This window comes from Stegodyphus dumicola, chromosome 3 (assembly GCF_044657685.1).
Source record: "Stegodyphus dumicola isolate Sdum_Otavi_A_Nest chromosome 3, ASM4465768v1".
In the NCBI taxonomy this organism is placed as follows: Eukaryota; Metazoa; Arthropoda; class Arachnida; order Araneae; family Eresidae; genus Stegodyphus; species Stegodyphus dumicola.
Genome location: NC_140770.1, coordinates 104,437,145 through 105,590,577, shown reverse-complemented (window position 1 = coordinate 105,590,577; position 1,153,433 = coordinate 104,437,145). Strand labels below are relative to the sequence as shown.

The following is a 1,153,433-nucleotide window of genomic DNA, read 5'->3' as shown; positions in this document are numbered from 1 at the left end:
ATATTTTTAATAGTGAGTAAATCATCTAATGAGCTATATAGCTGTCTTTCCTTACTCTTACAATATTACAGCCCAAATGTGTTAATATGTGGAGTTTTTTTTTTACATTATTAAAATTTCTTTTAAATTAAGTAGATTCCTGTGCAGAACTAAGAACTAAGCTGTCATGGATTTGGCGTCATTGCAGTTCTAAGGAACCAAATAGCTGGAATGAAGTTATTACTATGTTAAAAGATAGGTTGACTAAGAGTATGAAAATTATAAAGGAAAAGTATGAGGTTCTTCTTGGAAAACAAAAAGGGAATATTTTCTTTATGTGTGTAATATTGACTCACAAGAGATGGCAGTGCCAGTCTTCTTTGTGTTATAACGTTGCGCGCCTCCAACTTGCACGCAACCAAGAGGTGACTGTGAAAACTTGTATAAAAGATAGAAGCTTGTGAAGGGTTTAAGTCCCTTTTTATTCAACGTAATAAATTACAATTGCGTTCTCTTGACGCTTACAGACGGTGCCAACTTGGCAGTCAAATAAAAATAATAACCTGAAAAGAAAATAAAGACAAGATTCTAACTACGAGGCTCTCTAAAATAACTAACTCACCGTGTTTTACAATACCGCTGCTAATTCAGCAGACTTGAAGCTCACTGGAACAATTTCCACTACTTCCCGCCAAGCGCATAGGCCGCAACGCGGGGTTCTTCAATTCTCGCTAACTACCTCCGAGCTCGCTAAGTAAGAATATCTCACACCGAACTTGTTTCCTTCTATTTAAATCAGAATACATCCGCTGATAATTTGAATCCTTGCGCTTTCTACTAAAATTTACATATTCTGGCATTGGCAGTTCCAGGGGAAAGTAAGGCTTGACAGGAAAGATAGTTTAAACTTAAAATAAATGTTAGTTAAAATAAATATAAACCCTACATTTGCCGCTGCCAGAATTTGGAAAACTTGGAAGCAGGTCCTACAAACGACCTGTTGTAAGTTTCTCTAATTCTGAACTAACTGGCGAAAGCCTCGTTTACACACAAAAAAAAAATCTTATGTAACAATTATATATTAAAATTCTGTTACTCGTTACAAAGCTTTCTTCTTACAGCAACTTTTCCTGGACTTCATCAATCAATCTTGGTCTTTCCTTCCAGCATCTGGAAGGAATAAGTATCAGTATCTTTCTACATACATTATAATTTACACTTTCTTGACACAATAAATTTTTGTTTTTAACGATTCGTTTTTCTTAGTTATTGCTTACTTCACATTCATTCAATTTTTCAAGCATTAATTTAACTTTACCCTGGCTCTCCACCGTGTGTGGTGTCAAACGGGAATATTCGTGTTTTAGTCTTACAACACTTTCCCTAACCACCATGATTTGTTAGAATTCAACAACCAAATAGACACACCTTACTCGACATTCTACAACTCAATGAGCTACTTTAATATTCTTAAAAATTCAAATGTAGGTGGAGAACCCTACAAAATACATTCATTCTAACTTCCCCCTCATTCATCTTTTAAACATGCAGGCTTTCGCTCTAAAGCATGACTTTATCTACAATTTACCATAAAATGAATAAGAGAAAATAAATTTTTACTTTACTCATTCTTCGCCAAGCTGGCGGCACTGAAAGTAAAATTCTTATTAATACAAGAATACGAAATTATTTTTATCTTCGGCCAAATTTTGGCTTTAACATAACAGAATTAGTCTTTCGACCAACAGAAAATGCTTGTTTTTAGCTTTTACACTTAAAGAAAATAATACTTTTGCCTTAGCTAAATAAAGTAAAACAAAACTAAGTCTCAACCGAGACATATTGACTTTCGTCAAAACATAGAACTTCGTACTTATGCATAACATTTCGGAACAAAAGAGAAAAAAATTTATAGAAGGTTTTAACTTATCTTTGAGTTTTCGATGCTTGAAACTCCGTCATCCGTTTTTGGCAAAATTGATCCCAAGTTAGAGGTTTCATGGATGTCAATCTTCTCCTTATTGATCTCCGAGTGTCGTCCACGTTGCTCTTTCTTTTGCGTCCTCTACATGCTGGCCTCTTGACGGAGTAATCGTCTGGTTGTTGGCCTTTGCGTTTCTGCCTGGGACGGCTGGTCTTGACGTCCTCCGGTCTGGAGTCCTTCTTGAATTTCTTCTGTTCCTCGTATTTTTGTGCCTCCTGTTGGCGTTTCAGTTTCCGGAACGGCGGCCTTGCTGGCACCTGACTCTGTGGCCGTGTGCGCGTTCTCCTTGATGTGTAATTTCTCCTGCCATCCTTTGTAGGTGGTGTTTTCGTCTTTACCACGGTTTCTTCACCCGGTTCATCTGTATTTTTGTTTTTCTTAAACGCCGGAGTTTGAAAATCATTTTTTCTTTTTGATACCGACGTCCGGGTTGTAGAAGTGCTAGGTCTCTCTTCAGTTCTCCGTTTCTTGGGTGGTGGAATAGTTATTGCAGTCTCTGGCCCTTCTATTTCGTTTAGACTTGAGTCCTGCAAGAAACTTTTAAGGATTTCAAAATCATTTGGATTATAGTATTTTTTCACCTGGTCGGGACTTGCTTTACAGATTTGCCCTCTGTCGTTCTTAAGATATAATACTACCCCTCTGATTTCCTGAATTACATAGGGGCCTTCAAACTTTGGAGCTAGCTTTGCCATAAAATTGTCTGGGGCACTTGATAAAGAAAATTTCCGCTTCAATACTTTATCCCCAACTTTAAAATCTGCTTCACGGCGTTTTCTATCATAATAAATTTTCTGTCTATTTCTTGCCGTATCCGAGGTTTTAAGCGCCTAATCAATTAGCTTTTGCACATCTTGTTGTTTAAACTCCTGCTCTCTTTGTTGCACAAAGAATAATTTATCTAAAGGCGTAATTAACTTTCTGCCCAAAAATAATTCTGCTGGAGTTTTTCCCGTAGTATCATGATGTGCCGTTCTTAAAGCATAAGCTAATTCATTTATGTAGCCATCCCAGCGCTTGTGATGTGTGCTCACGTAACTGCGAATTATTTTTACTATGTTTTTATTAACTCTTTCTGCTATGTTAGCCTGTGGTCTATACGGAACCATTTTGATATGGCGTATGCCAAGTCCATTGCATATGTTTTCAAATACTTGACTAATGAATTAGTTTTCCGTTATCGCTAATGACTTTTATCGGTGCACCGTATTTTAAAATGTATCTGTGTAAGAATGCATCTGCGACTGTTTTGGCTGACGCGCGTTTAAGTGGAACAATTTCTATCCATTTTGAAAAATGATCTACTATTACTAAAAGAAAACGATTTTTATTTAACTCGCTCTGGGGGAAGGGACCAAGGAGATCTATACCTAAAATTTCATTCGGAAATGTAGCGCGAATGCTATTTAAGTACCCGGCCGGGCTGTAATTAATATCATTTATTAACTGACATTGATTGCAGGACCTGACATACGCCGTTACTATTTTGTATAATTGCGGAAAATATACCGCCTCGCGTACCCTTTTTATAGTTTTTCTGACCCCGAGGTGGCCCGCTGTTTTTTTTTCGTGCAACTTCCTCAAAATGCTTAATCGAAGCGAGGCTGGGATGACTGGCTTATACTCAAGATTTTCGTTTGTTGTTTTCGTATAGAATAATAAATTATCTATTATTTCATAGTTTTTGCTCAATTTCTTATCGCATCGATATCTGTGTGCTCAAAGCTTTAGGGGTCTTTCAAATAAGCATAGATATTTCCAAATTCAGGAACAGCTTTCAGTTCAGTAATAACCGTATCTCTAGAATCTAAAATTCTTGAAGTCAACACAGCGCATTTAAGTTCATTTCCTTCGTCGTCCAGTTTTATACGAGAAAGTGCGTCAGCTACATTGTTTTCCTTACCCGGTTTATATTTTATTGTGATATTATATTCTTGGAGTTTTAAAGCCCATCTTATTAACCTGGGCGTTAGGTTTTTTCCCGAGTAAAGTCTACCAACAGCCGCATGATCCGTAAAGACTGTTACTGGCGATTTGCCGAAATAAACTCGAAATTTGTGTACAGCCATTAATACGGCTAATGTTTCTCTTTGTGTAGCTGTATAATTCCTTTGTGTCTGATTCAATGTTTTACTAAAAAATGCCTGCGGATGGTTATTTTGCATAAGAATCGCACCCACCGCATAGTCTGACGCATCTGCCGCAATTTCCAGGTTTTCGTCCCCCTCAGGGAATTTTAAAACAGGGGCATTAATAAGCGCTTCTTTTAATCTTTCAAAAGCTGTGTTAGCTTCCGCTGTCCACGTAAATTTACTCTTTTTTCTTTTGATTACTAAGAGTGGTTCAACAATATTAGCGAAATCTTTTATGAAAGATCGATAGTAAGAACATAATCCAAGGAAAGACGAAAGTTTCTTGGCGTTGTTGGGCGGTGGGAAATTCTTAATAGCTTTTATTTTTGAATCTTGCGTTTCTATACCCTTTTGCGAAATTTTATAACCGAGATATTTAAGTTCTTTAGTTGCAAACTTGCATTTTGAGGCGTTAATTGTAAGACCGGCCTCTTTTAATAATTTAAAAACTTGTTCGAGGTCATTAATGTGTTGTTCCAACGTACTACTCGTTATAATTATATCATCTAGATAAATTAAAGTTGATTTTCCTAGGACAGGCTTTAGAACAATGTCCATAGCTCTCTGGAATGTTGATGGGGCCCCACACAACCCAAAGGGCATGCGTAAAAATGCATAAGTGCCCGATTTTGTTATAAACGCGGTTTTGTGTATATCTTCGGGTCTCATAGCTATTTGATAGTAGCCAGACGTTAAGTCCAAAGTAGACATATATCTTGTCGATTTGATCTGTCTAATGATCTCGTCTATAACCGGCAAAGGGTAAACTGGAAATTTAGTGATACTATTTAGTTTTCTATAATCGATAGCAAACCTCCAAGCCCTTTTATCTGAAGGAGGAAACTCGTTCTTTTTCCTACATAGTACGATTGGACTCGCGTACTCACTATTAAGGGCGTTATAATTTTATTCTTTAACATCTCCTGAATATGTTCTTCGATGATTAAGTCTTTTTGTTTATCATAGCGATACGGTTTAGTCCTACAAGGTTTTTCGGCATTTAATTGAATCTTGTGAGTCACGATTTGACAGTTTCCTGGTTTTTCTGAAAACAAATGAGAAAAATTACTCACCACTTGCTGTATTGCTTTACTTTCCTGGTCATTCAAATGCCTAAGGTCCAATTCAGGTGTCTCCACAGGTTCCACCACCCTCTGGTCCATCTCCAGCATCACGGAACTATCTTGAAAATTTAATTTGGCCCTCGCGGCCCTTAAAAAGTCCATACCTAAAATAAGAGAGTGTTGCAGGTGTTTCACCACAAAAATTAATACTTTGAGATTTTCCTCTTTTACCTGTACGTTTAATGATACTTTCCCGATGCAGTGACATGTTTTTCCTTGCGCCGCTATAATTTCCGTATTTCTGGTTTTAAAGAGTCGTATCCTATAAAAATTCTTTTTGAAGAACTTTTCACTCATGAAATTTCCTTCTGCTCCTGTATCGATGAGGGCTTCTACTGGTACATCGCCAACCAGGACTTGTATAATTGGTAGCTGTGAGTTTTTTACGACGACTGTATTTAAATGTCTATTTGAGGGTTTTTTTAAAACTTCCGGGGTCTGGACCCTCCCTTTCACAGGCCCCTCTAGTCGTTTAAAGCTTTCCTTTCAATCTGTGTCTTCTGGGTACGCGGATGCTTATTTTCAAATTTTCTTTTTGGGCCTTGACCTTCGAGTTTCGATGCGTTAGCTTGATAGTTCTTTCCCCCATATGAGCGATTTCCATTTCTGGTTTCCTCCTTCCTTCGGGTATGTTGAGAATATGTTTCCCCTCTCGCTTTTTCCGCTATTCTGCGATTTTGAAACTTCACCGCCAATTCGAAAAGTTCCTGCAATGTGCTCGGGTTTCTAATTTCAAAGTAGTCTTGGACAGCGGGTAACAATCTTGGTAATATTATTTCAATTATCTCCGCATCGGGTTTTTTCCCATACAGCATATCCGTTAGCTTGATTTTTCGTAAAATAAAGTCCGTCAATTGTGCTGTATCCCGTCGATAGAAACTATATAGTTCGGCTTCCAGCCGTGCGCGATCTTTCACTATGGGGAAGGCCTTTACTAACGATTTTTTGAAATTTTCAAATGTATATGTCGGGCTTCCAAATTCACCTAGAAGAAATTTGCCTATATTTTTCCACCATAGCGCGGCCTGTCCTCTTAGTGCTGATGTGGCGATGGCAACTTTTTGTCTTTCAGGCACAGGGTAGAGCTGAAAGTGGTTTTCTATACCTTCTAAAAATACGGACACCGAATTTTTTCCGTCGAAATAGACGTTTGGCTTGATTGATGCTCTCAAAGTCTGGACCAGGTATCCAAATCTTTCTAACTGAGTTGTCATTTCTTGGTGTTGTCCAGCGGCTTCCATCCAATTTTCGGCCATTTCAGTTCGATAAGTGTTCGGGCGCCAATATAACGTTGCGCGCCTCCAACTTGCACGCTTTCAAGAAGTGACTGTGAAAACTTGTATAAAAGATAGAAGCTTGTGAAGGGTTTAAGTCCCTTTTTATTCAACGTAATAAATTACAATTGCGTTCTCTTGACGCTTACAGACGGTGCCAACTTGGCAGTCAAATAAAAATAATAACCTGAAAAGAAAATAAAGACAAGATTCTAACTACGAGGCTCTCTAAAATAACTAACTCACCGTGTTTTACAATACCGCTGCTAATTCAGCAGACTTGAAGCTCACTGGAACAATTTCCACTACTTCCCGCCAAGCACATAGGCCGCAACGCGGGGTTCTTCAATTCTCGCTAACTACCTCCGCGCTCGCTAAGTAAGAATATCTCACACCGAACTTGTTTCCTTCTATTTAAATCAGAATACATCCACTGATAATTTGAATCCTTGCGCGTTCTACTAAAATTTACATATTCTGGCATTGGCAGTTCCAGGGGAAAGTAAGGCTTGACAGGAAAGATAGTTTAAACTTAAAATAAATGTTAGTTAAAATAAATATAAACCCTACAGTGTAATAGGTAAACAAATTTGAACAAATGGAAGTATGAGATCGTCATTACTATTGTATCATTTAGAAACCGATTATAAGCAAAAATTAATAAACTTTTCCTTAAATTGTCCAAATTGTGATGTAAAGTCTTATCTATTATGTGCTAACGCATATGATGAAAATAAGATTAAAATATCTTGCAGAATAAGTTGTAACTAAAAACGAAAAAATTATGCAATACCTGAAAATTTAATGCTGCTTCCTTCATATTTAAAGAAGAACGGAATTCTCTACTCGAACAATACAATTTCTTGAAGAAATAAAGACTTCTGAGTCGACAATAACTGAGATTAGAGAGTAGTCTATTTTGTTTTTCCTGTACACGTTGATGAGAACATCAATTTGCCGAAACTTTCGAAATCATGTCTTAATTTTGTTTTCATATTTAGCATGCACGAAATTATCTGTTAATTTACTTTAAAATAATTATTAATATTTTACTGCGGAAGAATGCTAACGATTTTACTCTAGGCTTAAATATCATCAATAGACAATAAATTCATCAATTCAAATCATTTTTTTTTTTAATTTTAGTTTTAGAAAAACTGATATCTAGATTGTTTAAAATACATAAATAATAACGTTACATTTCGGTTTAAAACATATGTGTTATTAGTGTATTTATCTGAAATAAATAATGAAATAATCAGTTTTTGTTTCATGATACTTTACTGATCTTATTCATTGCAATCTATTAATTTTATGGTCTAAAAATAATACAGTATTATGATATATTACGGGAATATTGTAAAGAGGCCAGGGAGGGGTCACACGAGACAGAAAATGTTGATAACCACTGCATTACACGAAAAGCACACAAAAAGTGAAAGAGTGGCAATATTGAAATTTGGGAAAAACAGGTGTAGAGTTCCTCACTTTGTACTTCTAAGTTACTGTTGGAAGTGCTCACGAACTTCAACATCGCAAGGAGTGCAAGACTGCACCTGTCGTTGGCGAGAACCTTGAACACCATAAAGGTGACAGCACGACTTTGCTCAATTACGCCCCAATTTTATGGAAAGCATTCCGGTGGTACGACGTTCGAGGGTCTCCAACCTTTCTTCTCCTACCAGCAACGAGAGGACTTTAGACTCGCACCATACTTACAGCGTCTAGTCTAATAGAAACTATATATTTACAAACATCCGTGCCTTCTCCGAGATTTGAGCCCGGGCCCGTAGTTACGGTAGTCAGCGTCGCTAACCACTATCCGATTGGTCGGCTTGTTAGTATCAGTATTGCAGTATATAGGATGATTTTAATTAAAGTTCCGAATTCAAAGTCATAAAGTATTGATCAGAAATTTCACAAAACAGCTATATTCCCAATCCTAGTTCAATGTCTATGTACAAAAACTGTTTAAGATCGAAGAAATGTCGGATATAGAGAATCGCTCCGGTGTACTGCCACAGTTCGAAGTTAAGGTACCGGTCAGGGATTTAAAAAATGTTGCTATAAAACGCATGTGTCAACAAAATTGCATTTGCTTCAGAAATAATGTTCTATGCAAATCCAAAGGTTATATCAGCAATTCCTGTTGTAACAAGCGATTTTATTGTGTGTTTGTGTAGACAACATTTTTAACCCACTATAAAGTATTATACAATAATAATGATATTAACTTTTATATTTAAGAAATCGAAAACATTAATTTCATTTACATGCAATACTTTTGTAACTAACAGTAAATTGCTGTACTTAATGTTTGTGTGTACCAAACATCATCTCACATAATAATAAAGGTGCCGGGTAATGGTTTGGTTTGGTTTATTTGATTACGGAAAAGCACTCGAAGGCTATCTGCCTAAGAGGAGAAAAGCCTTCATGGAAGACTTCCTAAAGGAAACTGGCTGGTTACATGCTACACATGGGGAAAACCACGAAAACGCTCATGCAACCAGCCCGTTTCCCGGGATTCGAGCCCGAACGGAACTACCAGTGTTCAGCGATTTTACCACTCGGCCACTGGTGGGCGAAGTGACGGTTGAAGAAACAAGGATAAATGATGCCATTAATAAAGTATGCATTGTTTGCTCGCAAGAATGCAGTGACGTAATGAGCCTATCGACATATCGTGTTTAAAAGGCTATGTTTTAGAAGAAAAAGTTGTAGAAAATCTGCGAATTGTGTTTTAATAAACTGAATTTCCATAGGGAAAAAGAAACGCTAACAGTATTTCGGAGCTCTAGTCAAGGAGATAAAATTAATATAAGATAAATCTCATTCTCTAGCCTCTGTGGGGCTTGCAATCCGTATCTCAGTATTAGAAAAAGGTGACGCCAAATCTATTTTAGCTATTATTATTTTTAGATTTAGCTTATGAAAATAACCGAAGCAGAATGTTTTCAATTGGGAACAAGAAACGCCAGTATAAAAAGCTATATTACCAATCCTAGTTCAATGTCTATGAACAAAAACTGTCTAAGATCGAAGACATGTCGGATATAGAGAATCGCTCCGGTCTACTGCCAAAGTTCGAAGTTTAAGGTATCGGTTAGGGATTTAAAAATGTTGCTATAAAACGCACGTGTCAACAAAACTGCATTTGCTTCAGAAAAAAATGTTCTATGCAAACCCAAAGGTTATTTCAGTAATTCTTGTTGTAACAAGCGATTTTCTTGTGTTGTTTGTGTAGACAACATTTTGCACGCTGTGTTATTCAATTAAGTTGACTGTCTATAATTAGATAATTTACAGAATAACTATTTATTATATAAAAAACCTACTGAAAGCGTGAAATTATTACACAGTTATTATCTGGGATGCTGTCTATTGTAAACGCTAAAGTGTCTAATTCAGTTTTTTCATAGAATACCTATTTATTTCATGAAATATTTGATTCAGTTACAATAGAGAGCGTTTCAGATAATAAATAAATAAATTTGATATTTTTCAAATTAATACTGAAATTCAATTTAAATTAAAACTTACATTAGAATATGACTCAGTCAGTTATAATACAAGATGACTCGATTAATTCCCCCATCTTTTCCTACGTGCACATTTAAATTATTGCGTAAGTTCGTCTTTGACCTGCCTCAAGTGAAATTTACACTTGCTTTCCTCGTTGTTTACACTCTTTTGCTATTTCTTTAAAAACTTAATAAAAATAGTCAAAGGTAAATTCTTTCGAAAGGAATCCAGCTTTTAGACTTGCGTTTCCTTCCATTGAAGTATTTGATTTTAATGATGTCCCCAAATCTTTTGATACCTCCAGCTTGGGGTAGTTGGGGGATATTATTCAGTTTAGGCACAAAATTAGCTATTCTGGTTTTAAAATATCCTCCGTAATATCGGTTAAATCTATTCAAGACTGAACGTCTTCATTTCGAGGAAGATGTTTAGTGAAAAAAAATAAACCTTTTTTTTTTTTTTTTTAATCCACTGATTATTTAAATAAACGAACCATCTACCATTCCCTAAAATGAGACTGTTTAAGAAACATAACACTACTCGTTCATGACGTGTCATAACGCAGTTTATTTCTGTTTAAGATTTATCCTGAAGCGTACAAGGATACATCAAGAAATGTCGAATGGTAATACTTATAGCCACCACTGGGTTAAGGATGAAAAATAAATTATGATTCATTTTCTATGATGGTTCTCGTCCATTTCTGGATGGAAATAACTACGTTGTAGAGACATAGGTATTTTGGAAGCAGGGAAGATGAAAAATGAGCAACCGCCTTCTCCGGGAATCGAACCGCAAACCTCTGGAATACGCGGCAGACCACCACACCACGAAAGAATGCCAAGAAGACGGGAGAAATACCTTATATACTCCCGCTTTTAAAGGGCGACTGGGGGTTTTAGGAAACCCAATCGTCAAATCCTGGGTGAGGAGAATCATCATTCAACACCCTTTTAGTTCGGACGCCACTGTAGAGACCTTAGGTAACTTTTGGAAGCAGAAGAGATGAAAAATGAGCAAACGCCTTCGCCAAGAATCGAACCGCTGACCTCTGGAATACGCGCCCAGCGTGCAGACTACCCACCACGAAGGCTCGCTAAGAAGGCGGAGAAGTACATTATAAGTTAATCAAAAATTCATTAAAGTTTTACAAAATATGAAACAGATAATAAAAAAATTCCAAATTTGGGCTTCAAGATGCCCATATTCGAATGGAGGACTACGTTATTCAAAATTTGATGTCTCTACATACTGTTTAAGATTCACGCAGATTTTTCATTATTCATTTTTGTTAAATATAATGCAGGGCTTTAATATGAGGTGGCAACAATTTGGAAAAAGTGAAACGTTTTATACTGGACGACGCAAAATACCAAAACTTAATTAATAGTTCTTCTGAGCAAATTGGGGGGGGGGAACCCACCTTTTAGCCCTTTGGGCTACAAACTAAGGGCAGCAAATAAAAGAGGATTTTTCAATATACTATTATTATAAAGGAAATTTATTTCTATTAAAAATTAAATAACTTAATGACCAACAATGAAACGAATGAGGTTAATCTTTCACCATTTTTTAACTTCTTGTAATTGAGCATTTGTGATACTTGATCAAAAGACACTTTATTTACATTCTTTATAGCTGATACTGTTGTTAGTTATCGAAATGTCCTTATAATTGAAGAGGATGCAAGAACTTTTATATTATTGTGTTATAAAGTTTAACAGTCTTAGGTAACATCCACTGTTAAACGTTTTTGTAGGTGATAAGCGACTTTCGGTAAGTCCTAAGTAAAACGGAAACTCGGGACAGGTGTGGAAGACCCTTTATTTAAAACAAAATAAGATGAACCGAAGGCAGTCCTGGTACTGACACTTCCGCAAACATTTATGGCGGAAATCAGTAAGCGAAGTGTAAAGCTTAAATTTAAATAGGCTAATAACCGAAGGCTACAGAGAGCAATTTATGCGAAGTTAGCTCAGAACTTCACCGGCATGAATTTCAACTATCGGCAATTATAATGCAAGACAGAAGACAGGAATGTTTATGTAGAATAGCAAACTTAGTAACTTGGCCAACGAGTTGCAGAACCCACTATTAACATTCTCAAACCTCCCTATTTTGGTAAGAAAACGGAACGAGAGAAGTGGCAGTACAGATTCAAAACATAAAATAACGGATTATTGAAATTAAAGGAACCTCACAGTGTAAAACGAACTTATGAGGAAGCTCCTAGTTACTGTAAATTTCTTTATGCTATATTTACATAATGAAAGGTAATTGACTAAATACAATACAAAGGTATCGAATTTCTTTCTATGAATATATCTGTGTTGAAAGAGAATCACAAATTCGAATTTATTTACATCAGAGACCACGCGGTTTGTAAGTTTGAAATAAGACACACCGGTTCACGATGTATTGACTCATTATCAAAGTGCGTTGACACGTTACCTAATTCTTACTTTTTACGATAGTAACGATGATTTTTTTATCGATATCCAAAACGAACGCATCCACTTTTTTTGGTTCCTCTGCTTGGAATATACATACGTATATATTTTTACGTTCAGAAAAACATTTTCCTTCTAAACGAGGATGGATGCTTCTGCCAGTATTATCAGGGACGCAGTACATAAAACAATAAACATTGAGTTTAATAGTTCACTAGAATGAGTATAACATATAGATTGCTTCATTTATATTAAGAAAAAGAGACATCTGTGAGAGCGACGACTCAAGCAGAGGCAATCGCCATCAGGTTGGCGTCGCTGGTATCTTAGATTGAGAAGCTTACATCCCTTTCCCAGCGAATGGCCACTTTGGGATTCCTGATTGAAAAGCGGTTTCTTTGAAGTCCAGGCAAATGAACACTAATTACAGAAGCAGATTGCTCAGGCGGCGCTTTTGATCTCTTCCTTGCCCACGGAGTACCCCTGTGCATGGAAAGGATCACCTTTCTACACCTGTCCGAATATCTCCCTCCCAACCTTTCCGACACGCTTCCACATTGAATGCTATTTGTTTTTTCCCAATTTCCGCCTTTACATTGGCGAAGCAAATCTGTAATAACTGGCTTTAAGTCTTTTTGGGATTTTATAATAGTTGGGCCTGGTCAAATTAATTCAATTTGTTGCTTAAGGTTGCACTGAGAGCATCTGAAATAATTGAAACGTCTGATTGTAAACGATAGTTTACCTTTTATTTGTGTTTATCATTATTCTAATTTTTGACCCCAGGCGGCCTAGAGTGATGACCCGAAACTAAAACAGCATTTCTCAGAAATAGTTTTTTATTCTACAGGCTATGATTTATACCTTCCGATTGGACTTTAATAATATGACAATTTTGCGTAACATGTAAACAAGATTGATGTGAAAAATAATCTGTTTAATAAATACAGGTCATGAACTTCAATGAATTATAAAATTATGTGTATTTAAATTTAGTTTTAATGTTCAGTTCATTAATAGAAGAAGCTCCACGCTTTTCAAATGAAAGCGTGGGAAATTTCCTAAGGATTAGAATTCTCAATAAATTTTGAGAGTTTGGGAGTTCTTTTACTTTTTTAATAAATAATCACAGATTTACCACGATTAGTAAATAATAACAGAATCTATTTTGTTGAGCTGTAGTATATAAAAAATAATCGTTTTAGATTAACCAAGTAAAATAATAATTGTTATTTGATTATTTAAAGTATTTTTAAATTCACCTAAGCAGTAAATCTTTTAATAAGAGCATTTTTAGCAGCAGCAAAAGTGAGAACTGTCTGAGCCGAAAATTTTGAAATCAAAGCAAATATCCGTAACCATTAGTCAAATAATAAAAATAAATAAATAAAAAAACATTCACAGTTTAATTAACTCCTCGATACATTAAAAAATATTCATCTTGACGATGTTATTAATTTCAGACAGAAATTTACCTGACATACTTCATTAGCCCAAAAGAGCGCTAGCCGAGAAAGGCTTAGTCTCGAAAGAGCCTTTTTCGTCGAATCACTAAACGGGTTGAATCTAATTGTCACTACTAAATACCGTCGGCCTGTATTATATCTACAGAATTTAAGTAATGAAAATTCTGCATGAATGCATGTATGTTTTTCGTATTGTGGAAAAACAACGGTACTTAGAGCCATCAAATTTTGAATAATGTAGCCCTCTAACCGAATATGTGCATCTGGAAGCCCGAATTTTGAATTCTGAATTTGTTTAATTATCCATTTCATATTTTGTAAAATTTTAACGAATTTTTATTAAATAACTCAACGATTTTAAATAGAAAAATGGCAGCACTGTTAAAAAAAACACTTTTATCTCCAGCGCACGACTGCTTATCGGAAACTCTTTGGGCGTAATATAAATCTGATATATATAATATATAATAATATAGATCACTGATGATTTTATCATTTAATTTAAAGCTTTTATACGTTAGGATTGGAACATCCAAAGGGTAAATTAAAATCTCAGTTTTATATCAAAAGGACGAAAGAAAAGACAATTTTAGAAATGCATTTCTACTTGGTGTGAGTATTTTGGGGGAGAGAGCTCATAGGAATTTAAAAAATAAGAGATATTTATAAAATCGTTTAAGATATATAATCTTATAAATAATATATATCTTAAATTATATATATTCTTAAATTATATATATCTTTATAAATCTTATGTGTTAGATGATACTGACGAAGATTTAGTTTTTGAAAAGAATAAGAATACATGCAATATTAGTAAAATCACAGTAACGAGATTAAGAATAATGCCGAACATATGATGAAGGTCATAAAAGCTGCTGGTAAAAGTTATTGTAATAAAAATTACAAATTGAGAATATGTAAATATCTTTATACGATAAAATACCTTTTCCCCCTAAATATTACACAAATTTTTTATTTAATTTATAGTCTTTCCTGTACCGCCTGAAAATATAAAATAAGAGTTAAGAAGCAATAATATTTAATGGTTTTTCATGAAACGCTTTTCAAAGCTTAATTATGAATTGAAAATATAAACCTATATTAAAATTTTCTGTAAAAACGTTTTCTAAAATAATTAAAACTGAAAAAATTTGGGAAACTAATTATTTGGTTGAAACAGTAGTTAATACTTCAAACTCCATTCAAATTTATATATTTTCCCTCTTATTTAACAAACCAAAAGCAAAATAATATAGTTCCAGACACTATTCCACGTTCTAATATATATATATATCTATATATACGCACGTAACCTGAATTTTGTTACCAGTAATCAGTATCTACAAACTCACGAGTACAAGCTGAATGCTGTCTGCTACCTGCACATTTAAAATAATAAATCTTAAACCTAATTCAAAAACAGCGCCTTACCCTAGATAGGCTTTTCGTAAACGTGAATACTATTTACACGCCGCGCTGCTTAATTAAAGTTAAAACCTTCTTCACGATGTATATTTCGTGCTTTCGAAGACAAAGCACACACCTTTGACTGTTTTGTTCGGCTTCTTTGATGAGCCGAGCTTTCCAGCGAATTTTACCCAGATCATGTTAGGAACAATATTTTAAAAACAGCGTATGGGAGTTAATGGCGTGTTTCAAATTACTCAACAAGAGTGTCTAAAACGCACATATAATTTTTCTTAAGGAAATCAGACTTTATTTTACCATAAAGTTATTACTCGCAGCAGTTATTTTAATGAACAGACAGGGATTAGTTCCTAAGAAATACAGAATCTCTAAGGAAAAGCCGCTAGCAACGCTGATTAAAAAAGTAACGGTGAAACTGCGGGCATAAAAATAAATACAAATTTAAATATATATATATATATAATTCAAAGATGAACTTCTAACTTGAGGAAAGTAAATGAAAATAAAAAGAAATAATAACAGATGATGGAAAAATAAAGTGCAAACGCAGAGGGAATATTAATATTTTTTTTTTTTTGCTGCACCTTCTTTTAATTGTAAGTACTATGCATATTTTTTACTTGAATGCAAAATTGTGTTTCACATTTTTTGAAAAGATTAAATTTAATATTGGTTTTTGAATAAAACTGCTGAATACGATAACAGTATCTTTGATAGAAATTAATTTCCTTTCAAATATATCTTGAGTTATGCTTTAGATTTTACAGCTTTTCTCTATTCTTTATATTCCTTCAACTCTATTTCTCTATTCCTATTATTGTTTTAAGAAATTTATGAGCTTTTTCTTTTATTTCTTTTGGAACAAACTTGTCTCATTCATATACTCAGGAGGTAGCTACGTCACAGCCTTGTTGTACGACATTCACTATCTTGATACATACATAAATAATACTTTATTTTCATAACTAATGCACAGTTTTCAATAATATGAATTATTATGCATACGTCTTCAGATTCTTAGACTTAATACCTCCTTTACTGTATTCTTTTGCGCAGAAATCAAAAGTCTAAATCATCTAATTCTATTTTTACAGGAATTTGATTCAATACGAACTCAAAATAAATATTTCTTTCTCTTTTTACGCGTACCATTTTTGATTTAGCAGGAACACAATAACAACTAGATAAACAACTAGAAAAACACCTTTTATTTGCTTCATATTAGTACACGCACTATACATACATAATACGTAAAACTTACGTAATATAATTATTACGTAAAACGACTATGTCAACACCTTTTCAACGAACTGAATGATGAAACATCGTCCTTGACGTGTGGAAGAAATTCTCAATTATTGATTATGTATCAAGTTTGGCTAGCGTTGAATGGATTAAATCCAAAAGCGTATCGGAAAGCTTGGCCCACAGTTTGAAAAGCGAAGATCCCATTACGACCAAATGTCCCAGCAACATTACAACGGTACCCACAACTGGTGGAGAAGAATTTGTTGATCTACGTGCTGGAAGAAGCTGATGGATTGTTAGTGGACGAAGCGAAGATTAAATTTCAGAGCTTGTCCTTAAATTTTCGTTCCTACTATGGTTTAAAAATCATAACAGGTGTAAGCCAAGCGCCATTGCTGAGCAACCATACCTCACTACGCCACAATAACTAGTTTAGGGAGTTTACCCAGAAGTTTTAATTTTTCAAATTTATGCAGACTTGGTATAAAAACCGACGAATCACAACGAAGCAAACATCGGTCGACAGTTTTGCTAAGTCAGCTACATATTTACACATGCGCAACTTTCCCTTCCCTGATTGGCTGAACCTTAAACTCTGTTCATTAGGTGTGAATCATGGACCTTATAAGAGATAGACTAACTATAACTATAACTATACAAGCGCACACAGTGGGCAGGGCGCGCGTCACCGACATGTCGGCAAGAAACAGTAGGGACGATCTGGTTTACTTTAACACTGAAACCTATGGCGCTTGTATCACATAACTCGTTTTAATTATTAAATGTGATACGTTGTATGGTGATGAGATTATGAAAGCCACAGTTTTTTCCAAATAGGATTTAATATATCTCATTAAAGCGCTTTTTACTGCATTTCGCGCATTTTTTTCACGCGAAATTCTTGTACAAACATCTTTACTTTGGTTAAACGGTAAAAACTCTAAGAAAAAAATTTATGAACTTAATTTTACGTAAAAATAAAGTAAAATTAAATAAGATTGATAGTACGTGATGCTTTGAAATAAATAAGGTAAAATTAAACAAAATCTGATATTTTTTTAAAAAAAATTAATGAACATTTTCAGGCAGTGATTTTCTAAACTATAATAACATTACAAAACGATCATATTTATTTAATTATATGATCATTAAATTATTAACATTAAAGTGGATTAATTATTTTAATAATTCATAAAATTCGGAGCATAAAATTTTCTGAGCGTAATGAAGGGGGGGGGGAGGAAAGATAAAATAAAATCTAGAAGCACTCAAATTTTATATTACGCCCAAAAGGAACCTTTTTTTAAAGTTTTGTGTTTTACCTATATTTATTGAATATCATGTTCTTCGCCCGTAAACCACATACATTTGAAAACAGCATATCTTTAGAATTTCCACACTGGAGATAAAACTGTTATTTTCCGTACAGTGATCTCTTTGAACTCGTTGAGTTTGTTAATCAAAAATTCGTTAAAGTTTTACAAAATATGAAATAGATTAAATGGATTAAAACAAATTCGAAATTCGGCCGTCCAGATGCCCATGTTCGGGTGGAGGATTACATTATTCAAAATTTGATGGCACTAGATACTGTCGTTTTTGTCACAGTGCGAGAAACATACATGTATTCATGCAGATTCTTCATTATTTAATTTCTTTACACATAATACAGGGCGATAATATTTGGTAACAACAATTTGCAAGGAGACACGGACATTTATAGTAAAACAGCGCAAAATGCCGCTTCGAAACTAACAGCCTTTCTAGGCTACTGCCGCTTTAGGCTAATAAATTAAATTAACAGTAAATAAAAAAAATTTATGCAGAACTAAAAATAAATTATTAAAAAAAATAATCACTATAAAATACATCAAAATTAATTATTACGGTTAAATAAAATTTTAATATTAGAGTTAAATGTATAAACATTTTTAAGGAGTCAAAAGTGTTTATTACTATGATGTATTATGAAATATAATTGAAATAAAATTTCTTTATAGAAATTGTGCTATAATACTCATCTATAATTTTAAAAAAGCAGCACAATTTAGAATTCTAAACACAACTTTCAAAAATTCGTTTTTAAATATTTTAGTATTTTTTACTTATTTACACCAATAAAATGCATAAAAATTGCAAGAGAAAATTGCTTCTTTGAAATTTTCTATTAGTTCAGATTTAAAATATTATTTTCTAAAAGAAGTAGTTACAAATTTCCTTACAGCATAGGAAAAGCTAAAAAAATATCCAGTCCTGAAAGCATGCAATAGTTTTATAATTATTTGGAACGTTAATTATGCTTGATAAATATGCTAAATTCTGAAAATCAATCTCAATTTCAAAAATAAAACTATGTAGAAATTCTAATTTGTGAAATGAGGCGCTACAACCAGCTTTTTCTTGACAATTATATACGTTGCAATAGGCAACCACTGTTAAATTTCTGCAAGTCGTCCCTACTCCTTCGGATGTAATCAAGGTGACAGCCGGCAACGCCTCAGACGAGGGAGAAAACCCGTTTGGGTTAGTCTATTTCTTATAAGGTCCATGGTGTGAATGGATTTAATGACTTTTATCCCTTAAACCACAAAGCCTTAATGACGAAAAACCCTTCATCTGAACGCCTAAGACAATGGATCCCACAGAACGTTACGATGATGAAGAAAATGATCCAGTTCTAAATCTATATAAAATGCAGATTAAACAAAAGAAGTTTTGGCTCTGGTAAGAGAATTGGGTAATAATTTGTCAAATGTCACACGCTTAAAAGATTCAGTGTGAACTGAAGTTGTTGACAGCCTCTTGAAACGGCCTAATCAAAAAACGACTACCTGAATTCGTTCGTAAAACATGTTAAGCACCAGCCTTGTTTGGTTACGGTTTTGATGACTCCTGGGCAATGTCTGAAAAGATTAGAAGAATTAAAATAGATCATTCGGTTGTTAACATTACGAGCCATTACATTCTTCATGTATTTCATTGTAAGTTTCAATCATATTAAGAAGTGTTTGCTAGTTAAAATTTGAGATGTGAAGCTCACATTTATAACACATATTATTACCAGCAATAAAAACATAACACTGCATAGCATTTTCAGTGCATTATTTTGTGATTTCCAGTCATTCGAAGAAGAGAAAAGTACTAAGAAAACTGTACTTGGTATTTTCAAGGAACAGGAACACTTTAAAACGAGTTATGTTTCTAATACTGATATCACAGTTGATTAGAAATATGCAATACGGATTTGTATTAAGAATATGCAATATGGATTTGTATTAGGAATATGCAATACAGATTTGTATTAGGAATATGCAATATGGATTTGTATTAGGAATATGCAAATATAGTTGACTCAGAATTTGGAAAATCGATTTTTTTCAAGATTTTATCAGAAACTCGGTATGTAAACCCACAATCTCTCTGGTCTCTATATTTAGAATTTCTCAATATTTAGAATTCGGCATACCTGTATAAATTAATTTTTTACTATGTCCTAGTTACAATATTAGACCGATAGGAGATCGAAGAGTGAAAAGGAAATCAGTCAAGTGTGAGAAGAAATAAACTTGATATCTAAAAATTCAGGCTTTCATCGACCGCGATACATACTCTTTGTTTATGCGTTTGTGGAAAGGAGATTAAGTCCTCAACTTCCTTTCCAGTAATGCTTTTGCGAGAATTCTTTCATTTTTCACGCGGTTATCGCAGGCGTTGCGAAATTTAAGAGTTACGTAAATAATTAAACATTATATTTCTCGCAATGCTGAAGGAAAAAAAAAAAACACAAGTGCTTTTCAAGGCGAGGGCAAAAAATGGGAAAGTATTTATCTTTGTGTTATACTGGCACAATGTTTTGTTATTCTACTACGCTCTTAAGGATTTTTTTGCTTCGCGTGTTTATTTCTATAGATTTTAAAGTAGAATAGTAATGGGAAGTGCGTTTGTGATTCTCAATTGCTTGATAAACGTAATATTTTTTTCGCAGGGGAAATACTAAACAAATCTCTCTCGTCTGTCTCGTTAGTCTATACTTTCAAATTTAATACCAGAATAATTTCGTGTATTGTATATGTTGTTGTTGTTAATACAAAAATATGAAACATTTTTATAAAATAAGCTTTTGTTTAACCCTTTGACTACGAATTTAAAAGAAAAATTACCCAATTTTCTATCCAAATGAACAAAATATGTCATACATAAGGTAAATTTAGCAAGTGGAATTTTTTGACAAACGGATTTCAAGCCAAAGGCGTGTCCCAGCCGTAGTTAACGGTGGGATAGATATGTCACACACGTAGCGATCGATTTATTAAAAGCACACCTACTTTTCTAGAAAACTTTGTTATATGAAATATATTTACATCATATGGTACAGGTTAAAGCATTCTTTGCATAACACAACATTACACATTATGCAACTCGTATTTGTTCTTTTCTCTATGTTCATTTGTGCACAACCAAGACACCGGCGTCTTGATTTTCCAACTATTGGAAGATGATCCCGAAAATTCAGGAGATTCTCCTTACTCTCCTTATCCTCCTTATCCTTTTTAAACTTTTAGTGGCAATATATGTTCCGTTAATAGTCAAAGGGTTAAAACAGATAAAATAATTGATGAATGTGAATTCTTAGTATATTTTTACCATAAGAGAAGCTACTTCATAGTACAATGACGTATCCGCAACTCAGACTGATTTATACGCGAAATAGGATGGATGGATATGAATCATGTAATTGGCTTCTCTTTTCTAAATCGCATGGCTTTGAAACTAGATTGCATCTGATTTCGCCACCTATCATACATTATTGGCATTACTCTCGCTAATCCAGGCTATCCTGTCGAATCTCCCATTTTGCTCTCTTTCAGCCACCTACTAAGCTTTCTCACGGACCAACGGTAACTCTCCATCCACTGTTGTCACTTGCTACGCCGTCGAATATTCATTCACTTTTCTGTGCAGCACCGCAGATTAGTAGTTTCTCTGATGTTTCAACTGAGATCGTCCCACAGCTTTCAAAAGAATCCTGCGAGGCAATTCTGCCGGTCAGAACCACCAAAAAGCCTCAAAGTCTGAGCTGGTGGACAAGCGACCTTAAAGTACAGCAAAAAAAGTGCCGTGCACTGCGACGCCGGCTTAAGCGAGATCTCCAAAGGAACGACACCGCTGACTCAACTCTCTTGATAGCTTTCCAGCGAGAAAGGGCCCATTATAAAAGAATGGTCCTACAGGCAAAGCTCACCTCCTGGAGGGCTTTCTGCACAGAAAACACAGCTCCCTTTGACATACATCACAAGCTGGCAACCGGGAAGATGTATGCACCTACTAAGTTTCATCTCCTCTATGCAATGACAGAAGATGAAAGCCCCACGGTCAGCACACTGAATGCGATACTAGATGCAGTGTTCCCGCAGGATGACATGACAGGAGATACAGCTGAGCAACAACAACAAAGGACTACGGCAACAGATACTTCCATCCCAGATGACAAAGATATCACAGCACAGGAATTGATACAAATACTACGCTGCCTCCCCAAGAAAAAAGCTCCGGGGCCGGACGGAGTAAATTATAACATCGTCAAGGCCGTCTTAAGTGCAAACATTGAATTCTTCACTTCACTCCTGAGCAGGCTTTATAACACGGGTACATTCCCGCGGTGTTTCAAAGTAGGGCAAGCAGTGTTCTTTCTAAAGAAAAATAGAGACCCCCTCCAATCCAGACTCGTACAGACCCATCTGCCTCATCTGCCCATCTGCCCCATCTGCCGTTGGGGAAGGTGTACAAAAAGATCATTATGAATCGGCTGAGGCATCACTTGCACCTCACCAATTACTTAAGCCCTAACCAGTATGGCTTCAGAACCGGTACATCAACTGTTCACGCACTGGCAGAAATCAAAAACGAAATTTATAAAAATCAAGGGAACGGTCACCACACTGCGTTTATCAGCTTCGATCTAAAAAGTGCCTTCGACACGCTGTGGTGGCCAGCCATACTCAATGCGCTGGCAGAAGCTAAATGCCCATCGAACATGTACAGAACAATCCAGCACTACCTGTCAGACCGAAGCGTCATAGTCGTCCACAACGGAGGTATACTCCAGAGGAGGCAGTCCCGCGGATGCCCACAAGGGTCATGCGCGGGCCCCCACCTCTGGAACTTAACTTTCAACAGTATTCTCTCTGCACAGTGGCCGGAGCATACAAGGGTTATAGCTTACGCGGACGACGCGGCCTTTATAGTAAACGGTCGCACGAGAGAGGAACTACAAGCGAATAGCAATCAGACCTGCTCCCTGTTCAGCGAAAGATGCCAGCGAAAGATAAAATTAATAATAGCGGAAAGCAAGTCACAAATTCTGCTTTTCCCCAAAAAAGGAGGAACGCTGGTCAGACAGCCTCGCATTACCATCAATGGCCAGCGGATAAAAATAGTTAAGCAATTAAAATATCTGGGTCTACTGTTTGATAATAAATTGAACTGGATCCCACATGTCATTGACCTCAAAAAACGTACCGCGATCATTGCTAAGAACATGCGGTTAATGCAGGGTCGCAGTTGGGGCCTCAATCCGCATATTCATAAGATCATCTATCAGACAGTTGCAGAAAAGATTGTAACGTATGCGGCAGCTGTATGGGCCCAGCCGATGCAAAGCCGTAAAGTGTGGCATATTTCAAGTATACAAAGGCAATTTATGTTAAACATCACGAGGGCCTACCGCACGACAGCAACTAGCGCACTGAACATTTTAGCAGGTCTCGTTTCCCTTCACATCAGAGCCGAAAGGGAGGCAATCCTGCAACAAGTTAAGCAACTGCGGCAACCATCCACTTTATATGAAGAAACTTACTGGCATAGAGATTATGAAATTCCAGCCAATCCACTTGAGTTCCACCCAGCACAGCAGAGCGTAGGAGTACGAATCAACCTCAAAGGGCGACCTGAAGATATGAACAGGTACAATACCCGTATCTTTACTGATGGGTCAAAAATGGATGACAACGTCGGATGTGCGTACGTAATGTTTCAAGGCCAAGAACAGGTCGCGCAATGGAAGGGCCATCTGAACAAAAACAACAGCGTCTTTCAAGGGGAGGCACTGGCAATTCAAAAGGCAGTACAACATATTGCTTACCATAACATCAGGAATGCAGCAATAGTTTCCGACAGCATGTCAGCCCTACAAGCCATCCAAAACCCGGCACACACGTCCACAATTATCAAAGAAATTCAATACCATCTAAGGCAGACAGAGCATCTGCATGTTCGCCTGGCATGGACGAAAGCCCACGCAGGAAACACCTGTAACGAGGCAGCCGACCTTCTCACGAAAGACGCAGCCCTCAACATAGAAGCGGAGAAATTGGAAATTCCATGGCCACACTCTACTTTGAAACGACATCTCCATCTGCAGGCTCTCGCTAAGTGGCAGGAAGAATGGGACACTGCACAAATAGTCAGACGTACACACTACCATCTAATGTACGTAAACCCTGCCCGGCTATGTTCTAATACGCACTTGGTGAGGTATATCAAGGGCCATGGGCCTTTCTCGAGTACTTTGCCAGGCATGGCGTGACTGACACAGATCAGTGCAGTTGTGGCCACCTGGGTACTCCGGAGCATTATGTCACAATCTGCCCACTTACCAGCGAACTGCCCATACGTATTCCAACTGTCAATACGCAGGCCTTCTGTAAATTCATGATTAAGCAGAAGCATCTGTGTCGACAGATCATTAAAATTATGAATTTACTTGCCAGACACGGCAGTGACCTTTGCGCAGTCGAATAATTAATGCAAGGCCTGCATGGCTTTTGAGAAATGTCGCCTCAGATAACGCACATATAGCGCTGAACAAGCAAACTCTACCAACAGTAAGTCAAACATGCCAAGTATACCACGTATGGTTACATGTATTGTTTATCCGAAGCGTACCGCAACATCTCAGCAGTACTAATCAAAATTCAAGCAATGTAAATAACTTAAGAAACTATCATATAAAATTGATCATATAAAAACTATCATATAAAATTAAGAAACTATCATATAAAATTCATGCACATCAGCAAGTATGCGCGAACATCTCCACTAATTTAACAGTGAATATTAATATAGATGACGTGTCAGAAAAAGAAAGTACACTGCTGACTTCAGGCTCTGTCTAGACCTGAATTGCAAGTGTAATGCTACCCAATGCACATCCCCATAAGTGGCTGCACAACCTAACTGCTTTAAATACGTATATTTAAATGTAAATGTCGCATCAGATGTACTGAACAGTCAAAGGACAATATCTTAGAATATGTATGCAAAAGCATATGTACAGTACAATCCTGAGCATACCGCAGTGACATAGCAAGATGCTCCTGTGAACAGTAGAAATGTATACTTACATGCCCCGGCATGTCAGACATCCTAAGCTCATTTGCATAACTGCCAGAGCAATTATATTGCTCAATATGTATCAAAATCTAATGTCACATTGGACATAATAAAAACACTGCTGAATTCGAACACTGCACAAATTGTAGATGTAATACCACGTAACGCAAGTGTAACGTCATTTCTGGATAGTAATGTAAAGTCATATGTAATGTTGTATCGAATTACGTAACGTAATATAGAAAATACTTACAGTACCGCATTATATGCAAACACTGTCATAAATAAGTATCTATGTGTCTGTACAAAAATCTCACAGGTACAGCAGGACCTCAGATGTAGCTGCCTTGAGCACTTATAATGTCTATATATCAGGTCTGCCTGTACGCCATCCTAAAGCTCAATCACATAAAAGCAAGAGCAAATATAGTGTTATAAATATGTTCTATATGCAATGTTGCTCCTGACAATGTATTTACAGAGTTGAATCTGCATAATATAATTCGTAAATGTAATGTCAATAATGGTAATGTAATACCACTATTATCTCATATCTCATATATAATGTCAATGCCGTATCGCATAGTGTATATATAAGACATGCAATGTCATAATTATGTAAATATGTATATGCACAGCACTATTTATACGTGCACTGAAGTAATTTAGTTGCAACCGCCTTCTGCACACATGTAGTGCATATGTACTAGCCCTGCATGAAAGCTCCCCCAAGTTCATTTGCGTTATTACAGGAATAATTATTATGTTCTATACGTAGCTATATGCAATCTCTAGCCAACTTTAGATAAGGGTGGACGTGGTGCTGTACTGATTAATCTTTACGGCAAAGGGACAGTGCCCACGTCCACCGTCATTTATCACTTATCACTTATCACATACAAGAATGGCTTATTTTTGTTCTTCGCTTTCAGTCTTACTATGTTAGTCACAGAAAATACATTTGTTAACTTCAACCTGTTCCCCACAAGATAGGGCATGTCCAGAAGCCTGCATCACGCGACTGCGTTGCATAAGCCACCACGGCCTGAGGGTCTCCAAACATCCACGCCGTCTCCGGGACTCGAACCCGCGTCTATCCGTACGGAAGTCAGCGTCACTAATCACTCTGCAGGCTAGGAGGTTTAGTACATACCACAGTAAAGTTAAGAAAATCAACTGAAATGCTGAGAAAAATATATGTAAACCTACGAAATAAAAAATAAATTAAAAATGGGGCACTAGATTTCATTATGGCGCAGTAACATCACAATTTTGAAACTATGTAGCTCGGCAGTGCCGTAGGAAGAAGCCCTTCTAGACTCCACTGTAATCATATTTTTAAATGTAGAAAATCGTGCAATTAATACTATTTTATCGTTCTTATTTTAAAGAGAGCGGAGAGTTGGTTTTGTAATCTTTAAATTTTGTAACGTATTCGTTCTAAATTTCGTAACATTTTTATGTGTTGAAATTTTGAAACATCAAACAGTAGAAAAATTGAGCGATTTCAGAAAATTCGCCACAAAATTAGAAATGATGTTCAAAATTTTCATGTAAACACACATTTCATGTAAAAAATTCTTTACGCTCAATCCGACGATACATACAATAAATTTACGGAAGTTTTAGTTTGCTCTTTAAACGAAGATACGTACTAAAAATCGTTCAAACATTAAATTAAAAAATACCTAAATCGAATATTGGAAAAAAAAATCGCTTCACCACATCGCACTGTAATCTACAAACGGTGTGTGTACCGAATCTGAATTCGATATGTCATCAGGAAGTATCAGTGGCAAACTTTTGACTATAGCAAAATATACCAAAAATGAATTAAATAAAACCTTTTAAGAATGAAGGATTGCTTCGTTAAATATGGAACTCAAATATATACATCCAATGAAATGTCCTGAAAATAAAATACAAAGCTTTATTAAAACTTTGAACACTATGAGTAGGATAAAAAGATCACATAATTCTAGAAATATGAAAATTTTAGTTTGTAAAAACTTCATTTAGTTACTTATAAGCGATCATTTCATACCTTTATTCATAAATTTCTCTGATATACTACACAATTATTTTAACCAAAAGTAATATACCCGCTATGATTTTATTGAAGTATGCTAATTTAGCAAAGACGTAGCTACGATTCTTCAAAAACGTATTTGCAGATGCTTTCTACATTTGTACTCAAAAGTCTTGAATTAACGAAAATTTTAACAGCTTACAGTTTAAGCAGTTAAAGTAGTTAAATTAAAATTGATAATGATAATTTTTAACATAGTGGCCTTAACTTCCTCTTATAATTATTGCTACTAGTATTTATTTCTTTCTCTCTCTGCGTATATTTTATTTTGTATCTATTTAATTAAAATTGGAAGTTGAGATGAATGTAGAAATTAAGGAAGTTAGACTGCGCATTACAGACAAATTTCTATTACCAATAGATTATTCATCTTTCTTTTTAAGGCATTTTTTTCACTCTTTGCATTTTTCAGCACAAATATCCTCATTTGCTTTATATTTTGACTGTTATTTTATTGTCGACATACATGTATATGTTTCCAGCAACGCAAAAGTCTTGTAGTTTGAATGACAGTTCAACGTTAATTCCTGTCGATTTCTTCCATATCAGAATCAAGAGATTCGAATCCCGGCGAACGGGTTGGATGCATAGGCGTTTTCGTGGTTTTCCCCATGTGTAACGTGTATCTAAAACAGTTTCCCTTAGAAATTCCTCCACGAAGGAGTACCTGAACTTAGGCAGATAGCTTTTGAATGCTTTGCCATAGTCAAATAATCAAAACTATATCAGAATCCGGATCATTTGGAGGCCAAGTCTCCGGATGTTTCTTCAAAAGTCCAGGTCCTGTTCACCACTGAGATTTTAGGAATCGCTCCTCTTGGCAATAAATCAACAAGGTTTGAAGTGTCTGGTGTATGTTTCCAACAGCCTATTTGTTGTAATCTTGAATCTCTTTAACTCTGTTTTTTGCAAACACAAACTAATTATTTCGTTTCTTTAACCAGGCCAACACCACCACACCACCGAAGAATATGGCCAGAAATAAGATTTTATATTTATACTGTTCAAGCTTCAAATAGCCAATTAATATAACCTCATATCCAGAAGTGCAACTATTAATTCCAACCGCAGTAAAGTGCTCTCTTTCAAAGGTACCAGTCGGGATTTTACCAGAAAGCAAAAGAAGCTTTAGTCTAAGATACTATTCGGCATCCCATGTGTAACGTGTATACGAGCCAGTTTCCCTTAGAAAGTGCTCCACGAAGGCATCCCTCCCCTTAGGCAGATAGCCCTAGTGTGCTTTGCCATAATTAAATACACACACACACTATTCGGCATCCCCCAATTCATCTGATAGATGGTATCTCTGAAGACGTACGGCATTTTCTGTGCCTCCGTCTAAGTCTAAATTTTTCTGCCAACCTCAGTCTGAATCCAGCTTAAGATTTTAGTTCTGTATTTTGACTAGCGTTGGATTCCATTCCTTCATTTTCAGCGACACCAGTAAGACAATTTTCCATGTAGAATGTGCTTCTTAACTTTTCTGCGATCTTGCTTAAATGTTTAGGAGCATTTTCTAACAAACTATTTCGGCATACCGAAAGAAAAATAGGGGAGAAACAAACGCCCAAAACTACTCTGCAGTGTCTAAATTCAACAATATTTTACTTTTCTCATCATAGGAAACGTAGAAAATCTCTATCTGCTGGATCAGTTTCAATTTGTAGAAAGGCGTTTTATGTATCAGAAGATAAAGCGACTGCATAAACTCTAAAATTAATTAAATCTATTAAATTTGACCCAACTTCAAGACAATACTTCTGAGAAAACCAGTTTTATCTTTGTTTGATACATGAAATACTAGCCTAAGTTTTGCAGTGCTAGATTCTTTAAAAACAGCTCAGCGTAATAAGAAATGAGCCCTTTCGTTAGCATTAGTTTTAGGTACAGTTTGAGCTATGCCCATTTTTGTACCAGCCTTTAATTACATCGTCTTGTTCTTGAAACGTATTTATTTTTTCTCAACCTCTTTGATGTATTGTGAAGTCTTTTTTTTCTTTTTTTCAGCAGCATTACAATTAGATTGCAAGGAAGAATAATCATTCACCGTGGAAAACGTATTATTTAACAACCCATACCTTCCTTTCGTTTAGTACCATTCTCAAAACATTTAATGACTTCTTTACCGTTTTCTTTTCGTGTAATTCTTTCAGCAGCATCTGAAATGCCCAGTCTTTCTAACTTCCAAAATTTCAATGTTTCTGTAGAGCGTGTCATCAAAATAAGCAGATTGGTAAAAAAAAAAAAAAAAAAAAAAAAAAAAAAAAACGGAAGTTGAGCCGTAACTACTATCTAAAAAGAATCTGTCTTAAAGTGGTTCTGATTGTCATTAAGTTCGTTTTCAACAGAAACCACATCAGGTGTTACAGTTTCCGCTCTAGCATCAGGGCGTAATAATGCCTGGATGAGTTCCCGAATAATCACTTATTTCACTGCCTTTACTTTTAATGATTTGATTTACGTCAGATGATTTGATTACGTCTTCTCATTTTTACGTCAGAGCAAAGCTGGTTAGATCTAATAACGTCAAATTAAAAAACAATATTTGAATAAATATCTGATAATTTATTTTTGTATACATCATGTGTCGAAAACGAAATCTTCTTACCACCGAACAACTTTTGCAACAAAGTTAACTTGCTCTATTTTATCAAATTACATCCTTTTGCACACGAATTCTTAATTTAACATCTCTGAGAGACTGATCACGTAATACTCTCATCGAATATGTGTTATTGTTAACAATAACATGTGCAACCAAAGTTTGTAAATGTAAACCTGAATAGGAAAACGTTTTGACCACTTTTCATTTATTTTCATTCCTTGATATTTTATTTTTTTCACAGTTTCTAATTTCGGAACATATTATTATTGGGTAATGGTAATAATACGAATAATAATACGAATTTTGCAAGAACTCGACGTTTGGAACTCAGATGACCTGTTCTAAGGACCTTTCTTCTTCAGCACTTTAGTATGTTCATCAATTGAAGAAACGGTAACTGCAACACACTGTTGTGAATTGTAAGTTTATCTATCGCAAAGAATGTGATACACAACTCTTTCTTTAATTCCTCAGTTTTAATATTTCCTAATTTTCTACTTCAGATCTTAAAAAGTCAAGTAATTCTGTCATACAGTCCGATTAATTTATGGTTGAAATATTCTTAGAAATGCCATAGCGATCCCAAGTTTTAAATGTTATTTCTGGAAACGACGATTCCAATAAGAGGAATTGCATAGCTGATTGTTCTGTGACGTCATGTTTGTTTATTATTGGCGTTAAATCTATTTGGCATTGTATGTTTTTGCTTGTCGAAACACGTTTTTTTTTTGTTGAAAATGGTCGCCATTAAACACACAAACACACCGGTTAAAGTATTTCTTGCAATAAATGGAATAAACGCTTCTACATTCCGGATGTTAACTACTGATGCAGATACATTATTCCTTACCAATGTGGTTTAATGTACGTTTATTAAACTATAAGAGCCTTACAGGGGCGTAGCTAGAGGGGGGCAAGGGGGCATCTGTCCCCGGGCGCAGAATCCAAGGGGCGCCAAACTGATGTTATGACATTTTAGAATGAAATGTTTTCCATCCTCGGCAAGCAGTAGGGGACGCGAAATCTTCAGTTGTCCCTGGGCGCTGAAAACCCTAGCTACGACTCTGGAGCCTTAAAATTTCCGTTTTGTAGAAATAAATACAAAAATCCTCTCGTGCCCCATTTGCCAATTAGAATTTGAATTTCTGGTAACTGAAATTGGTGACTGATCAAATATCAGGTATAGACATTACTCCTCCTAGATCAGAAAAAATTAGGAAAAATAAACTGTTATAACGTCTGATACTGTTTCATTTAATTAGAGCAGATTATTACTGCAATATAGTAATGGGACGCACCAGGTTAAAGAATTTGTTGCATTGTTTCCGGCTGGTGCCTATAAGGATGAAAAGGTGACGATAACTTCTCTCTAACTTTCATGTATTTATAAAAGAAAGATTTTATTTCCAAACAAAAAGCAAAATTTTCCGAACCTGGAAAATTCAGTTATTGATAAGAAGGAAAACTTCGATTCAACTGGAAATGAAGTTATCAGACACTTCGAATTGAATATAATGCATGAAAATTCTTGCTACAAAATTAGATTGTCTCGGAAACGTGACTCATTAAGTCTAAATGATAGTCAGGAAATTGCAGAACAAAGGTTCAATCAACTTAAAAACGACTTAAAAAAAATCCTAGTCTATTTTTTTAATACCGAAACGTGGTACAAGATCAATTACGTAAAATATTGTTATAAATTTTGTAGATAGATAACTTTAGTAGAATTATAAGTAAAATTGTTATCTTTTTTCTGTGTAATGTAGGGCGAGACAAATTTTAAGAGAAAGCTTTGCCAAAAAAGTAACAGTACAGGGGCAAGTGCATTTAACATTGAGTAAATGGGTATCTCGGTAATTTGGCAAGATATCGCCAAGCTGATGACAATTTTTGGCGATTAATTTTGTCATGAAATTTGGCGAAAGTTTGGTCTGGTCCCTGTATCACCGTAATATATATTGAAATTGAATAAATGTAATTGACCACTATATTAGCTACAACCGTAATTCCACTCTCGTATTGCTTTCCAGTAATTTCGAGAAGCAGAAAGTACTAGAAATATCTCGCGGTCGATTGAAAACTATTTAAAGCTGAAGATAGAGCATCTTCTCTCAGTTGTTCAGTCAGTCAGTTGGTTGCTGTTGTTGCTATTGTTGCGAGTTCAGCGTGAGATCCGATTAACCTTCGCTTTAGATGAGCTTTGCATTGTGTTGTGTTTAATGTTCTTAATAGTTTGAAGCACAGCTACTAATTGCCCACCAGCTGCCGAGCGGTAAAGACGCTGAACACTGGTAGTTCGGTTTGAGGTTTGAATCCCGCGAACGGGCTGGCTGCATGGGCGTTTTCGTGGTTTTCCGCATGTGTAACGTGTATACGAGCCAGTTTCCCTTAGAAAGTCCTCCACGAAGGCATCCCACCCTTTAGGCAGATAGCCCTCGTGTGCTTTGCCATAAATTAAATAATCCAATCCAATCCACAGCTACTGATTATACTGCGTGAGACTGTGACTACGTGTACGAATATTTCTGAGGAAAATTCCAGAATTCTGTTATATTTCTTTTGATAAGAATAAATTTTATTAACGTATTACCGGACTCGTGCATTCAATGTATTACAAATCTATACTTACGCAACAATATTATTCATTATAGCTACAGATGTTTCGAAGGAAGAGGTTGTCGTATTTTATTTACCACATGGGATAGCCGCAAGGCAAGATGGAACTATGAGTAAATTACGTATCGTGTATGATGCATCACGGCATGCCCTAGGCTACATTTCTTTAAATGACTGTATACATGCTGGGCTAAATTTACACCCAGACGTATTCTAAATATTGTTAAGATTCAGATATAATCCAGACGTAAAGCAAGCCTTCTTACAGATTCTCATACTTGACAAGCATCGAGACGCAAGAAAGTTTCTTTCTGTTTTCCGAATTCTCCACTGATGAAACCATTTCTCCTGATATATAGAGGTTCTCTAGAATTTATTACTTCCTTGTACGAAATAAAAAGGAAGTATTGTAATCGCGAAAAGTTTCAGGCAGCATATTTCAACGAAAATATCCATTTTGACCGCTATCGAATGCAATTTAACGATGTTTTTGCGTGATATCTGTACGTAAGGACAGAATAAAATACTCTTTTCCTTCAAAAAAATTATAAAACTGCTTTAAAATTAATTCTGAAGAGAATTTTTCGTGGCGTCTGTACGAACGTATGTACGTACGTGCGTACGTACGTATCTCGCATAACTCAAAAACGAGCAGCCTCAGAACGTTGAAATTTTGTATGTAGGACTGCTATAACATGTAGATGCGCATCTCGTATTTTTGGTTGCACTCGGCCGCACCAAACGTATATAAATATATTTATATATATATCCACTCTATTACCCGGCTCAGTGATCTCAGTTTCTTTACTCTTATATGTTTGTAAATTGTACATTTTTTGCTTTAAAAATGATTGAATTATGTTGTTTTTATCTTCCGGTTAAGGATTTTATGCCTTTAGTAAATCTGTGTGCAATATTTTTAGAATTATCAGCAATTTTAAAGTTGTTTAATTGCCCCTAAGCCTGTTTTTAATGGCGGCCATTGATGTTTACATTTGAAACAGGAGACTAGTGGATTTGTTGCCAATCTAGAGAAACTTAGCTTCGCAACAACAAAGATAACGCATTCATTTATTATTGCCAATTAAACCATGCTTAATTCTTTCTGGAATTTTTTCGAGGAAATAAGCGTTTGAGATTTACTTCGTAATTTTTAATATAGATATTTTGAGTTTGTATGTATTTCTGCCTTGTCGCGAAGTGAGAACTGAATTAATTAAATGAGAAATACTCAATCGTCTGTGAAAAACTGTTTCTTTTTTGTTTTGTTTTCTTAATTTCTTTTATACATAGTTCTAGCTTTATTATAGTATTAGAATAGAACATGTGGCAACGATTAGATAATTCTTTAAATGATATACATTTTGTGCATTCTGAGTTATGAATGAAATATAATACTGTTAAGTAAACCTAGCGCCAGAGTGTCGCTATGGTAAACAAAGGGAATTTTAAAGAATGCATTTATTCTATTGTGGTTTATGCGCTGTCGGCGAAGTAGTTTTAATTCAATCTAATAAGTTTAAATAAAATGCAAGAAAAAAATGCGTATAATTTTATATTCCGTACAAGGAAGTCATGTGGTGCACACATCAGATTTTTTTTTGAATAAATAATAGTCCATTTCTGTTAGTCTTTACCTTAAACATCATCTGAGAAAATATAATAAATTCTATGCCATAACGATTAACATTCCGAAAGAGAACTTATATGTAGATGATGTGGTTGGAAGTCAACTGACAATCAATGAAGCATTAACTAAGACTGTAAAATGAATCCATATTTTTGAGGAAGCAAGCATGTACTAATTCAGAAGTCAAACAAGCATGTAGTTTCACAATGGGACACTAAATCAAAACAACTACTTAATAAACAACTACTTACATAAAATTATAACTAAAAGTAGGCATCGTTTCAGAGGGAAATCCCGAAGATTTTAAGAGTGAAATTTTCCATTTCAGGTCTTGGGTATGATGTCGGATAATTCAAAGGATTTGCTGTGTTATAACTTTCGAAATTTATTGTTCTTCATTTCTAAATCAATAGAAACAAAAAGATTTCTCCTACAAGGGTTAGATTTGAGATTCGATCCGACTAGAATTTTAGGCCCTTTCATTGTTAGAAAAAGTACTTTTAATGAGAAATTTTTTTTATTAGAAAAAAAAAAAAAAAAAAAAAAAAAAAAAGCAAAAAAAGAATTTTATTGCTAAAGAAAGGATCAAACAAAGACTGAATCAGGGCAATTCAAGAATTTTATTGCTAATTTTATAATCGAGCTAGCCACAGGGTGGGAAGGGTTTTATGAGAAACTCGTTAGATCTGTTAGAGAATGTTTGAGAAAAATTGTAGGGAAAACATTGTTAGCTTTCGAAGAAATGTCTACACTACTTGTCGAGGTAGAGTCAGTTCTTAACTCATAACCTCTAAGTTACGTTTATAACAAAAATGACGAGCCCTTAAACTTCAATGCACTTCTTAAATACAAACCGATTCGAAGTATCCTTTGACTTTTGCAAAATCATCGGTAACGAAAAAACAACAGGAGGAAAAAAAAAAAAAAAAAAAAAAAAAAAAACACTCATGAAGGGAAAGCGTTATTAAGAACAGCTATTGAAACGGTTGAAGTGTTAATGGAAACAGCAACATTTATTAGAACTGCTTATTCCTTGAAGAATCTCAAATCTGAACCATAACTGATGTTATGCGAACTCGGAATACTCGCAAAAGCCATTCTTGAACGTGAAAGTAAAGTCTTATCATTTGAACTAAAAACTGGTAATGAAACTGTAAAACGTACTGCCTAACAATTATAGCCTCGTGAATTTTGATTTCAGACTGACTTTGAACTCTAACGATTTCGTGCATATATTTCTGTTTCTTAATAATTAGTGTTAATCTCTTTAGCTTAGTTTAGGAAGCATTTTAATACATTTTTTAATCATAATCGTAACATTTAATTAATTAGCCCACATTACGCATTACACGATTTTGAAATTTCAACTTTTGATTAATTAGAATTTTTGTATATTATAGAAGAGTGATTTATGTATATGACTGTACAATTCAGTTAGATGAACTCAGTCAGAGCCTAGGGAATGAGTATGTTGAGAAATATTTGTTGATATTTCCAAAAGGTGGCATTACAAGTCCATCTGTTTGATTATTTAACTGCTCCCTGCCTGGAATGTGAGAATATGAAAGTGATCAACAGTTCAGTTTTCTTTGTTTAGATATTCGAACTGCAACACGCAGTGCGATAGAATGTTAGAGATATTTATCGGGACCAATAAGCTCCTTCTTTTTAAGTTTTGTAATTGAATTTAGGCCAATAGTCTGACATGTATATGTGTGTAACATAATCGTTTAAGTTTTAATTAAAATATCATAAAAGCTCACCATGCACTTCAGTCACTTTACCTTCATTGTTTCGTTCTGATCCATTACGTTATAACATCTTATAATTTCAGAATTATGTGTTTCTTCTTATATGGTAAAAGGAAATTTTTTCAGAATAACCTTCAGAATCTATTGAAGAATCTTTTGCTGAAGTCAGGTGAACTCTTATTTTGTGAACACTTTGCATGTTACAACAGACTTCACATCTGCTTGTTACCGATAGTCGATAATTTGTGATTTTGTAAATAACGCATTTTCCACTATTGCGTTTATAGGAATTTTTTTGTTTCCCTTCAGTCACAGAAATTATTATTCGTTTGGCGAAGTTATTCTGGTGCATCCTGCACCGGGGAAAAGGAGGATTATTTCAATCATGGTAAATTCACCTCCGGAAAATTAAAAGTATCACACTTAGGGTTTACAAAAAGATGTCATTCTGATGATTCAGATCGACTGAAATTGCAACAGCCATATTCTCGTTCCGAGGAACACGTCTGTTAGATGTCAATAAAAGTGTTCTCTTCACATGTTCGAATTAAAATATGTAACGGGATCTCAGGTTAGTGGATTCAAAAACCCTGACAATGAGAAGAGCGTTTTGTTTTTCGATTATCAGACCTTATTCAAGATTTCTGTGATTGCAGATTTCGGAGGATTCGAACATTCTGCTTATGCTTTGTCCTTCCTGGGCAATGAACGACTCACAGATGCAGTTTGTATGTATTGTAACAGCTTTAAATAATATTAAAATCTTGTAGATTAAATAATTTAAATAGATGAACATTAAGGTATTTGTGAATGGCAATATTTGAAACCAGACTCGAGTGCCTCGTGCGACTCTCGCACGAAGAATGTAATTTATTTTTAAATGATAGAATATGTTTTCTCTTCTTGTTTGTATGTCGCCATTTTGAGTGTTAAATAAAAGTTATTGCTGTGTTCCATCATTGGAGTTGCTTCATTTCGCCAAAGAAGCATCACAGTCTTAATTATTTTGGAGGCACCGAGGAGATCGAATAATCGTGCGTATTTTTATTTTATTAGTTCATCATTGAACATAATATTAGTGATACCAGATTATTACCTCCTGTTAATATTGAATTGCTTTATTTTATTAGTTCATCATTGAACGCAATATTAGTGATACCAGATTATTACTTCCTGTTAATTTTGAATTGCTTTATGTTATTAGTTCATCACTGAACGCAATATTAGCGATACCAGATTATAACTTTCTGTTGATATTGAATTGCCTTATTTTATTAGTTCATCACTCAACGTAACTTCCTGTTGATATTGAATTGTCTTATTTTATTAGTTCATCACTGAACATAATATTAGTGATATCAGGTTATTACTTCCTGTTAACACTGAACTGCCTTATTTTATTAGTTTATCATTTGAACGTAAACTTAGTGATACCATTTTAATGCCGTCTCTAGTAGAGCTCAAAGGAAAAGAAAAATAGCTGAAGAGAAGATCTTGGAACCGATGAAGGAAGAAAATAAAGCATCCAAAGATATCTTTGAAGAAGAAGTTAAATCACCGGAATTAAACGTGGAAGATTTTTACGAAAATTTGAAAAACAATAAAGAAATTAATATTGAGAATCATTTTGCAATGCAACGTTATCATCATCTTTCGGCTTTCGATTTAATATCAATGCCGCTACTAATAGACGAAGAAAAAAATTGTCGAAAGCAAATGACAATTGAATATTATCCGAAAGGCACCGATGAACTGAGGAAAGGCTTTGCTGTGAATTATAGCCGAGGAACTGGTCCACTATGGAAGAGATCTAGGCGCCGTCAAGAAAAAAAAGGAAGACTGAATCATTCTCCATTTTTTTCTATTTAAATGTGGTGTAAAAGTATTTGTTGAAAACTTAAAATTTTGGTTTAAAGTTTAGAACTTATGGGAGAAATTACCTCTTCTTAAAATAATTCAGAATGCCGAGCTTATAAACTTTCGAAATTTACAGAACTTTTCCCTTCGGTAAAAGTCTCTCCGTTGGGGGAGAGGTTGTAACAGCTTTAAATAATATTAAAATCTTGTAGATTAAATAATTTAAATAGATGAACATTAAGGTATTTGTGAATGGCAATATTTGAAACCAGACTCGAGTGCCTCGTGCGACTCTCGCACGAAGAATGTAATTTATTTTTAAATGATAGAATATGTTTTCTCTTCTTGTTTGTATGTCGCCATTTTGAGTGTTAAATAAAAGTTATTGCTGTGTTCCATCACTGGAGTTGCTTCATTTCGCCAAAGAAGCATTATAGTATGTATATGCACATAACAAATATAGTACAAAGAGCAAGAACTCCGCCCACAATGCAACTCCGTCTCGAGTTCCGGCTTGCTATTAGGTGTGGATGTATGATGGATAGCAATATAATATCTTTGAAGATGTAAAACAGAGAGGATGTATACACTACCCGATATTGAAAATGCAACTCCGAGGAGGAAGAGCCCGAAAATTATGCAAATTTCAGCACGTTCAAGAAGATAAAAGAAAAGGCACATGCATATTGTTCAACTTTGAGAAATCATCGTAGAAAATTTGCTCTTGTGTCAGAGGACGCGTGTAATAGCAGAGAATGCCAGACCGTCGTTAACAGAGACAACTCCAGCAGATAGACAATTTTACGAGGTACATAGTGATCGAACTGAGAAGAGCAGGTTGGTTCAAACGCTAAATCTCGGATGAAACACACCTGAACGTGTCTACAGTGCGCCAGCTGTGGCGACGAGAGTTAGAACAATGAAATGTGGCAAGTTTGAGGGGTGCCGGTGCAACCAGTGTGACACCAGCACGCGTGGATCGACGCATCCGCCGAAAAGCGGTGGCGCACCCCAAACCACTTCTACCTCCATTCTGCAGCAGGTCCGAGACACCGTGGATGTTCACATATCGAATAGAACCATTTTTTCGTCGAAATGGCACAGAGTCGTGCTTTTAGATGAATCACGTCTCTGTTTCTCCAATGATGGTCGCCGCGTACGAGTGTGGCGCTGATATGGTGACAAGTCCAATCTGGTAGCAATTGTGGAACGCCCCCTCCGCGCGATAGCGCCGCATCATGGTTTATGGCGCAATTGCGTACGATTCCAGGTCACCTGTAATTCGTATTCAGGGCACTATAACGGCTCAACGATACGTAGATGAAGTGCTGCGGCCGATGACACTCCTTTACCTTCAAGAAGTACCCAGTGCCCTTCAAGAAGTGCCCAGTGCCCGATCACACACTGCTTGAATAAGGCAACGTGCTCTGCAGTGTGTACAGATGCTTCCGTGGCCACCGTTCTCTCCTGATCTCTCAACAATCGAACACATATGGAATATTACTGGACGCCATTTGCAGACCCTGTCATTTCCACGTTCCGAAGACGAACTGTAGCAAATGGTTGACAGGGAATTCACAGTTCCTCAGGACACCATCTGTGGTCTCACTGACTCTGTACCTAGACGTGCTGCTTCGTGTATCGCCCTTCAAAGTGGTCTTACAACCTACTGAGCCGGTGCTGTTCTCGTTCTGTATTATGCATATCATTTCGAAATAGAGATATATTATTGTTCATTGCCGTCTCTCTCTGTTTGCGGAGTTTCATCCCTTTCTGGCCACTCGTTCTTGGTGTTGTATTTTCAATGTCGTGCAGCGTATATGTGCCGGACCAAAAGCCGTCATCAGTATCCGGTATTTTTTAAATGTTGTGCCGGCATACCGGTATTAGCAATTTTTCCAAGAGGATACAAATAACAGTTGTTTCTTTGCCATATTTTTTAGTTTTATACAAAAATGCATTTACTATAAAAAATAAGCCATTACAGTACAATAAAGGAACCAACATGTAGCATTACTGTTATTAAGAAGAGTAAGTATCATATAAAAATCTTGATGCGTAGTCTATCATATAATATCTATTAATAGAAAAAAAAACTAATTATTACCTGCGTACGTTTTAAATGTAATGCGTAAAGGTAAAAAACGAAATGGATCTATCGAGTTGTCATTAAGCCTAGAGCGTATTTTTGTGCACAAACTACCTGCATTTGAAAATGCTCTTTTTGCATCCACGCTGGTTGGAATAATAAATAAGTTAATAAAAAAGCGATATACTTCCGCTAAATAAGTGCCTCGAAGTCTTTCTAACAACTCAGTCTCTTATTTGACGGTTTTAGATAAATCTGTTTCTTGCATTATTGTTTGCGGCAGTTTTTACTTCTTTGTAAGAAGTGAACGATCTATTGCAATGACGAAAATTTTCGGGTATCGTAGTTCAACGAAAACATACAAATTGACCGCTCTTGACGGTGAGAGATTCTTCTCTTGGGAAGAAATGTCCCAATTTGTGGGAATTTCTAGGTTAATGTTGCTCCGAAGAGATTACTTGGGAGATCAAACACCTTTTACATGAATGGCAAAATATTATACACAAAGAGATTATGTTTAACGGATACATGCAAATTCTATTCTATGGGTAAATATTCTGTTAGATATAAAAAATACTAACACTCTATAAGATGTTTAGAAAAGACTTGGGTCCAGTATAAGAAGGCTTCGAATCTAATTGAGGAGGATGAATTCAGTGTAAGAGGGTTCAATGTAATGGAACGCATGAATCTGTTGCAAGAGGTTTATCAAATAAAAAAGCTTTTAGAAACGGATATTTTGAACACATGACATAGCTTGAACTGTGCATAAGAAATTAAAAAATTTACATGGAATAAGTAAGAGAAATAATACTGTTAAGAATTTTATACATAGATAGATAATTTTTGTGAAATTATATGTTAAATTGGTGTTTTTTTCTGGATAATGTAACATGAACATCTAAAGAGACGATGCTCTGCCAGAACAATAAGAATACAATAAATTGAACTGGTTACAAGTAAATTGAATAACAAGCAAATTTAAGTAAAGTAAATTGAATTATCGATATATCGACAATGTGGCGATGGTTTCGGCGGCTAAATTTTGTAGCCAAATTTGGCGAGAGTTCGATAAAAGTTACCACACTTAGCGACATTTTGGTCCGGTTTCTGTGTCATCGTAATACGTAATAGGTATTGTAATTGAATACATGTTATTGATCACTATTTTAGTAGCTCTAACCGTATCTGGCCCTCATATGCCTTCCAGTAACTTCAAGAAGCAGAAAGCACTAGAAATAACTTGGCGGCTAGATGAAAACTTTAAAGGTGGAGAGAGCATCGGCCCTCAGTTGTTGTTGTAAGTTGTAAGTTCAGTGTGAGTTCGGAGTATTGAGATATCTCCGAGTTAGCTTCCTCTTTAAATACGTTTTGCATTGCGTTGTGTTTAACGTTCTTGGTAGTTTTGAAGCGTAAATACTGATTGTACTGTGTGATACTGTGAAGAGTTGTACGACTAGTTTCGTGGAAAGTTCCATAACTCTTCTGATAAAATAAATTTTACCAACCTATCATTGGACCTGTGTGCATTCAGTCTATTATCAACCCGTACGCACGCAACAATACCAAAAAGAAAAACATTTTTTTAGCTGAAATAATTTAAGAGTATTTTCATACTTGCATGGTCAAAATTACCGAAAATATCATCAATTAAAAATTTGGGGGAACCATACACAATTATTGCAAGTGAAAGTTTAACATGTTTAGTTTTCGAACATAACGCTAACTTTGAATCAAACAAGCAATAATATGTAGAAGTACGGACGACAGTCATATTTCAGTTCATATTAATACTAAAATTCAAAATTTATATTTTATGAAAAAAAAAAAAACTTTTATACACCTCTTAAATTTGATAATTTAACTTGAAATGGAAGTTATTTAGGTCATGAAGTTTCAAAACAATTTTTAGGGGCTAAGTTAATTTTTCTTCTTCCTAAATGATTTGTAGTAAGATTAGAAACAGCTTAGTAACTAGAATTTTCTTTGTCATCATTAAAAATTTTCATTTTTACTAAAATGAATCACCTGATCAAAATTATTATAATTTGAAATCGTAACTTATATGATTCATTACTTGAAGTGGAATCACTACGCTGGTTTTCGAACAGCAATGCAAGAGATATTAAATCCTGCTCGTATATCTAATCAAGTCAGTTTGATTATGGTAAAGAATTTTATGCTTTGAGTAAAGACGAAAATCTTTCGTATTTACGTATTTTTATCAATTATTGTTCATTGAACGGGAGTTGGTTTGTTCCCCTTGAAAAGTCAACTAATTTCCGATCAATGACAATGATTACATGTTTTTAATTTTTCCTTTTGCAATTGAAATTTTATTCTTCATGATGATTTAACTCCAGTTCCCATTAAAACATTATTTACATTTTGCTTTCAAATTACTTCAAAACAGCTTTCAAAATATAACTTACCATTATGGATTCACTCTTTTAAAATAATTCTACTTTAATTAAAATTAGGAGATAATATAATCAATTAATCAATACTGTTTAGGAAATATATATATATATATATATATATTCGTGAGGTCTAAATTTCCTTATTTTATACTTCAAAATCATGAAATTCGTTATTTTGAATTTCATAAAAGTTTTTTTTTTTTATAAAAACTAAAAAGTTAAAGACATTTTTATTACCATTCATATTAGCTATCAGTAGCAAGTGTCTTATAAATATTTTCTTACACAGACAACGAGGTAGCGAATTTATGATTTTTTATTTTAAAGAAAAAAAAATTGGCTTAATTTTAGTGAAATATGAGAAGTGTGAAGGTTAAAGAAATATCATAGTTAGATTTATAATTTAGGGGGCTACTAAGACTTCGGTAGGAGATTTGGTATTCCAACATTTAATATTTTAACAACTATACTATGTGTCACTCTGTGAAAGAGTACTTTCTTGTACGAAATAAGGGAATTATTATAACGGGAAAAAATTCGTGTATCATATCAAAGGAAAGACTCATTTTGACCACTCTCGAATCCATTTGAAGGATTTTTCGGCGCGATTCTCTCCATACGGACAGAATAAACTATTTTTTTTTTCAAACCGAATAGTAAAATGGACTGTTTAATATAAATGTTTCCGTCACGTCTGTACATGCCTACGTATGATGTATCTCACAGAACTCGAAAACGATTAATATTAGATCGTTGTAATTTTGTGTATGGGACTGCTATAACATCTAGTTATGCACCCACTCCTCTTTCTCTGCTTAAAATTCCTTACCCGGACATTATGTTGTCCATCGTTTGTCGCAGTCATTTAATTCCAATTACAGAAGTGTTTTAAATGACGAAAATATTCATGTTTTGGCAATTTCAAATTAAAAACAGTTTCGACAGATAACGAAATCTAACTTTTAATGCTGTCTTCCCTTCCTATACGGATATTTGGGAACTTTTTATACTTATTATGAAAAAATAACATTAAAGACACAAAACTGACCAGGATACTTAATTTCTGAATTAGCCATTTTTGATATCATTTTCATCTTGCCTGAAGGGAATTGTTAATTAAGTTAGAATAAGTGGAGGAAATGAGTTTAAAGGCAGTGCAGCAGAAAATGTGTATAATTTAATAATCCTTACAAGGAAGTCTAATTTATGATAAATACGATCAATATTTATAAAATTTGATACTATTTGAAATTTATATGAAGCAAAATTTAAGGGGAATTTACAAAGGGGAATTTTATTTATTATATATTATCAAAATTTAAGGGGAATTTTAAGGGGATTTTATAAAAGTAAGGCATCATTTACTGTTTCACAGAGTGACACATAGATGGCAGCACAAACGAATGTCTCTGCTATTTTTATTAAAGGATTTTATGAAAATTATTCAATGATGCTTATGTTTCCTACATAAAGTTTCCTGTAAGTTTTCCTGGAATTTTTTATGAATTCCCAAAATTTCGGAAAATGTTACATACATTTTGAAAACTGACAGTGTATGTACATAAATTTATGCGAAAATACAAATCACATTTAAAGAATTATACAAATAACAAAAATAGTGTGTTCACCATATCACATTGAATTAAATATTTTATAAAAGTTTTTCTATATTAAACTTTAATTCATTTAAAATTTCATTCCGAAGAACATTTTAACAATCCATATATATCTTTTCATAAACGTTGACTAATATTATTGTTTGACAAACGTATTGTAGATGGCAGCACTAATGACACTACTTCAATTTTTATGTTCTACCCTAATGGTATATTTAGTTGCTCAGTTTTTATTACTAAGATTCCTTGTAAAGTTTTCAGAAAATTCTTAGGATTCCGGGAATTGTTGCATGAATTTAGAAAATCAATAATGCATTTTTAAGTATTTAAAAATTAAACAATTTATAAGAAATTGTGACAGTATATCCCTATTTTTAGAGCAAAATTAAAAATATAAAATGTAAAAATTTTAACAATGCATAATAAATCTGTTCAATTTTTGAGTCATATATAATAAATATGTAATATTTTATAATTACGATCTGCAAGGAATTTTTTTTTACCCAAGCTTTATCATTGCACTGTAATAATAATAGTTCTTGTTAAAATACAAATAAACCGTAAAATAACTGGAGATAATGCTCAGGTTTTATTTTTTATGAAAGAAACTGCTAAAACGCTATTTCCGTTTCAAGCTTTTAGCGATTAGTGAATGCAAGAAATGAATGACTTGGAAATGCAGTTTGTAGATTAACTATGAGTTCTTGTTTTTAAACTAAATCTAAGCAATATGTTCATATTTTGTAAATAAATTTAAAAACTGCACTGTTTTGTTTATGAGTTACTGCATTTTAAACATCTCTTAATGTCGCAAAGGCATATTCAATAAATTAAATTATTATCCATTTATGATCTTTGCTTCCCCCCTTCCAGAGCTCTCTATGAAATGTTGCCAAGAATGAATGAATTTTTAAACAATCTAACGAATTCAAATTTAGGAGGTAATGTTGTAACTAGTGCAAAATTCAGTGAAGGAAAACGAATGATTAGACAAAGATGGAAGAATTATACACGATCAATATTAACTGCTAATTAATTTTAAATTTAATGATAAAAATATATTTTTGAAATTAGAGTAATTGCGATTTACTAATGAAAAATATTTTCCCTCTGTCGCCTCTGCAAAATTGTCGGCAGACTTTTTTAATTAGGGGCACATATTTCAAAAACGCGAGAGTTCGCCAAGCACTGTAGAGCGGCTACAATAAAACTGAAAATAAATATATAGTCGTAATAAAAATGAAAAATAAATATACACTTTTGTCCACAAAAGTTTTTATCCGGTCTTTTGTTTTTGCAACTATTGGTCGTAGACATATACTTCTAGATACAAAAATGTTTTAAAAGTCACAAAGATTAATCATTTCGCAGTTTAAATTTTAAAAATATACATTCTGCGAATGTTGCAAAATTGTTATACTGATTGTTATACTTCCCTTTGGTACCTCTACTTATATTCAGAAAAATTTTGTATTCATTTTAAAAAATAAAGTACCAAAGGTTTGACTTTCGTACAATAAAAATTGGTCGAGATATGTAATTCCCAAATCAGAGATTTTTGAAATCATATTTTGCATTGAGGGATCGGTTAATAAATAAATTAGAATAATTCAAGGTTGATTATTTTCCTTATTAAATATCACTGATATTTTGTGATATATTTTGTGATTTACTAGTGATTTTCAATTATAAGTTTATTGCAATCGGTACGCCAAAATATTTTTCTCACAAATAATTTATAAGTTTTCAAAATTAAAAAATGCGTGATTAATGGTCTTGTAAATTTTTATGACTTTATAATAGCAATCTGGTAATCGTACAAAAATACATTAAAGTAAAATTATTTTCTCTTTTAATTAATGCAAATAATACTCGAGTTTGTCTACGAGCCCATACTGGAGTCAGCCGCAGTATTCTGGAAAGCGAATTCTAAAAGATTTAGTAAATAAAATCTCCATTTCGGAGGGGGGGGGGAGTACACATAAAATCTGAAAGCTTTCACATTCTATATTACGCCCAAAGGAACACTTTTTTTGCGATGGTTCAGTATAAACAGCATATCACTTTTCAAATTGTTGCCACCAAATGTTATTGTACTGAATTATTTTTAAAATTAAATAATGAAGAATCTTCATGGATGTATAGCCATCAAATTTTGAATAATGCAGTCCTTCACCCAAACATGTGTACATGGAAGCCCGAATTTTGAACTGCGAATTTGTTTTACTATTTATTTCCCATTTTGTAAAACTTTAATGGATTTTTGATTAACAAACTTAACGATCTGAAAGTAAGCAGTGGCAACACTGTTCAAAATAAAACATTTTTATCTCCAGTGCGAAGGACTGTTGCCATTCGGAAAAATATAAGATGTTAAAAATGCAATCTTTGAGTTTTAATTAACAAACTCGACTCTATGAAAGCAATGCTTTGCTACGACCGTATATATATATATATATATATATATATATATATGTTGTATGAACTTAAATCCATTTAGTGCGAATACAAGTTATTATTACTTGCGCAATTTCTGCAAAGTTAGTTAATAATAATTTATTTCCTAAACAGTATTGATTAATTGATTATATTATCTCCTAAGTTTAATTAAAGTAGAATTATTTTAAAAGTGTGCATCCATACTGGTAAGTTATATTTTGAAAGATGTTTTGAAGTAATTTGAAAGCAAAATGTTAATAATGTTTTAACGGGGACTGGAGTTAAATCATCACGAAGAATAATATTTCAATTGTAAAAGGAAAAATTAAAACATGTAATTATTGTCATTGATCGGAAATTAGTTGACATTTCAAGGGGAACAAACCAACTCCCGTTCAATGAACAATAATTGATAAAAATACGTAAATATGAAAGTGTTTCGTCTTTACTCGAGTTATAAGTTAAAGCCAAACCGGCAATTCTAGTCAGGCCAAATATTTCCGCGAATAGTTGCTACTCAAAGAACTTATTCTCATGAAGCATTTTAGTCAATTCAATTTGGAGTAAAAATCAATTACTCTAGAGAAATCCTGTAAAACTCTAGTAACCGTCCCCGACACTATCATCTTTATGTATTTGAGTACTATATTATTTGTAGAAATTAAACATTGGAAATTGTCATTATGAAATCGAATTCAAAGTAAAGTTGAAATAAACATAGAAGATTACAAAATAAGATAAATAATGCAAACTTTGTAAAAACAAATCAAAGAAAACATAAAAATAATATAAAAATAATATAGAAAATAATATAAATAAGATCAGTGAATGTACATGAAGATATAAAGGCCAGAAATGGTATTAAGTAACTTACATTCTTTCTAGTGGGGGAGTTGCAAAGTGTTCTCTTCGTGTCTGACTCAGAAGTGTAGGGTGTCCGAAAATTCTTAGCGGCAGTAGGGGCTTTGAATAATATCAGTCGGTAAGACTTGGGTGAAGTAATTTATGGTAGTGGAATTCTTGAGGGATGTATTTTGTGGAGCTCTTATCTGAGAGAGACCGTCTGTTAAGATTTTTTTGAAAATACTAGTGAATGGAAATTAATTAATTTCTGGCTAATTGTCGTGTCGCAATGATTAAGAATTTAAGAAAGGAAAAAGGCATTTTCGCTGTCCAAGAGCTAATAGACAGTCTAAAGGCAGGAAATAGGCCCATTTTTTTAGTAACAGTATAGTAACTGTATATGTCTGAAGACAATTAGCTTTTTACAATATATACAATTGAGTAATTACACTATATACAAATCTTCCAACTGACAGTCATCCAACTTATACCGCCTTCTCAGGTTTAGGAATAAATTATCATATCCCTATCAGTTAAATGATTTAGAGTGAGTATTTAACGCCTGCTCTTTTAAGGCAATGGTTGATAAATTGAAAGGGAATTAGATTATTTTTGAGAATTTTGATAAGGATCAAAATTTCGCGTTGTAAATCTATTGTATCTGTGCATATAGTTTTAATTCGTTGTATTTGATTAATTATAGTATTGTTAATTACTTTTTTGGATATGTTGGAGTTCCAATTTATTAATTTGTTAGTATTGAAATTGAAGTTTCTTGTTTTGTCAAAAAGTAAAATTTTTTTGTAGTTAATGATTTGAGATCTAGAAAGTCTATGCTATTTACATTTAACTTCCACAAGCCAGCGTGTTGCAATTCAATAAAGCCTAAGATACTTTCGAATTTACCCTGTGTGGTTACTGAGTAACAAACTAAGTAATTTAAAAGCAGTAAACACAGTTCTTAATAATGTTTTTTTTTACGCTTCAATGTAATTCGTTTAAATAAAGATGTATTACAATCATGAGATGTATAATTGAAATATTCAATATTTTATATAAAATTGCACAGCTAGACTCATTAAAATCATTTTAAATTTTCTCCTTATTATGATAACTATTTTAGGCAGCTGGCTGCTCGAATGGCTAGTCTTTAAGTAAATAATATAACGAATATACTGGATACTGATATGATAAACTGAGAAAAAGACTATAAAATATGAAAATGAGTGCTAACACTTCATGTTACTATGCTGCTGTTTAAATGTTTGTAATTTTTTGTTGAATTGTGTATGGAATAAGTGCAAAGAAAACTATGCTTAATAATAAAGCTAAAAAGAATGGGCTAGCAGGAATGAGTGTAACACAATACTGGTAGAATACGAGCTTAGAAAGAACGTAAGAAAACTTTACAAACTTTTTCGGTTTGCCTTTCTTTTTCTAATATCTTTCAGACATTTTTTTTCTTTAATATTTTCTTTTTTTTTTAACCCATGACTTTTTTTAATACAAAACTGACTTCTTTAAATTAAAAAAAGCTGGAATAAAAAAATTCTTTGCGTCTTTAAAATAATTTATTGTTGGAAGTGTATGTCTACGACCAACGGTTTCGAAAATGAAGGACGTAGAAAGACTTTTGTGTATACTTACTGATTAGACGGAGTATGGTAATTTGTTGAATCAAGAAAGTTCAAGCAAGCACAATTAGATAATTAGTTTTAGCATCTTTACAACTAGGGTTATCATATTACGGTTAAACAAACTACATATTAATATCACTTGCGTGATTAATTACATACCATTGAAAAGCGAACGCAAAATGCTATGAAAAGAATCAAATATGTTAGATTTTCAAACTACGGAAACTTCCGTATTTGCCGGCGTATAAGACGCACTTTTTTTTCTTTGAAAATAAGTCTTAAAAACAGGGTGCGTCTTATACGTCGATACTCAGTTTTTGATTACATTCATTTTAGTTTGTGAACGGGTTAAAGCTTCATGGGATGCTGTGAAAACACAGACATTGGTTAAATCATTTAAAAAGTGTGGCATTAGTAATAACGCCCTGGATGATACGAGGGCAATTTGTTGCATGAGGATTCAGATGCTGATTTAGAAGAAGTTTGAAGGGACTCTGCATTTAGCTCTGGAGATGATTATCTGGATTGTGAAGAAAACGATTAAAAAATGTTCTTTCCCTGATAGATTGGGTATTTGCAGGAAGCATTACTGTAAATTCATTATAATGATCAGTAATAAAATTTTATGTATATGTAAATGTGTATGAAAAAGGGGGTGCGTCTTACACGTCGGCAAATACGGTAAGTAAGAACGTACGAAATTTTTTTTATCTGTACTTTTACACAGGACATTGCATAAGAGAAATCATTTCTTAACCTACTGAAGATTATTTTAAAAAATTCATCTCTGTAAACTGGAATTCTAGCTGTGGGGGAAAAAGACAAGGGGGAATTCTGAAAGCTTTCATATTTTATATTATGCTCCAAAGGGGCGTATTTTTAATGTTGTGTTACCTTTATTTTGTAGAGACATTGGAAAAGCCGGAGAGATGAAAAATTAGCAAACGACTTCGTCGGGAATCGAACCACGGACCTCTGGAATACCGGCCCTGCGTGCAGAACCACTACACCACGAAGGCACCTTAGGAAGGCGGAAGAAATACCTTACAATTTATTAATTTTGCGTGTCACCTTTATTTATTAAATATCATATTCTTCGCACTTAAACCATAAAATTCATTTCAACAGCAATATCACAAAATATTTATTAGAGCATATCTTTAGAATTTCCGATACACAATCTCGCGCGCTGGAGATCCCCGTACATTGTTGCTACTGCTCGCTTTGAAATCGTCGAGTTTCTTAATCAAAAACTCATAAATGCTTTACAAAATATGAAATAGGTAATAAAACAAATTCGAAATGCCAAATTTGGGCTTCCCGATGCCCATATTCGGCTGAAGACGAACGTTATTCAACATTTGATGGCTCTAGGTACCGTTGTTCTATCATAATGAGAGAAACATACATACATTTATGCAGATTCTTTATTATTTAATTTGTTTAAATATAATACAGGGCTCTAATATTTGGTGGCGACAATTCAAAAAGTAATTCGCCTTTTATAGTGAGTCGACGCAAAATGACAAAACGAAATTAATAGCCCTTCTGGGCAAATTTCTCCTATGGTCTAAAAAAAAAAAAAAAAAAAAAAAAAAAAAGAAAATTTAAATAACTTCTTTTGATGCATAAAAAGGAGAAAATCAGTATATTCAAACCCTTATAAAAACTGAATTACGGTTTGTAAAATTTCAGAATTTTAGCATTTTTGCAAATGGGGAATTTAAAGCCATACTTGTTCTGCAAATTAATATAAAGTAAAACATATCATTAAGATTCAGGAACCTGCATAGCGCTATATGCGCACGGTGACTCAACATTTTAATTAGTAATATTTCAATTTCTTTTGATCGTATAGAAATTGATTTTTTTTCAAAGTAATTAACATTATTCATATTAACATTTCTACTTTCTTTGACAGAGTTATTTAGATAGAAGGATATTTTCCCCAATTTTTGTATAGGAAGGCATTCTGATCCGAACAAGACTAAATATCTAATTTTACTAGCCCGAAAGGGCGTTAGGACGAAAGGGCTATTAGTCTCGAAACAGCATTTTGGGTTCAATCACTATAACCGACGCATCACTGTTTAAATTGTTGCCACCAAACGCTATACTCTGTAAAATATTTAAAGAAACTAAATAATGAACAATCTGCGTGGATGTATGTATGTTTCTCGCATTGTGAAAAAACGACAGTACCTAGAGCCATAAAATTTTGAATTACGTAACCCTCCACCCGAGTTTTGAATTCAAAGCATTTTTATCTCCAGAGCGCGGGAATATATATCGGAAATTCTAAAGATACGCTGTTTAGAAATATTTTGCGTAAGTGCGAAAAACGTGGTCTTTCATTAGTAAATTTAACACACACACACACACACACACAAAAAAAAAAAAAAAAAAAAAAAAAAATCTTATTCGCAACCCATCTGACTAAGAAACTTAACATATATGAGATGAACTGAGAAGACTGAAAAAAGTAGAAAAGTGCATGCGAACACTGCATCGGGGATTCCAAACATATGCTCCTATGCTGCTTTTAAAATTTTGGTAATTTTGTTGTTGAATTATGCATACTATTATAGTGCAAAGAAAATGATGCTCAGTAATAAATATAAAAAGCCTTAAAAGAAATGGGTTACAAGGAGTGAGTGTAACAGCAGACTGGTAAACTGCGAGCTCAGTGAGAGAGAAACCTTAATATACCCTTTTTGGGTGGCTGTTACAATTTTCTGAATTATTTGTATAGAGTTAAATTAACTTGAGTACACTGAGTGTACTAATTTAAGTTAAAATCCCAAAAGTCTGTAGAAAACTGTTCTTGTAACTGCTCTTATTTTTTATCCTTGTTGTTCAAATAATTTGTCAATATTATAAGTTGTTTCAATAAACAAGATAAAAAATGAAATATAAAAGGAAAACCCATTAAGGAACTGTCGTTTAAATTATATTTTTTCCCTTGCGCAGTCTTGCCGAAAAGAAGAATGCTTAACGAAAAGTTATCGTTAATATTGTAGTATCTATATAATTAAATTGATGAGAATATTCAGTGTTTTCACTTTAAGGATATATTTTAACTTCTTTCAAGTTTGATAGCAAAATTTAAAAAAAAAAAAAAAATTCCCAGTCGAGTATCGAAATGCTGAATATGATCATATAGATAAATGAAAAGTTCTCTTTAAAAATTAAACCTCTTTTTTATTATTCATGTTCACTGCATACAAAAAAAAAAAAAAAAAAAAAAAAAAAAAAAAACGAAAGGTTTTAGATTTTAAATTACATCCAAAGGGGCGTTTTTTTTAACGTTTTGTGTGTTTCCTTTATTTATTAAATATCACATTCTTTGCACTTAAATTATAAAATTCAATTCGATAGTAATATCGCAGAATAATTTTAAAATGAGCATATCTTTAGAATTTCCGATAGAGTCTCCGCGCTGGAGATTTTTTTTTTTTTTTTTTTTTTTTGTACAGTGTTGCTATTGCTCGTTTTGAAATCGTTTAGTTTTTTAACCAAAAATTCGTTGAAGTATTACAAAATCTGAAATCGATAATAAAACAAATTTCAAATTTAAATTAGGGCTTCCACATGCCCATATTCTATGAAAGATTACGTTATTCAAATTCTGATTTATCACAATGCGAGAAACATACATACATTTATGCAGATTCTTCCTGATTTAATTTCTTCAAATATAATAAATACAGCCCAATAATATCTGGTGGTAACAATTTGAAAAGCGAATTGGACATTTATAGTGAAAAAACGCAAAATACCAAAACGAAATTAATAATCCTTCACGGCAAATTGCCCCTTTGGACTAGAAAAAAAAAGGGGGGGCGTCAGTTCTGTACTCCCGGTTTTACTGGGTGGATTGACGAAATTCAAATTGCGTTTTCCATGTCTTGAAAGTGCGATTTAAGATATATATATATATATTAGATTTATACATAGCGTTGTTCTAATATATATATATATATATTGAAACAAAATCGGACTCTTTCTTAATGGCCTGTCAATTTTTTTTCCATATTTCGAATCTACTATTCAAATTATGCCTAAATATAGAATTTTGTATAATTTGGTGCAAAATTTACGGAGAAATACAAAAATTTATCATGGTAACTTTTTTTTTTTTCATTTTGTGACAAGAATAATTAATTTACTTGGCGAACTTCTTAATTTACAGCAACCTATTTACTTTTCCATTTTTTTTCATTGTACCTGAGCGGAAAAATGTCTTCGTTCATACTTTCAAATAATTTTAACAAAGTGCGTAAACCACATTTGGCATTTTTATCGCTTATAACAAATATGCCAAATTTCAAAACGCGCCAATATGTAAATTCAAGTATATCTTATCTTAGGAAATTTTAAATAAAAAACTCTAATTTTTGCAGGTATGCTTAGAAATACATCGAATTTAAAATGTTGGTAAAAATTTTATAGGTTAGAATTGAAAATGTTTTTCGGAAAAATTATTTAAAACTTCAAATTTAAAAAATTAATTCATAAAAATGGGTGAATTTTATTTGGAATGAACCTAAATTTCGAAATATGATAGGAGGAATTAAATAAGTTTAATAAAAAAAGCGATATTAATAAATATATACGAAATTCAACTAATATGGAGGACCTAAATTTTGAGAGCTGATTTTTTAAAAACTCAGCAGGCATAATTTAGCATACTCATACTTTTACAAAACTCAGCAGGCATAATTTGAGTCGTAGAATCGAAATATGGGGGGAAAATGGCATGTCACTTCAGAAAAAGCTCGATTTTGTGCTAAAATACCTATATTAGAACAATGCTATATATAAATCTCCTAAGTTGCGCTTTCGAGACATGAAAAACTCAAGTTGAATTTCGTCAATCGGTCCGAAAAAAGAACTTTGTCTCGAGATCAAAAGAATCCATTATACTCAACCTTCTTTTTAAAATTTTTTTGTATTATTCTAATATTTTGTTTATTACAATGAGTTAGTTTTATTACAATGAGTAATAGTTTACTGATTGTAATAAAATAAAATAACTGAATTTAAAAAAAAAACATTTCTTAGGTTAAACAGTGTGATATTTACACATGAATATTTCCCTGATAGTCTTTGTCGTAGCTGAAAAGCTATACTTTACTTTTACAAGCTACATTACCTTTTGTATGTGCGATTATTTATATCTTTTAAAGTTTATGTTATACAAGCCGCTGGCGTTGCCAGCAGCCTGATGTAAAAAAGTAAAAATATATAACGCTTTTAATAAATCAAACTAATCTAATCTCCCGTTTCCAGCTAGTAAATAATAATAAAAAAGGTAGAGGCTACATTTATTTCTTTTAAGTCACTTCGTTCATTAATAGATAAAGAACAGACTGAGTCTGAAAGACATATCCTAGAGTTTTGAAGTCATACTTAAAAGAAAGCTTTCGATAGACGTTCGTTGTTCTTTGTGAATTGAAGAAGAGTATAATGAAAGCTGTTTTAAAAGATTTCAGTGTAACTTCGAAAAAAGAGGAATTTTGGTTTTTTGCTGAGCTGAAATATAGGAGACATGAACCTTAGGGACGTGAACCAGTGATTCCGTGTGTATTTAATTATGGCAAAGCACACTAGGGCTATCTGCCTAAGGAAGGAATGCTTTCGTGGAGGACTTTCTAAGGGAAACTGGCTCGCATACACGTTACACATGGGGAAAGCCACGAAAACACCCATGCAGCCAGCCCGTTCGGGGGATTCGAATCTCGGACCGAACCAGGGTTCAGCGACTTTACCACTCGGCCGCTGGTGAGCCGACCAGTGATTCTGATCTTAATGTGAAAGCTGCCAATTCTCAAGGAGTCGTTTTGGATATTTCGTTATCAACGCTAAAAACTAAATACATTCATTACCCTGAAACGATTCTTATAGAACATGCAGGCAATTACGCAATCGTATTTAATTTTGTTTGTAATAATCTGCTCTGAATACGATTTTAATGATTTATGATAAAATGGAGGAATGAAACATTTCTTATTCATATTCCTCTACAGTAGGGGTCTTCAACCAGTGGCCCGAAGGCATTTTAGTGTCCCGCCCATTTCAATTTGAAGAAACATTGAAGAATTTTAACAATATTTGATTTCAAGAAAATTGCATTGTCAGATTTTTGTCGTAAAAAAATTCATTTTCTCTTAGTCTTGATATTTAAAACATTTTATTGACATACCTGATATTATTTGAGATAAAATTTTCTAAGAATGACGAGTTTTTCAAAAATTTTACTTTATCTTATGTAATTTTAAAAATTAAAATTTTGGCTACACATAAAATCTCAGTTCCATAAAAAGGGTAGATTCTTATCTCTGTTGTAAAAGTGGTTCATTTCATTCGGTCTACAGGGCTTAAACACAGGAAATTTCAATAGTTCTTGAGGGATTTGGAAGTTGAATATGGTTACGTTGTGTATATTCATTGACGAGAAATAGTTGAAAGACTTTGCATTTCTTGTCTATATTACAATTACGAAAAGATCTACTTGTTCATAATCTTTATTACTTTGTGAGAGCTTTTGTGACAAAATTAATCCTGTGGGAAAAGTCAGTTGCTAAATAAGAATTTCACTCGCTTTCCAAAATTGATGGAGTGTCTGAAGAACTCTACAACATGGAATTCAAATAATTATGTATAATGCATTTCAAAGTTGAAAGAGGAATTCAAAAGCAGATTTTCGGATTTCCATGAACATTTCATGTTCATGAGAATGTCGCCATTTTCAGTAGACGTTGGAAGTGATCCACCTGAACTTCAATTAGAATTTATAGATTTACAGTGTAACTCTGCAGTAAAATGCAAGTTTTTTGAAAATCCTTTGTTAATTGATTTTTTATTCGAAGTACATGACCGAAGACAAGTATCCAGGAATTCGTAAGCATGCACTCTTCATATTTCTAACTTATATATGTAATATCACATATGTGAACAACGTTTAAGTAAAATGAAAATCCTAATATCAAAAACAAGAACACAACGACAGACATACATTTGGAGGAAATTTTACGAATTGCAATCACAAAGATTAAACCGGATATTGAAGCTTTAATCAAGCAAAAGCAATGTCAAATTTCACGTTAAAACTAAAATAACTACTATCTACCGCCAGTAATGTAAATTTTTTTTTTTTTTTTACTGCAAAAGCATTTTGTAACATTGTTCTGTACAATTATCTTTATACTTTTTTTTCATAGCTAAAAATGTTGCAGGCAAAGCCTCGAGGGTTAAGAGTACGGATGCCTTCGTGGAGGACTTTAGAAGGGAAACTGGCTGCTATACACGTTATACATGGGGAAAACCACGAAAAAGCCCATGCAGCAGCGAGATTCGAACCTCGGACCGAACTACCAGTGCTCAGCGAAGTTAAAGCTCGGCCGCTGGTGGGCCTCTCATTTGACTTTTTATCAATATATATATCAATATATATATATGATCTTAAATACATTTAGTGTGAATACAAGTTATTACTACTTGCGCAATTGCTGCGAAGTTAGTTAATAATAATTTATTTCCTAAACAGTATTGATTAATTGATTATATTATCTCCTAAGTTTAATTAAAGTAGAATTATTTTAAAAGTGTGAATCCATACTGGTAAGTTATATTTAGAAAGATGTTTTGAAGTAATTTGAAAGTAAAATGTTAATAATGTTTTAACGGGGACTGGAGTTAAATCATCATGAAGAATAAAATTTCAAATGTAAAAGGAAAAATTAAAACATGTAATCATTGTCATTGATCGGAAATTAGTTGACTTTTCAAGGGGAACAAACCAACTCCCGTTCAATGAACAATATTTGATAAAAATACGTAAATACGAAAGTGTTTCGTCTTTACTCGAGTTATAAGTTAAAGCCAAACCGGCATTTCTAGTCAGGCCAAATATTTCCGCGAATAGAAGGAATTATGAACCAATGCTGATACTCAAAGGACTTATTCTTATGAAGCATTTTAGTCAATTCAATTTGGAGTAAAAATCAATTACTGTAGAGAAATCCTATTTAACTCGAGTAACCGTCCCCGACACTTTCATGTTTATGCATTTGAGTACAATATTATTTGTAGAAATTAAACATTGGAAATTGTCATTATGAAATCGAATTCAAAGTAAAGTTGAAATAAACATAGAAGATTACAAAATAAGATAAATAATGCAAACTTTGTAAAAACAAATCAAAGACAATATAAAAATAATATAGAAAATAATATAAATAAGATCAGTGAATGTACATGAAGATATAAAGGCCAGAAATGGTATTAAGTAACTTACATTCTTTCTAGTGGGGGAGTTGGCAAAGTGTTCTCTTCGTGTCTGACTCAGAAGTGTAGGGTGTCCGAAAATTCTTAGCGGCAGTAGGGGCTTTGAATAATATCAGTCGGTAAGACTTGGGTGAAGTAATTTATGGTAGTGGGTGGGACTTGGAATTCTTGAGGGATGTATTTTGTGGAGTTCTTATCTGAGAGAGACTGTCTGTTAAGATTTTTTTGAAAATACTAGTGAATGGAAATTAATTAATTTCTGGCTAATTGTCGTGTCGCAATGATTAAGAATTTAAGAAAGGAAAAAGGAATTTTCACTGTCCAAGAGCTGATAGACAGACTAAAGGCATGAAATTGGCCCATTTTTTTAGTAACAGTATAGTAACAGTATATGTCTGAAGACAATTAGCTTTTTACAATATATACAATTGAGTGATTACACTATATACAAATCTTCCAACTGACAGTCATCCAACTTATACCGCCTTCTCAGGTTTAGGAACAAATTATCATATCCTTATCAGTTAAATGATTTAGAGTGAGTATTTAACGCCTGCTCTTTTAAGGCAATGGTTGATAAATTGAATGGGAATTAGATTATTTTTGAGAATTTTGATAAGGATCAAAATTTCGCGTTGTAAATCTATTGTATCTGTGCATATAGTTTTAATTCGTTGTATTTGATTAATTATAGTATTGTTAATTACTTTTTTGGATATGTTGGAGTTCCAATTTATTAATTTATTAGTATTGAAATTGAAGTTTCTTCTTTTGTCAAAAAATAAAATTTTTTTGTAGTTAATGATTTGAAGATCTAGAAAGTCTATGCTATTTTGTGAATTATTAGTTTTATTAAGTGTAAGACAATTCGGATAAATCTCGGAGTGTTCAATTTTACCAAAATTATTAATTGTAATAAGGTCATCAATATATCTGTAGGTGTGTTTGTAGTAATTTAACTCTTGTGGTTGTAGATTTTTTTGGAAGTTAAATTCTTTGACAAATAAAAGGATATTACAGATCGAGGTGCTGGAATGTAAGCCCATTGGCAGTCCTCTGACTTGTTTAAAAAGTTGATTTTGAAACTTGATGTAGTTATGAAAAAGTGTGCATTTTAGGTAGGTTTTCCATTTGTCAAGAGTCATGATATTGAGTATATTAGGGAAAAGTTTTGGTAGATCAAGTAGACTGGTATAGATTTCTTCTAGAGGAAGTGAGGTATATAAGTTTTCAAAATCATAGCAGTTAATGTTTTGGATGTTAATGGTATGAATGGTATTAATTACAGGAGTGTTATTATGAATGATCCAGCAATAGTTATGATTAGTGTTACAATCATTGAAAATAAATTTACAGATTTTATTAAGTTGAATTGAAAAATAATAGTCTACATTTTTCTTGTAATTATTAGTTCCATTAGCAATAAATCTAAATTTTAATGGTGTTTTATGGAATTTGGGAATCGCATAAAGATTAGTAAATCTGTTGTAGTTTGCATTGAAAGTAATATTGAGTTTCTTATGAAAAGTTTTAATCCTGTTTATTATAGATGTTTCTGTAAGGTTGGCTAATTGATAATTGATAAGTAGTTGCGTTGAGAAGTTCTTTATGAATAATTTCAGCGTAGAATTGTTTTCATATAATGCTAAAGTTATTAGTTGCTTTATCTATTTTTGTAATAGTAAAAAGCTGTTTTAATTTATTAATATCTGATGTAAGTTGCGACCAATTCAGTGTACTTTTAAATTTGAGGTGACTGATTTCGGTGGATATGCGTTGAAGAATTTTAGCTTTCCATTTTAAGAAGGTATCTATGGGTAAATTCAGTTGATAGCTTGCTTTAAATTCGTTGATGTTGTTTTCGAAAGTCTTGTAACAGTAATTTGTAGTCGTGTTTCTGACTGGTCTAAATTTTGTACCATAACTCATTAGTGTTTTTAGTTGATGGTTTTGTACGATATTCAGGTTGACAGTAATTATGTGCTGGTGATGAGAATCTACGTAATTGCTGTAAATTGGTGTCTTACAATGTCATTCTGCAGTTTCATCTATTTCATGGTGGTTAGTGAGCAAGTTGCTTAAGGTCCTTTGATATTTAAATGCAATCATTGGTATTGTGTCAACTGCGGGGAAGTAATCTTTACAATCTTTGATGATTCTTGAGAAATGAATATTGTCAAACTGCGGATGCAGAAAATTGACTTTAAAATAAATTTTGCGTTGAGTGAGACTATTAGAGAGTCTGAAAAGACTAAAATCAAGAATCATGTCTTTAATGATCTGTATGTCGTCGTAGCTTTCTTGAATGAATTTTTTTAGTTTGATAAGGAATTTATTAGTACAGGAGTGTAACCAGTTGAGAAGTTTCTTGGGAAAGTAGTCTGAGTCAAAAAAACATTTCAATTGTTTTTTCAATGCAAGTGTTTCCAAAGTGGATAAAAATCTCGCATTATTTTTTATTTTGCTTCCTCTTTTTCCTCTCTGCGTTTTGTTGCTGTAGAGCTTAAATTGGCTGAATATAGACTTCTTAGAAGTATCTCTATGACTATGTATATAAGTGTTAAGTCCATATGGATAAAGTGAACGTTGTTTTAGTATATAGAGAGATTCCTGAAAAATTCGTGTTCTGTGATTGGGTATTATATCTAGTATCTGAAGTTGAATATAGTTGAAGTCATGGTGTTTAAAGTGTTCTAATTCTGCTGTATTAAGTTGTGATGGTGTACTTATTTTAATGTTATTTTTTTGTGCGTTGAATTTTTTGATTTGAGCTCTTTGGTTATTGATTCGAAAGTTAAGATTGTTTTTAGTCTGTCCTATATATTTAATATGTCAAGTACCGCATGTAATCATGTAAATACAGTTAAATGTTTTTCATAGAAATTGTTTTTTTTGGGTTTACCTGTAGCAGGCATGGCGTTAAATTTTAAAGTTTGTCATCTAGTGGAATGACATTTAATGATTTCAGTATGAGTTAAACTAGCAAGATATAAAAGTAAGGAGGCTGCTAACCTTCAATACAGTAAAGTTTTTGTATAAGAACTTTAAAACTTAAAAAAGAATGGAGATAATATATAAAGTGGGTACATTAGGTAAGAGATAAATAGCGCTAATAGCTGCTATTTAGCATATCAAATGTTGTATGATCTTAAATCCATTTAGTGTGGATACAAGTTATTACTACTTGCGCAATTGCTGCAAAGTTAGTTAATAATAATTTATTTCCTAAACAGTATTGATTAATTGATTATATTATATCCTAAGTTTAATTAAAGTAGAATTATTTTAAAAGTGTGAATCCATACTGGTAAGTTATATTTAGAAAGATGTTTTGAAGTAATTTGAAAGTAAAATGTTAATAATGTTTTAACGGGGACTGGAGTTAAATCATCATGAAGAATAAAATTTCAAATGTAAAAGGAAAAATTAAAACATGTAATCATTGTCATTGATCGGAAATTAGTTGACTTTTCAAGGGGAACAAACCAACTCCCGTTCAATGAACAATATTTGATAAAAATACGTAAATACGAAAGTGTTTCGTCTTTACTCGAGTTATAAGTTAAAGCCAAACCGGCATTTCTAGTCAGGCCAAATATTTCCGCGAATAGAAGGAATTATGAACCAATGCTGATACTCAAAGGACTTATTCTTATGAAGCATTTTAGTCAATTCAATTTGGAGTAAAAATCAATTACTGTAGAGAAATCCTATTTAACTCGAGTAACCGTCCCCGACACTTTCATGTTTATGCATTTGAGTACAATATTATTTGTAGAAATTAAACATTGGAAATTGTCATTATGAAATCGAATTCAAAGTAAAGTTGAAATAAACATAGAAGATTACAAAATAAGATAAATAATGCAAACTTTGTAAAAACAAATCAAAGACAATATAAAAATAATATAAAAATAATATAGAAAATAATATAAATAAGATCAGTGAATGTACATGAAGATATAAAGGCCAGAAATGGTATTAAGTAACTTACATTCTTTCTAATGGGGGAGTTGGCAAAGTGTTCTCTTCGTGTCTGACTCAGAAGTGTAGGGTGTCCGAAAATTCTTAGCGGCAGTAGGGGCTTTGAATAATATCAGTCGGTAAGACTTGGGTGAAGTAATTTATGGTAGTGGGTGGGACTTGGAATTCTTGAGGGATGTATTTTGTGGAGTTCTTATCTGAGAGAGACTGTCTGTTAAGATTTTTTTGAAAATACTAATGAATGGAAATTAATTAATTTCTGGCTAATTGTCGTGTCGCAATGATTAAGAATTTAAGAAAGGAAAAAGGAATTTTCACTGTCCAAGAGCTGATAGACAGACTAAAGGCATGAAATTGGCCCATTTTTTTAGTAACAGTATAGTAACAGTATATGTCTGAAGACAATTAGCTTTTTACAATATATACAATTGAGTAATTACACTATATACAAATCTTCCAACTGACAGTCATCCAACTTATACCGCCTTCTCAGGTTTAGGAACAAATTATCATATCCCTATCAGTTAAATGATTTAGAGTGAGTATTTAACGCCTGCTCTTTTAAGGCAATGGTTGATAAATTGAATGGGAATACACACACACACACACACACACACACAAATGTGTAACACTATCTTCTCGCTTGGAATCAGTTGTAGTCTTGCAAAACAAACCACTCTTTTTCATGTAAATTTTCTGACTACACTTTTTTTTGACAGACGTGTGGCCCACGGATCTTTGCGAATTTATTGATGTGGTTCTCGGGTGAGAAAGGTTGAAGACCCCTATCTACAGCATACAAAAATTGAAAGATATACCCATTTTCAGCCGTTATCTAGTATTTTACATAAGTTTTTATTATTTAAAAGTTAATATTTTAAAGTAAATAATTCTCAAATTAAATTATATATATTTCACAAAAAACTACTGTTGCTTAACAAACGGTTTGGTTCATGTGATTATGGAAAAGCATCGAGGGCTATCAGCCTAAGGGAGAGATGCCTTCGTGGAGGACTTTCCAAGGCAAACTGGCTCGTATAACGTTACACATGGGGAAAACTACGAAAGTCCTGATGCAGCTAGCCCGTTCGGGGAATTCGGAGCTCGGACCGAACTACCAGTGTTCAGCGACTTTACCGCTCGGCCGCTGGTGGGCTCGGTTTAACAAACGAAGATATTTAAGAGTTATAAGGTTTTTCTTTTTCTTTTTTTCACGTTTTCGTAGTGTAACTGGAAACACACTCGACTCGTTTTCGGAAGGTCCAGAATTCGAATTCTTGCTAGAGCATGGCAGATTTTTTCAGTTTCCTGCATTGATATAACCTAATAACTCTATAGTGGCACCCAAACTAAAAGGTGACTGACAATAATTCGTCACCTTTCAAAAGAGGGGGTATGTAAAGTATTTTCTCCCTCCTTCCCACAAGCCTTCGTGGTGCAACCGGAAGCGCACTCGTATTTGGGAGGTCTGGAGTTGGAATCTCGGCGAGGGCACTACGAATTTAATCAGTTTGCTGATTTCGAAAAATTCTAAAATTTTTTACAAATTAATAAACTGCATTTTAATTATTCATAGCTTATTTAACAACACGCGTGATTTATAATACATTTAAACCAATAGAAGTTAAAGTAATATACCCAACCTAATATTATTTTTATGAACATTTATTTACTTCATTTTTATTAAAGAAAATATATTTGAAACACTGTATATTAGATACCTCGATATATGTGCGCCGCTGAACAAAGAGTTTTAATGAGTTTAATAATTTTTATTAAATTCATTTAAATCATACACAAAATTTTTAATTAATAACTTACAATTGTAAGTAAACATACGAATTTAATAGTGAAACGCATGCGCATGCGTTTCACTATTAAATTCGTCATTGTCAAATGTAGTTAGTGACGGTAGAAAAATATTAATTTTTGCTATTTGAGTCTTAGATCACTTGATAACCAGCAATGCTTCCAGAAATATTTAAAATACGCGAATGTCTACCAATCCATACGATGTTAATTTTGCCTTCCAAAATGTATCCCTTATACAAGAGAGGAAATAAACAGAAGTATGCACCCACCACGCTGAAGTAGAAATTGGTTAGCAGTGTAGTTGTATTTATTTACTTATTCATGATTCTTTTTGTTGTGTTCTAATGCTGTCTTTGGCACAGGAGTTACTTCAAGAAAAAGAATCACGCTCTCAAGGGTAACGCTCGAAGGCTGAAGATTATTAACATGTGACGAGTCCCTCCACTGAGTCACTTCCTTTTAAAATACATAGACACATATTCTTTGAAAAAAAAAGGGGGGGGGGAGACTAAAAAAAAAAACGTCTTGACGAGCAATCTGCTTTTTAAGGATTAGGAATTAATTTGAATAGTTTATGTTGAAAGTACAGCAAAGTTCTGGTTAAATCGGTTTGTCCCTTTCGAATTTCCGTTTATTTTGCCGTCTTTACTTAGAAAAAAAAATTAGAAGTAACTATGAAGATGAAATATTTACAATCGCGAATTATATTATTAGTAAGCAAGTTTGTTCTAGTTACCATTCTAACCCTGTCTGTTTTCTTTTTTTCATTTCTGTCCTTCCCCCCCTTTTTTATAGTCTAAACGCGCATTTTGCCCAGAAGGGCTATTAATTTCGTTTTGGGATTTTGCGTTGGTTCACCATAAAGGGCGTTTCACTTTTCAAACTGTTGCCACCTAATAATAGAGCCTTGCATTATATTTAAAGAAATTAAATAATGAAGAATTTATATAAATGTATCTATGTTAAAAAATAACGGTACTTAGAGACATCAAATTTTGAATAACGTAGACTCGAATATGGGCGTCTGGGATCCCAAATTTGGAATTTATTTCTGTTTCATATTTTGTAAAACTTTAACGAATTTTTTATTAACAAACTCAACGATTTCAAAGCGAGCAATGGCAACACAGTACGGGGGAAAAATTATCTTCAGCGCGTGGGACTGTGTGTCGAAAATTATAAAGATATTAATATTATAGATAACTCTTTTAAAATTATTTTGTGATATTGCTGTTGAGTTGAATTTTATGGTTTAAGTGCGAAGAACATGGTATTTAATAAATAAAGGAAACACACAAAACGTTAAAAAAAAACACCCCTTTGGTTGTAATATAAAATCTGAAAGCTTTCAGATTTTTTATATTTTTTAAAATTAATTACATGAAGAATGTAAGAGCTCAATTCCTCAATGCATTTTAGAATATGCTTTTTCATACCAATAAAGATGTACTGGTGCTTTTGTTCTAATTAGCTTGCTAATTTCTTTTTTAAACATTCAATTGTGTTACCTTGTTCACGCAAATTCAAAAAATTCAAATTTGTTCACGCAAAATTCAAAAAGTCATTAAGCATGCAACTCTAAAGTTCATTATGACCACCAGCGGCCGAGCGGTAAAGTCACTGAACTCTGATAGTTCGGTCCGAGGCTCGAATCCCGCGAACGGACTGGCTGCATGGGGTTTTCGTGGTTTTCCCTATGTGTAACGTGTATGCAAGCCAGTTTCTTTTAGAAAGTCCTCCACGAAGGCATCTCTCCCCTTAGGCAGATAACCCTCGAAACTTTGCCGTAATTAAATAACCTAACCTAACCTAAAGTTCATTATAATAGAAACGCACAGCACAATCCGTAAGCTTTCAAAAATGGTGCATGAGTACAGAGATTTTTTACACATTAACTAATTTATAGCTCTATAAGTAGAAAAAATAGTCTGATTAATCAACTGAAAGTAATTTTCGAAATAATTTTTATAGAAGAAATATATAGTAAGACCAGTAATCACAGACAATGGAAAATTTATCATTCTCAAGTTACGTGTTAAATGAGTTCTGTAGCTATCAAAATTTCCAAACTTCTCAAGGCTAAAATAATTAAATAAATAAAATAATGAATTTTAAATAAATAAAAAAATACAATAAACAGATCCCTGAAATTTTTGCATACCAGCAGCCGAACATTGAAATTTTGTCTATGGGATTGCTATAACATCTAGTTGCGCAAAGCCCGTTTTTATTGCAATCGGCAGTGGAAAACGTACCCCTTACCATTCCTTTATTTTCATAACTGTTGATCGAACTCATGTACTTCACATTACAGAAATGTTTTAAATGACAAAAATATTCATGTTTGGCAATGCCAGATTTTTAAAGAACATTGATTTTTCACAAATAGCCAAATATAACTTTTAACGTGGTCTCCCGGTCTTCTCCAATTATATTTGAGAAAGTTTTAAACTCGCCGTGAAAAAAAAAATAAAATTATAAAAACTTGACTTCCGTACCATAAAAACTGACCGTGATTTATTTGCAGTTTTTGATATCATTTTCAACTTGCCTGGAGGGATTGGCTAATTAAGGTAGAATAATTAGGAGGAATAAGTTTTAGGGAAGTGCAGCAAAAAAGTGTATATAATGTAATAGACAGTACAAGGAAGTCATGTGGTGTCCCCATCAGATCCCCCCCCTTTAAAAGCGAAACTTTTTTTTGTTTTGTTGTTGTTGTCTTTCTCCAGCTGAAAAAGTACTAATTGACGACTCTCATTAAAGTAAACTTTCATAAAGCAAGGAATATCTGCATACTGCATAATAGCATCGAAGGAATAGATGTTCATTCGTAGAATTTCTTTATTTTTGGTATCTGTACAATTTTAGTACCTGATTCCACCGTCTTCAGCGTATAATTTATAGAAGAAAAGCTGGCTGTAGTTGAAGCTGGCAGAGCTAAGTATTTTAAATATCTTTGGGAAACTATGGAAGAAAAAGGAAATACAAGAAGAGAAACTTAACTGATTATTTATGTTTATACATAAAATGTTTAGAAACGTTATCGTTCGAAGCAGCTGCAACGTAATAAAATTCTGGCATTTAAAAAAATTGTAGTAAATGCAAGTAGTAGAGTTTATCAGGAGGGAAAGTCTGGATTTCTTCCGGTGAACTTTACATACGTTATTTTTAAATCCGTTTCACAATGAAGCACTGCCGAAGCTCTCGTCTGTAATCCGAATAAGTCAAGGACATATTCATACAACGTATTTTATATTCTCTTTCAAATTCCTTTTCAATGAAAGCATTAAATCACGTTCTCGACATTAGTTGCGTTCTCTCTGATGAAGATTACATTTTACGACTGAAATAAAATTTTCAAAATTTCTAGATCAAGAAAATTTATTTATATTAAAAATTAAAAATTTCAAGATTTACTAGGATTTATTCAATAATTGGAACTTAATTTTTCTAATTTCGAAATTAATATAATCCTAAAAGTAATTTTTATTGGAATAAGTTCTAAGTTCGCTGACTTATTGGACAGCCAATTTTGAAAATTTTTGAAATTTTTTAATGGTGTTAGTCGCTGAAATACAAACATAATAATATTTTTAGTTTTCAAATATATTTTGATAGACCAAAAACGCAAATAACGCACTATGTGTCACTTACAAAAGCGTTAAAAAGTTAAATATCGTACTTCAAAGACATGAGACCAAAAATTAAATACCTGTATAAATTTACCATGAACATGTAGTTACATCATCACGTACAGAAGTCACAACTGTAAACTTTACGCAAATTGGTCGTTTACATGAAGGTGTACTGACTTTTTTTGCAAGTGAAATGATTTCGCTTTAAAGGTGCTGAAGATTTAGTTCATTCTTTGCTAATTAATTTGCCAATAGACGCAATAGAAAACTGGACATGCATAGCACTTGTCCTACTTTATGTCTATACCTTATAAAAACTACATTTGTTTTTCACACCTTCTGAAGACTACAATAAAGTTGTCCACGCCTTATGAAAATTGCAACAAAGTTGTTCACACCTAATTGAAGAGTGCAATAAATTGTCACTACTTTACGAAGTTTACAATAAAGTTGTCCACACCGTATGAAGACTGAAATAAAGTTGTCCATACCTTATTTATAAAGATTCCTTTTTTTTTTTTTTAAGTTAGAAACTAATCTTCGTAAAGGTGCAGGCATTTTGATGTCGGGCATTCTTATGAAGGTTTCTGCGATTTCGAAAGATAGGCAACCTGCATAAAAGTTTAGACGACTTTATGATGGGCTACAGTTAGACGGCATCCTGTTGCAGAGGCGTTTTAACGATTGTCCAAGCTTACAATAAGATTGAGAGCCAGTTTTCCTTAGAAAGTCGAAAGTGAAGAGAATCCTTATTTTAGCAGATTAGTATCCTTTGACGACTGAACTAGTGATCGGCAAATCATGGCTCGCGAGCCACTTGAGTGCGGTTCTGCCACGAATCGATTTCGACTACGTGCGGGTGAGCGGTGTGTCGGATGAGTTGATGAAGAGCAGAGCCGTCTAGCCGGTCTAATAGTTAGTGACGTAAACCGCTGAATTGGCTCCTGACCCAAGTATATTTCTCATATCCGTACGGAATTGGTTACTAACGCAGGAGATGTCAACCACGATCTGCCAGACCACAGCCCCGTCGAAGATGGTTAGTGACGCTGATTGCCGTACTGATTGCCTGCGTTCGAATTCCTGAGAAGGAACAGATGCTTGTCAGCCTATGGTCTTTTTGGGGCAAGGTGACACTTAAAGTACACAGCGGCCGAAAGTTCTGTCAAGAGGTTGATAGTAGAGTGAAGAGGGGTGTGAAACCTCAGACCAGACCTCAGGAGTTCATCCTTGAAATTGGGACGGAACTACACAGTTTGTGTGGCCGGACTATACCTATGCGACCAATTAGTATATTATATCTACTTATCACAGCACTCATATTTTTCTTGCATTAGATATATTTTACTTAATTTGTCCCCTATGCCCTATTTTTCGCTTCTAAAAGCATGGGATCTGAAAATAGTCCCAGCCCACCCACCAATGCCTGAATTGCTGTGTTTTATGCACACTTTTCACATCCATTCCTAATTCTCTAGAATCCCATAGGTCCAGAGCCATGCCTTCTACTCAAAGAAACCGGGCGTCCAGCTCTGAAAGTTATTCATTTCAACGTTGACTGTAGAAGATGCTGCTCACCTCGCCGCTTCACTCTTCTGGCTACTTGCTATTAACTGCTTTATCATTACCCAAGTTTTCTGCTTAGAATTACTAGCCTCTTAACCATCTTCTCATCTCAGTATCCTCATTTGTTATTTACTTTTGAACTACTGAGCTGAGTTTCCCCCAAGATCGGATTTTTCGCGTCTATGTGCGCTAGAAAAAGTTATCTTCTTATGAATAAATATACCCTACTCAGGATATGGCTGAAAAGCCTAGGAGTGTGCGTCAGTGACCTCCAGTTTACCTGCCCCTGTACGACCAATGGTTAATATCTGGTGTCTTGCTCACTTCTACCTGTATCTAATCTAGCGGGGGCGGAAATGGCGACTCGAAAGAGGCATACGCAACTAAGGTCCCAATTACATTATGTTTCGGCTAAGCGGGACTTTACGTCGAAAGGGACAATTCTCACTTACTACAAAGACTTGAACGCCAAACAGTAATAAATTGTCGCTCAGATTGTGATCACGTGATCCTTCAGAAGCAGAACTTTCGTCTGATTGATCGATCTCTGCCCGGGACAGAGCTCCAGCAGAGACATTTTCGGTGAAATTTGAAGAAGGCCCGCGTAGCCGCTGCATAGTTTCCGTAGCTAGGCGGGACTTAGCTTCCAGCGGGGCTCTTTTTTCTAGAAATCCTCCTGTTTAAACCAATGCAACCAGAATCTCGGTTCTCAGTCCCGTCTAGCAGGTACTGTCGCCATATTTGATAACCTCTTTACGCGCTAGCTGAGCGAGAGAAAACTAGTCACAGCTTGTTCATCAGTGTCTACAGCAGTCAGTGTCTGGCATGCCAAAAATCTAACACAAAGGACTAGAGAACCTACTCGGAGCATTGAGCAACTTGTATCTTTCACACCGCTTCAGATCTCATTTCTTTCATTCTTCTGACCTCATTTCTTCAGATTTCATTATATTTTTAACATCAGTTTAATAAGTTGCAATAAGTACTGCTGCTTTTATTGTTATAAAATGAAACACATTTTCAGGTGCCACCTGTGTGACATGGCCACAAAGAAGAAGCAAAGAAAAGCAGAAGCCGAAAACCCAACTGAAATGGCCTGCCAACCTCTGTTATTTGTTAACAAAAATTGGCGCATGACAAGAAACAAAATTTGGAGAGACACTTTAAAACTAAAAATGCGTTATTTAGCAGCGAATATCTTTTCAGTGACACGCGGAAGAAAGCTGTTGAGGAACTTCAGGAGAGTCAAGAAAAATCACGTTCTGTATTTTATTATTGGGTGCGGTCTTTGAACAATGTTAATACTGTAAGCTTAATTGCTATTCAAGAGATGTCTCAGAGAGATAAATCATACATAGACGATGAATACATTAAAAATAGTTCTATAAATGTATCCGAAGAGCTGTTCCCTCATTTTAAGAACAAAGCAGAAATTCTTAAAAAAAAAAAAAAAATATAGAGTTACCACTGGAGAAAGAGTTATTAAAGAGTTACCACTGTCGGCTAAAATAGCAAAAGATAGAGTAGTCAAAATGTATTCGAATATAACTAATCAGCAAGTCAAAGATCTTAAATTGGTTTCAGCTTTATCAATAGTTGTTGCCTAATCTTGGCCCATAAATGATACAAACCAAGTTTGTTTTTGTTCGATTTATTTCGTCTACGGGTCCCAAAGAAGAATTTTTAGGATTTTTGCCACTGAAAGGTCCAGCATCTGGCGAGGATATTACAAATGATATCACTGAATGCGCGGAGAAACATCATATCCCACTCGATAGAATTGTATCAATTTCAACAAATGGGACAAAAAGTCTGAGGGTAGTGAGAAAAGGTTTTGTTTCTATTTTGAAAGAAAAAAATCACAAGATTCTTGTTTACCATTGCATCATTCATCAAGAACCGCCTTGTGTGCAGCCATTTTCAGAAGAAATTTGTAATGTTATGAAATTAGTGATCAATATTATGAACACAATTGTAGCAAAAGCTTTTTAACATTGCTAATTTAAAGAATTTTAACTGAAATGCAAAGTGAATGCTCAGATCTTCCGCTGCATAAGGTGCTCCCGCTTGCATAAAAGCTTTGTTGGCTTTCAAGAGGAAACGTTTTAAAACGTTTGGCTTCCTTGTTATTAGAAATTAAAGCTCTTCTCCTTGAGAAGCGTGTTGACTACTGAACTAACGAACGATCAATCGATCCCAAAATTTTGTTTCATGGTAAAGGTTTCATCTAAATAATCTAAAGCGCAAATTATGGAGAAAAGGAAACGCATTTATTTCGATATTGGAAGAAGTCATTTCAATCCCTTTTGGTTCAAAACTTTAAAAGAGAAACATTAGTTCTTTTTTCAAGAGTGCTGAAACATCGCAAAGAAAATAATTCGTTAACTGACATTTCCTTTTTAAAAAGCAATTTTAAATATGAGGGAAGTTTTTCTACGGAGGTTTCAAGAATTCAGAAATAGGACAGGACAAGAATAAGCATTCGAGACACTAGGAATTTACAATATAGTGATTCAGGTGCTATCCCGTGATGCTACTGATCCAGTCAAGCATCCTACAGAAGCTCTCCTTCAAAACTGTGGGGCGGAATTGAGCAAAGTCATACTGACACCTGTATGGTGTCCAAGGCTCTTGTTAACGACAGGCGCAATCTTGCCTCATTGCCAGGATGAAATTCGTAGGCTCTGATATTAGATAAGCGGGATTAATTACAACAGCAACAACAACAAACTAGCGTATGGCAGTTCTTTCACTCTTTGGCTCTACATATTCATGCGAACAATCTTTTTCAAGCATGAATCTTATCAAAAACTGAGAAAGCGTCAAATTGATGAGAGCCTTAAATCCTGCTTCAAATTAAAAACAACTTGATCTGACTTAACTAAACTTTCCAAGGAAATGCAAGGTCATTGCTCACATTAAATGCGCGTTTTATTGTACTTTTATTTTAATATCAAAATATTTTTTTCAATAAATAAAATTATTATTATTATGATATTTATTTGGTTTTATTTAATGTTAGTAGGTACTTTAAGACGATTTCTAAAAATATGGTTCTTGAAAAAAACTTTGGTTCTGAAAAGAAATCGTTGATCTTCGGCTCTTTTAACTAATGAGTGGACTAAGTAAACAAACCTTACCAAATTATTAAAAAAAATCAAAATGATAAGTTGCTCGTTATTCACTTTCAGTACAGAAAAAATGAATTAAATGAGCTTTTTGAAATTTATCTCTTCAAATCAAGGTCAATCTCTTAAAGTTAACTCTTAATGCTGATAATTATTCGATTAATTTTGTAAAATTCATTTACACGATAACTTTCAATTGAGAATTTGTATATTCTTTTGCTGTAGCTCCCTGAAGAAATAAATGAATAGAAAAAGTTATTTCAGTTTTATTGGAAGCTAATTAAAACTATTCTCAAAGAATTTTAAAATCAGCTACTCTGAATGAATGCACATATAACAGGTAAATCTAAATAACTATAAAATAACTTATTATGATTCCTATTAATGATTCTTTTTCTACCCTAAGATGATCTTGCTTTTAAGCGCCATGTAGATTTAATTTTATATGTTCAGTCTAATCCAATAATTAGTGAAATAATAGCGAGAATGCATGGAAGTATATTTATTCACGTAATTATGCACCTCTCATAATAATATCAACAAAATATCATAAGTACACTATTCAATCATCGTGATGATTTGCCTACCCATGTGTCGATGGTAAGTAAGAAGAAAACTAATTTTTATAATAAGTGTATTGAATGACAAAAATACCGAACTGATTTTTTATATCTATACTTTGTTGAAGTGTAATGATAAGCGATAAATGTAATTTTGAAGTAAAAACATCTGATGTGGACACTACATGATTTTCTTGTACTGCCTATTAAATTAGGCACATTTTTTTTGCTGCATTTAATTTAAACTTCTCCCCCCCCCCGAATTTCATTAGAGTTATATTTCTCATTCAATCAATTCAGTTTTCACTTCGCGGTAAGAAAACAATACATAAAAACTCAAAGCATCTTCATTATAATTTGTAAAATACCGAAAAACCTAAAACACCAAATAGAATTAAAAACCGCTAAAAAATCAATTTTCACAATTAAAATTAGAGTTTAAATTAATTAAAATTAAACAGAAAAACAGATTTTTTTCGGTGCACAACACTTTTGTCTCCACTGGGCAAAACGACCCTGAAATTGGTGAAGAAACTGACTTAATTCACTATGCTACTAAATTTCAAATACAAACAAAATGGCGGCGTCGTCGTTAGGCTAGTAGAACTTAAACAACATTTTAATTGTTGATAATTCTACAATTATTGCATGCAGATTAGCTAAAGGCATAAAAACCTTTACCGGAACATAAGAACAATCTAATTCAGTTACTGTAAAGCAAAAAATGTATAATTTATCAACATATAAGAATAAAAAACTTAGCTCACCGAACAGGGTACCAGAGTGGGTATATATATACATACATATGTTTATATACTTTTGGCACTGTCCGATTGCAAAAACGAAAAGGGAGGTGTAAATCTACATGTTATAGCAGTCCCGTATGCAAAATTTCAAAGTTTTGAGGCTACTCGTTTTTGACGTTAACGAGATACGTACATACGTAAGTACAGATGTCACGAAAAAATTTCTTCTGCATCCATTTCACAATCCGTTTTGGGGAAAAAAAAAAGAAAAAAAAAAAAAAAAAAAGAGTCCTTTATTCTGTCCGTATATACAGATATAACGCAAAAACATCGTTGAAATAGAATCCAGAGCAGTCAAAATGGATATCTTCGTTGAAATACGATATCCGAAATTTTTCGCGATTAAAATACTTCCTTTACTTCGTACAAGGAAGTAAAAGAGTACCGAGCGTATTTACTAAGGCGAGCTTTCTGTTACTATTCATAGAACTTTGAGCATTATTTTAGTTTTTCAGTAATCTTTTAAAAAACTACCGAGGAAAATTCCATGAATCCATTCTTAGATCATCGCCTTTACTATTGAAATAGCACTTGCCATATTTTAAATTGTTTCATTTGTTGCCTTCATCCAGACTCACCATCGAATTCCCTAAATGAGGTACCAAGCGTGAAGAATTATTTGGCTCGTTTCCTGTGCCACTTACCCTTTTGAGAACAAGTTCACTTCCTATTCTTAGCAATGAAAAGTAAAGGCCTCTTCCTCCCTAAGTTGAATCGTCAAATCATTTCCCTCATCTCCGAAACCTATTAATAAAGCAAAATATTTCATAAATTGGAATAAGAAAATCTATTATCCAAAATCTAATGTGTGCCGCCTTAATCCTTTTCTTTCTGAATCAAAGAAATTTTTACCCAAGAAAATAACATCATAACTTGCAAATAGCTTTGAAAATGAAGAAAATCATTTCAGTCGAAAAGTGAGCGTTGTTTGGAAGTACAGTTTTTCGAAATTCAGCGTTTTCAATTGAAAGCATGCTTTAATGTCGCTTCTTCTTATTCTTCTTCTTCTTCTTCTTCTTTTTTTTTTTTTTTTTTTTTGTAAATACATTTTTATTTATAATAATTTCACGAAAAGTTTCGATTTGGTCACAAATTGTGCAAAGTTTCGTGTATAAATTACCCTTTCATGTAGAAGTCATATCCACCAGAATGCTTTGCACAAATAGTTGTAGAAATAAAATGTAAAAATAAAATGTAAAAATGCAATTGTGATATTGCATTGTGTAAATTTATATATAAACACATATAATGTTTTCATTTCTTATTTATTTTATAAATGATGTATACTAAAGCACTTACGGAATTTTTATTAAAGTGTTTTATTTCAAATGAATTTGTTATTCCGTAAACAAAATTAATCAAATGTTCTTTAATGCGTTTTTGTGCTAATTATGACTGCAAGTTTTTGCCAATTATGCAAAAAAAGCTCTCCAGCGGCCAAGCGTAAAAGCAGTAGCGTGTACGGCCTGACTGCATGGGTGTTTTCGGGGTTTTTCTCATGTGGTAACGTGAATACGAGCCAGTTTCCTTTAAAAAGTCCTCTACAAGACATCACTCCCTTTCCGTGTAGTGCTTAATGGCGGAGCGCATAAAAAAATAATAATAAAAAAAGAAAAACTATACCAAAAATGTCTCAAAGCTTTTAGATTTTATATCACGTCCAAAAGGGGCATTTTTTCCCTTTACATGGAGATTCACGTTTCGACAGTATTTGGGCTAAAACTATTTAAAAACAGCATAGCTTTAGAATTTATGATAGGTAGTCTCGCGCGCTGGATACAAAAATATTTTACTCCGCACAGTGTCTTGAAACCGTTCGCTTTTTAATCCAAAACTAGTTAAAGTTTAAAAAATATGAAATTCGGGCTTCAAGTTTCCTATGTTCGGGTGGAGGACTGCGTTATTCAAAATTTAATGGCTCTAGGTACCGTTGTTTTTTCAAAATGCGAGAAATATACATACAGTCATGCATATTCTTCATTATTTAATTTTATTAATTTTATTAATGTTCGGGTGGAGGACTGCGTTATTCAAAAGTTAATGGCTCTAGGTACCGTTGTTTTTTCAAAATGCGAGAAATATACATACAGTCATGCATATTCTTCATTATTTAATTTCCTTAAATATAATCCAGGGCGATAATATTGGGTGGCAATAATTTGAAAAGTGATACAGCCGTTTATAGCGATTCAACGCAAAATGCCGTTTCGAGACTAATAGCCCTTCCTTTCGGCTAAAAACTATATATAAAAACGTTTGCTGTGCTGGGTAGCAGTTCTCTTGCTGGGAAATTTAAGATTTCACTTCGTTTGCTCAGATTTTTAACGATTCATAAAGGACAGAGCATTCATTACAAAAACCTGAAATCTGTAATAAAAGATGTAAATATAATTCGCGAAAATGCCGGTTTGTGGCATTCTGAAGATGCCCAAATTAGGAATGTCCGCAACTATTTCAGATATGGTAAACTCTTAATTTGCTTTAGTTAGTAAGCATGAAACAAAGTAAAAATGCTGTAATACATATTTTTAAGCACATATTTAGCGCGATGTAAATTTTTTAATAATAATTTAACATTCTGTGCATCATAAATTAAAATAAACAAAATGCATGCCTGACATTAAAATTCGTATATTAAAAAGAGTTCTCATATAAAAATTTATTGAAATCATTACATAAATTTCTCCTATATGTTAAAAACCATTAAAGAATTTTGAAATCATGCGACTGTTATAATAATGATTAAAGTAATTTAAATTTATTTAAAATATCAAGCTTAAATTTTTAATATCGTAGAATTATTATTATTAAAACATTAAAATTTTCTTGAAATAAATAGAATACAACGTTAAAATTATAGAAGGAGAAACAATAACAGATGTAAAATGCAAGAAATTTAATTGATAGTCTGAATATATAAAATTTTTGCAAGGTTTTTAGAATTCGTATAATATTCCTAAAAGTAATAAATGGAAAGTATTATGTCGGTAGTTTTTTCAGTACATTTCGATTCGTATAAATTTCATAAAAGTAACGAGTGGAAAATACGATGTGGACAATTAGCTTCAGATTTTTTATTCGTATACTTTTCGTAAAAATAAGATGCAAAAAATACCATATTCTTATTTTACTAAAATTATACGTTTGGAATTCAGGAGATGTAGATAACCCTAATATTTCACTAACAGAAAGACTGTTGTATGATCTTGCAGAATTGGAAACTCTTCTTTCTATACCGTATATAGCCACAAAAAAACTGCAATCTGAAGAATTGACAGGCGGCGAGAATAGGATGTTTGTTCTTTCTGAAATGGAGGGTTTATTGCAGAAGGAATCATTTCTCCAATGAAGAAAAGAGAAACTAGTTTGCTAGACAATGAGATCTTGGTGGGTTCAATATATGGAGATCCGAAACACCAAATTTTCTTGGATGACGAACAAATTAAAAAGGCAATGAAAGTCATCTATGAACTTTCATTAAGAATGAAATTATTCTCAGAACAATTGGAGAATTCGAATCAGGACAGTCAAACTGCAGACATTGCAATTGAGTATCTATCATCCTTTTCCATCGATGAATTAGATTTTGAGAAATATTTTTGGATAATATTAAAAAGGCTAAGGAAAAGCGAATGAAAATAAAAAACAAGAGCCTTTAGATATAAAAATGAAAAAATACAAACAAGATTTCTACACTGCCTTTGAAGAAATAGAGAAATATGATTGCGCTTGCACGACAGCTTTTTTAGAACTTATAAAAATCTATCCTGAAAAGTTAAAAGAAGTAGCCCTAACAGTAACAGCTCTTCCTGTTACTCAAGTTAGTGTGGAAAGACTCTTCTCAGCTCTGAAGTTTAAATAATTTGCTATGCCATCATTTTTTTTTGTCTGTAGCATCTGTTACTTCTTTTATATTAAAAAAATAAACTGTAACCCATGCGTATATGTTTACATACATACATATATATATATATGAAGGAGTCGGAGTCATTAAAATTTCAGGAGTCGGAGTCGACTCCCTATCGACTCCACAGCCCTACTATTATCATGGTTGCCTGAAGAATGGTTATGGACATGGTTGCCAATGTTTGATGTATTTTGAAAATTTGACCACTTCTACTAAGTTGTTTATGAAAATACAGAAGCTGTTCACACATTTTTTAGACTATTTTCATTGTTATTACAGAAAAGTTTTACCTACAGTTTTTATGTTTTGAGTGTTCTATTTGAAAACTCTTATTCTTCACTATCTTTGTACACCGTACACTCTATTTTTAATTTGCCGTTATATGAAAGCGCAGCTACAATCAGAAATACCTTAGAAAAATTTTCTTTAGTTTCCTTGAATCATGTTTTAAAGATTTTTTTCTCCTCTTTGATGTTAATAAATGGATCTCTTTTTATTGCTGTCATTTAAGTACACCCAAGATTCATCTACTGTGACAACATTTTTCCATTTTTGTCCCGACAGATGTTTCTCAAACAATTTTGTAGCACGTTCTATGCTCGGCGATATGTCGTGATGGAGAACGATGATGCACATAATGTTTTTCGCCTTTTCAAGATTCAAATTAGTCAGATTCATATTTTCAAGATGAGAAATTTAGCTGGTCAAGTCTGTCCGCGCCTGTATTTCCACAGAACAAAACTTCTTGTTATAAAAATGAACAACTATGTAGGGTTATGGGTATCAATTAAATACATTATTTTCCTCATTATATATATAAACAGTGCATCACAAACTCGACAGTATATTTTCTGCACAGCACACCTGATAAAAATATTATTCTGTATGAATTTTTTTACCATTATTAATTACGGTCATTTATGTAACATTGTAATGAAAATTAAATTTAACCCTTTTATAAGATATTGTTGCCATAATATATTTTGAATACACTTTATTGAGAAACACATAAATTGTAATATTAGGGTGAAAGGGAAAAAAAAAAAAAAAAAAAAGGCAAAAGAAAAGACCAATAGTTTTTATAAACTGTAACAAAATATATTTATTCTCTTTACACATGCATTTGGAAAGCACCATAATGGTTTATGATATGAAATTCAGGTGAATATGTACAGTTTTACAGTAAAACATCCAACAATTACAAAAACAGTTGAACAAGTAAATACAATTAGTTGTTCTATAAAATCGATCACGTTTATAAGAGGAACACATTATGAAATTTTTAAAAAAAAATTACAGGTTAGTCCATCAGCAGTCTTCACTAAATTTGTTCACTATATTAAATATCAAAATCTAAACAGAAATATCTTCTCCAAACATCAGTCATATTTAGTAATTAATATTGAATTGAATACCTTACAATTAATTTCTAATGCTATTTTAAATAACAGCAAAGTACAGGTAAATATTTTTTATTAAATAAATAAAATTAAATTTCAATAATATCATAGAGAAAGTTACTTAAAACAAGTTACATGTATCTAGAAAAGACAACTTTTAATCAGTACAACAGTAATTATTATTGATATGTTGTGATTATTGTACATTGCTATAAATACACATTACCCACTAACTCGTTTATTAAGATTAGGAGTTAAAATTGCAAATTCATATCATTATGAATTTAGTTTTAATATCATTCTTTTAAATGCACTTTCAATTGCACAATTTTTCAAAAAATACTACAGAATATTATGAAAACAATTTCATTGTAGTTACAAGGAAGGTTCTTTAAAGTAAAATCTAATGAATAATAAGGTTCTTGTGCAGCAACAGTTCCAGTTAACAAAATACTCAATAATTAAGTAAATATAGGAAAAGTAGTTAAATATAAGAAATTCCACACCTGAATGTGCAAAATTCATTTAGAGATTCAAGAACAAATTTATTGATTTAGATTATTTTTTAGTGCTCACTTGATTAAAATTTAAGATTCCTCAGCCAAATGAAGTAGCAACAATGAAACAAAAGTTGTTCCCTCTGAAAATTAATGGTTTCATATTTTATGAAACATTCTTCATTATTGTAACTGATTTCATAAAAATATTAAGTATGCATAAATTTATTTGATGTAGAACTTCATGTATTTAAAGCATTAAAGTATTAAGAATTGTTTACTAATTGATTTTGTTTTAAATTAAAGTTAGGTTTTATATTTACATGACCTTCACACAAACATACACATACAGTTAAAATTATTTTTAAAAAATTCATAATTTTGAGAAACTGTGAAAGAAGTACAGATGTAGTAACAATATTTAAAGAAACACAGCCTGTAGTCAATTAAACTGCATGCGAACTGCTTTATGACAAAAAAAAGTTTAATTGCATAATGAACTTGCAAAAGAGATTCACAACAGATAATAAAGTACATGAAATGAACTAGGTAAATTAATAACAAGAGTAATAATAACAAATAAATGTCAAGTAAAAATTTAAATACAACAATCGCTAAGAAGCACATTATTAGCTAAAGCTTGCATACATTTTTTTTGGCACACCATGAGATTCAATACAAAAAAACTCCTCCTCCAATCAGTTTGGGGAATTAATTTCAATACAAACATGAAAAATGCATAAATATTATCATTTACATAATTTTTGACTAATAATACAGTAAATGATAAAAGCTAATTTTAATCACAGCATAACAAATTAAAACACAAACTAAATCCATGCACACAAATACACACCCAAAAAAGCTGTAATCAGTTTTACTCAATACAGTAATTCTGCTAAATGTCTGGTGCAATAAATTAACACAAATATTTGTACATCATGAAAAGTGACAAACAGCCTGAACGGATTCTAAAATTCAATTAATTTAATTTTTAAAACAATATATTAAAATTACACTTTCAATGTTGTATCTCAATTTTCTATTCGTTTAAAAATTCAAACATTAATTAAAATTACACTCTTGATTTTATCTCAATTTTCTATTAGTTTATCTCAATTTTCTATTAGTTTAAAAATTTAAAAAATAAAATCCATAAAAATTTATTTGGATGTAAAAGTGTTAGAACTAGTGATGAAGTTCATGATATCATATCTTTTACTATCAACAGAACTGATTTCTATGAATAGTGTACATTTATGCCAACTGAAGACACTCTGATTTAAAGCTCAAAGGTACCAGTGTAATTTGTAGACCTGGTACAAATGTGCACGGAGTATTTTAATGAACAAACAGATTCAGTAACAACTAAGAACTGAATCCAACACATTGGTGGGAAAAATTAAAGGATCAACTATAAAAAAGTGCTTTGTGTTAATTCTATTGCATGAAGTCCACTGAAAGGTGGTCGGTAGCTCAATGTTACCACATTCTCCAATGAGATTCATCTTTGTAACAGAAAAATATGTAAATTTCTGCACCAGTTCTTTTGACACATACGAAAGGAGTTAAGGCGGTGCCCCAGATTCTAATTACAAGGAATGCATGTGGAGTTAAGATAAAATTTTCATAAATGGAAGATAGAACATGCCACTGAGAAAGTATCTGATGGATGGTGAGAAATAGCATATGACTGGGAGATTGAAAGCAGGATAGAGAATGACACAGATCCATACGACATAAAAGTAGTTAAAAGCATGACACCAGGAATCTGGAAATGATCTAAAGACACTGGTGATGTACGCAGAAAACTAAGTTAAGGTTCAAAACCATGCTACAACAGACTCTCAGATCTTTTATGTGGCAATGATTACTAGAGGAAATAGACCTGGTACAAGCCCAGTTTGCTGCAGCTTGGAATTTGGCTATCCAGATATACTGTGAGTGACAGTCTGCATAAAAAAAGGCTGTATGCAAAGAAACTGATGATTTGTGTCCCACTAACTCAAGCAGTAAAATAATCTCACTTACAGCAGAACTGAAATCATTGTGATTGGAGTATCATGAACTGAAGCACAACCCTCTTTACCAATAGATCTTATGCAACTATAAATGCTGAAATATACAGAAATAAAACCCTAGTTCTTACACGAAGCTGTTTAGGAGTGCAATCTGTAATAACTTCCTTGTAATGGATATTAATATTCATCCTCATCATAACTGATTAAGACGGAGTGGAACACATAATCTCCAGATTTAAATCTAATAAAGCATGTAGGATGCATTAGGAAGACAATTTGTATCATTGCAGCCCCACCTAGCAATCTCTAAGAACTCAAGATACTATTCATAGTGAATGCATTTTGTCACTTTGGGGTCTTGGATAATCTAATATACAGCATAGAAAATTTCTGTGAAGCTTGCATTTTGGTCATAGGTATTACATCTTCTTAATGCTTTCTACATACCTCTAAAACACATATTTGCCACATCAACTTTTTCTGATCTACTTCATATCATATTTCCTATATTCTTATTTTAATTAATTTTTGCAGAACTAGGCAATTCTGCATTTTGAATATTTGTTCGCCTTGACAATATACAGATCTTATAAGTTCTCTATTCTCAACAGCAAAATCATTTAAGTTACATGAGTTTTTATAGTTGTTCATTTAATTTTCCCTCTCAATGCAAAAAAGAATATTTACACAAATGACTGAACACTTTTAGGATATTATACTACCTTCCTACATGCTTTTTACTAGTAAATTTTACTGCTGAAACAGAAGGAACAGAGTATCACAATAAACTATGATAAGCAATAAGCTCTTACTATTGAAGATATATAAAGTTAAAAATTTGATTCAATGGGCTACAAAATAAATTCCCCACAGTATAAATGAAGAACAATTTTCTCAAAGCTACAACTACTAATCACCAATATATTTCTGATTTTTATTTTAAATAATGTATTCTATATTAATCTGGCCCATAGTTTTATCAAATAATTTTTTAAACAAGCAAAAACTGAATTTAATTTTTGTGAATGAATGACAAAATGCTACAGTTTAACAGAGAAATACTAGTATAAAATATCATCGAAACAAATCTGAATATGTTGATGCAAAATTTTTATTGTTGAATTCCCTATACACTTTTAATTAATGTTAATTTATAAAAAAGCTTCAGAATCTGGCATTTATTATAAGTTTTTCCAAAACTAGACGGCAGAAAGCATTAAGGAAGTTGAATTTATACAACAGAAAATAAAAATTCAAAGGAATTATTTTTAAATATCAGATATTACAAAATCACATATTACAAACATAATAAGCAAAATATATGATATAGAAAATATACACTGATGCCATTTGTTTTATCCATATAATGAAAACCATACACACGCTAATTTTATTTACCAAAAGTACATTCTTGTCACAACTTAGAATTAAGAAAAAGTATTTAATCGTACTTAAAATATGGCACAGATAATGTACTTGATTAACACTAAGAGGGAAAATAATTAGATAAAAAAAGATTTAAAATTTTTATAATTTTTAAAGCTTAATGCTCTTTTACTTTATGCATAAAATTAAAAAAAAATTAACATCAATTGAAACACATAAATTTTCTGTTAATCATGTAAGAAACTTATAAATTTATTAAATAATAAATAAGAGGTCATATGAAGGAATTCTTCATGCAGAATTAATTTCTAGACTAAACTTTTTGGCACAGCTAGGAAATGCAAAAGAGGTACAGGGGCTTTTCAAAGAATCTCAGAGCTTAAGAATAACTCAATATTTAGAAAAATAACGGCATAAATGGAAATATACCAATTTGGTATAAATAAATCCACCTATTTGAATTAACCACAATTTAATATATTATTTTTTGAAAGTTTAATATTCCAATGCATTTTCTGATTAAAGAATCCAATACAAATTACACTACTGATTAGTTGAATACAGAAAACTGCACACATAAGATTTTGCTAAATTTTTTGCCTCCTGAAGATGAGGGATCTGATTGCTCTCCAAATTTTCAGAGTTTTATTGAAAATCGAAGGTTGCCATTTTACGTAATTTTAAAGATTTTATAAGTTACGGAAAATAATAAACTGGATTTCAACAAACAATCTATCTTGCAACAACATCCAAACTATGAAATAATTTTCATTTTAAAACTAAAATTAACAAGCAGATATTTATCACATGAAGAAAAAAGTCATAAAAGTATAAAAACTATGCTAAATAAAGGCAAAGTTATCTTTGATAAATGCAAATAAATCCATTTCTTTGATTATACGACAATTCTTTGCTTACAGATTTCTACACAGGAAGGAAGTAACTTTATTGTGACACTACTATTTTTACTGTGAATATTATTAATAATTTATTTCATAAAACTAATCAAATAATAATATGCTTTAGCTTTTATGTAATACTAGAGGGTCTGAAAAGTAATGATTTTTTTTTCTATGTTGTTCAAAGGTTCTTTATTTGTATAAAGAACAACTAATTAGTTGATGGTATACTGTCCATTTCGTTTGATAACCTTTTCTTTTAATAAGCTTTGTTCTTACACATTCATAAAAGAACCTAGCTTTATCAGTGAGAAGCTGAACAAGGTGCTGATTTATGGCCTTTATTAGAATTGAATGTTATTACTATGAAAGAAATATTGAAGAGAGTGAAACAAGTGAAAATCTGAGGGAACAAGATCAGGCTAGCATGATATACATGGCAACACTTTTCATTCAAATTCCAATAATTTTTACCAGGTTATCAAACTTGTGTTTGGTCTTGTTTGCAATCTCCTACCAATGAGTCAACAAATCAGTTTGAATGGTGCTGTCGCCAACTGGACAGTTTCAACGAATCCATCTTCCAGAAACTTTCACAGCTCATTAATCATATAGGAACTACAATCCAACTCAATAACGTGAGACAGATTGAACAAAATGAACTGTGTTAGCATATGAATTTGTAGTCGTTAACAATTTTGATTTAACAAAAATTGAGGTACTAAGGGTCTACTGTATTTCTTTGGGTGATACTCTCTATATTTAAAATTTATTTTCCCTAATATTTTATGAATACCTTACATCTATCAAACAAAAATATAAAATTTTTATTTACAGCTAATTTTAGAATTAGTAAAAAAATCATTGTACATCAAAATAAAAATTGCTTTTCATTCCTGAATTGTTTCATTTTAAAAGAAAAATAAAATAAGTTATATGATTAGTTAGAACAACAAGAACTAACTTTTCTTAGCTAGTCAAATCTTATTGTATATTTGAAAACAAAGTTAGTAACAAAAAATTAATCCCCACATAATTTAACAATTAACTATGAAAATATAGTTAAAAAGCAAACAGACGTCTCACATTAAATTTTCTTCTTCCAATTTGCATTCCTAATTTTTCCTCCTTGGTGCTCCGTTAAGTTCTGAAATTTTCGATGCCCCCAAATTCTGACACCCAATGTGATCACACAGATTATACCTGCCCTGTGTGGAATTAGGATTTTTCTCTCTCATCTAAACAACAAGGGAAGCCTCAATGTTACTATGTCTGCATGGCATTTTAATAGATTTAAACTGATGATCTTAAATCTAAAATCGATGAAATTCTAGCAGTTCCAGATCTCAGACTTTGTACTACACTATGCTTTGAGAAAAACAATTCTGTTCTCTATCACTAGAGATTGTAAGTGATGATATTTTATACTAAAATAAAACTACCGCAAAATACTTCCTAATGTTGATATTGTACAAAATACATTTTGATAAAATAAAATGTAATTTTTATCATTTTTATGAGTGATGACAAAAACAGAACTAAATAAATAGATATTTAACTCATCTGTGTTAGGAGTCTAGTATTTTTCTTATAATTAATATAGCAAATAAATCTGTTTGATAAATAAATTATTTCTAGATCCACAGATCAGTGGAGGAAAAACAAATTAAAATTTATTAATTTTTATTTAATTGTATTAAATTAAAATTTTATAGCATAAAAAAAGGAAACTTTAAATACAGAAGTCTAAAAGATAAAATTTATGTGGTTAGATCTAAAAATAAATATTTAAGATATGAAACACACAATAAAAATTATATCTATGATTAAATTTTGCCTGCATACCTTTATCTTCGCATATATAAACTTCACTGTCTAACTTTACTGGGAAATCAGGGTTACATCAAGGTAAAAATTTTAACAATGCACATGTTTACAAATTTCTCTACTGTAGTACTTTTAAAAAGTTAAAGATTTATACAGTGCTATAGAATTCAGATATTCTGAATAAAGAATTATAAATATATTAAAAAATAAAGAATCATAAATATATTAAAAAACAATTTATGAAAATGGAAATTTTAAATATCACAGTAAATAATTTTATATTTGCTTAATTTTTAGTTTAAATACACCTCTTTTATATGCTTCCTCTCAGGTATTACTTATAAATAATGTATAATATATATTTTTAATACTACAAATAAATATACAACTTAAAATTTGAGTTTTTAAAATTGCAAGAAGTTTTCATTTTACAAATTACCAAATTTAAGTAAAATTCTGAAGTGCGTATTATTAAGAATAATGTATATTAATTGGTAATAATGAAGAATTAAGGTACACTATAAATAGTTATGCTTAGAATAATTTTATATACAGATGTGTTAATAAAAGTAAAATATGAAAATTTTATATTGAAAACTTATTTTTCATATGCACAGTATTTAGTGTAAAAAGATAACTATTAAAAATGATTCACATACACATTTCTATTAACAATGCATTTGAATAATAAAACAATTAGTAATATACATGAGAATCAAGTGTGATGATCAGATCTAATAACATAATTATACAAAAATAATGAACATGATTTAAACAAGGAATGCCAAACTTATAATTAATAGTTTTTAGGCAGTTCTAACACTTTCTTTACTGTGTTGGAACATTTTCAAGAAGAGGCAGACAAATTATCACAATTAATTTAAAGAAATCAATAAATAAAATAATGACGAAATTTAGCAGAGTAATTCTTCAGTATAACTAAGAAGAACAGAGGAGTGACACATATTACTTACTAACAATTAAAATGTTAAAATCAGTAAACTAAACAAGAATGCAAGAACTTAAGTAGAATTAATTTTTAAAGAATATTTCAAATAACCAACATTTGAAAAAAAAAATAACATACCATACTACATACACATGCATCAAATTACAATTTTCTTGGAATGATTAAATATTAAATTTTCTAAATTTTTACATTCAAAAATATTTCATGTCAAAAATTATAGATGCAAATTTTATTTCTTTCTTATCATACTGAAAGAGACCTCAAAACTATTTTATTTCAAAAAGGAGAATTTTTATGTATAAAAATTGCTTCACATAAATAATAACATTTAAAAAATAATAATTTCATTATGAATTAAATAAGAAGAAAATAGTAGGATAATAGCAAACACCAAAAAATAAATTAGAGGGCAAATTTCAAGTGAAAACATGTTTTTAAGTAATAAAATTTATGAATCATTATAACCTTTTATATTTCTATGATTTAAACTAATAAAAATATATATTTTTTAAAAATCTGTGAACTATTTTTTGCAGTGAAAAATGCCTTTTTTTTTTTTTTTTTTTTTTTTTACTGACTGCCCTTTAAATTAAAATTTACATCATCAAGAAGTTTGCATCCCAAGTTTAAATAACAACAAACTTCAAACAGTTTCAACAGAGATGAAATTTGTATCATATAATTAAAAAACAGAAAGAAAATCAAAAATACTTTGAGTGAATATTCCATAATGAAGGAACAAACATTGTTTTTTAAAAGTGGCACAACATAAATAGTGAATAAGACTAATAAGATAAAACCTGGATATTTTTGGCACAGTTCTGCAGAAAGAACATAAAATTATTCTTTTGGCAAGAATCAGACATGTAAAATTTTTAAAAAGAAAGGAAGCATAATATTTTGATAGAAACATTCCTATAAAATACCATTAAACTGGAAACCATCTTTAGTATCAAGTTCTGCATGGGACAGGATTGCTGCAGCCATTTGTGACTTCGTTCCCAAATTTTGTTCTCTATTATGTAAGCATTCTTGATATGTTAAAACATTTGATTCTAAATCACACATATCAAATTTAAACCTTATCCTTAAATCAGGTTCGACTGCTCGCATAACATGAAGTTTTGATTGCAGGAACATTTCAAATAAGTCAAAATGCAAGCTATAAAGATATTCATTTCTGAGATCTTTATCCAGTTTAATCAGTGAAATTTTACTCTCCATTTCCTTTCTTATGGCTAAATAATCAGCAAGATAGAAACTTGCATGTTCAAAACTTTGGACATCAAAATGACCCAAATCTTTCTTCACTTCAACATTATCTGGAAGGGTAATATGTTTATAGGCTAAAGCTGGATGGTACTGACGGAAAGGAACGGGAAAAAATACTTGTGTTTTAAGAATTGTGTTCATTCGCACTCTGTTTATATATTCTGGACGTATCTCCATGCCAACATGGCATAACAGTAATAATGATTCCGCTGACAATTTTCTTGATACTAAATCAATTATTGCAAAATAAGGTGGCATTTTCCCGATAGTTTTGACACTAAACCATGCAATTTTAGCACCGTTGGAACGGTACTTATTTACATATGTGTTGACTAAATCTTTTACAGGCCCAAATACATCTTCCTTTTCACCTTTACCAGGATCTTGAGGACCATACAGAAACACTAATAACATTACTGTGCTATCTTGCTTTTCTATACAGGCTTTGGCATAATCTTCTAGAAATCTAAGTGCTTCATTCCGCTCACTAGCTTTGACAGGTACTAAAAGAACAACTCTGGTGTGTTCAGTAACAAAAGGCACTGGAATAATTTCCACTTCATTCAGAGGCCTAACAGCGGCAATTCTTTTTAACATCTCTTGCCCAGTTGCATCTTCTAAGAAAAACATATCAAGGATGTACTCTGTGCCTCTTGTAGGATCAAATCGCTTATAACCATTTACCAACTTCTGGTAGATGTATTTATCATTATATTTTGCTTTTACCCAATGCACAGTACATTTAAGCAAATCCTGGATTTCTAACTTATTTAAGCCTTTAAGTTCAGACACAACTTGCAACTCATTTGGAAAGAAATTGTGCGTTGTATTAAAATATACCCAAGGTAAAACATCAAAACGACCATGGGGTTTGAAAGGAGGCTCTATTCCCACTGGCCAAGATGTCTTGCTAAAATTTACAGGAAGAAACGAACTAAGATTAGAGATTTTTAGTTGTATTTTTTGTAATTTATGTTGGTTGTCAATAAGCTCTTGTTGGCAAAAATAGTGATGTATCAGAAAATGTTCTTCTTGGTTTGAAACTGAATAAACAGTCAGTGCATACTTTAGATCTTTTGGCCAGGATGATTTTTGAATTGATGATTCCAAACTGTCAAATTTTGATACATGATGAGATATAAAACTTTGACCCTGAAAAATAAGCATAAAAACTGAGTATTTTTAAAAGGGAGGAAATAAAGCTAGATCATCTAAATACAGTACAAAGTCTTTAATCCGGACGCGTCGGGACTTCGGCGATTCCAAATAAGGGTTTTTTCCAGATTATAGATCATCCATTTAAATCTGGTAAGATGGTATGCAGAAATTAAAAATATGAATCCGTAATTTATGAAATAAAGAGCAATTATGATCTAAAAGGTATCAAAATTTAGAAAAAAAGGCTTAATATTTATTTGTTTACTTTATTAAACATTTCTTTTAGTGCAAGTTGTTTAAGTTGTTTCGTTTTATGTGCTAATACTTCCTCTTTAATTCTCTAAACAGACATAATTTCTTGTTCAGTTACAAAGTTCCGCTGTTCAAGTCCTGTAATTGCTGTGTCGAGAATACCGACTAACTTGTCTATTGAATTTTTTTTTGTTTTCACTAACCTCTCTGTCACTTTTTCATGCCTTTATCCATTTTTTGCAGCAATTCCACTTTTTGTTTGATGGACATCGAAACATGCTTTCGTTTTGTAGATCCTTTGGCAGCTCCAGAATCGAAAACTCTTTTTGACATAATCGAAAGTTCAAGCTTACTTTTTATAAGATTGCTCTAACAGTCTGCAAAAAATAATAAGCAGGATCCAACTAGAATATTAAGGAACATTACAATCTGCATCATTAACTGAAATAGATAATTAGATAATTTTAGCCTAGCTTATACCATCCATTATACATTAAACGCACATTTGTAAATGTATTATGTGTATGCATAAAAGCATATGCGCATGCATAAAGGTATTATATGCATGCGTAAATGCATATGCGCATGCGTAAACGCTAAGCATGGGCAAAAAGTTTGTAGCTTTGAGGTCCAGATTATAGATCATTCCGGATTATGGATGTCCGGATTAAAAACTTTGTACTGTATACAAAACAGTAAACATATAAAATATCATAAGTAACTATAATTTAAGAATTTATGATAGGATATCCCAGATTTTATTGATCTGATTGCAAAAATAGGATAATGATTTTAAAGAATTCAAATTCAAATGGACCAAGCATTTTATACAATTTTGAATTTAACCACCAACCTTTTATAATGCATTATGGGCACAGTGGAATGACACTACTGCATACAAAAACAAACAAACAAGCAAACAAAAAAAGAGGGGCAGTCAACACAAGACATTTAAAACAAATTATAATAGACAGGCCTGTTATGTAATGACAATGACATTAAATGTATGACTTCAGTCACATTAATAACATTAAATATTATCAGATGATCTCACCACACATTGACACACTTGATAATGGCAAGTAATAATGAATAATTATGTACAGGATTGAAAAAAAAAAAAAAATGGCCTTTCTATGCTGCTGTAATGTTTCCGTTCTCTGAAGACCACTTGGTTACCTGCCTTAAAAGAAGGGACAGAGAACCCTCTGCTTGCCTCGGCCGGAAGAGGGGAGTGAACTTCCCCCCTGGTCGCAGGTGGGAGTAAGAAGAGATTGAGATGTGAAAGAGAAAAGAGAGCGGACGGTGGTTTGCACGCTCTACTGTAGTGAAAATGTATTTTAAAATTTTTCTTAATTGTAATCTGTACATAGTTGTATATAAAGATAAATATTTAGCCTAGAACAGGTCTTGTTTCTTTGATGGAGATACGACTATGGTACAACTGGTGGCAGTGGTGGGATAAATTGCTCTAATAAAGACTGACCGAAGAACATTTAGTGACTCCCAGAAAAGGTGTGAAACGTTAAAAGTGATTTACGACTCTATTAACTCAAGAAATGGAAATCAATCATCGAAACATACCTACAGTATTGAGAACGATCTTTTGCTTCAAGTTCAAAGAGATCATTATGGAAATGAGAAAAAAATGCTGGTAGTGCTGATAGAATTTCGGAAGAAAATCCAAGCATTGTGCCACGAAGGAACTTTGGATCATTTGGGGGTTACAAAATCGAAGGATAGGCTTTTACGGTATTTTTTTTTGCCTGGTTGTTATAAGGAAATTGAAGATTACGTTCGTTCCTGTGACAAACGTCAACGAGCCGGGAGACCAAATGAAATTAAAAAAGCCTCTCAGAAACTAGTAACTGTCATTCAAGAAATTTTTTCTAAATTAAACATTGATGCAGTAGGCCCCTTGCTGGTCAGTTCAACGGAAAAACGTTACCTAATAACAGCCATATGCTTGTCGTCTAAATACCCTGACGCTATTCCAATGAGTGATGTGAGTTCATTTTCTGTGACGGATGCCCTGATTAATATTTTTAGTCATATGGGTTTTCCGAAACAAATTCAATGTGATCTCGGAACGTCTTTCGTAAGTGCACTTACTACGGAGTTTTTCGACAGGTTTGGGATTAAGGTTAGCCATAGTTCGGTTAGCCGCCCCAATCGAATCCGATCGAATGTTTCCAAACGGCTCTTACGAGCTCTATGTCTGGAGGCTGGAATGGATTGGGAAAAACACCTTCCCTTAGCGTTGTTTGCCTTAAGAACAGTAACCCATGAAGGCACTGGGTTTTCACCTGCCGAATTAGTGCATGGTAGGAATTTAAGGACACCCAAAACCTTATTATTTAAGCATTGGACGGAGAAGCAGAATAAAGAAAATCCAGTAACTGAATATGTTTTCGAATTGATTAATAAATTAAAACGGTGTCAGAAGATCACAGTGCAAAGAATGAAAGAACTGCAAATTAAATATAAACTATGGTATGACAAAAATGCTGTGAAGCATGAATTTAAAAAAGGGGATTTAGTGTTGGTTTTCGCTACATCGAAACCGAATAAGCTGGCAGTCCAATGGTTGGAGCCGGGAGTTATCGAAAACAAAATATCGGATACAAATTACATTGTAAAAATGTCTGGAAAGAAGTCTCATATTTATCATGTAAATATGTTAAAATCCTATTATAAAAGATCTGAGGAAATCAATGCCTTATCATCTGAAAGTAAGAATGAAGAAGGTGTGGATCAAGAGGTAGATTTTCTGTATCTAGATCCAAATCCTAACATTTACGATTTCGAAGACATCATCCAATCTAGCAGCTTAAATGATCAGTTGGAACCTTGCCAAATAACCTGCCAAAACTAAAAACGCCCTTATTTGAGTTTTTGTTTTCGGAGTGGGATAATCAGCTACTGCTTTAACCTTTACCTCAGCCGGTCATCTGATTCCCTGTCCTACATTGCTCTCCAGATACGTTACATGGTTTTGAACGACATTTTGATGGCTTAATGGTCAACTTTGCCACAGTTATTTTTCCCAAAACACAATTTAAATGCATCAAATGATCTTCCCAAGTATTGGAAAAATAGCAACATCGTCCAAATACAGGACAGCAAAGCCATCACACCCTTTTAATAGCTCAGCCATCAACTTACTGAAAAAGTAGGGAGCGTTTTTCAACCCTAATGGCATACGCAGTGGTTTATATATCCCAAATGTCATGACAAAAGCGACCAATCTTTGAGCCCTTGGACCTAGAGGAATTTGCCAGTATCCCTTTGCCAAATCTAGAATTGTTATATACCTGGCAGGTGAAACAAGCTCCACTCTTTCCTCTATATTTGGCAGGGGGAAGAACTCGGTGTGTATTACTTCATTTAGGCGCCGGTAATCTATACACGGTCTCAGGTCTTTCCTAGGCCCCTCCACTAGAATTATGGGCGAAGTGTAGTCCGATTCCCTTACCTCGATTATGTGCAAATCTAGCATCCTCTGAATCTCTGTTTTCAAAATTTCTGTTTGCCTTAGGTATGCTTTATAGGTTCTAGATCTAACTGGTTTGTCGCTTATTAATTCAATGTCATGCACTACTAATTCTGTTATTCCCGGCTCTTTGGAGAAATTCTTAGAAAATCTCTTTAGTAAATCTCGTAATTGATCTACATGGCAAGGTTCCAACTGATCTTCTAAGCTGCTAGATTGGATGATGTCTTCGAAATCGTAAATGTTAGGATTTGGATCTAGATACAGAAAATCTACCTCTTGATCCACACCTTCTTCATTCTTACTTTCAGATGATAAGGCATTGATTTCCTCAGGTCTTTTATAATAGGGTTTTAACATATTTACATGATAAATATGAGACTTCTTTCCAGACATTTTTACAATGTAATTTGTATCCGATATTTTGTTTTCGATAACTCCCGGCCCCAACCATTGGACTGCCAGCTTATTCGGTTTCGATGTAGCGAAAACCAACACTAAATCCCCTTTTTTAAATTCATGCTTCACAGCGTTTTTGTCATTCCATAGTTTATATTTAATTTGCAGTTCTTTCATTCTTTGCACTGTGATCTTCTGACACCGTTTTAATTTATTAATCAATTCGAAAACATATTCAGTTATCGGTTAGCAGGTATATTCCCATGTTTTTGGTTATAGCTTCTCCACTCACGATTGCATTAAAGGGGAAAGCAAAGAAGGGGGAAATTCTTTGGACAAAGGAATGCAAAGACGCATTTATTCAGTTCAAGGAAAAATTAACGAAGGAACCAGTGCTACACGCACCAGATTTTAATAGAGAGCTTATGGTGCAAACAGATGCTTCCGATTTAGGGATGGGAGTAGTATTAACACAAATGGATGAGAACAACACCGAACATCCCATCTTGTACTTAAGCAAGACGTTTTCAGTGACGGAAGTTTTCAGTACTGTTGTTTCAGTGTAGAGATACTGAGGAAGGAGTGCAGCAGTAAATAATATGCCAAAAACTTGTCAAGGTTATGTTGCCACTATAAAAGATCAGTCTACTAAGTCAATTTATTATGTCTCTTACATAAAATTACAATGATTTCATTTCTACAAGAACAAGATATGATTATTTCCTTTTCTTATTGTTAGTACAAATTGGGAAATGTAAGAGTTCAAAAGATTAAAGTAAAAGGACATTTTGAATTCTTTTTTTGTGTTAAAGACCTCTAATATATATATATATATATATATATATATATATATTATATATATATATATATATATATTTTATATATATATATTTTATATATATATATATATATATATATATAAAAAAAGTCTGGATAGCTTCTTAGGGAAACTAGCTAGAAATGGCACACTGAGAATTTTTCAGTAAAATCTTATGGGCTACAATGTAGCTACATGATATGGGCATATGGTATACTAGAATACACTGATTTACATCTGACAGAAAAGCAAATGCGAGGTCCCACCATATTATTTTGATGAATTAATATTATAATAAAACTTGTCTCCTACTTTCATTTCTTCTTAATATGGGATAGGTAGGCAGCACTATTAACAAACTGATTCACATGCCCATCACAGCAACAAATTTCCATAATTCTGTGGCACATTCTATATTTCCCAGAATTTTGCTTCTATAGCTAAATTATTAACGTCAAATCATATCTCAACCCAGGCATACCTTTTACTCAGACTTCAATTCAGCTGTGACAGAACATCATCAATATTTGTTCGATTCTCCAGATATGGCCTTATAAAATTTTTTATCCTAGAATAGCTTCAAGAGTTCAAACACAGCTATCAGGCATTAGTGAGAAAAGGAAATTTTGCTGTACCTAAAATAGAATATATTTCAAAAGCTTATACCTTGGATTAGTTATTCATATCAGAGCAGACATTTATGTGATGTGAAACATTGATGTGTATTCTTGATGTGAGACATTTACTGAAGAGTGAATGAGAGTCTTGATGTGCTGATCATCAGTTTGAATATGAACAATTTGTTACTGTTTGAGATTTCATTTTGTTGAAATAAAAAATATTGCCAATAGATGCACTGAAATGATAAGTATTGCTCTGTCATCACTATTTGATTGTTATCATTTAGTCCAAAACAGAGATGAGAAACTCACTGGAAAAACTCACCTGATTAGCATAGCTTTTAGGTGAAAAAAAAAAAAAAAAAAAAAAAAAAAACCTTTCTGATAATAATAACCCCCCCCCCTCCAAAAAAAAAAATCGAATGCCAGAAATTGGAATTAGGTTCAGAAAACATGCTACATCACAAATCCTGAGGGTAGGTCATGCAAAAGGCTGATGGAGGAAGCCTCCACAGCTTAAAGCTGCCAGTATTGCAACTAATGTTACCTTATGTAAGGACTTGTGGAAGTAGCAATTGCAGTGTTGGAAGGTACATCTCAAAAAATGTTTTGAAAAACTAAAATTAAAAAAAAAAAAAAAAAAAAAAAAAAAAACTGACAAAATAAATTATATATGTAATAAAATACATAATCATTGGTAGACTGATGGGTACCCTTTGTATTATCGCAAAGTTGTTGTTTCATTTATTGCCAAGTTGTTGTTTCATTTATGGTAACCTGAGTAGCTGAATGTTATGGAAACCCTATTATGATGTAATCGGTTGCATGACTGCGGTAAATTTTGAATTATGGGATGTTTTGTAAGGACTCATGGTGTGTGTTAGTTAGGAAGTACATTGCTTGTTTTGTTGTTTTAGACGGTAGAATGGCTTGAATGTAGTAAGATTAATTTGAATTTTCTGTACGATTTGGAACGAAAGGGAAAAATAGCATTAATTGACTGGTGTGTAAACAAGGGTTTACTTAGTAGCAATTTTCCAGACAGTCAGGAGCTACAGAGGATATTTTTGACTCTTATTTTTGTGAATTTATGTGGCGACACTGATATACAGATTCGAGTTCAGATAATTTTAGGAAGTTTTTGGATGCTCTTAAGGAATTTTGTGTGCCAGAGACTGAAGATGAAGAAATTTCTAAATAAGGTAAGTGGATATTTGCTTTGTGTAGTGCTTAGATGCATAAACGATTTTTCCTTTTTCAAGTTATTTTATTGTTGGGTTTAAAATGTAGTTTATTGACATTAAGTATTTTTTGTTTGCCTCTACTATAGAATTAGGTGCTCCTTTGACTTAAATATATCAATGTGTACATGGACAAAGTCAAGGGAGTGCACTATGTTAAGTTTGTGCAATTTTCTGATATTTTTTTAAAGTGAAAATAGGATGACACGTACATGGATAAAGTCAAGGGAGTGTGCAATGCCTAGTTTGTGCAATTCTGTGATTTTTTTAAAGTGAAAATGGGTCAATGTGTACATGGATACTGAGTTTGTGCAATTCTTCGACTTGTTACTTTGTATAGCGGCAATTCTTGACACTAAAAGAAGTAAAAGAATTGCACAAACTCGGTATCCAAGTGCCGCCAAAAATCGCCAATTTTCGCCAAAGAGGTACCCATAAATATACTTTTACCTAATCATTACAGAATTTACTAGAAAAAAATTACATATTCTGACTACAGGAGTAATTCAAGCAACAAGAATCGGCATAGTGTTCATAACTTTGCACGACTAGTTCTTGTTGCTTCAACACTTCCAATAATTGTCATTCAGAATATTATTTTAACTCAAATACATATTCTAATATTCCAAAATGAAATATACATTATTTACATCACATTAATGCTTTATATCAGCAGTTATCAACTGGAACTACATTCTCCCAAGGATGCTGATAATGCTGTGAGCAATGTAATGAAATACTATTGGAGCACCACAAGCAAATTTCAGTGGCTAGACTGATTTTACTTTGGATCTTAATCAATGTAATACTTACATCACATAGTCTGGTAAAACTTGCATATTTAAATCAGACACATGAATTTTAAGTAATTTTCAACATAGTTTTCATCCTTAGAGCAGACACAGCAATAATCCCAAGTATACACTTACGCGTTGTTCACATGCAATGTTCCTTCGCATAGCTGCTGTTAGCAAGAGGAGAAAAAGGAGACATGAAAGAGTTTCGTCTTTAGGACCCGTTCAGAAGATCACAGTCTTCCTTCCCTTTACACCTAAGCCTCTGTGAAAAATCACATCTCTGAATTGGCAGATTTCTAATACTGTTTACACATTTTTAATGTTGTTTACTGTTGTTAATTTTGTAATCTGTACTTTTGCAACTGGTACCTGAACTTTCGTAACGATTCCTAAAAAATATATGCTTTTTAATTATTATTATTTTATAAGCTGTTATTTAGTTCACTCTTGGTGCTTGTCGCTATGGTTAAAAGATGGTCATGGATTTTTAAACTGCTTCCTGATAAGATATAGAACTCAAACTTTGTACATACACTGCTTGTGGATGTGGTGTCATGCTTTTGATTTTTAGAGGATTAGATTTTTTTACAAATTTAAAGTTGAAATGATTTTTTGCAAATATTAACAAACTGAGAATCTCAGAATATTATAGCTTACACCATAACACACTGTGGATGAAAAAAAATTAAATGAAATTTTTAGCGTAATTTAAAAAAAAAAAAAAAATATTTTGGGAGAATTTCTGAAAACTCTTTCATATTTTTAGACTTTTTGACAACCATTAATTTTAAAATTTCATATCTAAAAATATATCGGTTATAAATTTCTGACATTTTCACAGCTTATGAAACAAACTTTTCACAGTTAAAAAAAATGATAAAGGAAATTAATTGGATGACTTTTTTGACTTTTTTTGAAAGATATGCAATGAAGCAGAATGGGAAATATTGGTTCTTCTTGGGCAACGTTCTTATTAGATTGAAGCCTAACTACTGATTATACTTAGTGATATTCTAAACACTTGTACGAGTATTTCTGCGGAAAATTCCAGAACTTATGTATTAAAATTATTTGTATTAAAATTGTTTTGAACGTGTTTTACAAAACAAAAACAGTTGAAGAAAAATTCTGCTTGTGTTTTATGAGGTTTTGCAATTTTTCTGGCCACATAAGGTTTTAAAAAAAGGTTTCTAATTTATGTTTATATTTACCAATTGAATAAAGAGCACTAGGTTTGATTTATATATACAGTATATATGTGTATTGAAATTCAGTAATAAAAAATTCAGTAAATAAATAATAATAAATTCAGTAATAAAATTTTAAAGATTTGAAATGATTAAATGTATATTTAGACAGTTTGTATTCTTTAAATTGCAAATGCAAACTGAGAAACCTTTTGTATTTTTTTGAATAAATCATTTTAAAGTCCTAAAATATATACAGGTATGGACTAAATTATTTATTATTTTTACTGCTTATTTAAAATTATATACATTAGAGAAACAAGGATGGGTTTTGCAAAATACTGAAAGGAAAAATGATTTGAAATGAAAATGTGACTGAGATTATATTTGTTTTAAAGATTTTAGATAAAAATATATTTTTATTTTTTTCTCAGAAACTAATTCATTAATTGCAAAATCATTCCTTGAAGTTATTAAAAACAGTCTAATAAATACAATAAAAAATGGGGGGAGACAATGAAAATTGTAGGAGAAAAAAAACATTTTAATTGTAAAATTTTTCTTCAAAAATTTAAATTAAAAAAAAATACTAGCAAAAACTTTTTTTCAGCTTAAAATTATTGGTACTTTTCCGTTTTGCCGGCGCAAGCGATAAAGTCGCCAATAATGGTACAACCGATGCCAAACGGAATATTCTCGCTCGTAACCTTTTACGCCTCATTTTGAAAACAAGTCGCAGCTTTTCTTATCAGATTGATTGTTTCTTTCAATACTGGCATATAATTACATAGAATTTTTATCAGCTAGTTCAGTTTTATGTCGAAGGCCATTCTCGGTAATTAAGTCAATTAGGATGCAATCACAGCGCTTACCCAAAGCTGAAAATATAGAAAAAGTAAAGTCAGGGGTTAAATTTATTAATTCTAATGAGAATGCATTAGCGAAGTAAAGCACTGCAGTTTTACATAATTTCTGAGTAAGCTATTCGTACGAATTGAAATATTTCTTGCATTTAAACTTGTGTTCCAAATTAAGATTTAACTTGAAATTAATGTAGATAATTACTGAGAGCATTAGATTTTTGTAGAGTAGTTTACGTGAGATGAGATCGCTTGAGGGTCACGTGATATGAACCGGCGAATCGGAATGTTGAACCATGAAAACATAGTAAATTCTTAAATTGATGTCTTTTTACAAATTTATTGTCTTTATTTATTGGCTTTTTATAAAATTTTAAGCGATATTAAAATGTTTATGCCTTCAAAAAAAAAAAAAAAAAAAAAGAATTCTTAGAACTAACATTTTTTTTAATATTTATTATGTGTATACTGTATGTTGTCGCCAATAAATTCTGCTTGGCGAGATTTGCGCCGGCGAAACGGAAAAGTACCAAATTATTTTGTCTCACAAAACCATTTAATAATATTCATAAAAAGTAGACAAAAGGCTTAAATTAAAAAAAAAAAAATCATTCAAAAGGTACCGAGTCCCTTGTCACGCTGAAGCCGATATGCACTAGTCTTAACTTTAGTTTTAATTTGAACGATATTTCTGGAATACCTAGCATCAGATAACTTCGTCTGTATTTGTCTATAATTTCCGTATCTTGTACAGTTCTATCTAATTTTTTGGGGGAAGCTATTACTAACTAAAGTCCTACAGTAACTAAAATTAAGTACTATAGTAACTATAGTAACTAAAATTAAGTGAACTGAGCAGTATAGTGCGGAAAATCTCCCCATTTGCCCTGCTCCCGAGAGGTTAGGAACATTCAACCAAGTTCGGCGAGGCAGTTAATGCTTATCCAATGTGAATGGGGCACGTTGGAAGAACCGGTTTTCGCTACCGGTCGAATCTGCTCTTGTGAACGGGGCTTTAGAGTATCACAAGGAGTATAGGTACTCTTCTGTTATCAGGAACAGATTAAGAAATATATGTATGTCTGCTTGTGGGGTTGTACGTATATATGTATGTGTATACACACATATACATGGCGCGGCAGCATTCATAGCGTAATTTGACTTGAGTAGTACAATGGCATACTGCATGAATGCATGTCAGCTTGTGTCGCATTCGTGCACTAATGAGCTGCCATTTCGAGTGTGACAGTCCATGATGGATTGGTGGAGTGCACAGCATCATGCCTTTGCTGTTGAAAGTTATTTCAAGAATAACTACTCTATTATTGCTACCAAGTGCCTATTTCAGCAATATTTCAACTTGGGACATCATGGTAAAGTTACAGATGGATGGACCATTGCAACAGACATTTCCAGGTAATTTCCCATTTTGGTGACATTTCCTAGCTGCCTCGCTCACCTGATCTTTCATGTGCAGACTTTTTCCTTTAGGGCCACCTGAAGCAAGTACTTTTTCAAACACATTATGCCACCATTCCTGAGATGAAGGATCGTATCAGAACTGCCGTCGGCAATAAATTCAAATATTTCTTAGAAAATTCTGAATAAAAATTATAATTTTTTGCAGGTGTGCTTAGAAATACATCTACTTTAAGGCAATGCTAAAAATTTTATAGGTATAAAGAACATGGAGTATGGAGTTTATAGGTAAAGAGAACAAAAAGTTGTTTTATTCCCCGATATTCACAAGAAATAATATTTGATGTTTATAAGATTTGTCCAAATGAACAATCACAACTGGAATATTTACATTATAATGACCATGAAGTAACTGCCATACATTTTAAGATTTCAAACATGTACTTTATTTTTATAGTAGCAATGTCTTCAGGAGTAAATTTGCCTCTTGTAAATGAAATCCATTCTCATTCCAGTGCACGTATCACAATTGTTGTTTATTAATTTGAACAACTGTTGCTAATATTAAACATTAGTTCTTTTAAATATCAGTGATTAAAATGACTTCTCATTTTTTAAGTTCTTTGCTATGGTCCTACACCAATATTTCACATTCCACCACATGTTGCATAATTAAAGTTACTACTTTTGCTCCTTAAAGTTGTGATCAATTCCTTAAGGCATTCTCAAAAGAAGAAAGATCTGTGATTAAGGTTTCCCTCTCCTGGAATTGGGCCCTGAAAATTAAAATCTCTCGGCTCCCGGAAGGAATTTAAAATAAATATTACTCTTCCAGAATATCAGGTTTCTCGAAAATAATGATACAATGTGTGTGGACGAAATGCTTGAGAGCATCGAAAATTACACGACTGCCCACAGCAGCCAAAGAACGTCTATGTCAATACATATTCTTTGCAACAGCAATCTACAGTGAGCGGTGAGTAAGCGCCTCACATTTCTGAAATAATACACTCCAGAAAGATTAATTATAACCAAACTGAAGATTCTGGAAGCTATTACAAATTAAAATGCTAAATGACATACTTATATTGCTCAAAATATAACTCAGACTACTATATTTGAATTCTAAAACTTTAAAAAATAAATTATTTTCATTAATAAATTACAACACAACAGTTTATAATTTGTTCAGATTATACTTTTATACTGCATAACAATTAAATTTTTTCATATTGAAAAACAATCATACATTTAAAAAGCAAGACATAAATAATGATCCATAAAATGATATAAACAATACTTACTTGTACAGATGAGACACATGGGTGATCAGTGCCATGCAAAATACATCTTCCAAAATTATTACTGTTGCTTTGTGAAAATGTATGTTGTATACACCATTCCAAGTTTCGGACAGTTCTGGATAACACTGAATGTGAAAGCAAGATACCCGCATCTAAAGTACAATACAATGAATCAACATCTAATGGTTCACCCAGATGAACGTTTTGTGTTATACTGATATGACTGACTAAATCAAAGAGATTCTTTCCTCTGATATGAGTCGTATCTTTAGTAAAAAAGAAAAAATCATATTCATCAAGAAAATTTTCTGCAATATATTGCAACATATTAAAAGGAGCAAGAATTTCTCTCTTATCTGGAAATCCTACTACTGAGCCAACATTTGATTCAGAAATTTCTAGTTCTGCACCTTCAAGGAAAAATACTATTTTATTCACATGTTTACTTAGGGTTCTATTTAATGCTGAACCAAAGGTTAATATAGAATCTGGCGTCGATAATATACCAACAAATAACTTTTCTCGGATGCCCAGTTCTGTTGAATAATATCTAGCGCGAGGAACTTGAATTTTTTCAGCTCGTAATGCTTTCTTCGGTTTGTTATTTAGATTAAGAACAGGTTCATATTCGTCAACTGTTACTGGCAGAATTTCTGAGGGCTCTGATCGCATAACTGAAATAATTTCGTTCGGGGAATGAGAGAAACAGTGTTCTTCTAATACAGGAATTAAAATTAATGACAATGTTATACCTATACAGCAACCAATTATTAAAGGTGTTTGATGAGAAAAATAAAATTTCACCCTGTTTAGGATTCTCATATTGTAACGGTAGTGGCATGTGGAACAATCAGTAAAAGAGGCAAATTTTGGCAGAAATGACACGGACACTAATCATGACAATCACACTAACACAAACATGAGTATTTGACACAATTAAAGGGGAGAGCGAAAAACGCTCCCTGAGATGACGGAAGGAAGGATGCATTCGATTACGATAAACCTATCGCGAAGGGTTTCATTCCGTAAATAACCTTTTTAAAGATCTGCTTACTGTTTCAAATTTCTAATGATAAATTATCCTGAATACATAATAATAATAGTAAAAAACAATAATATACTCTTTTTCATAATAAAGTTCCCACTGGTAGTATGTTTTGAGTTGATTTCATCCGTTTTTCAAATTTCTGTGGGACATCATTTCTGAGTAACTTTCGGGTTTTTAGATGACTGTTAAACATCAATTTGTAAAGAATAACTTCTTTCCATAAATCAAAATATTTACATAGCGTTAGAATAACATTAATCTCAGCAATGAACAGAGTATGAAAACGAACTTGTAAAATAGAGGGGAAGAGTTCGTATTGCTAATGTCTCGCGACCAATTTTAGACGCATAATTTTTTAATTTATTAATGCTTTATCGTAAATTTTAAATCCAAAACAATAATTGACAGCATCACTAAGCGTTGCTTCAGATGGCAAGACATCCCGAGATATCGTACCGAAAATCAGAGCACTCATGGTATTACACAGGCAATCAAAACTAAAGGTTCTTCAGTAGCAGCTAAGTACCTGATAAAGTGGCTGGCGCAAAATTAGAATATACTTGTCATCTGTAGCCCTTCAAAAAGCTTCTGGAGTAGTCCTCTGATGGTAAAAAATTTGGGTGGATCTTGAAGACCTTGCGGGAGAAATTTATGGCAGTAGAAATATCGAGTAAGTATAACTGATTGTTGCTCTACCGTTTTCTGTCAACTTCAGGAATGTAAATCTTAACTCCAACCAGGGTAAAGTGAACCAGGAAAAATTTATCACAGTCAACAAATATTTTTCCGATCGGTGAACTGAAGGATTTGTCTGGGCCCTGCGTAATACCATGCAAGCGATGAAATAGGTGGCAAGGCTGCAGTTCATTGACATGCAGCAGACGTATAGCCTTCTGCAGTGCTCTTCCAAACCATTATTCGATCTGATGAATAACGGTAAGTTTCCAAACAAGTATGAGTTACAGTTCCATCGTTCCCTATCACATTAAGTTCCTCAAAAGAAATCTCATGTCCACGCAAAACCTGCACCATAATAATGTCAAAAGTGTGAAACTGAATAAATTCATCATGTAAAAAATAACAATATCTATAATTCAGAATCACATTTTTATTTCGGCTCATTTAGCAAAATTTTAAACTCTATTTTTGTGGAAATTAAATAATATATATATCTTTATACACTTTGTAAAAGCATGCGCGCAAAGCAATCGCTGGCAAAAACAAGAAATCTCATGTATAACCTAATGGGAAGTTACAGTAAAAGCTATATCTATAACAAGTCCCATAGAAGGAGAAACATCACCGATATACAGTGGCGTAGCGAGGGGGGGCAAGGGGGCATAATGCCCAGGGCGCCGTTCGCAGAAGGGCGCTAAATGGTCTCCAAACAAGATTTTCATCATATTACTGTGTTCTTTTTCGGGGAAGGGGGACGCTAAAAAGGTATTTTGCCCCGGGCACCAGTTATGCTCCCTACTCCACTGCCGATATATTCTGATTTTGGTTCTTGTATGAGGAAATATGATGATGGTTTTCTTTTTCCGTTGTTTAAAAACGCTTTGGATTAATTTTTTTTTTACCATTGCGTAGTCTTTCTTCCCATAAAAGTAAAGGCGACGCAATGTTTCTTTAATAGACTGATTCTGCAAATAATTTCTGTCATTACGAGTTTTTATTCTTCTTTTTGTTTTTGTCTACGACGTGAGAAATGTCTGAATGAGTTATCGCATACATAGTTATATCATAATTAAGACACAATAACACGCCGAATAAATACTAATTCAGAAGTCAAACAACAAAAATCAGCGTTATACCTACAAAATTTTCACAGGACTAGTTTCGATGGTTTTACCGAACCATCATCTTCAGCTGCAAAACCGCAAATGAACAAGGTAGGAAATAATGATTAGATAAGATAAGAAAGCCTGAACAAGAATAAGCAAGTGGCGCCATCTGTTGGCGAAACCAGAACTAAAACATAATTTCTCTAAAAGCCGAAGGCATTCTGAATTAGTATTTATTCGGCGTGTTATTGTGTCTTAATTATAGAAGCCCCAAACAGGCTTAGATTTTGCTTTCTTTTTTGCACGTGGTGTGGCCGCCATTTTGTGATTGTAGGAGTTTCGGTGAGTACATTTTTGCAATTTTCAAGTTATGTTTATGTTTTGTACATTTGGATATTGTGCTTTTCTTGTCTGATTTCATGCATTTTACTTACAAACGTTTTGTTTTCTATTCATTTCACTAAGGGATTTTTCTGCTGTTTTGTGTGTACTTTATTATTGCTCAGTTAATTTAGTTTGGTTTTCTGCATTGTTTATCATGCCTTCATCCGTTAATCGTTTCACTAAATTACGCCTGAAACGGCAAAAATTCCTGAATCATCTTGATTTTTTACTTAAATGTAAATGTAAAAAATTGATCCCCAATTTTATTCAAATCAAATCTAATCAAAAACCTTCGAGTCGCGTTTCAAGAATTCTGTTAAATTGCAAGCTTGCCTTACTTCGGTCCGTGATAAGGGATACACGTCAACAATTGTCCAAAATTGAACATGAACTCTATAAGCTTCATCTGGAACTCGCTAAATCATATCCAAAATTCACTGCCCTTGAACAAAAGTCTTGGTCTAGAACGGAGAATGCAGTTAACCGTCATAAAAACACCCTTGCAGTTAAATTCGAAAAACTTCTTTTACAGTCTTCCAGTTCAAGTAGTTCAAAAAATCTTCCCATTGTAAACATCAAGCCAATAGTTAATATTTCTAATGTTAGTCTTTCAGAAGAACAAGAGAGAATTCTAAAATATAATTTTAACTTCTCACAAACCTGTAAACCCTCGATTCCAAAGATTTTGGCTCCTATCGAAAAAGCTTTCAAGTTCAGTAAAGTTTCAGATTCACAGAAAGAAATGATTAGGCATCTTATCGCTCATAATGTGAAATTCAATAATAAACCTTTGAAACCAAATCTAACTGCGAGAGAAAGAGCTACAATGCGCGAAATTCATTCTAACCCGGATATTATCATTTCAAAGGCCGACAAAGGTGGCGAGATAGTCCTCATGGATAAGAACACTTACATCGATGGTGTCACTAAACTCTTAAACGAAGGACCATATAATCCGATCCCTAAAGATCCTTCACCTTCGGACTTATCCAAAATAAAAACTGCGATCAAATCTTCGCAAATCATTTCAAGCAACTTAAAACATTCGCTTATCCCATCTGTTGCGAATTGTGCCAGATTATATGCTCTTCCCAAAATTCATAAAAGTGGTATTCCTTTCCGCCCTATTGTATCAAATTTAGGTACTACCTCGTATCCTTTAGCTAAATATTTAGTTTCTAGATTTTACACTCTATTAGACAATAACATTTACACCATAAAAAATTCAATAGAGTTTGTAAAAAAGGTTAAACACATTTCTCCTAGTAATTTACTCATGGTTTCTTTTGATGTAAAATCATTATTCACCAATGTCCCAGTGGAGGGTGCATTAAGATGTCTAGAAACCAGACTTCGTGAATTTCATTTCTCTTGCATCGAAATTGAGGAGCTAATTTCTCTCAAACTCTGTTTGAAACAAACACATTTTGTTTTCCAAAATAAATATTACAAGCAAACTGAGGGATTAGCCATGGGAAGCCCCCTCAGTCCCATCCTGGCTGATATCTACATGCATTATTATGAATCAAAATTGTTTGAAACTTTAAACTTCCCGGCATGGTTCCGCTACGTAGACGACACTTTTACCCTGTTTGAAGGTAATAAAGATGATTTAAATAAAGTTCTTTCAACAATGAATTCTATTGATCCTGCTATTCAGTTCACTTTTGAACTTGAGACTTGCAATTCTCTTCCGTTTCTCGACATTCTGCTCACATGTAACACATCCAGCTTCAGTACTACAGTTTACCGTTAACCTTCATCGGTTTGCCTTCCACCACACTTTAAATCATGTCATCCGACTAAACAAAAGTTAGCTTCATTTTATTCCTATGTTTTCCGTGCTCTTCAAGTTTGCTCCTCCAAACTAGCCCTTGATGAAGAACTAAATTATTTAAAAGCAATAGCTATTGACAGGGGCTTTTCACCCAACATTATTAATCAAGCAGTTAAAAAATTCTCATCTGAACACACTAAAAGCCACACTCTTACTTTAGGAGATTATAAAAATTCTGTTGTCATTCCCTTCTTTCCATCAATTAGCTATAAAGTTGCACATATTTTGCAGAAATTTAACTTTCGGGTTGTTTATTCTCCCATCAATAAAATTCCAACTTCTATACTCAAGGACCCCATTCCGGATATGAATTCCTGGGGTATTTATAGGATTCCTTGCCAGTGTGGTTTAATTTACATTGGCCAAACTAAGAGAGCCTTAAAATTTCGCGTCAAAGAACATGAGGCATATGTTAGAAAAAAGGAAGCACAGAAGTCTTCTGTTGCTCAACATTGCTGGTCCGAAAATCACACTTTTAATTTTTCTGCTGCCAAAATTATTCAAAAAACATCTTCCATTGGAGAACTGGATTTTCTAGAGGCATTTCACATTCTTAAAAATCTTTCTGTTCTAGTTAACGATCCTAATTCCAATCCAAATTTGCCTTCGGCTTTTAGAGAAATTATGTTTTAGTTCTGGTTTCGCCAACAGATGGCGCCACTTGCTTATTCTTGTTCAGGCTTTCTTATCTTATCTAATCATTATTTCCTACCTTGTTCATTTGCGGTTTTGCAGCTGAAGATGATGGTTCGGTAAAACCATCGAAACTAGTCCTGTGAAAATTTTGTAGGTATAACGCTGATTTTTGTTGTTTGACTTCTGAATTAATAGTTATATCATGTTCAGAATATAAACAATATTTATAATTGATGTACGTGTGAGTAACACGTGCATACGAAAATATCCCTAACATTAAGTAGGAAAGCCGAAATCTTAGTTAAGATAGACATGTTACGATTAATAATCAAATTTAATAAGGAAAAGTAACAGTTGCCGGGTACATTATAACGGCTTAAGAAATTCAGAGCACAGTACAGATGCGAGTACACAAGTTCACATATCTCGGCGAAGCAGAGACGCACACATTTGTTGAAGTAGTTCCACTTGACTGCCGGGGAAAATTCTTCTCTCCCCGTCAGCCTGTAGGTTTGCCAAACGGGTTTACTGTTTCGCCAATTGGCGCTTTTCTGTACAGTTTTTAAGTCCGTATCGCCTGTTTGGCGCTGCCGCTGCATACTCCCTCCGCAGTGTCAACGAAATGTGACATACCGATGCGGGGGTCGGATTAATCGTCCAGAACGGGTGATACAAATGTCCGAAGTTTTTTTCACACTCTTGGAAGCAACTTGAGAAGAGTCCATGGTTACAAAAGCGGGTTTCAGTCTATCTATGGAGATCGTTTGCTTAGTCCCTTTTATTTCGAGATCAAACGTTTTATCTTGTCTTTCTAGCACCTTAAATGGTCCATCATAAGGAGTTTGAAGTGGTTTTCTAACTCCGTCGTGTCGAACAAACACATATGTGGACTTGTGAAGGCGTGGATGAATGAAACATGTTCGCTGGCCGTGGCTAGAAGTCGTGGTCGGGCGGACACTGGCAAAGTGAGATTTTAAATCCTCCACAAACTGTTTGGGGGACGCATCCGGAGGTGTCGGATTGAAAAATTCTCCTGGGAGACGGATAGTCTTTCCATACACCAGTTCAGAAGTGGTTGCTCCTATGTCCTCTTTGAGAGCGGCGCGGAAACCCATCAGCAGCGTTGGAAGGTCAGCCACCCAGTCACTGGTATCGTGCGCTTTTAAGGTAGCTTTCAAAGGACGGTGGAATTCCTCGATCAGTCCATTCGCCTGTGGGTGGTACGGAGACGTCCTGATCCTCTTGATTCCCAATAATTGGGAAAGGGCTCGAAATAAGCCGCTTTCAAACTGTCGCCCTTGGTCGGTAGTAATAACAGTCGGACAACCAAATCGAGTAATCCAGTGGTCATAGAAAGCCTGTGCTACTGTGCGTGCTGTTATGTCTGGTATGGGTACTGCTTCGGGCCATCTAGTAAATCTATCTATCATAGTTAGACAGTAATAATTATTTTGAGAAGGAGGTAGGGGACCAACAAGGTCAAGGTGGACGTGATCAAACCTCTGTGATTGGTCTGGAAACTTCATTAACGGGGTTCTAGTATGCCTGCTTACTTTTGCTTTCTGGCACGGAATGCACTGCCGTGCCCATTTCGCGCAATCTTTGCGGATGGAAGACCAAACAAACCGAGAACATATTAACTTCGTTGATGCACGAATGCCGGGGTGAGACAAATTGTGCAATGTGGCAAAAACTTTCTCGCGGAATGTCGGGGGAATGTAAGGGCGGGTGGTACCTGTTGACAAATCACAATATATTGGTAAACTACAATTAGGTAAGGTAACTTTTTTGAGTTGTAAAACTTTTGAATCTTTAAGCAATGTTTGTAATTCTGGGTCGATATCTTGCATTTTAGCGATTTCCTCATAGTCGATAGGGTTAGGCATGCTTATTGTTTCTATACGCGAAAGTACGTCGGCAGCGATATTCTCCGAACCTTTTATATGGCGAATTTCAGTGGTGAATTGTGAGATAAAGTCCAACTGCCTAGCCTGACGAGGTGAACACTTATCCAAACGCTGTCGGAATGCATACGTGAGCGGTTTGTGATCGGTGATTAAAGAAAAGTTCCGTGCTTCCAACATATGCTTAAAATGCCTAATAGCAGCACAAGCTGCCAATAGCTCTCGATCATACGCACTATAGTTCCTTTCCGCCTGCGAAAGCTTTCGTGAGAAAAATGCGAGAGGCTGTAAATTTCTATCAACTATTTGTGATAGCGTTCCACCGATCGCGAAGTCTGACGCATCAACGTGTAAAACCAACTGGGCATCTTTCTTCGGGTGTGCCAAAAGAACAGCATTAGCGATTAGCTGTTTGCACTTTTGAAATTCACTCCGCGCTTCCTCAGACAAATTCAGGATTGTCTTATCATTTTTCTTAGCCCCTTTTAAATACGAAGTTAAATGTATCTGATTCTGGGCTACGTTGGGTAAAAATCGACGGTAAAAATTTAAAAATCCTAAAAATCTCTGCAAATCTTTTACCGTTTTAGGAAGTGGGTAGTTAAGTATCGGTTCCACTTTGTTCGTCAGAGGCTTGGTACCATCTTTATTGATTATATGGCCTAAAAAAGATATTTCCGGAACGCCGAAAACACATTTCGAAGCGTTAATTGTTAATCCATATGAAGTTAATCTTTCAAAAACAGTACGTAGGTGAGATTTATGCTCATCTTCCGTATCACTAAATATCAAAATATCATCTAAGTAGACGTAGGCGAATTTTAGATCTCCAAGAATTTCGTTCATAAACCTTTGAAAGGTTTGAGCTGCTCCGCACAGTCCGAAATTTAAAAACGGAAATTCGAAAAGACCAAATGGGGTGCAAACTGCAGTTTTCGGTATATGATCTGGATGGACTGGTATATGATGATATGCCCGAACGATATCAATTTTTGAAAAAATTGTCTTTCCGCTAAGTGTATTATTAAAGTCTTGTAAATGCGGGATAGGGTATCTGTCGGGTTCGGTGCACGCGTTTAGTTTTCGGTAGTCTCCTACTGGCCGTATGTCGCCCGAACTTTTAGAAACTACATGAAGAGGTGATGACCATGCTGATTTTGATGGTCTACAAATACCTTGATCTATCATAAATTGAAATTCTTTTTTTTACTGCTTCGTATAACTTAGGGCTTAACCTACGCGGTTTACTGTGCACAGGAGGACCGTTTGTTTCGATGTAATGAACCGTACTATGCTTTACTCTACCCGAATCGGATTTTAACTTCAGTACTTCCGGAAAGTCTTTCAAGATTCTGTGATATGGTGAATCACCAGATATTAACTTTACCGAAAAATAATTTTTAGAATCGGAAAGAGAACCAATACGAGTTAATTTCGTAGTATTATCGATAAGCCTACCTCGTTTTAAATCGATTAAAAGATCAAAATGCCTTAAAAAGTCGGCTCCTATTATAGGCACTGGTACATCGGCGATTAAAAACTTCCAAGAAAAGTTTCGTCTAAGTCCTAAATTCACAGTTAACAATTTTGTTCCATACGTAGAAATTCTGGAATTATTCGCGGCAAATAATTGAAGCGAATCAGGATGCATTTTCTTAAACTTAGAAGTCGGTGTCACACATGAAACATCCGAGCCCGAATCAATCAAAAAGTTTAAATTTAATCTGTTATCGTAAACATGTAAACGACATGAATGCGCGACTGCCGATGAATTTCGATCGACAGCCGCTACTACTAGTTTTCCTGGGCCGTAGTGTTCTGAGAAAAGGAACAAGGTGCTCGACATTTTCGTGCATTATTACCGAATCGCGAATGAAAATAACAATAATTGTTCACACGCTCTCGGGAATGCCCACGCGAAAAACTACGTGCTGTGTTATGTTGATCCCGGGGGAAATTATTCCTCGTTTTTCCGCGGGAGAGTCGCTCGACTTGTTTACTTAGGGCAGAGATTTCACTCCTTAAGGCCTTAAGCTCCTCGAGGGGGGCACCAGAATCGTTAGGGTTTCTGGGGGAACTCGCCGAAGCTGCCTGGACCGCGAACACGCTGTTGTTCGTTGGCGTGCGCACTTCAGCTATCTTATCAGCCATTTTTGCTAAATTGTCTAAGGATTCCGAACTTATTGATAAAATGGCATGCACCTCGGAAGGTAACCTTTGCAGCCATAATGATTTTAAAAATTCGTCAGTTATACAGTTTCCACCTAATTCTCTCATTTTTCTCAATAAGTGAGATGGTTTGTCGTCCCCTAAATGCAATTCAGAAATAAGTCTGCGTATTTGCTCGCTTTCCGAATCTGAGAATTCTACTATTAACCTAGCTTTAAGGGCATCATATTTAGCCGTCGCTGGGGGATTAAATAAAATATCTGATACTGAGGAAAGAGTTTCAGGGTCTATCGAAGAAACCACGTGGTTGTATTTTGTACTATCGCTACTAATCTTTGCTAAAGCAAAGTTACTTTCAACTTGAATAAACCAAAGTTTAACATTTTTTTTCCATAAAGGGGGAATTTTAACTGCCACGTGTGAGATTTGTGGCTCCTGAACCGCCATATTCGATTCCTCGTTGGTTCGGCCTTCCGATCCTGGCATGGTTGCCAATTATAAATATATCGTAAATCGTAAACTTAATGTTTTGCACTATACCTTATCAAAACAGCATCAATTTAGAATAAAATAATGAAGACATTCAATATCTCAATAAAAGTGTGAGCACAAATATTACCCAAAGATCAATTTTAAACAATCAATAATTAAATTAAAACTATAATTTTAGAGCAAAACATATCACAAAAACATAATTAAGACCAATCACAGATAATTAAAAAAATTTGACCACATACCTGTAAATCCTCCTTAAGTGTGATAAACCACGTGTAATCCGTACGATAAAATGAGGAGGAAATAAATAGAGTGGAGCCTTTATCAGTCATAAGGAAGAGCATTGGCATCAAAATAAGGCATATTTTAGGTTTTTAACAAAGATTGAGACAGATAGTCATTAGGGATCGAAACAGAAGGAGCGAGGGACAGGGTCACCAATGATGTACGTGTGAGTAACACGTGCATACGAAAATATCCCTAACATTAAGTAGGAAAGCCGAAATCTTAGATAAGATAGACATGTTACGATTAATAATCAAATTTAATAAGGAAAAGTAACAGTTGCCGGGTACATTATAACGGCTTAAGAAATTCAGAGCACAGTACAGATGCGAGTACACAAGTTCACATATCTCGGCGAAGCAGAGACGCACACATTTGTTGAAGTAGTTCCACTTGACTGCCGGGGAAAATTCTTCTCTCTCCCGTCAGCCTGTAGGTTTGCCAAACGGGTTTACTGTTTCGCCAATTGGCGCTTTTCTGTACAGTTTTTAAGCCCGTATCGCCTGTTTGGCGCTGCCGCTGCATAATTAACCAATATACAGGGTTGTCATAAATACTTGCCTGATATATGAACTCCTAACGGCCTATATTCTCAACCAATCGAAATTCAGATATTGTTATTTGAAGGTATGTGTTCGAAATTGTGATCAAGGAGGTTAGAATTGTAACCTCTACGACTGTGATGATTTAAAATAACAGCGTTCTTCCGATTATGGTTACAGTGAAAATATGACGAAATTTTCGAAGAGCAACACCCAGTATTACACTGCACAAACTGATCAGCGCATTTGAATATCATAAACTGTATGGGAACGATGCAGACATGACGAAAATCGCAGATTTAAAATATTTGCAAAGAAGAGTATTATAAAAGACCAATGACAATACAAGAGAGGAAAAGGAAAAAATTATTAGAAGTTTTCTGGATGCCCAACTTCGCAGACAATAACGCATTGCATGCAGAACATTGTTGATGATAATGATGAGTGTAACATCGCAGAAGGAAACTGTATAACTTTTATGACATCGTTTATTTCTGACAAATCTTGTGGATTTGATGCTTAGATTTCAGATAACCCCAGAACCAGAAATTCATCGAAGTGAGGTCGAGGAAGCGCAATGGACACAAAACTGCAAAGTTATGAGAGATGAGACTGTCATTAAAGTGCACTTCCGAACACATGTGGCGAAGTGTAGAGGAGCATATTTTGCATTCATACAATGCCATTAACAACAGTTCGCTGCTGCAATTCTGGAATTACGTAATTTCGAAATATTCATGTATACTGAGCATTTGTAATGGAGTGTGCTTTCATTGGTGTGGAAATAAACTTTTCGAAGAAGCACCGACCGAGAACGAATGTACTTGCGATGCCGCACCACTCAGTCACTTTAGCTTCGTGCAAAGGCGCTGGTGCAACATCTTGAGTATTTTGGTCAATCCAGTGAACGGAGTTCTTGGAGTTTACGCTCTAAGTTAAGGTGCAAGGGCTCTATCCGTCCATAACATCCTCAGCGGCGATCTGCTGTCTTTATCATATCTGAAGAGGAAAATAATTGACGTGCTGTTTCTCGTCTCCAGATTGCAATATCTTGACACACTGGAATCAATAAGGAAATATCCGCAGAACACAGTGCAGAAGCTTGAGAGCTGTGGTTTTCGGTACATCTGAACTGCAGTCAAAACTTCTTGCAATATTCAGTGGACCTGCAGTAGTCGTATTAAGGACTTCCGCAAAAACTTCAAGACGAACGCATGGTGGTCTGGATCGCGGTCTATCACATGTACAAGCAGTTTCTTAATATGTTTTTACGAAATCATGTACAGTTTGTATGGAGAATGAGCCTCGTATTAGTTTATGATTTCTCCAATAAACTAGTACTGCTTCCTCCGAATTTTCTCCATTCAGATAAAACAACTTTGTCAATTCGCCTCGTTATTTACCTGCAGTTATCATCTTATTAGTGAATCCCAAGACCTGATTGAAGAAACAATCTTCCCACGCTGTTAATAAATGTTTTCCGTATGCAATGCGGAAAATATAGGTATATATAAATATAGTATTCATAGGACATCTATCCCTATTAATTATGCAAAATTTGTCAACGCCCCACCACTTTGTGTTGTCACTCGTTCTTTGCAATGTTCTTCTTTGAAATATTTATGTCGGTAAACATGGTCATACGCGTATCGTTCCAGTGTCATTTATGGGTTTTCATTGCGCTGATCAGTTTATGCAGGAAAAAAAGTGGGTGTTGACTTTCGATAATTTCGAAATGTTTTCAATGCAGTCAAAACCGTGTGAGATTTACTGTTTTAAATCATCACAATCTTGAGCGCATACCTTCAAATAACAATATCTAAAATTTCAATTCAATTGATTGAGCGGGGAGGACTCTTGAGCTATATATATCGGAGAAGTTTATTTGTGATCACCTTGTAGTTACATAAAAAGGCAAACGTTTATTTTTCATGATCTTAGTTCTTTTACTTAATTTCTACAGAATTTCTAATTTCTTTCAGATGTTTAACAATATCTTCCTTCCACTGCCCAATATTTCTTTTTAAATTTAAGCAATTTAAGTCTGTAACTGTTAATTACTTTTCTTATGTTTACGATTTCCCTTTTGAGTTTATATTTCATAATTCTAGTTTAACTTATTTATTATAATGTATTTATTTGTGTCTTATCAATCATAATTCTAATATTTTACTCCATTTTAGACATTAACACAATTTTTAACAATATGGATTGTTTTAATATACTACGTATTCAGACATTTCCTTACAATTTTTAAAATACTTGTTATATTCTCCTATCATAATAGATCATCTACATGATTTGATTTGTCTTAGCTTTTACTCAGAAATTTCCATTCACAACTTTGCAGTTTAATACCATTTATATCTAAATGTGAGTATTTTTTTCTCACATAATTTTAAGATCTTCAAACGTTTCTAACATCATATTTAGTTTTAATCCCGATTACCTTCAATTGCCTTCATAATTTTCGTTTCTAATTTTACAACCACATACAGTGTTTCATCCACACATACCATAATATTTCTTACATCTTCTGATATTTAGTCTACGTCATATTTCAGTATTTCAAATGAAATACACTGTTCACACCATTATTTTTTCATGTTTTAGAGGCACTGACTATGCTAATTTTACCTTTTTCCTACACTAATTCCATATATGTCTACACTCATGGAAAACCTTTAGGGGAAACTAGCAATTTTTTACGTCACATGCATAAAGAAATTCTGAAAACCAACGTTTTCAGTATCGTATCCAAATTACCATTTTTCAAATGTGAATTGTTCATGTTCTGTGGTTTTACTCAGTTGCATCTTTTTAAATTTTAGCATCTTACTTTTAATTCCAGCATACCTTTTCAGAATTGCTTTTTCTTTTAATTCTAGCGTATAACTTTAACTTGTTTATTCAAATTCCATACAATACCAACTTAATTCACTATGCAATCGCAGTGTCTTTCACTTACACTCTATTTGATAATACTACAAGTTTCCTTAATTGACAAAGAGCGAAATATTACTCATTTCAAAATATAATTAGTATCTTTTTCACAAAAATTAGCTTCTTCTATTCGAAACACCTCTTAACCTATAACTGATTTAGAGATACAAAAGAGACTCTTATCATACGGTGCTCAATTGTAAACATCTTCCGACATTTCAGTCTTTTAGAACTTCTTTCGCAAGTATATCAATACCATCAGAAAATACACTTGACATTTTTACTCAGTTTAAAGGGGACATACTGTTATAAGAATGGTTTTAGTTAAATTTATAAGACAAATAAACACATTTTGTGCTAAATATGCATAAACACTTAGATTCAGAATATTTCTTTTTAATCCGATGCAAGACATGGATATCATTCATGATATGGATTTTCTCTTGATTTATTTGACCATGCACTAATAGAAAATTTTTATTTTAAAAGTTCAGCTTTTAACGAAATAGAAAAAAAAAGCACGATACACTTGGTGATTTTAAGGAAAGGAACTTTGATATACTTCTGGAAACGCAAAGGATTCTATACATTTTCATAACGTTGATTTTCATTATTTACTAATTTCAATAATTCTCTTATATTTTCTTTTGAAAGAAAGATTGTCAAAAACCTGACACAGTATAACTCTTACGAATATACGTACCCTTATCAGTATGCACACATTACCGATTGAACCGAAGAAAGACACATATATTTTCCCCCAATCTACATTAAATTAAAAAAAAAATATTTAAACTTTCATACATTCCCGAATACGAACGAAAACTAAATAGATATTGTTATATTTGCATATATCAGATAAAATAATAATAAAAAATTATGGATGATATTTGAAGTAATGCTTAGAATTTCATAAAAGTGAGTATTCACTATGTTAATACAAGTATCATCAGTTACTTACATTAATCAATGCAATATCATCGTTCAAATGTACTTATATGCATATATATTGAAAGTTTAATAGTCTTACTTTTATTACAGCTGAATAGTTAACTATTGAGAGAAAGAGGTCCATATCTTACAATATTTAGTTCACATTGATGAAATTTTCCCAAGACTCACCCTGAACCACGTTTACTAAATTCGTCAAAGCTGTTTTATTTCTCCATTTTCACACTCACGACTCGTTTTAAAGATACTGAATACTTTACTGAATACCATTTCAGACACCGATATATATCTACATCATAACTCAATTTTTTCTACTAATGACAATTTTATACATTCTAGAAGTACATTTAAGTCTTGATCATTTTCTGTGTTCTAGAAAATCGATTCAGTTGAGAACATACCATTAAGACTTGTAATTTTAGTAGACTTACATGCATTAACGATGTCAACATTTCTTCGTTTTTGCAAGGTTCGTATCAAACCATGTTGCATTTGAATGTTGCATGTTGCATTTGTGTAACAGATCACTTTTTCCTTTAAACACATATGAACGTTGGCTACAATATCTAAGAAAAGAAGCATCATGATGTTTCAAACATCATGATATATCAAACCAATATATCACTTGAAAAATGTAGCTACTACAATTGAAAGTATTATCAGATTATATGCATCTTTAAAACACTTTACAGACAAAACGGAATGCAGAATCATTTATCTTTTACAAATCTGAAGATATAAAATTGTCCGGATGCGAGGAGTACAAATGATCACGTAAAAGAAAGAAACAGTACTACGAAAATACATCGGAAGAAGTTGAATTTGATGCCAATAACAAATTTTGCATAAATACATTATTATGCTATTATTGATAAAGTTCTAGCAGAAGTACATAAGAAATGATGACATTTACTCAATATTTGGGTTTCTGATCAAACTAAAGAAATTAAAAGAAGACAGAGTTATAAAGACTGCCGCAGAATTTTGTAAAACGTATGTGGACGATTTAAATAATAATTTCATTTCAGTATGCCTTCATTTTAAACACGCGAAACATATATTTTGCGGAATTCAGTGTAAGGATAATAATTGAATCGAAAATTGAGTTTAGATTTCCTAACGTGGCACAACAATGCACAAGTATTGTCACTACAAACTGCAGCAGCGAAAGATTTTTCCAGCACTGAAAAGAATAAAAAAAATATTTACTGTCTTCTTTGGGCAGAGAAAATTAAATGATGTGAGTATTTTATGCAGAGTGACTTATTGAATAATATAATCAGGTGTAATATTATTAACTGATATGCCAAAAAGTAAAAGCTAGGAAATAAATGTATAATTTTTTTACATTGTTTTTGTTCACATAGGTTTTTTTTTTTAAATCTTTGCATGGATTTTATATTTTTATTGACATATTTATCTCTGAAACTTTTGTAAAACTTCAGCGGTAAACCCGTACCCCCTCTTCCTCCCGTTTATTTTGCTATGAAGAAGAGTGCATTACTGCAGTGATCCATGGGCGCCGAAAACCTTAGGGCGGTCCTGATTAGAGTATGCCAACACCGTAGAGCACAAGGGACTTATCCACCGAGGATCTTATGTTTGATCAGAAGTTCTTCTAGAAAAAGGAACAAGAGAATCTTCGGCGTTTTCGCTACCTAGTCGGTTTATACATAAAAATTCTGCAAAAAGTGAGTTCCAGTGTTACTAGCGCCCTTGCATTTTATAATGATGTTTTCTATAATGATTTGAAAAACAAAATTCTAAAAGTATTATTTTGATCAAAATTGTTTGCTCATTTGCTTTTACAATAAAAACTGCTTCTTTATTTCACTTCTTTAAAACTAACTTCTGTGATGAGTTGCCGTAGAATTTTAAGGTAGTATTTAAGTACATACATTATTATACATTATAAATAGCATACATTAATTTCTCTGTAATTTTCCTATTTTTAGCTTCTTTCTTTTCATTTCTTTTATTCTTTTTTTTTTTTTTTTAAAATCAGACTTCCACTTGGAAGTTAAGATGAACATTCAGAGTATGACTATTTGTCTTAAATTTCAACGTTTGCCTATACTTATCAAAGGGGTATTATTTTTATATAATTCTGATAATTTAATTCATTTAGTATTCAATACATTTAGTGCTCTTTAAATTCCAATAGAATCGTTGAATTAAAATAGCTTTGAATTCCAATAAGAAAAAATATTTATGTCACAGCTTTCAAATTTCCCTGAACACAACCCTTCAGATTACTATCTTCGCTATAACATGAACCATGAAACCAACTGTTCCAGTTTTTGAAACAAAAGGAAGTCAGAGGATGGGTTTGATGAATACAGTAGAAGCTAAAATCTATATTCCTGAAAAGCAATGTGGAAAGTCACTTGTATCTGAAAGCATTGTCTGCAAAAGTAATATTTTGTTGCTGTGTTTGCTCCAGAATTTTAGCCTCGTAGCTTGAAGGAATTGATTAGATGATTATCATTATAGTACGTGAGACTAAATACGTAAACGGAGGAGAGATGCTTTCTTCGAGGACGTTTTAGAAGAATCTGGCTTATATTCACTTTATACATGAGAAAAAACACAAGAACTCTCATACAGCGAGAATATTACTCGAAATTTGAACCCGGATCGAATTACCAATATTCAGCAACTTTCCGTACAGCTATTGGTGATCTTGTTGAAGTTGAGTCTACAAGTTAACATAATAAACAACTTTTATTATGATAATTGTGTGGCATATAATCAAGAAGCTGTGATCCTTCTCGGATGATGGCAAAAATAGACAGGAAAACAGGATAATATCTGCAGTGCACAGTGTGATCATTTTCAATATGGAATTACACTGTAACCAGGATTCAGGCAGATCCTGCTTCAGAATTTCTCAGGCTTTCCAGCCAAGCCCCAAATAAGGTAAGCTTCAGTATTTTAATTTATTATTCAACTATTTGTCACTGAATAATTTTAATTCATTAACTTTTATTTATATTTTTACATTTCATTTCATTTTATTATTTTATTTATTTAATTTTTCAAATTTTAGAAATTAAGTTTTGAGTGCAATTTTGTGCGAAACAAAACAGAACAGTCACCGGTTTAATCCCATGGCAAATATTCCATACTTGTTGGATATTGTATTTCATACCCAGGATCCTATGGTAACTGAGTCAACGCATGCTGAATTGGGGACATATTCATGGAGTAGGTAGGATATGAAAGTACCTGCAAATTTCGTAGGCAGTCTTTGTTTTTTGACGCCGGCGTTATCCTGCTAAAATATGGGCCTGGATTCTTTGTGAAGAATTCAAACACATTGTAGAGACATTAGGTTAATTGGAAGCAGGAAAGATGAAAAATAAGCAACCGCCTTCGCCTGGAATCGAATGCCGACACAGCGTGCAGAACCACTATACCACGATGGCACGCTAGGAAAGTGGGAGCAATACCTTATATACTCCCCTATTTAAAGGGCGACTGGGGTTTTTAGGGGACCCAATAGCCAAATCCTGGGTGTGAAGAGTCATCATCCACAACCTTTTTAGTTCGGGCGCCACTGTAGAGACATTAGGTTAATTGGAAGCAGGAAAGATGAAAAATAAGCAACCACCTTCCCTGGGAATCGAACCACGGATCTCTGGAATACCGACCCAGCGTGCAGAACCACTACACCACGAAGGCACGCTAGGAAAGTGGGAGAAATACCTTATAATATAAAGTAAAGACCGTAGACCTTTTCAGATGTAAAGTAGTACCACACTATTACATATTGGTATAAAGCATACCGTAATATCATAGAGATATAAGACTTTTGAAAAGAGGAATGACGCTGAATAAGAAAGGAATTAGAAAGATAAAAATACAGATTCCAAATATAGCTGGATAGAAGATGAACATGCATATAGTAGGTGGTGGATTATAGTTCTCACTAGGGGATATCACTATTATTTGCAATGTAAGACGTCTCTGTTTATTATCAGTACTAGAAACTTGATGAATTCTGGAGGCATCGTGCTCCCATAATATACCCCTCCCATAACAGAATGGTAATGAATGCCTATGTGGCAGTGCTATAAAACAATGAGCACTCAACATAAGGAGTGAATAAGAGGATAAGTTAATGAGATATTAATTATATTTGATAATTAATTCTTTTGAATGACTTTGATGGCGGCAACCATTTTGTAAACACTAATGCTAACAATCAGAGTTTAAAATACCATTAAGAAGCATTTTATATGCCTCTATTGTATTCGTGTAAAACGATATTTATTACAGTTTCAAAAATTACATTCGAATTGGCCTTTGTGTGGTAATGAATCACTTATTTCTGGTGCCAAAACTTTAATTTTTTTCTACCTTTATAGGAAAAGATCATCATGAAAATTTAAAAAATTATTTTAGAATGCAAAATGTAAAAATAAAGAATTATTTAATAAATGAAAAGTAACGTATAATTGGGTAACTAGACATTTGCAATGTTTAAATCTCCCCTTTTGTTTCATATAATCAAAAAAGGGTAAATGATTTAACATAACTAAAAAAAATCTGATGTGTACACCACATCACTTCCTTGCACGGAATATTAAATTATGCTAATTTTTTCTTGCATTTCATTTAAACTTATTGAATTGAATTAAATCTACTTCTAAATTTATATCATTTGAAGAATTATCTAATCGTTGCCACATGTTCTATTAAAATACTATAATAAATCTAAAACGACGTATAAAAGAAATTAAAAAAAAAAAAAAAAGACATAGTTTTTCACAGACGATTCAGTATTTCTCATTCATTAATTCAGTCCTCACTTCCCGACAAGGCAAAAATACAGAAAAACTCAAAATATCTATATTAAAAATTACGAAGTAAATCCTAAGCACTTATTTCCTCGAATAAATTCTAGAATGGATTAAGCATGATTTAATTCGCAATAATAAAAGAAGGTGTTATCTTTGTTGTTGCTAAGCGCAGTTTCTCTAGATTGGCAACAAATCCGCTATTTGGCTAAGTTTAAATTGTAAACAAACATGTCCGCCATCACAAAATTCATTAGGCTTAGCTGCACTTAAACAACTTTTAAATTGGTGATAACTCCACAAATATTGCATGCAGATTTACTAAAGGCAAAAAACCCTTAACCGGAAGATAAGAACAATATAATTCAAACATTTTTAAAGCAAAAAATGCACAAGCATATAAGAGTAAAGAAACTGAGATCATTGAGCCGATTAATAGACGAGGTATATATATATATATATATATATATCAAGCAAGGCAGTAATTACAATTTTGAAAAACTAATTTTGGTCTAGAAAACATCTTGCGCAATATGCTGCAAAATAAATAAAATATAAAAAATATAAAAAAATGAAATTTCCCTTGAAATTAAATGAAATTTCCCTTGAAAAGCCAGTTTGGAAGTAGAGTTGGGCTAATTTACCATTTTCCGCTTACCTTTTTATCTGATTCTGTTTTTTTAATGTTTTACATGTTTAATGGTTTGATTTTCATATGTATTAATTTTTTAAAACGTGTTGAACTTTTTGGAGCAACAGCTCTTGGTAACTTTTAAGCGAGCTTACTCCATTATATATATATATAATACGTTTGGTGCGGCCGATTGCAACCAAAATCCAAGCTGTACATTTACATCTTATAGCAGTCTCATATACAAAATTTCAACGTTCTGAGGCTACTCGTTTTTGAGTTATGTGAGATACGTACGTACGTACAGACACCACGAAAATTCCTCTTCAGAATTCATTTTAAATCAGTTTTATAATTTTTTGGGTCGAAATGAGTCTTTTATTCTGTCCTTACGTACAGATGTCACGTAAAAACATTGTTAATTCGCATCCGATATCGGTCAAAATGGATATTTTCGTTGAAATATGGTGCCTGAAAATTTTCGCGATTACAATACTTTCTTTTTACTTCGCACAAGGAAGTAAAAAAAGACTGTTTAAATTTTGGAAACTGCTTAAGTAATCAATACATTCTGACAAAGAGGGAAAAATCCGTCTTTTAACAAATCTGGCATATCTGATAATCATTGCATTTGCATGTAGTATGATGATGTAAAAATAACTATTATTTGTCTAAAAACATGAAATTTCTCTTCTTCATGAAGCCGTTTTAATTTACTTTTCTTTATATACGAGAAAGCTATTCAAGAGCGAAGCAATTTTTGTTTTCATTCTTTAAGCAAAAATTAATTGAAATCCCTCGACCATGGGTTTGCTTCAACCTCGTAAAATCTCATAAATTCTGAGAATTTATGAGACTTTTAAAAACTTCTGTTTATACCTTGGGATTTTCAAAAAAGAAAATGTTGAAGGTACTTTCTAAGCAAACGCGTTGATTCAAACTAACGATAGAGTTCCTACAAACGGCACTTTTGAAACGATTTATTCCTCGATTTAAAGAAAGAGGAAGTCTTTTTTTCTCTTTTTTAAATGATCAGCAGATTTAATCGTTTGGAATACAAAAATATACAGATTTTTTCGAATGCTTCCGTAATTGATTTTTCTTCTGAAACTCAGAACTGAGAAAAACAATGTAAGAGAACAAAAGCTTCTTCCACTTTTTTTTCCTTCCAAACCATGCAGGAATTAAATTAATCGTCTGCTGATACGACAAAAAGGAATTTGAGAAGGACTCAGATGAACAAAGAGTTAAAAATAAATATTTATTGTGTAACAGAAAAGGAAAATTAAGTTGTCTTTATAAGTAATATGCTGAAAAAGTATTTTTATTTTAATTCTTGAAGAGATTAAACAAATTAATTTACGATAGCTCAGATATTTATCATTCAGGATGATAAAAGTTTCATTATTCTTTTAGAAAACGTATAAACAAACTATAAAAGTATCAGCTATAAAAAAAAATATGTGCTCTTTTATTTCTGGAATTTTCACAAAGCAGTTCCATTTTTCAAAATAATTCCTTTATTTTTATATTTTCGTTTAAATATCAAGTCGGAATTTTTTCTAATTTAAAATTTTTAAGAACAGAAACTTAAAGACATGGGCTTATTTTAAAGTATTCGTACTGGAAGTAAGTCTATTTTAATTAGTTCTTCCATTTTCTACGTGAGAAATAATTTAATTCTGCATGGGTTTTCTAGTTGCTTACGCTAATTTTATTCTAAAATAGATGAAGTTTAATTTGAAGTGGTATTTTATTTAGTACGTTCAGCCAGGAGCATATTGGAAAAGGAATATAGTTGGTACGAATAATAACAGGAAATCTAAAGACATCTGACTACCTTAATAAGAGTTAAGCATAAAAATTTTGATTATAAAAAATACAAAAAATACAAAATAGGCTAAAATCCATACGAATCGAACCATGATATTCCGAGAAATCGTGCATAGCGCGACGTGTCCGGATCAATGTCAAATAATGCCATGAAGGCGCAAAACATAAGTGCTATTACGAAATGTAAATCGTATGAATATTTTGCTTTTCTCCTTAAACAATATCTATTCCTGACAACTCCAAAAGTGAATGTTTATTCTTGAATAGAATTAAAGGAAAAAAAAAAAAAAAAAGTTCAAAAGTATTACAAGCTTAAAAATTCTGATATTTGCTACCGTATTTATTTCTCAAATGCAAAATAGTAAAACGTGAAAATATTAAGCAAATATACTCAGTTCGTATATAATAAAATAAATTATAAATAAATAACAGCAATCTGTACAATTATATCCTCGTAGCTATTCTATTTTAATCTGGATGGAGTAGAAAGATGCATAGAAATGGTTTCAGAAATTTCGTAAATGACATGTTGCAGAACTATAACATTTACTTGATCATATTTACGGTATAAAAACACTTGAAACAGAACGTTACTGAAAAGGGTAGATAAAATAATATTTTAAACGATTGACTTTCTTAGGTTGATGAGCAAGATAATTTTGTAATATGGAAGATAAATGTAATATCTTATGCATAATCAACTGTCAACAACATTCATTTTTAAAGGACTAAATTTTATTGCTAAGCAAGGAACAATAGCCCTTCTTCGAGACATTGAAGCGACGGAGGTAAAATGATGGAAGATGGGCTTCTGTTTCAATTTGCTATATATATTCGTGGGCAAAATTAAGAGAATTTGCAAATTATGCTTATTTTTACGAAAAGTATTGAACATCTGGAGGCAGTCTGGAACACGATACCATTCTTCCTTCATCAGGGAAAAAGATCATTTCTGTGGTGGAGGTGTAATGGTTTGGGTCGGCATTATGTTAGGAGGCCATACATCCCTGAATATTTTTGAGAAAGACTCCCCGACTGCTGTAAGACATAGAGAGGATATCTTAAAACCCTTTGTTCGAATTTTCAGGAACGCAATTGGTTTTCAGTTCATGTTAGTTGACGACAACTTTCGTCCACATGAGACTCAGCTTATAGATAATTACCTGGGAAGTGAGATATTCGACACATGAATTCCATATCTCCCACTCTTAATCCTATAGAGCATATGTGCGGCGCTCTTGGGAGAGCAAGTTCATCTCGTCACCTCCTCCGAGAGCCACTATGAAGCTGAAAACTGCCTTGCTTCATGAGCTTCTTCATGCCTTGCTTCATGAATAGGATCGACTGCTACAAGGACTCCTCAACTTCCTTCTGGGACTCGAGGCAGCTGCTGGTTCTAGATAGTGTAAGGGCGTCGAACGTACACCTGTTTACCTTTGTTAGACACCAGGTGTCACCTTCCTCTGCTACCTGTCACATGTCCAGTATGCCGTTACACTGCGTTACCTGTCTGGCCGTAAGAAGGCCGCTACCTCGTACTAGATTCATTTTTATTTTGATAACACAACGTGAATTTTGGATATTCCTGCATAATGAGTTTTATTGATAATTACGCTTACATAAAATGATTTTTGAATGGCACACATCTTTCTCTGTTATTGTAGACTTATTTATGCGGAGAAATTTCCCTTTTGTAAATAGGGGAACGTATTTTCCCTCTTTATCCATAGCTTAAACAAACTGCTTCACGAAATACATTTTGTATGAAGTCGGGTTAGATAAATCCTTATTTTGTTCATTAAGACTTCATGTGTCACAATTGTTCTACCGACTGTTAAATTTTAACATATATTTCTAACGTATCATTTTTCTTAAGAGTTGGTATATGCTACGTGTTCTACTTGCAATAAAACACGAATATTCAGTAAAGATAATTTGCAATCCTATCATTAATAACGTAACCTTCAGATTCGTACGAAATTTTAATTAATGTTTCCTTTAATATATATGTTAAAGCATGCTGATGTATTGCTGCAAATATCTTCCTTGTTTACAACAAAAGCTGTAGGAAGAAGAAATTTATTCATGTTAGAAAGAAGAACTGCCTTAACTGAAATTGAAACCTTGGCATAACTTAGAACTAAATGAAGAAATTAGTTTAGATGAGTAAAGGAAAATATCTAGTTTTCCTAGTTGCGTTACAGCTTATCTTAGCTTATGTTCAATCTTAAATCCTTTATTATATAATAACTATATTATAATAATAACATTTTCCCTCAAAAACTGAAACTGCACTTTATGTTTCAATTGTATTGAATAATAATTAGATAAATAATTATGAGAATTATAGCAGATTTGCAGTTGAATTATGATAGAAAACTTTGCGGCAGGAACTGTGCAATTTTCTGTCCGAAAGTGTCATTTTTAGCACAGGAAACTTATAAGGTATTTATTTATCCCGTCTTTCGTAGCGTGCCTTTGTGGTGTAGTGATTCTGCATGCTGAGCCGGTATGCCAGAGGTTTGTGGTTCGATTCACGGCGAAGGCGTTTGCTCATCTTTCATCCTGCTTGCTTGTCAATTAACCTAATGTCTCCATAAACTATTCATGTCTCAGGAAAACCCTTGTAAGATAGTTTTGAGGCAAAAGAAATCTATATTATAGTCATCAGTTACGCTATTAGGCTTTTGATTCAGAATAGTGTTATAGTAAATAAGAAAGAAATGAATTAAATAATCTCTCTTCATTATTATTATTATTATTGCTAAAATAATTTATTTTGCTAAAATAATTTATTATTGCTAAAATAATTTTAAGTTATAAGTGTAGAAGAGTAAAATTATGTATTGATTCTACTGTAGAATAACTGTGACTGTCTTTTAAACTTCCATGTTTTATAATAAAATATTGTAATTTATTCAACTCATTCATTTTATTAAAAATAAAATTTTCCACGCTACTTGACATTCACGATTACATCATTACCATTCTATCCGAGATCTGGATTGTGTGTTGTATGCTCCAGTACATCAAATCGTTATCTTTGAAGCGTATCATCACCGGTAACTCTTTCAGGATTCGCCTCCAACAAACTTTACGAAACCCTACTTCATTACAAATTATCTCATATGCAGAGCTATGAGTAATTTATAATATTCCCCATATCGTCATCAGTAGTCATTTATCATTTGCTGAGAATAACAGTGCACGATCGTTCACTGCGGTCAATTGTAAGAGCTGCTCTTGGACGTCCAGATCTTGTTTGTGTATAACCCTTTCTGATTATAAAAGAAATAATAATAATAATAATAACAATAATAAGAGAAACAAATGAATGATGAAGATGAGTCACACACAAAGAATATAAACAAGTAACCAGTTTCTCAACATGCACACATATAAACCTAACATAAAAACATAACATGAAATAAAGCATAGAAATATTTGTGATATAAGTGCGGATAATTTCTAACTTAACTTCTTATCAGATGTTCAGCGTATTGCTCACCACATGAAATGCCATGGATTCCTCCTTTTCGCAAATAATCAGGTATTTCAAATTTGTGAACGTCTGAGTTCCCTGAGTATGGCTGATGACCATGGTATAGGAGGAATGTTTTATTTAATATCCTAAACTGTACATGCTAAAGGATAAACCTTTCCTTTTATCATTCTCTGAGAAATGATTTGAGGTCAAGAAGGTCTCAATACCTCAATACCCAATAAAATAAGTCAGTATTACTATAATCCATTTAGATGCTTCATAAGGTCTATGTATCTTGAAAAGACTCGCTAAAATATAGCACATAATGACTAATACAGTGCCAGCACAGATTTTTAATCAGTTGGATGATAATGCATAATAGTCTTTTTCCTTTCAAAACAAAAAGCAAATCTGCCACATCTCCAAAAGTTTTAAGACAGCTGTAACCAACATTTTAGAATATTACTATATATGCAGAGGATCATGGTGGTCGAGATATCTATGTCTGAAAAGAAGGCGTTAAAGGGAGAATAAAGGAAGTGGAAAGGAACGTTGCAGCTAATCCTACCAACGTCAGCTCATTCGTATATTATCAAACATGAAGCCTCAGTTGCCTTGACTCTGGGTCTAGAAGAGAGAAGAAATTATTATTTCAATATCTTTTGTAATTTTGTTCAGTGAATATATGGCAAAATGCCTATTATTAGAATGTCTGCTCAGGAATGGTTTAACATTCCTGAGCAGAAGCGCATTCCAGCTTGCATTTTCGCATAGTACAGTTGTAGCAGGGTGTAAACTTAAATTTGTCACTAAAATTTAGAAATGCTTTTGTACATATACTTTATACATTACGCATTCAAAAAAGCTGTACTAATGTTATAAAGTATTTCTCCCACTTTCCTAGCATGCTTTCGTGGTGTAGTGGTTCTGCACGATGGGCCGGTATTCCAGAGGTCCCCGGCTCGATTCCCGGTGAAGGCGTTGCTAAGTTTTCATCTCTCCAGCTTTTCCAATTAACCTAATGTCTTTACAGTGGCGCCCGAACTAAAAGGGTATGGGGTGATGATTCTCCTCATCCAGGATTTGGCAGCTGGGTCCCCAAAACCCCAGTCGCCCTTTAAAAAGGGGAGTATGTAAGGTATTTCTCCCTCCTTCTTGGCATGCCTTCGTAGTGTGGTGGTCTGCACGCTCAGCGCGTAATTGAGATGTCCGTGGTTCGATTCCCGGCGAAGGCGGTTGCTAATTTTTCAATCTCTCTTGCTTCCAAAAAATTACCTAATGTCTCTACAAGTGGTGCTCGAACTAAAAGGGTGTTGGATGAGGCTTTTCCACACCCATGATTTGGCGATTGGGTCCACTAAAAACCCCAGTCGCCCTTTAAAAAGGGGAGTATACAAGGTATTTTTCCCACTCTCTTAGCGTGCCTTCGTGGTGTTGTGGTTCTGCACGCTGGGCCGGTATTTAAGAGGTCCGCTATTCGATTCCCGGCGAAGGCATTTGCACATTTTTCCACTCTCCCGCTGTTCTAACTAACCTAATGGCTCTACAACGTAAACGTGTACCATATAGAAGAACGTGCACTTTGGTCTTAAACATACAAGCATGCTAAGAGATCTTAATGTATGCATGGCAACTATCTCTATAAAAAGACAAATATATTTGCATTTGCTTGGGTCAGTACATAATATATAGAAATAAATACTATTTAAAAAAAAAAGAACTATGCTTTCATTCACTTATAATCGTACGCATTTTGTTAATGTTATAAGAAGCGAGTTCATTCATTTAAAAATGTACATCTTCTTAAAAAAAAAAAAAAAATTGGGACAGTGGACGTCTCCCGTTCTTCTGGGGCGATTGACGAAATCTAACTCTAGTTTTTAATGTCTCAAAAACGCGACTTGGAATATATATTAGATTTATATATAGCATTGTTCTCTAATATTATTCTGACAAAATATCGGACTTTTTCTGATATTATATATTTAAGTTTTTCCATATTTCGATTCTACTACTCAAATTATGCCAAAGTACCAAGTTTTGTAAAAATCTCACGAGTAGTTTTTAAAAATTTAACTCCCCAAATTTTAGCTCTTCAATGTTAATTGAATTTGGCATATATTTACTATTATTTCTTTTTTTTTCTATTAAACTTACTTGACTATTTCTTTAAGAATTAGCAATTTAGGTTCAATTCAAATAAAATTCGTAGATATTTTCCGATTTATTTTTAAAATTTACATTTTTAAATAATTTTTAAAAATTTTTAGAAAATATTTTATTATTACGTATAAAATGTTTACCATCACCTTAATTTATTTGTATTTATAGCCATACCGTCCAAAAAATGAGAGTTTTTTATTCAAAATTTCAGATATACGTCAATATATATTGGCAAGTTTTGAAATTTGGCATATTTTCTATAAGCGATAATAACGCCAAATGTGCTTTACTCACTTTGTTAAATTTAATTGAAAGAATAAACGATGCACCTTTTTTTTTCCGTTCGTGCACAATGAAAAAAATCTGATGTGTGCATCACATGGCTTCCTTACACGGAATATTAAATTATACCCATTTTTTTTTTTTTTTTCAGTTCATTTAAAATTATTGGATTTAATTAAATCTACTTCGCCGACAGCGCATAAACCACAATAGAATAAATGTACTCTTTAAAATTCACTATATTTGTTTACCATAGCGACACTCTGGCCCTAGGTTCACTTAATAGCGTTACATTTCGTTCATTTTTTAACTATGTCTATGTCTTATCACTTACTAAGAGGCAATCGACCATTAACGGCCTTTACCAATATATTATAATTGACTTTTAAATGCGTGAAGAATCGAGTAAGTTGTATCCAATAATATGGAAGTATTTGTGCACATGCTGTGCTAGAACTCAGAGATTACTAGCGACGGAGGCTCCTGTGCCGCCGTCCGTAGAATAAGTAAACTTTGAACAAATAAGGCGCTTGTGTGGCGCCATCTATTAGTAGGGATGAAAAGCATTTTAGTTGACTGGAGCTCTGGTGGCGCAATCTCTTGCAGGATGTATTGTAAGGCATTTTTAAAATTTCATAAAAATTATTCTTCTGATAAGCAATATAATTGGTATGTAAAATGATGAAAAACTCAATTTACAGTACATTGAAACGTTTCACAAGAGTAAAAACTATTTACACACAAAGTCTACCTGCTTTGGCAGGAACAAAGTCCATAGCGCTTTGTAATTTGATAAGTAAAACTATAAGTAAAGAAAATGAAGTAAAATCTTGGCTAAATAAGAAGGAAACGAAAATATATACATTACCACCGACTATTATGGTGAATAGGGCGGGGCCTCTTGTGGCGTTGTTCAATTGTGAAATCATAATATCCTAGTTTTTTGATGATATTCTTAGGATGACGTTCACATTTCATAAAAAAGTTATAAGAAGCTTTTAGAATTTCAGAATCCGTGGGTTTAATTTTTCAGTCATTGTGAAGAGTGTTGTTTTGTACGAACCAAGGCGCATTTGTAATTATTCGGATGGCCTTGTTTTGAATTCTTTGTATTTTTTCGCGATGAGTTCTTGCAGTTGCAGCTCACGCTGGAGAAACATACTGTAAAATCGGGCGAATAAGCTTGTAGATAAATAACTGTTTTTGTAGCGAGACTAAGTTTAGAATTTCTTAATATGAGTGCATAGATACTGCCTATTGCTTGGTTGGCTTTTTTACAGATATTTTCGGTACGGTTTTTGAAGGTTAGTTTTTTGATCGAGATAAACGCCTGAATATTTAACACATTTTTCATTTGCGATGGAGATATAATTAATTGTAATATTGTTGAGATGTCGTCTGGAAAGGTTCTTTTGGATATATTGTAGTGGATTTGCTTTCATTGATTTTAATTTTCCAAACGTTAAGCCATGGGAAGATATAGTCTATTGCATTTTGTAGGTTTTGGATGGCTCTTTGCGGTTGATGGATTTGCTGAGAATTGCAGTATCATCTGCATAGCAGGCGATAATGGCATCTTTGTGGCTGGGAAGATCATTTATGTAGATGTTGAAAAGAAAAGGTGAAAAATTCGAGGCCTGAGAGACACCTGCTTTCATTACACTGATATTAGATAGCTCGTTCTTAATACGAACTTAAAAAGTTCTGTTTTCAAAAAAAAAAAAAAAAAAAAAAAAAAAAAAAAAACTTGAAATTAGGAGGATTAATCTAGGTGGAAATTTGTTTAAGTTTGATAAGGAGTTTGATATAATAATATAATAATAAGTTTTATAATAAGTTTGATAAGGAGGCCTGGGTGCCAAAGCTTATCAAACGCTTTTTCAATATCGATAACTATTGCTGGTATCGATGCCAGCAATAGTTTCTTTTTTATTAAAGGCTTCACCGATGATTTCAGTAATTCTTGTAACTTGTTGGGTGGTGCTAAATCCATGCCTAAATCCAAATTGATGTTACTTAGTAATATTATTGTCTTCAGCGAATTTAGTGAGCTTATTGATGAGTAATCTTTCAAACAGCTTGCCAACAGCTGAAAGTAAACTGATAGGTCTGTAATCTGAAGTTGAGTATCCATTTTCCCCAGGTTTCTTCAAGACAATGATTATCGCATGCTTCCATTATTTAGGAAGAAATCCTATACGGAGGCAAGCATTGAAGATATAATATAGTTGCAATTAGGCTTTTCTTGGTAAATTTTGCAGGGTTTTATTAGTAATTTTGACATACCCGGGAGCTTTTCTTGGTTTTAATTTTCGAATTAATTCTGTAATCTCTTTGAGTGTGGTAGGTGGGTTGGTCTGATTCTTGAGACTTTCTAACTGCTGAGACACGTGATCAATGACTGCCAAATCATTAGCTTTAACAAAATGATTGACAGTGAATTGATTTTCATATGATTTGGCAAAAACGTTTGCAATATTTTTTGGATTAATTAGAACTTTATTATTGTAATTAATAGGTTTTATTTCATCTTTATTTCTTGTAATAGCTTTAGCAATTTTCCACATGGATTGATTGATATATGATAGACTGTTAACGAAGTTGTTCTAGCTGTCGTCTTTATATTCTTTGAAGAGTTTTTTCTGTCCTTTTAGCTTGATTGAAATTTCGTTTATCGATGAGGTCTAAAGTTCTATGGTAAATTTTTCGAAGCCTGTTCTTTTCATGAATCTTGTTAAGGATGTACGCAGGGAAAGTGAATTTTTCTGGATGAATGGCCGATTTAGATTTATTGAGTGCTTCGTGCATGCTATGGGTGAATTTGTCAATGGTATCTTCGATATCTTGGGGGGAGTTTAGATTTCGATTAATAACTGTGTTCTCTTGCATAATATAACTGAAGTCTTCCCAGTTGATCTTGTTGTTTACGGGTGGTAGTCCGTAGCTTAACCCGTAAAGGGTAAAACGTACAGGAAAGTGATCAGAGGATAAAACATTATTGGTGAAAAGATACGGTTGCTGGTTAATATTGGCGGTAATAAGAATATCCAGTGTGTCTTTGCAGCCATAAGCTGAAGAGATAAAAGTAGGATCATCAGGTGCATGAATGTTCATATCCTTAAATTGGCAGTAATTATATAGAGTAATGCCGCCCGGGTTATTAGTTCTGGAGTTCCAGATGGTATTTTTTGCAGCTGAAGTCTCCAGCTATTAGTGTGGGTAATCCTAAGTTAACTATTGCATCCAGGTCTTGGGTATTGAGATGTGATTGCGGAGGTTTATATACAGAAACTAATAAATAATTGCAGTTATTGCAGGGTAAGATACAAGCACAAGCCTCTGTGCTATTAAAAGCAGGGAGAGGGTATGCGTAACTTTTTAGAGAGCTTTTTATGGCAATTGCGGTTCCACCGCCTCTGTTGTGAAGTCTGTGAGCTCTATAAATATTGTAATTAGGAATTTTTAGTTTATGTGTACAGCGTAGATGCGTTTCATTAAGCATAACTACGTCTAAATTATTATTAGAAATATAATCTCTGAGTTCTAGTAACTGGTGGTAAATTCCGTTGCAATTGTAGAACATACATTCTGCATAAGAAATCTGTTTTAAATTATTGGTATATTTATTTCAGTTGTAATTAATCATGTCCGCGATTAATGGAACCCATACATCCTCGAGGGCTATGTTCAATCTCCTTGAAGAATCTTTTGCTTTTTTACTTTGTAGATACATATCGTGTAAATTTATGATGAAATCTTTGAATTCGTCAAAACCTTTTTCTTTAACTTCATTATTCTTAAAATTATTAGTAGTGTTTTTAGTAAAAGTATTTTTTTTTTTTTTTTTTTTTTTTTTTTTTTGTTTTGAGAGGCTGCGGCAGCAGCGGCATACGAATGATTGGTTTGAGGAGTCGTACTATTTCCTGATTTCTTGTTAGTAACTGTAATGCGATTCTGGTCAATTTTTGGACTTAAATCTTGGTTTTTGTTGGTATTAGAATTTTTAAATTTATTATCATCGATCCCTGGCCTCTTGGGACATTCCTCGTTGCATGCAGGGTGAGGTTCATGACATAGGATACATGTAGAAACAAAATCTTTCTTATGTCTGTTTGGGCATTCTTTAGATTTGTCAGATTCAAGACATCTCACGCATCTTGGCGGGTTATGGCAGGCTCTTTGAGAGTGACCGTACCTCTGGCAATTAAAACACTGCGTAGGTCCCGGTCTACTCTTATAACCTCTTATTCTAATTTTTTAACTCAAAATGTACAAAATTTACTGCATTGAAAATTATGCAGTAAACCTTAAAGACTTATTTCCTCGAATAAATTCCAGAATGGATTAAACATGAGTTAATTCGCAATAATAAAAGAAGTCGTTATCTTTGTTATTGCGAAGCTTAATTTCTCTAGATCGGCAACAAGATACTATTCTGCTGTTTCAAATGTAAACAAACAATGGCCTTCATTGAAAAAATTATTAAGCTTAGCGGCACTTAAACAACTTTTAAATTGTTGATAATTCTAAAAATATTGCATACAGATTTACTAAAGGTATAAAAACCTTAACCGGAAGCTAAGAACAACATAATTCAATCATTTTTAAAGCAAAAAATGCACAATTCACAAACATATAAAAAAACTGAGAACACTGAGCCGAGTAACAGAGTGGATATATATATATATATATATATATATATATAAGATAAAAATGTATAAATCAGAATTATAATATAACTATAAAGATTAATTCTTCCTCTCTATTCTAAAATCGTAATAACTTATCTGCATTGCGTCATTCAAATTAATCATGCGATCTTACGTAACCGTTAATACCAGATGCCTCTTGACGACCAATCACCGAATTGTAAACCAAAACTTTTCTCTTCGCGTGCTTTCATCTTTCATAACTACGCACTTCAGCTTTTGCCCTCTACTCTGCTAAGATGTAATTTCGCTGGCTTGCTTTCTATCTTAACAATATATAAAAATGTAAATCTTGTGTGGAAAGGCACGACTAGTGCCAAGTGATTGTGGCCACAAATATGAATTGGAAATAAAAATGGAATTAAAACTGCCTTGACTGCCAAGTTCTTATACGCAATCAAAATTCTTCTTCAATATGGATCTAATCACGCATCTACACTGCTCCGTCTTTTTTCCTTGTGCTTTTAATATTACATATATATATATATACATATATTTATATACTTTTGGTGCGGCCGATTTCAACCAAAATACAAGATACACATCTACATGTTATAGCAGTCCTATATACAAATTTTCAACATTCTGAGGCTACTCGTTTTTGAGTTATGCGAGATACATACGTACGTACGCACAGACGCCACGAAACATTCTCTTGAGAATTCATTTGAAATTAGTTTTACAATTTTTTTTGGGAAAAGAGTCCTTTATCCTGTTCTTACGTACGGATGTCACGCAAAAACATAGTTAAATTGCATTCGATAGCTCTGAAAATGGATATTTACATTGAAATATGATGACTGAAACTTTTCGCAATTACAATACTTCCTTTTTACTTCGTATAAGGAAGTAAAAAGGGGAAAGGAAAATAGGTTACCATAAATTAAGAATTTCTCCAAGAGAATTACTATTGGCGCAAACTGAAAAAAGTGCGCCAAGATAAATTTTAAATTTCTCGGAAAGTTTTTCACCCGAAATTTTATGCTTTAGCATTATTTGAATCATATAATCAAAATATGAAAAAATAGTGGCTACTTTATTTCAGAAAAAGTCGAATTTTGCAACAAAATACCTATGTTAGAATAATTCTATATACAAATGTAATATATATCCTAAGTAGCGCATTCGAGACATGAAAAACTCAATTTAAATTTCGTCAATCGGCTCAGTAGAACGGGAGATATAACACTGTCCCATTTCTTTTTCGTGCAGAGTGTACATATTTTGTTAATGCTATTATAAGAAATGAATTTTTACCCACTTTCTCTGCTTCCTTGATTTCGATTAAACCAACCAAAGTTGCTATTCAATGCAATATTCAGCGCAAAGTTAAAAACAAAAGTATGCAAAGAAAAGTAAAAAGTCTCCTATGTTCACTAGAAGCTTAAAACATTTTCATAGTTAAAGAAAGGAAGCTTTAATGCCACATTTTGTAGTACTTCTCCCAAAGGACACTGAATTTTTTATCTGCTGTGACGAAATTTCTTTTTCATGCTAAATAAATTATTAATTTCAACGAAAATTTCCCGATAAAACTCTTGGATAAATTTGTTAGAGGTATCTCTTTATGTGAACATTTTATCCCTTAGTGTTTCTTATTTTCATCTAGCATGATTATTTTATCTGATTTCATCTTAGAAAATGAAGCGGACACTATTTTTCCGTTCCTTAATTGGATTATAAGAAACTGGCAGGCATTTTCACATTTCAAATTCTGCGTTCATTAATTTATTATATATTTTCAGCGGGAAATGCTATTTTTCCTCGAGCAAATGCTAATGGTAGAAAAAAATTTTTTTTTCTCTTACTATCCGGCTAAAGTTAAATCTTATTTGAATGGGACCCTTTTTTTAACTTCAAGTCAGCGCAGAAACGCTTTAATTAATCTTTATTATAATCTGCGTAGTTTTCTTTCTGTAGCTCATTTTAGAAATTAATCTGTTTTAAGCTGTTGTGTTCTAAAAAATTACTCGTAGTATTTGAATAGCATATAAAAGTAAAAAACAATGCTATTTTTTATATTTGAGTATGTACTGACGAGTTGGTTCTGAAATAAATTGAATTCTCAAATATTATTTAATTATTGCTGGAAATGTGATAATTTAGCTCGATAATCTGACGCACTTAATCCTAAGACTTTTTTGAAACCTTACAAATAAAGATTTTCATCTTCAATTTCACAGTTCCAGACTATACGACGCACAGCGATCAAACCTGCGTATTGGAAAAATGAAATGCAAATTCTTTCAAATTAAATTAAAAAAGAATCTATAAATTTGGAACTATATGTTTGATGCAGAGAAAGGATTCTAAACATTCCTAAACTTATCCAGAATTACCATATTTTTCGGAATATAATCTCATTTTCCCGTTAAAAGGATTTTTTTTTGTAAATCGTACCAGTTCTATATTTTGCAACTAAATATTTAAAAATATATAAAGTTAATTTATCAATTAATTCTTAAACGTTACTTTGAAAACTTAGCACATTTTATATGGATGTGATTTTAGTGGATCATCTGTAAGTTGAACAGATAGATAATGCAATTAATATTTTATGGAATAGCTTCAATGCATCAAGTTCCCGAATGCCGCTAGATGATACAGTAGTTAGTACAGCTGGCTAATGTACTGAATGTCCTGGGTTCGAATCTCGAAGAAGGCATGGATGTTTCAACAATGGCATGGATGTCACTTATATGGTACACAAGACTCAAGGCCAACTAGGCAATCTTGTGTGACACTTTGCAAGAAATGAATTTTTTTTGAAGTGTACCTGGTGCACGTGTAATTTAAAAACACTCTCACTTCTGTTTAAAAAACACTTTCTTTGTGCATGTGGGATACGATGAGAATTTTTTAAATAAATAAATAAAATCTCGTGCTCCTTACCAGGGCAAAATTCATGTGCTTGTTCTGATTCGAACAAACAAGTGCGATTAGAAACAACAAGCTCATGTAACTGGTATTGTTACCAGCTCATTTTGTTTTCTTGTAAAAGACTTTAATGAAGTAAAATGTCATTGCTCGAGTCAATTTGTATATTAGTTTTCCAGAGGTTTTTGGTATGTTTGTGCGCATATGTGCGAAGAGTTCCCGAGCATTGCTAACTATAATTTTGTACTTTAAAGACGGTGTTATTATTTTGAGACATTACAATTTATTATATACATATCAGTGCAAAGAATTAAAGTTAAAGACGAAACAGTCCTTTTAAATGTAAGACAGTCATATGTTCGGTCAATCCGATAATATTAAGTTTTACTCAGACTGATGACTTTATTAATTTAGAAGATAAACAACAAATGGCTCTATACCCACTGAATGTCACAATGAATATCCCGCATATTTTGGATAAAATTTGCAATACAATGGCATCTGATTGTTCAATTTCTCTTTGGAAATTAATGGCATTTACAAAAATGCTGATTGAATATTGTAGCAGTGTGATTCTACTCCTTTTCCAACGCAAATATAAAAAACACAAAATTAGAAATAATAAAACAAAATTACCAATACGTTCAGCTGCCCAAATGGGATAGCGCTTAGTGACACTGACTACACCGTACAGAAGGGCCTGGATTCGAGTACCGAAGAAGGTATGGATGTTTGTAAATGTATATTGTCTTTGCGGAATGGGGCACTCTAAATATATGGCGAGCCGAAAGCCCTCGCGTGTGGTTTGGTGGTAAGGAAAGATGGGTGCGAGAGCCCAGAACCCATTCTCAAAATCGTAATGTAACCGACATGGTGCTCAAGGCTTTTAACAAAGTTCAAGGCGAACAACAAAATTTTATAAGAATTTTTATATCAAAGTAATTAAAGAAGTATTAGCTAGCTTAAAAATTATGAACTAGCTACAATTTTATGTCAAGAAAAATCTGTGATGCAATAATTAATATTTTCTGTGCCGTTGTGTTATCTCTCATTTAGTCCAATACGCTGCGAAGGCGTGTAGAGAATATGCATATTTACGAGACGTAAGTGGCAAGCAGGGAGCTCTCAGAGTGTTGCCGTTCAGCCATGGCGTAAAATATTTAATAAATTTTTCAAGTGACAACCGTAGTTGCTTAACAAACTTAATGATTTAAAAGTAATAAATCTATTTCTTAATAATACAGAATGATATTTTATTTCTCAGTAATTTATTTAATTGATACAAATTTATGATATATTTGTCTACTACTTATGACATACTCGAATTATAATTTTTCTGAACCATCTGCATCATTGTTGTCATTCATGCATCTGCATTGGCATTTAGAACATTGAATGTTAACGTCTAATTCACTACGATCGAAAGTGCCATTAATAATACGTCAGTGAAGGAATTGTAACTATTTCCTTGGCAACGTTATATTGTTGGTACATCTTCTTGGTAATTCTGTATCGTCAGTACTTGTTATTTTTTCAGTCTTTTGTTATTTTCCTGTTAGTCAATAATGTTCATGAAGACACCCTAAAATTTCCTACCGACTGTTGTATTGAACATGAGATGGCTTGCTTAGTTTTAACTAATAAAAGGTAGTCCAAAGCCCGCCATTGTGAATCTCGGCACAAAATAATAATTTGGGCTTTATGAAGGATGAATTAGTTAATTAAAGCAACTGAGTTAATTAGCAGATACCCTTTCAGGATAATTCATCGTTAAGAGGATGGTTTATGATTTGGAATAAAATTGAAAAACATATTCTTAAATCAGGTAATCACGATTAATTATTATTCATAATACTAACAAATTAAATAATGAAAAATAGGCATAAATGTATGTATGTTTCTCGCATTGCGAAAAAACAACGACACCTAGAGCCATTAAATTTTGAATAACGTAATCTTCCACCGAATATTGGCATCTGGAAGCCCTAATTTGGAATATGGAATTTGTTTTATTATCGATTTCATATTTTGTAACATTTTAACAAATTTTTGATGAACAAACTCAATTTCAAAGCGAGCAAATTATTTTGCTGTTGAAATGAATTTTAGGGTTTAAGTGCAAAGAACATGATATTTAATAAATAAAGGTAACACAAAAAAGTTAAAAAAAAGTCCCTTTCGGCGTAATGTAAAATCTGAAAGCCTTCAGATTTTTGTTTTGTTTTTGTTTCTTGTTAACTCCTCGTGTTCAATATTTCACAAACTATACCACAAGGCTTATACAAGTAAGTTATAGCACTAACAAAATAAATAAATAAATACACTGTAAATATAGAAAAAAATTGTTAAAAATAAATAAAAAGATTAAAAATTGTGAAAGATTTCAGATTTTAAATTACGTCCAAAGAGGAGTTTTTTAACATTTTGTGTGTTACCTTTATTTATTAAATATCATGTTCTTGGCACTTAAACTATAAAATTCAGTTCAACAGTAATACCGCGAAGTAATTTTAAAATGAGCATATCTTTAAAATTTCAGATACACAGTCTCTCGCCCAGTTTTTAGTGTTGCCATTGCTTGCTTTGAAATCGTTTAGTGTGTTAATCAAAAATTCGTTGAAGTGTTAAAAAATATGAAATAGATAATAAAACAAATTTCAAATTCAAATTAGGGCTTCCACGTGTCCATATTCTATGGAAGATTACGTTATTCAAATTTTGATGGCTCTAGGTACCGTTGTTTTATCACAGTGGGAGAAACATGCATACATTCATGCAGATTCTTCATTATTTAATTTATATAAATATAATACAGGGCGATACTATTTGGTGGTAACAAGTTGAAAAGGGAAACCGCGCTTATCGTGAATCGACGCAAAATACCAAAACGAAATTAATAGTCTTTCTGGGCAAATTGTCCGTTTGGACTAATAAAAAGGTAATAAAATAAAGAGTGCTCAATAATCCAAATTGAGAATAAAATTTCGAAAAGCAGAAATCTTCTCTTTAGTCGGGGAAAAAAAAAAAAAAAAAGTTCAGAAAAATTGTTGTCCAAAATACAGACAGATGTTGCCTGAATTATCTTCCTCTGCTGGACAGGGTGAACGCACTTAAGAAGAATATGCTTAGCATCTCCAGCGTGTCTACCCCAGCTACACAAGAAGCAATTCCTAATCACTTTAAATAGCTTTTAACACTGCCGCGTCCAATCAAGTATTGAGTTACTTTAAAATTTGGTGAAAATAGATCAACTTTTATTCTGTGAAATATTGTAGAAAAGAAACCTGCTAGTTCATTGTGTTTTTTGTGAGGCTAGATAGGCTCTGTTCCAAATACATATCGCACCGTTTCTATAAAAGCGTTTCCAGTAAGAAACATGAACACGGAATTTTAAATTAATGCGAAGTTTCGTGGTTAGCTTTGCTAGAGTATCATCTCTCTCATTTCCAAAATTTCCGTAGTGTGCGCAAACGTAAGCAAAATGAATGTCTGAATTTCAGCAGCAACTTTCGGTGAATTACTTATTTTCTGTAATAATTGCAGCGATAAAAGAGAATCACTACATATCAAAACGCCCACTGATCTCTAACAATTCCAAGAATTTTGAATGCATTTCACATCAATGTTTAAGCATAAAAACTCAGCTTGAAAAACAGAGCATTTATTACTAATTTTGTACTGTTTGAAGTTTCTTTCTTGTTTATCTTCATAAACAACAAAAGCAAGGTCAACCTCATCGTTCATCTTACTTCCACCTGTAAAAGAAATTAATTTGTTGTCTTCAAGAATAACATCAGAATAGCCAAAAAACGGTATATGATTCCTGTCAAAAGGATGCGGCAATAGCACTAGAAAAAAAGATAAAAGTTTATAAAACGAAATAAAGTGGAGGGTAGTGGTACTGTAACTTTTCCCTTATTTTACATAACAAATTATATTAAGTTTTTAACGTTTCCTGAACCTCTCATTTTCCGCTCGCATTTTAAGTCAAACGAAGTGAGTATTTAAATGGACGAATCTTGTAGTTTATTCAGAGTGGGATTTCGCTAGCCAGCGTACGTTACTAGTTTGTCCTTGCTGTTACGCTGAGTTCTGATAAGCCTTTGTGGCCATTTAATTAGAACATTGCCGGGTAGGTTGTTGAGTCATTTGCCTATTTTAGCTTAAATGCAAAATAAAAATGTTACAAGATTAAATTTCAGTTTATTTTAACGAACCTAAGCTAATTTATAAGACTTCTACTACGAATATAGAATGTTGAACACAACAATAGTTTAAAATCAAAGGAATAATATCTATCGTTACCTTGAACTCGAAATACACACTAAAATTGATGAATACATATTTACATGCACTTTCCTCGGAAGTAACAAACTACACAAAGTTATGTACAATCACAAATTAAATCTTTCCTAGCACCTGGATCGTTAAATTTACGAACTAATTTGTCTGCTAATCAACAGTCAAATAAGAGAGTCGCCAGAATGCAAAACTACTACAACTAACGAAAAATAACTAAATAAATATTTTTTTGTTAGATCGGAATCTGCTTAACAGTTCCCATTTTCACCAGGGACTGTTAAAGGAATTTAAATGAATAAAAGAAAATTATAAATTTTCACTAAGTTCGAATACAAAACTGGGCTAACCAAAGTAACCAATTTTTATTACTCCTGCTCAAAACGTCAGAGTTTTTACAGTAACTAACTAACTTTACTATTGACAGACATGAGATAAAACTTTTTCATTTACTTTTGCTCCAATCTGATACCAAGTAATAGCCTCTAAGTTTAAAATTTAGAGCTTTTATAAGAGTTAAATCTCCTTAAACCTCTTATCTTCCAAAAGCATCGAAGAAAAAGCCGCCACCATCTTCTAATGATAAAACGCTTGATCACTTAGTCTTCCCAAAGTGCATCACTCGGTCTGAACTTCTTTATATCTTTATTTATACTTTTAAAAGTCTTTTCGGAGTGCGCCGGATGGTTCAGATGGCTGGAATTTTATTTCGGGAGCATCTTGGGCAAAGTTCTTAATGATAGTTTCGATTGCCATCCGTACCATTTGGATTCGTCGAAGAGGGAAAAAAAAGGTTAATGGAAGGTTTTATTCAGAAAGACCTCCTACTCCCTCCAGGTTAAGAACATGGTGACGAAGTTTAATCTGGTACGTATCTTTTATGGAGGGCAATTTTCGTTTTGTCTCCCTTTTGCCTCTCTTCCACCGGTGGTTATGCATAAATACTGCCTTTGTTTGCGGATAGAGATTGATATTTTATTCCAAAGCTTTGCGTGGTAAATTCTGTTTGTGTTTTAAGGGATTATTCTTCTCTTGAAGTTGGATATAAATGGTTGCACTCAAATTTGAAAAGTTCTAAAACAGGGATTATTCCTTTATCCGAATCGATATTTGGAAATAATTCGCATGTGGCATATGTGTTTGAATGCATACATTGAGTTTGAGTTTGGGTATTGTTTTCATTTTTCGTGTTATCTGAAATAAGATCAAATCAAATTTTATGCGAGTACTTGTTTTGTAGTCATATAATAGACAGAATTATAATGTATGCAGCTTTATTTATAAGAACGAGCCATTATAATACAGTGTGCAATAATTTAAAAAATCTACTGGTGGCTACTAAAGATCAGTTTACTCCGAATGGCATGCCTAGTTGTTAACGAAACTTCATTGGAAAAGAAATATTTGTGTTTTCAATTTCATAGTGGTTTGGTGACATTTTGTGAATTGATCTGATAACATTTAAATCTACCAAATATTACGACACATTTTAAGCTGTTTATATGAAAAATTTCTGGAAACGATCACTGAAGATATACTTTATTGAGAATAAAAGATATCAGCGAAAATAATATTGTTAAAAATGTTTTAGCTGTTGCCGAGAAGCCAAGGGTTGAGACATGATACTTTATAAAATTCGATTTTTCACAGATGAAATATCGTAGATTTCCATACTGCAGCGATTTGCTGTCGAAGTGAAGTATTCTAACTCAGACGCTTTTAATTGTTTTATGTTTTCTTGCTACCACACGTTCACTCTGCATATCCATACGAACAAACAACTTCTCTTTTTTATATATCTGTTTCCTCAGTAATTTATGTGTTCAATCTTTCCATTTTTAACAAAAGAAAAAATATTATTATTAAAAAAATTAAATACCACTACTCCCCTGGATAATAATTCTTTTCGTTAAAATTAATTCAGACCCCCATCCTTCATTTGTCTTTCCTAAACTAAGCCATTTACTTTGTAAATGTTTCAAATAGTATATTTCTCACTAAAAACATTTCAATCCTAAACTCAACCGTTTTCTCTAGAAATTCTTCAAGCAATATAGTTCTTACTAAGAAGACTTTTGTTCCAAGGTTCTTTTGTCTTTTTTTTCCCCCGAAATTCCCCCTTTTTCAATGTCCTTCAAGTATTATTGTTGCTGTTGATACTTATCTCACTTGTCTGACAGTAACATCAGAACAAGCCCACAAAATTCATCATGGCAACGAGTGTAAGACTGCGCATGTCGTTTGCAAGAGCTTTGAGCATCATACAGGTGACAGTACGACTTTGATCAGTTCCGACTCCAATTTTGATGGACAGCACCCCCGGGGAAGACGGGTCCGAAGGTCTTCCACCTCTTTTCACCTACCACAACCTCTCTAGAGGAATTCGCAGCATATTTAAATGCCTTCATGCCGCACAAGCACTATACATTTACAAACACCCATACCTTCTCCGGGAATCGAACACAGGACCTTAGGTATGGCAGTCAGCGTGATTAACTACTATCCCGGCTGGGCGGCTTCAAGTAGTATAGTGAGAACTATGCTACTTGAACCCTACCGCTCTTTTGTCTTTCTTTTTTGAAATTTGTGCCAGTGGTAGACCCTCTTTTGTCTTTCACCTCTTTAATCTACAGATTCCTCAAATGATAAAGTTCTCAATCAAGCTCTTTCTTCACAAATCTTTCAGCCTTTCCTTGATAAATTCTAAGGAGAGTAAAGTTCTCATTAAGAAAACTAACATCCCCAATATTCGTTTGTTTTTCATTCGAATACTTATATCTTACCCTTAAAAATCCTTTAAATAGAATAGCAATTTTCTTCTTCTTTAAGCTAGTCTGCAGATTAAAATTCTCATGAGTAAATGATTGAACTATCTGGATTTCATAGAGTTCATACAATTCCTTATAAAAGCTATTGTACCTGTACAAGACAAAGTATTAACAGATCTTTATAGCAGGAAGTAAAAGTCCACCGTACCATTGTTAGGATAAAAGTCACAGCATTCAATTTTTGAAAGTTGATTTATTGCTCTTATTATTTCCCGTTTTAATTTAAAATTTTTCTTGGAACTTCTGAAATGTTCGTCCTTAATAAAGCTCGGGAACGATGTAGTTTCGTGATTGTTGGAGGCACAGAAAATCCTATTACTTGTCTCAGTTGTTTTCTTTTAATCCATTACTACAGCTTCAGCGCATAACTCTATAACTTCTACTACTAAACTTCTACTTTCTTCTATAACTTGTGAGAAAAATATATTCTTCTATAACTAAATAACTCTATAACTTCTACCTTTTTCTATAATTTGTGAGAAAAACTTAATTAACGAAAATTCTTTATTTGTATGCTAATACCGAACTAAATTCTATAATAATAATTTTTCTCTATAACTAAATTTTTAACTTCTTCTATTATTCTATGAAGTCTAACTCTATAACTTCTACCTTCTTCTATAACTTGTGAGAAAAATTTATAAATATTTTAATGAACGAAAATTCTTTATTTGTATGTTAATAATACCGAATTAAATTCTAGGTTAGATTAACATACGTATCATAGATTAGGTTAAGTTAAATACAGCCTTCCTTAACTTGTAACTATACAGTTATTTAGAGTGTTCAAAGTATCAGACTGATGGTTATTAGGTGCTAAACATATAGTGCAATGGCGAGCGGTTGTTTGAGAAACGTTGGTTAATGTGACCGTGGGTATTGCTGCTATAATTTCTTGACGAAGACAGATTTCCTGAGCTAGACGAGGGCCTTCAAAGTCCTTAAAATCATTTTGATTCACTATCACAAGTCATACATCACATATTACTGTCATGTGAGTACCGACATATATTAAGGCAAACACTATATTAAATAGTGAATGAAATTCGAAACCAATACGCAGTTACAGGCTTTAAAATATGTATGCATGTTTCGGATGGACTTTCTGTAAGTGTTAACTGCTTGATAAAACTGGATTAAATTTCAGTGAAATACGTTTAGCAATAAATTTTATATTTATTTATCGAATTTGTTTGCAAAACACACAATCATTTTCTACGCAAAAAATCGTATTACTATTAACAAAGACACCAACAAAATTAATAAAAATAAATAAAATTTTGAACAAGTTCAGACTTTAATGGTCACCCGAAATGGCTTTTTTTGAGTTTAATATGGTTTATCAGTAAAGATTATCCATAGGGATGACCCAGGTGGAATAGCAAAACTTTTTATAGAATACAGACTTATATGTATTTAGACTAACATGGAGACGTTATGTGTATCTTCTGTATGTCTGAAAAGTGAAACAATATATAATGCTATTCTATTTAAATATTGAATGATTTTAATTAGCTATATAATGAATTAAATGCATTTTCATTTAAATCAATAGGATTAAAAAAATAACAGTATTAAGAGCTATATCCGTTGTTTTTAAATAGCTTAGTTCTTTAACTTATAACAGACAGATTTAATTTGACAGATGAATATCTAGATCGTGAAAAAGTTTGCAAAACGGCAATAGAATCGAATGAAAAGTGATAAATGTTTCTGGTATGAATTAGATTTTCATGGTATGTTGTATAAGCTACGGTTGCTTAATCGAGTTTCTGGTGTATTGGAATATATTGTCCCCAGAACACTAAAATCCCAAAACTCATTGCTTCGAGATAAGTACGTTTAAATATGATGTTTATAAAATAAAGTTGCAATTTCTAGACAATATTTCACATATATTCACATCATAGGATATTTATCTCATGGTTCAAAATTAAGTAAAATACTGAAAAATAATCCAGAAAAGAGATATAAATGAAAACAGCAAAATACACATATTCGTGACTTGACACACATTTGTGTAACATTCTCGACATATTTCGTAGATTACACGAATATATGACACATGTTCGTGTAATCTACGAAATGCTCCACGAATATCATATTGCTGAAACTGTTGCCAATTTTATTCGAGTTACACCTACAGGATTTATTACATTTATACAGTTTGACAAACAACAACTTACAAACAACGTTACAATATTTCAAGTTATTAAGCACTGCCAATTGATTTGAAAGCAAATGCTTTACAAACTTTGCGAACTCTAATTAAATTTGGGATTTATTTCGAACAGCTATGGAATCCGAGAAAACTTATTGAGCATCAGAAGATGAAGTTTTTATGTTTATGCAAATTTCAATAGTAACACGCCGTTTGCTTGCTGCTCCGCTTAATATTGTGATAAATAGCAACTTTTGAAAATAATTAATTACACTTGGTTACAAGTTTGCTGAAATAAATTTTAGAGAATAATTGAACTCAAACAACGAAAACAAATAAAGTATTCATCGAAAGACGTCTACTCATATTTCTCTGTTTCAAAATATGAGCTTTACTGTATTCTTTTCGTAAAGGAACGCTTAGTTTTGAATGTTGTGGATTAAATGTATGCTAAACAATGAACTAATATTAACACATATTGTTATAACTCTAGAATAATCTTTGTAAGTCTTTCAAAGCATATGCTTAAATTTTACGCGTTTTGACAGCTTGACAAATGCAGAAGTGCGATGAAAGAACTATTTATTAAGGATCGAAATATCAGATATCAAAGACTGTTATTGGGTTTCTTTTTGCGCTCTAACAAAGTCGTTCTTCAGATATAAAAGATCTTTAATAAAGAATGGTGTAGGGTGGTACAAAGATAACAATAAATGGAGTCGCACAAAATATTCAGGGATTTTGACTGCAATAGAGAATGTTTGAGATGTAGAGAACTGCCTTTAGCTACCTTCAGATTTTAAAAAAATATTTATAAGAATAATAGCCATTTCAATAAATAAGTTCATTGAAAAATGCTATATGATTAACTATGATTAAAGACTAAGACTCCTAGTGTTGTTCATAATGATATGCATTTCGTGTTTTGGATAGATAGCAATTGTTAATAAAGAGTCGTTTAGAGGTAGCTGATAAGTAAATTTTTTCTTTTAAATAGACAAAAACTATAATGATTTCAGCAATTCTAGTAAACAGTCAAAGCTTTAAAAATAATGAATGCACTAAATTTTGAAACATCCTCCTCAAATTCAGCTCGATGATTTAAAGTAATCAAATCGACAAAGCGTAGTCTATTCGTCTTTCAAATCTAATCAGGACATTGTATATAACTGAGTAAGGTTATATACAGTCATTTAAATACCAAAATTTAGGCCAATTCTCTGATAACTACAAACTTAAACCATGTTGCCAAAAATGTTCTGTCCCTCATCTATCAAACGGAATTTTATTGTGTTGAAAAACCAGTATGTTTTAACTGTTATGAACCACAAATATCCAGCTGTCGTGGTTGTCCAATATTCAAAGCAGTTAACTCCAAAAATTGCAATTGCATCCATCCCGAAGTTAGCGTACTAATGTGATTAACGTTGCTTATTTCGCTCCCACTACACAGTGTGAAACTACGACATCCAAATCAAAGCTGAAAGAGAAGCTAACCCACTCTCTGATCCCACTACTCTTTTCGAAACCCGAAAACGTTTAGATCGTGGGCCTGTGACAATGATCTAGACTCATCCAGATTTTCAAAGATTTGAGTTACTTGTACGGTGACATCAACAATACTAAATTTATTTAACTATACAAGAACTATAAGGCTGTGATTTCCCAAATATCTGTTTGCAAAATCACACGGAAGGATGGAAAGAATGCTCGCCCTTTTCACCAAATTTGAGCAGGTTTTTAAATTAGTCGAAGGAGTTTAACTTGCTTTAATTTACTACACTGGCATTAACTCTCCCCCCTCCTCCTGCAAGTTTCCAGGTATTCATTTTGAAAATTCTGGCTCTGAAAATCTCCTTATTTACTCCCATGGATCGTGTGTGTTACTAATTGCTCCCAAATCCAACTGATTGCTCGCTCCTTGGCTCAGATATCGTGACTACTTGCTTCACTGACGCATGCCAAAACCCTTCAAAATACTTTGCAAATTTTCTAGACTTAATATTTTGACTACGATATGTGATATACTAATGATATGTCATTCCTTTTGTAACTCAAAAATAGGTCTTCGGCCCAGAAACGCTTTCTCATGGCCAGATTTTATTATGTGCTTACGTTAACTGACAGGTCTGGATACATGTGAAAATTAGACAACCGAATGACGTTTAACCTCTTCGCTCTCAACGTCTAGTAAATGAAGCTCCCTTTACCTTGGAGCATTGAATGTCACTGTGTGGTCGAGGGTGTTTCGCAATTAAGCTGAACATGTAAAAATAATTCCTATAAAATCTGTTTTTATCAAAATTCTAGGATTCTTGCTTATGTTATTTAACTATTACTTCTTATAATAAAAACAGAAAAACCTAATACTTGAAATTAAAATAAAAGTTCAAAATAAGTGCAAAAAAATAAGTGTGATAAATAAAGAGCAAATAAAAGTGCCTGGCGATATCTCGCCAAATTACCGAGATACACACTTACTCAATGTTAAATGAACTTGCCCTCGTATTCTTACTTTTCCGGCATAGCTTCTCTTTTGTTGTTTGACTTCTTTTATGTTGTTTGACTTCTCAAATAGCTTTTCTCTTTCGATTTTTTGGATTACATTAGACAAAAAAATACAACAATTTCATATAACTGCATTAAAATCATCTATCTATGTACAAAATTCGTAACAGTAGGAATGCAGTACTCTCTTTCTAAAACAACATCAGAATCAGATTCATCTGAGCCTCCTTGTACTCCTAAATGAGTGCAATAGGGTTTCCGTAAAACTGTATCAGAACTTGTTAGAATAAAAATAGTTCACATAAGTTTCTGAGCATATCTGTAAATATCAATACAAATTCAAAGCGATTTTATGAAGAAAAATTTTTGTGCTCCTCTATTTCCCAAAATATAATACTGAGGAAAAAAATTAATTTTTTTATTTCGCATAGTAATAATGAGGTGTAGTTAATATAAATTAAATATTTCAGGTACGCAATGACTTTTTCTGAAAGAGGGATCAGGATATTGTTAAAGAGGAAATTTCCTCTTTTCTGCTGTCGAAATGTTCTTAATGCCGGTTTTACATGCGAAGATGTTAAAGTCTTTTGGCACTATTACAAGTGTAAGTCAAGGTTTACCTTTTATCTAATTTAGGTTATTAGATACTCCAGGTAAAATCCTAAATATTCTTTTCCTTTTAAGTTATTGCTTTACAACCGAATTCACGGCCGTAAAAATAATAACTTCTCAGTAAAGATTAAAGATTTTAAAAAAAAAAAAAAAAAAAAAAAAAAAAAACCTGAAAACGCTCAGATTTTAACTTTAACCAAAAGGATTTGTTAAGGTTTTTCACACTCTCGCTGAGCTCGCAGTCAACCAGTGTGCTGTTGCACTCACTACTGCTAACCCATTTCTTTTTATCTTTCTAGCATTATTATTAAGCATAATTTTTACGCCACACGCAATTCGGCATCAAAATTAAAGACATTTTTAAAAGCAGCATGGGGTTGGAACTCCTGATACAATGTTAAGTGTTGCCATACAGTTCTCTATTTTATTCAGTCCTTTCCCACTTTATCATATCAATGTACAGTTTTCTTAGTAAAAGGGCTTGCAAAATTAATTTTTGTATTTTTATAATGAAAGTGTTTTGTGTGTGAAACTTATTAATTAAATATCAAGTTTTTTGCACTTACGCAACATAAAGTTCAGGTGAGTAGAAAAATCCCAAAATATTTAAAAACAGCATATCTTCAGAATTTTCGATATACAATTTCACGCATTGGAGATAACAATGTTTTAAATCCGTACAGTGTTGCCACTACTCTCCTTCAAATCCTTGGGATTGGTAAAAATTCAGGTTTCCAGATGCACAAGTTTGGGTGGAGGACTACGTTATTCAAAATTAAATGGCTCTAGGTAATTTCACAATGCGAAGAACATAAATACATACATGCAGATTCTTCACTATTTAATTTCTTAAAAAATAATACTGGGCGATAATATTTTGTGGCAACAATTTGAGCCTTTTATAGTGAACGACGCAAAATCCCTTTTCGAGACTAATAGTCCATTCGGTCTAACGCCATTTTGGGTTAATAATCTTTCTTAATATTTTAATAATTCCCATCATTTCATATTTTCTTACTACAAGATGTAGAGAGAGAATCCTCATATGCTTTGTCTTAGTCAGTTGACCAAATTATTGAATGTTGGTGATTTATGATTCCTGTTAAGAAACCGTAATTCTAGTATTTAGTATAAGTTATTGATTTTCATAAACATTAACCTTTTTCTTGATTAATTATTAAAATAGTATTATTATCACTGGAATTATACTATATTACCGTTATTATTGCATCACATAGCGTATATGCCATTTTTATTTGAAAGAAATTAAAATATATTACTTATTACGCTGGTCTTCAAAAATTAAAAACTACTTATAAAAATAACAAGGCCCTTTTTTTCATTCCGTTAAATTTTTATTTTTAATAATTTTTTAAAAGAGAAAGTTTTTTTTTTTTTTTGAATTTGCAATTTGAAAAATGATTTGTGTGATATTAATTTCTTTTAACACGGAATAGTTTTAAATTCTCACTTAAAAAGTCCGGAATATTTGTAAAACAAAAAGGACATTTATCAAGTTTTAACTCGATAACAACAACAAACTTAAAAAAAAAGTCGAGTAACAGTAACTTATATAATTAACATAGGGTCTAAGCTGAAGATGTGTGTAAATGGATAAAAATGAAAAGCCTAGTAAAAAAAGCTCTTTCTTCGCTATGAACCTTCTTCAAAAATAAAATAAACTTGCCACTTCACTCATGTCTACTCGAAATGCGTCAGCAGAATCACAACAGCAATAGCGACTGTGCTAGTACCAAAAAATAAGCAATTAACGCTAAAAGAACAGGTACGAATGTAAAATGTCAGAAGGAGTATTAAAGCATATAATTTATATATGAAGTAGAGGCTACGTCGTCGAATACTAACAGGCAACCAAAATTAGCATAAACGCAATCCCGGAGTCACACGACAACTCCTTTAAAAGGGGCATGCCGGACCTATGCGTCAGTTCGCAGCAGCGATAATTCCGTATAATCCGAGAGAGCCAAGGCGAAAAGCATGAACCGAAGATATTTGCACGATGAAATACGTTAGAGGGCTGTTGGGATGTTGTAAGCTGGTGCAAGACAATCTGCTGTTGCGAGAGATATGAATGTGCTCTTAGTGTCATCAATAGGCTGTGGAATCGTTAACAAAGGGATCAAAATTCCTGTATAAGACCTAGGTCTGGATGCCGGAGTAGGCCCACAACGGCAGCTGATCGTTTCCTATTGCCATGTGCAAGACGCAGTAGATGTATTCGTTAGCAGTCAAAATGGATATTTTCGTTGAAGTATGTTACTTGAAACTTTTCGCGATTACAATACTTCCTTTTTACTTCGTACAAGGAAGTAAAAAAGGAGCAATGGAATCTGTTACAGGCCGTGCATATTTTGATATAATGATTTTTCTCTTGAGGAGATGACTGGGTTATTTTAAAATTATTTTAATAATTATTATGGTTTGTATTTTCCTTGTTATGAAACATTACTTAAGAATATTTTTGATGCAATATTTAGAATGTATAAAACAATGTTCGTTTATTCTGGAAGAAGTGGTTTATTCATAGCATAGCATATTTTCAAGTTTATTCAACAGAAAAAGGAAAATGAATTTTACCAAATATTAATGTTAAAGCAAGCGAGTATCTCATATATTTTTTAGCTATTTCTGAAGTTCGAATCATCCTTCTCTTATCCGCCAAGAACTTCAATTTTAATTTACTAATGCTCTACAGCACAATATGAGATAATAGTATGGGGAGCTGTAGAAAATTTTAGGTTAAATAAGCAATTTCGTTAATTTTTTTTTTAATGAGAAGCAGAACTTCGGTGAAAAGTTCCAGTACAAGTAGTTTTTCGCTCTAATAAGGTCTGGCGTTTAAAATTTCGAAAAGAAATTCAAAAAGCATACACAGAATTTTTTCTGGATATGAAGTTTCTGTCGAAGACAATTAAATCCCTGATAACAAGAGTTCGAAATTTTACGAAAGTTTCCGAGTTTAGGAAATTTTAGAGATATAAGTATAAGAATTTTATATTAAAAATTTTATTTCTTTTCAAGATGAAACCTAATTCAGCTTAAATCGATTGAAAGATGTCTTGTCATCAATTTATTGAGCAATCGATAAAATTCATTGCAGATTGTCATTGCAGATCCAAATAATCTGCAATGACATGATCAAAAGATAAAACTTCTCCACGAAATCACAGTGGTTTCAGTTGCTACAGCTGATACATCTTACACAGTAAATGTATATTAGTTAGTTAGAGAATAAAATTTATAAACATATAAATATGTTAGTATGTTTTAAAATCTACTAACTGCTGAATCCTATGCGCCAGAATATGGCTGGGAAACGAGTGAATTATGTTAAAAAGATGATTTTTTCTGAAATGAATTAAACCTACTAAAACTGAAAGCGTCAATTTGAGTAAGAAAATATTTTATAAGTCTCTCTTTGTAAACGTTTTTTTGTTTGTATGCTTTTCACTTTGTCCCCTTACTATTATTATTATTCTCCTAAGCATTCATACCTTGAAAAATTTAACAATGCACTATTGCATTTTAATCTCCCTTGTTTATAACGTATTCTATCAGAAAGAGGTAAATTAGCCAAACATTTCAACAGAAGATAAAAGAGCTAGAAGAAAATTAGGAGATATATCCGTTTTGCAGTTTGGACTTCTTTCTAGGTTCTGTACGAAGGGAGCTTTAAAAAAAAGTTATCAAATTTCCCAGTACCTATTCCAGTTGTGAAAATGGTGAACACGTACAGCAAGCACATTTCGAAGTTACTATTATTATTATTCTCCTAAGCATTCATACCTTGAAAAATTTAACAATGCACTATTGCATTTTAATCTCCCTTGTTTATAAAGTATTCTATCAGAAAGAGGTAAAAGAGCTAGAAGAAAATTAGGAGATATATCCGTTTTGCAGTTTGGACTTCTTTCTAGGTTCTGTACGAAGGGAGCTTTAAAAAAAAGCTATCAAATTTCCCAGTACCTATTCCAGTTGTGAAAATGGTGAACACGTACAGCAAGCACATTTCGAAGTTTCGAAGTTTGGATCCCGGGAAAGGCGCAGTTGATTTCGTCTAATTTCTGGCCTTGAAGAAACCCTAATAATCTCTTCCTTTTCCTTCAGTGTTGAACTTCTAGAGGAAATCAAGTCTAAATGATTAGGAGATAGTTTCAACTTAAAAATCCCTAAAGAGATTAATTATTATCCTAAAGGAGTGTTAGCCGAGAAGAACTAATAGTCCGGAACGGCATTTTGCATAGTCACTTATAGGGTATTTCTCCCTCCTTCCAGCAGGCCTTCGTGGTGTAACGGTTAGCATATTAGGCGCGTATTGAAGAAGTCCAGGTTCGAGTGCCGGTAAGGACATTGCTCACCTTTCCTGCTTATATATATATATATATATATATATATATATATATAAAGAGTCATTGTTTTTATATATATATATATAAACAATGATTCTACCTACACACTATAAACGGCGTATCAGGTTTTAAACTTTTACCATCAAATAGTATTATATCGCCCTGTATCATATTTAAACAAATTACATAATGAAGAATTTGCATCAATGTAGTATGTATGTTTCTCGCATTGTAGAAAAGCGACGGTACCTAGATCTATCAAATTTTGAATAACGTAATCCTCCAACCGAACATGGGTACGTCGAAGCCCGAATTTGGAATGTGTTTTATTGTATATTTAATGTTTTGAAAGCTTTAAAGAATTTTTGATTAACAAACTCAACGATTTCAAAGCGTGCAATGGCAATATTGCACGAAAAAAAACCCCACTTTTATCTCTAGCATGCGAGACTGTCTATCGGAAATTATAAAGATATGCTGTTTTAATATATTTTTAGCCTAAAGAGACATTAGCTCAAATCCTCTCTAGTTTATTCAAAGATCACTTACAAGTAGTTAGACTTAATACACTGCTGCTCAAAAAATAACCAACAAAGGCAAAACACGGAATAAAACAGAAACTATCTGATGGGTAGGCGTGAAATTGATTCAAGAGTTTGGTATGGCTTTTCTAGACCAGGTTACAAACAATGAAGGAAAGTCACTCTAAAACACATGTATTACAATCATCGCATAGCGAAAGACGAAATGGGTCGGAAGAAAATTCATTAGAAACATCGCAGTAATAACAGGTATGATACCCTGTAACTGAAATGCATGCTTGACAACGGCGAGGCTAGATAGCAATTGTGTCATTGTTCTCTTGCTGTAAAAGTACTTCCCTCCCCTGTAGTAATGCATACTGGAACTCGTGAAAAGTGCCTGGCGGCATGCTGCGACCCGCTAACCATCTTCCAACGTATCCACACATACTCCATGGGATTCGGATCCGGATATCTAGTTGGACACGGCAGATGTGGAGTGGTTTCAACTCTGCATCACTCGAGCTCTATGTGAGTGGGCGTTATCATCCATAAAGATCGCCGGTTGTAGAGGTATTAGGTTATTTTAATGCTGCAGACGGGATAAATGAGCAATGCGATCGCCGGGACTCGAACCTGGACCTCTCGAATACGCGCCGAGTGTGCTACCGTTACACCCTGCAGAAAGGAGGGAGAAAATACCTTATACAGTTCCTTTTTCAAAGGGCGACTGGGGATTAGAGGACTCAATTGCCAAATCCTGATGGTGAAGAATCATCATCCGGCACCTTTTGTATGTTTTCAAATGGGGGGAAAAAACTACCTTTTAGCTTCTCACGTGATGAGAAAAATTGTATTAGTTCTTTAATAAAATTTGGAAAAGAAAAACGGTGTTAAATCAGTAGCGAACACTATTGATGTAATATCGCTATAATCGGATGATAACTAGATAGTAATACTAATATAATAATCGATATTAACATAATAATCGAACTTTTATACAGACTGACCAGCCATGATTTTCATTATGTTTTTGGTATGTTTTACTGTATACATGTTTAAATATATGTGGAAATAAAATGATAAACAAATCCTCTTTGGAGTAATAAAATAATTCAGAACTTCAATTTAATGATATAGAGGTACTTAATGTTGGTGGCAGCTATAAGATGCAAATAATCTCTTAATTAAATTAATAGTTTAAATATTTGTGTTGTTAAATTTTAAGCTACTTTATTTTGTCCCTGCAAATCGCCAAGGACATTATAATACAAGTTATAATTGCAGCATTTTGTAGTTACAAATAAATAAGGTAGATTCATTCAAATTTTCTAACCCCAGGAATCTTGGAAAAGGTTTAATGGGAAATTTGAATCTTTGCACTCTTATCGTTATTCTACGCGTTCAAAACCTAATTAAAAAAGGTTTTAACTATTTTGACCCCAAACGGGGAAGGGTATTGACACCCAATAAAAGCATTCAATAGAAAAAACGTAACTATTGCAATTTCAGAGGTTTGAGTGTCATATTATTTTAATATGCTACAAAATGAAATATGTCGGAAATTTCCAATAAAAAGTCGTCTGCGTTTTCCCAAAAATTCTCAGACTCCAGAGAGACTCTCAGATTTAACAATGCACTATTGCATTTTAATCTCCCTTGTTTACTACGTATTCTATCAGATAGAGGTAAATTAGCCAAACATTTCAACAAAAGATAAAAGAGCTAGAAGAAAATTAGGGGATATATCCGTTTTGCAGTTTGGCAGTTCATTGTTTACTGAGAGTTCTGAAAATAATCTCTAGATATTTCTACCTACATTTTGCAATCTGTGCAACAAATATTAAAATATGAATGTTTCTAGCAACTTATCCCATGGTATGTAAACATTGTGTCATGAAGAAGATTCAATTTTGTCAATAATTGAATTCTCAGCCACGATGTTAAAAATGGAGGTGTTACTTAGGTACTTTTGTCAAATTATGTCAAGGAATGAACCTCAAGATTCAAAAGGATTAATTGCATACTTCATTTACTAAATTTCATTCACAAATATATTTTCAAAAACTGCATTCTTCAATTTGTTTTATACTAAATGATTGTTTCAAAATTTTCTTTAATATAGGGCTTTTAAGATTCCTCATTTTTTTTCTTTTTCTTATTCGAAGGATTTGAGAGATTCGTAAAATTCGTCAGATTAGAAAAACTTATAGGATTCGGATTCTCTCATACCTGTATAAAAATTCATTTAGTTGTCTTTTAAAGGTGACTTTTATTTTCATCCACAGTGAGCTTTCTAAGAAATCTAACTAGCTAATCTAATAGGATCTAATAGGAGAAATGTAACTGGACAGAAGGAAGTCTAGCCATCTGGAAGGATTTGAAATTTAAAGCTTAGCTAGATTAGAACTGCACTTGAAAATTGTGCAGGGTATTTTACTTAAAAACCTATTTTTGTTTTTTTGTTTTCTGGATTTCATTACGAATGTTTTTTAACTCGAGACAGGTAATTAGTGATTTTTAAATGCTACTCAGTTCATTTGATTACAAACTAAAAGTTCCTAATTTCGCTTTAACTCGGAAGTTAACAGACATTTGCCAACTTTAATCATGTACCTTTGACGGATCCAATAGAATATTCTTCTCAGCATCAAATATTTCAAATGAGAATTGTTGCAAGTTAAATTTAAGCATCAGGGGATACAAACTCATAAATTATGCATTCAACGACAAGGATTATTAAAATAAGCTCCAGCCATCAAATAAAGGATAACAGGCAATTATGTGTCCTGACGGATCTCAATTACCCTTTTGGCTTCCTCCTTCGAATACACTTAGAGCTCTTTCCTCTTTCGTTTGCGGGTACGCTCAAGAATGACTGCTTAATTGTCTGGTAGCAAAGCAGGGAAACCATCCTGTGGGACCCTGTAAGAAGAAAATCGAATCAATCGAGCTGAGTCATTCGATTAGCTTCAGAGAACGTCGGTGGTTGGATAATTGCTCACAGTCTTTTGTAGATCAATAATTCATCTAATGCAATTACAAACAAAGCGGAAATTTGAAAGCCAAACTCTTATTCAGAATTTCTGTGTATCTATGTAAATGGTTTTTTTCCCCATCGATTAAATGCTGAAATAAATGGATGAAAACACGCGGCCACTTTATTTACCCAAGTAATAGGGCATAAATGCTTCTAAAACGAGTATAGATTAAAGAAGTGCATTTTGTGTTAGAACAGCATTAAAGCAATAGTTACCAGTCGTTCAATTCAGGAGTAGTAATTTTTTTAAATATCAAAAGTGGACATTCTTTAAAACAAAGTTTATCTTCAGTTGATGTGGTAGTAAACCAGTCGTACCTAGAAATGCGGGCCTACGAATATGCTATTATTAATGGGCATAAGAATATGCTATTAGTAAGATTTACGTTTTTACTACGGCTTATGGAGTTTTCCTGTTTGCTTGTTTACTCTGGTTTGCAAATCAAAATCTCATTTAGTAAATGTAGTTAATACATTCAAAAGTGAAGTAAATGTTTTATTTAAAATCAAAACCGTTATTTTTGCTTGGCAAGTGCAGAGCTATTGAAGTATCTCTGGACTTGTTACAAGAGTTACAATTTGTTACAAGTCTTTCAGGAATTGCAGGAATGAAGAGCTTTTTAAAAGAAAAACAGTACCGAAATAAAAGAAACAAAATTCCTGTGAAATGTTCTGTTACCCATTGGATTAATCTGAACGATTGTGATGCCATCTGTTGGTAGACTCTGAAGATATTTGGTGAAATCAAAAAAATCAAAATTTACTAATTAATGTTTCGAAAGTTAATTTTACGTCTTTTATATTTGTAATTTAGTATTGGATCATAGTTTTCTATGGGGCTAGTTTCTTGATATGAAGAAGCAGCAAATGTTTCAAAGAAACTGTGAAAATTTTTGATTATGTGAATGAAATAAATTTTTTTAATTAAAATGGATTCATAAATTATGATATGCCATATAAGGCATTAAGGATAGTTAAAAATTTGATAAAATAAATTAATACAAATATATATACAATATTTATAAAAATACATATGCAAATAATCTATGATGCGTTAAGGGTAGCTAAAAAGTTTAGTTCTGAGCAACTTGAATCTTCTTTCTGTTACTACCAACTCCAGTAGCCACATGGGAAAAGCCTATAATAGAATAGGAAGAAGAACTGTTTGACAAATTTGATCTTTCAATTTTATTTATTGCTTTAAATTTCCTTCCAAATAAGACGTAAATAAATACATGCACTTTAAGAATTTTAATGCAGTGTAATTAAAGAATTTTAAACTTCTTGTTTGATTTACGATCTAGTATGAATCCTGTAAAATATAATAATTTTTTAATGGGTTGGTATTAATTTAAAATGGTTACGCAGATTTATACATACGTAAAGAAAAATTCATTATTTCCTACTCTATAGGAACTAACCAAATACAGCCCTCTATTACTTTCCACTCAAAGCAAGCATAAAAATTAATGTTTTTAATGTGTAGATTTTATTTGATAGCTTTATTTTTAATATTGTTCAAACCTTTAATTAAATTGCATATATCAGTTGCGAAATTTACTCTAAAATATAATTTGTACTTGATTTAATTTTAATTTACGGAATTTTGCAAGCCCGTTATTTTACATTTGATAAACAGAATCATTAAATTCAAATTATTTGCCAACACCTTTTTCAATACTTTCTTATTTAAAGAAATTGAAGTATTAGCCTTTGTTATGGTTTAAAACACTTTATAATTCATTAAGAAGCTTCAAGGTTAGTAAAATGAATGCTTTTAAAAATAATAATACATTACAAGCATTAACACTCGAGTTTATAGTGTCTCCGAAAAGTAATCAGACAGTTTTCTGAAAATAATGTCAAAATTTTAAGTTCATTAGATGGAAAATATAAAATGTGATCTTTTTTCTTTGGTAAGTAAGTGACTGCCTAATTTTCTTTTTATATTATCTATTTTTAAGGTAAAAATATTAGACTCAGATTTAATATTTTGTCTGCAGAGCGAGAAAATTCTGTCACAAAAGTCTTTGGATGCTATTTTCACTGTAAACAAAACATTACCTTTAATGAAAATAATATTATAGTTTTGACAGTATTTTGCATTGAAATATAACAGGTAGTATCTTAAAAATAAAATTTTGGAGCTTTTCTCTTGTCGTACATGTGCTAGCAGAAAAGAAAACGAAATATAATAAAAATATCGTTTAAATGATTCCTTTACAGAATAAGGTTTTGACATAATGTACTAATATGATTTAAAGTTGCCAGAAATAGAAATCGGGAAAGAATTGGGAAGTTTTCCATGTAACATGCAGCATAATACTGTCAAAAACAATAAAAGTAATAGAAGAATACGTGTTCGTAAATATAAAACATAAGATTATTAATCATACACGGTTTTTATTGATGAAACAAAAGAAAATGTCTCTAAGCATATTGTTATGATCGTACAATTCTGGTTGTTTTTAAAAACATTCCTGAAGTATTCAAGAAGTATCTTGAAGTATTTAAAAATATTCTTGAAGTACTCATGCTTTGGAACATATTTGGACACAGCTGTATATGAAATACGAATATAAAATATTTCTTTAAAATAACAATTGAAATTTATAACGGAAAGCGAGTGGAGAAAAATTAAGCTACTAATAAAAAATCTAGTTGAATTCATACAAAAAGATTTATTCGTGTTTTTGAAAAGAAATAATAATGACATAGATTCTAAAAAATGTTAAGAATTTTTATTTAATAAAAGAATAAGCAACCGATCACATTTATAACATGATATTTCTTAAAGAATATATTGTTTTTAATTTCGGTATTTTTTTCTGGGAAAAAATATTTAAAATTAAAAAAAAGGGAACGCTAAGAAAACGCATACTTCCCACCAACCCATTCTCCCCCTCTTAAACGTTTTTTCTAGTTCCATTTTAACACATTAAAAATTTTTATATTATTTTCAGAAATTAGAAGTTTTTAATCAGCTTATGAGAAACTATAAGTAATTATACTTTATTTATAAGAAGAAACGCTCTGTTTACGTTTCAAAAAAGATCAGCTTGTATGAAAAAAACGTTCTTCATCACAGATTCATTCTTCATCACAGAATTTCTTTATAGAACAGAGATAATTAAGTTAGATGGCGTCTTTCCTCTGTTTCTTTGCTATTTGTTGCTTTGTAAGTTTATTTTCAAGCATTTGTTGTTTTGTAAAATTAAAATGCTTTTTTCATCGATTGCTAAAACAATCAACAAAAGTAATTTAAGAAGAATTTTGGCAGCCTTATTTGGACTATCAGAATTTATTTAATACCAGCGAGCTGCGGCCAAAGTAATATTTATAAGTTCTATCTATTAAAAAACTGAAAATAAAATGAACTAATATTTTAATATACTGTATACAAAGTTAGTAGCTGTGACCAATGCAAAATTTATGAGTTCTATGAACACCTGAAAAGAAAGTACATAAAAGCTTTTCAGTATGAATGAAATCAGTTCATTCTTTCCAAGCAATAATCAATTCGTAAATATTTTGTTTGTTGCCAAACCACGAAGCAAAAACTTTGGACATTTCAGGTTAATGCGTATACGTATGACGTCATGATTTAAATTTAATATAATATAACAAAATTCTCTCAATATCAATAAAAGAATTAACATGGCAATAACATAGCTTGTCAGGTATCTTAATCTGAAACAAAAAAGCTGCCGGCACCAGCTATTTATTTAACATGCTGATATTAACGAAACATTTTCGACATACATTGATTTCACATGAAATCGCGTGCTTTCTTAAAAGTCAGAACACGACATAATACTCATATATTTTTTGTTTTGCAATGCTGCTTTTATTTCATATTTTGTAAAACTTATAATTTTTTTTATTAACTCTACGATTGGAAGCGAACAGGGGCAACATTTTTCAAAATAAAACAGACTTTTATCTCCAGCGTGCTAGACAGAAGGAAAAATGATGGCGACAATTAGCGTTTTTATAGGTTTTAATTAATATCTCGGCTACTTAAATGGTACGAAGATGAGAATAGTCGAAATTACTTCTCTCGAATCTTTGAAATCCGGGAGCACCTCTCTCGAAACTCAACTACTCGACGTTCCAAACGAGATACTCCCAAACAAACAGACAGGCACACACAGTTTTAATAGTATAGATTATTTTTAATAATTAATTTTTTTACTAATGGCGGGCCCTCAGCCGACTTCGGCTTCTCCATTACAAAGGCCAGAAGTGGCGGTCACTTTATTATGGAGGCACCTAATAGGTGGGCCACCTTTGCCTCCTATGAAAGGACGGGCAGTTACAACCATGCCTTTTCCGAAATTCAAGCCAGGGCCCTTTGGTATCGCAGTCGGCTACCCTAACCACTATATCGTCTGGGCAGCGATATTTATGAAATTCATTTCACTAAATACAAAGAATTCTTACAGTTAGCTTTCAGAAAGCAATCTGTCAGTTCAGACAAGAAAACGGCTTGTCTTTCATTAACTTTACCAGAAAGAAGATGATAACTATATACTATATGTTTTGTTGTTATTGACAAAAACCGTGTAAAACACAGGACAAAGGTAAATTCAGTACAATTGATAGTAGCATTACTTAAAAAATTAAATGAAACGTCTCTTTGTAAAGTGAGTTTTCTGCAACAAAACGTTATTAATACTCATAAAGTTAGGAAAAACAAACATGAAAGCAGTACCTTTAGTGCAAAGGTAGCTACAGAATGTTACCAAATCATGTGTACAGCTTGAGGTGCTAATGTTGCATCATATGACACTGTAAAGGTTTGCTACCGAAAGTTAAAAAACTAGGCTTATGACATTCAAGAAGCAGAGCTCTCTGGCCGCCCTACTGATGTTGATGAGGCCCGCCTGCGAAAACATGCAGAAGAAGATCAGTATGCAGCCACTCGAGAGCTTGCTAAGAAATTAGACGTTAGTACCATGTCCATTAGTCGCTCTATGCATCGCATAAACTTGATGTATAAGTTGAACCACTGGGTGCCGTATGAGCTGACTCAAGCAGATTAGGAGAGACGTGTTCGATCCTGCACTAATCTGCTCGAATATAAACCCAAAGTCAAAATTCTGGATTGGATCGTCACTTCTGATGAAGAATGGATTTACTTCAACAAATGCACAAAAGAAGGTTGGTCTGTGCCAGGCGAGCACGTCGACAGAGTCGGGAAGCGCAATCTGACTAACAAAAAGATCATGCTTTGTATTTGGTGGGATTACCGTAGTATTATCCTCAAAACGTATCTGGAAAAAGGTAGAACCTTCAAAAGTAACGTGTACAGTGAGATGCTAATCAGTGTTGACTTTGCTATTAAGAAAAAACTTCGAACTGAGTTTCGACGCAAAAAGGTAATGTTCCGCAAAGATATTGTAAGACCATATACCGGCTGGACTCTGTACGGACTCGAATGGGATCTTTTGCCACACACCATACAGGTCCGACATCGCTACTTTGGGCTTCTATTCTTTTTAACACCTGCAGTTACATCTTGATGGTGCTATCTTCCATTCTGCACAAGACATCCGAAATGAGGTTAATTGGATTTTGGACTCGCCGCCACCAAGTTTCTGGAGCGAAGGCTTTAAAATACTACCTAAACATCGGCAGATATGATTAGCGATTACTACTGCACTAAAGGTATTGCTTTCATATTTGTTTTTCCTTTCTTTATTAAGGATGTTTTTTGGCGGAAAACTTTCGTTAAAACCAGACATTTTGCTTAATTACATTGTTTTATCAACACTTTACTGTAAAAACATTTTGTAAAATTTTTGCAAGTTCTTTAACCCTTATTCATGCCTTTTTAAAATGTCTTGGAATATTCCGAGTGATTTCGCTATAAAGTTTTAAATTTATATATTACAAATGAATACAGAATTACTTCTTAAGAGAATTTTGTATAAGACGATTCTCTGAAAAGTAGTAGATTTCACCAACTTGGGATTGCAAGAAACTGTATTATACTATACTCTCCTCTTTCTGAATAAATACGAGTAAGCTGGAATTTTTGAAAGAAAGATTTGAATAAAAACGAAGAACAGATAATAGTTCTATGACAATACTAGATCTTATAATGTTTAACATAAATAACTAATAATTAATCATTCAAATAAGTAAAACTGTGAACATTAATAAATAATTATAGGTCGTAACGCAATGCTAGAAAGGATATTCCTTGCTAAACAATTAGTAAATAATACTCTGTTTGTACAAACACTGATTATTTCATAATCTAACTGCATAATTCCTTCTTTGTGAAAAGGTTATTTGCTAAATCGAACACATTATATGCGTAAGGACAGGGATGCTTTCATAGAGGACTTTCTAAGGTGAACTGGCTCATAATCATGTTACATTTGCAGGAAAACAGAAACGGCTACCCTTAAAGAATCCTTTTATCGGGGTTCTAATCCAAGTTAAACTACCGATTCTGAGCAACATATGCTTCACTGTTGGAGGAAGGCCTCTTAAATATCTTACTAAAGTTCTCTAAAATTATTATTTAGATTGTTTAATAATCAAATTCTATCAAAAATATTTTCCTACTGACATTTATAAAAATTTTTAAGCATCGTGTTCTTTTTAAAGAGATCTTCTATTACGCTTATATGGAATGTACAGGTACAAATGAAGAGATAAATTAAAGATGTTATATTCAGAAAATGGTAACAAATTCATAGAGTTAATTTTTACGAGTATGCATGAGTCATTACTTCTGTACTAGTATAACTTAAAAAAATGGTAATATAAAAGACTACAGGCGACTGTAATACTAAAATTTATAGCAATTTCAATACAATATGCAATTTCCAATTTTATACAATACGCAATTTCCTAGAAACAATAAAATAGATGAATAATTTTATTGAACAGAAAAAAGCATTTAGGTTACATTTGAAGGTTTAAATAACGTATGGTGGGTATCTGTAACGTTCAAAATGAAAGTCATAAATCACCAAAAGCTATAACCTCTTTTGCTTATTTCTGTTCCTTAAACGAAACTCATTTGAATTATATTCTTTTCAGTATTCTATATCTCATAGTCAGAATGAAAAATTCTAAGCTCATCTACCACATTTTTCGATCAGTTTAAATTTAAAGAAGGAAAAAGGAAAAGAATTAAAAGAAAGTCTCATGATTAATGTTTGAAACATTTACCTTAAAGTAATCTTTAATTTTTGTCTTTCCTCTAATTACGAAGTTTCCTTTTAATTGAAAGGAAAGACGTTCGTTCGAGTCTTTCAATTAATTTTTTCATTCTCTTTCTCGTCATTTTTGCTCTTTTTTAAAATTTCGAGGCAATTTAAGATTTATATTTCCTTTTTCTGGGTCTTTAGCTAAAACTGATAAAGGAATTGTTTCTAATCGAATGTTACGTGAGTTACATGCTTATTTAGCAGTTATTAAATATAGGAAATTTTCAAGTTCTTCAGTTGCGATTTCAGAGTTTACATTGCTGCGATGAGCGAAGTGTGATGGAATTGTAAGAACGTTTTATTTAAAGTAATATCTCATATCCTTCTTTTATTTTTGAACTTGCGAATTTACAAATTATAAAAGACTCAGAGAGAGATTCAGATTGGTATTAAAATAGAATTTTGAAATATCTCATAAAGATATCTAATAACAGATAAATTGTACCTTAAACTGTAACAGAGAAACACAAAATGGCAGTAGGAATTAACTCAGCCTAATCCAATATTTTCATTTTTATATATTTCTACCTATTCAGTAGAAGAAACAAACAAACAAAAAAAAAATAATGAACTGATAGACTATGGCAAATGCATAAAATCGAGAAGTTTTGATGAACAGAGCTTTCAGGTACAAAAGATGCATACCAGCTAACGAAAATAAATTGAAAAAGTCAGCCTTATTTTTAACATCAGTTTCGTTGAAAGACTATTTACGTTAGTTTATTGAGGAAAAATACATGGTGACCCAAATGTCCATTAACATTTGAAAATTCTATAATTCATTGAATAGGTAGGTATACTAGAAGGTAGGTATAGAGGTAAAATCTGGCACACATCCTTGAAATGCAATGGAGTTTTATTGAAAGCAAAAAAAAAAAAAAAAAAAAAAAAAAAAAGTGCTTAAAACAGCCGAAAGATGGCGTTTCATATGATAACAAAAGCAATAAGTAGCATAACAATTGAATTTTAGCAAAGCCTATGTTTATTGTGACAAATGTTTAATATGTCAGCCATCATTCATCAGCAATACTTGTAAGTCCAGACACAATATTGTGAACAACACTGTACAGCATATCTGTAGGCATGGTGAGAAATTGCCGTTGGGAAGTTGTCTTTTAACATCCCTATGATGTTGGACGATCGCGGTAGACTTTTGATTTCAGGTAACCTCACAACCAATAAGCACATGGATTGAGCTGGGGATCTGAGAGACCAAGCATGACGAAAGTGGCGGCTCAGCACGCGATTTCTCATCGAACTATGTGTGCAAGAGATTTTTCACTTGTGTAGCCATTTGTGGTGGAGCGCCATCCTGCATGAAAGATACCTTTTAACAAGTGTTTATCAGACCAACTAGGGATGATGAAATTCTGTAACATATCAGCTCACTTCACACCCTTCACACTGGCAGTTTGAATAGCAATACCACTCATTTTCTCGAAGAAAAAGAGTCCGATCGCGACTGATGTGGTAAATTCGCATCACACCGTGACCAACACCCGAAGGCGAGGATAGAAAAGTGACAAAGTCATGAAGGAACTGATTCCCTCTCCCACTATAGCTCATTTCATACACGATTCTCATGCGGCATCACTAGCATTTTGCTACCCAGCTCTATACGTTGGCCTTTCCTTGCACTTCTATTTTGCTTTCAATAAAACCACATGTCATTTCATGCATGTGTGTCAATTTTTACCTCTCTCTATATATTATTCCGTGAATTATTGAATTTTCAAATGTTAACGAACTTTTGGGTCACCCTGTGTTCTTAAACTTAATATGTTTCACAAACAATAATCAATCAACAAATGGACTCTATTCCTTTACTTTTATCTCATTACACTAATTATAAATAAAATGTCAGCGATGCGAAATAATTGATACAAAATAAGCGAGCCATTCTACATGGCTGTCACAAGCACAATTCTATCAATCAATTATCTTGTTGCCACACATAAAGCTCAAAACTAAAGGAAGAAAAACAAAAGAAATTTACGCTGTTTGCAACAATAAAATGAAGCAAACGATACTCACATAAACATCCTGGCCCTCGTTGAAATCCCAGGGGATTTCAACAGTTGGAGCATTTTGAAACTTCTTAGTCTGTAATAAAAGATAAACATAAGAAAAATAATACAGAATATTATATGCGAAGCAGTTCATAGTTTTTAGTCTGAATAGGAAGAGGACACAATTTCACGACTGGTCGTTTTATGACACCATGACCAGTTTTAATACTAGCAACTCCGACTCTTTGATCTGAGCCCGGATGAACAGCAATTATTCTCCTTAACCTCCATTTAAGAGGCGGAAGGTTGTCTTCTTTGATGAGTACTAAGTCATTGACTAAATTGTTTTGACTTTTTTGCCATTTAGGTCTTTGTTGAAGCTGAGACAGGTATTCTAGACTCCATCTTTTCCAAAAGTGTTGAAAAATAAACTGTCTCACATGCCATCTGTCAAGGTGATTGAAGGAACTATAATTTAGGTCTGGTTCAGGTATGGCAGTTAAAGACGTTCCTATTAGGAAATGACCAGGTGTTAATGCAGTTAAATCATTTGGATCAGCCGATGTTGGACACAATGGCCTAGAGTTGAGATAAGCCTCAACCTGCGCTATCAAGGTCTGAAATTCCGGATAGGTCAGCACAGTATCACCAACAGTCCTTTTTAGATGTAATTTCATTGTCTTTGCTGCCGATTCCCATAGTCCACCAAAATGGAGAGATGATGGCGGGTTAAATATCCATTTTATTTCCTCTAAAGACAAAAATTTGTGAATTTCTTGATTTTGCTTACATTGCAAAAAACATTTTCTGATTTCTTTTTCTGCACCTTTAAAGTTAGTACCGCAGTCACTATAAATCTCAAATGGTTTCCCTCTTCTTGCAATAAATCGTTTCAATGTACTTAAAAATGCCTTTGTTGACAAATCTTCTACCACTTCAAGATGTACTGCCTTGATTACAAAACACACAAATAAACATACGTAATATTTAAATGATTTTTGTCCACATCCTGCACGATGTTTAATCGTGAACGGTCCAGAAAAATCTATTCCAGTTCGATGAAATGGTCGCGACTGTGTTACTCTAGATTCCGGTAGATCAGCCATTATTTGATTTCCAGTTTTAGTTTTAAGTTTGCAACACGTGATACAAGATCTTACTACTTTTCGGATAGCAGATCTAGCAGCTATGATCCAAAATTGCTGTCTAATTAAAGATAGAAGAAGTTCCGGTGCTGCATGCAGATATTTGACATGAAAGTGTCTAATTATGATTTCTGTCAGATTGTGTTTTGAAGGTAATAAGATTGGATGTTTTTCATTTTCTGATAGTTGCGCATTTTTCAGTCTTCCTCCTACACGTAACACTTTGTTGTCATCTAAAATTGGACACAAACTAAGGAGGTTGCTGTTTGTAGGTAAGTCCTTTCCCAACTCCAAACATTGAATTTCTTTAAAAAAGTGAAATCGCTGTATTATTCGGACAATACAGAAAGTTGCAGCTCGAATTTCATTACTAGATAAAAAAGACGTATTTCTTTCTAGATATGCTACTTTAGAATTCGATATGAGTCTTAATATCCAAGCAAATATGCGTTGTAACTTTGGAAACGAAGATATATTTGATATAATAGCAAGTTCCTGTACAGGTTCAGAAACTACAAATGAGACTGTTTTACGTGCATCTGGTAATGCCTCTTAATCTATAAGAATATTTTTAGACAAGGCAATCTCACTGCACTTTAACCAAGAAGGACCATTCCACCACAATTGATGAGATAATAGTTCTTCAGGAAATAACCCACGTGAAGCACAATCAGCTGGATTTTCCTTTCCATCAACATCACTCCAGTTCTCAGGTGGTAAGATGGATTGTATTTCAGAAACTCTATTGGATACGAATACTTGCCATTTTTTGAGGATCTGACCTTAGCCATGACAACACGATTTGTGAATCACTCCAAGCTTGCACTAAATCAAAATTTATAACTAATGCAGCTTTTACAGACTGAATCAAGCGTGCCAATAACACTGCTGCACATAATTCCAGTCTTGGAATCGTAATAGATTTTAATGGTGCTACTCGAGTTTTAGCTGTTACGAGTTTAACATTAATGTCAGAGTTATTGCAAGTTTTGATATAAATAACTGCTGCATAACCTCTTTCAGACGCATTACAAAATCCGTGAAGTTCACATCGAAAATAATAAGGTAACAGAATTTTCCTAGGTATATTTATAGAATTCAAAAGTTTAACTTCTCTACATAGATTTCTCCAATTTCGATCAATCTCTTCTGTTACAGGATCATCCCATGATAATTGTAATTTCCGCAATTGCTGAGGATCGTTTTAGCGAGAATTACAAACGAAGCTATCCACCCCAATGGATAGAATAGTTTTGCTACGAATGACAAAATAATCCTTTTAGTCGGAACACTTTGATACTCTATTACACCGACATTACATTTGAATTCATCATTGTCCGGATGCCATTCCAATCCCAGAACTTTCAATGTTTTGTCTTCTATTACACGATGAATATTGTCACTATCTGTGTTTGTTAAGCCAGAGGTTTTTAACAATGACGGTTCACTTGTCGACCATTTGTGCAGCTCAAAGCCACCACTTTTTAGCAGTTGTTGCAATTCGTCTATCAATGCAATACCTTCCGAACTATCTTTTACACCAGTTAACATATCATCAACATAAAAATCTCTTAAAACTATATTCTTTGCCTTTGGAAAGTTCAATCCTTCATCAATCGCTAACTGACTCAAAACTTTGGTTGCAAGATATGGAGCAGCTGCAGTTCCATATGTAACTGTTTTCAAACGACAAACTTGTATTTGCTTATACGGGCTATCTCTCCATAATATTCTCTGAAAATCTCTATCTTTTTCATGAACCTTTATCTGTCTGTACATCATTTTAATATCAGCGGTTATTGCAATGTTATGAAGTCTAAATCTTAGTAAAATACAAATTAAGTCATCTTGTATTTTTGGGCCTATCATTAGCGTGTCATTTAAAGAAACACCTGTGGTTATTTTAGCGCTCGCATCGAAAACAACTCTCAATTTTGTTGTTAAGCTAGAGTCTTTCAACACGAAGTGATGTGGGATATAATAGTGTTTATTGTCTAATTCATAATCTGTGTCTGGCACTAATTCTACGTGTTCTAGTGAAAAGTCTTCTTTCATAAACTGAATATACTGGTTGTAAATTTCTTTCATAGATAACAGCCTCTTCTCCAAGTATTGAAATCTTCTGTACGCCACTTCACGGGAGTCACCTAGAATATCTCTATTATGTTTGAATGGTAATGCAACTGAATAACGACCTGATGTGTCTCTAAAATGCGAGTTTTTAAAATGTTCTTCACAAAGTTTTTCTTCATTTGTTAAAGGTTGTAAATTTGGAAACATTTCTAACTCCCAGAAAGAATTTACTAACTCATCTGTGTTTGTATTCAAATGATTTACATATACTGGCTCAAAATTTGTAGATTCAAAATTTGTAGTACCCGAAATTATCCATCCCAACCTCGAATTTAGAGCAAATGGTAGATCAGGACCACGTTTGACAATTTCTCCCGTCATTAAATGCAGAAATACATTTACTCCAAATAAAATGTCAACTGGTTGTGACTTGTAAAATAATGGATCAGCTAATTGTAAATCACTGAAGTTATCGAAGATGATTGATGGCAAAGATACATAGGGAATGTTATTTGTCACCTTGTCCAGTACAAACGCTGATGTTGATACACGAATATCACTTTTAAAATGAGAAGTGAATACTAAATCGACTTCCCCATTACTTATAGTATTAAATTCTCCTAGACATGATGCAGAAATGGAATTATCTTTCACTCGTAATCCTAATTTCTTCACACAATCCCTTGAAATAAATGATCTCTGAGATCCAGTGTCACATAAACATCTACACTTCACAAACTGTTGTTCAGAATTTTGAATTTTTATTAAAGCAGTACACAATAAAATGTGACTGGTTTGATTAACTTTTGCATTTGAATCATAATGAGAGGCACAAACTGTGGCTGAAACGTCCTTAGGACTCGTTAATTCATCTCTTTTAGGGATAGATTGCGTATGCGGTGATATACTGTTTAACTGAGTTTTATTCTTTGAATTATTTACAATGTGCAAAATACTGTGATGCTTCTTAAAGCAATGTATTTAAACTCTTGCATTGTTTGAGCAAGTGTATATTAGATAAACAATTAAAACAGTAACGATTAGATTTTACAAATTCTATCCTTTGCTGAACCGATAAATTTAGAAATTTCGAACATTTGGCTAAACTATGATCTTCTTTACAATAACCACAACCCAAAGTAGAAACCAGAACATTATTCTTATTTTGAAACACAGATTTAGGTACCTTATTACTTGTTGATTTGCTATTTTGAAGTGTTCTTGCATAGGTTTTTAGGAATTCAATTAAAGTCGTAAGTTTTGGAATCTCATTAGATTTTAACTGACGTTCCCACCATATTTTTTTAGAAGGGTCTAATTTTTGCAAAATTAAATAAGTCATTAAAGTGTCACCAAAATTATCAATGGTTTGATTCAATACTTCTAAAGAACCAATTACTTCATTAATATTGTCAACTAAATTTAAAATAGCAAATGCTGATTCATTTTGAATAGTTGGTAAGCTTAGAAAACGTTTAATATATGCAAAAATTTGTTCTCTCTTATTTGAATATCTTTCGTCTAACAGATTCCATGCTATTTCAAAATTACAATCCGAAATTTGAATGGTTTGAATAATGCGATATGCTTCACCTTTCAACGAAGCCTTCAAATACTGCAATTTTTGAGCATTAGATAAATTTGTATTATTTCTTACACAAGCACTGAAAAGATCTTTAAAAGCTATCCATTCTGTAATATTAACCACCAAAAGTCGGTAATGTTAACTTGGGTAATTTAATATTGTCAAGAACCTGTTATGAAATTACACCATTAGAATTATTTTTACTATTTTGATTTTTTAATATTTTTTTACCTTTAAATTTCCTCAAATAAAATTTATCTGTGTACTCCTGAACATTATCTATTTCGTTTTCTAATTCTTTAGCATCTGTAATTAAACCTTCGATTTCAGAATCAAGCTTCCTTAACTCAATTTCTTTTTTTTTTTCAATAATTCGACACATTCCTCTAGTTCTATTAAATTAATTTCATCTGCAGTTAAAATAGTTTCAATTTTCTTTACATAATTAGTAACGCTCCTGCGTAAAATCGTTCTTTTTGTTTTAAAAATTATAAGTTCACTCATAATTGATCAATTCAAAAACAGAAATTGTTCTTAACACTATTATTAAAATGAAATCGAATTCTATGTTGTATTACAACATTTTTTTTAAAATTTAACAACAAATTAAACGAATTTTTGTTCAAAATCCACTTACCTCACAAAGTGGAGTAATTTTTCACCAACCATATGCATATTTGCGTTGTTAGAATACGCTTAGAACAGTCACTATCTTCACTAGCGCTCCGGCTAGACTTTTGACCAACAATAATTGGTCTTTACATAATATGTTTCACAAACAATAATCAATCAACAAATGGACTGTATTCCTTTACTTTTATCTCATTACACTAATTATAAATAAAATGTCAGCGATGCGAAATAATTGATACAAAATAAGCGAGCCATTCTACATGGCTGTCACAAACACAATTCTATCAATCAATTATCTTGTTGCCACAAATAAAGCTCAAAACTAAAGGAAGAAAAACAAAAGAAATTTACGCTGTTTGCAACAATAAAATGAAGCAAACGATACTCACATAAACACCCTGTATGTTGATAAAGTAGAAGCTTGTAAAGTAGAAAGCTAGTTTTAATAAAGGAGTTTAAGTACCATATAAAGCAAAACGTATTAAGATATTAAATGTTGCAAAATATTTTGTGAAGAAAGCTCACAGTTTCATGCAATGTATCAGCAAGCTATTTGTAAAATACATACTACGCATGATTCGAACAGAGTAAGATGTCATAAGATATGCTTACATAGTTTATAATAAGTAGCTTCTAAGAGCCTGGAAAATGTATAAGTATAAAATCAAGATTTAAGAATAAACGAATGTAATAAATATAAATGAAATACAAGAATATAAACGAAGTTTTTGTTTCTTTAACCATTTAATTAAATTAAAATTGTTTTAAATAAATTACTAACAAGAGTCGTTAAATTTTTACTCAAGAAAAAAGACGACAGTAGACTATAAAGTAAAATTTTTTACTGTTTTTGTTTGAATTAACAAGGTATTGATATATCTAGAAATATTCCAGAGAGTTTAGAATATTTGGAACGTTTGTAGGGTTTATATTTATTTTAACTAACATATATTTTAAGTTTAAACTATCTTTCCTGTCAAGCCTTACTTTCCCCTGGAATTGCCAATGCAAGAGTATGTAAATTTTAGTAGAACGCGCAAGTATTCAAAATTGTCAGCGGAAGTAATCTGAGTTAAATAGAAGGGAAACTAGTTCGAAAGTGTGCTTTCTTGCTTCACGAGCGTGGAGGTGGCTAGGTAGAAATTGAAGAACCACGTGTTTCGGCCTGTGTGCTTGCCTCGGTAGATAGTTAAATCTTTCAACGTAATATTCAGAAGTTTCCTGAATTGTCAGCGGTACCTCAGAACGTGGTTAGGTTAGATACGTTTTAGAGAGCCTCGTAGGTAGTCACTTGTTATTATTCATTTTTAGTTTCTTATTTTTATTTTACTGCCGGGTCGGCGTAGTTTGTGAGCGTTAAGAGCACGCATCTGTAATTTCTAAAGTTGAATTAAAAGGGATTTAAACCCTTCTCAAGAATTTGTGTACTTTCCAGTTCATAGCAGTCACCACTATTGCTGTGCAGGTTGGGAGCGCGCAACATTACATTGGCGCCCGAACACTTGTCGAACTGAAATGGCCGAAAACTGGATGGAAGCTGCTGGACAACAACAAAAAATGGCAAGCCAATTGGAAGGATTTGTATACCTGGTCCAGACGATGAGAGCGTCAATCAAGCCAAACGTCAATTTCGACGGAAAAAATTCGGTGGCGATATTTCTAGAAAGCCTCGAAAATCACTTCCAGCTCTACCCTGTGCCTGAAAGACAAAAAGTTGCCATCGCCACATCTGCACTAAGAGGACAGGCCTCGCTATGGTGGAAGAATATAGGCAAATTTTTATTAGGGGAATTCGGAGGCCAGACATATACATTTGAAAATTTCAAAAAATCGTTATTAAAGGCCTTCCCCATAGTGAAACACCGAGCAAGGCTAGAAGCCGAACTATATAGTTTTTATCAACGGAATATAGAAGAGTTGACGGACTTTATTCTGCGAAAAATTAAGCTGACGGATATGCTGTATGGGAAGAAACCCGACGCGGAGATTATTGAAATAATCTTACCAAGATTGCTACCTGCTGTTCAAAATTACTTCGAAATTAGAAACCCAAGCATATTGCAGGAGCTCTTCGAATTGGCGGTCAAGTTCCAAAATCGCAGAATAGCGGAAAAAGCTAGAGGGGCATCGTATTCTCAAAGTATCCGAAGGCAATCTTCAAAGGAACAGACCAGAAATGCAAACCGCTCTTATGGGGAAAGAGCTATCAAGCTAACTCATCGAAGCTCGAAGGTCAAGGCCCAAAAAGGAAATTTGAAAACAACCGTCCGCGTACCCAGAAGGCAGAAGTTGAAAGGAAAGCTTTAAACGAGTAGAGGGGCCTGTGAAAGCGAGGGTCCAGACCCCGGAAGTTTTGAAAAAACCCTCAAGGAGATACTTAAATACGGTCATCGTAAAAAACTCACAATTACCAATTATAAAAGTCCTGGTTGGCGATGTACCAGTAGAAGCCCTCATCGATACAGGAGCAGAAGGTAATTTTATGAGTGATATTTTTTTAAGAAGAATTTTAATAGGTTACGATTATTTAAAAATAAAAACACAGAAATCATAGTAGCGCAAGGACAAACTTGTCACTGTATTGGAAAATTATCTTTAAAAATACAGGTTCAAAACGAAAGCCTTAAAGTATTAATTTTTGTAGTAAAAGACTTGCAAAGTCCACTTATTTTAGGTATGGAGTTTTTAAAAGCCGCGAAGGCCAAACTGAATTTTCAGGAAAGTTCTATTGTGCTGGAGATGGATCGGAGGGTGGTGGAACGTGGCCTTCGAGATAACATGGCCTGGTTAGCTACGAGTGACGTCACAAAAGGCGTCCGATCCTTCCCTTCAGTGACTTTCTTTGCTTCAGATTTGAATGCGAGCGTTTCGTTCGATGTTTAGAGTGTTTTGTTTTTAATAATGCATAATAATTAAATTTTCAGACACTTGAAAACGTATATAAAAGGTCGTATATTCATTTGCAGTTAAGATTAATAACTTAATAAATATTATTTTTTAAGGAATATTCACGAAATTTTCTATGCCATGTTTTAAGTTATCTTGTGCATTTTTTTTTACATTGTATTGTAATAATTTGTTAGGATACACTCAAAAAAGAAAGTTTTGAAATAAGTAAATAAAAAGGCTGTTATTTATTAACATAAAAATTAGTTTGAGAAGGAGAGGAATGAAAGGAATGAAAAGATTTAGAAATATAAATAATTCACTAACAAAAGTAAATATAATTTAGCAAATTAAAAGACATAAAAAATAATTTTTCCTTAAAACTATAAATATTTCAGAGCTTCCAAACATTATGCAAATGTATTTTTAATTCATTTAAATTACTATCTAATAAAATGAACAGAAAAGCCACAGAAAAAATTTAAATCTCAAAACTTTGTAAATTAAATAAAGTAAAATTTTGCTGCAACATTACAGAAAACGAATAATTTTCACATATTTATATGTTATCTATAGCAATAATTATAATAATATTTACATCATTTAATAATATTTACATTATTAGTTAGATGTAGATGCATAATAAATAATATATTTACAAATAAAAGCCATCCATATAATGTTTCACAAAAGCGTAAAATCAATAAATTTGCCAACGAAAACCTCAAAACAACTATACATAGAACAAACCATCATTTCTGTCTAATTAGCAAATACTGTGCAAGTTGTACTAGTATACTGAAGCAATAATTAATCGCAATTGATAATTTATTTTGAAAAATTATGAAGTATTATTAAATAATAAGGAAACAGCAAAAGGATTAACAAATTTAAATGTAAAAGATACATTATTGAAAATATATTTGAACTGCATCATATTTAGTACACTATTTTTAAAAAATAAAACAGTCATTTACATACTCATATCTTTTCATCACGTATTCTTGACTTTTTTAAGTTTCCTTTCATCGATTTTTGTATGCATATTATTTTCAAGAATTTTAGTATAATTGTTTAAACAAATATTTGAAATGGTGCTCATTATGTTTTTTAATCGGATAGAAAAGGGAATTCCACACATTAAACAAGTTTCATGAACATCAAACATGTTAATGTTTTGTATATATATCTCGGTAAGTTTGACCAGCAAAGAATGCTATTCAACTTACTGGTTCTTCTTTACTTTCAACTGGAACAACTTTATCTCCTAGATAAACTGCTATATTTATATGAAGCGATACAAAGACACTTTTCTCAATTTTAGGATATGGATGAAAACTGAGCAATAAAATATAAATACTAGCAACAGATTTATGTAAAATAATATTTGAAGTATCTGAAATATTTAATTTATTTGGTAACATAGAAGAAAAATCCTCAAATGATGCTATTTTGTCCTTTCTCAAAAATTCATTAAAAATATGCTTCTCCATCTTAGCTCTTTTTTCCTCCCTGCTCATCCTCTGAGGGGTTGGACTTTCAGATAAGTATTTTGGACAACCAGAAAAAAATGCATGGGTAAGCATCGTTATTTAATTTAGGATGCCCTCTACACATCTGAATAAAAGTACCTTCGTTTGTTGGTAAATAATCATAGCGAATATCATCTTTTCGAAATTTTTTTTACACACAACGCTGCGAACACTTGAAATAAAATTTTTCCTTGGAATTTTTTTGATCCATAAATCCCGTTTTACTGTATCTTTTGGAAATTTGAATACCGATACATATTCATTAGTGCCATCGTAATTGGATTTGCATGCTGGAACGCAACATCGTGCAGGCATGATGAAGACAGGTCTACGTAGACGTCGATCGTTATACTTGTTAACAAATAAGTTAACTAGTAATCACAATTTAAAAACGAAAATATCCTTAACAACATTACTTAAATGTAGCAATAAAAAACACACGAATAATAAAAATATACAGCACGCAATCAACGTAATAAGAAGTCTTCGCTTGCAGTGTCCACACAATGCAGTGCGAAGGGTGAAAGTTCAGACGCCTTACGTGACGTCAAATCACGTGATTCTGCAGCTGACCAGGCCATCTAATCTCGAAGGCCACGGGTGGAACCAGTGGAACAACCGCATGTCGACCTTAGCCATTTGAATGACCATGAAAGCCAAGCCATCCAGCAAGTGGTGAGTACTTTTTCAAACTTGTTTTCAGAACGACCTGGTAGTTGTCAAATAGTTACGCATGAGATACAGTTAACTGCCGACAAACCCTGTAGGACTAAACCTTACCGCTATGATAAACAGAAAGAGCAAATCATAGAAGAACACATTCAGGAAATGTTAAAGAACCAAATAATAACGCCCATAAATAGTGAATACGCGAGTCCAGTCGTACTATGTAGGAAAAAGAACGAGTTTCCTCCTTCGGATAAAAGGGCTTGGAGGTTTGCTATCGATTACAGAAAACTTAATAGTGTTACTAAATTCTCAGTTTACCCTTTGTCGGTTATAGAGGAAATAATTAGAAAGATTAAATCTACAAGATACATGACTACGTTGGACTTAACGTCTGGCTTCTATCAAATAGCTATGAGACCCTAAGACATACATAAAACCGCGTTTATAACAAAATTGGGCACTTATACATTTTTGCGCATGCCCTTTGGGTTGTGGGGGGCCCCGTCAACATTCCAGAGAGCTATGGACATTGTTCTAAAGCCTGTCCTAGGAAAATCGACTTTAATCTATCTAGATGATATAATTATAACGAGTAGTACGTTCGAACAACATATTAAAGACATAGAAGAAGTTTAAAATTATTAAAATAGGCCGGTCTTACAATTAACGCCTCAAAATGCAAGTTCGCAACTAAAGAACTTAAATATCTGGGTTATAAAATTTCGCAAAAGGGTATAGAAACTCAAGATTCAAAAATAAAAGCCATCAAGAGTTTCCCACCTCCCAACACCGCCAAGAAACTTTCTTCTTTCCTTGGGTTATGTTCTTATTATCGGTCATTCATAAAAAATTTTGCTAATATTGTTGAACCCTTGTTAGTAATTAAAAGAAAGAAAAGTAAACTCACGTGGACAGCAGAAGCAAATACCGCATTTGAAAGGTTAAAAGAAGCGCTCATCAATGCCCCTGTTTTGAAATTCCCGGAGGGGGACGAAAACCTGGAAATTGCAGCAGATGCGTTGGACTATGCTGTAGGTGCTGTTCTCATGCAAAATGGCCATCCTTTGGCATTTTTTAGTAAAACGTTGAACCCTACACAAAGGAATTATACAGCTACAGAGAGAGAAACATTAGCCGTATTAATGGCTGTACACAAATTTCGAGTTTATTTCGGCAAAGCGCCAGTAACAGTCTTTTCGGATCATGCGGCTGTTGGTAGACTTTACTCGGGAAAAAACCTAACGCCCAGGTTAATAAGATGGGCTTTAAAACTTCAAGAATATAATCTCATAATTAAATATAAACCGGGTAAGGAAAACAATGTAGCTGACGCACTTTCTCGTATAAAACTGGACGATGAAGGGAATAAACTCAAATGCGCTGTGTTGACTTCAAAAATTTTAGATTCTAGAGAAACAATTATTGCTGAATTGAAAGCTGATACTGAATTTGGAAGTATCTATGCATACTTGAAAGACCCCGAAAGCTTTGAGCACACAGATATCGATGCGATAAGAAATAGAGCAGAAAACTATGAAATAATAGATAATTTATTATTTTATACGAAAACAACAAACGAAAATCTCGAGTACAAATCAGTCATCCCAGCCTCACTTCGATTAAGCATTTTGAAGGAATTACACGACGCGAAAACAGCGGGTCATTTAGGGGTCAGAAAGAGTTTAAAAAGGGTACGCGAGGCGGTATATTTCCCGCAATTATACAAAATAGTAACTGCGTATGTCAGGTCCTGCAATCAATGTCAGTTAATAAATGATATTAATTACAGCCCGGCCGGTACTTAAATAGCATTCGCGCTACATTTCCGAATGAAATTTTAGGCATAGATCTTCTTGATCCTTTCCCCCAGAGTTAAATAAAAATCGTTTTCTTTTAGTAATTGTAGATCATTTTTTAAAATGAACAGAAATTGTTCCACTTAAACGCGCGTCAGCAAAAACAGTCGCAGATGCATTCTTACACAGATACATTTTAAAATACGGTGCGCCGATAAAAGTCATTAGCGATAACGGAAAACAATTCATTAGTCAAATATTTGAAAACATATGCACTGGACTTGGCATACGCCATATCAAAATGGTTCCGTATAGACCACAGGCAAACGTAGCAGAAAGAGTTAATAAAAACATTGTAAAAATAATTCGAAGTTTTGTTAGCACACATCACAAGCGCTGGGATGGCTACATAAATGAGTTAGCTTATGCTTTAAGAACGGCAAATCACGATACTACGGGAAAAACTCCAGCAGAATTATTTTTAGGACGGAAGTTAATTACGCCATTAGATAAATTATTCTTTGTGCAACAAAGAGAGCAAGAATTGAAACAAAAATATGTGCAAAAACTCATTGACCAGGCGGTTAAAAGTTCGGATACGGCAAGGAATAGACAAAAATTATACTATGATAGAAAACGCCGTGAAGCAGATTTTAAAGTTGGGGATAAAGTGTTGAAGCGTAAATTTTCTTTATCAAGTGCCCCAGACAATTTTGCTGCAAAGTTAGCTCCAAAATTTGAGGCCCCTATGTAATTCAGGAAGTCAAGGGAGTCGTATTGTACCTTAAGAACGAGAGAGGGGAAATCTGTAAAGCAAGTCCCGACCAGGTGAAAAAATATTATAATCAAAATGATTTTGAAATCCTTAAAAGTTTCTTGCAGGACTCAAGCGTAAAAGAAGTAGAAGGTCCAGAAGTAACGTCACCCGCTCCACCACCTAAGAAGCAGAGAACTGAAGAGAAACCTAGCCATGCTACAAGTCATGCGACGGTACCGTAAAGAAGAAATGAAAACGTTCAGACTCCAGCATTTAAGAAATACAAGAAAGCAACGCAAGCTTTGGTAAAGAGGGAAAGACCACTTACAACGTATCGCAGTAGAAATTCTGCATCGAGGAAGACGCTTCCAGGGCCAGAGTGTCAGTTGCAAACAAGGCCGCCGTTCCCGAGAACGAAAAGACAGCAGGAGGAACGAAAAGACCACCACCAACAGAAGAAATTCAAGCATAATTCCAGACCGGAAGACGCCAAGACCAGCCGTCCAGGGGCAAAACGGAAAAGACAGCAACCCGACGACTACCACTCTAAGAGGCCAGCATGCAGAGGGCGAAAAAGAAATATCAACATGGACGACACTCGAAGGACACAAAGGAGACGACTGTCGTCGATGAATTCCATATCGTGGGAGCAGTTCTGGCAGAAGAGGATGTCGGAGTTCCAATCATCGAAAACTCAAAGATAAGTTAAAATCTTCTATAAAATTTTTTTTCTTTTGTTCCAAAATGTTATGCGTAAATACGAAGTTCTATGTTTTGACGGAAGTCAATTCGTCTCGGTTGAGACTTAGTTTTGTTTTACTTTATTTAGCTAAGGCAAAAGTATTATTTTCTTTAAGTATAAAATCTAAGAACAAGCAGTTCCTGTTGGTCGAAAGACTAATTCTGTTATGTTAAAGCCAAAATTTGGCCGAAGATAAAAATAACTTCGTATTCTTGTATTAATAAGAAATTTAGTTTCAGTGCCGCCAGCTTGGTGAAGAATGCGTAAAGTAAAAATTTATTTTCTCTTATTCATTTTATGGTAAATTGTAAAAATCATATGTATTAGAATTTTGTAAATATACGTAAATACTTGAAAGTTATGTAAAAGTAGAATTTAGTCTAGAAGCATAAAATTTTAGATGCTAAAAGTAAATGCTCAATAGAAATGAATTCAAATTTAAGTATTAAACTGTAGATAAAATCATGCTTTAGAGCGAAAGCCTGCTTGTCTAAAGATGAATGAGGGGGAATTTAGAATGAATGTGTTTTGTAGGGTTCTCCACCTACACTTGAATTTTAAGAATGTTAAAATAGCTCATCGAGTTTTAGAATGTCGAGTAAGGTGTGTCTATTTGGTCGTTGAATTCTAACAAATCATTGTGGTTAGGGGAAGTGTTGCAATACTAAAACACGAATATTCCCGTTTGTCACCACACATGGTGGAGAGCCAGGGTAAAGTTAAATTCATGTTTGAATACTTGAATGAATGTGAATTAAGCAGTAACTAAGGAAAATAAATCGATCAAAAACAAAAACTTATTCAGTGTCAAGAAAGTGTAAATTATAATGTATTTAGAAAGATACTGATACTTATTCCTTCCAGATGCTGAAAGGAAGAAAACAGATTGATTGCTGAAGTCCAGGAAAGGTTGCTGTAAGAAGAGAGGGTTAAATAAGTATCTACAGAAATTTATTCTACCTTTTGTGAGAGAACAGTTTTTTATGTAAACGAGGCTCTTAAATTTTAGTTCAGAATTGTGGAAACTTTTCAACAGGTCGTTTCTAGGACCTGCTTCCAAGTTTACCAAATTCTGGCAGCGGCAAATGTAGGGTTTATATTTATTTTAACTAACATTTATTTTAAGTTTAAACTATCTTTCCTGTCAAGCCTTACTTTCCCCTGGAATTGCCAATGCCAGAGTATGTAAATTTTAGTAGAACGCGCAAGTATTCAGAATTGTCAGCGGAAGTAATCTGAGTTAAATAGAAGGGAAACTAGTTCGAAAGTGTGCTTTCTTGCTTCACGAGCGTGGAGGTGGCTAGGTAGAAATTGAAGAACCACGCGTTTCGGCCTGTGTGCTTGCCTCGGTAGATAGTTAAATCTTTCAACGTAATATTCAGAAGTTTGCTGAATTGTCAGCGGTATATTAGAACGTGGTTAGGTTAGTTACGTTTTAGACAGCCTCGTAGGTAGTCACTTGTTATTATTCATTTTTAGTTTCTTATTTTTATTTTACCGCCGGATCGGCGTAGTTTGTGAGCGTCAAGAGCACGCATCTGTAATTTCTAAAGTTGAATAAAAAGGGATTTAAACCCTTCTCAAGACTTTGTGTACTTTCCAGTTCATAGTAGTCACCACTATTGTTGAGTGCAGGTTGGGAGCGCGCAACATTACACGTTGAGTGCATTCAGTAGTATTAGTCGCAAATCATTTTGCAACTTGGCAACCTTCACCTCAATTTAATGAATTCTCTTGCAGTTTTTTATATATAACTTTTCAACTGTCCATTAATGGTGGATTCTCTTGCAGTTTTGACTGTCCATAAATTTCTTACAAGTATTCTGCAGAATGGAATCACCCCAAGCCCTTAGTACAATGATTCTCAACCGTTTTTGCCCCATGCACACCTTTCACTATTGCTAAGCTCATTTCCCCCCTCTTTCCAAAACTTGAATGCACATACATTCATTTAGATTTAAATTATTTTATAATGTGCTTTATAAATTAAAAAAATAGTATATAGAATGTTAGCAAATACTAAAACTTGAATAAAAGTAGTGTTTTTTATTCATAAACTAAAACTAAATGCTTAATAACTAAATAAGAGACTTAACCGCCTCTCCTTGAAGTATGAAATCTCCCGGAGAGGAATTTTCCCACTGGTAATGGACTCCGGTCCTAGTAACACGGACTGCATCCAACAACTGGTAAAATCAAAATTGAGAAACTGTAAAATATAACACAAGTTTCACTGATCAGTTTGGGAGTATTGCTTAGCACTACATTGGAATTAACAAACCCCACAGCAATCAGTTTAAAATATTTTTGATTACTGGTGAATTTTTTTACTTATCCATTTTCTTATTAAGAAACGAAAATTATTCCTTATGCAAACTTTTTATAGTATATTATAATGATGTATAAATCATTCTATTTACGTAAATTTCGAAACAATGTTGCTTGACAAACAACATACGTACAAAAGAGGAACATTACAGTTAAAAGATTTCCTAATTCTTTCGAAAGCTCTTTAAGTTTGATTAATTGAATTACTTTAATGGATCCCTCCAAAGGGATAGTTTTTAGTGACTCTGAAAACCGCATTTAGGGTTCCTGTTTCGAATCCCGGAGAAAGCATCGATGTCTATAAATGTATAGGGTCCTTGCGGCATGGGGCACTCTAAATATATGGTGAATCGAAAGTACTCTCACATGGTTTGGTTGTAGGGATAGAAGGGTGGTAGATCTTCTGACCTCCTACCCCGGGGGTGCCCTACACTCAAAATAAAATTGGAGTGGAACAGTAAAACCGTACTGTCACCTGTATAGACGTCAAGGTGGTGACGGTATGTTATTCCGGTGGTGACGGTAGGGTGCTCAAGGCTTTTGCCAATGACAAGCGTAACCTAGTGCTGCTTGCTACGATGAATTTTGTGGGCTTGCTGTGATATCAAACAAGCCGGATTAGTCCCAACAACATGTCTGCTCGTCTCTATTTTTAAAGCAACTCTTCACCTATCAAATTTCGTCTGACTATTGCAACTTGAGTTTGAAGGCAAGTTTCAATACATGAGCAAAGGCGAAATGGTTGCCGCAAGGACATTGCAGTTTCAAGAAATGCATGCAAACTTTATAACATTTCGAAAACAATGTTTTTAGAAATGTGTTAAATTATGGAATAGATAGCAGATAACAGTCATCTTTCTTAAGTTTCTTAATGTAAAAGAACTAATTTTATAACTGGCGAACAGACTGAAACGTTTTGAAAAGTAATTTTTATAAAAAATTTTCCCAGAATCGCTTAATTGATTTCACCGTTTTCATGCATAAATCACGCATTATTTTTAGTGCTCGCAAATTTAAATTGTCTCATGTAATATTATTTCTTACTGAGATGAAATTTACAGTCCTTAAAGTTAAACATTATTCTTCAGTTTGTTTCTTAGCGTTCATGTTTATGTTCATTCACGGGGATGCACTCTGAAGATGATTGCCAAACGTTTTCAAAGATAAGGCAAATGTTGCAGCAAATTTGGGTAGACCATCAAAAGGGAAGTTAATCAAACATAAGTTCTGTTACATAATCAAACATAAGTTAAACGTAAGATGCACACAATGTTTCAAATGCATTTTCTTGTGACACTTTCTCTTAAATTTAATTCCATTTTTCTTAAAACAGAATTCTGGCATTTGGTAACAATGTACCATTTTGCTGTTCTCTTTAGGTTTTAAAACAATAACAACAATAAAATATAATACAAATTCTCGGTACAAAAATCCTGAACAAAGACAAATAATTATTTAAGAAATACAACTCGCAAATCGTTATCTATCATCTTTCCACCCTTTTCGATCGAATGCGCAAGGATTAGGCCCTTCAAGGCTTTTCACTGGAACATGAAATTTCGTAAGAAACATAGGAAATAAAATGAAAGATGAAAGGATAGACTTAATACCATCACTCTATCTTTCATTCTTCCTAATCAACTATAAACAAGAAGCTATCGGAAGTTATTCTTTTATTTTCTTCTTTAGATTTCTCAGAAATGACGTCTAGGCGAAGCAACTGCAGAGAACAACGATTGTTGTTTCTGCTTAGAGAAACAGTGACCGATACAAAAATAAAACGAAGAGGATAAACTCTTCTTTCTTTCTATCCATCGGCGGCTGGGCATAAGATCTCGAGATAGCATTTTCCGACCAAAGCTCTCTTGCTGTCTTGCCAGTCGACATTTTATCGGTAAGTCTGTAGATTTTGGTGGCTTCCGCAAAATAGCGTTATGTATAAATGTAGTGAGCTAGTTTGTGTGGGCTAATGGCGTATGTCAGAGAGTCTCGAGTTTTCCAGACGACGTAGACTATCTGAAGAACTCATCATTTTGGTTTGGTCATATTTTTAAAAACGCTCTTTGAAGTTTTGCATGTATAAATGTCGATAGAAGTCTATGTGAGGCAAATAAAACATATCCTTAAAACAGTATATAAATAGGAGACAACCAAGTAATTACCGTTAACTGAAAATAAAAATTACCCTGGCACTTCTATGCAGATGGTTACAGGTTTCAAATTTTCAAAAACTGATCCGAGATTTGAACTCCAAATTAAAATTTTCTCAAAGTAAAGTATAGAATTTTATAAAATTCTTTCAACATCATGATTCAGACGGCTTTGTAGATGTAAAAATTAAACGTTTTACATGGTATTCGGAGAGCAAAAGATCTTGTTAGTAAAATGTTAATAATGTTATGATAAATATAAGATATCCATACCTTTACTTGATCAGTTTACGCAGATAATAGTAATTAATAGTTCTATGAAGTGTGATACGAATTTACTATTGAATATTATTTTATATAATATGGCAAAATTCTCAAAAAAGGGCAATTCTTTTTTTATAGCACAGATTTCAAATGGATGGTTGCGTTATGATTTTCCATGCTGTTTATGCATTACTTTTACATAAAATACCAATTTTTAGTCCAAAGCGGCTTTGTGCCTGAAGAACTATTGTTTTCGTTTTGCGATTTTGAATCGGAACCCTAATAAACGGCGTATCACTTTTCAAATCATTGCCACCAAACACTATCGCCCTGTATTATATTTGAAGAAATTAAATAATGAAGAATCTGCATAAATGTATGTATGTTTCTCGCATTGCGATAAAACAACGACACCTAGAGCCATACAATTTTGAATGACGTAAATTGTACTGCGAATATGGGCATTTGAAAGCCCAAATTTAAAACTTGAAATTTGTTTTACTATCGATTTCATGTTTTGTAAAACTTTAACGAATTTTTGATTAACAAATTGAACGATTTAAAAGCGAGCAATGGCAGCACTCTACGGGGGAAAAAACTTTTTATCTCCAGGGCGCGTGTATCAGAAATTCTAAAGATATGCTAATTTTAAAATTATTTTGCGACATTGCTGTTGAACTGAATTTTATGGTTTAAATGCAAAGAACATGATATTTAATAAATAAAAGTAACACAAAAAACGTTAAAAACACCCCTTTGAATGTAATTTAAAATCTGAAACCTTTCAGATTAAAAATTTTTTTATTTTGAATTTTTAAATTTTACACGAATTTTTGAAATGTAAGGAATGGAAAAATCCATCACAACATCGGCATTCTAGACTGAGTATATCTAAGACCTGGTGCTCTAATGTTAGGGCACTGATTATTTTGTATAAACTTTTAAAACTATGTATTGAGAGTTTGTGTTTCACGGAGTTTAAACAAATGAAATGGAAAATGTATTCTGAATTATAATTTTTTCATTAGTATTTCTGGCATAGACAAAATAATGTTTTGGAAAGACGCTAGCAGATTTTTTTTTTATTGAAAAAGCTTTCTTATGCAGTTTTCTTGAAGTTAAAATAAAGCCCGTGTATGAAATATTATAAAGAACTTTAGAAAACTGTTGTTAGTTTCTTTCATTTTTCAGTAAACTGTAAAATGAAAAGTGCTGATTTCTGTAATTGATTGCAAAATATCCAGTTTTGTAAAAAAATGTTTGTTATATATTTTAAAAGGAATGGAAAATGGCGTTTGTTGTTTACGTCTACAACGGTTTGAAATTGTGTAATATGCCAGTCGGAAATAAATTTTACATTTACAAGAAGTTTTACTAATACAAAAGGGATGGTTTACACAGTCGGGACTACGATAATAGGTTTATATAATCAGCTTTCTTCTATACGAAATTCTGAAGAGTAGGGAAAGCAGACGAAGGGGAGCAAAGAGAAGAACGATTTCTCCTATTTTTCTCTCACCTTCCAATAAAAATAAAAATAAAAAACCCCCTTAACTAAGTAAAAGATCTACTGCCAGAACAGGAAAAGAAAACAACAACAAAAATATCATGTGTTCTCCGAATTGGATTAAGAAATAATCTGATCAAAATAGATAAGAAGAAAGACACTTTTTGTAAACCGAAAATAGTTTGAAAGCTGAAAGCTTTGACTTCAGGTATTCAGGAGCGCTTCTTGAAATGAACAAATCTTTATCTTTTCCCTAGATACCTAGTAATTTACTTTATTAAAAAATTGGATTATTTTCCAAACGTTTACATAAATGAAGATTTAATAAATTTTAGCAGAATGTAGAAATAATTATTTTCACTTCAGATTGTTACAATATCCTTCCTCTTTCCATTATCCGAGCAATACTATACGAAACTTCTAAACGACGTCGTCTGTAATTTTCACAATGAAGCATCGAGAGAAAAAATGCTTCTCTGTAAAGAAGAGTATAGAACTGAAATGAAGATTCATCCTCCCCCCAAAAAATATTTCTGCAATAATAAGCGTCCGTTCTATTTCCTCAGACTTATTCTTTTGTTTTTCTTTACCTGATACAGCCAGGCGAAAAGCAGTTTAGTCATATGAACTGGTCATATCGGACATTGCTCAATTTTTGCTTGAAAAAAATGTCTCAGACATTTTTATTGAAAACCTAAAATATATTTTAATGTTTCACATATCTCTATGCATTCTACGAAGAAGGAGGACTTGACAGGGACTCAAGAGAAAACGACGGAACTGTTATATTTCACAAATTTTAAAGAACTAAAATGTGCCCATCTTTAAAAGATTTATAGATTTGAGCTCTGTCTGGGATACTGAGCTATAAGCCATTCTACTCTGTAAAGTAAGGCGAGGCTTCTATAAACCCCCAAACTACCTACCCGTACCTTCTTCCAGAAAACTTTTGCTTAATTTCGAGATTCGCAAGTTTGATTTTATTATAATACTTCATTACTCTTTAATAATGAAATCTAACTAATTAGAGATTCAGAAACAGAATAATAGTTAAAGCATTAACTGGTAGCTTTTTATTTGTTGTCACTGAAAGGACCTTGATTAAGCTTGTAATTCGAATATAGGACTCGAATAGAAATTGTCTCGAAACTGATAGACGGGAGTTGGCTTTGGATAATATCTATTTAAACATGGAAGCGGAAAATTAGATCCTCAATAAATAGCAACTTTATCTTAAAAAGAAATTTCCATAAATATTTTAAATAGCTTCAAGTCAGATCTGAAATACATGGGATGGCTCAAGAAGGTTTTGCAGCAAGACTTGTGAACGACCGAAGAATGTTCAAGAGGAGAAAAGGCATACTTTTCTTTTTCCTTTTTTTAAAGAAATGGAGAAAAATTTTAGAATACCTAATCACTGATACTGATAATGATAGCGATCAAGTTTAAAGGAATAATGCAACAGTACATTTAATTAATAAAAATAGTTTTAAACTAAATGCAGTCTATTTATAGTAAATATTCCTAACATCAAAAGTCAGTGAGCTGTGTTCTTCGTATTTTAAATTCAATATGTTATTTGATATAAATAAATTCGCTATTTGTACAGGTAAATTAAAGCATTGTTTGCGTTCCAGTCGTAGTTCAAAGATATAATGTTGAGAACGCCCCAAATTCAAACGATTCAAATATGATTCAAATTAAAGCATTAGATTATAAAACGCAAAATGAAATATTAATACATTCAAATATTCTCGAGGCGTAGTTTAATATCACAATAACAACTAAAATTAACTTGCAGATAGAAATGTCAATCAGGTGTCGTATTCAGTAACAGCGATTTGCTTTTGTTCTCAGAAGCAAATGAAATTTCGCTGTTTATATGATTGAATCGAACATTGTTTGTTTTAGCTGCTATTTTCTGCCAGTAGAGGGCGATGTAGCGAGTGGAAAAGTTCCAAGTTTCGGCATGCATACGTTTGATTTTATTCTTTTTTTTTTTTTTTTTTTGCAGATTATTAGCATTAAGTAAAAATTATCTTAAATTATGAAACTATTATGCATTGACTTATGTCAAATTAAATTGTCAGTGTATGCCCTTCACGTTTGTGAAATCTTTTCATTATTAAACTGAAAGTGTTAGATGTGTTTCTTGTTCATATATATCTGAAAGAACATTGGATTTAATGAAAGGTGGTTAAAATAAAAATAATAATAATAATATGGATATCTAAAATACTTTATGTAAAACTAATTATTAATATTTTTGCATAAGAGATTAATGCGTTTAAAATTTACACATATTTTATTAATAACTAAATTATTTTCATGCGCAAAGAAAAGTTAAAAGAAAATTTTATTACTATTACCTGCCGTGATCCCATTTGAGGATTATTCACTGGCATCCCTGTTTGTGAGGTTGTGTTTGTTTACAGTTGATGCACTGCAGTGCAAAATGTTTACTTGAATTTAGTTTAATTATGATGGTTTTAACGTATCGTCTTTTACTACTTAAGTGTAACTGACAGTTCATTTTAGATGTTTGAGAATTTTTAAGCCTTATGCAGGGAAGCAGAAATAATGAAATGTGGAAAACAAATGTTAGGCAACAATGATATAAACGCAGTGTTGGAGCCCATATAGAATATTTTGTACAGCGGAATAAAAAATAATTCGTATCAGCCCTGTTGCCCAAATGGGGATCTGTAAAAAATGCATGATTGCTAATTAATATTATTAATCCAAAGGCGCTTTGTCCCTGAAGGACTATTGTTTTCGTTTTGCGATTTTGCGTTGGTTCATTATATATGACCGTTTCACTTTTCAAACTGTTGCCACCAAATGTTGGAGTCCTGCATTATATGTGACGAAATTAAATAATGAAAAATCTGCATAAATATAGGTATATTTCTCGCACTGTGATAAAACAATGGTACATAGAGCCATCGAATTTTGAATGACGTAATCCTCCTACGAATATGGGCATGTGGAAGACTAAATTTGATATTTGCATTTGTTTTCTTATCGATTTCCTATTTTGTAAAACTTTAACGAATTTTTGATTAACAAACCCAAGGATTTCAAAGCGAGCAATAACAACTTTGTACAGAAAACATATTTTTATCTCCAGTGCGTGAGTCTCTATATCGGAAATTCTGAAGATATGCTCATTTTAAAACTATTTTGCGATATTGCTGAATTTTACGGTTTAAGTTCGAAGAACGTGATATTTAATAAATAAATGTAAGGCACAAAATGTTAAAAAAAAGTTCCTTTGGACGTAATTTAAAATCTGAAACATTTCAGATTTTTTTTATTTTTTTATTTCTTGTTTTGTTGTTTTATTGGTAATATTATCCTAGTTAGAAGTAAAAAAATATTATTTATAAGACACAATTTGATCTAAAAATTTGGTAGTTAACAGATGTTTCTAGTCTAGTAAAATTATCTTTTCTTTAATTTAGGGGGTTGTTGGAAATGGTGTGATTAACTCATAGTGAAATTTAGAGAATTTAAAATTTGATGTATTTTTTTATAAAATGAGAATGAAAGTCCGATTGTAATTCTAAGAGAAAGGACAAGAACAGTGAAAGTTTTGGTTTGGAGGGGGTATTAAAATATTTTATTAAGGTATATTAATCAATATAAAAATGCTCTTGTAATAACTGGAAAGTATACGAAACCTGTAAGCTTGATAAAATTTCATATGGATTTTGGCAGTCTCCTAATCACTACTATTAAAATCTGTCCGCATGTACTTGTTTGTGACATCAGAGTTGTTTGGAGAGAAGAACCATCGGATTCCAAAAATTCGTAGGAAGCCATTTTAACCATTGTCATCTTCGTACGACTTCTACGCTGGAGATAAAAATCAGCTTTATTTCGACAGTGTTGCCGCTCCTCCTTTAAATATTGTAGAGTTTGTTAATTTTACAAAATATGATATAAAAATAGCCTTGCCAAATATTAAATGTATTATTATTATACAATGTCATATTCTGACGTGATTACACGTGACGCCATTGTATATCCAAAATGTTTAGTTAATATCAGCATTTTAAATAAATATTAGCTGCTACTGGCAATTTTTTTTTGTTTCAGGTTAGGATAATTGAGACGGTATGTTATTGCTATGTTAATTTTTTTATTGATATTGAAAAAAATGTTGTTATATTACATTACACTTAAATCATGACGTCATAAGTATAGTGTTAACCTCAAATGTCAAAAATTTTTGTTTTCTGGTTTGGCAACAAAATATTATTTACAAATTGGTTGTTGCTTGAAAAAAATGAACTGATTTCATTTATATCGAAATGTTTTAATGCATTTTCTTTACAGATGTACATAGAACTTATAAATTTTGCCTTGGGACGCAGTCCGCTAGTTTACATATAAAATTTGGAAAATATTGCAATCCGAAATCTTCTGATCACAGAATAACCCTCAAAGAAGTCTACTCTATTAAAATAAAAAAAAATTAAAAAGTATAAAAATTATAAGATTAAAATAATTTACATTTTTATGTTGTTACGCTGTTTTCAGTTTAGTGCCTAAACCAGTTTAAAGATAATCACTAAAGACAGATCAGTTGAAGAATTTAAGAATGACTCCATCGGAAATTAAAGAAGTAGAACATAAAATCTTACGCTTAAAACGAATTATTCAAAAGAGTAATGAAAAATAAGAAAAATGATTTGCAATACTTTATCATACATTACTTTATTGCAAATTAAAGCCAGGTGGAGACTTGAGCACTTATTTAACAAAATTCATTATTCAAGACCTAACTGAGCATTTATTTCACTGGACTGCTTGCGCTCGAAACTTGCTCCAAATAAATTTGCCCAAGTAGCAATATTTTCTCTTTTAGTAGAATACGAAATCGCCGAATTGAATGCAATAAACATCTCGAAGAGATTTTCTTCGGTATACTAAGATATAAAGAATATTAAAATATAAAATTTCCAAATAAGATCAGAATTTCTTATACCCCAAAATATATTAAAGTTTGAAATTAAACACTGAACAATGAATCATTAATTCTAGAAAGTAGGAAATATTTTGTTGCTCTCCTAAATCTGGTGATCACACTTCTTCCCATAAAGCTCCAAATTCAACTGATCAGAAGTAAGAATCAAGAAACTGCACTCTCTGGGAATAAAAAACATCTATCATTTCAGAGATAGCTAGTGATAGATGCTTTTGATGTCCAATCAATATATCAACGTCGACTTCATACCCTGATGTTGCTCTAGTCAGAATGATTTCTGGAAAGTCAATTTTTCATCTCGTCGTTTGAAAAGCGTGTTATTGAAAAGTTCTCTTCACTACAGCATATTGATGTAAGTAGAGAATAAGCCATTAACCGATTAATAAAATATTTTGGATTATTTTTTTTGGCATGTTAAACGGAATTTACAATGCCGAAAAAAAATATCAAGAAACCGTAAAAGGCACATTTGACAAAAATTATAAGAAAAGTGATTTACATAAGTAACATGCTGTGAAATTTTGAAACCTAGATTAAAAATATTTTTTTTGAAAAAAGCGTATATAGGGGCGTATATTTAGCGCATATCGGGAATGGGTGTATAAGAAGTGCGTATGATATTTAACATAACAAATATCGTATTTAATCTTAATAATGGTTAAGGGATACAATAACACCAAAAATAATATTTTAGAAATAAAAAATGTTAAATACGTAATTATTTTTTAAATAAGTGCCTAGAAGGTTTATCTCATAGAAATATTTCATTCGTGTTATAATGTAAAATTCTAGTTAGTGGATTAAAAGTTGGCTTATATTACAATCGTTAATTGATACTATAATTACTTAATTATATAGAAAAATTTATGAATCTATGAGTATCATTCATAAACTTTTACAGTTACCATAATTTTTCCAAGGCGGAAAACTGAATAAATCTGCATTGCCTTCTCCGGAATTTGAACTCTGGACCTCCCGAATATGTGTCGAGCGTGTTTCCAGTAACACCACGAAGGCTTGTGGAAAGTAGGCAGAAAATACTTTATATACTTCCCCTTTTTAAAGAGCGACTAGGCACTAATAGATTGAATCACCAAATCCTGGAATTATCGTCCACCTCCTTTTTAGTTCTGGTGCCACTTGTAGAATTATTTACAATTTTATCGATGTCAGGCAACTGAAGAAATCCACAATGCCAAAATACCTTATACCTCTTCAGCGTAAAGATTTATTAGAAATATCTGTCAGTAATAATCAAATTAAATAATTAAATATCGCATTTCTCTAGAATTATTTGTTTGCTCGAAATTACTGATTTAATTATTTTTGAGCTCGGAATGATAAAATCTGATTGCCACATCAGTTAGAGAAATATTTGTTTCATCTTGGCCTTTTAAACCTTTCTCATTTGAGAAGAATAGGAATTTTTGAAATTTTACAGACAGGGATTGATTTCAAAATAATGTATTTCAGAAAGATTTTTATAAGCATTTTACTGACTTTAGGATAAAAATGAGAAATAATCAAATTAAAAAGAATAATGACTATTATAAATTAAAATTAGAATGTTATCATATACGTACATGCATGCACCACTAAAAAGAATAGAAAGTGCAGCCTTCGAGAACAAATCAGTACTTCGAAATGGAAAAGAATAATTTAAAACTCTTTGACAAAATATTTAAATTTAAAATATGTGCTTGCATACTTTTGTAATACTTATAAATAAAAATGATAATATTTTACGATCTGTGCAAAAGATTAAAAAAAAATGAGAAATTTTAAAATATGCGAATCCGCATGCTACTCCTAGCAACTTAAAATGATATATCCCTTTTGTAAAAATGAACATTATATTCTATTATAAATACCACGCTGATAACTGTAATAATATTGTTACGTTCTACAGATTCGTGGATTTGGAGTGATTGATGACAACACTTGATGAAGTATCAAAACACAATTTATTCGCCAGTATTACACAGGAGGCGTTCAAAGGCAGGTTTACAGTTGTCGAGGAACTACGATAAACACGCTGAAACATTCAGCAGCATAACCTTCAGGCTAAAACGGAGAAGACAGCTTCACGACAAAGCACTAAAAAACAGCTCCCGACTCGATTTGATCTCTCTCAAGCTAATCTCTAAACTCAATGCACTACTATTGAACTCAGCATACTCAAGATAAAGAACATTGAAGAGGGTACAAGCTGAAGTGTAAGCAAGATTTCTTTCAGCACGTTATGTGCACTATGACTCTCTCAGTTTAGTAATTATTGATGCATATCACATTAATGACATACGGTTTAAAAATGTAATTCTTTTACGAACACTCCAAAAAGTTCTATTTTGCAAATACATCAAATTTGTGTCCGTTTTACTAAAACATTATTTACTAAGTAATACATGTGAAACACCTTTAAATGGATTATATTTGTTGTAAAAAGCTATGCATGTAAAAGAAGAGATTTTAAACATTTGAAAAACAGAACCATAACTAACATTAATATATTCCACATTTATCATTATTAACATAACAAAATACAATTAAAAATTGTTTTTACTGAATAAGATTTTAAGATGAATGGGTGCTAATTAATGCACTGAAAGGAGAAAAACAATTTATTGTATAGTTTAATGGGAATAATAGATTAAACAATTTTATTTACAGAATTTATCTGCAGTTTTATGTAGCGAATAATAGAAGTCTAGAGCACCCATGATAAATTAAAAAAGATAACGGTTTTTTGATATTGAAAATAAATTAATAGATCTCGCTATTTACGCCCCCAAGGTCTTACTATTCTCTAAATTAAACTGTAGAAGAGTTCTGTAAATAAAAGTATTTAATATATTATTCCCATTAAGCTATATGATAAATGATGTTTCTTCTTTTATGCATTAATTATCTTAAATAAAAGCTTATTATATAAAAATCTTTTTAATCACAATTGTACGTTACCAATAATGAAATTTGCGCTTATTGAGACACAAGCAATAAATTATAAGAAAATTATGAAATAAAGAAATCTAACTGAATGTCATTCAAAGAATGAAAATTCGCTTTGAATATTCAGTTTCGGAAATCTGTAATAACAAAGTTACAAAAAAGCATTTTACATGAAACTAAAACGAAAAAATGAAAGTCTTTAATTCCATCATTAGACGAGCCAAGATCGAAATCTCAAAAACCATTTTTACCGCTAGTAACGTTTTTTTCTTTCGTATACTCCAGATAGCTAGTGGAACACATTAAAAAATACAGAAAATCATTGTGTTACTATATTTCTTTATCATTCTTGTTTTAAAGAAAGCGTAAAGTTTGTTTTATAATCTGCGAAATTTTAAAAGTCTATATCAGATATATTAATGCTGAAATTCTAAAATCATAAATATCAAATAATCTAAAAAAATTGAGCGATTTTCAAAAATTCAACATGAATTTAGAAATTAAGTTACAAATTTCATTCAAAAATTGTTTTTCACGCTGTATTCGATGGTGAAACAGTAAAGTTCTGGTATGCTTAATTCATTCGTCTGACCAAGATATACGTGAAAAATCATTTAAACACTAAATAAAAATTTCTCACGTGATTTTCTTATACGGGCTTATTGAATTATACATATTTTTTGCAGCATTTAATGTAAAAGTAACTATTTCCTCGAATTTCATTAGGGATACTTTTCTCATTCAAGTAATTCAGTTCTCACTTCGTGGCATGGGAGAAATACATACAAATTTAAAACATCTTCATCAAACACTGTAAAATACAAAAAAGCATAAAACACCAAATACAGTTAAAACAGTTTAAAAATATTTTTACAAATCAAATTAGACTTTATACACAAAACCAAGCAATTAGGTTAGTGGGCAAGATGACAGATGTTTAGGTTCTCAAAACAGAAAATTTACTTTTTGTCTCACTCGACAAAAGGACGCTACAGTTGGTGCAGAAATGGAATTAACTATTCTACTAAGAGTTTCAAATGTAAACAAGCGGCGGGTTTATTAGGCTTAGTACCACTTAAAAAAAATTAAATTGTTGATAATTCTACGACTATTGAATGAAGATTAACTAAAAGCATAAAAACCTTAATCGGAACAAAAGAACAATACTTTAAAGGCAAAGGTGAGCAATTTACCAAAACATAAAACTAAAAAAAAAAAAAAAAGCTTATCACACCGAGTCGGGTAACACAGTGGGTATATATATATATATACTTTTGGTGCAGTCAATTGCAAACCAAAAAGGGGGTGCACAATTGCATGTTAAAGCAGGTCCCATGTACAAAATTTCAACGCTCTGACGCTACTCGCTTTTGAGTTATGCCAGATACATACATACATCCCAAAAAATTCTCTTCTGAATCTATTTTAAATCCATTTTAAGAAAAAGAGTGTCCGTATGTACAGATGTCATGCAAAAACATCTTTCAAATGAATTCGAGAGCGATCAAAATGGATACCCGAAATTTTTTGCGATTAGAATGCTTCCTTTACTTCATAGTAGGAAGTAAACACTGAAAGCTGAATTTGAAAAAAAAGAAGAAAAAACGCTTCATTACATTACATTGTCATCGACAAAGAGTGTGTATATACGAAATTTGAAATGGATAGCTTATCAGGAAGTAATAGGTTAAAAATCGATGACAAAGTTCCTTCCACAGTGAAACATTCTAAATGAACTAAATGAAAGCTCATAATAATACAAATGTAATTGAATGAATGTCATGTCTTCTAATTAAATAACATGATATAATTTAAAATATGTGATTTTAGATTAAATTAAATTTTTAAATGTCAAAATCATAAATATGAAATATTGTGCAACTGTAGTTTTGACATTATGATATTGACTGCACTCCCTAAAATAAATACTAAAAGAACAACAAAAACATTGTCTGCTTTTATGCATTTTACACAATTTAAAGCAACGCTTAAAAGAAAGGCAGAAAGGAAATATAAAACAAAGCATGTCAGGACTTGTGTTTCTCTTTATTTGCGTTGGAAACATGAACGATCCTGAATAGGAACAGGGAGCTTACTCAAGCTATGTTCAAGAAGGTGTGAAGTAGACAACACAAGCAGGAAGGGTATACGAAACCCTTTATTTTCAATCTTTTACAGGCACTTCCAAACTTCGGAATACAGAGACCAACAACTTGTGGTCTGAACGTAAGAATATAAAAACTACTAACTAATACTCTAACTAAAAAGCTAACTTTGAATTACTATACAAATGCCTAGCACTAAGACTGGCCTTTATTTAAAAAAGGCACATATGTAATACGCCGAGCTGCTGAAACTACGATACGTCTGCAAACATCAAGAGGGCTGAACCTCTGGCCTTAAAGGCAACCAGCAGCCGAGTGAAAACTCGTAAAACTACAGTGGCGCCCGAACTAAAAGGGTTGTGGATGATGATTCTCCACACCCCAGGATTTGGCGACTAGGTTCCCTAAAACCCTAGCCGCCCTTTAAAAAGGGGAGTATATAAGTATTTCTCCCACTTTTCTAGCGCCCTTCGTGGTGTAACGGTAGCACGCTGGGCCGGTATTCCAGAGGTCCGTGGTTCGATTCCCGGCGAAGGCGTTGTTAATTTTTCATCTTGCCTGCTTCCAAAAAAATCCTAATGACTCTACAAGCAGTTTTAAAAATAAAATATCAGATAACTTATTTTTCCAGATGTAAAGAAATGCTTCCGTATAACTTTAGTATTTAAAAAATGCTGGTTTTCTTTGTATGTTTTACATTTTTAGCCCAAAGGGCCGTTAACCAAGAAGGGCTATTATTGTCAAAAAGCATTTTGCGTTGAATCGCTTTTCAAATTGTTGCCACCAGATATTATTGTCTGTATTATATTTAAAGAAAGTAAAGAATCTACACGTTATGTATGTATGTATGTTTCTAGCTCCGTAAAACCAACTGTACCTAGAGTCATCAAATTTTGAGTAACATAGTCCTCCACAAAAAAAACAGGAGTCTGGAAGCCTGAATTTGAAATTTGTTTTATTATCTATTTCATATTTTGTAAAACTTTAACTAATTTTTAATAAGTCTAAACAATTTCAAAGCGAGCAGTACCAACGCTGTAGGTAATAAAATATTTTTATCTCCTTCGCGCGAGATTGTCTATCCGAAATTCTAGATATATGATGTTTCCAAATATTTTTAGCCCAAAGTGTCGTTAACCCAAATGTTCTTAAATCGTGTATGTGTCTGTAAAAAACAAACAAACAAACAAAAAAAACCCGCCTTTTCCGGGGGGGGGGTTAATATAAAATCTGAAAGCTTTCAGATTTAAAAAAAAAAAAAAAAACATTTTCTGGCCTATTTAATATTAGTAAATAAAAAGTTTATGAATGCTGAAAAATAATTGTACGTTTTTATGGTTCAAAGTACTATTGTTTCAAAATTTGAATGAATATACAAAGTGTAACAAAAAAAAAAAAATGAGTGTGTGTGACTAAGTGTGTAGCTTTGAAAAAGAGAGGAGTTGACAACAACTATTTTAGAGACGTCATCCCACATACCTCCTCTATCCATGCGGGCAGTTTCAACTTGACCGATTACAGCAGTACTGCGTCATTGAGTGAATATGTGCAACTGCATTCTGCCGGAAAAAATGTCTAATGTAAAAATCGGACAGCGAATCAACATCAAGTCTCTTGTGAAACTTAAGAAATCAGCCTCGAAAGCACTTCAGATATTAGCTGAGGCTTATGTAAGTGAAACTTTGTCTTGTGCACGTGTGTTTGAATGACATAAGCTGTTTTCAAGGGGGAAGGGTTAGGTTATTTAATTACGGCAAAGCCTCGAGGGTTATCTGCCTAAGGGGAGGGATGCCTTCGTGGAGGACTTTTTAAGAAAAAGTGGCTCGTATACACGTTACACATGAGGAAAACCACGAAAACACCCATGCAGCCAGCCCGTTCATGGAATTCGAACCTCGGACCGAGCTACCAGTGTTCAGCGACTTTACCGCTTGGCCGCTGGTGGGCCCTCAAGGGGGAAGGGATAAAGCACGCATGTCAAAATCAAAATTCAAGGCAATGTTAACTGTCATTTTCGACATTAATGGAATTGTAATAACTGAGTGGGTTCCCAGTGGTTAGACTGTTAATCAGCACTACTACACCGAACTACTAAAAAGACTTCATGAAAAATTTAGGGGAAAAAGGCCGCAGTTGTGGAGTGATACATGGCTGTTGCACCAGGACAATGCATCCGCTCACATAGCCCCTATCTGTTAAGCAGGTTCTAGCCAGAAAAAACTTTACTGTGACGGGGGTATCCTCCTTATTCGTTTGATTTGGCTCCATGCAACTTTTTTTTTTATTCCCTAAAGTTAAATCTTGCTTAAAGGGAAGCCATTTTATCTCAGTTGAAGAAGTTCAATCAAAAACGGAGAATCTCCTGAACGGCCTTCGAAAAACCTCGTTCCAGAATTGTTACCTGCAATGGCAGCACCAAATACAGAAGTGTGTGAATGCTCAAGAGAAAGAACTTTGAAGGTGATAATGTCAAGGAGAACTAATTTTGTAAGTACAATGATTTTGTGTCACACCTCGTACATCTAAATACAAGTAATTTAAGTCATTTGACAACCAATTCCTGCAGCAAAAAATTAAAAAATTTACCGTTAGTCGAATTTTGGATAAGTCTACCAGAAAAGTGCCCGAACTAGTCAAAACGAGCTATTCACATTTTATTTCTTTTGCGACAACGTACTTGGGCGAGACAGATGTTTCACATTACGCTGCAACGAACTCGAAATAGAAAAATCGACGTGATACTGCATCTGATATAAGAATTCGGCTTTCCGACTTGACAGGAAAAAAAAAAAAAAAAATGTAATTCGAAGGATGTTTTGATTACACATATAAGTCCTTAAAAACTGAAAATGTTTTATTTTTTATATTATTTGTTTCACTTAAACAGTTTTATGGATCTTTTAATTTGTAAAATGCACATAAAATTGATTTAAAACCGAAAACAATTTCTTTAATACGTACGATGGAAAAAATGGAATAAATGCTCATTATGTTCATAACCCTCATCTTATTATCTGCGTTATCATTTTATTTACCTAAAAAGCATAACGTAACTCATATCTGTGTTATTATTTAACATGTTATTACTAATTTTTATTTGTTTTCTGTTAACATATAACTTGTATCCGTTTCATATTATTTAATTTATATATCTTTATTACTTGTTATAATTAAGAGGCCAAATTTACTCTGCTCCTTAAAACATTTCAAGTTTAAGTGATCCGAGTTGAGAAAAGTTTTGGAAACACTGGCCTGGACGTTGGGGGAAAATAATAGTGGGATGGCCAGCGGTCGCTGCCAAAACCCATCTACTAATTTAAAGAATTGTGTTCTTATGTAAATTACTAATTTGCATCCTGGTGTCACTTGTGTAACCGAAACGCTCAGTTTAAAGTGGAATTCTTCAAATATCTGATAAAGAGACACTTCTAGTGTTAAAATAATACGAATCTGGCTGACAGGTTAGAAAATGCATAGCTAAGAATATGCAATGAATTTTGAAATTTATTTTAATAGTTCATACAGAATAAGAGGATGAACTCATTTTGTTGAACTGCAAGGATTTAGGAAGAGGAACTTACTAAACAATTTGTGCAAAGATTGATGAGACGAAATAATGTTTTTTTTTTTTTTTTTTTTTTTTTTAATTCAATTAAACAAAGTAAAGCGATAATAGGAACTTTTGCAGTCTCTGGTCACCAATTTTAGAAAAATAGTGAAACAAATATTTTGCTTACAGATTTCTCTAGTAAGCGAAAATTCTTCTGGGATGTTTTACTCATCGTTGGTACGAGTTGGAGAGAAGGATAACAAATGAAAAGATAGGAAGATTTAGTTTATTTTTAAGTGAATATAAATGAGTTTATATTTTCACAAAATTCGGAAATAAAACATCCGAATAATATATAAGATGTAAGGAAATACGATATCTGCTTTACAAATAATTGACGAACTTAAAATTAGCGATTCTAGATTTCATGATCTCCCCCTAAATTTATCTATTCTCCCACATTCAAGAATCTTCTATGTTATGTAACAACCTCAAATTAACCAATCACAGACTTGCTGTACTTATAATTCAGATTTACTATAAATATCGCTGGCCAGTTAATTGCATCATTCTTCCCTTCCTTAACTGCTTCGCTGTCATCCACGCGCCGCTTCGCCTCTCAAATGCCTACATCTTATTAATAAAAAAACCAATGTACATAGAAATTTATAATATTTAATTATGATTGAATAAGTGTTTTCCAACTTAATTGGTTATGTGTGAGAGTAAAGATTAGTGATTTATCGAAATCCAAGACGTTTTCTTCATCTGTATGCCTTAACCACAGCCATGACGGAATATTGAAAGCTATTAAGAGCTCCAGTGTTCGACTGCGCATTCAAAATCATTATATATATATATATATATATATATACATTATATATATATATATATATATATATATCTACATGTATCTATATATATAAATTTCTGACAATATATATATATTTTAACAAACATGTATATACGTAAAAAGCAAATTTAAAGTATATATATATATACATGTTAGTAAACATGTTGTTAGTAAATGAATGTTAATTACGTAATTACATAAATAAATTATTGCAAATTTAGCAATTTTCTAATGTCAGAAGCATTTAAGTTTTAACATTTGTTTGTCTAACCCACGATGTTTTGCACGTTGAGAGAGGTACAGGTGCAAGTAACAAAAGTATAGAGACGCCAGCAAATGTACCATGGGTCAACTGGTAATGCAGTCCTGTACTAACTAACCATAAAAGATAAAACAAAAATTAAAAAAAAACAATTGCAAGCTTAATAAGAGTTTACAAAGATAGGTTGAGGAGAAGCGCATCTGAAGCTTTCCATTTACCTATTACGGTTCATCGCGCAATCCCACCGCACAGCTCGCATCCAGTATTTATTAAAAATAATGAGTTAGGACATAAAGAGATCACAGTATAATGTCAATACAATCTGAGATTCATAAATTAAACTGAGAAATTTTGTTTTGATTTAAAAACATAACGGATAAACATAATAAGTAAGAGATGAACCTTATGAGGTAAATTATATTAAGTACAGGGAACACGATGTTACAACGAACTGTACTAATAATATCAAAGAATTGTCCTCGGAGTCAAATAGTTTGAGAATAGCATACAAAATGACGACATTCTCCCCTTCCGTTGTTCCCTCTGCCAGGGTTTCGTCTTCGAAGTTGTATCCGAACAAAACTCCATCAATTTCGAGGGCGGTAAAAATTTTTTTTTGCTTCTAAGGAACGGGGAACCACGCAAGGGGTAAATTAATTCAATCCCCCTCGAAATCGATAGAGTTTTAATCAAAATCTAAGTTAAAGTAAAGTTGCTTAATATTAAATATTTCGTTACATTTTTTTCTTAAAACTGTCAATCTATTGGAAATCTTACCGATGAACTAAGTAAACTTCTCAGTATATCACTCTCCACGAATTGAATAAGAACACACCCTCATCGGTGTGCTTTCAGGGTTTGATAGTTAGAGGCTAGATGGGAACAGTATTCCGTAATTCTTTCCATTTTTAAAATAAATAAAGTCATCTTTCCTCAGAAGGCTTTCCAAGAAGACAACGTTCCTAAAGCAGCGATTTTTTGAGTGTTTCATCATAAGAAGGTATACGAAAATCATATCAAGCCTTTGCAAATTATTGGCGTTTACTATAACCTGCAGCTACACTTTGCTGACAAATAGGTGTCTGCGGCTTTACAAATGTTCACTTTACGCCATTTCGTTAAAATCTAAATTATTACCTTCTTTTGCCTACAGAAAAAGAAATTCGAAGTGAAATTTCGTTTTTACGAAGAAAAGGAAAATCCGAAATTATAGGTCATCATTTTTTTCATGTAAAAATTGTAAAGTGTATAATTTAATAAATAACATATATGTTTAATAAATAACATATATGTTTAAGATGTTTCGTTGCAGAACTGACCTGTTGACCTATTGAAGTGTTCCTTGCAGAACTGAGCTGTTATCACCTGTTGTTTTTGAAATTATCGGCTAGTATTTATTTTAAATGAAAATTGTAGGCCAACATTTATTTTATATAACAATTGTAAAATATATGTTAAATCAATAAATAATATACATTCCGGAAAGTTGTTTTGAATGTCTGTGCCCCCCCCGGGGGTCGACGTAGAGAACTCTGCGAAGCTACTGGCTAGGATCTGTACCTAGGCAGTCTCGGCCACGGGGGTATAAAATTTATGAACTTGGTGGTTCTGAAAGCTCTGGAAAAGGTCACTCATTGGCCGGCCTCGGAGTCTGACACGTCCTAGAGCGGCGTGGTACTGTTAAGTCGCGGCACCAATGTTGATTAGCTACGACACCAATGTTCTGTTGCGAGACCTATGTTCTGTTTCTATACTTTGCCGTAAAATCATGGGCCCCACTGCTGTGTTACAACTTCCTCTTAGGGAGGAAACTAATGTAGAAACAGACAGATGAAACCGCAACTAACTAAATATCAACTGAGAAACTAAACTCTTAAGAGTAGCTAATTACCACACTTTTAGTGATCGTATAGGTAAAAAGGTAATGCATTGCGTTGTGAAAATGCATCCGGGACCGCGCCGTGAGAGAATCGAATAAACAACATGTAAAATCAATATATATATAAGAAAAACACATAAAAGATATAAAGAAAACATAAGTAATAGGTTTCCAGATTAAATACCAGTTTATTCAAATTCCTCACAATTAAAATTAAATCTTATCCTAATCAGAGAGTCAAATTTCTTATTTTAGTTACAGTTTCAATTTACTTATTTTAGACACAGGTGAATTCTTCAATTTGTCATTTTCTTTTGTTACATTTAAATTCATGATTTGCAAATCTATTACATGACTCTTTTAATTTACTTGTTAAAGAAAAACAAATTATTTGCAATTCAACATCTGTTCTAAGGAAGATTACACAAACAAATTATACTATTACATCCTAATTCATAAGAGGACCTTAAGGTTTGTCTCGGTAAATTAAGGAGGGGAAAAGGGGAGGCAATTTAGTCCTTAAAGATTCGAAGTTGTTTTTTTTATTTTTTTAAATTCCAAGGAAGTTTCTGAAACCTTACTTAAAGTTCAAACACAGAAAATAAAGACTTATCTTTGGTGGACATCTTGAAGTGGAGAACTCGTATCCCTCGGTTACAAATGGAAGTTTCAGAGGACATCATCCTGTCCTGGCACTATTGGCGAAACACACACGGCCGGTAACTGGTTTTCCTAACGACGAAGCAGTTTCACTCTGGAAAACAAGAGCACTGCTGCCCAGCACGGCTGTCCGCCTGGTCTTCCCGCTTCGAAAATCGGGCCAAAAGTCTTAATCCTGAAAGTCTTAAATCCTTCAGTAAAACTCGTCCAACGTCGGGAAAAGTCTCCTTAAACATTTCAGTAAAACTCGCCCGGGTTCAATTTCGCCTTTTAGCCAAAACGCGGCCGGGGAGCATGTTTGCCGCTCCCTGTCGGAAAAACGTCTCTCTAGGCAATTACAGCTCACCTTCTATCGCTAAACCCAAGAGCAAGCTCGAAGTTACAGTCTTAGCCAAAGGTAAGTAAGTCTAGCCAGTAGGTGATTCCAAGAGTAAGTCTCGCACGAAAGTGATTCAAACTCGAATTTTCTTCGTCTCCTTCACAAATGCGGGCTCCCACAATGGCTTCAATTATCGCCCCCTTAATTTGGGCAAAATTTGCAAGCCCTGAATGCGGAAATAAAGGTGATCGCGCATGCGCGCCCTTCTTCAATTAGCCAACAACCGGACCCTCAATCGCCAAAACCTGAATGACTTACATCGAAGGTTAAGTGGCAACCTCTGACCCTTCTGTCACGTAGTTCTGTCCTAAGGTAAACTGCACAATGAAATTTCTTCTAGAACATTCTAAAGGACAAAGCGCGCGAAATCATGACTTAGCAGAATCGCCTCTTTTTCCCTGCTTCTTTTCACAATGAATCAAAGCTTGTACAAAAATTGCAAATAAAAGAAAAATAAATAATATTCTTTGAATTGAATAATATTCCCAGAAGCATCTGTTTTTCCCCAAAATTAAAGCATTAAAATAAATAATTCAGAATCAAATAAAATTAAGATTTTCTTAAATCAGAAAATCATTCACCTAGTTTTTATAACGCGATCAGACGATTCTCTACACAACAGTAATAGTAGCCCGGGGGTTTTCCCCCGGGTTCGCTGGGTAATGTCCCACTGCGACGGGTTCGCCGAAGCGACTGGTAGGAGCAACTTGACGACCGGTGCTGCCTGGTGTCTTATCCAGGTGGTGCGCTGCTCCCCCGGAAGGGTAACAGTGGAGGTTGAACCTTCACGAGGTCCCCAAAGGGGGAGTGGACCTGTAATGTGATTGAGTTCCACGAGGAAGGGAAGTCCTAATTGTTGTTGAATGTCTGTGCGGAGATGTACGGAAAAAAAAAAGCTCCAGGATTAACAATCAAACGTACTGTTTTACTTTCATTAAGTCACGTAAGACAAAGCAAACAATAAATTTCCTTACTCAAACAATGGACTGACGTAGATTTAATAAGCATCGTACTAGACCTTGTAGATATAAAACGCATGTTATCAAATCTTGTGAACTATAGAAGACACCATTGTTTGAGGACCACATTGAAGTTTTTCAGTGTACTTGCTGTCTTTTCAATTGTACTGCTGAAACTAGACCAAACGTACCTTATTTCTTTTTACATGAATAAAGTGCTTATCTTTAAAATTACTTCAATACTATCTAAGGGTTTTAAAAGCTATTTGATATGACTTGACAGGTTTCTTTGTAGATCTATGAAAAATTCGATTTTTCTCCATTTGAATAAATAATAACTGCTTCTTTGCTTTACTCCAGTTCTGTTTACGAAAGGTTTCAAAGGAATTTTCAGCTTTAGTAAAGGGGAAGATCACCATACTGCATATCACAGAAGTACTAATTGTATTGCTGTAATATATATACTACTTCAGAACTGTTTTGGTGCTGCTATGATAATAATGAGCATAAAATAAATCTATTACTTTATTATTTGCTTGTAAAATAACGTCTATATCAATATGAGAGAGTAAAAAGAGCATTTTATTTAGAAGAAGCTTATAAGGATGAATAACATTATTTCAAAAGCATTTCGAATTTCATCAAAATCTGAGAGAACAACAGAGTTTTTGAGAGTGAGAGTTTTTTCCTAACTTTGAAATATTGTATAACACATAATTAATTAACTATAGAAGATTCGCAGCAATGCAGATATTAGAGTTTGCAAATTTTGTTGAAAACAGTGATTTTTAATTCAGATTCGGTGTCACAGAAATAACTTAAAGAAAAAAATCATTTTACGGATAAAAATATTCTTGAAGTGCCAAGAAGATTTTATTTGATTTTATAGATGGAAAAAGTTTTAACATTATAAGCTATATATTTTTGATATTTTTGTGTTCAAAACAGAAGTATAAGGAAGTGATAGACTACAGCTGAAAAGAGAATTGTGAATGCAAGTATTTAACGTCGAAAGGACTTGTATATTCGATAATAAATTGACAGGTATCTGCAGATGATTTTTAAAATCATAAATACTGAGTTTTGAAGAAAACATTACCTCGTTTATTATTCACAGTTATAGAAAACAATGCGTAAAAGAATTATTTCGCCTTTTTTAGTCCAAAGAGGCTTTGTCTCTGAAGGACTATTGTTTTCGTTTTGCGATTTTGCGTTGACAAACTATAAACGGCAAATCACTTTTCAAACTGTTGCCACCAAATGTTAGAGTCCTGAATTATATTTGAAGAAATTAAATAATGAACGAGCTGATGTCGAGCTGTAAATTTGTATTTTGTTTCGCCGATTAACAGAGTCCCACAATGTTTTCACATTTAACCTACTGTTGAATGAAGAAAATTAAATGTGATTCAGAAGTAAAAAAAAAAGCCTTTTTCAGTAACCAGCCTTTTCAAATTCGTCAGTTTTATAGGCTCAGCAACAATCTGAATATACAGGTGCGCCAAAAAATGTATACACACTTGAACACACTGAACACTTTGAATTTATTTTTCAACCTAAATTTGTTGGAAAAGTAAGGGTATAGTTCAATATGAAAAATGTGTACTTTCTCATTAAATGGTATGTTCGAAGTGGTGTTTAAAATAATTGTTCAAAATGGTGACTTTCAGCACCGATATATCTGAGTCATGACTGATTCCATACTTCGCATCAAAGTGCTCAATGGAATTTTGCGCACACCGCTTAAATCTCATCCCAAAATGTGTCAAAGTTACGTGGTTTACGATAGCTTGCATGAAACTTAATTGATTTCATGCGTCCTATCTAATGGCCTCGTACATTTTGTTCCAGGTATGTTCACACATCCATATGATAGTACGGAGGTGTGCCATCATTTTTGCAATAAAACTTGCCATTATCGTACACTGCAAAATGGCAGGGAAAATGGAAGCATTGCTAAGTACTTTTCTCGAATTACAGTATCTTCAAAACGGAAAGGCCCACTGAGTAACTTAGGAGACAAATCACACCACACATTCACACCAGGCAAATTACAGGCTTTTCAACAGTAATGTGGGGATCATCGTCAACCCAGTACATACAATTATGCCTGTTGACAGCTCAATTAAGTTTAGATTGCGCTGCATCCGACCAAATCATGCTACCCTTAAATCCCGGTTTACGAGTAAACATCTTCTGAACCCATTCACAAAATTGTACCCGACCATCGCTCAAGATCTCACGCCACTCGACTTTTTTTTATGGGGCACAGTAAAAGAGGTGCACTTTTGTCATCCACGTAAACTTGACATACTTTGAGATGAGATTCAAGAAGTGTGCGCAGAAATCCCATTGTACACTTGGGTGCGGAGGAGGGAATCAGTCGTGATTCGTACTTAGCAATGTAGAAAGTCACTATTTTGAACTTTACTTTAAATACCATTTGTAACATTCAGTTTGACCAGAAAGAACTTTTATTTTTCAAACTAGACTATAGCCTTACTTTTCCTAGAAACTTAAGCTTGTAGCTCAAGTTAACTTAAGCTTGTAGTACGGTGCGTAATGTTCTACGAATCATCTTGCGCTGTTATTCGCTCAAGATAACCATTGTGCTGCAGTTGCTGCTTGCTGGCCTGGAAACGCGTGAATCGTTTGCACAACGATTTTTTGCCCGGATGGATGTGGGCAATGGATGACCAGGGAACATTCTGTGGTCTGGAAAAGACCATTTTTATTTGCAAGACTCTCTAAATACGCAAAATTGCGGGATATCGGTGATTGAGAATCCGTTCCCGCCGCAGCCATTACCTCTTCAGTCTAAAAAGGTCACTGTGTGGTGCGAAATAATGGCAGCGTTTGTCATTGGTTTGTTCTTCGAGATCACACTTGTGGGTCGCATTAACTGCACTGTTACTGTCAGGCAGTATGAAGCACTTTTGCTTAACTTTTGCAATTCAGCAGCGTCAGTGTATGGATCGCATAACAAGATGGCGCTCCTCCGGACATTGCTATTTGTGTGAAGTAGCTGCTGATCGCTCATAAAATCATAAGCCGCCGTTTTAAAACAAGGTGGCTGCCACTTTCCCCCGACTAAACCGGTGTGATTTTTGGCTTTGGGGTTACCTGAGGTTGATGTTGTTTATAATGGATGGATTGGGAATCTACACACAGCATTCATAGCATCAGCACAGAAATCCTCCGAAACTGTTGTGGAACACGACGTTTTGCGCTTCCAACTATTAGTGGAAAAAGGCGGAGGCCATATCGAACAACTTATGCGGTTATCATCCATCTAATCTATATGGCGTTTCTTTCATGAAGATCTCTTTTTCTCTTGTCACTATCATTGTTTTAGCTGTAAACACGTATTCTTTAAACTGTTCGCTGTTAACACGTCTTTTCGCTTATCGTAAACCCTTGGAGTCTAATCTTTCCTTTCGGCTAACAATATTCCTGTGTTTAATGAATCCATTTAGTTCTTACTCCTAATAGCGCCATCTATCAGCACATTTTGGAACTATATTTTTCTTTTGCCAAAGAAAATTCCATTGCCTCACGATTGTTCTGATGAAATATCAAGTCATTCTGATGGGTATAGTTACAGAGTTTTGAAATCGCAACTTTAATTATAATCACCGTGTACTTATCTCACGATGCGGTTATTCGTGTGGGCAAATCTATACGTCGACTTTTGACGGATCTTTTCATGAAGAAGGTCAGCTTTATATTAATGAATGTTTATTAGACTAAATATATATTCGAATATGTTTGAAGTGACTTAAAAGTTTCGGCAGAATGCAATCGCATTCACAGCCGATATAAAACAAGCATATCTATAAATTTTGATCGATCTTAGTGATAGAAATTTTACAGCAATCTTTTGGATTGATGATATCGGTTCTAATTTATATCTAGAAATGAAATTTATTAGAGTTAAATCCATATTTATTAGCTGCTTGTCAGAAATATCATTTTGTAAAATGTTAAAAAGGAATTTTTCTCTATTTGCAAGTAATTGTCAGAAAGTTTTTATGTAGACGATTTAATTAGAGGTGAAGAAGATATGTGAAGAAGATTGCAACTGAAAATGCGGAAATTATTATGACATTACGAAAATGCAAAAGCAATTCCATGAAATTCCGAGAATTCTGGAAAGATGATGAGTTCGATAGGAATGGGGCAAAGAGCTCGAATACAGGACTTGAATCACCAATCCAAGCTGTTAGGACTGGTTTGGGATTCAGCTGCAGATAGTATTTCTTTCAACGTAAAGGAAGTATCAAAGTTTGTCTTTTAAAAGATTTATTCTTCGAGTAGTAAGTCGTATTTATGATCCTATCCCATTTCTCGGACCTTTCAACATAAAACTGAAATGCATTCTACAAGAACTATGGAATATGGACTGAGAAGACAAACTTCCATCCTCACTGGATCACAAATAGTAGTTGTGCAGTGAAATTGAACACTTAGAAGATGTCCTGATTCCTAGCTGTTGTTTTTCAAATTTAAATTGTAGATTTGTTGCAGTTGAAATTCATTCCTTCTCAGATTGATCTTCTTTAGCCTGTGGATCAGGGCCGTATTTGAGAGTTTATATCAGCAGATGGGAGGATAAGTATTAGTTTTCTTTGTTCTAAAATTCGTGTAGTTCCTTTGAAAAATTTACATTACCAAGACTCGAATTAATGGGAGCTCTAATAAACCGAAAGATTAGCCTGTCAAATAAGTAGATGTCTTGAATTTAATACATCTAATTACTATGGGACAGATTCGATGATTAATTTATTTTGGATTAAGGGACAATATAGTAGATACAAAACTTTCGTAAAAATAGGATAGAAGAAATTCAATCTTTGTGGGACATCAATTATTGGGCTCATTTCTCAGAAATGATAATCCTGTGAACATCCTATCCAGATAACTGACCGCAGCTGCGGGTCAACTTGATGGCATGGTCCTCCGGATTTAAGCCAACTGCCTGAATTTCAGCCACCTAAAAAGGAGAACTCAAAACCTAAAGACGTAGACATCGAACTAAAAAAGGAATTTGCAAAATAAGTAAAATCTGCAAAATAAATAATAATCTGCAAAATAAATGCTTGGTAGAAAGTTTTGAAAATGTACTAAGAACATTAGTTAAACGGTTTGTTAATAAATTTTAAAAACGGCAAATGGTTGTATGCCCTCTCACAGTGGAAGAACTTCAAAGTGCAGAAGTAGACTGGATAAAACATGAGCAAAGCATTGAATTTAACTTCGAATTACAGAACATCAAAAATGGTAAGTAAATTCCAAAGGATTCTCCACTTTTGAATTTAGCCTTTTTTTTTCGACAATAGTGGGATGTTGCGCATAAAATGAAGATTAGAAGAAGGAGGGTTAACAAAGGAGGAGATTCACCATGTTCTTCTTTCTAAGCGGCCTAAATTTACAGACTTAATTCAGGACCATAATAAAAATTTTCATGGCGGATTGACATTTACGCTCGTGTAAACTAGGTGAGCAGAGATTCAGACGTGTTTCTTATGGCATTCAACCCTGACTCATAGAGACTTCTGGCTACTGTACACCGTGACAGATTGTTCAAAACAAAACTGAGAAATCTTTAGAATCCAAACTTATTCATTTCGTAAATAATTCCTACTGAAACCAAATAATAATGTATGGTCTCAGAATCAGTGCTTATTAGCGCTGCAAAAGCGGACTCGAGCTGGGTTAGAATCAGAATTCGAAAGTGTTAATTTTTAGCTGTTGTCTTATCTTTTAGTCAAAACACACATTCAGCCATTTTGGCATCTCTGTCCTACTTCCAGATTCCGAATGAATCCCCCCCCCCATATTCATTCCATAAAATGACGTCTGGAATTTATTTCAACAAGCTCACTATCTAAGATTTCTTGTTTCATTAAAACCTAGTTCTTCATGAGAAAAATTTATTGCGCAAACGATGTGTTTCCTTCATTTTTTGTAAACCATGCGTTTTTCATATTTTACGATGATAAATTAATTTTTGTACATTTTATAAATCTAGGCAACAATTATATCAAATATTTTCCCAGAGTAAAATATATAAAAAGTAAAGCAACAGCTAACGCAAGACTATGATTCTTTGAGAACTCAAAATTGTATTTGAAAAATAAATTCTCATTTTAATTACTTTTATCTCTCATAAAGAATAATTGTTCTACTAAATTGAATTTTGAGTCTCAAAATAGATCAATAAATGGAAGTTAAATTACTTTGCATTGATCACATCTCTGTGCTTTAATGCAAAGAATTATATTTATAGAAATGTTCTTTTGCCAAGAAATCTTTGCTCGAGAACTGAACAACCTTTTTTTTTTACTTTCAACGAAGTAACATTGTGCAGGGTTGAGAAAGAAGAAAGAGGTTTGCTTTCGAATTAAAGAAAATGAGCTCATTAAATGTGAAACTTAGATTGAAATCTGTGGCTGGATGTTCATTAGAATTGTGGTGATCTCTTAATGAGCAAGGTAATGATACGGAGATAGCTTAGGTAATGTTAAGAATTGAAATTACATCAGGCGGACAAGAATCGATGATTTTATTTAAAATACCTGAATTCTTTGTTGATACTTGAGTTGATGCCATTGTAGAAATTCTTTCTATATCGTTACATTCTCACAAAATTTATGCTAATTTTTAAATGAAAAGGACAAAAGAAGGAAAACTTGAAGTTATTGAAGTTTCGAGACTATTATAGACATTGCAGCCTCTCAAGAACGACAGAAATTCAACCTTGTTTAAAGTACTTTCGGTTAGCTACGTATTATCACAAATGTAAAACTTTCAGACTAATAATTTATCTTTTCAAAAGATCGTATATTGTTAAAGTATATAATTTTTTATGCTGCATGATTTTATAAATAAGAACTTTGTCAATCAATATGCTGAATAATCAATTTTCTTTCATAACTAGTTAAATATAATAAGCTCAGCTTGCTAATAATAAGCGCAGCCCTCAAGCTTGCTTTAGAATTTTATGAAGTTTTAGATTTATTACCTTTTCAAGTTAAAAATTAGGGAAAAAAGCACTGAGTTGAATAAACACTTTTTGAAAATTTGTTTCAAACTTATCTGCAGTGCACTTCGCTTACGTTTATTTAATGTATCTAAGATAAACCCATCAAAATGACTTTCGTTTAATTAAAACATGCATACATATTTGCATTATTTTTATGTAAAAATTACTAATAAGTTTTAGCATAAAGATATAAAACGCACTAAATGAACACTTGTATGTCTATTCCCCATCAACAGAGAAATATGTCTTCCTGGACACATAGAAATATGATTTTGACTACCATATTACAGCTGCTTCTAAAAACTCCATTAAACATAAATCCGTGACTAAAACGTGTTTCTTGACATCGTCTGATACTGGAAAAAAGTGAAAGACATTTAAATCCAAATCCTTAAACCTCTCATGCGAAAGAGCGTCCCTAACGATAGTTCAGTTGGCATCATAAGGTGTGTGCGAATTGGGTACTGAGACCCTTCATTCTCTTTCTTTTGTTGTTCTCTTTCGTTGTTGTTCCTGGAACAACTTGCCATTTACAGCCAAACATTTTGGAATGAATTTCACTTGAGCCGAGACATGGTTCCTTACAGTATCCAAGATTTAATGCAAACTGAAAATAGAAGTATGTACTAGGCTCACCATGAAACAGTGGGTTATGGTTCTTGCTGCTGAAGCCAAACCTATCTGGAATCAGAGAGGTATGCTTTTATTTAATTTTCTAGAAAAGAGAGAAGTAATTAATCAAGATGTTTACAATGCAATTTTCAAGAATTTGCGAGCTGTTATGAGATATCTTCTTCATGTAGACAGAAAGTATATTTTATCTTCCATGATTATGCTTATCACACACAAAGAAGCTAAGTTTCGTTCATACGCGGTCTCTTACGATTGAGAAAACTTGCAATACTTCGGTTATAAAAATTTTCCATTCATCATTAAGTTTTGAAACCCAATCTGTAATCAAATGATTTTCATCATATCGCAGCCCTCAAGCTTGCTAAAGCGTTCGGAGGTCTTGCTACCTAAAACTTCCAGAGTGATCCGACATTGTACCTATCTATAGTTCAGTTAAGAAAATAAGAGAAGCATAAAAAATACATTATAAGTTGTTCTATATCCAGTTACAATTTTTCTTTGTGAACGTTTGGAAGTACCACGTTGGCTTATGAGCATTATAAATGGCTTATGAGCATTAAACTTAAAATAAAATATTAGGCTACATATATAGTACAGAACTTCAAACACCATTTTCACAGATGTCTAAAGTAATTATTTTGACCATTTATTTATTTATTTATTTTATATTGTTCTTACGTGTGTACAGAATTGAATGCACACAGAACTGATGATAAAATTTATTTTCCCATGAGAAACATTTAATAGTTCTGGAGCTTTTCACAAAAGTACTTGTACAGCTTTTTTTCAATATAACAGAGCAAATGCAATAATTACCACTTCAAATTACTAAGAGCATTAAACACAAGACAACATAAAAAGCCTCAAATAATATAAAATCGCACAATGAATTCTCAGTACTCTTAACTAAACTCCGAACTAAATTGAAACCTGATACTATCTCTGGTATTATATCTCTAGTCTTAGCTCCACCCCAGCTGCTGAGAAATTTGCAGTACCTACGATTTCTCCAAATTACTGGAAGGCATTTGCAGTTATATGGGTACGGATACAGTTACAGTTATACAGCAATTGGCCCAAAATGTCGTTAAATTTGGCAAATTTTGGCGATTTCCAACCAAATTTGACGATAAAATGAAACGCCAAAGCTATCGCCACACAGCCCTATCTCGCCCCATTTATCACAGTGTTAAATAGACTTGCTCCTGTAATCTTATTTTTCCGGCGAAGCTTTGTTTCTGGAAGTTGTATTTCTCTAATTCTAAATTTCGAGTATGGATATATGTATTTAATTAATTTTTGGATAGATGCGTTCATTTTTAGATTTAAATGTAAATTACTACAAGTGTAGAGCAAATTAAATGAACTGTTGTTTGTGAATTATTGCTTCAGAATCGGGTTGCCTTTTTCACCAAACACCGAAATATCATTGCTCACGTTTAACGTTTTTTTTTAGAAGATTATTGTATTTTTGAATTCATCATATGGTTCAGATTTCTGTGCAAAAACCTTCCCATGTTTTTCAGCTGCAGAAAAATAAAACATTTCTCTAGCTAGCTGCAGCAAAATATCCATTTAACGTTCAGAAAATTCGATTTGAGTTAAAGATTTCTCTGCGACTTTGCAAAATAAATTCACCCATGTCATAAACGAGTAATAGAAGCGAACTTGAAAAATTGGCATCATTTGTTAAGAAACTTTCTTTTGGGTAAACAGAAATTTCGACCATGCATTCTAAATTGTGGAATAAATTCTAAGATGGAAAGATTTACGAAGCATTGGAAATGTTCCATAACTCTCAAGGGAAAAAATTCAAAATCTGAGAAATTGTACAATTTCATAAATTGCGTTATTAAGCAACATTTTTTTTTCCGCTGAAAAGTCGCATAAAACATTTTTGAAATTTTAGTTCTAAAATGTTAGTAAAGTTCAAAAAATCAATCGAGAACCATGATTTAGACCAAAAATTTTGTTCTGAATATATGAAAAATGAATCCTGGAAATTCAAAAGAAAATGCACAGTGAAAAGTTCATGTTTTTTTTAAAGAAGAAAAGAAATATTGTCACAGGCTGTATATGTTTAATACTTTAAAATAATGTTTAAGAATTTGAAATTTCCGAAAGAGTTTATAAGTTCATCTACTTTTTTGAAACATATTTTAATATGGAAGCTTTTTGCAAAATTTTAACTTGCAATAGAATTTCAAATATCCGAATATTCCCATTCTTATAGCTCCGTGACACAAATATCTGTTTATTATGTTTCAAATGTGTCTTGACTGTAAGTAACGGACTTTTTAGTTCAGATAATTCATCTCAGCAATTAAAAAGCTTTTCCATCGAGAAAATCCAACATTATCGACAGTGATAAAACAACATTAAATACTTTTTGATCGACAAAATCGAACAGCGAAATTATTTTTAACATGCCTAAAAATACGGCTCCAGTAGTGGGCGAGCAGTTAATGATAGCTAAATGCTGGTAGTTCGCCCTGGATACGAACCCAGGTGAACGGACTGATTGCGTTATTGATTTTCCTGATTTTTTCCATATGTGATGTGAATACGAGCAAGTTTCCTTCTGAAGGTCCCCCACGAAAGCATTTTCTCTCTCAGATACATAGGCCTTGCGTGCTTTGCCGTACAGAGTTAACCTAATCTAAATATACAATCCATTTCTAGCAAATATAATTTTGATATAAAATTTAAAGTCACCTTATAACGTTGCGCGCCTCCAACTTGCACGCAACCAAGAGGTGACTGTGAAAACTTGTATAAAAGATAGAAGCTTGTGAAGGGTTTAAGTCCCTTTTTATTCAACGTAATAAATTACAATTGCGTTCTCTTGACGCTTACAGATGGTGCCAACTTGGCAGTCAAATAAAAATAATAACCTGAAAAGAAAATAAAGACAAGATTCTAACTACGAGGCTCTCTAAAATAACTAACTCACCGCGTTTTATAATACCGCTGCTAATTCAGCAGACTTGAAGCTCACTGGAACAATTACCACTACTTCCCGCCAAGCACATAGGCCGCAACGCGGGGTTCTTCAATTCTCGTTAACTACCTCCGCGCTCGCTAAGTAAGAAAATCTCTCTCACACCGAACTTGTTTCCTTCTATTTAAATCAGAATACTTCCGCTGATAATTTGAATGCTTGCGCGTTCTACTCAAATTTACATATTCTGGCATTGGCAGTTCCAGGGGAAAGTAAGACTTGATAGGAAAGATAGTTTAAACTTAAAATAAATGTTGGTTAAAATAAATATAAACCCTACAACCTAATATCGTAATTTTTATTCGGTCTAATTTTGGTAAAGGAACACTTAATATTGCTAAGCATTGACTTGCAGAGTAAATAAGAAATACTAGATCTGTATGCACAGTGTCCTCAGGAATCCTTACCTCGCATTTAGTTTTTTCTCAACCGTTGGTTGTAGACATATACTTCCAGTTACAAAAATGTTTTAAATCACACAAAGAGTAAAGATTTAGTAATTTTTAGTTAAAAAATAATTTTGCATGAAATACGAAATCTACTTTTACACTTGCTTTATACTTACATATATAGGAAAATTTTGTACTCTTTATAAAAAATAAAACCTAAAATCTTTTTCTCCTGTACGACAAAAACTGACCTTGTTATTTGATAGTAAAATTGAAGAGTCATATTCATGTCTATGCACACTATTGTAAAAAGCAGTGATGATTGCACACCGCTGGCCATTAAAATTGCAACAACAGGCAGGAATAACCTGACGAACGTCAAAATTACACGAAAGGAAGAAGTTGGGATATGCAAATAGGATTAGTATTTCAGCGCATTAAGACGACGCAGAAGAGAGAAACGACACCTGAAGCACTGCATAAAAGGAAAGTTGTGTAGAGGATTTCCTGATTCTGAAAGTGCTGCATAAGGTTGGAGTATGCTCAGAATACCGTGTTATGCCTCGAATAACAAGAGGAAATACTTATAAGCAAGTTTCGAAATTCGACAGAGGCAGGATCCTTAGCTATCGAAAGTGTAGATTATCGTTCCATGATATCGCCGGTCGCACTGGTCGACCTGCAACCAATTTCATCCGAATATGGAATCAATGGATTGTTGACGGTCACACTGAGCGGTACGCCCTCCCATGATCTGAGGATCTCAACTCCCTCCAATGACTAACGCCCGAAAGCAGAGACATATTGTGAGGTCATTCCAGCAAGACCGTACAACCACATCACGGACCAATAGTCAGGAAACGGGCATCCCAGTATCCGTTCATACGATGCGTCGACGTTTGCAGCAACATGGACTATCAGCAAGGTGACCATTACTTCGGCTTCCCTTAACAATGTAGCATAGAGAGATACGGCGGAATCTGGTGCTCCGATATGGATATAGGAATGGCACAGTGTGGCACCGGTGGTCGATGGACCACTGGTGGTCCGTGAAAACCTTTTGATGGCCCGCAGAAAAATTGAGACATTATATTTTTATGAAGATTCAGTTTAAAAAGTGATGAGTAACAAAAACATATTATGGAATATGGATTATACTTTTTTTAAAATTTTAGCTACTACTTTTAGCAAAATTCCTTCTGAATCTAGCGACTTTTAGCTATTTTGCAGGTGTACCTAGCAACATTTGAAAGTGAGATTGGCATCCATGGATATGCTGCTGTTATCAATAATAGAGCGAACTGGAATTCTCTTTCCTTTTGAATTACAATCATATGCTATTGTAGTTGTTAATAACAGAGTTTTCTCGGTGTCAATAGGATTTTTATGAGAACCATCTGCATTCTTGTTTATACTAATTGCATCACTGGAAGCTTCCCTTTTTGTTTTGTCTAACTGTTGATCGATGGCGCCATTGCGGAATAAGCGGTGATTATTATGTTTACAGTAATCAAAAATTGGCGGCCCAACACTTTTCAGTTTATTGATATTGTTTTGCGTTTGCTGGTTTGTTCTTGTTTTTCGTGAAGTTCCTTTTCAATGATGTGGAAACGGGATACTTTCTGTACAAGAAGGTAAGATTTTTGTACCTTTCATATAATTTTTCAATGTGAACTAAATATGTGTATGTGAACTAAAATGTGAACTAAATATGTGTATCAGCGAGATGTTATTCGTGTTTTAATTATTACTCATAATCAGGGACTTAGCCTGAATTTCCATAAAGGCATGCTGCTGAACACCAAATGTTTCGAAAATTATAATAACAAATGAAAATTAGAATTGCATGTATTGGAAAGTTGAATATTGTTTTTGCGTATTAATATATTGTTTTTAAGGACTGATTTGATGTTTTTTTAAATAATTCATATTAGTGGTCTGCCAATCTAAAGTAAATGAGAATATGAATAACGTATTTTTAAAATCTCAAAACTTATGAGCTATTTGTGTAAAAATCCTGTCGTCATGCCAAATGTAATAAAATCTTAAATTAAAAACAACGCTAACGCTTAGCGTTGTCTTTAATTTAAAAACCAGTAAATCAAAAGTATTACAAATGAATGGCATTTAAGGGGGGAAAGATAAAAGCAGCTTCAATTTGTAAGATAAAGATTTTATGCCATTGCGAATAGCAGCATGTATCAGAACTGGCAGTTTGCCAGACTGAGCAAATGATAAATGGTTATGTAACGTACTATAAACTGAAAAATGGACTATTAAGCTGCGGTCAGTTCTAATGTCCTAATGTCAAATTGTTCAATGTCCGCTGTCGCTTCAAGGAACAGGACTTCGAAGAGATGGCTTTAAATTCTTTCCGGATATTTAGGTCTTAAGAAACAGTTATTAATATAGTTTGATATGAAGGATGGAAGTTAGTTTTAAATTCTCACCAAAGCAGCTTCTAAAATACACCACTTGAGAGAGAAAAGAAGTGCGCTTTTGAAGGAATGATTGGGATGGAATCTAATTTTTAATAAATTATAGGTACGTAAGTTAAGAATAACTGATTTTGATTTTTAGATTTCTTATCAAACTGTTGTCGCAAAATGCAGTTTAACTTAAACTGAGTCATTCGCTCACCAATATCGGGAGATACCTTTTGCAGCATCGAATAATATTGAAGTTATATGCCCTCGAAATTCATCCTGAAGAATTACCAACCTTTTAATTTATAGAGTATTTAAATAAGATATTATTTCGACAGCCAATTATGTTCATATATCGTTAAGTAGAGAGAAGCGTAGAGACTCAATTGACCAAGAAAGCACATGGATACCTTCTAAGGACCGATTGCTGATGCTACTGCAATGTTGCGAAATGCCCAGCGGTTGAGCGGCGAGTTAGTTTCTCTGCAAAACGGTGTTAAGATTGCCAGAAAGTTGTAGGGTAAGACAAGGGTACCAGATTTGGCGTGTAATCGCCCATTTGTCGATATTTGGCTACAACATTGATGTTATTTCATAGATGGAGCGAGAACATTTTAGAACACATTTTAGCGGTTTTCTCGAGAATATTCTCGAAGGATGATGAAAGCTATTTATACGCTGCCTGTCCTGTCATAGAGTAGTCGAATAGTGTTTCTTGAGTTTAACTTAAGAGTTAGTTTCAGAGATTAGCTTATGAGGTACTTTTCCGTTTCGCTGGCGCAAATCTCGCCAAGCAGACTTTATTGGCGACAACATATAGTATACACATAAAAAATGTTAACCAATGTTAGTTCTAAGAATTTTTTATTTTGAAGGCATAGGCATTTTAATATGGTTTAAAATTTTGTGAAAAACCAGTAAATAAAGACAATAAATTTGTAAAAAGACATTAATTTAAGAATTTACTATGCTTTCATCCTGTTTCGCCGGTGCATATCACGGGACACCAAGTGATCTTATCTCACGTAAACTGCGCTACAAAAATATAATTCTCTCAGTAATTATCTACATTAATTTCAAGTTAAATCTTAAATTAAATCTTATGGAATGTAAGTTTAAATGCAAGAATTATTTTAATTCGTACGAATAGCTTACTCAGAAATTATGTAAAACCGCAGTGCTTTACTTCGCTAGTGAATTCTCATTAGATTTGATGAATTTAACCCTTGATTTTGCCTTTTCTATATTTTCTCCTTCGGGTGAGTGGTGCGATTGCATCCTAATGTAAAAATTCTATGTAATTATATGTTAGTATTGAAAGAAACAATCAATCTGATAAGAAAGGGCTGCGAGTTGTTTTGAAAATGAAGGGTAAAAGGTTACCAGCGAAGATATTTCGTTTGGCATCAGTTGCACCATTATTGGCGACTTTATCGTTTGCGCCGGCAAAACGGAAAAGTACCGCTTAAGAGCGATCGACCGAGTAGGTAGCTGTACTTTAGTGATTTGCCATGACGCTGTATTCATTGTTATAGCCTGAAGGCTGTGTTGCTGAGTGTTTCTGCGAGACATAGATTTCGACCGAGTGTAAACGTGTCTTTCGAACTCTCTTGTGTAATAGAGTTTACTGGCGAATAAACTGTGTTTTGATTCTTCATCAAGTGTTGTCATCAATTACTCCAAATCCACGAACCCATAGTACTCAACAATTATCATCGTATCAAACAAACCATTTATCATCGTTCTGAAATATGTTATTTGACAAATTCCAATTGATCCCAGATAATGCGACTAATATGCTGTAGTGAAATAGGTCTTAGCACTTCACCAAAGAATAGAGGAACCTTCAGTTAACACCCATCATTATATTTAACAAATTTGATTGGCTGATGATAGCCATCAAGTTACTATTTAAAGCTAACAAAGTGTATTGACATATGAAAACTGCTATTAGAGCAAACTTAAAGGTCTCGTTTCTAGCTTCGTTGTCAATGATTATCAGTGCAGACGTTCTTCACAGTTTGGGACATTTACTATCAAGCAGTGCATAACAATGCATCAGCAAAATGCTAGATTCCATTATATTGAATAAAACAAATTTATTAGCCTTCTCCATTCCGCTTTTCTCTCACCATGACACATTTCTTATATTTTTAGACTTTTTGGATAGTTCTGGTAGAAAGCATTTGTGTCAAACCTTTTTTTTTTATTTTCTTTTTATGATTTCTGAATATTTCTGATTTCAAAATTGCGAGATTAACTATCAGATTTTACTTCACAGACAAGTAAGCATTTCGAAAAATGCTAAATTTAGTACGAAAGAGTATGTTTATTAAAAAGTCTGCTTTTCTTTACGATCAAAGGCTTAACGATATTTGCATTATGCGAAATAAGGAATAAAATCCGTTATGTGTTAAAGCTTTTTCCTTTATCTGATTCATAGTAAAACCTCATTTACATCAAAACTAGTCTTAAATGTTGTATTATTCTTATTTAGGAGAAATAAGTTTTAAAACAGGAAAATAGCACTTTAAAACTGAAAGGCTGATACTGAAGCAAACTTTCATTATCTCTGGCCAATTACAAAACTTCTATTATAGAAATTTACACAGACACCATACATTTTTTTAATGGGCGGGTACTTTATTTACTAGTCAACGTTGCCTTCTGTGAAGGGACGGACAGTTACAACCATGCTATCTCCGGGATTCGAACCCAGCTCATCGCTACAGCAGTTTAGGTCACTAACTATTATACCAGCTGGGCGGCAGACACCGTAAAATGATAGGCAAAAAGCTAAAAACAAAGTAAAGTTTTAGTAAACTGCGAGTAAAACTATTATGATGGCAACAGTCAGGGAAAGATTATACTGCTTTTGGAAAACGGAAGAATTTTCACAAATTCATGTAAATTAGGCAGAAATGTAGACATATTTTTACTGCGAGCATACGTCCTTTTATTTTCGTAGTATATAAAATAAATATGAAGGAGATCAATGATAAATATTATTATTATTTAAAAGTACATTCTGCCAAGTACAATAGTAGAATACTTGTGTTTGCCTAAAATCTTGGGTATTACTCTGATAGGATAACATAATGGATTTTACCGAATATTGTTGTTATTATTATTATTATTATTATTATTATTATTATTATTTTCAAATGGAAAATAATTGAAGGAAAATAGAATAACGAGGAGAAACCATAGTATCGCACTTCCCGTCCAGATAAAATTTATGTGAAATAATACCATGATTAATAAAACAGATATAGTACATGAAGTCTTACTGGACAAAAGAGTAAGAATTAGTTATATCAGCTTATATTACTAATCCCTTTAATCTGATTAATAATCCCTTCAAGGGATAAATTAAATTAGAAATACCATGGTGAAATAGGGAATTATGTATTTGGATTTAGCCACCCAGATGGTATAATGGTTAGGGAAGCCATCTTACGATACCAAAAAGCCCGAGTTCGAATCCCGGAAAAGCATGGTTGTAACTGCCCATTCCCTCATAGGGGGTAATCGTGGGCGCCTATTAGGTGCCTCCACAATAGAATGGCCCCCACATCCGACCTTAGGAGTGGCCAGTGTCGAGAAAAGGCAAAATAGTTCCCGCCATTCGGGGAAAAAATATATTGGAATTCAACAGCGTAAAATATAACGAAAGGCACATACGTGTACCCATAAAAATTAATAAGAGGAAAATATTTATACTCAGAACAATGGTTTCAAAGCAACACAACAGAAGCTCATTTTAAATACCTTTTATACTCTAAAATATACAGCATTGAGTGGAGTCTGTAACAAATTACGTGATATAAAATATTTACCACAAATTTACAACGAAAACACTATTTAAGAAATATTAAATATTGATTTTCGCTGCCAAACCATTTGTTCATAATCTTTGCTGGGCTCAGACCAGCAGAGCATACGGCATTGAGAGAATAAGCAATTATAACTAAATTATGAGGTTTAGATGTAATTGCGTATCCCTAAGACAGTACTCTTCTCTGTAGAGAAGTCAAGCTAAGATATTAAATTTCAGTTAATTAAAGATTTAGCAAACTTTAAATTAGCCAAATTGGACGGCTAAATTATTTCAAGTAGATGAATGAACGCTGAGTAAACGTTCTGTTTCGTAATCCACTTGCTAGAAAGTTATTAATTTGCACAGCGACTAGTCAGAAAAGTAATTGGAGCGAATATATTTCTCCCAAGTTGCAAATAAGAATTAGAAATGGTTTAGATGTGTAACAATATTGTAAATAATTTAAATTAATTAGTTAATATATAACTTGGCCGTCTGTATAGCATAATAGCAAATACTGACACATATAGATATATAAAATAAAATCAGATTGAAGGGATTAGTAATATATCTCTTCACTGCCATGAAGCTGATTTCCCTTTTTCTTCCTAAGGAATTTCTAAATTAAAATTAGGAAACAAGAATTAGAAAAAACATATTTCCAATAATGTTTGCCATTATAATAATGTATGCAAAGAAATAAAGTATTTTAGGTGATTTAAATGTATTGCAATTTACATCATTGCAATTTAATACAACATTTGGTTTATATTCTCTTGGCATTTCTATGAATTCTGCACATTTATTTAATAGTCTTTCAAAACTCAATAGTATTGTTTTGTATTTGTGTGTTGTAATATATTTGGATAAATATTCGCATAATTTTCCTTTCTTTTAATTTACCTATTGCACATATTTTTATTATTGTTTTCAGTTTAAGATATTTTAAGTATATAAATATCCACGGATTATTGAAAGTTTTGGTCGGACTGAAAATATTGCATTTCAAAATGCTCCGAAATTCGCAATGCTTGACGAAATAGTGCCAAACTCGTCGATTTTTGGAAGTATCTTAAATTTTTCTCTACAGTATCTCTACAATCTCTACAGATATTTTCCAGGAAAATGTATTTTCTAATAGAAATTAAAATTCTAGGAACTCCTCTGGTCAGATTATCTATATGGGAAAGCTCGGTCCATGTTTTCGTACAGTCAGTAATAATCCTCACTGATTTTATTACTGAAATGACTTGGGTCTTCGCAGTTACAGTGTAGTAAAAATTTTTCTTTGATTATCTTCAATGCATGCTTTTGACAGGTTTTTTCCTTAGAGTTATAGCCTCAAAGTGATTATCACCCTCAAAGTGCAGAAATACGGATTTTTCTCCTGTTTATAGGAGACTACTAAGCGTCCGATTCTCTAAAGAATCTGTTGCGCATCTCATTACTAGAGTCTGCGCAAGCGCCTTGAGCTCTTAGAGTGTGTGACATGAGATTGTGAGTTAAGAGTGAGTGAGAGAAGGCTTCACGTTGTGACTTCCAATGGCCATCAACGGTGTAAATTAATGAGAATAAAGTGTGATATAATTACAGTCCATGAGTGATAATTTATTATAGTGTAGTGCCTGTACAAAACATCGTGGTCCGTCGAGCCGGAGATCTATGGATTATGAGTTATTTACAAGTAACGAGTAAGTTAGCAGTTTCGATTTAAAAAAAAGTGCTGTTTTATTGTAGAAGTACTGTATAAGAATTTTGAGTAAATATTTATAGTATTTATATACTGTATTAAAATATTTTGAGAACAATTACCTTATTATCTTGTGTTATTTAATTAAGAGTATAATGTTGATGAAAGGGCACTGAAAGAAGATTTAAAGCTACTAGCTTTAGAACTGAATATATACTTAAGTGAAAAGATAACTGTTACAGATTTAAATCTAGCGATTAAAAGTAGTGAAGCTTTTAAATCTGATCCAAATTCGGTCATAGAGTTGGGTAATTCCATAGTAGAGAATCGTAAATCTAAAGAAGCTAAAGTATTACAGTTAGAACAAATTAAATTGGAGTGGTAAAACAGAACTGGAAATTGCACGATTGCGAACTGAAAGCAAAAGTGATGATAATGATCAAAACGAAACAAAAGGAGAAAAATTCGATTCCTTAGATTCCCTTATTAAAAGTATAAGAACACTAACATTGAAGGTTCCAAGTAAACCTGAAAACTGGAGCTATTTCTTCTCGTCTTTACAAAGAGGTTTTACGACAAAAAAATGTGCCTGGAAATCTAAAGCGGAAATATTGTTAAATTTGTTAGGAGGACGGGCTTCGAACAGTATCGTATATATTAGAGATGAGGATATAAGTGACTATGGAAAAGTAAAAGCTATTGTTATAAAAGAATTCCAAACTACATCACAAATTGTTTTAGAGAATTTAAAAAAGACTATGAAAAAAAGTAAAAGTAATGGACTTGTGACTATTAAATTGGAGTGGTATTTATATACTGTATTAAAATATTTTGAGAACAATTACCTTGTGTTATTTAATTAAGAGTATAATGTTGATGAAAGGGCACTGAAGGAAGATTTAAAGCTACTAGCTTTAGAACTGAGTATATAATTAAGTGAAAAGATAACTGTTACAGATTTAAATCTAGCGATTAAAAGTAGTGAAGCTTTCAAATCTGATCCAAATTCGGTCATAGAGTTGGGTAATTCCATAGTAGAGCATCGTAAATTTGAAGAAGCTAAAGTATTACAGTTAGAACAAATTAAATTGGAGTGGTAAAACAGAACTGGAAATTGAACGATTGCGAACTGAAAGCAAAAGTGATAATAATGTTCAAAACGAAACAAAAGGAGAAAGTTTCGATTCCTTAGATTCCCTTATTAAAAGTATAAGAACACTAACATTGAAGGTTCCAAGTAAACCTGAAAACTGGAGCTATTTCTTCTCGTCTTTAGAAAGAGGTTTTATTAGCTAATTAAAAGCTATTATTCTAAAAGAATTCCAACCTACACTACAAATTTAGAGAATTTCAAAACGGCTCAACGCCAAAATGAGTCCCATGTGCAGTTAGTGTCGCGATTAACGAAAAATTTTGAATATTACAATTGAGGAAAGTATCTGATTTTGAAACTTTGAAGCAATTAATAATATCAGACAAACAGTTTGAGACATTAGATCGAGAAACGTCAGCCCATATTTCTGTAAGGCGAGCTAAAAGTTGGTTTCCTCCTCAACAAATGGCAAAGGAAGCAGATCTATATTTCGCATCTCGCGGGAAGTCTATAAAATATGGACTTCCCGAAAGCATAAACAGCTTTCCAAAATCTTGCAACAATTACAAAACGTAGAAAAATGTTTCAAAGGCTTGCTGATGTAAAAGGCTTAAGGTGTGTTCTTTGCGAGAAAAATCATGTTTCGGCAAAATGCCCAAATTTCTTGAAAGAAACGGTGAATGATCGAATTTAAATAATCAAAAGTAATAAATTATGCTTTAGTTGCCTAGCATTATATCATTCTGTTGAAAACTGCAAATCAAAGTTTTCATGTTCCGTTTGTGGGAAAAGACACCACGTGACACTGCATTTTCCAATAGAAAATAAATCATCGAAGGTGAATAAAAAAATAAAAACGAGACAGCAAGTAGTTTCAATATGCTTTCCCTTAGCGCCAGACATCCTGTCTAACAGCGGTAATGCTCTGCTTTCAGCGACTAGTGTAAACAAAACCAAAAATATTCTTTTGTTTTATTAATTATGGTATGGGTAAGTTACATCCAGTCAAAACATTACTTGATTGCGGCAGTACTTCATCCTTTATAAGCAGAGACAGTGCCAATAAAATTTTTACTAAACTCTGAGAAGGTAAACATCACGATTTTCAGATTAAATGATTCCTTGTTTACAATTCGATCGAGGGTTTCGGCATGCATTAGCAATAAAGTTAAAAGTTACGTAAGACATTTAAACTTATTAGTAGTACCAAAAATCACGCAAGATTTGATTCCTTCTAGGAAAATGGATTTTTGTGAATTTTGCAATATAAAATTAGCCGATAAGAATTTTAATGTTCCAGAACGTATAGAGATGTTTTTAGGAGCTGAGGTTTTTTTTTGAAATATTAAAATCTAAACAGATTCGCTACGAAAACTCGAGTCTTATTTTACAAAACAGCGTATTTGGGTTTATGGTGTCGGGAAGCGTTACATTAGAAGAACAGAGCCGCGTACATTGTGGGTTAATGAAAACGTCGGATGACTTAGAACAAACAATTTGAAAATTTTGGGAAATAGAGAATGTTGAAACAGCCAATCCAAAAAATAAAAAAACAGCAATATGTGAAGAACACTATGTGCAAACTCATAAGAGGAATGAAGAAGGGAGATGCTTTGTAACAATGCCACTAAAGGGAGATCCTATTTGATTAAGAAATTCAAAAGATTTTACCCTTGAGAGATTAAATTCGCTATGGAAAAGATAAGACCCTGAATATTTAAGTCTGTATCAGGATTTTTTAAAGGAGTATGAAGAGCTAGGCATATCACTGAGGTTAAAGAGAAAAGTGAGTCTAGGGTAGTGTACTATATGGCCCAAAATGGGATACATCAACCTCAAAAAACAACAACTGAATGAAGAACAGTGTTTAATGTATCATGTTTGAAATCAAATGGAATTTCGCTAAATTCTTTACAACGTAATGGAGTAGTTATTCAAGATAACCTTTTTTCAATTATGCTTAGATTTAGAAAGTACCCGTTCGCATTTACGGCAGATATTAGAAAAATGTATAGAATGATTGAAATTAATCCTGAACAGAGGTGCTTGCACTGAATCTTGTGGAAAAAAGAAAGTGATGCAGCTGTGAAAATCTACGAGCTTAATACTGTACTGTGAACAACGGTACAGTTATTCCCTTTCCTGATGAAGAAGAATCTGCAACACTTGAAGTGTCCTGGAGATCTAGAAGAGACTGTTTTTGTTTTAGAGTGAAACTTGATAATGACATTGTTGTTACCAAACGGCAGATATTGTCCATAATTACGAGTTTGTTCGTCCCGATTGGTTTACTAGGGCCAATCATAAGTAAAGCCAAAATATTCCTCCAACGGTTGTTAAAGCTGAATTGGGATGAACCACTTCCGAAAAGGGAAGCTAATGAATCTAAAAAGTTCTATACTGAATTGCAAGTTATAAGTAAAATAGAAGTTGAAAGGTTTATCCTCAGTGCAGAAGTAGACCATGTGGAAATTCATGGATTTGCAGATGCCTCTGAGGTAGCATACTGGGCAGCCATATATTGCAAGTGCCGTTCGAAAGATGGAGAAATGAAGACAAGGCTGGTAACTAGTAAATCCAGAGTCTCGCCTATAAAACGAGTTACTATTCCGAGACTGGAGCTGTGTGCGGCAGTCCAACTTGCAAATTTAATTTTTAGAATAATATCTGCATTACAAGATTCCTGTGAACAAAGTGTATCTGTGGAGTGACTCCATGATCGTGCTTTCGTGGATACAAAGAGAGCCTTACCAGTTGAACACTTTTGTTGTAAATCGAGGGGCAACAATTCAAGAGTTGACTAATAGTCATCAGTGGCGTCATGTGTCATCAAAGGAGAATCTGAGTGATCTTATATCCCGAGGTTTGGACCCCAGTAAACTTCTACAAAATGATATATGGTGAAAAGGCCCTGAGAAACGACGAGTAACCAAATAAAGAGATTTCAGTGGAAGTCATTGTGAAGGACTTTCCAGATGAATTTAAAATCCTTACCGAATCTAATATTTTTCTGAATGTGAAAGCTAACCCTTTTATTGAGGATTTCTTAAATTTAAGTAATAATTACTTCAAAATTATCCGTGTTTTAAGTTTTAGTTTTAGGGTTGTAAACAACTGAAAAGGGAAGGAGATGGTTTCAGGTCCTCTTCAGAGCTCAGAATTAAAATGATCAGAACTTAAACTTATTAAGCTGATTCAAGATAGTAATTTAAAAGAGAAATCTCAAGCATTGAAAAGGAGGGTAAGGTACCTCCAGATAGCAAGGCAAGACGTATTTTTCCATTTTTAGATCAACAGGGAATTTGATGGAGGCAGATCAGCTAATTGTAAGTTGAATTTTGATAGAAAATTTCCAATAATCTTACCAAAGAATCATTAATTGACATCTAATTATTGGGATGTTTCATAAGAAATACATGCATGTTGGTCCACAAAACTTACTGTCTATTGTTTTACAAGGGTTTCCCTTAAACAGGCGCAACACTTGCAGAAAATAGTACATGAGTGTGTCGTATGCTTCAAAGCAAAACCAGTGCTCTGTCAATAACTTATGGGTCAACTCCCTCAAGAAAGAGTCAGCCGAATTTTCCGTTCAATTGCGTTGGATTTGATATTTCGCTCCTTATTTTATAAAATCCCACATCAGAGAAAAGGTCGCCTTAACAAAGTGTATGTGTGCATTTTCGTTGGTTTTGTTACCAAAGCTTGCCATCTTGAGTTGGCAACAGACCTGTCTAGTCAAGCATTTATTACAACCTTAAAGCGTTTTTTCAGCAGGAGAGGCAAGTGTGCACGCATATTTTCAGATAACGCAACTAATTTTGTTGGTAGCAACGCAGAATTAAAGAAATTAAATAAACTAGTCAGCAAACCAGATGATGAATTAGGTAATTATTTATCGAGTGAGAGTATTGATTGGTCTTTCATTCCCCCTAGAGCCCCCAATCATAGAGGTCTTTGGGAGGCAGGTGTCAAATCTGTTAAGTTTAATTTGAAACGCGTAGTAGGCAATTTGAAACTAACCTATGAGGAGTTTCTTACAGTAATTGCTCAAATTGAAGGCATTTTGAATTCTAGGCCCTTGTATTCTTTTTCATCTGAACCAGAGGACTTTGATATCTTGACACCAGGCCATTTCCTGATAGGCCTATCACTGCTATTGTAGAACCTAATATTTTAAACGCTAATGATAATAGATTAAAGAGCTGTCAAAAATTGACTAAAATAATGCACTAATCGAACGCATGAGACTCACTTCCGTTTGCATGGTAATGAGAATAGGAGAATTAAAAAGAAGAGAAAAAATCGAACTTTAAAGTTCTATATGGATTTTGAAATTTGGTGAAAAGATTAAACGAAGCTGAATAATAAATAAATCAATAATATTAGATAGAAATTAAGTGAAAAGTGAATAAATTATTTTGTAACGTTCCTTTACGTTAATTAACCAGTTATTAAACCACATTAAACCTTTAATGTTACTTTTTCTTTCCGTTTCCAAGCCAAAATGCAAATTAGCTCCCATGTATTTAAAGTGCGGTTCTCAGATTGTAAGACAAAGCGTGTTCTGCCTCTCGAGGCCACGTTAATAAGTAGCTGCTAACTCAGATAGGATTTGTATTCTTCGGTCTTCTAGGATAATTGCTGATATTTGAAAATCTAAGCCGGTTAAGCACTAGTATGCCTTCTATTCTTCATTAGTTTTAATAAAAGGGTCTTTTAAACTCTTCCCACTTCCCAAGGCTCAGCTGTTATTTTAGGTTAGCGATAATTCGCGGTCAGTCTATTTAAAATTTAGTTACAATTTATGATAGCTAAAAACACTAAAGTTTATACTTTTATTGGTTTATTTTACAAAATGACTCAAACTATGCTCCAGAATGAGCAGTAAAATTAAGAAGATAAGCATGAAATTAATCAAAACTTCACTGTGCACATTGTTTCGTGTTAAAAACATTATTAAACACTAATAAAGACTGCTGAGCTGAATTCGTCCAATCCGGACAAATTTCGTTTTCTTCGCCTTTCAAACATAAATTTATTTGGCGGCATCTTAAGCGGCGATGAAGATATTTAGTTTTTTTTTTTTACTTTTAATGATTTAATAAAGGACGGCTCTTCAAAATTATAATAAAGCTCAAGATTTCTATATGCTTGGATTACTCGATTTATTTAGATTTAGGAGATAAAATACAAGCCTCGTTAGAATATAGCAACCAAAGAGGTTAGAATAAATGGAGGAAGCCTCCTTGTGTATGTCCTGTGCAATGAAAATGAAGCCTCGAAGCATCAGGATATGACGTCACGACTTATCATGGCTGCTGCCGTACGCAGGTTTCTAGTTGGTTTTTGTTTACATTCTAAACGGCGTTTAAGTACATGAAAATGCGCAAACGGTAACACAAATGTATACATGGTAACACCTTGAAGATCGCAGGAAGTTTCAATGACATTTTATATAAATTATGTTTAAAATCACTTTTCAGACCCCAATGACATTGTTATTTGCTTTCAAATTCAGTGTAATGTTTAACAATATGTTTCTTAGTCTTACCCGTACGCTGTATGGCGGCCATGATAAGTCTTGACGTCACATTGTTGACACTTCCTGAGCTTCATTTTTGTGACGCGAGGCTTACTGCATCTATTCGAATCTCCTTAATAGCAACACATACTTCTAGAATTTTACTGGACGATTATTTTACAGTACGCATGATTCTTTAAAATGAACCAATTGAATATTCATTAGTTTTACTTTTCACTTCCTAACTATTAATTTTCATGCAAAAGGAAATAAGAAGCTTTATTGTATTATTTCAATCTTCCTGAAATTCTTTACCATAAGACTTTAAACTATTTAATAAGAAAAGCAGCTGATTTCCTCTTTCTGTTCACCTGTCTTTACATTGCTCTCTAAAGAATTTAACTTTGATATTTTTATGGCTGGCTTATTATTTTTGAAATGCGTATTAAAACACAATGCCAGTAAAAACTGAGTAATATATGATACTTACAAATCATATATCATGAATGGCTTGGAAAAGCACTGTCACTTGGAAGATTAATGTATAGGTGAAACTTTCTCAGAGCTTTCAACTAACGTCGTCGATATTTTCAGGCAAGATGATTAAGTGACATGGCAGAAAATGAATTTAAGCTTTGGTATCGGACTCCAAGTCCTTTCAACATAGCGATCTTCAACGATTTTGTGAGTAACATGTGTAAGATTTCCTAAAATATTATATTATGCACAACAAAAGTCATTAGTAGTCTTTTAATTTCGCTACTGTTGGTCACAGACACTTCCAGACAAAAAAAAAAAAAAGGTTTAAATGATGAAAATATTCATGTTTTGGAATTTTTAAATTTAAAGCAATCAATTTTGCGAAAATTTCGAAATCTAACTTGTTATACGTTTCTCCGCTCCCTACCTTACATTTAGGAAAATGTTTTGCTCATTATAACAAAAAAGCACACAAAATATAACTCCTGCAAGGCATTAATTAACCGTGATGTTTGATATGAAAATCGGAATTAAATTCAGGGGAAATTGAAGAGCGAAATGTTGATGTTCGTAACTAAAAATATAAAAAAAAGAGTTTAGAAAAATTTTTTAATATTAAGATATTGAGTTTTGAGTATTTCTACTCAGATTATTGTGAAATATATTGATCAATACAAGCCTTTTCAAAATAGAGATCTTATTTACAGAAGTTTAGAGAATTCGTCTGCTCTATTCTATTCTGAAAAATACTGACCGACTTCGATACTGGCTAGTAGCCAACGTGGAACATTATTTGCATAAGCTACAAAGGAAAAATATGTATACTTTAAATGAATTTTTTAAGAATTACTAGATTATGACTCTTAAGTAATAAAATTTCATGAGAATATTAACAGCGTATTGAACTTTGAAAACTTATAAGTTACATGCATGGAAATTCTTTTGGCATGCCGAATGAATGTTTGTTCAGCGACAAAGAAGGTGGACGACATTTAGACAGAAATTGGTATCAGAAATTAAAATCTCAAATAGCGAAATTTGGGGGGGGGGAGTACAAATCGGAGAATTTGGAAAAATGTCTAAAGCCTATTTTTATAAAGACGCAGATTAATGCATTACTGAATAAGAAGAAAAAAATCAGGTGGACTAGTGAAAATATTTCACGTTGCATCGTCATAAGAGCTTAAAGCTTGTCATCTTAAAGCTATGATTTTTGGAAAGAAAAAAATTAAGGAAAAAATTGGAATATCTTTACCTAGTATTATCAAATTAAAGAAATTGTGTTTATTTTATTTTTTAGTGTTTTCTAAATTTTAGTGTAGTCCAAGAATTCAAAGTAATGTTCTTACTCTAAAGAAGGAAAGAGGCGAATATTTGTATTCTGTAGAAAAAATATGCGTTCTCAGTTTCGACGAAATGCATATAGATTGAAAACTCTGCTATGACTCTAAACTGGACTAAGTTGGTTCTTTTCAAAATGTGCAGTTTGTTTTAATCAGATGTCTCATTTCGCGCTCTGCCTCAAATTACTGAGAAACCGCGTTTTAGATAGAGGATTTGTTTTAGAAGATGTAACTGTTTTAAATTTTGATATTATTAAAGAGGTTTTAAATAGAGATTGAGAAGAAATCAAATTGTGTCACAAACTAAAACCAAATTATTTAATGATCAAGGGAAGCGAGAGACAAAAAGTCGCTCCAGAGAAAGCATTATTTTCAAAAAGTACCGCAAAAGGTATACTCTACCCCACAGGAAATCAGAAAGCATCTGACTTCTATGAGTTAATCGATAATATCTTCGGTATTATGAATAGTACCAAAATAGTACCAACAATAATAAGTATTTAACAAACTAATTTTGTTAAGTACTTGTTAAAGTTATTCTTATTGTATCCTTTGTAACTAATTATTGATTAGATTTTGTGCTAGATTAGCATTCTAGATAAAATATAATAGTATAAAACATCAAATAAAGTAATTGGCATAAAAAGACCTGCTTCCTTTACTCACACTTTTGAAAAATTAAATAACTGTTTTAGGTACTCTGAATAAAGCTATTTCGTCAAAATTAAGGTAACAATCTTATATACATTTATTTAATTGTAATATAGATATAAGTATAAATTACAAAATTATTTTAAAAATATCTATTATATTGAATCGGAAGAGAATTATAACAATGTAAAATTTACAATTAGGCAAAAAATCAAACGTAGGTTAGCAGAAATGTTGCCATATATGTCATATATGTTTAAACCTATGTCAATGTAAAGTTGTTTTTTGAGTAAATTTAAATAGCTGCTATTATAGTTATCTTAGAAGCAGTATAAAAATTCTTTCAGTTAGCATGCAAATAAAGAAATGATTAGAAATAAACGTGCATGAAATAAAAAAACTTCAAATAAAAATAAAAAAAAACACGGAACTTTATGTTAAAAGAGTAGCACATTTTATCTATTATTTTAAAATTGAGTAAGCATTATTAAATTTTTTTATGGTTCAGTCTAAAATGAATAAAGCAGTAACATTGCCTCTTCCAAATTATAGCTATCTTTCACACACAGCTCATTTTAAACGCTGGTTCAAAAACGCTAATTTCCAAGCTGTGAATTATATTGGCGCGCTCAGTGTCATCATGGCTACGTCATCACTTCTCACTTTCTGCTTCAGGGGGAAAAGCTCTATGAGCTAGCCCTTCTCTTCTAAGTCCTGGTGTATACGAATTTTTGCTGGAATGAATTTCCTTCCCCCATGTCAAGTAGAATGCTACAGCGTTAACAATAACCTACTTAAGTGAAGTTGTTACTTCTCTCTTGGGGATCTTTGTGCGGTTTCACCCACTGTGTGCAATTTTCCCTTAGGACAGGATTGTAGCTGCAAGCATCAATAGCTAAACCTCGATACTAAAGAAAGGGGAGGGAAGGTGCGTTCAAATAAAAGAGCTACTTTTAGTCACATCAAAAGAATGATTGGCATACCATTTAAAAGCTCCTACAACCAACGAGCCATGCACTAACGTGACTGTGGAAAGCAACCTATAGAAAAGGGACTCAGGCGTTCGGGCTGCCTGCCGATGTCTAATGCACGGGTATTTCAGGCGACATCACTGTGAATGATAGAAAAAATTTAAAAATGTACCAAGAGTCATATACCAGCTTTTAGATAGAGCACGTCAAGGCAAGGCTAACAATGGGACCCATTTGCTAGACGTAATTTAAAAAACATAGTTCCTAAAGTTTTATTTAATGTTAAAAATGGTAAAAAAGTTAAAAATGTTAAAAAAAAAATCTGTTTTTTAAAATTATAACATTAATTATGCAGTACTCTTTAAACATTCAGGAAATATCTATTAAAGTCCTCCTTGGAATCTAAAATAATAGCAAATGCGTGGCATAAGTAATCACAACTAGGATTTATTATGTTGCAAGTTTCATCACACTATTCTCAGAAACCAAGAAGATATCAAGAAAAGCCAGAAAATGTGGGCCATGAAAACCAGCTCCAGTATTAATATGACAAGATGGACACTTTTTTTTATACCTTTTCGGTACAGGGAAACAGTTGATACATAAGGGATTTAGCTCATACACCAAAAAGCCCACTATTGTTACTATCAGGTGCATTGGCGGAATGCCTCTAAATACCTTCAGTCAAAATCGTCTCGAAGGAAATAATCTTGAAACCGTTGATTAAGTTATCAGGTTCAATGTTCCGTCTTACTTTCTTCGGGAACATGCAAGGACCTGACTCGGAACAGAGAGCTTACTAAAGCTATGTTCAATAACTGTGGGAAGTAGACAGGATACACAAGAAGGGTATACAAAACCCTTCATTCTCTATTTACAATAATTTCCGTACTTCGGAATAAAAAGACCCACTACTCGTGGTCTGAACGTAAGAATATAAAAATAAAACTAAATTCTAATTTAACTTTAAAATAATAAACGTGGAAGATTGGCCTTATATTAACAGGAAGCCGTATGTAGTACAGAGAACTGTGAACACTACAATACGTTTAAAGTTATCAAGAGGATTAAACCTCTGGCCTGGAAGGCAACCAGCAACTGAGTAAAACTTCTAAGGTAAGCGGCCTGCTTCGACTAACTGCTTCCTCTCCTTCGCTTGGCAAAAAGCCACAACTTAAGTACTTGACGTTCGCCAGACAAACTTTGCATAAATACTTTAACGCTTATAATTCTGGCCGGAAGTAGAAAATAAGAAGTGATAGTAAAGATTTAAAATAAAATAAACGTTAGTAAAACTTAAGATCCTTACATACTTCCCGCCAGAGTTAATTAGTTTGAAACTGAGGTCTAAAACGACCTTGTTGAAAACTTTTAGCTCTAGAATCTAACGCAAGGCCAATCTTTTACAAACATTTTTCGCTAGAAACTAGAAATTTAAAAGAAAGAAATTTGTTTTTACAATAGCAGCTCCCAGGACACACAATTTTTTCATCTGTACTGCATCTAAACAGGAGCTTTTATTCAAATCTGGTTCCTTCCAGAGATCTGGAAGGAAAACTAGTTTAATGACATGTTACACAATGAAATGGCAAGTAACATGTATAATTATCTTTCTCTTAACATTCTTATTTCATTCATGACTATTTTAATTATCTCTCCCCGTGCTCTCTGACATGTGTTGTAAAAGAACACCAAACACGAATGTGTTTCTGTCTACGTGTTCAACACTTCCTCCTACAATCAAAACACTAACGTGTTAAAATTCAACATACCAAGACCTCGTAACACACCCTAATTTCAACTCTAAACCCTGAGGTACTATTCTGAAAGTGGCTAACTCTGAAGTGTAGCGTCAGAGAGCCTAGCTACATTCATTCAAACTTTAACACATATTCACCATGATTTAGTCTTTTTACAGTCACACGAATAAGAAAACGTTTTAACATTACTTTCACTTTTACCATATCACGGTATTTCTTAACATTTGAAATAACAGTTCACATTGTATATAAGAACACATTAACATGCCGTTAATTCTACGCATTTGAAAACATACATTAGTAGTACATTGTTAACTTCTATTCTTTTCAAAGCAAGTGCCAATTTTTCTACATTGAAATACTACATTTCAAAAAGTCTTTCAAGACTAAAACTTCTTTCTTGCCAGAATGTTTTAAATAAAATGTATACACTAACTTTTACAATATTTAAGTCTTTACACATCGCTATTATACATCAACTTTAGTTTTACACGCGAGTAATTGAAAAACATAATACCAAAATCGGTAACAACTCATTTCTCGCCCTTTTGGCGATAAATGTAGACCTCGCATGAGGTAAAATTTCTTGAAATCTGCCACTTGCAGTAAGAATGAAAGATTAACTTAAGTTTGCAAAGTAACATAAAATTTTTACTTATCTTTGTGATATTGGGACATTCTTTTCTGAGCCCAGTCTTGGAAAGTAGCGTAGATTGTTGTTTGATTTATCCTTCTTCGTGTGCGGGCTCGCCCTTCAGTGCCTTCCTCTAGAAGCTTTCTTTTTTTTTCCAGTTCGGTCACCCTTGAATACCTTCTTTTTCGCTTCTGCCTGTGGTCTTGGCCGTTTGATGGCAGCTGGTCTTGGCGGAACCGGGAAACTTCTTTCGTGTTCCTGCTTGGACCTCGTTGCTGGCCGTTCAAATTTTCCTTGTAACTTTTCCTCCGCCGCTGGTGGCCCTTCCGCAGTTCAGCGACATTTGCTGCGGAGAGTCCTGTCCGATGAGTAGATCTTCCGTTTTAGAGCCGGGTTATAGTTGCCGTCCTTTCTCCTGGCTCTCTTTGCATACGTCGTCCTTCTCCCTTCTTCATTCTGGGAGTGTTCGTGAGCTCTCTTTTCTGGACGGTGTAACGGCTTTTTTTTCTTGCTACCTTCAATTTTCATGCGGGGAAACTTTCTTTTCACTTGTTCCTGCCTCTTAATGGCTTGCCCTTGTACTTGTCGTTGTTCTACGTCTGGAGCTTGTGCCTGCGGTGTCTGCCGTGCCGGATCCTTCAAAAGATCTGTAAATATTTGCATTTTATTACGGTCATAGTATGGTTTTATTTGATCAATGTTTGCGGAGCATGTTTCACCATTCCTGGCTTTTAACACTACTACAGCGTGAGTTATTTTTTCTACGACATATGGTCCTTCAAATCGTGGAAAAAATTTGGCAGTTTTATGTTCTGGTGCTGAAGAAAGTGAATGCTTAATTTTTAATACTTCATCCCCTACTTTATAAGTTACTCCCCGTCGTTTCAAGTCATAATATAGCTTTTGTTTTCTCTGTGCTACTTCAGTATTCTTTTTTGCTTCTTTAATTAGTTTTTCTATATCACCCATTTTAAATTCTGGGGCTCTTTGTTGCACATAAAATAATTTATCTAACGGCGTTATAATCTTTCTGCCTAAAAATAACTCAGCAGGAGTTTTGCCCGTTGTATCATGTTTTGCGGTCCTAAGGGCGAAAGCAAATTCATTGACATCGTTATCCCAGCTTTTATGAAAATTTTTAACATAACTACGGATAATTTTCACTATATTTCTATTGACCCGCTCCGCTATATTTGATTGCGGCCGATACGGGACCATTTTTAAATGACGTATGTCCAGTTTTTGGCACATGTCTTCAAATACATTACTTACAAATTGAGGACCATTATCCGATATAACTCCGATATAACTTTTTGGGGCGCCCCGTATTTTAAAATATATTTATTTAAAATAGAATCAGTAACTAATTTCGCGGAGGCTCGTTTTAAGGGAACAATTTCGGTCCACTTACTAAAATGATCAACCATAACAAGGAGATAGCGACTTTTATTTAACTGACTTTTTGGGAAAGGGCCCAATAAATTGATGCCAATTATTTCATTTGGAAATTCGGATTTAATACTATTTCGAAACCCGGCCGGGCGGAAATTAATATAATTAACTGCTTGACATGTTGGGCAGGACTGGACATACGCCCTTGTTAACTTTTGCAGTTCAGGAAAATAGACTGTCTCGCGTACGCGTTGGATAGTTTTTCGAATACCAACATGAGAAGCTAAAGGGCTGTCATGGAGCTCCTGCAGGATATTTAATCTAAGACTAGCTGGGATAACAGGTCGAAATTCGTTGTTGGAATTCGTAGTTTTTGTATAGAATAATAGATCATCTATTAGTTCGTAATGGGCCGCCTTATTTCTTATCGCCACAATATCTTGGTGGCTAAAATTTTCAGGATCCTTTAAATACTCATAAATGCTTCCAAACTCAGGATCCTTACCCAGTTCGGTTATTACAGTTTCTCGGGAATTTATTGTACATGCTGTGAGCATTGCCACCTTTACAGTATTACCTTCTTCATCTAGTTTAATTCTGGATAGGGCATCTGCTACGAAATTTTCCTTTCCGGGGGTATGCTTGATTACCAGATTATATTCTTGTAGCTTGAGTGCCCATCTTATTAACCTTGGGGATAAGTTTTTCCCTGAGTACAATCTAGTTACCGCCGCATGATCAGAGTACACTGTTATTGGCGCCTTTCCAAAATAGACTCGGAACTTTTGCACTGCTAACAGAACTGCAAGTGCCTCTCTCTCGGTCGCGGAATAGTTTCTTTGTGTTTGATTTAAAGTTCGGCTAAAAAATGCCACGGGCTGTTGATTTTGCGAAAGTACCGCTCCTACCGCATAATCCGAAGCATCCGCTGAAATTTCTAAATTCTCATCCTTTTCAGGAAATTTCAACACAAAGGCTTGCGTTAATGCTTGTTTTAATTTTTCAAAAGCACTATTGGCTTCGGCCGTCCACGAGAATCTTGCCTTTTTCCTTTTTAATTTTAACAATGGTTCAGCAATAGCTGCAAAGTCTTTTATAAAGGACCTATAATATGAACAAAGTCCTAGAAAAGAAGAGAGCTTCTTTGCCGTGTTCGGAGTCGGATACTTTTGTACAGCGATTATTTTTGATTCGTCTGTCTCGATTCCCTTCTGAGATATTTTGTAACCTAAATATTTTAATTCAGGGGCTGCAAATTTGCACTTTTCGACATTAAATTTTAGACCGGCCTCATTTAATAAAGCAAACACTTGTCTTAAATCCTGTACATGTTGGTCGAGATTGTCACTAGTAATAATGATATCGTCTAAATAGATAAATGTGGACTTTCCAAGAAGAGGTCTTAACACAATGTCCATACATCGCTGAAATGTTGCCGGCGCCCCTGAAAGGCCAAACGGCATACGCAAAAATGCATAAGTGCCAGACTTGGTTATAAAAGCAGTCTTAGGCACGTCCTCAGGCCTGACCCCTATTTGAAAATAACCAGTAGTTAAGTCTAAAGTCGTCATATATTTGGTGGATGTTATGTTCCTTAGAATTTCTTCAATAATAGGTAACGGATATTTAGTTATGGAGTTTAATTTACGGTAGTCAATTGCGAATCTCCACCTTTTTGGATGTGTCAAAGGATAGTCATTATTTTTCTTACATAAAACCACCGGGCTAGCATAACTATTTGAGATGGGCGTTATGATCTTTTTACGTAGCATATCGGTGATATGCCATTCTATAATTTTTTCCTAATTCTTATCATATCGGTTTGCTTTGTGGCGAACTGGCATTGAATCTCTGGTGTCAATACTATGGTTAGTAATCTGAGTAAATCCTGGAATATCACTAAATAACGAAGCAAATTCACTTACCACTTGTCGGATTCTTCGCTGTTCTTCATTAGGCAGGTGGTCAAGATTTAACATCGGCGGTTCAGCCTTTTCTCCACGAACTGGTTTCATTGTCAGCTTAAGGGACGCTTCATTAAAATCCAGCGTTGCTTGTGCCTCTGAAAGAAAAATCTATTCCTAAGATTATATGTGCCTGCAGATTCTTTACTATAAAAAACATAACCTTTACTTGCTCGACCTTGATACGGACATATAGCGGTAATTTACCTATGCACTTGCATTTTTCTCCTTGCGCCGCTAACACTGTCGTATTATCCGAATTATATATGCGGTATTTCCGAAAATACTTCCTAAAAAAATCTTCTGCCACACAGGAACACTGCGCGCCTGTATTCAGGAGTGCGGTAGCTGGGATATTATTCACCAACACTTCAATCTTCGGAAGAGTCAAATTTTTCACCATTACTGTATTTAACTTGAAGGAAGAAGGTTTTCTTGGCCTTCGGATTTCCGCACCCTCTCGTCAGCAGAAATCCGTTTTAGTTTAAATTATTTTTCATTTCCGTGCCTTCCTTCTTTTTCCACTGGTCTTCAGACTTTTTTCCTGGATTGCTATTGAACTGTCGACGTTCGCTGGCTGTTTTTGAATGCTCGGGTTTCCTTGCCCACTGATTCGCTTTGCTTCCGTAGCCGTGTGCTTGAGTTTGCTGTAGTCTTGGCGTACCAAATTGGTTTCGCTGTTGATATTGGCGTCTTCTTTCGACGTCCGCCGTTCTTCTACTTTCAAACTGGATTGCTAGCTCAAATAACGTTTCCAGTGTAGTCGGATTTCTTAATTCAATAAAGTCTTGCACTTGGGGTAGTAACCTCGTCAAAATCACTTGAATTATTTCAGGATCCGGGCGGTTTCCATACAAGAGCTTGAAAACGTGAATTTTTCTTAAAATAAAGCTCGAGAGGTTTTCGATTCTTTGGTGATATATACTAAAAAGTTCCGTTTCTAATTTCGCACGATCCCTTACAACAGGGAAGGCTTTTAGTAGGGCAGTCTTGAAATTTTCGTAAGTATAGGTGGGACTTCCTGCTTGACCCAAGAGACTTCTGCCGATACAATTGAACCAGTTAAGCGCTTGGCCCCTCAAAGCGCTGGTAGCTAAGGTAACTTTTTGAAACTCGTGCACGGGGTAGAGCATGAAGTGGTCATCCAATTTTTCCAAAAAACTGGTTACCGGTGAGTTTCCATTAAACGTTGCTTCTGGTTTCATCGAAGCGCGCATGGTCTGGACGGTGTAACCGAATCCTTCCAGGGCGGCAGCTGGCATTTCTGGATTCTGAGCCGTTTCTGCAGTCAGCACAGGTTCTTCTTGAAACTCGGCCATGGTTATTCTTCTTCGTTGGGCGCCACTATCAGGTTCAATTGTTCCTTCTAACCTTCTTCGGGAACATACAAGGACCTGACTAGGAACAGAGAGCTTACTAAAGCTATGTTCACTAATTGTAGTAAGTAGACAGGATACAGACGAAGGGTATACAAAACCCTTTATTTTTCTCTATATACAATAACTTCCGTACTTCGGAATACACTGACCCTCCACTCGGGGTCTAACGTAAAAAAGTATAAAAAATAAAACTAAACTCTAATTTAACTTTAGAATAATACACGTGGAAGATTGGCCTTATAATAACAGGAAGCGTATGTAGCACAGAGACTGTGAACACTACAATACGTTTAATATATCAAGAGGATTAAACCTCTGGCCTGGAAGGCAACCAGTAACTGAGTAAAACTTCTAAGGTAAGCGGCCTGCTTCGACTAACTGCTTCCTCTCCTTCGCTTGGCAAAAAGCCACAACTTAAGTACTTGGCGTTCGCCAGACAGACTTTGCATAAATACTTTAACGCTTATAATTCTGGCCGGAAGTAGAAAATAAGAAGTGATAGTAAAGATTGAAATTAAAATAAACGTTAGTAAAACTTAAGATCCTTACAAAGTACGCTGGAAAAAATTCCACCACTGCGCCTATCAGTACAATACGAAAGTACTATATTTTGTGTAATAAGATTAAGGGAAGATTCCATAGATAGATTAATTAATTTGTTCACATATAAGCTGTCTTTGCTCAGTCTTCCGTATCAGCCTATCAAACTCGACATGATGGGTACTATTTTTCTAACGTGATATGCACAGAAGGACTGAACTAGTAGAGAAAATGAAACTGAAAACCTGCTTTGTTTAAGAGGGCTCATACACTTTAAACCCCTAATGATCTTCGAATATGTGAGTGTTGCAAGAATTGGGATATTTTATTTATTTTAAAAGCAATTATTTCCAACTTTTTACAGCTGACTACATAATATAGCTGCTTTGGGAACTAGTAACCAGAAAGTTTCTGTTGCCACAAATATGTTTTGTAATTTAATCCACTTTGTGACAAAAGTTTTCCTCATGTTTCCACCTTGCGCGCAAGATATTTTAAAAAGGGCTAATGGTACATATTTGAAATTTGATGGAATTCTTTATACGGGCACTATCTTCTAATTGAACCAAAAATTTGATGGATATTTTAATATTAAAAATTTTATGCGCGAAAACATTACAGATTTTTTAAATAAAATACATTTTATAATCTGAACTCTAAATAAAATAAAAATTTAACATGAAATTCTTAGAAGTTTTGGTTTACAGTAGTTTCCAAATGGTATAAAAGCTACATATTAAATATGGAATTAAATTAAGCAACAGAATGTTTTAAACTGTGTGCGCAACCCTGCTAAAATGCCCCATAGAAACCAGTAAAACGTTTTATGGGTACCCATAAGATTTTATGGGTTTTTATTGACTTTTACTGGTTTCTATTGACCTCTGTGGGTTTTTCTTACAGATATCAATTGACACCCATACAACCAACATCAATGTCAGAACTTTCTACTGGTTTCTATTGGTTTATATTGACTTTTACTGGTTTTCTTACTGGTATCAATATAATAATAAATCTTCTGTTGGTTTATATGGGTTTATGCTATTTTTCTATCTGACGTTAATAGACTTCTTGTAAACAATAAATAAATAGTACTTCTTGTAAAAAATAATAAAATTAGCAGAATGAAAATATGATCTTTTTAAGACCATCAGAGTAACCTGGAAACGCAGGTGGTCGTTTAAGAGAGGATTTTTACTAAATATGCTTATTTATTTGATTAAAAATTTTTTTTCGGAAACTATAACAATAATCATGTACACCACAAACAACGAGGTCTCTCTAAGGCTGTAAGGATCTTAAGTTTCACTAACGTTTATTTTATTTTAAATCTTTACTATCACTTCTTATTTTCTACTTCCGGCCAGAATTAAAAGCTTTAACTTATTTATGCAAATTTGTCTGGCGAACGCCAAGTACTTAAGTTGTGGCTTTTTGCCAAGCAAGAGAGAGGAAGGAGTTAGTCGAAGCAGGCCGCTTGCCTTAGCAGTTTTATTCGGTTGCTGGTTGCCTTCCAGGCCAGAGGTTTAATCCTCTTGATAATTTTAAACGTATTGTAGTGTTCACAGTTCTCTGTACTACATACGGCTTCCTGTTAATATAAGGCCAATCTTCCACGTTTATTATTTTAAAGTTAAATTAGAGTTTAGTTTTATTTTTATATTCTTACGTTCAGACCACGAGTAGTGGGTCTTTGTATTCCGAAGTACGGAAATTATTGTAAAGGGTGAAAAATAAAGGGTTTCGTATACCCTTCTATGTATCTTGTATCTTGTCTACTTCCCACATTTATTGGACATAGCTTTAGTAAGCTCCCTGTTCCGAGTCAGGTTCTGGAATGTTCCCCAAGCAAGTAAGGCGGAACAGTGAACCTGATAGTGGCGCCCGACGAAGAAGAATAACCATGGCCGAGTTTCAAGAAGAACCTGTGCTGCCTGCAGAAGCGGCTCAGAATCCAGAAATGCCAGCTGCCGCCCTGGAAGGATTTGGTTACATTGTCCAGACCATGCGCGCTTCGATGAAACCAGAAGCAACATTTAATGGAAACTCACCGGTAACCAGTTTTTTGGAAAAATTGGAGGACCACTTCATGATGTATCCCGTGCACGAGTTCCAAAAAGTCACCTTAGCTACCAGCGCTTTGAGGGCCCAAGCGCTTAATTGGTTCAAATGTATAGGCAGAAGTCTCTTGGGTCAAGCAGGCAGTCCCACCTATACTTACCAAAATTTCAAGACTGCCCTAGTAAAAGCCTTCCCTGTCGTAAGGGATCGTGCGAAATTAGAAACGGAACTTTTCAGCATATATCAGCAAAGAATCGAAAATCTTTCCACCTTTATTTTCAGAAAAATTCACGTCTTCAAACTCTTATATGGAAACCGTCCGGATCCTGAGATAATTCAAGTTATTTTGCCGAGGTTACTTTCCGTAGTACAAGACTTTATTGAATTAAGGAATCCGACTACACTGGAAAACTTATTTGAGCTAGCAATCCAGGTTGAATGTAGAAGAACGGCGGACATTGAAAGAAGACGCCAATATCAACAACGAAACCAATTTGGTGCGCCAAGACCACAGCAAAGTCAAGCACACGGCTACGGAAGCAAAGCGAATCAGTGGGCAAGGAAACCAGAGCATCCAAAAACAGCCGGCGAACGTCGACAGTTCAATAGCAATCCAGGAAAAAAGTCTGAAGGCCAGTGGAAAAAGAAGGAAAGCATGGAAAGGAAAAAACAAGATTTAAACTAAAACGGATTTCTGCTGACGGGAAGGTGCGGAAATCCGAAGGCCAAGAAAACCCCTCTTCCTTCAAGTTAATTACAGTGATGGTGAAAAATTTGACTCTTCCAAAGATAGAAGTGTTTGTGAATAATATCCTAGCCACCGCACTCCTGGATACAGGCGCGCAGTGTTCCTGTGTGGCAGAAGATTTTTTTAGGAAGTATTTTCGTAAATATCGCATATATAATTCGGATAATACGACAGTGTTAGCTGCGCAAGGAGAAAGATGCAAGTGCATAGGTAAATTACCGCTATACGTCCGTATCAAGGTCGAACAAGTAAAGGTTATGTTTTTTATAGTAAAGAATCTGCAAGCACATATTATCTTAGGAATAGATTTTCTTTCAGAGGCAGAAGCAACGCTGGATTTTAATGAAGCGTCCCTTAAGCTGACGATGAAACCAGTTCGAGAAGAAAAATCGGAACCGCCAATGTTAAACCTGGATCACCTGCCTTAGGAAGAGCAACAAAGAATCCGACAAGTGGTAAGTGAATTTGCTTCGTTATTTAGTGATATTCCAGAATTTACTCAAGTTACTAACCATAGTATTGACACCGGAGATTCAATGCCAGTTAGCCACAAAGCATACCGGTATGATAAGAATAAAAAAAAATTATAGAATGGCATATTAGCGATATGCTACGTAAAAAGATCATAACGCCCATCTCAAGTAGTTATGCTAGCCCGGTGGTTTTATGTAAGAAAAATAATGACTATCCATTAACACATCCAAAAAGGTGGCGTTTCGCGATTGACTATAGTAAATTAAATTCCATAACTAAATATCCGGTATATCCGTTACCTATTATTGAAGAATTTCTAAGGAACATAACGTCTACCAAATATATGACGACTTTAGACTTAACGACTGGTTATTTTCAAATAGGGGTTAGACCGGAGGACGTGCCTAAGACTGCTTTTATAACCAAGTCTGGCACTTATGCATTCCTGCGTATGCCGTTTGGCCTTTCAGGGGCACCGTCAACATTTCAGCGACGTATGGACATTGTGTTAAGGCCTGTTTTTGGAAAGTCCACATTTATCTATTTAGATATCATTATTACTCGATATCATTATTTCTATAGTGTTATCGATATCATTATTACTAGTGATAATCTGGACCAACATGTACAGGATTTAAGACAGGTGTTTTCATTATTAAATGAAGCCGGTCTAAAAGTTAATGTGGAAAAGTGCAAATTTGCAGCCCCTGAATTAAAATATTTAGGTTACAAAATATCTCAGAAAGGAATCGAGACAGACGAATAAAAAAAAAAAAATCGCTGTGCAAAAGTATCCGCCGCCAAACACGGCGAAGAAGCTCTCTTCTTTTCTAGGACTTTGTTCATATTATAGGTCCTTTATAAAAGATTTTGCGGCTATCGCTGAACCATTGTTAAAATTAAAAAGGAAAAAAGCAAGATTCTCGTGGACGGCCGAAGCCAATAGTGCTTTCGAAAAATTAAAACAAGCATTAACGCAAGCCCCTGTGTTGAAATTTCCTGAAACGGATGAAAATTTAGAAATTTCAGCGGATGCTTCGGATTATGCGGTAGGAGCGGTACTTTCGCAAAATCAGCAGCCCGTGGCATTTTTTAGCCGAACTTCTGATCATGCGGCGGTAACTAGATTGTACTCAGGGAAAAACTTATCCCCAAGGTTAATAAGATGGGCACTCAAGCTACAAGAATATAATCTGGTAATCAAGCATACCCCCGGAAAGGAAAATATCGTAGCAGATGCCCTATCCAGAATAAAAATAGATGAAGAAGGTAATACTGTAAAGGTGGCAATGTTCACAGCATGTACAATAAATTCCCGAGAAACTGTAATAACCGAACTGGGTAAGGATCCTGAGTTTGGAAACATTTATGAGTATTTAAATGATCCTGAAAATTTTAGCCACCAAGATATTGTGGCGATAAGAAATAGGGCGGCCCATTACGAACTAATAGATGGTCTATTATTTTATACAAAAACTACAAATTCCAACAACGAATTTCGACCTGTTATCCCAGCTAGTCTTAGATTAAATATCCTGCAGGAGCTCCATGACATCCCTTTAGCTTCTCATGTTGGTATTCGAAAAACTATCCAACGCGTACGCGAGACAGTCTATTTTCCTGAACTACAAAAGTTAACAAGGGCGTATGTCCAGTCCTGCCCAACATGTCAAGCAGTTAATTATATTAATTTCCGCCCGGCCGATTTTCTAAATAGTATTAAATCCGAATTTCCGAATGAAATAATTGGCATCGATTTATTGGGCCCTTTCCGAAAAAGTCAGTTAAATAAAAGTCGGTATCTCCTTGTTATTGTTGATCATTTTAATAAGTGGACCGAAATTGTTCCCTTAAAACGAGCCTCCGCGAAATTAGTTACTGATTCTATTTTAAATAAATATATTTTAAAATACGGGGCGCCCCTAAAAGATATATCGGATAATGGACCTCAATTTTAAGTAATATATTTGAAGACATGTGCCAAAAACTGGGCATACGTCATTTAAAAATGGTCCCGTATCGGCCGCAATCAAATATAGCGGAACGGGTCAATAGAAATATAGTGAAAATTATCCGTAGTTATGTTAAAATTTCTCATAAAAGGTGGGATAACTATGTCAATGAATTAGCTTTCGCCCTTAGGACCGCAAAACATGATACAACGGGCAAAACTCCTACTGAGTTATTTTTAGGCAGAAAGATTATTACGCTGTTAGATAAATTATTTTATGTTCAACAAAGAGCCCCAGAATTTAAAATGGGTGATATAGAAAAATTAATTAAAGAAGCAAATAAAGAACACTGAATTAGCACAGAGAAAACAAAAGCTCTATTATGATTTGAAACGACGGGGAGTAACTTATAAAGTAGGAGATGAAGTATTAAAAATTAAGCATTCACTTTCTTCAGCACCAGAAGATAAAACCGCCAAATGTTTTCCACGATTTGAAGGACCATATGTCATAGAAAAAATAACTCACGCTGTAGTGGTGTTAAAAGCCAGGGATGGTGAAACATGCTCCGCAAACATTGATCAAATAAAACCGAACTATGACCGCAATAAAATGCAAATATTTAAAGATCTTTTGCAGGATCCGGCACGGCAGGCACGGCAGGCACAAGCTCCAGAGGTGGAACAACGTCAAGCACAAGGACAAGCCATTAGGAGGCAGGGGCATTTGAAAAGAAAGTTTCCCCGTTGGAAAATTGAAGGTAACAAGAAAAAGAAGCTGTTCCACCGACCAGAAAAGAGACCGCACGACCACCCCCAGAATGAAGAAGGGAGAAGTACGACGAATGCAAAGAGAGCCAGGAGAAATAACGGCAACTATAACCCGGCTCCCAAACGGAAGATCTACTCATCGGACAGGACGCTACGCAGCGAATGTCGCCGAATTACGGAAGGACCACCAGCGGCGGAGGAAAAGATACAAGGAAAATTTGAACGGCCAGCAACGAGGTCCAAGCAGGATCACGACAGAAGTTTCCCGGTTCCACCAAGACCAGCTGCCTTCAAACGGCCAAGACCACAAGCAGAGGACAAAAGGAAGGTGTTCAAGGGTGGCCGTACTGGTGAAAAACGGAAGCTTCCAGAGGAAAGCACTGAAGGGCGAGCCCGTACAAGAAGGAGGATCAACCAAGCTACTATCTGCTATACCTTTAAAGACTGGGCCCAGAAAAGGATGTCCGAATATTACAAAGATAAGTAAAATTTTATGTTACTTTGCAAACGTAAGTTAATCTTTCATTCTTACTGCAAGTGGCAGATTTCAAGACGTTTTACCTCATGTGAGGTCTACCTTTATCGCCAAAAAGGCGAGAAATGAGTTGTTACCTATTTTGGTATTATGTTTTTCAATTACTCGCGAGTAAAACTAAAGTTGATGTATAATAGGAATCTGTAAATACTTGTATATTGTAAAAGTTATTGTATAAATTTTATTTAAAACATTCTGGCAAGAAAGAAGTTTTAGTCTGAAAGACTTTTGAAATGTAGTATTTCAATGTAGAAGAATTGGCACTTGCTTGGAAAAGAATAGAAGTTAACAATGTACTACTAATGTATGTTTTAAAATGCGTAAAATTAACAGCATGTTAATATGTTCTTATATACAATGTGAACTGTTATTTTAAATGTTAAGAAATACTGTAATATGGTAAAAGTGAAAGTAATGCAAAAAAATTTAAACTTATTCGTGTGACAGGAAAAAAAAAAAAAGAGAAAAGTATTGTGAATATGTGGTAAAGGTTGAATGAATGTAGTTAGGCTCTCTGACGCTACACTTCAGAGTTAGCCACTTTCAGAATAGTACCTCAGGGTTTAGAGTTGAAGATAGGGTGTGTTACGAGGTCTTGTTATGCTGAATTTTAACACGTTAGTGTTTTTATTGTAGGCGGCAGTGTTGAACACGTATACATAAACACATTCGTGTTTGGTGTTTTCTTTTACAACACATGTCAGAGAGCACGGGGAGAGATAATTAAAATAAAGTCATGAATGAAATAAGAATGTTAAGAGAAAGATAATTATACATGTTACTTGCCATTTCATTGTGTAACATGTCATTAAACTAGTTTTCCTTCCAGATCTCTGGAAGGAACCAGATTTGAATAAAAGCTCCTGTTTAGATGCAGTACAGATGAAAAAATTGTGTGTCCTGGGAGCTGCTATTGTAAAAACAAATTTCTTTCTTTTAAATTTCTAGTTTCTAGCGAAAAATGTTTGTAAAAGATTGGCCTTGCATTAGATTCTAGAGCTAAAAGTTTTCAACAAGGTCGTTTTAGACCTCAGTTTCAAACTAATTAACTCTGGCGGGAAGTATGTAAGGATCTTAAGTTTTACTAACGTTTATTTTATTTTAAATCTTTACTATCACTTCTTATTTTCTACTTCCGGCCAGAATTAAAAGCTTTAACTTATTTATGCAAATTTGTCTGGCGAACGCCAAGTACTTAAGTTGTTGCTCTTTGCCAAGCAAGAGAGAGGACGTTCAGACCACAAGTAGTTGGTCTCTGTATTCCGAAGTACGGAAATTATTGTAAAGACTGAAAAATAAAGGGTTTCGTATACCCTTCCTGTGTATCTTGTCTACTTCCCACATTTATTGGACATAGCTTTAGTAAGCTCCCTGTTCCGAGTCAGGTTCTGGAATGTTCCCCAAGCAAGTAAGGCGGAACACTGAACCTGATAAGGCGACCAGCCGGAAATAAAAATTTATCTTTGCAAGTGGTCGCTTTAGAGAGGTGATGCTCAATGCAGTATATACTCACGTTCTCAGAAATACGTTTATCTTTTAGAGGTAGTCGTCTTAGGGAGATTGCATCTACGAAAATGAATCTTTCTAAGGCGACCAGCCCCACTTGCACAATTTTCTTTGTGAATTACAGAGGGAATGTTTAATACAAAAATATACTTATGTTTTCAGAAATACTGGTCTCTTTCAGAGGTGGTCGTCTAAAGGAGGGGGTTTTTTGCTACGAGTTGGTTCTCTGAATACACACACATAAGCACTTACATTTCTGATATTACAAATAAACACCGGTATCAACCAACATCTCTTTAACGCTACTAAGTTCATTCACAATCGCAAAACTTTTCTCCGTGTTAACGCTGACCTGAGGAAAAAAATTCCCCCTCCCTCCCCCACTCTCAAAAGATTCCCAAACAAGCAATATGGCGCCGTGCTAGTTATTGTTGTGCGATGGTGGTGTCTAATGTTTGAGAGAACCTTTGTGATAGCTGACTAGTTGTTAAATGGAGATGGAGTTTCTGTGCGTAAAATTGATTTTCCATCTTTACCTTTATCCTGAAAAACAATGTGCTTAAAGACTGAAAAGTGATAATTTCAGACTTGATAATTTGGTTCAGTGTGTTTAGATCAGATGCAGAAATATAGTTTTTGCATTCTACTGAAACTATATTTTGGAAATTTTGTTTTTTTGTTTGCAGTTTAGAAATACTTTTTAAAGCTTGTTCATGTAGATGCTTTATCATTTGAATATTATGTACTAATAAATTTGAGCATACCTTACTTAAAAATTATCTTGCATGATTCAATTTTCAAATTTTCGACTAATGTGATGTGGCCGAGCAAAAAGAATGTTTTTTATGTCTTAAAAAATGTACTAATTATATTTCGCGAGCAAAAAAGGTAAGTTTTATTATTAAATCTTACCTTATTTTAAAGGTAAGTTTATATTGAAATATTTAATGTGTTTATTGCTGATTGAATGGGGTATAAAAGACATACAAGCTTAAGGAATCTCTTTTCCACTACTAAAATTATGTGAAAATTTAGATGATCATAGTAGCTTATATTTTATTTTCTTTTTGGTCTATTTTTCTTTACAAGTATGAGACTAGAACCACATTTTTACATTAAATATTTTGTGTTATTTTGTTAAAACATATATAATAATTTTTATGCATACTTTAATTTTCATTATTATTAGTTTGAAGAAGAAAATTTCAAATGTGTTTTTCATAAATTGCTTTTGAGATAGAAATAGATTTGTGAATAAGATTTATGAAATATTAAATGTACTAGTCTTGGGAGTATAAAAAGTAAATTATTTATTTGAAAAAAAATTACATTAAGTGAAACCTCATATAGTGGTTAGTTTCTTAAATGACAGTGACACATTTGTCAGAAACATAATTAAATAGCAGTACTTAAAATCACTATAGTTTTGTTAGGCTACAGGAAACTGGCATTATCTGGAATTGTGGAGTTTATTGTTTTAGGAAAGTTTCACTGTATAATCAATTGATTTAAGTGTAGTAATTTTTTTGTGGGTATGAATTTTGCAGAAGTAATTGGAAGTTTTTAAAAGACAATTAAAACCAAAGCTTTTCGGATCATTAGTCTTGTAAGGGCACTGTTTTCAAATATAGTTAGAGTAATATTTAAACATAATTTTCTTTCATTAGTTATACTGCGGAAATGGTAATAACAATTTTATGCACTAAATTTATTTGTTTGTATAGATATTAACGTAAAACAAATGTAAACATGTGCTATATCTGCTTAATTGCAATGACAGTAATTTTAACTGCATTTGTATAAGGCTGTACAGAAGATTTATTTATATTGCTAAATACTGCACTATACAAATTTCATTTGGCATTGTAAGTACAGAAAATGCTCAGCATGAGGTATTTTTATATTATATAATCTACTGGCAAAAACAATAGCTACCTTTTCAGTACTTTAAATTTTACTATTTAGAATTTTTATGGTTCAAAATAGTATTTCTATACACTTTCTAAAGTATTCTTTCTACAATAGAAATCTAAATAACTTATACCTAAAACACTGACTTAAATTTATTCCAATAATGCATCGCTTTAATTAAATTTATGTTTCTTTGAGATGGTATATGAAAAGCCTTTTGTAATAATAAATTATTAATATATGTAGGTAAATGGTATTTTTATATATTTTTTCGAGTAAAGTGCAGAATCGCCCACTTATTTATTTGGCGTTTGTTTGGCGCTTTTTACAAGAGTAAAAAGAATTCGATTTTTGTCAATTTTCTTTTGACCTTTTTTTAAGTGAAAATAGGTTGAAGTGTACATGGATACCAAGTATGTGCAATTCTTAAAAACGCGCCAAGCAATGGGCGATTCTACACTTTCCCCATTTTTCTATAGGAATTTAGTTTCATTAAAGTAGTTATTTAATAAGTAGATACTTATAATTATGTGTATATGATATATTCATACTTATTCGCATAGATGGAATTTTTACAGTACGAAAGTTGATATTTTTATCAAGAACTACATATAGTATAAATACCCATTATGTTATAGATTTTATTTATATAAAATGTGTGGAAGATTATATAGCACTAAAAGTGAGATATAAAACATTATACGCTATGAGATATTTCCTTAATTCTCGAACTGTGCGTTGAGAATTGGTATTTGTTGAGACTTGTAAATTTTTTTAAATTCGTTTTGTTACAATACAATTTATTGTATTTTGGGTATTATTAAGTTTATTACATGCTATCTTCATGTTTCATTTATCTTCTGAGAGATACAGGTAACATTCAAAGTATTGTAATAAGGGTCGACATAGTGTTTGTATATTATTATTTCTTCACTACATTATATTCTAGGATTCATCCTTTCTTCCATGCAAAACATCTTATGTGTATGCGTGTCATAATAAGCTGCAGGGTGTTATTATCAGTGGTAAGCGAGCTTTAAGGGAATAGCAAGTATGCTAAATTTGAACTCTATTAAAGTTTCTAATGTGCAAGTCCCTTATTCTTTTTGCTTGCTTGTTAATAGTGTTTCTCTTCCTGAAAATTAGGGTTTTTTCTAGTTTTGTTTTTAAATTTGGTTTAGTGTATTGTAGGTAACTTAAAATTTAAGCAGATGCTAGAAAGTACCATCCCTTGGCAATACATTTCTCATTAGGTATCAAATTGTTAAACAAGCTGATGTGATTAAATACCATTGTTTAATTTCCCAATTAAAGAACTGATATACAAATATATGCAGTGAGATACAGTACTATATGTATATATTTATAATCAAATCAATAATAGTATATATACAGTCAAAGTAGTGATTCGCAACCATCAAATGATATATATATATATATATATATATATATAATAGATTCTGTAGTCGAATACAAGCAGCTGAATCCGTAATGAACCGCAAGAATTTTGATGGCTTAGAGATGTTGAAACCCCAATCCACAATGAATAAGAAATTTGGCAGTCGAGGTAGATTTAATTCAACTTTTCTTTCAGCAAATATGTTTCAACCACAAACAAGTTGGCACATTATTTATGCCTATTCCAAAAATTTACATTTTTGATAAATTTGTGGTAAAAAACAAGGAGCTGTCAGACTACAGTCCAGCTAGGCCAAAGCGTAGAAAGCAAATGCATTATGTTAAGGGTGAAATCTTAATTCAGACCGAGTTGATTTTGGTTCTCGATGCATTTTTATTTTATAATTAATACTGCTGTAAAATTACTATTGGCTGTTTGAGTTTTAGGTTCTTTTACAGCATCAAATTATGTAAGAGTCATATGACATGAATTAATCTCGAAATGATGCAGTGCAGAGATATTACTATTTTTAGAATAGAGAAGGAAAATTAATTTTACGCTGCTAATTTAATCTTTTGCATATTCTTTATTTTTCTTACATATATACATACGAGTATATCATTCGATGGTTGTGAATCATGACTTTGATTATTATCTTTCTATTCATTTTATTTTCAAAATTATATAAAGGGAGTTTAAAATTTTGTAAAGCGAATTTATACAAATATTTTTTAAGTGGTTTATAGATATTGACGTGCATTGAGAAGGACAGGGGCTTGTAGGCTTCTAGATATTTAAAAAATTTTATTTAAAATTACTCTACATGCTTTCTCCGCCATTTAGTTCTGTACATTTCATCAGTGATAATTACGTACTTCTGCTGGTTTATGTTTTTATGGAAATTTCATCTACAGTTCTATTTTTGTGTATTGTTTTTTATATTGATTCTGTACATAGATACCCGTTCTAGGTACGATTGATTCTATGTATGGATACTCTACTATAGTATAATTCTATGTTTGTTTATGGGTTTTTGTGTGCTGTTTTGTGCAGCGATTTTTCCAAGAGGTACCTTTATTGGTCTGTGGATTTTTGTGCTGTGGTTTTTACAGGATTTGGCCTATGGATGCCTGTATATGTGTACGTGCTTTTGTCTACTGTTTTTTACGACGCATAGACCTACGGAATATCCTTTTTTTAATGGAGATTTGGCCAATGGATATGCATACAGTTCTGATTTCTGGCTATGGGTTTTTATCGGATTTTGTTTATAGTGCCTACAGTTCTACAGGTTTCTACAGAGATTTGACCTACTCGTATCCGTACAGTCGTACGGGTTTCTGTTTACAGGTTTCTTACGGGTATTTGGCCTACGGGTACCTGTACAGGTGTGCAGGTTTCTTTGTATGGGTTTTTACGGGTATTTGGCTTACGGGTACTCGTACAGCAGTATGGGTTTCTTTCTATGGGCTTTTACGGGGATTTGGCCTACGGGTATCCGTACAATTGTACGGATTTCAGTCTGTGGGGTTTTACGGGTATTTGGCCTAAGGGTACCCGCAGAGCTGTATGGGTACCAGTAGGTCAATTCCCCGTAAAAATTTTTTATGGGTTTCTACGGGACATTTTTAGTAGGGAAGGTGGAAACGTAACGAAAAATTTTGTCACAAAGCGGATTAAATTATAAAAATATTTGTGGCAACACAGACTTTCTGATTACTATTTCAGAAAGCAGCTATATTATGTAATTAGCTGTAAAAAGTTGGAAGTAATTACTGTTAAAATAAATAAGTTATTCTAATTCTTGCAACCGTCACATGTTCGAAGATCTTATGGGTTTTAAGGTGTACGAATCCCCTTAATCACACCAAATCACTGGACTAATAGACAGTTGTCAGATACTGTATTCTCACGTAAGTGTATATTATTGTTTTTCTTTGTAAACATGGTAGTACTGTTGATTCAAGACTTGATATTATTAGTACTAGACCTTAACGTGGTGTGTAGTTTTCTGTTTATGATCCTGATGAGGTAAATGTTGGCACTGGCAAATGTCGTGTTGACAACAAAGATAAATGTAAATAATGGCTCACCATAGGTAGGATCTTGGTCGATGCCTGGCTAATAGTGACAAAAGAAGGAAACACACACACATACACACGCCCACACACCATAGTCCAAAGGATAAACTTACTTGTTTTTATTATACTAACTTCCTCATGACAATTTATGTTCTTGTTCACATAAAGTTATCAGAAAAGGAAAACGTTATCCGTATATGAGGGTATATGAGAAGGATGTCCGCTTAAGATGAATCCATTGCATATTTTCGTCTGTAACATGGCCAGCACCGGTTGAAAACCAAAGTCCAGGAAAATAGGCACTGTGCTCTCAGTTTAGGCATTTCAAGCCCCAAAGCAGCCAGAAAAATCAATCAGTCCTGTATAGTCACCTCCAAATGCATCTGCCGTAATCACGAGTCTAATAGTAATGCCGTATTTGCGTGCCTTTCGAGGTTCACAAGTTCCAGCATTTTGTATGCTCGTATAGTAAAGCAACAATTAAACATCTCAGCCAATGAAAAATTTCCACTGTGAGAAGAAAAATCAATCATAAAATTCCTCTTACTTGTTAGATGAGTTTGAATTGAAATGCTATCAAGGAATCTTGTTGGCAATAGAATCTGATGAAATCTCTTAGCTGTTCGTATATTAATCTGATGCAAAGTCTCATCTGTTTAATAATTCAGGAGTTTAATTTTAATGTTATCACAGACATTGCATTATTTTTTATTTCTCTCAAGGACTACGATTTTTTTTCAAAGAACATGTTATCCAGTATTAAAGACAAGCTACTTCTTCTTGCGACATATAATACGGGGCGATAATATTTGGTGGCAACAATTTGGAAAGTGATAGAGACTTTTAAAGTTTTCATTGTGAAATGCCAAAACGAAAACAATAGTCCCTCAAGGACAAAGTCCCTTTGAACTAATAAAAAAAAAATAAAAATAAAGTATAAAATAAAATTACATTACTCCCCAAATGAGCGTTTTTTTTAACGTTTTGTGTGTTACCTTTAATTATTAAATATCATGTTCTTCGCACTTAAACCATAAAATTCAATTCAACAGAAATATCGCAAATTAATTTTAAAATGACCATATCTTAAGAATTTTGGATACACAATCGCACGGGCTGGAGATAAAAAAGGCATTAAATATATTTAATTGAAATAATTTATAATAAATATATTTAATTGAAATATTTTATCAGATATTAAGCACATGAGTGAAAAAAATTGAATTTCTTTCAAGTTTTCTTTAAATGGGACTTTAAGAAATGTTATGACTTATTAACGCCCGAATTGTCGAATGGCTAGGGATGAAACTCAGAAAGAAATTTATTGCTACCCCCTAAAACGCAGAAAACTAAGCGTTAATGCGTCGTGTCGTTTCCGGTACTTAATATATCATCCGTCAGTTCTTAATTGGGTCGCACCATGTCTTCAGATCACTCGCAGCTCAAAACAGCGAAAAGATTTTCGAACAGAAATTGCACCATTTTTCTCCTCAGTATTTCTGTTATGACAGACACAGGTGGTATTGGGAAAAATGTAATAGGTTGCTTTCTCTGGAAGCGTATCTCTGGCAGTGTGCAAACGTTCTAGTGGAGGAAAGACCATTTCGAAAACGAAATCGAAGCTTCCCATCTTACCTATAATCGATTATTTTAACCCAAAGCCATTTTCGAAAATCTTTTCTAAAGAACACCAGTGGGAAAGATAAAATCTAATAAAAGTTTAAAAAGATTTAGAGGACTGTGATTATGATCTAATGCTTTTGTCCTGTATCACATGAAAAAAGAAAAAGATACATTCATGGAATATCAGGGAACATTAACGCAGCAGCTGTACTTTAACTGTGAGTACTACGTTTAGGAACGGAAGGAGAGAGAAAAAGGTTTCAAAAGAAGTTGAATGAGGATTTATGCACATGACGTCATGGATGGGGTAAATACTTTTTACGCTCATTTATTGAATTTTAAACTGACATAAAATCGATAATTTCAGAAACAATAAAACAGAACGTTGTTAGAATATTAATATTAAACGCAATTACATGAAAGAAATGGATTTCTTTCTATTTTCCAAATTTTGCATTTTTTTTCCAGATTTTGGTAGAGTACTATTAAAAAATGAAAGCTATATATATATATATATACTGAAATTTGATTCATCTAGAATCACATTAATTTTGAAATATATCTTTTATGTCGTAAAGTAATTTTACTCACATTTCTTTTTACGAACAGAACTCACTAAGTAATTGTGTTCGCAGTTATTTCTTGTGAGAGGATATTTAGGCCGTTGAAATATGAATTTAGAATAAATATCAGTCTTGATCATTTAGCAATCTTTGCAAATGAACATGGAAATTAGTACCACTAACTTCCTTTTATTACCAAAGATATTTTAGAGATTAACATTTTAAAAGAGCAAAGAAGGTAATATATTTAAGATTTAAGCAAAACTGAATATTTTAAACTGTACAAAATTTATCGGCAGGCTTGTAGAGACGTTTAGAATTTTCGAGGATGAAAAAAATCAGCTAGGCCTTCCTTGAGGGTTCGAACCATGGAATTTCTGGTCTACTAGCTAGACGTGCTATTACTTCCACTAAAAAGGAATGCATGGGGGATGAGATAGTTCCTTATAAATTGAGTTTGATTCCCTTTTTCATAAAGAGTCAAAACTTTCTGCAGTAATCCTATGCAAAGGTACTTCAGAAATTTTTTTGTTGCTTGAGAAAGAGGAATTCGTGCTGCATTTTCTGAACATGCCTACAGGGTTTACATAAAATTAATATCAATATAAAGTTGAATTGTGTTTAATTCACATTTTATTGAATAGGTTATTAAATGCATTTGATTACTGAAATTCGGTAGAAGTAGAATTGGTTTGGATTTTTCTGGTTAATAGATTCTCGTATTTTCGAGCAAACTGCACATTCATTTATAAAAAAATACATATAAATACAAAACTTCTCCTCTAAATATTAATTTGATGTATCCTCAGCTAAATATAAATTTGATGTATTTTGTTTCGACTTCAAACTATTTTTTTTATTATTATTAAAGCAAGTAGAGCCAATTTTTGTTTTTTCATTTCTGCTCAAATATTTTACATTTATTTAAAAATATATAATAGTACTTTGATCCAAAATATATAGCAGTCATAGAACAGATATGTTTCTGCACAGCAATCCTTTAAATCTCTTGAATTCCATCAGCAGAGTTCAGCTTAAGATATTGCAGCTTCAGAACCTTTTACGGTATAAAATTTCCCATAGCGGCCTAAGCGTCACTTTTGGTTTCATTCTGGTCACACTTTGGTTTCATCCTCTATAACAGCAAATAAAAACCCGAGTTAGATTCTTTCCTTACCATCCAGAAGTTAAAAATGTGACGCCCAACCGGGAGAGTGTTTAGTGATGCTAACTGCCTTACAGATGAGCCCGAGTTTGAATCCCGGAAATGGTATGGAGGTTTGTAAATGTATAGTGTCTGCAGCTTAGAAGCACTCTTAATATGCGGTGATTCGAAAGTCTTGCCAAGAGGTTGATGGCAGTTTAAGAAGAGTGCGAGCTCGCACTCGTCGCTTCGGGCTACTTTCTTTAAAAACCAGGCGCAGAACTGCGCTAAGGTCGGACTGTCACCTATATGGTGCTCATGGCTCTTTTCAATGACAGACAGCTCTTGCCATTTATTCATTCCCACGATGAATGTCGTGGGCTTGTTCTGACCTTTGTCAGATAAGTTGGATTGATAACAACAATAGCAACTTAAAAATGTGTTCATCACACATATTCAGAATTTTTCAGCTAATGCAACAAAAATAAGATCTGTTTCACTATTTCCAGCATACTATCAGGTTCAATGTTTCTTCTAACCTTCTTCGGAAACATAAAAGGACCTGACTAGGAACAGAGAGCTTACTAAAGCTATGTTCACTAATTGTAGTAAGTAGACAGGATACAGACGAAGGGTATACAAAACCCCTTTATTTTTCTTTATATACAATGACTTCCGTACTTCGGAATACAATGACCCTCCACTCGGGGTCTAACGTAAAAGATATCAAAATAAAACTAAACTCTAATTTAACTTTAGAATAAGATTGGCCTTATAATAACAGGAAGCGTATGTAGCACAGAGACTGTGAACACTACAATACGTTTAATTTATCAAGAGGATTAATACCTCTGGCCTGGAAGGCAAATAGCAACTGCGTAACTTCTAAGGTAAGCGGCCTGCTTCGAACTCACTGCTTCCTCTCTCTTTCGCTTGGCAAAAAGGCCACACTTAAATACGTGGCGTTCGCCAGACAAACTTTGCATAAAAACCTTCACGCTTATAATTCTGGACGGAAGTAGAAAATAAGAAGTGATAGTAAAGATTTAAAATCAAATAAACGTTAGTAAAACTTAAGATCCTTACATACTTCCCGCCAGAGTTAATTAGTTTGAAACTGAGGTCTAAAACGACCTTGTTGAAAACTTTTAGCTCTAGAATCTAACGCGAGGCCAACCTTTTACAACCATAACTTCTCTAGAAACTAGAAAATTTAAAAGAAAGAAATTTGTTACAATAGCAGCTCCCAGGATCTACAACAATCTTTTTTTTTTCATCTGTACTGCATCTAACCAGGAGCTTTATTCAATTCTGGTTCCTTCCAGAGATCTGGAAGGAAAACTAGTTTAATGAAATGTTACAGAATGACATTGCAAATAACATATACAATATACTTCTCTTAACATTCTTATTTCATTCATGACTATTTTAATTATCTCTCCCCGTGCTCTCTGACATGTGTTGTAAAAACACCAAACACGAATGTGTTTCTGTCTACGTGTGCCACACTTCCTCCTACAATCAAAACACTAACGTGTTAAAATTCAACATAAAGAGACCTCTTAACACACCCTACTTTCAACTCTAAACCCTGAGGTACTATTCTAAAAGTGGCTAACTCTAAAGTGTAGCGTCAGAGAGCCTAGCTACATTCATTCAAACTTTAACACATATTCACCATGATTTAGTCTTTTTACAGTCACACGAATAACAAATTTTTAACATTACTTTCACTTTTACCATATCACGGTATTTCTTAACATTTAAAATAACAGTTCACATGTATATAAGAACATATCAACATGCCGTTAATTTTACACATTTGAAAACATACATTAGTAGTACATTGTTAATTTCTATTCTTTTCAAAGCAAGTGCCAATTCTTTCTACATTGAAATAATACTACATTTCAAAAAGTCTTTCAGACTAAAACTTCTTTCTTGCTAGAATGTTTTAAATAAAATTTATACAATAACTTTTTACAATATTTAAGTCTTTACACAACGCTATTATACATCAACTTTAGTTTTACGCGCGAGTAATTGAAAAACATAATAAGAAAATCGGTCATAACTCATTTCTCGCCCTTTTGGCGATAAAGGTAGACCTCGCATGAGGTAAAACTTCTTGAAATCTGCCACTTGGAGTAAGAATGAAAGATTAATTTAAGTTTGCAAAGTAACATAAAATTTTACTTATCTTTGTAATATTCGGACATCCTTTTCTGGGCCCAGTCTTTAAAGGTATAGCAGATAGTAGCTTGGTTGATCCTCCTTCTTGTACGGGCTCGCCCTTCAGTGCTTTCCTCTGGAAGCTTCCGTTTTTCACCAGTACGGCCACCCTTGAACACCTTCCTTTTGTCCTCTGCTTGTGGTCTTGGCCGTTTGAAGGCAGCTGGTCTTGGTGGAACCGGGAAACTTCTGTCGTGATCCTGCTTGGACCTCGTTGCTGGCCGTTCAAATTTTCCTTGTATCTTTTCCTCCGCCGCTGGTGGTCCTTCCGTAATTCGGCGACATTCGCTGCGTAGCGTCCTGTCCGATGAGTAGATCTTCCGTTTGGGAGCCGGGTTATAGTTGCCGTTATTTCTCCTGGCTCTCTTTGCATTCGTCGTACTTCTCCCTTCTTCATTCTGGGGGTGGTCGTGCGGTCTCTTTTCTGGTCGGTGGAACAGCTTCTTTTTCTTGTTACCTTCAATTTTCCAACGGGGAAACTTTCTTTTCAATTGCCCCTGCCTCCTAATGGCTTGTCCTTGTGCTTGACGTTGTTCCACCTCTGGAGCTTGTGCCTGCCGTGCCTGCCGTGCCGGATCCTGCAAAAGATCTTTGAATATTTGCATTTTATTACGGTCATAGTTTGGTTTTATTTGATCAATGTTTGCGGAGCATGTTTCACCATCCCTGGCTTTTAACACCACTACAGCGTGAGTTATTTTTTCTATGACATATGGTCCTTCAAATCGTGGAAAACATTTGGCGGTTTTATTTTCTGGTGCTGAAGAAAGTGAATGCTTAATTTTTAATACTTCATCTCCTACTTTATAAGTTACTCCCCGTCGTTTCAAGTCATAATACAATTTTTGTTTTCTCTGTGCTAATTCAGTATTCTTCTTTGCCTCCTTAATTAGTTTTTCTATATCACCCATTTTAAATTCTGGGGCTCTTTGTTGCACATAAAATAATTTATCTAACGGTGTTATAATCTTTCTGCCTAGAAATAACTCAGCAGGAGTTTTTCCCGTTGTATCATGTTTTGCGGTCCTAAGGGCGAAAGCAAATTCATTGACATAGTTATCCCAGCTTTTATGAAAATTTTTAACATAAGTACGGATAATTTTCACTATATTTCTGTTGACCCGTTCCGCTATATTTGATTGCGGCCGATACGGGACCATTTTTAAATGACGTATGCCCAGTTTTTTGCACATGTCTTCAAATATATTACTTACAAATTGAGGACCATTATCCGATATAACTTTTAGGGGTGCCCCGTATTTTAAAATATATTTATTTAAAATAGAATCGGTAACTAATTTCGCGGAGGCTCGTTTTAAGGGAACAATTTCGGTCCATTTACTAAAATGATCAACCATAACAAGGAGATAGCGACATTTGTTTAACTGACTTTTTGGGAAAGGGCCCAATAAATCGATGCCGATTATTTCATTTGGAAATTCGGATTTAATACTATTTAGAAACCCGGCCGGGCGGAAATTAATATAATTAACGGCTTGACATGTTGGGCAGGACTGGACATACGCCCTTGTGAACTTTTGCAGTTCAGGAAAGTAGACTGCCTCGCGTACGCGTTGGATAGTTTTTCGAATACCAGCATGAGAAGCTAAAGGGCTGTCATGGAGCTCTTGCAGGATATTTAATCTAAGACTAGCTGGGATAACAGGTCGAAATTCGTTGTTGGAATTCGTAGTTTTTGTATAAAATAATAGACCATCTATTAGTTCGTAATGGGCCGCCCTATTTCTTATCGCCACAATATCTTGGTGGCTAAAATTTTCAGGATCCTTCAAATACTCATAAATACTTCCAAACTCAGGATCCTTACCCAGTTCGGTTATTACAGTTTCTCGGGAATTTATTGTACACGCTGTCAGCATTGCAACTTTTACGGTATTACCCTGTTCGTCTAATTTAATTCGTGATAGGGCATCTGCTACGATATTTTCCTTTCCGGGGGTATGCTTGATTACCAGATTATATTCTTGCAGCTTGAGTGCCCATCTTATTAACCTTGGGGATAAATTTTTCCCTGAGTACAATCTAGTTACCTCCGCATGATCAGAATATACTGTTATCGGCGCCTTTCCAAAATAGACTCGGAACCTTTGCACTGCTAACAGAACTGCAAGTGCCTCTCTCTCGGTCGCGGAACAATTTCTTTGTGTTTGATTTAAAGTTCGGCTAAAAAATGCCACGGGCTGCTGATTTTGCGAAAGTACCGCTCCTACCGCATAATCCGAAGCATCCGCTGAAATTTCTAAATTTTCATCCGTTTCAGGAAATTTCAACACAGGGGCTTGCGTTAATGCTTGTTTTAATTTTTCGAAAGCACTATTGGCTTCGGCCGTCCACGATAATCTTGCCTTTTTCCTTTTTAATTTTAACAATGGCTCAGCGATAGCCGCAAAATCTTTTATAAAGGACCTATAATATGAACAAAGTCCTAGAAAAGAAGAGAGCTTCTTTGCCGTGTTTGGAGTCGGATACTTTTGTACAGCGATTATTTTTGATTCATCTGTCTCGATCCCTTTTTGCGATATTTTGTAACCTAAATATTTTAATTCAGGGGCTGCAAATTTGCACTTTTCGACATTAACTTTTAGACCGGCCTCATTTAATAAAGAAAACACCTGTCTTAAATCCTGTATATGTTGGTCGAGATTATCACTAGTAATAATGATATCATCTAAATAGATAAATGTGAACTTTCCAAGAACAGGTCTTAACACAATGTCCATGCATCGCTGAAATGTTGCTGGGGCCCCAGAAAGGCCAAACGGCATACGCAAAAATGCATAAGTGCCAGACTTGGTTATAAAAGCAGTCTTAGGCACGTCCTCAGGCCTGACCCCTATTTGAAAATAACCATTCGTTAAGTCTAAAGTCGTCATAAATTTGGTTGATTTTAAGTTCCTTAAAATTTCTTCTATGATCGGTAACGGATATACCGTATATTTCGCTATGGAATTTAATTTACGGTAATCAATAGCGAATCTCCACCTTTTTGGATGCTCCAAAGGATAATCATTATTTTTCTTACATAAAACCACCGGGCTAGCATAACTACTTGAGATGGGCGTTATGATCTTTTTACGTAGCATATCGGTAATATGCCATTCTATAATTTTTTCCTTATTCTTATCATACCGGTATGGTTTTTGACGAACCGGCAATGCATCTCCGGTGTAAATACTATGGTTAGTAACCTGAGTAAATCCTGGAATATCACTAAATAAGGAAGCAAATTCACTTACCACTTGTCGGATTCTATCTTGCTCGTCATTAGGCAGGTGGTCAGGATTTAACCTTGGCGGTTCAACCTTTTCTACACGCACTGGTTTCATTGTCAGCCTAAGGGACGGTTCATTAAAATCCAGTGTAGCTTGTGCGTCTGAAAGAAAGTCTATTCCTAGGATTAAATGTGCTTGCAAATTCTTTACTATAAAAAACATCACCTTTACTTGTTCGTCCTTGATACGGATATATAAAGGTACTTTACCTACGCACTTACATTCTTCTCCTTGCGCCGCTAATACTGTCGTATTATCCGCATTATATATGCGGTATTTGCGAAAATACTTTCTAAAAAAGACTTCTGCCACACAGGAACACTGCGCGCCGGTATCCAGGAGTGCGGTGGCCGGGATATTATTTACCAAGACTTCAATCTTCGGAAGAGTTAAATTTTTCACCATTACTGTATTTAACTTGTAGGAAGAGGGATTTTCGTGGCCTTCGGATTTCCGCACCCTCTCGTCAGCAGAAATCCGTTTTAGTTTAAATTATTTTTCCTTTCCGTGCTTTCCTTCTTTCTCCACTGGCCTTGAGACTTTTTTCCTGGGTTGCTATTGAACTGTCGACGTTCGCCGAATGTTTTTGAATGCTCGGGTTTCCTTGCCCACTGATTCGCTTTTTCTCCGTAGCCATGTGCTTGAGTTTGCTGTAGTCTTGACGTACCAAATTGGTTTCGCTGTTGATATTGGCGTCTTCTTTCGACGTCCGCCGTTCTTCTACTTTCAAACTGGATTGCTAGCTCAAATAACTTTTCCAGTGTAGTCGGATTTCGTAATTCAATAAAGTCTTGCACTTGGGGTAGTAACCTCGGCAAAATCACTTGAATTATTTCAGGATCCGGACGGTTTCCATACAAGAGCTTGAAAACATAAATTTTCTTTAAAATAAAGCTCGAGAGGTTTTCCATTCTTTGTTGATATATACTGAAAAGTTCTGTTTCTAATTTCGCACGATCCCTTACAACAGGGAAGGCTTTTAGTAGGGCAGTCTTGAAATTTTCGTAGGTATAGGTGGGACTTCCTGCTTGACCCAAGAGACTTCTGCCGATACATTTGAACCAGTTAAGCGCTTGGCCCCTCAAAGCGCTGGTAGCTAAGGTAACTTTTTGAAACTCGTGCACGGGGTAGAGCATGAAGTGGTCATCCAATTTTTCCAAAAAACTGGTTACCGGTGAGTTTCCGTTAAATGTTGCTTCTGGTTTCATCGAAGCGCGCATGGTCTGGACGATGTACCCAAATCCTTCCAGGGCGGCAGCTGGCATTTCTGGATTCTGAGCCGTTTCTGCAGGCAGCACAGGTTCTTCTTGAAACTCGGCCATGGTTATTCTTCTACGTTGGGCGCCACTATCAGGTTCAATGTTTCTTCTAACCTTCTTCGGAAACATACAAGGACCTGACTAGGAACAGAGAGCTTACTAAAGCTATGATCACTAATTGTAGTAAGTAGACAGGATACAGACGAAGGGTATACAAAACCCCTTTATTTTTCTTTATATACAATGACTTCCGTACTTCGGAATACAATGACCCTCCACTCGGGGTCTCACGTAAAAGATATCAAAATAAAACTAAACTCTAATTTAACTTTAGAATAAGATTGGCCTTATAATAACAGGAAACGTATGTAGCACAGAGACTGTGAACACTACAATACGTTTAATTTATCAAGAGGATTAATACCTCTGGCCTGGAAGGCAAATAGCAACTGCGTAACTTCTAAGGTAAGCGGCCTGCTTCGAACTCACTGCTTCCTCTCTCTTTCGCTTGGCAAAAAGGCCTCACTTAAATACTTGGCGTTCGCCAGACAAACTTTGCATAAAAACCTTCACGCTCATAATTCTGGACGGAAGTAGAAAATAAGAAGTGATAGTAAAGATTTAAAATAAAATAAACGTTAGTAAAACTTAAGATCCTTAGAATACTTACTGTTATTTTCTGTTTATTTTGGTAGTACTGTTTATAAAGTATTTCTCCCGCCTTCTTAGCATGCCTTCGTGGTGTGGTGGTCTGTATGCTGGGCGCGTATTGCACAGGTCCGCGGTTCGATTCCCGGCGAAGGCGTTGCCAATACACTGTTTATCTTTTATTCATTTTATTACTTATTTAACTCCCATGTAATACAGTACTAAAGCAAGAACAATATTACCTACTCAAATAACAAGTGAATAATATTTTAACATCTGAATAGTTGGATAATTCTTTTACAAATAATGATTTGATAGTAAAATGACAGTGGCATGTTCATTAAAAACACTTCTTAATTCCTTCAGTTAAATGAAACGAATCTTAAGCTGGAATAATTTAAGAAGGTATTCAACACTAGATCTCAAGTTTATTTCCGTAGCCAACATCATTCTACTCCTAGAAATCTGCCTAGAATTATTTAACGAAAAATTCTGAAAACTATTCAGCATTTAGAATGCCTGCGAAAGAACTTTTAAGATCGTGCAATTTACATAGTTTCCTAATTAATTTCGTATTCATTTGTGAAAATTAAACCTTTTTAAACATTTTAAAGCACTCTTGAGTAACTCTATTATCTTCCTTTCCAGCAGAGATGTCAGATTATCAACATTTCCTAAATGCCAGTTTCAAAAGGGGACTTTACGATTACAGATGCTTTATTTCATCTGGGCGCCAATTAGTTCCAAAATCATTTCAGAACTTTTGTTTTGTGGTCTTTTAATGGCATTCGATTGATGCAAGCATTTTCCAAATGATGTACAATAATTTGGAGGAAGAATTATTACTAAGCATTAGTAGCAAACTTCAATTACCAGCATGACAAACATGTCAAGCACGAAACCACCTCTTGCTGCTTGTATTCTTTCGATGTGACGAATTGTGATATGTGCAGCAGTGAACAAGCATTCATCGTTTGTTTTTGAAAAGAATTAGCAAAGAATCGAGCATTCAGGAAAATCAAAATCTAAATTTTGAAGCTATAAGACATTTTGTTACTAAATAAAATGATAATAGATTTTTCTAAAAATATCCGTTTTATAATTTGAGCTATTAACGAATTCTCGCACTTTAAACTATTCTTGACAAAAAGCAAACTGGAAGATGTTTGGTTATTTTTTCAATTATTGCAAAGTACTTGAAATTATCCACCTAAAGATAGGGATGCTTTCGTGAAGAATTTTCTAAGGGAAGCTGATTTATATGAAAGGGAAAAAATTAGTAATTAGAGTTTTCTTTATATATTTGGTTGCATCACGAAAATGACGCAGACAAACAAGGAAATTGCTTCAAAGAGGCGAAAAACAAATCTGTGACGAGAATTCATGCATTACAAATCGTTTCAAAACGTAACGTACCTCAACACATAACATACATAGGACGCAAATCATTTTGCATTTTATAACCTTTTTGATTGTTATTTTCAATTTAGGCTATTATTTTGAGATAAAGGGCCTCAGTAAATAATCACTTCCAGTTATCTGCAAGGAGAAAATCGTATGGTTTCCCGATTGTCATTTTTCGAAATAACTTAACATCTCATGTAATAAATAACTTAACATTCGAAATAACTTAACATCTCATGCGCTCGTCTTTTTACAGCATCAAGAGAAGCCGTACCAGTGGTCGCCGTGCTGACAAACCATTTTGAAAAAAAGTTATATTGATTATAATTTCTAGAATAATTGAAAACTCGTCCAGATGGTCATAGACGTCAGAATCCATGTGACGACTCGACAGGAGGAACCCTTGGTGGATGCCGTAGAGAAACAAAGCTGTGAATCTATAAGGTTTTCATGTTTATTAACATATATTGTCACAATTTTCGCCTTCTACGTTCGTCGGCTACCATTAGGATGGAAATTACACTGCTGGCTATTAAAATGGCTACACCACGAAGGGAAGAAAATAGGAAAACCACATTTATTGTATACATACAATATTATAGGAGGAAGACAAGATTAAATTTATAAGTGGATTAGGCGTGTAGACTTCAGCATTCAGAGTTGCCATTTCTGGAAACAACAAAGGCTATAATCCGGCTGGGCATCGAGTCGAATGATGAGAGATATGGCAGATACTGGACTCGGATAACAGATGTGGATATTTTATTATATGTAACCTCAACTCTATGCTAGATTTCATCAATTTCAATGAGTGGCGAATGGTAGCGAACCAGTTTCTTGGCAACCCGTGATAAATGTTACCAGCGGGTGTGAGATATGAAGAACATGCTAGCCAGGGCCTCAGGATAGAACGGGGCAGCATACCGTTCTGCATTATCTTGTTGAAAAATCGCGTCACGTAAATAAGGCACAGCTCAAAGATAGGGCACAGCCATGGGCCTTTACTTGTCAAAAATGTATTAGCGGCTGTTCAGAGCAAGAGGTGATGGGAATGTTTGCCCAATGGCTGTAATAAGTGGCATACCAGCACGCTAGTATGTGATGACGAACGTAAGCTGGCAACATTCATTCTCATAGGTGCCTTCGTACACTAACAGGTTAATCATGATGGTGTACGCAGAACCGGAATTCATTTGAAAACATGACGTGGTGAGTCTCACTACTGTAGACTACAGAGTCGACGTTCGTCCCACTACTGTAGGCGCGCTCGTCTTTTTACAGCATCAAGAGAAGCCGTACCAGTGGTCGCCGTGCTGACAAACCATTTTGAAAAAAAGTTATATTGATTATAATTTCTAGAATAATATGCATAGAAATCCTCGTCACATAATCTGTTAACAACAGAATTTTTTTCTAAACTGATGTTTTACGTTTAATTATATACAAGAACAAATATTTTGCTCTTCAATTTGTGTATGGTGCCTGAATATATTATCTTCGAATTTAATATTAAATTTCTTGGTTTGTTATCGTACGAAAGGTCCCATTTTTGTGTTTTATTTTTTAAAACGAGTACAAAAATTTTCATAGTTGTTAGTTTAAGAAGCGGAGGAATGCATAAAATGTTAGATTTTATAGTTTTTACAAAAGTAATTTCTTGAACTTTAAAAATACAAAACATGAATCCTTTCGTCATTTAAAATATTTTTGTACTTTGAAGTACGTGTCCACCGCTGATTTGCAACTTTTCATGGAAAGAGGGTGCTGTTGCGCCGAAAGAAAATATTCTATCTTTTTACGTTATGTAACTTTTGATGCGCTTTTGCGTTGTTGCTATATTACTGTGATATATCTTATAGGTGTTTTTCATTAAAATATAAAAAAACAATATATTCTTCAATTTTACCTAACAAATCCTGATAAAATAACCTCCGATGACATATCGTCGAAACCAGGGTAGCTTTTGTATTCGAATAATCAGGTGTTGCATTCGCTTTTCTAAATTCGTAATATCAAGTCACGAATATAAATGCCAGCAATGGAATTTGTGGGATACTGTGTATACCCATATAATTTTACATATATATAATATACGAATATATATATATTCAAATATAAGCAGGAGTTTCCATATTATGTTCTTATAAAAAGTTCAACATAATCATTCTTAATTAAAGGAAGAATACATCAATTAAATGATTAATCAACACACACGTGTTTGAACTAATCAATATAATACGTTTTCTGTTCGTCGATCCCATTAGTTGTATTCAACATATCGGACAGAAAGTTCGGTATATAAGGTAGTTTCTTCCTCTTTCCCAGCATGCCTTGGTGGTGTAACGGTTGTACACTCGGCGCGTATTCGAGAGGTCCAGGTTCCAGTAATCACTGATAATTTTTCATGCTTACTGCTTTAAAATAAACCCAATGCTCTATATAACGGCGTAGCATTTTCATCTCTTCTATCCCCTTGAGAAAATTTTAGGATGAATGGAATTCAGTTTAACTAAATGACGCTGCTCAAGAATGGGTGAACATGCATTCAAAGGACTTTGATTTTTCTAGAATTAAAAAATGGCACCGGAGCAAATGTATTCCAGTGGCAGGGGATTAAAAAGAAAAATAAGTCTGTAAATCCTTACACTGAATTAAATAAATAAAATTTAATTGATAAATGCTTATTTACATTTGAATGCCCCTCACAACTAGTCTGTAACACTGAGACACAGCTGTGCGCCTCAAAAATGTGTGGCATCTCCGAATGCTTCTACCAGCTTGTTTTTGAAACTGTAAAAGAACGCAAAATCAAATAACGTATATCAAGGAGAAAAAAATCCCAGAGCTCTTTAAATGCTTTTAACATAAAACCATTATGCAGAATTTTAAAAATTATTGATTTTTCCCCCGTCGCGTACTTCCTGTAAACAACTTTTATCGGTTTTGCGACTTCAAAATCAGAGCTTTCGCTCACTAGAGGTTAATGATTAGTAAATTACGCACTTTCTAGGAGTATATTATTTAGGAAATTCTGCGAGATTTCCATTACCTTCTTATCGCTCAATACTGGAAGTAAGTAAAGAAGCTTTTTCATTTCCGAAAATAAACCAGGTTTGCCGAGTTTACAGCCACACGCTTCGTAAACATGTTCCAAGCGAAATTCTCCAGCCAAGAAAATCTAATCGCTTAGCATAAAATTTCAATTTCTATCGTAAAAAAATGAGAAAGAGGGAGAGTATATGTAAGCAATTACAAGTCATTAAAGCTAGGAGGAGATATTTTTTTCCCTGCTTTTTTAGTCGTTTAACCGAATGTTGGGTAAGCTTTGTTGTCTTTTACCATTAAAAGTTTTACCTATTCTTAGGTAAGAACTGGAGGAAAACAAAGAAATTATAATAAAATAAATAGCGGCGTCGCACAGAAGAAGCAAAAAGCATTTCAAGATCATCTAGGGTTATAACAGGAAATAAAGTTTAGCTTTTTCTACTAAATCTAGTATTAAAGTAGAACACACTTTATATATTATAAGATGTTAGTTAAATTGCGTTCTAAATATGCAAGTAACTAACTTGTGTTTTTGTTATGAGGAAAATGATTTATAACTTTTGTTTAGTATTCTTGTATCACTTGCATTTAATATTAAAATCTAAATAAATTATAAAAGTTTTTATAAAATAAGCTTTTATTTACAACTAAAAAATAATTAATACATTTAAAGAATAAACATAATTTATCATGTAGTTGCCGTTGTCTTGTCCATGAATTTCATGGAAGAATGGTTATCAGAGCCTCAAGGAGGTTGGACTTCTACTTCCACCCTAATTTTGAGGGAAAGCACACCGGGTAGTGGACCGAGGGTCTTCTACCCCTCTCCCCTTCTAGCAAACCACCCGAAAGGACTTTCGCTATATATTTAGAGTGCACTCATGCTGCAAAGACATTATACATTTACAAACATTCATATCTACTCCGGGATTCAAACCGAGGCCCATCAGTACCACAGTAATCTCCCGTAACCACTATACCGTCTGGGTGGCTATTGTATAGTTAACAGAAGCAAGAGGTTGAATAAAATTCTTTACAAAATTCTAACCCGCTCAGACGGTATAGTGATTGTCATACAGTTAACAGGAGAAAGAGACTGAATAAATTTCTTCACAAAATTCTGAGCCGCTCAGACAGTATAGTAGTTAAGGGAGCCTACTGAGGTACCAAAGGGACCAGTTTCGAATCCCGGAGAAGGCATGGACTCTTTCCAAGAGTTGGCTACGCCAAATGATGGAAAACATTCAGAGGTTTTGCCAGAAAGACAGAAAATTACGTTAAAATCTCTTACGAGCTTCATTTAATTTTTTTTTAACTCAAAGGAATGTTAACCCAGAAGGGCTATTATTCTGAAAACAGGATTTTGCACTGAAACATTATAAAAGTTTGAATCACTTTTCAAATTATTACCACCAAATTATTATATTTAAAGAAATTAAATAATAAAGTATATGCATGCCTTTTGCAGTGTTAAAAAACAACGGTACCTAGAGACATCAAATTTTGAATAACGTAATCCTTTACCCACATATGGACACCTGGAAGCTCGAATTTTGAATTTCGAATTTGTTTTATAGTGCATTTCATATTTTGTTAAAACTTTAACGAATGTTTGACTGACAAACTCAGCGATTTCAAAGCAAGCAGTGTCAACACCTGTACTGGACAAAACACTTTTATCTCCACGAGGACTGTCTATTGGAAATTCTAAAGATATGTTGTTTTTAAATATTTTATTGTGTATTTCAAATTTTGTAAAACTTTAACGAAGTTTTGATTAACAAACTCAAGAATTTTAAAGCGAGCAATGGCAACACTGTAAGGAAAAAAACATTTTTATCTCCAGCGTGCGAGACTGCCTATCTGAAATTTTAAAGATAGGCAGTTTTTAAATATTTTTAACTCAAATGCTCTTGAAACGTGTTTATGTATGTAAATGAAAACTAAACTTCCCATTTGGGCGTAATATAAAACCTGAAAGCCTTCAGATTTTTTTTTTATGTGTATGCTCTAACAATAGTGGAAACAGTAAAGTACTGAGACTTTTACTTCGCTCGTTAGACGAGGTTCAAAAAACCGTTTCAACATTAAATTGAAAAATATTCTGAATCGAATTTTTAAAAAATCTGTACCCCGCATTTAGTTATCCATAAATAGTTGTGCATACTGCATTTTTCACTAATTCAAGATCACTTTTAAAAAGAGTACTAATCCTTACCAGATTCTATAGGCCAGGAGTTTTCGCGCCTTGCAAAGTGTTAAATCGAACTCTTTCTTTAAGTTGGCAACTACAGACATGTTTTCGCCTTAAATCACTGGGATCACTCATTTATATTCTCTATCGACTTACTTGAAATTGAAACTGAAACCTACTCGAAATCCAAACATCCCTGATTAGTGTGACGTAACGAAATAATAATGTTGAAATTATGAAAGGAAGAATCAATATTTCCATTTCTACTTTATAAATATTTTTTAAACGTAGAAAATATACCAATTAATGTGTGTTTATACCAATTAATGTGTGTTTATCATTCTTGTTTTTATCATTCTTATTTTTACAATCAGTAAAAATTTCAAAACTTCGTAAACGATACGTTTTTAATGAAGTTGAAATGTTAAAATAATTACCTTCAAATAATCTAAAAAAAAAGAAAACCGATTGATTTTCGAAAATCTGAAAAAAGGTCAGAAATTAAGTTAAAAATATCACACAAAATTAATTGAAAAGACTTTTTTTCGCACTATCCGATGATGTAAACAATAAGTTTCTGCGATTTTTAATTTTTTTGTTAAATGAAGATTTGAGCGAAAAATTTGTTTCAGCATTCAATTAAAAATACCTGATATGGACATCACACGACTTCTTATAATGCCTATTAAATTATATACATTTTTTTTGCTGCATTTAATTTAAACTTATTTCTTCGAATTTCATTCAAGATATATTTCTCATACAATGAATGCAGTTCTCACTTCGCGGCAAGGCATAAAAACTTAAAGAACTTCATTAAAAATTGTAAAATGCTGGAAAACCTAAAACGTCAAATCCAGTTAAAAAAAAAAACAAATTTTACAATTAAAATTAAATTTTGTACTCAACTAGTAATTTGGTTAACTGGCGGAAAGACAAAATTTTCGGTGCATAACATCTAAAGTTATATTATGGTTCCAGTGGGCAAAAAGACACCGAAGTTCGTGCACCAATTGACTTAATTCACTATGCTATTAAGAGCTTCAAACGTAAACTTACAGCAGTCACATTAGGCCTAGTAGCACTTAGACTTTTAAATTGTTGATAATTCTAAAACTATAGAATGCAAATTAGCTAAAGGCATAAAAGGAACTCAATTCTATCACTTTTAAAGCAAAAAATTCACAATTTACTAGTGATGGGCAACTTCGGTACTTTCTTGTACCCGGTACGAGAGTAACGGGTACAGACAAGAACCCGGTACAAAATACCCGTTACTCAAGTAACCGTTACTTTGAAAAGTACCGAAAACCGATTTCAAGTACCGAGTATCCAAGTAACGAAATACCGGAGTAACGGTTTGCTTTACTGGAGTACCCTAGTAACGGTTTGCTGTACCGGAGTACCCTAGTAACGATTTGGAGTACCGAAGTACCCTAGTAATGATTTGGAGTACCGAAATATGCAGCTAACGATTTTGCGAATAGCGTCTTTCAGTTCAAGGAAACGTTTTACCATATAAAACGTGTTGTTCTAACGAGTCTTCACATCTAAGATGACTTTTAAGTCTTTTCTCTCCTCGCTAGAGCACAGATATTTTCGAAGATTTTTTGCAGCGATATTACTTCTCCTGTAAACTATCACAATATCCCTAATTTTCGTTAGAAGGTCGTTAACCTCGTTTAGAGAATTTGTGGCAGCCAAATTGAGAGCGTGTGCAATGCATCCTAAATGTTTTAACTTTAGTTTGCTGTCGACAGCGTTAATCATATTTTTGGCATTGTCAGTCACTATTAAAGACACTTTTTCCATCGGAAAATATGGTTGGCAAATGTGTATGATATTTTCTGCAATATTTTTGGCTGAATGACGTTCATCAAAAATTGAGAAGTCAGTCAGTATCGTTTTCCTTTGCATGTGTTCGTCAATTAAATGGCCTGTCACGGCCATGTAACTTTCAGCCTTTTGGTTGCTCCAACAGTCTACAGTCAAAGAGATATTTTGTTCAGCACTAAGAACGTTTTTTAAACTTCTCTTTTTTCTTCATAAGCAGCAGGAAGCAAGGATTTAGAAACCGTTTTCTGTGAAGGTAAGGAATAGGTTGGATTCAAAGCCTTTGAGCATTCTCGGAATCCCTCATTTTCTACGATACTTATTGGTTGTAAATCCTTATATACCATTTTGATCAGTGCGCGATCGATTACCTTTTTTTTTTTATGTACATCCATCGTATTTCTCTGGACAAACTGCATTATGCTGGACTGAGATTTTTGTGAAAATACACCAACAATATCACAAGCACTGTTGTCTACCGTAAGTTGTGTAGTCTGCCGGGATGTGCATGGTTGTCCACCATCTGCAGGGCTAGTGACGACAGAACGGGCTGGAGCGGCATCAACATCTTGATTCGGAGAACCGCGTTTCTCGTGCAAATTGACACAAGGATGCTTCCTTTGCAAATGTTTTTTTTAAATTTCCTGTTGAACCACCTTTGATGGATAAAAAGTCTTTACAAATGTCACACATAACTTTTTCGTCTTCATTAGTATAGGAAAAGTGCTGCCAAACCAAGCTGAATTTCCTTTTCTTACTAGACATTTTGTAATTTGATTTTTTTTCTGAGGCGTAAGAAACTGATAGAGACTAAGCAATTCTATAACGTACTAGATTCTATAACGTAATAGAGACTAACCGATACTCACCAGTACGAGACAAGAATGAATCTTATTGGAAAAGTGAAGTTGGGAGATGGTCATCAGCATCATCAGATAAGCATAAGAAAAATTCTATTAACGACTTCCGCTGTTCACACCAGCTGCAAATTCTAAAATCAGCACTACGCTGTGAAAAGGGTAAGTGCAATATCGCCTAATGATTCTATTAATCAGGCATGAAAGAGCAAAAAATGCAAAGAAAAAAAAGGGAGGGACATGTATGTTTACATAAACATGTCCGGATAATTTGCGGTGTTTCATTCGATAGTTTTTCCTCCCTCAAATAAGCTCCAGAGGAAAAAAAAAAAAAAAAAAAAAAAGAAGAAGAAGATTCGGACTGCCAGGTCAAAGTTCACCTCTCTTCCTATCGGAGGAGCGTCGTCACGTCCTTGGGGGTAAAGCAGGCGTTGACAATCCTGCGTTAGGCACGTGACCTGGGTTTAGTTTTTGGCGAGATGAAAATCTGTTTTTAGAAGGGGGAAGAATTATCATAAGTGGGTCAGTTATCTTTGTTCTTTCATTAGAAAAGTTTAAAATTGCACCTGTATTTTATGTTGATTGGCTTAGTGATCCACTAGATGCTGTGTCATTTTCTGAAGTAGGTACAGCGGGATAAAAAAGGATCATATTTATTTAAAAAAGATCATATGATTTACGTTGCCCTATTAAGCAAGCAAACGAAAAATTTTTTTCATGATTTATGCTAAAAATATGTTGAGGAAAAGGAAGTAATCTAGTTGGTAGTTGATTCCATTCACCAATCCAACAACAGCAACTTACCAAATCAATCATTTCAGATCCACGCAGTTTTTCTCCTACAAACGATGAAAAAGCACAATTCGGATTGCAAATCATCTAGCGCTCCCCTCCCTTTCCCTCCTGACTATACCGACTCCAATCACAAGCGAGCAATGCCGGCGACAGTGACTCCAACTGCTACTATTCTCCCCCACGCACACACAACGAACGGCCTTTCGAAAAATTTCCACAATTTCACACTCGTCCTTCCGCGCACACAAAGGCAATTAATTATACTACTTCAAACTCTAGTCTCCGTGACGAACGGAATGGAAGTTCGCCCCCTTTCACGTTTGCCATTCCATGTCCTATTTCAAGGTCATTCATGGACACAAGGAGCGCATATCACCATTTCGCAAATGCAACCAGATGCTACTGTCCTCGTACCAAAAACCGAAGTGAGCTGAACCCTCATCGATCCTCAGGTAACGAATACCGAAATACCCAGAGGAGACGCATATTTTCGTTACAAAGCAGCGAATACCGAAAAGCACCCGTTTCGGTACCGAAGTAACGAATACCGAAAAGTACCGATTTCGGTACTTAAGTAACGGGTACTTGGATGTACCGATTTTCAGTACCCGTTACAACTAAGTACCCGTTACAAAATACCCGGTTCGGTAGTACCGACTCATCACTACAATTTACGAACATATAAGAATAAAAATCTGAGCTCACCGACCCGGGTAACAGGTTAGGAATATGTATATATATATACTTGTATTTTTTATGCACAAATTTTTGCGATTATAATACTTCCTTCACTTCGTACATGAAAATAAAGTAAAAAGAGTTAAATATCATCAATACATCTTTATCGAGGATTCATTCGCATCTAAAAATGGTAAAACGACCATTTTTCTTAAAAAATATAAAAAGAACTCAAACATTTACATTACCTTTAAATACAACGTAATGTATAAATAATGAAGGAATAGTGAAATTCTGTTTCATAATTAATTGCTACGCATTATGCATAATGGAAAGGTATTCGACGAAATCGCTTTTAGAAATTTATTTTTCAAACGCATGAATGCCATAAGAGTCGCTAATAAGTTTTTATTATCTATTCATATATTTTTAAGAAACAGATATTGCAAATAATAATTTCAAATGCCAAATCATGATAATTAAATTACTTAAAACTTTAAAAACCTTATTCAGATAATTTTACATCATGTCGAATGTTTTACTTATGAGAGGTGCTTAAAATTCCGAGATAAATTAATGAACGAAGCTCGTAAGGCGATTCGGCATTTTAATTAATGTAACTAAAGTAAAATTAAAGATAATATTTATCTTATTAAACTAACACTAAAGGTAATGCAATTAAATGTACTCGGAAAAGGTATCTCTGGAAATCAACTGGAATTCCCATTTCCGTTTGATTTCTATTTTAAAAAGATAACTTGAAATTTTAATAAATTATTGGCGTGTTTAACAGTTTTCGGTAATTTTGTATATTCTTATACCTAACGGCATTCGAACATTTTTATTTTTAACGGATGTTACTTTAGAAATGCTTTTAACTATCTTTTTTGAATTAAAATTAACTCGGATGAAATGAGCTTCAAGAAAACTGTTAATTTACATTTCGATAAATTCTGTCTTATTAAAAATTCTGCATCAAGTTTTTAGTTCTTACATTGAATGCATTTATCTATTAGAAATAATTATTAGGTACGATCTGAATACGTAGAAGATAAAATTCTTTTTTTTTTAAGAAGATATAAATTATGAGGCAAATGGAGCCCGTTACCTTTTCTGCCTAGAATTTAAAATCTTCGAATCTTCCGGTTTGGTATTTATCTTGAATGAAAAGTGAATCCAATTCTTGGAAGCTGTTTCTATTTTCAAACATTATTGTTGTATAATGAACTAAGGATAAACAAAAATTCCCCTAACAATTTGCATAGATAAGAATTGTGCAAGAATTTATGCCAAACAAAGATTATTTTTATTATAAACTTTTATTTAGTCCACTCGCGGTATTTGTCGCTATTATCGGAAGTTTTGTCATCGACTTTTAAGCCGCTTGCTGATAAGCTTGTGGCACCTTACTGTTGGATCTGAAAATGTTTGAGTTATTGCAACCACTGCAGCTATCTCTATGGTTCTAATTATAAGCTACTACTGAATTCATTTCACGAGTTATGGTGACGAAAATGATATTTCTAGGTTTATGCAGACAAGAACTGAATAACATTTAACTTCAAACTTTAATTAAACTTTACTTTGAGAATTAACATAAAAATGCGGATAACAGTCTATTTTGACTATGCTAAAATTCACACTTCAGTTTTGTTTCTATGAAGAACCAGAAATTCTGTTTATTTGATGATATGCTAACTATTTCATGATATGCTATGAAGCTCAATTTTTGCACACGCACCCTTTGTGGACAATAATACAAAGTGTTGCATTTTATAAAATTTAGCATTAAAAAATTATTCATGTATATTTTCGTTTAATGAACTGAAACCTGATTAAACTAATTTTATTGTTTAAACTTTCATAACTTTATTGTTTGCATCATTGGACAGAGTGGAAAAAATCTTTTAAATGAACTTTATAGAAAAGTTTTAATATAATTTCTCATTTTTGGCAAAATTTCTGTATTTTTAAGACAATTTCACTTAATAGAATTGTTGAAAAAGTAAAAGAGCTGAATCATGTGGAGAAACGATTTTGCAGTTGAATTATTTTATTAATAACGAGTCGCTGAGACTAAAAAGATAAAAACAAAAATATTAAAAAGGGATTTTTGAAAAACGAGCTTTTATTTAAAACTCATAAAATGATTAATGAAATGAAAGGAGAAAATCAATTTATTGTATTGTTTAACAGGAACAATAGATAAAAAATGCTCTTTACAAGATTAATCTAGAATGTGTTATAACGAATAATAAAAGCGTAGGTTCCTAAATAATGAAATATATTAATTTATTACATTGCCAAAGGTATAATTCATTCCTTTGTAAATTTGTCGAGGGAGCCCTGGTTCATATTTTACTCACCTTTGAGTTGTAACGTTTTCTAGAAAAGCAATATCTTTTACTTATTTGAGAAATTCAGAATTAATGCTGAAATCAAATGTTTCATGTCGGTTCAATTTTATTACCTATATAAGCAGCAAAAATACCATGGGTAGTATAAGAAGTGGATATTACATCGGCAGGATCAAATATCTTAAAGGCCATTGTCAAAATACTTGCTTTCAAAATACAGCTTTATCGAATTCGTAACATTTATTTGAAACGCATCATTTCGCTTCTCCCAGAGAAAAACCTAACAATTTGTAACACTTTCTATCTCTGAATCAGGATTTGTATATTCCCTTCTCCTCGAATCCAATTTGTAGCTCGGCCATAACACTCGTAAGCACTCGTATGAAGCGCTATAATTCAACTTTAATTCTGAAACTACTTAAACAACTATCAACTTAAAAACTGTTCACTAATTTAATAATGATGCCAGATACTTTGGTTCCGCGTCACTTATTTGATTATGACAGTAGACTCAGTATATAGAATAGAATTATCTACTTAAGAGGAATGATGCATTTGTGAAGAACTTTGTAAGAGAAATTGGTTGGTATCTATGTTATACAAGAAGAAAAATATGAAAACACATACGCAACTAGCTTGTTCAGCTGAAATCGAACCCAAGTCGAACTACCATTGTTCAACGACTGCTAGCCTCTGGTGGGAAGATGTCAAAAGAATATTCTACAATTTTTTTATTGTCTCTAAAATGGATTGAAAAGAATATTAATTTATTGCTCCAAGTAAAAATGGACTACATGTTACATCAAATACAAGTCGGCACTATTTGTAATGCTTAAAGATATCTTCCTTGTTAATACGTGGAAATCTGAGAATGTTACTATCACTTGTAAACAGTCCAATTTGTAAAAACTCCTTACAGATATCAGAAGTCATTCATTGGTACCTCCTCTATTACGCCCACGTCTAGCCATTCTTAAGGCAAGTTTTGATACTGTTGGTGAAGATTACCCAGTTGAAGTTTTCTAGTTGTACTGTGTAACCGTTCAAGCGATACCTCAGAATCATCAAGAAGACCTGGGTGTCCTTTTATATGTTTTTCTACTAGTGTTGTCTTTGTAATATGTATTATTGTAAGTGTAATGTTCTGCTGTAAAATAATTTGAGTACCTGAAATGACGTAATAATTATGTCCTGAGCCACAACGGTTGCATTATCATACAATGTTGTTTGATGTATCTCCTAATGAAAGATATGCGGGGACGCAAGACAATACCGACTAACCTCTTGGTGCCCAACGTGATTTTAAAATTAAGTGGTCATATGTATGAGGCATGATCGGTGAGCAAAAAGAGTTTCTGGCGGTAGTTACAATGATAGGAATGTTCTTCTCGTTTTATAATGTCTAACAGTTCTCTTTTGGTGACACAGAAATTTAGTCGAAGGTTCGACAGGGTTTTACTAAAATAGAATATAACGTGCTGGTGTTAAAGAACAGCAGTTCCATTCTCTTCATTGCTAGCCTCTGTATCGAGAATGTATTGTGGATGTAATAGCAGGTTCCGCATTTAATACTATACTTCGTTATTTCTGTTGATAAAGCAAAATGTAAAACATGTGTAGCCCCTTTCTAGGTCTGCAGACTTTTTTGAAACTGAAACTGATTGCTATATATCGGCAAGCTCCAGATATATTTCTTTCATTCTTACTTATATATATATATATATATACTATATATGTGATGTATCAGCTTTAGTCGTAGCTTAAATAATCAGACGATAAGTTTAAAAAACAGGATCCATTTATTATTATTCAGGAAAAATAGCATTACAAAATTCATTTCTCCGGATTGAATAAAAAATAATTACTAATAAAAAGCCCCGATATTCCTTTTGCGAATCCTTTTATAGTCTCTGGAAAGGTGGAGCTTCCAAGAAATGAGGTCAGCTTCGTCAGCCAATCCAGTTCGCTTTAAATACTTCCAGAACATTCTATAACTGTACGTGTAGAAAAGGCGGGAAAAGCAACTTGACTACGGCGCTGTGGATTTAATTCCACGTACTTTCAAATAAGAGAGCGTCGCCATTAAAAATGAAAAGAACATACAGTTAGAAATTTAAGTGTATTCTTGATTATGGAATTTTATTATTACACACATATATATATATATATATTTCGTTATCTCTCTCTCTCTCTCTCTCTATATATATATATATATTTCGTTATCTCTCTCTCTCTCTATATATATATATATATACCTATCTATCTGTATATATAAGTAAGGACGCAGTTAGTTCTAGTGAAATAATCTTGGTAATTATTTTAGTAGAAGTAATTGCTGTTGGATGCATTTATTGCACAGTAATTTTAGTGTTATTCAGTTCCTTCTTTTCGTATCTTGTCCATATACATTTTGTTAGTTTACATGTTTGTATACATTTTGTAATTAGGATTTTGTTGAAGCAGGAAACATGAAAAATGAGCAATGCCTCCACGGGACTCGATCCTGGACCTCTCGAATACTCGCCGAATGTGCTACCGCTACATTACGAAGGCATGCTGAAAGGAGGGGGAAATAATTTATATACTCCTCCCGTTTGAAGGGCGACTGGATATTAGAGGATCCAGTCTCCAAATCCTGACTGTGACGAATTATTGTCTACCACCCTTTTAGTTCAGGCATCACTGTAGAGCTATTAGGTTATTTTAAGCAAGAGACATGAAAAATAAGCAATGCTCTCTCTAGGACTCGAGCCTGATCTCTCGAATACACGTCGAGTGTGCTGCTGTTACATCACAAAGCCATGCTGGAAGAAGGGAGAAATACCTTACTACCCCTTTTAAATGGCGATTGGAGATTAGGGGACTCAGTCGCCAAATCCTGGTTGTGACAAATTATCGTCCACCTCCTTTCAGCATGAGCGCCGTTGTAGAGTCATTAAGAATTTTTTCGATGCCAGGAAAGTGAAAAAATATGCAATGCTGTATCTAGACCTCTCAAATACACGTCGAGTGTGTTACCGTTATACCACGAAGGCATGCTGGAAGAAGGGAGAAAATGCCTTATAATTTAAATTAAATTTATCTGATTCAAATGAGGAAACTGTGATTTATCCCTTTTATGCTCACAGATTATTACGTGAAATTTCATTTTAGATTTTTTTGTAGTCAGAAAACATATGCCTGAGATGTACGCAATAATTTATAGATGCACTGTTTTTTACCTCGATAGTGCACCACGATGTTTTAAAACTGAGAAACTTTTGGTCCACTTAATTTTCTATCACTATGTTTTAGAACTGCGATGATTTCTCCTTGTTTTCTCTTATTAGGCATTTTAAACTTTAAGAAAATTCCGAAATGTATAAATAAATTTTAAGACCTTAAAACAATTATTACATTTTAGTATCTTTTAAATAACGTTTCGCAGATTTCAGTTGAATTAGAGAGTTATTATCAACGAGCAAAGAAAAGCTCTGTCTACAGAGCATATATAATTGCGATAGCAAATAAAGAGAATTTTTTGGAGTAAACATCGTGACCTCATAAAATTCAATTCAACAGCAGTATCACAAGATATTTAAAAACAGCATATCTTTAAAATTTCCGATAGGCAGTCTCGCGCAGAAAAATATTTTTTTTTTTTTTTCCGTACAGTGTTGCCATTGCTCGCTTTGAAATCGTTGAGTTTCTTAATCAAAAATTCTTTAAAGTTTAGATTATAGTCTTTAAAGTTAGAAATAGATAATAAAAAAAATTCGTAATTCAAAATTCGGACGTCCAAGTGCCCATGTTTGGTTGGAGGACTACGTTATTCAAAACTGCATGGCTCTCGATACCGTCGTTTTTCACAAGGCAAGAAACATTCATACATTCATGTAGATTCTTCATTATTTATTTTTAAAATATAGTACAGGGAGATAATATTTGGTAGCAACAATTTAAAAAGTGACACGTCGTTTATAGTGAACCGATGCAAAATGCCGTTTCGAGACTAATAGCCCTTCTGGGCTAACACTTGTTTGGGCTAAAGATAATAGTAATGATAATAGTAAGATTGACAGAAGACTATTAAAACGAACATAAAGCTATCTATTTGTGCAAAACAAATTAGTTTTTTGAAAAACAGAGATGAAATTTTCTATTGTTTTTTAATACTGATAGAGCTAAGCAAATTCTTAGAGAACAACAATTTTCTATAATCAAAACACTGAGGAAAAAATGTACCTTTCACTCTCAAGAATGAACTCAATTTTCACGCATCCCTAAACTTATATTTAGCTGTAAAAATGAAAAGAGAAGCATTATTAAGCAATAATCGATATTTGAGTACCATCATTATTTTATACACGCCTTAAGTTGCAAATTAGATTTCACTTGATAAGGGTGAAAAATAACTGAAATTATTCGAAGCGTATAAAAATATTTTCCAGTAAAAAGTAGTTAAAAAGTGGAGAAGATTTTTCACGTTACCTTTCCATTTAATTACTGTCATTATGTTACTAAAATGCTTTAACAACTGTTTGTAAATGTTCAAAGTTTATACAGAGCACATATGCTTTGCATATTTACGATACAGTAAGAAGTAAAGAATCATGGCAGACTTATTTTTCTTTTTCAAAGTTTAAAAAACTGCACATGTATTTATCACCCGTTGACAGCTTATATATCATTTTAAAGAGCTATTGTAGTTTTTCCTAGTTCCCGGAGCTACGTTTCAAAAAAGAAAATAATAGTTTTTTTTTTTTTTTTAACGAAACAATGTATCAAAATAGTGTTAAAAACTTTCCTTTTTTTAACAGTTTTATTGCATTATTTTTTGTCTGAATTTGTTGAATTAAAAAAAGTCTTTGGAGTATGTTAAGCGATAGTAAAAACTGATATAAATTCTAATATATACTCGCAAATTATACAAGACTTTTGAAAAAATAAAATTGGATTTTCTTTTTTAGTCCAAAGGGGCTTTATCCCTGAAGGACTACAGTTTTCGATTTGCGATTTTGCGTTGAATCACAATAAATGTCCGCTTCACTTTTCAGACTGTTGCCACGAAACGTTAGAGTCCTGTATTATATTTGAAGAAATTAAATAATGAAAAATTCGCATAAATTTATGTCTATTTCTCGCATTGTGATAAAACAATGGTACCTAGAGCCATCGAATTTTGAATGACGTAATCCTCCTACGAATATGGGCATGTGGAAGACCAAATTTGAAATTTGGAACTTGTTTTATTATCGATTTCATATTTTCTAAAACTTGAACGAATTTTTGATTAACAAACTCAAGGATTTAAAAGCGAGCAATGGCAACACTTTACGGAAGGGGGGAACCTTTTTATCTCCAGCGAGCGGAACTGTGTATCGGAAATTCTAAAGAAGTGCTCATTTTAAAATTATTTTGCGCAATTGCTATTGAACTGAATTTTATGGTTTAAGTGCAAAGAACGTGATATTTAATAAATAAAGGTAGCACAAAAAACGTTAAAAAACGCCCCTATAAACGTAATTTAAAATCTGAAACCTTCCAGATTTTTTTTTTTTTTTTTTTTTAATTTTTGAAAGTATGAACGATGACCTTTTTTTGGATGTAGAAACGCAGTGACTTTTTTCCTGTTTTATGCACAATGTAAAAAGGTGGGAAGAAAGGGCTAGTAGAATCGAAATATAGGAAAAAATGGTATGTTAGTTTGTGCTTAAATTTAAATAAAAAGGTCCATTTCTTCACGAAAAATTTCGCTGAGATTTCGGAAACGAAGTTTCTTAATTAAATCTCATTTTATTGCATATTAGCTAACAAAATTGTACATTTTCCTATAAAATATAAAATAGTTGAAAGTTTTGTACTTGTTTGAGCGTAAGAAAATTTAACGAATTGGAAGTTTTCGGTTTAAAAGATCAAACAAAAATTCAATTTCTTTAATATTTTCTTACACACCTTGAAACGTTTTATAAAATCCTGCACTTTATTCTGAGGGACATTAATTAAACATATGCTAAGAATCAATATTATTGAAAATGAAAGACTTTATCTACTACTTTACCCTCTAACATGCATACCCTATATTAATACCCTATACATGCAGGGGCACACAATAATAATAATATAATATCTAAAGTTCAATATTCGGATATTTATAATAATATACATTATATTCTATGCAGTCCTACGCTCAAGACTTCAGAAAATTATATGCTTTCTTAAGATATTCTAAGTTTCATTATATATTTTAGCTCATTTTTATGTATTTAATATTTCAGTACCATTGGGTCTAAGTTTATTAATTTATAAATGTAAAGTTTTCAGCTTTGGTGCGATTTGACCTGATGCTGTTAATCATAAACAGTATTTCGAATACTAATTTTGGGAACTGTTGAAACGTCCATTCGTATAGAGAAACGAAATGACACAACGCATGATTTTAAACAACGGTATTTAAAGTGGAAATACATGCCTTCCTGAGTGTCCCTCAAATTTCCTCTCTATAATTAGAAGACCTAACGAAAACCTAACATGGTTCGCTTGAACGTCGCGGAAGCCTTCTGCACTGAATAACGGGAGGATACAATTCAACCAGTCAAGCAGAAGTAATGAAGATTCTAAATATAAAGAAACAGTGCTAGATAAGAGTATTAAAAGGTACTCAATGCATGAAAACGCTTGTATCTACCTATATCTAAGACACATACTTTTATAGTGAACATTTACTGTAACTTGATGCAGATTTAAAATCATTAGACATTTAACGTAAAGAATAAACTTTATTTTTTACTTTTATATTCTTATGATATATATATATCTATTCTTCTGATAGATATATATTCTCTTTCTATTCTTCTGATATATATCTATATATATATAATTTATTTCCTAAACAATATTAATTATTGATTATATTATCTCCTAAGTTTAATTAAAGTAGAATTATTTTAAAAGAGTGAATCCACACTGGTAAGTTATATTTTGAAAGATGTTTTGAAGTAATTTGAAAGCAAAATGTTAATAATGTTTTAACGGGGACTGGAGTTAAATCATCATGAAGAATAAAATTTCAATTGTAAAAGGAAAAATTAAAAACATGTAATCACTGTCATTGATCGGAAATTAGTTATATATATACATAAATTTTAGTCAAAAAGAAATTATTTTTTAAAAGATCATCCTATCCGAGGAAGAAGTGTGTAGGGCAAGTAGCTAGAGTCTGTAAATTAAAAGTGAAAAATTACTTAATTACTTTATACCTAAGATGTAAACCAAATTTTGGTTATGAAAGCGAAAAAAATGTAAGAAGTGGTGTAAACAGTTAAATTGAAATATAAAAATAGAAAAAAAAATATTTATTCCTCTTTGTTTTATGTTTCAAACAGGACTTTTCGACGAGTTAGTATTTAAAGCATTAAACCGGAAAGATTTATGAGTGCGGAACAACGTGTATCGTTCTTATCGACATCATATGACTCAAACCATTGTAAATTAATTTTCTTGTTTGTAAAATTATTTTTCTAATCTTATAATGTCAAATAACTACACCTACATGCTGTCCCTAGCTCTTGAATTACAAGTTCCTTATTTAGTGCTGTTTGGAATTGAAATTCTGTACTAAAGAAGTACAGGTTATATATTGCAGAAGATAAGTTTGAGCCCTTATGGTGCCGTTAACATGCTTATGAACAGCATTATTAAATTGCATGTAGTTGTGAAATAACACACTTTTAAGGTAAATAGACCAATTTTCTTGTGTCACCACTTAAAAATCTCTGGAAAAATAATAGGTATTATTAAGACTGTTAAAAATGTCGGTCAAGGGGAGTGAAGTATACACATTTCTGAAATCGTAGCAATTAATATTTTTAATCAAAAACGTTGAAACTTGGTATATACATTACATTGACCAAGCGAAGAAAATTCTGAAATAAAAATTAATAGCTCAAATTTCGACTGACAGATGGCGCATTTCACACTATAGAGAAAGGATGTTATGCATATTTGAAGCGTTTAAAAAATAGTCGAAGCCGTAGAGAATCAATACTGAGGTTTTATAGGTCATTTTTTTTTATCAGAACGGCAGTAATTTTTCAACTGTATTGCGAGAATATCGACGGCTTACGAAATGGACCTATGTGAAGGCTGGGGTTGAAAATATGAATTACAAAATTTGAAGAAACTGGGAAGTTGTGAGCGAGAAAAAAGATGGAAACTGATTTTGAATGAAACTATGGAATAAGTCAATCTGGCGTCGTTGAAAGAGAGTCCAGTTGCCAATACTCTTCGAGGGATGTCGCATTCTTTGGTAGCATATACTGGTATCAATTTCCTAACAGACGTGGAGCGAATTATCTCTGCTCATAAATACACGATTCCTGTTTACAAATCAACCACCCCCTTGTGATAGCGAGACTTAATGTAACAGCCAGTTTTAAGATTTAAAAGTTCATAGCTAAAGGTTACGTAATTGCTTTAACGCGAAGTTGGCTCACTTCTCACCGGCGTAACAATTTAAATGTCAGCAACTATAATGCAAAGCTCAAGAATTATAATTTTATCAGAGCTAGCGAACTATAGTTAACGCGGCTTCGAGAGACAGAAACACTCTCTGTTTACATTGCGAAAATTTTGCCTTAAATACTCTCAAACCTGATTTGCTTTCTGGTAGGGTAACGGAAAGGAAAAGTGACAGTAACAATCTAAATCAAAATAATTGTTTAGATTAGCATAATATAACTTTACAACATGATTTGTTTCTCACTTGATCGACAGTACGAAAGGTTCTACGATACATTGTAAAGTGGTACCCATGCAAGACCTACTGCATGCAGGTCCAGTTCTGCCAGCCGGTCCAGTTCTGCAACAGCTGCATGGTGTAGACCTTACAAACGCACTAATTTTACTAACCTACTTTTGGACAGAATAGCCGTTACTAATGCATGGCCTTGGAACACTTTGTGGTCGTTTGAAGTCGGGAACCGCTTCTTCCAGCTGAGGGAACAATCACTCTGATAGCGTATCATGGTAAATGCACTCGTTAATCAATTTTACACCAGATGGAGCAGTGAATACTCAAAACTGTCCCATATGTTGTATTTCAAGTCCTAATGTTGAACATGAACGGTCACTGCATTCTGATTACATTACCGTATAGTGTGCATTTACTGCTGATTTCATTCTTAGTGTCTTTTTCTTGGAAGAGAACACTCCTCGAGGTTCTCGAAGGTGTTCCAATACGGGTCCCATTATTTCAAACTCCTTCAGCAAAAAGCCCACCAGCGGCCGAGCGGTAAGACGCTGAACACTGGTAGTTCGGTCCGCGGTTCGAATCCCGCGAACAGCCTGGCTGCATGGGCGTTTTCGTGGTTTACCCCATGTGTAACGTGTATACGAGCCACTTTCCCTTAGAAAGTCCTCCACGAAGGCATCCCTCCCTTTAGGCAGATAGCCCTCGAGTGCTTTGCCATAATTAATCAATCCAATCCAATCCAATCCTTCAGCAAAAAGTCATTCCTGCCGTATAAGAACAAGAATGCCTAGACACTACAGTCTTCATAGATGGCACCACCTTACATTTCTAGACCAGTGAAAACACTGCTTCTTGCCCACTTTGGAAATGATCAGGTAAATTTGAGAAATTTTTCAACAGCCTGGCCTCCTTGTTTTCTTGATCTGAGTACTTGTTATTTCTGGTTGTGAAAATTTCTGAAACATCGTGTCTACAGAGTAACATATGGGCTATGTCTGAGCATAATGCGTAATGCTGCTAAAATGGATCAAGAAATCCTTCGCGCTACTGCTAAACACGCTATAACACGCATTTGCATGTGATTGATGCAAATACAATGCGCAAGGAACAAATGCTATGATTAAGCAAAGTTTTGTGTTTCCAATTTGCGTTTTTCGTTCTTCATTTGTTTCCTTCTCACCTGGTGGTCGAAATTTAAACTATTATTTTTATTGCAGTTTTCGTTTCCGTATGACGAAGTTTCAACAAAATGAATCTACCAGAGGGGAGTAGATAGAAAATGGGGGTTCACCTGCACGCGGTGTGGGGTGTGGGCGTGGCCAACGACGTCACACAGAGGGCGGGACCAAAGGCAACGTCATCACACTAGGAGGCGTGGTCACGAGTGGAGTTGAGGTGTTGGTAGATTGCTGATTGAGTTGTAGACCTCCTGCTTTTCATTTAAAGTTAGTTTTTTATATTGGCAACGGGAAATATTTTCTGCATCTTAATTTTGATGATATAGCGATGCTGCCCTCTATTAATGAAAAAGTGAATGATATGTTTTAGAAATATATTTTTACGTCTGGTGTTAAAATTATTCAATGCGCGACTCTGAAAACAATGTAAAAGAAACAAATATAAAAAAGACTTTCCTTTAATAATAGTTCATCATGTCATGAAAATGAAATTACAAGATAATTTGTTTTTATTACTCAATTTTATTCTGATACTTTTATCCTTTCTAGTTTTTCATGAAACTTTAACTTATTTCTCAGGTTTTCTGTTTCATAATAACATATTCATTTACTGTCATATTTTTTTAATACTTAACACGTTTCTAATTTGTAATATTTTATTTAATTTCCACATACTATTTTTTTCATACCTTTCATAAATTTCAGAATACCTGATTTTTAACTTATACGTTATATTTCACAAACGTTCCCGCACGTGCTGTTTATTTGTTACATTACTTAATTTTAGATGCAATTTCACACTTTTTTTAACGTTATAATGTTCAATATATTCTGAATTTTAACTTCATTTACTTTTCATTTTATTTCATTTTAACTTCATTTCTTTCATTTTTTTTAAACCATTCTAGTATTCTATACACACTTTAACTTAGTGGTATGAAATTGTATTTAAAAAGAAACGTTTATTTTTCATGATCTTAGTTCTTTTACTAAATTTTCTACAGAATTTCTAATTTCTTTCACGTGTTTAACAATATCTTCCTTACATTACCGAATATTTTTAAAAAAAAAAAAACTTAAGTCTATAACTGTTAATTGCTTTTCTTACGTTCATGATTTCCCTTCTGTGTTTATATTTCTTAATTCTAGCTTAACTTATTTATTATAATGTTTTTATTTCTGTCTCATCACTCGTAATTCCAACATTTTATCACTTTTTATTCATTTTAACGATATGGATTGTTTTCATTTACTCCATATTCAAATATTTCCTTACAATTTTTATAATACTTGTTTTATTCCTCGATCATAATAGATCATCTACAGGTTTTACTCAGAAATTTCCATTCACAACTTTACAGTTTAATACCATTTATATCTAAATGTATTTCTTTCTCATATAGTTTTATGTTCTTCAAAGTTTCTAACATCATATTTAGTTTTAAATCCCGATTACCTTTAAGTGTGTTGATAATTTTCATTTCTAATTTTACAACCACGTTCAGTGTTTCATCCACACATACCAAAATATTTCTTACATTTTCTGATATTTAGTCTATGTCATATTTCAGTACTTCAAATGAATTTACACTGCTCACACTATTATTTTTTCATGTTTTAGAGACACTAACTATACTAATTTTACTATTTTTCCTGCACTAATTGCATCTATGTCAGCACTCATGATAAATTAGCAATTGTTTTGCATCACATGCATAAAGAAATTCTTAAAACCAACATTTTCAATATCGTACTCAAATTACTGTTTTCCAGATAGGAATTACCAGTATTCTTTGGTTTTACTCTGTTACATCTTTTTAAATTTTAACATCTTACTTTTAATTCTAACATACATCTTTTAAACAGTTTTTTCTTTTAATGATAGCCTTACCTTATTTGTTCAAATTAATTCTTTCATTCACCTTCTTTACTACCTTTCAGTACCTTCATAATTCACTATGCAAACGCAATGTCTTTCACTAACATTCTGTTTAATAATACCACAAGTTTCCTTAATTGACAAAAAGTGAATTATTTCTCATTTCAAAATAGAACTACTATATTTTTGCACAAACATTTCCTTTATCCATTCAAGCCACCCCTTAACCTGTAACTGATGTAGCGATAGGAAAGGAGATTCTTATCATATGCTCTTTCGACATTTGAGGTTTCTAGAACTTCTTTGACATGTATATCAATAGCATCAGAAAATATACTTAACACTTTTACCCAGTTTAAAGGCAACATACTGTTATAAGAATGGTTTTAGTTAAATTTATAACACAAATAAACGCATTTTGTGCTAAATAGGCATAAACATTTAGATTCAGAGTATTTCTTTTTAATCCGATGTAAGACTTAAATTTCATTCATGATACGGATCGTCTCTTGATTTTCTTTTTGTTTACCTTACACTAATAGAAAATTTTTATTTTACAAGTTCAGCTTTTAATGAAATAGAAATAAAAACTACGATACACCTGCTGATTTTAAGAAAAGGAACTTTGATATATTTCTGGAAATGTAAATGCTTTTAGAGTTTTCTTTCAATAGCGTTGATTTTCATTACTTTACTAACTTCAATAATTCTCTTATTAGCTAATATGAATGAAAGAAGATTGTCAAAAATGTGACACAGTATAATTCTTACGAACATATGTACCTTTACCAGCATACAGATATTACCGATTGAAATGAAGAAAGATACAGATATTTTACTCCAATCTACATTAAATTAAAAAAAAATATTTAAACTTTCATACATTCCAAAGAATAAACGAAAACTCAATAGATATTGTCATGTTTGTATATATGAGATAAAAGTTTTATGAATGGTATTTAAAGTAATGCTTAGAACTTCATAAAAGCGAACATTCACTATGTTAATACACATATCATCAATTATTTACATTAATCAATGTAATATTAATCATTACATGTACTATATGCATATATATTTAAAGTTTAATTGTCTTACAATTGAATAATTAACTATTGAGAGAAAGAGGTTCATATCTTACACTATTTAATTCACATGGAACAAATTTTTCCATCAACCACATTGAACCAAGTTTATTAAATTCACCAAAGCTCTTTTATTTCTGCATTTTCACACTCACGACACATTTTAAATGTGACTATTGATTACCATTTCAAACACCGATATCATAACTCAGTGTTAACTCAGTGTAACTACATCATAACTCATTTTTTCCCTACTAACTACAATTTTATATATTCAAGAAGTACATCTAAGACATGATCATTTTCTATGTTCTAGCAAATCGATTCAATTGCGAACATACTATTAAGACTTGCGATTTTAGAAGACTTGCATGTATTAACGATGTCAACGTTTCTTCGTTTTTATAAGATTCACATCAAATCATGTCGCATTCGAATGTGGTGTAAGAGATCACTTTTTCTTTTAAACACTTGTAAACAATGGATGCAATTTATAAGAAAAGAAGTATCATCCTGTTTCAAAACATCATCATCAGCATATTTCTGTTTCTTTTGACACCGGCAAAATTTAAAAAAAAAAAAGGTTCGTGAGGATTTTCTTCAAATTCTGTTTTACTTGAAAAAATGTCCGAACATTCAATACGATGTAAAGATTCATATTGTTTTAAATTCTTATGCTCACTAAATATTTTTTATCACGATTTACTCTTAAAAGTAACTTTATAAGTTTTCATATCCTTTTTACATGAAAAGAACTTGTGATTATTCACTACAAAATTCTAAGACGAGAAGCTTCGCGACTTTTCAAACTACAAACTTAAATTTCTTAGGACATACACTACATCTGATGTTTCTTTCATGAGATTTCAAATATCTCTTCAGATTACTCGTATTCAAGAAACCCTACAAATATATCACATAAGTTCAGCGAACAATCGCTTCATAAACTCTTAAATTTTCAACACGAGTGAATCACTTGAAGCATATACTGCACTGTAAACATACAATACTTAAAAAAATTGTTATAAAAAATAAAAATACATTCATTTCACCAAGAAGCTTTTCTATTTAAATACATTTATTTATTTCCAAAGAACAAGTTTCTGTATTATACATAAAATATACTTAGAATTTTCTTTCATTAGTTAATATCAAATTAACAACAATATCCATTTACTGATATTTGATATACATGTTTGCTTTAAAATTAAAACTAAAATTTCTATATATTTCTATTAAAAAAAACATAAGGAAAAAAAAATACTCATAACATCAACCAAAGACAGAAATTTAAATACAATAGCTGTACTCATATTAGTGCATTTTTATAATCTTCATAACATTTCGATTCAAAAAACCTATTAAAAAATAAATTAAACATTTTTTTCTGCCTTAAAGAATCTCTTATATTTTTAAAATTAATACATAAAAATATATCTTCCCCAATATATTTAATTCTATCCTCAACACTTATTATAATGCAATCATGTCTTGTTTGTGAAGGATGATTTACAATACAACCTTCGCATTTAAATAGTTTTTTAATCACTGAATTTAATTCAGTTTTGATAGAGTTTATGAGTTCTTTAAAAAGTTCATCATCATCACTTACCATATCCAAACAACTGTTTTTACATTTGATTTGCAACGGTAAAATAATTTCAAAAATACTTTTATATAAAGTATTAGATACATCAGGAATAATTTCTTTTAATTTTTTTTAAAATATCACAGTTTACTTTTAGGTATGTAGGTTTTAGTTTAAAAGAATTTTCATCTTGTTTAAAAACATGTTGAAAAATACACTCACCTTCTTTGTTGAAAACTACCAACTCATTATTGCAAATGATGCTGGCAGTCGTATAGACAAGATTAAATTCATATATTTTTGAGGAAAATTCTTGCCATGTTGCAGGAGTTATAACAACACCGCGTGTAGTAGGGTATAATATTTTATTTTGTTCCACACATTCACGTAGATGAATGTTCATTCTGTTTTCAAACTGATTTATGGACACAAAATATCCCCAACCAAGAGTCCACTGTGCAATCAACTTCGAACTTTCTTTTTTCTGTTCTCGATTATTCGGCATGAAGATATTTTCAGGAACAGACTTCATATATTGGGCAAACCAGTCATCCTCTGGAAGTTCATCCTCATTATCTTCCAAGCGTCGTTTTTTAATTTTCGAAATTTTTATGTTTCGGAATGTGATACTAATTCTAGGATCTTTAACGTCAGGTTGAGAGGGTATTCCGTGCATCCAAAATTGATTCGTTGGGGTTTCATTACAAGGAGAGTTCCATGAGTTAAGTCCACGCTTCGAGATGTGAAATTTCGCCTGGTAAATACCATTTCACGTTTTGCACCTAAACTGATGATAGGTATATCACTTTCAGGTTCGAGACAAGTTTCATTGTCTTTATGCGTTGAAATTTTCGCCACTCCGTCAGGATAATAGTTCAATAAAGCAAAATTATATTTTTTGCCAGTTATCCTTTCAACATAATCTTTTACATTTAGAAGAGTTTGAGTCCATGGTTCTGCACAAATGCTCGTTCCAGAGAATTCGTAACTAAGTCCTTCATCACCAAAACCGAGTACTTTTCTTCGTGGAACATACTGAGTCCCATTAATTTCAAAACTAATATTTTTAAAATCATAATTTGATTGTTCATCTAGCAAAATATCAGCTTCATTTCGTGAATAAAATTCTTCGTATAATTCCACATTTAACTCTGTATCACATATATTCCTCATATTCGCTTCTGAATCTAACGACAATTCTGAATGATATAGAAATACGTAGCATTCTTAAATAGCAAAAATTATCTAAAACATACATTAACGAAATGATTTCATCAACACTTATCGTAATACATTCTTGTCATGTCTTGTTTGTGAAGCCAGTCTTTCCGGCGTCATATGTGTAAAAATAATCATGATAGGATAGTGGGAAAGAGTTATAGTGTCCTAATGTTGTTATACTGAACCTCGATATTACATATATGCATAAGGAGAATCTTAAAAGCATCATCCACTTATCATGATAGAGTAATGGAAAATTTCTAAAACTCTGATAATCATACGCGAAAGAATGTATTATCTTAAGGTTATTGTTGCTATTCCAAATTTGACAGTACATACAGAAGTGAAGGAAGATCCTTGATAAGCGCTGTAGACTTCACGTTATCATGATAACGTGCAGCACTTATCAAGGGTCTTCCTTCACTTCTGTATGTATTGTCAAACTTGGAATAGCAACAACAACCTTAAGATAATACATTCTTTCGCGTATGATTATCAGAGTTTTAGAAATTTTCCATTACTCTATCATGATAAGTGGATGATGCTTTTAAGATTCTCCTTATGCATATATGTAATATCGAGGTTCAGTATAACAACATTAGGACACTATAACTCTTTCCCACTATCCTATCATGATTATTTTTACACATATGACGCCGGAAAGACTGGCTTCACAAACAAGACATGACAAGAATGTATTACGATAAGTGTTGATGAAATCATTTCGTTAATGTATGTTTTAGATAATTTTTGCTATTTAAGAATGCTACGTATTTCTATATCATTCAGAATTGTCGTTAGATTCAGAAGCGAATATGAGGAATATATGTGATACAGAGTTAAATGTGGAATTATACGAAGAATTTTATTCACGAAATGAAGCTGATATTTTGCTAGATGAACAATCAAATTATGATTTTAAAAATATTAGTTTTGAAATTAATGGGACTCAGTATGTTCCACGAAGAAAAGTACTCGGTTTTGGTGATGAAGGACTTAGTTACGAATTCTCTGGAACGAGCATTTGTGCAGAACCATGGACTCAAACTCTTCTAAATGTAAAAGATTATGTTGAAAGGATAACTGGCAAAAAATATAATTTTGCTTTATTGAACTATTATCCTGACGGAGTGGCGAAAATTTCAACGCATAAAGACAATGAAACTTGTCTCGAACCTGAAAGTGATATACCTATCATCAGTTTAGGTGCAAAACGTGAAATGGTATTTACCAGGCGAAATTTCACATCTCGAAGCGTGGACTTAACTCATGGAACTCTCCTTGTAATGAAACCCCAACGAATCAATTTTGGATGCACGGAATACCCTCTCAACCTGACGTTAAAGATCCTAGAATTAGTATCACATTCCGAAACATAAAAATTTCGAAAATTAAAAAACGACGCTTGGAAGATAATGAGGATGAACTTCCAGAGGATGACTGGTTTGCCCAATATATGAAGTCTGTTCCTGAAAATATCTTCATGCCGAATAATCGAGAACAGAAAAAAGAAAGTTCGAAGTTGATTGCACAGTGGACTCTTGGTTGGGGATATTTTGTGTCCATAAATCAGTTTGAAAACAGAATGAACATTCATCTACGTGAATGTGTGGAACAAAATAAAATATTATACCCTACTACACGCGGTGTTGTTATAACTCCTGCAACATGGCAAGAATTTTCCTCAAAAATATATGAATTTAATCTTGTCTATACGACTGCCAGCATCATTTGCAATAATGAGTTGGTAGTTTTCAACAAAGAAGGTGAGTGTATTTTTCAACATGTTTTTAAACAAGATGAAAATTCTTTTAAACTAAAACCTACATACCTAAAAGTAAACTGTGATATTTTAAAAAAAATTAAAAGAAATTATTCCTGATGTATCTAATACTTTATATAAAAGTATTTTTGAAATTATTTTACCGTTGCAAATCAAATGTAAAAACAGTTGTTTGGATATGGTAAGTGATGATGATGAACTTTTTAAAGAACTCATAAACTCTATCAAAACTGAATTAAATTCAGTGATTAAAAAACTATTTAAATGCGAAGGTTGTATTGTAAATCATCCTTCACAAACAAGACATGATTGCATTATAATAAGTGTTGAGGATAGAATTAAATATATTGGGGAAGATATATTTTTATGTATTAATTTTAAAAATATAAGAGATTCTTTAAGGCAGAAAAAAATGTTTAATTTATTTTTTAATAGGTTTTTTGAATCGAAATGTTATGAAGATTATAAAAATGCACTAATATAAGTACAGCTATTCTATTTAAATTTCTGTCTTTGGTTGATGTTATGAGTATTTTTTTTTTCCTTATGTTTTTTTTAATAGAAATATATAGAAATTTTAGTTTTAATTTTAAAGCAAACATGTATATCAAATATCAGTAAATGGATATTGTTGTTAATTTGATATTAACTAATGAAAGAAAATTCTAAGTATATTTTATGTATAATACAGAAACTTGTTCTTTGGAAATAAATAAATGTATTTAAATAGAAAAGCTTCTTGGTGAAATGAATGTATTTTTATTTTTTATAACAATTTTTTTAAGTATTGTATGTTTACAGTGCAGTATATGCTTCAAGTGATTCACTCGTGTTGAAAATTTAAGAGTTTATGAAGCGATTGTTCGCTGAACTTATGTGATATATTTGTAAGGTTTCTTGAATACGAGTAATCTGAAGAGATATTTGAAATCTCATGAAAGAAACATCAGATGTAGTGTATGTCCTAAGAAATTTAAGTTTGTAGTTTGAAAAGTCGCGAAGCTTCTCGTCTTAGAATTTTGTAGTGAATAATCACAAGTTCTTTTCATGTAAAAAGGATATGAAAACTTATAAAGTTACTTTTAAGAGTAAATCGTGATAAAAAATATTTAGTGAGCATAAGAATTTAAAACAATATGAATCTTTACATCGTATTGAATGTTCGGACATTTTTTCAAGTAAAACAGAATTTGAAGAAAATCCTCACGAACCTTTTTTTTTTTTTTTTTTTTTTTTTTTAATTTTGCCGGTGTCAAAAGAAACAGAAATATGCTGATGATGATGTTTTGAAACAGGATGATACTTCTCTTCTTATAAATTGCATCCATTGTTTACAAGTGTTTAAAAGAAAAAGTGATCTCTTACACCACATTCGAATGCGACATGATTTGATGTGAATCTTATAAAAACGAAGAAACGTTGACATCGTTAATACATGCAAGTCTTCTAAAATCGCAAGTCTTAATAGTATGTTCGCAATTGAATCGATTTGCTAGAACATAGAAAATGATCATGTCTTAGATGTACTTCTTGAATATATAAAATTGTAGTTAGTAGGGAAAAAATGAGTTATGATGTAGTTACACTGAGTTAACACTGAGTTATGATATCGGTGTTTGAAATGGTAATCAATAGTCACATTTAAAATGTGTCGTGAGTGTGAAAATGCAGAAATAAAAGAGCTTTGGTGAATTTAATAAACTTGGTTCAATGTGGTTGATGGAAAAATTTGTTCCATGTGAATTAAATAGTGTAAGATATGAACCTCTTTCTCTCAATAGTTAATTATTCAATTGTAAGACAATTAAACTTTAAATATATATGCATATAGTACATGTAATGATTAATATTACATTGATTAATGTAAATAACTGATGATATGTGTATTAACATAGTGAATGTTCGCTTTTATGAAGTTCTAAGCATTACTTTAAATACCATTCATAAAACTTTTATCTCATATATACAAACATGACAATATCTATTGAGTTTTCGTTTATTCTTTGGAATGTATGAAAGTTTAAATATTTTTTTTAATTTAATGTAGATTGGAGTAAAATATCTGTATCTTTCTTCATTTCAATCGGTAATATCTGTACGCTGGTAAAGGTACATATGTTCGTAAGAATTATACTGTGTCACATTTTTGACAATATTCTTTCATTCATATTAGCTAATAAGAGAATTATTGAAGTTAGTAAAGTAATGAAAATCAACGCTATTGAAAGAAAACTCTAAAAGCATTTACATTTCCAGAAATATATCAAAGTTCCTTTTCTTAAAATCAGCAGGTGTATCGTAGTTTTTATTTCTATTTCATTAAAAGCTGAACTTGTAAAATAAAAATTTTCTATTAGTGTAAGGTAAACAAAAAGAAAATCAAGAGACGATCCGTATCATGAATGAAATTTAAGTCTTACATCGGATTAAAAAGAAATACTCTGAATCTAAGTGTTTATGCCTATTTAGCACAAAATGCGTTTATTTGTGTTATAAATTTAACTAAAACCATTCTTATAACAGTATGTTGCCTTTAAACTGGGTAAAAGTGTTAAGTATATTTTCTGATGGTATTGATATACATGTCAAAGAAGTTCTAGAAACCTCAAATGTCGAAAGAGCATATGATAAGAATCTCCTTTCCTATCGCTACATCAGTTACAGGTTAAGGGGTGGCTTGAATGGATAAAGGAAATGTTTGTGCAAAAATATAGTAGTTCTATTTTGAAATGAGAAATAATTCACTTTTTGTCAATTAAGGAAACTTGTGGTATTATTAAACAGAATGTTAGTGAAAGACATTGCGTTTGCATAGTGAATTATGAAGGTACTGAAAGGTAGTAAAGAAGGTGAATGAAAGAATTAATTTGAACAAATAAGGTAAGGCTATCATTAAAAGAAAAAACTGTTTAAAAGATGTATGTTAGAATTAAAAGTAAGATGTTAAAATTTAAAAAGATGTAACAGAGTAAAACCAAAGAATACTGGTAATTCCTATCTGGAAAACAGTAATTTGAGTACGATATTGAAAATGTTGGTTTTAAGAATTTCTTTATGCATGTGATGCAAAACAATTGCTAATTTATCATGAGTGCTGACATAGATGCAATTAGTGCAGGAAAAATAGTAAAATTAGTAGAGTCAGTGTCTCTAAAACATGAAAAAATAATAGTGTGAGCAGTGTAAATTCATTTGAAGTACTGAAATATGACATAGACTAAATATCAGAAAATGTAAGAAATATTTTGGTATGTGTGGATGAAACACTGAACGTGGTTGTAAAATTAGAAATGAAAATTATCAACACACTTAAAGGTAATCGGGATTTAAAACTAAATATGATGTTAGAAACTTTGAAGACCATAAAACTATATGAGAAAGAAATACATTTAGATATAAATGGTATTAAACTGTAAAGTTGTGAATGGAAATTTCTGAGTAAAACCTGTAGATGATCTATTATGATCGAGGAATAAAACAAGTATTATAAAAATTGTAAGGAAATATTTGAATATGGAGTAAATGAAAACAATCCATATCGTTAAAATGAATAAAAAGGGATAAAATGTTGGAATTACGAGTGATGAGACAGAAATAAAAACATTATAATAAATAAGTTAAGCTAGAATTAAGAAATATAAACACAGAAGGGAAATCATGAACGTAAGAAAAGCAATTAACAGTTATAGACTTAAGTTTTTTTTTTTTAAAAATATTCGGTAATGTAAGGAAGATATTGTTAAACACGTGAAAGAAATTAGAAATTCTGTAGAAAATTTAGTAAAAGAACTAAGATCATGAAAAATAAACGTTTCTTTTTAAATACAATTTCATACCACTAAGTTAAAGTGTGTATAGAATACTAGAATGGTTTAAAAAAAATGAAAGAAATGAAGTTAAAATGAAATAAAATGAAAAGTAAATGAAGTTAAAATTCAGAATATATTGAACATTATAACGTTAAAAAAAGTGTGAAATTGCATCTAAAATTAAGTAATGTAACAAATAAACAGCACGTGCGGGAACGTTTGTGAAATATAACGTATAAGTTAAAAATCAGGTATTCTGAAATTTATGAAAGGTATGAAAAAAAATAGTATGTGGAAATTAAATAAAATATTACAAATTAGAAACGTGTTAAGTATTAAAAAAATATGACAGTAAATGAATATGTTATTATGAAACAGAAAACCTGAGAAATAAGTTAAAGTTTCATGAAAAACTAGAAAGGATAAAAGTATCAGAATAAAATTGAGTAATAAAAACAAATTATCTTGTAATTTCATTTTCATGACATGATGAACTATTATTAAAGGAAAGTCTTTTTTATATTTGTTTCTTTTACATTGTTTTCAGAGTCGCGCATTGAATAATTTTAACACCAGACGTAAAAATATATTTCTAAAACATATCATTCACTTTTTCATTAATAGAGGGCAGCATCGCTATATCATCAAAATTAAGATGCAGAAAATATTTCCCGTTGCCAATATAAAAAACTAACTTTAAATGAAAAGCAGGAGGTCTACAACTCAATCAGCAATCTACCAACACCTCAACTCCACTCGTGACCACGCCTCCTAGTGTGATGACGTTGCCTTTGGTCCCGCCCCCTGTGTGACGTCGTTGGCCACGCCCACACCCCACACCGCGTGCAGGTGGACCCCCATTTTCTATCTACTGAGGGGGCTGTACATAGGTCTAAATACGGCAACTTTAATCTGCACCACTCTGTATGTCCATTTTCTAGCAACAGATTCCGCCCAGATTAATGAAAGAAGGATGTAGGGTTTCATCTGTAAAAGAAAGTAACACATGCACATTTACTGTTATGTAATCTTGTTATCTTGTAAAATGTAACTAATTGCGTAAGAATTTGAGGAGTAAGGGAGTGCTATGTTTCAAGAAGGTTCTAAGTCCTTACGCTTGAAAGATTGAAAACATAATTGCTGTAGCATTGTACACATATGAATACATGGCTAATATAGGGTGTTTCATATTGAATGGAACCTAAAGAAAACATACCCGTGAAAGCTGTATACTTTATCATACCCGTGAAAGCTGTATACTTTATTATACCCGTGAAAGCTGTATACTTTATTTTGATAAGTCAAACTTACAGTGAAACTGCATGTTCTAAGTGTGCCTTCCGGCGACACGGCTATGTGGTGCTCCAATGCATGCCGCACTTGTGATAGAATATCCTTTGTTCAAGATTCGAGCACTGCAATTACCTGTTGCTTAGGTTTCTAGGGAAATGAAGGTACGGAGATTTGTCTTTAATAGAAACCCCATAAAATCGCAAGGGGTTAGATCTGGGGATCTCGGTGGTCAACAAACAATGGCATATCGTTTCACGCAGTACGGCCAGTTATGCCATAGAATAGATTATCTTTCAGGTACTAGGGCACATTTTCACGCTGGGTGCTGATGCACCAACTTGCTGTAGAATGAAGTCGGGAACCGCTTCTTCCAGCTGACGGAACAATCACTCTGATAGCGTATCATGGTAAATGCACTCGTTAATCAATTCTCCCAAGGAAAAAAAAGGACAAAACCCAAAACTGTTGGTAATGGTGTAGAAAGTGTTTACCTTTGGAGAAGCACGCTCGTGCTTCATCAAATTAATAGATTTTTCGTGCTCCAAAATCGTAAATTACGGCAATAAACTTTGCCAAAAATGGGAAAATTCACTACAAATGAGACACTATATTCATGTGAATGAGACGATTTGAAAATCATCCGGCTGAAATATCTGTTTTCTATGTTTGTCTCTAATGAAATTACCTGATATGAGAATAAAATTATTTGCAACTTAGTGTATTCTAAACATCTGAAATAAACTGTAACCATTTTCTTTGCGTGAGGTAGCAAACTCATTTCTTTGAAGCTGTTTGACATACAGTAATTACATTTTGCATGCGACAAAATCATGAACTTTATTACATAAAGATAATAAACTACCTGACCTTTTAAAAAATAGCAAGAAAATGGAAAAAAAAAAATTAAAAAAAAAAAAAAAAAAATCTGAAATGTTTCAGATTTTAAATTACGTCCAAAGGGGCGTTTTTTAACATTTTGTGTGTTACCTTTCTTTATTAAATATCATGTTCCTCGCACTGAAATCATAAGATCCAATGCAACAGCAATATCGCAAAATAGTTTTAAAACGAGCATATCTTTAGAATTTCCGATACAGAGACTCACGCGCTGGAGATAAAAATGTTTTTTCTGCACAACGTTGCCATTGCTCGCTTTGAAATCCTTGAGTTTGTTAATCAAAAATTCGTCAAAGTTTTAAAAAATAGGAAATCGATCATAAAACAAATTTCAAATTTCAAATTTGGTCTTTCACATGCTCATATTCGTTGGAGGATTACGTTATTCAAAATTCGATGACTCTATGTACCGTTATTTTATGACAATGTGAGAAATATACATACATTTACGCAGATTTTCATTATTTAATTTCTTCAAATATAATGCAGGACTCTAAAATTTTATGGCAACAGTTTGAAAAGTTTTACATTTATCCGTCCGACGCAAAATGCCAAAACGAAACTAATAGTCCTTCGGGATTCAAATCCCTTTGGACTAAAAAAATTAAATATTCATTTGGTACATTGCCTCCGAAACATTAAGCACAAAATACAAATATTCAGACAATAAGCCTATTAGTGTATTTTATAGAGTAAAAATTGTTGTTGTAACCAGTGAAAATATGCAAACATAAAATTATATGTCCAGAAAACTATACGGAAATATGAAAATTAGATACGAAAATAAAAGAGCTCTTTCGCTGCTAAAATGTTCAAAGGAAATGTTCGCAGAATATTAACATTGATTTTGGGCAAGATTAGGCTTTTTGTGACGCAAAGAATTCTTCGGAAGTTTATCAAAGATGGTGTCTCATAGGGAGGCTTTTTGTGTGTCAAAGTCACTATCGCGTTCTTAACTTTTGGCATATAGCGTGTACAAAAGGAAATTTAGCTAAGCCCTCAAAAATTCATATTTAATTTCTAGCCTTTACAGAAAATGCTGGAAATGGGTACCGTTGACGCGGAACTGCGCTCAATTTATCAAACTGTGACATAGACTTAGTAACTCTGCCTGAGGGATGGTAAAAACAACGTTTTTACGTAATCTGAGAGATGATAGCAGTATAGGTTTTTCTCGAATTGTCCTTCACATAATACTCAACACATTGTTTTAACGTTAGCATCATTTTGTGTTGCATTCAACTGAACACTAAAGACGTCTGCACCTCGTACATTGATCCCAACAAATTTGATCCCTGATTGAGCCAATAGCGAAATTTTGCTTTTAATGAAAAAAACAGCTTTTGATACACTGAATTGTTATTAATTGGAAATGGTTTTTGATTAGAAAGGGCTGATTCTGGATTTTAAGTGGATTAAATAACGCTTAGAAATTGTCTATGCAGGAGTACTAAATTTAACTTAACCATAAAAACCTCAAAAGAAAAATTCATCTTATTTTATACTGTGTTTGAGAATTATATTATTAGTAGTACTTTGTTATAGGAGAATTTTATTTCTTACTAAATTGCAAAACAGCATGTAATTATGTCTCCTGTAAACGGTTTTCCACCAAATGTTTTCTCTGTAAAAGGTTTTCCATTAAAGTACGTTTAATATACAGGAATTAAATAGTAAAAACTCATTTAAATTTCTTTCTTGGAATATTTGTGTTGTTCATAATAAATGTTAAATATTCGTAAAAATCATAAAATTATATTTCACAGGCGAACTTCTTATGCTAGGATCACTACTTATATTGTCTTAAAATTGTCAAATATATATTCTACACAACTGGACTCACTTCTTTCAACCAGCGTAAATATTTTGTATTCTTTATCTAATTAAGGCAAAGGTACTTACTTCATTGCTGTCTTCTAAAAAACAGAGATAAATTCATACAGGGTTTTCTCGAGAGCCTGACGATTTATTGAAGATTACAAATTAACTATTTCTATATATATTACTAAATTTTATTACTTTCAATAAATATTGATTTAGCCTTGCACTGTTTGTGATTAAAAGAAATTACATTTAAAACTGCGTTTTACTTATTTGTTCTATAGAAACACTGTTTAAAAATATATATCTGTGTGAATAAATGAAATTTAAAATCCAGTGCACAGATGATTAACAAAAGAATTAATTTTACTGAATTTCCTTTTCCTTCATTCTCCTGTTTCAGTGTTCTTAGGGCTGACCATTTGGCTAAGCAAGTGACTTATCGTGATATTGATTTAATGTTGTCTGCTTTTAAGTCTTATTGCAAGCATGTGACCTGGGAGAAAACTGTGGTTGCTTCGGAATGCATAATATCTTGTTTCTTTGAAGGCCCATTGGACAAAAAGATTTTCCCAAGTGCTTTTCAACTACTTAAATGTAACCATTTTCAACCGAATTATCAACTTACTCAGATTTTGACCGATCATGGGAATTTTCGAATACACTTACTTCATTTTCAGTATTGCGACTAGTGCAATTGTGCTTGCAGCAATGCTGTGGAAGATATGGAACATATTTTATTGTATTGTAAGTTGCATGCGAGTGCCAGAAGTACTATTAAAGTGAGTTTAGGGCAACTCTTTATTTAACGGCCTCCTGTGTTTTATGATCTTGTTAGGAGTTCCGAAGCCTTTGCAGCCTTGCGCGACCGGTCGCGGACACTTAGCCGACGAGACACTTAACCAACACCAGGTAATCGACAGGACATTTAGCCGACACGGACACTTAGTCGATATGGACACTTAGCCGGCAGGTCATTTAGCCGACACGGACAGTTAGACGACAAAGACACTTAGCCACAGGACATTTTGCCGACACGGACAGTTAGCTGACAGGCCATTAAGCTGACAATGAGTCTCGCTCTTCCCAGTGATTTTAAATTTCTAATACTTTCACATCTCATTACTACTTTGCTCAACACATCATTCTACATTCATTCCTATACAAAGTTGTTTCGCTCTTCCCACTAATTGAATTTCCTTTCCCTGTGAGGAAGTAGAGTGATTCGCCCTACTCCTCACCACACCGGAACTACGAGTACTTTTTTCTGAAATACTATTTACACACACAGAATGCTATTTAAACTTTAGGCATCATATATTTATTAATTTGGGATACGGATCCGGCCCAGGAATTCGTAACTCGTGGCCTACGGCCACCTATCAGAAATAGGTTTAATTTCGATTGGCTTATGTAATAACGGCAAAGCCAGAGGACTATCTGCCTAAGGGGAGGGATACCTTCGTGGGGATTTTCTAAGAAAAACTGGCTCGTATACTCGTTACACATGGTAAAACCACGAAAACACCCATGCAGCCAGTCCGTTCGCGGGATTCAAAATTCGAATCGAACTAATAGTGCTCAGAAACTTTACCGCTCGGCCGCTGCTGGGCCTAACCGAAATAGAGTGACCTTTTTACTTAATATATAACCAGTCTCTTCCAATGAAAATTACTTTTTCAGGCTAGACACTTATAAATGCATTGCTAGAAAATGAGAAGAATGTTCCAAATCTGAATACCGAAGTTAAATTACTATTATTTTAGAATTCATCTTTTAAAGGAAATATTAATTAAAATTAATATCATTAAGCAAACAGGAAAAATTATTAATGATTTGAAAGGGTTCAAAGGAACCCAGTTGATTTGATGAAGAAGCTATCCGCATAGTTTTTACAGATCCGATATTAAGTGTAACTAAGTGACCGTCGTACTTGGCTAAAAAAAATATTTATTTCCTTTCGAAAATTAATTCATGTTCTCTGACAAGAAATTTTAATTCTTTTTCAATTCGGCCAATATACCCCAAACAGCACGATATGTATCAAACTATGCTAAATTACACAAGAATTAAAAGCACATATGGGATCTTAAAGAATCGAAAAATGAATTTTACTGATAGGTGAAAAAATGAATTAAATATTGAACTTATGGTCGAGAAATTTGGTAATTGATAGTAAGTTTAAATAATTATTGGGTATGTGTCAGCTAAACGTCACAGTCAGCTTAATGTCCTGCTAACTAAATGTTTTGACAGTTAAATGTCCTGATGGCTTAACTTTCTGTGTCGGCTAAATGTCCTGTCTGCTAAGTGTCCTTGTCGGCTAAATGTCCTGTCGTCTAACTGTCCGTGTCCTCTAAGTATACTAGTTGGCTAAATGTCTTGTCGGCTAACTGTTCGTGTCGGCTAAATGCCCTGTCAGTTAAGTGTCTGTTTTTATGCGTCATTGTATTATTTTGCGTATTTTCTATATGCATGATTACTTTATGTATTGATGTATTGTATTGCTGATGTATCATTTTTCCATTGTATAAATATTACTTTTAAGTAGTATTTCATTATTATTATTATTATTAATTTGGTTTATTTTCTTTTATAGCAGTATTAACATAGCTTAATTATTCGTGATATATTTTAGTATTTTTATTATAGTAATATTTGTATTTTATATGTATTTTATTCTTTGTTCTCTCCAAACCTAGATATTATATTTTTATTGCTGAATTACATATCCTTGTATTATGACTTATTTACTTATATGTAAGCCTCGCGGAATAATTCGTGGAACAAGAGGAGTTTACATGGTTTCTTAATTAAATAAATAAAACGATGTATCAAAATTTTAATTCGTTAGCATTAAAAATATGTAAACTTTCTATACTTAGAACAGTATTAAATTCTACAAATCCCGAATAATTTTTCTTTTAAATGAGACCAAATAAAACGGATTTTTAATAAGCTATTGAAATATATTTTATTGTGGTGTTAAAATTTATTTACATTTATTTCCGAAAGCTGCAAGGAAGAAAAACAAATTATATGAGAAAATGCGATGAAAGTTTTGTACGATTTTTAGTTAGTCTAATCAATCTTCTTGTTTGCCACTTTTTTTTCCTGTTGGTGAGGCTTATTTATGTTTCCTGTAAATTGCGGAAGGAAGAGGAAAGGAACAAACTGCAGACTAAAAAAAAAAAGTTAAGGCTTGAAAATGGTAATCCCAGAGATTACACATATAGGCTTTTGCATTTTTAAATTTAAAACGTTTTTTCGGGAATAGTCCTTTCTAATTGCGTTTAAAGGTAAGTGACACTTAGTACATTTGGCAAAGGTAACATTTATTACAATAAATCAAAACGTCTATTTATTGGTTAAAAAAAGTTTTTTTAATCCAGAGAAAGTGGAGAAAAATCTTAGTTCCGCAGTTTTACTAATAATATCTTCTATATAAATTGTATTCCCCTTATAAGAAATAAAAGAAAATGTAATTATAATACTGTTAAAAATAAATAACCTTCAAAGTATCTGAGATAAAAGAAGTTATTAACTGTAAATAAACAAGCTTCCTTTTGCTGCATTTCATACTGGATCTCAGAAATATTCCTGCGATAAGGCTAAGCCCAAGAAATATCGTAACTTTATAACATGTAGCCTTATCCAACACCTCCTGTATTTGAATTTCATAGAAAATTATATTAGGCGATATGATTTATAGCACGTAGGTCAGACTACAAGAGCTTTAAAATTCAATGTTCTTCATCAAGGATTTTATATTCGAGAGGAAGTATAGCTTCTGTATTGATTCATCTGTGAATCTTATTTTTATTTTCCTCTGCCATATTTTTCAAGTTGTGTTTCTATGTAGGGAGTTAGATGTTCTACAAACTTTGATATTTAAAGTTTTATCTAACAGGCACCTTTATATATGTTTCCTTTGGAACTTATTTTATTTCCTACTTACTTTTTTCGTATAATGCTGAAGACAAGCGATCTGCTTTCCTGCTTCTGAACATTCGTTTGGCCTCTTCGTAATTATATTTCACGGTACAATTTATTCTAATTGCACATTTATCTTAATATTTCATTAATAACTGTGAAGAGAATATAGCTGGGACTAACTATATTAAAAAATGTTGACTGTTCACAAATTTTGCTGTGGAACTATGTTTCCTTTTTTGTGTATTATTTTCCTCACTGATGTGTCATAGAATTATATAAATAACCACTGTTCTTATTATTGCACAAAATACAATTCAGAATTAGTCATCTGAATGACACGTACAACATAAAAGTCCCTCTCTCACAATTAAGCAAGCATCATTTTCCTGCCAGAATATAAGTTCCTGCACTTCATTCTTCTTCTCGATTTTATATTCAGTGAAATTATTATTACAAAAAATTAAATACTAATTTAATATCTTTATTCGCTACGTATCTCATTATGCAAACATTTAACACACAAGTTTTACTAAAAAAATTTAAATAAAAAGAAATACTGTGAACCTCTCTGAACAAACAGAAGCATACAGCATCGCAGACAAATCAAACTTATACACCCACTCTTAAGGATACCTAAAATGGAAACACTAAACTGAGGTTAAAATGACTGACACAACTTGTTGCATACTAAGTTTTGAATAAATGTGCCTTAATTATAAAAAAAATATGCTTAGCTCATACGTTTAAATCTTTCTAACTTGAGCTAATAGCTGAATACGTACTACGCAATTACGGTAAAATGATCTTGTAAAATACAGAAAGTTGGAAGTAAAAATATTCCTTTGCAGTTCAATCAATAATCTAATCAGTTAATTGATGAAACTGGTGCTTTTTTTCTTTAAAACTTTTCTATTATGTATTTTTGACTGGAAGACTTGATTATTTAGATTACAGGAAAGTATGCGAAGAAGACTAAGGAGAGGGATAAGGGATACTTTCTTGGAGATCTTCTAAAGGGGTACTTGCTCATATTCGAAATGCACCTGGGGAAATTGGAGAGGGTTTGAGCGTGGCTTGAATTATAAGTGTTCAGTAGTTTTACCGTTCGGCTTATAGTGCGTTCTTTTATGAAAGGATGAGTATAAATTGATACATATGAATGGAAAGGCCCAGCAGCTGCCGATCGGTAAAGTCCCTGAACACTGGTATTTCGGCCCGAGGTTCGAATCCCGCGAACGGGCTGGCTGTAAGAGCGTTTTCGTGGTTTTCATCATATGTTAATACGATCCAGTTTCCCTTAGAAAGTCCTCCCCGAAGGCATCCCTCCCTTCCGTGTTGGGCCATAGGACGGAACACCTTTATGATAATAATAATGCGAATAGAAAAGCGATAAGAAAACGAAGGAGAACTGGCCACCAGGAGTTAAAATAAATCTTACTATCTTCTTTAAGTATCGAATGAATTTGGACAGTAGCAGAAGCATAGATTTTCATTTTTAACAGAGGTAAAAAGTAAGCAGCAAAATAATCAAATAATCAAAATAAGTGTGTTTAACTTTTACTGGGCAATCAGTCTTCCTTTCCTGTTGGGTGTGTTCAGTTCGCTCAATATCTGTCTATTACTGGTGGCCTGTCAAATTCTTTTCAACTCCAATACATCAAATGTTGGTGAACTTTTGAGATAAATGATGCGATTATTTTTCTCATTCTCTCTCTTCTCTGTCTTTGACAACTTTCCGAACAATAGAGGTCTCGAGTGAAAAATTAAACACAAAACTTGAGGATGTTTAATTAGTGATGTGCAGCGACATGTCAGGACTAATGAGGTACTTCCTGGGGTTGTAAACAAGTAATAATATTTTAGTGCCTTTTTGAGATTAGAAAGGAAAGAAGGAGATTTCTGACAGGAAATTAGTACCATTACAACGGAAGATATGATATGAATAAAATTACCCTTTGGATTTTTTATTTAAGTCTTATTCATTTCGAAAGAGAAACTGGGTTATGCATCCTTATTTAACACGAGACTTTCTATCAGTAATGTGTGTAATCAAAAGTCTTATGAAGGATTCAACCATTTCTGGAAATACTGGAAAAAAAACCTAGAAGCTGAATATCTTCAGCTTTAGGAATTATTATATTTACTAGATCAAGTTTCACTTATTTCTTTGTTCAGAGTTTAATGAGTTGCAAGCAATTGTTAAATGCTTAGATTTATATTTTTACTCATTGATAATAATTCACTAAATATGCCAAACGTTAAATTAAAAGCTTTAAAATACAGCAATGTTTTAAAGTCTTGAAATGTATAAAGAATAAATGAATGAATAAAGAGGGTACTTACACAGTTTAAGATCGATTTTGATAAAGAATTTAAAAAAAAGAAAATGTCTTGGAAAAAAATTTCTGAAAGCAGCTTATTATCTGAAATGAGAAATATAGTCTGGTATTCTACTTTGGTATTCTTCTTTCAAAATGTCTCATGTAAACAAGCTGTGGATTGAAGGATATAGTATTGCGCTTTCCGAAGAGAAAACTTCCAGTCCTTTAATTAAAAAGTGTTGCGAAATGTATGGTCTTAAATTATCTAAGTGCAAAATAAACAACATTATTAATCGGGAAAGGGAAAAACCATCAATAATTTCTTCTTCATGGTAAGAAGACTCCAAACAAACATCCGAAAGAGTTAAGTACTGTTTCTAATCTTAAATCTTTGGTAACAAGAGAAAATCCACCGACGAAGAAAACAATTGCAAAGCCTTTAAATATAAATGCATCAACAATAAATAAAATAATAAACTAGGAGTTAGAGCTTAAAGCTAAAAGAAATATGTTCATCAGCGGAAGGACAAATATGTCCCTGCTAATGTCTCCTGCTAAATAATAATAATAATTTGAAATAATAATAATTTGAAAATTATTATATTTAGCAGGAGATAAAGGGAACTAAACTGCTAATCATCTCGAATGTAACGCCAAGAGAAAAGCATTCGGAGCGCATGAAACTTGCAACATGTGTACACCGCAATGGAATGTGCAAATGATTATGATTTCTGCTCTGGCGCACATCATAGGCGACTGCAGCGCTCCCTACAATGAAGGAAAGATTTCCGTTTCCAATAATAACGTGTTTTTTTCGCGTTATTGGAAACGGTAATCTTTCCTCCATTGTAAAGAGGTTTTTTTTAATTGTGTGTAGTTTCAGTAGAATTCTTAGAAAATCTTGAGCATCATTCTAGAACGTTTCTGAGTTCTATCGAGGCAGAACTGTTGCATACAGAGATTGCGAATTATTCGTCAGGAAAAGAGGTTATTGGGCCAGGCATGACTGGTTCAAAAGTCACGCGAATATGAAATCGGTGGATCTAGAAGGAACGACTAACGAATATGAGCAATTGCAACCGCCTCGTCGCACACTGCATTGGGAAGACAGGCACATTGTGCTCATGACGCTGATGGAACACACTTCCACATCCGCAACCATATCACAACAAATGCAGTCTGTAACAAAATAATCGGACAATCCGGCTTCATTTACAGTACAATGGACTGTCCGCTTGACGTCCATTGTTTCTTTTCCTTTAAACTACATGCGTTTGAAATAGAACACTGAACGGCGGAGATGGACATCCGAAAGGCATGACATTGTATTTTTGGACGAATCTCGCCTCTACCTGGAGTGCTACGATGGTCAGATTCGAGTCTGGAAACACCATGGAGAGGAGTTGCTCGTCAGCTATGCTATCCATCGTCATACTGGTGCTGCACCCGGTATTATTGTGTAGGGTGATATTAGATTCCACTCCCGTACCCTCTACCACGCATTATGGGTACACTTACCAACCAACATATCTATGAGGTTTTGCAGTGTGATCTCCTTTCTTACATTCAGAGCTTGTCAGCGGCCACATTTCAAAAAGGAAATGCACGTCCACATGCTGCACGCAATGTTCAAGCTTTCTTGCATCATAGCCGTTGCCTGCTCGTTCTCCAGGTCTATCAAACATGACTGGAGAACGTCCTGCCCGGCATGCTGCACCGGCAGCTGAACCACATTGGCTACGTGTGGAGGCAGCATTGGAGAACGACGGGCATGCACCTGCTTACCCCCGGTACACGCCAGGTTCTCCCGTCCTCCGCCAGCTATTACCTGTAAAGGCAGCACAGCATGGACTGCCATTTCCTTACAACACACATAAGCCTCTTTCACTCGCGGCGTGTAGCACAGGTTATTGACAAACGTGGAGGCAATACTTGTTACTGATTTTATTGTCTCCTTCATCTCAAAAAAGGCTGCATTTTAAATCAATTAACACTAATACTCTATGTAATCTCTGAAAATTAATCTGGCTTTTATACATCTTGTCATTCTTTGTGTGTTGTATTTTCGATGTCCAGCAGTGTACATTGTGGCACTTGATGAAGCATCGGTTTACCTAAATGCCTGTAACTAAAAACGGTCTATTTATTATTGAAAACGAAGAGAAAAAATGTACGAAACTGATTCCGTCAATGCGAAGAAGGTTTCAGTAAGGGGTTTGCGATAGTCGTAGGTTTCTCTTACAAGGGGAAATAAAAAATAAGAAGAGTGGAAAAAAATGTTAAAAAGAGCTAAACGTCCGATATTTAAAAAGAAATTCAATTTCTTTAACCTAGTATTTTATAATCCTTATACTATAATAATATTATAATAATTAGACATAATATCCTAATATTATAATAATAATTAGGAAACCTACATCAAGACAAAACAAGAAGTCCTACTTCCAAAAGTCGACACCTGCATTTCTTGAAAAAATGAAGACTGATGGAGTCATTGCATATATACCTTTTCAATATGTATCTGTGAAGTCTCCTGACGCTTCATCTTAGGCTTTGGCCTCTTGAAAAGATGACTTTCTAAGAGCAAACCTACTACTATTGAAAGACTCTGGAAATTGGTGGAAGAGGAATGAAGATCATTATTTCTAGGAATTTTATGAAAAGCGCTTTTATTATGAAAATCGCAAAGCAGAATTACTAGACATATCACGAAGCACACAAGAAAACAGCTAGCAGATCGACTATTTAAAAAAAGTACTCTTTATATTTTAAATATTAATTAAACGGCCCGAAAATTGCTATAAATATGTGTAAACACCTACTATAATTCTGAATCATCATGGAAAGTGTAAATTGTCTATTAAGAACATGACAGCAATTTGAAATAATGAAAGTTAATATAAATAATTCTGAAATTAAGCTAACAAACATAATGCTGTTTAACAAAGAAATGAAAGTTCGGAAAAAATTGTCCTTCGTAGCTTACAATCACTTGTTTCTCATTCAGGAAGTGAGAACAGTGCATCAACAGCAGAGGCAAATGTGAGACACGTCATTATCGAAAGTTACAAAATTTGAGCAGGTACAATTTAGCGAACGAGTTTTGAAAATAAAATTAAATCAAGTATTTTTGTTGTTAGAAGCATCTTCAATAAGCATTCAAAATTCTTGAATCATTATGTGTCGTAAAGTTACTTTAAATTACGACATTACGTTATTATACATTAAATTATTATCCCCTTATGTGACTCGTAAAATGTTGCTTCTGCGTGAAACTTAGGATTTCTAATTTACTTTATAAGCAACTTTCAAATAGTCAGTTGTTAAAAAACAACAATTCGATGAGATTTAAAATTTTTAATTTATGTTTAAAATTTTGATTATATTGCATTACAAACTTAGCAATAAAAGAATTATTTGATGTTTCAAGACTTTGTGTTACATAATTTGAATATTTATTTTATTTTATTATTATGTCTCATTTATTCTATATTTTAGTTTATCGAACTAATAGATTTTATGAAAATTTGCAATATTATTGAAATAAAAAGATGTTTCAAATGCTATATATAATACTATGTAATATAACTTTTATGCAGATATACACACATATATTCCCGAAGGATGCATTTTCATAAAATGCTGTGCTTCGACGTTTGATAATCAACTTTGATCCCGTCATTTTCTTTTCCTGAAAAATGATCCCGTACAGATAATTATCAGCAACGTGAAGATGTAAACAATTCTAACTTCTGTAAGTAAAGCATTCAAATAAAATATCGGAATGCTTAATTAATTCATATTTTAAATAAAAACTCTGTAGACCAGTTGTAAGCATTTTCGATTAGTAAGACACTGCGATTCGACCCCTAATTTCATGTAACATGAATGCATATTTTAATGTATTTCAGGGGAAAATTTTTAATACAAAAACTATCACACTGGGTTTTACAAAGCGCCACTTTTGAGATCCGTTTTCTTTCCTGAAAGGCTCGTTTTTAAGATTTAAGTGAAATGCTAGTTATTCCTTACAGATTAATCATATTTTTAATCGGAAACCTGTTTGGGCTATAAGAGTCAGTAAAATATTTTAAGGTGCAGTAGATCCTGTCTTGTTATTTAAACTCACTTTGTTTGCATTTTATGATGGAACAGATGAAACAATAAAAGTACAGAAAAAGTTCAAAATTAAAAAAAACGGGCTAATTTAAATAAACCTTACAATCTTGTGATAGGTTAAAAACTACAGTTTTCGTACTTTCAGATGCTACATCTATCGTTATTTTTCTAATTTTGTATAAAATATATAGAATGAATACATATATATGTTTCGTCTAATTACCAGTTCGCTTTACATTTTCTTTTTTAATTATTATATATATATATATATGTATAATATATATATATGTATAATATATATATATATATGTAGTGCCGATCGCTTGGAGCTGTGATGAAAACCAGATGCCGTGACGTCATTCTCTCTACGAACTGCGAAGGCGCCAAGCAAAAATTAGGGAAATTACCGTTTTGAGATTATAGACGATTGACGTGAAAGCAGAGACGCTGCTTCTGTTCGAAAAGAACTTTGACGAATCATTACTTGTTTAATTCTCTTAAATGTTAAATTTATGTAATAATCGTTTGTCTAATTAAAATGTCTTTCGTTAATTAATTTGTTCATCGTTTAAAATCCCCACAAAAATTTTCTCAGAAGTGGGATAGCACTTCAGCACTCAAATGAACTCTAGTTTTACCTGCTTTCCTGGATTACTACCGGTTTTGAAGAATAACTGTTGCTATGCTGGACTGTTTTACGATGTATAATCAACTATGTTTCGAACAAAAACCTCATCAAACTCCTAGGAATGTATGCTGATTTACCTGAACTGAAACTGCGTAATAGTGAGTAAATAGTGTGCGGCTCTATTAAAGACTGGAATTAATTTTAATAATACTGGATGTCAAGTGTCAAGACGTGAATTGTGGCCAAAAATCCATCGGACATAATCTGTTTGTACTCGCCTCTTGTCGACACCATTTGTGATCCATTGGATGGTATGGAAGTAAATTGTTTCGTTTCTGTTTCCGGATTATAGAGCCAGGAACATCGTGGATTACCATTATATGAAGTGAGTGATTTTCTCAATTTTATTAACTATGTTTCTAATTGATGTGCCGGGAATGGAAGATGTCCTGAAAAGTGAAAAAGCGCATAATATAAAATTATTACACAAAATAATATTTAACGATGTGGGCGACAGAAATAATCGAAAAAGGTTAAGACAATTTAGTGGTTTCTCTTTAGAAGAGAATAGTAAAGAACTTAATGAAAAACTCGAAAAAATCAAACAAGATTTTCAGGCTTATGAATTAATTTCCATTGCCAATGTTTTATGCATTGATAGCTCTGGCACACAAGATGACTTAGCAACCCGAATTGTTTCTTATCTGAATAATTTAGAATTGCTTAAAAATAATGTAATTTTAGAAGAAAGTGAAAACGAAAGTGATTTAGAGGGTGTGGATGGTGGGGATAAAAATGAAGTAGATGATAATGTTCGAGATGAAACGAAACTAAGAAACAATTCTGGTGCCACAGTGAGACAACTTCCTTCCCAATGTGCTAATGATAATATTCTTAGTACAATTGAAAACAAGTCGAATGTATTTCATAACTGTAGTATAAATGTTACTATTGAAGACATCAAATCTTTTGTTGCTCAATTTGATGGCCAAAGCCACGAAAATGTCAGTAGTTGGGTCGAAAGTTTTGAAGATGCAGCTACCATTCTTCAGTTAAATGATTTACAAAAACTGATTTTTGCTAAACGTCTGATGACAGGCAAAGCAAAACTATTTGTTCTTAGTGAACCAAAGTTGAACTCATGGCAAGGTTTTAAGAATGCCATTCTTGATGAATTCCGGTCCAGCTGCAATTCGGCCGAACTGCATGAGTTATTATCAAAACAAAAAATGAAGAGCAATGAAACATTTGATGAGTATTTTTTAAATATGAAAAGAATTGCTAAAAATGGTCAAATTGAAGATGTTGCTTTAATACGATACGTTATAGATGGTATACCAGGCTCCGCGTTTAAAAAATCTTGCTTGTATGGGTCACAAACATTAACTGATTTTAAGAACAAATTGAAGCTTTATCAACAGATATGTGATGATGAAGAAAAGTCGCGAACGTCTAAAACAAAATTTGAAAGTAAACAAAAAATTGAATCTAGGCATAAATATGACTCAAAAAATTCTGTTAACCAAACAAAGCGTAACGTAACCGATAGTCGAGGAACAATTCCTGAAATTAAACGCAATACAACCTGTTTCAACTGCGGTGAAAGCGGTCATATTTCCAAACAATGTGTTCATAAAGATAAGGGAGTCAATTGTTTTAAATGTAAAGAATTTGGGCACCGAAGTTTCGAATGCTCAAATACGAATTCGAAACCAGAAGTATCAACCGTGAATATTGATGTAGTCTCGAAGTTGACCAAAGAAGTAAAAATTAATGATGTATATGTAACCGCGTTAATAGACACAGGAAGTCAAACTACTTTGTTATGTAGATCGACTTTTGATAAACTGAATATCGAAGGCCTCGTGCCCGTAAGTTCAACGCTGAGTGGGTTCGGTAAATGTCAAGTAAAACCTCTAGGTTTCTTTAAAGGTAATATTAAAATTAATGATTTCCAGTGTACTGCAGATATTTGTGTTGTAGACAACAATGTAATGACACATGAAGCTATTTTAGGCTTAAACGTAATATTAAAAGGTGAAATATTAATAAATGAAAATGGGGTTACCATAAGAAGTAAGTCACAGAGTGTAGAGAAAGTAAATATTGTATCTGTTTTACCTGTTGACCTAGCTAGTAACGAAGAAGAAATAAACATTGCACCTAGTGTTCCAAACTACTTTAAAGAGACTGTTCAACAGTAAGTTTCGAACTATATGCCACGTAAGACCAAATCTACGGACATACAGTTAAAAATTTGCGTTAAAAATAACGAACCAGTATCGCATCAACCGCGTACATTACCGTTTGCGGAAAAGAAAATTGTTGAAACCCAAATATCCGAATGGCTAAAGTCAGGAATTATAGAGCAGAGTTCTTCGGAATATTCCAGCCCATTGGTCATCGTTAAAAAGAAAGACGGGACACCAAGAGTTCGCGTTGATTATCGTCGTTTAAACAAAGTTGTCGTAAAGGATAGATTTCCCCTTCCCCTGATTGAGGATATCCTTGACCGCCTTCAAGAAGCACGTATTTTCAGCACTATTGATCTCAAAAATGGCTTTTTTCACGTGGACGTCGAAAAGGAAAGTCGGAAGTACACATCATTTGTTACGCATGAAGGACAGTACCAGTTTTTGAAAGTGCCGTTTGGACTCTGTAACTCACCAGCTGTAGTCCAGAGATTCATAAATACCATTTTCCGACCGTTAGTTAACGATGGCATCGTTTTGCCGTACATGGACGATATCATCATTTTGTCCGCCTCATACGAAGAGGGAATCGAGAGGCTGAGTCAAGTTTTAAATCTAGCGAGTGAATACGGATTGGAAATAAATTTTAAAAAATCGCAATTCTTAAAGAAACGAATTGACTTTTTAGGTCATGTCGTAGAAGAGGGTAAAATTTTCCCATCCACTTTGAAGACGCAAGCTGTTATAAATTTCCCTGAACCATCTAATTTAAAACAGATCCAAAGTTTTCTTGGGCTGACAGGGTATTTCAGAAAATTTATTAATAAATACTCTATAATTGCCAAGCCACTTAGCGACCTGGTAAAAAAGGGTAATAAGTTCGAATTCGGTGAAGAACAAAAGATCGCATTCAATCGTTTGAAATCAGCGCTAGCTGAGAAGCCTGTACTTGCAATTTATAACCCTAATTATGAAACCGAACTACACACAGACGCCAGTATAGAAGGATATGGGGCGATTCTAATGCAGAAACCTCCAGGTGATAGCAGTTTTCACCCCACTTATTTTATGAGTAGGAAAACCTCTGATGCAGAGAAAAAGTACTCAAGTTACGAGTTGGAGGTCCTCGCGATCGTAGAAGCACTGAAAAGGTTCCGTGTTTACCTTTTGGGAATTTCATTTAAGATAGTGACGGACTGTTCAGCATTTCAACGGACGATGGAAAAAAGAGATTTAGCGACGCGTGTTGCTCGTTGGGCTCTGTTGTTACAAGAATTCGATTATGTTATAGAGCATCGTAAAGGTGTTAGAATGCCACATGTAGATGCTTTAAGTAGAGTTCCTGTAAACGTCTTATGTATTTCTGTTGAAAATATCTTACCTAAATTAAAACTTGCTCAAGAAAATGACACTGAAATAAAAACCATTAAGGAATTATTGAAAACCTCAAGTTATGAAAATTATTGTAATAGAAATGGCGTACTATACAAGTTTATTGACGGTAAAGAATTGATAGTCGTACCGGAAAGTATGCAGACTGAAATCATAAAAGATGCTCACGAGAAAGGGCACACCGGTATCAAACATACAGAGAAACACCTGGATGAATACTATTTCATTCCCAAACTTCGGCAGAAGATAGAAAACGTTATCGCGAATTGTGTTCATTGCATCTTAATAAATCGTAAAGCTGAGGAAAAAGAAGGATTTTTACATCCGCGATTCAAGGAGGACATTCCGTTGCATACTTATCATATAGATCACTTGGGTCCTCTGGAAAGTACCCATAAAAACTACAAGCACCTATTAGTAGTGGTCGACGCCTTTACTAAATTTGCTTGGATTTATCCAACAAAATCTACGACCTCAGCCGAGGTGATAGCGAAGTTAGAGAATCAGAAGGCCATTTTTGGAAGCCCTTGTCAGATCATTTCTGATAGAGGAACGGCTTTCACATCCAGTGAGTTTTCTGACTACTGTGCTAAAGAAGATATTAAACATCATCTAATCACCACAGGCCTGCCGAGAGCAAATGGACAAGTCGAACGAATCAACCAAGTCATTATATCAGTATTAGCGAAACTGTCCTTAAAAAACCAACCGAATGGTATAAACACACACACGAAGTTCAGAGGACGCTTAACTCAACATATCAAAGAAGCATTAACACCACTCCGTTCGAATTACTCTTCGGTACTAAAATGAACAGTAAGGGCACCGATCAGCTTAAAGAGCTGATAGAAAGTGAGTTTCAATCTCAATTCGAGTCTCAAAGAGAAGAATTACGAAAGCAAGCCAAGAGGCAAATTTTCCAAGTCCAACAGGAAAATAAAAAGACATATAATGCCAAAAGAAGACAAGCACAGCCATACAAAGTTGGTGACTTAGTGGCAATCAAAAGGACTCAATTCGGACCACACTTAAAATTAAGAGCGAAGTATTTCGGACCTTATAAGATCACGAAAGTTAAGGGTGGCAACACCTATGACGTAATAAAGGAAGGATGCCATGAGGGGCCCATATGCACCACCACATGTGCCGAATTCCTCAAGAAATGGACGGCACCTTAAAATTTTTCACGAACACTTATTTATGTTATTGTATATTCTTGCTTGTTGCTTTTTTTTTTTGTTTGTATTTTGCAGTGTCCTGGAGGGCCAGTCCACCCTCGGATGGCCGAAATGTAGTACCGATCGCTTGGAGCTGTGATGAAAACCAGATGCCGTGACGTCATTCTCTCTACGAACTGCGAAGGCGCCAAGCAAAAATTAGGGAAATTACCGTTTTGAGATTATAGACGATTGACGTGAAAGCAGAGACGCTGCTTCTGTTCGAAAAGAACTTTGACGAATCATTACTTGTTTAATTCTCTTAAATGTTAAATTTATGTAATAATCGTTTGTCTAATTAAAATGTCTTTCGTTAATTAATTTGTTCATCGTTTAAAATCCCCATATATATATATATATATATATATTCGTAATAACTTCTCGGGATTACGTCATTGATAGATTTTTCTTTTTTGCATGGCCTGCGCAGCGCTGATGACGTAATAATTGCAAACAGAAGCCAAAACTTTTCTCTTCATGTGCTTCCATAATTACGCACTTCAGCTTCGCTCTCTGCCGTGCTAGGATGTAATTTCCATGGCCTTGCTTCCTATCGCAACAATATCAAAAATGTAAATGTTCTTGAATAGGCACTAGAGTGCCAAGTGAACTGTGGCCACAAACGTCAGTTGGAAAATAAAAATGAAATTAAAAGTACCTCGACTACCAAGTCAACATGTTGTCATACTACGCGATCAGAATCTTTCAGTATGGATCTAAGTACGCATCAACAGTGTTCCGGCTTTTCCTTTGCTTTTATTAATATATGTAAGAAAAATAAAGAATATATAAAAGATTAAATTAGCAACGTAAATTTCCCTTCTCTATTCTAAAAATAGTAACATCTCTCTGCACTGCGTCATTTCGAGAAAAATCTGTGTCATATGATTCTTACGTAATTATGATAGAATGATGTAAATGGAACTAAAACTCAACCAGACAATAGTAATTTTAGAGCAATATTAACTGTCCAATGAGAATGTAGTGAGAACCAAAAGATAACACAGTCTGAATAAGATTTCACCCTGAAAATAACGCACTTGCTTTCCACGCTTTGGCCTTGCTAGTCTGCTATCTGACTGCTGCTGCTTTCTTGCTACAAAGTTATCAAAAATGTAAGCCTTTTGGAACAGGCACATTTAATATGCCGACTTGTGTGTAACCGCGCTATGTTGCTGAAAATAAGACTCAAGATTTAATCTGCCTTCGCCTCCAAATTCTGCTCGTCATTACTTCAAAGTTTGTTTCTGCTCCTAAATATATTACATATGTACATATATACATATACATGTATATATATATATATATAGAGAGAGAGAGAGAGAGAGATAAATGTAATACCTCTTTAAAATTACTTAATTTTAACAAATGGAGAAAAAGTTTAAAAAGTTATATTTTGCTATCAGAATATATGTGAATATGTAAGGTATTACTCCCGCCTTCTTAGCATGCCTTCGTGCTGTAGTGGTCAGCATGCTAGCGTGTATTCGAGAGGTCCCTGCTAGGGCCTCGTTCATTTTTCATGTCCCCTGCTTCGAGATACCCTAATGTCTCTCCAAATATGATAAAGAATATTCTAAATAAAATCATGGGCACTTTCAAATTCGAATTGTTTTAGGAAAATCGTGGGTGCTTTCAAACTCGAATTGTTTTTGGAGAATCATGGGTGCTTTGAAACACGAATTGTTTGAAGGTATTAGGTAAATTTTGAGGAACAGAAAGGAATGATAATATAGAAACGAAAAATGCTAAAATGATTTCATTCAGCTCAAATTGGATTTCTCTTTGGAAAATTTGATTTAGAATTCGCCATTTTTAACGATCCCACCAATTTTACTTTTTCATTTATGATCAAGAATGTTGAAATTACCAAAAAAAAATTTCTTAGAGCATTTGAACAAGACCATGTAATTTAAAAAGTTTTTTAATACATATTTTAATGTAAAAGCAGCCCTTAATAACGTCTGGCGTCTTGTGAGGAGAAATTCAACAGAAGAATCCTCTTTTTTTATTTATATTTCATAAAGCTCTTTTTTTCTATTTTTGATATCAAGTTTTCAGACCTTAAAAAATAATCAGTAATTTATAAAGAACAAGAGCAAATATTTTATATTAAGAGATCTGCGTTCCAGTAAAGTTTTAACATAAAAAAGGTGTATAGGACATTTCTCTCTTAAGAATTTTAATTTAAACCATGGAATTTAAATTTTTTGATTCTTATAATAAGAAGCATTTTTTTTGCTATTTCCTAAGCTTTATAGTCTTTTATAGCATTTCTATATATAGGTATGAGAAAGATAATATCCTTCCTCGTCAATAGGAAGTATCTGAAAAAGGCCATTAAGTGCAGTGGAAAAATTAAATTCTTGCTTCCAAGGTTCATCTTAGAGATTTGAACTATAAGATGTGCAGTTTAACTATAGCATGCTGCCTAGCAGAATTTGCGCAAACTTTGTAATTTATTTTCAAGTAGATGTAAAAAAGCAAATTAAAATCTGAAAGCTTTTTTCATTTACATACACATACATGCTTCAAGAGCATTTGGACTAACGTTTCTTTGGGCTAAAATACCTAAAAAAGGGCCTATATTTAGAATTTCCAAACGCTGTCAGTCTCGAATGCTGGAGTAAAAATATTTTTTTTTCCGTACAGTGTTGCTATTGCTCGCTTTGAAATCGTTGAGCTTGTTAATCAAAAATTCTTTTAAGTTTTACAAAATATAAAATACATAATAAAACAAATTCGATATTCAAAATTCGGACATCCAGGTGCCATGATCGGATGGAGAATTATTTTTATTCAAAATTTGACGGCTTTAAATACCGTAAAAAAAAAAAAAAAACAGCACAAATATATATGCATTCATGCAGATTCTTCATTATTTAAATACTTCTTTAATTATAATACAGGGCGATAATATTTATTTGAAACAATTTAAAAAGTGATTTGCCGTTGATAATGAAAAGACACAAAATGCCGTTTTGAGACTAATAGAACTTCTGGGCTACCGCCTCTTTTGACTGAAAATATAAGAAAACTATACCATTTCACCAATTGGTAAAATTATCAAATATAAGTTAGTATTCCTTTTAAAGTTAATATATGTGTATTTTGAAAAAATCTGATGCAGTACTCTTTTTTTTTTTTCGAAAGGGAAAAAAAATGTCACATTTTCTCATTAAAATGATGAATAGTAACATTGTCGTTCCATATTTTCATCTTTTAATTTTTAGAAATAGTTCTTAATTTAGAGTAAGTTTAACAATGAAATAATTGCGCATAATTCAATCTCCGAATGGAGTACATATTAAGAAAAATTCGGTTCTACGCACTTCTCAAAGATTTAATACAGGTCTCTTGTTTCCGAAGAATAAAATATTCTTTATTGCTGCGGCAAAACGGTCTCTTGTTTCTTGTTTCCGAAGAATAAAATATTCTTTATTGCTGCGGCAAAACGTTTGTTCCCAACGGTGAATAAAAGTAAATAAGTAAGCGAAAAAAAATAAACATTCATGGCACCTTCCATTGCAGCAAATCTAAAATTAGAAGAAAAGCGACAAAAGGTTTTGCGATAAAGCTTCTAAGCGTTTTGGTTTGGTTTGGTTTATGCGATTAACCACAAAGCATCAAGGCTATCTGTATAAGGGGAGGGATACTTTCGTGGAGGACGTTCTAAGAGATACTAGCTCGTATACACTTTACACATGGGGAAAACACGAAAACGCCCATGCAGCCAGCCAGCTCGCGGGATTCGAACGTCAAGCCTATCTATTAATTTAGCGACTTCACCGCTCGGCCGCTGGTGGGCTTTGTGTGTTTTAAAGAATAGGATTAGAGTTAAAATTCTTAACTACAGTCGAGGGATTCAGTGAATGTGGTATACTCAAATTTATCTACTGAAAAAGTGTTTTGATTGCTTTTAGCAGAAGAAACATGAATTAAATTATTAGGAGATTAAGAATAATAGTGATCAAATATTTATTAATATCTAAGCTGGTATATGCAAGGAACAATCTTTTATAAAAATATTAATAACTCAAGCTATAGAAATAAAAAAAATTCTAAAATAAAAAAGATTCGCTTTCCACTAATGATACTGTATTGTATTTTTCAGTTCGAGTGGCACTTCTGAAATATCGACATGTAATTAACTCACCATGCTTTGCCGCAACTGTTACACTAGTTGCTGAATGATTTGATAATAAGTCTTGTTATTAAGTTAATAAGTCTTGCAAACTGATAATAAATCTTGTTGAGCCGAAATAACATAGAAATATTTAGTGCTGTCAAAAGTAGACTATTCCACAAATAAAAACTCTGCTAATGATCTGCCAGCTGTAACGTGATGAAATTTTGAGTTGTGATATTCAGATAATATTAGTTTTTCTCTACTGGCAGGGGAGGCATTGAAGATGCCATGTTATACTACATTTAGTATCGGTCAGAATCAAAGAGAATTTTTGGGAAGTGTAACAAAAACGCCTCTGAATATATTTCTCATGCAGCTCATAAAACTGTAAGGGCAGCAAAAATCAGCCCTTTTTTCTATTTTTTCTATGATATATTTCTGTTATACAATTCCATTGCAATCTGGGCTTAACAGGACAGAAAATAACAGTCCTGCTGCATTTTCACAGTTGTCTACTGGCGGCGCTTGCTATGATTTTCAGTTCGATTGTGCGAAATACCAAACTGCTTCGGATATTTTTCTGCCATCAAGGTAAGTTAAAATCACAGCACTTGGAAGCCATATGAATACCAGTACATAACGTACATGTTGATGGCCGTCCATGAAGGACAGAAGCCTCTTCAGAAGTTGTGCTGACTTTGACAGCATCACTCTTGTGGCTCATGGACAGCTTTACTCTTCTGCTCAAGGTTTACAAATGCAAATCAAGATCATGATACTATGCATGTGCTTTCAGATATCTGCTAGATATGTGTTTCGTAATAGTGCTACTTTAGGACTTAGGACTCTAATGATACCTTATTTTTCAGTTACATGACAGTCACCCCCATCCGAGCAACATGCTGTAAATAAATGCAAATACTCTAACAACGTTGTGTTTAAAATCAGTAATAATCTTCGCGGCTTTTGTATTTACGAAGGATTATCAGCTTAATTAGCCCTCAAAAGGAAGAAAAGCCAAAGTGTATTTTGTGCGGATCCGACCAGGTCAGCAGCTACCGTGGGTGTAGCGCCTACAAAAAAAGATTTGAGGAAAAAAGACAGCCCGCAGAGCAGAAAAAACAAACTCCTATGCAGAAAGTTCCTGAACTCAATACTGAAAATTTTCCTGGTATTTCAACCAAAGAGATGAATGTAGTTCAACAATCCCTTCCAGGAATTTCCTACAGTGATAAAATCAGAAGATAAATTACACCACCACCTGAAGATTTTAATGAAGCCCTCACCTGGATGCAAGATGGAAAAATCATGAACGTTTTTAAAACTGTAATTTCTCTTATCGAAAAGATCAAGAAAGCAAAGTCAGCCTCCGATAAACTCAGATTTGGTTTCCAAGCAGCGACGACAATAATCAGATTTTCTGAAGAAGATGCAGACATCACCACTAGATGGCGACTCCATCACTGATCTGCTAACCCTAATCTCAACTTTCCGGCAAGCTTCCATTCACGCAAATATATGGCGCCACAGGAGATGATTTTGGAACCCGAACTTTTCCTGTCACCAGCACCGCTCCAGTACGTTAATTGCTCTTTCTCACTCTTCTCTTTCATCCTAACACCCTTATTCTTCTCAGATTTGCGATTGCCAATGATTCTTCATCCTCTTTTTTATTCAGCTGTGATTTCTCCCAACATTCACCGTCTCGGAACGAGGATCTCATGTTTGTACCATGAACTCACCAGTAGGCTTTCCTCTTCTCCTCCCTCCCCTCTTTTCTGGTTTCCCTCAGCTCTGCTCATCATTACTCTTCTGATGTGGAGGTAGATGGTTTGATTACCATAGGGACTCCGAAATTTTTCCTCATTGTCATTGGCAATAATAAGATAAAGGAGCTGAATGCGAATTCAAAAATTGTAATATTTTAACTTCAGAAACGTTCTCAGTAGAATTGTAGAGTCTTTAGGATTTTTGAAGTAGGATACATGGAAACGCGCCGAGCGGGTTGACCATTACACCACGAAGACATGCTAAGAAGGCGAGAGAAATACCTTACAATATTTTTGGAGCCTATGCTACATTAAGCTACAATGAAACCATGTTCCATTTGCTGTAGCAAGCTTTGTAACTGTAACAACATTGCCTTCTCCTATACAGGTGACAGAAAACTTATAAATTACTAGTGACCAGTGGCTTTGATGGCCACTGATAACCATAGCATAGTGGTCAACAATGGTTTTCGGTTACGGTTACCATCGTTCTTTAGTTATGGCGAACAGTGTCCTTCCATTTAGGTGATCTTTTCTTAAATTTGATTTTAATAACATATTTAAATTGTATTCTTTAATCTATTGACATACAACAGAGACATTCAGTATCCTTATATCACCAATGAATCTACCCGTAGGTTATCGGTGACCAGCTGCCTTGATGGGTATTGATGCGTTTCATTTCAGTTTTAATTTTAAAATCTATTAATCTACTGCGCCAGTACAGATAACATATTTTAAAATATATTGAGCATAATATAACTGATCCATTAATATATTATAGCACCTCTCATATAACTGATCCATTAATTTAAGACCGAAAACTTGCCAATCATGAGAGCCCCACCGTTCTGAAAAGCACCGATGTACTTCTTCTGAAATTAAGTTAAATAACCCTGTACTGCTAAGTCTTGCATCAATGATACACTCGTTAACGTCCAAAGACCTTCAGCCTACAGGTCACCAGTGATTTCTAGCCTTGACGGGTACAAGTTTCTTTGTTTTAATTCTATATTTAAATTTCCATCTAAATTTATGCTCTCTCCCCACAGCAGTGAGGTATGAGTCTACCTCCAGGTGACCACCATATATTTCACCTCAGAACAGCAACTACACGTCAATTAAATATTATATTAATAATTTGTCTAAACAATGTAATTAAAATTATTATTTATGTACATCCAAATCATAATTTTTTTTTTAACATTTGCTGCAGTATTTTAATTAATAAAAGATGTTTATAACAAAATTATTCTACTTCTTATGCAAAATACGTTTTTAATGCTCAGTATCGCTGTTATTAATGAACTATAAATCGCGATTCACTTGTTCTTAAAAATAAATAAATTTTAATTTCGGGTAGTTCTTAAAACACATCATTGTTTAATAGAAAGTAACACTCATTTCAAATTTTAATTAAAATTTCCTAGCGGCGTCCGCCTTTATTTTTAATTATATTTTCATTTAGTGAAGGATGTAACTTCATTATTTTCATTTATTTTCAAGAACTTCCCGCAGTCCATGTACCGCAAAATCGATGGAAAATACAGTTGAGAATGAAAGGTATTATTTACAGCTGGAAAAATCTATGCACGTTTTTCCCAAATATTTATTGAAAGATTAAGTATACTGAAATTTAGTTAAAATTACTTTTCATAAAATTATTCTTTCATTTATTTGCATTTCCGGAAAGAAATACTACTTTTGAAATAACGTTTTTGTTATAGCGCTGCAAACTAAAGTAAAAAGGAAATTTAAAATACTAGAGGATTAAAATTTGAAGTAGAGAACCTTCTCCTAAATTAAATTCGGCATATAATGTTTAAAAAATTAATTTCTAAAGTTCGAAGTTCTGCGTGTTATAAATATTTGACTGAATTTCAAGTTTCTGATGTTTAAAATAAATTCTAGAATAGAGGGATTTTTAGGCCGGATGGGTGGGCTATTAGTCTGGAAACTAGATTTTGAGTCGTCTACTATAAACGGCTAATTATTTCTCAAATTGTTGCCACCAAATACTATTGCCCTGTATTATCTTTAAAGAAATTAAATAATGAAGAATCTGCATATATGTATGTACGTTCGCACTGCGAAAAAAACTACTATTAATATAATATATAGAATCCCGAATTTTGAATTTTGAATTTTATATTTCATATTTTTTAAAACTTTAAAGAAGTTTTTGACTAAAAAACCTCAAAGATTTAAAAGTGAGCAATGGCAACACTGTACTGAATAAAACCTTTTTTATCTCCAGCACGAAAGACTGCCTATCGGAAATTTCAAGATACGCTATTTTTAAATACTATTTTGTGATTTTACTGTTGAATCGAATTTTATGTGGCGTAAGTGCCAAATACATGATACTTAATAAATAAAGTAAACACACAAAACGTTAATAATGAAAAGACAAAAAAAGTTTTGTGAAGCCATCATAGTAAGAAAATTGAACATTGGTATGATGAACTGAGAAAAGATTGAAAAAAAAATTGTAAATACTTAACGTTGCAATGGGAATTCTAAACATATACTGCTATGCTGTCAGCCGACTTCGGCTTTTTTGAAAAACATCTTTTTTTTTTTTTTAAACAAAATGTTTTTCGAAATACTCAAATATGAAGAAAAGTATCAATTTCGGTTCATATGTAAATATAATATTTTTATGTGTACGATATTTATTAAGTTATTAGTACTGCACTCTATTATGTGCTATAATTATAAATTTTATTACTATTATTATCATTATTTTGAAATGCTCTTGTTTATCATAGTTAAAGTGTGCAACGAAGTCACAAATTTTCTTTACATTACTCGAAACATTTTATCTTCGCTTGAACATAATTTTCCTTCATTCATAATGTACTTAACAGAAAGTTTTAATTCCACAAATTTTCCATTTTACAAACTGACCAATAAAAACATTGAATATCTTGAAAACATGTTTTTAAATAAAATTAAATATCTTGAGACTTATTTTCTTTAATGAATTTCTTTCTTATTATGTATACGGAGGAATCCTCATCGCAGTAAGTGGCAACATTCATCTTTGCTGCGAAATATGCATATTTGCTTGCTCGCCATAGCGCGAGGATAAAAAACTTAAATTTTTCCGCAGGGATTTACTACTTACTTATCGCCTTGTTTTGCCTGTTCATTGCCGATGTCTGGCGTTGTCTCTTGTGTGATAATGTTAAATATTTAAGTTTTTGAAAGATGTGCTTTCCTCGTTTTTAAATGTTAAATAAAATTGGTTTTAATTGTTAGCTGAAGTTTGTGATTCTTAGGCCATTCCTATGACCTTCTCATGGAGTCTGATGGTGATGTTTTATCGTTTATGGCGATAAAACATCGCCATATGAGTTTACCAATTTTTGTGCATCATTTAAGCAGAATGAATCTGGTCATTTTAATATAAATTAAGACACTTACTCACAAAACATTTTGTTTGAATGTAACTAACAGTTACAAATTTGTTTGAATCTTTCCTTTATGTCTCGTTTTTCCAGGTACTCGCTCATTCCAGTGATTTTATGCAGATTTTATTATTAAGCTGCAGAGTTTAAACTGAGAGGACTATTTATAACCCCATTACTTGTAGTAGATCAACATTTGACTGTGTACGACTGTATCGCTTACATTGCATTCAAGAAGCTGCCGGTTGATTGAGGTAGTTCGACAAACATTAATCTAAGCTGGTAAGTTCGTCTTGATTTAGATTGGGTGGTGAGTAAGTAAATAAACAACTACAGGTCAGAAATTGGTATTTTTTTTTTTTTTTTTTTGGCAAAATTAATATGTGAGAAAGTTTCTTAGAAAGGTTAATCCGTACAATACAGAAAATACTAGATGTTAAAAATTATCTAAGTTTTCATGTCTGGCAGCAGTTCGTGATAAGTTGAAAGAGGATGTAATAATAGTGCTCGCTAATCATTTGAAGCAACTTTTTCAGTTGTACAGTAGGTACAACTTAAGGTAGTCATGGTTAATGTAGTCATGGTTACTACGCTTAAGGTAGTCATGGTTAATGTTAGCATTCTTATTATTCTTATCGAATTGGCAAAATCTCGCTCAATTGCATACGTAAACATTGAAAATACATCCCTTATTGTGATCAAAGTTCGGTTAATATTATCAAAATATTGCAAAATGGATTTTTAAACTCAAGTAAAATCGCCAACTAAGGTCAGAAAAGAATATAGAAATTGCCAAATGGTAGAGACATGCTTTCAGGTAAGGAATAATGTCGCCAAGCAACTTAGTTTTGATTTAAGACTACCATTTTCCAAGTTTTAGGAAGATAGACTGGATTAACAGAATTAACAAAGAGGAATTCTAAAATACCTAGCGTTTTTGCTCCGAAATATCTGCAAAAATTTAAGTATCAATGATAGACAAAGATATCTGCCACATATTATCTGTAACAAATCTAAGAACGTCCTGTGACAAACTTTCTGAGAAAGAAAATGATGAAATAGATGAATTTCCTGCAAATGCTGAGATGAAGATTGTTGACGAAATTTGCTGAGTTCTATTGCTATTTCGTAGGATGTTTTTGTCATCGCTTAATATTATCATTCTGACGTTATCAAATTACTCCTGGGCAAAGGTGAAGCGGCGCCTTCAGTACAGTGACCTGTGGGTTTGATACATTTGCTATGAATAATGCTGAAAGTGATGTTTCCTTTTTAAGAAGCATAGTTTCTCCCTTCTTCCAGCATACCTACGCGGTGTAACGGTAGTAGAGCGAGTTCTCGCGAGGGCATTGCACATTCGTTATTTCCTACTAATAACCTAGTTACTCTACAAAGTTTCTGTCTAGTGAGGTATTGATTCAAGCTATCTTCAATCTCCCTTAGTATAGAGGACTGAAGTGATGTCCGGATTTCACCTCTCTCTACTGTAGTAAGGGGGAAAATTGAGGGTGGCATATATCAGTCCTAAAGTTGCCATATAGGTAACAGAAATGAAAAATCACAGCAATTGTTCCTCACAGCAATACAAAATAGAACAAAAAACTTGAGTCAGAGATTCAGAAAAAGCCCGATTTTGTGTCAAAATACCTATATTAGAATAATGCTATATACAAATCTAATATATATTTTAAGTCGGGCTTTTGAGACATGAAAAACGCAATTTGAATTTCGTCAATCGACCTAGCAGAACGGGAGATATAGAACTGCCCCCTTGAAATCCTACCGTACGCTCCGCATCCAGTATTTATTAAAAATAATGATTTAGGAGATGAAGAGATTATAATATAGTTTCAATACAATTCGAAATTCACAAATTAAATCGAACAGATAAACATAATGAGATAAATATAATAAGCACTTGGAATACATGGTCATAATGAACTGTAATACAAAGAGGTGTCCATGGGATTATTACTGTTATAAAAGGTTAATACAGTTCATAAAGTTCACAAGTGGAATCTTTTTGAACATATTCACAGGATGTAAAATTTAATTAAATTTATGCAGAATGACAACTTAACAAAGATTTAGGCCGTAGAAAGAGAGTTGTCGCAGAATTCTTTGAAACTTCGGATACCGATGTTTATCGTTAATCATAAAACTTCTGAGTAAATCAAAGTAGGGAAAGATGTTAGGTCCGGCCGGACTCGTAATAGATTGAATGCACACAGAACCGATGATAGCTTGATAAAATTTATTTTCCCAAAAGAAACACTTTAAAGTTCTGGAATTTTCTACAAAAGTACTCGTGCAGCTCTTTTCAGTAGTTGCCACTTCAAACTACTAGTAACGTTAAACACATCACAATGCAAACCACATCTAAAGAGCAAAGCTTTAAGGAGATCTCTCAGTACACCAAAGTCGGAAACTGAACTCAAACCTAAAAACTAATGCTCTCTATGGTCTTATATAGTTTTCATCCGGCCGCTGAGAAATTTCCAGTGCCTTCGATTGATCGAAATTACTGCAAGGCATATACGTTTACAGTTTAAGAGTCGAATAGGCTGTAGCGAATAGTTTATCCAACAGATGGCAGTATCTGCCAAGCTCCTTTGGTAATTGTCATTGCGCATGCGCAAGCGGAGTGTAAAAAGAAGTATGTTATTAGGAGAATGAGCTTTCGTAAATAATGTTGCTGCGCGTTTTCGCTGTGTAAATAAAAGTATATTTTTATATCATAGATGTTCTTTACTCTCTAATGCGAAGCACTAGGTTAGTGCACGAATCTCTTCTGATTCTGAAACCATTTTCAAACCGTGGATCACCACAATAAAATGTGGCGTCCGTGACAGGACGCATTAGTTAGGTAAAGGACACTTTTGATGGTTTAACAGCAGAAATGGAAGCCTTGAAAGTAAGAAGAATACCACTGCGTGCAGCCTTCACGAAAGCATATAATAGCCTACATGGACATTTGAATGAGTCAGAATTGAACAGTGATGTTCTATTATCGTCCCTGGAAATTCTGGAAGATAAAGGAATTCGACTACAACAGTTGGATGAAGAAATATTGGATCTCCTATCAAAATCGAAAGAAGTCTCGCAAGAAGAATATACTAAAGAATTTGAGTCATGTGAGACTTACAAGGAGAAATTAATAGCAGCCAGGATGAAAGTGAAGCAAATCACTGTGAAACTAGAGAAAAATTTGCTGACTCATGCATCGGTAAATGAAACCAGAACTGTTGATTCAAGAACAACGGCAACGAATTTGAAGCTTCCGAAAATAAATTTGATTGAATTTACAGGTGATCCACGACAATGGTTGAATTTCTGGAATACCTTTAGTAAGATACACGAAGATCCAGTGCTAGATGATCATTTGAAATTCGTATATCTGATCCAGGCTACTGCTGCCAAATCGAAAGCACGGGAATAGTGCAGAGTTTCCCGACACCTAAAGAAAATTATCCGAAAGTCATCGAACATTTAAAGAATCGTTTTGGACGTGAAGATATTCTTATACAAGTGTACGTTCGGGATTTATTGAATCTTGTGTTGATAAATAATAATGCAACCAAAAAGGACTTTGCGCTATCATCGTTGTACGACAGTTTAGAAACAAAACTGCGTGCTCTGGAATCTCTCGGTGTGACTGAAGATAAATACGCTAGTGTTATTTTTCCGTTAGTTGAATCTTGCCTGCCTCCTGACATCTTACGCGTGTGGGAGAGGGAACGGGAGAGCTCGTCACAACAAGGTAAGAGCGATCTTGAATCTATTCTTCTGTTTTTGAAAAATGAAGTGATATCTGAAGAGAGAATTAAATTAGAGCGTTTTTCTTTTGATAAAAGTAGAAAATCTAAAAGTTACATTAATGATGAGTCTAATATTCCTACTTGTAATGATTTGTATACAGGAGACAAATTTAAAGAAAATGCTCCTATTAAGAAAGTTGAGGAATCGTGTTTATTTTGTGATAAGCCACATTTAACAGAAAAATGTTTTAAAGCTAGTACGCTTACATATCAGGATAAAAAAGATTTAATATTTAAGAAGGGTTTATGCCTATTATGCTTGAAGAAAAACCATATTTCTCGTAACTGTAAGTCCAAGGTTAAGTGTTTAATTTGCCAGAAAAGGCATTTGGCAGTAATGTGTCAACAAGTTCCTTCTCAATTGAAAGAGACTAAACAAGTAGAGCCTGTGGCGAAAAATGAGGTCAACGTTTTGGCTAGCAGATCCGCGAGCTCCGATGTGTTACTACAAACATTAATCGTAAGGGTAAAAAATGGCAACAGGGAAAGGATAGTCAGAGGGATTATAGATACGGGTTGCGAGAGAAGTTATTTAACGAAAGATATTACAGATTCTTTGAAATGTAACAGTGTTGGTGAAGTGAAATTAGTTCATAAATTATTCGGAGGTGTAGAAACAAAAGAAAAATTGCATTCTAAATATATAGTTAATTTGAGTAGAATTGATAATAAATATGTATGTAGTGTGCATTGTTTAAGTGAATCTGTTATCTGTTCTGATGTTAAGGAAATACCTAAAGGTCCTTGGTTGAAAGAACTTCGTAAATTAAATATTGAAGTGTCAGATGTAGAGGGTAATGCTCTCGAAAACGAAAGTGACATTAAATTGTTGATAGGTTCTGATATTGCTGGAAAATTATTCACCGGAAATATTAAATGTTTACAAAGTGGTCCGGTCGCGATGGAAACAAGTTTGGGATGGATTTTAATGGGTAAAATTCCAGCGAAGGAATCTTCGGGTATAAATGATTCTCTTGCATGTGTTTCTTTATTGCTAAACGAAAGATCAGCAGAAAACTTGTGGAAGTTAGACGTTATTGGTATAAATGACCCAGTTGAGTCTAAAAAGAAAGCTGAAATTCATGAGGAGACCATGCAATATTTTGAGGAAAATTTGAATTTGGATTCAGACGAGAGATATGAAACTGCATTACCTTGGGTACTGGACCCCTCTCGCTTGTCTAATAATAAAACGTTGGCAGAAAAACGCCTGACTAATACGCGAAGGAAATTATTAGATTCGAATCAAATTAAAGTTTATCAGGAAGTATTTGATACGTGGTTGAAGGAACGAATTATTGAAGAGGTAAATGAAGGCGAAGTAGATAGAGAGCACTATTTGCCTCATAGGCCGGTTTTTAAAGAATCTAGTGAAACTACGCGAGTAAGGCCAGTTTTTGATGCTTCGGCACACGCCAAAGGAGAACTTTCCTTAAATGATTGTCTTGAGAAAGGTCCCAACTTAATAGAAATAATTCCAACATTGTTGAATCGTTTTCGGAAATATCCTCTTGCAGTAATTTCAGACATTGAGAAAGCCTTTCTTGCAGATTGGTATAAGAGAGAAGGATAGAGATTATTTGCGTTTCTTTTGGAAAGGTGCAGAAGAAGAGAATACTAAAATTTACAGACATAGTCGCGTGGTTTTTGGGCTTAACTGTAGTCCATTTTTGTTAGCCGCTACGTTGAACTATCATTTAAATCGTGCCCCAGATCAGTTTGCAGTTACAGCCAATATTTTGAAGGAGTCCTTCTATTTGATAATTGCCTGACTAGTTTTAGGAATGTTGAAGAATTGAATAGATTTGTACTAGAATCGAGAATGTTATTGTCACTGGGAAAGTTTAATCTTAGAGGATGGCAGTCGAATTGTGAAACCGAAATAATTCCCAACTCTAAATTAGATACATTTGTTTGCGTTTTAGGGTTAAACTGGGATTTGAAGGATGACACTCTTTCCTGTAAAATTGAGTCACTAAAGAAAGAGGAGATTGTCGCGAGTAAACGAACACTCCTTTCTTGCGCGCATAAGTTATTTGACCTAGTAGGCTTCCTTTCTCCCGTTACCCTGTTCCCAAAGGTGATATTGCAAGAGTGTTGGAAATTATGATTAAATTGGGATCAAAAATTGCCAGAACATTTAGAAAAGAAGTCCATACAATGGGTAAAGGAAATGAAACTGCTGTCTGATGTCAAAATTCCTAGATGGCTTAATATTGACAGATCGGTTAACGGAGATGTAAGTCTTCATGTTTTCAGCGATGCCAGCAAGCATGCCTATGCTACCTGTATTTTCTTAAGAGTGAAGACCGAAAATAAGGTTTATTTAAATTTTGTGCAAGCACGCACTAGAGTTAAGCCTTTAAAGAGTATATCCATTCCTCGTTTGGAATTATTATCCTGCTTAATCGGAGCACGCTTGGGACGTATGGTCTTTTCAGATTTGAACATGCCAAATTTAAGAACATTCTTCTGGACTGACTCAACAACCGCTTTGTGCTGGATCCAGCGAGACGTACGGTGGGGAACTTTCGTTTGGAATCGTGTCCAAGAAATCAGAACACTTACAAAAATAGAAGATTGGCATTACATCCCTTCGGAGCTGAATGCCGCCGATCTCCCTTCTAGAGGCTGTTCAGTTAAACAGTTTTTGCTGTCGAAATGGTGGGAGGGCCCATCATGGCTGTTAGAACCAGAATCGTCATGGTCAAGAGGCACCGATTTGCCGGACGAAGAGATCATAAATTCAGAAAGGCGTAAATCAGTATTGACAACTCTTAACAAAGATTCTAAACCTGACAATTGGTATTACAGGTACTTTTCATCCATAAAGAAAATTGTACGCATGTTAGGTTGGATTCTTAGGTTTTACTTTAAATTACGAAGAATTACAAACGAAACCTCCAAAATTTTGTCAGTTTCGGAAATTGAAAGAGCTGAGATAACTCTTATGTTATTGGTTCAAAGAGAATCATTTAAGAGTGTGAACGATGATAAAATTAAAGACCTCAGACCTATAGTTGATCGTGATGGTTTGATCAGAGCTAAAACCAATATTTCTTATCGCGACGATACTGATGACTTTAAGTTTCCTGTCATTTTGCCATCTGATCATGCAGTAGTAAACTTACTAATAATGAATGCACATAATGAGCTGCTGCATGCTGGTACTTCTATGGTGATGTCTCATTTGCGGGAAAAGTATTGGATCCTCAAAACTCGTAAGACAGTACGAAACTGCATTAGAAAATGTGTTAAATGTCAAAGATTTAAATCCAAAAGTTGTGATGTAACTCCAGGAATTTTGCCGAAAGATAGAGTACGTGATGCAAATGTTTTTGAGATAGTGGGTGTCGATCTGGCAGGACCCCTCTACCTTAAAGATGGTCGAAAAGCTTATATTGTTCTTTACACATGTGCGGTCTATAGGGCCATTCATCTGGAGTCAGTAACATCCTTGACAACTGAAGCTTTTTTCCAGTCATTGAGACGTTTCATTTCTCGTCGCGGAAGACCATCTATAATATACTCAGACAATGGCAGTAATTTTAAAGGAGCGGAGAGCCTTCTTCATACAATTGATTGGGAGAGTCTGCGATCAAAGGCCGCTGAGCAAAGAATTCAGTGGAAATTTATTCCTCCTTCCGCACCTTGGTGGGGCGGTTGGTGGGAACGTTTAGTTCAAATGGTGAAACAGATTCTGAGAAAAGTTCTAAGTCGCGCTGCCCTGGATTACGAGGAGTTGCTTACAGTACTATGCGACTGTAAGAGAGTTATCAATACTAGGCCACTTACCTACGTGTCGGAAGACGTTGAAGATTCATCCCCATTAACTCCAGAAATGTTCCTGCGGGAGATTTCCAAATCAGGAGTACCTGATATCGATACAGTGGATAAGGAAAAACTGAGTAAACGAGCTAAGTATCTACAAAAGGTGAGAGAACAACTCAGAGCAAGATTCCGTGTAGAATATCTAGGACAGTTACGTCAGCAGTCCATTAAAAACTCTATAGCTAAACCTCTCCAGGTGGGTGAAATTGTTCTACTTGAAGATAACAACAAAAAACGTGCTTTTTGGAATCTGGCGCGTGTCATAAAGCTGCTACCTGGTCGTGATGGACAAATAAGACTTGCTGTCATAAAAACAGAGACTTCTGAGTTTCTGAGACCAGTGCAAAGACTGTACAGACTTGAGCTGGATAACCCAGTCCAAAAGGATATGACTGAAAATATTCCTATGACTACCACCAGTGGTAGAACTGTGAAACCAGTGATACGTCTATGAAATGTTTTGTACTTGTTTGAATACTTTGTAATAATTTGATTTATTTTTATTTTTCTAGGTTTAGTATTATCTGTTAATATGTCTAGAAAATTATGAAATGCTGCATCTCCAGGTAAATTTGTATTTCAATTTAATTAGAACATCTTGGTAGGCATAATTTTATACTTCAATATTGTATACTGTACTATTATGCATATATTATACTTAACAGATATGTGAATTTACCTCCCAGTAAATTCAGGTGGGAGGAATATGTAGCGAATAGTTTATCCAACAGATGGCAGTATCTGCCAAGCTCCTTTGGTAATTGTCATTGCGCATGCGCAAGCGGAGTGTAAAAAGAAGTATGTTATTAGGAGAATGAGCTTTCGTAAATAATGTTGCTGCGCGTTTTCGCTGTGTAAATAAAAGTATATTTTTATATCATAGATGTTCTTTACTCTCTAATGCGAAGCACTAGGTTAGTGCACGAATCTCTTCTGATTCTGAAACCATTTTCAAACCGTGGATCACCACAACATAGGCATTTAGGCCAATTATGCAGGAATGGAACTCAAATGTCGCCAAATGATCGCCAAATTTGGTGACTTGCGGATATTTCTCGCAAAATATGGCAACAAAAATAAGTCGCCAAAACCAAAGCCAGCTTGGCGATATCTCGGCAGTTTAGCGAGATAGCCATTTACCTCTGTTAAATAAACTTGCCCTGTAATCTATTTTTCCGGCAAATCTTCTACTTTCTAGACGTCGTTTATATCATTATACAAAAATTCGTAACAGTAGTTTTTAGAAATTAATCATTTAAAGAGTCATTTTAGACAAATTTTGTTGAGAAATTTTATACGTCGAAATATCATTTGTGATCTTTAATCATGTTTATTTTAGGCTTTCGAATTAAATCATACAGCTTCGCTTACTTGTCAAAAGAAATATTTAGCTCAGAAATTGTCACCCATTATTTACTAAAATATTTTGGTTCATATTACTATAGTCTAGTCCTCTGAAGGTTAACGCATAAATAAACAAACAGGTTCTAAAACGTCAAATGAAAATAAATTCATTCCAAGTGCAGATAAACAGCCGAAATGGCTGTGGAGAAAGCAAACAACGAAGTCTCGGGTAATGCTGCTTCAAAATAGCCTAAGGCAAGGTCTTGACTACGAATGAATCTTTCCAACAACAACAGAGCATCAGCCAGGAGTAGCAATACATCGTTTTGCCATAAGAATTGAAGGCTTTTAAAGAATGCTTAAGGGCAAGAGCTTGATATTTGGTATAGTTTGAAATATCTGCAGGTCCATGAAAAAAATTTCATTATTATGTCATGATGTTGGAAGAGGAAAATTTAAGAATTTATTTTATTTTAAGAATTCTAATTTATTTTGAGAACTTTATTTTAAGAAATATGATACTATTTAAATGAATCAATATGCTTATTGCTTCATGAATATCTACATTACCTGGAAATTAAATATGTATTTTAAATAGTTAAAGGGGCATTTCTTACGAAAGTCAGTTATTATTGTTGACGACTTCAGAGAATCAAGACTGTTTTTAGAGAAAAAGTAAGTCGTTAATAATCTTTACTTTTTCCTGCTAAAATGTTTTAATAACGAATATGATATGTATGAAACTGTTACTGAAATTGCTATTGTTTATATTTTCATTAACATATTATACAAGTTAAAAACGATATATGTAGTTATTACTAAAGGGCAAGCCAGCCAGATGAGCGGGCTGTAGCCAAAGCAAAACGCGTAAGTTCTACGTACATCTGAAATGAAAAAGTGTATAAAAATTTCAATATGAATGAAAAAAACAATTTGACACATCAGGTTAATAAGTAAGTATACGTATGATGTCATGATTTAAATTTAATCTAATATAACAACTTTCTCTTAATATCAACAAAAGAACTAACGTTTTAATAATAGATCGTGTTAATTATACTAACCTGTAACAAAAAAGTTGCCAACAGCAACTATTTATTTAAAATACTGACATTAACGAACAATTTTCGGCATACAGTGACGTCACATGCAAGTTGCTACTCTTGCTTTTGCGATATTTTTTTAATTCGTACATTGGTGGGTATATCTAGGTTCTTGTAAATGAAACTAAATTGCTCTCATCTATCGCACTATTTAAGTATGTTACTTATAAATGTATAGTTATATATTTTACAATGACGATACTATAAACTAATTAATAACTATAATTTTTCGATACGGGAATTTCCCTTATTTTCAAACTGTTGCCGACAACTTGTCAAATAAAAGCAATTATAGGATTCCAACTCGTTATAATTCAGCAACATTGATACAGATAAAAATAATCTTGATTTTGTCTCTATTTAGGTAAAGAAAAACTGAGCAAAATTTAGTACCAGCTCTTAAATTTTATTTTCATGTATTGCTAGGAATTTTCCATTCTTTCTCTTTGTTTATAAAAGTGAGAGATTTGCAGAGGAACAGAAAAACATCTAGTAAAGGAGGCCACGGAAATGTTACATCCCACCTGCGACACAGTTCTGGTCAAGTTTAAAGCAAAATGAAATAGCATAAAATTCCGAAGAACGTCGCGTTTTCAGCTAAAAAAAGAAAAGAAAGAAAGAAAGAAAGAGCGCTGGTAAAAAAAAAAAAAGTCCAGTCGCGCTTACGAACTAGAAAACGGTTTTGTACTTCTTTTTACTTAACCGTTTTATGCCTTGCCAGCTATTTTTCGACTTTATTTCTACAGATCAATGTTCGATCGCTACGTTCCCTGCGGACATTCTATCAACATTCGAGTAGATAAACTTCAGTTTGTTGCTGTATAGAGAAATTTTTGATCTCAGAGGCAGTGCTATTATTCTTCTATAAAGATGCCTCGCAAACACGAACTGCGACGCTGGCCGTTCTTTCTTTACGAGAGCAAGAAAAATCTATAAACATTTGCTTTCAAGGCATTTTGGCTCGTCTAGAAACATAAAAAATAACTTCCAAATCCTTTTATGCATCTGACCAAAAGTATGCATTTTGAATATATATGAACTAAGGGTATCCGACGCGAAAACATTTTTATATTTTCTTTTAGCTGTGCTGCGAAGAAAGAAAACTGTTCTTTTTTATTTTAGAATCTGATAAGACAGGGAGCAGTAATGCTGAAGAATTTTCATATTTCGCTTTTAAATGAAAGAGAAAAATTCAATGCAAGCGATTAGCTCTTTATTTTTAATATTAAATATGTAGATGTAAGGAACAAAGAAATGCTTAGGCAAAATTTATATAATTTTGGGGATAAATGAGATTACGCGCTTTTATGTACAATTTTTATTAAGATTTAGGAGTTATTATTAATTTTTAGATGAGAAATTTTAATTTCGATCTAAATGTAAAGAACAAAGAAATGTTTAGGCAAAATTTTCATAATTTTGAGGATAAATTAGAGATTTACCCGCTTTTATGTACAATTTTTATTAAGAATTATTATTAATTTTTAGATGAGACGTTTTAATTTCGATGAAACGCCCACCGGCGGCCGAGCGGTAAAGTCGCTGAACACTGGTAGTTCGGTCCGAGGTTCGAATCCCGCGAACGGGCTGGCTGCATGGGTGTTTTCGTGGTTTTCCCCATGTGTAACGTGTATACGAGCCAGTTTCCCTTAGAAAGCTCTCCCCTTAGGCAGGTAGCCCTAGTGTGCTTTGCCATAATTAAATACACACACACACATTAATTTCGATGAAACGATTATCGAAGCACTTAAAAAATTCAGAACAGTAAGCAAAGCAGTATTGGTTTTTAATTCAAAAATTTATAAACCTAATAATGTTATTTTAGCAACTTTTGCTATCCTGTAATTGAAAGCTTCATAAAGTATATTTTGCAGTATGATACTTTAGAAATGAATTATCGATTATTAGTAGCAATTAAAATATTGCAATGCAGAAATGGTGCTGACATGCTTAAAGTGAGTTAGAATGCAACTGTAATTATAAAACATCAATCTACAAGGTAATTACAATTAATTAAAACACAACGTAACTGCAGTTATAGTGTAGTTTGAATTAAAAATCTTGAAATCATAATAAAGTATCTGTAGTTCAAAATCCGGAATTTATAATGTATTTGCAATAAAAATTCTCAAATTCTAATGTATTTTTAACAAAAAATTCTTGAATTCTTAATTGTATTTGTACCTAAAAAGTTATAATTACAATTACAATGTAATTGCAACTGAAGTATTACTATTAATAAAGCTATTATTATATTGCAAGTGTATTAACTAGAATTACAATGCGTAATTATAATTAAATTTACTAGCGCTCACTGTATATTACCACTCAGGAAAGAGTACTGTCTTTGATTCTTTCTGCAAAAAATAAAATATATCTACAGAATTATGTCTCGGAGATTGATAGGAGCGAAGAAGGGAAATAATGCTCTATAAGTGTGTGTGTGTGTGTGATTATGGCAAAGCCTCGAGGGCTATCTGCCTAAGGGGAGGGATGCCTTCGTGGAAGACTTTCTAAGGGAAACTGGCTCGTATACACTTTACACATGGGGAAAACCACGAAAACGCCCATGCAGCCGGCCCGTTCGCGAGATTCGAACCTCGGACCGAACTACCAGTGTTCAGCGACTTTACCGCTCGGCCGCTGGTGGGCCCCAATGCTCTACAAGTACTGTCAATTTGCGAAACATTACCTTCCTTCCACGCGCCGTTACACATAGAGAATTCACAGAATGTTGTCATTCTGCAAAGCATAAAATTTTTTTTTTTTTTTGAAAGTCAAGCAATGGGGTATTGATAATAGAGAGTTAGTAATTTAATTATTATCGATTTGATTTGAATTAAAACTGTAGTTATAATTGTAGTTAGAATATAAAGATAATTTTTATATCGTTCTCAGCAACAGAATTTATTGCTCATATTTTCATTAAACGGTAGTGTGAAACCTAACTTATGTCATTCTTTTCTGTAACTTGCAAACTCACTGAAAAGGAGGATTACAATGTCAAAATTGTTAATTTCCTTGAAAACATAACTCGGAGTTTTTAATCTTTTGAAATTCCTTTCTAAAAATTCGTAGTATCTGACAAGTTTACAAGAAATTATCAGTATGTATCCTTCGTACTATGACTGGAAGAATGTCTGGTGTGATTGAAGTCATCTGTCTTTTACGACTGAACTTTTTTACCAACAATAAACATGTAACGTATTTTCAGCATGTCTGCTTAACGCGTTCCTTCGGCTAGCAGGCTAGCTTCTTGCTGGCTAGCAGTCGGAGGGATAGGGGTTCGAATCCCGGTTAAGACGTTACTCGTTTTTAAAGTTCCCTGTTTCGAAACAAGAATCTATGATTGAGGCCCGAAACAAAATGTGATGGCTGGTAATCAGTCGCAAATAAGATTTAGCGATTAGGTTCCAGCCTTCGTAATTGCCCTTTAAGAGAGAATGTGTATTTTTTCCTCCTTAGGGCCTATGCCTTCATGGTCTAATATGCAGCATGTTATGTTAGCAGTCAGAAGGTGGGGATGTCGAGCAATGACACCGCACATTTCACGTTTCCTTCTCCAATAAATACGTAATTTCTCTAGAAACATTGATACTCTCAAATGGCGTTCAAAATATATTGACTTTAATTATATATATATATATATATTGTACAGACTTATTATCTGGTTTGGAAGCACTAGCAGATGTTGATAACACCAATATTTTGGTCTCATATTATAAAAGATCTTCTTCTAAAAGTTAAGAAAATACATGAAATGGAACTGAACTGGGTTAATTGAGTGATTGAACTGATATTGGTGTCATCGGCAATGAGAAGACCGACATGCTGGCCAAAGAGATTGCTATAGGTAATGCCGGGGATGCGTTCGATATTCAAGTATAAAAAAAAAACTGTTAATTGTAAAATCAAGGAATTTTATTATGCTTGCTGGAAAGAGAAATGGAATATTTTGGGAAACAGGAAAGATTATTGAACTTCGTAGTTTCTAAAAATATGAAAATAATATGTGATCTTGATTGCAATCAAATAATTACTGGACACGGGCGCTTCCCGGTGTACCCGAAAAGATTTAATTTGCAAAATAATAATCTTTGTAGTTTTTTTGTAGTTCTGAAGACAATGCGCGACATTTCGTCCAAGACTGCGTATTATTGCAACATTTAAAGAAAAAACACGGCAACATAAAGGATTTCTACAGCCGCAATAAAGATTTTAGATTTGCAAAGGATTTGATAAATTTCATATACGCCAATAGAAAATACTGGAAATTTTTGGTTTGATGATTTTTAACTGTATTTCTGTTTTAATCTGTGTTTCAATATTTGTTTTTGTTTGTCTGTGTTGGGTGTGCTGCGTTAACCATGAGGTCGATTATTATCGGCCAGGAGGGTTGCAGCGTACGCGTATATTACATTACATTACTATCAAAGGATATGTTTTTGCAAAAGTTTGCTACTTACATTATTTGCAAAACTATTTTCATAATGTAATATTTATTGTAAAAAACTGTAGAGAAAACAGATAAATTGGTACAAAAATTATAGTGACTCTGAAAGAGTTTTATACTGATATATAAATTTTGCAAAAGAGCCTTAGAAATATTTAGCTTATTTTAACTTCAATAATTAACGCGAAAAAAAGAACAACACTGTTCTGCAATGAATAATTTAAACAAAAATTTATTTGGTGTATTATACATCGAAAGAGCAGTGTAAAATAGGGGTATTACAAGCTCGATATTGTGTTTGGCAGGAAATTTGAGTCAAAATAAGCTTTAATAAAAGCAGAAACGTTGCACTTGACTGCTTTATGTCCCGTGATGATTAAATAGCAGAAAAATAGTTATCACATAAAACCGTTCCAAGAACTTCTAAGCAGGTTATTTTGCTTTTATTAAATGTGCTGTTTTAAGCTTCCTAGAACATAAATGGAGCAGAAAAATATTTCCATAATTAATCGCTCGGGTTGAAAAAATATGGCTGAAAATTTTCGAACTAAATCATGCGATAAACTGTTTAAATTTAAATGATTAAAATGGGGCAACATGTTGGTCGTTTTAACTTCGAACAGCTTTTGTGCCATTTTTATGGGCTGAAATTTATGGAAAGAACATTTTAAAATTAAAGCTCATTAATTACGAAGGAAACTGGACAGAAAAAGGAATCACAGCTAATAAAATACAGCTTTAAAATTCAATACCGTAAATAATCGATATCCACTATACCATGTTTACTTTCAAGCTATTTTAAAAATGATTCTTGTTCTTGTAAAATTTAATGTATATCGCAAACGATATTTTAAAAATTAATTGCTTTATTTAAGGATATAGCAGCTGTAGCTTATTAATGGTTATTTTAATTGCAGCTCATGTCTTTTCTCATGACATGTAGTAATGGCGTTCTTGCTTTTTACCTAATATAAAGCGTTAACATATGTTAATTGTATGCATATACAATTGTACAAATTGCAAACATTTGAATGTACATGCTTTACACTTTTTTTAGAGTGATTTGGTTTTAAATATGCTATTTAATGGTAGTAAAGTGATAATAAAATATGAGGGTTAAATTCGGAGTGAAAACCTACATAATGATATGTTAAAAACTGTCTGTATTAAACAGTATTATTAAGTACCAATTTAATAAGTATCCATAACGAAAAGCAGGTCTTAATGAATCTTTGATTTGATTTATTAATGCTAAAATTGTTCTTTTATTATATTAAACCCGCACCCAAAGGAATGAAATTATAGAGTAGTGGTAAACTCTTTTGGATTCCATTCCAAATTGAATAACCTGGAAGTATGGAACCTGTTGTATTTCTACATGCAGACTAGGATCATTAACTAGATTCTCTCTGGAGATTCTCTACGAAGAGAGACCTATCTCTATACACAAGAGACGAATATCTATCCACATATATTTCATTGTCAGTTATTACGATCACAGGCACAACCACGTTTTAAAATCAAACTAAGCTAACCGTGAGTGGAATTTGGTATTTTGCATGCATGATGAAATTCAATGTAACAATCGCAAAACCAGTATAAGATTGGCGAGTTCACATGCAATAATATGCAATTATGCACCTCCCCTTTTGATTGCAATCGACCGTACCAACAGTGTGCATTATATATATATATATATATATATATATATATATACTTACTTTGCTGTGTTATCCGATTTGGTGAATTCAGGTTTTTATTCTTATATGTTGGTAAGTTGTACATTTTTTTGCTTTCAAAGAGATTGAATTATGTTATTATGTTCCGGTCATTAAACGCATAAAATTTGCATGCAATAGTTGTAGAAGTATCAATAAATTAAAAGCTGTTAAAATGCAACTAAGCCTAACGAAGCCACCATTTATTTACATTTAAAACTCTTAGTAGAATAGTGAAGTAAGTCACTTACGTCTTCAACTTCCAGAAAATGTGTGTAATTTAATAGATACACAAGGAAGTCACGTGGTGTGTACATTCTCAGGGCATCAGCAGCATGTTTAAATGCGCACATATCATCAGCCGATGTTGGGAAAGGTTTACTGGTCTGGAATATAGAAATAATGGGTTAAAGTGTTGCCTGATCGGGTTCCAAAACAACGCAACTTGAATGAACATTTTCATTTAAATTGAGTTTATTGTTTCGAATTTTATTTTCACCCTTGAAGAAAATGTGCGAAAAAGTAAAGAGCAATAAAGCTTATTACCATGCACGGAAAAATAAATTGTAAAAATGTAAATTTCATCACCACGTAATTCAAGATTTAAACACGGCTTACACAAAACCTTGGCTTTTCAATGTTACCAATATGATACTAAAATATTGCAGTTTTAAGGAAAAAATATTTTAACTGTTATGAAAAACAGCCAGCATACGGGATATTACTATTGCTTTGGTACCGAGAATTTTTTGGGTCTTGCATGAAAACATAAATGTAAAGAAAAGATAATTCATATTTATTGCTACCCCTATAAATGTAATTTTGAAACTATGAAAATATGTGATTATTACAGAAATGAGTGAAAAATATCAGGTTAAAATTTTGATTATATTCATATTATGGACAGGTAGTGAATTCAAAATGAATATTAAGTGAATCACAAATATCAAATGTCATCTTATGCTCTAAAACCTTAAGCAAAGTACACAAAATTCCTCTCAATAACAATTTTTATTGATTTCATTAAAACTTAAAACTTAGTTTTTACCTCTGCGAGAGGGAGACAAGAAATTTATTAATCAAGGTAACAGGATAACGGTTTCGAGAGGTAAAGCTTTGGTTCTTAAAGCTTTCACTATATGTTTGCATTGGCTTCAGAAAATAATCTTTACATATTTCGATCTGAGTAAGAAATTAAAACGTTAAAATATTTCTTTTGGTTAAATCTAGAATTTGTACTTTAATCTCACAAGATAAGATTTTTATCTTACAGTTTTGAGAGATTATTCCAGAGAAAAAGAGCGATCAAGACATTGTTATTTATTAAAGATTTGTTTAATGATAGTATTTACTGTCAAATATGTAAAAGAAGATATGTATTCAGAAGAGAGGACTGTTAAAAAGTGGTACTTTAAAGGTTTGATTCGGTCAAATGCTAAAAAGTTAATTTATTTTCTCTGAGTTAAAATAACACGTAATAAAATAAAGTTAAAACAATAATAATTCATTTTATTCCTTAGTTTTCTGTGCACTTCAAGTTTGCTCCTCCAAACTGGTTCTTGATCAAGAACTAAATTATTTGAAAACAGTAGCTATTGACAAGGGCTTTTCACCCAACATTATTAACCAAGCAACTAAAAAACTCTCATCTCAACACACCAAAAGGCACATCCTTGCTTTAGGAGATTGTAAGAATTCTGTTGTCATTCCTTTCTATCTATCAATTAGCTATAAAATAGCAGGTATTTTACAGAAATTTAACTTTCGGGTCATTTATTCTTCTAGCAATAAAATTCCGAATTCCATACTTGAGAATGCCATCCCGGATATGAATTCCTGGAGTATATACAGGATTTCTTTCCAGTGTGGTTTAATTTACGTTGGTGAAACTAAGAGAGCCTTAACATTTAGCGTTAAAGAATATGAAGCATATATTCGGAAAAAGAAAACACAGAAGTCCTCTGTTGCTCAGCATTGTTGGTCCCAAAACCCACTTTCCATTTTTCTGCAGCCAAAATTATTCAGAAAACATCTTCCATTGGTTAATTAGATTTTCTAGAGGTGTTTCACATTAAAAAATTTCTTTCTGTTCTAGTTAACGACCCTAATTCCAATCCATCTTTATCTTTAGCCTTTAAGGAAATTATGCTTTAGTTTTCTGGTTTCATCAGTAGATGGCGCCAGTAGTTTAACACCCATCCAGCCATTCTTAGCTTATCTTATCACTATATCTTAACTCGTCCATTTGCACTTTAGCAGCTGAGGATTATGGTTCGGAAAAACCATCGAAACTAGTCCTGTGAAAATTTGCAAATTTAACGCTGATTTTTGTTGTTTGAATTCTAAATTAATATTAGAACTTAGTTTCTTTTTTATAGGAGAAAAGATAAAATATAGAAAAGTAGTGCTGTATACCCTCGTTTTCCTTTTATGCGAGAGTTAAGTATTTTGATAAAGTAGAATGCAGTGCGTAATAGGGAAAGTGTTTTTAAATGATATTCGAAAATGAAATAATAGGTCGCATCTACTATAACACATTAAAACTACCTGACAGATGACGGGTTTAATATATCTTAGACTATGCGCAATCGTATTTGTGAGTACCGGTTAATGAAATTATTATTATTTATAAAATGAGCTCTAGCATTTTTAGTAATATTTTTTATTATCATTTTTCTACTGCAGTTAATAGTTTTAATCAGCACTTTATACTCTTTATTACACTGATTAGATAACATATTTCTGCAAGTATTTTTCCCGTAAAATAGCTCTTAATGGAATTTATATTTTAAGATCTGACGATCCCATGACCATTTTGCTACAGGTTCCATTGCAATATTGAAATATCCTTTCGCTTTCTTGCTAATTACTTTTCAATTTCAGTACAGAAAATGCTGTAGATTAAATTAATATCTTATATACAATGCAAATCGTTTTAATAAAAGATCGATATATTTCTTAAGAATTCAACTTTTTTAAAAGATTTAAATTTTGGCAAATGGGTATCGTTATGTGAAAAGAAATTGATGCAAAATGGTATCATTTTAGGTGAGAGAAACTGAATGAGATTTGAAAATTATAAATACTGCCATATATACTTAGTGCTAAGAGGAACTATTGAGCAACATTATGCACAGCAATACTGTGCATGCATTTATTGAACAGAAATAGAAACGTAAGTTTCTGTGCAACATTATCGCTTTTTAAACTTTACTACACTTATATTTCATTTTCCAGATGGACGGTACGTACAAATACGCACAAGAAAAAGACCGACAGACATTTTTGAGAACTATAAATTATAATAAAATCTATCAAACACTAATCTTAAAGAAATTACCTAGTTGAAGGCAACATGAGTAACATGAGACATACTAGCACTTTTTTTTGCTTAGTAGCTCATACATTCTAAATTATTATATTAAGATTATTTGAAATATTTCCTGTTATTTTAAAAGCGTGGCTCTTTTTGAAATATACTTAAGTATTTGTAAAAGTGATATTCAAATTAGTAGATGGAAATTAAAATATCTGATGTGGACACTCCTTGACTTCCTTGTGTGTCCTATTAAGTCAAATACTCAGCAAAGTCAAAACGAACTCAAAACATCTTCATCGAAAATTGTAAAATACAAAAAAGGACATAAACACCAAATAAAGTTAAAACACTTAAAAAACAATTTTTACAATTAAAATTAGAATTTCTACACAAAAACAAGCAGTTCGGCCAGCGACAAGAAGGCAGATTTTTCGATGCACAAAACTGAAAGTTCACTTTTGGTACCACTCGGCAAAAAGACATTGAAGATGCAGAAACTGACTCAGTTCACTATTCCACTGAGTTTCAGATGTAAACAAATGTCAGTTCGTTAGGCTTAACTCGCCACTTTGAAACTGTTGAAAATTCTAGAACTGTTGCATGCAGATTAACATAACACATAAAAACCTTAACTGGAACATTAAAATCCTCATAAAAACGCAGAAAAAAACGTAATATTTACCAAGAAATGAGAATAAAGAAATTGAACTCACCGAGCCGGGTAACAGAGTGGGTACATATGTATTTACATACTTTCGGTGCTGCCGATGGCAACCAAAAAAGGAGTTGCATAACTGCATGTTATATCAGTACCATATGCAAAATTTCAACGTTCAACGGCTACTCGTTCTTGAGTTATGCAAGGTACATACATACGTACGTACAGGTATCATAAAGACTCTCTTCTGAATTAATTTAAATTCTTTTATAGTTCTTTTTGGTAAAAACAGTCTTTTATTATGCCCGTAAGTACAGATATCAAGCAAAAACATCGTTCAAATGGTTTCAAGAGTGGTTGAAATGGATATTTTATTTGAAATATGATACCCGAAATTTTTCGAAATTACAATACTTCCTTTACTTCGTACAAGGACATAAAAGTAATGATATTTAAATAATGATCAACCATACTAACACAACTGAATCTGGATATCTGGATCATTCTGAGTAAACCTGACACGTTGATTTGTCTCTATTCTCTCACTTTGAAAATTTGCTCCGTGTTTTAACTGCTTAATTTAATGCTGGTAATGTTTCTGGCAGTGCGTAATTTATTAATTTAACTTGATGTGTGCAAATTTGCTGTATACGTTAAATATGCGATGCGCATAAAAGTTATTATGCAGCTTTTGCTTTCGTAACTGTTGGTCTCAGAAATGTACTTCATAACGCAAAAAAGTATTTTAAATGACGAAAATATACATGTTGTCATACTAGTAAATTAAAAAAAAGAAATAAGTGTAAAAATTAAGGAAATATGAAATCGCATTAATCTCCCGATCCATATGTTTTATAAGCATTTATACTCATGCTAAAAAATGCAACGTAAATAAGTTGACCTCCATGTAACAGAGATTAAACGAGATATATAATTTTAGAAATTGGAATTTCCGTAAATTTTGCAGTGTCAAAAAAGCAAATCTTTTATTCTCTTTGAACGGTCTGTTCAAAATAAATGAGGATGTTTCGAGGTTATGTTTCCATTTAATGTCACTCAGTTATATTCCTTTACGATTTACTATTGTATAACATTTGTTAATTTATAATTTTTTTACATTTGATATGACGAAAGCATTTTCACACAAGTAATTTACAGGTTTTCAAATACGTTAGTAATTGTCATATGCAGTTTTGTTACTTTAGTTCACAATCTAACAGTTATAAAAAGCGTTGAATTAGAAATTATTTTGATCCTGAAATTGTGAAAGCAATATCATCAGTTGATTATGCGCCAATACCTGACCTTGTTTTTTTGAAATTGGATTCTGTAAAAGTCTGTGAATAAAATCTCTCTTTTGAAAAACTTTTATTGATCGAAACTTGTCCCAATAGTGTGCACTTAATCAATTAAAATTAGAAAATGTTTTTTCTAAACTGGTATTCCATTTTTACTTATATTCAAATTTAAATACTTCACGCTTTAATTTCTGTATGACCCCTGAACTTTCAGAGAACAGGATATCAAACTTTAAAATTAAATATCTTAGCGAGTTCGTTTTTCTATAAGAATCAATTCTCTTGTGTGTTAGTTTTTAGAATGAGTATAAACCATTAATTAATGCAACTAAAAAGTATGGAAAACCGTACTAAAATTATATTTAATTACTTTAAAAAAACTGAGTTTTAAAACTAAAAAATTCCAAAACCTGAAAATGTACTTCATTTAAAACCTTTTTGTAGCCAAAAGTGTATGTCTGTAACTAATGGCTGCAAAATCAAAGGCCTCATGAGCACTTTTATGGATATTGTATGTATAATTTCAGCTTATTATCTGTCTTTGGCATGGTCACCGCAGGACTCAGAAGTTGTTATTCCGAGGGAGAGAAATACTGTGCTTATGCATTTAAAACTCATTTTAGGTTTTAAAATACTGTGATTTCTACGATATTCTTTTCATCAAATTTTTCAGAAATAATAAAGTAAAAATCATTTCAAAAACACAGCAATTTCTTATTTGCTTGAAAGCAGAAAAGATCTACTTTTCACAAGATAAAATAATATTATTCAGTGTCATTTGAATGAAGCAATATATCATCAGCTCTAAGTACTTTTTAACCATTCAGCTTTTTATGGGCAGGCATAAATTTCACGAGTTCAGAAGATTATTCTAACAATTCTTCAAAACCTAAATGCACTGTTTAGAATAATGTTTCCCAAATACTACTTTACAAACATCTGTGCTTTTCGAAATTTTTGCAGAGAGAAATGGTTGATATTCTTAAACTAACGGTAGTTCCAAGTTTGAGTTTCGTTCCTTCTGTTTTTTCGTTGAAGTGAAAGGATAATTCATGCCCGGATTTTTCTTTATTTAGATTTATCTGCTTTCAGTACTGGTTAGAACTTCAATCTCTGCATTTTCAATAAAACAATCGAATAGTTTCACATAAAAAGGTAGAAAAATTCAGATGAAAAATAATATTTCACTTGAAAAATAATATTTCACTTGTTTTCTTCACTTGAAAAATAATATTTCACTTGTACGCGAGTACTTTAATAGTGAAAGGAAATCGTACTTAATTTTTGATTGATAGAAAAATTTATCTGTTATCGAATTTCTACTGGATATGCCTTACTCTGAGGCAAATAACAGGAATGTAGAAGCTCTGTGTTTCTCGAGAATTATAATTATGCATTTTAGATTCTGGGGAATTGTATTTTCTTCGGTATGCGTCTGCATTCCTAAACTTAAAGTTCCATTTTAAGAAAACGAATCTTTCTTCTCAGATATCTTTCTAAGAAGAAAGAAATCTTTCTTCTTAGAATGTGAAAGAAAAAAACTCACATTTTTGAAGCAGTTTATTCTTTTTTTTCAAGCTTTAAGTTCTGTTGATTAATATTCCTCTGTCGAAAACGTTCTTAGAAATTACTCGTATAAATTCGTTTTGAAATGTAAAAAATTATTAGCTCTGCTCATGCTAAATGCAGTGCAAAATGTGGACCCTTGGCCAGACCGAGCTCTCGATCTCAAGCCAACCTGCCTGTAGAACTCTGTGGATGGAGGTAGGTTGAATGTCTCTTCTCCACGAAGCGAAGATGAACTGGGAAATCATATGAACGATTTTTGTGCACGACAGCACAGAGATGTATTCGAGCACTCATTAGTTCGGTGCAAACAAACCGATGTGAATCAGACAAATAACGCTGCGAAAACCTTCAGAAAATGGCTGTATCAATTTATTGACGCCCTGCATACCTAAATATTTTACTATTACATGTCTTTTGAAATTCAATAATTTGTTAAATGCTTGTTTAATTTTCTGTGTCGGATTTGTTTCTAATCATTCTTTTCATAATATGGAATTTTATACATCAATCAGTGCATTTATAAGACACAGTGATATACGATACGCAGTTTACGAATGAAATAAAGAGATTCATCATTGAATTTTACAGAAATGGTTTACTACACCATATGATACGCTTTCCATCGTTCTGTTTAGCTTTCTCCCGCATTATATTCGGCTCTTGTTTTGAAAAGTATTTTGAAGACTGCTTTCTTTGCGTTTACTCCTCATGTTTGTGAATTAAAATCCCCATTAATTCTCAGTTATTTTTTTCTTTTGGTTCTGTTTTCTGCAAATGGATAATATTCATCATATAATGTAATTATACTGAATGACAGCATACCATGTATTCATACCTGGTACTTTTAATTTGTCTCTAAACTGTAATACAAAATACGATCGATATTTAAAATTAGATTCCGTTTTCTAATTTTAGAATTTCTCACGAACTACTACCAAGATAGCGGAAAAATAATACTGACTTAATTTCAAAATCAAATCAATAATGCACGAAAATTCACCAAATAATATTTATATGCATGGCTTATGACAGTTGTTACTTGCATGGTTTATGACAGTTTTGCAAACATATATTTGTTCGCTTTTGGGTACTACATTCAGAAACAAAATGTATATCAATTTTGTTTGGATCTTCGTACTTGTGTTAGTTTATTAAACTCTATAGAAGCGACAAATAATCAATGAAACAGTTGAAGAAAAGTCAGGTAATATCTCTTTACCACACCAAAAACTTGCTTTTCAGCATGTCGAGGAAAGACATACATCCAAGCATAATCTCGAGAAAATTTCTTACTAATGTTCCTTGATTTGTTGCAGGTATAAGAAACACTTACGTCATTTACGATGCGGGGTTGTAGAACAATTTACTTCTTTCGTTATGCAATAGCGGATTGTCTCTCTTTATGTTCGAAATAGAAGAAGTACCAAGTACAAGAATGCACAGTGTTTGAAAATAAGTGAGAATGAAATGTACTATACATAGAGCTATTATATTTGACAGTTGATGAAGAGGAGGAGACATCTTTCTTCTAAGAAGCTAGATGATAATGTTTCGCTCTTTTGCATGTCTAGCACCAAAAGCATAAATTGTACTATATTGTTTACTGATGTGGTTGAGGTCATTATTTGGTATTGCACAAATTTTGTATTCTGGTGTGAAATACTCAAAATGCTTTATAGAACATTCATTTTACAATAATACACATTACAGATACACTTTACAGCGAGATAACGTTACAATGCATACACTTTACAAACTACGAAGACAAAAGATAAAATAATTACTTTATGGATTCGTTACAATGCTTGAATAACATATGTTGCAAGACATCCAGTTACATTGGAATAGAGAGCTATACGTTTAGAAACAAAATTAGCAAATATTACGTTCTGGATGTGGGCACAAAATGTACTACAGAAATACTTAAAATTACAAAACCCAAACTGCTTCTATAATTTCTTTATATTTTTGAGGCCAGAAACACAATACATCCGGGTCACAATACTTTATAGAGAGTATGTGTCTGATAGTAGCTTGAGTAAATGATGACACAATATTCATATATTCATCTGCTCACCAGTGCAGTCGCAGATGCTTGTGCCATATGGTCAAAGTTAAGGAAAGCAATAGCTGCCGTAAACCGGCTGCGTCTTTCAAGATGATATCTTACCTTAGATGCAGTTATGTCTTGCCACGGAACACAATATATTTTGTTTCTTGCAATTTTTCATGTAGCTGCACAGTTATTTTACTAGTTTGAGCTAGTTATTCTTTCTTTACACCAAAGATTTGCCTTCTTGAGTATTGTTAAATCGACATTTTTGTGAGCTTGCGTGCCGCTTCAGTTATCCTTCCGAATACACTCAAGAGCCAAAACATTATGACCACCTGTCAATAACGAGTTGGGGCACCTTTGCGCGCAACACAGCTTCAACCCGCCTTGGCATGGATGCCAGAAGTCCTTGATAGATGGCCGGATACAGATTGTACCAGATGTTGTAGCAACGGTAACGCAAATCCGAGATATTGCGAACTGGTGGTCTTTGACCTCTGAGCTGCCGTCCCATGACATCCAAAATGTGTTCTATCGGATTGAGATCCGGTGAGTTAGGCGGCCAGGACATTAACTGGAAAATGAGCATCATGTTCCTGGAACCACTCCAAACAATTGTAGCCTTGTGACACGGGCGTTGTCCTGTTGGAACATTCCATTTCCAGCTGGAAAAACAGAGGCCATGTAAGGGTTCAACTGGTCCGCAATGATGTTCAGATACCGTGTAGCATTCATGGTCTGCTCTACCACAACCACGGGTCCCAGAGACGCCCAAGAGAACGTCCCCCACAGCATAATACCGCCACCACCGGCCTGTGTATGACCTACGGTGCATTGAGGGATCAATTGTTCGCCTGGATGACGGCGTATCCTGACACGGCCATCGGCGTGATGAATGACAAACCGTGATTCATCTCACCAGGCAACTCTCTCCCACTGATCCATGGACCAGTCGCGATGTTCCCGGGCCCAGCGCAGGCGAAGTTGGCGATGACGCTTGGTCAGCAAAGGCACACGAGTGGGGCCCCGTATCCAACAGTGTCCGCTGAACAGAGTGCTGCGATACTTTTCTACTTGGACCTGCACTGTATTCGGCTGTCAGCTGAGCCACTGTCTGGCTCCGGTTTTGCTTCACCATGCGAGACAGTCTCCGACGACCTTTTTCTTTGATAGCGTATGGATGTCCAACACCATGTTGTCTACTGCTGGTTTCACCGTCATTCATACACTTTTCATACGTACTAACAACTGTAGATCGCGAAAAACCCACGAGTCGTGCAGTTTCGGAAATACTTGTTCCGAGCCTTCGAGCCATTACAATCTGCCCTTTATCAAAGTCACTTGGATCCGCAGCCTTTCCCATCACACACAGAAGTAAGTGAAAGAATGATTCTTCAGACTCTCCAGCAGGAGTTAAATACCACTTCCAACTGATCACGTGTCTTCCATGTCATCCAGGCGCGTTCATCGCAAAATGTAGGGCTGGTCATAATATTTTGGCTCTTGAGTGTATGTCCGTGTTATATTCACATGAGAATGGTCGGATTTAAACCAAAGAGACTAGTAATTTGAGGGTATCTATTCTGCAGTCACAGAACGCAATTTTGTCTCGATGCATGCTGCTATAAGCTCCTATTTTTATTCAAGGAATACTCTATACGACCAGTTAAATGTGGAGTAATTACAATTTCAGAAAACAATTCTTATGTAGAAAATTCTTTCTGTCTTTACTTTCATGATGATTCAAGAAGGCGTTACAAGCTCTCATTATTCCACACGTATTGCACAGGCAATCACTCTTATATCCTGTCATACTCTGCATATTATGCACATCGATCAGCTGCTTCCTTCACATTGCTAGAATTTTAATGGTTATAAATAGGCTGTTGTGGAAGGAATTACTTAATTTTCTTTTGTTGAGTCTTGCGTACATCCATATATTACTACAACCTCCTTCTATCTGCTGCCTAAGAGGCAAACATGTTATTGCCTAAGAGCCACGACGAAAATTCTCCCTCACTCAGGGATAAGGGTAGTAAACTTGATCTTGTCCAGAAGGCAAGAAGCTAGATCGGATGATGCCAGCACGTGCGTTCAGGATGTAAGTGCAGATAATAGTTCAAATTTCTAATGAGACCTCAAGTTTAAATGACGCTCTCATGGATAACGAAGCTCTCATTTAAAGCAGTCACACCATTCTCCCTTCATTCATATTCAGATTTCATTCCTTCATTACTCCATTCTTACTTCATTCAACATCTCTATTTTACAACCCCTGACTTTCAGTGCATATACTTCTTTGCAAACAGCAAAGCCCACTTTATTTAAAATAGTTACGTCCTTCTTATTTGATATATTTTATAACAGTATAGCAAGGCACGAAATGTTCTCAACGTTAAATCTACTTTTTGATTAAAGCCTTCTTATTTCTCAAATATTGTGGCAGGATTCGTAGCATTCCCATTTTATTTAAAATTAGTTATGGTTTGTTTCTTGTTATAAAATTTTTGAAAAAAGTACTCGATCTGAGATAGTTGACGAAGATGCTAAGAATAAAAAATTTTACTCTTTTATCTATGCTTTGTGCTTAAACAACTTTCCTAGAATTTGGGAGACGAATAATCCATTGATATATAATTTTAAAAGGTAATGGGTTGTCCCAATATATTTATTTCCGTTTTTTTAACAGAGTTTTAAATATCGACAAGAAAAGTAAAACTGTATTTGTCCATGAAAACATTTGAATATTATACCTTGTAGCTAAACAAATTTTATATAGTTTATGCCATCTGCACTGATATTCGTATAAACAAATACAAATTCGTATAAACAAATATAAATGCCCATGATATAAACAAATATAAATTATTAATCTAGTAAATTATGTATCATATCTGTTATATAATTTACTAGGCAATGAAATCTTTTATGTTTAGAGCTTCCTGGCTATTCAAAGAATTATCTACATTTCTTGCAATATCTTTTACATTTATCTTTTACATTTTGGCAATATCTTTTACATTTTTACATCTTTACTTTACAAATAAAGACAGTTGTAATAACTTCAGATTGCACAGATTAAAATCGCTTAGAATGAGAAACTATTAAATTTCCTTTATTTGAGACTGCATTTATTTCTCTCATTTTCAATAAACATTGTATGTTTCAATTATTGATTGCTTTATGCAAAAAACAACCTGTTGTTAAGTGGCTTGAATGGGAAGTTCAGATTTTATTTTCCAGAACATAAAACTAAAGCGACTCCGCATAAATTACCTTTCCTAGGTCCAGCCCAGTAATGATATACGGTGGTTAGAGGAACAAGGAAAAATTTAAAGGCTAGAATAAAACTGAAGGAGGAAGGTTGCACCTGCTCTTACAACCAGAAACAAACATTCCAAGCCAAATAAATTCTGGAAGAAGAGAAAGAACGAGCAACAAGGGAAGCTTTCAAAGTGATTTCAAGATTTTCTTTGCAAGCATTTAATGCTACGTTTTCGTCTTGTTCGAAAGAAAAGTAGGGAGGGATGGAAAAGAACTGCATTAAAGACATGCAAATTAAGTCGAACTCAAACCGGGGAGGAGTTGTAGTTCATGAATTATTCAGACGATCACCTTTCCAAGTAAAATGCCAATCAAAAGTTGGACAGATTCCTTTATGCAGATTGAGAAACACTTTTTCTAAAACTCGTATTTTTTTTTTCATTTTCTTCGTTCCTGTATTCATTATGTTTTTCATCTTGGTTTTCGCCAGTTCAGAATGTTGCTTTTTCTTTGAAACAGAAGATAAAAAGTTGCATACTTTGAAAAGCGAAAGGAAGTCACCACTTCGCGTTCAATGAAATCGAATTAATAAAAGATAAAAAAATATCCGGAACATTTTTTTCAGAAGTCAGTCCATTAAGATATGAATAACGGTAAACAAATTTTAAAAGAAGATTTTTGAAAAGGAGTTTCTTTTCGGTTTCCCCAAAAATGGAAATGAGTAGAAACCAAGTCAGTTGACAGAGTACCAAGGTTGAGAATAAAATCCAAAGAAGGAAGAATTTTTTACACTTTTTAGATTTGTGAAAATGTATGGCTTGCTGTTTATTTTCTTTCACTGGTTGCTTGATGTAAATTCTATGAAATTTCTATGGTTCTTCTTCGTTTCTTTTCACCAATGATTCTTAAGCTTCATTGACGAGATGCGATGCATAAGTAGCGAAAGTGTCATCATTTTCTTGGAAGTAAATTTATTGCTAGACGTTATTAATACTGTACAAGAAAACTAAACTTATTGCAACATAAATTACCCAAATTGTAGTAGTAAGAATGAGTTTAATTTATATAGAAATACATATTTGAGGACTTTGTCAGTGCATAATCAGCCTAAGCTCGTCATAATTTAGTACATAAGATGAAGTTGTTGCTTTTTTGCATAACACCTCTTCTCAAAAATATTTTTTATATAAATAAGTGGAATAAAGGAATTTATTGCTGCACTATACGTAATAAAGATGAGAAGTTTCCTTTTTTAGTGAGATAATCTCAAAGTTTCACATTTATTGCATCTGATTTTAAAATGAGTCATTTTAGGCATCTAGATCTGTCTATCTCAACGGTTCTCAACTTTATAATTAACGCGTACCATCTAAACAAAAACTGAAAACCTTTAATGCCACTACTAAGAAGTACTACTACCACCACCACTCTTGAACAAAGCTCAGATCGTATAAATTTACGTGTGTTAGAGAAAAAACTCAATCAGGATGTTGGGGTTTTAATTTTTGAATGTAAAATTTAAAAATACTTTCCTTCTTTGCGTACCACCGGTTGAGAACCATTGGTTTAGCTGTTAGATCTTACTTACTGACTACATTAAGTTTTACAACTGATTTATTCACTTCTGGTAAGCTATTTTAAACCAGTAATAAAGATAGTTATAGAAAAAAATGTATAGCAGAGAACTGATGATAATTTTTATTACTTTTCATAAAGTATGAAAATGCAAAATGCAGAAATTGTTAACTGATTTATAAAAAATTGAAGGTAACTAACTTATGCATTTTACAAGCCAAGTAAATAAAAGTAAATAAATTAAAAAAAACTGTGAACTTATAATAAACAAAAAAGAAAAATAATAATAACTACAAAAATAAAATGCATAGAATAATATCCACATTTCTCGCCTACAGAGGATTATCATTTGGAAAACATTTCCACATTTTGTATTTTAATATTTCATGAAAAATAGAACAACTAGTTGAAATTTTCTAATTTATTCCTTTAGTTGAGTACATCGGAACGCACGAGAGCTCTTTGCCTAAGGGGAGATGAGATCACCCAAATTGAAGACTTTCTAAAAGAAGTTTGGCTTATATTTAAGTTGCACATTGAAAAAAATACGAGAGTGCTCATGCAACCTGAAGTTTCACTGAGATTTCATATCTGATTGAACAAGACTTGTTCAGTGGTGTTATCTATTCAGCAAATGATTAGCAAACTACCTGAAGCAAAATGAACTTTTTTAGCTCAATGGCCTTATTATAATAAAAAGTGAAAAAATAAGTACATTGGGAAAGTTTACAATAAATATATATCATTTTTTAAAGATCTTTACCAGTGAAAGAAATGCATGCCGAGACTTGCGAACAGAGGTGGAGACATTAGAAAAGATTCAGTCTACAAACCCAAATAATGACAAGAAAACCACACTTTTATAGGATCAGATAAGAACCGTTCGCTCGCTAAACGGAATCTGTTCTTTTTTATGACTAATCTCTTATTAATAATGATATTGACGAATAATAGCGAAGCGAGAAATGAATCAAGATTGGTGTACGAGAACGGAGCGAAGGAATAGAACGAGCAGTGGGATCGGAATAATCGATTATATCGAAACGTTGATTCCCTGAATTGATTTCGTTCAACTGTAGTTTTTAGATTCTCTAATACCTTTTTTCTACATAGTATAGCTAAAAATTCAGAATGTTAAAAAAGTGAGGAAATTATAAAAATTAAATTTACCGTATGAAGATAACATTCCTGTGTCTTCTAAAACAGGAATAGAACTTTTCCGGCAGACTTTTAGTTTCGCGGCAAATTATAATTAAGAATTCAGTGATATTATAAACATAAAAGAATAAAAATTAACTTTATAAAACTAACTCGCGAATTACGGAACACTGATATTTCTTAATAAAGTGTGCCATCTGTGCAGTGTTGGCTCTTTATGACTAAGTATGAAAACATTATTAAAATTGAGTGTCATAAAATTAAGTAGTATTATAATTGGATATTCCTATTTTCCACTCTTCAGTACCACAAAGATACTAGAACCAGAATTTCAAAGACTTATTTATATTTAACAAAAACAATAGTAATAATTTAAAGATTAGTGATTTAAATTTAAAGAATGTAATGATTTAAAGATTTCAAAGATTGCCGAGTAATCAAATTACTGCATTATATACATATCTTTCAAGCATATGTTTCAGTAAAATTAATAATGAAAGGTGTAACAGCTTCAATTTTGTTAAAATCTCTCGCGCATTTGAAATAGATGAATAATAATGTACATGTTACTGGCACTTTGAAACGCAGGCTCGAGAGCAGCATGCATCTTCTCGCATGAAGCATATAATTATTTTTTTAAAATAAGTTTATATACTTTTTTTCCTCTTGTTTGTATGTCGCCATTTTTTTCAGTGTAAAATAAAAGTTATTGCTATGTTCCATCATTGGAGTTTGCTTCAAATCGTTAAAGAAGTAAAACAGTCTTAATTATTTTGGAGGCACCGGCCGAGATCGAATAATCGTGCGTATTTTTATTAGTTCATCACTGAGCGTAATATTAGTGACACTGGATTATTACTTCTCGTTGATTGAATTGCCTTATGTTATTAGTTCATTACTGAACTATATGTCTCTAAAATTAGTGATACCAGATTATTACTTTCTGTTTATATTGTTGCGTGCGTACGGGTTCGTTACGAAATGAATGCACAAGTCCGATGAAAAATGAACAAAATTTATTATTATCACAACAAATATGCTTAAATTTCCTCAAATTATCCTGCAGTATTACAATATCTCACAATAGTTATCTTTTAACTATTCAAACGTTCAATAGAACTTAATTCAAAACAGCTAAAGAAAGCTAATCCACGAATTCGCTACAGTCAACAAGAGCAGCTTTCTAAACAACAAACTAAGTAACTACTACGAATTGAAATCGAAATCGAAATCGAGTGAATGGTTAAGCGACATTTAGTAACCTCTGCTACTTTAACCGTCTCTGTTGGAGATATGCCCTAAGGCGTTGGGAAGAATTAAAAATTAAGGTGATTTACACCGCAGCGACAAAAGTGAAGCAGGGACATGTGCTAATGCACGTGAGTTGGTCAAGTAGACTTTGGAGAAGGAGAATTTGGCCGCCGTACAAGCTGTGATGTATCTTCACTAGTTGAAGAAAGATGATACGTCGAGGCCAGTCACGTGGGTGGTCACCCACCCAAGTACTGACCCCGAGCTCTGCTGCTGTAAACAGGGTAACCTGTGTGTTGAAAAAGTTAAAGAAATCGTAAACATAGTGAAATTCCCTCAAATGCTTCTAAGCTGGTGATTACTCTTCACTTTCAGCAAATCTCATCAGTGTCATGGCTGCTTTGAACCCGGCAGTAAACTTCTCAGCCGAGGTTTTTGCAGCGCGGATCTTCTCAACGTGCTCAACCATACTGTTCAGAAATTTTTTGATTTTAGGATCTTGGATCCATTTTATGATATCCTTGTACTCTGTGGGTGGGTTTTCCAATTTTTTCTTTACTCTATCACTGTAGAGAGGTTTCATCTGGGTTTTACTGCTGTCTTCCTCTGTTTCGATGAATTTCGGAAAATCTGCCGGCGTAGAGATCTTAGCTGCTGGTTTCGCCTGCTGCTTCTTTGCTTCATATCGCTTATTGTACACGGGACAACCCCTGTATGAACTTACATGCGGTAGTGAGCAGAAGATGCACTTAGGTTTTTCTTCTAGCTTTAGAGGGCATTCTTTACTTCTATGGTGCTGTCCACACTTGCAGCATCGCTCAGGATTTGAGCAAAGATGTTGCGAATGTCCATATTCTTGACATCTATAGCATTGAATTACTCGTTTTTTCGGGGCAAACTTCTCGATCTTGACATTAACACTTAACATATTGTTGAGTCCATGAATTGCACGTCCTTCCTTCATTTTCTTCAGTTCCAACAAGAAAATCGGAAGTTTCTCGATAGCGTCTCCTCTTCGTCTGGAAAACTGCTTGACTTTACTTATCGGGAATTTCCTTCTCTCCAGATCTGCCTGGATTATTTCTTCCTTCATCGTCGATGGGAGGCCTTTAAGAACAACCTTAATAGGTTTTTCGCTGAGTAACTGGAAAGTATGAAATGGTATATTTCTTTTCTGCAAAACCAGAGTTGCTTTTCTGTAATCGTCTACTGACTTTAAATTAACATATAGTAGTTTCATTTTCATATCGGCTTCGAATTGTTCACTGCAGGTATTGATAAGGATTTCATGAATTTTAGGCCAATCCACTTCGCTTTGCTGGAAAACTATTGGGGGTGGAGTTTCCTTTTTTTCGGCTCCTCCTTCTTCCATACCTTCTACTTCACTTAGCTGCTCAAATCGATTTTCCATCGTAACTTCCATTGGAGCTTCGTTTTCTGATACTTTCTCGGTTTTCTTAGGAGAAATCCATTCTTGTTCCCTGCTGTCTGTTCCTCTTTCAGTTATCTGCCCTGGATAAAATTTTTTCGTGAATGTCTCTACATCCATCTCACCCTTAGTTCTTTTATGAAAGTAATTGTAAATTAACGTCAAATCCAAATTTCGCAATCTGGTCCCGGATTTCTTCTTCAGAACATGACTTGAATTTTGGGATGTCCTCATCATTTCCCATTGATAAATCTTCTGGTGTCTGTTCATCAGTAGCTACTCCATTCGATGTTTGAATGTCTCTTTTTTCCTTACCAGGTTTAACATCTTTCTTCTTACTTGGTTGTTCGCTTTCTGTATCTGACATAGTTTTCGCCTTTTTTGCTTTACTTTTCTTTTCTTTGGCCATAAGTATGAAATCCTCTTTTTTCAATGGATAGGTCTTGTTGGATTTGGACGAACGCTCGCTTCGGTAGTCCTCTTCATCAGAACTATCGAGTAGTGTCCTATAAAAGGACATTTTCTACCCGAAGGTAATTAATCAGTCAAATAAACTTTTTCAAAAATCAAATTCTGATTATTCTTGATCAAATTCTTCAGAAAAAATCGTAACAACGAACTGAAAGGAACAAGCTCAAAACGTAAATATCTCATCGAATTCTGATATTAACTGAATTGAACGTGACTACGAACTGAGAGGTTTTCCTCCTTTTATAAGATTTTAAAATCGCGCGCGAGAATTTTCTAGTACTTTCTCGAAATCAAAAAGAGATATTTATTAATATTACATGCACACGCTCTTGTATTTTCAATTTTATGGCTTAGCTTTCTTTTAATATTCGTCACGCGCTGCACTGCGTGGGAAATAAAACCATTTAATTTACAGTTAAACTAACGTTAATTATTTAAATGCTAAATTCGTAACACTGCCCCCTTTCCAAGGATTGCACGTCCCGGGCAGTACAATCCCTGGACAGGAAGCCAAACTTACAACTGTAGAATAAATGCAATAATAAGCCTTACATTACAATAATAAACAACATGAACAATAAATGCAATAAATAAAACAAATCAAATGCTATCAAATACAAATCAAATGCAAAATACAAATCAAATACAAAATGCAAATCAAATACTAAATACACATTTAGAAACAAAGAGGACCATGGTCTTACACTATTTAAAATTATGGCTAAAATTCCATAAGCGGGGTAAGTTGGCGCCAAAGTATTTTGGCCTTCAAAATTTGGCGATTTTTTTAGGCGCACTAAATGAAAGCACTAAAATGTGATTTTTGAACGTAAACAGAATAGTAACTTTTAAGTTTAGCAGTAGTGAAGCGCCGTTATTTTATGTAAACAGAATAGTAAAATGAGATAATAAAATACTAGATGAGTAAAACAAAGTCCAACATCTTTGCAAGTAAATGCATAGTCCTATATATATGTAATTCATCATAAAATAGTAGAATGAACAATTCTTGTAAATAATTATTGAGTAAATAAATGTATACACTTATCAGATCAGAGCACTGCGAAGTCAATTTTAAACGTAAACAGAATAGAAAGTTATGCGTATTCAGCATCATAAACTAACTAAAATATTCAAGTTACTAAAATCGTCGTGGAATTCAACACACTAAACAACTTTCGTTCAAAGCTTTAAATATTCCACTTCTTTCGATTGCCATATGCAAGAAACAAAACTAAAAAAAATTAACTAAATAAAATTAAATGAAAACATTCATAAATTATAAACTTCATGTCATATGAAATCCAACATTCTCAAATCAACAACAGCTTAACCTACTGCAAATACATTTATATAAATATAATATTAAACATATATATAACAATAATATTTAAGCAGTAAAACTTTTAAAAACAAACACAGTATTGCAAAATTAAATTTAAAAAATTCTGGCTACACTAAATTCGCGCTCTTACAGTTACCGAAATAAAGCTCTAGGTTTGCGACAAGAAAACATACAGCTGGAAACCACAACCAAATTAAAATCGCACAAATAAAAAACTCTCGCCAAGCTTGGCGCTCACCCCGATTATGGAATTTTAACCACAATTATTTACATTACGTACTATGGCCATAGTAATGAGCTAACTTGTCGTAATGAACGACTTTAGGTTTAGAGTTCGAAGACTTACGGATCCGAACCACGACGCCATTCAGTCTGTTCAGTACTGTATATGGACCATCCAAAGGTGACTGTAATTTAGGACTGAGTCCTTTTCGTTGAATCGGGTTCCACAACCACACCTTGTCTCGTTTGTTGGATCTATGTCTAGTAGCTCTCGTGTAGTATCTGGTCTTCAACTTCTCCGTCGCCAAGTTGACTCGCTTTTCGTGCGGAACGGTGCATCACTTCAAAACGGGCCTGGAGATCTTGAATATATTCCTGAGGCGATGAAGGAGCATCCGGAGGGCGACCAAACAAGAGATCACAAGGCAGACGAAGGTCTTTACCGCAGAGCATTTGTGATGGTGAATATCCGGTAGTCTGGTGTTTCTCTCCGACCCTAGTAGGGTTTCGGCAGCTTTCTGAATAGGGTCTTTCACATGAGACGTCGGCGTTTCCAGGCGATGATTTCTTTTGAAGATGGATCGTCATGTCTTCAGATGCTGAGAATGGCTTATTGTTTTTGAAGTCTAAGGAAAAATTGTATTTCCTTAAAAAGTCCAATCCGAGTATGCATGTATCTGTAATATCCGCCACATATGCCGTGCGATGGTAGGCGGCACTTCCAAATGTGATGTTCACGTTTAACTTCCCAGCTATCTCGATCTTGTCACCAGAAGCAGTCTGAAGGGTAACAGAGGATGGCGTCCAAATAAGTTTATCTTTAAACTGTTGAGCTAAATCTCTCCGAATGATGGTAACATTAGCTCCTGTGTCAATGATCATATTGCAAGGAACTCCATCGATGTGCCCATTGAACGGACAGTTCGTTACTGTTACCACTCGCTATAGAAATCTTGAGCGATTTAAAACAAGGTTTTCCATTATCTGGCAACCTCCGTTCCTCAATATGGCCATTCATTTGTTTCCTGCGTCGTTGCTGAGAAATGATCTTATTTTCCGTATCCTGGGGTGTTCTGCAATTCTTTCGTAAATGGTCTTCAGCTCCACAGTTGGCCTTCAGCTCCACACTTTGGTTTCTTGTCACTCCTTTTCCGTTCCATGACATTTAATTGTCTGTTTAACCCGACTTTCTTATTTTCTGTGCTTTGGGGTGTTCTGCAGTTCCTTCGTATGTGGCCTTCAATACCGCAGTTCCAGCACTTTAGCGCTGGTTTCTTCGCACCAGTATTCCGTCTCAAGGCATTCACTGTTTTGTACGTTTTATTATCCGTACCCTGGGGTATTCTGCAATGCCGTCGTGGGTGACCTTCACTACCACATCTCCAACGCCTTAGTGCCACTTTGTTCTCGCTCCTACTCCATATCAAATCGTCGACTTGTTTGCATAAATTAAAAGATTCCTAATCAACCATCAACACACCTAAAAAAAATTAAAGTAATCATAGACAAGCTACAGCAACAAGGTAGAGAACTATGCCGCTCATAAATAACAAAACGGACGTAATGATGAATACCTAGCTATCGAAGTGCCACCACACAGTTGTCTAAAGAATCATAGCTGTTTTTGCTCACCTCCACTGAAGAACGACACCTAATCTGCAGTTTCACCATTTAACTTTCCATGGAAACACTCTAAGTTACTCATATGATTCAAATATGATATTCAACAGGGAATGCTCCTATCCTAAGTCATCATTATTTATGTGAGTGATGATTATCAACTACCAGTGCCTTCAAACTTCCAAAGCGCAGTACTTTGAACTTTACACTATTATCTGATGCTCATTATACAAAGTGCTCTCCATGCTGCTGTGCACAATTCTGTGAACATTGAACTCTATGCACAATGAACTCTGTGCAAAGTAAACTCTGGAAAATCTGTGCACAATCACACAACTATACCACCAACACAAAAATAACATAGCATTATAACTCACATCACATCCATCTTCCCAAATGCTAAGGCATTCCTCCAAGCACACCAACAAATGTCAAACTGCAACAACTAATTAATTGTAACATGTTATCTCCATATTGATTCCTGTATACTAATATATCTGTACCTCAATTACCTGTACCCCAGTTTATCTGTATAATTGTTCTTCCTATGTAAATAACTTGTTACTTTAATGTAATTTATTATGTCAACTGCGTAATGTAATGACTTGAAATGTAATCTTTTGTCTAAATAAATGCCAGAAAAGGTTAGTGCAGTGGGGCAATACCATTTTTGTCTATGACGATGTCGTGGTGCCCCCTGCACATTTTCCTGTCCTGTCCTGTTCGTATAAATCATCTAAACGAGCCATCAATTGATCCACTGGCTTGTGGACTCGCACAGCTCTGACTTGGTAGCGATCTCTACGAGTTGCTTGCTGGGCTGACTCGAACTTCATGGCTTACAACAGAGCGCTTTTTATGTCCTTCACATCCGCCATTCGCAGAGCTTTCTGTATTTCGGGATCCCGGATGCCATCGATGAAATATTGCAGCGACAGGATTTTTCTTGTTTCTGTCGGACACTCCAAAAAGGCGTGATGTGACAGCCTTTCAACATCCGTGGCGAGCTCCTGAAGTGTTTCGGTTGGCTTCTGTTGGCGAGATTTTAATTGAAGCCTACTGTAGTCTTTTAAACATTTCTCGCCAAAGCGCAGCTCCAATGCGCCGGATAGAGCTTCAAAGTCAAGTCTTTGGTTTTTTTGGAAGCGTCTGCAGGATATCCGCTGCGTCTGCTCTCAGAGAAGCGGCGAGATGACAGGCCTTAGTTTGGGAATCCCATCCATTCGCATCCGCAACGATAGAAAATTGTGTCCTATACACTTGCCAGGAGGTCTTCCCATCATATGTGGATAGCTTTAGAGATGGACGAGCAGGCATCGGTAGAAATTTAAAACTATTCGGATTGCTCCCTGCCGTCGCTACGAATTTCTTTAAATCATCAACTTCTGTGGTGACCGCAGAAACTCTAACTTTAATTTGTTGTTCGATTTGGTGTTTGACGGCACAAATTCTTCCTTCAATTCGTTCCTCCACACCAGAAACTCTCCCTTCTATATGTTCTTTTACAGAAGAAACTCTTCCTTCTATTTCTCCTTTCACCGAAGAAACTCTTTCTTCAATTTGGTCTTTTACCGAAGAAACGTTTTCTTCAATTTGTCCAACTTTATTTTCAACTGTGTCAATTCTGCTTTCCATAGCTTCAAATTTATTTTCTATTATGCAGGTAATTTCTCTTTTCATCTCTTCTTGAACTGTTTCAATCTTTTGCTGTCCTGCTTCAATCTTTTCATGACTGGATTTCATCTCCTTTTTAACGGATTTAATCTCTTCTTTAACAGAGTCTTTCATCACTTCTTTAAATGATGCTTGGCCATCTTCCATCTTTTTCTGACCAGATTTCATCTCCTCTTTAATTTCTTCTTTAAAAGATGTTTGGCCTTCTTCCATCTTGGTCCTACTTTGGTAGACGGTTGCACGGATTTTGGCGATTTTTTTGGCGAGCGATACGACTTATGGTAAACCCATTGCTAGACAAGTTATTTATGATAACCGATACTTTGTTGTCATTTTATTAAAAAAATAATGCTTTTTATTATGCATAAATTCCGTTTTAAATATTATTTATGACTTCTAAAAAATAAAAATGAATTTAATTTTGCATTTTTATTTTAAATAAAAATTTTATTGTTTATGATATTTTATAGAATTTTATGTTGTGAATGATGTAATGAATGACGTCACATTATTTTAAAAGTAATTGGTTCTAATATCTATAAATTTACTCTAATGTTTTAAACATTATTTATGGCTGTTAAATATTAAAACACAATTTAATTTTGCATTTTTTAAATATGATTTTATTATGAATGATTATCTAAATAATTTTAAGTCTAGGCGTGATGTAATCAGCTCCCTAATTGGTTACTGAATATTTGTGCATTACCGCGCCATTTTAAAATTTTATTATTCATCTCTTCGAATTCCTCAGATTTCAAAGCGAATGGATGTCTCCGTTTCGAAGATGAATGTTGTTATTGGTAATTACCAAGAATTATTGGTATCGGCATAAAAAAATTGCCATTTGAGATCTTATTTTGGCGAACTTGGATTTCCTAATCAAAGATTTATTTATTGTTACAACGGTCAGAGGAAATTTATTTAAAATTTTTGGAGGAAACCTCGCTCATTGCTTCTTCAATGAAGTGCGAGAAATGTGGATAACAGATGAAGATCGTTTTTTTTCTGGTACTTATGAATATGCGTAAAGTAAAATGCTTAAAAAATGTAAGTACATATTTTTCTTTTACTTTATTATTGTATAATTCAAATTTATTAAAAAATTAATACACTTTTTTTAAAAATTCCTGAGATATTTATTGGCACATGTTTTAATGTTAAATAATTATATCCTATAAAACTTATTTTAAAGGATTTGAATTTAAGTAATTGAAAAATTTTAATTCTTTTAAAAATTGGTATGATGTTTTTAATTCAATATTCAATTTAAGTAATATTTATTCCAATTAAATGTTGGCGCAATGTTTTTATTCTACGAGGATTGGAACTTTAATAGTGGCAACACAGCTGAAAAAACGCTACGCAACAAAACCAAAGAATATCGCGTATACCACACGTGAACTACATATCTACCTTACATACCTCAGCGAAACGACTCGTCCTGCCTACGTCACGCGCATGCGGAGTGACGCGAAGAACGAATCCTTGTATTAGCTCGCGGTCTAAAGTAAGTGTTGTCAAGATGTTTTCACAACAAGAACAACGATGTTGGATAAAAATTGAATGTGCCAGAGGTCGTACAGCACGACAGTGTCCTCAAGGGCTTCAAGAGGCTTGCGGGGAATCTGCATTGCCTTACAGAACCGTAGCAAGATGGGTGAAAGCATTCAATGAAAGACGCCAAAACTTGGCAGACATGCTGCGGCCAGGTCGTCCGAGTGTCAGCGATGCAGACGTGCAAGCTGTTGCCGCACTAATGGACAGTGATCGCCGCCAAACGATTCGTCAGCTGGCCGGACAAACAGGATTAGCGCATAAGACTGTGCTGCACATTCTGAAGGAACGCCTGTCCATGAGAAAAATTGCTTCACGATGGGTTCCACATCAATTGACGGAAATGCAGAAATGGCTACGATACGATGCTGCCCGAACCCACCTGGAGCGCTATGAGCGTGAAGGAGATGCTTTTTTACGCCGTATGATTACGCTGGATGAGATTTGGGCCCGATCGTACCAGCCAGAACTGAAACGCCAATCAAACGAATGGCGTCATCACGGGTCACCACGACGTTCGAAATTTCGTCAGAAATCCAGCAATGTGAAAGTTATGGTGATTATCGTGTACGACTGTGATGGTGTCATCCTAACGCATACCGTTCCCCCACAGCAGACCGTCATTGCGCAGTATTACTGCTCATTTTTGGAGCACAATCTCCGACTAGCTTTGAGAAAAAACGGCGACACTTTCTGCAGAACGCTCCTCTCATTTTGCATGACAATGCTCGGCCGCATGCAGCGCAAGCTGTGACTGATTTGTTCAAGCGATGGGGCTGGGAAGTGCTTTACCATCCACCATACTTCCCAGATCTAAGCCCTTGTGACTATGACTTAATTCCTAAGATGAAGGAACCACTTCGTGGCACTCGCTTCCAAACTGTTCCTGAGATTCTTGTGGCAGTAGACCGGTCCATTCAAACTATCAACAAAACAGGTGCGGCTACAGGTATTCTGCGACTTCCACATCGTTGGAAACGGGTTGTACACAATGCCGGCGACTATATTGAAGGACTGTAAAACATGGTGACATGAATCACTTTTGTATTCCTTGTAAATAAATAGTTGCCACTATTAAAGTTCCAACCCTCGTATTATATGAAAGTATTAATTTAACCTTACTTTAGCATTTTATACTCTTAATAAATGTATTTATTTACATTCGCCAGCCATCTTAATAAAAACAACGTTTCCAACAAAAAATTAATCCATTATTTTTAACGATATTTATTTTTTTAAAGTTTCGAATACTTTACTATGCGTGAAATACGTAAAAACAGCATTTTTCAAGATGGCTGACGACTATAAAAACCGCGCCAACAATTGCGCCAATGTAAATCGCCAAAAATCCGTGCAACCGTCTACCAAAGTAGTACCTCCATCTTTTCTTGGAACGCAGAAAAAGCACTGATTAGATGCCTCAATTATTCTTCCATTGCTCTTATTATTGGCATTCAAATTCCACTTCTGACACCAAAAATTGTTGCGTGCATACGGGTTCGTTACGAAATGAATGCACAAGTCCGATGAAAAATGAACAAAATTTATTATTATCACAACAAATATGCTTAAATTCCCACAGATATTCTTTCAGTATTACAATACCTCACAGCAGTTATCTTTTAACTACTCAAACGTTGAATAGAACTTAATTCAAAACAGCTAAAGAAAGCTAATCCGCGAATTCGCTACAGTCAACAAGAGCAGTTTTCTAAACAACAACAAACTAACTAACTACTACGAACTGAGAGGTTTTCCTCCTTTTATAAGATTTTAAAATCGCGCGCGAGAATTTTCTAGTACTTTCTCGAAATCAAAAAGAGATATTTATTAAATGTTACATGCACGCGCTCTTTTATTTTCAATTTCCCGGCTTAGCTTTCCTTTAATATTCATCACGAGCTGCATTGCGCGAGGAATAAAAATTTTATTTGTAATTCTAGTAACATTAACTAATTAAATACCAAATCCGTAACAGTAAAGTGAGTTCAGATAATAAAAATAAAACTGAAAAAAATTGTCATCAGGATTCGCAAAGCTGGACCTAGAAGTCCACGTCCAGATGATAAATATGAAACACGAAAAGCGCCAGTCAGTGTAGATCCTATCAACATTTAAGACCCCAATTCCAAAACTTAAGAATAGTATTGAATCTCCTGATAATCTTAACGGAATCAGTGGTAAACCAGAGGATAAATTTATATTACCTTATACTAGTATGGATTATGTAAATGGTCACAAAATTTCTATATTAAGGGATTCAGGTGCTAGTATTGATATAGTTTGTGTGGGTGCAACAACCATTAGATTTAAATCCAACTTTACCATTGGCTGAGATCGAACTAAATTGCGATCTTGGGCGAGTAATAACTAAGGCTGCCATTATTAGAAATGAACTCGACAAAGGAAGGTATTTATTAGGCAATCGAACTTTTTCACTGTTGAATAAACAAGGAAAGGAGCCTGATAGTTGTCCTCACCAGGTTAATGCTGTCTCTACTAGAGCTCAAAGGAAAAGAGAAATAGTTAAAGAGAAGATCTTGGAACCAGTGAAGGAAAAAAATAAAGCATCTAGAGATGTCTTTGAAGAAGAAGTTAAATCACCGAATTAAACGTGGAAGATGAAGCTCTCGTGAAAGTATTACACATTGACTCAAAAAAGGTTGAAAGTAACGGCATACATATGATTACTAAAAGTGCAGGAAACGAAGTCAATGTGCAGCAAACTGTCACATCTGCCTATAAATTGATCATACGTAAATTCGACGATGTTTACGAAAATTTAAAAACGATAAAGAAATTAATATTGAGAATCATTTTGCAATGCAGCGTTATCATCATCTTTTGGCTTTCGATTTAATATCAAAAGCGCTAATAATAGACGAAGAAAAGAATTGTCTAAAGCAAATGACAATTGAATATTATACGAAAGGCACAGATGAACTAAGGAAAGGCTTTGCTGTGAATTATGGCCGAGGAACTGGTCCAACATGGAAGAGATCTAGGCGACGTCAAGAAAAAAAAAGGAAGACTAATTTGAATACTGTCCATTTTCTTCCTATTTAAATGTGATGTAAAACTTTTTGTTGAAAACTTAAAATTTTGGTTTGAAGTTTGGAACTTATGTGAGAAATTACCTTCTCTAAAAATAACTGAGAAAGCCGACCTCCTAAACTTTCGAATTTTACTGAACTTTTCCCTTCGGAAAAAGTCTCTCCGTTGGGGAAGAGGTTGTGTAACAGCTTTAATGTTGTTATTAATCTCTCGTGCATTTCAAATAGATGAATAATAAGGTACAGGTTGCTGGCAATATTGAAACGCAGGGCTCGACAGCCGCATTCATTTTCTCGCACGAAACATGTAATTATTTTTTTTAAATAAGTTTATGTACATTTTCTTCTCTTGTTTGTATGTCGCCATTTTTTAGTGTAAAATAAAAGTTATTGCTGTGTTCTATCATTGGAGTTTACTTCAAATTGTTAAAGAAGTATCACAAACGATTTAAATTCGAAGCCAAAAGAGCAAACATTTCTTCTCGTCCTTTTCCAGCTTACACTTGAGGATTCAATTCTAAGATCTTTATAGCATATAAGAGAGTTTTGTTTACTATAATTATAATTGTAGATTATTCATAAAATTTTCGCAGTTTATCCCTAACCAAGGCAATTAAACTTTGGAAATACAGGTACAAAAAATTCTAAAAATAGTGCTTAAATTGTTTTTTAATTCTATTCTATAAGCTCCTTTTCACAGAGATTTTATTGTGACAAATAATCCTCCATAATTTTTATTAGAAATATAAAATTTTCATCACTGCTGTTTATATCTTTCAGCGCATTTCAGCTATAAAAGCGACTATGTTAAACGTTCAACTCACGAGAGAGTAGTATAGATGTTTTGAAAAGATATTTCTATTTAATGGATCATTAGTTACATTTATACATGCCTCAACATAATGGTCATTAGCTTGCTTCTGTATAATGGATTATTAACTATGTTGGAATGTGGTAGAAGAGTGAGTTAAAATACATTTATGGTGCATTAAGTGTTCTATAAATTATATTTATATTTGATTACTACAGATTGATTTCGAATATTAATGCACATTCAAGATAAATGCATTAATATTATCCAATAACTCTAATAATAATGGCCTAGTAAATATCAGAGTTATTCAAGTGATAATAGCGAAGTGTTTACTTTATTTCTAGGTATATTTTAATTAAAGTTACGAAATACGTTTTTGTCTTTCTGGAATAAAGTATAAATATTGTTGATTTAACATACGGGTTTAAATTTTACATTTACATTTTTCCAAACCTTTTAAAATACTTTGTTCTATATTTAAATAATTACTGGCTTAATTTCGCTTAAATACTCGTACTTCCCTTTGCCTTCCACAAGGCGCTTGTAAATGATTGCCAACACGATAAAAAAACACCATTAGTTTATGTCTTAAAAACATAGCAAACTTTTATTCACTTCTGTTATTACATTTTGAAAGTTAACTGCAACATATGAAAAACTCCCTGAGCCGTTTGCGAAAACTTGCTATTTCGATTTTAAAATCTTGATTACTCAAGTTGCTGTATATTGAAATATTTATCTAATTTTATTTTTAATCATTCTAACTTGCAGCATTTACTACAATTTGGGGGGGGGAGTAAAGGCCAATGCTTTAAAAAGATCTCTAATTTGTGTTTTAATACTACACAAAATTAAAGATTATTCAAATTAAAAATTTAATGCATGTTATATCTGTTTTGCTACGTTTAGAGAATCAGCAAAGCATGAGAATGATTAAGAATATAAGAATTTAGTAGAATTTGTAAATAAAGCATGCTTGATTTCCTTTTTTTTTGTAACCTGCCAAAAATTGTCGCCTTTATACTTTAGTGTGAGAAGCCTAATTAACAGAAAATTTTGACCAAAATTAATAAAGAGGTAACCGTATGCAAAAACTTCCCTTTGCATCCCACATATAGGTTTAATTAAAAGTTTATTATTTTTAGTTTATTAGATCAAAGGGGCGTTACACCCAAAGGGCTATTAATTTGACAACGACATTTTGCGTCGTTTAACTTTCTGCGGTGATTCACTTTTCAAAATGTTGCCACCAAATATTATAGCCATGCATTATATTTACAGGGACTAAAGAAGAATTTGCATGAATGTTTATCTCATTGTGAAAACACAATGGTACATAGAGCCATCAAATTCTGAATAACGTACTCCTCCAACCGAACATGGGCACTCGGAACTCCGAATTTTGAATATATTTTATTATGTATTTCAAATTTTGTAACATTTTAACGAATTTTTAATTAACAAACTCAACGATTTAAAAGCGAGCAATGGCACACTGTGCGGAAAAAACATTTTTATCTTCAACATGCGAGACTGCGAATCGGAAATGCTGAAGATGTGCTGTTTTTAAATATTTTGTGATGTTGCCGTTGAATTGAATTTTATGTTGTTTAAGTGCGAACAACATGATACTTGATAAGTAAAAACACCCTTTTGGGCGTAGTATAAAATCTGAAAGCTTCCCGATTTTGTATCTTTTTCAGTCTTAGTTTAGTTTTAATATTAATTTTAGTTTAATTACTGTTACATATTATGCTCTAAGACTTACATGTTTAGTTAGAAATTACGCCCAGCGTTCCTAAGATGAAACTGTTCATTATATACTGAAAAAAAACACATGTAAAATATCACGTATGTACACTCAGCTCTTTCTGGTCATGTCAAAATTATTTTATTGCAATAAATGCATATGGGAGGGTGAGAGACAACTGCTAGTAACCTCTGGCAGACACCAGGTGCCTCTCCGATCTCTGTCACTTGTCACCAGCATCCCACGTGTAAAATTGGGATATTAAAGATTTAATGAGTAGTTGTATTTATCACTGACATTCATTGCCAAATTGGAAATTGAAAACATTAGCAACAAAATTATAATTATTTAATTAAAGTATAACTGTAACTTTATTTGACCATTTATTCATTGGTAAAATAGAAACAACATGTTTACATAACCCATGTTAAATATGATAAGCAGAAACAATTCATTTCATCTTAATACAAGTTTATTACTAATTCTAACTCAGAGTACATTGTAAAATCGTAAATCCTCGGCAAACTTCAGTTAACGTATAAGGTATTTCTTTCGCCTTCTTTTCATGCCTTCGTGTTGTGGTGGTCTGCATGCTGGGCACGTATTCCAGAGGTCCGTGGTTCGATTCCCAGCGAAGGCTTTGCTAAGTTTTCATGTCTCCGGCCTCGAAAAATCCTAACGTTTCTACAGTGGCGCCCGAACTAAAAAGGGTGTTGGATAATGATTCTTCTCACCCAGGATTTGGCTATTGGGTCCCCTAAAAACCCCAGTCGTCCTTTAAAAGGGGGGAGTATATAAGGTATTTCTCCCGCCTTCTTGGCAGGCTTTCGTGTTGTGGTGGTCTGCACGCTCAGCGCGAGGTCCGAGGTTGTATTCTCGGCGAAGACGTTGCTAATTTTTCATCTTTCCGGCCTCAAAAAATCCTAATGTCTCTACAGTGGCGGCCGAACTAAAAAGGATTTTGGATGATGATTCTTCTCACCCAGGGTTTGGAGATTGGATCCCCTGAAAAACCCAGTTGTCCTTTAAAAGGGGGAGTGTATAAGGTATAACTCCTGCCTTCTTAGCGAGCCTTCGTTGTGTAGTGGTCTGCACGCTCAGCGCGTAATTGAGAGGTCCGCGGTTCGATTCCCGGCGAAGGCGTTGCATATTTTTCATCTTTCCTGCTTCCAAAAATTACCTAAGGTCTCTACAAACCTATTATTTTAAATTTTACTTTCAAGCTTAATGAATCTGTAATTGCTTAATACTACTGAGCGATTTAAAAGCAATAAACGAGCCTTTTAGTAATATAAAGTTTTATATTTTTTAAAATCAGGTATTGATTTAAGTTTAAGGTTCAGTTAATTTGTAATATGTCCAAGTGATAATAACCAATCCAATTATTGATTGCCCGATTACCATCATTTGCAACATAATTGAACTTAATTTAGGGCTATATGTTTGTTACATGCCGTGCAGAAGTATTTTCCGTTTTAATAACGAATTTAATGGGTGAAACTTCTAATTTATTCTAAACGAAATTTTTATAAATATTTGCAGCGTTATTATATATTTAATAAAAGCTGTTTCTCATGCCATGTATAAAACACCTAGAGGCAGAATAATTGTTTGATTTATCGGTGTATTACCTTATACAAAAATATGAAACTAGAAAATAATATAATAATTAAAAAAAAATTTTTACGAAGATCAGAGGCACTTAGCATTTACAAAAGTAAAGCATGAGAAATTCCATATGCTTGACTATATTTGTTGTTATTTAAGGCTCTTATTTACTTCCTAAGTTGACTAAACACTAATTCTCTAAAAAGAAGTGAAATAGGAAGCATTAGTAAATTAATAGATTGCACGGTTTCATAACTTTAATTTTCTATATTACTGATTTTAAACGGTCGTTTCACAGCAAAATACCACTCACACAAGTCTTTCTTAAACTTTATATTCCTTTAATAAACCATTTACGATTTATAAATAACCTGAAATAATTTTAAGTATAACTGACATTCGTATTTTTAGAAATATCTCGAATACTCTTCTAGTTGCCATAGAGAATCCTCCTCCACAGCTTTTATTTTCATCTTACAGCTTCATCGCAATTCTTTTGGAGTCCTCAAGTGTTGCCATACACTCGCTTCATTTCGATGAAAACCAGTTTTCTGAGAGAAGAAAATGTTATTTTTAGAAGAAGACGAGACTTGACAATTGGCAATTGCGTTAAGTTGGAAATGCGATCGCGGAAGACGCATTACCGGTCGAAGAAAAATTGGATCATGGGATAGGAAACGGGAGAAGAAATACTCTGTAAATACTTAAGATAAAAGGGTGTGAGATTTTAGAAGCCTTAGATCAAATAATCGAAGTTGAAATTTCTTCTCAGGATCGGCTTTGCGAAATTCTTGTTGATCACGAAATGGACTTAGATGAATTTCTCGATTTCAGACAGCTCTTCTACTTGATAAAAACATCTATTTACTTTTCATATACATTATTTTATTTCAGATAACAAAATTTAGTGATGAAATTGATTTCAGTATTAAAACTTCGAGCTTAAGATTGCTGGAGGTAATTTTGATTGGTATCTGTGGATTGTAAATTTCCCTTGTTTTTTAATCCCTTAAAGAAGAGATATCTGACCAGAGACTTGGATAGACTTGGACTAAATTATTTTGAAACGGATACAAGTTATCTTGAAATCGACAGCAATCAAAACCCGAATTTTACTCACTTTTAAAATATTTAATTCTCTGTAGCCTCTTCCTTTTATTGTAAAAGTGCTTTAAAGTCTAAGCCTCTAGTTAACCGTATTTAATTAAACTAATATGCCACTTGTTATTAATCAGACTCATATTCTAGGAAAAAATAAGAGAGATGTCTTGAGACAATTCAAAGTTTGTAATCACAGAAGAGTATAGCACAGTGCTTGCTTAACAGCCTTTGTGTGCATAAATAGTTCTTGGTTTAAGCACTGGAGTCTGGTATTCGATGCTAGGACTTTTGTTGGAGCCTTCAGGGGCGTTGGAAGCCAAAACTCTTCAAAAATGGTGATTTGGGATTTTTGCATTTTCAAATTCTGTACACTATTAGCTTTCTAAAAATAACATACTTAAAATCTTTATGAAAATTATAACTGTCAAAATTTTAGTTTTAATTTGTCATCGAATGCTTTGATAAATGAGGATTTTTACGTAGAAATGCGTTTTTCTCCAAACGTGATTTTCTATACTCGATGTACCTTTTATCAGGTATCTAAAATTTTTATATCTTATTTATTGTGTTTCCTAGCATTTGCTGAAATGAGCGCTTTGTGATAATTTAAGAAAAAAAAAATTTCTCAAATTTCTTTTGTGAGAAAAGTGCTAAATTTTACTATGCCTAATACAATATTCTATACTATAAAATTCAAAAAAATTCAAAAGTTCATTTCAGTATAATCAGATAGGTATACTTTAATTACACAAAAAATTTCAAGCGTGTATCTACAACACATTTTGAGAAAAGGTACATCGAAAGTGGCCAATTTAACATTGTCAGTACAGGGGTTTCCAACACCCCTTCAGTGTTTCAGACAGGAATTCAGGCTGAAGATGGGATTAGGTCCTTCTAGCCGTCTTTGTCAACCTGGCATAGGAAATTCGGTGTAGAAATTCGGTAGACATATCAGGAAAGGCTACGTGAAGCACTTCGAAAGACAACGAACAGCGTATCCTCAAAGACAGGGAAGCAAGGAATGCATGCAATGGGCAGTTTGGATACTAAGGTTTATATAGGATATGTGTTTTGTTTGGTATCATAAACTGCCGACTATATATTGAATACGAAGCAACGAATTCTCTCTTTGTCTTTAAGAATAAATACTGCAGAAGAAAGATTTAAATAACCTTTTTTATTTAACTAAATTAAAACAGACGCTTTCACTTCGTGCTCACAAATTACCACCACCTGTGGCTAAGTAAATTAACAGAAAATAAGAATGTAACAAATCACTAGTAAATTAAGAATTCTAATGATTGACTCCTTAGCTTAATTAAAGCTAAATCGGCTGTACACAGCAAAGTTGAGCTGAGAAATATCAGCATAAACTGAAAAATGTCGAACACCGATCTAGATAGCTAATTTTAAATTCGTAGCATAAACATCGGAACTAAGTCCGCTACTACTCTTATGACCTCTTGAATACTGCTTATGAAACACGTTAACAATGTGCATCTACGTCATAGAAAAGATTTACATTCCACAGGAAACTGAAATCAGGAGGGACAGGAAAAATAATGGTTAGAATAAAATAAATTCTTAAGGTTATTCGTTAGGTTATTGCTATTTTCTAATCTAACTAAATTTTCGCCTTACTGAGCTGGCCTGATTTTATAGTATCCTAGGCTATAGGTCCTATAAAAGGAGAGAAGCTGACAGCTGGTGAAGGAAAAGAGATACTTTGCTTATGCAAATATAAAAAGGTCTACTTGAAAATTATTCGAAAAACATGTTTTTCGAATAGATGAAAGAACAGAAATTTTATAGAAAATTGTAGAATTACAATACATGTGCAAACCATGTTGCCAGCAGTGTAAGGGTCACTAAATACAAGAATGCTGTATAAATTCGAAGAAATATGATGAGGATATTTACATAAAAATTTAGGCTTAATGAAAGGCGCTAATTCTGACAGAAAAATTACACTAAATACTTTCATAATAATACACAGGAGTAGAACGAAATGCTCACCTTGGAAGAGGTAATCGGCTGTATGATCTCTGTCCTTAATAGCAGATCTTCATTACCTTATATTTCGTAGCCTCGCCAAATAGAAAATTTCAGTTTATTGTAGCTGGAAGTTTACCGTCTTTAATATTCATAACTACAAAAATAAGAGCAAAACAAATAGTAATTGGTAAAATGATTTATTGAGATATATTACTCATAGAAACGTGGAACTCGATTACCACTGGCGGTTCCACAAAAACGTGCGAGATTTAAACGCCTACTAAATGTCATGAACACTAGTTTAATATATTTAATACATTCAATGCTTTGTTAGAAGGACCACGAGAAAACTAAACAAAAATGCCACCAGTTTGATTCCACAACTAGTAAAGTTTAAAACATTTCTTTAGTTTTTTACTATAGAATTGTTTTAAACTCCTGTAGATGTTGTATCATGCTGTACAATTACACTCTAAATTTGTTGGTAGGGAATAGAACTTTGAAGCGAGGATTTCGATCATTGCTCAGTCCTCTTTAACACTTGCTGTACTTAAGATTGGGATAGACACTACGTCTTCTAACGATGTATTCTTTAAATTTTTATATTTATGAATTTAATAAATTTATTACTAACAATTCAGACGCCAGATATTATGTGTTCTAGTTATACAGATGGCTTGCTCTTTTTCCTAGGTGGAGTAAAATTAAATTTCTTGCTAATTCTATTGCTTGCTTTTAATTTTAAATTAAATAATAAATAAGAAGATAATATTGATGCAATGAGCACCTGAAAAGTATATACCAGTGGTTCTCAAACACTTTATCTTGTCTCTCAAACTTTTTCAGCGTTGGTTTTTCAAACTCTTTGCTCTCAGCCCTTTTCACCATTGCTAGAAGATCAGTCCCCTTTCCTTTCCAAAATCGAAAAATGAATATATATATATATATATATATATATTTACATATTTATCTAGATTTAGATGATTTTTCTATGCTTTTTATAAATTAAACAATAAAAAGTATAGAAAATGTTGATATATAAGAAAACTGGAACAAAACTGTCTTTTAAACTAAATACTTAATAGATAAATGAAAGACTGACCACAATTTCCCTCCTGAAATTATGGAATTCCTTCTAAGAGAGAATCCCCCCCCCTAAATTTTTCTCTAGTAAGAGGAAAGGGTTTTTTTTCTTGTTAGGATTTTAAACTGCTGTAGAATGAAAGTAAAAGTATGTAAAAACATATATCACAGTATTAATATCTTTTGTTAATAAAAAGATTACTTGTTTCGTTTACTTCAGATTACTTGTTTCGTTTTAATTTTAGTTGAAAAGAAATAATACACGATTTCTATTTTTAATAGATAAAAATATTTTTTATTTTATTTTAAGGCAGTAAATATAAAAATAAGATTATGTTTTAGTTTTAGGGATAAGTAAAATGAAAGTCAAATGAATAAAAAGGCTTCGACACTTAATTTTGTTAAATGTAGCATTTCGTACTTTATTTCGCGGGTATGTGAATAGTTTTTTTTAACACTCAGTTATCATTATTGAAATAAAGCAGAAAAAGTAAAACATGAAATGCTCTTACTTGTAACATTTCACCTGCAGGAAAAACGCGACATCATATTCAGATAGTTCGAATATCGGAAAGGCTTGTGGTCTGACACATTCTGATATTTAGAATTGTAGTATACTAAAGGAAGAAGAGAATAATATAAAAAAGTCTTTACTCAAATTGAAAGTCAAGGACATGTTTAAGTTGCAAATATAATAAACTTATTTATGTACCAATACGGAAAGATGTAATGTACTTTTTCTAACAAAAATAAGTCTTTCAAAATTAGTAACTCTAAGAAATAGATTTAGAATTTTTGGAACTATGTGTTCCACGCAAGATTTTACTGTAAAAATTAAATTTAGTTAAGAGTAGTTAAAATTAGTTAAAAATGTCATTGCAAGAATAAAAATCTCAGTTCCAGTCAACTTCCGGTTAAGAGGAGCGGATGAACTGGTTCTTATTTTTAAAAAAAGATAAATTTGTTTACTGCGAAACGATAGAAAAATTATTATCACAAATCATTAGAATAAAATAAATCCTTCTGAGAAAATACAAAAGGGAAATAAAAATATATTGGGTAGTAGTAGTGATAGTAGATGACGTCATAGTATTTGGGAATTGGTTTTTATCGACAAAAGTACGTACTTGAATTGCACGCAATCCGGAATATGCAAATATTATAAACTAAAAAACAAAAAGTTCTAGCTAAATTTATTTATGCGCGTTTGAATTCGGAGACATTCTTCAGATTATTTTTCAAATACTGTAGGGTTTTTGCCATTTATAAAATAGTTTCTTCGTAATACACTTTCATTATTTAATATACGTTGCATTTGATTTCAATGCTAGTTTAATTTATGTAACCAAATGAATATATTCTTCGAAATAACAGCTTTAAAATGCAAGTAAATTGTTAATAGTATATTTAATGTTAATATGTGTTTTTTCTTTCTTGTGTTTTTGCAACTGACTGATCGCAGTGTTTAGTTAATCATGAGTCGTCCCGTTACTAAACTTATAAATGAGGATTTAACTATGCTTGCTTATTATTACATGATTCTTAAAATTAAATCTAATTACCTTAACACATTTTCCTAAGTAATCACGATTAATTCCATCCTTTATAACTATGTGAAACAGCACCTCATCCTTACAAGTTCAAGCGCTACTGCTATTTTATATTTCAATTAAGATGCACATTATCGGTCGGGTCTTCAGAAAACTTTACTTCATAGTTGAATGCAAAATAAGTGAGCATAAAAAATACTTACTAGAAATAAAGTGGTTCATAGGATTTAATATACACACGCGAGGGAATCTTTAAATCAAATTTTGCTACTGCTCTTGATAAATAAAGCGGAAACCATTTCCCATTTAGAAAATAGCAATATTCCCTTAACGCAGAGGCAGGAATAAATAAAGTAAAATCCCTTTGCGATTTAATAGGTTTTTACATAGCATAAAATAAGCTTTTAGAATTTTGAAGTGCATTTCCGAATTATTTCTACTGCAAGGGGAATATGATAATGTATTTTCTAAAAGTACATGAAAGCGTTCGGGAGTTTAGTATTAATACAAGGGGAAAGAAGAAGCAGGATATAAATATTTTTATTCTCTTTTCAAATGCTTTTCCATATCTCCAAGTTGCTGCGTCTTTATCCTGTTATTGAATCAGCTTTTCCATTAGATAAGTGTCACTTTTTTAATGAAAGAACTTGTTAGAATTAATTCCAGAAGTTATTCACCAGGTTAGTGAAGTTATTCACACGCTCTAGAAAAATAAGAAAATAATCATTTGCCTTGAAATGGGGTAAATGTAACTTGCTTTTGCTTGAGTCTTCTTCTATTTCTTGAACAACTTCAGTAAGAATGTAAAATTCATTTGACTTGACAAACTCTCGGGAATACTCACTTATTTTCTAGTTTTGCAATTGCTTATATAAATAATTAACTCTTTCATGTAGAGGAAACTATTTACTCGGGAAAAAATGTTTCAATTTTTCCAAATATGTTTTAATCAATGAAGAGTTTTAATAAAAATGTACTAGTTTTAACTACTGTGAGACACTGTCGTCTTTAAAAAATAAACAGATACACGGTGAATCTATCGTTAAATTTATAACTTTGTTGGTTAGCAAAATATAAAATACCTTTGTTAAACTGGCAGAAAAACACTCCAATGTAAAATTTCAAGTTAGGTAACTATTTTTATTGTGGATTACGCGCTCCGCCTTGCTAGGTGCCGACACTGTGTTGTCAATCCACCCTCAGAACAGGCCCAGGAGTTCAACTCCTGTCCTCGCACCTTTAAGAGGACTGACACCAGCCGCCATACGGCGATGCTGTTTGTCTGTTTGCTATCTCCCAGTCGCTCGGGCTGCCCGCCGCAGAGGGACATAACACAGCAAACCCGAGGCGCCACCCCCGATCTACTAGAGCCATCTGCTCTAGGACGGGCCAGACCCACGGGCTGGTCCATAAGTGACCTTTTCGGAGCTTCAAGAACTACTAGGTTTGTAATTTGTATACCCCGTAGTTGAGATTGCCTAGGTACAGATCCTAGCCAGTAGCTTTGCAGAGTTCTCTACGTTGACCCCCCCCAACGATAATCCTAGTATAGTGTAGGTTTTGATAAAGACTCTTTTAATTTTGAGAGAGATCAGACGTAAGCCCCTTTCCTAGAGGACCAAACTAATTTTAGCAAAAAAAAAAAAAAAAAAAAATGACCCGTTTATTCTTAGTTCCGAACCGGCAGGGCCATCTTTTGAAGCAAAGAAAATGTTTGCTTGAAAATGCTTTGCTTCAGTCAATTTTCTCTATCAGATCGATAGATTTGAGGCAGAGATTAAACTTCTGCATTGAACTTTAACTTGTTTGTGCACTTCTGCAATTTTTTAAAATCCTATAAACAACTTTTTAGTCTCGGATACATTTCTATCTTTTTGTCAAATCTTCTGAGGCCTTTGCTTAGATAGAATTGCACGAGGCTTGGAGAATACAGGTCATGGTTTCGAGGAGGTTAAGTGGCTCTTTGAACATTTTCCAAAAGTGGGCTTGCAGTTCTTGTCAACAAAACAATTATAAGAAAGATGGTCTTTTGCAGGATAAAGGCATTGAGAAGAGTTGAAGCACTTCAGCTGCGCATGTCCAAAACGCTAGTGTCGGATGCATGGTAAAGGTATTTCCTGGTTTTGTAGCATGTAACCCTAATTCTCAAATAAAATAAAAACTCTATCTTGAAGTCAGCTTTACCTTCATTTTTGAGAATATTATCTGTACAGTGGGTAGGCAGCTGTTCAGTTCTATTATGCCATTTGTTCGTAAATTACTTAATTTTAGGATTAGAAATCTGGAGTTCTTTGAGTTTATAAATATTTAAAAAAATCGATAGTTAGTCCTTGGAAAATTGTTTTAATAAGAATATCCTTTTGTGGACGAAAGTTGTATTGGATTTCTTCCTTCAGAAGTTCAGCCAATAGACTTTTGCCTTGCTTCTATGGTCTTAAACTGAAGTTCGATGATATCAGAGCGGTTAATTCTAATGAAATAATTTACTTCATGCTTCGCGTATCGTAACAGATTTCAGTTCGCAACCAGTTTGGGACAGAAAACTGGAGGCATTTGACCTTCTTTCGAACTGTCTTGAATTTGATCTGCGTTTATTGTGTAGACGTCCTGTTCACTAAGCGAAGAGCATTCGTTGATATGGGAGATATCTGGAGTTTGCGACGAAGTCTTGCTTTGTCTGTCAATTTTAGTTGGAATAGATTGGTTCTCAACTTTGTGTATCGTGAATCGTCTCCTCAGTAGCAAGCGATGGAACCTGGCTTTTGACAACAGTAAACAGCTTTTCAGTAGTTTTCTTCAATTTTCCTTCTTTTCACTTTCTATTTCAAACCGGCAGCAGGTTTGTCGTTAGGTGTTTCCAAAGATGTTTCAACTACTTACTTAATGTAAGCAGAAATATGAGAGCATCACTATGCATAAGCACAGTTAAAACCTGCTGTCGATGTTTTAGTTCCTTAGAAACACTGGCTCAGAATCTGGCTTGATTTTGGAGATTTTTCAAGCTCTTGTAACATCCATCAAAGCAAATCGTGAGGATCAAGCTTAACTTTTGTCTCAAGCTTAACAGTTATCTGTGGGTATATGCTACACCTATATGAAAATGAGCATCTGGTGCTTCACTTATAGCGTCGTAATTGTTGCCAGATTTTACAGCTAATGAAAGAAAAATCTGGAAATAGTCACTGATGTTGCATTGCTAGATTTTGGTGCAGAATAATCACATACAAAAATTTGATAAACATACAGAGTTTCTAATCTTATTTTCATATGAGCCTTTTGGCAATAAAGTACAGCAGCAAATAATGAAACGAAGATTCGATTAGCATAATACAATTTAAAATTTGTTAACTGTATCTGTCGCGAACAGAAACATAATTCTAAATAAACATATAATCCTAGCTACAAAAATACTCATTTTTTAAATACAGAAGTGTCACATTAAGGTCACAAAAACAAACCTGAAACGCTACATAGCACTGATCAGAATATAAGGTCAGGCAATTATCAAGGGAACAACAATATCACTCCATTGCTGGGCACCGTAGGTGGAAGGATGTTCAAACTAAGTGTTCTTCGTGTGGTGACTACGCGTCCTCTGCGTTTGCGAGTCTCCTTTTTTTCTCTATTAGTGTTTTGTATTTTTGCTGGGGCATTATTATAACTTCGAAGTATATTCCTGATGCCGATAATCATCCGGGTAGCGATTCGCACAATGATATTCCTGAATTGCACTTTGGCGATAAAGATGAGTTATTACCAGATTTATTAGACAAATACGTTTTCGACCAGGAGACCTATATTAATGAGAAGAACTTTGTTCGACACATGATGGAAAAGTAGGATTTATTAGGATGGCCAGTGAAGCATTCTTAAAGTGGAATCCTCAACTAGATTTCTCTTTATGATTCTTGAACAATAAATTGCTGTCTTGGAATAAAGAATTAGCAACCTTACAGGTAAGTGCGCTAGATTTAAGGCACGTAATAAAGCTGTAAATTCTTGTAAATATGTTAAATTTCTTGAAATTCCGAGTAATAGTATGACTGATATAACTGTTGATAAATGTAGTAGTTCGTATTGTGATGTCGTCAAAAAGGTGTTGATAATTCTGTTTGTACGCCTTCAGATCCTGCTGAAAAAAGTTTAAACCCTCTTTAAACAAAAGACCAAAAAAGACCAATTTAAGACTGAAAAGACAGTTAAGGATAATGTTAGCAGAGACGGTTTGTCTCTCTTTGTAAAACTACCCACCCCAATAAAATGTTGATATTGTTGTTGTGACTATCTGCTCATCGGAAATCAGCATTCAGCCGTTTTCGTTCGAGAATGAGATTTGCAACCCCTTCAGAAATCACAGACTACTTACTATATACCATGCGATACTGCTTTACAAGATATGTATAGTTCAAATTAATCATACACTAGATTAATCGTTTCCATGAATAGCATAGGTTACAAAGTGTCTCTATTTCGTGGTATAAAATGTTTCTGGAATATTAACTATAATGTTCATACTTCTACTATGACTCAGTACACCAAAATGCCTATAATTTCACCATTCAATTTGTTTTTATAGGTAATTTTCATTCATTTGGATTAGGTTTACTAGTATTTAACGAGGGAAACCACCTCTAAATCTTATGGAAGTGAATGAACCATTATTTATTAAATAAAACGAGATATTTAATATTACAATGGATATTTACTCACGAGCAGATATAATCGATGTCATTAAAAAGCAGCATCGAATTTAACAAGCTTTTAGAAGATTTGATGCGTTTTGTCAAGGAATTATACGATAATTTGTTTTGAAAATTGGTTGGTTTGGTTTTGGTTTATTAGATTACGGCAAAGCACTCGAGGGCTATCTGCCTTAAGGGAGGGATGCTTTCGTGGAGGACTTTTTAAGGAACTGGCTCGTATACACGTTACACATGGAGAAAACCACGAAAACACCCATGAAGCCAGCCCGTTCGCGGGATTCGAACCTCGGACCGAACTACCAGTGTTCAGCGACGTTACCGCTCGGCCGCTGGTGGGCCTGTTTTGAAAATTGGATGATTAATTATTATATACATACGAAATACATCTTAGAGGCTGATCGTAAAAATGGAAACAAGATTAAGTCAGAAGAACATATTTATATTCGTTTTTTGTCTTAAATATAATTTATGAAAAATACTTTCCTTTCAATATCAAATAAAATTTATTGAAATTTTATGTCTTTTTTAATAGAATAATCAGTATGTTTTCTTTACCGATACTCTCAATACGTTTGTTTTATTTGTTGATATTAAGCATTTTTATTACAGTTTATTTTCTGAAGAAAATTACAGTTTGTTGTCATCAAATGTAATGTTGGTAGCAAGGCTAAAATTAATAAAATTTAAAGACTCTGGTAGTTTATATAAATACTTCAATCCGAAGCATAATGTGGAAACGTAACGTAGCATATCCGAAGCATAACGTAGCTCTTTCGGCAAAATATGATTGATCCAACTACCTTTTTAATTTTTTAGGCATATTTATCTAAGAAACAGCTGAATACATCTTCTCTTTTTTTGTCCCGATTGCGTTACTTCGTCGAAGAAATGTAATGTAATTTTTGTTTTCCTTTTTGTTTAATTGATGGTGAAATATTTTAATTGAAAAGAATTCTGATATAAATACGAATGTTTTACTACTTATTAACAATTCAGCACTTTAGGGCACAACATAAAATTTATTTTGAATGATAAATGGTGACATGAAAGAAAAATAAAAGTCACAATCTAACACGAATTTCATTTGAAGGCATTGTTTTTAATTTATACAAAACATCTTACTTGGCTAAATACAATCTTCAGATTAAAAATTCAATTTTAATTCAAAATTTTAATCTAGAATATAAGATTTTGATATTAATATTGTAATTGGGAAAAAAATTCTGGAACAGATTTAAAATGCATCAAATAAAAGATGATCAACTACAATCTAAACGTTATGTTCAAATAAATTTAAACTGTAAACTACAAATAAAATGAAAACTTTGAAATATCAGAACTTTATTAAAATTTCCATTGATGCTGTTAAGATTAAGGCAAAAGCATTTTTTACTACGCAGATACAAACTAACATAGCCTTTCCGGAGTAAATAACTGCACAGGAATAGCTAAGCTTTGTAGTAAATCCGAACATCTACTTTCCAAAGTTTCATTTTAACATTCAAAACGATTTGAGATAAATATAAAGAAAAGTTATAAGGTATATTTCTCACTTATTCTGTTTCATTTAAGGTCTGTTTCATTTAAGGTTCTTTCATTTAAGGTCTAGTACTATTGGTTAGACGAATCTGACTGCTAGTCCAAATTCAAGACTGTAGCTTCAACTTTGCATAAAGAATGGTTGTTTATGTGTATTCTTCTCGATTTCGATTTTCGAGATTGTGGAATCGATCTATCCTCAGTAGTTCACCCCAGACAACGCTGTCGGTTATCAGATGGATTGAATGTATTTGCTTTTGTTTTGCCCATTCATACATATTTGTTTAAGTTTTTACACATTTGTGTAAACAGATTTATTTGGTTTGTTCCATATAAGTGTAAACAACTTAAGGTTTTTAATATTAGTAATTTCACACACATATGTGCTATCACAGGTTGTTAATAGTTGTGATTTTTCTGTCCACTATAAAGGTATTTTCATATTTTATTTTAAGTTGATACGTCTAGAACACAGACAGCATGGATTTTAAAATACAAAACTTAAATTTACTTTCGTTTCACAGAGAATTTTTAAGCAGTATCTTTAGTAATACTAGAAGTATTTTCTGTTTTATCTCTCTAGAAATGTACCGAGTAGGGTGGTTCAAAATCTCAGAAAACATTAAGTCAAACGTCTTCTACTGTCGAACTAACTGCTTTCCAAGAAAATAATATTATCGAACAATGAAAGATACCTATATCTCGATCAATAACTTTATATCTTACTTTGAACACATAACAGTGTATTCATTAGGACACGTCAAAGTGAACGTTTAGCTAAACAAATGAAATCTCATGCCAATTCAATCCGAAAGCTATCTGTTTTGCTATATTCAAATGCACGTTAAAAATATATAGTTACATAAGACTTTATTCGGAATAATACTATCTTTAACGTAAACATACTGAAGTAATATACTATTTCAAATAGCCACATCTACAAGGCTGCATAGTAGGATATGTGGCATACCAGTAATTATCACTAACAGAATAATAGATAATCCTATTCCTAACATAATAATAGATATCCTGTAAATTAATTCTAATTTTAGTTATAGAATTAATTGAAATGAATTTGAAAATATTGTTTTACTAAGCAATGGGAAGTAGGTTACAATTTAAAAAAAAATTGATACATTCACAATGGCGTCTCATCAAGAGAAAAAATCCAATTTGTGCAATGTAAGTATAACAAGTTTTGAATTTAAAAGCTTTAATCAGGTTATGCATTTAACTATTTGAAGTTTATAGCCACGCCTGCTGTGAAAAGCCATGGATGATGTAAATTTTCAGCCTTTTAATGATAGTGTGGGTCATATTTCATAGTGATGAACGATTCAGTTTTGATGGAAGAGCACCTAGCACGAGCATGTTCAGACTTGACCGAGCCGTGAAATTGACACTCGGGAAACTAGTCATTAAACAAGGAGTTACCGATAATGTACATATTCCAACTTAATTTTCCGCATTTCCTCAATCCCAATTAAGGATTCCATTAGTGCGTCTTAAAACGGAGGGAAGTTCTGAAATTCGGACACGGAGTAATTATTCATGAAAGGTTGTCGAAGCTATCGAGGAAATGGCGAGAAACGCACTCGGGGAATGTTCCGAAGGGCCCCTCCCCCCTCCTAGTACCCCATCAGGACTAATTACGAATTTATAATGATTTGTCTTTTGATCTTGAAAGGTCCCTTTCTGCTTCAGGATTCTGCAGCTCTCGCTCTATTTCAGAACTTATAAGTTTAAGCTTATACAGGGAAATCTCATGAGATGCATTGGCCGTTAATGAGACCATTCACTGATTTATAGGAAGGAATGGAAAACTTTTGTGTACGTGTTTGGCGAATTTCTGTTTACAATTGTGCGTAACAAGGAATCTGCGCAATTTCGTTACTATTACGAATTTTTTGTTTGATGATTTAATGAACATATTGGAAACGTAAATTTCGGAGATTCCGTTGTTCTAGACAATTAATGTTATTTCTCAATAAGCCTAGAAATGTTTTCATCTAAGTGGATTTTGATGTTACAGTGTGACATAATTTTGCAATCAGCGAACGTAGAGTAATTCTTGTTAAAATTTTCTATCGAAATAACTATTTATAACTGCAGTTAACCATTTTAGATGCAAAGTCGAGATTATTTTCTTTACGCAGCTTCACAAACCTGTAGGTATGTCCTATTAAAAAAGACTAGATCAAAATTCTTCATTAATATTGTATAATTCTTAGAAAATAAAAGGTAAAAAGGCTTACCTTTTAGTCGATCTTCTTTCTTCTCCAAAGGGATATCCGGGAGTATTTTTCTTAAGTACATCTATACACTACTCACAGAAAAAGGGAGGCTTCTAAGATAATAAGATAATTAATTTACATTACAGCACTAAACTAAAATATATATGTAACACAGAAGAATAGGATTTACATGTTTCACTCAAACGTCCATCACGAGTTCTCAAAGTTCAACTAAAAAGTTCTGATTTAGTTTTTGCTACGCACATGCGCAAATCACGTGGTTGTCGGTGAGAGTTTCAACAAATATATTTATTACCAAATTGGCATCTAAAGAAATCTTTTCTGGAACTCTTTTGTATACTTTGTCATAACTGAAATAATTCTAAACTAGACATGGTAACGTCTTGTAACATGAACATTTACAATTCGTCTTAATTTAAAAGAATACATGAATTCTAAATATTTGGTGAGATTAATAGAAGATTGTTGATAAGCATTCGATCAAATTTAATATAAATACTTAAAGTCTCAATATTTTCAAAAGCATGTAAATGAAGTTAAAAATTTAAAATGTTCTTAGAAACCAGGATTTACAATATTTTCATACTTTGCAAATGTATGTTATTCGATAAAAAATAGAAACTAAACAAAAAGAAAAGACAGAACGTGTTTCAATTAAATATTCCACCTTTATTTTAATACAAAACGCTAAGTAATTTTAGAATATAGCTACTAGCTCGCAAAAACCTAAAGATCATTCTTTCAGAATCGAATAACCACTTTTATGTCGAAATTACAGAATGCTTCAAGAAACTATGTTTACGTATCACTTTGCAAATTAGTTAATGGCTATTATAATTCTGAAAGAAAAAATAAATAATAATTTTTAAGAGTATTTTTAGATTTTTTACACGTGACTGGACTCGCGAATGCATTCAAAGAAAAATCAAACTAAGTTAAAAATAATGAAACTATTTTTTTGTTAATTAAAATTTGTTTTCTATAAAATTTGAACACTAAACTTATTCAGTTTCTTGTTCAGTTTTTAAATAATTCATAGAGTAATCAATTTCTAAACTACCTCGAGGGTTTTCATCAATTTTTATCATCTCTTCCGAATACTGAAAAAATATAATGAAATACTACTGAAAAACTAATGATTTTTCTGTTTTCTGTAGGGAATTTTGTATTTTGCAGAATAAAACATCTTGCATTTGAAGGCAATACTTGCTTCAAACCACGTGCACAGGTAATACTGTGAAAATATGCATAACTACTTCTTAAATGATAAAGTCTATTTCTTTACTAAATAAATTATCTACACGTAGCATTAATTTACAGTGAAATAATATTAAAAATTTTGTTCTAAATATAAATGTGAATTTTTATATCTTTAAGAATTTGAATTAATTTTTAAATTAATAGGCATAAGTTCTCAACTTAAAAATACACCAGATGTTAGACTGCTGTTTAATCTTATAACTGTCGCATTTTAAAATTCTTTAAATGTTTCAAAATTTCAATTTAAAACTATTTTTTAGAAACATATCGTAATTTGAAGTTTTCAGATCACAATTTTTGTTTTGTTTTTGAAAGAAGAGTTAGATGACCAAGGAGAAAGTCATTTCCGATATTAATTGTTTTATAAATCGGTTTTAGCTTTAAAGATGAAGTTCCACTCAGAAATTATTACCAGATTTGCGATATATGTGGGATTAGAGCACTTTCGCTTCTTATCATTCACTCAGTGGAATATCAGCGTTATTCATAGTTGAATAAAAGGCGTTCTTAAGATAAAGAAGATGCAATCTTGTTTACCTGCCTGTCGGAGAATTAATCCCCACTACATCATTAGGGTGATGGAAGAGAAGAAAGCTTGTTCAGTTATTTACAAGACTAATCGGATAACCTTCGGATTTATAGTCTGCTTCAAGCAGCTGGACGGCTTGCTTAATGCAAAAGGGCTCTTGACCTGAAGAAGTCATCACATTAGGAACGTGGGTTCTGTTAAGGGACTAATGTTTATGCTTGTCTAGAATCCTGGCATGTCAACACTCAGCCAAACAAATGAGACGTCCTTGGGGTGTCCTTCCATTAAGCTAGATTTGGTTCGACGAAATGGCAATTGGATAAGGAAAGCTCTATTTAAGAGACCGTAGGTGTAAAAGAGCAAAAGAAGGAAGATATGGATTAGACTATTCTTTAACGTGAATAGTCTTGAATTGGGCAAAAAAGAATGTTTCATTGATCGAGTCTGTGGTTATGATTTATTAAAATATCAAATTAAAAATGTTTTGAATATGCATATGTACTTAAGACATCTCGATATACTTGGGTTACTTTATTATCGAAATGTAATTTTCCCCCATAAAATATTAAAAAAGAACTGAAAGGTTTCAGATTCTAGCGGGCTTGTTAAGGTGTTTTGCGCTCTCGCTGAACTCACAGTCTATCAGTCTACTATTGCACTGACGTTTGCAAGCTCTTATGTTTTTGGTCTTTTTAGCTTTATTATTAATCATCATTTTCTTCCACCCCATAAACAATTCAACAGCAAAATTACAAAAATTTTAAAAAGCAGCATAGCAGCATGTATAGAATTCTCGATGTAGTATTAAGTATTGGCTTTTCTGTTTTTTTTTTTAAGCACTTTTCTGTTTTTTTTTCTTAGTTCATAATATCAATGTTCAGCTTTCTTACTAAGATGCCTTTACAAAACTTTTTTTATCTTTTTATTACTACCGTTTTGTGCATTAATTAATTAAATATTAATAGATAATAAATTATTAAATAAAAATAATGTAACTATTGAATATAATAAATAATTCAATTATAATTAAATTAAAATAAAAAACAAGTTCTAATATCATATTTATTCCTGCTGCAAAGAAAAATCAACTGGTCTAAAATTGCTTTACAAAACTTCAAAAAGTGTAAACTGTCACTAAATCAGTTGGCATCAGTGAAGAAATTTAAAAATTAAATTCCCGTGGAAATTCCAAATCATAATCTAAAAAAAAAAAAAAAAAAAAAAAAAAAAAAAAAAGAAGAAGAGAGAGCATTTCCAAAATTAAGAGATAAGCCTAATTAGTGCATAAAAGAGATTCGAACAAAAAATTACTTCAAACACGAAAATTGCAAAAGAACAATTTAAAATATTTTTTAAAGTAAAGTTAAATATGTTTAACTCCTCGGAACACCTCCGTCGGAGATCTAGCGTAATGTAAAAGAAAAATGCCTATTTCTGAATTAGCAGATACAGAATTGCTGTTGTTGTTGTTTCTTATGGCTTTATTCATAAAGCAATTGAGTCAGGCCACTAAAAAATGCATCACCAAAATATTAAAAACACTTAAAAATTACAGCACTGAAGTTAGGCAAGTTAGGAAGCACTGAAGTCTTTAGAATACCAAAACAATTAAGACTATAGCAGGAGAACGTCACCACATGATGTAACTTAGGGTAAAGGTAAATTAAAAAAATTTAATTAATTTATTCAGGAAAAATTAAATTAAACTAAATTAAATTGCGCACCTTTCTGCCTAACAACTTGGGGCTGGAATGAAAAAAAGCGCTGCTTAATTAAACAGGAAATCAAACAACGGAAGCGAATAAATGAAGAACAAAATTTTGAAATATGCTAGCAACAAATAACTGTGACTGGAAAAAAGCATGTAAAATATTTTACAGTTAACTCAGTAAACGGTAATAAAAAAAATCTTAGACAGATAGTATTAAACAGATGTATAATTAACAATTAAAGAGTGTAAAAACTGGGTTTGCTGTTAAATAAATGTTAACAAAATGCTTTTTCAATTCCAACCTTTCCAGTTTGGGCTGGTAGATGCACGGTTTAATTTATTTTGTTAAATTTTTTTTTCTGATTACAATTTATTTACTTTTCTGACCTGTATATCGGTTAACTCAAAAACAGACTTTTTTCTTTTACTTTTTTGGTATGCCTGATTAAAATATTCCAGGAAACTATAAATGCCATTTCATTTTATTTTTTTAAAATATTTTAAATTGTTCTATTGAAACTTGAGGCTATTGAGGCTAGTCTACACGAGAAGACATATCTCCGAACAAGTATCTCTCGAGGTCTTCAGTGCTTCTACCAGTCTGTCTACATAGGGAAACATACCACTGGCTCTTCAGATGCATGTCTGCGGCTCTGATTACTGACAAGAGCGGGATATAATGTTCCTGGAGACTTATTTGCAAACAGCCAATGAAAGTGCTTACGGAAATCACGTTTTCGAAAAGCCACGACAGGTACCGAATCAGCGTTTTGCTTCCTAAAAAAATGTATGCCGCGAATTATTTGAAGCATTTGTTATTATTTCAACAAACTCAATTTATGATGCGATATTTATTTCGATTCTTTATTTTTCGATGAAATAAATCATTATTTACATAATAATTTTAAATTAATTATGTAAATACAATTATTAGATTGTTACATATATTATTTATAAAGTAATAAAAATTCTTTTTCCTTTTTCATGTTCTTAAAACGTACGCTTTATTATAAATGAAATTATAAGCAATGTATATTATATTTCATGCAATACACAAAGTAACTGATTTAAATTTTTTCTTATAAGGAAATGAATAATTAAATACATACATATATGGATACATATATACATATATAGATATATACGTATATAAATACATATATAATGTAAACAAACGTAGTTGTAGATTCAACACATTTTATTTTCTAGATAAACCAGTTCTTGAGACGCATATTCTGATTCACACATCATCATGTTCATAATCTGCACCTAAACTTGAAAATATTTTTAGAAGTTTACTATATCTTAACACGTAACAACAGACGACTAGTAGAATAAAACGTTACGCGTTAGCTATTAGTGGAGCACTCGGGGAAGTGCGACTTCATTCAGACGAAATCTTGGAGACAGAGAATTAGGTTTTGGTTTCATATGAAATCTTATTTGCTTATTGGCTATAATGTTACTTGTATCGCAGTGTTATGTAAGATCGTTGACTCAGTTTAGATTGATATATTAAAAATAGTTACTGTTTTTAGAAGAGAATGGAGAGATGCCCAAATTAAAATGAAAAGTATAAAGGGCTATTGTGAATTAAAGTTAGAAGTTTGCTTTCATATTTTTTCATCTTATATAGTCATATATGCGTTACATTTAACAATTAATTGCTTTCTTTTCCCTCTTCACTGATTTAATTTTTTTTAATTTACAGAATTTATTTATTTTTCGTATTTTATATTTTTGTTGGCATTTTTAATCACGGTTTTTTTTATCAGCTATAATACCTCTTTTTTTTTCTTATTACACCTTATTTTAAAATTGCTGAAGAAGGTAGATAGTCTACAGATCACATCTTCTGCTTTGACCTGCCTGATTGACTTAGTAGCTCAGAACAAATTAAAAACAAAATAGCTCTGTTTTAACGAAATGCTGTCAGGCTACAAGTCTGCGAGGGTGACTTTATTGCGTTTTTGAATAACTTTGTCTCCTTGTGAAGACAGGTCTTAGTGTATGAAGGTTTTTTTTTTTTTTTTTTTTTTTTTTTTTTTTGTTCGAATTTCGTTTTTACACTAATTATTTTTAATCTGGCGATTTTGGAATTGCCCCATACTGTACAGTGGTTGGAGCCTACTGCGGTACCGAGTTCGAATCCCAGTAAAGGTATGGATGTTTGCAAATGTACTGTGTCCGTGCGCCATGGAAGTACCCTAAATATGCGGCGAGCTGAAAATCTTCTCGAAAGATTGATGGTAGCGAAAACACTTGGACACGTCCCGCCGGGGTGCTCTACATCACAACTGGGGGCGGAACTGAGCGCAGTCGTACTGTCACCTGTATGGTGCTCAGGGCTGTTACCAACGACAGATGCAATCTTGCACTTCTTGCCAAGATGAATTTCATGGGCGTGTTCTGATGTTACAGTCTGACAAGTGAGGTAAATCCCAACACAACACAACAACGAGATTTAAAGTTTTTGTTATCTGCGTCAATTGATACGGTGATTATTTCATTTTTTATAGATTTTGCAAAGAAACTTTATATCAGTTCATTTTTTATTTACTCGATTTACTTTGTTCTGTTTTGACTTTAAGTTAATTATTAACCACGAATTACTGAAACGTACAGCGTGTGATCTGACTACAGGTTTTTGAGTTTCGTAATAATTATGATTTGCTTTACGTTTTTTAAATTTTAATGTAAGCGATTTGGATGGACTTCACGAATGAATGTTGTTTTATTTGTTTATTGCAAAGAATAATTAATTCGGATACTGCTAAGATAGTAAAAGTTATACTTAATCCCATACATATTAAGAAAGAATGCACTAAGAGAAAATTGAAAGTTGAAATTTTGTTAAAATTTTAAAGTTTTTTGATTTAGTGCATAATAATTATGCCCTATAAGTTTTCATTTTAAAATAGCTAAAATGTAACTGATGTATTTTACTTCTGCACTGTGCTTGAATAGCAATGTATGGATTTTTGAAATTAAGAACTGGAGTACACACGTGCAAATTAACATTATAATCCATTAATTTAAGGGAAGTTATTTGAACTCTTGCTCTAATACTGTAAGTGAGAACACTAATAATTAGGGATATCAAAAATTCGACGTCAATCAAACATTAAAGCAATAGTTTATTATCAAACACAACGTTATCGTATTGTTGACTTGTACTTTCAAAATTGAATTCAGAAAACTATTCCCTTTCCTGTGTACCATACATATGAATCAAGAAATTGAAGAACTTAAAATATTTGCTTAAAAGTTCAAGAAATAATCGTGTGTTCGGCCCAAATTAATTAAATGTTTCCTGGAGACAAAAATATTCCTGAGCTAATCCTTGAGCTTTATAATATTTTTATCAATTTAGTTATTCAAACATTTTATTTAAAGTAATGAAATATTAGAAGAATTAAAGCAGAAGTACAATAATTTATTTAAATAAAGTTGCATTGCTTATAATGTATGAAAATTTAAAAATGCAATTTTTGTTCGAATTTTATTTGAGACCAGACGAAGCCGGAGGGGTACTGCACTTAGGCTGCTATACTTAATCTGATGGGTGATAAATTAATTGTAGTTCTGCACATGCTACTTCAAGCTCCAACTATTATTTTTATAAGAAAAGCAACTATTTTGCATGTATATATATATATATATATACACACACACACACATATATATATAATGCATATTTTCTAAATTTTTTCTGCTGCAATAGATCAGGATGTTTTCAATTAATCACTTCTCTCTGAATTTTAAAGTAATTAGAAAAAAATCTTGTGGTATTATTGTCTATGAAATGGTCATAATTTCTTTATAATTATATAGCGTTAAAATAAGGCTTTTAACCAAGAATAATTAATTCACAGTATGCTAAACAAAAACAAGCAAGAGATTAGTTTTCTGAATCATCGAAAATACAGGGAAGCTGTCGGAATGGAAGCACTTTTATATCTAGCAACAACATCAAATTTCGGCATAGCAAATTTTGTCGGAATATTTAGCAAAAAAGTGGAAAATTCGTAAACATCGGACTGGGATGGTATAACTAAAGTCATGCGATGTTTAAGAGCTACAGTCAGTTACAAATTACATCTAAAATCACATGATGAACCAGTCGCCGAAGCATACAGCGACGCTGATTGGGCAGGGGGGCAATTCTGACAAAAAATTCACTTAAGGTTCAAATAGGAAATTGTACCACTGACAAACAAGAATGACTTGTATTACCTTATCTTTGACAGAAGCTGCATATATCGCTCCAACCTTAAATTTACAGGAGATACAATGGGTGAGATAATTTATGGAGATCTTAGGTTTCATACAACGGAAAGCTAACATTATATTTGAGAAATACATCTCCTTCGTAATTTTTTTTAATGGCGAGATATAGCCATTTTTAGGCTTTTGCAACTACTAAAGCCAGAAGTGGGGGTCATTTTGTTATGGAGACAATAAGAGATTACCGTTACCTTCTATAAAGGGACCAACAATTTACACTCATGCCTTCTCTGGGACTCGAACCAGGGATTTTCGTTACTGCAGTCAGAGTCACTAACCACTTTCTCGTCTGGGAGAAGAGTTATACCGGATATATCCATATAAATTATCACTCCTTATGGAATTTGAAAACCCAAGGAATTGTTAAATTACAACAAAACAGCAAAATGATGTATGCAGACATGTTCACGAAACCTTTACCTAGGCCACAAATAGAACTTTTATCGAAACGAACTGGATTTGTTCCAAGCTTATCAAGTGAGAGTTTGAAGAATCGCTATTGGAAGCGGGGAAGCTGTGCTGTTGGAAGCGGGGAAGCTGTGCTGTTGGAAGCGAGAAGCTGTGCTATTGGAAACGGGGAAGCTGTGCTATTTATTGGAAGCGGATAAGCTATGTATCTTCAGTGATGTCTTAAAAAGAAAAATGGGACTTAAATCTATAGAAACTCTTTCTTTCATAACTTATTACGCTTCGCAGATGAAGAGTTGATGGTACTTGTATCATCATGCGATATTTTGGCTTTCTTACAGCTAATGAAATAAATATACTTCTACATCTTAGTTGTATTTTTCGTGTTTGCAATTTAGATTATTCTTTAACGAGATAATGAATTTCGTTCCTATTATAACATTTTCTTCTTATCGCCAGTTAACTACATGTAGATGACAAACAAATATGTGGTGCGTCCCTTAACAGTCCAGCTTCTTGCAAATTATCAAAAGAACCTACAAAGTCGTCCTAAACTTACACACTCTTCCATAATTAAAGTAATAGTTTTATTGAGTCATAACATAAAACAGACAGCCTCCCAGCCGTTATAGTGCTTAGTGACACTGACTGCCGTAGCGATGGGCCCGGGTTTGAATCCCGGAGAAGGCATGTCTCTAACTGGCCGCAACCTTCATAAGAGGGAACGGTGGCCACTTATTAGGCTCTTCCTTAATGAAATGGCCACCGCTTCCGGCCCTTGTAGTGATGCAAGGATAATGGCTTATTAATAAAGGCCCGGCCATTAAAAAATAAAAATAAAACAGACAATGGATTGTAGTTTCCTTATTCTCCTTTCTCCATAAATGTGAAAAATACATTTTGGGTTTCTTAGTAAAACAAAAAGAATATAAATTTGATCTTTCGTAAAGCGTTGCAAAGCGAACTTAATTAAATATTTTGAACCGTGATGTAATGAAGGGAATATTTGGGTAAGTCTCAGTAACGGAGAATTAGTAGAATAATAGTAAAAATGAGGGAAATATTATGAAATATCACGAAAAGCATTCAAAATAAGAAGCCGAGACACTATTCATGTGAGCTGATCAACTTATGAAGCGAAAGTAATCAGTGAAGTCACAAGCAGGCCATTGAGTGACTTCGTGGGACACTTAAAATCACCGCTCGGCCACTTTGGAATATATTCTTGCTTATCCATTCTGTAATGAGACCATTCAAATACATTCTAAGGCAGGACATATCCTGTCTTGTGCTACTCGCAGATTACTTGCTGTACGCCTGGTCCTACTTCTGCTTTGCGATGCTACATTTGGAGTTAGAAACTTTCACACTAATAACAGTTGCCGATACTTGAACACAGCTTGCATATCTGGCTAATATTTTACTTCAGCCAGAAAGAACACCAAGATTAAATTACTTCAGCTCCAACTGATCAAATAAGATTTTGATGAATATTTCATCGAAAAGCACCATTAAACAACGCACTATGCTGAACTGAGACAATAACGGGGACTTTATGAATAGTAAAAAAATTAAACGAAGGAAATGAATATTTAAGAATCTAATTGTTTCTAAACGAATAGGAAATTTGAAACATTTATGAAAAATGAAAGAGAAACCACTGAAAAATACTTCATATTTTTTGAAAAGTTGACATCTTTAAATCTTCATTTATCTATCGTGAGTATTTTCGTTTTTATGAAACGAAAGCTGCTACACAGTACTTTGAAGAAATATTAAGCTACTTGAAACACTTTTTAAACATATTCACAAAGAAAACTGTTTAAACCGGATGTTTGTTTTTGGTAATGTAATTAATTTGTAAAAATGCAAAAATACCTTGGAGATTCCCGTGCTATGTATTTTATCAAGACTGAACATAAAAATGGATAAACTGTATTATTTTATTAAATTTTAATTACAAAAATGTAACGAAATATAAAAAATATTTGCAAAAAGAAAGTGGCTGATATTTATTTAAAAATTCCCATTAAATTTTCATTACAGTTCATTCAGTTAAACAAATTTAACATATAAATTATTTTTAGTAGATAATAGATAATTCACCAAGCTCCTAACTTCATCTAAGGTTCGATTCACGGAAAACAAAATCTGATGTGGGCACTACATGACTTCATTCTATTGCCTATTAAATTATAGACATTTTTCTCATTTCTTTTAAAATTATTTCATTGAATTTCATTAGAAATATATTTCTCATTCAATTAATTCAGTTCTCACTTAGCGGCAAGACAAAAATACATACACTCAAAACATCTGCATTAAAAAATTGAAACATATAGAAAACATAAAACAAATAGAACTGAAACAGTTAAAAAAAATTTTTTAGAATTCAAATTAGAATTTCTGAACAAAAACAAGCAATTCGGCCAATGGGCAAGAAGCAGGTTTTCGGGTTTACAAAACTGAAAGTTTACTTTCGGTCCCACTCGGCAAAAAGGCACTGAAGGGGCAGAAACTGGCTTAAATCATAGTTCTGCTAAGTTTCAAATGTTAACAAATACGGCTTCTCTATTTGATCTAGTCGCATTCAAACAACGCTTAAATTATTGATAATTCTACAAATATTGCACGCAGATTAACTGAAGGCATATAATCCTTCACCGTAACATAAGAGTAACATAATTCAATTACGTTTCAAGGAAAAAATGCAACATTTACCAGCATGCAAGAATAAAAAATAAAACTGAACCCACCGAGTCGAGTAGCAGATTGGGTATATATATATATATATATATATATATATATGTAATATTAAAAGCACAAGGAAAGGAAAAGCAGGAGCAGTGTCGAAGCTTGCTTAGATCCATATTGAAGAAGAATTTTGATTGCGTAGTATTTAAAGAACTTGGCAGTCGAGGCAGTTTTAATTCCATTTTTATTTTCAATTGATATTTGTGGCCACAATCACTTGGCACTCTAGTCGTGCCTTTCCACAAAAGATTTACATTTTTGATATTGTTGAGATAGAAAGCAAGCCAGCGAAATTACATCTTAGCGGAGTAGAGAGCAAAAGCTGAAGTGCGTCGTTATGAAAGATGGAAACACGCGAAGAGAAAAGTTTTGGTTTACAATTCGGCGATTGGTCGTCAAGAGCCATCTGGTATTAACGGTTACGTAAGATCGCTTGATTAATTTGAATGACGCAATGCAGATAAGTTATTACGATTTTAGAATAGAGAGGAAAAATTAATGTTTATAGTTATATTATAATTCTGATTCATACATTTTTATCTTACATATTCCCCCCTTCAAAAAGAAAAAGGCGTAGCGACAGAGAAGCCTTTTTAAAGAAAAAGAGTTAAAGCACTAGCAAATGTTAAAAAAAAAAAAAAAAAAAAAAAAAAAAACATAAATCATAAAATTTTTGTCCTGTAAAGTATAATTTATAAATATCAATATTTTTAAATAAAATTTTAATTTTTAGAGTCCTATTGAATTTTTCAACATTTCAGTCCAAAAGTCTTTTTGTTTGAGAGTTCACATAATCATAATTCTTCAGGGAAGGTTCTTGTTATTACAGAATATCACAAAAACTTTTACATAATCATTAATTATAATTAAATGTAATGCACATAAATATTTATGATACTTATTTCTATACTGATAAATTGCAATTTAACATCAGATTTTCAGAATTTATGGTTTCACGTTATCATCTTTCATTTACAATTCCTTTATTTTACCATACTGGAAGGCCTCGCAATACTTCTAAACAAACATATCCATCAATAGGGCTAAGATGCTATGCTACTCTTTCTTTGTTAGAACGTTATGACGTATTAAAGTTTAAAGTCAGTCGTATCTAATAGTTCAATTACTGAATAAGTTATTTGATTAACTTCATCTGGAAAAAGTCATCTGCTATAAATTAAAATAAAGATATGCTTGCTGTTAAAAGTGAAAAGTCCTGAGTCGTCATTTTTCTCCGTACTTCAATCATCCCAGCTTCGTCAACCATCTGCTAGAACGTGTAATGGAATAGCCTCACCATTCGCCCACGATGTGATGGAATAACTGAAAACATTACACACATATATATATATATATATATATATACATACTTTTGGTGCAGGCAATTACAACCAAAAAGAGAGGTGCACAGCGCTACATATTATAGCAGTTCTACATACAATTTTTCAACGTTCTGAGGCTACTCGTTTCTGAGTTATGCGAGATACATACATACGTACAGATATCACGAAAAAAATCTGTTCTGAATCCATTTTAAATCCGTTTTATAATCCTTTTTAGGAAAAACGTCCATTCTCCTCTCACTATGTACAGATGTCTCGCAAAAACGTCGTTAAATCGCATTTGATAGCGGTCAAAATGGGTATTTTCACTGAAATGTGATACACGAAATTTTTCGTGAAGTTTTTTACTTTCTTTACTTCGTACTAGGAAGTAAAAAACGCAGGACTGTTTTTATTATTATCTTTAACGTTTAATTACTAAAAGAATCTGATATGTACACCACATGACGTTTTTGTTCGGTCTCATGTTGCACGGCTAATCGTTTTTGAGTTATGTGGGATGCATACGTACATACATGAGTACAGACGTGATGAAAAAAAAATACATTATGATTCCTTTTTAAATCCGTTTTGGAAAAAAGAGTTCTTTATTGCGTGCGTTCGTATAGATGTCAGGCCAAAAACAATCGTCCAAATGGATTCGGGAACGTTCAAAATTGATATTTAAATTCAAATTCCATTCCCAAAATTTTTAGCCATTTCATTGCTTCGTACAAGAAAGTGAAAAATAGCTTTCTTTAGACTATCTTCAGAGGAAACATCAGTCCCAAATGCCAAATTAAACGATTAATTTAAATACGAAGGTTACTTTTTTCATATTTAACTATATTATAGTTAGATCTGTTACTTGCGTCGCTGCAAATATCATTTTTACATTCACTGTGCATTTCACACATGTGTGAGTGTAAAACCCCGTTCTACCTTCGAAGACAAGCTAGGCAAGTCTTAGGAGACAAGCTATAGTTACGGGGTAGCTATTACGGGATTAATATTAACTGAAGCTTCTCCATTATTGCTGTGAGAAACAGTTAAGTACTGAGAATTTACGTTCAATAAATAGCAAGAAAAAGGATTAATCGTTCAAAAGTTTAATTACCTGCGGTAAGTGTATGTTCAAGCGTAATTAACTTTAATGAAAAGTTAACTAATATAGTGTCGGGCAAATAGGTATCTCTCTCTAGGTAAATTAAATAGCCATTGTTACTAAGTATGCAAATAATGGAAATTGTATATTATGTTGCCTGAAAACAAGCAGGAATAACATCAGTTTCGTTTTAGTCTTCGGTAAAATGCATCTTGAAGTTAATACTTTTTTCCTTTATAAAAGTGTATTAATAAATTTTCTCTTCTAAAAATGTGTATTTAATTATAGCTTGGATGAGTCTGTGAATCAAAAATTCTCTGAAGGGCTTAACATGTAGAAATGAAAATAAGAACCTTAACGAATTAATCATTTTCTAGCTGTTTTGAAATTAAAGGTCATTTTTGAAAGTAAATCTAAGGCAAAACCTGCATTTTAAGGAAATAAATATTTTTATAATTATAATTTAAAGTTATTCCCATTCCACATTTTTCTTAATTGTTTATTTAAGTTTCTTAAATCCTCTTAGGAGCTTTCATATTTGCAACTGTAACCAAATGAGCAATAAATTCTTATCTTGAAAGAGAAATTCAGAATAATTATTTATATTTTGTCTTTCTTCGTAACTTAAGATTTCTTTTAATAAGAGATTAATTTATTTAGAGGGAAGTTAAACTTCAAAGTAATCTTCCTATTTATGATATTTAATTATCACTGAAATGGTTTTTATTTAGTGCAGATACTAAGAAATAAAAGGAGAGTTAATTACTGAAATATATTCAGTTATACTATATGACGTTTTGTGATGATAGTTTTGCAGTTATCTTAATCTCATGTATGAAATGAAAAAGAAGAGGTATAAGTAAAAACAAACTTTGGAATGAGATATGTTTAGAGTAGCGAATAGTCACTTTTAAAAGCATTAACTGTGAATAGTTTGGGAGAATAACATCTTTTTTCCATACAGTTAAATGTTCTTTGTTTTCGAGAAAATGTATCTTTTTTTTAACTAAATTCCTTGCATTATATTTTATTTTAGAAAAATACTTCTTTTCTATTACGTTGAAAAAATGACATATGCGTTTGCAAGTACTGCTGAGAAACGTTATTAAAAATTAGGGATTTTCTAATCTCTACTTCAATGTGAGAATTAATTGTTACAAGCAAATTAAACAAAAGTGAGAAGACAATCAGCCACCATATTCAGAGCTAAAGAGTAAGTGTATTAAAATTCAGTCTAGAGAATAAATGTTGGTAGAAAATCAGTGTGCATAAAGACAAATGTGACAAATGAATTTTCATAGGAAGGTAGAATGAATTTGCTTTGAAAATTAGTTTTTACATAAAATGAAAATGAAGTGATTGAAGAAAATTATTTTAAACCCAGTTTTGCAAATTTTCAGAGTGTTTTAGCTATCTAGGAAGAACTGTAAAAAAAAAAAAAAAAGAGTCACATAAAAAAAGTAAGCATGCTGCTGTGTTTCAGTCCCTTCATATCATCCAAATAAAAAGCAAAGCCTAACTTTCTATATTAGTCCAAGTAGACCAATAAATAAATAAATAAATAAATAAATAAAACTATAGTCGTGGCGACATCATGAGTTCAAAGCACCATCATTATTGCCATCAGCTCCAAACAGTTCATTATTTCCCAATTTCGTGGTAATTTTTCCAATTCTATAATGTGAAATTACACTAACTATGTTTAATAAGCGCTCGAATACTTAAGGGAGATACTTATATGGAGGTTTATCTTGAAGGATAACTTTTTTTTAATATTTCACGTGAAGAAAACCATGACTATACTCAGCAAGTTCATTGGTTCAGGTTTCGAGACCATATTAAACCAATAGGACTCGATGTTTTAATCAAGGTGGCCATTTTTTATATGGCATTTAAGTTTAATGAAGGTCCACCAAGGACTGAATGAGTAATCAATCAAATTTCTAATCCTGTCCTGCAACTAGGGTGACCAGATCCCAACTAAGACGCCTCGTTAATAAGCAGGAGGTGGGAAAACTAGTCTAAAATCACCTCGGATAGAGAATGAAGTAAACTCCCTTATGCTAAAAACCGGAGTCCTCAGTCACGAAATGCAGACTTATACAAAATAAACTACTCTTTGTATCCCTCCATCGCTGAATCACCTCACTGCGCGCTTGTTAAACCTCGGGTGCTGATGACCACGCCTCGATGAGGCAACCATGACTACGTCTCCATGTTCATGGCCGTTGCGCTATCTACTCAGATGGCTGAAGCCACTACTGTCCCAGACAACGTAGGCTGCCCTTTATGCAGCAAGAACGAGGTTCGTGTTTTTATAACCTCGCTGCTGAGGCTACATAGGTGCAATCCTAGTCAGCAAACCAGTCGACCTACAGGAGGGGATGAATGGGAAATAGTCATTACTCAATGCTGTTCCGCCATTCTCAAGGAAGGCGCAACAGGTTTGGGATACCATTTTAGTCGTTGCACTAATAATCGTTTTGGCAGTTAGGCCGTCATTTTAACTCTTCTTTGCTCTATTTTGGACGTGCTGTCTTTTAATATATTTTATTTATTTTTATAAGTTACATAATACCAGTTATCGCTTTCCTTAGTAGATGCATTGAGATTGTGTTAGTAGGACCTTTGCTAGTTGAAGAAGTATTATTTACATAACATAGACATTTGAATCACACGATCTTTGCCATGCTTTCGCCTATTACATTGAATCTTCTATTTCTTTGACGAAGTAACCTGTGTATTGTCATAATTGCCAGGATAAGTAAGTAATTGCCAGGATCTGTAAGATTGATGAGAAGTACTCAGGCGAAGCTCTTTTGACTCTGGGCAAAGTCTGTGGAGTCTGCTTTGGATCCTACAGCACCACAGGCGCATTTGACGATACGAACGCAAGAAGCGAATGAGGTAGAAAGGAAAGCAACCGGGCTACTACAGGCCTGAAAGTAAAGATGTGTGTGCTCTCGCCTGTGTTCTGTCCCCGGTAAGTAGACTGGAAGCACTGGAATTTGAACATTCTTCTTTATGTGCAAAATAAATAAAAAAAAGTTTTTACTAGAAAGTCCTCCACAAGGTACAAAATTAACAAAAATAAGTCCTGCGTTTTTAACAGACAACTAACCATTTTTAGCCATATATATATTTTTTTATATTCTTGTTTTTCGTTTTATTTTTATACGATATTTGGAGGAATACGATAGCATTTATTTTGGAGGCCTAGAAAAGCTAAAATATTTTCCTATGTTAGTTGAATACAACTGATTTTTTCATTTGCATTATTTCAGTTTATCTGTGTTTTCCGAAGCGGAGAAAACTTGCACTTCTTTTTTTTCTTAAAAAGATAATTTAGTAGATTAGTAAATTACATTATATTAATAGATAATTGCATAGATTACAGATTGGCTCCACAGCTTTCATTATAATGATGTATTAATAAAAAAGAGGCTAAACTCCGCCGTAACTATGTAGCAGAAATTTTTGCTCGCAACAAACTCGTGCAACCCAAGACTACACGTTCTGGGCGTCATGTTCCTTTTCCTGTAAGATATCGTTGACACTGGGAGGGGAGTATGCAGCAACCATGCAACGAACTTTTAAATTAAATGTTAACTGTTTGTCTTTTTCATGTATAGCAGTACTGCAACTAAACTCTCGACTTTTTTCCGAAGTGAAATGATCTGATTCTTGTGAGTTAGTCTTCCTCGTGCCTGCGCTGTTATCGCTAGCGTGCAGAAACGCGGCTTGATATGTTTTGGTAGCATGCTCTTTTCTTTCGCTATGTAATTGTAAATAAATTTGATTAATTGAATAAATTGAGCTTATTTGTGAATATGCGGAACCAACCTGCCGTACACTTAATCAGCCGATAATGCGTGGATTCTTCTTAGAAAATATGCAAAATTTTCCCCAGCTCCGAAGAAAGCTACCATTGCTGATGAGCTTGAGACTACTAATATGGATACTACTAAGTCCCTATTAAAATAATTATGAAGCACTTGCTGCTTTCAAAAATGTAATGGATTGCATTGAGGAACCTCCTCGGGCAGAAACCGAAAATTATGAGTTTAGCGTTGCTAATCTTCCTGAGACTGCCCAAGTAGCACACGACGTTGCATACTGGTCCGAGAGGTTGCAAAGTGGTCGTGGTAACTTTTACGACGTCTTTACAACGTTGCGAAGACGCAAACTATTTGCCGTTGCATCTTGGCAATTTGTCGACGTCGCTGAAACGTCATGATATGACCGCTTTTAGACGTGGTCGTTTTAGCATTTTTTTAGTTCATCAGCATTATTTTTAGAATGAAAAGAGACTAAATCTGCTCTTTCAAGAATCTGAAGCCCGCAGAAGATTTATTTTGCAATGTTTTATTACTTTATTTCATCTAAATATATTAATCTAAGGTAGATTCATTTAATGAAATGTAAATTTAATATAAATACTTTTGATTTATTAAATTTAATTAGTACCAAAAATATGTGCTAAATTGTTAAAAACTTTGTTAAAATAATTAATACTTCAATATTTTTTATAAATATTATAGCAAAATATTTAAAAATGAAACTAATCCATAAAGTAAGTTATTAAGTTATGCATTTCATATACTAAAAAAATCATATTTCCGAAATCAATGCAAATCACGTGTTAGCGACTATTACACTACTGAAATATGACTTTATTTCTTATTTTTTGAAGTAAGGACGAATTCAAGGCTGTCCAATATATGTATATGGCGGAAGGAGAAGCAGACCTGTACGTTATTTACTGGATGCTTATATAACGAAAATCTCGAGATTAGCACGTTTTAGCTAGCTGCCAAATTCGAACAACTGCGCAATTGATTCCGATTCTAGCAGTTCATTCAAGTCATTGGGTAAAGATGCCATCTGTAAGGCGTTTGAAAAGGCTTACTTCATGTTTGAAATTGAATCAATCAATGGCTGATATTTTTATAATTAATATTGTTTTATAATAATTAATATTATTTTTATAATAATATAATTAATATTAATTTTATAATTTATATTAATATTGCTTATATTAAAAGTAAATTTAATGCACTGTCAATCAAATAACGCATTGTGAATCTTCTCATTGTTCTGTATCTATTTACTTCAACTGCCTTCAGCGAGTGAAATTATCGTGAGAATGCTGAATTTGTGCTTATTTTGTGTGTGAATATCTCCTATTGTGAATCTAGTGTTCGCGAAATAGTGGTCTATAGTGGTCTGTGAAATACAGGATTCGTTAAATAGTGTCTCTGTGGAAATAGTGTCTGTCTCCAACCGCTGTGTTTCCAGCATTGCAATATTTGAATAAATTTACTAGGTTTGTGCTTTGGTTATGATGCTATAAGTGCTATATCACATATCGTTCATATTAATCGATTATTGTGTTCATATTAAAAAGTTGGCTTTCAGAATTAATTCATATAAAACCAATAATAACATACAACGGTAAACCACTTTGATACCAGTACTTAATATGACTGCTGAAGATGAATTAGATACATGTATATAAGCAATAATTTATTATTAAAATTAATAATAATGCACATTCTATAGTATATTGTCTTTTGCACAGTACGCAGAAAAGTTTAAGGATTTTAAATAGTATATAAAATGTATGATCGAAAAACTAATGTTAAGGAAATATTAGCATTTCTATGAAATATTTTAATCTATAATTATGTGATATTTAATTGCGTAATATTATAAAACACTAAATATTTTTATTGAGTGCAAATTGCAGTTTTATTACTTTTCGTTTGGTATCTATTCTTCCAAACACTGTGTAATTCGCGCTTTTTTAAATATTGCCGTTATGTATGTTTATTAGATTATCTCAATAAATGAATGTTGAAAATCAGGTTTTATTTTTTTATTAAATTTAAGTATATTATATTTTCTTCGCTTACTTTTTACGTGCTTGTGATAATAAAGAAATTCATAATAAATAGAAACAAAAAATTTCATCGTGTGCTATTAAACGAAGAGCTTACTTTAACGTACTTAGTTTACTATCGTATAATATATTATTTCAATTATTTCTGTACAGTAACAAAAAAGAAAGTTATTGAATATAAAAAGTGCATGAAATAATCATTGTAATCTACCACTATTCTAAAATGTAGAAACTGAAAATAAGTAAATACATTAACATATGATCGAAAGAAATGGTGTTAAGAATCATCAGCATTACTACTAAATACTGCAATCCATAATTATTTCACTTTTAACTGCTTACTATTTAAAAATCACATATATTTTTTATTAATTGGAAAATTTAGTTCTGTTACCTTCCTTCTGCTATTTATACTTTCAAACACTACTAGTTCATGTTTTTTCTTAAATAATGCTGTCATGTATGTTGTTTGTTAGGTTATTATTTCATTTTAGATATGAATATAGGAAGTTATAAGATTTAGGTATATTTTTGATCACATTTATTAACTACTTTATACTGTCTTTCATTTGCGATATAGGAGTGGATATAGGAGTTCTTGGAGATATAGAAGTTAATGGTCATATGTTTTACTGCGAAACGCGAATAAATTTATTTATACTGGAGTTCAGGTAAAATACTAATTATGTTACCTTAAGAACTGCTTCCTAATTTATCATGACAGGGACAATTTTTAATGTCTCTGACGTTTAACAGAAATAAATGTGATAATGCTGTTATCAGAAACGCTCTTTTTTTTACCCACACATATATCTAAAAACTTACAGTTTAAATTACTCAAAATGATTAAGGCTATTATTAATTATGCATATTTAGTCTAAAGAGGAAAAATTGTATTATCTTCTAGTTTTCAGGAAATGATAAAATATTTTAGAAAAATGCAAGAAATAAAAAATTTTAAAAAAGAAGAAAAATATATGAATTATTAAGATTATTTTTCTGCATAAATCAATATGTAACACTAGGACATAATAACGACATTTTCACAACTGTTGCAAAAAGGTGGAATTTTGCGAACATTTAGGCGTGTTTAAGACGTCGTGATACGATGCTTTCACAACCAAAATATCACCTGCGAAAGACGCAATAACGACGTCTATGCGACAAAAACCTCATTCGCAAAGAAGTAATAAAGACATCTTTGCAACGGTTGCAAAACAGTGGATGTTCGCGAACATCTGGACGTCTTAAAGACGACATATTGCAACGGTTTTGTAACGACATCCGCGTCTAGTTTGCAACGTCGTTACGACGTTGCTGTACTACTTGGGTTTCACCACTTCAGTGAATCAGTACTTCATGTCAGTGAATCAGTACTTCATGTCAGTGAATCAGTAAAGAACGAGTACCGCTGAATGTCTGTCCCCGACCGGAGGTCTCTTGGAATGAAATTAGAAGCATTTTCAGCAAACATTGTGTAAATGGTTACACGGAAATATAACGAGAGATAAGATAACTATCATTTTTTGATAGTGCTGCAAATCACGAGCTTTCGCTCACTATTTGTCTTAACCTTCAATTTAGTACGTTTCGTCTAAGAAGAACTCACCTAAGGTTGTCGTTAGATGATTATCAGAGGATTGTGATGTTGAACACATCAGGAATGAATTGCGTAACGATGGTTTCCCAGTGATTAATGCCACTCAGTTTACTAGATAAACTGCTCATTCAGAAGAAAAGCTGCCTGCATCTTTCGTGTCAATGACATGTAATGATATATCCAGGACTATTTACAAAAGGAAGACGATACTGAGCCTGCATGTAAAAATTCCCAAATTCAGATTTAATAAAAGCACTATGATGTGCTTTCGTTGTCAGCGATTTGGGCATGGACAAGAATTCTGCTATAACTCACCGAAATGTCTTAAGTGTGGCCGTAATCATCTTCCCTATACTTGCACATTATTAAAACGTGAAGAAAACCCTACATGTGTGAGATGCCAGAAGTCGCATTTAGCTTCCTATAACGGATGTGAGGTTTTTTCCAAAATTCGCCCAAGGAAATCTGAAGTTAGATCAACATCAGTGTTGATTAAAAATACCGTTAGGGAGGAGGACTCTACACCCAGGAATGTATCTTCTGATATTAAAGCTACTGCGCGTGCGTCAGCTAATCCTGATAAGATGATGGACTCTAATGCTGTGAAAGATATATTTTCTGTAACACAGTTAGATAAAGGTTGTTGGATTTTTCAGTAGATTACTGAAGTTTGTTGAGCTCTTTAAAAAGAGGAATTCGCAAGAAGAAAAATTACAACTTGCAATGTACTTTACTGATATGCTAGAAAATCTGTAACTCTTTTTTCAGGTTTTTCAGAACGATGAATGAACTAAATCTCCCACGGCAAGATAGATTACGCCACCTGTGGAGCTTGGTAAGTGTCTACAGCTTTAAGATAAACTATCCTCTAGTGCCAATCATGTTTTGTAACCCCCTTTCTTCAACTTCATGATGTGTAATTTCTAGATCGTGTAATTTTCTACATTTAGCGCCTTAGAACCTCTATATTTTATTGAGCTAGCAAAATGCTAAGTGATTTTCTAGCTAAGCGCGGCATAATAAAGTCATGTCTCATGCCTTATCTCAGTTTAGTTGTTTATCATGTATTGTTGTTGATTGTAGCGAATTCGCGGTGGGATCGGATTAGCTTTCTCTGCGCTTTGGGTTGCGTTCTATTTAACATTTTAATAGTTTAAAATATAGCTACGGATTATATTGCGTGATACTGTGATATTGCACGAATATCTTTGAGAAAAAATCCAGCGTTTCTTATGATGCGAATAAATTTTATTAACCTTTTATCGGACTTGTGCATTCTCTGTTACGAACCCATACGCCCGCAGTAATATATATGTATATGATAATATTTGTTCTTTTGGCGGAAGATGGAAACAATTCACGTTTAGTCATCGTCGAAAAAACTGCTGCGTAGATAACTGAACATTCTGGCGTAATGGATGATCGGGTGGAATTTTAGAAGCAGGACCAGCTTGAAAGTTAAACATAATTTATTCTTGAATGACGAATTTCTTAACACATAACTGTAGAGATTAGGGGTGCTAAACGCGCCCCATAATTTTAAATATGCAATTACATTTTAATTAATGGCGAATAGCTAGCAGAGGCTGAGCGACAAGCTGTCAGCACGCAGGCAAAGAGGCGAAATACGCAGTTATCAGCTATTTATACAAGATAGGTGCACAAAGTACAGCTAATCTGTGATTGGTTAAATTTGGGTTTCAGTTCCATTTACATCATCAGAATTATGTAAGAGCCATATGACATAGATTTTTCTCGAAATGACGCAGTGCAAATAGAGGTTACTATTTTTAAAATACAGAAGGGAATTAATTTTCGCTGTTAATTTAATCTTTTACACACACACACACACACACACATATATATATATATATTATTTAAAATCCATGATTTCGAAAATAGTTATTTTGCATTTTTTATTGTTTCTAATTTGCCGTTTTGATTATCTTTTTTTTCAACACCATATTTAAGAAATATGTTTGTATGTTACTTTAAAATGTACATGAATTTAGATATTTATAGAATTTAAAGGAAAGAAAGAGACATTGTATTCTGCATATTATTCTTTGTATCTTCATATGCATTTCTGTCTTTGATGAATTGGTTTTGTAAATATAATAATGAGATTTTTTATTAATTGTGCTTCAACTGTAGAATTTTTGATTTAAACGAAAGCCTCCAAATGCGAAAAATTACAGACAGAGTTTTAGAAAATTATTGTTGGTACATTTTTTCATATTTTAGTATGGTAGAAAGGTTTGTTTTTTTACGAATGTTCACAAAGTTACAGGTACAAATAGAGCTGTGTGGGACACCAAAAAATCACCATGTTCGTACAGATAAAGTATCCCCGCATTAACTGTGCAGTTCCGCCCCAGTTCAAAAGCAGAACGCCTGGGGGTGGTCTAAATATCTCCCACCTCTATTCCCTTACTGTCAGCCTCTTGAGAGGATTTTCGGATCAGCGTGTATTTTGAATGCCTCCTTGCCTCAGAGGTCCTATAAGCTCACAAACATCCATGACTTCTGCGAATTTCGAAGCTGAATCTACGGGTAAGAACGTCAGCATTCTCTTCTCTTCGTCAGCATCAGCGTCATCTTACCACTATACTGGGAATGGCTCACATAGTTACTGAAGGATCGTATCTGCCCATATCTAAGGTCGTATCTACACATATCATCTATACGTTTATTAACAGACCTGCAAGCATTTATATAAAACTACAAACTATCATATGTGCATTTAATTTATGATTAAAAATGAAGCAGTTAACTATTCAAAGCATCTGTTTAGTCAGACATTTGATGAAACCTTTCTGTAAGATGAATACTAAAGATGAAATTTCCCTTCCCGGTTTTTTGGCGATTAATTGGAATGAATCATGTACAAATCCAAATTATCATATGGTCATTTCAAGTTAATGTAAATTAATTCGGAATTAGCTTTTCACTACCTAAATCAAGGTTAGAACTGCTTTAAATAACCAAATCATGATTTTTCTTCTTTTTCTCTCCCCCTCTTTTTTTCGTAGACCATAATTTGCATAATTCTGGAAGAAACTAATGACATAAGTATGAAAAAGATAATAAAAAATGAAAAAAATGAAGATTTAAATATATAAAGTTAAATCTTCATTTATAAATGTAATTAATAACCTATAAAAGAAAAAAAAATTGTGAAGGAATCTTTCTCATTATGTTGGGCATGCCCATTAGTTTTTCAGCTCCACCGCAAGTTAGAGGAATTATATTCTAAAAACAAATCTTGACATTTCTCACATTTGAAACTCTGCTGTATCTCTCGTCTATTATGCTTCCAACACATTGGAACACCAAGAAGACAGCCAGTATGATTAATCTTGTAAGTTCAGGTGATACACTGAAAAATGACTTTTAGGAAATACATCTTCTGGATTTCTGCTTGAATGCTGCTACAGAAATTTTGCTTCTCCGAAACAAAGCCATTGCCTTCAGATAAGTATGGAACATAACTAAAATTTTCAAAATCCTCAGTCTTACTCTGTTTTACGAAGATATGCAAATAATTTAAATTTGAAGGATGAATGCCTGCTTAAAAATGTGATGAATTGTTAGAATATTCCTAAATTTAAAGGGTTCGAAAAGAAGTAGGGTAAATTAACCGGCACTTGACAACAAAGAAGACTGATAGTAAGTAATGCTCAATTTCATCCGAGAATGATTTATACCAGAAGTTCGCAACCCCTTTTATTTACGTTCCATTAATTGTTGACTATTTTACACGGTTAATCACCTTTCAAAAATATTTGGAAGGCATTTATAATTTGCCACTTAAACATCATTATGATATTCACTTCCACAATGTCTATAGATCATGTACAAGAAATGTCTTGAGTTAAAAGTTAGTTTACAAAATCTTTGAACTTTCAGGGAACTGATTATCGTTATTAGAGATTTTAAACTATGACCATGCGTATTACTTTAGATGAACTCAGTACAAATATTTCGTAAGTTATACATATGTATTTTAAATGCAATTGTGTATTCGCAACAAGGTGTATTTGTAAATGATGCATTAATATACATTTCAAAGGACCATTTCACTGTAAAATACTGAAAAACATCACGATATATTTGTAATATCGCTTCCCAGAATGAAAAGCATTGCGTTTCCAAATATATTTGTAGTAGGTGTATATAGATTTATATGTAGGGGTTATTTTAATTTCCTAATAGGTATTTCTAATTCTGAACAGCATTCTAGTTTCCCACCTTAAATTCCCTACCAGAATGATTTATGTAAATAAGGAAGAACCAGTATTTAAGGGTAGGTCTCGGTCACTTCCGTAGAAGAGAATGGAAGAGCTTAGAAGTTCTCAGTACATCATATTCTGCCTTATGGCCACGTCGTTGCTTTCAGCTAGAGTTTCTTAAACTGTGGGTCACGACCCCGTTTGGGGTCGCTGAACTTGCAGAAGGGGGTTGCCAAAAATTTTAGCAATTTTGATATTTCTTTAAAGCATTATAATAATTTAACAATTACTAAATATCTTTGCATAATGTATCTTAAAATATACAAAGACAAGACAATTCAGACGACAAAGAAAAAACGAAAAGGTTTCGACTCATTTTTTTATAATAGAAACGCTTATTTTATTTTAAAAATTAAAAAAAAAACTGCAATAATATTGTTGTGTGCGTACGGGTTCGTAAAAAAGTGAATGCTCAAATCCGATAAAAAGTGAATAAAATTTCTTCTTATCACAACAAATAAAAACAGAATGTTTAAATTTCCTTAGAGATATTCGTACAATATCGCAATATCGCACAATAGTTATCTTTTAAACTACTCAAACGTTCAACAGAACTTAATTCAAAACAGAGAAAGATAATCCGATTTCACCGTGAATTTGCTACAGTAGACAACAACAGTTTTTTAAACAACTGAATTAAGATGTTTTCGTCCAGCTTTTATAAGCTTTTTAATCAGCATGAGGGTATTCTGGTATTTTCTCGATTTTTCCGGAAAGCAAAAGCCTGGAGATGACACTCTGGGCAATACCAAGTTCGTCTGATACTTCCAGTTGGGTACGCCTACATTCCAGACGGCCGATAATTCTACCACGTAAAAAATCATCCAAATGCGTCCTTTGTGTCATAACTATTCGGTTATTGCACTGAAATGCTTATAAAGCGCCTGAGAACAATTTTACTTCTTTGCCTGTATTCGTTATATATCACTCTTTTACACTCTCGTCATTGTGACGTACCATCGGTGTCATCTGGTTACATCCTGAAATTTGCATATGATTCTTGAAGATGTGTGTAATGATTTTACAGGTGATATATTTATTTTAGAGTTCGATTTCCGCGTGACTCCGAATTATCCTTAATTTATGGACATGAGTGTAGTTCCTACGATTGGACCTAAATATCACAGTATCAAGCAGTATCTGCGGTACTTTGATAGCTTATTCTATAGTGTTGTCCGGTTGAAAAAACTTCTTTTACGTATGGAGTTTAAATTCATTACACTTTTTGAACCAAATCAAGGAGTTGAAAAACAGTAATATCTGATAATATGTCTATTACTTTCAGCTCATCCCTGAAATTATAGAGTTATTATTATTTCAAAACGTAATAAACCTTCAAAATGAGGTTCTTTAATATCGCAAACGACTTCCTAAAAACTATTTTTTAATGACTGCCTTTAACCGATGTTATGAAAAGTTAGAAGGTGAATGTATTAAAAATAATTATTCACCTTTGAAAAATACGCCTTGCTTTAGAAGGTGAATATATTGAAAATAATTAATCATTAAAAATTACGTGAAATATTTTTGAAATGCAAAATTATACTCCGTTATGTCGAGCTTTGTCTTGCGTTTAAATTTGCAGTCAAACATGTAATCTTGTCTACCTAATAATTTTAAATTTATACGCTTCTGTCTGAGAAATGAAGAGTTATTTTCTTAGCGAAAGCAATTATGTAGATAATAATTATAAGTCTTTTCCACACAGTCCACATATAAGTCTTTCCACTCCTCCTTCAACCGTTTCCACACTAGCGCATGAGAATTTAGACTCCTAGTTCTACAAAATTAAAACCACAAATTATTAAGAATGGTTTGAATATAATGAACAACGCCGTGCACTCATCGCCCAAGAAGCCATAACCAAAAACAAGATCCAAGAGAAGTTTTGAGAGCAGTTATCCTTCGTCATCCTTTATCTGCGTGATTCATGGTTTGAATTATCGCAAGACAGCTGCGAACATCTCGTGGCGGCTACGTGATAACGCAAGATTAGGCAGCCCGTCTGTCAAACATTTTGCTTGGCCGCTTTCTCAGAGTAGCTCCTTTCTTCTGTTGGGTAAGTTACGCACATGAATAGAGTACAATAAATAATGAAGTACACCTTTTCGCAGAAGCGAAAGGGTTGGTAATCAAAGGTATGCTAGAAGAATTATCGTATTGAAAAATGTAGAAGATAACTGAAGGGTTAATATGTGATTCATAATGTAACGATAGACCCTATCTAATCTTTTTCTTTAATTAACAAGAAATATAGTTTACTCAACAAATCACAGCCTATTCGCATTCCAATTAACTGCATGCATGTAACCTTCTTTAACATTTAACTATGATACCCAACTTGTGCTCCCCAATCACTTGTGTAAGCATACGGAGAAACTAAACGTGATTTTAAATCTAGACTAGCGGGAAAGTCCGCCAGATGAGCGGGCTACAACCAAAGCCAAATTAGTAAGTTCTACGTACACATTAAAAGAAAATATTTCATTCTTTCCGAGCAACAAGCAGTTCGTAGATAAGTTTTTTTGTTGCCCAACCACGAAACAAAAAATTTTGACATTTCAGGTTAATACGTATACGTGTGACGTCATGATTTAAATTTAATCTAATATAAAAACTTTTTAGTCAATATCAATACAAGAATTAACGTGGCAATAACATGCCGTGTCAGTTATCCTAACCAGAAACAAAAAAGTTGCGAACAGCAGCTCTTTGTTTAAAATCCTGACATTTGCAACATATAATGAGGTCACATGGAATAACGTGCTTTCTTCAACGTCAGAATATGACCTTACATAATATTAATTTGTTTGATGTTTGGCAATGCTATTTCTATTTCATATTTTGTAAAGCTTAAATTTTTGATTAAAAAACTCTGCGATTTGAAAGCGAGCAGTGGCAAATATTTTCGAAATACAACGGATTTTTATCTCAGCTCGCGAGATTGTTCCCACTTGGAAAAATGAATGCGAAAATGAACGTTTTTAGTTCATATCTCAGCTTATTAAATTCTTCCGAAAATAAGAATGGTTGAAATGGCTTCCCACGAATTTTTGGAATCCAGAATAATATATTATTCCTGGGCTGAGCAAAGTTGACTCAACCTTTCATCTCTTGAATGGGTCGATAAAATGAGTACAAAGTTCGCTTGGGGACTAACACCGGGGGCCTGCGATAGGCTGCCCACTTATCCAGGCAAAGATGCTCAAACACACCGGAGGCCACGGTCAGCAGATATCAGGGCACTGCCGGCCATAAGGGCTGCTTGTGCCGCGGAGTTTAGTTTTAGTTTAAGAATAATATATTTAATCATTGTCAATGCTATTTTTATTTCATATTTTGTAAAACTTACAGACGAGCAGAGATTTTAATAGTGTACATACTCCATATAATATTGCATTTCATCCATTATAAAAAGACATTAATTCTAAGAAGTACGGTTTGTTTACTTTTAACAAACAAACAAGCAAAACAATTCAGAGTAAAATAATATAAAGGAGTTAAAGCGCTAAAATGCAGGGTGCCCATAATTTAATCACCGGATAACAAAATAAAATTGAAACGTAATTCGGCGAAGTAACAGGAAACAATTTATATCTATTTAATATGTAATTTAAGGAATGTCATTTGCCTTAATTTTTGGGAATGGTAACATGGAAGTTGTTTGTTTACAGGCAAAATAGCATCGTGCAGTGAAAAAGCAATGTATGTTCTCTGGTTATGGAAACCAAATTTTCGAAAACACTTCCCAGGCAATTCCGGTAGGAATTTAATAAACCCCCACAAAAGGAACAATCAAATAAAAGAAGGTTAAAACAGCTCCGAGGGTCCAGACATGTTTTGCAGAAAGGTGGTGCAGGAAGGTCAAGAGTTTAGTGATGAAAATGTTTTCGCCATTCGAGATGTGTTTGTGTGCAGTCGCTGTAAATCATTCTCCGTGCGTGCAAACAGAAATTCCCGGATCGACTGTTCATAAAATTCTTCTTGAGTGCTTGAAACTGACTGCGTATAAATTGCAGATTTGTCAACAAATCAGACCTAATGGTCGAGTCGTTCGTAAAGAATTTTCTGTAGACATTGTTGACTTGTACCAGCAATGCCGATCGATTTCTTTAGTAGAAATTGTGCTCAGTTACGAAGCCACATTTTATATTTCAGAGGAGGTTGATCGATTCTACTTGTCATAAATTAATTCGGACGTTTACTTCGATATCCCTGTGAGGTATTTCTTTCTTCTTAGCATGCCTACGTTGTCACAGTCGTCGCATATCGAGAAGTCCGAGGTTCGTGTCCCGGCAAGGGCATTGCTCATTTCTCATGTCTCCTGCTTCCGAAATAAAATAATGTCTCTACAGTGGCGCCCGAACTAGAAAAGGAGGTGTATGATGATCCTCCACCACCAGGATTTGGCGATTGGGTCCCCTAATCCCCAATCGCCCTTTAAAAGGGGGGAATATATAAGTTATTTCTCCCGCCTTCTTAGCATGCCTTCATGTTGTAGTGGTCAGCACACTCGGCGCGCATGGAGAGTTCCGAGATTCGAGTCTAGGCGAGGGCATTGCTCATTTTTCACGTCTCCTGCTTCTGAAATAACCTAATGTCTTTACAGGTTGAGATGGTTTATTATACCGAAATTAGAAGAAATGCAGCCAAACCTTCCTTCCAACAGGATGGGTCACCTGTCATAAGGCTATACACGAGGTTCCTTGATGAAACATTCACAGATCGTTGGATTGGTAGAAGTGGGCCATTTTCACGTCCACCCCATTTTCTAGACACCACTAGACTTCTTTCAGGGAATATCTGAAGAACCGAGTTTATGCTGCAGAGATTCGCAGGAAGATCGAATCACCACAGCGACAACTATCGTGACTCCGCAAATGCTTAATAACATCGGGGGCGGGGGATCGAGAACAGAATCAATACTTTCTAAGCAACTAATGATGCTTGTGTTGAAGTGTACTATCATTAATCTCTTTGAAGTGCTGAATAAAATTCAGTCAGTCTTTTCTTCTATCTCTTATTCTGTATTATTTAAAATATATCTTTATCTGGTGAATAAAGTATGCACACATTCTGTATCTAGCAAATATTTTTAATAATCGACTTGTATATATTAACAATAGTATATGTACTAAATTTAGTAATTTTGAAATTATTTATCTCGGAATTATTAGTGATTCCAAAAAATCTGCAATTCCAAAATACCATAGAATTTTATGGCAGAAGTTTAAGAATAGGTACATTTTTATAGTAAAAAATTGTGTAGAATTAAAGAAATACGGTGTACGGTTTTACGGTTAACAAAATACGGTTTTAGAATTAAAAAAATACGGTGCTTCAGAAATTAAATGTTAAAGAGTTTTAACAGAGGGTTTTTCTAATCAGGAAAAAATTATTCAATGTTTAAAGTATTTTCGATGTTGCTCATATAGGAAGTATACACGTAGGTATGTGGCATAGGTTTTAATTGTTATTATAATTTTTTTCCTAAGAGATAACAAATTTGACTTTTATTAGGATTTTTTGGTATCGATTCCTTTTTATTTTCTTCCTAAAGTCACTCAGCATCTTCAAAAATATGCAAATTAAGCTGTTTTTTTAAATGTACAGAAGATGAAAGATAAAAACATAATGAAGACTACTGGGAATAGTTCTCACTATCTTTGATGCTGCGGTTAGGGTTAGGTTATAGCGTTTCCGACGTCATTTATGTCTCAGGAGTTGAATTAAGGAAAACACTAGTGATAAGTTAAACAGTAATTTCGTTATAGAGTATGAAGCGTTCACTTTACTTCCTTTTAAATAATTGTATTGTTTGCAGTTTTAATGTCTGTAATATTAAAAGCCTACAGACGGTATTATTTTTGCAGTAGAAATTTCAGACTCACTCTGTTGCAAATAATTATTTTTATCTGATCTTTGATTGCTTGAAAAGTTTGAAAATTTTAAGATTGTATTATTTTTCGTACTCGCAAAAGAAGCTGAATGAATTTTAAACTGCTTTTTAAATGCTCTTTTGTTTTAACCTTAAAATAACGTTTGTTCTCATGAATGCTTTAATAGAGATTTTCATTAATAAGCCGAAGCTAATTAATAATTAGACGAAGAAAGGCAATAGTTGAAGAAATATCATCTATCTATATATAGTCTGAACAGCGAAATTAGCTTATAAAATTTGCCGCTTAAGAAATGTTTGATGAAGTGTTCAAACGAGGAAATTTTAATTTAATTTAGACTTTTAATAGCTAAAATAAACCAATCGCATTTAGAGATATTTAATTGGTCCCTATCTGTCACTGATTTTTCATTTATTCTTCAATGGCATTTAAATTCTCAGCAATGTGTATCAATTTACGGTTTCTAATCAGTGAAAAGTGATTTGCTTGAAAGTCAGATTATTCTGAAAATCTTTTTTATAAGCAACCAGAAAATTGATGTTCTTTTTCAATAAGATATACTTTTGTTACTTTAATCCATACAGATTCTATTGCATCTTTGCAAACAAAACCCTTTTTCACTTTTGTTCGAAGTTATTAGAACCTCTTAGAATAATGAATTTAAAGACTTCACACTATTTTCCAAATAAAAGGAAATATTTGTTTTGAGCTGAATTTCTTTTAATACAATAAAGCAATTGATTTAGTTTAGACACATAAGTAAAATATTAGAAAATTAATGATTAAGAGAATTCACTAATTTTTTATATGATATTGCTTTATTCTTTATAAAAATCCTGTACATTCTGTATATATTGATTGATGGCAGCGCCGTAAATCGATATATGAATCGATTTGTAACCTTACTTTTAATTAAGGCCTTCTATAGGCCAGTAGTAAAATCTCCGATCATTGTCCGTTCGACTCAGGTTGAGATTCTCTTGAGCAGGCTGGCTGCATGGGAGATTTCGTGATTTTTGTGGTCAGTTTCTTTTAGAATTCCTCCATAAAGGTATCTCTTCTCATAACATTGTAAACAGCCATTGAGTGCTTAGCCAAAATCTGAACAGTGTTTACCAAAGATTCCTTTGCTACGAAACGGTCTTTTAAGTTCTAAAAATTTTCGAGGAACACTAGAATAAATTTGGGTTTCTGTTTAAAGTAAATGATAACAAAGGATATATAAAATAAACATACTCCAATTTTTTAAATAATACTTAATAAAGGAATGTTTTTAAATTTTTAATTTTGCAAAAAAATGATAAACATATATAACTAAATATGACAAAAAATATCCAAAAATGTAAAGGAATTTCAGTTTTCAGTGACTTCGATATGTTTTATATCGTTTGTCATCGAACGTTTAAGGAATCCTTACATCAGAGCCACTATCAAGTTGGTTTCTGTATTTTGACTTAAGCGTAATGTGAAAAACCTACCGTACTCATATTGTAACAAAAAGATAATACATATAAATTGGTCGTTTTGTAAGTTTGGATATCCTTTTGAAAAATTTATCAAAAATTCGTTTAGCGGTATTTCTTTAAGCTTTTATTTTATGCCGAAATCAAATGTTAGGTCAAATAACTTATTGAAATCAACAACGCTTATATATGTCACTTTAACTGTTGTCTTGAGATTTTGAATCCCAGAATTGTCTTTCTTGCAGTGGGGGAAATACTGATCTAGGGTAAATGCAAATCATGCAAATGTGATGAAAATGCTATCTTTTTAAGGATCACAAAATAAGAACTGAAATTTGACTTTTCTGGTATATCTCCATCTTAGCGGAAAACTACAATATGAATTTGTTTAAGCAATAAGTCGTTTTAATGGTAAAAAATTTTGCTTAGTAGTTAGTAACAGTTAAGAGTTTTATTTCAGTTATCATTTCAGAAAGAAGATATAGTAAAAACAGGAAAAACTTTCAAGAAACCTAAGACTGAAACGCTTCTTTATTAGTGTAATATTTAGTATTTAGTAATTTGTAAATGGCAACATTTAACATTTAGTGTTTAGTAACTTGTGAATGGGAACTGGATATATGTAAAAAAGAACTATACTACTATGGCAGCTCTTTGTAATATATAATATTCTATGCTTATAAATAAATATAAAATTGTTAAAATTGCACCGTCTTTATTTTATATGGTGTCAAGTGGGTTTTGCTCTCGAAATGGAAAATTTTAAACCACCAGAACTGATGAATTTGCATGGAAATCCTGCTTCAAATTGGTGAAAATGTCTGAAGTCATTCGAAATTATAAAGTAGCCGGTGGATTACATAATAAAGAAGAAAAGGTGAGGGCAAATACTTTTCTTCATGTATTTAGAATTAGCAGTCTTGAAATATGTTTCCTATAGAAGAAGGTAAAGGAATTAAATGAAATTAGGAAAAATTCTACGGATTATCGTATACTTAAAAATATTACACATGAAAAAGATTTATTCTTTACTAGAAATCAAACCTTCTAAATAAAACTAGACACAATTAATGGATAGTCTAATACAGGATAAAATTATTTGTGGTATTGAAGATGATGTAGTGAGAGCAAGATTATTGCATGATACACAATTAACATTAGAAAAAAATTCTTGATACATGCAGATTTGCTGAAATAACTGCACATCAAATGAAAATAATAAAAGATGAGGATATTGTTGCAAACAAGTGCAAAAGAAACTAAGTAAACACAATAAGAATATTTGTAAAGAGGTAAATATTGAGAAATAAACGACCACATTAAGTTCTAAGTAAGTGTACGTTTCCTGAATATCGAGTGACCGGCGTATGGGAAAATCTGATATAAGGGTTAGAAGGCAAATCCCTCTGCTAAGCAGTTTTAATACTATAAAATGAAAAGCTGATGTGGATACCACATTACTTCCTTGTAAGGCATGTTTAATTATACACATTTTTTGTTGCATTTCATTTAAAATTATTTCCTTGAATTTCATTAGAGATATATTTCTCATTTAATTAATTCAGTTCTCAAGTCGCGGCAAGTCAACAATACATAAAAACTCGAAACATCTTCATTAAAAATTGGAAAATGTAGAAAATCATAAAACACCAGATACAGTTAAAACTGTTTAAAAAACAATTTTTACAATTAAAATCAGAGTGTTCAAAAGCAAGTAATTCGGCGAGTGGGGAAGAAAGCAGATTTTTCGTTGCACCAAACTGTTAAAGTTTTCTTTTGGTCCCACTCGGCAAAAAGACACTGAAGGGGAAGAAACTGACTTTATTTACTATTCTACTGAGCTTCAAATGTGAACAAATGACAGTTCTTTAGGCTTAACTCGCCACTTTTAAATTGTTGATAATTCTACAACTATTGCATGCAGATTAACTAAAGACACGAAAACCTAAGCCGGAACATGCGAACAACATAATTCAATCACTTTGAAAGCAAAAAATGCACAATTTACCAAAATATAGGAATTTTTGTAAACTTACAGATTAATGTTTTTCATTGCTATATTGGTGATCATGATCACATTCACCTGAGCATAATGTGTTTATTAGAAAATATTCAGATCAAGCAATCTAAAATAAATAGTCTTACATTTCTCATGCCTTTCTCTCTAAAAATATTGCTTTAGATCTGTATAAATATTCCATAAAATCGGTTTTTGTTCATAAGATAGTTTCTCAATTTTATTTAATTTTCCGTTTATACACGAAACATTAAAAGAATTAAATACATGTTGAATGCTTAAAATTAAGTCTTTTTTGGAAGTAAAGCTTACATACCACTATGTAAAGTCACTCGTTTAGCGGCAAAAGCTCTTTATTTCTAACTCTAAATAAATGTCAGACATCAACGTTTTAGGTATTTTTAAAATGTGAAGAGCCACGCAGAAGTTAGTATTTTCTTACTGTTAGTTAAATACACACATTTTACTATAATATTGAACTGGGTAATAAAATAAGGTTAAACATTTGATTTGGGTTTATAGGCTTTATTCTTATTTTCGCACCTGAAATATGGTTTTGATTGCAACATTTTACTTCCTTGTGCGAAGTAAAAGGGAAGTATTGTATTCATGAAAAATTTCGGGTGTCATATTTCAAGAGAAATACCAATTTTGATCGTTCCCGAACCTATATAAACGATTTGTTTTCCGTGACGTGTGTAAATAAAATACAAAATAAAAGACTTTTTTCCCAAAACGGATTGTGAAACGGATTTAATATGTGTGTGTGTGTGATTATAGCAAAGCCTCGAGGGCTATCTGCCTAAAGGGAGGGATGCCTTCATGGAGGACTTTCTAAGGGAAACTGGCTCGTATACACGTTACACACGGGGAAAACCACGAAAACGCCCCTGCAGCCAGCCCGTTCGCGGGATTCGAACCTCGGACCGAACTACCAGTGTTTAGCGACTTTACCGCTCGGCCGCTGGTGGGCTGAAACGGATTTAAAATGGTTACATTATACATTTGGTTTTCAATTCCAAGTTCATAATTTTCTTTTATTGTTGACAAAACTAGATATGAAATGCAATGTTGCCAATGAATGCATTTTACTTTAAAATTATTAAATTAGTAAATAACTTGCATCTATCCAATGAATACAAACATCATTTAAATGACAAGGTTAATAATAACATTTATATTTAACTGTTATCATAAGTTTCATGAAAATAAATGCTATTATTAAGAGAAATAAATTATTGTGATGAAAAATAAAAATGTTGTTATTTATAAAAATTACCATATATAAAAAATCAAGGGCAAATAATTATAATTGATTACAAAATTTGATAACAAAGATAATAATATTTATTTTCATGAAACTTATTATAACAGTTAAACATATATAAACATTAGTTTTATGTTGGCAATTTTCGTGGTGTAGGCCTACTGGGGATCCCACCACGTTAAATAATGGGTACGCATCCCAATACATAGTACCTCATGGGTGATTTGGAAGTCTGTGTATGACAGATTCACTGACTGGCACTATATTTCCCGACTTTATATATATATTTTAGATTGACTCAGTATATGTTTAAAAATAACAATGCAATTTATATATTGTTAGATGAAGAATAACAAAGAGCCGGTTAATTACAGTTGAGGGTTAAGTTGCAGGTTTATGACCAGTATAAACACTCCGCTTTTATCAAAAAAGCAATTTAAAATATTTTTTGTGTTGACTTTCTTTATTGGGTGGTTATAAAATTTTGTTTATGAAAATAAAATCAATACACTCTTTTTAATTGAAAATTTATGAGTGGTATTTTTACTACAGATTTAAAAAATTTATTGCTTCTTCGAAAGACGCAGCCACAGACCCATTTGCATACAATACATTTTACGGTGCTGATATTCTTCTTCTTTCTCATTTTTTAAAGGTTCTATACATCCTTCAATAAAACGAAGTAAATTTTATTCTTTATTTTGGTTTTTTTGAAAGTGAACTAATTTGTACTCTAGGCTTATCATACATTTATACTTACTACAGATAGTCAGTATTTTAAACGCCGTTTTAGGCTTGTATCATATGTAATAAAAAATAAAAAATTCTGCATTTTTAACTAGTAACATACTTTAAGATTTTATAACTGATAAAATGCAAAATGAATTATATAGTGTGAGTTTTGCTACCATTTTTATAGATGTCTCGATCTGGGCGATTACAAATTTTAAGGCTAAGTTCGTGCCAAAAGGAATGGTAAAGATTGTAACATTCTTATTTCGTCCCTTCCAATACAGAATATTAGTGATTGTTTAACGTTTGACAAATTCGCGCAGCTATTTTATACTTTCGCAGATCTCAGCTTTTGATAAACTGTTTAAGTTTGTGATTTTTATTATAGACGTGAACAACCAGTTCAGATTTACTAGATAGCAATGCCACAATAGATTGTTACAGCCCTTGAACTTCTTCAAGGCTGTTAAAATAATGATATTTAAGTTAGGGAAGATAAAGTTATCTAGTGGTGCCAAATCTGGTGACTAGTGGAATGGGTGAAAATTATGTTAATTTTATTTTGCTAGAAAAGGAAGAAAAGAATGAGAATATGTGGCAGCAGAAAGCAGTTATTCGATCCATTTGTTTCAGGGAAAACATACCGACTTCTCTTCATAATTTTGTGACACTCTTTTAGAGCATGAAATTCATTTTTTTCTCTGAGGAACAAGCGCCTCGTGACTTATCCCTTTCCAATTAAAAAAACATTAAGATGTTTTTTATTCGAGATTTAGAAAATTGTATGTTTCTAAAGCATTTGTGAAACTTCTCCAACTCAAACAGGTTGTCGCTTTGTTACAGGACCATAAACGAAGCATTAAGTTTCGTCTTAAGTCACAATTAATGTGAAAGAAGTTAAATATATAATATTTGGTTTTTAAATTAAATTATGCCATAGAGAATTTCGATCTGCTTTCTGTTTGATTAGTTAGTGTTTAAGGCACAAAACGAAAATAAATTTTTCGTTTTCCAGGACCTTTCGCAAGATCTCTCTTGGCAGTGCCTTCGCTAAAGTTAAACTGATGAGTTTTTATTCGTAAAACCAGGTAACGAGTTTTCAGGATGGTGGCCTTTCTTATGTTTCCGGATATAAAATATTTACTCCATTCCGGCTGACAAATTTGTTATGCACATGGGAGTTAAAGTGCTACTGAGAGAGTATGGTTTGATAGATTTAGCAGAAGAGACAGCCAATATTTAAAATTATCTATCCATTTAAAATCTTTGGTACAGAAAGAAAAAATAAACGTCCATCGTATCGCATACATAACGTACGATTTTGGAGGCGAGAAGGCATGGTAAATATAACATTTTTATAAAATTGCAAAAAGAAATAGTTGAAAAAAACTAGAAATAAGGTAACCTCCTAGAGAAATTATTGCAGTTAAAGTTTGTAGCCTCTTTCCTAATTTTACAATAACAGCAGGAAAACTAAGCTAATTTTTAGATATTGTATATACCATGTCCACAAAAGTCTTTACCTGGCCTTATTTTCAGCAACCGTTGGCTGTATATCACTTCAAATTCCTGGCATAGGTTCCTGTTTTGTCATCTTTAAATTTATAGAAATGAATATTATAATAATTCAAATTGAATTTTGTATCCATTTCAACGGTCCCTATACTTAAAAAATGTTGGCAATATCTCTCCCAAAGTCATTCAAATCTGGCTACGGGTATTTGAAAATATGAGTGAACCTTATAAATTTTCCATTTTAAAATGGTTTGGCATTTGGGTTTTGTTATTGTCATGTCATCATGGTCATTCAGGAGATGATAATAATATAATTTCTGCCTAATAACTATCAAATTTATACTGCAAAAGTGAAAGAATTCTGTGAACAAGTTAAAAATTACCAAGTTCTTAATATGCTCCCTCAACTCAAGGGGATGACTAGTTACGAATTAGATACCTGACAAAAGATAAGCGTTTCTTTTACCAACTGTATCACTTTGGTAAATGCTAATCGAACATTTTAAAATGTTGTATGAGGATTAGAAAAGATTAATAAATATAATTTGAAAATACTCATATAACCACTTCTTTGCTTATCCTGAAACTTTATTTAGATATTTATTAAATTTCTTCTGAATTTAAAACTCTCAAAGTGTTAAAATAAAAGAGCAAATTATCAGACACATTGATTTTTGATGAAGAATTTGCAAATAAAAATTATAAATTTTTATGAAAATTAATGAATGAATTCTGTGTAGATGGGTTTCTTTCTTTTCAACTATCAGCGACGCTTTCTTTCGCTTTACATTCAGCTCTTGCTCTGAAAGCTTTTCGGAGATTGCTTCCTTTGTGTTTGCTTTTCTTTGAGGTGGATTCAAGTCCGCTATTAGTTCTCAAATGTCTTTTCCTTTTATTTCTGTTGATCGCAGGTGGATAAAACATACAATATAATATAATTATTATGTGAGACAGGATATCATACCTTTATCTATGAGATTTCTAATTTATGTCTAAAACACTACTGCAGGATACTACAGATATTTAAAAACAAACTGTATTTTGCAGTTTCATAATTTCTCACGTACTGTTACAATGGTTCCTCCGCGTAAAGTAGGTGACATATTTTCAAGAGAAGATCGATAAGGCAGAAATAACTGCATATTATTTTCATCGAAAAATTCAAATAATTAAATTTTAATCAAGAAATATATAAAATTGACTTTGTGCTATTTGTACCATATTTTTTTACCCATATTCTGTACCATTTTATTTATACATAATGTTCTTGATTTGTACCATATTTTAACATTTCATGCTTTCACTGCCATGTAATAAAATAGATGAAATTCACAAGTAAACGGTACACTACTTGTTTTTCAAATGTTTAACAATGTTAATATATAAGATATTCTACTTTTTAACGAATGTCTTAAGTGATTATTGACAAGTGTCAAGGTTTCTTCTGTTACTCTTTGCAGCATAAAATATATTATTAGGATTACTGGGGCAAGTCTGTATAAAATTGCAATAAATGGCTATCTTGCCAATTTTTAGAGATATCGCCAAAATGGCGATCGTGGCGAACATTTGGCGACATGACTCTATATTACTGTAATTGATACTGTATTTGAATAGCTGTAATTGACCCCTATATGTAGTTGTAACCGGATTCGGCCCTTATATGTAAATTTAACCCTATATTCCTTCCAGTAATTTCGAGAAAGGGACAGTACTAGAAATTTCTCGGCTGCTGGGAGAAAACCATATAAGACCGGAGAGTACATTAGTTTTCAATTTTTAGTTCAGAGTTAGATCTCCGTGGAAGCTTCGCTCTTTACATGCGCATTGTTCAGCCTTCTGCTTAACGTTTTTAGTATTTTAAAGTAGTAAATGCTGATTATGTTCTATCATATTGAGAAGAGCTCTTTGTGTACTTTTGTCTAAAGTTCTAGAAATATAAAGTGTTTCTGTTGTGAAAATAAATTTTATCAAGCTGTCATCGGTTCTGTGTGCATTCAGTCCAATACGAATCCGTACGCATGCAACAGTATTTTTTAAAATTTCTGCATTTAAAAGTTGTTGAAAAAATATAGTTCTACTGTAGGTAATGTTTGTCTTATGGTAATGCTGCTGTCTTAATGCTGTCATTCGGATATTGTTATGCAACTGCCGATGTCTCGCCTATTTGTATATGAAAACATAGAAAATAAATCTCTTATTGTGATTGATTAATGTTAGGAAAATATTACAGACTGAGTTTTGTAAACGAAAATAATGCCGCAAAGATTAAATCTCTGAAAGAATTTAAAATATATTAATATGAATTGCAGAAATTCTGAAATGACACAGATATGTCATGGAGTAAGGAATTAAGTCACCAGGAATCTTGATTTCGATTTAAGGCAAATTCTAAGAACCACATCTGAGCAAAGGTAATAAAGAACGGTTCTAAGTCTTTTAATGACAGTCTTTTAATAAAATGATGAAACAAAGAGAATTGAATAATTAAAACATCTCCGGATAATACGAAATGTGAAGAATGTTTAACGCTTGGGTGCATATTGATGAAAACATTCAAGTTGCACCATCAATGACAGAAGAAGATCGCTTGTCTTTTTCTAAACAAAGTTTCAGAAACTTTATGAATATAAATGGTTCATAAATGAACGTTTGCGAATGAGTTCAGGTAAGCAATTAATAAAGACGTTTTCCGAATTAAAATGCTGTGAAAGTATGTATTTATATGTTTCTAGTTAGGTTTATTTCTAAAGTCCGTTGATAGTTGCAAGGATTATTGGAGAAACAAAACAACAAGAATCAGCGTTATAGTTGAAAATTTTGCAGGACTAGTTTCGATGATTTAGCTACAGAACCATCTTCCTCAGCTGCCAAAGTGCAAATGAACGAGTTTCAAGGATGTTTTTCTCATCTCTTATAGTTATTATTCAGTTAATGTTATCAAAATAGTTGTAAACTTGATCACATTAAGCGACGCTTACAGTATTTAAAATGAAGAAAAACTTTTAGCCAGTCAGCTTTGAAAGTAAGCAACATCCCTTCCAACTCATGCTTAGCGCTCTTAATTTTACAGGAAATATTGGTAGAAATGCGCGTTTTAGTAACTGTTCATCATCTCGTTTTGGATAGCTTGAATTGTCTGAATATGTTGATCTTGTCGATCTGAAATGATTTATTAGAATATTGGGATCATAAAACGATAAATCCTGCAAATAAGATAATTATGGTATAACATAGATCTGTTCCAGATCATAGAAGCACAGGATCTTTCCTTCAAACCCTTTCTCTGAGAATATGAAGTTTGCCCAAAAGTCCGAAAGAGCCTGCATCTCCATTTGCGCAACACCACCAACTACTTGTGCCGAATGGTATTAGTTCATGCATTTCGTTTTTAGAGAGTACGCTAAAGCCCCTTGACAACAAGGTTTAACTACTTCAAGTTTCACTTGCGTAACTCTCTGCTAAAGTTTTGATCACAGGAGTACGTATAAGATATTATATTATATTTTTTAAATAACTATCTTGCCTTTTATACATGATTTTTCAGTTCTGTCTTCATTTTTGAGTACTAATCTTCATTTTTGAGTACCTTACTTAGCATGTCAATTTGATAATTACCTTACTCAGTAGACTAATAATTCGTTGTCTAAAACGACAGTAGATTTTATGCTGTTATTTAAAGTGTTGCACCTTAATAAGGTATTTTAAAATATGTTTCAAATTTTCCACTGCTTTTGGAGAAAAAGAGAGAGAAAAAAACTTACTTAGCATGCTTTATAATGTGAGAGTTGCACCCGAATTAGATAAAATTACATTGTAAAAAGGTAGAGCTCTCTCTACCATCTATGTAGTAAGAAAAAATCCAGTACTTAGCGTCTTGAACAGTGAACTTCAGTTACCATTTCGTTTTCGTTTCAAACTAAAAATGACGTTAATAAAATGTAATAAAGAAAGTAGGAAAACAAAATCTTCTGTGCATAGTACATAAAGGCCAACTGTATAATCATCGTAGGCATGAATGTTTCAAACCAAAAATGACGCTAATTAAATGCAATAAAGAAAGTAGGAAAATAAAATATACAGTGCACAGTTCATCAAAACTAAGTGCATAATGATCGTAGGCATGTATGTTTCATTTACTGTATTTTCATAAAATTAATTTATGAAAACACATGAGAAATTTTCAGCTTGTAGGGTTCTAGCCCGTGTAAATCTACCTCAAAGTCCTTTAATTTTACTTAGACAGACAAGGATGTTATCGCTTCCTCTGTGAAAGTACTGCCAATTTCCAAACAAGATTTTAAATAAACTCTTTATTTAAAGCTTCAAGTTTGCGCGTACAATACTCCACTTTGTGATAGTAGGCAAGAGAAAGTTGAATTTACAGATTAAAGTTGGATTCGCAGCCGGAGACTACAGTATAACTGGCCTTTTAACTAAGCGTTGGGTAAAACTTCTAGTTTTGTGATTTAGCTTCGGCTAGCATAGTGGCTAATGCTGGAATCACAACCAAGCAGAGATAGAGGAGACATAAATGGAGCTGCGAGCGTCGCTATCAAAAGCTCTCTATTTGAAACTTCAAATATCTCTGATTTAAATAATCATAACTCATTTGCATTTTGGTGAGAGCTTACTAAAAAGAGAAGTATAATTCAAAATAATAACAAAATAGGTTAGTTAAATTCTATACGATGTCAATTGGTTTATACATTTTTTTTAAACTGAGCTTTTGACCTTAGATAAGTTAATTAATTGTTTTTAATAACATTAACATTCATAGCATCAAAAGATTCCTCAATGCACTCGCAAGGTCAAACACCTGTTATTTTGTACCGTGCTTTCTTATTTCAATATATTCTAAATCTCTCATTTCTTAGATTGTAAGATTTCTTTAATGATAATTCGATTTTTATTAGCCTAAAAGGGGCCATTAGTCTCGAAATGGATCATTTGAAAAACGATTCTCCGTTTTCAAATCATTTTTCAAATAAATCATTTCCAAATATTATTGCCCTGTATTATTATTAAACAAATTTAATAATGTAGTATCTGCATGTATGTATGTATGCTCTTCATATCGTGAAAAAGCGCCCGTACCTAGTGCTATCAAATTCTGAATAACGTAGTCCTCCACCCGTATATGCTAATTTGGAAAGACGAATTTCGAAATTTAAATTTCATATTTTGTGAAATATTAATGAATTTTGGGTTAACAATCTCAACGATTTGAAAGGGAGCAGTGGCAATACTGTACAAGGTAAAACATTTTTATCTTTAGATCGAGAGTCTCTCTGTCAGAAATTCTAAAGATGTGCTGTTTTTAAACACTTGGAATTCTGCTGTTGAACTGATGTTTATGTTCCCGTCAAACATCTGAAACACCAATGTATATGGATATCTGATGGAATGGATGCCCTTTTCCCCTGTCATGTAGAATGCTACAGCATTAACAAAAACCTGCCTAAGTAAAGTGATAACTTCTTTGTTGGGGGTTTTTGTGCAGTTTCACCTACTGGGCTCAGTTTACTTTTAGGACAGAATTGCAAGTGCGAGCATCAATAGCTAAACGTTGACTCTAAACAAAAGAGAGAAAAAGTGCATTCAAATAAAACAGCTATTTTATTCACTTCAGAAGAGTGATTGGCATGTGATCTGTAAACCAATGAATCATGAACGTGATAGTGGAAAGCACCAGGTACAGAATGGATGCAGCAGTTGGGGCGATCTGCCGATATCTGAATGCACAGGCGATTCGGGCGAATTGGCTGTGAAAGGGTTGAACACACAAAAGATTAATAATAAATAGATCAACAAAATTTTACAAACCATTTTATCAAGAAATCTGAACATTGATGTTCATTATAAACAGCAGATCACTTTTCAAATTATTTTCTTTAAAAAAATAAGTAAAAAAATATGGAAAAATAAAGAAACAATCTTAAAAGTTAGGACGCATCAGTGGCCGAGCAGTAAAATCGCTGAACACTGACAGTTCGACCTTGGCTTGGCAGGGCAAGTATCGTGTTTTCCTCAGGCTTAACGTAGATATCAGACATTTTCACTTAGAAAGTCCTCCACGAAGGCATTTCTTTTCCTCTACGATAGCAAATAACCCTTGAGATTTGCCATAATTAAATAAACCCAAATGATTAAAATATTTATAATAATATGTATGTACAAATTTATGCAGCTGCATTATTTATAGACAAATTTATGCAGCTGCATAACAAGATAGAGGAACTTCAATAAGTCTGTCGACCGATTAAAATTTGTCTCCCGTTTCTTTGCTGGGTCATATCTTGAGAATCCAATGAGGTGAACTATTAAACATTTTTGAATAAACATGGGAATAGACCTAAGCTCTTTCTCAAGTACGAATCCTGAAAGGTTCTTAAATCTTTTGATTGTATCTCTTGATGTGAGAATAATAAGATGAAAGAAGTTCACATTTTACTAAAAGTTATTAATTAAAAAAATGAAACTTATGCTTAATAAACAATAAATTTAAGAATATAATTTTGAAAAAAAAAAAAAACGCTGAACATTTAACAAAAATGCAAATGAAATTTAGTAATTGAAATACAGGCTTAAAACTCTTGAATCTTGATGTTCAGTTTTCTGAAGGTAGTTTCGACAAAAATGTCGAAGTAACAACTCATTATTTTTTAACATTTTACACAAATCTTTTAAATCGAAGCATATCGCAACATGGATAGAATTGTGTTAAGAGTTAATACGTGTAAGCATTGTATATAAATCGTTAAAAATTGAAAGAGTTAACATTCAAGGCCACCACGAGATGATATTAATGACAACTGAACTTGTAGCAATCAGGCTGTTTTTATAATAAATGCTTCTATTAGATTTCAATAAAACTACAACAAAACTTTGCGATATTTTGAGTTAAAACGCATTTACTGCTTTTAGTTAAAATTCAGATCTGATTGACCAATAAAGGAAAAGGTTAGAATTTTTGAAACGGAAGTTCTTTTCAAGATTCAAAACATTCGAAGATTTGAATATCCAATCACTATTTATAAATAAATAAGTAAATAAATTTAAGTGGGGAGACAAGTATTAAAGTACATATCAAGGAAAAAGAATGACCTGCATTAAAAGAAAAGAACTCATTATTTTTTTTTAACCGCAACCGAATGTGTTTTATATGTAACAAGAAAATACATACATTACTGAAAGTAAGTAGTCATACATTCTGCAAATGAAAAGCAAAGTAAGGCGAAAAGTATTTATAAGTATATAATAGAAGCTTTAATAAGATGTTTAGAAATATTCGGCAGCATTTTATGACTTTAATGAAACGAAAAGATTAAAAAGTGCCTTTAATGAAACGAAAAGATTAAAAATGTCAACTTCAAGCAAGAATATAAGACTCAGAAAAAAATAATAATAACAACAAACCTAAATACTTATTCTCAAAATTAGCAATTAATTACTTGCTGGAAATACGTAATTAGATTAAAAGCATTTACTCAAAAATATGGCTTTATCTTTTTATTATTGTCTTTGTTTTTCCTGTAACGAAAACAATGGAATCACTATAATGTTCTTTTCGCACTCGATAGATGGCGTTGGTATGACATGGACTATCGTGGTACAGGAGCTTTCTCTACTTCCAGTTTGAAATAACACTCCCATTAAGATCTGAGCCGGAGCTCGACGGCAACAGAATGTTACGAGCTCTCCGATCTGTTCATTCTCTTTTATGGCACTTTCTTGGTATTTAAGTATTTATACACAACTTTTGGAATAACTTCAACAGGTCTAGCACAGAAGGAGGAACTCTGTGTGGCTTATGACAATATTATAGGAAATTACTGTTATATTCTTATTTCAAACAATTTTACAGGTAGATTTTTTGAATAGAGATGCGCTGTGATTCACTGTTGCTCTCAAGTGATTTTCTGCTATGTGATCTCTTGTTTTTGCTCATTACTCTCTAAGGATAAACCAATACGAGAGGTAGGAATATTCCACAAAAGAATATTTTGTGCTCTCTTTTCTTGTTTCTAGTGGAAGCGTAATTGTTATGCCAAAACTTTGTGGGAAAAGTTATTTAAGTAAATAACATATATATGTTAAACTCATGCTTAGATTAAAACTGCTGTCCTAACTGAAAAATTTAAATATTCAAAAACATTTTCAGTGTTGTTATACTCTTTTGTTTAAAAATGGCAGCGATTTATCACGTCTGTTATTAAGGAGTTCATTATAAATTATATTCTTCATTTATAAATCTGCTTGTTTCGTTTTGATTTAAAAATAACAATGGTTATGAAAATTTAGAATATCACACCTTTTCTTACAGGAATTTATTATTCAGCTTCATCTGTTTGCATTTCGTAGATTATTGGATTATATTACGATTTACAAGTCGTTATAATGACTGAAAATTTCATCGCAAGAGATTCGAAAAGCGAAACTAAGGTGCTTGTTGAGTTTCAGATTTTTGATAAGGAACATAATTTATAAAATAAAAAGAGATACGATCTTGGAATTTACTTTTCGCTGAGGTGATATTAAATCTATTGTCAGATCTTGGTTTTAAAGAATACACTTGTGAGAAATTTAGGTCAGTTATAAGTAGAATAAGATAAATGATGAAAGGCTAATTACGCCAGAGAAGTTCTTCGGAGAATTCTTAACATAAGTTTTAGTACAGTATTTTTTCACATGTAAGCTTCACCGAATCTAATACAGTAAACGTATTTCAGTATTACTTATTAGATGAATATTCCAATAATTTAAACGATGATTTAATGCTGCAAAAATAACAACAGAGTTTGAAACACTGAAGTTTAATCTGTTTGCTCAGGTATTTGAGCTAATTATATAACATTTTTTGGAAGTTTTTCATACATTTTCTGAGAAAAATAAAAAGAAAAGTTATTACTACTTAAGCAACATTTGAAAAAATAATTCATTTCATAATTTTCATGATTACTGCTATCTTTTTCAGTTATTTAAAAAATACATAAAAAATAAGATCGTGATCAGAATCGAAGTTAATCAAACTGCCGTTACTGCTAAATAGAAAAATGAAAATTTGAAACCTCAAGAGTATTTGCTACTATAAAGGGCATCTTTGCATATGACGTAAATGATTTCTTTTGTAACAGGTAAAGAATATTATTTGCATTAAAGTCAACAAAGGGTAACGCGTAAACCATGGAACGTAGGTATAATTATGGAAGACTTACGTATTTATATTTTGTGCTTTTGGTGCTGTATGCCAAAGAAATACTGTCCATCGACCCAGATGAACAGTCGGACTCCAATAAGTACCAACCATTATCTAGTGTTGTAACCACCAAATACGGTTCACTTCGCGGTGTCATCGAGAATCTTCCCAATAAGCACCTGCAACCAATAGAAATGTTTTTGGGTGTTCCATATGCAGGAGTACCAGAAGGATCCTTGAGATTTCTTCCTCCAGGAACTCCACCCCAGTGGAAAGGTATTCGAACAGCAGATCATTTGAGCCCCGTGTGTCCGCAGAGACTGCCAGACATTTCTAACGAGACGGACGCTTTAAAAAGGATGCCATACGGAAGATATGACCATTTAAGAAGATTATTGCCGTTTTTAGCCAATCAAAGCGAGGATTGCCTCTATTTGAATATTTATGCCCCTGCAGGTGGTAAGTAGAGTTTATACCATTCTTCTTCTTCTTCTTCTTTTTAAAATTAATTTCTTAGAATATTCGACTCGTATGATAAAAGAATCAGAGTTCTGAAAATATTACAAAATGACAGCCTGATGCATATGCATGTCAGAAAAACGCAACCACATTTCCAGGTTAAATGCATACAGAGAAACTGTACTTTGTTTTGAACTTTGTTTGAACTCAGTGATAAATTTTCTTGCCATTTTGCGTTTTCATTTCCGATGGACGTTAGAGTGTTGTCAAGAAAGGAATGTTCACGAAAATTGCATAGTGACTACTCAGCAGTAGCGTATTCTTTCATGGATAAAGTGGTTCTGTGTTCGAATGCTAATAAACGCGCTAGTGATATGATGTGGCAATGAGTGTTTAGCTGTCGCTGAGCATATCGTTTGCATTGTATTTCATTTTCAAAATAGTTATATCAGAAAAGGTTAAAGTGATTTTGGAAGATTTTGAATATCGGTATACGCTTTGAATATTGAAATAAAACAGTATTATATGGCATTATATTAACTAATTCTAAAAAGGGCAGAAAAAAATAAAATGCTGGAAAAATGTATAGATTTCTTATTAACTTAAACTTCCAAATAAGTTCACTCAACGGTTAGAAACTGAAATAAAATCTGTGTATTTGATTGCAAATTATATTTTTAACAAACTATACTTCCGTCTTCAGAAATTAGTTCACGTAATTCATCTCTAGTTTTAATATATAAAATATCTAAATAAAATTAGATTTTTAGTGACATATCTTTCATTAGACGCCTGCTAGATATTGTGGAGGATTTTTAGATCTGGCGGGATTTGGGAGTTAAAGTTGTATAATCTCCGGTTTTACGAATTCATATAAAGTTAGTAATTTTTAGAGGCAACTTTCTAAGAAATATACGCACTAATTATTAAGTACACGTCTATTAGCCTGAATACAAAATGATATCTCATAGGGCTGAAATTAAAATTTTCAAATAGTTTAATGGTTGCCATTTTACCAGAAGATAATTTTACAGGATATATAACTTTTTACAGGAAGGCTTCACAAATACATGTTTTACAAGAAGAAACAGGTTTTAGAAATTTGAAGATCTCACATACGTGAAATACGTAGGTACGTTAAAAGCGTTTGGTTTTATCCACCAAATATTTAGAAATCGTCTATGAAAGTTCGAGAGTAAACCTATTTTTATTCAGTCGAAAAGCCGTGCTTTACAATGCTTGAAATTTTATTTCATCTTTCAGATTATTATAATCTGCCAACAATTGATTACCATATTTTCCCTAATTTCTAAACTTCAAATATTTTCAAGAAAAGGAATCTGATCTTTATTTATATTATGAGGTAATACCTTTTGTCATGTAGTGAGAAGCCTGCACTAAGTGCAGTAGTAGTTACTCTGATTACAAATACTGAATCAGTGCGAAATTATGTTATAGATACAATAGGACATATAATACTGTATCATCTGATGAACTATATCGGTTTTAAAAAGAATCGAGAGTTATTTAAAAAAAAACCAATAGATAATCTTACTTTCTACAATTTTTTCTTTCTCTTTAAATTTACAAATGTGTTTTTTGCTCGAATTATTTTTTTCTTTAAATTTTTTTATTATGTTTTTATTTTTGTATATGATTAAGTTTCGAAAATTAAATTCGGACTTCCTATATTCTTATGATTAGAAATAATAGTGGATTTGTATGAAGCGTTTAAGTCGACATTAGTCAAAATCATAATTACAATACGAAGGTTAAATGCATTTCATGATTATCTAGGTAGATTTTGTTTACAGCAATAACTAATTACATTGTTGAAGCGTGAAAGCATATGTATGCTGAATATAGCATTTTAACAGTTTTCTAAAAAAACATTAAAATACATACCTAGATAGAATATGTATGCTGAATACAGCAGTTTAACAGTTTTTTAAAAAAACATTAAAATACATACCTAGATAAAATCAGATTTTGACCGCTTATGGGGATTTTTGGGTTTACTTTGTTTCAACTTTGTTACTAATGGACTCTGTGCTTGCAGCAATGCTGCGGAAGATATGGAACATATTTTATTGCATCGTAGGTTGCATGCATGTGCCAGAAGTGCATTTAAAGTGTGTTTAGGGCAGCTCTCTATGTGCTGGCCTCCTGTTTTCTGTGATATTATTAGAAGCTCCGAAGCCTTTACCATCTTCCGCGACTTTACTTGTTCTTTGAACTTTTAGTAATATATGACTGAATTTTTATCTTTTATGTGTCATTGTATTATTTTGCGTTATGTCTATGTATAATTACGTTAACGTTATGTATTGATGTATCATTTTTCTTTCTATCACTATTATTTTTAAGTATTATTTCATTTTTATTATCAATGCATTATTATTAAGTTGGTTTATTTTCTTTTATAGGAGTATTAACATAGTCTAACTATTGATGGTATAATTTAGTATTTTTATTATAATAATATTTGTATTTTATATTTTTTCTTTGCTCTCTCCAGGTCTAGATAATATGTTTTTATTGTTCAATTGTATCCTTGTACTATGAGTTATTTATTTACATCTGAGCATCGTGGAACACGAGAACCTTTGTATTTGTTTCCTTAATTAAAAAAATTAGTTTGAGAATTATAAAACATGTGAAAATAAAAATAAAAACAGTAAAATATATAATATGTACTATTTTTGTTTTTAAGTTTTCATATTTTTGTTTTTATATATTTATATGTTTATTAAACTGGCTGTAGGTGAGGAAGTTCACGTTATTAAATACCTACTTTTACATAAATTAGTAAATTTAAACCTATTTATCACGCGATTATGCATATTATATATATATATGTATAGGTCCATTAAATGTGCATTTTCTATGAGTTTCAACGGATCTTTTTTATATGTGAAAGCTGAAAAATTCCAGGCTTTTCCTGCTAAAATATTAAAATAATTTCTTGATTACCGAAGGTAATGAATTTGTTTTCGTAATCTTGGAGTTCACCATTTAAATAAGCTTATTAACTAAAATTAGTAGAAGCAATAAGAAAGGTTAACAGTCGAGTTTATTTCGACTGTTTGCAAAGCAAACACATAAAAGAGTTATAAAAATTATCGATATTAAATAGTGCTTTTAACTAATTAAAAAGGAGATAAAAAGATACCCAAAGAAAAGAGAAAAATGTTAAGTTCTTTAGGATCATTAGGATTAAAGATTTCTAAACGCAGAAATAAAGACAGTTTAGTTTTCATTGAAACAGGAGAATTTCCACGGTGGAAAATGTTAAAAGAATCTTCTTACAAGCTAGGAATTTAAGAATAAAATATAAAATAAATAGTTTTAGCATACATAAAAAATAGTAAATAAATTATTTGAAAAAAAATTGTCTCGTTAAGATTTATCACGACCAAAGCCATTATTATAATCGGCTCTTAAATGATAGGTTGTAAGGTATAATTATTTTCCTAACTATTTCAGATTTATTTTTCTTATCCTTTATCTCAATTTTGAAGTGATATATTTTTCAGAAGTACATAAAGATCTATAAATAAATAAATTAATAAGAGTTTATTTTTTCTAAAATGTTCTTTTTCTGTAAACACGTATGAGAATTATTCAATAATCAATAATTTTCCAAATTCCAGAACCACATCTGTTTTCTAAAAATAAGAAGATTCTTCTTTAATTTCCAAATTTTAGCGCCCATCGATTAATAAATATTATCGTAGGAAATTCTCCCTCTGTGGCAGAACGAAATGAATTTACTTGTACGTAATTCCACTAAGGAGTTATTTTAAAGAATTAACTAGTTGCATTAATATCTGAAGACTCGAAGCTAATTTTGAGCGGTCCCACATAAGCGTTGTTTAATTAAAGATTAAATGTCATAAGTTTTATATTTAAGGGAGAATAGTAATCTTCTGATCCTTTAGGCTTGAAATTTTCCGTTATTCTCTGTGTGTATAATAAATAGGTAGTATACTGGGCAACCCGGTTTATTCAGAAAGCTTCAGCAATTTTGATTCTGCTGTTCTTGAAACATAGAGAGATATGATGCATATTGCTTCTGATTTTATTTTTACTCAAAATAAAGACCATCCTTTTCCTTTATTTCGAATAATTGACTTAGGTTCTTTATCTGTATAAAGGACAGTTAGTGAAAGACACGTGTAAATGAATCAAACATAGATGATTAAGTCCGAGGTTTGTTCTGAAAGATCATTAGTTTAGTAAACCATGAGGCAGTTTTTATTTGATTGCTAGCTAAGAAAAGTTGAATTTTGATGTATTTTACAGTGCTGGATGAGACAGAATTTTCACTGATTATCAGACAAAGGTAATGGTCGGATTGGCCGTATCCAAGTTTCAAAAACATTAAAGAAGCAAACACAGTTGGCAGCATGGAGTGAGAAGCTGGCGCACATCCACATCTGTGAGTGAGACTATTCGGAAAACAGAGGAACAGATGAAAGACGACATACATTTGCCCATTCGTGGGCTGTCCTATGTCCGCATATTATTAAGAAGTACCTGAAAATGTCCCGTATTTGCCAAATGTGGACACGTTCAATGAATGAACAACGAAAACTCTGACACTTCTAGCCTTTCTTGAAAGAATAGAAAACTATCCTGAATTTTTTAATATAAAAATCACCGTCGAACGATGGATGATACATTGTAATCTGAGTTTAATATAATGTCTAGGCTGTCGTTATTATGATTTTACTATCGAAGACAGTGTGCTTTGAGATTACAATGTCTGAATGGACATAATAATCTCAAAAGGAAGCAGCAATCCAGCATATGAAAACACTGCGATTTACCGCCTTCCTCAGAAATTCGGGATTTTGGTTTCTAAAAGAAGTTGATTTTGTGTTTTGATACATGTGGAATAGTATTGTTTTATTCGTTTCCTAGCAAACAAACTGTAAATGGAAATTATTATTCTAATGTTTTTGCAAGCAACATTTTGGGGGGATTATTTCATGCGAATGGTTATCTTGTGAGAATAACACTATAACTCACCTTTATTTATTTTACACAAAGTATTTACAGGCACGAGACAGAAATTTTGAAGAAAATTAGTCGACAATATCTAGATCATTTCTAGAACGGTCTAAGCCATCTCTACATCATTTTCGAATAATCGGAGATTTTTTTGGTTATTCCAACAATTATGAAAGAGTTACTAGGAAAGAAGGTTATTAGCTCAAGTGACAAAGCTGAACATTTCTACTTACACCGACTCTCAGAAACCAATCTACAGCTTATGTTTGATCTATTCGTGCATGTCTAGAAACTGGGTGTAGAAGCTGGGTGAGAAAGCAGCTATATCAAGAATGTGATCCACACGAAATATAGTGACAATGACTAACTGGAATAGTGATCTGAATCCACACGCGCTTGGAAGAGTATTCGTAAAAGAAGTAACATTTTCTAACTTTTGATCGTTTGACAAAGATATAATTTTATCTAACCTTATTTTTACACAATAATGAACAGCCAGAAATATAAACTTACAACCTGCATCTTTCGTATTAATTCTTCAATCATTAGTTTTGTTCGTGCATTTTCCCATTATTATATATAAAAATGCAAAAACTAATGTAAATCTCAGTTCAAAAATGCTAGAATATTGGAAGTAACACTATACAAATAAATATTTCTTATATTTTTCTTTAACTGTTATTACTATATTATCAAATATAAAAATTCTTCAGAAGTCACAATATGCTCTCGAATATCTTAGTCTTAAAAAAAAAAAGAAAATCTAAACTCAGTGGCGCAACAGCCTTGGTGGGCCATGGCCTGCAGTGCCCCGAAATCTGCTTTCTTGACCTTGGGCTCCGGAGTGCATCAGCATATGCCCTGGGCAAGTGGCCAGCTTCTCGCAGGACCCTCGATGTTAAGTCCCCAAGCGAACTCGGTACTCATTTTATCGACCCACTCAAGGGATGAAAGTCTGAACAAACCTTGTCCAGCCCGAGGATCGAAACCCGGATTTGTGGTGTAACTACGCGACGTGCTAGCCACTATATCTAAATTTTAGAACCAGATAAATTAAAGCTCAGTATAATTCTATATGTCTTATTTGGGTACAGTTTGGCAAACAAACAAGTAAAAAAACTTGTTAAATTGGTGTTAATTTTTCATTTGTCGCTTTCTCATTTGACTTCTTTCTGGGAAAAGACATTACGAAACCAAAGAAGATATTAGAGTGATATTTATGAATTGCTTTTGTCAACTATACTGGATCTTAAATGAAAAAATGCAGAAGCTTAATTTTAATAACATCTATAATTCAAATAAATTAACATTTCAGATTTAAAGAATTCTAAATTTAAAGTATGAAAAATGCTTGATTAAAAACATACTGTATTGATGTTTCAAATATTTTACACAAAGTACTTAGAGTACAACGAATAAATGAAAAAATACTATTTTCCTTTCTTAGCAACAAATTCTGCTTAATAACTGAAAAGCAAATTCTGGAAAAAGACATTTTGTTGATTTTTGCATTTATTGCCGTTCGATGATTATAAGAAAAAATCAATTTCATAGATAACTAGTAACAAGAAATCATGAAATTATATTAGGGTATCGATTTGAAATAGGCTGCACTAGAGGACTCCCGCGAGCTACCTAGTATGTTCAGATCATTGTTGTTGTTATTGCTGTAGTTATCATGTCACTTCTCTGACAGTAACATCACAACAAGCGCACGAAATTCATCGTGGCAAAGAGTGCAAGATTACGCCAGGCGTTGGCAATAGCCTTGAGCACCGTACAGGTGACAGTACGAATTTGCTCAGTTCCGCCCTCAGATTTGATGGAGAGCACCCCGGGAGGACGGGTCCGATGGTCTCCCACTCCTCTACATCTAACATCAACCTCTCGAGAGGACTTTCGACTCGCCACATATTTAGAGTGCCCCCGTGCCGCACAAACACTATACATTTACAAACATCCATGCTTTCTCTGGGATTCGAAGCCGGGCTCTCCGGTACGGCAGATAGCGTCGCTAAGCACTATTCCGATTGTGCGGCGAGTTTATTTGTTATACTGTCTAAGTTTTAACATTAAATAAAGAAATTTAAGTAAATGTAAAATAAAATAAGGTTGGGAATATTTTCACCTAATAATGCCGCGGCGGAGATGTTGATGTAGAAGGGAAGGAGGACGCAAACATCTTCCTATAGGCATCCTTCTTTTAGTGTTTAACAAGCAAAAATCTATTATTTTTATTTTACTGTCACCCCCTTAATCGTGATATAAGGAATAAGAGCAATTTATAGGTCGAAACTGGAGTTTCCTTTTTCCCAATTAGCATTGTAATACGTTAAATAAATTTTTAAAGGAATACAAAATAGAACAACTGTATTAAAAACTGTATCGATTTCTCTTCTTTCAAAGCTGAAAAAAATGTTTTTCAAGAATTAGTGACCAAATGCTGTCTTTTATTCCATGTGATCAAGAGTTCGTTTTATTTGGTAAAAGCCCAATAAAGTTTATTTAGTACAGCTGAGGATTAATACTTTATTTCTCCTTCACTATCAAGGGAAAAAGAAATCCTTGTAATATATATTTTTATCTCGACAGGAGAATGCTGTGTAGTGCGGCTGGAATTTATAATTAAACAAGGATAGTATACTGCATGTCTGAATGGAAAGTTTGAAATAGTTAAAATGCCTGAGCATAACAAATGCAAAATTGTCTTTTTTTTACATCGTAGTAATGCATGCTAGCTAGGATGTTTGTACTTAAATGTGTATTTACTTATGCGTGAAAATATGTGACAGTTTGCTGAGTTAATTAAGTTGTACCTATATTTATAATGGGAGGATGTTTACAATACACGGTGTAAGTCTATGATTAAACCTTTGCAGTCCTTGAAACTAGTCCTAAAGATTTATGAATATTACGCTGATTCTTATTGTTTTAACACTTACAATAATTACAATGTAATTGTTCTCAGATAGCTTAAACAAATTATACGAAACACAAACAAGGAAATATTATCCGCCCAATCGTGATAGTGGTTAGCGACGCTGACTACCTTACCGAAGGACCCGCGTTCGAATCCTAGAGAAGGCATCGATGTTTGTAAATGTATAGTATCTGTGAGGCATGGGAATACTCTATATATGAGGTGAGCTGAAACGAGTGGCATAATTTTGCACACCTTGTCTCGATTAATTTCGTATCCTTGTTCTGATGTTTTTGTCAGACAAATGAGATAAGTCACAACAACAGGAAATATTACTTGACATTTGCATGTAAATGTGATGAATCCTGGACAAATTTTTTATTATTTTTTAATTACATTTTATTTGTATTGAGTATATATTCCTGTTTTAAATAAAAGGAACATTTAGGTGTGGAACTGAAGTATCTATTAGAAAATACACTTTTATCAGAAGGCTGCAGTAAATTACAATTACATTATCATAAACAGTATAGCATTTGGATATAATGAAGTAGAACCGTAATTTTCTCCTTCGTTTCTGCATGCCTTCGTGGTATAATGGTAGCACACTCGGTGCGTATTCGAGAGGTCCAGGTTCTAGTTCTGGCGAGGGTATTTCACTTTTTTCACGTCTCCTGCATTGAAAAACCAAATAACTCTAAAAGTTGTTTAAAATCACATCTTTTCATGAGTTCTTGTATACGAGAGAATGTATGCTCTCACATATCACGTAGCATTACCTTATAGTGTGTAACTAATTCACAGAAAAGCTACGTAGACGACATAATGTCGCACAAGAGATGCAATAAATAGTTAACGGGCTTTAAACCTACCAATCGTGCATTGTTCTCTTCTTCATTGGGATGGTTCGTATTCAGTTGCAAGGTCATTAATGAATCATAGACGATGGTTTTAGAATTTAGATTTGTATTTACCGGATTATTTCAATCACACTATGCCAATGATGACAGATGTTTTTTAGAACGATTTTGTAGGTGAAATATTCATTTTTACGTTACTTACATGTAAAATCAAGAAAGCGCTCATGCAGACAGCCTGTTCACAAAAAGATAAAAAATTCGAGTCAAATTATTCAGCTATCTTATTTACTCGGCCGTTGATATGCCGAATGATTTAAGCTTTGAAAGTTGTTTCCCAGCATTCAGCTGGGTGAAATCTACACTTCGAAAGGGAATATTACCTGAAATGTCTCTTTTTGTTAGCAAAAGCCATCACATTCAGATTTGGTTTTGGTTTTGGGTTTGGTTTATTCGTTTTCTAAGTATTTATAGACAACTCAAGAACGTAACGAAATTTTCATAGTTAGATGGATTAGTTTGATGGTGTCTTGTTATACAGTTAGTTTTTGAAGATAAAGAAGGTGTAAAATATACGAGAGAATAAAAATATGACTTCTATATGTTTATTCTCTTGCGTGACTCCCGAAAATGTTTTACAGTTCTCGGCTGAAAGAGATTGAAAATTTTAAATTCAGAGCCCAGAATACAAACGTCGATGAAAGAAAAGGTACATTTAAATTTTTAACAAATCTGTATGTGATGGATTTTCATCCATCATAAAGATACATTATCGTCAGACATCGATAAAAATCCATCTTTCCTTCAGAACATATTTAAAACACAATTTACCATTTGATTCTGCAGAATAAGGATAAAGAACGAGTCTTTATTGCATTTTTAAATTCTCTTTTCCACTGATTTAAGCACACCATGCATTAAGAATTTGTCTCCTTAATATGATTGACCATTTATGCATTATGAGAATAACTGAGGAGAGCTTTTTCCGATATCGCTAAGAGTAGATTAAAGTTTGACATCATGCATGCTATGCATTTATGAAAATCAGATAGAATATGCATTAAAAGAGTTTACGAATACTTTTAAACCAATATTCGATATATTCCTGTAGTAAACTGACGACAAAATCATTATATTTAATGCATAAATTTAACATTTTTTATCTTATTTTTAGACTATGCTTTTACACTGCATATGTTTTCATAGAACAAATATTCTACATAACTAAGCTACTTTACATTGCCTGGAATTTTACTATGTGTTAGAGATGTAGGTCTATTAAAGACGATCATGGGGATCCTTAACTTCATTTCAATATCATATTAATCTAAAAGTTAAATCTCTAGACCATAATGTATCCAAGAAATCTTTCTAAGCAGAAAACCGTTTCTAATTATATATTTATATTCATATGTATATTTATACCTACCCCTCTGTCACATATGTCTGCATGAATTTATTTTGAAAAACATAGATGCACAAAAATGTTCCCAGAAAATATACATTCTTCTTTTTGCCTTTATTTATACCTTGCCTCTAGAGTAAATATACATCCTGGCTTTACAAGTTATCCACGCTTGTAACATATGAATTTATAAATCCTAATATTTTAGAATTCAAAAGGTATTGTATTTTTAAAGTATGCAAATATAGGTATATTGCGACAAATAAATGGTGTTTAGAATTCTTAAAATGAAGATGACATAAACCTTTGTAGGTTTTGTTAAAAAGGAACAGTATCCTATCTTTCCAAAAAATGGCATAGTAGTCCCTGACGCCCCCCAAACAACTGAAGTTCTATTAAAAACCTAGATCTTTCAGTATTTAATAAGAAAAGAAAAAATAAAAAAAAGTTTATATTGTAATGAATAACAGAAGCTATTTTATTGAGGAAAAAACTCTTGTCTGATGAACTTAAATATGACATAAATTCACCAAACATATTAAATCATTCAAAATTGCTGAAACAGTTGTTAGAGTTTACACTTTCTGTATTGTTCTGCTGTATTCTTTATAAACGTAATAAGATCAAAATAATCTTTATAGTAGTTATTGGGATTTTCAGCAACTTTTAGCGATAGCACAGAAAAAAAAGTTAAAACGAGATGGTGTAACAAGACATTAACGTCAACTAATCTAGTACTAACGTTGTCGTTATTTCTTTAAAACCCTGGAATTTGTTGTTTATGTTTTTATCGTGTCTATGATGAAGCCTATTCAAATAGGGCCATGGGCGAAGATGACAGCCCTGGCATTCTGCAAAATATTACCATCATAGAGGTTCTGTTTCTGAAACAGGATCCCAGTTTTTAACAATTCAGCAGGGAGGGCCGGACAATGCAAAATCTGTGCAATTCTGTGTCCCGGCAATTATCACAGTTCCTGTAAGTTTTCCTACCCTCTCTGGTAATTTTCAATCCTCTGTGATGGCCGGTTTTAAGCCTATTCTCAGTGGTGTCCATTTCTAAGCCTGACTATGGTCTTAGTTATAAGTCGATCTCCATTGATGTTCTGCAGCTGATGCTTTATTGGAATTGAATGTTCCTTTAATCTCTATTTGACTATGGCATTTGCGCCCGAGAAGGTGACATTTACGTTATTGTTGTTGAGATTTCGAGTCTCTTTTGCCAGTTTATTTACGTTCTTGTTACTTGTGATGTTCACTTGCGCTGGTAGCCATTGAAGAATGCAGACTTCATCTAAATTTTGAATCTCGTATGGGCGAAAGTGGACCCCGTTGGGTATCAAGAACTTTCATCCAGGATTGCCTGTACAACTGCTTTTTAGTCACAGAAGATAACGAATCCTTTTGCATGCTCAGAAAGAGGAAGAATTTATGCATGTCAAGTACTTCCGCTATCGCCAGAAGCTTGCAAATGTGTGTGTGTGTGTGTGAGTATGGCAAAGCCTCGAGGGCTATCTGCCTAAGAGGAGGGATGCCTTCGTGGAGGACTTTCTAAGGGAAACTGGCTCGTATACACGTTACACATGGGGAAAACCACGAAAACGCCCATGCAGCCAGCCTGTTCGCGGGATTCGAACCTCGGACCGAACTACCAGTGTTCAGCGACTTTACCGCTCGGCCACTGGTGGGCCCAATGCTTGCAAATGAGTTTAGAGACTATACGCTCCAGTGCCAAATTTTGTTTTGATAATTAGTATCGTCTGAGACAGTTAGAAATACTCCAGAACCTCCATTAGTGATTGTCTCATCAGACGAACCGTCTGTGTAAGCGCGTACAAAGTCTTCTTTTGTTCAACGGTTCTGATCCATTTCACTTGATGTCACCCAGTTCCTTTTACATTACATGACTCTTGAGTTCATAGGAAGCCTGGGAGGAAATATTGGCTCTTCGAAGATGGAGAACTTGTTTGTAATCAAGGCTGAGAACTGCTCTAATATCTTTGGATGAAATAACTGTTAAATTGCTTAGGAGATGACTTCTTAAGTCTAGTGATGCTATTATAGTTTAGGTTTTCCTGGCGATGTGTTCTGGTACACGGCTATTTGCCTTATTTGTAAAATTTTATTATATTACACTGTCTTCTTTTTATGGGATTTTTGTTCAATAAAATAATATATAATTTTTTTATAGTTAGTATTTATTAGAGAAATATAAGTGTATTTGTTTACATCGATCAAAAACATCATACGTTATAAAATAGCTTTCTGCATACTTGCATAAACAACTTGTTTCCACATACTTATGTAAGTAAAGAAATTTGAGCCAGCTGACTTAAAAAATTAGTACTTTAAGATATGGGCTATCAAATTAAATTATTTTTTAATAATCAAGTTAGTATTAGTTTTAATTTAAAATTCCAGTATATTTTCGAAAGAATTCTCAGACTTGCTCCGATGCTGATATAGAATGCTGGCAAAAGGGACGTTTTACTATAAATCCACTATGGACTATCAGTTACACTGAAAGCAAAATTATATGCTCACCTTTGCCACAATATATTCTAAGGTAAACATTGGAAGTATAGAGACGTGTTACATATGTAAACCTACTCTATACAAATGATAATAACTTTAAGTAGCATACTTGATGATATTTATCGGGAATACATTTTTTTTCTGAGAAATCTGGCTACTTTATGCTCAACCGCCTGCAGAAGCCATAACGCAAATTTTTATATAATTTTACACTGAAAGCAAAATTATATGCTCACCTTTGCCACAATATATTCTCAGGTAAACATTGGAAGTATAGAGACGTGTTACATATGTAAACCTACTCTATGCAAATGATAATAACTTTAAGTAGCATACTTGATGATATTTATCGGGAATACATCTTTTTTCTGAGAAATCTGGCTACTTTATGCTCAACCGCCTGCAGAAGCCATAACGCAAATTTTTATATAATTTTAGAGTATAAATCTGGGATCCTCAACCATTTTGTACCTTAGAGCACATTCTAGAATATCGGTAAGGCGGAAGGCACATTTATTTTTTCGAGGAGAATTTACAGGTTGACATAATATCTAAAAAGAAATAAAAATAAAATTAAAATAAAATAAACTTCCATAAAATTTTTACGATAAACAGTATTGATTTTATTTATGTAAATTAAATAATTACTAAATAATACTGATAAAAGTTTACAAACATTTTAGTTTGAAAATCGTTGGCATAAAATGTTTTTGTAAAATATGTCATTCTTAAAATCAATGCGGTATTTGACATTGCATTTCATTGGCGATTGCATCATAATTAGGGTAGTATGATGACATTCACACTTGTAAGTAATCATCAGTATCTGTCAATCGAGATATGTACTTTGATTTTGTAATTTTCATTGTTGAATTCGGACAAGCATGTGGAACAAGAAGTAGGTTTTGTCTTGTATGATGCTCTTGATTGATGTAAATAAATGCACTTATATTTCTATTACAAGCTACTACCTATAAAAAAAATATATATATGTAACACTTTACTGAAAACTTTTATTTACCGCGGCCTCACAGCAGCGGGCACATGCAAATTGTGGTGCTTGCTGGCATAGGGATTTTGCCCCCTGATATAAATGGTATAGTGAAAATGGAATTTTTATTTCCTTTAAGGGGGCTCGTACAATTTAAAACCCTTAAGATCTTCGAATATGTTTTGGGTGCAAGAATTGGGATAACTTATTTATTTTAAAAGTAATTACTTCCAACCTTTTACAGCTGACTACATAATATAGCTGCTTTGGGAACTAGTATCCCGAAAGTTTGTGCTGCCATAAATATTTGTATAATTTAATCTGCTTTGTGAAAAAGTATTTTATGCGTTCAGGTCATGTTTCCACCTTCCGCGCACAGTTTAAAACATTCTGTTGCGTAATTTAATTCCATATTTAATATATAGTTTTATAACATTTGAAAACTACTGTGAACCAAAAATCCTCAAAATTTCATGTAAAGTTCTTATTTTATTTGGAGTTGAGTTTATAAAATGCATTTATTTTAAGTATTTGTAATGCTTTTATGTATAACATTTTTTAGTATTAAAATATTCATCAGATTTTTGGTTCAGTTTCAAAAAAATGCCCATATAAAGAATTCCATCAAACTTCAAGTATGTACCATTAGCCATTTTTAAAATATCACGAGCGTATGACGTGAACGCATAAAAACATTTGTCACAAAGCAGATTAAATTATAAAAATATTTGTGGCAACACATACCTTCTGGTTACTAATTCCCAAAGCAGCTATATTATGTAGTGAGCTGTAAAAAGTTGGAAGTAATTGCTTTTAAAATAAATAAGTTATCCCAATTCTTGAAACAGTCACATATTTGAAGATCTTAAGGGTTTTAAGGAATAGGAGTCCTCTTAAACAAGAAACTGCTTGTTAAAGAACACCGTCAATCTTAACTTAATTTTCTTGACGTCAATATCTTATTTCTCTTCTGGAAATATTTAAAAATACATAGCGTGAGTGTAACCGTTTTCTCTTAAATCGCTAATTTAAGCTAACAGAGTATTAAAAATTTTAATTAGTAAAGCAGTACATATAAAATTTTTAATCCCAGTCTTTAGTGAGTCTCAAAAAGTACTTAGAATTTGAGCTTATAATATAAGGTATAATATAAATTTATAATAATGTAAGTCAATATAAGTTTTAAAAACTAGGCAATAATTATATGATTAATTCTTTTAAAATGGACAGAATATCAAACTAAAGCGATAAAACTTTTGTTGTACTTTAACGAAACAATAAAATATATTAACGCCATAAAATATTAAATAAACAATAGTTTGAATAAAAATTGCATTCTCGTACTGTAGATTTAATGAATGAATTTAAAATTTAAATATTTAGATCTTAATCTATACTTTAATTTATCGTATTCCAAGAAGCGTATAAATGGATAAGCTTTTACAGTTTCCAATATTGTTTCATTGCTGTGTTATAAAAAATAATCTCTATTTTGCAATCCTTACCTTTTTATAAAATAATAAATAATTAAATTTTTTAAATAATATATAATATAATTATTTATAAAATAATAAATAATTTAATTAAAATTTAATAAATAATCTTGGAAAAAAATCTCTGGTAGGAAAACTGGGCGAAGTGAAGGAAACTTTGATCGAGCTTTGTTACTTTAGCCGATAGTTGAGCATCTTGAGACTGAATATGAAAACAATTAACATTGTTTTTAATAACAATAAACAAAGCGATTTTATTGACATTAAGATGTAGGTTCAAAACCTACAAGTTAACAGATACTTATTAAAATGGAAGGTTTATTAGTTCTTGCCGTTTGTCTCGTGAAAAAGAAATGTCATTTGTTCAGGATGACCTATGTCGTTTCGTCAAGCGAATTCTGGTGCTTGAAATGCTGAAGTTATTTTTCCCACATTTTTCATCAAATATTCTAAAGAGCAGTACTGGATGAACATGTTTCACTAGCCGAATGTATTAATCTGGGAGAAAGATCCTAGGGAAAAATGTAACAGTAACTAACTACCCATTCACAGATCATTTATAATGTTTGGATAAATTTGTACTCTGAACATAACCGTGCGCTAAATATTTCATCAACTCGGGCAGGATGATAAATCAGCAGTTCTGTAAGTGGTACGAAGGGAATAAATACTCCGTGAATAATTTTGTACTGTGTGATGCAACTTATGTCGAATCGGTAGATCGCTTTTACATCTGTAATATCAACAGAATGTCAGTAGCTTACATTATCTGGACTCTTCTCTCCTTCAAAAATATTTTCTGAAGAATGTTAAGCTGTAGCCCAAATGCAAATCTAACCAATTAATCCGGAATTGAGTTCTTGTTCTTCTCATTAAGATAAACTGTTAACTGAAATACCAAATGGCAGCAGAAGTAAAATTTCTTTTGTATCGTATTGCTTCAGAAAAGCAAAACTAAAGAAAGCGTCAGAAAAAGAACAGATTGGGATAAATTATTTTATAATTTTTTCTCCCACCTTCTTGGCGTGCCTTCGTGGTGCAGCGGTTCTGCTATCTGGGCCGGTATTCTAGAGGTCCGTGGTTTGATTCCCGGCGAAAGCGGTTGCTAATTTTTCATCGTGCCTGCTTCCAAAAAATCCAAAAAAAAAAATGCTTAATTAAACAGCAAAGTATCTATAAGCAGCATATATTTAGGATCCTGTTAGAGTGCTAGGAAGTTACCATACTCTTTTCTTTTTATATTAGCTACATTATTTTTTGAAAATTAGGTGCTCGAGCGGTCACCCGTCGAAGATGTTATCCTGAAAAAGAAAAAAAAAATATATATGATGATTTTAGTAAGTCCAGTTAGTGTCGTTTCATAAAATATTTAGTACTAATAATTAAACATATCGTTATTTAAGCGCATTTTTATTTAAATCAATTAGATTTAAAAACAGGAAAAATACTGTCTAAGAACCGTGCTTATTGCTTTTAAATCGCCTAGTTTATTACACATTAACTTTCCAGATAAAATTAAAAAGTATCTTATGCTTTGCTGAATGGCTACAGGCTGGGGAGCGGAAGATAAAAGTATTTTATTTCCGGCCACGTCAATATATTGCTTTCATAGAGCCGAGTTTGTTAATTGAAATTGAAAAATAATTATCTTACATTTTTCTGAATGGCAATAGTTTGGCGAGCTGGAGATAAAAATGTTTCATTTCGAACAGTGTTGCAAATGCTTACTCTCAAATCGTTGAGTTTGTCAATCAAAATTTCATTAAAGTTTTACAACATTCGAAATAAATAATAAAACAATTTCTAAATGCAAATTTCGAGCTTCTAGGTGTGCACATGTTCAGGTGGAGAACTATGTTTTTAAAAACCGGATGGCTCTAGCTGCCGTAGTGTTTTATAAAAAATAATACAGGACGATCATATTTGGTGGTAACAATTTTGGAAGGTGATGAACCGTTTATACTGAACCAATGCAAAATCCCATTTTAAGATTAATAGCCCTTTTGTTAGAGAGAAAAGAAGGTTAGGGAAAATCTTTAAAAGCGACAAATGCTTGAAAATAAATTGTGCCTACGAGCGGAGTCGAATATATAAGTTGATATCAGCGTTGAACGCAGGATTGCATAATGTGCTAAGCAAGCAGATAGAAGAATCCCTTAAATCCTTACGTATCTTGATGTGCTAAGCGAACGGAAGGTAATGATAGGCTAAGCCAGCAAACAGATTCATAAGCATGATGCGCTAAGCTTGCAGATAAGGAATTTTCCAGTATGCAGTTCATTACTTATCTTATACGTTATTTTTATATCTTCCTTTTTTTTACTCCATAGATAGATAATTTTTATGTGAATGTTCTGTATCTTTCAGATTTTAATTTGTAGGCATCCTAAAATTTGGGAAGAAAAATGTTACGGTTCCTAAACCAAAGTTTTCGAAACTTAATTTCATACTCAAAGTAGTCAGCCATAAAGTCGTGAAATTTGGATTATTTTCTCGAGGCTAATAGCTCATCATCATACCAGTTTAGTTGCAGATAGCTATCTTCTTTGCAGTTTATTGCCAGTCAATAAAAGTATATTTCAATACTGACTAACTATCAATTAACCTATTATTATTAATGGTAAATAATATTACCATATATTGAGACGTATAACGCTCACTGGTATATAACGCGCATCTGAAATTTTAAACTACATTTATTAATTTTTATTAATTTTCGCAATATAACGGGCACCCTTTTCTTTACGAAGAAACCTGAAAGATACACGTACAATGCTCTTATCTTTTGAGGTTTTTCATTCGAAGATTTTTCCAATGCGTTCGAACAGTGTTATACTAAATTGACAAGACATAAGGGAACAATGCGTGTATGAAAGATAATGCTTGAATTAGTAAATAATTCTGCAAAGAAGGGGAGTTGCATTTAATGCAGGTGTGCACAAGAATGTTATTATAGCGTTTCGAGAAAAGAGGGATAGAATTTGGTGTTCGAATGCCCTTTTGACTCGAATGAATTCGCGGAATTATCAGTCAGCTATTTTCTTTTTCAGTAGTCAACTGAAGCCGTTATTTTGAAGTGAGCATCGAAGGCATTAATAAATCGCATTTTCTATAGTTGAAATCCAGTTTATCTAGTATTACTTTTAGTAGTAAAAAATGGCTTTTGCGAAACGAAAGAACACACTGCTGGTTTCAAATGCAACGCCATCCAATTTGCAAAGGAAAATGGAAATCATGCTGCAGCAATGATGTTTGGTGTTGGTGAATGATGAAAATGGTGATTATTATTTATTTTATGAATTAAATAACAGTGATGGTGAAGGTGAAACTGAATTCGATGATGTGTCTGAAGATATAACCGAAAACGAAGTGTTATACTAAACTTTTCATATTATCCCATAATGAAAATTTTAAGTTCATATGGTATGTCATTTTTTTAAATAAATACTATTTACATACTTATACTGATTGTTTTCATTATTTTTAATCTATCAATTTTATTATCTGTCGTAAAGCGCACCCGGTCGAAATTTCGATCTTATTTTTCATATTAAAAGAGCGCGTTATATGCCGGAATATACAGTATACATTTGTATACTCGTAAGCTTATATCGTAGGGAATAATATTATATATTTCTATACTCATAAGCTTATATCGCAGGGAATAAAACTTTCATTTAATAAAATATTGGATGAGGAAATGCTGAGATGGAAGTTAATGAAAACAATTTCTATAATACTATTTATGGTGTGTAGTTACCTGCTTCTTTTAATGATTGACAAGCATCCGATGGTCCTGGTAATGAGATTCTCATAACTTGTTCAAACGTTTTATCTACAACTTTCTATTCTAACATGAAGCTAATTCCTGAACTTCCAAAGCAAGTTTGTTATTTGCTTAATAAGAAAGCTTAATTTCTATCGTGCTTCACGCTTCCACGGCTAGTATCGGTGACGATTATCGGTTTAATTATATCAGAAAAGTCATTACAAGGGCGATTCTGATTATGCTGCATTTCGCACACGTTGCATGTTTTCGATAGAACAGATTTCTCATTAAGTTCTTTTTACGTAATTATAAATATATTTTATATTTTTCTGATCACACGCATACATGAATATGGGAATCAATTAATAGTAGTTGTAGATAAAGACTCCAGTATTGGAACAAATAAGAGAAATATTGTGTTGTAGTGTTCCTCCTTTTATTCTACTACTACTAAACAAAGTGTTGAAGATCCTAGTGAACTACTAAGCGAATATTCGCTTAAGTCCAAGTACAGAAACGTAAACTCAAGAAGGGTCAATTACCCTTTATTTGCTTCAAATAAAAATATACAATCGGCCTTTTTCTCAGGGCTTACAGCAACAAAGCCTCCATTTGGGCTTAACTTAAAATGTAACAAATAAGAACTGTCTAGTGACCTCGAACTGTCTAGTGATCGAAGCGATTTAGCCGAAGCTAACAGAAATTCTAAACTAGTTGGTGCGTAATATTAAATTAGCTAGCGAAGCTGTCAAAAGGTACGTAATACGGCCGAACTTAGTAACAGTTAGGGAGACGTAGCCAAAAGGCAAACGCGCGCTATTTAAGAATCCTAACTCTCTCTCTCTCTCGAAGTCAGGGAACTTAAATACTTTCTCTTCTCATTTGCATTTAACGCGATTCTAAAAACTCATTCTCGTAAGGAATAGTAAGCTGAAGCTTGAAGAGATAGGAAAGTGATATAAACGTAAAATAACTGTTATAAAATTAAGATATATACCTAATATAGTGTATCAAATCCATGGTTCGAACTTTGTACAGAAACTCTGTAAATTTCGAATACACAAGAGAGATTCAAAATCACTTTCAGCCTTCATTTTACAAAATGTGAAATAGATAAGTAAACAAATTCGAAATCCAAAATTCGGGCGTCCGGGTGGCCATGTTTGTGTGGAGGATTTAGTTATTCAAAATTTGATGGCTTTAGGTACCGTCGTCGTTTTTTCACAATGCGAGAAACATACATAGATTCATGCAGATTCTTCATTATTTAATTTCTTTAAATATAGTACAGGGTGATAATATTTGGTGGCAGCAGTTTGAAAAATGATTAAGCGCTTTTAGTGGTTCAACGCAAAATGACGTTTCGAGACTAATAGCCCATATGAGCTCACTCACCTTGGGCTAACAAATTTGGAAATCAAAATTCAGGCTTCAAAGTGCTCATGTTCAAATGGAGGACTTTACGTGTATTAAAAAAAATTCAATCTCTGTAGGACCCATATAGTTTCCTCACAATGTGAAAAACATCTTGTTGCATTCTACGGGCTCACGGATTTGAAGTGAGTGATGATGAAGACTTGATGAAGACTCAAAACACAATTTATTCGTCAATATTACACAGGGAAGTTCCAAAGACAGGTTTACAGTCGTCAAAAAGAGCTACGATAAACACACTGAACTAATCAGCAAGCTTGAAGTCTTTCTTTTGAAGCCTTCAAGCTACAACGGTGAAGACAGCTTCACGGCAAAGCACTAAAGTACAGCTCCCGACTCAATCGATCGCTCTCTGAGCTCAAAACACTGCTACTTAATTCAACGAACTTAAGATGCTCTCTGCGATAAAATCAAGGTATACTGAGATAAAGACACGATAAACTCAACGATACACTGCTACTCCCCGTACAGGAAGGTTTATATATCTTTTTGACTTGCCTTTCGGTACACCTGTAAGAATTCGTTCTATAATGTTCTCGCTTCGTCTATGATATATCGTCAGTATACCATACACCCAATTGGGCGATTTCGCAACCCTAAACTCGCTTTGCTGGGAAGCTATCTTACGCAGCTGCACATAATATATGCATACACACATTATGTATTATTATCTTCATTATTTAATTTTTTTCAAAATTAAAAAGTACCACATTTGATGGCAACAATTTTAAAAGTGATTCAAACACAAACGAACAAAAAGAGAGTTTCGAGACTAATATTTCCTTTGGTAATTAAAAACAAAAACATTCGCAACTAGAATATAGTTGATGTTTCAGATTTGCAGCTTCAGAAAATCTTTATGACTCTACAGTATCGTGTGGACTAAAAGGAAGTAAACAAAAATTCCCCACTAATTTCTTACACGCAAGACTGGAATCATTTCTTCCTTAGTGCTCCTTTGAATGCAGATATGGTCAAAGAAAAGGAATTAAAACATGGTACACATATGTAAGTTTATGGTTTAATGTTCAGACTATCCATTCGGCAACCTGGTTTGAAGTCTTGGTAAATTCAGAGATTTGATTTTTTAGGATTTTTTTCTCCAAACCTTTCTACGAATTTCAATATGTATTTAGTATTGTAACATCTGTATAATATTTTTGGATGAATGTTCTGATACCGACGTCATATTACAACTATTCATTAGGGTTCTCGCATTTTAAAAACAAAATTATTTTTATAAGCACGCAAATTACGCTCAAAGGTGCGTTTTTTTAACGTTGTGTGTGTTATCTTTATTCATTAAGTATCATGTTCTTTGCACTTAAACCATAAAATTTTATTCAAGCGAAATATCACAAAATAATTTTAAAATGAACATATCTTTAGAATTTCCGATACACAGTCTCGCGCGCTGGAGATAAAAGTGGTTTTTTTCGGTACAGTGTTGTCATTCCTCGCTTTGAAATCGTTGAGTTTGTTAATCAAAAATTCTTTAATGTCTGACAAAATGTGAAATAGATAATAAAACAAATTCCAAATTAGGGCTTCCAGATGACCATATTCGGTAGAGGATTACGTTATTCAAAATTTGATGGCTGTAGGTACCGTTATTTTATCACAATCCGAGAAACATGCATAGATTTATGCAGATTCTTCATTATTTAATTTTTTAATTATAATACAGGGCTGTAATATTTGGTGGTAATAGTTTGAAAAGTGAATCAACGCAGAATGCCAAAATGAAATTAATAGCCCTTCTGGGCTAACGTCCTTTGGGCTAATAATTTCATTTATCGTTCTCACCACGAGTTCAAAGTTTTGACAGTTTTAGAATGTACTATTTAGATTACTAACTGCTAATTACAAAGAAAGAAAGATAAGAAAACCCTCATTTTATTTTCAAAATGTTATCTTAGCTGCTTGCGCTTTTAATATGCAACTGCTCTGCCAATTGTTAATGTAGAAAGTGAAGCGTGAAAAGCTGTTAACTGATTTCACTGATGCAGTCAGAAATAAGTAACACTATTTAGAGTAATTGTTATTATTCCTTTCCTTCGGAGCTTAAAAAGTTTACATTAGATTATTTCTTTTTAACGCAATACTCCTGCTGCAAAAACTCTGTAAATTTCTACGTGCGTGAACAAATGAGTTATGATCAAAGACTTCTTCGGCGTGCTATGTATTGTTAAGTATGACATGAGATATATATTTGTTCGTCTATTTTCTTTCCAATTCCTCAAAGAAAGAGAAATATCAATGTTTAATTCTTCATCCTCTTTGTTAGTTCGTGTACTGTGTTTGATGAAGATATGAGTACTCGAAAGGGAATAGAATCTGGACAGATATTTATACATGAAATTATAGTTGAGCTTATTATCCACTATCCATCTGGATATATATTGTATCCCGAGGTAAAGTAGATCATTTGCGTCATATTATCTGGCAAAGATAAGCGTCATGCGAGACGTGAGATGAGAAGGCGAAATATCCGCTCGGGCAAATTTTACTGCGGGCTTTAATATAAATTGCGAATTTTAAACTTTATTGTAGGTTGTGCAATGTGCTATAAAATGCAGAAGACTTGTGGTAAACAAGTCTGCATTTTTTTTCCTGTCTTTTTACCACAAGTCTGCAGAAGACTTGTTTACCGCAAGTCTTCTGCACCCTTTCTAGAAAGATAATAAAATAAAGGCACTGAATCTTATAGGTGCTACTGTAAAAAAACTTATTTTATTCTAACCAGTAATTTTTTGTTGACTTTCTTTTCCCTCCTGATTCCACTTTCCTGCCGGAATGACGTAGTATGCAAAATCTAGGTCTGTTCAGAAGCAGTGTTTAAGCTGCCGTTTCAAGAGTTCATGAAGAGCTCGGAGTTTATGCTGTGCGTTTGAAATAGCTCTTTAGTTGGCGTTAGACACCCTCTTCAGATTATATTGATATTCTAGGCTCGGCTTTGCTGCGTGCAGCCGATTTAGCTGTTTAGATAACTAAGGAGTCAATCATTTAGCCATCGTAATTTATTGTGATTTTACGTTTTTATTTTCTGTTCAATTTAGTTCATCCATACGTGGGGGTGAATTGTGAATACCAAGTGCGTGCATCTTGTTAAATTTAATTCAGATAAAAAGATTATATAAAACCTTCTTCTTCAGCAGTATTTGTCTGGCTATATTTCGCAAAGACATAGCAAGAATTCGCTCCGCAGTTTTCTATATAGGGTCTACTATGAATGCTCCCAAAAAGACATGAGACTGTACACTACCATTCTTATATTAGAGAAGATGAAGAAAATAATTTATGCGTTATGGATTCATCCAGCTGATCAATTTTCACATTTACAGAATCTTAAGTTCTGCCGTACTTTTTTTATATTTGCTATTACTATTTATATTTAGTATCGAAATTGATAAAACTTCCAGTAGATGAAGCGATCCAGATTTGCTTCGAGTATCTCCCCTTTTAAAAAGTTTTACTGGTTGAAATTGTAATATAAGGTATTTCTCCCGCCCTCTTAGCGTGGCTTCATGGTGTAGTAGTCTGCACGCTGGGCGCGTATTCCGGAGGTCCGTGGTTCGATTTCCGGCGAAGGTCTTGCTTATTTTTCAAGTCTCTTACTTCCAAAAAAATACATAATGTCTCTACAGTTGCGTCCGAACTAAAAAGGTGGTGGATGATGATTCTCCACACCCAGGATTTGGCGATTGAATACCCTAAACACCACAATCGCCCTTTGAAAGGGGGAGTATATAAGGTATTTCTCCCGCCTTCCTAGAATGCCTTCGTAGTGTGGTGGTCTGCACGCTGGGCTCATATTTCAGATGTTTGTAGTTCAATTCCCGGCGAGAGCGTTGCTGATTTTTTCAATCGCTATTGCTTCAAAAAAAAAATCCTAATGTCTATACAGTAAAAATGTTCATCAAATTTTGGTGAAAGGTTTGCTCTCCTTCTATGTTTATTCGCAAAGTTTTTACAAACTGTTAATATACTAACTCAATATTTGAAATAGTGGAAAATATCAAAATGTTGAATGTAATTATTTTTTCCTTTGAAGCGGTGAATGGCAAAGATTTGCAAAGCAATTTAACATGGAATCTTAGGTTTTAAAATTTTTATTTTGGAAAACAAGTAAAATATTCTTTTTATAGTATATTTAAACTTAAAAATTTTATGATTTGGGGAAATTTGTGCTCATATTTAATAAAAAAATATAACAAGTCGAAATGTCGCTGTGCGTTTATCTCATTGGACTGTTTGCGCACGAGCGTGGACAAAAATATTTCTCTCAAATATCAATAAGTTCTATTCTATAAGCACAAGATATTTGGAAATTGGAAACAGTAAGCACCTTGAATACATTTCTTTGTGTTTCTTGTGATGGTTCCTCGCATGTAAGGTGTTTAAAAAACGTTAAACGCATGTTTTTGCATATACAGGATTACATTGTGTATATAAGGAAAACTATGCTTTTTTAATATTGATTCGTAAAACATCATGTAAGACTCCTTGCAAAATAAAAAACGGCCATAACTAAGAAATACACTCTTCTTTTTTTTCTAAAGCTCTGATGCTAAACAATAACGTTACATAATATAAAAACAAAGTAACTTTTCTCCTTTTTTTTAACTTTATCTTTTGCTTTGTTTCATAAATCTTTTTAAAACATATTTTTGGAAAGTGGGTTGCCTTGGAAGCGCAGGTAACGGATGACATCTCCAGATGTTCCCATGAAAGATTAAACGTTGTATGTGTGCGAGAAAAATATGCTCCCAATAAAAATAAAAGCTCAAGCTACAGACATGAATGCATAGTTTATGAATTATGATTGAGTTAGCGAACTGCAGAATGAATTGTCAGTTTCTTTGACATATGCTCTTCACTACTAAATGCACTGAATTTCAAAGTACGTTTTCAATAGCTTTAAATGGTAATTCAGCTGCATTTCATTTTCGTTTTCGGATAACGATAATTTCGCATTACTGCTTATTGCCGAAGTTTCTGCTAAGTGAAACTCCAACTATAAATATTCAGATCTCAGTTTGTGAAGCTATTTAGTTTATTTTGGAGCAGGAAGCAGAAAAAATGAACAATGGAATTCGTACTCCGGACCTCGCGATGCTAGCCGGGCATGCTTCCATTTATACCCTTAAGGTACGCGGTAAGGAAAAAGAAAATTCCTTACATTCCCCTTCTCCAATTATTAGGACGATTGGAGAGGAGAGAACTCAATCGCCACATCGGGGTGGTTACGAATTTTCGTGCCCTACATTTTAGTTCGGATACCACTTGTTGAATGGTTTTTGGAATTTTTTACTTCCTTGTGTGGAGCAAAGGAAGTGTTATAATTGTGAAAAGTTTCGGGTATCCTATTGGCTAAGGAAATATTCATTCTGACCGTTCCTGAATCCATATGGAAGACTTTTTGCGTGTCGTCTATACGTAGGGATTGAAGAAAGGTATCTTGTTTCCAAAACACACTAATAATAATAATACACACTAATAAGGGAGAAAATTTCTTACATTTTCTCCTTCCTGAAAGGGCGACTTACACAGAGTGTACAGGATTTAATATTGTATTCGTACGACTTCGTACGATTTAATATTGACTTCGTACGACTTTAATCAGCCGAGATAATTATTGAAAACTCTAATTTTTGCACTCACTTTTGCTAGTGGCAACAGGTTCTTGTGTGCTGGAAATAAAAATCTGTTTTATTTAGAGAAGTGTTGCCACTCCTCGATTTCAAATCATAGAGCACGTAAATAAAAAAAATTGTAAGTTTTAAAAAATATGAAATAAAAATAGCATCGCCAAACATTAAATTTATTATTATTATCATATAAGGTCATATTCTGGCTTTGAATACAGCACGCGATTGCATGTGATATCATTTTATGTTGAAAATGTTTCTTTAATATCAGCATTTTGAATAAAAAGCTGCTGTTGACAATTTTTTGTTTCAGGTTAGGATAATTAACACAATATGTTATTACCACGTTAATTCTTTTATTGGTATTGAAAAAAAGGATTTTATACTATATTAAATTTAAATCATGACGTTGTAAGGTATTTCTCCCTTCCTAGCGTGCCTTCTTGGTGTAGTGGTTTTGCACGCTGGGCCGGTGTTCCAGAGATCCGTGGTTCGATTCCCGGCGAAGGCGCTTTCTATTTTTCATCACTCCTGCTTTAAAAAATACCTAATGTCTCTACTACGTCATACTGAAGTGTCAAAAACCTTTATTTCTGGGTTTGGAAACAAAAACGTATTAACGAATTGGTTGTTGCTTAGAGAGAATGAACTGATTTTATTTATATTTAAATGTTTTCATGCATTATCTTTTTAGGTGTACATAAAACGTATAAATTTTGCATTGGCTGCAGCCCGCTCATCTGTCCGGTTTGCTGGCTAGTTTAATTTATAAAATCCTTAATACATGTATTTGTGATACTGGTTTGAATAACCTCATATAACTCACTACTGTAAATACTGACAATAGTGCTGGTTTTAGTAAATTTCTATCAGCCTTGATTGCTGTATAAACTTGCTAGATGGAGACCAAAACAAAGATTATAGTCGAACTAACAACATCATGCAAAATTTTAGAGCCGTATTCTTTCCTCATAAAAACTATAAAAGTATAGTTGGAGGTATGTCAAAAAGAGGATCGCACGTTGGCTCCCTGATTACTTGAATCCAGCACTGCTATGCGTCAGAAACTAGATTTAAGAAAAGTGTAAACTTCTTTATAAGTGTACACACCAGCTTATGCAAAAATTTGGCACCAGGTTTAGGCTAGAGATTTTAATGTACTTTTCGCTCGCGATCCAGTTGTTTGCTTTACGCTTTTCTGGTTCAGATGAGTAGCAAGTCTGTCAAAGTGTCATGAAAGAAAAATTCTTAGAGTGGTTGATATGGGAAGTCCGAACTAGACCACTACTCTAATACTCCTTCCTATCTCAGTTTATGCATCCTTCCAAATCTTCTAAGCAGCACTATGCTTAGATTCCAAAGCTTTGAAAAATGCAAGGCAGTACAGATTTCGTGTTTTATATTCCTCGAAAAATACCCCGAGACTTTCACAAATATAGATATTTTTGAGTAGCACTCTCGAAATGCATTTGCTGTGAGCGGTTTCAGATACGGTGTTTGGGAATCAATCTTCAGATAGAGTTTTTAAAAGCATCACTGCGATTGACGTATTCCTTTCAGATGTATTATTCCTTTTTTTGAAAAAAAAAATACATTCACTGTACAGATCTATAAATAGAGGAATAAATATTCTGATTGTGCAGTATTTATATGTTACAAAGAACAGGTTTTAGACTAATAATTCCGTTTTTTTTGTAATTACTGAAATTATTCAAAAGCATTTAATTTTTACTTCCTTGTACGATGTAAAGGAAGTATTCTAATTACGAAAAATTCCGGGTGTCATGTCTCAACGAAAATATCCATTTTGACAGCAATCGAATGCAATTTAACGATGTTTTTGCTTGACATCTGTACGTAAGGACAGAATAAAGGACTCTTTTTCCCCAAAACGGGTTATAAAATTGATTTAAAATGGATTGGATTCAGAAGAGATTTTTTTCGTGACGTCTGTATGTACGTGACGTTTGACATACGTACGTATCTCATATAGCTCAAAAACAAATAACCTCAGAACGTTAAAAATTTGTATACAGGACTGCTGTAATAGCATGTAGTTGTGCACCTCCCTTTTTGATTGCAATAGGTCGCACCAAAAGTATGTAAATATATATATACCCACTCTGTTACTAGGCTTGGTGAGCTCAGTGTTTTTTATTATATGTTGGTAAATAGTGCATTTTTTGCTTTAAAAATGATTGAATTATGCTGTTCTTATCTTCTGGTTAATGTTGCATACCTTTAGTTAATGTACATGCAATAGTTGTAGACCTATCAACATTTTAAATGTTGTCTAAGTGCGGCTAGGCCTATTTGTTCTTTTACCATGGCATGTATTTTCTCGTCTTTTCCAACAGAAAGCTTGCTCGACCCGTACTCGGGGAGGTCCGACTTTCGAATATCGTTCCATCTTTTCACACTCCATTATCAATATAATAATCTAATGGCTCTACACCAGCGGTTTTCAACCTTTTGACTAATGCGTACCATCTAAACAAAAATTTAAAACTTTACATACCACTATACATTTTGCAATAATTATTTTTCAGTTTCTCAATAGAATACTAAAAAAAAATGTTTTGCCATTTGCGCAACCTATTGGATATTTATATTAAATTTGAACACATAGGAAATATTAGATTAAAATGGATTGCCATTTTTACTATCAAAATTTAAGTTATAATAATTTAATTCTAAAATTTAGTGCGAAATTTGGGCGTGTTTAAGAGAGATCAATTTCTTCATGTCTGTCTAGTCTTAACCGTAAATTAGGATCCACTTTTAATTTTGTTCTCTATTTATTTTTCAAATATAGCATGGAAGAAAAATCCTTTTTCATACAAATAGGTTGTGCAGAAAGGCAATAAATGTTTAATAGCTTTATTTGAAATGACTTTAAATCCTTTTTTTCGGTTGAGCCAAAAGTTAACACTTGTGTTATTTTTGAAATCTTCAGTTAGAGCTCGATCAGAGGATATGTCTATCAGTTTTCTTTTTCTTCATGAGATTTTTGAATTGAGTAGTTAAAAATACTTTTCGTACCACCTATTTTTTTCTCGTGTACCATCAGTGGTACGCGTACCACCGGCTGAGAATCCCTGCTCTACACTATTAAAACTTATACAGGGTAATAATTTAAATTTTCAAGCATTGATTTAAAAAATATCTGCACTTTAATACAAATGGTCTTTTAATTATAGATGAGCACAGACGTTTGAATAATGTAGCTGCAGGTGAGCATATTAAATATGAATTTTAAGACCCGACAATTTTTCTGTAGAAATCTCCAAAAGAATGCTAGATGACTGTTCAAAGATTAAAGATTAAAGTGTTCTTAATTAATTAAATTTCTTTAATTAAGTGTACGTGAAAGAAGCCTGTCGTTCTCCTAGTTTAATTATGATAACCATCAGAGAAAGAATACCATAATTCCTTATAAAATAAAGTAACGGAATAATAAAACTAACACGCTTCGTCTTTTAAAACTTTTTACTTATGATTCGCGGTTAATTTATGAGAAAAAAGTTGTCATTGAAAAATCCTGCATTGATTATAATAATTTCTTAAAACATGTGCCATAGTTTGAAGTCTTTAATATTTAACATAAAATACTTTAGCTTTCACGGTTTTTAATTAAATTCACTTAAATTAAAAACAAAATATTTTTTTTTCATATGCAATAAAGGTCAACTATCAAGATAGAAAGATAGAAACAATAGTTTTAAAAAGAAATTGTAAACAAGAAATTTAAACGCATTAGATGTATTCAGTCTTATATATTTGATTTCTATGCTATCACCTTTATTATTCTTTGAAACTGGTTTGCTTTGGTTTATATGATTACGGCAAATCACGAGAGAGCTATCTGCCTAAGGAGAGAGCTGCCTCCGTGAAGTACTTTCTGAATTTAAAGGACTCGTTTCCACGTACCACACTGGCGAAACCACGAAAACACCCATGCAGCCAACCCTTTGCCTGGAATCGAACGCAAGTGGAACTACCAGTGTTACACTACCAATGTACAGCTCAAACGGTGGTGATTTTCTTATCTTTGAATAGGAACCTCATAATTGTATTTTAGTTACATATAAAGAATATTATAAAAGCTAAAAATTATTTTTAACTTCTTACCGCATTTACTTTAAACTGTATAGTTTTAAAGATTTTTTAGTTTTTTAAGTCATATATTTTTTACTGCATAATGCCAAAAAGTAGTAAATAAAATCGTTACTTGTGAACTTCGGAAAAATATTCCTTCGAGTATCCAGTAAGATTATTATTAGCTCGTTTAAATTTCTTTTTGATTTAAAAATACGTCTCATCTGTAATGCTTCTTTTAATAAAACGAGGGACTAGTTCTTTTTTCATAGATTAATATCACTATTAGGAAATGCATGATAGTAAAATAATTCAAGCAACTTTTAGAAAGATTCCAAATTCGGCAAATTTTATTGGAAATTTCGGAAAACATTCATTTGCACGACCATTTCGTGTCCTCTCTCATGAAGAAAGATAAAAATTCTGCGATGATTAGTATGCTTATAAATCGTAGATTTGTCATTAAATATCGACACTAAATAAAAATATATTCATACTGAATTTCGAAGACATTTTATCCGGAATTATTGGATACCCGCTCTGGTGGTTATTAGTAGAACGACAGGTTATTAGAGTAGCAGAAAGAACAGGTTTCTTTCATGTACATTTAATTGAAGAAATTTTATTAATTAAAAAACATGTAATCTTTAATTTTTAAAAAATTATCTAGTATTCTGCTGAAAATTTCTACGGCCAAATTCTCGGGTCTTAAATGTGAAATTCATGTTTAATATCTGCTTAACTGTTATCGTAAATACAGAGAACAATCTCAAGAAATGTGCGTCAATAGATGGAGGTAGAAGAATTCATTTCAAGATTTCATCTAAACAAAGAGAGAAACCGGTTTGAATAAACTTTCTAGTACTATTTAGACTGCATTCGAGTATGTAAAGAGAAATATTTTGTCATGAATTATTCTACAATAAAATAAGGACTCATTAGAAGATTTTGTAATTAAAAAATGATGTACCTATATAGAATTTTGAAGAAATTCCTGTTGGATACCCTCTTGTCATATTAGTGTGTGTGTGTGTGATTATGGCAAAGCCTCGAGGGCTATCTGCTTAAGGGGAGGGATGCCTTCGTGGAGGACTTTCTAAGGGAAACTGGCTCGTATACACATGGGGAAAACCACGAAAACGCCCATGCAGCCAGCCCGTTCGCGGGATTCGAACCTCGGACCGAACTACCAGTGTTCAGCGACTTTACCGCTCGGCCGCTGGTGGGCCTCTTGTCATATTAAATAAATATATGTTGAAAACTGCCGAAAATATGAGTCGAAATTAATTTTAAGAATTAATTTTAAGAATCAACTCAAACAAACAGAGAATATAAAATTAAATAAAGCCGTTTTATGACGAAAAATATAACAATAAATAATAGCGATCTTAAGTTTTTATTTTACCATGAAGGAATAAGTTATTAGGATAACTGAAAATGCTAAAATTTGTAGTCTGATATTCAACTGAAAAAAGAGCATATAGAAGGAAATCTAATGTATTTAAACTGAAATAAATAATAAAACATTCACTGCCTTTTCGAAAATAATATAAAATAAAATAAATAAAATATGCACCATATTAGCTTTTACTCTTCGTTTCACAAGAAGATACGCAATCACGTGCAGCTGACAACCTGTAAATGAATGGATAACTGTTTAGAGAACATAAAAGGAATCCCTGAGGAGAAGCAAATATGTATTTCTTACATCAATATTGGCTAAGTGACCCCCCTGGGAGAGCAAAAGATGCGGTTTCATACATACGAACGTTTGCACGATTTTGTCATTTATATTATTAAGCTGTTAAACTAGAAGGCAACTCGGCAGCGTAGAAATAATTTCTTCCGCATTTTTATGATTTCATCATATCTATTTGCATACAAAAAGATACTGTAAGATTAAAAGTATAAGGACTTATTTTTATAATCTTTAAATCCCATTTGAACTATAATTCTTTTTAAATCTTGTAATAATTAAGTTTTTTAAATTAGAATTCGTAAATAAAAGTATACAGAGATTAGTTGCTTAAAAGGAGAATGATACTAAATTAAAACTAAAATACTTAATTCATTGCGTTGCATATAAAAAGAAACGAACAACCCTTAGTTTTAAGAATGAGTAGTGATAAAGGTCATGTGGAATAATGCATAGAAAATAAAACATACAAATGGGTATCCAATGTATACACTCATGTCCATAAATTAAGGATAATTCGGAGTCACGCGGAAATCGAACTCTAAAATAAATATATCACCTGTTAAATTACTACACACATCTTCAAGAATCATATGCAAATTCAGGAAGTATCCAGATGACACCGATGGTACGTCACAATGACGAGAGTGTAAGAGAGTGATATATAAGGAATACAGGCAAAGAAGTAAAATTGTTCGTAGGCGCTTTATAAGCATTTTAGTGCAATAACAGAATAGTTATGACACAAAGGACGCATTTGGATAACGTTTTACTTGGTAGAATTATCGGCCGTCTGGAATGTGGGCGTACCCAACTGGAAGTATCAGACGAACTTGGAATTGCCCAGAGTGTCATCTTCAGGCTTTGGCAACGATTCCAAGATGATGGTAATGTGAGTAGACGTTACAGCACAGGTAGCCCCAGAGTTACAACGCCGAATGAGGACCGGTATTTACTGACAAAAAAAATTCATTTGCAGTTTTGCAGCTGAGAATGGTGGTTCGGTAAAACCATCGAAACTAGTCCTGTGGAAATTTTGTAAATATAACGCTGATTTTTGTTGTTTGTCTTCTGAATTAGTAAAAGAAACAGTTACTGACAAAAGAAACAGGCGGAGCACAGCCTCAGACGTATCTCGTCAGCTCTCTTCAGCCACTGGTACGACAATTTCAAGGCAGACCACTTAGGGCAGATTGGTCTATATGCTCGTAGACCTGTCAGATGCGTTCCACTTACTGCAACTCACTGTCCCCTGTGGTTAGCCTAGAGTAGAGAGCATGCATTGTGGATACCGCAACAGCGGGGTTGTGTGATGTTTTCCGACGAGTCCAGGTTTAGCTTGCAGTCTGATTCTGGCCGGACGTTCATATGGAGAGCTCCAGGTACCCATTACCACCAAGAAAACATCATTGAACGACACCGTTACGGTGGTGCAGGAGTGCTCGTTTGGGGTGGAATTATTCTGGGTTCTAGAACTGACGTGCATGTTCAAATTGGAACCATGACAAGCCAAATCTATCGGGACGTCATTCTGGAACAACATGTACGTTTGTTTCGGGACGCCATGGGCGCACAATTTGTGTTTATGGATGACAAAGCCCGTTCTCACCGTGCAAACATCGTAAGCGAATGCCTTCAATCGGAGGATATCACCCGTATGGACTGGCCAGCATTCTCACCGGACTTGAATCCCGTACAGCACGTGCGGGACATGCTTGGCCGACGAGTTGCAGCCCGTCAACCTCCTCCTACATGTCTACCGGAACTTCGGTGAGCATTGCGTTTGAGTGGTGTAATATCCCCCAAGATCAGATCGATAATTTGATACTCAGCATGCCTAGACGTTGTACGGACTGTATTGCATCGTCTGGGAGACATACATTGTATTAACAATCATACCAGCCATATAATATTGGTTTTTTGTAAATAGGTTCTTTTTGTAATTTGCTCCAGGGAGAAAAAATCGCTAATTTTTTTAATAATATCAAACATATAGCATCTTTTTTTGCTCTTTACCTTTTGTTTAATAAATAAGCTTTACAAATAAGTCAAATTTGTTTTGCTTCTAACTTTTCCTTTGCCTGATTTTGCATTATCCTTAATTTATGGACATGAGTGTATCTTAAATTTTATTAAGTTTCCAAAGTGGAAAGTAAACAATTATCAAACAATGTATACCAAGAATAATTAAGAATAAGTATTCCCGGGAAGATTAATTATAAATAAAAAATTTCTACAACATAATGATTATTTTAACAGTTTCATACTATATTGGGTAAAAATATGAATTTATAACCACCGTTTAGTTTAACTTAAATATTACACTATTTGATTTTTGTAAATAGCACATTTCATATGCAGTACCAGTAAGGTAATCACTTAACAGATCAGATCAACTTCCCCCCCCCCAGAAAAAATCTCTTAAATTCTCTTAAATGTTCAGTTTAAGCATTTTAGAAGCTTAACTAACCAGGAAATTTACATGCCAATCGAAAATAAAAAAAATTAGCTTAAAAAAATGCGGACATCCAGAAAATTTCATAAAAGCCCTCTGCATCCTAAGACGAGTGGCCGCACTCAGAGCACCCAGAATGGAGGAAACAGATTAGATGGTGCGAAATAAAGATCTTTTTCTGCTAATCCCATCTTCGCTAGAATAGATGGTAATAGAAGGTGAAAACATACAGAAGAAAAGTATTAAGTTCACAGCCGCAGGAATATGAAATAAATCAGTTGATCCTACGAGCTTTCATCCTACGAGCTTTTAATAAGTTCATCCGTCTCTGGGTTTGATGGAAAGAAGAACGTGAAAACATCACTTTTATGGAGCGCAGAATCCTATCATTAGGCCTTTATAAGTGTATTTAGATGAAACCTTCCTGACTACGTTTAACATGCAAACTAGCCCTGGTGATATCGTAAAGACTCATTTCAGCTTCCCGTGGTCGAAGCTTAACGCACAGTATTTTTCTTAGTCCTGAGACCAGAATTTAATATATATTTATTTAATGTGAAGAAGTCAAATTTCCCGCCTGCAACTTCTTTTTGATATGAAGGACTACCACATTAACAAAACAAGCACTAGAAAGTGTGAAAAAAAGTTTTTTCAACCACTGCGTTACGCTCTGTAAAATTTCTCTTTTTTCCAAGGCGAATTAAACATCGCCAAACGATCGCCAAATCTAGAACAGCTGCGAACAACCCAACTCATCCCATCGGAAATCCCTTATTAGAATAGTCAAGAGCGAAAGAAAACTTGCTAAAAAGCTGCGTTTTTTCCAATTCCTCCCCCTTCATTTTCCACACAATGCAAAATGGGAATTTCAGTTAAAAAATTTATTGTATCTTACAGGGGGTTGTATACGAGGGGATTGCTCATTTTTCTTGGTTTCTGCTTCAAAATAATTTAATATATCTACAGTGGCGTCCGAACTACAGAAAGCTGGTGAAGGATGATTCTTCACCACCAGGATTTGGCGATTGGCTTCCCTAAACCCCAGGCGCCATTTAAATTTTTTACCCTCCTTTCCGCATGCCTTCGTGGGTGTAACAGTAGCACACTCGGTGCATAATCGAGAGATCCAGGTTCAAGTCCCGGCGAGGGCATTACTCATTTTTCACATCTCCAGCATCAAAATAACTTAGTGACTATACAAAATAATGTTTGAAAAACAGAAGGAAATCAGCCTTTTATTTTGATGGGCTTTAAATGTAAACTAATTATACTTCGAGATAAATGGTAATTATTTGGCCATTTGAAACTTTAGCGCAGGAAAGCATTATACTTTCTTCCAATTACTATCAGTACTAATACGATCACTTATAGAATGCTCAAGAATTTAATTCTCAACAGAAATATGGTAAAACTCATGAAAACTGGACGATAATTGGAAATTTTCTGAAATATTAATATAGTTGGTTTGGTCACTGATGTTATACAGAAAATTTCATTATAAAATGACATAATACTATTGTCAGCAAGTCGTGTGTGTTGGATATTGGTATTAGCAAGTCGTAAATTCCACATTCTAATTTAACTGATGTATTCCTTATCTACAAAAGAGAATTTATTCGAAATTCGGGGTAAAATGCAGTTATAAATTACATATTTTCAGGACTGGTATGAACATATATAAATATCTGCAGTGTTACTATTATTCTAACGTAACAATAAGCACTTCTATGAGTAATCATCATAGCTTGTAATGGAAGATAATATTTCTATGAGAAGTCTGCAGCATAATTTTCTGCGACACAGTTAATATACTTTCTGTCGTTATAAGCACCCATATTAAGGCAATGGTCATTCTTTCATTCAAAGGAAAAAAAAAAAACTAGAGGGAAAATATTGTTCTTATATATGGTTACATTGTGGTTCTTATATATGGTACTTCTCGTTAAGATGTTTATGCCTTTAGTTAATCTGCATGCAATAGTTGTAGAATCATCAAGCCATATTTGTTTATATTAGAAATTTAACAGAACAGTGAATTAAGTCAGTTTCTGCAACTTCAACGTGCTTTTTGCCGAGTGGGACCAAAAGTAAACGTGTAGTTTTGTGCACCGAAATATGTGCCTTCTTACCCGCTAGAGGCATCGCTTGTTTTTGCGAAGAAACTCTAATTTGAACTGTAAATTTTTTTTAAAAAAATTGTTTTAACTGTATTTGGTGTTTTATTTTTTTCTACATTTTGCAATTTTTTATAATTTTATTTTGAGGTTTTATGTATTTTTGCTTATCGCGAAGTGAAAACTGAATTAATTGAATGAGAAATATATATCTAATGAAGTTCGAGGAAATAAGTTTAATTGAAATGCAGGAAAAATTATTTAATATTCCGTACAAGGAAGTCATGTAGTGTACATATCAGACGTTTTTATTTGAGAAATAAAAGCTCGAAATAACTTAATAAATCGGCAATCGATTGACGAGAGAGTGAAATATTTAATAAAAAAGTGAAAATAATTTCCAGTTTATACAGGTATATATCATAATGCTCATATAAGGGTATCTGATAGAAAATCTGCTCCTACATCAGATTCTTTTAAATTAAACAATTCAGTGGCTGTGTTAAAGTTATGTTTTTATACTATTTTTGATCTTATTCTCTTTTTAATAGTCTTCAAATTCCTTTAAACTAATCATTCTGAGTTCAAGACGGAATTATACGAATAATGTTATTTGGTTCGGAAGGATATACAAATTCTTTCTGACCTTTTTTTGTTGCTCCACTAAAATCTTATAAAATTTTTAAAGATATCTCTGTTACTGCAATTAACCCTTATGTTTCATAAATTCTAAATTAAAATTTATTTCTATAGATAAGCCAATTATTTCTGTAGCAGGAATTTCTATATTTTTCATCATTAATAAAAACGCTTTTTTACAGTTATGCTTAAAAAAGTGGTAAGAACGCAATAACATTTGCTTAGGAGAAAGTTAAAACTTCTAGTAAAAACAAGAAACAAAAATACTGTTAAAAGCACAACTGATGGAATAAGATATGTGCGCAAAAATTATTTATAGGATTACAAATTTTTAATTATTAGGAAATTAATTTAATTAAACTGTATATAAAGGTTATTAGTTTATTTAATTACGGCAAAGCCTCGAGGGCTATCTGCCTAAGGACAGGGATGCCTTCGTGGACGACTTTCTAAGGGAAACTGGCTCGTATACACGTTACACATGGGGAAACCCACGAAAACACCCATGCAGTCAGCCCGTTCGCGGGATTCGAACCTCGGAACAAACTATCAGTGTTCCTGTATCTAATGATATGTGTTACAATACTAATTAAATTTCTTATTTGTTTAAAGTTTTAATGGAAATAACAAACTGTCATTTCTGGAAATTTCATGGATTTTAATTATTCCAAAATTTTATGAATAAATTTAAATGAAACTTCCAAAATTTTCATTTCCATTTAATGGAAATAACAAAAGTCATTTTTTGCTTAGTTTTGTCCTACATTTCATTGAACAGCCGTTTGATAAAGAACCTTTTCGTCCGCCCCTACAGAGTTATTTCAATGGAAATCGACTGTAAAATTTTTCAGTTCTTTCCGTACAATATTTTTAGGATATTATAGTATTTGATTTCTGTTCCTGTATTTAGTAGACTGTTTAGATTCGGATCAACTGAATATTTTAACCCTTTTGGCAAAATGATGAGTGAAACTTCTAAAATTTTTAACATTCGGAAGGACTTACTTGCTAGCCCGCTACAAAGGACTTGCTAGGCTACAAAGGACTATTGTATCTATATTTTTTAAGGTTTAAAATTTAAAGACACCTTTTTAAAGAACAGTACGTATATTTCTTCACAAATCTGAGATATCTTTAACTCGATAAATTTTTCTTTCTTTCTTTATTCATTTTTCACTCTTCTATTTATAGGTATTATACGTTTTTATTTTTTTATGCGTAAATAATTTTTAAAAAAGCTTTTTGCTTAAAAAATTAGTCAGTTCTTGATAAATTTCATTTGATGTTTCTGCGAGAACGATTTTGAAACTTTCTCATCTCTTTCATTTCGTATTTTATTTATCTTTAATTATTTCTCTCCCATTTATTCTTTTTTTCTTGTCTATTTTCGAACAAATATTTTATGGCCTATCATTTGAATGCTTTGAGTGTTCATTACAGTCACTTCCTTTTGTTTCAAGCATTTCAGCTTTACATTTAGTATCGATTTAACGAAGAAGCGATACTGAGATCCAGTCGAAAAAGAAAATTCCAAGATTATTTGTTGTTCTTAAAATTATGCCAAAGAATATTCTAAAAGTATATGACAAATACTGTGATATCAGATTCGCGAGCTACTCAAGCCAACGTTTCGACTAGCTTATGAAGATTCTCAAAATCATGTAATAATTAAAAACAGACCAACTGGGCAGAAATTTAAAGCAGAATTTAAAATGATGATTATAGGATTTAGCCCGTGTTGCACAGGAGTGCAAATATTATGCACATAATACAATATTTGTTATTTTGTCTATTATAGAAATTCTATGATAAATTTCTCCTTAGTGTCACTTTCTAAGCCAAAATAATCAAACTAACGCACCAAAGCTAAATTACATTCGCGACAGGCAAGTGAATAATGTTATTTCCATTCTTCCACCACAGTTACGCTAATTTATCTAAATGTAAAATTAATTTATCGGTTTATCTTATCATAGTTTACATTTCACGTGAGTTCTGACTTAATCGACAGAAATAAAAAGAAGGCTTGATCAGGATAGGCTAATCTAATTAATCAATTAGCCAAGAAGACACGCAGCGCCGATGAATGAAGCAATCCCTTTTTTAACCATCAAAAGTTATCAAAGAATCTCTTATTATCAAATAAATGGTTAATGGTTAGAAATACTCATTATATTTATTGTACCAGAGCCATAAGGATATCCTGATGATTGCGATAGTGTGAACAGTTACACATAGACATATTCCGAGTCTCGCCATACGTCTAAAACAGGCATTTGAAAACTCAGTTCTAAGTTAAGTTCTCAGTTCTAACTCTTAAGTTGGCCAAATAGTAGTAGTAGCCAAATAGTAGTGCGGGCCGCATAACGATGTACTTAAAAAGTCAGCAAATACATAAAATATAAACTAAAACTGAAGTTCTTTGAAGGAACATAAGGAACTCCGGGAAGCAGAGAGATACCTTGATTTTCATTCCTGACACTTGGCACTGTTTTCCTGCAACCAGCTTTTAGATACCTGGACACGTATTTTTCTCGTTAGCGATTTTCAGAACAGAGGTGAGATGAATGTTTGTTAACTTGGATCTTGTTGGAGATATGTTCCTTGTCGTAAAAAAGAGAAAAAGCTTTTCACAGTGGCACACATCGCCGAACATGGAAATGAAGTTCAGTGCAAATTTTTGGCTTTCTGAGAGTCGTGCAGATAAAGGTTTGTAAAATTCAGGCATACCAACTTCACTGAGTTTCTGCTTGTAGTTTACGTTTTCATTCAATCATAATCTAATTTATTAAGTCTTAGTTTAAGTTTCTGTTAATTCTAGCTGTCAATTGCTGGCACTTTCTTTAAGTCGATATTAAGAAATAAAAGAAAGATATTATATACGCAAAGAATCCATGGTTACACTGTTATCTTATTTTTTGATACGTGGCAAAATTCATCTCTCATGGTTCAGATGATTTCAAGAACCGTGGAACAGGATAGCCAGAGCAGTGTGTAATAGGGAAGCTCTGTAATATGTATCTATCATGGGTGAATTAGATCTTCTAGATGCGTTTCACATTAAAAAAACTTTCTGTTCTAGTTAACAACCCTAATTTTAATTCATTTTCACCTTCAGTCTTTAAGGGAATTATGTTTAATTCTCGTTTCATCAATAGATGGCACCAGTTAGTTTAACTTCTGTCCAGCCATTCTTTTCTTATCTAATCACTATATCTTATCTCGTTCATTTGTGCTTTGATAGCTGAGGATGATGGTTCTATAAAAACATCGAAAATAGTCCTGTGAAAATTTGCAAATATAATGCTGATTTTCGTTGTTTGACTTCTAAATCAACAAGTATCTAACTTAAAATGTATGGTGTACATAGTAAATCAAAAGGAAACGTGAGATTAATAAAATTATACGAGCAATTTATACAAAAATTGTCTTAAAAGAAAATAAATAACATTTGCAAAATGGCTTCTAAAGCATGTTTGAATATTTCCCCTCAAATAATTCCTTACAGAAATAAAAATAAAACTAAATATATAAAATCAATGTTAGAGAAAACTACACATAAGCAAAAAAATAGTATGGCATTTTTTATCACTCTTGTATTAAAAGAAAGCAAACAATTAACTTTTCAATGTGGCAAAAATTTTTGATGTCGTAATTTTAAAATAATAGTCGAATTTAATCGAGTAGAGAACTTTCAAAAAATCGCCAGCCCTCAGGAAATTATGTGAAAAGTAGGCTATAAACTTTATTCAAAAGATTTATTCCTCCTCTATCCAACAGTGTAAACATTAACGTTTTAAGATATTTAATTTGATCACTAAGCGAAAACATATGTAAAAAAACGGAAAAAATCGGTTCGACACTAAAGTCGTTAAATTAATAAATAAAAAAATCTAAATCGAATTTCGAAAAATTGCTTCGAAGTGCACACCTTCATAGTCGAGGTCACCTTCATAGTCGCACACCGTCATACGTCCTCCATTTTGTAGCTCTGGGCCTATCCGTCTTAGCGCTATGCAGCGAATATACATATTCACAGTTCTTCAGTTTATAATAACAGAATTGATATTGCATGAAATGGTCTTTTGTGAATATATTATGGCAGATATTTTGTCACCACTCTTACTGTGAGATAGCTGCGAGAATATGATTAAGTAGTACACTGGCTTACCTCTTTGCGCAAGTAGGAAGATATTGATAATGTAGTTTTAGAGATTGATTAAACATGTAGTGTGATTGACAAAGATTCATCGATATCCGATAATTAAATTTTATTTTATTTTTATTTCATTTATTTATTATTTTTTTTTTATTTCTAGTTGATGTATTAAGGATTATCCATAATCGATTAAATAATCTTACTATTCTGTTCATCTCGCGTTTCGATGGCTGAACGGAGTAGACTGATATTTTTGGCTTTCCTTATTTTTTTTTTTTTTTTTTTTTTTTTTTTTTGAAAATTAGTTTTTTTGCTTTTTAAAGAGCACGAAGGCAATCCGGAAATCGGTTATGGATGCTTTACGTTTAGATTGCCTAACTGACATAATGGAATACTGATCAGAAAATTATATAAGACGCTAAGTTTATTTAATCCAAATGAAACAAAGAATTGTATACTTTGTTCGAATTTCCATATTAAATTTATATATCTGCAGAATCTACAGGGTAGCTCACAAAATTTCAGATTCCTCTTTTTTTATATTACAAATTTTTAACGACAAAATATTACACATTTTTAACGACACACCGTTTAGTGACCGAAAATTAATGGAAAAATTTTGATCGATCGAAAATGATAACTATTTGAATGTGTAAGAGTGAAATGCAGTGCGTGAAGTGAATTTAATCAAGAATGGGAACTCTTCTGTAATCAGGACGGGATTCATAAATGTGTGTATGTCTGTGTATATGCATGGATGTATGTACGTATATGTGTATATGTTTACACACATGCACATTCGCATGCACATGCATACATGAACACATCCATCCATCCATACATACATACATATATGCACACATATCTGAATCCGGGCCTGATAACAAACCAGTACCCAAGAATGTTTTCAATATGTCCATGATTTTGTTTCACAAATTCTCTTTTTGCAAGTGTTTTTTTACATTTGTTACAACCCTCTGCGGCACGACTTCTGCGTGGCACATCTACACTCTAAGAGACTAGGGGCGAGCTACGTTTAAAATCTTCCTTGCGTATTTTTACCTTTCAAAAACTCCTATAAAAAATCACGTGGATTAATATCTGGTCTAGAGGATGCCACTACCTACCCCTTCGTAACGTTCAGAAGATCGACGCGAATTTTACACAGAAAATCAAGAACAACATTTGTGGTGTTTTATTTTATTCCAATGACGGACATTTGCCTATTCAGCATTGGCCACTCCTAAGGCCAGAAAGGGTGACAATTTTATTATAGAGGCACCTAATAGACGGCCACCGTTGCCTTCTATGAAGGGACGAACAGTTGCAACCATTACAACTCTGAAAATGTGAAACTGAAATTGTTCTCCTCACCTGCAATGCATCCTTCTTTTATCACTGCATCATTGACTCGCCCAGCATTTGTTTGCACCGCCCCCAGCATTCGTCTTGAGCACAATATACATCAAAGTGTGTTATGTGGACCAAGTTCATTCCGTCAAAGGGGCTATCTGGCCGTTATGTTAACTGCCCCAGTGGATCGGCTGCCTCGCTATCGGTGGAAAGAAAGAAAAGTTGCAACCATGCGTTCTCATTCGAACCCGAGCCCTTCAGTACCGCAGTAGGCTCGCCTAACCACTGACGGCTACATTTGCAGTGCGCGAGCAGGCTGCGTCTTGCATAAACCTCTAAATATGTAAAGGGAGACCTGATGCCATTTTCAGGTGTGGATACTAGATGGGCGCCATCGATGCCTCTCCAATAAAAAGAACGTAGCTTCCAACTATTAACAGAATCTATGAATGGTTCGTTTCCACTGAGCCCATCTCGTGCTAAAGTAATGTCTTTGTGGCTCCAACGAACTCTTCCTTGTTTCAAACCCATTTCGGCTTCCACCTTCTGTTGAAAACGTAACCGCTCGTTATATGCCATTTTGAAAACTGATGTTTCGTGGCACATTAGAATCCTATACTGACTTCTCTTAATATCAACTGAATTTTTCACTAGCGAAGGAATCTAAACATTCACTTTTAACATTCAATATGTAAGATTAAAATTTTTATAAAGTGACTGAATATTACGACATTTTGTGCATCGTCCTATATATTGAATCAATATATTTAATAGTTTGCCTTATGTGATTCGATATTTTTGCTTAATCACCGAATTTATATAAAATATTTCAATATAAACAAATAAAGCCGTCTCCTCATTTAACTTTTTTTTCTTATACGAAATTTCATAACACAGACCTTCTATTTTGCTTACTTTGCTAGGAGAAATAAGATTCACGCTGTTTACTATTACTGCTGAATCAGGTAAAAAGAAAAAAGTTTATCATTGTTATATTATTTTACCTTCGACTCAGAAGTATGTACATGTCAAGTTTCCAAAATTCTACGGGTAATTCCCTTTCCATGGAAAGATGCCAGAAGTAGTCTCTTTCTTAGGGAATATTCTTTCACCAGACAAAACACTGGTGGCGCCTAACTACCAGACGGTGCAGTGGGAATGCGTACAGAACAGCTAAAACAAAAGCAAAACACATTCTTGTGGGGTATGTATATGAATGCATGTATGTATCTTTAGGCAAATAAAATACTGAAATAAGGAAACGAAGAGGAAATAGAGAGACAGAAGAAACGCCAGGCTAAATTATATTTGAAAGCTTGAAAAATAGAACCAGAAATGACTATCAAGACAACTCTGAAACAAGCAAACAAAAATTTAATAAATTTTATACTTTCCAAATGGTGTGTCGTCAACCTTCATGAGGTAGTGTAATGAAAATTTTGACATTTTCTATATCCATGTTTTAAAATATTGCTTCACATCGAACGCCATACTTTCGCCTCTGAGTATTACATCTTCTATGACATTAAATATGAACTGAGAAATAAATCAGTAGAATTTTTAGATTATTGTTTTTTTTTTTTTTTTTTTTTTAAAATTTCTAGGAATTTTTTCACATGACGTGCACATTTTACAATCCCCTAAAATTAGAATGCATGCTATTTATATACATTTTTCGTAGCAAAATTAAATAACAAATTAATATTAATTTGGAAAAAAAACTTTTGAATTTATGATAATTTATAAGGTATTTCTGCCGACTTCTTCGCATGCCTTCGTGGAGTGGCGGCCTGCACGCTGGGCGCGTATTCAGAGGTCCGTGGTTCGATTCCCGGTGAAGGCGTTGCTCATTTTTCATCTCTGCGGTCTCAACATTGCTTAATGTCTCTACAAATTTACCTCCAGGCGTCCACGAACTTCATTCGTTTGGATGGTTTGTGTATTGTTTTGTTAAATGCAGTCATGTTAGTAGTTGAAGCATTATCTATTTAATTAATTATTTTACGTCTATAAAGATGCAATCTAATGCCAAAGAAAAAACAACATTTTGATAAATTCTACTGAGCACAACGGGCACAAACTTCAGAATAACACATGAGGTATAATTTACTACGATAATAATAACAGTAATTAAAAGTTCGAATTTCTAGGGCGTAGTCTCAATTTAGTACGTTATCAAACTAAAATTTTTCAAAATTTCTGTTTTAAAATATAATAAGATCATTTTCATGTGATACTGAAGTACAAGGATAGAAAATATCATTATGAATACCATATTTTCTGGCGTATAACGCGCTCTTTTAATACAAAAAATAGGACCGATGTTTACGGATGCTCATTGTACGCCGGATAAAAAAATAATAGCTTAAAAATAAGGAAAAAATTAGACTTTTACAAGCATCAAAATGCTACTTATTTAATAAAAGTGACTATACCATATGAAATTAAACATTTTCATTATCGAATAACATGAAGAGTTCGTCATATTCGTTATATATCTTCGCTAGTCATATTCGTTATATTTTCAGGCGTATCATTGAATTTTTTCCTGCCATCATATCATTGTTATTTTGATCCATAAATAAATAATCATTATCCGTTCCATCTCTCACCAACACCAGACATCCTTGTTACAGCACGATTTCCATTTTCTTTCGCAAAATGAATTGCTTTGCTTTTTAAATCAGCACTGTGTTTCTTTTTGCGTGAGCCATATTTACTTTAAAAGGAGCACTAGATCAACTGTATTTCATGTAAAGCAAATGTGATTTACTAAAGCCTTCGATTTTCACTTCAAAATCACGGTTACAAATGACTACCGATAGAAAAAGCATCTAACTCCTAATTCCACGAATTCATTCATATTGGAAGTGCTCTACAATAGCATTCTTTTGGACAGTTGCATTGAATACAATCCACCCTCTTTGCCGGAATATTTACTCCCTACAGCATTTAACCCACACACATATCATTCCCCTTATCACTTGTCAGTGCGGTTCCCATTGTTTGGAAGGCTAGCACAAGCGTTTGAATAAGTTACCTCTAAAGAAAAGAGCATTGCACATGTACCATTTAGGTTTCTTCGTGAAGAATTAATTGGCTACGCGTTATACGGCGAATATACCTAAAAATTTAAAAAAAAATTGTATATTGAAAGTATAGACGTGCGTTATACGACGGTGCGCGTTATACACCGGTGGAAAATACGGTACATTAGGAGTAAATTACAAAACCTTAAATAAAATTACTAAATCAAACAATTTTGTGCGAACTGCGAAATGTAGCATTAATGTCTTTTCTTACCTACAATGTTACTACAAAAATTCATAGTTCTGAACTAGATATATTATAAATGACAGCTGTTAGACGTTTAGTAAAAACAAATTAAAGACTAAAATGATTATGATATTATTTTCTACTTCATTCTACTACTACTACTATTTTCTACTACATTTCATTCATTTTTTTTCGTTTAAACATCCTACGTTTAATGACATTTCTAACCTTACAAAAAGGATGGATAATAATTCAAACGAACAAAATCAATTCAAACGTAAAATCATATGGAAAAGTAACGGTAAATTTGACTTAATTCAAAATGGAATTCAGAATTTTAACTATGTTTGTAAAATATTTAGACACAAATTTCTAAGCTTAATAGAAATGATTATGTGAGGCTACTTTATATGAATATGGCAATGCACATGAAGCCTATATACCCTATATATCTATATACCTAAGTATTTTCATGGAGGACGTTTTTAGAGAAATTGGTTTGTATCCATGTAGCAGAAATAAAAAATATAGGGAATTGTGAACTGAATGAATAACCAAACTAAAATAATAAAACGTACTGCATAATTGAAAGAAATAAAATCTCTGTGTAACTGAAAGCAAGGCAACGCTACGAAGCAATGGGAAGAAAGTTATTTGATACTAAAAAAAAGTTTGAAAGAACGAAGTCAAAACTAAATTCTTTTTTCTGTGTTGTTACCTGTAGTTTAAAAATATTCTCTAATGGAATAGTAAATTCCAACTGATTTGAATTTATTTTGTCTTGGGAAGCCTATCGTTAGTTAGTTTAGACTAGACTGTTTATCAAAGCAAAACAATCGAAGTCTATCTAGTAGATAAGTAAGGAGTCTCTTTTTTCCTCAGGACAAATGTATATTTATTATAGTGCAGGTGAGGAATGATTCTTTATCCTCAAGGGAAGAAAAGAAAACTGTACACAAAAAACACAGTATCAGAAAACTAATAGAAAATAACTGACTGCAGTTACTTTGAGTTTTGTAAGACAAAATTTCTTTGCTGGTAGAAAGAACTGATGATACATCACCGTGTTTATTTAGTTTAACTTTAGAGAAGAACTTTGGTTTAGCATAACTGCGCTTCAAAAAAAGAACAACAAGCCTGTATAGGGTGTAACAGATTGATGATAACATACACTTTGGAAGATGCCTAGCGGGTATATACTTTTGCAGCAGTCACGTTAATTTTGGTGACAATATCTTTAGCAACGTCATTATGCGTTTCCTAAACAAGATCTGCCCGCCATCGTCGTAATGAACGTTGTAGTTGATGTTCGTTCATTTGAATAATGATTGTAAATATCAAATACTGTTTCTTTTAAATATCGGCAATTAAAACTATTTTCGTTTTCCTTGTTTTCGAAAGAGTAATTTCTCTCGGGCTGTTATTTTGTCCGACAGCAAAGCCGCTTTTCAGGCTATAGCCGACAATAAAGTTTGCACTTCCGAACGAAGTTACGAATGTAGAAAGATTCTCAATACTCTGGCTGACGGCTTGTCTTACAGTGTATTCCTGCTCATTGTGGCATCGATAAAAATGAAAGAGCCGATTTTCTAGTAAAGAAAGGCACGGCTATTCTACATACCCACTAATAACCATATGATTTTAACTCTGCAAACCTAATCAAATTAGAATTTAAGAGGAGGTTTGCCTTCTACCTATCAAATGAAGCTAAGGGAAAGGCCTGGGAGTGTCTCACTAGTTCAAAGCCAGTTATTCCAGATTTTCCTCGTCTTGTTAGCCGTGGCTTTATTTCGTCTTTTGATTGGGCATGATTGTTTGAATGCCATCTTTTTAAATTCGACTTTAGGAATCTTCAGTCTGTACTCTTTGTAACTCTGGAAAGTGCATGGACTAGGAACATATTGAAGAATGCACTGCACTATTATCTTTTAATTCCATTGTTCTTAAGTATTGGGAAGCAAAATCAATACTAATGGTTTAATGACCAAATGCCTGGCATTTGTATAAATAAATTCCTTATTCTTCGTACTTATTACCTTTCTGCGTTCATATTACGGATCATATTATTCATTGTATTAAGAAAACGTTTATTTCTGTTATTTCCTATTATCTCTTAAAGCTGTGACCACACATTTTATTAAATCTTGTATGTGTTTCAGCGTTGTTTATCTATTAATATTTGCAAGTTAACATGTAGAATCGTTAAGTTTGCTGATGCGGGAAACGGGAAAGATGTGCAATGTCCTCTTCGAAATTTGAAGTCTGGACCTCCCGATTGCTAATCGAATATGTTTTAAACTAGCCCACGAAGGCACGCCATAAGGAAAATGAAAATGCGTTAGAAACATTGCAAGCAATAAATCTTGCATGTTAAAATTACAGACTTACTAGTGGAATAATAACTCAAAGTTAGATCCTATTTGATTGGCAAGGGAATTATCATTCGGTCTGCAAATGTACTATAAAGTAACCTTTTCTATTAGTCCAAAAGGGGTGCTAGCCCTATGGGCTATTAGTCCCTAAATGGGATTTTGTGTTGAACCACTATGAGCGGCTGTGTCACTTTTCAAATTGTTGCCACCAAATATTAACAGCCTATATTATGTTTAAAGAAATTAAATAATGAAGAATCTGCATGTATGTATGTTTCTCGCATTGTGAAAAAAAGAGGGTACCTATAGTTATCAAATTTTGAATAGCGTTGTCCTGCAACCGAACATACGCAACTGAAAGTCTAAATTTTTAATTTTGGGTTGGTTTCGTTATTTTTGCATTTCGTAAAACTTTAAAGAATTTTTGATAAACAAACTCAACGATTTGAAAGCGAACGGTGGCAACCCTGTAGGGATTAAAGCAGTTTTATCTGTGCAGCGTAAATTCTAAAAATATGCTGTCTTAAAATATTTTGTGATTTTGCTGTTGAATTGTATTTTATATGAGACAAAAGAACGTGATGTTTAATAAATAAAATTAAGAAAAAAAAACCGTTAATAATAAAAAGACAAAAAATGTTTTGGAAGCCATATTACCAAGAAATCTGAACACTGATATGATGAGCTGAGGAAAGACTGAAAAAAGTAGAAAAGCTACTTACAAAATTTTAGTAATTTTGCTGTTGGAATGCATATGCCGTAAGTACGGAGAAAATGGCGTTTAGTAATAAACTCAAAGATTTAGGGAAAAAAAAGTTAGCTGGAGTGAGAACAACAGCAGACTGATAAACTACTAGCTCAGCGAGAGCATAAAATACCTTAACAAACTCTTCTGAGTTTCCTTTAAAACCTGAAATCTTTCAAATTTTTCTAAGCTTAAATTTAATGGAAGGAACGACTTGTGTTGAATTTATAATTTAGAAGCGGGTCATAACCGGATTTGGCCTAATGAAGCAGTCTCAACTTTAATGAAGTGTTTTAACTTCCGCTAGGAAATTTTTAATGCTCGAAATAGTGCTGGTAGAGCTGGACAGTAGGAAGTAAAGCTGCAAGCGTCGCTGCCAAAAGCTGTGTATCTTTATTCCCAAACTTCGCATTCACAACCCTCGCCTTAAATATTATTTAATCTCATTTGCATCCAGGTGAGGGCAAACAAAAAACAGAAGTAATAGTACGAATTCAAATCACAAAAATTGGTTAATGTAATAAAATACTTTATAAATTTGATTTAATAAAATCTTTGAAACATTGGTTGCATTTGTTTCATAAATCAAGCAAAAATAAATCAAACCGGAAGGCTGTAAATACCTACAATAAGCCTAATTATACGTGGGCATAGAGATCCGTAGTGACTCATGCAATGACTATTTTACTGTATCAAAGGGGATATCTGGGACTAATTAAGCAGCTGCGCAAAGTACGGCAGGAAATCTTTTAATTAGCATGAAATACAATTACGTCTATCTATCAAACAATTAATTCGTGCGATGTAAAATGATCAAACAGAAGAACGCATTACGCGTTTAAAGAAAACAAGAAAGTGAGCGACAGCAACACCTTTTGTAATTTTAAATTGCTTATGCTTAAATGCATAATAAGATATAAATCTGCTTTGCTTTGCAATTAGTTATGACATCAGTTAATATAACGGAAAACTATGGACAGCAGGCTGCAAATCTGAATGATCCGTTTCCTGTGCAAACGCTCTCTTCCCTTTCATTAAATGTCAGTTGTTTCACATAAATTGTTTCTTAATAGTGCCTTATTTCTCAATATCCAGAGGTCTTCGAGAATGTTTGTCAGATGGGAAATATAATTTTGGACTGGAGGTGAGTTTTGAAAGCCATCAGCCGTCTCATCTTGATTTAATTAAAACTTCTCTCAGTCTTAGTTGGCCTAATTTAATCAAGAGTCTTATCTTAGGAGCGTGAAGTTTGAAGTTTGGGGTTTATTTTTTGAGAGTAGTAGATAGAAGTTTAGGAGTCCGGATGAAGTACTTGTCAAGATAATTAATCGTTGGAAAGCTAAAGTTGTAGCATTTGTTGAAATAAAGTTGAAACTTACTAACTTCTCAATTCAGTGGCACCATTTTATGAATATTCAAAGAGTTTAGCTGTCTAGACATGCTGTAATGAGACTAAAACGAAAAAAAATAGCTTGCAAGTAAGAGGGAATTGCGCAGATATTGGACATCTGTCAAATTATACAGAAGACGGATGTTTTGTCGTAAAGTATGAATTACTGCAATAATTTAAGAAAAATTTGAGGTGGGGATTAATAAGTAAATTTGTAGGAGATTAGATTTTTTCGGAGTAGAAAATACGAAAATTAGTTATGACCTCGTAAGGATTCGAACCACACTGGACGTTTTATCACATTCACCATGAGAACACGGGAGAATGAGACATAATTCCTTATAAAGTCATGGATGATTATTTATTAAAAATTTACTTTTAATTTAGTGTTTTTATTCTAAGAAGTTCTTTAATTTTGTTTTTGAAAGCAATTCAGTTTCCACCATTATATGTTTTACTTTCTTGTACGGAGTAAAGGAAATAAAGGAAATATTGTAATCGTGAAGAATTTCGGGTATCATATTTCAAAGAAAATACCGATTTTTACGGCTCCTGAATCCATTTTGACTATGTCTTTGGCTTGACGTCTGTATATACGGACAGAATAAACGACTCTTTCTCCGAAACGAATTATAAAATAGATCTAAAATGGGTTTTACCGTGATGGCTCTTCGTAAGTATATACCTATGCATCTCGTAAAACTCAAAAATGATTAGTCATGAAACACTGAAATTTACTTTGTAGAGACATTAGGTAATTTTTTGAAAGCAGACAAGATGAAAAATTCACAACGCCTTCGCCGGGAATCGAACCGCGGACCTCTGGAAGACCGGCCCAGAGTGCAAAACCACTACACCACGAAGGACGCTTGGAAAGTGAGAGAAATACCTTATAACTTTATGGGACTGTTATATCATCTAGCTGATCGCCGTTATTATTTATTGTATTCGGCAGAATCTAAACGTATGTATGTATATACCCCCTCAAAGTCCTTACTTGGCCTTTATTTTAGCAATCATTTTTCATAGTCGTATACTTACAATTCTAATTCCAGAAGTGCTTTAAGTGGTAAATATATATATGTATAATATATGCATCCCCTCACAGGGCTTAAAAGTCCTTACTTGACCCTTATTTTAGCAATCATTTGTCATAGTTGTATACTTACAATTCCAGAAGTATTTTAAGTGGTAAATATATTCATGTTTTTGCAATGTCAAATTTTAAAAAAATATTTCGGACAAGTAACGAAATTTAACTTTTAATGCGGTCCCCTGATTCCTATGCTTATATTTGCGGAAGTTTTATATTCGTTTGAACATATAAAATTATAAGAAATTTGAAGTCCCGTATGACAAGAATTAACCAGGATATTTAATTTCAAAAGTTGCAATTTTTATTGTCATTTGCAACTTGCCTTCACAAATCAGTTAATTAAGTTCAGGAATTCAGAGAAATAAGTTTAAATACAGTACAGCCCCCCCAAAAAGTGTATAATTTAATCGGCCGTACAAGAAAGCCATGTGGTGTTTGTTCACATCGGTCCGTTCTTTAAAAGCTTGACATATTTACTTTCCACCTTGGAAAATTAAAATTTTAAGAAAAGGATATCTGGTTCAGTGTTTCTCCTTACTTGCTTGGGGAACATTCAAGAACCTGACTCGGAACAGGGAGCTTAAAGCTATGTTCAATAAATGTGGGAAGTAGACAAGATACACAGGAAGGGTATACGAAACCCTTTATTTTTCATTCTTTACAATAATTTACAATAATCTTTACAATAATTACTTTACAATATTTCGGAATACAGAGACCAACCACTTGTGGTCTGAACGTAAGAATATAAAAATATTAACTAAACTCTAACTTAACTTTGGAATAATAAACAAGGGCCTACGTGGAAGATTGGCCGTATATTAACAGGAAGCCGTATGTAGTACAGAGAACTGTTAACACTACAATACGCTTAAAAATTATCAAGAGGATTAAACCTCTGGCCTGGAAGGCAACCAGCAACCGAGTAAAACTGCTAAAGCAAGCGGCCTGCTTCTACTAACTCCTTCCTCTCTCTCGCTTGGCAAAAAGCCACAACTTAAGTACTTGGCGTTCGCCAGACAAATTTGCATAAATAAGTTAAAGCTTTTAATTCTGGCCGGAAGTAGAAAATAAGAAGTGATAGTAAAGATTTAAAATAAAATAAACGTTAGTAAAACTTAAGATCCTTACATACTTCCCGCCAGAGTTAATTAGTTTGAAACTGAGGTCTAAAACGACCTTTTTGAAAACTTTTAGCTCTAGAATCTAACGCGAGGCCAATCTTTTACAAACATTCCTCATTAGAAACTAGAAATTAAAAAAAAATTTGTTTTTACATTATCAGCTCCATGGACAATTACTTTTCATCTGTACTGCATCTAAACAGGAGCTTTTAGTTGAAATCTGGTTCCTTCCAGAGATCTGGAAGGAAAACTAGTTTAATGAAATGTTACACAATGAAATGGCAAGTAACATGAATATTTATATTTCTCTTAACATTCTTATTTCATTCATGACTTTATTTTAATTATCTCTCCCTGTGCTCTCTGACATGTGTTGTAAAAGAAAACACCAAACACGAATGTGTTTATGTATACGTGTTCAACGCTGCCGCCTACAATCAAAACACTAACGTGTTAAAATTCAACATAACAAGACCTCGTAACACACCTTATCTTCAACTTTAAACCCTGAGGTACTATTCTGAAAGTGGCTAAGTCTGAAGTGTAGCGTCAGAGAGCCTAACTACATTCATTCAACCTTTAACACATATTCACAATAATTTGGTCTTTTTTCAGTCACACGAATAAGTTTAAAATTTTTGGAATTACTTTCAATTTTACCATATCACATTATTTCTTAACATTTAAAGTTAAACAAAGTTCCCATTGTATATAAGAACATATTAACATGCCAGTTATTTTACGCATTTTAAAACATACATTAGTAGTACATTGTTAACTTCTATTCCTTTCCAAGCAAGTGCCAATTCTTCTACATTGAAATACTACATTTCAAAAGTCTTTCAGACTAAAACTTCTTTCTTGCCAGAATGTTTTAAATAAAATTTATACAATAACTTTTACAATATTCAAGTATTTACACATTCCTATTATAGATCAACTTTAGTTTTACTCGCGAGTAATTGAAAAACATAATACCAAAATAGGTAACAACTCATTTCTCGCCTTTTTGGCGATAAAGGTAGACCTCACATGAGGTAAAACGTCTTGAAATCTGCCACTTGCAGTAAGAATGAAAGATTAACTTACGTTTGCAAAGTAACATAAAATTTTACTTATCTTTGTGATATTCGGACATTCTTTTCTCAGCCCAGTCCTGGAAGGTAGCAACGATTCGTGTTTGATTTATCCTTTTTCTTGTGCGGGCTCGCCCTTCAGTTCCTTCTTCTAGAATCTTTCTTTTCCCTCCAGTTCGGTCACCCTTGAATACCTTCTTTTTCGCCTCTGCCTGTGGTCCTGGCCGTTTGATGGTCGCTGGTCTTGGCGGAACCGGGACACTTCTCTCTCGTTCCTGCTTGGACCTCGTTGCTGGCCGTTCAAATTTTCCTTGTATCTTTTCCTCCGGCGCTGGTGGTCCTTCCGTAATTCGGCGACATTCGCTGCGTAGCGTCCTGTCCGATGAGTAGATCTTCCGTTTGGGAGCCGGGTTATAGTTGCCGTTATTTCTCCTGGCTCTCTTTGCATTCGTCGTACTTCTCCCTTCTTCATTCTGGGGGTGGTCGTGCGCTCTCTTTTGTGGTCGGTGGAACGACTTCTTTTTCTTGTTACCTTCAATTTTCCAACGGGGAAACTTTCTTTTCAATTGCTCCTGCCTCCTAATGGCTTGTCCTTGTGCTTGTCGTTGTTCCACCTCTGGAGCTTGTGCCTGCAGTGCCTGCCGTGCCGGATCCTGCAAAAGATCTTTAAATATTTGCATTTTATTACGGTCATAGTATGGTTTTATTTGGTCAATGTTTCACCATTCCTGGCTTTTAAAACCACTACAGCCTGAGTTATTTTTTCTATGACATATGGTCCTTCAAATTGTGGAAAAAATTTGGCGGTTTTATCTTCTGGTGCTGAAGAAAGTGAATGCTTAATTTTTAATACTTCATCTCCTACTTTATAAGTTACTCCCCGTCGTTTCAAATCATAATAGAGCTTCTGTTTTTTTGTGCTACTTCAGTGTTCTTTTTTGCTTCTTTAATTAATTTTTCTATATCACCCATTTTAAATTCTGGGGCTCTTTGTTGAACATAAAATAATTTATCTAATGGCGTTATAATCTTTCTGCCTAAAAATAACTCAGCAGGAGTTTTGACCGTTGTATCATGTTTTGCGGCCCTAAGGGCGAAAGCAAATTCATTGACATAGTTATCCCAGCTTTTATGAAAATTTTTAACATAACTACGGATAATTTTCACTATATTTCTATTGACCCGTTCCGCTATATTTGATTACGGCCGATACGGGACCATTTTTAAATGACGTATGCCCAGTTTTTGGCACATGTCTTCGAATATATTACTTACAAATTGAGGACCATTATCCGATATAACTTTTAGGGGCCCCCCGTATTTTAAAATATATTTATTTAAAATAGAATCAGTAACTAATTTCGCGGAGGCTCGTTTTAAGGGAACAATTTCGGTCCATTTACTAAAATGATCAACCATAACAAGGAGATAGCGACTTTTATTTAACTGACTTTTTGGGAAAAGGCCCAATAAATCGATGCCAATTATTTCATTTGGAAAATCGGATTTAACACTATTTAGAAACCCGGCCGGGCGGAAATTAATATAATTAACTGCTTGACATGTTGGGCAGGACTGGACATACGCCCTTGTTAACTTTTGCAGTTCAGGAAAATAGACTGCCTCGCGTACGCGTTGGATAGTTTTTCGAATACCAGCATGAGAAGCTAAAGGACTGTCATGTAACTCCTGCGGTATATTTAATCTAAGACTAGCTGGGATAACAGGTCGAAATTCATTATTGGAATTTGTAGTTTTTGTAGAAAATAATAGACCATCTATTAGTTCGTAATGGGCCGCCCTATTTCTTATCGCCACAATATCTTGGTGGCTAAAATTTTCAGGATCCTTTAAATACTCATAAATGTTTCCAAACTCAGGATCCTTACCCAGTTCGATTATTACAGTTTCTCGGGAATTTATTGTACATGCTGTGAGCATTGCCACCTTTACAGTATTACCTTCTTCATCTATTTTTATTCTGGATAGGGCATCTGCTACGATATTTTCCTTTCCGGGGGTATGCTTGATTACCAGATTATATTCTTGTAGCTTGAGTGCCCATCTTATTAACCTTGGGGATAAATTTTTCCCTGAGTACAATCTAGTTACCGCCGCATGATCAGAATACTCTGTTATTGGCGCATTTCCAAAATAGACTCGGAACTTTTGCACTGCTAAGAGAACTGCAAGTGCCTCTCTCTCGGTCGCGGAATAATTTCTTTGTGTTTGATTTAAAGTTCGACTAAAAAATGAGACGGGCTGCTGATTTTTCGAAAGTACCGCTCCTACCGCATAATCCGAAGCATCCGCTGAAATTTCTAAATTCTCATCCTTTTCAGGAAATTTCAACACAGAGGCTTGCGTTAATGCTTGCTTTAATTTTTCGAAAGCACTATTGGCTTCGGCCGTCCACGAGAATCTTGCCTTTTTACTTTTTAATTTTAAGAATGGCTCAGCGATAGCCGCAAAATCTTTTATAAAGGACCTATAATATGATCAAAGTCCTAGAAAAGAAGAGAGCTTCTTAGCCGTATTTGGCGGCGGATACTTTTGCACAGCGATTATTTTTGATTCGTCTGTCTCGATTCCTTTCTGAGATATTTTGTAACCTAAATATTTTAATTCAGGGGCTGCAAATTTGCACTTTTCGACATTAACTTTTAGACCGGCCTCATTTAATAAAGAAAACACCTGTCTTAAATCCTGTACATGTTGGTCGAGATTATCACTAGTAATAATGATATCGTCTAAATAGATAAATGTGGACTTTCCAGGAACAAGCCTTAACACAATGTCCATACATCGCTGAAATGTTGCCGGTGCCCCTGAAAGGCCAAACGGCATACGCAGGAATGCATAATTGCCAGACTTGGTTATAAAAGCAGTCTTAGGCACGTCTTCCGGTCTAACCCCTATTTGAAAATAACCAGTCGTTAAGTCTAAAGTCGTCATATATTTGCTAGACGTTATGTTCCTTAGAATTTCTTCAATAATAGGTAACGGATATACCGGATATTTAGTTATGGAGTTTAATTTACGATAGTCAATCGCGAAACGCCACTTTTTGGATGTGTTAATGGATAGTCATTGTTTTTCTTACATTAAACCACCGGGCTAGCATAACTACTTGAGATGGGCGTTATGATCTCTTTCCGTAACATATCTCTAATGTGCCATTCTATAATTTTTTCTTTATTCTTATCATACCGGTATGCTTTGTGGCGAACTGGCATTGAATCTCCGGTGTCGATACTATGGTTAGTAACTTGAGTAAATCCTGGAATATCACTAAATAACGAAGCAAATTCACTTACCACTTGTCGGATTCTTTGTTGCTCTTCCTAAGGCAGGTGGTTAAGGTTTAACATTGGCGGTTCCGTTTTTTCTTCTCGAACTGGTTTCATCGTCAGCTTAAGGGACGCTTCATTGAAATCCAGCGTTGCTTCTGCCTCTGAAAGAAAATCTATTCCTAAGATGATATGTGCTTGCAGATTCTTTACTATAAAAAACATAATTTTTACTTGTTCGTCCTTGATACGAACGTATAGCGGTAATTTACCTATGCACTTACATCTTTCTCCCTGCGCAGCTAACACTGTCGTATTATCCGAATTATATATGCGGTATTTCCGAAAATACTTCCTAAAAAAATCTTCTGCCACACAGGAACACTGCGCGCCTGTATCCAGGAGTGCGGTGGCTGGGATGTTATTCAACAACACTTAAATCTTCGGAAGAGTCAAATTTTTCACCATTACTGTATTTAACTTGAAGGAAGAGGGGTTTTCTTGGCCTTCGGATTTCCGCACCCTGCTGTCAGCAGAAATCCGTTTTAGTTTAAATCCTTTTTTCTTTCCATGCTTTCCTTCTTTTTCCACTGGCCTTCAGACTTTTTTCCTGGACTGCTATTGAACTGTCGACGTTCGCCGGCTGTTTTGGGATGCTCGGGTTTCCTTGCCCACTGATTCGCTTTGCTACCGTAGCCGTGTGCTTGACTTTGCTGTGGTCTTGGCTCACCAAATTGGTTTCGTTGTTGATATTGGCGTCTTCTTTCAATGTCCGCCGTTCTTCTACTTTCAAACTGGATTGCTAGCTCAAATATCTTTTCCAGTGTAATCGGATTCCTTAATTAAATAAAGTCTTGCACTTGGGGAAGTAACCTCGGCAAAATCACTTGAATTATCTCAGGATCCGGACGGTTTCCATACAAGAGCTTGAAAACGTGAATTTTTCTTAAAATAAAGGTGGAAAAATTTTTGATTCTTTGCTGATATATGCTGAAAAGTTCCGTTTCTAATTTCGCACGATCCCTTACGACAGGGAAGGCTTTTACTTGAGCAGTCTTGAAATTTTCGTAAGTATAGGTGGGACTTCCTGCTTGACCCAAAAGACTTCAGCCTATAAATTTGAACCAATTAAGCGCTTGGCCCCTCAAAGCGCTGGTAGCTAAGGTGACTTTTTGGAACTCGTGCACGGGATACATCATGAAGTGGTCCTCCAATTTTTCCAAAAAACTGGTTACCGGTAAGTTTCCATTAAATGTTGCTTCTGGTTTCATCGAAGCGCGCATGGTCTGGACGATGTAACCAAATCCTTCCAGGGCGGCAGCTGGCATTTCTGGATTCTGAGCCGCTTCTGCAGGCAGTACAGGTTCTTCTTGAAACTCGGCCATGGTTATTCTTCTTCGTCGGGCGTTACTATCAGGTTCAGTGTTTCTCCTTACTTGCTTGGGGAACATTCAAGAACCTGACTCGGAACAGGGAGCTTAAAGCTATGTTCAATAAATGTGGGAAATAGACAAGATACACAGGAAGGGTATACGAAACCCTTTATTTTTCATTCTTTACAATAATTTCCGGACTTCGGAATACAGAGACCAACCACTTGTGGTCTGAACGTAAGAATATAAAAATATTAACTAAACTCTAACTTAACTTTGGAATAATAAACAAGGGCCTATGTGGAAGATTGGCCGTATATTAACAGGAAGCCGTATGTAGTACAGAGAACTGTTAACACTACAATACGCTTAAAAATTATCAAGAGGATTAAACCTCTGGCCTGGAAGGCAACCAGCAACCGAGTAAAACTGCTAAAGCAAGCGACCTGCTTCTACTAACTCCTTCCTCTCTCTCGCTTGGCAAAAAGCCACAACTTAAGTACTTGGCGTTCGCCAGACAAATTTGCATAAATAAGTTAAAGCTTTTAATTCTGGCCGGAAGTAGAAAATAAGAAGTGATAGTAAAGATTTAAAATAAAATAAACGTTAGTAAAACTTAAGATCCTTACAAGGAAAATTAACATATCAAATTAAAAGTTTTAAATCATAAACTTATAATAACGGAAGGAAATTACATTCTATATCGTTAAGCAAAAATTTTAATTTCAAAATATATTTACATAGAAAATAAAAAGGGTGTCAAAAGAAGAAATAAAATCTGCAATCCAGATTATCCATTTATCTTTCTTCGAAAAAAATTCTCCGAATAGTATATAAAAATAACAGAAATCCTAACCTTCATTGAAAACACTCATAACATTTTATGCTGTCAATCTAATTCTTAAAACTCGTAATAAATTTAAAAATTCTTACGGGGATTCACTTGTACCTTACGAAGATGTGACATGTTTGCACAGTAATGACTCTTTGCACAGAAAATATCTGACGTCTGAAATGTAACAGTAATCGGGCCTCGGTGGAATTGTTTTTGGTTATAAAGCTTTTAAAAATGGCAGTGAATAAAACACAAAAGTATGGATGTAAATCGAGAATAACGAAGCTACAAGATTTTACCACATTAATCAAGTTTTGCTTAGTTAAAGCATTATAAGTTAATTAGTTTGTAACTGAAATATTAGAATGTTCACTATTTGGCTGTGGTATGTTGTTCAACAATTTATTCAACTACCTCGTCGAATATATGTAATTCGAATTAAATGACATCCTTACTTTTCCTAAATTTTGTTATATTCTCCAAAATAGCATTAGAAGAGGGTATATAACTTATTTCTTGCAGGAGAAACACGAATTAATTTATGTAAATGTTGCTTAGTATTTTAATAAAGTTCAGTTTTAAATGGCTTTCTTTAATATATATTTATATGCACATAAGGTATGCGCAGCGGAATGTTAATTACTTCGTTTTGAGATTAGCTCCGTCCCATTTATCTTGCAATTAATCTTGCTTTACACGAAAAGAGATTTAAGCCAATTCGTTGCAGATTTCAAGCTAACGTAAAGTGCTCGGTGTTATAATGGGAAATTGACTCTGTTTCTCATATCAGGACTGTCATTAACATAATGGGCAGTATTCCCAATCAGAGTACCCAATATGTTTCATCAATTTATAATATTCAAAGACCTAAACAAATGGTATTGAACGCGAATACTTTCTGGGATGGAACTTTTTGCGAACGTTTCAAATTCGGTTGACCACAGAAAATACCTTTATAATTTTAATCAGCTAATACAAGCAAGATCTTTATGGGATGCAATCAGTTAGTTGCTGACGATTTATTCAAAAATCATCAAGTATAATTCTCAGTTATTAGATTCTAAAGCATAATGTTTTTAGAACTTTCTCATAAGAGTTGTTTTTCGGAAACTTTAAATGTAGTTCTTAGTTAATTAATTCTTAATTTAAAATACTTTATCGCCCATACACACACTGTATCCGCAACGCACCAAATGCCGTAAGCGTTTACAGATAAACTGAAATTACAAATTATTAAACACAGTTTTATCTTACTTTAGAACTGTTTCCTATTATGAAAAACCATTCAAACGAATGACGGACATATAAAATCATACGAAAGTTGATAATCGAACTTTTTATCATATTTAATGTGTCCGATATCTATCATTTCACCACAGGCCGAGTCTATGGGCCGAACAGCTGGAGCATTCTCTTAGAGAGATGTCTAATGATCTTGAGTTCCCACTTACTGCAGTAGCAAGAACATAACGGCAATAAATAGTGTTATGGCGTATGTGTTCAGAAGTATTGGAAGAATGGAACTACCTGAGATTGAGGAGACTAATAACACTCACTGACTACGAACATTGCTTCAGAACGCACCTCACTTCTACGCCTTTGCTATTCAAGCCATCCATCATCGCATAGGGCGGAGTCAGTTACATTCCATGGCGTTTTACCACCCTTTATTGCAGCTCGGTTACCATTGTTGACACCATGGCATTTAGTAAAGGGCCTTACTAGGTTCAGACTGCATATCATTTGTCCAAGAACGAATATTCTTTTGTGATCGCACACGATGAAAACAAAATAGCTATTTCGAACCTTTAGTTGAATTCGTGTGTGAAAAAGACAGTACGAGATTCCTCAAGCCATTCCGTCAGCGAAGTATAAAGCAAGTTAGGCTATAATTCTTTTATGGTACAGGATGTGCTCCGCAAGAGTTTGTATCAAATCAAAAAGTATCGACATATTACTCATATTACTAGAAAGTACTGTTTTCAGATGCCTTACATTGGTGTATTGAAAACAATGCATTTTTACATCTTAGGAAATAAATGAATAGTATTACACTCCAACTAACAAAAGCTTATAGCTTTCCTAATACAAGATTTCCTTCGTCAAGTAAAACGCAATGAATGATAATTAATAACAATAACTATGATGATGATGATGATTATTTTGATAATTATATGGATAGTAATAACGAATCACAACACATGGATATCTGATAAATTTGTGTCTTTGCAATGTGAATGATGATCAAAATATTTAAACTGATTTTTTAGCAATGAAAAATGTTTATGTAGATTCTAGGTAAATTGAACGTAGAAATTAAGATTGCATAGATTGCGAATATTATTAGCTATTTTCTCCCTCCTTCGGGCGCGCCTTCGTGGTGTAACGGTTAGCACACTCGGCATGTATTCGAGAGGTCCAGGTTCGAGTCCCGGTGAGGGCATTAGACATTTTTTTATGTCTCTCGCTTCAAAATAATCTTTTCACTCTACAGTGACTCCGAAAACAAAAGGTAGTGGGCAATAATTTCGTCACCACCATGATTTGGCTTTTGTATCACCTAACCCCCTAGTTGCTTTTTAAAAGGGGTATTTTCTCCTTCCATCCGGAAGGCCTTCGTGGTATAACGGTTAGCACACTCGGCGCTTATTCGAGAGGTCCAAGTTCGAGTCCCAGGGAGGTCATTGTTCATTTTTCATGTCTCCCGGTTCAAAATAATCTAATGACTCGACAACATATTAGTTAATAATCGCTTAATTGAAGAGTTTGATATATATATATATATGTGTGTTACAACACGTGGGTTGTCAATACATGGATTAGGCAAAATTACCTATTTTTATGAAACAACGTTTTCCTTTGTTTAGTAAAATAATAATGTTTAATAAATGTGGTTTCACGAAAACGAAGAAGTAAGAAAATAATTTTTGCAAAGTAATACTCATCAGTATCACTTTTTATTAATAAAATGCAAAGTGGAACAGCCTTTCAGGCATCAAGTTGAAAATCAAATGGTTATTTGAAAAATGAAATGAGGAATTTTTATGAGTGCCTGTGTTTTCATTTAAATTATTTAACGCAGCAATCTACTCTCATTTTCATCATTAAGAAGATCAGATCTATTTGATAAACGATTGTTGAATTTGCATATATGCCTGAAGAGAAATTACCTGAAAAACGAGCTTGGGCTTCTTGTTACACAGCTAATAGTTTAAATTACGAATATACATTCGTTTGTATCCTTGTTACAGTTTTGTGCAACTATCTGCATGTTTCATTAACTTTCGTCATTCAGCTGTACGTAATATCCAAGCCCCATAATTAAGGGCAAGTACCTGTCACTGCCATGAATTCCGAGTCAAACAAAGCCCTTATTTGACAGAGAATCACAGCCCTGCACTTCCATACTTATCTAATGAGATTTACTCGCTACGCAATCGACCCGAACGCTGTCATGATGCGTAACATTCGGTTTAAATCCCGCCCAAACCGATTACGCATATATGAAGCTATTGTTGATTGGTTATCTGTTATTGCGTTGTATGTCTAATAATGAAACATAATTTACATATTTAATAATAGTGATATCATAGATAAGAGAGAAAGCATTTCAATGCATGGAATTCCCGAGAAAAGGATTTCTAAATTTTAAAAATGCTGCGTTTAAAAATGAAACAGCAATTATTTTAGTAGTAGAATGAGTAGGCTCTTAACTGTAAGGTGAATAACACAATATTGAGAATGGCAATTACTGTGAAATCAAAGATACAATTTTATAAAATACTGAAAAGTGTATTATTTCATAAACGTTCGGTTGGAAAAGCTTCTGCTTCTTAGGTTTCAGTTTCAACTTTCAGGTATAATAAGCTGGTTTGAATGGAAATGAAATGGGAGATGTTTTACAATATACAATAGCTTAGAAGTTAAAGTTTTATACATTTAATTGCCTAAAAATAAATGATACGAAACAAAATCCCGAAACTAAATTGAAAATAAGAAATGGTAAGTTTAACTTTTCATCAACGTAAGAAAGAAAAGTAATTTTAAATGAAACATTAGCACAAAATAGCGAAAATATTCAGGAATTAAAAGACAGATGTATTATCTGTCACTATCGTAATTTGATTGGTAAGTTATAAACTTTCATTAATAAATATGATCAGATATTAATCATATATTCAGATGTAGATTAGATATGAATGTTAAATATATTTAATAATATTATTAAATGTATATATACTTATTTATAGTTTGCTTGTATTTAAGATAATGCAGAACCTGAATTGGAATTCAATTAGAGAGTTTTTTACCACAATATTTTTGGCGACGATGTTTTAAACTGCGAAGTTTATGAACCGCTTTATTTTCGATCACGATATTTTTTACAACGATTTTTTAGAACTGTCATGTTTTCTCTTTACGATATTTTCTCCCACGATGTTTTGTACCCCGACGTGTTCTCGTGTTGTTTTCTCCACGGCATTTTCCTCCGCGATGTTTTTGCTGCGACGTTTTCGGCGGACACCCATTTTGGTGACTTTACATGGCATAAAAATAGAAATTAAAGCAAAGCTCAGCACCTAATATGCTAATTACTCATCTTGCAAAGGGCCTTTAACGTATCAGGTCCGTAGATTCAATGCCGATTTTACATTCAATGCCTTGTTTTCCTTGTAAAATATCTTTAAAATGTCAGAGTCCTATTACGTCTGAGAGGCCTTTAGTCTAGTAAGGATCAAACCCTTTCTAGTCAAGGCATTTTCCTTACAGGTATTGCTTCTATGGTTGCCTGCAGGTCTAGACATCTGCCATAATAAATTACCTGCCTATCATTTAATCCTTCTGTCAGGTCACAGATATAACGCGATTCCCTAAACATCATAATTTGATACAATAGAGCCAATGTAATAGATGCTTCATGTAAGGACTAACTAGAATGAAGATATTAATCGTCTGGCTCGCTATTCTGAGTTCGTATTATAAATAAAAATAGCATTTTTATAGTAACCTTATAACGTCTATATGCATGTGGTACATAATAGAAATTTTAAATTTAATATGAATTAATGTTAATTTGATCTGCTGGCTTGCAGAATTTCTGCTTAATTCATGTTGTTTAGAATTTTACTTCTTTGTAGTAACAAAAAAAAAAAAAAAAACTAACGCAAAATAACCTAGTTTTCTTTAATAAATATATTTCCTGATATATTTATTCCATAGAAATAAATCTAGTAAGGTCTGTATTCTTGAACAGAAGGCTTTCCATTTAATGGTGTCTGCTTGCTTTTCGTTTGAAAATACAAAGTTCCGTTCCACATATTTCCATCTCAGTTACAGATTGATAACGAATTTCATTTTTGTCAAGTCGATAGAACTCCCGATCTGGCAACTCGTATCATCCATGTGTTTGGGATGGACAGTATGAGGGAGATTAGCTGCATTCATAGTGACTAGAATTATCATCTATACGGTGATTCATTCATGCTTGGCAGGGACTGTAAGGGACTGTCAAGTCTGTCTCAGGCTGTGTAATCGCTACATATTAAATAATGTATAGTGCTCTTTTTGAGGGTTTCGGTCTTCCAGGTTAGCCTCTGGGGTGTGAATACATGAAAACCGCGTATGAGTTATCAGTGGCTCTCTAGGTGTCTCTCACTCTGGCATAATGTCAAGTGGACAGAAACCTTTTGCTTATTAAAATTTATACAAAACCAACTAACAATAACCTAGAGAATTAGAAAAGTGAAGTTGAAATTTTTGCAGGATAAGTCAAGGGGACATTTGCTCGCCATATACGAAAACAAGGATAGCATCGTGAATACCATTAATGAAAATTACACAACAGCACGAGTTTCGTCATGGAGGAAACCAGCATAAAAAGCATTGACCATGTGCGTATAGAACGAAAGATATAAAGGATTCTGAACATTGAGACGAGGGTAAATTCCAGAATTCGAGCAGGAAGAAAAAGAAGATAAATAAAGTGAGGATAAACTGTTTAACTGCACACAGACATTACAGATATTCTATACATCCATTCTGAATATGGACGAAGACAACAGCGGCATCATGCATATGAACTGAGTCAATAATTTGAGGATAAACTGGCGTTCTCCTCTGTACATGTTAATAATTTGAGGATAAACTGGCGTTCTCCTCTGTACATGTTAACGAATTTAAGTACCATTTCAATGCGAGATACTCATTTCAAGTCTTTGGAACGACGCATGATGCCTTTCATTTTACGCGAATCGTTCAATGTGCAGGAATTATGTGCAGACAGTGAACAAAGTCAGAACCAGAACTCTATTAGTGTTACATCAGAAAAATATGTGGGTAATGAAACCAGGCACCACACTGGAGATTACGTATTCTCGTATATGGATTTACAGTGGTGCTTTCAGACACATGACAATATACGGTAGCATATTTTCCTACATCTGAATGGCACGCTGCAAAGCATTACGTGTTCGTAATACTGGATTCTCGTGCATGTAAAAATTGTCCTACTGCTTTCCCACCACTGCTAACCACTAAGTTTCGTAAACTACAGCTTCATGAGTATACAGTGTTGCTTTATGTGAAAATATCATATTAATACTGAATTTATCATATTAATATGAAAATATCATATCAATACATTATTCCTATGACCAACGTGAAAAACTAGAGAATATGGGATTTTATACACTCGACAAATCGTGATCCTACAACAAATGTCTTGTCGTGCGTTGATCTCGTCATCTGTACTCTTAAAAAGCCGCATTTTCCAAGCATTATGTACACGTATTTATAAGTATATGCATTGACAGATAATGCATGAAGAAGGAACATATACTCTAGTCTATTTACATAGCTTGATTTATGAAGTTACTGCTGAAATATCGCGGACGAAAACGTCGTGGAGAAAACAACACAAAGCGGAAACTTCCTGGTACAAAACATCGTGGGAGAAAAGAAAGCAAAGAGAAAACTTCGCATTTCTAAAACATCGCGGTACAAAATATAGTTGTCGAAAATAAAGCGTTCAAAAGCTTCGCAGTTTAAAAACATCGTGGTTGAAAATATCGGGATAAAAAATAAAACATCTACAAAGCATCGCATGACGCACACACAAGTGTTTCAGGATTTAAAAGTTATAAGTGCATATTCGCATAAAGACGTAGAAGCGCAAGAAATGTTAACGACACTTTAAGAATAAATGGAAGCAAAATAATATATAATTTTCACCAAAATGATATCAGATTAACAAACGTGAAAGAAAGTAATTTGATAATTAACAGGCAATTTTATAGAGGTAATCTGAAGCAGTTGTTTATTTTCCTTTTCCTAAACATTTTAGGCAGTATTTTGCATGAAAAATCATGATTAAAACTTTATAAAAAGATTAATTTATTAATTAACTATGTAAATTTAAAATTCTGTTAAGTGCTATGAGTTACATTAATTTTCTACTCATTGTCATGTTTTTAAACGCTTAAGTTTCCTTCTTACTTTTTCAGCAAAATTTTATTACTTCATTAAAAAAATGTTTAAATGTAAAAGTAAAAAATATCCCTCTTTGCTTTCTTTTCTTCCAAGATGTTTTGTAGCACGACGTTTTCGCCTTGCGTTGTTTTCTCCGCGACGTTTTCGTCCGCGATGTTTTCTCCGCGACGTTTTCGTCCGCGATGTTTTCGGCGAACACCGAACTATGAGCAAAGAAGAGGAAATTTCAATTCATTTTAAGTGTATTTTCATGTGATTTAGAACTGGCTCCACAGAAGAATTTGGTAATGGATTGTTAAATGTGAAAAAAAATTTAGAATGGTGCAAAATATCATGTCCGTGGAATGATTGTACGAGTACATCCTAAATGCCGAAATATTTAGAGAAGGTTAAAAGAATTTAATTTAAAATTATTGTAACAATTATATAGCAGAAAAGGAGAAACACAACATGAGTTTTAGTTTAATTTTGTAATAAACAAGTTAACTTTCAAAATCAAAAATATAATTCTGATGGCTTTCTTTTAATGGAAGTGAACCAGCTTATATTGGATCTCTAATTTTCATAAACCTAAGCTAGTCAAGTGACTAGTCAAGCTTTCTACGGTTCAAAATTAGAAATAAGACAAAAATGTAATTCAAATGTTCACAAGTATGGGTAATAAAAAAGCATCAGTTGGTGCGCCTGACGTACTGAAGATGATGGAAGCCGGCTTTAACTAATCTTAATATTTAACTATAGTTAAATTATATTTATGTACTTACATCAACTAGTTTTTAAAGCAATATTAACACAACACCGTAAACAGATTCATTTGAAAAGAATGAGAAGGCTTCAAAGGATTTGGCTAATCTAAAATGAATGAAGTTTTGGCCGAAGTTAAGATGTTATAGTAATTCTTAATAACCTAAAATTCTAGAAACTCAGAAAATGAACTTTTATCAGATGTATGCGTTAGGAATAAAGGAGGGAAACTGGATTTGAATCAAGTTTCGTTTCGTAAATAAATTGGAAAATATTTCAACGCCATAAGTATGTCACAACATTTGCATCTCAAGATTTCCTCAGAACTCCATGGAGGACTTTGAAGTTTCGAAACACTTTTCAAAACGCTTGTGAGAAAAATTAAATTTAAACTGAGTGCACATTTCCCAGAACATTACGAAATTATTTACAAATCTTGCCCATGATATGGACATTATATTAAAATTTCTTTAAGTTTTATCTTGAATTGAATCCAGGGAAATTAAAAACAGATTCTTTCACAATTCTTCGCTGATGAAACCACATCAAACAAAATGTTTATGAAGAAATAATGTCTTTGCATCAGAATACATTAGGAATGTTGTTCCAAAGTACTATAGATGGATTTCAGTAGAATAATTTACATGTAGGTTTAGCAATTTCCTCAGTTTGCCGATGGATGGCGTCATGACCATGCAAAGCACTTGTAATAATGAAAATGTGAGAGACAAAATGTAACCACGGCAATAGACAATATTAACTATTCATGCATTATTAAATAGAATAGGATAAAGTATTTTGATGCTGTTGGCTGTGAACTTCTGTCCTGATAAATCTCAAGAAATCTGATGTCTATACTAAATGATTTTCTCGCATGGAATATTAAATTCTAGGCATTTTTTTCCTGCATTTCATTTAAACTTATTTCCTCAAATTTCATTAGAGATATACATCTTGTTCAATAAATTCAGTTCTCATTTCGCGACAAGACAAAAATACTTAAAAACTCAAAATATCTATATTAAACATTGAAAGATATAGAAAACATAAAACACCAAATACAGTCAAAATAATTAAAAAAGCAATTTTTACAAGTCAAATTACAGTTTCTACGCAAAAACAAGTGATACAGCCAGCGGGCTAGAAGACATATTTTTCGGTGCACAAAACTTAACTTTGGTCTCACTCGGCAATAAGACACTGAAAGTGTAGAAACTGACTTTTTATTTATTGTGGACGTTATGCTGAGTTAATATGTAGGATAATTTAATAACGAATGATAATTCAAGAATGGATTAAGCATGATTTAATTCCAATAATAAAAGAAGACGTTACTTTGTTGTTGCAAAGCTTAGTTTCTCTGGATTGGCAACAAATTCACTATTCTGCAAAGTTTCAAATGTAAACAAATATGGCTGCTATGGTAAAAAATTAGGTTTAACCGCACTTACTTACAACTTTTAAACTGTTGATAATTCTATAACTATAACATGCAGGTTTTCTAAAGGCATAAAAACCCTTAACCGAAAGATAAAAACAACGTAATTTAACCATTTTTAAAACAAAAATGCACAATTTACCAACATATAAGAATAAAAAAAACTGAGCTCAATGAGGTGAGTAGATATAGACATACATACATACGTACGTACAAACGCCACGAAAAAAATCTCTTCTGAATCTATTTTAAATGAGTTTTATATTTGTTTTGGGAGAAAGAGTCGTTTATTCTATCTTTACGTACAGATATCACGCAAAAACAACGTTAATCGTATCCAAAAGCGGTCAAAATGGATATTTTCGTTAAAATATGGTACCCGGAAATTTTTCGTGACTACAATACTACCTTTACTTCGTACAAGGAAGTAAAAATGATACACGTAAAGGAAATAAATGTAAGAGAAAAAATGGAAGATCATCAATAGGAATGTACTTAAAATAGCATTAATCACTGCTATAGTTGCCAAATACTTGCCGTAAGCTTCTGCTGAGATCTAAGGTACTCCTAATCTAGCAATAATAACCAGATAAAGCGTTGGATTTCTCATGGTTCGTTGACATACATCTTGAAAACAATCTCTGTTTTAGTCTAAAATGTTTTATTTTTACCAATTAGACAACAAATAATACCAGTTTGACAAAAAATAAAACCCATCTATGACAATAAAATAAAATAAAAAAAAAAAATTGAATTATAACTCCCACTCAATCTTTTACAAAGAAATCATAGATTAGTCTGCGAATAAACTTAAAAATTTTATTAGCATTCTCATTTTAAATGGAATTAATTAAATATAACTCATTTAAATTTCAGGACGAGAATTTTTTTGTTTTATTGCTCATAATGCTGTTCTATTAGAGCATTCCCGTTTCATCTGCAAGAATATCTACCAAAGAGGACTAGTAATAAACTAGCGTTACAGGTTCCCTTCTTATTAGTAATCCAATATTTCTCGCATTAAAAATTTAAACTTAGGTTTCCGGTAGTCCTGGTTACAGATATATAATCGAATAAGAGTAGTTGTAGTACGTTGCTATATTATATTGCTGTGTGCGTACGGATTCGTAATAGATTGAATGCACACGGGTCAGATGATAGGTTAATAAATTTTATTTTTATCGAAAGAAAAACTTCAAAGGTCTGGAATTTTCCACAGAAACCGTCGTACGGGAGATCACAGTATCACAGAGTACAATCATTAGTTACACTTCAAAATACTAAGAAGGTTAAACACAACGCAATGCAAAGCGCATCTAAAGAGAAAGCTAATTTGGATATCTCAGTTTCTGCGGAACTAACAACTTGCAACAACAATAAGTAAGCAACTGCGAGCAAATGCTCCCTCTTAAAGCTTAAATAGTTTTCAACTGGCCGCCGAGCTGTGTCTAGTACTTCCTGCTAATTGAAATTACTGGAAAGCAATACGAGGATGGAATTACGGTTACAGCTAACATAGTAGTCAATTACATTTTTTCAGTTTCATTTACATATTACATATTACAGTGATATGAAACAGACCAAAATGTTGCCAAATACTTGGCAAATTTGGTTACAAAATAAGTTGCCAAAAACCATTGTCAGCTTAACGATATCTCGCCAAATTAACTAGACATCCATTTACTCAATGATAAATGCACTTGCTCCCGTATTCTTACTTTTCTAGCATAGCTTCTCTTTAGAATTTTCATGTTACAAAAGAAAAACAATAATCCTATTTATAGTTCTACTAAAATTACCTATCTAAATACAAAATTCGTTAAAATATTTTCCGAATATGATGATCATTTCCAACAAATCACAATTCAATTTAAAATCGATCTCAATAAAATGAAATTCTGGTTTTAAGTAAATACTTAAAACCAGAATTTCATTTACCAATGGTTATTGATTTTGATTGATGATTTCTTAGTGCGTTTTGTAAGGAAAATGTGTTTGCATTTTGTATATACAAGAAAATATTTGTAAACTATAAAGTTAATTCAGTCACTGGGCATCGTAGCATTAACAAACGATTATCTCTTCCTCGATTTCAACTATTCACTTCACTGCTGAATCAAACAGACCTAAAAAAATTAAAAAGAAGAGGTAAAAACAATAAATTATTTCTCATGAGTATACTGAAGGAAAATAACAAACCTATAAATACTGCAAAAGTTTTAATGTACAAAATTATTGTAATGAATTTGGAAAATTGGTTTCTAAAATGTGTAGAAATAGGTGCTAGTAATAGGAGTAGATGCTAATTATTTAGTTCTATTTTTCCTGTATACGTAATAATTTCTTATTGTATTGAATGTAGTAAATAAAAAGTGAATATGCATTTATTGGTTTTTCGGAATGCTGTTCTATCGGATAAAACTGAATATTACTTTGTTTTGAAACATTATTTATTAGTGGTTCGTAGACAGCTGAGAAAATTACTTTTCGGAAAGCTCCATTAAACATGAACAGAGGAAATGAAATATTTCTTATCAGACTATGGAAAAAGAATTCAGTGGAAACTACAAAGCCTTCCACAGTTAGATTGTTTCTCAAATTCAATTCAAGTTTGGCTTTAGAAAATCTATCTAGGTTGTTCTTTATAGTTATTAAGTTCTTCCAATACGTTCTTTCTAGTTCTGAATAACATCAAATAAATATTTAGAGCCAAGAACAGTAGAATGTTTCAATTCTAGATCTTTGTTTTTAAACACTTGTAAGCTTGATTGTTGTTAACACATGCTTGATGGTAGTTACTTACGTCAGATCCAAGCATCTGATTTTGTTGAAAATTCAAATGAACATGAACCTCCCAGATGAAGAGTCATTAAATGATTACGTTACTGTATAGCATTTAATATGTTCGATTACATTACTGTATAGCACTGATATGTTCGATTACATTACTATATAGCATTGATATGTTCGATATATCTTGGCATTAAGCATGGATATCATACCTTCATCATACAATCAAATACTAGTATAGTCATAATGTATCTTTTGAGCTCATGAGTATTTTTACTCAAAAGTGAAGACCACTTCATGTTTCCAATCTTTTATATAATAGAAAACCACCCAAATAGGAAAGTGGTTGACGATGTTGACTGCCGCACAGAACTGCTTGAGTTCAAATCGCCATGACATGGTATTTGTAGATGGACATGGGTATTTGTAGATATATAGTGTCTGTGTGGCAAACGAGCACTGAAAATATGCGGAGAGCCAAAAGTCTTCCTGAGAGGTTGGCGGTAGAGGAAGCGTGGTGGGAGGTCTTCAAATCCACTCCCCGAAGTGCTGTCGTTCAAAATTACAGCGGAACTGAACATGAGACGGACTGCAATCTGTATTGTACTCAAGGCTCTCCCCAAAGACAGACACAATCTTGTACTTCTTCCCACGATAATAACTAAATTTTAACAAAAGATAAGTAATCAGTTTGTTTCTCTCTTTTAAATGGCGCTTCTCGTCTCTGTTCATCCTTGGAAAAAAATCACTCGTACATAATTTAAAATTAGTTTCCTTTCCGGTTTTTCATATCATGTATAGCCTCTCCTAATTAATAATCGTTGCTTAGATAAGGACTAATTATGATTAGGGTTACATTTTTTCCTCAAAAAATTAGTATTAAAATGTAAATTTTGTAAATCTTTTTAAACAAAATTACGTCAACCGATTGAAATTGTAATTAGCTGAAATTCTACCTCATTCAAATCGATTATTAATGGAAAGAAGTGATCCATGACGAACTCAAGAAATATTTAGCCCTCCAATCCTTTTTAAATAATCTGTACAAAAACTACATAACACCGTTTAATAATATTAACTACATTTAATAATAAAAAGGTATACAGAATGGTCAGAAATGACTATGCAGTTAGCCTACTTCATTAGAGTTCTCATAAGGAAACTCCCTAAAAGACTGCTTTATACTTTTTGAGAAGGCAAAACATTCTTATATATATCTAACAGCGTCACTCCCGTAATGCCGCTTCCAATTGCATTTGATCTGAATGAAAAGCGACATTGATAACCATCCAAGCGCACGCATCTCATGATACATCTCACAGAATGTCTAACATCAATGTCAGCTCATGGCAGCATACGACAGTGCGTGCGTCACGCATTCGATGGTCAAGCCATTGAATGATATGCGGACTTCGGTGTTGTCGGATTTGGTATCATTAACTCTATACCCTTGTTGTCTCGATGTTGATCCCTGGATATCCATCAGCAGGTGAGGCACATCACAATGCTCTTGTAAGCTATATAATATATTTTACATATGCAGATGGAGAATACCCTCAAATGTATTAGCGCAATAGGAGTGTAGTTGAGAATGTAGCTAACTGTATTTATCTGAACTTCAAATCAATTGCAGAAGTACATCTGATAGTTTCATGTAGCTACATTTTTAGAATTCGCCTATTCATTTTATGTTATATTTTCTAATTTTAATTACCTTGTCATACTTTCGTCCATACAGCTATCTATGATGCTATTATTGAGATTTTGCGTTACCGTAAGCGACGTAATGAAATTTTCGGCACGTTATCTGCAGATGGTTCCGGTGGAGAAACTGAAAATATTTTCTCACGTATTTTTCACAAAAACCATCCAATATTTTTATAGTAGGGCTGATAATTTGCGCTGTGCATATTGAAGATAAGTACATTGTTTCGTTCTGTATGGGTGCGTCGATTTTGAGTGATTAACAGCAACACTAAATGGAGAATGGAAACACAATTTTTTAGCCAGTATTACTCAGGACATCTCCAAAAACACCTTTACAGTAGTAAAAAAACTACGACAGACATGCTGAAACAATCAGCAATACAGTCTTCAGACTATCAGGCTATAACGGGAAAGACAGCTTCACGGCAAAGCACTAGAGTACTGCTCCCGACTCGGCTCAGTCGTTCTCGGAACTCAACGTGCTCTCGAGACTCTCCACGCTACAACTCGCGATGCACTCAACCAGACACTCGATAATCTCAACGATGAACACTCTCGATGCACCAACTCACGATACATTCTCGATCAAACTGACGCTACACTTTCGCGATGCACTAACTCGCGACACACTCGATGACCAACTCGACGCTAGACTACAAGACACTTGGAACACTAGACTGACGATCAACTCGATAGACTGCTACTCGTCGTACAGGCAGGGTTTATATAGCTTTTGGCCTGCCTTCGAGAACATTCTGGGCCAAACCGGTAAGAATTCGTTCTAGAATGTTTTCATCCGTCCATGGCATATATCGCCAATTTTGCCGCCAAAGGGACGATTTTGCGGCATATCTGGTAACCCTGCCTTCCCTTGCCATTTTCTGGCAACCTTAAACCCGCCTTGCTGGGAAGCTATCTTACTACAGCTGGACATTTCGTAACAATATATGTGAAGCGAGTAAGATTGAGTATAGGTATTATTAAGAGGTAAAGAAAATTTAATTTTCTGTCAAATTTTCGAAATAGAAAATCATTGATAGCAAACCATTTTTTATTTGCCTCATTCACCACTTCTAATTCGAATCTATCATGAAAACCATAATTTAATAAATATTAGGATTTATTATCGATGCATTTCCTTTTGAAACAGAGAATTGACAATTAATTATACCAACAAATTACCATTTAAACATAAATATGACCGAAAAACTGCAAATGTAGAGGGGAAAACTCATGCTGGAGAAATTGGATATAGCGAATGGCATTTAGTCTGCACTTTTGCGATGGTAATTCTGTCTTCAAATCCAGAGACAAACAACGAAAAAGTATTGTCTGTCGATTGGCTGCAGCACTAGTATTCCCCCTTTTGATGCATAACTAATTTTATGCTAAAAATTCACTTTACGGGCATAAATTCATGTCTGAATACATTACTAATGGTAGTACAAAAAATTACAATGCATGACTTGTAAGCATGACATACAATGCATGACTCGAGTAAGCCTATATCATCTGTATTTCTCTTTCCTGAAATGAATATGAAATTGTCAGTATTCAGTAGTATATTTACTTCACCTCTGTAGTATACGTTTCTGATGCGTACTTTTAAAATATCTTAGCAATTACGAAGAAGTATTTCGCAAGGTACAATTACATAGTACAATTCTATGTAATAATTTAATCATTTTCAAACCAAAAATTTCAGATTTAAAGAATTTCCTTTATTTAATATACTCAGTGATATCAAAGAGTTACATAAAATGAACGAAACAAGTAAACATGAAAAGCTTCTTAATATGCAGATTTTCCGTATAAGTAATAAAAGAATTATGACATTTGTACTGTTATATAAAATAGTGTAACTCTTGGTGTAAAAGCTAGCTTTCGGTTTACTGTTCTGTTTACTAGAAGCATGAAATCAAAAACATGAAATTAATTATTCTCTCGGAGAATTATTTCACAGTTTGGTTTATTATTTAAAATATAGTATAACACAACTTCTCCGAATTAATTAGCGCCCAGAAACGTCGAAAAACATGTCTCTTTTCCTGATAATTTTTATATTTAGCATTTTCATTCTACGTTTTAGTATCCTGTGGATTTAGAAAGAAACAAGCTTCGAGATTTAAATTTTAAAATTCTTTTCTATTTAAATAACGGAAAGAAAATAATAAGTTTGCGTAATTAAAACAAATGCTAAATTTTTGTGGGCTATAAACGTATTGGGGGATCCTTTTGTTTTTAGCCCAGAGAGGCAAATTTGCCCAGAAGGACTATTAATGCTGTTAATTTTGTTTTGGCATTTTGCGTCGTTCATTCTAAAACGGCGTTTCACCTTTCAAATTGTTGCCATCAAATATTATAATCCTGCTTTGTATTTAAAGAAATTAAATAATTAAGAATCTCCCTGAATGTATGTGTTTCTCGCATTGCGAATAAACAACGGCACATAGAGACATCAAAATTTGAGTAACGTAGTCCTCTACCCGAACATGGGCCATTGGAAGCTCGAATTTTGATTTTCGAATTTGTTTTAATGTATATTTCATATTTTGTAAAGCTTAACGAATATTTTATTTACAGACTCAAAAATTTCAAAGCGAACAATGACAAAGCTATACGAAAAAAGCCATTTTAATCTCCAGTGTGGAAAACTATAATCGGAAATTCTAAAGATATTTCTTTTTAAATGTTTTGTGATATTACTATTGAATTTAATTTTATCGTTTAAGTGCGAAGAACATGATATTTGATAAATAAAGTAACACACAAAACGTTAAAAAAAGGCCCCTTTGAGCGTCATATAAAATCTGAATCTTTCAGATTTATTTTATTTATTAATTTATTTTTTGGCCCTTTTGAATGTCAAAAATTGTCATTCCTGGTTTCTGTTACAATGCCCGAAGTTCGCTGGGAAATTGTTGGATTTTGTTTTAATATTGCACTATTTTTTTCCGTTAGTCTATTTACATTTACTTACTTTCGAAGAAAACGCTTTTTTAAGGCAAACTTTCATTTCACTGCAAGCTTTGAAACACGAAATCCATCACTAAATGACACGGCTGCTCGTCTTCTGGACAGAGTTTTGCAACTCATTATTTATACATATACATTCTATGCTGAAATAAATTATTTATATTACAAAATAAACAGATATTTTTGAATAATCAGAAAATTTTAAAACTGGTTAAAATATGGAATTGGCTTATATTTGGGTTTTAAGATTTAGTCATTTTACTGCTTTGATTGAACGGGATTTCACCTAAGCAAAGTTCGGTTAAACGAAGATTTAGCATAAACACATATAAGAAAAAAATTGAGTTACACATCAGAAACATTTTCTGGTTGATTTCTTTGTTGAAATACTAAACTGCTAAAACCTATGACTGCTAAAAATATTTTTTAGTGTGAAATAATAACACAAAAAAATTAACATTTTACACAGATTCTGAAGTATTATGATAAATTAATCTATTAATTTTTATTTGAATTGTACTGATACTTTCTAGTGGCTCTAACAGGGATGTAAATGAAATACGAGCATAAAAATTAGATTTTTAAAACTTGGACATTGGACAAAAAGTTTTGGAAAGTGAGAAATGACGCACGATGAGGAAACCTGGTGGTTAACATAATTAAACAGGTTTAGTGTCAACATCTTCCTCTATTTAGAAGCAATTCTCAATAGTCTCAGTTGAGCTAGAGGAAGACATTACAAGAGCTTGACAACAAAGGATTGAAAGGAATACTGTATATATATATATATATATATATATATATGGAGAGAGAGAGAAAGTACCTTGAGAGTAAAAACATAACCTAGGAGTTTGAATTATAATTAAGTTGCTGCAATGAAATCCTGTTGTATCGATGTTAGAGAGCTTTGGTAGCGACGCTGACAGGAGTACTAGTTCCTCGTCCAGCTCCGAGCTTGACGCTATCCGACGTTAATGTTTTTTACTAGAAGAATCTCACGTGAATTTAGTTAGAACTGATCCTCTCATTAGGGTTTTGAAATGTGAATTTTCAGGATTATTTTACTTTAAATTTTAATTTCCATTTTATAGTACCTGAATTCTCACAGAAGTTATTTATAAGCACAAGTGGTGTAAATTTACAGTTTAAAATTTAAACTTTAAATAATTTTTAGTTTTTTTAATCCTTACTTTCACGTACGGGACGACAAATTGCCTGATAGTCTTAGAGGTTTCAAGAAATTAAATTAATTATAGAGTGAAACCCTACAAGGCAAATGCTATTTGTAGGTACCGTTGTTTCAAAATTCATTTAAAATTCCCTAATTATTCCGAATAATTGGTTGGTGATAAATATCTGGGAAACAGTCATATATTACAGCTGCTAATTCAGCTACTTAAAATATTTTATTTCTATTGCTAGAATATTAAACTGATTAAAATATAAATGTCTGCGCAGAGAAGTTTGTTCACATGTCATTATTCCAAAATAAAATTGCTAAAAGTTTTTATTCCCATAACTTTACAGCAAGCAAAAATTTTATGCACAGAGAAATATTAGTGAATTTATTTAAAATAATAGAGAGAAGCAATAAACAATTGCGCTTCTCTTTTTATTTTAATTTCATTTTTATACTTGGGTGATTCTAACTTCTCCCAGTAACATATGCAGCCTTCTTTAACATCAATCACTAAGCAATCTAACGCCAGCCCTTCAAAGATGGATGAATATCCGGAACAGTTCATCTTCTCGAGGCCTCATCGCTCGAAGCATCTTTCGGAGGTGGCGGGTACAGAAGATGGAGGGGGGTGAAGTTGGATACATGATAAATGATTAGGAGACGTTAAGTCGGATATTATATAAAAATAAAAAAAATCGCATATGGTTTCAGGTGGAAAAGAATCGTAGGAGTCTGTAATTGGAGGAAAAGAATTCGTCGAAGATAAAGCGAATTTATTGCATATTCTTTTTATTCGGGAAATTTTATCCTTCTGTGTATTTACTGCTAAAAAGAACAGCATTGAGAAGTGTAAGCTGACATGTGGGAGTTAGCATTTATTTGTTGATCATTGTTTATGTCTTCTCCGAAGCAGAGTTTAGATTACTTTTCTATAAGGATATTTTTATTTATTCGATGTTTGATCAAATACAAAAGATGTTTCGTTGAAATATATGGAAAGCTAGAGTATAGGCTTCGTGTTGTGTGAGAGAGCAGTCGACGGAATTTTTATTTTAGAGAAGGTTCTATCTCGTACGTATAAGAAGAAAAGATTTCTTATGTTAGGGTTGAATGTTTTATTGACAAGAAAAGAAAATGCTCTTGATTCCTTAGTCAATCTGTCTTGTATAATTTCTTACTTCATCGTGATAGATTTTTTATATTCGTAATATTAGGTGCAAAATAAGTTATTGTATTAGATGTGGTGTTACGGAATGAGAGAAGTATAGAAAATTGTTAGAAAGAGGATATTCAAGTACTTCAGTGTCTGAGGATTTACGGTGGGAAATATAAAACAATTAATTTGAATTTGTATCTCACCCTGTAAGATGTTTTCAATAACTGGCGTGCAGAGTGCCATTTTCTTCAACAGCGAAAGATATTCCCAGTGCCACAAATAAATTTGTGCCTTGAAAATTTCATAAGATCGCAGTACAGGTGGTCGTCGACTTACGATCTATTCGACGTACTTCTGACCCAATCTAGAATCAATTCTGTAACAGAACATTTTACCAATAATTTTAATTCAATAAAATTAAGGGTCGAAACGAAAGATTTAAATCTGGCGCCATTTGAAACTAACTCACACAGTATCGAAGATTTTGAAGGACAAAAAATTTCTTTATGTTGTAAAAGGATCTTCTTCTATCCATTCAAAGTTTAATACTAACTGATGAAATGGGCCAATTAATAAAACGGAAAATTTATTAAATATAAGAATAACTGACCAACTGCAAATAAGTGCCATTATCACCTATTTGTATTCAAACAAAAACATGTGACTTATATTCAAAACTTTAAAAGATCGTGTTGGTGACTATTGCAGACAAAATGTTATAGCTAGCACAGGTTGGCTTTGATCCTTTAAGCAAAGATTTCAACTGTATAATATTCGTTTAACAAGCTAGGCAGCTAGTTTAGGTGCAGAAATAATAAGTTGATAAAGTTGCTGTTTATGGTTACGAACCGGAACAACTTTAAATGATGGTGGAACTGTTTTGTTTTTGATATGCATGCTGTCTAAACCTACATTCATAAAGAAACTGCTCGACACGGCTTGGAAAAGTGTTGCCGTTAACAATATGAATGGAATATGAAAAAGTGTGTTAAGCGTTTTATAAATAAATTCGAACGCTTCGACAGCAAGAACTATCTCCAAACATTTTATGAAAGTACTGTTACTCTGGCTTTAAGATCTTTCCTTGGAATGTGAAGTTGAAGGTGTTGAGCTTTTGCTAAACGAAGAGTATTGTGGTCTAACTGTAGAGGAGCTGGTTGAATTTGAGAAAAAAAAAGAGCTGAATAATAAGAAAGAAGGGAAAAAAAAGTTGTCACATTGCCTTGAGTAAACGATGTAAAATGTTCCTTCGCAGTTGTTGATGATTTTATTTTTCAGCAGTGAACGATTAAAATAGACAATAAAAAAGGGGAAACGGAGAAAACGAAAATTAAAACTACTCTCCATGAAAAAGAAGAGAATTTTCAAGTACCGAATATTGTTTTCCCGATGGTCATTTTTGAGACAGAGTTTCAGAAAACATAGCGAGCACTTTGAAATCTTACTGCTGCGTGACAAATATGTACCAGTCGATTGGCTACTGTAATATGGGGTTTACCAAATATGCTGTGGTGTTTCCTTGAACTGGTAGAAGGGAATTAGTTCAAGCCCATAACGGACGTAAAGAGAATTATCGCTATGTGTGAAAGTAACTACCGAGCAAAATAAATAAATAAATGTTTTTAATTAAACAGATCTTAAAGCATAAATGCACGTTCTTGTGCTAACAAAATAAACTACTGCTCGTGGTGATGCAACTAAAAGTAACAGAGAAATTCAATTTAAAACGTGAACTAGTAGTCAAAGATTACACTTCTAATTTTTAATCTAAACTCTATAAAATTCTAACCGGCATATTGAATTCGCATGTCGGCAGCGATAACGCAAAGCTGAATAATTATAACTTATCAGAGCTGACAGGACCTAAATAGTGTACACGCGCAAGCCAGAAACACACTAAAAACTTAAACTCCAAAAACCTCAGTTTGAATACTAGCTAACTGATTTGCATTCTGGTGAAGAAACGGAAAGGAAAATCAGCAGTAAAGGCTGAACTTATGAATAACGGGTTAATTTAAATAATAACCTTATATAAAGCATTTTCTCCTTCGTTCCATCATGGATCATTCTGGTGTAACGGTAGCACACTCGGCGTGTAATCGAGAGGTTCAATTTCGAGTTTCAGTGAGGACATTGCTAATTTTTTATTATTTAAAAAATGACTAATAATTGTACAGTGGCGCTTGAACTAAAATGTGGTGGACTATAATTCGTCACCACCAGGATTTGGCGACTGGATCCCCAAATCCCTAATCCCTAGTAGTCCTAAGGGTGAGTACAAAAGGTATTTTCTTCCTACTTCCAGCATGCCTTCATGTTGTAATGTTAGCGTCGTTGAGAGGTCCAGGTTCCAGTCGCAGTGAGACATTGCTAATTTTCAGGTCTCTTCTTCAAAGAAAAAACCTCAGTACTCTACAGCCTTATAATTTAATCCATTTTGTAAGCCCGTTTTTTACCTTGAAAACAAGAATATTACTGATTAAGAAATCAGACGATGGTTTTATTTATGAACACATAGTCCTTTGCCTATGCTCGTTTTTATCTGCATACTAACAAAGCAGTTATAATGTTTTATTTTATTTATTTATTTATTTATTTATTTTTTTTTTGTTTAGTTAAAGAGGAAAACATAATTGGAACTTAGTTGTGATTCCTAACAGCTTGGAATTCAGAAAAAGAAAAAGACTATCAGCAGACAGTAAAAAAGCATATGAACTCAGGCTAATAAAATTATGATTGAAAAAAATAGCATATGCTTAGTAGAATAAGAAATTTTCGAATATATTTGAATTTTCCTTATTCTTATACTAAACTTCAATGAAGGTGTTCTCTGTTAAGAAACGCAGAATTTTATTTCGATGACAAATCATGCGTGGCTGAGAAATTCGAATTAATTTCCAGTTTCTTCTACATAGATAGTTAAGTCGCTTTTAAATTATATAGAGAATTAAAAGTTTCTTTCAACTTTTAGTACAAATTTTCTTAGAAAATGCTCTCCTTCGTTTAGTTAATGCATTAAATTTTATTACAAAAATGAATAGGATATTCAAAGCATTATGAAAAAGAAGTTCAAAAGAGTAATTTACGGTAAACCACAAAGGAACAGTCAAAGAAGTGGTGCAGGTAATTTTAATAAAATAACGTTATTTATAGGAGAACGGACTAAATTTTTAATGTAGTTTAGTGTGTAGTTTCTAATTCATTGTACCAACTAATAGAAATTTAAAGGCTTTTTCAAAGATTTAGTAAACCTTTTGAGAGGCAGGCATTCTTTGCATAAGTGCCATTAAAACACTTGAGAAAGAATTTCGTAGTGTACATGAACAAAATACTCTTAATGTATTTTCATGCTCAGTTTTTCAGAATAAAGCGCTTATCAAGAATGCACAATGAATGAATAAAAATTGTAACTTGCCTGTCATGCCTCGCGCTCGTTCAAACACGAGGTGGGTTCTTCTGTGTAAACTTACCATAGTGGGAAAATAACAGTTGTCCGCTTTGACATTTTCTTCACTAATTTATTACACAAACTGCACTATGGATACACCATACAACGAGTACACTGTAACATAAACTATATACAATATATATATACAAGGCGCGCAAAAGAAATTAAAACATATTTCTTTTCTCTACGTTCTCACACGGCATGCTCGCCGGTCCAACTCCCAGTACCCTCTCCGTCCAGTCTTTCTTCCCCCCACCAGCCTGCCTCGACCGGTTTTTCCGGGGTAAGTCACTTCCGTTCTTCGTCTTTCATCAGGGAAAGGAACTTCACACCTCCCCTCTGGTTTGTAAATATTTACGACTGAGTCGAAAAATTTGAAACCCATATTATTTTGGCACTTACCAGGTAGTCCCTCTTTTCCGGGACACAGCACAAGAAATCACAGTAAAATCAGAGAGCAAAAAAAAAAAAAAGGGTCATGCTACAGTTATAAACACTAACACAAAAAAGAACACTTAAAACACATAAACATAAAAACTGCACATGACCAAATTTCTACAGCGATACAAACAAAACATTGCAATATCAACTCACTGACACTTCTTTAAGGAATAATTCGTTTACTAATATACCCTAATAACACAATCTTTTCTAGAGTAACCACAATAATACAAAAAAAATAATAAATGAAAATTACAATATCTATATACTTTTTGCCATACTAGCATTGAACATTATCCTTTCTAGTGTTACAATAATAAACAAACACACACAAAAAAAAAAAAATATATGATACCAACATAAGTTTCTTTTTTTTTTTCCAATTTAGTTCAGATTATTGGTCACTTATACATTCGTGAGGGATCCTCGACAATGCGTCTGCATCGGAGTTTTTAGGTCCTGGTTTATGCATTACAGTGACTTGGAAGCGGGATAGAGCTAATGCCCATCTCTGTAATCTAGCATTCCGGGGTATCCCTTCGGTTAAGTACTTTAATGGGTTATGGTCTGTATGCAACAAAATTTTATTTCCGTATGTCCAAGTTTCGAACTTGTCGAGAGCCCAAATAATTGCATACGCCTCTCTTTCTATAGTGCTCCATTTAGACTGAGCGCTAGTTAATTTCTGGCTAGCAAATGTTATCGGTCTAGCTTTCCCATACTCATCTCGTTGAAGTAAACACGCTCCAATACCTATTAGTGAGGCGTCTGTGTTAATTTCAAAAGGTTTCCGTATATCCGGCGTATATAAAGACGATGCCGTGCACAAAGCATCCTTTAATTCTTTGAATGCCTTCTCGGCTTCAGACCCCCAAGGTATATCATTAGGTATAGATTTTCTCGTGAGATCAGTTAACGGCCTAGCTACTTTTGCATAATTCGGAACATACTCTCGATAGTAATTATATAACCCCAAAACTGATCTTAATGCTTTTTTGGTTCTAGGTGGCTTCAAATTTTAATGACCTGCAATTTCTCTGGATCTGGGCCATGTCTGCCTGAGCCTACTATGTGACCTAAATACTTTACCTCCGACTTGCCAAAAGAGCATTTCTCTAAATTAGCCGTAAAGTTCAATGTCTCTAAAGTATTGAGTACGGCTCTTAAATGTTTAAGATGTTCTTCCCACGTTGACGAATAGACAATTATATCATCGATGAAACTTTCAGCATAATCACTATGTGGTCTAAGAGCTTGATTCATAACTCTTTGGAAAGTTGCGGCAGCACCTGACAAACCGAACGGCATCACTTTCCACTGATACTGACCCTTCGGAGAAACAAAACTCGTCAGATGTCTACTTTCCTTCTCCATAGGGATTTCCCAATACCCCTTAAGAATATCTAGCGTAGACAAATAACGTGCTGCCCCTGCCTTATATCGAAGCTCTTCTGCGTTTTGCATAGGAAATGGGACAATCTGACTTTCCGCATTAAGCCCTCGATAATCACAACATAAACGTACGCTTCCGTCCCGTTTCGCTACACACACAATAGGGTAAGCAATCTCTGCTGTGGAAGGTTCAATTAAACCTCTTTCTAACAAATCAGCAATTTGCTTTTCCACCTGTGGCTTCAACGCCTCAGGTACCTTATAAACATGAGGTTGCTTTCTTTCAACTCCCGTTTTTAACCTGATACTGTAGGATCCTACCTTCGCACATTTAATCTCCCCGTCAAACACTACATGGAAAGATTTGATTAATCTGCTCAACTGATTCCTTTGTGACCTATCTAAATGTTTCCATTCCTCAGAAACACAGATCCTCTCTAAAAGTTTGTCTACTTTAGGGTTTCTTTGAATAGGCGCGTGCTGCACCTCCCCAAATTCTGTGTCAGCCTCATAGATTATCCCTACTGCATTTATAGGCTGTATATATTTCCGTAACTTATTTTGATGCAAATGTCTAACAGATTCATCTGGCAATTTTACCCAACATGAATGTGGAGACTCTTTCGCAACTATTTCTCCAGGTCCTGTCCATTTCGAGCAAAGTTTATTTGTTGACGTTGGTATCAGTGCTACTACTTCATCTCCTATCTCGAATTCATTTTCCTTAGACCTCAAATTATGATGATGAACATATTTCTGCTGTTTAGCTTCCGAATTTTCTTTAGCGAATTTCTCTGCCTCCTGTACCCTATTTCGAAGAGAAATTAAATATTCAGTAACTGATTCCCCAACTCCTTGTGGTAATACCGTCTCATCTACCCAACTTGATTTAAGTATCGCCAGTGGCCCCACTGGCACCCGACCATACATCAACAAAAATGGTGAGACTCCGGTAGTTGAATTCGGTATCTCCCTATAAGCCCATAACAAATATGGTAACTGCTTATCCCAGTTTCTTCCTTGAGTATTTATCGCGTGATGCAACATTGACTTCATTGTTCCTATCCACCTTTCCACTAGCCCGTTTGACTGCGGATACCCTGGCGTAGAAAATTTTGGCGAGGCCCCTAACCTAGTTAAAAATTCTTGTGTTAGTTTAGCCTTAAAGTTCGTTCCGTTATCCATGGCTATCATTCTCGGAACTCCTGTTCGCATGAAAATATCAATGAAAGCGTCACATGTAGCTTTCGCTGTTATCGCCTTTAGTGGAATTGCCTCCGGCCATCTGCTATGTTGATCAACAACACATAACACATACTGGTGCCCTCTTGAAGATTTCGGCTCAATCGGCCCTAAAACGTCCGCATTAACCACTTGAAATGGAAGTTCTGGCCTCCCTACTGCTGTAATTGGAGCCCTATCCTTCACTTTAACTTTCCTTCGTAGCTGGCATTCCTTGCAAGCTTCACACCACTTCCGCACCTCCTTTGACAATCCTTCCCACCAAAACGACATTTTAATCCTTTCCGCCGTCTTCTTTGCTGCGAAGTGCCCCCCTTGTAAGCTTTCGTGAGCCAACTTCACAATTTCTTTCCTGCGGCTTTGAGGAACAACTAACTGACTACATCGCTGCCCATTGACACTTCCCGTGTGGTACAAAATTCCTGACTCCAGCCAATACCCATTCTTGTTATTACGTGCATCCATGAACGCGCTTTCCAGCGAAATACATTCCGCTTGCTCCTGTCTAAAACGTTGAGTTTGCGATAAGGGTGGGTTATCAGCTGACACTTGCTCACTGCCTCCCACTTTTACTTCCCCCTCATCTTTACTCCTTACCAACGGTGTAGTACGAACTATTTCCGTTTCACCTTCGACCTCGTGACTGGCTTTTTCTGTCGATTCCTTTCCGTCCAAGTTACTCGATACCTGACCAACTCCCAATACTAGTTTTTCTTCCTTATCTTCTCCCCAATAAATATTTCCTTGTTCCCTGAGAAGTCTAAAATCTCGAGGTGTCACCAGCGCTTCCTCGTTCAAATTATGCACTACTGCTGCATGAACGTTTACATAAGGCTGTACCTCCTCTTCTCCTGACCAGATACTGATAGATACTGTAACTAATTGGGCTTCTACCTGGGGTCCCACGGCGGGTTGTAACCATATCTTCCCTCCAGACTCCAAATATTTCTGTGGAACTACCGATTTCCGGATTACAGTAACTTCTGCTCCGCTATCAATCACTCCTTTGAATCTAGCGTTGCCTATCTGCAGTTCTATCCTAGGTAATTCCCCACTTACCCTAGTTAACGGAATTTCTTCTGCATAGTTAGCTAACTTCAACCCTACGCATATTTTATTTAATCCCTTTGCTTCCACCTCATCCGTATCCTCTTTTTCGCTTCCTCTCTTGGGTTTCGCTATCAGGTTAATCGCTGGACAAAAACGCTTTATGTGTCCTGCACCCTGACACTGAAAACATTTTAGAACTTTCTTATTTGCCTGCACCATTCCTTGAGGTTCTAAAGTTTTTACCCCTTTGTACTTCTCCTTATCAACCCTGTAATCAGAACTGAAATTCCCCTTACTCTTATTTGGTCGTCCTAATTTTTCCCCTTGTCTTATCGGTTCCTGTTTTGGTCCCACTTTATTTACTTCCTGAGCACTCGTATTGTAATTTCTAGGCATTGCTGCAACGTAATTATCCAAATCATTTGCAAGCTCTGACGGAGATAACCAGTTTTCTACCTTTTTTAACAGTATATGCGCCTTAACATTTTCGGGTAATTGATCTTTTACTTGATCGACAATCAATAGTTCTCTTAATTTATCAAAAGTCTTAACTTTTCTGGATTCTAAGTAGAAATCAAGTGCTGCCTCAACCCTCGCTATGTGCTGAGTATACGTTTCCTCATATCTTTTTACACATTTTTCTAAATTCTTTTTATGTTGCAATGGGGTAATCTGGAATTCTTTTAATACTGTATCTTTAATCTTAATATAATTATCCAAATCCCTTTCACCCAGAGTTGAAATCAAACTTTTAACTTTAGTTTTTAAACTCTGAAAAATAATTCTCCCCTTATGTTCTTCAGGAATTTTATAGAGATTAAACATCATTTCCGCATGATGGAAAAAGAACGGCCATTCCTCAGCTTTAGATGGCGGGTCAATCATAACTCCTTTCATTATTTTTAAATGTTTCAAGAAATCATTTCCCTTGCTCTCAGCATCTGAAACCTCTTCATCCTCTGAGCCCGATTTATTTCTTCCTTTATCTATTTTCCTACTCTGAATTTCTAATTCTTTAATTTTTATCTCGTGTTCTCTCTCTAATTGTTTTTCCCGAAATTCCATCTCTTTTAATCGGTCTTTAGCCGCATCTGCCTCTAACTTACACCTTTCTAGCTGCAGCTCCATTTCCTTTAACCTAATTTGAGCCTGCATGTTCTTAATAATTTCATCAGATTCTTCTGACACCCTATTTCTCCTTTTAGGACCCATATTAACTTCTGGTATTTCTTTTCACAGCTTTACCCATACAACACATAAATAACACTTAATTTTACAGGCAAACATACATATTTCACTACTACTGAATACTACCATTATTCATTTAGCAAACATTATCATTAGTGAACACAATCATGAATACCTTTCTCATATTACTATTAACATATATTACTATTAACATATATTTCACCATATATTGTTAACACATAAATACCAAAAATTATATTAGCTTTTGAATTAGTACAAAAAAAATAGTTCTGAATACTTTGGCCTTATACCGTAATACCTTACATATTCTGGAAATGAAACAAACATTTACTTATTGTTCTCAAATCATTAAACTAATTAATTTTTTTATCAACCTATTAACTTTAATGATTAAAACATTTTGTCAAAATACGGCAACAACAAAAATAGATAATCATTTCTACCTTAATTAGTAACATAAGCACACAATTAAATGTTTCGAAATTACTGCTGACATATTTTTGAACTATTTTAACATTCATTTAGCATACATTATCTCCTTAATAACAAAATTAATCATAATTCCTTATTTGCATATAAAATATACTTTCTAAGTGTCTACTGGCTTTAACGCCTGGCATTCTCATCATGTTATTAACCGACATTAACACAATTTAAATTTTCTCCGTTACTATAGTAATTATAGGGAGGGAGCTCTCTTCATTTATATATTGTGCTTCCCAAGAAATTAAGAGGGACTTACCTTTGATCCCGATAGTAGAAAATGACGAGTTGTGCTCAATTCTGTACAATTTCCTCATCGCGCTGCATAACACTTCACTTAATAATATCACCACGGTAATGCTGATGATCACTTTTACCAGCCACTGTTTCAACACTGCACGAACATTTCAATTAATAATATCACCACGGTAATACTGATGATCACTTTTCACACGACGAGGTTTCATACACCCTTTCGTTTATTTGCACGTGTAGGCTTACGCGCGCCACTTTCCGTCTTTCATGACCATCTTTTGTCATCTTCCTTGCTTTCGTGAATTATTTCCTTCATTTAAACCACGTACACTCAAATCACTTTTTACGATCTTACTTCCTTCGTATTTTTGGTGATTTCTTTTTTCCCACTATCCTGTCGACTGCGCCATTTGTCATGCCTCGCGCTCGTTCAAACACGAGGTGGGTTCTTCTGTGTAAACTTACCATAGTGGGAAAATAACAGTTGTCCGCTTTGACGTTTTCTTCACTAATTTATTACACAAACTGCACTATGGATACACCATACAACGAGTACACTGTAACATAAACTACTCGTATATACAATATATATATACAAGGCGCGCAAAAGAAATTAAAACATATTTCTTTTCTCTACGTTCTCACACGGCATGCTCGCCGGTCCAACTCCCAGTACCCTCTCCGTCCAGTCTTTCTTCCCCCCACCAGCCTGCCTCGACCGGTTTTTCCGGGGTAAGTCACTTCCGTTCTTCGTCTTTCATCAGGGGAAGGAACTTCACATTGCCTATATTTAAAGAAGTTGAATAATTCAATTTCTGCGGTAAGATGTCGAAAATATTACTCGTATTTTTATTGTATAACATTAAACTAAAATTAACAACTGAATGATTTGCATAATGACTTTGTAATGGAAAAAGTGCAGATACACCTATTGACATAAAAGTTTGTGCACTGAGGAAAAGTAATAATAATCGAAAGAAATTTCATATCAGTGAATGCAAATTGTATATATGCAAATACGTGATTACAATATATTAAAAGCAACAAGATAATTTATGGAGGAAAGACTACAAATAATTGCAGCTTCTAGTATCTTGTTGAAACACTTCTATCTTGAATAAAGAATGCGGATGGGCAAACAATTGAAGCAGGTTCTGTATGGTGAATTGCGGCATCTTATTCCTCAGTTGCTGATAGCGATCTTCTTTAGTAATCAGCATATGCCTAGTAGTTCGACCAAGCTACTAGGCAGTCCAACGTACCGTCCAGAGTGAGCTCGGACATCCTCGACTGGTGACAAATCTGGGGATTGGGAGCCCATAAAAGAGTGGTAATGAAATGAAGTCTTTCCTATAATACCGTTGCTGTGTAGCCGAGTAGTCTTTCATTGACAAATGCCTCCTGAAAACCGTGCTATGGATGGCAACAGATGTGACTGAAGGATATCACATTGGGCTGCCATTGTGCCAATATTAGAGGTGATTGAGTGTCATACACAGTTTCATCCGAAACTATCTCACCAGTTGTGGGAACAGTGTGCCACTGTAAATTAAAGGCAGAACTGAGCATTTACCACGAGGCCTCCGCAAACTCACACCATTTTTAAAACGGCCAAACTGAGTCTCGATTCGTAACTGAGATTGAGTTGGTTTCATTCGATTGTGGTCAAATTCTGTCGATCGCAACATTACTCCAAATGGAACTGTCAGTGAGAGAGTGTCAGGGGCAGCACAAATAATGGGCGTCGCGATAATCTGACACCGTGTCCAACATCTCTTCAGCTAGTGCTTCGCGACTGCACGGATAGACACATGGGCCAATACTGAAAGTATTGCTTGTATTCGGATGTCAACAATGCAGTTGTCACTGCTAAGTGTGAGCGTGTTGTAATGTGACGATCCTCTCTTCTGTCAGTCTGATGACAGTGTCATCATGATCCTGACCGCCATCTATGCGACTTATATTTCATTCACTGTTCCAGCATCCTCTCACAAAAAGAACAAAGTGGAAAAGGCTTAAATAACGGGCTCTATGCCGATATCATTACTCGTCTTACATCATCCCAGTCATCGTTCTTCTCTCATATCATTCCTCTGACAGAAGATCCTATCTTCTTCGAAGACTACATAGAGGAAAGAGAAAAAGAATCCCTGTGCATCCCTGATTATGTGAAATACATCACTAATTATGCCTCTGGGTACCTTCTTTATGTGCCAAAGAGAATGAAGCTCAACGCCCTTCAGTAACGGCATTACTTAATGTGCACTTATATATCTAATGTATAATCTTATAAATATATATCTAATGATTTGCATATTCGGTCCACAAGCGGAGGAGCTTTGAAGTAGCTGAGCACTGGTACTTCGGTCCGATTTCCGAATCCCAGAACGGGCAAGTTGCTTGGACGTTTTCAAAGTTTTCCCCCATGTGTAATGTGTATACGAGACAGTTTACCTTAGAAAGTTCCCCACGAAGGAATTTCTGCCCTTAGGCAGCCATAATACATATAAACGGAACCATTTACATACTGGTCTAACATGTCCCTTCATGCCAAATTTCGTTACTATCAGACAAATACTTCTTGGTGCGCAATATTTTATGGCTATGAGTGCGTTCGTTTATATTATTCTTTTAAGAAATTTTGCAATTTTTATTGGTTTTAATAATTATAACAATGTTTTTGTAATCTTTATTGTTTTTAATATCTTCATGAAGACTTTTATTAATTTTAATGAATGTTGTATTTTTTCCTCGAATTTACAATGAATACTCAGGCAGGAATGTTTGTTGAAGTATTAATCCATAAAAGTAATTGTCTGAAAACCTGTTTTTTAAATCACGTTACCAATGTTCCTCACTCATTAAATTTCTTACTTTTGTTGCGGGTTTACTTACGAAAAGTGTTTAAAAAAGTAATTTAGAAACCCTTATTTTGATCTTAAAGAAAGGCTCTAAAACTTTATTTAAGATATAAAGCAAAATTTTTAATGTTAATCGATGACTTATGATATATGGAGTTGTATTTTGAGGAAATGTGTAAAATAAACTAATCACCATGCCGTTATGTTATTTTTTTAGTTCTATAAATTTCTTTAGGACGTAGTGATTTTCGGGATGTCATGTTCATCATATTATTTCCATAACGCTATATACTGGAGAAGATAATAACAACTGCAGCAAAAGTTGTTGGACAAACATATGTCAAATTCGTCTTATGCCTTTATAAAAAAATTCATCCTAAAATTTAAAAGTTGCAGTCTCGGAGCAAACATTTGCATCCAGCAATGCCCAGAAAAAAATTAATTTGGTATTGAAACAAAATTAAGGATAAGGCAGAATCTCACACACAGTTTATTAAAACTTAAATTTCCATTAGTTTTTCTTCATTAAAGTCTTTCGAATCTTAATTTAAAACAGAAACCCATTTTAAATGAAACATTTTTAAACTTCAAAACATAAGTTTCAATCGCATCCAACTGAAGCACTGGATTTCACCGAGGAAGGAGAAAAAAATCCGGGGGAGAAACATCCGGGCTCTATATACTTGGATGTATGTGACTACGATCAAAGATTGCGAAAATAAAAAGTCGGGTAAGGACTGGGTGAGGGGGCGGGTATATAATATATACTTTTGGTACCTCCAATTGCAATAAAAATGGAGGTATACAGCTAAATGTTATAGCAACCCCATATAGAAAATTTCAGTGTTCTACGGCTGATCGTTTTTGAGTTACGCGTGATACGTACTTACGTATAGACGTCATAATAAAATCCCTTTTGAATCTATTTTAAATCTGTTTTAAAATCCGTTTTGGAAAAGAGAGTCCTTTAATCTGTACGAACCTACAGATGGCAAGAAAAAAATATTCAAAATAGATTCGGAAACGTTTAAAATGGATAATGGAAATTTTTCTCGATTAAAATACTTCCTTTGCTTCTAGCAAGGAAGTAAAAACATCGTCACAAAATAGAAGGCTTCTTTCAAGTCAATGAAAATCATGATATTATTGAAATCATTTATAAATTTTGAAAGCAAGTTAAGTCGTAAAGTAAAGTAAAAATTCCAGAATTTAGTTTGCAGGAATGCAAAAGCATCATTGTTCTATAAGCTAAAAGTTAGCGGATTTTTGTTTAGATAAAAATTGTCAGTAGAGTACAATTTAGTTAGTTAGAAGACTTGATCATTTTAGTGAAGATATACGTATAAATTTGAACAACTTAAGAGAAAATTAATTTAAGAGTGGAGTGTCGCCATTTGAATTGATATATTGTTCTTGGACTCTTTTTTTCTAAAACGGTTTGATGCTTACATTCAAACACATGCAAGAAATGTTACATAAAGAATAATTATCATCAGTATAGGACGGAATGTTCTGCTTTAGAAATTTTTTATATTAACCTTTGATAAACGAAAATATAATACACGCAGAATATGTCAGAGCTTTAAAAAATACTATTTATTGTCATTTGCGTCTTTCTTCATATAAAGAGCTTGTAATTCTAGAATGCATCTAAATACTGTGCTTCTAAATGCGATGCCCGGCAAATGAATTTTAACAGAATATAAATAATTTCAAAACTTCACTTTGTAATGAAGGCAAATTGCGTAGGACTGAGATTTAATAAACAGGTATAAATTTGAGGTTATTTGTCTTTATTATCATACGTAACAAGGGCTGGGTGGAGTTCAAAATAATGAGGCTACTTGTGAATATTAACGGCGCGAACAAGATTGTAGATTATGATCTTTAAAAATAATTTTCTCAAAGAGGTGGCCGTGGAGAGAATTAATGCAGGTGCTTAAAATTGTTCCACAGATGAAACCAGGGGATATGTTTATTTTAAGCTTAGATGATACGTAAAGGGCAAAGTTCCAAACCAGGCATGGGAAACTGTCAACGGAGACTTCAGAATAATTTCCTTGCAGATGGGATGCCACATAATAAGCGAAGTCTCTAAAACTACTAAAAACGAAAGGTAAACAAAAGGTAATAGTTTCAGAAGATCGTTGCGTATTACTTAGTTCAAGACTGTTTGCAAAGTTCGATTTTTTATCATTTTATTAGAGACTTTAATTGTAAATATATTGTTAATTAAAAATTAAAAACGAGCAGAATCATTTATTTTACTTTACAGTATTCTTTTTGAAAGTTAGTTATGTGTATTTGTAGTCTGACAATATAGGTTTCAATTTGCTCTATCCTTTCGTTCTACTTCCTTCACGAAATAAAATACAGGTATTGTAATCGCGAAAAATTTCGGATATCATATTTCGAGAAATCTTCATTTAGACAGTTCCTGAACTCCCTCGGACGATTTTTTTTCTTGATACGTCGGACAGAATAAGAATTCTTATTTCCAAAATGGATTGTAAAACGAACTTAAAATGGTGGTGTGTGTGGTGTATTTAATTATGGCAAAGCACACTAGGGCTATCTGCCTAAGGGGAGGGATGCCTTCGTGGAGGACTTTTTAAGGGAAACTGGCTCGTATACACGTTACACATGGGGAAAACCACGAAAACAACCATGCAGCCAGCCCGTTCGCGGGATTCGAACCTCGAGCCGAACTACCAGTGTTCAGCGACTTTACCGCTCGGCCGCTTGTGGGCCGAACTTAAAATGGATTGAATAAGGATTTTAAGTGACATCTGCACGTACGTACGTATGTATGTATCTCGCATTATTCAAAAACTGTTTAGTCGCAGAACGTTGATATTTTGTACATGGGACTGCTCAAACATCTGCACCACGCATTTTTATTGCAATTAGTAGCACCAAACGCATATATGTGTATACTTTCTTTACTCTCTTACTAGGCTTAATCTTGCCCGGCCTTAACCTTACCCGGCTTATTCCTTACTCGACCTTTAGTTTCGCAATCATTGGTCGTAGTCATGTACTTTCAGTTGGAGAAGCGTTTTAAATAACGGTCGGGATGTTTAATTTTCGAATCTGCAGATTTTGATGTCATTTTTAACGGATTGGTTAAGTAAGTTACAATAATTTGAGGAAGTTTAAATGAAGTGCGACAAGAATACAGAAGTGTTTTAAATGACGAAATTGACTGGGGTATTTAATTTCGAAATTAGCAATTTTTGATGTGCTTTTCAATTTGCCTTGAGGAATCAGTTTATTAAGTTAGAATAATTGAAGGAAATAAGTTAAAATGAAGTGCAGCAAAAACGTTGTATAATTTAATATGCGGTACAAGGAAGTTATGGGGTGTTCACATCAATATGAGAAAACGCTCAGAGCAGCTAAAGTAACTCAGGGTGATGAAACCTTCTGAGATTCTGTGTGGACCAACAAATATGGACCAAGGACTGTAACACGCATCAAAATTTAAAGTACACTAAATATTATTGAGTATACTATAGCATATTGGTAAGTCATCGATTATCTCGCGAATCATGTAAGTGAACGCGTGAAACTCGCCATGTGAATGACATGGGAATGAATATAGAAGGATTAAAAAGTAGATAATAATTCCAAATTTAATGCTGTGTACACATTTTGATACCTGGCGATACGATTAAACAAACTAACAGTGGTGATTAACATTAAACAGTAAGTGAATAACATTAAATAAAGATTAAATGTAGGCAGATCCATTATTTTACATTTCTTTTGCAATACATACTCAAATTCTGCGCAATAATGAGCAATAAAGTCAACAAACCCAACCGAATCTTAAAATTAATCAAATTACACAATGTTTAGAATAAAAACATTGTTAAATATTAATAATAAATTGCACAAATTTTATGCAAACGAAAGCCTTTCCACCAGATGCCAAACGCACACCACATGCAGAAAAGGAAAATTTTGCCCGCTCTTTTACGTTGCAAGAGAACAGAAGGAAGATATTTTTCACTTTGTAAGATCAGCTGAGTGCATTCACGACACACACAATTTTTATCTCTTCGCCTTTTCTAATATAAAGTATATTATTAAATGAAATTATTTTTTATTTTCACCAAATAATGAATTCAACAATCACTAACTTCTGCTGCTTACAGTAAACTGGAGAAAAGAGCTTTTAAGAAATAGAAGCTATACATAGAGAAGTAGGAAGTTTCTGGATGTAATGTTTATCTACAATGCAAATTTTATAAAGCTACAAGAGTAGACAAAAAATATCCATAAATAATGAAATTTTCGTATACTTCTTAAAAGTTTTATTGTAATATTCAGATTAATCCACTGATTTGCCAAAAGACCTGTAAAGTCATTAGAAATTTTTGGAAGCATTAAATGAGAAATTTGCAATGCCCTCGCAGGGACCTCTCGAATACGCGCCGAGTGTGCTATCGTTACACCACGAAGGCATGCAGAAACGAGGGAGATAATCCCTTATAGACCTACATCAACCATTTCAGTATTCTGTAATACTGTTGAAGCATGTAAAAGAATTCTGTAATACTGTTGAAGCATGCCTTTCTAAAGAGTTAGCAGTAATTTTTCTATCTTTTGTCATTGGGTTGTTGCGTTAACACATAACAATAGAATCTTCATTGCAATTTCCATCTACATATCTTTATTCATTAAAACACAATATAATTTATTATTGTTCCTAATTACTTCATGATTTTTCGTACCACTTGCTATTTTAACATTGGAAGGGTATTAGTTCATATTACTAAAGATTATTAATTCTATTGATATATTTAAATATATCAGAAGTTAGTAACTCTAATAGATTTATATGGGTAATGAGTTAGAATATAATACAGTTTCGCGAGCAAAAGCACTCAACCAGCATCACTTTTCTCATGATTGAACACAGAATGATCTGTTTACTATTGATCGCACCTTAGCAAAACCACAATGCAGGCAGTTAGATCATGCATGACCGGATTATTTGCTTATTCACGACTGGTGTAAAAGACTGATTATTACTCCATTTACTCCTTAATTATGAAGCAATGATACACCAATCCATTTACTCTAATTTTATCCTTATTAATATAACTGAAGCCTCCTTAGGATCGCAAATATAAATAATATGTACGAAAGGTTTTCTTTTGCTTGGGTTTGCTTTTTATTGCCACATTGTTTATTACATCTAAGAGAAAAATCATTTCTGTTTGACGCAATTACGATTCAATTCGTAGCAATTGCTCCAGTATTCATTTTTCGTCATTGCCGAACCCAGAGTTTGTTGAAAGAAATGTAAATTGCAAATAAAAGTACTTTCTTCCAGAAGACATTTGGAAAAACAAGCCTATTTTTTTTTCAAATTTATTAACAAAATATTCTTTTTATTCAAAATATGAGAACAAAAAGCAAATTAAATAAATGTTTGAAGAATTAAAATTGTGTTACATTTAATATTAAATAGAAGCTGCAACCGAATTATAATTTTAAAAACTAACAGAAAATTTCTTTCTTAACTTGAGTAGTAACTAAAATTTATTATTTATTATGTTTATACCTGCAAGTAATGCATCACTTGAAATTCCAGTTCGGTAATTGTTCTTAATAGAAGAAACCAATTGATTTTATTTTTTCAATACAATGCATATATTATTACTGTCCGTTCAGGCGGCAATCCCACTTCTGATACCAAAAATTTTTGCGTGGGTCCGGGTTCGTTAGAATTGAATGCACAAGTCCGATGAAAAATGGACAATATTTTATTATTATCACAATAAAAATGCTTAAATTCCCACAGATATTCTTTCAGTATTACAATATCTCACAGTAGTTATCTTTCAACTACTCAAAAGTTCAACAAATGTTAATTCAAAACAGCTAAAAAAAAGCTAATCCGCGAATTCGCTACAGTCAACAAGAGCAGTTTTCTAAACAACAACAAACTAAGTAACTACAACGAACTGAGAGGTTTTCCTCCTTTTATAAGATTTTAAAATCGCGAGCGAGAATTTTCTAGTACTTTCTCGAAATCAAAAAGAGATATTTATTAAATGTTACATGCACGCGCTCTTGTATTTTCAATTTTCCGGCTTAGCTTTCTTTTAATATTCGTCACGCGCTGCACTGCGCGGGAAATAAAACCACTTAATTTACAATTCAACTAACATAAGCTCTTTAAATACCAAATCCGTAACAATATATTATAAATTAGTTTCAGTAAATAGCAGATTAATTCTGACTTTAAATTATTTGCAGGTGCTATGTTTTTTGAGGAAATTAAAGATCTAATGAACAAAATCAAGCGATCAGTGCATTGATTTAATAATTCGAAAATAATATATTACTCGAGCATGCTTTGCAGTATGCAATTTTTAAAGTAATGAAACTTGTAGAAGAAGGTTTTCAAGGTATACTCGTCGACTCATAAAAGAAAAGTTACTTACGCGAATTTCAGAATGTATTTGCTTGGAAAGGTAATAGTTAGTAGTTGGGAAAGCTGTTCTTCAATTTTATGATTGATACAGTATATAAACTTATAGTTTAGCTGATGCTCGACCCCTTGGGAGTAGTTTAGCACTAATATTTTGTAACATATAAGTAAATAAATAAAATAAAATTAAAATGCAAATATCCCCTCCCAAACTACAGAGACATAGCAAAAGTATTCACAAAAAAGAATTAAAACTTTGAAACAAAGAGAACATTCTTAATTCTTGATTGTACGTTTTGCTCACTGAGAAATATTTAATGCACAGCATGTCTTATTATAGATGAAAAAATAAAACAGTATAGCTTACTGAGTCATTAATAAAAAAAATCAATTTTCAGGTAGAAAGACATCATGTAGTGCCTTCTGCTGTTAACGTAATAAAAAGAGTTGCGTCATTTACTGATGGTCTTTAAAAACATGTAGTTGCAGTTTTTAGTTTTAAGGGATATCTAAAGTAGGATATGTTAGAGCAAACTGTTGCAGCAATGCAAACAATATGCATCGGCACAGTTAGCAATCTGTGGGTCAAACTTTGGCTTGTATTGCTTGTTCTGGTTATTGGGCCATTGAATGAAACAAGGTATTAGTGGTGCATTGATCCGTTGCAAGAATGGTCAAGATCTGTTAGAGGAGTATTTTAATTTAATACTTTCCGTTTTACGATATCGCATCAAATCATAAAAGAATAAGTAGGACATTGTAAACTCTCGCGTTACTGCTGCCGTATAAGATGTGGCACTGTTCTGCTGGAAAGTTACTTTTCCTAAAAGGTCGAAAGTTCTTTAGCGTAACGAGCCGTAGAGTCTTAAAATGCTCTTAAGTAACATGAAATTATAAGGTGTTTCTCTTGCCTTCTTAGCATGCGTTCGTGGTGTAGTGGTCTGCACGCTGGGCGCGTATTCCAGAGGTCCATGGTTCGATTCCCGGCGAAGCCATTGCTCATTTTTTCAAGTCTCTTGCTTCCAAATTACCTAAGCTCTACAGTGGCACCCGAACTAAAAGTGTGGTGGATGATGATTCTCCACACCCAGGATTTGGCGATTGGGTCTCCTAAAAGACCCCAATCGCCCTTTAAAGGGGGAGAGTATATAAGGTATTTCTCCCGCCTTCTTAGCGTGCCTTCGTGGTGTAGTGGTCTGCACGCTGGGCCGGTATTCCAGAGATTTGCAATTCGCTCATTTTTCAAGTCTGTTGCATCCAAATAACCTAATAGCTCTACAAATTGTTATAAAAAGATACCTGCTGTTAAATCCATTGGCATTTGATACGAGAATACGCGTGAAATGCCAGGTACGAATGGAATTTTTTTGGTGTCTTTCATCCGTCTGGGATAGACACATATCCGATAATTCTTTTTGATTAAACAAAGCAATAGTTTAACACAGAAGATGATATCTTGCCACTCAGCCCCCCATTCATGGCTATCGAAGCAGCATTACAATTCGATAGTACATTGCTGAGGTGTCAAGATAAACTCAGAAGCGATTGACACGGCTATAATCCAAGGATAATATACGGTGTCTTACGTTTACAAGTGACATTGGCCTATGTAATATCTTCGTAATATTGTCAGTGAAGCAAAATGGTTAGTTTCGAACATCCTGATGAGATGAAGCTCCCTTATAGGCTATGTCTGCGTACGACGTCAAGAATCATTTTCGTATCCTACGTCCTTTTTTCATCAGACTCTGTCCACTATTAAACTAAAAAGCTTTCTGCTCCATTATGCTGGCAATATTGCGGAAAGAAACATTGAGTTATTTCATGCCGACAGATCGGCGTATGTCAGATCATTCAGTTATCCTTTGTCTGCCGGTATGATTTTAAAGTTTCCTTGTATGACATAGAGGTATTTTTACTTACTACTGTATAAGAGCTAAAATTCGCATCTAGACTGTAGAGACATTAGTATTTTCGAAGCAGGAGTTGAGAAAAATGAGCAACGCCTTCGCCGGGACTCAAACCACGGGCCTCTACAATACGCTTCGAGCTTGCTGACCACTACACTAAGAAGGCATGCTAAGAAGGCTGGAGAAATACCTTATAAGGCCATGACGCACGTATAAAATAAAATAACATATAGATATATTTTGAACTGTCGTATTTGTAGTGCCGGAATTTATTGGATCATTGAAGCTGGAATAATGTTCTTTTGTTCTGTATTACCTACGTTAACATATACTAGAAAAATTTAAATTGTAGTTTTATTTTACCTGGGTGCCTCGTACTTAAGAAAGTGGTATATTACTCCAAAGTTATTGCTAGAAAAACAACACATTTTAATCATTTGTTCATTTGTTCAATATTAGCATTAGGACAACGTTTCTGGCAAATTCATTAAATATACGTATTTGAGAGCAGCGGTAGTAAATTTGATTCAGAATTAAATTTCCTATTCAAATCGTCCTCACATAAATGGAAATGTACCATTTCAAGTGAAAAGTTGCTTTCAGATGGCAAAAATCCCTTAAGAATTAAATTTCCTGTCAACATAAGTTCTTGCTATTTGTTACATTTTTGACACGAGTAATCCCGTGAAGATTAGCAAAATATCAAATTTAAAAGTTAAGCACTTTTGGGAATTTTTAATCCGATTCTACCGGGACATAGATTTAGCAGGATTACTGACTTTACAGAAGTATGGATATTACCAAATAATATTCAGTTCCATTTATTTTTAGTTTTTGGAAACAATGGTATTTTCCAACAAAGTAGGTATTATTTTATAGGAAGTTCTATGATTTTAACGGTACGTGTGTAAACTGAAACAATTGCTTTGTATTTCAAAATTTCAGAAAATAAGTGACATCTTTAGCCCCCAAATCCTACAGTAACTTCAAATGTTGTAAAATAAGACCTTGCTTTCAAACTTCAAGAATTAAAAATATTTAATTTTCAATAAGTAAAAGAGAAGTATGGGTAAAATGTAGTGATTGTACATGCCAAACAGAATTCAGCTTAAAATTTTAATTTAATTTAATAGCTTACACATGATAATAGATTTAAAAGATTAAAATTATAAAAGTTTAATTTTTGCCAAAATTTATTTTGTCGTACCTCTCATCAATTGTAATCACAATGATCATATAAAGCATTAATTGTATTTTTATTTCATCGATTGTTTTTGAAAGGAAATGCTGTGATAATGTTTTGTAAATTTGGAAACAATGCTGATATCAGAAAAAGCAAAGTCTGAGAATTAAACAATATTTTTTGTTTTCGAGGCAAATATAACTGAATTGCAGAGCAGCACATTCTGCTTTAACATGTCTTAAAATACTAAAATATACGTGAAGCAAACAATTTATGCTTTGGAGTTAATACAAATTCTGCTAGTTAAAGGATAACACAAACACTTCAGTTTTCAAAAAGGACCATACGCAGTTACACCGAAGATTATCGTCAAAGTAAACAAGTGATATTCATATTTATAAAATCAGAAAAGTCAATTTAAAGTGTCTGGGAACGCTTGGGCTCCTTGTATGTTTCATTTAAATAATAATTAATAATAATGATATTATTAGAACTTGTTTCAGAATAACAAACATGTATTAGTTCACGGTATTAATTGTATTTATTTCAAATTATCTGTGTAAACAGGTCTACAATTTCAATAGCATCAAAAGCAAATGGGAGATTACATATATATCTGTTTTGAGTGCAGTTTTTTTTTCAGTAAAGTATTTATGTACTTTGTCTTTAAAATTCAAGTTAAGTTAAAAATGTAACATATGTAAATGAAAACATCTGAGAGGCTCACGCGAAATCGTAATTCTTCAAATTCAGCTATAACACTAAACATCTGTAAACTGCAGAAAATATAAAAATAAAAACGCTTCAATAAATTTATGATCATACAATAACAACAATAATAATAATAAAACATGAAAGCTTTCGGCTTTTATATTACGTCCAAAGGGACGTCTTTTTAATTTACATACACATGCATGTTTCCAGAGCATCTGAACTAATGTTCCTTGGCTAGGCTAAAAATATTAATGTATTTAAAATATAGCGTATTTAGAATTTCCGGTAGGCTGTCTTGCATGCTGGAGTAAAAATGTTTTTTTCCGTACAGAGTTGACAGTGCCGGCGTTGAAATCGTTGAGTTTGTTAATCAAAAATTTGTTAAAGTTTTTCAAAATATGAATTGGATGATTAAATAAATTCGAAACTCAACATTCGGACGTCCAGGAGCCCATATTCGGTGAAGGATTACGTTATTCAAATTTTGATGGATCTAGGTACCGCTGTTTTTTCACAATGCGAGGAACATACAAACTTTCATGCAGATTCTTCACTATTTAATTTGTTTAAATATAATACAGGGTGACAATATTTGGTGGCAACAATTTTAAAAAAATGATTCCCCTTTTATAGCGAGACGCAACAAAATGCCATTTTGAGACTAATAGCCATCATTTAGGGCTAATGATGATGATAATGATTCTGATAATAAATTCTAGCATTAAGAATGTTGTTACGGATGTATTTTTCAGTACAACATTTATGTCTTTAGATGCCTTAAGTCGTAAAATATATGAAAATTTAAGCAGAATATCGTGGACAGGCAGTCGAAGTCATCAATGCACCTTATACACTAGGAACAATTATATGCTTCATATTATCAGGAAAAAATATTAAAATATGCACATATCATGAATTTGCTGTCATTAATAATCATAAATTGTGCTAATCGTTTCGCAGGCGGCGGAAAAAGCACCTAAGAACAAACAGCATGTGGCTTGTAGGCAAGCAGCAAACCAGCACTGCGTAATTCATAAGAATGTAGGAAAGACAAAATTTATTAATAAAGATTTGGAAGATGAGGAAAAGGTATTGATCCAAAATTGTGTATAAGACTGCATAATTTGATGTCTACGTTATGCTCAAATATATGTTATTTAACTATAAAACAAGTGAGCATTATTAGTTTCAGATTAAAAAAAGATTATGTTGTCATAAAAAGTATACCTAGTTATATTATTAAATATAATTAGTCCAAAGGGATTTGAATCCCGAAGGACTATTAGTTTCGTTTTGGCATTTTGCGTCGGACTCATAAATGTCGGTTCACTTTTCAAACTGTTGCCACAAAATGTTAGAGTCCTGCATTATATTTGAAGAAATTAAATAATGAAAAATCTGCATAAATGTATGTATATTTCTCGTATTGTGATAAAACAACGGTACAAAGAGTCATCGAATTTTGAATAACGTAATCCTCCAACGAATATGAGCATGTGGAAGACCAAATTTGAAATTTGAAATTTGTTTTATGATCGATTTCCTATTTTTTAAAACTTTGACGAATTTTTGATTAACAAACTCAAGGATTTCAAAGCGAGCAATGGCAACGTTGTGCAGAAAAAACATTTTTATCTCCAGCGCGTGAGTCTCTATATCGGAAATTCTAAAGATATGCTCGTTTTAAAACTATTTTGCGATATTGCTGTTGCACTGGATCTTATGGTTTAAGTGCGAGGAACATGATATTTAATAAAGAAAGGTAACACACAAAATGTTAAAAAACGCCCCTTTGGACGTAATTTAAAATCTGAAACATTTCAGATTTTGTTTTTTTAATTTTATATTACTTAATTAATATAGCATTATGTTAGTAAATTTTTTATATTTATATTGCTTAGCATTTTTAGATTATACATAAAAATTAAGTTTTAATTGAATTTGAGCAAAGTACATTACAAATTGACGCTTGGTTACGAACCAAAGAAAACTAGCATACCTCCTATTGAAGAATATGCTTTAAAATGTTGAGGATAAGTATCTATCATCAAACTAAATTTTAATAATAACAAAACTTTAAAAATCACTAATATTTGTTTCTTATTTATAACGCGCTCCGCCGCTGGGCACTGCACGGCGAGGGAGTAATACCCTCCGAGCGGTTTTTAAAGGAAATTAGTTTGTACCTACGTTACACATGGGGAAAGCCACAAAATCGCCGATGCATATAGCTCGTTAGCCGAGACTCAAACCCCGAACCGAACTACCAGAGTTCAACTGCCATTACGCTCCCCGCTGGTAGGCCAGTCATTAAATTTTGAAACTAATTTTCCTCATTTAAGAAAAGATTAAGCATCATAACTGCCTGAAAAACTTAGAATCCATTTATTTTATATCAACACTTTATTATTCTGTAACTGTAAAGATCCAAATGTTTTCATTAATTTACAGTTTGAAGAGAATTTTAAGACCTAGCGTGAAACTTGGAATGCGCTAGTAAAGTGAAATATCAGATTTGTTCTTGCAGAGACTGGAACCACATTTCTTCTCCTTGCTAGCTGGACGTGCTAGCCACTTAGAACACAACATTCGTTGAGAAAAAATAATTATGCGCAACTTTAATGGTAGTCATTAGATTTCTGTATATATATTGTCTTGGTTCAGTATGAAATGAGTTTCTTAGTAGATCATTTATGGACCGTCGATAAACTAAGTGAAAGAATGAAAGGTTCATTCATTCAATAGCGCAGGTGTCAAAATAAAGAATCAAATTACATCAATGTGACCACTTTCTACGTTTGAAATCAACCTTAAATAAACATTGACGCCGGGCATGTGTGCCTCAAGAAAGTAACGACAAATAAAGAAATGTATTATTTGTCTACTTAATTCTTTAAAATTAATTTATATTTTGTATTCTGTACTCAGCTTTATCTGTCAATAAAGTAAATGTTGTAAACTGTATAAACTCAAACTTTATCTAGGCAATATTCTTTCATCCGAGATTAATTTTAAATGTGAAGAATACTCATTTACGCATCCGAAAGTCATGAAGAGAGAAAGGAATTGGTTAATTGCTACAAAGAAGAATCTTTAAAATGAGACAACATTTTAAGATGAATGGAGCCCTGAATTTCCTTTAATTCCATCCCTACTTTAGTGGAAGAATTAACCTTCCGCGATCTGGAACAGAAACATCATCACAACACAGTCCCAGACTATTTCAGATTAAGAGTTAATCAACGATGCAGTGCTTTTCAATTTATATGTAAATGTCTTTTCCGAGACACGAACTTTCTGCTTTTGAATTACGGCCCGGACTTTTTTAAAAGAATTCAGCAAAGCCTTTGTTCTTTGAAAGTTTATTGAAGATAATTCTGCATATGCATAATGATTGAATGTGGACCAGAATATGAAACTCTCTCTTAGGTACCATATTCACAGAAAAGCGGAATTCTCAAAATTTTATTTAATAGCAAAGGTATAAAGAGAGAGTTTAAATTTTAGAACATTAGAGATTTAAGTTAGGAACTGCTATTCATAATTAAATGAGTAATTCTGCAGCTCTGATATAATGAGAATAATTTAAATTAACATCGTTATTAATATAATATATATAAAAGTATTCAACACTGGTATTCTGAAAACTAATATGAAACCGAACGTTAATGTTGTTTTAAGGTGCTTTATTAATTATGTATTGTAGAGTTAATATTATGCAGTTTACTAGTATTTAATTTTATTGCAGTTTACTAGTATTTAATTTTATATTAATCTTTCATTAATTAAGGGTTTACATTGCATTAACTGTTATTAAGCATAATATTAAATATAATAAAATTATATTGCATTAACTTATTTCTCCCGCCTTCTTGGTGTAGTGATCAGGACACTCGTCTTTTCGAGCAGTCCGAGATTCAAGTCTCAGCGAGGGTACAGCTCATTTTTCACGTCTCCATGATCAAAATAACTTAATGTCTCTACAGTTGCGCCCGAACTAAAAAAGGTGGTGGATGATGATTCTCCACCACCAGGATTTGGCAACTGGGTCACCTAATTCCCAGTAGCCCTTTTAAAGGGGGAGTATATAAGATATTTCTCCCCCTTCTTAGCACACCTTCGTGGTGTAGTGGTGAGCACACTCGGCGCTTATTCGAAGGATCCGAAGTTCAAGTCACGGCGAATGCACTGCTCATTTTTCACCTCTCCAGCATCAAAATAACCTAATGTCTCTACAAACTATTGATACTGGTATTTTCATTATATCAAAAGATAATAAAGTTATAAACATTTATTTGAAAATCTAGAGGTATATATTGGCTTTAGGCCTAGATCTGATGTCCTATCAAATATGATGCCCTAGCTATCTGATGTCGTAGTGGACTGGTGTCCTACCAAAATAGATGGTATTGTCATCAGAGGAATATTTTGTTGTAAATCTTGTGTTCAAGCAATAAAATTAAATAAATGGACATCTTAGCCATGAAGAATTAAATCTTTGCTCTATATGTACGAGCACGAATTTCTTCATTTACGATGATATCCCAACAAATTCTTTTTCTGCCATCTGTTAGATCCATAGATGTTTGAACACTTCATTATAATATAAGATATTGTGTCTTCATCTTCGATTCCTGAGAGACTATTTCTTCGGTTATAAAGTCTAATATAATTGCTTAGCTTAACAACTTCGAGTGTTAAACTGAAATCTTCATATCAAGGTCAAACTGAAGTTTCTTTCTTATCTTATGGTTTTTATGTTTTTTAAATTTTAAATATTTAAATTTTTTTAAGAAATTTTAAACAAAACAGCATAAAATAGATAACACTAATATATTGAGAAGAATAGCATTCAGATACTTTACAGTCAAACGATAGAAAATGGAAATAGGAAATCATGCGATAAATAGGGAAAATATTTGAATTATGGAAATAATTTGCATGTGTTAAACAAATCTATTAGTTAATTAGCATGACATTTATTAACACTAATTTAATTGATGACGTTTCTATAACTTACGGGTAGTAGATGACATATATCCCACCACAATCAAGAAGACAGAGGAATATAGGAAGAAGGAACTGTTGTGGATAAAAACAATTTTTAATTGCTATGACTGCCGTTATCTCACGCATTTTCATTCTCCTTTTTGTATTTCCGAAAGTTGTGAAAGTAATTTTTCCATCGTTTCTCACTAAGCAAACTTAATGTTGTTCAGAGGCCAATATTTAGAGTAAAGAAGCCATCGTAGGACAACACACTTCATTTACACGAATAATGAATAAAAAGATCACACAGGAAATCATACTGACCATCACATAGCAAATATATCACCATCTCCATATGCTCGAATGACGGATGTGCAGGGAGAAGAGACAGCTGCGCTATAATTAATACGCATGCACTTAAGAAAAAAACGTTCTCTCGCCTCTACCCAACACATCCCTCCTGCGAGCAACATTTTTTCAATACAAAAATGAAATACAAACAATATATAACACATTACATTAAGAAAGTAAGGAAATTATTTTCAATGTATACATTAATTTTTCTTCACTGACAGTCTTAGTAAGAAAATCTGCAATCATATTATCAGTTTGTGAATATTCCAACTTAATGACATTGTCCTTTGTTAAGTCCTTCATAAAATGGAAACTCAAGTTGCTGTGTCTGAAATTCGTAGAAGATCTGGCACAGTTGATCCATTGGATGGCAGCTTGACTGTCTGTATTCAAGACCACTACACCATTCAAAAATGTTTTACATTTTAATTCTGATAATAAATTTACAGTGCAAATATTATCCTTAGAAATTTCAGAAATAGAAAATAATTCTGCTTCACAAGTAGACAGACTAACACTTTTCTGCTTACGACATTTCCAAGAAATCAATGAATCACCTATTAAAATAGTACCACCAGAAAATGACTTACCATTTTCTGTATTTCCCCAGCTAGCATCAGCATATGCATTTAAAACTCCAAAATCATTGCTATAGAAAAGTTTTTTTTTACCTTTTAAATACCTTAATATCCTTTTAGCCAAAAGATAATGCCTTTTTTCTGGTACATGATTAAATTGTGACAAATAAGTTGTTGCAAATGATAGATATATCAGGACGCGTTCTATTCGCTAAATATAAAATTTCCCCAATTAATTTCTGATACAAAATTGCATCAATTTTTTCATTTGTACATGAAAACCCTTTATCTGCCCCTTTAACGATTGGCGTTTTTACTGCTTTACAATTTTACAGACAGTGTTTAGTCAATAAAGATTCAATATATTATGTTTGAGGCAAACTATACCATTTTCAAGTTTTTCTATTTGCATTTCCAAAAATTTTGAATTAGTATTTTCATGTAACTCAAATACATTTTTAATTTTAGAAACAATATTTTCCAAGCATTTCTTTATTATTACAGAATACAGCTAAATCATCAACATACAAACACAATATAAAAATGTTTTTGCTATTATTATAAATGAATATACAATTATCAGATGCTAACTGTACCAGTCTAAGTTTTTCTAATTCAGTTCTTATTTTCATATACCAATTTCTACCCGATTGAGGCAACCCATAAATACTTTTCTTCAATTTACATACTTTTCCTTCTCCAATCAGTTTTTCATAACCAGGTGGAGGAGTTATATACTATACACATCCTCGTTTAAGTCACTGTACAAGTATGCTGTTTTTACATCATAAAATTGAACAGTCAGGTTTAATTTAGCTGAAAGTGCAAGGAATAATAGCTGTAAGGAATAATCTAAAACATTCAATGTTAACTACTGGTGAATATGATTCGGTATAATCCGCAAAATATAAAGCGCGATTAGTAGCGGCTGGGTTTAATCAAATAAAGCGCTTTATATTTTACTTCCCCAGAGCCTCTTTCCTTCAAAGTATACACCCACTTACTTTTTACTAATTTTGTTTTTTCAGGCCTCTACTATTTCCCATACTTCGTGTTTATATAATTAATCGAATTCATTTTCCATTGCGGATTTCCAGTCATACCAATTAGCACTTTGTTTTGCTTCTGAAAAATCATTCGGAACATTACTGATTATACTAGACGCTAGTTGTTTTGATTTGAGCCTCTCGGATGTCTTAATGGTATTTTATTTCCATATTTATTACTTTTTTCATAGCTATCAGATGTTTGGACTTTATTCCCCCTGGCATCACCCCCGCTACAACGGCTCATGTCGGCGATTTCGAAATTCGATGAGTCATCATATTCGCTTGCTTGAGTATTTTCCGTAACAACCAATTCGAGGTGTGGTTTTTGATCTACTTAATTTCCCTTTCCTTTTAATTCTTCAATATCCCAAGTTTCTAAGGCTTTATTTCCCCCATATAATTACTACCCTTTAAAGATTCGTTAAATTTAACTAATCGTTCTTCAATTATTTTATTAGTTGCTATATCATAAATACGGTATCCTTTTCTTTGTCTAGCATATCTAAGATTATCCCTCTTTTTTCTGGTATGTCAAATTTGTTTCGCATTACTTTTGGAATTGTAAAAGTATGCGACACATCCAAACCTTTTTAGATAGTTTAATTTGGGTTTTTCTACCAGTCCAAATTTCTAAAGAAATTTTTTCTTTTCCTTTCCGGGGTGTTAAATTTGATACTTGAGTACTAAAATTAATTGCTTCTGCCCAGAATTTTACCGGAAGTTCACTCTCATGTAGTAACGTCCTAGCTCTTTCCAAAAGAACTCTGTTTGCCCGCTCAGCTTTCCTATTACTCTCACTGTTATATGGAATTGTTTTTTCATGAAAAATACCTGAATTAACAAGATAATTATCTAATTTTGTAAAGAGGTCGTTTTAGATAGGGTCATAGAAGAGTCCGGTATAGTGTAACAAATATTTATTAACAGGTTTAAGTTACACATGGACATTACATTTAACTTTAAGAAAAATTACAGACCAACAGTTTGGTTCATCCTATCAAGTGGGAGCCTTGGCTTTTACTCAAGTATTTCTCTGGCTACTCACCAGAGGGCAGCCTTGTTCTCACAGTTAGTCCAACAGTTTATGTTAAGGGATTGCTTACAAACTCCCCCTCTGGCTCCGCCGATGTCCCGGCAAGGAGACAGAACTGGAGGATTTGGAAGCTCTTGTAACATTGTCTCTAGCCTCAGTTTTTTTTTTTTTTGTTTCCTGAGCAAAGGGACCTCTCTTTGGAGCACTGTCCGTCAACACAAGTTCTTGATTATTTCGGGAATGCAAAGTAATTTTTGGCGGTCTACCTCTCTTCCGGAGCGGAAGAATGGGAGAAGTAGACGAGTCTTTGAAAGGTGTTAGTGCAGACGTATGGTACGTTCCTAAGGGTTCTGATGGTTTATGAAGGCTTGAAATGACATGAGGCTGTACAACCCCCCTCCCCCCTCACACCCGCTAACTGTGATTGGACTTGATCCAAAAAAAACAAGGAGAAACATTCTCTCCTTGTATGACTCACTTCTCGCGTTATGCAATGGACAGTAAACAACGCTTGTAATCATCTCTAGATATTTTTTTCTTCATATACCTAATAAATATGTTATTTTTGTGTTTGCTAATACAATGATCGTGTTCCTTACCTCGGCAGCTTGGATTACACTTTATTAAGGTAAGAACTTTAATTCTGTTTTATTCATCTGCTCGTCTCGATTTAGCGAAGTTGTAACAGTAAACAAAAATGAACCACGAATACCTTCAACAAAAGATTATGAGACTGAAAATATGTTTACTTCAACTAAACGCATAAAATATATCGATATAAGCCATTAAGAATAAAAAACAGAAAAGATACTTTACCATAAATCATCGCTGGATAATCCGAAAAAGGAAAAGCCAAGCTTGTCTTCAAAAGCGAAACAAAACTGCATAGTTGCGTACTGCGCATTCGAAATACAGAAGCAGAAATGGCTACTAGCTGCGAAAATAAATATTCGATCATGAAACTAAACAATAACAACTATCAAGTATGGAAGTACAAACTTGAAATGATCCTGAAAAAGGAAAATTTATGGGATCTAATAGTAGATGATACACCAAAAGAAATAAACGTCGAATGGAGAAAACGAGATGAACAAGCACAAGCTACCATTAGTTTACTCGTAGAAGACAACCAAATCGTACACATAAGAAATAAAACGACAGCCAAAAAAATATGGAATGAATTAAAGAAAATACATCAAAGAAAGAATCTTTCCAGTAAACTTTACCTTCTGAGAAAGCTGTATACGTTAAAAGCAGAAACGAATACAAACTTGAAGAACACGTCAAAAAAATGCTCGAAATCGTAGACGAACTGCGAGGAATCGGTGAAGAAATAAAGGACAGTCATATTGCAGCGCTCTTACTAAGCGGCTTACCAAAAAGCTACGAAAATCTCACTACAGCTTTAGAAGCACGCCCAGAAGAAGAACTAACGCTGGAATACGTAAAAACGAAACTCATCGACGAATGCCTGAGAAGAAAAGAAGTAACGCGAGCAGAAGAAACGACTGCCTTCAAAACGAATTTTAACACGAAATTCAAGCATTTAAATCAACGAAGATGCAATTATTGCAAAAAAATAGGACACTTAGAAAAAGAGTGCAGATTCTTAAATAACCACAAAGAAAAAGATAAAAACGAAAGTAACTCATTTTTCAAGAATGAAAAGCAAACGAATAAAGGAAATTATGGAAATAAACAGAAAACGAAAGTTGCTGTAAACGAGGATACACATGAAGATGAAAACAAAAATAAGAATCATGAGAAGACTGAGAATTACACGTTCGAAGTCACCAGAGAAAGAAAATCTCAAAACTCAAACTGGTCAGTTGACTCAGGTGCTACTTGTCATATGACCGATAACATAAACTTTTTCACCAAATTGGATAAAAGCAAAACTGAGCAGATAACAATTGCTAACGGCACGCAGATGAAGTCCGAAGGTATAGGAGAAGGATACTTATACTGTACAGACGACGAAGATAACGAAATAGAAGTGAGACTCATAGATGTTCTGTACGTTCCTGACCTAGAAGGAGGATTGATATCCGTACGAAAAATTACAAAGAAAGGATTCACAGTTGAATTTGAAGAAGATATTTGCAGAATAAAGAAGAAAAATAAAACCATAGGAATTGCTAAAGCAGAAGGAAATTTATACACCATAGTTGAATCGCAAAGAAAAAAAGCCAAAATTGCAACCGCAGAAAGAAGAGAAAATAGTATAGATCTTTGGCATAGAAGGCTAGGACATAGAAATTATGAAGCAATCAAGAGGCTAAAGAATGATGACCTGGCAACCGGAATAAGAATTGACGGAGAAGCCAAAAAGGAAAAAGAATGCGAATGCTGTATCAGAGGAAAAATGACTGAATTGCCGTACCCCAAGCTAAACAACTATAGAGCAAAATCAGTTCTAGACTTGATACACTCAGATATCTGTGGACCAATCGGTACAACATCACTAGGAGGAAAGAAATACTTTATAACATTCATCGACGATCATTCGAGATACACAACGATCTATCTGCTAGCTACAAAAGATGAAGCTATCTCCAAGTTAAAACAATTTGTAACCATGACGAAGAACAAATTTGGAAAGAAGCCAAAAGTTTTAAGAACAGACAATGGAGGAGAATATACAAGCAAAGAGATTGAAGACTATCTAAAGGAAGAGGGAATCGAACATCAAACCTCCGTAGCATATTCACCGCAACAGAACGGTAGAGCAGAAAGAAAAAATCGATACCTAATGGAAATGCTACTCGATTCAGGACTCAAAAGAGAATTTTGGGGAGAAGCCGTAATGACAGCCACCTATCTACAAAACAGGCTACCATCAAGATCAGTTGAAAAAACACCGTATGAACTATGGAATAATAAGAAGCCGAACCTAAGCCATATCAGAGTTTTCGGCAGAACAGCTTATTGTCGAGTTCCAAAGCAGAAAAGAAGCAAACTAGACGAAAGAGCAGAAAAAGGAATTTTTGTTGGATATAGTGACCGTACTAAAGGATATAGAATTTACATGCCACATGCAAACAACGTCGTGATCAGAAGAAGCGTAATATTCGATGAAAACAAAAAAGAAGAAATGCCTTGTCAATTAAATGATCAGCATGAGGAAATAGAATGGCCATTTAAAGAAAATAAATTGACAGAACCACGTCCAAATGATATTACAGAGGAAGTAATTGAAACAGAAGAAATTCCCCCATTACCGAGAAGATCCCACAGAACGACTAAAGGAATCCCACCAAACAGATTCTCATACATGGCTAAGAACGAAGAAATCAAAGTTCCTAAAGACTGGGAAGAACTTCAAACTTTTCCTACCAAAGAAAAGGAACTGTGGTTAAAAGCTACGAAAGAAGAAATGGAAGCACTGAAGAGGAACAAAACATGGGAACTAGTCGATCTTCCAAAAGGAAAGAAAGCAATTGGAAACAAATGGACATTTAAAACAAAATCTGACGCTTCAGGAAATATTATCAGATATAAAGCTCGTTTAGTAGCTAAAGGATATTGCCAAAAATTTGGGCACGGCTACGACGAAACATTCGCACCAGTCGTAAAATATACAACAATAAGGACTATTTTGGCAATAGCAGCTCAAAGGAAAATGCACGTAAATCACTTCGATGTAAAAACAGCTTTTCTATATGGAGATCTGAAAGAAGATATATATATGAAGCAACCGGAAGGCTACATCTCTGCTTCAGAAGCAAATAAAGTCTGTAAACTGAATAAAAGTATCTACGGACTAAAACAGGCAGCCAGAAACTGGAATCACAAGATAGCTGAAATCCTACGCAAACAAGGATACGTTCAAGGAAAGGCTGAACCATGTTCCTTCACACTAATCGAGAAAAACGCAAGAACTTACATAATCGTTTACGTTGATGACATATTAGTCGCGAGCGACAAGTGTGAATCAATTCAAGAAGTTGAACAAATTCTCAAAGAATATTTCGACATTCGAAATCTTGGAGAAGTGTCCACATATCTAGGAATTGAAATCGAAAGAGAAAAAGACGGAAGCTTTAAACTTCATCAAGCTAACAAGATTAATAGTATGATCGAAAAATTCGACGGAGAGTCACCAAAGAAACTAAGCTATACACCCATGACTACGAATTTTACGAAGAACCAAAACAACCAGGATGACATTTTTCCCGATAATCGGAAGTATAGGGAAGCAGTGGGAGCACTTTTATATTTAGCAACAGTATCAAGACCTGACATAGCAAATTCTGTTGGAATACTTAGCAGAAAAGTAGAAAATCCATCAACATCGGACAGGAACGGTATCATTAAAATCATACGATATTTGAGAGCTACAATTAATTACAAATTACATCTAAAATCCAATGGTGCACCAGTCATCAGAGCTTACAGTGACGCTGATTGGGCAGGAGATACCTCTGACAGAAAATCCACATCCGGATATATATTTCAAATAGGAAACAGTACGGTATCATGGGGAAGCAAGAAACAAAACTGTGTCGCCCTCTCTTCGACAGAAGCCGAATACATCGCTCTAGCCTTAACATTGCAGGAGCTACAATGGATTAGACAACTGATGGGAGATTTAGGTTTCGCTCAACAGGAAGCGAACATCGTATTCGAGGACAATATATCATGCATAAATCTTTCCCGAAAAGAGAAAGGAAGCAGTTACACCAAACACATCGATGTGAAATATCATTACGTATGTAATCTACAAAGGGATTGTTAAATTAATACTCTGCAACAGTAAAATGATGTATGCAGACATGTTCACGAAACCTTTGCCCAGACAACAGCTGGAATTTCTATTGAAAGGAATCGGGCTTACTGTGGACAGAACAGCTCATCGAGTGGGAGATTGTGGAGCAATTCATAACGGAGGCGATGAGGCTGTACAACCCCCCTCCCCCTCACACCCGCTAACTGTGATTGGACTTGATCCAAAAAAAACAAGGAGAAACATTCTCTCCTTGTATGACTCACTTCTCGCGTTATGCAATGGACAGTAAACAACGCTTGTAATCATCTCTAGATATTTTTTTCTTCATATACCTAATAAATATGTTATTTTTGTGTTTGCTAATACAATGATCGTGTTCCTTACCTCTGCAGCTTGGATTACACTTTATTAAGGTAAGAACTTTAATTCTGTTTTATTCATCTGCTCGTCTCGATTAGCGAAGTTGTAACAGTAAACAAAAATGAACCACGAATACCTTCAACATGACATAGGAAGTAGGTGATTTTTGTGACATTACCAAGTATGGACCGTCACGCTTTGGTATTAACTTTGAAGTCTTTTTGTTTTTTGCATTGCTAACGGGATGTAAATTGACCCATACCTTATCACCTGGTGAATAAAACACTTGTCACCTTCCTTTATCATATTGCTTTTTACGTTGATCTTGCTTTATGTCGATACACTCTCGTATGTCCTTTGTAATAGTTGCGAATCGTTTAAGATAAGGGGTGATTTCAGGAACAAAGTTATTATTTTCAACCACAGCTTTGACATCGTGAACAACGTCGTCGACAGTCCTCAGCTTTTTTCCAAACATTAGGAATGCTGGCGTATGGCCTGTAGTGTCACAGACTGCCGTATTCATAGCGAAGCGAATAACTGGGAGTTTGGAATGCCAGTTGTCATGCGCATCTCCTACTAGGATTGCAAGACGAGGTTTTAAGTCTCTATTTTTCCGTTCGACAGGATTTGACTGAGGAAAGTAAACTGGTATGAAGTTTTGATTGATATTTAATGTGCAGCAAACTTGTTGCATGACTGCACTGATAAACTGGGTGCCGTTATCGCTGATGATTCTTCGTGGTATACCATGCTGCATGAATACTTCTTCGATGAGGGTTATAGCGCAGTCGCGTGCTGTAGCTTGAGCAAGAGGAAATAATTCAATCCATCGCGTAGCACAGTCTTCGACAATGAAGATCCATTGTTTTCCAGTGTCAGTTTTTGGCAGTGGTCCAAACAAATCAATAGATATGATCTCAAAACGTTGAGAATTGACAGGAGTTCTTAGCAGTCCAGCCGGCTTTTGGTTGGTAGCCTTGTAGCGGTTGCATTCAGGACAGCGTTTCGCATAGTCGAATATGTACTTTTTCATACCAGTCCAATAACAGCGTCTGGCAATTCGTTGGAATGTTCCTTCCTCTCCATAATGTCCAGCCATTGGGTCATCATGATGCTTTCGCATGATTGATTCACGCTCGGGAGCTGGAATTACTAACTGGGCCTCTTCTGAATCAGAGTCAGGGACATATCGGTAGAGAACACCTTGATTCATTAAGAATCCTCGTTCAGTCCAGTTGTCACATTCTTCAGTTCTCTGAGTGGATTCGAAACTTTCTATAATCTTTTTTAAGTTTTCATCTTTAAGTTGAGATTCATGCATGTCTTTCGGACTTCTTGAGGGCATGTCCACCATAGATATATTTGAAATCTCGCAAGGTGAAACTTCATGTTCGGCGCTTGGACGGGACAGCATGTCAGCGATGACGTTTGCCTTTCCAGGAATGTATTGTACTTTCAGGTTGAAAGACTGAATTTCAAGCGCCCATCTAGCAAGTCTTCCGGTTGGAGATTTAAGGTTCAAAAGCCGTTTTAGAGGTTGATGATCGGATGCTATAGTTACTTCTGATCCTTCTACGTAACTACGAAATTTCTTCAGGGCCCAGACTACAGCAAGGGCTTCTCGTTCAGTCATTGAATAGTTTCGCTCAGCCGGAGAAAGCAGTCGGCTGGCATATTCGATAGGGTGCTCTTTAGACCCTTCCCCTTGAAGTAAAACCGCTCCAAGAGCATAATTGCTTGTATCTGTTCGAAGAATATACGGTTGAGTTCCATTTGCTTGCTTCAACACAGGAGGTGTTATGAGGCAGTTTTTAGAGTTTCAAATGCTTTTTGCTGGTTGAAACCCCATTGGACTTTCTTCTTCGTCAAATCACTAAGAGGTTGTGATATTTCCGCGAAGTTTTGTATATATCGTCTAAACCAAGAACACGTTTGAAGGAAGGACTGGAGTTCCTTGACGTTTTTGGGAGGTGGAATTCTCTGGATAGAGGAAACGTTTTCTGGATCAACTTCGATTTCTTTTTGTGTGATCCAAATCCCAAATATTTCACACGAGAAGAAACGAAGGGGCATTTCTCTCTGTTTGCGTGCAGTTTGAAGAGCAAAAAGCCTTTCGAAAACAGCTTAGAGATCGGAAAGGTGTTTCTCGAATGATTCTGACAACACGATTATGCGTCCAGATAGGTGAGGGTTAGGATGTTCTAAAGTCCATTGCGAAAACGGTCTATCAATCTCTGGAATTTTGCTGGGACATTCCGAAGACCAAAGGACATTCGTAAGAAACGATATGTTCCGAAGGGACACACAAATGCTGTCTTGTCTTGATCATCAGTATGAACCTTCACTTGGTGATAACGTGCACGGAGTTCAAGGGTCGACATGAAAGGAGTAGGTTTTGCCTCATGTAACAGGTTGTCCATTCTCGGAAGTGGGTAGGAATCTGAAACTGTAATCGCATTCAATTTCCGGTAATCTATGCAGAGGTGTACTGTTCCATTAGGTTTCGGTATTAAAACAACTGGGGATGCATAAGGGGATTCGCATTCTTCAATTATTCCTTCGGATAAGAGCTTGTCAATTTCTTATAATTTTCAATATAAGAATTTCTTATATAATTTCTAATAATTTTCTAATAATTTAATCTAATTTCTTATAATTTTCAATATAATATATTCTTGTCAATTTAATTTAAGATTTGTTTCTTAGCAGGGTTCATTCCGTATGCAGGTATAGCTACTGGGGGATGGTTTCCAGTTTTAATTCGATGTTCTATGAAAGGTGTTGCTTCTCCCCCTGGTTGGAAGATAGTTGAATATTGACTCAATAGGTCTTTTAATTGTGATCTTTGATGAGCCGATAGATGTTGTCCTTCACACTCTCTTAACAGTACAGTGTCAACTTCTGACGTACATTCGGTTCGATCATTAGGTTTAGAATCATCATCAATAAACTTAAACTTTTGTTGCGGATTATTGCGGTTAAACCACGAATGATTTTGTAGATCTTAAACAATTCCAGCGCTTCTAAGAAAATCCGATCCTAAAAGTGTCTTGTTACCCTTTGCTGAGGGAAGCGCTAAAAAATTATGCGGAATGTTCTTCCTTCAATGTGAATGTCTAACTGGAAGAGTGACCTTCATAGTAGTGTTCTTAAATTCTGATCCTTGTTCTTTCAAGAGATTATATAATGTTTCTCCCGCTATAATGTGAGTAGTGCCAGTATCACAGCACAGGCAATTCCCGTAAATCCGTTGATTTTTACTCTTAAAAGAGTCGTGTGAGGTGTCTCTACAGACACTGTACGTAAGTTTATTGTTTTGAAGTCGGCTGATTCTTTACTTAAAGAAGGAGAACATGTTGGACACTTAGCCTTAACGACGCCTGATTTTCCACAACCATAACAACTAACAGTTGGTCGACCTTCTCTCAAGCCGGAATTCCTTGTCGCTGAATTTGTAACAATTTGAGGGTTATATTTATAATTTTTAGGACCGCTACGTTTAGACGGCTTTGGAGTGTTATTACTGACGTTTCTACTTTTGATGTTTTTAGCTTCTTCATATAAATCTAATTTATCAGCCAGTTGAAGCGGATCAGTCCACTCGGACCAATGATCCACAAAATGTTCTCTATACTCAGAAGGGGATCGTCTTTTGATTTGGTCTGATATCATCAAATCCTTTAACTTCTCAAAAGTATTGACTTTTAATTCGCCAATCCAGCCATCAAAGAAATTTCTCAAATCGAAGTAAAAATCTCGCCATATCCGTTTCGCGATGTTGCGAAAATAACTGTCGAAACTTTTCAGCACTCAATTTAAAACGCTTTAAGAGAATTTGTTTAATGTTGCCATAATCTTGTGCATCACCAGCAGATTCCTTTGCAATCAATTTTGCAACGCCATTAGGTAACAAACCAAAGAGATACACTACGCATTTCCCTTGAGGTATGTTCAAAATTGTTAGTTGCCTTTCAAAAAGAGTGACAAAAAGGCTCATGTCATCACTTTTTGGATTAAAGTGAGGAATTAAAGTTTGTAATTGTAACTTAGGAATATCCGTGTCAGTGAGTTTCAAAGCAGGTACGGAATGACTAGCACCTGAACTAGCTACTTGTATTTTCAGCTTGTGCTTGTGTTCAAGCTTGTGCTTGCGTTCTTCTATCTCTTTCCTTTCGTTATATTCGCGTTCCTCACGCTGTTTTCTTTCGTTAAATTCACGTTCCTCTATTTCTTTTCGTTCTGTAATAATGCTAAAATATAGATCTTAAATGAACTCTTCAATATATCCCTTACTCGTTAATATGGCATCCTTAATATCAACTATTGTCATTTGTTCCGTAACATTCACACCAAGTTCCTTTGCTAGAACACACATATGTTGTTTGCGTCCTTTAGCAAAAAACGACATGATGACGTATTTCACTTAAAACAAATTCTTCGATGAAAAAAACACTTTATTGTGGCACTAACTAGAAAGTTGTAATGAGGTCACCTTACCCAGAAACGATTTTTTGTAATTTTACCATAGAATAGCACTATACTAAAGTTAGTTGTATCAAAAGTAACACAATGTCAAAATAATATGTAAAAAAGACTCTCATCCTTAAAATAAAACATTTTACAGGGTTTAGAAATAGCACAGTTTAAATAACATCAATAAAATCCTTTTCCGTTAATTATTTCTATTCTCAAAGAACAAAATAAAACATTCATGAATAGCAATACACTTATGAAACTAAAAGAAGTACGCACATCTGAAACGTATATCAATCAGTATAAAAAATAACATTTTACCAGAAAGAATCTTATGCTTCGTTAAATCATCAAATATAAACATTTTTCAGCAATGTAAGCGGAAATGGAAGAAAAATAAAACCGTTATGAAGGCAACAAGGTAATAAACATGTCAGAGTCACTGGTTCGTCAAGCTGAGCTCAAATCGAAACTACGTTTATAAGATTGAATACATTCAGCATATTAATAATAATAATTTCTAATACAGAAGTTACTGTTAAATTGCCTCGCTTTGAATATATTATACCTTTTTATGTTTTACCACATTTACTATTTTGAAACAAAACTGAATGTTATGATTATGCAGTTCTAGACCACTTAGGTGTAAACAAAATGAAAGAATTTCTTAATCACTTCAAAATGATACAATATTCATAAAAGATATACATATATACTTTAGGAACACAATAAAGTATTTTTACGTTTTCATATTTAAGAATTTGCACGTTTTCAAGATTAAGGGTTAACACATTATAGAACATTAGTGTTTAAATGTAAAACAAATCATATCATTAACGACAACTATTTGTTGCTGATAGGCCATCAGAGTGGCACACACACACACACAAAAAAAAAAAAAAAACTCATACCTGACGGGCGAGGTATCTCCTTTCCTAAAGTTGTAGGAGTTAGATCCAGCGGGTGTGGCTGCAAGTACTGTTTCTGGAAAAGAAAATGAGCAAAAGCCAAGGAAAATTCTTAAAACTAAACATTAACGTTGGGCGCCACTTTGTAACGGGGTCGTTTTAGATAGGGTCATAGAAGAGTCCGGTATAGTGTAACAAATATTTATTAACAGGTTTAAGTTACACACGGACATTACACTTAACTTTAAGAAAAAATACAGAGCAACAATCTGGTACAACCTATCAAGTGGGAGCCTTGGCTTTTACTGAAGTACTTCTCTGGCTACTTACCAGAGGGCAGCCTTGTTGTCACAGTTAGTCCAATAGTTTATTGGATACAATTGGTTACAATTGTTGATTTACAAGTTCTAAACCATTGTCTGTTCTCAAACGTTTAATTATTTTACCAGTTAAATTTTCATTCTTAGCTTTAAATTTACAAAATGCGTCAAATACTTCACTTTTACTTTTAAGAAAATAAGTAAAATATATTCCAGTAAAATCATCCACTGAGATCATAAAATATTTAGACCCACCAATTGATTCAGTTTGAACAAGGCCACATAAAGCCGAATGAATTAATTCTAAAATTTCTGAACTCTGATTAGTGTCAATATTTGGATGACTTTTTCTAATTATTTTACTTATGTCACAAGTTTTACACTTAAAAATCACTTACATCATTAATATCAATGTATTCTTTCATTTTAAGCATATATTTTGGATTTAAATGGCACAATCTACTATGCCAAAGTTCATAATTATTACCAGCACAATCATTAGTAATGCAAGATTCAGAATTATAATATGTTTATAAATTAATTTCAAGCCTACCATTATTCTTAAATGCTTTAAAAAGTAATTCATTACACCTACTAAAAACTAATACAGCATTATTCCTTGATTCAATTTTACATCCTTTATCCATTAAGGCAGTGAGTGACAATACGTTATTTCTTAAATCAGGAATATAACTAACATTACTAATAGTTAAATTAATAAAACTAGAATTCTTTGTATTTATAGTTTTTGCTCGAACAGTACCAATACCTTCTGAAAATATTTTTGAATGTTTACCTGCCTGGTAAATCTCCCTTACCTCTGGTGTAATATTCTGAAACCAAAAGAAGTCTTTTGCCCTGTGTCCAGTAGCACCAATATCCAGCAACGAAATTTTATCACACTCATAATTTTTGCCACGCGTAAGTTGAAGAACAAAATCACTTTCTCTTTCATCAGAACGAGATGAAACGTTCACACTTGTAGGTTGTGACTTCTTTCTTTCCTTGTTACCTTTGGATAACTCACTTTTTGGATTCTTGTTTCTGTAATAGCAGTCCTTCGCGATGTGACCAAGCCGTCGGCAAATGTAACAAATTCTTGGCTTATAATTTTTATTCCTTTTTGATATGAACGCCTCTGCGTTGGTTCCATCAGGTCGTTTCCCGTTCGTTGAATTGTGAACGGACGCTTCCTCACGGAGTATTTCGAGTACTTCATCAGCTGTTTTTTCACGCTGAGTTTTTACGATTTCCCTAATTCGAGAGAATTTTCCAAAAAGTCCACGGACTGTGTAAAACACCAGTTCCCGAGGAGATACATCTAGTCCTAGCGATTGGCACTTAGCTGCTATTCCTCTCGCTCTTGCGATATAATCATTAGCCGACGCATGCATCTTCATTTCTAAATTTCTTAACTCATTACCAGCATCTATTTTTCGATCTTCGGCTTGTCCCGTAAATGTTGACTTTATTTTTTCCCAAAGAATTTTTAGCATATTCGCAGTAGGATTACGTCATTCAAAATTCGATGGCTCTATGTACCGTTGTTTTATCACAATGCGAGAAATATACATACATTTATGCAGATTTTTTCATTATTTAATTTCTTCAAATATAATGCAGGACTCTAACATTTGGTGGCAACAGTTTGAAAAGTGAAATGGGCATTTATAGTGAACCAACGCAAAATCGCAAAACGAAAACAATAGTATTTCAGGGACAAAGTCCCTTTAGACTAAAAAAAAAAAAAAAAAAAAATAATGAATTTATCTCTGTTTCAATGCTATGAAATTTGGTACAGGTTATATATATATATATATGTAAGATAAAAATGTATGAATCAGAATTATAATATAACTATAAACATTAATTCCTCCTCTCTATTCTAAAATCGTAATAACTTGTCTGCGTTGCGTCACTCAAATTAATCATGCGATCTTACGTAACCGTTAATACCAGATGCCTCTTGACGATTAATCACCGAATTGTAAACCAAAACTTTTCTCTTCGCGTGCTTTCATCTTTCATAACTACGCACTTCAGCTTTTGCCCTCTACTCTGCTAAGATGTAATTTCGCTGGCTTGCTTTCTATCTCAACAATATCAAAAATGTAAATCTTCTGTGGAAAGGCACGACTAGAGTGCCAAGTGATTGTGGCCACAAATATCAATTGGAAATAAAAATGGAATTAAAACTGCCTCGACTGCCAAGTTCTTTAAATACTACGCAATCAAAATTCTTCTTCAATATTGGTCTAATCACGCATCTACAGTGTTCCGTCATTTCCTTTGCTTTTATTATTACATATATATATATTATTGTTGTTGTTACTAATATCTGTTGTCTAAATCAGAGCAAGCTCACGAAATTCTTCGTGACAAGGAGTCAAGTTTGCACCTGTTTCTGGCAAGAGACTTCGGCACCATACAAGTGACAGTATCTGTTCACCCCCCCCAATTTTGTAGTAGAGCACGCCGGGGGCACCGGTCCGAGGGTTTTCCATTACCTCTTCCCTTATTACCAACCTCTGGTCTCCAAGACGTTTCTCTGGTCGCATATTTGAAGTGCCCCCATGCAGCAACAAACATTATATATTTAAAAACATCAATGCCTTCTCTGAGATTTAAGCCCGGGCCCTCCGGTACGGTAGTAAGCGTCATTAACCACTATCCGTGTTTTAGGGGTATATATATGTATATGGTCTAGACACACAATACACACAAAGAGACAGCGAGAGATCAGGAGAAAGAGAAAAATCCCATTTCGATCAGGAAATGATATTCATAAAATCTATTACGTATTTAATGCAGAAACCATATTTATAATAAGTAATTAAATTATGAATATTTAAATTCCGCAGGTTAACGATGTAGTTTAGTAGGTAAACGATGTAGTTTAGAAAAGTATATGAGGCACTCCATGTTTAATTTACAAATAAGACATGTCTCGATTAAAAGTGCACTGAAGTTTCGCCTCATGAAACTAGGATAAATTGTGATTAATCGGAAAATATGAAGTCGGAAATGAAATCGTTCAGCATAGTTTATCAAGTTCTTACGATGAAACATGAACTCAACTTATGACATGATTTAATATTAAATCTTAAACCGTGAATTCTAATCTAAGAACATTTCAGCCATGAATTGTTGAAAGTTGGAATGACAGATACATTAAACATTTAAAATTTGGCGGCAACTGTCAGGAAGTTAACATAAAAATGGGCGAATTAAGTGCAAGAACATAGAACATACTGAAATAGCATGAAAAGGAAATAAGAAAGGCATAGGAAATTAATTATACCCGCCATTTGAAAATAAGGACATTATTTATATTAAGAAAAATCGCACTTGAGAAATATTTCACTTTTCCTATCTATTCTGGTTTAATAAATACGGCTTTTACTTCGTAGAAGTTCTTGCAGTGAGATAAATGACGTTTAATTTAATTTTACCTGAAATGGAGTATGATTCTTTACGTACTAATAGGTGGTTGTGTTAAAAAGCACGTGCATTTTTCATGAGAAAATGTAATTTTTCTCATTCATTTTGAAAGGAAATCTTGAAAATTTAAAAACAGAATCACTGAAATTCATGACAGTTAAGAGCTACAGTACATAATCTAGAGTTATTGCTTAAAATCGTCTAGGTAATTTGTGCTCCTTTTATATGAAAGAAATTAATTAAACAAGTGCATTTTTTACATAACTTTTAATATATTGAAGGTAATGCATCTGATTTCCATTGTGCATTGATTTTACCGCAGGTTGCTTATAAGGTATTTCTCCCGCCGCTTTAGCATGCCTTCGTGGTGTGGTGGTCCACATAATCGGGGCGTATTCTAGAGGTCCGAGGTTCGAGTACTTAAAATCTACAATTTAAGGTTAATTTTATAACCCACTGTTGTCTAGTTAATAAAACTTGGTCTCCAGAGCTAAAGATTGTCGGCTGAAATCCCGAGGTTCGAATCCCGCGAACGGGCTGACTGCATGGGCGTTTTCGTGGTTTTCCCCATGTGTAACGTGTATACGAGCCAGTTTCCCTTAGAAAGTCCTCCACGAAGGCATCCCTCCCCTTAGGCAGATAGCCCTAGCGTGCTTTGCCGTATTCTCAATACACACACATACACAATACACACTGTTTGCTGAAGACAAAGATTTAAAATATTTTTCCTTGGATGATACCTTAGCACTGTGATAACGTCCTGACGACAAAATTCAATGGATGCTGTATGTTGTAGGTTCGGTCCTTTGCTTTTCCATTCTTTGATGGTAATGCGAGTTCACTAAATTTTCGGAAGTCTTTTTCTGTTTTCTTTTTTCACTTTTATTGCACAAGGAATTTTCATTTATTTCTCAATTATTAAAAATGTGACTTTATACTTCCGGGCAGTACTCTATACATTATCTTTCTTGTAGCAAAGAGCCTTTGGTACGATTTACAAGATGAGATGGGTAAAAGTCTTTTCGGCTGACACCAGGCTAGCAAAAGTGATATGGGTGTGAGGCTCCTCTTATACTTAATTTTAAAAAATAGTAAGTTTTTAACTTTAAACAACCTCTCGAGAGTAAATTATTTACATTTAAAAATTTAGGAAAATTATTATTAATCAAGGAATTTAATTTTCCAGTATGTGACACTTAAATTAAAAATTCAACCTTATTTATTGTAGCTGATTTAATGGAATACTTCACAGCATTTTAATGGCATCATTTTGTTCTTCTCAAAATGCATGTAAATGTTTTACACGTATTTTATCAAGCCAAAGATTTAACCTTGGTAATGATTTTTCATTAGTTTAAAAACATTTGGATGAGCATTAGCAAATTTGCTACCTGTTAAATTCAACTTTCAAAAGAGAATGCAATATTATATAAAATGCGGTTAATTCAATGATGTTTAAACTGAAGGGATTTTATAAAATAAAGATTTAGACAGCAATTCTTCATTAATATATGAATAACTAATTGAAGTAATTGCAGTTATAAAGAGTAAAAATATGTTCATAAATTAGAAAGTGTGTTTTTAAAATTAAAAAAAAATTCTGCTTATTATTATTAATTATAGAAACTGCTTCCTCGTTTCAAGCGATATTTGCTATCGCTACAAATCCTACATACATTATAATAAAATATAAGTTTTTATTACATTAATTAAACCAGTTTTATTAAGTAAAATACCATATAAATCCTTAATTCATCAATAGCTCATTCACTGAAATCGAAAGTTGAAATTAGGAATTTTGAATTACCTTTCAACAAAATTCATAAATAAAATAAATTAAATGTAGATAACGATTCTTTTCTGGGATCATTTTTTTCTATCTTGCAAACGATGCTTTTCTGGGATATTCTAATGAAAGTTAGTGAATAAATTGATGATGGGGCATCCAAAAGTAATTAAAAAAACCTTCATTTTCGTTCAAGCTTATCTCCTTTTTAAAATTATCTGAATCTCCTTGCTGTAGTTGGCTGTCACACATTAATATAACTTATCACTTCTGTTTTTTTTTTTTTTTCGTATAAAGTAAGAAACAAAATAAAGTTTGATCTAGAAGAAATCGGACACATTTTAATTAAAAAATATAACCATAAGAAGCCAAAATACGGCGCAAAAATACACGATTTCCTTTAAATTTTCGGTATGAAGAGCCATCTAGGGAGGCTATCTGAAAATTTTTAAAACGGTAGTTTTCGCGCTGGTGTGAAGTGCCGCACGTGGAAAGGAGTTTTTTCCGCGTTTCCGTTTTCGTGTGAACGGGCCAGTGTGAATGCAGATTCAGTTGTTGATATATTTGCGCATTTAGGGTCGTAGTAGATTTCATTTCGAAAATTTTTTGATTACATTGAATTTGAAATGACGAATTCTAAGAAGCGGAACAGTTTGTATTAATTTTTGGAATTAAACTATACAAGTTGCGTCTTCTTGCCATACTCCACATATTTTTTCACCTATTAGTCATTTGCTGGCTAAGCATTTGTTGGAACTTATAGACGAATCTTTCAACTTAGTCACTTAGGCTCTTATCACCAAGGGCATTACCCAAAGTGCGTATTCGGGGCAATGGCTTTTACACGTGCGAGAAAGGGAAAGCTATCATGTTCTCTCAAACAAGTGTGTTAAATCTATAAACGTAATTCCATAGTGTATGTTCTTAATTTCATATTAGTTATACTTACATTAATGTCGTAATGTAAATTTGAACCTGACATCATTATTTCGTGATCCTTATTTCTAAAAAGAGAAAAGTATTAATCCAAGGACAAAAAGAAAGCATTAATTAAAGTAATACGCTTTGTTATTTGCAATCTAGACCATTGTCAGTATAATGGAATTTCTTTACAACGCTATTTTCTGATTTAATAATTTACAGAAATGGAACGGTTTTTAAAAACAAAAGTGACGTAAAGTATGCACCAAATATGGTAGGCCTTGCATGCTTCTATAATGAGTTATTATGTTGTTAATAATATGGTCAACACAGACTAACGCTATCATAAATGCATGATATTTCCATTACTTTGTCTTCGTATTGGATTTCTAAATTTCTAATTTTTATTTGCTTCTATTATTAGAATAGTTCTTAATCTGTATGAATTCATATAATGTCAACAGTAGTTTCAATTTCTTATTGGCTTACGTGTATTTTTTCTTAAATAGCTATACTTTGCATTTCTTTGAGATGCATCCATTGTTATTAGTAATTATTAGTTATTATTAGTAATTGTTTGATTGTCAGGTTCCTTATGGATTTTTTATTAATAGTAGCTGAAAGAAATAAAATCTTATCTTACTTTGAGAGGTATAAATGTTATGTAGGCCATCTGGAATCACTCTAAATTACATTATTTTCGCAATTATCTTACTGTTTTCTAAAGACATGACAAAAAAAGAAAGTTGTTATTAAATAAATTTCGGACACAGTTTTGAAGTGAAATTTGGTACTTTCGTCATATCAAAAAAGTTTATAATCGTCCTTATTGATATTTAAATTTTATTCGTTTTATTGTTCAGCAATCCTCCCAAGCAAACGTAGTTAATTTAGTAATAAAACAACCCTATGATAAAAACCATTTAATTATTCCAATTTTAATCTCTTAGTGAATTGGTTAGTTTTGCATCTGTTTATTTTCAGTGTGTGTAAATTCCTGATAAGAATTTTCCTTGTTTTAATTGCAGTATTTTGGAGATTTTAATTACTGAAATATATGCCTGTACTTCAAGTAAAGTATTAGAAATAATACCTTCTTTATTAATAATATTAAAAAACAATACATGAAAGAAAAAACATTCTTAACAGAAGCGACTTCCCTTGGTTGCTACACGATGTAGTACTATTGTTGACATTGTAGCATTGTTGCAAGTTCATTTTGCACATAAAAAAATTAAATATTTTGCTTTTAGCCTTTTTATTTTTATTTAAATCATATAAAATATATAGAAATACGCGTCTGACATTAATTTTTTTTTTGTTCGAAGTACCATTTTTTAACTATTGAACCAATATGTCTTGGATGAAATTAGGAAAACGTGTGTTGAAAATTTAATGCAATTTCATTGAATGAATTATAACAAAAACTTATAAGTGAAGCAAAAACATTTCATGCTCTAGAAATAACTCTATTGCTTCAATTTCAAAATTTCTTTTCGGGACTGTTGCCAACAGCAATGGCAAATATTCATAATAATTGTACTGCTAAAACTTTCTTAATTTATTTAATTCTTTATGCTCCAGAAATAACACTATGGTTCCAATTTCAAAATTTCGTTTCGGGACTGTGTCAGAACTGCTGTTCCTTCTAATTGCCTTTGGAAACATTCATTAATCCTGAATGGGAACAGGGAGCTTACTCAAACTATGCTCGAGTGTGTGTAGGAAAAACAACACCACTAAGAAGGGTTAACTTTACCCTTTATTTCTCACAGCACACAGACTTTTCCACACTTCTGGATACAGAGACCAGTACTTATCGTCTAAAACGTAGAAAATAAGAAATAAACTAACTTAACTAAATAAGAATTAATAAACTTAAATGCTTTACAGAGAACTAGTAACGCGAAGATTGGCCTTTTGACACTACGTATGTAATGAGCGAAATGCAGAAACTACAATACGTCTTCAAATATCAACAGGAACTAAGTTCTGGCCTTGAATGCAGACATGAACTGACTGAAAAGCATGCGCATGGTAAGGCGGCAAGAAGTCTCTCTCTCTTCTCTTGACTGACAACCACATGTTAAATACCTATACAGTTTGCAACCTCATTACCATAAATAATTCTGCTCACGCTTATTCTGGCCCGAGATGGAAAATGAGAGAGGATAGCAAAGTTTTAAATTAAAATAAACGTTAGTAAAAGTTCAAATCCTTACAACTGTTGTCAACAGCAGTGGCAAATATTCATAAAGATTGTACTAATAAAACGTTCTTAATTTATTTAAATCTTTATGCTTCAGAAATAACTCTACGGTTTCAGTTTCAAAATTTCTCATCGGGATTATTATCAATAGCAGCGGCGCTGGCAGATGTGGCAATTATTCATAAAGATTGCACATCTGAGATTTTTCTTAATCTATTTAAATCTTTTATACTTTCATTTATGATAGTTTGTTCACCGACAGAACTTCTTTTGTTAGAGAAGAGAAAAAAATTAAAAAAGGCCTTTCGTTTTCTTTAAACCATTTATAACGCAGGGAAGAGTCTTCCTTCTCCTCGCAGTCTTAACTTATTCTTACTAAGTTACTTGCTGATTTTAGCACGCTTGTCAGGTGTTAGTGTTCGAATTTTGTCAGAATATTTGTTCTTCTCCAGATGATTTGGTTTGGTTTTATATGATTTCTGCAAAGTCTAGAGGGTTATCTGCGTAAGGGGAGGGATGCCTTCGTGGAGAAAGTTCTAAGGGAAACTGGCTCGTATACACAGTACACATGGGGAAAACAACGAAAATTCAAATGCAGCCAGCTCTTTCGCGGGATTCGAAACTTAGACCGAATTACCAGTGTTCAGCGACTTTACTGCTTGACCGCTGGCGGGCCTCTTCTCTAGATGAACTTTTGCTTAATTGCTGACATTGCAGATTCTACCTACTCTTATTCAAAGAGTTCAAACAGCAGTATATTCTTTAATACTGGGATAATGTTTATTGGCACTGGAATTCGCCCATGTATCTTAGGAATACAGAATACTGAAGTGCCAAACAGGGAAGTGAGAGTCCTGGAGAATGAAATAAGAAGGGCAAAGCAGTTTCAAAGGCATAGATTTTCAACAAGAACAAAAAATCTCTTTACTCAGCTCCCGCCCATACAGTCAAACTTCAAGATGTTATTCTTCAGCGCCGAGGCAGAAAGAAATATAAATTTCTAGCCCAATTTAATATAGATCAAATTTTAATAACTTAATTCATCACTGTAATAAGCTCTCAAAAATCACTTCAAGAGAAAGATTTCATAGTCCGCTGTTTCTGCATGCAATGCATTGACATGATCTGTGTACATAATGAAACATATTATTCTGCTCTATGAAACTGAAAAAGTTAATTAAAAAGGATTTAGTGTTATTTGTTTTATTCGCTCACTGATTTTATATTATTTTTCTCAAATGTTTCATTTAAATATAGTTTTATTTATGGGAATTTTATTGCGCTAATATTGATTTATTCTAAGTTATAAAAATAAAAGAAAATAAATCCACTATTTTTTTTGGGGGGGGGAGCAAAGGGAGACGCAATGCAAGTTTTTTTTTTATAAAGCAACTTTATATATTGCTCAAACATTTAATCTCACTTTTGTTTAGAACAATTTTAACACCTGCTCGGTGATAACCCCCAAAATTTGAAACAGAGTTGTTTCGAAAAGAAGGGATATAAAAATTTCATGCAAATTTGGGGTTCAGCAAAAATTAAGTTTGTGACTTCGTGTAACAATTATTTTCTATACAACTCAGAGAATATAGATGTCTCTTTCGAAGCACAGTATAAACCACCCAACAAAAGTATCCAAAATGCACTTCAGGTATTTTGCAGTTTTAAGGTTTTACCGTGATGCTGATTACACTGTTTCTCTTATGTAATTCAATATCATAGATTTTGGTGTCTTTATTTTTTGTTAATTTACTGCCTATTAATGTAAAATTCTATAAGATATTTTATCTACAGTATAGATTAATTTGCTCTTCAGAGCACATAAACAGTGCTTGCATCAAAATCTCATTCTATTTGCAAATTTTCACCCATAAGATGCTTTTGCCGTAAAATATTGAAATTATTCAAAATCAAATTGGATAAAGTTTTATAATTTGTACTGCGATTTACATTTTGTGAGTTATGGATGTATAAACTTTTAATTTGCCTGTCTTAGTATGGAAATAAGCACTTCATTACTGTTTTAAATTAACCATCCAATAAACATAATCACAGAATAAGAACTGAATTGAAAGATTGATATTGATTTTGTCGTTAGTATTAAAGAGTTGAGAGGAATCTGAAAAATGTTTCTGAAGTCTTTTTTTTTTTTCAAAGGCGGGCACTTGCCTATAACGTCATTGGCTACTCTTAAGTGGCAAGAAGTGGTGGCCATTTTATTGTGGAGGCATCTAATAGGCGGCTACTGTTACCTCCTATGAAGTGACACACAATTTTACATCCATGCCTTCTCCGGGATTCGAAATCGGGTTCTTCCCTATCGCAGGTCAGGCTCCCCTAGCCACTATACCGTCTTGGCGGCGTTTTCTGAAGTCTTACCGTAGTTAAATTATAAAACATTCCTCGAGCTAAATCGAACTGCTGGAGTGCTGATAATTACAAATTATAAAGGACCGTACGAGGATTCCCATCCTTTTTTAGCTCAGCAGTTACTGAGCGGGTAAAACCGTAAAGAAACTTTTAGTTCATCTTGGATTTGATTTTCAGCAAACTGGTTTATTGCATAAGACTGTCCTCATTTAGTGCGGCTAATGTAAGTAGAAACCGATTACCTGTAGAACTCCTTCACGAAACCATCCTTTCCATTTGGTAACTATCCCTGGTGTTTTATTTTAAATAATTAACTAGAATACAAATCATAATTCTTCATGATATTCATGATTCTTCCTTACAGATTACAGAAGGGTACTTAATTATATCCTTTAGTTAACTACCAAAATATTAAGCTATATTTTGAATAAGTTGATATATATATATATATATATATATATATATATTCAAACGAGCTTTGAAACGTTTAACGTTATTATCGAAATTAGAAATATTATATGCTGTTATCAAAATTTGTCGCTCAATGTTTTTGTCAAAAAATAATTTTTTCAGCTGTAAAGGAGCTTGAAACGTTTACGTATCACTGCAATCTGAGCTGTGTATATATCTGTATGTTATTTAAGTTTTGTCAATTTTTCGTCACAGGATTCTCAATTCAGTCCCTATCCTACAGCAAACAGAAAAGAGATCTGGACATTGTGATGGATGGCTAAGAATTTGTGTTTAAGTTTCCTTAATCCTAGGAAATCCAAGCTTGTCCGTTTTGCCCAGGAAAGTAGAAATAAATCAACGAGATTCTTTTTTCCGGGACACGCTATTCAATATTTATTGTTTCTCTCATCTCGTTCTCAGTGATAAATCATGACAACTTCTTTTATTTTCTTTATGTGAACATTGTAATTCTCTATCATGATTCAAGACATATTTTAAGTGTAGATATTTTTAGTGAAAACGTTCTCAACGCAGCTGTTAATTTCAGCTTGAAGCTGTTCTCAGCTGTTCAAAATAATCACTTTTAAATGGCGTTATATTAAAGGATTCAGCTTCCCCCATTAAGAGCGTCAGTTTTACATTTGAGCTCATTGTCGCCAAAATATTCCTTGAATTTATTTTTAATTTTCCAACTTTCCCACACTATACTAAGAGCTAAAAATATATATTACAAACATGTTTTCTAATAATTTTTTACAAAATTTACCATGGCATGTTGTCTAAGAATAGCCTCGTATGGTTTAAATATATATTGTGAAGCGTACTATTTAAATTTTATCAGCCCGACTGATTTGGCATTCCCGAAAATGAGAAAGCGACAACGATAACAGGCAGGGGCAACCATTATAACCATCAACAAACAATTTACAAAATATTTTTTCTATGTCTCAGATTTTTATTGCATGTTGCATTGCGTAATGAGGTAGCGAGTGCTACAGAAAATGTAATTTTTGGTTCGTATGTTAGTTAAATAGTGAAATGTTTGTAGTTTTATAATTCATTAAATAGCCTACATTTTTAATTGTAAAAAGCTTTCCGTTTCATTAGAACCATTCAAAAGATTCGGAGATTCGGATAGCTTAAATGAATGTCATTTATTAAAATTAAATAGGCAAAATATATGCAAATACATTTTTATATATTTGTAAATAGATACTTATAATTTTAATAATTTCATATATTGATATTACATGTTGATGATGATGTAGTGATATGATTTATTGATGTTATACTGTTGGCCTTTCAAATTTATGCACCTTGTAAGAAGTAAAAAAATATTTTACTGACTAAGTAAATAAAAATTGCTGAAAAAGAAATTGCATTTTGAAATCTTTATAGCATATGAATGAATTAAAAATCTCGAAATATTTATTTTTATTTCTGCATATGCATGAAAGTATAAGAAATATTCTTAAATCCGCTTATTTCCTGTTTCCTTTCCTCATTAGATTATGAAACAATAAATTTAAATATATATATATCTTTATGTATCTGTGTTATCTTTATGTGGTATATCAAAATGATATTTAAAACAGCAATGAATATCAAAAGGCTGTTTCAAACAACACTAATTATATACGGTATCTATCAATATACCTGATATGCATTTGATTTATAATAATTAACATTTATGTTAAAACTGCTTCTGAGTGGTATTATACGAAATTAAGTAAGCATATAAAATAGAGGAATCTTTCTTTCGGGAATGAGTTTCATGTGCGCTTTCGTACGTTATAGAACCGTAACAAGTAGATGCAATTCAGAATATTTTCTTTCCGTTCGACGAGACGTTGTTTATGGAACGTTCTTTACACCTTATATTAAAGCTCTCTTAACACCCATATCTGACCAAACTTTATCCGTTATAAAGCTTTAATATGCAGATTAGGTTTAAAACCTTCTTGTAGAATGTATTTTATAAATCATTCTTCACATATTGTAAGTGCAACAAATGAGAGTGCAACTAAAGACAGTATAGGACGTTCTATTGTTCATGTCAGGGCTATACCATATAGGCGCGATTGCAGACGTTCTGCGTGAGCGTTCCTGACATGCTGTGCTGCCTGGACGTGATTTCAAATAAGATTAAAAAGGATTCAGTTAGCTGTTTGAAAAATTTCAAATTAAAAAATCAGTTTTCGATAATATAGCTACGTTAAAAAATAACATCATCTTGCGCAATTTTTGTTAAAAACTAACGTAATTTTAATTAATTCGATTTTAAGTATCAATGTTTTTATAGTGATGAAAATAATAAAATTTCTCGTGCTGGTTATTTGAACTTAGCAATTTTATTACGTATTAGAAGTGAAGATCAAGTCGTTCTAGATGTGTATCTTCAATTAAGAGAAATGCCATTTGACGTATTTGTCTTTTGTAACGTTAATTTCCAAAAATGAATCATTGAGGATCTATTTATGTATGAAAAATGTAGCAAAATTAATTCATTTTTAAAGTGACATTGGCACTTAACTAACGGTCTTTACGGGAATTTATTGATTGTGATTGTTTGGAAAAGTCATAAATTAGCTTAGATTTGTTCAAATCGTTGCGATACATTGCCAGTCTGATCTCGTTTCAGCAATTAAACAAAGCGATTAATGGCATATACTGGACAGAAGTAATTGTTAGCAAGTATTTACTTAGGTTGGCTGATGTAGGAGTGAGCCGTGTTCAAGAAATTATTTATATAATAGTTTCTAGAGGATTCAGAAAATAGTATACTGATTAATCAAATGAAAAACTAACCGCAGAAAACATATACTGCATTGTCAAGCTTGGAGTTATTCAAAACGTCTGTTAAATTCAGCCTAATAGTAATTTTAAGCATCGGATTTCACTCACGAATCAATTATGGAAATTAAGGAAGAAATATTTCGTAAATGGCTATTACAATTAAACAAAAAATGTGCTCAAATCTTATAACAGTTATTGATGAACTTCATCAAAACTTTCGCATTTGAACCTCCAGAGTTGATGATTAGATTTCAACGAAAATTGGTATGGAAGTACGTTGATATAACATATTAAAAAAAGTCTGATGTGTTTACCACATAACTTCCTTGCACGGAATATTAAATTATACGCATTTTTTCTTGCATTTCATTTAAACTTATTCGATTGAATTAAATCTACTTCGTCGTAGCGCATAAACCACAAAAGAATAAAAGTACTCTTTAAAATTCACTATATTTGTTTACAATAGCGACACTCTGGCGCTAGGTTCACTTAACAGCGCTAGATATCGTCCATATTATAACTCAGAATGCATATAAATTTATATCACTTTAAGAATTATCTAATCGTTGCCACATGTTATATTCAAATACTATAATAAATCTAAAACGACTTATAAAAGAAATTAAGCGAACAAAACAAAAAAGAAACATTTTTCACAGACGATTCAATATTTCTCATTCAATTAATTCAGTTCTTACTTCCCGATTAAGCAAAAATACATAAAAACTCAAAATATCTATATTAAAATTTACGAAGTAAATCGGAAACAATTATTTCCTCTAATAAATTCCAGAATGGATTAAGCATGATTTAATTCGCAATAATAAAAGAAGGCGTTATATTTGTTGTTGCGAAGCTTAATTTCGCAATCTATATTTTGAAATGTAAATAAACATGTCCGCGATCGCAAAATTTATTAGGCTTAGCTGCACTTAAACAACTTTTAAATTGTTGATAACTCTACAAATATTGCATGCAGATTTAATATAGGTATAAAAACCTTAACCGGAAGATAAGAACAACATAATTCAATTCTTTTTAAAGCAAAAAATGCTCAATTTACAAACACAAAGAAATTGAGCTCACTGAGCAGAGTAACAGAGTATATATCTATACATATATTTATATACTTTTGGTGCGGTCCGTTGCAACCAAAATACGAGGTGCACATCTACATGTTATAGCAGTCCCACATACAACATTTCAACGTTCTACTCGTTTTTGAGTTATGCCAGATACGTACGCACGCATACACGACACGAAACATTCTCTTCAGAATTCATTTTAAATCAGTTTTATAATTTTTTTGGGGGGAAAAGAGTCTTTTATTCTGACCTTACTTGCGGATGTCACGCAAAAACATCATTAAATTGCATTGGATAGCAGTTAAAATCGATATTTTCGTTGAAATATGATACCCGAATTTTTTTGCGATTACAATACTTCATTTTACTTTTTACAAGGAAGTAAAAAGATTCCTAAATAGCTGTGATGGGGCACACGCATGATAAATCATGCTTAAAACGCATATTGGCTGCGTCAGTAAAGTCTATAGAGGCTGCAAAATCAAACAAAAACGGAAGTTAATAGGATGTATCTTCATTCCCTAACAGCTAATCTCACAAAGGGATGCTACACTGGAAATTAGGCAATTTATCAGTCCCTGTATCAGCTGGTCTCATTTTTGCGGCAATTAAGTTATTAGATTCTGGAGGATTCTGAAAGGGCAAGGTAAATTCAATTTACCCTTCCATAAGAGTCCCAGACACTTTTTAATGGTTTAAGTCTGGGGAACTGCCTGGTCAATCCAAAGTTTGCGTTTTACTCACATCATAGCGTAACAGGCAGCATGCGTATATGCATGCTTTAACCCAAACAGTTTCGAGAGTCAGAGGCAGTTTTTGATTAAATTAACAAAATATTTATCTGTATATTATTGATATTGGATAATAATTCCTTAACTGCATAAGTTTTAAAATTTAGAGTATATTATTATATCTTTTACTTATATTAAATCTTGTTCAATAGATTTCTTAATGTTCATAAAATTTGCAAGCTCCAAAAGTTCAGATATTCAAGTGAATGCAAATTTATATGCTATAATTTTTTTGTGGCTTCGAAGTAGATCAAATTATGTTTAGCCTTTCTTTCCATGAACATAGGCATTTTTTTTTTTTACTCTCCCTAAAATCATCTTTACCAAACCACGGCTTATTATATTAGTTCGTTTATTCTTTTCATTTCGTTAGAATTATGAATGAGTCATTTTTTTCAAGATCTGGAAACAACAAATACACTAAAACCTATTTTTTTAAAAAAATTAAAATAATTTTTAAATAATCAAAAATAATTTTTAAATTCATCCTTAACAAACTGTTTTACTTAAAAAATATTTTATGTAAATCATTTATTAAAAAAGAATAGAATTTGGATCATATTTCACAAATTTTGTTTATATTAGATTCATTAAAGTACAAAATAACATGCTTCTCTACTTTAGGAAGTTTGGACAATCTTTTAGCTACCTATTATTTGCTTTAAGAAAATTCACAGAAGTTTTTTATATACACGATCGCGACATGTTTCTATAGCTTATTTTTAAATATGAGTTGCCATTAAACGCTACACTGAACCAGAAACCTATGCAGAGAGTATTATAATCATATTATATAAACGCTGGCATGCGACCAAAGAAGCATTTCTGCATCGAATAAGGGTCCGATGAAAAGACAGGGTAAGATTCATGAGTACCAAGCACACCAAAGCGTATAAATAATATCAATTGTACCGATTAGACATCTAAAAGGCTTGTTACCACTTTTCTTGGCAAGGAGCCATTCGACTTCCGGTTGTTGCAGGGTTGAAGAGACAGTATGATACAATGCGCCACATTATTCCGTTCTGATGGAAGAGGTGGCAGGAAAGCGTGTCTTCAGAATATATGCCACCCTAGAGACGTCAAGACCATAGTATCGCTTGGGGGGCTGCTTTGATATAGGAGTTGCTTCACCGATGGCTTTTATTTCTGGAAAAAGCTTCTCTGGATCTCCTGAAACGGGTTTAAAATAGTTACGCTCTTTGATTCGCAAGATGTGCATTTCGACATTCTACTAAAAGTCAAGTTACTGTAAAGAGGAGAAGTATCTATAATTTTACCATATAAATAGGTGTGAAGCCGAGAAGTTTTAGCACACTTTTTACTACTGATATTGAACGTCTGCTCATATATGAATTTCATAGAAATGAAAAATCATACTATTTTATTGGTAAAAGCGACAGCACAATTGAAGAGGGAAACATCTAGTGCTTAACGACGGTTATCCCAACTAAAAACGAAGGGAAAATTCACCACGCTATTACAGAAGTGAAAAATGATGCATTTGCCCAAAAGCTGGGAGAAATGAGAAAAGGGGAAATTATCCTTTTTTGTGTGACGCTCGCATCCCTATTTTTTGAATGGAAGTAGAAGATGCATAGGATTACCTTCAAATTGGTTGATAATTTTTTATAGTTAGAAAATTAATTATTCGCCTTTTTTGGTAATGAAATTAAATTTGATGATGACGTACACATAAAAGGTGAAAATCGATTCCTTAAAAATAGTTACAACCCTGGGCTGTTCTTAATTAGCTTGTATTCGTACTTTTAACATTCATATATACGTTCTTTTAATAGTCTTTAATATATTCGAAGAAAGAGCAGCAACGGTCTGTCATGGTTAGGGCTAGAATAATTGAGAAGATATCTATAGACTAAAATATGAATGTTATTATAGTTTTATTTATTCCAGTTGGTTAATTTAGATTTTATCCCTGTAAAATTTTAGAGCCCTATAGTTAACAAATTTGAATGTTATTATCGGCTGAAACATTCATATAGAAATTTTATAAGTATCTGTGTCATTAGCATTGCATAAGAATAATATGACAAGAATTAATATTGAAATGATGCAGCTTACAGGGATTTAATATAAGCATGCTATTATTTAGATGACGAAAAAGGGAAAATACTAATTAAACAGGAGGTTGAAGGGATTATCGCAAATTATATTTACAAAAACATTATCTTGCTTATATAACTATTATGTACACCTAAACGTATGTGGTGTGTATTAATTGAGTTTATACACAGGTTTTCAATTTTGACTTTTCTTTCGTTAAATTCTTAATTCTTAGCTCCTAGACAGATCGATATATGCAGAAGTATATCTCTTTCTGCTTCCTATCGCATGCCATATTAATGTGCTAAGACGTTAAAAAATAGTAAAGCTGGCTTAGCCTTTTAATTGAATGATAGAAACAAGATCAGAAACTTATGACGTCGGAAAAAAAAAACGCAGTTTAAGCATAATAGAAAAGTCGATGTGTATTAGTTACTTAATGTAGGCTAATGTTATTTGAATTTGGCAAAGAATATGAGGGATATCTGCCTAGGGAAAGGGATGCCTTCGTGGATTACTTAAAATGGGAATCTGAACAGTAATCACGTTACACATGGGAAAAATCATTAAAAGCAACGAAGCAGCCAAGTTGTTTAATCGAATCCGGATAGAACTCCTAAGATTCAGCGGTCTTAACCATTTGGCCGCTGAATGAGTATTTGACGAAGTCTGGCTGAACGAACGAAAAGACTTTTGACTTTTTATTGTTCTGCTGTTTTTAGGCAGAAGTTCATTTTAAACGTAAAACTAATTCAAACACATTAAATCTCTACAAAACAGCGCCATACAAAATTAGTTTTGAGAATTATTGTTTTGACCAGTTGTTATCATTTGAACTATTCATTTTCTTTTACTTCATATTATATTTACAAAGGTCTGAATTGTTATAATTGCATAATTTTTAATTTTTTGCAATGTATAAAGGCGAGTAATTTTTATACTGAATGAAATTTTGCTTAGCAGTTCGTATTTAGCAATGGCTTGTACAAAATAAACGCAGCCCTATAGGATCTGGTTTAAAGTAAGTAAAGGCATAATTACAAAAATTAATTACGATCAATAATAAGGTAAATGTATTATTTTAATGTGATGCATTACATTTTGAACACTAGAGTTCCACCGTATTTAATGAAATACATAAGAAATAAATACTTATTATTTACAATAATAAGACCCTCCCTGTTTTGCTATATTTTTGTTTTTAAAATTTTGCAGCTTATAATAATCGGGAATGTTGACAAATAAAATTGCTCAAGAAGAAGAAAGAGTTGAATTATACTATTATATACAATAATTACTATATGGGGGATTATGAGATACATAAATTGCAAAAGTACCTCTAATTATACTAATCATGTCTAGCTGAGCGATTTCAGTTTAGGCCTGCGTCCATTATACTAAATGGTTTGCATAAAAATAAGCCACTGATTTTTTCTTAATTTGTTTTATATACCATGGTAAAATGTTGTCGTTAATTATGTACATTACCTTTTCGTTTTAATCAGATTCAAATGAATTTTAACTTGAAACATGCTGTGATCAAAGACTGACCTACAGATTTTATTTCCTAAAATATGCATATATATATATAATCTTATTTCCTAGGGACTTTTTAATTTTCAGGTAAACATTGTAATAAAAATGCACTCATTTTTGTGCATCTATATGTTGATTAAGTATTAATTTTGTTTGTTTAGTAACATTTACATGCCATAATAGCGAAGCGTAATATAATAGGAAACGATTTTCTATATTCAGTCAGTGGAGGTATGATTTGGCAGAGGTAAGGGCTTCAGTTGTGGTCTTAATTGCGACTGCTTTCTCTCTACTGTTAAGTGAATGAGATTATAAGGTATTTTCTCCCTTCTTTCAGCCTACCTTCGTGATATAACGGTAGCATACTCGGCGCGTATTCGAGAGGTCCAGGTTCGAGTCTCGGCAAGCGCATTGCACATTCTCCTGCTTCAAAATAAATTAACGACTCTACAGTGGCGCCCGAACAGAAGGATGGTGGAGAATAATTCATCATCACCAAGATTTGGTCATTGGGTCCCTTCACATCTAGTCGCCCTTTTAAAGGGGGAGTATATAACGTATTCTTCCTCTTTTCAGCATACCTTCGTGGTGCAAGCGTAGCACACTCGGCGCAGACTCGAGAGGTCCAGATTCGAGTCCGGTGAAGGTATTGCACATTTTTCAAGTTTCCTGATTCTAAATAACCTAACGACTCTACTAGATTATTAAACATTGTAGTTCATATGTACTTTGTTGTGCGAACTTTTAGTAGTCCTCTCATGTCATCTCATGTCTAACTCCAGGCATCTATTCTTGGAAAACAATCAACGAAGACATTCTTTCTAAGGTAGACAGACCTTGCTTGCTTTAGTAGTTAAGTTAATATACCAAACCACTTCAGACTTTGGGAGAGCTTTGGATAATTTTCACTTGAGAATGCGATTCGTGTAATATGATGCTGACGGTATGACATTCGAATTTCTACCTTTATGCGGCCTAAAGTCACGCGCCTTTGTGAGAAATGTACAAATTCTAATATATGCACTAAGAATAATTGCTATTATACTCATCCCTGTTTCGTAGAGAAAAGCATTTTGATTATAATACGCTCTAAAATGCATAGTTTTACTTAAATAATGCAAATATAAGCCTTTTCTACTTCTTCGCCTTGTCAGATAAGTTTGGTTTGCAAGAATGTATGATTAACGATTTGTGGAAATAAATGCGCTCTGAAATCTGAAATGAAAAGTAAACGAGATGATAATGTCAAAGATGATTAATATTCACGGGGGAGTTCTAATAATCAATTCTCATTTTTCCGTTAAGCTTGCGAGAAAGTGAAATATTCTACTACTTAGCACTTCATATTCCGTTGCATTTCGGCAAAAGTTATAAAGATTAGGAAGACTGCTTTTGTCTCAATTAAATATTTCTATTCAAGATAGTAAAGCTGTTATAAGTAAATCGTAACATAAGGATCTTTCTACTAACGATTCGCAGATGTTACATTCGCTAAATGTAGAAGAATCAACTTCGGTAATTCCATGGTAAATATTTCAGAATTTCCTCTGTGCTAGAAGTCAAATTTAATTGGGCAGAATACCAATTGCATTCACCAAGGATGTAGAATTACTTCTGTTATTTCTGTTAACCCATTAACCGCTAAAACTACAAGGAATGTTTCTTTTCTCATGAAAATAATAACAAATATTAAATTAAGCATTTATAACATACATTTACATTGAAAATAAAATAAATGCTTTTACTTGTGGAAAAAGCGAGTGTTGCGTTCGCGCAACGTCAGCGGAATAAGACTACGGATGCTTAGTGAGTAGGATTGTACTCGTGTGATGTTTCTTTTGAGTGGAGCGCAGGATTACTTTTTAGCTGAATAACGTTTTATAAATCTACAAACAACTTCACTTGTAATTAATTTAATATTAAAATATGCATTGTATTTCTTTTACAAATACAGATTATTTCAACTGATAGATTCAAGCATTAAAAGCTTGATTACAATCATGATGTAAAGCTACATTACATACTTTGCATCTGTAAACAGTCTGGCTATAATACTCTTTACAACAAAGTCTTTTGTTATCAACGGTCTTTACGATAAAATGTCTACCATCTCCGTGCAACGGTTTTTGAATGCTGAATTTACTAGGTCTTCCTGATGCTGATCTATTTCTGGCTAATTCTACACTCTTGCAAAAGGAATAATGCATTCTCGTGTCTGAAATCTAAAAGGGACTTTATATTTCCAGTAGTAAAAAAGTGGTGATATTTAGTAATTTTAGATACGGTCTCACCTCATATAATTTATCAGTATTGTCAATTTGACTATTGTCAAATGCAAATTATGCTTCATGTTCCTGTACTGCAAACGTGATATCGATTCTCATACAACAGGAATAGAAATGTCCTTATCAAAAGAGCAATGCATTTTTTTCTTGAGGTAAAGAATGATATCCTGTAAGCAATAATATTCCAATAAATTTTCTCATATAGGCTTCAGTTGCAATAAATTCTGGGCTTTTTTTTTTTTTTTTTTTTTTTTTTGCTGAGCGTATATATTTGTCTGTTCAACGAGAAGAGAGTAAAAGTCTAAATCAAAAAGAAAATCGAAAATCTGTGCACTAGTTTTACCTTGTGTTTTGTCTTTTATAATTTCTCTTCTATCTCTTTCTTCATGTTTTTCCTGAGACATAACTAACATTTCCTTTTTTATACACTCCAAGATCTCAGTCTTCTGCTTTTTTAAACTTTTTAGTATCATTATAACTGCTTTTAGAAGGCTGAAACTTACTCCTTACGTGAATTTCATCTTCCCCAGCAGTATCATTTGGTAAAACGTCATTATCATTATTTAAATCATTGCCATTACTTTCTTCTTCGTCGCTAGCCTCTGCAATTTCTGGGGGAACAACAACAGTATCAGTTTCATTCTGGTCATTATTAACATTATCATCATCTGTTTCTTCATCAAAAAGTCTTTGAAGGTCTTCTTCTAATGTAAGATACCTCTTTCTAGGCATTTTTAAACAACCAGAACATGAACCAGAACATCGAAAGGAATGAGTGCAAAAGGAGATTGACTACCCGTTTCCTGCTGACGTTGCGTCAACGCAACACCTGTTTTCCGTTCATTTCCACCACAAATATAAACATCTGACTGATGTAATGTTCTGATAAACGGTGACCTCGACTAAAAATAGATCACTCATAAAGACTGCAATTCTTTCGTTAAATATTTTCAGCAAAAATACCCGGTCGAAAATTTTGCTTAAATTTTGCTTAAAGTTTGAGATTAATTATTGTAAACAAAATGATTGTTGAAGGCAAATATTTTTTTACAGAAATAATCTTCATAATATTCCCTACACAAAATCATCTGCTGGTATAAAATATCTTAGGTAGTTATATAAGTATACGCATTTATTTTGACCGTTGCGTCAACGCAACACCAGCGGCTAATGGGTTAAGGCAACTAAAATTTGAGAATAAAAAATGCGATACATGTTGAAAATGAAAGGTAAATTTGTATGAAGAAGGGGCGCACTGAAAAAATAATACACAGGCTCAAAGCACAGATAGTTAATTTAAGAAAATTCATAGAGTATGTACTCAAAAACTAGGAAAATGGAGGATAACCGACAACGTTTGGGTTACAGTTATTAGATTATTTTGTACAGTTATTAGATTATTTTGTGTACAGAAATCTTGAAAAATCGACTCTCCCTTCATGAACAACTTAACCTCAGACCTGCCATTTGGAAATCGGCTGTGCTGATCACGACACAAAAAAATACACTCTAAGTATTATCTGCATTTGTAAGAGTATTTAGGCTGAAACTGGGTAACACAAAAAGCGCAGATACAGACATACATCTAACTGCATCGTTTATATTTATGTGGGAGTTAAATTATATCAAAACGTCAAAGTCCATTACATACCAGGAAATGTATTTATATTTTCGGAACAAAAAGAGTTTTTTATTTCTATTAGTTATCAATCAAGTCCACTTGTTGCTTCACGTGGCAAGGGGGTGACAATGGACAAAGTACGTCTGGAGTTTCTCCTGATAGGGCCACCATGTCTTTTGCATTTTCTATGATGAGTTTTGATACTAGCCATTTTCCCAAATTACGGTTTTTCCGAATAGATAATCCTATTAAAAAGACATAATTATCGTTTGATTTATAATAGTTATTCAATACCGTACCAGTATTTTAACTGAAATTCGAACATTTCTCCGACTCAAATTTAGTAAACTAGGTTTAAAATGTTCAGTAGTAGTAAAAAGTTGTTTTATGAAATTTCAACTGCTTTGAATAACCAGTGCATTTTATAGTCCATTTAATATTTAAATATAAAAGAAAGAAAACAAATGTAATAACTATTCAATAATTAGAAAAAGATATCAATCATATTCCTTTTAGTATGGTCCATCCCATCAAGTGTGGGTATAAAAAATGCAATTAAATTTATTATTTTTATAAATGTTACCGCTTATTCAATAAACAATTTTTCACAAAGGAAAGTTTTTTTCTGTTTCATTGAGTAATTAGCGCGAGTTAAAACCCTGAATAATCAAATAATTCCTTTTTTTCCTTTCAAAATTAACTTCCTTTGATATTATACATTACTACTCGATTATGAGCTGAAATAAAAGGATATCAGCACATGCTTTCAAAATAATAACTGAAATCAAAATTGGCTTAATTTTTATATTATTTTTATATTCTTTAGTTTTCATTCTATTATTACAAAAGTCATCAAGCATTAACATTTTTTATTTTATTCATTTTTCCCTGAATACGTCTAGTTCAGTCTTTAATTTTGTTTCATTTTAAGAGCGAGAGCTTTACCTGAAAAGCAAAAATTCCATCTTATCATCATTAATCAGAAAACAACTTTCTTTATTTTGCTTTTACGCTTTTCTTAAAGTTCGGCCTTATTCTGAATGTACCTTCCCTCCGTCATATTTCTCTGCCGAAACAGCAGAGAAAAAAAAAAAACACTTACTTCAACTTCCACTCTATTTCGAGCCTACGTCATTAGCAGGATCTTCTTTTCGAAGCGAGCTTTTGGCTGCTGTATAATTATCGTCTGCAGCTATTCTCTTGGCGTTTCCATGTTGTGAAATTTATTATAGCCAGTAGGTTTTTTTTTCTTTTCTTTTTACAACTTTCTGCTGAAAACATATGTGCTTGCTTTTGAATTGTGAATTATATCCTTAATAATCACAAATTTCTTTCCGAAACGACAGTAGATGGAATTTAAATGTTTTTAATTGATTGATTCACATAATTATAACGTGTAGAATCTATTATTTCAATTATGCCGTGCTTTCATTCTTTGCTTTTCATTACGTACCCATTACTTAATTTTAATTGCAGTTGCTAAAACAGTGGAAATTAAAAGTAATAACAGCGGTTATGTTTGGGGCGGAGATTATATTTAATTGCTGTTATCATAGAAATTCCAAAGAATTGCTTTACTTGTGTAGCAAACGCTAATTTAATTTTCGTTGTATCTGTATAATTAGTTTGGAAACTACATGGCTAAAATTAAAGAGTTTGTTATGAATATTTCTTTTTGTAGATGTGAATGTACTACACGAAGCACAGCTTTCAATATTTTATGTTTCTCTAGTTTGCTTAGTTACTTAGTCGAAGACAGTATAGGAGTAAGTATTTTTCATTTTAATTCACGAAATTAAGAATTGGAAAACAGTTGATGATATGGCACATTCTTGTACGGACTTTTAACTCTAATGAATTTCAAGAAGCAAAAGCTAAACATACAGTAAAATCTCTACAGAATGTTTAACAATGATCACACGATTAATAGGAATTGCTTATATTTCCAGCATAAAAGATAAAATAAATTAAGCGGGATTTCAAAGTGAAAAATTTCAGATCAAATAATAAAACAATCTAATAAGGTTATAAGATCTAGAGGCCCCAACCTTGTCAGCAAACTGCGGTAGTGACTTCTACTAAGTGTGAATTTACACAGAAACGTAAGAAGGGTTTAAAGCCCTTTTTATTCAACTTTAAAAATAACAGATGCGCCCACTTGACGGTCACAAACTACGCCGACCCGGCGGTTTAACTGAAACAGAACGTAGAACTGAAAAATAATGACTGGATGAATAAATAGCGAGATTACTCTCCACGAGGCTCTGAGATCTTAAACTAACCTAACCGCGTTCCAAAATTACCGCTGAGATTCAGCGAGCTTACTCATTAAGCAGTTGAAAGATCTAGCCAAATCTGCCGAGCTAGGCCGTCACCATTGAGATAGATAAGGCCTGCGCGCTGAGTTACTACGTCACTGCTAGGGGACCGGTCTTCGCGCAGTTTAGCTTCCTTGCTAAACACCCATTTTTCTAAACCTATTCTATGAAATTGGTATCTCATACTATAAAATCAGTCTAAAACAAAATTACAAGCGGCAATATAATGTTTTACAAAGCTTATACGAATATGAAATATTTTCATTTTCTTTTGTTGGTATTTATTTTCAAAACAAAATTATTTGAGAATGGTGTGGTGCTTTTAAAAGCAAATAATTTTTTTGAAGGAAAAATTGGTTTTAAAATTCAAGTAGCAAAAATTTTTACTTTGATTTTTCTGCACTGTCTTTGTGTTTCTCGTTGATTCTCACCACCGCATTAATTATTTTTGTCTCACCCACTACTTTAACAAAATGTTTGCCAGTGGGAACACATATTATCTCTCATTCTATAATTATTGCATTATTTTTTATATCTATCATATTAATGTAGCAGGATTATAAAACATCAAACGAATGCAAGAGACTACTTAATATTTAGACTAACATTTAAATGCCTTATATCAGTCCGAAAATTTTTCTCAATGGAATAAATTACTAAATAGTCTATTCTTAAAATTATTTCGTACTTACATATTGTATGTTAATCTGTATTACAGTTAATGTTTTCCTCTTAATGCTACATAATTATTCGACAGAATCTGTAGTTAAATTGAGACAATGTTTATTACATAGCTCTGAAGACTATCAATATTAAAATTCCAAATAAGACAGGAAAAAAGTTTTTTAAATAAACTTATACACAATTTTTTTTTTGAAAATATTTTTAAAATATACGAAATACTTAAAAAATTTTTAGAAACTGAAATTTCTTGCAAATATTTACATCACACCTATTTAACTATAAGCGTTACCTCTGTTCTGAAAATATCTTTTCTATTAATATCCACATGAAAAGAAAATATAAATCCTAACATCATGTTCAAAACTTTTCTGCATAATGTAAGCAATTTTTTTAACTTACCTTACATAGCTTTTGGGGGTGCCACGTACTCAAATTAAAGATTGTAATTTAAAAGATAATTAGAAAAAAATTGTTTTTAAAATTGCATTGAATTGAAATACAATGAAAACAAGTATGTCTACATATGAATTTAATTACTACTGCTTCTTCAATAACTGTACAATTTAAAAATTTCATTTTGCATTTTCGCAATTTAATTACCTTAATATGAATCTTACATACATTACTTTAGAAACTTTTCTATCATTCTCAGAAAGATTTATATTGCATAACAAATTTTAAACAAACTGATTGCATGATAATAACATATATAAAAGTGAACAGAAGCTATATTAGCTAAACATATGCATTTAAGTTTCATCATGATAAAATGATATTTAATGATTTGCAAAAACATTGATATTTAAATTTAAGAACAAAGTACTCTGTCAAGAATCAAATTTACTCTGCATTTGATATTCTACATATTATGTAATGAAATAATTGTTCTGCTTTTAACCCCTTAAGACAGTTATTTCATATAAAATTAGTTTCCAATTAAAATAAATAATCATAAATTTTGCTGACAATTATTATATTACTAGTGTTCGTAATTATTACAAGGGTCATTATTTTGCTTCAGATGTCAAAAGTAAACATAAATTCATCTCTTAAAACATAATGAATAAAAAATTACAACTTATTAAAGCCAACAAAAAGTTTGCTGAGGGTCCTTTAACCGTGACGTCACAAGCCAGAGCGCAGGCCTTATCTATCTCGATGGTGACGGCTAGGCACACAGGTCGACACGCGCTGTTCTAAAATTTCTACCGAGCAATATTCACGTTCGCGATTCAAGTAGCACACCTACAATCTGGTTGCCTTTCTATTTAAATTCAACTTACTTCGCTAAATTTGAATATACTGCGCGCTCTACTACAATTTACATACTCTAGCATTGGCAATTCTAGGGGAAATTAAAGGCTAGACAGGAATGATAACTTAAAATAAATGTTAATTAAAACTATTAAGCTATAAACCCTACAAGGTAGTTGGAATCCTGTTTTTATAAGATTTTAATTAGTTCACTCATGATGTTTCAATCTGAGTGGAACCTTTCGTCGATTTTTAACCTACTTCCTGATAAGCAATTGATTTCAAATTTTGTGTACACAGTTTTGTTCCATGTAAATGCAATGTGCTGAAGCGATGCTTTCAGAATTTGATTTATATTTTTTAAATAATTTTTAAACGATGTTTCGTACATACCTTTGTTTAAAGAACAAACATATAAAAATTTTACGGTTCGCGCCATCGAATATAGCAAATAAAAACATTTTTAATGAAACTTGTAAATTAATAAGTGGATTTTGGCTTTTTTTTTTTTTTTTTGAAAATTATTGGATTTTTCAGAGTATTTGAAGTTTGCACTTTACAATTTCCACATCTAGATGTATATAGGATGTAAATGTTTGAAATTTTCACAGATTATAAAACAAACCTTTCGCCCTATTTTAAAACAAATATCATAAAAAAATATTTATTGAGCGATTTTCTACATTTTAAAGAAAATAATGTGTTGCAGTTTGAAGCAGACGGATAAAAAAACGTTTGTTGTGAAAAAATTGCTTTTGAATTTTCCATCTTGACAAGTTATTATTAAGTGCCAAAATTGCAAACTAAATAATAAAGTTTGCCATCTTGGCACTTAATAACGAATTGGCGATATTCGTTTTATATAAGCTTTTCTTATTAATAAGTTTTAACTGAATACACTAAAGCAAGAAAGATAATTTATCATTAAATTTATTCGAGATTAAATAGCTCTGTTAACAGAATTCATCTACAATTTTATATCATGAATAACAAAAGCGTGGGACACACATTCTTATTCAAAATAATGTCTTTTACATCTGATAATGTACTTAATAGAAAAATAAAAGTAAAATATAATATAATACGTCCAAAGGGTTTTTTAACGTGTTTGTGTGTTATCGTTATTTAGTAAATATCCTGCTTTTCGCACTTAAACCCTAAAATTCAGTTCAACGACAAAATAACACACACACACACACACACACACATACACACACATACACACACACACACCAAAAAAAAAAAAAAAAAAAAAACTCGCGCATAAAATATCCTCCGTACTTGAAGATGTATGTTATGGTAATGTTAATGGAACGCTTTGAAATCGTTGAGTTTGTTAATCAAAAATTCGTTAAAGTTTCATAAAATATGAAATAACTAGTGCTTTCATACAACGGCATACAATATTCTTACGACATACGTAAAATATAGATAAAAGTCTCTCAATAAGAAGCGTTTTCGATAGATTTCTGAAAAGAGATGATGATGCAAACTCCTCCCACATGTGGTCTTTTTTAATTTAAACCGAGATAGTATGAATATCAGTACTGTCAGTACTGCTGCTTATCTTGTATATCAAAACTGCTGCTTAACTTGCACCATTTTTAAACTGTATAACTTGTATGCATTCATTCCAAATTTAGACAAAAATAACACATATATTTCGCAATCATTTTATTCGTATTCCAGCAATACGCTGTTTTTCATAAACTGTCATAAAAATAACAGCATTAAGTTAAAATAAATTTTTTGGACATAACAAGTGCTCTGATTTGGAAAAATTGATCAGAAAACTGTCATGGGCAAAGATAGTGCAGTTTGAACTCAAAATATTAACGGGTCCGTTAATGTAGCATAATTTACGTACACGAGTTACGAAATTAAATCATTTAATGTTAATTACGTATATAACTTCGTAAGATTAAACCTTATTAGTTGCCTAATTACTTAATTGCACTAGCTTAACCATTACTGTTCCAACGATTTGTCTTCTTCACAACTGAAAACATGTCTAACGAAATTTCAGTGTCTTTACTAAAACCTAAAATTTAAATAAAATGGTTATTAAGACTCGCAATTTTAACTTTAAAATTAAAGAATGCTAGTCACCACTAATTGCGGAATTTCAAGAATTCAAGTATTGAAATTGACGGAATACGTATTCTAGATTTAGTTTGTTTAACTTGGGATCGAGTAAGTGGAATTCTAAATTTAGTCTTTAACATTCATAAAATAACTCATTAGTTTATGGGTCCGCTAAAAGTTTAGTTTTTTGCCACAGTCCTTTGTCTTCACTAGAGTTTTGGTAGACATTCATAAACCCAAACTTATATGCATTTTGGTGAAGGCCTGTGGTACGAACTGAAAATAAAGAAAAATATAGCACAAAAATAACATGTTGGATAATAAAAATCCTATAATTTTAACTTAAAAGTATGTAATGGAATTCAAACTATCTTTAAGTGCTTACCATAGAAATATTACATTATCATAATTTCAAATTGTAATTAGATGATTATAATATTCGGAAAAATGTGTCAATTGCTTCAGTAGAAATATTACATTTATGATAAAATGAATCTAGTATCAGCTTGTAACTGAGACAGCATAACTAAATACAAAAAAGCAATTTGAATTTGAAAATAACCATAATCAGGAATCGAAAGGGTTCTTGGTGTGAAAAAGCTCATTCCCTATATTCCTTCCCAATAAATAATTCTCGGTAAATACAGGAAAAGAAAATCACTCAAGTTTGCTTTCAATCATTTATATTTGCTGTCTAAATAATGTAATGAATTGCATAATTTGATTGATATAAAGACCTTTTTCCATATCTAAGATCTAATAATTTTGATATAACTGAGAACGAAAAATAATTATAAAAAAATTTTGAAATCTTTCAGATTTTTCATTACGCACAAAGGGGTGTTTTTGTGTAACCTTTATTTATTTAATATCATGTTACTTAAAGCATACAATTCAATTCGACAGCAATATCACAACAACAACAACAACAAAAAAAAAAAAAAAAAAAAAAAAAAGATGTGTACACCACATGACTTCCTTGTACGGAATATTAAATTATACGCATTATTTCTTGCATTTCATTTAAACTTATTGGATTGAGTTAAATCTACTTCGCCGACAGCGCATAAACCACAATAAAATAAATGCATTCTTTAAAATTCACTCTAGTATTTGTTTACCATAGCGACACTCTGGCGCTAGATTCACTTAACAGTATTATATTTCGTTCATATTATAACTCATAATGCACAAAATTTGCATCATTCAAAGAATAGAATTATCTAATCGTTACCACATGTTCTATTCAAATACTATTATAAAGCTAGAATGATGTATAAAAGAAATTAAGCAAACACAACAAAAAAGAAACAGTTTTTCACAGACGATTGAGTATTTCTCATTCAATTAATTCCGTTCTCACTTCGCGAGAAGGCAAAAATACATAAAAACTCAAAACATCTATATTAAAAATTACGAAGTAAATCTTAAACACTTATTTCCTTGAAAAAATTCCAGAAAGGATTAAGCATGATTTAATTAGCAATAATAAATTAAGGCGTTATCTTTGTTGTTGCGAAGCTAAGTTTCTCTAGATTGGCAACAAATCCACTAGTCTGCTGTTTCAAATGTAAACAATCAATCCCCGCCATAAAAAAAGGCTTAGCGGCATTTAAACAACTTTAAAATTGTTAATAATTCTAAACATATTGCATACAGATTTACTAATGGCATAAAAACCTTAACCGGATAATAAAAACAAGATATTTCAATCAGTTTTAAAGAAAAAAATGTACAATTTACAAACATATAAGAGTAAAGAAACTGAGATCACTGAGCCGGGTAACAGAGTGGATATATATATAAATATATTTATATACGTTTGGGGCGGCCGATTGAAACTAAAATACGAGGTGCACATCTACATGTTATAGCAGTCCTATATACAAAATTTCAACGTTCTGAGGCTACTCGTTTTTGAGTTTTGCGAGATACGTACGTATGTACGTTCGTACAGACGCCACGAAAAATTCTCTTCAGAATTCATTTTAAACCAGTTTTATAATTTTTTTTAGGAAACAAGTCTTTTATTCTGTTCTTACGTATAGATATCAGGCAAAAACATCGTTAAATTGCATTGGATAGCTGTTTAAATGGATATTTTCGTTGAAATATGCTGCCTGAAACTTTTCGCGATTACAATGCTTCCTTTTTACTTCGTACAAGAAAGTAATATTTTCGTTGAAATATGCTGCCTGAAACTTTTCGCGGTTACAATGCTGCCTTTTTACTTCGTACAAGGAAGTAAAAAGAAACCTCGCGCATAAAATATCCGTTCTTGAAAGATGCACGCGATGTTAATGTTAGTTGAACGCTTTGAAATCGTTGAGTTTATTAATCAAAAATTCTTTCAAGTTTTACGATAAATGAAATAAATAGTAAAGCAAATTCCAAATTCCGAATTTGGGCTTAGAGATGCCCATATTCGAGTGAAGGACTACATTGTTCAAAATTTGATGTCTCTAAGTACCGTTGTTTTTTCAGAATGCGAGACCATACATACATTCATGCAGATTCTTCATTATGGTATAATTTCTGTAAATGTGCTAGAGGACTATAATATTTGGTGGAAAGAATTTAAAAAATTATTTAGACTTTTATAGCGAGCCAAAGCAAAATGCCAAAACGAAATTAATAACCTTTCTGTATGTCTTTTTTTATAGTTTTTGACATAAACTAAATAATATTGAAATTTATTTATGAAATTATTTATAATATTTGCTTTTCAATACGGAGAAGATTAGTTTATAATTGTTATGTAATTGGCTTATACTTTGTTTGTGTTAGACAGAATAATTACTATGAAACTGATTAAATTTTTCAAAAAGCCACTATCTAATTACTTTTAAGATGCTATCTCATCTGCAGTTTGGGAAAGTGTATATAAAGCGAACGGCTTTCCAAATTCACATCCTGCTTTATCTATCCTATGAAAGCCTTTATGTGTATATACGCAGCAGTGCCGAATATTATCGCGAGAATAATATAATATCCGCAACTATGATGCTGATTTATCGCTTAGCGAAGCAGTTCGTCATTTTAACGATACTCAAGCACTATTCAGAGAATGTGCTTGCAATGTGTGCAATTAGGCACCTGTAGATGCTAGTTGAAGACGAAATTCGCGACAAAACGAGGATCTACTGTAAATGATACTACAACAGGGCTCACCAGACTGCCATTGTGATCAGGCAATGAGTGCGGGTTCGTATCTCCAGTAAAGGATAGATTTTTGCGATGTGTTCTCTGGATCATCCTGGAAAATTATATCGGTAATGGAAGGTAAACTATTAGCTACTTTAACATTATCTAATGAGTGAATAATCAATTACACATTGCGTCAGTTATACTAACCTGAAACAAAAAAGTTGCGAATAACAGCCATTCATTTAAAATACTGATATTAACTGTAATATTTAATAATTTGTAAATGGCAACATTTAACATTTAATATTTAGTAACTTGTAATTGGCAACACTTTGGATAGAGATATATGAAAACAGAACTATGCTGGTATTGCAGTTCTCTGTAATATAATACATTCTATGATTATAAATAAATGGTTTTTAAAATCTAAAAGTGCACCTTCATTATTTTATATGGTGTCAGGAGTATTTTGCTTTCAAAATAGAAAGTTTAAAACCACCAGAGCCGATGAAATTTGATGGAAATATTGCTTCAGATTGGCAAAGATGGCTGCAATCATTCGAAATATATGAAGTAGTTAGTGGATTACATAATAAAGAAAAGAAGGTAAGAGTTAATACTTTTCTTCGTGTAATAGGAATTCGTGACCTTGAAATGTATAATATATTTCGTATAGAAGAAGGTAAAGAAATTAAATTAAATGGAATTAAGAACAAATTTATCGAATATTGTATTCCTAAGAAAAATATTACATATGAAAGACATTTATTCTTTACTGTTGACGTTAATGTAAATAAAAGTAAACTAAATTTGCAGTTAGATACTGGAGCAATGTGTAATGTTATTTCTAAAAGCAAAGTGAAATTGCTAAATGTTTTCCTATACAGAGGTCTGAAATTAAAAGATAAGTTACCTTCTCTGGGAATAAAATGGTTATTTTAGGAAAAGTAGTACTTAACTGCCAATATGGATGAAATAATTATGTTGTGGGATTCCAAGTTATTCACAAAAAAGCACCGTCTATATTAGGATTAAAATGATATTAGGTTTAAAATCATATTTGCAACTAAGTTTGATTCAAAAAGTAATGTCTGTTTACACTGAAGACTTAGTGGAGGAATACAAAGATGTATTTGAAGGCTTCAGTTGTTTGAATGGAGAATATAAAATCCAGTTAAAACAAGATGCAACACCAGTAATTCTCCCCTCCAAGAAAAATGCCCATAGATATACGAGATAAAGTTAAGAAAGAATTACAAAGAATGGAAAATTTATATGTTATTGAAAATATGAGAGAACCAAATGAATGGGAAATTCAATGGTCACAGATGCCAAACCGAACAAAATAAAAATATATTTATATCCTAGAGATTTAAAAAGCTATAAAACGAAAGCATTATCCTATGTTAACCATTGACGAAATTGTCACTAGAATGCCAAATGCAAAAATATTTTCTGTTTTAGATGCTAATAGCGTTTTTTGGCAAATCCAGCTTGACGAAGAAAGTAGTGATTTGTGTACATTCAATACACCTTTTGGCAGATAGCTCCAGAAATTTGCCAAAGAAAATTAAGGCAAATAATAGATGGTCTAGAAGGCGTTGAATGTATTATAGATGATATCTTAATACGGGGTTCTAATGAAAAGGAATATGAGCTACGACTTAAAAAAGTGCTCCAGAGAGCACGAAAAAATAATTTGAAATTCATTAAAGCTATATGTGAAATAAAAGTTAATCGTGTGAATTATATAGGGCATGAGTTTAATAAAAATGGACTAAAACCTGATTTTACTAATATGGAAGCAATTGTTAAAATGCCAGAACCTACAGATGTGTCTTCTCTACAAAGGATTTTGGGAATAATTAATTATTTAGCCAAATTTATTTCTAACTTAACTACTATTACTGCATCATTAAGACGGTTACTTGAGAAAAATGTTCTCTGGCACTGGACGGAAAAACATAAAAAAGCTTTCGAAACACTTAAAAAGCTGGATGTAAAAGCTCCCGTATTAAAATTCTATGATGTTAATAAGGATATAACTCTTTCAGTTAGATGCAAGTTCTGAAGGATTAGGTCTGTTGTACTGCAAGAAAATGAACCAATTGCTTATGCTTCCAGAACTCTAACGAATGGTCTGAAAAATTATGCTCAGATAGAAAAAGACCTTTTAGCTATTACTTTTGGATGTTCTAAATTTCATTAATATATATATGCAAGCGTATTTATTACAGATGTTACAAACAGACAGATGCATACAGATTTAGATAGTATTGATTGGTATTGCACAAGCAGATTACACAGACTCCAAATGAAAAGAAGAATTTCTCGGAATTTTTTATTTGATATTTCGAGTTAATAACTTATGCATTTTGTGTGCCTTTCTAAACCAAACAGGCAACTATTTTAGAAACACTAATTTAAAAATGGTCTAATATCAAGTTTAATGATTGTATTCGGAATTAATTTTTTTTTTCAACGGAGACTGCCTTCTCATACATTGTTACCACTAGGTTTTTTTTAAATGCTATAAAAATTACTTGCAAATGGAAAGATAAACAGTAATTCAAAAACGTTACCATTTAAGTTTTGCGGACAACAAAAGACAAATTTCCTGTTTCTGTTTTATAAAAACAGGTAATTATCTGTTAAAGATAAAATATTTTCACGATTTTTAATTAATTCGGGTATTCTTGAAAGTATGGCATCCTGAAAAGTGTTGTTTTATTTTCCTGAGCAGCCTCATTGGCAAATTAACAAGATTGTGTTAAATGTACTAAGAGAACCATGTTTGCATGATGACATAATTTCGAGCCTGAGAAAAGAAAGATTATTCTAAGCTCTTGCACTAATGCTAGAAGTATTATGTGTGTAAAAATGAACTTTCTGCGCTTTGGCTGCTTACCAGTCAAAGGAAAGGTCATTAATTAATCTCTTGTTCAATGACATCTTTATGGGCTTAACGAAATAACCGAGATTTCTTTTGAAGCTACCGTTAATGGTAAAACTTTTAGAAAAATGAATGTATTCACTAATAAGTATAGCCTGAAATAAGGAAAACTATTAAAGCTCAGTATTAGAAGGAAGAAAGTTTTGTAGAGTAGATGGAAAGAATATTTTCTCAAGAAACGATTAAATGTAAATTAAGGAGATATAGTAATTATTCACGTACCCTGATAAGGCTAACAGACAGCGTTTTTCATTCCATATATTACTAAATTTTAGATCTCATTTCACACGTTATGATCAAGAGTACCTTCTGTATTAAAAACGGAATTAGGATTATTTTTGGAATTAGGAGCAATTTGTGAAAAAGAAAAATATATCTGTGAAGATATACCAGCCGCGGTAAGATAGCTTCCCCGCAAAGCTGATTTAGGGTTACCAGAAAATGGTAAAGGAAGGCTGGGTTTCTAGATTTGGCTCGAAACTGCTCATCTGGCGACAAACTCGGCGATATGCCATAGGCGGAGCAAAAACATTCTGGAACGCGCTCTTACCGGTTTTCCCCGGAAGCATATTATAAGCATTGTCTACCGCACCGCGCGCATAGGGATAAATCCATCCCCGTGATTGGATACGGCTTCCGATGACATCATTTTCTCGACACTTACGAAAGTATTGGCTACTAGTATTACAAAATGAAAAATAAGAAGTTACAATTGGTTACAAAATTTATTTTCTGCTTATTTCTATGATTTCTGCTAATTTCTATGATATAATTTCTCTATTTAGAGATGATTGTATATGAAATCCATCTTTATGTTCTTTTTCCGAGTAAAAAAGTGAAGTATTTTGAATAAATTACTCATACGCAAAATTCAGTCAAACAGTTTGGGGCAATATAAGTAGCATTATTTCGAAGCATATTGATGCCTTTTGATTTATAAGAGAGATTAACCCTTTCTACTTCCTTGTACGAAGCAAAAAGGAAGTATTGTAATCGCGAAAATTTTCAGGCATCATATTTCAACGCAAATATCCATTTTCACCGCTATCGAATGCAATTTAACGATATTTTTGCGGAACATCTGTACGTAAGGACAGGATAAAAGACTCTTTTTCCCCCAAAAAAGTAGTAAAATTAATTTAAAAGGAATTCTGAAGATAATTTTTCGTGGCGTCTGTGCGTACGTACCTATGTATGTATCTCGCACAACTCAAAAACGAGTAGCCTTAGGACGTTGAAATTTTGTATATAGGATTGCTATAACATGTAGATGTGCACCTCGTATTTTGGTTGCAATATATTTATATTCTTTTGGTGCGGCCGATTCATTCATTCTGTTACTCGGCTATTGATTGATATTCACTCTGTTACTCGGCTCAGTGATCTCAGTTTTATTATTCTTATATGTTTGTAAATTGTGCATTTTTTGCTTTAAAAGTGATTGAATTGTGTTGTTTTTATCTTCCGGTTAAGGATTTTGTGCCTTTAGTAAATCTGTATGCAATAGTTTTAGAATTATCAACAATTTAAAAGTTGTTTAAGTGCCGCTAAGCCTAATAATTTTCTCCATGGCGGCCATTGCTTGTTTACATTTGAAACAGCAGAATAGTAGATTTGTTGTCAATATAAAGAAAGTAAGCTTCGCAATAACAAAAATAACGCCTTCTTTTATTATTGCGAATTAAATCATGCTTAATCTATTCTGGAATTTATTCGAGGAAATAAGTGTTTTTTAAGATTTACTTCATAATTTTCAATACAGATATCTTGAGTTTTAATGTATTTTTGCCTTGTCGCGAAGTGAGAACTGAATTAATTGAATGAGAAATACTGTTTCTTTTTTTGTTGCTGTTGTTCTTAGCTTAATTTCTTTTATATATCGTTTTAGAATAATTATAGTATTTGAATAGAACATGTGGCAACGATTCGATAATTCTTAAGGTGTTATAAATTTTGTGCATTCTGAGTTAAAAAATGAACGAAATGTAACACTGTTAAGTGAACCGAGGGCCAGAGTGTCGCTATGATAAACAAATATAGAGCATTTTAAAGAGTGCATTTATTCTATTGTGGTTTATGCGCTATTGACGAATTAGATTTAATTCAATCCAATAAGTTTAAATGAAATGCAAGAAAAAATGGGTGTAATTTAATATTCCGTACAAGAAAGTCATGTGGTGCACACATCGGATTTTTTTATTTTATTGTGGCGTGCGTACGGGTTCGTAATAGACTAATTGCACACAGATGCAATAAGGATTAATACAATTTATTTTTATCAAAATAAAAATATTTGAAATTTCTGGAATTTTCCGCAGAAATACTCGTACACGCAGATGTTCATAGTATCACGGTATCACTTTTGGCGGTACCAACGTTCACGTTTCACAATATCACTTTTGGCGATTTTTCATCAAATTTGGTGACAAAATAAATCACCAAAACCGTTGCCAGATTTCATCTTGTGAAATTACCGAGATACTTATTTACTCAATGTTAAATTCACTTGCCCCAGTATTCTTGCTCTTACGGTATAGCTTCTATTTAGATTTTTCATGTTACGTTATACGAATGGAAATACAAGAATTTTACTTATAATTCCACTAAAATTACCTATCTAAGTACAAAATTCGTAACATTATTATTCTTATCATTTCGAAAGAAGTAGTTCGTTAACTGAGGATTTATGCGTATATATGTCTATAATTTAATACATTCTTGTAATTTAAATTTTATTAATTTTGATAATTATAAGGTTAGGACTTAATTATGCAATTATAGATGCAGTTGATGGGCCCAAAATGTCTAAAATTCTAGCCTTGCGCCTTCTAGTCGTAGTCAACAATCAGAAGATGGTAGCAGCAAAAAAAATCTACGTCTTCGTTAAAAATGTCTGATAGCTGCACAAATCCTTTAACAGAATCAGACTTTCCAAGGATTGAATTGCCTAGAATCATATTTCAGTGACAGAAAATAAATATTTGAGATTCGAAAAGGCACATATTTCCCTCGAATCATTTCTCACGTCTGAACTACGAATATGCAGAATCTAAGACACGTAAAAAGAAAGTGTGCTTAACTCGACTAGCCCGAAATGAAAAGTTGTTTGCAAGTCCAAAGTTTATCTTTGCTGAAGAAGGCTTTCTCTTGGAACTAATCAGAGACCGCCTCTGACTTTAACAAATGCGAAGCTAGAAGAAACAGAATTTTTGTGGAGTTTTGCCTGGAACTTTCTAATTTGCTACCGCAAACCCTCCTCTGAAAGTTAAGGATCTCAGATACACAAGAACTAAAAAAATCGAATACACCACTTCACGGAGAGAGCTACAATTTTTCCTCTCGAGAAACCCAAACAGCATGAAATATTTATGAGTTCTGGTTTATTTTTAGTGATGAGGTGTTCTGAAATAAAAGAAGGATAGAAAAAAAAAGAATTATCCAATAGTGTAACAAACGCAAAGCTGGAAATTCTAAACCAAAGGAAAAATGAGATCCTAAGAGTATTCAGAACATTCTGAAAATGTTGTAAATTTTTACCTTCTTTCATTTAAGTAATAATGCTATAAGCAAATATAATTTGAATAAAGTTTGTTTACGTGTTCTTGCTTTGCGAAAATATTTTAATATTTGTGGGATTAACTTACGTAGTATAAGCTAACTTAAAAATATTTGTTGTAGTGTGAATAGAGTAGCTGAGGTTTTTAACTTTTTACTTTTATGTAAATTGAGTTACATATTGGGAGACTGCGTGATGCTACTGTTGAAGCGAAATTTCTTCTAGAATGAATGTTATAATTTAAACAATGTATACACCACTTATTATCGTGTAAAAAATTTTATACAACGAATTGAGAAAGTGAATATGAAAGCTGGAATCCCTTAATTCCACTCTAGCATTGAGAATTTATTTTAAAATTATTTTTAGAAAACTCTGTAAAATTTAAATATTCAGGCGATTATTCTATTCACATTACTTTTACGTTATTAAAAACTACGTGAAGGGGATTATATCAAATTTTAATGTTACGAATAAAGATCATTTCGGTCTTTTTTGTTACGGAAATTATTTATTCCGCTGTTAATTTCTTTGATTCACTTTTCTTTCCCGGTACTGATATTTTGCTTTCTTTTATGTATTAAGTAACTTCGCTATTGATTTCTTTTTAAAATGATCACATGTACACATGTACCCTAATTTAATGAACATTTTTGTTTTCCTGTATATTTGATAAGACATGTATGTGTCCGGATATTTTTTCGCCTAAGGCAAAGAAGTAAATACGCGCTCCTGTACAGAATCAAATTAACTATATCTGTACACGTCTATATATAGTAAAGCTAACTACTATATAAAATCATAACATAAGTCGTATAATATTTTTAACAATAATTATATGTATTCCTAAAATTAATATGTGGGTTACTGGCAAAGAATGAAACGCATTCTATAGAATACCTAGGCATTTTATAGAATGCACCGCGTTTTTAGGCAACGTATGAAATATAAGAATTATTATATAATTTACCTAGACATTGTATACAATACGTAGGCATTCTATAGAATGAGAAATGCTCTTTAGGTAAATTATGAAAGAAAGATAGATCATGGTAAGGTTATTATTGGGTTGGAGGGAAAGTTCTGTCGTATTTTAAATAGGCAGGTGATTTTTCTTGTAAATAAAAGAAACATCTGGCTAGTGAGTCAATCGGATTTTTTTTGTTTTGTTTTTTTAGCTGCTGTATAATATAAAAGGTGCCCTTTTTTACTGTTCATCATTTGGGACCCTGCCCTTAAAAGAGAAATCAATATTTTTAATAGAAGAATCAAGAAACTTATCACTGATTTTAAAAAGAAAACAAGAGAAGATTTTATATCTAAACTTAATATTAATGATGGTTCTCTGTGGAAGTATCTTCAAAATCTTAAAAGAAGTAGTATTAATAATAGACCTATTCATACGGATACTAAAATTGCCTACTCACTTAAAGATAAAGTCGATATTTTCGCTGAATACCTGGAAAAGCAGTTTACTCCTAATATGGAGCCTATGAATCAGACCTTTAAAGATGTTCTCGAAAACTATGTGTATTCCTGGCTTCATTCTTCTTCGGCTCATAACATCCCAAGGCTTACTTCTCCTATGGAAATTACTAATATTATTAAATATCTCAACATCAAAAAAGCTCCTGGAAGTGATCAAATTACAAATAAAATGCTTCGTAACTTACCTAGAAAACTTATCAGTAAATTCGCTAGTATTCTCAACGCTTGTCTTGCTCTCAACTATTTCCCTGATCCTTGGAAGCAAGCCAAGATCTTTCTTCTTCCCAAACCGGGTAAAGATGTTACCAAGCCTGATGGCTATCGTCCTATCAGTTTGTTATCCAGCCTTGGTAAAATTTATGAAAGACTTATTCTCACTAGATTGGAACCTTTTCTTCACCTGCTACCTAATGATCAGTACGGATTCAGAAAAAACCTCAGTACTACTCGACAACTAGTAAGAATTGTAGAATTTGTGGGATCTGCATTCCATAACAAGCAAAGTGTTGCGCTCCTTATGCTGGACGTGGCAAAAGCCTTTGACCGCGTCTGGCATGAGGGGCTCGTCTTCAAGCTTATCAACTTGGGACTTCCTAGAGAGCTCATTCTTCTGATCTTCTCCTTTTTGCAAAACCGCACTTTCTTCGTCGCTCAAGGAAATGAAAAATCCAATTCAAGACCTATAAGATCCAGCGTCCCACAAGGAAGTATTCTCGGTCCAGTACTATATCTTTTCTACATATCAGATTTTCCTCATCCTGGTTTGGACAATTACTCTCTGTTAGCATGTTATGCAGACGATACGGCGATTGCAATTAAATCCATTCAAGCTAATCATGCAATAGACAAAATGCAAAATTACCTCCATGCCGTAGAAGATTGGTGCACAAACTGGCGAGTAAAAATCAATGCTAGCAAATCACAACTTTTAATTCTTAGCAAAACTAAGAAAAACATTGCTTTTAAAGACCTCTACCTTTTTCAGGAAGCTGTTCCTCTGGTCACTAAGGCCAAATACTTAGGAATTATTTTGAACCAAAGGCTCACATGGTCTAATCACATTAATAGTGTCAAGAGCAAAGCCATGGGCATAATATGCAGATTTCTCCCGGTCATTGGAAAATATTCAAATCTTAGCTTGCGTACCAAAAACATATATATATCTCTTGCATTCGACCGATACTTTGCTATGCTGCTCCTGCTTGGAACACGGTCACTCAAACTCAACTGCATCAATTACAAGTAGTGCAAAACAAATTTCTGCGCATTATTACTGATTCTCACTATCTTATCCGCAATAAACTTTTACACAGAGACTTAAAACTTGAGACGATTCCAGATTACATGAGAAGATCTAATGAAAAATTCTTCAACAAAGCTATGCAGTGTGACTTTGTTAATTACTCCCAAGTTTTAATTATGAAATTCTCTTCGAAGATAGAAGCGTCAGACCACTTGCAGCCCACACCTTCATGGGAGGAGACGACAACTTTTTCACTTAGATCCTCAATTGTTAGCTATTTACACTTCCAATGCATCTGATTTTGATTGAAGTTCTTCTGTTGCTTCGTTGAATAATTGTATTTAAATTGTGTTGTATAGTTGTTTTGTATTGTGTGTGGTATTTAGCACTACTGATTGATGTTGTTTAATTATATTTGAATTTGTCATTGGAACTATTGCTGTAGTGTATCTTCTCTTATTGTTGTCATTGATTTCCATTGTCTTGGGTCCTCCTTGAAAGCTATGATCGCTCGTCACCTTTTGCGAACTTATCCGATTGGATTGTCTTGCTCCTTTTGGTACTTCTCTTCTTCCCCTTATCTCCGTTTTCTCATCTGAGATTTTCTCCACGTCCGGATTTATTTATGTCAAGTGCCCTTGGGCTTTAATTTTGGAACCGGCAACATTGCTCTTCGCAATAGCTCGGTCAATTATAGAGTTTAAGTCTAAGTCTGTTCATCATTTACTTGTAATATTTAAAGGGAAAAACATGTCCGTAGATAAAGTGCATTTACGACACTACATTTTATATGAATTCCGAAAAGGAAGCAACTCATCTGTTGCATGTAAAAATTTATGTGCGGTATTTGGAAAAGATATTGTAAATGTTCGTACTTGTCAATTATGGTTTAGCAAATTTCGTTCCGGGGACCTGAGCCTCAAAGAAAGTGTTCGATCTGGACGACCATCCAAGATCGATAATGCTGTTTTGCGATCCATGTTGGAAAATAATCCACATTTAACAAGTCGAGAAATTGCAGAAGAGTTTGGCATTCATCACTGTTGGAGATCACATTAAATCTCTTGGGTTTGTGTTAAAGCAAAGTGTTTGGGTTCCACATGAATTAACGAAAAAGAATTTGTCTGATCGTGTAAGAATATGTTCATCACATCTGATTAGACACAATGTGGAGCCGTTTTTGGACAGGCTGGTTTACTGGAGATGAAAAGTGGATTCTTTACGAGAATATTAAAAGAAAAAAATCTTACTGCAAACCAGGAACATCATCAGCAACAGTTCCAAAACCAAGTATCCATCAACGAAAAGTACTGCTTTGTTTGTGGTAGGACAGGAAAGGTCCAGTGTATTACGAGTTGCTGAAACAGGGAAAAAACATCAACGCGGATCTGTACTGCAATCAGCTGGATAAATTGAATGCAGATATTAAAGAAAAAAGGCCAGCATTAGCGTCCAGAAAAGGAATAGTGTTCCATCACGATAATGCTCGCCCGCATACTGCAGTGGTGACACTACAAAAACTGAATGCGTTAGGATGGGAAATCCTTAGTCACCCCCCGTATTCACCTGACATTGCACCCTCTGATTATTACCTGTTCAGATCTCTGCAAAATTATCTAACGGGAAAAAAATTCAAGTCTTTTGAAAGTGTTTCTAAGGCAGTTGCTGACTATTTTAACTCCATGGATGAGAACTTCCACAAAACAGGAATTTACAGGTTACCTGGAAGATGGCAACAGGCTGTAACAAATAACGGAGCATATATAATTGATTAATATTAAACACATATTTTTATAAATGAATTCAAATATTTTCTTTTAAATACGACAGAACTTTCCCTCCAACCCAATATTTAAAAGACGTTCCTTCCTCAAAATTTATTTTGAAAAAATAATAAAGGAGTGTCATTAAAAAAATTGTTCAAAATGCATAAAGAAAAATGAAAGCTGTAGGAAACAAAATTTATGCCTTTCTTAATAAAGAAAACACAATTTTTATATAAAAATAAGAAATTAAAATTAACATATTTGTTGCAACACGGTGGGTTTAAATGACATGTTGAATTTTCTTCATTACTTTGTACACTTAGTAAGGTTATACTAAGTGTACAAAGTAATGAAGCAGGAGACGTGAGAAATGAACAATGCCCTCACACAGACTCGAACCTGGACCTCTCGAATACGCTTCTCGTTGTGTTTATTGTTTACACCACGAAGGCATGCTGGAAGGAGGGAGAAAATACCTTATAGATTTTTTTTCAAACAAAGATATATTTCGTTCATATTTCGTTAAGGAAGCAAGTTCAGTTCTGACTAGAATATTTAGTATAAAAGTACTAGACAGACCTAAAGCATTTGCACCAACCGGGCATTTAAATCATGCAACTTGTGCGTTGGTTGACTAAAGCATTGCGATGGCAGTAACCATTGGGACCGGATTTCGGAAATACAACATATACAGGCGAGGATATGCCGCATCACCGTCGATTATATAAGCAGTTGTAGTTTTTGAATATGCATTATGGGTCCAGAGAAATTACATTCGCAGCAGTGCAACCATTTGTCTGCGTGAACTTCCCGAATTCACCATGGTACTTTTGCGAAAGTTTCATTCTTATTTTCTTTGAAATGCAAAACTAGCGCAGAAAATGGAAGAATGCTCTCTTTATCTGAATTTTGTGTCAACTGTTTACAGAATTTTGGAGAAAAAGTAGGAGGTCTAAAGTAAAATGCGTTACAGCAAGTTGTGGACATTTATTTAATTTGACTAATATTTAATTTTTAGGCAACGAAACTTTCGTTTTCACTCTCTTCTTCACCCACGTTTTCCTGACAGAATATAAAAGAGATAGCTCGCGATTATTCAGATTAAGGGAGAAAGAAATGCTATTCAAGCAAAATTTTCGAAGTTTGATTTTAGAGCGTGTAATGGTTGCTTGAAGATCACGTTGTTGCTTTGAGTGAATAGCGATTTGATTCTGGGGCGCTGAATGCTTTTAGCCATTAGGCTTGTTCTGCCGATTTCTGTGAGTCAGAGCCTTCCTGCGCAATTAAATTATCATGTGAGCCGTTAGGCTAATTTAATTACATTCCATTTTAAATTCAATATTACGCGTGTAAGTTAAGCAAGGCGCGTTGGCTTAGGTAAGCCCAAATGTTAAACTCTTCGTGATTGGATGAAGAGTCTTTTATACTTTTCTTCAAACCTTTTCTGCTATGAAGATCTGAGGATAATTCCTCTACAGTCTTTCTAGAGCTCATTAGTTTATGTTGACAAAGAACACAATCTACAACTTTTCAGTTATTGGACTGCAATATGTCAACGAAACTGTGTAGGTGTTCGGTTGCAATTGCGCTATTGCTTGTTTCTTATTATTTGAAGACTGACATATTTTTTGTTTCTCCTCCTACAAGCAAAATTTTAACACTTTGCGTTTTTCTCACTATAGAAAGTCTCCTACTATCCTAAAACTGCCGTCTTTGCAGTGAAAATTTTGAGGTACTGTTGCGTTAATTGCAATCATAATACGTGTTCTAGCCCTAAATTTGTTTATCCTTAATACATGTTACCCTGTATTTATCCTGCAAAGGTTATAGCGTATAATTTGAGCATTCCCGACGTCGCCATATATTTGGCATATTTTATGACCTCCTTGATATACATTTACTTATAAGCAGAAGTCTAAACGATTTTGGAAAATTTAATAGGGGTAGATAGGGGACAGAATATTTTAACTTTCAAATCACAAACAGTAATTTCCAGAGCAATTATGAATCAGTAAACGTTTTTGATAGTAACATTTACATCATATATTAGTGCGAGTATAAATGGAAAAAAGTACCGAGCAAGAAGCGACACTGGGTTCGTGACAATATGACATGACTGTAACTTCTGTCAGCACGAATAATGAGCCTACATAAGCGATACCAAAATAATATGTGAAACAATGAATGTCATATTCAGCTCATGCGATAATCATTCTTGTTAACATTTAAAGCGAAAAACACGTGAATAATATCTGCAACGATTCTTAAAGTTAGCTCTGCTGTATACTGCATCGAATTTAAAATGCTGTAGTCTGCATTCATGAAAACTAGTCGTTAAATATCGCCGTATAATTACAATAAATATTTCTATTGATCATTGGCCATAGTTCTTGAACTACCTATATTTTTATGTCCGAATTAAAATATGTTTGAGCAAATAAATTCTCTGCTTCCATATTAAAAGTGTCGCCATTAAAATTATTTGAATTCGAACAAATGGATACAATAACTCATTCTCATTAAAACGCCACCAAAAGTTCCATGGATTATGTACATAAGAATGTAAATAAGTTATTTAAAGGTATTTTCTGGCTAGATAATTTTGGATGACTATTTGCTTCGCAATTCTTGCGTATCTAACTCGAGAAATGTTTGCATAGAACGTATGCTGTATTTTTAATTCACAGTTCGATTGTCTTAGAACTACCATATGCAATCTAAATTCATTTAATTAGCAACTATAAGATATATATTAAACTACAAAACATATACTTTTCCTTCTTTGAACATTTAAGTGATATAAGCTTAAAATACTGTTACATAAACTTCAAATATATATTTCTAATTTCCAACATAAATGGAACAGAGAATTACTATGCAACTTAGATCCTAGAAACCTAGGAATTGTATATTTGTTCACTGCCCTGTAGAATCACTAGGTGTTTTTTTTTTAAATTCCTACTATTAGCTCACACTCTTCCTATACCTTGTTTAAATTTTCAATCGTTAATAAAATAATTTTTATTCATCCACTTAAGTTCAAATACATTTTCTTAAACTTTTAGTGGATGACACTTGATGTTAATACAGATTTTTCACATATTAAAGTCAATTAATACTTATTTAATCCTGTTTATCGGAACTAAAAGATATGCTGTTTTTATTGAATATATTATAAGACTTGAAAATAATGACCGTTTATTAGGAATTCTCACGTGCTGTAAAAATTACTTTTATAACAATTTATAAATAATAGTACATGACTGTGATAAATGGGACTGTAATATTAACAAAAATAAGTAGCAACAGTAAGACAGAATTCTAGAGATTTTTAAAGTGTATGAAATAACAAAGACATCTCTACCGGATTCATTCGAATAAATGTCTGGGCCTATGAAATTGAAGGCTTATTTAACCAGTTGTGGTATAAATCGAATACTTGCAGTATTAACAATGCAAATCTGTCAAAGTTCATGATGACGTGATATTTACTTTACGGGAAATGGAGGAGATGTGTCTGAGCAGTATCATACATTTTTCAATATTTTTAGCACCTGCTAAAGCCATTTCTAATATCGTTTTTCGACTCAAGGAATTAGAGTGGTATTATACCCTTGATATGGAACCTTTGAGTCTAGGCTTTCGGGTTTAAAGTAAAATTGAAAAATTAGCCCAAAAGGCGTTAGCCCAGAAGGGCTATTAATTTTGTTTTGGCATTTTGTGGCGTTTCACTTTTCAAATTGTTGCCACCAAATATCATCGCCCTGCATTATTTTTAAAGGAATTAAATAATGAAAAATCTGCGTAAATGTACGTATGTTTCTTGCATTGTAAAAATACAACGGTATCAAGAGCCACTAAATTTTTATTAACGTACGTCTCCACCCGAATATGAACATCTGGCAGCCCAAATTTGGAATTTGGAATTTGTTTTATCATATATTTTCATATTTTGTAAATAATTTATGAGTTTTTGATTAAGAAACGTAACGATTTCAAAGCGAGTAATTGCATCACTGTATACGAAAAAGGAAACATTTTTTAATCTCCAGCGCGCGAGACTATATCGGAAAGTCTAAAGATATTCTCTTTTATATATTTTGTGATATTGCTGTTGAAATGAATTTTATGGTTTAAGTGCGAGGAACATGGTATTTAATAAATAAAGGTAAGATGCAAAAGGTTAAAAAAAGACCTCTTTGGGCGTAATATAAAATCTAAAAACTTGCAAATTTAAGGGTTTAAATTTAAGAGTTTTTTCTTTTATTTTCATCTGGGATGCAACATGAATTATTTTTATTCTACTGATCGTATGCACTTCTGTGACAATTCTGATGTCCTTATTCTAAGGTCTTTCTTCATAAAATAAAAGCGATGAACTCGAGTTTCCCTTTGGACACTGTATAACGAGTCTCACTGACAGATAGATATACGATTTTCCTAATATTAACAAAACAATATATACAACAATGTATTTAGTAACTCCAGCCACTGTTTTTATCAAATGGGGAAAACGAGAGCCTTTCAATTCAGAGTATTAAAATGATTTTCAACAATAATAAATGATATTTATTTGGACAGTTAAGAATGCCAACTAATTTTATAGGCTTCGTGGTCATCAATCCTATCACTGAAGATTACTAGTTTGTATGCAGTGTTAAATATGGAAGAAATAATTTATTTTGGTTATTTACTGCGACATAAGACGTTGTTTTTAATTATTGTGTTAGTTGGACCTTTTAGTATGTCTAAGATCCATTTTTATACGTATATGGAGTTATGGAGATTATACAGGCATTTTAGTTAAAACAGTTAGGTATTACAATCGTTTATTCCTACAGAATTTATTCGTTACAGAACAATGCATGTCAAAGTTTCATCATTTGTTGAATTTAAAATCACAATGTAACAATCTCCCTAGATGTTCAAGAAACAATACAGCCATTTTTCATTGCTGTTCTTGAGGGAAAACGTTTACTTCACGAGTGAATATAAGTCGTCAGATTTCTTCCAACACTACTCTTCAGTTTCCATCAGCTTAATGGCTTTAAAGAAACTTTTCCTCTGACCCTCAGGAATCAGATTATCATCTTTTAGCCGATAATACTTTTCATTTTTATATTCTTTTCCCTTCTTTCCTAAAATGAAGTGAAGCAAAATTTATCACGCGGTAAGTCTCAGGGAATTTCACGAGGGGAAAAATTGTCCGTTAATGTGGCATTCCGAAGAAAATGCTTTTCGAATGACACTAATCTTAGAAGAAATTTGTCGAGAAAATTTTTTTGGGGAAAGTGAGTATTAAAGTTGAAGAAAATTTTACAGTAATTTTCAGTATTGTTTCTTTCTAAAACAGCTATGTGGAAAGAAAGAAGTTAATTCAACTGACGCTTTTGCTAGTTTAAAAATGAAACAACATGCTGCTAGTTTAAAAATGAAATTTTAAGTTTCATTACAAGACGAAGATTTTCCTATGCATTATTTTCCAATGTGCAATTTTTATGTTTATTTATTTGTTAATTTTTTGCTTACGTCCTCAACTATACAGGATATATTTCACCTTAGGTTATGATTTGGTAACGGATTAAAAGGCTTCAAATTATGTGCTCATGAAAGTCAATTGATTAATTGGCCTCGATCAATCAGTTATATTTTATCTACCAGCTGAGCTTATAGTAAAAGCGCTAGAGGCCAAGTATTTAATCATTTGCATAATTAATTCAGTTAGATACGATCATAAATATTTTAATAAAAATTTAAATATAACAGAGCTACATAATATAAAACTGCATTAGGAACATTATATACAATACGCCGCAGTAAAACAGAAGCGTAGTTAATGAAAATGATAGTAAATAGGAGAATACATATCGAATGTATATTATATTGTTCCTATTATTAGCTGAAAGGGCTATTAGTCTCCAAACCCCATGCGTTGTTTCACTTAAATGCGTAGCTTCACTTTTCATTCGAGTCTATTGCCATTTGGGGAAACGTAAGATGTTATTCTTTTGTATTTAATCTGCTTATTTTTAATTAACAAACTGAACTATTTAAAAGCAATAGGTTAAGCAATAATTTAAAATTGAAAATCTTGCTGAAAAGCTGATTGTTAATTTAAAACTGATAATTTAAAATTGATTTAAGATTAAGCAATAAATTAAGAAATAATTTAAAAGCAATAGATTAGATTTAAAAAACATAAGAATAGTTTTTAAATTTTTAATAAGATTGATTTAAATAAAATGCTTTTAATTCATGATTACAAGCTTAAAAACTTAAATATTTTTATAGATTTAAATTACATACTTTTTAACTTTTTAAAAACATACATAACGTTTCCATGTTTCTCTAAATGCATATTCATCTAATATCCTACAAAATGGTTTGCTATAACCATCTGGGCCATCGCTATCGATGATTTCTACTGATAAACCATATTTAACTTTAAATGAGTCCTTTTGGGAGATAGATAAAATCTAAACCCTTTCACATTTCAATGTTTTTTTCCTTTATTTTTGTTTCGAAAATTAGTCCCATGAACTTTGAGTATTTGAACACAAGAATCAGTTTGAAAAATCAAATTTATACTTAGGAGTGGGTCTGAAAAAACATTCTTGTCTAACTAGAATAACCTAAATAGGCTAAAAGAGAATTAAAAATTTAAGTGCAAATATCTCAAAAGAACTATTTGAATAATATTCTGATGTATGCTTTAATTTACATGTACTCGTATAATCGGGCTAACTTTAAAATATCTCAGGTATGTCTCATTCATATCAGGGATGTTCTTTGAACATTAAACATCATTGTTGAATGAGCAGCTAGTGTTCTTTGGCTTTAGATAATCTTGATCTTAATTCTTTGGCGATATTATCTTTGGTAACATACTATAGAAGGATTCGTTAAAAAACATACAACGCTGTGGTAATTTCTGTGGGTCTGAATCACTAATATCACCTCGTGGTGCACTTGAGTACTACTCCTTTAATATTTTTTTTTTATCTACGCATTTAAAATTTATTTATGTTAACTCTTCTATCCCTTACAGTTCTTTGATCTGAAAAGCTTTTGGAAAACACATAATATTTTAACTGTTACTCAAATACATTTTTTCCAAAATTGCCTTGAGTAAAATAGCATCGAGATTAAAAATATTTCATTATGTATTTTACTTCTTTAATTTTGCTCTTTAAACTATATTCTTAATTTTTTCCCTTAACAATTAGATTTCAAATTTTGTTTTAAATCACTTTATATGAAGGATTTGAAAGATTCGAGAAATTTAAGAATTGTATAGAAATTCCAGAAAATGTAATTTAAGGTTAGCGCCATCTCTAGAATAAACTTATGTGCAATATCGAATGACATGAATAGCAAAGTGGAGGAACTAAAAGTGTACAATATATTTTGGTAGATTAAGAGTTTTAAGTTATCAAAGTTACATGAATTTGTTTATGTAAGAAGCATCTAAATAAATCCTAAAACGTTTACATGTTAGTAATATGCTTAGGAATGATAATAAAAGTGTATCTGAGCAAGTATTACAAGAGAGCAATTTATCAGAAATTGCTAGTGATGTTCGAAGTGATTACATAAAAATTAGCCCACTGAAGTTGGCAACAATAATGTGTAGTTTATTGTATCTTTAAGAATATATTATTATTATTATTATTGGCAATCAATTTAACTTTTAAAGAGCTTTACGTTTTCTTTCCATGTTTTTGTCCAGTTAATTTATGATTTAAACGAAAAAAAACTGGTTGATATTTCTCATGTAAGAAATACACGAAACTACATTTATTAAATTTTGCTTAAAATGTTGCCAGAAAGCAGAGTGTCAATATTGGGTTTTATGTTATTACCAGTTCCACAACTGTCTTAACTATTACAAGATTAAACAATAACGGTAGCTTGAAAAAGCTGACCTAATTATCGAAATATTATCATTCGGTGTTTTATAAAATAGCAATATGTTCTGAAATTAAAGATGAAATCGAAAACAAACCTAATCTCGTATTTAGTAAAATTTAACTTTAATGAATTTACAGTTGTAACGCTAAATGTCTGTTTGTTTCTTTAAACATGTTTCTTAATGAGACACTTTAAAGTGCTTTTATTACGACTTTTCTTACTGAAATAAATTTTGTATTTTGTCGTTATTTAATGTTCTTATTCCTTTATACTTACATTAACTGGAAGTAGTAATATTAGAGAATATTGTTACACTTAAGTGAAATGGTCGCGTTATTTCTTCATTCATGTTATCTTTGATCTGGTATATCTGCTGTATTTTTATTATGTTTCTAAAAACGAAAAGACACAAATAATACTTATGGAATCATAAGAATCATCCATATCAATATACTATACCCGACACTCGATATCTGCTACCTAACAAGAATGATTGTTGAAACGTTAACAGGCTCCACGCAGCGACATAAATTATGACGGATGTTAAGACATGCACTAATGAAGGCTCGATCTTCTATCTGTTAGTGTCTATAGTCAATACCGAACACTCTCTAATTTTCTTCTCCGGGAAGCATCCGCTAAATTCCATCAACTTAATGGCCTGCCACAAAAGTTAGCACAAGCTCCAATGTGACCCGTGGAATCCGATTCCAATTTATTACCGACTATTCCTCTTTCAGGCCTTTTCTATTTTATTTAACCATTAAACGGGAAAAAAACGAAAAAGGAGTGACACTCGATGATTACGAAAAGTGCTTTGCGGCACCGAAATATGTGTGTCAGCCATCGAAGCGGAAACTGGCGATATTTGATAAAGCTTCCCATCCCCCGGTCTAGCCATCCGTTTCGGCCAACGGTCATTTGTCGTTCGACCTTTGCTCGGCTATCTGGTTCGGGTTCAATCATGGCCAGGAACCGGTGAATAATGGTCAGGTTGGGGACTTGGAGCATCTCCGGTATCTGCTGGGAACTCTAGCCTACCCTGTGGAGCGTAATTGATTAGGCAATGAGCGGACAGGAATCGACCTTTGCTGCTCCTGCGCATGCCTAAGAGAAGGATGATTTGTATTGCATTGTTCGGGTAATTAGCAACTTGCTCCACTCACCGAGGACAGGAATACCTCGATAATGCACATCATTAAGTAGAAATGGTTCTGACAAGAGCATTACTTCCCATTTTAGCTGTATGAATGCTTCATGCGCAGTTATAATTGAGTTCGAATGCACAAGAAGCTTTGAAGTGAGCGGTTATATATCCAAATTTATTTCAGTTAACTCTAATACGTACTAAGTAGACATCTATGCAATTACTGTGTATCCGAACACAAATACATTTATGCTTTTATTATGGTAAGAACAGGATATAGTTCATTAAATTAGTTATTTTGGTATGGTTATATTAGTAGTCTCACTCTTTTGCTTTGCGATAAATATTGTTGCTTAGCATTCAAGAGAATAGACATGTTCGTTTTGTTGCTGTATGAATGCTTCATGCGCAGTTATAATTGAGTTCGAATGCACAAGAAGCTTTGAAGTGAGCGGTTATATATCCAAATTTATTTCAGTTAACTCTAATACGTACTAAGTAGACATCTATGCAATTACTGTGTATCCGAACACAAATACATTTATGCTTTTATTATGGTAAGAACAGGATATAGTTCATTAAATTAGTTATTTTGGTATGGTTATATTAGTAGTCTCACTCTTTTGCTTTGCGATAAATATTGTTGCTTAGCATTCAAGAGAATAGACATGTTCGTTTTGTTGCTGCTATTATTAACAATAAACTTATTCTTCGCGTGGTGGCAAGAAATGTTGTCCGAAATCTTCAAATAAGTGTATAACACCTCAAGAACAGTTAGCCATTTAAAAGAATACTGTTAAATTATTTACAAATCTTGTTTGAACACAAGAAGACAAGTGCATTTATAACAATTTCTGGAATAGTTTACGTAAAACGTTTGTTTAACGAACACGTACGGATGTTGTACAATTCAAATTTTCTCAAGTTGAATAGAATAATACAAAAAAATGGCGTTTCATTTTTTTTCTAATTTTAAGAAATGAAGAGCTGCTTAATAGTTGTACAATAGAGTTTTAAGTTCGCATTTTTAGGACGTTTGGTCTTTATGGAAATGTTCTTGATAATTAATTTGTATACATGGAGAACGTATTTCTTGTGGGATTTGCTTCTATCTGATAGTTATTCTCGGCCATACATCTACCATATAATTTTCTCTGAAACTCGTCCATAGAGTTTTCCCTGAAAGTCAACTTTTTCTTAGCCCCATCATACAAATTTTATCCCGCTCCTCTTAGGTCGTTTCCCAAAGACAGTTCAGTGTTCATGGATGCAGATGTCATTACTTCGTTTTTCGTTTTAACAAACCGAAAGCCCAAATGACCACAAAAGAATCAGTCGATTTTGTGGGGATCACATTAAATAGGTTACATTTTTTATTCTGCTTCTTATTCCTTCTTTGCTAAATAAGCGGCACTTCACCTAGACAGATGGGTAGAGACTTTCCCTATATGGAACTCAATTTTATTGAGGTCCTTTCCATATACGGCTGGTATTTCTTCTTCAGAAATTGGCTCTAAAATATTCCGCTGAACAATGAATTAAATTTAGTCTAATTATGAAACTCTGTTTAGATTCAATTTCCAGATATAACAAAAATCCTACAATTATAATGAATCCCATTGAGAACTTTTACGTACAATGAGGAACCCATTTCGTATGATTATTTTCGTGAGTTACGCAAGAGAAAATTACATTTTTTTATTACAAAAGTCACTTAAATATACTCATGTTTTATAAAGTATTTTATCTCTCCTTTCAACACGCTTTCGTAGAGTAACGGTAGCACACTCGGCGCGAGTTCGAGCTTTCAAGGTTCGAGTCCTAGCGAAGACATTGCACATTTTTCAAATCTCCTGCTCAAAATAGCTTAATAAATAGCATGCCTTCGTAGTTTAACGGTAGCACACTGGCTGTGAATTCGAGTGGTCCCACTTTGAGTCCTGTCAAGGGCATTGGACGTCTTCAAAATCTCCTGCTTCAAAATAACCTAATGACTTTACAGCTTCATTGAGTGTTACCTCAAGTTTTCACTTAACAGAGCTAAATATATATAATTTCCTGTCATCTGTTTTTTTCTTTCTGCAGTGTGCTGCGGCAAAAGCATACGATCTTTAGTTTTATACTTATTTTTTAACTTTGAATCGTTACGAATGATTTTACCAGAAAATATTTCCATTTCCGATGCAATAAATCTTTGGGTTGGCGGATTTCCTTTCAGTGTCAAAGACTTCACTTTTTTTATATTTACCTACGTTCGTACAGTTTTAGGATGCAGTTATTGTACAGTTATTGTAGTACAGTTATTGTCCATTTTTTACTTCCTTGTACGAAGTAAAAAGGAAGTATTGTAATCGCGAAAAGTTTCAGGCAGCATATTTCAACGAAAATATCCATTTTGACCGCTATCGAATGCAATATAACGATGTTTTTGCCTGATATCTGTACGTAAGGACAGAATAAAATACTCTTTTCCTTCAAAAAATTATAAAACTACTTTAAAATTAATTCTGAAGAGAATTTTTCGTGGCGTCTGTACGAACGTATGTACGTACGTGCATACGTACGTACGTATGTATCTCGCGTAACTCAAAAACGAGTAGCCTCAAGAACGTTGAAAATTTGTATATAGGACTGCTATAACATGTAGATGTGCACCTCGTATTTTGGTTGCAATCGGCCGCACCAAACGTATATAAATATATTTTTATATATATCCACTCTGTTACCCGGCTCAGTGATCTCAGTTTCTTTACTCTTATATGTTTGTAAATTGTACATTTTTTGCTTTAAAAATGATTGAATTATGTTGTTTTTATCTTCCGGTTAAGGATTTTATGCCTTTAGTAAATCTGTGTGCAATATGTTTAAAATTATCAGCAATTTTAAAGTTGTTTAATTGCCACTAAGCCTTTTTTTTAATGGGGGCCATTGATGTTTACATTTGAAACAGGAGACTAGTGGATTTGTTGCCAATCTAGAGAAACTTAGCTTCGCAACAACAAAGATAACGCATTCATTTATTATTGCCAATTAAATCATGCTTAATTCTTTCTGGAATTTTTTCGAGGAAATAAGTGTTTGAGATTTACTTCGTAATTTTTAATATAGATATTTTGAGTTTTTATGTATTTTTGCCTTCTCGCGAAGTGAGAACTGAATTAATTAAATGAGAAATAGTAAATCGTCTGTGAAAACTGTTCCTTTTTTGTTTTGTTTGCTTAATTACTTTAACACATCATTCTAGCTTTATTATAGTATTTGAATAGAACATGTGGCAACGATTAGATAATTCTATTCTTTAAATGATATAAATTTTGTGCATTATGAGTTATAATATGAACGAAATATAATACTGAAGGGGAGTCATCACTTTTGCGCAACACAAAAAGTGAGAATTTTAGCTGATTTTCGAGTTTTAATAAGTTAAATTGCTTTTGTCATACATATATGAAATTTTTAGTGTGTCATCTTTATACATAGATGATTATCTTTCTTGATTTATTTTACTTAATTGTGTATAAGAATTTGTTTTATAAAGAAAAAACTAACTTTTTTTTCCGAAAATTAAAAATTTGTACTGAAGCACTGCGCGCAAACTGACACTAATACAAATTTAGTTACAGTAATAATTTTTAAGTGAATCTAGCGCCAGAGTGTCGCTATGGTAAACAAATTCTAGAGTGAATTTTAAAGAATGCATTTATTCTATTGTGGTTTATGCGCTGTCGGCGAAGTAGATTTAATTCAATCCAATAAGTTTAAATGAAATGCAAGAAAAATGCGTATAATTTAATATTCCGTACAAGGAAGTCATGTGGTGTACACATCTTTTTTTTTTTTTTTTTTTTTCATTTTGACTTTCAACTAGATATTTTTCCGTTTCAAATTTAACATACTAAAAATACCTTTCTTTCAAATGCAATAACCTGGATTTTTACGCTGCTTTACAATTTGTTTGAATGAATATTTCCCCTCAGAATGTGCATGTACGTAATCTTTTTGTCATCTCTGCATTTTAGGTAAGATTTCAAAAATAAATCTCTTTTCTGCAATCCAATCAAAACGAAACAACAGCAGAAGATTTTATTGCATATACGAAATATTTGTCACGAAAGGCCGATGAGAAAATTTAAATAGAAATTCGTTTTCATAAAGTGCGAGTGACTTTCAATATTGTATAAATGTTATAAAAATATGATGATTTAATATTTTAATTAATGCGCTGTAACTGCAATTAAAATTTATAAAATGGATATCTACAGTTAGTTTAGTTTCTTAATAGGTTTTGAATATATATATATATGTGTGTGTGTGTGTGTGTGTGTGTGTGTGTGTGTGTGTGTGTGTGTGCTTTGTTGCGTAATTTCTATTCATTAAATAATACTGCAAAACTAATTAATTAAGGTATAAAACTAAATGTAGGCTTAACAATGTTTAATGGGTAATATAATTTGATTCGTTTATTTCATAAATCGCCTTTGCAAAATTTGAATTGTCAAATGCACTCGTGTTCAAAATTAAGAGTCTTGCAAATTATGCCTATTTCTATGAAAGTTATTAAGTCAAAAGTATTAATCATGCCGCCAAATTATTATGCAAATATTTAGAGTCGACTACATAAGCGTACACGTGTGTGTCTTCGAATCTGTAACTGTAGAGAGGATACAAGTGCATGAGGGGTTTTCGGCCATTTATGTGCTCGTACTCCTTCATGACATTCGCCATGTTTCTCGCAACAATTGGGTAATTTTATCAAGTAAAACGATTGGAAGAAGGTATGGATGACTGAATGAGATGGATAATTATCGATAGGTTGGAGGCAGACCTATCATAGGTGTGGGTGGTTACAGTTCTCAATATAATGTCCAGTATCAGCTACAGTACGTTGAAACAGTTTCATGACACTGAATCCAAATCGAGCAGACCTGAAATAGGTCAATTTAAGACCCACAGCAATGGATGAGGATCGTTATTTGCCCCGTTAATCGCGAAGGCATAGGATTGTTGAAGCTTAACAACTCTCACATGAGCTGTACACTGCCACTGGGCCCGTATTTAACAGTCTACATTTGCCCGAACGATTTAAGAAATAGGATTGCATGCAGGAGATCCGTTGTTTTCGCCCCACTTACTGCAGCGCGCAAGAGAGCGCGTTTAGCATGGAGCAGACAATATGGGACTTAAACCAGACTTTTACAGAGACTTCCGTGTCTTTTACAGATGAAGCGAAATTCCAACTGTCCACGGAACACCTGTATCTGGAGGGAGCGTGGAACATGATATCGTCCCTCCCTTACCAGGTAAAAGGATTATTACGATGGTGGCGGTATAATGGTTTGGACAGGCATCATGTCGGACGGCCGCATATCCCCTGCATATCTTTGACTGCTATGAGATATAGAGAGGAAATGTTAGAGCCCTATATTCGACTTTTCAGGGGCACGGTTGGTCCTGGGTTCCTGTAAACGGACTACAACGCTCGTCCATAAATAGGACTCACAGGTCGACAGCTACCTGGAAAGATAAGAATATTTTCCGCATGGATGGCCAGCTAGAGATTCTGATTTTATTCCTGTAGATCCTGCCTTGGACGCTCTTGGGGGATAATTTCATATCACCATTCCCGTGCCAGAACCATTCCAGAGTAGAAACGTACCTACCTTCAGGAATGGGATCAACTATCTCCTGCCATAATGTGCTCTGTCTGGTTGTAAGAAGAGATCTTATTCCATATTGGACAACAATTTCAGTTAGATTTCACAACATGGATATTGTATATCCCCTGAATTGTGAACTTTATTAATTACTATGCGTACATAAAACGACTTTTGAATAGTACATCTCTTCCTCTGTTATAAATATATTTTCATACCGAATTTGATTAAAATCTGTCCATTGGCTTTTCAGAAATTGGATGTACTGTGCAGATTCTCCCAAATTTGCACATCATATGAGAATTTACATATGAAACTGATGCACTGAAGTAATAAAGAACTGAATAAAACTTCTTGTCACTTTTATTAATAATAATATTCTTAAATCGAGCCACTGGTTACATGTTGCCGAATATGTTATGCATGATGTTTTATACCGCGTTGTTTTCTGTCCTTATAGTTGCATAGTCCTGAAGACGTTTAAAATGGGAAAAAGAGCTATAAACAGCACAACAAAATAAACGTGATTAGCGTAACATAAAAATCTTTCAGTTTGTTACTTTAAAAATATTACGATATTTAAAGGAGAGATGCTTAATTTAGGTTAAGCATATTTGTACTGATCATAAAATTTTTTAGGTATAATCTGGAACAAAGATATTTCCAGAGATTCAAGTCTGCAGATGTGCTACGTCACTGCTTGTTCAGTCATATTTTATCATAGATAGTCATTAAAATTTTGTATTGTAAAGTTTGCTGATAGTTATAAGTCATACACTCAGGTATACACTGAAATTCAGATTTTCCGAAGGCGGATTGTTCGTTTTGCAAGCTTGGCTGTGTGCTTAGAAATCGCAAAATATGTTTGGCAAAACATTTGTTTCGGACACAAGAACCTTATATTTTTATTTTTACTTTTGGCGTTAGTGTGAAAAAAAATGGGAAAAAAGAAAACTCTAGAATTTGTCAGAGTAAAGACGTCATGGATGATTTGATTCAAAAGGAAACAGTGACAGCTATGGGAGAGGGATATGTTTGACTTTCATGACGTCACAGCTTTCGGCATTCATCAAATTGTGAGCATAAATAACAATATGACAAAAAGTACACAAGCACAAAAAGTATAGAATACCAAATAGTCAAAAGTACCGTATGCAAACATACGAGTAAATTACACTTTTTGTACAGAAAGGATGCAAATATATATGAAAAAGTGTTTTAAAAGAAAAGCTTAGTATACGTTAAGAAAACATTCTAAAGAATCATAACATAAATAATTATTTAATTTGTTGAAAAGTCCATTTTTAAGTTACGTAGGGTTATTTTTGGATTACATGTGATTCCCGAGTCTCTGTTCCTGATGTGTGCATTTAGGTAATCCGAAGCTTAGTTTATTTTGCGTTCACAATTTTCTTCTTTTTTAATTAGATTTATTGATTCCATAAAATAAATAACACGTTTAATAGATGCTTGTTGTATTTAATGAAATCGACCTTAATTAAAATTTCTTAATCTATACAGAGGTTGTTCGCGCATTTTTAGGCAATTTTTATTGCATTTGTAGAAATATTTTACCTAAAAGTTTTGAGTTTGAAATGTTTTGAGTTTGAGTTATTTGATATCCCTTATTCATCCGATCTTTCTTAATCGTAATTTCCCAAGACAATAAAGCGTTTTGTAGTAGAAGAGGTATTTTATCCCATTCCTCTAGAAGACCTTTCCAAAAAAAGTGCAAGGAGGGTTGTAAGTTGATGTCTTTACAATCCACTTTTTAAAGGTTCAAAAGTACAAAATTCAATTGATTAGAAGCCCCCCTTTAGTAGGGATATGAGTGAAGGTCATGGCCTCGATACACGTTTTTTGTTCCATTTTTTCCAGGAAATTAAGAGTTGATTTTGAAGTGCGGCTGCTTGCTTTGCCTTTGATGCTGTTTTAATAATTGACAGCAGTGTGGGTAAAAAGAGAAGGTATTTCATATTTGAAAATTAGATATGAAATATGTTCCTAGTAATATGTGGAGTTGACCTTAACAGTTTTCTGCTCTCTCTTAATTTTGTATTTTTCGTTATATCAAAAACCAGCAACAATCCATGATCCCTTCAACGAATTCCCTTTAGCTTCTTTGAACCATGCTTAAAGACTTCTTCTCTTCTTTGATGATAATAAAGGGATATCTTTTTAGTGCGGTCATTTAAATATACCCAAGATTCATCTGATATGACAACATTGTTCCATTTTTGTCGGATTATTTGTTTCTCATGAAGAATTCTCCAGCACGCTCAGCTTTCGGGGTTATGTCGTGGAAAAAGATGACGAAAAATGTAATTATATTATAATTATAATTATTCGCCTTTTAAGATTCAGCTCAGCATTTAATCACTTTGTTTACAGTTGACACTGAGTATTTTAATGATTTATGGAACTGCCCTTTGACTTCGAAGATTTTCTTTTAGCATTAAAGTTCTTATCTTTGCAACATTGAAATATTCCGTTTTTAACTTGGGTATATATTTTGAAAAATTGTTCTCCTTGAAGCCAATCTTTGACTTTTTTCCCTTTCTTATTGACACTTATTATCATTGACTTCTTATTGACATTGATTATTTATTATTTAATCGTTGCTTTAGGTACCGAAAAATCATGGTTTCACAGCATTTTTTAATACCTAAATACGAATAACTTTATTCAGAAAGAGCACAAGAATAACCTTCCGTCCATTCCTTCTTTAAAAGCACCATTTTACATGAAAACAAAATTGTCAAACAGCAGACGATAACTTATATTTTCAAAATTCTTGCTGCAGCTAAAAAACGTTTTTCATGCAGGCGACTTTTTATAGCAAAGCAAAGTCGTCTAAAATGTGCGAACAGCCTTTGCATCTTTAAAATAGTATTTTAACTACCGATAAACATTTTTTTTTTTACTTTTCTGAGCTTTAGTTGCTTAATTAATTTAACTACGTTAAAGCTGTCATCTGCTTATTCGTATCTAGAGTATGTTGCAATCAAGTTCAATTTCACGTTTATATTTCTGCTGTTTGTATTAATCCAAAATTTTATTCGTAGACAAGCCAGAGTATTCTGCATTTGAGAAGAGTATAAATCCTAGGAATACAAATGACAAGCAAGCGCAACTTAATTAAGTGCTTCCAGGGCGGAATTAGAATGAATTATTTGCTAGTCTCCACCAATCATTTCCCATTTTTATTAAGATGATAATTGCTGGCGAAGTAATGATTGAATATCTTTGTTTGCAGAAAATAAAATCATCGCTATCAGAATGGTGCAGTACAAAATCCACTTAACTATAAATCTTAGTAACATGATGAATGATCTCCAGTTGTCATCTTTCGTAGAGGCCCAGTTTGTAAATCGATAGTTAACCTGTTAGTTGTATTAGCAGAGAGTTGTAGGCAATATGAACTGTTTTAATAATCTTTTTATGTAATCCTTTTAAGTACTGAAAATTTTTCTATAGATAGCAGTCGGTTCTCAGACATTTTGTATGAAAGTGTGTGTTCAGATTTAAATCTCCTCGAAAAGACTATTCAAGGCTTTCGTTTTAATTTTTAAAACCTTTCTGTTTGTTCAATTTATAGACATTACTGCTATTATTATTAAACTTATTTCAATGCCGGATTGTATATTATGTTAATTGTTAACTAGCTAATTATTATAACTTTTTTTTTTCTTTTTGCAAATAAATTGCAAGATTTGATTTCTAACTGCTAATCCAAATCCGGAGCCGGACTGCTCTCTCTTTACGGATTTCTCCTCTCCAGTAGCCCAGTAGTTAAAGTTTGGTTTGGTGTATTTAATTATGGCGAAACATTCGAAGGCAATCAACCTAAGGGAAGGAATTAATGGAGGACATTCAAAGGGAAACTGTCTCGCATCCACGCTACATGTGGGGAAAACCACGAAAACGCCCATGCAGGTGTCCCATTCACATGGAATTGAACACGGTCGGACTGTCAATGATCAGCGATTTTACCACTCATCCATTGGTAGGTCCTCAGTAGTTAAGACGCTGAATCAAGGTTCAATCCAGATTCAAAACGAGATGTACGGTTTGGCTGTGTGTTTAGTTCCCGTAGTTTCCGCCGAATTTAAAATGAATCCGAGGTAATTTCCCTTTGAAAAATCTCCACGAAGGCATTCCCCAAAGGCAGATAGTACCCATGACTTTTACCATATTCAAATACCCACAATTGTACAGATTTCTCTCTAGTTGCACCTATTCAATTACGTAAAATATGCGGAAGCTTGAAGACCTACTTAATATGTTTCACCTCAGTAAGGGATTCTGACAAATAAAACTAATGTGTTAATATTGTAATAAAGAGAATTTGAATAGAGCGAAATCCTTCTAATTCTCTGTTAGGTTCAAGATAATTTCAGATATTAAACAGGAATCTAAAGAATGTGCAATTTAATTTAAAAAAATCTACGATTCTTTTACATTAATACATTTTACTACTTATTATTTATATTATGTTATGAAATCTTATTAATTTTATTCTGATTTATATATCTTTTACCAAGATCTTGTAACTATTTTTCTCGCAGAAAATTTCAGCTTGTATGGCACTTTTAAATGCAAGCAAGCTTTTAACTTACAAAATAGCATCATTTTGCTGGAAGATGTTTTATACTTGAGCCAGTTGCTAACAACATTTTCTTGATAACTTCTTTTACTGATTATGTGAGTAGCTATTTTAGCCGGAAGCAAATTTCTATTATCCTTTCTTTAATTTTAGTGGATTTTGTAAGGTTTCATAAATATATTCTTTCGTGAATTTCAATATTTTCCTATTATTTTTTAGTTTTTGATGTGATAGTTAAAATATTTGCATCTTCAAATAACTGATGTGCTTTTTTGGTAGATTTAATATAAATGCGTTGCACATTAATCCTATTTCAAAATCCAAAGTAGAATTTTGAATTACTCTAAGTTTTGTTCCTTTTTAAGATGTTAGAAAAAGTCACTTTCCCAATTACATAAAGTAAGCTTCCAAGAAATGTGAATGTTGGCAAAAAATTTCGATGTTAGAAAAGTCGTTTTTAAAAACGTGCTGTTTAATGAAAATAAATTTCTATGTGTACTTTATACCGTCAAAACATGCCCAAGTTCACCATGATATTGATCAAGAAGAATGGTGATGAACACATTTTCAGAATCTGATTTTATTTAAACGCAGACTTCAGTTAACCCATTAGCCGCTGGTGTTGCGTTGACGCAACGGTCAAAAGGTTTTAGGTGAACTTTTCACGTAATAAACTCAGTTTTTCATGTCAAAAATTAATTTGATTTCTTAGTATTTAATATCATTAGTTGCAGAAAAATTAGCTCTTTAATTTGACATAACTTTCGTTTTTCTAACTTTAATTGCATTTCAGTTATGAGCTTTAATTAGTAGATTTTTTCCGTTGTGCATTCTGATTTCTGTTATGGGGGAAGAAATGCTCTTTTCCGGTAGAAAAGTCACTTTTTGCGAGTTTCAGCGTTCTTCCGTTGGGACTGCTTGCAGGGTTGCTGAAATTCCAGATTTCCCCTTCCACAAGGCGTGGTTATTTTGGCGAGGGTTTGGCGACATAGAATTTGCGTTGAGGTTTCAAAGTGGTGGATTTGGCAAGTTTTCTAACATGAGGAAAGGCTGTTGTTGCAACTATTTTAACTATTGGCGAAGAGTGAGTTGTGCCAAATTGGCAGTCCAGCGTCCTCTCTTTTAACGGGTTGTTTTGGGGGACGAACACACTTTTTGACTGTTTTCACTTGCCGTGAAGTAGGAGCTAGCCGACAGCTGATTTTGCTTCTGGAACCATGTTCGAGATGAAAATTTCTGAAGGGCCATTGTTAGGCCATTGCTTTCCGATATTACCCTAATGATGTTGGCTCCAGTAGCCGTTTCTCGTGGCACGCGGCCCGAGAAAAATGTTCGGCATCTTTATAAGGTGAATTCGTACTGCAGCGATAATAGCTCTTAAAATGTATGATCTGCAATAGCTAAATAACTTCAGCATCGATAATAGCTCTTAAAATGTATGATCTGCAATTGCTAAATACCTTCAGCATCGATAATAGCTCTTAAAATGTCCTTATCTCCGGAATGTCAAGATTTTTTTCCCGACAACAAATTTCTTCAACAGATATCTGTGCGGTTTTTTTTTTTTTTTTTTTTTAAGAAAATTTTAAAGCTTCTAATTAAGGATATTCCATGCCCATAGCATCCAAGATCTTTTCTATTAGACTTTTGGGACTCAAAAAATTTTAAAGTTACTATTTCAAGAAATTCCGTGACCATAGCCTACAGGAACTTTTTCTTAACGTCTCTTTTGGTGTGTTAATAGTTGGTTTCAAGAAATTGGTTTGGAGTTCCACCGCCTCTTACTCGCCAACCAGGCTCCTGTGAAGTTTCAGGTAAATGGTTTTTTTTCTTCCTTTTCTAATAGTTAATGGTTAGGGAATTAATTCTGTTTGTTGAGTTGAAGTAAAGTATTAAATTGACTAAGGATTTAATTTTTTTTAAAATTATTGTAACTTAACTTAATTGTAAAAGAAAAATAAGTTCTTCATGAAAGTATTTAATTGAACTTTTGGAGTTCCCTCATGGTGAGAATTGATTTGTAATAGTACCAGTATCTGAGCACGTTTGCTCCTCTCAGGAATTAACTTGTTTGTTGAATTGTAATATCGTAACTACTTGACTTTTATCCGGTTAAACTATAAAAAAAAATAGAAAATTATTATGTGCAATAGCAGTATCTTAACTGATGTGATTGAGTGCAATAGTATGCAATATATTTTTTGTACTGTTTATGCTGTGTGAAGTGTTTCTCTTTTTTTTTTCTTCGAAAGTGTAACTTGTTAAATTTATTTATTTTTTTTTTTTTTGCTCCCCGGAGAGGGTTTTGTTCATTTATTCATAGTTTATTTCTGATATGCTTACTAGATTGTAAAGGTAAATTTTAATAGAGATTCTAAGGCTAAAGTAATATTACTCAGTAAGAGTATGGATTGAAAATTCAATAGTACTGAACTGTTTGAATTTGCTTTGATTTTCTAAGAAATGGATATACTAAATGCATAAGAATTAAATAAATAAGTTTTTCTAGATCATTCAATGGTTAAAACTATTTTGTGTGCTCATGATTTTTACCAGTCTTTTACTCAAATTGATTTAAGGGTTAATCCGGAAGAAACACAACGCAAAATTTTCAACTTTATTGTTCCTAGTATCTTATTGCTGAATTGAGTTTTATTTTATATGTTATGGTCAACTTGTAGGGTACCTTTTGGTAACTTTGGAAAATATAAAGTTAAATTCAAAAACGCCATAACAATACTTTAAGCAAAATTTAAGCAAAACTCTCGACCGGGTATTTTTGCTGAAAATATTTAACGAAAGAATCGCCGTCTTTATGAGTGATCTATTTGTAGTCAAGGTCACCGTTTATCAGAACATTACATCAGTCAGATGTTTATATTTGTGTTGGGAAGGAAGGGAAAACAGGTGTTGCGTTGACGCAACGTCAGCAGGAAACAGGTAGTCAATCTCCTTTTTCACTCATTTCTTTCGATGTTCTAGTTCATGTTCTGATTGTTTAAAAATGCATAGAACGAGGTATCTTACATTAGAAGAAGCCATTCAAAGATTTTTTGATGAAGAAACAGATGATGATAACGTTAATAATGACCAGAATGAAACTGATATTGTTGTTGTTCCCCCAGAATTTGCAGAAACTAGTGACGAAGAAGAAAGGAATGGCAATATTTTAAATAATGATAACGATATTTTACTAAATGATACTGCTGGGGAAGTTGAAATTCACGTAAGAAGTAAGTTTCAGCCTTCTAAAAGCAGTTATAGTCATAGTAAAAAGTTTAAAAAGCATGAGACTGAAATCTTGAAGTGGATAAAAAAGGAACTGTTAGTTATGTCTGAGTAAAAACATGAAGAAAGAGATAGAAGAGAAATTATAAAAGACAAAACACAAGGTAAAACTAGTGCACAGATTTTCGATTTTCTTTTTGGTTTAGACATTTACTCTCTTCTCGTTGAACAGACAAATATATACGCTCAGCTCAGGGGGAAAAAAAAAAAAAAAAAAAAAAAAAAGCCCAGATTTTATTGCATCTGAAGTTTATATGAGAAGATTTATTGGAATATTATTGCTTACAGGATATCATTCTTTACCTCAAGAAAAAATGTATTGGTCTTTTGATAAGGACATGTCTGTTCCCGTTGTAACGAGAATTGATATCGCGTTTGCAGTACAGGAAGATGAAGCATAATTTGCATTTGACAATAGTCAAATTGACAATACTGATAAATTATATGAAGTGAGACCGTATCTAAACTTACTAAATATCACCACTTTTTACTAGTGAAAATATACTCTTTTAGATTTCAGACGCGAGAATGCATTATTCCTTTTGCAAATTCCTATTGAGAGTGTAGAATTAGCCAGAAATAGATCAGCAACAAGAAGACCTAGTAAATTCAGCATTCAAAAACCATTGCATGGAGATGGTAGACATTTTATCGTAAAGTGCGTTGATAACAAAAGTGTTCTAAAGAGTATTATAGCCAGACTGTTTATAGATGCAAAGTATGTAATGTAGCTTTACATCATGACTGTAATCAAGCTTTTCATGTTTGAATCTTTCAAATGAAATAATCTATATTTGTAAAAGAAATACAGTGTATATTTTAATATTAAATTAATTACAAGTGATTTGTAGATTTATAAAACGTGATACAGCTAAAAAGTAATCCTGCGCTCCACTCAAAAGAAACATTACACGAATACAATCCTACTCACTAAACATCCGTAGTCTTATTCCGCTGACGTTGCGCGAACGCAACACTCGCGTTTTCCACAGGTAAGAGCATTTTTTTAATTTTCAACGTAAATTTATCTTATAAATGCTTAATTTAATATTTTTTATCATTCTCATGAGAAAAGAAACATTCTTTGTAGTTTTGGCGGTTAATGGGTTAATAAATACATAATACAATATATATTTTTGTACTAATTGTCTGTGCTTCTCCTTCGTTTCTGTCTGAGTGCATCAACCGAAAAGTCAGTGTTAATCCTCGATCACGAAATTACAAGTGTAAATCCTAGGACTCGAATGGTTTGTGAATTTTCACTAATTGCTTGGACCGCACTGGTAATTTTGCTCTTTCTTTACGATGGATTACATTTATTCACTTAATTAGTATGCTACTTCTTTTAATAGTTCAACGTCAGAGATACTGAATGGAGATTTATTGTTACGAAGTTTGTATGCAGATATGTAGTTTGGGTGAAATTGTTTGTAAAATTCTGATACCTTTCATGAAACGTAACTTGGAATGCCTCGCGATTGTAAGCTTTGCTAGAAGAATAAATTTACAGAGGCAGGTCCCCTTTAACACGGAGGTCTAATTGGTCTAATTGGAGGTCACGGCTGTCTAAATTGGCGAGATTTACTATCAAATTATTGCCAGTTTACTAGCGCAACTATTTATAGCAGCAGCGTTTACAAACTACTGCCAGTTTACTAGAACAAACTGGCGATATTTCGGAGGCTAATTTTCCCACAAATTTTGCGATAAATTGCAAAATGTCTCCAACCTCGGCGACCATTTTGTGACATTTTGGTCCGATCTATTTATAATTGTAACTGTATCTGCCCTATAACTGTATATGTTTTCCACCAATTTCGAGAAATTGAAGGTATCGGAAGTTTCTCGGTGGATGGATGAAAACTATGTAAGACGGGTGAAAGCATCAGTTCTCAGAACTGAGTTTAGTGGTTAAGATTGGATTATTTAATTATGGCAAAGCACACGAGGGCTATCTGTCTAAAGGGAGGGATGCCTTCGTGGAGGACATTCTAAGGGAAACTGGCTAGTATACACGTAACAAATGGAAAAACCTCGAAAACGCCCATGCAAGCCAGCCCATTCGCAGGATTCAAAACTTGGACCGAACTACCAGTGTTCAGCGTCTTTACCGCTCGGCCGCTGGTGGGCCAATTTAATGGTTAGTTTAGAAGTGCTAAGAATTCATTGTGCAATCTTACGCAATTGACACTTAATATGTTGTGTTGTGTTTAACGTTCTTAGTAGTTTGAAATGGTAACTACTGATTGTGCTTTGTTGTTATAAGAAGAGCTGTACGAGGATTTTTGTGGACAGTCCCAGAATTTGAAAGTATTTCTCTTTGGAAAGCAAATTTCATGAAGCTATTACCGGATTCTGTGTGCATTCAATCCTTTATAAGCCCATTAAGTGTTTCCCCCTTTATTATTTTAACTTTGCTTCATTCTCTAAACAATAAAATAACTTTTTGACTTTTTGCTTTGAAGGAAGAAAATTATTTACGATTGTTATAACTGAGTGGATAATTATTAGCACAGTGTATGATAAAAAGAAAAACAAAATCTGATTAGAGAAGAAAATCCTTATTTCAAGAAACAATAATATATATTTATCGCTACCTTATCTTAACAAGTTGTTTAACAAAATATATACTTTTGAATAAAATCCTATGCCTTTATTTTGACATTTTATTGCCATTTGGTGCTGGGTAAAGTAACTCAAACCAGTGCATAGCGGGGAAGGTCATGGAGAAGAAGATTAATGGGGAATTAATCACGGGAGAGCATAGCGAGAGATTCTGAGGTGTCCACAACTCTCGAAGAACTGCTATTAATACCTCGTTAACTAAAATTCATGCTTCAGATTGGAGACTGGAGACTTCTATTCGTAACTAAGCGTGGACTCTTAGATTACGTAATTAAATGCAAGCATATTGTTTGCTGATTCGCCAGCTCTGAATAATCGTGTGAGAAATTTTGCTAGATGACTGTCGGCCATAGCAGATGCACCTATTGCTACGTATTCACACATTTATCCAAACTTATCATTTTATTCTTTTTATATGCTTCTTATATACTTTTAATATATATATATATAATGTTTTCAGTTATTCCATCACATCGTGGGCGAATGGTGAGGCTATTCCATTACACGTTCTGGCAGATGGTTGACGAAGCTGGGATGATTGAAGTACGGAGAAAAATGACGACTCAGGACTTTTCACTTTTAACAGCAAGCATATCTTTATTTTAATTTATAGCAGATGACTTTTTCCAGATGAAGTTAATCAAATAACTTATTCCGTAATTGAACTATTAGATACGATTGACTTTAAACTTTAATATATCATAACGTTCTAACAAAGAAAGAGGAGCATAGCGGAAGCGTTAGCAGGACGAAGGCGAGAAGGCATCTTAACTGGTAACAGTTTCCTAGCAAGAGTAATCCAGTCTTTCGGTGTGTCTATTTTTTGCACTGTTAACAGCATTCTTTGAGGCTCAGGAAGTCCTTCCGTAAGTGCTTCCACCATTGTGGAATCTGTTAGTTTCAAGCTGGCTCCTAATTTCAACTTATTACGAAAATAAACATCAATATTATTAAATTTCTCGTATTTTAAAGACACAAAATCACTAAAAGTAACAGATTCCGATGTTGTGAAGTATGTCTCGAAAATAACCTTTATGTTGTCCCAGTCTTTATCTAAACAATCACGTAAATAGAGGGCTAAAGCATCTCCTCTAATACACTCTGAGAAAACAAATTTCTGTAATTTACTATCAGAATTTTTACTATTTTCAAAATAATTATAACAATTTTTAGAACTAAGATCATTTTTACATACAAAATTTTCGCTATTATCAAAATATTTACTAGATTGTTCAGCACTGATATCATTTTTACATACATAATTATTTTGGAAAAACTTGTCTACTTTAACATTTTTACTTACCTGTTTTCCAAGCTGATACACTTCATAATTATGAAAATTCAATTGTAATTTAAATAATGAAACACATGGTGATGAAAGCAATAAATAATTCAAATTTGAATCTACTACATAAAATATCACATTATTTTCTATTTTACCTACTTTACACTTTACTTTGATTATTTTCTCTATATGAACTTGACTAGATATTGAAAATATTTTATCATGAGATTTCAATGAAATTTCTCTAAATTTATCACCAATTTTGTTAAAATATTTTAACGGTAAAACGTTAATTTGCGATCCCGTATCAATAATACTGGGAATTTTTTCCTGTCCAATTTGGACATTCACTTTAAAGTAATATCATTTTTTAACTTCTCTTTTAGGAACCGTGTTATAATTAATAGCAGGTAATTGTGGATATCGATTTGGCCGATACGCATACTGTAGAGGTCGGTATTGCACTTGTTGATAATTAAAAGGTCTCACACTACGAAAACTTTGATAAGGAGTGGCTTGCACTGGTCTGGGATAATAGCACTTCGGAACAGTTTGCCTTGGAGAAACAAATTGGTAATTACTATTTTCTAGACCATCTAACGGCATCTTAATTTTCTTGAATGAAAAGCAATTGGATGTAAACTACCATCAGGATGTTCTTGTTTTAAAACAGCACCAACAGCTTCTTTGGACGCATCAACAAATACATGACAGGGATATTTAGGATTAAACAAAGTTAAAATAGGTATAGAAATCAATGCATCTTTTAATTTTTGAAAAGCTTTTTGACATTCATCAGTCCAATTATAAGGAGTATCTTTCTTAAGTAAATTTGTTAATGGGGCTCTAATTTTAGCATAATTTTGAATAAATTTATGATAAACATTAATACTTCCTAAAAATCTTTGTAATTCTTTGATATTTTTAGGGGGTTGCAATTTCTTAATAACCTCTATATTTGCATTACTGGGCTGGTATTTACCTGCTTGAATTTCATATCCTAGAAAATTTATTTTTTCTTTAGCAAAATTACATTTAGATTGTTTTAATTTTATATTCTCTTTCTCACATATATCAAATATTATTTTAAGATGATTTAAATGTTCATCAAAATTTGGAGAGAATACTATAATATCATCAAAATAATTTAAAGCAAATTGAATCTGATATTTGTTTAAAATTTGTCTAAGAGCTCGTTGGAAAACAGCTGGGGAATTTTTCCAACCAAAAGGTAATCTAGTAAACTCATACAGTCCAAAATTTGTAGTGAATGCCAATTTTTCAGTATCCTTTTCATTTAATTTTATATGCCAATAGCCTGATGCCAAATCCAATGTAGAAAAGATTTTTGCATTTGTTAATTGATTTAATACAGCATCAATTCTAGGAATAGGTTCAGAATCAGTTTTAGTAATTTGGTTAAGCTTCCTGAAATCAATACACAATCTGCTTCTGGACTGCTCGTCTCGCTTATAAGCTAAAGTTACAGGAGCAGCATAAGAACTATAAGAAGGTAACTGGTTTTGGGCATTGTACATTATATATATAAATGAGCACTGAAAGTTGCTAAGGTATAATATCAATATTAATATGCAATAACTATTTGACTCTTCTAAATATGGTGATTTCCTCTTTCCATCGCAATTACTGCTTATAATTCGTCTCCCTAAAGTTTCAAAATTAATACAATTTCAAAATTCAATTATTTTAAAATTAATACTTGATAAAAGATTCTTAAATTTTTATAGTGATGTAATACTTAGATTAACTATAATAATAATGTTGAAATTTTCGAAATCAAACTTATTTAACCATTCAGAATGAAGTTTAACTCAAGTTAAATAATCTCATTCAACCTTTGAAGTATAAGGTTTTTTATTTCTCCCTACTACGTACGTTCGCAGTGTAATTCGGAGCGGCTAAGAATGGGAAGGTGTGGACCTTCAGTTTTGGCGAGGGCATTAGAAGTGTCTTCCATTTACTGCTTCGAAAACACTAACGGTCTTTACATATAACAAAACTAACGGTCTAATAATGTTTTGTCATAATAAACAACGGTCTAAATAATGTTTTGTCATAATTGTAAACGGTCTAAATATGTTGGTGAAATGTTTTGTATATGTAAAGACACTAACGGTCTTTACGTATACAAAACATTCTCAATCGTTTGTCTAGCTTGCAAGCTTGCTTGTGACTACAGTTTATATATATATATATATTTTAATTATAAAAATGTAAACGATATCGATATAACTCAGAATTCGAGAATGGTGCACGCCTTGCGTCGGGTTAACTTCGTGTTTTCTGCGAAATGTTTTTTGATGAATAAAAAAAAGTTTCAACCGGCTGTGATTAGTTGCACCATCTTCGCGTATCGCCATCGTCAACATCTTCGGCATCTACGTCATTACATCTAAATTGTGACTGTCACTCTGAGTGCCTGATTGCCTTTATTCAGTCAGTTGAGATTTTTTTTGTCCGTTTCTTTATATTAGCCCAAAGGAGCCTTAGCACAGAAGGATTATTAGTCTCGAAACAGCATTTTGCATCGGTTCACTATAAACGCCGAATCACTTTTTTAATTATTGTCACTAAATATTATCACCGTACGTTATATTTAAAGAAATTAAATAAAGGAGAATGTGCATGAATGTATGTTTCTAGTATTGTGAAAAAAGGACGGTACCCAGAGCAACTGAATTTTTATAACTTAATCGTCCAGCCGAACAGGGGCACTTGGGAGCCCGAAATTGGAATTTGGAATTTGTTTTTTCTCTATTTCATATTTTGTAAAACTTTAACGAATTTTTGAGTAAAAACTCATCAGTTCCAAAGGAAGCAATGGCAACGTTGTAGGTAATAAAACATTTTTATCTCTAGCACGCGAGACTGTCTGTTGGTAATTCTAAAGATATGCTGTTTTTACATATTTTTAGCACAATGTGGTGTTAGCCCGAATGCTTTCGCTGTAAAAATAGTAATGTTGTAATAATAATAATGCAGTAATACTAATCAATGCTGATAAATGCTAGCTAATAAATTTTGAAGAATTTGATGCAGCATCACAGTTAAGCCCAGCATTAATGAAATGCTCATTACATTAAAAAATGTGAACTATTACAGAGTCAATTTTCAAGCAATCATGGATAAGTTTGTTTCTAATCAGGTGATAAGCATTTTCATTTCTTCTCAGAACTTTATTTTGTACATCTGAAGATTGTGGAAGTCCTCATTTTAGGCTGAAGCTCAGGTGGACATGCGTAGCATAATATTGGTCTTATAATGGATTGTAAATCCTTTTATTCTTGTTGAAAGACATTCCAAGGTAGTTTCTGAGGAATACAGAAATTTGGTTGGGAATGCTACAGGCTATTTACATGGCGTACTTAATATGACAAATATAATGCTACGAATTTTGTACTTAAATAGGTAATTTTAGTAGAATTATAAGTAAAATTGTTGTATTTCCTTTGTAACGTGAAAACTCTAAAGAGAAGCTATGCTAAAAAAATAAGAATATAGGGGTAAGAATGTAGATATTGTGTTTCATTTTCTGTAAAATGTGTATTGAAAACAAAACTATTGTCCCAAAATAAAAAAAATTGTGCTTAATACCGTAGAACCAAATAGGAAAATTCTGAATAATGTTTATTGGAATGTGTTTATTCAGAACACTGAACGTATTCAAGAAAAAATATTTTTAGAAATGTAGATGCATTTAAGCTAAATATATATCTCCGTATATATAATACATTAAATATTCATTTAAGCTGAATATTTTATATCCGTCTTATGCATAAAAATATATCTTTATAGATATAAAATATTCAGCTTAAACACGTATTTGCATCCAACGAACTTAAACCGTCATCTTAATACTAATACAGTGAAGCAGGTTATTTTCCCCATGTTTTTTCTTTGAAAGAAATTCGTATGGTATATTTCTATACAATCAACTGCAGTTGATGCGAAATATCTAATTAGAGTGTTATTCTTTAAACCAAAAAATCTAGAAGTATTAATTTCGTTTCAGTTTTGAGTACTTCAATACTTTATCATAAATTTTTCTGTTTGTTATAAAAAAGACCTGATCACTTAAGTTTTTACTTATACTTTTTTTAATATCTTAGCATTTTGTTCAAGGAAATCTGGTTCCCAATTTTACTTGATTCTTGAATTAGAGGGTTAGTTACATCCTCATTATATAGTTCAGATTAATATATAAAATGAACGAACCCGAAACTTCAAAAAAAAAAAAAAAGTTTTACTTTATGAAATATTTGATTTTATTTTCTTAGAACTGTCTTAAATCGTTCTAAGGCAATTTAGCCTATGAAATGTTTTTAATGATGAAAAAACAATTATTCATAAAATAAATTCCGTTAAATTCGTCTTCTGTACTAATTTTTATTCTTTATCCTATTCTCTGATTAGATGCAGCTTTCCATTACAAATCGAATTTTTCTTTCCTTTCACAGCATGTTATCGCATAATATTACCTAATTTCTATGGTTTAAATACAAAAATAAACATTTAACTCAGTCATTATGGCAAAACAGAAAGAGGAGAAAAAGCAGTATCATGAGAGATAACGTGGGAATACTTTATGAAAGGAATTATGGGATTAAAGCATTACATAAGATTGGTAAATAATTTTTGAATGTAGGAGATTTCAAGAAAATCCAACTCACAAGTTAAAAAATGTTCTAAATACTTTCAAGTGGAAAAACATGAAACATTATAAAATGGAGAGAGGAATAATTAAATAAGGACAATATAAAAATGGAAACAGAAGAGTAACACAGCAACCTTGAGTATGACGCAGATTTATGTCCAGATCAATCGATTTCGAAGGCAACAAGTACAGGTCCCTCTTTGTCAGCAAGACTGGAAGAAATCTGCAAGACTGGAAAGCAGTGTGGCCAAAGGTCGTATTCCACAGTAAAGCGAAAAATAAATAGAGCAATCTGGTCCTTTCTAACGCTTTTAAAATTCTATTAATTTAATTTTTCAGTTTCGTTAATATTTTTGCTTACAGATGGAGTTACCTTCTCGTTTGCTTTACCGTGGAGCATAAATATGACCATTGAGCCTACTGCTTTAAAGTCTGGCAGATTTATTTGCTCCTGACAAAGAGGGACCTGTACCTGTTTGCTCTAGAAATCGATTGAGACCTTGACATAAATCTCCGCCAAACTGAAAGCTCTTATGTTACTAATATTAAGGACAATATATTCTTGTTTGCTTTCTTTTATTTCCTTCTCAGTTGCTGAATACAGGGCACATATCCATTGGATTAGCGAGTACATTGGTCCATTTAGCGAGTCAGAATGCGCAACATAATTTACTTATGAAGTAGAAAATTATCTTTCGCTTTTGAAAATGTTTCAAGTATACTTTTTCAGATCATCACCCTCATTACAGATTGTTCCAGTTATTTGCCCACAGGTTTAAAAAAATAAAGGAAAAAAAAATCACATTACAGGAGGAATCGCCCAGACGGTATAGTGGATAGGGGAGCCTACTGCCATGCCGAGTTCAAATCCCGCAGAGGGCATGGCTGTAATTGTCCGTCTTTTTCACAAGAGATAATGGTGGGCCTACCTGTTAAGTGAAAGTGACTGTGCTCGAATACGGCGTTTGAAATGTATAGCATATAATTCAGGCGCACTGATTTAAATAATTCCTTATATGTGCACGATTATCGATTGTTTTGAACTAGTTAATGTTTTATTTTTGAAAATTGAATCGCATTTTTTTCTACGTTTGTTATTTTCTGTTATGAGAAATAAACCTTCAAGTAATATTTATACTGTTCCGCTATATCTACATCCTTATGTTAATATCCTACAGATCCTACTGGACTGGAAGCAAGTTAACACTGTAGTCTGAAGTGATGATAAATGCTCAGAAGGTTAAAATAATCTTTTTTGTTGTTGTCGTGTTCATATTACATGGAACAATAGTTGTCAGGGCCCGCTCCGAAGAGAGGTTGGACTTCTATCGCTCCCCTCACGTTTAGGGAGAGCACACCGGGGGAGGGGGTGGATCCGGGGATATCCCATCCCTCTCCACTCCCACCAATCCACACGAGAGGACTTTCGGCTTGCTGCCTATTTAGAGTGCAGCCGTGCCGCACCGACACTATACATTTACAAACATCCATGTCTTCTCCGGGATTCGAACTCGGGCCCTTCAAAACCGTTGTAGGCTCCCCTAACCACTATACGGTCTGGACGAACACCTTTTTTGTTTAAACATTATAAAACGAATAGATAGCACTGCTTATGCAACAGACGAATCTCTGCTACTTACGGGTATTTAAATTAACATAAGATAACGTTAAATTCCAATGTAGATTGTAATGACCTTATTTTGTACTAATAAATTATTTTTATTTTAAGAAATTTTCCTTTCTCTTCTGATTTCAATTTCCTGCCAGAATGTAAATTTAAATGACGCATATGCAAAATCTCATTGAGTTCGGCAATAGTATTTAAGTAGCAGAATTGAAGAGTTCGCAGTAGAAGAGTTCGCTACGAGTAGAGTGGGCTTACGCCGAAGGAGTGTATGCTGAGAACGAGATTTATGATCACAAATCATTCTTTTGTTTGCATGTTCAAAATGAAGAAAATTTAGAAAACACACTTATTCTCATTTCCAAGTAGAATCTTAGTTTGAAATGAAAACTTTATGTAAATCATGTTGACAATAGCAGCTGACTTATTTTTAACATCATATTTATTTGATAAATTCATTTTAAAACATTTTTAAAGAAAAGTATGCATTAAATTATGACACAGAGGATATATTTAATTAAAGGATAAATTGACCATAAAAATTAACAAACTATTCATATTTATCTTTGTATCTAATATCATGTTCTTTGCGATTTACTATCATTATTGAAATTTGTTATTAAGTATGCAATTCAACTAAAGTATTTTAAAATGATATCTGAGCCGCACAACCGGTACAGTGGTTAGCGTCGCTGACAGCATGGTCGAAGGGCCTGGTTTAGAATCCCGGAAAAGGCATGAATGTTTGTAGATGTATATTGTCCGTGTGGCATGAGGGCACTCTAAATATGCGGCGATCCGAAAGTCCTTTCGAGAGGATGATGGTAGGGAAGCTCTCCTTGCCGCGAGGAATTTCGTGGGCTTGGGCTGAGTATAGGTCAGACAAATTATCATTAGCAACAACACCAACAACAAAGTAATATCTGAACTTATATATAGGCTCTCTAAAAAATTTTTAACCTGTTTTGCATCATTGTATCTATGACCTGCCGCAGTTTACTGCATAATATTTAAACTTTTATATAATATATTTTGGTACATGCTGTTTCTATCAAAAGGTATTCAAAGGTCCTGAATGAATCATATCTAAACAGCTGGGATTGAAAGAGGAGGATCAGTTCTCTAGCAAACATAGTTTCAGAAAAATAGGTCTTTGTTATTGTACCATCATTTGGGGAGGAATCTAGTTTGGCGTATCAACTGTTTACAAGAAAGTATATTTGAAGTCAACCCCGGTATTGATAAAATAATCTTGAAATAAATTTTAATGGAACTGAATAGTGTTTTGATGCACTTTCTGTGACAAACACGAAAGTGTTGCAAATTATGTTGGACGATAAGACATTAGCAACTCCATCTAATGACATTCTCAACGATGTCTTATTTTTCAGTAATGAGTTAAGCTAGAGAGAAGCGAGGTAAACGATATCTCACGCGTAAAATGGTGTCCTTTTTTATGGCTATTTCTGCACTCTAAAAATATTGCTTGTAAGTGTTGCTGTAAAAGTAATTTTTAATTTTATCATTGTTTCCTGTGGCATCCAAATTGTGTAATGCAATTATTAAAAGTATAAGATAACGACTCTTTGCTAAAGGTTAACAAGACTTTACAAAAATCAGGCACCTCTGACAGGAAGAAAAAGTTTTTTTTTTATATTGTCTTATAACATAAAAAATTGTTCTGAGTTACTTTCTCTTACAAAAATCTCCATATGAAAATTTGAAAAGTTGTATGTCAAAAGATATCAGCAGGAAACTGCAAGAAAACTATTTAATGATCGCCACTGCCAAATTATTATCTTGCAGTCTAGATCTTCCGAAATTATGACTACTGCTTCATTTTCCAAAGTTTAAGAAATTGTTCCGGAAATTATATTAGTGATTTCTTTACCCATAAGAAAAATAATACTATTTTCTTTCAGTTCAAACAAGAAGTTGATAGAGTGGAGGAGAAGTCCCATGTGTGGAATAGATGAACTCATTAAAAGATAATTCAGAATAATGTTTTGGCTTTATTAGAATTTCAGCAAACCTATCACACCCGGACTTCTCCATTTCGCCATTTTTTGTACTCATAAATAAAGGAAAGTTATTATTTAAGCTGCATTTAAGTTTTAATACCTTCTCCAGGTTTAAATAGAAAACAGCAGACAGGACATGTTTTATTCTGACATATTTACTAGAAGTCGAAATGTAGACCTCATAACTATTGTAGACACATTGTATGGATACGTGTACATTTACTTTATTTATTATCACATCAAATAGTTACCAACCTTTTACGCAGTTTATAATCTCAACTGAGATCAAATAGATGTACATAATTTTTACACGTTGCCAAAACTGCATTTGCAATTAGAAAGCATATATTTCCAAATACTGCATAGTTTCACCTTTTTAACTGCATAAAGATTTGAAATTTGCACATTTTGAGACGAAACAGTGAAGTCCTTGTGCATTTTTTAACATTAAATGTTTTAGATATTAGCATGAGCACTGCCTATCTGTTAACACTAAATATGAAAGTCATTCTAAATTTCCCAAAGGAGAGTTGCCTTATTTTGGAAAACTTCCTCCTTTTTTTTCGTACGTCTTTCGCAACTCGAAAGCAATTTCCTTACATTTGATTTCATCTCAGCGGGAAGATAGCAACAAACTAGATCGAGTAAGCATTCGGGGCAGGTTTCTGCCGAGATTAAATTCCGAGACAAAGTCAACCAGGCAGTCAACCTACAAGGCTTCGTTCGAACGGAAGCGAAAACAAACTCCGATTGTGCGCAGTCGAATTTTGTGGGGAGAGGAGAGAGAAAGCAGTTCTACCAAAAATTGCTCACATACCTGTCCCTTTCGAAGAAATTACTCTAAATAAATAATAATAAAATACGACCTCTTTCCCCCAAGTCTATAACCGTGAAAGGGTCTAAATCAAATTAGTTCTCCAGAGAATATTTTTGAAATAGGCACTTTCTGAAAAATCGCTCGATATCTTGACTTCTCCTTTCGCTTCCTGGCTGTTGGTGTCTACGTAGATAATTTGTCAGCTGTCTAGAAAAAGAACAGAATGGAGTTACAGTAGAGTTCCGAATAGGTGTATCGCTATTGATAAAGGTCTTAGAACAGAAATTTTGTGCGGAAAATTAAGGATGCACTGGACATCCTTCTTCCAATGTTGAACACTTTTACACACTAGTTTCAGAAAAGAACAGCAGGCTATGATAATTTGGCTGTGATATTCTAATTTACTGTAACGTAATTTCGCCGAAGGATATTTAAGCATGCTTCACATTTAAGGATGTTTCACTTGTTGTATCTCTAATATGTAAATTGAATATAAAAACTGTGAATCAGGTTTTTTTAACATTAGTCTGAAGAAAATTGCAAAAAAATAAAAAATAAAATAAATAAAAATAATACAAAATAAAAAAAAAATAACTGCAATTCACTCTTCTTATGTTGATCGTAGTTCAAATTTCGAAACTTTTCAAAATATAGTTACAATCATATAATTTTTAAAAATACAAGTGTTAAATGTCTGAGAAAAATTCTGCCGCACTGTCATTGCATCATAAATTATCACCACTTGGGGATTTTGAATTTATTTAATAGTGCAGAGATTTATTTATTAAATATGTAGCTATACACGTATTTTGCAAGACTATCTAAATGCGATATTTACAAGAAATATCTCTATTAAATAAAAGTACTTTTATTTTGCCAGTATAAAGAAATTCGCTTATTCTATAGGGTTATTACTATTATTTTCACGAACCAGTTACTTTATGTTTTGGATCTTCAAAACTGTCAATTATCCTTTCCATTTTCCTACCAGAATGTAAAGGAGATAGTATTTAAAGGAAGGATTCCGGAGTTTAATATAGAGTGCGTTCTGCCGGTCGAGGCCATGTTACCTAGCTCAGATAAGATTGTATTATTCGGCTTTGCATTTGTCGGTGTTTAAATTGTTACGCCAGTAAGAAATTTTGAGCCAGTTTCCCGTTAAATCCTTCGTGTAGCCCTTGGTTGATAGATTTAGTTTTAATTAGAAATTTGCATTTAATATTTTAAGTTACATCACTGTAATATTCATGTTATGATTAACAGCATAATCATTCTTAGAAAATGAAGGTATAAAGGCTTACCATTCAGTCGATCTTCTATATCGATCCAAAGGCATATCCAGGAATGTTTTTATTAATTACACACATCAAAGACACAACCCACACAAAAAGAGAGGCTTCTAAAATAATAAGATATTTAATTTACAAATTAGATCACTAAATTAATGTATATATAACACAGAAGAGAAGGATTACATGTTTCACTCAAATGTCCATCCCGAGTTCTTAAAGTCAGTTCTGTTTTATTTTTTTGCTGCGCGCATGCGCAAATCCCGTGGTTGTCGGTGAGAGTTTCAACAATCACCACGAGTGATTGGCTTGAAGAAAACATGCCAAACCTCAGCTTTTTCAAACATTCACAGAACACGATTTGCTTGAGAAATATCAGCATTAACAAACTTATTGCTAACCAAAAACGTATTTTAATGAAACTTTTATTGTTTTGAATTTTCATTAATGTTCATTCATTATTGTTTCATTATTGTTCATTCATTATTGTTTCATTATTGTTCATTCATTATTCTTCATTCATTATTATTGTTCATTCATTATTCTTCATTCATTATTATTGATCATTCATTTATTCATTCATTATTGTTTTGAATTTAACTCTTATTGTTTTGAATTTTCATTAACGATTGCTTTAAACATGAACTTTCATTATTCGTAGAAATCTTTTTTAGCAGGAGATATATTACAAGCATTACCTATAGGCCAGATAGTCTTCGCCTTGCTTTGTAACAACAACTAACTTATCCTGATAAGAAATATTCACATAATAGTCTATGCATAATTTTGCGTTATATAAATAAATGGACACGTCATTTACAGCCATTTTACTTAGCTCAAGCAGATGTAATCTTACCATCAGAGTGACCTCTGACGTCAAAGCTGGCATTTCATTTTAGTATATATTCTGACGGTTGAATTGTAAGTATGAAATATAGAAATGTACATTTCCGGAATTTCGTATTGATTACTTAACCGCTTTAGTATATTTTATGATGGTAAATTCATTTTTATAATATTCTCATTATTTCTCTTTATGAGTTAAATGCTGTGTAATCGTGAAAGTCTTCGAAAAGTACTATCTCAAGTAAATCCTGTTGCGAATTTATTACTTTTTTAGTTACTTGCTTTAAATACTTTTGCTTCCAGACGAACATTTTTATTTTTACTTTCCCATCTACTCGCATATCCCGGAGGGTCTCATAAAGTATTAATATTTCTAGTAACTATGCAATTTTGCTCAAGATAACACGTAATTTTGTAACTTTTTTTAAAAGCTAAGATTGTTGCCTTGGTTAAATAAATGATCTTTAGTCGAAAGTATTTTCACTGATCCCTCTTCGTAAAATGTGCACCATTTAATGATGCTGCGAATAATTCTTTTGTAACTTACTCTTCTTTAATCTACGAGAGAAGGAGTTAAATATTTTAGTTCTTAAGTCTTTCGGTCGAATTCACTAATTAATTAAAAGTAAATAGTTTTGCTAGAAAGACATATATCAGATTAATGCAGCCTCTTCTGAATTCAAGAAAAGTTTTTCTAAAGTATTGTTGAAACATTTGGTTAGGTGTACTTCTTCAATTTTCTTTTAAAGTACATTTAAAATCCTGATGTAATTTTGTAGTTAGTTTGCTTCAACGAAAAATGCGAGAAAAAGAAATTGAGTGAACATTTTCATATTAATATTTTAAAGCTTCAAAAAGTACCGCTCTCATAGATTTGTATTTAAATTTTCGAAATACTTTTGGGTATATAAAATCCTTATGTATGAACATATATACTACTACTGCATGCGACACATGTTGTAAACGTATTTTATAAAGTAAAGTGCTCAAATATAATTCTTTAAATATCGCATATTTGCAAAATAGTGTAAAAGTAATAAAGTATTATAAAGTATGTAAAAATGTTCAAAACAAAGAAATCGTATATTTTCAGGGAGGAAATTAAGCTATGAGAATAATGCAATAAGAGGAAAAGGATAATGCAATAATTGCAGTAAATTGAGTAATAAATAGCAATAAATTGAGTAAGATTCTTAGTAAGCGAACTTCTTTACTTATAATAACCTGATTCATTCAATGTCTTGAATAAAAGTGTGTGTTTATTGTTCATAAGAATGGCACAGATAACAATGATAAATCATGAGAATTATTAATTGACTACAAATGATAAAATATTTCATTTGCACTACGATTATTTTCTAAGATACTATGCACATTTTCATATTTTGATATCCAAACATATAAAAGTATGAACAGTTAGATATTAACTAATTTTATTATATTTTGCTTGTTATTGTACATTTGTATTTTCTTCGTACCTAGATAAAACGCTATTCTTTTCCTGATAATTAATTTGCGATAAGATAATTTTTATTTGTTGTAAGATAAGTGAGAAAAGAAAACGTGTTAAATATAGAAAAATAATGTTAAATAATATATATACATATATATGTTATGGTAAGAGAAAATAACACAAACAAAATATAAAAAGCATGGGAATTCAAAGATATGAAGGAGGAATAAATGAAGACTTAAGAAAAAGTGCTTTGGATCAAAAGTGAAGATAAACGCGCCAAAGTAAAATTTGTCAGATATTTTTTGTTCCCCACGAAGAGGGTCCTGTACCTTTTCCTCTATAAATTGATAGCGTTTGGATATTACTTGGCAACTATGTATATAGGCACTGCTTCAAACATATTGCACAGTATGAAAGGGTGGTCGTAAACCCATGGTTCTAATTTAAGTATTGATTTAATAAAGTGGGCTTACTAATTATTATAATTCTAGGCACCCAGCTCATAATTTCTAACATTTTGATTTTTACGTGGAACATTTATGAAGAATGTTACAATTGAAAAAACTTTTATTTATCATATTAAATATCTTTAAAAAAAACTGTGTTCTCTTTGTACGGAGTTTTTCAAAAGCTGGGCTTGAAAATGGTTGTCAGAAGATTCAGGAATCTAACTATTAAATTGAAGAAAATGTAGCAGCTTACTATATATTGTTGAATGAAAGGGTGAATGACATAGTAAACTTGATAAAAGGTTTCATTTTTATTTTAAATAAGAGTTTTGTATTCTACATATATCCAAAATGGCACGTAACATGCAGCAGATAAATATGGTTGCAGTATGGGAGCAATGTTGCTTTCAGGTACAAAAAAGAGGGAGAAGAAATCCAGGAAGCATGCAAAAATGAGGAACTCTTGAACAAATTCAGAAACATTGATAATGATTTTGAAAGACTCACCTAACAACTCGCGAAAAAAGCAATGCAAAGAGTGGTTTTGGTAGTGCTGACACTGTAATTCAGTTTTAATTCTGTCTCATAATACTGTCAACATATCATAAAGTATTTCTTTCGCCTTCTTAGAATGCCTTCCTGGTGTAGTGGTCAGCACACTCGGCGCGTATTCGAGAGGTCGGAGGTTCGAGGCCCGGCAAGGGCATTGCTCATTTTTCACATCTCCTGTTTCAGAATAGCCTAATGTCTCTACAGTTGCGCTCGAACTGAAAACGATGCTGGACGGTGATTCTGCAACACCAATATTTGGTGACTGGGTCTCCTAATTCACAGTCGCCATTTAAAAAGGGGGAAGTACATAAGGTATTTCTCACGCCTCCTTAGCATGCCTTCGTGGTGTAGTGGTCAGCACACGCGGCGCGTATTCGAGAGGTCCAGGTTCGAGTCCCGGCGAGGGCATTGCTCATTTTTCACATCTCCTGCTTCAGAATAACATAATGTCTCTAGAACATGATGCAATATCAAACGTGCAGTCATAGTACTAATACACCCCGCATGTCATTTAACCAATGTTATTAAATGAAAAGAACAAAGAATGGTATCAGTTTTAGAAGTGATATTAAAAATTATTTCATTAGAAACGAATTTTCTAGTTTTTGAGTTTGTACAAATGCCAGTTTAAAACTAAAGTCTTTAAAGTAGTGTGTTTCTATTGCGAGCGTCATCTCTTAACGATTTCCATTAAAACTTTCAGCATTTGTACCTGATTAACAATACCTCGTTCTTGTATATTTCTTTATATTTACTTTTGTATGCGATTTCTATATTACAATGTTTTTATTCGGTCTCTGCAAATTTGGGCTAATCATACTTCCATTAAATTTTATTATGCTAAGATGACGTTATTCTATTTGTTTTGAGGAACTGGACTATGAAAAATATTTGGTCAGTAATTTTTCCGCTGTGTGATATGCATAAAGTTTCTTTTTTTAACAAACCGTATCAACTGAAGCAAACTCTATAGATATGTAGCTTTCTGAAAACCTACCTTAGTTCATTGTTTTTGTTTTAAATTGTGAGCATTTTTCCCTGATTATTCTTAGAAAATATTTTGCATTGCACATTTGTTAAAGATCTTGTGTATAACCTTAAGAAACAGGAAGGGTAATATTCAAAGAACAATTGAATATAAGAAAAACAGGAAATATCATGAGGTTTGAATGTAGAAAAGATGCTCGCTATTCTTAAGTGAAGATGGAAATGTGAAGAGAAGAAACGGCAGATTAAAAAAATGGAAATCGGAAACAAGAAATTGATCTTTAGCTATCCATGAAGTTAATGTATCGTTTTCTGAAATGGGTTGTCTTTTTATAATGATACATTGATAGTTTATTTCGAATCCGAAATAAGCAAGGTAGATTAAACTTAATGATAGGGGATCACTCTATTACCTGCAAGAATATCCTTGAAAATATTAAACGGACCAAAGCCAAAATAAAACTTCGAATATATTTTAACATTATAATTAATTTTGAAAATATTTTATCAAATTACGCCCCTTTAGTCTATACAGCTGTTAAAAATGTTTCATAGTAGGAAACATGTAAACTCGTCTATCCTCTCATCTGGTCGTACAACAACGATCTTACGATGTATTACTATTTACATCACGAAAGTGTGCGCCCGGATGCATAATTCCTTGGAAGTTTAGATTCTCTAGATGAAAAGCCCTTGAAAGTATGATAAATATTATGATAATAAGTACATTTTTATCAAAAAGTAAACATAAAACTGTAATATTGTTGCGTGCGCACGGGTTCCTAACAGAGTGAATGGACAAATCCGGTAATAGGTTAATAAAACTTATTCTTAACAAAAGAAATATATTAGAATACTGGAATTTTTCTCAGAGATATCTGTACAAATTTCCAAAATATCACTCAATATAATCAGTAGATATACTTCAAATTACTAAAAACGTTAAATAGAACGCAATGCAAAGCTCATGTAAAACAGAAAGCGAACTCGGATTTCTCAGTTCACGCGGAATCAACAACTATCAACAACAGTAACTAAGCAACTAAACAACTCAGAGCAGATGCTCTCACTTCGCCTTAAAAAGTCTTTAACCGGACGTGAGAGATATTTCTAGCAATTTCCGCTTCTCGAGATTTCTGGAAAGCAATAAGAGAATGGAATTACGGTTACAGTTAACATAATGGTCAATTACATTTATTCAATTTCAATACAAGTTAAAGAGATACCCATTTATTAAATACATGTGCACCGTATTTTGACTTTTTCGGCTTTCTCTTAAAATTTGTCTGGTGCTGCATTACACGGAGAAATAATATAGTTTTAATTATAATTCTACTAAAATTAGCTGTCTATATACAAAATTCCTAACAATATTAAACATAAATGTAATTTAAGGCAATAATATTAAAACTTCGATAACCTCTGATGCTTTTGTACGATACCTTTTGTACCCAAAACACTTTTAGCTACTCTGGGAACGGCTGCAGGTGATATATTACTTTTATTTTGTGATGATAATAGACTATCATTCAAGCATTCAACTTTTATATTATTTATTTTATCCTTTCTTCGGAAACTGCGTTGAGCTATTGTCGAGTATTTCTTATTGCATCTGCCTTGATAATAAAGCGAATATTTTCTTCCTTGGAATTTTGACACACTCTTTAAAATGGCGCAGCAAATAATATACTTAAAGGACAGCATTTTTCGTGTTTTTATTTTTTTTTCAGTTCCTTATGCATAGCATTAATCGATTTCTCATACACTTCATACTTCTAGCGGTGGTATTTCGTTATCCTCTAAATATCAAATGTTCCCGTTTGTGGCATAAATATGCCAATATCAAAAACATTCGATGTAATACAAATTTTGCATACTGATTTAAAATATAGCATTAGTAAAGCATTTTCAAGAGCTGCTAATTAATGTTCTATCAGTCTGTTGTATAATTCGACATACAAAAATAAAACAGATTAATTTTGAAGAGAGATCAAACGCCATCTTAACAACCTGGTCTCGAAACATACTGCAATACTAATAAATAGTGCGGCTGCAAAGGTTCAGGGGTACTTTCGTACAAAATTCAAGACTGAAAAAAAACAAATGTTATCTACGGCTTAGCAATTTCGTGCGGCTGTTTGATTTTGTATAACTCTACATTCAGGACGCTCTACGATTTTATGAATTTCTTCATTGCTGTTTTCTGAGTTTTTAATATTATATGGTTAATTTAATTAATGATAGTTTATATCTGTTTAAAATTCCTGTAATACATATAGAGAACATGGCTAGCTTTCGTTTGTTGTTGCACGGGCTGATCCAAATACAACATGATACCTAAACATTGAATTAACTAGACGGGTTGGGGATATTGCCCTTAAATCAAATCAAATCAAATTTGTTCATTGATATTAAAATGACCTTTGACAGGAAATGTTACTTTAGAGAATAGAAAGTAGTCTGTTGCCATATCATAAGAGGTTTGCTTGAGAACTGCGATACTTTTCTTTTGTAGAAACATTTTGACGAGAATAGGGTTGCGTGTTGTGCAGGAGAAATTAGTTATTCTACGGAACGTTTTCAGACTTAGCTCTTTGAATTCGTCTAAGAAGTTTATCCATTACATCTTTATAAAATATCGATTTTCACCATATGTGTCTCATGAATAAATACCTTACGAAACAAGGATATTCCTTGTGAAACTTGTGTGTGGCTTCTGGTTATTTCTAAATATTGAGGATTCCTTGTTAGAAAATGCTGAGAAAAGAGGGGTGAGCGGTAGCGATAAAATATAAACGCCAGTATAAACTAAACAATTAAATTGTGAATAAAAGATCCTTTCGCTTCTGTGTATGTTGCGGAAGGAAAAAAGGCTTTCTGGTCCCTTGATGAGATAGCGAGCCAATGGAAGTCGCCTAAAGAACGAACACGCGAAAAATGTGTTTTTAAGTGTGAAACAGTTAATAAGACTTTAGTTGTGGGAGGTAAGCGGATGCGGTAGCTATGTAAATATAAGCTTGACTTTCAGCATGGCGTAATTTATTGTTTAAATGGTCCTTGCAGTTAATGCAAACGAAAGATTAGACAAACAAGTTATTTTCTTGACAGACGTTTTGACGGCGTGTGAAATTCTCTGGAAGAATTCTCACGACAAACGATATGAGATTATGTTTGGTTCGGTAAAGGTTCTGGCAGACTATGATTAACCAATAAGGTTCAAGTGAGATGTGGTCGCATCAGAAGACGGCTGTTAATTACCAAGCGTAAATTGTTTTAGACTCCAATTTCCTAAAGTCTGATCATGTAAGTACCCTTCCCTTCCGCTTAGTTGTAGAGTTCATTATTTAAATCCGAATATTTTAAAGGGAAAGTCCCAAGATTAGGAAAAAGTCATGATTTGTAATTATGTTTAAGTTAAATAGTTTCATGCGATACTTAGGATTTTGTGTAAAAATTAATGTTTGCATAGTATTCTATGCGTTATCTTTCCACTACAGTAAAGTTATGGAAATTTTAACTGTGTTCTGTTCACGCAATTGGGTAGATTATTTGTATTTATATTTGATTGTGCAAATTTTTCTTAAGGAAGAAAGATTTAAAATTTTCTATTTTTATCAATTTTGATATGTGATTGATTTTACCTTCTTGGAACACTGATAAATCATAACAGCTTGTGAGATATTTTCTTCCTTGTCGCTTTCTTACGTCGTGTAATCAAAAAGCCCGTCGGGCTGGAGTTTGGGAGATCCGAAGTACGAATCCTGATGAGGGTATGACACATTTTTCATGTTTCCTTCTTCGACAAACCTAAGATATCTACAAATGACATTCGCCCTAAAAAGGTGGTAAACGATAATTCATCATCACCAAGATTTAGCAATAGAATCCTCTTCTCATTAGTAACTTTTCAACTGGTGGTAGAATGCAAGGTATTTCCCTCCTCCTTACTCCTGGTCTTTCAAAAGTACATTTTTCTACCGATCAGGAGATTCGAAGTTCAAGTCTCGGGAAAAAGAGTGCCCATTTTTACAGGTTGTGTTTCGGAATAAAATGCCTAAACGTCTCCACAAACTTATGTTAATGCTTTACAGTGTTATTTTATTTCTTTTAAATGTTTAATATACCATATGTCAAAAAAGCAATTTTTATAATTTATGGAAATTTATATTGAATGTCATATTCTATGTATTTCGTCAGAAAGGTTCATCCATGACCCCGAGAAAAATTAATGTTTGTTTGAGCATGTAAGACATATTCTGAAATACGTCCCCCTAATGTAAATTATGCTGCTATCTGCTATTTTATTAAAATGTTGTTTTCGATTATTGTATGTAATTAAAAGTATATTTTAGTTTTCGGATGGAAAAAAAATAGTTAACAACTTCTTTTCAACACATTTAAAATGTAATTCGTTCTACAATTTAGAATTTCTGCATAAGTGGAAGAGGAATCCGAGAAAATGTGTTTCGCTTCCAAATAATTTTTCTCTGAATTTCAGCAAAATTTATTCGCTTAAATGAGTCTTTTCTCTCTTAACAAAAGGTTAAATTTTCAATCGCGAAAACAAGCGTTGTGAGGTTTACTCGGAAGTAAATAAAAAATGTTTGGAAACTGAATTACTTGGATTTTTCTTCCTTGATTGTTAATTCGATTTGTTTGCAGTTTGGCTGACCGTCTCATAAACCGAGGCATTCTCAATGTTTACTTTGGGGCTTTGTATGAAATGCGTTAAGGTTAAAACAGTTTAATGCAGAACTGATTAAACTAACTTCGAAGCGGAAAATGTTTTATTTCTTTAGTAGAGTACGTAAGGGAGTTTTATAAAGCATGTTGCTTAACTTCTGTCTCTCACTCTCTTCTATGTTTTTAAAAAAAAATTGTTTCTTCTTAAAGCTTTTAATAGAATTCAGTTATACATAAAAGTTTTATTTTAATGGGAAAGCAAAAGTTTTCACAATTTATAATTTGCTCTCCAGTTCTTGCTGATGATAAAATCATAAAACATTAGTTTTTAAAGTGCAGACGTTGTTATTTCGAGACAAACATTTTATATTTTTTAGCATAACATTTCCATTATTCTGTTGTTTATGTGATGATTAAAAAATCTTTAACCATGTTAAATTGTGGTTGATTTAATATTGCTGCATGCATTTCTTCGTTTACATTTGTTGTTGTTTGCAAGTATATAGCTTTTCTCGCTTAATTTTTACTTGATGGTGATTTTAATTCGATGTTTAGACTTCAGTTGTTTGTTGTTGTTGTCAAGTCACGGAAGATTGGTTGCCATAGCCTCAAGGTTGGACTTCTACTTCCACCCCGGGTTTGAGGAAGAGCACCCTGAATGGTCTTCCAGTGGTCTCCCACCCCTCTTCCCTATCAACAAACCACACAAGAGGACTTTCGGCTTGTCATATATTTAGAGTGCCCTCCATGCTCAAGGCACTACACATTTACAAACATAATTAATTACCTTTTCCAGGACTCGAATCCAGGCATTTCAGTACCGTAACAGGCTGCCCTAACCACTATACCGTATCGGCGATCTGTCAGCTGTTTCAATGAATGATTTTAATTTCATTTAATTCCTGGGTACATAAAGTTGTTTCTTGAATTTTTGAGGTTTTAAGGTTTCTCATAAGATGTCTTATTCAGGTTTAATGAATAGGTGTAAAATTAATATTTAAGTTTTACATACTTATTTTACATGAATTGATTTAATTTAGTTAGCGGATACAAGAACAATATTTTCCTTTTAGGACTTTTGAAATTCTGTTTGAAAATTTTCATAGATTTGGTTAATGAATATAAAAATGAATGTTTATTTCTTGCGTCCATTGAATGATACACTTAAAGATTTTTATCTACGTATAAGAATTAAGTTCCGTTTTTCAAGTTTTCTTCCGTTTCATTATGTAACTTTAATTTAATTTCATTACTTATATATACAAACCTTATCATTCCTATTTTCACTTCCTTGTACGAAGCAAAGAAAGTATTGTAATCGCGAAAATTTTCGTGTATCATAGTTCAGCAAAAATATCCATTTTTACCGCTATCCAATGCAATTTAACGTTGTTTTTGCTTGACATCTGTACGTAAGGACAGAACAAAGAACTCTATTTCCTAAAACAAGTTTCAAAAAAGATACAAAATGGATTCAGACAAAACTTTTTCTTGAAGTCCGTACATGCGTACGTTTGTATGTATGTATGTATATCGCATAATTCAAAAACGAGTAGCGTCTAAACTTGGAAATTTTGTATATAGGACTCCTATACCGTGTAGTTGTGCAATCCCTTTTTGATAGCAATACGATGCACCAAATATATATATATATATCCAATCTGTTACTCGGCTTCGTGAGCTCAATTTTTCCCTCCTATATGTTAGAAATTGTGCAATTTTTCCTTTAAAAATGATTGAATTCTGTTGTTCTTAGCTTCCAGTTAAGGTTTGTATGCCTTTAGTTTATCTGTATACAATAGCTGTAGAATTATCAAAAATTAAAAGTTGTTTGAGTGCGGCTGAGCCTAATTTGTTTACCATAGCATCCATATTTGTTTACATTTGAAACTTAGCAGAACAGTAAATTTCTGAAGCGAGTTTCTGCACCTTCAGTATCTTTTTGCCGAATGGGACCAAAACTTAACTTTCAAGTATGTGCACCGAAAAATTTGCCTTTTTCTCTCTGACTGAATTGCTTGTTTTGGTGTAGAAACTCTAATTTTAATTTTTAGAAAAATTTAAAGTGTTTTAACTGTATTTGTGTTTTAAATTTTTCTATATTTTTCAATTTTTAATAAGAGTAATTTGCGGTTTTAAGTATTTTGTCTTGCCGCGAAGTGAGAAATGTATTAATTGAATGGGAAATCTATCTCTAATGAAATTCGAGGAAATGAAATGCAGCAAAAATGCGCATAATTTAATGTTCCGTATAAGGAAGTCATGTGGTGTACACATCAGAATTTTTTAGAATAGTTTTGCTTTTCTTTAAATATTTTCATATAGATGAAATGATTAATGATAATGTAATTGCTTCTAAATGATAATGTAATTGCTTCTAAAGATGTTAAATTGGTTTAATAATTTTTCCTATATTTCTTGTTTGCTTATAAGAATAATTTTCTCCTTTTTATATTTTAAATCTCCTATTAGTTGGAAGTTAATAAATGTAACAAAATAACTTAAAGCCGTTCATAGAAAAACACAAATTAATTAAAAAAAAACAACGTATAAACGAAACGTACCTGAAAAATATTGTTAAACAAATATTAGATGAAAATCAGAATATTTAGAAAAAATGTATATAAATGAGAGGTGTTACAGCTTCGCAAAATATTATCGGAAATAAAAATTTACATTAAGGAAAATTAAAAAAAAATAAATAAAAATAAACATTAAAATGTTTCTCTGTACTTATAACAAGATTCAAACAATATTGTATATGAATAATAATATATGTTATTGTATGAATACTGCTTTCATGGACAAATTTGTATAACGTATTCATCTGGAGAATATTGCATTGCGTTACGCGCCGAAGAAGATGCAGAAGTATTAAGAAAAGTTTCTTTTTCATTAAAATTCACATTTTCTTGTTGAAAGTAAATCTGTTCTTTAACATTTCATTTTGTATTACCATTACATTAAGGAAAATTTTAAAAAAATAAATAAAAATAAACATTAAAATGTTTCTCTGTACTTATAACAAGATTCAAACAATATTGTATATGAATAATAATGTATGTTGTTGTATGAATACTGCTTTCATGGACAAATTTGTATAACGTATTCATCTGGAGAATATTGCATTGCGTTACGCGCCGAAGAAGATGCACAAGTATTAAGAAAAGTTTCTTTTTCATTAAAATTCACATTTTCTCGTTGAAAGTAAATCTGTTCTTTAACATTTCATTTTGTATTACCATTATATCGGTTCTTCCCCTGGAGGTAAAGAAATCTATCTTGTCTTCAGAAAACGCATAAAAGAAATAGAAATTCTTAAAAACGGGGAAAAATGTTTGACGATGATAAAGAAAGAATACCGTAGCGTCTAGACACTGCACAATTATCTCTACGTAATATAAAATGAAATAAGTGACGTGTTGCTATTTTCTAGCAAAAACATATGATAGGTAAATGTTTCTCTGTAATTCTTTTTTACTTGAAATTGCAACAAGAAAGAATGAAGGAAAATGTCTAATTAATATAGTTTTGTTATCCGCGTTTAAAATCAAGATCCAGGGTTCTCTTCAATAACTGTGAGAATTCGGGACAATATGAGGCGAAAATTTGTTAAAATAACTAAGGAACTATTAGGAAAACTTTATAGATATGTAATGAATCCTTTGGAACACCATTTCTTGATCTGTCCGAGCGTGTAAATATTCATATTTGACAATAATTAGTGTTTTGTCCGAAGTTTTTTGTGAGGATATGTTTGAAAAATCCATAAACATTTACTTCAACACTAAATAAAAATTTTATCGAATGAGCTTTGAGCTAAACGTCTTTAAAGTGCGCATCAATAACTCCAGAAGAATGTATTCCATAGCTGTGGGCATTTTGGTCACTGTTCTATGCGATACACAATTCTTTCATCATTCTTTCATCATTGCACATAAAACGGTTTTGAATATATTCACAAGAACATACAAAAATCTTTTTTTACTTCTATAGAATTTAGTGAGTTCAAGAATTTCTCCGGAAATATAATCACAAAGAGAAAATAGAAGATTCTTTGTGAATTCTCTGATTAGTAATAACCTGTTTTTTTTTTCTTAGTGAACTTGTAAGGAACCTTCAAATGCTAAAAACAGCAACTTATTATTGAAAGCGTCGAACCATTAGAGAAACAACTTACAGTAAAAGAATTTCTTTTGCAAATATGATGTCTATTTACTCCTTAAACCTGAATTCTTTCACCATTTGAGATTTACTTCTGGCACTTCATTTTCTTTTGTTCTTTAGTATTTCCGATTAGTTCAGGAAAATTCCTTTTCGGAGTAATGGTCTTCCATATAACCATGATTCCTTAATCCATTTTCTCTTCTGTCATTCCCTTTGTTATTATTTCTAAAGCTGCGTCATTTCTTTCAATTATTTAGTGCATCGTCTTTTGTCCAATTTAGTTTTCTTTCCTATAATCTCATCCTGTATGTTTCTAATTATTAATAGAGGAATGAAATTAGGCTTGAAATTAAATGTGAAAGAAATTAGCCTTGAAAAGTGAATGAAATCAGCCTTAAAATTTGTATTTTTAAGATAAATCTGACCATCAGTTTTAGGTAATTAACTGGAGAATATTTGTTTCTGCTACGTAAAATTAATTAATTGTCAAATGTTTGATTTTAATTATCTATGTCTCATTGCTGAATCATAATTGTCCAAGAGTTCAAACAGCATTAAAACTGCAAATTTGTGTTTTTATTCTGTTATTTTTTATTCGGCATTTATAAGCTAGTGTACAAATAAAATTGCAAATAGTATTTCGCATGATGTAAAGAGGTCAAACCCATTCGTACGAGAAAAGATGTTCAATAATACTTATTTATCTGAAACATTACTGACGCAAGTAATTTACATGGTAATGTATGCGTCTTTGAAAATAATGCTCATTCTTAATTATATAGGGTTGGCAACTAAGTAATTGCGGATTTTTTTTAGAAAATCAAAGACAATTTTTTCATGGAAATAAATAACTTTATTCTGTAATGTATTACCCATTTTGATCAATGACCTTTTGCCATCTTTCAGGCAGCATCATAATCCCACGTTCATAAAACTTCTGGTTTTTATTAGCAAAAAACTGAATCAGGTACGATTTGACATCATCATCATTATTGAAATTTTACAATTCAAGGAGTTTTGTAAAGATCAAAACAAAAAGTAATCAGATGGTGCAAGGTCAGGATTATATGGTGGATGTGTCAAAACATCCCAACAAAGCTCCAATAATTTTTGCCGAGTGACCAAAGATGTGTGTGGCCTTGCATTGCCATGATGGAATACAACACCTTTTCGATTTGTCAATTCGGGCCGCTTTTCTTCAACTGCATAGTTTAATTTCGTTAGTTGTTCAATGTAGACATCAGAATTGATCGTTCGGTTGGTTGGTAAGAGTTCAAAGTAGACAATTCCTTTGTAATCCCACCAAACTGATAACAAAACCTTCTTTTGATAAATATCAGCTTTTGATATTGTTTGAGTTGGTTCACCTGGCCTGCTCCACGATCTTTTCCGCTTGATATTGTTGTAAACAACCAATTTTTTATCGCCAGTTATCAGTAAAAATGGATCATTTTCATTACGTTTCTTGAACAAATCGCAGCTGTTAATGCGTTGCGTTAAATGCGTTTCTTTCAATTCGTGAGGAATCCATGTATCGAGTTTTTGAACATAGCCAAGTTGTTTTAAGTGATTTTCAATGCATGTATGTGATACATGAAGCATCTCTGCAATCTCACGTGTTGTACTGTGACGATCCGAATCGATTATTGCTTTGATTAGGTCGTCATCAACTTCAACTGGACGACCAGAGCGTTTTTCATCTTTGAGTGAAAAATCACCAAAACGAAATTTGGCAAACCAATTTTGCCACTGCCGTTCTTTTAAGGCTTCGTCACCATAAACAGCACGTAACATTTTATGAGCTTGCGATGCGTTTTTCCCTTTGCGGAAATAAAAAGCAAAATATGACGAAAATGTTCCTTTTGATTTTCCATTTTTCAACGAACGCCAAACGAAAACTACGCAACCGATCAAAAATCTTTTTTTACTGATTGACAGCTGAATTGCCAACTATCAAATAGCAAAATGTGTTTTACATTTGTACTACGTCTGCAACCCTAAAAATTCAACTGAATCCATCTATGAGTGAAATCCGCAATTACGTAATTGCCAACCCTATATTATGATAATCCCTTTCCTGTGGATACAGGTAAATATTTTCGACTAATTGCTGTCTCTATCTTTAGTGTATAACCGAAAAATTCCTTGTAAAGCTTCCTTGCTTTGTTTGAAGCAGGAGACGTAAAAATATGCAATGCCTTCTCCGAGACTTGGACCTCTCGAATACACGACAAGTATGCTTCCAATTAAGCCATAAAAGCATGCAGAAAGGAGAGACATTATTCCCCCTTTTAGAGGGCGTCTGCAGATTAGGATTATCACACACCACTTTTTAGTTCGGCCTTGTAGAGTTATTACGTTAGTTTGAAGCATGAGATATGAAAAATGTGCAATGCCCTCGGCGGAACTCGAGCCTGGATCTCTCGAATACACGTCAAGTCTTTGCTTGGGTCTTTACACCACGAGGCTCGCTGAAAGGAGGGAGAAAATCCCTTATAACCTAACACCACTTCTGCAATGCCTGTTGAATTCCGATTTCAAGCGCAAGAAGGAAACCAGACCCTGTTTATACCAATAAATCTTCCCTGTTATTACCGAAAGAAAACTAGAATCAACACTTTTGATAACCTTCTTCTATTTCTCAAAAGTCTATTTTGAGAGTAATGATCTTCCTCTAATGTTATTTTTGAATCCATCTTCTACTTTGATATTACCTTATATTTCTATAAGCTGCTTGATATCACTGAATTATCCAGGTTCTCATCTTTTGTCCAGTTTAGTTTTCGTTTGCTAAATCTCATCTAAATGTTTTTGTAGAATAATTTTGTAAAGTGCTTTATCATATTCATTGGTACAGATGTTGGTCATTGGATCTAGTAGTGCAAAAATAGGGTATAATATTTAGATTAATAGATCAAATTGTAGCATTACTTATAGTGATAGGTTGAGCCCGGTAACAAATGAGATTATTTCTTTAGTGTTGGCACCTTACCTCCACCGTCTTGGATTGAACTGTTTGCCTTCTCCTGTCAAAAATTCGCAGTTGTACGTTTCTCTATTGCTGGCACACGTTTTCTGATTGCTTATAAAAACAAGTGCGCCTAAATTGTCATAACAAAAAATGGTGTCACGGGGATTGTAATTATGTAATGAAATTGTGTAGTAGCTTCTTATGTGTGAAACAAAACGTGTTCTCAATGCACTCTAACTACAAGTATCGAAGTATCGTCACTAGTCTTAGCAGCAACTCTGCAATAAAATTCTTTTTACAGGCGATATATTCTTACATACAAGACATATGAGTCGATATTGCTGTTTAAATTTTTAAATTCCTGTCATGAGCAGAACTGATTAAATTACTGATTTCCTGTGAAAAAGATCATGCAGTGTTAGACTATTTCTTACCATTATGTTCCCAGAAGAATTCTGACATACAAAGAAATAAAGAGAGAGAGATATTCCGGAATCACACAACGACAATTTCTGCCCCGTTAGTTTAAATAAAAACAAGAAACTTTGGGCGACCGACTCCGAACTTTATCGGGAACAAGGAAAGGATTTAGAAGAAAAAAGAAATTCAAAGAGCAGCATTTTACATTGCTAGGACACAAAGAAAAGGTGAAAAAAATAAAGTAAAAATAAAACGCAGGTGCGATTCCAGGAATTTTAGAAAGCTATAAAAATTCACCGTCTTTCTACCCCTTTTCTAGAAACCAGAATCTAACAAATATCTTTGGACTCAGGTGGTTTTGGTTGCGAAATCCTATCCACTTATTTTTTCTCCGAGTTCTTTCATTCCTTTCTTTTTTTATTATTACTTATTCTTTTTTCTCCGATTTTCATCTTCCTAGCCTTAGGCTTATGCTTTTCGTATTAGAAGTTTATTCTTGGGTCACGTGTAGGATCAACTTAGCGTCTGCGGATCCCGTTAATTGCATTAAGACGGGACTTAATTGGCAGTAACTAGATCGCGTGAGACCTTGGAAACTCTGTTTTAACCTTTTAGCAAGACTCATCCCCCCTCCAAGATTATCGATCTCTGGAGTTTAGGTACAACTTGACTGCAGAGAAGTGTTTAGGAATTTAGGAAGATATCTTACATACAAAAAGTAGTATTGTGGATGGTAGCTATACATTAACCATTAATAAATTCAAGAAATGACTTCTACTTAGCTTTAATAAACATAAAAACAACAATTTCTTTAGTATTTCATTGAAAAATGCTGAGTCCTACTAATAAGAAGATTTTAAGGATATCCTCTATTATAAGGATTATAATATTAGAGACAAAATTTATGTTGCATGATTTAATAAAAGTGATTTAAAAAAATAAGATAGCACAAGTGGTATTAAGCGCAATCTGTGAAAAGCGAAGAGAGAATATGAGCTCAAGTAAGATGAAGTACGATAAAATTAGATACCTTCTCCATCAATGTACGGCTTTAGTAACATTTATCAATTTAACGTTAAACAGTGAATGTATTTAACCGAAATGAGTTTTGTAACAGCCACAAAGTCACAAAGTTTCCTCTTAAAACGTGGTGGTATGTCTTTATTTAATTTAATTACAATACAATACTTCAGGCTCTTCATTCTGTTGCAATTGACTGGAACTGATCCGCGTTTCCTTAGCACGATATCGTGCCTGTTTAAAAATTTCAGGTCGAAACTAAATAGTTAAAAGAAATTAACCCGAATTTGACACAACTGAACATTTTTTTGACGAGCGGAAAGTTACTTCGAAGCCGCAGATTTCAGCACAGAGCTCCTTTTCATTCGTAGAAAGAATAATTCAAATTATCTGCATACGTTTACGTAATCGTAATTAAAAACTCTTCTTATAAAGGTAGATGTCGTGGTAGTGCTTCATGGAGAGAGTATGTTGTTCTAGCAACATTTTATCTTCAGATATGCACATTCGACTGGATATCCGTTCGTTATTTCTAATGCAGTACACGTTTTTCATCCACTGGAAAAACTGAGGTTCGCACAGCAAAAATATACACCATGCAAAGAAAAAATGCGATACTTCTTTATCTCCCGTTCTACTGGGCCGTTTAACGAAATTCAAATCGCGTTTTTCATGTCTCGAAAGCGCGACTTGGGATATATATTAAATTTATATATATCACTGTTCTAATATAGGTATTTTGACACAAAATCGAACTTTTTCTGAAATGGTATGGCAATGTTTTTCCATATTTCGATTCTACGACTCAAATTATGTCTAAATATTAAATTTTGTAAAATTTGGTACGAAATTAACAGAGAAATTCAAAAATTTATCTTGGCGTATTTTTTCAGTTTGCGGTAAGAATAATTTATATGGCGCACTTCTTAATTTATGGAAACCAAACTTTTCTTTCCTGTTTGGCAATTGCAGACGAGCGGAAAAAAAGTAGTCACCTTTATACTTTCAAATAATTTGAACAAAATGCGTAAAACACATTTGGCGTAATTATCACTAAAAAAAAATGCGAAATTTCAAAACGCGTCAATGTGTAATTTCATGTATATCTTAAAAAATTTTTAATAAAAAACTATTTTTTTGCAGGCGTAACTAGAAATTCATCTACTTTTGATGTTACAAATTTTATAGGTTATAATAGAAAATGTTTTTCGAAAAAATTATAAAAAATATTTCAAAATGAAAGTTAAAAAAAATTATTCATGAAAAATATGCGAATTATATTTGGATTAAGCCTAAATTTCGAATTATGGAAGAAGGAATCAAGTAAGTTTAATAAAAAAAGAGATACTAATAAATATATATCCAATTCAGTTACCATTGAGGAGCTAAAAGCTGAGAGCTAATTTTTTGAAAACTACTCCTCCAATTTTTACACAACTTGGCAGTTTGACATAATTTGAGGTGTTATATTTGAGATCAGTGACTTGATCCCTAAACTGAATCGTATTGAGAATATGGGAAAGGTTTTATTACTTATTAATATGCGCTATTTATAGCAGTACCACTTAGTCTTAAATCTGAAACTGACTAATATGAGAATATGATATGCTTTAACAACAGACATATTACCAAATTTAATTCTATATATACAAAAATTTTGCTAAAGTTATAATAAGTTAATCATGTTTCGTTAAAGTTATAATAAATTACTTATCTTATCTATGATATGTGTGATGAATGCATTCCCGTAATATTTTAAATTTTTATTTGAAATTTCACACAACAGATGATCGTATATTTATGATGACTGTGTGCGTCTTATATATTTGATATTCTACCCCATTAAATACAGCAAAAACAGACATTGTAAAGTAGAAAAGCTTTTTATAATATGCGTTGCCTTTTTCAAGTAAACTCAAACGAGTAATTTTGCCTAAGTTTATCCTTGTTGGTTTTAACTAGAATTTTCAAGTCTGACATAAGCTTCAAATAATCTGCGCTATGAACCCCAAACCAATACATATTCCAGTGCTTAATTTCTGTAATTACTTTTCAGCGAACAATACTGCAATAACATGGCATACGCTACCGCAAAACAACTATTTTACACAATATCCATGAAATGAATGAATACTTATTGTTTCCGGGGCTTTAATTTATATGTGAAAACACTATATGCAGTTAGTTCTAAAATATTTGTCTGCAAAATTCCTACCGTTGTAAGTCAACTAAAATTCGACAGATAGATAACTGTTATACAACTCATTGCAGAGTCAATAAACTTATAATTATGCTATGAAGGTAAACTTTAGACGAATGAGTACCCAAAGCGCAGCTGAGCATTATGGGAAATGGAGAGGATTCCATTGATCTAACTGAAGGAAGGGGATATGATAAAAGGGTCCTCTTTCTTTAAAATTATGGATGGCTTATAAATATGCATAATTTATCACGTTACCAAACGAAATTAACCAGAAAATTGAGGATCTCGCACAGACCGCTTAAAATGCTAATGGCATGTGTGAATAGATTGGACGGAATTTGAACTTTGCCGAACACGCTTTTGTTCTTAAGAAGCTGTCGGAATGGTTAGTTTCCAATTCAGTTTATAATTAACCAAGGCATGGGAATTATTTTAAAAGTATATTGTGCGTTGACTTTATTTCTTTTTGCCTGCTCTTATATTTGAATCAGGTGCTATTATTCGTTATAATATACGCATACTGGAGCGTAGTTCATTTACCTTTTGATTTAATGTTTAAGCTGTAAGAAAAATTTATTTTATTTACCATAAATACTGGAGTTATCCCATAATCATCATAATACAAAAAGACTATAGTTCCGGTGTTGGTAACCGTTTTGGATTGCGATCAAAATCAAGCTAAATGTGTGTATTATTAAGTAGATGTTTCTGTTCAGTAGTATTAATATTAAAACAGCCTTTTTAGTGAATAATAAGATAAATTTTACTGAGAAAATTATTACAGTACATTATAAACATTAAAAATAAAATTATAATTCAATTAAAATTATAATTTTAATTATTATCAAAATAAACATAACTGAATGAACTTTATTTTTCTCTTCGATATTAATTTATCCCCTGATTATGAATTTGTGTCGTCAATTTAGTCAAGTCTGGCTTATAGTTAGATGTCTTAAGGCAAATACAAGCATCTGAATTTTCGGCAGTTAATATACTTCTGTTCTTACTTAAAGTAACTTTTATGTATCAGAATATTTGCTGGTGTTTGTTAAGTTGAAACGAATGGTGGACAAAATGGCAAAGCAAGTTACTTGAAATTATGGATTGTGGATCGGCGCTGCAAAATTTATCGATTTCTCCTTGGAATTATGTTCGTAACTGGAAATTTGTAAATGTAGTATTGCTGTTATTCATTTTAGCGAATTAATTTATGTATTCTTCAAGTGTTTGTTTCATATTTATATTTTGTAGTTAATGTTTATGTATTATATTTTCCTTCGAACTCAACTGAATCACTTGGAATTATGAACTGGGTCACTCAGTAACCCATGGGTCATATGTTGCGATGAGATAAGTAGAATTTATTCAAGAAAGTGCAGTACTTCATTTTCTACATTCACTAACACTTGAAGTAAATGAATGACATCAGCTAGTGATTTCGGAACCTTAAAAATTACCTTTTTAGCAAACAAATGTCGTCAGACCACATTACCAATATCGACATGCTTATAGCTAATACTGTTAAACGTTTCAAACTCGGTGTTGCTGAATATAATGCAGTGATGATATAATTTAGAGCTAATAATTTGGCTGTATTTGAAGAGTAAATTAAAAACTCTTCACGCTTCAGTGCCATTCGATTCTTCACATCAAAAGAGTCCCTTTTATAAAAACTCGTGTTTGTGGAATTCTAATGAAAACCAAAATATTAAAATAAAATCGAAGTCCTACATAACTTTAGTAGTATAATTAAAGATTGCGCAAAGATACAGTATTTATTTACTGTAAGATTTTGAATAACCTTTGTTCATGTAACTCCCATCATCAAGTCCTGTAATGTTTCTACAACAACAACAATCAGCGTACTTTAAACATTGGGATTCCGGTTAGCATCCCTTAAACACTGGGATATCAATAATGTGCTCTGGAACAAGTAAAAGCGTTCCATGATGAAAAGCAGTAACATTAAGATATTACATTAAAAAATACTATAATACAATGAAAATACATTTCACCATGCAAATTAATAAATGATATTTCACGGTTTAAATCATATTTTACTGCAGAAGGAATTAAATAATGCTCTATAAATAAAATTATAAAATAAATTTCTTCAAAGTTGTAAATCTTTATCGGTCAGCGGATATTTTCTGGCATGAAATGCGATTGAAATCTTCTTTGGATGTATTTGAAAAAAAAATTAAGAGCAGATTAATGGTCTTCGTTAATAACCTACGTTTTAAAATTATTTCGTTAGTGCATGAAATCAATAATCTTAAAATGATGTTGTTCGATTAATTTTAATTTCTTTCAAGCCATAAAAAGGGGGAGAGGGGAAAAGAGTTATAAGGATTTGATAGAAGCGAAATCGATCAAAGCCAGATTCTAACAGTTCGCTGATTCCATAAAAGCTTTTTCAATGTCCGTTGGCTATATCTTTTAAGAGAAATAAAAAGTCACAACCCGGAAATAAAGCTCCCAACTCCCCAACATTCCTCCTAGCACCCCATTTTACACATAAGCTGGCCTGTAGCAGCCTAAGAAACAAATTTCTATCGCTTTTCGCGCTTGGTTGCTACAGCGCTGGAGAAACCCTCCCCATTTATCATAGCGTCCATTCATAATTCATCATTCTCTGTCTAGCTATACAAAACTCGCGAAATAAAATAGTAGATGCTGTGCTAAGAGCTATGCGCCTGTGAATTCAAACATAGCTGTCACAAAGGAGATATTTATACATTTATCCTTTTCATATTTCCTTGTTTGGGTTCACGCACGATGGCATGTATTGAGGTGGTGGTGTAAGTATCTTTATTCAGGGCAAGAACCGCAATTTTCCATTTCTATGGACATGCATGTCATTGAATACCCTTTTAAAGCAAATTGGGTTACAAAATTGTATAGCAACAAGTGAATAGATTTCGACATACATGCTGTGGTGATCTTATAAGGAATTAGCTCGCTTTCTTTGGAAGTTGAAAGGAAAGTTTCGCACCTGAAATTATTTGTTTTCATTGAAATACTCTTTTGATTTACATCCTATTTCAGTAAACTTCTAGTTGTTCATTTATTACAGAAAGCAGTCACAGAGCCTTTTAACATGAATAGAGTAAACACAGTTATTTTCTATTATACTTGATTTCTCAGGTTATTAGAAAATTATACTAACATTAAGTATAAGGTACTCTTGTAAACATGCATATCTTTATCTTCTTCGCCTCGGTACTATTATTAATTTTAATTAAAACAAAGAAAAAAAAATCTGAAAGGTTTCAGATTTTAAATTACGTTCAAAGGGGCGTTTTTTAAACATTTTGACTGTTACCTTTATTTATTAAATATCACGTTCTTCGCACTTAAACCATAAAATTACGTTCAAGAGTAATATCGCAAACTAGTTTTAAATTCAGCATATCTTTAGAATTTCCGATACAGAGTCTCGCGTACTGGAGATAAAAATGTTTTTTCTGTACAACGTTGCTATTTCTCGCTTTGAAGTCCTTGAGTTTGTTAATCAAAAATTCGTCAAAGTTTTGCAAAATACGAAACCGGTAATAAAACAAATTCCAAATTTAAAATTGGGCTTCCACATGCCCATATTCGCAGTAGGATTACGTCATTCAAAATTCGATGTCTCTAAGTACCGTTGTTTTATCACAATGCGAGAAATATACATACATTTATGCAGATTTAATATTATTTAATTCCTTCAAATATAATGCAGGACTCTAACATTTGGTGGCAACAGTTTGAAAAGTGAAACGGACATTTACAGTGAGCCAACGCAAAATCGCAAAACGGAAACAATAACATAAGTCCTCGGCTCTGAAGTTCTGTATTTCCAAGATGTGGACGACATGGGTTCTTGATTTTTATGCAAAGAAATAATGTATTTAAAATTTTTCAATTAGCGCGTGCAAACTTTCTTTTGTTGTAACATAGCAGATATGAATTTCATTTACAAAATTACGCGTTTGCTGCAGAAAGCGTTTTGTGTTTTAGGATATCCAAAATGCTTATTTATTGTTACAGAAATTTTGCTTTCGTGTTTATTTTCGTACATACATATTGAATACATATATACAACATGTATGTAATAAATAAAGGTACACTGTGGGGGAAACAAAATGAGATAGTTCTATAGGGCTGATTGAAAAAATTCAAATTGCGTTTTTCATGTCTTGGAAGCGCGACTTAGGATATATATTGGATTTATATACAGCATTGTTCTAACTAAGGTATTTTGACACAAAATCGGATTTTTTCTGAAATAACATACCAGTTTTTTTCCATATTGCGATTCTACGACTTAAATTATGCCTAGATATTAAATTTTGTAAAATTCGGTGCGAAAGTTACGGAAAAATTAAAAAAAAATTTTTATCTTGGCGCAATCTGTGCAGTCTGCGCCAAGAATAATTCACTTGGCGAACTTCTTAATATATGGCAACCTATTTTTAATATATGGCAAACATACATAAAGCAGGAGCGGATATAGAGTCACTGCGTTCCTAGCTTTTTACATTGTCCATGAACGGGAAAAAAGTCACATCGTTTCTACTTTCAAGTAATTTTAACAAAGTACCTAAACCTCATTTGATGTTATTACCGCTTTCAACAAATATGCCAAATTTCAAAACGTGCCAATATATAAATTCACGTATATCTTCGGAAAATGTGAATTAAATACTGTATGTTTTTGCAGGTATACTTCAAAAAACGTCTTACTTTAAGATGATGGTAAAAATTTTATATATTATAATACAATTTTTTTGTAAAATTTATAAAAAAATATTTATTATTAGATAAACTTTTAAAATTGCAAATTTTAAAAATAGATCATAAAAAATGCGTGATTTTTATTTGGAATGAACCTGAATTCGGAAAGGTGAAAGGAAGAATCAAATACGTTTACTAAAAAATCTGATGTGTACACCACATGACTTCCTTTGTACGGAATATTAAATTATACGCATTTTTTTCTTGTATTTCATTTAAACGTTTTGGATTGAATTAAGTCTACTTTGTCGATAGCGAATAAACCACTCTGGCGCTAGATTAACTTAACAGTAGTACATTTCGTTCATATTATAACTCATAATGCACAAAATTTATATCATATCAAATTTATATCAAAATTTAAAGAATAGAATAATCTAATCGTTGCCACATGTTCTATTCAAATATTATAATAAAGCTAGAATGATGTATAAAAGAAATTAAGCAAGCAACAACAACAAAAAAGGAACAGTTTTTCATAGACGATTCAGTATTTCTCATTCTATTAATTCACATTTCACAAAGGCAAAAATACATGAAAACTCAAAATATCTGTATTGAAAATTATGAAGTAAATCTTAAACACTTATTTCCTGGAATAAATTCCAGAATGGATTAAGCATGATTTAATTCCAGTAATAAAAGAAGGCATTAACTTTGTTATTGCGAAGCTTAGTTTCTCTACATTGGCAATAAATCTACTATTCTGCTGTTTCAAATCTAAACAAACATGGCCGCCATGGCAAAAATAATTAGGCTTAGTTGCACTTAAACAGCTTTTTAAATTGTCGATTGTTCTAACACTATTGCATGCATATTTACTAAAGACATAAATACCTTAACCGTAAACAACGTAATTCAGTCATTTTTAAAGTAAAAAATGCAACATTTACCAACTAATAAGAACAAAGAAACTGAGCACATTGAGCCGAGTAACACAGTGGATATATATATATATATATATATATATATATAAATATATTAATATACGTTTGGTGAGGCCGATTGCAACAAAAATACGAGGTCCACTTCTACATGTTATAGCAGCCCTCTATACAAAATTGCAACTTTCGGAGGGTACTCGTTTTTGAGTTACCTACATACGTACGTACAGACAGCACAAAAAATTCTTTTCAGAGTTCATTTGAAAGCAGTTTTATAATTTTTTTGGAGGAACGGAGTCTTTTTTTTTCTGTTCTTACGTGCAGATGTCACGCAAAAACTTCGTTAAACTGCATTCGATATCTGTCAAAATGGATATTTTCGTTGAAATATGCTGCTTGAACCTTTTGGTTGTTACAATACTTCATTTTTACTTCGTACAAGGAAGTAAAATAAGAGATTTATAAATATATATACCAAACTCAATTAGTACTGAGGAGCTAAAATTTTAAGAGCTAATTTTTTAAAAAACTATTCGTGTTTTTTTTTTTTTACAAAACTTGTAGTTTGGCGTTATTTGAGTCGTAGAGTAGAAATATGGAAAATAATTGGTATCTTATTTAAAAAAAAGTCCGATTTTGTGTCAAAATACCTGTATTAGAACAATGCTATATATAAATCTAATATACTATATCGTAAGTTGCGCTTTGTAGACATGAAAAACGCAAGTTGAATTTCGTCAATCGGCCGAGTAGAACGGGAGATAAAGAACTGCTCCATTTTTTCCCCGCAGTATATATATATATATATATAAAATATGAAAAAATGTAGTAAGCTCGCATAAAAGTTACCAAGAGCTGTTGCTCCAAAAAGTTCAACACGTTTTAAAAAATTAATACATATGAAAATCAAACCATTAAACATGTAAAACATTAAAAAAACAGAATCAGATAAAAAGGTAAGCGGAAAATGGTAAATTAGCCCAACTCGACTTCCAAACTGGCTTTTCAAGGGAAATTTCATTTATTTTGTAAGGATCTTAAGTTTTACTAACGTTTATTTTATTTTAAATCTTTACTATCACTTCTTATTTTCTACTTCCGGCCAGAATTATAAGCGTGAAGGTTTTTATGCAAAGTTTGTCTGGCGAACGCCAAGTACTTAAGTTGTGGCCTTTTTGTCATGCGAAGGAGAGGAAGCAGTGAGTTCGAAGCAGGCCGCTTACCTTAGAAGTTACGCAGTTGCTATTTGCCTTCCAGGCCAGAGGTTTTAATCCTCTTGATAAATTAAACGTATTGTAGTGTTCACAGTCTCTGTGCTACATACGCTTCCTGTTATTATAAGGCCAATCTTCCACGTGTATTATTTTAAAGTTAAATTATAGTTTAGTTTTATTTTTTATACTTTTTTACGTTAGACCCCGAGTGGAGGGTCATTGTATTCCGAAGTACGGAAGTCATTGTATATAGAGAAAAATAAAGGGTTTTGTATACCCTTCGTCTGTATCCTGTCTACTTACTACAATTAGTGAACATAGCTTTAGTAAGCTCTCTGTTCCTAGTCAGGTCCGTGTATGTTCCCGAAGAAGGTTAGAAGGAACATTGAACGTGATAGTGGCGCCCAACGAAGAAGAATAACCATGGCCGAGTTTCAAGAAGAACCTGTGCTGCCTGCAGAAACGGCTCAGAATCCAGAAATGCCAGCTGCCGCCCTGGAAGGATTCGGTTACATCGTCCAGACAATGCGCGCTTCGATGAAACCAGAAGCAACGTTTAATGGAAACTCACCGGTAACCAGTTTTTTGGAAAAATTGGATGACCACTTCAGGCTCTACCCCGTGCACGAGTTTCAAAAAGTTACCTTAGCTACCAGCGCTTTGAGGGGCCAAGCGCTTAACTGGTTCAAATGTATCGGCAGAAGTCTTTTGGGTCAAGCAGGAAGTCCCACCTATACTTACGAAAATTTCAAGACTGCCCTACTAAAAGCCTTCCCTGTTGTAAGGGATCGTGCGAAATTAGAAACGGAACGTTTTAGTATATATCAACAAAGAATCGAAAACCTCTCGAGCTTTATTTTAAGAAAAATTCACGTTTTCAAGCTCTTGTATGGAAACCGTCCGGATCCTGAAATAATTCAAGTGATTTTGCCGAGGTTACTACCCCAAGTGCAAGACTTTATTGAATTAAGAAATCCGACTACACTGGAAAAGTTATTTGAGCTAGGAATCCAGTTTGAAAGTAGAAGAACGGCGGACGTCGAAAGAAGACGCCAATATCAACAGCGAAACCAATTTGGTACGCCAAGACTACAGCAAACTCAAGCACACGGCTACGGAGGCAAAGCGAATCAGTGGGCAAGGACACCCGAGCATTCAAAAACAGCCGGCGAACGTCGACAGTTCAATAGCAACCCAGGAAAAAGTCTCAAGGCCAGGGGAAAAAGAAGGAAAGCACGGAAAGGAAAAATAATTTAAACTAAAACGGATTTCTGCGGACGAGAGGGTGCGGAAACCCGAAGGCCACGAAAACCCCTCTTCCTACAAGTTAAATACAGTAATGGTGAAAAATTTGACTCTTCCGAAGATTGAAGTCTTGGTGAATAATATCCCGGCCACCGCACTCCTGGACACCGGCGCGCAGTGTTCCTGTGTGGCAGAAGTCTTTTTCAGAAAGTATTTTCGCAAATACCGCATATATAATGCGGATAATACGACAGTATTAGCGGCGCAAGGAGAACAATGTAAGTGCGTAGGTAAAGTACCTTTGTATATCCGTATCAAGGACGAACAAGTAAAGGTGATGTTTTTTATAGTAAAGAATTTGCAAGTACATTTAATCTTAGGAATAGACTTTCTTTCAGACGCACAAGCTACACTGGATTTTAATGAAGCGTCCCTTAAGCTGACAATGAAACCAGTGCGTGTAGAAAAGGTTGAACCGCCAAGGTTAAATCTTGACCACCTGCCTAATGACGAGCAAGATAGAATCCGACAAGTGGTAAGTGAATTTGCTTCGTTATTTAGTGATATTCCAGGATTTACTCAGGTTACTAACCATAGTATTGACACCGGAGATGCATTGCCAGTTCGTCAAAAACCATACCGGTATGATAAGAATAAGGAAAAAATTATAGAATGGCATATTACCGATATGCTACGTAAAAAGATCATAACGCCCATCTCAAGTAGTTATGCTAGCCCGGTGGTTTTATGTAAGAAAAATAATGATTATCCTTTGGAGCATCCAAAAAGGTGGAGATTCGCTATTGATTACCGTAAATTAAATTCCATAACGAAATATCCGGTATATCCGTTGCCGATCATAGAAGAAATTTTAAGGAACATAAAATCAACCAAATTTATGACGACTTTAGATTTAACGACTGGTTATTTTCAAATAGGGGTGAGGCCTGAGGACGTGCCTAAGACTGCTTTTATAACCAAGTCTGGCACTTATGCATTTTTGGGTATGCCGTTTGGCCTTTCAGGCGCCCCGGCAACATTTCAGCGATGCATGGACATTGTGTTAAGACCTGTTCTTGGAAAGTCCACATTTATCTATTTAGACGATATCATTATTACTAGTGATAATCTCGACCAACATATACAGGATTTAAGACAGGTGTTTTCTTTATTAAATGAGGCCGGTCTAAAAGTTAATGTCGAAAAGTGCAAATTTGCAGCCCCTGAATTAAAATATTTAGGTTACAAAATATCTCAAAAAGGGATCGAGACAGATGAATCAAAATAATCGCTGTACAAAAGTATCCGCCTCCAAACACGGTAAAGAAGCTCTCTTCTTTTCTAGGACTTTGTTCATATTATAGGTCCTTTATAAAAGATTTTGCGGCTATCGCTGAGCCATTCTTAAAATTAAAAAGTAAAAAGGCAAGATTCTCGTGGACGGCCGAAGCCAATAGTGCTTTCGAAAAATTAAAACAAGCATTAACGCAACTCCTGTGTTGAAATTTCCTGAAAAGGATGAAAATTTAGAAATTTCAGCGGATGCTTCGGATTATGCGGTAGGAGCGGTACTTTCGCAAAATCAGCAGCCCGTGGCAGTTTTTAGCCGAACTTTAAATCAAACACAAAGAAACTATTCCGCGACCGAGAGAGAGGCACTTGCAGTTCTGTTAGCAGTGCAAAAGTTCCGAGTCTATTTTGGAAAGGCGCCGATAACAGTATACTCTGATCATGCGGCGGTAACTAGATTGTACTCAGGGAAAAATTTATCCCCAAGGTTAATAAGATGGGCACTCAAGCTGCAAGAATATAATCTGGTAATCAAGCATACCCCCGGAAAGGAAAATATCGTAGCAGATGCCCTATCACGAATTAAATTAGACGAACAGGGTAATACCGTAAAAGTTGCAATGCTTACAGCGTGTACAATAAATTCCAGAGAAACTGTAATAACAGAACTGGGTAAGGATCCTGAGTTTGGAAGTATTTATGAGTATTTGAAGGATCCTGAAAATTTTAGCCACCAAGATATTGTGGCGAAAAGAAATAGGGCGGCCCATTACGAACTAATAGATGGTCTATTATTCTACACAAAAACTACGAATTCCAACAACGAATTTCGACCTGTTATCCCAGCTAGTCTTAGATTAAATATCCTGCATGAGCTCCATGACAGCCCTTTAGCTTCTCATGCTGGTATTCGAAAAACTATCCAACGCGTACGCGAGGCAGTCTACTTTCCTGAACTGCAAAAGTTAACAAGGGCGTATGTCCAGTCCTGCCCAACATGTCAAGCCGTTAATTATATTAATTTCCGCCCGGCCGGGTTTCTAAATAGTATTAAATCCGAATTTCCAAATGAAATAATTGGCATCGATTTATTGGGCCCTTTCCCGAAAAGTCAGTTAAATAAAAGTCGCTATCTCCTTGTTATGGTTGATCATTTTAGTAAATGGACCGAAATTGTTCCCTTAAAACGAGCCTCCGCGAAATTGGTTACCGTTTCTATTTTAAATAAATATATTTTAAAATACGGGGCGCCCCTAAAAGTTATATCGGATAATGGTCCTCAATTTGTAAGTAATATATTTGAAGACATGTGCCAAAAACTGGGCATACGTCATTTAAAAATGGTCCCGTATCGGCCGCAATCAAATATAGCGGAACGGGTCAACAGAAATATAGTGAAAATTATCCGTAGTTATGTTAAAAATTTTCATAAAAGCTGGGATAACTATGTCAATGAATTTGCTTTCGCCCTTAGGACCGCAAAACATGATACAACGGGCAAAACTCCTGCTGAGTTATTTCTAGGCAGAAAGATTATAACACCGTTAGATAAACTATTTTATGTGCAACAAAGAGCCCCAGAATTTAAAATGTGTGATATAGAAAAACTAATAAAAGAAGCAAAAAAGAATACGGAAGTAGCACAAAGAAAACAGAAATTATATTATGATTTGAAACGACGGGGAGTAACTTATAAAGTAGGGGATGAAATTTTAAAAATTAAGCATTCACTTTCTTCAGCACCAGAAGATAAAACTGCCAAATTTTTTCCACGATTTGAAGGACCATATGTTATAGAAAAAATAACTCACGCTGTTGTAGTGTTAAAAGCCAGAAATGGTGAAACCTGTTCCGCAAACATTGATCAAATCAAGCCCTACTTCGATCGTAATAAAATGCAAATCTTTTCAGATCTTTTGCAGGATCCGGCACGGCAGACACCGCAGGTACAAGTTCCAGAGGTGAAAAAACGACAAGTACAAGGGCAAGCCAATGAGAGACAGAAGCAAGTGAAAAGAAAATTGCCCCGCGGAAAAATGGAAGGTAACAAGAGAAAGAAGCCGTTCCACCGTCCAGAAAACAGAGTTCACGAACACCCCCAGAATGAAGAAGGGAGAAGGACGACGTATGTGAAGAGGACCAGGAGAAATGACGGCAACTATAACCCGGCTTTAAAACGGAAGATCTACTCATCCGACAGAACTCTCCGCAGCAAAAGTCGCCGAACTGCGGAAGGGCCATCAGCGGCGGAGGAAAAAGTACAAGAAAAATTTGAACGGCCAACAAAGAGGTCCAAGCAGGATCACGACAGAAGTTTCCCGGTTCCGCCAAGACCAGCTGCCATCAAACGGCAAAGACCACAAGCAGAGGAGAAAAGGAAAGTATTCAAGGGTGGCCGTACTGGTAAAAAAAAAAGGAAGCTTCCAGAGGAAAGCACTGAAGGGCGAGCCCGTACAAGAAGGAGGATAAACCAAGCTACTATCTGCACTACCTTTAAAGACTGGGCCCAGAAAAGGATGTCCGAATATTACAAAGATAAGTAAAATTTTATGTTACTTTGCAAACTTAAGTTAATCTTTCATTCTTACTGCAAGTGGCAGATTTCAAGAAGTTTTACCTCATGCGAGGTCTACCTTTATCGCCAAAAGGGCGAGAAATGAGTTGTGACCGATTTTCGTATTATGTTTTTAAATTACTCGTGCGTAAAACTAAAGTTGATGTATAATAGCGTGGTGTAAAGACTTAAATATTGTAAAAAGTTATTGTATAAATTTTATTTAAAACATTCTAGCAAGAAAGAAGTTTTAGTCTGAAAGACTTTTTGAAATGTAGTATTATTTCAATGTAGAAAGAATTGGCACTTGCTTTGAAAAGAATAGAAGTTAACAATGTACTACTAATGTATGTTTTCAAATGTGTAAAATTAACGGCATGTTGATATGTTCTTATATACATGTGAACTGTTATTTTAAATGTTAAGAAATACCGTGATATGGTAAAAGTGAAAGTAATGTTAAAAATTTGTTATTCGTGTGACTGTAAAGATTAAATCATGGCGAATATGTGGTAAAGGTTGAATGATGTAGTTAGGCTCTCTGACGCTACACTTTAGAGTTAGCCACTTTTAGAATAGTACCTCAGGGTTTAGAGTTGAAAGTAGGGTTTGTTAAGAGGTCTCGTTATGTTGAATTTTAACACGTTAGTGTTTTGATTGTAGGAGGAAGTGTGGCACACGTAGACAGAAACACATTCGTGTTTGGTGTTCTTTTACAACACATGTCAGAGAGCACGGGGAGAGATAATTAAAATAGTCATGAATGAAATAAAAATGTTAAGAGAAGTATATTCTATATGTTATTTGCAATGTCATTCTGTAACATTTCATTAAACTAGTTTTCCTTCCAGATCTCTGGAAGGAACCAGAATTGAATAAAGCTCCTGTTTAGATGCAGTACAGATGAAAAAAAGATTGTTGTATATCCTGGGAGCTGCTATTGTAACAGATTACTTTCTTTTAAATTTTCTAGTTTCTAACGAAGTTATGTTTGTAAAAGGTTGGCCTCGCTTTAGATTCTAGAGCTAAAAGTTTTCAACAAGGTCGTTTTAGACCTCAGTTTCAAACTAATTAACTCTGGCGGGAAGTATGTAAGGATCTTAAGTTTTACTAACGTTTATTTTATTTTAAATCTTTACTATCACTTCTTATTTTCTACTTCCGGCCAGAATTATAAGCGTGAAGGTTTTTATGCAAAGTTTGTCTGGCGAACGCCAAGTACTTAAGTTGTGGCCTTTTTGCCAAGCGAAGAAGAGGAAGCAGTGAGTTCGAAGCAGGCCGCTTACCTTAGAAGTTACGCAGTTGCTATTTGCCTTCCAGGCCAGAGGTTTTAATCCTCTTGATAAATTAAACGTATTGTAGTGTTCACAGTCTCTGTGCTACATACGCTTCCTGTTATTATAAGGCCAATCTTCCACGTGTATTATTTTAAAGTTAAATTATAGTTTAGTTTTATTTTTTATACTTTTTTACGTTAGACCCCGAGTGGAGGGTCATTGTATTCCGAAGTACGGAAGTCATTGTATATAGAGAAAAATAAAAGGGTTTTGTATACCCTTCGTCTGTATCCTGTCTACTTACTACAATTAGTGAACATAGCTTTAGTAAGCTCTCTGTTCCTAGTCAGGTCCGTGTATGTTCCCGAAGAAGGTTAGAAGGAACATTGAACCTGATAATTTGAACGTCGAATCAAGCTAACCCTATTACGCGTTTCGCCGAAACAGACAATTGAATTGCGCAAGATGTTTTCTAGACCAAAATTAGGTTTTCAAAATTGTAATTACTACCTTGCTTTATATATATATATATATAAATATATAATCCTTTATATAAAATATATTAAAGTATATAAAATATATTAATCCCTTCAATGACCTTTTGCTTCACTTTCAAACATGCAGCAACCTTATACTAACCACGGAATTAATGGGGATTAATATGTTTTTCATAAAATTACTTTTATGAATTAATTTGTTTTATAAATATAAAACTTTTAATGTTGTTATTCTGTTATCTGAAACTAGAAGTAGGTTGGTTTGTAAATGTTTCTAAACTAAATCTACTGTTTAATGGTTCTCTGCCTTCTTTCATCTTTTTACATGGACACCGTAATAGAAAAACGAATGAGAGAAGGTCTTTTACTTAGCATCACAAATTTTTAATGAAAATAAAATTTAGAATCTCTTGCAGTGAAAAGAGAAAATTAAAGAGTACAGTTTTAAAAAAATGAATCCATATTTTAAGAAGAATTTTAGTAAATGGAACATGAAATTAGAAACCTTCTAGAGTCATAAATTTACTTTCTTCACTAACATTTGGCAAAAAATATTTTAATAAAATTTTAAAATAATTGACAACTGAAGTCAAGCAGACAACTGAAAGACAAGCAAACAAACAAACAAACAAATAAAAAAGACATGAAGATTCGTGTTTTTGAATATTTTTTAAGAATTGTGGGATGTAAGAATTTAGTTGTCTTTTCTGTTGTTGAAAAGGTTTATATGTTGTAGAATAATGTGTAGAAACATAAGCAAGAGAATAATTCTTTTTTTTTTTTTTTTTGTTTACTTTAGCTTGTTTACATTCATTGAAAGCCTTCCTCCAAAGAAATGAATGTTTTCTTAGTTTGTGCTTCTAGAGACGTTAATGTATAGGTGACTGAATTTCGATGTCTCAAAAAGCATTTTCTTGCTTTATTAAGAAAACAAAAAGGAAAAGAAAACCTTTTATGGAAAGGAGGGTAAAAAGCAAAAGGTTTGGAAATGCGGTTTATCACGCTTTCACTTCATCGATCTCGCGCAAGTGCCGCCATTTGTTTTGTTGCCACTTTTCGAGTCCATCACAAAATAATTGGGCCGAAGAGATAAAAACTGTCAAAGGTTTGTGATAAAAGTGATCAAAGCTCGTCTTTGCCTTCAAGCTGTCGTCAGCCGTGATTGGCATTTTGACGCCGAGGAACAGTTTAAATCACTTTCAGCACTCGCGAAGATGTTGTCGCTCCATCGAGTTAAGCACTCTCTTTCGCTTCTCTAGTGCAGTTTTTGAATTTCCAGACTTTAAGCTATGCAGTATTTTTTATGTTTGGGTCTGAAGACGTAGTGGTAGCACATTTTCACGAAAACGTGAAACTGCCATTTTGTAAACAGCGGAATGATGGAAGAACATTTACGAAACATAGGCAAAATATTCTTTACTAAATCTTCTGTAGAGGTGATTAAATGCATGCGCTAATAATTTAATATGCGAAATTGAAGATCACTCCATTAAATTTATCTTAAATAATTTCTTTAAAAGTTTTATAGCATTACTTAATACTAAGGAGCAAATTTTGTTTTATTTGCAATTAAAATGAAAATTATACGTGGAATTGCTCAGAAGTTAAGAAAATAATATTTATTATTTTGAATTAAATCTCACTAAGGTTCGTGCTCTTTTACATTCTGATTAACAATTTGGACCAATCACTATATCTCCAATTTTCCAGAATTTAAGACGTAACAGGAAAAAAAAACTTCCTGCAAATCAGAACGGGCCAACATAATGAAATACAGTAAATCAGATGTGGGACGTTCTGTAAGTTGCTGTTTTCTTGCAGCAATTCTGGCGATGCGATGCTTCATTTAAACCAATCGTTTATTATCTGTGCAATTTTTTGGTACTGGAAAACATACTTTTATTATACCGAAATCACCTGAAACTTTGTTTAATGTTATGAACTACAGCTGGAAGAAATTTAGACATTTCACCTGTGGAGCTTTGTGGTGCAATAGTTATTATATCTATCCAACCCACCGAAGATGATGGATTCAACTCGGGTTAGCACGAGCCTGGTATAATTTAATGGGTTCTTATATCTCCAGATCTTTTTACAGGTACATTATTATTGTATAGCTCTAACGATTCTTAATATTTACATGAATCTTTAGTTTCCTCTAATAATCTAAGTACGAGAAAAAGATGAAAAAATATTTAAAAGGTATAAATATGTAATATAACATACCGCGCACTTTATTATAACAATTAGTTAATAATTAAATGTCTATCTATATACATTACATGTCTATTACTGTAATATCGAGGAACAGGCTGAATTAAACTCCTCTTGGAAAATCTATTTTAGGTCTTTATTCCGTATGTACATGTTCTATATACAATACTATTTACAGCTTTTGATCAAACAGAATTGATAAAAAGTACGGATACAGCTAAAGGTGGCCGGGCGCATCAGAGTATTACTATTGGTCATACAGATATAGTCATTCCGCAATGGCTGCGTAACTAATTACTCCAACGTTGATAGAAAACAGCCCGGGTGATCGATTTCAAGATCTCCCACCGCTCTTTTCTTGCCAACTAAATCATTCAAGAGATTTTTTGTTTCGACAGTATTTTAAGTGCCCCTTTACCCCAAAGCTCTTAACAAACACCCGTACCCTCCTCAGGATTTGAGCTCGGGACCAATGATATGGCACTAAAGCTAGATTTTAAACTTGTATTAACACGTAGCGAAAGCTACCAGATATAAAATCAAACTCATGTTACACATTGGTTGTTCGAGCTCTCTTTTCTTAATATCTGCTGTCAACGAGGAAGAGACTGATTGGCAGAAGGCGAATATACATAACAGACCCTCTCGTCTAGCTTTTAAACCTATCCGCTTTTCCACATATATGTTCAATGTATTTAGCAGTGGATATCAGGTGCTCCTATTATTTTACTGCCAAAATCTAGAGTAAAAGGGATTTATCAATTATTTTGAACTTTATTTTGTTACGTTTTAGCGTTACTCTACTCTGAGGGTTTTAATAAATGCCAAAAGTAAATGGATATTGAAATAGAGACTTCTTAGGCTTGAGATTGCTGAAATTATAAATACGATCATAGTGAAATGTAAATTATTCTAATCTTAAGCATTCTTGAATGTGGAAAATTTCTATTCAGTCTTAATTTCTGTTTGTCAACAACAATATGGTGTAGAATTGAATATACTTAAACATATTGTTGCAGGCGTGCGTAGGGGTGCGGTTCGAACATCCGGTTAGTTTTAAGATCCGGCAATTTAGCATACTAAAAGCTGATTGATAAATACATTTTGTGAGTAAAATTTTGAAAGTGGAAATATTTTAGCGAGTGAATTTAAATTGTACTTTTATTGAACGCTTAGAAGCCTTTTCAAATTCAGAAGTCTGCTTTAAGATGTAAAACAAATTACTTTTAATGCTACTTACTTTCATACAAGCAAAGCATCCAAGTATTATGTGTCTAAAGAAAAGCTTTTGTGGATGATTTTTTTAAGAAATATGGTATCATATTTACATTACCTAATCGGAAAACTACGAAATCTGTCATGCAGCCGACATGTAGAATTGGAACCTCTATCGAATTAGCAGTGTTCAGCGGTCTTACCTCTCGGTCATTGGTGAGCATGTTTAGAGGCAGATATAAATTTACTATTAAGATTAAAAACGGAAAATATGTTTATCCGAATCTTGAAATTCAGTTTAAAATATCTTAAAAAACAAGTGCATGCAAAATCAGGCTGCATGCAATTTTGGATTTTCTTATAAAATTTTGATCTAACAATAAAAGGAAAACACTGTGCCATAATATGAAGCAAAGTAAACTTAAGAAACATTAAAACGGGTGAGCAGATTAACAAAAGGAGATCAATTATCAAACCTCGTGATATAGTAAAGAGCTAATCAATTAAATGAAAATAAAAGCTTAAATGATTCATTTCTGAAGTTCCATTTATAATGAAAAAGATAATTTGGACGCCCTCCAAGGACCATATGAAGTAAAGAAAACAGAATGGTTCAGAATTCCTTTTAGAAATAAGAGTAAATCTAGTTTCAGTAAACCTTATGTATGTCGCTCAGTTAAATTTTAAAGATGTATGGTATTTTGTTTTTCATTATGAATTATAAAGGGGGTGGTTTTAAAGTAATTACTATTTTTCCGCCACTTTCATTAGTATACCTTGAATATGAGACAATTTCTCGTAGTAAGTATCCTAGTTATAGTATTCCCCGAAAGTAGCACAAAAACATTCCTATAGCTCGCGTTTTACAACATGCTTTTTTTCAATATGTGCTTTGCCGTATTGGAAAATTTAACACTAAGATTGTCTATCGGCAATCAGTTTCATAGAAACGGACCCATTAAGCAGATTTTTAGGGGCATACTTCAAACTCAAATGATATCTTAATTGGAGAGGAATACGTCAACATTTTCCTTGCCTTTAACAAGTTAATGAATTATCGCAGATTTTAAAAGTTATAAAAGAATTTAGACCATTGTAAGAAAAATTTTTACAATTAGCTAAACCTGATTTCAGTCTTGTTTAATGTATATGGAAAAATCTTGGTAGGAAATTTAAAGGTATGACTTATTTACATATTAACGTTTCGTTTGAGGCTTTTTAAAAGGTATGAAAAGTTATTTCTCTAAAAGGAACGACTAAACTTGATGAATATAAACAAGAATAATGGAATGTTTAAAAGAAAAAAACTTCCATTTATATGCTGAAAGATGATTCGTGTTATTTGCTATTAGAATATTTTAAAGCTTTACAATCTTTATCCAGCATTAACGCTGTTTTGTATTTTACAAAGGCTGTTCTCCTTTTTTTTTTTGAAGACTTTGCTACAAAAGATAGCCTGCTTGGAATTTCGAATTTTTTTTTAACTGCAACTATATTTTACAGAGTGTAAATTATTGTCTGCTACTCGACAATTTTGTTTTCATATAAAATGTTGCTTTTAAAGAAACAATGGACGTAAGGCTATGTTTGTTCTCTTTCTGAAGAAAATTATTCGTATATAGACATTAAGAAATGCCGTGAAAGCGATGATTTTTTGAAAACTAAGGAGGAAAAAGTCAAAGTTTGGCTTCAAGGAGAAAAATCGTTCGAAATACATATCCAAAGAAAAACTTAATGTTCCGAATGTTGCAAAGGTAAGGTATTTAGTATTAAAAGAAAATCCGGCAAGTCAAATAACAATTACAAAATCACTAAATGCACAGTGTCAGCTGTAAACAAAGCCATGAATGCCGATTTGAATCTTAAAAAGGAAAAAAAAACATAAAGTGCATCTTTTTCTACGACATATCGCCCAAAGCAGAACGTTCTGCAGAATTATCTATGAGAAATATATGTCCGGAGAAAAATGGAAAAATGTTATCACAATAGATAAATCTTGGGTGTATTTAAATAACTGCAATAAAAAGAGATCCATTTATTATAATCAAACTGAAGAAAAAAATCTTAGAACATGGTTCAAAGAATCTAAAGTTTTTCGAAGGGATTTATGATCGTTACTGGGTTTTGATGTAATGACAAATACAAATTATAAAGACTGCAGAAAACTGTTAAGATCACCTCCACATATTATCAGAAACATATTTTACATTTAATTCTCAAATGTACAATGCCTTCTCTTTACCCACAATGTCATCAATCAGTAGACTGCATCAAGGCAAAGCAGCTGCAAGTCAAAATACACTGTAAATTTCCTGGAAAAAATGGAATAAGAAATATGTATCAAAGCCATACTCTTCAACTCATATTCCTACTATATGTCTTCATGTATCATCCAAGGATTTGGACTATAAAGAGTGAATTGTCCTAACGTCGACCTAGTCGATCTCCTTGGAGTTTGGAAAGCTATTCAAGGGGAATGGGATAAAATACCTCTTTTTTAATACTAAAAGGATCTTTATTGTCTTAGAAATTACAATGTAGAAAGATAGTGAAGAATAAGGGTTGTCAAATAGAATATTTAAAGCGCAAAAATGCTAGGTAAAATAGTTCTGTAAGTACAACGAAAATCGTCTAAAAATATACAAATAGCGTCCGTAATTTTGTTTTCAAAGTATGCTTTAGATATTTATCTGAATTTTTATATTTTTAAACGATTTTTATAAGTTATTTTACAATGCGGAAAATTAAGTGAATAGTCAGGAACTCTTCGAATAATTCTGTTTTGTCAAAACCTTCGTAGCACTATTAACCTGCATATCTTCTTATTGCAAATAAATGAAGAAATTCAAGTGGTATTCCTATGTTTTCATGTGATTAATGGGGTTTAAGAGTTAACGCTAGTTTTGATTTGTTTTCATAAAGAATAAAAGAAGGTAAAGATTTTGAATTGTTTACAGTTTTTATTTTTTTCATGCGTTTGCCGTTGTAATAGCGTTACAAGTTAGTCACTATTTTTTGTAACTTTATTTTTCTAATATTTAGTTTTATCTGCGTTTTATTTATTATATCTAAATGCTTATAAATAAATCAGTATTAGAAATTTTAATGATACCATTAAATTTTTAGTCCTCTTTTTGAACAACTGGTAGAATCATTCGATTTCTGAGACAGGAATCCATGAAAAATGAGCAATGCCCTCGCCGGAAATGGAACCTGGATCTCTCAGATACGCGCCGAGTGTGCTACCGTTACGCTACGAAGCGATGCAGAAAAGGAGGGAAAAATAAGTTATATACTTTCCCTTTTAAAGGGCGATTGGAGAGTGGGGGACACAATCGCTAAATTCTGGTGGTGAAGAATCATCACTCACCACCTTTTTAGTTAGGGCCCCACTGTAGAGTCATTACGATTTTTCAGACAGGAATAGTTTAAAAATGAGCTTTATAAAAAAACGCAAGTAAATTTCACTCTAATGATATTATCCTTAATTAATTATTCTCAATTTTTTTAAATGGCGTCAATTTTTGTTAGGGATGAAATTTTGAAAATAATCAGTTGTTTCCTTTTGACAAAAAATTATTCAATAACGTTTGCTCCAGAGAAAATTGAAGGAAATCACTGAACCAAGGCAATTCTAATTACTAAATTAATTAATAACCAAGTACGAATAAGCTATTTGTCTTACGGAGGTTCAATTAGAATTTAACGAAAACTAAAACTATTCGCAAAGTAAATGTTTTAATTAGTGAAAATATCTTTTAAGCATTCAAAAGCTAACTGGCATTTTTATGTCTCATTTGAAGTATTAGCATAGAATCATTAGCAAATAAAATAAAGTTCTCGTATTGAAAGCACATATTTGCTTTGTAGAACATGAAATATAATTTTATTAAATTATCATTATTATGCACGTTTAGTGCATTCACAGGATGTTTGTTTTAAGATATTATTGCTCTGGTGTGATACTAAAATTAAAGCGCTTATGAAATTTTAAGACAGTTTTCTTTGCTCTTTACCTTGATATATATAGTTACTGTTAACATTGTTAAGTATATATAGTTAGGGCTCTTTGTTATGTACTTCATTAGCAACATCTACAATTGGTAGATTCCCGTTGCGAGTCTCCTTATCTCGGTATTTGCAGTGCGTGTTGTGTCGCAATCTATATTCCTTTCTCTACAAATCCTCTCCGGTTGTCTAACAACTGTCATTTATTCAGTTTAGAATGCGCTGAAGTCTTCGCTAAACTATTCATAACCGGAGTTGTACGGTTTAATTCCGTGTTTACTGCCGACATCAGCTGAAACGCGGACGATGAAATAATGAATACCACAAACACACCAGAATGAAAGCATTTGTCCCGGGAAACGTGAATTACCTCAGAAGGTAGTGATGAGCTACAGGAATTAAGAGCAATTATTTTATGTAGTGACAAATCTCAATAAATTGTGTAATTATATCCCTACATGTTTTTATCTGCATAAATCTTGCAATTGGGGAGGAAAGAAGTTTATCGAATATCTCTTTTTACTGTACGAAAGTAGAGCGAAGGATATACTTAAGAAATTTATGCATCCATATTTGAGTAAAATTCGTTGCTTTGCTGACGGTGAAAGGGTATAGAGATAAAATAAATCCACAGACTTTTCTATTACATTAATCTTTGATTTTGATGTTTATAGGGATATTATAATATCGCACAATTTATTACATAACTGGTCTTCTCTAAAAATTAAATTATTTAAACTGCATCAAGTTCATAATGCACATATAAAAATTAGTTTTATTATTCAATCATGTAAAAATGAATAATCATTTGTATTATTATTATTTTAATTATATAAAAATCAACAAATATATAAAAATGTAGATAATCATGTGAATTCTTATTTTTTATCATATAAAAACAGATAAATATATAATATAAATAATCATAACGAAAGTGCGTTATTATTATTGTTTATTATTTTTGAATCAGCTGGCACATGCGAGATGATTTAAAAAATGTACACAGCCAATTATATTAAAATCCCTTGGAAGCAGCATCCATTTAACGTATATATTAAAATAATTGTACTTTTGAAGGTCTAAATTTAAATCTGAAGTCTAGACGTGGGAGTTAAATACATGGCTAACAATCTGAAGAATTAAATGTAGAAGATATTTGTGTTATGTTTCTGCCATCCGACATGACGAACCTTATACAGGTTGCGGCACGTTTTGCGTACCGCACCCTGTGCAATCAATCAATTATCAGGGTATAAAAATGAACTATTTATACTTTTCATGGGTCAATGTGTTAACGTTTAAGGAACTGTGCGGGACTTTCAGAAACAATTCACATCGATAATTGATTGATTGAAAGACACCATACTTACTTTGGCTTTTACTTGCAAAGATGTAAAGTATATATCACTTTACGTTGCTGTTGGTGTTGCTCTGTCGAACTATTTTATGAAACAAAAATTCATAATGATCTATTATTTGTTAAGAAATAAAATCTTTATACAAGCGAAGCGTAGAAAGCCGCTTTATGCCAAAAAATTCAAGAAGTTTTACAAATTGAGTGGTATTTTTGTAATACAGATGCTTTTAAGCAAATTTTTTATTTCAAAGAATTACATTTAATAGTGTGTAAGCATTACCTTTTTTTTAAGTTATTCATGACAAATGGGTGGATAAGCTAATTCTTCAAAAAGACAATCATGTTCTTTGAAATTAAAATAATAAAAAAAGCTATTGAAACGTTCTTAGGGCTATAAATTTAGCTTCTGTATAGAATTTATTTATTACTTATTTCTTTTATTATTTTAATTCACTTTTCAATTTTTAATGTGTTGTTGTTACCAATCTCACTTGTCTGACAAAAGTTAGCACACATTCATTGTGACAAAGAGTTGTAATGCACCTGTCGTTCGCAAGAGCCGTGAGCACCATAAAGGTGACAGCATTTTCTAATGTTATAAATAACTATTATTTGTTTTGCTGTGTTGGCGTTGCATAATTACTAACGATGACGCGGTAGATAACATGTGACTGAAGACTAGAAGTTGTGAATTAATGTGTTATGTGACAGCTCTGTAACATAAGACAGCTTTACAGGTAATTGGATGTTGAAATTTTCAATGTTTGCCTTCTTTCAAATTAATAACAACGCATATTTGGGAGCAAAATTTAAAAAGGAACATACACTGCTTTTCTTTAAAATTTACATGCCGTTCTGAAATTTTTACAAATAATACTTATAATTGCTTGAAAAATATATATAAAAATAAAGACTCTCTCTTTTAAGAAATGTACACTTAAAACACTTTTTAACCCTTAAAAAATTTTAATAAAGATAATCATATGTTTACACAGAAATATGTTTTTTAGTCAGCTTTAAAAAATACATTTTTTTCCATTACATTTAGAGTAATTTAATCATTTATGTTCTCGGTTTAATATTTCGTATGCCTCCAATTAACGTTTTGCAGAAAATGGCTTTCTTAGTTCTTTCAAGTTTAATTTTTTGTGCAGATTTTTATGTTAGAATTTATTAAGCTTTCTTTAAGAGGTTTTACCTAATGTAAATTTAAAAGATTTGTTTGTGTAGCGCGATAAATTATGTATTTTAATTTTAACATTATTAGTTATTTTATCAAATTTCAAGTGCTTGTTTAATATTTCTATTTAGAAGGTATTTATATGCATGGCTTCAAAATGAATTGTAAGAAAAAATCGCTGAATTTCCGTTTTTACTCATAATTACATGTGCATACATATATGTACGTATACATATATAAGCTCGTGCGAATAAAAATAACCTTTTTTACTTCATTGTACGACGCAGTCGCGAAACGTTTCGGGTATCATATTGCAATAAGTGTCCATTTCGACCATTCTCGAATCCATCTGAACGATTTTTTTGCGCGATCTCGCAATGCGTGAATGTATGTATGCCTTCAAAATGAATTTCTGAAAATGATTGCTTGAATTTATTGACCCTGCTTGTGTACATTAGCAACTAATCTCAAGTTCTTTTAAAAGCAGGAATACAATTAATATTTTATAGAGAAACAAGCCGATGTAATAACAATAAAGTTGTAGTCTTGAAAATAGTCTTTGATCGATTACAGTGTACGGAAATTAGCGTGACTTTGAAAGCTAGTTTAGTTATCTGTGACCTTTAAGTTTTCAGACCAACAACGCTCTGTGAAAATTGTCTTGGTACGCTTACCTCTAACTCTTAATTACTGAGGATTAGAGTAAAGGAACCAATTAAGAATATTCGATGTTTCGACTTCTAATTGAGAGATTGAGTAATCGATGAAAATTAAGGGAAACTTTGAAAATTTGCCAATTGGTTGACATTTTGCTTAACATCCCTAATCGACATTTGTGCTTATATTTTTTAAACCAACAGAAAATTGAGTTATTACTTTCCAAGGGGATGGAAAAAAAAAACGATGAATGCGAGAAAAGTGTCAAGAAATTTTCTTTTACTATCAAGAATATATTTATTTAATCCCAGTTAATGTCTTTAGTTTCTTCGAATTGGGAGACCTTGTATTTAGAATACTGGTATCGTATTTCGAACATTGGCCTTTAATTTTAGAACGTTCGCCTTGTAGTTAGGAGCACACCAAAGGTAAATGTTTTAATTCTCTGATTACTTTTGAGGGTCATAATACGAAGTTTTATTGTCAACATGATTCACGCGTGAAATGCTACGCGTAGAACATGATGAGCATAAATTAAATGTATTAAATTGATGGTTCTTGAAAGGGTGGATGGTAGAATAAACTAAACTGTATTTATACTATAAACATTTATCCGGACTTACTCTAAGGCAAACATTGAAAAGCAATTGTTATGCCGAGAGATCAAAATTCTACTTCGCATCCTTAAATTTCAATAATAATAAATTTGATTAAATACAATTCATTGGGACACATATGAGATATGCATATAAAAATTTTAACTACACGCACGGATATATAAAGGCTTATAATTTCTTTTTATTATTTATGTTAATTCATTATAAACTTTTAAGGACCTTTATGAAGGCTATTCAACAGTAGTATACTAAATGTTACTTCTTAGATATTATCATTATATTCTTTTGGATATTATCATCCCGTATCTGAAGTTCTTAGTAGTAATATAAAAGAAGATTAGTTAATTTTTACAGATATCTGCTTGGTTGGCAAGAAAGTAATTTCGATTTTCCCAAGTAGGTAGATTTATGTTCGTTTTGTTATTCTTCTTTCAATCTTATATTTTTTTCTCGTTTGAGATTTGACAACTCACACGTTTAGGTTGGTTATAAGCACAAATTCTCTGTATTTTTGCCTACAGCTATTAGTGTACGGTTAGTTTTAACAAGAGGAACAAATTAAGCGTTTTTCGACAAATTTTACTTTTATTATTTTCACAAAGGCAAGAAAGTGGCTGAGGCTTCTAAAGAGAAATGTAAGCTTACGGTGTTGATTGCTTAACGGAACACATCTGTCAGAATTGGTGTAAAAAATTTCGTTTTGGAGATTTTTCACCGGAAGCTGACCGACGTTCAGGCCGACCTTTTGAATTTGATGCTGGCAAAATTAAAGCAATAATTATATCTAATCGTCATATAACTTTGCAAGAGATTTCAAAATGATGAAATTTATTATATACAACAATTAAAAATCACATAAGATCTGTTGGACTCGTTACGAACTCCTTTGGGTTCTTCATCAATTGGCGGCCGAGCGGTAAAGTCGCTGAACACTGGTAGTTCGGTACGAGGTTCGAATCCTGAGAACGGGCTGGCTGCATGGGTGTTTTCATGGCCTTACCCATGTGTAACGTGTATACGAGCCAGTTTTCCTTAGAAAGGCCTCCATGAAGGCATCCCTCCCTTTAGGCAGATAGCCCTCGTGTGCTTTGCCATAATTAAATACACACACCTCATCAATTGAAAGGAATTCATTAAACACAATTATTCAATATTTGCAAAACTTAATGCAATAGACACTTTACCGAAACGAATTATCATTGATGATGAAAAATGGAACGTCTACAATAACATTAATCGAAAAACATCATGGTTCGAACCTGATGAATCAACAGCTGCCAATTTGGTGGGATTACAAAGATGTTGTGTATTTTGAGCTGCTTCCAAGCAAACAAATGAACAACTCAGGTGTTTACTGACAACAGCTTATGAAAGTGTGTAGTTTCATTAGGGTATTTTGAAGCAAAAGACATAAAAAATGAGCAATGCCCTAGTCGGCACTCGAACCTGGACCTCTTGAATACGCTTCGAGTGTGCTAACCGTTACACCATGAAGGCATGCTGGAAGGAGGGAAACACCTTATATACTACCCCTTTTGGGGACCCAGTGCTCAAATCCTGGTGATAATAAATCATCATTTATCACCTTTTAGTTCGGCGCTACTCTAGAATCATTAGGTTACTTTGAAGCAGAAGACATGCAAAAATAAGCAATGCCCTCGCCGGGACTCGGACCTGGACCGCTTAAATACGCGCCGATAGTGTTAACCGTTACACCACGAAGGCATGCTGGAAAATTTATCCTATTAAAGTTCATATTTTATATAGAAAAAATTAGTTTTATTTCACACTAAAAACCCGGATATTTCATTCTTGCCAAATCGGTAGAAAAACAATTTTCAATTGGTATGTTAAATAATTCCTTTTTTTTTTTAAGATAGCTATCTATTGCATTATAATACAGAAACCGACTGCAGCGTTATAAACGATGTACAGTACTGCTAAAGGTACTAAAATTTATGGTTATTTAATCAGCTGTTAGTTGTAATTAATTAATCTTAAGATCTGTAGCGTTTTAATAATTATCTCTTTAGCTTTCAAAGAATATAAATATGAAAACTACAGAGGAATTATACCTGAGCATTAATATTTAATCCGCGGATCATTTATACTAATTAGTGTTTTAAAATTCTTTAAAGACATTGATTATTTTCTAATTAAATCCGTCTTAAATTATTATCCTTTGCGAAAACAGTTGCAAAAATGGGATGAATTCTCTTCATTCAATTATTCTGCCGATAACAAAGCATGTTATTAGAGCCAGTTTTGATATCTTTCAATTATGTTCACATTTTCTTGAAGCAGTCGTTTTCTTTTTCTCATTCTTCAACTATATGTTTCAATTATTATAGCTCTTTCAAAGGTTATAATTCTTTTAAGTAAACTGGAAATCCAATTTCCTATGTCTTAGCAAATTATGTCTTACTTATTTTCAGTGTTTAATAAAGAATAATGCGAGTAGTGAAAAAGGACCACACATTGCTTTGTTCAATATTAATATGCATTGTCTGTTTCTAAGCTGCATTGCGCTCAGATCTGAAAATTATGCAGATTATATTTTAGTATTCTAGATGGAGGTAAAGTTATGATTATTTGATTAGGTTTAATATAAGAATTTACGGATGTTTTTAAACTGCTTGCAGTGCTTACAGTAGATTGGTAAAAATGTGTATTCGGTATCAGTTAATCAAGTTTACTATAACAGATCTGAACATTTTTGCTTAGAGATTCTGTGCATGTGATATTATCTTACGTTACAAAAAATAACTATTTTGACTTAACAGAATACTTTTTTTATTATTTAAAAAATGTAAATGTAAGAGGGAAAAACATGACTGATTCAAATACAGGAAACGGTCATAAATTTATTTTTCTACTTTAGTTTTACTGAGCATTGAAATTTGAAATTTAAGATCAAAGAATTCTAGCCAATATTAGGACTGAAATACGCTCAATGAAATGTCATAAGGTAAATGACGTGCTGCATCTTGGTTAACCTTGGGTATAACATGAAGCCACAGTTATTAAAAATGATTTAAATATATTTAGTTCGTTTTTAAAAGATATAGGAATATAATAAGACTTATATCCTGATAATGATAAAAAAAAATTTGAGAATCATTTACTTAGAATATTCTCCACGAAAATGTACATCCGATTAGACAAATAGCTCTCAGATACTTTGCTGTAATAAATAACCATGAAAACAATTCATAAAATGCCATAACAGATCTTGTTTTATCAGTTGTCTTACTTCATATCTAGATGGCAAATGTAATTATCCTGCTTATATGCGAAAATAATTTAATTGACCTATTTTAAACATTAATATTGTAAAAAATTATAAAAAAAGTATTGGTTGTTTAAAAAAAAACTAGCAGTGAGAGTTTAGTATTTAAATTATCCAGCTATAAAATGTCAATTCTATGGAATTTCTGGATTTTATTTAATGGTCATTTCATTTCATAATAAAGTTCGATGCACTTTGCCTGCTGAAAGAAAGTGTCACACAATAAAGAACCAAACACATTGCCATGCAAAGTTATGTACAGTTTTGTGCAAATGAGTGCATTTGCAACGTCCATCAGGCATTTAATGCATGAGATATAAGAAACAATGATAAGAATGATAGAATTTAAACAATGACAATTTAAACAATGATAGAAGCCATTAATGTCGTTATCATTACAGCAGTTCAGTATAAATAAAGGGGCTAATAGACAAGATCTTCGTAGCAGGTTTCTGGTCTAATTTGGTAATAGTGACCAAGTAAAGAAATTTATCGTCCCATAGGAGCAAGGAGATCGATGTCAGAGAATACTAATCGTCACATAAGTGCAGAAAGTAAGTGGACTAAGGTGATGCAGAAAAAGATCACTATTTTTACAATAGAGAGGGGAAATGCCAAATTAAAACAAATCATTAAAAGACTATTGAAAAATTATATTATAATTTATATTTACATATTTCTTTAACTTACACACTCACGCATATACATGTATATGTTTTCTGTTTTTCCTCAGTTTATGACATGAATGTTCAATTCCCTTCGTCATATGGCTTATAAAACACTGTTTGCTTTTTGACAATATTATTAACAGAAGTCATATGAACCTTTCAGTGATGCTTAATTCTTAATCCTACAGCTAAGCGTATGATACCTGCATTTTAGAATTAAGGGAAATTTTACACACGTTTATCTCAAAACTTATTTTTTTGAGTTTTGCCAGTACTTTAGCCAATGAACGAAATGTCACGTGACAAAATGTATCACAGAGCATCTGCATTGTGTAACAAAAGACATTCAACTGAAGTTTAATCTTCACATTGCTAAATATATGCCATTTACATTTTTTGATATAACGATTTCTAAGAGAATGATATTTTTTAATCTATGTTGTATTTTGCGATAAGAAAAGAAAGGCTACAAATTATATCTTAACTAGAACACGTAATTTGTAACCTCTCTTTAACCTCTTAACTAGGAGAAGACATGTCATAGAAAAGGAAAAGATTGTGATGTTGCGTTACATTAACAGATATTTTAGATGTCATATTATTCAATATACAAGAATATAACATCGCCTCATTTTTATTAGTTACGGAAAATTTTGCTTATGATCAGATGAAAGATTTTACATTCTGTCTTCTGTAAGCCCATTCATCACTTATTTTTTTGAAGAAACTTGTGGCAGCCATTAATCATGTGACGTTCTGAAACGATTTGTTCGTAAGAACTTGAGTACATTTAGAAGGGAAATGAGAAAAAGCCAATTAAAAAAAAGACATTAAAGACCTGTACAAATTAAGAACCAAAATTAAAATTTTATCTTTTCTTATCTATATCTATATTTTCTTATCTATCGTCACAAAACTTTCTACAGTTCTTTTCTAAGTCCTAGGAAAGGTCGACGTCCTATTTTTTCCAAAACAATTCATTCGTTCAAACAAGCTTGCTACAGGCAGTTTATGGAACTGACCAATAGGACTGCAACATTGCAAAACACTCAATTAATCGGTAGCGAAGGCGGCCTCACTAGCATTCATATATTTTATTTACATTTCATCTATTATTTTCTCTGCCTGAGTGGAGATACGCTTCTTCAAATTGCACTTTTGTCAATAATTTAGAAACTTAAAACTCTTCTATTTCTTTTATTTTGATTTGTGAATTTTTTGCCTATCACTATCAATCTAATATATATGCACGCACAAATACAGAAAGAATAGGACATATATAATGGCATAAAAATTTTGAAGGAATGCGGGCTCAGTCTAAAAATAATAACTCAAGATTATAATATTAAAAGTCATGGAGGAAATAAAATTAAAAGCACACCATTTTCATCGATTTCTAATTTATTTTGAAACAATATAAACAATTATGATCGATTAAACGTGACCACAGAACATCAGTTATTTTATCGAATAGTTTTATTGATTTCTGATCAATTATGATCAATTTGTTGACACATTTAATCGACTAAAGCTGAATATGGGTGAAATACTCTATCGATTATTAATGATATCAGGATTTCAACAAAAATAACTCATAACAGAAGAAAACATCCCATTTTGTTACATTAAAGATCAATAATTAGAGAAGGATTACAGCGGTATCGTTCTCTTTGCTGTTAGATACATTACTCTCAATCTAACTTAACTGGCATCGGGTATTTCTGCTAGTATATATATATAAAACTGAATTATTTTTCAAATTTTCTTCAAATTTTTCTTTTTGATGTTTTAATGGAATTACTCAAAATACTGTCTGAGAAGGCAATGAGAATTCTAAAAGGATCCTAAATCCTCGAGTTGACAAAAGTTCCGAGTGCTAGGAGAAATGTCATTCCCATTGATATATTCTTCACGGACTTAGTTCATTGTTCACTCTCTTAAAGTCCTTACTGAATGTCGCTCGGAAGGAGCGTAAGGAACAAATGGTCTACGAGGTCAATAGATCAGAATGAACTATCGCGAATTGTCGGCGAAAGTTCACAGAGCCTTTCAGGATTACTGGGAGCAAGGTATACGTTCAAGCATTTTGGAGTGCTGGCGGTCATTGGTCGAGATATGGAATTATTGCTGAGAAGGAACATGTACCATAGAATTGTAACTGTAGACCATTGCGGAATCCTGTTACCGTGTTGGAGCTTCGAGCCTGTAGGACCATGGGAGACATAATACAAGCACTATTAGCTCTACATATGTAGGAATATATGATTGCTATTCCGCTGGGCAAATTGAGGTTAATGCATTGCTATGACTAGGTGAACAATCATCGTCACCGTTTAATATCTTAACAGTCGTCTATGTTATTACCTAAAGTTACCAGTTTGCCCTTTTAACAAATCATCAGTCACAAAATACTTTCAAATACTGTAGTTAGCAATAGTCTATTATAATAATTTTTGGTATTCACTGTGACCTAGCACAAATGATGCTTATCAAAAGACACCTCACGCATAATTAAAATCCAATATCACTAGTGTCTCTCAATTAAATCAAATTTTTAGCGTTATTAAAGTTAAAAAAGTATTTAGGCCATTCTACTGCAGATTATAATGCAAATTTAATACCATATTTTTCTCATTTTTAATGAAAATAAAATTGTATTAGTTCTTATATTGTATACCTTGCTAGAGTCGCACGGCGCTAGCAAGGTAATGAATCATACATTGTTCACTATTTGATTACGTACGATAAATATTAACAGATGTGCTATCTAAAAATATGAGGTGTTATAATATCCTCCTTGCAAGAGAGACAAGTACTTCATAGTGTAACATTCATGAGTATTTAGAGCTCCTGAAAACAGGCATTTTCTAGCACCTCGCGCTCTCCCGCATAAACGCTCTGCAAGGTCTCCTGGTGTGGTGTATTTAATTATGGCAAAGCACACTAGGGCTATCTGCCTAAGGGGAGGGATGCCTTCGGGGAGGACTTTCTAAGGGAAACTGGCTCGTATACACGTTACACATGGGGAAAACGACGAAAACACCCATGCAGCCAGCCCATTCGCGGAATTCGCACCTCAGACCGAACTACCAGTGTTCAGCGACTTTACAGCTCGGCCGCTGGTGGGCGCAAGGTCTCCAGATTTTATATCTCGTGACCTTCGGTTACGACAGCTCGACAGGTGTATAGAGATCACCCGAAAGTTATTGCCTATATTAAAAGAAGCCATTTGCTATTGTATCAAGACAACACAGAGGAACTCTTCGATGTTGAGCAATTGTTTTATCACTTCTGTCTGCCATTTTCATAAATGACAGCCAGCGTGGCCAGTGAGCTTTTGTAATTTTAGTTGAGTTGTGAAATGTGCTGTGCCACTGTGCATACTTCTGACAAAACTGAAGAATCACCTGTCGGTGAAATATGTAATTATTCTGGTAAAAAGGATCTTTCATTATTAAAAAATCATCTACGTTTTTGTGCATTCGTGGAAAAAAGGAATTCGAATCATTAAATTATCACGTTCTCACCTACTTTTGAACCATTGAACCATTTAGTGTATACATACAGTAAATTTTCTCTGTGACGGCTACTCAAAATTTCCACATGTACTTTATTTTCCGAAGAGGTAGTTATCCCAGAGAGGTGATGTGCCATGAGTAGATTTACTGAAATTTGTGGTTCAAACGCATTTCGGCCTGATCATACTGAATTAAATATATTGCCAACATCCAAAAATCTCAAAAAATGTTCAAAATTCTTGTATTAATTCCCTTTACGTTTTAGTGCCTAAAAAAGAAATAAGGAAGAAACGCTTCGAGAAGAAAATTAATAAAACTCTTTTATTTTGAGTTTTTTGGGAAAGGAAATAAACATGAAATCGCGAAAAAGCAAATAATTTTTTTGCCACTAGATCTAATTAATTTAACAATCGCGTTTCAGTTTAATCAATTTCAATAAAATCAGTATGCTTTTTACTGCATTATAGTATTTATAACTGAATATATATATGCTGCATTAATTAAAAGTCTTACCATTTTGGTCTGACAACTTAAATAATAAGTTTTATCGTACTATGTTTCGTATTTACTCATTTGACAAATAACTGTATTGTTCAATATAAAATGTGTTAATATTTGCAATATCGGTTGAGCGATATCGGTACTGAAATCCTATATCGAAACGCGAATCCATATGCACATACAGTGAAATCCATTGTATTGCTCAGCTGATATTATCTGCATATCGATTCTTTATGAGGATGCATTGAATCTATAAGAATGACTTCTTCTGGAAGTATGGATGCATCTGATATTCGTATCGTATGTTTGCAGAAATGCATACTTTCAATTCATCCATACAAAAGACGGGACAGTATGAATCTATGTTAGAATTTAGTAATCGCTCGTAGTTCAATTGTGTTTTTAAATACATTTTATTTCGACGCAGAAAATCTAAAATATTTTCTTATCTTACAGAAGGATCAAATTATATGCAAAATCAAACTGATTAAATGAAGTGCTTTTCATGAAGTTTATTGAGAATTATTGAGATTTATAGTCAATGTTTTGAAGGAATTTAAAAAGATTCAAAAATCAATTTATTTAACAATTTCTATCATATTATATTAAGCAATGAAATGAAATGTCATAAATGCTCTCCATTTTTAGACAGAGAAATGTTAATTGTATGTTAAAACATATTAACGTTTAAATTAATGTTTATACGCTGTTTCTAAAATACTATTTCATTCAGTATCGTAAGGTTTATTTATTTTATTCATGACAAAGCACTCGAGGGAATATCTCCCTAAGAGGTGGGATGCCTTCATGGAGGACTTTCTAAGGGAAACTGGCCCGTTTACACTTTACACATGCGGAAAATCAAGAAAATCCTCATGCAGCCATCCCGTTCTCCGAGATTCGAACTCAGGATCGAACTACCTGTGTTCAGTCACTCTGCCATTCAGCCGCTGGTGGGCTGCAATATCGTACGGAATGGGAATCTACTATAATAGATTTAGATAATATATTTTTATCTTTCTTGTAATTTTAGCCTTCTCTGCTGAATACAGTAAAATCTTGGATCTCAGTTAACTTGGTGTACAAATATTTTGCAGCGAAAGCAAAATTGTCTTACAGTACCTGCAATATATAGGCTGTTTGTTTACCGAGTGACATGTGCTTACTATGAAACCAATGTTTTTTTTTTTTTTTTTTTTTTTTTTTTTTGAATGCGGGATTATAAATAGCCGCATACCACTTTCGGTATATTGCTAATGGTTAAACAATGGGTGTCCACCACATTTCTCCATATCCATATCCATATCCATACCACTTTCGGTTTCAAAGTATGCCTCGCATAGCCTAGTTATGTGATCTTCGTTTGTAAAGTGATTCAAAGAGCCATTTTACTTTACTGAACGAACGAATGATGTGGCATTACAAAAAAGCGGTAGCGCTTTCAGGGTTCACCCTTTGAGAGCTCTTGTTGGAAGCGTGCCAAAAGTTTGATTTACATTTTTGGAAGAATGATTTTTTTGTTTTGTTGAAATGAGTTTAATTTTTGGCACGTCTCAATTTTTGAAAACAAATTCTGTTTTAGAATTTTATTGTTATTAGGATGTTTAAGGAAATCTTAAAACTACATGTGAAAGAAATTATAAGGTATTTCTACCGCCTTCCTAGCGTGCCTTCGTGGTGTAGTGGTTTTGCACGCTGGGCTGGTATTCCAGAGGTCCGTGGTTCGATTCCCGGTGAAGGCGTTTGCTTATTTTTCATCTCTCCTGCTTCCAAAAAATACCTAATGTCTCTACAAAATTATGATAGAGAGTCAGCGGTTTGATTGATTCTTCCAAGCCCACTTTACTCGTTGAAATCTTTTCGCTCTTTGCTCCATCCTAGCTAACCGTTTCCGATTACACTGCTCATCGCAATTTCTTCGCTCTTCGTTTCATTCTGTTAACCATTTCTGATTCATTATCCATTTCCAATTTTTCATCAAGGCTATTGTTAGTGAGGGGTGAGGCATTAAATAAAAAACCTATGCATTTTAGTGTGTGATTGATTAGCATAGGGATCCTATATGCAGCTGTTTCGCTAATCTCAGGCACAGTCTATTGTAGCACTGTGATCCGGGTTGTGATTGTTAATTTTTCTTTCTCATCTTTTTCTAGCGTTTCTAAAACGCATTAATTTTTCAATATTCTTCAGTAACCATATGCTAACAATGGCCCCTAAAAGGAAACATTTCTAAAAGAGATGCAGCAAATAAAGGAGATCGTTAAGTCTCCATGGGGCAAAGGGTTCCGCCCAAAACCCTATAGTCCAGTGTAAATGTGTAATTGATATTTTCTTGATAATAGCCCTTGAACTTCGTAATTTGTCTTTTCTTCTCCTAATATTTAAGTCAGCTTAATTGTCTGGGCACTTTTTGTCGACCTCATTTAAAACTGCACGAGCTAAAATTTGCATTCTGGCATGAAAATGGCAAGGAAGAAGTGATAGTATAGATTCTGAACATAGAATTATTGGTTAATTTAAATAGATATCTTGCAAATGTCATTTAATGGCATTGATTGAACGAAATTGTTTCAACAAAGAGATTCTTCAGACACCGAATTAAAGCTTGTTGTTTGATTGTGAAATGATACGACGTACAACTTATCATTATCTTTCGCAAACACAAAGAGGCAGAATTCCGATCAAGCCTGTTCATCTGTATAAATTTGCACAAAGGCCATACATGCGTTTAGCAATTTATTTTGACACATATTAACTATTAATTCTACTAAATATAAATTACTTTATCATTTTTTATCCTTAATCAAGCAAATTTAGGTAGCAAAAATGTTAAGTTATGTGTCCATAAGTAATAAATAAACTATCTGAGAAAGTTGAAAAGAGGCCATAATTCATTGAACTAACTTACGGATCATTCTGAACGAACACATGAATTATCGGTATGGTAATCGAAAATACATTCTGAGTGGTAATATAATCATACATTGCCAGAGAACTATAAATGCCTGGATTAAAGCTAACAACACGATACATTGTATTTATTCACTCTATTTTGGGGATTAGGTGTTTATGATTATGCTAGTGACCATTAAATGAAAACAAACAATTGGTGATTGTAGCATAATGTAGCAAGCCATAACGTGATTTTATTTTTTGGAACCTTAGAAAAGGCTACTGAATATAGTGGGGGGACAGATTCTAACGTGTCAGTGAATTAAAAAATTACTTCCTTGATGAAAATGTTTCTTGATGTTGCGTTGATATAGAAACTGGTTAGTTTAAAACATAATGAGTATAGTAAAAATAACTTTTGTTTTGTTATTTATTGATGAAAGCACGAGCCTCTATTTAATCCAGCTGACGTGAACATCAAATTGAAAGATTTTTCAGTTCACTCAAAGAGGCACGCGTGCCAACAACAGCTGTGGGTGAACTGTTAAAAAACAGCCGTTTCATTTTCACCGGAGCGCTGATCATTCGTTCAGTTTAGTTAATCGGTTCCGGAGCGAATGGTTCACCTCTAGTTAAGATACGCAAAAGATCAAATTTTTAAACGTGTTGAGTCTCACTCTTTTTAGTAGCAAAAAGTACCGACTCCAAATAGAACTAAGCGAATTATTGCTATATCTAGAATGCAAACAGAAACGTAAGAAGGGCGCAAAAGATCATTTTATTTAGAATTCAAACAATTGAACTTTGAATGAACTCTTTGAAAATTCAGTAAACCTCATCTTTTAATCACAGGTAAAAACTGAATTGGGAAAAGAATTGAATACTAAATTCTCCTTCATTTAAAAGCTATGCATTTTAAATGAAGAGGTACTCAGATTATTGCTAATTAGTTCGGTGGAACTATAGTTTCAGTGTTTATATTTTAAAGCAAGAAAATGATTAGAAATAAAGAAATTAATTAATAATAAATCCAAAATGTTCAAAATACTCTTTATATGGGAAATATGGAATGGAATTGATTTCTGTAGCTGAGCTGGTAAATCAATTCAGCCAATGCATCGGGAATATTGCAAACGTTGCTCAGAAACTTTATGCAACCCGAATTTCAGACATTTCTTTTATGAAAGTTATAAAGATCAGAAATTATTTAACTGACTATTTCAAGTCGCCATATTTTGATGTTAACCGGTTTTAATAAAATGCATACCTAGAGACTTTCTCATTAATTTTATACAACTTTCTGCGATGTAAAATAGGCACATTTCAGTCAGTGGTCAAAGAGTTTCTCATTAATTACATCTATTTAATCTTCCATTATCCGTAAATGCCGTGAAATTACTTTTCAACCTTGATGGCCACTTTGTCAGGAGGTTGTGGCCGTCGGGGATGCTGCAGGGCAATTTATTGGCTCATCTGGAAAAGAGAACCTTTCTGGCGAGGCGAAATTGGATTTTACGAATTCGAAGGGTGTATGACATCTCAGCGAAAAGTGTCGCTTTCCGAGGCTGCGGCGGCCAAGGGTTGATGGATGGCATTATTTCACATGCTCGGCGTATCGATCAGGGCTGCTCGTGGTGCATCATTTAAATTCGTGGAAGTTCAGAATTCTCCCTTAAGAGAGGGTTTTCCTGAGAAATAACGTAAATTCTGAGAAAATAATCAAATTACCGTATCGTTGAAGTCAGTAGAGCATTCGTTGGTTCCGTCTTTAATATCTTCAACTTAATTCGCTTTTCGAGTGGAAATAAATTTCAGCTTCATTCACAAAGGTTGGAAAAGCAGTTCATTCATCGGGGCTTGCATTCCCTGTTTTCGAGTTTTAAGCTTCAACGAAAAGCCTATTCATGATATTCAAATAAATTCAGTCTTTTGAAATCATGTTTCAAGACATTTTGATATTTTAAAAGTTTTGAATTCCATCTCTAAAATCTATCTCTTGTTTTCGTTGCTTTTAAATGGTTTTCATGTTCTGCTTTAATTAATTTTTGCAATACAATGTACTTATTTTTTTCTAAATTTTTTATTTTTGTTTTTGATGCATATATTGTTATATTCAAAAAATCTTATTCTGTTCTTCTCACCTAATTCTTCAATACATCATTTGGTATCAATTTAAAAATGTATGTTCTTTATGCTTATCATTGTAGATATTTATAACAGATAGTAAAGCTGCCGTTATTAACATTTGAAGTAATTTTATTTGAATACCCAGAGATCGGTAGAGGGGTTATCAGATTCATATTTCACAATAATAGACCAAGTTTCCGATTTTTAGTAAAACTTGCATGCTTATATTATGTTATTATCTTTAACCTCTCGGAGAGTTTGTTGCTGGTGTGTTGCTTGTTGTACGGTTGGCCTACTACATCGATTACCTATCAAACTCTTCTATAGCTACGAAAGCAAATATTAAAACAAATTTTCCTCTGTTTCTCAAATTAAGCTTAAAACATTTAGGCCATATTTGTAGGGGAAAAATCAAAATTCAAAGGCTAGCATTCAACAGCTTCCAGACAGATTCAATTTTATCTTACTTTTTATCGAATGACAGCAGACAAGTGAAACGATGCATTTGTAGAGATTCGAAGCAAAATAGCCTTTCGTGACAAATAACCTTTTTGGGCTAAAAATGTTGTATCTTGAAATAGAAAATTTTCACTAGCTGGAAAAGTGTAAATCATATACATACGTGAAAACCGGTAACCTTTGTTTTGTCACCAAGGAAGAATTGCGCCAAAACCACTTTAGAAAGCCAAGTGCTAAAGTTCATTATCTAGAAACCCAAGGATTATGCAGATATGACTAATCTGTGCTATCAGTAAAGGAAAAGAAAACTTTGCTTCAGAATATATAGAGCTGAAATATTCATAAAAATTATATGAAATGGTGTTCTGTAGCAAGAAAAGCCACAATGTTTCGAATGATATGTAGAAGTTTAAAAGTGTCATACGGATGGCCGGCACACTTTGGAATTGAAAGTAACAGTCCTTTATACAGCAAGAATGCTAAATATTTATTAAAATTTGTCATGAATATAAATCAAAAATTAATACTCTTAGAATTAGTTCGGAAATTATAAATAACTAACTTTTCTTACTAACTGTACATAACATGTGGACTGTCAGGATTTCCAGAAGTATATCTTATAAGGTTGAATTTAACTCTGTTTTAAAAATCTTGCTATTAGTAGCTCTTTGAAAAAGATAATCTGTTTCCAAATATAATGCTATTGTTGTTCTTTATCCTGATTCTTAAATTTACACAAACATAGAAAAAACATTCCTTGACAAGGAAGTGCATGTCTCTGTAGTATTCGTAACAGACATTAGTCTTAAGTGGTACTAGAAAGAAATTGCGCAGTATTTCCTTTCAGTTTTATTGAAAACATTGGGGAGTGGGTGAGGCAATCTCAACTTGACCGTTACTCTTCATCAGATTTTAGACAGATTTATCAAAGGTTTTGGTGCGTGCGGGCCAATCAAATTATTTTAATTATTATTTATATTGTTATGCTCAGAGTTTTTAATTCAAGTTCATTTTTATCCACAGTGGTACCCTGTACTGCTTAAAATATTTCAGAGCAAACATCTAAAGATCCTTCATCCCCTACTCCTAACCCCTAATCCACATGCCAAGACTCCTAATCCACACTCCCTTTAGTTGTCCGCTCAATTCCTTGACAAAATGGAAAAGGCAAAGACAAATTCGCTGTTAAAAACAAGTAAATAGGATAATGAGTTTGAGAGTATAAGCCTGCGTAGCAAAAGCTGCAAAACTGAGAATCCAAATTCACTATTGATCATACATATTTATTTGTACTATTGATTATGTGATAAAAAGGAAGGTGCACATTTACATACCAAGTGCCTACTAAAATACTGAATAATCTGCTCCTTAACGTGATTCAATTCTGTAGGCCAGCTTTTAGAGTCATTAGATTAATTGGAAGCAGAAAAGATGAAAAATATGCAACCTCCTTCGCCGGGAATCGAACCACGGACCTCTGGAATACCGGCCCAGCGTGCTACCGTTACACCACGAAGGCACGCTAGGGAAGTGGGAGGAATACCTTATAAGCTCATAAAAAAATATGTACATCGTCAAGAAGAATGAAAGCAGAATTTTCGGGAGTTATTTACATATACTAACTTCCTTTTGAAACTCCAAGTGTTTGCACAAGCTATAATATAGAATTACAGTGGAAGTATATGTAATTCATTATAGCAAAGAAATCACACGTTATCACGTACTATAAACTTCTCTTAACTATTGGGATTTGTATCTTTAAATGCAATTAACAGAGTCCACAGTCCAGAATAAAGTAAAAAATAAATTAAATTAAAAAAATGTAAATTATACTTAGCTGCAAATTCGCGTGTTCACAGATCTCAAATATCAGCATTAGAGTTTACTATGTGTGTTTGTATATATATACTACATACATAGAGGTGGTAACATACGTATATGTACTCTCTCTCCCTCTCTCTCTCTATATATATACTCTCTAACATTTTTCTTAAACGACGACCTACTTACAGTTCTGTTAGTTTCATGGAATATATTTTTTCATTCTTTCTTTGAAATATGATGGCCATTACTTTCTCTCCGCTCTTGCTGACACATAGATCCATAAATCTTATCACTGGATAAAATATTAAACCGAAGAAGTAGAATTCCTTCATCTTTTCCTTCTTGTTTATTATTTTAGGTTTTCAATAGCTCCAATTTCGAGTACAAGAACATGGCAGCAGCGTTGTTCACTTTTGAATATTTTATTGTGTAATGTATCTTTATGGCGTTATACATGTAGTATCATTCTAGTATCGCGTATTTTTTGCCGTGATAAGAAAATTTACTACAACATTCTGTGGTAAAACTTCCGTTTTCTTTTCTTAAGCTCAAACGTTTTGTTTTTAACCTGTTTCACGGGATGAAAGGGTTTGATTTGTTTTTTAAAAATACTTTAGTTACTCAGTTTCAGAGCCGGATTTAGACTTAATAAGGCTCTAAGCTATTTGAGATACGGGGCTCTTTATTATAAGTCCACATATTATATGTCAGTGCCAAATATGATGTTTTTATACGTAGAGGACAAAAAACCCTCTAGGTATCCAAAAATGAAGAAAGCGGGGGCCCTATAGCTTGTTTAGCTTATACGTAAATCCTGCACTGTCCAGTTTAGTCCACAAAGTTTTACCAAAGATTTCAGTTTATCAGTTTGTAGAGAGAGAGGTGTTATGTTATATCGATGCTGGAATGTGAAAAATGTGTAATGTCTTCGCCATGATTCACACTTCGGTCTTCTCGATACCCGCTGAGCGTGCTTCCAATTACATCCCAAAGGTATGCGGAAAACTGGGAAAAAATACCTTGTTTACTCCCCGCTTTTAAAAGCGTGACTAGGTATTAGGGAACACAGTAGCCAAATACAAGTGGTGACGATTTATTCGTTTATCATCTTTAGTTCCGGCGGCCCTGTAGACCTCTTAAATATACGTCGAGCGCGCTTCCACTATCACCACGAAAATATGCAGAAAGCAGGAAGAAAATATCTTATATGTTTTCAACTAAGCTATGTAGCACTATTTACATGATATGTAGCTGGAGTCCCCCAAAGTAAACTATTTCCGATTTTGTATTACGCCAAATATTAGGTGGCTTAATTGCCGATAAAAAGTTTTAATTAAAAACATAACTAAAGTTTTAATTAAACATGATAGAAGTTTTAATTAAAAACATAACTAATGTTTGACATTATTTATACTACAGGATTAACAGATAAGATTATTATAAAATTATTTTAACTACATATTTGATGCAATAAATATCAGAAATTTTTAATAATGGCTAACGGAATCTTACAAATATTTATGGTGTGCTGTAAGTTGAGTAGGAGAAGGATTGAATCTGTCGATGTGACCTTAGTCCAATAAATAAAAGTATTATCTAAAAGACAAAGAAAAAACCATTACAGTTTAGACATTTTGTAATGTATTCTCATAAATGAACTAATATGAATTATATTTTATCTCTGGTGAATATGAGACTAGAAGAGATCGTGTCAGGTTTCGGCTTTGCACGCCTTGTGTTCAACGTTCTTAGTAGTTTGATATGATAATTACGGATTGTGCTGTTATTATTTTGCAAAAAATAAATCTAATCAAGTTATATCGGTTCGGTTTGCATTCAATCCATTACGAACACATACTCTAAAAGTACTATAATATACACTGACTACCAATAAGTATTTGGATATTTGGACACCTGTGATAGAAAAGAAAAACTTTATTCAAAATCAATAGTTGGTAGAGCCTCCACGAGAGGTAATTACAGCGTGGACCCTCCGGGGCATACTTTCCAGAAGTGTGTTTATGACAGCTAGTGGTATTTTCTTCCACTCGGCTTGGAGAAGACATAGAAGTTCCTTCACCGATTTTGCACGGGTAGTGCACCCCTGAATTCGGCAATGCAACTCGTCCCAGAGGTTCTCGATAGGGTTCAGGTTTGGACTCTGGGCAGGCCAGTCCATTCGATGAACTCCATTGGCACCATACCAAGCCTTGGTTAACGTAGAAACATGACAACTGGCATTGTCGTTCTGAAAGTAACAGGGGTCCAACCCGTAAAACTGCCACAGCGTAGGAAGCACATTGTTATCCAAAATAGTGCAGTAGGCATCGGAATTGAGCTTACCATGAATGGGGACCAAGGATACCAGCCCATACCAGGAGAAACACCCCAGATTCCACCTTCCACCACCATTCCACCTTCGCCGAACTTGACTGTTGGCACAATGCATTCTGGCAGGAAACGTTCTCCAGGTAGACGCCAGACCCAGACCCTGCCATCCGAACGGTAAAGGGTGAACCTTGATTCGGCACTCCAAAGAACCCGTTTCTACTGATGTACGGTCCAATTTCGATGTGCTTTGCACCACATTAACTGAGCAGCGCGGTTGGACTTTGTGATCAAAGGCTTATGGACAGCAGCACGACCATGAAAACCAAGCAGATGTGCTTCCTTACGGATGGTATTCATTGAAACAATACTCCTGGATGCCTGTTGAAACTCCTCGCGGATGAGGGCTATCGGTTGGGTGTGGTTCTTCCGAATTTCTCTGAATATCACTCGTCGGTCTCTATCCCCCAGTTTCGTTGGTCTGCCGAATCGGGGCACATTCCGACAATCACCCCTCACCTTCCACTTCTTAATCACATAGGCCACTGTCGATATTGGGTTCTTCTAATCGCTAGATATGTCCCTTAAGGATCGGCCACATTAGTGATACCCGATAATTATACCTTTCTCGAAATCAGAGAGCTCCGAACTGTGAGGCATCTTGCATGCGACTAAAGCCGATGCTGTTTTCTACACGATATATACCGGCGGAGTCCGTGGCGTACCTTGGGACCGCAGATATCGTCATTTGCATAGGTGTCCAAATACTTATTGGTAGTCAGTGTAGTATGAAATGTGATGATTGTTACATGTTACGATTCCATTTATCCTTATGAATTAAGAAGGAATTGTTTTGAATAGCATTTTAAAGGATAGCAATGGTCTTATTTCTTTATAAGGGGGATCGTGTGGGAGAGGACTGGCTTATTTATGGCATTAGTATAGGATTTTTTGTAATCTGCTTACCATAAAAAACGCAGAATTTCTTACCCAAATGTCGTTAGCCTAGAAGAGCTATTATTTTCGTTTTGTCATTTTGCGTTAATTCACTTTCTGCGATGATTCACTTTTCAAACTGTTGTCACCAAATATTACAGCCCTACCTAATATTTAAAGAAATTAAATAATGAAGAATGTGCATAAATATACACTGCACACAAAAAAAGGGGGGGACAGTTCTTTATCTTCCGTTCTACTGGGCCAGTTGACGAAATCCAACTTGCGTTTTTCATGTTTCGAAAGACCGACTTAAGATATATATTATATTTATATACAACACTGCTCCTAATATAGGTATTTTGACACAAAATACGACCTTTTCTGAAATAACATACCATTTTTTTTCCATATTTCCAATCTACGACTCAAATTACATCAAACTACCAAGTTTTGTAAAAATCGTACGAGTAGTTTTGAAAAAAATTAGCTCTCAAAATGTTAGCTCCTCAATGTTAATTGAGTTTGGTACATATTTATTTATCTCTCTTTTTTATTAAACTTATTTGATTCTTCCTTTCACATTTCGAAATTCAGGCTCATTCCAAATAAAATTCATCCATTTTTCATGATTTACTTTTAAAATTTGTATTTTAAAATAATTTTTACAAATTTTTCAAAAAAGTTTTAAATAATTTTTGAATAATTAGAAGATTTTTACCATCATCTTAAGGTAATTGTATTTCTAAGCATATCTGCAAAACATTACAGTTTTTTATTTAAAATTTCCGAAGATATACGTTAGTTTACATATTGGCGCGTTTTGAAATTTGGCATATTTGTTGAAAGCGATAAAACATCAAATGTGGTTTTTTGACACTTTGTTAAAATTATTTGAAAGTAGGAACGATGTAACTTCTTTTCCGCTCATGCACAATGTAGAAAGATAGGAACAAGGTGAATTTTTTTCACGCTCCGGCATAATGAAAGGGAAAGGAAAATGAGTTACCATATGTTAATTAGTTCACCAAGTGAATTATTCTTGGCGCAAACTTGAAAAAAAAAATTGAGCCACGATAAATTTTTGAATTTCTCTGTAAATTTCGCACCAAATTTTACAAAATTTAATATCTAGGCGTCATTTGAGTCGTAGAATCGAAATATGGAAAAGATTCCGTATGTTATTTCAGAAAAAGTCAGATTTTGGGTCAAAATACCTAAGTTATAACAATGCTATGTATAAATCTATTATATATCCCAAGTCGCGCTTTCGAGAATGCAATGAAAAACGCAATCTGAATTTTGCCAATCGGCCCAGTAAAACGGGAGGTAATAGAACTGTCCCCTCTTTTCTTTCCCGCAGTGTAGGTATGTGTTTGGCACTGTGATAAAACAACGGTACTTAGAGCCATCAAATTATGAATAACGTAATCGTCCTTCGAACATGGGCATCTGGAAGTCCAAATTTAGAATTTGTTTTATTATCAATTTTATATTTTGTAACATTTTAACAAATTTTTAATAAACAAACTCAACTATTTCAAAGCGAGCAATGGCAAAACTATACGGAAAAAAAAATAAAAAATAAAAAATAAAAATAAAAAAAATAAAAACATTTTTATCTCCAGCGCGCGAGACTGTGTACTGGAAATTCTAAACATATGCTCATTTTAAAATTATATTGCGATATTGCTGTTGAATTGAATTTTATGGTTTAAATTCGAAGAACATAATATTTAATAAATAAACGTAACACAACAAACGCTAAAAAGCGCCCCTTTGGGCGTAGTATAAAATCTGAAAGCTTTCAGATTTTTTTTATTATGAATTTAAGTTTTACTCAAATCACCTACGAAATTAATAGGATCGAGTAATGGAAAAGCGCTCGCAAATTTTCATTTTGATTCCATGATGATTTTCATTTTGAAATTATTTTCAAAATATAGGAAAATTAGTACACACAATAAATTAAAAAGCAAATAAACGAAAGTTTCTGGGTAAAAATATTTAGATCAAATGTGAGAACAACTGGAGTAAAAATGAAATGAAAAAATGGGAGTACAGAAAGTCCTGTCAAAGAAAGCAGAAATGGGTGATTAATTTACACCTGCTGTAGGCATGTGTGAGATTTATTGTTCGAACTTTATTAAAGAGAGGTTAGAGGTAGATTGGGAAGGTTATTTCATTATCATTTTGGCCTTTTTAAAGGAAAATTGACATACTAGATATTAGAGAAAATCTGTCTCCGAATTTGGTGAGGGAATTGGTGTGGCGGGATATTTTGCTAAAGAAAAAGTAGTTCGCTGTTTTGTTCTTTAGATGCCAGTTCGATTTAATTCAGATCCACTTTGTGAGAAATAATGTGACTTTGTGAGTGAGAAATAATTTTATTAAGGTTAACCTTTATGAAGTCTTTTCTAAAGGTAGAGCAATCATTGGGAAAGCAAAACAGCATAATCATTAATTTATGTAGTGACCTGTTATTTGAAACTCATACGAAAAGTGGTAGAAAGTTGAAAGTGGATCAACTCATGTTGTCTCTGGCGATGCAGAAAACATGGTTCCTGAACTCGTTTTTGATGCTTATCTCTTTTTGACTTATCGCCTGTGAGCGCTGATGTGAATTAGCTGCTTTAATTGAAAAACTTCGAAAAAGGTCTCAGTCTCAACGAACTTCTAAATGTATTGCTGTGAGTGCAGTCCTTCTAATTGACACTCACAGAAGCTGCGCGCCATCTGTATCCATTTGAAAGTATCTGAACAATAAAGGGCGCATACCAAATTGTGTCGTTTATTGTTCAAATATTTTGAAAAGTATGTTTGTGAAACACATGCTATTTACTCTTAAAATTAAGAACAAAATTACCTTAGACTGAGGGAAATTTAAAAAAAAAAAAAAAAAAAAAAAAAACTATCAATTTCTTGAGCTATGACACGATGATCTTTCATTTTTTTCATTTTTGTTTCTAAACATGTTGCGTGGTCCTCAAAATCGATTGAGATTTGTTAAAATCTACTGGATCACAATCTACTGTTAATTTTTTTGCTTGAAGTTTACATTGGTGGGTTTTTTCCCTCAGTTAATCTAGAATATCTGCAGACATTCATTTGATCCCTTTCGTCTCACTCACTTTTTTTGCGCAGATTATTTTCTAATTTGTCGGATTGTAGATAGTTTCTCAACAAGATTAATAACTTTATCATGGCTTCTTTTTTAGATCTGAAGATTGGCAATGAAAATATATTACAAAATGCTGCGTAATTTGGATACGGTATTTAGTTTGGTTACTTACTTAATTAATTCAAACATATTTATTTTCATAGCGTTTAAGTTACTAGATTTCCATTTAAAACCAAATTTAAGGTCAGTGGCTTTTTTTTCCGTTTCAGCATGTAGGATTCATTATTTTCCACCGAGAGATAAAAATTTCTTCTTCTCTAGTTGGATGGTTTTAGTTCATACACATGAAATGTTTACATGAATATGTATGTGTATATTTCGTTTTTAAAGTTCTTGAATATACATCTAGTTTGAACATTTTGTTTCTTACAGAAGTAAAATTTATGTTCATATTGTATTGCTTAGTAAGGTGATAAAATATTTAAAAATATCGCTATAATGCTATAACAGCAATATTGTAAATAAATGTATTCTATTCTGAGAAAGAGAATCTGCATTATTTATCACTACAAAATACAAAATGTTAAAAGTTTTTAAGTAATAATTAATTTGAGCTAAATTAAGGCAAATCATTCTGTAAGATTTAGGTTTATGTTCTTTTAACTATGAAAGTTTTTGTAATGGAATATTTTTTATTCAAAATGTGTTAAAAGTTTTAAACAACGATGCTGAGTTTACGGAATATCATATCACCGAAGAGTCGAAAATTTTCTGCGTTTACAAATTATACACATTTAAAACTTTCATTGTTGTTACTTTTGTTGAAAAAGTTTAAACCTTCACAGATCTGACTTCAGAATTTTACGATAACCTTTATAAGTGTGTGTTTATATAGATCACTCGAAAGTATACAGGAGTTTTCAATCTATGCTTCAGTCTTTACGTTGTCTACATTAAAATTTTCAGACTCTAATTTTGTTTATAGATTTGTTTAATCTGTATTCAAAGGTACTTTTTCTCCCTGCTTATCGTGTCTTTGCACTGTAACTGGAAGCACTTTCGGCAAGTTTGGAGTTCGAAACCCGGCGAGAACACTGCACATTTTTCATAATTCCGGCTTCGGCAAACCTAATTATACGTTATTTCATAAAAAAAACGCATAATACTTGGAAACATCAGAATTATTAGTATTTTTATTAAATGGCACTATCTGAAGTTTGCACTTAAATTTAATTTTCGAACTTTCGGAGAGACAGAAATAAATACAGAAAACGTATGGTAGAAAAACACAGCAAGTGTCCACATGCTCTTTTATTTATATATTGTTTTCTGTTGTCTAAACAAACATTTGGGAAGTATTATAGGCTTTACTCAGTATCTTACCCTATGACATAAATGACAGAATCTAATGATTACAACTTCAGGATTCTTATTTCTGAGATTTTCTGAAGGGCACTGCAATGACGAAGTATTATTAAAGAAATGAATTTGACCATACATTCAGGAATACCACTGATACGAAAATCTGCCAATCCAACAGAGGATAATGATAATATCTAGGAAATGATGTTACTGGGTATTCATGGATTTCATATTAGTAAATTAAAAATTATTAGGTATGCAAGAGTTTATGAATAATAGTGTTTAACGAATTTAACGAATTTCAAGACTAATTCATTTATATAATGAGAGCAGAACGTTTTTAATAAAAATACATGATTTCTTTGCAAAGAAATCAGCTTAAATTTATTGCATTACGTTGATGATCTATTAACGTCTGAATGTAACATTTGCTTTTCAAGTTACTGCATTTAATGCCTTGATAACTGAAACATTAAACTTAATATATGTTTTATGTATTATCATAAAAGTAAAATACGATTTAAGTGAAAATAAAAATTAAATATTAAATCAGAATAAAGTCATCAAAGAACTATTAAAATATTAGGTAAGACTAGCCAAAAACAAAGTTCTTATCCCCTCAAAGCAAGCAGCATCAAAACTTTCCGCGATTAATTCTCTAAGTATGCAGTTAGAGGGAAAAAGATCATTTGCGGCTGCACAAAAGGGTTCTGTAAAAGTTAAACAAACGTTGCAACATTGTTATCACTTTTTCTAGATAATTAAATTCCCTATTTAGCAATCTTCTGCAAAAAATAGCTTATTTTACATTGCGTTACTCGAGTGTTGATGTAATTATGTCAGTTGTTGATGTAATTATGCTGATAGCTAAAGTAACAACTTTTTTTTTTCTCTTCTGGGATTCATCAATTTACGTATTATGTGCATTGCTTCAAACGTTAGCTTTTTCGTGCCTGCCTTCCTGAGAAGAAGAGTAGTATAAGATCTCTACTGAGAGAAGAAAGTGAAATTTATCTTCAAACTTACCTTTTGGGGAATTTGAAATATTTGTCATCATTTAAATAGTAGTTCTTTTGCATATATATATATGTAATATATATATATATATATATACAGTTCCTGAAGTTGCTTTACAGCGATTTTTGACTTTTTTAGCCTAGAATGGCTATTAATTTCATTTTCGCATTTTGCGTTGATTTGTGATACTTAAACGAATTTTTGATTAACCAACACAACGATTCCGAGGCGAGCAATGACAGCACTGTACGGAAGCAAAACATTTTTATCTCCAGCGCGAGACTGTGTATCGGACATTTTTAAGGTATTTTGCGATACTGCCGTTGAATTGAATTTTATGTTTTAAGTGCGAATAACAGGATATTTAATAATTAAAAGTAACATACAAAACGTTAAAAAAACAACCCCTTAGGCATAATGTAAATTCTGAAAGCTTTCACTTTTTTCTTTTCTTTTTTATCAATTTTGATTCATAATTAAATATTTGTTAGACTGTTCGAAAGCTTGGTTTTGTTTGTTACGATATTAAAAAACATATAAAATCAAAGCAATGTTTTCAGTTCTTGGCAGAAACAAGCGATAGCAAAACGATTTAGTAAAATGTATGACGAATTTAGTGCAGATCATAATGATGGACGATTTGTCTAAGCAAAGTCTAATGAAATTGCTTCCAATAAAATAACTGAATTCAGTAAACTATTAAAATTAGCTACAATATTAATCCTTTACATTTGTCTTTCACTCTGGCTTAAATAACACAGAAGTTTAACGAATATTACACCAGGTCATCCATAGCTTAGAAATGACTATAAAGGCAAAAAATGAACAAATCTGACTCGTTGCATAAAACGCTGCATATATCAAAGACGTGTAATAACGGTTTGTACTTAATTTTAAACTTTTTCGTTCGCTCTCTACATTTGCATCCTAAATTTGAATTATTTCTGTTGCAGTTGTTCCTGTGAACAATAAAATCAACTCATTCAATTCTCTTCATAAATAAAATAACATCCGATGTTGCAGGCAATATAATTTCTCCCTCATCCTTACATAGATCACTTTTTGAATATCAACTATGCCAAGATCTTGCAGTAATTTACGAACTTGAGGAATGGGTTGGAAACGGAACTGCAACCAATATGCGGTGGTTATCATGTGCCCATTGAGAAACAAATGGGCCACCGTTCCCGTTCCTGGTATCATGCCCATGCCATGAGAATGGGTTATGGATTTTAGAGGACTTGGTGTACAACACCCATTACTCAGCCACCCGCTTTTCTATTGACACTCCAATCCATGGGATCTGACATCCAATAAAGAGTAGAGGCGCTCGAATTCGGCAAGCCGTGTCAAATTGATGAATGTCTACGGACTAATGCCCAATAAAATCCAACGCTGCATACTATGTGTCCTTTTAGCTTAGTATAGCGAAAGTTTCAGAGAAATAAAAGTGGAAAGAAAGTGAAGTAAGTCATTATTCTAATGTACTGATGTTTGCTAAAACATATTACAAGGAAAGTCTCGAAGGAATGAATACAACACGTCTTTAGCAAAAGTGTACAAAATGCATGCACACTATGCAGATTTTATGTGCGGTTTGCGTTTTTAATTATGTTGTACGCACAAAATTTTAAATTACTACCTTGCATAATAATAAAAGAAAGAGTCTGTGCGTCTTTTCGTTCGTGCTCGGAAAAGATAGCTAATAGACCCAGGGCTACAAAATTTGGAAAAAGAAGGGCGACAATTCTGTGCAGTTTTTAAATTTAATGTTTCTCTTGGATACTGGACGTTTGTTGAGATAAGGCAACAGGAAGTTGGCTAATTTATTTATTAGAATAATTAATATTTATACTAAGGGATAGTGCTTATTTCGTTGTAATTTTGATATATGTAAAATTTTTTTGATTAATTTTAATGAAGCTATTTTGCAGAGTAAAATTCTGTGCACTTTTTAAATTTAACGTTTGGTGCTTCCTTCAGGCATTTTCCCCGGTACAATTAAAAGCCAGACGAAAGCTGGCAGCGTAGTTGCTAGTTTAAAATATTATACAGGACGTGTCTGTATATCACTTATTAATACATACATTAAGAGGCAAAACATGTATTAATATATTTTTACTTCCTTGTACGAAGTAAAAAGGAAGTATTGTAAAGTCGCAAAAAAAGGTTCAGGCATCATATTTCAACGCAGATATCCATTTTCACCTCTATCGAATGCAATTTAACGATGTTTTTGCTTGACATCTGTACGTAAGGACAGAATAAAGGACTCTTTTCCCTCCAAAAAATTATAAAACTAATTTAAAATGAATTCTGAAGAGAATTTTTCGTAGCGTCTGTGCGTACGTACATTCGTATGTATCTGGCATAACTCAAAAACAAGTAACCTCAGAACGTTGAAATTTTGTATATAGGACTGCTATAACATGTAGATGTGCACCTCATATTTTGGGTGCAATCGGCCGCACCAAAAGTGTATAAATATATGTATACATATATATACTCTGTTACTCGATTCAGTGATCTCAGTTTCTTTATTCTTATATGTTTGTAACTTGTGCATTTTGTGTTTCAGAAGGATTGAATTATGCTGCTCTTATCTTCCGGTTAAGGTTTTTATACCTTTAGTAAATCTGTAATACAGACATTTTGAGTTTTTATGTATTTTTGCCTTGTCGCGAAACGAGAACTGAATTAATTGAATGAAAAATACTGAATCGTGTGTAAAAAAAAATGTTTCTTTTTTGTTTTTTTTTGTTTTGTTGTTGTTGTTCTTTGTTAAATTTCCTTTATGCATCGCTTTAGATTTGTTATATTATTTGAATAGAACATGTGGCAACAATTAGATAATTCTTAAGATAATATAAATTTTGTGCATTCTGAGTTAAAAAAATGATTGAAATGTAGCGCTGTTAAGTGAACCTAGGGCCAGAGTGTCGCTATGGTAGACAAATGTAGTGAATTTTAAAGAGTGCATTTTTCCGTTGTGGTTTATGCGCTGTCGACGAAGTAGATTTAATTCAGTCTAATAAGTTAAAATGAAATGCAAGAAAAAATGCGTCTAATTGAATATTCCGTGCAAGGAAGTCATGTGGTGCACACATCTGATTTTTATATTATGCTATAAAACAGTAACCCACGACCTCTTTTCCCCCGTGCACCCCTTTCGTAATTGCTGGAACATCATTCCCCCACTCTTTTTCCCAAAATCGAAAAATATATGTTCATTTAATATAGATTTAAGCAGGAAGTAGGTGGAGTCAGCCTGACCTCATTCCCACGTTGAAATTTTAAGATCTCTCCTAAGGTAGTTCCCCCTTTTTGAGGACCTCTGCTGTGGAATTTATACAGCAATGTAAAAATATTTAGTTTCAAAACCTAAGCGACCGTTTAGTGTAGGGGTAAGCTAGCTACTTATAAGAAATGGAAGTACATTATCATAAATTAGGGCATCTTAATGAATGATTCGAAGAGAGTTCTATACACCTTATAATGACACTGTAACTGGAGAATATAAGAAATCATAATAATTGAAAAGATAACTAGGAAAATAAGAATAAAAATGTAATAATGGGAAGCTTTCAACAAGCACATGATATCAAAATTTCCTATTTTAGGCTAAAAGCATAATTTAATTTCATTAACTATCTGTTAAATGAAATTTACAATTATTTTAACAATTAAAATTCGTTTGATAATTATTGATTTAGATTTGGGAGATATTGTGAATTTTGGCAGAGTGTTAAACTTGGTTGCCTATTAGTGAAGCATAATTGCTGTGAATGAATCATAAATTTGTATGGGCACTTCCCTTGAGATTAATAAAACAGATAAATAGGACTTGTCAACCTATGGCATGTTAGGAAAGAAAATCATACTGTGAGGGTGGATAAGGGATGATTAACTTAACTGGTATGTAGGTAGATTACTTTTCTATAACAATTCTATGCGATACTTCATATAAATGCTGTCAGGATCATTCTGTTAGATTCCTACTTCCATTCTGGGCTTCCGCTGCTTTTCCGTATCAGAATTGCCTATATCAAACCGCTGTACTACACTGGAGAGAATCACGGCTACTGACCGCGCCGATAACCAGGACGACACACACCCCAAATAGACACGTCGGAAGGATACCCATCCTTACACATTTCTTGGCCGGATTTCACCAGATTATATACTGTTGAACTTTTCTGTTTTTCAACACTGCACAGCCGAAAAGGAGAATGCAAATTTTTGAAAAATAATTCAAATATTCAATAATTAAAGATATAATTACAATAATTACAATTTGTTTAACTTAACAATAAAGATAATTTCTTTCCTCTATTCATATACTTTGTTCTATCCAAATAAAAGGCAAACTTTCATAATTTTCGAAATTCGGTAAATAAAATGTACGCCTGCATTTCCAATATTTTATCAATATTTAAATCCTAAAGGTGATCCATTTAATGAGAATTTAATAAAAAATATGATTTTATATCGCAATATATGGATTACTGGCAGATATATATATACATGTATTCAGCGAATAATGTGTAACGATTAACGAAATTTAAGTTTTCCCAAATATTCCTTCTTTGATTGCTTCTTTTATTTGCGAACTGTTGCGCCAAGATTACATTAATTTACAGACGATGAAAATACTCGCATCTGTGGAGCACATTCTTTCTATATCCCATTTTTCCATCAGTAAAATCCAGTAAATAGGCGAGATACTGTCTTCATGTATTGGCTGTATTTAGACTGATTATAATTAATGCTGCGATTTCAAACTGCTCTAACTACCGGTCAGAATGACTTGATATTTTACCAAGACAATCGTGAGGCAATGGAATTTTGTTTGGGGAAGGAAAAAATAGCTCTAAAATGTTCCGGTAGATGGCGCTATCGAACGGCCCTAGTCGTTAAACACAATCGTTAGCACTAATCGTTAAACACAGGAATGTTGTTAGCCAAAAGGAAATAATAGACTCCAAGGATTTACGGCAGGCGAAAAGACGTGTTCACAGCGAACAGTTTAAAGAATGCGGTGAAGAACAAAAACAATAATAGCGACAAGACAAAAAGAGGCGCTTCATGAAACAAACACCTTACGGATGATTAACGCATAAGTTGTTTGATATGGCCTCCGCCTTGTTCCGCTACTAGTTGGAAGCGCAAAACGACATGTTCCACAACAATTCGGAGAGTATCAGTACTGATTCTATGAACATGGTGCGTGATGCTTGATTTCAAGTCCCAGCCACCCATTGTAAATAACATTCTTTGATGTCCATAAATTTTTTAGGTGCCTACTGTCGAACAATGTTGGTTTGTCGTTTTTGCTTTGGTTTCTTTTGATATACCCTTATCCATTTTTTTTGTTTTTTTTTTCTTTCTGAGTTTAAGCAGCTGAAATCTACTTTCCCTTTAAGAATGGACTGTTAGTTTGCGAGATGGTTACTGTGTAGTGTGTGGAATATGTAGAAAACAAGCTATTTTATTTAAGTTTCTTTGAAGACGTTTTGGAAAATGATTTTCCTGATAGAATTAGAGAAGCAAAAATCATGGCAGTGCAGACAGAATGCACATTTATATAAATGAATCGATAGCGAAAACGAAGGTACCGACTGTGAAGTAAGAATACCAATTTCTTATAGTAAGGGTAAGTATCTTCGCGTAAAAACTTGAAGACTCTTCCGACAACGTTACAAAGTTATCTCCATTAACATTTGGACCTCATGCAGTTAATTAATTAATAAAGATTAGAGATAATTTAATTAACTAGGCTTAGAGACAGTGAAAGAACTCACTTCTCACTCGTAAATTAAAATTTAATATTAAAAAATAAAGAAAAATATTATGTTTTTATGAAACGTTTAATTTCACACTTTTCTAGGTAGACTTCATGAAGGGTCATTATAAAACAAACTATAAGCGAATAGCTTAGACAATTTTCTCCCTACAAAAACGTAAAAAAAGGCTCTCTCTTGTTTGACAAATAGGAGAACGCAATCATTTACAAAAGTAAAGATTCACAGTTTTATCCCGTAACTCGAGTTTAATTCTCCGTAATTGTGTATTTATATCTGCAATAAATATTACATCGCAGTGTTTTGTGATATACACAATGCTGTATAGGGATTAGAAGGTTTAATTTTCATTTCATTTCTTGTATCGAAACCAGTTCTAACAAACGGTCAAAGTCAAATAAACCCAGTAAAACAAAATGAAAATCTGTTAAACTATACACTAATTATGTTAAACTACACACTATACACACTGCAAACGAGCTAGATTAATAAGAATTGCAGGGTTCATGAGGGTTACAACGGGTTTATGAGGTTACAACGCGCATTAATCTCCATTTTACATGCTGGACGCGTGTGTCGGATTTTACGAACCAATTGAGTCTTAAGAATGATATCAGTGGGAAAACACAGAAGAGAAGTTGATGATGAGTTCCTCGAAGTATCGAATTTCGAATGATTTCGAATCGCCGTCGGGACTTTCGTTGTCTGTGGCCATAAAGTAAGAACTATGTTTGTTCTACATTCAGGGTGCTTTTTGCTATAAATGCAATTTTCAAGTTAAAAAGATATGATCGGAAAAGTCATTTGTATTGAAAGGATAAATCGCAGTTTTTGAGAAGTAATTAATAGTACTTTAAAGTGTCATATTATTTTCATACACGTTTCCTAAAGGTTCTAAATCTGAAAATGCCGCTCGATTATGACTATTATTTATTTTATTACAGGCTTTCTACTGTAAAATATGTTCAATGACGCCATAACGATTTTATTAAGTAGCTAGACGTGCATAATGCAGTATTGAGCGAACTCACTGTGATTATTCCAATGTTTATACTTTTGCTTGAATGGACAAATTTCAGACTGAATTTTGCTACTCTGTAGTAATAGAAGGTAAGATTAATACGTGATAGGCTTGACGTGAATGATAAAGTGGACAGACTAACGCTTAAAGTTTTATTTTAAATTCAGCCGCTAGGAAGGCACATAGCACATAGCAATGATTCTGAGGGTTGAATCGTCCAATAAATAGGCTTCGAGTTTTGTTCTCGAAATAGTTAGAAGGTGTAGTACATAAAAACCTGAAGGTGACATGTACTTCGCAAATCTAAACCGAGCTATACTTAACAGCTTTTGAAAGGATTACTATAACTATAATTTTTTATTTTATTTACACTCGTAGGGAAAGCTCTCATGGAAACTTGCGTCCTGGCATTCACATGGGAACGCTGACATTAACTTAGAAATGGCAAGCTGGCAAAAACAGAAAAAAGACAACGCAGGTGAGATATTCTTTCAGCTTTACAAACATGCATAAACTGCGTTCCTAAAAGGGATATTATTTTAAAATTCATTTTAGATTATAGAAGAATTCGTTGAAATGCAAAGGAATATGAAATCGTTGTTGTATCATATTCCAAAAGCTTTAAATTCCACTACAAATCTGTGAATAACATGTGAGAAATAACGTATTTGTATAATTAGCGAGTTTCCTTTTCTCATCTGAGAAACCCTAGTTCTTCCAGATAGCTCTAGGCTAGACAGAGTAAAACTAACACGGAGGTAAGAAAGGACTTCCTACTTCCATGGAAACTAATGGAGAGGGGAGAGGTTTGGACTGCACCCTTGCAATGTGTTCATTTTCTCGTTGTGCAAAAAAGGAAGAGGTAAAAGCCGTCTGAAAAATGCCGTTGGTGTAAGACGCGTCTTGCGTTAGAAAAGCTTTTAACTTAGAAAAGCTTTCTTATTTAAAAGTATTACTGTAACGTTGCTTTGTATACTGATTCAAACTTTGTTATAGCCTAGAATTCAATTATTAAGTTTTAAAGTAAATCTAAAAAGACATCCTGTCTTTATGTCTTCCATCTCGTGAGTTCGGCGACGTTATAGACAATACGAAAATGATAACAGTGTGAAAGTTGAAAAGAAATTTCGAATATGCGAATGTCGTTGAATATATCTTTCTACGTAACGCATTACAATTTGCCTTTAATGCTTTGGTTATGTTTTTCTATGTATATGAATAATATATATATATATATATATATATAAGGTTTGGACAAAAATATGGAAACACCATTAAAAAACATGTTTCTTTGCTTAATATGGTGTAGGAAACCCGTTGGCATCCAAAACAGCTTGCAGTCTTCTCAGAATGCATAAATACAGTTCCTGTATATTTGCCAAGGGAATATTATACCATTCTTCCTGCAAAACGGTGGCAAGTTCAGATAACGATGTTGGCGGTGGATAACGAGAACGCACTTTCCGTTCCAATGTAGACCACAAAGGTTCGATAATATTCAGATCTGGTGACTGGGGTGGCCAGGGGAGATGGGACAACTCATCCTCGTGCTCAGAAAACCAGTCCTGGATAATGTGAGCTGTGTGAACAGGGGCTTTGTAGTCTTGGAAGACACCATCACCATCGGGGAACAAAGCTTTTACCATGGGATGAACTTGATCGGCCAAAATGTTCACATAAGTCTTGGCAGTCATGTGCCCTGACACAGTTATCATGGGGCTAGCAGAGAACCACGATATGGCTGCCCAAACCATAACAGAACCCCCGCCATGTTTTCACTCTTGGCAACAAGCAGTCTGTATTATAGGCTTGAGATGGCGTTCTCCAGACGTAAACTCGGCCAGAAGTGGGAAACAATGTGAAAGACTCGTCAGATCATATTACTCGCTTCCACTGCTCTATAGTCCAGGTTTTATGACTTAAACACCACCTTTTCCTGTTACAGGCATTAGCATCACTGATGAGTGGCTTCTCAATTGCAGCACGGCTAGCAATTCCCTGTTTATGAAGCTCCCTTCTAATTGTTTTGGTACTCACAGGGTTCGGTAACACAACATTCATTTCAGCAGTAACTTTTGCAGCTGTGGTCTTCTTATTTTTCGTCACAATTGCCCTTAATGATTGTCCGTCACGATTACTCAGGACACACTTTCGTCCGCGCTGTGATTTAGCAGATGATGTTTTTCCGCTTTTCAATAAATAAATCTAAAATATAATAATATCGGAATAAATCTTCGATACAGTACCTCTTGAAACACTAAACACCTCGGCTACCTTGCTTACGGAAGCACCTACCATACGTGCTCCAACAATTTGCCCACGTTCGAATTCTGTTAACTCTGACATAATGCAATGACAACCTCACATAACAGTACTCCGACAACAACTGAACTGTTTAGCACATTTACGAAGTTGTATAGGTGGCGTCAGTAGTAAAAAGCGCCAGCGCCACCTACATATTTCATTAAAATCAATCTTTCTTTTCAAACATGCATTTCACAAGGCGTTTCCATATTTTTGTCCATCCACTGTATATGTAATACAATACATCTATAAGAGATACACTCGTCATCAATCATGTTGCTTTATCTTCTTCTAATGATATGATATCTTTTGTCATGGTGACAGGATGCGCTTGAGCGTTTTCGATACTCTTTACAAGGGAAGTGGATATGTCAGAAGATTATAAGAGTATTTATTTTCTTATCTCCTTTTCACTGCGCCTCTACGCTGGCCTGTACTGGAACTTTTAAAAGTCTCTTTCACATTAAAAAAAAAGTGATTGGAAATCTTAGGCAATGAATTAGAAAACTGTCTTTCATTGTGGAAAGGGAAACGTAATTTAAAGTATTAAATATCTAGGAAAGGATTAAATGCAATAGGAAAAAGAACTGAACCAGAATGTAGTTGGCTTAGAAGATTGTAAATGTCTCTAGATTTATTGCCCCCCCCCATCGCAAGATAGAAATGGGAAATTAATACAGCAAATAAGAATTTATAAGACTTACCCTCTATCGGACGTTGTTTGTGGGTTTTTGTAAAGTAGTTGTTTTCTTTCAATGGTACTTTTTCGATATTATTGATAAACCACACTGTTTAGCATAGCTGAAATGTTGAACGAAACTGGAACTATGGGAATGCGGTTTACATTAATTTGAGGTTTATAAACTTAGCAATGATATAAAATAATTAGATTATTATCTTAAAATATATCAAATAAATAATTAATTTTTCTCAGTAGACAAGCAGTTAATATTTTATTAATGCACGCTGCTGAAGTTTGCAATAATTGGAAATATTGTTAGACATAAATTCTTCTGTTTATGAAAGCTGTTAGAATTAACATATTTTGGATGCAAAACATTATAAAAGCAAAGGCATCACTAATTTCATTGTATGTTAATAAATCGGATCATATGTTTTTAATGACGGTAGAGATTGTTATACGTTAGATCATCATAATTTCAAACAGTATTACAGAAGGAAAACATTTTTTACCATTCATAGATGATGATTACAGATGACAATTACGTTTTACTATATTTTCTACGATACCTGGCTCAGTATTTTTAGAAAATTATGTCTAGAATGTCCGCAGGTGCAACACTAAAACTGTCTCTATAGCTAAAGATAAAAGAAGGTAAATTAAAAACAGAAACTGTGACAACATGGTTAAATACTCTCCTTGGAACTTTGACGCGTGCCCTACTTTCAATTTCATATAAACTTCAAGTTATAGTATGTCGCAATATGTCTATGAAATCATTTTCAAAATTAGAAAAAGCCTTAATTTTTAAAAGCTTTTGAACTAAAGATCAAATATTTTGAAATTTACAAATAAAAATAATATACCATGAATAAAAGTGACATTCTGAATTTACAGTGACATAATTTTTCTGAGTTAGATTCTAATCCGAAATTTTTATACATGGATGTCTTCACGTAGTTGATAATGAAAACAAAATGATAAAAGGTTCCTAAAAGGGACGTAAAAACAGGTATATATTTTTTTTAGATCATCTTTATATGAAATGAATTAATTAGAGTTCTAAATCACAAAATGTCACTTGATCAGCGTCTTTGCTAAAGAGATATGGTAAAACCAATGTAGGTTAAAAAAATAAAGTCGCGCCAATGTAAATTTTGTATTTTACACCTCCTATAGAATTTTTCTTCATATTAATAAAAATTACGATTAGACAGAGGCCCATTTAAAAACTATTGCATTCAAAGATATTAGCAGTTTAGAATAATGAAATAAAAATTTCATTACAAAGCTATCGATCTAAATATTACTGAAATCAGTAATTTGTCATTAAAACGGCTACTTCGTTTGAGGAAATTTGAAATTTGCACATTACGCAGTGGAAATTTGCCAGTTTTAGCTACTGCACTTGGTGGTGACACTAAAGAAGTATCCTTAGAACTTTGATTGTTATCTGTTTGTTTTAATAGTAGTATTCCCTTACCTTCAAGGTGATACAAAATACTAAACAAATTCATAAATATGAAATGCGAAACAAATGCGACATTTCATTTAATTGCTAAAAGTTCGTGTTTTTAGAAACACTAAATGTGCAGTTTTGGGATACCATTAAACGACAGGGCTGCATTTCGTGATGTCTGATGACATACAGCTTATCCAATCCCTTTCTATCGACATGTAAAATTCTGAGAGGATAGGTTCAGTGATGTTTGCGTTAAGTCTCCACATACACTTACTGCTGAAATTTTGTGTACAGATGATAATCTTTCAAGTTCATCATACTAAGATCACTTATGAAATCTCGATTGGAAATCAACAAACTTCTCACTGATTCTTCAAGTTTACCTTACTCAAACAACAACAATGACAATAACAAAAACTAAATTTACATTAGAAAAACAAGTATAATGGCAGGGCAATGCCAGAAACTCCAGCCAAAAGTCAGCGTACATTTAAAAAAGAGGGTATTTAAAGACATTTTATTGCGAAGTAAAAACAATAAGTTTTTTTAAAAGTAACTGCAAACTTCTACGATTTAAAAATTGCTCAAATTATTAACAAGAAACATTCATCGATTCAAAAGTTATCATAAACTACAAATCTACTGAAATATTAACGTCCAGATCAAAATCTAAATGTCTGTCTGCAGTATCTCTTCGAGAATCCCGATCTATAATCTGTTCTGTAAAAATAAATCAAATAAATTCGAGACTATCAGCTTCAAAAATTGCTAACTGTATTGCTGAGAGATTCCCGCCCCCCCAAAAAAAAGTGAGTTTAACCTCAATTCGAAGAGAATTGTAAAAGCATGACTTTCATAGCCAGGTCGCAAGAAAAGAGCCATTTATCTTTCAAGTAGACAGAACTTTTCGACTTTGCCAAAGAATTTCGCAAATTCTAAAGCAAAAGTAATTTAGCAAACTCGAAAAATCGTGTCTAAATAAGACACGATTTTTGGAAAACGTTAATGCTTTCGGAATAATAGTAAATTTTGTATTTTTGGCATTAAACGACGAAAATATTATTCAGAGTTAAAGAAAGATTGTTTTGGCTACCAATCATGGAGGAGGAAGCATTATGGTTTGGGTGAGGTTAAGGAAGCAGTGGACTTGATAATCTCTAGAGTTTATTGACTTAACAATGAATGAAGTTATTTACTCGAACATAATGAACGGAGATCTTAGAGCAAGCGCAGAGAAGTGTGGAGTTATTGAAGGTTTTTCTTTTAGCAGGACAAGCACAAGAGGTACATTATGAGGCTATGGGTGCTTTCTCATGCGCTAAATTAACACGTACTCCATCTAAATCCCCAGATCTAAATCCAAATAAAGCATTTATGAGATTTACTCGAACGGAGAATGAAAAGGTATGAAATAAATTCTCAGAAAACGTTCAGAAGAGTCTAAGCTATGCACCCATGCCAAGTAAGTTGGGAATTTATTAAAAAAAAAAAAAAAAAAAAAAAAAAAGATGATTAATTATCGTTACAATCAGTTATCATAAGCGCTTTTTCCAGTTTATGAAGATATCAAGCGCGCATGACTTGTATCATCCTTAAGCTATGAAAGTTCGTGTAATTTTTTGAAAAAATGAAGTGTTGTCGCTTGTAACATTTGAATTTAAGATAAGTGAGGAATCAATATAGTTTTATTGATTCAGAAAAGCTCCATTCACTTAGTGATCGTTGAAAAAAAGGGGGGGGGGACTGAAGCTAAATTGCATATACGCAGACGTTTGCCAATAAGAGTGCATTCATTTTGTTCTGATTGCGATTTAGGAGATTGTCTAAAGTTCATGAATATCAAATGTTTCCTCAAATTTCGAACTTCTGTTTATTATTTTTTAAATTTCTATGATAATTGCTGAATGTTTTTTATTCTTGAAGAATTTTTTGCATTTAAACAATTTTGATAATACTTTCCATTAGAATCTTGACAAAAGTTATAATATTTCCAGTTAAGCCTTGAAAAATCGACACCAGAATTTTCACCTAACTTAGTTTTGCCAAACTTCGAAACATAAGAAAAAGGTTCAGATTTTAGTCCTGTCGAGGGCATTGATCATTTTCACGTCTCCTGCTTAAAAAAAAAATAATGACACTAAATCTTTAAGCTATTCCTTCTTGTCGGTTTAATTTATTCTTTTCAAAAACGAGAAGTCTATCTGCTTAAGGATAATTAACATTCATTTATTTGAATATTTATATCGGCGAAGAGAAGCAGAACATGCATGATGCTCCAATTTCGATTTTCATATTTATAATTATCTCTGGATTAAATTTTCATAGTCCATTTATATTTGTGCATCATATAGCTTATAAGATTTTCTTCACCAAAAATGGTTACGCTGAGTGTTAATGAACATTTAAGTAAGTGTTATTCAGTACTGCTTTACTTGTAATATAATTAATTATTATATTACAAGTCAATTCAATAATGAGAACATTCAATATTTTCATTAAACGGAATAATTTATGATTCCATTTCTTCAATCCTTCGCCGATGCAGAGAATTCCGTTTAATATTTTTAATGCCACATCTTTCATAATAAATAAGAGTTTTTAAAAGATTTAAAGTATAATTGCATTCTGATAATTGCATTTCTTACTTCAAAAATCATGAAATGTACAAAACCAGTTACTGAGAAGCACATATTGTTCATACGCTATGAAAATCACTAGCACTTTACGCGTTTAAATATATTAACGATCATTAGCCAAGCTGAGGATTTATTTAAATGAAGGAAACCACATGATATTGTATCGTGCGGCTTATATATCATTAACATTTATAATCGGGTGAATAGAGTATGCCCGAATTATACGATTAGAATATTAGGAGGAACATCTGCGAGGATGCAGGTTAAAACGATCAATAACATCATAATAAGCTAATACATTCAGTACGAATCGAATATAAAGCACTATTTCTCAATTATATATCACCCGTTATGCACTTCAAAATTACCTTTTTTATTTGAAAAATAAAAAATTATATGAAAAGAAAAACATTAGCCCCTTTATCTGTCACCTTTGCTGAAAACCTCATCTAATTTTCTTCGATTTAAAAACAAGGTTCAGTTTTATGTTTTACATACGTTATGAATGTTTCAAGCATCTCAAGATCTCTATTGGCTGAGTCAGTTCACTAAGCTTTCTATTGCATTCTCTTAGAATAACTTTTATTGGGATCAAAATATAAATTATTGCGGAGAAATAAATTGCTGTGTGTTTTGACTAAGACTATTGCTTTGTCTAAAAAAAAAGAAGTCTTAAAGCTGTTCCCAACTCCATATTTTTAACAAAAGTAACAAGCCTGCGTAATTCATCGTAACATGTGGCAAATTGCGTCTGTCATTGGTAAAAGATTTGGGCACCATGCAGGTGACATACTGTACAAGTTTGCTCAGTTTCGCCTCCAATTCTGAATGAGAGCGTGCCGGCAGGATCAGTCCAATGGTTTCTCACCCCTCCTTCCCTACCATCAGCCTATCAATAAGAATTTTAGCCCGCCTCATACTTTGAGTGCCCCATTCCGCACAGATGCTATAAATTTAGAAACAGCCATGTATTTTTCGAGATTCTAACCCGCGACCTTCGAAGATAGTCACTAACTACTATCTTGCAAAGACAACTGCAATACGTCCTAGTAATCAATCCTCTTAGAAGGTAACAATTTTAAGTATGTCCCTATAATAATTAGATGCATCTTTACAGCCATGTATTTTTCTGTGAAAACGAAGTCTTTCAGCCCTCAAATATATAACGGTGTATCGAAATGCTTCGTAACATTCTGAATTCTACGTTGAGATATATTAAGAAATTAATATAAGCCCTAAATTTCTATGTAAGTGATAAATCACATTATTATGACTTCTGAGTATTGCTTCTTTCAATAAAATATTGCTTTCATATGGCTGGAAGGCTTATTTCACTTTCCGCTCGTGATCTTCACCTCGCATTTTACTTTTTACTTTACATATTATCAGATTTTTTCATCCAATTTCAATTTTATCTTTCCTTCTACTATTGAAACATTCATCTATAGCTTAAATTGCATATGTATCCCTAGATCGTAAATTATCTTTGCTGGTATATATAGATGCAAAGATTTTAAGACTATAGGAGGTCGCAGAGTAATTGTTTCGCATTGACGGTGACTTAAACGGCACTTTTACTATAATCAAATTTTAAAAATATATCACACGAATTGAAACTTTCGGAAATAAAGATTAAGCTACCTTGCCTAGTAAGGACAGGAATCATTGTAGCGATCGCTGCCTTCATATACGTAGATTCATATCTGATGTAGGACTTGGACGTTTACGATATTCAGAACTATAAACCTTGTAAAATTTGTCGTTTAGAAGGCTTTCTTGTGTTGTTGGTATACTAGTTTCTCATGATTTCTTAATAAAAATTGACAAAAGTAGTATTGAATATATTCTAAGAATATAGCGAATGAGTTCAATAACTTCGTCCTTGGATTTTAGTTCGTTGCATTTAATAAAAATATTTCTGTCTTATTTGATTTCAAAATTCTAATATATTTACTTCATATTTCGTTCGTATTGTACTCATTTCTAGGCGGATGCTTTCAGTGTGCTAAAAGGGAATGAAGTCTTGAATAGAAATAAATTTCTCTATTTATAGACATTTAAAATGTTTTTTAAAGCATTGTATTTAAGTAAATATTTTTAAATCGTGAATTGTTCGTTTTAAAAAATATTTAAATCATGCATTAAAACCACAGTTTAGTTTCATTCAAATCCCATCAAATATTGCTTCATTAAAAGCATCCGCCTAGAAATTATAACTATCAGATAAACTGATTTAAATACGTTCTTGGAATATAAGCCAAAGAGGAATGACAGGATAAAAAAGAAAAGAAAAAAATATCTTACGAGGTGCTTTTCACTGCTGCTGAAATTTCTTTACATTTTCAACAGCAGTGAAGGCCATTCCTACTATTCTTCTCCCACGTGTCACTTCTCACGTCGGCTGTTCTGAAAGTGAGTGTCAACATGTTTTTCCAATAAAGGCGGGATGAAAAGTCATGCATGCATAAATCAGTACATACTTTTTGCTTTTAAATTAACGTTTTTAATTTCCGTGTTAAGTATCCGATATAATTTTCTCAGAGATGAGATTTTTTATACATAAATTATTATATAAGGGACACTATGATGTAACCGAAGAAAATACAGGCTGTTGGGAAAATCAGTTGAAAGCAATGACACTATTGATTATCGTTGGGAAACTGCTGAACTCACGGATATCACAATAAAGGTCATGAATGAGTGCATCTCGTGAACAGAAAGAAACTCGTTTACTCCATATACCATCCAAGCTCTAACTGCGTACTGTAACTGAGAAATGGACTCATCAAAGAAATAACAAAGAACAATACTCAAAGAGTATTTTCAGCATTAAATACTGCTATGCAGCCTATTGTTTCTCCTTAGATGCGTCCATTTCCATATACTCTTAAGTAGCGAATGCTTCGAAAGCGCATGTTAGTTTCATTTTTCCATTAAATCATGCGTTGTCAGTTTTCTCTAGTTACATATGCTAGATTTCATGATTTAATTTTCATGCTAGTTAATTTTCTAGTTTTCATGCTAGTTAATTTTCTAGTTTTCATGCTAGTTAATCTGATATAATAAACTTGCAGAGGCATTAGGATTTTTTGAAGCAGGCGATGTGAAAAATGTGCAATGCCTTAGCCGGTACTCGAACCCGGACACCTCGAAATACGCGCCGTGTGTGCTACCGTTACATCATAAAGGCATGCAGAAAGGAGGGAGAAAATACCTTACCTATTTACGCCCCCTTTTAAAGGGCGACTGAAGATTAGAGGACCAGTCGCCAAATCTTTATGGTGAAGAATCATCATCCACCATACTTAATTCCGGCGCCAGTGTAGGGTCATCAGGAATTCTGAAGCAAGAGACGTGAAAAATATGCAACTCCTTCGCCGGGACTCGAACCTGGACCTCTCGAAATACGCGCCGAGTGTGCTACCGTTACACGACGAATGTCTGCAGAAAGGGGGAGAAAATACCTTACAAACTTCAGTATTTATTTATTTATTTATTTTTGCGCACATACGTGATTACCATGGGTACAAACATTTAACTTATTTTTGATTCATTGATTCGTTTTCAGTACAAATGACATTCCAAACATGGGAATCTGGAATTCGGTTTATTATATATTTACTCTAAATGCAGTTAGAAATATCCCATGAACTTTCAAACCGCATTGTAACAAATAGTCATAATTATAACAAAACGTGACCAAATATCTGTACTTTTTAATTGTCTTGCAGGTAAGTCTGCAGTCAAAGCAAGATGAACTAAAACGGTTACAAAAAGTAAAATTTTTATTCTTTAAAATATCTAAACTGCGGTTGGAAGTTATTTACTTCCTGCCTGCTTGGAACTTATGTTTGCAGACTTTTTTAATTTAAAAATTACTGCTCTTCATTCTATATCCAAAAATAGTATTTGGAATCTTATTTTGTTTACAAATTATTCCTTTACAAGCATATTTTCTGTATAAAATTCTGTAATTATGTAAATACTAGTACATTCTATATATATTGGAATTTTTCTTCGAATGTTTTTCTAAATCAAGAAGAAAAAACGGTTAGTAATCGAGAAATGTTTAGTAATATTTTAGTCATTTTGCAAAACATCTATCATGTACGAGGAATCACGCCAACATTTCAAGAATTTTATAGCTTTGTTTTTCTTTAGCATTACACAAAGGAATTAAATTCGGAACTCAGTTGGTCTAGGTTGAGAGTCTATGTGGGTTCAGCTTATTAAATTTTCGACCAAATACTATTTTATAAGTTGATTTAATTTTCACTGCATTTAGATTTACTTCAAGCAGGAAACAAGGAAAACTAGCTCTGCGCTGCCTGGGATTCGACTTTTGGATCTCCCGATTGCTAGTTGGACATACTTCCAATTATACCTCTTAAGAAGGAAGAAATTTCTTGCATCCCCCTTAAAGAGCGACTGGTTGCACTCAGTGGAAAGGAGGCAACCATGCCACCCAAATCCACTGGTGACGAATTATTGTCAACTAAATTTTCGTTTCTGTACCAATTGTAGGATTATTATTTTTAAAACAGATTATGAAAAATAGAATAACAGCAATTCTCTGTACTTCCTGTATTCGAACTCCGGACTTTCTGACACCTAGCTATGCTAGCTAGACGTGTTGCCAATTACATCACGATCACATGTGGTAAGAAAGGAGAAAACTCCTTTACAAACTTATTTTAAATTCATTTTAAGTTATTATTATTGTTTTTTACTTAGTTCCTTACAAACTTATTTTTAAAGAATGTTTCCATGCTTTTGTCAGCTGAGATTCTGCTTTATTTAGCATGTTCCTCTATAAAAGTAAAGAATTATATTTTTGCTTTAGAAGATAAACCGATATATGCGGTTTATTTAAAGAAATGTAGAGCTACGCTATTTTTTGCTTAATTTAGTTTGCTTTAGTTAAGAGAGAGGCTCTTGAGAGCTGGCAAAGTAAAAATTGATGAGTAATATTTCGGCAGATCACGAAGGGAAATGCAACTTTGATTTCTTACTTTTAATTTTGTTTGATGGAAGGTGTTACTAGTTTATTTTATTATTTATCACTGCTTATTCTATTCGGTTCATTTTTTATTTAATGAAATAAATAAAATTCATTCTCATGGGACAAATTATTTTGTCATGTTTGAGGAAGAGTCACCTCTATCTGAAGTACAATTAATCATTTTAATTAATTGCAGTCGAAAGATAACAATCAATTTAAATTTGTATACAGCTATATCAGATACAAAATACGTAAGTCAAAATTATAATTTAAACTAGCAAACAGCCTTTTCATCCCCCCCCTCTATTCTAGCCTTTTTCTGTACTGCGTAATGTTGATGACGTAGCTAATTCGGAACTTGAATTCAAAATTTTTCTATATGAAATCTTCTCTTAATAAGCATCTTAAACCGAAACCCTCTCTTACTAAGCTGCTATATTCGATAACTAGACACATTTGCTCCCAGCTCTCTTACCGTTAAAACGCTACTTCGCTCACTGACGTGTCGCTTACCCTCTGCTAGCTATTGTCCATTGTTCTAAAAGTATAATCTGTATAAAATTGTGGGGTGCATAGCACATTCACAGTGATGTGCAGTGTAACAGAATATGTGTGCTAAGAATTAATTATCAAGGAATAAAACTACGTATGGAATTTGCGGCTGTCTTCAAGTATCATCGCTCTAACTACGCAGCAAGCAAAGTTTGCCAAAACATTCTAGAATGTCTGATGGACGCCGGGCACCATTTCCGGTTTCCAGGTGAATTTATAGTTGGATACAGTTAATAATATATGCACATAATTCACAAAAATATTTAATTCAAAAAATAAAAACTTAATATATAAAATTATTTTTTCCATTCTTGTGCAAAATGATTATTAAGTAATGCATACAAAATCTATAAAGTATAAAAATTCTTTATAAAATACAAATATCATAAGGCCAAAGGCTCAGAAATATTTGTCTCCAGAAGGTTTCTGAAATATCGCCCAAATCGGCTGCATTCAAGTTCCCCACCAGACGTGAGACTCAGTGTTGTAATATTCTGTTTAGAGACATAGATATATTTTTATACTGTGTGTTTAAAAGCTATTAAATTAATAAATTTTATCGCCCAATTTGGCAACCCCGCTCCCGAGATAAAACAAGTCATTTTATTTTGGATTTTAAGTTACGTTATTTTAAGTTAGGGAAGTTAGGTTGGCGAATGCGCGAGTGAAAAATAAGAGATGGGTAGCATTTCGCTTTGTGCTGGTACCTGTGCTAAACGCAATATCTAGTTCATTAAAAATGAGAAAAATTTTACATAGAATTTTATTGGAAACTAAAACATTTTTATTGTGATCGTACAGTGGCGGGCACACGTTAAACGATCGGTGGGCGCGTCGGTGCCCGCGGGCATAGGTTTGGTAACCTCTGCAGTAGAGTCTTTCCAAGTTATTACAGCACAAACAACCATCGGCAATCCTCCAGCTTTCTCCAAGTCATCCTATTAAAAACACACACACATATATATAGTCCAGATTGGAAAAGATAAATAGTGTTAAAATATTAATTTGAATAGAAGGCAGTATAAATTAATTACTATAAAAATTTAATTAACATAATTTTTGTTTAGCATTTCCTATTATTTTTGCTGATTTTGGGGCAATATGTAATTTCCGTTTTAAAGAAATCTTTAAAAACCTTCAGAAAATCATGTATTTATTATATTTTCCACATTCTGTTTGGTATGAAATGTTTTCGCAACTTGGAAATGCTGCGATGAATTAAAAAGGTATTAACTGAGAAGTAGAGATGCCCGATTCTTAACATTTTGTCGAATCATTGATGATGTATGTGATTTAGCTTGATCCACTGATAAATTACATTAGGTCTGGTAATTCGTTCAATTCAAGTAGTTCTTAATCGTTTCAAACTATTAAGACAACAGCAGACGTCTGCATTGAAGGGTTTTTTTTTTACTCAAAATAAGTCAATCACAATTTCTGTACTCCACCATATGCGTAGCAAAGCTTTCTTTACATGCAATCCTGGTTTCTTCTGTGAGCCTTGCCTTCTCTTTTGCACCCGAGTATTGTCTTTTTTTCAGTAGGATTAGCATAAAGAATCTTCTTTCCACTTCAGTCACAGAATACGTTTCGAAAATCTCTCGCTATTTCTTGTGTGAATAAAACAAGCGTTGCGGATGGATTTCAGTTTTGAATTCATGTGGAATACAAACAAGGATACAAGAACCTTTCCTATTCATTTCAAGTGGCGTGTTGCGATTCATCGTGCACATTGAAGTACCTGTGTTATTTCGTTAATTAGTGGTGATATGTCGATGTAGATGTGACTTTATCTGACTGTTATCATTTTCAGTTTCTTATTTTCTCTTCTCTGATCTCCAGTTTCTAGGCTTGTCGCTAAGGTTAAAGTGACTGGTGTGGGTCTTGCTTGACATTTACATTCGTTGATAGATAATGAAGGAAATCTTCCAATAGGCTGCGCAAGATATAAGTAATTTCTCCGTCCTTCTCGCGTGCCTTCATGGTGTAATCGGAAGAATACATTTCCACGCCTCTTGCTTCAAAAAAAAAAAAAAAAAAAAAAAAAAAACGGGGGGGGGGAATCTTTAAAGGCTCTACGAGTGGCACCGGAACTACAAAAGATGCTGGACGATAATTCGTCACCACCAGGATTTGGCGGTCGGATGCCACAGTCACGCTTTGAAACGGGGAGTATATAAGGTACTTTTCCTGTCCTTTCCACATGCTTTCGTGATGTAATTGGAAGCATACTAGGCGCGTACTCGAGAGATACATGGTTCAAATCCTGGCAAGGGTTATATATATATTTTCACCTCTCCAACATAAAAGAAAACCTAATGCCCCTACAAAGAAACTTTTAAATTAAGGCACGGATAACATGAAGCTCATTATATGACATCATTTAGCTATAAAATGAATTAAATGAATGATATGTTAGTTCTTTGGAGGTGAGAAAGAAAGGAGATGCTATCAAGATTACAATAGTTTTCGAAGCTTTTGATTCCACCGTCATTTTAGTACGATTCTTCGCATTTGAATTTTAGAAAACTCAAATCCTACGTGATATTTCAATCCCCTGTATTATTTTTACTTATAATAAGAATATTAAAAAGAAGCCGAGGGAAAAGTGTTGATTTTTATTTGTCGTTGCGGAGTTTTGCTATAATACTTGCCATTGCCAGAATTATATGGATACTACAAACACTATCAATATATTAGACCATTATTCGATAACAACTTTCATAAAAAATTTCTCATTTATGTCGCGTTTCTTAAATACAAAAGCCACTTTCTTGCAAAGAATGTGAGTAGTAAAAGTGTGGAAAAGGAGTCTTCTTTTTCTTTAGTTAAAATTATTTCCTTCTTTATTGGAGCATAAGATTTGGAACTGGTGGCACATATAATAGTTGCTTTCCTTTTCCAATTCGAAAAACTGACTTGAACTTCTGCTACTCTTAACACTTTCCTCTGCCACTGAAGTTTTAGCTGTAGCTGTAAGCCGTCTTTGCGAAGAAATTCTGATTACTTTTGAACCATTTATTTCCTTTGCCTATACAACGTATCTCCTCCTTTTTCAATACAAGAGCGTAACTATCTGTCTTGCTGGGGAATCTGTAAAAAAAGTAAGAGATTCGCAGTATCTCTAGGGATATTCGATCTCTCTCTTTTCCTTTTTCCTTAAACTGGCTTTTTTCATCCCTGCTGGGAGACAGCAATCACGCTTTGAATGTCCCAGAGCTTGTTATCTGTGCCACAAATACCCAAAAGAGGAAGGTACGACTTAAAGGGAAATTATTCAAGAGATTTGGCATTCATTCATTTTTTTCCGCTTCAAACCTGCCATGAGAAGGTATTTGACTCCATTCTTACCGCCGAATTCCAAAGTTTTTTTTTTTTTTTTTTTTTTTTTTTTTTTTTTTTTTGCACGAACAAAATTTCGCACGGTGGATCTTTTAAAAACTTATAAAAAGGTAAGGGTAGTGTATTGTATTAGATATTTCACAGCTTGTTCGTAATACATAAAATATTGGATCAGATGTGGAACTACATGTTTTCTTAAAAAATTACCTAACCTTTGTCTTATGTACGTCTGGTTTTAAACACTGTCTTCACGAAGGTCCATTATTTTCGCAACCATCGCAAAATTTTTTAAATGACGTAAAGCTTCCTGTTTTAGTATTTTAAAATATAAGAGAATGGAGTTAATATTCATATAAAATACTAAATTTAATATTTTAAGCGATAATCTGGTACAATGATAGGACCCTTTCGCGCTCGTTATAAGAAATAAAACAGAAAAATATTTGATTCTCGTATGACAAAAATTGAATGAGATACTTAAATTCAAAATGTGTAGTTTCTGACGTCATATTTAGTTTTCACTGATTTTAGGTTAATAAATAAATTCGAAGTTTACTTTATTTTGTGTTGTATTGTTGTATTTGCTTTACCTCTGTAATCCCTGTGTAATACTATGTGGTGCACAAGGATTTAAAATTTTTAATAAAAAAAAAAAAATACGTCGAGGTTGATGTTTTCGCCATAAATGGCATAGAATGATATTGATTTGTGATTTAGTAATGTAGAAATATTAGGTATTTTTTTGAAAGCAAGAGACGTGAAAAATAAGCAATGCCCTCGCCGGGACTCGAACCACGGACCTCTCGAACACGCGCCGAGGGTGCTGACCACTACACTACGAAGGCATGCGAAGAAGGCGAGAGAAATACCTTATATACTCCCCCTTTTAAAGGAAGACTGGGGATTAGGGCACCCAATCGCCAAATCTGGGAAGTGGAGAATCATCATCTACAATCCTTTTAGTTCGGGCGCCTCTGTAGAGCATTAGGTATTTTTTTGGAAGCAGGAGAAGAGAGAAACGAGCAGCGTTTTCGCCGGGAATCGAACCACGGACCTCTGGAACACGCGCCCAACGTGCTGACCACTGCACTAAGAAAGCGGGAGATATACTTTAAAGTAGCACCTTTAATTTATAATTTCATTATATTTGTTATGCCGAAATAATTTTCACAGAAGTAATTTATAAATTATTAAAGTTTTAAAAATATGTTATTCATATTCGCATGAAATTTTAATACTTTAGAATCATAATTTTGTAATGGTACTAAAATTCATTAAATTACAAATATTTTTCATTTTTAATTAAATGCAAAAATTACAGCGAGTTGACTATGAGCCAATACGGAATTGTATTGATTCATATTTCTCATAGTAATCCGAATAGAAATGCTCGTCACTTAATTTCTTAACATGAAAAACATTTTTCTAAATTGATATTTAATATTTAGTTATGTACATATGCAAACATTTCGCTTTTGACATTGTGAGAAGTCCTTGAATAAAAACCTTGAAATTAATCCCATCTTATCGGTTAGTTTTTGCCTTCGCCTAGTGAAATTTTTTGTGTTATTTTTTATAAGTTCAAAATTTTTCAAAATATAATAAAAGGGACCGGAGGAACGTATAAGAATGTTAAATTTCATAATTAAAAAAAAATGCCCAAACGTAAATATTTGTTCAATTTAAAGTATTTCTGTAATTGGAAATATGCGTCTATTACCAACGATTATAAAAATGATGGCCGGATTTGTGCACTTATGGACAACCAGCTTTATATATGCCACGAAAACCTTACTTGTCTTGTATCTGCCCAACCTAAAATCTAACCCTATATCAAGATACAATACCATTTATCTCTCATTCAGTGTAAATATGTTTACTTACCATTATCTCAAAATATGGTATTTAGGCCTCTCTTGTGGCAAAATATGGTATTTAGGCCTCTCTTGTGGCAAAATATGGTATTTAGGCTTCAGAATATGGTATATATGAATCATTTTTCCATGGAAGTTTTCTAAAATTCTTTCAAAAAAGGGCCACAACATCAAAAAAAAGTACCGCGATTAGATGATTTTTTCTGAAAACGTACCGAAATCATGTGATATCTTCAAAAATACGCTAATTTCTGAGGGTGCAACTTTGCTCTTATCATGAGCGTGAGATAATGTTTTTCCCTCGCTGCATCATAATCTCTTGGTGCATAAAAAAGAACATAAAATAATCATTTGATAATGTAATATTAACGGAGCATTCTCATTTCGCTCAAAATATGGCCGCGACGGGCAAAAGCCTATGAATTTCTTACAACACTTACAAAGCCCAGTCTTAAAATATTGTTGCGTTCTACGGGTTCGTGGATTTGGAGTGATTGATGAAAACACTTGATGAAGAATCAAAACACTATTTATTCATCAGTATCACACAGGGAAGCTCCAAAGACACGTTACAGTCGTCGCAAAACTAGACAAACACGCTGAAACAACCAGCAACAAAGCCTTCAGGCTATCAGGCAATATAACAGTGGAGACAGCTCACGACAAAGCACTGAAATACAGCTCCCCACTCGGTTAATCGCTCTCAAGCTAATCTCTGAACTCAAGACACTACTACTGAACTCAACATAGTCTTCAAAATAAGAAGTCTCCTTGCCGGGACCTGAACCTGGAACTCTCAAATACGCACCGAGTGTGCTAACGGTCACACCAGCAGGGCATACAGAAAGGCGTACAGAAAGGTGAGGTTATTTCTTATACTCTGTCCCATAAGTTGTGAAACAGATTTTTTTTAGGTACTTATTTTCAAAATTGCTTCCTTATTCATTTTCATTTCTTATTCATGTCTCCAATAGTTTCTAGCGAGGATGTGTTATTTTATCTAAAAATAGTTTATGTAACTTCAAGAACAAGCATTATGTATTTACGGATATGAATAAAGATTGCGGATGGATGTTAACTCAGCTTTTACTGATTATCCCTTCGGGAAAAAGAATATTCAACTATTATTCGGAAAATGATACTTCCATAAATCCTTCCCTGTGGGTAATAAGACGATAGGACGTTCCAGACATTAGGTAATGTGAATGTCTAGACATTGAGTTAAACAAGATGATATAAAACGTTTCATGTAACAAGAGATTAATGAAAATTCATTCTATTTTACTACTTTATCGGAAAAATAAATAAATAAATGCAAAAAAATTTCGCATTTTAGGGGGAATTAAACGCTTATTTTAATTTATTCCATTTATCTTGCTTTATCTCAGTGTTAAGATATCGAAGAAAATCAATTTGCTATAATTATTCAACATAAAAGAAAACTGTTTCAATTTTTAACAGTTTGAAGGGTGATATATGTTTGATAGATATGCGCGCTTAATGTGTAGTCCAATGTTATTTTCCGGAATTTTTACAAGCTGGTTTTCTTAACAAATTGACAAATTTCATATGAATAATATTTTGGAGGGAGAAAATTTGACAAATTTAAGATTAAATTTATTTTTGGATGGTAATATATCTGACATAATTTTATTATTTGAAAGCATTTCATTTTATGTTTTTTTTTTTTAAACATGTTGTTAAAAGTAAGTTTCGGAAATTATTTTTACCGTTATTTCTACTTTTGGATTTTTGTCTTATATTCTAAAAATACTTGCCGCCTGATGAAAAAGATTGTTTTAAAATTAAAGCTTGCGTAACTACATAGCCTTGCTCAAGGAAACTCCTTGGAACATTGGATGGTGCATTCCTTGGAGCATTCGCAATTCTAATTGAAAACATATTTTAATGAATAATGGAGTATATTCTTCGAATCCAACTTATAATCTTCGAATAATACTTCGAATCCAACTTAATTGGTCTATATAATAGAAGTTTTGAAATCATTTAACGACATACTCCCACTCGACATCGACATAAATAGTAATCAGTCTCACTCGACATAAATAGTAGTACGAAATTTGTTCCTTCCATGTAAGTAGAACAATTACGATATCAAAAAGTAAGTCGAAGATATGAAGTTCAACTGAGAGCAAATGCACTGAGAATCTTCTCTCCTTCAGATGCGAGACTCGCATCTGAAGGATAATAGTAGTGGACGACAGATCATTGTCAAAAGAAGATCTTTTTCAGACCATACTTCATCATTTTGGTTTCAGGTGGCGATGGTCTGGCAACCCAGTGTATAAAAATGCAGTGTAATACCCAGTGTAAGAAATACGCAACTGAATTTATAATTGTTACAGAATCAGATATGTTTTCCTTTGGCAGAGGGTATCCCAAATAATGACAAGATTTACCTTAAAAGATATGTTATATGTATCGGTGATTTATCCTATTTTAAAAGGTGTCTCTTAAAGCCTATCCCATGGAACCTAAGCTAATGTGCCTAATTGAAACGATACCTGTTGATTGTGTATATACTTCTGCTAATGACTGTAGACAAGTTTAGTAAAAGTGCTGGGAAGGCTGGCAAGGAAAGGGCGCATAAAGGATTAGAGTCTTTCAGGATCAGGGCGCAATATCGAAGACACGACTTCAAAATGGAGAAATATTCTTTTCAGGAATGGCAAAAAGAGGTGAAAAAATTTCGTTTTCAGAGGTGACAATGCTTTAAAAAGCCTGATTTTTTAGAAGTCTTCTAGAGGCATTTCCATATTTGAGAAGGAGTTATTGATAGCCAGGTAGCCAGGTAGAAATGCACTGAATTTTTTTGAGTCATTACTTTACATCTGTGCAAGAAAAGTGAAAAATGTGCAATGCCCGCTTCGAGATTCGAACTGCAGACCTCTCGAATAGGCGTCGAGCGTGCTTCTCTTTACACCTCGTTTCGGCAAATCCTGGCGGTGATAAGTTATCATGCACCACCGGTTAGTTCGGGGGGCCACTTACAAAGTCTTTGTAGAATTTTTCGAAGCAAGGAAAACGAAAAAATCCCTGATATTCTCGCCGGGATTCGAGCTCTGGACCTTCCGAATGCGCATGTTTATAGTTACACCATGAAGGTATATAGAAAGGAAAGGGAAATACCTTTAAATTTATCTAATAGGGGTACATAAAATATGTATATTATTATTTCAAAATTTGCTACCTAACATATTTAAAACATGCATAATATATTCCTTACCTGCAGATATAACAAACATGCTTCAGCATCGTAAAATGAGATCTAAGTTCTCGGACGATAATATAAACCTTAAGTACATTTAACGAGCATGTTTCAATATTCCGAGACATACACGTGCTTTCATCACAAATTTTAATTAATATTTGAATTACGTAAGATGAGAAGAGAATACTATGTTAGTTTTCCTTGGTTGATGCACACTACTGGGAGTGTTTTATTTCGATATATCCATTTTAAATTATTGCCTGTGCCTTTAGTTTTGTTGATAGAAATTAAGGTTTTTCTTTGTTTCCCTGCTTGATAATTAAGTACTGAATTTTGACACTTAATTCTTGAGTTCTAGTAGTAATTATATTTAAGGTATGCTTAGGGTTATTTTCAGAGAACTCTTTTCAGTTCTGGAAATATTTATAAGTATATAAATGTATCGTCATTGTCTGTTCATTTGATAATTTTAAGTAAAAGTATTTTGCTCTAGTAGAGTTATAAGTTATTTTCTCTCTCTTTTCCTCACGCTTTCGTGGTGTAATTGGAAGCATGCTCGAGAGGTCCGTTTTCGAGAGGTCCAGGGTTCAAGAACCGGTGAGGGCACTGCATATTTTTCAAGTCTCCTTCTTCAGAATAACCGAATGAGTCCGTTGTTGTTGTCTTGCCCATGAATTTCATGGAAGAATGGTTTCCGGAACCTCAAAGAGGTTGAACATCTATTTACCTCTCAATTTTGAGGGATAGAATCCTAGGGGATGATCCGAAAGTCTTCCACCCCTCTACCCTACAGTTAATCCACTCGAGAGGACTTTCGGCTTCACAGATCTTTAGAGTTTCCCCATGCCGCAAAGACTATTCATTTACAAATATACATGCATTCTCGGGGCTCAAAGAACCATGGTCCTTCGGTAATCCAAACTCTACCGTTTGGGCGGCCTTCCAAAATGTTCAGACATAATTTGTCTTAATAATTCTTCAGGTATAAGATGCAGGGTATAAGAAAAAGAAGATTTTAAATGCGAGTTTCGGAAGGTACTTCGTTGATGATATTTGTACATATTTATGAGCTCTCGATCATATATGGCATTTTACTGAAGCCTGGAGACAATCGTTTTTTTTTTTTTCATATGTAAACTTGATTTAAAAATGAGCTTTTAGAACTAAAAATATTTTGCAACAACAACGGCGACTTGACCAAAACAAGATTTCTAAATATGGATTTTATTCAATGGTTTTTAGATAAAGGTACGTTACACTGCATGCCACTTAATCCCAAGCTTAATTTACAAAAAAGGCCACAACACCATTTCATGTTCATCAGGAGCTGTCTCAAGATATTTATAATTTCTTTCGTTGCGTCCATTTTTTTCAAGGCCTTTCGAAGTTACGAAACGATGCATTATAAATTGAGAAATTTAAAACTATTTCTAAACGCTGATTTATTCCATAAAATTCCAATGAAAAGGTATCTGCCTATCGTTTCAAATTATTTTTTAAATTAATTTTCTCAATTTATGACATATGCATTCTAAAAAATATTTCTCAGTGGATATTTCATCTTTTCATCTTCTTGCAGATATCACCATTTTATTTGAATTCAATTCTTCTACACATGAAAAATTTTATAAATATGGGAAGTGTAACTTACGCATTTCAAAATGAAATTGCTAAATAAAGCGTGTTTAGATGACGTCGTGTATAGGAATTCAGCGCACTGTAAAGATGAGGTTCTGAATATTTTAAGAATAAATTGTGCCCTTCTTATTAAAGACGTTTCTTGTTAAACTGACTGTTACTGAGGAATTAAGGGGGATTTTCAAAGCCTGCATACATCAATTAAAAGATTTCTTCTCTGGGTAAAAATTTCTAAATAATTCGCAAGAAGCTATTTTAAGATATATCAAACTATAGCCAATTACTGCCCACTAAGTGATATTTACATCCTCTTCCGCAGTTTTAAGCGGTTATTACAGCAAACGGAGAGAACATTTTGTTGGAAACTTTGATAAGCTGTCTAGACGTTCAGATTGCACATGGAAATACTTTTCAGAATATAGACGACATCTGGAATTGATGTGTTACGAATAGTTTTTTAGCAGTCGTTCGTTATATTTTAAAAAATGAATTTAGGTCATTTGTAATTTCTTATACAGAAAAAGGATGTTACAAATGTCATTCCATATTTAATATGAAGAACAAAGTAATTTTCTTAAATAGCAAGGTAAGTTTTAGAAAATGATAGAAATTATATATGCATTTATAGAATTTGACCTTAAGTTGTTTTTCCTTCGGCGATGACCCTTACTCACAATCATGTGTGTGTACGGTGCTTATTGTGTAATATGTATTTGTTTTTCATCGTGAACCTATGTTATCCCAAATTAAAATCTGTCGATTAATTCTGGAGATAATCAACCAAATGTGAACGTTCTTAATTTTAAAGCCATCAATGGTAAATTAATGAATAAATTAATCACTTTACATTATCCGTACCTTGGTTGTATTAAAATAATTATTAGCATAAATTTTGGACAAGAGTATGTTAATAAATTTAAATAAATTTGAAAATGTGAAGGTATTATCAACGAATGATACGAGCGTTGAGAGAAATGTATGATAGTTAAATTTTCTTGTCATAAAACACTAGTTCTATGATGCTGGAAATAATGAAATATTTTCCATTTTTCACTAGTTTTATCTTTTTGGACACCTTAGCACTCTATATGAAATTCTGTTTTATATTCTTATTTTAGATTAGATGAGTACCTTAGACCTACAGAAGCAAGCTTTTTTAATAGAAATGCAAGATAAGGTAGCATTATAGAGTTCGTATCACTTGCTGTCGCATGCGTTTTTGCTCATTCACAATCCAGCATCTGAACATCAGCAAGCAGTAAAACGCATATATAAGGAGGATATTAAGTGTTCATCCACTCATACAATACTGGTACAGGATTTTATGAGGACTTTTATATTTATTTCTTATATTTTTATCATAGGAAGGCGCTGAGTTTGCAATTTTAATTTCACCTTGGATAAAAATGATTACCATTTGGATAACTTTGTTACTAAACCTGAAATAGGAGGTACGCTTTATTCAGGAGGTACGCAATGCAAAGGCAAAATTCGCATTCTTCAGTTGTTCTCAAACACATCAAAAGACTTAGGTTATAGAAGTTTAAAAGATAGTTTTCCTTCCTTCCGCAGGCGTTTTTTGTGTAACTGGACCCATATTCGAAGAGCAATCAAGAGGTCCAGTGTTCGAGTTCCTGTTCGGGCTCTCTTTGTAAAGTCATTAATTTTTTTTTTTTTTTTTTTTTTTTTTTTTTTTTATGCTAGAGACGTTAAAAATGTGCAGTGCTCTCGTCGGGTTTCGAAATTTCAACTTCACGAATACGCGTCAAGTATGCTTCCAATTAATTGCACCACGAAATCATGCGGAAAGGAGAGAGAAAATACATTATAAGTTTCACTGTTCCCTCTAACCGCCAAGGCCGTATATATACGGATTAGAATATTTTTGTTATATCTGTAAGAACGTACATATACGTTCTTATTAAAATATCTAAAAAAATAAGGCTGATACTCAGGAATCAACATACTCAGGACATCCTAAGTATGTCCCGTGATACTGCGACTTAAATAGGACATCCTGAGGATGTGTTGTACTATGGGGGAATATATTAAAAGTAAACATGTCCAAGTGTAAAATACCATGAGAAGTTTTACATCAAAATCAAGGAAAAAAATTTTCTCATAGTAGTTTTGGCAAATTTGTGCTTTTTTAGCGAAAATCTCGGCCCGATTGAGATATAAAATAAGTTCTTATGGAAACCATTTCTAGCTAGAAGCATGAATTTATAATGATGCATTGGCGGCAAGAAGTATTTTGTTTTTCGGTAGAATCCAATTTTCTTGATTACACTATTTTAAAATATTTTGTTTATATGTTGCATCAACATAATAATGCTAATACTCACCAAAGAGCTTGAGTGCATTAATTTAATAGAATGGTCATCATGTGTCAAAACTTTGACTCGGATTTACTTAGAGTACAGGTGCATGTGATCTCATCAGCATGCGGGTCTTAGATAATCGCATTCCCAAATGTAAATTCAATATTAGTGGAACTTCCACCTGTAAAAAATTAGAAAATTTTTATTCATTGTATTTCAACAACCTTAATTTTGCGGCCTGCTTATGTTTAAAACAATCTACACGTCCTCTCGTATCAAAGATAATGTTCTACACCGTTTAAACTGAAAACTGCCACCAAATTTTAATTTCCACAAAATATGTCTTTTTCTTGTAAGTATATATTAAATTACAAGTTTACAGCTAATAAAAATTAGTTTGAATCTGCAAGTGGAATACTAGGGAATTCCAAAAATTTTTATCCAGTTTTAAAAAGTGCTGCAATCTTTATAAAATATTTGAGATATAGATTTTATACTGTATATTTTTTCTAGTAAGTGAATAAATGAGAACATGCACTCTAGGTGTTCACCTACCGCAACTGTTATAGCAAATATGTGTTGAAACAAAGTAAACTCTAAACATAATGTAAGAAAAATAACTAAACAAAATGCTTGAATCTCCTACACTAAGGGAAATGATTTGTTACATACGATATAAACATATTCCGACTCTAACTGTAAGAACTAGATGTTGAGCGTTGTTATTCCAGCCCCCAGTTACTCCAGTACAGCTTTACTTTCACTGAAGGAAAGAGTTTCCGAAAAAACTTGCCTTATTTTCTACTGGACTAAGACTTTATCGTTTCTTTGTTTTTTCAAACGGCTTTTATACTTTGCTGGCTTTTATACTATATATTTTCTTGCATTAGCAGGAAAATACATTTCACTTCATTAAAATTAGTGATCAATAATTTCGTTCTCATTTTGCTGCTTCAATATTTTTAAAACTATCAAATCATAAATTTTTGTAGGTCGAAATTTAATATACATATGCTAAAAACATACAATCATGTGTTAAAAATACCAGATATATTACCCCATCTGTTTATTCTTAGAGAAATTTACATTAAAGAAACATTTCTCTCTTGCAATTACAGACGCAGGTTTAATTAAAACGAAACGTCTCGACGCTAAATCTTCATTAGTGAATGTACTTTCAGGAACTTAAGGGAGCAAAAACATCAGTTTGAGTCAATAAAATAGTTTTAAGCTAGAACTTTTACGAGAATCTCGAAAAGTGAAGTTTATTTTTCTGTGTTTTCCTTAAGGCTTCCTCTTTAAACACTGCTCGGTGGTTTTTTTTTTTTTTTCTTTTTCGACCTGGAAAGCTTTTAAGATGTCCATTCGGTTTTATTTTCAACGGGCTAAGTATATTATAGAGGTGCTACGTAGAAGATAGGGCTGTTAGTCACAACAATTGAATAAAATCTTTAATGGAGTGACATTTTATGTCATATCTCAAGATCCGTACTTACCGTGAAGCTCAAAACTACAATTGAGCAACAATTTTATATCCTTAAAAATATTGATAATGTTGTTTCTTTGTTGACAGTAGTGACATTGTTCTAATTATTTTTCAGCTACATGTAAATGTTTTCATAATATATAATATGCATTATATGTGTCATTTCCCTTATACGGCCTTCTGCAACATTTTACTCTGCTCTATTTTACGTGAAGATGTTTGAGGGATATAAATGGAGAAGAAATAATTATAATTGACATATATATTTATGAATAAGAATAAAGTATCCATTCTAATATCAAATAAATAATATATTATTGCACTTAAAAAATAAGTTAAATGTTGCGAAAAGTTATAGATTCCTATTGTCATCTATTTTACTGTTGGAAAATTTAGAATCTCGGTACAAAAATGTTGGTGAAATATTTAAAGATAGATATTTTGTTTTCCTGCATTGCTAATAACCACAAATAACTAGTATATAAAGATTTGGTTTTGGTGTGCCTTAATAACCCAAAATTGAATAAATAAGATAAATGTCGACTTACCCATGTATACACCATTACACTCTCAGGCAGTCGTTCGTTATATTGGCTAGGATCTATGCCTTAAGAGTCTAGGCACTAGAGGATAAAAACACGAGCCTGGCGTTCTAGAACCCCTAGTAATGATGATCCTATATGGCTGGACCTAGGGGTGATTTGTTTAAAGCCCGCAAACTAGAGGTATCGGTAGCAGTGCAGCTGTTGGGCTGTTGTCCACCAATGTCCTTGTAATTCCCCTAGGTCGAAGCGGCCCGCGTAGTACTGGTGGTAAGCATCATTGAAGACAAGTCAGATCTTCAAAATAATAAGGCTGCATCTCGCCATGAGACTCAAGAACCGGGAATAGTGACCCCGAGATAAAGGTCGAGCGGTGCTGTACAGAGAAACCTGAAAGTCTGTCGCTGGTAAGTGTGAGACTGGCCGTAGTATGTGATAACTTTAATGCTCTCGAAGGTGGAATATTTCTTATTTCCCGCCTGCTGCCTAATACGAAGGATTTTAGGATCAGGCCACGTTGTGTTCTAAGTTAATGAGACGGTATGCATAGCCAATCAATGTTACATATGTATAGTACCAATAAAGAAACCTCAATATTTTCACCTGTGAAACAGGCACTTATTCATAACATTAAGGCTGTAGTGTAAATATATATATATATATATATATTTGGTTACAACAAAGTTAGACAGCACTAGTCATATTATGACATTCGCGAGTTCGTCGCGAAACAAAACATAGAAGAAAATATTGAAACATCGCTTAAGTCACTCTAAGTTTTGAAGCCATGCTTCCATAAAACTATAGGCTTAGTAGGAATGAGGTGCACCAAAGAGATGTTGCATTATAACAAAAAGAAAAATGTCCAACTAGTAAATAAGTTACTATATGAAAAAGCTCGAGGACATTCTGAAGAAAATTGTATCGACGTGGGACGAAACGTTACCAGACGTGTCTTGCAGCCTTTATTCACGCGGGCCAACCTAACACTGAAGAGAGAAGAGAGCGAGAGAAGAAGTGGAAGAAGAGCGAGGGAACTGCAAAACCAGTCTATTTATAGTCTTTTTAGCCAACATAGTCATACGTTGCCACATTCAAAATGGTATTCGGAGTGAAAATGGGACAGCTTTCTCTCACATTTATCTTTTTGTTTCACAAAACTTTTATAAATGCTATTCGACGAGAAGACCAGAAGCTAAATTAGTAAATTGTTCATCATATATTTAATGCAAAGAACTGCATATATTTATGAGACGAATTTCTAGTGATAATAGAGAAGGAATTTATGTGTTAAGTTTTTGAAAATAATAGTAGAACCGGCTGATTTAGACAATTTTCCAGTGCCTACAAGTAAACAGTTTTGAACAGACTTAGAAAAAAATTCGGAAACACAAATGTATCGTTTAGGCAATACGTGGTAGTACAGCACATCGGCTCTTAGCCACATCGGCTTTTTGCTAAGAGGCACATCAAATTATTTATTTCCAAAACATTTGCAAGTTTTGGATACAATGTGGAGCATTTTGTACTTACTTTATTAAAGCATTGTGGCAATCTAATGTTCGACTGCGTGCGCAGCCAATCCACGTCATGTGGTTTATGTAAAAACTGCTAGCGCGGCAGTGAACTCACTCTCTTCGCCCTTAGCTGCAGCATAGGATGTTTGAATTTTAGTTTAGTGGTTTTTGTTATTCGTTCTGTTATTTCAGTTGTCTTTAAAGTTATGGTGTGTGTGAATAAAGGTTATGTTTAAGGAAATGAAGTAATGGGAATTTAAGATATACACCAAGCACATAACCACCACGCCACCATAGCATAATGAACACCTTAGTAATGGCATATTTTGCTCTCTGGGGTATCACATAAAAGTTTAAAGTAAATATTTATAAATTTGCTTATTTCCGGTGTTGAATGTGGTTTCATAAAACGTTTTATCATATTTTGAGAAATTCTGCAAATGGAAGTACAGATTGAGTATCAAGATTTAAGGAAGTAATGTTGATAATTACCTTTTATGAGCACCTAAGGTAAGACATGCATTCAAAGAGTTTAAGTCTTTTGTTTAGCAGTTGCATTAAGGCAATGTCGTAAAATCAAGGAAAGATCTGCAAAAATCCTCAGCAAAGTATTTTTACAGAGGGTCTTTCCAGGTATAGTTATTTAAAGAATTACTTTCATATTCTTAGAGAATGCTTTTGAAAGCATAGTTGGAAAACTTTTGAGTTCATCGGCAAATACTTAAACTTGAATTACCCGAGGAATTTATTTTTGACTTACAATTTACAACTAAGAATCTCCAAAATTTTACATAAATCGTTAACATAATTTCATGGGCAGATTCATGGGCTTTCGTTCATTCATGGGGTCATTTTTATAAGGCCATTTGCGTATTTAAGCAATGCCGTAAAGTGTTTTATAAGTTGTTCGGTTATATTGGGAATTAAGAGATTATAATGTAATATAAATGGAAATATAAAAACCTATTACAATCAAAAAAGTAAACTGGAATATTTTTTTTTAATATCTTGGATGCTGAAGCTCTGGATGTAAAATATTTTGCTTACAAATGTATTTATTTGAAGTCAGAACTTTCTCGATGCACTTAGGCGATGGAATATATCCATAACACAAGTCGTGTTGTTATGCGTAAAGAAGCACTTTTTTAGCTTACCTAATTGGTTTATTCGATTATGGAAAGCACTTAGGGCTATCTGCTAAAAGGAAAGTGTATTTTATGGAGCACTTTCTAAGAAAACTAATTCGTATTCTTGAACCACATGAGGAAAACAAGGAAAACGCCCGTGCAGCTAGTCTGCTCGCCTGGAAGCCAAGCCACATTGGTTCAGCGAGTATTGAGGACCCACCAGCAGCCGAGCGGGAAAGTCGCTGAGCACTGGTAGTTCGGTCCGTGGCTCATATCCAGTGAACGGGCTGACTGCATGGGCGTTTTCGTTTTTTTCATGCGTAACGTGTATATGAGCCAGTATCCCTTAGAAAATCCTCCACGAAGGCATCCCTCCCTTTAAGCAGATAGCCCTCCAGTGCTTATAAATTTAGTATCAGTGCCATAATTAAATAAACCAAATTACCAGTATTGAGAGAGTTTATCGATCGACCGCTGGCGGGCAGGTTGACTGATTACGTCTAGCTAGTTCAAGTAGTAATTATATAGAAATGCTTATAATGAACTTCTAATGGAATCCTTAGGGTTATAACGAATCTTTTTTATTGTTGATGTCGAATTCATTTATTTACTTTGTATTTGTTGCTTTGCATGTAACAGTTCTTTGCAAACCTTGGTATATGAAATAAAGGAGACTTGAAAAATTACCTGATTATGTTTGGTTAACAAAAATACTAATGATTTATAAAAACTTAACCGATTAGCGTAATAATGAGTTATTTTTATTACTGTGGCCAGTTGCTTTTATTACTATTTAGCATCTAACAATGAGCCGCTTTACGTAGTATATGGAAATATACGTATTATGTAAATAAAGGCGCCATTTTGAAAAAAAAAAAGTGGTAGCTCCACTTCAAGGCACATAGTGCAAGAAGTGTCAAAAACTGATTAAAACTTTCGTGTTAAAATTCACAATCACAATGAAGTTTAAAAGTTTCCCAAGATCTGTCAACGTTTAAATATCCTGAAAAATTAAGTAAAAAAAAAAAAAAAAAAAAAAAACATTGATGATTTCAAAAATTAGTAAAAGATTTTTTACAAACTTTGTGGAAAAAAATAGTGTTCTTGTGTCAAACTGTATGGTACTCAGGTTATCTTTTATTACTTAGAATAAAAATGCGTATTCTCGTGGAAAGTTATCATTCATAAAGTAAACCAGTTATACATCACTTTAAAAATAAGATAAAGGTAATTATAATTTAAAAATGCATATATTTATAAAATGTACTTTTATAAGCTTAGTTGGGTTAATAATTGAGAATTTATTAAACTTGATATATATATATTTATGTTTTTCTGAAGGGCAATATTGTGAGAATTCAATATTTGCGAGAAGGAAGGAAATAAAATTCATCAAGGAAATACATCAAGGAAGAATGTAGTAAGTATTCAAACAATTGTACAGAATTGTAAATTATGAGAAATACATTTTCAAAATCTCGGTGAGACAGCCAAGCGCTAGTTACTTTTTGATACCAGACAAAGTATGTGGTAAGCGATCGAAAAATCAATTTTTCGAGCTAGTCTGAACAAATCTGAGAAGCAGTATGTAAAAGCTATTCATTCTGAAACCTTAAAAAAACTATACGTAAAGCTAAGCTTGCAAACAAGAATCTCTGAAAACTGCTGGATATATCTCTAGTGCACAAAGGAAAAAACAGCTGATATTTACTTCAAAATAATCTGAAAAACGGCAGTTTTCGAAGAATTGTATCACATCAAAAAAAGATTTAGATTTTTGGATAATAGTATTTTTCTCTGGTAGAAATATGTTTAATACATTCGGTTGCAACAATCCATGAAAGATATAAAGGAAAAAGCACGCTAAAAATGCGTTGAGAATGCATTCAATTTTCATAAAAAGGTGGTCATGGTATGTCAGTGGATCTAAGGTAATTTTTAAGATAAGAAGTGTGACTTTCATTGAAAGCAATATACACTGTGTCCACAAAATTCTTTAACCAGACTTTATTTACGCAACCCTTGACACAACTGGAACCCCATCAATTTAATTTCAGTTTCTTTAGTAAACTGTGCAGGTACTGTAGTAAAACTTCACTTTTGTAAAAATAACAAAATTTAATTTTTTTATACATTCGTACAGTCTTTGTATTACATTTAGGAAACTCTTGCACTCGTTGTAAAACTAAAACACAAAGAATTTGACTCACGCATTAAAAAAAAAGTAATAATAAAACCTGACTGAGATATATAATTTTAAAATTTGCAGATTTTGACGTCATATTTTGTTTGCGTTGAGGGGTCGTTAGCCCAGAAGGGATATTAATTCAATTTTGGCATTTTACGTTGAGAACTTTAAATGTTTCACTTTTCAAACTGTTGTCACCAAAAATTATAGCCTTGTGTTATATTTGAAAAAATTAAATAATGAAGAATCTGCATGTATATATGTATGTTTTTGACATTGTGATAAAACGACGGTACCTAGAGTACCTAGATATCAAATTTTGAATAACATAATCTTCCACCGAATATGAGCATCTGGAAGCCCTAATTTGGAATATGGAATTTGTTTTATTGTCGAATTAATATTTTGTAACATTTTAACGAATTTTTGATTAACAAACTTAACGATTTCAGAATGAGCAATGGCAACACTGTGGGGGGGAATATTTTTGTCTCCAACGCGCGAGACTGTGTATCGGAATTTCGAAAGATATGCGCATTTTAATATTATTTTTGCGATATTGCTGTTGAATTGAATTTTATGGTTTAAGTGCGAAGAGCATGGTATTTAATAAGTACAGGTAACACGCAAAACGTTAAAAAGTCACCTTGGGCGTAATATAAAATCTAAAAACTTTAGGGTTTTTTTTTTTGTGTGTGTGTGTGATTTACTAGTGCCGTTAATTTATAATTTTATGGTTTAAGTGCGAAGAGCATGATATTTAATAAATAAAGGTAACACGCAAAATGTTAAAAAGTCCCTTTGGGCGTAATATAAAATCTAAAAACTTTAGTTTTTTTTTTTTTTTTTTTTTTTTTTTTTTTTTTTTTTTTTTTTATGTGTGTGTGTGTGTGTGTGATTTACTAGTGCCGTTAACGTTAATTTATAATTTTATGGTTTAAGTGCGAAGAGCATGATGTATTAAGTGCGAAGAGCATGATAGTGCCGTTAATTTATAATTTTATGGTTTAAGTGCGAAGAGCATGATATTTAATAAATAAAGGTAACACGCAAAACGTTAAAAAGTCCCTTTGGGCGTAATACAAAATCTAAAAACTTTAGTTTTTTTTTTTATGTGTGTGTGATTTACTAGTGCCGTTAATTTATAATTTGATGGTTTAAGTGCGAAGAGCGTGATATTTAATAAATAAAGGTAACACGAAAAACGTTAAAAGTCCCTTTGGGCGTAATATAAAATCTAAAAATTTTAGTTTTTTTTTTTTTTCTGTGTGTGATTTACTAGTGCCGTCAATTTATAATTTTATGGTTTCAGTGCGAAGAACATGATATTTAATAAATAAAGGTAACACGCAAAACGTTAAAAAGTCCCTGTGGGCGTAATATAAAATCTAAAAGCTTTTTCTTTAGTTTTTTTTTTTTTTTTTGGTGTGTGTGTGTGTGTGTGTGTGTCTAAGTTTTTTTTTGCTTGTTTTTTTGTTATTTACTAGTGCCGTTAATTTATAATTTCGTTTTTTCACACTAGTAATTTATAAGTTTCTAAATCCTAAGAATATGTTAATAATATTCTCATGAACATTTAATCACAATCTAGTCCATAAAAATAATTAAACCAGAAATATTTTAAATTTATAATCATTTTTAAGTAATAGAAATAATATTATGAGTTGGGCTGTATGCCAATATTGAAACCTGTATGTGTTCCTCTAAGACGTATTCTATAAAATCTCCATTTTGAAAATATTTAAATTGATTAATACTTTTCACAATAATCTGCTTAGAAACGATCGTCACTTAATCTATTGACATCAAAATATTTTTTAAACCGATGTGTTATTTTTAGTTACGTACACATAAAATATATTTCGCTCGTCAGTTTGTATCCCGACACGAAATATCATCTATGACTTTTATACAGAATATCTCGGTCACTTTTTGCTGTAAGAGAGTCAAACGTTTTATGTTTTATTTTTTATAACGAATACGAAATTCTCCTAAGCATAACTATAAGGACAGAAGGAACTTACAGAATATTAGATTTAGAAATTTTAGAAAATTGATTTGTTTCTCTTGATCATCTGCGTGGTGAGATAGCTTACGCGTAAAGCGTCTCGAAAACGAAACTCCTCTAGTGGAGCGGAGAAAAAAGTCTGCCGGCTGAGTAGCGTGAGTCAACGGCAGGCTTAAGGTTGCCAGAAAGTGACAAGTTTGCCAGATTTGGCCCGAAACCGTCCATTTGGCAATGTTTGGCAACTAACTTCGTGATATATCATAGACGGAGCGAGAACAATCTAGAACGCATTTTTAGCTGTTTTCTCCGGAATATTCTCTAAAGGTGAGCTAAAGCTATCTATATCCTGCCTGTCCGGTGAGAAAGTAATATCTTGAGTTCAGAGATTAACTTGAGAGCGATCTGTTCAGTCGGGAGCTGTACTTTAGTGCTTTGCCGTGAAGCTGTCTTTATCGTTCCAACACAAAGGCTATGTTGTTGATTGTTTCAGCTTGTTCGCAATAGTTTTTTGGTGAATGTAAATATGTCTTTGGAGTTGTCCTGTGTAATAGTGTTTACTGCCGAATAAATTGTGTTTTGATGCTTCATCAAGTGTTATCATCAATTACTCTAAATCCATACACCTGCTGAGCGCAACAATATGAATAAATTACAGAATATGGAGACCTTGAATTAAACTGAGTGAACTTACTTAATCGCAAAACCACTTTTCATCCCTTTTTAACTTTGAGTACTGCAACAGAAACTAATGAAACAAAAGTTAAAAAATAGAAAAAAGTTTATTGATAAATCATATTTAAATTTACTACTAATAAAACGAAATTTCCGCTAATTACGGTCTTAATTCTACAGCAGATGGAAATTCATAAATTAAAATACTAAACCCTAAAGAACTTGGCTCCTGATTTAACATCTAAAATGGAAAAAATTAACTCACAAACTATCAGCTCACCGGGGGAGGAATAAGCCCAAAGGCGCTTTTATTCATTTACACACACAAACATGTTTCGAGAGCATTTGGGCTAATGCCTGGGCCAAATATATTTAAAAACAGCATATCTTTAGAACTGCCGATAGACAGTCTTGCGCGCTGGAGATAAAAATATTGTTTCCGTACAGTGTTGCCATTGCTGGCTTTGACATTTTTGAGTTTATTAATTAAAAATTCGTTAAAGTTTCACAAAAAAAAAAAAAAAAAAAAAAAAAAAAACATAACAAAACAAATTCTGGATTCAAAATCCGGTTTTCCATGCGCCTATGTTCGTGTTGAAGACAACGTGATTCGAATTTTAATGTTTTTTTTTGTTGTTTTTTCTCAATGCGAGAAATAAATTCATTCATGCGGATTCTTCATTATTTAATTTCTTTAAATATAATGCAAGGCGATTAAATTTGGTGGCAACAATTTGAAAAGTGACACAATGCTTCAACGCAAAATGCCGTTTCGAGATTAGTAGCCCTTCTAGGCTAGAAAAGTATGACTGCGTCTTGGCCTATATAACACATAACCACCGGAGAACAGTTCCTGCTTTAGAAGGTTCGAGACCTCCTTTTCAAGGTTTCAGAACTGAGACCTCAGGACTGATCCAAGAGGGCGCAACCCCTCCCGGTCGCTGCAGAGGGAAAACTTCCCTCAAAATTTAATTCATCAGAGCAGAGACCGACGGGCGGCCATCACGAAGAGATCCACAGGGCCGGTCTCCACTCCGACTACTCAGACTCAAAGATACGGCTTCCACGAGCGGGCTCACTTTTCCCTCTCGTGGTACTAAAAATACAACGCTTAAAATAAATCATGAGATCATACGTCCCTCTACACGGACAGAGAGGAGCCAATCCTTCTCAGACGGTCAGCATCATCAACCATGTAATGACCCCACGTCCAAGGTCCCCGACAAGGCAATACCAGTACGGTCCCTACCAAGCCTGAACCTACCATCAAATAAACGACGGTTCTAATCTATGTGAAGACTGATTATTTGCTGTGCAGGCCGAAGCTGTCTAGACACAAGTCTAGGCAGTGAGCTGGAAGAATCTCGGGTATCCTCCCATAAATGGTTCGTTCCGGCAATTCCGCCCAGTTGGACTCTGTTGTCTGATTGGACTGCACCTGGTTGTCCAGCACCATTAGCCTATGCCAGACAGCCCATATCTAGCCTTTGCCAGTATAGTTACCAGCGGGCGCCACGAGGAGGCCGATGCTGAACTGAGGGAGATGTGAAGAACCATCTCTCTCGGCACCCGCACCCTTGAATCAAATCCCGGGTTTCCTACGGCCAGCGGTCGGTTCCGGAAATTTGTCCTCAGATGCGGGCACCGCCCGTCGCCTACATAATATAGGTCTCTCTGTAAACTTGAGATTCTCATTCGTTGTTTAAATTCCCCTAGTTTATATTTTCTGATCAATGAGGCAAAAAATAGAGGTACAGAGAAGCTCCAACGTAAGAAATTATATATTAATTAAAACAAACTTTACATGCTCTTACAATGGCATAAATTCTGTTGAAAACGTATGCCATAAACACAGAAATATAATTAAAAGTTTGAAAGCAACAAAAACTGCATTTCAAAAACAAAACAGAATTATTTGATGTTTCTTGTTGAGGTTACACTAGCAATTCCTAAGCGTTGTGTGCGGGAATCACAGAGGAAAAACCAGTTTTCCATTGTGTGTGCTTAAAAGATTAAATACTAATGAGTTGCAAGGACATCTTATATACTAATAACGATGTTTAATATTTGAAAACCTTAAAAGCTGTATTTGAAATAATTTTATCTTTTACAAATTCATAATTGGAACATTTATGACATCCTATCCAATTTTTTTTAAACTTATTTAAATAACTACTTATTTTGGTTTTTCTTCCATAAATGGAATTAATTTATTTTTATCAATAAATTACATTTCAATGCCTTGTCGCTTTTTAGCACGGTTTATTTGAATGCTGTTTTAAAATTTCTGCGGCTGACAGAAAGTCTTTCAAATGCAAACGCGTTGCAGTGTTTTGTAAAAAATTACAATTTCAAAGCATTAATAAAATATTTTACTTCGATCGACTTCCAGTGCATATTTTTAGAATGTCGATTATCAACTAAATTTTATTTTACTGTTTTCAATGATTTTCTTTAAATGCTTTGTAAATTTTATACTTTAAAGAAAAAGCAATTTTAACCATTAAAGAAACCAGAGCAATTTAATAGACTTTTAAAAGGAGAAAAACCATTAATGACTTTTTGTCCCCAATTTAAAAATCTCAATTTAAGTTGTAATATTTTACATGCAAATAGAGCCATGACAGAATTTTGATTTTGTTTTGGAAGTATTAGTTTTATAACTTACACTTATCTGTTTCTATATTGGACTATTTAATGTCCTACAACTGTCTTGGAAATCAATATGAGAATGATGAATCCGTGTTACGTTTTACAAATAAAAATTTGGGCGTTTTAATCGAGAACAAAGAAAAGAATTCTAGGTAAATTTATTGCATATAAATATGAAACTTATTGCTGACTGCCATTTCGTGCGGCTTAAATCAAACGTAGCTTCTACTGCTAATTCTTATAGTAGTTTACATTGTTATATGGGGGAAGTTGTTGTACTTAATTAAAAGAATAGAGCTGGAGACCGGAACATATTTTTCCCCACATTCACACGAATAGAGTAAAAGCTAAGTCATTCAAGTGGCTTACGAAAGAGAAATATTTCAACATTTAGTAAGAAATTCAAATTGAAAGATTTAGGGTTATAAGGTATTTCTCTCGCTTTCTTAGCATGTCTTCGTGGTGTAGTGGTTAGCACGCTCGTCGCGTATTCGAGAGGTCCGTGGTTCGAGTCGCAGCGAGGGCACTGCTCTTTTTTCATCTCTCCTGCTTTCAAAAAATACCTAATGTCTCTACAGGGTGAATAATAATTTTGGCATCTTACAATTAAAAGCTATGTCTTTTATCTAAAACACTTACACTGGGCCTCCTGTTAAGAAGTTAACACTTATTCTGAGCTTTAAATGGTTAGTGATATGTTCTACAGACGCAAATCTCGTTTGTATAGAATTGTATAAATTATGTTGCACGCGAATGAGTTCGTAATAGATTGAATGCACTCAGGTCCGATGACAGGTAAATAAAGTTTATTTTATCAAAAGAAACATTTCAGAGTCCTCGAACCTTCCAAAAAAATACTGGTAAAGTTCTTCGCAGTATCACAGAGCACAATCAGTAGTTACACTTCAAACTGCTGAGAACGTTGAACAGAAAAGACTGCAGAGAGCATCTAAAAAAGGTGAAACTCTCCTAAGTCGCTCGGAGCTGAAATTTGAAGAGACCTAAAACAATTCATTTAAAACCACTCAGCAGCATATGCGATTTCTTCTTTTAGCCATTCGTTATTGTATATAAATTGCATTTTAAATTATGTTAGGGGTAATTTAATTTATTAAAGAGTTTAATGTTTGTTCCAGCACTATTTCAATGATGTTACAGACAGGAACTTGATCAATTTCATTACGTCACCTCTTTATGTTCGTGTCTTATCACAAATAATTTCAATTTTTGAAGAAGCATACAAAGTTGACTCATAATAAACATAGAAAAATTTGCTGAGCTGAATATATGTATATATAAAAAATCTGCCAGTTTAAAGGTGAAAAAAAGTTTTTTTTTTTTTTTTTTTTTAAAGCTATACTTTGTATTTAAATAAATCATTTTATACATACATACAGCGTTTGCTGATAGTTGCAGTCATATTTAGTTACATTCCTCTTCCTTTATACCGATTTTTAATAAGTTACTGAAACCCAACATTATTAATCAAGCAGTTAAAGATTCTCATCTCAACACACTAAAAGACACACTCTTGTTTTAGGAGATTATAAAAATTCTATTGTCATTCCCTTCTTTCCATCAATTAGCTATAAAGTGGCATGTATTTTGCAGAAATTTAACTTTCGGGTTGTTTATTCTCCCATCAATAAAATTCCGAATTCCATACTCAAGGACCCCATTTCGGATATGAATTCCTGGGGTATTTATAGGATTCCTTGCCAGTGTGGTTTAATTTACATTGGCCAAACTAAGAGAGCCTTAAAATTTCGCGTCAAGGAACATGAGGCATATATTAGAAAAAAGGAAACACAGAAGTCTTCTGTTGCTCAACATTGTTGGTCCGAAAATCACACTTTCAATTTTTCTGCTGCCAAAATTATTCAAAAAACATCTTCCATTGGAGAACTGGATTTTCTAGAGGCATTTCACATTCATAAAAATGTTTCTGTTCTAGTTAACGATCCTAATTCCAATCCAAATTTGCCTTCGGCCTTTAAAGAAATTATGATTTAGTTCTGGTTTCGCCAACAGATGGCGCCACTTGCTTATTCCTGTCCAGGTTTTCTTATCTTATCTAATCATTATTTCCTGTCTTGTTCATTTGCGGTTTTGCAGCTGAGGATGGTGGTTCGGTAAAACCATCGAAACTAGTCCTGTGAAAATTTTGTAAATATAACGCAGATTTTTGTTGTTTGACTTCTGAATTAGTAAGTTACTGAAACTCTGAAGAAATAAAAAAATTAAAACCTGAGTGGGTGTGGCATTTAAAGGGCTGTCAACATTTTTTAAAGCCTTTTTACACCATTTAGTATCGTCAAATCATTTCAAAATTCCTCTTCAGTGTACTGAGGGTATTTAGTTTTTAGCAAAAAATTGAAAAATCGGTAATTTCATCAATTTAGGGGTATCAAGTCCCCTTAAATTTCTCATTCAATAACCAGATGGATATATATGGATCCGTATATTCTCTTAACTGTTTAATTTAACGGGTTTTATTATAAGAAATAATACCCAGCCATTCATACCAAGATTCTAGGCTATGGAGATAACTTTCTGTAATGCAAGTTCCAGCAAAACAACAAAGAGTTTTCTGTATTTTATTTCGTAAACTGAAGACAAGACAGAATAAAAAAAAATATTTATACGAATATTCAGAAAATTCAAACATTTGCTGCTCATTACATTTTTGGCGAAGAGTCAATGTTTCTCTGAAGAATGATAAACGCAACTGAAAATTGGAATATGTATAAACATTTAGGGACATAAAAGGCGCAGACAGTATCAAAAATATTTTGTTTACATTTATAGGCATTATGTGTATATAAACACAATATACTTATATAGAACTACATGTTTATTTTGAAGCAATATATAAAGAAAACAAATCTATTTCGTAGTCTTTCTCACTTCACGATATAATTGGCAATGGCAAGATAAAATTTTTATCAACTTATGACCTTATAAGTTAAAGACCTATTTACTTCTCAATCCTCGTAACTTTATCAGTGATTATGTATGAAGAAATAAGCAAACCAGAGAAGGTTCATTTGATTCAGATGTACAAATTGATTCAGTGGTAAACAATAACATTTCTTCTTGAAGAAGAATAGGTTTTTACAATGAAGTAATGCAATTACTTTAAATGTTTTTTGCAAAATGTTCTGTTGAATAGTAAATAGTCAAAAAACTTAAATACAATTAAAAATGTTAAAGCATGTATATTTGTGATATTCGTCGTCAACCCTGAAATGCACCACTGCACACATTCACAGTATCTTTGTCTGAAATATGTTGAAGTTTAAATTAAGTTCTTAGATTAGCACTCTGTATAAACAGTAGTTTAATTAAAATAAATGAGCTTTTAGAAAAGCTTATCATTTTGAACTGACTCAAGTAAAATATAAACAACATATTCCTTTACTGTAATCTGGAAAGCGAAACTGTATTAAATATTGCGAGAAGTAGGACAGAGAGGAGGAGCCTTTTTAAAGAAGTCGCTTTGACAAGTGACAATGAAGGGTCAGCGGCAGAGAAACCCAATCGTTTATCAACTTGACAAACGAGGACAGCCTGTTGAAGGAAGCAACGTTTCCATCAAATAAAGATAAAGGCCCCTCTAGTATTTAGAAGTAAATTGGTACAAGCTGTGAGAAGGAGGGCTGGTGGAGGATTGTTACCAAGGGCGTTATGCTTGGAAGTTGCACCAAAAGTAGTCCCTTGCGATCATGATTTTTTATTGCCTAGCCTCCTCAATCTGATATCACATAACTTTTCATTGCTAATGAGCTAAAATGAATATAAGTGGCTGTGCTTTTGATTTTCATTTTGCAAGTGAAAAGTCACCAAGTGAGATTTATAATCTTTTAACATGCAGTCTACTTTTAGTTTATTAAATAGTGTTATTGTAGAAGCAAAATTATTCCTTCAAAGAACCAATGAAGGCAAATAATTAGAACTCTCCAGATTGAAACTGATCGATAAATGTGTTAAATTTCCCATTTTTAAAATAAATGTCCCCAAACCTGCAGTATGTGGCATCGTCACTTTGTGACGCACGTATTCCACATGTAAGAAAACAAAATCTCATTTGGAAACAGTATGCTGTCGGCAAACTACAAAGAACATTTGGTAAAAGAGTAACTTAATTGTTTATTATGTGTTTTTTATTTCTTGTAGCCTCGTTCTAAATTATATCAGTACAAATATTTTAGTAATCATTGAAAGGAAATACAATTGCTTTTCTGTTTGTGCTACATATTATCTGCTTATTAATGATAGTCATTTCTACCTTCAACGCCCATACACTTTATCGCTCTTTTCCAGTGCTTCTGTCAACATTGCAACAGAATTACTGCTTTACTGGTCCATGCTATATTTAACTCTCTGTGAGTCTACTGTCTTAATCATTATTACTTCCGTGTACGAAGTAAAAAGGAAGTACTGTAATCGCAAACAATATCAGGTATATTCCAATGAAAATATCCATTTTGACGGCTATCGAATGCAATTTAACTATGTTTTTGCATGACATCTGTACGTAAACACAGAAAAAAGGACTCTTTTATCCCCAAAAATTATAGAATTGATTTAAAATGAATCTTAAAGAGAACTTTTCGGGACGTCTGTATGTGCGTACGTATATCGCATAACTCAAAAACGAGCAGCCTTAGAACGTTGAAATTTTGTATATAGGAGTGCTATAACATGCAGATGTGCACCTCGTATTTTGGTTGCAAACGGCCGCACCAACATATATACATATATATAAATATATATATATTCATTCTGTTACTCGTCTCAGTAATCTCAGTTTTGTTATTCTTATATGGTGCATTTTTCGCTTTAAAAATGATTGAATTATGTTGTTCATATCTTCCGGTTAAGGTTTTTATGCTTTACTAAATCTTTACTAAATCTAAATCTTTACTAAATCATGCAATAGGTTTAGAATTATCAACAATTTAAAAGTTGTTAAAGTGCCGCCAAGCCTAATTATTTTTGCCATGACTGTTTACATTTGAAACAGCAGAATAGTAGATTTATTGCCAATGTAGAGAAACTAAGTTTCGCAATAACAAAAATAATGCCTTCTTTTATTACTAGAATTAAATCATGCTTAATCCATTCTGGAATTTATTAGAGGAAATAAGTGTTTAGGATATAGTTTATAATTTTCAATACAGATATTTTGAGTTTTTATGTATTTTTGCCTTTTCGAGAAGTGAAAACTGAATTAATTGAATGAGAAATACTAAATCGTCTATGAAAAATCTTTTCTTTTTTTTTTCTTTTTTTTTTTTTTGTTGTTTGCTTAATTTCATACATATACATCGTTACTTATATATCATTTTTGATTTATTACAGTATTTGAATAGAACATGTGGCAACGATTAGATAATTCTAAAAATCATATAAATTTTGTGCATTTTTAGTTAAAAAATGAATGAAATATAACGCTGTTAAGTGAACCTAGGGCTAGAGTGTCGCTATGGTAAACAAATATAGTGAATTTTAAAGAACAAGAATGAATTTATTCTATTGTGGTTTATGCGCTATCGACGAAGTAAATTTAATTCAATCCAATAAGTTTAAATGAAATCCAAGAAAAAGGGCGTATAATTTAATATTTTTTACAAGGAAGTCATGTGATGTACACATCAGTTTATTTTAAAAGGGATGGTAATGGATTACATGTGATGTGCATTAACGACTCTTAATCGCAGATTTTAACAATCCCAAAGTGGAGATCCTTAATTAACCATTTGGCAGGTTTTTCTGAAGATTACGTTTGCGTTGGAAGCACAGTAAATATAAAATTTAAATAACTCGTTCTGCAATAAATTCAGCTTCATAATTTTTGCAAAACGTTTATGTGATTATTGCAAAACCTCAAAGGCTATCTGCCTAAGAGAAGCGATGCCATCGTGGAGGACTTTCTAAGGGAAACTGGCTCGTATACACGTTACACATGGCGAAAACTACGGAAAGGTCCATAAAGTCAGCCGCTTTGAGAGATTCGAACCTCAGACAGAGTGAACAGTGTTTAGCGACTTTACGCTGGGCCGTTGATGGGGCAATATGGCAAAACGATTATATTTAGTTAACGAGAAAACTATCTATAGTTTAATAGAGCGAAAAAGTGTTTTGTATCCCACCAGGAAATAAAAGTTAACAATAAAACAATTTTCTTCAAAATTCGTATATTATATTTGCATAAATTAACACCGAAACTCGCTTTTAACAGTATACTAATCCTAAAATTTCTCACGTATCTAAAATAAAAGTTCATTCAGTTTTCATTGGCACATCAGAAAAGTAAGACATACACAAATAAGACTAAACATGAACAATTCTAGTAGACAACAATCAAACATTTCTGATCCATGTAACCAGAAACACTTTTTCGGAGTAAAATATTCTTATGTTTCGTTTCTGAAACTAATTTACAAAAGTAACAAACATTTCTATCTAGTGTTGATAGTCTAGACTTCAAAGTTTCAAGAATTACTGTGTGATAACAACTTCTTAAACCTTGCGAAAATGTCTGATACATATCAGTTATGTCTTTAATCATATCTCGTATAATATGATGAAGTTTAAAAGGATACTTGGAATCTTGAGCTGAGTATTGTAGTATAATTTATGCAAGAATTTGCAAGATTCTCCAATGATGTTATTTACGAAACTAACGTCTTCCTAAACGTGGAGCATCTGAAGTATTTTGAACTAAAATTTAACTTTTACTTTACTGGAAGAAAATGTTTGCAAATAGGCACGCAATTTGCATCACGCATATCAGAATTCTACAGGTAAACGCAAATTCTCGATTTCAGATTTTCTAAGTTTCGTATAGCATCTCTCTGCACTTTGGTTTCGAGGAAAAGAGGTCACGATAACAAATTAATCTTATTTGGAGGAAAGTAAGAATAACTTTAAAAGTACGTGTAATAATAATGGAGGTGATAAATATTCATAAACTTCCATTTCAGAAATTCACCGTTTCTCAAGCACTACTTGCAGCAAACAATTTTTTTGGGGGGAAGGGGTTCTTCCCTTTAGTTTATACGTTGGCATTTGAATTACATAGCGTATGCAAAATCCACTTTCGGAGTTTTTATTAGCAACGTTAACGAGTTCTTACTTAAGGGAGATATAATTTTTATAAATATGGATTTTCTGCATTGAGATTGTTATATCCCGCTTAGTGAGTATCTGTTATTTAGGTTTTTCCATACTAAATACGTTTTGATTATAATACAGGGTGATTCAGAATTCATCATCAGTATTTGGTGGGGAGGCAGGGAATAGGAAAAGAAGTAGATTTCACATAGGAATGTATGGGCGCATATGCCATGAAGTAGGGCAAAATGACCCCAGTTCAATGATGAAAAGGACACATAAGGAAGTAGTAAGGAAAAAAAAAACATTTATTTCTTTATCATATCTTTACCATATTCACCATACGTGACCTAGTTATTAAATATGTGTTTTATTTTTAATTAATATGTATTCAATATATAATAATGAATAATATGTAATTCAACATATGTTTTTAGTTTAACCATTATCCAATTTATTCTGATGATAATCGCCCCTAGTTATTTTTCCTCTAATTTTTATTTTATGTATTATTATGGCCCTTTATGTATTATTTATGTATTATTACCTTTATGTATTATTATGGCTTTGAACTTCTGTCTTCCCCCAACCTCTAAATCTGAATTATTTTGCATGTTCACTTACGCTGTCTTCCAGTACGCAACTTTGGATAATCTGCAAGCCAAACACGGCACTCTTTGATATAGCAGCTCCTAGCATCACATCGTCGCTCAAGTAGCAATAGCTCCACTTCGTGGCAGTCCGCTTTCTGCACACCACTATGATTCGTGAGTAACGATCTGGGTTTTTCACAAATGCCTTTCACGGCACTTATAGGACGAATTTTATATTTTCCCGCAATCTATGCGATTTTTATATTCCAGCATCTATTTTGTATTCCAACGTCTATGCCATTGAACAGAAATTGCTATGCATTTGCTTTTCTTTCTGCTCACAGGATGGGACTTTTGTCCAGGTGCCTATTTTCATATGACTGCGTCGCCTAAGCCTGCTAACATTTTGCACGAACATCATACTTTATGTGACTGCCTAATAGATGGTCCAGCGTAGGTATTAAAAAACGTTTTCCTGTCTAGAGCTGTGTAAGGTATCTGAATCTAACACGTCATGTAGATGGCTCTAAAATAATCTGCTCTAATATATATACATATATATATATAATTGAAAAAGAAAATGTAAAGCGAACTGGTAATTAGACGAAAGACCTATCTGGTCTCAAAAACTTTTGCGCATAATGCTGCAAAAAGATTTGAAAGAATAGTAGTAGGTAGGAACATTGCAGCAACCTTGCTAAAAAGTTACCAGGAGCTGTAGCTCCACGAAATATTGTAACATAGTACTACATAGACAATAAGAAATTTGCCTGGAAAAACTGTATAAGCGCGATAAAATTACCAAATTTTAGTGCTGGAAGACTTGCTATTGCACGAAAAAAATTAATTAAGCTGACCGTTGTGAAATGTGAAAAGTTAACTCACATGAAAAAAAGATGGACGGAAAAAATATATATATATATATATCAGGAAGTTACAAAAACATGGATTATAAATGTCAATATATAAAATGCTTATACATAAAAAATTTAAATTAAAATATATAATATGCCAATACATAAAAATTAAAATAAAAATTAAAAAATAATAAAAAGTCACAAAAGCATCAAAAACTACCTACAAAAACAATAATTAAATAGCGGAAAAATGGTATATTAGCCCACTCGCACTCTCAGTTGGCTTTTCAAGGAAAAAAAAACTGATCTACGAAATAAGCTAAATACCATTACGCGTTTCGCCGAAACAGACCATTGAAGCTCTTTTTTAATGTGAAAAAAACTGTATACAAAAGTATATTAGTATATCCCAAAAAATTCTTTTGGAATAAATCCTTTTTAGTAGCTTCACTGCTCTGTCTCTTTTTTCCGACGCGTCCGCTGAAAAACACATTAAGGTGTCAAAGGCTATTATGATTCCGAGCGATGTAAAATAAAAATCAAAATCAAAGTAGAAAAATAATAAAATAAAAATAATAAATTAAAATAAATAGCCATCTGCTATTAGTCAAAATACACATCAACGTACGGGCTGGTCCTTTACCTTAAAGACTTCATAACTTTTATTAGAACAAAGGTGCTGTAAACAAATAAAAATGTAATCGACATTGTAAGTAAAAAAAGGTAATCGACATTGTAAGTAAAAAACGTGTATTCAATTTAGTAAGTAAAAACGTTGTAGGGTCTTATTAGGACCAAAAAACTTATACTAAAAACGAAAAAACTGACCTGAGAGGTTCTGTCCTCAGCTTCCGAAAACGTTTTGTGGAAAAGGGCGCAAGAATCCTTTCTTGTTCAAACCAACCTTCCATATCGTATAATGACGTCATCGTGCGAAGCTATTAGAACTGAAGAGGCCAATGGGCTGAGATATGTACTGTTACGAATTTCTACTTTATTTGCAATAACGCAGTTTATTTATTGAGTGCTAAGTATTTCAGTGTTTTGACAGTGATAGTTAGTTTGTGTAATAGCATCTAAGCATTTTAGAAAGACCACCATAAAAACATCCCTCTCGAGAAATGTCATTCTTCTAGCTAATTAGCCTTCTTCATCGGAATATCGAATGGTAAGTTTAGGAAAATACATAATAGTAATGATCAATTCATATTCTCAGCAAAATTGTTTTTTGTTTTGGGAAGTCTGGTAAAAGGTTTTCTACTCCATAAACAAGACAAAGACATGAAGTATATTTCTTAATGGCCAACCATGAAGATATTTTTGCAAAGTTGCTATAAATTCAGCCAGCATTTTATTCACATTATTGACTGCATTCCAATTTTTTATCTATGCTTTCTTCCTCAAGCGCACGCATGCTGAATAAGATGTACTATCACTGCACGGAACTGACATACATTTTGTGGCCTTCTGTTTTCTAGTACAGCACTGAAAATGACGTCCGTGTCTTCCCGTTCCATAGATGAGGACTGAGAAAGCTGATAAAATTTTTCAAGCGGTAGATTGCGTGCCTTTTCTGAAACACGGAAGATCTCTTACTCCGATGTGAGAAATGTTTCTGCTATGCAACCATCTTTCTTTTAAAAGACTTCGATTTGCAAAACGAAAATGTTTTATAATGCAAATGCATGGGAAATAAATGTGGAATAACGAAGCCTGTTCTTCTGGTATTAAATTCAAATTTGAAGCCTTTAAATAACTACTTTAAATTTTCTTTTGATGAATACATTTTATGTTAATTCTATATTCGATTAGTTCGCACTGATAAGATACAGGAAATTTAAGCTATAAACATGATAAATATTTTGTTTTAAGGTAATAAAAATTGTCTCCTTCCCATAACAATCTCTCTTCAAACTAATACCAACCATAAAAGTGTCACCAGTGAATAAATAATTAAAGCATAATTTCTATTCATACGATTTGTTTCTTTTATGAATTTCCTTCTGACGGGAAACCAATACCAGATTTTAAGAATAATTAATGCTTTTGATTTTAATTTTAAAAGGCTACGAACAAACTTTTAGTTGGAATTTTTGAAGCGAGATCTACAAGTAAAGACGAAAAGATAGTTTTTCAGTTTACCAGAAGTTTAGAATGCAGATAAAAATATGAAAAAGAATGTTTTTCCCTGGAATTTTATGGCTAACTGAAATTAACCCTAAAGTACTCCGTTATTAATTTCTTCATTATTAAGGTTTTAATTTATTATGTAAACAACATCAAATAAAAAACACATAATAGTTACCTATTCACTAAACCATCGAAAAAGTAAAGAATTGGTTTTATTTTGTCGATTACGGCAGACCACATTAGGGCTATGTGCCTAAGGGCAGGGTTGTCTTCAAGGAGGTACTTTATAAGAGAAACTTGCTCGAATACACGTTACGTAAGGGAGAAGCCACGAAAACATCCAATGCAGCCAACTCTTTGTTTGAAAATGAACCCAGGCCGGAACTACCAGTGTTCATCAATATTACCGCTCATCCGCTGGAGGGAAAAAGTAAAGAAATTCAATTTTTATTTGTTTTGATTTTAAATGGCGTAGATCAATGGTCTTCGAAATACAAACTTAATAATTTCAGAAACACATTCTGTGCACTATATTAAATACGTTTTCCTTAATTTCATTGCAGTCATTTCTTGATAGAAACAAAACAACTCCGGCAGCTTTTGAGTTAGATGAAGATGAAGGAAAAAAGTCGGGGTAGATTTAGTAGAAAACTGGAAAGTATGATTCGAAATTCATACAAATTGCACATATATTCTTTATTTCGTAAGTATTAACCCAACCCATGAAATGCATATCTTTATCTATTCATAATAAATTTTTTTCAGCCCAAAGGAGTAACTTGCTCGGAAGGGCTATTAATTTCGTTTTGGTATTTTGTGTCGTTCACTATAAAACGGCACTTCTCACTTTTCAAATTTTTCCCATCAAATATTTGAGCCCAGCATTATATTTAAAGAAATCATATACTGAGGAATCTGCATGAATGTATTCATGTTTCTCGCACTGTGAAAAAACAGCGGTACCTAGAGGCATCAAATTTTGAATAACATAGTCTTACAATCGAATATGGGCATCTGGAAGCCCAAATTCGGAATTTGGAAATTCCAATTTCAACAAATATTTCAAATGTTTCATATTTTGTAAAACATTAACGAATTTTTAATTAACAAACTCAACGATTTCAAAGCAAGCAATGGCATTAGTGTACGGAACACGTTTCCACCCCTCCCTTTGAAAGTTTTAAATAGAAATATATTGTAAAGCAGCTTTACTACGTCGGAATTCTAAACTATTACTTTAAGTATTATTTTTTCAGCAAAAATAATTCAAATAAAAACACAATACGCTTCAAATAATTTATTGACCAAGTACTGGATGTTTACTCAGGAGCTTAAAATAACCTGTTTTTATATTAAGGTTAGGGCGTACGTATTTCAGAAAATATTACTCTTTGAAAATCCCATATCTATGAATAGGACTTTTATCACATGTTATATATTTTCAAAATATATAATTTTCAAAATGGTTAATATCTCACATATCGTACGTCTCACATACATCATATGATGTCATATGATCATAACTTACTTTATCTCCTTAAAATTTCTTATTAGGAAACTTAGGATCTTATGCGAAATCTAAAATCCTACACTGATTTTAAAAACTCTGATGTGGGCGTTACGTACTTAGGATGCATACTTTACGTACGTATCCGAAGTAAGTTTTTTTGACGTCTGTCATACGTCAAAAAAACCTCTTCTGAATCCACTTTACAATCCGTTTTGGTAAAATCAGTCCTTTATTCTGTCTGTACGTACAAATGTGACTGGTCGAAACAGATATTTTCTTTGAAATATGATATTTAATATAAACTTTTCGCGATTGCAATACTTCCTTTACTTCGTACAAGAACGTAAAAACAAAGCATTTTAAGTTTTCACTAACAATTTCATATTTATTTGTTTTCGTATTACACGCTGTAGCATTTCTCGAGCTATTGTGACTAGAGAATATATCTTAAAAATAAATATACCTTTTGTTGCTGAAAAGAAAAACAAAGCACTTGTGAGAACTTATAATCTATTGTTTAGGATGACAGTTAATTGAATGATATCGGACAAAATCTTTTAAGATTTACAAACCCAGTTTGACAAGTAATGCTTTCAAAAATTTGTTTTCCACACAGTATTAAAGAGTTAAGATGAAGCTCTGAACGACTTAGCTCACATTTCCTTAAATCTTTTAAGGCAACGTATGCATTAGTATCATTTACGATAGATGCTTTAACGTCCGTCTGACACTAAAACCGCTCATAGCCAGGCAGAACCGCTCAGCCATGATAATTTCAGACAGAAATTTTCATTTTCGTGGAAGAATTCCACGCTTCAGTAATCATACTGTAAATTTCATGAGACAGACTTACTTCACTTCCATCAGAAATCTTCCTAGAAGAATTAAAAAAAAAAATAAATAAAACGAGTAATAAATAAATGAAAACTTTTCCTTTCGCTGCAGGAAATAAATAAAAATAACCGAATGGAAAAACATGATTCCGATTTAAAACATGCTTTAAAAAGATATATCTTCCTGTGGTTAAGATCTAAAATTCTGCGCTAAAATTCGCGTCATCTTCAACGTATTAATCAAAGCTTTTGAAACGTCAGGCTCATTTTTTTCAATCTGAGCACTTTTACGAGATTTTGTATTAAAAATGAGATTTGGTGAAGATTTTCGCAAATATAAATGCTTTCAGAGCGGGGTATTATATATTTCATTATTTAAGTCCCTAAACATACTAAAAAGGGAGAAATTGTGGTACATCAGTATTCAAAGTACTAAATATAATTTTAACACTTGAAACATTAATTCTGGAAATATATATATATATGTATGTGGGTTTATGTGTAAGCTAAAATGTATAAAATACTAAATTCTATTTTTAATTTGCAATAGCCATTTGAATTTTCTTTTTAATTTCCTTATTTACCCTTCATGTTGTAAAAATATGCAAGAGCTTCTAATAAACATCGCTAAATTGCATCATTTTAAAATGAATAGCTGTCATATGATTATAATGCTCATGACGTAGATAATTTGCATAAGTGAGTTATCAGCTAGTAATAGTTTAAGAAGCTTAGGTATTAGTCAATCAGGAAAAAGCAAACCGAAAGTTGTGAAAACATTTTGTACGCGAATTTCATCTTGACGCATCTCATTCACTTTTCCCTTTTCTGCCCAGCTAAAGTGTCCTTCCACCTGTCTGCAAATGTATGTCAAAATTGTGAAATGTTAGCTCAGTAGTTCTTCAAGAACAGGCGCTGACTGCGCAGCATTATCTGTTTTGGGTTGAAAATATTTGTCAACTAGAATAAAAAAGAATATTTAAATCGACCACTATGTTTGCTATCAGCAAAAATCTGTCACTCTGTAGATCATGTTCACTGATGTGTTATAAATTTTAAATCATTTTTATATATATGCTTGGATTGATTATCTAAATTCTGTACTGGCGAACTTTTAAACCCAAATAGCATAGAAGGTGAGTAGTTATATAATAATAAATCTTTATAATATTATTAAAAAGATATTTATTACAATAAATCATGGAAAACTTGTTTGAATCAAAAACGTGCATTTACCTTTTTTCTGATATTTTAGAGTATATTTATAGCTCCATAATAAATGCCTCCCTGGTCTGTATAGTGGTTAGAGCACCTTGCTCTTGTATTGGTGGGCTCGGAATCAAAACCAGCTTACCATTGTACGGGGAGGATTACAAAATAAATGAAACGATTATTCTGAGGCAAGATACGTAATATATGGCTTCGGAAAGATTCCGGTCCTTTTCAGCTGTCAATCTTTTAGTAATTGAAACTATAATTTGTCATGCAACATCGGCCTGGGTATTCATTATGTACAAGCCACCCGATGTCCCATTGCACACTGCAAAGGAACGATTAAATTGCAATGGATGCCAGATCAGAATAGAAGGAAATCAAATCACGGATAAGCTAGCGAAAGATGGCATTGCAGATCCTAGTACCCATCTTCGGAAATGACTGTCATCATCTGTTTTATTTTTAAGCAACAGGTTGTTCGCTGCAGATAGGCTGTCCAGTTAAGCAAACCGGTGAAGCAAAGTTTCTAATAGACAGACACTCCAAATACAATCTCTCATCCCAAGAAAAAGGCCAAAACTCCCGGAGAGAGGTCAACTGACTGATAAATATTTCTAGAAGCCCTCCACAGAAATTAAAACCATGCTATGTCACTCAGCTTTGCATAGGTCATTCTACAATTACTGCATATCTACACATATTTGGCAAACAAGAAACGGACATGTGCTGTTGTGGTACTAAGGCCGATGTTAGCCACTATCTGGCAAATGACGACAAGATTACATCTGTCAAAATCATCGACAAGTAATGAGCAAACATGTTGCGAATTGCTTCCGGACAATTACGAAACCCTAAATTTAGATACGCCGATAATTAAATACATAAATGTTAGTTCTGATAAGTTGGAATGCCTTGAAGGTTGAGAGGATGGAAAACGCTAAGGACTGTAAAGACTATATCAATTCTATAATAAATGTAAAATATTTTAATAATCGTAACTCCTACTAACACAATTCGAAATTCAGTTCAAATTTCGAATGGAAAGACAGAGTTCTAAATTTCATCTTCCAAAACTGCAACTACAAAAGCATCGTTGTAAATAAGTGTAATATTCCATTCTCAAATTTTGTGAAAATTCCAATGTCTATGATATCAAGTCTCACATAATGCAAGCGGAACTGCATCTGTAAACTATTACTGTAATTCTAATTAATACACACAAATAATTGCCAGATCGACCTGGTGACTTCTTTCTGCCTTCGGACTAATCTTTTCTGCCTTCGGTCTGGATAATTAATGAGGCTGTAGGTAATTTTTCACTGAATGAATAATAGCAAATCATAATAGTACATGAGTCGTTCAGTCGACGGTGGGGGGGGAAACTTATAATTTTAAATAAAATTTAATGATGCAGCTCAACAAATACTTCACTTTTAAGTATTATACTTTTAAATATAAAATAAACAAAACTAAAAATTTTTTATATTAGTTTTACTGAGAATTTTGAAATGCACTGACTATCGAACGATTAGTTTTAAGTTATTCGAACTCATGTTTGTTGCCGTTGTTGTGAATAACATCACTTGTCTGATATCAGAGCAAGCTCACGAAATTCATCATTGCAATATTGCACCTTTCGTTGGCTTTGGGCACCATACAGGTGACAGTACGACTTGTGCTCAGTTCCACCCCCAGTTTTGAAGAAGAGTACCCTGGGGGGAAGCGGAAGGTTTCGAGGGTCTCTCACTCCAGTTCCTATACCACCAACCTGATTTTAATATTATGATACTATCGAGAGGACTTCTAGTTCACCACATATTTAGAGTGCACGCAAGCTGCAAAGACAGTGTACATTTACAAACATCCATGCCTTCTCCGGGATTTGAACCCGGGCCTTCGGTACGGCAGTCCTCTCCGCAAATCACTATCCCGGTTGGGCGGTGAATTCATATTTTAAATATGCAACAAGCTTCAAATAATATAAATCTGTTTAATTAATTTTTTAAAACACTTCGGATACGAAGAGTTAAAATGTTCGCTTTCTACCTTTAAATATAGGCTTTATTTTGTTTTGTTTTGAATTGCTACGTTGTTCTTAAAATTTAATGTTTCATAAACTCAGCCGTGAGCATTTTATAATATAATTTATTGCATAACTTCAGCGGAAAAGAATTGTGAATTAGCCGGGAATAAAAAAACTAGTATATATCACAAAAGCACAAATCTTATCAATATCGAATATATATATATATATATATATATATTTGTAATAATAAAATTCCATAGTCAGAATACACTTAAAATTCTAACTGTATGTTCTTTTCATTTTTAATGGCGACGTTCTCTTATTTGAAAGTACGTGGAATTAAATGCACAGCCCCGTAGTCAAGTTGTTTTTCCCGCCTTTTCTACACGTACAATTATAAAATGTTCTGGAAATATTTAAAGCGAAGTGGATTGGCTGACGAGGCTGACGTCATTTCTTGGAAGCTCCGCCTTTCCAGAGGCTATAAAAGGACTCGCGAAAGGAATATCGGGGCTTTTTCTTAAATGTCACGATGCAGTAAACTTTTAACAAAAAGTTATTAGTAATTCTTTTTATTTACTCCGGATATCTGATTTTGTAACTGCTATTTCTCCTGAATAATAATAAATGGATCCTTTTTTTAAACTTATCGTCTGATAATTTAAGCTACGACAAAAGCTGGTACATCACACACACACACACACACATATATATATATATATATTATAATATCGGTAAAAGGATTTGTACAAAATACTTTCTCAGACATTTATCTTCTTTCTCAAGATGAATTCTATCACTTTTCTTTATTTTTCCAGATAAATTAAAATTATTATCAGTTCATAACTTGGACATAAAATTCGGTAAATTCGATACTTGCAAAGACATTCAAGAATAAATGTGTTTCCCTATAAAACATTTAGTTTTTTCTTACCGCACTAGTATCCGAATTTTCTAATGCTTCTTTAGGAGGAAACGGTGAATGCTACAACATGTGTTCTAAGTAATATAACCCTTTCCATGAAATGTCTTCTTACCATCTCTTTTAAAACATTTAGCTATTACAGGTCGTTCTCATATCATGTTGAGTGTACGTTTACTTGGAGGTTATGCTAAACATTCGCTTGCTTAATCTATGAACGATTTTTCAGAAAACTAGATGTTCAAAACAGTAGGGAGTTGATAATTCTAGTTAGAATTATATATGCCGCCCAACCGGTCAACCGGTATAGAAGTTAGCGTCGCTGACTGCTGAGCTGAAGGGCCCGGGCTTCAATCTCAGAGAAGGCATGGATGTTTGTAAATGTATAGTGTCGGTGCGGCATGTTAGCATTCTAAATATGCGGTGAGCCGAAAGTCCTCTCGTATGGCTTGCTGGAAGGGGAGTTGGGTGGGAAACCCTCAATCCCGTTTCCCCGGGGCGCTCTCCTTCAAATTGGGGACAGAACTGAGCTAAATCGCACCGTCACCTGAAAGACGCTCAAGGCTGTTACCAACGGCAGGCGAAATCTAGCGCTCCTTACCACTAGAAATTTCGTGATTTTCGACTGAGAACGTCAGACAGGTGAGCATGAGCAATAACAACAGAATTATGAATATTTGATCATAAAGACCGAAGGAGAGCACATAAGTATTTTGGCAGCTTTAATTGATCATTTGTGAAATTATAAATCAGTACTGAATCGCGTTAAAAAATAACTGAAAATTATAAATGTTAGTTATAATTAAGAACCTGTATTTTATTTTAAAGCATTTTCCGTATATATATGTTAAACGAAGTTTATGAACATTACATGAAATTATAATAATCAGATTTTAATATTATGATACTATAAGGAGATATGCTACGAAATGTAATTAAATACGAATTTCATTGCTTTAAAAACCATGATGAAAAACAAAACGAAGTCAGTAATGAAGAATGCGAGTCAATGATTTAATTCTATGGCAATATTATAAATCAGGCATGCGATTAATATCGGGTGAAGTAGGAGGTTTAAGAAATAGCTATTCACATTCAGAAAAAGATATCATTGCAGCTTCTTCATAAATAATTGACATATTCTTCTAAATATTTTCCAAGTCGTTCACAAATGTTTTGAGAATAATCTTTCGATAATTATGAAAATACCGATAGTCTTCTCTGAAGCTGTTAATAACTGAAGTCTAACGCGTCATTTATTAACGTAAAGTATTACGTAGGTTTTCAGATTTTCGAGGATTGTTCTGAACATTTATTAATTATACTAAGAATTTATAATTGATATATGATTTAGACAAGGAATAAGAAAGTTATGGCTTAGAAAAAAGGAATTAGTTTTCGTAATGAAACCACAGACATCAAGGTACGTTTACAAATTCTGGTAGATGTAAGAAGAGAAAGACAGGTGCATAATTTTCAGTGATACGCTGAGCTCTTTGTTATGCTGTCGTTGATGATCTGAATAAAAAGTTACTACCCTATTAAAGAGGCCATTGTTTAATAATATACTCTTAAAATAATGTGGGTTTAAAGAGGCTATAATTATTTTATATCACAACGTCTTTGGGAATAATGTGACAAATGAAAACTTCAGAATTTCTTCAAATAAGTAGTGAATGTTTAAATATGTGACTTTTGTGAACAAATGTACTCTCATAACCTTTTAAACTGGATATTCTACGACAATGCGATACATCTTAAAGTTAAGATCGAGGCGAAGACAAAACTTAGAACAGAGATCATTTTAAATTTAGATGTAAATGCATACACATCTGGTGTTCATAAAGTTTGGTCTTATCTCCTCAAATATTGATCATAAAAATAAGATTTGATTGTATCAATTGATCATAAAAAAGATTTCCAGTTACAAATGTCTTTGATAACTTGAAATTAATTTGATAACTGGGAGAATATACATAATATCAGTATTTGAAGAAGTAAAGCATGTAGGAACGTTTTTCCTCAAGCACGTAAACGTAGAGTATATATATATATACTATATATATATTAGATTTATATATATATACTATATATATAGTATATATATAAATCTAATTTATACCTCTTATTTAATCTTAGCTATGTTTATCAGACACCAGATTTAAATAAAAAATCTGATGAAGGCACCACATCATTTCTTTGCACGGCCTATTAGATTATACTCACTTTTTGCTGTATTTCATTTAAACATGTTTCCTCGAATTTAATTAGACATATATTTCTCATTGAATCTATTCAGTTTTCAGGTCGCGGCAAGACAAATATACATAAAAACACAAATATCTTCATTAAAATTGATAAATACCGAAAAATATAAAGCATCACATACAGTTAAAAAGAGTTTAAATTTGTTTTCACAATTAAAATTGTAGTTTCTACGCAAAACCAAACCATTCCATCAGCAGGCAGGAAGACAGAGTTTCCGGTGCACAAAATTAAAAGTTTACCTTTGGTCCCACTCGGTAAAAAGACACTAAAGTTGGTGCAGAAACTGATCTATTTCACTATTCTACTAAGTTACAAATGTAAACAAATGGCGGCTTTGTTAGGCTTAGTAGCACTTTAACAACTTTTCAATTGTTGATAATTCTACAACTACTGCATGCAGATTAAGTAGAGTCATAAAATACTTAACCTGAACATGAGAAATACATAATTCAGGTACTTTTATATTAAAATATGCACAGTTTACTAGTAGTTTTTTTTACCAGCACAGTGTATAAGAATTTTCTGAGCTTAAGATTAAACTGAGCTCACCGAGCCGGGTAACAGAGTGTATATTTATGTAGATATTTATACATTTTTCGTATAGCCCATTCTAACGAAAACGTGAAGCGCAGAACTATATGTTATAGCAGTCCCATATATCAAATTTCAACGTTCTGAGGCTACTCGGTTTTGATTTTTTCGAGATACATGCATACTTACGTATGTAAAAACGTCACGGAAAAGATCTCTTTTGAACCCAATTTAAATCCATTTTACAATCTTTTTTGGAAAAAGAGTCTTTTATTCTGTCCATACAATACCCCGAAACATGTCAAAAACAGATGTCACCTAAAAACATTCAAATGGATCCCAGAGCGATTAATGTGGCTATTTTCGTTGAGATTTGATACCCGAAAGTTTTTGCGATTACAAAACTTGTTTTACTTCGTATAAGGAAGTAAAAATTATAACCTTTTACATAAATAACAGCTATTTGTCTAAGACCGACTTGCTGGATTTCATTTCAATTAAAATTTTAGGCTTTATCATTAATTCATATCTTCGCTGTCAAACGCTTAAATAACTTGAGCATTTCTAACTGAGACATTTACTTGGTTTTTCCATGTGCAAAAATTACGATATTGTTCAAAGATACTAAATGTGAATCCAAGTGCATATAGTTATATTTAATAGCTTTTAAGTTAATTATAATGCATGCCTTAAACCTTAATATAAGTTTAAAAGTATGCAAGGGGGTTTTAATTTTTCTCAGCGCCATCGTTTTGTTAAAATGAAGAACTCTGGATTATTTTAAGCTGAATATTTTCTCTACTAATAACTTCTCTCTTCTTTCAAGCATGCATTTTGCAGGCTATTAGAATGTAATTAAGAGTATGCATCTTGTATCTTTTTGTCCAAATTTAGCGTAATTAAATATGCATACACATATATTTTAAGGAAAGTCAACGACTCTTTGATATATTGAAAAAGTATGCAACACTGTATATTACTTATTGTTCTTGACGAAGATAGCTCGAACTTATTTAATGATACTTAACTTCAGTAAGTGGACTGTAATATTAACAATAACAATTTTATTTTAACAAAAACAACATTATTGAATACTATGTAACTTAGCTAAGAGCGAGCAACCATATGCTCTTACATCAAGTCAGAAATCATTCATACTAATAAAGCAAAAACGAAATAACTTTAGGGTTACACTAAAGCCAAACTCTGCTTGGCGTAAAACAATGCTGCCAAGCAATACTCTTTCAGACACCGAACATCCCGCCCGGCGTTGAAATAATAATTTCAATACAATAAGTAGAATTCAAAAAAGTAATAAATGTTCATACAATACAAAATGATACAATGTAAATTAATGCAAAAATTATAATACAAGTAATTACAATGTGAAAAGAACAAATATGATGGATTACAATTCAAACCTTCAAATAAACATAAAAATTAGTACATTATTTCTCAATTGGCAGTACAGCAATTTTAGTAACTGCTCGTTGATAAATACCATTTTTGGTTTTGACAGAGACAACTCGCACAAGGTTGTCCTTCCCATAAAACACATCTAGAATTCTCCCTAACAACGATTTACAGGTAGGAAGATTTTCTTCCTTAATCACTACCATATTCCCTATTTTAATATTTTGTTTAGCAATCATCCATTTATTTCTTTGAATCAAAGTGCTCAAGTAATTATTAGTCCAGTTCTTACATATATTTTGTACCATTTTTGTAGTTTTTTGCCATAAACTAAGTCTGTTATTATCTACTCTATTGAATTGGGTTCAATTATTGAATTGATCGGTCGACCTATAAGGAAATGACCAGGGGTCAAAACATTTAAATCATCAATATTAGAAGTTAACGGTGTAAGAGGGCGGGAATTTAAGATTCCCTCTACTTGAACTGTTACTGTCAAAAATTCTTCGTAGGTTAATACTGAATTTCCTACTGTTCGTTTAAAATGAAATTTAAAGGATTTTACTCCTGCTTCAGATAGACCATTAAAATTTGGTGCTCTTGGGGGTATAAACTTCCATTGTATACCTTCCTCGGCTAGAAAAGTAGCTAAAGTTCCATTCTGCTTTAGAAAAATACTCATTAATTTTTTAATTTCTGTATTTGTACTAACAAAGTTTTTTGCATTGTCACTAAATATTTTTTTTGGTTTACCTCGTCGGGCAAAGAACCTCTTCAGACAAGCAATGAATGCTTCTGCGGTTAAGTCATTGACAATCTCTAGATGAATTGCTTTTGTCACCATACAAACAAAAATACAAACATACACCTTATGATAGTTACCCTTGCGTTGCCCTTTGTACTTTATCAAAAATGGGCCGCAGTAATCAATAGCACAACAATTAAATGTAAAGTTAATATTAATTCTCTCTTTAGGTAATTCTCCCATTAGTTGTTGAGAAATTATTGGTTTTGCCTTAAAGCAAATTATGCAGCTTTGGACTATCTTTCTAGCTATATTCCTGCCATTAATGGGCCAATAAATTTGTCTAATAGAATTTAATAGTGATTGTGGACCATTATGAAAATCCTTTTCATGAAAATAAATAAATATAAGTTCAGTTAACTTATTCTTGGCAGGCAAAATAATGGGATGTCTTTGACTATAACTTAAATTAGAATTCTTTATCCTACCACCTACCCTTAACAGACCTTTTTCATCTAAGAAGGGATCAAAATATTTTAACTTACTCCTTGATGTTATCTATAGACCTTTCTGCAACAAAGAAATTTCTTCTGCAAAATACCTACCTTGGATATATTTAAGGAGTGTATTCCTTGACAGCTCCATTTCATCTATACTAATACTACCTGTTCGTTTCTCACTTGTGTTCCTACAGTTGTAGATAAATCTGAAAAGTAAACTAAGAATTCCTATTAGTTTCAAGAAATCATTAGTTATTTTTAGGAAGTCATCAAAGAATGAATCAGTTTTTAAAGTCAACAAGGAAGTCGTAACTGGTTTCAGTTCTGAAGAATAAAGCTCATCACTAAGTCCATTTTTATCTTGAAAATTGTCCTTGTTTAAAAAATCAGGACCTTTCCACCACAGCTTGTTAGATCCAAGAGTTGTAGCATCTGATCCTCTGGAAATGATGTCGGCTGGGTTCATTTCAGAAGACACATGTCCCCACTGATAGTTAGAAGTAAGTTGTTGAATTTGTGAGACTCTATTACTCACAAAGGTTTTCAAAAGATGCGGTGATGTATTGATCCAGGCTAAAGCAATGCTTGAATCTGACCAGAGCTTAACGTCATCAATTTTGAGTTTCAAAGCTTCTAAAACCTTTTGCATAAGTTTGGACAGGAGTAGACATGCTGATAGTTCTAATCTAGGAATAGTCATAGTCTTGATTGGTGCTACACGAGATTTGCTACAAAGAAGTTTACTACAATATTCACCAGGGCTTGTAATGCTTTGAAGATATATCACTGCCCCAAATGCCTTCTCGGAGGCATCCGCAAATCCCTGTAAAATGAGCATTGAAAAGGTCTCTTTTAAAATGCAACGAGGTACTTGTATATTTTCTATACTCTGAAGAGTTTTAATAAGCACATTCCATTCATTGGCAAGAGGTGGTGGTAACTGTTCCCACCCAGTCTAGCTTAAGCAACCAAAGTGTTTGCATGAATATCTTTGCCTTGCTAATAATAGGACCGAGTAGGCCTAAAGGATCATATAATCTCGCTATTTGAGATAAAACATCTCTCTTCGTAACATCAGGCTTTTCATTAACAGTAACTTTATATTGCAATGTATCCTTCTTATTATTCCACAACATACCTAACGTCTTCACAGTTGTATTACTATTACGATCAAATGAAAAATTCTGTAAATCAGAGTTCTGAGAATCAAAACTAGTACACCACTTGTGTAGCTTCATTCCTCCTCTTTGGAGCAATTCTGTCAAATCTTTCTGGAGCTGAATGCATTCCTTCAAATTCGAAGATCCAGTAAGACAGTCGTCTACATAGAAATCTTCCAAGACCACTTTCGATGCTACAGGAAAATCCTTTTCTTCATCCTTCGCTAACTGTTGAAGAGTCCTTTGTGCCAAATATGGAGCGCATGCTGTGCCATAAGTTACCGTTTTGAGTCTGTATGTTTCTATAGGCTTATCTTCATCTTCCTTCCAAAGTATTTTCTGATATTTGGTCTGCGATGGCAATATTTCAATTTGTCGAAACATCTTCTCAATATCGACAGTAAATGCATAAATATGCTTTCTAAACCGTATCATGATGGAAAAAAGTTCTTCTTGAATCATTCCACCTTTACATAATATGTTGTTCAATGAACAACCGTTAGTAGTTTTGGCACTCGCGTCGAACACAACGCGTAACTTTGTTGTTTTACTATCAGGTTTCAGCACGCCATGATGAGGAAGAAAATATTCTCCTTCAGTTTCAGAATAGTCTTCCATCCTCTCCATATGATTTAATGATTCATATTCCCTTAAAAATGAAACATAAAGTTCTTTCATTACAGAATCACTCGACAAACGTTTCCACAACTGATTCAGTCTTTTTTCCTTTGAATTCCCTAATTGTATGTTTTCACCAATATCTGGCTTGAACGGCATTTTAACCACATATCTTCCATCCGCAGGCCGGTAAAATGAGTTTTTAAAAAGTTCGTTGCAATAATTTAATTCAGAATTAACTGTAGGTTTAGTTTCATTTACTTCTTCAACTTCCCAGAATGACTTTACTAAGTTATTTAACGAATTAATCTCTGTTGACAAAAAACAATAATTTAAGTCATAATTTTTTACATTTGGAATTCTAATGCTTCCAGAAACTAAAAAGCCGAAGCAGCTGTTTTGAAGAAGTAACTCATTATCTTCTAAACGTATTTTATCTGTTTTTAAAAATTCAAAAAATAATTCCGCACCTAATAATAAATCTACCTTTTTTGCCTTGAAAAATTCATCATCAGCTAACTTTATTCCTTTCGGAATATTTAATTTCGAAATATCAATAGATTTCGATGGTGTCATGTCAGTTATTTTGGGAACAACTAATAACTCTATTTCCCATTCATTTTCCTTTTCTAAGTTCGATAAACGCGTCTTTATTTGCGATTTAACATTCAAAGTAGTGTTGCCTATTCCACTAACTGGAATAAATGCTCGTTCTTTTTTTATTCCTAATGAGTTCATAACACCTACAGTACAAAAATTAGAAGTCGAAGCTGAATCAAGCACGGCTCTAAAAGGAATTCGTTCATCGTAAACATCGCGAAGATAAACAATCGCTGTATTTATTAACACAAATTTAGATTTATTTGCAGCTGCCATCAAAGTTGTGTGGGGGGGAGAGGGGCAGTCCTCTTTCCCATTCACTGACGAAAGGTTCAAGGTCAATTCATTTTCTTTCGATGATTCATTTTGTTTTTCGTCAATTTTATGTAACAGCGAATGATGTGTGTCTTTCTTACAGACATAACAGCTAAGTTTATTTAGCCTTACACTGCGATAATACGTGTGATGGAGAAAGGCATTTAATGCATAATTTATATTCTTTAACAAAATCATACCGCTCAGAAACAGAAATACTCTTAAATTTCGAACAATGATAAATTGGGTGTGGTTCTTTACACATAATACACTTTTGAAAAGGGTTTGTTTTAGTTACCAAGGATTTTGAATTTCTAGAGCGACTTAATTGATTTGATACTTTAGTACCATAGCTCTGCTTAGGAAAACTAACTTTGTTTATTTCTTCAAGAATGCGAATTCTTTCTTCGAGAAATTCTAAAAATTCATCAAGTTTGGGAATTTCATTTGATTTTACGTTTAGTTCAAATGCTTTTCTAGATTCTCTATCTAATTTATGCAATAAAATATTTAATATCAAAACATCAGATAAATTATTTCTATCAAATTCTAATACACTTAAAGATCTCAAACATCTTTTAACATTATCTACCAGTGATCTCAACTGAGAAGGTGAATCATTTATTTTTTCAAATTTCAACAAATTATTGATAAAGGCATCAACTACTGCTCTTTTGTTTTCATATCTGCTTTCAAGTGCAGAAAATAGCGACTCAAATGTATCCTGACATGATTCTAACATTTTTGCTTCACCTTTAAGTGATGCTTTCAAATAAAACAGTTTCTCAGTATCATTTAAATTATTATTATTACCAATCATAGATATAAATTGCACTTTAAAATTTTTTAAATCTTTATATTTACCATAAAATTGAGGAAGAGGTAAATCAGGCAGTTTAAAATTTGATTTAGAAACATTTTTGGTTTCAAATTTATCTGTATTATTTGTTTCACAATTGGAAAGAAAAATTCTAAATCTTACTTCGAACTCTTCGATGCTTTCTTCCAATTCTTGTGTAATGCTTAGATTATCCTTCAAGTCAATTTCCTCTGGCAAATTGGTGTATTCCACTATGAGTTGTTTAACCCGAGATTTTAATTCCAACAAAGAATCCAATTTAGTCTTCATAATAACATCATGGTTGAGTTTATTCTCCTCCATTTTATACTCATCAAGGAATTTTATCAAAGCTCCGAGTTTCGTTTTCACTACGCCGCGTTGGCGATTCAATGAAACAATATTAGTAGCCATATTCTTCTCCAGCTAACGTGAGACCAAACTGTTCTTGACGAAGATAGCTCGAACTTATTTAATGATACTTAACTTCAGTAAGTGGACTGTAATATTAACAATAACAATTTTATTTTAACAAAAACAACATTATTGAATACTAGCACACGCATGTGTTTATAGTTACCTATGTAACTTAGCTAAGAGCGAGCAACCATATGCTCTTACATCAAGTCAGAAATCATTCATACTAATAAAGCAAAAACGAAATAACTTTAGGGTTACACTAAAGCCAAACTCTGCTTGGCGTAAAACAATGCTGCCAAGCAATACTCTTTCAGACACCGAACACTTATATAATGAAATTTTATATGTAAGCACTTTAACCCTTTCCGGCACGCTAACTTTTAAAGTCGGAGTTTCGATAAAAAAAAAAAAAAAGGTAGGCAGTGTAATTAGGCCTAGAGGAGTACATAAGTAAATTTTTGTGAAGATAGCACTTATCGTTTTGATTCTGTGGGTGTGCCCAAACTGGCGCACTGATTGAATAGAGCTTCGAAAAGAGTGCTGAAACGAGCATTGTTGTCAATGATCTGACCGATGAGATGCGGAGAAACAATGGATACATAATCTCAGTTGTCCTAGATTATCGGTGAGCCCGGTCTGGGCACACCTAGTGTTCGCCGTTTGATTTTAGGCAAGATTTCAAAGTAAAAATTTGAAACTAATATAGAATAAGGAGATTAGCATACATCTAAAAAATAACATAGAAATTTCTTTTCAAACAATTCTCTTTATACCCTAAAAAAATGGCCCACCAGCGGCCGAGCGGTAAAGTTGCTGAACACTGGTAGTTCGGTCCGAGGTTCGAATCCCGCGAACGGGCTGGCTGCATGGGTGTTTTCGTGGTTTTCCCCATGTGTAACGTGTATACGAGCCAGTTTCCCTTAGAAAGTCCTCCACGAAAGGCATCCCTCCCCTTTGGCAGATAGCCCTAGTGTGCTTTGCCGTAATTAAATACACCACCACACCACCACACACCCTAAAAAAATCTGGAAGATTTCTTTGAAAAATGAGGGTCTTAAAAAGCTAAACATGGCTAAAATATATGGACTGGTTTGTGTTGAGCTGCCATCTACTATAAATAAAGAAGCTTCAGAATAACCTATAGTAACCTATAAATCCTTTTTCATTCAATTTTCCCTGTGCGTACAGAAGGAAATTTTTAGGTGTGTAGAGACCGGACACACTGTGCCGTAAAGGGTTAACTGAAATTATGAATGTCACAAATTACTCATTTTTTTTTTCTTTTTTAATAAAAGTAGGAAGACAAGTAAATAAAGGATGGAGTAAAATATGTATATAGAAGGTTTTTCTCTGTCTATGATTTGATACTTGAAATTTCTTAATGAATCACCTCTGTGAATAAACATTTGTTGCATGTTTTTGTTAAAAATCGAAAGATTGTTTTGAAAAGACATAATTTTGAATCTAATTAAGAACATTTTACAATTAGAGAATACCACGTAACGTGAGTGAAAGTTAATAGTAACATTTAAACAAAAATTATGACATTTAATAAAACATTATTACAGTGAAAATGCAATCATTCTTTATATAAAGAAACGACTAACCATTAACATAGGCAAAGGACATTATATAAGAGGTAAAAAAATAATTTTAAACTATAAATTTGTATAATAACTATCATTTTGATGCTTTAAATAATACCAAAATGATATTTACAACTACTGTATAAATGTGAAATATTAAGCAAAACACTGCTTTTAAATAACCATTTTTTTTACACTGAATAAACGTCGTTTTACTATAATATGGAAGATAAAAAAAACAAAATCTGAATTGTTTCATATTTTAACGGTCGCCCAAAAGGGTTAGTTAAGACTTTTTTATGCCCTCGCTGAGTTCACAGTTCTGCTCTTGTGCTCACTGCTACTCTTTTAGCTTAAATTATAATTTTAGTGAGAGAGAGGAAAACGATGCTTAATAACAGAGCATAAAAACCGCAAAATAGCACAAATTTAGAATTTGTGGTACACAGTCTCGCGCGCTGGTTATTTCGTACACTGTTGACATTGCTTGCTTTGAAATCGTTCAGTTTGTTACTCAAAAATTCTTTAAAGTTTTACAAAATTTTAAATAGACAGTAAAACATATCTGAAATTCAAAATTCGGGGTTCCAAGAGCTCATGTTCGGTCGCAGAGGACTATGCTGTTTAAAATTTGATGCCTCTAGGTACTGTCGCTTTTTCACAATGCGAGAAACATTCGTGCACATTCTTCATTAATTAGTTTCTTTAAATATAATTAATACATGCTGATAATACCTAATGCCAACAGTTTAAAAAGTGAATCAACGCAGAAAGTGAAACGAGGAAAAATGCCGTTTTGTGTCTAATAGCCCTTTATGGTCTAACTGCACTTTAGGCTAAAAATATTGGATCTGGGACATCACATAACTTCCTTTTACGGCCTCTTATATTTTACACGTTTTTTTGCTGCGTTTCATTTAAACTTTATTCCTCGAATTTCATTAGAGATATATTTCTCATTCAAATTAATTCAGTTTTTACTTAACGACAAGGCAAAAGTGTATAAATATGTAAAACATCTTCATTCAAAATTGAAAAATACATAAAAATATAAAACATCAAATATAGTTCACACAACAATTTGAAATTAAATTTCTGTGCAAAAACAAGCAATTAGGCCAGGGAGCTAAAATTCAAAGTTTTCGGTGCACAAAATTGAAAGTGTGCTTTTTGTTGCAGTCGGCAAAGGGCACCGAAGGCGCAGAAACTTACTTAATTCACTATTCTGCTAAGTTTCAAACGTAAAGAAATGGATGATCTGTTAGGCTTAGTCGCACTTAACAACTTTTAAATTATTGACAATTCTATAACTATTAGATGCAGATTGAGTATGTGCATAAAGACGTTAACTGGAACATAAGAACAACATAATTCAATCACATTTAATGAAAAAACGCACAATTTACCAACCTATAAGAATAAAAACACTGAGCTAACAGAGCTGAGTAACCAAGTGGGTCCATATAGCGGCCGATTACGACCAAAAACGAAGGTGCAGAACTACATGTTATAGCAGTCCCACATACAAAATATCACCGTTCTGAGTGTACTCGTTTTTGGTTTATGCGAGATACATAGGTAGACAGGTATCTACGTACAGACGTCACGAACAAAATCTCTTGTGAATCAATTTAAAGTCCGGATTTTTATTAAGTTTTGAGGAAAAGAGAACTTTATTCTGTCCTTACAGATATCAAGCAAAAACATCATTCAAGTGGATTCGAGAGCGGTCAAAATTGACGTTTTCGGTGAAATTTGATACCCGAATCTTTTTGCTGTTACATTACTTTCTTTACTTCGTACAAGAAATTAAAAGCTCTGAGAGGTTTCAGATTTTAACGGTCGCCTTAAAGGGTTTGTTAGAGTTTTTTATGCTCTCGCTGAACTCGCAGTCTACCAGACTGCTGTTACATTCACTTCTGCTAGCCCATTTTTTCTTTGTCTTTTTATAAGCATAATTTTCTTTGCACTTAACGCAATACACAATTCAACAACAAAATTACAAAAATTTGTAAAGTAGCATAAGTGTATACGTATAGAATTCCCAAAGCAGCTTTAAGTGTCGGCATACATTTTTTTTCAGCTTTTTCTCATTTTATCATATCAATATTCTGTTTTCTTAGTAAGATGGCTTTACAAAACATTTTTTCGTGTTTTTATTATTAACGTTTTATGTCGTTTATTAATATTTATGTTATAACGTTTCATTAACGTTTATGTTATAACTCTTCATTAACGTTTATGTTTACTATTAAGGTACGTTTGCTTAGTATTAACATCTTTTTATTATTAGCGTTTACTTTATGTATTAAATATCACGCTGTTGGCGCTTACGCCACATAAGATTCGATTATACAGCAAAATCACACACACACTCAAAAGTATCATACATTTCGAATACATTTAGACAGTCTCAAGCGAGGTGGAAATAAAAATTTTTTTTCGGTCACTGTTGCCATTGCTTATTTTGAAATCATTGAATTTGTTAATAAAAAATTAAAAATGAAAAAAAAAAAAAAAAAACACGAATTTGAAATTCAAAATTTCTCTTCCAGGTGCCCGTGTTTCGGGTGACAGAATTTGATGGCTCTAGGTACCGTTGATTTTTCACAGTGCGAGAAACATACACATATTCCTGTACATTCTTCATTATTTAATGCCTTTAAATATAATACAGGACTCTAACATTTGGTGGCAACAGTATGAAAAGTGAAACGGACATTTATAGTGATTCAACGCAAAATCGCAAAATGAAAACAATAGTCTTTCAGGGACATAGCTCTTTGGACAATAACTTGAATAAAATCAATATTTGAAGCATTTTTGGCATCATATTAGAAAATAACTCAGTAATTACGTTAAATACATTCTAGAAGGGTATTTATAAGGTTCACAATTTACAGTTAATTACTTAATGATGAAATATGTAAACGTAAAATATTTGGTGGCAAATATTTGAAACATTTAATTTGCATTCTAACCTTGTTCAAATCCTGCCCAAGAAGCTCTCCTCTTAGTATAATTAATATGATCAAGACCTTATACCTCTCAAAAAATCTCCATGAAAATATAGCTATGCTTACGCATATACATGCGAGTGTTTTGAGATTAATTGATTAAGTTACATACAACTCGATATTTAGTCAAAAATGTATTCGTTGAACTCTAACAAAAATCTTTAAAAATTTCTGGAATCATACTGGCTTCAGCTAAGATAGATTCATAATTCTTTTGACTTCTAAATATGAAAATTTTAAAGTATTGCAAGGCCATAACGTTTGAAAGATCCATTATTGCACCTAAATAAAAATGATTTTAATAGTGTGACTTAACATAAACTACTTAATTCAGGAAGCTGATCCATGGTATAGTTTTGCTATGCCTCGAAGACTGGTCGATGTAGCATGCTAAATGTAAGAATATTTTGAAATGTTTATTGATAGCGTTGTGTGCATCCATAGTAAACGATACATATTTTCATGCTGCTGCGAGAAAGCTTCCACAGATTCCTTAATGTTTTCTTTTATATTTTCTTGCATTTCAGCTTTTTATAAGAACTTGCCGTAATATATGGTTTAAAAAGAACTTGAGACTCGTGATTTCTTTAATGTATTCACGCTTTTCTTCAGTCGCTTTTTCTTGAGCTGCTTTTGAGTCTTTTCTTATGGAATAAAAAATAATGTTCTGCGAGTTTTTCCACTCAATTAATCACTGCAGTGGATTTGCATAAGCTTCTCATAAATTGTATAAATATTTCGGAAAGTCGCTAGAGCTTAAAATCTTTTCGGAAATGCGTTCGAGATTAATGGTTTCTGCGACAGGAAGTGGGAATTTTGGACTATAGTGTTCAATCATATGGTGACTAACTTCTGGATTTCCATAGTATTAACCAGAGTTTTAGGGCCTCCGTAAAACAGATGGGGTTTCTATTAGGAACAAAGGCTAAATGAATAGCTATATTAAGTAGCATGTAGTCACAAGAAAATTGCTCGTGTTTTATCTGACAAAATATTATGCAGCTTTACCGATGATATAACAGTCTGTAAGTATGTTTAAAAAGAGTACATTATCTAGTACTCGGAAATAGTTTTAACAATCCGTTTCCTTTCAGTTATTCTGGAGACAATATCTTTAAACTATCAGCTTTGAAATAATATGTTTCAATACAAAGTAACACATTCTGCAGAGGCTGAGACCTTTATTAGTCTATATATTAATATATTTATATTACGGTCTTACAAGGCGTTTCCATTGAGGAGCAATTAATGTACTGCCACCCAGAGTTGCAAGTCAAAACTGAAATGTAGATGCAAAGTTTATTCGCATTTTATAATACGCTTTAATTTTATTTTATTATGAGAATAATAAAATGTAATGCATTTTTGTACAAGTTACAGCATTTCCTTTTGTTGTTTGCTGTACATTTAGAGAAAAAGCAGAGTATAATAATTAAGAATATAATAATTCTACAGCTGAGTATAATAATTTTTTACTTTCAAAATCGTTCTTACTTTCAAATAATTTTAGCAGAGTGCCTAAGCCACATTTGATGTTTTATCGCTTTCAACAAGCCAAATTTCAAATATGTAAATTCACGTATATCTTCGGAAGTTTTGAATAAAAAACTAATTTTTTGCAGGTATGTTTAGAAATACGTCTACTTTAAGATGATGATAAAAATTTAATAGGTTATAATTCAATTTTTTTTTTTGAAAAATTTGTAAAAATTATTTAAAAATACAAATTTTAAAAGTAAATCATAAAAAAATTAGTGAATTATATTTAGAACGAACCTGAATTTCGAAATGCGAAAAGAAGAATCAAATAAGTGTACTAAAAAAAGAGAGATTAATAAATATACAAAAAACTCAATTAACAGTGAAAATCTAAAATTTTGGGATCTAATTTTTTAAAATCTACTCGTGCGATTTTTACAAAGCTTGATAGTTTGGCGTAATTTGAGTCCTCGAATTGAAATATGGAAAGAAAATCGGCATGTAATTTCAGAAAAAGTCCAATTTTGTGCCAAAATACCTATATTAGAACAATGCTATATATAAATCTAATACATATCCTAAGTCGCGCTTTCGAGACATGAAAACCGCAATTTGAATTTCGTCAATCGGCCCAGTGGAACGGGAGATATAGAACTGTCTCATTTGCCAGTGCATATGCATAATAAAAACGCAACAAGATGGAGTCATCTTGGGAAGAAATTCTTATTCTGATTAACTCAAAAAGTAATGCTGAAGTAAAAATGTGCAGAAAGAGCTCATAGAAAGCAAATGTAGTATTGGCATTATGTAATGAAAAGTAATTAGTTCCCTTAATTGAATTATCATCAATAAATATGAGTAAAAGAATTAAAAGATAGCGGATTTCTGAAAAAGAAAAGCACATACTGAAGTAAACAGATATTTTATTCAGTTGATATTCATTTGCGAATGTAAGTCTTTTTAGTAAGAATTTCTGAGCGGATGATTTCATTGAATTGTTTAAGCTTTTGCCTATCTTTTCATGCTTTCATTTCTCATGAGAATAAAAAACCTATGTTTCATGTTTTTAGCATGCAGTAAAGTAAAAATAATATAGATTCTTGTAATAAAGAAAGGGAAATAAATAGTAGTATTCAGAATTCCTTCGCGATACGTGCATCTCTTAAAGCATCAGGAACTCCGCATTATTTAAATAATTCAAATCTGAATTCTTTTGCAGCTATTCGTCTTCGCTCTAAATAAAACTATACTACCATAGACAAAGCTACATTTATCTTTTTAGTATGTGTAAGAAAGATGTGGTAATAGACTACATAATAAAGAAGCAAAAGCTAACACATGGCATTATCTCATCCGGAACGGCGGAGAGTTTAATTTCGAGAGAGGTATGTTCAGAATCCAAAAATTCGTCGGAGGGCATTACAACTATTCTCATCGTCGTAGGACTTTAATCAGCAGAGATAATAATTAAAAACTCTGAAACCGCTAATTTTCGCACTCAGTTTTCCTAATGGCAACAGTCTCGAGAGCTGAAGATAAAAATCTGTCTTATTTTGAAAAGTGTTGCCACTGCTCGCTTTCAAATCGTGGAGTTTATTAATAAAAAATTTGTAAGTTTTACAAAATATGAAATAAAAATAGCATTGCCAAACTTTAAACGTATTATTATTATATGACGTCATATTCTGAAGTTTAATAAAGCACGCGATTGCATGTGACGTCAATGCATGTCGAAAATTTTTCAATAATGTCAGTATTTTATATAACTAGCTGCTGTTGGCAACTTTTTTGTTTCAGTTTAGTATAATTGACGCGATATGTTATTGCCACGATGTTATTGATATTTGTTCTTTTATTGATAATGAGGAAAAGTTAATATATTACATAAAATTTAAATCATGACGTCATACGTATTAACCTAAATTGTCAAAAATTTTTGTTTGCTGGTTTGGCAACAAAATAATAATTTCCGAATCGGTTGGGGCTTGGAAAGAATGAACTCATTTCATATATGTTAAAATGTTTTTATATATTTGGTTTTTCAGGTGTACATAGAATTTTAAAATTTTGCTTTGGCTGCAGCGCACTGATCTAGCGGGCTTATCCTCTAGTATACTCAATATTTCGAATATAATTTTATTATCAACATATTGTGTTTTTGAAGCCACATTTCGGTCTTTACGTCTCTTCTGCTACTAATGGGTTCTACAGCAGCCTTCTTAGTCCTGTTTGATCAGCTAATAGTTTATCTGAGAAAATTATAACATGCATTCGCTACAGATTTTATACGCCTCTGCGTGGGAAATGGAAAACCGTAACCGAAACTGTAAGCAATTAAAAGAATGATGTGTGTGTACTCCAACTCAAAAAACATTTATTTGGAATAATAAGTATGGGTATCTGAGAAATCAAAATTATGTCCTCAAAAAATGTAGAATAGACAACAATTATTTGACATTTATTTTACAATTTTCCACTTTTCCCACTGGCTATCAATAAAAGGCTTCGGCTCCAAATTAAATCTTATTTCCTGATACGCTTATGTGAATGTCTGCAACATTAGCGTAATGTATGATTCATATGGCATCGATAAATGTTTCCTGAGCAATAAAAATTTAATATTCAGTTATGTGTAGAAGCTATCGTGAAACCTATCTCCGCAATACACAAAACGAGTAAGATACATCCTAATTTTAAAGAATTGCGCTATATTTCTGAACTATTTTTATTTTCGACCAAAAACTAATTTGACAAATCCATTGAGTGTCTGAATGCATTCCTTTCTATTTCAGCTTTCATTAGCTAAGGAATTATACTGTCTCGTACAAAAAGAAAAAAAAAAGAGTAAAAATGTTTAAAATTAGCAATACTGAATAAACAAATAGTTCTATTTATTTAACGATTTCAGTAAATACCCCCTTCTTGAATACCTATAGGATATTCTGTATTTACACGGAGTGTATCGCCGCGAAATCTAGTAAAACTGTTACGTATATTTCCAGTTGACTGAAAAATGTTTATGAAAGAAGAGACAAAAGCCGGAAATCCTGAAGGATTTTAAATAAGAAATTAAATTAAATAAATAACAATTAATAAACGCATAATTAATAAATGTTACGCTTTCACGCCTTAATTACTTAATCGATCATCATGAAATTTTCAAGAAATGTTTTTGATATATTAGAATAGGTAAAGGCTGTAAAATGTTTGCGTGGTTTAAGCCACGCACCTATGCGCGCAGAAAAACCTTTACATCGTTTAACTTATCGTTATTGAAATTTTCAACATTTAATGTTTATACATCGACAATCATTTTAAGCTACAAACAAATTATATAGTTTAAGCTTCAACAGATAAGTTACATTTTAGAGCCTATAACCTTTTCTAATATATAAAAAAAATTCTTGAAAATTTCATGATGATCGGTTAAGTAATAAAGGCGTGAAAGCATAACAAACAAACAAACTCACATTCGCATTTATAATATTAGTTAGGATATTGTTCTTCGCACTTAAACCATGAAATTCAATTCAACAGCAATATAACAAAATATTTTTTAAAAGCATATATTTAGAGTTTCCTATACACAATCTCGCACGTTGGAGATATTTGTTTTTTTCCGTATACTATTGCCATTGCTTGCTTTGGAATCGCTGAATTTGTTAATCAATAATTCGTTAACGTTTTACAAAATTAGACCTAGATAATAAAACAAATTCCATATTTGGGCTTTCAGATGCCCATATTTGAGTGGAGGACTACGTTATTCAAAATGTGATGTCTCTAGGTACGAATGTACTCAAAATGTGATGTCTTTTTCACAGTGCGAAAAACATACATATATCCATGTAGATTCTTGATTATTTAATTCATTTAAATATATTTTAATTTGGTGATAGCAATTTGAAAAGTGAAACGCCATCTTATATTGAACGACGTAAAATGCCAAAACGAAATAAATAGCCCTTTTGGGCAAATTGCTCCTTTCGAATAACAATAATAGTGTTCTGTGCTTTTATAATTTAAACACAAAAAAGTGTAATATTTTATTGAAAAATTCCCAGAGATATGTCCGCAGCCAGAATGAGTAATTTTCCAGATGTTTTTTAAGTTTGGATTCTTAAGCTATTGAACAAATGTATAATCTTCGTAAGTTTTGACACATGAAATAATTTGTGTTTCACATAAAAAGAATGATTATTTTATTGACTGTAATTTTAGCTCTACGGAAAATACAAAATTTTAGATCATTACGATTACAAAAACTTTTCTCCCACAGATTTGAAACATTTTTATAGATTAATCTGCTTCGTTCTGACAAATTTTATAACTGTAAGTTACGAAATTTTGTTATTTAAGAATCTGAAATATGTAGCTTTGATATTTAACAGGTTTAGTTTATTTGATTGGTCAAGCACTCGAGGACCATCTGCCTAAGGAAAGTGTGTCTTCGTGGTGGACTTTGTAAACGAAGCTGACTCGCATACACCTTACACATAGGGAAAATCACGAAAGCGCCCATACAGCAACCCGCTTGCTGGGTCTCGAGCCCCAGACTTAACTACCAATGTTTCAAACTTTACCATTCGGCCACTGATGGGCTCAGTATCTGATAGAAGATCTAAAGATGCTCAGTATGAAAATTTATTTAATCTGGTTGGTAGTAAACATCTGAGTCGCTAAGAAATTGATATCCATGTGTACTGGAAAATATAAAATTTAATACAGCATTCTCTAGCAGACATTTTTCCAGTTTACTTATCGTTGAATGCCTACCGTTTCAATCATATATTTAATTTTCCTTGCAACAGAAACTCTTTCTTAGGAAAACCAGAAAAGATGTAGATCGGTTAAATTGCCTTCGAAATTTGATTACAGACAATATTATAAAGCCTTCTATTCCCATTACTAAACGCAAAAGAAATTAATTTTTGAAGGCCTGGAGGCTTATTTTCCTTTACATAGTAATTTTGTTTCAGAAATAATATATATATTGAAATACAAAATAAGTATTCAACGAATTTTTTTAAGGATTTAATTTCTAATTAAAAGTCTGTTCATCTGGTATATCTACATTGTATTAAACAAAAGCATATCTAACTAATTTTTTGAATTTTTATGTTTAAAGAATTTTTTCTGAAGTGTTTGTTTATTTATATGTAAGAAATATTTATTCATTACTGCTTTTGTTATGGAAAATAATGAATATTGCTGAAGATCTGAATAATCGGATGAGAGTGCCATTTTCGTACATATTAAAAAAATTCAAGCTGACGTTTTAATTAATAATAACATTGTAGTAGCATTATTTTATTGTACACTAAAATATACTGCTTTACTTTAATTCATCTTTCATTTCAGTATATTTAACCGTTTGCGTTTATCGATCTTGAATCAGTTACTGATTCATTTCGTAAATCGTATGCTACTGGAATATTGCATACAAATAATTAAAAGTTACTGCATTGTGCACTAGAAAAATAACTGAAAATTAATTGTTAAATATGCATATAGATACGCCCATACATCTGAAATAAAATCCTTGTTCCTGGCGAAATGAGTATAGGGTCTATGGTTATTCTTTGGTAGCATAAAAACTTGGACTCTACATTTAAAACAAAGTAGCGAATTCTCGCTATGTCTTGAAGAATAAAGACTGCAGAAGAAAGGTTTAAATATCCTTTTTATTTAAACTAAAATTGAAACAGATGTACGCACTTCGTGCTCACAAATCATCACCACTTGTGGCTACGTAAATTAACAGAAAATAAGAATTTAAAAAATCACTAGGAAATTAAGATATTCAATGAATGGCTCCTTAGCTTAACTAACCCTAAATGGGCTGCACACAGCAACGCCGATCCGGGGAATATCAGTAATAAACTGAAAGATGTGTAACACTAATTAGAGAGCTAAATTCAAACACACAGCATAAACTCGGAATTAAGCCAGCTACTACTATTTTTTGAATTCTTGAAACGCCGCTTAAATACTGCTTCAGAAACTCTTTTAAATTTGAATACTACGTCATACAAGTTTGCATTCCGGCAGGAAACTGAAATCAGGAGAGAAAGGGAAGTCAAACAAAAAATAATTGTTTAGAATAAAATAAATTCTTATAAGAGAAGTAATAATGTTAGGAGAAAAATTGACATACATAAAATGCAAAGATGTTAAGAAAGTAAACTAAAAAATATTATAATGGTTAAATACATTTCTGGTTGCCTAATGCTATTTCTTATTAAATCAGAAATTAAACCTGGGAGAATGTAATTCCATTTTTTCTTCATTCTGAAACATACAGCAGGACGTAAAATTTTAGAAAAAAATCACTTATAGTAGCCTATAAAAGTATAGTCTATAAAATACGAGAGTAAGAACAACTAAGTTTATAAAGCTAGAAAAATATTTGGTCCAAATGAAATAAAAAACGCAAAGCACTAAGATTAAGTGGAAATATAAATATTTAGAATTATATAATTTGTAGTCTAAGGAGATTAGCAACGCAACATGTTTATTCATGCTTAGGATATTGTGTGTTTGTGTTTAGGTTTCAAAGACTAGAGAAAGTGATTTGATATATGCTGTATCTCGATGCTTTAAAGTTATATGAAAATTTAGGTTTTGTTCCTGAGATTCGGGGAATTAATGGTTAGCGCCTCTTGCTCTGTTTTAAACGTATTGCATAAATAAAGGCTTTGATGCCAAAGATTCGATAGATTAACTACGTTTTGATGCACTAATTTACCTCCGTTTAATGTTTTAACGGTCAAAGATCGGGGAAATTACAATTCTTCGTCAGCATGTATATAAGGCAATTTATCTAAATTTTGGAGCTTTGAACAATGGTGGAATTTACAGTTGTTTATGTGTGACTTTGTTACGTATAAACAATAATTTAATGCTTTGTTTAGAGACATATCTGTGTATTAATTTACACTGCACTGCATGTAATAGTTTAGCTAAACATCACTCTACTCATTTACATAAAAACTTTCATAAATGGATATCTTTCAAATTATTCGATGCTATTATAATGGGACTATTAAACGTAAGAATAATATTTATTTGACCGTATGATAGCAGGTGTGACACACAAACATTCCAGAACACAGGTTTGGTTGAGATATTTTATTAATCCTAGAAGTTCAGGAAAACAAACACGGTTCTTAGTTGGCTTCTTAATGAATATTAGAAAACATAAAGCAACATACGTGGCTGAATACATCATCATTTTGATCAACATCCAATTAATTAATTAACGGTCAGTTACAAACAAACAGCCTGTAGAGACATTAGGTAAATTGGAAGCAGGAAAATTGAAAAATTAGCAACCGCCTTCGACGGGAATCGAACCACGGACTTCTGGAATACCGGCCCAGCGTGTAAAACCACTACACCGCGAAGGCACGCTAGGAAGGCGGAAGAAGAAATACCTTATAAGCCATTTCTATATAAGTGACTAACTAATCGAGACCGAAGAATAATTTAAAATTAAGCAAAAAAGGCGTCTTAAAATTGAACTAACTATTAAATAAAACTCCTATTTATTTCGGCGGCGATCAGTCACAAAGCTCTCTTTTTCAGGAGCAAAAACATTGGAACTGCTTTTTCCCCGTTTAAATTTAATTAATTGGACTTTCTCAATTTCTAATGCCTTGAATCAACTCTATTGTGAAATGAAGTAAATACATAAATATTTTACTTTTTTTTATGTTTATTCATTTAATTTGTTGCTTAATGAGAAAACCATGAAAATCAATTTAAATTCTCTCTTCAAAAAGTAAGTCATTCAGCTTTACTTTGAAATCTACTTTGACTGCACTGTAGTTCACTGTAAGACTAAGACAACTTTATGAACAGAGAATAACGAACAGCATTGTTCAATCAGTTGGTGATTGATTACTTCGTCTCTTTCTCTCGTTTTCTAGATTCTTAACATCCTTCTTAACAACTGGATCTTTAGAGCTTTCTGTGAGTGCCGCAAGTCTGCGTAACTGTATGAAGCTATGTTTTTGTCATAACTTCATACCATAATATTACATTTTCATTAGATTTCATTAGATTCGTTTTTAGAGACATTAAGTTATTTTGGAAGCAAGGAAAATGAAAATATGCAACACCTTCGCCGGGAATTGAACCACGGACCTCTGAAATACGCGCCCAGCGTGCAGACCACCACACCACGAAGGCATGCCAAGAAGGCGGGAGAAATACCTTATATACAATAATAATTAATGCCCAGTAAATGTAACATTATATGCCCTTTTACTAATATTTACTGCAATATCTTTGCACTTTTATAGTGTAATAAATATTTTGCATTTTTCAAATTTTCTTGTTTTTCGCATACTCTATTTTAATAAAAATTCTTAAAAGGATGCTATTGTGACGCATAGTGACTCGCGACGGGGGCAATAAAAGTCGAGAAGCAAGGCCTAAAACTCGAATAAATATTAGATAGTGCAGAATACATATGAAAATCAGATGCCTTAGGAAAAGATGACATTCTATTGGAAACTGTACCGCTTTACGTAGGAAACAATAAAAAAAACTACCTAGTTCTAGACCTAACCTTCTATACAAAATCAAATGTAGGACAAAATTATTAGCTCTCAATCTTAGCATCCCATTCTCAACCACTCACGTTAGGAAAAGAAGAACTTTTTTATTCAAGCAAGATGATTTGTAAATAAGAGCTTTTCGCAAACAGGTGCCATAAAGGTGCAAGAGTGTGTTTTTTATTTCCATAATTTTGAAACTGTAAGCGAATTCATTTACTTATAAACTGTTCACGAATTTTCTGCTTTACTGTTCCAAGTCAAAGAAAAGAGATTTATACATCATTCGCCTTAAAGTTCAAAGTCAAACTAGAGAATTCGTAATCCTTTTCGGTAACAGTACGTGTTTCAAGGAAATTGAATGAAAATCAAAAATTTCCTTTCAACTGAAATTGCTTTGAAAGTTCGTAAGATTGGGTATGTTCCGATTGAGTATCTTAACTCTGCAGAGAGTTACGATTGGTAGATATTTCAATAAAATCTTTACAATTCTTTTTCCTTTCCTTGACAAATCAGAAAATGTGCCAGCCGTCAGAGAACAATCTTTCTGGGAATTTGTTTCGATTGCATATCCGTTGCGATTCATGTACCCTAAGTTTAGAACGTCAAGTTGTCATGAAGCAGTCTCCTTCTCGAAGGTAATATTGCAACCGTTAGTGTTTATTTGTGTAACTCAAGAAGGAAATTCTATCGTTATTTTAAAGAACAAGCGTATTCTCATGAGCTCCGAATCTGACAAATGGGTTTATTAAAACAAAGTTGGCAAGAATTTATAAGGGATTGTCAGAATCATCCTTTTTAATGAACTATTTATTAATATTTTGCAAAAAAATCATGACGGTTATGCGTAGTAGGTACATCGACACTACAAATATAAAATTAAAAGAATTCTTTGCTTTAAGAATATAAGCATTCTTTGTAGTGAAGATTATATGCAGGTAACCATATAATTTCGTGCTGAATTAAAATTTTAATTACTGTTCTGGCATTACAATTGACATATTATATAAAATATATACGTGTAAAAGTACGCCTTCCTGCTAAGACGGGTGTTTGATTTATTGCTCATGCTTTTTACTGTCATATTATTTTCCCTTTTAATTTTGAATAAAAGAGACTCGAAAATGTTTTGGGCCATTTCTTTGTTGTATTTGTGCTCACTTTAGTCTTAACACTTTTGCAATTTCTTTGTAAATATTACATTTCATAAGTTTTAACCTTATTTTATGCATTGTATTTTGCATTTAAAATCCTCCATTTGTGTATGCATTTTTCTTTATACTTGCATTTGTTTTATATATTTATATTTTTAATCGTTTTATGTACACATTTTTCTTATTGGCAAACATGCTGTTAGCAAAAGGAAGCTTGTACGTTCTTTAGTTTAAATTAGAAAATTAAATCTGTATACTACTGTATATGTATAATACTGTATATATATATTATTATATCTGTTTATATATGCATACGTGCTTATCTATATACATGAGTGCTTTTAATATACATGAGTGTTTTTTTACACATAAGTATTCAAACATTTTAATTTCATCTTAACAATAATTCATTTATCCAGAAGAATTTCGTCATAACTTATTTAGGATAAAATCTGAATAACCTAGCGTTTATATGCTAAAAACAGAGAGAATTTGCAATCATGTGATAGATTTACTATTAAACAATGTAGAGGTCTACCATTTTACATTCCAAATATCTTCTGCACATTGTATATATTAATATAGTTTGTGGATTTATTTATTTGTTTTTAGTTAATGCTACTTCCCTGTCGCTCTCCTTTTCACCCAACCTTTCTTGCCAGAATGTAACACAATTAGCTCTAGTATATTCAAATTAAGGAAGAAAAAAGTGCTGTTTAAGAGAAGGTTTCGGAAATTGTTTTTAGAACGTATTGTGCCTACTTCAAGGCCACACTGGTAACTTAAATTAATAGCGATTTTTTTCTGTGGCGTTGAGGGCTTCTAGCCATTAAGCTTGTCCCGCTGGCTTCTACAAGCCAGAGCCTTCCTGCGCGTTTAAATTATCCTTTAGGTTAGTTTAATTACATTTAAGTTAAGCATTACTTGTCTAAGTTAAGCCCAAAGTGTTGGCTTAGCCAAAGTGTAAATCCAAGTGGGATAATCTGTGAACTCTTGGTGATCGAATAAAGGTCCATTTACACCCTTCTTCTGATTTTTTCTGTATCCATCTTCCAGAGGATAATTCATATACAGTCTATGCAGAGCTTATTAGTTAATGTTACGAAAGAATACGAGACTTTATGAGTTTCTCTTGGTGTTGCGTTTGTGGCATCATTCCGTCTTTAGACTGCACATGATTGTCTTCAGTCTGTTTTACATTAGACTCAGCATTTCTTCTGTGTGTTCCTTTCCTAACTAGATAACCCATGGACACATGCTCTGAACCTAACAGTTTCAATTCTGTAACCCGAATGCAAGAACGTATGTTAATGGATTAAGTTCCAAAAGTTAGGCATTTGTAAATAATAGTTAATATTTGTGAAAGACATTAGCTGTACATGATTATAAATGAAAGAAGTAACTCAGAAAATTTTACTACTACAGGAGTGAAACAAGTTTGATCCTAGTAAAAAACTGAAGACCTCATGTACTTCTAAAGTTTTATAAATATATATAATTTACGTATGACCCTGCTAGTTTTGTTTTTCTATACATATTTCGAAAGACCTATGTATTTTGAAAATCCTATTGTGTAGAATTCTATTGTCTTTACGTAATCTCCACAGACAATTTAGGTAGCTTGTAATTTTTGCGATACATATTTAACTATTAAAGCAATTTATATATTAAAACCCTTCTATAAGTGCTACTATGCCCATATTTAATCTTAACTTTTAAAATTTGCTTTTCTTACCAGGGACTGAATAAATTTATCGACATTTCTTAGAGAAAATACATTTTACCTCTAATCAGGCAATTTGTTGAAATCCTTTTTAGAATAATAGAAAGTCAGAAATAGCCAGATCAACTGTGAACGTACACACCCACTCACTACCTTCTTCAAAATATCTCAAAATTAACCAAAATTATGTGTTTGTTTTTAAAAGACTTCATGCATTTTTTTTTTTTTTTTTACATTGTGCTATTAAACTTCTCATAAAGCTCTGTAAAAGAGAACTATATAACCAAATTTCAAAATTCGCTAAAATGGGAAACGTACTTTTATTAAATTTTGATTGAGCTTAAAGTATTTTGATAACTTTATAATTAACCACGAGTTAAATTATTTAATAAAAACTCTTTTTTTTTTTTTTTTTTTTTGCTTTCAAAATAGCTATAAATGTAATGGAAATCCTATTTATTTACAGACAGAACCAACTTTGTCCAGCCATTATGTTTTTTCGAAGTGCAGCAATAAAATAGTGAAACTTCCATTTTAAGATTGATATATATGTCTGCGACTGTTCATTGCATTCTACAGTTTAAAGAAGTTAAATGCAGAAAACGTAATATGTAAGAAGTGCTTTTAAAACAATATATATATATATACTATGTTAAAAATCTTAATTTATGAATATATCTTCAAATTTGTGAGTTTTTTATCAGTTTCTAAATTTTAATTTTCTTTTTTCTAGCCCAAAAGAGCTATTAGTTTGCAAATGGCATTTTGCGTCGATACACTATAAATTTCCGTTTTATTTTTCCATTTGTTGCCACTAAATATTATCGTCTGTATTATAGTACTTAAAGATATAAAACAATGAAGATTCTGAATCAATCCTTATATGTTTCTACTTGCATGTATAGGGGGGAGGATAACACAAGTACTATGACATTTATTGTATGCTCATATCAAAGTACAAATAGGTTAATATTCAGATATATTCGGCTAAAAATTATTAAATCTAAAACTATATAAATAAGAATAATAAAACAGTGTTTGAAGTCAAAACATTGTTGGTTGTTTTGATGATTGGGAGAAAATATATACTATAACCAACTCGCATTTCATTGAATAAATAATGAAATCTCGGAATTATTGTCTCAAATGACAGAAAATGTAAAATGCGGAAGGCCGAATTTCACTATTTCAGACGTATTGGGTAAAGTTATGTAAAAATCACAAACGAAGGGTTTTTAAACTGTAATTAAAATGAATTTAAACGATAGTAATTTGATATTTAGGAACACAGATTAATATTTAAGACAGCATGTCGAGTACCGCCTTTTTTAAAGATACACATACGTTACTCTTCTTTGAGAATAAACCGATTACGCATTTTAGGATTCGAATATGTTTACCTTAAGCTATAGGAACTGCTGTTTCACGGATAATAAGAATAAATAAGATTGGGAGCAAAAATGAGGCCAGAAGATATCACATTAACATTTTAAGAAAATTAAAAACAATGGATCCTTATCCAACATTTTGTTTAAAATACATTAAAATAATACTGTTTCTCCTTGCAGTGTTTTTCCAGCTGACGCCATTTTATCATTTTTTTGAAGCGTTGCTAAGATATATTTTCAAATCTTCGTCCATTGTTGTATTTCAAGGGTTTTAAGGTTGGATAATGTCTTGTAGTTTTAATTTGTTACTTTTGTTGTTTTATTTCATTTTTAGTTTAATCTTTTAAATTTATTGTTCCTATATCGCAGTTTTCATTTAATTAATTCATACAGTCATCCAATTATTAGTCTTTTTATTTATTCATAAATGTATAAAACGATTGTTTAGAAATGCCGAAATTACTCAGAATTTTTTTGCAACAGTTCCCGTTAAGAATAACTGATAACAAACTAGAAAAACTTATAAAGTTGTTTTATAAGAAAGATGATCAAAATGCTCATAAGAGTTGGATTAAAAATATTAATAGGTTAATGAGTAGTTAAATAACTGATATTGGTCCACCAGCGGCCGAGCGGTAAAGTCCCTGAACACTAGTAGTTCGGTTCGAGGTTCGAATCCCGCAAACGGGATAATAACTGATAATAAAGTATTTATATGTCATAAGTGTTTAACATATTTTTATTTAAAAGAAGATTTAAATTCAAATGCTACTGATTATGCTCACAATGGGCCTGTAAAAAATTATAAACTTAAAAACACATGAAAACATAAAAAGAAGGAAATAAAAGCACATTTAATTAAGTCCCTCGATAGTAATATAAAAGTCAAAAATGCCTGGAAATATGTAAAATTCTAAAAGCTCTTCGAGAGTAATATTTGTAATTTATGAAGTTTTCCCATCTTTTTTGGAAAAAATGGATACATGTCTATCAAATCCAACAAATTCATACACAATGAAATACCAAAAGCATGATGTCTATAGTTTTCCTTATAACACTGAATATGTTCTTGAGATTTCCAAACCACCTGTTATTTACAGAGTATCTCATGCAGTTCCATGAATTTGCATACATGTTACCGCTAAAGTGCGAAAGTCGTTAATGTGCATATCTGCAGATTAACTGATTTGCTTCATTGAAGAGCGGAGTCAAGAGTTTTTCGCATTTTACCTAGAGTAATTTACACATTTAACGTCTTCCGTATCGTTAAAGTTCAAAAGTTTGTTTCTCTCAATTCCTATTCCTCTCCCTCTACTTTACATATTAGCTACTATGCGCTCGTTAAACTGAAAATATGATATTTGCTGGAGCAACAGCAACGCGTTTCTGTACACTTAAATTAACATAATGTTATTTTTTTATTTTTTGATATATAAGAAAATCAAGTTAATACAATGAAACAATCAACAGATTAGTTGACTGGCGACACTTTGAACTTCATAACATTTGAATTTTGCGAGAAGCACACCTAATTTTGATAAATTCAGATTTGCTGTAGAATTTTCTGAAACCTTGCACGATCAACAATTTAAAAGTGTCAGTGGCGGCTGTTTTAACAAAAACATTGCTCTTGTTCCAGAGAAGATCTTGTTTTCACTTTAACGAGTGTTTTGCACGTAATGTGCAGATTATCTAGGTAATTTGCAGATTACCTTGTAAGGATCCTAAGTTTTACTAACGTTTATTTTATTTTAAATCTTTACTATCACTTCTTATTTTCTACTTCCGGCCAGAATTAAAAGCTTTAACTTATTTATGCAAATTTGTCTTGCGAACGCCAAGTACTTAAGTTGTGGCTTTTTGCCAAGCAAGAGAAAGGAAGGAATTGTTAGAAGCAGGCCGCTGGCCATAGTAGTTTTACTCGTTTGCTGGTTGCCTTCAAGGTCAGAGGTTTAATCCTCTTGATAATTTTAAACGTATCGTAGTTTTAGCAGCTCTCTGTAGTACCTACGGCTTTTTGTTAATTAACGGCCAATCTTGAAGTTAGGCACTTGTATATTAATCCAAAGTTAGTTTTAGTTATAGTTTTAGTTAATATTTTTATATTCTTACGTTCAGACCACAAGTGGTTGGTCTCTGTATTCCGAAGTTCCGGAAAGCTCTGTAAAGATAGAAAAATAAAGGGTTTCGTATACCCTTCCTGAGTGTATTGTCTGCTTCACAATTTATTGAACATAGCTTGAGTAAGCTCACTGTTCCGAGTCAGGACAGTTCATGTTTCCAAAGCAAGTAAAAAGGAATACCAGTCCTGATAACCTAGGTAATTTGCAGATTACCTAGGTAATTTGAGAAATGAAATAATTTTCTGTATTTAAACGGATCACTATAGTTAATCTGCAGATAAGCTAGATAATCTGAATAACATACTTATTAAGCAAATAGCATTCGAGGAATTCAAGCATGTCATTAGAAAGATATATATGCTTGTCACATATGGAAGAAGAAAATGATACCTTATGCTGCAGCTGATAAAAGGAAAGTTATATACCATTGCCGTTTAACCAGAAAATATACAGGACCAGCATATAATATTTGTAATTTCATTTATCAAATGCCTAATTTCATTCCAATAATAATTCATAGATTAGCAAGCAACGATGCACATTTATTTGTAAAAGAACTTGGCTAAAACCAATTAAAAAAAATTCGAAATACCGAAGAAAAATATCTTTTATTAAAAATATCTAATGTGCAGACTACATGACTTCCTAGTATAGCTTAAAATTATATACAAATTATATATATATATTTTGCCGCAATTCAATTAAATTTATTTCCTCGAGTTTCATTAGAAATATTCTCTAATGAAATTCAAGATTAATTGGAGATATATTTCTTGTTCAAGCATTTCAGTTCTCACATCTAATTTTAATTGCAAAAATTGTTAAAAAATAATTTTTGCAATTAAAATTAGTTTCTGCGCAAAAACAAGTAAATCGTGTAGCGGGTAGGATGACAAAAATTTTGGAACACAAAATTCAAATTTAACTTTAGGTCATGCTGGACAAAAAATGTCATAAAAGTTGATGCACCAACTGACATAATTCACTATTCTACAAAGAGTTCCAAAAAACGGTCTGTTTAGGCCTAACGCTATTTAAACTTTTGAATTGTTAATAATTCTACAATTATTTATGCAAATTAACTAAAGACATAAAATTCTTAATCTGACGAATAAATTCTTAAAGGACTTCTTAATAGGACATAAAAACAACATAATTCGATCACTTTTAAAGTAACAAATGCAAAGTTTACCAATATATAGGAACGTACATTTATTATATCTAGAAATTTCAAGATTTTAATGTGGTAAGAAATTAAGTCTTATTAGAAAAAAAGGTGTTTATTATTAGATTACATGAATTCTGAAGAACGATATACCGAAACAAAATTATCACCTGAAGAAAAATTCGATAATACATTAAATGAAAATAAATGTTCCACTGAAGAACATAAGCAAGCCGAAACATATGGAATGAGTTTGAGATTAAAAATTTAGGTAAATATACAGATTTATATGTAATTCATTCAAATTGCAGAAAACGATAGCGAGACAACGATGGTAGACTCATCCATTTTCAAAAATTATAGCGAGACATTTTTTCGCATGATATAATTATTTAAATATTTACATTTTTAAATTCATCCATTTTCTAAAACTTTTTTGTGATTTTTATCCTCGTAGTAGTTATAAAAAAATCAAATTTTTATACAATTTGCCCCATTCATTTTTTAAAAATCTTTAAAATCTTTTACAGACATTTTTCATTAATTCATCTTTAAGACTTTTTTATTTTGACCCTCAAAGTGGGCTAACTCGATCGTGATTGTTTTTAATATAGAATTTATTCTCATAATATTTTGGGGTATTTGATTTATATTTGAACTGATTTAAACCTCCAGTTCAAGAGTTTGAGCCTATAACTAGTGGCAGATGAAAAGAAAATATTAAAATTGTTAATTTAGACATATCTTATTAATTCTTTATTTTTTAATATTTTCTTATTAGAAAAATCACATTTCCTTTTTATTACTCTCAAAGTATCACGGGCCGGGTCTTTATTAACTACTTATGTAGTAAACGAAATTAAATAAATAGATAAATGTTCACCCATAAGAGCTAGTATGGTCACTTAAAACGAAAATATGCTTAGAATTTACAAAAAAAAAAAAAAAAAATCTGAAAGGTTTTAGATTTTAAATAAATTTCAGTTCAATATCAATGTTGCAAAATAGATTTTAAATGAGCATATCTTTAGAATTTCCGATACACAGTTCCGCGCGCTGGAGATAAAAAGTTTTTTTTTTTCCTCCGTAGATTGTTCGCATTGCTCGCTCTCAAATCGTTGAGTTTGTTACTCAAAAATTCGTTAAAGTTTTACAAAATATAAAATCGATGATAAAACAAATTCCAAACTTCAAATTTAGTTATCCAAATGTCCTATTCGGAATAGGATTATATCATTCAAAATTCTATGGCTCTATGTACCGTTGTTTTATCACAATGCGAGAAATATACATACATTCATGCAGATTTTTCATTATTTAATTTCTTCAAATATAATGCAGGACTCCAACATTTGATAGCAACAGTTTGACAAGTGAAACGTACATTTATAGTGATTCAACGCAAAATAGTAATAGTTCAGGGAAAAAGTCCCTTTGGTCTAAAAAAGGGGGGGAAGGAGCACGATCAGCTAAATAGACTTGTTCAGCGTAGCAAAAGAAAACATGCTTTATATATAGTTATGAAAATATGTGGCACTTTTTATTATTGTCAAATATCGTATATATAAATTTTTAAAAGTAAAAACTTCCAAACATTTTTTAAATTAAAAATTTTTTGAATAACAGTCTGAGGAAACGAGGCACATTAAGTATAAAGCATTGCCAATGACTGGATAAAGTTTTGGTCTAGAAACAAAATATAAGAAAGATGCAACTTCAAATCTATATTTGTTAATTACCTAAGCATTTAAAAAAATATATTCCTAAATGAACGTTTTGTGCGCTTTTATGAAGTGAAATTTTTCTGCATAAAAAAATTGAAACTTTTTCGTTCTCTATTAAAATAATACTGTTAAAATACTATTAAAATAAGTCTTGTTGTTGTGTTATGAGTTATCTCACTTATCTGATAGTAACATCAGAACAAGTCCATGAAATTCATCGTGGCAAGGAGTCAAAGACTGCGCCAGTCGTTGACAAATGTCTTGAGCACCTTACAGGTGACAGTATGACTTTGCTAATTTCCGCCCTCTCCCCAATTCTAAGAGCACCCTAGGGCGGACGGATGCGAGGGTCTCCCACCTCTATTACCCTACCCACAACCTCCTGAGAGGATTTCCTGCTTACCTGATATTTAGAGTGTCCCCATGCCGCATAGACACTGTACAAACATACATGCCTTATCTGAGATTCGAACCCGCTCCCTTCGGTATGGCAGTCAGAGTCATTAACCACATTCCTAATATGTTCTTCATGCTGTCTTCAAAATAAGTATTAATGATTTGAATTCATGGGTTTTTGTTTGTGCTATCTGAATATAGTCTGTTATATTCCAGCAATCTTCTCAAATAATTAATTACACGTTAGTACTTTTAATTAGATAAAAGCCTCGATAATGATCAAACTATCAAATGAACTATCAAATGTAATAAAGTATTCAAGAAATTAGTTCTCAAGTTCAACTTCTCTTATTTGTACTGTTAGTGAATACAGTTGAATACAGTAAATTCTAACACATTTGGAAGGTAATAGAATACGTTTACTTAGCTTTTAATTGAAGTTATTAATATGTGCGTGAAGCGCAGAAAACAAAACGCGAATATGAATTATTCTAACTGAAGCAATTCTCTTACATAATTCTCTCATCTTCTTCCCTTCCCCGTAGGGAATGTCATCAGAGGAAGCATTTGTTCTACCCAAGAGTATCGTAGGACGACGTCCTTTAATTACTCTTCGAAGCTACTCTTTTGCGGAAATGACGAGAAACGACCACATTTTCCAGCTTCATATGACTGTTTCTAATATCCCTCGAGCAATGAAATGTCCAAGAAAGTATGACCGCACGAAACAGCCGAAAAATGCTTAGAACTTGAGACTTTAGAATAAATGCATCGTTGAGCTGTAATCGTCATTTTAATAGCAGTGGGTGGTGGAAAGCAAGTTCGGAGTAAGAAGAGAATTTTCCATAGAATGATGTCCAATTAAGAATTAAATGGTCCATAACTGGCACAGATTCTTCCCCAAAATTTTGACCTTTCCCTTTTGTTTGATCTTTTCAGCAGGGAATGATTTCCTGTACCCGTAAATGACTGAAGGAAGTGTGAGTGCAGACAGTTTAGAGTATTTTCAAAGTTACGTAGTAAAACCTCAAGAAAGAATGATGACAGCAAATCAAGAAATTTAACTTCTGCAGAAGGAAACCTGTTGACAAAAATATATGAATTTTCAAGTTAATAATGTATTTTCCTTTCGATCTTAAAGGCCTAAAGCACCTCTTAAAGCCTGGCAGTGGCTAAAAATGATAAAGAAAAACGATATTAAATTTCAATAAATACTTTGGTGTTATGGTGTTATGAAATAGTATGGTATTCAGGAACCATCAACTACAAAACTGTGTGTTTTTATCAACTACAACTGCAATTTTCAGTTGCTTCATTTTGAATAGCAAATATTACTCATAAAATCATAAAACGATTGAACCTATATTAAATCTTTTGTAATTTGGTTTGGCGAGACAGAAAAGTAAAACCATTATTCCAATAGTACTTATACTAGCGGAAGTACCCGATTGCCAGTTAGGTTAGATTGAGAGTAATGAATCTAACAGCAGAGAGAAAGATACCGCTGTAATCCTTTTCTAATAACGATGCAAAGAATACGATTTAGAGTCATACATTTTTCAGTCTTATGCGAGATGGAACCCACATAAAAAATGTCGATAGAAAAATAAACTAATTATATCAGTAACAAGGACACGCAACTTTTAATGATTTTTGTGTTTCTAATCAAATGGTCGTAAAAGCTCAAATTCCTTCCAATACTTCACCCATATTCAATTTTAGTCGATTAAATGTGGCAAAAAATTTATCATAATTGATCAGAAATCAATAACGCGAATAAACAAACAAACACACATTCTTCTTTATATACAGATATTTCGTAAAACTTACAAACTTTTAATTAACAGACTCTACGATTTGAAAACGAGCAATAGGAACACTTTTTGAAATAAAGCATTTTTATCTCCAGCGCGCGAGACTGTTGCCACTTGGAAAAATGAGTGCGAAGATTTAGTTGTTTCAGAGTTTTTAATTAATATCTCGGCTGATAAAAGCCGTACAGAGTACGAAATCGGATTTTAGATATATTAGCATTTAAACATTAATATTTTAGAAGACTTTAAATTCAATAAGAAATATGACTCTATCTATAATTAAGGCAGATTAACAATGCGGTTAAGGTGATTAACAATGATATTAGTTACTTTTTTTAGAAATATATTGCCTTAGCATAAATCAGAATAAAGTAAATCTATATTAGTAATATGGTATTTGCTCGAATTAATGTTGCCAGCATACTACATAATGAAAAATTAAGAGTATCAAATGTAATAATATATTATAATGCATAAAATGATTCTGAATTTCAAAGACTGAGAATGAACACAGCTTTGTCGTAACTTTATCAAAATTAAATTGAAATCAAAACTAAATTAAATTGAGACTGGAAGAAGTTTGGCATTGCTTCTCAAAATCATAATCGTTCATTAAAAAACTACATTCCAAATTATTAGAAATAATCAGTCAATAACATAACACACATTCCCTACACGGATAATGCAAAGCTTTGAAATCCTAAATCTTGTGGTTTTTAAACTCAAAGCCCTAATCAAGCATTAAACGGTAGTGTTTTTAATCCACTATATATTCTTGCATTCATATGCATAATTTGCTAGTTATCTGCAAAGTTTCGAGTTTTTAGATTCTGGAAGCTTCGAAAGCTTTTTTTGGGCAGGGCATCAGACTGGTAGTTTTATCTACGGTAAATTAACATTCCCTGATGATTTTTCATAATTAATATGGTTTGATATTTAGAAACGTATTATTTCGGTACATTATTTTGATGATATATATATTTGGTAGCTTAGTATTTTTCCCGACGTTTAATGTTAGTACGAGTCAGTATCCTTCAAAAAGTGATTCTCAGCTGATTAATCTTCATATTCTGTGAAGGTTTTAAATAATGAAACTAAAGGAAAGGGGGAAAATCGAGTAACGATTGATTTAAAGTGCAAAGAAAAATTTTAAACACTGTACGTATTATAAACTTGGATCGTAAAAATATTAAAAATATGAAAATTATTGTATTAGTCATTTATATGGAACTAGCGGTTGAGAGTAATTATCTAACAATAAAGAGAACGATTCCACTGTAATCCTTCTCTAATTATTGATCTATGATGTAAGAAAACCGGGTGAGGGTTTTTTCTTCTGTTACGAGTTATTTTTATTAAAATCCTGACATCATTAATATCCGCTAGCGTATTTCACCTATATTCAATTTTAGTCGATTAAATGTGACAAAAACATGTATCAAAATTGACTAGAAATCAGTAAACAATTCGAAAAAATAATTGTTATGTAGAGAAATTATCTGATAGCGTTATAAAAAATTAGGTGAATGATTTTATGATTTATGGAAATTTAAATTTTATTTTGATTCTGAATTATTTAATTTAAGGCTTTAATTTTGGGGAAAAACAGATGCTTCTGGAAATATTATTTAGTTTAAAAGAGTATTATTTATTTTCCTCTATTTGTAAATCTTGTACAAACTTTTATTCATTGTGAAAGAAGCAGGGAAAGGGAGGCAATTTTCGCCAAGTCATGATTTCGCGCGCTTTAGAATGTTCGAGAAAGAATTTTCATTGTTAGTTGACCTTAAGATAGGAAAGTACGTGACGGAAAGGTCAAAGGTTGCTACTTGTCTTTCAATGAAAGTCATTCAGGTTTTTGGCGATTGAGGGTCCGGTTGTTGGCTAAGTGAAGAAGGGCGCGCATGCGCGATCACCCTTATTTCCGCATTCTGGAGTTGAAAACGAAGATTTTGCCATAATTAAGGGGGCGATAAGTGAAGCCATAGTGGGAGCCCGTTTTGTGAAGGAGACGAAGGGAATTCGAGTTGGATACAGACTTACTTTTTCACTCACTCTCGGACTGACTCGCTGATTTTCGGGCTTGCTGGACAAAATGTAATTACGAAGCGGGATGTTTTCCGGCGGGGAGCGGCAAAATATGCTCCCCGGCCGCGTTTGGTTAAGAGGCGAGACACACTTACTCTGGACTCGCTTAGGCACTCTCTGACTGACTCGCTGATTTTCGGGCTTGCTGGACAAAATGTAATTACGAAGCGGGATGTTTTCCGGCGGGGAGCGGCAAATATGCTCCCCGGCCGCGTTTGGTTAAGAGGCGAGACACACTTACTCTTGACTCGCTTAGGCACTCACTGCTTGGATTCGCTGACTTTCGGGCTTGACGGACTTGTTGACGGAGACTGAGAAAAAACTTGTGAGTGTTGCGAAGGAGAAAGGAAAAGATTTAGTCGGCATCGAGCTGTGCTTCCGGCGGGGAGCGGCAATTATGCTCCCCGGCCGCGGGTTTTCTCAAAAATGCGAAGAAAAAAAAACTGTTGAGCGAATAACAAAAAAAAAATTAACAGAGACTTGGGTCTCTATCTGTATCGGCAAAAGTCAGGACGATGTCCTCTGAACTCCGACTTGAAAACAGAAGGAATTATGTCACCTTAGTCAACTGGAAGCCTGCGTTAGCCGTTCTCTAAAATGCCTAGCTTAATTGTCTACGTTTTCCTTGGTGGAGCTGAGAGTCTAGGCAGACAGCCGTGCGGTGTAAGCTGTTCTCTTGCTTCCAGTGGGAATAATTTTCTTCTATGGAAACCAGTAGCAGGCGTAAGATTTGACGGTATAGCTGATGTAATTTATTGTCGTGCCGTTCGAGTCTCTGTCTTGCGGATTTGCCAAGTGACGTAAGGATAGAGCTAAGATATGAGCTCTCCTCCACTTCAAGATGTCCACTCAAGATAAGTATTATTTTTTTTGGTGTGTTGGAACTTTAGGCAAGTTTTTTCAAAAACGTCCTTAGCAGTAAAAACAACGTCGAATCTAAAATTTAACTCTCAGGCCATAAATTGTTTCCCTTCCCTTTCTTTTAAATCACCAGACAAACCTTAAGTTTTTTTTATGAATTTAAATGAACAGACTCTCAGATGAGGTTAAGATTTTTTTTATTGTGTTGTAATTGAATAAACTGATATTTAATCTGGAACCTCTTACAGTATGTTTTCTTTATATATTTAATATGAACTTTTCCTTTATATCTTGTATATGTTTTATGTTTTGGATCCTCTCACGGCGCGGTCCCGGAATGCATTTTTTTCACAACGCAAAAATGCTGTACACGTTTCACTATACGATTACTACCTTTAACGGCAAGTAGTTTCATATTTAACATTTAACAATATAGGAATTTCAGATATAACATGGTACCTAGAAGTAAAACTATTTAACCTTGGGGTCGAAACATTTCTTCATAACATAATTGATGTTCTGCAGCAAGCAAACGATTGAATTTTTTTAGACAAAAGTGGACGTCTACCTCTCCCAGGACTCAGAAAAGAATTGTAGAAAGTTTGGTGACGATAGCTAAAATAGAGACTGAATTTATCGCGAACAAAGAAATACACAAACAGACATTCTTCTTTATATTGTTGCGTGCGAACGGGTTCGTAATAAATTGAATGCAGAAGTCCTATGAAAAGTGAATAAAATTTATTATTTTCGCAACAAATAAAACAAAATGCTTAATGTCCTCAGATATTCGTACAATATTTCAATATCTCGCAGCAGGTGTCTTTTAAAATACGAAAACGTTCAACAGAACTAATTCAAAATAGAGAAAGCTAATCCGATTTCACCGCGAATTCGCTACAGTAAGCAACAACAGTTTTCTAAAAACTGAATTTAGATGTTTTGATCCCGCGTTTTATAAGATTTTTAAATGCACGAGAATTTTCTCGATTTTCTGGTTAGCAAAAGAGTACAATTACTAGATATCTATTCATCAAATGCGTGTGCTCCTGTATTTTTAATTTTTCCGGCGTAGCTTTCTCTTCAAATAAGTCTTGTGTTGCATTGCACAGTAATATAAAACAATTTTAATTAATTTAAAAATAGCTAATTCAATACAAAAACTGTAACACTATGTATAGATAATACCATTTCATGGGCTTAAAAATTGAAAATTATAACCGTTCTTAAAATAAAGCAAATTATTACCAGGAAAATGTTTTAGTTTATTCACAGTTATCAGCATTTTTTATTTTTATATACAATAATATGATATTTTAGGCAAATATGGAATTTTACAGAATATTTTCCGATTTTATTACATAGAAATAAAATTTATTATAACAGTTACATTAGTATAAGCTGTAGCAATAACAATTTCTAATCTTTCATGAAAAATAATGAAGTTAGTGGCAGAAATCCAATTAATCAAAACCCCTCAAAATTGATTAATGGAGAATCGATAGATTGTTAACAATATTTCATGATTCATTTGATTTAACATAATTTATTTAATGAGCCCATAAAAAAGAGTAATAACTCAATTATTAATAATAAGTGCTTAAGAAGGAAAATCATTAGCCAAATTTCGTCAGAAATAATATTATAAATTCTGTCTTTGAACGTGAAGTATCGGTTTACGCTAGGATGTATCTCAAGATTCTAAACCGTCCATATTATTAAAATTCTTTAAAAGTCTACATAATAAATTTTATTTGTTACGAATAGCATAAAAAATTCTCGGCGCCAAGAAAATGGTTAGTGAGAAAAACAAAAGTATTTGAATAAAATTAATTGTGAATTAGATATCCGTAAAATTAATTGGGAAGCTTATGTTGATCTTTATAATGTTTTGCATTGAAATGGATGTTTAATTTTACCGATGAAAAGCTTGGATTAATGCTTGCATAAATGTAAAGATTGTAGGACATCTTGCCATTTATAGAATTCAATTTTAAGTTTCATTCTACGCTGAAATTAAGATTAAAATTTATGATGAAATGATTTCTCATTTTAGTTCAAAGATCCCCGCCGAACATAAAATTTAAAGAATATATATTTATTAATTTGAGATGAATGTTTGTCAAATTTGAAAACATAAAATTAGAACTTGTAAATGAAGTTTTTTCCTACTATTGTTAGTTGTGAAGTGCTTCCATTTTGTATTATAATGGCAACAATCCTTTTGATTTGTTCAGAAGAATATATACACCACTTCGAGGAATATTGTCAAAAGAACATACATATGCTTGCAAACATTCTGGTATAATTGGAAAAGAAATCTAGAAATTAATAAATGTTCAATAAAATAAAATGAATTAAAATAATTTCAAATTGTCAGCTGTATTCTTTCATTGTCAATTGAATCAATATCGTCTGTTGTATATTTTTATTAAATAAATTCCATTTCCACGTATGCGAAAGAAAACAAAACTTTAATTATATAAATATGTGATACAAAAGATAAAAGTATTTTTTATTAAGATTTAGTATCATACTAGTAATAACTTCTCGTTCCATATAAATGTCTGCAAATTAAACGAATTAAATCTATTCTGTCATTTTCAAAATATTCTCTAATATCGCACTAATATCACTAATATCATAATAATAGTGCACTAATATCGCATGTTTATATAATGTATATACAGTGTCTCACAAAAGTGATGGGACACTTGTGCTTTACGAAAGGAAACTGTAGTAAAATAAATTAAAATAACATGTAAAAATTTTTTGTGTTTCATACTTAAATTTAGTAACAATTATTACATAACATACATTTTCTCAAAATATTAAAATAGAAATTTAATAAAAATACAATTGTTTAGAACGGAGCAAAAAATGGCTCACATAAGTGATGGGACACTTACTTTTCCATCAAACATTTATCCAAAAATTTTACTTCTAAAAATGTTTTAATATTTTGTTGGATTTTCTTTTACTTTTAAAACGTGATTTAATCTTCTTGGGATGGATTCGACTAATTTTTTTGTGATTTCTGGAGTGATTTTACCCCATTCTTCTTGAAGCAATGATTTTAATTTTGTTTTGAAGAAATGGTGTGTTTGCGAATTCTTGATTCCAATTCTTGCCAAATATTCTCTATGGGATTTAAGTCTGGAGATTGTGGTGGTGTTTTTATTATTTCAGGACAGTTATACAGCAGCCAGAGTCTAACGTTCAAAGCAGTGTGCTTGGGTCATTGTCCTGGTAGAATTTAAAATCGTTATGAAGGGTCAATTTTCGTGCTGAAGATTTCAAATTTTGATTTAAAATGTCAATATACTTGTACTGATCCATTATACTGTCAATAAAAACAAGATTACCAACTCCAGCGGACGACATACACCCCCATACCATAACTCCTCCTCCACGATGTTTTACTGTTGGCATCAAGTTCTGTTTCCGAAATTCTTTCCTGGGTTTTCTGTACACCAAGATTCTACCGTCAGAACCAAATATATTAAATTTACTCTCATCAGCAAATATAACTTCATTCCAGTAATCAGAGTTCTTATTTATGTTGGATTTTGCGAAAGCCAGTCTGAGTTTTCTATTCTTTTCACTTACGAAAAATTTTTCCTGGCTGCTCTACCGTGATATCCAGCAGATCGAATTACTCTTCCAATAGTCTCAGGATTAACAATTACTCCATATAATGCTTGTAAATCAGCAGCAACTTTAGGAGCACTCATTCTTGGATTTTGTTTAATATTGCTTTGATGGTCGGCCAGGTCTTCTTTTATCCTGAATCATATGATTCTTTTTATATCGTTTAATGATATTGAAAACTATTGAATGACTCATGTTAACTGTTTCAGCAGTTTCTCTAATAGATTTTTCACGTTCACTATGCAAATTAATAACTAATTTTCCAATTTCAGGCAAAGTTTCTTTTCGTTTAGCATTCATGGCTGCACAGAGCTAAAAAACACAAAAATTACAAAACAAACGGGAGAGAAAGACTGCAGAAGATTTTATAAATTATTGCTAATTGCTTTTGAGTAAAAAATAAAAGCCCCAAAAATATTTTTATTGTAGTACGTAGTAGTATCTAATGGTGTCCCGTCACTTATGTGAGCCATTTTTTTGCTCCCTTCTAAACAATTGTATTTTTATTAAATTATTATTTTAATATTTTGAGAAAATGTATGTTATGTAATAATTGTTACTAAATTTAAGTATGAAACACACCCACAAAAATTTTTTACATGTTTTTTTAATTTATTTTATTACAGTTTCCTTTTGTAAAGCACAAGTGTCCCATCACTTTTGTGAGACACTGTACCTTTCAAAAGTTAATACCAAATGATGTGAAACAATTATATGCCAAAAATTTGGAACTATGAAGTGTGTGCAATCGAGGTGTAGATCTGAATCACAGTGAAACTTCCGTTATACTGGTAGATGCAAATATTGGAAGATAACATGAACGTGCATGTATGTGTATAATATACTATTGCTGTCTTTGACTTGCAATATTAGCTGAAATAATAGTTTTAGGAATAAATAAGTAAGACTTCCTCAGAAGTGAAGATATACACTGCTACAGCAGATTCTAACAGTTAAGTGACCAAGTAGACTGCTTCCAACTGAACAGAGCAAAAATTATAATTTTCTAGAGTGATAATCTTATCAGTATGTAAAGATTAATTTAGAAAATTAATTGCTGAATTTAAACATGCACAAAGAGATTCTGACATATACAGAGATTTTCTCTTAAAATGATTCATATTAGAATCTATGTGAACCAGAATCAACATCAAAAGATGTTGATTTTACTCATAGACTGATACTCCAGAATATTAATTGGATAATAACATGGATATTAGTATAAAATTATAATGTGCTATTTTCCGATATTTAGATAAAGTTATATTAACCATAATTATTATGTCATATACATAAATTCAGAAAAAAGCCGCAATGCACACAGTTACATTGATGAATGTATAAGCAATAAAGGTATTTTACAAAGAACTAAAGTTTTTAGTTTTAGAAAAAGGTATTTATTAAAAATATCTAAATAAAATATTTATTTTGTAAAACTTAATTACCAAATATTCATAAAATGTTTACTATATGCATAAAAACGTATTTGATTGTAAACAAATACCGAACGTTTTGCTCACGTACAGAATTGTTTCATTCGGTACTTAATATTATCCTTCAATCGTAACGCCAAGCAATATTTTCCTAGAAATTTATAATGAAATTCGGATGTATTTCTCACTTTCTGTCTGCATACATTCGCCAACGAGGCGTCTGGTTCACATAGAAAATGTTCTTATCAGCTAGTAATGCCGCTTTAACGGTTCTGATTCACTTTTCCTGCCAAACGTGTCTCCAGCGACTGTCAAAATTCAGTACGTTATTGTCACCGTATGGTTAAATTGCCCACTTTTGCAGTGAGCAGCTTTTGAGCCAAAAGTGACTGATATCCTGGTATAGAGTCTGAGGCAACAAAGTGAAGTGGCGCTTTTAATTAAAAGCAAGAAGCAAGAAGAAAGAAAAACCAATCTAGACAACATTAAGCATAAATCAACGCACGGATAATACGACTGCAACTCTACAAATTTTACATCTTAAAGTTGGCACATTTCTTTAGCCGCTATGCATTTTAAAATTATACACAAAAAGTGAGAAATTATATGTACACGCATGGAAAATTACAATGGCATAATACAAAACAAAAAATAAAAGATACAATATAAAAACACAATATAAAAGATACGATATAAAGGATTTAATATAAAAGATACAATATAAAAGATTTAATATAAAAGATACGATATAAAAGATTTAATATAAAAAATACAATATAAAAGACACAGTTTAATATGTAGAATATAAAAGAAGTAAAACAATAAAATTTCTATGAATTTGGTTGTATCAGATGTACGCTAACTTTTAATAGCAACATAATTTAATATTTTTATGTAATATTAAGATTTGCAGCATGGCAACATCTAAGAGGAAGTAAGTCTTTTAATTATAACATACTTTTCCCCTCCAAATTAAAAAATACTTTTGAATTTTTTATTTTTTTCCATCGTTTATAAACTCATTTCTTTTATAATTGTGACATAACTTGAATAAACCCCAAATTTTTCAATCACTGAAATGTTTCAGATTAAAATTATTACATTTCAGCTTGTAGAGTCATTAAAAATGAGCAATGCCCTCGCCGGAACTCGATCCTATACTTCTCGAATACACGCAGGCTGTGCTACCATTACAGAACTAAGGCATGCTGGAAGGAGGGAGACAATACCTTATATACTCCCCCTTTCAAAGAGCGACAGGGGATTAGGGGAACCACTCGCCAAATCCTGGTGATGACGAATTATTGTCCACCATGTTTTTAGTTCTGGCGCCACCTAAAGTACTTAGCCTCCTAGAGTCATTAGATTTTTTTTTAAGCAGGAGATGTGAGAAATGAGAAATGCCCTCACCGGGACTCGAACCCGGACCTCTCGAATACACGTTGAATGTGCTACCTTTATACTACGAAGGCATGAGGAAACAAATAAGCGCTATTAAAGCAATATGAAAATATTAATGATTATAACGATGGGTATAACTGCTGATGAATTTTTCTAAATCAACAAAATGTAATCACCAAGAAAGGGTGTAGTATAAATTTCTCTTGCACGGTTGCCCTATGTAGAATTACCTCTATTTAACTAGTTTAACATGTGCTCTTGTATCAGTTATGTAACTCTCTTAGTTACTAAAACTGGACTACCATCATTTCAGTAAGGTGCCTTAAATTACTAACCGCAACGGAACAGCCACTGTAAAACGTGTTTGCAAACTCCTTCAGAATATGAACAGTAAATAATAACTTCCGCCCAGAACGCGAGTTGCCCAATGAATGCTCGTGGCCACCACCTTATAATTAATGATGACTGCGATCATAATCATTCGCAGCGGAGATTGTTATTTAATCATCAAGGATTGTACCAATAATGCGAAAAGCAAACTCACGCCTCTCTGTGGGAGTCGAATGGAGTTTCTCGGTTGGCATAGTACTTTGAATAGCGTAGGCGTTTTGCGGCCACATATCGTTTCATACAGAGGCAACAGAGCGCTATTATTTGTCTGATTAATAGACTGCCCTGCCAGGAAATGATTCATATTTACAACAGAAATTCGTTGTTGCCTTGTCATGAAGGGGGGAGAGCTTTTCTAGGAAATTACTTTACTGCCGTAATCGTAGCTATCTTTCAATGCGGCAACACATCACGTGAAGATTTAATTTTTTTAAACATTAAAATGCTTGTCATTAATATGCATTATTTTAAATAATGTATGTCTTACTCAGTGTTTGAAGCAAAAGCGTATCCTTTCGCAAACGTATTTCCACAGATAAGCAGAGTGCTAAATTATAAAGTATTTTTCAGTTACTTTTAAATTAACAATGATAATGTTCCTCCACCCAAATTTTTCTCAAAAGAATATTTTTATTACAGAATTAATATCTGATTATTTTTACTGAATACGTGTTTGAATAAGGGAACTGCATAAATGAAAGATAGAAAAATCATTCGAAGGCAAAAATGTAGCTTCTTGTATAGTCACTACTCTTTTTGAGTATCAGTGAGAATATTATTATGTAACGTACAATATTATTATGCAGTGCGATAGGTGCGGTGGTTAGGCATGATGGCTACTATGTTGTACAGCTCAGGTTCAAATTGCAACAGATACCATCTATGTTTGCTTTTTTCCGACCCCCAATCTGGTATGTAATATCATTTTTTAATATGGGTACGGGAGGATAAAATTTCTAGTGACCTTTTGAACGATATGTTGCTGCTATTCCCAACCAATGCTTAACGGACAAGTGTTCAGAAATTAGGATAAAAAAATATTTAAGCGTTGTTTCAAATTATGAAATTTTCCAATAGGGTTTACAAATTGCAATCAAATATTTTATTTCAGCTTAAGATATTTGCACCTTATATATTTTGGAATAAAAATAACTCAGCAACAGCTACTTAAATATGTAACCCTAAAATTATAGCATATTGGTTTCTGAACAATGTGAAGTATAATTCGGATATTTCTGTGTAAGCAATTTGTTATTTCTAAGTAATTTATGCAAAAAATGCTCTTCGCTATTAATTGCTCTACATTTGCTTTTTCTTTGCAGTTCCGAGGAACGGGAAGTCGAAACTTCCGGTAATGGTCTTCATTCATGGAGAATCTTACGACTGGAATTCTGGGAATCCTTATGACGGCACTGTGATTGCAAGCCTAGGAAACGTCATTGTGATTACATTTAATTTCAGACTTGGAATATTTGGTAAGTTCATTTTACAATGACGTTTTTCTTTAATACTGGATAACGTATGTGTGCTTTTAACCGTCGTAACAGCTGCATTTTTTATATGCAACCGAACTAACATTGTGCAAGATAATTACAAAAGGCAGATGCACTTCGGAAGAAAGAATGTTTTGATTATTAAAATTGGTGCAATTTGAGTTAAATATTTTCCAACAACATCCCGGAATATCATTCTGATAGTATAAGAGAGATATAGGATAATAAACCCGAATACCTGAAGTGCGTTACAAATATCTAATAAATTAGTATTCTTGTAATTTAGAAGCAACTTTAACAAATGAAACTGCTTTGAAATTAAGAACGCAGTTTTGTTGTAGATTCATATAACATTGACTTGCTTTGTTATGTTGCGATATATGTGTCACAAATACGGTCAACTACCTCTTTACGGAAGTAATACCGGGGACGATGTGCACAATTAACACAAAATCGCGGATAATCACAGGGTATTTGAAACAACACAAGAGAATTAACGCACGCATAATTCACAGAAAAATGCTGTTAACAATTAAGCTGGATTTTAAACCAATAGAATTTAAAAAAATCCTCTACTTACCTAAATTAAATTGGTATTAAGTTCTCATTTTTTCGAGTGCGCACGAGCACCGTTTTTCTCTCTGTGTTTCTTCCTACCTTTTCTATGCTTCTTAATCATCGACAAGCAGAAAGCAAAATCAAGCAGCAGGCGCTCGCCAGCGCTCCTGCTTTTTGATTTTGTTTATATTACTCTTATAGTACTTGAACAGGTGTTATGATGAAAAGAAAATTAAGAGTTATACAATTTATTTGTTTTTAAAAAATTTACTTTTAACTGATGAACGTTGTTAAACGTTTTCATATTCCGGATTAAGCAAATTAGTATAGGTACGGTTGTGGATAAAAACAGCTCCGAAATACTAGGCCATTATTTGCCGTCGCTGCTGTTAGCCCAAGTACTCTTCATTCCTCTTTTAACATACAGTTTTTGTGATAGTAATTTTTCCATCATTCTGCAACAAACAATTTAACCTCTTTTTTTTAGATTTAGCTATTATAAAAAGAAAATATTTATAATAACTTTAAGAACCCAGCCTGTGCAAATTATTAATAATATTTAAGGTTTTTAATTAAATATCATGAATTTAATTACTTTTTCCTTGAAAATCAATCAGAATACAAATTTAAAGTATATTAAAAACGGCATTTGTTGGCTTTTAATCGCTTAGTTTCTAACTCAGTAATAGACAGTTTGATAGATAGTTTTAGTTTGAAAAAAAATTAATATCTTACGTTGTGTCGAATAGCAACACACGAGTTTTGTTATTGATGTAAATACACTTAACGGTGGTTAGAGATGATCAGTAATGAACTACTTTTAGTATTTATATGATGGAATCAATAATGAACTTAGTCGATGAATTAATGATCATAATTAGTATCTCAGAAGATAATCATCTTAGTTGATGAATCAATTTATCAATGATGAGCTGCTTTTAGTATTTCGTTTAACACAAGAATGATTTTGTTGAATAATATCTGAAGCGGTCTATCAAAATGGTAAAAACGGCGTTTTGTGAGAATTGTATGGTTTTGAATTTCCATGGTTAAATTCATAACACTTTTGAACGATGGCTCTATTCAGAGAGTCAAATGATAATAAAGAAATGTCAGAAGATTCTGAAGACAATTCTGTTGTACCCAAAATCTCAGAAATTTAAAAAAAAAGATTTTTTAAAATAACCAAAGACAGAAACTGCTGTAAAAATGAAGAAGAAGAAGAAGAGAAAACGAACCAATTTCCAGAGAATACTGGACAAGAGGAAAAAGATCGAAACAATGATTTACTAATTCCTATAACAGTACCAGAATTTAAATACCTGGAGAACGAATATAGGAAAGCTATTGATATAACAGTCACTGATCCAGCATTTACATTTATACCAGAATTTGTTCAGAAAATCACTATTAAGGCTAACGCTACATACTGAAGATAGCGTAAGATTTGGAAATGTGAAAATCACTAAAGATCGCAAACTTGTATTCCATGCAAGCTGGGCTAAAATTACAGAGATTACCTACTCGGAGATTTAGAGAAAACCATGGCAAGAAACGGAAACTGGCGATAAAGAAGAAACAACCTGGAAATTCCCAAAGAAAGCAGCAGAAATTGCTCCTGGAAAGACGATTGAAATTTCACACCGGAATAAATTTTCACTTCTAAGTTATATGGCAATAGAAAACGAATCAGATGTAGTGAAAGAAAATCTTCCTTCAACTATAATTAGCAATTCCAACTGGCGCGAGCTAAACAAAGAATTACTGGTGATTTGCACATATCAAGTTTCAAGAAGAGATGAAGAAAACTTCCTTTTTCATCTACGCGAAAAATCAGACTTACCGATCCTTAGGGGGTCAAAGTCAGCAGTAACGTAACATTCCTTCCGTATAAATCAATGTAATAGCTAAAAACCAGTAAAATTTATAGTTAAGAGAATTCCCAAGATTATTTCCGAAGAAGCCATGAATGATAGCCTTGTAGTCGGACACTTCCCTCGTCATACGGGTAAAAGAGATTTTGAAGAAGAATGGATGTATTACTGAAAAACTGCCGATATACCGATTTGAACTTGAGAGAACTGAAGAAAGGAAAGCTGTGTATAATTTAAACAACATTCTACGTATTAATGAAAGAAGAGAAGAATTCAAGCCGGAGAAAAATTGGCCATTCCAATGTAATAAATACCAGAGATTTTGCCAGAAACAGTATCTGTGCTTATGTGCTACAAAATGTATGAAATGTAGTTTAAACCACAAAAGTACTGAATGCCCTCTGAAGAATGAATACACATCTGGTAGTCTTTACTGCCGAGAACCTCATGTTGGCAATTATAAGGGGTGTCCCGAGTACATCAAGAACCTTTTGAAACCCCGAGAACAGCAGAAACAGACAGAACTATATATTCGAATGGCAGACGAAAATTTTCCGGAGCTGACGAAGAATTCCGAAGAAAAATCCCAACAGACCCGAAGTAAGTGTAGTGAGAGTATAGTAAAGTGTATGCTGAGGAACGGAGTATCAGGGATAACACAAGCTAGTGAACGCTTGCAACCAATCATGAATTTCAGGATTACAACGAGAAAATCATCTGTTACCTGTTGAAGGACTAACAAAAGACAAGTTAACGGCAGATATAAAAACTTATTTTTAAAAGCAGCAGAAATAATCATTAACCTTGCAGAAATATTCATGCTGATTACTAAATCATCAACTTGGCAGCAGCATCAAATGGCACTGGAAAGAATAACTCTTCTTTGTGCCACTAAAGAGTGACATATGCTTTGCCAATTTGTTTCGCCTTATCGCCGCGAGCTTTTGCACGCTTAAAAACTAATTAACCTTCTTCGCCTCAGGGCAATATTCCATAATATTTGTTAAAACTTAATTAGCTAAATTTCACTTGTACCTCCATGTTTAGCAAAACACTAATGTGCTGAAGACAAAAGTATTTTATTTACAGCATATTTCGTGTAGATCGCTGCGTTTTTTTATGAAATTTGAAATAAAAATTTCTTATGCTTTGTCTTATACCAACGTATGTGTTTATAACTACCAAGTTTCCTCGTTAAATTTGAAACAGAAATATCTTATGATTTGCCAAGAGGCAACAAATTGCTCTTAAACTGTCGAATGTGTGAATCAAAAATTCAATAATTTGCGCAAATTACGAAATAAAAATCTGATGTGTACACCACATGACTTCCTTGTACGGAATATTAAATTATACGCATTTTTTCTTGCATTTTATTTAAACTTATTAGATTGAATTAAACCTACTTCGCCGACAGCGCATAAACCACAATATAATAAATGCATTCTTTAAAATTCACTTTGTTTACCATAGCGAAACTCTGACCCTAGGTTTACTTAACAGTATTATATTTCATTAATTTTATAACTCAGTATCAGTATCAGTATCAGTATCAATCTTGCTTTTTAGACAAGAAGAAAGATGATGAGGACTTTGGCGAACGCCGTTTCCTCCAATCCGTGAGGGTTAATATTGAAATTAACAACAAACGTTTTTAAAAATTTTTATTAAACATATACAAACATCCATGCCTTCTCCGGGATTCGAACCCGGACCCTTCGGCACGGTAGTCAGCAACGCTAACCACTATACCGGTTGGGGGGCATTATAACTCAGAATGCACAAAATGCATATCATTTAAAGAATTATCTAATCGTTGTCACATGTTCTATTCAAATACAATAATAAAGCTAGAACTGTGTATAAAAGAAATTAAGCAAACAAAACAAAAAACAAACAGTTTTTCACAGACGATTTAGTATTTCTCATTTAATTAATTCAGTTCTCACTTCGCGAGAAGGCAAAAATACATAAAAACTCAAAATATCTATTATTATTAAAAATTACGAAGTAAATCTCAAACGCGTATTTCCTCGAAAAAATTCCAGAAAGAATTAAGCATGATTTAATTGGCAATAATAAATGAATGCATTATCTTTGTTGTTGCGAAGCTAAGTTTCTCTAGATTGGCAACAAATCCACTAGTGTCCTGTTTCAAATGTAAACATCAATGGCCGCCATTGAAAACAAGCTTAGCGGCAATTAAACAAGTTTAAAATTGCTGATAATTCTAAAACTATTGCAGACAGATTTGCTAAAGGCATAAAATCCTTAACCGGAAGATAAAAACAACATAATTCAATCATTTTTAAAGCAAAAAATGTACAATTTACAAACATATAAGAGTAAAGAAACTGAGATCACTGAGCCGGGTAATAGAGTGGATATATTTATAAATATATTTATATACGTTTGGTGCGGCCGACTGCAATCAAAATACGAGGTGCACATCTACATGTTATAGCAGTCATACATACAAAATTTCAACGTTCTGAGACTACTCGTTTTTGAGTTATGCGAGATACGTATGTACATACGTTCGCACAGACGCGACAAAAAATTCTCTTCAGATTTAATTTTAAAGCAGTTTTATAATTTTTTTGAAGGAAAAAGTATTTTATTCTGTCCTTACGTACAGATATCACGCAAAAACATCGTTAAATTGCATTCGATAGCGGTCAAAATGGATATTTTCGTAGAAATATGCTGCCTGAAACTTTTCGCGATTACAATACTTCCTTTTTACTTCGTACAAGGAAGTAAAAAACATTCAGAACGTCCGTCTTCAAGGTGCACATGTTGGTGTAGAAGACTACATATGTTGAAAATTTTTCGACTCTGGGTGCTGCTATTTTTCCACAAAAAGAGGAACACACATGCATAAAAGCATACATCTATATTTTCAATTTTTTAACAACATAGAACAGTGTCTCTCCATTTCGCAACTCAGTAAGTTCACTTCTGGGTAATCAGAAGTTGAATGCATGCTATGCAATTTAGGACATTATAGGAGAATTGTGATTGCACCTGGACTCAAGATTTTGTTCCAGTAGAGAAACCTTAACAGCGAAAATAAATTTTGAATACAATTATTGTAAGTTTACTTTCTTGCCTGTATTCAGCTGTTAACAATTGTCGCAGGAAATCGTGAAATTTAATTTTTGTTAATTTTTGTTGTAGTCTTTCATTGTCTTTCTCAAGGCAATATCTAAGCAATGCCGAATAACCCACAGAACAGAGGTTATTCGGCAATATTTAAAAATTGGTTGCTAGACAATCGCCAGTCCTTGGGGAGTTTTCTGTTTTTCTTTCAATAATGTTGTTGTTTTTCCGCCTCGCAGAATGCTTCGCTCGAAGTTTATTTCTTTCTTTACGCAGTTCCGTTTTACTGTTTCGTAAAATTATTTTATACACTTGTGACTTCATTTTAGAATGAAAACAGTAAATAAAATTTGATGGAAAATTTTCTGCCATTTATTTTTTTGGAGAAGGTTTCTAAAGCAAAGCAAGAACCAACTTCCTAAATGTGTCGAATGCAAAACATAGAAAGTACCGGTATTGGCGAATTTGAAAGAACTCGTAGTATGTAAACAAAATTCAATGCGTAAATAAACCGAACATTTCAGAAATTTGACCTCATGGATGGTCATCTATCTGGATACGATCGATGTTCTATCTGAAGCTATCCGGATAGTATGTGGATACGATAGATGGTTGATTTTGTTCAAATTCTAAAAAAAAAAGTGCTGGCTACGTTGATGTTTTCGTGGTTTTTGCCTTGCGTAACATGAGCAAATTTCCCTTAGAAATCCTCCGCTACGGATACCTTCTCCTAGGCAGATAATCTTTGTGTCCTTTGCATTACTTTAATAACTTCAAATCTTCCTGTTAGGTTTTTTTCAGATTTTTCATTTTTTAGGACATTTCAGATTTTCTTTTCTTACTTTTTTTTGCAATGTTTTCCTCAATACCGTATAAGATATTTTCTTCTTCATTATCGCGTGACTCGATAATGTAATTGCAAAGAACTTACAACTAGCATGAATTACAGTACATGAATTACAACTAGCAATCGGGAGAGCGTATGCACTTTTTCACGTTTTCTACTCCGACAAATTCAATGACTGTACAATGGAAGCAAGCAATTTAACTATATTTCCATTCGCGCGTGTGACACTTTCTTCGGGTTCTGGACATCCATCCGAGAAAACTTAGACTACTAATAATCTAGACTTTCTATGGTACCAATTTCCGAATTTCTTGGATAGTAAAGCTTTGTAATTAAGTTGGAAATAGTCTATAACAAAACACATGAAAAAGGCATCTTAGATATTATAGCATACAGATAGTTGCCCTATACAGATAGTTTCCAAGCATATAGATTAAAGCGTTGTAGGTTTTTTTTTATTTTAACTAACATTTATTTTAAGTTTAAACTATCTTTCCTGTCAAGCCTCACTTTTCCCTGGAATTGCCAATGCCAGAGTATGTAAATTTTAGTAGAACGCGCAAGGATTCAAATTTTCAGAGGAAGTAACCTGAGTTAAATAGAAGGGAAACGAGTTCGAAAGTGTGCTTTCTTGCTTCACGAGCGTGGAGGTGGCTAGTTAGAAATTGAAGAACCACGCGTTTCGGCCTGTGTGCTTGCCTCAGTAGATAGTTAAATCTTTCAACGTAATATTCAGAAGTTTGCTGAATTGTCAGCGGTATCTTAGAACGCGGTTAGGTTAGTTACGTTTAGAGAGCCTCGTAGTTAGTCACTTGTTATTATTCTTTTTTGAGTTTCTTATTTTTATTTTGCCGCCGGGCCGGCGTAGTTTGTGAGCGTCAAGAGCACGCATCTGTAATTTCTAAAGTTGAATAAAAAGGGATTTAAACCCTTCTTAAGACTTTGTATACTTTCCAGTTCATAGCAGTCACCACTATTGTTGCGTGCAGGTTGGAAGCGCGCAACATTACAGCGTAAAATAATAACCACTTTCTATAACTTTAAATAGCGAATGCAATTTTAGATTTTCCAATTTGCTACTATAGGAAGAACATATATTTTAGGATTGTTTATAATATTATTAACTACTGCTCTATAATGGTACGACCTAGAGCGTGATATATATTTGTTTTAAAGTATTGCAACTTGACAATCGTATTTTTTTTTTTTTTTTTTTTTTTTTTTGGTATCTAAAATAAAGCTTATTTTGCTTGAAGCACGAGTTATAATTTTCATCAGCAGAAGAGTAAAACAGAGAAAACAATGAATATTACTAAGAGGATTTAAATACAAAATGAGTCAGAACATATATTTTATTTGAAACTCGAAGAAATAATTATAATCGTCCTTATTTATTGTGCTTGATCTAAAGTAAGTATTACAAGACAAATTAGAAGTAAGAGCTACCTTAAAATAAAATTGATTAAAGGGAGCTCTATTAATATGTCAAAGCAAAGACAGTATGAGGAAATCTGCGATCCCTTTCGTAACTGCTTTATACAATTAATTAAGAAGGAATGCCAGATACAGAAGCTTCCTACTTCATTAATTAACTAGGAGAAAACAAAGAGTTTTGTAAAAGAATTATTCAAAAATCCATGCCTTAAATCATTTATAATGCACAAATGTAGATGATTAAGTATAATTTGTCACACACGTAGAAAATTCTGCTGTTAAGAAATTACGAAGTAAAGAAAAATCTTAAAGTAATAAATCACGTTAAAATATATTATTTCAATCTTTTCTTATTTTTATGCACCAAGGCAACATTGAAATTATGTGTATGTTTTACTTATGGTTTCCTCATGATTTAATGGAAAAAAGAAAAGAAATTGTGATTAAAAAATAATATTTGTCTCAAGATAACTAAAATAATCTCTTAAAATGTTTTTCTTTATATCAAAGCAAAAAACAATGCCCATTTAACATGGTTAATTGAGATATTAACATTCTAACTAACCAACACAGTGTTGCTCATATTTTTAACAATTTCGACGCAGTTCTCAATTGTAATTTTCATCGCGTTCACTTTCATTACAATAACAATAGTATCTACAATAATTACATATGAGCATTTTGACGCAAAAGCTACTTTAAGCCCTTAATTACAAACCTTACAAACTATCAAGAATAAGTAAATATATTTGGCAACACCGATCCCCTGCATTGGCAAAACCATAATCAATCCCTCTCTATTTTACATCCACCGTATCTAACATTCTGTTACTTTTGCGAGAGGTTTCTGTTAGCCTGGAACATTCTGGAACATCTGAGCGATCGACAGATATAAATGCTGTATCTCGTTTAATTTCAGCCAGTCTCATTCAAATCAAATTTTCTATCACTGTCGAATCTATGGTAAATGTATATGTTGTAATTTGAGCTTTAATTGCAATTCATGGTATTAATAAGGTTCCATAACATCATGAATAGTAACCATTTTTTTAAATTAATAATTATGAGTATTATTTTTAAAGCAGACACATTTTCTTTAAGAATTCTAGTTTATGAGTAGATATATGTCAAAAAACAAACATAAAATACACAAAAAATTTGTTAAAAAATTAAGTAGAAAAAAACGAAGCTCATATGTTTCTTTATACAGAAAAATACCATTTAGCAATGCCAGCATACAATGGATAAACTTTTTCTTTACGTGAGATTCTCTCTTTTTCTTTTGTTCTCCCTAACTATTAGGCACACACAATAAGCATACTAACAAATGCCTGGGAAAACACCAAAAGGATGAAGGAATGAGGAGAATGAAATTTACGTATTTAATTGAAGCAAATTAATAAAAAGTTGCTTCTTTAGTTTATTTGGTACAGCACGCAGTTGTAGATTAAAAATTCAGTAATGTGAAATGTATAAAAATAGTATGATGTGAGTTTCACGGAACACTGAAAAAGCATGGGATTTGTTTTTAAATAATGAAACCTTTTAGTAGCAGAATAGTTATGTTTCTCCTCCACAATGTTTATTTGCTACACGAATTCCTACAGAGGCGTATAAAAGTGCAGCTAGAGTTACAAATCTACAATATATTTTTTTATATGGCGGGCATTTGCTTTAAGGGCATTGGCTACTGCCAAGGCCAGAATTGGTGACCATTTTATTATGGAGGCACCTAATAGGCGGCCACATATATCTCCTATGAAGGGACAGACAATTTTACATCCATGCCTTCTCCAGAATTCGAACCCGGACTCTTTGGTTTTCGTAGTCAGACACCCCGAACCACTATATCGTCTGGACGGCAAATGTACAATATTACCACCTTTATTCATAAGAAAGTCCTTAGCCATAGCACAGCAATCTGTAGATCATGAAAACTAGTCCAATTTATATTCTTGTCAAAGAATGGCGAAAAGTGTCAATATGGCAGATAACATCAACCGACTTTGGTAAATCCGTAATTTGAAGCGAATTTTACTATTCAAGCTGTATAGACTCTGCCTTTACTAAAGGTAACTGGCGGCAAATCTTCAGTACAACTGTAAGGGATTAATTCAAGTGCCTAAGATAATAACAAACGTAAGAATGAACAGAAATACACGCCTAGTGCTTTCAAGTCAGCCAGCAACTATGACTTTCTCAAAGTAGAATTTAGTTTGAAAACTAAATCTAAGTACCAGTTAACCAATGGCTACGGAGAGAAACGTAAATGCGAAAGTTGGTTTAAGCTTACACCCGCGTGGAAGTACTATCGGCAATAATAAAGCAACGAAGCCAGGAACACTTATTTCAGAATTAGAAGCTCGTAACATGGCCTTCAGCAAGCAGAACACGCTATATATAGACAATATCACACTTTCACTTAAATACGAGCTAGGTAACTTGCATTCTGCCAAGAAAACGGAAAAAGAGCACCGATAATACAGGTTTAGAACATACAATAACTAATTAATTAACATAAGTAAACTCTACAGAGCAATAAAATATTTCGTTATTAAAAATCATTTCATATAATTTTTAAGCATTTCTGTGTAAATTGTACCATGCATCTGTTTTTATTTATTTATTTTTTAATAATTGAAATTTTACTTTTATCGATACTTTTGCATCAATTTACATCCACTTTGAATTTTAAAAAATGGAATCATAGAATATCCAACCCATTTTGAATGTAATTAAAAACGAAGAACTACAGCTGCAATACTACTACATTCCGACGACGTATCTGGCGATTTATGAACACTGGGTAGAATCAATTCCCAGTTAAAAGTATGGCTTTATATCTACACAATAAAGATATAAAATAATATCATATTTCTTTTTAAGCTGATCTCATATATGTATGTATAGGTTTTCAGTTTCTTTTGTTAAATATCTCAATTAGCAGATTGTATTCAAGGCGTTAATTAAATTAGGATATTTTTCAATGGTTTATGCACTTTAATATATAGGGAAAGCAGCGGTAGAAGAGGAGGCAATTTTGTGAAGAAAAAATTTATATTCCAAAAGAGAAAGGAAAATCTTGATATACTAATGTCTCTAAATAATTTCACACATCCCAAAGTTGAATGTTATAACTCAGTTCAATTAAAAGCATAAGCGCATTATCTGTAAAGAAATTTACTAATTATATGTGTTTCATAGAATATTTTAATCTACGTTGTACATTTTGAAATTTGGTTTCAGTGCTTTTAAGTTGCTTGAAGCACTTTGGTAAAACATAAAATGAAATTAAATTTGCGTCATTCTGCTTTGAATTTATACGTTTAATAAAGGGAAACATTTCCTTTTCACTTTCCGAGAGATTTACGGATTTATTTAAAAACTGTAGAAAGTATGAATCGCGTTTATTAAATTGCATTAGGCTGGCAATTTATCCCTACTTACAGTAGCAAAAGTTCTAAATGTTATCCCGATGCTAATGTAATTCCTGAATGGCAACATTTGCACTCTTTTAACCCATTTTATGAAAAATGTAGACTGAGCAAGCAATATTAATTAAATATTTTCAAATACAAGGCTTTTTTAAGTAATATGCTCTTTAGAAAGCAAATATAGTAAAATAGTTAATGCATGTAACACATAAACATATTTGAAATCATTCTCTCGCTATAAAATTTCGTAAGATAATTTAAGGCAAATTTTCAGCGAATTTCAAATACTGTATTTATTGTTTGTTAATAATGTATGCTATCTTACGAAATGTATAATTATTTTGGGTTATTCTTCAGATTAAAAAAAACTGCTTGATTAATATATAACCACAGTTATTTAGTGTATTGCATACAATGTTAAAGATGGTCAACTATTTTTCAGAGTTAAAAATATATAAACACATGTAATTGCTAAGAGTAGCGTAATTTGAGGTGAACAGCAAGTGGAAATGAAAAGGGCTTTGTCTAGTGATTGCATTGTAAATTCTCAGTACATTCGCTCTCAGTACATTTTAAAAATAATAAATACTAAATTAATAAAGGGTTAAAGTTTTCGTTCGACGAGTGACTGCGAAGTAGGAATCGGCGCATATACCTAGAACCTGGTAAGTCTGGGATAACTTTTATAAGAGGTATAAGGTATTTTCTCCCTCCTTTCTGCATGCCTTGTGGTGTAACGGTAGCACACTCGACGTGCGTATTCGAGAAGTTCAGGTTCAATTCCCGGCTAGGGTATTTCCCTTTTTTCGTGTCTCCTGCTTAAAAGTAACCTAATCTGGCTGCAGTAGCGCCCTAACTAAAACGTGGCGAATGATGATTCTTCACCACCAGAATTTGATGATTGGGTCCCCTGATCCCCAGTGGCCCTTTAAAAAGGAAAGTATATAAGGTTCAGAAAGAGGCATAGATAAGTTATTTTCTTCTGCCTTTTTGCATGCCTTCGTGGTGTAACGGTAGCCCACTCGGCGCAAATTCGAGAGGTCCATGCTCAAGTCCCGCGAGGGCATTGCTCATTTTTCACATCTCCGGTTTAAAAAATTCCTAATGACTCTGCAGAGGTTACATTTAATTCTTAGCTAGTTCGAATACGAATCCTATCCTTTCAATGTAAGTAAAAACTAATCAGTGAGTCACTGCAGGTAGCTCAACGCTTAGGAAACCGAAGCCTTAGCTAACCTGTATGCTTAACATATCGAAACGGATGTTCCCCGTCGATTATCCATGTCGTCTGTTTCCTCCCCTCCCCTTCTATTAACGCACAAAGAGGTGTGAATATTTCAGATGACATCCTTTTTACTTCCTAACAAAAAAGTTTTCATTACATTTTTAGGAAAAGCTATCTGGAATAAACTGACAATACATTTGGGGAAACTGCACCTTCTGCTGCATACCTTAGAGGGAGGGAAGAAAACAACATCGCAATGTCGGCCATCTCGGGCATTTTATCCTTCGAATGATTATCTAATCTTTAAAATGAAAACATATAAATATTACTTTAAACTTAAATTTATTCCACTTCATTTCATGTGAAGATAAAATAAATATTTCAAAACAAAGTTGACAATCACGTTGATCTGGCAGTGAAACAAAAAAGCCCTTTGAATTTTACAAAGCTATTTACATCTAAGTGAGACTACAAGGTAGGGATCGACGGCTGTAAACTAGCTCAGTTCTTATTTTATCAGCCAATTATGTCTCTATATCATAATCTTATTGAAGCACGGACTCTTCGTTAAATGATAAGATGGACTTACGTTCAGTCAATGCTGATACATTCGTATGGTTTTAATTAGTTCTGTTAAACTTTTACTAAATTGCTCAGTCCTCAAATCTGCATAATTTCTCCTAATCGAGCGAGTCAGTGACAAAACTGAGGCATTAGAAAAGATGCAAATTAAATTAAACTTATCAAAAACTCAACTATAACGCCACATAGGACTCGAATTTGTCGAGAGCATAGTTAGATTTTCACGATGTCATGACCCCCAAAATAAAATTCTTTTCAAATTATATTTATGGATGCATCACGCTAATTAAATTATCATGTTTTTTATTGTAAACTGTGACCAAACATTTGGTAGCTATAAATCACTTTTCACTATGTCTGAAATAACAACTCAGTCAGAAGAAGGGTGTATAAATCTCTTTATTAACTCGAAATAAAGTTAACAGACGGCACCACCTCGCGCTTATAGAAGCCAATACTTTTGGCTTAAAATTAAAGATAATGGATAAACCTGATTAAATTTAGCCTAAAAGCTTCACTGTTTAACTGGACCGCAAGCTGACTCTGACCGAAGTCTGTGTAAGCAAGCAAAATGTCTAAAATCATAGTTAGCAGTATGGCCTTCAAACAGGCAGAGCACGCTCTGATTTGACCCTCCAAAACTTTCCTTTAAATACTTCCTTCTTTCTATCTAATTAGACTATCGCGCGCTGGAAATTTATGTTCTGGGAGGGAAATGAAACGTGGTCTGATTAAAAAGTTCTTAAAATAACGAAATAGGAAATTAAAATGGACCTTTTAAATTATACGAAACACGTGGAATTGAAAGACTGGATAATGTATGCATTATGAAGAAGTTTCAATAACGGAGAAACAGATCATAGATGGTTTTACTATTAATTTCATTTTCAATGCTGTTATATGATATAAATTGAAATAATTTATTACCAAAAAACCATTTATTCCAAAAATGTTTTGGATCTTATTTTGGTTTGTGTTTATTAGATCATAATGTTGATCTGATGCAGATTTTACTAGATAATAATTAGCTATATGAAAATAAAATTCCGATATGATAGTTAGTTTTTCAGTATTAGTTTTTGAAGCTTTGTTGCCTGGTTCTTAATTTGATTGCTTTGATTTGCTTATTGGCATTACAGCAAAGCATACTAAGGCTACCTGCCAAAGAGGAGAGATGCCTTCGTGGAGGAATTTCTAACGCAACCTGGCTCGAATACACTACTGACTTACATAACATCAGTTGAGTTGCTGTACTGTCTGTTAGATGACTATCAGCATTTGTACTCAATTGGTGGAGGAGCATTCTGTTTTCGCTAGGTACAGTCAAAACATCTCTATGGAATATTAACATTTGTAGCGGAATTTATAAAGTTACTTCGGAAGATGGATATTTGTAAAAATTAGTTATTAAAGAGATCCTGTCAAAACTTTGACTGCATAAGGTATTTCTTCCACTTTCCTAGCGTGCCTTCGTCGTGTAGTGGTTCTGCATGCTGGTTCGGTAATCCAGAGTACCCGTGGTTCGATTCCCGGCGAAGGCGTTTGCTCATTTTTCATCTTGCCTGCTTCTAAAAAAATAACCTAATGTCTCTACAGTGGCGCCCGAACTAAAAGAGTGTTGGATGAGGTTTCTCCACACTCCGGATTCGGCGACTGGGTCCCCTGAAAAAACCTCAGTCGCCCTTTAAAAAGGGGAGTATATAAGGCATTTCTCCCACTTTCCTAGCGTGCCTTCGTGGTATAGCGGTTCTGCAGGCTGGGTCGGTATTCCAGATGTCCGTAGTTCGATTCCCGACGAAGGCGTTTGCTCATTTTTCATCTTATCTGCTTCTAAAAAAAGTAACCTAATGTCTCTACAACTGTGCTGAATGAGGATTTTAACAATGTTTTATGCTCTGTGATTCTGAGTTTACAGAGAACATTTACCCTTGAAGAAGTTATTCAGACGCATTTATACTGACCAATATGAACTGGGTATATTGGTGTAAATCATATGTACTGTTACCATATTTGCAGAGTTCCTGTGTAATATTTGCTTGTCACATTCATAGTCATCCACTAACAGTTCGCTTACAATTCGCTTATGTATAGTTTGCCTGACAACTGAAGGTGACGCTGAGAAATGAGTATGTAGAGCTGAAAATTTATGTGTTCATTGAAAACATGTGTGACTCGATTATATACACAGAGCACCATTTTTTATCTGTTTAACATTTTTTACTGGTTGCTGGTACAGAACACTTGAAGATGGGACTAAAAAATATTAAGTTTATTATAACACCACTCAGCTATTAGATCTCTGTTAAGAGCATTTTTTTCTTTTTATTATTTTAGACTGCTTTTACATTTTCGCAGTTCATTGCCAGTTAGTCTATGAGAGTTTTAAATTTGTTTCGTAGTAGCTTACTCTTTTGAAATTGTTTTAGCCATTCCTAGGAATTTTCAGGTATATAACGCCCGGGAAATGCAGGTCTTTGGTGATTTCGCACTCGAACATGTAGTGATCGAAGGTACCTGTTGAGCCGCATATGCATGAATATGTGTGGTGCAACCCGAAGCAAAAGAAATAGACCTCAAAAGGATCCTGCGCCGTTGGTGATGTTACGTAAGTAACACCAAAGAATATTTTGTTTTTTAAATGAGTCTTTTTAAGATGTAAAACTTGTTTTCGTCAGAGTTAATGGTAAAATGCAATCGTAATCATGAAGAAGATAGGCTGGTTTAAAACTAATTTTGATATTTGTTGAGTCTAAAATAAGTGCAAGAGTAATAAATCAGTGTCAACTGTTTCGGAGTTCTGTCTCACTGGAGAATGAAAATCGCATCTTCGCGTTTTATTGTAACGCTATTAATCATTTTCTCAAACTTTATTTTAATATTGAGTAGTGGCTCATTATGTTGCAGTCCCAATTTCTGTTAAGACAATAATTTTTCATTTACAGTTTTAAAAAATTATATTATTGGAAAAACATTTAAGTCCCTAAATTTTCCTCACGCAATTAAAACGATGGAAAGTTAATGCATGTTAATGCCCAGAAATTATTTTTCCATACTTATTCTCACTAGAATAATGACGACCAAATTAAGTGCTCTGTAAAATTCACATTTCGAGATTTTCAAATAAACGTAGGTCTTTTTGGAAGCATTGAACTTTTTGTACAGAAGCAAGCACAGGAATATTTAATCACACAAAAATAAATGTGTCGGAAATGCTTTTTGTTTTCTCAGCATTGCATAAATATAAAGATCTATCCATAACCGAGCTTAAAAATATTTTCATGTTAGATAATTTAGTTAATCTAAACAAATGTAGCCCTATAGATAACAGCAGCAACTTGTCTTGAAGCAATCAAAATGCTGGTCGTATTATTTTTCTATATTTCTTTATGTTCAATCAGCTTTCCTGCCGCTCTTGCTTTCAACTCACACTTTCTTGCCAGAATGCGAATTGACTACAGCGCATGTATTCGAATGAGGTAGAAAGAAGTTAGTATTTAAGGTAAGGATTTGGAAGGTGAAATCAGAGCGTGTTCTGCGTGCTTGAAGGTCACATTAATATATTTGATTTTGTAGAGATAGATTTCTGTAGCTTTGAGTTATTCTTCCTATTAGGCTTGTTTACGCTGACTTTGGAGTCAGAGCCAGCTGCGCGCTAGTTAACCCTTGCAGCCGTTAAACTATATTTAGCTTCGTTAATTTTTAAGCTATTCATTACCGTTTGATTTTAGCCAAAAAGGCGTGTTGGTTTTGGTTTTGTGAGCACTAGTTGGTACCCTCCTTTAAACCTCATTTGAGTTCATAAATGGTCCTTCATACCCTTCTCCTGACTTTGCAGTACTTAGTACTTTATAGCACTTCAAATGCTTAGTGATTATTCACTAAACAGTCTTCTAACATCAAATACATTTTATGATAGCCAAGCAAATCAGACGTTACAATATGTATATAAACTTTAATTTAGATCGTAATAGCATAAACGAATATGAATAGGATACCCCTACAAAAATTTTATGATGCTGAAAATGTACTTATGTAGTCCTATCATGAAACAATTATCAGATTGGGAAACAAACGAGAAAAATTGAAACTGAAAATTGCAAACGGTTAAAACTGTAAATAAAATATGTATAAATCCTTTTACACCAGAAACTTTATCATGCACTGTTTCATAGGCGGGAGAAGGCACATGACTCAACCTTTACTAGGCGGGTTTCTGAGTATTTCAAACCTGTGCAAATTAGACTTACAAAATTATAATAAAAATGCTAACATGAGGTGAAATACTGTGTACCTTGCCATTCTGAATTGCTGTTCAGTGTACTGTAAAGCATGGATGTTGATCCGCAATTTTCAATACAACAGAAAAGGAGCAAAAGGAACATTAAAACAGCTTCTATGTTTTCTGATTGACTAAAAATTAACTACACGTATCAGTAAAAAGAATGGAGAAAGCCAGCGAAGTTCCAGATATTAACTGGTAAAGGCCTTCGAATATTAATCATGTAACCGCTGTAAGAACTCACAAAAGGGGAAGAAAAGAAAAAGAAAGGTCAAGTTTCGCCAAGGAGACAAAACATTTGGAACTTCCGTTTGCATTTCACAGTAAATCCGGTAATCCCCATTGTGCTTCCTGCATCCATTATATATTCAGATTCATATTTTACATAGCGATACATAAGAAGACGATTTCAGTACAATTTAAAATTTGTAAATTAAGTTGGGGAGATGGTTTTTCGTGTAACTAGTAAATCAGAAAAACCCATAAACATAACAAAAAAATAACTGGAGGAAAAGTACTTGGGACATAATTATTCAAATAACATTATACTGAAAATGCTCAAAAACTATTGAAGGGGCAAGCGTTCTGAGGAAATATTAAAATTCTTTACATTCTGAATCTGATAAAAAACTTTAAAAAAATTATGAATTTTCAAGAATGATTACAGTAAATTTTTTGCACTAAAACATGGAAAGAGAAACCGATCTCGCAGTGAGTGCATTGAGTTCATATATGTCGAATGTAGATTTTTTAACGAATGCAAAGCATAAAATGAATTATAAATTGCTTTACGACTATTGCGCATACATAAATAAAAAGTTGAGAAAATGTTATTAAATTGGCAGTAAAGTAAATAATTTAGGAACGAAACAAACATACTTGAAATAATAGGCATGAGTAGTTATGACAGTTTGTAAGTAAGTATATTTTGTGCACAATACGGGTTCAAAACATTCGTAAAATTCATGGAGCAGTAGGATTTTACACTCACAAAATATCTACATTGTAAGGTGACAGAAAGTTCATAATAATGATTTTAGAGACATTAGGTATTTTTGGAAGCCGGAGAGTTGAAAAATTAGCAAACGCCTTCGCCGGAAATCGAACCTCGGTCCTCTGGAATACCGGCCCAGCGTGCAGAACTACTACACGACGAAGGCACGCTAGGAAGGCGGGAGAAATACCTTATAAACCATTGATTAAAATCTTTGGATGCATGGAAACAATTTTGCAGGCATTTTATGCGATTTTTCTTCGTTAAAAGGAGTAAAAAACTGTGGTAATCAGAACAGTCTTGTTAACAGAAATTGCAATTTGCCACGTTGAATAGAAACATTGCGAAACTGGCCGTGACATATTATAATGCAATTTAATGAAGGATTTAAATATAAAGTTCTAAAACTTACGTTAAAAATTAAATTACAAGTGCGTCTTCTCTAGAAAGCATTATATGACATAATTTGCTTATATTTTAAAGCCAATTGTTCAAATCACAATTAAAGTTTTCTGACATGTTAAAGGGAATACATTCACAATTTATTTAAATTTTAAACCAGGCCAGGTGTAATAATTTTATTGCCTTTTTAATAAAATGCTTCTTATTTGTCTTATATGTTTTATGATTAACAAAAGAACATTGTGTTCTTTGATCCAAAAGATTTCGATTTTTAAATTTCGTATAAAAGCAAGGAAAGAGTTAATGTAGGAATGTTTGAAGAGGAAGAAAAATTATTCTTAATCGCTAAGACAGCTATTTAGGAATCAGATGTTATAGCTAATTCATTGAAGTAATTCATAATGACAATATGAGTCGGTGCCTTTATGGTTGAAAGTTTAGCCTAGAAAACATTATTATTAATTTATCAATTGCGTTTTCATTTGATGATATTTGAAGTGACAATTTGAAAATTAGTTTGCCAAATCAACGTTTCCTTCAACTTTTGATTCCTGACAGTACGCGCTTGGAGTCGAATTGTTTGAGTTTGTATTAAACACAGAGAATTTTATTTCATTGAAGTAATGTGCCCATGAGTAAGATTGATATTTTTCTTTTCGTAATTAAAAGATATCAGGAATATCTAGTCATAAAATTTTGAGGCTTCAAGAAGTTTGGATTTCTGCATTGACAAGTAGGAGAATAATGTCGTGTGAAACATCCAATGTTACATTTGAAGTTAAACAATATGCGAGAATAAAGCAAATGATTAAAGAACTGAATTTAAAGTTGAATTTCCTTTGATCCACCATTTTTTGCATTCAAAATCTTGCTTTATAATTCACGATTTCCTGATGTACCGCCTGTAGAAGAATTCGTGTAATTTCAGAATTTTAGCGGCACTTATATCCATACACATGTGGTAGATCGTTAATATGAAAGTTATATGAAGCATTAAATTTTGCAGGCAAGAAATGCAGGAAACGTTCTTGTCTATTTTTAACTTAAGATAAGTATTTTCACACCTAGATCTTTTGTTTATCAATTTTTAGAGTTAAGACTTTTCCCATTCTAAAGGATTAACAAACCTTATGATTTAATACGCGAAATTTTCTGTTTTTGATTTTTTTTTTTTTTTTTTTTTTTTGTGAGTAACTGGTTAAATGTTTGAAGCGCTTCATTACAGTTATCTTGAAAAATATCATTTGGACGACCATCTGTGATAAAAGCAAGTTCGTCTGCGAAAGCAATAATTTTTGAGTGGTTTGGCCGTAGTTAAGCAATGAGGCCATTGAAATTGATGTTTCAGAAGTCTAAACTCATGAAAGACACTTCGAGATGTTCTATGAACAGGAAACCAAGAATTTTAATGCTGTTGTAAATAATTATTCTTTTGTCGTTTCTGAAATATCCTTCAATATCTAGAATCAATTTTGAGGAACTTATGGAATTATACCCGGAGGAACGAAAAGCCATAAATGCTTTGCAATTGCTTATTAAAACATTAAAAAAATAATAACTTACGATGACAAAAAATAGATTTGCGATAGAAGTTTTAAAAATTAGATTCATTCCATTTTTTAGACAGTAACAGAAGTCTTTCACTTTATTTAAAGAACATTAATCAATTTTGTTATCCCTTTTTTATTCTTTATCATTTCGTAACATTTCTCTCTTTCCATCTGAACTTCAAATGGCGTGGCAAAGCACTGCGTTATCTTATAAGAAATTAAATTTTCCTCTTAAAATTGTAATTTTCTCCCGATAAGGAAATGTTTGTTTCTACTGGAATTTATTTATCTCTTTTTATGGCAATTAAAACCTATTTCTATTTTTGTTTTCCAAGCACTAATATGTTGCCATTTAGTAAGGCCTAAGATATTTAAACTGGGTAACAGACTAAGCAGTTTAAAAGCAATAAACACAGCTCTCAATAGTATTTTTCTTCTTAATATGATTGCTTTAAATAAAAATGCATTAAAATCATGCGATATTTCATCAGCAATATTAAATATTTTTATAAAATAACACTAGCGAATCTCATTAATCCGTGTCGAGTCATTAGGCTATTTTGATGCTGGAGACGTGAAAAATGAGCAATGCCCTCGCCGGGACTCAACCTGACCCTCTGGAATACGCGCGAATTAACCGTTACACCACGGAGGCATTCAGAAAGGAGGGAGAAAATACCTTATATACTACCCCTTTTAAAGGGCGACTGGGTATTAGGGGACCCAGTCGCCAAATCCAGGTGGTGAAGAATCATCATCCACCAACTTTTAGCTCGGGCACCACTGTGGAAACATTATAGAATTTTTAGAAACAAGGAAATCGAAGACACGAGCAATGCCCTCACCGGGACTCGAACCTGTACCTCTCCAATACGCGCCTACTGCATTAACCGTTACACCACGAAACATGCAGAATCGAGAGAGAAAATACCGTATAACCGCTGCTTTGGCTTGCCAAGAGGGTGAAACCCGCCGTACCTGCCTACCTACCTTATAACCGTTATATACTTTTGTTTTGCTTAAGTTTTGCTTAAGAGTGGCTAATTTTTTAATTTTAGTATTATTTGAGCAAATGGTGAATTAGAGGCGTTTCTTTGTGACATTCTACCGAGGTTTCTTAAGCAGTTGCATGGTAGGAAAAGATTTTTGTGAGATTTGGCCCAGTTTTGATTGACTTTTGAGAGGAGCGTGGCGACCGCGGTTACGGTTAATATTATTTTTTCTCCGAGGTACTGGCTTCGTGGACCGGTACGAGCTCGTCGCGGCTCCCTTCGGATATACTTCGGCCAAAATTGACGGAAGATCTGGGACTAGGTCCAGAGTTTTTCCTAGCCGGCAACTTTTGTTTGAGAATCATATCCCTGACGTTTTCCACTTTGACGTTGGAAGAGTTGAGTCTCAATTTCTCCCACTGAAGTTAAAGTATACTTTGGAAATTATGGAAAGAGGGAAGTCATCATCTCCTGATGTCTGCCGGGGTTTGTTGTCTCCAGTTGTCTGTTTGCCAACCTGAGTGTCTCGAATCTTCATCAGACTGCGGTTTTATCAACTATTACGTATTGATTGAACATTGTTTTTGACTGCAAGAGTCTTCAGACTTGTTTTTGGAAAGCGATGAAATAGCAAACCGTGACTGTCTCGAACAAATGCCAGATTGACTTTGGCTATGTCAACTAATTAAGTATCAACTGAATATTGTTTCTTCGTGAGAGTCTTCAGATTTTGGGTTTTAGAGAGTGATGATCCAACAGTGAGTGAAATTTTTGTTATTTTCATTTTTTGTCTTTTAATAAGTAAATCGTTAGAATTTTGGAAGTATTAAATTTTAAAGCTTTAGCTGACATTTTTATGTACGATTTTATGTACTCGTAGATTAAAATTCAAATATTTTAATCAATCAATTAATAATTACATATAATACCATTACTCGCCGAACAAGTACTAATTTAGAAGCTTTTAGAGGGTAGAAGCAGGATGTGTTCTGTCCGCTGAAATCCACGTTGCTAATTTGATTTCCTTGCGAGTAGTATTCTGCAGGGTTGCGTTATTCTTGCCATTGGGCTGTTACACCGACCTTACCTCAAACCAGCTTCGCGTTATTCTAATTGTGCCGTCTAATTTACATTTCTTTTTCCTAACTTACTTCTGAGGCTAATTTACTTTTATTAGTTTTAGTTAATCCATTATCTTTGATTTAAACCATAATTGCTGGCTTCTGTTAGTACGAGTGGTGTTGTCTATTAACTTTTTATTTGAGTCAAATAAAAGGATCCTTTACACATTTTCCCTGTTTCTGTGATACTTACAAGACATAACGAAGTTCGCCTTTTTTTGTCTGAAGAGTTCTTGTGTATCTGATGTTACCAAAGCATACGAGACTGTATAAGCTAAACAAGATGTTAATCAATTATCTTTTTTATTTCAAATTAATTAGCTGTCTTACTCAAAGAATGTAAGGGCAGATTTTAAGATTTAAGAAATATTAAGAATTATCTATTGTTTGTAGAAAACTCCCGGAATTAAATCCGTATTTTTTACAAAATTAGACGTACTGGAATGCAATACGCTACTCTACTTGTAGAATTCAGTTAATAAAAAGAATATTAATATAAATTTAGAGGTTATTTTTAAAGAAGAGGGAAAAATAGCATGCTGAACTTTAGAAGTCAATATCTAAAAAAAAAAATGCAAGACTGTAAAACAGAGTACAGCTTTTTTACAGACGTTTTCACAGCATTTTATGGATTCATTTTTAAAAACTTTTTCTCGTGGACATTTGTTTGCCAAAAATATTCTGCTTTAAACTGAAATATGCGAAGAGCTTATAATAATAATTCATTAAATGATTCTTCTCGTGAAGATGTATTAAGAGTAGAACATAACAGTTATAAATTTAACTTAATAAAAAACGTAAAATATTTCTCCTAATAAAAGAATTCTCATTCATTTTGAGGTACATATTTTGATATATTAGAATTTATTTTTTATTTTTCTTTTGTATAAGCTATGAGGTGTTTTATAGTGTGTTGCGATATGCATAACGTTGCAAATATGTGCATGAAACCCAAATTAAAAATAAATGTTTGAGTACGGAGAACGTAGTCCATAGTTTGGCACTTCTTTTAGGTTCAACACCAACCTTACCAATTTTTTACCTCCCCCTCAATGTCTCATTCGAGTTGTGCAGCGCTTTCTACATTTTCAATAATATCTTCTGATTTACATATCTTTTAAATGGAATTTGTACGCACTTACTGAATATAAAATTGAAATTTTTAAGTATTTACAGCACTTTTTCTATATCGAATTATGAAAACAAAACACACTACACAAAATGGTTATTATACCGTTATGGGCCTAACAAAGCACTCCCTAATTCACCCCACCGCAAGCGCAATGATGTGTCAATTCTATTTATACATTTGGTATAATAGAGCAGTTATAGGCTTGTCGTCATTGTTTTAAAATTTTTAGATGAAAGTTAGCAACCACATTTCTTTGAAAAGGAATCTAAATTATACGCTACTTGCACCAACTTTTAGGATTCAAGTGATATTTAATTTAGGTTGTCCATTAGTTAAAATTATGTTGATATTTTTTCCCTTTATGATCCATTTCATCATGTACACACTCAAGCCATAGGGTTATGCAAGCATTGTAAATTAAAAAGAGAAGAACATCTTAACCGTTCGGATTTAGTTCAAGACTTGGATGCTGCTGACGCTGCTGTCTCCGTATATACAGAAAGAATGTCGATGATAAGAATAAAGGTGAACGCCAGATACTGGCACGTTAGGGGGTGTAAGTGTTGAAAATTGATTCTGCTTTATCTTTCCGACTTATTTAGTACTGTAGCTTCGCGTAAATTTACTGGATATGAACCTCAGTTAACATATCGTAAATTTCAGCAAGCTGGTGCTGTAAAAAAAACTTTAATTTATGTTGCATTATTTCAAATTAAATGCATCAGAGGTTAGGAAAAAAGTTTCAAGTCAATTTTATGTCTCTTGTGTTCGCAATCACAATTAGAAAAACAATAACTAACCGAAACGTAGATATGTAACTTCTAACGGTGATCAAAGTAAAAAGAATTAATTAATTCTATAACAGTTTACAACAGTTTGGAAAGATTCTTGTAAAGATATATCACTATAATATTTGTATAATTAAGTGAATATTTAATTCACTTAATTATACAAATATAACACAGATGTTTTAGCAACTAGGTTTTTGAAGTATATTTTTATTGATCACGTGCTTCTGAACGCATTTTTACTGCTACTTGAACCCATGCTACTCCCCCCGATCTTCTTTGCGTCCATAGATGGGGGCAGTATCGCCCAAGCTTGGAAATTGATTTTGGAAATGAATGCATGTCTGTGTGTGCCAATAAGTAATAATGGAGTTGTAACATATTGTAATAGTGCCGTAGTGTCTTTATGATAGTACAGTGCTATAATTCGCATATGCATGGCACTATAATGTTTTGAAAGTCGGCAAACAAGACAAAGTTCAATCTATACATGTAAAGAAGAATGTGTATTTGTTCGCCATGTGTGTTACCTCAGTTAATGCTATAGCCATCGTCCCCAAACTTTCTACAATTTTTTCTGGGTCCTGGAGAAGATCGATGTCAACTTTTTTTCCGAAATCAAAAAAATAAAATAGAGACATTAATTAAAAACTCAAAAAACGGAAATTTTTCCGAGTGGTAACAGATTCGCATGCTGGAGATAAAAATCTGCTTTATTTCGAGAAGTGTTGCCACTTCTCGCTTTCAAATCGTAGAGGTTTTTAATAAAAATTCTTAATTTTACAATGAAATAAAAATAACATTGCCATACATTAAATACATTATTACCGATTCCAAAAATTCGTAGGAAGCCATTTCGACTATTCCCATCTTCGTGCGACTTTAATCAGCTGAGATATAAATTAAAAATTCTGAAATACTTATTCTCGCACTCATTCTTTCGAGTGGGAACAGCCTCGCGCGCTGGAGATAAAACTGCTTTATATCGAAAAGTGTTGCTACTGCTCGCTTGTAGAGTTTGTTAATCAAAAATTTGTAAGTTTTACAAAATCTCTCTATATAAAGAAGAATGCCTGTTTGTGTGTTTGTTTTTTCGCGTTATTGATTTCGGATCAAATTTGATCGAAGTTTTGCCACGTGTAATCGACTAAAAGTGAATAAAGTGAATATAGGTCAAATAGTGGATAAACTTGAGCTTTTACGACCAGGTGATTAGAAAGACGAAAATCATTAAAAACTGCGTGCCATTATTGCTGATATAATGAGAAAGAATTAGTTTATTTTTTATCGAAGATTTTTATGACAGTTCCATATCGCATGAGACTGAAAAATGTATGACTATGAGTCTCATTTTTTTTCCATCGGTATTAGAGAAGGATTACGTCGATATCGTTCCCTCTGTTGCTAGATACATTACCAATCTAACTTAACTGGCATTGGTTATTTCTGCTAGTAAAGGACTAATTCTGAGTATGTAACCTGGGAATAATTTTTGCTCATTCACAAGAAATTACTAAATCTTTCGGAAAATTTTCATTGTAAAAGAGATAAAGCTGAATTTAGTCGATAGCTATCCGTTTAACATCCCCTATATAAAAAACCCGAAGATAATAACATTGATTATAAAAGTAAAGTCTGTATTCATATGCTTGAAAAATTTGATGTATTTGCAAAATTAAATTAAATTCAAAATTAAATTTAGTATAATTAAATATTCTGAAAAAGTTTTTATTGATTATGATATCCCTAGGCCGTGGTTAAGAAAGATGAATTAATTCTAAGTCTTGGCTTTCACTTAAATTTTTCCTTAACATTTTCTTCACTTTTATTAACATTAAGAGTATTTGTTACCAGTAATTATGCATAAAGTACGAAATATTTTGTAAAAATTAGCATTTGTTTCGAGATTTATTAACTTAGCTTATTCATATTTTAGAGATCTGCAATATCCTTTTTTTAGTAATGCAGTACTCTTAAATTGTCTTTCGTTCCCTCCACACACACACGTAACCCACAAATCCGATGACTGGAAGTGTGGCACAACAGTATTGCATTCCATTTCATCTTTTAAATCAGTTTTCTGCAAAATATAAAATGCGTCGGATAGGTATTGATTTATCTATCAAAAATCTCTAACAGCTCCAAAGATCGAAAATTTTTGTTTTGTCAGAATACCTTTGCATGAATTATAAAGTATATTTTCTGCTTTACCTGTATTGGATTTTCTCCAGTCGACGCCCGGCATATTGATACGGCTCTGTAAAAAATGATATCATATGACGGCGGCATGATATATCTTTCAAGTTGTGAACTACAAAATAAAAAATACGAAATAAAAAAAATGAAAGAAAGATGGAAAGGATTTTATCCGGTAATGTATTTTGAAAAACAAATAAACGAATGTAACTTAATTTAATAAGTTTAACTTTGTTTGGATCAGAAATATATATTGCTGAGAAAATCTGTTTTCTTCATAAATTTATGAAAACTTTAGTTACAAATTACGGTCAAATTTTAATTAAAACTCAAAAATTTCTGAGAGAAAGAGAATAGCTCCCATAGTTCATTCGTGAGAATGCTCACCTGTAAATCGATGAATCCCACTTTCGATATAATTCGAAATTTTTATCGTATTGAAGAGTGATTGGCACTAGAATTTCTTATCCTGAGAAAACAGAAAGGATTTTGGTTTCATTTGTAGGAAATACATTTTCAAGCCTAGTTTGCAAACGTATAGGATTTTCCCGTTTCTTTAAGTTACCGAAGTCACATCATACAACCGTAATTATTTTAAGATGAGTTATGGTTCCATTTGACTTTTAACTAAATACATTACAACTCAAAATAAAAGTTTCAGATAAAAGCTGTTTAATAAAGCGTCAGCCTGACAGATGCACAAACTCACAATTTTAAAAGGTATAAAATTTAGGCTGCTCGACGGTAATTCAGAACACACTTTCAAAATAAACTAAGCGCTAAATACAAAACCAACACGCCTACTTGATTTTGTATTCTCTCTAACTTTCGCGAAGCAAAATCGGCTAGCCGGATCGTAATGTGCTGAGTTAAATTCAACCAGCAGGAAAGCCAAGTAAAGTTATAAGGTATTTGTGGTATATCCAGAACTATCGATGTGGTATATCATAATCGGACTTAAATTTGGCACAGCGCCAAGCATCGAAGCGCGCGCAGTAATAAGAAAATCACTGGAATGCGAATAGCTGTACATATAAGTGTGCATGCGAGTGATATATTTTTTACATATAATACAGTAGCATAGGGAGTAAAAGAGTTTGTCTTGTGAAATAATTACCCACTAAAGGATGCACGGCAGCTGGCGACGATGGATGTCGGATTTTTGGCAAAATAAAGTGCGTAATGCAATCGGAATAAGGATTAGGGCATTCTCCGAAGACTGCTTAACGTAAAGCTTTTATGATCATTTTTCCTTCGGAAGATCATGGAGCAGCTTGTAACTGAGTTAACAGCGCAGAATAGAGCTGTAACAGATAGACTTACTTCAGTTATTACTCCACAAATGGACAATTCGAAACTTTCGGTTCAGTTTGAAAAATATAATGAACACGAAGAACAGTTTCATTCGTTTCTAGAGAGATTCAAATGTTATTTAGATATACAAAATGTTTCACAGGATAAAAGTGGGAAAGTATTGATTTCCAGTTTGTCCGAGAAAATGTTTAGTCTCTTAAAAACTTGCTGACTCCTGATAATCCTTCCGATAAAGATTGTGATGTGTTAAAAACAAGATTGAGAAATCATTTAAATCCTAAGCCATTTATAATTACTAGCATGTATTTTAAATCGGAAGCAGCACGAGAGGGGACACAATTCGTGTGTATAATGGCAGAGTTAATGTCATTTGCCATACCATGCGCTTACGGTCAAAATATGTTAAATACGATGTTGCGGGATGTATTCGTTAGTGGGGTAAGAGATAGGGCTATTCTGAATAGAATTTTTGAGCAGGACAATATCAGTTTAAATTATATTTTAAAAATAGCTTTGGCAATGGAAAAAGCGTTAAAAGGTGCAAACAAAATAATTGGGAAACCAGTGGAAATTAAGGAATTTTGTGCCAGGAATGAAGGTAAATCTAAGTCAGTCGCTCCAAAGTAAACGTTTGAAAAACAAAACTTCGCAGCTAAGAGTGCTAAAGGTAAATTGTGTTCGCGATGTACGAGGACTGACCATGACAGAAATTCTTCTAAATTTAAGACAAGTATCTCCAGATTTTGTAAGAAATCGGGCCCCTTGAAAGGGCGTGCTACAACGCTAAAAACGCTGCAAAAACGAAACCGAAACAATTAGATGTTGTTGGATGGTGCATTAGCACTGAAGGCATGATGAGTAAGTTTCCTCAGGCGCAGTTTTCATTAAAGAATCATAAGTCAAAAAATTAACTACGAAATCTTTATTTAATAAAATAGGAGACTTTTTGCTTAACTTAACAAAATGTAATAATCTTCACAGACATTAAAACTTGAAGTATCGAAAAGAATAACTTACATAGAATCATCATCAGTCCTAAATATCACCAGGCTTACCTATTTAGGCAATAAGAAAAAACAGGAACATTGACACCGTACCTGAAAAGAGAAAGTACACTAGACTTAGCTAAGGTAAAAGTCAAATATATTGCATTGCACGCGAACATTACCTTTCTCTCGCCAATATATATCTTGGCGCACGTTCGTTTCGTATGCCTTTCGAGTTTCATTATGCAAAATACCTAAATTTATGCTAACATTGCCCCTGTTTTGCTCATTAAACTCATACCAATTGCAATGCATTCCTGTAAAACTGAAATTTAGCTTTAGGAATTGGTTTAGTCATAATAGCAGCAACCATTTGCTCTGTTGAAAGATAAACAAGTTTTACTATTCCTTTGTTATTCAAGTCGCGTATATGATGAACATTTGTATCAATATGTTTTGTGCTCGAACTGAATTTTTCAGATTCTACAAGTCTTATAGTAGATTGATTATCTTCAAATACCTTTATCGGTAGAGTTTGGGTAGATTGAAATCTTCTGTTAATTTTAATAGCCATAATAGTTCTTGCGTTGCTTGCGATAGTGCAACATATACAGCTTCTGCTGAGGATAAAGAAACACAAGTTTGTTTTCTTGAAAACCACGAAATACAGTTTTTTCCTAATAAAATAACACTTACTGATGTAGATTTTCTATCTTCAATATCTTGTCTCCAATCAGCATCTGAATAAACTGTAATATTAGGTTCTTCACTCGACGAAATTTGTAAGGAAAGATTCTTACTCGTGTTTAAGTATCTAATGATTCTTTTAACAGCATTCCAGTCCTTTTGACGTGGATTATTACACCTTCTGTTGAGTATGTGAGTTGAAGCTCTGATATCTGGTCTTGTGATAGACGATATATACAAAAGACTTCCAATAGCTTGGCGAAATTTATCATTTGAAGTTAAGAGATTTTCTTCCTTGTTTAGACTATAATAGTTTGTTTCCATTGGCGTGCTAGCGGGTTTCGCTTCTTCAAGTTGAAATTGCTTGACAAGTTGATTTATTTTATTCTTCTGTGATAAGAGATAACTTCCATCTTCCTTGCGATTTATTTCCATGCCTAAGAAATATTTAGCTTCCCCAATATGCGTTATTTGGTAACGTTTCTTTAAATCATTAATTATTTGAAGAGTTAGTCCATCTTCTGTAGAACTTATTAGGATGTCATCAACATACAATATTAAATTAATTCTTTTATCACGAACCACTTTTGTTAAAAGACACGGATCTGCTTTGCTTTGACTGAACCCAAGATTCTTCAATGTATTTTCAATTTCTGCATTCCAGCACCTAGCTGCTTGTTTGAGACCATAAATCGACTTCTGTAATTTACAAACTTTATGTCTTTCTTCCGGAACCACGAATCCTTCTGGTTGTTCCATATATACTTCTTCATTTAAGTTGTCATACGAAAAAGCTGTTTTAACATCTAGTTGATGTGCCTTGGCATTATTATACGCTGCCCGTGCTAAGAAAACTCTTATCGTAATGTGTTTCACTACTGGTGAAAACGTTTCATGATAATCACTGCCGTATTTTTGAGTAAATTCTTTGGCTACTAAGCGTGCTTTGTATTTTATATTTTTACCAGTTTCATCATATTTTGTCTTAAACACCCATTTACTACCTACTGCATGTTTTCCTGGTGGTAATTCTGTAAGTGTATAGGTTTCATTTTCTTTTAGAGAATGTATTTCTTCTTGCATAGCCTTGATCCAAGCTTCTTGTTCACGTTTTGGTAAGTTTAGAATTTCTTCAAAGCTTTCTGGATCTTTATTTTTAGGTAAGATTGATTCTTACTATTCTGCTTTATAAGAGAATCTTTCCGGTGGTACCCCTTTGGTTGATCTGCTAGAAACCCTTCTTTCTACATTTTCTTCACATTTAATTAACTCTTCAGAACTTTTTGAATCTTCTGTAAAATCATCGCCAAGAGATGTTTCTTCATTATTTTCTTCATCTTCTTGCGAGTTATTGAAGTGAATTAATTCTAAATCTTCAGCATTATTTTCTGCATGTTTGTCAGATAAAGACGCGTTTTCTGAAAATTTAACAGTTCTACTTACTATTATTTTCCTTCCACCTACATAAATCCTGTATCCCTTACTTCGTAAATCGTATTCTACGAATATTCCTTCTTCAGTTTTGTTGTTGAATTTACGCCGTTTTTCTTTGTTCACATAATAAAATGCTTTACAGCCAAATACTCGTAAGTGACTTAAGTTTGGTTTTCTACCATTCCACAATTCATATGGTGTTCTATCTGTGGCTTTAGTTGGTAACCTATTTTTAAGATATGCAGCAGTAGCTTCAGCCCAGAATCCTTTCGGTAATTTAGAGTTTATTAGCATAGCTTTTGTCATTTCTATTAAAGAGCGATTTTTCCTTTCTGCGACGCTGTTCTGTGCCGGACAATAAGGAACCGAAGTTTGATGAAAAATACCCAGTTTCTTTATATAATTTTCAGTAGTTTCGTTACAGTATTCTGTACCGTTGTCGGATATGAGAACTTTTATTTTCTTTCTAAATTTATTTGTTGTCGATGCAACATACTGTTTAATTTTGTCGAATACTTCATCTTTTGAAGTAATAAAATAAATTTGAGTATAACGCGAATAGTTATCAATGAGAGTTACGAAATATCTTTTCCCTCCTAAGCTTCAATTGGTCCACACACATCTGTGTGCACTAAATCCAGTGGATTTTTAGATCTAAAACCAGTTTTGGGATAAGATTTTTCAGTTAGTTTCGCTTTTACACAAGTAGAACATTCCACACTATGAGTGCATTTGCCAAGTTTAATGCCGTCTGCCAAATCATTTTTCTCAAGTGTTTTTATGGCATCTATATTTCTGTGGCCTAATCTTTGATGCCATTTTAGTATACAGTTCGTATTAGAACATGAAACATCATTAGCTAAGTATGCTTTCTCGTCAATTGAGTTTACGGTCAATTTATATAAACTTGCTGAGCGTTGCCGTTGGCTACGAGTATATTGTTACGCTTTATGTAACACTTATTACTATCAAATGTAACAATGCAACCTTTATTCGTAACAGATTGAACAGAAAGTAAATTACTATCTAAATCTGGTATATACAATACATTTTCTAATTTTATTTGTGTAACCTGACCCTCTAAGTTTTGAACTTTAAAATAGCCTTCACTAATACCATAAGAATTTAATTTAGCACCATTGGCTACAGTTACTATTTGTTTATTAGAGTCATTTAACTGAGAGAAAAAATTCTTATCACTCGTCATATGAGTTGAGGCTCCTGAGTCGATAACCCATTCTTGCATTTGCGTGTTTTCATTTTTATTTTACACTTTTAGAACTTGATTAAACTGAATCTGCGAATTTTCAGTTTCAATACTTTTAAGATATATATTTTCTTTAAGTTTTGTTATATTTTCTACACTTTGCGTATTTGCTATTTGGCATGCAATTACTTTTATAATTTTGAGAATAATTTCTTACTTTACTGTTATTTACATCTGTTTTCGGGGAAGTTCCAGCGTTGCGTTTTAAATGAAAACAGTTATTTATCGTATGGTTATTTCTCTTACAATAAGTACAATATCGTGTAACATACTTTGATTTATTTTCGCTTTTACTTTTTAAAGCAACTGAATCGTATTTTTGAACTTTCTTAGTTTCCACATGTCTACGACACTCATCTATTAGTTTGTTTTTAACATATTCTAGAGACAATTCAGCTTCCGATTTACTTTCTATTGCAGTTATTAAGGAGTTGTATGAATTTGGTAAAGAACATTGTAATATTGCTATTAAGTTATTTTCTTTAATTTCTTCACCTATACTACGCAGCTTTTTAGCCAATTCTAGTACTCCTTTGATATGTTCCTGCATTTTAGAACTTTCATTATATCTAATGGAATATAGTTTTCTGAGAAGCAATAACTTGTTTGTTAAATTTACCCGTTTATGGACACATTTTAACTTCTTCCAAACTTCTTTTGCAGATTTACTATGCAAAACATGGAGAATTTGCGAATCCGAAATGTTTAGGCATATTAAAGCTTTAGCTTTACGATCATTCTTTAACCAAATATCAGTAACAGTTCCCGGTTTTTCTTCGAATACAACATCATCTAAACCTTCTTTTATTAGAAGTTGTTCTATTTTAAATTTCCACACTGAATAATTTTCATCTGTTAACTTTTCTATACAAATTGATTCTTTTAGAATAGACATTATTATTTGTTACAATTATTCTTATAAACTTTGTAACTAGTATTTTCAACAAAGAGTTTTAACACTTTATGCCCCTGGAATCTTACAACATTACAAAATTTCAATTTTAGAATTTCGTTTAGAAGCATTTCTACAAGGCAATTACCCTAGTCAGTCTCATAATCTTTTGTTGGTTTGTGCATTAGCACTGAAGGCGTGATGAGTACGTTTCCTCAGGCGCAGTTTTCATTAAAGAATCATAAGTCAAAAAATTAACTACGAAATCGTTATTTAATAAAATAGGAGAATTTTTGCTTAACTTAACAAAATGTAGAAATAATAAATAAAAATAAATAAAAGAATAACTTACATAGAATCACCATCAGTCCTAAATATCATCAGGCTTACCTATTTAGGCAATAAGAAAAAACAGGAACATTGACACCATACCTGAAAAGAGAAAGTACACTACACGTAGCTAAGGTGAAAGTCAAATATACTGCATTGCACGCGAACTTTACTTTCTCTTGTCAATATATATCTTGGCGCACGTTCGTTTCGTATGCCTTTCGAGTTTCATTATGCAAAATACCTAAATTTATGCCGACAGATGTAGGAAATGAAAACACAGTTCCTATGTTTTCAATGAGTTGCACCACGGACGCTTAGGGATTGTAAAGCAATTCCAAACAACAGATGCATCACCAGTGGGGTTTGGTGCGGCAGTTCTTTTCTGTTTCATCAGGAAGTTTATTCTCACAAACCTCCTGTTGGAACAAAAAGGCCAATAGCATATGCTTTTAGAACACTGGCTGAAACAGAGAAGACCGATAAAGAAGTTTTGTCAATCATTTGAGGAATTTAAAAAATTTTCTGTACTTAAAGGGCAGAAAATTTACATTAATTACAGACCATAAACCTTTTGTTGCAACTTTTGGCGCAAAGACATGCCAGTTTTGGCAGTAACAAGACTCCTACATTATACTTTGACTTTACACTCATTCCAATTCGATATTTGTTTCCAATGTCGATTGTGACAGTTACAGTGTAACCCAGTCCAGTAATCTTCCAATTCGATATTATTTACCGTAAAACTAACGAGCATGGTAATGCTGACTTTCTGTCCCGATTACCGACCAACTCAGAGCAACTTTCTGTTCAAGATGATGTAACTATTTTTCAATTACAACAGATTGAAACTCTACCAACCACTGCAACAGATTTGGCTAAAGAAACTGAAATTAATGCGGAACTCAGTTCTCTGCTACGAATACTTCAAAGCGGCGGTAAACTGAAAGGGAGGGAGTTGGAGCATAGCTCTAGGATGGCTGTATAATGTATGGTCAACGCTTTTCTATTCCAAAAGAATACCGTGAGAATGTTTTCAAAGAGTTGCACTACGGACACTTAGGGATTGTAAAGATGAAAGCAATTCTAGATCTTACGTATTTTTAAATGATATAGATTAAGATATCGAAAATACTTCCAAAACTGCTCTGAATGTGCAAAACATAAAATAGATCCTTCTAAGCTGAAAGTTCATCATTGGAAGTACCCGGGCGCTCCAATGGAACATATTCACATCGATTATGCAGGATCTATTTTAGAGCACATGTTTTTGATAATCGTCGATGTTCACTCAAAATGGCTAGAAGCCAATCCATTGAAATCAAGCTCGACTTTCAAAGCAATAGAATGTTTACGGGACTTTTTTGCACGATTCAGATTACCAATATTGTTAGTGAGTGATAACGGGCCACAACTTTAGTGACATGAGTTTAAGATATTTCTACAGAGTAATGGAATCAAACACCAAACTACACAACCATTTAAACCATCTAGTAATGGGCAGGCTGAACGGTATGTGCTTACAGTCAAACAATCTTTAAGAACAATGGAAAATTATTCAGGAACTTTGAGACAAAACTTCAGTACATTTTTAATGCAATATAGGAAGGCTCCGAATTTAACTACTCTGCAGAGACCTGCAATGCTAATGCTGAAGAGGAAAATTCGAACAAAAAATAGATTTATTGAGACCAGATCTCAAAAGGAGGGTGGAAGAATTCGAAAAGCAACCTACGAGTTTGCAGACCGAGGATTTAGAGTAGGAGATAGAGTAGCAATAAGAAATTATCGCCAAGGTGGTAGACGATGAGATTTGGAACCGTCCAATCCAAGGACGGGCAGCTTCATTACACCATAAATGTAGATGGTCAGCTATGGTGACGATATGTCGATCAGATGCGTGAATGAGGAACCGTAACAGATGAGAGGTTCATACGTCTACCTCCAGTTCTCATGATTTCCAAAGAGCCTGATAAGAGTGGAGTGCCAGAACTATCCAAAGATAATAGCCACCAGGAGATGACTCTTTGTTGCCCTCCGATTCCAAGGTTGTACGAGATGTCCCATCCACTGGACCTGCTGCTGATAAAACCGGGTTACCAGAGAAACCAGCAGTGCCACAAACTTTGCGTCGATTTAGTAGAATTCGACGTTCCCCAGATAGACTGCAGTTGTGATAAAGGAGGAGGGATGCGGTATATCGAGAACTATCGATGTGCTATATCAGAATCGGACTTAAAGCTGGCACAGTGTCAAGCATACAAGCTCGCGCAGTAACAAGAAAACCACTGGAATGCGAGTAGGTGTACTTATAAGTGTATGTGCGCGTGATAATATTTTTTGTACATATAAAAAAGTAGCATGCGGGGTAAAAGACTGTGTCTTGTGAAATAATTACCCACTAAAGGATACACGGCAGTATTTCTCCCGCCTTCCTAGCATACCTTCGTGGTGTGGTTGTCTGCACGCTGGGCGCGTATTCCAGAGATCCGTGGTTCGATTCCCGGCGAAGGCGTTGCTCATTTTTCATTTCTACTGCTTCCAAAAATACCTAATATCTCTAAGGTGGCGCCCAAACTAAAAGGGTGGTTGATGGTGATTCTCCACACCCAGGATTTGGCGATTGGGTCCCTTGAAAACACCAGTCGCCCTTTAAAAAGAGGGAGTATATAAGGTATTTTTCCTGCTTTCCTAGCACGACTTCGTGGTGTGGTGGTCTGCACGCTGGGAGCGTGTTCCAGAGGTTTCGATTCCCAGCGAAACGTTACTCACTTTTCATTTCTCCTGCTTCCAAAAATAACTAATGTCTCTACAAAGTGACGGTCAACGTTTGATGCCAAGTTTGATACCTCTCTATGAACTCAAATACACTGCACTTTAACTTTTTCGCATCGGTAGAGGCCAAAATCTGTTTCACTCAAATATTTGAAAGTGTCGTATATATTTGTTGGAATGGATTTTCATGCCCTATACCAAGTAACATGTTGCCGCGCTAATAATACCCTATTTGAGTAAAGCGACAACTTCTCTTTAGGGATCTTCATACGCTTTCACCACCGTTTCCAGTTTTCCCTTAGGAGAGAATTGCAACTTAGAGCATCGAAGTACTTTTAGTCGCTTCAAAAGACTGTTTGGCATGTCATTTAACAACTCCCGAAAGCAATGAGCCATGCACTTACGTAATGGGGAAAGCGTCAGGTAGAAAATGATACAGGCTTTCGGAGTGACCTGCTGTTGTCTGAATGGTCGGGCGTTTGGGGCGAGTGCGATGTGAAAAATTTAGCTGATTTTCATCTCTCCAGAATGTTGACCAAAATTAAAATGAAAATGAAAACAAGAGAAGCAAGCTAATTGGTTAATTAACATAAACCTTTAGAGGAAGTCCAATGAATAACAAAAACGTATGAACAGCAGAAGGAATTTAAGCTTTTATTTGTTAAATAAATATGTATGTTACGTTAATTTAGGACGGAATAAAATTACTGCAAGTTGTTTTCCGATCGTATCAGCAGTTCTGTTTTGAACACCTAGTTTTAAATAGAATATTTTTTGGTTTGACACCTTTAATTAACGAAGAATAATTCTTTAACAAGTAAGTCTAGCCTACTATTTTCACTTAATTAAAAACATAATTTTCACAATATCTCGGGTTTTAAACTGAATTCAAAACACGAAGAATGCAAATTTAAAATTTTTAAATCATTTAACTTTTTGGAATATTTATATTTTTTATTTCTTTTTGAATTTTTGAATTTAAATCTGACCTTGATGAAAGACTATAAGTTTAATTCTTTGGACTGAAATTCTTTCTCTTCCCATTCTTGCAAATCGATATTTAGCTAGATTTTGCTTTTTTTTTTTTTTTTAATTTATTCGATTAAAGCACTCGATGGCTATCTACCTAAGGAGAGAGATACTTTCATCGAAGACGTTCGAAGGGAAACTGGCTCGTATACACATTATACACAGAGAAAACAATGAAACGTCCATGCAGCCAGCCCGTTCGACAGATTCGAACCTTGGACTGATCTAACAGCAATGAGCGAAATTTGGGTATACAGCATCAACATAGTTTCTATTAAGCTCCTGACGTCGCGCTTGGGGAACGGTAAAGACTTCTCGTGTTATACAGTTACGTTATCCGTACGATACCCGAATAGTCCTAGTGAGCTGATCGGGTGGGATGTCCGGATTCGCTCTCACCTGTCACCTGCGAAGTTGTAGTAAGACAAATACAATAAGAACAAACAGGGACAGTAAATGGGATTAGCGAGGGAATGAATGCAGACGGCATCGTAGACTCAGTATGTAAAAATATATACGTTAAAGGTTAAAAATCGTTGATAGCTTAGCGGCCAGAAAACTCACCTCCAGCAATCCTCAGATCGATTTCAAATCAAAGACAGGTGTTACTATACAATAAAGAATTTTTAATGTAAAACTATAAACTAAAGCTTTCGGAAGAAGATTCAGAGTTTTAATATAATACTTCTACTCACAGAAATGTTATATGCATTCATTGCTCATATGTTTTCTGCATAACTCTTAAAACGAAGATGCTGTATTTTTTTCCTTTTCATATATGTTCTTATGTTTTGATGCTTTAGATTATTAAAAACGCAACAGAATGCGATAAAAAATATAGGATATTACAATGCAAAAATTTCACAAGTCAACCTCTGCTTGCAAACTGGTTTTTCGCAAGAAAAAAAGGAAAATTTACATTTTCGTTTTTCGCCAAGGCGCGGGATATCCCATTAGCTGATGTTGTTATGTACTTAAATATGCTTTCAAAGCACTTTAAATTTGCAGAGAAAAAAAATCAGAAATCTTCGTTTTTTATGTTTAACTCAATAGCAGAAAATAAAACAATTTCCCATTCCTCACAGGATTACTTGTATAGTTATTATTCAGAGCCATTATTGTAAAAACCATTGCTGAGTATCAAAATGCTTTTAATGTACATTAATTTCCAAAATTAAATTGAAATAAATGAAAGCTATGAATCTGCTTGTGTAGAATTTGTTACTCATGATTTATTTGAGTTCTTTGCTTAGCTATGTTTAATAAAGTTAAAAGAGCAAGGAATTACATTATTTTAAATTTTGTTTAATTTTTTAGGCACTTGGGGATTAACTAGTTTTAAGCAAGTCTACATTTAAGGTAGACTGTACATTTGGGTACTTTTGGGTAACTCCAAAAAAGCTCAGCCATATTTTTCTCAAACTAATTTCCGAAAATTCGGGAGTTATAGATTAAAAAAATAAAATAGTGCAATTTTATTTTCGAAATCATCGAAGAAACGCCAAGAAAAGTGAAATTTTATTACTTTACGCAGTCCTTCGAAGCTTCACTTAAAAACAGTGTCATACAACTAGGACTCTGTATTTTTATCAGGTATTTCATTAAAAAATTACTTTAATAAGCCTCCTTCTGGGAAGCTGAGATGCTGTGTATTAAGCCTGTCAACTGAATAGAAATTTAATACATTGTTCCATATCAGCGATCTGAAAATTATTCACAGTAAAGTGCTTTGGAAATAAAGAAAATTATCCCAAATAATTGTGTTTTTTACGTTAATAAACTAACTATTACTACTTAACTGCGAGGATAAAATTACCGAACTCTCGAACGTCTTGATTGGTATAGTGTTTAGAGCTCCTGTCTGCTCTATCGCTTGTTGAGCTCGAGAGACCACATGAGTGTTTTAAGAGTATTGTATCTCTATATCATGGTGGCACTTAAATATTAGCGAGCTGAAAGTCCTCTCGAGTGGTTTTGTACTGTCCATCAAATTTGAGAGGGACCTGGTCAAAGTTATACTATCATCTATTTCGTCTACCACCCCATCTACTGTCATCTACCACGCCAACCACTGATGCGTTCTTGCGCCCTTGCCACGGTAAAATTGCATGGCTTGATCTGATTAAGTCAGACAAGTGAGATAAGGCACAGCACAATACTGATACTGAAATATTGTACATTACACTATTGTTTTTCAATCTTCATGCAAAGAACTTTTGGATATTGTTCAGTATACTAGTTTTCTAATTATGCGAGTATTATTTGTACCAATTCTGATAATTATTCTACTCATTAACAATGGCGTAATTCAAATTTTAGTCCGCATTTTAGACAGGGATCGTCTAATTGTTACCAGATGCGCCACGTGTGCACGCATGGTGAAGGGCGGTAAGTTTTACAATTTGTATTTTAATATAAGGTTTTCCCTCGGGGTGATTTACATAGCTTATGGAAATTTATTTTACATTAGTATGATATAAGAGGGTAATGATTTTAATGGCAATAATGAGAACAATAGCTAGAATAAAACGAAAGAAATTTCATGTTCAAGTGAATTTAGGGTTTAAATGTTTTTAATTTACATCAAATGTTATCTTTACAAGCATTGAGTTTGAATTAATACTGTAATAAATGTGAAGCGCGAGTAAACAAAATATTAATTAAAAACAGATTTAATTTGAATTTCTGATGTCACTCCCTTTCTTATTACATCTGTAACCATCAAATGCTTTGGTTATTGGAAGTTATGTAATATTTACGGGTGAAAATCTTTAAGCAGGCTGTTTCATTTGTAGCGTTCATTTGGATTTTTGAAGCAGGAGACGGGGAAAATGTGCATCGCCGGGTCTCGAAACCTGGACCTCTCGAATACGCATTGAAAATGCTTCGAATTGCGCCACGAAGGCGTACGTCAAGGGAAGAGAAAATACCTTATATATTAACTTGACAGGTAATGGACCCTTCTCAGTGTACCTCAACAGATTCAGACTTAGGAATACTCCTATCTGCGAATGCAGAGACGAAAGTGACACGGACCATTATTACTTTCACTGTATACATACAAGAACCTGGAACTTAAAGAAACCAGCAGACTGTGCGTGGGCAATGTGGATATCTAACACACTCAAAACCAGAGTAGCCCTTGGTGAAATAGAGAAAATCTCAAGACACTATGTAATCAGAAACAACTTTGATTAATATTATGCTTCAAATGTTCAGAATTTAAAGCAAATATTCAGAATAAAGTTCGGTGCTTGCAGTTATCAAGCTATAGAAACTGTTATTAGTATGTAATATTCAACTCTGTCACTTTGGATTTTCCCCCACTGTGATGTTATATAATTCCGTTTGGTTCACGTCCGTGGTCAGAAGTCATCATAGCGGTGCAATCACTCACTCATTCACATTATACATTAATTAATTATGGCAAAGCGTTTACGAGTTACGTCCTTAAGAAGGATTTTTAAAGAAAGCTTACTCATATTTGTATTCCCCATGTTGAAGACAACGAAATCACTAGAGACTTCAGTTTTCTCCCATGAGTCTGCTAAACTTTAAATAAGCCCTTATATAGCTTTCTTTATACGATAACTGTGCAATATAACTGTATAACTGTACACAAAAGTTCTTACTTAAGTAGAAAGTATAATTCTAATAAATAATGAAAATATGTAAATTAAATTGGAAGCCTGCTATTAATTCTCTAAGAATAATTTTTATTTAATTATATGGAGACAAGAATTTAAGGAATTTAATCTTTCACTCTTTTATTAATAATATGTGTTAAATTTATTACGCAAGCAGCACTGCTAAAAGGAGGGATGAGTACGTTTCTACGTCTAATGAACTTATAATTCCTTCATTTAAAAGAGACATTTCAGTAGTAGAATTTTATTTCTTGGCTTTTATTATTCCTTACATTTCATATTGAAATGAAGATGAAGAACTCTTTGTTACTACTTATCTAAATTAGTTTCGTCTGCAACAATCTCCTGAAGGCATGCAAAGAAAGATTATTTCGTGTAATTTTGAAATAATAAAAATTAATACGTGTCGATGAAAAGAAAACTTACATACATTACAAGGAATTAAAATGCTTTATCTCTGTATAATTTATTCTGAACAAATCTTGTTCAGTTGCACTAACTCAGCTGATTAAGATCATATCAATAGAATTTCAAGAAGAATCAAAGAAGGTTGAGTTATGAAAAATCAAAAATCGTCATATTTTTACTTATGTCATATTTCTGCTCTTGTAAAGAATATTAATTTTAATTTAAATGAAGTTAACAGACATTGTTTTCTAATGAACTATTTAAGAATTTATTTTCTGTACGCTTTCACATTAGATTGCATTTAACAGCTTAATCACGCGAATTGTGAAATATTGTTTCCGCAAATAAATCGTAAATCGTAATCATTGGAAAATAAGGATCTCCAAATTTTCTGTAGATTTTGCATCAGTAAAGGAAATTACAAGTACTTAAAACAAGAATTTTATATACTATCTCTAAAACCTAAAAGTTACATACAAACATTTGAAATCGTTTGCTTCATTAGTAAATGTCCTCGTGGGCTCCTAAAATATCAAATCTGGGCTCAAATTCTCATAAAACATCTTTTAACATCGGTCTGATAGCGTTTCCGTACTATGAGCATTCTTACGTAGGTGAATTTTGAACATTCTGAATATTTTTATGTAGTTGAAGGATGCATCAAAACCCAGATCTGGACAATTTTAGGTAAATTCGCTTTTTATTTGGAATCACAATACGAAAACAATTTTTTCTTTTACGACTTACCATTTTCTAATCTTTACTCTTTGAATAGTTTTAGGTATGCTTAAAACAGCGTTGCGAAAAGTATCGAAAAACGTTTTTCATCAAACAGCATTGGGTAATTAAATATGTTTCATTATATCACGAAGTTTTTTTTTTTTTCATACTGAGCAGTTTTTATAGTGTGAGCGGTTTTTGTTAATACTGTATTATTATTCCAAGATATGAAAAAATATCAGATTAAAAAGTACTCCAAAGTAAATTTTAACAAATTTTAAGTTTAAGGAAAAGCACAGTTTTTGCTTGGCGTAGGGTTTGAATAAAACCTTCGAGTTTCGAGGGTGATCAGACACAGGCACTTCTTCTTCGGGGGCAAAAATAGTTTTACTTAATTGTTTTGCCCTGGCGAAGACATACATGTATCTAGTCTCAGCCGATATCGAATCTAGATCCTTGAATCACTATCTCTCAAAATGGTGTTTTATTGGAAATTTAGACCAAACTAAGGTTGTTTTCATTTCAACCGAAAAAAGGAAAACGTTGTTTTAAAGAGATCTTATTTGATTATTTGTCTATGCAATTCTAAAGGGGTTTAATTTTGTTCAAGTATAATCTCATTAGAAATTGCCTTTCTAGATGTTGTTTTCTCTCAAAATATTGTTTTGAAGTCAATTTTTCGAAATATACCCTTTTAAAATCTTTTTGGTGACAGAAAAATCATATTTTGGATCTTTACCGGCAGTTCTGTGTAATAATAATTGCTGCATGCATAAAGTTAATAATCGTTTTTCTAAAATTATTACTTTTTCTTTACTGCATGAGAAAATAGTTTTTCTTTCAAAACGAAGACCTTGAACGTTTGCAATTCTTCTGTCCCATACATTTATATCATAGCAAAAAACAGCTGGTAAAAGCAAAATATCCGTATACGTTTTGTGTTTTTAATAGATTGTATTTTGTTTAATTATACTTTAGTTTTAGTTTAATTTAATTGTAGTTTATTTTTTAGTTTAATTTTACGATTAATTTCAATTTATTATATATTATGCTACATATTATGCTTTAAATTTCTATGTTTAATTTTAAAATGCTTAAATTTTGTAAGATGAAACTGTTTATCCTGTACCGAAAAAAACATCACCTATAATATATCATTTATATTATCAGCTCTTTTCTGGCCATATCGAAAATATTTTCGATGCAATAAACTCCTTATGGAAAGACGAAGACAAATCCTGATAACCTCTGAGAGCCGTCAAGAAGTATCTGCTTTTCTATCCCCTGTAACCAGATTAACTTCTCTTTGTTTCTGGATGTAAATTCATAATTATGCTTTATCGTTGTGATGCACAATATCTGCCATCTGCCTTTCAATTCTCTATTAATTCTACTAAATAATATCAATATTTAAAAAATATCTTCGCTTGAATATTTGATTAAAATGATGGTAGAAGCAAAATGCATTTACATTCTTAACTCTGCAGTAAAAATCCGAAAAGCCTTGCTGCCTGCAAGCATATAGTAAAGGCATTATTTATCTTTTGGAATGATAAGAAAATGCTACGCCTGTCAAGATGTATACTGCACATTCCAATCTTTGTAGCCTGATGTTTTACTTCTGGAACGTAAGTAAGAAAAATGCATTTAAATATGTTAATGTTTCACCGTGGATTTTAAAAGCCTTCTTTAGTTTAAATTAGACAAAAAACAGCATTTCATTTGGAAATTTTAAAAAGTACTATGGCATTTTGCTAGAACTTCCGTTGGCTGACATTTCCATATATCGATTTCTAACCCATCAGATAACGTCATACTATTCGTCTACAGAAAATTACAAATACATGGAATTTCGATGTACAGTTATTTAATTCTCGATATGAAGCTTAGTAGAAGCGATGGTTACATCTTTTTGTACCTTTGCTTATTTTTTTCTGTAACAGCTATAAAAAAGTAATATATTTAAAGCAATGGAATGTCTGTATTTTACTCATTGAATTTGCAACATCATTTTATATTACGGTACTCTATTATAGAATTATTAAACTTGGAGAGACACTATTGCACAATTATAGCATTATTAAACTTATACAGTGTGCTACCGTTACGCCACAAAGGCATGCTGGAGTGATAGTGAAAATACCCAATATACTTCTCCTTTTAAAGGGCGAGTGGAGATTTTCTAACCCAGTTGCCAAATCCTGGTGTTAACGAAGTATTGTTCACCGCATTTCAGTTTGGGGCGCACTATTAGATGGTCATTAAATTAGGCTATTCTGAAGCAAGAAACGTGAAAAATGTACAATATCTCTGTGGAGACTCGACCTGGACATCTCGAATACTCGCCGAGTGTGCTACCGTTACACTACGAAGGAATGCTGGAAGGAGGATGAAAGTACCCTATAAGCTACTGCATTCTTATCCACACTTGGTATTCAGCATTATTTAATACATTGTAGAGACATTAGGTATTTTTTTTGGAGGCCAGACAGATGAAAAATTAGCAACCTCCTTCGCCGGGAATCGAAACACGGACCTCTAGAATACCGGCCCAGCGTGCAGAACCACTACACCACGAAGGCACGCTAGGAAGGCGAGAGAAATACCTTATAACATAACAACATTAACAACAGGCGAGAAGATATCCAATTCTGAGAACTGCTGGGAAACCGTGAAACTAATGTATATTTAGCTATGGAAACGTTGCAGTACATTAATAAATATTGTGGTAAATATTAGTTCTTAGTATTGTATCTAATTTTACTCAATAACATATTTTATACTTCTTTTAATAACATAGTGCAATGCAAAAAAGATTTCTAGCGTTACATATTTTGGAAATATTCCTCTGATGCAAGTTCTAATGAACCTCTAATGAAGTTCAAATTTTGGACTTTTATTTCACAATTCCTGCATAAAGATGTATTGAACAGATTGAATATTTTTTGATTAATAATGATTTCCAACCTTTTCATTGAATTAGTCGCATATTTGCTTGAGAGAAATCTTAGAATCAGGTGAAGAGCCAAGCCTACTTCTTGATAATGATGAAATTGTCACACTCGTACATAGACCGAAAGAAACATAATAGAACACCATAATTTAAATTAGGTAAAACTATTTTAAAAGAGCATAATTAATTATAATTTATTTGGTAATAAATTTTCTATTCTTAATTTAACTTCTCTAAGTAAATATACTCATAATGATTATATATTTGTTTATTTAATTGTGTCAAAGTTCTTGAAAGCTATCTGCCTAAGTGAAAGGATGCCTTCGTGGAGGACTTTCTAAAGGAAACTGGCTAGTACACACGTTACACATGGGGAAAACCGCGAACTCCCATGTAGCCACTCCATTCGCCGGGATTCGAACACCAGATCCAAGCACCAGTGTTCAGCGATCTTATCTTTCGGCCTCTGGGTGATCATGTTTGCGTTATGGAGTAGAATACTAAACTCATCAAAAGTATCATTTCGTTACAAAATTAGCTAAAATACTCAGCTGCTAAAAATAATTTTCGTTATAGCCAAAACGCATTGCAGTGTCCTTCTGTACAACGCAATGGAGTCGTTGTAACGAACGTGAACTATAAAAACATTATTATAGCTTTAAAAAACAACAGCCAGTAAAGCTATACCTGAGTATATACATAATGATGAATATAAGTCTAATAACTGATTTACTTTACTATGAAATTTTAATATTTGTTTACTTAGAGTATATAATAAAAAAAGGTTTTTTTTTTTTTAAATCCATAGAGTATGCCCTTCATCCTTGAAAGTATGATACTCAAGAAATATCTTTGCAGCAATTTTATAATCCCTCTAAATAATTTCTTAAAAAAATTCGAATTTTTAACTACATTGAGATATTAAATTCAGTATAAAAAATTATAGGTCGTTTATTGATGTCTTCACGTCAGCAATGAAATAAAAAATATCCAGTTGAAAAAATGTTTCTCCTGTTTACAAGTTGGCATTTATACTTTAATTTTACCATTCTTAAATGCTATCATGACCTGATTCAGGTAAATTTTAATTAAAAAAAAAGACTTAGTTTTAATACTTCTTCACGCTTTTGTAAACATGAACGTTCCATTAAATTTTAGCTAGTGTGTAAATATTTTACATTTGCGGTATCGAAAATAAGGATTTAACGGCAAAATATAAAATGAGAAATAAACAAAATACGTGGTATCTGTGTTCGAAAAATTGAGTATGGCTTTTAACGTCAAGTAAAAAAAAGATTTAGCACTTTTTTTAAAACGTTTTTGTGTATTTTTCTAAAAAAATTTAAAAAAAAAAAAAAACTGTGCCTTTAAATGTGCCCAATTGACAGTATCATTCAGTTTCTGTTTTTCATGTAAAACTTAAAAACAGAAAGTAAAACTTTCCTAAAAATTGTATCTTTTCAGGTTTCTTACCAGCGGTAGATCAATCATCTCGAGGTAATTACGGGATCATGGATCAAGTTGCCGCTCTGCACTGGATTCAGGAGAATGTGGCAGAATTTGGGGGTGATCCTAAAAATGTCACGGTGTTTGGTCACGGTCATGGAGCTGCTTGCGTCAATTTGCTGATGTTAACCCCTCTCACTAAAGGTACGTTTAATTCTTTGATTTTAATACGGATTGAATATAAATAATGCAAATGAAATGATTTGCCCTTAAATGTGAACCCTTTGTGACATTACTAAACGTTATCGAGCTCAAAAGCTGAATGCACAGTTGTTCTTTATTGTTGGCAATTTATTTCCTGCGTAGAATAACCAACATAAATAATTTTAAAACTAAATAAGGTTGAATTAAAATGATTTCTTGATTAGATGAAGTTACAAAATTGAGTTAACTTTGTAATTTTAATCTGTAATTTGCATACACTAGAAAAAACGGCACCTATACCAATAACAGTGAGTAAGCGTTGTTATTACTTTAAACGAATTCGGGTATGTGGTTACAGAAACGCTTAACGCTACTAAGAGTAATTTAGGAACTTGAGGCTGCAATTTGATAAATTAAAATAAATCATTTTTATTTCTAGGGTTTGGAAATTGACCTAAGTCCACTGAGAGGCAAGTGCAAGCACAAATGTAACCATGGCTCTTTCACACAATAGTCGTTAATACCCTGTCGCATCACTAAATGAATGAAAGCCCACTGTGCTTTCCTATATAGAAATAGTGTAGTTATGATACTTAAGAAGGATAAGCTGGAAAAGAAGGATAAAAGTATCAAAATCAAAGGGCAAAAAAGCTATAAAAAATCTGAAAGTTTTCAGATTTTACATTACGCCCAAAAGGACGTTTATTTAACCTTTTGTGTGTTGTTACCTTTATTTATTAAGTGTTCTTTGCACTTACCTATAAAACTCAATTCAACAGCAATATCGCAAAATAATTTTAAAATGAGTATATCTTCAGAATTTCCGATACACAGTCACGCGCGTTGGAGATAGAAATGTTTTTTTTTTTTTTTTTTTTTCGTAAAGTTTTGCCATTGCTCGCTTTGAAATCGTTGAGTTTGTTAATCAAAAATTCTTTAATGTCTAATAAAATATGAAATAGATCATAAAATAAATTTCGAATTCCAAATTAGGGCTTCCAGATGCCCATATTCGGTAAAAGATTACATAGTTCAAAATTTGATGGCTCCAGGTATCCTTGTTTCAGCACAATGCGAGAAACATACAAATATTTATGCAGATTCTTCATTATTTAATTCCTTTAAATATAATACAGGGCTCTAATATTTGGTGGCAAGAATTTGAAAAGTGAAGAGACATTTATACAGGATGCGGCAGAGTTCATAGTAGAATATTAAAAACACAGCATAAGGCTGTAACTGTAATTTATTTATTAACTCTTATGTCAATTAATAGTTAAAGGTATGCCATTTACTAATGTGTAAGTCATTGTCCATTGCGTGGATTACTTTTTGAATATGATTCCTGTCAAATGGTGCCCCCTATGCACAACACATTCATCTAGGCGGCGTTGGAAGCTTGCAATAACTCAGTGTAATGTATTCCTGGGACATTGACGACGGCAGTTCTGATGCTATCTTTCAACTTAGGAATGGTGGCACAACGTGTTCGGAAAACGTATTGCCTCAGGTAGCCCCAATGGAAAACGTCTGCATATGAAAGATCAGGAAAGCGAGGCGGCTTGGAAATGTCACCAAAACAGGAAATTACTCTACCTGGAAATATCTGTCGCAATGGTCCGTCCATCTGGAACTTTCCCATGACGTCCCAAGTAGAAATGTTGCCGACATAGACGCTGGGTAGCAATAGCAGAGTAGTTATTCTTGAAATAACTTTCAACAGCAAAGGCACGATGCTGTGCACTCTACCGATCCATATCACTGTCACACTCGAAATGGCAAATCCATATCTCAGTACACGAATGTGGCACGAACTGGCGCGCATTCATGCAGTACGTCATTGTACTACGCAAGTCAAATTACGCTATGAACGCTGCCGCACCCTGTAGTAAATCAACGCAAAATGCCAAAACGAAATTAATAGCTTTTTGGGCTATAAAAGTGGTTAGTGGTTAGCTATTTATTAAATACTCGAAGTGTAATAAAATAATAATTTCCTTAAGAATGCTTCAAAATAAAGGGAAATATTCTACGATTCTTCCCATTTTTACGTGCTCTATAATTTGGTTTGGTTTATGTGGTTATGGCAAAGCCTCGAGGGCTATCTGCCTAAAAGGGGGGTGCCTTCGCGGAGACGTTTTAAGGGAAACTGGTTCGTATACATGTTACACATGCGAAAAACCACAAAAACGTCTATGCAGCCTGCCCGTTCGCGGGATTCTAACCTCGGACCGAGCTACCAGTGTTTTTACCGCTCAGCCGCTGGTGAGCTAGTTCTCTAATTTGATAAATTGCGAAAGATTTAAAATGTTTTCCAGTTCTTTTTCTTTTGTGATTCTGTATTCTACAAAGCAAAGAAATAGGAATTCGGAATTGTAAAATATTCGTTCTACAAGTGGCTGGATATCTTTCTTCATTTACGCAATCGTAGAAATATGGATTTTTTTCACGTTGAAGGTTGTAGGTCATTTAGTTCAGATTTAATTTTTGTTTTACTTCTGTATATTATTTTGAATAAGTGCTATCATTCAAGATTGCATTTATTTTAACCTTTAAATCTTTTTAGGTATGCTCATAAATAATTTATTTTTGATTATATTTTAAGTTATCTGTTGCTAAATATTTCATTCATGTTTTAATAACATTATCTGTTACTTCATTTTCTAAGCAAATCGTGTTAAAACTATATGCTTCGCATATATCCATAGTGCATACCTACGTCAATTCTGAAATAGGCAAAATTTTCAAATGACAGAAGAACACATAATTAAACCCGTATTTTTAAATGACGTGATCCGCATTTAACATTAAGTAAATGCGACATAAATTGCGTAATTATTCGTCTCTTTATATAGGGTACCTAGTTATAATAGTATATATCGTGTGTACTATAGCTATGCCTAATCTCAATTGTGACTAACAGGAGCTAACTTAAAATATGAAATTAAAATAATTTAAATTTGAAGTGAAGATTCATTAGCGTACAACAATAGTTTGTGATAATTGAAGCTTTATAGAGAAATGTATATTTATGTTTGAAAAGCGAAATTTTCCTTTGAGCATTTGTTTTACATTCAGACACCAACAGATGAAAAAATAATTACCTTGGGTAAAATATGTGGATTGTATAATAGAGATAATGTTTGCGTGCGTGTTAAAATTACTAGTAGATACAGAGGTAAAGTATAAAAGAAATACAATTAAAACAGTCTGTAAACCTGTTCTTAACCACATATTGAATGTAGAGCTCGTCATTCAAAAATAAGAATAAAAGTGTTGTAAAATATATGTTGTGTTCTGATGTTTGTGATGTTGACCTGGGCTGAACAAAAGTAGAATAAGAGGATTTAAACTAAATGCACTCCCAAAATAGAACGGAAAACATTATTCTAATACCTTGAAAATTCGATACTCATGACAACTGATTATCTTTATATCAGTATAATGAAATAACATATATGCTTGTCCAACAACAATACAATTTACAAATGATGAGGGCTCGTTGATATGGTTCATTCAATGGATGATTGATTTAACGTACCCATTAGCTCAATTAATTGAAGAGTGTACTCATTTTCTGTTACGAGATAACCTTAGTATGCTTTGCTATAATCCAATAAATTCTATCCAGTTTACTAAGATAAAATCAGAAATGCTATTACGCTGAAGTGATATAAATAAAGCAAATATTGTAATAAAATTTTAAGTCTTTAACGATGTAACAATGAGAGATTTAAATTATGGATATATGTTCTGAAGAATTTAATGGATCCATCAAAATTCTTTAAATTTTTAAAACAGATATTTTAAGTGAAATTATTTCTTGCAATAAGTTTTGTAAATGTTTGATGGCAGTGAATAGAGTAGGATTGCTAAAAGAAGCTTTATATGCATAAACTTTCACTGTTTGTGTTAGATGAGATTATATGAGATTTTAGTTCAGAATTAAAAAAAAACCTTAACCTGTGTTCGGTTGATGAATTTTGATGTCTCTTAATATTAATTGGCCCAACAGCGGCCGAGCGGTAAAGACGCTGAACACTGGTAGTTCGGTCTGAGGTTCGAATCCTGCGAACGGGCTGGCTGCATGGGCGTTTTCGTGGTTTTCCCCATGTGTAACGTGTATACGAGCCAGTTTCCCTTAGAAAGTCCTCCACGAAAGGCATCCCTCCCTTTAGGCAGATAGCCCTCGTGTGCTTTGCCATAATTAAATACACCACCACTTAATATTAATTAATTTAGAATCCTAAAGGTATTTTTCCAATCAAAATTATTGCATTGGAGAATTAATCGTTTTGTTACTATTGGGTTCGTATTATTTAAGTTTACTTGTTTGCTTAAATTTCGTTACATCTGATGTTTTCGAACTAGCGTACAGAGGAACTCCTGAAGTTACTTTTAACCCTTGAAAAAAAAAAAAAAAACATTAAAAACTAAATTTGAATAATAGTGCCATATTTAATGATTGGGTAAATTTGGGTAATTTGTAAACTTAACAATGAAAAAGGTTCTTTTTGGATAAATATATTTTTTTCATCGGTGACTAGGCAATTCAATCAGGTTCAACTAAATTGTAGCTTTAATAATCTAGAAATAAATCGTTAAAGTATTTATTAAATAAAAAGCATCTTTTATGAATTTGATTATATGTCCAATTATTTTTCGATAAATTTATTCTCGACGACTGTTAATTTTTTTGAGCAAATGGCTATCTTGTCAGAATCTCGATTGAATTTGTAGCTTATATTTTCTCGTAAGTAACATTGTCAAAACTACTGTTCCTTCTAATTGAAACATCTAGAAATCCTGAATGGAAACAGGAATTTTACTCAAGGTATATTCGTGTGTGCATGGAATAAACAAACGACTCAAGAAGGGTTGGTTAACTTTACCCTTCATTTCTCAAAGCGTACAGGAGTTCCCGCACTTCGGGATACAGAGACCAACGCTTTTGGTCTAAAACGTAAGTAAGAAATATTCACTTAATAACTAACTTATCTAAATAAGAATTTAAGGCATTATAGAGACTTATATACAAGAGAGTTATATTATACAAGAGTCTTATACAAGTTAAAGGCATTATAGAGACTATTAACGCGAAGTTTGGCCTTTTGAACTTGCGTAAGTAGTGAAAAGCTAAGTGCAGATACGCCTCTAGTCTAGAAGGGAGCAAGGTTTAAAATAAAATAAACGTTAGTAAAACTTAAAATCCTTATAACATAACAAAAATCAGTTTCTTTTAAAGTTTCTTCCATGAATATGCACATGTACCTAAGAAGAATGCGTATGGTTTTGCCTTCCACATAAAAATTTCAAACATTTTGTATATCTTTAATAGCTTATAATATCTGTTCTTTTGAATGTAGTCCATTGGTGTAGATAAAAGGAACTTCGATTTATTTCGTCTTAATCTGTTTCAAAAGTTTTAACTTAGCAGCCATAGGAAGTTTTCGGCGTCTGATATTTGCGGTAACGGTGGTGTAAAAATACTATGTACTTCACATAACTCACGTCTAATTTTGAATCTTATTTATAATGCATTATATGACAGAAACATAACATGCGAGTAAGTGTATTAGCAGGCAAATACAAGGCAGTTTTGTTTATAATGGAAAAAGAAGTAATGAAAGAAGAAAAGTTATTTTAAAATTAAAACAATATTTTCCAAACCACCAGCGCGTACCCAGTACCACAATCTTTTCTACCATTTATTGTCACGCTCGTAGAAGAAAATGAAAATATGGATGATTTTAGTTGCAGTAATATCCCCTCTGTTTAGAAATTAATCTAAATTCTAGCCTTTAAATACTGTTAAGTTTAACAGTAATACAGTAATCTAGTAACCAGCTTGTTACTAGATTTTTAATAATTGTAAGCATTTGAGGTAGCTTGAAAACAACAAAATCGCTTTTATTTTCTTGCACGAAGTAAATGAAGTATTATAATTTCGGGTACCATACTTCAAATGACTTTCCGTACCTGAAGTCATCTGAAAGATTTTTTTGCGTGACGTCTGTACGTACGGACAAAACAAAGGATACTTCCTTCCAAAACGGATTTCAAATTGCATTTAAAATGGATTCAAAAATATTTTTCCGTGACGTTTATACGTATGTATATATTCATGTATGTATAGCGAACAACTCCAAAACGATTAGCCGTAGGACACTGGAATTTTGCATTTGACACTGCTTTAATATCTAGTTGTGCACCTCCCTTTTTCATTGCAATCTGTAGTATTAAACATACACACATTAAGTATACCCTTCCCTTACCCAGTAATAAGTGCTTAAGTGATCTTTATTTTCGCAATCTTTGGTCGTTGTCATATACTTTAAAACACTTTTGTGTTTTAAATTAAGAAAACATTCCTGTTTTGGCAATGTCAAATTTTAAAAAGAAATTTATGCAAATAAAACAAAATCCAAGTTTTAATGCTATCTCGCGGTTTCTGTACTTATCTTGTTGAGAAAATATATTTTATAATTATATTTTATATCTTCTCCGTACATTTTATATTCACTATGAAAAAAAAATTACAAGAAGTTTGACTCCCAAGCGACGAAAATTAACCAGGTTATTTTATTTCAAAATTTACAGTTTTTTATGTCATTTTCAACTTACAACGAGAGTCTGATTATTTAAGTTAGAATAATCCGAGGAAATAAGTTTAAGTGAAGTACAGATAAAAATGTAAATAATTTAATAGGCTGAACAAAAAAGTCACGCAGTATCTATATCTGTTTGTTAGTGAAATATTAAAAAAAAATTGTGTCAAATTATTTTGCTCAGCAGTAATTCAATATAAACTTCGCCGCAAGCTTGGCAAAACTTATATATATATATATTAATACACCTTCTGTTAAACACATTTCCAGCTTAAAAGCGGGATTATGAAGGTATAAACCGCCCAGACGGTAGAGTCTTTAGGGAAGCCTACTGGAATACCGAAGGGCGCGGATACGAATCCCGGAGAAGGCATGAATGTTTCTAAATGTATAGCAGCAAGGGGGCACTCTAAAAGCATGGTGAGCCGAAAGTTCTCTCGAGATGTTAGTGGTAGGGGAAGAGCGGTGAGAGACCCTCGGACGCGTCTCCTCTCGGGGTGCTCTCTATAAAAATTGGGACGGAAGTGAAGTCGTACTATCACCAGTATGTGCTTAAGGCTCCAGCCAACGACAAGCTCAATCTTGTTCTCCTTGCGAAGATGAATTGAATTTCGTGTGCTTGTTTTGATGTTACTCTCAGACAAGTGAGATACGTTACAGCAGCGACAATGAAAGTATAATATCATCATAAGTCAAGAAGCAAATATTAATTCATAAACTCGTATTATGCATTTTTTATCATAGAAGTTAATGAAGTATGAAACGAGAAAATATTTTTATCTTGTCCAAAATTTTAAGAAATATACTTTCAGGAAACTTACTTAGAGAAAAAAAGCGTAATTAACTTTCTGAAAATCAATATCCTACTTCGCTTTTCATGAATTTAAAATTTTCTATTAGAAGTTTCTATTAATTTCCTTAAGGCACAACGGAATCTGGTTTTTTCTATAACAAGAATCGCAACTTTTTCTCATTCATATTAAGGCTCAAAATATTTATAACGATCTTTAGCGAAAGCTTAATAAGCTGTGAATTTTTAGCTAAAGAAAAATAGCCTAAGTATTTAATTAAAATAAACATCTAGAATAAATTTCCCAAACTGCTCAGAATTTGGAGTTATGTAATTAATGTGTATTACCTCGAACTGATCAGGAAAAATGCTGAAAAAGGCTGTAGATACAATAGGATTTTTTTGAAGCAGAAATACATGAAAAATGAGTAATGCCCTCACCGGGACTTGAACTTGGACCTGTCGAAAACGTGCCAAGGTGTTAACCGTTGCACCAAAAGGCATGCCGGAAGGAGAGAGAAAGTGCCTTACAAGGCTAAACCATAATATTAATCATAATAGAACGAATATATACTGATTATACGAAAAATGTGTAGAAGTGTGTCTCTCGTATGATAAAAAGAATTAAAAATATTTAAAATACTTGCTTCAAAAGTATCCCAAAACTGCAAGATGAGTATTCTAACATAAACTAACGGAAATGATCAGAGCTTTCATTGAACCCGACCTGTAAATTTTAATTGCTGTAATAAATCAAAAGAAGATTGCTACATTGTCAAGCAAAATTAGCAGATCAGAGTAGAATAATTGCTACAGACATATAATTCATGAAGACAAAGCTATCTGTTCCGAAAAAAGTCAATCATTTAGCTACAGTGGTTCCAAGCAAAAGCTGGAATAAATGACTGCGAGGAATTCACCAGATGTACTGTAAATAATGAGTGAGGGAAAGAATTATATGGTTCTCAAAGAATTCTTTAGCTGAAGAAGATTCAGTCCATGAAGGAGAAGATACATCTATCAAGAAACCTCCAATAATTATACCTGCTGTAACAAAAGACGTAGGGTTAGTGTCTAAGTTAAGCACATTTCTGATAGACAAAGGAAATGTTTATAAAGAAAAAGCAATTGGATTAAGTTTGTTCATTTCTGATTGTGCTATGGATAAATTCAGAATTCTAATGAATGAAACAAATATAGTGTAAGAGAGCTAGGTACTAATTGTAACATTTTTGTAAATGTGTTTATATTTTTAAATATATTCACTATTTAATTATAACTACTATTTTTTTACAAGGTAACTATTCCTTCAACATATTCAGAAAACAAACATTCAGCTATTTTTCTGATTGTAGCAAAAGGAGTGTTTTGTTAAAACTATTCGTTTGTTACAATTTGCTCCGTACTATAACAAACATTGCTCCGTATACTCTAACAAACATGGGACAAGTAGTAACAGTAAAAACGATAATATTAAAAAAATCCGAAAGGATTCAGATTTTTTAACGCTTTCTTTAAAATTTATTTATTAAATATCATGTTCTTCGTTCATAAAATTCAATTCAACAGCAATATCCCAAATTATTAAAAAAGATCGTATCTTTAGAATTTTCAATAGACTGTCCCGCGCTGGAGACATATTTTTTGGACAGCGTTGCCACTCATCGCTTTGAAATATTTGAGTGTGTTAACTAAAAATTCGTTAAAGTTTTACAAAACATGAAATGAATAATAAAACAAATTCCAAGTTTTGGCTTCCAGTGGGTCATATTCGAGTAGAGGATACGTTACTCAAAATTTGATGTCTCTAGGTACCGCCGTTTTTCAAATTGCGAGAAACATGCATAACTTCGTAAAAATTCTCCATTGTTTAATTTCTTTAAATATAATGCAGGATCCTAATATTTGCTGGCAACAATTTGATAAGTGACTCAGACTTTTATAGCCAACGCAAAATGCCAAAATGAAATTAAAAGCCCTTCTGGACTAACACCCAATTGGGCTAATAATAATAAGTGGCGATTATTGCTATTTGGTGTAGTGACAATGAGTGATATCAAAGGGCTTATAGGAAAAAAAAAGATTAAATTATTTAACTAGTCAACCTAACAGTTATCCTTCATCAGAACTGTAGTTAGAACACCTAAATGATGTTTAGTTTTCTTCCGCACATTTACCGAATGTTCACGTCTTACAAATTAACCATTGCAGCCATTTGGCTTTATCAGATTCGCTGAAGGCATCTCCGCAAATGCACAACCACTTTTCTGTTTCAGAATCTGTGTCTTAATTTAAAATCCCGTTTTTCCTCCATATTACCTCTTTTTTTATCTTTTCTTTAACTTTGCATTTTGCTTTACCTTTCTTTTCTACTTTCATTTCTCATTAATTCACTCTTCATATTCTTTTTTCTAAGCTTCTGTTTTGGGTGTGCCATTTAGAATGAAAATTTTCTTTTGCGTCGGCCTCTGATAGATTGTTTCCGAGGTGAAGCCTTAACCAGTAGTCTAACCTTCGAGAACCAAAAATCGATTTTGATATTTTGGGAAAGTAAGCTAAATAGACTTATAATGAAGACATTTTCTCTCTCATTACAGCATGCGTTCTTGGAGTAACGGTAGCACACTCGCCGCGTATTCGAGAAGTCCAGCCCTGACGAGGACATTGCGCATTTTCACGTCTTCCTGCTTCAAAATAACCTATTGACTCTACAGACTGAAGTAATTTGCAAGTTAGCAAAGAGGAAAGACCATCTACATAAATCAAGATCTCGGGACAAGCTATAACATATTACAACATATCCTCTTATATGGATTCGGATATTCTTTTTGATTTTTAAAAATGCATTGCAAATATTAAAAAAAATAAAGAAGCGTTTTAAAACTTTTTGACAAAATAAATCTGTAACACCATTTTAAAATAAAGATAATTTAACATCTTAAATCAAAGTTTTTGAAATATTAATCCAAAGGGTTTTGTCCCTAAAGGACTATTGTTTTCATTTTGCGATTTTGCGTTGAACCACTATAAATGTCTGTTTCACTTTTCAAACTGTTGCCACCAAATGTTAAAGTCTTGCATTATATTGGAAGAAATTAAATAAGGAAACATCTGCATAAATGTATGTATATTTCACGCGTTGTGATAAAACAACGGTACCTAGAGCCATCGAAATTTGAATGACGTAATCCTCTTACGAATATGGGCATGTGGAAGCCCAAATTTGAAATTTGGAATTTGTTTTATGATCGATTTCATATTTTGTAAACCTTTAATGAATTTTGGAGTAACAGGCTCAACGATTTGAAAGCGAGCAATGGCAACAATCTACGGGGGGAGGGAGCGGCTTTTTATCTCCAGCGCGCGGAACTGTGTATCGGAAATTCTAAAGAAGTGCTCATTTTAAAATTATTTTGCGACATTGCTATTGAACTGAAATTTATGGTTTAAGTGCGAAGAACATAGTATTTAATAAATAAAGGTAACACACAAAACGTTAAAAAAATGCCTCTTTGGACGTAATTTAAAATGTGAAAACTTTCAGAGTTTTTTTTTTTTTTTTTTTTTTTTTTCATTAATCATCTAAAACGGAGCTCGTACACTCAGCCTCTCACTATTGGCTTTGGCGGGACACTGAGTGTGGTTACCTAATAGGGTCCCTCATAAAAATCATGTTGAATCCCTGTTACAACTAGGCCCTAGTTCACCTACTCTAAAAGAATAATCATGTGATATAAGATTACATGGGAAGAAACAATATAAATTTACTGAAACACATAATCATCTATTTCTAAACAAGAAGGAGAGAATGGTGGGATTTCAATCATGACATTTGAACAACAACAACAACAAAAAAAAAAAAAAAAAAAAAAAAAAAATAGCACTCACCAAAAGATGTGAAACGTTAACTGTATGCGTTGCAGAAGAACAGATCGAAAATTATTTCTCAATAATATTTACTTCACTATACTCTATACTTTTAACCTGCTTTATAATTCCATGTGATTATGGAATGCAATGAACATAAAACATTTTGGTATATTTGGGAAGCAATTATGACAAAAACAATTATCATATTCCTATTACGAAAAGCAATTACTTTTCATTATGCATGTTTTTCGCCTATTAAATATGCTGATTAAATGATAACTAATAAGGTTAACTAAATATTTATATTTCAGCGATATCTAAACCGTAAATTATTAGGTTAAATTGTTTTTATGTTTTAACATTTGTTATCAGTGCTGTTGTTCCTATTCAGTTAAATTTGCTTTTATTTAATAACTCTTACCTTTGCTGTTAAAACGCTATTAAAACGCACTCCAGACGGTAATACAAATTTTGTGAGATGAAGAGGAAAGTCGAGAGTATCAGTTTCATGCGCATTTAATGCAATTATATCGATGTTTTATTTAATTGCTTATTCACGCGTGCTGATGTTAAATTCATGGTATTTATCTGCATACTTATGTATTAAATTTGAATTTTGGACCTGATTGTATTGGATTTAGTAAACAGAATTCTGGGTGTATATCAGAAAGTAGTACTTATATATAATTGAATTTCGTACGGTTCCTGTAGGTTAATGAGACTGAGTTAACAACTTTATATTTAAATATTTGCCATCTGCCGGAGCAGCTGTTTAAATTTGGGATAGTATATTATGTTTAATTTGTAACCCACTTAGTTATATTTTCTGCAATTATTCCTGTAAGTGATGTAGTTATTAAGTAACAACTTGCTGTTTGCCTCACACAGTTTCAAGAACAGGCCGTTAAGTTAGTTAAAGCTTGTTTAATTTATGCTATCATATAAATCTTCAAATACGATATTCTTAACGATTATGATACATAACTTGACAGACTCCTTTCCAGGAATTCGAAATGTCACGTTTTGCAGTATGCATCTTTTCCCAACTCCTATTTTAATGATGACGTATTCGACGTTGATTTGTCTAAATATGCTGCTTTTATGTTGACTGGATTCGATTCAGAAATATTCTTTACAAACGTATTTTTGCGGATCTTGGATGTCACCATAAAGATGAGATATTATCTTGCTGGAAGAGAATAAGGAATGTTTTACTATGAAGAATGAAGGTAATTCTGCAGTAACTCTTTCCAAAACAATCATAAAGAACTATATTTAAAATGTTCTTATCAATAGATGCAATATATATTACTAATTTTTAAATTTTAAAAGTGCTTTTAGCAATGAAGATATGGTCCGCTATTATGGATGACAAAGATGCTGAGATAGTAACTTTCAGACTGTTGCTAGCTAGTTTAAAAATAAACAAAATGTAACCAGAAATCTAATTTCAATGATTTAAATATTTTCAGTAAAATTTTGAATATGTAAACATTTAAGAACTCCCTTTTCAACGAATTTTACGACATATCCTACCGAAGAAAAGAAGTCATGTGGAAAGCAAATTAAAAATGTATTTTCCTCCTCGTTTTGTTTCTAGACAAAATATGCGGCTGCAAAAATGTATATTTGGAGTGAAGTATCTCTTAAATTTTCTAAATATGCTATATCTTATTATGCTTAATAAGGAAACACCTAATTTTTTATCTGATGGAATCCATGATTTTCGCATGCGTAGAAAACATAAGCGTTGCGCGGATTTTGCATTTATCAGCAATGTAAATATTGGCAAAACAAAGCTCAAATATTTAATTTTAATATACGTGAACTGTTTTTACATAAAATTTAATATTTACTTAAGATAAAGGATTTATAGGAATGATATTGTTCCTATACACGAATCTTCTAACAATGCTTAAAGTACTCGTATTAATGTGGTATTTTAATTTATAAATCATTAAAGTTCTTGGAGTAAGAGACCATTCTGGTTGTAAGATGATATTTCTCATCTCATATAAATCAACTTTGCGTTAGCCTTTAATTCCATATATTTTACAATGCAGAGATTAGATATGCTTTACTATAAAGTACTGAATGACTAACAATCATTTTAAGAATGCATAACTTAATTTTTATTTTCTGCACAAAATAAAGGAAATATTATAATCGCGAAAACGTACGGCTATCATATTTAAACGGAAATAATCCTTTTGACGGTTTCTAAATCCATTTTGACAATATTTTTGCTTGACGTCTGTACACAGGATTACAATAAATGATTCCTTTTTCCAAAACGGATTGCAAAATGGATTTAACTTGGACTCAAGAGGTATTACTTCCTGATGTATGTACATACAGGCCTACATTGTAACTTACCATTTGAGGTGTCGGTTAATTAATTTTGAATATTTCGAGAAAATAAGTTTAAATTATGTGAAGCAAAATATTTGTATAATTTAATAGGATTATAAGATTAGTCATGTGGTAAACACATGAAATTATTTTATTGAACGGAAGAAAATTATGAATGTTTTTTTATTCATTTTATACAGCACGGTATCACAAACATTGCTGTATTTTCTGTTCTTTAGGAAATTTATATTTTAAAATAATTAATATTTATTTTGTTTAATTCATCTAGTATTTTAATCTTCATCATAAGAAAAATAAAATTCCCATAATTTGATAAGAGAAAAACATATAAGAAAATCGGGAAAACGTATTGAAGCATACACGTTTAAAAAGAATAATAAATAAATAGAATAAAGTCATTTAATAAATGAAAATACATCTTCCAGTATAGAGTACATACACATATAAAAAAGCTTTGAATTATTTAATATATGAATTTTTCACTTCTCTCTAATGTATCTTAAAATTTTACCTTCCCTATACAATTTGTGTACCAGTTAAATTACTTGAACAGCTTCAGAAATTGTTTTTGCTCACTTGCGAGTTTCGTTTACTTGCGTGATAGAAAGTTATCACCTCGACAGATCATATGTAATTTTGCTGAAAATTATTATGAATCTGTAAATTGCTGAAATGATTATTTTACAAATATTGTAGTGAATCGGCGGGATTATAAAGTTTTGAAGACAGACGACATAGGTTTATTCAGAGTATTGCTAAATTAGCAAAAGGGGAAACTAATATAATTAAGAAAATTTTAGCTAGAAGCTTTAATAGAAATAAATGTTGCTGTCCTGTACTAGTACTTATTCTGCAACTACGTAATTATTTTATGTTGATTAGCGCGACAAATGTAAAGAGTATCTGTAAAATGTAACGTGGATAATGACTACAACTGACATATTCAAATATATGTTCAACTATCTCTACCATACGAATTTTTTCTCTTCCTTCCACGACATAAAACATTAACAGTCCATTGTATCATGAAATGTTTCTTCATACTAAGATTAAGTAGAGCAAAGCGCATACATGCTAACTATCAAAGAGGGAAGTCACATCATGGGGATCATTCTAAGAGGAATTTATTTACTTAGGATGAAGCATATTCACTCTACGAAATAAAAATTGACTAATTTTTTCTTCTTATAAATATTCTTAGAAATAAATTAATTCTTCGAAATATATTAATTCTTTGATATTCCCATGGTCTATTTTATGCTTAGAGGAAAACTAAAATGAAGTCTAATATCCAAGTTTGCATGCATTTTTCTTGCATTTTTTATATCTGTATAAAACAAAAAAGTTTTTTTTTACTGCGTTTTTCTTCACATGATTTCCAAAAGAACTGCACAATTAAATATTTCTTAAGTAGCTGAACGGAGAATTGAATTCTAACTTAGTACATAAATAAAGTAGCCTAAGCTGTAAGATAATAATACGTGTTATGTAACACATTAAAGTGAATCTCAGATTTTTATATGGTCCTTGTAAAAATAGATTTCTAAATAATAATAATAATCACTTATAAATATTTTATGACCTATAGAATATTTATATGTGATTTCACCAGAAGCAAAATCATAGATTTATGGATCAAATAAAAGGTTTCATTTTTTACAGAAATGAGTTCGAATTTAAACCATTCTAGTTACGCATATTTGAAATTCAGTCTTTATTCCTAGTGTGTTACTAATATAATTTTTATCTTTCATAATCTGCTTCCAAACATTTTGCTAAATATAGCTTTCTAGTAAATTTTGCAGCACTCTATTTTAACGCAATCCACACAGCTTAAATTAGGACGTTTTGATTGTATTAGGAAGGGATATTTCGTGTTTTACTAACTCAGGTAAGAACAAAAAGTCTTCTGATTCACCTTTTATTTGTGAGGCGCAGAACGTATTGTTGTGTTTCTACGGGTTCGTGGATTCGGAGTGATTAACAACAACACTTGATGAAGAATGAAAACACAATTTATTAGCCAGTATTACTCAGCACTATTCCAAAAACACGTTTACAGTCGTCGAAAAGACTACATTAAATACGCTGAAACAATCAAGAGTTACAGATTTCAGGCTACAACGCTGAAGACAGCTTTACGGCAAAGTATTAAATTACAGCTCTCGACTCGATTTGGTCGGTACCAAGCTAATCTCTGAGCTTAAAACACTACTACTGAAGTCAACATACTGTAGATACTCTCACGACGCACTCCACGATACATTCTCTCAGTGCACTAACTCGCGATGCACTCGATAGCCTCAACAATGCGCACTCTCGATGCACCAATTCGCAATATACCAAGGATATACTAGACTGCTATTCTGCTCACAAGCAGGGTTTATATAGCTTTTTGCCTTCCTTGGAGAACATTCTGGGCCAAATCGGTAAGAATTCGTTCTAGAATGTTCTCCATCCATCTATGGCATATCGCCGATTTCGTCACCAAATCTGCGATTTCGAGCCAAATATGGCGATCCTGCTTTTCTTTGCCATTTTCTGGCAACCCTAAATCCGCTTTGCGGGGAAGCTATCTTACCTCGACTGGACATTTCATAACAGTATATTTACGTTTAGGATGTTTTCATTAATATAGATACCTGTTTTAAACGCTCATTATAAATGAAGTGATAATTAGACCATGGCGCGAATTTCAAAGGGAGGATTGAGCGAATTTTACGTGTTTTTTGAGATTTCACAAAGAAAAAATGTTTTCATGATGCTTAATTAAATTCATTAACTTCAGATATTTTTCTAATTTATTTATATTATAATCGTTTTTTATTATAATCGTTTTATTATAATCGTTGGATTACGTTTCATACCACTATTAATTAAATTAATTTTAAATTCATAATAATATTTGATTCATATTTGCCGAAAAACATATTGCAAAACGGACTTACTGCAAAATCTAAACTAAAACAATGAACCTTGAATTCACTAAACTTTCATAAAATAAGTACCAACTTAAAAAAAAAAAAAAAAAAAAAAAAAAAAAAAGTACGAAGCATATTTCTTTAATTTTAGCAATTTATATTGCTATTTCCTGTAAACTATTCGGATTTTAAAGGGTTAGAATAATTACGTACCTGAGAAATATTTAATGAAACTGCTTATTTAAATTCCTATAACAGGAAATTTTTGTGAAATGTTTATTATAATTCCTTTTCTCCACTGCAATAATTTCCAAGATTTTCTCGTCTAGATCCTTATATATCTTTGCCTGGTCTTTTCCCCTATTTTAGCGCTACAAATTTGCGATCCTACTTCAGCGATAAGTTGTCCTGTACTAGTTAGAAACGATATCTAATGATAGAAAGAAAAAATATTAGGCACATATTACCGATACAGTGTGAAGCCTACAGAAAACGTGAGGCATGCGAAAGATACCCAAAATACTGATCTGAACAAAGGAGAAAATTTTTAAAACAAAATCAGAACTATGACATATTAAGAACGCTGATTTCTTTATTTTAAATTATATATATCCATATTATTTCCGAAAAATTTCGTTTGCATAGTTAATTTTAATTGTATGTTAGATACTGATATCGGATTAGTTTTCAAGCAGTATGTATAAAGTATCTTTATTGAAGCAAAATTTACTAAGAATTCATTGACTTTGTAAGGAATATTCGCCTTCTTTTTGCTGCGTGTTTTTTGAATGAAAATAGTAGAACATCGGAAAATTTGGAATTCAAACCCGTCGATAGCATAGCTGATTTTTCGTGTGATCTATTATAAAAAAAACTGATAGCTGCTACAACTTGTAGGGATTATTATAATTTCCTAATAATATATTTAATTTTTAAACCTTTTCCTTTAAATTCTTGTTTACATCTACAACTGCCTGCCAGAATGAGATTTCAGCATCGCTATTCATGTAATTGTAGTAGAACCAGTATTTAATGGGAAGTTCAGTCACTTCAGAAAAAGAGCTCAGAAGTTCTTAGTACAGAGTGTTTTGACCTCGGGCCACGTCGTTGTTTTAAGCCTATTTTATTACGTACGGCCGTAGTCTTCCATGCCTGTTAGAATTTGTCGGTGAGATTTAGTTACGGGCCAATACGGTTAGTTATTTCTGTACAGCTTCGGCTATGTTTCAGTTAGTTAGAATTATTTTAGTTTCTTATTTCTCTAGCTGAAGTTAAAGAGCAAGTGGAGTCTTTCCCGTACGCCTGAGAGGTGCCTTCTGTTAGCATTTCTTTAAATGAATAGAAGGGTATTTTAACCCTTCTTTGGACTTATATTTTATAGTTGTAAGAAGATCAGGAAATAGCCGCTAGAGACTTCCTTAAGATTCTAGTAGCCAAGGGCACGTAAATTAATTAGAACTTTATGAATTTAATATTTCAAGATTTCAGTATATTCCGCTGATATTTCTGGACCAGTAAATTATTTGTAGACTGGCATAAAAGAACCTCAGAGACTCATAAAATGGGTGACTTTATTATTATTAGTCGAGAAATGGTAGATTAAATTTCTTTTTATTCTATAACAACTGTAACTCCACGTAGAAAATAACAAAATGTTATTACTTGCTAGAAGCTTTATGTTATCGGAGATGTCTGTTGCTCAAAATGTCAGTTTGAGTTTAATTTATATCAGTATTTTCTCAGATTCGTGTTACGATGAAAATAAGACATTCTTGCGAATGAGATGTTCTCATGATTAGAATGAATTCTGTACTTGTGACAATCATTTCTTATTTTACGAAATGGGTTTACTGATAATATTCGGTTTCATATTAAGAGTGGTTTTCTCTATTTCATAGGTAAGATTACATCCTGTCAAGTTTTAATAGCTTTATAATGATCGCAAAGCCGAAATAACACTAGCGCTATTAGTCAAGAATATGGCTATTACTCATCGTAAAAACTTGCAATCAAGATTATACCAAAGGTACTCAAAGCTGCTGTCTTCCTTTCGAAATAGGTTGCCTACTACTCTTTGTAAAGGACTTTCAAACAAAAAACTCGCAAAAAACTTAAAGGCCTTCCCGAAAATGTTTTTAGAATTTAAAGATGCCTTGAGTATTTATCATTCCTTGTTTTAATACTTAAACAGCATTTATATACAAGGAGTCCAGAATTAAAGAATGCTATTTCAAAGTTGCCAACAGCCCAAAACATTCATAAGAAAAATGGTAAATTTATTGGTGAACTTAATGAAGGGGTGGGAATGTCTTTTAGCGAAACAGAATTTAGTTATAAATATCTTCATTAAAGGGCGTTTACTTTGAAAACCTGTAGTAAAAATTTAAATCTTTATCGAAGTTACGAAAATCTATTATAAAATCTAGAAATTTTGTTTTTAATCTGTTTGCTGCTTACATTGAGTACGAGATACGAGATAGCGCTTTGTTTGTAAAATTGTTTTGCTGATACTGTAATACCTCAGTAGCTGCTCTACGGAAATTTCGGACGCAGTACAAGAGATTGCACTTCAGGTGGTAGAGGCGAGAGCTTTGAACTTTCTAGCTAGCACCTGTGACCGATGTGTAGCAGAGGCATTGGATAGGCCACTTTCAACTGTTCATAAGGTCTTGCAACATTTTTGCAGTGCGTAAGGTATTCCAATATTAATCTTACAAAATTTCACTGAGTTCTGACAATTCTGACACTTGAGCGGTTCGAGTTCAGTAGTTCTGACACTCGATTCCGTTTCTCACTTTGGTTTCTTCTTCGCTTTGAGAACGATTCAGAAGAACTTCAAGGAAGCAGAAGCAGGAATATTCTGTGGACAGACGAAACGCATTTTCAATTGGTCGGATCCGTGAATATTTACGTCTGCCGAATTCAGGAAATCTGCGCGCTATCTGAGAGGTTCAGGTGCATTTACAAAAAGTGATGGTAGGGTGCTGATTTTCTGCATTATTTATTCTCGGCTCGTACTGTAAATCCATTGACATGTTCAGTCACCAACAAGCCATTGCATCGATGTTAGAAAACGAAACTTTCCCTGCTCAGCAAGCATGTTAGTGCCCTGCACGTATAATCTTTATGCAAGATGGAGCTCCTACACACATTGCGCGTTGTTTAAGAATGTTCTTAAACATCATTTTATAGAAGAATGTGTCTTCTGCCGGCACTTTCGTAATGTGTGACCTACCCGATCTCCAGACCATAGTCCATGTCATTTTGCTGTCTGGGGTATTTGAAACATCTTTTAACTCCTTGAAATCCAAGAAATTGAACTTATCTTAAAGCGAACATTTCAAATCACTTACTCAACGTTTCCGAGCACATACTTCGACCAACTGTGGAGAAAGCTGTTTTGCGACTTTAGATGGTAGATGAAAATGATGGATATCATGTGGAACATATTTTGTTGTTATAAATATAGTAAAATTGTAAAAATATTGTGAAGGTGGTCTAAATGTGTAATGTATCAATACACTCTCCTCTGGTGGGGGCGATATTTGTAACTAATATTTTTTTTCACTTAAAGTCATTCCCATCCCCTCACTAAGTCCCTCACGAAATTTCACAAGTTTTCATGACTTGTTTCGTATATAGAGAGCTTTGAAATAAGGTTTTTAATATTGGAAACTCCGTATTATAAGCATTTTACAGTAAAGGAAGAAGTAAATAAAATATTATTAATTGGGTGTATTTAAAAATTGGCTGGTTACCATTTGTTTGTACTTAAAAATAATTGCCATAGAGTTTTCCCAGAAAACATTTTTGTATAGAAAGGCAGCATAATTAACATTATGATTTTTATGTTATGATTATAAATATATTTACATATACACCTTCTGTATTTGAGAGCTAAAAATGCTGGCCAAAGAATTAATTTTATTTAAAAAAATAAACTCTTGAGTAATGCAGGTATATTGAAAGGAAGAGCCTTAACTTCCCATCGTACGTTTTCATCATCGCCATCGAATGCGTTTTTCTTCAAGATTGAAGTTTTGGGAACGCAATGACATTAGTTTCCACTTCTCTGAAATAGGTAAACTCTCATTCGAATCTTCAGTGATGAATTTCAGCACGCGTACCAGAATCTCATCAGGAAAGCTTTTTTTCAAGCACTGAATGCTTACCTTAAATTAGGAAACTTCAAGAAATAGCTTTCATCGACGATATTTATTTCGGATTTTACTCTACCAGAAGGTGTTTGCTTTTATTTCATTATAGTATTTTTCCTCAAGAATTTGTATATTTGTTCAAGGAAAAGCTCTTGAAAATTTTTAACATATTTGTTTAATAATTAATTCACCAGATAATTTGATTTTAATTATGTGAAAATAAGTATTGGAAATGCAGATCATAGTTATTTTCTTTGTGTTTTAAATGCAAAGTATTTCAAAATGCTTACACAGTTAAAATGGGCTCAAGTCCATAGTCACATTTACTAATGAATCAAATAAATGCAAATCTACTTTCGGTGCATATTATTTTGTTCATATGGCAGTTTGAAGCTAAATAATACGAAATAAAACTTCATAAGAAACGCTTGCGAAGAATGTTTAAACAAGCAATTCTTATTGGATTGTATTAAAATCTTGTAAGCGAAAAAAACATTGACGGTAGGCTTTCTCATTTAGCTTATAAAAGCGCGGGTGTTCAATGTAGGATTACTAACGGAAGTGGAAGTATGTTATAGAACAAATAAAACGGACAAAATATTTTACACGCAAATATATTTTAAATTATTTTGTTTTTGATTTATTACATTTATTTATTCAAAATGATCCTATGTAAAATTCGTTCATGATACGAAAAGATAACGTACTTTAATTATTTCTGCAGTTATATTGCTTGTAAATGTTAAATCTATAAATGAGCTGTCAAGTGTACTTATTTGGTTACTTTGCACCATAGAGATAATTATTATGATATATAAAATCAGATGCCTTTACATTTCGTTTGACGTCCGCATTGAAATCTCCCATCATAATAACAAGAACATTTGCATCTACAATAAACTTATGATCGATCAATAAAGTGATCTTAGAATATTTCATCGATGCACTAAAAAGATCTTCAAGAAAAAGGAAAAGGTTAAAAAGAAAGAAAGGTTCGTTAAAAAGAAAGAAACGGTTTTGCAATTTATAGCATAATCATTAAAAAATTGTCAAAATCATTTGTATATTATTTATAAACGTGCACTTATAATTAAAAAGAGTGTGTAAAAGCTATATTTCATCAAAAATAATACTTTGAATTTTAATATTTCTTCAAATGCTAGTTTGAAAGAAATGTTTCTGAACGAAATTTTTATAATATACAAGGAGGTTTCTGAAATTTGTAATTAGAAACCTATGTATATACTTTCTCACTCGTTATATATAGTTTACAAAAGTTTTCATTGTCTATACTTTTGTAGTTTTGAGGGTATACGTTTCGAAAGAGTTAATATTATTTTTCTCTATTAACTAGACTAAGGAAGGCATTCTAATCTTGAGCCTTTTTCTAATATGCTAAGATAATTACTTTAAAGTTTCGAATATTTTTATTAGCAGGTATGCTGGATCTACGTGCTATTCTGAGCGTATTTCTTATTTAATATTATCTTAAATTAAAGCTAAAAGTACAACAACTGTTCATATAAATTTCCAAAAGTTCGTATGTGATACTACACTTGTAAAATTAGTAATTATGCGAAACTATTTCTGCCTAATTCTCCAGCTACCTGGTTAATTTGTTCTCTCACAAGAAAGTTAAAAAAGAATGAGCTCTTTAAACAATGCATTAAATAAGAATATAAGTAACAGTAACTAAAGCATTTATTTATAAACATAAAGCTTGAAATACTTACGATTAAAATTTTTGCAGACCGCCAGCCAATAAATTTTAAGCTCAGACTTAGTAACAATAATTATTTTTGGGCACACAATTATTTTATCTGCCTAATCGGCAGGAGTGTTGTTAAGTGTAATCTGCCAAAATGGAAAAATTCAGCAATATTGTAACTACATAATCAAAACTTTTTATAATTCAGTGGGAATCTTGCTCACGTATTAGGACACTCTTACACCAAGAGTACTCTTCGTGATCGTTTGTTGTTTTGCTAAGATCTGTGATCTGAGAGTCTCAACTTTGGGGACGTAAAATGCACGCATCAATTTCCATTCAACATCCCTCCAAGTGGGTACCGTTGCGGACCAGTGTTTTACCTTTTCGGATAGCTCAATATCCTGTGAAGTGTGTTAAGATAATCTCCTTCACGACAAATTATAGAAGTACACGTGTGTCTTGACTTTGAGCCAAAGTATTGATCGTATCTTATGGCTAACTTGTCTCCTGAGGAAAACTCCACTTCTCATTCTTTATATAGAGAAGTCTGTAGTATCTTTTTTTAGAAAAGGCGAGATGGAGAAGATATGTTAGTCTTTTAATCCAATTGGAGTGAACAGGTCCGAAAACTAAATCTATCTATCACCGGTATGCAACACTTATCCTAACTTGTCCCAATAAGACGGCTCCATTACGAGCATCGCCATCCAGGACAGTGTACTTCCTACCGAGTACACCATTGTGAGTATGATGTAAAATGCACCCCCAAGATCTGCTCAAGCAACCCCATGATAGAAGGCCACCCGCAGCTTGGTGGCGGGCGCGGTTGCAGCTGCCCGTCTGGAGAATGTTACCGTCTTTCCGTCACACCGGGACGGGCCTACAGAGGGATGTTGGCTCTTTACAGTAAGAGCTGAAGCATTTAACTGATTGATCGAAGTCGAAATAAACTTTTCCATTGTTGTCTTAGTAGCAAACAATTAACAATTTGTGACGAGTAAGAATACGTTTCTCTATTCTTCGAAGGATTTTAAATAAACGAAAGTGTGAAAGGGCTACAAATAATGAAGTCTTCAGATGAAGATCTCGAAAAGGAGATTATATTAACATTGAATGTGCATTTTCACCTAAAACTGCATATTTTGTTACGTTTTACATGATTGTTTTCCAAGATTCTAATAAGGAATAGATATTGAATATTTATTCTTTTCTTAACAAAATAACTTACAAGTAGTTCGAGAATTTTGAGATCCTGTATTGCTTAATTAAAGTTTTCAAGTCAGAATTTACTGAGATATGAAATACCATTTCTAACTAAAGTTTTTGTCGGCTTCGACAGCTTAGATCTAAAGTATCTGTATACTGGGTGAGTAGGGTTCTAAACTAATGTCTTATTTAATTCAAAGGCCTTACAAATAGATTACGAAATTTGATTAAAATTAATGTATTATTTTAAATAATGTTTATTAGATATCGGTAAAAATTATACATTCATTTTATATAATGAAGTAAATATCAAACACAGTTTTGCACAATAAAAGGGATAAAAATTTATTCAATCTTCCTGTTTTGTGACTACAAAACTAAAGGATATTTGTTAGGTATATAAGTAATTACCGCATTATTCCATTCGTGCTGTCACGGTGCATGAGATAGCATGTTCACTTAACAAATAGGAATATTTGTAAAATATCTGATGATGTCAAGGGACGGAAATAGCTGAATTTTCGTATTTACGGCTGCAAGAAACGAAATGTCTGTAGAGACAAAAGAAACAAAAGCATCACTAGTATCATTCGGAATATATCTTGAGCACTAGAATGATCTTAGGATATTTTTTTTTTAATTTTCCTCTTTTAAAAATAAATGAAAAACAATTCACCCTGTTTATCTGCTGATATCTAAAATTCTTATAAACAGCATTCCCATTCCGTGTAAACATTTACTAGTGTTGACTCCGATTTTCAGTAAATATTCATTTATGAGAAAGAAATTGGATAGAAATATTCTGTCTCAAAATGAGTCATTATATTTTTTTCGTATAATAAAATTATGCGTCAAACTCCAAGGTTTCTTTGAAGCAATTTGAAAGCAATGTTACTTAGCATAAATGTCTAATTTGAAAGATTTAAAATTGCTCCACATGAACTCTACAATTCTACTCATAAACTTGTTAATTTCTTTCAGCTTTTTTAGGCTTTCCAATTACTTGTATGATTTTTAGAATTCCTTGTTGCAAAATGCTACATTTTCAGATCGCATTTCACCAATAATCTTGAGACCCCCTGTTTTAAATGGTATTCTTGCTGAAATAATAGTAATTGGTTTCGCAACAGCAGCTAAAGAGGAGATATCCGTAGTCGTAATATCTCTGAATGTTTTATAATAATAGTTCATGTTAGGAAATACATTTATTGCAAAATGCTGGAAACCTCCTAAATCTGTAAAAAGAACTGCTGTGACAGAGCTGTTTCAACGTACTGTATATTTGTTTCGCGGCTGGGAATATACTCTTGCAAGGAAACAACTTTTACATAACATGTTTGAGTAGCGCAAAGCTTTAACGTATACTATACCAAGCACAAAAAGGGTTTGGTTCTTCCCAACGCTGACGTCACTTATATTCAGAAATAGGAGAAACGAAGACCTAAGGAAGAAGAGGTGAGTAGTCCCTTTTGATTCGAAGTGGAGCCAATGGCGTCAACAAGAGCACCTCTTGTAGTACAGAAATCTTGGGATACCATCATGGAAAAGTAAGAGGAAAATACGTAATATTTCCGGAAATTAATGACCATTTATTGAATAAAATAGGAGGAGTTGAGTAGGAAATCTTAGTCTGAATTTAAAATAGTTTTGTAAATTTATTAAATAATTTAATGAATACAATTATTTTTTGTGTATACTAAATACGATTATTTAAATGAAGTATTTAGGAACAATACGAACCAGCTGAAATTTATCAATTGATTAATTAAAGAAATACACTTCAAAATGACTTTCCTGTAAACTTTTATCCTTCATCAGTAGATGTTTCTTGCATATTCTCTGGCTTCTTGTTTCTATTTGTTTTAAAGGTAAACCTAAAAAATATATATATATAACGTATGCAGTTATATATATATATATATATATATATATATAAACTGAAGGGTTTAGATTTTAGCTATCGCTTAAAAGGTTTCTTCTTAAATTTAGCATTGCTTATCGATAGGAATTACCTTTAGAGATGGCCCAGGTGGAATAGGAAGCATTTTATAGGATACTAGATGAATATGCAATTATGAGAGCGTTATATATCTTTTCTATATTTTAAAAGTGAAAAAATATGTAATGTTATTAAATATGCCATAATTTAAATGCGTTTTAATCATACCGGATGCAACATACTCAAAAGTGAAACAACACAAATTCGTGTTTCGATTTTATTAAGCCTTTTTATGCTTTAGAAAAAAAATCTAATAGTTTTACCATTTAGTCTAAATTTTATGGGGTCATTCACTTTCTATTAATTTTTCAATAAATACCTTCTTTCAATTTTTTTATTTAAAGCTCTTTATTTTCTAGCAAATCACTTTTGAAAAGAGGATACTCTGTGTTCCAAGTCGCTTCTGGTTTAGACGAAATTCCACTTGTGGGACGTCGATATTTGGAGCAGGCAGCTCTCTCAGCAGCTGGTCTGCAGTTTTTATTGATCCCTTCCTCTTTGAGTAGTCGAACTGACGGTGAAAATGTTACCGTAAATAAGTGGTCTCCTGGAAGTGCTCCCTGGAAATCTCTTATAACAATCCACTTTTCATGGCCTGAGAGAGGGTAACAGGAAAGAACGGACAATATTTCAGATCCTAAGGAGAGTTTTATTATTTTCTCGACGCCCAGTGCGCTACGTGGTGGCACTCGAGTGAAACTCCCACAATCGTGGCTCAAGGTCTTATTTCGGAGAAAAAACATTTTTTTGTGCTGTGTTAGGACAGTTTCTTTAAATCCTTTCAGTAGATTAAAAGACTGTTTGCAGAAACGTATTACGGGAAGTAGAGAGCATTTATGTACTTTGCTTAAATTAAGTAATGGAATCCAATCCTAGATTAATGCTGGAGTTGTCTGCTGTTAATGCGTTCCAGAAAATTCTAAGTTATTTTTCGGGTACTTTTGATATTAGAATTGCCTGTAGCTGAATGTGCTAAGTTTTCAAACCTCATTGCTCCACGCTACTAAGAAAATGTACCATCCATGCATTCTTACAATTATCCTAAATCTACGAGGTATCTGTAATCTATCAACAAAGCCGCCTGGCTAAAAGAGTATAACGAGTATTGCCATTTCACATTACGGAAGTGTTTTAATATATTCTTTAAATTAAAACCGTAATTTGCTTACTTTAGATTTAAAAACATGAAGTTACGGTAAATAATTAACCGTTACTTTATAATTACAGTTAACCTTTTAATAATTAATACGATTTGTTTACTTTTAAATCATAGCTTTGTTTCATGTACTTTAGAATATATTTTATTTCTATGATTTGTTATAACTTTAATGTATAACTCACATAAATATCGCACTAACAGCAGTAACCAAAAAAATGCTTCTAACGAGATATATAAAATACCACAGTACAGACACTCGCATCTAACAAAGAGTTATAAAATAATGAACCTTTTCTTTACTAATATAATTAAAAATACTGTAGGGAATGAAAATACTACATTCACAGCATACTGTGTATGATATATTTTCAGAAGCTCTAATATTTAAAAATATTTTATAAAGAATATCATGTAATCTTTTATCTAGAAAGATTCCATAATATTCTTTAGGGAAATACTTGGCTCTCTTCGGTCCATGGAATGGTGATTTTCAGCTGTTGAACTTCCATGAAATCCTTGATCATATAAATATATTTGTAAATGCCATGTATTTGAGGAATGATGGAGTTTAAAATGCGTAGTTACAATTATCCTCTGTAGAGTTAGGAAGTATGGAAGCAGAGATACCAGATAGGGAGGATATTTCCACCAAGAGATCCCGAACAGTGCCAAGAAATGTTACCAAAATTATCAGTCATTTAACTTACACTCATTAAATCATATTATTAACCATATAACTCCCGAGAGTTCTGTTAAGTTATAAATAATGTATTATTTATTTCATTAATTTTGGTAATGCACACGAGAGCTATTTGTCTAAGCGAAGGGTTACCTTTGTGGAGGATGTGCTAAGGGGAACTCGCACTTATTCACATCACACACAGAGAATAAATGACGACACTTTCTATGCACCTAGCCTGCTCGCTAAAATTTTAAAATTTGTTGAAAAAATAATGTCAAAGTAAATTTATGCGCAACTGTTGATGTTAATTATAAAAATACATATCAAATAAATATATTTTACAGTTTATAAACACCATGATTGTAATGTGTATTTACATTACGTACATAAAATAATATATATTGTATACATGTGTACAATGCATATACACTAAGGTTCAAAACTGAAGCAGAAAATTCGTTTTTCAACATACAACGATAAAATTTTGAAAAGATCTTTTGTGATTAGTACAAGAAATACCTAACTCAGCTGAAAGGTGATGTACATAAAAATATTAGCATTATGACGTCATAGGGTTCTTCAGGGCAAACAGAATGCAAGGAGATAGCACGCATAGTGAAAGCAACTTAAAAAGAAGAAAGGAAGGCGCATTTCCAGGCGTTCTTCTGCATTGGAAAGGGAGACTCTACATACCGTATGGGTACAAGAAAACATCAGAACGCCTTTACACGTGTTAGAATGATTGGCAAACTTGGGAAGTGACGTGGGTTTACGTCTGCCGCTCAAAGATATCGTCATCAAAGTGTTTGGAAATGATAAATGTATTGTTTCACGAGCTTGGAAAACCTTCGAAACGAAAGGTACTGCTTTAAAAACAATTTTTGGTTATATACTGAGGACAAAAATGGTACTTGTGAACTGGTCAAAAATGGTGATGAATCGCTGTGAAGAAAGAAAGACACTGAAATCAAACAGTAGCCAAAATTGCTCAGCAGTTGCACACGACAACCCTATGAAAGATATCCCAGCTAATGTCGCCAGACTTCATAAAGATGGCCTATTCGCCCGTCATGCTGAACGCTGAATACAATTGACAGCTGCCCATCAGGGACACTGTTTATATTGGTGCATTGAACAAACCGACAGCATACCTCAGCAGGGGAGTAACATCCTCTTTATAAATGAGAGTTCTTTCAGTCTGAGAAACGATTCTTGGCGTCAGTTGGTATGGAAAGAGGTATGGAAACGCTTTCTTCCGATTAACATCATAAAATGAGACCGTTGGTTGGCCCTGCGATACTTGTATGGGAGGCATTATGATTAATGGACGGACATTTCTCCACATTTTTGACAGAGGTTTTCCTACCGGAGATCTTTATAGTGATAAAGATGTCCTCCCTCACGTGATTCTTTTCTGGGTCCCGATTTCGCTTTTACTGATAATAATACACTGCCATACAGGACTTATGCTATTGAGAAGCTCCTGAGAAGTGTAGATATCCACAGAATGGAAGGGCCAGCGTACTCCTCTGAACCCCATTGAACATGTATGGGATGCTTTAGGGAGACATTTAGCGGCACGCTTTTGTCCTCTGGAGAAAAACAGACAAGTGAAACATATGCTCCTCGAAGAATGATGACTCTTACCCCAACAACTACTAAATGATCTAGTGCTGAGTACGGACAGACTGTGCAACGCAACTATTGCAGTTAGAAGATGTCATATATCCAACTAAAACTCTTTGGTTTGTTTTTGGCCCTCTAAGGGAGACAGCGTTTTTGCATCAATACCATTCTGACGATAAAGTCTTTTTCTATTCATTCCATACTGCATGCATATATATTCATTTATTTTCGCTTCTAGCATCTTCTCATCCTTGTACCTTGTACATATTGTACCTCTGCAGTATGAATTTCGTGTTTCCTAGTTGATAGTTTACATAATTATGGACAAACTCAAAAGAAAAAAGCGCCAACGTTTTACATACTAAAGCCCCATTCACAAGATTCGACCGGTAGCGAAAACTGGTTTTTCAACGTGTCCCGTTCACACGGCGACAAGTATTATTTGATTCTCCGAATTGGAGGTAGAACATTCCTACCTCTCGGGAGCAGGGCTAATGAGGAGATTTCCCATACTTGCGCAGTTCACTTAATGATTGCTTGCTGGATTGTCAGCGAAACAATCGCGTTGGTACATATCCGATGACGCGATATCATCCAAAAAATCACATAGAACCGTACGAAATGCGGAAATTTGTAAAAAGGTACGGACAATGCTATTTGATGATGGGTAGCCCAGAAATACCGTTCACATAAAACAAAAGACGCGCATATTGGCTTCAACTCAACTAGAGGACTTGATACCTTTTGAATGATTTTTTTTGTTTGTTTAAGAACTTTCATCTAGTTTTATGAGTGTTATTAAATGGTTTTGTAAGACAAAATAATTTTTAGCTGAGAAAAAAAAAATGCCAGTTTTTTTTTCCTTTTTTTTAATATAAATTTTTTAATAAAAATTCTGAAGAAAAGTTTAACAATTAAAATATGATGCTTCTCTCACAGTTTTCAATGATTTTCCCTCAATTTTCGTATTGTATTTATTAGAATGTCCTTAATAACTTTAAGGATCGATTATGCAGTTAATGAATTAGTTTCTGAGAAAAAATAAATACACATTTTTATGCAAAAACTTTTAAACAGATATTATCTCAATTACATTTCCATTTCAAATAATTTTTCTTTTCAGTGTTTTAGAAAACCTATTCTTATTTCTATAAAGTATATAATTTTAATTAACGGGTAAAAATATTAGATAATTTAAGCCATATGTATATAAGTTTTAGGACTCCAAATAAAAGAATTTATCTAAAAATTCAAACTGAGAAAACGCAGTTTAAAGAATATAAGCTGATTATATGGTCATTAAATCATTTCAAACTGCTTAAAACCTTTATTACTGAATTCCATTACATTGATATAAAATAAAATCCAGTGCTATTCAATTGGTTAATGTAAACGTAAATTACAAGCTTTTATTTAAAATCTTCGTAAAACACGTTCAAAACAATTTTAGCAGATGAATTAATTATAATATATTCTCTAAAACGTTAATAATCAATATTAAAACATTTATAATTAATATTAATAAAACTATTAATTTTTCGTTTTACTCCATTTTTCAAAAAGCAAAGTTTAAAATTATAGCAGCTACACAACATTATATTTAAAACCGTTCAGCAGCATATGTGGCTACTTTTTTCTTTACTAATTTGGTCTCGTATAAGAGTTGCATTTTAAATTAGGTGTATTTTAATTAATTAAAGAGTTAAAAATCTCCGACGGCGTTCTATAGCAAAAGTAATGTCAAAAAAGATGTAAGTAAACGTTAGAAATCCGCCAAATCTGATTCACGTTTGTGGCATCATTCATTGCTCGCAGTGTTTTACGTTTTAAGGGTTGGAAGATTATGTGCATCCATCTGAACCGGTACTGAAGGCAAAACTGCTTCATATCCCCGTTTCTCCCTAATATAAATGGTGGCTGTGCGAAAGAGCGTTGTATGTGAACGGGGCTTAATAACCGTGTAGGGTTTATATTTATTTTAACTAACATTTATTTTAAGTTTAAACTATCTTTCCTGTCAAGCCTTACTTTCCCCTGGAACTGCCAATTCCAGAATATGTAAATTTTGAGTAGAACGCGCAAGGATTCAAATTATCAGCGGAAAAATTCTGATTTAAATAGAAGGAAACAAGTTCGGTATGAGATTCTCTTACTTAGCGAGCGCGGAGGTAGTTAGCGAAAATTGAAGAACCCCGCGTTGCGGCCTATGTGCTTGGCGGGAAGTAGTGGTCATCGTTCCAGTGAGCTTCAAGTCTGCTGAATTAGCAGCAGTATTGTAAAACACGGTGAGTTAGTTATTTTAGAGAGCCTCGTAGTTAGAATCTTGTCTTTACTTTCTTTTCAGGTTATTATTTTTATTTGACTGCCAAGTTGGCACCGTCTGTAAGCGTCAAGAAAACGCAATTGTAATTTATTACGTTGAATAAAAAGGGACTTAAACCCTTTATAAGACTCTGTGGTTTATACAAGCTTTCACAGTCACCCTTGGTTGCGTGCAAGTTGGAGGCGCGCAACGTTATATTGGCGCCCGAACACTTATCGAACTGAAATGGCCGAAAATTGGATGGAAGCCGCTGGACAACACCAAGAAATGACAACGCAGTTAGAAGGATTTGGATACCTGGTCCAGACTTTGAGAGCATCAATCAAGCCAAACGTCTATTTCGACGGAAAAAATTCGGTGGCGGTATTTCTCGAAGGTATAGAAAACCACTTTCAGCTCTACCCTGTTCCTGAAAGACAAAAAGTTGCCATCGCCACGTCAGCACTAAGAGGACAGGCCGCGCTATGGTGGAAAAATATAGGCAAATTTCTTCTAGGTGAATTTGGAAGCCCGACGTATACATTTGAAAATTTCAAAAAATCGTTAGTAAAGGCCTTCCCCATAGTGAAAGATCGCGCACGGCTAGAAGCCGAGCTATATAGTTTCTATCAACGGGATACAGCAGATTTGACGGACTTTATTTTACGAAAAATCAAGCTAACGGATATGCTGTATGGGAAAAAACCCGATGCGGAGATTATTGAAATAATATTACCAAGATTGTTACCCGCTGTCCAAGACTACCTTGAAATTAGAAACCCAAACATATTGCAGGAACTTTTCGAATTGGCGGTGAAGTTTCAAAATCGCAGAATAGCGGAAAAAGCGAGAGGGGAAACATATTCTCAACATACCCGAAGGAAGGAGGAAACCAGAAATGGAAATCGCTCGTATGGGGGAAAGAACTATCAAGCTAACTCATCGAAACTCGAGGGTCGAAATTTGAAAATAAGCATCCGCGTACCCAGAAGACACAGATTGAAAGTAAAGCTTTAAACGACTAGAGGGGCCTGTGAAAGGGAGGGTCCAGACCCCGGAAGTTTTAAAAAAACCCTCAAATAGACATTTAAATATAGTCATCGTAAAAAACTCACAGCTACCAATTATACAAGTCCTGGTTGGCGATGTACCAGTAGAAGCCCTCATCGATACAGGAGCAGAAAGAAATTTCATGAGTGAAAAGTTCTTCAAAAAGAATTTTTATGGGATACGACTCTTTAAAACCAGAAATACGGAAATTATAGCGGCGCAAGGAAAAACATGTCACTGCATCGGGAAATTATCATTAAACTTATAGGTAAAAGAGGAAAATCTCAAAGTATTAATTTTTGTGGTGAAACACCTGCAACACTCTCTTATTTTAGGTATGGACTTTCTAAGGGCCGCGAGGGCCAAATTAAATTTTCAAGATAGTTCCGTGGTATTGGAGATGGACCAGAGGATGGTGGAACCTGTGGAGACACCTGAATTGGACCTTAACCATCTGAATGACCAGGAAAGTAAAGCAATACAGCAAGTGGTGAGTAATTTTTCTCATTTGTTTTCAGAAAAACCAGGAAACTGTCAAATCGTGACTCACAAGATTCAATTAAATGCCGAAAAACCTTGTAGGACTAAACCGTATCACTATGATAAACAAAAAGACTTAATCATCGAAGAACATATTCAGGACATGTTAAAGAATAAAATAATAACGCCCATAAATAGTGAGTACGCGAGTCCAGTCGTACTATGTAGGAAAAGGAACGAGTTTCCTCCTTCAGATAAAAGGGCTTGGAGGTTTGCTATCGATTATAGAAAACTAAATAGTATCACTAAATTTCCAGTTTACCCTTTGCCGGTTATAGACGAGATCATTAGACAGATCAAATCGACAAGATATATGTCTACTTTGGACTTAACGTCTGGCTACTATCAAATAGCTATGAGACCCGAAGATATACACAAAACCGCGTTTATAACAAAATCGGGCACTTATGCATTTTTACGCATGCCCTTTGGGTTGTGTGGGGCCCCATCAACATTCCAGAGAGCTATGGACATTGTTCTAAAGCCTGTCCTAGGAAAATCAACTTTAATTTATCTAGATGATATAATTATAACGAGTAGTACGTTGGAACAACACATTAATGACCTCGAACAAGTTTTTAAATTATTAAAAGAGGCCGGTCTTACAATTAACGCCTCAAAATGCAAGTTCGCAACTAAACAACTTAAATATCTCGGTTATAAAATTTCGCAAAAGGGTATAGAAACGCAAGATTCAAAAATAAAAGCTATTAAGAATTTCCCACCGCCAAACACCGCCAAGAAACTTTCGTCTTTCCTTGGATTATGTTCTTACTATCGATCTTTCATAAAAGATTTCGCTAATATTGTTGAACCACTCTTAGTAATCAAAAGAAAAAAGAGTAAATTTACCTGGACAGCGGAAGCTAACACAGCTTTTGAAAGATTAAAAGAAGCGCTTATTAATGCCCCTGTTTTAAAATTCTCTGAGGGGGACGAAAACCTGGAAATTGCGGCAGATGCGTCAGACTATGCGGTGGGTGCGGTTCTTATGCAAAATAACCATCCGCTGGCATTTTTTAGTAAAACATTGAATCAGACACAAAGGAATTATACAGCTACAGAAAGAGAAACATTAGCCGTATTAATGGCTGTACACAAATTTCGAGTTTATTTCGGCAAATCGCCAGTAACAGTCTTTTCGGATCATGCGGCTGTTGGTAGACTTTACTCGGGAAAAAACCTAACGCCCAGGTTAATAAGATGGGCTTTATAACTCCAAGAATATAATATCACAATAAAATATAAACCGGGTAAGGAAAACAATGTAGCTGACGCACTTTCTCGTATAAAACTGGACGACGAAGGAAATGAACTTAAATGCGCTGTGTTGACTTCAAAAATTTTAGATTCTAGAGATACGGTTATTACTGAACTAAAAGCTGATCCTGAATTTGGAAATATCTATGCTTATTTGAAAGACCCCGAAAGCTTTGAGCACACAGATATCGATGCGATAAGAAATAGAGCAAAAAACTATGAAATAATAGATAATTTATTATTCTATACGAAAACAACAAACGAAAATCTTGAGTATAAGCCAGTCATCCCAGCCTCGCTTCGATTAAGCATTTTGAGGGAGTTGCACGAAAAAAAAAACAGCGGGCCACCTCAGGGTCAGAAAGACTATAAAAAGGGTACGCGAGGCGGTATATTTCCCGCAGTTATACAAAATAGTAACGGCGTATGTCAGGTCCTGCAATCAATGTCAGTTAATAAATGATATTAATTACAGCCGGCCGGGTACTTAAATAGTATTCGCGCTACATTTTCGAATGAAATTTTAGGAATAGATCTCCTTGGTCCCTTCCCCCAGAGCGAGTTAAATAAAAATCGTTTTCTTTTAGTAATAGTAGATCATTTTTCAAAATGGATAGAAATTGTTCCTCTTAAACGCGCGTCAGCCAAAACAGTCGCAGATGCATTCTTACACAGATACATTTTAAAATACGGTGCACCGATAAAAGTCATTAGCGATAACGGAAAACAATTCATTAGTCAAGTATTTGAAAACATATGCAATGGACTTGGCATACGCCATATCAAAATGGTTCCGTATACACCACAGGCTAACATAGCAGAAAGAGTTAATAAAAACATAGTAAAAATAATTCGCAGTTACGTGAGCACACATCACAAGCGCTGGGATGGCTACATAAATGAATTAGCTTATGCTTTAAGAACGGCACATCATGATACTACGGGAAAAACTCCAGCAGAATTATTTTTAGGCAGAAAGTTAATTACGCCTTTAGATAAATTATTCTTTGTGCAACAAAGAGAGCAGGAGTTTAAACAAAAAGAGGTGCAAAAGCTAATTGATCAGGCACTTAAAACCTCGGATACGGCAAGAAATAGGCAGAAACTTTATTATGATAGAAAACGCCGTGAAGCAGATTTTAAAGTTGGGGATAAAGTATTGAAGCGGAAATTTTCTTTATCAAGTGCCCCAGACAATTTTATGGCAAAGCTAGCTCCAAATTTTGAAGGCCCCTATGCAATTCAGGAAATCAAAGGGGTAGTATTATATCTTAAGAACGACAGAGGGGAAATCTGTAAAGCAAGTCCCGACCAGGTGAAAAAATACTATAATCCAAATGATTTTGAAATCCTTAAAAGTTTCTTGCAGGACTCAAGTCTAAACGAAATAGAAGGGCCAGAGACTGCAACAACTATTCCACCACCCAAGAAACGGAGAACTGAAGAGAGACCTAGCACTTCTACAACCCGGACGTCGGTATCAAAAAGAAAAAATGATTTTCAAACTCCGGCGTTTAAGAAAAACAAAAATACAGATGAACCGGGTAAAGAAACCGTGGTAAAGACGAAAACACCACCTACAAAGGATGGCAGGAGAAATTACACATCAAGGAGAACGCACACACGGCCACAGAGTCAGGTGCCAGCAAGGCCGCCGTTCCGGAAACTGAAACGCCAGCAGGAGGCACAAAAATACGAGGAACAGAAGAAATTCAAGAAGGACTCCAGACCGGAGGACGTCAAGACCAGCCGTCCCAGGCAGAAACGCAAAGGCCAACAACCAGACGATTACTCCGTCAAGAGGCCAGCATGTAGAGGACGCAAAAGAAAGAGCAACGTGGACGACACTCGGAGATCAATAAGGAGAAGATTGACATCCATGAAACCTCTAACTTGGGATCAATTTTGCCAAAAACGGATGACGGAGTTTCAAGCATCGAAAACTCAAAGATAAGTTAAAACCTTCTATAATTTTTTTTTCTCTTTTGTTCCGAAATGTTATGCATAAGTACGAAGTTCTATGTTTTGACGAAAGTCAATATGTCTCGGTTGAGACTTAGTTTTGTTTTACTTTATTTAGCTAAGGCAAAAGTATTATTTTCTTTAAGTGTAAAAGCTAAAAACAAGCATTTTCTGTTGGTCGAAAGACTAATTCTGTTATGTTAAAGCCAAAATTTGGCCGAAGATAAAAATAACTTCGTATTCTTGTATTAATAAGAATTTTAGTTTCAGTGCCGCCAGCTTGGCGAAGAATGAGTAAAGTAAAAATTTATTTTCTCTTATTCATTTTATGGTAAATTGTAAAAAGCATATGTATAAAATTTTGTAAATGTATGTAAATACTTGAAGGTTATGTAAAAGTAGAATTTAGTCTAGAAGCATAAAATTGTAGATGCTAAAAGTGAATGCTTAAAAGCAATGAAGTCAAAATTTAAGTAGTAAATTGTAGATAAAGTCATGCTTTAGAGCGAAAGCCTGCATGTTTAAAGATGAATGAGGGGGAAGTTAGAATGAATGTGTTTTGTAGGGTTCTCCACCTACATTTGAATTTTTAAGAATATTAAAGTAGCTCATTGAGTTGTAGAATGTCGAGTAAGGTGTGTCTATTTGGTTGTTGAATTCTAACAAATCATGGTGGTTAGGGGAAGTGTTGTAAGACTAAAACACGGATATTCCCGTTTGACACCACACACGGTGGAGAGCCAGGGTAAAGTTAAATTAATGCTTGAAAAATTGAATGAATGTGAAGTAAGCAATAACTAAGAAAAACGAATCGTTAAAAACAAAAATTTATTGTGTCAAGAAAGTGTAAATTATAATGTATGTATAAAGATACTGATACTTATTTCTTCCAGATGCTGGAAGGAATGACCAAGATTGATTGATGAAGTCCAGGAAAAGTTGCTGTAAGAAGAAAGCTTTGTAACGAGTAACAGAATTTTAATATATAATTGTTACATAAGATTTTTTTTGTGTAAACGAGGTTCTCGCCAGTTAGTTCAGAATTAGATAAACTTACAACAGGTCGTTTGTAGGACCTGCTTCCAAGTTTTCCAAATTCTGGCAGCGGCAAATGTAGGGTTTATATTTATTTTAACTAACATTTATTTTAAGTTTAAACTATATTTCCTGTCAAGCCTTACTTTCCCCTGGAACTGCCAATGCCAGAATATGTAAATTTTGAGTAGAACGCGCAAGGATTCAAATTATCAGCGGAAGTATTCTGATTTAAATAGAAGGAAACAAGTTCGGTATGAGATTCTCTTACTTAGCGAGCGCGGAGGTAGTTAGCGAGAATTGAAGAACCCCGCGTTGCGGCCTATGTGCTTGGCGGGAAGTAGTGGTCATCGTTCCAGTGAGCTTCAAGTCTGCTGAATTAGCAGCAGTATTGTAAAACACGGTGAGTTAGTTATTTTAGAGAGCCTCGTAGTTAGAATCTTGTCTTTACTTTCTTTTCAGGTTATTATTTTTATTTGACCGCCGAGTTGGCACCGTCTGTAAGCGTCAAGAGCACGCAATTGTAATTTATTACGTTGAATAAAAAGGGACTTAAACCCTTTACAAGACTCTGTGTTTTATCCTGTTTTCACAGTCACCTCTTGGTTGCGTGCAAGTTGGAGGCGCGCAACGTTATAACCGATAAAGTTTCTTGAAACTGAGTATGGATCAGATTTGCTTCATCAGGATACAGAGAATGTGTCTAAGTTATTTCACGCTTTTCGCAAAATGATAATTCATGATTTAAGGGATAAAGTGTGTTTATTGACATTATTATTATTATTATTAGTAGTAGTAGTAGTAGACATTTTATGTTTATCGCGTCAATTTATAATCATTTTAATAAGTCACGCTATGCTCTACTTCAAAACTTCCACATTTTACATGTAGTTCAATTACCAATACATAGACTTGCAAATCACGTGAAGTCACCTAATTGATTCCATTACAAAGCGTTCTTAACAAACTGTCAACTATGAGTTATGAACTGTCAACTGAGAGTTATGAAATTCATACTATAGAGACACAGTGTAGTGTTTAAAGGATGAGGAGGTTATAGCAAAAAAAGTATGAATAAGACGCATGCAGTAAGGAACGAATAGAAAAAACGCCTTTTGACACAGTGGCGTTGGTATAATAAACTGTCTCTCCTAGAGGGTCAACAGCAAACCAAAGAGCTTAATTAAGGATATGACCTCTTCTAACTGCAATGGTTGCTTCGTGTCGTTCATCGCTACTTTTTACCAGATTGTCTATTGTTCTTGGGCTACGAGATCAAGTTTTAGTGGTCTGGTGTTCTCTGAAGTATACGATCGTACCGCAAAGTGTCTCCTTAAAATATCTCAGACATGTTGAATGGTATTTAAATCAAGAAAGCACGTTCCGTTCTATGGATATCTTCACTTTGCATGATCCATTCAACAGCATAAGTCATGTGTGTTGTGCTTTATCGTCCAAAAAGACCAAGTCGCGATCCATAGTACCGCAGAAAAGACACACGTGAGTGAATATAACTTCATCACACTAAAGATCTCCGATACGTAAACCTTTGTTGAAAATTTGCACATCCGTCCGCCGTTCATCATAATGCCTTCCCGTACAAGCACACCATGACCAGTTAGGGGGAAAGAGTGTCTTTTCTTTTCTCCATATCAACTGGCGCCGAGAATCGCACCACTTCAAAGTACCATCATTACATACACATTCTCAAGAAATAAAACCAATTAAAGAAAAGATAAATTCGCTTCATTGCTTCGTCTTTTGTTTTCTCAAGTATTAAAGACATCATATAAATTGATTCACACTACTTGCAATAGTATTGGTGTGAAACATTGTATTGTTTGCTTTTACTGAATAGAATATGCTGGAATGATCGGGATCTTTTATGCTTAGCGGAGCACCTGCTAATAATAATCATAAATATTTCCGAATATTTTCTTAAATTTCTTACATCTTACTGGCTTCCTTTTAAACCAGATTTTATTTGATAGTTAAATTACAGAAACACAATATAGGTCTGAAATACTTAAAAATCCGCGAGCTATCCTGTGAGGTTTTCCGGTTTATATTGAAATTAAATTATTTATATTCAAATGTAAATTGGGAAAACTAATAGAAGCATTTTTATTTCTCTTTCTCCCATAAATCACATACGAAATCTATCAAAGTCTGATCTATCTCATCATCTTGCACAATGTCATCTGAATATTGAATACAAATTTTTGTATATTTCACTGCATTATTACATATTTTAAACAATCAAAATTCAAAGTAGAGCTTGAACAAGTAAATGCCATTCTCAATTCTCTAAATCCTTTCCTGGGATATGAATTCCAAATTATTTCATTTTTTTTAATAATTAGCTTTAGCCAACAAGGACAACATTTTCTTAATTTAAAAGCCAACGGCGAATTTACAGCTTGATTAGAAACACTCCGAAAATCAATAACAAAAATGTCAACCCTTTTCTTTTAACCCTTCCCTTCATGGTGCAAGGTAAATTTACTAGCAGTGATAAAGAGCGTAAAAGCAGATTATTTAAAATAACTGACAGTTTATAATGCATGAGAAAGCGTATAACCTGGTTTAAATTTACAGTTTTAAGCATTTAAGGACCAGACTTTGAATTGTTTGGAATCAGAAACTGCATGTCTTCTACCCAATGTATTATAGCGTGCATGTCAAGACCACCTTCTAGGGGTCATGATTAATGGGGAAAGGAGTTGAAAAGTGAGTGACATTTTTCAGACTCTGAGAAAACTTTTCACTGCAAGATTAAAAATAAGCGCAATAAACTGTAGAGAAGTGAGAAAGTATTTCATTAAAATTTAAAAGCTCTGACTGTACTTATTTTTACATATTACTACTGGTTATATACTACTACTGGTATAATGGTTTTCAAGGTAGTATCTGCTAAAAGGTATTTAATTTCGAAACGATGCTGAAAGAAAATTCAAGTTTATCTCTGCAACCTAAAAATAGCTGATGACACGGGCTTAAAATGTCCTTATATTTTACTTATTTTAATCAATAAATTTGAAGCTACAGAATTCATTTTAGGTGACTAAATGTTTTATAACGACTACGATATTCAGAATTTATAACGAAATAAATGAAACCTTAGATGCGCACAAATCCCCACGGTTAACAGTGTTGATCTCGTCGAGCAATCAAGTTAAATCAAAGAGTCTACCAGCACCATTAACGAAAAAGCTTTCATGAAAGCTCTTTAAGGCAAAGTGGCTGATATTCAGTTAATAGATCGACGAAATTACCCGCAGTCAAGCATTTCGAGAGATATCAGTTCCGAAGGAAATAACATCGTTTAGGAAAGGGATGGGCAAACTACGGCCCGAAGGCCAACTCTGGCCCGATGGAAGGTTCTATCCGGCACGCGGATAGAGTTTTAATTTGGCGGTCCGAGGCAAATAAAAAGAAATATGTACTTATATATTACATACCATCTTCCTTTTCTACTTTGTTTAAATATTATATTTTTCTTTCTTTTTTTTTCAAATGGCTCATGATCTCTTTACTTTCTCTATTTTTGTTCTACAAAACATAAATTGACGGAAATAGTAACCACAGACAGTTTTCAATTAGTGAAATGTTAAAAGCGGAAGTTTTTTTGTTAGTTATAGTTGTAGATTGGCGCTAACAAGCGTTATCTCTTTCTCGGGAAGCAGACATATGGAAATTCAATATAGGTGAATTAGAAACTCAATATAAGGAACATTTAAAAATGAAATCGCAATTTCATGCAATAACTTAACATATTTATACATGCTTAAACTATTAACATATTTAAATTGTAATACTTGTATATTGTTTTTTAAATTAAAAAAAAAAAAAATTATCTTGACCCACCAAACGTTTTGTTTTCGAGTTTTGGCCCGCGACCAAAAAGCGTTTAATGATTACATACCCTGGTTTATGGGATGTAATCATTTGACCACTGTAATATTTTTGGTGTGAATTAAATGATTATAAAATGTAATATACATACAAATGTTTAAATAGAAATGTGTGATCTGTGAAATGAAATGTGACAGCAAGTAAACTTACCCCAAAGGGATAGTAATTTAAATATCACAAAATCAATAAATTTTTATTTTTCGTTTAACATCACTATTTCTGAATAAGCATTAAGGGTAAAATAAGAAAATATCAACCAGACAGACGAACGTAGGTCTTAAACAACATCACGCACGGAATATGTAACACGTGTAATTCACATTATTGAAATAACGCTGAACTCAAATTTAAAGTCAATGTTCTTCCATCTGTACAAATCTAAGTTCTGGTGAAAAAGGAACGATCAAAATTTAACGACAGTAATTAACATACTTGGTGAACAATGGTCTTTTCTTTTTCTTTTTATATCGGAAAAAGAGGAGACACGTGTGCACGAAGACTTCTCAAAAAGATAAAAAGGTTGAGCAAAAATTATTAACCGCAGCCATATTCTACGAATCTGCAGAAATCGTTTTTTGCGTTGAACGTTAAATTTAAAATCTTACAAAAAGGAATTCCATGTTGTTAACAGACAGCACTCAAGAAGCAAACGAGAGAAAAAAAAAAAAAATGGCACATCGCATCAGCAGAAGACACCTCCGAACTCTCCGAACCCCTCCGAACCCCAGCAGCAGAAGGAAGAGAAACCGGTTGTTGCATTCTTTTTTGCCTTGTCATTCTGCGGTTGCGGTTATCACACCTGACGCTTGAATATTCTGTAGGCTTGCCTGCACAGCCACTATTTGGCTAATATTGTGTAGCCTAAATAATATCAACACCCTGCTAAAAATGCTCCATAGAAACCAGTAAAACCTTTTATGGGTACCCATAAGATTTTATGGGTTTTTATTGACTTTTACTGGTTTCTGTTGGTCTCTGTGGGTTTTTTTTACTTGTTTCAAAATGACCCATAGAAACCAGTAAAACTTTCTACTGATAGAATTTTTGATGGTCTCTACTGACTTTACTGGTTTCTATTGATCTCTGTGGGTTTTTCTTACTGGTATCACTTGACACACATACAACCAACATTTCAATGGCAGAACTTTGTACTGGCTTGTATAGGTTTATATTGACTTTTACTGGTTTTCTTACTGGTATCAATATAATAATAAATCTTCTGTTGGGTTTATATGGGTTTATGCTATTTTTTTATCTGACGTTAATAGACTTCTTGTAAACAATAAAATTAACAGAATGAAAATATGACTTCTTTAAGACCATCAGAGTAACATGGAAACGCAGGTGGTCGTTTTAGAGAGGGTTTTTACTAAATATGCTTATTTATTTGATTTAAAAACTTTTTTTTGGAAACAATAACAGTAATCATATACACTACACACAACGAGGTCTCTCTAAGGCGACCAGCCGCAAATAAAAATTCATCTTTGCAAGTGGTCGACTTAGAGAGGTGATGCTTAATACCAGTATATACTCACGTTCTCAGAGATACGTTTATCTTTTAGAGGTGGTCTTCTTCGGGAGATTCCATCGACGGAATGAATCTCTCTAAGGCGACCAGCCACACTCGCAGAATTATCTTTGTGAATGGTCGCTTTACAGAGGGAATATTCAATACCAAAGTATACTTATGCTTTCAGTAATACTGGTCTCTTTCAGAGGCGGTCGTCTTAGGGAGGTATTTTTTGCTACGAGTTGGTTCTCTGAATACACACACATAAGCATTTCTGATATTACAAATAAACACCGGTATCAACCAACATCCCTTTAACGCGAACAAGTTCATTCACAATCGCAAAACTTTTCTCCCTGTTAACGCTGACGTGAGGAAAAAAATTCCCCCTCCCTCCCATGCTCCCTCCCCTACTCTCAGAAGTTTCGCAAACAAGCAATATGGCGCCGCTCTAGTTATTGTTGTACGATGGTGGTGTTATTTTCTTCGTGGATGTAGTAATGCAATATATTAATTACTATGATTTACTGTATTACAAATTTTACTATGTTTTACTGTTTAGAAATTAGTAATAAATAATAAAATACCAGCACTGACTAGGAATATACCACTAAAGCCATGCACGTGTAATTGTGTCTAATGTTTGAGAGAACGTTGCTGATAACTGACTAGTTGTGAAATGGAGTTTCTGAGCGTGAAATTGATTTTCCATCTTTACTTTTATCCTGAAAAACAATGTGCTTAAAGACTGAAAAGTGATAATTTCAGACTTGATAATTTGGTTCAGTGTGCAGATGCAGATGTGATCAGATGCAGAAATATATTTTTTGCATTCTACTGAAACTGTATTTTGGAAAATTTATTTTTTCGATTACAGTTTAGAAATACTTTTTTAAAGCTTGTTCATGTAGATGCTTTATCATTTGAATATTATGTACTAATAAATTTGAGCATACCTTACTTAAAAATGATCTTGCATGATTCAATTTTCAATTTTTCGACCATGTGATGTGGCCGAGCAAAAAGAATGTTTTTTTACGTTTTAAAAAATGTACTAATTATATTTTGCGAGCAAAAAGGGTAAGTTTCATTAATGAAATAAACATTGAAATATTTAATGTGTTTATTACTTATTGAATGGGGTAGACAAGACATACAAGCTTAAGGAATCTTTTTTCCACTACTAAAATTATGCGAAAATTTAGATAATCATAGTAGCTTACATTGTTTTTTCTTTTTGGTCTATTTTTCTTTACAAGTATGAGACTAGAACCACATTTTTACATTAAATATTTTGTGATATTTTGTTAAAACACATATCATCATTTTTATGCATACTTTAATTTTCATTATTATTAGTTTGATGAAGAAAATTTCAAATGAGTTTTTCATAAATTGCTTTTGAAATAGAAATGGATTTGTGAATAAGATTTATGTAATATTAAATGTACTAGTCTTGGGAGTATAAAAAGTGAATTATTTATTTGAAAAAATTACATTCAGTTGATACCTCATATAGTGGTTATTTTCTTAAATGACCACCTCTGATAATGACGCATTTGTCAGGACAATAATTAAATAACGAAACTTAAAAAATCACTTATAGTTTTGTCAGGCTACAGGAAACTGGCATTATCTTGAATTGTGGAGTTGATTGTTTTAGGAACGTTTTGCTGTATAATCAATTGACTTCGGTGTAGTAATTTTTACGTGGGTATGAATTTTGCAGAAGGAATTGAAAGTTTTTACGAGAAAATTAAAACCAAAGCTTTTCGGATCATAAGTCTCATAAGGGCACTGTTATAGCATTGCTTTCAAATATAGTTAGAGTAATATTTAAACATTATTTTCGGAAGCATTTCCACAGAGAATCCGGTTGTTCTCTGCGGATGAAAACCCATATAAATAAATCTTCTGTATAGCCTTATACAAATGCAGTTAAAATTACTGTCATTACAATTAAGCGAATATAGCTACATTTGTTTACAAAAAGTTATTATTGCTAAATACTGCACTATATAAATTTCATTTGGCATACCTTTTCAGTACTTTAAATTTTACTATTTAGAATTTTTATGGTTCAAAATAATATTACTATGCATTTTCTAAACTATTCTTTCTACAATAGAAATCTAAATAACTTACACCTAAAACACTGACTAAATTTATTCCAGTAATGCATCGTTTTAATTAAATTTATGTTCCTTTGAGATGATATATGAAAAAACTTGTGTAGTAATAAATTATTAATATATATAGGTAAATGGTATTTTTATATATTTTTTCGGGTAAAGTGCAGAATCGTCCACTTATTTATTTAGCACATTTTACTAAAGTAAAAAGAATTGGATTTTTGTCAATTTTCTTTTGACTTTTTAAGTGGAAATAGGTCGATGTGTACATGGATAAAGTCAAAGGAGTGCGCAATGACATTTTTGTGCAATTCTGGGATTTTTTTTAAGTGAAAATACGTCAATGTGCACATGGATACCGAGTATGTGCAATTCTTAAAAACACGCCAAGCAGTGGGCGATTCTACACTTTCCCATTTTCTATAGGAATTTAGTTTCATTAAATTAGTTATTTAGTTTTAATTATGTGTATATGATATATTCATACTTATTCGCATAGATGGAATTTTTACAGTACGAAAGTTCATATTTTTATCAAGAACTACATATAGTATAAATACCCATTATGTTATAGATTTTATTTATATAAAATGTGTGGAAGATTATATAGCACTAAAAGTGAGATACGGAATAAAACATTATACGCTATGAGATATTTCCTTAATTCTCGAACTGTGCGTTGAGAATTGGTATTTGTTGAGACTTGTAAATTTTTTTAAATTCGTTTTGTTACAATACAATTTATTGTATTTTGGGTATTATTAAGTTTATTACATGCTATCTTCATGTTTCATTTATATTTTGAGAGATGCAGGTAACATTCAAAGTATTGTAATAAGGGATCGACACCGTGTTTGTATATTATTATTTCTTCACTACATTATATTCTAGGATTCATCCTTTCTTCCACGCAAAACATCTATGTGTATGTGTGTCATAATAAACTGCTGGGTGTAACTATCAGTGGTCAGCGAGCTTTAAGGGGATAGCAAGTATGCTAAATTTGAGCTCTATGTTAAGTTTCTAATTTGCAAGTCCCATATTCTTTTTTCTTGCTTGTTAATAATGTTTCTCTTCCTGAAAATTTGGATTTCTTCTAGTTTTGTTTTTTAATTTGGTTTAGTGCATTGTAGGTAACTTGAAATTTAAGAAGATGCCAGAAAGTCCCATCCTTTGGCAATATATTTCTCATTAGGTATCAAATTGTTAAACAAGCTGATGTGATCAAATACAATTGTTTAATTTCCCAATTAAAGAACAGAAATACAAATATATGCAGTGAGATACTATATGTATATATTTATAATGAAATAAATAATATATATACAGTCAAAGTAATGATTCACAACCATCAAATGAAATGATATATATATATATATATATATATATATATATATATAATAGATTCTGTAGTCGAATACAAGCAGCTGAATCCGTAATGAACAGCAAGAATTTTGATGGCTTAGAGATGTTGAAACTCCAATCCACAATGAATAAGAAATTTGACAGTCGAGGTAGATTTAATTCAACTTTTCTTTCAGCAAATATGTTGCAACCACAAACAAGTTGGCACATTATTTATGCCTATTCCAAAAATTAACATTTTTGATAAATGTGTAGTAAGAAACAAGGAGCAGACAGACTGCAATCCACCTAGGCCAAAGCGTAAAAAGCAAATGCGTTAAGTTAAGGGTGAAATCTTAATTCAGACCGAGTTAATTTTGGTTCTCGATGCATTTTTACTCATATTTGATAGTTAATACTGCTGTAAAATTACTATTGGTTGTTTGAGTTTTAGTTCCTTTTACAACATCAAATTATGTATGAGTCATATGACATAAACTAATCTCGAAATGATGCAGTGCAGAAAGATTACTGTTTTTAGAATAGAGAAGGAAAATTAATTTTACGCTGCTAATTTAATCTTTTGCTTATTCCTTATTTCTCTTACATATATATATATGTGCATATATCATTCGATGGTTGTGAATCATGACTTTGGTTATTATCTTTCTGTTCATTTTATTTTCAAAATTATATAAAGGTAGTTTAAAATTTTGTAAAGAGACTTTATACAAATATTTTGTAATATGTTTATAGATATTGACGTGCATTAAGAAGGACGGGCTCGTAGGCTTCTAGATATTTTAAAATTTTAATTATTCGCATTGGATTTTATTTAAAATTACTTTACATGCTTTCTCCGCCATTTAGTTCTGTATATTTCATTAGTGCTAATTATGTACTTCTGCTGGTTTATGTTTTTATAGAAATTTGATTTACAGTTATATTATTGTGTATTGTTTTTTGTAGGGATTCTGTATATGTATTACCGTTCTATGTACGATTCTATGTATGGATACTCCACTATGGTATAATGCTATTGGTTCTGTTTATGGGTTTTTGTTTACTGTTTTGTGCAGCGATTTTTCCAAGAGGTACCTTTATTGGTCTGTGGATTTTTGTGTAGTGGTTTTTACAGGATTTGGCGTATGGGTGCCTGTATAGGTGTACATGCTTTTGTCTACTGGTTTTTACAAGGCATAGACCTACGGAATACCCATTTTTTTAATGGAAATTTGGCCAATGGATATGCATATAAAGTTGGCTATGGGTTTTTGTTTATAGTGCCTACAGTTCTACAGGTTTCTACAGAGATTTGGCTTACTCGTATTCGTACAGTTGTACGGGTTTCTGTTTACAGGTTTTTTACGGGTATTTGGCCTACAGGTACCCGTACAGCCATGCAGGTTTCTTTCTATGGGTTTTTACGGGTATTTGGCCTATGGGTACCTGTACAACCATACGGGTTTCTTTTTATGGGTTTTTACGGGTATTTGGCCTACGGGTACCCATACAAACATACGGGTTTCTTTTTATGGGTTTTTACGGGTATTTGGCCTACGGGTACCCGTACAACGGTACGGGTATCTTTCTATGGGTTTTTACGGGGATTTGGCCTACGGGTACCCGTACAGTTGTACGGGTTTCTGTCTGTGGGTTTTTACGGGGATTTGGCCTACGGGTACCATCAGAGCTACGGGTACCAGCAGAGCTACGGGTACCCGTAGGCCAATTCCCCGTAAAAATATTTTATGGGTTTCTACGGGGCATTTTTAGCAGGGCAGTTTTAATTTAAATATTAATCTTTTAAAATCTAATTATAAGCCCAAAGGGCGTTAGCCCAGAAGGAATATTAATTTCGTTTTGCATTTTGCGTTGAATCACTTGCTGCGATGATTCGCTTCTCAAATTGTTGCCGCGAAATATTACAGTCTTGTATTATATTTAAATAAAATAAATAATGAAGAATAGACTTAAATGTATGTTTGTTTCTCGCACAGGGATAAAACAACTGTACCTAGAACCTCAAATTTTGAATAACTTAATAATAACATAATATAATGATCATATGATGTTTTATATAAAGACATTATTTTTCATTTAAGAATGACTAAAGTACAGTACAGTACATAATTAGGACCGAATTCTGCAAAGATTTTAAATTCCTCTATGCAAATAATGTTTTAAAAATAATTTAAAGTTTTCGCGTTCGAACAGGAGTCAGATTATTCAAGGAAGACAATAAAATTACGTAAATATGCGTAATAGGCATACTGCATTTTTCGAAAATAAGCCATCTAAGTGCATAACACTCCCTTACATTTCACAATAAGTTTTGAGGAATAAATTTTAAGATTAATATTTTATAAGAGCATGGTACTGATTAAAATCCATCTGTTTCTTAATGGAAAACAAGTTATCTGTTGTGCTGTCAAGAAAGTAATTTCGGTTTACATTAATAGACAACGTTATTTTCGCTTTTTACTTCCTTGTAAGAAGTAAAAAGGAAGTATTGTAATCGCCAAAAATTTAAGGCAGCATATTTCAACGAAAAGATCCATTTTGACCGCTATCGAATGCAATTTAACGATGTTTTTGAGTGATATCTGCACGTAACGACAGAATAAAATATTCTTTTCTTTCAAAAAAATTATAAAACTGCTTTAAAATGAATTCTGAAGAGAATTTTTCGTACAGACGACACGAAACGTACGTACGAACGTTCGTACGTATCTCGCATAACTCAAAAACGACTAGCCTCAGAACGTTGAAATTTTGTATATAGGGACTGCTATAACATGTAGATGTGCATCTCGTATTTTGGTTGCAATCGGCCGCACCAAACGTATATAAATATATTTATATACATATAGCCACTCTCTTATCCGGCTCAGTGATCTCAGTATCTTTACTCTTATATGTTTGTAAATTGTACATTTTTTTGCTTTAAAAATGATTGAATTATGTTGTTCTTATCTTCCGGTTAAGGTTTTATGCCTTTAGTAATTCTCTATGCACCATTTTTAGAATTATCAACAATTTTAAAGTTGTTTAAGTGCTGCTAAGCCTAATACTTCACTTGATGGCGGCCATTGTTTGTTTACATTTCAAACAGCAGGATAGTGGATTTGTTGCTAATCTAGAGAAACTTAGCTTCGCAACAACAAAGATAACGCCTTCATTTATTATTGCCAATTAAATCATGCTTAATCTTTTCTGGAAAGTTTTCGAGGAAATAAGTGTTTAAGATTTACTTCGTAATTTTTAATATAGATATTTTGAGTTTTTATGTATTTTTGCCTTCTCGCGAAGTGAGAAATACTCAATCGTCTGTGAGGAACTGTTTCTTTTTTGTTTTGTTTGCTTAATTTCTTTTATACATCATTCTAGCTTTATTATAGTATTTGAATAGAACATGTGGCAAGAATTAGATAATTCTATTGTTTAACCACTTCACCGTTTGCCCCGATAGAGTATCGTCAGTTTGAAATGTTTATTTAACCGTCAGCGACGGCAGACTATCGTCGAGGTGAAATTTGGCATAAACCGTGACCCCCGAGAGAGATTCGATGCTTCTTATTTTTCCTACCCCTCAGTACCAGTCGAAAAGGAAAAGAAGTGATTGATGGCTTAATTGACCAGACTCACTCCACAGATTGTACCTGAAAAGAAAACGACGGGGGATCGTTTTTTCCGAGGGAATAATCCCCCTTAACACAGATTTCGAGCGATGCACAACAATTCACACACCTTCCCATTAACTGACAAACAAGTCTGAAGGTTTTAAATGCTATCCTTTCAAATCCGAACGTGGCCTTTTTTTTTTTTTTTTTTTTTTTTTTTTTTTGAGTACATACACTGTATACTCTGAACTCTTTCTGAAGTAATAAGAATTTCGCATAGAAATAATTCCCTTACCCCTTCATGATTAACTTAGTATAAATAAAATATTTTCTGTTTTAATTTTGATTCCTTGAAGAATTTTTTTTTTTAACTTTTTGAATGTAGAGAAATGAATTCACTTTGAAAACGTACCACTTTTTCATGTTATTTAGCTGTTTTTTAGTTGAAGTGATTGTATTCGCTTTTGTTTTATTTTATTACTGTGAGAAGTAAAGGAAGTTTATAAGCGCGAAAATTTTTGGGGTTCGTATTTCATCGGAAATATCCATTTTCCCCGTTCCCAAATCCATTTTCACAATCCTTTTCCAACTGTGCGTACGGATAGAATAAAGAAGTCATTTTTTCTTAAATGGGTAGTTAAACAGTAAAATAAATTCAAAATAGATTTTTTTTCCTGACATCTGTATGGTACGTACATACGTATGTATGTATCTCGCATAACTCAAAAACCCTATAACAAAGTCCTATAACAATGAAATTTTGTATGTTGGGCAGCTATAACATCTAGTTGTGCACTTCTCTTTTTTATTGCAATCGGCAGTACCAAATATATATATATATATATACTGCCCCTTACCAGCTTAAATGTTTTTACACGGCTTTTATTTTATTTTCTCAATCTTTGGTGGTAGTCATGTATATCCAATTATGAAAGTATTATAAATGATGAAAATATGCATGTTTTGACAATGTCAAATTAAAAGAAAAAAAAATTATTTGGATAAATATTGAAATCTATCTTTCAATGTGTTCTTCAGGTTCCCATGCCTATTTAGGCTAGTTCTGTACTCGTTATGGAAAAAAAAAAAAAAAGTTACAAGAAGCTTGACATCTGCACGACGAAAATTTCCCGGGATATTCAGTGCTATTTTTCGTCTCATTTTCAACTTGCATGAGGGATCGGTTAATTAGAATAATTCGAGAAAATAAGTTTAAATGAAACGCAGAAAAAATATGTATGATGTAAATAAGTCGTCTTGTGGTGTTCACATCAGTTTTTTTTTTATTCTTCTTTTTGTTCATTCCCCAAAGTATTTCGGTTTGTTTTAGATGTATACGGCAAAGCATTCGAGGGCTATCTGCATAAGAGGAGGGATGCCTTCGTAGAGGCCTTTGTAAGGGAAACTGGCTCGTATACATGTTACAAATCGGAAAACAACGAAAGCGCCCATGCAGCCAGCCTCTCCGCAGGGATTCGAACCCCAGACCAAACTACCAGTTTTCAGCGAGTTTACCGCTCAGTTGCTGGTGGGCTCACAAAAATAAACGAGATGTTTTTATTTTTTGGTCAATAGTTTAACTTATTTTTGGAAAGAATAAATCTTAATTTATTCTTCTTTGGTTATTATTTCAGGGAAAAAAAAAAAATAGTTGGAAAACTTGTAGGGAGGGAACTAAAATGACTACTTCTTGTATCCATATTAATAAAAAAAATTTTTTTAATCCTTCTGGAGCGTCTAAGTCTTCTTTATTAGGACTACAGCAAAGAGTGGTTAATATCTCTTGAGAAGAGAAATAAGAGGGCAGAGGATTAATATAAAAGTGGTAAATAAGTACATAAGTACAATTAAATAATTAAAAATAGAGTAAATAAATATAAACAAAAAGATGTCTAACAGCAAATAAACTCATATTAAAATTAATAATCCCAGAATAAGAATGAAATCGAAAGATTAGAATCTTTTTGCTTGTGGAAAAGCAAAAAGTAAAAAGAAAAATTCTTGCATCTGCAAAAAACAGGCTCTGGTCGCTTTTCAAATCAGGCTGCACAAGCTATCGTTTTAGTTTGATTTCCACAAGACTTCTAATCACTTGATGTTATCCACAATCTGGAATTATCATTTTGCATGTTATTTTATTTGCTCTTTTTTTAATACATATTAGACTTTTTTTTAATCTAAATTTATTAGCCCAAAAGAGCTATTAGTCTCGTTTCGGAATTTTTGCTTTGAATCACTTTATTGAGTCGAATCACTTTAGATGACCGTTTCACTTTTCAGATTGTTGCCGCAAAATATGCTATTTCTTTGCATCATTTTTAAAGAAATTAAATATTGAAGAATTTGCATGGATTGTGAAAAAACGATGTTACACAGAGCCATCAAATTTTGAATAAAGCAATCCTTCACTCGAACATGTGCACCTGAAATCGCGGATTTTGAATTTCGAATTTGTTTTATTAGTTTTTCATATTTTGTAAAACTCTAATTCATTTTCAATTAATTGAAAACAAGCAGTGGCTAAATAAAACATTTTTATCTCCAACTCGCCAGACTGTTGCCATTCGGAAAAAGATGTAAGATATATGTCTTTCAGTATCAGATATGCTATGATTTTGCTGCTGAATAGAATTTATGTAGCGAAAATTTATATTTGATGAATAAAGTTAACATACGAAAAGTTAGTATTAAAAAGACAAAAAAAAAAAAAAAAAAAAAAGTGTAAGTTTTAAGATTTTAACGGTCAACTAACGGATTTGATAGCGTATCTTAACACTCTCACTGAGTCCTTAGTCTCTATTGCACTCATTCCTGCTAACCCATTTTTGTTTGTATTCTTAGCTTTAATATTAAGTATCGCTTTCATCGCGCATACAGTTCAACAGCAAAATCACAACTTTTTTAAAAGCAGCCTATTTTTTGAATTCCCGATGCAGTTTTAAATGCTGCAATATATTTTTCTATTTTATTCAGTCTTTTCTCATTTCATAATACCAATCCTCAGTTTTCTTAATAAGATGGCTTAGAGAACTTTCCTTTTTCTTTTTATTACTAAGTTTTCGTATGTGAATTTTATTTATTAAATATAAACTTTCGCTACATAAAATTCTATTCAGCAGCAAAATGACAAAATATTTGATAATGAAAGAGAAATATCTTATTTTTTTTCCGAATGGCAACAGTCTCGCGTGTCGGAGATAAAAAATGTTTTATTTGGAATAGTGTTGCCACTGCTCGCTTTCCGATCTTTGAGACTGTTAACTAATAATTAATTAAAGTATTACAAAATATGAAAAAATAATAAAACAAATTCGAAATTAAAATTTGTGCTTTCAGGTGCACATGTTCGCATGAAAATTACATTATTCAAAATTTGACGGTTGTATCTACCATCATTTTTTCACAATGCATGCAGATTCTTCATTATTTAATTTCTTTAAAAATAATGCAAGGCGATAACATACTTGGTGGGAACAATTTAAAAATGATTCAGACATTTAAAGTGACAGGACGAAAAATCCCGATATGAGATTAATAGCGCTTTTGGGCTAATAAATAAATGTATGAAAATATATGAGAAGTAATTCGAGCGTGTTTTATTACAGTTCATTAAGAAAAATAGTAGCAAAACATTATTTATAGCTATTTCAAATAAGCAAATATACTGATTTTTGCTTTAATTAACAAAGCTTTTATTTCACAATCAAAAATGGCATTTGCATTTGAATAACTTTCAATCGATTTTACTCTTCTTACTAATTATCAGATGCAAATCGAAAAGTCCTAAAATGCATAGCATTAGATGAGACGGATGCGAGTTTTTAACACGTTTTATCATCACATCATTACCCGAATACACACACACACACATTTATATATATATATATTATATAAGATATTAAGATATTTTATTTATTTTTATGTAAGATTTTTAATTTAGGAATATTTCGTACGAATATAGTTTTATTATTTATAAAATGATGTATGATATATTACACTTTAAAATTATTCCTATATTTAAAATAATTATAAAAACAGATTTCCAGGGACGACATAGCTTGGTCTTAAATGGTAGTGTGGTCAAAGCTGATAATATCTCCTCTACGAGATACCAGCTTTTGTGTTCGATGGTCGACTTTATGGGGTTGTCACTGACTTCCTTGAGTGTGACAAGTACGGGGTTCAGGTTCATTTCAATAGAATTTCTCAATAGACCTCACAGGTAGTGGAAGGGGGAAGGAAATATTTCTCTCGTTAACTGAGCTAAATTTCAGACACGAAATGTTTACCTTTGGAAGAGAAAAATGGTACAAAATATAGAAGTTTTGCTCGCCGGTGAAGTGGTTAAATGATATAAATTGTGTGCATTCTGAGTTATAATATGAACGAAATATAATACTGTTATGTGAACCTACCGCCAGAGTGTCGCTATGGTAAATAAAGTGAATTTTAAAGAATGCATTTATTCTATTGTGGTTTATGCGCTTTCGGCGAATTAGATTTAATTCAATCCAATAAAATTAAATGAAATGCAATAAAAATACGTATAATTTTATATTCCGTACAAGGAAGTCATGTAGTGTACACATCAGATTTTTTGTTCTTCTGTCAATCTTATTATCTTTTTTCTTTTGAGATTTAGCAGCATACGTTTTTAGGTTTTTATAGAAATAAATTCCGTGTATTTTATTTTAGAACTGTTAGTTTACTGTCAATTTTAACATGGTGTTCAAAAATAAAAATTTTCGATATATTTCATTTTTTTATGTTGATAAAGACAAAAAATTGGTTTCAAAAATTTCATTCTGGAGACCTTTTTACTTGATTAATGTTCTGACCTACCATCTGAAATTGATAAGGATAAAATTAAAGCCATAATTGAATCCAATCATTATCTAACTTGCAAGAGATTTTCAAGAGTTTAAATGCATCACACACAAAAACTAAAAATCACATAAGATGTCTTGAACGCGTTAAGGAGCTCAATATTTTAGTTCCGCATGAATTAAAAGAAATTCACTTAGCACAACGAATCAATATTTATGTTATCCATTTTAAATACAATGCAGTCGACCTACTTAGGAAACAAATTACTGTTGGTGATGAAAAATCGCTCGCCTATAATAACATTAATCAAAAAAGATCATGGTTCAAAGCGTGATGAATCAGCACTAATAATATAAAAAGGTGAATTGCACCAGAAAAGATCCTGCTATCAGTTTGGTATTATTACTAAGGTATTGTGCATCTTGAATTGCATCCAAGCAATCCAACATTTAACTCAGATGTTTACTGCCAATAGCTTAAGAACTTAGAGGAAACAATCGATGAGAAAATGTCAAAATTGGCAAATCGCAAAATAATCGTGTCCATCACGACAATGCAGAGCCTCACCAATCTCACACATCTTCCTTTAGCAAAATGTGCGAAATTACTGAAGCTTAGCTGGTAAATGATGTCGCATTCCTCTCATATAGCCCCGACCCTGCACCATTAGATTATCATTTATTTGCAAGTTTACAAAACTTCTTAAATGGTAAAAATTTCAATAATAACGATTATAAGGTATTTCTCCCGCTTTCTTATCATGCCTTCGTGGTGTAATGTCCAGCACACTCGACGCGTATTCCAGAGGTTCCAGGTTCGAGACATGGTGAGAGCGTTGCTCATTTTTTATCTCTCCTGCTTCAAAAGTACCTAATGCCTTTACAGTGGCGTCCGAACTAAAAAAGGGTGGTGAATGATATTCTATAGTGATCGGAACCCCTAATCCCCAGTTGCCCTATAAAAGGAGGAGTATATAAGGTATATTTCCCGCCCTCTTAGCATGCCTTCGTGGTGCAATGGTCAGTAAATTCGGAGCGCATTTGAGATGTCCGAGGTTCGAATCTCGGCTAGGGTATTGCTCATTTTTCATGACTACAGCATAAAAAAAATCCTAATAACTCTACACGATGACCTCAGTTTGCACTTGGTTGTGTCTGTTTGTTGATTAAGACCAGAAGTTCTCTGAGCGAGGAATTATGAAGTTATCAGAAACATGGGGCAAAGGTCATTAAACTGAACGGAAGACATTTGAATGACTAAAGATGATTTTTGTATAGAAAAAGCAAAGTTTTATTTCACTCTAAGAACAGAAATTTCTTATATGTCAAGCCAATAAGAACAATAGTTTACAGAGGAAAAAAATTAAGAAAATTAATGATATTTATTATATACTTGTTTCTAGACAAAGCTATAGCAGCTGGAAGGTTGGTCTAAATCCAAGTTTTTGAAATAGACGTATATATTATCGTGGTAGTTATGCAGTTTATATATACGACAATTATCTGTGCAGTTTGTTTATTATTAGAAGATTATACACATGTATGGTAATTAAAAATATTCATGTTATTAATATGAATTTATTAAAATGCCGATTACGAAACATTACCAAATTTTTTTGGAATAAAAACACAGAAAAAACGGTATTTTATTTTAGAATAAATAAGGTATGTATTATATTACGCATCTCCGCACATATTTCATTACGTACTAGAAAATGTGCAAACAAAGTGACCTTATATTTTTTCCTTAGAAACTTCCAGTATCAATGGTTAGTAGTTAAATAAGAGATGTAATTTATCTCTTTCTAAAGTAAAGCATATTCCTTGCAAAGTTAGAGACACAGTTTAATTACGGCAGAAATTCAAAAAGAACGTGGAGGATAATTAATTATTCTTTCTTAATTTCTTTCTTGGTTTCAGAGGTTTAGAGTACATGAAACAGGAAATGCAAGAAAAGTACTTATTAGTGCATTATATCAAAAAGTTTTGTATGGGCATTGCAAGGGTTAGATTGCGGGTGATAGGATACATCTCATTTTCAGCTGACGGACATAGTTAGCCTGCTCATTCCCTCGTTTTCTCTCGAAAAGACGGTCATTCGCTTTGAGCTTGTTATACCACACATTAACAGTAATTTGTATATTTATACTGCACACAAATAATCGGTTGTACAACAAAGATGCAAAAAGCTTTGTGTTCAGTACTGAAATATGTGCTTGCGTAATACTGCAACCTAGCGGCGAAATCTAAAGTGATATAATATTGACTTTCTAAGAGTGTGAGTTTAAAGAATTTCTTAACGTACCGATATGCGTCTTTTATGCTGTATTTGTAATAGTTTTGATTTGATTTAAGATCTTAATTCGGATGGCATCTAGACGGAGAATAGAACTTTTAATAATTATTTATTTAAATTAAAATTAATATATTATAAATTTTCAAAAGCCAATAGAAAATTATTTATCATTTTGCATTTATACATTTAAATCCAAGTCAGTAACTCTGTCAGTAACGTGATTCCAGATGTACTGTTTTCTCCGCATTCACTTTTACTGAGAAACCTTTCTAGTAACTGCTATGATCCTATTCTTCGGAACCATGTTTTAGTAGCACTATGATTGCGTCCACAGCTGTTTTCTGATATTCTGCTAGTATTACAAAGTGTTTGGAAACAGCTTTTATACTTTGCATTCTCTAAGGTTTTGTTGAAACTGGTAACCTCAAATTTTATTTTATTACGACAAAGCACTTACAGTAGCTGCTATAAGTTAACGCTGCCAACTAGATGAAGAAGTAGTTAGTGACACTGACTGCCGTACTGAAGGTGTGTTGGAACCCTAAAATCTTCAAAAAATTGTGATTTCGGATTTATGCATTTTCAAATTCTCTACACTTTTATCTTTCTAAAAATACCATTTTTTAATCTCTATGACAATTAGAACTGTAAAAATCTAGTTTTAATTTGCCATCTACTGCTTTGATCATCGAGGAATTTTACATAAAAACGCGTTTTTCTCCAAACGTGATTTTTTTATACTCGATGTATCTTTTCTCAGGAACTACTGCTCACAGGTACCTAAAAGTTTTATCGCTTATTTATTAGGTTCCCTAATATTTCCTGAAATGAGCTTTTTGTAATAAACTTAGAAAAAAAGAATTTTTTATTTTTTTGTGTGAGAAAAGTGCTAAATTTTACTATGCCTAACAAAATATTCTGTAATTTACTCTAAAATTCAAAATGTTTCAAAAGCTTACTTCAGTATAATCAGGTAGGTATACTTTAATTACATAAAAACTTTCAAGCTTGTATCTATAGCAGATTTTGAGAAAAGCTACATCGAAAATGGCCAATTTAACATTGTCGATATAGGGGTTTCTGATACCCCTGAAGAGTCTGGGTTTGAGTTCGAAGGTATGGATGTAATTTGTCTGTCCCCCTTCATAAGAAATAACGGAGACCCGCCTTTTAGGTGCCTTCATTCTAAAATGACACCATATTCTGACATTAGTACTGAAATGGCTAGTGCCCACTATAAAAAATAATAAATTTATGCTTCCTAGTTATGTTCTTCCAAGGAGTGTATAAATCAAGTAATAAATGCACTTTTGAACATAACAAATGAGATTTTACAAATTTTAAATTAACTGCCATTAAAAAATTTTGCGCCCTGATATTAAATAATTAAAATGTGCATGAAAGACAATCATTCATAAAGTCTTTACCTAAAAAATATTTTGAAAAGCTTTACTGTTGTCTTAAAGCTAAATTATAAATCTTATTTAATAAGAAAACTCTTATCTTGGAAACCTAGCATATCGTCTTACATGAATAACATTTAGTTTTATTTGCTGCTCTTATCCCGAGAGATTTATTTGTAAGACTTGAAATGGAAACCTAATACACTTTCATTTACGAATGTTTACATAAATGTATTTCTTTTTAGAACAATGTTATAAAAAACTGAAACGATCAAATGGTTTAATTTGTTCCATGTATTTAGTTGCTATCGAAAGTCCCTGAAGAAAACATTGCTCTCAAAGAGAGCAATTTGTGTGCTAAAACAAAAGTCGAAAGAATAAAGAAATGGGGTCGTGTTTAATTTACAGTTATAACAATGCCATTTGAAAAGGGAAATGTTCGCAGGCTCAGTTAAGAGCAGGATGCACTTAAGATAAGTCCAAATTGATCTCGATAATGCCTTTCAATAATATCGGAAATGAATGCAAAAAAAGCTTTCGAGGCACATTAAGAAACAAAGGAAAAAATGGAAAGTTTTGTTCTAATGGACATTTTTAGAAATATATTAAAATTTAGAAGAAAAAAATTTAAATTATCGTTGTTTGTTCTTTTCGTATTATATTAAGTGTTAAAGTATTATTTGGAATAGTAAATGACGTCTGAAAATTCCAAAACTATTCGTGATTTGAATCTATTCAGTTTTACGTACATAATTTAGCTTTATTTTAAATATTTTACTCTAAACTAGGAAATTATGATAGGAAATTCTCTAATATGCTTAAAATTTTATCGGAAATATTTAATTGCTTCATACATTTTAATGAGAAATGTGTTAGTGAATAAAAAATTATTATAAATATTTCATATATGCAATCTCTCACATTTAGCAATCGTTTAAGATAAACATTTCCTAATGAATGAAATTAATGCACTCGTATAATGATATAAATAAATATATATATATGTGTGTGTGTGTACGTTTTTACCAGCTATCGGTAAGCATGTTACTTTTAACTTTCAGCAACAATCAAGCAATAAAAAATAATAAATAATACAGAGAGGAGAGAAAATTTCGCTAAAATTATATAAAAAATCATGCTTGTAGATACTGGTTTAATCGATTATTTCACACTAATTAGAGGTACTTGACTGGTAGGATAGTGCACCTGTATGATTTAATGCTGAAGGAGAAGTTTGTAAGTTTAAGTTTTAATTGTTCCGAGCGAATAACTGTTAATTATTTGCTGTTCAAATTTAGACTGCAGTCGCAAGCATTAATGAAAGAACTATAGGTGCAAAAGAAACATTTAAATAATACAGCCCGAATACATTTTAGTAATTTTCTGACATAAGTTTATTTCATCCTGCTACAACTAACACATTTGTTTACAGTTGAAACTCTTAATGGAATAATGAATTAAGTCAGTCAGTGCCTTCTTGCCGAGTGAGAATAAAAGTAAGCTTTCGATTTTGTGCACCGAAATTCTGTCTTTCTGCCCGCTGGGCGGATTATTCTTTGCGCCGTAAAAATCTTAACTTTAATTGTAAAATCTGTTTTTTAACTATATTTGGTCTTTTATGTTTTTCTGCATTTTACAATTTTTAATGAAGATATTTTGAGTTTTTACGTATTTTTGTCTTCCCGCGAAGTGAAACTTGAATTGTTTGAATGAGAAATGTATCCCTAATGAAATTCGAGGAAATATATTTAAATGAAGTGCAACAAAAGATTTGTATACTTTAATAGGCCGTAACGGGAAGTAATATCGTGTACATATTATTTTTTTAAATTTCGTATAGCCGATCTAATTAATGTTTTTCAACAAAATAAAAATAATTATGTGGTAACAACGTTTCTCACATTGCAATATATGCATTTGTTTTTGTCAAAATAGGCATTAACTTAAAAAGAAAAATGTTAAAATTTTGTAAGTAATTTGTTGTATTTTCCTTTTCCGAAGTTAAAAAAATGCAATTATATTTAAATTAGAAACATAACGAGCCTTCTAATTTGTCATCTCACATTATATCCCGCTATCAGAAAATTAATCATTCGTACATATTGTTGATTACCATATACAGTCGTTGCCAGTTTTGACATAGAGCATCTTTATTTCTCTCATAAAATTACTAATTCTAAGACTTTTACCAACTGTAGAAATGTCTAAGAGTTTAATGTTTTAATAGTACTTTCTTGTAAGAAGTAAAAGGAAGTATTATAATTGTGAAAAATTTTGGATATCGTATTCCAATACAAATATCCACTTTGACCGTTCGCAAACTCATCGGGACTTTTTTTTTAGTTCAAAGGGCCTTTGTCCCTGAGGGACTAGTGTTTCCGTTTTGGCATTTTGTGTCAATTTACTATGAACGCGAACCACTTTTTAAATTGCTGATACCATATATTACAGCACAGTACTATATTTAAAGAAATTAAATAATGAAGAATCTGCATAAATGTATGTATGTTTCTCGCAATGTGATAAAGCAACTTTACCTAGAGTCATCCAATTTGGAATGACGTAATCCTACTGCGAATATGGGCATCTGGAAGCCAAAATGTGAAATTTGGAATTTATTTTATTATCGTAATTCGGAATTTATTTATTATCATAAACAGTAACGAATTTTTGATTAAAAAATTCAAGGATTTCAAAGCTAGCACTGGCAAACTTGTACAGAAAAACATTTTTATCTCCAGCGCGTTAGGCTGTGTATCGGAAATTCGAAAGATATGCTCAATTTAAAATTATTTTGCAATATTGCTCTTGAACTGAATTTTATGATTTAAGTGCGAAGATCATGATATTTAATAGATAAAAGTAAGAAAAAAAATAAAAAAACGCCCCTTTGGACGTAATTTAAAATCTGAAACATTTTCAGACATTTTTTTGTTCTTGCGTGACGTGGGACGGACAGAGTAAAGAATATTTATGTCCAAAACGGACTGTAGAATGGATTTCAAATGGATTAAAAAAGGAATTTTTTAGTGACTTCTGCACTCTCGCATAACTCAAAAATCTGCTTGTCGTAGAACGTTGGAATTTTGTATATGGTACTGATATAACATCTAAGTGTGCTCTTTTCGTTTTTATTGCAGTCGGTAGTACCAGACATATATATATGTGCATATATGTATACAAATGCCATACCCGTCCTTACTAAGCGTTTAGATTCGCAGTCGTTGGTTGTTGTCATACACTGCCAGTTAAAGAAGCGTTTTAAGTACAAATCTGAACGGGTTATTTAATTTTTAAATTTCAGTTTTTGATGCCTGATTAATTTAGAATAATTTAAGAAAAAACGTTTAAATGAAGTGCAGCAAAAATACGAATGTCTTTAAATGGCGAAAATTGACTGCGCGTTTTTTAAAATCAATTTTGAAAAAATAACGAGATCTAACTCTTAATGCGGTTTCATGGTTCATATGCTTGTGCTTGGAAAATATAAGAAAAATACATATTGTGTAATATAACGGGTCAGCTGAGCTGTGACTATGCAATTTTTATTGCTGACTTTCGAAAGAACAGATAGGCGAGACGGCCCTGCGGCGCATGGTCCTATTCACTTGTCTTCATTAACTGCCCTTCGACTGATGTTACTGAATAAGTGTCTAAGTTTATCTATTTATTTTTAACTAATAGTTAAAGTTCAATTATTTTTCTGTCACTCTCTTTTCACCCACGCTTTTCATTCCGGAATGTAAATGAGACAGCAAGCGCTTATTTTGATTGAGGAAGAAAGAAGTGCTGTTTAAGCGTAGGTTTCTCAAGTTATTTTTAGAGCGTGTTCTGCCCACTTCAGGCCTAGTTACAGCGTGTCTATTAGCGATTTGCTTGCGTGGGGTTGAGTGCTTATAGCCATTCAGCTTGTCTCGTCGGTTTCATATAAACCGGAGCCTGTCTTGCGCGTTTAAATTATCCTGAGAGCCGTTAGGGTAATCTATTAGATTTGAATTTGTTCGACATTTCATATTAGTTAAGTCAAAAGTGTTGGCTTGTGTAAACCTGAGTTGGGTCCTTATTATTTGTTTGTATTCAAATAAATGTTTGTTTGACTTTTTGTTCTTGTATTCACAAGACTAGTAGATAATCCTTCTAGAGTCTTTTTAAAGTCTGTAGTTCACGCTCCCAAAGAAAACTGGACTATACACTTCTATAATTTTAATTACGCATATATAAAGTTTAGCTATTAAAATTAATGCATTGCTGGAATATATTTTTAAAAATATTTTGACTATATGTATAAATGTAACTTTTTCATACCCATAAAAGGTGCCAATGTTACATAATTAAAATTTTTGCAATTTCAACAAACATAAGTAGTGTACGAATTTTCATGAGGTAATTTTGTGAATTTGAAATAAAATAGTACTGATATAGAATGTATAGGTTCGATTTTGTGTCTGTCACATGTAAAATTCATGTTTAAATAATATTATTTTTGCTTCTTTGTATTGTTGCTGCGTTGCTTGTGTATTTACTTTATTTATGCTTTTTCTCAGAGAGGCTTCCTTTTAACAAAGATATATTAAAATAATTTAAATACATTGAAATTCTCATCCGATACACCTACCCTCAAATATTTCAGCATAAAATACATTAACCATTCAGCATTTAAAAAATTATTTGCAGAAAACCGTAGAACACTTAAGGCTTGTAAAAATAAAACAATTCCACTTAAATAAAACGCAAAATTTTAATTTGACATTCCTGTACTTGAATCAGCGTGCTTCGTATTTTATATTTCATAGCTCGAAAGAAATGTATCGATTGAAAATAAGTAACACTAGAGTATTTGCAGTTTCTTATCATTGTTATAATTTGACTTCAGCAAATTTAATTATCACGCACAGATTCTAATTTAAATTTCCATGAATTTTAAGAAAATGTGAAGGCAGGTAGGTATTAAGTATTTTTTCAAACAATGTCATTTACTACTGAGCTAATCTCTAAATAATTATAGCTTGAAACACTTATCTCTCCAATTAAGATTCGGAAGAAATTTCAGTATAAATTACTGAAAACGGATTAGCGCTAACAGTACGCGTGAATGCAGAAGTGTGCTCCACGTTTTACTCGGTAAAAACGCTGCATTAAAGTGGAAAAGTGCATAATTTTTATATCAACGGAAAGATCTCGTCGAGAGCTTCAAATCGGTGTCAACTACCTGTGGCTACGCCGAATAGTTGAGATATATTTTAATATAATGTTATTTCCATTGTCTTTGCGTCTACCATTGTTAACGGAAATGGGGAGTGATCACAGTAAAGTGCCGCTCAGACGCGTATTTTTATTAAAGGATTTCTCGGTATCTTTTAGCCATCCAACTTCAATCTACATACCAACAGTAAGCTGGTACCTTCCGCTTGCTTTAAGTACAAGTCTCAAGTCTATAGTGTGATAGTGAGGGCTTTTTATGTGTTTTTATAAAGTGTCTCTACAAGTGCCATTTTCATGGTTTAATTTTTTAATATCTCTTCTTCTACTGGGAGTGTTGCAGCGTTTTAACAGTAAAAAGTTAAGCCACTCTATTATCTACAATTTGATGTGCATCTTAAATTTTTGGCTACAATAGTTCTAATTTTATTAACTGATTTCTACGTTTTTACGCGTCTGCATTTAATTTTCCCCCCTGCCGACTCCATTCTTCGTCCTTGAGGATGAAACGGCGCAGGGCAAGTCAACGTGATCAACCCCCCGCTACAATAACAACCTAGCCTTCAAAGGTCATCTCAGAGTAAAGTCAACTTTGGGATTGCGCTAGTACAACTTCCCACGTGCTACTGTTTATTATTATTTATGTCCTTATCGTTATCGTTACTTATAACTAATTAATCAAGGTAAAACAAAACTGCTTACCTTGTTCCAATAGGTTCTGCCAGGGCCACAGGGCTGAAGTTCCTCTGTGAATATCTGCACAACTTTGAAGGGGATAATCCATAAATGATTAATACTTTCTTTATACAAACATATTTAATGAAGACGCAAACGGTTACAGAATATTTACATAATGAAAGGGTTTTAATGTTCGCACGACGCAGCGTGCGACTTCTCAGTTCCGAGTTCTCGTGATCTTTAGCGAGAGTTCATAGTTCGAGATGACGTCACTCAGCCATCGGATCTCAGCAAGAGTTGAGTTGCAACATTCTCCCGCCCGGAAGGACAATCAGAACATCTTCAAAACAGCTTTAAGAGACTGAACCATACGCTCCCAAAAGCCTCCCCACCATGCCGTCCTCTCAACCATTTCCATTTGATTCACCATCGTTCCATAGAAACTTGACTGCGTTTCTGTCTTCATCAGCAAGAGAAATCTGCAAGAATGCTTGTTCGATGTCAGCTGTAAACGCAATTCGATTTTGACGGAACTTAAGGAGCAATTCCAGTATGTCTGGACACATCTTCGGAACTGAATGTAAACAGTCATTTAATGACAAACAATTCTCCGCATGTGACGAAGCGTCAAAAACCACACGGAGTTTTGTAGTTTCCTTGTTTTCTCTTATAACGGCTTGATGTGGCATAAAATACGTTTTTGGTCCAATTTCAGTGTTAGTCTCTTCGGCGATTCCTTCTTTTAAGTACGTATCAATTACTTCGCGATATCTGTTATAGAACTGTTGATTATTCTGAAATTTACGACTTAAACTCTTAAATCTAATTTTAGCAATCTCCAGATTATCTCCAAGCCCATTTGAATTATGATTCCAGGGAAGGCGAACAATATAACGATTGTTTTCAAATTTCACAGATCTTTTGAAATTATCGAAAACTAAATTATCTTCTAATTCGAGTTCCTTATCCGAATCATAATTTATCCCCATAGAATCGAGCTCCCAGAGATTCTTCAGCAAACTAGACAGTGATTCGTTCTGTGTATTACTATTATTATGAACCATAACCTTCATAGTATTCACATTAGTTGAGACATTAGTTGAGAAAATTCCTAAGCTCTTTCTGTTCCACTAATGGTCCAACCCAATTTTGTTTCAACCGCTACTAAGGAATTAGACAGCCTGTGAACCTTACCCGTAACTATTTTCCAATAAAAATCTGCTCCTATCAGCAAATAAATTTTCGGCGGTTTATTCCCTGGTCCCCATTCATCGGAAAGTTGTATGCCCTGTTTTTTAATAAGATTAACTATGTGATACATTAATGACAGGAATAATTAAAGCTTCTATTTTGATTTCATATCGATACTTCGAATTACGCAAAATGAGCCTGGTCTTTTTAACATTCTGCGCTTCAGAAGTCGTGCAACCGAAAAAGAATATTTTTATTTTTTCTTCTCCAATAACGGGAAGTTTTAATTTCTTACAGATGTCCTCTCTAATAAATGTTCGCTGCGATCCTAAATCAAACAACAAGCGAACGCTTTGCTCGCGCTAATTGCCTGTGTTTCTAATTTCAGCTCGTGCGGTCAGAAGAAATGAGTTATTTGCTGTTGCGCAATCGGAAACAGAAGAGACTGCTGCCCCTTGGACGGGACACTTGTCTGACGAATTCGTTTCGTCAGAGTGTATCAATGTATGATGTCGCCGATCGCAAATACCACAAGTTAGTTTCGATTTGCACATCCTCGCTAAATGGTATCTTTTGAGACACACAAAACAGATTCCACTTCGCTTTAATGCTTCCTTTATCTCTGGCACAGTTTTTGGACATGATTCTGACGTATGATTTTCAGAACAGAATAATCAGCCATTAGACAGTGATGTGTTTAACGCTGCCGCTGAAGGAATTCTACCCTTATTATAATCCCGATTTCTTTCTCTGTCTCGAAAACGTTCTCGAAACTGCCGCTTATTTTCAAAATGGGATTTCTTTTCAGTGACTTCAGAATCTGTTGGCTTAACTAAAAATCCTGTACGTTCTCGACTTTCTATTTCTTTTCTTAGAAAATTTAGCAAATTTGTAATTTTTGTCTGATTATCATCTTCATATTTCCTATTAAATTCTAGAGCTAAATCATTCGGAATTATCTTTATTAATATCGGATACAATAAGGTACTGTACGAATCCGATAAAATATTGCACGATTCTAATCCTCTAATTTGTACTTCACAACGATCATATAATTTTCGAAGTGCTGTCACATCGCAAGACCTTTTAACCGGAGTCAGAGTTAATAAATTGTTCATATGGGTATCTATTATTAGTTGTTTGCGTCCGAAGCGATCTTTTAATATTTTCACAGACTTTTCGTAATTGTCTGCTGTTAACGTCAACCCTTGTACTGCAGTTTCTGCATCGGAAGTAAGAATTGACTTTAAGTAGTTAAATTTATCTACTGCATGTAGACTTTCGTTTTCGTGTACAGCTGTCTCAAATCGCGCCCAAAGCCCGGGCCAACTGCACACATCCTTTCCCGAAAATGTTTCTAGTGCCAATTTGGGGAGTTTAATTTTGTCCTGCGATTCAGTGACATTTCCACATGAAGTAGAATTAGCGTTATGTGGATTAGTATCTAAATATCTTTTCCCACGTAATTTCCAAACAATAATTTTACTTTTATACTCTTCTCTAGACATTATCTCATCTTCTAAATTTGTTACATCAATTAAAGCTTCAATACCATTATCCACTAAGATTAGTTCTTCTTTATTAATTAACTGAGCAACAGTTTCTTCAATTACATTTTTATCCCCCTCATTAGCAATTTCTGTTTCTATCTTATTTATCAGCCTCGTAACTACTGCTCTTATAGCAGATCGTTTCTTTTTTAATTTTTCTAAATCCATGTTTTTGCTTAAGCAAGTACTATTAAATTTCAGTTCAAATTCAACCCAATGACCCCTCGTTATGGCGGGCGCCACACTGTTTATTTACAGAACTTAGAACTTTTTTAATGTAGCACGTCATGGCTGTTTTCTGAATACAGTTTTTTGCCTCATCAATAAGCACTTTTCCTGTAGCACATTCACTGCTAATCTTTGGACTGTTTATTTATTATTATTATTATTATTATTATTATTATTATTATTATTATTATTATTTCCCTTTTTTATTTTTTAAATTCAATTCTTGTTTTTACGATCTCTCTCCCTCTTTTTTTTTTTTTTTAAAGCATAGTGCATAGGTATTTTGTTGTTGCAACCTAATATTGCACAATTTTCTTTTTCAGATTAACTTGATGATAGTATCAACATATTAATAGTGTAATCATCATTTGTTATTGTGTGTCTATTTACTTTTGTTTCTTATATAACTTGAGTGTATTCTGTGTACATGTAAAGTAACTTAAATTATGTGTATTATGTGCAATTCGGATAACAGCGCTCTGTTATTTTCGCTGGTCTCGTGATATTTTCGCAGCACAAGCACATTTCAGCACGCATTGTTAAATATTTTGGTACCTAGTTTCATAGCATTTAGTGTATTAACTTATTTTTACCCCTTTATTTGATGTATGTATGTATTTAAGCATTTCATTTACTGTTGTTAGTTTCTCAGCATTTAACTTACTGTAGTAATAAGCTCTTACAATAGTTGTTTTGTTCCTATAATTGCTGGTTTCGGCTCTCACCAAAGCTGTCCATATCAATAGTACATACCAGTACATACCTGCAGCATATACACCAGTACACTGTAAGGCTGCAGGTATATACCAGTACATACCTGCAGCAATATTTGGCCATAGCACCTAATACATTCAGGTTTCTTGATTTAGGATTATTAGGGAGTTTCGTTTTTGTTACAACTGTGTACTCAGCAGTGCACTTTTCCCATTTTTAATGAGGACACTCGATGCCTCTTCTAATTTAGGCAAAGATATTACTACCTTGATTACTCCCGACAATGCATCGTCTAAGGCCTCAAGACTGGAGAAAATTAACGCAATTACGGAGGATATTAGGGAGCACCTTACAGTGTGCAGGGTCAGATCGAGGCTTAAGATTGCAGATCACGGGAAATTATAGGATTTTATTCGTGAGATTCTGAATTTAGCCTCACAGCAAGAGATCCTTATAGCGTACCAGTAGGGGAAAATTCTAGAACTAACAAGACATTTAAATTTACAACGATAGTCCTCAGCATCTGTAGCAGCAACCGTGGAAATAGCAGCAACTTCACCAGCACAGAAAGCTGAGGACAGGCAGCAGCAGGAAGAAGCAGCAGCAAACGAAGGCTTTACCGTTGTGGTTAATAGACGCAGAAGACTAAAACAAGTTTCTCCAGCCACAAAGCTTCCTTACGACGTACTCGTTATCAAGAGTAAAGACACGAGTCGCACTACTGAAAGTGTTCAAAAGCAGCTAGTGAGTAGCATTCAGCCTAATAAAGTGGGGATTAACGTCGTCCAAGTAAGGCCTACGCGCTCGCAGGAACTACTCACCAGGTGAAGAGAGAAGACAGACCTGGACAAACTCAGGACCGCCATCAGTGAAATTCCGGAATTAGATCAGTCATTACGTGTAAGAGTACCCAGACCACCTAGGCGTACCATAATAGTCTTTGGAGTGCCAATGGACAGTACAGCTACAGATATCACAGAGGCCTTCTCCAACTTGTTTCCAAGTAACACGAAAGAGTTTATATTCCCTATTCGTTCCTACCCAAAGGAGGATAACACCTGCCAATGGCAAGTGGGTGTTGCAAGGGAACAGGCCGAAGAGTTATTAGAAAAGAAAAGAATCTACATTGGACTTTGCGCCTGCAATTTCAAAGAATATCTCCAAGTGATACGGTGTTACAACTGTCAAAAATTTGGGCAATTTCGACATTACTGCAAGTCGGATACAGCCTGTTCCAAGTGTGGTAAAGGTCACCTGTTAGAAAAGTGTGACTCAGTTACCATCAACTGTGTCAACTGCAGCCTCGCGAACGAGAAGACAGGTAGCACCTTCGACACACAACATCCAGCAAGTGCATCGAAATGTCCATGTTACAGACAAGAATTGGCGAGAATGAGCTCAGCCAGGGAGTCCACTCAATAACAAAGTTTACAACAGAGATCGGTCTAACATCAAAATTTTACAGTGCAATCTCCAAAGGGAAAGAGCAACCACACTCAATCCAGTACAGCAGACCTGGCACTCTTACAAGAACCTTACTTGAAGGACGGCAAACATCTTGGCCAACCTTCAACAAGTAAATCCTACGCTTCCAGTACGGGAATGGCAGCCATCTTGTATAATGGCCCTCTAAGTCCATTGCTTCTGGGTACGACAGATTACACAGTAACAATCTTGATTGCATCCTCCAACATGAAAATAACAATCACTTGCGTTTACTTCCCCCCAAGCATGGAAATTGAATGCCTGCTACAGGAATAAAACCCAGCCTAACTGCGAACGTTTCAGAATGGCATAGTGGCTGGTGACTTTAACGCCACCAGCCCCTTATGAGGAGCACAAACAAAAAATCGCAGAGCGCAGAAAATGTTAGAATATGCGATAGCTCACGGACTGACAGTAATAAATAAAGAAGACTCTCAACCTACATTTGACAATGGAAAGAGCAAAAGGCTGGCCAGATGTCACATTTGTCTCATCATCAATGTCAGCGTACATAAACAACTGGGATATAATGGACATACCCTCTTTGAGTGACCATCGTATAATTTAATATGAGATCAATAGTAGACTCACGTACCTAACAAAAAGACGTTTCAAGACCTACTACGGAGGGCACAATACTTTAAAGTTTTACGTCTGGCCATGGGTGAGTGAAATCTTGGAACAACTGGATAATTGCGACTCCCCGGAGGAGCTGGATACTACATATGACTTCATCATAACTAAATTAGCTCAGGCAGCAAGAGCTTCCTACAAACGTAAAGATATTAAGCCGAAAACATTTACATCGTGGTGGAGCAACCACCTCAAGCAAAGAAGAAGCAAAATACGAGCCCTTAGAAGACAGGTGCAAGCGGAGAATGATGAAGAACAGAAAATATTAAAGTTGGTACGGTACACGAAGGAGGTAGCTCAATACAAAAAGCAAATCAAGGCAGCGAAACAAGAGTCATGGCGTAAGCACTGCAGTAACGTGCAAGCAACCTATGATACATTACAGAAAATAGCCACAAATAAGATTTTTCAACCCCTACAACTTACCGCTAAACCAAAACAAGATGCAAAAAGCAAAACAGAAGCTCTAAACACTATCCTAGAAACAATCTTTGTCAAAGACCAGATGGAATTTGATTTAGTAACTTACAGAGAAATAAGGCAGAAGTTTAATAGGAAAAGCTGGAAAAGCAGCAACAGAGATATTACTCTTCCTACAGACCACGAAGTTCATAATATCATCAAAGCCTTAGCAGACGAAAAAGCACCAGGTCCCGATGGCATAGATAATATCATTGTTAAAGAAATTTACAAAGAATTCCCTGTTTTTTTTCTAAAACTATGCAGAACCTGCTGGCGACTCGGTCACTTCCCTAGAAGCATGAAACTAGCCAAAATTGCACTCTTTCACAAGCAGGGCAAAGATCCGTCAGACCCGGCATCTTATAGGCATATAAGCTTACTGCCTTCAATCAGTAAGATTTTAGAAAAAGTAATTCTGCAACGCCTTAATTTCCACATGTGCAGAAACAAGTCTATAAACGAAAAAAAATATGGCTTCTGCGCAGGAAAGTCCACACACAATGCCTTAAAACAACTGCTAGATAACATAGAGCAGAACAAAGACAACAATTTGGACACACTGGTTATTTCTTTGGACATCAAAGGGGCATTCGACTCGTTGTGGTGGCCAGACGTAGTCGAATGCATAGACATAATCAAATGCCCAAAGGAAATCCTGAATCTTATACGCAGCTACTTGCAGGATCGTTGGATACAGGTTACAACGGACAATGATGTACTCAAAGTCAAGTTGGAGAGAGGCTGTCCCCAGGGTTCCTGCTTGGGACCTACACTTTGTAATCTTGTAGGGAACACAGCTTTTGCGCTCTATGAGCAACAGCAAGGAGTGGGTATCCAGGCGTACGCAGACGACTTTTTATTGGTCATTTCTGGTAGCACGGACATAGGTTAAAGGCACAAAACGCAATCAATACTTTTGCAAGCTGAGCAAATCAGTACAAATTAAATATCTCAGCAGATAAAACTAAACAACTGTTTATATGTAGGCATGGAGCGCGAAATAGGATTCTCAACATTAAGCTAAATGGAGTCTCTATAAAAAAGGTCACTGGCCTTAAATATCTAGGCATTATATTTAAGAATAGGCTTTCCTGGGTACCACATATTAAAGAGCTTAAGCAGAAAATAAATCAACTTTGTAATTCCATAGTTAGAACATCAGGACATCATTGGGGCTCTCCAAGCACTATGCTCAAAAGCTGGTACAGAACAATCTCAGAAAAGATCATATTATATGGGGCTGCCATATGGGTAAGGAAGCTTACTGCCTATATGAGGAGGCAGCTTCTCACCATACAAAGAATGCAACTTTTGATCATATGCAAAGGTTATAGAACATCCCCAAACTGCGGCACTGCAAGTGCTGGCGGGTATCCCTCCACTGGACCTACTAGTGGAGAGAGAATCACTATTAGTAAGGACATTGCGCCTAGAAAATAACGTCTCTCTGTGGAAAAAGACATTCTTCCATACAGACTATGAGAAGCGCAAGCCGATCATGCTTGGACACTCTGCAGATACTGATTTATCATACATGCAATATACATGCAATACATGCTGCCAAATGAGAAGGCATTTTCTATTTATACAGATGGCTCAAAAACGGAGAAAGGCACAGGCTGCGCCCACTGTGTACTCCAAGGAGGAGAAGTGTTTAAAGCTTGGAAGAGACGACTGGCAGACAAAAATACCGTCTTTCAGGCAGAGCTTCTTGCATTAAAAGCAGCCATCAATTTGGCAAAATATCAATTAGGATTAAAGGTCAACATATTTAGCGACTTTGCCTCAAGTTTGGAGTCCATCCGAGGGCACAAGACAAGGAGTCCTTTGGTGCAAGATATTCAGAAAATTCTTCTAAATATAGACCTATCCTGATCTGGGTTCCAACTGATGTGGGTATTACTGGCAACGAAGCGGCGGGCAATCTGGCAAAATACCAATTAGGATTAAATGTCAACATATTTAGCGACTTTGCCTCAAGTTTGGAGTCCGTCCGAGGGCACAAGAAAAGGAGTCCTTTGGTGCAAGATATTCAGAAAATTCTTCTAAATATAGACCTATCCTAATCTGGGTTCCAACTGATGTGGGTATTACTGGCAACGAAGCGGCGGACCTGCTTGCGAAATCTGCTGCCAATGACTCCAGTAGATTGGAAAAGGCAGTAAGTGTTCCGCAGTCCTATTTAAAAAAAAAAAAAAAAAAAAAAAAAACACGCTCAATAGCCTTTTACAAGAATGGCAGAAAAGATGGGAAAGGGAAAGCACAGGGAGGAGAACCTACAAGTTCTTTCCGAAAGTCACGCGCTCAGTTAATACATACAGCGGAGCACAAACTCAATTCTACACTGGCCATGGTCCCTTCCCACATTATCTTAAGAGATTCGCCATACGAGCATCAGAATTGTGTGAATATGGTGCGGTAGGTGATGCAGATCACTTGCTCTTCAACTGCCTACAAACCGATAAACTGCATTTAAAAATGCCAAGCAGTGAATACTGGCCGCAATTGGCGGAGAATAGGCAACAAGCAGACCAAAACTAAAATAGAGGAAGTAATCAGGCTATGCTCAGCAAGGTACTAAGAAATTCTCCCCCTCCCTTGAGAATTGTATCTTCGCAGCATAATTTTAATAGCAATTCAAAATACTACAACAACTGAATATCAAAACTAGAAAAATAGCTCACCCCGTAGAATAATAACAGAACTGTAAGAGCAAAACTATTGTAATGAAAGCATATTACTATCCAGTTTGTATGTACTTGATAAAAATAATATTGTAAAGCAGTTTAAATGATATTGAAAATCCAGTCAATGTGTAAATGGATTACAAGTTTAATTTGATTATCTGAGTAAAAGTATTGTAAATATGAATTCATATAATGTTTAAATGCACACATAGCTGTCATGCTTTTATGTATCTGTCATATGTAACTTGTACAAGACAATCATTGTAATCAACATATCTATGCTTATACACAGGCCTTGTATGCCCATGTAATATTTATATGTATATTTTTACACGGAGGAAATTTTCCCTTCTGCCAGGATGACTATTAACACTGTAAGACTTTTAAAACAAAGTCAGGTCAGTGGTTATCTCAGGAGGCGCTCAGTATAAATTACTAATAATCAAGTAATTAATGTATTGCTTTCCACAGTTTCATAAATTACACAAGACTGTTTATTCCTACATGAATAATTGATAGTTATCAGACTTTTATAATTGAATTTCTCAGTTTTACTTCAGAAAATTACCTCATTTCTATCCTTTTGTGTTTATAAGCTATATTCTATTTTATGTCCTGTAAACGAATAATAAATATCATCATGTACGAATTTATTGCATGTTGATATGTTTACAGTTTTTCTTAGTTATTTAAAAGTTACATAAATAAAGTAATACATGTAATATAAAGTAAAATTTAAATGAACTCTTAAATGCTTTACAAAACACGAAATAGATAATAAAACAAATTCCAAATTCCAAATTTGGGTTTCCAGATGTCCATATTCGGGTGGAAACGTACGTTATTCAAAATTTGAATGCTCTAAGTACTGTTTTTTAATCACAATGCGAGAAACATGCTTACATTTATGCAGATTCTTCATTATTTAATTTCATGAAATATAATACAGGGCTATAATATTTATTTGGTGGCAACAATTTAAAACGTGATTCGCAGTTTATAGTGAATCGACGCAAATTGCCAAAACGAAATTAATAGCTTACCTAGACCAACATTCTTTAGGCTAATTATTTTTATGTTATTATTATCGTGAAAAATTTCACTTGAGTAATTTTTTAAAGATGTATTTTAATTTAGAGAACTATATTTTAGATGGGTTAAAATGTTTCATTTTTACATCAAGAAATATATCTCACATCGTTCAAAATACTTAATTTGTGCCGTACTTTACATATGAAGCTGTGATTTGAAGAGAACTAATACAAAATAGCTTAATGATCCGCATGATTTATCCAAGTAATATATATAATATACAGAACAGTACAAGTGCACATTTCCTCTCATTTCGATAAAATTCTCTTAAAACGTATAAAAAAGTGTAAATACGTATTAATCTTAACTGGCATAAAATTGAGTCACTTTAAATTGGGTCCACATTGGGTCACTTAAATAAAGGATCCCCTGTCATAATGCTCCGCCGACGTTGTGCCACGGAATAAATCTCACCGCGAAGAATCTTTTGTCGAACGTAACAGAGGTCACAATGAGCACAAGGTATACTTCAGATGAAGATATATTCATTCTTCGCATTCCGTTAATACCCAGAAAGCCCTTCAATTTCCAGCGACTGCAGTTTCCTATCTGACTTGCATTTGCGATGGTTATCAACAAGGGACAGGGGGGTAGTCACTTTGTGTAGCAAGTATTAACTTGGAAGCACGGTATACCCTCAAGGTATAAAAGATGCCATAAAAATAATGTTTATTTGCTGTCTAATAAATTCTACAGATTTTTTTTCAAGCATGGTAAAATTTTGTGCAATTCTCCTTGAAACAAAATAAGAAGAGAATAATAGTCTAACTGGGATTTCGAAAAACCTACACCCATTCACCTAAATGAACCTTCTTCGCTTTGTGGAAACCCGAGGAACGTCATGTACATCAGCTAGTAAATAAATATAAACGTCTTGTAGTAAAAACGTCTGCGTTTAATTTTGATTGTTCACTGAATGAAGTGACATAACAAGTTACTTTACAATGTTTAAAATTGAATATATTCTGTTGCAAAATTTTCGACTAAAGACGCTCTTAATCCCAAATGTGATAATAATAATAATACAAAATTCTGAAAGATTTCAAATTTTAAATTACGTCCAAAGGGGCGTTTTTTCACGTTTTGTGTGTTGCCTTTATTTATTGAATATGATGTTTATCGCAGTTAAACCATAAAATTAATTTCAACAGCAATATCAAAAAGTTTTAAAATGAGCATATCTTTAGAATTTCCGATATACAGTTCCGCGCGCTGGAGATAAAAAGGTGTGTCATTGCTCGATTTTCATTGCCCATAGAGTGTTGTCATTGCTCGATTTTAAATCTTTGAGTTTGTTAATCAAAAATTTTTTAATGTCTGAAAATATGAAACAGATATTAAAACAAATTTCAAATTCCAAATTTGGGCTTCCAGATGCTCATATTCGGGTGGAAACGTACGTTACTCAAAATTGGACAGCTCTAGGTACAGTTGTTTTATCACAATGTGAGAAACATACATACATTTATGCAGATTCCTTTTTATTTCATTTCTTTAAATGTAATAGAGACCGATAATAGTTGGTGGGAACAATGTGAAAAATGAATCGGACATTAATAGTGAACCAACCCAAAATGCCAAACCGAAAATAATAGTCCTTCAGGGAAAATTTCCCCTTTGGACCAACAATAATAAAATCGCTGGGGTAATGCGCATAGCGATTCCAATCCTTCCTATAATGTTAGTAGAGATAGAATAATTTCGCATGGGCCGAGAACACGTACATGATTCCCGTGAAGGTCAACCGTTGGAGGATTTACATGAAGTAATATCGTTTGTGTTCGGGTGAAAATATTGAGCAACAGATGACTAAACTAAAGGAGACAGCAAGAAGATTTAATTTATCGAAATTAGATGTTTAGCGTATTCTATATGAACACTTTCACTTAAACTAAGTCTGGAATTTGAGTACCCAGACTTTGTTCGCCAATTCAAAAATTACAACGTGTCGTTTTTTGTGAGCGTTTGTTCAGTTTTGCAGTGTAATATTTTACAATCGATCATTACTAGAGATGAAGCAATGGTCGTACACCGCGAAGTTTTATGAGAGATGGAATCAGTAGGGTGGAAGAAACCAGCGAAACAATACGAAGAAAAGCAATCGACGAAAAGAAAATGACCAGCAATTTAGAAAACTGTCAAGACATCCTGCTGACAGATTTTTAAAGAATGGAACGCAACGATTATTAGGGAATTCTATACTAAACTTGCATCAACTGATAAAGGAAATTATGCGCGTTGAATGCTAACTCGCAATTGCCATCTTCTCAGTGATAATAATCATGCGCATTTAAAACTATCATTTCTAAAGCTCTAATGAAACGCAGGTTACGCAGGTTCAAGAAGCTTGACATTACAGCTCAGATATAGGTTCTGGTATACTTGCATATTCTCCAAACTGAAATCTGACCTTCATGGAAAGAGATTTAATGGTGAAATGATGCGTAAGAAGTACAGTTATGGAATATTTTTAAGAAATTTTATTCGGGTTACTTTTCGAGACACAGCGTTGTTCATTTCAAGATTTGAAACGTGTATCAAAGTAAAAGGAGATTATATTAGAACATGTTCCATTAGAATTTTCCCGTTATTTTTAGAAATATACCAGGTCAGAAGCTTTTGGATCTACCTATGTAAGCACCTTATCATGTAAAAAATGATGGCTTGGAAAATATTTAAATAAAAACAATTAGTTTAATAAATGTTACAAGTAATAAAACCGGTAGAGTATTTTTCTATAATATTGTTACTACCTTCATTTTTACTTATTATTGTCGTATCAAAATTTCCAGTTAGATTTCTACTTGCTGCCATACTAATAAATTCGAACTAAACATTTTTGTGTATATGCCTTTTCTTGAATTAAAATTACTATTTTAACTGCTCTCTGGGGGCTAGAACGTATATAATAACATTATCTCTATAACAATAGAGAAAAGGTTAAACTTTACTTTTACTGATATTTGTAAGTATTTTAGCACAAACATAGCTGTCATGCGTGTTTATCTCAAGATGGGTTTTGTAGTAATTTAGAAGCTGCATTTTGAATAGCTTTGACATGCATGAATATGCAAAGACATCAAGTGCTATTTCACATTCAATATTGCATATCACTTTATTTGTTCTGTGCTTTTAAGGGACAGATAGGTACAGATAGTCGTTACATATTCTCACTTTCCTTTCATTATGCAACGTAAATCTCACGAAATAGAGAATAAAGGAACTTGAGATCCGTGTGTGATATACCCACGGGAATCACAGCATTTGAGCTATGCGATACCACATTTCTTGAACTCTAAATTTCGATAAGATATATTATGCCAGCTCTTAATTAAATTAACAAACAAAAAAAAAAAAAAAAAAAAAAAAAAAAAAAAAAAAAAAGGGGGAAAATGTCTCAAACAATTTAACTGAAAAAATATGTATTCTTTGGTATTTAACTGACTTTAGTCTTCCTTTCTCGAATTTGTTTTCGAGAAAGACGTTTTCCACTTAAACAATGAAAGAGTGTTAATTAGGAAACAGCAAATTGTATATCCAAATTATCTTAAACAATATCACTAGTCTTGTCATTTGCGATATGCATTTCCCCCTGCCGATAGTGAAACAATAGCCAACGCGAACACTCTGTTTATATTTAAGATGTATAAGGTGGCGTCTAAAATTTTAAATTAGTCACCAGTAAGTCATTATTTAGATACCTAATTACACGCGTGAAGTTAGAGAACGATATTTAACAATTAATTCTTCTATGTTAGGCACGCCTGAAATGCCTTTATTTTAAAATCATTATTTAATTCTCTCTTTATTGTTTTGTTCTTATGCCTGTATATTTCTCTTACTGTAAAATCGGTCAATGCTGATACAAGATTTCTCGTAGTATAATTCTAGTTTTGGGCACAATTATTCCTTGAGCTGCAGTTCATTCCAACAATTTATTTTGTTTCATTCTGGGGTAATAAAAGTAGACTAGAAGATATCCGACGCAAATCCGAAGCTAAGTGTATGAATACATATAAATCGGTTGATCGGATTGGATGATTTTGATTAATTAGGGCAAGGCATGCAAGAGCTATTTGCCTTTGTGGTAGAAATGACTTTCTGTTGTATTAGTCAAAGAAAATAAGTTTGTATTCTTGTTTAGCATAGAAAAAGGTTAGCCCGTTTAGTGAGATTTGACCATTGCTAAATAATCGACAAAATGACTAAAATTCTTTGAATGTAAACCATTTAAAGAGAAGTGCAAAAATGTATAATCAGTTCTTTAAGTACTATGGTATTATGGCAAGTTCTAGATTTTACGTTAATCATTTATGTAGAAATCTTATTTAAAACTCATATTATATAAATTATATAGTTTACCTTTCATGCAATTAATCACTGCATTAATAGGGAAAAGGCGAAAGAGAAATAAAGAAAGACAATAACACAAGATTAAACTAATGGAGAAGCCTAGGATATACTGGCAGGTATTTATCTTCTTGGCTTCACATTTATTGTGCATTGGAGCTGTTATAATCTGTTGAAGGAGTTCTTTTCCGGATTATTCCTACAGATCAGTTATTCAATTCTTTTGTAAGGTTTATTTCTATGTATTACTGACAAATGCTGACGCTTATTATTGCCTTTTATTATTTTAGAACTAATCTATATTGATTTTTAAAACGTTTCATGAAATATTTTAACTTTTCCAGCCTATTTAATTTTATGCTGTAACGCAAGAACAAAAATCGTTCTTTATAGTACTCAGAGGTTTTAAATACTTTCATAATGAAAAGTGCTTTTCATTTTTTTAAACATACACTTTCTCAGGGAAACCTTCTTGAGATATCAGAATATATATTATTTATTCATGATGCTTTATATCTAATATGCGTTTTCATACAATATGAAGGTAAATAAATACATTGCAGCAAAATTAATTCGTTTGGCCGTAAACGTCGGACTCAACGGATAAGACGTCGGTTTTGAGGACCAAAAGTCCTGAGTTCGAAACCCATCAAAGGTAAGCCCCGTAAAAAGTGATTTCCTCCGATTTCTCCTTCTGTTATTTTATGTTCTTTATATTCCATTTATTCGAGAATGTTTTCCACTTTTTATAATATTCTGAGTCTTAAATGTTCCAGCTCCAAATGTGTAAAAATAGAATGTTCCAAGTGTGTACAAATGGTTACGTCTTCAGTTTGAATAATACATCCTTTAGTTGAAACTTCTGAGTCCTTTCCTCTTCATTTGTCTTCATCACTTCATCTATGCTATAATATTGTTGCGTTTTTTTTTTCTGACACCAGTTGTTATGTTATTTTCTTCCTTCATGTTCGTACGGGGTTCGTGTGGATTTGGAATGAATAACGATGACACTTTATGAAGTATCGAAACACACTTTATTTATCATTATTAATCAGGACAGCTCCAAACCATTTTTACAGTCGTCGAAAATCTACTATAAACACGCTGGAACAATCAGCGACACAGCCTTCACACTGTCATGCAATAACGGTGGAAAAGGTGGAACTTCACTGCAATGCACCAGAGTACAGCTCCCGACTCTGCTCGGTCGTTTTCGGAACTCCACGTACTCTCGAGACTCTCTAGGCTACAGCTCGCGATGCACTCGACGACACGCAGAGCACAGCTCCCTACTCTTCAGTTCAGTCGTTCCCGGAGCTTAACACACTCTCGACGATGCACTAACCGCGATACATTAAGAGACTCTTCGATGCACTCGAGGACCAACTCGGCGCTAGACTTCGAGAGACTCGTTCAATGACTAACTATCAACTCGCTAGACGAGGCACACACTCACTGACTGCGGGTCAGCTGGGTTTATATAGCTTTCGGCTTGTGTTCGAGAACATTCTGTGCTAAACCGGTAAGAATTCGTTACAGAAGTTTCTCCATCCGTCCATGGCATATCGCCAATTTTGTCGCCAAATGGGCGATTTCTCGCCAAATGTGGCAACCCTGCCTTCCCATGCCATTTTATGGTAACCCTAAAGCTGCTTTGCGAGGAAGCTATCTTACCACGTCTGTACATTTCGTAACAATATGTTGACATTTTTGCCAGGAAGGCACACGCTTCTGTTCAAAACCTTAAAGATACTCGTAGATGCAACTTATATCTTAAATTGAAGGATCTAATATAATAGTAGTTTGCTTTCTCTAACTGTGAGATTTTAAAAAAGGAATTATTTTGGTAATGCCAAAGAAACTGGAAATTTCATGTAGATATTGTTTTCTTTTGATTCTGATCGTATTCTGTTGTTTTTTAGTATTCCGAGACGTTAAACGGATAGGTTCATGTTTAATCATTCGTGATCAAAAAATGAATTTGCGTTTGGTTATAGATTTTCGACATCTTTTGTTACAGCTTGATATTTTGTCACATCCCTCACATTCGGGTACAGAATATGCCGGGGTTTCAAGAAGCAATCTCTAAACGCTTTACTGATTTCAAGAAACAATCTCTAAACGAGGCTTTCTGATGATGCGTTTTAAGTGCAGTTAATTAAAACTGATGTTACACACGAAGTCCAGAACTCTTGAGAAGATTTTCAATCTGGAAAATTTATTCAGAATTTGCAACCCTATCTTAGAGGTATCCGTAGCTCTCAACATACACACTAAGATATGAAAAGTATTCTTATATGTATATCCTATAGAAATTCACTAAATTTGACTTGATGGAAAAGCAGATTAGTTTTACAATATGTTTAGAAATAAATATATCATATTCGTTATTTTTAATATTATCAATTCTGAAGCATCGAAAACAGTTGTAAAACTATTCTATTAAAAATCGCAGATTAAGTACTAAAAACAGAAAAAAAAGTACTTTGTATCAATATTGGCTCAAGTTTCCAAGTAGTAAATAATGATGAAAATTTTGCGCTATTTGGTTTTATATATATGGATACTGTTTTCGAATTTTTGAAGGTCCTTGAACAAATATATCCATATTATGAGATTTTTCTTTTACTATGTAAGTGAAGAGTAAGCCTCTTGCAATGCCGACTGACGATTTTCTAGCAAGATAAGCTTTTTATTTTTGTATTGTAGAAGAGCCAGATATATTAAAAATGTCCTTTTTTCGAGGCCTGAGTATGAGTACTCTGTCAACATAAAATACATTATTAAATGTAAAGGGCATTTTCCCTTTTTATTATTATGACTTTATTTTTGCAATATCGTCTACTTGGTTTCATTGTGTGTGCAATCGTCCTTCTTACTACCAAGTTAATAATGGAAATTTGTCCCTGTAGGGATGAACTAAGGGTAAGAAGATAGTATAGGAATGAAAGAAATATTAGCTTTCATACCTTCTTTTAAATTTATTTAGTCCAAATTGGCAATTTACCCAGAAGGACTGTTAATTTTGCTTTGATACACTACAATTTTTATTTCACTTTTCAAATTGTTACCACCAAATATTTTCGCCCTGTATTAAAATTAAATTATTTAAAGAAATTAAATAGTGAAGAATCTGCATAAATGTTTGTATGTTTCTCGCATTGTGATAAAACAACGGTACCTTAAATAATCAAATTTGGAATAACGGAATCCTTCTGCGAATATGAGCAACCAAATGACCAAATTTGAAATTTGGAATTTTTTTATTATCGATTTTATATTTTGTAAACCTTTTACAAAATTTTGATTAACAAACTCAATGATTTCAAAGCAAGCAAAGGCAACGTTGTACAGAAAAAAAAAAAAAAAAATTATCTCCAGCGCCCGAGACTGGTGTATTGGAAATTCTGATGATACACTCATTTTAAAATTATTTTGCGATATTGCTCTTGAACTCAATTTTATGTTTTAAGTGCGAAGAACATGATATTTAATAAATAAAGGTAAACACAAAATGTTCCTCTTTTGGCGTAATTTAAAATCTGAAACCTTTCAGATTTTTTGTTTCTATCTTAAATCTTTCAGGTGATAACAAAATAAGAATTAGAATGTAACAAGGAAATCCCTTTATTTTGTAATAGAGATCATTAGATTGCTAAGGATATAGGAAATGTGAAACATTCATTGCATCCTCCTGCAGACGGTGTCCGCCGATATAATCGCGGCAAAAACATCGCGGACGAAAACGTCGCGGAGAAAACAACGCAAAACGAAAACGCCGTGATACAAAACATCGTGGGAGAAAACATCGCACTTCTAAAACATCGTGGTTCAAAATATCGTCGTCGAAAATAAAGCGGTTCAAAAACTTCGCAGTTTAATAACATCGTCATTGAAAATATCGTGGTAGAAAATAAAATATCTACAAATCATCGCATGACGATAACATCGCAGACAAGTGGCTTTTTTCAGGCTTTAATAATTGTAAATGGATATTCTCATAATGATTTGTGAGCGCAAGATGGAAAGAAGGATAATTTTTGCTCTCATATTTATTATTAACTAATAACTTTTTGCTTATAAAGTTTTTTTATTTTTTTACAGAAGCAATTTGTTTTTATAGATAAGGTCATGTAGTTACTTGTCTTCCGTTTTCTAATTGAATTGTACTTTTCATGAAAAATTACCAGTCAAAACTTTATAAAAAGCGATTTATTACTGGCCTTTGTTAGTTAACTATGTCGGTTTAAATTTCTATTAAGTGCTATAAGTTGCATTATTTTTTTTTAAAGTTTCTTTCTTATTTTATCAGCAAAAATTATTAGTTAATAAAAATATGAAAGTAAAATTATTCTTCTTTCCATCTTGCGCTCACAAATCATTATCGGAATATCCATTTACAGTTATTAAAGCCTGAAAAAAGCGTGTCTGCGATGTTATCGTCATGCGATCATTTGTAGATACTTTATTTTTTACCACGATATTTTCGACGACGATGTTTTTAAACTGCGAAGTTTTTGAATCCCTTTATTTTCGTCGACGATATTTTGTACCACGATGTTTTACAAGTACGATGTTTTCTCTTTGCGATGTTTTCTATCACGATGTTTTGTAGCACGACGTTTTCGCCTTGCGTTGTTTTCTCCGCGACGTTTTCGTCCTCGTTGTTTTTGCCGCGATGTTTTCGGCTGTAACCCCTGCAGACGAACTAAGGATCTTCCAATTCCTGGTTTCATATCCTGATTATTGAGGCAAATTTCGGAGCGATGTCTTAATTAATTAATTACATTCCTCATCACTGAAAGAAACCCTTGGTCGAACCAACACGTCCACACACATCATGAGACAATTGATTATTGAGGGCTACGTTCTAGTTCGCTTTTATTATAGAGACTAATAGAGCTTTCATTTTAGTAAGCAATGTGAAAAGTCAGCTCTGCTTTCTCCGAGAAACGAACTGAGGACTTTCCAATTACTAGCTGCCTCTTTTACACACTACACCATAAAGACACAAATGTGATGGAAGTTTTAGTTCTTTGTACAGTTATTAAAAGATTACATATAAATGAGCAGATTGCAGTAAGGATCGGTTTTATTATCCGTACTATTGACGCTGAAGCATTCTCTATAAAACATGAAATATATTTGGTAATTCCCAAAATTGTCTTATACATCTGGAACCTGCAAGGGAAAATATTCGGAATTGCATATTAGAGTTAAAATTTGCAAATGACATGATAGTTATTTTACCATTTAAAAAAGGTTCTTAAAGAACTTCTCAAACAGCTCCATCAAAGTAGATACTGATAAGCAATTCTGTGTCAATTCCTTCTGGACTCATACTTTGAGACGGTGTTGTCTTAGCTCACTTCTGTTAAATCAAATCAAATACTGGAAGCGAATATCTGATTTAATTCAGAGCTGGAAATTAGGATCTGTTTGGCGCTGTATAAGAAAATTTGTAAAAATTTGAAACAGTAAGATTAGATCTAGAGGGTATTCTCCCTGCACGCAAATCTGCCTGTAATATAAGTGGTTGCGCTTTTTAGGTGTCAGAATTATTAGTAGTCGGAAGCCAATCATGATCTTCCTCGTAATAACCTCAAATTATATGCCATTTTAAGAGCTAAAAAGGATCTCATTAGTTACTTAGTCTCTAAAACTATCTCTTAACACGGAATTAAAAGTTTCTTTGCGCTCAGTACGAATGTTAATGATTTCATTGCTAATTTCGAAATGGATGTTTGTAGGCTTTTTAAAAATATCTAAAGCTCTCAACACGTTAATAATTAAAGAATTAACTATGCGTTAACATTCTAACGATTACATTCTATTTCCGGTGTTGTACTTAGAATATTAAAACTCCCGGTTTACTTCCCAAAGACCCGATTAGTTCTTCTTTCTTCTTCACTGGAAGTGATAAACAATTAGAATGAAAGAAGCATTTTCTCTCTGAGTATATACTTTTACTTTTTTGTTTGGTTGATAATAAACTCTGTTCATTACAATCTGTATACCTATAGCAAACTACTTTTTATTTAATAAAAAAGCCACGAAAGACTCTCAGCTACGAACAGATTAAATTATACCACCAAAAAGGGAATTTAAAGCTCATTATTAGGGTTAACTTTATCTCCGGGTCTTTAAAAGTAATATGCAATAAAAAATTGGAATGACAGAGATTTTGCGCAAAATGCCATTTTCAGGAAAGATAGTTAGGGATGTTCTTGTGATTTCAATGCAAAGTCAAACAAAAGATTTTGAAGTCATTTCATGAATTCCAAGTTTTAAATTAATTTCATTCACAGCTTGGATTTTCTATTAGGAAATAAATTTTACCCTGCATTGCTTCATTCAGTTCGTAATTTTTGTTTAGGAAAAGCTTTACTTTTGAACATTTTACTATTTTTTTCGTGCGTATTGAGTATAATTGCAAATCCTTTTGAAGTAAATAAATGAAAATCGTTAATAAACTGTACCGTCAAGTTCTTTAGATTCTGAATATGTTTGCATTGTGAGAGGAGATTAGGTCTGCTGCATACAAATCAGCAATATACTGAAAATACCCGTGCGAGTATGATAAAGATCGGTTTTTCTGATAAATCGAAATCCCTTTCTTTGAAAATTGTATGTACACTGCGGGAAAAAAAGGAGTAGACAATTCTCTATATCTTCCTTTCTGACCGATTGACGAAATTCAAATTGCGTTTTTCATGTCTCGAAAGAGCGACTTACGATATCTATTATATTTATATGTAGCATTATTCTAAAATATGTATTTTGGCACAAAATGGGTCTTTTTCTAAAATCACATCCAATATTTTTCCATATTTCGTTTCTACGACTCTGCATAAATATTAAATTTTGTAAAATTTCGTGAGAAATTTACAGATTAATTCAAAAATTTATTTTGCCGTATTTTTTTTCAGTTTGCGCCAAGTATAATTCACTTGGCAACTTCTTAATTTATAGCAACCTTTTTTCATTGTACACGAACGGCAAAGAGGTCATCGTTCATACCTTAAAATAATTTTAACAAAGAGCGATAACCACATTTGTCGTTATTATCGCTTATAACAAATATGTCAAGTTTGAAAATGCACCAGTATATAAATTCGCGTATATCGTAGGAATGTTTGAATAAAAACTTTAATTTCTTGCAGTTATGCTTAGAAATACATCTACTTTAAGATGATGGTAAAAATTTTATAGGTTATAATTCAAAACGTTTTTCGAAAAATTTATAAAAATTATTTTAAAATACAAATTTTTAAAATAAATCATAATAAATAGGCGAATTTCATTTAGAATGAACCTAAATTTCAAAATGTGATAGGAAGAATCAAATAAGTTTAATAAAAAAAGAGATGTTTATAAATATATATCAAAATCAATTAATATTGAGGAGCTAAAATTTTGAGACCTAATTTCTAAAAACTACTGGTGCGATTTTTACAAATCTTGGCAGTTTGCATAGTTTGAGTCTTAGAATCGAAATATGAAAAAAAATTGGCATGGCATCTCAGAAAAAGTCCGTTTTTTTTTTGTTGAAATACCTGTATTAGGACAACGCTATATATAAATCTAAGACATAGCCTAATTCGCGCTTTTGAGTCATGTAAAACGCAAGCTGAATTTCGCCAGTCGGCTCAGTGGAACGAGAGATATAGAACTGTCCCCCCTTTATTTATTTTGTCCAGTGTACCTTGTCTTACTTTGTCAGAGGAATAAATATGTAATTGAATCAAACTAGTTTTTTATGATTTCGAAACTGAATGACAGCAAATGCAAACCAAAATAACTATTAGATAAATTGACATTAAAAAGATTCACAAGGATCTTATAGTATTAGTCACTTTATAAGGTATTTCTCCCGCCTTCTTGGCATGCCTTCGTGGTGTGGTGGTCTGCACCCTAGGCGCGTATTCCAGTGGTCCGCAGATTGATTCCCGGCGAGGGCGTTGCTTAATTTTCACCACTTCTTGCTTCAAAACTCGTAATGTCTCTACAGTGGCGCCCGAACTATTCTTCACACCTAGGATTTGGGGATTGGTTCCCCTAAAAACCCGAGTCGCCCTTTAATAAAAAAGGGAATATATAAGGTATTTCTCCCGACTTCCTAGCATGCCTTCGTGGTGTGGTGGTCTGCACGCTAGACGCGTATTCCAGAGGTCCGCGGTTCGATTCCCGGCGAAGGCGTTGCTCATTTATCATCTCTCTTACTTCAAAAATACATACTGTCCCTACAACTTTATTTTCTTGATATTTAATTTTTAAGTGCTTTAGAGGTATTTTATAATTTGTGTAACTGATTTCTTCTCTTGTTTTATTTAGGTTTATTCCAAAGAGCAATCATGCAGAGCGGTTCAGCTTTGAGTCCTTGGGCAATAGCTCGGAATTCGCTTGCGTATACAAGACAAATAGCTAAAACTCTCAAGTGCCCTATAGAAGATAATGCAGTCTTAGTGGAATGCTTACGGCAAAGGTCTGTTCAGGATATTCTAGCGGTACCAATCAGTGTTCCTGATCACTTATCAGCATTTGGTCCCACAATTGATGGCGTTGTTGTACCTGGAGAACCAGCAGACATCATGGAAAAACACACAGATTTCTTTGGGCAGTATGACTTAATGTTTGGTATGACACGAGCAGAATCTTATGACCAATATTCTAGCGAAGAAGATAGGGCTGGTATTGATGTGCAGAGAAGAGATCGATTATTGAGGACTTTAGTGAGAAACCTCTTCAGTTATCATCTCCAAGAAATCTTCTTAACTGTGGTCAATGAATACACTGACTGGAGCAAACCTGATCAGCACCCGATCAATGTTCTAGAATCGACAATAGATGCAATGAGCGATGCATTAGTGGTTGCTCCTTTGGTACGTGTCGGCAACCTACACTCTAGAATACAGTATCCTAAGAGGCCGACGACTTATGAATACGTTTTCCATTATCAAACAGAAGATGCCCTATTTTCACAAAGGTTTGGATGTGTCCATGGAGAAGAACTGCCATACGTGTTTGGAGCTCCTATGGTCAGTTTTTTATCATATTTCCCGAAGAACTTTTCTAAGGGAGAAAGCGTACTCTCTGAAAATGTAATCAACTTTTGGACAAATTTTGCAAAATATGGGTAAGCTCCTTCTATCACACTTTAAATTTTAACTCTCTTATTGGCTGTATTCTGTTAATAATTTACTGTCAACATATATAGATACCATGACAGGAGACTAGTGCTAGAGGTTCCACAAAAGTTAAAGGGATATGTATGCATAAGACCCGTAAGAAAGTGGGAAGCAAAAAATTCGCTAAATTTCGAAAACTATTAAAAAGATTAAAAGAGAACGCAGAATAATATATTTTGAATAAATTAAAAAAAAAAAAAAAAAAAAAAAAAAAAAAGATTTATTAATAAGAATGCCAATAATTTCTGGTTCATTCAATTATACCAAGTGAATAAACAAATAAATGAAAGTAAAGTAGATATTTAATACAGAATAAAATCATATTTAACCAAACGTTCCCTAACCGAAGACAGAATAGTGGGTAAATAAAACATTAAATGAATGAGCTGCAAACTAGTTAATTTGCGATCATCTTTTATTAATCTCTTATACTTTAGAGCTTACTTAATGCTTATACATTAGAGCAGGGATGGGCAAACTACGGCCCGCCGGAAGGTTCTATCTGGACCGCGGATAGAATTTTAATTTGCCGTTCTGAGGCTAATTAAAAATATATATATTATTTATATATTATATATCCATCTCCTTTTCTACTTTTGTTTAAATGTTACTTTTTTTCTTCCTTTTTTCAAAGGACTGATGATCTTTTTACTTTCTCTATTTTTCTTCTACAAAACATAATCGACAGAAATAGCAAGCATATACAGCTTTCAATCGGTAAAGTGTAAAAGAGGAAGTTCTGTGTTAGTTAATAGCTGTAGATTGGCGCCAACAAGCGTTATCGCCTTCTCGGAGAGCAGGTATATTTCGAATCCAAATATAGGTGAATTAGACCTCACATGTGGCAGAGTGCGCATTTTAAGCTCCAGCCTGTTCTTTTGGCGCGAAATCTAATATTATTGATTGTGTATTAAAAGATTGCGGACATATAGCATCATTGTGAATAGTGGTGAAATTATTATATGTATAGCGTAGCTAGCGCTTGTTTGGGTTATTCGTAAAATATTATTTCAGCCCCAAAATGGCTACTAAAAAACGTAAAGTTAATTCAGAGTAATCAAAATCGTAAAAAAAAAAAACTTGTATTTAGCGTAGGTATAATGAAATGTAGGTAAATTTTTAAAATTCACCCTTCGATTCTAAAAGATTGCGTTTCTCTCTTGAATTCTTGGGGAATTTATAGTATACCGTGTCAGTGTGGTTTAAGATATATTGGCCAAACAAAAAGAGCGTTGAAGTTTCGTATCAAGGAACATGAATCTTATGTCAGAAAAGGCGAAATTAACAAGTCTTCAATAGTGTATCATAGTTGGACTTTTAACCATAATTTTGATTTTGGGTCTGCAAAAATTATCCAAAAGGCTTCTTCCATAGGTGAATTGGATTTTATTGAGGCTTTTCACATTCACAAAGATTTAGCAGGTTTAGTTAATGATTTGAAGTCCAATCCAGTCCTTTCTAATGCCTTTAAAATTCTACTATCTTAATTCAGTTATTTTTGCAGATAGATGGCGTTACCTCCTCGCGTTTGGTACTACCAGAGGGTATAAAAACCCGTTCAGTGGTGAAAAAAAGATGGAATCAGATCAAAAAACGATGGAAGCTGGCCAAACATCTTTTAAAGAAGAAATTAAAGAGAAAATGGATTCTGGTCAAAAATCCGTTAAGGAAGAGATTGGTTAAAATTCCATAATCGGGGTGAGCGCCAAGCTTGGCGAGAGTTTTTTATTTGGCGCGATTTTGATTTGTTTGTGGTTTCCGGCTGTAGGTTTTCTTATGACAAACCTAGAGCTTTACTTCGGTAACTGTAAGAGCGTAAATTTAGTGTAGCCAGATTAAAAAATAATAATAATAATAATAATAATAATAATTTTGAAATACTGTGTTTGTTTTTAAAAGTTTTACTGTTTAATATTATTTTTATATATATGTTTAACATTATATTTATATAAATATTTGCAGAAAGTTAAGCTGTTGTTGGTGGGAGAAGGTTGGATATTTTATGACGTGAAGTTTATAATTTATGAATGTTTTCATTTAATTTTATTTAGTTACTTTTTTTTTTTTTTTAGTTTTATTTCTTGCATGTGGCAATCGAAAGATGTGGAATATTTAAAGCTTTGAACGAAAGTTGTGTTTATGATGCTGAATACGCATAATTTGCTATTCTGTTTACGTTTAAAACTCACTTCTGATCTGATAAGTGTATATATTTATTTACTCAATAATTATTTACAAGAATTGTTTATTCTACTATTTTATGATGAATTATATATATATATAGCACTATGTTTTTACTTGCAAAGCTGTTGGACTTTGTTTCACTCATCTAGTAATTTATCATCTCATTTTACTATTGTATTTACATAAAATAACGGCGTTTCACTACTGCAAAACTTAAAAGTTACTATTATGTTTATGTTTAAAAATCACATTTTGGTGATTTCATTGCCGCCTAAAAAATTCGCCAAATTTTGAAGGCCAAAATAGTTATGCGACAGCTTACCCCACTTATGGAATTTTAGCCAAGAGATTAAAGCGGGACAGGAAACCGTTAAAGGAAAGATGCATGTTGTTCAGGAATCTTTTAAGGCAGAGATGAAAGCTGTTAAAGAGGAAGTGAAAATAGGACAAGAGGAAATAAAAAAAGAGATTACTTGTATAATAGAAAACAAATTTGAGGCTATGGAAGGCAGAATTGACACTGTTGAAACTAAAGTTGGACAAATAGAAGAAAGAGTTTCTTCGGTAAAAGAACAAGTAGAAGAAAGAATTTCATCTGTAAAATAACATATAGAAGACAGAGTTTCTGCCGTCGAACAACAAATTGATGATAGGGTTTCTGCTGCCGTCGTCAAAGAAGTTGACAGCCTAAAGAAGTGCATAGGGACGGCAGGAAACAATACTGAAGGTTTTAAATTTTTATCAATGCCTGCTCGTCTCGTTCTGAAACTATCTACATATGATGGGAAGACCTCCTGGCAAGTGTATAGGACACAGTTTTCAATCGTTGCGGATGCGACTGGATGGGGTTCCCAAACTAAGGCCTGTCATTTCGGAGAGCTCATTGAATATATCTATGATCCGCATTGAATATATCTATGATCCGCATTGAATATATCTATGATCCGCATTGAATATGAAACCCGTGCTTGAAGCAGTCTTATGAAGCTTATACACAGACTAACAATAAATATTTGGACACCTATGCAAATGACGATATCTGCGGTCCTAAGGTACGTCACGGACTCCGCCGGTATATATCGTGTAGGAAACAGCATCGGCTTTAGTCGCATTCAAGATGCCTCACAGTTCGGAGCTCTCTGATTTCGAGAAAAGTATAATTATCGGGTATCACAAATGTGGTCGATCCTTAAGGGACATATCTAGCGATTTGAAGTACCCAAAATGGACAGTGGCCTATGTGATTAAGAAGTGGAAGGTGAGCGGTGATTGTCGGAATGTGGCTCGAGTCAGCAGACCAACGAAACTGGGAGATAGAGACCGATGAGCGCTGTCCAGAGAAATTCGGAAGAAACACACCCAACCGATGGCCCTCATCCGCGAGGAGTTTCAACAGGCATCCGGGAGTATTGTTACAATGAATACCATCCGTAAGGAAGCACATCTGCTTGGTTTTCATGGTCGTGCTGCTGCCCATAAGCCTTTGATCACAAAGTCCAACAGCGCTGTTCGGTTAATGGGGTGCAAAGCACATCGAAATTGGACCGTAGATCAGTGGAAACGGGTTCTTTGGAGTGACGAATCAAGGTTCACCCTTTACCGTTCGGATGGAAGGATCTGGATCTCGCGTCTACCTGGAGAACGTCTCCTGCCAGAATGCATTGTGCCAACAGTCAAGTTCGGCGGAGGTGGAATTATGGTCTGAGGGTGTTTCTCCTGGTATGGGCTGGAACCCTTGGTCCCCATTCATGGTAAGCTCAACTCCGATGCCTACTGCACTATTTTGGATGACAATGTGCTTCCTACGTTGCGGCAGTTTTACGGATTGTACCCCTGTAACTTTCAGAACGACAATGCCAGTTGTCATGTTTGGACGTTAACCAAGACTTGGTATTGTGCCAATGGAGTTCATTGAATGGTCTGGCTGCCCAGAGTCCAGACTTGAACCCTATCGAGAACCTCTGGGACGAGTTGCATCGCCGAATTTAGGGGTGCACTACCCGTGGAAAATCGATGAAGGAAATTCTATGTCTTCTCCAAGCCGAGTGGAAGAAAATACCACTAGCTGTCATAAAAGTACTTGTGGAAAGTATGCCCCGGAGGATCCACGCTGTAATTATCTCTCGTGGAAGCTCTACCAACTATTGATTTTGAATAAAGTTAGTTTTTTTTTCTATCACAGGTGTCCAAATACTTATTGGTAGTCAGTGTAGATACTATTCGATCTCACGGGGCTTAGTAACAGGCAATTTGGAGATTTTATTCAGTCTGTGCAATCTGAATACTCTGCTGTACTGTATTACACGAAAGTAAGGCGGCTTAGTGCAGGATGTGTTTTCGATCGAGTTTGGCAGCTGAAAGACGACATTGTGTCGTTCTTTCATGAGAAACAGTGTTCTGCGGAGTGCAAAATGTTAGAAGATACAGAATGGCTTTCAGACTTTGCATTTTGTTCTGTCATATGAGCAATCTAAATGTTAAGATGCAAGGGAAAAATGAATTTATCGACAATATCTGCCCATCTCAAAGCTTTTAAACTAAAACTTTAATCTGTTTACTTGGCAGCTAGCTAAGAACTACTTATCTCATTTCGCGTGGTTCAATTCAACATCCTCAGTAAATGAAGGGCAGCTACCCTCAGTAAATGACGAGAAGCTACCCTCAGTAAACGAAGAGAAGCTACCCTCAGTAAATGAAGAGAAGCTACCCTCAGTAACTGAAGAGAAGCTTAAGAATTATGAAGATGGCTTGAAAAACTGCATTTTGAGTTCGAACGCAGATTGTAAGATTTTAGAATAAATTTCAAACAGAACTATATATTTTTACCATGCCTTTTAACTTATATTGTGAAGCAGTGAGGTCAGATTTACAGCTTGAATTAATTGAGTTGCAATTTAACAATTATCTCAAGCAGTTGTTTCTAAATATTCCAAAGTTAGAGTTTTACAAATCATTATCGAAATTAAGTTTCCCAAATTTAATATCTCACGCCCAGAAAATCAGTGCTATGTTCTGTTCATCTTATATATCTGAATAAGTGTTTTCAATCATGAACATTAGAAAGAATTATTTCTGAACTAGATTGACAGATGAGCATTTACCTTCATTCCTTAGAATCAGTGTATCTCACTTCGAACCTTTAAACGGAACTTTTAAAAATGAAATCCCAATTTCATTTATCTGATTATCATATTTAAATTGTAATACTTGTATATTGTTTTTAAAGTTTTAGAAAAATTTATCTTGGCCCGCAATTTTTTTTTTTTTTTCGATTTTCTGCCTGCGACCGAAAAAGTTAGCCCATCTCCGCTTTACAGATAAGAAAGTATTTTATAATGAACGTAAAATTATTGATCTTAGAAATCTGCTCTAGTGGTAACTTTCAGGTACCCTCTTTCGTTGTCAGAATGTGCTAATCAAATCTGCGTTCCATTAAAAAATGGGTTAAACGCTACTAAACTACACCAAAACATAAATCTCGAGACTAAATAAAATTATAAAAATAATAAAAAATTCTGAAAGCTTTCAAATTTTATATTACTTCTAAAGGGAAGTTTTTTTTCATTTGCAGACACATACACATTTCGAGAGCATTTGGGGTAATGTCTTTCTGGGCCAAAAATATTTAGCTTAGCATTAGATAGTCCTATAGATAGTCAGGCGCGCATGAGACATTTTTTTTCCGTACAGAGTTGCCATTTCTCGCTTTGAAATTGTTCTGTTAATCGAAAACTCGTTAACGTTTTACAAGAACAATAATGCCAGGAATTGCCATTTACAAAAATAATAGAAATAATAAAACAAATTCCAAATTCGGGCTTCCAGATGACCCTTTTCGAGTGGAGGATTACGGTATTCAAAATTTGATGGCTCTAGGCAACGTTGTTTATTCACAATGCGAAACACACATATATATATATTCACGCAGATTTTTCATTATTTAAATTCTTTAAATATAATAAAGGGCGGTAATATCTGGTGGCAATAATTTGAAAAGTGAAACAGGCATTTATAGTGAACCGAAGCAAAATTGCGTTTCGACATTAATAGCCCTTCTGTGCTAACGCCCCTATGGAATAATAAAATATTTTTCAATTTTATAATTGCGTGTGGAAATATGTTAATAAGAATTGTTCATCCAACTACTGATGTTCTATAACAGGATATTTTAACTTAATGCTTTCTAATGCTTGAAATTCTTAAAAATAAATTAGTAAATAACAGATCGTGCATTTTGAAACTGATATGTGAAATAAATTTAATTCATGCATTTAATATGATGCATTTTCTTTAGTATGTAGTACACGTTGTAAACAGTTGTTTCAACATTTTAATTCACAAAAATAATTACTTTGGCTTATACATGACACCAAATGTTAATGTTATTGAAAATCAAATAATTTAAAATACAATACAAAATGCATGAAAGCGAAGGTACAGCACATAAAAAAATTCAAAATTGCATAGCAACCTATAGCCGGAAATATCATGGGAACATGGTATCAGAGCTACAGGTAACAAAAGGACCTAAGACATGAATTATCAGAAGTATTTATTGCTCATAAATATTACATATGCTGTAATAGATTAGACAATTTCAAAATATGCCAAAGATGTTGAAAGTTTCTACCATTACAAACGATGCACCCAAGGACCATTAATTTTCAGACATGTCAAAAACACCTGAATTTTGTTGGATAACTGCAACAGCGAGACGATTCTTGCAAAGATCCTTTTCAGACTCAATAAGTGTTTCATGCAATACAAACGAATGCTGTCCAAAGAAAGAAATCTGGCGAGTTCAAACACGGAGAGTGTGGGTGCGAGGCACATAATGCTCGAACCGTATGTTGCACAAGGGGAAGTAAGAGTCAATTTCAAAAAGATGAGACAATTTGCTGATGTCATAAGTAATAGCAACAGGTAAAGCCAAGTTAAGTATTCACCGACATGCGACGTTAGACATCATGCGGTCTCACTCCGTGAGGAGCCTGAGTCTATATATGCGCATTGGGTTGATTAAATCCATTATCTGACTAGAAATACTACTTACCAGTAAGGCAAAACAGGATAAAGGAAATAGAGCATTTTGGGAACATTGGAGAAGATAACGCATACGTGTAAGATGACAAAGAAGGAACAGCTTTTGTGGAGCTCTCTTTCCAAAACATTCTGGCGAATGTTTCCTATATCGATATGTTGCAAGTGTGCGTCTTACACAAATGAAAGTAACTGGGCAAAATTCCACATTTCATTCAGACTAACCTCATTTCTTTGCCATGCTTAGATCTATCACTACCTGAATGGTGAATTGCCACGTCACTGGACTTGCCGACACGGAAAGATGACTTAGAATTACTCAGATAGCCTCTAAGGTTTTCCGGCTCAAGTGATTTGTTTTTCCTTTAGGGTATGTGATAATAAAATTGCATCATTATGAGACAAATCGCGTCGCAATCGCACCATGATTCGAAGAGTTCAAGGACTGCATTTATTACTAGTGCGTATACTACAGTTATACACGTAGTTATAATACGTGCCGTTAAAAAGCGAGTATCGCTTGGAGACTCGTGCACAGCAAACGGTTTTAGTCTTATGATTTCTTTTGGCAGGCAGCCGGAAGGTGCTATTGCTTTTGGGGTTAATCGTGTCCAGCAGACTACTTTAACGAGGCTCCAAAGTGAATACTTGGAATGCGTTAAATTTGACTCGGAAAATAAGATCTACCCCATCTGTAGGAAATGAAATACTGAATGAAATTATTTACCTTTGTATTCGAAATATTAACGGCTCTTGGACTCATGAATCTGGTCTAGCCTAATGGCTAACTTGCTATGATTAGTAACAACAATAGCAGCAGTGTTATGATTAAAATTTAAATATTTTTGTTTATTTTATTCCATACATTGTTCACTTAATTATTTGCAATACATCAAGAACTACAGCCTTCTGAAATCTGATGAACAATTTGCTAATGACTTGTGTATTATTATTACGCAGATAATAATAATAATAGTAATTGGCAGCATGACTTAAGTTTATCATGATGTATCAGAAAAGTATGGAGTCTCATAATTAGAGCTTTATTGCATGAGTAGTAAAGAATTTATTGCTATTGTTTAGTGCATTATATAATTTACCTAAGTAAAAGTTTTTCATACATATTTACAGTTTTAGCTCAATTAAGGGAATTGAAATGAATTATACAGGCTTCATTTTGAGACACAATGAAATACAAGAAAAATTGAAATAGGAACCATTGAAATAACCTGTATGAAAACATGTTTATTGGGCATACATTGGGATATTTTCTCAATGATAATTGAATCCATTCATTTTTTCTTCCTTAAAGCAAGGCAGTAATTAGATTTTCCGGAATCTATATGTGAACAAGCGTATTACTGAGAATAAATCAATTAGTATTTCGTGACACTGCTGAAAGACTATTTTCAAACTGTAACTGCGTTTCCCAAAAAGTATAAATCCAAATTTCTTGGAACTCATTTCGAAAACGTTTGATAATTATGCTTCATCAACAACTCCATTCACGGAAATAAATAGTTCTAGAAATAAGAAGTTTATTTCGAGGCATCTAATAGTAACATATCAATAATAGGCAATGGCAACTAATGAGCTAGTTGTCATTGAAACGGCTACATGCATGCAAGAATGAAAGATTTCGAACGAAAATTGTTTTCAGCTCTTTAAGCAAAAAATATTACATTATTATATTTTTAATGCCTTTATTTTATATCAGTGTAGGGAACTCGAGACATTTCCAGTAAATAATTATTCAAAGTATAAGAAAATTATCCTCCTTCAACACGTTTTCTGTTATTTTAAAAGCCTCTTCTATTTTCATAATATGTATAAAATTATTTTAAAGTAGATTACTGTTATATTTTAGATGGTTATATATATATATTTTTATGAATATAGATTATATGAATGAAAAGCAATTTAAGCTGTTTCCTTAGGCTGTGTATGCAATATGAATATAGTTTATTGTTTTAGTATCATATAGTACACAAAACTGTTATTTAATTATTTACTAAACGCGATATTTATTATTTAGTAAATATGTTGTTTCATTGAGGTAAATCTGTTGTTTAACTGAAGAACTTTTTCTGAAATTTAATGCAAGAAAAGAGATCAGAGTGATGTTGCAATGCTAAGGAGAATCATACATGTTGAAAGCACAAAAAAATTCATAAATTAGTTTGGCGCATTATTTTTCGGAAGATTTAATATTATAAAAATGCGTTATATTTTTAGTAGTGAAATGATTTTTCCTATACAATAAAAATATGCTATTTATTCAATAAACGAGAAAACGAAATTTACATTTTAAAAACATTTTTCGTGTATTTGTAAGAATAAAATGAAGAAATTTAAAATCTACCGTTATTATATTTTTCTTCATGCGTGCACAAAATTATGTTAGATAAAAACGAAATGCCTTTGAACACTACGTACTTCTTTATTAATTTTCAGAGCAGAGTAAAGTCTCTGCTCTTTAGAATTTGACTATTTTTGATAGAAAATTGTTTTCAACTTCCTTTCACCACAGTATCAAGTGATGTTTTTTCTTAACATTGTAGCGACATTAGGTATTTTTGGAAGCAGACAAGATGAAAAATAAGCAAACGGAAATCAAACCACGGACTTCTGGAATACCGGGCTAGCGTGCGGAACCACTACACCACGAAGGCACGCTAGGAAAGTGGGACATATACTTTATAACATGTATTCTGGAATAAAATTTAACTTGAAAATTAAGATAAAAATATGTGATTATATGTTTATTAACCCAGAATGCATGCTAAAAACCGCTACTCATATGTTGCTAAACAATATACTGTGAGAACAGTAATTTCTCACACCACGCAGTTTTCCAGCATCACAATTTTAATAGTAATTGCGGAACTGCACGTGTGTATATAAGCACCGGTCAGACTGATTTTGCCTTCTTCTTCTTCGCCCGTGTCCTACCTGTTGTCGTTTGGCAATCAGCGACGCCGCATGTTTGTGTTCCTGCATATCGCGCTGATGGAGTTTCATCGTTCCTGCATATTTTCACATGGAGTGTCGTCGTGATTTTTGCATAAAAAGAAGCAGAACTATAAGGTTGCGATATATTTAGATGAAAATGCTCGGCTTAAAAATCCATTTGCCACGGTAACGTTCTAAAACATCTCAAGCAGATTATCAATAGGTGTTCGACTCGAGAATGTGCATTACCAGCGGTGTGTCATCACGATGATATTTTATGTGTGTTAAAAAATGTGAAAGTAAAAAAAAAAAAAAAAAAAAAAAAAAAAAAAAGATCTTGCACGTGTACAAAAAAGATGAGGGCACTGCACGAAATTAATATGAGAAAATTTCGACTGCATTTATATGTGATGTAAGTGGATTTGATTTGTTAGCTAACGGACACGTGTTCTGTATTCGTCTAATATTCCAATATTAGATTCCTACGTGTGATAAGTGTTCCATATTTAATTCAGAAAATGTGTTTTGATAAAATAAATGTGAGATTAGAAAACGATGCATGTGGGTTATTGGGTAAGTGAAATATTTAATTATTCTTGATGCTAAGGTTTAATTCGCAACGTACGATGACTAAGAATACATGCCAGTAAATATTGGGCACATGTAAATTAATTAAGGCTTTCTCGATAGATATTTGGATAGACTGTTACATTACAACGCCTCCTAGTAGTGCACACCACTACATATACTAAACTATTTTCTTCAGTGTCTAAAATGTCAGAAAATATTTTTTGGGGGGATTTTAGCAATATATTAAGCGACATCATAGATGAACTACGTCAGAAACCTTCAAATCAGGTAATTGTCGAATTGAAACAAATAAATAACAGCAAAGCGAAAATGTTAAAATATGAATATGTTTAATTTTCTAATTTTCTCAAGTTATTATTTAAAACCTTTAAGATTGTGAACAATCACAAGAAGTGTTCAGGTTAACTCAATTATTTGTACAGTAAATTTTCAAAACCAAAAACAACTATTAAACGTACAAATTTTCAGTTATTAAACATTAGCTGATATATATACATTTAATTTCAAGTGACAGTAATTCGTTTTATTGCTTATAGCATAAAAAAAGAATATACATGATTAAACGGCTGCAGTGCAGGAATTATGTGTTTGGGATAAATAACGGCCATCGTCCTCAAACTAACTGTAGTGAACACGTAATGTGTTTTGATAAGTCTAGTGTAACTTAAATACTATAACAGATAAAAGTCTTGAGTATGATAATGGGTTTAGACATCTGGATCAACAAATGCTTGTAGATATAAAACACTGAGAAGAACTCTGTCTATAAAATCTTTGACTGATATAGGCTAAGAAAGCCATCTCAAGATGAATTACAAATAACTAAACCTCGAATGTGCTTTTAGAATATGCTACCAATGTACTTTGAAATTCATTGCATATAGAATATACTTAAAAATCTCAAAAGTGTATAGTCCATTTTTTTCTTTTTACCTCTCTGAAAGTCAAAAAATTCCTACAAAATTTCTTTGCTAGATTGTTGATATATTTTCTCATCGGTTTGATTTAGGAGTATTGATTTAGCTAATACAGCATTTCTCAAACGTTCTTTAAAAGTAGACCACTTTTATAAATTTGATTGATTTTCGGACAAGCTCCTTCTTGTTCCCGTAAATGCAATTTTAATCATGGGAATACCAGTGTATCTGTACAGATGGTATTTACACATTTTTAGGACAATTTGGATAAAGAATTAAACAAACGTAAATGTTTTGGAATAAAATGTTCTGGCAATAGTTTATTATTTGAAATGGAATTATTAGCTGTTACTTATTTATTCTTTTTTTAAAATGTCGCATGTAAACAAGCTGTGGATTAAAGGATATGTTTTTTTCTCTTTTCGAAGAGAAATATTCCTATTCCATAATAAAAAGACCTTTTAAAAATGCTTGCTATTAAAGTTTCGAAGTTCAAAATAAGCAAAATCATCACTCGAAAAAGGAAAAACCGTCAAACATTACTTCTACATGGAAAGAAGACGCCAGACATATACCCGAAAAAGATACATACTGTATTAATGTTTCTAAAACTGACAATCCGCCTTTACAGAAATCAGTTGCAAAGTTTTTATATGCACCTATAGCATAAATAAATAAAATAATAAACACAGATTTACAACTTAAAGAAGCTAATAACATACTGTTCGCCAGCTTTTGCCGAAACGTTGCTCAACGCAAAACAATTTGTAGAAACCTGTATGAAAATTATTTAGCAGGAAATTAATTTAATTAATTAATGAAAATTATTTTAAAATGGAAATGCATTGGGACCCTTTATGAAGCATGAATTTCGCTAAAGGATTGCAACAAAAAAAAATCTGCTTATTATCGTGTTGTTATCTGAAGTTCAGGTGCGCGTCACCAGCTGATAACACACTGTCTTTACTAATTATTCTCAAACGTTCGGTTATCGCGCAGTAGCTTCTGTGTTTTTACGAATGTTGCGCTAATAATCTAGATTATTTTAGCACCATGGAGTTATAACTTGTAAGGACCAACAGCAAGCCACACCTAAAAAATTTTACTATCAAAAACAAAAAGAAAAGAATGTGCAAAACTTCGCACAATGCAAAAGAAATTTCAGTAAGGGGTTTATGATCGTCGCAGATTTCTAATGGAAAATTAAAAAATAAGAGGAATGGAATAAAATATTAAAATTAATTCATCATACTATCAAAAGAAACTCTTACGTCCGATATTTGCCAAAGAAATTTCTTTTTTCTATCCATTCTAAGACATTCATGAATTTAAACTACTATGGCATTCAAAGCATGAAACTTCATGAAGGCAAAGCAAGAAGTCATACATCGAAAAGTATCATTTCATTCCTTGCAAAAATGAAGTCTGGTACAGGTATTACATATAGATATATGTATGTAAACTAAAATATCTATCTTTCAGATAATAAACTAATAATAGCTCGCCCTTTAACGCCTGTCTTCATTTTAAAAATGACAAAGCAATAATTTTCTTATAAAACTCCTTGCAATTCTGAAAAAGATCCATCATCTAATCTCTGTTGTGCGTTCATCGATGAAATCTTAACCCAACATCTGGATATTAATCTGTCATGTGATCTGAAATGTAATCAGGTATAAAAGGTAATTTTTGTGAAATCTCTCTCTCTTCTGCGTCGGCCTTTTTCTTTTCGCTGCTTCGCCTTGCCACTAGCCAAGTTCATTTTTCCATTTTCGTCCATTGTTTAAGAAGGTGTATTCTGTACAACATTGTTGGGGCATGTTCCACCCGTAAATGATGCTTGCAAATCTTTTTATAAAAGCTGAAGGATTATAAAGGATTTTCGTAATAATTCAAGCACTATTACGAAAATAAAATTATATTTCTAAATCAGCTGCCACATCTGGATGTTTTTGATTTATGCATCCACTTACCAAGCTAAGTAATTCACAACGAGCATCGAACAATCTTCTCAATTTTATTATACTTATATATATTTCCAATGTGCTGCTTAGAATTCCGTTTCCTTTTCACTTATGGACTGAAAAGAACTCTTTCTAAGCGAAAACCCACCACGAATGACAGAGCCTTGAACGTAGTGGAAGAGAAAGAGGAATAAATATTCTGGAAATTTTGCGAAAAGCTTTCTGTCATGGAATTCCTAATGCAGACTTATAGTCAAGATTAAAGGCTATCCGAGATTTAAAAAATACTCTCTGTATTTTAAACATTAATTAAATGGCCTAATCTGAACCTTTCATAAATGTGTAAATAACCCCTGTATTTTTAAAATACAATTAATTAAAGTTCGTTTACTTTTATGATAATTTAAAATTTGAAAGATAATTGAAAAAAAAACATTCGTAAAATATTTTAATAATTCAAGGATATTAGAGTTTAGATAAGCTTTATTATCTTATTTAATTAAAAATTGAATAAGAGTTTTTAAACAGGTTAAGGAGATGGATGATCATGCCGATTCTTGCACAGTCGTTCTGTTACGTAATAAGCTATGTTACGTCGTGTTTGGATGTATGCTGATAAAGTTAAATCTGAGATCGGCATTTACATCAAATTGATTTCAGTATTTTTTTATTGGAGTTCATAATGAAAACTCCTTCTCACACAGTTACGTAGAAGAAAACTGAATTGTAATTTTTAAGGCGCAATTATACAGTTCGTTGTATTCCGTTTTCACTGGTAATGAGCACAACGGCGGAAAAACGATGGCAAAGAGTATCACAATTCTAGTACTTTAAATCCAGTTTTGCGGTTAAGACAAGAAGGAGAAGTTTATGTTAAGGTTTATGTTCATAAAATATCGATCTCAGTGAAAACAAAAGTTATAGAAAGTTGGCATGCATAGTTTCCAAATTCTGAGATTTTTAGTTATAGTGTACACAGTTAATTTAAATTTTATGTTCTGTCTTAAAGATTAGCTTCAAAGACCACTTGTGATCTTAGTTTGAGAAAGGTTGGACTAAAATACTAATGGTTGGACTAATAATTTTGTCGCTATGATTACATTTATTTTCCAGAAAACGTTACTTTAATAATCGTTTAAAAAACCAGTTCTGCTCTTAGTTCAAAGATTTTAAGAAAAGAAAAATAAAAATGCTGCTGAATGAAATGCTGGGCAATTTTACACGAGCGCGTGTCGTATTTTTTACGACATCGGTTATTTTACCGTTTTGGGCACGATAAACGACAGAAATGAGTGAATATTGATAATAAATTTGCTCAGAAATAAAATATTATATTTTTAAATCGAAGCTAATTTTAATATTCATCAAGGCAAGTATAGACAAATAAAAAAGGAAAACACCTTGGTAGGAAAAAATGTAAGTTTAGCATCACTTACTTCTGAAAGGACATTTACTTCTTAGTGGTTACAAAAACGCACCTTAAACTAACTTTAATATTTTTATTTATTTCTAAAAAATAGAAATAAAAGAAAATAAGGACTGGAAATTGCTATTGTTCTCCCATCCAATCCTTGTCTTCCTTTTGTTTTTCAGATAATTCTTGAAGAATGCGAGCAAAATCAGCTGGTTGCAAAAATATGTGCATGCACATATTTGTTTTGCCATGAAAACCAATATAAAATTTACAGAGCCAAATGTATTCAAATTAAAATAATACACGGCAATTAATAACACAAAATTACAAAATATTTGAGAAAAAAATATTTTCCCAATTTTCACCCACGAGCACGCGCGTTCGTAAACTTCACGAAAAAGCTGTCACGTAGCACAAAAGCCCAGTTAAAAAAAAAAGAAAAAAAAAAAAAGTCAACTGACTTCCTATTGGCACATTCCATGATGTGGAGAAGGGTGGAAAGGAGGAATAGAAATGGTCTTCAGACGTCTCAGCTTCGATATGCGAAAAATGTGCATTAAAACTGAGTTTGTCGTAAATTTTGCGCATACGCGCGTGCTGGCAGGTTAAAAGGGAATGCACCCACGTATCTTAGGAATTTAGTAAAGCTATGCAGGCAATAATTTAAAATATTTTAATATAATAAGCTATGTTGCGTCACGTGATTAATCACATTACCGAAGGGTGTAGCTTCTAAATGAACCGATTCTGGCCTCATCAGGACACTTTAAAAGTGTTTTAAACTTGACTTCAGATGGAGGGAAATGAAGTAACGGAGCAAATCTGCGTCAACGATAACGAGAGAGAGTCTGTCGTTTAAATATTAATGAACTGAAAACACATTACCTGCGTTAACCGTGCCGCAATGGTGAGTAAAGCTTACGAAGAAGCTGCTTCACAAACTAAATTTAAAGCTCTCTAGGGTGAAATAGCTTTGCAGTTTTGCTGCGACGTGTGCAGTGCATTCGAAACTACATCTTCTAAATACACGAACTAGATAAGTTCCTTAAAATATATTCTAAGAGACTGCAATCTTAGAATACATGAGAATGTTTTGCGTAGGTTCTGTAATAGCACAACAGACTAACTTTAACTTTTATTTCAAAAATAAAATCTTTTAGAAATTAATTTAAATTTCAAATTTTTATTGCGTAAAATTATAATAAGTAAAATTATCTAGAAAGCAAAATCTTTGAGTTTTAAATTAGAAGTATTCGATTTAATTGTTTACAATTAATTTTTTATTAATTCCGTTGATTAACATTTCTTTGTTTTGATTTACTAAGATTCTTTACTATTTATTTAGCAAGCTTTTTAATACGGATATCCCAAATATAATATATTCTATGTCTTAAGTACTATTATTTTTAATTTAACGTTATCTAATGAAACACTTCTGTTTCGTAGGGCTTTTAGAATTAAGATTCGTTCAGGAATCATGCAAAAAAAAACAATTTCGTTTTTCCAAATAAGCAACTGATAATGTCTGTATCTGATAAGTTCTCTGTTTATATGATTTGTTTCTTTCTATAGATCATTAGTGAGGTAAAGATGTTTTCTTTAGTCCAAACATGTAATACAACTCTGTTTTTTGCCTACAGATTTATTGATTAAAATTATTAAGTCCTCTTAACATCCTGAATACGTAAGAAAAGCTGATCTGGAAGTGATTAATCGAATATCTGCAGAGGTTGTTCTGATATATGAAGATGTCGCGGAGCTTTTAGAATCATAGATTCATTCAGAAATCGTGGAAAAAAACAGTCTTGTTTTTCCAAATAAGCAGCTAATACTGACTACATTTGATAAATTTCTCCTTTTACATGGTTTGTTTCATTCTATAAATCATTAGTTGGTAAAGATGTCTTGTTTAAGGCATCGTGTAACACAAATATGTTTTTTTTCATACAAAGTTATTGACTAATACTAATAAGTCCTCTCAACATACTAAATACTTAAGACAAGCTGCTCTGGAAGTGATTTATATATTATCTGCTGAGGCCGTTCTGATATATGCAGACGACAGTAAGAATGACCATGGACATACTAATCGCGGGTTAGCTCCGATCAGTATGTATTTGTTAAATTTGGCGTGAAGGAAACATCTATGAAGCGTAGAAATACCGATTTCTGCTCCGTTTTCAGTTCTGAAGTGATTGGTATCGATTGCTGTTGATTTGGAATGTTTTTAGAGCTATGTTTACCGAAAAAATCTGAATACTTACAAACACCCGAAGTGTAATTCAGTATCTAGATAAGTGGAGAAGTATTAAAGATCTGAGATGAATTAAAGTTGTTGAAAAACTCAATACCGTGTCCCATTCTTCTGTCTCCATCCACAATGAATACCATATCATGTAAATAAAAAATGTAATAATATAGCTGATAGACTAGCAAAGAAGGATACTTCCGTGCTTCAGGTTTATTCTGAACTTTTGACCTAGCTTGAACTATATTCATGGAGAAAGACAATTATTAACAGATTCTGGAAATACTGCCGACACATTTATAATACGTTGTGAAGGTCCTGGTACTGCGAATGGTTTCAAGAGCGTCTGGAAGGACCACACGGCTTTGTCTCGGTTAACTTTAGAATATCCAAGAAACTTCAGATATTCCCGTGGTATTAAAACATTTTCATGTTGCGCCAAGTGCAGCCAGGAAGCAACTGGGCAACATCTACTTAGCTGTGGTGTCTTGGTGCGTGAAGATTTGCTGACAATGCCTAACTTCGTATTGGAAGTTATGAAGGCGAATGAACTTGTGTATCTGATCTAATTCAGATTGGAAGGTTAGTAAGAAGAAGAAAAATCTGTTGCAACAACATTATGAAAATGGATTATAGTTTATTTTTGCAGGTTCCAGTAACAACATATGGAATATTTAAATATAAATTCACATCGATGTCATTCCAAAAGCCAACTTAATTTTGCTGTCCCATTACAATTTAATTATTCCTCATAATAGTGTAAGTATCGGATGGCACGTTATTATGGAAGTATTTTGCGGATAAAATCACGAATACTGGTGGTGTTTAAACGAAACTTTGCATAGGTTCATCGTGGGTTTTTCTTGGTAGCATGAATATGAGCAAGCTTCGTTCATAAAGTTTACTGTAAACATATTTCTTTCAAAACAGATATTCTTAAATGCTCTTTGATAATATACACTCAAACGTAGAGTTTGTTTTAGATTAATAAAGTCGTAAACTTATCTAGCATTTTTAGGTCACATAAGCTAAACTAGGTCCTACAAATGAACTTGGCGAATTCTCCCACAGACGTAAATTAAATATCAGCACAGAAGAAGGATTAAAATAAACCGTTATTAATTCTACTCAGAGCAGAAAGGCATGTACTTGGTGCTTTACAATAACACCGACCACTTGCGGTTGAACTTAAACATTGTAACATAAATCAATTCAAACCTAAAATAGAATAGTGGTGGATTAGTACGTTAAGCTACAGCTAACTTAAGTTGACTCAACAAAACATAACAAGCGTGACAATTATCCAAAATGACCAAGGGGCGTACTGACGTAACAGCGAAATAAGCAACGAGACGCGCGCTGGCTAGTGAAAGAACGCTATGAATAAACTCAGAGATTCATCCGATTAAATACTTACTTAACTTTAAATTTACATCCTGGCGAGGAAATTCGAAGGGAAGTTGAGAAGTTCAGGAACTATAACAAAAATTTGAATAAAATATTAGTTATCTAAAGGAAACCCCTACAAAATCCTAACCTGTTATTCTCAAGATACCACTGAAGTGTTGCACATACTTTTCTGTCATCGATTTCTTAATGTAATATATAGTGTACTGTATAATTTTTAAAGCATTTCAGAATGGTATACCGTGATTGATAAACCATGTAAAATTGTTTGTATAGAGGAAAATGAACAGTGCGAAAAGAGAATGCACGAAAGCCAACAAAGGCATGTTTAATTCTGTATTGTCTTTTTCATCTTGAAGTCTAAAATTTGATAATTACAGAAACAATGAGGATTATGAAACCTTCATTTCTTTTCCAGTTAAATAATTTAAAAAAAAATCTGAAAGATTTCAGATTTTAAACTACATCCAAAGGCGCGTTTTTTCTAAACATTTTTGTGTTACCTTTATCTTGTTCTTCATACTTAAACCATAAAATTCTGTTCAAGAGCAATATCGCAAAATAATTGTAAATTGAGCATATCTTTAGAATGCCCGATATGCAGTCTCACGCGCTGGATCCTTGAGTTAGTTAATCAAAATTTCGTTAAAGTTTTACAAAATATGAAATCGATAATAAAACAAATTAAACATTTGAAATTTGGGTTTCCAGATGGCCATGTTCGCAGTAGGATTACGTCATTTAAAATTTAATGGCTCTAGGTACCGTGGTTTTATCACAATGCGAGAAAAATACATACATTTCTGCAGATTTAATTTCTTCAAATATAATACAGGGAGATAATATTTGGTGGCAGCAGTTTGAAAAGTGGAACGGACATTCAGAGTGATTCGACGCAAAATTTCAAACCGAAAACAATAGTTCCTCAGGGACTATTGTTTTGGACTCTTTGGACTAAAAATATAGCTTTACTTCAATACAAAGCATAAATCAAATTAAAATTTTTACATTAAATCTTAAACTTAAATTAGTAAATAAAATTTTAATGCTCACAAAACATTTAGCTTAAATGGCGCTGTTTAAGTGTACGGACAACTCTCGAGGAACTGGGAGAAGATCAACCGGATAGTGGATTAACCAGCGGGTGTATAATATAAAGTGTTGTTCGCTTTTAACGAATGACGCAAAAATTACTTCCACAGGACAACAGGGTGAAACTAAAGTGTATATAAAAATTCAAGACGGAAAAAAATGATCGAGATTTACAGAAGTAATAGCAGCTGATGTTGGGAACTGTTTGCATTCACAATAGTATATCATTCGGAATGCACAAACTTTGCTTGGTAAAAATCAAAATTTCCTGATATTTTTACCCGAATTTTAACACAATGACATTTTCAAGTTCTTTATAAATTTGGCCCAGGTACATATTTCTTTAGTTGAAGTAAGTATTTTTCTTTAATGGATTTATAACTCATTTTCATTATATCTAATGATGTTTATTTTTTACTCTACTTACAGCCTGAAAAGTGATTTGTTTTGATACTAAATTATTTTACGCGATTAAATGGAATTATTCTTCACTTAAACTACCTCATTTAAGAATAACGTTCAGATGGTCGGGCTTTCGAGCCATTTTCTTTTAGAAAGTCCTCCACGAATGCATGCCTCCCATTAGGCCGATAGTCTTCACGTACTTAAAAACCATATCAAACATGCCTCGCATTTCGATAACTTCATCACTAACTATTTTTTATCTCTCCGTGCAGATTTTGAAGTAACACATTTTTTTTATTTTTCAATATGAAAGGAGTCAGGAGTAAGAAGGCTGTATTGCCGTTTCTTGGTCTCTTTTGTCTTTTGGAAAATGCGCACCTTGCTGCCTGTTCGGTTTGCTAAGATTTTCAAAGAGATAGAGAAACAAAATTTCTAAATCTACTAAAAAAGAAAAGGAATTCCAGAAGGCGATGGCTAACGATCACAGATAAATCTCCTCACACATTAGGAACTAAAATATAGAAAGCACAGGTAGAGATAAAAGTATGGGGTATCGTCCGTACGTTTGCTGTTAATAAGTATGGGTAATAATTTTACCGTTAATTAGTACGGAAAGGCAACTGATAATGCCTTCCCCTAAAACCATATTGGAAGTTTTATAAGATTTACAAAGAAATACTTGAGTTGACCAGCGTCTGGAACTTACCGAAGGATCAAGAGTTTACCTGTTATCGTACATCGTATAATCCTCGCGTTCACACTGCATCCGATATTTATTAAAAATAATATTTAGGACATAAAGAGACTACAATAGAATTTCAGAAAAATGTGAAATTCACAGATTAATTCTGAGGACATTTGTTAAGATGTAACAAAAGTGACAGATAATCGTAATAAGTAAAAATAAACATATTGAGAGAAATCTAAGTACTAGGTAAGCAATGTCATAATGAACTGTACTAATAATACTGGCCAGGTTTTAGCTTTCCTATGCACAATGCATTTTATGAAGAATTTTTTCTTTGACTAAAGTATCGAGTTAAATTTGCAGCGCAAGTCTCCTGAAGAATTATTTCCTTAAGAATTTAAAGCAAAAGTATTATTTTTCTCTCTCTGGTTAGAGACTGCAGTGACGCACGTGTAAGCACATGTTGCACCGTTGTCAAAGTGAATGTTCTACCCGCAGATGAACGTATTCCTTCTAGTCAAAGATCATGTGAATAATTTCAATAAAGTCAGCATATGTACCAGTTTTATGTTCTTCTATAGTAGTACTGCTTTCTAAACTAGATAAATAAAATAATTTAATTTGATCTAAATTTATTCGTAACTGCATCATTCAATACTGCACTGTTAATTTATAAAAATAACTTTTTTTCCGGCATCTGCTAAAAGATATAAGAATTTAATAGTGTTTTGCAATTAATTATAAGATGTGTATTATATTTAAAGAAATTAAATATTAGAGAAGCTACATGAATGTATGTATGTTTCTCGCATTGTTAAAAACAACGGGGAACTAGAGCCATCAGATTGTGAATAACGTAGTTCTCAGCCCGAATACGGGCAAGTGGATGCCCGAATTTGTAATTTGTTTTATTGTGTATTTTACTTTTTATAAAACTTTAATGAATTTTGATTAACAAACTCAATGGTTTCAAAGCGAGCAGCGAAAACACTGCAAGCAAAATAAATAAATAAATAAATAAATAAATAATAAAATAAAAAATAAATAAAAATAAAAAAAACCACTTTTATCTACGCACTAGATTGTACGTCAGAAATTCTAAAGATATGCTGTTTTTAAACATTTTTATCTCTAAAGGGCGTTAACCCAAATGTTCTCGAAACGTGTATGTATGTGTAAATAAAACAAAGCTCTTCTTGAGCATAATATATACTATATGTGTACATATGATGAATTTGAAATTGCTTCAGAAACAGTGATTTTTATTCAATCACACTGCCAATACTGGTGAAAACTGTCAATAAAACTTCTTGTTGTTCTATAATTATAATCACCCTTTTGTTCCTTTGTTTTGTCTCTTGAGAAAGCCTAGTCAAGATTTTATACATAACTGCTATAAATCATTTGTTATAGATATTTAAGAATTGTTTAATAAATGCATAATTCCAACTGACAGTGTTTGCAAAAACCTAAAAAAATCTAATAAATGATTAATTAGATGAACAGCATGTTTACTAATATATTAAGCTTCGAATTATTGAAGAAAATGATAAGATTATTACAGGAATTACAATTAATGTTCTCTAGCAATTTCTAAAAATTAAATTTATTTAAAAAGCTTCCTTTTTTATTACGGTTTACATAATTTTGTAGTTCTGACATAGTATACAAACCACAAAAGAATTTGCAAAAAATATAGTTATGACAGTGTTATATTGAAATTGAAATAATACCTAATTTTTTTTTAATATTATATATGAAAGACGGCGAAAATACAAAATTTTTCTGCATTTTCAATCTACTTACATTTTTTATGGAAGTTAAATTATTAGCTAAAATAATTTTAATATTAGAAATTACATATTAAGATTTGATTTTATCGCCATGTTTCTTAGAATAAAAGTCATGTTCCTTAGTACTTAAAAGTCAGATAATAGCTTTATTTTTTCTTTCTTTATTTATTTATTCCTTTAAAGGTGCGATATTATTCCAAAGATTTTATTTGGGATCGTAGTATTTATAAAACTCGAGTCCCACCTTTTTTATTTTTTAACTCATTTGTCTGTGATACTCTTAAGAAGCAAAAAGGTATCAAATCATATAAGATATACTAAAATCGCTTTCTCTCTCTCCTAGTGACTTCCTGTAGATGAGCATTTCTGAAAGTGACCAGTATGTCAAATGTATACATATCATTCTTGGTATTCGTTACCAACACTTTTCTCTAAGAGTGCCAAGTGTATGTTTCTTAGTCTAATCAAAATCATTAAACCTGTATCAAGGCAAACACTAAAAGATATAATTTAAGCTATCCCACTAAATTATTTTATGATGAAATAATTCAAGGATTTACATTTTCCAAACTTACTTTAATAGCAATTTTTTTTTGACATACGATATAAATCATTAATTCAGTTCAGGCTATATCATCAGGTAGGCTTGATTAAGATTACGATATGTCTCGAAAACTGCGATAAGTGATAAATGTAAGTGATAGATGATTAGTTGTAATGTAAAATAGTTAATTTGCTCTACAAAATTCAAAATGATTTACCTCTTATCACAAGACAAAATCATCTAAGGTCTTTCTTATTTGATTATGTTAATAATTCATAATTAGGAAATAATTCATAACTTTATTCATTTTGATATTCATCTTCTTTAAAATGAACACCTACATGGAAGAATAAAATCATTTGAAACCGGAAATGATAGTTCTGAAGATGTTCCACAACATAAATAAAAGAGAGCTCTTAATAATATATGAACTTGCTTATCGCTATGCGTTTCAACGCGATTAATGAAATACATTTGAAAGAATGTTTGATAAAATACGCACACGAAATATATTTGACACAATTCTAATTAAAATAATTCCAGTTCCATGACACGTATAACTTTTTATTGATGACAAATAAGTAGCCAAGTTGTTTTCAATTACTGGTTTTAATTAAAAACAATTACTCAAAAGTGCGGAACATCTTCAATTACTCCGGTTCTCATTCTAATTTCAAGCGTTTGATAAGATTACTAATCGAATCTTTTGAGTACTAGAAAAGACAACTACAGTCTACGACTTATTGTTGTTTGTCCGGAGTATAATTTTGGATAAACGCTGATGACATAATTGCGTTCCTAATTAAAATCCTGAATGAAGTGTCAAATTTTTTTTCAATAAAATAAAATATTTTTATATTTATTTATGAGTATTAGATAAAGTGGTTGCTAACCGTTATATCGTATTTAGAATAATTCCGGTTAATCGTTTTAAGTACTGTTTTTATTGATTTATACTGAATGCTGAATTAGGATATATAGGAACCTTAGCACAGATATCTTTCAAGGATTCTTATTTTCTTAGCTTTTGCAAGAGGACAATAGCATTTTGAAATGCTATAAAAGGATTTTGACGCTACCAAAAACTACGGCTCTAAGCGGGTGATGTGAGATTTTGGGCCGAGTTATATAAAGAAAACTTTCGCTGCAACCCTGCGGGATAGTGGTTAGTGATTCTGATTGCTGTATCAAAGGGCCCGGGTTCGAATTTGGAAGAAGGCACGGATGTTGTAAATGTATAGCGTCTTCGCGGGATGGAGGCACTTTAAATATATGGCAAGCCAAAAGTCTTCTCGTGTAGTGTGGTGGTAAGGGATAAGATGTGGGAGACCCTCGGACCACCTCTCCCGGGGTGCTCTCAAATTAAGGTGAAATGTGGGCGAAATGTTTCTGTCAGCTGTAGGATGGCCAAGGCTCTTGGCAACGACAGATGTAGTCTTGACCCCTTCCCACGGTAAAATTCGTCAGTTTGTTCTGATTAGGTCAGATAAAATAAAATACATAAGCACAACGTTCGCTTATTCAACTTATAAATCGAAGAACACAGCAGAAATCATTGCAGCCATATTATTTTGTTTCTGACGGCCGATGCGTGTAACTGGTGAAACTAATAATAAAAATCTGATGTGTACACCACATGACTTCTTTGTACGGAATATTAAATTAAACGCATTTTTCCTTCATTTCGTTTAAACTTATTGGATTAAATTAAATCTACTTCGCCGACAGCGCGTAAACCACAATAGAATAAATGCATTCTTTAAACTTCACTCTATTTGTTTACCATAGCGACACTCTGGCGCTAGGTTCACTTAACAGTATTATATTTCGTTCATATTATAACTCCGAATGCACAAAATTTATATCATTTAAAGAATTATATAATCGTTGCCACATGTTCTATTCAAATACTATAATAAAGCTAGAACGATGTATAAAAGAAATTAAGCAAACAAAACAAAAAAGAAACAATTTTTCGCAGACGATTGAGTATTTCTCATTCAGTTAATTCAGTTCTCACTTCACGACAAAACAAAAATACATAAAAACTCAAAATATCTGTATTAAAAATTACGAAGTAAATCTTAAACACTTATTTCCTCGAAAAAATTCCAGAAAGGATTAAGCAGGATTTAATTTGCAATAATAAATGAAGGCGTCATTTTTGTTGTTGCGAAGCTACGTTTCTTTAGATTGGCATCAAATCCACTACTCTGCTGTTTCAAATGTAAACAAGCAATGGCCGCCATCAAAAAAATTATTATGCTTAGCGGCACTTAAACAACTTTAAAATTGTTGATAATTCTAAAAATATTGCATGCAGATTTACTAAAGGTATAAAAACCTTAACCGAAACATAAGAACAACACAACTGAATCATTTTTAAAGGAAAAAATGTACAATTTACAAACATATAAGAGTAAAGAAACTGAGATCACTGACCCGGGTAACAGAGTGGATATATACATATATATATACACTCATGTCCAAAATTATCTTTACATACCCAAAAATGATGATATTCAATGAAATATCGAATCAATGTGATCCGTATTTGCAGGGAAGGTGTGAAAATCAAGCCTAATTAGCATTATCCAATCAAAAGTAATCAAACGGTTTGTGATATGCAAATCTAGGCGTTACGTCATCCAAGGGTGAATCAAGCGCTTTGCGCAAACTGAATATTTGAGTGAATTTCTGCAACATAGTGTTTGATTTCAGTGTGTAGGGACTCAAAGCGGTTTGTTATGGCTTCGAAGTATCATTTGGAAGAATCTGTAAAGTGGCGAATTATCGGTCGTTTAGAAGCAGGGCAGTCAATCATGGAAACAGCCACATGTCTGAATATTTCAAGACAGACAGTCTCTAAGCTATGGAAACAGTTTCAAAATGATGGAAGTGTTGTAAGGAGGCCTGTACAAGGTCGGAAACGAATGACAACTGCTTCTGAAGATCGGTATCTGGCATTAACTGCCCGTCGTAACAGAAAGGCTACTGCTCGCCAGTTAAGTTCAGAGCTTGCAGCCGCCACTGGAACTGTTGCATCACGGCAAACAATATACAGAAGGCTTAATGAAAAAGGCATTTATGCCAGAAAGGCAAGGTTATGTGTTTTACTGTCTTCACAGAAAAAGAGGGATCGCTTTAATTGGTGTAAAGAACATTAAAACTGGACTGAACATCAATGGTCCCATGTTCTCTTTACTGATGAGTCGCGGTTTAGTTTAACTGGTGATTCTAAACGTGTTTACATCTGGAGGGAGTCAGGAACACGAAATGATCCCTCGAACATTGTGGAACGTGACCGTTTCGGTAGTGGAGGTGTGATGGTATGGGGTGGAATAATGATCGATGGACGTACGCCCCTACATGTGTTCAGCAGCGGATCTGTGACAGGCCAGATATATCGAAATGAGGTGTTAGATCCTTATGTAAGACTTTTCAGGGGTGCATATGGACCTGACGTTTTATTTATGGATGATAATGTCCGTCCACATCGGGCAAACCTCGTTGATGAATTCCTTGAAAGTGAAGACATTAAGCGAATACCTTGGCCACCAAACTCTCCTGACCTTAACCCGATAGAGAACTTATGGGACTACCTTGGAAGAGCAATTGCACGTATACATCCTCCTCCTAGAGATGTAAATGCTCTGAAGACGGCATTGCTGGAAGAGTGGAGATTAATTCCCCAAACTGTGGTTAACAACGTTATATCCAGCCTTAAAACACGTTGTGATATGTGTGTACAAGTCAGGGGAGATCATATTCCATATTAAATTCGTAAGACTTAATTCTTTTTCTGAATCATTCCTTTTTTTTCTTAACACTCTTTGTCACACTTTATTACCATTTTTATTGTTTCATGCTACAATTTTATATCATATGAGGTGATCTTAAATTTTTTCTTTTGCATTTATGTGTCATCATGTTATGTATGATTCCACGAAAATTCATTAAATTATAAGTCATAGTCTCTGAGAAATCCGTGAATTTATGCATGTAAACATAATTTTGGACATGAGTGTATATATATTTATATACGTTTGGCGAGGGCCGATTGCAACCAAAATACGAGGTGCACATCTACATGTTATAGTAGTCCTATATACAAAATTTCAACGTTCTGAGGCTACTCGTTTTTGAGATACGTACGTTCGTACAGACGTTCGTATAATTTTTTTGGAGGAAAAGAGTCTTTTTTCTGTCCTTACGTACAGATATCATGCAAAATCATCGTTAAACTGCATTCGAAAGCTGTCAAAATGGATATTTGCTTTGAAATATGCTGCCTGAAACTTTTCGCGATTACAATACTTCCTTTTTACTTCGTACAAAGAAGTAAAAAAGGGTGTTTTATACTATTACGCACAATGAAAACTCTAGATTGATACAGTAATTGTTAAAGTTCCAAGACAAATATTTCTGCGTTTCTGGTATAAGTATTGAAATGTAATACCTCAAGCAATTTAAAAATTAACAGTAGGAAATTTTAGTTCTGCAACTTAAAACTACATGAGACGTGAAATGTTTTAAAATATGAGACATCTGGATTGTTAAATTTTAACATCTTTTCTAGGCGTCTTAAAATAAATTCTTAACGATGCTTTATAGTAAAGTGTAATGTATAACATAAAGGCACAACAGCAAGGTTTTAGGTCCAAAGTTCCCGGATTTTTTTGTAAGTAGAAGTATTCCCTGGAGCATTATATTCCCTGAAATCTGTTTTAATTCTTTGTGTCGAGTAGCTCAGAGTTTCGTTTTTTGCTGTTTCACTTCGGCTGAGAAAATCGTTAACTCCTAGTTCTAACGCTTTACTTTTTTATGCTTGATCATTAAGTGCGTAGGAAATCTCCGCCTCTTCTTGCATTTCTTGGACACTTAAGGCAACAAAATACTCATTTTAGATCCTGTGTGCCCTGAAGCTGTTTCAACGTAGTCCTTTTTTCCTTTACATTCCTTTTTACACTGAGTTGTTATTTTTTTTAATGCGTGTTAAAAGAACTAATTCAATGTTCATTTTTCATCTTGCAAAGAAAAAACATTTTTTTTTTATTATTATTTTGTCTTCCAAATGAAAAGAGTTCAGTTAAGTGCACTTTTTTAGCGATTTTTATGCTGTAAAGGCGCAAATATTTCTCAGCCATGACCATTTTTTTGGACATAAAATGTAAATGGCGCAGTAGCTAAATGGGAGGAAATTAAATGAAAGATATTTAATTCCTTACATTTTATTTGAAAAAGAAAACTTTTGAATACCTACATTCGTCGAACTAATGGCTATAAATGGAGAAACAACAAAGTAAATGTACAAGTAAAAAATAAGACTATGTAATGGCAAATTTGCTGTTTGAAAGAAATCAGTGCTGATTTCTAATCCTTAAAAAACTTTGAATTCAAATTTTCTTTTCATTACTACGTTAACACGATTCAGCGGAATCACAATAAACGTTTCTCTAGGATTCGTAAACAAAAAACAAAACGTTAAAAGAGTTGGAATAATTTAATATCTTTTTTATCAATTCAGCTTGCACGAAAATTTATTTAAGCATGTTTGATGAAAGGACGTGATCATTAATTTCAATGAAAACAATACTTGACTTCTGAACATTTTTCAGATGTTTCATTGCCAATGCAGTGTTTTTCTCGAATTCATTTGTAAAAGAAAACCTATATTTCATCCTTTACAAAGACAAATGATCAGAGATGCTTAAAATTCATTTTTCGTTATCAAAGAGCTCATAGGATTATCGAAATTTTATTTATTTTGCGAGTAATCTTATACCGTTGAGAAACGGATAATAGAAAGAACAGTTAAAAGCTTCTAAGCTAATTCTCATTCTATTAAAGGCGAGGCAAACGACACTAAGAAAAATTCTCTTAGAAATATTTTAAGATAATACTAATAAATTTTGCTTTCTTTTGAAATTTTTAAATAAAAGAACAGTTTAGTCAAAATGCAAATTTAAAAACAAAATATATTTAAGATATTAAGTAAGTAGTTAAAAATACGTCAAAAGCAGAATTATAGTATTAATGATAAAATTTATAAATATAAATGAAACAAATTATTTACTTCCTTCAGATGGATTAAAAACACTAATACGGGTAATGTATTACGTTATATTTATAAGATATTATTCTTAAGAATTAAAATGCATGTAACAGTTAAATTTCTAAAACACTAAAAATTTATCAGGAAACTAAAGAAATAAGAAAGAAAAAATTACCAAACTACTACAACATAAAAGTTATCGTTTTCATGTTTTTCTGACGCCGTTTATCTGCTTTTACATTTCTGCCAGATATTTTAGTTCCTCGTGTGAACACACACACATATATGTAAGATAACAAGATACGATGGCTGCTTAAAAAGTAATTGGCGACCTCAAAATTAACATTCCAAATTTGGTACGTTCCGCCTAATTCATCTGTTCATTCATCTGCTCTCCCAAATTCATCTGTTCTCCCAAATTCGAGATCATTCCAAATTACATTACACTGTTTGAAAAAGTTAACTAAAACTAATATTGACCAATCATAGCTTAGAATACTTTCTGCACCTATGAAGTATAAATACTGAGTCACGAGCACTACGCTTCCTTTTTCCTCCTGACTTCTGCCATGCAAACAACTCTGCGCCGCTTATGCCTGAAATAATGTCACCTCTTTTTTACTTGCGCGTATAAGAAATTATCGTTATTGCTAGGATTAAAGTGTATATTGTCTGCAAGGAATTTTCCTCGTGTTCTTGCAAATCTGCAAATAAAGATGTTAATTGGCTAAATCTACTTTGGTATCAACTCCTTCCTCTAGCTTTACCACTCAGGCATCGCGACTGTGCTTCGAAATTATGACATATGTATGACTATATGTATATTCCTTCTAAAGATAAGGTATCCAGATATTAATTGTAAACTAGAATACTTAAATTTTCACCTAAATCGAAATAAAGCATGAGGGAATCAGCGCAGATATAAAATAAAAGTTTAAACCTTTGTTCAATGAATATGCGTGAAAAAATATCAGTAAAATGAAATCACTTTATCATCACAAAACAGTTTTTAAACATCCCATGCAACTCATTAACAGGGTATTACATTTAGCAGTCGTTTTATATATTTATTACATAGAAAATGTATTATAGATAATAGAAGATTTACATAGAAATTGATTTCAAAATTGTACAGCTTCTGGTCAACAGACTATAATATCCTAGAATATGATAAACTATAATTGTACAGATATGATGGAAATACATTAAAGAACATCCTTATTGGAGTAAATAAATTCTGCTCATTGCTGAAGGCAAAGGAATGAGCAAAAGAATTCATTCACACGAAATAACAGTTGAATGAAGCTCAGCTAGAACCAGTCACAGCTGTAAATGATGATTCGTGGAAATTCTTTTGTATATGATGGCATAGAGTTTATTTATACTGAGAGGGTGTTCGTTGCTCAATTTCCCGATCTCTTTGTCAAGTTACTGCGTTTATGTTTCAGGATTTTTGTTTCTAATATTGCACATTAAGAGTTCCTAGAGACGTATTTCTTTCCTAATATTTCTACAAGTATCTCAAAGGTAGGTTCTTGAGACAAAACAAATAATACTTTTCTTTGGATCATAAAAACATAGTGTCATAAGAAGCTTGCAATATACGATTTGGTCCACGTAATATTAATCGAAATTTTATTTGAGATTTATTGATGAATTCGGTCTCTCCTTATTTACATCTGTGTCCCAGTCTTTACAATGCATTTTTTTTTTTTTTGCATATTTATGCAATTCTATATGTGCATATATTTTTATTTGTTTGCACTTAATTGTCACATGATGAATACTGATTCTGAGTTATTTTATATACTTTTAATTAATTTATTATATGTATTATTTATTTTGTGTTATTTAGAACATTTATAAATTTGAGTATATGTGTGAACAAACAATAATTATACTTTATGTATTCATTTCGTCACAATTTTTCAATACAATTTCGATGCCCTTTATGAAAATTCGATTTCCCAAAAGATTCAAATTAGTGCATTTTTACCATAAGCAAAATAATTTTAAGGAATTAGCTCATATAAGCAAACGGGCATTTACTTATACGTAGAAAACTCTAAATCGAAGGGAGGATTCAGCATTTACCTTATAAATGAGCGCAGGAAAGTATACTTAATTCTGATGTAACAATACAGGCTTAGAGCAGTATTTTCAAGTTTGTTGATTTCCTACGAATTACCGCAGCTTAGGAGAAAAAAGTCTACCAACTTTAGTAACCAAATATACACCATCTTAGTTTTACATTATGAATAGTATAGCAAATTTCGCCTTTACGCATTGAAGCATGTAAACTATACACACAGGTAGTCTAATGGATACAAATGATGATAAGATAATAAATGACCTCTCCTACATCTTCCGCTACCAAATGCCAAAGGGCTCGATGCACCATCATCACTGTCACCACAGTTACGCTTCCGTGCATATTTGCTATGTTTCCAAATTCGGGAATTGAAATTTTATCGAACATATGTCGTTTCTGTTCACATAATCTATGCATTTATCATATCATCAATTTTATGTTTTTATGCGTTTTTTATGTTTTTCTTAAGAGATGCTTAATATTATTCGAAAGTTTTATTTTCCCTTGAAGACGAGCAAACATTTGAAATTATTTTCCTTTCGTATTAAAATTAGTTATGCTTTCGACTTATGCCATTTCGACTTACGAAAGACTTAACAGGATTGTTGTTGTATTTCCGAAAATATAATTTTGTATAAATATACATACTAAAATTGCGTGATTAATCATGAGCAAAACTGATGCTATATCCTTTCACGAGCTAGACAGACTTGTCAGTTACCTGTCTCTGTTTCTCTCTGTATGTATTATACGTGCATGTGTGTGTGTGCGTGTGTTTGTGCGTATAGGGGTAAAAATAAGGTATATATATGTATAAATATAGATGCGTCGTATATATTTTGCATATATGTAACCAGCAAAATAGGAAATATTTTTTTTGTTTCGAATATCACGAATTCATTTCGAGTCATGAGATTACAATTGATTTGTAAACCGATTGGATAATGACGATCAGATTAGCGTCGAGCGCATGATGACATGCTTACCGAAGAGATTTCTGTTTCTGCTACCCGTTATGTGTGTTTAAACGAAACCAGTAATGCATATGCATGCACGAAAGTCATAAAAATTCACACCTTCGGAGGCCTTTACTAGCAAAGCTGATGAAATAGAAATAATATAATAAAATACTAATAATATTATATAATTGTCTATAAGGTATTTTCTCCCTCTTTCCAGCAAGCCTTAGTGGTGTAACGAAAGCAGTCTCGGCGCATATTCGAGAAATCCGGGTTCGAGTTCCGGAGAGGGCAATGCACAATTTTTCTGTCTCCTGCTTCAAACCTCCTAATGACTCTACAAGCCTTATCATGACCTTTTTTCATACTTTGTCTAAATAGCATCTCTTATTCTATAAAATGCCTTGATATTATATACAGTGCATATAAAAATATGTAAAAATTCTCATATTTTATACTTTGCCTAAAAACGCCAGGCATTCTATAAAATGACTAGGCTTTCAATAGGAAGCCGACGATTCTTACATTCTCGGTAGCACACGCACACAGACACAAAGTTAATAAAAAAAAAAAAAAACAGATGATAACTGGCTAACTACAAGAGAAAGAGAACAAGAGTTGAAAAAACCAAAAATGAAATAAAATATCCACATTCCTCATCACATCTGTGAGGGATGTGGTGATTGCATCTCACCGGTACAATGAAAGCAGTAAATGAGTCAGTCCGTTTTTGAATAAATAAAAAAATTAAAGTTTAAAACCTTACTTACAGAGTTTAATTTAATTGTTTTTCTGACTTTTTTTTAAAGTTTTAACTGAAACCTGTGTCTTTTTGGATCAGAAACAGGCTGTTTTGTTTACTTCTTTCTTCCCACCGGACCCTGGTAGATATGCGGCGAGGGATGCGGATTTCTTACTCCATTTTCTACCATCCCTTTTTTGTAGTTAGTCAGTGGGCTTTTGGTTTTTTGTTTTTTGATTTCTTGTTTTTGCATATATTTATTATGGATTGAGTTTGCAATAAATTTTAAGTGTTGTATATTTTAATTTATTTTTTATACATTTATTCCCATTTCTTGCTCCTTTCAGCGAGCAATGTAATAAGGTCTTGAACTACACTTAAATCTGTATTCATTCTTTTATATATATATATGTATGTATATATTTTTCATTCTTTCATACATATATTTCATTCTTTTATAGACATATATATATATATATATAAAGACGTAAAGTAAGAAATTTAGAACAAATTTTTCACAAAGACCAAAAATTGAAATTTATAAGTAATAAATTTCAAATAATCCTATAACTCCAAAAAGAAATTTAAAAATATGGTAAAAGCAAAACATTGCAACCAAGCAATAACCCAATTAAAAATATCAATGAAATTCAATGAAAAAAAGGATAAAATAAAAGTGGAATTCAGTCACCTTCAATACCACTTCGTCACGAGGAAGAACACTGAAACAAATTGAAATCTCTTTTCCACAAAAATCCTAGTTTTACTGTATCCAGAATTAGTCGGTGAACCATTTCAATATATTTTAATTATAATAGTTCACCCGAAAATTCAGGTCCCCCCCAAAGCAAGGAAAAAACAAAGTAAATTCTAATTAGAATCTTGTACCTTAAATAAAGAGAATTCTAGTTAAAGAAGGAAAACGTGTAAGAAATAATAAAATACTTCAGTGAAAAATTCATATCAAAATTTTACCTTAAAACAAATAAAACATAATCCAAAAATTGAAACCATTAAGTGAAATGCGTGAAAAATGAACTGAAAGAATGAAACTCGTAGCGCAAAAATACTAATAATTAATGCGCGAAAATACTATTCATGATTATATTATGTTTTAAAAAATGTTTTATAATTATATATATAAATATTCGTGTGTGCGAGCGTGCGCAGATTTTACATACGGGTAAACCATACCTGTATGTACTATATATATGTGTGTGTATGCATGATGCATGTGTAGAATATCCATGCCTGTATACTTTATTTATGCAATAAGTATATTTATCAAAAGTAATAATAATGAAGAAGCAAATGTAAAACATATAGGACTGAAGATAATTTTAGAAGATATGTCATAACATAACGCTTTAGCTGAAAAATCGACACAGATAAAATATTATTAATAATCAAGTAAGCATAAGAATCTTGTAAGAATGTATTATAGTAAGATTTTAAGTTATAATGAAATGAAACATTATAACTTAAAATTGAAACCATACTCCCGGATGCCTGTTGAAACTCCTCGCGGATGAGGGCCATCGGTTGGCGGTTCTTCCGAATTTCTCTGGACAGCAATCGTCGGTCTCTATCTCCCAGTTTCGTTGGTCTGCCGACTCGGGGCACATTCCGACAATCACCGATAACCTTCCACTTCTTAATCACATAGGCCACTGTCGATTTAAATAATAATGCGTTACATCTGTGATATTTTTTCTTTACAGTAGCTAAAAGTCTTTTTATCATTAAATCATATGATTATCATATCCTTTTTTATCATTAAATTCCTTGCAACATTATTATTATATATATATATATTATAATGCTTGAAATTACATAACTAATTTTTCAGGGATCCCAATGGACATCATGGGAATCAGGAAAACAATGAAAAAGGCAAAGGAAAGATTGAAAAGCTGCCATGGCCAGAATATAATGAAACACATCAAAAATTTCTATTATTTGGTAAGTGCCTTTTGTATCATCATGTGTTGCAAATATGAAACGTATAGATTTTGAACTGAATACGAGAAAGTGAAATTTTTATAAACTTAATTGCAATAAACATGTCCTAGCAGAATTGTTCAATGGCATTTAGCCGCCGTAATTTAAATAACTGGACTATTATATCATAATATACTTTCAATGATATCTAAATAAATATTCAGCTACTAAGCGAAGGCTGTTGACTTTTGGGCAGATAAAAACAAAGAGGTATGGCTAGTCATTAAATAGTACACCGACTACCAATAATTATTTGGACACCTGTGATAGAAGAGAAAAACTAACTTTATTCAAAATCAGTAGTTGGTAGAGCATCCACGAGAGGTAATTGCAGCGTGGAACCTCCGGGGCATACTTTCCACAAGTCTTTCTATGACAGCTAGTGGTATTTTCTTCCACTCGGCTTGCAGAAGACATAGAAGTTCCTTCACCGATTTTGCACGGGTAGTGCACCCCTGAATTCGGCGATGCAACTCGTCCCAGAGGTTCTCGATAGGGTTCAGATCTGGACTCTGGGCAGCCAGACCATTCAGTGAACTCCATTGGCACAAACTCCATTCAGTGAACTCCATTGGCGTAAAACTGCCGCAACGTAGGAAGCACATTGTCATCCAAAATAGTGCAGTAGGAATCGGAGTTGAGCTTACCATGAATGGGGACCAAGGGTTCCAGCCCATACCAGTAGAAACACCCCCAGACCGTAATTCCGCCTCCGCCGAACTTGACTGTTGGCACAATGCATTCCGGCAGGAGACGTTCTCCAGGTAGACGCCAGACCCAGACCCTGCCATCCGAACGGTAAAGGGAGAACCTTGATTCATCACTCCAAAGAACCCGTTTCCACTGATCTACGTTCCAATTTCGATGTTCTTTGCACCACATTAACTGAGCAGCGCGGTTGGACTTTGTGATCAAAGGCTTATGGGCAGCAGCTCGACCATGAACACCAAGCAGATGTGTTTCCTTATGGATGGTATTCATTGTAACAATACTCCCGGATGCCTGTTGAAACTCCTCGCGGATGAGGGCCATCGGTTGGGTGCGGTTCTTCCGAATTTCTCTGGACAGCACTCGTCGGTCTCTATCTCCCAGTTTCGTTGGTCTGCCGACTCGGGGCACATTCCGACAATCATTGCTAACCTTCCACTTCTTAATCACATAGGCGACTGTCGATTTTGGGTAGTTCAGATCGCCAGATATGTCCTTTAAGGATCGGCCACATTTGTGATACCCGATAATTATACCTTTCTCGAAATCGGAGAGCTCCGAACTGCGAGGCATCTTGCATACGACTAAAGCCGATGCTGTTTCCTACACGATATATACCGGCGGAGTCCGTGATGTACCTTAGGACCGCAGATATCGTCATTTGCATAGGTTTCCAAATACTTATTTGTAGTCAATGTACAACTTAAGCATTACCTGCTTTATTCTGTTGTTGCTGTTGAGTAGTTTTGGTCTGCGTAGCGTGTCTGTTATTATTCGAGAAAGCATCTGACTCTTTCTTTCAGTTGTTGTTAGAACATTTACACCCTACAATATCTTATGCAAGAGCATAAGATTAACGTGGCGATTATTATGTCTAAAGGCTGAAAAGCTGTGTACTGTTATGATTTGCAAAATAATTGATAGTCTTTATAACGCGTAAATTTTCAGTTTTTCCAAATTGCATAGATAATCTCTGCGAAGAGAGATATAACAGAATAGCATAAAGTAATGTTTGTCTTGGCGCATTGCGAAAAACCGAGCCGTAGATGTTTTTAAGTAAAAATTAATATGTGTTATTGATTTATTTCATTGGGACTCTTTGGATATTTTCCCCAAAGCTAGGTACGAATGAATTTCAAATAAAGTTATTGCGTTATCTTATATCTTATTTCAAAAATCTAAATTCGCAGATTTTGTCAAATTAGGTGAAATAATAAATTGTGTGATAAATGGATTATGGTATATATGCGATGTTTCAGTATATGTTGGTTAAGCAGAAACAGCCTATTTGCAGTTTTTGACACTTTCAATAGACTATCGCAATTTTCTTTGAGTAGGCCATGTGTATACTTCGAGGTGATTTATTTATAACAAGCAGTGCTTATTAGGACTAAATTTGGAAATCAGTTATCATTACAGGTTAGTAATTGAGGTATCATTGCAAGTAAATGAAAACAATTTATTCAGCCATGTTTTATTGATCATTATCCTCAAAAGTATAAGTGTAGTTTTAATTCAAAGAAACCTTTATTTCGTCGTCTTTTAAAAATAAGTTATTGTGAACGGCTGCAAAAGAATAAATTGTTTTAGGATGGTGGTTTTAGGATTGAATAAGTCTTGGATTCTTTCCAAGCTTATACGGTAAAAAAGCTAATTATTCCTCGGAATGCGCTTCACTTGTAGGAAACCATTCTAAAAGAATTAGGTATTAATTTCAAACATAAATCAAATAGTTCCAACTTCTGATTCTTTAAGAAATGTGATAAATTACTCTTGCCTTGAAAATGGTGACTTCTTTTTCTTTCGGCTGGTCGTTTGACTTTTTATCCTTGTCGTATTCGTAATGAAGTTTTTAAGGCAGAATTCTTTAAAATAAATTTAGGAAAGTACGGTTTCTTGAGAAAGAACAATTTCTCGCAGCACACATGAATTTGAATGCCATTAAAAATGAGGGAATAAATTTAAATCCTGTGGAGTGATATGTTGCGTCCGTACTCATTATGGCAGGATCTGTTTTTATACAAGGCACAAGTTTTGTGCACAAATTGGTTAAGCTGTTTCGATTGGTATAACCATATGAAGACAAAATTTTATGTTGATTTTTCTTGCTCTAAAATACATATATTAAAGATTTCACTGAAGCGAAGTTACTGTAGGTAATCTAATTTGAGAATTATCTAAAATAAAAAAGGAGACTATTTTAATACATCAAGCAAGAAATATATAACTCAGTTTTGAGTTGTCTATTTTTAAGTCTACTAATACTAGAGGTAAGACGAATCATTAACGTATTGACAAAGAATGCTTCAAGATGGTTAAAAAACTTGCAAGATAGTAAAACACGTTCATTTTCTTTCTTCTTTTTAATGTCATTCTACCGGAAAGAAAAATAAGTTATTTGCTTCATGTAACTTTATAAAGAAATAGTATTATCCCCGCCCGCCGCTCAACAGGGATGATGGTTAGTGACTCTCAGAGCCGTACCGAAGGAGCCGGCTTCGAATCCCGGAGAAGGCATGAATGTCTGTAAATGTAAAGTGTCTGTGCATCATGGGAATACTTCAAATATGCAGCAAATCGAAAGTTTCTCTCAAGAAGCTGGTGGTAGGGAACGAAGGGTGGGATACCTTTGAACCCTTGCCCCGAGCTACTCTCTCTCAAATTTGAGGGCGGCACTGCGCTAAAATCGGCCTGTCACCTATACGGTTCTGAAAGCTCCTAATAACGACTGGTGCATTTAACTCCTTACCGCAATGAATATCGTGGGCTTGCGCTGACCATTTTCAGGTAAGACGGTAACAACAGAAATGAAATATTTCCTCTGAAATATATTAAATGGCAGGACGCTTGCGCCAAATGGCTTTACGTAACATTGTCTAAGTAGCACTATAAAGATTGCAAAAACGGTGTAGCCACTCTCCAGATACTCGATCCAGGACAACTAATCACGACTCGAACCTCCAAGCGAGACTACTTTTCTAAACGTCTTTCCACTTCAATCCGCCTGGCGCGTATGCAAACGTACTTTACGTACCCGAACAAACTCTGCTAGACATCTAGTGCCATCTACCTACTTTCTGGGGGTAAAGTATTCCCTCCACAATAATTATAAATGCTCATGCTTATAACCTTTTTTTGAAGCCACCTACGTACTTCTATAATAAGTATTCTCATCTAATTGTTATATGTACAGGTATCACTAAGGTACTCTTCTGTACGATAAAAGTGAAATTTCCTTGGTTGTAAGATCGATTTGTGAATTGTCCGATTCCTGCGTACTGCTTCACCTAAGCATATACGATAATATCAGCTTTATAAGGAACATTAATGAAAAGTAATAGAGCTTTTTTGGTTACCTAATACATTCAATTTTGGACGTCACATATGTATTTGTATATCTCAAATAATAAAAGCAACCCAATAATAAGCGCCAAAAGTTCCTAAATTCACTGTATCTTACATGTTTGGCAGTAGCAAACGTATGCGGTATAAAGAATTTGACAATCCTTAAAAGTTTCATACCTCTCTAATTAAGTCCAGTGTTATAACTCAAAATTCTAAATAAAACAAAATCTGAAAGGTTTCAAATCTTAACGGTCACCCAAAAGGGATTGTTAAGGTTTTTTACGCTTTTGTTCGAGCTGTCATTCTACCACTCTGCTGTTACACTCACTCCAACTAATCCATTTAGTTTTGTCTTTTTAGCGGTATTATTAAGCATCATTTTCTTCGCACTCAAGACAAACGCTAAACTTTTTCTGTTTTTTTCCCTCAGTTAATCATATCAATATTCAGTTTTCTTACTAAGATGGTGTTTTAGGTTTTGCAATTTTTTCTCTTTTTATTAATAATAATTACTTTGCTTACATTACTATACAAGGTATTTCTCCCATCTTCTTGGCGTGCCTTCGTGTTTAGTGGTTCTGCATGCTGGGCCGGTATTCCAGAGGTCCGTGGTTCGATTCCCGGTGAAAGCCTTTGCTCATTTTTCATCTTACCTGCTTCCAAAAAATCTTAATGCCTCTACAACGTATTAAATGTCACGCTTTTGGTGCGTAAAACTCGATTCAACAGCAAGATCACAAAATATTTAAAAACAACATTTCTTTAGAATTTCCGACATACAGTCTTTCGAGCTGAAGATAAACATCTTTTGTTTCGTTCAATGCTGTCACTGTTCGCTCTGAAATCGTAGTGTTTGTTAATAAAAAATCCTCAAATATTTACAAAATATGAAACCGATAATAAAAGAGATTCGAAATTCAAATTTCGGATGTTTCCGGTTGCCCATGTTTGGAGGAAGGCCTAGGTTACTCAATGAATCTGACAGCTCTAGGTACTGTTGTCGTTTTACAATGCGAGAGACATTGGGGAAGGTTGCTATTGGTGGGTTACTTTTACAAAATGATCATTAAAATCCTCAAATTTGGAAATTTGACAGTTTTATACACGTTAATGCAAATATTACTTTACATACTACGTATATCTACGAACAAATGTTATAATTTTGAAGTGTCAGTAAATATTAAAAAAATAAAAATACGTGCCACTGGTCAAATCAAGGAAACCGCTCACTTCGATTAAGCCGGGGAGTTTCCATGAGTGGGTCGGTAGGTATTTTCTTTTTAATGTAGTATCATCTTAGTACAAGTCAATAAAACGTTTAAAACTATTTTGAGCTTGATTCACAAATTTAAAATGCTGGTTAGAAACTAACACAGACCACTGAAAGTGCATTGAAACATATTGATAACTTCGCATTGTTCACAAGGAATCAAGAATTGGACTTTAGTCATAATAATCATAAAACAGGCCTAATGTGAGAATCTACGAAATAACACATAACTTCGTTTATTAGAAATAATTTAGTGAAGATGAGAAATTGAGGGTTATTTATTGATAGGATAGTATAAAAAGAACAATAATCATAGCTTGAGAACTCTCAAATGGCCTAAAATAACTAGTAAGCCTACTAATTAATATTAAGCTATTCATCTTACACAAATTACTGCATCAGTTATTCACTCTTGATGAGTTCAGTTACAGTTTTCGCAATAATACATTTTCATTCCCTTTCTGATACCAGCATACTTCTCATGAACCCACACTTTACACGACGGACATAGAGTTATGTCTTCCTCGAAGTCATCACAACAGATAGAACAGAACCATGAATCCGCGTTGGAATTTATAGGCCTGTTTACTAAAGTTAGTGAAAGTTAAGCCTTCACTGTCTTCTCCGGCCCAGAAGTTTGGAATCGTCTTTTCATAGCGGTGCCTCTTCTTCCATTCTCTTCAGCCTCTTGCAGGGCTACTTGCTATGGGGTACTTGTTATCAGCATTGTTTTTGTGTTTTGTTTGAGTCTTTTATAACAGAGAATTTTAATGGAATCGGAGAGATTTCACACAAAGAAATTTTAACTTTTGACAGTAATATTAATGCATCAGCCAGAAGCGATTCTGATTCTATTCCACTGGTGGTTGCAACAGATTTTTCTCCCTGGAGCCTGCATGTCATGCGACATTTTACATGTAGAAGCAGTTAGGCTTGTATCAGGAACTTCTACAACAGGAACATCATATGGTTCAAACTTGAAAATGGGAGTTTTGAAATATATCTCTTTTCACTGGCCAAATTTTTGTTTTAGCAAAACATTTATTGCCATTCCTACTGTTGCTGCTTGTCCGTATGTTTTCCTAAACATTCTTGCTTTGTAGAACTGGTTGACAACTTCTAAGTTTCCTTCTCTCCGTCTTTGTCGTAGAAATATTTCCATTTCATTGAAGCAATAAAATTTCATTGATGTAAAATTGTTTAATTGATGTAACTGATATGCATTTGTTCTTCAACTCAAAATATTTATAAAATATTAGCCTCGATATGGCTTCCATGGTTGTCTCACCAGCCCATTCATAGAAACGCAGGCTGGCTCACTGAAGGCAACTAGCAATACCGACTGCTAGTTTGCCTTCAGTAATACGCCCACGATTTCGGTTATAAAAAACGAGCAAGCATTGTTAACACAGAGAAATAATGGTGATTTAATACGGTTTTAAATGTTACCAGTAACAATTAAAACACTATAAACGTATCATTGATATGTATATTTTCTTTACATTTATAAATTAGAAGAAGAAAAGTACAAAAATCTTACTTTCTTGTAAAGCATACGTGTTTGAGCATAGATCAACTCTTTCTCAAGATTCATTTAGTATACTAAACAGTCAACAGGGAGCGCCTACTGACAATAACTAGAAGATAATGGAGGTTGCTTCAACGAAGGACCCGGCTCATCGATAGCAACAATATCTACGTACATGCGTACATATGCTTTATTATTGAAATTCTTTAAATATAAAATAGCGTTTTAATATTTTGTGGCAGCAATTTGAAATGTGATACGACGCATTTTAGTGTTTCGACGCAAAATGGTATTTCGAGATTTATATATCATTCGGGACTAACGTCCCTTTTGACCTTTTTATTTATTTATTTTTATTTTATTTTTTTTTTTTTTATTTTTATTTTTTTTTTTTTTTTTTTTAGTTTTTAGCCCAAATGGGAAATTTGCCCAGAAGGACGTAATTTCGTTTTGGCATTATGCGTTGATTCAATAAAAGCCCTGTTTCACTTTTCAAATTGTTGCCTCCCTGTATTATATTTAAATAAATTATACAGAATCTGCATGAATGTATTTATGTTTCTCGCAGTGTGATAAAACAACAGTACCTAGAGACTTTAAATTTTGATTTTGAATATTGATTATAAATTTTGAAAATTCCACCCAAATACTGGCATCTGCAAGCCCACATTTCAAATTTGAAATTTGTTTTATAACCGATTTCATTTTTTGTAAAACCTTAATGAGTTTTTGGATAATAAACTCAAGGATTTCAAAGTGAGCAATGGCAACGTTGTACAGAAAAAAAAAAAAGCATTTTCATCTCTAGCGCGCGAGACTATGTATCGGAAATTCTAAATATATGCTCATTTATTTTTCGATATTGCTCATGAACTGAATTTTATGGTGTAAGTGCGTTGAACAGGATATTTAATAAATAAAGGTAACACACAAAATGTTAAAAAAACGCTCCCTTTGGACGTAATTTAAAATCTGAAACCTTTTAGATTTTTTTTAATAGTTTTAATGTTCTTGCTATAGGAGTTTTTGTTGTTGTCTTGTCAATATTACATGGAACAATTATTGGCAAAGCCTACTCCAAAGAGAGTTTGAGCTTCTATTTTCCAACCTAATTTCGGGGGAGAGCACCGAGGGGGGATCCTGAGGAATCCCGCCCCTCTCCCCTTTCAACAGTCCACATGAGAGGACTTTCGGCTTGCCGCATATTTAGAGTGCCGCCATGCCTCACTGACACTATACATCCATGTATCCTCCGGTATTTGAATCCGGGCCCTTCGGTACCGTAGTAGGCTACCCTAACCACTATACCGTCTGGGTGATTGCCATAGGAGTTTTATAATAATTTAAATTTTTAATGGTTTGTTGATGGGATGAATTTAAACTTCACGTGACAGTTGCAGCACCTGTTGCACATTTACTATGGTTTAAAAATTTCATTTATGTTTAGAGTTCTCTCTACACAGCCTTTCACAAGTAATTTGTGATCAGGGCTAAAATCTGGAATTTTAATGACTTATGCTGGAATGCAAATCACTGCTTATGTAAATGCCAGATTCCTATTCCACACATTCACTGCTATGTGCATTATGTAGAAACAAATATACGGAAAACGTTTTACTGAAATTATATTAGTAGGAATAAATACTTTTCTTCAAAGTGATGTTGCAGAAATTTTCATCAAAAGAATAATTCTTCATAATATCTTAGCAAAAAGTATCCTCTTTCTCTTGATACATTTTATGCAGTAGGTACCTCGAAATAAGACTAACCGACGCTTGAGAATGTAAATATAAAACAGTGTTTACACAGTTTTGTATTTTTCGGCAAGGTATCAGTTTATCAAATGCTTTGGGTTATTACTAGACCTTAAATAAATTAATGTGTTTAAGCTATTACGGTTACACTAAACAATTTAAATACGAATTGATGGAAATAGTATAAAACCGCCGGAAGATTTCGGCATTTTAATCTTGTCACACGTTTGAAATGAGGGTAGTTTAAGAATAAAATATGTACATATATATAAGATAAATAATATTAAATTTAGCAGTAGGCTTTTAATGCCTCAGTATTAATTTTGGTATTTGTCTCTACTCTAAAAGCAGTAATAACTTTTCTAACCGCGTTCTTTCTAGATCAATCTATGTTACATGGCTTACGTAACGCCGATGACGTAGGTGATTCGGAATCTAAACTCAAAATTTTAAGAACTGAAACCTTCTAGTCTAAACCAAAATATTCTCTTGGTGAGCCTCCATACTGGATAATTGGGCACTGTAACTTCTGCCTCTCTAACTATTAAGACGCTATCATTTTCTTCCTATCGAAGCAGTATTAAAAATGTAAATGTCCTTGAATGGATCCAATTAAAGTGCCAAGTGTAATTTTTGCCACAAATATCTATTAAAATAAAAATGGAATTTAATCCCTTTCGATTGCGACGTTTCTTAGCCATTACGGATTCAACATTTTAGCATTATGACTGATCAGAATACTTTCTCTTCAGTATGGATCTGCGTGCTGCATAATGAGTATTTCTGTATTTTTACATCTCACAATCCAAATTTTGCTTTTATTACCAAAAAAATGTGTGTATCACCAGTATTTAGTGGGGAGATTACGATAAATATCTAAGATAAGTTTTGTTATATGTGTGTTTTTCAAAAATGTATATAAGACAAGCTTAACGTTGCAATATTTATTTCTTGCAAAAATAAGTTATTGAAATAGGCATTAGTTTGAATTCATTAGGAAATATGAACTGCATTAAGTTATTTATTTTAATATATGTATATGCTGTTAGTTCTTCGTTATTAAATTTGTTCTTTTATTTCACTAGGAGTAAAACCTAAAGTCAAAGACCACTATCATGCTCACCGATTGTCTTTCTGGCTGAATCTTATTCCAACTCTCCATCGAGCTGCAGTATCCGAATCAACAGCAAACCACCATCTTCTCGATGACCATGACAACCCTTTAACGTATGATGGCATTGTAAGAAGCAAAAGTCCGGGTGATACCATGGTAATGACTACACCTTCGACGACCAGCCCTTCGCTTTCCACCACTCCTCGTGGAAGCGGTATTAATACGAGCGCATATGCTACTCTAATTATTCTGGAAGAACGACCTACTGTTGCTGCCAAGTCCATGAACATAACGGACTCATTGGCAATGATATTTCAACAAGGTGCTTATTCTACAGCCCTCACTGTGACTATAGGAATTGGATGTTCACTTCTGCTTTTGAATATCATTATCTTTGCTGGTGTTTATCTAAATAGAGATCGGACGGTACATCATCATGTTGATTACAAAGAGAGATCGTAATAAACATAAATGTTACATACTGATATGTTACATGCTGTAAACAATGATCCAAACTTTTATTCGAAACAAACGTCCAAAGGATGACGTTTTTTGTGAAGACATCAAAGGTTCATTGATATTCTGTGTAAAGGAAAAGTACATCTGCTATTTTCTAAGCGAAGATGAATTTGAAGCAAACATTAGAATTGCATATCGAGAAACGAAGCGTTGATTTGTTTGAAGGTTTCTTCTGGTTCTTCAGACAACATCATGCGTTTATTTGAGAATAAAGTGCAGAAGGATTTATATTTGTGTACAAAATGAATAACATAAATGTAAACTGGTTTAATTGCAACAGCATTTCCTTTAAGTTTCAACTCTTTAGTTTAAAAATAAGATTTTGTGTGACATAAAACATTTTTCCAGCATTTGCACAAGGAGAATGTTTTTCTAATGCTGAAGGTAGAATGATAATATCACGTTCTTTAAAGTAACGTAATCATCTTTCTTATTTTAAAATTATCAAAAATGTTATTTGTTATGAAATTCGTGGCAACAATAAAAACTATTATGTCTCACTGTCATAGAATCTGTTCATTTGCTCAATGGAACAAACATTATATATATGAATAACAACGTAAAGTTTTATAACATACTAACAAACGTTAGTTCATATAAGGTTCCAAAAATGCCATTATTAACCCATTAACCGCCAAAACTACAAGAAATGTTTCTTTTCTCATGAAAATAATAACAAATATTAAATTAAGCATTTATAACATAAATTTACATTAAAAATATAAAAAAAAATACTCTTATCTGTGGAAAACGCGAGTGTTGCGTTCGCGCAACGTCAGCGGAATAAGACTACGGATGTTTAGTGAGTAGGATTGCACTCGTGTGATGTTTCTTTTGAGTGGAGCTCAGGATTACTTTTTAGCTGTATAACATGTTATAAACCTACAAATCACTTTACTTGTAATTAATTTAATATTAAAAATACATTATATTTCTTTTACAAATACATATTATTTCAACTGAAAGATTCAGGCATGAAAAGCTTGATTATAATCACGATGTAAAGCTACATTACATACTTTGCATCTATAAACAGTCTGGCTATGTTACTCTTTACAACAAAGTCTTTTGTTATCAACGGACTTTACGATAAAATGTGTACTATCTCCATGCAATGGTTTTTGAATGCCGAATTTACTAGGTCTTCCTGTTGCTGATCTATTTCTGGCTAATTCTACACTCTCAATAGGAGTTTTCAAAAGGAATAATGCATTCTCCTTTCTGAAATCTAAAAGAGTATATTTCCAGTAGTAAAAAGTGGTAATATTTAGTAAGTTTAGATACGGTCTCACCTCATATAATTTATGAGTATTGTCAATTTGACTATTTTCAAATGCAAATTCTGCTTCATATTCCTGTACTGCAAAGGCGATATCGATTCTCGTGCAACAGGAACAGAAATGTCCTTATCAAAACACCAATACATTTTTCTTGAGGTAAAGAATAATATCCTGTAAGCAATAATTTTCCAATAAATCTTCTTATATAGGCTTCAGATGCAATTTTTTTTTTTTTTTTTTCTGAGCGTATATATTTGTCTGTTCAGCGAGAAGAGAGTAAATATCTAAACAAAAACGAAAATTGAAAATCTGTGCACTAGTTTTACCTTGTATTTTGTTTTTTATAATTTCTCTTCTATCTCTTTTTTCATGTTCTTCCTGACATATAACTAACAGTTCCTTTTTTATCCACTTCAAGATTTCAATCTTCTGCTTTTTAAACTTTTTAGTATGACTATAACTGCTTTTAGAAGGCTGAAACTTACTTCTTACGTGAATTTCAACTTCCCCATCAGTATCATTTGGTAAAATATCATTATCATTATTTAAAACATTGCCATTCCTTTCTTCTTCGTCACTAATTTCTGCAATTTCTGGGGGAAAACAACAATATCAGTTTCGTTCTGGTCATTATTAAAATTATCATCATCTATTTCTTCATCACAAAATCTTTGAAGGTCTTCTCCTAATGTAAAATACCTCATTCTAGGCATTTTTAAACAACCAGAACATGAACCAGAACATCGAAAGCAATGAGTGAAAAAGGAGATGGACTACCCGTTTCCTGCTGACGTTGCGTCAGCGTAACACCTGTTTTCTTTTGCTTCTCAACACAAATATAAACATCTGCCTGATGTAATGTTCTGATAAACGGTGACCTTGACTAAAAATAGATCACTCATAACTACGGCGATTCTTTCGTTAAATATTTTCAGCAAAAATACCCGGTAGAAAATTTTGCTTAAATTTTGCTTAAAGTATAAGATTAATTATTATGAACAAAATGATTGCTGAATGCAAATATTTTTTTACAGAAATAATCTTTATAATATTCCCTACACAAAATCATCTGCTTGTATAAAATATCTTAGGTAGTTATATTTATATACGCATTTATATTAACCGTTGCGTCAACGCAACATCAGCGGCTAATGGGTTAATAAAATTAACAAGGCTTGCATACCTAGTTTTCATTATCCACTAGCATGTCGAGAGAATGATAAATGAAGTTTGGTCTAATAGTATTTTCTTAAAATTACCGAGTAACCTTTTCTTTCTCTTAATTGAAGTATACTTAATTTTCCACAATGTTTTTTTGAATTCCTAAATACTGTTGCGTGCATACGGGTTTGTAATAGATAGAATGCACACAGGTCCGATGACAAGTTCATAAAATTTGTTTTATTAAAAATAAACGCTTCAATGTTCTGGAATTTTCCGCAGAAATACTGGTACAGGTGTTTATAGTATCACTGAGTAAAATCAGTAGTTAGGATTCAAATTACTAAGAACGTTACTGTGAGCTTACTTCAGATCAACTTTAATCAAACACTTCAGATTACTAAGAACGGTAAATACAACGCTATGAAAAGTGAGTCTAAATGGAAAGCTATTCCGGAAATATCTCTAATCTCACGCTGAACTAACAACAACAACAATAACTGCGAGCAGATGCTCTCTCCGGCATTGTGCAATTTTCAACTAGCCTCCGAGATATTTCTAGTACTTTCACCTTCTCTAAATTACTGTAAAAGCAATATTAGGGTCAAATTACAATTGCAGCAATTAGATTGATAAATTATATTTATTCAACTACAATACCTATTATGGTGGTACAGAGACCGGTCTCAAACGGCCTAAATTTCTTTAGATTTTTCGCGTTACATTACACAGAAAAATACAATTTCAGATACAATTGCACTAAAATCATCTATCTGTGTACAAAATTCGTAACAATATTTATTAATATCAGTTTTATGTAACTGCTTCTGTATCATGACAAAGAATCATGGGGATTACACAGAAGAAGGTACGCAATTGTTTAAGGATCAAATGCAGACAGCATAACACTGAAGTTTTTCAAAAATTTTTAGGAATAAATTAAAAAGTATTCATTGTTTCTGTGTTATTTATTGAACATAAATTGTTGTTATGTGTTATGATACATTGTACATTTAAAAGAATCTACTGTTCTAAATCTTTAACGATTAGTCGTAGATCATTGGATTTAATTAATGAAATAAATCAAATGATAAATTCTAAGACTGCAAAACGTTTGATCGCTTAACACGATTTAATAATAATACACGACGTTGAAATTTTTGTGTGTTCTAGATTGAGCCAATTCATAGCTGAAACATAGCCTACATTTTAAAAATAAAATCCCGGTTTTAAAATATGCATGCACAAATGATCACTCATTAAAAGAGCATAAAACGCCTAACAGAAACAATTTCTAAAATGCCGAAAACTGATAGCTTAAATTGCTGTCTTCCAACTAGGAAAAAAATGATAATTGAATTCAGAGGTAGCATAAAAAATAATTCTATTATATAAAAAAAATTTTCGAATTCAGAATTTTGCAGATGGAAATTTGAAACACATGTTTCAGTTCGCTAACAATGTTCTAATTTTTTCTCGGCAGTTTGGTCATATAAGAAAAAATAGCGTTGCTTAATTCTATTGCTTAAATATGTTCCTAAACTACTACTTTTTTTACTCGAGGTCCGTTTAAATCTTTAAGCTTCAAATATTTTGAATAATGAAATTATATTCAAAAATTTTATTTTATTCTATTCCTTTTATAGCTGGAATCATAAGTCAAAGACCAACCTTTTAACAGACCATTATTCATACTTGCATAAATCAAAATTATTTGTGTGAATTTTAATTGCATCTTCGGTTCTGTTTTTTAGATGTTACAATGAAATCACTTCTATCTTCATTTTGTATAATAACGAGCACACGAATGGGGTTTATTTCTTTATTACGTTGACTGATAATACATTTTATTTTAATTATCAGACTATTTGTTTCAGAATTTTTATTTGTTTCAGAATGATTTTATTTTTAACTTCTACCAGAAATATCACCTACTTATGGGTTCCTTTTTCAGAAATTTTCTTTGAAGATGCCTCTCTTGCAGAACTGCTGTAGCAGTTGTAGTTACTATAGAGCACTTGTATATAAAATGCCGCTCAGACGGTATAGTCGTTTGAGGAGCCGACTGCAATACCAAAAGCCCGGGTTCAAATCCCGGAGAAGGCATGCTTGTAACTGGCCGCCCCTCCATGGGAGGAAATCATGTCTCACCTATTATGTGCCTCCACAATAAAGTGACCACCACTTCTGGCCTTAAGTAGTGGCCGAGCCGAAGTCGGCTGAGAGGCTGCCATTGGGGAAAAAAGGAAAACTTGCATATAAAATAAACAGAAAAATAGTTTACGTACACACGGGGTCACAATGCTATACTACTACAATAAACATAATACACTCGTACGAATGTTGTGTGAGGCACGTCAACTGAGAGAGAGAATAGGAAATGATTACCCATAGTCTATCAGTGACGAAAGACGAACCATCATTTCAGTAATGATCACATGAAGCTCGGAAGATAAAGCGCATGTGTTGTGTAGGTAAATTCTGCTAAGCAATTAATTTATGACTTATTAAAAATTAATTTATGACTTATTAAAAATTAATCTATGACTTATTAAAATTAATTTATGACTTATTAAAAATTAATTTATGACTTATTAAAATTAATCTATGACTTATTAAAATTAATTTATGACTTATTAAAAATTAATTTATTTATATTCTAAATTATGCTGCACAACGTGTAATCAATCTCTATACTAAATTTTGTTTAACTTCAAATAGGGCCTTGGCACTTAAGAATTGTACACTTCACTCGTTATTCTGTGAACGCGCTGAACACACAATGGAATAAGGTATTTTCCACGTAATATTCTTGATTTTATGCTATTTATTTTAAGTTTACCTATTCATAACTTATACTTCTAAAAGCAGAAAAATTAGCTCTTCAATTTAAGACTACTTTCAAATCTTTAGCTACAACAGATTTTGAGTTACGGTATTTAACTAAATTTTGCAATTTCGGGCCATTTTTTGTAAATGGGGGGAGAGAATACAGAAAAACACAGTTTTGAGTAATATTTTAACTCTCCTGCTTTCACTGATAAGGTATTTCTGGTTGGGGTGAATAAATTTGCCAGTTCGGCCTTCGCAGATGGTTTTTGATTTGGCAGTCTTTTGGCGATGCGTGAATTAGGGGTTGAATTAAGGCCTTGAAAAGGAGACATTTTTACAGAGCGTAAAGCAGTTGTTGAAAAATTAGTTTTTTCACACTTTCAGAAGTGTATTGGCGACTGTGGTAAACTAGCCTAACAAAACCAGGATGTTTTCAGAGTGAAGGTCCCTTTTTGCTGGACTCCACTGCTCTCTCTTTTGGGATCCCTGAATCGTCGTTACACTGCGTCTCTTAGCGGAAGATAAATTATAATGCGGTGGTATGCTTTAGACGGTCGGTCCTTAGTAACCTAGTTATCCGGAAGGAAGAGACTGTTTTCCCATTAAAGTATCACGATGCTTCTAAAACTTATTTACTCTTTGATAGCAGTCACCGATTTTGAAATATATCTTCTTGATAAAATTTATTGTTACCACTTCATAAAATTTCAAGCGGGCCACTTCTCTTGGGAGCAAGAGGCCCTGTCCTTGTTCTGCCTGCCGTAGCCACTTAGAAGTCGGGTTTTCCAGTTCTCCTTGATCTACCTGCCGTAGTAATCTAGATGTCCGGTTTTCCAATCTCTTTGATCTGCCTGCCGTAGTCACCTAGATGTCCGGTTTTCCAGTTCTCCTGGATCTACCTACCGTAGCCACCTAAATGTCCGGTTTTCTAGTTCTCCTTAATCTACTTGCCGTAGCAACTTAGATATCCGGTTCTCCTGTTCTAGCTTTCCTGATGCTAGAAGTTCCGTTCAGTTTTCCAGCAGATCCTCCGGTTTTCCGGCAAATCCGAACGTGGATTTTATGTTAAACTAGATGGATTGCCAGCCATTAACTTTCCAAACATTTTCCAGCATAGTGTGAGAAAATTACTCTTATTGATGTACTACTTATTTGAAATTGTTAAAATTCTAAATCGAGCTTAATTTCTTCAAGAATAGCAGGCATTTTAAAGTTTTTATTTTCCTTAAGGTTTAACTACTTATTTTTAAGGTACTCGTTAAATATTTTACAGATAAAATTTTGATATTTCTAAAGATAGTGAAAAGGAGTTGGGCATCGAAATTTTCTCTGATGGATATTCTAATTATTATTAAAATAAATTCCTAATACATTAAAAAATATTTAATTATTACCTGCTTACCGGTGGTTTGGTTATCACACGGGCTTATATATCTATTACAATATAAATTTTTACACTAGTGCAATAGTTGCAATAAACTTTAATTACTATTTTAAATGTGCAATATGTTGGTTAATTTTTTAGTTCTTCAAACCTTTTACAAGTACATTTAATGAAGTAAATTTGATATAATAGACAATTACTGAGTTCGAAGATACATTAACCTAAATAAGGCTATGATGTGCAATTAAATTTTTTTTATATCCTTTTATTCTCCCGGGAGGAAGTGTTTTTTAATATATATCTATGTAATAATTTTAAATGTTTTAGTTGAACTCGAATCCATGAATAAATTTCATGCATTTCATTGGATAACATTTGTATGCTTTATTTACCCTGTTCTATTACACATGATTTGTCACTAGTCTTAATTAGAAATAAGAGTTGTTCCATTTTTCACACAACGCAATGTCATGTTTTATGTTAGAAGGAAGATGTACTTTATGCAGTTTAAAAATATGTATATTTGAACTATCATAGTAACAGTAGGAACAGTAGAATATATATATATATATATATATATTTGAACTATCATAGGAAGTATGTGTAGATAAGATATAATAAAATATGATGGCTGCTTTAAAAATAATTGACGACCTCAAAATTAACTATTCTAGATTTGATGCTCCCCCCCCTAAATTCATCTGCTTCCTCAAACTCCAGATTCTTCTATGTTATATAAAAACCTCAAATTACCCAATCATAGCTTGTCTGTACAATTGCATCTATTTTGGTCTAATTAAATACCGCTGGCGAATTAATTACGTCATTCCTTTCTATAGCTTCTGGCACGCCAACATCCACACTGCTTTGCTTCCCCGTCTAAAATGCCTACGTCTTATTTTTAAAATCGGTCTTATTTTTAAATCTACGTCTTATTTTTAAATTACATAGGATTTACTGTAATTCATTTTGATTGATAAATATCTACTAAGATGATTTTATATGCGTGAAAATAAAGATTGTGACTTCTTCAAAATTCATTTTGTATCGGTGTCATCTTCCTGTTCTACCACTCTGCCATCACGACTACGCAGTAATAATTATTACATATATAAATGTTCCAAAAAGGCTTGGTTTAAAGAAAAGTGTTTTGAAGCATTTTATTTTTTGGCACACAGAAGCACCTTATTTGTTAATTAAATGCGCAAAATGAAATATGAGTCAGCTTGATATTTTAAATCATATCTTGCAACGTTTTCTCATTCAGTTCTATATTGCAAGTACTGATGTTACCTCCAATTTCATTTGTTTTATTTTTTTAATATATTTTATCGTATAATTGGATAATATATTACATAATGGACTTTTATATAGAGAAGTTATCATACATAATATTTCTGTAGTAAAATTCCTTTACTTATTTCTAAGGTTGCAGCTAAACCTAGCAAATATTTCTCAAAGAATTATGAAAGAAATTAAGAAAAGAGTTTGTAATGATATTATCTTCAAGAAATAAGACTCGGGATGGGCTAATATAATGAATACTAAAGCGTTCCGTACCAATAATTAGCACGAGTCCAGATAGTCAAGATATTTGTACCTGAAGTTTTTAGATTACAATATAACACTTTGAAGGAGAATTTAGATTGTGTTGGTTTATTAGATTGAGGAAAGCATACTAGGACTATCTGCCTAAGAGAAGGATGCCTTTGTGGAGGACTTTCTAACTCGCGTACACATTACACATGGGTAAAACCATGAAAACGTCCCTGCAGCCAACCTGTTTGCCGAAATTCGAACCTCGGATCAAACTACCAGTGTTCAGAGACTTTACCACTCAACAGCTGGTAGGCCATAATTTAGATTTCAAAAGATTTTTAAAGTTATAAAATTATTTATAATAAAAAAAAGAAGGATTCTGTGTTAGATATTTACAATATCCATTCGAAAACTAGTTGATACATTTAAACAGAAAATCCATCAAAATTATTATGACATATCATGAATTAAATGTGTTCTTATTTAATACGATCAAATTCAAAAGTAACAGAAATATTACTAGGAACTAAAGTTATTGCCTTTAGGACACATAATTCTTTAATCATAAACAGATTATATTTGAAGGTAAATATCTTTCAATTTGTGGAATGGCAAGATTGCTTTTAAATCGCCCAGTTTATTAATCAAAATTAATTAAATTCGCAATGAATATGAAATAAACTAAAACCATATTCGATATCCAACACTCAACATTCGAAATACACATTTTCGGGTAGAGGGCTATGCTAATTCAAAATCTGATGAGCCTAAGTACCGCCGTATTTCCACAATTCGAGGAACTTACATATATATAGATACTTTATTATATGATAATAAAGGTTTCCGACAAGTATTGTAATATTTACTTCTGGGAAAGTAAAGAAATTACTTTCGCGTTATATTTTCCACTGATATTATATCTTAGTGAGTTAAAATAGCAGTTGAGTAATTAATAATATTTATCTCTTAGGTATTTCTTCCTTTCATCTACCTAATACTGTGTATAGAATCCATTAAAGACATTATCTTTTCTGTTCAAACGTAACAGAGGAAGTTTGAATAGTGAATGCATTGGAAGTATTTGCTATCACAAGATCTTATTACTACAATGTATTAATAACAGTGCGCTTTGACTTTTACTGTTTAGTAACACCGTTAACAGATAAGACGCCATTAAGTTATGAGTTTCATAGAGAGCATTATATCGTCAAATGACGGAATGCCGAAATCTCTGAAAGAACCGGATGGAGTTACATTTATGGAGGTTAATCAAAATACCATTGAGTCATAAAAATTTACATAGGGTTTTAAAATGAGTGCATATATCGTATACATGTCTCTTTGTAATATTTCACATTTAAAACTAAATTTTGTAAGACTACAGTTAAATTACAAATGAACTTACATGTTTTAATTGAACGCTTCTAAGATCTCGGCATTCCTAAAGTAGAAAGGTATACTGGTAATTTATCTTTCTTCGTTTTATTTCAGTACTTGAGGTTACTTAAGCTAGAAACACGTAACTGATGAAATATTGCACCTTTGAAAATCAGGGCTCCTTTTTAAAATTTAGGGTATCTGAGAATAAATCTGTAGAAAAAGAGAAGCTGAATCAAATAATTTAGTTCTTACTGTAACATAAATTAATTTTAGAAATTCTTGTGAAAAGCTGTTGTGACATCACACAATTTCTAAGCATTCTGTAATAGTAGTAAGTAATTAGTTTCTAAGTAATTAGTTTCGTTTTACTAAGATAAACAATTACACTTTTGAGTTTTCTAAGATAATACAAACTTTCCATTTCTGACAATGAAAATTATGCTTGATAATGGGTCGTATCATAATTTGATCTTAGGCATTACTGAAGGGTCAGTATGCTATTCGAGGAAAAAGGAAATGAACAGTTAGATTCAATCATGGATACATTGTTGATTCATTTGTGAAACATTCATTTTAAAAAAATAAAAAGCAGACATAGGTAATGAAATCCATTGGTACATTTTATCCTTAATGAGCCATATATTTGTTATGGCTTTAATGACGACTGAGAAAGCCAGATTCAACACCCTGTTGGAGACATTGACAGATATGGCTGAAACCAATAAGTATACACAAGGAATGAATGTTTTTTATATAAGGGAAATGTCTTAAAATAAGCGAAGACCTCTAAAGGCGTTAGGGAAAACTGTTGCCTATACTGGGATTAAAATGAAATGGTAAGTAATGGAATGTCAAACAGTTTGAAAAACTCTATCCCGCCGAACATAAAAACGAATAAACTGTAACTCTGAAACTACACCTCGCAAAGCGAAAAACATGCAAAATTTTATGAGGAAAAAATATTACCTGCTGGTGAAAAAAATAAGACACATGTGGTCACAATAAGTTTCATATTGAAAAAAAAATTAATACTTATTATTATAATAATAATCAGTGCGTGTGCGGTTTACAGTGTATAAACTAGCTATATATTATAAACCGCGCATGCGTAAACTAGTTATATATTGTAAATAGTGCATGTACTGATTATGATTATTTCATGATAAAAACATATGAATGAAATCTCTAGTAAGCTCTCGAGGCTCACGTTAATTTTAATTCTAAGTTTACTTATGCATTTATTGTACTGTAACAAGTATGTATTGGTGCAAAAGATGGTTAGTCAATTCACTTCGCTTTCTTTATTATTAGATTGCGTTAAAATATGCAAAGTATATATGTTTATCCTAATACCTTATACGTACCAGCTGTTAATGCCAACCATTACAATAAAGCTTATAAGGTATTTTTTCACTCCTTTCCGCATGCCTTCGTAGTGCAACTGGAAGCATACATGACGCACAATCGGGAGGTTCGGAGGTCGAATCCCGGCAATGCAGAGTTTTTGTCACGACTAGGATTTGGCGACTGGGTATTTTAATCTCCTCTCACCCTTTTAAAAGGGGGTATATAACGTATTTTCTCCCTCCTTTCCGTATGCTTTCGTCGTGTAATTGGAAGCATACTCGACGCATGTTCTGGAGGTCTGGAGTTCGAATCCCGGACAGGGCACTGCACATTTTTCAAGTCTCTAGCATCAGAATCCTAATGAGAGGTTTATTCTTTGATATTAAATTTACATTAATATTCTAATCTAACATCGAAAGATTCTTGATTTTTCTTGATTTCCTGTTAAAAACTATAAACCTCGTTTCTTTCCTGTTTAATTTTGTATCTTTGTTTAATAAAATATATAATGTAAATGAGATCGAGAGAAATAAACGCCAGCTTGTATGTCCTTCACAGCAATTAGGTTGAAAATTTCAAGGCAGAAATTCGTCCATCTAATTGCGAAGCAGGGTAGTTTCGTTGATTTATTTGATTTCAAAAAAGTATTTGTGGACCATGTGTCTTAAAGGAAAGGACGCTTTCGCGGAGAATTTTATAAGGGAGCCACTGGTGGGCTGATGCAGGAGGGAAATACTTTACTGTCAACTTAGTTCCAAATAATTTTAAGCTGCTACCCAAACAGATAGTAATTGTCAACAACAATGTAACAAGTTTATAGTTCCAAGAATTGCGTGTTAAACTTAAGTGTATGAGATTTCACAACATCCTCACTCCAATTTTTGTATATAGCTTACTACGTCCCCCGTTGTTGTATGCATTTCTTATAGTTTCATATGTACTGCATCTTCCGAATTCCTTATTATATCATTAACTGATCGTAGTGAGTTATGATACCACGGCAACTGGCTTAATTTATACATCAAGCTTGTATTGTCTTATGTTACCTTGAGAAGATTACATAACTATTATTATCACTCAAGTGAGCTCAACAGTCGCCTATTCAGAGGTATTTAGGCAGAAATATATTTAGAAGGTTTAAGAGTGAAACTAAATTATCCGACCATATAATAAAACTGAAAATAAAAATGGAATTAACATTATTAAATACATATATTTACATATTAAATATTTATTTAATTAATATTTTATATATTTAATTAGTATTTAATAGTGTTTAAATTTACACATTAAATATATATGTTTGTTGGTATGTGTTTAGTTAGGTTTTTGACTTTTCAGTTCTTCTTCTTTTGTTTTTTTTAGTTTGGAACAGTGAAAATAAGACTAATGAAGGATTTAACATTATAAGATCGGGTCTTCTTAGGTAGCATACAGTTAGACTAGAACTCTAAAAAGGAAACTGGTAAATTTTCAAGGTGTCTATAAGTACCGCAGAGACAAAGAAAGGCTGTAATGCATCCTTTATTAATACAAATAAAGTTTACCACTGGGCACCAACACGTGCTTAGAAGAGAATACCACAGGGCTTCAAATCAAAGGTAACGTAGGAAATAAAACAAATGAAATTTAAGTATAGCCTAACGGCTTCACAGTATAATAGCGCGCAAGCTGGTTCTAAGTCTGCCTAAACAAACCCATTTGCAAGATTAACTCAACGCTGCAGAATACTGATTGCTAGAGAATCAAAGTTAACTACGTGGCTTTCAAGCAAGCAGAACACGCTCTGATTTCAAAATACTTTCTTCTTTCTACCTACTCTGGATATCGCGCGAACTAGAAAGTAGTATGGCGAACTAGAAATTTACATTCTGGCAAGAAAATGAAAACGATGCTAGGAAAAGGAAACTTAAATTAACTGGTTAGAAATTTAAATGATTCTTAATAACGTATTGAAATATTTTCCATGTAAATAATACTAAAAAAATACTTGATTTTATAATTCTGTTGCAGCCAATACATTTGATTATATTGTTGCATGTATACGTATGCGCAAAAGATTGAATGCCAGCAGGCCCGATGATAAGTTGATAAAATTTAATTCTATCAAAAGCAACACTTCAGAGACCTGAAACTTTCCACAGAAATAGACGTAAAACAGACCTACACTCTCAATATCACAGAGTGCAATCAGTAGTTACACTTCAAATTACTATGGACGTTAAACACAACGCAGTGCAAAACGCATCTAAAGAGAAAGCTAACTCGGAGGCATTTCAGCACTCCGATCTCACGCTGAACTGACAACTCGCAACAACAACAGTTGAGAGCAGATGCTCTCTACGGTCTTTATAGTTTTAACCCAAACGCCGAGATATTTCTACTACTTTCTACTTCTCGAAATTAGTGGCCAACATGAGGGTCGAATTACGGTTACACTTCATATAGTGATCAATTACATTTATTGAGTTATAATCCCTATTATGGTCCTAAAGGTACCGGTACAAAATGTCGCTAAAGTGTCTACAAGTGGCGACAAACAAACTTTCTGCGATTTTTTGCCAATTTTGGCCACAATTTTTTTTCCAATTTCGCCATTTCGCCAAAAGTTTCACGATTTTGCTTCGGGATATCTCGTGAATTTAAAGAGATATCCAATTACTCAATATTAAATGGACTTGTTCCTGTATTCTTACTTTCCCGGCATAGCTTTTCTCTTTTAGATCTTCATTAACATGTTTTCTCTCTTAGATCTTCATGTTAGATTATACAAAAGCAATGCAGCATTTTCACATACAGTTATACTAAAATCATATATCTACGCAAGAAATTCGTAACAATATCTTCTTAGTCGAAAAGAGCACCATTGTTATTTTCCATTAACGAGAATGCTGTAATACTTCCCATGTAGTTGCTTTGATAAGATATGTTAACGATTTTCTGCCCTAAAATGTATATATTGGGAAGAATGTCGATAATTTAATTATCGTTTCTTCGCTTACGGGGATTGCACAATTATTCGACCCTATAAAACAGCTTGTCTATTAACCTGAGTTAATGACAATCCAAAGTTTCTGGTAGGTAAGCTTTAAATTTTGTACTTCTCAAAAAAACCAATACAGGCAAATAAACTTCTTGATTTACTCTCACTTACTGCTTTACTAATGAAGTTTCTCATCATACTTCTACAAAATCGTTAGAAAAAAAGATGTTGATAAAAATTTGCGAAATTTGACGTAAAAGTTTGAAATGTTTAACAGAGCATTAGATCATTTTTCGTTTTTGCATATTTATGAAGCTGTATGTTGTTAAGTTATAAAGAAATTTAGCTAAATTATCTACATTTTAATTCCAAAAATAACAGAATAATAGCTAAAGTACCCATTAAATTATGATAAATTTTTGCTAAATTATTCATTGCAGCCATTTCTCAATAGCATATCACTATATCGTCAAGTGATCTATAAAAACGTAAGAAAGAAATAAAAAAGGGATGGTCAGCCATCTTTTATAACCTAGCGTTTCTTTAAGGAATGAAATTTGGAATCTGATAATTTAGTATAAAATTTTAAATTTCATTTTGAATATTAACATATTTTGTTTCATTAAGATACTCAATCGCTAATAGAAAGCATAACGTTAGTTATTTTCTATATAATAATTGCCTACTGACGTAATATCATCCTGTTCGAATTCTTTTTAACTGAGTAATTACGAACGACTATACCAGGCCTCCATCTAAAGCCCTTCATATCTTAAAAATCGCAATACCATATGTTGACGAATATAATATTTGTTCAATTCTAACGTGAATTCGGCATTTTTTAGTTTGGCAGTGATGTATTTTAAAAGTAATATTTATATAAACAAACCCAACATATATTTATGAATAACAAGGCGTCAGACTGATCTATTTAACGTGAACAAATAAGACTCACGATATTTATAAATGGATTTTAAACTGTTTATAGCTGCCTTCAAGCAAATATTCCAGCAAAATTTAAACAGAGATGCTACTATGTAAATATCGAGATGTTATCGATAAATAAATAAAACAGGAATCGATTTCGAAACATGCTACTAAATTCTCTCGGCTTCAGTCGGAAAGGAGTGAGTGGAACGCATTGACTGCTATTCCATGAACAGTATGATCCATGTTCGATAAAATGAGAAAATTTGATTTGATATCTTTATACAGATAAGCATAAAAAAGACACTCATAAATACATCACCTATATATTGAATTTAAAGGATGTTTACACTGCTCCAAAATATCCCTTTGTAGTAAAAGCTACAGTTATGACAAACAGCCGGGTACAGTTATGACAAACAGTACCCGGATAAAGATATTGAATAGATATGTTTTGTTTTCATCCTCTTTTTGAGGTTTAATTAAAACAAAGGCTACATTTGGTTTCTTCAATGCTCATGTCACAGCTAATTTCCTTGCTATTTTCTATTATACAATGCTAATTTATAATTTTTACTAAATATATTTAACACAAAAGTCGGTTCAAGCGACATATTATATTATATTTACGTGATCGAAAGAGGTCGGTATTATCAAATACTTCTCAGTTTGAGTTGATTTTTATAAGAGTACTGTAAAAGAAAAGTAACATTAACTAAATATTTCATACAATGTTGTTTTTATAAAAATTTAGAAACAATTTTCGATCTGATATTGAACAAAAGATAAGAAAATTTTAAAAAATCTGAGCGCTTTCAGATTTTCCATTACGTCCAAAGGGGCGTTTTTAAACTTTTTTGTGTTATTTACCTTTATTTATTAAATACAAGTATCATCTTCTTCACACTTAAGCCATAAAATTCAACTCAACAACAATAACACAAAATAATTTAAAAAGAGCATAGATTTAGAATTTCCGATACACAGTCTCACGCGCTGGAGATATTTTTCCCCTACAGTGTAGCCATTGCTTGCTTTGAAATCGTTTTTTAAACAAAAATTAGTTAATGTGTAACAAAATATGAAATCGATAATAAAACGAATTCCAAATTAAGACTTTCAGATGCCCATATTCCTTGGAGTATTACGTTATTCAAATTTTGATGGCTCTAAGTACCGTATTTTATAACAATGCGAGAAACATATATATACATTAATGCCTACTCTTCATTATTTAAGTTCTTTAAATATAACACAGGGCGATAACATTTTATGGCAACAATTAGAAAAGTGAAACGGACATTTAAAATTTTCAAAGCAAAATGCCAAAACGACTGAAGTGCATATTCGTAATTGTAAGATATATTACCAGCTGATATTATATTTATTTGTTAATGGAGTGCATAATGGAGTGGCGTTATGCCCTGAGTAAATTCAAATTCGTTTTGCAAACTGTTACAAATCAAGAGAGGTACGTGGAAGCAGCTCTGAATATATTTAATTGCATATAAATTCCTGCAGGTATTTTTAGCAAAGGCGGGGCAGTTTCCGGCTGGTGGTTTCGTAAGGTGAACAAATGTGATTACAAAAACGCAAACTCATTTTCATGCCTGTGATCGTGAAGATTAATAATTCTGTTTTGTGTATTTACAGTACATCTGTGTGTACTTAATCTAGCTGTAACTATACAAATCATTGGGAAAGAATTCCTTTTCAGAACGTTCAATTAGAAACAGTAAAAGCAGAAACTGTTATGAATATTAAATTATCGGTTATATTGTCGTGAGAAAATTAATATTTCAGTCAAGCAGGAAAGAATCAATGAAAACATTGTTCCTTTGAAAATAAATCTGATAAAATGTTCAAATATCGGAAAAAATAAATGATTATTATAAATTAGTTAAATGAATAAAAATTAATAAAAAATGAAATAAAAGATGTACATTAAGAAAGCGTCATTCATCCAATTCTTAAGCTTTTCATGTTGGCACAAGGCTCACCAGCGACCAAGCGATAAAAAGCTGAACACTGGTAGTTCGGTTCAGGGTTCAAATCTCGGTGGAACGGCTGACTGTATGGACGCTTTCGTGGTTTTCCCCTTGCATAACATGATTACAAGCGAGCCTTCACGAAGGCATGCCTTCACTTGGCTTAGTGCCATTTCGTCCTTTCTCTTTTCATGCCCGAGATCGAAATATTGTCGTATCGTCCGCTGCCGTCTTCACTTATTCTGTCTTTTCCGTTTCATTCGCTGTTTGAAAAGTCACTTTATGATTAATAAAATATATATTCAGACGAAATGACCCTTACTACATTGACCTGACTTAGCCTTTGAGTTCTAATACTTATTAAACATTTCCTTTTGATAAATTTATTCCGAGCAGAATAATGAATTTCAGGCATGTTTAAGTGGTGTGTTTTTGAATCGAAGTCCATTTTTGTCATATAGTGTCCATTTTTTTAATTTCACATACTTCTTAAGAAATAGAACCACTGTTCCTCTGTTTTGACAGAAAATCAAAATGCAGCAAATGTATAACTAAGATGTACATGTTTTATTAAAAATATAGTGAGTCCTCTTTAAACGCAACCGTTCAAGGTTTTAAAGGATTTGGTTGTAGATATGATGGTCTTAGAAATGTGATATTCACTGCAATGTTTGTTAATGTTCACAAAAAATACAGGTCTCTTTCAAAAGGCTACCTCTTAGAAACGTAGTCAATAGATATAATTCACTATAATTATTTTCTAATGGATAATGGAATTAATTTAATCTAATGTCAATTAGAAAACGGCTATTTACAATAGGAAGATTTAAAAGCACTGTAACTGTAATTGACAGCACTGTAATTTTTCTTTCACAGTCAGTTGTTATATAAGATTAGCTGCTTTCTGTGTATTTTTCATGTTTTTTAACTGATATCCATACGTCTTGAAAAAATATACAATAAATGCAAGACAAATTATTAAAAAAATTGCAATTTGAAAAATTAATACTAATTTTCTATTACTATGCATAATACTATTAATGAATGAGGAATTTATATGATATGCATACTTAGCATCTAAAAACGATGAACTTTGAATCTGATGACTGTATATATTCATGTAGTTACAAAATTTTATTAGATGTTTATTACATATGTATAGTTGTTTGTAATCTTCACAAACTCTAATAAAATGCTACATATTTATTACTATAGATTGAGATGATTGTACTACTTAAATTTGTAGATAAGTTGACTTCTAAGTGTTATACCATCATCCCGAAACATAAATAAATAAATAAAATGAAAATTAAACACACTATTCCAAATTGCTGTAGTTGAAAGATTAAGAGGTTACACTTGGAATTCATTTTCTGACAGGGTGTCGGCTGACAGTTTTAATTTATTCAGAAATTTGAAAGAAAATATTTCTAGAAAATCGTCAAATTAAAATTGTTACATTCAAAGCTTTCAATGAGAAATATGTTTAAACTTTCATAATAAGCTTACTTTAAATTAAAAAATAAAATATTTCTTAGCGAAGTTTTCATTGTGCTTAACTATTTTAATACTACCAAACTAAAAAGGAACTAAAAACTGAAAAGGAAGAAAATAAAATTCAAGATTTTTTAATTAAAAAGTTAATAGTTTTAATAATGAAACATAATTATATTTAATATCAGTCATATTACCTTAAAGATAGCATGTGAGAAACTTCACAATCATATTTTGCATTTTCACATACACATACCAAAGTTAAATAAGTAAATAAATTTAAAAATGCAATTTCGGATTTATCATCGAAATGTTATAGCTAATCAATCAGAGAGCAGAAAGTTTGTTTTCAACCTAATAAATTAAATAAATAAAGTAGTGATAAAATATACAAACAGACATATATTTGAGACATTAAAATTCAGATCTGAATACTCTATTTATTATAATTAAAATTATAAATACATTTTATAGTAATAAAAACCAGAAGTCCTTTTTGATTATGTGCGCATTTATCAGTTTGCGCTTTTATCAGCGTGGGCTTTTATCAGTGTGGGTTTTTATCAATGTGCGCTTTCATCGCTGTGGGCATTTGTCGCGTAGGCAATTATCATAGGGGGCTTTTTTTGTGGGATTTTGTCGCGTACACTTTCGTCCAGTGGGCTTTTGTCTGGAAACCGCTTGTTTACATGTAAAAGATGGCTACTTCTCTTCATTTCTAAATAATCTCATCTTTCTCTTTCTACTCATGTAATCGTTTTGTAGTTTGTAAAACGACTATTCATATTTTCATTAAATATTCAAGTTATTTGTAAATCGGAACTAGTTTATTAGCCCCTGGACAGCCATCTCGGAAGTAAGTTCACATACATCCCACTCCTAGTCAGTGAATACGGATCATACAGATTATGAGCGCTCAGGCCGCGATGAACCTAGAAAGAATCATGACGAATATAACAAGAGAAAACGAGTAAGTTTGTTTCGATTTTTCCCTATTGTTGCTTCTAAGAGTAGTGTTCTACTATAGTGAGAATTAAAATATCTACTTTAGATTATATTCCTAGAATTTCTAATTCTTTAAAAACTGAGCCTACAATATCTATTAAACTTTTACATCAAATTGTATTTGGAAATTTAGGTGATTAGAAAAACAGAGCGAGATTGCGTAACTTTTGTGATTTTGTATCTGACTTTAAGGTTGAAGAAACGAGACAAAAATTACTTCAAACTTTCACTGTAAAAGATTTGTTACATCTTAACTATGAGTTAAATTCTTATAAAAACCGTGATTTAATATTGAAAATTCTTTGTGATTTTAGGCTTTTAAGATCCGAAAGTCATGACGATAATGAGTTATCCGAAAACGAAAATGTTCTCGATTCTGATAAGGATGGTGATGTTAGTTCTGTTCGATCAGAATCACCTCCCATAAATAATTCAATAGATCAAAACATTATGAAACCTAGTAATATTTCATTACATTTTAGACATATTTTTAATGGTACTGATACATATCTGGTTGAGTCATAAATTTGCGATTTAGAAGAATCTCTTAAATTATTTAAGTTATCTGAATTAGGAAAATTTCGCTAAAAATTGCTTACTGGTTCTGCTAAAATATTTATTCGGTTTTTGAAGGTATTATGCCATAGGACAAATTAAAATAAAAAAAATATCTGAACTTGGCTCTAAAATAAACTGTACACAACTTCATAATTTATTACAGAAACGAAATTCAAAACCCGGTGAATCCATTTCTAAGCATTTAATTGCAATGCGAGAAATAGCTACTTGTGGTTCTGTTGATAATTCATCCATTCTTGATTATGCAAGTAATGGAATATCCGATCCAAGCAACAAAATTATTTTGTAAGGGTGTAAAATATTTCTGAATTTAAGGAGCAATTAAAACTATATGATACCATTCGCGTTCCAGAATAAGGGTTATTCGAGTTTTAACACACAAACTAAACCACACTCTGTACCTAATAAGTGTAAAGAGCCAAAGTGTTATAACTGTGAAAGTATAGGTCATAAATAGAACTCATGTAACAATAAGAATAAAGGATAGGGGCTTTAAATGTAACTTATTTGGACACAAAGTTGTGGATTCTTCTAAAACGTCTCCGAAAAATATCCAAGATGGCAAAACTATAACTCCAATTACTCAGATTTATCAGAAAGAAATGCATAATTTGTTAATTTAGGTAATTTGCAAATAAACGCTTTAATAGATAGTGGTAGTCAAGTAATGTTAATTCGAGAAGTTTACGATTACACAATCGAACACAGATATTGTACCCGTATGCAACATGCTGACTCTTTGAGTAGAAACACAGTATATATAGTAATTTAAGTGGTATAACAGTTAAGTTAATTCAAGCTCAAGAAACGGATGAAAAATAAAAGCTAAAAAAGACTTCTTGAAGGCCATATGGAGATTATTGCTTACAAAATGACGTGCTTTACACAGTGGTGAATGACGCTTTGAACAATGAATTAGTGCGAGAACAAGATCAAGAAAACACAATACACTTAGATTCGAAGCCATTCCAGAAGAGAGAGAGAAGGTTCTCCAGAAGGAGATTCTGAAGAGAAGCATTTTCCCGAAGAAGTGTCAATTGTTAAAGATGATGAATTAAATGCTAATTCCACAAGAAAATCTTCAGTAAAATACCTTGCAATAGAGAAGCAAAAGAAACCACTACAGACAAAGAAACTATAGAGACCACCGAGGAAGAGGATTAGGTTGAAAAGTAGAAGTCAGTCAGAAAACCTGATGAGAAGGCGAGAAAGCAGATTCAGAAGATCCAGGAAGAAAACCGAAAGGCTTTGACAATGAAATACCGATTTTGATGATTCCTGATTTAGACATTTTCCCGACCTTATAAATTTCTCCCGATTTGACTACCGGACTGTTGTCTTAAAAAACGTGAAGTATTTTAAGAAGGATGCAGATGATGTCTAAGGATGAAATTTGTCAGAGAAGACGGCTTAAAGAAAACGATTTTAAGAAGACGCATTTGAATGACGGATGTTTGAGGATATAAGTACGAAGACGTACGAAGATATGTACCAAGACGAATCCTGACAGATTATTTCAGACGACGTTGAAGAAGAGATTCTGCGTCGATGATGTTCTAAGACGACCATGACGATGACAAAGACGGAGACAAAGCTTAGCGAAACTCAATGCAAACTAAATCTTTTTTTTTTGTTTGTTTGTTTTTTAATTTTAATTTTCTTCTTTCCAGATGTTCATAGTCTTACTAGCAGAATGTTAGGCCGCATTCCATCAAGATGGACGAGCAGTTGTAGGATGGCATCGTCGATAATAATCGGATGACGCGGCAAGCTGTGAAAACAAATCTCCTTTTTCTTCGCGATTCAGACGATTCCGCCATTAAGAAAATGACGCTGTTGAAAGAAGGTAAATGTTTGCACGTAAAAGAAGGTTATTTCTCTTCATCTCTAATTCAATCTCATCTTTTTCCTTCTACGCATGTAATAATTTTGTAGTTTGTTGTTGTTGCTTATGCTCACTTGGCTGACGTAGTCTGCCTAAGCAGACGAAATTCCTCTTATCAAGAACGCTATATTAAGTCTGCCATTGGCAACAACCTTGAGCGCCTTTCAGGTGACAGTGCGCTTTAGTTCAGCTCCGCCCCCCCCAATTTTAACAGAGAGCGCCCCAAGTGGACGGATCCGAAAGTCTCTCACCCTTTTCTCCTTCCACCAAACAAAACGAGAGGATTTTCGGCTTGTCATGTATTTAGAATGCCGTCATGCCGCACCGACACTATACGTAGACATATACCCATGTCTTCTTCGGGATTCGAACCCGAGCCCTTCGGCACGGCAGTCAGCGACGCTATACCGGTTGGGCGTCTTGTAGTTTGAAGAACTATTCATGTTTCCATTCGGACTAGATTATTAGCCCCTAGACAGATACCTCGGAAGGAAGTTCTCAGACTTCCTACACTGTAAGTACCGATCCTATATGTATATATATATATATATATATATATATACATGAATGTATATATATATATATATATAATATATATATATACATGAATGTATGATAATAATGTATGATAATCTCCAAGCGATTATAGTTTTTCGTGGTTTTAATTTTTTAATTAAAATGAAAGAATTGGAAAGGTATGGTGATTACTTTTTGATGACTTTTCGCGATAAAAATTATTATAAGCCAGTGCCTATTGAAGAATTTTGCTAACAAATTACTTTGGCAGTTTTTGCTGCCTAGATAATGATACAAAGGAGATTTACTAAAGAAGTCTGAAATACAATTGTGATTCCTCATGAAAATGACTCTATTATCAGTTTCATAATTTAGCTTAATTCGCAAAATAAAATTTAGAACATATATTCAGCAATCTTTACTTTTATTTATATCAGATTTATGAATAAATGCTTTATTGAAACTTTTATGAACTGCATCCTATGAAAAATATATTTGATGTTTTATTCATACAATGCCAGATAATATATTTTATCATTCTTCTTATAAATTTTACGAATAATGTAACGTAGTCGGCTTTTGAAGGATATTTTATTTACATATGGTCTGGTAACCTTTCAGAAGTATACGTATGGTCGAGTAATTTTAGTGGAATATTCCAAATCTTGTTGGGAAATATTTCATTTTTACAAGTCTGACTAAATGTAATAAACTTACGATGAGCATCTGTTATTGAAAGATATTTTCTTTTGCATCGGAAAAATAATTTTTCTGGTCTAAAAGGTATTTTAAATGTGATTACAACTGAAATTTTAATATAATAATTTAAATCAATTTGCTTCCTGCATCACAGAATAATGTTTTCAGGACAGTTGTCAAGGCAAAGAGTTCTGAAAGACCTTCAAGTATTAAGAAATTATTAATATAAATGAAAATTGCTTTGCCTCTGATTTAGATGAGAATGAAAATGAAATTTAGTTTGTATACTTTGAGGAAAATGATTGTATCGAGATTTCAGATAGTGAAGAAACCAGCACACCAGTAAAGGCAAATCCTAGTAAACCGTATATTACAATAAAATTATGATAATTTGTTTTTAATGAGTATCAGAATATTTATTAATAAAATGCAAACTCCAAACTGCACGTTTTTAGAAAAGTTTGACAAAGTTTCGTATTTTATACAAAAAATGAAAAAGAAAATATAAACAAAGAATTTATCAAAAATGGGAGTAATTACAAATATTAAATAACCTTATTAGGACCATTGAATATTGATTTAACTTTAATAAACTGCTGGTAATTAAAATGCTCCTCTAGGAAGGAAGCAAATATCAAAATATTATTTATTGTATATATACAGTATAATGGGAAGAATATGCAATTAAAATTGCAATTAGTTTGAAGTAAACAGCGAGCAGAATTCAATCTTCTCTGATAGCAGCAAAAGCTGAATATAGCTGGACATTGAATCGAACTGAGTTTAGGAGAACAATACGGGTACTTCATTCCATGCGGCTCTATACCGGAGTTCATTAATCGTAGTTGCTGGCGAGTTGTGGCATTTCCATCTGAATTATTAACTTTTACTTTTATCTTTTATTTCATTCATTTAATATTAGTAAAAATAAAGCATTAATTATGCTTAATGTGTGCTCTACCATGTTCTTTGAAAGTAAATTTTACAAAATTATGGCACAGAGCCGTGGCGCGAACTCGACGAATCCAAAAGTAGTGTTCTAAGTAGAACTCGAAAGTGTGCGAATAGTGTTATATGTTAAACTGTGTATTGACCTACTGTGAATTTAGTGGAATATTCTTACGAGACGTTGGATTACTCTTCCAAAGTATTTGGATTTCCAATTGAAGACGGTCATCTGTCGAGTGAGTACAAAACTTTCTTTCCAATATGAAGTTAGTAGAAATTCCAGAATTGGAAGCAGCTTTAAAGAATAGTAAAAGTACTGAAATCAAAAGTTTGCATAAGCTTATTTTTCATACTGATAGGGACCGAAATAACAGGAAAAGATTTCGTGATTTTTCTGGCTTTCAGGTTCTGAAGAATTTAATAATAAAATAGATATAGTGCATAATAGTTTCTATTTGAATGAGATAATTAAAATTTGTAATGTGCTATGCATAAATTCAGAGGGTTCGAAAACAGAAGTAGTAACCCGAATTGCCTCTTTTCTATGTGATTTACCTGTATTATTTAAAAATATTTTAAATGAAAAAAGTAGTGATATAGAAGATGAAATTGTTAACAAAATTTTTGAAGTAATGCTTGATGATAATCAAAGAGGCAATCTTGAATTTAATGAGTCTCAAATAAATAACAATATGTAGCTTCCGATTCAAGATCATTTTAAACCTCATCTTAGTTTTTCGGATATTGAAAGCATTGTTAATCCTTTTTCTGGTAATGCATATGAAAATGTTTATAAATGGATTGATGAATTTGAAGATGTCATAAATTCTTTGAAATTGAGTGATTTGCATAAATTAGTTTTTGCTAAAAGATCATTAAAAGGTAAAGCAAAACTATTTATTCAGAGTGAACCCAAAAGTGAAAAGTCAATGACTGGTGTAAGTTAGAAAAGCTTTAGAAATCTGAATTTGGTAAAGCTTTTAATTCTGCTGAATTGCATGAAATGTTATGTAAGCTTAAATTAATGCCTAATGAATCTTTAGATGAGTATTTTTTGAAAATGAAAGAAATGTGTTCGCGAGGTAACATTGAAGATGCTTCATTAAATTAAATACGCCATAGATGGTATTCCCAATTCTGCAGTGAAGAAAATTATACTATATGTTGGCGAAACAATACCTGAATTTAAACAAAGACTAAAAATTTATGATAAAATGAGATCGGACAACGATATGTTTAAAAATCTGAAACCGAAAGTAGACACTAAAATTAAAGATAGAAGTAAGCCTGCATTATCAAACCGAAATCAATCTAACGTAAATAAAGTGAAGTGTTTTAACTGCAGTGAACTGAGTCATAAATCGTCTGAGTGTAAACACACATCGAGTGGGATAAAATGTTTGGGCATAAATCGACTGACTGTCAAAACCAGAACCCCGAGAAGCAAATATCTTTAGAACGGAAATTTTTGGATAATAGTAGAATTACGAAGACTATAAAAATAAATAATCATTTAGTTCATAGTCTAGTTGACACTGGTTCAGGTGTTACAATATGCAGTATAGAGTTACATAAGCAAATTGGTTCTCCAAATTTGAATCTTAGGGATATCACATTAAAAGGAATTGAATCAAAGCAACGTTTTCCATTGGCTTTTTTTATTTCTGATAGTTTAATTGATGGTTTTTCACTTCGAACAAAAATTTATGTTGTCAAGTCGTTATGTAATCAAATAGTCTTAGGTTTGGACGTAATGAATCAGTTTAACTTTTCCTTTACCTAGAATGGCCTTCAAATAATTTCTCATCGGAATAAAAGTAATGTCAATATGATAACTGCTGAGCCGTATCGGAATGCTAACGTTTGTGTTATAGGAAATTTGAATACCGCTGTGTCATTGAAGAATGGTTATGATCGTTGGCAATTGCCTGACGTCTCTGTTAATGTAAACAATAATCTTGAAAGTGGAAGTGGCTTGGAATTTAATTACTTTTCAAATCTGGTGAATGCTATTTCTGTCAACGAGATTGATTTGCCGCATATTTCGAATGTGGAACATAAAGAAAGACTGTGTAAACTAATTAATTTGTACCAGCCTTGGAAAATAAGCAATCTGATTTCAAGACGCAGATAATTTTATGCAATCAAATCCCTGTCTGTCAAAATAGTAGATACATGCCTTTCGCGAAACAAAAAATTATTGACGAGCCAATTAAAGAATGGTTGAAAGAGGGTATAATAAAGCCTAGTAATTATAATTATTAGGCGCCTATAGTTTTGTGTAACAAAAGGGATGGTTCTAAAAGATTATGCATTGATTATCGGAAATTAAATAAGAAGATTATTAAAGAAAAATTCCCACTGCATTTAATCCCAGAATACTTGATCGGTTGGAACAATCAAAGGTCTTCACGACACTAGATTTAAAAAATGGCTTTTGCCATGTAGACATAATGCCCGAAATACACCGCGTTCATAACACATAATGGTATTTATGAATTTCTTAAAGCTTCTTTTTGTTTATGTATTAGCCCAAATGTTTTTCAGAGGTATATTTATTCAGTATTTCGCGACTTGCTAAATGAAGACGTACTATTTATTTATATGGATGATATAATCGTAGCGGCTAATGATGAAGTTGTTTAGAGAAATTAGAAAGAGTACTCAAAACTGCTTCAGAATGCGGATTACAAATAAATTTCAAGAAGTGCCAATCCTTAAAGCGAAAAACTGAATTTTTCGGACATGCAATTGAAAGCGGAACTATTCGACCATCGCTTTCCAAAACAGTTGTTGTTCAAAACTTTCCACAGTTTCTATGCCTTTTAATAAATCTGCATGCTATATTTTTAGAATTATTAACAATTTAAAAGTTGTTTAAGTGCCGCTATGCCTTTTGCAATGGCGGCAATGTTTGTTTACATTTGAAACAGCAGAATAGTGGATTTGTTGCCAAGCTAGAGAAAGTAAGCTTCGCAAAAACAAAGATAACACCTTCTTTTATTATTGTGAATTAAATTATGTTTAATCCATTCTGGAATTTATTCGAGGGAATAAGTGTCTTCATAACTTCATAATTTTCAATACAGATAGCTTGAGTTTTTATGTATTTTTGCCTTGCCGCGAAGTAAAAACTGAATTAATTGAATGAGAAATACTGAATCATCTGTGAAAAACCTTTTTTTTTTTTTTTTTTTTTTTTTGTTTGCTTAATTTCTTTTATACATCGTTTTAGATTTATTATGGTATTTGAATAGAATATGTGGCAACGATTAGATAATTCTTAAGATGATATAAATTGTGTGCATTCTGAGTTAAAAAATGAATGAAATTTAACGCTGTTAAGCGAACCTAGGGCCAGAGTGTCTCTATGGTAAACAAATATAGTGAATTTTAAAGAGTGCATTTATATTTTGTCTTGGTTTATGCGCTAATGATGAAATAAATTTAATTCAATCCACTAAGTTTAAATGAAATGCAAGAAAAAAATGCGTATAATTTAATATTCCGTACAAGGAAGTAATGTGGTGTACACATCAGATTTTTTTCAATTGTATTTTCAATCTTGTAAAATTGCTCGTGGCGTTTTTGATCATCAGATTTCAGTGTTAGTGTTTTTCGTTAAATTTGCTATGCTTTACTAGACTCGATTCACGTCAGAACTCCTCGCCGTTTTCTGTATTACTTTTGCTACGAGTTTTTGCATTTCTTTACACTTTCATACTCAGCTTTTGCATATGTTATCTCAATATTTTTAAGAAATGATATATATTGTAGAAGTAAATCTTCATGACTTTCGTCATTCATGTCTTAAGCTTTAGTTACAAATTGTAATTCCTCTTCTGTTTGGAAGCCATATTCTCGAAAACAATTCCTAACCGGTTTAAGAGCTATATGCATTGCATTGACCATAATAAGCTTGACCCATAGAAAAGATATTGACTTATATATCTCCTTCAAAGTGCTTGCATTTTCACAAAATTCAATTCTGTTCACCATTTTCTGTCCATCTTTCTGTCATCATATTTAAATGCTTTTATAATACCTTAGCCTAAAGGTTAGAATGTCAGAAGTTGTATTTGCAGGGAGGAACACTAAAAAAAATCCACTTTTAATAGTGAGCGTGATCCAAATCTGAATCCTGACAAATGTGTTGGATGCATGAAAGATTTCGTGATCTCGCATGTGTAACTTAAATACGAGCCTCTACAAAAGTCCGTTGCAGTTTCCTCTAGAAAGTCCTCCATGAAAAAGGAATATCTCTTTCTTTACGAAAAAAATGAGAGAAAATAGTTTTTGAAATTCGAAAATTTAATTCTAAAGGCCAACAATGTTAACATAAAATGAAAATTAAATGCTCATAAATCAGAGTGGCAATAATCAATTGATAAAATGACTACTTTGTCAAAAATGTATTTTTTCAGACTTGAAATGAAAAAAAAAATTAGAGACAATTTAATTTAGCCAAAAAAGTGCTAAAAAAATAAACGCGATGACTTCGATTTCCACTTACGAATTCATGAATAAAATCATTGGATATGAGTATTTTGGAAATCAGCAGCGTAGGTTTTAAAAATCCAGACGAGGAAAACGCTTAGATATTCCATCAAAAATATCTTGTTTTAAACCAAAACCACGCTACTTCAATAAATCTAGTAGCTAAAGCAAAATCTTTAAAGTTAATTAACGAAAGAAGTCTATTTCAATCATAACTAAAATTCGAAAATTGCATTAAGAATCTGGTTAACAATGCCAGTTACAAAAGTTTTATTGAAGTTTCAAAAAAACTTAAATTCAAAACTCTTTCCCTCCGTTACCCTAAAAAGTGCTCAAATATCACTATGTTGAACATAAATACAAATTGAAGCAGGTTTTGAAAACAATTATTTTCGATTTCCTTTTATTAAAATAAAGAAACATGAAATAATAAACAGAGCTTGATTCCTAATGTGACACTTTTACATTAATTTTAGTACTATCTACATTACTTAAATATTATTTGCTTTTTATAAAAAAAAGTAATTTTTAATATTTTCATTCAAAAGTTTTAAATTGTTACATTTTTTTTAATTTTCTAAATACAGAAAGTTGTTATTAAAAATATTATACGAGTTATGGTATGATTTTGTCTAGTTACCGTTATTGAAAATAGATGTGCATAGGTATAGTTAATTTGACACTGTTTAGGAGCGCTCATTTACTTCTTTACCTCAGGCGAATAAATATCTGAGCACGATTGTAAAAAAGCCACTATATAGGCGCTGGAAGCTGTCAATTTGGATCCTTTATTTTTTCAGAACTAAATATTCAAAATTTTAAATTTCATTATATAGGTGCCTGTTGCTGTTACAAAAGTATATTTAAATATTAGGCAGTAAATACTAATTAACATCAATATAATATGCATGTACATATAGATACATGAAAATTGATAAGGTTATATGGAATTGAAAATTAATCATTATTTATCACCTTATGGATTCTTGCTACATGTATATTAGTAAAAACATCTGATATGTACACCATATGACTTCCTTATGGAATATTATATTATACGCATTTTTTCCTTCGTTTTATTTAAACTTATTTCCTCGAATTTCATCAGAGAGATACTATCTCTTATTCAATTAATTCAGTTCTCACTTCGCGGCAAGGCAAAAATACATAAACACTCAAAATATTTTCTTAAAAATGGAAAGATATAGAAAAACATAAAACGCCAAATACAGTTAAAACAATTTATACAATTAAAATTACAGTTTCTGCGCAAAAACAAGCAATTCGGCCAACGGAAAAGAAAGCAGATTTTTAGATGCATAACACTAAAAGTTTCCTTTTGATCTTATTCGGCAAAAAAACACTGAAGGTGCAGAAAGAATTAATTCACTATTATACTAAGTTTCAAATGTAAACATGTATGGCTGCTATGTTAAAGAATAGGCTTTGCTATATTTAAACAACTTTTAAATTAAGACACAATAACACGCCGAATAAGTACTAATTCAGAAGTCAAACAACAAAAATCAGCGTTAATTTTCAAAATTTTCACAGGACTAGTTTCGATGGTTTTACCGAACCACCATCCTCAGCTGTAAAACCGCAACTTTTAAATTGTAGATAATGCTACAAATATTGCTTGCAGATTAACTAAAGATACAAAAACATTAACCGAAAGATAAGAACAACATAATTCAATTCTTTTTAAAGCAAAAAATGCCCAATTTACCAACATATAAGAGTAAAAAAAGAACTGAGCGCACTGGGCCAAGTGACAGAGTGGGGTATATATAATATTTTTGGTGCGGCCGATTGCAACTAAAGAAGGAGGTGCACAACTATATGCTATAGCAGTCCCATATACAAAATTTATACGTTCTGATGCTACTACGCGTTTTTGAGTTATGATGCGTTGAGATACATACGTGCGTATATATGTATGTACGTACAGATTCAGAGAAAACATCTCTTTTGGATCCTATTAAAATCAATTATACAATTCGCTTTGGGTAAGAGAGTCCTTTAGTCTGTCCTTACGTACATAGGTCACCCAAAAACGTCGTTAACTTCCATTCGATAACAATGAAAATGGATATTTTTATTGAAATACGGTGCTCGGAATTTTTCGTGATTACAATACTTCCTTTACATCGTACAAGGAAGTAAAAGGTGCTAGTTTTCCGTTTTTTTTACTGATTTTATCCAACGAAATTCGAGAGGGGAAAATTATTGGAATATTTTAATTTCCGAAGAATACAGTTCCAGTGAGAACACAAAAAATTTAAACGTATTTTCATGGATAAACTACCAGTCACTATCACAGCTTTATTTATTTAAAAGAAACCTACTTTTAAACAGAATTGAATAGGAATATTCCAATCAGATTTCAAAGAAATATTAACATCATCAGTATATAATAGAATATCTTTCACATCTGCCTCCAGCATTTTAAATCTGGCCCTCTTTTACTGTTTTTAACAACGTCCCGCACAACAATAGCTAAGCAACTGAGAACAGATGCTCTCTCTTCGGCCTTAAATAGTTTCCAAGCGGCCACCGAGATATCCATAAACCTCATATCATTTAATGCTTTTTGGAAAGGTTGTTTTAACCATTTGATAGGGCTTGCAATTCGTCGCCATCGTCTTCGTTCAATCTATCTTCCCACATGCAGTGTTCTTCATTAAACAGCAGTGGCATTAGATATCCCCGTTTTCTTTAATATTTTCGTTGTTATCGCTATTCCGAGAGCATGCCGAGGCATATAAAAATATCTGAAAAACGGTCTCATTAATTATACAATTTTTTATTGTTCTTTATTTAAATTTATTACTACTAAGTATTGTAGCTTAATTAACCAATCCCTCAAGACAAGTTGGGAAAAGGCCAAAAATTTCTAATTTTGAAATTAAATATCTCGGTCAATATTTCTCGCACGAGAGTCAAACATCTAATTTTATTTATTCAGTGCCAGAATAAAGCTTTTCCAAATAAAGCATAGGAACTGGGAGACGACATTAAAATTAAATTTGGGTATTTGTAAACAATTACTTTTTAAAAGTTTTATATTGGTAAAACATGAATTTGTCATCAATCAAAACACTCCTGTAATCGTGGTCCGGTGCTCGCTAGGTGTTCGAACCAACCTGTTTCCAAACTGACACTCCTGTAATTGGAAGTACTATATGATTATGAACAACGACTGCGAAAATAAATATCGGATAAGTACTTTTAAGCCAGGCCAATATATATGTTCCTTTAAGCCTGCAATAAGAAAGGGAGGTGAACAAGTAGATGTTATAACAGTCCCATATACACAATTTCAACGTTCTACGGCGAATCTTTTTAGTGTTACTTGATATACATACACACGAAAAATCCCTTTAACATCCATTTTACTATTCATTTTGGAAAAAGAAGTCATTTGTTCTGCTGTACGTATAGATAATACGCAAACAAAAAGTTCAAATGGTTTGGGGAACTTTCAAAATTAATATTATCGTTGAAAGATGATACCCGGAATTTTTCGCGATTACAGTACTTCCTTTACGTCATACAAGAAAGTAAAAGAATGATATTTTGGGGGGGGATTTATAGGTTTCAAATGTTTCTTATATATTGCAATTCTCTATAGTTTCTTCAATAGCACTAATTTCCGTTACACCATGTGCGTTCTAAGAGGATCTCGAATTAAGAAGATTTACTTGAAGAAGACGCAATCAGAATAAATGATCTTTCCTGCAAAGTGAAGGAGATGAACAGGAAACTTAGCTTACAATGCTAAAAGCGTAAATTTTGCTCGTTAAATACACATGTACCTTTAGTGTTCTTGTTTGTAGTTATGACTTCAAAAAAATACTTCGGTATATAAGTATAGCCATAGGAATATTAAAGCTATTTCGTTCAAATAATGCATTATTTGAGGGAGGAACCTTTTTTTCTATGTTAAATGCTCCTGAAAAATAAACATTGACTAAAATTACACACATTTCAAACTTTTCCCATGTTTTTAGTTTTTAAGCCTTTATCTCGACCTGATTTTTTGAGAAAAAGAGATTTAGATATGCAACGTATTTAAATTTGTGTCATCGGAGACTGCGTATGTCAGGGTGCTCAAAAACAAATAAGCCAATCCGAGACATACAACAGAGAAGCGGAAAATTCTGTAACGAAAGGCGTGAAGCTCAATGAAGAAATTCAAACTTCAAAATCGAAATCAGCAGGGTAAGTATCAAAAATGTTTTATAATGAAACAATTGTTAATCAATATGGGTGTGTGGGTACGAGTTCGTAATAGACTGAATGCACAAAGGTCCGATGATAGATTAACAAAAATTTATTTGATCAAAATAAACTCTTCAAAGCTCTGGAATTTTCCGCAGAAATACTCGCACAAGTGTCACAGTATTACTAAGGACGTTAAACACAACGGAATGCAAAGCGCATAAAGAAAAATTTAACTCGGATATATCACAGTTCACGCGGAGCTAACGTCCCGCACAACAATAGCTAAGCAACTGAGAACAGATTCTCTCTCTTCGGCCTTAAATAGTTTCCAAGCGACCGCCAAGATATTTCTAGTACTTTCTTCTCCAAATTACCGGAATACAATACAAGGGTTGAACTACGGTTACAGCCAACATCGTGGTCAATTACATTTATTAAATTTCAATACATATTACTGTGATACAAGGATAGGACCATTTGGCGACTTTTGATGATTTCTCGCCAAATTTGGTGACAACATAAGTCGCCAAGACCCTTCTTAGCTTGGCGATATCTTGCCAAATTACCGAGATACCAATTTACTCAATGTTAAATTCACTTGCACTTGTATTCTTATTTTTCCGGCATAGCTTCTCTTTATGTTTTTCATGTTACAAAAGAACTACAGCAATTTTACTAAAATTAGCTAGCTACTAAAATTACTACTAAAATTAGCTAGCTAAGTACAAAATTCATAACAATATAATTAAGACAATTGTTTGTGCAAACTGTCTCTCAGAAGTGTATTCTTCTTTACAGTAAAAAATAAAATGAAATAATTTTTGATATACAAAGAAATGTAAACATTCAAGTATTTGTCCCTTTAAATATTTGGTTTAAATCTGCATTGTGTAACACGTTTTTATCGTTTAGGAATGGGTTTACAAAATATGTCTTTTTAAGCGATGAATTACCACATACCAAATTTTCCAGCAACCTTTACAACAACCACAAAACAACTTCCTTTACACAGCTGCAGTCTATTATACTAAGGCTAACCATAAAAAGGCAACTTTTGGCTTTTTATTCATCTTGTATTGTTCACCATATTAATTTCTGATTTTGCTATTATGTATTACCAAGTGTTGGATAGTTGCTATGGCAACCCATCTGAGGCTTTTGTGTTAAACACTTCTATTTTCCAGGAAAAGCATTCCAAGGGTTTTTGTTCCGAAGTATTCGCCTCTGCTAACATCGTAAAGAAGATATTTTCTAGTTCATGCTTTCAACTTTTTCTTCGTAATTGTTTCCTGTGCCTGCTAAACAATAACTTTTGTTTTGCCAAAGAACATTTATGGTGAGAAGAATGACAGTGAATTTCTTTTAAATTAAATTTATTATGAAAGTAGGACAGACTTTTAGTTTCCTTCTACATGTGCATCTTATCTTGATAAATTTGTTTACACAAAGTTTCTTTTTTAACTTTTTTTGAAGGAACAGTTAACTTCAAATAAATGAAAAAGTATAAGAAGTAATTAAAGGATCGGAAAACTTATCATGGAAAATATTAGACCTTTATAAAATATAAAGCTCAATGTGTGTAAAATGTGTTTCTGCAAATTTATCTAAACTGCGCTATTTTTTTAAAAAAAAGTAGCTAATCTAAGTAGCATACTACAATAAAATATTTATAATTTTAGTTTTGCTCCAATTTTTCTCGTTCCAGTGAAATATGTTTTTGAAATATTTTCCATAATAACCTGAAAAAGCTTTTAATAATAATTATGATGTGTAATCATTACTCAGAATGGTAATTCTGGAAACTCCTGGATACTTTGCACTGAACAAATATCAATAAAAATGCACAATTTTATTACAGGCAGACCAAATAACGTTGTGATATTTCATTTAACAATTAAAATATGCTGATCCTTTCCTTTATATTCCGTTTTTACACGTACTCGCTCAGTCCAGACATTTATGCTAATTTTAGAACGAGCGGCGTAGTTAAAGCTGAGAAGAACGTTAACCGGAAAGCTTTGGAGTAGAGATCTACCTTTTTTGCGCCACTGCTGCCCGCTGTACAACGCTATATAAAGAAAAGACGCTAGTCAGAATAGACGTGATCGCCTGACATTTGTCATGATATGGTAAGTGTTCAACATTACTTGAGCACTGTTGTCCGACCCAGCTGCTGGAGTAACTTTACACATTAATCAAGTTGTAATCAGTTATTTAAAAATCCTAGCTAGCTACTAGTAATTAAGACACAATAACACGCCGAACAAATACTAATTCAGAAGGCTCAGGTGCTGGGCACTTCAACAGGCGCCTAGGCTGGGAAAGCCACATCTTGTATGTAGCACGTGTAAGATGGCATATCATGGCATAGTACTTAAAAGAAAAAAAAATTCCTCGTGATAAGCAGTGGGCGTGATAAGCAATGGGTGAGCCTTGCGCAAGTACAGTGCAGAGAGTTAGTCGATTCCTAAGCTGGAGAAGTAAAAAGCATAAGTTTGAGAAACAGATGCTACTGCTACGTCGTCCGGCGCTCTAGTGAAGATGCAATAGAGTGCAGAGAGGTGCAGGGATGGTCCGATTTTCAGGAAGGTCGATGAGGTGCAGAGAGGAGCTACTGGGTCACGTATGCCAATGGTTGATCTGAAAGGAAAGTGCATATTCTTGCTCGTCAGGCATTGGGTGGGGGTGGGGCTTAATTATAAATTTTCTTAACGAGGATTCGAATTATAAACTAGTTAATACTGATAGAAATAAATATAATAAATACAAAAAGAATACGTATGAAAGTGAAGGGATCATGTGCTGAGATAATATAAAGTGACCTAAATAACTATAATGTGAGAAAATAACGACATTTTGTAAAATAGAGTAGTGAGAATAAATTTAGTAGTACATGGGATTAAATGTAGATGGCGACACTTATGCGTGTCTTATATGAACCTAAAAATATTATTACAAATGCAATTAAGTGATATGGTTTTACCGAACCACAATCGTCAGCTGCAAAAGCGCAAATGAACGAGATAGGATATAATGATCAGATAAGATAAGAAAGCCTGGAGAGAAAATAAGCTAGTGGCGCCATCTGTTGATAAAACCAGAAATAAAACATAATTTCTTTAAAGGCCGAAGGCAAAGATGGATTGGAATTAGGATCATTAACTAGAACAGAAAGATTTTTTTGAATGCGAAATGCCTCTAGAAAATCTAGGACCCCATTCCGGATATGAATTCCTGGGGTATTTATAGGATTCCTTGCCAGTGTGGTTTAATTTACATTGGCCAAACTAAGAGAGCCTTAAAATTTCGCGTCAAGGAACATGAGGTATATGTTAGAAAAAAGGAAACACAGAAGTCTTCTGTTTCCCAACATTGTTGATCCGAAAATCAAACTTTCGATTTTTCTGCTGCCAAAATTATTCAAAAAACATCTTCCATTGGAGAACTGGATTTTGTAGAGGCATTTACGTTCAAAAAAATCTTTCTGTTCTAGTTAACGATCCTAATTCCAATTCATCTTTGACTTCGTCCTTAAAAGAAATTATGTTTTAGTTCTGGTTTCATCAACAGATGGCGCCACTAGCTTATTTTCTGTCCAGACTTTCCTATCTTATCTGATCATTATATCCTATCTTGTATACAGTCTTGTATACAGCCTTATATCTTCTTATGAAAATCTCCTTTTCCTTTTTTCAACTGTACGTCCCACTATTCACGCTTCGCTTGTACAGAAGGTACCCTCATTTTCCATAAAGTCAATTTCAAATAACATGCGTTTTTCTTAAAATTAACATATTTCAGTTATTTCAATTTTGAATTGTTTCAATATTGATTGAATATTTACAGGCACTGATGTTTTATTCTTATATAAATTTTGAATAGAAATTATTCAATATTTACTTAATTCCAATAGTATTCTTGATAAAATTGATTGGGAAATTAGTAAGACACTTAATGTGAGGCGATTGTATCTGTTTTAAGTTCTTTGGATCCCTTTTACTTTGCTTAAACTAATACGTCCACTTGGAGGAACCTTTACAGTATTATGATATTCTTGATAAAATTGATTGGGAAATTAGTAAGACACTTAATGTGAGGCGATTGTATCTGTTTTAAGTTCTTTGGATCCCTTTTACTTTGCTTAAACTAATACGTCCACTTGGAGGAACCTTTACAGTATTATGAAAATCTCATTTCATAACATCTATGCTTTTTAAATACAGTTTTAAAAATATGATAATAAATTTTACATTTTGCTTTCCCTGCGACATCATAGAAAACCTATGTATTTTAGAGTTTCTTGTTGAAACCTTAAAGCACTACTACCAAATTAAAAGAAGGTTTTAAGTCTAGTTCAATAGTTTCTAGACCTAAGTTTATATTAACAGTTTACGATCATTACAGAAGTAATTTGGCTTTGTTTTTATGCTGATGGAACTACATTCATATTTTTGTTGATGAATTAACTATTTAAAATTTCTTTAATTTGAAAGCAGTCTCATTGATCAAGAAGCTTTCTAGATATTTATAAGTAAATATAATGTGTTGACACCCATGAAAGAACTTCTTCCCCACTAATATTTTAATGTGTGAAGAAAATATAGGAAAAAGAGTTCGTTGCCTATAATCGGCATACTGAGAAAATAATAAAATTTCACGAATCTGATAGGCCTTGTTGCTTTTATTATTTTAACAAATTTTGATATTAAAAATTATGCTTTTGTTGGTTCAGCAAAAGTCATATTGCTAACAATGATGATAAAGATGCAAACCCGATTGAGAAGGATTTTAGGTTTTTTTAAACTTAATTTGTATTGGTTAATTTTTAAGTTTGAAATTAGTATTAACTGAAGCATTTTGTAAGCATCTGGAATATGTAAGATTCAGTTACTTGAACAAACATGTTCTTTTTCTTGGGCACCTGGGCTTGGCCGTATGCCAGTATAACGATGGATCTCTTTCCAAAAAATCAACATATTATGGTTACATAAACAACATAACAACATAAACAACATAAACAACTATTATAGTTGAAACAACGAAAATTCAAGTTCAAGTCTAGTTTTCTCCATTTTGAACAAAGTTTATGTGTATATATGTAAAGAGACGTTTCAGGACAGTTTAGGAATTTTTGGTAGCGGCTGAGTGCTTTGTGTGGCTGTGTAGCAATAAGAAAGAAGACTTTCAGCTAAATGCACTAGAATCATGTGGGGATATTTAATTTTCAAATGATGTAGTTTCGAGCTATTGATTATAAGCAGTTACAATTTTTAAGCCAAAACTGAGAAAATAATGAGAGAGTTAAGGGAATATTTCAAATTAAAGTTATAATTTTGATTTATGTACTTTTTATCATATGTATATGCATATATATCTTAATTTAACGGTTCTGTGTAGAAAAGGAATCTCTAAGACAAAAGTAGCATTCAGTAGCAAAATTACATATATTAAAGTTCTAGGACCTTTTTCTCATATCTCAATAAAATAACATTATATAACATTTTATTGAGCTATGAATGTAGAGAGGCACATTTTGCCATTAGGCAGCTGAAGCAGCTGGTTTTGTACTTAAACCATCAAACTAGTTCTGCAAAATTTACAAACATAACACTGATTCTTGTTATTTAACTTCTCCAATAATCGCTTTTCGACGTGTTATTTTAACCTAAAAATTGTACGTGTCCAAAATCAAGATGTGAAATGTACGACATGAGTAAAATTTTAAAACAAATACTGCTCAAAGCTAAAAGCGGTTTATTAACTGAGAGACGAAATCATTAATTTCATTAGCTGTTCTTATAGTTCATTAAGCTGTTAATAATTGATTTTTGTATAATGCTAGTACGCTCATGTTAGTATTCCAAAATTTTAATGCTATATTTTAGAGAAAATAAACCACACGAATGTATACATTGAAATACCAAATTTACTTTTGCCGAAATACATTTATAATGCCACTTTTAAAATTGATATTTTTAACAATGTTTTATGATAATACATAAGATATTAAAAAAATCAGATTTTGTAAAACAAAAATTACAAATGCGACATTTGTAAAATTATTTTAATTTGGAAAATTATTTCATGGTGTTATAATAAACAAATGAAACAGTTTTAAGTATTTTTGTATATAAATTTTAAAAAGAAAAAATATATTGTCCATCTATATGAAGTAATATAACAAATTTTGTTCCAATAGCATTGCAATAGACTTCAATAAATTTCCGGAAGATGTATCTTTACAAATTTAGTCTTGAGCCTAAACATCGGCAAAGATACATATCGTTTGTGAAAAATAATATGAACACTCCAAGGCAGAAAAAATGCGTATTATTCTTTGAGGCGCAATAATTGATTTAATTACGCGAATTATTGTAGCGATCATTGTTTTAACTCGATTACGGTTTGGTGAGCTAGTTAAACAATTTTTTTCTCTTTTCCTAAGTCGACACGTCATAGCGCATGTAACTGAAGGAAAGGAAGGGGAAAAAATTGGGGTTAAGCTGAGAAAAAAAATAACTGCAAATAATAAAAGAAATTGGAAATAAATTGGTGCTATGCTGTCAGCCAATGAGGTACGAGGAATGAATGGGCCAGGAGTTTAATGGGACAGAAGTAAGAGATAGGGATTTATCATGGTATATGCTCCGTTGTCATTAACACTGAAAAGTAGTTGTAACTACAGGCTTTTATGCTCAGACGTATTCAGAACATCAAATGCGTTTCGGCCACCATTTTGGATCACAAAAATAACCTCTCCTTATATCATATCAACTCTAAAATTACTTAATGCTTGAGTTCAAGAAACAGGTTTATTTACGACTGAAGTCTGTGGCTTTCAGTCTTTTCTCATTTCAGAAAAATTACGAAATTGATAGTGTATATTAGTTTTTAGAGAACATGTTTAGCGTTTAAAAACCGAATGAGAAAATCCTAATAATAAATTTTGTCAGTTCAGTTATATTTTAGACAATGTTAACACATTAAGAAAGTTCAGAAATGTTTGTTTCTAAAACAACGTTTATTATTTGACACGATTTCATCTATTGAACTGAAATATGATGTCATGTTCGGTGTATGTGTCTAAGCTGTCACATGAAAAGATGTCGCTTTTGTATAAAAACTAATTACCACGTGTGTTAAAATTAACAAAGTCAACAATCATCATATTTTATTATGTAGAATGTTAATAAGATATGTGTTTAATATTAAAAGTGTAAGGACAAGAATTATTATATAAATCAAAAGCAGGCCAGAGAAGGGAGAAAATACAGCTCAAAAGTTATTTACAGTAAAGTGTGTTGTGAGGTTAATTTAGAAGTCAAACAAGAAAAATCAGGGTTATATTTTCAAATTTTCCAGGACTAGTTTCGATGCTTTTAGTACCAAACAATCTTCGTCCTCAGCTGACAAAGTGCAAATGGCTCCGTGCTTTGGCTGATGAGGAAGTTCATTCGGTAGTAAAACCATTGGAACTAGACTCAGAAAATTTGAAAATATAACACTGATTTTTGTTGTTTGACTTGTAAATTAATCTTTGTTCGCTGTGCTATTTTAACCTAAATTGCCTCGCAAAGTAAGAAGAATGCAAATTTTAGCTCGCGCATATTTAAATGAGGTAGAAAGAGATAGCACCTAAAGGGAAGTTTTAGATTGCTTTAGACAGAGCTTGTTCTGCCTGTTCAAAGACATATTACTAGTTGACATTGTATGTTAGCAGTCCTTCTTCGGTATTGCATTACTCTTGCCAACAGCGCTTGCCACGCCGGTGTAGGCTTGAGCCAAATTGCGCATTAATAATTTCTTTGGGCTATCTTAAGACTTAGTTTAAATTTGAATTCCTTACTCTTGAATTATGGCATAACTGCTAACTGGTTTTGTAAGCACAAGAAGTGTCTTCTATTCAACTATTTCAGATATTAGTACAGTGGTCGTTTACACCCTTCTTACGTTCCTGTCGTTTATCTCGAGCATAGCGGTAATTCGATTTAAATCTATAAGAGTCTTGACTTAGTGAATGCTACCTAAGACAGTAAGACTCTTTTAAGTGATAGATTAATATTAACAAAAATGATGATTTAATAGCAAAATTCATCATATCCCTGTTACTCTTCAGTGAGGAACAAAGTTCCATATTACAGCATCGAGATTACAGCTTTCGAGATTTTTTATATCAAATCACCATCAAAAAGATATACAGCAGAATTCTTGATTGCCAATGTATCTCTGCACAAATTCCTCTGCTTGTGGGCCTTCATATTTTCTGGTAGTTCAGCGGACATTGGAACTGATATGTTCTTTATCGAGTTTCATAATAAAATCTAAAAAATGTATCGCTTCCCATTTCTTTTAGTCATAAACCTTCTCCAATTAATTTAAAAATTAAAGGAATCTGGCTTTTAATTTTAAAATCAGCACCGCATATAAAAATTAATGCATTTTAAAATACATAACATTACATAACATTTTATAATAAAAGGCTTGATTTCTTCTAAGTTATAATTATACTGAGCACAAATAATTGCTTTGAAAAGAATCCCTCTGAAACAAATGCTTATTCTTAATATGTTGATGTCCTGATTCAAACAGTTGATAAAAATACCATGAAGTAAGATCTCTGATATGTGCAACATCGTGTTGTTGTTAAGCTGTACTTTCTTGCTCATTTACATGGAAAATGCACTTTTTTCTAAACTTTATCATTCATTATGTGTCTACTTAGCTATCGCATTGTGCGCCCAGATGGTATAGTGATTAAGGGAGCATACTGCAGTACTGAAGGGCCCGGGTTCAAATTCTGTAGAAGGCATTGATTTTTGTAAATGTATAGCGTATCTGCGGTATGGAGGAACGCTAAATGTATGGCGAGCTGAAAGTCTTCTCGAGTAGTTTGGTGGTAGGGCAGAGTCGAACCACTCCCCAGAGTGCTGTCCCTCAGAACTGGGGTGAAAGTAGATGTCTAAACTTCTTCCGGCTCTAGCAACCATTCTTCCATGCAATTTATTGGCAAGACAACGACAACAGCATTATTCCATGACTATAATCCCAAGTAGCACGGCAACGTCGTTGCAAATTGGTCGCGAGTCATGATGAAAAAACGTTGTAATATATCGCCTTTAAGAGGCCCAGATGTCCACGAAACTCCACTGTTTTGCAACCGTTGTGAAAAGATCGTTATTATGTCCTTGTGTTATATTGATTTATGCAGAAAAATAATCTTAATAATTAATATATTTTTTTCTTTTTTAAAATTTTTTATTCCTTGTATTTTTCTAAAGTTTTAATATTTTATCATTTCTTGAAAACAAGGAGATAAAACAATTTTTTCTCTTTAGACTAAATATCCATAATTAATAATAGCTTTAATTATTTTCAGTACTTTAAACTATATTTTTTAAATAACTTAAATTCTAAGTTGCGATTATTTAACATTTCATCATATTTTTTCCCTTAAGTGAGAGCACTTATGAAAGTGGTTATTATAAATATATAACATTAACAGTAGGTTTTAAGTAAATAAAAGTCAAACAGACATAAATAAAAGTAAATGGGTAAAAAAAGACCAATTCTGATAACAGCATTATCACATTTATTTCTGTTAAATCTCAGAGACACTGAAAATTGCCCCTGTCATGATAAATTAGGAGGCGGTTCTTAAGGTAACATAATCAGTATTTTACCTGAACTCAAGTATAAATTTATTCGCGTGTCATAGTAAAAAATATAGCCATTAAATTCTATATGTCCAAGATATGCAAATGAAAGACTGTATAAAGTAGTTAATAAACGTAATCAAAAATATTTCATGCAAAAATATACCTAAATCTAATAACCAAAATAAAACTTCCCATATTCATATCTAAAATGAAATAATAACCTGACAAACAATACCTGACAGCACTATTTAAACATGAAAAAACATGAACTAGTAGTGTTTGAAATTATAAATAGTAGAAGGAAGGTAACAGAACTAAAATTTACTATTAATAAAAAAACTTGTTTTTTTTTAAATAGTAAGTAATTAAAAGTGCAATGATTATGGATTGCAGTATTTACTAGTAACGCTGATGAATCGTGAGACAATCTCTTGCGATCATATGTTAATGTATTTACTTATTTTTAGTTTCTACATTTTAGAATAGCGTAGATTACAATGATTATTTTATGCACCTTTTTATAATCAATAACTTTCCTTTTTTTTACTGTACAGATATAATTGAAACTGAGAATAAGTTAAGAATTGTTGTGCAAGTACTTTAAATTCTATGCAGGTAGCCATCGAAGCTTTGCAAATAGTTTAAATGAAACTTGAAATATGTTTATGAAGTTCCATTTTGGCTTGGCAGTATTTGGTGACGTTTGTGATGTTCCAGAAACACAATTTTGATATTTTCACATGTTATCAGAAAGCTGAATATCCCAAATCATTTCTCAATTTAGCAAAGATTTGTGTGTCAAGTACTTGTAAAAGTACTTCAAAGTTAGCGCAATGGAAAAGTTTCCAATTTATTCAAATTTTGAATTCTGATGCTGCGAACTTTCAGCAGATAAAGACTCAATATTTCTGAAACTTCTGGAGAATATTTTTAACTAATGTATCTGTATTTCATACCTTGTATACCTTGTAGTATCTGTCTATCGCTTTAGAGCTACAATACAAAATTATACTTTTCTTTTCCATCCTAGCAGTTTATTCAGAGATCAGTGCAAATTGTGTACAAAATGTGCAAAGACCTAAAAATAAATGAATTAAAATATATTGAATTTAATAAATAAGAGACCATCAGTGCTTTTTAATGTTAAATGTACAATTAAAATACTCATAATGTTATCGCATGCCAGTTTTATTGAGTCCAGAATGAAATTGCATTTGATAATGAACATGAGATCACATATATAATTTATGCTTTGATGCATTGCTGAATTTTGAGTTTTATTAATCTGTCAATTAAAATTAAAGAATATTTACTTAAAGACCTTTTATTACTAATCAAAAGTACCTAAAGAAACTGATATAGTTTATTAATTAATTTTTCCGGGAAAGGATAAAGGAGATGTTCAACAATATTGCTATATTATTATGAATTATTAAATATAGCTGTTTTCATTAAATTAATCATTTCAATAATTCATTAATTTCATTAAATTAATCATTTCATTGTATTAAATATAGCTGTTATCATTATGATAATAAACTCTATATATAATAATTATTAATAAGTTTTATATTTTAAGAAATTTGTAGAAAATAATGATATTTTGTTTTAAAAATATAAAAGTAAATTTGCATAAAGTTTAATGACTTAATGGAGATTAGCTGGAACAGAAATTAAAAGTATACTTTCATAAAAGAGCATGGTAACAGCTACAAAATAAATAGTGAAATTTCAAAAAATAAGAGTGCATAATACAGGAAGCGCCTTTAACATTATTGGATCAGTGGTCTCAATCAAATTGCATGCGTACCGAATGCAAGATCTATAAATAGCGGAGCCAGACGTTTTATTAAAATGAAAATTTGTTATTAAAAAAAATAAAAGACGTTTTCAGTAAATCTGAAATTTCCTTAACTAAATATTTGTCAAAACACACAGAAACTTAATAATAATATCACGAAGTAAGAAAAGAATTCAAATCTATATGTAAATTTTACTGTTTCAGTTTGCCATCTGAAAGACATTCTTGTTGTTTACGCTTTCTTATTGATATATATTGAAATATTAAAATTTCAAACTTATATTTATTAAAATAATATTTATTAATAATATTTAATTATAATAATAAAATTGCTTTAAATGTTTCATTAATTATTAAATAATTTATTATAATTTAAACTAAAAATAAACAAATCATGAAAATTTGCTATTTAAAAAAAATTAAAGTGGGGTAAAACTTAAGAATAATGAATAAAAACATTAATTATGAATTTATATTAAAATTTAGTCTCTTTTCAGCTGTGAAATATATATATATATATATATATATTTTCACATATAAATGATGATCCCGATCAAAGCGATTATTCGTAATGCAAGAATTCGAGCTTACTTTATTTTGACAAGTACTAATATAAGTTAATAAAATCTGTATAATCAAAACTCTGAAAAAAGATTTTTATCACACTATAAATTAATTATCTTCACTTATGGATTTGGCCCACCAGCGGCCGAGCGGTAAAGTCGCTGAACACTGGTAGCTCGGTCCAAGGTTCGAATCCCGCGAACGGACTGGCTGCATGGATTTTTCGTGGTTTTCTCCATGTGTAACGTGTATACGAGCAAGTTTCCCTTAGAAAGTCCTCCATGAAGGCATCCCTCCCCTTAGGCAGATAGCCCTAGTGTGCTTTGCCAAAATTAAATACACCACACCACATTACTTATAGATTTTATAATACATTATTCATGGCTTTAAAAAAATAATGAAAATAAAGTAAATTCGGAATTCGATTAACTATGATCTTGAAATCTTTGCAAAATTACATCTGCCCCAAGTACATAATTTAAATGCATCCATGACCCCATAAAATTGCGTTGTGGGCCAAATGTTGCTCGCAGACTGCTTGTCTGAGACTACTATAATAGAAAATAACACGAATAAGCTAAAACTGCCTCTATTTCCTCGCGATGATATCTTACGATTTCAAACATTTCAGTGATGTAGGGCCATTTATCCAGGGTGTTTCCGAATTGGAGCGACAGATTCATAGGATGATAGTAGTCATCATGAGGTTGAAAAATTATCATAAAACATGGAGTCGCAAACCACATTTAGTGGGCAATAATAAGCTCATTAAGAATTTTATTATGGTTGAATTCTATCATAACCAGTTGAGTATACATAATCGCAATTGCAGTTAAGAAAGAAGAAATACCAATCCCCAATATGATTCGTATAATATTGATTAGGTTTGTTACAATATTGAATCTGCTGGATATCATTAAAATCAATAAGCCACAAATTTATTTCTTCCACCAACGCATACTGAGAATAAAAAAGAGCACTTAAACAACTAGCTGTGTTTGTTTGATTTCCACTCTTAAATTTCTGTAGATAAATCGTTTAGAGTTCTTGAAATCTCATTATATTACTCAGTTGTACCGAATCTATTCTCATCCTAGTAAAAATAGTTATCTTTACAACCGCAAAGACTCTTTTCTTATCTGTGCTATTTTGCATAATATAATAGAAAGAGAATCCCTCTTTTGAAACCACAAGTGTCAGATTGGAATCATAAACTGTTTATTAAATGAAAATAAACTCTAAGAATATTTTAAAATGGCTATAAATAGATAAAATAAAATTAAGCAAAATATAATGATAAATATATAAATAAAAACAAAAAAGTAAAACTTCAAGTTTCTGAAATGCTTTTCGATATGGAAATTAAACATCTAAGACGTTCACTGACTTCTTTTTAGTTATTTTTTCATTGAAAGGATACAAAAATGTCTAACTGAAGAAAGAAGGAGCCAGGCTGAGAAATGACAACATATTTTGCTAGTAAACGTTTTATTTATTTTAAGAAAACCCAAATGTTATGTTATGTTTTTATGAGAATGAGAGAGAAGAATGCATTTTGTTTTTATTCGGAATATAAATGAATCTAACTGTTTCGACTTTTTAAGCCTATGTTGAATGCTAATTAGAAAAAATACTTCTCGTAAGAGTACATATTTTACGATTTTTTCTTTTATTTTACGGTTCAATGCATTTATTTCCTTTGATGACGAGCATATGTTCCAACGACCTTTTATGTCTGATCCAGGAACAGGAATTTGCTATTTTTGTTAATAATTTCATAAATACTGTTGCAGTTGCAAATGTTAGTAGGCTTTTTAAAAGACAGTCAACATTTTTTGACGTGATGCATTCTGAATAGTTTTTGATAAAAAAAGAAAAAACTTTTTATATTTCAAACTTCTATTCAAAAGTTCTTTCTTTCATACAACATATACAAAAAATGCATATCTAGAAAAGAAAAATTCCTTATTGACTAGTCTATGTCAGATGAAAAGTGCAATACTATTTCAGTGGTAGCCGCAAATTTATCTTTTTAGAGAAAACTAGTATCGAGATTATATTTATATATAAAAATACATTTTTTCGGAAAAATAGCATCCCAATAGATTTAAATATAGCCTATTTTATTACAATAATACACTTTTTCATTCTGGTCATGTCATTTACTGCCTGGAAGATCTTTTGTTGTTTTCTAAGCCATTTCTACCCGCGAAATGGTTCATGACAACGTAGAGCATTCCTTTTTTTATTTGGTAATTTACAACTTTCACAGTTTATTTTCACAACAAAATAGTCGACAATTTTTCATGAAATTTTGTCAAGCTTTGTAATTGAGAATGTGAGAACATTTTATTTTTTAAATTTCCTATCCTTAATTTAATATGAAAGCAAATCTAATACCTAAATTTTAAACTACTTTGCTTTACTGAAATGAAATGTAATGGAATGAAAGACATCCGAAGTGGCACAGTAACGTCGTAACGACGTTGCAAACTCGTCGCGGATGTCGTTGCAAAAACGTTGCAATATGTCGTCATTAAGACTCCCAGATGTCCGCGAACATCCATTGTTTTGCAACCGTTGCAAAGACGTCTTTATTACGTTTTTGCAGATAAGTTTTTTGTCGCATAGACGTCGTTATTGCGTCTTTCGCAGGTGATATTTTGGTTGTGAAAGCATCGGATAACGACGTCTTACAGACTCCCAAATGTTCGCAAAATTCTCCCTTTTTGCAACAGTTGTGAAAATGTCGATATTATGTCCTTGTATTACATACTGATTTATGCAGAAAAAAAGCTTAATAATTAATATATTTGTCTTCTTTTTTAAAAATTTGTATTCCTTGTATTTATATAAAGTTGAAATATTTTATCTTTTCCTGTAAACCAGATGATAATACCATTTTTTCTCTTTAGACTAAATATGCATAATTAATAATAGCCTTAAATATTTTCATTACTTTCAAACTATATTTTTTAAATAACTTAAATTCAAAGCTACGATTATTCAAGATTTCATCATTTTTTTTTCCAATAAGTGAGAGTAATTATGAAAGTGGTTATTATAAATATATAACATTAATAGTAGGGTTTAAGTAAATAAAACTCAATTAGCCATATATAAAAGTCAATATATATATATATATATATATATATATATAGGTAAAAAAAGAGCGTTTCTGATAATAGCATTATTTCACTTAGTTCTGTTTAATCTCAAGAGACATTGAAAATTGCCCCGTCATGATAAATTTCGAAGCGGTTCCTAAGGTAACATAATCAGTATTTTACTTGAATTCAAATATAAATTTATTCGCGTTTCACAGTAAAAAATATAACAATTAACTTCTTATTAATTTTAATGTATTGTTTCTTGCTATTAGATATATCTAATTCATCTGCAGGTGTCATATTAAGTACTGGTGCCAGTCCAAAAATTTCTTTGTATTTTGAAAATAATGAACATGCCATAACAGGTTAAATTTGTGTTGCTTCTGCATTGATTGCATTTTCAGCAAAACTAGAAAGTGCCTTACCGTTGCATGTTATTTTTGGTTTTATATGAATTAATTATGAGAACCAACCTTTCAATATGAACATAATACTCGATTAATATGAATGATATAAGATATAGAACTTAGGACGTATTAACTGAAACACAACACTAATCAGGGTATCCAAATATTGCACCGCTGGAACCACAGGAAATTGGAGAACACCGCCATATAACGTTTTAATACCAGGAAACACATAAAACACCAAAACAGAACACTGTATTTATGATTAGCACGTTGCATCCGATATTTTCTTATCTGATGTATCCAAAATTTTGTTGCCCTCTTTAGAGCAGATATTCGCAAACAAAATAAGCACAAATTCCGCATTCTCACGATGCTTTCTCCTCAGTTCAGAGGCTTCCAAACAGAAGCTTACTGCAATGGAACGTCCCTCGCTGAAGGCAATTGAAGTAAGCAGCTAGGAACAGAAAAATGAGAAGATTCACAATGCGTTCCTTGATTGACAGTGCATTACACTTACTTTTAATATAAGCACTATTATTTCTGTCAGTCATTGCTTGATTCAATTTCAAATATGAAGTCATTCCTTTCAAATGCCTTTCCAAGTAGCACACGGCATTGCAAACTTGTCCGAGATGTTGCAAAGCGGTCGTGGTAACTTTTACGACGTCTTTACAACGTTGCGAAGACGCAAAATGTTTGCCGTTGCATCTTGGCAATTTGTCGACGTCGCTGAAACATCATGATATGACCGCTTTTAGACGTGGTCGTTTTAGCATTTTTTTTCATAGTTCACCAGCGTTACTTTGAGAATGAAAAGAGGCTAAACCTGCCCTTTCAAGTCCGCATAAGATTTACTTTGCAATGTTTCATTACTTTATTTCATCTAAATATATTAATCTAAGGTAGATTCATCTAATGAAATATAAATTTAATACAAATACTTTTGAAACATTAAGTTTAATTAGTACTAAAAATATGTGCTAAATAATTGTTTACAATTTTGTTAAAATAATTAATACTTAAAATATATTTTTATAAATATTACAGCAAAATATTTAAAAATGAAACTATTGTATAAAGTAAGTTATTAAGTAATGCATTTTATACATTTAAAAAAAATCATATTTCCGTAATCAATGGATATCACATGTTAGCAATTATTTCAGTACTGAAATATGACTTTATTTATTATTTTAGAAGTAAGGACGAATTCATTTGAATTATGAAACATTTTACCGCATATAGTGCAAAAAGTACAATTTTCGCTAAGATATGATTGTGCGTGAAGATGTATTCACAGATAAAAATGGAGCGATTTTAATAATTCCGAGAAAACGTCCAATGTTAAAAGACGATGCACAATTAACGGCTGTCCAATATATATGACGGAAAACTCATCGACAATCAGGAGAAGCAGAGAAGCAGAACGGAACATTATTTACTGGTTGCTTATATGAAAGAACATCTCGAGATTTGCGCGCTTTGTCTACCTGCCGAATTCGAACAAGAAACTGCGCAGTTGATATTCTAGCAGTTCCTTCAAGTAATTTGGTAAAGATGCCATCTGTGAGGCGTTTGAAAAGACTGACTTCATGTTTGAAATTGAATTAAGCAATGACTCATATAAGTAATATTGCTTATATTAAAAGTAAATGTAATGCACTGTCAATCAACGAACGCACTGCGAATCTTCTTATTGTTCTGTATTTATTTACTTAACTGCCTTCAACGAGTGAAATTATCGTCAGAATGCTGAATTGGTGCTTATTTTGTGTGTGAATATCTGATCTATAAGAAATGCTGCAATGCTAATCATGAATACAGTGTTCGTGAAATAGTATTATGTTTTGGTGCTTCCGGTGATTAAAACGTTGTATGGTGGTGTTCTCCAATCTCTGTGGTTTAAGCGGTGCAATGCTTGGATACACTTATTAGATTTGTGCTATAACGTCCTAAGTGCTATATCATTCATAACAATAGATTGTGTTTATCGTGATGAGTTGGTACCAAGTTGGTATTGATTCATAATAAAACCGAAAATAACACGCAACGGCAAGACACTTTCTGGTTTTGCTGAAAAGGCAATCAATACAGAAGCAACAACAATTCATATTGTTATGATATGTTCTTTATTTCAAAATACAAAGAAATTACTCGACTGCTAAGAGTACTTAATATGACTGCTGAAGGTGAATTAGATATATATAATAACAAGAAGCAATACTTTAAAATTAATAATAATGCATATTCTATAGTGTGTTGTCTTTTGTATAGTATGAAGAAAATTTTAATGATTTTAAACAGTGTATGAAATGCATGATTGAAAAAAATAGTGTTAAGTGAACATTAGCATATCTGAAATATTGTAATGTAAGATTATGTGATATTTAATTGTGTAATATTAAAAAACACTAAATATTTTTATTGATCCAAAAAATTATAAAACTGCTTTAAAATTAATTCTGAAAAGAATTTTTCGTGGCGTCTGTACGAATGTATGTACGTATCTCGCATAACTCAAAAACGAGTAGCCTCAGAACGTTGAAATTTTGTATATAAGCCTGCTATAACATGTAGATGTGCACCTCTTATTTTGGTTGCAATTGGCCGCACTAAACGTATATAAATATATTGATATATATATCCACTCTTTTACCCGGCTCAGTGATCTCAGTTTCTTTACTCTTATATGTTTGTAAATTGTACATTTTTTGTTTTAAAAATGATTGAATTATGTTGTTTTCATCTTCCGGTTAAGGTTTTTATGCCTTTAGTAAATCTGTATGCAATATTTTTAGAATTATCAAAAATTTTAAAGTTGTTTAAGTGCTGCCAAGCCTTTTTTTTATGGCGGCCGTTGATTGTTTACATTTGAAACAGCAGAATACTGGATTTGTTCCCAATCTAGAGAAACTTAGCTTCGCAACAACAAAGATAACGCTTTCATTTATTATTGCCAATTAAATCATGCTTAATCCTTTCTGGAATTTTGTCGAGGAAATAAGTGTTTAAGATTTACTTCGTAATTTTTAATATAGTTATTTTGAATTTTTATGTATTTTTGCCTTCTCGCTGAACTGAATTAATTGAATGAGAAATACTCAATCGTCTGTGAAAAACTGTTTCTTTTTTGTTTTGCTTGCTTAATTTCTTTTATACATCATTCTAGCTTTATTATAGTATTTGAATAGAACATGTGGCAACGATTAGATAATTATATTCTTTAAATGATATAAATTTTGTGTATTATGAGTTATAATATGAACAAAATATAATATTGTTAAGTGAATCTACGCCAGAGTGTCGCTATGGTAAAAAAATACTAGAGTGATTTTTAAAGAATGCATTTATTCTATTGTGGATTATCCGCTGTCGGCGAAGTACATTTAATTCAATCCAATGAGTTTAAATGAAATGAAAGAAAAAATGCGTATAATTTAATAGTCCGTACAAGGAAGTCATGTGGTGTACACATCAGATTTAAAAAAAAAAATTGCCGTTATGTATGTTTATTAGATTATCTCAATAAATGAATGTTGGAAATTAGTTTTTGTTTTTTTTATTAAATTTAAGTATATTCTATTTTCTTCGCTTACTTTTTATGTGCTTGTGATAACAAAGAAATTCATAATAAATAGAAACAAAACGTTTCACCGTGTGCTAGTTAACGAAGAGCTTACTTTAACGTACTTACTTTTTCTGTACAGTAACAAAAGGAAAGTTATTGATTATAAAAAGTGTATGAAATATTCATTGTAATCTACTACTATTCTAAAATGTAGAAACTAAAAGTAAGTAAATACATTAACATATGATCGAAATAAATGGTATTAAGAAACATCAGCATTACTGGCAAATACTGCAGTCCATAATTATTGCACGTTTAATTACTTAATATTTAAAAAAACACAAATTTTTAGTCCAAAGGGGCTTTTTCCCTCAAGGACTATTGTTTTCGTTTTGCGATTTTGCTTTGAATCACTATAAATGTCCGTTTCACTTTTCAAACTGTTACCACCAAATGTTAGAGTCTTGCATTATATTTGAAGAAATTAAGTAATGAAAAATCTGCATAAATGTATGTATATTTCTCGCATTGTGATAAAACAACGGTACGAGACCCATCGAAGTTTGAATGACGTAATCCTTCTGCGAATATGGGCATGTGGAAGCCTAAATTTAAAATTTACAATTTGGTTTATTATTGATTTCATATTTTGTAAAATGTTAACGTATTTTTGAGTAACTACCCCATCGATTTGAAAGCGAGGAACTGAGTATCGGTAATTCTAAAGATAAGCTCATTTTAAAATTATTTTTCGACATTTCTGTTGAACTGAAATTCATGGTTTCTGTGCGAAGAACATAATATTTAATAAATAAAGGTAGCACACAAAACGTTAAAAAAACGCCTCTTTGGACGTAATTTAAAATCTGAAACCTTTCAAATTTTTTTATTACTTGGAAATTTTAGTTCTGTTTCCTTCCTTCTATTATTTATACTTCCAAACACTACTAGTTAATGTTTTTTTCGTAAATAGTGCTGTCATGTTTGTTGTTTGTTAGGTTATTATATCATTTTATATACGGTTATTGGAAGTTATAAGATTTCGGTATGTTTTTGTATGAAATATTTTTGATCACGTTTATTAACTACTTTATACAGTCTTTCATTTGCATATCTTGGAGACATAGAAGTTAATGGTTATATTTCTTACTGTGAAACGTGAATAAATTTATACTTGAGTTCTGGTGAATTACTGATTATATTACATTAAGAACCGCCTCCTAATTTATCATGACAGGGGCAATTTTCAGTGTCTCTGAGATTTAACAGAAGTAAATGTGATTATGCTGTTATCAGAAACGCTCTTTTTTTAACCCACATATATATCTTTACTTTTACTTATGTCTAATTGAGTTTTATTTATTTAAAAACCTACTATTAATGTTAGATATTTATAGTAACCACTTTCATAATTACTTTCACTTAAGAACAAAAATAATGAAATCTTAAATAATCGAAACTTAGAATTTAAATTATTTAAAAAATACAGTTTAACGTAGTGAAAGTGAAAATAATTAAGGCTATTATTAATTATGGATATTTAGTCTAAAGTGAAAAAATTGTATTATCTTCTTGTTTTCAGGAAATTATAAAATATTTAAACTTTAGAAAAATACAAGGAATAAAAAATTTTAAAAATGAAGAAAAATATATTAATTATTAAGCTTATTTTTCTGCAGAAATCAATATGTACCACAAGGACATAGTAACGGCATTTTTCACAACTGTTGCAAAAAAGTTGAATTTTACGAACATTTAGGCGTCGTTAAGACGTCGTGATACGACGATTTCACAACGAAAATATCACTTGCGAAAGACACAATGACGACGTCTCTGCGTCAAAAACCTCATCTGCAAAGGCGTAATAAAGACGTCTTTGGAACGCTTGCAAGAGAGTGGAGTTCCGCGGACATCTGAGCGTCTTAAAGACGACATATTGCAACGTTTTTGCGACACGACTCGCGACCCGTTTGCAACGTCGTTATGATGTTGCCGTTCTACTTGCGTTACAGATAGCATCTTTACCAAAGTACATGAAAGAAGTGCTGGAATCTGAAAAAATTGCGCAATTAACAAATTCGAATTAGGCAGCTAGCCAAAGAGCCCAAAACCTCGACATGTTCGTTTATATAAGCATCTAGTAAGTAATGTACATGAAATGTCATGGTTTGAAGAGTAATGCAGTGTAAAGTTCAGCGATTTATACGACTGCATTAAACCTTTCGACGGTTTCTCTGATAATTTAATAGAATCTTTTTTAAATAGCCTTAAAAAAATATCTCAAATGAATAGAATTGCGAACGATGTTCACAAGATTATATTTAAAAAAAAATATTTATCGGGGTTGCTAAAACATTTGTAATGTCAATGTCGCCAAATCCGGAGTGTACCATATACTAGGATTATACCAAGCATTTTAAATGCATGGAGATGAACAAAAACGTAACAAACAGTTCATCAGATTTTTTATAGGTAATGAATTTCGTATTTTTGTTCACAGTTTCTCTAATTTTCTGTCAACATTTATAGTAATTTATCAAATCCTTTAATTTTGTTGTTTTCCATGAACAGTGTTAATATTTCTTTCTCTTTTTGCATTAATTATTCCGTTCTGCTTCTCCTGACTGTTGGTGAGTTTTCCGTCATATATATTCGACAGCCGTTAAATATGCATGAATATGCATCGTCTTTTAAAATCGGATGTCTTTTGGGAATTCTTAAAATTACCCAATTTTTATACATCTTTATGTACAATCATATCTTCGCTAAAAACTGTACTTTTTGCACTGTATGCGGTAAAATGTTTTGTATATGTCACCATATTAATTAAAATAAATTCGTCCTTATTTCAAAAATAATAAATAAATCATATTTCTGTAGGGAAATAATTGCTAACATGTGATTTGCATTAATTTCGGAAGTATGATTTTTTAAAATATATAAAATGTATAACTTACTTTATAGATTAGTTTCATTTTTAATATTTTGCTATAATATTTATAAAAATATTTTAAGTATTATTTTTTTAACAAAATGTTAAGCAATAATTTAGCAACTATTTTTATATTAATTGAATTTAATAAAGCAAAACTATTTATATTAAATTTATATTTCATTAGATGAATCTACCTTAAATTGGTATATTTAGATGAAATAAAATAACGAAACAGTGCAAAATAAATCTTATGCGAACTTCAGATTTTTGAAAGGGCAGATTTAGACTCTTTACATTCTAAAAGTAACGCTGATGAACTATGAAAAAAATGCTAAAACGACCACGTCTAAAAGCGGTCATATCATGACGTTTCAGCGACGTCGACAAATTGCCAAGATGCAACGGCACATATTTTGCGTCTTCGCAATGTTGTAAAAGTTACCACGACCACTTTGCAGCCTCTCGGACCAGTTTACAACGTCGTGTGCTACTCGGGAAAACAATATCCCATTCAAAAATAGAAAGGTTGAAAACCTTTAATATGGTATTTTACTTTCAACCTAATTGCAATAGGAACGCTTCTCCAGTCCTCAAGAATACAGAAAATAATTTGTGTTCAAAAGTTAAAATCGTCATCTGAGATTTAATTTCAGTCACTCTCATAACATTGAACTACAGTTAAGGGAGCATGAAAATATATATATATATATAATGTTTTCAGTTATTCCATCACATCGTGGGCGAATGGTGAGGCTATTCCATTACACGTTCTGGCAGATGGTTGACGAAGCTGGGATGATTGAAGTACGGAGAAAAATGACGACTCAGGACTTTTCACTTTTAACAGCAAGCATATCTTTATTTTAATTTATAGCAGATGACTTTTTCCAGATGAAGTTAATCAAATAACTTGTTCAGTAATTGAACTATTAGATACGACTGACTTTAAACTTTAATACGTCATAACGTATTAAAGTTTAAAGTCAAACGAAATGTTAAGCAACAACAATTGTTAAGCAATGTTTCTAACAAAGAAAGAGGAGCATAGCGGAAGCGTTAGCAGGACGAAGGCGAGAAGGCATCTGTGTAGGAGAACTTATGACGCAGCATTTATATGAAAGGTTATGTAACAGAGTAGCTTCTAGAAAATGTAGAAAAACTTATGACGCAGCATTTATATGAGGAGGTTATGTAATAGGTGTGAATGTTCTAGAAGGTACTGGTTTAGGGGTAGATCCTGAATTGCAGAAAATTAATTAAAGGTTGCTGGTTCGCAAAGAGAAAAGCCACCGTATTTTTTTTTAAGCCGGTAGGATAGTTTCCTGCAGCCGCAAACCTCAATGGAAAATTTAGTTCTGCTCTTCAAATCATCGTTTTGTAATAAATCCATGATAATGTGAAAGAAGTGACTCATCAAGTTTGTTTTTTCAGTGTTTAAAAAATAACAGATCATTCTTCTGCTGTGGTGTTTTGCAAGTGCTTCAAAAAATAATCTCGTGTAGTGTTTACAGATTGAAAGTAATCTCCCGATAAATTGAGAAGTTCGAATGCCTAGTGAAAAGGAATATTGAATTTGCTTCGCCGATCTCTACAATATTTAGAAAAAAAGTGCTTTAAATCATCACCGTTTAGGAATTCAGCATTACAGCGGGTTCAAGGTCGATCCGAGTTAGTGTTTGCAAGTATGTGCGACAGAAAATTATTTGTACTTCCGCTTTTTCAACAGCTCAAAAATTATTACATTCGTGTGAACCTAGCTCAGGAACTAAATTATTTAATGTGCTGCGGATTCTATAGTTTTCATTTCAACTTTGGTTAAAATTTCTGCAATTTGTTTTGAGAAAATCTGAAATTCTTGTTCATTAATTTTTCTAATTTTTCATAATTATGTGTGAGCAAATTAAGTAATTAATTTTAAGCTATTTAAATTATTCATATAGAAAGATATTAAGATAAGTTTTTATGTTTTTGAAATTTTGTTGAGAATTTTGAATACGAATTTTATAATTATTCTAAAAATAAAGATGTTAAAAATAAGTGAAATTAGTACAGATAAGTAATATAAAATTATGGTAAAGGCATGTTAAAATTTATGGGTTATTGTGTGTTAAGTATAGTATGATGAGGGTGTACTGGTTCCTTCAACAGAGGCCTTTAATTACCTCTATACAGTTGTTCCCTTCACCCTCTTCAAGTAAGATAATGTTGGAGGCTCTCATTTTATGAGTGTTTGTAATTTTTTTATATTATTATTATATTTTTTTTATTATGAAATGTATTAGTGCAGTTCTCAAAGGCCAGTTACCTTAATGCAAAGAACGGATGCCTTTTCAAGTAACTGTCTAGGCACCCTGGGCCACCAGTGCATAGAACACACTGGTTAGCTCAAGAGGACAGCCCTACTGATGGATATGGTTTGTTTAGAAGTATTGCGAGGCCTCCCAGTTGGTAAAATACAGGAATTGTAAATGAAAGATGATAACAGTGAAACCATAAATTCTGAAAATCTTAATTCTATTATTTATGATGTTAAATTATAATTTATCAGTATGGAAATAAGTATCATAAATATTTATGTGCATTACATTTTATTATAAGCTATGATTGTGTAAAAGTTTATTTTGTGATATTCTGCGATAACAAGAACCTTCCCTGAAGAATTATGATTATGTGAACTCTCAAACAAAAAGACTTTTGGACCGAAATGCTGAAAAATTCAATAGGACTCTAAAAATTAAAAATTTATTTTTAAAAAAATTGATATTTATAAATTATACTTTACAGGAGAAAAATTTAATGATTTATTTTTTTTTTTTTTTTAACATTTGCTAGTGCTTTAACTCTTTCTCTTTAAAAAGGCTTCTCTGTCGCTACGCCTTTTTCTTTTTGAAGGGGGGAATATGTAAGATAAAAATGTATGAATCAGAATTATAATATAACTATAAACATTCATTCTTCCTCTCTTATTCTAAAATCGTAATAACTTATCTGCATTGCGTCATTCAAATTAATCATGAGATCTTACATAACCGTTAATATCAGATGCCTCTTGACGACCAATCACCGAATTGTAAACCAAAACTTTTCTCTTCGCGTGCTTCCATCTTTCATAACTACGCACTTCAGCTTTTGCTCTCTACTGTGCTAAGATGTAATTTCGCTGGCTTGCTTTCTATCCCAACAATATCAAAAATGTAAATTTTCTGTGGAAAGGCACGACTAGAGTGCCAAGTGATTGTGGCCACAAATATCAATTGAAAATAAAATGGAATTAAAATCGCTTTTACTGCCAAGTTTTATTTACGAAGTCAACACATTAGTTACGACGCAATCAGATTACTTCCTCTTCAATATAGGATAACTACGCATCTACAGTGCATCTACAGTGTTCCGTCTTTTTCCTTTGTGATTTTATTATTACATACATATATATATATATATAATATCATAACGCTAGAGTTTAAGCTCGCAATACAAAAGTATAAAATTAAAATTAAATAATGTTAGCCATCTCAAACTACCACTACACAGGTAAACAACTTCAAAAGGTTCCAAAATTATTTCTTGTACAATCAATTCTGTAACAGTCGTCCCACGAGCCTCGGAAACAAAATTTGAGAAGTTGTATCCGAATACTTGTTGGCCAAAATAGCTTTTAATGAGAAAAGGGCCTCTGCGGAATAAGGGCTTTTCGAGTTTTGATCAAAATGTTCTGAGGTCTCCCATAGTCAAGTCTCTCACAGCCCTCTTCACTATCAATAATCACATGAGCAAACTTTCTGACTGACAGGCTTTACTTGCTTATGCGTAAGCAAACAATCACATGTCATAAGGTTTACATTCATTCAAAAAGCGATCGCACCAAAGTATGACTTCTTTTACTCTTGAATTTCTCTTTCTTCTTTTCAATGGTTTGGGGACTGCTATTAGGATTCAAAATTTTGCGCCATAACATGAAAATCTTTTCTCTAAAAAATAAACTATTCTATTACTTAGCAAGTATTTCGATTTTTCCCTAGAAAATATTATTTTCACATACTTACAATTCTTTACAATATATAAATAAAAAACTTGCGGGAAAATGCTGTACATCCTAATTAATGATACCCTTGTCTTGCTGAAACTCATTTAAACATATTACCGCGAATGTCATTAGAGATATATTTCTTATTCAGTGAATTCAATTCTCACTTCTCATCAAGGCAAAAAGGAATACAATTTCAATACACATTCATTAAAATTGTGAAATATAGAAAAACGTAAAGCACCAAATACAGTTAAAAACATTTTTGAAATTAAAATTACAGTTTTTAAGCTAAAACAATCAATTCGGGCAACGAACAAAAAGATTAAATTTTCAAGCACAGAAGTTTAAAGTTAATTTCCGCCCCATTTGGCAAATAGACACTGGAGTCGGTGCACCAACTAATTTAATTGGCTATACTATTTTCAAATGTACACAAATAACCCCCTCGCTAGGCTTAGCGCCACTTATACATTTCAATTACTGATAATTCTACAGTTATTGCATGCAGATTATTTAGACGAATAAAACACTAGCCAGAACGCAAAAACAACATAATTGAATCACTTTTAAAGCAAAAAATGCACAATTTACCAACATATAAGAAGAAAAAAACTGAGCTCACCAAGCCGGATAACTGAATGAGTATATATATATAATTTTGGTACTGCTGTTTGCAACCAAAAAGGGACGTACGCAATTACATATTATAGCAGTCCCATATACGTTTCGACGTTCTGAGGCCATTCGCCTTTTATTTATGCGACATACAACACTGTGCATGTTATCCCATGTTTCCATCCGTTCTGTTTTATGACGCATGACCCTATTTTTGTTTCTGGTAACCCAGTATAGGAATTCAGGTCCGTAAACATAATGCAAATGTATCTTCGGTTTGAAATGTCTTCCCATATGCAATGCATTACACAGGAAATGAGTACGAAGTTCTAGTTTACAATATGTAGCAAACCATAACTAATCAATACTCACTTGTTACCGAAGAGAAAGTTTAGTTTAAAATTCATAGTTTTAAATAAGTAGAACTATATGCTACAAACTAACAACCAAAAAGCTCTAATTTAAAAAATTTTCAAAAACTTACAAAATTTGAATAACTAAGTACAGAGTGTAGTTTGAAATAAAATGAATAAAAAATGGAAGAATTTTTTGATGCCAGATGCTTATTTACCTTATGTTTCTAACTCTTAGCCACTGAGTGCATAAACTGGAAGAGGAAAGTTTGCTGCATAATTTTGGCCAAAATTGAAACCTGAGCTTGAGCAGAATTTAATTCTGTTCTGTAAATCCATCTGCTCTATATAGGAGTGCATGAAAAGCGTCAATAAATGAGGTAGATTTTAAAATGTTTAACAAAATCTCGCTCAGTGATTGAACATTATAGCTTTCTTCGGTTCAGGTGCGATGCAAGCTTTCTTCAGTCACAGCTGCAGCTGTAGAAGCCAGCTGAGTTGAAGGTGAACGCGAATTGATCACCCACTCGAAACGTTGGCTAGAAACGACAGCTCAGAATATGTGAATCAATTATATTATGGAATGAATTTATGATGTCTGTATCCAGGAACTAGATGATAACGATATTAATGATGAAATGAAGAATAATATCATTTCACTAAGATATACGTGCAGTAGAGGGCTATTTTAGAGATTTTTTGAAAAGTCCAAGTTGAATATCAGAGCGGGGGAATCATTCAGGTAAGGGAGACACTTCCCTAATGTGAAACGTTAAGGTGCGCCAACGTAGCTGCGCAATTTTAGAAATGCATCTAAGAAATAAATTTTGATTCCTGACTTTCAGTTTTGAAAAATATCGAGTATCACTACTTTAAAATAGCAATACGTAGCTTAACGTACAATAGTATACTTACACAGCAGTGGCTAAGTAACACGAAAATAGTTGCATATGCCGATGACACGGCACTAATAGTACAAGGCCCCACTAGAAAGCAATTGCAGAGAAACTGCCAATAATCCTGCGACCTCTTTTAGGAGCGATGTGCAACGCTGAAGTTGAAGATTGCCGAAGAAAAATCCCAAGTTTTATTGATTCGAAAAAAGGGAGGCTCCCTAACGCGACAACCCCGCATCATGCTCAATGGGAAACGACTTGCAATCAAGCGAGAACTCAAATACTTGGGAATAATATTTGATGACAAACTGAATTGGATAGCGCATGTGCTCTCCCTAAAACAGCGCACAGCAAACATCGCTCAGCAGTTCAAGATGATGAAAGGATATCGCTGGGGTCTCAACCCCCATATCTTCAAGATCCTCTATAACACCGTCACTGAGAAGATCGTGACATATGGAGCAGCTGTCTGGGCCTTACCGATGCAGGGCAGAAAAGTAAAGCATTTGCAAAGCATCCAACGGCCGTTTTTATTAAATATCACGAGAGCATTTAAGAACTTCCCCGACCAATGCACTGGCAGTCCCGGCTGGCATACTACCCTTGTCCATTAGTGTCGAGAAGGAAGCTACGTACCAGATAGTCAAGCAACTCGGCCAAACAACGCAATTTGGGGAAGAGGTGTTTACTGCAGATAACCTCGAAAGAGCAGTCATCAGCCTTGACAGGCACCCGTCTTTGCAAGGACGCGGTGTTAATGTCAACCTAAAGCGGACCACAAGATCCACGAACATAGATGTTACCTATTATACAGATGTATCTAAAATAGACGACAGTGTGGGCTGTGCATATGCAGCACTTAAAGAGGGTAGAATAGTTAAGTCAATGGAAGGGGCATTTGGAAGCGCACAATAGTGTCTTCCAAAGCGAGGCCACAGCTATAAGCTATGCGCTGCAAGGGACAATTCAGCATAGGCTATATAATAGTTACATAATAACAGACAGCCTGTCTACGTTATACGCCATCCTTAACCCCACCCACAGTTCTCCAATAATAGCAGCTATTCAGGAATACCTCCATGCTCATAAAGAATTTAAAATTAATCTAGAATGGACGAAAGCCCATATGGGGAATTATGGTAATGAGACTGCAGATCGGCTTGCAAAAGAAGCAGCCCATTACGTCGAAGCAGTCCCAGTACAAATCCCATGGCCGGTTTCTCATTGAAAACGGAATCTGCGCGCCACAGCTCTAGCGCTTTGGCAGGCTGCGTGGGACAACGAAGAACAGGCCGCCGAGCGCATACATTTCTGCCTAAAGTAGATAGGGAACTACTGGTTGCTCGGCCACAAATGGTGTACTACATCACAGGGCAATGAGCCCTTTCCAGTATATTTTGAGAGATTTGGAATCTCCAATTCGGATCAGGGCTGCTGCGGCGATCTGGGCACAGCAGAACACTACGTTCATGAATGTCCTTTCACGGAGGGATTGCACATTCCGTTCCCGCAGACGAATAGGGAGGCATTCAACAGGTTTATGGTCAAGCAGCGACACCAGACCAACAAAATTACTCATATAGTTGACAAGCTAATGGACATGGGTCCAGACGTATGCCATGAGTAAATATGACTGGTCAGTATGTCAGCTAATTTCAATGTAAATCAGTATCATTCAAGCATAAGTAATCTAGGGAATAGTGTGGGAAATAGTGTGGGAAAGCGTGTCCTAATGTATGTTATTATTATTATTATTTTATTTTATTTTTATTTTTATTTTTATTGTGCTAAGTGTATATACTAGCTCTGTCTTATTATTCCAAAGCAAATTAAGGTAATGTCATGCAGGTATTTAGAAAGTATATGTATGTAACAGTGCTGGATTGCATGTCAGCAAATATGTATTAACAGAAGCATGTAAATAACTACTAATGTATATCTGCCCTTGTTTAGTCATGTACAATGCTATTCTTGAAGATTCAAAAATCACTGGACCCAGGCACTTTGGACGGGTGTCAACCCGGTGGCATTTGGTTCGCGGAACTGCCAACCGGATGGTCCAGGTATTGGGTTTGGGCGCCCTGTGCAAGCCTCCCATGTAGCCTCTCTGCCTTTACTCTGTATAAGGGCGGACGTGGCCCTATATGCTAATTAACTTAATAATAAAGGGGTGGTGGCCTCGTCCTCCGTCACTATCACTATCATTACTTTAAAATAGGGCATTTAAAGCAGTAAAAAGGGCGCTAGATTCCTGAGGTTTTGTGCAGTGGCGTGCCTATCTTTAAACAGTTAACCAAATATAATCAATACTTCGATTATCTCTTAATGATTAACTATTTAAAGCTGCACAAAAAAGTCATTATTATGTATTTTATATAATATTCAGCTCATTATTATTATTTCATATTTATATTCGCCGTTCAAATTTGTAAGATATACCAAATGATAAGCTATTATCGTGGATTGAAATTAATAACCGCTTTAAGCAAATCAATTTAAAATCTTACATTTGCTCTCATGATATTTAATACTGCAAGAATAAGGATAGGTAAATAAAGTCTCGTAATAAAAAATTCTTAAAATACAAAAAATAGACGCTCAACAGAAGGAATAATGTAATATCGGATCCCTGCGAAAGGCTTGCCTCTGTGGGTGTTTTCATGGTTTTCTTGCGTGCGTGAGCCATTTTCCACTAGAATGTCCTACACGAAAGTATTCCTTTTCTGACACGAATATCCTTTGGATATTTTGCATAGTGAATTAAATAACCACAATTCAAAGAAAGTGTCTTTTACGTAAAAAAATGAACTTGATAAATGTAAAAATTTAGTTTTAAAGATGACTACCTGTAAAGTGAAAAGTGAATGCTAATAAATCAAATTTTCAAGACTCAATTGATAAATGAATTAATTTTAACAGAAACGTATTTTTGTAGAAGTGAAAGAAATGAAATATATCTTAATTTCGTAACTAAAAAGTATATATCAAAAATTAAACGAGAGAGCTTCCGTGTTTCAGTTTGTAATCCAAAGCCTTCTCTTGGCGGGCGAAGGGAAGGAAATCAGATAAAGCGTTTATATGTAGAATATAAATATAGGAAAAAAACTCTAAAAGGTCAGACTTTAATAGTGGCTCAAAAAGGTTTGTCAAAGATTTTCTACGCCCTCGCTGAGCTAGCAGTCCACCAGTTTGCTATTGCACTCGCGCCTGCTAACCCATTTTCTTTTCGTCTTTTTAGCTTTATTATAAAACATCATTTTCTTCGCACTTACGTCACATACAATTCAAGCAGCAAAATTACAAAATTTTTAAAAGCAGCATATGTGTAGAAGTTTCCATGAAGTGTTCATTGTTGGCACATATTTTTATATTTCTTTAGTAGTTTCTCAATTTATTATACCAATGTACAGTTTTTAGTAAGATGGCTTTGAAAACCTTTTTATGGATATTTAAAAAAAACGCATCTTAAGAATTTCTGATGTACACTCTCTCGTGCTGGAGATAACACCGTTTTAATCCTTACGGTGTTGCCACTGCTCACTTTCAAATCGCTGAGTTTGTTAAAAATTCCTTTACGTTTTACAAAATATGTAAATTCAAATTTCAAAATTCGGGCTTCCAGGTGCACATGTTCAGGTGGAGGATTACATACATTCATCCAGATTCTTCATTGTTTAGTTTCTTTAAAATTAATACAATGCGATATTGTTTCGTGGCAACAATCTGAAAAGTGATTCAGACGTTTAAGAGACACGGCACCAAATTCCGTTTCGAAGCTCATAGCCCATTCGTGTTAACGCCGTATTGGGCTAATAATGAAGTAGATTTTGAAAATATTTATTGAGTATTCTATTACATCAAAAATAAAAACACTAGATTAAAAAATATTTACAAACATTTTTGAAGATAAATGTATTGCTTTTTTGTTATTGATAGTACTACAACATTATTCCAGTTTTATTTACTGTGTATCAAAAGACATTTTCTAACGTTATCATATAGATTTTATGTATTACATATATATATGACCTTTCTTCTGCAGTGTTATAATTAAAACTATTATAATAGTTATGTCATGAAATTGTATAATTATCTTCGCTAAATATGGACATATACAAACACCTTTAATTTGATTGCATTTTTATTTTTGCCTCAGGTGAATAAATAATTAAGCACGGCTCGGTATTTATATTTTCAGTATTTATATTTAGAAGCTTGTTTATTATATATTAAATTAAATTAAATAATAAAAAAATTCTGAAAGCCTTTAAGGCTGATGACCCTAAGGTTGTTTTTTAAAGTTTTGTTACCTTTATTTTTAAAAAATTATATGCTCTTTGCACTTAAACCATAAAATTTAATTCAGCGCCATTCTCACAAAATATTAAAAAACATTTTACATTTTCCGATGCACAGTCCCTCGCTCTGGAGTTAAAATGTTTTTTTTTCGTACAGTGTTGCCATTCCTTGATTTGAAATCGTTTAGTTTGTTAATCAAAAATTAGTTAAAGGTTTACAAAATATGAACTCGATAATAAATCTAATTCCAGATTCCAAATTAGGGCTTCCAGATGCCCATATTCGGTGGAGGATTACGCTATTCAAAATTGAATGGCTCTAGGTACGTTTGCTTTTCGAAGTGCGAGAACATACATATTCTTCATTATTTAATTTCTTTAAATATAATGCAGGGCTGTAATATTTGGTGGCAGCAGTTTGAAACGTGAAACGTTGTTTTATAGAGGACGACAAAAAATGCCAAAACTAAATTAATAGCGCTTCTGAGCAAATTGCGCCTTTGGCTGCAAATATGTTTTTAGGTAATTTCAATTACTAGGATTAATAACATGTTTTTTCAATACATAAATTTTGGGATAGAATTATTTGTAAGTCATTTTAAATTCAATTTCAGTCGAAACGCAATCTTCAGTAGCAGCACATTTGCTTGTAATTACCTGCTTGTAATGTACAATAATTCAAACGTTCAATGACTAAGGGTGCAATACCACACAGATAGTATTGAATGCAATAACACAATTCGAAAATTGTATCAAATAGTCTCCTCTGCTGGACGGTAAACTCAATAAAATGTCTGTGATAGACAATGATATTTTGGCTACCAATAAATATTGTTCTACAGCAATTGCAGCTAATTATTGTGTACACCATATTCCCATTTAATTGAACTCTCTAAATATTCTATTCTTAGATTTTTTGAGCCATTGTTAACGAATAATAACTGTTCATCCATACGTAAGATATTTATTATTAATTATACTGAATTTTTAATTTTTATGACTTATTTGTTATTTTTATGATTTTAAATTAGAAAACTTTAGAATCCGCATTAACAGAACATTTATTACTAGTCATATTAGAATTATTATTACTAGAACATTTATTACTAGTCATATTAGAATTATTATTACTAGAACATTTATTACTAGAAAAAATTAAGAATGAGCTGAATTTAGAAAATATAATATTCATATATAGTATATATTACAACAGAAAATAATTTTATTCTATGTTTGCTGCTTGCAGGATTCCTCGTTAATGTTCTTATCTCACTAGAGTTTTCAGGAAAATATTAAAAATTATATTTTCCATTTCCTCATCCTATGTAAACGTTTGCATATTTATAAACCATTTTCAAATCTGGAAAGTATATCTATGTCAACATAACGAGATTAAAGATGTTACGAAATAAATCAAATACTTCATTAAAATATATTGACTGATATATAAAATTTTATATGTTATAGATAAATATTTTCATACGTAATATTTGACATTGCAATCGTCATGGTCTAAATTCAAAAGATTATATAAATATGAGCGATATAACGTACAGTAATGAAATCTTTCAAATAAGATTTGAAATGAAATGATATTTGGTTGGTTGTTGAAGTTTCAATTTTGATATTTTAATATGAAAGATATAATGCACAGAACTTACTTTGACTTGAATTGGAAATAATAATTACTAAAAGAATCGTTGGAGATAAATATTAACTAATTCGTTAAATTATTAAAGAATGCTTAATGTTTATTTTATATGCAAGTAAATTTAATAATAAACAACATAATATTAAAGCGGCATTTCAGTTTTTTTAACTACTTTATCAAAATAGTTTTCTTATACTCTGATGAATAAAATATATTGACTATATGTGCATTTTCATCTAGAGGAAAGACGTTTTATTTGTGCTAATACTAGTACTCTCTTTCGTCTGAATTTTCATTTTTAACAACATTTCAGTTGCGTAATAAAATTAAAATAACAATACATCATTTGATGATATGCATATATTATCAAATGATAAATATTTTCCCGTTATTTTTATCCATTTATATTCTCTTTGCATAATAAAACCAATTTACATACTCACATTTTTTATGTGTATTCTAGACAAAGCATTGTTTGTGAACTACTTTAGTAAGCTGATCCTTATTCCATTAAAAGGGCAGATGTAAGAAAACTTCCTCTGTTATGTATAAATGACATTCGAAGCTTTATAAAATGTTTAATATTGTTGGGTGCTGAGCGGTCCCTAATAAATTGAATGCAGATGGAACTAATAATAGCTTCCTAATATGTATTTTGCCAAAGCAAACACTTTACAGTTCTGTAACGTTTCCCCAAAACAGTCGCATAACTCTTCAAACTATCACATAGTAAGTCAACAGTTATACATCAAACTACTAAAAACGTTAAACACCAAGCAATGCAATTTTCATCTAAAGAGGAAGCTCACACAGCGGTCACATAAATCAACAAATCAAATCCGATGACCTAGTTGTTTGTAAAGAATTTTCTATAGACATTCTTGACCGTATCACTAATGAGGATGAGTTTCTACAGGATTTGGGTATCAGAAACCCAGCATTTTATAAGCAAAGCGAGGAACGATACGCACTAACCCATAACGGAGTGAATGATGCCGTCTTTTCTCGGAGTCATGAATTAATTCCATATTCTGAAATTATTTTCAGAGCAGCAATTAGAAGAAAAGCATCCAAACGTTTTCTTCTAACAGGGATGGGGTCTCCTGTCTTTGGGCAACACATGTATACGTGTTCTTTGATGAAAAGTGTCCAGAACAATGGATTGGTAGAGATGGACGAATTTCACCCCCGTCCCTCCTCTGGACCTCACATCACTCAACTTCGTTTTTTGAGGATACCTAAAGAAGCGAGTTTAGGCTTCAGATATTCGCAGCATAGCAGAACTGAAAACAAAATCACCACAGAAACAGTTAGTATGACTCCACAAATGTCCACTAACACCTGAAGGGAAATCGGAAACATACGTTCGAACTATGCGAAATACATACGTTCTAAATCCATTTTTAATCCATTTCACAAACAGTTTTGGAATACAGAGTTCTCTATACTGTCAGTGTATACAGACTTCGAGAAAAAAATTGTAAAATGGATTCAGGAATGGTCAAAATAGATATTTCCCTTGAAATGTGAAATCCGAAATTTTCGCGATTGCAATACTTCGTGCCGCGAAGTAAAATTTTGTGAATTGTACAATCCACAAGCGCTTTCTGCGGAAATTTGCTCAATAAATGCCAAATAAGTTTTTACGCAAAAGGTATCTTTTAGTTAACGTAAAATATACTGATAAAATGTATTCCACATTTTCGTCAAGCAATATCATTACGCTTCATATACTTATAATATATATATTTCATCTAACAAATTCCTTAACTTGTTCTCTTTCTGCCTCGGTATCTAACGGTAAATAACGACCCAGAAACAGACAGGTGAAGCCGTAACTAACTAAATAACTTCCAAGCTGAAAAATACACTCTTAAGGGCTAGTAAATTTCAATACTTTTAGTGATCGTACAAGTGAAATTATAATTACGTTGTGTTCTTTGCATCCGGGGCCGTGCCGTGAAAGCATCGGATAACAAGAAGTGAATACAATATATGAAAGAAAATCATAAATAAATATAAGGAAAACATAAAAATAGGTTTCCAGACTAAAATACAAGTTTATTCAGATTACTCAAGGATTTAATTAAATTTCACATCCTATGTAATCAATACTCAATTCCTAATTTCAGTTACAGATGTGAACTAATCAATTTATATCATTTACACATTCAAATTAAGGATTTACAAATTTCATTTTCTTTTCAACTAAATGAAATCAGTCTCAGAATTCACTTTATGACCCATTTAATTTAACTTTAACCAGAACTAATGCAGTAATTTCTAGGATGGTCAAAAGAATACATTTTTACTCTCTGCAGGTACACCTCTGAAAATCAACATCTATGCTAAGGAAAATTTCACAAAAACAAACCATATTTTTATACCATAATTAACTTATTACGATTTTCTATTTTAGTCTCTGCAGAGAAAGAAAGGGGAAGGAGAGAATTTTTCAGGCATTTAGAATTGAATTGGAGATTCAATACGAAGTATACAAAGTTCTGGAATTTCTTTAACGTTCATAGGAATAAATGAAAACCCAGGAAAAAACTTATCTTTATGTAGACATCTTGAAGTGGAGGGGAACCTTATCTTTAAATCCATACTTACGAAACCAGGCAAATCCACACCACAGGGACTCGAACGCCACGGCAATAAAATGCATCACACTCCAGGAAAATCAGCTACATTATCCAGAGAAATTGGAGGATTCGAAGAAAGGGTGAGCCATTAGAATGGAGTGCCATAAGTAGCAGTCCTGGTCCATTCCCGTAAGAATATTTTCAGCAGCTAAGTAACTGGCGTGGCTTATATTCTGTATACAGTTCAATCAGGTATCGAAATTCAATTCACAAAAGCTGGAGAGAGCATATTAGCAGCTCCCTGATCTTTTTGCAGTTGACGGCCAGTAATAAATGTCTAATTCAACCAGATCAGAACTGAAAAATATAAGACGACAGTCTATAATTCAAATCTTTCATGTTCAAAAGATCTCGCTCAGGGATCATTCTCGCATTTTAGCGAAACGCGCGGCCGGGGAGCATAATTGCCGCTCCCCGCCTGAAGTACTGCTCGATGACGAACTACATGTCTTTTCTGTTTCTCCCGCTCATCCCAAGAGCAAGTTCAAAGTCTAAGTGTTAGTCATGAACTCCCGTCAAAAAGTGATTCCATCTCGAATTTTCTTCGTCTCCTTCACAAACACGGGCTCCGATAGTGGCTTCATTTATCGTCCCCCTATTTGGGACTAAATTTTCGTTTCTTTCCCCGAATGACAGAAATAGGGGGATCACACATGCGCACCCCTCTTCACTTAGCCAACATCCGGACACCCCGATCACCAAATAAGATGACTTAATTCGAAGGTGAAATGTCAACCTCTGACCTTTCCGTCCCGTGCTTCCTGTCCTAAAGGTCAATTCCATAAATAAAATTTCTCCTAGAACTTTCTAAGTGACGAAAACAATCCGCGAAATCATGACCTAGCAAAATCGCCTCCCATCCCAAATTCTTTTCACAATGGACTGAATCTTGGACTAAAATTTTAAATAAAAGAAAAATAAATAATATTCTTAGAAGCATCTGTTTTCCACAAAATTAAAGCATTAAAATAATAATTCAGAATAAACAAATTACATTTTTCTTAAATCAGAAAGAATAATTCACCTGGTTTTTTATAACGCGATCAAACAATTATGTACACAACAAACTCACAACAAACGCTGAATTACATGGATCCTAGTTACAACGATGTCATAAATTTTATTGTTGCTATTTGAAATTCTTGTAAGGAATGGAATAGTTTTTAGAGTCTCCTCTAAAAAGTTGTCATTTTTCACATAACCCCTTTTTACATCTTCCGATCTAATCGATTATGATCATACACTATGGTTTTAGTAATTTGTAATGAAGAAAACTAAAAATACATTCAAAAATAAAACAAAAGAGCCCATGCTTCTTCTATTACTTGAGCGCATATTAAATCATTAACGTCAAACAGCAAAGCTATATTTTAATTTTAAAAAAATGACAGCTTATGCAGTAGCTTATCCTTAACAGTCCCATAAAATGAATTACAGAAAAATTCTGCATTTTGGATTGTTTTAAAGTGTTGTAGAATCATTAGGTATTTTTGGAAGCAGGCAAGATGAAAAATGAGCAATGCCTTCTTCGCTAATCGAACCACGGTTCTCTGGAATACGCGTCCAGCATGCAGACCACCACACCACGAAGGCATGCCAAGAAGGCGGGATAAATACCTCATATACGTCCCCTTTAAAAGGCCGACTGGAGTTTTTCGGGGAACCCAATCGCTAAGTCATGGGTGGGGAGAAACATCATCGACCACCCTTTCAGTTGGGGCACCACTGTGGAGACATTAGGTTAATTGGCAACAGGAGAGATGAAAAATGAGCGACGCCTTCGCCAGGGATCGAACCACGGACCTCTGGAATCTCAGCGTGCAGACCACCACATCACGAAGGCATGCAAGAAGGTGTTAGGAATTCTTTATAGTGTAATTCCAACGGACACTCACCAATCTTTTTTGATGTTGCTTATCTCACTTGTCTGACAGTAACAACAGAATTGGTATCTCATTTTCTTACCTATCGTCATTATTTTTTATTTTTTTGTTTACAATAGACCCCGATTTGATAATTATTTATCTGCTTCTAAGAGCTTAAATCAAAGAAATCAGAGTTTTGATTGCTATATATTGAATTTTAATATTCGTTCCGTTTTATTATAAAATGATAATTTTATGTAAAAGTCAGAAAACTTTTAATCGTTTATTCATTTGATTAAGGTATTGCTAATGTAATGATGATGTTTTCCCCGCTAGTTAGAAAAACGGAATTTAAATTTCATGTCTGTAGAAATCTTAAATTATATGATTTGAAGCTGTCCGATGCTTTCTGTATTATTTGAATATATTGTTTCAAATTCGTCACATATGAGAAGGTATATAAACAGAACATTCTGCACTTATGAATTTAATATTTACGTAAATGGCGTACGGACTTTAACTTGACAACCAGAGGTTTAGTAAATGTTTAGGAATTGCCACTCACGTAAATTTTCGTAATCCGTATTTAATAACAATTCAGCTCCCTTTATAAATTAAAATCTCCATAGATATTCTTTCGCTTTACTCCTACGCAATTTGTGCACCAGATTCTCCTGTTTAACCCAAGAACATTAATGAAAAGCTTTTCATTTAACGTTCTAAATTACAGATCTCCTCACTTAATGTATCAGATTTCATAGAATAAATGTTGTTATATATTTCATAAATATTCATTACATTAATGTTCCTCTAAATTAAAATCTAGTATCTCGTAACATGTAAACAAAATTTCACTTATGAAGCATCAGATTCATTTTTGCTTCGTGTCAAGTTTCAGAATCATGTCTGATATATGAGCGTTACTTATTTGCTTAAATTCTTTAACTTAGAATTAATTTAAAATGAATTCAAGGAATCTCTTCTAAACATCTATATATTTATAATTTCCTCCTTCACATTTCCAACTTAATATTGGCGTTATTTTCCATTTCCTCACCAGAATGAAAATCAGTTAGATAATGTGTTATATTAATCTAACTGATTTGTAGTCTGTTGAGGAAATGAAAAGGAAATAGACATCTCATCTAACTACTCTTAGATAGTAGTTATATGAGGCTTTGTGATTGTAAGACAAAGCCTGTTTCTGCCTCTCGCAGGCTCTTTGTACACTTCTTTTCACTCTAATAAGTCTGTAATTACTAGGCTTTGCGTTATTGCTGGTGATATTTCAATCTGTTACGCCTTTCAGAAATTCTTAGCCAGCTTAGTTTAAAATTTAATTGTACTGAAATTGACTGCTAGTATACATTTTAATTTGAAATTTAATGTGCCTTTATGTGCACCAATAATGAGTTTTGGTTGATATTGTTAGCCCCAGTACGTGCAGTGGTGTTTTAATTTCTGTTTAATAATATTAATAATAAATCTTATTAAAATCATTTCATTGATTCCACAGTTACTTAGACAGAGCGATAATTCGTTTCACGTTTGATGGGGCTGATAGTTCTAATCATGTAGAACCCAACAAAATGATTTTAAACAATGGAAGTTCTTTAATATAAAGCGGTATACTCGAATAGTATAATAAAATAGTATAATAATTGACATTTTATTAGACAATTGTGTACTGATACGAGAAATTTAAAGAACATTAAGCCTAAAACTGCATATCCTACTTAGTAAGGAGACTGGATACTTCATGTTTACTGAAGGGGATAACATTTGCAAGATGTCTTCTTCAGAACTTAATATTAGCGTAATTTTAACAAAGGACTACATTCCTCAATGTCGGCACCAGTTACAAAAAATTAAGACGCCAAATATGTCTTACCTGAACGCTTATATCTCAGTAACCCCAAAAGATACAGTTTTTGTTCATAGTTTTTTTGATAGCTACAGGAGACCATTACAAAATAATATATATATATATATATATATATAAAATTTTAATAATGGTTCAGCCACAGTAGATTCTCAAAGTCAGAAAAAACACACGCTAGTTACACAATATTTTGTTGATGTCACCAGTATGCGCACAAGGCAAATTATAACACTGGACAATTCTACGTTGAAATCAACGGCGAGCGGTTGTGAGAATTATGTACTGACTTTGCTTGTGCAAAAATAAGTATAGCAAGTATAAGTATAAAAAATTAAAGATGCAATAAGACTACAGCGCTAGAAACAAGCAGAAGTATTAAAGAAAGATTTATTGAAAGAAAATAATGAAAGTTTAGCTATAAAAAGGAAAGAACACTGAAAGCGATATTACGAAAATAACAATGATAAAATAAAATCTACTCAAGTTGTTAGTTTTCAAATTAATCAAGATGTTTCAACTTCTAATGAGTAATTTAGAGAACTGGTAACCTGTACTCATAGAATGCTCATGTATTAATGAGTAATCTGTTCTCATTAGTAACAAGGCAACTTCTTGCGAACAATACATTGTCAAAATTTGGTGTAACTACCAGGTTATAACGGAGAAGTTCTTCAATGGCATTTGTCAAATAAAAAAGTGGATCACCTGTGTGCATCATATTTAAAAATCTTAGGATTTAATCCTAGGCATCTAAATCCAGCGGCCATTTGGAATGAATGTAGTAGACAGCCTCCCATCAGATTTTTTTTTTTTTTACTTTACTTTCTCAATATTAAGCTTCAAAGCTACAGCAAAGGTATATATCTATATATAGAACATTTAATTTAAAATATCATCAGGACTTCAGCCCCATTCTCCGTTACGTAATAAACCCTAGTCAGTAAAACGGTTAGCGTTCAGATTGGCCCTGGTTTCGAATTTCGGAGAATTGAATACTCTCAAGTGCATTATAGTATATTCACTGCATTGCATGGTGGTACTTAAAATCCTCGCGATATAGAAACCACTCTAGACATTTAATAGCAGAGGAATCGATGAAGAGTTCCTCTGTTTAAATAGACTAAAGATTTAAGATATTCTTCGTTCTTTTTGTGGAGCAATGATCGATGTTCGTTGTGATTCATTAGCTTGTACTAATGTTCGGAAAACTATTTCAATTGAGCAGTGAATTTTCTGGATGCAAGGCGAGAACGACAGCCGTTCAAACAAAATATGTCTATCTGCTACAAATCTTATAGTTACGATTCTTTCTCTTAGGTTATACTATAAAATTATAGTTATGCTATAACTTGTAATAGAACTGTAAAGCGACTATTCGCTAAGCTGTATGAATTCAGTAACAACACCTGAAGAAGGTTCATAGGATGTTTTTGTTCACTCAAGAACAGTTCACAAAGGCATTTCTCGTGCTTACAGCTACCTTTTCTATACTTTTAACGGTAACTCAAAAATAGAAAGTAAAATTAAAAATAAATCTAAATTTAATAATCAGCCGAAGCTGCACGGAACTCTTTAACACATAATTGTCTCCTGGCTAATATCACCGATGTAGACTAACAGACAATTAATACGCACGGCTATAAAATAGGATGCTTTAACTAGCAGTGAAACAACGAAACACAGAACACGCTCTGTCAGAAATAACTTAGACCTCAGATTAAATAGTAGCTTTCTACCCTACTTTGCATAACGCCAAAACTGAAATCGCATTGTGGCAAGAAAGCGTAAGTTGAAAAATGGGAGTTTAAAGGGAAGGTTGTTTCTAAAATAATATTAATTGTTAGGAAAATAAAATGAAACTCCAAAATACTAAGCCATTTGCCAAACATATATGTTTGTGACTGGGCTGAGCAAGTATGTTACGACAATATATTTAAAGAAAAAATGCAAATAAACTTTTAACTGCTATTTAAACTCAATTGAAATATCAAGCGTTATACTTCATAAACTAATAAAGTGAGATTTACTTTATTTCAGTCGTAAAAGATTATAAGAACATTAAGATTATAAGAACATTTATGGTTATAAGCAGAAGTGCAGGTTGCTCAGTTGGTATGTTGAATTACGGAATACTCAGATGTTATCAGAAGTACAGGCTCATGCGACTGATCTATTAAAAGACAAATGAGTATTGTAGAAAGTGTGGTGACGTAAGTGAATGTAACGTGAGTAACGTTAATGTAAATATTGCTAAACAGTTATTTCTTTTATTGATATGGAGTATAATTTCGTCCAACATTCTAAAACTAAGTTTTTCTTTTACCGGAAATGGTTAGAAATAAAAATTTTATTTATTCTTTGTTAAAAATTGAACACCTAGTAATATAGCAGGTTGAATAATCAGCTGATCTGTATAAAGAATTAAGAGCGTAGAGTCAAATATGTTGATTGCTTGCGATATTCGTTTTCCAGAATTTTGTAAACTTCTATTTATGTTGGAAAACAAAGCAGATATTGGAAATTTTTGAATTCTACTTTATTATAAATTAGCTTCCTTTAACAAAAGTACCTTATTAGAATTTATTTACAAACTGCAACCGATAATTAATAATTATTTTTCTAAAGTACCTTATTTACTTTAGAAAAATAATTATTAATTATCGGTTGCAGTTTGTAAATGACATCTTCCTAAACTATATCTTCACGAACAAAGTAATTATAAAACGCCGTCTATGTGATGTCTTCCAATCACTGTATTAAAAGTTAAAAAATAAATTTATATTCTGCAGCTGCTTCATTGCATTTCCCTTTCATATAACTAGTTCTCAAAGTTAATTATAAATCCTAGTTTAAAGGGGTCACTATGTTTGAGGGGGTGACATGAATAGTTTCCGTTGTAGTTCTAGAAGTTCAGCTAGTATTTAGGAATTCGATAAATTTATATGAAACGCAACATGGAAGAAGCTACCTTTAATTTCCATTTAAATTAATTATGTCTATTAATTAATTATATCTGTAAGGATCGATTTTGAATTCGTAACAATGGAACAATATTCGTAATGGAAATTCGTAACATTTCCAGCTATGAGGTATATTTGATGAGGCAGCACTTATTAGTAAATAAAGTATCCAAATGTAATTAATTAAAAGTACAAATATTAGGGTTAATAAATTTTAAAAACATCTTCCCTTTTCAGCACATTATACCACACAAAACAGTTTCTTTCTCCACTATTCAGAAATGTTATTTGCCTCTCTCCATCAGGTAAAATGTTTTGATGCAGGTATTAGTGTGTCTGGTACATGTAAAAGATTAATTTAACATATCAATAAACCTTTACCATCAGTGCATTACACATTATTGAGCAACATTAGTTTTACAGTCAGAAAGTTTTATTTATGTGGAATTTACTACAGCCTAATAAGCTCGAACTCCAGAATTTTAGGGAGGTAATATTAATGTTTTGTTGTGTTACTTGTTCGTTCTAATTTATAGCGATATTAAATTCCTGGTGTGTAATTTGTTTTCTTTTAATTTAAAGAGATATTAATTTTAATTTTGAAATTATTGATAAACCTCACACACTGTTTTTATGTGCTAATGGGTTTGTTAATTTGAGTTGTAATTGTAATTTACTTCGAAAGGTCATTTTTAAAGGTTTTTACATAAAAAAACATTCTAGTGGAAATTTTATATTTAGCTTTTGTTTAATGAAAACAGAATTCATATTTTAAATTTCATTTAGTTTTACAATCTTGATTTAACTGCTTTCATTTTATTGCTGTTTGACTAGTTAAGTGGAGTTTATTGCCCTTAGAGTTTACTTACTTTTTTTAATTTGCTTTCTTCTATTTATATTTAATTGCATTTTCACTTAATTATTTTGCTAATTTTAAATTTAATTTTTCTCCTCCTTTCCTTTCAAGTACTGTGTCTTTGGTTTCCGAACGAGTCTAATATTTCGACGATTTGTAACCATGATAAAATCTTTATGTAATTTTATGTAGTAAAAGGTAGCGATTTCCACCAAGGTTGAAACACGCTTTTTTATTTATCACATGTTCCGCAATAGATATTACGCGAAAGCGAAGGAGTGCCCTTTGGAGGATGTTATAAGGGAAACCGGCTCGTATCCACATTACACGTGGGAAAGCGAAATGCAATGCTGCTAGAAGTTTAATTAACGGGTTATCTAGTCCATGCAAAGCAAATAGCTGCCTAATGTTGAAAATTTTAATGATATAATTTAATTTACAATGCGTAGGAAAAGAAAAATCAATTCATGTATCTTTTTACTAATGACATAAAAAATTCAAATGTTTAAAAACCTGTTTAGATGAATCTTCATATGCCACATAATCCTCAAAAATATTATCCAGGGTAAATTAAAGAGCAACAGAGCGTGATGTAGCCGAATGATAAACTGCAGCTAGAACTGAAGAGGGTAGAAAAACATTTGTCAGTAGCTGTTTTGAAGACCATATCAAATTTGTCAGTTATTTGTGAGTCATAAGAGTGCTCTTAAAATCGTTTTGCTTTAATGAGAGATCTTTTGAATTCTGCAGTTTCCAAAATACTCTTTTCTGAAGTCTGAATTCTGTTCACTTTACTAGAGGCAATTATAACAACGGATAATACAAATGTATTATTCTGAGGTTACACGTGTGGGAAAACTGATCTAAACATTTCCCTAGTTACCAAGAGCCTTGGCGTTGGAAAAAGCAGCACCTGATTCTGTACATTCCCTTACATCTCAGTCCGGGACTGAGATGTGTTCGGAATCAGGTGCAGCCTCTTCCGAATAATTTAAAGCCTTCGCACTGTCCGATATCTGGAATAATTTAGTACCAACCAGTGACTATTCTGATACTGGTTGAGTGAAAGACTCCAACTAATTCCGCATATGAGCTGCTGAAGGACGCAATCCACCCTTCTGTTCCAGCAAAAAGAGTCGAACGTTAACCAATTTCTTTGTAGCTTTTAGGAACTCTTTTTGACAAATTTTATGTTGAGACACGTATGTCTTAAAGATAATGGTATGATAACTTAATTAAGTTATAGACGTGTGCCATCCTCAAGCTAGTATCCTCTAATACAGATTTCGAACCAGCGTCTTTCAATTCAGCTGGTACTATGGAATTAGCTAAATTAGCCCGCGAAAAAAAGAAGATGAAGTATGAGACTTCGTTCTGCGGTTATTGCGACATATAACGAAAGAGTAAATTTGAGCAGTCAAAAGTTAATAATTGAAAACTCTTATAAGAAACTCAATTTTTAAGATACACTAATATAATTCCGTCAGCTAATCTTATAATTAAATGAAAGAAATTTCATACTACAGGAACCATAATAAAATGAAGTCAGTACTTCAAATATGTGAAGTGTCGTAACATTGAAAAATAGGCAATTAATTAGATGGGGACGTTGTTTTTTCCTGCAAGCAAGATATCCAAGATGTAGAAATGATATTACAGGCAAACAAATTCGTAAGTCATGAAATAGTGATACAAAACATTTGAAGACTGTATATAGTTATAAGAAAAGAACCAAATTCATCAAATTCGAAAAAAAAAATTAATTAAAATTTTAATATTAAAGATAGACAAAATGTAAAAGAAATGTATCCAATTTGAAGGTAATTGTAGTTTATTCACAAAATCTGAAAACTCTAGCTATATGAAAATTTAATTTTAATGTGCGAAATTTATATACTTTGAATGTATAGAAAATAGTTACAGCAAAAAGGAAAAAATAATTAAAAACTCAAAATATTCAGATAGAGTTATAAAGTTTATCAGGTTACGCAAAGAGATTCATGATTTAAAATTGCAAAAACAATTTTGAAGAAAATTTTGGTCAGCAATAATGATGATTTTTTGCGCTACAGATTTCTAAATAATTTTCCTAAAATTCAAGCCGTAACAGATAAAAACACCCTCCAAAAATAGGGTTGAAATTGAGGACAGAGAATATATATATATATATATAAAGAAGTAAGTCGGTGTGTTTGTTTGTTAGGTAATAACTCAGTCACTACTACAGCTATCGTCACCAAACTTTTTTTCTTAAAAAAAAAAAAAAAAAAAAAAAAAAAAAAAAAGAGCTAAAATCAGATTTTTAATTAAAAAACTCTTAAAACGCTAATCTTCGCTCTCATGTTTCCGAACGGCAACAGTCTCGCACGCTGGAGATAAAAATCTGCATTTTTTTTAATAGCCTTGTCAGTGCTGGCTTTCAAATCGTTGAGTTTTCTAATAAAAGTTTTACAATGAAAAATACCTTTGTCAAACATTAAATATATTATTCTCGATTACAAAAACGCGTGGGAAGCCATTTCGACTGTTCCCAACTTTGTACGACTTTAATCAGCCGAGATATTAATTAAAAACTCTGAAAGCACTAATTTTCACTTTCATTTTTCTCAGTGGCAAAATTCTCACTCGTTGGATGTAAAATGCAAATGTAAATTTCAAACCGTGTTGCTACTGCTTGCTTTCAAATAGTAGAGTTTGTCAATAAAAAAACTTGTAAGTTTTGTAGGGTTTATATTTATTTTAACTAACATTTATTTTAAGTTTAAGGGGACTCATACACCTTAAACCCCTTATGAGCTTCGAATTACGTGACTGTTGCAAGATTTGAGATATTTTATTTATTTTAAAAGTAATTACCTCTAACTTTTTACAGCTGAGTACATAATATAGTTGCTTTGGAAACTAGTAACCAGAAAGTTTGTGTTGCCACAAATATTTTTGTAATTTAATCCACTTTGTGACAAAATTTTTCGTCATTTTTCCACCTTGCGCGCATGATATTTTAAAAATGGCTAATGGTACATACGTGACATTCGATGGAATTCTTTATATGGGCACTATTTTCTAACTGAACCAAAAATCTGATGAATATTTTAATATTAGAAAATTTTATGCCCGGAAACATTACAGACTTTTTTAATAAAATACATTTTATAAACTCGACTCCAAATAAAATAAAAATTTAACATGAAATTCACAGTTTTTTTGGTTTACAGTAGTTTACAAATGTTATAAAAGCTATATATAAACTATGGAATTAAATAATGCAACAGATAATTTTAAACTGTGCGCGCAAGGTGGAAACATGACGAACATTTTTGTCTCAAAACGGATTAAATTATAAAAATATTTGTGGCAACACAAACTTTCTGATTACGATTTCAAAAAGCAGCTATATTATGTAGTAAGCTAAAAAAGTTGGAAATAATTGCTTTTAAAATAAATAAGTTATTCCAATTCTTGCAACAGTCACATATTCGAAGATCATAAGGCGTTTAAGGTGTATGAGCCCCCTTAAGCTATCTTTCCTTTCAAGTCTTTACTTTCCCCTAGAATTGCCAATGCCAGAGTATGTAAATAGTAGCAGAACGCGCAGAGTATTCAAATTTTAGCAGAAGTAAACTGAGTTTAAATAGAAGGGAAACGAGATTGTAAGTGTGCTTCTTGAATCGCGAGCGTGAAGGTTGCTAGGTAGAAATTTAAGAACCGCGCGTTTCAGCCTTTGTGCCTATTTCGGCAGTTCGTTGAATCTTTCAACTTCTTAATCAGTAAGTTTGCTGAATCTCAGCTGTATCTTAGAACGCGGTTAAGTTAGTTACGATTATAGAGTCTCGTAAGTAGTGATTTCGTTATTTATTCATCCTGTCATTTATTTTTAGTTATACTTTTCTATTTTGTTACACCGCCGGGTCGGCATAGTTTGTGAGCGTCAAGTGAACGCAGCTGTATTTCTAAAGTGGAATAAAAAGGGATTTAAACCCTTCTTATGAGTTTGTGTAATTTAGAGTTCAAAGCAGTCACTACCACTGTTCCCACATAGCACAAAAACATCCTTGGGATATCCCAAGGATGTTGCTCGCGGGATATGCGCACATCCTCAGGACATCCCGCAATATTCCGCGAACCTCCTAAACACCTCCTCCCGAGTGCTTAATGTCACATCCCGGGATATCCTCAGGACATCCTAACCAAGTCCCATCGACAGCGTGCGGGATGTTATTAGGATATGAACTCCTACTTACTACATCCTCAGGACATCCCGGGATATCCCACAAACTTCCTAAGCACATCCCATTATATCCTAAAAACATCCTATCTATGTCCCATCGACAGCATATGGGATGTTATTAGGATTTAAAGTCCTACTTACTACATCCTCAGGACATCCCGTAATATCCCAATTTCCTCCTAAACTCATCCTCCTGAGCGCTTAATGTCACATCACAGTATATCCTTAGGACATCCTATCTACGTCCCACCGACAGCGTATGGGATGTTATCAGGATTTGAAACACTAGTTACACTATCCCTTTAACCTCTTAAATACATACTCTCAACTGCTTAGTGTCACATCCCAGTATATATACAGAGGAAAATTCCAGTGAAAGTATGTGAAGGTGTGATGATCTAAAACCTACTTTTTTTACACAGATAGTCTCAAATCCTTCTCCTATGGTTACTATGGAAAAATCAGAAATGTTGAAAATATTTATACAACTTATTTTGTTTTTTAATCTGAATTTGTGAATGTATTAAAACTGAGCAAGGAAATTAAAATGAATTATTAATACAAAATATTAAAACTGAAAATTTTGCTTTTATTTTTAAGATATTAAAAATCTTTTGATCATTTTTAAACATCCAATAGCCTCCAAATTGAATTATTCATAATTAAATTGTTTTACAAAATCAGTTTCTAATTTCAGTTAATTTGTATTAAAATTGAATAATAAAATTTGCCATTTAATAATCTTTACATAAATGAATCATCTTTCTTTAAAACATGTAAGGAATTTATAGTGTTTTGATGACACTGTTGGGAAATTGTTAAAAGGAATAAATTGTATTTTTAAAACTAAATCAATTCCTAGCCTCAGAATAAATAAATATGTTTTCGTAACATGAGAATGCTGCAGGCTTTTTTATATATTTAATATTTAGTTGTAAAAATTTGACATTATGTTAACAATTCTTTATATCATTCAAAAGGTAACTCAAGAAGCTCTTCTAAAATTCTATCTTTCTGCTCACACAATTAAAAAAAAAATCTGAAAGGCCTCAGATTTTAGCAGTCACTCAAAGAGGCTAAAAGTTTATGAATGCATAGATTATCAATACAGATGGGGCAGTGGAAATAGCAAAACATTTTATAAGATACTGACACCAGAAAGTTATATATCTTCTATATATTTGAAAAATGAAGAAATATATCATGTAATTATGTAGAAATATTAAAATGTTTTCAATTAGATATATCATGAATTAAATGCATTTTAAATCAATCAGATTAAAAATTAAAAAAAGCATTGTTAAGAACTGTGTGTAATGCTTTTAAATAGCTTGGCTTGTTAGTCAATAATATATTAGGTTTTAAAGGTAAATATGTTAAATTTTGCCAAATGGCAAGACTTGAATGAAAAGCGAAACAAGTTTACGACTGACGATATGAAGTCACATTTCAAAACTAATAGCCCTTTTAGATTAAAAAAAAAGTTCTGAAAATAATTTGCAATGGTTCATTGGTATTATTTTACGCAAAATTCAGTAAAATGAAATTTACCCGTTGAAATCAGCACCAAATTAAACTTTGTAAATTCTACCGCATGTTAAAGGTTGTCTCATCCAGAATTTTATTACTAACCATTCATTTCAGAGCAAAATAAAACAGTAATTGCCATTTATATGACAATCAATATCAAAAATTTAAATCTGCATTTTACGCAACATAGAAAAACTTCAAAAGATCTACTGTTTACCATGCAATTAAGGCATTTTATTCTGCAATCAACTCTACCAATTATTAATTCCATTAAGTATATTCAGTTTACTCTTTCTGCTCAATATATGCTATGTAAAATTTTCCATAAATTTATTAATTCATTTTATTTTGAGGTGAGCTTTTATTCAACTCTCAATGTCAACGAGAATGTTTAGTTCATTTTTTATTCGGTCTCAAAAGAGAAATCAAAATACGTGGATTTATGAATCAAAATACATGAGAAATCACAGTGAGAAAAGCACTGCTACCTTAAATTGTGATTATATATAACAAATGCAGTGAATTATAGTTAAAAAATAGTGAAAATATTTATATTTATGAACTATTTCATATATAACATTTTCAGTTTCGCATATGTGGCAATTTAAGAACTTTTTTACGTATACCAATTTTTTGAAATATCTGCAAATTTTTGTATCTTCAAGGAAAGCTTATTCTTTCCCCTTTAGTATATAAGTAATGGTAATTTACCAGATAAAATTACTTAATGGGGAATACAGAAAAATATCTAACCACTTACCTTTGTGACTTCATCTGCAGAGAGACTAAAAAAGTAGTTCAGCTAAATCTGCTATAATAAATATTTATAATAATGCTAAATTATGCAATATCTATTAATATGACAAATTTTTGTAAAGCTATTTATTTGGATGAAAAATAAACACATTCAGAAATTTATGGCACTATATTATGATTAACAGAGGAAAAACACTTTTCAAAATTCAAAATAGTTTTTATTAATCCAATTTATCACATTTTATTTGAATTCATGAAAAACAATCTTATATCCATGTATTCTTATGTATATAAGAACTCTTGATAAATTGGATCTCTGTCATTGCCTTTCACAGCACCTAAAATAAAAAAACACTTACAATTACTATATGTGAATATAATTCATAATTAAATTTAAACAAATGACTATTAGAATGCAAATTAAAGGAAGCATTTAAAATATTTTAACATTTAATACCTATAAACAGAGTAGCAATTATTTGATTTTTCGATTATAGTAAAATAAACATGGGGGATGCCTTTTAAAATTTTTTATGTCAGAAAATAAACTCAAACCACCAGCTGAACATATGAGCAGTTTTATCAATCAGCCACTGGTAGGTAACCTGGATACTGAATCAACATATAAAGTTGCCAAGATAAAGAGAGAAACAAAATTATGATAATCACATCTTACCTATTCATAAAACTATTTTAAATTTAATGTGTAGGCAAGTCCAAACAGAATGAGAATGAATTTATTTTGCAACACAAAGTAAATTGCAGGAGCAAAAAAAACTTGTCTCATGAGATTGGCAAGTAAAAAATAATTAACTGCATCTGGTAACATTTATCTGACAACACATAAGTAATTGTTAGCTACGTGCAGAAAATAAAATCTGATCAGGGGCGTAGTAGAGGGGGGGGGAAGGAGGGGCATCTGTCCCCGGGCGCAGAATCCAAGGGGCGCCAAACTGATGTTAGAACATTTTAGAATTAAATGTTTTCCATCCTTGGCAAGCAGTAGGGGGCGCGAAATCTTCAGTTGTCCCTGAGCGCTGAAAACCCTAACTATGAATCTGAATCTGATCATGTTAATGCAATTTTAAACTTTTGAATTTAACCGCAGAAATTTACCAAAGAAGTACTTGTAACAGTAGTAAATGAAGATGTGGCTAATCTTTACTGTATGGTACACCTTGGTTTCTGTCTGAAAAAAAATCGCAAAGTGGTTGTTTGTGAAATGTGGAAGCCCATTGCGTCAAATAAGTTTTTCGGTAACCCTAATGTTGATAATGTTGGCGAAAGTAGCCTTTAGGAAAAAAAAAAAACTTTTTTTTTGTCAATAAAAAGGAGTTATTTCAAATATTGCCAACGTGTTGTGATAAATTTAGTTTTGAGCTACTTTTTTTAATAGTAAACCTTTTGTACGGTCCCAGGTTTTTGGTTCTTACCATTCTTTTCAATTGCTGTGTTTGGTTGCACGGAAGTGGTATGGTCTTGTATTTTGAACATGCTATTTATTATTTTGGTGTGGGTACCATCGTTTGAGTATGTCTGAGGTGACTAAGAGACGAAAAATTGAATTGAATTGCTTACCTGGAGGATGGTGTTGGGAAGCCTAAACATACGCATGTGAAAAAAAAGGTACGTGAAAAAAATGACGTTTCATTTATTTTTTTGTCTCTGTGTGTTAATTTTTGTTAGAAGATTTGTTGTTTAATGTTTTTATGTTAAGAAATATGTATTTTTGGTAACTTATTCCTCTCTGTTTGTGTATTTTTGGTTGTCTGTGTGTTAAGACAGTGGTGAATATTTTCTGGTAACTATGATATTTTTAACTTTCTGATTTTCTTAAAGTGAAAATAGATCAATGTGTACATGGACAAAGTTAAGGCAGTGCACAATGCCCAGTTTGTGCAGTTCTCTGTTTTAATAGGTCGATGTGTACATGGACACAGAGTTTGTGTATGTCTTTGACTTCTTATTTTGGTTTTGTGTAGCGGCCACCTTGAAATTGGTGCCGATCCTCTCAGGTGACGATCTTGATATAAAAAAAAGAAACGATTCGCCAAGGGTTACAGTAGAGTAAATTTTTACCAAAGATGTTCTACCATAATCACCATTTCAGTGGTTTAAACACTAGTGGAGCAGTATGCAGAGATGAAGATTTGAGTTTTGTTTAAACAGCATGATGGTTTAGGCACTCCAGCCATTACAGTGAACAAAATTATAATAAACATAGCCACAATAATTGTCTATAAATATTGATGTATAACACTGCATTAACTAATATATTTCTTATGCTAGTATATACAGAATCCTTAATCGAAGGGAAAATCAGAAGACTGTGCATGCATTTTCCTTTAACTGAAACATGGATTTGACCATACAAATCTCAGTCTTACGGGACATGCCACACTATGCAGATAGACAGTAAAAAGTGCTTGCATTGTTTTTATTTGTTAGAGGTATGAAATAAATATACTTCTAGATTTTAATTTTTTCTTTTCTTGTTTTACATTTGGATTACCTATCAAAAAGTAAGGAATTTTGATATTATTACAATATCGGAGTTAAAATGACAATTATTGGACATGTTAAAGTAATGAAAATTTTAAATTAGGTTAAAAAGTAACCCTTAATGTGGCATATTTTTGAATTAAACTCTATCGACATTAAAAACAACAAAACGTCCCTCTTTATTAAGGACTTTAATTAACTAATTTTAAATACGGAGCTATGAATGAATTTTTTCCCTTGCATGTTATAATAACTGAAACAAAATTACTCTGATACAGTCAAAATTCCTAAATGCATGTACATAAAATTTACTTTAGCAATTTAAAGAGATGAGACACACTGAACACATGAATAAATTTCTATCAAAGAATAATTTATTAAATTTGGCCCATTTCATAGTAAACTTTAACCATTAGATTACATTATTACACCATGTTATCAGTTTGAAAAGCAAGTCATATGCCAGATCTTGCATGTAAATGAAATGCACAAAATAATATACAGATTATTGAAAAATGATGTATACCAATGTTTATAGATATGATTAAATGTAACAGAAAATTTACTGTCACAACCACATTTTTAAGTGAAATGTATTATTTTAACATTTTACAATATTTAAGGTATGGCATTAAATGCAACATTATGTGCCTGGACATAAGTTTGTAAATTAAAAAATAATAATAATAATAATCAAAGAATGAATGTCATAAAAAATTTCAAAAACAAGCAGAATTTAATTTAGAAGACCTTTAGACACTTATGATAAATAAATTTGAGAATTCTTCACCCAAAATTAAATTATAATTAACTAAAACCAGTTTGACTGACCTTCTACAAAATCCTTCAGCTGCAATTTTTTCTAGCTTGAAAACCAAATTCTTCTCCACATGGTAATAACATCTTAACCAGTTGAAATTCCTGCAGAAAGTTTGATAACACAGTAATAGAATTAATAGAATAGAAAAATTAACACAAAAGTATAGAACATCATTTAAATTACAAATTTAACATTATTACAAATTTTGGTGCTTTCTGACTATCTGCAAAGCTGTGAAAATTGGCAAAATGGTTAGTTTACGGTTCATATCTACTGCTCTGTTCACAAGTAGTAATTCAAATAAGCACGTTATAAGAAACAAGAAATTTTAGGATGCACACACAAAAATATATATATTGGGTCAATATTCCCATATTTTTTCATCCAATGGAATACTATTCAGAAATAAAGATTAAATATAAAGCATGTAAATACATGTGTGTGGTATGCATATTCATAGTTTGCTATTATTGTGTGCATACTCTTGCTGTTTTAGCATAAGTTGAAGCTGTGAGGGCAGATGATAAGAAAGTATCAGAATTTTTCATATATAAGAAAAGATTGCCCTGAAAATAGTATCTCAATTGTTTAGCACTGACATTTACATAGCACATTAGAAATATATAGTAATATATGTATAATAAAAAGATAATTGCATATTATTAATTCATTTTTTTAAATGCCAAACTTTAACAATTCTTTCACATATAACTAAAGAGAATTCTTTCACATGAACATCTAAAATCCATTCTTAACTAAAGAATAAATAATAAAACCATGTAAATTTCTTATCAAGCCCATCATTTCCGAAATGTCTACTTCTGAAAGTTCCCAGCATTTCTCAATATATTATTAAATTTCTAAACTAAGCATCAATGATCATCATGTTCGCTAATGTGGCAATATCTTTCACACTTCTTTGTTACCACAAGTAACAAGTAGGCTTCAATAAATCTTTAACTGTTACATGCTACTTTTGTCTAAAATTTGTACAAATAATAAAATTAAATGAGCTCTTTATAATATGCTCAAAGAAATAATTTTGTATGAAAATTTGTATGTTATATATTGGCCTGATTAATGATTCAGGAAATAATTCGGGTTTTCAAAGTGCTTCCAATAATTCAAATTTCAGCTTGTGTCAAAATAAAATCTATAACACAAAGATTTCCTTATGAACAATGCATTTTAACATTATTCAATCACTGGCAATCACACAGTACTGATTGCTTCAATAAACATTACTGTAACTGTGTTATTTAAAAGACTGTAATGTTTTAATTATTTCCTTAATTAAAACATTACAGTTTTTTCCTCCTTCTAACACCAAAAGAAAACCCAGATAAGAAATATAAAAATATCAGTAAAAATAAATTATATTATTGAATGACACTTTACATTAATTACACTCATGCATATATTATTTTATTATAAATTATTTCAAAATCAAAGAAGAGAAGGGGGAGAAACTTTAATATTGACATTTCTAAAATGATATAAACATTAATCATTTAGTACAGTTTGTTATTTCAGGCAAAAAGAATTCACTTTTCTGGATAGAATTTATATTTCCATCTCACTTTCAATGAAACATTAAGAGAAATGCATATAATTTAAACACCAGTTTATTTTATTTATCAGACAGATTATGTCAACTCGAAAAAAACCTATCAGTAAAATTCGGTAGTAATAATTCTGAATGTTAGGCAACTTGCAAGATTCAACAAAAATTATCAACACTTTTATTATAATGACAATACTACAGTAACATGAACATAAAATTAAACTGCATATAACTATAAAATAAGGCAGCATATAATAATGGTGCATTGGTTTCTAAATCAATGGGCTCGATGAAAAAATACATGTATTATGGTAGCTATTCATATTCTTCAGCTTTCCTAATATTTTCATGTTTACTTTACATAACTAAATTATCTAAAATACAATAAAAATGCAAACAATATTTATGAGAAAATGTTAAAATCAATCATAAGCATTTGATTGAATGACCATATTTTGTCTTCCTGCAAGTCGAATCTTAAAATGATATGCAGTTTGAAAAATGCTTAATCCTTTTATAAAATATTCAAAAAAGATTAAAAAAAGGTACTGTTCTGTTATCAGGACCGGGTTCATAATTGTATTTATGTATGCTTGTATATTTGTATGTCTACATATACACATCTATGCACATACTTACGAACACAGGTTCATACATTTCCGATTCTGGTCCCAATAACAGAACAGTACCCCCAAAAAAACTTGAATTACAAACTAGATTAAGATAATGTTTCAACCATACATATTTTGGACAAAACAATGCAAACTCTTATTTTTATACAATTGTTCAAACTATTTAACATAAATTTATTGCTGCAATAAAATAACAAGCAATCTGATCACACATATTATTTTGAAACTGAATGCATAAACTAGACTAAAAAAAATTCAGTCATAAATATTTGGATAGCAGGGCAAATTAGATATTTGAAAAGACAGCCAGCCATTGAGATACACGTAATTCACGACAGAATGGTAACAATTCATAAAGCTGTGAAACATTTAACTGTCAAAATGACATAAATAACATAAATTCGAAAAGCAAAAAAAGTAAACATACAAGTATTGCAACTGAACTTACCTTTCATGCAACAAAAAATATCCATACAAGTTAACCTCATGGCGCAGCCATTTTGGATTTCGTTTCAAATCAGACAGATGTTTACGGATTTGCGGAAGAATACGAGGAACTAGTAGTTTGCCGGATACAATGTGCAATGAAGCGAAAGAATATAGTTCTGTAGAACTTCCTACATTATTCCGTAATAAACAGTACTATTTCCTAATTTTTTCTTTATCTAATTAATTAATTAATAGGGAAATAGTTAAATAACGCCGAATTCATTTTTAATGAAATGTAAAATTTTGCATGTATGGGACGACCACCTTCCATCCAATATTTCTGAGAATATAAACAAATTTTGGAATCTGAGAGTATCAGTAAATAAATATATAGAATATCGCCTCTCAAACGACCACTTCTAAAAGTGACCAATAGTTCTGAGATTATAAATAAATATTGATATTAAGCATTATTTCTATAAGACAACCATCTCTATATAAGACCAAAGTTTCTAGAATCTTGGATTGTCATCAGAGATGTATCTTTACTGCGAAATTATCGCACGACTGTAATTCAATATCAATAACAGATCGCGCGATTGAAAAACATTTTCTGTCCTGTAATTAGAGGAAAAAAATTTTCCTTATGAGGTATTTCTCCCGCTTTCCTAGCGTGCCTTCGTGGTGTATTAGTTCTGCACGCTGGGCCGGTATTTCAGAGGTCCGTGGTTCGATTCACGGCGAAGGCGGTTGCTAATTTTTCATCTCTACGGCTTCCCAAAAAATCTTAATGTCTCTACAGTGGCGCCCGAACTAAAAAGGTGTTGGATGAGGTATATCCACACCCAGGATTTAGTGATTGGATCCCCTTAAAAAAAAAGTCGGCCTTTAAAAAGAGAAGTAATATAAGGTATTTCTCCCACTTTCCTAGCGTGTCTTCGGCCCACCAGCGGCCGAGCGGTAAAGTCGCTGAACCCTGGTAGTGCGATCCGAGGTTCGAATCCCGCGAACGGGCTGGCTGCATGGGTGTTTTCGTGGTTTTCCCCACGTGTAACGTGTATACGAGCCACTTTCCCTTAGAAAGTCTTCCACGAAGACATCCCTCCCCTTAGGCAGATAGCCCTAGTGTGCTTTGCCATAATTAAATACACCACCACCACACCTAGCGTGTCTTCGTGGTGTAGTGGTTCTGCACACTGGGCCGGTATTCCAGAGGTCCGTCCTTCTATTCCCGGCGAAGGCAGTTGCTAATTTTTCATGTTTCCTGCTTCCAAAAAAATACCTAATGTCTCTATACCCAAATTTTAAAAAAAATTCGTTTCCATAATTAAATACATATGTATCTAATTTTACCTATATTTGTAGTAGGGTTTGTAATCTGTAAGTAATTATACATGTAATTTATACATTTTTTATTAAAAAAATATGTTATTTAGAATTTTGCAAATATTCTAAAAAATGCTAATCCATTGAAAAAAATCTTTTCCATAACTAAATAAATTTTTAAAAACGTCAGAAAAAATAGCAGTTAAAATTAATAACAAAATAACAAGAATAAATCATCAATCATATCAATATTTTTAATGTACAGCATTTAGAAACAACTTAGTAAAATACATATGAAAAATAAAATAATGTGCAAGTTTCAGATGTGCAATGTCAAAAAATTAAAACTGGTAAATTTGAGAACAAATATCCTCAAAATGTTTGACAACGAAAGTCCTCCGGACAATGCAGAATGAATGTCCTCAGGATGTGAAATTGGTGAACTCCTCAGGACATCTGAGAATCAACATCTTCAGGACATCCTGTCATATCCCGGGACATAGCGACTTAAATAAGACATCCTCAGGATGTTAAATTACGATCTCCTCAGGACATCTGAGAATCAACCTCCTTAGGACATCCTAAGTATGTCCCGGGATATTGCGACTTAAATAGGACATCCTGAGGATGTTTTGTGCTATGGGGGTTGCTGACAGATTGGGGCCTCGCAACATTATAGCTTTGCAAAATCTATGTTTGTAAAAAATGCATGTTTGAGTGTTTGTATTTTTGTTTCCGTTATTGGTTTCTGATCAATTAGGATCAATATTTTGCTACATTTAATCGACTAAAATTGAAAATAGGTGAAATATTGGATGAAACTTGAGATTTTACGACCAAGTGATCAGAAACACGAAAATCATTTAAAACTGCGTGCCATTATTGCTGATATAATGAGAGAGAATTAGTTTAATTTTTAATCGAAATTTGATATTTTTATGTGAATTCCATATTTCATCAGACTGAAAAATGTATGGCTATGAATCGTATTTTGTTCATCATTATTAGAGGTATATTACAGCGGTATCGTTCTCTATGTTATTAGATATATTACACTCAACTTGACTGGCATCGGGTACTTACGCTAGTAAAAGTATATAAACGCTGATGTTAAGAATAATCTCAATACAGAATATTTACACAAAAATATAACCTACTATCATCAATTTAAATAGAAAAATTAAACAAATCTTTCTTTATAATATCTTGCATAAAAATAATCAAAAGTACAGAAAAAGTTAATTTAAAAATTATTGTATACCATTTCAAACTTATGAACACAAGCATTCAGCGTAATGATCTAAGTACGTGATACAAAAATACTTATAATTGTTGTTAAAATCACGCTACTGACGCAAATGCGGGTTTTGTTTATATGTAATGAATTGCAGAATAGAGATTTAAAAGAACTGAAGCAAAAGGACAGGATCGACTCAAGCGGGTGGGTAAAAAGCACGCAGTTATGAAGCTTTGAAACCCTAATGCTGTAACGTTAAGAACACAATGACGATTAAGAACGTTAACGTTGTTAATGATAAGAACAGAATATAGTCTTGAAGTAATGAAAATAGAAACACTATTTCTGTATCCAAGGATACAGAATAACGTTTAAAATGCAAAAGTCACGAATATTAGCACACACAAGTTTAGCGCACTCTTGAAGGCAAAACAAAGAAGCATCTTGAAGCACGTCTACACTTGTCGACGGCAGCCATCCTTCTCTGGATATGTTAACTACAAGAAACTTGTAAATACTATAAATAACTATTAGAAGATTAGAACTGTTAGAAAAATAAAGTAAACCCTACAAACTCATTTCGGACATTAGTATATATAGTGTCAATTATTATATATACTAATATCATATATATCCATTAGCTATCGGCTAAAGAATTTAGGAATCAATTTCTTTAGCAGCATTTTTTGAAATTGTTAAGAGAAACTAAGTAATTTCCTTGATCTTACTTTTAAACGAATTCTAACTGTAGTTATCTTAAACTCCTTATTCATATTGCTACGAAATGTCCAGGCGAGGTAAGATGGCTTCCCCGCAAAGCAGGTTTAGGGTTGCCATAACATGGCAAGAGAAGACAGGGTTGCCACATTTGGCGAGAAGTAGCCAATTTAGCGACAAAATCGGCGTTATTCCATGAACGGATGGAGAACCTTCTGGAACCATTTCTTACCGGTTTAGCCCAGAATGTTCTCGAACACAATCTGAAAACTATATAAACCCTGCTGTTCTGCAGTCAGTTAGTGCCTCGTTGAGTGCGAGATAGTTATTCTCGAGTTAGTCAGTCCGTGCGGAGTCGATCGAGTTGACAGCCGGGCAACAAGTGCTCTGTGTGTCGTCGAGTGCATAGCGAGTTGTAGCGTGGAGAGTTTCGAGAGTACGTGGAGTTCCGAGAACGACCGAGAAGAGTCGGGAGCTATACTCTGGTGCTCTGCAGTGAAGCTGAGTCCACCGTTATTGCCTGACAGTGTGAAGGCTGTTTCGCTGATTGTTCCAGCGAGTATACAGTAGACCTTTGACGACTGTGAAACGTTACGTTGGAGCTGTCCTGATTAATACCGCCCAATAAAGTGTGTTTCGATACGTCAGCAAGTAGTGTCGTCATTATTCACTCCAAATCCACACGAACCCCGTACGAACGTGAAGGAAGAAAATAACGTAACAACTGGTGTCAGAAAAAAAAAAAAAAACGCAACAATATCCTTTATTCACTAAAATTTTCACAGACTGTGTCTTTTGATGAGTCGAATAATATTCCTGAGAAGATGTAGGTTATAGCGCCTCTTCATTCTCTGAAGAATGCAGCTTTCTCTTCACAGATTAAAAATCGAATATATGCACGTTGCTGCTTTTGGTGAACTTTCCTAAGCGAAAAGGCATCTTGCCTCTTACTTGTTTACCCTATGTTGCTCGCCAAGATAATAAGTTTGCACTTGATGCCATCTCAAGCTGGAGGTTATAATACAAATATCTTTTATAATTTTGACTTATATAGTCATACTAGCAGCTTCGCTGCCACCCTTCGTGTGGCTTTTAAATGTACCGGAAAAATGGCTGAAGGGAACACAAAACGTTAAATTTAAAAACTGCGTAGAATTTTACTCTGCAGAACAACTTCATACAAAAAGGGTACAATTCGGTTTCGGGGACCGTAAAAAATTGCAGCGAAAATGCATGCGCAAAAGCGCAAGATCTAGCAAACAGATCTCGCGAACGCGCTGATTTCAAATTACGTAAGTTTTAGATAGTTTTATATTTGTAAGTCGCCATTTAAATACTAGTTTAATTTTTTAATTCTCTTTTTGATAAAGCTATGGATTTTACAATTTGGGAACTGCTGAGTGAAGAAAAGTCTGCAATAGAATTTTTTCAAAGAAAAGGCATCATTCATGATAGAAAATTATGTTTGAACAATCATGAGATGAAATTATGCTTCATCGATAACTCGGTAGCAAAATGACGGCGTAGGAAAGAAACCTGTAATGAGAAGAAAGGATTGAGAAGTCAAAATTGGTTTGAAGGATCGAAAATCCCCTTCCTTACAGCCGTTAGGTTCGTCTATTTTTGGTGTCAGGAAATGGCATCTGTTGCATTTTGTGAACTCCAGCTCAAGATGAACCACTGTACAGTTGTAGACTGGAACAGTTACATGCGTGAGGCGTGTGCCTCAGCTTTAATTGCTCGGCTCAAGTCTAAAATTGGCGGGATGTGGCAAAAGTATTGAAGTAGACGAAAGCTTTTTCATTAAAAGAAAGAACAATACTGGACGTGTTCTTCCGCCACAATGGGTTTTCGGCGGATTATGCAGAGAATCAAATGATTGTTTCTTAGTCGCTGTTCCAGATCGATGGGCGAAAACCTTATTGAACATCATAAAGGATAATATCGCAGAAGAAAGCGTTATTTATACTGACTGCTGGAAATCATACAAGTCAGATGAAATGCAAGATGCCTGTTTTAAACACTTTACTGTCAACCACAACTACAATTTTGTGGACCCGGAAAGTGGGTGTAATACACAAACACTAGAACGGCTGTGGGGCAGTGCTAAATGGCGTAATAAACGCCATCGGGGCACTGCTCAACAGTATTTTGATTCATAGCTCTCCGAGTTATGTACAGACGTTTGCACACACACACACACACAAAGAAAAGAAAAAAAAAAAAAAAAAAAAACTGAATTTTTTTCTGCTATGTTGGAGGACATAAAAAAATTTTATGCCACCTGTTTAATTCCAAGTATATTTAGCCTTTTTTTCATAAAGTAATACATAATTGTATTATATGAAATTAACGTCTCATCTAAATTAAAATAAAAATCTGAAATAGGTATTTACTGTTACGTTTCCATTCAGTTATTTTAGCCTTTTTTATATAAATAATAATAATAAAAAATTGTATGATGTGAAATTAACCTTTTATCTAAATTGAAATAATAATCTGAAACAGTTATTTATCTTATGCTTCCATTCAGTCATGTTTAGCCTTTTTTATATAAATTATAATAATAATAAAGTACTATATGAAAATAACTTTTCATCTATATTAAAACATCAATCTTAAATAGTTATTTACTACTGCTTCCTTTCTTGCGTTCGGGTTGGCGCAATTATGTTTGGCAGCATTGGCATCAACAATAGTTTGGCGATTTTTTACGGCCCTCAAAACCGAATAGTACAAAGAAAAGTTATCACGTATAACAAAATTACCATGAAATAAGCAATATCCCTTAATACAAATATTAATTATCCTAATAAATAAATTAACCAACTTCCCTTTGCAAAATCTTAAGAACTCAAATGCTGTAAAGGAGGTTAAGAACTTTGATCCTAAAAAAATCACTCAAAACTTTTCAGTATCTTAAAAACAGTGAAATGAGCAATAAATAACATAAAAGAATACAAAAACAAAATATTCTGGAAAGCAAAGTATAATTAATAATATTTTATCTTATAATTAATAATATTTTATCTTATATTTTCAAGAGAAAAAATTACAATGTAATAAGCTATATCCCTTAATACAAATATTAATTATCCTAATAAAAAATTAACCAACTTTCCGTTGAAGGAAAAAAAATCATGCAAAACTTTTCAATATCTTTCAAACAATGAAATAAGCAAAAAATAACATGAAAGCAACTCAAAGAATATAAAATTTCGTGCAGAATGTTACTCTAAAGAACAACTTTATCAAAAAAAAAAAAAAAAAAAAAAAAAAAAAAAAAAAAAAATTCAAAATGTATTATATATATATATATATATATAATACATTTTTATTGATTTTTTTTTTGATAAAGTTGTTCTTCAGAGTAACATTCTGCACGAAATTTTATATTCTTTGAGTTGCTTTCATGTTATTTTTTGCTTATTTTATATAAATGGTACTACTTTTATATAAATGGTACTACTTGGTAGACGGTTGCACGGATTTTTGGCGATTTGCGTTGGCGCAATTGTTGGTACGATTTTTACAATCGTCAGCCATCTTGAAAAACGCTGTTTTTACGCATAGTAAAGTATTCGAAAGTTAAAAAAAATAAATATCGTTGAAAGTAATGGATTAATTTTTTGTTGAAAACGTCGTTTTTTTAAGATGACAGACAAGTGTAAATAAATACATTTACTATGAGTATAAAATACTAAAGTAAGGTTATTATTAATTTCATATAGCAAAGAAGAGAATAAAAACACCGCTAAAAACATTGTGCCAACGTTTAATTAGATTAAAATATTACTGAAATTGAATATCGAATTAATAACCATCATACCAACATTTAAAAGAATTAGAATATTATTAAATTCAAATACTTTAAAATATATATTTATATAGAATATAATTAACAATAAAACATATGTGACAATAATTATCTCAGCAATTTTTGAAAATAGTGTATTAATTTTTTTTAACAAAAATTGAAGTATACATTTATAAAATAAAAGAAAAATATGTACTTACATTTTGTTGACTCATTTAACCTGTTGTTTATTGATAAGTACCACAAAAAATGATCTTCATCTGTTATCCACATCTCTCGCACTTCACTGACCCTGACCTTCCTCTGACCCTTGTAACAATAAATAAATCTTTGATTAGGAAAGACAGGTTGGCCAAAATGAGGACTGAAAGGGCAATTCTTCTATTCCGATACCAATAATTCTTGGGAAATTACCAATAACAACACTCATCTTCGAAACGTACATATCCATTCCATTTGAAATCTGAGGAATTCGAAGAGATGAATAATAAAATTTTAAAATGGCGCGGTAATGCACAAATATTCAGTAACCAATCAGGGTGCTGATTACATCACGCATAGAATTAAAATTATTTAAATAATCATTCATAATAAAATCATATTTAAAAAATGCAAGATTAAATTGTATTTTAATATTTATCAACCATAAATAATGTTTAAAACAGGTTAAATTTATAAACATTAAAGCAATTACTTTTAAAATAATGTGACGTCATTCATTACATCATTCACAACATAAAATTCCATAAAATATCATAAACAATAAAATTTTTATTTTAAAAAAATGCAAAATTCAATTCAATTTTATTATTTAGAAGTCATAAATAATATTTAAAACACGGAATTTATGCATAATAAAAGGCATTATTTTAAAAACAAAATGACAACAAAGTATCGGTTACCATAAATAATTTGTCCAGCAATGGGTTTACCATAAGTCGTATCGCTCGCCAAAAAAAAAATCGCCAAAATCCGTGCAACCGTCTACCAAAGTAGCACCATATAAATGACAAAGAAATATGCCAATCTCTTAAAAACAGTGACATAAGAAATACGATGAAAAATTGTTTCCAAACACATATTTCTAAAAGTATGAAACTATTCAAAATGATACGATTTCATCAAAAATCTATCAACAACAATAAGACAGGAAAATTGTTGCCAAAATCACATTTTTTAAGATGTGAGATGTGAGAAGTGTACTCGGAAGCTTCATTTAAATTTTTTTTAAAAATACAAAATATTATCATTTTCCAAAATTCTTTTTGTAAAAGCAGTCGCAAGGATGAATGTTTAACGTGTCCAAAAATCAAAGAAAAATAAACTGTACATTTTTAAAAATAAACTTTCTTAGAAAAAATCCCGTTGAGAGGTGCTAAGCTCACTTTGTTAAATAGAAATTTATTTTAAGTTCGTAAAATATCTAAGTGCCTGCGTTTCATGACGATGTGAAAATGGAGTGTGTGTAGTAAAATCTCGCTTTCCTATAGCCCATTATGTCTAAAAATGACGCGATTTCGTCACAAAACATTAAAAAAAAAAAAAAAAAAAAAAAAAAAATCGAATTTCGAAAACATCGCTTTGAGGTGCACTGGCTCTTGTCTAGATGCACCTATGTACCAAATTTCGTAGCCGTGGGTCTATTAGCTTATGCGCAGCGCAAACTAAAGGCACACACACACACACACAGACAGAGTCTTTCTTTTATTATATGTAGAGATTATAAGGTATTTCTCCCGCCTTCCTAGTGTGCCTTCTTGGTGTGGTGGTCTGCACGCTAAACGCGTATTCCAGAGGTCCGTGGTTCAATTCCCGGCGAAGGTGCCTTCGTAGTGTAGTGGTCAGCACACTGGGCGCGTATTCCGGAGTATAGTAGCGAGTGTATAGTAGATCTTGGACGACTGTAAAACGTGACTTTCGAGCTGTCCTGATTAATATTGGATAAATAAAGTGTGTTTCGATACTTCATCAAGTGTCCCTGTTTTTCATTCCAAATCTACGAACCCCGTACGAACGCGAAGGAAGAAAAAAACGTAACAACTGGTGTAAAAAAAAAACGTAACAATATCATTTACATAAAAATTATCCTTATTCTGATGTGCTGTTCATATAAATAATATATCGGTTTAGGAAAGAAAAGATCTGAATTCTCACACCCTTTTTTCCCGTTCCATACAACCTAAGTTTTAAAGTTTCCAAAATTATGATAGAAAGATATTTTCTTTATTGTAATTCCATAATACTCCTGTTGCTCTGCACTTATTCCTTTTGTTCTAATAAACTGCGTAATTGTTTAGATAGATTTTGTGATGTCTGCATAGAAAAGTACTAAGATGTGTCGATAAATCTTACTTGTATATGGGGCCTGCCTAATTGGACAGTTATGCATTGTTTTTAGCTTTTTTACCACTTGACGTCTTTTCTTAGGAAAGTTTTACGAAATGTGACTCTTTGTGGATATCTTCTCAAAAACAAAAATTCTTTAAAACTTCTAAACGGTGCCATCAAGCCGGTGCTCTTGGAAAGCCATCAAGATTTCTCATTAATGGAAAATGTTGAATTTTTCATCATTTTGCTTACCTATAGGCATTCTAAAGGGACGTTTTAATTCTTGTTTATATCTAATTTAGACATTCTAATTCATCAATATCTGACATTGCACTAAGACATTTTAAATATACCGTAAAGTATTTGCTGTACGAACACACTTAAATGTCCAAATTTTGAAATGAATGTAGGATGAATTTAGAAATCTAATGAATTTAGGAATCAATATCTTTAGCAGCATTTTATGAATTTTTTTTAAAGAAAAACTAATGAATTTCCTTGGATGTTACTTTTAAAAGAATGGCTATTCCATTTCTGCGTTTTTGTTTAGACAGCAATTTAAAATTAAATTACTTTCATAATGTATCATAATGGAGCCTCAAGGAATAAACTTACGTACTATTAAAAGTAATTGTTTCAAAAAACGTTTTAACTGTATCTTTAATTACCAATGTTAACAACTGAATGATTCATGTAATTAAAAAGTTCTCAAAATTTTCTCAGTAAAGTTTTGAAGTCCAATACTCTTGCTCTGCATGATAGCATCGCTTCGCATAAAATCTGAGCTACTGATATCAATTATATTAAAATATTTATAATAAATTATAATAGTCACAGCCAAACAATATCATACACAGACGAAATTCCTTTTTTAAAATTTTCTATGATATGTGTATCTTTAGTACACTAAACACATCAGATAATAATATTTTCAATATACAACAAGCAGTTTGTTAATAGTAAATTTTTATTAAGCATACGTCTTCAAAAAAATTAACTGAACTAAGGGTTGGCTATTTGTATCTTTACGAATTGAACCGATTTATCAAGCAATATAATTAACTTTTCGGCTCGTTTTACTTACAATAAACGGCCACATTCAGTACTCTTCCCGATTCTTCAGTACCATACATATAAATAGGAATGCAATTAAAAAATTATTTTAATTATTGTTAATAAAATTAACGTCTGTTTGATATATACACTAGCTCATATTCTGCTTAAAATTTCTGCTTTCGCCCTGAAAACGTAATTGGAAACGTCAATCGGATTCAGACCTGAAGTTTCAAAAATGGTGTGTAAGAAGAATAATTGTGACCATGCGTCCTTTGCAGTCTACCTTATTTATTTAGACAGTACAGAAAACTACCGAATATGAGCAATGACATCCACCAAGAAGACAGCACGATCTGTTGTGCAATTTTTTATTCAGCAGAACTTTGACTCATTCCGCGCTCATCCAACATTTCTTAAACTGGTATTTTAGTTTTCAAGTAAGTATCTGAAGCATTTTTAAGAAACTACCTGCGAATATACCACGGTGATATGCATAGTTCCTTCGCAACACTAATTTACCGATAACTAGTTGAACATCTAATTTTTGCAAATTGCTTTCCTTTTCATATAGGAAAATACAAAATTTTGAATGCATTCATTGCTTTCCAGAACAAATTATAATGTATCTTCAGTTCTTTAAAAGGAGGATAATGATACTCTGGTCCATGAAACGTTCATGGTCACAGTACTATTCTTTTGCGTATGGAAATGTTTTTCATTTTTGTGAAAAAATGGATCCATTCTTGACTAGCTTTACACTTAAGGGAAGAAATTTTCATTTATTGAGCGTTTTTAAGAAACCAGGATTTCAGAATTTCACGTTTTACATCAGGGGCGCTAAGGAATGAGGTTTTCTTATTCTGAGTCCCTTTTATAACGGTGGAAATATCCCCGGCCTGGTTGAAAAGTAAAACGTTATTTCACTGCCATTTATTTTGATTAATGCTTTTTTTCGTTTACTTCAGGGTCTAACTTGATTCGTTGACTTTAAATTTATTCAGCTGCTAGTTTCCCATACTGTTCTGCAAAACAGATGGCCCTATTACACCCATTCTCACTTTCCACTCTTTATTTTTGGATTGTTACATTTGCATGGCCATCAGTTAAGGAAATAAATTGCAACCATCCTTATCCCTATAACGTATAATTTCAAGCAGGTAGAGGTATATCATTTATCCTTTTCGAATAAATGAATGGAAACAAGGTATTTACCAATTACTTTTTTAAATGACTATGTTTTGGTCTTCTGTTTTGCTGACAATTTTTTATTATCAACGCATAAGAGAGCTATCGGTCAAAGAAGGTTCATTCGTGGTTAATTTTATAAAAGAAACTGAATTGTATTTACATTACACGTAATGAAAAGTACTAAACTCCTTCACAGCCAAGCCCGTTCGCTGGGGTTTGAATTCGGGTCAAACTACCACTGTTTAACAGTCAAATCCGCTGCGGTGGAAGTCGTTTCTTAAGTCTCCTGAAGTTAACAGTATTATTATGAAAATGTGTTATATGAGTGTGAAACATACTCATATTAATTTTTATTTAAAAACATTTTACGAAAACAGGAGCAAAAGCTTGCATGATTGTGGTGTAAGGTATAACCTAAGCTTATAACAGTTATTTTTAAGTTTGTCACGTTTTTCTGTCTCTTCTAATTTCAACTTACATTTCCACACCAGAATGAAGTTTTAGAATCGCGTTCAATGCAGATGAGTGATAAAGAGTGTTTAAGTCAAAGTTCACTGACTTGTTTTAGTCAAAGTTCACTGCTCAAATGTTAGAGGGAGAGAATTAGGTTTCCTGAATAGCGCTCGGCCCACCAGCGGCCGAGCGCTAAAATCGCTGAACACTGGTAGTTCGGTCCGGGGTTCGAATCCCGAAAACGGGCTGGCTGCATGGGCGTTTTGTGGTTTTCCCCATGTGTAAGGTGTATATGAGCCTGTTTTCCTTAGAAAGTCCTCCAAGAAGGCATCCCTCCCCTTAGACAGATAGCCCTAGTGTGCTTTGCCGTATTCTCAATACACCACACCACCTGAATAGCGCTCATTTGTCTTTGGATTACGTCTCTCTAAGCTGTTACTACACTCGGCCGTATTACGTGCCCTTGATAGCGTCGCTTGATAATTTAATATTAGTCTGAAACTAGTTAGAAATTGTGTAGTATCTATTTAGTTAGTCAATAGTTAAGTTCTCATGTCTTGCATTTTTTAGTTTAAGCCCAAGTGGAGACTTTGTTGTACGTTCTTGAGAAAGAGACCGTCTGAACGTCTTTATTGCGAGCAGTAAAGGTTAGTTAACCCTTCTTTAGTTTTACGTTTCTGTTTCTGAACTTAAGCGATTATTCTCTTAGTAGTTCCCTAGGTTCCTTCACACTTCGTTAACAGATAGAAGGCCCTACAGTAGTATTGGTATATTCTGACGTATAAACACACATTGGTGTATAACGCGCATCTATAGTTTCACACTACATTTTTTACTTTTTATGTATATTCGCTGCACAATATGCACCCTTTTCTTTACGAAGAAACATGAAAGATATGTATGCAATGCTCAAATGTTTTTAAGTCATTCATTTAAAATTTTTTCCAGTCTTTCAGACAATGGTACACTGAATCGACAAGCGATAAGGGAAAAATCTGTGTGTGATTGAATTAAAAGGCACAAAAACGGTTTACATAAAACAGGTCACGAAATATCTCACCTCACCATAGTCCTTTCCCGCTTAGCGGGTGGTACAAACATTAAAACCAACAACTAATTTTAAAATAAAGACTGTGCCAAAATATAATTTCCCAGATCGTTCGTGGTTTTATTTCTGTTTACGAGATGGACGATACGAGATAGATGGACGAAAGCGGTGTTAAATTCTAGATAAGAAATACTTGGCAAAAGCGTCCTGTTGCCAGAATGTCTTGTGTCTACTCTTCAATTTGTGACATGTTAATATCCCATCTAACGGATGATACGCAGAATTTGTTGAAATAGTGTAATACAGACAATGACTGTTATTCCAGGCAGATTAACGCTATTTGTTCAGCCGTTATATGTGTGTATCAATAAAGCAGTCAAAGAAACTTTAAAACAGTTAAATACGTGAATGTTAGAATGTGAACATTTACAAAGGCAAATGCATCATGTCAGTCTAAAAATAGTGTGTGAGGGTATAATAAAAGCATGGAATGAATCTGAACCCGACGTAATTCATAAGTCATTTAAAAATGAAGTATTTCTAATAATCTAGATGAAACAGAGGATGATTATTTATTTATATATCAGAGTAACAGTTATGGTGAAGATGAAAGAGAATTCAATAATGCACCTGAAGATGTAACGAAAGACGAATGTGACGAACATTTAATATTATCCTACATTGAAATCATTAAGATTATGAGCTATGTCACTTCTTTTAAATAAACAGCACTTAAGACACGGCGAAGAAAAAAAAATTATATCTCCAGTTCTACTGGGCGACTGACAAAATTCAACTTCTGTTTTTCATGTTTCGAAAGCGCGTCTTAGGATATGTGTTAGATATATATATAGCATTCTACGTTCTAATATAGGTATTTTGATACCGAATCGTACTTTTTCTGAAATAGAATACCAATTTCTTCCATATTTCGATTCTACGGCTCAAACTAGGCTGAAATGACAAGTGTTGTAAAAATCGCACGTGTAGTTTTTAAAACATTAGCTCTCAAAATTTTAGTTCCTTAATGTTAATTGAATCTGACATATATTTGCTAATCTCTCTTTTATATCAAACTTATTTGATTCTTCCTTTAACATTTCGAAATTTATGTTTATTTCAAATGAAATTTGCCCATTTTTTATGATTTGTTTTTTAAATTTGTGTTTTAAAATAATTCTCATAATTTTTTCGAAAAATATTTTGAAATATAAATTGTAAAAATTTTACACTCATCTTAAAGTAGACTATTTTCTAAGCATACCTGCAAACATTAGAGTAGTATTTCTAAGCATACTAGTATTTCTAAGCATACCTGCAAACATTAGAGCATTTTATTCACAATTTCCTAAGATATACGTAAATTTATATATTGACGCGTTTTGAAATTTGACATATTTGTTAAGCGTAATAACTTCAAATGTGTTTTACGCATTTATTAAAATTATTGGAAGAACGCTCCCCTTTTGCCGCTCGTGTACAATGAAATAAAGGAAAGGAAAATAGGTTGCTATAAACTAAGAAATTCGCCAAGTTAATTGTTTTTGGCGCAAACTGAAAAATATGCGTCAAGATAAATTTTTGAATTTCTCACCAAATTTCGTAAAATTAAATTTTAGGCATAATTTGAGTCGTAGACTCGAAATATGTACAAAATGTGACATGCCATTTCAAAAAAAGTCCGACTTTAGTTAAAAAATGCCTATATTAGAACAATGTTATATGTAAATATAGTATATACATCCTAAGTCGCGCGTTCGAGACATCAAAAACACAATTTAAAGTTCGTTAATTGGCCCAGTATAACGGGAGATACAGAACTGCCCTTGTTTTTTCCGCATTGTCCATGTAGAAATTTTTGTGTACTCATCTTTTTCCTGTTTTTAATTCTATCATTTTTAAGGCCTGCGTATAACACCCCCCCATAAATTTAGATCTTGCATATTTGTATTAAAATTGCGCGTTATACGACAGAATACTTTATATAATGAAATCCAATTATTAATTTCTTTAAACATTTATATCATCATATCATTTATTGTGGTAATTAAAAGTCTCTGAAAGCTTTAAGATATATATTATTTGTTTCGACATAATTGCTTAGCTACAGAATATCTGTCGTGTATAGAAAAAAAGGTATTTTTGTTATTTTTATTTTAATATGTCATAATATTTTAACCAGTTGCTTTTCAATAAAATTATCACATATACCTTTAAGCGTTAGGTTTCCTTGGTTGTTTCAATCACAACATGTACTACCCCCCATAATGCTTTTATTTTAAGCAAAACTGCTTCAAGGAATTATTTCGATACCGAGAGAGCAATATCTCTTTAGATCTGTTCTAAAAGTTCGAGATTAATTTTTCTCCATTGTTCTAAAATTACAGAAGAGATTAAATGCCCCCAAGCAGCTTTTGGGAAATACTCATCACCAAAATCCCTTTCTCTACAACTGTGGAAACTTGGGAAAGGTTTACAATTTCTGACGGATGTAATTGAAATGATAAACCAAAAATATAAATAATTGAACTGCGCGTTCATTTTGAATTTATTCAATTATATAACAAGTGACATTATTTCAATTATCTGTTAATACGCATGATGAAACTTCATTCGCAACAAGTACCATTCTACTTTAAATTTAAAATGCACATGAATTAATAATTAATTAACGCACAGTTTTTTTATTGAGAGGAGCAATTTATTTGCGTTTCTGAAAATTAAGCAAAAGATGATTTACATTGATGATCATACATTGGGCTTTAACTCTTTCAGTTTGTTATAAATATGTGGTTTTTGTTGGAAAAGATCTAAGCCTAGTAAATTTTATCAAGTTAAATTCATCTAAAATTGGCAACAAAAAAAAACTGTTTTGAACAATAAAAACAAAGCTTTACTTGCAAACAAATGCAGGTACATAATATGTTTGGTTTTACATGCAGCTCACTAGAGAATTAAACACTGCTTCTAACAAAACAAAACAAAACAAAAAAAAAAAAAAAAAAAAAAAAAAAAAAAACTGAAATTTTTCAGATTTTAAATTACGTCCAAAGTGCGTTTTTTTAACGTTTTGAGTGTTACCTTTATTTATTAAATATCATGTTCTTTGCACTTAAACTATAAAATGCAGTTCAAGAGCAATATCGCAAAATAATGTTAAATTAAGCATATCTTTAGAATTTCCGATATACACAGTCTCGCGAGCTGGAGATAAAAGTATTTTTTTTCTATATAACGTTGCCATTTCTCGCTTTTAAAGCATTGAGTTTGTAAATCAAAAATTCGTTAAAGTTTTACAAAATATAAAATCTATAATAAAACAAATTCCAAATTTGGGATTTTCAGATGCCCATATTCGCAGTAGGATTTCGTCATTCAAAATTCGATGGCTCTATGTACCATTGTTTTATCACAATGCGAGAAATAGACAATCATTTATGCAGATTTTTCATTATTTAATTTCTTCAAATATAATGCAGGACTCTAACATTTTGTGGCAACAGTTTGAAAAGTGAACCGACGTTTATGAGTCCGACGCAAAATGCCAAAACGAAAGCAATAGTCCTTCGGGACTGAAATCCCTTTGGACTAAAAAAAAAAAAAAAAAAAAAAAAAAAAAAACCTCTGATGTGTACACCACATGACTTACTTGTACGGAATATTAATTATACACCATTTTCCTTCATTTCATTTAAACATATTGAATTAACAGTTAACGAATTTTGAATTAAATCTACTTCGTCGATAGCGCATGAAACACAATAGAATAAGCTCACTCTTTAAAGTTCACTATATTTGTTTACCACAGCGACACTCTGTCGCTAGGTTCACTTAGCGGCGTCATGTCTTATTCATTTTATAACTCAGAGGGAACAAAAGTGATATCATCTGAAAAATTACCACATGTTCTATTCTAATACTATAATAAATCTAAAACGAAGTATAAAAGAAATTAAATTAATAAAAAAGAAACAATTTTTCAAGGACGATTCAGCACCACTTACTATGTGCGCATGCGCTACTAATTAAGTTCTCACTTCGCGGCAAGGCAAAATTACATAAAAACTCCAAATATTTTCAAAGAAAATTGAAAGATATAGAAAAATATAATACACCAAGTACTGCTAAAACAATTTAAAAAAATACAATTTCTACGAAAAACAAGCAATTCGGCCAGCGGGCAAGAAGGCTGATTTTTCGATGCACAAAACTGAAAGTTTACTTTTGGTCTCACTCCGCAAAAAGACACTGACGGCGCGTTAAACTACCTTAATTTGTTGTGAACGCTATGCTGAGTCAATATATGAGATAATTTAATAATTTAAATAACGTTCCTGAATGAATTAAGCATAACTTAGTTCGTAATAATAAAAGTAGACGTTACTTTGCTGTTGCGAAGCTTAGTTTCTCTATATTGGCAACAAATCCACTATGCTGCTAATTTTCAAATGTAAACTAATAACGCTTAGCCGCACTTAAATAACTTTTAAATTGTTCAACATTTTACAACTATAACATGCAGGTTAGCTAAAGGATAACAACCTTAACCGGAAGATAAGAACAACATAATTCAATCATTTTAAAGCAAAAAATGCACAATTTACAAACATATAAGAATAAAGAACTTAGCTCACTGAGCCGATTAACAGAGTGGATATATATATGGATACATTTATAGACTTTTCGTTAGGGCCGATTGGAACCAAAATTAGAGGTGCACATCTACATGTTATAGCAGTGGCTATGTACAAAATATTAACTTTCTGAGGCTACTCGTTTTTGAGTCATGCGAGACACATACTGTTGCGTGCGTACGGGTTCGTAATAAATTGAATGCACAGCTCAAATGAAAAGTGAATAAAATTTATTCTTATCACAATAAAAAAAATAAAATGCTTAAATATTTTATAGAGTTATCGTACAATTCCTCAATATCTCACAGTAGTTATCGTTTAAACTGCTAAAACGTTCAACAGAACTTAATTCAAAACAGAGAACATTTCAAATTTCGTCCTGGCTAAATAAATGTATGTGACTTGAAATAATCATTTATTGACTTTAATTGTAAAATATAAAATATTGTAATTCTCTTACGCCATAGTGTCGAACGAAAAAATATTTTTCTTACTTTTGCCGCAACATATATATATTAACTTTTGGTGCGGCCGATTGCCACCAAAAAGGAAAGTGTACAACTGCATCTTATAGCTGTCATATATACAAAATTTCAACGTTCTGAGTCTACTCGTTTTTGAGTTATGCGAGATATATACATACATACGCACATACGTACAGACGCCACGAAAAAATATCTCCCCAGATCAATCAGACTATATCAGTTTAAATGTTTTATATTTTTGGGGGTGAAAAAGAGTCCTTTATTCTGTCCTTACGTACAGATACCACACAAAAACATCGTTAAATTGCATTCCATAGCGGTCAAAATGGATATTTTCCTTGAAATATGATACCCGAACATTTTCGCGATTACAATACTTGCTTTTTAATTCGTACAGGGAAGTGAGAAGTATGACCTACCAATAGAATTCTGCTACTTTAGTTAAGGTAATTTAAATAAGTTTTCATCATAAGTTTTAACATTAAATTCTATAATTCCTGAAGCAAATTACTTAAATAAAGTATGAATCGTATGTGTAATTTTAGATACATAATTATGATTACTTTTTCAATAATAATTTTGTGATTTCAACCACAGGAAGTTGATTTATTTTTCTGTCGTTTTTTCTTTTCGTCATTTCTGAAGTGAATGGGATTTTCTGTTTTCTGAATTTTCCATAAAAACATGCCCGCTGATGTCTTGAAGCCAACACTTCTAACTTACTTCTACGGAATGGAATGAGCTCTATTGTTCTTAAAAACGTTTGTAAGGTATTCCGTCGTTCCGTTTTGCACGCCTTCGTGGTGTAACGGTGTCACACAAAGCGCGTATACAAGAGGAAAGCGCTCTATATTCGGAGTTGTATACGGGATGTTGTAACACTGAAGTGACGAATTTGTGATTCTTGAAGAATGATGAACATAATGTTTGCTGGAGACTGTTATTTTATGAGCGAAGAAAGGAACAGAAGCAATATCTTGTAAAATCCACGTTTAGCAATTTAGAATGTCGGCTGCTGTATGATTTGTAATGAATCGAGCGTGCATTCCTGTCTACAAAGTGTTTGTTATAAAGAGACTGTTTCGAATGGATATTTACAGATATGGGCAGGATGGAAGCAATGTGCTAGTGACGGTCTAAGTAAAGTTAGTGTTAAGGACTGTGAGATACATAAATTCAATTTGCAGTCTGACTCTCGGAAAATCTCAGCATCGCGTAAATTATATTTTAGATTTTACAGACCCCAAAATTTGCTCCTGTAGGTACGTTTCACCTCCTCCTAGAACGTAATGATGATTATTTAAAGTATTAAATCTTTTATGGGAATATTTATTAAGAATTTTAATTTCAAGTGTGAAGGCAAGGCCTCACATTTTCTACTCCAATTTCAAGTCCAACTGTATGCCAACGGAAGCCGACTGAAAGGACCATAAATAATTCATGTTAAGATTGGCTCCTGTGCTCTTAATCTTGATGACGGTTTATGTTGGCAGGAGAGGGATGAGTATCATTTTTGGCATATCTTCCTCGTTCGGTCAGCCTAGCATTTTTCGAAACATGTTTGCAGTATCTATATAGGAAATGATTCCTTTATTTCATCTGTAAACATCTTTAATATTTGTCTATAAAGTTGATTCCTTTCCCTGGTAGTATAGCCCACCAGCGGCCGAGCGGTAAAGAAGCTGAACACTGGTAGTTCGGTCTGAGGTTCGAATCCCGCGAACGGGCTGGCTGCATGGGCGTTTTCGTGGTTTTCCTCATGTGTAACGTGTATACGAGCCAGTTTCCCTTAGAAAGTCCTCCACAAAAGGCATCCCTCCCTTTAGGCAGATAGCCCTCGTGTGCTTTGCCATAATTAAATACACCAACACCACACCACACTTTTCCCTGGTAGAACACCTTGCTAGGATGAAAAAGATTCCATAAATTCAGGATTAACGTTAATGAGGCTTCAAGATGTTTATCTTCTGGATTCAGTTCTTTAAAAACGAACTTATGAGTGTCACCATGTGATTAGTATTTACCTTGGTTACCAAATGATTGAACAAGTGTCAAAATTTTTAACGCGATATTAAAGTCCTGAATAAATATTAATTTCACATATAAAGATAATGCGTTTTTGGCACTATTACATGAGTAAGTTAAAGTTTATCTTTTCTAATTTTGCTTTATTATGGCACTCCAAGTAAAATCCTAATATTCCTTTCTTTTGGGGTTATTGCCTCACTACTCAATCCTCAACTATAAAATTAATTATTCCTCAATATTTCATAATCATTTTAAATATTTTTATACCTGCCGGCAAGCCATTTTCTAACATCAAAATTGGAATACGTCATTATCTACAGGTTTCTCGTAAACTTTGTTATGAATGTGGAACTTATAACAAATGATTACTTTTGTAGTCTACGATATTACGATTCAAGATCTTTTAAACAGGTTTATTATATCAGACTGGGATAATTATTCAGACTGTTCCAAGCTATGAAAAGTTTCGTTTAGAAGTAAGATTAGAAAATTCTGATTATCGGTGTTGGCATGATTACCCAGCTTTTTTATTTTCTTCAGTACAACATGATAGCTAAACACTAACAAGAAATTAATACGGCTCCGTAACCGCCAAATGTTACAAATTAATGTTCTTGATATAATTGAATTAATTTCATATCCAGAACTATTAATATCATAAATGAATGAAGTGTTGTGAGAAGTAGGATATGAATATTTAATTCTATAGCATTAAAGTAACAACATTAAACATGAGACAAATGATATATAAACAACCATATTTTAATAATTTTGGTAACCTGAATATATATGTGGCGATTAAACGCTTCAGAAGATGCAAGATAGTGTATTTAATTAAATACTGATGACTGTAGAACGAGAACGTGTATTCATATTACACATATATTAATTTTAGTAATATTTGTTTAATATATTAACTGAATGCTATTGATACTATGTGTAACTCAGTAAATCATAAATAAAGTAAAACTCCTTTAATATGTAGCAATTTTTAGCACCGATATCAATATGCATATCTATTTCTGTACAATAAACGCGTGAACATTATTCGATGTATAAAGCAGTAAATGTATTACGGGGACGCATATTTAATAAAGGTTGATTTAATTTGGTTATTTGATTACGGAGTAGGATTCCTCACTCATTTTGGCTAAAGTAAATTTCGAGGAACCTGGTGAACTATTAAGTGACTTATCGCTGAGTTCCCATAACTCAAGTAGGGTTAACTACCCTTTTATTTCACTCAAAATAACATGAATAGATGATCCCTTTCTCGGGCTTACAAAAAAGCCTCCACTTGAGCTTAAACTCAGAATAAGAACTAAACTATAATTAAATAAGACAGACTTAGCCGAAACTAAACACAAGATCTATCTTAGTTGCCCTGGATTTAAACTAACCGGCGAATATCTAAAGGCACGTAACAAACGCCGACCGTTACAACTTCAAGAGAAACTTAGCCGGAAGGCAAACACGCGCTACTTAGAATTCCTAGCTCTCTCTCACGAAGTGAGTTGAACCTTCCTTAAATACTACTTCTCTCTCATTTGCATTTAATGTGGTTCTAAATCCTCCTTGAAGTGAAATTAAAATAACTGTTATAAAATTAAAATATACCTTATATTGGCAAAGCACTAGACGGCCGTCTGCGTAAGGGAAGAAATGCGTTCGTGCAGAATTTCCTAAGGAAAACTGGCTCGTATACGCACTACACATGGTGTTTAAACCACGAAAATGCCAATGCAGTTAACCCGTTTTCGGCATTAGAAACTCGGTCCGAAGTATCAGTGTTCAGCGACTTTACCAATCAGCCGCTGCTGGGTCTTTATTTAATAAGAGAGTTGAACACTTTGAAACATAAATTTGAAATAAATTGAGGTAAATAATTTTTATAATCAATTTTTTATTGGAATGTATAAATTTAAGAATCTTTTATTTAATCTACTATTCTGAATTTGATTACATCTTATCTACTACTAGGAAAGACAAATGTACTGTATTATCACAGTACATTTGTCTTTTCCTAGTTTGACACTTTGCCTTATTTAACATATCAAATAATCTCGCTGTTCTTGCAGACTTTTGTTGAAAGCGTTTAATGCGTTATCGAGAAATCTTCAGTGTTTTGCATACTCATGTGCAAAATACTAAGAAATCTGGTATAAATATGTTTTAATATAAAATATTTAGCTGTCTTCGCTCCTTACTTTCTTATGCTTAGGAATGGAAATTTAGGTTGTAATACCTTTCTCAACTGGTGAAAATATTTTATTGCATGTTCCCAGCATTTGAGCTACTTAACGAGGTTTGTTTGATAATTTCTTAGATTTTCTAGACAGAAACTCTAGTAAATATGTTAATATAACTATGTTCTGTAGAATGCCTAAGTACTTTGTACAAAACTGAATTTCTTATTCTGCTGGGTAATGTTAATATGCCGACCGCATATTATTTATTATTTTGATACAAAATTTATTATTTAACGTTATTTTATTATTTTGATACAAAATTTTACGAACGAGCATCTCACAGCATGACACAATGTTAATTAGCTGTCAAGGAATTCGCTTAGACAATGATGCTACATTTTGCGATTTTCTTACTTTATTTGATTTGGATTTTATTAAATTAAAGCAAAACACACTACTGGTATCTACTTAAATCGATGGATGCCTTTGTGAAGGACCTTTTAAAGGAACTGGCATTCACGTTTAATAAAACCATGAAAGCACTATCCAGCCTGCCGTTTGCCGTTTGTTGTCTGAAGCGCGGACGAACTGCTAGTGTTCAGCGACCACTCTGCCTTTGGTTGGCTTTGTTATCTTATGTAATATAAAATTCAAATTCTTTAATTTTTAACTAAGGATTAGGAAATTTATCAGGAATATGTGTTGGTTGTATGTCTCTTTATCAAGTGCCTCTCTTTCAATGGGGCAGAAAAGTCTCCGGCACGTACAACAAGTGCCTCGAACATTAGGCTTCATCCGAACACATCTTCAATTGTTTAAGCGTGTCAACAGATGGCATGTACTACAGATTTAAAACATCAGCGCATCAATACAGACGTTCTACAAGGGCCAATTTCATGCGTCGTTTTCTCTTAATTTATGTAAACGAAATTTCTTTCGTATTATTACTCATCTAACTTGTCTGAAGTGATCAGAGCAAGTTAACGAATTACTATCGTGACAAGGAGCACAGGACTACGCCTGTCGTTGGCCAGAGACTTGAGCACCATACATACAGTTCGACGTTATATTCAGATCTGCCTTCGGTTTACAAAAAGAACACACCGTGAGAAGGATTTCAGAGTCTTCCCCCTCTTCTCCTACCACTACCCTCTCGATAGGATTTTCGGCTTGTCGCTTATTTTGAGTGCCTCACGATTGCACACAGATACTGTATATTTACAAACTGTGCCTTCTCCTGGATTCAAACACGAAGCCTTCGGTACCGCAACGACTTTACCGTCTCGGTGGTATGAAATTTCTCGTTCTCCCAACACAACATTAAACTGTATGCTGATGATACTGTGTTCCTAGCGCAAAATCTCTCTTAATCCTAAGTAAACGTTTATTACAAAATCATATATAGGCATTAGAATCATGGCTTCTTCCTTGGAAATTTAAAATTAATGTTGGCAACACTGAATAGTAATGCTCATTCATCGAAGAAAACTAATTGCTGATGTAGATACGTTCAATACTGTTATCCAATGAACCAGGCTAGTAAAAACAAGGAGGCCACACGTTTTACAGGTAATTCTAAGTTCGGAGTCAAGCATTATTATTTTCCTTAATTCATCGAAACTCAGTTCTTCTTTAGATACTAAGTTTTTCATCTATAAAAATATGCTGTATCACGTTCCTTTAACGGTTTTGAGTTTTTCACTAAATTTGGAATACACTAAAACATAAGAATTTAACATTATGCCAAATGTCTTTGTCATGACCTCTAGTTTTACCCTGATTGTGTGTTTAAAAAGTAGAAAAGACGAGTTACCAAACAGGTCAGATATGAAGAATCTTTTAGTTATAAGTGATGAAGTAAATATAATATTTCCCCAAGACTTCACATAGATGAAAGCACAAATCATTGTTTACAATACGAATAGTTCTTGATACAATATATATTAGTGTAGTTCTTATACAATATACATTATTTAAGATTGCGCATTATTAGTATAAGAAAGAATGCTTCAAATTCGTGCTGACATCTTGTAAGAGCTCTTACAGCCACAGTCTTTTATATTTCAATAACAAGAATTGTATTAACCGACTTATTACATTTAATTGTTTCACGTTGGAATCGTTATTTTAAATTTTCAGTTATTAAGAATTGTATTGTCAGGTCATATTAAATGACAAAATTTGATCTTTTAAATATGGCCAGGCTATACCAACCAGTTTGCTATTTTTATATTTGCACGTCTATGTCATCATTACGTCTGCTGACCCATGCGTTCCTCTTTCTCACTGACTTCCCTCTCTTTTTTTCTCAAAAACGTATCTATATCTGTGAAATAGACACTGAGTCTGCAGACCATCTAAGGTCTAAGATGCTTTGATTAACAGCATTAGAGTAATTTTCTGATTATTTGCCAAATTCTCCCTCCCCCTTGATTAGGTCGTGTTACTTTGCAAATTACTTTCCTCTGAAAATGTCTTCCCCTTTTCACCTCGCTACAAAACAAAATAGCGTTGGTTCAATATATTCCTAGAATTTCTAAACTTTATTTGCAGCTAATAAACGAAGAATTTTGTTACTCGTCAATCAAGTATTTTCTTATGTTCACGTTACTTGCGTAATCAGACTCTTACTGCAGCTCCATCAATTCTGCAGGTTTATACAACATTACCGCAAACTCTTCTGCGCAGAGGAACTTCTATAGCAAATAATTCAGACTACGATTCCTACTCTGGTATAAAATGGTATAAAATTGAAGTTACTGAGGAATAGGATTCTTCACAGGGATGTTTTCTCCGTGACCAGCGGCCGACTAAGATCTCTCCTCACATTTTCGCTGTAAATGTTTTGCTTTTGAAGATGAGTGGGATGATTACCTTCGAAATCGACACCGTTTTATTTAAAATCTATATTAGACTAAGTTATTTTTTTTGCCTAATTAAACATTTTTATTTAGCCTGTTTTATTTTCTATGTAGATTACGTTATTTCTTTCAAGTATTCTTGTGATATGATGAACATTCAATCGCACTGTCACAAAAATCTCGATGAAATATTGTTTAGGAATTCTTATATGTATAGATTCGAAGATTCAAAGTTTCGATGTTTAGAAGATTATATGTTTGTCATTTAATTAGAGAATGTTTCAAATCTGAGAAATCTACACCGAAGTCTTTGATGGAGAGAAAGCCCTGATGATCGGACGAATCAGAATCATAATTTGTTTAATCCGAATTCAAGTTCTAAAAATGATTTGAATCTTTCCGATCTCGGATGTCTGAAATAAAAATGAAAAAACCAGCTTAAAAATGTGTGAATAAAATCGAACCTGAAATTTGTGTAAATAAAAATTACATTTAAGGATACATTTAAATAATCTTTGAGTAGTTATTTAAATAACATTTGTAAACTGAATAACCCCGATTCCATAATAAAATGAGTCGGAAAATAATGCGCTATGCAATGCCCATCTGCCAAGGCAAAAATGAAAAGAGATAAGTGTTAATGAGAACTAGTACACAGAATTGTATCTACGCACAAAATTGTAGAGATGACTCAAGAGTTAATTTTGTAAATTGTCTACAAATCTAAGAGTACTGATTTCTTAAGAGTTCCAGCAAATCTTTCAAGATGGGATACAGAAACAATAGGCAATGTAGGATTGCCAGGAGCAACGCTGGCAATCCAGATATCATTAAACCCACAATAATTCCTTTAATTTTCTAATAAACTCTTCTATTGGATGTTCATGAACTATTAATTTTAAAGTTTAATTTAAAGGGATTTGAAGTAACTATTCGAAAATTCGAATGATAAAAGAAGAGCGTTTCTAATATTGAAACGTTTTTCCAAAATTCGCATGATTCGAGAAATTTTAAAATATTTTCTTTAAGGAATTTCGAATTTTTGCACTTTGCTGTTATTCACTACTTTGTTACTGGACACTGTCAAATGGCTGACGATAAATATCCGCAGAGTTAACGTTTCTTGCTATTATGAATTGGATAACGGACCGTATTTCATAATCACTGCGACGCTTTAGTTTCTTTCATTTTCTTAAAATACCTCAAATTTCTTTCACAGTATGAGACTCGCTGTAAAGCATACGGACTGACGCCGTGAGTGAAAAAAGATGTAAAATTTTCAGCAAAATCTACCGGGATTCTGAATGTTCCGTTAAAATAAAGCATTTGAGAAATTTCAAATAGTATTCTCCAACTCGTTTTACTTAAAAACTCACCTTTGTGCATTTAATTATGCCAGTTTCTTCCCGTGCAAACCCATGTTTTCTCTTGACATACTTATTAATGAATACTAGAGACGTTGTAGAGACATTGGGTACTTCTAGAAGAAGGCAAGATGAAAAATTAGCAACGTCTTCGCCGGGAATCGAACCTCGGATCTCTGGAATACGCGCCCAGCGTGCAGACCACCACACCACGAAGGCATGCCAAGATGGCGGGACACGTAAATTATAACGTGTTGATGAAGTTATGGAAACACTTTAATGCGGAAAATAAATCTGGAACTATGCAGCTAATGGCACTTCCATTACCAAATTTCGTAAGACATCTCTCTTAGCAATAAAATGCTGCTTTGTATTAATATTGTCATTCATATTTCATTGCTTGTCTTTAGTTTTTGACAAAATATTACATTATTTTTCAACTTAGTTTTGCAGAATGAAATGTACTGTGAGGTCTATCCTAAGTTATTAACAGTTATTTTTAGTTAAAGCCACTTTTCTCTCTTAAATTCAGCTTAAATTCAGCGCGGTTAAATGCAAATGAAGAAAGAGCAGTTCTTAAAGTCGAAGTTTCACTGACTTCGTTACAGAGCCAGAGATTCTGACTAGCGCGCGTTCGCCTTTTGAATACACTCTCTCTAGCTATCACTACGCTCTGCCGATTTCAGGCCCTTGATATCTTCGCCGTTTAAAACTTTTGCCTTTGTTAGTTAGCGTTTAAGGGGCAAACTCCTGTAGAACTGTGATAGATATTGCTTTAGTTAAGTTAGGTTAAGTTTTATTTCTTACCATTCTTGAGTTCAAGCCCAAGTGAAGGATTTTATGTACGTCCTGAGAAAGGGCCGTCCGTTAACTTTATTTTGAGTAATAAAGGATAATTGACCCTTCCCTAGTGGACGTGTCTGTTTACTGAACTAAAGCGATTATTCGCTGACCAGTTCTCAAGGTTCCACACATTTAGCTGTAAATTCTAGGTTGGAACATTACAGTACTATAAATCTCCCTTAACTTTCATACTTTTGTGATGCTGCTAAACTGATGAGGACTAAAGAACTCTTTTGCTGGAAACTGCTTTTTGTGTGAAACCTCAAAAACATATTCAATAAATCCTTATAACCAGAGAGGAATTATTAAAAGCATATATTTTCCCGCATTGAAAAGGAGAGGTCTCTCAAATAGCTAAGCACTTTTCTCTATAATTCCACGAGCTGCAAAATTTTCGAGACAATTTTCTCCCAAAAGTTCTCTTCATACGTAAATAAATAAATGAAATAAATAAAATGTGTCCCTCTCTGAAAGGAGTAAGGAAAAAAAAATCCCTTAATATGAAAAAAGGCAGAAAACAGGCGGGATAAAATAGAAAACTTTTGCCTTTGTTTGTGTTGGCGGCGTCTTGAAAATCGGTTGTCACGCTCTTCTTCTCCAACCTCTTCCATCGTTTCATCCTCTTCTAAAAATGGGGAAAACAAATAACAAAATCGATTTATTTTTTCATTTAATACTTTACTTCACTTTCTGTTGGAGAAGTTAGACGATTCGAATGCTTTCAGAAATGGCACACAGATTTATATATATATATCCGTCCATCTCTATACATTACGAAATTCTTTTGCTATTTTGAGAGAAAATGAGATTACTTTTGAGAGTTAAGGTTCACTTTAAAGCAGAAGTAAATTCATTTTTTGAGGTGTTCTTATATTTTGAACTCATTTTATTACAGTTCAGTAGAACAATAAGGGTTCATCTTTTAAGCAAGGAATATTTCTCAAATCTGTTGAAAATTATTTAAAAACTAGCTGATATCCTGAAACTTCTGCAATAGTTAATAATTTTAAATATCTCCTCTGAATGCAAACATCCAATTCTCACGTGACATGACTGAAAACTGATTCTGATATCTACGTTTGTACTTGAAACAATAAATGCAGTTAGGAGTGCCAGCTAATACACTTTTATTTAGCACTTAATTTTTATTTTTGTATAAATCTTTTATTTCATATTTACTGTATAGTTACTTAAACTGTATGCTATTGTAAATCATATGTTATACTGCGCTGAGCATACATTTTCGGTACATTTTATTCTTAAAATCAATATATATTTTACAGTCATGTGAGAAATAAGTTTTATTAGTATAAAATATGAGAAATGCTGGATAGAAAAGCAATAGAAGTTTGTAAATAGTTTCAGTTGAACCTCATATATAGCTTTTGCTTATGCATCTGATTGCAGAATTACATTTCGAATATGGCCGCTATATTTATAAAATTGTATTACGATTGAATATAGACTTGAAACCTATAACAGTAATAAAAAGAGATCTGTCAGTTTTCCTAACTTCAAACAAATGAATTCTTAAAAATCGAGCAATTTTTATTATTTTGATATTGATAAATGCACCTTTTAATTAACTCTCAAAATATAGGAAAGAAAATACAAATTAATTTAAAGTGTAATATTATATGTTTTTAAAATTATATTTTGTACACTAAATACAATACAATCTTATTATGAACTGATTGTGAGTATAAAGATATAAATTAACGACGCAAGTTTTAGCCTAAGTAACTTAAATAATAATGATTATAGAGGATATGAAATTTTTGTTTAACTTGTCCTAATATATTAATTGGTACACACAGTAAACTCCATAGACAAATTATGTGTCTTACCAGCGAAGGAAAATTGTGCTTCTATTTTACTACAATTAGGGAATGGTCTACAGGAAATTTGAGATCATGTTGTGTAGCGAATTGTGTTCTTCAAATTACCTATCAGTTTTACATCTTGTACTTAGCACTTGAAGATTACTATGCGGTTAATATGCGTTCTTGGGGAAAATTCGTAAAAGAAAACCAGCTTGTATTTACGTTACATATCAGGAAACGCTACAAAATCTCTCAAGCAGTCAGTCTATTCGCCTTGATCTGGACCGGGTACTACCAGTGGACCGGGTACTCAACTATTAAAAGATACGTTTTATCACTCGTAGCTTATATGTCAGTCAAATGTGCTTTAGACTAAGTTGGAAGGATACAGATATGTTCAAGTTGCCGATACTTGAAAGGTATTTTCTTCCTGCGCTCCGCATGCCTTCGTGGTGTACGTGGAAGTATAGATGGCGTGTGTTCGAAAGGTGCAGGGTTCGAATCCCCACGAGCGCACTGCACATTTTTCATGTCTACTGCTTAAAAAAAAAAAAAAAAAAAAAAAAAAAAAAAACTAAGGAATTTACATGTTCTTTGATGGAATATGCTGAAAAAGTGCTTTACTCTCAAAATTTCTGTAGATGAGCCACGAAACTAATTAGCGGATAATTCTGGTTTCTAACTCATTACCATTAAACTTAGCTTCGCAACAACAAAGATAACGCATTCATTTATTATTGCCAATTAAAGCATGCTTAATTCTTTCTGGAATTTTTTCGAGGAAATAATTCGCAATAATAAAGGAAGGCGTTATCTTTGTTGTTGCGAAACTACGTTTCTCTAGATTGGCAACAAATCCACTACTCTACTGTTTCAAATGCAACCAAGCAATGGGCGCCATCAAAAAAATTCTTAGGCTTAGTGGCACTTAAACAACTTTTAAATTGTTGATAATTCTAAAAATATTCCATACAGGTTTACTAAAGGCATAAAAACCTCAAACGGAAGATAAAAACAACATAATACAATCATTTTTAAAGCAAAAAATGTACAATTTTCAAATATATAAGAGTAAAGAAATTGAGATCACTGAGCCGGGTAACAGAGTGGATACATATATAAATATATTTATATACGTTTGGTGCGGCCGATTGCAACCAAAATACGAAGTGCACATCTAGATGTTATAACAGTCCTATATACAAAATTTCAACGTCCTGAGGCTATTCGCTTTTGAGTTATGCGAGATACGTACGTACGGACGTACGTACGTACGTTCGTACAGACGCCACGAAAAGTTCTCCTCAGAATTAATTTTAAAGCAGTTTTATAATTTTTTTTGAAGGAAAAGCGTATTTTATTCTGTCCTTACGTACAGATATTACGCAAAAACATCGTTAAATTGCATTCGAAAGCCGTCAAAATGGATATTTTCGTTTAAATATGCTGCCTGAAACTTTTCGCGATTACAATAGTTCCTTTTTACTTCGTACAAGGAAGTAGAAACACTAACTATTTTTAAAACAATTATTTGTTACACGCAATTTAAGTGATCTAACCTTTCACATTAAAGTCGCCGATCATTTACTATATGCAACAACTTAAAGAGAAAAAAGACTTAAAACAAATTTGTGAACCTGCCTTCATATAATCATTAAAATATGACGCACCCATATGTATGTGTAATTAGTTACATTCTAATATTCATTAACTGTAAATTTGAAGGCAATCAAAATACGAGGTCTGCTGGATCGTCTATACTGCGCATTCTTATAAGCGTCTATTTGCATCTATAAGATATAATTTTATAACAGTTTAAACTGTGTTCATAGAATTCAGTGGTATTATGAATTTCTTCTTTATTACTCTCAAAGGGGCCTTGTCCCTGAGGGACTATTGTTTTCATTTTGCCGATTTTGCATTGAAACGGCTGTATCACCTTTCAAACTGCTGCAGCCAAATATTGTCGTACTTACTATATTTGAAGAAATTAAATAATGAAGAATCTACATAAATGTATGTGTGTGGGCATCTGGAAGCTCAGATTTGAAATATGGAATAAGTTTTATTATCGATTTCATATTTTGTACAACTTTAACGAATCTTCTATTAACAAACTCAATTATTTCAAAGCGAGCAGTGGCAACGTTGTACAGAAAAACATTCTTATCTCCAGCGCGTGAGCCTGTGTATCAGAAATTCTGAAGATATGGTCAATTTAAAATCAGTTTGCGATACTGATCTTGAATTGAGTTTTATGGTTTAAGTGCAAAGAATATATTTAATAAACAAAGGGAACACGCAAAATGTTTAAAAAACGATCCCTTTGGACGTAATTTAAAATCTGAAACCGTTCAGATTTTCTTTTCTAAGAATTACAGACATTTTCTTACACGCTGTTTATCATCAATTAAAGCAAAACACAAAAATGACGATTACTCAGAAAGTCACATATAACTTTTAATGTAACTAACCCACAATATAAAGCAAATAGTAAGGAATAAGATAACATGAAAAGAAATTACCAGACATTTATGGTGTTATAGAAATTAGCATGTGTATAAAATTAAAATATCGAATCAGTTTTGTATAGGAAGCATACCTTCAGTATGGAGTGTGATCTTCCCTAGAAGAAATACCACACATACAGAGATGTGCGATGCTGTCAATTATGCAGTCTATTACGTATAGAGTAACTAAGAGCCGTTGCTCTTACAAAGCAGTTGCAGGCGTGACAAGGATCTGAAGAAGGGTATTGAGAGCAGCTGTATGTCTTCCTAAAGCATCCCAAACAATTCAGGTCCAATGATCAATAATCTTGGCCCCTCCATGCGCTGAATTGTTTGGTTCTGAAGATAATCTACCACAATGCAAGCCCTCTGCGGTGTAGTGCTGTCCTCCTGTAGCAGGAAATTATCCCCTATTGGCCCGGCATAAGGTAGCACATAAGCATCAAGGATGTCATCTCTATAGGCCTGAGCATTCATAGTTACACGTGGAAAGATATGGAGGTCCATGCCCCCACCTAAAAACATACTACCCCAAACACAGACACTACCTCCTCCATATCCATCTCTTTCATAGACGTTTTATGGATGACAACTGGTTCCATAGTCTTTCCAAATCAAATAATGCCTAATACCGCTTTGGAGGTTAAACCGGTACTCATTCGTAAAGAAAACAGCCCTCCATTTATCAGCTGTGCCGTGAACATGTTAATGTGCCCACCTAAACCATTCCCTTCTATGGCGTGAAGTGAAGTGCATGTAAATGGCTGGTCGCCTCGCCTACATACCTCCATTGCAAAGCCTTAAACGCATGCTTGACGTTGACAACAACCTTCATCAGCTGCTTCAAGGGAGGATCTAAGTTGAGTCGGAATTGAGGCTTAATTCCTTCGTGCGCATAACAACAAATATCGGACATCAGTGCTAGTGGTTGACCGTACTTTGCTGAACCTTCTGGATGATGAATCTATGATTAGAAATTGTTGCCAAAATCTATGAACCACAGAAGAACTCACGTTTAGCCATCTGGCCATTTCTGATTTTCTGATTTCGTCCTGCCTATAGTCTCCCAACAGCTCTCCATTGAAGTTCTCCAGGTAAGTGATGCATGGAGGTCATTGTTATAAACTAGCTATTCCAAATTTTTAATCACAGCGACATTTGCAGGCTTGTTCTGAAACAAGCAGTTTTATGCTCCTCGCAGATGACTTAGATTGATTTCAGCGCCACTAATTTACATACCGCAGTTTCACTCAGAAATTCTTATTTGACAGCACATTCAAGTTTTATATGGATTAGCTTATGAATAGTTATCTCTATTTTTGTGATTTTTCCTTAACTTTAGGAAACGAGTGTATTTCCTCATGTGTTTATGAAAACCCTAGAATCAACACTTCTATTTCCTATTTTTAATCAGGTAACAAAGCGAAAAGAAATCTTCAACTTGAAATCTTTAAATAGAAAAAGCACAACCTTTGTTTTCAGTTGATAACTTTAAAAGGTTTAAAATTCTTCGTCAATATTAGTATTTATAGTATTATTTAGACAGTCAATAACAAAGATCAATTCCTGGTTTTATAAGTTTTATACGGAGATATATGGCGCATATAATAAATAAATAAAAATAAAATTATTCATAATTTATTCGTATTTATTCTTAGTCCTCTGTTCTAAATTTTAAGTAGTTTGGTTTTAAAATAAAATTTTAATTTTGTCAGATATATTACTAATACTTTGACAGTTTCCCGAAATTTATTTTTGTCTTGCTTTTTGGGTTGCATATTAATAGTATAAATATACCACTCAAATAAAGTAAAAAATATAATAATGGGAACACTTTTAGTGTGTAAGATTTTAATTACACAAGGTTTCATTTAATGAACGTGTTTGGCTGCTATCGATTGAATTCGTTATTAATTTATATTTATGAAATCAACCTTTTCCGAAAATTTTGCTTTCTTTTTATTACTCTCACCACTCTACAGTGCAGTAAAAAAGGAATCTCAGAGTATCAGGCATGTGACTGAAACAGTAACATATTTTACTGCATTCGTGGCGCTATCTGGTTTGCTTAAATGACGTTTCAGCAAACTTACCAAGAACATCACAATGTTCAGGTTAAATTACACTTGATACTCATTAGAATGAAAGACAAACTAACAAATTAAATAAAATATTTTGCTATAGTACAGAAGTAAAATATTTTAAAAGTTAATGATACTTTGTTTTACTATTTACTTTCAGGCATACCAGTTACCGGTAGTGGCACCAAGCCAGCATTGAAATCGCTTAGATAAAAATGACTGTTTTAATTAAAAGCAATAACGCATTTCTTGCATACAGTAATTATTCGTGCCCTTTATTTAGTATCTAAACTGTGTCAATCAATCATATTAAAGTATATAGGCGTATGTCTGTTTGTTTGTTTGCCATCTGTTTGTTTGTTTGCCAAACATCACCTCCTCCAGAACGGCGGGAAGTTGAGTTTCGAGAGATATACCCCGGACTCCAAAGGTTCGTCTTAAACCATTTCGACCATATTCATCTTCGCATGACTTTAATAAGCTGAGATGGTAAATAAAACTCTAATTCACTTATTGTTTCACTCATTTGTTTGAGTGGCAAGACTCTGTCGTTCTGGAGGTAAAAGTCATGGATCTTAGAATAGATTGAGTAAGCATGAACTGAAGCTGAGGAAATGCTAGCAACGTGAAGTCAAGACGTATCATGAACGCAATACAGCGTACGGGTAAGACTACGAAACATACTGTTAAATAAATTTGCTTGGAATTTGAAAGCAAATATCAGCGTCCGTAAGCTCAGAAAAGTTTTTTTAGGCATAATTTGCATAAAATAGTATTGAAACTTCTAGGAATCTTCAAGGTTTCAACATGTATACATTTCTGTTATAGTTACCATTTACACACTTCCATGTACCTAGGTTTTAATAAATTTGAAAACATTATTTGCAGTCCTTGTGATTTTTCTGTACACTAAGCAGAATGTCTTTTATATTAAGTATTAAAATTAGAGCAGGAGATTTACAAGCGTTCAATATTGAATAGTTACCATGCAAACAATGCCGATTAGAATACAAATAAAGTCTGCGTATGGTAAGGCCATGATAAGTGCTGATGTCATACCGTAAGCTTTCAAGGTTTCATTGGCATTGGACGAGATGTACAAAGGAAATTTAATCCATCTATTTTAACCTCCATGGTTTTACTCCAGATTGTAACTCCTATGATAAAATGCTTTATTTCGAAACGTTTTGCCACTGCTTGTTTTCAAATCGTAGACTTTGTTAACGAAAAATTTAAACAAAGCAAACAAAAATGTTTACAAAATATGAAAAAATAGCATTGCGAATCATTATATGTATTATTATTATTGTATAAGACTATATTCTGACGTTAAAGAAAGCATGGCATTGCATGTGACGTCATTGTATGTCGAAACTGTTTCGTTAATGTCGGTATTTTAAATAAACAGACGCTATATTACATTAAATTTAAATCTTGACTTCATATACAATATATGCACTAACCTGAAGTATCAAAAGTTTTTTTTCTTGGTTTGGCAACAAAACAACTATTTACAAATTGTTTTTTGCTTTGAAAAATGAACTGATTACATTCATTTTCAAATGTTTTTATACATCTTATTTTCAGGAATGTAAGTTTCTAGTAGAATACGCGTTTATGAGGCTCTTACAAATTTTAGAACCCCCCCACGCAAGAAAAAAGAAGAAAGCTAGTCTCATTTTCGAATAAATAGGCTAATTTCCTTTAGGTGTTCTCACGTTTCAAGTTTTCGTCTAGGGTGATCACGTTTTGCTTTTATTTCCCCCAAATACTTTGACTGGAAACATTTATATATCTTCACCTTTCCTCTGCACCTACTATTTGACTTTCCACATTTCAGAATTACCTTATTTGTACCAATGGTAATATGCTTATAAACATGGGTGATATTACTTTTGCTATAAAGATTACATTCGCTTATAATGGATGACATTAAAACACAACGTCTCTGTATGCATTCTTTTCCTGTTAATTTCTAAAATATTCCGAATCAAATCTTCAAACATTTCATGATATCATACAGAATCATTATATATATAAAAATTGGAGACCACGCAAAGTAGATCTGCTGAGTTGCCACCACAATTAAAATGAATAAATTTAGGTGGGCTAATAGGATCATAAGTAAAATCAAGAATGAACAAGTTGGAATTCTGGAGATCTCCAATTTCTGTCCCCTTCATCATTTACATTTCAGCAGCCTAAAGCAAGGAGTTAGCGTATGTATCCCCATTTATATTAAGCTTTTGAGCTATCCATAAGAGAGACAAATTAGATTTACTTGTTGGAGGAATATAAATTTATAGATTATGAAAAGAAATCCTGCATTTTAGAAATTTACTTTACAAATTTCACTTTATTCAGTTTCTACCGTTTTTTTATACACCTTAAATTCCAGCCGGGAACGCACGAAATCTCGAGGTGGATGAGGATACATGCCGACTAACGTAGATTGCACTACCAGGTGAAACTATGCCCTTAGCGCACTAATAAGAGGCAAGTCTATTTCGCACTTTAATTCACTTTAATTTACTTTCAAAATGTGATATTTTGAATGATTTAATAATATTTGAAATGTGATTTAATGAAACCTTAATACGTAAAAGGTCATTTTATTTCATAGACAAATATTCATACCCTTGTAATATCTATTAACATGAAGAAAAAACTGTCCTATTGGCATAGTGGCATGCAGTCGGTTGCCGGGGTTTAGGCCCAGTTTCGAATTCAGGGAAAGAAATGTTTATATCATCTATAGCTCTTGATGTCGGATTTTTAACTGCAAAGAGAACAGTATGGCTATAAGTTATACACTACGCGACATTGAAAATGCAACACCAAGAAGGAATGGCCCGAAAACCATGTACATTTCAGAGTAGACGTATGTCACTGTGTTATGCTAATGTGAAATGATCAACTCTCCAGCTCACATTGAAGGAGATATAAAGAAAGGAACCTGCAGAATGCTGAATTTTCGAGCCGTTATTTCTGCTAGGGAAATCATTGTAAAAAATGTGTTCTTGTCTCAGAGGACGCGTGTAATAGCGGAGAATGCCAGGCAGTCGTCTATGGAGGCAGTTCTAGCAGACAGACAATTTTACGAAGGGCATGGTGATTGGACTGAGAGGGGCTAGTAGGTCCACAAGGCAAATCTCAGCTCACACACACCTCGGCGCGTACACAGTGCACTGGCTGTGGCGACGATGGCTGGAACAAGGAAATGTGGCAAGTTCAAGGAGGTGCCGGTGCAGTCAGAGTGAAGTCAGCACACATGGATCGAAGCATCCGCCGACAAGCTTTGGAACACTCGCAAGCCATTCTACCTCCATCTGCAACATATCCAAGACGCTCTTAATGTGACCATATTGACCAGAACCATTTGCCATCGATTTGCAGCTAGTGGCCTGCACTGGTAGCGTTTGTTAAAAAGACTACCATTGACCTCACATCATGGACCAACTTCTGCAACGGTGCGAGGCTCCAGCGATATGGACGACGGAATGGCACAGGGTCGTGTTCTGTGATGAATTACGCTTCTGTTTCTGCAGTCATAGTCGCCGTATACCAGCGTGGCGTCGATGGGAAGACAGTTCCAATCCGGCAGCAACTCTGAAACTCCCTACCGCTCGACATTGCGGCTTCATGGTTTGGGGTGCAATTGCAAACCATTTTATGTCACCTCAAGTTCGTATTCAAAACCTATGACGGCCCAATGATACGAGGATGATGTGCTGCCGCCGATGACACTCCCCTTCTTTCAAGGAGTGCCCAATGTCCTTTATCAGCAGGAGTAATATCCTTTACCACACTCTGCTCGCATTAGCCAAAATGCTATGCAAGGTGTACAGATGCTTCCCTGGTCACCGTTCTCTCCTGATCTTTCACTAATCGAACACATTTGGGATGTGATTGGACTTCATTTGCAGACCTTGTCATTACGGCGTTCAGAAGAGGAACTGTGAAAAACAAGTGACAGAGAATGGAGACTCTATGCCTAGACGTGTTGCTTCGTGTATCGCCGTCCAAGGTGGTCCTAAAACCTACTGAGCCGATGTTGTTCTCGCTCTGCATTACGCATATCATTTCGAAATAGGCATTACATAATGTTTATTGATGTCTCTCTCTGCCAAGTTTAATTATTTTCTGGCCTCTCCTTCTTAGTTAGTGTTGCATTTTCAACGTTCGGTAGTATAATGTTTCCATGTGATATTCTGCTACTATTCGCAGTGTCATTAGAATGGCTGGCAGTTGTGTTGGAACACGCTATTTGTGGGATTCATGTGTCCCATCCAGCTGATTGAGTAAATGTTCGTTAATATAAGGTATAACGCACAACGTCAGAGTTGATTTTAGATACGTCTGTAAATTTAGATGGGTATTGGATTTCTTCTCTTCTTTGAAATCTATGAAATTTAATTCAAACTGGATGTTTATTATACAACCGTAGTTTCTTTCGCCTTGACTGGGCAAAGTTGTGATCTCCGCACTCTAATTGTTGATTAAGTTGCATGCTCATGGTGGTTATAGCTTCTGTTTCTGCACTAATGTTAAGAGGAATTGTACTAGAGCGTAAAGTACTACATTAGACGTCGTCTAGAGGCTGTAGTAATTTCTAAAACAAAAGGTGTTTGAATGGAGCGGAAGTTCTTCATTTTCCTTCATTCATGAGTAACCTCCATATTGCTGGCCCACGTGTTAGCATAGTGATTATTACCGTTCTTAACAAAAATTGTATTATATAATGGCTAAGTCCCCAACTTGTAACTCTGCATCATTTAATATTTCGAAGATGAGGAATTCAAGGTAAATTCGGGTCAATAATATCAAGATATTTTATAGTCTTAAATTTTGCAATTCTACTGTCTTTAATATTGAATGTTACGTTTCTTGTCTGATTTATGAATCAATAGTGCAAGAGACTTCTGGTGTAGTATCTCCAGCTTTGTGTCTTACAGAGAGCACTTAAATTAGGGAGCGTTTCTTCGCTATTATTGTTGAAGTCTTTTACTGTATTGTCAGATATCACGAATGCTACATCATCATTAAAAATGAATATTACAGAAAGCGCTGGCTACTAATAATCCACTATGCTATTAAACTTGATCCTCCAGAGATCCGCAATCAAGCAAGACCACTGGAGACATCCGAGACATCCTCTTGTCTGTTATCTGGAAAGTATGCTATTATTTTGTAAAACTGTGCTTTGTATTGCTGTAAATCTGTTAGTATAAGAAAGATGTTTTTGGAACAGCTTATTTCACTGAGAGCCTGCAGGATTACAATTCACCACAGCAAATCAAGTGCACACTCTGAACCCAGGCGTTCAAAATAGCTGCTTTGCTTTGTTGGAACTTCTTTTCCAAGAAAGCATCTCTCACATAAATTGTGCAGCACCGCCTTTTGATATCATGCTGATGAGCGCTAATGAATCCTTTCATGTTAAAGTGAAATTTCTTTCTATTATTCCTCTTTCCAATAATTTCAAAGTAATTAGAAGTAGATCTATTGCCCTATCAGTTTTGATATCGTTAGGGCCTATTTATTCTTTTAGGCAAATAACACAATCTGACCTGCTTTTAAGCTACTGGGAAACCCGTGCGGTTCACTGCATTTGTTGCAAAGGACACCTTCAGATCTATTCCTGTGGATATTCTGCATCAAAGTTAGGACAGAATATTCTCTTTCGATGGGATGTAATTCGTTTGCCTCCGTGGTACACTCTTGACAACAACATTTCTCAGTGATTATACGGATAAGAAACTGATGGGTTTTCACCATTTCCAGGCGAATGCATAAAGTTGCAAATGTTTAAGAATTTAAAGCAACAACAAAAACTTTAAGATGGAAGTTTTCAAAAAAATATTCTGTTTGTTTAATATTTTCGCTTTTGAGATGGATAAGTTTTATTAGATAAAACAAATGAAACGTCATTTAATTTCAGTAAATGACGCTATTATTTAACCGTAATGTAATTTACTGAGATTAAAATCCTAACGTTCACTTTTAAAATATCATTTAAATTTCAAAGTTCTATTAAAACCACTATTCAAACAAACATTATTAAGCGTCACTATAATATTTTCCTTAGTAAATGTATATATATTCTTATCCTATGTTTGTTATACGAATTATATATGTTTATGTTTGCTTGATTATTTTTCATGCGGAAGTCGTATATTTATTTTATAATCATAATTATTTTAATGACTAGCAGTTTTTACAAAATTGCAAGTCACAAAAGTACTTTTAGATGTATATATTTCATCTCGGGCGGGAAATACCTAAAATGCACATATTGGTATATATTGGAATTTTAAGAATGATATATGTAATATTTTTAATGTCGGCCTCTAGCCATTTTAGGCTTTGGCCACTCCTAAGGCCAGAAGCGGTAGTCATTTCATTATGGACGCGAATAACAGGCGGCTCCCATTACCTCCAATGAAGAGACAGTTTACATCCATGGCCTTCTCTGGGATTCGAACTCGGGCGCTTTTTTACGGTGGTTACAGTCACTATCTACTTTCCCGTCTGAGAGGCTCAAAAGTGTAATTTTCCTGCATAATTTTTGATAACTTCTTACTCCATTAAAAAACTACTGAATTTTAATTTAATTTACTGAATTTTAATTAAATTTTAACTAAATTTTAATATAATATTATGGAACTACATTACTTATGAAACAAATTATATCTCTATTAATGTTTCAAACTAGATATTTCGGACTTCAAATTTCACGAGTTTTCCTTGAGACAACTAAAAGAAATCTCTACCAAAAGCATTTACGTGTACGAAAGCGTATTCTTTGCGGGTATTCTCAAAATGCTACTTCGTTTTATTAATGATATCATATACTTTGCTTTATAAATGAGAGAAAAACTATAACGTATGGACAATAAACCATTATCCATATATGTGTGATACAGAATTTGTTGATGGCAAGGCTAGCCGCCATTATACGCTAAGCTCTTATAAATTCATTCTAATGCTTAATGTATAAATTTTTGAACTTGCAGGAGGTGCGGTATTTGAGTAGGATATGCACAATGTATTTCAATTTACGCTCGTTGTGTTACAAGAATGAAGTTTTGAAAAGATATTAACGTATTTGAACGAAAAACTTAGAATTATGATGTCTAAAAATGGAGTCTTCAAGGCATAGGTCTTCAAACTGTTGTCCTGATGCTCTTGTCAAGGGTTCTGTGTCAGCTCCAGGAAAATAAATAAAATTTTAAGAAAAGAAGAGAATATGAGAAACAAACAACAGGATTAAAATAATAAAACTAAGAATTACATTTGACACTAAGAAAAAATATGCTACTCATAATTTGCGCTTTTTCTTCAAACACGATACTGCATCATTGCACTGCCAGAAATTTCAAAATTATTGCTACGAATTACTCTTCCCGGATTTGAATGCCCGAGCGATTTCGTGGAAAGATACATTCGTGAATATTCTCAATTCTTCAAGAATTTTTGGAATCCGCTCGAAACTTCTCGAAATTTAACTGCAGAGAGGCTGGCTGGGAGGCCGGGTGATGCAGCGGCTAGAGCGTCGCGCAGCAGCACCACAGGTCCGCAGTTCGTTCCCCGGGCCAGACAAGGTTAACTCAACCTTTCATCCCTTGATTGGGTCGATAAAATGTGTACCAAGTTCGCTTGGGGACTAAACACCAGGGGTCCTGTCGATTTGAAGTCACTTTTCAATAAATTAAGTGGGTAAAAACACTGAATTTTAACAATACTGACCTCTGTTTGGGATTTAGGTGTGTATTTAGGTAATATTAATTAATAAAATATTTTATTTGCTAGTCATTCGAGCCCCTAGCCGCTATGATGCATTTTCGGTAGGAAAGACGTTAGATTTTTGATTCGAGGAAATCCGTTGTCACATTTGAAGGAACTGAGCGCAGTGGTAGCGGCATTTTTGATGGACCAAATAACACTGTATTAGTGACATTCCTAAATGATGAAGTCTGAGAGAGCTCACTAGCAAAAATTTGCCCGAAGGTCTTAGCAAAATTAACGAAATGCCTATTTTATTGTAAAAAGTACCAGGAATTTATTGCGTGCCTACGGGCTCGTAGCAGATTGAATGCATAAGTCCAATAAAAGGTTCATACAATTTATTCTTATCTTATACAACTTATTCTTATCAAAAGAAATACAACAGAACGTTGGAATTTTTCTCAAATATTTGTACACGTGTTCGAAACATTACGCAATAAAAATCAGTAGTTATCCTTAAATCTACTAAAACATTAAATAGAACGCAATCTACAACGCAGAGAAAGCTAATCGAATCAACAATCTCAACAGCAGCTAGCTAAACAACTGAGATAAGATATTCTCTGTCTGGCGTTTTATATCTTTAAATCGGACACGTGATATTCTACTAATTTCTGCTTCTGGAGATTTTTGGAAAGCAAAAGAGTAGAACCACGTTTACAGTCAACATACGAGTAGTAATGAATTACATTTATTTATTTTAAATATAAATTACGAGATATTAATTTATCAAATGTTAAATGCACGTAATCCTGTATTTTTAAGTTTCCGGTGTAGCTTTCTCATAAAATATATCTCGTGCTGCATTGCATGGGGAAATGAAGTAATTTTAATTATAATTATAACAAAATGTCTAACTAAATACAAAATTCGTAAAATTATTGTAAAAAGTATCATGGATTGAGATGTAAACGCATATTTGTGTTGTCTTTTAATAAAACTTATTCATTGGTATACGTGAAATTGATTGCTTACCTCTTACAGAACGTTTCCTCAGTTAAAATTGTATCGAAATTCAAGAAAATGTTCAGAGAAAAGTCTGGTCTGACCTCTGAAGATCACTTGGATCCGTTGGGAATAATGACTTGATCATTATTCCCAACGGATAAAGAGCTGTTTCATGATTTTAGATAAGAACTGAATGTTATAAACGTGAATAAAAAAGGTCACTCAGCTTAGATTTAGCAGAATATGATAAGGTTCTAATACACATGACATCTCACATCGACATAAAATTCCAGAAAGAAAAATACATAGAAAGGTTTAAACGAAGTTCTGCAAGATATGCTTGAGCCTTATTGTGTTCACGCCTCAACAGAATTGGTTTAGTGTCTTTAAATAGGAAGCGAATGTGCTAAGTATAAAATGAAAAACGTCATCCCACTTAGAGGGCTAAGCTAGAGTTCTCATAGACTTGACATCACTTCTTGAAATAAAAATCGCATCTAGAAACTAAATTCTGCTTAATTTTAGTTCAATTTATAAATTATAATTTTGTAAATCTTGTCTCGGAAAACGAAATCGTTATTACTTGCTTTTCTCAACTATATATCTCTTTCAAGCAGGATTCTTTGATTTCACAGGTGCTAAACAAAATATCGAAGCCGCTTCAGAACAGACTACAATTACCAAATTACCATCTACAATCATCAGAAATTTAACCTAAAATAAGAAACATTTTTTACAAACGCCATCACAGAGGTCTCACAGTTTTAGTCTTTGGAACTTTCTATGCTTGTTCTCACCATTAATGTTAAGAAATGTTAAATCAAACGGTTTGATTTATTGAACTTTGAATGAATTTCTAAATTCTGAGCATATTAAGTGTATTAGTGGTAGACGAAAGTAAAATGTGATATAATTATAGTAAAATTTAAAGTTTTTAAAATTTAATAACATTGCATTTACTTCGGGCAGATGTTTAATTTACAGTCCCTTGCTAGCTCTCTAATCATTTTCTACCATCATAATTACTCCTAACCACAATGACCTTGTAAGTCATAGGATAGGCCTAAGAGGGTTCACCAAAGAAACTAATTGCCTGGAGTTAAAAAGTTTGGGAACCATAGATTTCAGACATCACTTGCATAAATACTTGTTACAGCATACATTGCTGTCTGTGTTGCATATATTCCAAACAGCTGTCCATGAAATTAAGGAAGAGGCAGTTGGAGAAACCTTTCGTTGTCTCCTTATCTGTTTTTATGCAAGTGATTCTGTTTTAGACTAGAAGAAAAGCACGCTAATGTGACAATCAAAATCGTAAAAACAACCTTGTATTTAGCGTAAGTATATTTATACACTCAATTCATTTCGAGGGCAGCTAAAGGTCCCTCCTCATCAGGAGAAAGAAATACCTAGAAAGAAGAAAAATAAAGGGAAGGAGTCTCAGAAACACGTGGTCCTTATCAGCACTGCACGTGGTTATAACCGGATTTTTAATCAGAGTTACACTGGCCGCCTACTTTTACTGAGCCAGGCTATCTTATCAAACATGTAGCACAAAGGACAAGAAAAATGGCGAAGTTAAAAATAAGGAGCGAGGGGCAACTGCACCTTCACACTCAAAATCTGAACTTAATCTGATCGAATAATGGAAAGCAACCACTGATATATATCCGTTCAGTGGTTGCTTTCCATTATTCGAAGTTCAGATACAAGGTTGTTTTTACGATTTTGATTGATTCTGTTTTATTTTATATACGCCAAAAGCATTTTATCGAATATCGGTATATTAATCAAATCAAATTGAACAGAATATTGAATTACTCGTAAATGGTCTGCATTTGGACTAACAGATTTTTTTTGTCTTTTTCCTCTCCCTTTTCTTTTCTTTTTTTTTTTTTTTCCTCTCTCTTTCTATGCTTCTGAGTTGTGTGTTCTAGAATAAAAAGTAAATTCTGGTGCATTATTTTTGATTGTAAAAAGTCTCGAATTACCCAAAACGAATTGGTAAAGAAATTTTAGTTCAGAAAAAGTCACTAGTTAATTAAGTAACGAAAGCTAAATGATGCATCTGAATTCCTAGAAAGTGACTGTTGGATTGGGATAGTATAAAGAGACTGTTAATAAGGTTACCATTAATAATTGTTCTTTTAGGTTATTATTATTTATATGATTAGCGTTAATTGCGTATATGAGCCGCACTGTTTTAGTTTTGTATTTGTACACTTCCTTAATTTTGTATTTCTACACTTCCTTAATTTTGTATTTGTACACTTTTAGTTTTGTATTTGTACAGCATTGTGATGAAAGAAGAAACCTCGATATGGTTTCTTTATAAAAGCAAAAATACAGAAACTGAAAATGGTGTTTATGCAATAGTGGTATTAGTATCGTCGATATGGACAGTTTCAAATCTGTCAGTAGGATGATATTACACCTGTCGACATAATTAAAAGTAACTGAAAGTTATGGCAAAATAGAAGGTTTTGCTACAAAATAGAAAATTCTAAAGGAACTTTAAATATGTCCAAATATTAATGGCTATTAAAACACTTACTTTCCTTTGTTACCTTTTACCAATACATGTTTCTACAAAGCAAAATCAATCGTTTCCTCCAAAATATAACAAAAACAAAAATAATTTTTTTCTTAATGTTCTTGCATCTATTATACGGTGCATAAACGGTATAGCACAAAATGCAAAATATGTATGTCTTTAATTTTATTTTTGAAATTTTATATAACAATTAATTATATAAGGTATAAAGGGGTCTTATAACTGCACTGTATACATTAGAAGGCATAAAAATTGCATTTTAGCATAATAAGGAGACTTATAAAAGTATAAAAATAAGACTTAGCCTTATTTTTATACTTAGGCAAGAGATGGCTTTGTGGAAGAATTTCGAAAAAGTTCATACAACCATATTTTTCCCCGGAAATCGAATTCAAAGTAAACTATCATGTTTGACCGTGCAACTGCTCGTTCGACTGGGAGCTAAGCTTTGAGTCTATAAAGATATTTTAAAACTTTATTCTTTACAAAACAAATCTCTTTATCCGATTGAAATTGTATCTTCATGCTACTCGGCTGAAGTGTTATTAATTTCACCACAAACACCAGTGAAATAAAATTGGAAATTCCACACAATTTTCAAAATTGTATGCTCATTAAATTTTTATCCCAAATAAGTGAAGGCTTTTCAGGTAAAAAATTGCAGAAAGAATTCTATCACATAATTTAGGATGATGAAATCTCTAAAATAACTTTTCTCTTTTATACATAGCTTTAGTTTTGTAAATCCTAAACTTTTAGTTATTTGGAAATTCCTTTTCGTGAGAATTAAAAAGTAATTTATCTTATTCACCTTAAAAATTTCCAACTCATCTCATTAAACAATGTTTAGTTTGATGATGATCCCTATACTCTACACCGTCATAATGCGCCATTTCAAACCTTTAGTTCGGTTTTACCACCAACGTAGAACTCCAGAACCTGTCGATTGGAGGGAGCTTTTGGCAAATAAATTGCCTTCCAAAGTCGAGTTATTTTCAAATAAAAGACTAATCATAATGCCATGAAATATTTTCCCCTTTTTTGCACACTTTTTTTAATGGAGACAGTTTTGATTGGTTCGCCGATGATTGAATGCTTCTGTAACAAGAACTCTGATTGGATATCTCGAACCTCTTGCCCCAGACAATTTGAGCCTTATTATTAAGCTAACCCTGAACTTCCATCCCCCATATTCATTTTCCTCCTCAAGCTTCAACAACTTGCTGCATTCTGCACTTTATTGAACGATTTTCGGATTTATTTTTATTTTTGATTCATGTTACATTTTATAGGAAACAAGATTTGCTTGTAATGTAACAAGAAATCAATACTTTTTTTCCTCAATGTTCCAATCCAGATTGCTCTGAGGGAAAGTTATCTGCTATAAATTTAGCCGCGTATGAAAGAGAGACTTTATAAGAAAGAGACCATTTGTGAGAAATGTTTTTAGGAAGAGAGAAAATCCAGCAGCTAAATGCAATATCGGCGATACATCAAGATCAGGATTGATAGTATTTTTTTTTTAAGAATTTGTTTCTCTAATAAAAGGAATTTTTGTCTAAATTGTTCTATAATTGAACTGATAAACTTAGATAAATATTATCATGCGTTGCATCTGCTAATGATGTGAATTCAGTCAGAAAGTCGCTTTAATTTTGGTGTTATTTAATTCTCGTTGTGAGTGACTTAATGTACACATAAAATAAGTCCTCTGTTTATAAAGCTGCGTACAAAAGACCCAGAATTTCTTCTTATGAATGCTGATGGCATATGGAAATATATCCATCTATTAAAATTTGAAATAAATAATATCCTACTTGCTAATCTTAATTTTCCTGGGTATGATAAAATGCTAACTGTTCTTAAAAATCATTTTGTAAGTCTTTGTTTAAATATCTCAAACATTGGGTAACTGCGTAATGGATGATTACAAGATAAAAGGTGATAGTTACCAAGAACAAATAAATAACTATAGATGTATACTCAGACATCTGTGATCATGCGCCAATTAATTGGTTAAAAAAGGTAGGTAAATAATTGCACAAATGCCAACACTTTTAGGATTGCTCTATGAAATTGAATCAAACAATCCTAAACATAAACCTAATGTTCATTTAACTTAAACTTTTCAACTATTTCACGGATATAAGAAAAATTTACTGTGTTTGCAGTTTCTACTCTTAATTCATTACTCCTATTCCTACACTTGCCCATTACTCTTCTAATCCTATTATCTTATTCTTCTGCTGTTATCTATTCTAAGTCATATAGGTATAGGAACATGAACGACATAGCAACATATATCTACGTAACACGACAAAAACTGCCCGAGAACCAAAGTTATTATTAACATTTTCTGAAAAGACTTAGTGAGTCACAGAAGACTGTTATTTGCTGCCATTACCGATGATTGCAATGAATGATAATAACTTCTTTTGTTAAAGTATCACAATAATTTGCTTCTGAAATGTTCGTAAATAAGATCTGTGATCCAATGATGTCTACTACATTAGATATCTCCCTTCCGATCTCCATGAGAGCAGCCAAGCATCACATCCAAGAGGCTCTCATGTCACAATGGCAAGAAAAATGGGAACAAGGGGACACTGGAAGATACACCTTCGCAATCTTCCCGAACGTCAGGCTGTCAAGAGTTTACTCGAACCACTACACGGTTCAGGCCCTTTCCAATCATGGAAGATTTCCCCCCCCCAATATTTAGAGAGGTTTCTACATTTACACGTCAAGTGCAGTTGTGGATCACCCGCCAGCACAGCAGATGCCGTCCATTACATCACTTCATGCCCACTCACCAAGTCGCTTAGATCTCCAGCCAACACCGCCCTACTCCATAGTAAAGGTCTCAAAGGTTACCTAACGGATTTCTACGGTCTCCAGGAAGTAAGACAGATTGTCAGCTTCATTAATGACAACAAGACCATCATACAAGTCATACCAGGTTAAAATCTGACGATATGTAAAAGGCAGCATGCCTTATATAAGTATGTAAATAACTCACTTTTTCATATGTATATTCAAATTACCAATCAAACTTGTTTTCACTAATATAACTATTCAATGTAAGTTGGAAAACCCAACATCAAATTGTATTTATAAATGTAATTTGCTTTGTAATTAATTAATAACGAATGACCTGTAGTGCCCATTGAGAAGCGAGGCAGGCTAAGAATAAATATTATTATTATTATTATTATTATATCTACATGTACTTTTAAATAATGTATTGTTCATACATGAAACAAAATCCTGCATGAAAAATATATTTAAACAAATTCCCACTAACGTGTCAGCGGGAAAGCAGAAAATGTCACATTTTGCTATAAGCACCACTTTGTCGTTGATTCCTCTCGTGGACTGACACTACAGTTCAGTTTCCCTTAGACTTTTCTAAAAATATACGCTCTAAGGTATGTATCATTTGATAGCTACAGTAATAAACATCTGGTCTTAAATTCGAGTAAAATATCTAAGTTATTAAATATCAGGAACATTAATTATTGGACCTATTGTATTTCCTAGACGAAGTAAAGTTAGTATTCGTTAAACTTTGGTGCTATAAATTTCTTTCTTTGATTTAAGCAACACGGGATTTTATACCTGATAGCTCTTTAGCCAATAGTTTAAGTAGAGCAGAAAGAAGTTTTAAAGCAAGCAAAAAATTTACATAATAATCTGCCGAACTACTGTGAGCCACGTCATTTTAATTACCGCAAATACAAATGTGGTCTCCAGTACCGTCAAGTAATGGCCACATTGGAAACTTTGCCAGAACTATAGTATAGAAACTCTTTGGTAAATAGTCACTGACAGTTGTGACACGAAATTCGCTACAGTTATAGTTATAAATAGGTTAGAGGAAACTGAAGTCTTCATTAAGGCATTCAGCGCCTTTCTTCAGTCAGACTGGATTTAAGTAACATTAAAGATAATAAAAATACTAATCATATTTCTGAGCACGTTAAATTAATTAAATAAGTAACTGCGAATACATAAATAGTAAGTATATACTTACTTATGTTCCTTAGACAAAAGAAAATTACATACTGAAAAATATTATATTGCATTGGATCTATAGTCCTTAGTTCCTTAGAGGAGACTCTGTACAGAAATATTGAAACATGACAATTTATAGTTTAAAATCTATAATAATAGAATTTTTTACTATGAGAGAATATCTTTTTATTGTAAGACATTTTTAGGAACGTAATTGAAATAAAATCATGAAATTTAAATAATATAAAAGGTAAATAGCTAAAAAGCTAAATAGCCTTTCTCAAGGTAAGCTTTACTTTTTAAAGCATATTAATTTTTTTCATATGGATTTATTTTATGATGATCTTTCCTGAGTCATTCGTTCAAATTTGTGTTTAGTCTAATGGCTAAATTTCATCCAACGGCAACTCCTCTCAATACAGGATTTAAGAGGAAATTCGCCATTATGACAGAAAAAAAAATCTGATGTGTACACCACATGACTTCCTTGTACGGAATTGTAATTATACGCATTTTTCTTGCATTTTGTTAAAACTTATTGGATTTAATTATATCTACTTCGCCGACAGCGCATAAACCACAATAGAATAAATGCATTTTTTAAACTTCACTCTATTTCTTTACCATAGCGACACTCTGGCGCTAGGTTCACTTAACAGTATTATATTTCGTTCATATTATAACTCAGAATGCACAAAATTTGTATCATTTTAAGAATTATCTAATCGTTGCCACATGTTCTATTCAAATACTATAATAAAGCTAGAACGATGCATAAAGAAATTAAGCAAACAAAACAAAAAAGGAAACAGTTTTTCACAGACGATTGAGTATTTCTCATTCAATTAATTCAGTTCTCACATTGCAACAAGGCAAAAATACATAGAAACTCAAAATATCTCTTCTAAAAATTACTAATTATTAAAAATTAAATTATTAAAAATTAAGTAAATCTTAAACACTTATTTCCTCGAAAAAATTCCAGAAAGGATTAAGCATGATTTAAATTGCAATAATAAATGAAGGCGTTTAACTTTATTGTTGCGAAGTTACGTTTCTCTAGATCGGCAACAAATTCACTACTCAGATGTTTCAGATGTAAACAAGCAATGGCCGCCATCAAAATAGGCTTAGCGGCACTTAAACAACTTTTAAATTGTTGATAATTCTAAAAATATTGCTTACAGATTTACTAAAGCCATAAAACTCTTAACCGGAAGATAAAAACAACATAATTCAATCATTTGTAAAGAAAAAAATGTACAATTTACAAACATATAAGAGTAAACAAACTGAGATCACTGAGCCGGGTAACAGAGTGGATATATTTATAAATATATTTATATACGTTTGACGCGGCCGATTGAAACCAAAATACGAGGTGCACATCTACATGTTATAGTAGTCCTATATACAAAATTTCAATGTTCTGAGACTACTCGTTTTTGAGCTATGCGAGATACGTACGTACGTACGCACGTACGTACATACGCCATGAAAAATTATCTTCAGAATTCATTTTAAAGCAGTTCTTTAATTTTTTTGGAGTAAAAGAGTCTTTTATTCTGTCCTTACGTACAGATATCACGCAAAACCATCGTTAAATTGCATTCGAAAACGGTCAAAGTGGATATTTTCGTTGAAATATGCTGCCTGAAGCTTTTCTCGATTACAATACTTCCTTTTTACTTCGTACAAGGAAGTAAAAACAAGCAGATTTCAAAGTGGGTTTGAAGAAATACCACCTATTTCAACACTAATAGATCGTCATAAATAAGGAGATCACGGAATTTACTGGAGAAATTAATGGAGGCTTTGGAACAGTTTCCGTAGAAGATAAAAATACCGGACATTAAAAAAATCTGCAGCAAGGATGTAGGACTATCTGTAGCTTGCCACTGAAAGTTGACGACAGCTTAAAAAAGTTAAGGGACTGAGAATGTAGCGTAATATTTCTGGATGTTATATTGTTTTGAACTCAAAAAACTTTATCATGGTCTATGTTAAAAAAGCGAATAATTATACCAGTATCCACAGATGATGTTGGCATTGCAAAGAACGATATATATCTGTTGAACAAGATTACTGAGCGCAAAGAATAGAGTCATACCTCCCATACTAATTCATGCAAGATAGTGTTCAACCCAGAAGAAGCAAAGAAATATTTTCAGCGGTGGAAGCAACATTGAAAATTAAAAAATTAAATTTGATGCGAAATTTTTATCACTGATAATAATATTAAATTAGCCTAAACTTAATCACCGAAAGTTTTTTATATGAGGATATATTAAATACAGGAATTTAAAACATGTTACAGACTCAACAAGTTAACTAATTTAAGCAATTATTCTTTTGATTAAAATTATACATTATGAGACATAAAACTTTAATTACAGAGTTTAGAACTCAAATTTATATTACGACAGCTGTAGCGAGCAACAATCTGGAACATTACAATATTGCGCTTTTTAATTAATGAAAGCTGAATTTATTTAATTGTTTCCTTTACTTTATATCCTTTTTCTACTTTCAATGGGTTTCTTTAAACTAGACTATATGTATTCTAAACAAACACATATTGTATAGAAACTTAAAGTGCCTGTTACTTGCTTATTCTAAATATCCCCAATAATTATAACAAGCCATTCTTTTCTAAAAGTGGATTAAATAAATATCTGACATTATGCAATTAATGTGATATAAGGATAATTATGTAACGTAAGTACGGTTCTTTTGTTCTATACAATACAGCATTTGCGCAATCATTTCTTTTTTATCATAAAAATATATTCTTTTTACAAGTTATATAAAAATTGCTAAATTAAATTTGCTACAAAAATAATTCCATTAGCAAGGGTTTTCGAATTTTCTGATGGCCTGCTAACTTCCTTAAAACGGATATTAGAATTGCATAAAAATCACTAAGTAAATAATAAGTAAAATGCCGATTCGAGGAAACTGGGTTGGAGTAGCATTCTGACAAGACAAAATATGTGCACAGAATATAAGGAATAGTACCTAGCAAACCTGAAAATTAAAATTAGGATGCAAAACGATATCATATCTAAATACAAGGGATGACATATTATAAGGTATTTCTCCCGCTTTACTAACGTGCCTTCGTGGTGTAGTGGTTCTGCACGCTGTGACGGTATTCCAGAGGTCCGTGGTTCTATTCCCGGCGAAGGCATTTGTTAATTTTTCATCACTACTGCTTCCAAATTAACCTAATGTATCTACAATATAGGCAAATGATAGATAATCATAACAATAAGAAAAGGAATTTACGTAGATATTCAAAAGAAACGATGCAGAAACCAAAAAAAAAAAAAATGTAAACAGAAATTATAAAAACTTCATTCTTTAACAAAATCAGAACTTTAATTTAAACGTAATAATTCAGTCATTTCTCTTTCTCTTCTTTTTTTTTTAAATCCTGTTGCAGTTTTAAATGAAAAAACATTGCATGATGCTATATGAATTAGAATAGTATACAGCAATGCAGCAAACGTGCATGTATAGTTTTGTATTAAATGAAAAGTCTTACTAACTGAAATTTGCTTGAGAGCTATCAATTCATTACCACATTGGTAATTTCTCTCTTAATTATATACAGAGCTACATTTTAAGGATGGCAACGCTTGTTTCTGTAAATTAAAATTTATGTATGTTTTTTTTTTTTTTTTTTGTGTGTGTGTGTGTTTCATTCACATGAGAGTGTGCATTTAATGTTTTTGAAATCAATGGACAGTTAGAAGCATAATTGGGCTTAATGATGGAAAAGAATGATATTGAATTAGATTTTTAATATATTTTTGCACCATTGCCAATATTTTGGTAAAAGCGCACTTAAGATAAGTATAAATAATTATATTATACAAAATGACAATACCGTCATACATAAATGTATCATACAAAATTGTAAACTCGGTGAAATATCTATCTAGAAAATGATTTTCTTCTTGTTTCATTTGTGAATTCTGCTTCTTATTAAAAGAGTTTTCTAAAAATGAATAAACTGCTAAACATGAAACAAAGAAAATAAATAAATAAATAACTTGAATAAACACAATATTCGAAGCATTTTTGGCATCATATTAGAAAATAACTCAGTAATTACGTTAAATAGATTCTAGAAGAGTATTTATAAAGTTCAAAATTTACAATTAATTACGTAATGAGGAGATTTGTAAACTTCCGTACTTTTTTTAAGTTGTGTATTATTCTTGTGCTTAATTTATAATTCTGCTGACTTTCTTTCATCATGAAATTTTATATATTTATCAACAGGTCTTAGTTTCTTTTTTTGAAAAAATGATGACCGAATAACGACTAAAATTAAACATTATTTATTTGTGAAAACAGAAAGTCTTTTATTTCATTATTTTGAAGTTTTTGTAACTAAAATACATTTATAAACATCATTACCATAGATAAGAATACGCTATAACAATCAGTTTCCATCATTTTTTAGTTATGGAAACGAGACTAATCAGTCGCTTTTAAATAAAAAGTATTATCCGCCGCCCATCCAGGGTAGTGATTAGTGACGCTGGCTGCTGCTTTGAAAGGACCGGGTTCGAGTCATGGGTGTTTGTGAGAAAGCCAATCTCTCTTCGGAGTAGGCTTCGGCAACCATTTTTCCATGTAATATGGACAAGAAAACAACAACAGACATATTGTGAATGAACATTTCGTATAAAACCTCGATCTACAAGTTGAATTCATTTTTGAACGTCGTTCGTCATCCGAAATATTCATAAACCGAAAAATTTTCTTTCATAAATTTTATGTAAAATTCGGTGATGCGTTTCTGGATCACATGTGATATCTTATTAGCCCAAAACGGACTTTAATCCCGAATGGGATAGCAGTCCCGAAACGGCATTTGGCGGTGAAACACTATAAACGGAGTATCGCTTTTCACATTTTTGCCACCAAACATAATCGCACTATATTATACGACATTTAAACAAATTAAATAATAAAGAATGTGCATGAACGCAGGGATGTTTCTTGCATTGTGAAAAAACAACTGTATCTAGAACCATCAATTTTTGAATAACGTAGTCCTCAACCCGAACATGGACACCTGGAAGCCGAAATAGTGAAGTTCGAATTTCTTATTATCTATTTCATATTTTTAAACCTTTAACGAATTTTGGATTAACAGATTCAACGATTTCAAAGCGAGGAGTGGCGACATTGAGTGAAAAAAAAAGTTTTTTTTTCCTCCAGCGCTCGGGACTGTCTACCGGAATTCCTAAAGATATGCTATTTTTAAATATTTGTGAAGCCATTTTAATAACAAAACTGAACACTGATATGTTGAAAGGCTACAAAGAACAGAAACATTCTATGCCAACTCTTAACTCTGCACTGGAAATTTTTAACGTATACTTCATTTGCTCTGTAGTTTTCTGCTGCATTATATTATATGAAACACTGCATCTTACGCCATTTTGCACACATTTCGCATGTCAAGGAATGGATCATTTTCTCTTATTCCTTCTTTTCCGAAGGCAATTTCTCCACAATTGTCATTTGCTGCTGCACTAAAAATGTTCCAGTTCTTGTTTACTTCAACTCATTTTTATGATCTTCTAGTAGCTTCTTCACTTCTTCATTGTTAGCTTACAAGTCGCCTATTTTTTTACTTTAGAGATAAAATATATTATATAACACAAAAATTGAAAACAATGTTGCAAAAGTATCATATACATAATGTGTGTGCATTTTTCCCAGTCACTACATATAAAATCTTAAGCAAAGGAAGTTAAAATTATTCTATAAAATCCTTCAAAGAAGACCTTTGAAGGATTTTTATGGAATTAAAATGCATAATCTTTTAATTAATTTACGTAACATAAACCATGTCTTTGTAGATAATTAACAGTACTGGAAGAGACAGTAAGAAACGTCCTAATTACAGATGCTTAGATTATTCAATTACATTTATTCAATAATTGACTTAACGTTGTGAGAGAATTCACGTATTTGGAGACCAACAGAACGATCCATGAATTATTTTGACACATGTTCCACTAATTCGCATTACTGGGAACAGATTAATTCTGAAAATAGCTATTTAGAAATCATACTTCTGAAAAAACTATGAGAGTAGCTGACATGTCACTGGGATGTTTCATTAATTCAGTATCTCAGATAAGTAATTTTCAAAAGGAGGCTAGAATAGCTATATGATACTATTGTTATGTGAGTTAAGGTATTCGAAAACACATTTAAAAGAACTTCTTTATACAATAACTCGCTCGAAAACTAATGAAAGTAAACATTAATGTTTTTCATTAGATGTCTGAATATCTGAAACCATGTTAACTCATAGTCGAAAGAACTTGGTTATATAAAAATTACGGCATATCGCAATATAGTGTCCTGACATTTGAGAATTTAAAAATGTCTCAGGCTACGAATTCAAATTAAGATATCCTAAATTACCCCAAAAGCCAATGGCGAGATTTTATAAATTTATGTTTCGTAAATATAGTTTGCGAAACAAAGGATTTTATTTTCCTTAATTTTTCAGGAAAGTTTGAAAATTTCAGATTTGTTTTAATAAATTTTGTAAGCATTTTTTGAGTTTCGCAAATGCAATTAGACATAAAGAGATCATAAACTTGAATATCTGTGCTCATAAATTTCAGAAATGAAATTAATGGATATAAATACCCATGAATCACTTTTATTCGGTTTTATGTTATTTATACAGTGCTTTAGAAAGAACATATAGTATTTATTATACAGTGTAAGTAGAATGATATGTCACTTTTCTATTATCTTTTGAAGATTAGAGTACATGTCAATGTCCCTTTCGCACAATTAATATGTGTAATGCTTAAATGTCCGACACAGCATACAGTGCTTTATATTTTCGTTATTAAATGCAGGTTTTTCACTAAAAAAATTCAATCAAATAGACTTTCTGCTGTACAAGCAAAGTATTACGTACTGTGTTCAGTATTATTCTTGGTTTCAAGTTACTGCGTTATAGCGCATTACCTATGATACAGAAGTACTACCTCACACTGTTATACAGTTGCTAAGGGCGGATCTCAAATTGCAATATAATATAACATTAAGTGGGATTCGAGACTAAGCAGGAGAAAATATTATTGCCACTCTGCTCAGACATTAGAATAAAGCATATTTATTGTTAAAAAGTACATATCGGAAACATTAAATCATTAAAACATGTATATTAAAATGCAGAAGGTTTCGAAACATCCAAAAGCAGAAATGTGTTTTCTGGATGTTATGTAAGGAGAAATAGAAAATGCATATGAACGACATCAAGCACCTTTAAGAAAAACATCAGTACGGAATAGATCCACAGTAGAGTGCAATGCAACTTTTCACACGTCGTATCATGCTTTGCACAACATTACCCGGTAGCTGTTCAGAAATGGCAGCTGTTTAGCTGTGCAATTCGTTGGAGGATATTTTTCACCAGCAAATCCCAATGTCGGTCAATCCTAAATATTTTCGATGTTTGTTAGATCTGGACAACGTGCTGTCCATATTGTGGAGATGAATATTCTCGCTGTCAAGGGAATCCTGAATAGCAAGTGTTCGATTACATGCGTTGTCATCTATGGAAATAAATTTATCATTGAAAACTTCGCGGAGAAGACGAAAATGAAGCAGTCGAGCTTCAGTGTATCACTGTCCACTCATCATCTCAGTTGCAACCACATATGTTTGAGGCGATTGATCATGATGCCTGCCCATACCATGTCACTGGATCTCGCACAATTTCCTGGATATTTTCTGGAGCATAAGCAGTACCACTCTTATGCAGGAACAATTGGTCTTTATAATCCGAAGACAGGCAGAACTTGTCTTCATCTGACAATAGTACGCAAGTCCAGTCCAATATCGATGCTTGTGACACCTTGCTTGTATATAGGTGTCAGCATGCTATCTGATTAATGGGGTAACAGGTCTGCTGGCTTATAATCCTCCTTCTCCCCAACGTCTGGCTACAGTTCGTTTGGAGATCATCTGTGCTGTGGCAGTAAAAAACTCATTTGAGGCCTGCTGATCTGTTGGGCGAAGGATATATTTTACTGATAGGGTAATGTGCCCGCGTCATTCACTCGCCATCCACCTAACACTGACTCTCTTATGAGCCTGGTTACACGTTCTAGCCGGGTTAAGTGGTTTTCACGGCCGTGAATCAATGCTGTTGGCAATATTGAAGTCTTTGGCAACATCTGTTAATTTTAGCCTTTCTTCGATCTTTGCAATAGCACGTCCACACGTAAAATCATCTGAGTAATGTCGGGAAGCCATACTAATCTTTCAAGGTCGTCAATTAAATTGTTCCCGTAAATCTTTCTTTTGGTACAGCGACTGCGTCAAATCCTTTAAATATGTCATCAGCGCTATCACATGATGGACTAGTGAGGGAACAAAATCTTGCGTACGCACACCTCTTCTTACTATATCCGTTTCTCTTTTTTATTTTTCCACGTTTCGCTTCCTTTTAGTTTTGGTTGCTATGGATGATAGTGTTTTCTGCACTTAGCAATTGTCCAGCAGAATATATAGGAATTAGAAAATGATAATCCCAAGCAGAAAAAAAGAAATAAACTAATGTTCACCAAACGGAAAAAATAAATATTGCAAATTATTTTAAATTAAAGCATAGTGCTAAAAGTTAAGTACGAACTGAAGTCGGAGGCTTAACAAGAATGGATAATATATCTCTATGGAGTACAATTAAATAGAAGAAATGAATATTTTAAAAATGAATAAATTAGTAGTTCCTGCACGAAAGAACTGAGTTACACACTTTGCCAATTCCATTTAAAGATATAACTCAAGGGATATTTAAAATGCGCTGTGATGGAACCAAATAAACAAAAGAACTGTAATTTAAAATGTATTCAAGCCACGTAGGAATGCACATATTTTTGAAATGTAGTTACAATAATATTCACGAGGTGAACAAAGGTTTAAAGCATTATTCAGCTTTATAACTGTTCCTTTTATTTCGAAATTTTATTCTTATTTATTTTATTCATATTTCGAATATGAAATATTCCCTGAACACACAGAGGCGTTCTCAAGGATCGTACTGACTCAATCAAGTCAACTAATTTCAATGAATATTCACTAAACCATTAACAAGTAATTATGAATAAAACAATTCATTTACATGTTTAAGCTTCTATATCAGAATCTCTACAAAAAAGATAGGAAGAAGGTAATTGTCATCTTTAGAAGAAGGTCATTGTGATAGTTTGAAGATAATTGTCATATTTAGACATCGGTGAAATTCAAGAGAAAAATGTCACTACATATCATATAATATAAAGTTTTAATCTTCAAAGGAAATGTAATTTCTTTATCGAAATTCCTGTGTCAGAATGTTATTAATAAAACAAAGAAAAGAAATCACTATATTCCTTTCCGATGTAATTTGTAACTATATTTTTACAACTTTAAGAAAAAATCAGACTGATGTCATGAAGAACATAATGTAACAGGTACACAATTTACAAGAACGTTTTACTCAGAGATAATTAGTACAAATTTCAACGTTGCACATAACTTTCTATCATTCTTTATAAAATATTAGAGCTCTGTCGTAAAGGTACTGATAACATGAAATTTTTCTGCATGTTTTTTCTCGCATGTGTACATTGTGCAATATATTATTGGAAAGTACTTACAAAAGCATTCTCTATTTCCTTTACAGCAACATTTTTAGCTGCTGAAAAGTTGCCAGTACATGTTTGCGTATCACCAGAATGTCCCAGAAATAGTAAGCAGAAAATAAGTGGGACTTTCCATTCAAGCAATGTCTTCATTTTTCAAGGAAATGCTTACGGCCGCTGTGCGATGGACTGTCGGATATTAGTCGGCCAGGAAATGAACTCTGTGAAAAATGTTTCCTCAGAACAGTCCTACATGTAAGCATGATTACAATGCAATAGCATTCATAAGCTTTAGTGGAAGCTTTAGTTATCTTAAGTATGCATCCAACATAATTGCTCTCCAAACAAATGTGCCATAATGACACGTTTCAACAATGTTTGCGAGGTGATATAGTGTACCAACGTTTCGGCAGTTGATCTGCCTTTAAGAATCAATTGTGAGGTAGATCATTCCTAATCAGGAAGCATTACTTAAATTCATGGTTTTGTTATCCGTGTATTGTACTCTTCGCACGGTTGTGAACTGTAATGGTTACGGATAAGAATTAAATCTTTAACATATTCACGGAGAAGCAAACATTCAACATTTAGGCAAACATTTAGTCATAGGAAACCGTAATGTGTTGTGAGAAGGGCTTTTATGTACTTGATTTGCAAAGGTCTAGTGTCTATTTTCTTCGCTTGTAAGAATATAAATTAATTTTCCAAGCGCATGAAGGTGTTCGAGTAATACCAGCATCAGTAGCTCGAACTGCTTTGCCTCTCATTCTTGAATAATAAGTGTGCCCGCTAAAGACAATATCGGAATCACCCATTCTCCACAAATAATTGCCTTTCTTCAACTGTTTAATAAATCTAAATTTTTTGAACATATATCAATGCTGAATGAAGTTCATTGATAATTTGTTATGGTAGCGCTTACCTTTATAAAATTTTGATGGGATTTTTTATCTTACGTTTTTCAGCCTTTACAAGTTTTGACGATAATATGCTACTCAACCCCAGTGATTAAAAATTAATGTGACAATATCTGTAAAAGATCTGAGACACTTAGCAAATCGCCATAGGTTTTTCTGTTTAATGTTTGAATTGTAATATTTTAAACTGGTATTATTCCTTGATGTTTGTGACATAGGGTCTACTTCAGTCCTTTTAATACTCATTGAATACTATATTTTCTTTTTTCAAGTACCATTTATGCACTCTTAGTTATTTAAAAGTGGATTATTTATTTAAGTTTTGTAAGTTAACATTTAGGTATGTCTGAAAAATTGTTCCATTTAATTCATAAAGTTACCTAGAACTAGGAATATAATATTAGTTATGCTGAATAGTTTTTAAACCTTCAGATATTACTTCTGACACTCAATATCTATCTATATTTACAACAAAATACTTTTCAATTTTTATAATTTGAAATTCTTAATTTTTAACTCCATATGATCACACATACTGGGAAATTCATAAAAGTAAGATAGAAGTGGAAACGTTTCCACGCTTTGGCCTTTTATGTAAAACACAGAAATAGAAAGGATTCACATGTCTTTCATTCCATTCCATTTCATTTCAGTAAAGTAGTTTAAAATTTAGGTATTAGATTTGCTTTCATACTAAATTAAGCACAGGAAAATTTAAAAAATAAAATGTTTTCCCAATTCTCAATTACAAGGCTTGACAAAAATTCATGGAAAATTGTCGACGATTTTGTTGTGAAAATAAACTTTGAAAGTTGTAAATCACCAAATAAAAAAGGAATGCTCTAAGTTGTCATGAACCATTTCGCGGGTTGAAAAGGCTTAGAAAACAATAAAAGATCGTTCAGGCAGTAAATGACATGACCAGACTGAAAAAAGTGTATTATTGTAATAAAATAGGCTGTATTTCAATCTATTGGGATGCTATTTTTCCAAAAGAATGTATTTTTATATATAAATATAATCTCGATACTAGTTTTCTCTAAAAAGATAAATTTACGGTTACCACTGAAATAGTATTCCACTTTTTATCTGACATAGACTGGTCAATAAGGAATTTTTCTTTTCTATATACGCATTTTTTGTATATGTTTGTATGAAAGAAATAACGTTTGAATTCAAGTTTGAAATAAAAAAGTATTTTCTTTTTTTATCAAAAACTATTCAGAATGCATCACGTCAAAAAATGTTGACTGTCTTTTAAGCAGCCTACTAACATTTGCAACTGTAACAGTATTTATGAAATTATTAACAAAAATAGCAAATTCCTGCTCCTCGATCAGACATAAAAGGTCGTTGGAACATTTGCTCGTCATCAAAAGAAATGAATACATTTGAACCGCAAAATAAAAGAAATAACTGTGAAATATGTACTCTTACCAAAGGTTTTTTTTCTGATTAGCATTCAAAATGGGCTTAAAAAGTCAAAACTGTTAGATTCATTTATATTCCGAATAAAAACAAAATGCATTCTTCGCTCTAATTCTCATAAAAACATAACATTGCATTTTGATTTTTCTTAAAATATATAAAACGTTTAGTAGCAAAATATGCTGTCATTTCTCCGTCCGGCTCCTTCTTTCTTCAGTTTTGTATGCTTTCAATGAAAAAAATAAATAAAAACAAAAGTCAGTTAACGTCATACAGATTTAATTTCCATATCGAAAAGCATTTCAGAAACTTAAATTTTTACTTTTTTTAAATTTATTTATTTATCATTATGTTTTGCTTAATTTTATTTTTATTTATGTATAGCCCTTTTAAAATATTCTTAGAGTTTATTTTCATTTAGTAAACAGTTTATGAATCCAATCTGATACTTGTGGTTTCAAAAGAGGAATTCTCTTTATATTATATTATGCAAAATAACATAGATCAAAAAAGAATCTTTTCGGTTGTAACGACAACTATTTTTACTAGGATGAGAATAGATTCGGTACAGCTGAGTAATATAAGGAGATTTGAAGAACTCTAAACGACTTATCTACAGAAATTTAAGAGTGGAAATCACAACAAACGCAGCTAGTTGTTTACGCGCTCCTTCTTATTCTCAGTATGTGTTGGTGGAAAAAAAATTGTGGCTCATTGATTTTAATAATACCCAGCAGATTCAATATTGTAACAAACCTAATCAGTATTATACTAATGGGAATTGCTATTTCTTCTTTTTTTTTAACTGCAATTGCGATATTACATATTTCAACTGGTTATGATAGAATTCAACCATAATAAAATTCTTAATGAGATTTCTAAAGCTCACTGTCTCTCATTAGTTTTCAAAGTCATGGTTAAATTGATTAGTTTTTGTTTTTAAATTGTTATAGTATTTGTCAGGCTATTGCAATATTGGAAATTTACGTAAGAAAAGGTTTCTTCTTCTTCCACGCCAGTGCTCTTAATCCTCGCATTTCTTTAGCCATTTTTTTCGTCAGGTTAACTGTCCTCCCGACATTTGTTTTTGCAATTGTCGCCCACTAAATGTGGTTTGCGACACCATGTGTTATGATAATTTTTCAACCTCATGATGATTACTATCATCCTATGAATCTGTCGGTCGAATTCGGAAACACCCTGCATAAATGGCCCTACATCACTGAAATGTTTGAAATCGTAAGATATCACCGGAAATAGAGACAGTTTTAACTTATTCGTGTTATTTTCCAGTTAGTGGTCTCAGACTAGCGGTCCGCGAGCAGCTTGTGGCCCTCAACGCAATTATATGGAGGCCATGGATGTATTTAAATTATGTACTTGGGGCAGATGTATTTTTGCAAAGATTTCAAGATTTTAGTTAATCGAATTCGAATTTACTTTATTTTCATTATTTTTTTAAAAAGTCATGAATAACGTATTAGAAAATCTATAAGTGAAGATAATTACTTTATAGTGTGTTGAAAATCTTTTTCAGAGTTTTGATTATACAGATTTTATTAACTTTTATTAGTACTTGTCCAAAAAAAAGTAAGCTCGAATTTTTGCATGTCTTCCAAATAGCAAACTGAAACAGTAGAATTTACATAAAAATTTTAATTCATTTCTTACTTCGTGATATTATTATTACGTTTTTGTGTGTTTTGATAAAACAATTTGGTTAGGGAAATTTAAGATTTACTCAAAACATATTTTAATTTTTTAATAAAAAATTTTCATTTTAATAAAACGTCTGGCTCCGCTATTTACAGATCTTGCATTCGGTACGCATGCAATTTGATTGAGACTACTTGTCCAATAATGTTAAAGGCACTTCGTGTATTATGCACTCTTATGTTTTTGAAATTTCACTATGTATTTTGTAGCTGTTACCATGCTCTTATATGAATATATACTTTTAATTTCTGCTCCCGCTAATCTCCATAAATCATACTTTATGCAAATTTACTTTTATATTTTTGAAACAAAATATCATTATTTTCTACAAATTTCTTAAAATTTAAGACTTATTAATAATTATTGTATATAGAATTTCCTATCATAATGATATATTTTAAAACAGCTATATTTAATAATTCATAATAATACAACAATTTGGCTGAACATCTCCTTTATACTTTCCCGGAAAAATTAATTATTAAACTCAATCAGTTTCTTTATGTACTTTTGATTAGTAATAAAAGGTCTTTAAGTAAATATTCTTTAATTTTCATTGAAAAATTAATAAAACGTAAAATTCAACAATGCATCAAAGCATAAATGATATATGTGAACTCATGTTCATTATCAATGGAATTTCATTCTGGACTAAATAAAACTGGCATGCTATAGCATTATGAGAATTTTAATTGTACATTTAACATTTAACTAGCACTGATGGTCACTTATTTATTAAATTCAATATATTTTAATTCATTTATTTTTAGGTCTTTGCATATGTTGTACACAATTTGCGCTAATCTCTGAATAAACTGCTAGAATGAAAATGAAAAGTTTAATTTTGTATTGTACCTCTAAAGCGATAGACAGATACTATAAGATATACAAGGTATGAAATACAGATACATTAGTTAAAAATATTCTCCAGAATTTTCAGAAATATTGAGTTTTTATCTGCTGAAAGTTCGAAGCATCAGAATTGAAAATTTGAATAAATTGGGAATTTTTCCATTGCGCTATGATTGAAGTACTTTTACAAGTACTTGACACATAAATCTTTGCTAAATTGAGAACTGAGTTTTGATATGCAGCTTTCTGATAACATGTGAAAATATCAAAACTGTGTTTCTGGAACATCACAAAAGTCACCAAATACTGCCAATCCCAGATGTAACTTCATACGCATATTTCAAGTTTCATTTAAACTATTTACAAAGTCACGATGGCTACCTGCATAGAATTAAAAGTACTTGCACAACAATTCTTAACTTATTCTCAGTGACTGAGAGGAGAATAGCTGTTCTCAGTATTTATGGTACACGTTGTAGACGAGCGTAGCGAAAAGAAGATATTATTTTTAAAAAATTATTAATTTACTGAAAGGAAAGCAAAAAAATACACTCTGACACAATGAAAATAAATACACATCTACATTGTTATGATACTTATGTAAAGATGATTGCATCAGTACCGCACAATGTATTTAATAGTTAACTTATCAATACTAAATTTAAAACAAGTTTAATAACTATTATTGACTCCCTCTGTCCTTTCTGGAAGAGCAAAGATTTTCTAAAAAAGTTTAATATTAGAAACTGACATTCTGAGTTATTTTCTATATTTAGATGAGATCTATACATTGCCTTCAAAGCAGCCGCAGCAAAAAAATCCTGTTTCGCAAAGGTAGGATTTTGAAAATGGTAACAGTATACGACATGCTCTTGTTTTCAGCGCAGAGAACTCAATTATTAAATGGTCTTTTGATTTTCCCATTTGCCATGAAGTCTGAGAAGATTTCTTATTTGGCATTTTAGAAATATTCAGGAGTATTTTGAAACATATCCCTAATCCACTCATAACTTGGCAGTAAGTTGTTGTCAGCGACAAAAGACATTGTAGAATTCTTTGCCGGCGTAGTTAAATGATTTACAAAGGTTACATAACAACAGTCACCCATTGTTCTTCAGTCATGTAAGATTTACCATAAGCATCCACATTTGAGAAAAAAACTTCTAAATTTCTTTAATGTTCTGCTCCCTAATTCCAGTTTTCTAATGTCTAATTTCTAATATTTTAAATTTTAATTTGATTATTCATATTCAGCATTCATGTCTTAACTTCTTGAAATTAAGGTGCCAAGTAATTTAGTTTCCCGAATATATCGGCCGAATAACTTCATTTTATCACAAGTATCTGTATTAGTCTTACTTTTTAAGCAAGAAGAAACGAGATGAGGACTTTGGCGAACGCCGTTTCCTCCAATAGGTGAGGGTTAATATTGAAACGAAGACATTTAACAACAAACGTTTTTACAACTTTTATTAAACATTTACAAACATCCATGCCTTCTCCGGGATTCGAACCCGGGCCCTTCGGCATGTCAGTCAGCAACGCTAACCACTAATTCGGTTGGATGGCTTATCACAAGTAAGCCGTAAGAAAACTTCTCGCCCTCTTGTCGGTTTTCTTCTTCTAGAAAAAGGGCGATTTCATCTCTTACTTTATGAAGACGTTGCAAAATTTACCCACAGATTAACTATCTTGCCTGAAAATAAAACCGTAATGCTGGATATACTACACTCATGTCTTTAAAAAGGGCAGAAAAGCTTCTTGATTTTAGGCGTTTCATTTTTACATAATTCACTACGGTTACAGTCATCGTTAAGCGCGATATTCAGGCCAGAAATCATTGCTCTCAAACCCAGAGCTTTTGTCTGGATCACAGACAAACTGTGGACATTCTTGTTTCACAAGTACTTTTATAATTTTTAAATTTCCCCAACACATTAATATTATAATTATATCTTGATAGATTGTAACATTTGTAATTAAGGTCGTAATGTAACTTTTGTGTCAAAATATACAAATATACTATTATTATATATATTGTTATTGTATGAAAGGAAGCTGGAATAAAACTCGTAATTGAAAATTTGTTCCCAAATAATGAAAGGCTGAGAGACGCTGCACTAGCATATAATGAAAACCGCATGCATCGAAATGTGAAATTTACATGAAAATAAAGTAAAATATAGAATAATACATACACAATTTTCGTAAAACAACGAACAATAATGATGGGTAAAAACTCTACTAAATCAAAATATTCTTTTAATAAAATAAAGGCAATTAGAATTGCCTTTTGAGAAGTAAAATTAATGCGTTTCGTACACGTTTCACGTAACTCGAATTTTAGGTAAAACGAATTTGTAAATTGTTTAAATGTAACTTCGTAAAAATTTGTGATATTTATTTTTAATATTTATAAATATGTTCCAACAGCGGCCGAGTGGTTTCAGACAACTGAATACTTGTAGATCGAGCCCAGGAGAAAGGATTGCCTGCTTCATAGATCTTCGTGGTTCCCCAGTGTGCCACGTGAATACGAGCCAGTTTTCCTAGAAATTTTTTCCATTAAAGCTTCCCAAGCTTACGCAGGCAACTTTCATGTGCTTTGATAAACCCAAATTTATTCATTTATCAAATTTCTTCAAACAGTATTTATTCTGATATAAACCAGAAATGTGAAAAAATATCCCAAGTAATATTAAAAGAAACTTATATAACGTTTTCAAATGTAACATTGCCATGTAGCAGCTAATTTGGTTTCTGCCCTTTTTATATTGAAGTCGAAACAATCATAATAGCTATGTTGTTGTTTACAAATATGTCTACAGCAGATTACGTCAAAATATGCTTTTCGCATATTTTAATGTATCGTAATGGACACTGCTGGTAAAATTATGCTCTCAGTGCTTGTGTACCGGCCTTCTCTTGTAAACTTGTTTGTTACATCAATAGATAGCCTTCTTATGAAAATTAGAAATTTCAACAATAACCAGGTTTGTATCAAATTATAGATCCAGCGAGACAACAGTCCTTCAACTTTTCTGTGCCTTTCATATTTTCAAAAAAGTACACTTTATACTGTTTTTTGCGATACTCTCAGTCTTCGATAGTAGCCAGCCCTGCGTAAAAGAGTTTCTTAAATCTAACAGAAAATGTGATGATTTACTAATGCTCGATCAAGCACTGCTTTTTTCTCGCGACATGTCATTTGCTCAGAAATTCATTAGATTCATGATCCACTCTCCGTCAGTGCTCGAAGCCAACTGCGATTCATTGCGATTGAATTCCAAAGACATTCTTCTACAATCTACCACAATGAAAATACCTCCAACATTACCTAAGATACTCGCCAGAGCCAGTCTAGTCACTCCCGGTATAACCTCTGCAGCATTTACGCCAAGAAGGCATGCACGGACAATACAGTAATTCCGTACATAGGTACATCGCGTTGACTGGACGTTTAGGTAGGTACCCACATATAAGAGCTGACTAAGCGATGAAAAGTTTGAAAAGAAAGTATGGTCAACAGAATTATTAATTCAAAGGGGCTTTGTCCCTGAAGGACTATCGTTTTCGTTTTGTGATTTTGCGTTGAATCACTATAAACGACAAATCACTTTTCAAACTGTTACTCCCAAATGTACATTATATTTGAAGAAATTAAATAATAAAAAATCTGCATAAACGTATGTTTGTTCCTCGCATTGTGATAAAACAGCGGTACATTGAGCCATCGAATTTCGAATGACGTAATCCTCCTACGAATATGGACATGTGGAAGACCAAATTTAAAATTTGGAATTTGTTTTATTATCAATTTCATATTTTGTAAAACTTTACCGAATTTTTGATTAACAAACTCAGCGATTTAAAAGAGAACAGTGGCACTCTACGGAGGAAAAACAGAACATTTTTATCTCCCTCCCGCGGAACTTCTAAAGATATGCTTATTTTAAAATTATTTTGCGGCATTGCTATTGAACTGAATTTTGTGGTTTACGTGCAAAGAACATGATATTTAATAAGTAAAGGTAACACACAAGACGTTGAAGAAATGCCCCTTGGACGTAATTTAAAATCTAAAACCTTTCAGATTTTGTTTTATTTAGTTTATCTTATATTTTGGTATTTAGTTCGCAATCATCTGTATCTAACATTGTTTATAGCTAAATGTTATAAAAAGTGGAAAACTACACAGATCGTCAATATAGATGAAATGATGGTTAATGAGATTAGTCGCTACTCGTTTTGTGCAAGAATTTCAATTCACAAGTAAAGCTTTGTTGTCTTATTTCTCTCCTTCTTGACGACGCAATATCATTTTACCTTTCATGGCACACTCTGAGATACATGATAAGTATG

At 33.0% G+C, this 1,153,433-nt stretch overlaps 2 protein-coding genes across 2 annotated transcripts; one reads left to right on the top strand and one right to left on the bottom strand.

Annotated features, from left to right (window-relative positions):
- Window positions 1-77,359: 77,359 nt before the first annotated feature.
- On the bottom strand, window positions 77,360-101,077 carry Chpf (Chondroitin polymerizing factor). Its single transcript, XM_035373039.2, has 2 exons — window positions 100,103-101,077; window positions 77,360-87,707 (listed from the first exon to the last, which is right to left on the bottom strand). The coding sequence occupies exons 1-2, from the start codon at window positions 100,922-100,924 to the stop codon at window positions 86,199-86,201; spliced, it is 2,331 nt and encodes a 776-aa protein (XP_035228930.1). The 5' UTR covers window positions 100,925-101,077; the 3' UTR covers window positions 77,360-86,198.
- Window positions 101,078-436,505: 335,428 nt separating this feature from the next.
- LOC118198026 (neuroligin-4, X-linked-like) lies at window positions 436,506-996,470 on the top strand. The gene is made up of 6 exons (XM_085813114.1): window positions 436,506-438,495; window positions 816,101-816,253; window positions 862,688-862,873; window positions 949,780-950,581; window positions 985,570-985,682; window positions 995,412-996,470. The coding sequence occupies exons 1-6, from the start codon at window positions 438,024-438,026 to the stop codon at window positions 995,900-995,902; spliced, it is 2,217 nt and encodes a 738-aa protein (XP_085669240.1). The 5' UTR covers window positions 436,506-438,023; the 3' UTR covers window positions 995,903-996,470.
- Window positions 996,471-1,153,433: the final 156,963 nt, after the last annotated feature.

Excerpts from the sequence above, each read along its gene's own strand:
- LOC118198026 (XM_085813114.1), top strand. The coding sequence starts at position 438,024 with ATGGAACGTAGGTATAATTATGGAAGACTTACGTATTTATATTTTGTG. Across the intron at positions 862,874-949,779 it reads GTTAACCCCTCTCACTAAAG|GTTTATTCCAAAGAGCAATC; the intron begins GTACGTTTAATT and ends TGTTTTATTTAG. Across the intron at positions 950,582-985,569 it reads ACAAATTTTGCAAAATATGG|GGATCCCAATGGACATCATG; the intron begins GTAAGCTCCTTC and ends CTAATTTTTCAG.
- Chpf (XM_035373039.2), bottom strand. The coding sequence starts at position 100,924 with ATGAGAATCCTAAACAGGGTGAAATTTTATTTTTCTCATCAAACACCT. Across the intron at positions 87,708-100,102 it reads CATGTGTCTCATCTGTACAA|GGTCAAAGTTTTATATCTCA; the intron begins GTAAGTATTGTT and ends CTTATTTTTCAG.